The sequence below is a fragment of the Sciurus vulgaris genome (genome assembly GCF_902686455.1).
Source record: "Sciurus vulgaris genome assembly, chromosome: 8".
Taxonomy (NCBI): domain Eukaryota; kingdom Metazoa; phylum Chordata; class Mammalia; order Rodentia; family Sciuridae; genus Sciurus; species Sciurus vulgaris.
Window position 1 is genome coordinate 26480263 of NC_136468.1, and position 1153433 is coordinate 27633695.

General features: G+C 36.7%; 2 protein-coding genes and 2 pseudogenes across 10 annotated transcripts; 2 read left to right on the top strand and 2 right to left on the bottom strand.

Moving 5' to 3' along the window:
- The first annotated feature begins 7717 nt into the window (after positions 1 to 7717).
- ZNF800 (zinc finger protein 800) lies at positions 7718 to 54132 on the top strand. Of its 3 annotated transcripts, none has more exons than XM_079151645.1 (6): positions 7718 to 7853; positions 8799 to 8917; positions 14418 to 14513; positions 21873 to 22016; positions 24199 to 25891; positions 51672 to 54132. In XM_079151645.1, the coding sequence occupies exons 2-6, from the start codon at positions 8857 to 8859 to the stop codon at positions 51829 to 51831; spliced, it is 2154 nt and encodes a 717-aa protein (XP_079007771.1). In that variant the 5' UTR covers positions 7718 to 7853; positions 8799 to 8856; the 3' UTR covers positions 51832 to 54132. The 3 variants fall into 3 exon arrangements, with proteins under 3 accessions (XP_079007771.1, XP_079007770.1, XP_079007772.1); XM_079151644.1 differs by lacking the exon at positions 7718 to 7853 and adding an exon at positions 8198 to 8342; XM_079151646.1 differs by lacking the exons at positions 7718 to 7853; positions 51672 to 54132 and adding exons at positions 8198 to 8342; positions 27105 to 28556.
- A 61481-nt stretch (positions 54133 to 115613) lies between these two features.
- Positions 115614 to 892666, top strand: GRM8 (glutamate metabotropic receptor 8). 5 transcript variants are annotated; one of them, XM_079152225.1, is made up of 11 exons: positions 115614 to 115660; positions 125875 to 126699; positions 289088 to 289304; positions 475742 to 475877; positions 476673 to 476827; positions 477952 to 478089; positions 609835 to 610035; positions 742356 to 742492; positions 800363 to 801298; positions 885995 to 886241; positions 892317 to 892666. In XM_079152225.1, the coding sequence occupies exons 2-11, from the start codon at positions 126190 to 126192 to the stop codon at positions 892364 to 892366; spliced, it is 2727 nt and encodes a 908-aa protein (XP_079008351.1). In that variant the 5' UTR covers positions 115614 to 115660; positions 125875 to 126189; the 3' UTR covers positions 892367 to 892666. The 5 variants fall into 5 exon arrangements, with proteins under 5 accessions (XP_079008351.1, XP_079008353.1, XP_079008349.1 ...); XM_079152223.1 differs by lacking the exon at positions 115614 to 115660 and adding an exon at positions 116257 to 116564; XM_079152226.1 differs by lacking the exon at positions 115614 to 115660 and adding an exon at positions 116257 to 116564 and having other exon boundaries at positions 885995 to 886296; positions 892317 to 892429.
- On the bottom strand, positions 469018 to 469869 carry LOC306668823 (ribosomal protein uL30-like; annotated as a pseudogene). Its single transcript has one exon. The product of its transcript is annotated as a ribosomal protein uL30-like (transcript).
- A 233559-nt stretch (positions 892667 to 1126225) lies between the features above and the next one.
- LOC306667296 (tubulin alpha-1 chain-like) lies at positions 1126226 to 1127522 on the bottom strand (annotated as a pseudogene). Its single transcript has one exon. The product of its transcript is annotated as a tubulin alpha-1 chain-like (transcript).
- Between the last annotated feature and the right edge of the window lie 25911 nt (positions 1127523 to 1153433).

Consider the following 1153433-nt stretch of genomic DNA (forward strand, 5'->3'; position numbering starts at 1 on the left):
TAGGTGATTCCTTTGTCTTTATATAGTTGTTCATTACATAAAAATGAGTGTCATATTAGATTCAGGATCTAACTAAATCAAACCACTAAAGTTGATTTTTCCCCACTAAATTTTTTCTTGTGTTTATGACAAAGAATGACTGTTACCAATAGTTCTTTTGTCCAATAGAAATGGAAAGTCATGCACCCACACCCAACCGGAAACTTAAGGATTGCCTATTATGTGCCAGGTAATGGGCTAGATGATGGCCAGAGAGAGGAGTAAATTATGGTCTGGGTTTTGAGGAATTCAGTGTAATGGGAAAGTTAGACTGTTAATCAGAATGATGTACTTACAGGGGTGGGAGGAAGGAGCAATTAATTTTCCATAGGAGCTGGTTTCACAGAGGTGTTACTGAAAGTGGGTCTTGAAGGGTGAAGTGAGTTTTCCAAATAGAAGGGGAGGATATTTGCAGGCATGAGAAACAGCATTTGTAAAGGAACGAAGCCTTGTAAAGGAACAAAAGTTCAGTAATTGTTTCTAGTTTTATGCCAGAGATAGTTTAGAAGCATTCAAACCTAGTTCAGCTATTTTAAATATTTTAATTGTGAAATATATATTCATAAAAATACCTAAAACATAACTGTCAGTTTACTGAATTATTTAAAGCAAATATATATGTAATAATCGACATAAAAATCTACAAAAGAGCCAGTAACCTTAAAATCAGCACTTCACCATTCAGTACTATTTTCTAACACTCTTCTTCCTCCAAAGATAACCACTGTTCTATTATTTTAATAGTCGCTTTAGAGTTTATAGGATACACTTTTACCTAATCATAGTCTGCCTTTCAGTGATATACCACTTTACACAAAAGTCACTATTCTGACTTGGTCTTTCTTATTTAGAAATGCATTTATAAACACTGAATAGTGTGTGTGTGTGTGTATGGACTGAGATACGTCCCCGTCCTTTTTATTTTGAGACTGGGCCTAGGTTGTGGAGGCTGGCTTTGAACTTGACACCCTCCTACCTCAGCCTCCCCAGTCACTGGGATTACAGGTGGGCACCACCATGTCTGACTATTTAAAACATACATACAGAAAAATGCACAATCAAAAGTGACAGCTCAATGATTTACTGCAAGAGATGTGTGTACTGCATACACATAGAACATTACATAGCAATTGAAGCCCAGAAACCTTCCTTATGCTCTTTTCTAATCAGTTACTGCAATTTCCTTCTCTACAAAGATAACAACTGCTTAGTTTTGTGGAATACTATAGTGCATGTATGGAATCAGTCTCTACATATTTTGTTTGAATTTTTTCATTCTATATTGTTTGATTCACCTGCTGTCATACGTAGCTGGAATTCTTTCATTTTCATTAATAATACTCAATATATTAATTTACCATAATTTACTTATCCATTCTGTCAATGGACATTTAAATTGTTGTTAGTTTTTGGATATCATGAATAAAGTTGCAGTTAAGACTCTTGTTCTTTGGGGACTAATATAGGGACATTTTCAAATTTAGTAGGTAATGTCAAAAAATTTTCCAAAATCATTGTTCCAATGTATACTCTTATACATTGCTATTTATGAGTATAGCTATTATTCCACATCTTCTCACTGGGCATTCCAAATCAGCATTTGCAGTCATTTTTTTAATTTTAGCCATTGTATGGTCATGTAGTGATATCTCATTGTGGTCTTAATTTGCAATTTTATTAATAAGGTTGAACATATTTTAATATTTTTTATCTTACAGAAAAATTTAAATATACAAAATAAGCAGAAGTGTTATGAATCTTCCAGTATTTATCATATAGCTTCAACTATTATCGACATCCTGCCATTCTTGTATCTTCAGTACTTTCGACCATATCCACTCCCCTTTTAAAGTTAAGTGTGCATTTATTGAAAAAATGTTAGTGGTACAATTTAAACAAAACAATATACCTATATAATCAACACCTCTATCATCTTCCTCTGAAACTCCCTAGGGTTCCACATTCCCTCCCCACCCAGTTTAATCCTTTGCTTTGTTGGTTTCTGCAAAGGGTAAAAAGTCCAGTGTGTTCACAGCATATTGTGTACTGTGTTCTAGGTCCTCCCGGGTGCTTTCTTCATTAATTATCTCTCACAACCCTGAAAGTGTTTTACAGTTGAGACAACTGAGGCTCAAGAGAGGGTCTTACTTGCTTAGAATCACAAAATTATGAGTTTTGTGAAAAACTTCAGATCCCAAAACAACTTTTTACTAAGGCTCCTTGTTAAAATTTGGCTTATTCATGTATGCAGCTGGCAGTCAAAGGGGATTTTTGAGTTATACAGTAATATCAGATTTGTTTGGATTTAAGTATATTGATATTGTGGGATATTAGAGTGAAACAGAGATAGGAGGTAGAGTGACTCTGGAAGTGGTTACTTCAGTGGTTCAGAGATGAAGATTGGGACTACAAGATTGATAGTGCGAATTGAGAGAGAAAACTGTTTTATTGGTGGAATCAATATTTTAGGGTTCTAGTTTCAATGTCAAGGATGAGCAAGAAAAGAAACCTTGGATACAGGTAATTTTCATTGCTTTGCATCTTTGCATGTGCTCCTCTAACTCCAAAGCTTCCACCTGCAGCACCTGAGCAGATAGCAACGCTGTTATTAAAATATGGAGGAGGAGGAACAGGTTTGGTGAAAAGATAAATTCAGTTTTGGTCCTGCTTATTTTAAGATGCCTGGGGATATTCAGATGGTCTGTCTCATGGGTAGTTAGAAATATAACTTAGGGCTCCAGGGGCAGATCTGAGCTGGAGATAAAATTTTAGAAATCATCAGAGTATATGTAACTTGCTGCACAGGTTCTGAACTCAGATCTAGGGTAAAATTCTAACCCAGACACTGTTTTCTTGTTTGTGAAACATAATAATACATCTAACCCAGGATCTTCATATGGCTTTGATGAAACATACATAGCACTTAATATGTTGTCTGAATTCAGTGACAGATTTATCATTAGCTATTTTTAAATTACAATACAGACTTATGAAAAAGTTCTATTCTATTAAGACTTTTTTTTTCTGTAAAATTCATTTAAATGCTTTACGAAATACATTAGAATGAAAGACCTGCCTGTAAGGTATGGTTTGGTGCCCACAAAACAGCATGAAGCATCCATGCATCACAGTGTCACCTGGCCAGCAGGATTTAAGAATGCCTTTAGTACCATGAATGGAGTAGACAAGGCCATGTCAGGGGGTTCCCAATAAACAACTTATCTCCAGGGAAAACATCCTGTTTTAGTCAATATTTTGATGCTGAAACCAAAAGTCCCAACAGGAACAATTTTAGAGGAGGAAAAATTTATTTGGGAGCTCATGGTTTCAGAGGTCTCAGTCCATAGATGGTGGTCTCCATTGCTCTGGGCTAAAGAAGAGGAACAACACATGGGTTTGGCAGAGAAAAGCAGCTGGGAACATCACACCAGGAAGCAGAGAGCAAGCTCTGCTCATCGGATAAAAAATATATACCCCAAAGGCCCACTCCCAATAACCCATCTCCTCCAGCCACATCCGACCTGTTTAGTTACCACCCAGTTAATCCCTATCAGGGGATTAATGCACTGATTATGTTAACGCACTCATAATCCAATAATCTCACCTCTGAACTTATTTGTATTGTATCACACTTGAGCTTTTGGGGGATACCTCATATCTTAAACATAACATACCCAGTTATAACCTACTCTTTTTCTTCCTTAAAATAAGCATTTTAGAGAAAGTATTACCTTCTTTTTTTCATCTCATGTTGTTTGTACCCAGGTGTTAAATTCTATATAATTGATAACATATCAACAGTTTAATATCTGTTCTCCTAAATCAATTTGTCTCTTTCTGAATTTTCATTCTCTATTGTGGAACATAGATTTGCACATAATTGTAGATTTACTTATGTACTGTAAAATGTCACTTTTTAATCAAAGCTAGCAAAATCTGTACCAGAGTACATAGGTCCTAATGAGAACTATAATTGGTTCTATTTAATATTGGATTGTTACTCTGTTTTAATGGGATCTGTTTAGAACAAATGGGAAACTAAGAATGGATCTTAAAGAAAGTAATGATGGATAAAAACAAGACCAGTTAGGAAAGTTAAAGAATCACCAAAGTTTATCTTCAGGTTACTAAATTGACCCAATGTCAATTTAAAGAACATATTTGACTAGTATTTGTTTTGCTATTCTTAAAGGCATCACTGAGCATTAAAAAAATTAGTTCTAAAAAGTTATTCTTGAGGTAATTATATATTGTGATAGATTATATGTGAAGATCATCACAAATAGCTCCTTCCATTCCTGAATGTGTACTCCTTTGAATGTGACTTTGCTGCTTTTCTCACCAAGAGGGAGGAGTCTATCTCCCCAGTTTCTGAATCTATGACTGTCTTTTTACCTGCCTTGACTACAAGAATGGGGTGGATGTGATGTCATGTAACTTCCGAGCTCAGAGCCTCAAGAGGTCTTGCAGCTTCCACTCTAATGGGCTGGCATGTTGCCACATGAGGAAGCCCAGGCCATTCTCCTTGAAGATGAAAGGCTACAAAGAGAGGTCCAGTCAACAGTCAACACCAGCTGCCAGCCATGAGTGTACCCAGTCAAGCTCCAGATGACTCCAGCAGCTGCGTGAGTGACTCCAGACAAGGCTAGTCCAAATTACTGATCTAAGAATTGAGAGCACATTCAAAGGCTTTAAGTCACTAATTATGGGTGGTTTGTTATGCAGCAATTACATATATACACGAATATACACATAGATATATATGCAGGAGTATGTGCTGAGGATAGTATTCTCTCACCTTGAGAATAAGAGGCAATAACTTTGAATTATAAAGTAGATATAGGTTAATCATTAGGAAGTAATTCCAGACTTTTAAGGATCAAAAAGTAATGCTATAATAATGGTTACTTAGATTACTGCAGTGAATAATGAAAAGGAAGGCAGATTTTTCTGGGATGGTTTGTGCACTTTCTCAGAGGCAGGGTGATAAGTCTAGATGATGTCCTAGGCCCCTTCAACTCTAGAACCCTGTGAATTTCAAATGAGTTCTTATGATTTAGCAACCTCATTTCCACTTCATGAGCTTGGCACACAGTATTTTAATATATAATGCCTTTCACCATTGGTAGGTTCTACTGGTTCATGTTTCACATACAATGTAACCCCAAAGTCACTAATTAAGTCACTAATTATGGGTGATTTGTTATGCAGCAATTATATCCACACACATACACATATGTATATGTATGTATATACGTGGATAAATATATATGCACATCAAACAGGTATGGCTTAATGAAGGTAACACAGAGAAGGAATATAGCATAATGGTTGTTAGCAGGTTCCAGAGCCAAGAGCTTGGGTTCAAATGCTGGTTCAGCAGCCTATCAGTTGCAACCTTGAGAAGTTATCTAATCTCTTTATATCAGTTTCCCCATCTGTGGAATGGAAGAATAACAAAACCTTGTTGGATTTGTAGGACTAAATGAATTAATACCTGAGCTTAAAACATATAAACTACTTGGTACACTTCAGATATTAGTATTGTCATTATAGGATAGTAAGGAGCTGACCAGGTCCTGGACCCAGTTCTATTACTGACTTTCAGCACATCATATATTTTCTGAGTGTTTTCTCAGGTATAAAATAAGGTTTACTAGATAAATTCCATAGTTTCTTTTCATCTTTTAAATTCTATGAATCAGTGTTTAATATTTGTTTTATCCAAATGCACATTTCAATCTTGTCTCTAATTCTAATTTTTAAGAGATTGTCTAAAACTTATGTTAGCAAGCAATTCTGGGGACCTCTAGTAATGACCACTTTGAATTTCAATATTTATGACACAGCATTTACTCAAATAAAACTCATACCTGGTCAGCAAACATTTATAACTCATTTCTCTGAAATAAAGTCTTTTAAGGCTTATGAGAATTTACAGTTAGAAAATGTTTGTTTTCTAACTTGTGATAAATACCCTTATGCAAAAGTAGAAAAATATCTTTTGAAAATGATAATATGCCTCACATTTTACCATACAAATACCTCTAATGTGGATATTTTTGTTTCATTTGTTTTTACTGCATAGTGTCACTCAAGATGTATATTTAATTTTGTTCTTATTGTTATGCTTTATTATTCTATACCACTTTCATATTATTGCAGCCTAATTGACTTCTAACTTTTTTTTTTGCAGAAGTCTTATATGTTTTAGAAATTTTGCAAAGTATACAAAAGCATAAAGAAAATAAACACCACGTGTAATTCTACTGTTAGAGCCTACTGTTAAGGTGTAACATTTCAAAAAAAATACTCATTTTTGTAGTAAATATTTTCTATTCAACTGTAAGCAAAATATGTTTTATTGGCTGCATGACACCATCACGTAGAAATGGCATAATTTATTGCACATCACTTTATAATCTGTGACACTCATTATATTTCGGGTAATGGGTGATGCTTCTTGACCACGGGACAGATAATTACGTGACTGGTTGGTGTGTATATAGATCATTTTTCTACCCCATTCTGGTACTCCCATAATTGAGCTGTTACCATCCTCTAAGACTTACACAAAAGCTCCACCCAACATCTTTACAGTAACAAATCTATCAATCGACAAGCTTTCTTTTGGATTTTGAAAGTGGATCATTTTTTTCGATCACTTTTTTTTTCTCTTCCCAAACACAGACAGCCTACCGTACTAAACTTTTTCAGATCCCTGAAAACTGGCAGCTTAAGTTAGGCAACTACGAAGGGTTTTAGTGATGTTGATAAGGGTGGTGATAAACTAGGCGGATGCTCTTTTTTCTCCTAAATATTTCCTGACAGGGCAAAAGTTTGTTTCTCGGAGTTGGGGAGAAACGGGCAGCCGGGCTTCCCTAGCTCCCTTGAAGCAGCCCCGGGTTTGCAGATTTGACAGACGATGGCGATCTTCGGAGATTTTCCGAGCAGGATGCCCGCACTGAAGAGGAGGGAAAGTGCGTACTGCCCACGTGACCCAACTTCACTTTTTCTGGTTTTAACAACAGCGCTCCTGGAATAAATACCGATCTACTGCCTATCGACTGTTTCTCCCCCAATAGCCTGATGAAGACCCGCCCCGCTAAGTTCCAGGAGGCAGAGTTTCAAAGTTGTTGGTTAGGGAAAAAACCCCACAAAGTTCGACTTTAGCCATGTATAAACGCACCGACAGCTTTTTCGGACCACCACTACCCACAGCTCACTTATCTGTCAACCCCTTTCCTACAGTTTTCTAGCCGTGCTTTTCCAACCCTCCCGGAGTCGGTTCCTCTCAGAGGACTGCGAGTGCAAAAGTTTGGCTGCAAAGCAGTCAATGCCCTGGCGCGGCGCGGACTGGCACCTCGGGCCTCACACCTCCTGGCGCGCGCAGAGCGGGGTTTCGGCTCTGGGTCGGCCGGCGGGAGGACGCGCGCGCGAGCAGCGGGCCGGACATCCCCGCCGCGGCCCCAGCGCCAGCCACCCGGCCTCCACCCCCCAACCGGCCCGGCTGGGGCGGGAGGCGCGACACCTCCCCACAGGCGGGGGCGCCGGCCGGGCGCATGCGCGCGGCGCGGCCGGGCGTGCCGGCCACACTCCCCCCACCCACTCCGTGAGCTTGTCACTTCCTGCCCTCGCCCCATCTCCGTCCGGGGTCAGTCAGTCGCTCCCCGTCGCTGCCGGAGAGTCTCTGCTTCCCCCTCCTACCCGCTCCGCGGCGGTAGCTCGGACTCTCCGGGGAGGGGGAGACAGAAAGAGAAGGACTGACTTAATAAAGTTTCCTGAAACAACTGCTGCTACCAGAAAGGCCCAAGGTGGGGGTAACCCCCGTCCTTCCCCGCCCCTCTCCAAAAGCCTGAGGGACCGTTGCAGGTGGAGCGGCGCTGAGGGGAGCCGGGCTGCGGCGGCAGCCGTTGCCCCGGCGAGGGACGCTTCGAGTCTTGCCCGCTCCGGTTCCGGCTCCTTCGGTGGTGGCGGCAGCGCTGCTGCCGGGCGGTTCCTCCTGTCAACTGCCCGCGCCCGCGCGCCGCCAGCCCTTCGGCCCCACAGCGCGGAGGGACGCCGTGAGCCGCCGCCGCCGCCTCCTCGGCCCGCGGAGGGACGTGGTGAGCTGTGGCGCTTCCGCGTCAGCGCCGGCGGGGACTCTTTGGGAGCGCGTCGGCCCGAACCCCTCGGCGTGGTCCGCTGCGACTGCGCCAGGTGGGGCCCGCAGCCGCCTCCCCGCCAGGCTGTCCCCGCGGCCGCCTGGCCACCCTACCTTCTTTCCGCCTGCCCGCCGGCCGCCCGCCCGCCCCAGGAGTTAAGTAAGTTGGGCACACTTGGTTTGGACACCTGGGCTGCGCCAGGGAGACCCCAACGCGCGCGCGTGGCAGGAGGGGGCGGCGTGGACTGGCCTCCGGCGGGGGCCGCACCTCGGCCGGCCGGGAGCCCGGCGGTGTCCGCCGCGCCCCGCGCCACCCTCTCCGCGCGCCCGCCCGCCCGGGACGGCGAGGCCGCCGCCGCCCGCGCAGCGGGCCAGGCCTTCTCCTTGCGCCGCGCCGCGCTGCGCGCGCGAGTCTGCGTTTCCGGGTAGGGCGATGAACCTGTGCGGGGACTTCGGGCTGGAGACGGGTTCGGGCGTCGGTCCGCTTCCTTTCCGAGAAGAAGGTGTGGGTGGTTGGAGGGCAAGCCGAGGTCGGGTGATGGGAACATATCTGGAAGGGCAGCAAGAGCCCCCAGGAAGTTCAGGGTGAGTGACGGGTTTGTGTCTCTTTCCACAGCCAAGGCGCAATGAAGAGCTTCTTGCAGTGAAAGGAAAGTAGGTCGCACCCACTGAAAATGCCTTTGAGGGACAAATACTGTCAAACTGACCACCATCATCACGGATGCTGTGAACCAGGTGTGTCCCTTTTCTGTCCCAGTGACTTTGCCCTCCGTCAGAGCCACTCTGCCTTCTGGTTCCTTCTAGTTTTCTTTCCTCTTCCCCAAAAGTCATTCCTAAGTAAAATAGGCTATAATTTTCCCCAGTAAGAAACCAGTTATGAAGCTAAAAGCTTGTACAAACAAGAGGTCTCCCCTGCTCAATCCCTTAAAGAAAGTACTGCAAGTGTCACCTTCAATCATTTCCACAAGATCACTCAGTCCTTTTTCCGTTCTTTGAAGGCAGCCAGCGGTGTTACCCTTATGCTCTGTGAATGTTTAAAACTGAAGATAAAGGAAAAGATAGGTAGTAGAATACTAGCGTTTATCTTTGTGAAAATTATTTCATTTAAACTTAAAAAATTAAGTTTCTCATGCATTTTCATCAAAGAATTGTCAAAAAAAATGAATGTAGTTGGGTTAAAGATGGTCGGTTGAACTTGCTGAATCAGGTTTTGTTAATTTTTAAAAAATATTTTATAAAAAGCTTACTGTATTTAAAAAAAAGTCCAGATATTTTAGATAGAATACGTTAAGTATTCTAAGATATTTTATTAAGTGGAACTGTTTTTTAGTTTAACTTATAAAATGAAAGGTTTTTTGGAGTTTCATGAAGAATTAACAAACGTTAATTTGATAGATGTGGTATATAAACCATTGTCAGTTCTGGTTATAACTTTGATGTGCTTTGTGACATTGAGGTGCAGCTTAAAAGGAAATCAAGTGCATGCTGTCACTAAACCAAATAAAGATGATTCTATTCTAGTTCAAAGGCAGGTGTTTATCATTATTTTGAAGTTAGAAGTTACTAGATTTTTTTTTTTTTTTTTTTTTTTTTTTTTACTTTTGCTTGCTTTTTTTTTTTTTTGGAGTAACTGCACTTATGTACTGAGTTTCATTGCAGTAAGTTCATTTTAAATAATATTCTGATGGAGATAAATGGCAATGCTAAAGGGGAAGAATTTCCATTTTCAAAAACAATTTGCTGCACATGAGAATAAAATTTGTACTATGGCCTTATGTCTACTTTGTTGGGATCAGTAATAATTGACCTGTTACAATAAAGCAGGTAATCCCAGGATGTGATCCAGTTTCTGTTCAACTGCCTCTGACCATATCCTTTCACACTGCCTGTTTTTTTGTATTCGAAGCTATGTTGGTTGCTTATGTTTTATGGAATCGAATGCTGTTTTCTAGTTATGAAGTTTAAGAATGTGAATACCTTTTATACTTGTTTTCCACTGACCTTTTATTCTAGTTTATTTCTGAGAACACCTCAAGTCATTTAAGTTAAATTAATGAAATTATCTTATTTAGGAAGAAGTGTTTTCTCATTCAGTGGACCTTTATTTTAATTAATTTATTTATATGCAGTGCTGAGAACTGAACTCAGTGATTCACACATGTTAGGCAAGCGCCCTACCACTGAACTACAACTCCAGCCTCGTGTTTGCTCATTCATTTCTTTAATAAGTTATTATTGAACACCTATTAGGTGCTACGTGCTCTCTAGTGCAATGAGGTTATAAATGGTGAATAAGATATAAGGTCCTTCATAAAATTTTTTTTTAGTACTGGGATTGAACCCTGGTCCTTGCATGCTTAAGCAGGTACTCTTACCACTGAGTTACACCCCAGACTTTTTATTTTATTTTGAGACAGGATCTCAGTGCGTTTGTTGCTCAGGCTGGCTTGAACTAGTGATCATCCTGCCTCAGTCTCCTGGGAACTGGGAGTACAGGCATATGCTACTGCTGGGCTCCTCACAAAATTTTGAGTGGGAAGAGATGGTTGAAAACAAGTAAATAAGATAATCTGTGAACATGCCTTACTTAATATGATTCTGATAATTGATGTTTATACTAGAGGATTTTAATGTCATAAGAAATGTTTTCTGAAATTTAACTTTTTAATGTATATTGAACTATTTTTGCTTTTTTGTCTTCTTTTAACAGGAAGTTAGAGAAATTACATAGTTTAAAAATTCCATCTTTATTTTCCCAGAAATATTTTTCATGTAGTTTAATACTCAGACATCAGATTAAAAGTAGTTATTGTTTCTTTGCTTTCTAGCTAGAATCAAATACTTTCTGAGGATTTAGTTCAATGGAAAGCTTGAAGTTTGTTTACTTACAGGGTAGTTCATTATCATTATTTCAGGGGAAAGTGTTTGCTAAATGGGAGGATGTTTCCAGGATTGAAAGAAATATATTATGTTGTGATAGTGTTTAAAAGGATGTCCTCCGATGGAAGATGACAAGATGTTTGAGAAATTCTTTAACTGGCTCTTTTGAGCAGTCTGTCCTCATTTGGATTATGAATAGTGGGTGACTCCTCAGATGAGAGCAGTATTCCTGAGGAGATCATCGTGCCTTGATGGAATGGGTCAGTTTATAGTGAGTGTGGTATTACAAACCTGTCAGTGTATGCGAAGTATTTTCTTAGTTATGTTTTAAGAATTTTTTAAAATAGAAATTTTAAACCTTCAAAATATAATTTGTAAGGAATCTGTTGTAACTATCACACCTCTCCATCAGTTATCAATACTTACACAATCCTTTTCATCTATATATTCTATTGTCCCACACTTCCTTTCTCTACTTTCCAACTGCTTCCCACCCCCTATTATTTGTAAGCAAATCCCAGACATAATTAGAAGCATCTTTAAGGAGCATTTTAATGTAGGAGACAGAAGTGGATGTTATATTGTGGGGAGTTTGTTCCTGGCAGGCTATCTGAAAAGATGCTCTGAGGGTTTGGGCTTTTGGGTTGGAGGCAGTTTTTTGTTATTGCTCTTATTTTTTCTTTTAGGTTAAATGGTTGTAACCTGAATAGGCCTGAGTGGGAAGAATGGGAAGAATGATAGGATATTTAAGAGGAACTTTATAGACATTTTAATCTATAAAAGTCTCTAGAGCTGAGCGTGCTTTTTTTAAATGAAGAAAGAATTGTTTTTGATATTGGGCTCTCTACAGATGTGATTTCCAAGTGGATACATTCAGGCAGAGCTAGGTTAACCCTAGCTTATTTTGAATGTTGTCTCAGGATGAATATGTGTTTTGGTGGTATTAGTGATCTGAGGGAGAGGGGTAGGAAACTTTGTTCTAGCTTTAAAATCAGGTATTGTCATGTGGAAGTGGGAGTTAGTGTATTATAGATGATTTTCTGAAGCATATACTTGAATGAGGAAAGGGGGCTGTAAGGCGAAGTGTCTTGTTTTTCCCTCATATCCCTACAATACCCATTTGTTTTTGTTTGTTTTCATTCTCTAATTCTAGAATTGTTGAAGCCTGTAGAGTCAGACCTTGAACTATTTTGTTCTTTACATTGGGAGGGTTTTCACCCTTTCTTTTATAATTAATATTCTATAAATTATTTTATAAACAGTTATCATTGCTATAATGAACAGGCACTGGAAATAGAACCATTGAATTCAAATAAGACAGTATTATCAATTTATAGACTGCTATTGTTTGTCTAAGAGGTTGACCTCTAATTAGATTTTGTAAAAAGACTTTTCAGTTTTTGGTGTCAGGTGAGCTGTTGATTTGTACGTCATAAAGATGATAGAATGTTTATTGAACACAATATATTCCAGCCTCTGTTTTAAGCAGTTTACTTGCATTAGTTTATTTAATTTTGACACAGTCCTGTGATTTAGATGTTTTCATTGTCCCCATTTTAGAGAAGTGAAAGAAATCAGAGTTTAATTTGTTCTAGTTGTATCTAGTGAATGGCAGAACAAGAATAAAAATGCAGGCAGTCCAGATGTGTATCTTAGGTTCTTTACAATTGCAGTTATTGCCAGTGTCAGATGTTCTCAAAATGAGTTGTGTGAGTATATGTTTTTAATTCATTTAAAATACTCCTGAAATTTCTTTTAAAATTTGGAAAAATTTTGCTTAATGAAATGACTTAGTCCCTCCTGTGTACTCTGAGCACTTAATTTGACACATCTAAGGCTCCTTCTATATGCATAGCACAGCAGGCATCAGCCCCTTTATCAAAAAGCTAATTGCTTTCCAAGCCTGAGCCCTGAAGCAGTGGTAGCACAAATTATTGAAGTTACCCTTTTTATTTCCCCACACCAAGCAATGGTCTTGGGTTATGATGGTAATACTTGAGTAGAACATTGAACCATGTTTTAAAAGAGATAATTAAAATGATTCATCTTTCTCTACCACAGCCTCTCTGTTTGATAACTAATGGAAAGTGTCCACTAGTTAGGTGCCCATCAGTTGTAGTTTCAGCTACCTTGCTTGATATTACCATAATTAATTATGTATTTATACCACTAATCTAAGAATCTTGGAAAGTACAGGTGATATAGGATCACCGTATATAAAAATGAAATTTTTATTTTTTTAATTTTAATTTTTAAAATATTTTTAGTTGTAGATGGACACAATACCTTTATTTTTTAATATATTTTCATGTGGTGCTGAGGATTGACCCAGTGCCTCACGTGTGCGAGGTAGGCGCTCCACTGCTGAGCCACAACCCCAGCCCGAAAATTTTTATTTTAAAATGGAAAAATTATTTTTACTTGTGTAAAAATGTGTTACTTCTAAAACATACCATTTCTAAAAGCCCAGGCTCTGAAGTAACAGTGAGGTGTGAGGCAGAAAGTGAACATCATTCCTATAAGCCCACCCCTGACAGAAACTTTGCTAAATTTTGTTCAGGACTATTTTTCTGTTCATATTAGTTTCAATATACACACAAATATATGTTACATTTATGTTTTTCTGCATATTTAAATATGTCTTAATGTAAATTGGATCATAGTCTATATCCTGTTTTTGTTGCTTAATAATTATTGATGTCCTTCGATGTCAGTACAGCTCATGCTTTTCGATAGTTGTGAAGATTCTGAAAGTTTCATAGTTTCATCTCATCCCTATTGAGAGACTTTTTAAAAAGTTGTTTGAAATTTCTCTTACTTTATACAGTGTTGTAGAATGGTTCAGGGGAAAACATTTTTGTAAATCCATCTTTGTGCACTTGTTCAGTTACTTCTTAAGACAGTAGGTTTTTAGTTTTGCTATTATAATTGTCCAGAGAGATATACCAGATTATCCAAAGGCTTTTGGAATGCTTTATTGGGTGTAGCTAAAAGCCACTATTGCCTTATAATTTTTGATAAACATAGTGATTCCTCTTTAATGGGAATAAAAAGGCAAACATATAGCATGTGCACCAAATGATACCAAAATAGTAAGAAATCTAATTTAAAACTAATGTCCAGCCTTATGTAGCCTTAATTTAGCCTCTGAGAATTATTTGCTTTTTCTGTACATTGTTTCACTTTGCCTTATAAAGATGATGATGATGATGATGATGATTTGTGTGTGTATAAAATATATGCAGATATGATTTTCATTAATATAATTGTAGCAAACTTGTTTTACTTCAATAGTAAATGATTTAAATAACCCTTTTTTTGTGGGGATTGGGGTGGGTATTTGTCTTCCATGTAGTTTATATCCTGGAACCTGGAGATCCTCCTTTGTTACAGCAGCCACTACAGACATCCAAATCTGGTATTCAACAAATAATTGAATGCTTTCGATCAGGTATGAATGTTTTAGGATGTATTTTTGAGTCTTTACATAGTAGTTAAAAACTATCTAGAAATCTTAATACGTAATTAAAAAACATAAGATGGATGTGTTAGTTTTCTTTATAGGATACTTTTAATGTTATATTTTAAAATAGATGAATCAATATTGATATAGAAATTTTATTACTATATAGTATATATTAATTTTAAAATAGATTAGTATAGTTTAAAGAAATCTGTTATGTGGCATATTTGCTGGTAAAGTGCTTCTCCTTTTAAAGATCCATTGTTATCTTTTCTCATGTTTATAAATTAAGAAAAGGTATTAAAATTTTCTGGGTTTTCCAAAGCTTTGGTATAGTAGATTACTCAGAATCTCTGAGATGTCAACTTATTCTAGATGAATTACCTTATCATCTCTGTTTGTGTGACTCACCTTCTGCCAAATTCTGTAGTTTCTGGATTTTTCAGTAGCTTTAATAGAGCACAGGATAGTTGGAAAAAAAGAAAGACATATTCCAACCCTGATATCTTCCATTAGATTATTATAAGAATTGGCTGTAGGATAAACATTTTTACAGTTGCAATTCATTTCTTCAAAATAGGTGTTACTACATATAAATGGTTGAGAACTGTTAGCACTCTTGTGCTATCAGTAATGTCCTGGGTTGTTGTGATTCTCATAATCCCCTTGTCCACCTTTTTATAAATCTGGTTTCTCTGACATCACAGACTGTTCAAACAAGAACAAGCAAATAGACACAACTGATGGGCACCTAACTAGTGGACACCTAAAGAATTAGAATATCTGGTCATCATTTTATTTATTTATTTTTCTTGTCATCATTTTAAAGCTTACAAGCTTCATGAAAAAGTTCTGAGATTGAATGCAACAAATTTATGTGTAACTGTTGGTTTTCTATTGATGAGAATTTTTTTTTTAGGTGCTTGTTTTTAAAATGTATAAGGGAAAAGCAAATATGTTCTTTACTTGAGGATTCTAAAAAATAGGTTGTCCCTTAATCTAGAGGAAATTATTTTCCTTGACTTTTCAAGACACATTTCTTTTTCATCTATAGTCCTTGTGATTTTGCCTTTTTTGTATTCTGTGTACACTGAATTTTTGCTGAATTAAATGTTAGATGTGTTAACCTATTTTAGAGTTTTTTAAACTTCTGATAATTGTCTTTGGTTATCAGAAATAAATTATGAGTCAAATTTTTCTGTAATTAATAACAATTTAAATGAAAATTTACCTGTTAGGGACAATATTTATATTTCTGGCATAATAGAAGAATGATTTATTTTTGCTAATTTTAAACAAAGATAAAATTTTTTTTTGTTCTTATACCATGTAATAACTTTTCCCATTTAGTAATATTTCTTTCCAAAGGTTTTTTTCTTTTGGAATATTTCTTATTAAAGGTTATTTATACTGCTTTAGCTTATTGTAGTGTTATTTGAAAAGTTAGAATTGGTTAATTCACAAAAATGCTTTATCTTGTTTAAAAAACCCTTTTCAACCAGATTCTGTACTCAAAATCCATGTGTTTTAATCTTAGAAGATAAATATTAAAAGATAAAATTATTTTCTTATTGTACTGTGATTATACCTATTTTCTATTTGCCATTTCTTTACTATGTAAGCTAAAGAACAGGGACTGAAATTGTATCATTCCAAAGCTGTTTATGTTTATCTTTTGAAATGTGTTCTTTTAAAAATGACCCCAGCAAATTTACCTTTGAGTTATTTTTTATGTAGGCAAATTCTGAAAACATAATTTTAATTCTTTAAATAATCAGTAGTTTAATTTAAAGATAATTTAGAAATACACTGAATGGTACAGAAAAACTAATTTGGGATTTAAAAAGAATTATTTCTTAATTGTATCCCATAACAAAGGTATTTAAGTCAAGGTTGACTAAAGCTTAAAGTTTGGGCCATGTAACTTAGGGACTAAATCCCTCCTAACCTTGAAGACGGTTAGTTCCTCTCGTCCCAATCTACTTCCAAGCACACCCTCAGTGACTCATTTTCTAGGCTCTTTCCATTACAACTAGGTTACACACATTGCACTTAAAGAACTGTTCTGGTGTTGATATGTGTCTTTGCCAGATATTTGAAGATAGAGCTCAGAAATCCATGCTTTTGTTCTTGTTAACCTTCAGAGGCCAAGTCAGGTTAGGTAGTGGTAATGTGTTAGGATAGTTACCTTTATCTTCAAACTCATACAGTTATCTTCATTTACTGAATCATCACCATTTGAGTGTTCAGCTTCTGCTTACACTGGGCTGTCCATGAGCTGGTATTAAATTCCAGCCCTAGCTAGAAGGTTCATAAAAGTTTCTGTCTGAGGAAGGAGTTGACTCATTTTTAAGGTCCACCAAGCCCATGTGTATTATACCATTTGACCAGTTTTAACCTTTTCTCTTTGCCTTAGTTTTCAGCTTTTGTTTTGGACACATTTCCTGGCTTTAAATTATAAAATTATTCTTCATCTCTGATATAATTTTATTTATGACTGCTTGGTTTGTAAATTAATTTAAATAGATTTTTCTTTTGGGAATAAGTATTATGTGCCTATAGGTGAAAAAAAAAAAAAAGAAGGATATAGAGCAAAAAGTAAGTTTCTTCACTATTTTGTCCCCCAGTTCCTCTTTGCTCAAGCAGTTACTGCTGCATGGTTTATGTGTCTTCTGCCAGGGACCTTTTATGCACATACAAGCACATATCCCTTATTTTCTTCCCAATACAAATGGTAGCAGACTGCACACTCCTGTGTACCTTTGCGTTATTGACAGTAGATTTGATTGTTGTTTGATATTAGCCCAGAGATAGATAACCTCATATTTTTAGAAGATGGCCTGTTTTGTTGTTACAGATGAAATCCCTGGTGGTTGTCTGTGTCGAAACATGTTGTTTACTCTATTTTTTTTTTTTTTTGTGGAGTTTGCCTTATTCCTTCTAGGATCACATATTTGATTTTGGTGTCTTCAAATTTCTCTCTTATCTGTAAATTTTTTGTTTATTTTTCTTCCTCTTTAACTTCTCAAAACCCAAACAAAATTTAAGTAACAAAAAAAGGTATACTGCTTTTAGGTACTTGTATCTTTTAGGTGTTTATTAAATTGATGTAATTGTATTTAGTATTCTTTCTTTCTCTCTCTCTCTTTTTTTTTTTTTTTGTGGTGCTGGGAATTGAACCCAGGGAGTATTCTTTCTTAAACTCTTAGTTATCTGATAGAGGTGAAAGAGCTGTGGGATGTTATAAGATTAGAAATAGAAAAATGGGAGGAAAAGAAAGGGACTCATTTTGGTCTTTAATAAGAAGTTGGCATCTTCTATTTAAATTCTTGAGATATGCAAAGAGAAATAATAAATAACATTGTAGAAAAAAGATTATATAGTATTGTAGAATATACTAGACTACCTGTGCAGTGAACTCCCTCCTAGAACTATATATATATATTTTTTTGATTCTTAGGAATAAATTGTAACTTTCATAGTATGATAGTGAAAAACAAGAATTAACTTTGTGTGATGCTTGCTAGTGCCACTGTTACTGTCTAAATGTTGTGTCTGTTATTTAGATTTTTGTTTTGGTGTGAAGAGAGAAGTTTTTTTAGGTTTGGTCATTTAACTTCTTTGAAGTGTTTTTTATTTTTATTCTTTTACTTGAAGCCATTTTAATTACACTTGGTATAAGCTATGACTGAATGATAATGCCTCAGTTCTGACTCTGTACATAAAATCTTAGGATGGAAGTATGGTTTATGAGAGATGCATAGTAGAGTGTCATGTTATACAACAGAAGTTTTGACTGTTACATAGCAATTGTAATAAATTTTAAATGGGACTAGATTTTTTTTTTGGTTCAGTAAGGAAAAAATGTAGATTTGCTTGATTTATTGTTGTGGTATTCATCTTCAGAGCGTGTCTTCTGGGTCTGTGTTCCTAGGAAAGCAGCTGTTTATACTAGTCTGTGAATTTCTCAGGGACACAGACCATATTTTCATATTGATATTTTCTGGTGAATATCATTGTATCTGGTATTAAATAAGTGCTCAATAAATGTTTGTTAGATTAAACTACAAGATTCATCAAGTAGGTACTGTCCTAAAATGATTTGTATTCTACTATAAATTTATTGTGCAATATGGAAGTGGTAACTTCTAAGATAATTTTAAAACCTAAAACATGAAAGAGTGGTATGGGAAAAGAAATAATATGGAGGAATGCAGCATGGCTGTTTTCTAGGATCAAGAGCTGTGAAAAAATTATATGTTGCTGTCTAGATGACAATGTCATTATTGTCACAGGTGTCAGGTAGTTTTGGCTATTGTCAGAGGTTTAATTGATTGGCTATTTATTTTTGTGAGAAAAGCAATCAGTAAATGGTAACTGATTTTAACTAAAGCCATTAGGCCCATATTGGAACAGCATAATACTTTAAATGGTGATTGAAACTAACTTAGGGGAAAAATTTTATTTTCTGTATTACCGGAATAAGACACATCTTATTTTTCACATTTGTAAAATCTGAAAAAATCTTTATGCCCCCTGCTTTGTACCTTAATGAATTCACATAGATTTAAAAAAAAATGTATTCCTAAAGAGAGTTCGCCACTGTGTCACTTAACAATGCTAATCATTATCCTGAGGACTGGGAATACAGTGGTGAGCATCAAAGATGTCTTCTCTCTTCCCCTAGAACTTCTGTTTTTAATGGGAATACCTAAAAGTAATTAATTAACAACGTGGTGGGATGTTTAATAGACATAGGGTGCTATAGGAGTATAGGTGAAATAATTCTTAACAAAACCAGAGAGGGGTCAGAGAAGACTTCCTGGAGGAAGTAACTTTTGACTTGGGATCCAAAGGATTACTAGAAGGGAACCAGACTAGAGAAGTAGGAGAACGTTACAGTTGGAGAGAAAAGAAGTGTAGGCGAAGGCCTGAAAAGTGAGGGAGAAAAAGAACATTTGGTGTATCTGTGGACCTGAAAGAAATTTGGTATGCCTGGGTCAACAATACCTCTGTGCGTGTGTGTGTGTGTGTGTTTTGGGTGAAGCATTTGTAATTGATAATTAAGATTGATACATAAAATTAGAGTCAGATTTTTTTGCATATTTATTGGGAATAAATATTATATTCCTTACTGATATTACTGCTAGGACTAATTAAGAAATTGATGTTTTTTTTTTTCTGTGATTGAGAGAACCTGGTAGACAAAATGATATGTCTGATTTAGAGATAGTCTTATATTTTTACACCTGTTTGTATGTATAACCTAATGGTGTTTACAGATTATTTTATGTTTTTTAATCTGTTACTGTGTACTTTCCAGTTAAATCTTCAGTTGAATTAAGTTAAATCTAGTTAAAGTTATTTCTGTGTTCCTCTTCAGTCTTTTTTGACCATATTTAAAGACAGAATTAAATCTGTGGCATGGCTCTAGTAGGTCTTTTAATTTAGAATTAGTGTACAAAATTTTTCTTTTTTGCCCTCCAGTGGTACTTTACTCAACTACATTTTTAAAATAACTACACGTAGAACAATTAGAGAGGCTTAGGCTTAGAGAGCCAAAGCGTTTTTATCCTTGTCTACCTTTCATAGTTTATTAATCACTTGTGAGGTTAGCTAGTCATAAACTAAACATTAGCTCTTCGTTGTTATTTTATATTGTGAAATGGACAAGAGAAATATGTACATATGAGAATTTACTTTCATACAAATAATAAGCAAGCTTTTCTCTGCATCTTTAAAATTTGTTTTCAAATTTTGTGCTAATAGGGTATAGTAAAATAATGATAGATTTGGATTTGGGAAATGGTGGAAATTTTTTTTAATGTTTTTTTCCAGTAGAAATTTAAGTTCATATTCTTCTTCAAGATAGGTTTGGTTTTTGTTCTGTTTTACAAGATGGGTAAAAAAAGTGAAAAGATTATATGGGTCTTTAAGGTCACATAACTAGATAATATCGGATTTGGAATGTCTTAAGACTTAGTAATGTTCTGATGGGCTGATCATCATTTTCAAAATAATGATAAAATACATTTTAAAAATTAAATGTGAGTAGATTACAAAATATTTAATAAAAATATTCAACTTTTATAGATCCTCTAATAGAAAGTATATGAAGATAGTTTATATTCTTCAGTAGTCTTAGAACTTATAGTCAAATTCTTGTTCAATGACAGAACACCATGCACCTAGATGGATCTTAAAGGTATTTTTCAGGGCGCTTTGTAGATATTAAGTGATAAAATGAAATCAGTATTATCATTATTTTCTCTATCTAATGAAACTGAAGATATATTTATTTAGTAAAGGACTGGAGATAATTTTGTCAGCTTGCATGTGGCAAAGACCTATAAGAAATAACAAAAGGTTACTTCATTGTGTTTTATTCCTGGTGGATATTTTTGTTTTAAAGGTTGGATGCTCATTGCCATGTTTTTTTTTTTTTTTTTTTTTTGTATGCCTTTTGCTCTTCCATCATAATATTTAGCTACCACAGATCAGTAGCATTTCTTCAACAAATACATATTATTATTAGAGATGAGTATTTGGTATTTATAAATATGATAGACTTGCTCTTAGCTGCTTTCAGGGTTTATAATTTAGCGGAGAGTACAGGCATTGAACTGGTAATCATATTGATAATTAATTAATTATAATTGGGGTAAGAGTTCTGAGAGAGAAAGACTTTGAATAGATTTATAGTGCTATCAAGAGACCTAAGCAAAAATTGAAAATTTTATCTCACTAGGGACGAAGATTCTCTACTGTCTCACTAAACAGCCAAAATCCCATGTTGGTCCAGAACCTGAAATAATGTAAACTGAACTTTTAAAGAAAAGTTGCAAGGCAATCCTGTAGTGAAGTTTTGACCTTCTTTAAGGAATTGGGAATTGAAAACCTCCCTTGTTCACTGCCTAATTCAGAAGAGGGCTGAAAGAACCAGCCAAAATTTTGGCAAGAAATGATGGGGAACATTTTTGTGTCCTACTTCAGATCTGTAGCATCACAATGTCTAGGGAAGAGTTGCGTACATCTTTTTTCCCGACTCACTGTAATGATCAACCAGATATCAGAACCACAGTCTTGAGATATCACAAGAATTAATTGACTGCTGAAATAGAAAAAGGGTATCCTTCTTAGCTGTCCAGATTTCCAAATGATACTAGGATTTTGCTTAAAACTTAGTTTATAACTTATTTATAAATATATTGTGGTAGAAATTATAAGTGCCAATATTTTGTTTTCAAGGAGTAACTGCACTTTTAGATTGTGAACAGTGGTTGCCTAGTTTAAAAGTACAGGTAAAGTGGATTTTTGTGTTAAATTTTCCTTTCTTTCTACCCCCAGGAACTAAACAACTTAAGCACATTTTATTAAAAGATGTGGACACTATTTTCGAATGTAAATTATGCCGCAGTCTCTTCAGAGGATTACCAAATTTAATTACCCATAAGAAATTCTATTGCCCACCAAGTCTCCAAATGGATGACAGTAAGTTTTATTAATATATTTGGTTATGCATTTTACAGTTTTTTTTAGATCATGACTATACTTTTGTATTTAAAATGTATGATATCTAGTTATAGATGATTTAATGATGGAGAATAAAATTGAATGTATGACTCAATATTATATTTGATATCTTAGATAAGCACTTTCATATCAATGCTTTCCACTTGAGTTTTTCTAGATATCACAGAAGTTAGATTTATAAATATATTTGTATTGAAATATTGGATATTGGTTTCGAATGGCTTAATAGTTCATATTCAGGTTATTTATAAGTTGATATTAAGATGTTAGGATATTTATAAGATTGAAAGGAAAACTTTCTTGGTGTTTTTCCTTTTTATTTTAATGATTGTTACCAGATTAGATTTATCACTTACTTAGATTCCTGTTAAGTGAATGAGAACACTGGAAATAAAGAACAAAGAATTGAGTAAATTAGTCAACTGATTTCTAGGCAGTGGTGGAGAACATTAAAAAATCTTTATTAATAATGTTTTTAGTGTTTTCTGGGACTTCATTTGAAGATGTGTTTGTTCTCTGTGAAATTTATGTAGACCATTTACTTTGTCAGAAATTACAGTGTGTCACAGGCTACGTCAGATCAGAACTTTTTGTGGTGATGGCAAGTGACCAACTAATAGTCTTCATAGGACCAGATGTTTGTTGAATTCAATTGTATTGTTCCTATATGATAAGTTAGTATATAATGGTATTATTTTCTTGGTTTAAAGAATTAATGTAAATCCTTTAAAATATTTTAATACTAGGGTACTTTATTATTTCTTTGTGAACTTACAAAATAGAGAACTTGTTTTGTCAGCTTGAAACCATGCATGCATTGTGGATATTATGCATTTTTCAATTTAACCTTTTGGGGATGGGAATGAAATACAAACTCCACATATCAAAATACTGTTTTGATTATTATTATGGATCTGACTTGAAGTATATTATAGGATATAGATGAGACAAATATTTCATATTTGTATAGAAACCTTTTTCTACTGTTCTTTGATCTTACTGTGCTCCTTTTTACCATTGAGAAAAAACTACATGGTAGTACATAGAAATTAGTTTCAGATCTAACCTTTTAATTAAAATGCTACTAGAATATTTATTTATTTATTGGTAGTTATTCTTTGGTTGTAGAATGAACTTAAAAGAGTGAAATACGTAAATGAATTTGCCAGATTTTTGTGTACTCTTCTTGGATTTTTGTGTACTCAAGAAGAATATTATATGTTTGCCAGATTATTGTGTACTCAAGAAGAGTTCACAGTAGTCTAGCAAATTTATGTAATAAAGGCACTCTCACTTTTGTGAAAGTATTATCCTTATAGACAATATTTTACTCATTTTAAAAAGACTGGAAGAGCTTTATGAATTATTTCTTGATTTCTAAATAGATAATAAATTTAGTGATATATTTTTAGTCAGAATTTAGATTTATATGTGGACACATAACCAACATTAGATCACCTCTGTTACAGTGGGGTATTTGGTTGCCTATTGAGGGTGTAACTATTGTACAAATAAACTAGCTCTAATTTTGGAGTAAGTCTATAGTTTTTAAGATGACACATAATAAGACTGGTTTAGCAAAGACTTCTATATACATCATGCCATTCATGTTTATACTATTGCTTACAAACCTAATTTTTATGAGATGTTCAAATGTCCCCATGCAATTAGACTGCATTATTTATTATGGATTAAGTTAATAGGAGTATTGTTTTATAAAATATCATTTTTATTTATATGGAGCATTCTTTATTTTATCCCCCAGGGTCATGAGAACTTTTGAGTTGCCTTTGCTCACCTTAAACTTTCAGACTAAAATATATGATACTATTTTATTTTTTAGATCATCCATGTACTTAGATATTTTAAAATAGGGGCACTTAGAAGCATAAATAGCTCCTCAGATTGTGTTTATCTTTAATATTTGTGTATCAGGATGAGATTTGAAATTAAGAAAATTTTAGTTTAGTTAATACTAGTTTTTATATTTATAAAATACTGAAAAATAGGTAATGCTCTTAAAAATACATTTGAGCAGTAACAGTAAATTTTAAGGTAGAGTTGTATAATATATTTTAAATATTAGAGGGCTAGAACAGGCCAATTATTTCAGATTAAAATGTTGATTTTTCCTTAACAGACCTTCCTGATGTAAATGATAAACAAAGCCAAGCCATAAATGATCTCCTAGAAGCCATATATCCAAGTGTGGACAAGCGAGAATATATTATTAAGCTAGAACCCATAGAAACGAATCAAAATGCAGTGTTTCAGTATATTTCAAGAACTGATAATCCTACTGAAGTCACAGAGTCAAGCAGTACTCCTGAACAAACTGAAGTTCAAATACAGGAAGCTAGTACTGAACAGTCTAAAGCAGTCCCAGTTACTGACACAGAGGTGGAAACTGTAGAGACCCCTCCTATTGAGATTGTTGCAGATGAAGTTGTACCTACATCTGATGAGCAACCCCAGGAATCACAGGCTGACTTGGAAACTTCTGACAATTCTGATTTTGGTCACCAGTTGATATGTTGTCTTTGTAGAAAAGAATTCAATTCTAGACGAGGTGTTCGCCGCCACATTCGAAAAGTGCACAAGAAAAAGATGGAAGAACTGAAAAAGTACATTGAAACACGAAAGAATCCAAACCAATCCTCTAAAGGACGCAGTAAGAATGTTCTAGTTTCATTAAGTAGGAGTTGTCCAGTATGTTGTAAATCATTTGCTACAAAAGCGAATGTAAGGAGGCATTTTGATGAAGTTCATAGAGGACTAAGGAGGGATTCAATTACTCCAGATATAGCAACAAAGCCTGGGCAACCTTTGTTCCTGGATTCTGTTTCTCCTAAAAAATCTTTTAAGACTCGAAAACAAAAGTCGTCTTCAAAGGCTGAATACAATTTAACTGCATGCAAATGCCTCCTTTGCAAGAGGAAATATAGTTCACAAATAATGCTTAAAAGACATATGCAAATTGTCCACAAGATAACTCTTTCGGGAACAAACTCTAAAAGAGAGAAAGGCCCTAATAATACTGCCAGCAGTTCAGAAATAAAAGTTAAAGTTGAACCAGCAGATTCTGTAGAATCTTCACCCCCTTCCATTACCCATTCTCCGCAGAATGAATTAAAGGGAACAAATCATTCAAATGAAAAAAAGAACACACCGGCAGCACAGAAAAATAAAGTTAAACAGGACGCTGAAAGCCCTAAATCAACTAGTCCGTCGGCTGCAGGTGGCCAGCAAAAAACCAGGAAACCAAAACTTTCAGCTGGCTTTGACTTTAAGCAGCTTTACTGTAAACTTTGTAAACGTCAGTTTACTTCCAAACAGAACTTGACTAAACACATTGAGTTGCACACAGATGGAAATAACATTTATGTTAAATTTTACAAGTGTCCTCTTTGCACTTACGAAACTCGTCGGAAACGTGATGTGATACGACACATAACTGTGGTTCATAAAAAGTCATCTCGCTATCTTGGGAAAATAACAGCCAGTTTAGAGATCAGAGCTATAAAAAAGCCTATTGATTTTGTTCTAAATAAAGTGGCAAAAAGAGGCCCTTCGAGGGATGAAGCAAAACATAGTGATTCAAAACATGATGGCACTTCTAATTCTCCTAGTAAAAAATATGAAGTAGCTGACGTCGGTATTGAAGTAAAAGTCACAAAAAACTTCTCTCTTCACAGATGCAATAAGTGTGGAAAGGCATTTGCCAAAAAGACTTATCTTGAACATCATAAGAAAACTCATAAGGCAAATGCTTCCAATTCACCTGAAGGAAACAAAACCAAAGGCCGAAGTACAAGATCTAAGGCTCTTGTCTGGTGAGGAACAGTTACAGAGTTTTGCTTTTTTCCCCCATCGAACTTAAAAAAAAATCATTTGACCATAATTTATAGCTGGTTCCATTTTAACACATATTTGCTTCCATATATCTTATGGCAATGGGAACTGCAAGAGTGATATGCATATTGCATTTACCTCTTCAGTGACCTTTATTCCAGTGTCTTGGGAACAAAAGTTTACTTCAGAACTTACCTTCCACAGGACAATGCAATGTAGTTATAGATAGATGGCACAGGGTCAGTGCTTTCCTTTTAATGTTGTAAAATATATACATTTATTTTGACTTATGTTTACAATAGAAGTCTTCTGTTTAACTAACTTTGCACAGGTTTAATTTGATTCAGTGACTTAGTCTACTAATTAATGTAGGAAAGTTAAATATATTAGAATGAATTTGTGAAGGTGAGAATTATAGGAAATAATCTTTTGAGGCACTGTAATTATTGTAAAAATTAATCTGTGACGGCTAAATAAAGTGCTGCACTCCAAAAAAAAATTCCCAAATTGAATTTAGAATGATTAGCATTTATTATTTACTTAGCACAGTGCTTCCAGGCAAAGGGGGAAAGTTGGTAAACAAAAGTTTGGATTTTTTTCCTTTTTGGTGGGAGTGCATGTTAGTGAGTGTTTTTTAGTTTTAATCCATAGAAAAAGATGATATTTAGGTTCATATTCTCTTTATTTTTCCCTTTCTGTTTAATAAACTTTTTGGTGATCATATTGACATAGTTAATTATTAAATAGGGATTTTTTTCTTTTTTTGGGTGGTTATGCATTGAAAGAAAAGCAAAATCCCTGTTTGGAAGAAAGAAAAACATTACTTTTATAAGAAGGTTTGGAACAAAAGTAGATTTTAAAAATGCAGTGTAAAATAAGGAATAGATACTTGTTTTTTGCAAATCTCTATTTTTAAAGCTTACCTTCAATACCTGTGTCCCTCATAGTAAGGCATTTAATGTATTTAATAAGTATTAAATTAGCTTCAGGAGTTATATTCAGGTTCCAAAGCAAAATAGTTTGAGTGCTGAGTAGGTTAAATTTTGTCTTTTGATAATCACATTTAAAAAAAAAATTTGTGTGGAAAACTTGAGGTGAAACCATCCTGTAAAAGTCATTTACTATTGTGTAATTTTAAGACCAAGGTTTTATTGGTAATCTCAAAAGTGTTCATTTATTCCCATTTCTCCTCAGATAACTTCAAGTGATGTACGAAAAGGTTTGGAGTTCATTTTTGTGGAAAGATTTTAAATTGGTGTTAGAACCACTTACGTCTTCACATGGTACTATGAGAGAAAAAAAATTTTCATAAAATTTCAACTGTAATTCTGTTTTCTTACTAAAATAATAGCCATCTAACTACTTGTTTTTAAGGCAATGCCTATTCCACCACTTTCAAGTAGATGTGACATTACATATCATCACAGTCCCACCAGCTAACCACCTTCACCTTGACCTTGTGAATTTGGTCTACAGTTTCTACAAAAATGTTGCAAATTTTGTTTTCCACATAATTTGTTGATTAAAGTCATCAACAACCTGAAAAAATATCGGTTTTTAATTGACAGAGATTTTATATCTTAGTTTTTAGCTGTTTCACTGTATTTGGCAAATTTTTTTCTGGATTGTACAGATATATGATTTTCTAGTGAGTGCATATTAGGAACAAAGACAGCTTAGTGTCAGCACATTATAAATATTTAGTCTACTAAATATTTGTAATCATTTTTACATCTGTTTATTTCTAACTTGTTCTCTAGCATTTAAATGTTTGAAGTTTTATTCTAAAGTATATACTTCAGGAAAGTTCCAGCTCATTTTCACGCATGGATCATTACATTTTTCATTTAAACATCTGAGGTTTTTATGAAAATTAAACATTCCCCTATTTAAATTTTATATAAAGCACTTTAATGATAGATGCAACCTTATTTTTCAGTTTCTATTTTTTTAAAGACCACACGTTTACTAATGTTAATATGAAGGTAGTAAATAGCTTCCTGATGTTTTATGGATGCAGACAATCCATGCACAACCACTTCTATGATACTAGTTTATTTCTTTAAACATTGCTAAAAAGGAAGATGGGGGTGTAAACCCTGATTTATTTTTTTTCCTCCCAAGAAAAATTTAAAATTACCACTTTAGCTATTATATGATTTCTACTGTAAAATTTAGAAAATAATGAATTCTTGTCCATTTTTATAATCAAGATTTTAGAAAAAACAGTAGTACATCTATCTTTATGAAATTTTGGGCAGGTTTTTGTGTATCAATGTTTTGTACTTTTTAGGGAATATTTTATTTTTTAGTAATTTGTGTCAAATTATAATTTTAAAAGGTACAGCAGAAAATAATACCATGTTTTTTATATAGGTTCAAATCTGTACTTAGAAGGGACCCTGTCCATCTATATACTTTTTGTATAAAATTTTAAAATGTTGAAGATTCACAAGGTCATAAAAATGCTCTATAGCTAGAAAACATTTACCCTCTTAGTGCTTTGCACTAAAATATACTGTGAAAGGAAATTAGAAAGACTGTAATTGTTGCTGGAAATGTTCTATATTGAATGTACATGCTCTTGTTGGAAAAATGTACTATATGTGATGGAAATAAACCAGACTCAAAGTTATTTCAGCTAAATGTGCTTCAACAAGGGTGCATTGGTTGAAACTTAAATGTTTTATTATCAAATTTAAACTTTCAGTGACTATGAGCAGCTACACTTGAATTATAACTTGATAGTTTTATTTTTAAGAAGTAATGATTTCTTTTTAATTTAAAAACAGATTACTTTTCCACAGATGGAAAATTTTTACTTGTAGGTTTAACTTTAATTGGCTAATAGCATAATATATTTAGGGACTAAATGTGTAGGTGGTATTTCATTTATAAACCATTTTCATTAGTTGCATGTTATTAAACCTGTATGTTTTCCTTTTTGCAAGGTGTTATCTTTTATGCATTCCTACACATAAGACATATTCCAAAGTTATTTTCCTGACTTAAGTAGCAATAATTGTTAAAAAGAATTCTTAAAAGACTTAGAATAGCTCTTCGATACATCTTATCTCTGTATTAGCCTTTTCCACTCAACTTGTTAAATACTGTAGGGAAGGAAAAAAAAATAGCCTGATATTTGGGGTGAGGGGCAATTGCTGGAAGACTCTTTGTTCCACCCACCAGTTTCCACAGGACCATTCATAATGTGTCTCCTCCTTAATAATTCACAACAGAACTTAAGGAGAAAATGAGAGTTCTAGGGACTGTTGAAAGATTTCATCTGGGTCATGTAGAAAAAACAGCACTGTCAGGTCTTGTCTGAATTAGAAGGGCCTAGAGAGGTTGGGAACATTTTATAATAACCAAGTTAATGGATTATGACAGATATGACCGAGGCTATACTGAGACCACTTTAGAAAGGTAAAACAAGCAATTAGAAAGTATTTGTTCTTATTTCTTTCTGATCATTCATCCTTATTTGTTTTTATTTTGACTCTTGAGTTCTGTCATTTCAGAGTCCCAGGCTTGGGGCTCTTGAGGACAAGAGGTTTAAGAAATTTGTGCCAGAATCTTTTGTGCAGATAGGTTGTATAAGTAAATGTTTGTGTGACTTCTTTGTTTTAGTGAGTAGTAATTAAGCATAGAAAGTGCCATGAGAAACTGCTTATTTTACATTAAGATCTAACTCTGGCTATAAATTATATCTACTGCTGTTACATCATTTAATAGTTTTTCTGTAGATCATCTTATCTTCCTAAGGATGCTTTTCATTGCTAAGTGAGGTGGAAGAGAGCAAATATTAACACGTATATATAGATTTGTATTTCAGCTTCCGAAGTTTGGATAGTAAAAGTGAGCTGGATGAGGGCCCACTGACAGTGGGCAAAAGTTCCCAGAACATATAGATATCACTTGAATATGCAACGATCACTTTTGGTTCATGCCTCTATTTTCCCCTTTTCTAATCCTTATTTGAAGAAAGAAACCTTTGAAAAAAATATTTATATTACCCATCCTTAATTTTTAACCAAATTTTGTATATCTGAACTAAGTTTTTTGATTGAGTGCAGATTACTTTTATTGCTGGAAAGTACATCACTTTTTTTTTTTTTTAAGAAAAATATACTTGCTGTAAGTCTTTTTACTCAATTTGCTTTAAAACTATGGATGCAGTAGCACAAAGTCTTGCGGTTTTGCTGTGGCTTGAAGTTATGGGTAGAGAAGGAGTAGTTTTCCTATAGGTGCTAAGGCAAAGATGTATGGAAATAGGCACAAATGGATATCATTCATTATTGTGGACTTGCAAAAGATCTTTTTGAATAGCATAACAACTGAAAATGAGTTAGAAATGCTTCTAAAGTTTTAGAAATTATGTTTCTAGGCATTCAATAGTGGCCCCAGGAAATATTCTAGTTTCTTACTTTGGAGTTATAGAAGTTATTTTTCCAATGGAGTCCGTAGTCTACCAGAATAATGGTTTAGCCATGGCATTCAGCTGATCTGAAGACAAGCTCTAAGGTATATATGCAGCATGATGTTGACTGTGCTCTTAGATGAAATCCTTCTGTACTCTATGCTGTTCTTATCCCTCTCTCTGGCTTTAAGAGCCAAAAGGACTGTGAATTAGCAATCTTAGGAGCAGCTATTAGTTTGGTTTCTTAGGCATTAGGCATGTGGTAGAATTCAAAATAAAAAACCATGTTTTACTTAAACTTACCTACAATTATCTTGGCTTTTCCAGCTTCCCAAATTCATTCCTCTCCTCTCTCATAATTGGTTTCTATATCCCTTTCCTCTGAGCTTCAGTTCTTATCTTGTCTTGTTCTCTTCTGGTTAATTAAAAAAGATCCTTGGTACTAAGATAGCTAAAATATTTTTTGGAAGCAAGGTAAGCGCATGAAAAGTACAGCTCATTTCCTCTTGAATCTTTGTTGCTCTACACTGGATTTGGGAAGAAGTGTATTTTCAAGCTATTTATTTTTGACACTACACCACCAGAAGCAGGGTGTAGGGATGTTTTAACAAAGACCTAGTTGAGGGGAAAAGTCCAAAGCTAGACATTTTGGTGTTTTTGCCTATTCAGCAGAATTAATTTACTTGATTATGTTTTTTTGCTGTCAGGGACTGTCTTGATAATTTCATACTGTGCCTAGCATGTTTTCATGTGTAGGCACTTTAAATAAATGTTTGATGATGGTATTAAACAAACAGCCTTTCCATTTAAAAATTATTCTATCATATACTTTGAGATTTTTGAGTCTTAATTTTGTAAACTTTCATTATCCCAATATTGATGGATCTCATTTAATTTAGAAAATACCATCAGTACTAAGATGTTTATGAAAATAAAGATAATTCTGAGTAATAGCTAATAATAACACTTATGGAGTATGGAGTGTTTGTTTTATGCCAAATTATCTGCTCTTTATATGCATGATACCCTTAATCCTACCAAAAGTCCTACAAAGTAAGACCTTTTTCTTCACTATCCTTATTTTTTAGAAATAAAATTAAAGCTTAGGGAAGTTCCGTGATGTACTCAGGCTTACATAGCTAATAAGAGAGCTGATCTTACATCTCACAACAGTTTGTGCCCTCAGTGCAACCTTACATTTGCACATTTTACCATTTGCAAGAACATTCAGTGTATTATTGGCAGCCTAATGTAATGATTGGGAGCTAGATTAATTGGTGAAAATTTGGGATTCACAAATTGTTTTCTATGTGACCTTGTGCAGGTTTACTCAGACATTTCATGCCTTAGTGCTACCTCACCTATAACATGGAGATGATATTTCTTACTTCAGGTTTGTTCTGAGGATAAAATAAAAAATACTTGTAAAGTACTTAGAACAGTGCCTGGCATGTTAAAGTAAATATTAGATGTTATTATTATAAGTCACTTGCATAGCATGTTCAAATATGCAATTTTATTGCCTACTAAAATTAAGTTTAGATGGATATTTGTGCATTAGGACGGAGAACTTCATTACACATCAGATTTTATCTGCTGCTTTTGTGTTTATTTGGGATTTTGAAGACAACCAACTATATTATTTGCTACTAAATTCTCTTCTAGTCAGACATTAATAGTTTATCATTCTTAGAAATTTGTCTTGCAAAGGCATTAGGGAATTTTAAGCACATTTATTAAGATAGGCTTTGCTTTTATGATTTCTTACCAGAACAAACCATCTGTCTCAAAATTCTCATTAGTATCCATCTATCACCCAGATACTTTTGATCATTGGAAAATATTGACATGGATCAAATTTTAATTGAAAAATGTTGCTGAAATATTTCATAAACAAGTTAGAGATATGTAGTACTATTTGAAAGAAAGCATTCGATTGTGGAAAGAATATATTCCTCAGGAGAGCACCATTTAGCTGAGTCAGAAATTTCTTTGGTGAATGTGTAATGAAGAGATAAAAAAGCCCTGCCCATGGTAGTCATTAGTGTTAGTTCTCCAAATTTCAGCTAAGACCTTACTACTGTTAAATTATCTGCTGGGGAAGTTTACCTACATATCCAACTGTTCTTGAGCTTTCTTTTTAAGGGTGAGGGAATGATTTTAGCACTTCTTGTCTTCCAGGACTAGTATAATTTGCATTGTCAGAGAACCCTTGTTTCTAGGTTTGGATGAACCTTTGTGTTTTGAACTTCAGATCTGATGCTGGAGTTCTTAAACACCTGGATTGTGTGGCTTCTTAATGGTTTAAATGTTTCAGGTATCTGAGCCATATTCCTGACACACAAAACATTGTAATGTTTAAGTGATAGAATGATGCAGTTGAAAAAACAGCCAAAGCAAAATAAGCCAAAACAAAAAATTTAAAAACCCACCCCACTTTGGATGATTGAGTAATAGTAACTTGCGTCCTGTCTGGTGTCCTGCTGTATATAATCTGGTAATACTTTAAATACAAGAGTTTGTAATTATATTATGTCCAAATGAGAAATTATTACATCAAAATGAACCTTAAATACATATAGTTTTCATTACAATTTGGCTTTCAAATGTTGAACTTTAGTCCCTTCTATTTGTGGAATTATCTTGAAAATAAGCTCTAAGAAATAGAACTGTATCTTTTAGTCAGACTTACTTTCTTGGCTTTGCAAACATTTAAAAAAAAAACAGTTGAGACTGTTCCTGAGTATCTAGGTGTTTTTGACACACTTGAACTTTATACCTGCTAGTTTTGACTGGGTGGAAAGAAAAAGCAAGGACTACTTCTAAGGAAAAACTAGTGAAGCACTAGAAACATAGTATGAACAAATGGTTGAATTACATGAAAAAAAGACTTTTAGGGAAAGAATTTTTATGTAGTTTAATTTTTGACAGAGAAGTTGTTAGGAAGATATAAGCTTCATATAGGAGAGTAACCATGTTATTTTAATTCCTTTTGCTTATTAGATACATTGAGTCCCTTGGGATGCAACCCATGTGACATTTGTAGGTGTTTGAGGATTCTGAGCACTTTCCTTTGTGTAGGCAGGCTTTGGGAAGATAAGCTAAGCTAATGGACTCATAAAGTTCAAGTTTATGAACATATTTAGTGAAATTTATGAATGATTTTCAAGACTTAGATCATCAAGTTATACTTTCTACAAAACATCTGCATAATTTTCCAATTTGTCCTTTTTTGCCTGGCCATCTTGACTATTTAACTGTTGTTCCAATATGATTCTAAAGAAAACCAATTCACTTATTTGCCACAAAATGCCAACACATACAGATGTATGCACACATAAGAGCGAGAAAAACGGAGATGCTTTTGTTTCCTATAACTGCCCTGAATTTCTTTTTAATCTTTAATTGTACAATTATTATGATATGGTTTGTTAATTTTTAAGATTTAGTATACTACTTTGAAGGCCCTTCTCTAGAACAGTTGACTAGGTCTTAGTAACTGTTCAAACCACATATAGTACAAGATGGAATTGAGATCCACAATATTGCATTGCCAGCCATCACCCAGCTTACTATGTTGTCTGATCACAGGTGTGTGCATGCAAACCCTAAAATTAAAAAAAAAAAAAAAAAAAAAAAAAAAAAAAGTGTTATTTATGGTGGTGTTTTCTTTTTTCTTTTGGTTACAAGCACAAAATTTTACTTGGTTTGTAACTAGTGAGGGGTTTGTTAGAAGGCTTTATGGGCAGAGAGAGAGTGGACAGGACTTAACAGGAATCAAGGAGTAATTGTACAACTTCATAGAGATTTCAGTTGCATTGACTTTTCCTAGTTTCTGTAGGTGTTACAGGAAAATTCAGTGAACCTGGTGTTGCCCTCTTAGGGGCAGAAGTATGCTTTTTTGCTGCTATTAGCCCTTTTTAGACTCTGGTTCTACTTAAAACAACACACAGATAACCTCAATTATACCTTCTCAGTATGGTTGTAACCATCCCATTACTTTCTGCTGCCTGCCTTCTCTGTGTCTTTGAGCTATATTTTCTCTTCATACAGCTTGAGTTCCAACTCTTATAAGGAACAATTCTGGTTGGTTCAGGTAGATACATTGTCTAATGGGCAGATCTCCCATGCCAGATCTCTGTAGGTTGCTGGCCATTCTGTAGACTGGCTGCTCTTAGGACAGGTGCTCTCTGCTAGTCCTATCGTTTGTGATCATGGTGGTAGAGTTAGTGGCATAAGACATGGCCCTAAGCCCAGTAAAAGGAATCTTTTGGTGAGAACCTTTTGAAAAAGGGCAGCGCTAGAATGTAGTAAGCTTTCTAATATATTTGCTTTTCTTTTTAAAAGGTGATAGAGTTAAAGGCAGCCTGTGGTCTTGACAATTATTTGAATGCTGAACCAAAAGTCTTTCCCATACTGAGAAATGTGGGGAATATTCCCTTGATCTGCACCTGTAGTTCTTATTCTGAACTGCCTGATGCCATTTTTGTCTTTGGCTTTGTAGATTCATAGGCAGCCTAAAGTTTTCGCTGAGAAAGAGCAATTACATTTTCTGTAGCAACATATTAGGCCATTCTGGCAGTAGTTGCTATTTTCCAGACACTCAAAATTATGCTGCACAGTGTGAACTGGTGATTTAGTAAATCCTTGAAGTATTGTTTCTGCTTTTCTACTTGTATTTTTAGCATTTGGGCTTACTTTCCATTATTAGCTATATAATCTGTCATTCATTTCTCCAACAATAGATACTGTTGAGTGTCCATCATGTACCTGGCAACATTCTATTCTTTTGGGGGAAAAGAATACTAGCTGTGTAGTTTGGGCAAGTTACTTCATCTTTCTAAGCTTCAATTTGTCTGTAAAATGGTAGCATTAGAAACTACCTTATAGGTAGGTAGGTTGTGGAATTTATCAAAGTTGTGTATAATGTATTTATTAGCACAATGCCTCATTCAAGTAAGAACTCAACAAATATTACTGTTGTGATCATTGAAATTGGTATCAATTTGCTGCTGAAATATTTTCTAGCACTTAGTTTCTGGTTATCTTGCTTTGCCATTTGATGTTCGTTGCCTCCTCCTTGACATCAATTCAGCCGTTTAATGAAAAGTCAGATGTAACATCTGTGATAAAGCTAAGATACACAGCGGTTTATTAAGTTAGAGCATATCATTATTTTACGGACTTTTAATCTGTGCTTTAGTTTCATGTTTCAGCAGCAACTTTTAATTGTCTTAAGAATTTGTTGACCTTTTTGATATCTTGTTTCCTTATTATTGGTATCTTATTGAATAATACATCATTTTGAGTAGTGAAACTCAGGGTTGGTTGGTTGGTTCCTTCATTTGTTCCCCCCCTGCCACTCCTTCCCTTCCTGCTTGTCTCTCTCCTTTCCTTCCCTCCCTCCCTCCTTCCTCCCTACCCTTCCTCTTTTCTTTCCTTTTTTTGGTAAGCATCAGGCTGTGAATATATGAATGTATTTTGAGCTTACAAACAAATTATGTCTTATCTTTGTGTTACCAATGCTTTGCAGTGTACCTGGCACAAAACAGGTGCTAGGAGAATGTTGAGGGAAGTAAAGAAGGAAGGCTAGAATATATCAGTTACCTTCAGGCCTATCAGTCGTCCACAGTCTGTCTTTGCTTTTACTTCTTTTCCCATTACTTTATCTTGTAATATGTGAGTTCCTCTTCATTTTTGTTATTCATTGTCTCTGTCACCTGCCTCCTTTGTGTGAGCCTCCTAGCTTCTGCCTTTGTTACTAAGTAGTGATGGCAAGTTCAAGCTCATGGCAGTGCTGTATTGACCATATTAACCCATAATTAATTATATACTGTATGGGTATGCATTTAGTGATTTTTGGATAGTTCTTTTTAGGATTTGCCTTTGTTTAATTCATACCTGTCTAATACTATGCAGTGCAGCTTACCTTCTCAGATAATGAAACCTATCTCTCCTATCAAATTTGTTCCTCCTTTATCTGTTCCCTGTCTCAATTATTCTTAACCCTTATCCTTCCCTCACATTCTACCTAATCAATGATCCATGCCTATCCATCGTGCCTCTGAAAACTGTTCACACTTGTCTCCTCCTTGCTATCTCCACTTTTAGTTGGTTTAGTGTGGATTCTTATCTCTTACCTTCACTATTGTAATAGTCTTTAACTCATCTCTTTTCTAATCTTTCTTCCATGCTGCTGCCAGAACATCTTCCTAAACTACAAATCTGTTATTGTATGCTCATTGCTTGAGTAATTTATCATCTTTCAAGTCTCAGCTTAAATGTCACTTCTAAATAAAGTTAATTTAAACTATGTCTCCTCTGCAGTTATGTGTCATCTTTCTTTCTTGTTGTCATCTAATATAATTTTAAGTGTGTTTATATTTGTGCATTGATTTGTTTAATGTCTGTCTTCCCACTGAAGAGTATGTAAGGGTCTGTGGGAATTGTGTAGACCCTGTGCCTAGCACAATACTTGGGACATAGTAGTGCTTAAAAACTGGACATAGTAGTGCTTAAAAACTATCTGTTGAATGAGTGGATGGGTGATAACTTATCAGTACAGGTAAAAAGACAGAATTGCAGGGGAGTTAAAGGATCCTAGAATCTTCCTACATTCTGGTAGACCTTCGTCTGTAGATCTAACCTTTCTAAAATAGGAGTGGGCTCTGCCTTCTGCCTTTTGAATTTATTCCCCTAAGGATGAGAATCAATAATTATGTTACCCCACACTCACACTTTAGTGAAGACACCGTATATCCTTTCCAACCAAAAGATGGAACCAGGTTTGATCATGGTTCAATTCAAAGCAATTTTAATGTCACACATCTCATGGAGACAACTTGCATTTCTGAGGAATTCTGTTCAAGTAACAGATCGCTAGACCTTTTTCCTGTCTAAATATTATTTCTGTGCATTTCATCCAGAAAGCTTTTTGGGAATGGTGCCTTTTAAGCTGGAGTATAAAATAATTGTCTCTGTAGGAATTGTGCACTGCTCGATGTCAGAGACTTCTTCTTATGTGGGGTGTTCAATATGTAGTTTCTTGTTTATCAAAGACCTTAGAGATAATCTGCTGAAATTGATATTTCAGGTGACAGCAGCTTCTCAAGTTCTAAAGCTTAAAAACAAAACTGTTGAATGGGGACTTTTCTAAAAGATACACTTTCCTTCTTTGTAAAATGAGTTTAATTCATCCAGAGTCACCACTAATAGGTTAAATTTGAAATGTACAGAATGAATGCTAATCAATGCATGAGTTTAGTTCATTGGCCAAACCTAATTGACCCTTTACATTTCTTTATCTTTTATTTACCCTTTTATTCATCCATCTACACTTAAACAATTATTTTATGCCAAGTTCTATACCTAGCATTTAGGATTTGAAGAAAAATAAGACCTGGTCACTCTCAAGAAGTGTTTAGACTTTTTCATGTCTTTCATCCAGTTTATGTATTCAGCTGTCTGTTGGATATTTCCATGTGATTGTTCTTAGCCACCATGTGAAAAACTGAACCTATCTTCCCTTTATTGCAAATATTTACTACCTAGAAATACAAGTTTTTCTTGACTTCTTCTTAGACCCGTAGCACACATTTCATCATTCTTGTTGTAGTCTGCTATTCTACTTGCTTAACATGTCTTGAATCTGCTCACTTTTACCCTGAGCCATGACTGTTTCTTAGTTTAGTTTTCCTTTACCATATCTCACTAGCCCTGAGGTAATAGCTAGCTGACCTTTCTTCCACTTGGCTCCTTCTTGAGCTGTTACTCCATACTGAAGCCAGAGTGTAAAATCTTGAGTCACGCTCTTTCTACAAGGCCCTGTTGGCTCAGCTTGAAATGTCCCTTATATCACCCACCCTTACTCTCTCAGTATTCATTTCTTCCCTGTCTCCAGGGCAGGAATAGATGTCCCTTCATTGTACTTATCTCACTCTCCACCTGTCCCTCAGAGAAATTACTGCCATGTTTTGTAATTATCGGTGTTTTTGGGTTTCCCTAAAAAGACTGAAAAGGCCCTTTGAAGCAGGGCTTCATCATTTATCCTTGCATCCTCAGTGCCCAACATGGAACCTGGTACATGAGTATGTGTCTAGTAGGACTTGTGGAGGGAATGAGTTTTTGGATATCAATATCAGTTAAGTGAATATCAGTTAAGTGACCTGCAAAACTGCTCCAGAAGAATTTAAAACTCTTTATTTTGGACTATTATTGAAATAAGTACTACTAGTTTTGTCTTTATTCCTAACTTAATTTAGTTGCTAAACACATACTTTTGCATACTTGTATTACATGCCAATAGTGATAATCTGTGAAGTTGATAAAGTAGTTTTTCATATTTTAGTTCTCATGATTTTGACTTTCACTTTGCTATTGATTGAATTGAGTATTTGAATTGCTGTTAGTATTAATAAAGTTGCCTTCTTGGATGACTCTTGTAATAAAAAAATCACAAGTTTACATTAGTGGTGCCTTGTGATTTCAGTGTAGTGTCTTCCAACAAACAACAATTTGGGTCTTTTTGGAAAAGGGTAGACTTCTAGGTTAACCTCAGTTTTTTGAAAAAAGACATTATTGAATCTCCTGTGAAGGACTTTATGTAAATATGCAAATTAACATTTGTCTTCTAAAAAATGGAGTGCCTGAAGTATTTTGTATACATAAACTGTATTTCAACGTTTGGTATTTAAAGGAGTTCTATATTTTGGTAAAGCTAAAACTACTCGGGATATACTAGTTTAACCAGAATATGAATTCAAATTGCATATAAAAATTACAAACGTACAAATATTTGAACTCCCTCCACATCTATCAGATTGCATTATATGGTAATGGGAACTGAGCTTCTGGTTGAGACCAGAAGCATTTCAGATATTTTTCAAATTTTGGAATATTTGCACATATATATAATGAGATATCTTAGGTAGGGACCCAAGTCTAATCATGAAATTCATTTATGTTTCATATATACCTTATATCCATAACCTGAAGGTAATTTTATACAGTATTTTAGCATTCTGCTTTTGACTGTGCTCTATCACATGAGGTCAGATATGGAATTTTCCACTTGTGACATCATGTCAGCACTCAAAAAAGATTCTGATTTTTGGGCATTTCTGATTTTGAATTTTTGAATTACTGATGCTCTCAACCTATATTTTGTACCATTAACCTAGCTGATTTGATGGGTTAACCAGAACTACTTGACTATAAAACTAGACAATCTCAGATCTTAACATATACACAGATTTGTTTCTTAAAATGCAGAGCCTGACTTAGTAGTTCTGGGGTGGGACCCAAGATTTTCCAGTTCCAATACACTTTCCTGGGATGTCCATGCCTCTGGCCTGTGATTCACACTTTGAACTATAAGTCTATAAAAAAATACCTCTATATTTTTAAAGATTGCCTTTTTTTAAAGTGTGATATACTTGTACCTACTCCTGTTCACAAGTTATGAGTTTCTTAGGCTTCAGATCCAGTCTAAAATACTTTTAGATATTCTCCTTCAGTAAGGTTTCAATACACAGAGGCTGAACCTTTGTCCTCCTTTTATTCCTTGAGCATCAGATGTATAATAAATGTGAATCTGAAAGTAATTTTTCATTTCTGACCCTCCTGTCAGTTGTGGTCCTTTTAGGTCAACTAAAGACAAATATGGGTAGAGCAGGTTGTGTGTTCAGGGACCAGTTGCTCTTAAGAGTAAAAGTTGACCCTCTGAAGATGACATGCATTTTATTCTCAGTATGATATTGTTGGGATAGATGTGTTTATTGGTCTTCAGGTACTGAAATTTTTCTTTACTAAAAAAAATTTAATGTTTTGCTTCTAGGTCCCCGTCATTTAATTTTTAATTTGATATGTTCAGTATAGGGTGGAAATAGTTTTATAGACTTTAAATAATCATCTTTGCTGCTGAGACTTAAAAACAGCACAAACCTTACTGGGGTTGATTATAGGAAGTTGAAGGGATCTGGGACTATGATGTTTTGGGGTTGTGGGGTTGAGGCAGCAAGATTTGTTTATCTTGTTTTGATGCATAGGTGGAACCCTAGGTATGCAGGCAAACAAGTATTTGCTAGGTTGAATTAACCCAGATTCCTTTTTAGCCTCTTGAGTGATGCAAGCCTTTGTATCACTTGTTAAAGAGTTTATTACTTGTAGGGCTAGTTGTGTTTGAAGTGAGGTATTTATTTGCCTTTTAAAGACTGAAGATTTTAACTTAAACTTTTTTGAACAGAAGATGAAAAATTCAGGTGTCATCAGGGGATAGATTAATACTAATCAGAAAATTAAATATTTTTTTCTATAGAGCCTGTTCAGGTATCACAGATCAAAGCATTTCATGAGTATTCTTCAGAGTCCACTCTCTTAGACCTGCTTCACTTTGGTCCATAGGCACACTATGCTCTTACTTTGTGGTAGGCAGAATCAGGCACTAGGGTTCCAGAGATAAGCCGTAGTTCCTCCTTGGTACTGTGGGAGAGGAGTACATTGTAAGACAAGAGAAGCGGAATATTAAGGCACACTGAAGGGTTGCAAAGGTATCTCATAGTTTCTAAACTCATTTTTGAGTTTCGAAAGAGCTAAACAAAAAAGTGTGCAGGTTGGTATGGAGACCTGAAACCACATTGCAGATTAAGGGAAGGAATATGAGAAAGCAGAGGCAAAATTTAAAAAGATCTTATGAACCAAGTAAGTAGGTTGAACTTTATTGTCAAGATTAGGAGTAGCTGTTGAAAGGACAGGAACATCTCATGACACCAAAGAGACTATTGGAATGAGAGGAGAGATAAGAGTTGTATTAAGAAAATCACTTAAGAGCCAGTGTCAGAATTCTAAATAATAGAATGATGGGACTTGAATTAAGGTAATGGCAATAGAGACTATAGAGAAGGATACAGATGGAATACTTATTTCAGAAGTGGAATTTTGCAGACAGTGGAGATGAAGACCCCTTGTATGGTTTCTAATTTTCATCATTCCAGTTGGGCAGGTGGGCGTTACCATTCTTCAAGGTAGGGAATACAGGAGGAGGAGCAAGCACTTTTCTGAGGGAAATCTTGGAAATTTTAGACATGCTAATTTGAGGTGCTTGTGGGACATCTAAGTGGAAATGCTTAATAGGGGCAGGATATGCAGGTTAGCTGCCAGGAAAGAGACCCCAGGGGCTATGTTAATGTAGTTGTTGAAGCCACAGGTCTTGAGATTACTAGGAAGAATAAATAGGATCAGTATTATCTACTACCCTGTAAGTCCTTCTGCTTATTAGTTAATTTAGCAATACCTACTTTCTGTATATTTCAGTTTTTTATTTGAGAAATGGTGTTTGGCTATCATTAATTCTCTCAACTCTCTATCCCCCAACCCCTGTTTAAAAATATGTAATATGACTTATATGTGATATTACTCTGAGAAGTGTAATTATAATATTAGGAAGTGTGATTTGATCTATGTGTTGTATTCACAGGGCTTTTGAGATAAAATCTCTTGACACCTATTTTAAAAGATTGTTTTTTTAAAAAGGAAGTATTTTTTAAAAATAAAACAATATATTAGTGTTCTTGGCCTGGACAATATTTGTTGGGTCCCATAGTTTTGATTTGTCCAGTTTGCATGACAGTTTAGTCCCTATGACTCTTGCCAAGACAGGAACTGTGTCTGTTTCAATGTAGGCATCAAAACTAGGGGGAGCCATCTGAGTATAAGATCTAACGGACAAACATGGTCCATGTGATAAATTTAAGTGATTTAGTATCCATATGCAGAGTCAAGAGGGAAAATGATGCTGTTAAAAGTTAAACAGGTGACTTGAAGTATATTAATTTTACTTTGCAGAGGTGTGCTTTTTGGGCTCATGAATACTTATTACAATAAAAGGTAGGTCTTACCTTGTCATATATGTTCCTCTGACCCTCACTGGTTCTTCCCTCTTCATCTCTTTTCTGAAGGAAGAACATACTGATAAAACTTATCTTGATCTTACCATCTAGACAACTACTAGAGTTCAAATAGAAATTTTGTCCCCTTGAGGCAGAAATGAAGCCTCATTGGGGAATTTTATTCCCCACGCTAATGGTCTTAGGAGGGTATGCAGAGTGACTTTATAGGACTTAGCCCAGCTTATGATTGAGACTTCCGATTTAATACGGGAAGTGTAAGTCTGTATGCCATTTGAATTGATTATTTCATTGTGCCAGTAGAAAGACTAGGTAACTTATAAATATCTACTCTTTTTTTCCACCTTTTATTGGTGCATTATAGCTGTACATAATGTTGGGATTCATTGTTATATAATAGTACATGCACATAATATAACAATATAATTTGGCCAATATCATTCCCCAGTCTTTACCTTTTCCCTCCTCCCTCCCTATGGTCGACCAGCTTTTCAATATTAACTAAATATCTGTCATTAAAGGGAAGAATTTAGTAGAGTAAAATTAATGGATGAATTATGATCCCTAAAAACTAGAGTTAGTGATAGAAATGCTGACAGACATTAGAAAAGGATAGCTGTAGAAAACAATTATTTTGTTATTCCTTTGTGATCTATAGTAAATGGAAAAGCACCCCCTCCACACACCAACTTCCCATTGTAATGTTTGAAAATGGTTACTTTTTCTCATTTTGAACTTTAATCAATAAGTAAGGGCCTAAAAGCCCAAGGTCCCCAACCATAACCCAAGGCACACTGCCTTAGCACAGAACTGCACCAGCCTAGGATTTTACTCATGTCTGTTTCAAGTCTTTCTTTTTAGTTAATATGTTTAAACACTAATTTTTCCTTCAAACAAACTTGTATATATCAATTCCCACTTGAGTAAATTCCTAATAGATTATTGATAAAGGTAATTTTGGGTGTTTCAAGTATTTTAACAAAAATGAACAGTGAATAGAATTTTGGAATCTTTGCTTTCTGGATTGAAGACTTCATCTGTTTAATAGCCTTTATATTTGTTATTCTTTCTTGCCCTATGGCAATATTTTAGAGGTAAATTTTGTAAATTTATTACAAAGCTTATCAGTATATTACCAGTAACAGCAGTAACAACACACTTATCCTTTATCCATCTATGTTGTGTATTTTGTGGAAAGTTAAGTGGTTATAACATTATTCAAATGCAAGATTACTAGGCAGTAGAAGATAGTTTTTTGCTTTGTTTTAATGAATTTTTTTTTTTTCATGTAGTAACAGTCACATCACTATGTTATCAACCAGGCCCAATCCATAATCTTAATGTGAAAGTAAAACTGGCACCTCTTGATTTCCTGGTTTTGTGTTTTTGAGGTGGAGCTGACTCCTGAGTATGAAGGTTGTGATAGGAAATAATGTCAATACCTGCAAGAAAATGCTGGAAGAGGTGCATTCTATGTATTTGTCTCTGTCTTGGGGCCCTACCCTATTAAAAACTTGCATTTAGATGCATGCTATTCTTGGATTTGAGCCTAGTCAGTCAATTTTTGATATATTACAAGTATGTCATCACACCTGTATAGTGTTATATAAAGAAAATTTGGCAACCCAGTGTTTGAAAAATAATTTCTAACATTTTTGCCAAGTTATTTAGAACCGAACTATGACTAAAGCTAATCATCCTACTGCTGACTACTATTGCCACCACTGCTACCATCCTAGTAGAACTGCTTTCCTACATTGATTTTTTTCACTTTGTCCCTGCTATCACCATAACTTTATTACACAAACTTTAAAGTTCTCTTTCTTCTGTAAATCTGTTCTTGACATTTCCAATTTATGGAGACCTCTTCCTTTGGTGACCTCACATCATCTGCTTTAGTATTTATTTTTTGCTTTCATTCTTTGTGCTATTATTGAATTTTTATTAGTTACATTGTCTACATGATTAGATTCTGAGCTCTTGGAGACCAACACTAGCACTATTACCCCACAGCATGAATAATAGTGTTATGAATGAATGGACCATTAGGCTGTCCCGATTTTTCTCTGTTCTGTAAGGTGTCAGAGTTTCTTCTTAGTGTTTTCTTTCTGTGCTACATTTCCTGGTCTAAGCCTTCTATTGCTCTATTCTGGGCTACCTCTCATTCTCTTAGAATTTTCTGTTTAGGATGGTTACAAGATGATTTTGGGGGATTCTTGGACTAATTTTTTGGGGGTGATTTTTCACTTTCCTATCAGGATCTGCCACACAAATCCTATCTATTATACTTTTAATACTGATTGATTTATTAGGATGTTTGGTGAGTGTATATCCTAGAAGCAGTAGTTTGGATATGTAAAAATCAAGGAATCACTTAACCAGGTTTTTACTTTTGATACAGAATAAAAAGGAAGAAGAAAAACATTGTCAAGTTCTCAAATATGAATTTTCTTTCTCTGCTCTTTTGCTTACTATGCTGTTTTTTTTAGCTGGATAGAAATGGAGCAGGCAGAAGTACAAATAATTAAAATATCTTGTTATGTAAGTCACTGCAAAGTAAGGCTTATAGTTATTTTGCCACCTCAAATTTTGTATATTCTTTCGAGACATAATTTTGTTGACACATAGATGGGCAATCTAGAGATGTAGTATAACATGATTTTAAAAGGAAAAATTGAGGTAAGTGCTTGCACAAGGTCAGAAACAAACCAGCTAGGTAATAATATGTACATCTAAAAAAAATAAGACAGTACAAAGAGGTGTACTGTGAGAGAAAGGTAAGTTTGCTCCCTAGCCCATCTCAGTTCTTCCATTCTTCTCCCTGCTGGAGACAAGCAATTGCCAGTTTCTTGGACTTTCAAGAACTGCTTTATGTCTATATACCTATATAAATGTATACATTCTCCTTTACACAAGTGGTAGCACATTGTACAAACTTATTTATACCTTTTTTCACTTAATATATCTGAATATTGCAGGCATTCTTATTTCTTGACCCATGAACTTTCCATTTTAGTGCACTACATATTATTTAGATAAATGGTTTTTGCTAACAAGAATGGACTATTAAATAATTCTTTATTACTAGCATATCAATTGAGTACCTTGTATTTAACATAAGTAGTATTTCACATTTCTTTTAGACAGATCATGGCCATTGATTTGTTTTATGATAAATCACACTGAAGTTAACAAATGAGATATTTCTATAGTAGCTATTTCTGCTAGTTACTAAATATAGCTAATTGGGATGTTTTATTTTCAGTTTAAAAAATAAGTGGCAGAGATGAAGTTTTCGGGAAAATCATTTACATTTAGATTTGTGTAAAAATCTGTATGGTATGCATAACAGTTTATCAGGGCCAGTGAGAAGCAATGTTATAAATATCAATCACAAAGTTTTGTTTTATTTTCTGAATTTTTAAATCTAAAACCTCATGAAAAATAATAAAAATAATTTTTCATTTGTTTCTAAAATAAGTTTGTAATGATCTTTTTATTTTTTGTGGTGCTGAGAATTGAACCCAGCGCTTTGTGCCTGCTTGGCAAGCATTCTGCCAGCTGAGCTATATCCTCAGCCCCCATAATGATATAATCTTGATAACTCACATCATCTTGATAAAAGTACGCTCTTAATTTTGATCATTCATGTTTTATTTTGGTTAGTTTATTACTGCAATTATTGCTTTATTTTTCAGAGATGAATGAAACCTGTTAGACCTGGTTGATTTTTAGATCTTGGGAACCATATTGTGTCACAAAAAAGGAGTCCTAAATAAATGTGTCCCATGCCAAATGTCCATGATAGGATTCATAGAGATTAAGTACTTAACATTTGAATTTTACTTTACATAATTAGTCCTGTATTCTTCCTAAAGATGACAGTACTTCTCAGTGTATTATTTATATTAGTGGATAATTCTGTGTGAAAATACTGTAGTATTAATAGCAATTTCAACCACTGGCTGATAAAAAGCTAATCAGACTAAAAGCATATTGTCACAACACCATCACAGTAGTTAAAATTCAGTAGTAGAGCAAGTACAATTTTGTCCTGGAGATTTATAGCATACGTGGGTTATCCTCAAACATTAGGATCATACAGTCCTAATGGTTCTTAATGCATTCTGACTTCGGGATTCTTGGTGCAATATAATGAACTAAAGTCTTGTCAAGAAATGTGATGTCATGTTAGGACTCTATTATAGATCTCTTCTCTATGTGAATAACATAAGAAAACAAAAACAATAAACAAAGGAAATCCCCAAGTAACAATGTGTTGCATATATTTGAGGACATTTGCAATGTTTTGATATTTATATTTATTCTTGGACGAAAGTTTATATTTTTATATAAACTAAGTTCTATTTTAATTTTTTCCTTTTGTTCAGGTAACTATTTTTTTTTTAATAAACAAGACCAATACATATGCTATTTTAAAAATGAACACTTTCAACCTTCACTGTAAAAACTAAGCTCTAAATTCACAAGGTGGTGCTTTGGAGCGTGGAGAAAAACTATTTTTTGTCGTCCTTTTCCATCATTTTCATTTCTAACAAAATGATTCTTCCATTTTTGTATGCACACATGTGTGTACATGTGTGAAATCACATGAAATGGTAGTTCAAAGAAATTGGATAGTAAGAGCAGGCTAGCTTCCCAGACTGGTCTCATAGGTAACTTTGAAATGGCCACTGTTTTCTAAGGGTGTCCCTGGTTCATCTATAGATGACTGGGTGCTAAAGGACTGTGTCACTGTAACCAGTCTCATAGATATTGATAAATTCCAACATGCCAGTTCTTTAATTTTGCAGTGACGAGTTTCAGGAACAATAGCCTCTCATGTTTGTGGGTTAGCTCATTTTTTCCCAGTAGGCAGATCTACAGAAAAATATAACTGGAAGGTTGCATGATGAGCATTGAATCAGATCTCAGTGTGATAGATCAGTCTTCCCATGGAAATACAATTTTCACTCAGACCAGATGTTAAATTTTCAGAGAACTTTTTCTACTAGAGCAGGCTGCAGATACCTCACATGGTCTTTTGCTTTCCTGATTTCTTATAAAGGTATAAATTATCACCTTTAACACATTTTTTCCTGAATTTAAAACTGATTTTATTTAATAAAATTGATCTAATGTATGTAAAACAGCCCAATGTCTGGCATACAGCCAATAAATGATAACTTATTAAGTGTAACTGGTACTGAGTTCACCTCGTTACTTGTAATGTCAAAGACAGTTTTTTGGACCATTTCTGTAGACATCTGACCCATCTCATCTTTTACATTTTGAGTTATTTTCATGCTTTTAATTTTTGTTTACTTTCTTAATTCATTTATCCTCAATGTTGAATCTGTGAGCTAATTGGGACCATATCTTTTGGCTCTGCATGATTTTATCTTTGAGACTTTTATTTTTAAATTTCAGGTTTTTTTGTTTTTGTTTTTTTATCTTGCCCCCAAATACCCTGTTCCCATTTCCCATAGTTCTCCCATCTGCAGTGTGAATCTGTTGTAAGATATGATCTTGAGGTTACTGCTTGGCTCCAGAAAACATTTGATTTTGTATCTTATTTGAGTAGATGATGTTCATTGTGGCTGTTTGTTTACTTTTCTTTAGAGGCTCTGCTGAAATTCTCAGAGTGGAAAGTTAAGTTTGAAAATGGTAACTGCATCTTAGAATAGAAAGACTGCCATGGCATTGGCAGGTAATGATTGAAAGTCCAAGGGTGGAGGTAATATAGTAACTGTAGATCTGATTGAAACTACAGTTGACAAATTGAAACTTTTTGTGTGAAAATGATTATTGAAAGAAATGATTCAAATGATTCAGTCTAGTCACCCCAGCAATAGTAGACACTGTTAGCCTTCTCCTCTCCATCCATCTGAAGAATGAGCTATCCTTTTAAGAGTGACAAAATAGAGTCAGGAAAATGGAGAAATTGTCACCAGTTCCTTCTGGTGTTTGTGAAAATGTAGATCATGGTGCATTTTTTAAGCTAGTGGTCTCAGAACCACACTTTGAGAACAGAGAGCAACCATTTTAAGAATTCAGAAGAGGGATAGGTTATTTCAGACTGCAGTAATCAGGAAAAATTAATGAAAGAGACTGGCTTTGGTCTTGGTCTTGAGAGATGGACAACATTTGAATACATAAGAAAGGGAGAAAACATTTTTTAATGGGTAAAATGCCAAGAATGAAAGCACATAATTGAGCAATAGCATTTGTTTAGGGGAATGGGAGGATCAAATAATTTATCCCAGTTCTTAAATGTGGTCCATGAAAGAAAATCGAGGCAGGACTCTTCATCACTTGCCAGATGCCTCTTGGTGCATACAGCTTCATGTTTCCATGTGCTTTCTGATGCTAGCAGATCCATTTTAGGATACTTTTTGGAAGCTGAAGACTGTCAACATCTTCAAAGTACTCTCTTTCGCTGAACATATATAGAGTGGAGGAGATCAACACTTAGGGCAGATGGTACACTTGTGATGTCAGGTACACAGTATGGGTCTTCCTGCTTGATGAGGAAAGGCCTGGCACGTCATTGTGCCTCATTACTTTTTGTATCAGCAGCTGTCACCATCCTTCCAAGAAGTATTGCCAGGAAATTGGAACAGAATATGATGTTTTTCTCTATTAGATAGAAATTTGCTGACTTTCCAGAGGTCTTATTTGAACTTGAAGGCAGAGTTGATAAGTTGAAATCCTTGGAGGAATTTGGTGTTCCTTTACACAGGCTACCTTAAACTGGCAAAGGATTAGTTTTATGTACCTTTGTGAATTAAGGATTTCAACACTTGTTGCCTTGGGGAGAAAAGTCACAATTGATTATCAAAGATGAAGTAAGTATTCCTAATGTCAAAGTATTCCTAATGTCACAGTTTTATCTCATTTTAGCTAAATCTGAGATTTGCTACTACGAAGTTAGAATTTTTAGAATTATGTACTTTTTGTAGGAGGTAGCAATTTTTTTCATAAAAATGTAACAGTGTAAGGGAGGATTATGCCCAGTATAATTGCTTGTAAATTTTGCTTTTTATATATTGTTTATGTTCAGGGAATCAGTTTCCAGGGCATTTCTGTACATGTTTTTAAGGAAGCCACATTTTAGTCAGGATCTCAGACTGGTCTTTGGTTCCCCTCAAGGGTTAACAACAATTGATTTAGCTAGTGTGGAGTCAGTGGGATGCTCTGGATGAATTTGAGCAAAGGAATGACAGGAAATGAGAAAATTCATCTGAAGAATATGGAAAGAAAAGCTTTGACAGGATCACAGGGTGATTTAGGGATTCAGGTTAGCCCTAGGATGTGAGTCATCCTAATGATCTGAAAATAATTTTCTAGGTAGTGCTCCTCAAAGGTAGGAACCTTGTGTTATCTTTTTTGTTCTTAGTGTCTGAGCTTAGTGCTTAAGACAAAACGGCATTCCAAAAATGTTGAATTAAGTTGAAATCACTGTATGAACGTGAAAACTGGATTGTAGTACCAATAATAAATGCTCCTTGGTCTTATCTGTATTTAATTCTGTTTTAAAGTCATTTAGTATCACAAGGTTTTTGAGAGATAAGACTTCATTACAAACTCCTGTAACCTTCATCTTTTCAGGAATAATTAACACAAACTATTGGCCTCTTAGGATTTATTTTCTTTGTAGATTTTATTTATTTCTGATAATTTTTTACTAAAGGTATTCTTCCAGACATGATAATTTAGAGGGAAAAAAACTTGCAGGATGTCATGACTAATTAGTTGATCATCTATTTAAGCAGCAAAGTAGCATTCCAATAAACATCTAATTTTTTATTTGCTCATCATTAAATTAGTCTGACAACTCTGAGTTAACTTTGGCTTAAAATACCATTGAAACTTATGTGTTTTCTATTAATTTAATATCAAAAGTCCTGGTACCATACCCCCAAGGTTGTTATTTCCTTTAGGCATTTTCCTGGAAGAAAGTTTAGCAAAACAGATTCCCTAGGTAAACTTAACATTTAAATTCATTATGATTGAAAGAGGAGGATATTAAGTTCAGGCTGAAGTTCATTGTAACATTTTACTATTGTTTCCATTGAATTCTTTTAAATAAAGAGAAAATTATTGAATTACTATAAAATATTGGTATGATCTAAAACATGTTCCAAAAATATGGTAAATTTTTCTTTTTTTCTAGCAAACTTTGTGTTCCCAAGTCTGTGGAAATTACAATTCAAATTACATCTTTCAAAAGTCCAGAAACATTTTCTACAGAAAATAAAGTAGAAAGTAATAGAGTAAAAGGTAATTAAATTAGAAAATAATAGAGAAAATAAAAGGTTTTAACTTCATAAAAGACACTGGTTTGATTAACTTTGTTAACAAGGGATAAACTAATGTTGATTTATTCAGAACTTTTGAGGAAGACACACTACTTCTGTGAACCTCTTTTTTTGGGTACTGAGGATTTGAACCCAGGGGTGCTTTACCACTGAGCAACATCCTCAGTCCTTTTTATTTTGAGACAGGGCCTCGCTAAATTTTGCTGAGGTTGTATGGAACTTGCCATCCTCCTGTCCCTGTCTCAGCCTCCCTAGTTGCTGGGGTGCGCCATCGTGCCAGGTAGATCATCCATTTTTGTTGAAAATCTTTTCCTGTCCACCATTTCCCTTTACCGTATAAAAATACCATTTTCGTAAATTCGAACTGGGATAAAAATCAATGGATGCAGAAGAATGGAGTAAAACTACTTCTTACTGTAAAGATAAAATATGCCTATTGTATAAAATTTGGGAGACAAGTTAGAAAAAAAATCACCTGCAGCCTCAACACCTGGCGATGGCCGCTTAACATTTTGGTTTGTTTTTCTCCATTATTTTATACACGTGTGTATAAACACATAGGTACATCCACACACTACCGATGAAGATGAAACATTTCCCCACCATATTTAGTATATTTTTCTGTATCACTGGGTATTATTTCACAGCATTAATTTAATAGACTAGTATCCACTCGAAGAAAAAAATTACAATGCCTTATGGTCGGCTAAAGACTATTTCCACTGTTTTTGAGTCTCCGTGGTCCCCTTTCCGTTTCGCCCTTCCTTCTGGTTGTGCTCTTGCGGGGATGCGCTGGGCACCCCACCTGAACTCATGTGCGCTCCCAGTGACTCCGCAGGGGACGCTCACACGGGACTTCCTGGGTCCGGGGCACAGCTTTAGGGGTCCTGATGAGTCCTCCCACTCGGTGGGAGTGTCGCGGGAGAACCCGGGGTGCCGCCCTCCGCAGCTCCGTCGCACCGGAGCACCGGAGTCCGATGGCGGCACCTCGCCGCCCGCCTGGGTTTCCGCTCCTGCCGAGCGGCGAGGCGCCCGCAGTTTCCTGCTCGTTTCTAACCGGCGTGTCTTTTGTTTTTCCTCCCTGGGGTCCGCTGCTGCCCGTGCCCGCCGGTCGAAGCCTGGCGAAGCCGTCGCCCCGCAGCACCGCCGCCCTGCGCCCGCCCGCGGGCGCCGTCACCACGCGCCAGGCCGCCGCCAGCTGCCGCGCCAAGCTCCGCGGCGGCGCCGCCCGGGAGCGCCAGCACGCGCGCGGCCTCGGCAGGCCCTCTGTCCCCTGAGCGTCGCCGGCCTGCCGCCTCGCCCGTGGACGCAGCTCAGCGCAGCCGCCAGGCAGTCCGCGATCCCCAGCCTGCCTAGGACCTTGCGCCACCCCTAGCCCGCCGGGTCCACCCCAGAGCCCTTTGCCCCAGCCCCATAGGACCACGTGCCTTAGGGCCGGGCCGGGGAGAGGCGGCCCCGGTGCTAGTCATCACCTTTTTTTTAACCGCCTGCTTGCCAGAATCCCAGGTCCTTGGAGAATCTCGTCACCGCACATTCCTTTTCCTTCCTGCTGGTAATTTTTATACTTCCAATTTCTAGTCAGTTTCTTTCGTTATTAGTTCGTCAAGGTCTAGCTCCCTACATCAGTTTTCTCTACCTCAAGTCCTGTCATCAGCCAACCACGGCCCCCGCTCCATACTGCTGCAGTCCTCTAGAAGATTGTTCTAAATCCCCAACGACTGTGGGATGTTTGACACAATTTGAACTTCAGCATTCAGTCCTCCCCGCTACCTTCCTGTAACTTCATCTCCCAAAACCATTTCTTCTCTTCAGAAATAGCCCTTGCTCCCATGATTCTAACTTTGTCATGGTTAGAAACTACATCTTCTCTGGAATTTTGTCTGTGGAGACCAAGGAATTCACCTTTCAGGTCTCCTGCTCCAGGTAGCATCCTTGACTGATGGTTCCCCTTGGCTGTTCAGGGGACACCCCAGGGTTTGCACTGAGGTGGTGCTTCTGGGCTATTCCCTGTTATAGCACATCCAGAACATTGGTGATAGCCCATTCATGTGAGATGCAGGACTCTTCGAATGAGCAGTTTGGGCTTAGGTACACCTCAACACCTGACTGAAACTTTCTTAGAACTGTACTGCATGCAGTCTGAAGCTCTTCTTGCCCAATCCCCCTCTTTTCTTTCATAGATGGGTCAGACATGCCTTATGGTATGAGGCTTTCTTCCCCACCCCCTCCTGCTTCTTTCCCTTTATCCTTCACAGGTGTCCCCTTAATAGAACTTTTTGCACATTGAATCCTGTCTTTGTGTCTGCTTCTATGCCCTGAACTAACACAGTTAGACATTCCACTCTCATCACCTTCTTCTTACCCTGAATTCTTTGCTCGCAGACAGCTCATTCATTAACCTCATATTTTCCATTATTAATCAGCCCTTGTCTTGTATTCACTTCCTTGCCTAGCCTAGATTCCATGGCTCATCATCTTAACCACTCTTCTTGAAATGCAGTGGTCTCAACACTATTGAACCTCAGTTTCCTCCAAGTTATTTTCCTGACAAAATCCAACCCCAGATAAACCGTACTATCTGCTTTGCCTGGATTTGACTGGGACGACTGAACTTAAAGAAAAAAAAAAAATCACAAAACTCAGTTTGTTAGTTTTATTTTCAATCCATTTTCTCAAACCTCAAATTGGTAGTGTTGTTCCTAACATAAGTCTGTTTCCCACTTCTGAAACTACTGTTTATGTTTTCATCTCCTCAAAATGTTCTGATCTCCTCCTCCTCCCTGTTTGTTTTGTATTTTTCTGAGAAAATGGGAACTATTACATACAGACTTCCTCTTCTTCCCACCACAAGACCCTCCAACCCAGCTTCCTTGGGAACCAGTACTTCCTTTTTGTAACTGTGAAGGAAACTTCAAAAGACAGCCCCTCCTCCTGTGCTCAGGATACCACTCCCTCTGGACTTTTCAAGAACTTGCTCTTTGGGTTTTCCCTTTCTCTATTCTGCATCACCAATTCCCTCTCTCCTCAATGGATTATCCTCATCAACCTGTACACATACTCCAGTGTTCTTCATTTTAATTAAATCTTTTTTTGTACATCTTCACCCACTATAGCCACTTCTCAGCTCTTCTTTATAACCACACTTTTTTGGGGGAGTTGTCCTTATGTATTGTCTGTATTTCCTAATCTTCTATTTGCTTTTCTGTCCACAAGGATGCTGCCTTCCCAATACTATCACTGACCTTGCCCTTGTTAGGGTTACCAGGCACTTCCATATTACCCAACACAAAAGAATTTCTGTGAATATCTTTTTTTTTTTTTTTTTTCATGTCTAAGCCCCTATTCTCTCTTAGTTTTCCTTCTGTGTCACTAATCACTCCCTGGTTTTCTACTCCATCTTCTAATTTTGAAAAGTTAGGGTTGACTCTTTTCTGGTTCCTCTTTTCTTCTTGTATTCTTTCCCAGGACTCTTACTAATTTTCATAGACTTAAGTACCATCTTTATGCCAAAATGAATTTCAAATTTATGTTTCCCACCTAGATCTTTCCTCTTGGTTCTACACTCACGTATCTAATTGGTAAACTTGTCTGCTTCTTTTCAAGTTCAGTGCCATCACTTAATCCTGATCAATATTTTTTTCTCACCTAACTACTATAACAGCCAGTCTTATGGAATCACTCTGCTATCACTCTTGACCCACTTCAGTACATTTTTGATTAAGTGATAGCATTGACTTTTAAATTGAATCAAATAAATTGTTGCTTATAGGAAAAAATCTAAACCCCAGTGGTTCACATAGCCCTGCACAATCTGATTCTTACCTATCTTTTCAATACCATCTATGCTCTTCTCTTTATTGCTTACTGTCATCCACACTGGTTCCTCCAACATACCAAGATCTTTTCTACACCTCAGGGGCTTAGTAAATGCTGATATCTCTGCTTATGCTGCTCTTCACAGTCACCCTTTCCCCCACCAAAACATATCTTTCAGATAAGTACTTGTATACAATATTTTAAGAAAGGCCTGCCCAGAGTACCTGATTGAAAATAGTACCCACCTTTTTCTCTTCCCACTTGCTATCTCAGTTCTTTATTGGTAACCTTATTTATTTACTTTTTGGGGGGAGGTTCTATTTCCCCTACTAGAATGTATGAGGAAAGATACTTGTGTGTAGATGTCTACTTTCTTCAATATTGTTTTCTCATCCCCTCACACAATATTTGGCATGTATTAGGTGTACAATAAATAAGGAATGAATGAATGCATATGCTAATTTTTGGAGGGGTTTACTTTTTATTGATTAGTAAGAGCTCTTTATATATTAAAACCACTAACCATTTGTTTCTTCTGTATGCTGCAGACATTTTGCTCCTTCTCAGATATGTTAAATTTAATCTGTGATGTCTTTGATATGCAGAAATATTGCATTTTTTCATATAGATAAATCTGTTTTTGAGTTCTACTTTTGGTGGTATGTTTTAAAAGGTCTTCTCATTGCCAATGTTATATAAATATATGTCTATGTCTCCTTTTAATTTTTTAGATTCAAATCTTTATTCCAAATGGAATTTATTTTTGATATAGGTGTAATTAAGGTCAAAATATTTATTTAGTTGTTGCATTATCATTTATTGAAAACTATTTTCTACTGTCTTGAATATTTCACATTTGTCAAATATTAAATTTGTACATATACTTAGAATGATTTCTGGATTTATTGTTTATTTTTTGGTATCTCTATTCCTGAACTTTGTTATTCTAATTATTGCCATTTTGTCTTTGCTTTGCTTTACTGTGGTGTTTAACTTTTCATTGGGGATAAATATTACTCTTATTTTTTCAAAAATATTTTTGGCTGTATTTGTGGATTTGTTTTTCGAGATAAGCTTTAGTTATATTCTGGTCAAATTACAAAAAAGTTCCACTGGCTTTTTAAAAAATTGCTTTAATATTATAGTTTATTTGGGGGAAAATTGCCAACTTTGTGATACTGTTTCCTGTTTAGGAAATTGTCACATGTCAGGTTTACTAAAGACATCTTTTATGTTCTTCAGTAGTTTTTTTAATGTCCTGAATATTTCTTGTTAGTTATACTATTAGATATTTCATGTCTTTGTTGCTGTTTAAGTGGGATCATTTCCTCCCCCTTTTTTTAATAACCTGATTACTCCTTGTGGAGTCAAGCAATTGATTTTTGTATTTGGTAACTTTCCTCAACCTTTTCATTAATCTTTCTTGGTGATCGATTCTCTTCTAAATAGCCAATCATTTCAAATGTAACTAATGATATTTTTCTTCCTTTACAATATTTATATCTCATATACTAAATAAACGATGGTGATAACTTTGCTCTTATTCCTGGCTTTTTAGGAATGCCATTAATATTTTACCAGCTTTTGATGTTAGCTCTTGGACTGACATACAGGTCTTTATCAGGTCAAGGAAGTGGTTTCCTAGTTCAAGAATACCAACCATTTTATTGCAAATTGAATTATATTAAACGTATTCCAGGCAAATAGAGATTATCATCTGGTTTTACACTGGTGGCCTATTATCATGGATTTCTCAACATTGGGTTCTTTCTGCATGAGATACAGCCTGTTTCATCATGGTGGATTTTTTTCCTTTTCCAGTATAATAATGTTGAATTCAACTCCTTATGTTTTATTTGAGATTATTGCATTTATATTCATGGAAACAATTGGACTATAGTTGTGCACTTGTATTCTACTTTGTCAGCTTCAAAAAATGAATCTTCTATATTGTTCTATGTTCTAGATTAGTGCATAGATAGGAACTGCCTGTTCTTTGAAGGTTTGGAGGAACTCACCCATAACAATATTTAGGCCTCAAGCTTTTTCAGAGTGGGTGAGTGAAAGATAAGTCTATGAAAAACTTTAAAAACTTCTTCTATACTTTTGTCCTAGGCAGATTAACTATTACTTCTTGACTATCAATTTTAAAATTATATTTTAGAATCATGAATTTTCATAGAATTTTAAAAATTGTTAGCAGATTTGTACATAAAATTATCTTAAAATTAAAAATATTTTTCTCTATATCTGTGGTTATATCTTGTCATTCCTAATCCTTTTAGTTGCATTTTCCCTTCTTTTATTAGAATTTCCAGTCTTTTTAATAAACCAACATTTAGAAATTTTATTAATTCTATTTTTCCTATTGTATATACCAATATAACTATTCATCTTTAATTCCTCCCTTATTTTTCATAGGTGTATTTTATGAATGTTTCTTTGTAATTGATGGTTTAGTTCATTTATTTTTATTTCTTATTTAATAATAGGACACGTAAGATTATAAATTTACCTCTGGGCACAGCTTTGACTGCATCTCAAAAGTTTTGGTATGTAGTCTCTTAATGTTACTATTTTAAAATAATGGATTATAATTGCTGTTTCTGTTTCATTTTTGACTGGTGTTATTTAGTATAGTGTTGTGAGACTTTTGTTATTGTTAATCTTTAATAAAAAGTGAGTTTATTAATATTTATGTTGATATTTTAATAAAGAGCTAATTTTGTTTCAAAAAAGTAAAATTGTCTGTGAAAATGGTCTAATCTCAAGTCGAATACGCTACCATACAGTGCCTTGTTATGAGTCTACAAACAGCGCCAGCTAGTGGTGACTATACTAATTACTGACAACATGGAATGGGTACTACTACTAATGATTTGCGGCAATTGTGATTTCTTTAATGTCCTAGTTACCCATGTGAAGGTCAAGAAAGAGCTTTAAACATGTTTATTGCACCATTTTATATTGGTAATATGAAACTTAGATCATCTTATAATTCAAAAAATTCATCCAAGTTTAGGAAATCAGGAAGGATTTGAATTTTGTGAACATGGACTTTGTCATAAAATTTGGGCATTAGAAAAAATTTCTTTTAGACTTTCAAAAGTAGTTTTAAAATATTTATTTTTTATAGTTACAGATGTAATTCATGTACAAAAATAAAATAAAAATTACCTGTGACTCCATTACCTAGAGAAGAGACTGTTAACATTTTGTTGTAGTTTCCTTCAAGACTGTTTCTACATTGTCTTTCTTTTTGGTAGATCTGGGCTCACATTATTTTGCATTGACTTTTGTCTTTTCTTCTATTTTTAAGCATTTCCCTATGACATAAGGAAGTATTAATTGTTGGGAGTTAATTTATCTCAGTAATAGTAGTGTACGGACAGGGTCCTTCCTGCTGTGGTTTCTATCCTCCACCCCGCTCACTTTCCAAGCCTGAGTTGAGGATTCCCTTGTTATCCTTCTATTTAATTCCTCCGTTTCTTAAACTGGCCATAAATAGTTCACTTACACCCAAGAACTCTGATAAAAGTGGTTGCATTTTACTTGATGAATAGCACTTTCAGAATTCTATTGCCAAGAGGTACTTTATGCATATATGTATAGGCAATGTGCACACACATATACATAACACTCAAATTTGGGAAATATCACTTTGTCTATTTGGAGGCTCAAAGACTACATTTTAGTATTAAAATCTCTTAGAAGTTCTAAGAGAAAGAAAGAATGTTCACTTTGAAAATATTATTTCACACATTTCATTTTGGAAAACCTTCTCATAGGACCTGTTGATAATTTTTATACAACTTTGGGAAACAGTGAGTGGTATATTAGTTTAGCAACATCCTGATGGCTGTTTAGCTTGACTTCCATATATCCTATCCATTAAATTAGCATTGATAGTCAAGTCTCAATTTGTTTAGTATGTAGAAACAGTTTATTTTGGGGTATTCTTATTGTGGACTGAGGAATTAGTTCCAGGACTGACTTTAGACTAAAGTAAGAGAGGTCCCTGCCTTAGATTCAAGCTTCACAGGGCCCTTGGGTCCTCATTTGGTCACTTGTTTTCTGCCAGCATGACGAGGCTGTGGATCCAAGGGAACGTGTATACCTGGAAACTAAGCCCTTTTCTCTGACTACATTCTGGGCTCCTGGTACTCAGATCTAAGAATTCTTAATTTGAATTTGACCTTCAAATAAAATAAGAGGTGTATTTGTGAGCACAGAATGATAGAACACATTTTATTTAACAGCGTATTGACTTGGTTTGTAACTTTGAAAATATTTGGACATATGTTATATAAGCCTCCATTTTGCTCATGTGTTGGCCCCTGCAAATGTTAGGGTTTGGAGGTTAAAGTAGATGTTGCAAATCTGGGGCACCGGGAAGTCTTGGGGCCTCAGAGGAAAGTGGCTATAGGGTGCCACTTGGGGGAGAACCCTGGTTGTCATGACACTCAGCCTGAAGGATCCCTAAAGCTTGGTGTGAAGCACCAGAGCCTTTTGTTTTGGAATGAACCACAAACTGGATGATGAGAATCTGAGCAGGAACTGTGGACCACAATGAATTAAAGACCAGAGACTCTTATCCCAAATCTTAATATGACAGAATCTTCCAAAATTGTTCTGTGTTCTTATAGGCTTGCCATAACATGACTGATTTTGATTTTTTTTTCCTACTGGTGAGATTTTGTGTAGAAAATTAAAGTAATAATGCATGTCAAACTAAATTATAATAAATACAAAATGGCATTAAAAGATGCACAGAATGCCATGGAAAAGTAAAACAGAGGAACTTCTTGATCTGCAAATTCAGGGAAAGTTCCTGGAAATTGTAGCATTTAACTAAGAGGTAGAGCAGAATTTTCAGGGACAGAGTACAAAGAAGAAAAGAGGAAGAGCATAGCAAACGGGAGAGAAAACCCCATGGAAGGTTGGAGGTGGGAGAGAACAGATGTCATTAGCACTAAATGAAGGTCTACCTGGCTTCCAGGTAAAAGCAAGCTAGTGAATGGCCAAATAAGACAAAGAGGAGTTTAGATGAGTCCTGGGCTTCTCCAGGAAAGCAATCAGAATGCAGTCTTTACCTTCTGTGAACTCATGGTCTGGTGGAGATGGAGCCTAATAAGAAAAAAAAAAACAACAAAACAAACAAACAAACAAACAAAAAACCAGAGGTAAATGCTACAGTAAAGTTGTGCTCACTGTTATCTGGCAACATGGAAATACGAGCACTTAAGTATTGCTGAGTGACACAGAAGGGTTTTCAAGAACTTGGAGTGTGTGAGTTGAGACTGCAAGTTGAGTGGGAGTCTTTTAGTAAACTGAGGGGTTACAAAAGAAAGAAAGGAGCAGCAAGGGCAGAGGCTTGGGGTAGAAATAGTTCAGTATGAATGGAGGCTAGGAAATATATCCTGTTAAGGAGTTTTTCTGTTTTACTCTGAATGTAAATGATCTTTTTTTTTTTTTTTTTTTTTTTTTTTTTGGGTGCTGGGGATCGAACCCAGGGCCTTGTGCTTACAAAGCAAGCACTCTACTGACTGAGCTATCTCCCCAGCCCCCGTAAATGATCTTTTTGAAGGAAGATTATTCCAAGAATAACGAGGACCATGTTTGAGGGCCATGAAAACCCTGCAGGAGAACATGGTAAAATTACATTGCCATAATGTAGTTGAGAGGTGGAGTTACTCACAGAGAGACCTGGTATTAGGAGCTGGGGAGAAGATGGGCTCAAGAGACGTTTTGGAAATGGAAGGGCCCAGCTGACTTCCCCCAGATTTCCATGCCTCACTTTCACCTGGGCTTCATACAATCAGTGAACCAGTAATTGGCAAATCTGTAAAAGAAAGAAATCTGATGACCCTGCTCACACTTTATGCATCAATGACTGGTAATGGTTCAATGCCCTTTCTCATATGAGAATTGAAAGAGAATGCCTGAAATGGACAATGATTGTGTTGAATGACTGAGTTTCAGATGCTTCGAATCTTGATTGTAGGGGAGAGGGACTGGAAGAAGAAACTGCTTTCCTGATATCAGTGATTCTCAACTGGTGTCCATTTTACCCCCCAGTGAACATTGGCAATTTCTGGAGATAGTTTTGGTGGTTAAACTTTGGGGTGGGAGTGCTGGAGATTATAGGTGAGGCATCCTGACAACACTGTATGCAGAGGGCAGGGCAGGCCCCTCGTAGTAAAGAACTACCTAGCCTGATAACACAGTAGTGCCTGCCTTAAATCATTACATGTGGCTGTATAAGAAAGTGTGACCTGTCACTAAGAGTTACGTAATTATTAGTTTGAACAATCACAACTTGAGGGATGAAGCCATAGAATAATTTCTATTCTGATCTTCAAATATTCCTTTCAAATGGTTCGTGGAACTTGTTCTTGCCCTGTTCTTGCATGAAAATTTAGGCAGAGCTCACTCACTGTGCTATACAATGCAAAACTCCTATGTTCATTTTAAATCACATAGCATATTCCTGTTGGGGGCTGTGCCATGTTGGCAGCACCGGGATGGCGCCTGATCACATCGGCAGCGAGGAGGTTAATTGACATAAGCACACTCAGGTGATTTTCTCGTCCACGCACACAAAGTATGAGCATGTGTTCTCGAGCACTAATTGCCTGCTCAGAGCATCTAGCCTAATCTCTGCGTAAGAGGCGTGGCCCTGCTTTCCGCGTCCTGGAGGTGATATAAGCGTAGGCGGAGCGAGACAGAGACGCAGCAGCCATTAGAAGCATCCAGAGGGAAAAACATGGACAGCAGCCATTACCAGAAAAGCAGTAGCAGAAGACACGCGGTGCGGCAGTAGCCAGAGAAGACACGCCACAGCAGCCATTAGCAAAAAAGCCAGAAGAAAGAACACAGCAGCGAGTAGGGGCAGCGGCGGAAGGCAGATCACGGAACGGAGAAAAGCCTGTCTTTCTTTCAAAGTCTCTCTCTTAAGCAAAGTTTCTTTCTCTCTGATAAGTGGGGTCTCTCTCTCTCTCCTCTCAAAGCAAGTAAACCTCATTTCCTCTATCCTCTATAAATGAACAAGCAAGAAACAGTCTGTCTCTCTCTCCTCTCAAAGCAAGTAAACCTCATTTCCTCTATCCTCTATGAACAAGCAAGAAAGCAGTGCACTAAAGAGAAAGATAGAAGTGCCTCAGTTTCCACTCCACCACCCATAAGACCCATGCAAGTTGTTGCTGCAGGCGGTGACAAATATCCATGGATTTTGGAACCGCAAAGAGCCAGCGACGTATTCCCAATTCAATAATTAAAATGTCTAGTCTCTCATAATAATGAAAACTCTGAACTTGATTTAAAATTGAACTTCCTCTTTCCCTTTGCTTGGGGAAAGCTGCCTTGAAGGAAAGGGAGCTGCAGGTTCCTCCACCTTTCCATAGCTGATGGGGTGGGGTCCTTAATGAACTAAGAGTGTAATGAGTTGGTGGGGCCTCTGTGGGCCTGGCAGGTGTTTAGAGCTTATTCTCTCCTCTTGGATATTCTCAGGGGGTCTTTCACCCATTTCGTGAGTCACATACTCTTCGCTAGCTCAGGGCTTCCTAAAAAATCAGCTGGGTGATGAACCATAGGGTTTTGTTTTTGCTTTGTTTTGTTTTAGTTTTCAATATGTTATGGACTAACACTTTTGAAAAGACATAGTAAAAAATAATTGCTGGGAAGATGAAGTGAAAGAAAGGTTTCTAAAATAGAGACCCACATTTTAAATGATAATATTCAATAATCATAAAATTAATCTGTCAAACTGCTATAAAATTTCCTAAAAGCTTACTTTTCATTTCTGTACTTTTTCTATCATAGACCAGTAACAAACAGTTCTTGGACCTTCACCAGCCCTCAGGCCCCTACATGAAGAGTTTGGATCTGGCTGTTTACTCCCTCCTTCCCTAGTTCAGTGTCTCTACTCTGAGGCTTGTCTTCCCCCTCACACTGAATGTCTGACTGTCTCTCTAGTGTAAGATGCCAAGGCATCCCTTGCCCTCACATGGATCTTGGAGTGCAGATTGCCCAACGGGAAACCTCCCCTGGTTTACCTCCCAGCTGCTAGCCAGCAGATACTCTTCAGGCATGGTTGTAGAATAATTGCTCCCCATCCTCAAAGATATTCACACCTAATCCCTGGAACCTGTGAACATGTTACTTTACATGGAAAAGGGGATTGTGTAGAAGGAATTTTATTAAGTTATTGATCCTAAATGGGGAGTATCTTGAATTCTCAGGTGAGCTCAATGTAATTATAAGGATCCATAAATGTGGAAGAGAAGGAGATATAATGAGGGAAGAAGAGGCTCCAGTGAACCTTTCAAGGAATGCTGGCAACTCCAGAAGCTGGGAAACGCAAAGGGTGGTTCTTCTCTAGAGCATCCGAAAGAACCCAGCCCTGCTCACACCTTGATTTTAGCCTAATGAAACTTCTGACCTCCAGAACTGTAAGATGCTGAAGTTTGTGGTAATTAGTTATAGCAGCAGGAGGAAACTAATATAAGCAAAAGTCAGACTAAAAGTCTCCATAGCCCCAAACTTGAAGAGACACATCATAGTTAATATGGATAATCTTTTCAAAGTCCTTCTACTCCAACTTGTGAGTCAGATTTCAGTTTCATCTTTAAACAACATGGTGCTTGACTCATTGGCATAATTCCCTTTTAAGCAGCTTCATTGCTTGTTTTTGAGAAAAGGAAAAAAATTAAAGCCTCAATTGCCAGTGATTAATAAAACAATTTTGAGCTGAATTGAAGATTCTCAAAATTGCAAACCTTGAATTTGATTCTATGTCATTTTTTAGTATCCTAATTGTTTTCAACTAAGAAGGAGATATAATTGGCAATTTCATTTATTTGATTGCTTTAATAATTTTCTCTGACACTTTTATTTTATCCAAATATTGTGAAGTGTTGTGTAAAAATCAGATTTCATGCAAATAATATCATTAATTTCCTATGCAAGTTTTTGTTTATAGCACTAGGAGGAATCTGAAAATGATGTATGCAAACACAAGTTTCTTAGGTTAGAACAACCCTTAAAAGTAAACAGTTTGGTATTGTTTTACTTACCTGACTCTCACTACTCCATGATATGATTTTTATCATTGTGCATAATAAATCAAACACAGTAGTCTATTACTAATCTTCTGAAAGGGCTTCAACTATTATTTGGTTCCATTTTTTAAAGTCAGTAGAAGTCCTGTATTCAACAGAGAAAGGCTGAGGTTACGAAAGAAAGAACAGTGAGGGCAAGACTTAAAGTTCACTATGCTCAGAAGTATTCCCATTTATACTTCATAGTGTAGATATTTGCTGACTTTAAAATGTTTGACAGCACATTAAATTCAACAGAATGTCAGAAATTATTTCTCTTGATTAATTGCCCAGGAAGTATCTTGAAATAATTGGAGGATCATCCTCTTGAATATAACTATTTCCAATAGTTGCCCACATCAGCACTATATTATAGGCATAAAATCAAAGAGAATGAATTAAGAACTAGAGCTATGTAACCTGAGAAAATCCATTATGAAAGGACTGATTTTTTTTTTTTTTTGACTGAAGAAAGTGCTTTAGAATAATGAAACTTTTAAAAAAGTATTACACTTTCATTAATTTTTTTTTCTTTCAGAGCTCTGGGTTCTCATGTAAGTTGAAAAGATGATAAAGGAACTCAAAGAAGGGAAGTGGTTTGCTTTTAAGCCAGTCACTCTTCTGCAGCTCCCATAAAAAAATCAGTTTATTTTGATTGAACAAGTTAATAAAAGTGAAGAGAATTAAAGTACAAATGGAATGAGAGTATGGTTTAATAGGATAAGACAAATCGGAACATGGATCTGACATGTTTTTGGCCATAGACACTAATCTTCTTGTTTATGAATAAAGTGGAATCCATGGAACTCACTTAACTTAGTTTTCCTAGAAAACACAAGTTAATAAAAGTGAAACCTTCTTAAGACAAAAAGAGGCATAGGAAGTCCAGCTACTTTGTTATGGTTAAAGTCTGAAAGAAGGCTAAACTTTACAGCTGGGCATTCAGGTGGTTTAGGTGTGGCTCTATGGATCTCATTAAGCTTCGAACTTGCTTCAGTTATTTTACACTTTGTTACGCAGAAGCACAGGAGGCACTAGCTCCAAATGTGAAACCCCTTTCTGTTCCAGCAGCCTCAGTATGATAGCAGAGATTAAGACCAGGAACTTTGGAGCAGTCAGTCAAACATGGGCGGTATCACTGACTTGACATGTGGCCTTAATGAAGTTACCGTCTGTGTCTCGATAGTTTCATCTGTGGAATGATAACAGTACAGGAGTTCCCATAAGATGGGGTTGTGTGTTTAACACAGTACCTGACATGTAAGTGCCCAGTGAATGATATTGTTAGATTAAAGATAGACAAAATCATTGTTTTGCTCCTCAAAATTATCAGAGGAAAATGGATGGGAACTTCTGTGAATAAGTTTTAACTACCAGTATTATAAAAACTGGCAGCACCAAGTGTTGGTGGTCATATGGAGCAATCAGAACTACATTTGTTGTAGCTGGGGCTGCAAAGTGGTATAATCACTTTGGAACACTTCTAGCTGTTTCTTATAAAATCAAACATAATTCCACCTGATGATGCAGAAATTTTACTCTTTACCTAAGGAAAATAAAGGCATACCCAAGACTTCTAGTATGTTTTTATAATTTTCATTCATAATTACTAAATTCTGGAAAGTTGTGACTGATGGCAGTTCTTTGGGCCACTCAAATTCCTGTCCTCAGTGGATATCAACCATATAAACTCAAGTCTCCAGAGTTTTCCCAGGGCTGCCCTGCATGGGATGGTTCTTCCTCCACAGCACCCAGATGCCACCTAAGATGTACGGAGAACTGCTGCTTGCCCCCGGGGCTGCTCCAAGAGGCTCCGCAGCCGCTTCTCACTCTTACAGCCCGACCAGCGGGACGAAAGACACGTTCACTTCAGAGGTTCATGAAGCAGCTTCCCCTTTATTCAGATAACACCCTCAATGTATAAGCAGTCTCATGCATAAGCAATTATAACCAGATATGTCCATCCAATCCTGTTAAAGGTCAAGCGATCACTCGCTGGAGCATACATGTAAAGCATATCTGTCCACGCGCTGGGCAGCTGAACTGATTATCATACAGCCAATTGTAAATGCTTCCTGCCATTCTCCAGGCATAATCAGGACACCGTTTGCTCTCTGCCAGTCGCCATCTTTAGATGCACGTGGCGTAACCCTGGGCCCCGGGTTTCGCCCGCCACAAAGATGGCAGGTAGAGGGAATAACCAGGGGCTCACCTGGTGGCTTGGTCCCTCCAGTGTGGCTTCTTACTAGATGTATTTATGTGTGCTTGATGGTGTATCCATGGTGGCTTTTTTTTTTAACTCTAGAAATTGGAATATGAGATCTATTCCATCAAGGATAAGGGCTGACCTTTTATAGTGTCAAGGACACTAATCTAGAGGTCAGTAGACCTGACTTCTTGTCCTGCTCTTCCACTAATTCTAACTATTACAGCCCTTGATTGAATCATTTGCACTAGAAGAGTTTGGATTAGAGATCATTTAAGGACTGTTTCAGTCCTAATATTCTAAAGCCAGGTGTTCAGATTGGGACCCACTTTACCACTTTTTAATTATGTGGATCTTAGGCAAGGTACTTACATTTTTGAAGACTTGGTTTTCTTATCTGCAAAATGGGAATAATAGTAACATTAATAGTACAGTTGGCCTTCTGTGTCTGTGGGTTTTGCATCCATTGATTTAAACAAATGTGGATTGGAGGTATTAGGAAAAATTGTGTATGTTCTGAACATGTACAGTTATTTTTCTGTCATTATTTCCCAAACAATGTATCATAAAAATTCCTTACTTAGCTTTTCCATTGCATTGGGCATTATAAGTAATATAGAGATGATTTAAAGTATTCTGGAAGATGTGCAAAGGCTATATGCAAATTGCTATAGTTTGGATCTTGAAATTCCCCAAAGGTCCATTGTTGAAGTTTTGGTCCCCACCCCACAAGGTGGAAGTTATGTCATTGGGGGTTGCCTTTGAGACCATAGACTGAAACCTCTGAAGCTGTGAGCCAAAATAAACCTTTTGTCTTCATTACTTATTTATCTCAGGTATTTGAAATAGGGACAGAAAGCTAACACACAAATATTATGCCAATTTATGTAAGGGATTTGAACACCTGCAGATTTTATTTTTTAAGGGGGTCCTGAAACCAATCATCTGAGAATACTGAAAGAAGACTATAGAGAAGTTCCCCAATTTTCCATGGTTTAAATTGGGATTTTTCAATTTGACGATGATGTTATGATTTGTACCTTGAATGTCCTATGAAAAGCTCATGTTTTAAAAGCATGTTCCCCGAGACAGCAAGGTTCAGAGGTGGAACTTTAAGGTTATGTTAGATCATAAGGCTGTAACCCCATCAGTAGGTTAATTCATTTGATGGATTAATGATTAGAATGAACTACTTGTGGTAACCATAGGCAGGTGGGGCATGACTGGAGAAAGTAGTGCACTGGGGTGTGTCTTTGGGGATTATATTTAGTCCCTGGCTCCTTGCTTGTTCTCTCTTTACTTCTCGACTGCCATGATCTGAGCAGCTCTCCTCCACTGCACCCTTTCATCATGATGTTCTGCCACACTTCAGATCCAGAGCAATGGAATCAGCTGACTGTGGACTGAACCTCTGAAATGGTGAGCCCAAAATAAACTTTTCCTCCTCTAAGTTGTTATTGTCAGATAGTTGGGTCACAGTGACTCAAAGTTGACTAACACAAATGGTGTAAAAGCAGTCTTTGAATTTCGATTTTTCTCTGGGCTATGATATGTGGCACTATACTCCTCCCTGATGCTGGGCAGTGGCAGCAAGCTGCGGCTCCCAATCAGCCACAGGGATGAACCACTGATTCTCCCCAGTGAATTGTCCTGCTGAACTACGATGTGTGTAGGTTAGTGTATTCAATGCTTTTTCAACATACAGTGTGTTCAACTTGCAATGGTTTTATTAGGCTGTAACCCCATAGTAGGTGGAGGAGCATCTGTATTTGTCTCTTAGGGTTTCCCTGAGGATTAGGGGAAATGAGCACCTAAAGACCTCAGCAGAGGCCTGGCAAGTGGTAAGCAAGCACCCCGATATTAGCTGCCACCACTCCTACTACTCTGGCTACGGTTGCTTCTCTTGCCATTAGGATAAACTGGAAAGCTATCACAAATATATTGTACTGCAAAAGTCCTCTAATACCTTCATGTTTCTCTCTCTTTCTTGGAAAGATCTTTATTGTTATTCTTTTTCAATTGAAATAAAGTTAACTTAAATGTATTTGCCCTGATTTAGAATTGCCAGATGTATTTGCAGTAACTTTAAGGGGTGTGATTAAAAAAAAATACTGATTTTTTTTCAGAAAGGATATCATATTAAAAATAAGGATCCATTTTAATTTTACATTCTTTTCATGATCTCTCATCTTCTAAAGGCAAAAATCTTCATATTCTTTCTTCTGTGAATCATAAGCACTAAACTGAAAAATCAATTCTTCCTGAGAAAGGAGAAAAGAACTGTTATTAAGAAGTAAAGAATAGTCTGAGGATGGTGTGAGCAGATCAATGGAACCATCGGAGATGTTGTTAGTTCCTTAGTAAAAAGCAAAATATCACCTCGGGCTGTGAATGATGAATGTTTGTCCCCATCAGAATCAACCTGTGGAAATATAGGCAAATATCAGTGCTCAGAGCTCAGCCTTTTACTTTTCACTCAGAAAAAAACAAAACAAAACAAACAAACAAAAACGACCCATGTACAACAACTCGGAATATTAACCTAGTTAGATAAAGGCAGTGTATTTCAACAATACAATAATTTTAGCCTAAGATATGGGTGTTTTGAGCTATCCAATATTCTATACTAATTAGTAGCATTTAAATAGAACTTTTAGGAGTGACAGAATACAACTTTTACTCCAAAGGTTGAATTGTATTTATAACAAATAATGATAAATTATTCCAGAGAGCTAGGAGTCTAGAATCATGAGTGAAAATAGCAGTAGTTGATCAAAAGTTCCTAATATATAGCACATTTGTCTTGAAGCAACTTGCCATCTCTTCAAGAATCTTGCAGGAAATAAAGGCACAGAAGGTAGAATCCCTTGTTAACAATGTGCAAACCCTAAAGTAAAGCCTCAGAGGGGAGGATTCCTTTGTCACAAGAAGCAGCTAGGAAGCTGTGCCAAGGCAGGCTGAAAGCATACTCTTTCTTTTAAGATCATTTCCAAGTCTCGTCCCACCACTGATGACAAGGAAAGGTCTATTCAGATCAAGCTCCTGGGCCCTTCCCTTGGTATTTTCCTGCTAGCACAAAGTTCCATGACTGGGAGGAAGGTTGCGTTTCAACTTGAGAGATGCCCAGACCCCAGCCCACTGGACCGAGTTGGGCATAAAGGAAGCATGCAGATGGGTTAGAGACAAGATGGTGGTCAAGAGAGCAATAGCTATGACTGGGTCCTGAATGAGACTTCGCTATGGGACCCAGTGGGTGAGAAGGATTACTTCCAGTGCTGCTATGAACACACGTGCAGGTAATTCCTGAGCTTACAGGTGAAGACCATCAGTCAGTCAGCTGGGGGAAGGGGCAAGAGAGAAAGCAAATTGGGCAGATCCATTCCAACCACCCCTTTGCTCTTTTTCATTTCCATGGTTCACCCAGGAACTTGAGAGCAATGGTGGCTGTATTCCAAAATGTATCCCAAGAAGAGCCTCATAGGAGAAACTGTAGAACATCCCCGACAGTGCGGGCCAAAGCTCTTTCTGACTTTAGAAGGGCAAAATGCCACCCACTTACATTACTACTATGCCTAGGGACTCATGCCTGCACTATTGGGAACATCATTGTCTTTTCTGAGGAGACTGACACGGGTGCAATCACATAGATTTATAAGTACTAGGGTTTTTCTTTTATGAAAGTTTCAATATGCAGTATCTTTAAGAAACAAACTTCCCAAATGCTGTTGAAATTTAAGTCAGTTTATTACATGACTTTTCAGGAATAAATGTACATCACAAATGGCAAGAAAATTATACTATGTACATAAATGAAGGTACCACAGGGAATTTCACCTTTATGTATATATCTATAAAGTACCAATTTTAAAAAGTTAATAATGAATAGCAGGAAGACCAGTAGAGTGGAGGCACAGGAGTGGGGGAGGGAAGAAGGAGAGAAAGGGGAAGTACTGTGGACTGAAGTGGAGCAAACCACGTTCCATGCATGTGTGATTATGTCAAAATGAATCCTAATGTTATGTATAACTATAAAGTACTAAGAAAATTTTAAAAAAGATATGTTCATTTTGAAAGTAGAGTTTAGACCTTGGTTTAAAAAAAAATAATCCTCCCAGTAAGTCAGATGTTTTACCATATGTTTCAGAGAGGTCAAATCAAAGCTTTGGTTCTTACCACATATATACTATGTAGACCAATTTTCCTAGATATATAGTCCATCAGGAGCCAGAATAAGATGACCAGAATAGTAAGATTCTTTTGTCAAACCATTAGTAAAATGAGACTTTTTTTTTTTTTTTAAATCTACAAAAAGGACAGGAGAAGACAGAATTCCTGTATTATTCCCACATTATTTCCATAAGTCAAGTCAAATCAATAATCACTTGTTACCCATTACGTTGGATAGTAGGGACAGAAGAAAATCCCTAGTCAAAGCTCACTAAAGACTAAACTTACATATGTAACTCGTGTGGTTTAGAGATGGGCTTGAACCTCACAAGCTGTGTGACCTTATTTTACTTACCTCAGTTTCTCTATTTGTGTAATGCAAATGATAATGCTCGTTATGTCATAGGTTTGCAAGAATTCAGTAAGCTAATTTATTTGGTCCTCAGACTAGTTCCTGACATAAGTAAATGAGACACTTGGAATACATAAAACAATAAATATTAGAAATTATTATGAAAATTCCACAGAGCATTACAATGTCAGTGCTAGATTATATAAAAGAATAAAGGTGATAGGAATTGTGTGCAAGCCACAGCTTGGGTAGAGAAAGGAGGTAAAACTACTCATTTTCACAAGGAATGTAAAATTTGAAGTTGTTAAGTATAAGTCTGTAAAACAAAACATCTTATCTTTTATTCTTCAAGTTAAACAGTATGCACTGTAGACTCCATGCTTTATCTGAATCACTCTCACTTTGGAGAAGGACATTCAGTGGAGAATTTTGTCTCCAGGTTGAAATCCCAGGTTAAAAAAGTAGGAGGACAGCTGTGAGATAAGATGTCCTCCCTCACATGCCTGCCATTCCCTCACTGTCACGTAGGACATGCATGGCTGGGTATAGGTTCTCTGTTGTCCACTACAGGCAGGAATACAACCTGGTTTCCAATCCCTCTAATTCCAGTTTTCTAAACAACCATGTTGTTTAGAAAAAAATTTACCTCGTGATTCTAAGAGAACAGACAGGTTGAAAGGAGTGGAGAATGTTCACAGCTAAAAGCAAAAGTCTGCAGTTTCACCAAGTTCATGTTCCTCTTGGGGTTGACTATGAAGTCTGAATAGTCAGCAGAAAGAGAGGTGAGATGCGAGAGAAGACAGCTGAGAAATACATAATGAGTGTGGCAAGACATGATATTAACATACAAGATTCAAGTGGCCAAAAAATATATCTAATCTATTATATATATAATAGATTAAAAATATAAATATATTTATATTATTTAAATATATTTATATAATTTATAAATATATAATTTATATGTTAATTTAATATATAATTTAAATATATTTATATATTTATAAAAATATAAATATATTTATAAATATAAATATATTTAATCCAGAACAAAATACATAGGGGGAAAGTTATTCCTGCCAATTCAAAGTGACTCAACCATTGTCAAATGCAGTCCTCCTTCCTCCTCTCCTCTTCTTCCTGGATGTAATCTAAGTTGCTGAGGGACTTGTCCATCATCTTGACCTCTGCGAGGGCATGTGGGCTGCCTTGATCCTTGGCGGGTGTCTGCATCCCAGTGGTTCATCATCTGTTCTCTTAAAAACAGGGCACACAGGTGAGCTTCCCTAGAAGCTGGGCATCTCCCTCTCCAGATTGGGTCCCAACCATGGCTCTCGTTAGGATATGCTATGCTGCAAGTTAGCAGCATTCTCCTGGTCCCTGTGGTCCATCTGCTGCCTCAGCTAGAAGTCAGCTTGCCTGGAACCACAGTAGCTTTGCTGACTTTCAATTTGCTGACTTTCAGCTCTTTCAGTGCTTCCCTGGATTTCTTGAAGATCTTGAGTTGAGGCCTTTGATCTATCTCTGCTTAAAGGTCAGCTGGCAGCTTCTCTTCTACTACAGTTCATGCTGGTGGGCAATATGCTGAGGCTGCTTCCTTCTAAAGATCTGGAATGCCACACAGGGCACAGTTCCCCTCTGGTCTTAAACCTTCAACCTATTGAAGAATTTTAATTCATTTCCCTTTGTAGTTTTTACCCATGGGGAGCAGGTAGGGAAGAATGTGTCCCCTAGTACCAATGGTTATGGTACAACAGCGACACATCTATATGATCCCTATATGCATCACAGATGTCATTGATTTATACATTTATTTTGATTTCTGGAAAATAGAAGTCATATGTCTTGAGGAGGGGGTGCTTTTTAAAAATTTTTACAAATACCCATGTAAACAGTAGGTCAGTTGCCCTGGTCAGTGTGGAAATCCTCTTCCTCCGCTCTCCAACCCTATAATCTGCCCTTGTGTGGTAGAAAATTATCTGGTGTGTTACATTCACGTGTGTGCTTCTCCACTCTCTGGCTTATTGTTTAGATGCCTGTAAGTGAACTCTGTCTTTCTCTTGGCATTCAAACTAAAGTCTTGAAATCCACCTCCTTGATCCTCTATCCCCTAAATATCTTATTTCAAAAATACCTGGCTCTTAAAACAAAAAGCCAGGGCTTTCAAGGCTCTAACTTGGAAGTCAAAACTGGGAATTTGACTCTTGATCATGCTGGACATGATGTTTCAGCATGGACAAAAGAGACCTGGGTGATGAGAAGACCATAGCACTTTGGCTCAGGGCAGATAAATAAACCATTATGATTTTCTGAACCAGTTGAGCTACCAGAGCAGGAGAGACAGTGTCCATGACAAAGACAAGGTGCCACTGGCTGGTGGACTGGTGGAAGGGGTTCCATGTCCTCTGCCTCGCCAGAGCTCATTCAGAGTGAGATAGATTTGGACCAAGACTTAAGAGACAGCACAGTGATCCCATCGTGGTTCAAGTCCCTGTAAGCCCGTCAGACCTTGAGACAAGACCTTTTGCTTTAGGGAAACAGCTCTGTAGGTGGGATTTGGCCATCGAGAAGCAGGCTGTTAATGCATATAGGTATGAGATTCATGGAGGAACAGCCACCAACAGAAATAGATGGGGCTTGTTACAGCTCCCAAGGCTCACTAAGGCCCACATCGAATGTGCCAACAGGGTAGCACAGGCAGCAGGCTAGTTGTGACCTTTGATCTCCTTGCCTATTGGAAATTGCATGGCCAGGTGTTTGTTTCTTAAAGAGGAAGATGACATGGTATAATCACCTCTGTGATACCTTTGCAGAAGCACCCGAGCTCTGCTGCTACTTGGCTTGCACTTAGTTTTGCACTGTCCTGGTCCTCCTTCCTTTATCTTTGCTTTCTCTGCTGTGTTCATCCCCTCCTACCTTACCACCAAGAGCTAAGCTGGCCATACCACCTTTACCCAGCCTGGAAGGGAAGTGAGATTTCAGAGCTCTATCCTCACCTATAATTCCAGAGAAATATAAAAAAAATTCTGCTGTGATACAGCTAAACTTTGCTGTATGTACCTAGAAGTCTTTTTAAGAAGATAGAGATTTTAAAAGTAACACAAAGTTTATATTGTTTTAACTATTGTTTCTGAAATTTTATTTCTTCTAATAATGGAAACAATCATATGACTTCAAAGAAACAGTTTTTAGGAGTAGCTAGAAGATCAAAATTAATCTTCTCTTGCACTTTATTTGAATGTTGAATGTATAATGAAAGTTTGCATATACAAGTTCCATATACCTCCATCCTCTCAGTTCATGTAACGGAGTCTCTTATTGGGGATATACCCTCATTTGGCCTTTTTTAATTTTATCTTTTTAATCCTAGAAACTGTTGCTGCTTGTGTGGGAAATAGGGAAGAGAATAAATAGGTATTACATGATGTAGTCCTAGGTGCTTAACATTTGTTATCTCATTTCTTATCCCCAATAGTTTTTTTATTGTTCTATTTTATTATATATGATAGCAGAATGCATTTTGATTTATTGTACACAAATGGAGTACAAGTTTTCATTTCTCTGGTTGTATATGATGTAGAGTCACACTATTCATGTAATCATAAATATACATAGGGTAATGATGTCTGTCTCATTCCATCATCTTTCCTATCTCCTGCTCCCTCCCCTCCCCTCATTTCCCTGGATATAATCCAAAGTTCCTCCATTCTTCCCTTACTATTCTCCCACCACCCATTATGTATCAGCATCCACTTATCAGAGAAAACACTTGGCCTTTTTGGGGGGGAATTGGCTTATCTTGCTTGGCATGATATTCTCCAACTTCATCCATTTAATTGCAAATGTCATAATTTTATTCTTTATGGCTGAGTAATATTCCATTGTATATATGTACCACAATTTCTTTATCCATTCATCAGTTGAAGGGCATCTAGGTTGGTTCCACAATCTGGCTATTGTGAATTGAGCAGCTATGAACATTGATGTGGCTGCATCACTGTAGTATGCTGATTTTAAGTCCTTTGGGTATAGGCCAAGGAGTGGGATAGCTGGGTCAAATGGTGATTCCATTCCCAATTTTCTGAGGAATCTCCATACTGTTTTCCAGAGTGGCCACACCAATTTGCAATCACACCAGAAATTTGTATGAGTCCCCAAGAGTTTTATAAAATATTCATTAGAATGCCCATTTTATAGATGAGGAAAAGGAGACTTTGGGAAATTACAAACTGAATCAAGATTAGTCTGTTAGTAGAATTTGAATCTAGGACTGATTCCAAAGCCAGTGATATTCTTATGTATGAGGCCCTAGGTGGTACAAACGGTACAGCCTTGTACCAGATTCAAGTACATAGAGATATTTTAGCATAACTTTGGAAAAATGTTAATCCCCCTTAGTTCTGGGTTCAAAAAATTCCTGTTAATCCTGTTCTAGTAAATGATGTTCCCCATTCATCCTCTTTAGAGCTACCCACCAACACTTACACTTGGACCAAGATTTTTAAAAATACTAATCTAAGCCATACAGAAAACTATTTTTCAATTATAAGACACTGATATTTATACTAATCACTCCCTTACTTCAATAACAATTGTTGCACAGTAAAGATGTATTTAGTTTCTTTCTTTTGGTAGTATGGTTTGAATCCAGGGGCACTTTACCATTGAGCCACATCATCCCAGGTCCTTTTTACTCTTTATTTTGAGACAGGGTCTCACTAATTTGCTGAAGCTGTCCTCAGGCTTGCCATACTCAGCCTCCCAGTTGTTGGGATCACAGGCATGCTCCACCACACCTGGCTAAGACATATTTAGTTCCTTTAGTCCAACACTTATAATGATTCCCCCACTATTCCCCTCTCAGTTCTATCAATTTTTATCATGAGAAAGGGATTGACTTTGAAACATTACATTAATAAAGATACATCTACTTATATTGCTCAGGAGACAAATGCTATCTGGGTAAGTGAACTCTGATAACATTTTTTATTTTAACATGAATAATGCCACTCATAAATGTCAGTAATTCTGAAGATATTTGTCAACATGAATGGTAAATTCTATTTGTTAACATGAATGGTAAATTGGCGATGCTATTTTCATGCACATTTTGTAAGGTTTGTTTATTTGTTCATTAATTCTTTTGTTCATTCAGATATTTGTTTTGTTTTCTGAAGGTAATCATAGTCTGGAATACTGGCCAGAGTACAGTATAAGCTTCACTTAAGCAAGCAGAAACTATTGGGACTTTTCTATCAAGGGTTTTAACCATTCAGTGGCTGGTTCATCTGCCTGCAGAATCCTTGATTCAGAAACCATACTCACCGGCCAACTCTGATTTCCATTTTTAGCAATTGGAAAGATAAGGAATCTATTGTGCTATCTAGAAAGCCTGTTTGGTCAGTCGTCTCAGAAATCAGTGGGTTTTACTTGTAGGACATGGAATATGGTCTAAGTCAGTAAGTGCCCAGCTTTCATAGACAAAGGAATCACCTGGGTGCTCTTTGAACCCATGGATTCCTAGACCCTATCTACAGAATTTGGAGTCATACTGGGTGGGACCCAGCAATCAGATTCATACCAAGTGTCTCTCTCTGCCTCATGAAGCTTCAGGAAGCAAACATTGGACCAACCGTGAGAAAGTCTACTTTATGCCTTTTCTCTCCAAAGTTGGAGAAGACTGAAGGTTGGATTCCTGAGGTCTAGGTGCTGGTTCTCCTGCATTCTTTATGACTTCTATCAATTATGCAACCATTTTTGCTTTGTTTTCCCAAATTAAAAAGGATGAAAGGGGGTGGTTATTAAATGTGTTAATCTATTTAAAGTCCTTAGAAGAATGCTTGCTCATAGTTGATGCTCAATAAATGTTAATTATCATTAAGAAGGAGACAGAAAATTCATTGCTCTGGAAATTCTTTGAAATTTCTCATGCCAGAACAGATCAGTGATCAGGCCTGTTATGGTTTGGATATGAGGTTTCCCTCCAAAACATGTGAGACAATTCAAGAATGTTTAGAAGTGAAATGACTAGATTTTGATGGCTATAATTTACTTAGTGGATTAATCTACTTGAATGGATTACCCAGGTGGTAGCTGTAGGCAGTCAGGGTGTGACCAGAGAAGGTGGACTGTCCTTGGTGAGCAGAACTTTCTCTGCTTCTTGGCTATCATGCTTTCCTCAGACTCAGAGATATGGAATTGGCCGACCATGGACCGAACCTCTGAAACCTGAGCAAAAATTAACTCCTCCTCCTCTAAGTTGTTCTTTTTGGGAATGTAGGTCACAACAATGTAAAGCTGACTAGAACAAGGCCATCAGAGGCTCACACCTTCCCTGGGGAATGACTCCACAACTAATCATGTGCTTTTGAAGTTTGTTTTCCTTTTCCATTCAAGATTATCAGGAACAGAGGCAAAAAGTGGTGGGATTTGCCTAGTAAAAACCAGTCGAGCCCTGCACCAAACTGTCTGACAAGGAAACATTTCCCCAATGGCATTATTTGGGCAAAACCAAACATTAAACTAATATGTAAGAGCAAGGTGTTGCAAGGTTGAATCTTGAGACAGTATGTTGGTCTAACGTGCTCTTAAGAAGCACACTTCATCTCTTCACCTTTCAGAGTCTTCTTCTGTTTATTTTATGTATGCTCTCTTGGTTTTTATATTCCTCACTAGGAAATGGGGAGAAGTGTGTCTACTCTGCATTCCCAGAAGCAGAAGTCTTATTATCTTCAAAACAGAAAATTCTTGTATGTTTAAGGCATAAAGTGATTAACGTACTTCTTAAACCATGTTGCTAGGAGTGGAAAGTTGTTTTCTGGCAAGAAGGCCAGCTCAGCTTTTCACAGAACAGTAGAATATCCATAACAAACCATCTCATTAAAAAAATGCTAAACGCTTTCTTTGTTTCTTGCTTTAACAACCCACATATGGCTATAGTCAGTCTTGAACACATTGATGGTAACTAATTTTAACATTATTATTCATGCTTTTTTCCTTTCTTGTAACAGAAGGAAAGAGCTTCTGCTCCTAGGTGTCATAAATGTGAAGCCCTAGAGCAGAGCAGAGCAGAGCAGAGCAGAGCAGAGCTCCACACATCTGGTCTGACTCTCCCCCACTCTTCAGTCTGACTCTGAAAGTCCCAGAGCATGAAGGGTTGCCTCCTTAGCTTCCTGCAGAGTGGAAAACCAGCACTTAAAAAGAACCCCTTGTTCTTGGGTCTCTTCTCAATCTGCATGGCAGTAGCCTCATGGAATCCACAGGTCTTGAATTTGCAGCATCTGGGCAGACACTTCTAGCCTCTTACCACTGTCTATCTCTTTAAAAATAGGAAAGTTAGGGGGTGTGCTTAAATTTTTCTGGAAGCCTCTATGAATACAGGACAGAGCTGAGAACTTGTAAGACACTTGTTAGTTTATTTTAATATTTACTTAGAAATGGGATATTGTGTCCTGTTCTCTCTTCCGTATTTTCAGGTAAACTGCTATATTGGCTTATCAGTGGTTATGTCACAGATTGCATGATACAGTCCCAAACTGTACTATACAGATAGTTCATCCAATAATACAGTCTTTTAAGATTCCTGAAGTAAACTCCTGATTTTTTAAAAAATCATTAGGTTAGTCTTTTTTTTTTCCCGTGGTGGGTGCTAGGGATCAAACCCAGGGCCTCACACATGCCAGGCACCTGGTCTATCACTTAGTCACATCCCCAGCCCTAAATTCCTGGTCAATTCCGATACAAAAATTTTGATAAATGCATAGAGGTAAGTATTATAATACAAAAATCATATAGGGTTTACTGTAAAAGCAAATGTTTCGAAATATATCTGATTAGTCCAAAAGTTATCCTGTCACAATTGTAAAGTCATAAGAATATTAGGAAGTTATCTGGTTCAAATCCCTCATATGACCAAGTTGTGGCACTTGATTTTGCAATTAATTTCCTAGTGTAGTGAGACACAAAAGAACTGCTTCTTGATGAGATGATGATTTAACCCCAAAGTTATACACCACCCCTAATTTTCCATCTAGGAAAAGCTTCATCTAGCAGAGAGTGCAACGAAGGTAAATTGTGCTGTAACTACTGCCCACATACATTTACCTTCACTCAGAGAGGACACACTGAGAAAAGAGGAACTGGGGTTGATGTGCACGCGCGCGTGTGTGTGTGTGTGTGTGTGAGAGAGAGAGAGAGAGAGAGGGTTTTTACCATTTACATTTCTTGGATTTTGATTTTTTAGACAGGTCTCCTTATAATATGACATAAATCAGTTGAATAACTGATAATGTGCTTGACTGTATGTGGAAAGAATATACACTTGCTGAGCACCACCTCTGCTGTATTGGTCACTGTCTTAGGTGCTGGGTGATGGTTAGTTACATGAGTGTTTGCTTTATAATATTTACAAAAATATGTATGTGATTTCCTGTTCTATTTTGCAATAAAGAGGCAAAAGAAATTATATACAGCCCTTGCTTTCTAGAATCTAAGCCACACCATTAAGCTTCACCAAGAACCTCAACCTCAAAGTGTTATCTTTGTCCTCAAATTCTATTTTTTATTTTTCAAGTTTTCAGCTTATGCACAAGCTGGAGTCATTAAGTATGGTGGCTAAGAAATAGAGCAAGCAATCATGAAATTCATCTGGAAGAATAAGAAACCCAGAATAGCTAAAGCAGTCCTTAGCAGGAAGAGTGAAGCAGGGGTATTGCAATACCAGAACTTCAACTATACTACAAAGCAATAGTAACAAAAACGGCATGGTATTGGCACCAAAATAGACAGGTAGATCAATGGTACAGAATGTGAAGAAAGAGCCTACAGAGTGGGAGAATATCTTTGCCAATCATACTTCAGATAGAGCACTAATCTCCAGAATCTATAAAGAACTCAAAAAACTCTACTCCAAGAATTCAAATAATCCAGTTGACAAATGGGCTAAGGAAATGAATAGACACTTCACAGAAGATCTACAAGCAATCAACAAACATATGGAAAAATGTTCAACATCTCTAGTAATAAGAGAAATGCAAATCAAAACCACCCTAAGATTCCATCTCACCCCAATTAGAATGGCGATTATCAAGAATACGAGCAACAACAGGTGTTGGCGAGGATGTGGGGAGAAAGGTACACTCATACATTGCTGGTGGGGCTGCAAATTAGTGCAGCCACTTGGAAAGCAGTGTGGAGATTCCTTAGAAAACTTGGAATGGACCCTCCATTTGACCCAGCTATCCCACTCCTTGGCCTATACCCAAAGGACTTAAAATCAGCATACTACAGAGATACAGCCACATCAATGTTCATAGCTGCTCAATTCACAATAGCCAGATTGTGGAACCAACCTAGATGCCCTTCAATTGATGAGTGGATAAAGAAACTGTGGTGTATATATATATATATATATATATATATATATATATATATGCACAATGGAATATTACTCAGCCATAAAGAATGATAAAATTATGGCATTTGCAGGCAAATGGATGAAATTGGAGAATATCATGCTAAGTGAGATAAGCCAATCTCAAAAAGCCAAAGGACAAATGATATCGCTAATAAGTGGATGATGACACATAATGGGGGGAGGGAAGGGTTAGTGTTAGGGTTAGAGTTAGGGTTAGGGAGGGGGGCAAGTATGCAGGAAGGAAGCACTGTATAGAGGGAAAAGAGGGGTGGGAGGGGTGGGGGGAAGGGAAAAAATAACAGAATGAATCAAACAGCATTACTCCATGTAAATTTATGATTACACAAATGGTATGCCTTTACGCCATGTACAAACAGAGAAACAACATGTATCCCATTTGTTTACAATAAAATAAAAAAATAAATAATAAAAAGAAAGAATAGAGGACACAGACAAAAACCCAAATAAATACAGTTTCCTCATACTAGACAAAGGTGCCAAAAACATGCAATGGAGAAAAGATAGCCTCTTCAACAAATGGTGCTGAGAAAACTGGAAATCCATATGCAGCAGAAGGAAACTAAACCCCTATCTCTCACCCTGCACAAAAATCAACTCAGAATGGATCAAGGACCTTGGAATCCGACCAGAGACCCTGCATCTTATAGAAGAAAAAGTAGGTCCAAATCTTCAACTTATTGGCTTAGGATCAGACTTCCTTAACAGGACTCCCACAGCACAAGAAATAAAAGCAAGAATCAATAATTGGGTTAGATTCAAACTAAAAAGCTTTCTCTCAGCAAAGGAAACTATCAGCAATGTGAAGAGAGAGCCTACAGAGTGGGAGAAAATCTTTGCCACTCATCTTTCAGATAGAGCACTAATCTCCAGAATATATAAAGAACTCAAAAAACTCTACACCAAGAATACAAATAATCCAATCAACAAATGGGCTAAGGAAATGAACAGACACTTCACAGAAGATGTACAAGCAATCAACAGATATATGAAAAAATGTTCCACATCTCTAGTAATAAGAGAAATGCAAATCAAAACTACCCTAAGATTCCATCTCACCCCAATTAGAATGGCGATTATCAAGAACACAAGCAACAATAGGTGTTGGCGAGGATGTGGGGAGAAAGGTACACTCATACATTGCTGGTGGGGTTGCAAATTAGTGCAGCCACTCTGGAAAGCAGTGTGGAGATTCCTTAGAAAACTTGGAATGGACCCACCATTTGACCCAGCTGTCCCATTCCTTGTCCTATACCCAAAGGACTTAAAATCAGCATACTACAGAGATACAGCCACATCAATGTTTTAGCGGCTCAATTCACCATAGCCAGATTGTGGAGATGGTCCATGAGTTGTTAAATACTGACACACTTTCTTTTTTTAAAAAAAGCAGATGCACATATTGTCATATGCTTAAGCACACGACAAGAGTGAAGGCTAAGAAAGAGCTCTTGGATTGAGTTGCTAGAAGTTCCTGGCCACCTTTTAGAAAGGAGTTGTATAGACTAGTGAGGAGTCAATGTGTTGTGAGTATAAGCCATATTTCAAGTCTTTAAGGAACAAGAAATTAGGAAGTTTAAAAGCAAGTACTATTATAACGATTTAATGATAAAGGGATGTAGAACTGACCAAAAAAAATGGGAAAAAAATGTGCAGTGCCTTTTTTCTTTATTTTAAAAATGTACACAAAATAAGTTCAAATTTAGAATTGTTTTGACAGTAAACAACATTATTACAGAGGTAAATATACAATTAGAAAAATGGATATTTTTCTTATATACAGTTAGAAAAAGGGATCTGAATCTTGAAATACAAAAGGTATTAATTTCTGATTTTCCTTGTTTGACAATAATTGTTCATTTTTTAAAAACTTTTCATTTGGAAATAACTTAGAACAAAGAAGTTTTAAAACAGAACAAAGTATTTCCACAAGCCCTTCATCCCAATTCTCAACAGTGTATATACCTTACTCTGTAGTGGTAAAAGTATTAAAATCAGGAAGTTAACATTGATTCAGTACTATTATTTAATATATATCAGATTTCATCAGCTGTTCCACTAATATCCTTTCTGGTCCAAGGTCTAATTCAGAATTACATGTTGGATTTAGTTGTCATGTTTCCTATGGATCTTTTATTTTGTTTGTCCTCCCAATGGCTTTGACCTGTTTGAAGAGTGTTGACCAGTTGTTTTGAAGAATGTCTTTCCTCATGATTCAATTTAGGTTATGAACTATATTTTGTCAAGAATACCACAAAAGTGACATTTAGTGGGTCTCACTGAGAAGCACATGGTATCAATTTAGTTCATTACTGCTGTTAACCTTAATCATTTGTTAAGGAGCTGTCTGCTAGGTCTCCTCTAAAAAGTTTCCCTTCTCTCTTGCAATGAATATGTGTTATGGGGAGAAACTTTGGTACTCTGAAACTATCTTGTCTCTCATCAAATTTAAGCATTTATTAATGATTCTTGTCTTAAACAATGATGTCTATGGTGTTTGTCAACTTGATTTTCTATTTTCACCATTCCTTCATCCAACATTTATTAGTTGGAAATCTACTGTAAGGAAAATTTATTTATTTATTCAATCATTATGGACTCTTGGATTCTTATTTTAGTCCATGGGTTATAATCCATTACTATCATCTTTTTTTTTTCTTGTTACTTAAATTGTCTCTGATATGACTGTTGGGAGCTCCTCCAAGTTGGCTTCTGTGTCCTCTTGATGCATTTTGAAGTTGTTCCTACTTGAAACAAGGACGTGCTAAAAATATTGGCTTAGAACCTGAGAAGATAAAAATCCAGAGTCTTCTGGAGGTTCTTTCCTTCCCCTTTTAAAACAGAGGCTTCAGACTACCCCAGAGGCTGAACACAGCAGAGGTCCCCTCTCTAAGACATCTCATCTCCTCTGAAGCCCCACTGTCTCACAGGTGTCTAGATCTCTCCCAAAGCTTCTGTGTTTCCAATGCGTCAGTGTAAAGTGACACAGGCTCCAGGCCCTTCCTCCAGCTCTCTATTCATGACCTGAGGTTGCCTCACTGCAGGACAGCAAGAGGACACAGCCCACAACCTCTGCTGCTGCTTTGCTTTGTAAGATTCTCCTAAAAATCTTATTTTGCACTTTTATCGTATCCATCCCTGTTTTCACAGCAGATCATTTATCATTTAGATGATATTCATGTAATGATTTTAAAAACTAGTAAATTTTACCTCATGATGAAATTAAGTGCCTTATTAGATACATACACTAAAACTGTAAATTGTAACAATATTTTATGTAACATTCCATACTGACTTACAGTATTTTGTACATTTTAGTGGCATAAAAGTAAACTGCCACTCAAATGACATTATGAAGGAGAAAGTAAGTCAGTAATTAATCTAAGTATAATGTATAATAAAAAATTGCCCAATCCAAGTTAAGTCTTCAAGGTACTTGACATTAGATTATTTTCAGAAGGAGCTATTAAGAGGCAAACATCAGTACAAATTTACCAGTTTTTATAACAAAATGTTTTGTTCAATTTAATTGCTTTTTCAATTTCTCATTGCTTTATATAATAGGGCTTCACTTTCTAAAAAAGGTTTTCAGGAATGAAGAAGTAAGGATTAGAATTTCTATTTGAAAATTTTGATGTGTATGAGTTTAAAATAATAAATTTGACTTAAGAATGTTCGGATTTTGTAACGTCTGCCTTAATTTTTTTTCCATTGCTGGAATTAAACCCAGGGAACCCAGGGTCCCGCACGTATTATGCAAGCACTTTGCTACTGAGCTACAAGTCCAGAAGTTGAGGCTCCAGGCGTTTGAAAAGGGCAGGGATTTCCTAAGGTGAAAGGAGAAGGAACAGGCTAAGAAGGAAAATGTCACAAGGAGGAAGATATAACATCTAGGGAGGGTCAAAATCATATTTGGTTCTGAAATTGGGGCTGAAAAATAGAATGTCTTACTGTTTTATTTAATTTGTGGCAAAGATGGTGGTATGCTCTGGTGGGTCAAGAGTTGAGGCTGGGAACCAGAGAGGCCTAAGCGATCACCACTCAGAAGCTGTTTGACCTCAGACATTTTCTGAACCTTCCTGAGGCTTATGTCCATTGGCCATGTTTGTGTGCTGAACACAGTGAGTAGACCATAATAAACCCTGGGTTAAGTGTGAGCTATTACCACTATCTGAGGCCAAACAATTGGGCAGCGATTTAATTATACATTTAATATCAGTCTGAGACTATTAAAATGAAAGTGATGCCAATGGAAATGATCAATAGTTTTGTGGTTTTACAGAAACATGGAACTGGCTCCATTTACATACATAAATGCACTTGAGATTTTAAAAGCTCCCTGCCTGGAGAATTCTCAAGGATCCTGACTCTCATATATCATAATTAACTCCATTGTTACCACTGAGCTGAAGCTGTGGATTCATTAGCCTGAAGAGCTGACATTTAAAACACGTGTTTGGAGCAGATCAGAGGGAGGAAGAGTGTCATGCTGAGGTAGAGAAGGACTGTTCAGAACAAGGTGCTACCTTTTCTTGCACAAAGTTTGACCACTCCAAGTTCAAATGAATGTGGGTCAGTTTAAAATGCCTGGTGGTGTCATTTAGCTGTTTCTTAAAAAGGCTTTGAAGATTTTAAGCTGTAACTTTCAAACCTGTGGAGCAAAACAGATCCTTTCAGGGACTGTGTGAATTATGTCCTCCTGTAGCCTGGGCTGTAACTCATCAGATGTTGCCCTGGTGGTCTGGAAGAGGTAATATATCTTTTGAGTATCATGCCAGAGGATCTGGTTCAGCCTAAAATGAAAATCCCAATGGGAAATCCACGCTTTAAATAAAACTCTCCAACAACTTCACCATCAGTTCCCAAGGTGTTAATGCTCAGGACAGAACTAAACTCTTTTAAGAGCAGAATTACTATAGCTTTAACTGTTTAGTAAAAAAAAATTAGCGTCTTTGCTCAATAGTAGTGATGTAGCTGAGTCCTGGTGGTGTGAGTTGTTTTTGCATTGAAGATGGCCATGACACACATATTTTAGTGTATTTTTGCATTTCTCCAGAGTTGCCTCAAATCATTGCTTTAGTGGGATATTGCTTTGGCTAGTGTTAAGCTGCTGTTATGATTTCAGGAAATATTTGAAGCATGAGACAGATGTAGCTAGTGTAGCCATCTGACTACTCTTCTGACCACAGATGATCAGACTAGTGGTTTAACTAAGAGAAAAGGTGTCCTGGGAAGCTACCAGCCTGCTTGCTGAATGGGTGCTGTTGCATAGAAGACAAGAGCAGACCTTGGGGTATTTTAATTGCATTCGCCTGCATTATATTAAATAAAATCTCCACTGCTCACCATAGGAAGAAAGTAGGTAGAGGGAAGAGGTCCAAAGCAGAGAGAAGGTGTCAGAAACACACAAATGCACAAGCAATATTCTCTAACCTCTGACCCAAGTACTATCAATTTCCTAAGAGGGCTTCTCAGTGGACTGCACCAACTCTTCCTTCCCAACCTATTTTCTCTTTCTTCTGAAGGTTTCTGATGGTGTTGAAAAGGATAGGGGGGAAAAAAATAGAAAGAAAAATTAAAGGGACAGAAACTTCATTTTTTTGCATTAAAAACAGAGGAAATATTAACTTAAACTTACAGGTATATTATATCCTATCTACCTGATCACGGAGCTCAATATTTATTACCTTTGGGGAGAGACAAATGAAGAAGACCAAATATTGACTTTTAATTTTCACTAGTTCATTTCTTGATATCCATGGCAGAGTTAAGGATTTAAATTGGAGAAGTTCAGGTTTTTTTAAAGAGAAAAGGGATTTTGAGTTCCAAAAGGCCATGTCTGAAGAATTCAGAACACAATGTTCATACATTAGACATTAGATTGGAAAGACAGCATGAGGCAACAGGTAATTCTTCCACTAAAAGGCTGGGAGTGAATGCTGATCTTGTTCTAGGTGCCCTATCCTGAGCCTTCACCATGGACTAGCATTAATAGTAACACCCAACACGGTTGTACTTCCTAGGCGTCAAGTCATTACGTATTTTAATCCATTTGCTCTTTTTAGCAATCTTCTGAGATAGATCTCATTTTGCAGATGAAGACACTGAGGCACAGAGGAGTCAGGTGGTTGGCTCAAAGGCACATAGCTTGTAAGGGGCAGAGCCAGTGTTTGCACTTGGGCAGTCTGACTCCAGAGTGATTACTGAGCAGTGGACAAGGTCTGGGTGAGGATGAAAGTTCAGATTGGTTTGGAGGATTCTAAGAGCAGGAAGGACGTGTGTCTTGGTTCCTGTGTGAAGCCTGAGGGTACAACCAACCTCACGCAGTATCAAAGCAGTAGCAAAGCAGGGAGGGCAACTGGGCAAGGCTAGGCAAGAAGGGCCCTGGCAGTTCTAAATCTCCTGCAGCTCAGAGGAGAGTCCACGAGAATTTCTGGTGTCCCTGAGTGGGTAGTGGACGTGTCTGAGAGAATCTGTGACAAGGGTTCATCTTCAGCAGGAGAAGCAGAAAAGCCAGAGGTCAAGGTGGACCCATACACATAGGCAGGTGTCTAACTGTTTTCTGTTATTTAACTGAATATCACAGACTGGGTAATTTATAAAGAATAGATGTTTATTTAGCTTATGGATCTGAAGGCTGGGAAGTCTAAGAGCATGGTGCTGGCATCTGGTGAGAGCCTTCTTACTGCATCATGACATGGTGGAGGACATCACATGGTGAGACAGAGCAAGTGTGCAACCTTGGATCTCTCTCCTTTTTCAAAAATCCACTAACAGTCATGGAGGCCCCATCCTGATGACCTTATTTAACCCCAATTACCTCTGAAAGGCCCTAATGCTATTAACTCTTCAAATACTATCTGCACATGGATTCTGAGAAGACACCTAAACCATAGCAGCCGGGGAAGCTGTGGAGAGAGAGGCACATGATCAAACCCCAGCAGAGGCAACCTCACTGGATGCCAATAGGTGCCCAACACTGGGACACACTCGAACCCACAGAACTCTGCTGCCATCCTAAGAGAATGAAGCAGATAGCATGAAACCGAATTTGCTTAATTTTGTCCTTAGCTGATTTGAATTAATTCAAATTGGAGAGCTTAACTTCCCTGCTAGAGAGAGGAGAAAGAGCTTGAGATAGAAGTTCATTTATAGAAAAAGTCGAGATTGTATTTTTACACCCCTGATTATTGGCTTGTAAAAACTGTATTCAGTATATAATTCTATGGAAACTATATAAATTTAGCACAAGAAGCCACCATAGGAAATTTCTGTTATGTTTCCAAATAGCAAGCACTTGGTATTGAGCCTGGAAAGACAACATGAGTTTTGATCCCTCTCCTTACACTTCTAGTGCAGACACAACTCCTTGAAAAGCAATTTCTACTCAATTGCATTTGCTTTTCCATGGGTCGGAAGCAGTTAAGGGAAATGAAGGGAATTTTGATACCAATGCTATCTTGGTTACTAATACGGAATTATTTCTGGATTAGGAGCACTGTGGTCCATGGTGTGGCAGTAAAAGTACTTCACACCCCATCTACGGACGAGGCTAATGCGTCAGTTTATAGATCTTGCGTTCCCCAAGGTGCCTTATAAATCTGTGAGTTGTTCCCAAGTGCTCTATTTTGTGTTTGGATCCCTGAGAGAGCTGGAAAATCAAATGAATAAACACGCACATGAAAAGGGGTATCTGGTTAATTGTGCATCGCAGGAACTAGATGTGCTCCATTTCTTTTTCCGGTTTCTTTCATAAAGTTTTCAAAATTTTGTGGAAGAAACACTTTCTGATGCAAAAGAAGCTTCTATTTCTGAATACAGGTGAAAAATATACCTCAGTAAGAGACTATTTTTGGTCTTGAAAAGAAGTTTAAAGGGCCAAAATGGGCCTGGGATAGGCTCCCATGCAAAGAACAACCAGATTCTTATTGTCACTTAGTAATTTAATAACTATTGAGACTCCTCTCTGTTTTGGACTTATTGCATCATTATTTCTTAGTTTTGTTGCTACTAAGCATATTTGAAGTATTTTCCATCAAAATGCTCTTCATTGAGCTTACATGCGTGATCTTTTGCTAAATCAATTTGCTAACTGGGAGCTAGGGGAGGCTCCAAGTTGTTCTCTAATTATGCTTCAATTTCTTCCTTATTGCTAAAATGGAGATAATATCTTCTACAGACACATATCACAGAGATGTTAGGGTAATTTGTGAGTTATTACCTGAAAAGTACTTTAAGTAGCCTAGGAGAAATACATTGTAAAATGGAGACCAACATTGCTTTCATATTGCCCACAAAGGGAGATTTCACCATATAACAGATCTTCCGAGGAACATCCACTTAGGGACGGGAAGTGGTAATTCATAGGTCTCCAAATGCATCTCACATTTTACAATATCTCATCCCAGCACATGGAGCTGCAGGATCCAAGGGGTGCAGGTCCTGAACCTGTGACCTAATCTCAGCATCTATGTTCTCTTGTCCGTCAACCCAGCAAATGCCATTGATAGGATTGCCATATGTAGCAAACAACCAGAGTGATTGGGAAGCCCTTTGCAAATAAAAATTGTTATATGGGAATGAAGAATAATACTCAAGCACAGGCATTTCGAGTGCAGAGAGATGGGTGTCTGTTCAACCCTTTATTTGCAGGAAATGAATATGTTGGCTGAACTAAAGCTGTCTACAGCTTTTAAGATGACAGCTGTGAGATGCTTAAAAACATATGCTACTTCACATTTTGCCTGCTTGACACTGCCATGGTGAAGATTTAAAAAGAGTTTCAAATAATTTCCATGGTATTGCATATTTTGAAAGCTTTTTTTAAAATAAAGGACCATTATTAACAATCTATTTTCTATTAAGTCACCTTTATGACATGCCTGCCATGGAAAATCCTACCAAAAGAACAGTATGTGCAGTGGGTGATCCAGGTCTCTTTGGACATATCAGAACTCCTTCAGCCTAAGGCAGGGGCTACAATCATATCCAAAGACCAGCATCAGGCCCTCCTGCTCCAAAGAAGCACAGATCTGTTGGTTTTGCAGAACATGGCTCCTTTTACTTTGTGGTATTATGACAGTGATAGTTTTTCCATTATGTTTCTTAGAGTTGGGGGCACACATTGAATTTTGGGTTGCTCATCAATGACTGAATGTTAATGGTTGCCTGGTGAATCCTGGAGGGCAGACCATTATTGGTAAAGAGCAGACACAAACAGATTTTTGGTCTTTGCATTTTCCAAATTCCTTTCAAGTAGAGCTCAATGCCAGTATGAGGACACCTTCATTCTCTATTCTGAATTGGAATGTGTTTGACAAATCATCATCAGAGTTCAGAAGAGTTATATTTTTAGATATGCATTTAGATATCTAGAGAACTTCCAGAGGACTCTCTGGAAGGTTCAGGCTGTTTCTTCTGAGGTTATCCTTTTTGAGGACCACAGCCCTGAATTTAAAAATAGGGATACTGATCAACTAGTCACAATAATACTAATTCCAAGGAATTAAAATAGTGAGAAGGCAGAGGACAAGTAACTCAGGGTTCCAATGTGATGACCAGGGTGTGATCATACGTGAGGACAGGAAGAAGGCTCTGAAGAGAAAAGAAGCTTGGGTATAGAGTAAGGGTGTTCCAATAAAGAGAAATGCACCCACCACTTTAGAAATGTGACCAGTGGGGAGAGAGGGACATGGAAAAGGAATGGGAGAGAGGGGACAAAAGTTCAAAAGTGAAGTAAAAGAGAGACTTTTCTGGGACCAAGGGAAGCAATGTGAACAATCACTATTGAGCATGATTAACTCAGTCCTCTGTTCCTGAAGTTTAACAAAGAAGGATGAAAACAACTGGATGTGGGATTCTGGCCCTGCATCCTCTCCGTCTATGCAGCTAGGGGTGTTTCCCAGATGGGGCTCTGATGTTCCGAATTCCCCTGAGGCACACAAGACAGAAGCAACTTCTCTTGGACTGTGTCTTACATGCTGCTTTAAATATCCTAAACTTCACACCCCTTCCAAACACCAGGACCTGATCCATTAGATGCAACTCTGTAACTGGGCCAAATGGACCAAATGTAGGGTTTAGACTGAAGAATCAGAGTGCTATTTCTATTATTTTGAGGTTTTAAGCAATGCCCTTTTGGAAACTGCTGTAGATTTGGGAATAAAATTGAAAACCTCAATTAAAATATATAAAACCAGAAAGAAGAACTCTATTAAAAAGATCCCAAGTGACAGGCAAAGGCCCATTAAATAACACCTATGCTAATATAATCAGTGGGCAGAGAAATAATTCTTGAGTTGGGCAGAGAAGTGGGATCCTATTCTGCCATGTCGTTAAGAGGATCTGGATCCTCTTCTTTCATTTTTAGCTTTTCTCCCAAGCTACTTGGAGGACAATTTTACCCATCCTCTACTTTTTCTCCCTTTCACCTATTCCTAGTGTTTCCTAGAACAGATTGGACCAAGAACAGAGTTGGATGGAAGCCTGGGAATTAGAATAAGGCCTGTTTTCTTTTCTTGCTAAGTTCACCACTTGTTTTCTTCATTTCTTTCCATTTCAAAAAAAAAAAAAAAGAAAAGAAAAAAGCACTAGTGAAATCTACGTAGGTGGCACATGAACAACATTAACTTTTCTTGTTTGTATGATGGTCTTTCCATTTTCAGATATTGTTCCATGAAGAGTTGACATTTTAATACCAAGTGATATTTCCTCCCACTTCCTACTATTCGACTGAAAAAAGGTATCCTTTTACAAGAATTTTGATATGTGAGATTTTATAAAAGGATATTGTATCTAAGACAGCTGTAAATTTTAGGTATGTATCCACGATTTTCTAAGTTTGTGAGAAGCTAAATGTGGTAACATTTATGTCTGAAAATCATGACATCAAACAATTATATGTATAAACAGTGATTCATAACAGTTTCAGTCCTGGGAAGATGGAAATAGATGCTTCAAGCTTGAGAAGCCCATCAGAGTAGCTCCGGTCCCCCCTTATCTGCAAGGGATGGGTTTTAAAATCCCCACTGGATGTCTGAAACTGAGGATAGTACCAAACCCTATACATGCTATGTTTTCCCCATGCTTCCATTCCTGTGGTAAAGTTTAATTATAAATTAGGCACAACAAGAGATTAACAACAACTAAAAATAACATGGAACTATTACAACCAGATTCTGCAATAACAGTCACATGAATATGATTTTTTCTCTCACAGTATCTTAGTATCCTGTACCCATCCTTCTCCTGATGCTGTGAGATGATACAATGCCTATGTAATGAGATTGAGGTGATGGAGGTGGGGTTCCTTGCAATACAAGTTTTGGTTACCTTGACAGGCAATCTGATAACTAGGAAGGCTACGGAGCGGCTAAGGGGTAGGTAGTATATACAGAGAGATACATTTGGACAAGGGGATGATTCAAGTCGCAGGTAGGACAGAGCAAGACAGTACAGCATGAGATTTCAATATCCTACTCAGAACAGCACACGATTTTAAACCTAAAATTTGTTGATGTATAGAAATTTCCATTTAATATTTTCAGACCATAGTTGACCACAGGTAACTGAAACTGGAAAGCTGCATTGCAGATAAACTACTGAAGTAGTTTTAGTGGTGTTCGTATACAATGCTGTCTTTCTTCGGAGAAAGAAATAGAATTATACGACAGGCTCAGATTAGTTGTTCTAAAGCTCTTTTTGGATGAGCTAGTTTTTGTGCCTAATTTCAGACATCTTTGTCTCATTAAGCAGGTAGTATATTTACTTGTTCTTCTGTTAAAATTTCTGATAAAGAATGAAAAAATCTGGTTGAGTTTTTTTTTACATCACATATAAGAGAGAGGGGTTTTTGTAGAGCCCACAAGTGACTCTCTGGTGGGAGCCGAAGGTGCCCTTCCTTCATTTCTATATATGGAAGGGGAGCTGTTGGTGTGGGTCAGGAAGATAAGACACAGGTATGGATCAGCGAGAGGAATAATGTAGGCAACGTAACCCAGGTGTCCAGGCCACATTTGTCATTGGGGATAAGCTGTGGTGGCTTGGGCCCCCACCAGTCTGACCTGGCCTCTCAGAGCCATTAGTGTGCCCCTCAAGGTGTTTTACTCATGTCCACCCAGGAGCCCAGCCATGGTGGCCACTGAACCTCCATTTGGATCATCTCCAACTCTCAGGTGATAATGTTACTTGGTGACCCTTCTTGCTGCCATGCCCAGCACAAGATTCCAGGACGGTGTTCAGTCTGACTTCACAGGTTTCTAATACTCCCAGGGTGTTGGTGTGCCTGCCTTCTTTCAAGGGCTTGGGGAATGGCCCCTACGACCCTGTACTTTGTCCCCTGGGTTGCCAGGTTGTCCTGCTTGCCTAGAGGTATACCAAGTCTCTCTTAAACTCATCAACCAGGTTTTGACCTTTGCTCCCTCAGAGCAGGCCAGAGAGGAGTGAACCTTGCCCTTTGGGTCTTCTTTTCTTACTCCTCTTATCCCACTTCCCAGTCTCGCCCAGGTAGAAGGCAACATCGTTATGCATAGTACACTGAGTGGAGGCACACAGGGTCTGGGGTTGAGAGACAGTGTTTGCTAAGAGAAGGGGCAGTGCAGGCTTGACTGCTCAGGATTTGAGGACCCCTTAGTCAGGTGACATATTGTTGAAACTAACTGGTGATCGGTGAGAATTACTGGATTTCATCATTCTCTCCTTTCTATTTCTCTCTCTCATTCCCTTTATTTTTATCTCTGATGACCTCTGCAACTTTGATGGGATGCACACTCCTTTTGCTTGGGTCCTCTTACGTTTTTGAAGCTCAGGAAAACCAGGGGAGCATCTGGCTGGCAGATGGAGACATCTCCTCACTGGATGGGAGAGAAGGTCTGTGACTTGCACTGCTCAGGCCTTCAGTGAGGGGGGTTTCTGAGGCCTCACATAGTCCAAGGCAGCTCAACAGGCTACTGCAAAGGCTAGAGCTTTTGAGAAACCAGAGTGGACAGTTGTTTTGCAGGTCTCTGATAGCAATGTACCCAGAGGTTGTGGCTGTAAGGTGTTCAAGGAACTTCAATGAGATATGGTAAGTCTAAAAAACATTTCAGAGATCATGTTGAAGCTATTCAAATAAACTTCTCCAGCATCTAAGAAATGCTCATTTATAGAAAGTCAATAGGCTAATTATTCTTAGTTATTTATAGAAAGAAGTCTTCCAAGGACAGATAGCTACTTGACAATATTTTATTGGATTATTGCATATATTTAATGGTAAAAAACAAATTTCTTTTAAAGATACCTGAGGATTTTAATTGTCCTCCCTCCAGTAAGAGAAAAACCGGATGGCTAGAATTAATAATTACATCTCAACCTCTATAGGAATGTATAGTTGGCAAGGCACTTTCTATTATACAGTCTTGTTTAATCTTTACAACAGTCCTAGGAGATGATGAGTAACAGGGCCACCAAGGGCTTTGCTCAGGGTCATACAGCCAGCAGGGAGCAGAGCAGGATCATCAGCTTTCAAATCTTATTTCATGGTTCTTAAGTGCATCTCAGAGTGAACTTGACCAAGGTGAATATAAAGCACTTAGCACTTCCAAGACTCCATAAGCCACTGCATGCACGTTTGTGCAAATTGCAGCTGGTTCAGCGTCTTCATAGGTCTTTCCCTTTCTCTGGAAATCCCCAAACAAACACCTGACGCTCTTCCCCTCTTAGTATGTATATATACATATATAAAAATTTTTTTCTATGAAGTTTTTCAGAAATTTTTACAATTTTGTTTCTGAGTTATTTGGCTGTGAACACTCATTTTATTTAAAGGTTGGCTCTGGTGCTTTAGCAAGCCTAGCAAATACTCGGGAATTCTTGCAAGGGAGAAAAATCTACCCTACAAGTTGTTTTCAGATGTAATAAAGATTTTTAAGTACATTAGATTCAGTAATAGATTCTATATAATATTTTATATGGTAGACATTTTATTAAGCATTTATTTTGATTTTGTAGTTTGCTTTTCATATCATTTTAGGAATCATTTTTCAAAAAGCACTTTTTAAAGTTTTCTTATCTATATATTGTATAAAAGAATGGTAATTACCTTAAAGGGTTGTTATGAAAATTAAATCAATTTCAATTAATAAGTTTGAAGTTGTCAGATCAGTACCTAGCACACAGTACTGGTTTTGGTTTGAGTGTGAGGTGTTCCCTAAAAGCTCACGTGTGAGCCCATGCAAGAAGGTTCAGAGGAGAAATGATTGGATTGTAAGGGTCTTAACCTAATCAGTGAATTAATCCCCTGATAGGGATTAACTAAGTAGTAATTGAAGTGATAGGGTGTGGCTGGAGGAGGTGGGAATTGGGGGCGTGTCTTGCATATGTATTTTGTATCTGGCCAGTTGAGAGACCTCTCTCTGCCTCGGGGTCACCATGTGAACTGCTTCCCTCTGCCATACTTTTTGCCATGATGTTTAGCCTCACCTGGAGTCCCTGGGGAATGGAGCTGGCGGTATATGAATTGAGACCTCTGAAACCGTGAGTCTTTAAATAAACTTTTCCTCCTCTACAATTGTTCTGGTTGGGTCATTTAGTCAAAGTAGTGAAAAAGCTGACCAAGACAGTACTCAGTAATAACTAGCTATTATTATTATTATCCCTATTAGAAAAAAAGTGCTTTCATTTTCACCACAGAACAGACTTACAGGGAACCAGTAATTTGACAATTTGAATCCTAACCTATGACTACTAGTTTATGTTGAATATTCAAATCATTTTGGAATATAAGTGATATCATTTAGGAGAAGAGGCTATATACTATAATTATAGTATCCAAAGAAACTAATGGAAATCTTTCAATAAGAGGCAAAAGTCTATTCTTTCCAGTACAGTAGAGTACAATACAGTAGAATAAATGGTTAAGAGCAGGAATATCTTGTTTCAAGTCTTGGCTTTGTGTTTGTTTTCTGTGTGGCTTTGGGAAAGGTATTTGAGACTTGAAAGTAGCTGTTTCTTCATTCATAAAAGGAGGTGCTAATAGTCTGTACAAGAGAAAGGTGGGGAAGGATAAAGTGAGAGTGTGTCAAGTCCAGTGCCTGGCACAAAGTGATGACCCAAATTCCTGGCTGTTATGACTATGATTGTGAACGCAGGGCCAGAGCTCAGACAGAGAGTAGATCCTTCTTTATATCAAACAGCCCTGATAGTCACTTACCATCTTTTTGTCTCCCACATGCCAATGTTTGGAAACTCTTGGAATTTCTTGCCTACTGATAATTTAAGAAAATTCACATTTTTCTGTCTTAGATTTTGAGGTTCCAATTCCCCTATCCTAGGGATGAAATTCCATTTGAGAATCATTATATATTCTGCACATTTCTTTTGGTCAAGAAAAGGTTTATTTCTATAGTTTTTACTATGAAAAAAAGTAGACTGTGTGTACATATATGTTTACATTTCTGAATACACAGACACACACATATAGTTATAACATAAAATATAATATAGAATACATTTAAAAAGTGTACAGCTATATTTTCTCATTCTTTTATACAGTTTGGCTAAATCATAGCCTATCTGTAGTAGAAGATAAAATGAAAAGGATTCTACTCAGTTTATTAGCAACTTACTTTGTGTATACAGGAACACTCATATGTAAAAGTATATTTAATGTGTTCATAAATCATTTTTTGGCATATTTATCAAAGGTAAATTTTCTTTTAAAAATATTGATAATTAATTTCTATTAGATATTTTTCTTTTTTTCTTGTGTAACAGCTTTCTATTTCAACCCCCAATTCTTTTACTTAAATGTGAAATTTGTGAGTCAAATATGGCAAATGGTATAAAATGCAAAATTATCTTTAATTAATCACTGTTCAGTTATTTCCATAATAGGCTTCATGGTGGAAAAGTATAGACCAAGTCAATTAATTTATAAATGATTCCTATTTCTAAGACATAATATTGATTCTAGGTAGTTCTGTGATTCATCACTTTAAAGTGATGATTAAGCCTTAATAAGACTTTGTAAGAACTGAAAATGGGAATAAAATAAACAGATAAAACATTTATGTTGGGTCGAAATGTGTATATCACTGCTGGGTAGGGATATAGGAAAATAAAGTGTTCCGTAAAGGAGGAAAAGGAGAAGTCATGGCTTCATGCACTTGAGAGGGTAGAAGATAAAGGAATGTTAGCCTGAGAGGCCCCAAATTCTAATTAGATATGAATCATATAGGACACTGAGATTTGTAACCCATGTGAGTCATTCCAAAAATCAATTGAAGGACAAAAGTAAATGATGTGTTATAAGAAACCCTCTATGCTTAAAAATGATTTTCACACTGATTTTAAATGTAAAAATACCACAAAGGTCAATATAGGATATGTTTCTGAGCCTTTTTCTAATATATCCAAGACCATAGAAAGGTTATCTGCTCATGAACTTATGTGTAGATTTTACATTATTTTCTTCATGCAACAGTTTTCTGAAAACAAATCACAAAGTAAAAATTTTTATAAACAAAAAAATTTTTAAACATTTGAGGAGCTCTCGATTAAAATGAACTCAAGCAATTATTCTTTGATTTGATAGTTCTGTAAGTTCAACTATATCAGATTTTAAAACTGGGTAAAACACAAAGCAAAGATACAAGAGCTCTACATTTATTAGCAAATGCAGAGTATCACTGGGAGATATGCAAGAAAATGATGATATTAGTTGCTTTTAGAAGAACAGGATGGGTGGTGAATGGGATAAGATTTTGTTTGTACATCCTTTTGTAATACTTGAAGTTTGAGCTGTGTGCATATGTTAATTCTTCCTTTCCTTCACAATGAGGTGATAAATGCAATATACTTTTTTTGTTTTTTCAACCTCGTGGCTTTTTGGCTAGATACTATTTGGCTTTGTGAGAAAACAGATCATTGATTCATCTATCTCTCACTATTGGGTGTCTATCATGTGCCAGTTACTGTACTGGACCCTAGACTGATAACAGATGGCCTTTTCAGAGGAGGTAATATATGGTTTGGAATAAACTATTGCAGTCAGAAGAAGCAAATGCATAACTCACAGGAGGGAGATGGGCAGAAGGACAATCCATTTTTGAGTGAGTGGTCATGGCGTGTGCATGTGAATGGATGTGTATGTTGATTTGTACATATTCCTCTGGCTCTAGTCACTTCAACATTGATTCATGCCCCTGTGGGAAGACAGGATCAGCATTTCAATAGGGTGCCAGAGAGCTATAGATCTACAAAACCATATCTGGATTCTATTCTTCACATCTTCAGGGTTTGTCCCTCTATGTAGCTTCCACAACACCACAGAGAAGCATATTAGATCTTCTCTCACAGAGGCAAGTCCTAGATATTCTTACCCAGTGATCAGAGAGAATGTTCAGAAAGGAAGAGAAGAAACAAAAGTTTGGCCTCATGTTCAGAATCATCTGTGTCGCTGCTACCTTTGCAAAGAGGAGGAGGGCATGACCACAGTACTTTTAAGGATCTGAGAGAGATTTGATAAGACCATGTGGGTTATGAAAGTAGCTGGCAAAATAATGTTTGGAGTAGCAATTTTCTTGTCTTTTCCTCACCCCCACCTCCAATTCTTCTTTCTAGTAGGTTGTAAAGGAAATAATTTGGTTTAAAAAAATGTTTTTAAATTTATTTAACAACATATCACATATCCAGTACTGATCTAAGTGCTTTCCTATATTAATTCACTTTATCCTCTTAACGTCTTTATTGCTATTTTCACTTCACTGATAATGACACTGAGTCACAGAGCAGTTAAAAATCTTACCTGGGCTAACAAACCTGTGGGACAGAGCTAGGGTTTGAGTCAGGCAGGATGTTCCAGGGCCCATGCTCTTATCACCCATAACAGCAAAGGAATACATTTGATATTCCATATGTTCCATCTTACAGGATATCAATTCCCTTTGAATATTGATGTAAACACTCTTAGAAAAATAAGAATTTGACAGTAGTGTCAGCATTTAGATTCCATGACATTAGAAGGGGGATAGAGAAGAAAGTTTATTAGTTCGTATGCTTGATCAGAAGATTTGACTTGGCTTACTTCAATTTTCCAGATGAATAAAAAAATTAACATAGGGTAACATTTTACTGCACTTGACTCTTATTAGATAAACATGTTAATATAATGCAAATCATGAAGGTTTGATAGTTAGAGAGCAGCGCTTACCATACAGGCATCATGTAGTAGCAAACAAAGGGTGGGGAACTCATGGTCCCCATTCAGTAGCCTTGCAACTATCTGTTCCATGGGACATATTTTACCTTACTGCACCATTACATTTTATTCAGGGAATATTAGCAAGCACAATGGACTGTAAAGAAAAATTAACTTACAATAAAGATATCAAGAAAGAAGTAAAATATGAGAAGTTAATACTTTAGCTGTTAGGATCTCTAAAATGTCCCACAAAGTTCTGGTCGTAAAATTTCTTTGAAATACATAGCACTGGTGACAGGGCTTCTGTGGAAAAATCACATGCTAAGAATACTTTTTGCCCTTGCTAGCTGCTTCCCAATGTTTTGAAGACGATGTGTTTCCTCCTAAATGCTTGCCAGTTTCCTTTACGTACAAGATCTAACGTATCATCTTTCATTTATGCAGAGTGGATAAAATGCATAATTTATAAATCTTTTACTAGAATGTCAAGTGACCTGTGTGTTTCTAGAGTTGAATTTTCATTTCTTGCACAGGCATAATAGACCATAGCTAGACATTTAGGGATATGGCTTCTTCCTCAGACCCTGCTCCACACCCAGGAACATGGGTTTACACCTAGGTATCAGAGGGCGTGGGACTTGGCATGAGATCCAAGTAGGGTAACAGCAGCCTTCAGGTATTAGCTTGGGAACATGTGAGCAAGTATGTACACACATACACACCATGCCCATCTATCTGCAGATACACTTAGACACATACACATGCACACACACCACAACATCCACACACATCAGATAAGCATTCACACACACACACCTAGACACACTCATACTCATATAAACCACATGTTGCATTCACACCCACACATACACCATATGCATGCTTTCATACATGTACTTAGATACATCCACAGACATACATACCACACATATACATTCACACACATTCTTGGACATATTCATATAAACATACACATGACCCACACACAGCGCTCTCTAGAGATGTCATATTTAAAGATGATTTTGGAAACATGGAGAGCCCCTTGGCAAGCTGAGTCTTATTTCAAAGTCATGTTGGAGAGAATGATCACCGTAGCCCAAGCAGAAATCATTGCTCTTGAAAAGGACTCATCTATGAAAAACTTTTTTGGACTGAAGATACCTTAGAATGTGTAATTGTAGTGCATCATCTTTAATGCCCGGAACCCCCTTGATTACTATCCATTTTACCCAGAGTAGAAGCCCAGGTCCTCACAGTGGATTCTGAGGCATCCCTCCCACTTTCCCCACTTAGGGCCTGCCTTCCAGCTGTTCTCTGCCCAGATGCTCTTCCTCTGCCTCCTGTCAACCCAATCTCATTTTCTCAAAAAAGCCTACCTTGACCTGTCTCCCACACTGCTCTATTGATCCTGTTTACCCACCCTTCCCTGTTGTATTTTTTAAAAATTGCATTTATCACTTTTAACCTGTGTTCTAATTTACTTATTTATTGTTGTTCATTATTTAGCTTCTTTGTCTAAAATTGCAAGCTCCACAGGGACAGGGACTTTTGTTTCTCAGGAGCCCTGAGAATGCAGTGGTGCTCAGTAAATATTTGTTGAATTTGTGATTGATTCAATGAATGAGCACATCATAGATGTTATCTTTAATCTTCTTAACAATCCAGAACAATATTATTTCTATTTTCTAGATGAAAAAATTGGAGCTCAAGTAGATTAAGTATCTTATATGTGCTTTCTCTACTGCCAATCTCCCATTCTTTGAAACAGTGCTATGGTTGATGGAAACAGAGTGAGTTATGGTTTGTCATAACATAATAGAAGCAAACCCACACAAACCGAGGTAAAACTTTTTTTTTTTTTTTTTATTCTAGGCTTGACTATGACCTTTCACATAGTTAGGTTTTAGAATGAGACTTTGGGGATCAGCAAGAGGATGCTAGGGTCTGTTTATGTCCTTCTAAAATTCCTATGTTGAAATTCTACTCCCCTCCCCCTGAAAGGTGATAGTATTAGGAGGTAGGGTCTTCGGGAGGTGATGACCTCATGGGTGAACCTCAAGAATGGGAATAGCGTCCTTGTTAAAGAAGCCCAAAAGAGCTCACTCCCCCTTCCACCATGTGAGGACACAACTAGAAGATACCATCTATGAACCAGAAAGCCCTCACCAGATACCAAATTTGCTGGCCCTCTTGATCTTGGACTTCCTAGCCTCCAGAGATCTGAGAAATAAATTTATATTGTTCATGATCCAGACAGTTGAGGACATTTTGTTTTAACAGCCTAAAGGAAAAAAGAAGGAAGGATGGTTTCAGAGAACCCAACTACATATTCTCGAATTTGCATGTAAAAGAAACTAATCTAGAGGAAATGAGAGAAAGATTATATAGATGTTTTAGGTCAAAAAGGATCTGTAGTAAGCAATAGAACAGTCAGCCTGGTTTTTATTTTTAGGTTCTAGTCGCCCAACATCTCTTAAGATAGTGTCTCTCAAACTCTCATGTGTTTAGAAATTTCCCAAGTGGTATATAAAAGATACAGAATCCTAGGCTTCACTGCAGAATTACTGTTTAGAAGGTCTGTGGACCAAGAAATGTACATTATCAATAAGCCCTTTAGTGGTTTTTGTTTTGTTTTGTTTTGTTTTTAAGCAACTGGTCCAGAGATGACAGCAAGAAACCTGGTGAAAAAAAGTGACCTTAGGGATGTATCAAGTCGCTACTATGTGCAATATTTAAGTTTTTGTCCTTTTCTCTCTAAAAAAATGGAGAATTGTGTCATATTAAGTCATTCAGATTTGCTTAACTACTCCCTCTAAGGAGACTTTGCCATTTGGCTGGTTAGTGACTGGAACCCACTGACAGCGGCAGTGATTGAAATGCACAGTCCTTGGGTGTGACACGCCTTCCGGAACTGTTCCTTGACTTACGCTGCGAGCGCTCTGCAACCCCTCTCGTAGGTGAAACACAGCAGTTATTCTCACGACTGTAGTTAAGTTTAAATGCTGACGTCTTAAGCATCTCTACTGCCAAGCTGCTCTCCCAAGCTTCACCATTTATAAGGAGCCTAGAGAGGTGGGAGCGTTGCTGTAGAAAACTTTCTCCTTTTTCTTGAAACCTCCTTGTTGTCACCATGAACTTGAGAGATGTGCCTCAACAAAGGCATGATTAAAGGGAAATCTTATCAATGAGTTTGCTAATTTTATTTCCCTCTTTACAACTAAGCAGAACAATAGAAGCCCTGAACATGCACAGTCATGGCTGGTGACGGTTTGAGTGGCTGCCCTTTTAAGGTAGAACCTCATAGGTGGCAGTTTGGCAATGATCTCTCATGGTGAGAGCCTGATTTTTTTTAAGGTTGAGAAACTTGAATTTGTCACTTCATGAAGCTTTATTTGTCTTAGGGCTGATGAAATCAAGATGATTTTAGGGAGGTTTTATTAACAAATAGGCATGGTTTAGCTGGTTGCAATGGAAGGACACACTCTGCTCACTGGTCAAATGAGCAATTCATTCCTGACCAAGTGGCAGCATCGCTGAGAAGGCTGCTAGGTGAACACAGAATTAGAGTGAGGAAATAGTGTGTTGCTCCCATGCTGCTCGATTTAGATTAATATTATTTGCCCCATTAGCTTTCTCTAGGGATGCTTTTGTCTAAATAAGTCCTGATCATCTATATTTATCTATATTTAAGATACTTCTTCTGAGCTGAAGTTACATGTATTTATTTTGATGACCTTGCTGTTTCTGACTTCTCTCTCAGTTGCCCCAAGTTTTTATCTTTATTTATTTTGAGATGGGGTATCACAATGTTGCCCAGGCTGGCCTTGAACTCATGGGCTCAAACAAACTTCCCACCTCCCAGGGAGCTAGGACTACTGGTGTGTGCCACCAAACTCTTGGTCCAAAGCCCAACATATCATCACTTTTTTTTTTTTTTTTTTTTTTGGTGCTGAGACTGGGATTGACTATATCATCACTTCTTAACAACACTTAATAATTTATCTTATTATTATATTTTATCGTTACTTTCTGATCTATAATTTTATCAGCAAACTTTAAATCAACTGTAGCAATAATGACCACACTTGCCTTCACCAGGGACCTCATCTTGAGGATAATCCTGAGGATCAGACTGGTTTGTAACTTCTCCAAGGTCATCTAGCCTATTAAGGGTAGAATCCAGATTAAACTCCAGACTTTCTGACTTCTAGCTATTGACTCTTTCCTTTAATTCACAGTACCTTACATTCATATGACTAATTGGAAATAGGGGAACAGTGTTCAGTGATAGAATTGATAACTAACTAGCTCACCTCAGAAAAGAACCCATCATCATGATCTCTAACACAGCATAACACATAACTGAGCTAACCAGTCCATACAGGTTATTCCACACTAATGGTCCTGTTCGTTGTTATTACTGAAAGTGTGGTGGGTCAATACTTGGTTTCTGTAGATCTCAGTCTAATTACTACAACTTGAGGGATTTTTCTAAGAATTAGCAAGTGTTTTCATTGTGTCTGTTTACTCAAAAATTTCAAATATTGGCAAGTAGGTTTTGAACTCATTTCCCTTTTCAGTTTTCAAAAAGTATCAGCCCCTTTGAAACCATATTTTGTCATCACAGAATTGAAAAAGTTTGTTGCTTTCCAACAGAAAGGGAACTATTAAATTTCTGTTTTTTTTTTTTTCCAATTGGTAAAAAAATGCAATGGACTTTCAGGTTCTTATAATTTGAAAACAATTGGATTTTTAAAAAGAACATTTTCCCCATTCATCTTAGTACAGAAATATATAATATAGGTACTCGATAAGTATTGTGGAATGAATGGAAAGATATTTACTTAGATCATTAAAAAGAAGTCTGTGAAGTTACATTTATATTGCTTATCACTCCTCTGGGTAGCACTGGATGAAGATAATGAGACTTTTATGAAGAGACATCAAAAGATTATCCAAATGGTACTTGTATTGTGGAACCTGAGAACTATGCAGAACTGTAGGTGGAAGTTCTTAGTTCCTCAATCACCCAATATTTCCAAAGAGAAAAACTTGGCTTGTGCTGAAATAAAATGAGCGTCTATCAACTATTTTATTCAATTCACCAATTAATGAGGGAAACAGTAAGATATTAAAACTAGTTCAAAGAGCATTTGAATTGCTATACATTTATAGGTAATGCTGAAATAAGATTGAGGGATTAAATACAAAAGTGGTTAATATCCAACAGGTTATCTCTTCTACCAAAGGCAAATATATGTTCACCTCTATTCCTGCAGAGTTGCAAAGTGGCCCAGACAATAAAAGTACAGCTCAGAGCTACACTGGAAAGGGTTCCTAGGAATCTCTTTGTGCATATTTCCAAGTTTCACATAATTTCCTGACACTCTGGCATGCCAAGTTCTTCTTACCATCCCCACTCTTTTTCCAGGTTACTTCTTGCACTGATCTTTTTTCCTTTTGTTCTCCACTTTCTGTCACCAATATGTATTTTGCCTTTTGATTGAAACTCTACTTTTGTCTTGGGTAAAATTAAACTGTGGCATTTAGTCTGTGAGTTCCTTTCTGGTCCACAGATTCCTTCCTCTTTTATTTCATCCATCTAACCATCTATTTTTTGGAGGGGTAATAAGGATCAAGCCCAGGGCCTTGCACAGATTAGGCAAGTGCACTACTACCAAGTTATGCACCCAGATCCATTTTCTTCCTCATTTTATTCATTCATTCTCACATTTATTCATTATTTAGTTCATTATTTGTGAACTAAACTCTGACTACAGGTAAGTGCTTTCTGAAGGAAAGTGCTTTAAATGAAGATGGGTTTGATTTGGAAATTCTTAATTTTGCCACTAAACCATAGGTCAATTCAATTCAGCAAAAATTGAGAGCATAGTGTGCTATGGGTACGGGATGGACACTGGGTGTACATCTTTCCAGAACCTGCTAAAAGGCAAATCCTCCCTTTGGATATGTTTCTGGGGTGGGGGGGAAGGAAGGGAAAAAAATTAACAAAATGAATCAAACTATTACCCTAGGTAAATGTATGATTACATAAATGGTATGCCTCTACTTCATGTACAAACTGAGAAACAAGATATATCCCGTTTGTTTACAGTACAAATAAATTAAAAAAAAAAAACTGTCAATACTCATTTCAGTTTTTGGGTAGGATTGTCTATCTTTTGAGACTAGGTTTTAATTGGGATAGAGAATGTGACAGAATTTAAACACTCAAAGTGTAAAAAGAGGAATCCCCTTGAAGCAATGGAATGTAGAAAATAGATGATGGATTTGTTAGCTTTCTGTCACTGTAACAAAAATACCTGAGTTGAATTTTAAAGATAGAAGACTTCTTTTGGCTCAGTTTGGAGGTTCCAGTCCATGTTGGTCGGTCCTGTTGCTTTTGGGCCTGTGGTGCTATAGTATATCATGGCGGGAGTGTGTGGTAGAGCAAACCACTCACATCGTGGCCAGAAAACAAAGAGAAGGGGATGAGCTCCCACAATCCTCTTCAAGAGCACATCCCCACAGACCTAAAGACTGACTATCCATTAGGTCCCACCTCCATAAGACCACACCCCCCCCCCCCAATAGTGCCACCTTGGGGATCAAGCCTTTTAACACATGGGCCTCTGGGCATTCAAGATTCAAACCATACCAATAGAATTTCAGTCATTCAAAGAATGTGTTTGTTGTAGAGTTTTGTTTTGTTTTGCTATTTGGAGAGAAGAGGATTGGTTGGTTATTTGTTTGTTGAGAGAAGGAATGTAAGAGAGAGTAGGATCTTACAGAAATTCCACCATAGTGTGCCATAACTCCCAGGGCTGTGACTGGGAAGGGGTGTAGGGCCGGGTGGGGGTGGGGAACAAGCTCTAGAAATGCAGAAGCCTTCTTCCTCTCATTAGAAGGCCCTGGCCTAAACATGCCCCAGAGGTGGCATGGCAAGTTACTTAGAAGCCATTCTTGAGAATTCAGGTAGCTTAACCCTGAATGAGGGGAAAATGTAAGAAATCATATTTCCTTGTATATCCAATCATTTTGCATATGGCTGCTTTTCAGTATTGTGTTATTTGGTTTGACAATTGAGGGATCTGAACCATCTTCATTAATGGGGGAAATAGTTGGCATGTTCTAAGCATTAAGAGTTTCTTTTATTGTTCTTGTGTTAAGATGCTCATAATTTTGCTCCTGGGGGAAATGGATATGGGAGACTGTCAAGAGGAAGACTGGGGACAAAGTTCAGGTTACTTTAGAGAGATGAGCTTTGTTAATCTTTGCCAGCTTCTTAGCAATGCTCAATTAATCCTTTTCTCCAGGAGTACAGGTTATTATAGAATCCACCCCTTTTATTTGTATGTCTTGAAAATAAGATTGAGGTAGGAAGCTGTAGATAGGACAATGTTGTGTTCAAGACTAGGTAATGTTTAATATGTAAATAAATTGCAATATTCACTGCCTTATCTGTCACCTTCATTTGGATGTACTTGTGGTTAAGGTCAGGTAAATTTAGAAACCCATTCGATTTTAAAGCATGAGTTAGTAGAATTATTTCCTTATAGTAATATTATTTCCTTAATTTGAAAAGTAAATTGCATAGAACAATCCAAGAACACAGAGAAAGAAATCTATAATATTTTAACAATATATGCCATATATACATATATACACACACATATATGCACAATATTGTGTATACACAATATACGCCATATATACATATATACACATACATATCTATGTGTATATATATATATCTCACTAATAATGTTAACCTAAACTTTGTGTGTGTGTGTGTGTGTATAGTTGAACATTCCTTATCTGAACTGCTTTGGGACCAGAAGTGCTTCATATTAGGATATTTTTCCCCTAATTTTATAATTTTTGGTATATATGATGAGATAATTTGGGGATGAGACCCAAATGTAAAGATGAAATTTATTCATGCATTATATACATCATACACATAGCCTAAAAGTAATTTTAGACAATATTTTAAATAATTTTGCACATGAAACAGTTTCATGGTGTGAAATTTTCCACTTGTGGCATTTATGTTGGCCATCAACAAATTTCAGATTTTGGAGCATTTGGGACTTTGGATTTTCAGATTAAGGATGCTTCACCTGTATATATGATTTCTTTGTCTGTGTAAGATTTGACTCATTGCAGCCGCGCACGCCTGTAATCCCAGCAGTTTGGGAGGCTGAGACAGGAGGATTGTGAGTTCAAAGCCAGCCTCAGCAATAGGTGAGGTGTTAAGCAACTCAGTGAGACCCTGTCTCTAAATAAAATACAAAATAGGGCTGGGGGTATGGCTCAGTGGTTGAGTGTCCTTGAGTTCTGTAATCCCCCACACCCCAAAAAAGATTTGATTCATTGCCATAACTCCCACCAAAAATGTCCACATATGGTCATAGTTAATTCCAATTCCAATCATCCCAGTCTCCAAAGAGTTCTGTGGCAGAATGCAAAGGGGTCAGTCTTCTACCCTGCATCCTTTCCTTTAACTCACTGGGGGACTTTGGGCACCACGTCCTTGCTCTGGGCATCAGTTTTCTCATCATGATATGAAGGGTTTTGATAAGACCTTATCAAGATTTTTCTTGCTTGCAATTCTAGATCTGACCAAATTTTAGAAATAATGCTTCTGTTTTTGGTGACTTTAATTGTGTTCCTTCATTCTGGAGAAACTGTTGGCTCCCCTTCCTGCCTTGTCTCTCTTTTCTCTTACTTTTTGTTTTTTTCTCCTTTGTCTTTTTTCAAACTCCAGGTGAAAAATTTAAATTTAAATTTCCTACCCCAACAATTTCAAATTTTTTATAAAAGAAAATCTCAGGCCTTATATTGCTAATTTCAGCTTCAGAGACGAATGTGTGAGAATGTATTTGTCTGAAAACAATTCCTCAGAGGAAGCCACACTGGCAAAATGGCTGGGCTTGCCAGATGGTAAGAAGGCTGCCTGTGGGCCCTGCTGTTGGGCTCAGTGTACTCCCTGGTGGTAGGAGAGTATTGTCTTCTGTTTAATAAGGAGTTTACAAAATCCTCACCTGATTTAAACTTGAACAGTAGATTATCTACATGTCTTCATGGTAGGACACTGGGTTTGTCTGAATGCTTACTGACTGGGGGATGTTGGGGTTCACCTGGTGGTGGGAAGGGGAGGCCCCTCTTTCCTTGTGGTGGGAGTACCATTCAGTGACATCCAGGGGTCTCGGGGAGTTTTCCTAGTCAAGGCACTCTTCTGACACTGTCCTCCCTAAGCTGCAACAGTTGACAGAATCACACCTCAAAGTGTAGCAGCTGGAGGCTCTGCACATGTTGCTAAAATTGTATCGAAATTGAGGTGAAAGGTTTAATTTTAGAGTTTTAAGAACTAGGCTTCTCCTCTCCCACCAAGTGTGACATCAAATTGTTGCTTAGGGTCTTTTCCCCATTGCTTGCTGGCTATAAAGCCCTTGACTGTCATTCTTCAGGACACAGTAATATATTTACAATACAGACTACTTAAACGGGGTTAACACTAAAAGTTTCCCTTTTTACTGCTGTTATATTGTGAGAAATCTTCAATCCTTAGGTCATCTGCAAAGATTTTAAATTTAGTTCAGATTTGACAGGTCATTCTAGTTTCCAATTGGAAACTTTGTACCTTTTTTGGAAAAATGATTCTTTCACCAAGGAAGGATTTACTAACAGGGATGCTTTTTTATACTGACAGCAGAACCCAAAATATAAATACTAAATCCCACCATTATAGCTCATAGCAGGATATGGAAACCTGTTTTTTTTTTTTTTTTTTTTTTTTTTTTTTTTCTCTTGAGGGTCATAGGAGGGGGAAAATCTATTGTGGGTCATATAAATTAAAAATAACTTAATGGAATTAAAACATAAGAATTTATAACAAGTAACCATCTGTGAAGGTTATTCTGTCAAGAACTGGGCACAGGAAATTCTATTTTGAAAGTGAAACATAATAAACACCCTTCTGTTCTGATAAGGTTACTTAAAGAGGGAGAATGGAAAGAAGTAGAGAAGGAAAGGTGGAAGAAAGAGAGGTGGACAGAGAGAGGGTGGAGAAGCTGGGGAAGTGGAGAGAGAGAGAAGTGAGCAGGTATGGGACACAGGAAGGGGGCTTTCCATGGGCCAGTCTAAACCCCTCCCAGTTTTGATCATCCAGGAACCTGTCTTGGGAGGAAGATTACTCCTTCTCCCTCTCTCCTTCAAGTTCTTATTTTTCCTGACTCCTTACCTGGATCCGGACTTCCTCTCCAGCTACGGTGCTGAGCACAGTTCTCTCTCTCTCATCTTTAAAGTTCACTGCTCTGTGGTTTCACTGTCCCCATAGATGTTGGACAGCCCTCCCTGTCTACAGCCCCAGCCCTCCCACGTGCCAGTATACCTGCCTGTACCTCTACTTTCCCATTCAAAAACTCTACCCAGTCTTGCCCTTGACAATCCTCCTGGGTTCCACTTTCTAACCCAAAGAAGGGAGCTGGGGATCCCCCCTCACTTCTAATTTATGGCAATAAAACCAGAAATGACTACAGTCTTGTCCAGAGCTTTCATGTTTCTCTCTTTTCTCTCTCTTCCTCCCTCCCCCTTTGACTCCTTCCCTTCTTCTCTTCCTCCTTTCTCTCTGAAATGGGAGAAAAATTCAGAAGTGCAATAAGCCTTCCAAATGATCGTCATCTCTTTCATTCTTCTTCCAATCAAGTCATTACTACCTATTTGGATTTGGAAAAAGTGAGAAGGAAAGAGGAAGAGGATAAGAAAGGGAAAATAAGACTGGTGTCAGGTATGGTCAAGATCCTTTAGAGTGCTTTGTGAGTATCCGTAAAGAAAAGAATAAAATTAAAGTTGTTTAAAGCAAGGCATTTCCTGCCCACTGTTGTTTCTCCATCTTACATTTCCTTTCCCCCGTCACATGCAATCATGCATCAACTCTTTGCTAACTGGAGTTCTTTATGAATGGTATATGCAATGCTGTGTCAAAGAGTGATCCAACTGTCGACGGGTATGTTTAAAGTTTTTCAAGTCCTCCTATAGCAGACTCTTCCACCCACCAACTGTAGACCCTCCTTTGGCATCAGACTTCTACAACGAGTCCCCATAATCCCTATGCTATGGTTTAGATCTTGGAGCGTCCCCTGAAAAGCTTGTGTGTTAGGCAATACAGCAATGTTCATATTTGAAAGTATTGGATTATGAAAGCTGTAATATCATCAGTGGATTAATCCATTTGGTGAATCAATAATTGAAATGGACTACTGGGTAGTAATTGTAAGCAGGTATGTGTGTGTGTGGAGGAAGTAGGTCACTGGGGGATTGACTTTGGCCACTATATTATGTGTTCTCCCTCCGTTTCCCCCTAATCCCCCTTTCTCTCTCTTCATTCCTGCCTGCCCTAAGCTGAGCAGATTTCTTCCACTATGACCATCTGCTATGATGCTCTGCCTCATCTCAGGCAATGGAGTCATCCAACCATGGACTGCACCTCTGAAACTATAAGCCCAAAATAAACTTTCCTTCTTCCCAGTTGTTCTTATCAGGTATTTAGGTCACAGTGATGAAAATCTGGCTAACACATCTTGATTCCTGGTACCCATGCCCCATGTAATCTCTTTCCTTTACCTTGAGTGAGTCCTGGACCTAGAGATTCACTTCTAATGAATAGAATATGGTAAATGTGATGGGGTGACACGTCTAAGGTTAGGTTACAAAAGTCAGTGACTTCCATCTTGTTGGCCTTCTTTTGTTTTCTTTCTCACTTGCTCATTCTGATAAAGTTTGTTACAATGTTGTGAACTGCCTTATAGAGAGGCCTATGTGGCAAAGAACTAGAAGTAACCTCTGGTCAACGGCCAGCAAGGATCTAAGGCTTCCAGACCCACAGCCTTCAAACACTCAACACCTGCCAACAACTGCCAACAACCACAGAGAGCTGAGAACAGAGCCTGCCCCAGCCTACTTTCAAGACTCATTTTGAAATGATTGAGAAGCCAGCCAACACCTTTATTTCAGCTTTAAAAGAAACCTGAACACATCTGGGTAAGCCATGTCTGGATTCCTGACTAATAAAAAACACAAGATAAAAATTATATACTAAATAAAGCTGTTAGTTTGGGGGCAAGTCATTATACAGGCAGTAAATTGTTTTAAGTGGCTTCTTCTTTAATAGAATCTTTTTTGTGTTTCAATACCCTCAGATGGGGTTCATGATTTGCTTACATTAAGTCATATTTTGCACTTAGAAAGCATTACTAAGACTCTTCTGAACTATATTGAAAAGGGAAAACTTTCTCACAAGCCTTGGAACACACTTGTTTCTTCTCTACCTATCTTTCCTAGATCAGCTTCATCTTATGTTCCCAAAGACTTTCCAGATGCTGAGAGCACATGATTTAGCTGTGGGTTGTTTATTTCCCTACATCTTCTTTATAGTTTTGAATATATGTCAGGCTAGAGCAGAGTGTTTTATGGTGTAGTGGATGTGACTTCATTTGGGGCCATGAACCAAATAGGTAATTGCGAGTCACTTGATTATTAACCTTGGAAAGAATCAAATAGTTTATCTGGACTCACTATTAAGTTCATGCTCATTTATGTACTTTTTTATGATTATTAACACCTGGTCAATGGAAAGATAAGTAACCAAACAAGTCAAAATATTCAGTCACTGGAAGCCTCAGGAAACTAACAATCATTTCTGACATTGAGATTATTGCAAGAAGTTTTTGATTTGAACTTAAACTCATGTGAAGTGTAATACAGATTGTTTTTTTGGACAATGTAAGCTAGCAGCTACAATATATGTTCTTTCTATTTGCCAAGCATTGTCCCGTGTGCTTCTCTTAACTCAGAATCCAGAGATTTAGATTTAAAATATAATGAATAATTTAAAAATAATGTAAGATTTAAATAATTTTTAAGCCCAAAGAGCTGAAATACATGAATGAAAGTCACATGAGAGATTGAGTTATACCCAGCAATTTTCACAAAGTGATTTAAAAATGTAGTATATATTAAACTTTCTGTAGTGTTACCTTTTAGCTTTGGAGAGGGAGCACAGTTGTGTGAGTGAGGTGATGGTAGTGGTATTGGCTGGTGGGACAGATGTTGGGGGCGATGGTAGTGGTGTCTATTTGATTCTTTCCAAGGTTAATCGCCAGTTACCTCACGGTAACCTGCTCATCCATGATTAGTCCACGATCAGTTGGGCCATTACTTGTGGGGCTGTGGCAAAGCAGCACATCACCTCTGGAGACATGGCAAAGCAAAACTGCTCACCTCATGACTGAGAAGCAGAGAGGAAGAGGAAGGTGCTGGGTTTTCATGATCCTCTTTGAAGGCATGATGCTGCCAATGACCCAAAGACCTACCACTGGACTCTAGCTATTAAATTTTCTACCACCTCCCAAGCCTTTTCCACAGGGACCTAAAGAAGATACTTAAGATACAAACTATAGCATCTGCCAATTCTGGGACCACAAAGTTCTCTGCCTCCAGCTGGCAGAAAGGGAAAGAAAGAATGAGAAGGCATCTGCTCTGGGACTTCCTTGGCCCCAAAGTGATATGCATCACTTCTGTTCATTCCACAAGTAAGAACTAGATGTCAGACCTCACCTAGATGCTAGCAAGGTGGAAGAAATGTAATGCCTGTGTGTGGGCAGCCTCTCTCCAGCAATAATTCCACACTATTGTGAGGGGAGCATGAGTCTTGGTTGGAGAGATGTCTGTCTTTGTCATATGAACATTATAGATACAGAATTACAATGCAGAAATATTTAAAATGATGATATTAAGATGTTATGCACTAGGTGCCTATAATCCCAGCAGTTTAGAAGACTGAGACAGGAAGATCTCGAGTTCAAAGTCAGCCTCAGCAAAAGCGAGGTGCTAAGCAACTCAGTGAGACCCTGATTCTGAATCAAATACAAAATAAGGCTGGGGATGTGGCTCAGTGGTCAAGTTCAATCCCTGGTACCCACCCCCACACCTCAAAAAAGATGTTATGCGTTATTAATGACAAAGTTAGAGCTGGAACTCAATCCCTTTTTCTCCCCATAAAACACCAGATGGAGTATTAAAAATCCTATGTAAAGAGAGAATAATAAAAGTGAAAAGGGAGCATTTGTGGCCATGAGCAGATATGGATCACATGGGTGTATGCTCCCAGGGCTCCTAATTTCTTTTTGTATGAGTGTGGTGCTGGGGATCAAATTCAGGTCCTCACACTTACTAGGCAAGTTCTCTACCACTAAACTAATGTCTGCCTCCTTAGGCTTTGCAAGCAAAGTTTTTGTATATTTAAATGCATTGACTACTGACGGCCTGTAGGAGACTGATTTCCTGAATGTAGTGAATTCCAAATTTTAGTGAATATCACCAGAATCACCTGGAATGTTTGCATGCAGATTCCCAAGCCCTATGCCAGTGAATCTCAAACTGTTTTGGGATAGGGTCCAGGAACCTGTGCTTACAACCAGCATCCCAGGAATTCTGAGGCAGGTGGTTCTTGAATCACACATGGAGAGACAGAGCCTTTATTAGTGTGTGATTTGTGAGGTTTGCCTGAGAGCAGGTATTGCAGATGCTAATCATGACTTGACCATTCTTTCTCTCCTTTACCACTCAGTTACATGCTACCTGACTTCTAATTGCCGGCGCCTACATTTCTTTGCCAGAGGGCTTTATCTGACCTCTGTAGGCTGCTTTGCCACCCATGCAGTAGGCTGGAATTCCTGGAGAATTAACATCATTGAGGAACAGTTTATAATCAAGAGTTGATAGGTGTTGGTGTAATAGATACCTCAACTCCCTCACCGTTAGTTGAAGCAACTCTCTGGTGTGTGCTCTACACTGGCTGTCAGAGTTCCCCACTGGAATTTTATTTCAGGTGTGCACAGTGGAAACTAGTTTGATAACATATTCTTTACAGGCTCACTTCCCCTCCTGTCTCCTGGGGTTTCCTTCACCTCGTAAATAAATATGTCTTGAATCCTTGACTCAGGTCATGCTTCTGGGGGAAGCCAAATGAAGCTGGTAGAAAAGCATACAATTTCCTACCCTCACCATCTTGAGGAATTTCTCCCATGACTCCTGTGTGCAGATATGGGCTGACAGCACATTGCTCTCATGAACCTCATTGGCTCTGTAGGACTGTTGGTCTAACATGTCTAATCTTGTTTCTAGAAGCCAGTGTCTTAACAAACTGAGAAAAGCCCACATGATACAGTCACTGCAATTTGCAGATGGTCTAGCAAGAAAAATATTGTCTTAGTTTCCAAAAGAAACAAATCTCATCCCCACTGTCCCCTGTCAGTTTTGTTCCATGTGGAAACTTCATGCTGGGCCAATATTCCTCCTGGGTGAGTGTCCTGCAAAGATTCCAAGCTTTAATGATTATCCAGAAGCAGGAATTGTGGCATAAATCTCCATGTGTAGAATACATATCACAGCTTGAGTTAAATGGACCCCAAACATATGGCATTGTTTTTTGCATTTTCTAACACATGGGCAGTTTCTCACATTTTAAATCAACCGAAAATGAGAAGATTATAGGCAAATCTTCTTGGAGGATTAACTATCAGGAGATATATTTGGTTTGCATAAATATTTGGGCTGAGATGAATGATGAGGTCAGACACTTGGAAAAGAGATATTTCACACTGCAGAAAGTGCGAGCCCAAGGAGAGGACAGATGACTCTGGAATCACCTGCTTTTCCAGATTGAACTGCTTGGGCTTTAGTCACTTGCCCCTGACATGGACTGCAACAAAGGACAAGCAGAGTTATGGTGTCAGGGCTTGATAAATAGACTTTGTGCAGCTGAAACCTTTTCCACGTGAATGTTACTGACAGGGATCCATCGCTACTGGAGACAATCTCTCTTATGTCTCAGTGAGGCTGTCAGTCTTAGAACCTGGGTATGAGCCTGTGTCACTTGCTCAGGAACTGCTAGGTAAAGTCATTGGAAACAATCAAGACTATGTTGAAAGGCCCTATTCCCTATTAACCAGATTTCATGTGGGATTTGAGTGGTGGCTGCATTTTGAGTATCAAGAGTTAAGGATGGACATAAAGCTCTAAGCATCAGAATTACATTTTCTCTAAGAGATCAAGTCTTCTTATCTTGCTGAAGATAAGAAGGGCTGCACCAGAAAAGGCAGGGATGTGCCTGTAAGACACCAGTTCTCTACAGGTAATGATCAATAGGAAAGGAGGAAAGCGGCCCGATAAGCATTTCTGTCTTGAGCAGCTCACTCAGCCTTGTCAGAGCTCTAAAGTCACAATGGACCATGTTGTCCTCATTATGTAAATGGAACTACGAGAGAACCAGAGTGGTTTTACAGGCCCACAGCTTGCCCAAGAAGATGCCGAAGACCATACTATGGTCAGCAGCTCCGCGTACTCAGTACTTTAAGGCTTGCTGTACCTCCCAGCTCTTTTATGTGTCTTTCCCCCCTAAATGTAATAACATACACATAGGCAGGGGTTCAGAGAGGGATTTATTAGTATCCCTGTTACCTAGGATAACTCTGCTCAGACAGAGGCCAATGGTATGGAGTTTGGGGTGGGATGGGATGCCTGCTCTAGAAATCAGGCTGGCTAAGCTTACTTCCACACTTCGCAGGAAGAAGGGAGCTCTTCTAGTCCCTAAGAAAGTCCCCCAAGCTTCATAGTAGACATGTAACCAATGAATACACTGAACCCCATTTCTGCATCAGTTAGAGGTTCTTCCCTCTTCTCACCTCCCCTGCCCCAGGGCTGCAGTGTGCATCCCCAGTGAGTTGAGATTCCTTTTACAGGAGGGTTTGGGGACAGGGTGCAAAGCCTATTTATCTCTCCAAACCTGCCTTCCCTCCACGTGGTTGTGGACATAAAAGATGACTTACACTCAGATAGATTCTCCTATGGAGGTAGGAGAGGGAACCAACCAAGGGACAAGTTTCCCTGGGCTGGAAACCTGTAGATTTTCCTAAGTGACAGAGTGAGGGTGGCTTTAGGAAACCAGGAAAGACACAAATGTCTTCTCAACCAAAACTTCACACACTAATCCCAGCCTTGGAAAAAACAACAGCACCAGGGAGAAAGTGTCTATGGGATTTTGAAACTGATTTCTGCTTCTAGTGCTTTCTAGCCGTGTCTGTAAGCCTAGCTTTCCTTCTTTATCTTTGGAGTGGGATTCATAATTTTGATCATCTCATAGAGTTGATGTGAAATTTAAAGAAGTCTGACCTGGATGAGAGATGTATCTGCATACAGGAATTAATGGATGTTACTGTCATGATATGTATGAGGTTCACGATGCTTAGGAAGTTGAAATTCACAATAAAGATTCCCAGTGGGGAAAGAGGGCTGGACCTGTTCTGTGTCTGTTCTCCCTTCTCCACCCTCCTCATCTCTGTTGTGTGTGTCCCTTTCTCCCAGAACCGCCCCCTTTCCCGGCTCCTGGCCTCGGGCTGGAGCTGCAGTTGCGCACGGACGCCTCTAGATGGAACTTTCTCACCAACACAAGGCCCGGCTGGCCGCAGGTCCTCGGGTGCCGGGCAGCGAAGGGGCTCCCTCGCTCTTTCGCGCGTGCGGTGCGGGGTGGGGGTGCCTGATCGGTAACTAGAGGGGAGGGGCGCTGGGCTGCACTGGCATCGCGGCGGGCTCCCATCGGCTGGATGCGCAGGGAATCCCGAGGTTTCCCCGCGCCACGCGGGCTCCTTAGGAATTTTCCTGCTCGTGTCTGCAAGCTCCTAGAATCATCTCAATAATATCTCAAGTGACGGTCGCCGCGACCGCCTGCGCCCCTCCCTGCACAGTACCGGCAGTGAGACCTTATCGAGTCCAACCTCGAGCTTCAGGGGCTCGGTAGATGTCCCGGTACCCTCGGGGACAGGGTGTGGGGGAGATGGTCGCGGGAGCTGCGGGGCAGGACCAATGGCGGAACGGCCACGCGGTGGGAGGCAAACTTTGAGGGGGGAAACACGTAGCTTGCGGGCTGTACTTTGAGCTTCCCCCCAAAGAAAGTGTGTGGCGGGACACTTGTCATCTGTCACGTATTCTTCAAAGTGGCTCTGCGTGGAGCCGTGCTCGTCGGGGAGACCCTGGCGCTGCGGGAGCTGACTGCGGTGCCGCGCCTTCCCGCGGGGGCCGGGGCTCGCCTGGCAGTCGGAGGCGCTCCGCTTTTCCACAGCCGCGGTCCTCCCACTGGCTCCCGCTCCCTCTCCCCGTAATCTTTGGGTCCTCCCCCTTTTTGGTTGGGGGCGGGGCAAGTGGGGGTGATTTTGTGAAAATCAGAACTATTGATATTTCTGGTCCCCGCGTCGCTTCGGGCTGAAGCGCCCAGGGGGTCCTGATGCCCGAGTGTCTGTCGCTGTCCGCGCCCGGGCTGCTCGGTGACTTCGAAATCCAGGGCTCCCGCCCTTCGGGGTTCCTCCTCCCGCTTCCCGAGGTGACTGGTTGGCGCGAAGCGATTGGCGATCCCGGGCACGATCCCGGCCGCGGCTCCCCGCACCGCGCCGGGTGAATGGCCGCGGGCGGAGGATCGGGAGGCGCCGGGCGCAGACCAATCGCGGCCGCCGGTGGGAGTATTTGTTATTCACATGGAAGAGACTTGGCGGCGGCTCGGCCAGCTCAGCCCCCTCAGCCCCGAGATCAGCCACAAGTGCGGCCGCGGTGCTCGCCTCGCGCGGCGGCGGCGGCGGCGGCGGCGCTGACATGGAGCTGCGGGCCCCCCGCGGGCTTCCTCACCGCGCCCTCTGCGGGGAGCAGGGTAAGACTCCAAGCCGAGCAGCAGACTGAGGAAAAGAGGAAAGCAAGTGCCGAACCACAGGAAAAAAAGCCTTCAGCCCCAACTCTCCCCAAACGCCGAGCTTGGCTGAAAAAGGACCCCCCCCCCCCCCCCATTTTGTTACCCTTTACAATTTCCTCCCTAAATCCGTTCAGCCGACAGCCAGGTGCACCGTTCCTTCTCAGATCACTTTAGTGATTTGCTCTTCCTGGGCACAAATAGATGGCTTTGCACACCCGGAATCTGGGAGAAAACTGGCGGGCGAAGAAACGAGAACGGGGAGAGAGGGAGAGTGGGCACCAGGGGGCGAGGGGCTGGCCGGGCATTGGAGCTTGATTGGGTGTCTGTTGATTTTACGTTGCAAATAACAAGGCAGCCACCCCTCTTGTCTTCCCATGATTACATTCCAGAGAAGAGGTTCAGAATAGAGGGAGGCTTAGCTTGGAACTCTTAGGGCTTGAAGATGTGATCCCCCAAAAGTTTAGTCGGCGAATGAGAGATTGAAGGGTGACGGGAAAGGGGCAGGCGCGCCTAGGATGCTCTGATGGGTCGTTCGGCGGCAGGATTTTAAATCGCTCTGCCTCAGATTGTCTGCCCTGGGTGACCTCCTGGACCTGCCCTGGCGGAATCCGGACTTGCCCCGCTGAGATGACGAGGTACCTTCGTTTTGCCAATCTAACGGGAGGGATTTCCGAAGTTAGCATCTTCTGGGATGAGTTGGGGTAACCCCCGCCTGCCTGAGCTTGGGCTGGTTGGATGTCTAACCAGGATCTAGGGAAGTGGGGGTCGCCGGGGATGCCCGGCGGTGGGGGTCCTTGAGACCCGCATCTCCGTGCAGCGCACGCTCTGCCTTTAGTTTGCGTTCTGAGTTACCACGCGAGGTTGGGATTTCCGTGTCTCCCCGCTTCCCCGCCCCGTTTTATGGCTCTCAGGGAAACGCTGGAGTTCCGTGCCCTGTTGGGGGTGGGGGAGGAGGAAAGGTCTCCGGGATCTTGAGTTTCACAAGCAAACGCGCCCCGACAGCTCCTCGGCAGACCTATGGCCAGAGCCGCCCCACTTTCGCGTGGACTAGCGCGGGGTGTGGGCGCCAGGGGCGGCCAGGTGTGGCGGGGGCGGAGGCTCTCCGGGCCGGGTGGCTAGCTGTGGCAGGATCCCCCGGCGCTCTGGGGGACTGGGACCGCCCCGGAGATGCACCGGGAAGGCAAGAAACATCAGGTACCTCCCCGCCAGCCCTAGATTCTACCCAAACTGGGTTTCTATGATCCAAGGAGCTGAGAAGAAAAAGGAAGATGCGGCGGGGATGAGGGGACCCAGGGCGGGGTGAGTGGCTGCTGTCTGAGACAGAGATAGACCTCTCAGCTTTGCAGATGAGCGAGTCCATCTGCTGTCAAACAGCTCTGAGATCCCTTGAGGTTCGTACAGTTGGTGAAAATATAATAGAAACACACACACACACACACACACACACACACACACACACACACACACATCAACAAAGTCCCCCCTCCGCCCCCCTCCCCGTCTGGCACGCTCCTTGGTGCAAAAGAAATAGAGGAGCATGTGAGCCACCCAATTGCGCAAGACAGCATCCCCGCGTTCCCCTGAAGAATTGCTTCCCCAGTGGCCCAAATCGGGCAACCTGGGGTCAGAGAGTGGCAGCACGCCCAGGTTAGTGTGGTGAAAATAAACCCACTCACCCTTTCCAAAAGCCCAAACCCCTCAGTTTCTCAAGGGAGTTCCACCCCGGAAGGGAATGCCTTGTTTGCCAATTGGGGGTGATTCTTTCCCACAGACCTGACGGTGTGGGAATCTGGTGAATGCTCAGGAATACACCAGGGTCTTGGCTGCTACCGCGATTGAATACAGATCCTGCCAATTGACACAACTGGAAGACATGGTTTGTGGTGGAGGTATTTACAAGAAAAATTACAAACAGGAGAAAAGCATTCCAATGATAGCTTGTGTTTTGCTTGAAAGAAAAATAAAAAGAGAAAAAGAGACACCAGCAGGTAGATCTTGGATAAACAGCTTATTACACTTGACTGTAATTTCCATTTTCCGTTATGAAATTGTTTGTCAATAATTGCAAATGGCTACAGAAACCACTTTAGTTTACCTTGGTCACTTGCTTGTGAATAATATCTTGAAAGATCTCTGTAGGAAACAGTATCAGCTGTGTGAAACTCATTCTCTGGTTCTTGAAAATATATGGCTTGATAATTTTCAAAAGAAAAGCCTTATTCATCAGGAAAATGATTTTCTAATGCAATTTTCCTATTTCAGAGTCAACTACAGGTTGTACCATTTGTGAGATAAAGACAGAGTATTTTTGCTTTTAAATAAGGGATGTGGAAACAATTTGATGAGGGGAGGCTCTCTAGGAGATATTTTGCCCAGAATAAAGAAAAAGGTGCTGAGAACACAACTCTGTACTGTTATGTAGGCTCAATTTGTTTTATTTGCTTTGTGCTAGCTAGTTCTGCCCTATTATGCCCCCGTTAGCAAGTTACGGCTGCTTGAATACTTCTGAAAGCATCCAAATCCAAAAGGAACAGAAAAAAGGAAGAACTGGGCTCCAATGAGTGTAGGAGAAAGTTAGGGGTCTGGAGAGATGTGCTCTTTTCAAACTTGGCTGGGCAGGTTGAAGCTGCTTTGGGGCTTGTTTAATTGGTATTTATGCAGCAAATAACCCAGTTGACATTCATGTTGGCAGCATCATTTGCCAGTCTTTGTGTAAGAATGTTCCATTGTCTTCAGGGCATGACGCACAGAATGCTGTACACATACTCTTGTGACAGCGGTGGTGTTTTTCCTTCCAAGTTTCTTTCCTGCAGTCTACTGCCTGTAGGTAGAGTGCCCAACATGAGCAGGACTTTGCTTTAGTCTGGGAGTAGCGTAGCTCTGTCTTGGTGTCTTAAAAAAAGATGCTGCATGGATGGATTTCTTCCTGGACCCACACACAGCCAAAAGCTGGCTGCCATGCCTGTTGAACAGGCTGACTGGCAAAGGTGCCAAAAACTGCTGCTGTTTTCTTGATAGAACCTGATTGGATATCACCAGATTCACACATGTAGTTTGCCCTGTAGGGATGGTCACTCCATGTTGTTCCAGGAGAGGCCGTGAGTAGAGAGCCAGCTGGATAATACCGTTTCCATCTCCAGAGGGGATTTCGTCCTGCTTGAAATTTAGATTTGGGCTTTGTCTCTTTTTTCCTTTCTTTTTAATTTTTTCACAGAGAATGTTTTATTTTAATTTCTGTTGGGTGCTTTGACAAGTTATGACAAACCCACCCACTGACTTGAGAAGGACTTTGAGCGTAATGTTATCTCATTCTAGGACCCACCTTATGAATGGTGGACACTGCTGTTGGAGTGATTTCAGGGGCATTGTTGAGAGAAGGTGCCTGACTCATAACTCTCTTGGTTTGGCTTGTTACATCGCCAGTCTTAACTACTATTAATGTTGATCTGTCTTTGGTAAAGAAATTATGACCTCCTAGGAATCATCTTAAAACTGCAGATGTTCCAGTTGTGGAGGGGGGGACAGGAACACATCTTCAAGTTTTGACACTTGCTGATGAATTCACTTACTCCCTGGGGAGTACCAAGGTAATGAGAGAGCAAGGTCTTGAGGTCATGATCCATGGGATATGCCAGCACCTTGGGAGGGAAGAGATTCAACCCTGAGAGAGGCAGAGGGGAGGGCCACAGGTGAGGGGAAGTAGGAAGACATAGGAGAAGCCCCAGAGCATGTGGAGGTTGTTGAACAGGGCTGGCCGATTTCTTAATTTTCCGGGCAGGATTAGGCCTAAAGATAGAAATCCCCTGGCTATTTATTGGCTGGCTCTTCTAGTGGTAATAAGCCCTGGTGGTAGAAGCATTATATTCTTTTTACACTTTAGAAAGGTTTCCTATTGTCCTGTTTTCGCTACAAAGGCTATCTGATCACCACTTCCTTAAGAATAGTCCTTTGGATGCTTTTAAGTGCCTATGACCTTCATTTCTCCAGGTCAGATATTGTACTTCCTTGGACTTCCCTCATATGTCCTTTTCTCCAGTTTTCCTTTGAGCTCTGTGCTCTCAATATGGGCTCTCCAAAGTAGATTCTTGACACATGACTGTGGGTAGTGTCTGACTGGCTGTGCATGTGGTGGGAAAGTGGTCTTCTCAGATTTTCCAAGTGTAATACACCAGAAAATACTTTATTTCTAGGTCTGACGGCTGAACTAATAGTATCCCTGTACATTCTTATAGCACTCGGCAGTTTATAAAGTACTTTTACACACATTATGTCGTTTGATTTCACAGCCTGGAGGTGGATGGAAATCATTCTCCATTTTGAAAACAAAGAGACCAGGGAAAGTGACTTGCCCAAAGCGACACAGTTGGGGGGAGTGAGACTAGAATCAGGGTCTCCTAGGACCCCAGAACATCCCACTTATATCCCACATGATCAAATTAGGCTTAGCTCCATCCATCAGGGTCTCCTGCACCCAGCGGACCCAGAGTGAGGCAAAGCTGAATCCTGCATTTGAATTCAGCCCTGGGAATTTAGAAACAGTCATGTAATTTGTTTCCAGGTTCTCATTTTCAGCATGGGGGCTGTGACAACTTCAGGTAGACTTTAGGAAGGAAATGAGATGATGTGTGAGTCTCCAGGCATACCACAGGCATTCAGTAAGTGTTGGTTTCACCTCCTTTTCCTCTTCTTATCTGTTATATACTATAAAAGTGGCTTCTCATTTCTATAAATATGGTCTTTTTATGCAGTAGCTGTTATTGGAAAAATAAGGGTGCAAATTGAATCCTACTAAATCAGATTGTGTTTCAAATAAGTGGGATTTAGCTATTTAAAGGAAACCTGTGGTGAGTTCTTTTGTAATGCAAATAATTACCTTCTAATTTATCTGTTTAGTAAGTTGAGCTTCTTGTGGATCAGATCTTAATATGGGGCCTGCTTGTATAGAAGAACTTGCACAGCTCTCACTGATGGGAAAAAGTCATTCGGCTTGCAAACAAAACCAGTTATTGTGTTCTCTTGGAAAAGCCTTGCTCTGATGTTTGAGCATAAGCTCATAGTCCCTTATTATGAAATAACAGAATCTCAGAATGGGAAGCTGGACGGCACCTTAGAAATCATATGGTTTATCTCACTTATTTCACAGATGAGGAAATGGAAGCACACAGAAACGAAGTGACATGTTCAGTGTCACCAGGCAAGGATCCAATTCCAGGCCTCGGTTGCCAGGGGAGAACTCTGTCTGTCCCATCCTACTCTGCCCCCACCAAGGATCCACACATGTAGCAGCCTGGGAGGTGGTACAGAAATGTGATGCCTTTTCCAACAACCAAAAAGAGCTGCAAATGTGGGCAATTTCAAGTGAAACTTCTGGTTTAGCAATTTGATGAGTTGGTGACAACATTTAGCTTAACCTTTTTTGTTAAAGACCTGAATGGCATGCAGCATAGGAATACTGCTTTGGCCTTTTTTATAAGAAAAAAAATTATAATTCTTGGCTAATGACATTTCTCAGCAAGGATTTTACCATGTCATACCTTAATCACTCTTGGAGGAATACATGAGGCCTGACCCTGATAGACCCTGTGTGTGCCTGGGGTCTTGTTCTCCTTGGCACAAGCCTGGCCAGCAAGCCAGATTTGAAGTAGAGGTATTTGGATAAACAGAACGGGGTATTTTCAACACTTTGAGAGATTAAAAAAATCACTCTCTTGGAATGTCCCGATTGTCCCTTCAAAATTAGCACATTGTTGTTCTTCAAGTGCTGACCACTAAGATATTTACAGTTCTGAAATATTTCATCAGAAGGCAGGGCTCTCACCCTCTTATGCTGCCATGGCCAGTTTCTGCAGCCCTGGGGGATTTCTCAAAGGATAGTACTCATCTTGGGGGCCTGAGGATTTTGAGGGTGCTATAACTTGCTAGTTCTGAACTTGGGACTATAATCAACCTCTCATAAACTTCTTTTCTCATTTATGTAAGAGTTAATGATCAATGTATGGAAATTCATTGAGATTCTCTCTTAGGTAAGTATCTCAGACTTTGAGAAAGAAGATACATAGAAAATAAAAAGAAGCAGAATTCAGGATTCTGGACCACTTGGGCTCTCTTTACTGGTCTTTCAAGAAAAAGCTGGAACACCGTTAGGGAGCCATAGGCTCAAGTTCCATCTAGGAGTCCTATTCCCCGGGAGACTCAGGCCCACAGGAACATCAGTGGAAGGACTGGTGATGTATAATGTAAAGTACACTCGGTGGATAAAAATGGGGGGAACAGGAAGGACTGGGAGGGTTCATGGCTAAGCTTGCCTGCAGGGTTGCACAGCCCCTCCCTGTAGGCCCAGCAGTAGTGTAGTGTCCCTTCCCCTCAGAGGTCATTTTCAGAACTACAGTCTTCAAACACCCTTGAAGAAGTTCATCAGCATAGGCCAGTTCCTTCCAACGCCAGAGGAAGGTCAGTTACTTAAAATCAAACATGGAACATGAAGCAGAGCTATTTGGATCTATAGTGCAGAAAGGTCATTATTTCTTGAAAATTCATTGATTCCAACTGGGATGAGTTTGTATTAAAGCTCACAAGAGTGCTATAAGAGCAAGATTGGGCAATGTAAGATCACACAATGAAACCTAAGTTACGAGGTTTTTCACGAACTTTCACATTTTTCCTTAGAATTTAAAAGGGAGACTAAACCTTCCAGCTTTCAAGAGTCTGTGATTTTTATGGCAATGTATCAGACTTTGCAATAACTGCAGTATTCAAATAGTTTGTAAGTAGCTCTGATTTTATTTTTCAAGTGACAAACAGAATTCAGTGACAATCTCATCAACTGGACAAAAACACAGTTTTAGTAGACAAGGAATTAGTGACCAGGTTAGCAATGGTAGCTAACCATTGCTATTCAGTTAACTGAGCATGTCCCCTGACCAGGTTCTGTGTTTACCATGTGTGTTATCGCCCCTTTATGGGCAAGAAAATCAAGTGCTGGAGAGCTTGCATGCAATTAATTCTATGTTGCAAAACTCAAGCAGAAATTGAAGTGAGCTGTCCAATAAACTATAACCAAAACAGACCCTCTTGTTTTTCATTTCAGTGCATTCATCCACTAAGCCAAAAAGATTCTTGCTTCATTGCTCTCCATTCCCCGACCTTTTCCTTGAATTAAACTTCCAGACAGATCTAAGAGATACTAAAGAGACTAAACATTATTGCAGACACCAATACATTTTAAAGAAACTCATATTTATTACTTTCATGACTGCACCATGCATGGAAATAGCTTAATGCCACATGAGTAGGTAAGGATGCTTTGTGATTAGAAGATGGACTGTTTATGTGTTCACCTTATAATTGAAAACCACTTATTCTCTTAAATGTTTGAGTATGTGGGAGGTGCCCTGGCATAACGTAGGAAAACTGATCTTTGGAGAACAGGTTCTATCCATTCCCTCTTCACCTTCTTTATCTGTTTATTATTGATTCTATCAGAAATGGATGTACCAAAGACCATCCCAGCCATGGGGACTTAGTCTCATATTCTAAATTAATGGTTGGAGATAATGAGATTTTACCATCATAAAACTGGTCTTCCCTGTGAAGCTGTAAAACACAGTCTTACTTCTCTTGATGAGAAGTATTTGGTCCATACTTTAAATATTCTCATCCAGAAAGCTGAATAGACTTTCCAAGTGTTTCCTTTGGTGGAATACGTGAGGTCAGGTTCTTGTGGAATCAGATTTTCAGAGGGAGAATGGCTGCTAGGAGAACTGAGTGGTGAGAAAACTCAGAAAAGGACTAAGTCTTTGGGGGCAGTGGAGAGAAACCCAAGTCTTACCACGTACCAGGAGGCAGGGAGACTTGTTGCCAACAGCACCGAACTCTCTCAGCAGAGTGGCCCCTGGTTGGCCAGGCTCCAGGTATACACTCGGCAGTACAGCTCAGCAGGCTAATAAGAACCCCTTTCAAACCTGAGAGTGAAGAAAGTGCAGCTTTCTCTGAAGGCATTTGGGCATCTGTTAAGTTGCCCTCCAGGGAGGCACCATCCTTCCTTTTGGGACAAGGAGGCTGGAAAGAAAATTTTATGAACCGGAACTTGAACAAGTGAATGGAAAGTACAACCAGATGTTGGTTAGCTAGGGTAGAGGGAAATGGTCCAAATTTCAGGTTTCAAACTCATATCTAAATAGGTTAGAAATGAGCATTAGATTAACCGTCCTGCCAAAATAAATCGGTACGGTTTATTCCCTTAATTATCTCTATGCTTCAAATCTCCCATTCCCTGTGTTAAGTCAGTTGTTGTTTTTAGTTAAACCGCTTCAAAAGTGTTTTGAAAGAATTTTCTGGAATACTTTAAGGACAAAGGCCCTAGAGTAAACTTTTTCTGTAGATTTGCCTGTAGACTTTTTCACTCTAGGTTATTGCTAGTCTTGATGAAATAACTGTTTCCCCTACTGAGTCAGACAAAATTAAGAATGTTTTCAATTGATCTCCAGCTCTGAAGGGCTCCTGGTGATTCTAGGATCAAGGCGTATTTACTTCAGAACTGTAAGCATGTCCATTGCTTCCACCCTGACAAATTAATTGGGATCTCTGACAATGGTAATAGGAAGATCTTCACACATAACCCTCCCTATGTGTTTAATTTTCAAGTCTTTGTTTTGTTACCAGAAAACAATAAGATCACTTATAGGAAATAGCTGGTAGTCTATGTTAAAAATTTTCACAAGCTGTAAAACTTACATATTTTGAGATCTTTGTAGATTTCTTTCTTTCTTTTCGTGATTGAATAATCACTTTTTCCCACTGGGAAATCTGGGACACTAAAAAACTGCCATTAACAGATGATTTGCTTGTTGAATACATCATAGAAAATAACCTTTCATTATGATTTCGTGGACAAAATTTAAATGCTGAATTCAAATAGCTGTAAAAAGTAAAGACAAAATTGAAAAGAAATAATGCCATCCATCACAGGACGTTTAGCTGCATGGAAATTGGATTTATTGAAATAAAATGATAAATAAAAAGTACTTTCTGTCTTGAGAGAATCAACCTAGTTTCTGATACTTTTCTGTTTCTCTTGCCCTAAAAGTGTCATCAATCTCCCTGTTTAGATGCAGTGTGGCCAGGTGTTCAGAATCACAGGGGGATAAAAAGATTTAGTTTCTTACTGAATAGGGGGAATTAAAAAAAAGAGGTTGGTTTAAACAGGGCTTAAATATATGGAAAACATAGTTCCACTAACTGAGCTCCCTTTCTTCCCTCCCCCTATTCTCAGGAATAATTCTGCTACAGGGCTGACTTGGAGGCCGTGAATGGTTGACCTCATGCCAACATCAGAACCTCAGATGTTATGCTAACTTTCGCATCATTCCAGGCAAGTTGACTGTATATGGGGATAAAATTGAACCTCAAGGGTCTGATGGAATTTCACTGTGACGTTCCAATCAAGACAACTTGCTGAAACCCACAGAGCCTTTTCCCCCATGGGACCTGATGGTAGCCTCCAGAAACTGCAGCCTCAGGTGGTCCCCCTTCTTCAGTGGCAAGAATAAACTCTGGGTCCTGGATCGCTACACCACTTGTGGAGAAAATGGTATGCGAGGGAAAGCGATCAGCCTCTTGCCCTTGTTTCTTCCTCTTGACCGCCAAGTTCTACTGGATCCTCACAATGATGCAAAGAACTCACAGCCAGGAGTATGCCCATTCCATACGGGTGGATGGGGACATCATTTTGGGGGGTCTCTTTCCTGTCCATGCCAAGGGAGAGAGAGGGGTGCCTTGTGGGGAGTTGAAGAAGGAAAAGGGGATCCACAGACTCGAGGCCATGCTTTATGCAATCGACCAGATTAACAAGGACCCTGATCTTCTCTCCAATATCACTCTGGGCGTCCGGATCCTTGATACGTGCTCCAGGGACACCTATGCTTTGGAGCAGTCGCTAACCTTTGTGCAAGCATTAATAGAAAAAGACGCTTCCGACGTCAAGTGCGCTAATGGAGATCCACCCATTTTCACCAAGCCCGACAAGATCTCTGGAGTCATAGGTGCTGCAGCAAGCTCTGTGTCCATCATGGTTGCTAACATTTTAAGACTTTTTAAGGTAGGTAAAGGCATTGTCTTTCTGACCCTTGTGAAAGGACAGTAAATTATTAAAGAAGAAAGTGAAGATGAGGATGCATATAGATAGACCCTTTCTGCATCACCAGGTTCCTCAAAAGGGGGATTCTGTGCCTGGGTTTCTACACGGGTCGTTTTAATTCTATTATTTACAGTTAATTGGATTAATCATGACTCTTTTCCCCAAATAAAGAGAAAGGTGGTAAGTTCTGTGACATATTGAGTCCTTCCCATCTTGGGATGATGTCCTGAGTGAGGCTCATTTTAAATCAAAGCAAGCATTTTTAAGAGAATAATGAATACTTAGCACATTTATCACACAGAACATTTCATTGGTATTTGAGGTATGTATGAGATAATTTACTTGGTGAGACTTCTTTAAGGTGAGATGCTCTGTTGTGACAAAAGTTCCTGTGTGAAGAAACAGTATTTATTACTAACGCGTAGATGGGTGTGACACTCTGGGAGATAAGATGGCCATAAAATTGTCAGGTTTATTATAACTACAATAGAGCAGAACCTCATTAATTCAGACTGCTCCGATACAGACTTGGAATAATTATATACAATTCTTATTGAGTTAATAGTTCAAATTTAACAGGATAAATCAAGACACTTTGATTTAAGTTTGATCTATTACTTACACACTGCATTTATATGTTGAATAAAATTGGCAATATGAAATACTCTGTGTAAAAACAATTTGAGAAAGAACAAAGTGCTATAAAAATAAAGTTATTGTAACTCACCATTTTCATTAACTTTCTCATCTTATTTATTAATATCCATTTTGTAGTCTTTTGTAATAGACATTTTTTTTAAATTGAAAATACTTTTCACTCTGATTTCTTACTCAATGGGACTTGACTTTTCCAACTTAACCTGAATTAATAAGGCTTCATTTTTTATTGAGAAACTATTCCTATGCATATTAGATTTAAAGTTGGACAGATGACATAGTGACAAAAATGAACAAAGTGATAGAAAACTTCACAAAAAAGTTGAAAGGAATGGCATCAAAGGCTTTCTGGTTTGGAAGCTATCTTGGGGTCCCCATCTAGTTTGGTCCACATCTTGTGCCGGATCCTCTCTAACATCCCCCGAGAGGCTGCACAGCTGCATATGAATTCCCTTAGTTTAGATGAAAGAATGCTAAGAGGCAGCTTACTGGCTGTTTTCAGGTTGATGGAATTTCCTCAAATGAGGAGGCTATTGAGTAGAAGCTCTCTGTGTCTGAGGCATACCGGAGAGGCACAAACAGCTCCCAGGGAGCACACAGACATTTGAGCAGGACATCAGGATTAGTCTCCTGGTAGTGAGAAGGACACGGGGTCAAAGAGGCAGCCAAAGTGCTCTCGTCCTCTGCCTTCTGAAACCCTCAAAGGAAGCTAGGCAGTTGTCAATCATCTCTCTTGGGCTCATGGACTCCTTTCCTGGAGGCAAGGTGCTCAGCCAGGATTCTCCAGGATTCTCCCACCTCCTGGAGTCTCAGATCCTTCCCAGTGATTCGGATTCTGTGCCCTGTGGCATTTTCTGCTGTGGGGGCGTGTCTAGCTCAGCCCTTTGACCAACTGTTCTCCCCCCTCTGATTGACCTCCCTCTTTGCCTGCTCCAAAGCATTCCTTTCAGTTCTTAACTCTGTGACTGTGGATCAGAAACACTTAGAGAAGAGGAAAACTTTCATGAGGATCTCCACCTTTCTCTGACTTCTTATACGCTAATGCCTGTTCCCATTAAATCCCACTCTAATTCCTATGAATTCCTCCCCTTCCTGTATTGTGGTGTCTAGCCAAAAGTAGGTAAGGATCTGGGGAATAGGGTGGAGGAGATAAGGAGCTTATCTGAGGTTTTCAAAGCTTGTTTACATTAATTTTTACCACAGAATCAGCTTGTCTGATGGTGGTAATAATAATAATAATAATACCATGTTAGGTTGTTGGGTATATTTAATTAAGAGGAAATGCAGTTGAAGGGTTCTGTCAGGACCTTTAGTTCCTTGGGTTACTAAAGGAAACTTCAGGCCATCTGAAGGTGAGAGGAGAGTTTTGTTATACATAGGAGGGAAGTGCCTTCTCTCTCCTCTGTTCTTCCCTTACTGGCTAATTCTGTTACTGTTTTGAATAGCTGTGGAGGGACTCCATCTGACCAAGGGATAGGATTACTATTGATCCTCTGGGCAGAGTCAGTGCTTCAGGCCAACTCCTGAGACACTGGTCAGCACCCCGGGAGGCTGCTCTTGCTACCCTTGACTGACAGTAGGGAGTGGGTTATGTTTGACCAGGAGGGGGCGCTCATAATGGTACATGTCATGATTAACACCATCTCTGGTGTGGAGCACACGTTTAATCCTTGGAAAGCAAATCTGTTTATTGACCAAATTACTGAATTTGAAAAATTGATCTAATTCAAAAGTAGTCAGTGAGAGGGTATAGGTGCTCAGGTGGTTTTTTGGTTGAACCTGATACCAAATGAATGTGAATTAGATGATTGCAATTTATTGTTTTGCCTCCTTAATTCACTCTGATGATTGATATGCCACCTCCAGCTAGCACTCCACAGTGATTTTAATTATGAAATAATGATGGTTGCTCTTGGGATAGAAAATGGTCCACTTTACATAGGGATAACTTCTGTTTATACCCCACCTGCTATGACTGACCTGAAATATTAGTATAGGTATCAAAGAAATGAGTAGCAAAGCATTAGAGATTGGGATTCAGTTCCATTTTGAAAAATAATAATCTTTGTAAACCAAATGCTATGACTTGAATGGAAATTTCAGCACAGTTTATGGCCCTTCTACTACAGCAACTCAAGACTTATAGAATCTATGCACAGAAATTCATATGTGCCACTCATTCCTATCTCTTAGTTTGAGAACATATGAACAATTAACCTTGATAGGGTAGTAAGAAGGTCTCAACTCGTGAATTTACCCTCCTGCTCAGCAATAAACATGAACTGGATTTGAAAAAAATGGCTGGGACCTGTTTAAAATTTTATAGAAAGTATTTGGGCCCAAAGTATAAGTTATCTCTGAATGTCTCAGTTCTCTTTTTTGGACAATGTTGGAAAAGTCTGTCTCTACCTGCCAGGACCTGTCTGAACTCATTGTGAAGGAGGCTGTACCCTCCAGGCATCCCCATCTACTTTTCTTTAGTCTTGTCCCTTCTGTGGCAACCTGTCTTGTCCTGAGCCCCTCTATGTTCTCCTAATCAAAATCTTGTACAAAAGATCCACGTATTATCTGGCATCTGCATGTTAGTGTGTCTGTGTTGGAGTCGGGGGATTTCATTTGCCACAGGATCAAATGGAATGAAATGATTTGTCTTTGTAAAGGAGAGTCCAGCCTCCATAGGGGAGGTTCATTGAGCCCCTGCAGGGATACCTACCACCTCTGCCTGGGAGCTCATTTGATCGAGAGGAAAGTGGTGTTGTCCTCTTTGTTTTTCTTCTTAGGGAAACTCAGAAGCCAAAAAAAAAAAAAAAAAAAAAATTCCTTTAATTTCAGAAGTGATGGCACCAAGGGCCTGGAGTCAGACACACCTGGGAGCAAAACCCTGAGGGTGGGACAGGGCTAGCCACTCTCTCCTCCCACACCAAGCACTGTGTATCAGCTTATCAAAACTTCCTGGGAGGCCTCTCCAGTGTCAGGAGCCAGTGAGTGAATTTGTGTCTGCTGTCCCCTCCCGGAGCTGCTTTTCTTAGAGGAGTGGAAGAGCCCCATATCCCTCAGATGTGTTGAGAGTGGAAGCAAGTTTGCAAAATAGTTCCATCCTACACAAAAAAGAGTTCCACCCTATACAACGGTGGCAGTGACCCCTCAGGGCCTCCTGGGTTGTAGCAAGCCCAGTGGAAAGAAGTGTCTAGCTTTCAGAGTTTGGGTAGCTTGAAATAATTTTTTAAAAAACGAGGGGTCTTCTGGAATGTTGACTGGGAAGCCGAAGATTAAATTTGTTTATGTTTAATAAAGAGATCATTTTCTTTCCCTTTTTCTAGAACATTGCTAGTCCTTTCCTTCACATCAGGGCAAATCTATTCCTCAAAACCCTATTCATATGTCTTACTTTGGGCAAAGGATGAACATTCTGAGTTAAAAAGATCACATTGATACTGCAGGTAATGTACATTAATGTCTTCAAAGATGTGTTGGATTGTAAGAGGACAGGGTCAGATATAATTTGTCCCTCTTCCGTTTTTCTAGTTAACTTTACCTGGATTGTTAATTTTCTACTCTTGAAGGATAGGGGTTAGATCGCCTGTAGTGTATTCTTCCTTCCCAAGCAATCAAGTAAGACTTTTCAATAGCAATCCATTTGTGGGTGGGATAGATAATTTCTCCCTGTGTGGAACTGTGCTGGTTATAAATGGCTAAAATTGATCTTCATGTGAAATAAATGAAATACAGCGAAGTATCCCACTTCCCTGGAAGTCTTTGCCTACTTTGCTATGTTAACAAAGATATATTTTCTTTCAAGAGACTCTACCAAATGTAGTGATCACTAAAACCAAGTGTTTTGCAAGTTATTTATTCCTACAGTGTATTTTATTAACTGTAAACTATGAAGAGGTAAATCTGCCATATTCAGGCTCATCTAGTTAGATGGACAGATAAATGAACACAGTCAATAAACTCAGCAGGAGGTAACATTTCATGTAAGTTTTATTTGATGGCAAATAGATAATGGAAAATTGAAAGATAGACTCCTTCAGTCAGTCCTTTGGCACTGTAGCAAACTCTAATTTAACTAGGGAAAGAGCTCATTCACTGCAGATGAGATACTCTCTTGCAGTGGCCCCAAATGGTGGCATTGGATGAGAATGGGCCCTGCCCACGGTAGCTGGTACTTAAATTCACAACCAGAGATTTGTCAAAAGCATGCCCTTGGTAATGTGTCTCTCTTACAGCTCTTTAATGATTACCATTCTGAACACCTCATCCCAAAAAGCTTCACCTTGACTTTGTCAAGAAAGTCTTTTCTCACTTTCTTTGACTAGATTGTTTCCTTGTTACCTGTACAAAGATGCAGCTTGGACTTCTTTTTTTTTAATATGCACTGCACATTACTGCAGTTGTTTGTACTTCTGTGTAGCCCCCATTAGACCGTAAGTACTAGGGGCAGGATCCATGTGTGTCTGGTTTGTTGTCTAATCTTAGCCCCCACCCTGCCCCTGTCCAGGAAATCAGTAAATGTTGAATAAATGAATGAACCAATCATATCTCTCCACTCACTCCCTCCTCCCTCTCCCAAATATTGGAAATAATATTTGGGTAGATAGGACAGAAATAGAATTTTGTTTATTCTATTTTTATACTCTTTCTCTTTTTTAGAAAAAGGAACAGAAGGAGGAAGAAGTGGAGAAAGAAGGAAACATGGTATATTTTGGGAGTTCCTATTTTCACATGCTAACTCGTTTTCCTACGCATTTACATTCTCTCTAAATAGATTTTTAAGTTAAAATTTAAATAAAGTAAAGTACATGAGTGTATTCTCATTTTGCAAGGTTTAATAAATAAGTTAATAGTGTAAAATGGAAGGGGTCTACATCCCAACACATCTATTAATAAAATTACACATGCACACATGATTTTATTAATAGCTATGTGTCTTATGACTTTCATTTCCACTTAATAATAAATGTGGGAGAAATTTCCATGTTGGTTATTATAGGTCTGGTTGGTGATTGTCAACCCTGGCTGCATGTTAGCATTACCCGGATAGCTTTTTAAAAAATCAAAGGCCGAATGTTCTCTCTGATATGCAGATGCTAACACACAATAAGAGGGTGGGTGGGGAGGGAAAAATAGAAGTTCTCTGGATTAGACAAAGGGGAATGAAGGGAAGGGAGGGGATTGGGAATAGGAAAGACAGTAGAATGAATCAGACAGAACTTTACTATGCTCACATAGGAATATATGAACAGTGTAACTTCACATCATGTACAACCACAAGAATGGGAAGTTATACTCCATGTATGTATAATATGTCAAAATATACTCTACCATCATGTAAAAAGAACAAATAAAAAAATTAAAAAAATATGGATGCTCAACTCTACCCAATTGAGGTAGAACCTTGTCTTTATATGTTTTAAACAATTACCGGTAGTTCTAATATTTGTCCAGGATTGAAAACCACAAGACTTTATTTTAATAGCTGCTTGATTTTTAATTACACAAATAGATAATACTTTATTTTACAAATCCCTGATAGGGAAGCAATCAAAGGTTACATCCCTTTGATTTCTTTCTTTTTTTGGTATTGAGGATTGAACCCAGAGGCATTTTACTACTGAGCTATTTCCCAAGCCCTTTTTAGTTATTTATTTTAAAATTTTGAGACAGGGTCTTGCTCAGTTGATTAGGAGCTTGCTAGGTTGCTGAGGCTGGCCTTGAACTTGCGATCCTCCTGCCTCAGTCTCCCAAATCACTGGAATTACAGGTGTGTCCCACTGCACCTAGCTTCCCTTTGATTTCTTAAGATCTTTTATCATTAAAAAAACAGTTCTAACCATGTTAGAGCCTCATCCAAACACTGTTAGCTCTAGAGTGAAATTTGGTATCAGAGGTTTATTTCTTGGACCATTGAAGGGGCTGCATTAATGAACAAATAACCAAACCATCTTGCTGTAGGGCCGACTCCTGGGACAATGGGCATACGTCACAGGCTGTGGCTCTGCATAACATGTAGTCACTTGAAATGAGTGTAGTGGGGATGTGCTCAGGCTGAAAGGAGCTCTGTGACTCTGGTTGGGTGGAACAGATTTTGAACTTGGGAGTTTAAATCTTTCTTAATTTCTCCTTTTATGTAGCCCCAAATGGTCTGAAAATCCTTCAGCAAATACAAAGGACACTTTAAGAGCTTATTTAGTGATTAATGTCTATCTTCTGAGCAACTGAAACAATGAGATTGTTTTAAAAGTAGTGAGAAAGCTTTCCATGAGAATTGCTTGTGATTGGATGCTATATATTTTTTTGTTGCTGAGAAACCTTTCTAAGACAAGTCAGTGTAGATGTCAATAAATAAATAAATCTGTATAAGGAAAGTACTGTGTACTTTCTACTCCTTGACCCTAAAGACTGCAGTGTTTAAAATTTTTAAATTTTATTATATGGGTTTTATTTTTTAGTCCAGCTTTGGGTTTACAGAAAAACTAAAGATTACAGTGGTTTTATTTGGTTTCAGTACAGGTGGGTTTTTTTTGACAGTTTTTTTTTTGTTTGTTTCCTTTTCAACCAAAGGTTATAACTTTCTCGGAAGACAAAATCTGAAGGCTGTCTTGTGGCTGCAGTTCAGTGGCTCTCAAACTTAGCATGCATCAAAATCACCCAGGGGGCTTGTTGAAACACAGATTGCTGAACCCACCTTCCGAGTTTCTGATTCAGTAGGTCCAGGGTGGGCTCTGAGAATTGGCATTTCTAACCGTTCCCAGGTGATGCTGATGTTGCTGTTTTCAGGACACGCTTTGAGAACCACCGCTCCATACAAATTGCTTGCTGGCTGACTTAGCAAGTCAAAGGATGCAAAGCAAAAATGAGATTTTACAATATTATGTCTGACAGCAGCCTTTTTTCTTTCAACTCCTACCTGGTTGGATTTCTGTTCGTGTTGGTCATAATCACAGCAGCTGCTGTGTGCATCTATTTTTAATTGTGCGCTCCTTTGGAAGTTGTGTTCCTTATTAAATAATGCATCACTCAAGAGACATGATCAGTGTTATGGTCACTTGGACACGATTCCTAAAGCAGTGTCACCAGATCCTACCATTTTACTAATTTTGACTACAGAAACAGTAGAACAAACTGATGTAAGAAACTTAAACTGCAAGACACCATTAACTGGGTATTGAAACAGTAAGAGACAAGGGAGGCTATGATTTGTCTCAGCTCCCAGCAATTTGTCTTCAGAAACCATGACAGCTGCCTCCTGGTTTCCATTATGCAATGAGATTGCAAATAACATTCCACAGCAATCTTAATCAATAGAGGGTCACAAGAGGCCCATCTTCCCCATGGTGGGGAAAGGGCCTATTTACCCATTTAATTGATAAAACACACTTTCTGGCAAAAGACAGAGACATCTCTTTCAGCTGTAATTGGGGACTTTTCCTATTCCTCTTAACAACATCAAAGCATACATGAAATTTTTACATAGTTTAAATATACAAGGAACACCAGGATGGTAAGGTAGAGGAATTTAGGCATAGTATTTGTCCACAGCCTCCTTCACCTATTTCCTAATGAGGCCAATCTCTGCAGCTTTCCTTCATTAGGACCAGCAAGCCTGCCCATAGGCTCATGTTCTCAGTGTTGGCGTTAGTCTCCCTCCAAGATTCTTCTGGGTTCCTCCTGAGCAGAGGGAGGCTGGTTTTCTTGGTATAATATAACCCCAGGTCTACTGGTTAGTTCCTGCTTCAGAGAAGTTATGGATCAACCTCTCTGTATCCCCTGCAGGGCCACACAAGGCCCTGGGACGTGGATGGTAAGGTGTCCTTGTAATAGCATCTTACTCTTGCTTCCCTTGCCATGAATTGAGAGTGAACTCTACCTTTGTTCACTGTAGGGAATATTTCTTACACTTTATCTGCATTGTGCCAATTCTATTTATTTGAGTTCTCAGAATGTTTGTATTTATATTGCTTATGGAGCAAATGCCATATCCTATTCATGCAGATTTGTTAGATATTTGCAGTTCGTCGATGTTATCTTTGTTATCAGAAGCTGTGTATTCAAACTATAGATTATGATAATGTACTTTTGTAGTGATACTGATACTCTTTTAATAACAGGGATGAATATGAATTATATGACATAGGTCAGGTTATAGTGCCAGACTTGCTGGGTTTGAATTCTGATATTATATGTATTAACTGTGCAACTTTAAGCAAGGTAGTTAATCTCTTTAAATGTAGCTTTCTTATCTGTAAAAGAGTAGACAATAGTTCCTCCTTTAAAAGGTTTCTAATGCAGGCTGGTAAGATAAAGTACATAGAGCCCTAAGCAAATCCTTGGTACAGAGTGGGCACCATAGGTATTGGTTATGATGATGCTGAAGATGAATGTATTTATGTCCCCCATCAGATGGATATGAATTTTGTGTTGTACTTCTTCAATTTCTCAACCATTCATCCTGACTTACCCAATTTTATGAAAAATGGCATTAACATTAAAGGTACAGTCACTGGTCAAGAAACAGAATGAAATGATAGATCCAAATGGGTTTTAGTATAGAGCAAGACTGTAGTGTTCTTCAAGGCCAAATTTGAGACTGAGACCTTACCAGCTCATGTGCTAGCCAGGTGAGCAAATAAGTAGGAAAAGTAGGGTAGTTATTATAGTTCAAGTATATGTTTTGGGTGGTGAGAGTCAGTTTTATTTAAAAAAACAACAAACCAAGGAGAAGATTGGGTGGCCCAAAGAAAAGCTTTGCTAAACTTCCATATGGCTTCTGCACCTGAACAAAAGTTCCTTTAGGATTTAGTTGTGAAAACAAACAAAGCAAAACAATTCTGGCTGGCCTTGACTCTGGCCAGGACCCCAGCTTTGATGATAGAATTGCAGTTGAAGACAGGCAGCTGACTAACCCAGGGTGGATGGCAGGGTGGACAGACAATATGCTCACTGTCAACTAAGACTGTTGCCCTTTGTTGAGGGAATGTTATGGTTTATATAGGAGGTGTCCCCCAAAAGCTCATGTGTGAGACAATGCAAGAAAGTTTGGAGGTGAAATGATTGGGTTAGGTGAGCCTAACCTAATCAGTACATTGACCTCCTGGTGGGAATTAACTGGTGATAACTGTAGGCAGGTAGGATGTGGCTTCAAGACGTGGGTCATTGGGGGCATGCCTTCAGGGCAGATATTTTGTTCTTGTCTCTCTGCTTCCTGGTGCCATTTCCTGAGGTACTTTCCTCCACCACACTCTTCTGCCATGTTGTTCTGCCTCACCTTAAGCCCCGAGGACTGGAGCCAGCTGTCTGTGGACTGAGACCTCTGAAACCATGAGCCCCAAACAAACTTTTCCTTCTCTAAAATTGTTCTTGTCAGGTCTTTTGGTCACAGCAGCAAAAAAGTTGACTAGAACAGGCAAGAATTTTTTTCTCCCAGGGACATCTATGTAACGGTGATTCCTGTCCCCACTACAAATGTGTTAAATGAAAGCACTAATCAGAAGTACTTGCACTAGAAGTAACGTTCCTTTTGTTAAGTCCAACATATCAATTATGCCTTCATAAATTTTCATTTTAATAAAATACAGAGAATTTACTCACATGCAGAAGGACTTCATAGGAAAGAGAAATTATGTTTACACAATGCAGATTTACATGGTCTGGTTAGGAAGGACCTGTATAAGACAAGATTTTATGGTAGACTGAAATAATGCTGAATAGTGCTTGGAATAGCTCTTTAAACTCAGTGCTGAATTCCTTTACTCCCCCACGCACACACCGAGAGAAGTAGAACAGTGCCAGCAGTTTACCCATTTCTTTCTCCTACTCTTTTAACCTAATGGGTGAAACAGGTAAATAGGCATTGTGCAATCAATTCACCAGTAGGTATTTACTCAGCCCCCTGTAGGTATGTGTACCATGTTTGACACTGCAGCAGATACAATGAAAGAAAAGTAAGATCCTAAGCTGTCATATGCTCAGAATCTAGTTGAGAATAAATTACCAATGTAAAATACAGGGAAGGACATGAGTTGATCTCATAGGGGCTACACCATTGGGCAGCCTGCCAGGTTCAGAGCAAAGCTGACTTCATCTGAGGGAGCTGCAGTTATCAGCCAAGCTTTTTTAGTCAGTTTGGTCTGCTAAAACAGGCATCACAGACTGGATGGCTTAAGCAGCTAACCTTTCTCATTGTTTTGGAGGCTGAAAGTCTGAGATCAGGTACCGGCATGGGTAGGTTCTTGGTAAAGGGCTTCTTCTTCCTATATGGATAAATCGTCTCATTGCATCCTAATGTGGGAAAGGGGGAGAGAGAGAGAGAGAGAGAGAGAACGAGAGAGAGAACTCTCCTTTTTTTTTTCCTTGTAAGTTCTGTTCATATTAGTGCCTTACGAGGGTACTAATCCATTCATGAAAACTCCATCCTCATGAGCCATTGTCTTTCAACCTACATTCTAGGGGACACACATTCAATCTATAGCAAAAGGCTTTATATAGTGATATGGAATTGGGTTGGGCTGAGAGGTTTGGGTAGGAGTTTGTTAGAGTCTGGAGAGAAGAAAGGGTCTTCTAAGCCCGGGAATTCCACGGACCTTTGACCTGAAGCCATATCACACTCGGCTATGATGGGGCTGGAGGTAAGTGGAAGCCTCTTTTCCCTCCTCACGGCACCTGTCTGCTATGACAAACCTTCCAAGGTTTACTTCAGGAAGATACAAATGAGGAAGGTCGGGAGCTCTGTCCCCAGCTCCCCCTACACACAAGGCTGGGGTCCTTCAGTTAAAATCCAAGCCAGTGGGCATGGAGTATCCAAAGGAAAGAATCAGGGGGCTGTGCCTTTGTAATCAGGGGTGTAAGAATAGGTAAGGGGGTGCATTGCTGTGGAATTTAAGGAAGGAGCCCAGGGAACACCCCCAACCCCCTATCCTGGCCACTCCATTCTTTCCTATTTGAAGAATCTATGTAAAAGGTGAAGATTGTGCCTTTTTCCCTCATGGATATCTTGACTGCTTATACTATTATCATTAGATAGATATACAATTGCTAAAAGAGAAATTAAATGCGTTATCAGTGAATTGATTCAATTGGCCTCATTCCCATAATTCAAGCCTGTCCTTGAGGGGCACACAGTTCCGCCTTTCTGACCCCTGAGTAAGCAGAGCAATCATATCTGCTCTGCGGTTTCACATGGTAGTAAACAGATCTCAGCAAGATAAACACTCGGGGAACTGACAGTCATCTGAGCGGAAAGGATTTTGAGTGATGGGGAAATAGATTTTGTATTGGAAATGGCATAAATGATCATTTTTCTACTTAATGTGGCAGCGCTTTAGTCTTGATTCCCACTCTCCTGTCCCCACCTGTTAGAATGGGAGCTCAATGGGAGGTGGGAGCTCAATGGGAGGTGTTTTGTCGTCTGTGAAACTGCAGGGACGGATTTTTTCCCCCTCTGCCTGAGGAAAGAAGATACTGGAAATTCCGGTTTTGTTTTTTTTTTTTTTTTTTTTTTAAGTTTGGATTCCTTTATTTCATTTGCATTCATGTAATTCATGCAGCTTAAGCAGCTAGTGAATTTGGCTGGGGTATAAATTAATATTTACAGGTAAAATCTTGCTGAAAATAAAATAGATTAAGTGGAGAATATTTTTCCCACAGCTTCCTTCTCTAACGAAAATGAAATCACCTAGCACTGCTCTTTTCCTGAATGCTCCATCTGTCAGCTCCAGTCTGATGTGAACCTGTGCTGTCTTGGCAGTGTCAGGACCCGGGGTCTTCATGTGAAGCAGGGTGGGCTTAGCACATTCTGGGAGAATTGGGAATTTAAGATTTAGTCTTAAATTTTCTTTAAAATACACTGAATTACACTGAACTAAAATGAAAACCTTTATGTTTAGACTGCAATTACAGTTAAATTTCAGCTTCTACTGATCAGTTTTATGCAAAGCATACAATACTTTTTTTTTAGCTATTAAATCAGTGATCTAAAATTTCGTGGTACAGGATTGAGGAATAAATATTTTGGCACCTTATTTAAAATTTTTTTACAAACTTTAAACTAATACCATTGGTATTTAAATCTAGCAAAATAGTACAAGTTTAGGTTTGGGTGTAAAATAAACATAAAATGTATAAATTATGCTTATCATATCACTTGATGAATTACCCCTAAAGAATCCCTGTCCCCTTAAAAAAATGGTTTTCATTGTACTTTGTTTTAAGCAACTCAGAATTAAGTTCAGTAGAGTTTTTTTTTGCATTTATTTTATTTTATTTTTTTATAGTAAAAATATTTAAAATCCTTTATTATAGCTTTCTGAAATTTACAGTACATTATTGCTATCTGTGGTCACCCCACTGTTCAGCAGCACACCAGAGAAGTTTCTACTTTTAACTTAGTACTCATTGAATACACTATCCCAGCCTTCCCTCCCTACTATTTTCCCTGGCAAATGGTAACCACCATTCCACTTTCAACTTCTATGAGATCAGCTTTTTTAGATAAAGTGGCATCATGTGTTATTTTGTCTACTGTGCCTAGTTTATTTTCTTTTTTCTTTTTTTTTATTATTTAAACAAATGGGATACATGTTGTTTCTCTATTTGTACATGGAGTCAAGGCATACCATTTGTGTAATCATAAATTTACATAGGGCAATGTTGTTTGATTCATTCTGTTATTTTTTTCTCTTCCCCCCACCCCTCCCATCCCTCTTTTCCCTCTGTACAGTCCTTCCTTCCTCCATTCTTACCACCCTCCTTATCCCTAACCCTAAACCTAACCCTAACCCTAACATTAACATTAACCCCTCCCACCCCCCATTATATGTCCTCATCCACTTATCAGTGAAAAATATGGAGCGTTTCACGAATTTGCGTGTCATCCTTGCGCAGGGGCCATGCTAATCTTCTCTGTATGGTTCCAATTTTAGTATATGTGCTGCTGAAGCGAGCACCAGTAGAGTTTTTAAACAGTTTTTAAATGGGATGGATCTTAACTATGATCTATGGACATTTGAACATTTTAAAGATGTTTTAGAAATCATCTTTTAGTACAAAATCATGTTTTAGTACAAAATAGTTTTTCTTTCTTTCAAAGTGATTGTTTTCCCTAGTTCCAAGTCCTTAGAATCATGGTCTTGGAGTTGAAAGGAATTTTTGAGGTTGTCTTTTAAAGCCTACCATCCAAATCAGACCTCTTAAGACCCTTGGCGGGGAGTTATAGGTAGATAGGATTTTTTGATTTCTGTGTTAAATCTGTTTCTCTACCCACCCACTCTCCTTTAATGAATCTCTTGTCACGTGGTAGTCCTTTAGATATTTCCCTTCTTATTCCCTAGCCATGAGTTGTCCGCATGCTTCTCCTGGTAGTAACACCAGAGTTAATGTTTGACAGCCTACTTATATGACAGGCTCTATGCTAAACACTTAGCTTGCCTAATCTTATTTGATCTGCATCATAATTGTCAGATAAGATGGTTTTCAGCAGAGGAAATGAGGCATATCTAAGGTCACCTGTAAAGTAAGTGGCCAATGGGTATTCCAACTAGGGTCTGATGGATGCAAAAGTCTGTTTTCAACCATTGCTTTGCACTGCCTTTAAGATGGCGTGTTTTCAGATTTTCTGTATGGTTTCCTTTCTTTGAACACACTCCTACTGTTAGTTTAACACTATTCTGAGTTAAATCCATTTTTTTCTTTGCCATTTTAAAAGATTGAAAAAAGTTAAGCCCTCCACATGGAAGACTCCAACTCCGTGAGCCTCATCTTCTCAGTGTGTAGGTGGCCAAAATGGCAGATGACTGTTCAGCATATCCATGGTGGGCAGTAGTCTCACTACAAGGATGGGGTCTGACTCCACATGGCTCCATGTGCTTTTCCTGTCATTGGAGTGGCCACACAGCTCCCAGGAAATGTTAGGAAACTTGTGATTCTTTTAGCAGCATTGACAGGATCTTCCTATTGTTCCAGATGTTTTCTGAGGAGGACATCTGATGGGAAGAGTTTGTATTATTACAGATGGTCAGAGCAGTTTATAGATAGGAAGTTCTCCATGGAAGGACTGATATAGCCAGACTTCATTTTTGAAGTTGATGACAGGATGTGGTGAAATTACTTGGACTTCAGGAAAACACTGAAAACATCAAAATAAATACATGTGTTGTGCGCCTACTCCTTTCCCAAACTAAAATGTGACTTATGACAGCATTTCCTCAACATGTGGGATCAAGTTCTAGATCAAATGGAGAGAAGATAAAATGAGCCTCTTTATATTAAGGTGTTTTTCATTTACTTCTCATTTCCATTAGAGTCTAGCCTAGAATGGTTGGGTGCATATATTGGCACCAGAAATTGTGTGGTTTTATCAATATCAGGAAAAACAAAGCGTTCGTTTTCTTATCTGTGGGAAGAGGGCACAGCCTGAGCCCTGTATCTTGGTAGAAAAAGAGAACTGAGTTCTCGCAGCCACTTTTGTGGGGTGGTCTTGACCAGCAGCCTCACTGCCCCTGTGTCATCCCAGCCAGAGAGCTCTTTTCCACTCTGGTGACCCTGTCCTTCCTCTGTTACTTGGTCTTGGACCTCCATTCCAAGACTTCTTTAAGCTATAATGTGTTTGGTTACACCTTTACTTTGAAAACACTTTTGATCTTTTTAGAGTTCCTTTAGGTTTTCCAATTAGATAAAACCAGCTTTTTATAACCTTTTGTTTCCATGGTAATGGATTCTGGGACTGCTTTAGAAAACCACTAATTTCATGTGCCAGTGTAAAGTTAGGATTATGGATTATGCAGTAAATATCTACGTGCTCAAGGAGCCTCGGGCTGATAGAAGCACTTTAGAACAGAGTCAAGAAGAGAGGTGAGCCTCTCTCTTTTTTTTTATCGTAAACAAATGGGATACATGTTGTACTCTGTTTGTACACGGCGTAAAGGCATACCAATTTGTGTAATCATAAATTTACATAGGGTAATGTTGTTTGATTCATTGTTATTTTTTCCCTTCCCCCACCCCTCCCACCCCTCCCACCCCTCCCACCCCTCTTTTCCCTCTATACAGTCCTTCCTTCCTCCATTCTTGCCCCCCTCCCTAACCCTAACTCTAACCCTAACACTAACCCCTCCCACCCCCCATTATGTGTCATCATCCACTTATTAGCGATATCATTCCTCCTTTAGTTTTTTGAGATTGGCTTATCTCACTTAGCATGATATTCTCCAATTTCATCCACTTGCATGCAAATGCCATAATTTTATCATTCTTTATGGCTGAGTAATATTCCATTGTATATATATACCACAGTTTCTTTATCCATTCATCAATTGAAGGACATCTAGGTTGGTTCCACAATCTGGCTATGGTGAATTGAGCAGCTATAAACATTGATGTGGCTGTATCTCTGTAGTGTGCTGATTTTAAGTCCTTTGAGTGTAGGCCAAGGAGTGGGATAGCTGGGTCAAATGGTGATTCCATTCCAAGTTTTCTAAGGAATCTCCACACTGCTTTCCAGAGTGGCTGCACTAATTTGCAGCCCTACCAGCAATGTATGAGTGGACCTTTTTCCCCACATCCTCGACAACACCTGTTGTTGCTTGTATTCTTGATAATCGCCATTCTAATTGGGGTGAGATGGAATCTTAGGGTGGTTTTGATTTGCATTTCTCTTATTACTAGAGGTGTTGAACATTTTTCCATATGTTTGTTGATTGCTTGTAGATCTTCTGTGAAGTGTCTATTCATTTCCTTAGCCCATTTGTCGATTGGATTATTTGCATTCTTGGTGTAGAGTTTTTTGAGTTCTTTATAGATTCTGGAGATTAGTGCTCTATCTGAAGTATGATTGGCAAAGATTTTCTCCCACTCTGTAGGCTCTTTCTTCGCATTGCTGATAGTTTCCTTTGCTGAGAGAAAGCTTTTTAGTTTGAATCTATCCCAGTTATTGATTCTTGCTTTTATTTCTTGTGCTATGGGAGTCCTGTTGAGGAAGTCTGGTCCTAAGCCAACACGTTGAAGATCTGGACCTACTTTTTCTTCTATAATCTGCAGGGTCTCTGGTCTGATTCTGAGGTCCTTAATCCATTTTGAGTTGAGTTTCGTGCATGGTGAGAGATATGGGTTTAGTTTCATTCTGTTGCATATGGATTTCCAATTTTCCCAGCACCATTTGTTGAAGAGGCTATCTTTTCTCCATTGCATATTTTTGGCAACTTTGTCTAGTATGAGAAAATTGTATTTATTTGGGTTTGTGTCCGTGTCCTCTGTTCTGTACCATTGATCTACCTTTCTATTTTGGTACCAATACCATGCTGTTTTTGTTACTATTGCTTTGTAGTATGGTTGAAGTTCTGGTATTGAGATACCCCCTGTTTCATTCTTCCTGCTAAGGATTGCTTTAGCTATTCTGGGTTTCTTATTCTTCCAGATGAATTTCATAATTGCTTGCTCTATTTCTGTAAGCTACGTCATTGGGATTTTAATTGGAATTGCATTGAATCTGTATAGCACTTTAGGTAGTATGGCCATTTTGACAATATTAATTCTTCCTATCCAAGAACGTGGGAGATCTTTCCATCTTCTAAGGTTTTCTTTAATTTCTTTCTTTAGTGTTCTGTAGTTCTCATTGTAGAGGACTTTCAACTCTTTTGTGAGATTGATTCCCAAGTATTTTATTTTTTTCGAGGCTATTGTAAATGGGGTAGTTTTTCTAATTATTCTTTCCAAAGATTCATCACTTATGTATAAAAATGCATTAAATTTATGTGCATTGATCTTATATCCCACTACTTTACTGAATTCACTTATGAGTTCTAAAAGTTTTCTGGTGGAATTTCCTGGTTCCTCTAAGTATATAATCATATCATCCGCAAATAGGGATAGTTTGAGTTCTTCTTTTCCTATTCGTGTCTCTTTAATTTCTTTGGTCTGTCTAATTGCTCTGGCTAGAATTTCAAGGACGATATTGAATAGAAGTGGTGAAAGAGGCATCCCATCTCTGCCTTGTTCCAGTTTTTAGGGGGAATACTTTCAGTTTTTCACCATTTAGAATGATATTAGCCATGGGCTTAGCACAGATGGCCTTTACAATGTTCCCACTATCCCTATATTTTCTAGTGTTTTGAGCATGAAGGGATGCTGTATTTTATCAAATGCTTTTTCTGCATCTATTGAAATAATCATGTGATTCTTGACTTTAAGTCTATTGATCTCTTTCTCTTTTTTTAAGCCACATTTAGTGGAATTTGGAAAGTGAGTCCCGCATTGCAGGCAAATAGCTTGGGAACATTAGCGTGAAATTTAGTGTTTGCTAATCAGCTCAAGGCAGAAGGAAAAAACTAACTTGAGGCATTAATTTCAAATTGAACAATATATAAGAAGCCATGGAACCCCATTTCTGGTTTTTTCCACACAATCTTCCTGACTTCTTGCAAATGTCAGTTTTGCACATGGGGAGTCAGATGTGGGAGGAGAGGCTTCCTTTAGCCATTTGCCTTTTGGTGAAAAGGAGATTGTTTCCCCAAACGTAGGGAAGTCTACCTGGCATTGTCTGCAGATACACCTTTTAGGAATCTGGGGCACAGATCAGAACTCAATAGAAAAATTTTATTAAGAGTGAGTTGGCTAAAGACAGTGGAAACATAAAAATTAGAGATTTTCTTTGAAAAATAGAACTCCTTTTGTAAATCTTTAGGCACTGAGCATGTGGAAGGAGGAGTAATCAGAACTTTTTTTGTCAACCCTGATTTTGCCCTCTACAACATTACTATTTGTTACAGGGCAGGTGAGTGTGAGGCAAGAGAAAAAGTGGAGAGGAGGAGAGAAGATGGAAGATTGGAAAGGAAGATTGGGAGTGTGCTTATTTGGAAGAGGACAATGAATCAAAGTGCCCCTTTCCCCTCTAACATAGATTTTAATATTTTAAATTACCAGTGCCACTATTGAGTACATTAAGAGGCTTCTTATGTTGACCTGATTATAATTCCATTCAGAATAATGAATGACATGCCATTGACAGATACCCTACCCAGGTTTTTCCCTCCCTTTTTTGACAAAACATAAAAGTTATAAACAACTGTAATGAAAAGTTTTCAGAAGCATTCTTCCAGGAGACAGAATGTTGAGGGACCAGAAACACAGGGCCAGGACATTGTAGAAAATGATTTCCTGTAAGACCTGGGGTTCTGCACCTGCCTGGAAGGATTTAATATTCTTATCCCTAAATAAAATTAAAGGGAGGTTCATTCATTTCAGTAATCAGTATTCATTTTTTACTTCTTTTTGCTAAGACTGAAAATACCTGTTAAAATAGGTCTTTCTGTCTGGCAGGGAGAGTTCATGAGGACTGATTGATTTTGAACCCATCACTAGAGCATTTGGGGCACTTCTCCAAACTTGCATTTGCCACTCCTCCTTGCTCAAGATACAGCAGACCTTGATCAAAGCCATCTTAGTTCTATCCAGCAGTGCTGGCTGCACACAGAGCTGGACTTTCTGCTTTGGTGATAAGAATGTAAATGTACGATCTCCCCAGGAGGGAGCATCCACCATGCTGAAGGTAAGCTGAGACCAGTTCTGGCAAGAAGACCCCTTTGGGTGTGCTGGCTGGTCAGCCTGTTGCCGTTGAGAAGGACTTTCTGTAGATGCAAGTACAAACATTCACCAAACCACCCTACTGTCCAAAGCAAAGCTCTGTGGGAAAGCCTGGTGGGCTCTTCTGCCTATCCCATGTCCTATCCCAAATGTACCCCAGATCAGCAGATGGATTGTGCTCCCCTGTAGAAAAGATCTAGTTAGCTGTAGAGGGACTCTGCCTTAGAGGCGGAGATGCTTCTACCTACCTCCTCCCTCTTCAGTTTCTCCTTTGCTCTTTTCCTGCTTTCCTGTGGGTGACGTGAGCATTTTTTAGAATTCCATGTTGATTTATCTGTAGTGTTTTAGAGTATACCCCTTTATGTAGCATTTTACCTTCATCATTTATTAAGGCGGTATCATTTTTTAAGTTCTGGTTAAGTCTAGAAACTTACCTCCCTTTACCCTTCCCAATAGTCATAGAATTGTCTTAGATATTTCCTATGTACTCCCTGAGAACCATTAGATAGTGTTATGACTTTTTTTTACTTTAATTTTCTAAATTCTGTTGATGAATAAAGAGAAGCAAAGTCTACTATTTGCTCTCTGTTTGCTCTTCCTTCCTGATGTTCCAAGGTTCTTTTTTTGACCTTTTCCTTTCTGCTTAGAAAACTTCTTCAGTCTTTTAGTCTTTTTTCACCTGAGAACACCATCCCTGAAGAATATTTTCTCTGGATATAGAATTCGGATTGACAGTTCTTTTTTTCTGGCGCTTGAAAAATGTTATACTACTTCCTCTGAGCCTTGATTTTTATTTTTATTTTTTAGAAATCTTCTGTTGTGGGATTGCTTTTTTCCTTGTAGGTAATGCGACATTTCTCTCTGGCTACTTTTGAGGTTTTTCTTTGTCTTTGGTGTGAGTATGACCCACCTTGGTGTGGACTTCTTTGGGTTTTTCTGTTTGGTGTTCATTCAGATCCTAGATTCTGTCCTTTGCCAACTTCAGAAAGGTTTTAGCCTTTATTCACTAGGAATTTTTGTTTTTCATTCCCACCCCTTGTCTCCACCCTGCTTCTGGGAGGCAGCTGTTATAAGTCCTGTAGGTCTCCTGAGGCTGAATTCATTTTTTTTCTTAGTCTAATTAATCTTTAATTTAGCATGGGTAATTTCTATTGTTATTTTGTCAAATGTACTGGTCCTCTGTCTTCCCTGTTCTATGGGGGCCATCCACTAAAGTTCCCCCACCTTTTTGAAGAAAATTTCAGCTATGATATATTTTAGTTAAAAGTTTTCTACTTGATTCTAATTTCTATCTTCTTTATTATTATTATTATTATTATTATTTTTTTTTTTGCTGACTTCTCCTTGTTTTGCTAACTGTAACTTTTCTTTGTTTCAAGAATGTTTGCACTTGCCCCCTGGGTCGTTACTACTCAGTGCAGGGGTACTAGTGCCTCCTGTGTGACCTCACTGCCGTCACTGGGGATCAGGCCTGCACTCTCAGGGGTGGTGGTGGAGCCTGGTCTCTGCACTAACCTTCCCAGACGCCAAACGAGTGGGCGTTACTACGTAGCTGAGATGGAAGACAAGTCTCCTCACTCAGCGGTCTCCAAAATCACGCTGGGGTGTTGGTCCCTCTGACAGTGTAGGCCCCAGGCCTTGGCCTGTCGGGGAGGGAGTTGACCACAGGGTGTGTTAGTGCGAAAGGACTGGGCTGGGTTCGAACTTCACGGATCAGCCTAGCCTTTATTCAGGAATAGAATCCCACCTCCGATGGATCCACTTTCCTGGTGGAGAATGAGCCACTGGCCAAAGGGGGAGTCTGGGCTTATATAGGTTGTACTCGGAGGTGACTGAATGAGCTTGTCATTTGGGGCACTTGGGAATTTGGGGTCTTTTTTACTGGGTGAGATGGGCGGATGTGGGGTCAGCGTTCAGGGCTTCTCTCCTTCCCTGCAGGGCCTCAGTGTATTGTCACTGGGAAAGGATCAGTGCCATCAATGTGCTGCTCTTGTTTTACTCCCTCTTCCCAGACACTCTATTTTGAGGTTTCTCATTTTCCACATCCAATAGGGTGGGTAATTTTTTTTTCTTTTCGTAGTAGCATTTGATTGGAGGAGAGGAATTATTATCTAAATGTTTCTTTTCTGCCTAAAGGGGCTATCTGCCCCTTTCCTGGTTCCTTGAATAAAGATATTTTTTGCTTGTTTGTTTGTTTTGGGTAGCTATTGGCATTTCCAGCTTGCTGGTCTCTCCAGGATAGACTAGAAAAATAAATGGACTACAGGGGGAAAAACTGAAATCCAAGAATTTACTATCATGCTATTCCTTGAATCCTGAGGTGCTTAACCTGCTTGATTTCATCTCTCCTCCTCAGTCTTCTTGTGTGTCTTGGATATCATGCCCACCGCTTTTAGCTACATGTGGGAAGGACAGGGTAGCCCACATTTTCTCTATCTTCCTGTCAAAGCCCCTCTGGATCCTTATCTTTATCCATACCAGATGCCTTTTGTGTTTCTGCACTCTTTCAAGGTCAGAGAGTGCAGCACACTTTTGAGAGCATCTGGTAATTCTTGCAGGGGACTTAGCTTGGAACAGGAATGGCTGCAGTGTAGAACCAGTCTCTATCTAGCTCTGGAGACTTAGGCAGGACAGGTGGTGAAGTGGCCTGGTCAGATGCTTCATGGTTGGACAAACCTGGGTTCAAATCCTGTTTCTACTATGTATGTGTTACTTAATCTTGATTAAGCTATTTAACATTTCCATTCCTTATTTTCTCTACCTTTTATAAAGACAAGGGGTGACATAATTCTGGTGCCTGGCACATATTAGATACTGTATAAGAAGAGTCATTATTGTTACAATACTGGTTATAAACCCCCTAGATATTTTGTCAATAACCTGACCTCTATTAGGAGAGAAACCAGTCCAAACCCTTTTTGGTAGGGTGCATTTTAGGTAAGCAAGTTATCATTAGGTAAGCAAGTTATCAATTTTAGGTAAGAAAGTTATCAATAACCCCAGAAATGACAAACCACCTATCCCAAATTCTGCCTCTGGAGAAGAACATTGGTTAGGATACACAGCAAGGACTGGTTTCTCTTAGAAAGTAAGTAGAGTGATTTCAGAAATGAAGGGTAGCTTGTTAGTGAATTGATGCTGTAATGAAACCCCATACTCTGTTTAAAATATTTTACACTATAAGAAGCAAACTAAGGGGTGTTGGGGAATGTTTCTCTGTTCCCTAAGGAGAACTGGAAGAATGAGTGTTTTAGGGAATATTCAGTTACTGATAACAATATAATCATTCACAGACTTAAGAATATCTTTCAGCTTCTAAATATAAGTCAGATGAGAGGGCAAGAAAAAAGGGACTTATGCTTTTCCCAGGAGGAAGGGTAGACTTCTAAGCTGGAAGGGAGAAGGGGGCTATTCCTTATTGAGTGACTGCATTCAGTGTTGAGGGACTCTTGAGAGAGAATGTTGTGGAGGCCATTTGGTCACTCTGGGGTCTGAGCCAATGTGTCATCCTGGAGCACTCATGGAGTATCAGGTCAGGTTTCCTCGAAGCAGAGCTGAAGACAGGGAATCTTATGGAACTTATTTGTTGAAGAGCATTCTCAAGAGAAAGGATATGATTTCAGGTGAAGTCTAGCCTCAGCCTGAAACTGTGGGATGCTCAGGAGCATCAGTTACATCAGAGTCTGTCTTATCTTGAGGCAAGGAAGTGTTATCCTTGCATCAATCAGTCCTGAGCTACAGACACCCTAGTCTCAGACACCTGTGGGCAAGGATAATAGAGCCCTATTATCCAGGACAGTTCTTCAAAGAAGGTGTAAGGTCAACAATAGCACTGGGAGTTGCTACAAGAGGGATCCCTAGAAAAACAGGCAGGGCTTGGGCTTCATGCCTCAAGTTTTATCAGTGGAACCATGTGAAAACCACTGATCTGGGTAACGGAAGTCTTGCTTTATACCTACAATTTGCTGTGTGACCTTGAGCAGTCCTTCAACCTCTCTGCCTTATAGTTGGGAAAAAAAAAAAAAAAGATTGAAATAAATGGACTCTTAAGGCCTGCTTGATTGAGCTGAGTTTATTGAAAATATTGGATTTAGTGAGAGCAGCGCTTTCTCGCCTATGGACCACAGAAGACCAAAGGCAGAAAGTGTGAAAGGTTACGACCACATGGCCTGAGCCCAAGCAGGCACTTTTTGGGGTCTGCAAGTAAAGAGCCTTTCTTATACCAGGGGTTCAGAGTGGAAGGACTGAATAGCTTGGTGATCAAGAAGACAGTAAGGAAGTTCACATCAAAAACTAAATTCAGAAAGCAGATTCTGGGAAGAACCAAAACTCTTTGTTCCTTGTCGGCACGGTGAGAGTGGGGATCTGTTCTGGTCTGAAGTTGGATTTAATGTTTAGCATCTATACTTCTGTTTCTTATACTTTGTCAACTTTTTTCTTGATATTCATTTCATTCATCTGATAAGAACCCCTTTTTCTAATTTGATTGCATTATTAGCAATATTTTACACTAATTCTTTGGCTCTCTACTGTAGCTCATGCCACTAGGGGATGAGGCAGATATTTCTGTATTTTGGTATGTGCCTGCGTGCAGAGACCAGAGAGCTCTTGGGAATATTGGGAGAAGGTGAAGTTGTGCAGATGGATGAAACCTTAGCAATGTCAGTTCTGGGCTCTCTGAGGACAGATGCCTTCTAGAGGATGGATGCTTCTCTTGAGAATACTTTATTGTCCTCTAACACAAGTGGTTAATGTTTTGCCAGTTACTCTTACTGAAATAGTGGCACAGATTCACTGCTATTCCTGAGCCTCGTTTGGTTTCTCAGGACATTATAGGTCAACATCCACCAAAATAGACTCCTAGAGAGACTTCTCCTTTCATGAAGGGCTTTGGATTACAGATCTCCTACTATTCTCAAACTTCAACTCCTCCTGGGCATCATCCAAGGCCAGAAGAAGTCGAACCTTAGGTCACATTGATGGGCTTCCTAAGATGATATGGAAGAAATCTTGAGTAGGCGTTTTCTTTGGACATGGTTGCTTCTGTTGGTTTTCACCAAAAGTCAAATGTTTATTGTGTGGAATTGGATGTCTTGAAGAAGTTTTCAAGCTTGATTAATTTATTAATAAAAAAAATTGAGTCCTTATGGGACCATTTTTCAAAGGGTTCTGCCTCTATCAAGGCTTCAGGGCATTTGAGAGGAAAGAAGGTGCCAGCTTGGTGGAGCAAGAAGCAGTCTTGTCAAGGAGGGAGCTGCTTGTTTGCATGGGTTTTGCTGAATTTGGGTGCTGCATTGTGTGTTGAGCTTTCAAAGGAAGGAGTCGGTCTGTTGCCTAGTCAGCAGATCAGTGGTCTGCTGGGGCTTGCACCCCTCAGATGCTCTTCCCCTGCTGGGTGGAGCTTTTAGGAAGGGTGCAGAAGCTGGTTCGCATTACTGGATTTAAATAAGGCCAGTATGGCAATGTCACTTTTCCCACTGACTCTCTTTTTTCTGGGCCCTTGAAATATCTGTGGTCATAAATAGTTACTTACTTAAAATTCTATGTGCACCTCTAAAAATAGTTTTATTTAGAAAGAAGAAATTAATACTTTAAATACCTCCTTAAGATTTAGTAGTGTGACTTATGGAATAATTTTGGTCATAGAAATAAAAGTTCTTTACTGAATTTCTGTATTTCAGTCTTGAGGTAGCAGCTGACATTCTCAGGATGTGGCTTCCTTCCTTGGCTGAGATGTCAGCGGGACAGATATCGCCATTTGCTGCTAATGATGATTGATGTTAGTCAAAAAAGTTCTTCTATGTCAAGAGGGCACTTGGAAGCTGGCTGCAAAGAGCAGTTCTCAGCGTCGGAAAGCATTTGTTATCACTCACGCTTTGATGCGGCAACACATTGCAGTTCTTGGCATAATGAGAGGCAGGTTTCAGGAATTACTGCCGCAACCAACTCATACCTGCCAAACTATAAAGACAAACTGTATTGAGGATTAAAGGATGGAATCCCTTTGTGCTTTGTTGCGGCAGAACTGAAAGGTTCATAATGACAGACGGAACCATTAGGAGGCATGAAAGGAAAAGCAGCAGCAAGGCGGAAAGTCTTCTGGGCTAGAAAGGAGTTGACGCCCTTTGAACATTTAGGTTCAAATAACATGCCGTCCTGTCCTTTATCTCCAAAGACAACACTACTGACCCACTGTCAGTAGAGCGCGTGCTGTGGGTTGTTTTCCAGCAGAGGAGATGGATTTTCTTCAGATCCGTCATCCCATGCTTGCCAGAGATCTCTTTTGGGACCAGTGAGAGGCACTGAGGAATCTGAGCCTGGAGAAGGGGAGGCTGGAGTGTACCAGCTAATGCTTGTTAGGTGCTTGCCCTGGGACAGGTCCCCTTCTCGGCACTTCACCGAGTCACCTTGATGATTCTTTATTGCCAGCCTACCTGGGAGTTAGGAATGCTCCTTAGCCCCACCTGAAAATCCCCACTGAAGAAGGCAAAGAACTTGGCCAAGGTCATGCAGATCTAAATTGTGCAGCTAGGATTTGAACTCATGGAGTCTGATGCCAGATCTGAAGCTCTAAACCCTACGTCCTGCCAATAGTCTAGCTGGCTGCTGAGAACTTGGACTCTGAAGTCAGAGAAACATGGGCTCCTGAGTCCCCCAGCTAGTTTCTTAACACTGTTAGGGAAATAAAGGAAGTCAGGGAGGCCACTGTTTTTTGTGTTTTGTTGATTATTCTGTTTTTGTCCCAGGAGTGAAGCTAAGAGGTGGTGGTTCTTGAGGGTACATTAGAAAGAATTATCTGGGTGCTAACAGTTTTAACGATGCAGTTTTCTGGGCCTCACTGAAGAGAGATTTTAACTCAGTGACCCTGGGGGAGTGGTGACTAACTGGACCCAAGAACCTGCATTTTAAGCAAGAGTTTTATATGATATGCAGGAAGTGATCATCATGTACCATGGTGAGAAGCCCCTAGATATGTGAGTCCTTGTTCTGAGTTGGCCTTTCCTGCCCTGGTCTATCCTACAAGGCTGACTGACCACAGGTGGCATGCACAAGGTTTTAGAATTTACCAGAATTCAGAGTTACATTTCATAATTGCCTTGTGCATTTAGCCATAATTGAGCAACCGAATGGCACACCAATATTCTGTGGACTCTCTTGATCTTTAAAAACAAAAGCCAAAGGGGGAAAAAAGATCCCCAAACACTGAAAAGAATTGATAAATTTCAGTGCTAGCTGGTTCAGAATGAATGATGAAGCAAATCCAAGGATCTCTAGGGAACTCCTACCGGTGGAGGGGACTTAAGGGACCCTTAATTCATACTATGGTTTTATAGATGCTGAACCAGAGGACACAGGGAGTGAAAGGACCTACTTAAAAAAAAATCACACAATTAGGTGTTGGCAAAGTCTGCAACCAGAATTCTGATGTTTGCCTGCATGGCTACCCTGAACAAAGGGCCAAAACTTGAACTCTGGGAAGTTCTGCATTCCCCAATTCAGGTGACAGTGATAAGGATGGAGGAATCCCAGACCTGCTGTGGCTGCATGAGCTGTTTTTCTGGATGTCTCTCTCTACCATGTCCAGCCAGTAACTGCGGCACATTCTTTAGAGCCTTTTGTAAACTGCCTTTTCTGGAACAGTCCTTTCCCTGGCTCCTGCACTGACTCTCAGTAGAGTTCATTACTTCTTTGGCCCCTAGGGTACCTAATGGCATTTATTGTACTTCCTTGAAATTTGCTGCTTGTCCTCTTTCCTGGGATGAACTAGGTGGTATAAGTAGAGTCACCCTCCCTCCCTCCCTTTTTGGACACTTGGAGACCTTATTTACCATTTGTTTATTCATTTACATATCTACAAGTAGAGCTCTGGGTACATTTAGAGAAAATGGAGAAAAGGAAAATATGGATATGATAAATGGGAAAATATGTAAATAATTAATTAATTTAAGAAGCTGATACGGACAGTGAAAAAAGTAAAACAAGATGGTGTGATAACTTTTGGCCAAGTGGTCAGGGAAGGGCCCTCTCAAAGGGTCTGTCATTTTAGCTGAGACTCAGTTGAGGAGATTTAGGATCCATATACATATCTGAGAGAAGAGTATTCTAGATGGAAGGAAGGGAGAGCATGTGCCAAAGAGCCAAGGTGAGTATGAACAGCAGGCCAGTGTGGATAGGATGGGCCTCATCTCAAAAGACCCACCTGTAGACCATGGAGGAGTTTGAATCACGACCTTGGGGCAATGGGAAGCTTGTAATAGTAGGTGTGTAAGCAGCGAAGTGGCTTAGTGTAATTCTGTAATTCACATTTTTTACAGAGCACTTTTATTTACTGAACCTGGGCTTAATAAAATGCCACAGGCACACTCTACTTGTCAGTTAGTTTGTATTTTTTTTTCTTTGAAAAATTTTTATAGGCATGCTTGCTAAATTCTTTGAGGGCCAAATCCATATTTTAATAATATGCCAGTAGTTTGGACCTGGCAAATAGCAGGTTCTTGGTGAATATTTATTTGGTGCATAAATGAATGATTTCTGGATTATTTTGTCCTTTGGAATAAAGAAGGAACAAAGCTGTCTCTGATGGGGTGATTTTTGTTTTGGCAAGTCCACTAAATAGTAGGTGGTGGCATATTGTGAAAATGAGTTAGCTAACACCCCAGCTTACCTCAGCTCATGTGAGGTTTTATTTTATTTTTTTCTCTAGAAAATATGGGTATAGGTAAGCTGGGAGGTGACAGAGTAGGGTCTCTCCAAAGCCCCCAAAGTTACAGCAATATTATCTCACTAGCCTTTAAGCAGCAGATAGAGAAGAGCTGGGGATATCTGCCACTGGCATCGGAACAAACTGAATAATGAGGAGTTCTTCCAGTAGCACACACACAGAAATGCTGCGTATCATACAAACATCAACCTTTTAAATGCATAGCTCAGCTCATAAAATAGAAAATAAGTCCACAGGGGCTAAAAATGAAGAGAGAGCTGACACCAGGGTGGTGAGTAAGCCACTGAGCTGTGGGCTGCTTCGGGGGTGTCGGCAGATCACAGAAACCCAGGGCCTTGGTTTCTAACTGCCACATGACAGGGGTGAACAGGGAGCCTTGTGGCTTGGGAGAACCTGCGAAAGCCAGAGATCTTGAAGATGTGCACTCTCAGGGAAAAGAGGGACCAGAAAAATCCATCTAGCAGAGAAAGTTGCTCTGAAAAATTGTTCCAGCCTTGGCTGGGGATATGGGAATAAAAGGAGTCTCTGCTGAGAATTCTGACCTCATGAGACTTTGGGGCTCAACTTTACATGTATGCAGTCAGAAACATCAAGCAGACGAGATAAGTGGATTGCTGTGTGAGAGAGTAGAATGCCTGGCGGAATCTGAAGAGAGTCTCTGCAGGGGCAGGCAGCCACAGCGGGGGCTCTTCAGGATCCTCAGATTAAAATCAGCCACAGATGAGTTCACGATGAAAGTCGCCCGTTACGCAGGGTAAACAAACCGTCAGTGGAAACAACAAAAGATAGAACTAGACTTCCCGAGAACTCTGATGGAAGAATGATCAGAGTCAGAATATGAACTCTGTCCTTAAAATGTTTACTGAAATAAAAAGCGGAATTGAAAATATGAGCAAGGAACAGGAGGCAGTCAAGAGTGACGAGGCAGCAGTTGAAAAAGAACCAGAGCAGAATTCTAAAAATAGAGCATTATGTCTGAAATTAAAAACTCAGAAGGGAAGGGAAAAAAGGTTTTAACCTCCAAAGGTTGTTTTCAAAAATCACTGATTGGTAAGAGTTTGAGTGTACAATATGGCTAAAAAGTCATAATCCCAGAAAAGTGTAAATTTATTAGTGTACCACGATGGATTTCAACAAATTAATGTACCACGTAACTATGATCCAGGTCAAGAAATAGGACATAATTGGCATCTCAGAAGTCCCTTGCATATTCCCTTCCAGATAATCTCCCTCTGAGGTGAACCACTGTTCTGAATCCTATTACTACATTTTACCTATTTTATAATAAATTATAAATGAATTTATATAGTATATGATGTTTTATACATGACATTTATCTCAACATAAGAATGATAAAAAGTATGAGATTCATTCATTATTTTAAAATATAGGTATAGTTTTCTTCTTATTTAAGGTAGTATTCCATTGTCTGAGTATACCACAATTTATTCCATCCTGCAATTGATGGGTATTTGGGTCATTTCCAGTATGGGGCTATTATTTCTCTATTTTATGTCCCAGTTAAAGATAGCACCATGTCATAGGTTTATTCCCAGGGGTGGAATTACTGGTCACAGAGTATGCGTGTGTTCAGCATTAGTAGAAATTGTCTGAGTTTCCAAAACTTTTCTAACCCAGATGAAATCTTGTATGGAAATTCAAGAAACAAAACCATTCTCAACATGTCAAAACTCACATAGAAAACCTAACACAATGGATAGATTAACAATAGGTTAGACCCAGTGAAGAAAGAGTCAGTGAATTGGAAGATAAATATGAGAAAACTTCTGGGATGTAGCACAAAAAGACAAAAGAATTAAGGTAAGAAAAAGGTTAAAATTAGGAGACCCCAATTTATTTCTAATTCAAGAAGACAGTATAACTGAGTCAGAGAGCCTACAAGTTATCAACTCAGTATTATTCAATCAAGATATAATATGACCTAAGAAAACTTGGAATGGAACCACCATTTGACCCAGTTATCCCACTCCTCAGTTTATACACAAAGGAGTTAAATTCAACACACTACAGTGATGCAGTCACATCAGTGTTTATAGCAGCTCAATTCACAATAGCTAAACTATGGAACCAACCTAGGTGCCCTTCAACAGATGAATTGATAAAGAAACGGTGGTATATCTACACAATGAAATATTACTCAGCCTTAAAGAAGAATGAAATTATGGCATTTGCCAGTAAATGGATGGAACTGGCTAAGCAAAATAAGCCAATCCCAAAGAACCAAAGGCCGAATGTTTTCTCTGACATGTGGATGCTAATTCACAATAAGGAGGGGGTGCTAGGGAAAAACAGAGGTACTTCAGATTAGACAGGGGAGAGAAGGGAGGTAGAGGGAATGGGGGTAGGAATGATAGTAGAATGAATCAGACATTTTTGCTCTATGTGCATATATGATTACATGACTGGTGTAACTCTACATCATGTAACAACCAGAAGAATGAAGTTATACTCCGTTTATGTATGATGTGTCAAAATGCATTCTACTGCCATATATCACTAATTAGAACAAATAAAAGCAAAAAAAGATATAATATGAACCACACATGTAATTTTAAATTTTCCAATATGTTTTATTTATACAATATACAATATATACAATTTTGAATTGAAATTTGAATATATACAAATTTGAATATGAAAATTATTTAGGCATTTTTACGTTCTTTTTTTTTCATATTAAGTCTTCAAAATCCAGCAAATAATGTTACACTTAGGTTTAGAACAGCCTCCTTTCAAGTGCTCAATAGCCACATGCGGCTAGTGGCCACCACATTAGGTGGTGCAGATCTAACCAGTGAGGTCTGTGAAGGCAGAGAAGTTGACTGAGGATCACTAGGTACAGGGAGAAGTGAGCCAGTTGAAGTAGAGGGTGGGAGGAAAGTGGGTTAGTATAATGCCACTGCAGTAGAAGGGGGCTGTGAATTTCTGCACTCTTGTGTCCCTCTAGACACTTCTTATATCCTTCGACATCCAGTGAATGGCAGAATTACAGCTGCTGGGTAGTTCAGAGCCATAGTAAACAATAGCCTAGTACAAGAAGAGAAATATGTCATATCTGTTGCATTTACAGAGGGGATTTAGAAACTGAGAATTTAATTATCCCCATGCAAATTTGACCAGAAGCCTAAAGTGAACATATCTGACATTTACATCAAAGTTCACTGTGGGTATTAATAGAACCAGGCAGGTTGGAAGTGGTTTTCATTTCTTTGGCTGTAATAATACAAAAACTTCACAATGAGTACAAGTAGGTCGTTACTTTAGTTTTTATGTCTCAGTTAAAAGGTAGCACCATGTTCTAGTGTGCTCACACACCACAAAAGCTTTATTATTGGTCTCTAGATCAAATACCATATAAATTTGACCCAAGTAACCTCAGGCTTCCTGGGAAATTCTATGTTTGGGTAAAATACGTGACTGTAGGCAGTTGGTTCACTTTTGCAACAGCTTCAAAAGCAGTGAAGCAAGGTACTTGGAATCTGTCTAGCCTCTGCTGTTTGAAAAGTAGTAATAGAATTGAAAATGTATTTTTGTCCTTAAAAACACCTCTAAAATGCTGTGTTTATTTGTGTAATGATAACACTTTTTATGTTGGCTCTGCCAGTCCAAAAATAGGGGTGTGACTATTATGCAAGGGAGACCATTATGTAAGGTTGTGATCTTTAGGATGGAAAAAAAATCTTTTCTCATACCCCAAGTAAGAAACAGACCCAGTCAAATAATTGCTACCATTGTGTTTGATCATGGGGTTGATAATGAAATTATTAGTTGAACCCAATTATCCCCAGTATTTGTCCTAGTCTAATCCCACTGCTATAACAATACCTTTGCTGAGTAATCCATAAACCATATAAACTCATTTCTCACAGTTCTAGAGGTGGGCACATCCAAGATCAAGGCATTCATATGTCTGGTGGGACCTTGCTCTTTAACCCTCACATGTTGGAAGGAACCAAAGATGAATGGGCATGAATCCCACCTAAAGTCCTCACCTCCTAATACTATTACCTTGGGGGTTAAGTTCTAATCTATGAATTTTGCATTTACAGAGGGGATTTAGAAACCCAAACAGTCATGCCATGCAAGGCCAGAAGTTTCTATTGTACTAAATCTGAGATCCTCTTTATATTGGCTCTTCAAAAGTTTATGAAACAGTCTCAGTCTAAAGATACATAGTTGATCATCTTACAAAATATGTGAAAGCATGTCTGTCAAATGTTGAGCCTTTTATTTGGGTCCATCATTCATAAAACCAAAAGGAGCTTTATATAACGAATGCCAATGTTCCCAGGGGTCTTGAGATTGAGTTTATTGGTGGAGTGGAAGATTATTCAGTGGAAGGAGAACTAGACTAGATACTGGAGTGTCTGTTGTGTGACTTGGGCTGTCACTGATCACTTTCCATTTGGGTGATTTTGCTGAAAGAAAGATTTATCATCTACACTAGGATTAGAAGAAATCTCTGATCTCACACTCAAATAGCTAGAACTCTTTAAAGCATCCACAATAAATAATCACTCTGTTTTGGCTTGAATAAGCCAAAGGTCACTTCTTTACAACACCATTCTCTCCATTGTTTATTATTTCCCAGGGTTAGAACCTTCTTTTCTTTGCATTAGAATGTTCTTCTTTGCATTGAGCCAGAACTTTTTTAGCTAGTGCCCAACTCATAAGGGGCTTAAACAGGCAAAATATCATAAATATGAAAGTTTTTTTAACACAAAGTAAAGAATGTATACACTGTATCAGTATAGTTTATTGATGTGAACCTACTTATATGGATCCTAGTCTGAATTGTAAAAGTCAGAATTCTTGCTTTTCAGAAACTTCAGCAACTTCCCAAATTGAAAGATATCAACATCTTTGTGGTTTGGACTTACGAACCAGGCTTTTGTGGGTTTGCCTTAAAAGCAGGGAGAAGAACTATGTCTCCTTTGACTAACAAGTTGCCCTCATGGTTTTCAAAGCTGGTTTCATTCTTACCCTCAGTGTTTAATGTTGAAAATCTTTGCTCGGTTAGGAATTCTCTTGCTTCCAGGGACTTCCTTTCCTAGACACTAGAGCCTTCTAGTTTTCTCTAGCGCAGGGTAGAAGGTGAATTATAAGTTGTGGGGGTTGCACTGGTCCCTAGGCTGTCCTAGAACCACACACTGGCCCTTATTTGTTACCTATCTATATAGAATATTCACTCAGTATTATTAATTCATTCAGCTAATATTTGTTGAAAGTTCATAGTGCTCAGCACTGTTTTGACTCAGGAAACTCTAAATATCCTTTTTTCCAACATGAAGAATCATTTCCAGGGGATCTTCAATCAAGATGGAGCTAGTCCAGCTGTGATTGCCCAGAGTACTTGAACCTTGATCTCTATGATTTCCCCTTGGGTCTCTCCAAAACATCTCCCCTCTTTATCCTGCCAGCATTTGTCCCTAGAAGGGCCTTTACAGAGGATATGGAGCATCCCCGTGGTTCACAGTCCTCTGGCCACTCTGGAAACTCCAGTTCCAGCCCTAAAGGTTTGGGATTTGGACTTGGGCAGGGAGAGACCTGGGAAGTCACTGAGCAGCACACCTGGCAGGCTGCTGAAGTCCCAGGGTGTCTGGGGTGGGAACCCCTCACTCACTCAGCATTCCTCTTTAGACAGCAAACAGCTGAGATCTTGGCTGGGCTTTCCTGCTGGACTGTATTCTTGGCTTCGAAAAATGTGACCGGGTGTTAACCAGTTACCTTTCTGACTTAGCACTTGAGTAATTTCTTTCTAACAGCTGCTATGTCTCCCTACTTCTCACTGAATGAGTTTTCCAGGTGAATTTACCTCCTCAGCAGTCTCATGTGCAAACTGAAGGTGTAGTGTCTTGTTCTAAGTGCTAAGCCTTGTTGAGGCCAAAAGAAGAAACCTGAACTATATTTAAGCAAACACGTAAGTCCCTGAGCTCACAGCTGGCGGGCCTTTGCTGGCTCCCAGCAGGGCAGCAGCAACCGTAGCAGCAACCGCAGCAGCAAACGGAACCTCCATTTTAGATATTTATATCTAAGACATTGAAATAAACACACATTAGACATTCCAGAGTAAAACTTCTGTGGGAAATGGAACTGGGAACAATATGTCCCTAAGGACAAGCCAGCCGTTCAAGGCAAAAAAAGAAAATCGAGGAACAAGAGAAAAGAAATTTGGATTGCTCATGTGCTAGAAAACTCCATGTTGCCCTGTAATGAAATGACTGAAAACAAGTAGCAGATCCCAGGCAGAATGAGGTGCAGAAGAAGCTGGTAATGCTAGAGGCATCAGGTTCACTGAAGCAAGTGGTTGGGGCCGAGAAAGGGGCAGATCTGTGAGATATGAGAAGAACAAGCTAAGTCGTAACTGTAAAAGCTTTATAATGATTCATTTATGGATCTGCTTCCCCAGAGAATCTTGAGTTCCTTGAGATGGAACAGCAGAGACTGGCTCTGGAGTCTCTGGGTCTGTTACAAATCTTGATTTTCTACTCATCAGCCAAGTTCCTCAACACATAGCTGTATCGGTTTCACCATCTATGAAACGGCCATTGTAGTGACAACTTCCTTGTGGTTTGTGGTGGGGACTGTCAATGACAGGTCGTGTGCTTAGCATGGAGGCTGGTACTCCTTACATGTTAGGATGGGTGATTGTTATTTATACTTCTGTGGTTGGTACTTGGCTCAGTACACGGCTCATAGCTAATGTTCAACAAATGTTTGTTAAATAAGTGAGCATTTTTCATTAGCGGTTTTAAAAAAATTTTCATTGCTGGTTAATTTTATTCTATGTACCATTAAGACAGAAAACTTTGAAATAAGGATTCTAAAAATAATGATCAAATGCATAGATAAAGATATAAATATTTTCTCTTAAGAATACAGTAAGCACTTTTGTAAAAATCGGGACTATATTCCCTACCATATGTCTTATCATTTTGCAAGTAATTAACCAGTGTGCAATTAGTCATGTATCTCCCCAGGTCTGCTCCTATTAGTTTTAGTAAAAGTGGCTGTATCCTCTCTACAGTCTGTCAATAATCCTTAGAGTCATTGCTACCTCCTATTTTCCCATATGCACTCATGTTTGTGGACATTCAAGACCTGTTCATTTCATCACCTGATCGGCCTCTGAATCTGTTTCATGAGTCTCTCCTTAGGATCACTGCCTTAGTCCAGCTACTGTCAACTATTATCTACATTAATGTCATAGTGCCCTGACTGAAAATTAAGGAAAAGTCTTCTAGGAATGTCCAAGAAACAAATGATTAAACTTCCTGCTGGCAAGCTCTCTGGTATTCATGCTCATAGAACTTATGAATGATTTAAGCAGCTTGGATTTCCATGGGTTTGCAGAAAGTTGGAGGCGCCTGCTTTCTCTCCTACAGAATTATGCATGGGGAGAGTGCTACTGAAGCTAGTTGGACATGCATTTGAAGTGCACATTACTTGAGGTTGTTCTTGAAGTTTGTTATCATGGAGCAATGTTAGTTTCAAGGAAGATCATGATTACAGAAGAGCTAGCTGTGGAGAAATCTAACATAGGAAGATAGGAAAACTACACACACACACACACACACACACACACACAAAACTTAATCCAAAATTATTTAGCAAAGTCCACATGTATATGTAGGGCAGCTGATAGTGAGAAAAAATCTCATAGGACTAAGGAATCAATCACTCAGGATTCAGATGCTGAAAGTTTCTATATTGATTAGGAAAACCCAAGTTAAATGGATTAACAGACTCAAATCAGCAGTTCTAAAAGGTGGCTTTACCACATTTGAGCATACTTATTGACAGGCTTACCGGAATGGGTGAGGAATCTAACTTGGCAAGGAATCATAAAGTATACTGGTGGAGCAGCATGGAATGCATGACTACATCTCACCCACAAGGTCCAATTACTTCTGGTAGAGATTGAGGAAAATGTTTGGATGCAGTGGTTGGGTGGAGAAATACATTTGTCAGGAAATAAAACTGAATGGTTTAAAGACTGGTCCTGGGACTGGTGTTCTGGATGCCAGTGGTTCTCAGTGTTCTCATCAAAGGCAGGACTTCTTAATGGAGCCCAAAATGGATTGGGATTTTGGAACATCAGGTTAGTCAACCTAGTGATGTAGTTGCATGAAATGATGCTCATAAGCATTCCTGCTTCTGAAGGAAAAAGAGGAACCTGTTTTGTGCATAGGAACCTGGAGGTGAGTGGAGAAGAGGATGAAGAGGAATACATGGTGTCTAGTTAGTAAGACAGGTGAAGGTCAGAGGGAAAGGAGTGGGATTTGTGAAAATACCATGTGAAAGTTTGGGCATACACAGAACTGTAGGGCCCAGTGATCAACTGTAATGCTAGCAAGTGAGTGTTCCTCCAGCTGTCTTGCCCCACCCTGCCATAGACCCCCAGTGAAATGCAGCACTGTGGACCCTCCTAGTGGACCCAGCAGAGTGCCGTGGAGAGCTTCAGAATAGCAGTGGGGACAATAACACCCCACGTCAGTGACCTCATGGTATTCCTGAAGACATCATGGCAGTGTGCAAGGGCTCTTATGTGACTCAAGAGGCCACGACGAGCCAGAAGGCTGAAGTGGAGAAACGTGACTGTCTGGTTTTGTGCTTATTGGATGTGACATCTGATAGCATTCTCAAATGGATTGAGGAAGGCTTCAGAGCAAGCCTGAGACCTAGTGATTCAGGCATTAATGGAAATGTGACTCCATTTATATTCATGGGCTGGTAAAACTTAGAATATTTGGAATTATATACAGTGTCTTAATTCTAAAATGATTATGCTATACTTAATAGCATTCACACATGGTGAGACAAAAAACTACTTAGCACTAATTTACAATGAATCACAGAATTTTTAGCCCAGGAAGGAACTTTAGGAATCATCTGCTTCAACCCCCACAGTTTAGAAATTAGAGTCAGAGAGCAAAAGATGGGAAGTGACTAAGCTCTGTGATGTTGGGCATGTTAGTGACAGAATTAGGACTGCATCCATATCTCTTGGGCCTTGAATTTGGCCAATTGAGGACAAAAAGGAGGAAGAAATCAAGTTCAAGAAAATTCGTAAAAAATATCAAGTACAACTTGGTTTCACATAAAGATATAATTCTAAAAAATTACATGTCTATTGTAGTTATGTATCAAACCCACCAGTAGTTCTCTAAGTAATAGTATATATGTCAAGAGAAAATTCTAAAGCTTTAGTTCTATGAGTAGGCTCCAACATCAGCTGTGTCTTTGGCCACTATCTTGGCACTCCTCCTTGTAGGTTTCGTTAGGGGAGGGATGTTGATTTCACTGCAAAAGGGAACACAGGCCTCATGTGCTGCTCACATGCATCCCTGAGCCTTGCTTGAGGTCTCTGCTCTATCTCAGACACTCTTCCAGTAAATCCTCCTACAACTTCTCCTTCTCATCTTTTGTGTATAAGCTCAAGAGTCACTTCCCAAGGGGCTGCCACTCCTCACCCTCCCCTTCCCTGATGGTAACACTTTCTCTGTGACCTTCAACCTCAGGTGCTTTTACCCCACAAAGAATGCTTGGCAATGTCTGGAGACATTTTTGACCGTCACAAATGGGATGCTAGTGGGTAGAAGCCAGGAATGGTGCCAAATAGCCCATAACCCAAGGGACAGGTCCCCACACACAAAATTAGCGGGTCAAATGTGTCAGTAACATCAAGATCGAGAAACCCCCTCCTAATCCATTGCTTTGTTTTATTTCCAAGACTCTACTACAACCCTATTTATTTGTTTACACATACATGCTTGTTTTAGTCTATTTCCCCCCACCCCTGATCCCAATGAAAGGTCTGCAAGATCAGGAAATTTGTTTTGTTTATTGTTGTATAAGCTTCTGGAACAGTACATGGCACCTGGTAGGGGCTACATAAATATGTATTAAATTGATTAAATGAATAAATGTCACCACTACTAGAGAAAATTATAGAACTAGCTATGCTATGGTGTATTGTTCTTGCTGATGAAAGAAACTAAGGCAAAAGTACCAGATAAAATAGAATGCCTGGATTTTATTTTGGGGTTGTTCCCATATGTGTCAGCTTTTTTTGCTGTGATTAAAATACCCAGAAAAAGCAATTTAGGAGGAAAAGAGTATTTTGGCTAATGGTTTCAGAGGTTCAGTCCATGGTCAGCCAGCTCCATTGCTCTAGGCCTGAGGTGAGGCAGAACATCATGGTGGAAGGGTGTGGTAGAGGGAAGGTCCTCAGTTAATGGCAGCTGGGAAGCAGAGAGAGTGAAAGAAATGGGACAGGGACATGATATAGTCCTAAAGGGCATGCCCCAGTGACCTACTTCCTCCAGCCAGGCCCCACCTGCCTACAGTTACCACCTACTCAAATTATTAATCCATCAAGTGGATTAATCCACTGATGAGGTTACAGCTCTCATAATCCAATCTTTTCACCTCTGAACATTGCTACATTGCTTAACACATGAGCACTTGGGGGGATATTTTTAGATCCAAACCATACTTCCTACAATCTGGATCAGCACAATTTTGTCATTCAGAAAATCAACAAATGGAAAAGGTGAAGGTTATTGAAAACAAGTGGGTGACAGCTGTCAGTATAATCCCACGACTCCCATAATTGTAGTTATCTCGGCTCCCACTGAGAAGGGGAATGGAAATGAAGCCATTTGTACCTAAGCTGCAATTGGCAGAGAGTAACAACTTATTGATTCCTGCTGTCCAGGAAGGCCATGTTTTTTCTCCGTGCCTTTTCATTTCTAGTCTGGGTTGAATTGAGAACACAAATTCTGCTTAAATGTATTAACAGCTTCCTAATGTAAGCTATCACTCATGAGGAAATGAAAAGAATTATTTACAACACGAAAGAAGGCCAGAGTTTGAAGCTGGTTTATTTTAAAAACAATAAAGAGCAACCCTGTACTAGTGTCAAATTGAGATGGCCTCAGTGTCATTTTCTCAGTAGAATGAAATAATATATTAGTGAGTGCATCTAACTAGCAAATGTGATCGGGGTATTGTGGAAATAAAGACGGAAAAGTGCCTTAACAGCTTTAAAATTCACAGATGGCAAATCAAGTAAAAGATCTGTTTATCACCCTCTGAGCACTTGGTAAAATGCACATCGGAGGGCTGGATGTTTCTAATGGCAACTGCTGCACTTTTGGAAACCTCAGTGGAACCCTTGACTCTCTGATATTTAGCTCTTCCAGTGTCTTGCGGCAGAACGGAGAAGCCACTTTCCTGACCACATGGCTCAGTGCAATCCAGTTGTACAGCCATTCTGCTTTGCCAGGAGTGTCTGAAGTGAAAAATCAGAGAGTCAAATATGTATAATAATGCAATGGAGAGTGCTTGTTTATGCCTTGTGTTATGCTTCAAAATGTCTTGCACAAACAGCTTGATACAGAGCATTATGGAATATTAAAATCTGCTTTCCAGTGTTTGGGCTCTTTCTGTCGACTGTCCAGTGACTGTTACGTACTTTAACTGCATTGCTTGGGCACCACTTCTTTTTTAATGGCATGAAAATGTAAATTAATTAATGAACTTGACGGCTACCTAGAACTCTAATACATTTGACCACAACTCTTACATTTAACCTATTTTGTATTTTAAAAATATTTCAGCATCGTCTCTCTTCATTCACATGACATATATTTAAGCATGCTGTAAAATTAAAAAAATTGTGTAGAAGCCTTTCAATATGAGGTCATCCCATTTGTTGATTCTTTTATTTCTTGAGTTTTCAGAGTCTGATCAAGGATGTTGGTGTTTGTGCCAATTCAACGCAGTGTCGACCCTGTGTTTTCTTCTAGCAGATGCAGTGTTTCTGGTCTCATTCTTAGGTCTTTGATTCACTTTGAGTTGATTTTTATGTAGCATGAGGGGGATCTAGTTTCATTTTTCTTCATGTGAATATCCAGTTTTCCTAGCACCATTTGTTAAAAAAAGGTTATTTTTTCTCCAAAGTATGTTTTTTGGCACCTTTGTTGAGGATTGGATGACTGTATCCATGTGGATTTGTCTCTGTGTCTTCTATTCCATTGGCCTTCATGTCTATTTTTACCAATATCATGCTGTTTTTGTTACTTTAGTTCTGTGGTATAATTTGAGATTGGGTATTGTGATCCAGAATCACTCTTATTGCTCAGTATTGCTTTGGTGATTCTGGGTCTTTTATTTTTACAGTTTTGTGAAGAATATCATTGCTATTTTGATGGGAATTGCGTTGGATCTATGTATTACTTTTGGTGATACATCCATTTTGACAATATTAATTTTGCCTGTCTAAGAACTGGGGAGGTCTTTCCATTTTCTAAGGTCTTCAATTTCTTTCTTCAGTTTTCTATAGTTTTCATTGCGGAGGTCTTTCCATGGTTAGATTTATTCCCATGCATTTTATTTTGTTTAAGGTATTGTGAATAGAATGATTTTTATGATTTCTTTCTCAGCAGATTTGTTATTAGAGTATAGGAAAGCTATTAAAAGCATGAAGAGAAGGCCTACAGAATGGGAGAAAATCTTTTCCTACTTTTCTACAAGGGATTAATATTCAGGATATCTAAAGAACATAGAAAACTCAACCTCAAAGAAATAAATAATCTAATCAACAAAGAAGTAAATGATCCAAACAGGCATTTCTCAAAAGAGTAAATACAAATGGCTGACAAATATATGAAAAAAAATTCAATATCCTTAGTAATCAGGGAAATGAAAATCAAAGCCAAACTCAGATTTCATCTTATTCCAGTTAAAATGTCAATCATCAAGAATACAAATAACAATTAATTGCTGGTGAGTATATGGGGGAAAATGTAACTATATATTGTTAGCAGGACTGGAAATTAATACAACCACTTTGGAAAGCAGTATGGAGATTTCTCAAAATACTGGAATTGGAATCACCATATGACTCAGGTATCCCACTCCTTGATATTTATCCAAAAGAACTCAAAGTAGCATACTGTAGTGATACATATATACCAATATACATAGTTCTGCAGTTCACAATAGCCAAGTTACAGAACCAGCCTAGGTGCCCATAAACAGATGAATGGAAAAATAAAATGTAGTATATATAAAAAATGGAGTTCTACTTAGCCATAAAGAAGAATGAATTATGGAGTTGCTGGTAAGTGAATGGAAATGGGGAACATCTTGCTAAGTGAAATAACCCAGACTTAGAAAATCAAGGGTTGAATGTTTTCTCTTATGCAGAGGCTGGAGAGAAAGAAGGATTTTTTTCCAAAGGAAGCATCCCATGAAAATAGAAGGGAGGACAGTAGGATAGAGGAAGAAGACCAAGGTAGAAGGAGGAGGGATAGGAAAGGGAAGGAATTGTGGGATGGAATTGACCGAATGATGCTGTGTGCATGTATGAAGAGATCACAATGCGTTCTACTTCTATGTGTAATTATAATGTACCAATTTAAAAAATTTAGGAAGGAAATCCAGGAGAGTAGAGGAGGAGAATCAGGAGGAGAGAGGAGAGGAAAAGAAGATGTACTGGGGATAGAAATATTGTTGGATGCATATGTTATATACATCTATGGAACTGCCAAAACTCTACTGTCATGTATATCTAGAAAGAACAAATACATGAACAAGAAAGAAAGAAGTTACTGAGCCATGAAAAAACCTTAATTTATATTGCTAAGTGAAAGAAGCTATTCTGAAAGGCAGCATTCTGTATGATCTGAACTATATGATATCTACAAAAGGCAAAACTATGGAGACAGTAAAAAGATCAGTGTTTGTAGGGGTTAAGAAGGAAGGATGAGTAGGGAGAGCACAAAAAAATTTAGGACAATGAAACCATTCTGTGTGATACTGCAATTGAGGTGCATGACCTTATGCATTTGTCAACACCATGGATGTGTGCTTGACACCAAGAGTGAATGCTAATGAAAAATGTGATCTTTAGTTAAAAACAATGTATCAACATGGTTCATAGATCGAAACAAATGTGCCAACAAATGAAAGCTGTTAATACTTTGGGAGAGGATAGATGGGAACTCTCTGTATACTTTCTGCATAATTTTTCTTTAATCCTAAAACTGCTTTAAAAAGTAGTCAATTTTTATAGGAATCTAAAATATATTTGTAATTTTATATTTTATAAATATTAAACATTTATAAAATTAAAAAAAATGAACCCCACCATTATGTATAACTGTAATACACTAACCAAAATATAAAAAGTGGTAAAATTAGAAAAACTCTTTTCTAGTTATAGAGGGTTTAGAGGGTTTCTTCTCTTTCTTTCCTTTCTCTGCCTTGCCAACTTCCCTTGTCTTCTTCCATAAAACAGTTCATGCAAGTTCAGCCTTTCATCACCACCTTTAAAAATATATGTTGTCAGATACAGTGTGAATCTGACAATTGATATTTTTGTGAAATTTATTTGTTATTATTAACCTATCAATGAAATAAATATGATAATTTCATTTATACTCTGTATTGTCCACTTATAATATGGATCAAGTCATGTGCTTCTGAAACATAATTTATGGTGTTATCTGACATAGCCTTTGGATTCTAAGACAGGTCTTAGGTCTGTTTCCTAACTGAACACTAGGAAATTGTCTAAATGGTAGAGGCCCCGAGGCTCTTGCTTCATTGAGCTAAAAAAAGATGCATTTATCCTGAAGACAAAGATTCTCACCTCTGTTAAACACCTTTAGACCTTAGTTCACAGGGAGCTCAGAAGACAAGAATGGCTGATTGATTAAAAAATTTAATAGAACTCTTACAAATAAGTGCCATATTTGAAGATGTTTATGATCTTATAAATGAATGAGTGGTATTGTCCTTGTGTGGAGGAAGGCTTTGTAGTTATGTAAACTTGAATCCAAATTCTGGTATGTCCATTTATTAGGTCTTAAATGAGTTTAAAACTTTGCAGAAGAATGCAATGCTCTCATGTCTTATACATATGATAAATTTTGTGTGTTCTTTTGCCTGTTTGAAAAAATAAAGCAAACTTTTCAAAGTCTATATTGGTAAAATGGGGACTAGAAATAAATACCTCGTAGGATTATTATAAGAATTAGTAATATATATGGAAAGTGCTTCTTTACCCGGAACTCAGTAGGCATTGTATAGATGGTGATTATTAACAATATTTATTTGTAAATAAGCAAAGTAGAATTCATGGAGAATCTGGAAAGAAAGTTTTTTTGTGGTGATGTTTATAATATGAGATAGAACGGAGGGTGTTAAATATGCACAACACACACACACACACACACACACGAAGTGTACACATGCATATACATTCTGAGCTAGAGCCTGAGATGTCAGACTCAAGAAGGCATCTTTCAGCTGTGATTTTAGCTTCTCAGTGAAAAAAAGACAGGATCAGAATTGTAGGTTTTCTCTAGTGCCTTGTAAGGAACATGGAATAGGCTCAGCAAGCATTGGTTGATTGGGACAGTGGTTCTTCCTATCTTTATTTCCTTAATGCTATGACAGCTTGTTTTTCTCTCTTTTTAGGATTTGGGGTACAAAATGGGATGAGTGTTGGGCACTCTTTGTGCACAGAGTTATAGCTATTTCCTGACTTTACCTCCTTGGTCTCACAGAAAAAGAATGCAAGGCCTACAGGGATGTGTGTTTGAGGCTACTCAGTAGTAATTGGGCACATTTTTGATTGTTCTTACTGCCATCAAGATTTCTATATTTTCAAGTTTAGGAAAATATATGCATTTCTTTGCAATACCAAGAATAACTATGAAAAGTAATAAAATCAGCCTCCCCTTTATGTGTCATGGTGAGTATCCCTGGATCCCTCTGGGAAGATCCCTTTGTCATGTCATTGAATCTCTGCCTTGACTGTCAAGTGTGAGGGTGCATATGAGAAGATCATTCAACATATTTTAGCAAATCCTGACCTGAATAAGGCTACAGACAGATTAGGAAGCATGTTTAATTGAGAGGGAAGCATGGAAACAGCAGGGACTTAGAACAGGTGCACTGGAGAGTCATCCCAGATTTGCTGCTTAGTAGCTGTGATCCTGGGTAAGTGCTACTTTATTCATCTTTAGAATAGGAATACTGCAACTTACACTTACCTTTTGGTTTTTATACTGATCAAAGGAGAGAACTCATGAAGCACTAAGGACAGTATATGGCACAGAATAGGTGTTGGATAAATGTCAGTCTTCCATCCTCCTCCCTAGATACCCTGTATGCCCGTCTGAGGATATTTGTGTTTGTGGGTATATGTTTTGGAGTATCAAATGAGACAATATGAAAGCACTTTGCAAATATAGAGCACAATATCCACATAAGTGATGAAAGTGACAGATTTTATGATCCTAGATATGACAAAGCTGTGCATCTGTTGAGACGTTGGCAAAGATTCCAAATTAACTTTGACTCCTTCAGAAATTCCTTGATAATGGATAAGTTTTTGTACCCCATATATACTGGAATGAAAAGTGTTTTCCCAAATTCATGTCCACCTGTAATCCTAGCATGGAATCTTAAATTTGGAAATACAGTCTTTACATATGTAATTGGTTAAGGTGGAATCCTACTGGCTTAAGGTGGGCCCTAGTTCAATGACTCATGGAAGAAGAATGACTTGTAAGAAAAGCGGGGGACAGACACATGCAGGGGAGAAGGCCTTGTGAAGACTGAAGAGAGATTGGAGTGATACATATAAGAACAAAGAAATTCTAGGGATTGGCAGCAACCACACTAGAACCTGGCAGAGGCAGCTTCTCCCCTAGAGCCTTCAGAGAGAGCATGGTCTTACTGACACCTTAATTTCAGACTTAGCTTCCAGAACAGAGTATGCATTTCTAATCCTGCAAGCCACTCGGTTTTTGGTGTTTTGTTATGGCAGCACTAGGAAACTAATACACTCTTGAGATGGCCCTGACTTGCCATGGTTCAACTTAAGATCTTCTGACTTGATGCTGGCTTGAGAATGTACCCATGCAACCATTTCCTTTTTCAATTTCAGTGCAGTATTCAATAAATTGGATGAGATATTTGACACCTTATTTTAAAATAGGGTTTGTGTTAGATGACTTTGCTCAACACCAGGCAAATGTAAGTATTCTGAGCACAGGTGAGGGAGGTTAGGCCAAGCTTTGATGTTTGATAAGTAAGGTACATTAAATGCATTTTGACTGATATTTGCATCATGAGTCAAGAAGTATCTATTTCCCCTCTTTTTATTAGTTAGAATTTTGCATGTTTAAAATGAAGTAATGATGTTGTTTTTACTTGAAAATAAAGATTAGTAAGAGGTCAAAGAACTTACTCAAATTCTGCTAAGTGGAAATCAAATCTACATGTAAGAGTTCCTAAAGTATTGGGGTTTTTGTTTTTGTTTTTCTTAGAAATCCACTAAAGAATGTGGGATAAATTCAGAACTGGGGAAAACTTTGAGTTTCCATTTATTTTCAAAACAGGTAAATTTATGTAGACCAGAAAAGCTGTGTGCATGTGGGAGGGAGGGGTGTGAAAAATGAAACGATAGATTTTTATAATGGAACTCTTTTTAATATTAAAATCATGTTGGGTGTGTTGACTATGGTCATATAACTGACCTAAAAGTTCTATTTTACTTACCTCCTAAACAATTTTGGGCTCTGATGTAGTCTGCAGAAGGCAAGGAAATTAATCTAGTTTGGCCTATGGTTGGGTTAGTTCCTCCAGGAAGAGATTCTGTTTTCTTCTTGATATTGCCCCAAATCAAGTGTAGACCCTCTTCCAGGCCTGTGTAGACATTCGTTGAATCAATATGTGGTTGGATAAAGGAAATGGCGACTGAACTGAGTTGATACTTTCTGTGGGAGTAGAAGCACACATTCACAGCATCTCAATTACAACTGAATTTTAGTTTGCTGCAGAAGACCAAAGAAATGCACAGGGTTTGGTGAGGTTCCCATCTTCCCGTCTTTCTCCACGCTTAGTCTCAGCTTTGTTGTTAGCATATACCAAAGGAGTTTATTTCTCTTCCCTAAGAAAAGTACGTGAATGATAGTACTTCTACATATAACTTGTAGTATTCCTGGTCATTGGACCACCACCCCTGCACACCCCTCAAAAAAAAAAAAAAAAACCCAAAACCAAGAAACCACTATCAACACAAAAGCAAATCTGAAGTATTCTAAAGATGAATAGTATAAAGAACCGAATAGTATTTTGTCTGAAGCTGTTTTTGTTTTTCTCTTTAAAGGATCTTTCAGCTTAAAATAGGCGCTGCCGTTGTCATTGTGTTCCTCTTGTTAATTAGGATCCTGTGCAGTGCTTGGACTGGGGGAATATGGGAATGGTCTGTGCTTTTCTAAATGGAGGCACAGTTCATTAAAAATGAGCGTCATAGGCAGTGCCGTTACAGACAAGGCTGCTGAAAGATGAAATGAAAAGAAATCCTATCCTTATGTGCTCCTGATCTCATAACCTACCACAACCAATGCCTGAAACTAGGTGTGGTGTCATCCTGAGGGTGATCAGCATCCAAAGCAGCAGAACCCAACTCACCACATGCAATCTCTGCAAAGACCCACAAAGGCATTGCTTCTTTGTTGCAGAGTTGTACATGTGTAAAGGAAGGAACTATCTAATCAGTAATGGTGGTTTAAAAGTCCCTCTTTGTTATTAGTAAATTTGCAATAGTGCCAAGTCCCTTCATCTGTGATGTATATTCTCATTTTATTTGAAAGCAGTTTTTATTTCTACTTGATAAGCATTCATGGGTTCTCTAACAGAGTTCAGGTGAAAATCCACATACTATGAAATGAACAGAACAATACAAGCCAGAGGTCAAATCCTAGACTAGGACAACAAGCAAAATCCCTTTCACATAGTATCTCAATGAAAGAAGCAGGAACCACAATAGTTGGCATTTATAGTGAGCTCACTGTGCTGCAGGTACTTCACAAGAATCAGCTCATTTGGCCTTCCTAACAGTTATACCAGACTTTTGTCTAGATTGTACACATCATGTTGTGATCTGTGCCTGAAATAGCACAACTATTAGTTAAACAAGTTAATTATTTGGATCAAGGAAAGTCTTGTCAGGCTCATATAAAAGAAAAAAAGAACCTCTTTAATTCCTTCCATATACAGAATCAAAAGATGTAGTGGTGTGCAGCTGATTTGGAGTTTCATTTTCAAATATGCTCTGATAAAGAAATAACACAGGGCCTATGTATGTTATTGCCTAGAGGAAGTGAATTTGTGGTATATAATTTTTTTGTCCACTTTTTGAGCCCCATGTCTCGTCTTAATATAGAAGCACCTGGAATAAGAATAATGAAGAATAATGTTGTTCTTCCACTTACCTATTCAGTTTTCCCTGAATGTTTAATATTCTGTTCCCATGAATAAATGAGCAATATCAAAGAATTTCCTGGCATGTTTTATTGTTTTCCTTTCTATTGTTCCCTCTTTTCTCTGAGGGATATTTTTTCCTTTTGTATTTTTCACTTTTTCTAATACATACATTTCCTTTCTCACTGAAAATGAGAGAAACTTTTTGTTTAATGACATCAAAACACAACAGAACAAAATACACATATAAATCAATGAATTTTGAGTTTCAAAGCTTACTGGGAAAAAAGTGTAATTTCTTCTGGCCCAACCTCTCCCTCTTGCTACCTGGGCATAGAGATGGTTAATGAGCAACTCCTTGGAGATGAAAAGCTTGAAGTAAAAACCAAAGTTTTGGTTCCTTCCAATTTTTAAACATTTTAAAATTTCTTTTATTTTTTACAGACTACATTTTGATTTACTGTATGCAAATGGGGCACAACTATTTGTTTCTATGTTTGTACACAATGTAGATTCACACCATTTGTGTAATCATACATGTACACAGGGTAATGACGTCTGTCTCATTCCACCGTCTGTCGTACCCCTGCCTCCCACCTCTCATTTCCCTCTATGTAATCTAAAGTTCCTCCATTCTTTTCTTTTCCCCACCCCCACACCCCCATTATGTATCATCATCCACTTATCAGGGAAAAAAGTAGTATGGAGATTCCTCAGAAAACTTGGAATGAACTCACCTTTTGACCCAGTTATCCCACTCCTTGGTTTATACCCAAAGGACTTAAAATAAGCATACTACAGTAAGGCAGCCACATCGATTTTTTTTTTTTTTTTGATAATCACCTATTTGCATAGGTTGTTGAGATTTTGTGAAAATATCTTTTTAAAAGGTTGTTTACAAGTAGACATAAAATTAGGTTGTTTTATGTGTGAGCTAAAATTGTGATTTTGAGGTGGGGATATGATCTTAGATTATCTGATGGGTCAAACCTACGTACTTGAATCTTTACAAACAGTTTTTTCTTAGTAAGAGACTGAAGACAGAAGGGAGGCAATGTGTTGTTGGCTTTGAAGGTGGAGGAAGGGGGCTGTGTGCTGAGGAATGTGGTTGTTCAGTAGGTGCCAAAGGCAAGGAGATGGGTTTTCCTACAGAGTCTCCAGAAAGAAATGCAGCCCTGGGAACACCTGGATTTTAGTCCCTTGCGACCCACTCTGACTTTTGATTTCTATAACTGTAAGACAATTTTTTTATAAGCTGCTAAGTTTTTGGTTATCTGTTATGGCAACATTAGAAAACTAATACATATGCTGAAGAAGAATAATGATATTACTAAGATATCAATAATGATATTACTAAGATATTTTTCCAGTCCTCTTTGCTGAAGGGAAGTACCCCATTGATTACCTATTATTGATTACAGTTAATTTTATCAATGAAGTAGTAACGATCCTGTTATCATACCTTAAGAATTAATTGAAAAGTTACCTTTTGTCTTTTAACTTACCTGTAAAGACAAAATTTGAACTGTGCATTATTAAGGGACTATTATTAATCCTGCAGTACCACTATTTGCTAGGTTTTTATTTTGTTTTTCCTGTTTTGTTCTGGGGATTGAACCCAGGTGCTTAATCATTGAGTCACATCCCTAGCATCCCCTTTTTAGAATTTTTTATTTTGAAGCAGGGTCTTACTAAGTTACTTAGTGCCTTGCTAAATTGCTGAGATTGGCTTTGAACCTGTGATCCTCCTACCTCAATCTCCCAGGTTGCCCAGATTATTGATATAGGCTTGCACCATAATGTCCAGCCTATTTGCTAGTTTTTAAATGAAGAAATTACATACTAATGATTTGGGTGAGATAAAATATAATTTAAAAATTTAGTCATCCCTTTTACCCATTTAAAGGCCTAAATAAGACAATTTCTTCTTTCTAAAATTTGATTGACTTTCCTTTTTTTCTCTCCAAGAGATTTTGCTACTTGGAAGTTTTCTTTCACATTATCTTAATGCTTTGACCATTTCACTTTTGGGGGTAGTTACCATGAACTTAAAATGACATCCTCCTTTCAAGGGTATATGTCTCTCTTGGTACAGGCACCTTTGGGTACCACATGGTCTTTGGTGTTGGCTCTAGGACCTACTACCCCCTCTGAAGAGCCCCAGACCCCCTCTGAAGGCCTACGCAGTAAAGATGAATGGGAAATGTTGGGGTTTGGCACATGGTAGACTACTTTTGGAGAGTCAATTAATGTAGCACATATGGACAATTACTTGAGGAGTTTTCCTGGAAGCACAGATTACATAGAGTCTGATCTACTTCAGGTTGGAATGTACCTTTCCTCAAAATAACCACACATGTTAGTATTGCAGTAGATTACAGTTGTGGTACAAGGCAGATGTGGCTCCTGAACCCTGGTTTTAGTGTTAAGAGACCATTATTTTCCTGGTTTGTCTTAATTATTTCAGTGTTTCTTAAATTTTGTTAGTACTGTATGCTGAGAGTAGTCATGGTTTTTTGGGTTTGACATGCAAAATTAACAAAATGTGAATTACAAAATTGATCTTTTTGGGGAGAATTGTGTCATTATAACATCATAGTAATCGCCTATTATAAAGAAGAAAAAAGTCTTCTTATTTGATTAGTTAATATTGCTTGCTTTATTCCAAGAAGAACTCAAAGGAATGTCCAAAGCATTGTAAAGGTTTCAAAGAAGCATATTTTTTTTTTCATCCTGTAGAAGGTACAATTCTGTTTGGAAGAGAAACTCACATTCAAATGGAAGATAAATCAAAGGACAGATGACTAAAGTCAGTGAGGAAAAATTTCACTATTGTGAAATGGGAATCAGGGGTTTGCGGGCAGCAGTAAGGCAGTGAGCTGGTTGGGAAGAGTTCACAAGATAAGCATTTTGCAGGGAAAAGCCTTGAAGTAGGGCCTGAACAAGTGTGATGGACATGAATGAGTGGAAAATACATTAAAACTCTCACTGTGGGAAGGGTAGCAGAGAGATACAGGCAAGCTCCAAGGCTGATGGGGTCTGTGTGCCAAAGACAAACCTTGAAACTACCTACAAGAAGATCACTGTTGGATCCCAATGAATGGAAAAATTTAAAATTATGGAAATCCAGGTGAAGCATTATTTTTACATTTTTATATTCCATTTGTTGTTTCAAGTGAGTTCTCAGGTGGGGAAGTGGAAGGATACAAACCACAGTCCTACCTTGAAAAGCATGACTTGACTTGTATTTATTAATCATTTTGATATAAAGTCTCTTTAAATGATTTTCCTTATGTAAGTGTGACTCAGGAGTAATTTATGCTGATTTCTCTGGATGTCTTGCCAAAATCAGTCTCATTACTTGGTATTCACATTTTCTATATCCCATATAATTAGTCTATCAGGAAAGCTAGTTAAATGAGGGAGTTAAGATCATTTCTTATCGATTAACCATCAAGAGTTTTGTTGAAATGGGGACATTTTCCAGTGTAAAGTTCCTAATTTAAAAAAAAAAAAAGTGTATTTGATGCTTAAACAGAAAAGTCCCAGAGTTACAAGTTGTGCAGGAGCATATTAATCTCTAGAACAATGAAAGTCAAAGGTCAAATGAAGACTTTCTTCCAAGTCTTCTGTTATTTTTTTCGTAGACCCTTAGAAGTGGGATGAATATTTAGAAGATAACCTAATCTAACTACTTTATAATAACAATACTGATAATGGCTAGTGTTTATTGTCTCTCATTTATTAGTTCACTTAATTCTCATGGTATTCCCATGAGTGTTCTCTTTTTATAAATGAAGAAACCAAAACTTAGATAAATTAACTTGTGCAAGGTCATACAAGTCAAAGTCAGTGAGTGTTTGAATCTAGGTTTGTCGAACTCCCAACTCTAAAGCTCATGTCTTCGATTACCCTCTATTGCTACATTATGAGGAAACTGAGGCAAAGAAAAACCAATTAAGCAACTGAAAGCCTAGGACTTATTACTTACAGAGTGGAGGTAGAAGATACATCTTTGGACTCAGAATCATTGGAGGAATCTGGAGCCTGTGGGTCAACTGGTGGTAAGAGTTGGTCTTATCCTTCTCTGGATGCCCTTTGTCACCAGCACAGGGATGCTTGTCATTGAGTTGGGTCCTCACATGACTTTCTCATGCTTCAGGTATAATTCACATTATGACAGGGATTGGATGTTAATTCTCTTGGGTTCTAAAGTTGGATTATTTTTTCTGTTTTTGTTTTCTGATGCTTAGAGCAATGAGGGAAACTTTTTCTGAAAACATGTTGCAGAAAGATCTCCTTGTATGGGTTGGGCTCTATCTTTTAGAGATACCCTAAACTTATGGGGGCAGCTTCCTAAATTATGATAGTATTTTTTCTTTCCATTTTCTCTGAAGGTTGCATGGCTGTACTATTTGAGAGGGTGATTCTAGGACTGTGTCCCGTACTACTGTTCTTGGTCCATATTAACAATCACTCTGGAGGAGCTAATCTCTCACTCTTTAAGCCTTAGAAGACATGGGGCCCCCTGAAATGCCCCGGGAGTGTTGCTTCAAATCAGAATTGGGAATCAATCCATCTCATATTCACTTTGAAGTTTTGTGCTATGGAGTTGAACTACTCAGATAGCCACCCTGATATGGAAAAGTAGGTTTTGACTGAATTTGATTTTCTAATAAAAGGTATAGAAATTTTCCAACCAGAGCTTGAAACACCTGCCTGGGTCAGTGGTGTGGATTCTTCTTCCATTGACTAGCACTTTGATTGGACATTGGTGGGACTTATGAATTTTACATCCTCATGTATGCTCATAGGCTATATGATACTGTATTCTTTAAGACAAAATATTTAAAATAGCAATTCAAAAATGTGAAAAGCATAAAAATCAAATTTGAGTTCTGTATTTACTTTGAATATGGCTCAATGTTCATTTAGGGGCATACTTGAACATTTTTTTCCTGCAGGACATTCATTTTATTGGGGAAGAAAATGAGCAAAGGAAGTTTTACATACACACACACACACATGTGCATATACACACAGTTAAATAGTGATAAATATTAAGGAGATAAAAGAAATGATGAAGAAAATACTTAAACATTTTTAACATGGTTTTATCCTTACAAAATTTAACCTGCTAGGAAAACAGTGAATGCTAACATAAGGCATATGGTAGATATATGGATGGGAGAGAAGATTAACAATTGTAATTTCTACACAGAAGAAGCACTGACTTTGGATTGAAGTACTTCAGGAAGGTGAGAAGGTGGGAAATGAGTCAAATATGGGTAAAATCTAGGCCTGGGGAAACTTGAAGGTGGGAAACATGAGATGCATTTAGGGGGTATATGAATCAGTTTGACCCAATGGTGTCAGAGTGTCAGATAATCCTGGGGGTGTGGAGAAAAAACTGGAAGTATGCACTGGCTTGTCCAGCCTGGTACTTCTCTCAACACAAGGCTTTAGGAAACTACAAGTATGATTATACATTGTATTTTAATACCTTGAAGAATGTGAAGATGGCAGCTCAGTCCCTGTACGTGCTCAGAACATGACCTTCATTCTCAGCAGTTCCAGGGGTTCCTGTGCAGTACACAATATAAAATGCTCCCTGGCTGGGAGTCAAGTATTTTTTATGTCTCTCAGACTTCCTTTCCTTTGTAAGCCCTGATGGGTTCCTTGAGACTCATGATAAAGCGCAAACCTAGCTGTTGAAAGCAGAGAAGCCATAAATTAATGTATAGGAGCTCAGAGAGCCTTCTTTGGAACAGTCTGGAATCTGAGACCACAGTTTGCAGTATCTCCCAGAAACAGATTTGAGAGTTCAGCTCCCTAGAGAAGTTACTTCCTCCACCCCCACTGCTGCCTTGGGAATTTGAAATCAAAAACTGCAAATGGACTAAAATTTAAATGTAGCTTTAGCATCTATGACACACTTCAGTTAGCTATTCAAAATAATGATGCATAATTTGGTAGCATAAAACATATGCTCCTCTTTTAGGCATTTGTTCTATTTACTTCCTCCAAGTTTTTATATGAAAAGGTACTTCACATATATTCTGTGCCCCAGGTACCATTTCCTGATCAGAATATTGTTCAGCCATTTCCATGTTGAGTTTACTTATGATGCGGCAATACTTTAATGGAAACAGCAGTTGTTAAACACCATTTTACGAAAAAAGGGGGAGAAACTTGTTTCATCAGTTTGCTACCACAAATTGAAGCATACATGCAAAACCATGAGTTTTAATAAATGTGACATAAGTTAACAGAGCATGGAAGATAGAAGAATGGAAAATAGTGTCCCTAAATCAATTTAATGTGGTAAGAACCCCAAATAAACAACAGATTGGGCCTCTTCAGCAAAATATACTAGAAAAATGAAGGTTGTCAGAAATTGTTCACAGTATATTCTTTGTCAAATTGCAGTGGAGATTATCTGACAGAATTGAGTACAAAGTCATTTATGAGAAATTTGTCCTCTTGGTAGCTAATGTTGAGAATGTTTTATATTAACAGACAAAATAGGTTGGTAGTACACAAGCAATTATCTAAATTTTATGGATGTGGCTCTGCCTGTAAATCTGGGTAATGATGACATATCTCTTCTGGGACTACATTAACTTATGGGTTCCCATAGTTGTACTGAAGGAAAGGAATGTCCACTTGAAGATTAAGGCATCATGGCGATAGCCCCTAGTTGATTGATAGACAGATGACCTGGTCCTGGTCTTCATCCACAAAACTTTCCAGTTAACTTATAAGTGAATATAATTTTAACACTAACCCCTTTTATACTCATTATATTCCCCCATAACTATCTCATTGCTGGAAGGTTAAGGGAAGTGAAATTAAAATACTCTCCTTCTTCATATGATAAAAATAATGCAGGTAGTTAAACTGTCAAATGCATTGAACCCAGAAATAGAGATTCTGATTTCTATAGAGATATAATTTCACGTCAACATTCTTTCAATCTGAAGCTGCTTCTGATATTGCAGTGATTTGCCCTTAGCCCTGATGTCACTGAGTAGTTTTTATTTCCAAAATATAAACATATAACTGAATCAGATGAGAAATAAAAATCTAGGAATCAGAGTATAATATCTTCTTTTTTTGCTTTCATTTTAAAACTGTTACAATGAAAGCAATTATTAAATTTGAAATAATGAAACAAAATTTTAATCTGTGTATAGTCTTCATTATATCAGATAGGATATTTAAGTTTCTCTTTTTAAACATTAGACAATTTGCTCTTGTCATAGACTTACTAAAAGTTCAAAACTTTTATTAATGCATGAATGTTTTACCAGGCCACTTCACTTGACTAAAGGATACCTAGAGAGAAAAGAAATCAATTCCCTCTCAGCATAAATGTTCTTCAAGCTAATATTTAATCACAATAGATTCAAAACTGGAGTTTAAAAAATAATGTCTGAGCTAGATATTTATTAGGAAAAAAACCACCTTCTTTCAGTTCAGTTACCTACTTTAGTACCTGCAACTATGCCTGGGTTCCATCTCTGTAATACAAACTATTGTGTATTCATTTTTATGTAAATGTGCTTTTGATGGATGCATCATTGGCCTTAATTCTCCATCTGTCCCCATGCCTCATTCTTTACAATTTGACTTTATGGTCCATTTCCACTGAGGGTGGGACATAATCCCTTGTCCCTGGGTGTAGACACATGACTTGTACTGTCTAATAGAAGGAGATGGAGAGGAGGGTATGCCAGCTCTGTGCTTGGGCCTCAAGGGCCTTTGTGGACTACTGATGGCCAGCTCCTCTTCAATTGATATGACAATGGCCTGCTGGAGGACAAGAGGCATGTGCAATAGAACTGAGTCATCTCAGTTGGCCTCGCCAAGGCCAGCTGACTGGACATGTGAGAGAGTCTGGCCAAGGTTAGCAGAGCCATTGAACCAATCCCCAGCCGACCCAGGCATAAAAACAAATGCTTCTTGCTGAATGCCAACAAGGTTTGTGTGGCTGTTGGTTATGTGGTACTTTTCTAGAAGTAACTATCTGGTACATTACTGCTGCTAGCTCTCATCAGAGGCCAAAACATGTTGATTTGTATTTTCTAGTAAAGGGGATGAGTTACTGTAAGTTGGTTGCTATCTTTCAAAAGGTTCTCCTCATAGTATAAATTTAAGAGGGGGCTAATTGACTGTTGGGGTCATGGAATGGTGTTTAACCTGAAAGGCCCAATGGGTCATGAACCACAGAGATGCAATCTTTGATCTTGACTTCTTCTCATCAGCAATTACCTATTTTCCTCCCTTTCCTTCTTGCTTCTGTTTTTTCTTGTTCTTTTATTGTTCAGCAAATATTAACTAAATGTTTATTTAGTCCTTCCTGTGGGTCAAATGGTCATTGTGGGGCCACACAGGGCAGACCAAAATGCACTTTATTTCTACCAATTAAGAAGAAATAATTTAAGTAAAACATCAGTTTGGGGATATTTGATGAACATTTAGGAGGGTGATTCTTACCTTAGGAGAAAGAAAAAGGTAGAAAGTAAGCCTGCTACACAGGGCGAATGAGCAATTCCACAGATCCTCTATCAAAGTGAATATTGTAATGCCCCTCCCCCTCTGGCCAGTTCTAAATAAAGCTGCTTCTCTGCACTGGAGATGAATCATTGCATTCATGGTAAGGCACTTGAGAATTACTGTTGTTTACAGACAGCATCACCAGCAGCAGGGGTTAAGAATACCCCACAGTTAAAACACAAACACATTTGCAATGACAAATGATGGAAAAAGAGCTGAAACCCACTTAGGTCTGCAGCTCTTCCTGACATATTGCATGTGCCCCTGTTAGGTGGCTGGGAGGAAATGTCACTGGAAAGAGAGCACTCAGGGTGGATGTTTGACTAACATCCAAATTCCTACAAAGGCACTTCTGAAGCGTCTAACTTTTATGGCAGTTTTGGATTTACAATGCAATATAAAAACCTGGGCGATGGAAATCACGAGACAGTAAAAGTTCCTTTCACTACTTTGGAGCCTCAATGTTTATATTAGCACTTAACACAAGATAAAAGCAATGGGTTAGGAGTGTGGAGAGCTGATTGGAGAATTGTCAACTCAGCCCTGGTGTATTGACAGGGGAGGCTCTGCTTGTTCAAGGTGAGTGAGTGTCCTCAGACAATTTGGACGGTTTAGATTTGACTCCCTGGATAAAGTGAATTACTTGATTTATTAACAAACCTTGCTTGCTATTTGATAAACACTCTATCAGGCTTGGCTGGAGGTGCCCTTGATAGATTGGTTGGGAAGATTAAACATGGCATGAGAACAAGTTAGAAAAAAAATGATGTCAGATGTGGTATATAAACAAAGTAACAATCTTAACAGGTACAAAATAATAAAGCACAGATAACAGTTGATTCATTTAAGGTGGTTTTGTCAAGGTGTTCATCCTTAGTGCAATGCTTGAGATGACTTGATTGAGGCTGTGCGACCGATGCTCCAGATGGGGTCAGGACATCTGTGCTGGATGTGGGTGGAAAGCATGTTGGAGCTTGGGTAGCCCCTTCTCCTGAAAATCTTAGCAGAGCTAGGGTCTTCCTTTTCAGCATTGTGTTAATATCTTTAAATACGTTTTCAATGTTATTATGTAAAAGACATTATCAACTTGAGCTAATTATTCTTGGCTTAGTCACTTACTAGTTGAATGACTTGGGCCAAGTTAGTGGCCTCAGTGTCTCTGTTTTCTCATTTATGAAATGGAGTCATCATTAAATGCCTCCGTCATAAGGTTCTTGTGAGAATGCAGTGAGCCCTCCCTAAGTACCCCTTGTAGAAGTGCTCAGAGGTGACATCTGCTATTGCATGTCAAGGGCAAGGACAATGCTTTGTACACCTAGAACCTGGGCACCGTGCTGTCTCCAGGGCAGATGCTCAGGAGTGGTGCTAGGTGATGTGTGAAGAGTGGCTGATGCCAGCGGGCCAACTCTGCAGAGATTGTTACATGAGATCAGAAGAGCTCAGTGAGGAATGATAAAATCAGGGCGAAAAGAGACCTTTGATAGGGCTTAGGACCATTCTCTTGTCATTTTTACAGATGAGAAAACAGGTCTGAGTACATTCGAGTGAGCAAGGTGGACAGGAGAATGATGTGAAGATACGGTATTGGAGAAAAATTGTGCTTAGATTGAAAGATGAAAGGAGTCAAGGAAGTGAGAGTAGGAGCCCTGGGCTCTGAGGCTTGTCACAGGGAGACTAGCACAGAAGGGCCTCTAAGGGAAGGCTGTGTCCAAGGATTACACAGAGAAAAGGTCAGGAGCTCATGCTTCTGAGAGAATAGATAAAAGGCAGATATGTGACAAAGGAGTTTGTGCCAGTTATGGATCATTAGCTGGTGGCTTTGGAGGCCATTTGGGTATACTGCTATTTCCCATTTGCAGGGAAGCCCCCCAATTTAGTGGAGATTGCAGACTTACTTTGATTATACAGAGAGACATGCAGTTCCTCTTTGAAACTGGATGTTAAAACAATAACAACAACTTTCCTGCTTGTTTCTAACTTGAACATTCTTTAAAAAGAATAATCCTCTTTCAAAATAGTTTGGTGTTAGCAATGGAAAAAGCAGAAGCATACATATATAACGTCTCCAGGTACACAGTGTTGTGGTTATTATAACTTAGATGTTTTGATATTAAATGATGTCCTTTGAAGCAGCTTGTACTTGACTTTGTCAAGAAATTCAACTTGGAAGGCAGTACTGGGTTTGTTAACAAACCCTGATTGTGCTCTTATTGGTGTTTCTCCATGGTGGTAGAAGTTCAACAGGTGTTTATTGGGCAATGGACTAGATCTGAGAATATAGAGATGATGAAAACTTCCCTCTTGATCTCGCTGTTTGAGAAGCAGATGTATTATGAATTGTGCAGCACTGGATATCTCTTGGTATCAAATTGATATCACTTGGATATCAAATTGAGAGCCAAGCTCAGCTACCCACTTTGATATACACCCAACTTTCAGAACTCTAGGGATTCCTGTACTTTACAGATCTCTCATCATGAAACTCTTCCCAAATGAGATCCTCTTGTCTAAGTTCTTTCATATCAACCCCATGATATTTACACACTATATATAAAGAGGAAGAAGCATAGAGAGGAAGGTACAGCTAACTGTTGGGATTGGGAGAGGCCCTGCAGAGGGGGTGAATCCTGTATGCACTACTTTTGTGTTAAATAATTTCATTAAAATTGAAAACCCTTGCCATCCAATGAATATATTTCATATTCTTGCTATGAACAGATGGGAAGACATAAAAAAAGGCGTAATTTTTAAGATGTAGGGAGAATCAAGGGAAGCCTACAAGGTTTGGTGCAAGAGGATGATACCACCCTTATGGCTGAAGGTACCTCGGACTGGGCTGTAAGAGATGGCTCTCTGCCAGGGGCTCTGACTTTGGGAGAGGAATGCAGCCATTGTTCACCCACAGGACAACAGGCAGGGAGCTAGAAAAATAAATCTCCTGTCTTCTGACCTCCTGCCACTTAACCTTCATGGACAGTTAAAGTGAAGGAATCCCTTAATGAAGACCACATTGGCCAGACCCCTGGAGGTCTCCGGTGAAGAAGGTCAAGAGAGTTCTCTGGAGCAGCAATGGAGAATATCTAGCACTAGATCTGTTACAGTTCTTGGTTTGAACCTTCAGAGTTGGGCATGTATAAAGAAGACACAGGGTCCTTTTCCCCTCTTCTCTCTGACACAATCATAGTTCAATCATAAATTGTAGTGATTTATAATTGATATTTTTTCTGACTTGGATTTCTGCCCTGACTATCCCTTTAGTCATGATTGATGCAATTTCTCTATTTTCCACATCTCATTTTTCATTTTCTTTTTCTAGAGGTTTTTTTCCCTAAGATCTCAAATCAGTGAACATTCTTAATTATGACTCAAAATACCTGATGAAGTAGAGAGTAGTGCACACATAATGAGAAAGATAAAGATATAGAAATTTAGTAAGATGATTAAAAGTGGGCAAAAAATTTCATGTGTGCAAGAGTGGAAGATTGAAATACCCACACCACATTTTGTACATAGACCCTTTTTGGGATCACCTACTCCTGAGAGCCAAGGACCATGGATCCCCTTCTTCTTGGTCCTGCAAAAGTAGCAAGTTCTCTTGAGCAATTTGGTAACTGAATTGAACTGGATGAGCCCCGTGCTTGGGTGGCCGTTTGGGTAAGGGATTAGGATGGGGAATGGACTTTATTAAGGCAAATTTATCTTTTTTTTCTTTCATAGATTGTGCTTTTGGTGTTAGTACCTAAAATTTAATGGCTATACCTAAGGCTGCTGTTTCTCTCCTGTTTTCTTCTAGAAAGTTAATAATTTTGCATTTAGATCTGTGGTCCATTTTGAATCAGTTTTTTTAAAAAGATGAGCCTATGTCTAGTTTTCTTTTCCTTTCTTTGTTTTTCTTATAAGCATCTAAACATTCCAGTGCTATTTTTTGAAAAGACTATTTTTCTCTATTGAATCATCTGTTCCTTTGGCAAAAACCAGATCATTATATTGGTGCAGGTCTATTTCTAAGTTCTTTATTCTGTGCCATTGATTCTGGTCTTTTGCTTTTCCATTTAAACTTTTACATCAGTTTATCTAGATCTCAAAATAGCTTGCTGGGATTTTGGTTGGGGTTGCTATGTATCTGTAGACTCATTTGGGAGAACGGACATTTTAACATTACTGAGGCTTCTTGTCCAGGAACATGGGATTCTCTCCATTGATTTAGTTACTGATTTCTTTTTTTTTTTTTTTTTTTTTTTTCTTTATTTTTTTTATTTATTTTTTTTTATTTTATTGTAAACAAACGGGATACATGTTGTCTCTCTCTTTGTACATGGCGCAAAGGCATACCATTTGTGTAATCATAAATCCACATACAATAATGTTGTTTGATTCATTCTGTTATTTTTTCCCCTTCCCCCACCCCTCCCATCCCTCTTTACCCTCTATACAGTACTTTCTTCCTCCATACTTGCCCCCCTCCCTAACCCTAACTCTAACCCTAACACTAACCCTTCCCTCCCCCCCATTATGTGTCATCCTCCACTTATTAGCGATATCATTCGTCCCTTGTCTTTTTGAGATTGGCTTATCTCACTTAGCATGATATTCTCCAATTTCATCCATTTGCCTGCAAATGCCATAATTTTGTCATTCTTTATGGCTGAGTAATATTCCATTGTGTATATATACCACAGTTTCTTTATCCACTCGTCAATTGAAGGGCATCTAGGTTGGTTCCATAGTCTGGCTATTGTGAATTGAGCAGCTATGAACATTGATGTGGCTGTATCTCTGTAGTATGCTGATTTTAGATCCTTTGGGTATAGGCCAAGGAGTGGGATAGCTGGGTCAAATGGAGGGTCCATTCCAAGTTTTCTAAGGAATCTCCACACTGCTTTCCAGAGTGGCTGCACTAATTTGCAGCCCCACCAGCAATGTATGAGTGTACCTTTCTCCCCACATCCTCGCCAACACCTGTTGCTTGTATTTTTGATAATCGCCATTCTAATTGGGGTGAGATGGAATCTTAGGGTGGTTTTGATTTGCATTTCTCTTATTACTAGAGATGTTGAACATTTTTTCATATGTTTATTGATTGCTTGTACATCTTCTTCTGTGAAGTGTCTGTTCATTTCCTTAGCCCATTTGTCGATTGGATTATTTGTATTCTTGATGTAGAGTTTTTTGAGTTCTTTATAGATTCTGGAGATTAGTGCTCTATCTGAAGTATGATTGGCAAAGATATTCTCCCACTCTGTAGGCTCTTTCTTCACATTACTGATAGTTTCCTTTGCTGAGAGAAAGCTTTTTAGTTTGAATCTATCCCAGTTATTGATTCTTGCTTTTATTTCTTGTGCTATGGGAGTCCTATTGAGGAAGTCTGGTCCTAGCCCGACATGTTGAAGATCGGGACCTACTTTTTCTTCTATAATCTGCAGAGTCTCTGGTCTGATTCCAAGGTCCTTAATCCATTTTGAGTTGAGTTTTGTGCAGGGTGAGAGATATGGGTTTAGTTTCATTCTGTTGCATATGGATTTCCAATTCTCCCAGCACCATTTGTTGAAGAGGCTATCTTTTCTCCATTGCATATTTTTGGCACCTTTGTCTAGTATTAGAAAGTTGTATTTATTTGGGTTTGTGTCTGTGTCCTCTATTCTGTACCATTGATCTACCTGTCTATTTTGGTACCAGTACCATGCCGTCTTTGTTACTATTGCTTTGTAATAAAGTTGAAGTTCGGGTATTGCGATACCCCCTGCTTCATTTTTCCTGCGAAGGATTGCTTTAGCTATTCTGGGTTTCTTATTCTTCCAGATGAATTTCATGATTGCTTGCTCTATTTCTGTAAGGTACGTCATTGGAATTTTAATTGGGATTGCATTGAATCTGTATAGCACTTTTGGAAGTATGGCCATTTTGACAATATTAATTCGGCCTATCCAAGAACATGGGAGATCTTTCCATCTTCTAAGGTTTTCTTCGATTTCTTTCTTCAGTGTTCTGTAGTTCTCATTGTAGAGGTCTTTTACTTCTTTTGTGAGATTGATTCCCAAGTATTTTATTTTTTTCGATGCTATGGTGAATGGGGTGGTTTTCATAATTTCTCTTTCTGAGGATTCCTCACTTATGTATAAAAATGCATTGGATTTATGAGCATTGATCTTGTAACCTGCCACTTTACTGAATTCACTTATGAGTTCTAACAGTTTTCTGGTGGAATTTCCTGGTTCCTCTAAGTATATAATCATATCATCCGCAAATAGGGATAGTTTGAGTTCTTCTTTTCCTATTCGTATTCCTTTAATTTCCTTGGTCTGTCTAATTGCTCTGGCTAGAGTCTCAAGAACGATATTGAATAGGAGTGGTGAAAGAGGGCATCCCTGTCTTGTTCCAGTTTTTAGGGGGAATGCTTTCAGTTTTTCACCGTTTAGAATGATATTAGCCATGGGCTTAGCATAGATGGCCTTTACAATGTTAAGGAATGTTCCCACTATCCCTATTTTTTCTAGTGTTTTGAGCATGAAGGGGTGTTGTATTTTATCAAATGCTTTTTCTGCATCTATTGAAATAATCATGTGGTTCTTGACTTTAAGTCTATTGATATGGTGAATTACATTTATTGATTTCCGGATGTTGAACCAACCTTGCATCCCTGGGATAAAACCCACTTGATCGTGGTGCACTATCTTTTTAATATATTTTTGTATGCGATTTGCTAAAATTTTATTGAGAATTTTTGCGTCAATGTTCATTAATGATATTGGTCTGAAATTTTCTTTCCTCGATTTATCTCTGTCTGGCTTGGGTATCAAGGTAATATTGGTTTCATAGAATGAGTTTGGGAGGGTACCCTCCTCTTCTATTTCATGGAATACTTTGAGAAGTATTGGAATGAGCTCTTCTTTAAAGATTTTGTAGAACTCAGCTGAGAACCCGTCTGGTCCTGGACTTTTCTTTGTTGGTAGGCTTTTGATGACCTCTTCTACTTCATTACTTGAAATTGATCTATTTAAATTTTGTATGTCCTCCTCGCTCAATTTAGGCAATTCATATGTCTCTAGAAACCTGTTGATGTCTTCGAAATTTTCTATTTGGTTAGAATATAGATTTTCAAAATAGCTTCTAATTATGTTTTGTATTTCAATCGTGTCTGTTGTGATATTTCCTTGTTCATTCCGAATTTTGGTGATTTGGGTTTTCTCTCGTCTTCTCTTTGTTAGAGTGGCTAAGGGTTTATCAATTTTGTTTATTTTTTCAAAGAACCAACTATTTATTTTGTCAATTTTTTGTATAGTTTCTTTTGTTTCAATTTCGTTGATTTCAGCTCTGAGTTTAACTATTTCCTGTCTTCTACTACTTTTGGTGTTGGTCTGTTCTTCTTTTTCTAGGGCTTTGAGCTGAAGTGTTAGGTTGTTTATTTGTTGATTTTTACTTCTTTTATTGAATGCGCTCCATGAAATAAATTTTCCTCTAAGTACTGCTTTCATAGTGTCCCAAAGATTTTGATATGATGTTTCTTTGTTCTCATTTACCTCTAAGAATTTTTTAATTTCCTTCCTAATATCTTCTGTTATCCATTCATCATGTAATACCATATTGTTTAATCTCCAGGTGTTGGAGTAGCTTCTGTTTTTTACTCTTTCATTTATTTCTAACTTCAAACCATTATGATCTGATAGAATACAAGGTAGTGTCTCTATCTTCTTGTATTTGCTTACATTAGCTTTGTGGCATAATATATGGTCTATTTTAGAGAAGGATCCATGTGCTGCTAAGAAAGTGTATTCGCTCTTGGTTGGATGGTATATTCTATAAATGTCTGTTAAGTCTAAATTATTGATTGTGTTATTGAGATCTATGGTTTCTTTGTTCAATTTTTGTTTGGAAGATCTGTCCAGTGGTGAGAGAGGCGTGTTAAAATCACCTAGTATTATTGTGTTATGGTCTATTTGGTTTCTGAAATTGAGAAGGATTTGTTTGACATACATGGATGAGCCACTGTTTGGGGCATAGATGTTTATGATTGTTATATCTTGCTGATTTATGGTTCCCTTAAGCAGTATGTAATGTCCTTCTTTATCCCTTTTGACTAGTTTTGACTTGAAGTCCACCTTATCTGTAATGAGGATGGATACCCCAGCTTTTTTGCTGAGTCCATGTGCATGATATGTTTTCCCCCATCCTTTCACCTTTAGTCTATGTGTATCTCTTTCTACGAGGTGAGTCTCTTGCAGGCAACATATTGTTGGATCTTTCTTTTTGATCCAATCTGCCAGTCTATGTCTTTTGATTGATGAGTTCAGGCCATTAATATTCAGGGTTATTATTGAGATATGATTAGTATTCCCGGTCATTTGGTTCATTTTATTTATTTATTTATTTATTTATTTATTTATTTATTTTGAGACGACTTGGTTCTTCCTTTATTTGACAATTCCTTTAGGATGGTTCCTCCCATTGCTGATTTGTTTCTTTGTTTTTCATCTCTTCCTCATGGAATATTTTGCTGAGAATGTTCTGTAATGCTGGCTTTCTTTTTGTAAATTCTTTTAGCTTTTGTTTATCATGGAAGGATTTTATTTCATCATCAAATTTGAAGGTAAGTTTTGCTGGGTATAAGATTCTTGGTTGGCATCCATTTTCTTTCAGGGCTTGAAAAATGTTGTTCCAGGCTCTTCTAGCTTTTAGGGTCTGGATTGAAAAATCTGCTGATATCCGTATTGGTTTCCCCCTGAATGTAATTTGATTCCTCTCTCTTGCGGCCTTTAAAATTCTGTCTTTATTTTGTATGTTGGGCATTTTCATTATAATGTGCCTTGGTGTGGGTCTGTTGTAATTTTGTATATTTGGAGTCCTATAAGCCTCTTGTACTTGATCTTCCATTTCATTCTTCAGATTTGGGAAATTTTCTGATAGTATTTCATTGAATAGATTGTTCATTCCTTTGGTCTGTTTCTCTAAGCCTTCCTCAATTCCAATAATTCTCAAATTTGGTCTCTTCATGATATCCCATAGTTCTTGGAGATTCTGTTCATGATTTCTTACCATCTTCTCTGTTTGTTCAACTTTGTTTTCAAGGTTAAATATTTTATCTTCAATGTCTGATGTTCTGTCTTCCAGGTGTTCTATTCTATTGGTTATGCTTTCTATGGAGTTCTTAATTTGGTTTATTGTTTCCTTCATTTCAAGGATTTCTGTTTGGTTTTTTTTCAATATCTCTAACTCTTTATTGAAGTGATCTTTTGCTTCCTGTATTTGCTCTTTTAACTGTCGATTGGTGCGATCATTCAGTGCCTGCATTTGCTCTTGCATCTCGTCATTTGCTTCCCTGAGCATTTTAATTATGTACATTCTGAACTCCCTTTCTGTCATTTCTTCTGCCATGCTGTCGTTGGGTTTCATTGATGTAACATCTAGATTTGTTTGCAGCATTTTCTTTCCTTGTTTTCTCATATTGTTCAGGTATCAGTTGACCGCTGTGATATTGCAGATTTCCTCTATTGTCTTATAATATCCCTGAAGATTTCTATTATATCCCCTCTTAGTCTTCAGTAGCCTGAAATCTTGGAGGAAGTTGATAATGCAGTGCTCCACAAGGGAGCTGACTCCCTAGGGGTGGTGGCCTTCTGGTGGGGTATATTCCCTGCTAGTGGGCAGAGGTACCTTCACTTGCTGATGAATGGTCATCCAGAAGGGAAGTAGGTTGTGGGCTGATGCAAGACCAGTTTGGGCCTGTGTCTCTGATTTTACGGTCCTTTTGGGAGAACCTCACCCAACAGGGAGGAGTCACCTGGTGGGGAGGTCTCGCTGGTCGGTTTTCCTCCCAGAGGTTCCATTCAATTCACAACTACCGCCTGGGCTGGGCAGCCTTCTTCTGCAATGATCCCAGGGACCCGGACCTACCTCCTGGGCCTGGAAGCCTCACCCTTCACAAACGAATCTCCTTCGGCTGCCTCTCCTCAGAGAAGCTGCCTGCAGTCCTGGAGCCTTCGCTCCGCCCCTCAGTTTGTCTGTGGGGCCCTTCCACCAAGAAGCCGTCTAGGACCCTGCTCTGCACTTTTCACCTGGCTATGCGGCCCCTCCTCTGAGCAGCCACCTGGAGCCCCTTACAATCGCTCCGAGTCCCAGTGACCCGCCACACGCCTTTTCCTCCGGCAGCCACCTGTTGTTCCGTGCCGTCGCTCTAAGACCAAGTGACCCACCACGCACCACTTTCTCCACCAGGCAGTTACCCAGAGATCTGGTGCGTCACGAGTCCCAAGAACTCACTGTGCACCTTCTTGTCCCGACTGCCTCCCGTAGCCCTGGTGCAGTCACTTCGAGCCCAAGCACCCCGCCGCGCTCCTCCTCCTTCTCCAGACAACCCCCTATGTTCAGGAGCGGATGCTCTGGGACCAAACCACTCGCCACGCTGTTCCACCGGATAGCCGCCCAGAGCCCTGGCGCAGCTGTTCCAATTCCAAGCGACGTGCCGAGCCCGTATTTCTCCTTCTCCTCTGGGCAGCCCCCTGTGTTCAGGGGTGGTCACGTTCAGTCCAAACAGCTCACCAAGCACCTTCTCCTTTGGGCAGCCTCCCAGAGCGTGGGTGGGTTGCGCCGAGTCCAAGCGCCGGCTTCTTTGAGTTGGTCCCAAGTCTCTCAATATCTCCTTTTCTTGAGTCCTGAACCCACGCTGCTCCTCCGGATAGCCGCCCGGAGCCCTGGCGCAGCTGATCCAATTCCAAGCGACGTGCCGAGCCCGTATTTCTCCTTCTCCTCTGGGCAGCCCCCTCTTCAATGCTCCCCGCTGTCTGCGGTCACTGCTCCGGCAGGGGGAGGGGCGCCTCGCCGGCAGTTCTACTTTGCAACGATCCCTGCTTTCGGGGTTACCGCCCTGTCCGGGGGCTACCGCCCCGTCCGCCTGCCCAGTGGGAAACACTCACCCGGCTTCTTTGAGTTGGTCCCAAGTCTCTCAATATCTCCTTTTCTTGAGTCCTGAACCCACGCTGCTCCTCCAGATAGCCGCCCGGAGCCCTGGCGCAGCTGATCCAATTCCAAGCGACGTGCCGAGCCGGTATTTCTCCTTCTCCTCTGGGCAGCCCCCTCTTCAATGCTCCCAGCTGTCTGCGATCACTGCTCCGGCAGGGGGAGGGGCGCCTCGCGGCCGTTCTACTTTGCAAAGATCCCTGCTTTTGGGGCTACCGCCCCGTCCAGGGCTCCTGCCCCGTCCGGGACGTCTGCCCAGTGGGAGATTCTCGCCCGGCTGGTTTGAGTTGGTCCCAAGGCTCTCTATATCTCCTCTTCTTGAGTCCTGAGTCCTGGAGCAACACGAAAGGCAGCCACCCTCTAGTCCGCCATCTTGAATCCCCTCAGTTACTGATTTCTTGAATCAAGTTTATAGTTTTCTTCATACATATCTTATATATAGTTTATTATATTTATACTTAGATATTTCATGGTGCTATTGCAATGTTTTAATAACTTCCAGTTCTAATTGGTCATTTTTAGTATGTAGGAAAGCAATTCATTTCTGTATATTATCCTTGTACCTGTATAATGACCTTGCTGTACTCATTTATTAATTCCCCCCACATACTATTTTTTTGGCTACGTAGATAATCATGTCATCTGTAAACAAAGAAAATTTTGTATTTAAATTTTCACTCTGTATGCCTTTTATTTTCTTTGTTATCTTATTTCTTCCAACTAGTATGATGTGCATGTGGAATGGAAAGAGGTGATATCATTGCCTTATTCATGATCTTAGAGAAAGTGACCAGTTTATCAAAATTAAGTATTATGTTAACTATAGTTTTTTTTTTTTTTTGATAGATGTTCTTTATTAAATTGGGTAAGTTTCTTTGTATTCCCAGTTTTCTGGGAGCTTTTAAAAATATATATATATAAATGGGTGTTGAATTTTGCCAAATGCCTTTTCTGCACCAATTAATATAGTCATTCAGGTTTTTTTTGATCACATTGATTATCAAATGGTAAAGCAACCTCGAATACCTAGAATAAATCCCACTTAGTCATGACTGTGGTCTGAATGTCCCTATCAAAATTTATATTGAAATTTAATTTCCATTGTAAGGTATTTAGAGAGTAGAAACTTAATCCAACTACATATTTGCAACCATTGGGAGATATCTAAGGTTAAATGAGGCTGTAAGAGAGGGACCCTTATCCAATGAGACTGTGACTTTACAGTAAACAGAGGAGAGATCTGAGCTAGGATGCTTAATGCTTCACCATGTGGAGTCTTGCAGTGCCTTGGGACTCTGCAGAGTCCCCACCAAGGAAGGAGGACATTGCCAGATGTGGCTGCCTGATACTGAAATTCCCAGCCTTCAGAACCATTAACCAGAGAAACTCTCTTTTACACATTAGCCAGGCTCAGGTATTTTGTTTTAGAAGCATAAAACTAAGACAGTCATGGTGTGTAATTCTTTTTATACATTGTTGTATTTGATTTGCTGATATGTTTCTGAGGATTTTAATATTTATGTTCATGAGAGATGTTGATCTGTAGTTTTCCTTTCTTATAATGTTCTTATCCAGTTTTGGTAAATTCTTAAGGTACTGCTGCACTTATAGAATAAACTAGGAAATTGTTCCCTTTGCTTCTGTTTTCTGAAAGAAATCATGAAGAAATGTATCATTTCTTCTGTAACCGTTTGGTGGAATTCCAATGAAACCATGTAGGCATGGTACTTCCTTTTCTGGATGGCTATTAATTATTGATTAAATTTTATTAGTAGGTATGGTCCTAATCAAATTATCTGTTTTTCCCTTTGTGAGTTTTGGTAGTTTTTGTCTTCAAAGAATTGATTAATTTCATATAATTTGTCAAATTTGTGGGCAGAGAGTTGTTTATACCATTTAGTATCTTAATTTCCATGTGGTGGTGATGATGTTTCATTTCTAATATTGGTAATTTACATTCTCTAATTTTCTTGATTTGTCTGACTAGGGATTTATAAATTTTATTGACATTTTTGAAGAATCAGTTTTGATTTCATTCATTTTTTTAAATATTGTTTTTCTGTTTTCAATATCATTGATTTATATTCTGATTTTTATTATTTTTCTTCTGCTTCAGGCTTTAAATTGTTCTTTTTCTCTTTTTTTCTCTAGTTTCTTATGGTACGAACTTAGACTGTTGATTTTTGGCTTTCTTCTTTTCTAATATACTCATGTGATGTTGCAAATTTTCCTGTAGCACTGTTTTATTAATCCCACAAATTTCGATTAGTTGTATTTTAATTTTCATTTAGTTAAAAATACCTTTATTTTCTTTTGAGACTTTGACTTTGAGCTACATGTTATTTAGAAGTATGCTATTTCATCTCCAAATATTTGTCAGATTTTCCAAATCTCTTTCTGTTACTGATCTCTAGTTTAGTTCTGTTGTGAACATACATGATTTCTATTCCTTTACTTTTGTTAAAGTGTGTTTTACGGTCTGGAGCGTGTTCTGTTTTGGAGTATAATCCATGTGAGCTTGAGATGTGTAAAAGGATTATTATATTTTCTTGAGTAACTGGTTCCTTTATTGTTACATAAAGCCTTTCTTTAGCACGGATGCTTTTTTCCTGAAGTTGATTTGTCTGAAATTAATATATCTATCTGACTTTTCTTTTGTTAGGTTTAGATTATGCTGTCTCTACTCCTTTACTTAAACCCATGTGTCATTATCGTTAAGCAGATTTCTTATTGGCAACATGTATTTGGGCTTCATGTTTTAATCCACTCTGACAACCTTCATCTTTTACTTTGCCTATCTAAATCATTCATTAAAGTAATTATTGATATAGTTTTATGAATGTGTATGATGTGGCGAACAGTTTTCTAATAGCTGCACTTGTTATTTTTCCTTTGTTCTAATATTTTCTGCCTTCTCTGATTTTAATTGCATTTTTATGTGTTTTTTTTATTGCATTTCCTCTCTTAGCAATTATACTTTTAAAACATTTTAATGGTGTCCTAGAGTTTGTAGTTTATATTTCAAATTAACTTCACCTCCTAATGACACTATACCATTTCATGTGCATCTCAGGGTCTTAATTATGGCAGTATTCTTGTTTTCTTCCTCCACTGCCTTCTGACATCACTGCTACATTCATTTCATTTACTCCTATGTTGCAATCACTGGATATATTGTTACAATGACTTAGTGTTTGATTTCTAGCACTTTCTTTTGATTATTTCTCAGAGTTTCCACAGATTGCTTATTACCCATCTATTCTTTCATGTCATCTAACTTTTTCATTAATGTACTAATTATAATTATTTCAAATTTGTTGTCTAAAAGTTCCAAAATCTGTGCCATATTGGAGTGTGGTCATAATATTTGCTTTATCTCTTCAAACTATTTTTTCTTGCTACTAATGTGCCTTTGTAAGTTTTCATTGAAAGCCAGTCATATAGTGTGTCAAGAAATAGAAACTGTAAATAGGACTTTAGTGTCAAGTTTTAATATTAATGAGCCTAGAAATTGGGCTGTTTTTGTATTTGTTGGAAGAATAGATACTAGATATTTAGAGAGGGAAAAATTCCATTCAGATGGGTGGATCAGGAAAGGAACCAGGAAGCATTGATGGAGTTTTTTTAACTTGGGCAGGGTTTTGATCTGTGGAGTAAGGGTTGGGTAGTCTGGGTTAAAGTACATAGCAAAGGTCTAAAATTTAAAAAGTGAGGAGGCTAGAAGGCCCCCAAATGATGCTGTTTAAAAGTCCCAAATGGATTTGGCTGAGGGAGGGGAAAGTAGAAGTGGTAAGTGGAAGAGCAGAATATCAGGAGTTAAGAATGAGGTCAAAGTAGCTAAGGCTTCCTCGTATAGTAGGCCGAAGACTGTGCTTTATCCATGCCTCTTGGACCATTTACAAATGGGAAGGTTATACTCAGGTAATTGAAAGCTCAAAAATCTGGGACTGGGCTAATGAGGAACATATGCCAGTGTCAACAAGGAAAATCGAAGGGGACTCTTCCATTGCTATCAACCCTGAGTTTCTGTTCTCAATGGTTGATAGGCACAGAGTAGCCAGTGCCTTATGCTCTTTCTCAGTGAATTTTTTCATCACTTATGTTTTTTCATTTATTTTGTGATAGAACTGCATTTCTGATTTCTAAATGGAAATCATAGTTGTTTCTTTTGGGCAATAATGAGAAATTTCTAATATAGTTGTTGTTCTAGGGAAGTCCCAACCTTTTGAGAGTTTGAAGGGGATGAGATGGAGGAGAGTATTCTGGAATTTACTGATGGTGGTGTCAAAGGCCACCCCCAGGAGATATCCTAAGGATGGTTGCCCCCTGTTTAATCTTTCCTTGTGATCTTTAGGTCACCAGGAGTTTGAGGTCTTACCTGCCAACATTCCTGTCTTTCAGAAATCTCTATCTCCTTCTGGGCACTTTCTACTCTGAACAACAGAAACTTGTTATAGTGAGGAAATATGACCTTGGTCATTTATACCTTACCATGTAACAGTTCTGTTCCCTGGTGTATTTCATTTATCTAAGAGTCATCTACTATCTTTGTCCTCTGTTAAAGGTGCCAGAACATCAGTTTTTAAGTGGGTAATTTTTGTGGGTGAGGTAGTCAAGACAAACTTTCTAGTGCAAGTAAAGTTATATCAAATAGGGAGTTTCTATCTCCTCATGAGACTCATTGGGTGGAAGCCGTCATGTATGAAAAAAGGGAGATCTATTGCAGTCACCACGAAGCTCCCCATGTGCCCATACCTTACTGTTCTAAGAGAAGGAAGGCAGGTATAATATAACAGAAGCATTCAAATGTGGGCTTCGGAAGTACAGGTTGACAAAATAACCAGCTCAGAGCTGTGAGCACTGGCAAGTACTTGGTGTTAGCAAATATCAGAGCAAACTTTAAATGGCTTTTTCTACACTGTTAGGAAATAGTCATTCTTTTATTTGTTCAGTTCTAGCTTTAGATTCAACTTTTAGAGGGAAGTGTGGGTAAAATTGGCTCACTTGGATGCATTTCACCTTGCTTTTGATAGTGCTTCTCTTGGAAAAGATTTTAAAAAATAGTTGAGAAGTTAAAAACTTTCCATTGTGACAAATAAATATTAAGAATTTTATTGAAAAAAATTTTAGATAGAATGAATTAATTAAATCTTAAAAAAAAAAAAAAGATTTTGAGGACCTAGGAGACCAATTGGGCTACCATGAAACATCCTTTGTCAGCTCTCCTGGAGAATGAAGGTCAGAGGCAAGGGCAGAGCCTTTCTGCTCAATGGGTTGGTCTGAGGTACAGGCTGGCTTTGGTTCAAACTTCAGATAGACAAACCTTTCCATGGAGGCCTGCCTCTGCATCTCCCACTCCGCAGTGTGGCTGCCTCCTACATCTTCTGGGATCACCTTTCCTTTTACCCTGCCCTCTGGTCTTCCTCGTTGAGGGCAGCACAAGCAGACAAACCAGAGGACAGCACTATGCGCATCTTATGTTTGAGACCCGTTAACATTGTAGTCAAATGTGTATAGAATATGTGTGAATAATGAATATATAAATATTGAAGGCTGTGTGAGTGTGTGTGTGTTTTGCTCTGCTTGTTTCTGTCTTCATTACTGCCTAATAACAGTTACCTGGTTACTTGTCAGTTAGCAAGGGATAAGTTATATTAAAAGTTAATTTTCATAGGTTAAAGATCCAGGTACAATTTTTAATCTTATACAAAGCTCTTGAAGATATTCAATGGAAAATCATAAATCTCAGATGATGAAATTTCAGCATCTGGCAGCACCTCCCGACCCCTACCTGAAGCACGCATCTCTTAATTCCAGGAGAGTTGGTCACATTGCACTGCAGGAGGGAAGAAGAAAGGGCAGTTGGGCCTTCTGACCAGTCAATTGGGATGGCTCCACCTTCGTGGCGAACACGAGCACAAGTGTCTCAGCTGCATCATCCCACACTCCTCTGGGCAGCCTGGAGGACTTTCCAGGTGGATTCTCCACTTACACTAAGGATACTCTTCAAAATCAAAACTTGCATCATGTCAGTTCTCCACTTAAATCCTCGCCAGGGTTCCCTGTTTCACCCTGAGTAAGAGCCACAGTCCTTTTAAAGGCTTAATAAAGCTCTGTGTGATCTGACCCTCCTGACCTCTCTGGCTTCATCTACTGTTTCCCTCTGACTTGGCTCCAAGTCCTCCTCACTCTTCCTGAAGGAGTCCAGACATGCTCTCTCTTTTCTCAGATGTCCACAGGGCTTATTCTCACTTTCTTCAAGTGATCAAAAGTCAACTTCTCAAGGACCCATAACTACTTTATTTAAAAATGCCTCTCCTGGCACTCATATACCACACTGGATTTATTTTTTATCTGTAACACTTATTGCCTTCTGACATTGTAATTTACCTCTTCATTATTTTATTATTTCTTGTCTGTTTTTTTAACTATAGTGAAAACATTAGAGGGCATGCAACTTAGCCATATCCTTAGTTCCTGCATCATGGCTTGGCATAGTGCTGGATGTTAATAGTCATTTGTTGAAAGAATAAAGGGGCGGTTGTGTGAATGAGTGAGTGAATGAATGAATGGATGTATGTTACTTGCTTCCCCTTTGTTCTGTTCCTTCCTGGGAAATGTGTTTTTTTCCTAGCTTCTCTATAATCCACCACCCTAAGACAGCTCACAACTTTGATGCAAACTTGTGTTAGACCTGAGAGATAAGCAAAAGGTTAAAATCAGAAGGAATCTAAGAAAACTCCAGAAGGCAAGTGGTGTGTAAAACGTATTTGCACTCAAAGAAGATGATTATTTTTAACCCCTCCTCTTCTTTAGGTAACAGTTATCTTCAAAATGATTTCATGAAATAAAATACATGGTAATAGTGGCCATAAAAGAAAGGCAGATTGTGGAAGGAATTATATTGGACTTCATATTTTTAAATTAGACCAGTGAAATGTAAAAAAGAAAATGTATTATATACAAAAAATAAAAATTAATGAATTAGTACTAGTTAAACATTTATAACTTTTAATATTTTTATATTCTGTGGTAATTTGCAAGATGTGAAGATAACTTCACTAAATTTTTTAACTATAGATCCCAAATATCAATAACAATAGCAACAAAATTACAGCCTCTTACACCCTACCATGTAAGAAAAGAATAAAGGACACTTTCACCTCTTCTTATATTCTTCCCTGTACTTTCTTGGTTTTAGTTAATATAATCTATGGGTTTAATAAATTTTCAATTAAATAATTATGTTCACATTATCCATAGAATTGGATTAATATTTTTAAATCACATTAATGTAAATTATTTTAAAAAGGAAAAATTATTTATTGGTCAATGACAGCAATGAATAACATTACGGTTTAATATCAATGAAAATTATACAAAAATAACAGATAAATCTCAATTTAAATATATTATTGAAATTCAGTAAAATAATTTGTGTACAGACCAAAATTTGTATGTACAAATAGAAATGTTACATCTTGCATTCTGCACTCCATTTCCTTGTTTTAACACTTTTTAGCACAAAAATTTCAGTGATTATAATGGAATTATGAATTAAATTTGCTTCTTAAAATTAATTAAAATTAAAATTAATGTTCTTAAAAACAGCATTTTCTGCTGTTTTATTTATTTATTTTGATTAAAAACAAAATTTGGTTGCAATTTTAGGTCCATGTTACTTTTAAATTCCTTCCCATAAATCCATCAGAATATTATATATTTTAAAGTATTCCATATAAAAGTAGTATAGAATAGCCTTAGAAAGTTCTAGAACAAAATGTCAAATCCTGTCATGGATTATGTTTTATGATTCTAGATCCTATTTTGTATTATATGGTAACTGCAAAATTACAACACAGAAGAAAAACAGTATCACTTAATAAACACACTCTGAAAAACAGGCAAATCAAATATGCTTGAATTGAATCTGCTGAGTTGGATCAGTTTATCTAAATGCAAGGATGTGGAGTCCCATAAGGGTTTCCAAAGTAAGTTGGAATGACTCCTGAATATTCACACCTTGACTTACAGAATGACCTGTGTCTCTGATGGCACGTCCTTGGAGTCCACTGTGTCCCTGGGAGTTATCTGAATTAATTTACTTGTAAACAATAATGTGTATTAAAGAATGAGTAATAAGAATATGGTAAAGTTTGCATGTACATTATTAACATCCTATAGTAACCCAGTAATTGTTAGAACTTACACAACAAAGAAAAAAATTTGGGGTCCAGGGCAGGCAGTATTTGATCACTTACACGATTTGGAATTGTTGACACATGGTGATAAGAACAAGTAATCTCAGTTTTAGATGGTTTTGTTATTAAAACACTATTATTATTCATATAGAACACTAATGATACTTTTGCATTCTCTGTACATTAGACATATTTTTGCCTGCCTTCCTGTCAAATTGTCCTCTCCTGTCTGCCTTTGGCTTGCCACTGCAGACACTACTCTTTCTAAACCTTCATTCCTCAGATCTGTTTATCTGAGGTCTATCTATCTATCTATCTATCAATCTATCTATATCTATCTATCACCTATCTATCAATCAATCATTCATTCTATCTACCTACCTACCTACCTACCTATCTATCTGTGTGGACAAACATTTATACAGACTTATGAGGCACAGGGATATCTTGATTCATGTATACATTGGGTATTGATCAACTCACCTTAAATTTTGCCACTTTTTAACCTTCAGAATCCTCTCTGTCTGCTATTTTGAATCATCTAATGCCAGTCCCCAGAGCTTAAAAGAATGGTTTAGAGTTAGTGATTTCCTTCTTTTAGTAGAAAAACTTTCAATTTTGTTTAACCCGTGCTTGCAGCCCATGATTTTTAATCCAGACACAAAAGGAGAATAAAAACCCTTTCCTTTGATCAGAATAAAGAATTGTCTAGAAGATTAAAATAAATCATACCAGGGCCACAAGAAGGTGAACCAATGGTAAATTAAACGTGTTATTTAAAAATAAAAATTAAACGTTCCTTTAAGAATATTTAAAACTAGGACACTGAAGGGTGTTTTATATGATGCTAATTTCTGTGAAAGGATGCAAGAGTGAGTGGCTAGAATTCTCAGGTATCTTCTCTTTGATATTTTAACTTGCGAGATAATAAAATGAAATTTTTATTATTATTGAGAAGAGAGAGGTGTTTTTCTTCCTATTAATTCCTCTTTTCACATTTGAAAGCTTTGGTGTTACCCATAGAGCAAGGTGCTACCTGTGCAGTTAGTTCTATTTGTCCTTTCCTGGAACCTGGAAATGGGCCAGTCTTTGGATGGTGGCTCCATCCCAGCTCTCACTGGGGACAGGGAACAAGATGAGGACCTGACCAATTTTATCACAGCTTTAGCAAGAAGTCTCATGAATCTGAGTTGTTGAGATCCTGGACAAGAAGGGCTGTCAATTCATGTGGTCTTAAGTGAGTTTCTTAGAAGTTGATCTTAAGAATTTTATTTCTAAGCCTTTTATGTTTTCTAATCTTGAGTGACTTTGGACTCTGAGTATAAAGAAGGTTAAAAAAAAAATCCTCAGAGCAAAGGAGCAGGAGATCAAGCAGAATTTTCAGCTGGCCGAGATATTTGCCTGTTTATTACTTTATGTAGTGAGAAGTCCAGGGGCTCAGGATTAAATTATCCTATTATTTTTATATTGCTTGAAATGTGTGTGTGTGTGTTTGTTTTCAATACATTCCATTAACTCACTTCCCAAGGGCTCATTGGGTAATAATTTTCATTACTAGATTTTTTTTCCCTTGGTGGAAATAAGCAGAGAACTTATCTTTCTAAATCTCCTGACTCTTTATTAATTCTCAGATTATGGAATGTTCAGAAGACTGATGGCAGGGTCTGGGATCATGCTCCCTCTGTCCCCCGCCTTATTTCTGCTTCCTGCACTCCACCCATATAGCTTCTCACCCCCTCCCTCCAAGCACACCTCTCCCAGGGGCGACAGCTCTCTCTGGAGTCTCCCCTCACCTGGGCTATAAATGGGAGTTCAGAGGAGAGCTGGAGGAGGAGGGAAGAATTCTCCAGCCGTGACTCTGATATAAAAGGAAAGCAGGTGAGCAGTAGCACAAAAGCAGTTTAGAGGTGTAATTCAGATGGCAGGCGATGTCTTAGGAAACAATTAAGGGTGAAGAAGAAATTAAAAGGCCAAGTCTGTGAAATGGCAGGAAGAAGAAACCTGTCAACGGTGTGAAGGGGGCTGTGATGACAGAGCAGTGTTTGTAAAATTAGGCCAGGACAGAACACTGAGGCAGCCAGTGACGTACAGCTTCGGCGTGGACGCCAAAGGCTTACGATGTGACCGTGTCCATGGGCGAGTCCACCTATCCTGGTTAGGATTCTGGGTTATCATTGGGTACTTTTCTGGAAAGCATGTAATTCCCAAATATTTGAAACTTTCAATAGTTAAGAGTTTTTCATAGGCAGTGTGGTTGATTTAAAAACTAATTTCAATATGTACCTTATCATTAAAATATTACCTTCTTACAGAGGCCATCCCAGGTCACTTTATCAAAAATAACATCTTTTGTTATTTTTACTCTGATTTAGGTTGTTCATAACACTTAGTACTATTTGAAACCCATCTATCTATCTGTCTGTGTGTATGTATATATCTATATCTATATCTATATCTATATCTATATCTATATCTATATCTATATCTATATAGCTTTTGTCTCACTATATGTACATATCTATTTGTGTGTTTACTATCTGCCTTTCCTGCTAGAAAGAAAACTCCATTGAGGGCCAGAGTTTTGTTTACTGTTGTTGTATCCTCAGGACTTAGAAAAATCCAGATGTGTACTAGAAGCTCAATTCATATTTGTTGAATAAACCAAAGTAATAGGAGCTAACAGTTCTCAAATGCTTAGTATCAGCCAATCTCAGACTCATTTAGTACTCATATAAATCTGAAAAAAATGCATACAGTTTTATTAATCTTATTTTACAGATGATAAAATCGAGGCTCTGAGAGGTTAAGTAACATCCCAGTGCCACTCAGGGATTGGTGGAGCTGAGGTACCAATTCCTAAGGAGAGTCATTTTGGGTCAACTTGGCAAATACACAATTTGAGAGGTGAAACAAGCTGAGTTTGGGGATGAGTGAATTTTGATATGGAGAGGGAGGACTAGATATCCAATGATAGGATAAAGGAAAACCAGAAGAAGTTTTCATAAAGATTTACAGAAAGAAAAAAAGACTTGCAAAAAGGTGTGCTATGAGATAAGATTAGACAGTGTGCAAAGGCCAATCTGAGCTAGAAAGTGAATAAAATTGTTCCAAAAAATTAAGATACTGTAGATCTTTCCTAAGACAGATTCAATTGTTCTGTTAATTAAGGTGAATTAGGTTTTACTCTCTAGTCCCAGTTTAGACCACAAATTCATTATTTGCCACCCTTGCCTTTTAAAATATTTATTTTAAATTGACACATAATAATGATACATATTTATGAGATAGAGTGTGATATTTTAATACATGTGTACAATGTGAAATTATCAGAGCAGGGAAATTGGTATGCTTATCACATACAACATTTATCATATGTTTGTGTTGGGAACATTCAAAATCCTCTCTACTATTTTAAAATGTACAATTAAATGTTTTCACCATAGTTACCTTACTGTGTGCTATGGAACATTAAAAGATATTCCTCCTGAGTGCATCCCTGAAGCCTTTGCCTCTTGAGGTAGTTCCCGACAAAATTATGGAGTAGGCCATGTTCATTTTGCTGATGTTCTCTACTCAGTTTTTCTTCATTCCTGTTTCAATTCTGGTCCCCGTGGGAAACAGATAACATCTCCAAAAGGCGTGTTTTCCATTAAAAAAAAATCTTTTTATAATGGAAAATTTTCAACCTGTGCAAAAGTAGAAAATTATAAAGATCACCCTGTATCCATTTACAGGTCTCTTAGCTTGGATAATGATCAGCTCATGGTCAAACATATTTCATCTATTATCATTTTACCTCTAAATATTTTAGGCTGTATTTGAAAAGAACCATTTGAAAGAGTGACCACAATATCCTTGTCACACTTGGGAAAATAATAATTCTGAAGAATGTTGTCACTGGAGGGTTTATTTTATAAAGGGCTAAGGGCTGAGGGACCTCAACAAGGGATGATGAAGCTCCCAACGGGAAGCGACAAGGGAAGCCTTTGACTAAGCTTGAAGAGGTTGCTGCCACCCAGGAGGACTTGCAACTGCAGGAGAGCTCTGCCTGGCAGAAGCTGTGCCTATCTGTCGTGTACCACATCCACTGCCAACCAGTGGGAGAGAGCATAAGTATCAAAACCGTTTTCTCCTTCTACCTGCCTCTCCTTGGCAAGTCCTTTCCTTTGACGAAACTCAACAGGAAGTCGGAGGAAAGGTCGGGCTGATGGGGTTCACAGAGTCAGCCCCTTGGGCACACAGGGGATGGAGAAGGGTAGAGAATGGATTTGGAACTGCAACTCATTCCCACCTAGCTTCACACAGATGCCAGGACACATGCTTTCTTGTTAGGATGTATTTCGAAGCACTCATTCATTCGCCTCACTGTACCCCAGATCCTTAATCCATCACTTTGGGCCCCACATGTCATCCACATAACAAAAGAAAATAATCTACCTTGTCAACAGTGATGAGCCTGTGGAGTTAGATATTTTGGTTATGAAAGACTTTTCCCTTCCAAAGGCATTCCTATTCTCAGTTGATCTTGATGCTACAAAATAAGAGCTATATTTCAATATACTCACATCTGACATTGATAAATCAAGGCACAAGGAAGCTACTCTAACTGCTTTTCAAACTTGCTTTGCTTTGCTGTGTTCCAATTAGGTTTAAAATATTTAGATGAGAAAAAGTAGTTCTGGTTCATTTAAGACAAGCCTCCAGTAAGAGGCAGTTTGGAGTTGGCTGTTAGAAGCCAGCAGGGGTTATAAAATCCAGAGTCTAGTTAAATAAATCCTTTTACTATTAACTCTCTAGTAAGACAGGAAGGAGGAACTAGAAGAATGGTTAGTCTGTCAAAAGGAGAGAATAGGAGTTACCTGCAGTTTATCCTTGGTTTCCTAGGTTACCATCCCCCAACTGCAGGAAAGCTATCCCAGAGGCTTGATTAGGTGGAAGAAAAAGTCCGCAGGGTCTCCCTTTCCATATCATTCTCTTCTGGTCTAGGAGAAAAGGGACAAAAGGAAAAAAATAGGTATAGAGGACAAAAGAAGTATGAAAAACCCCTGAATGCCAGAGTTGGAGAGAGAGAGGGGTGGTGTTTGGAGGAGGAAGGCTGCCTGGTCACAGGTACCTTCCCCTTGGAGTTGAAGCAGGGATGCAGAAAAGGCTCAGAGCCCCTGAAGACTTTCCAAAGAACATACCCCGCTTGCAGCTACTGCCTCAGGCTCCTGATTTTAGAGGAAAACCAAAGACATGGAACCACAGAATTTTTAGAACATAAAGGAATCTTACAAATCATATGCAGTCCAGCACTGCATCTCCAGGACAGTTAAGGGACCTGCCAAGGATAATACATCTAATAGTGGTGTGTGAGTGATGAGTAATTCATTTTGAACCTTCCTGATCTCAAAATCTGGAATCAAAATGCTCCTAAATCTTTTTGATTGTCAACATGGTGCCACAAGTTGAAAATTCCACACATGACCTCATGTGACAGGTCACAATCAAAACAGAGATGCACTAAACATCATATAAAATTACCTTCAGGTTATGTGGATAAGGTGCATGTGAAACATAAATGAGTTTTGTGTTAGACTTGAGTTTCAGCCTCAAGAACTCATCTTGCTCATGCAAGCTTTCCAAAATCCCCAAAATTCTGAAATACAAAACACATCTAGTTCTAAGTATTTCAGATAAGGGATATTGAACCTCAGTTGTACTCCATCTACTCTGACATTCCTGTGATCAGAATGAGCCTTACAGTTTTAAGGAGCTATTGAGTTAGAGTTTATTTAGTTTACATTATTTTTCCTTTCATAGCAGCACAGAAAATAATGGGACATTGCATAATACCACATGTTCTCATTCATATCATGGAAGCTAAAAGAATTGAACTCATAGATGTTGATAGTAAAATAGATATGGTGATAGTAGAGTAGATAAGGTAACAATAGTTACCATAGTCTGGGAGGGATAAGGAGAGTTGGGAGAGAGAATGGGGTGGTTAATGGGCATAAAAATAGTTTGGCAGGAAGATTAAGGTCTAGTGTTCTGTAGCACAGTGGAACAGGTAACAGTAATTTACTAAATTTTCAAAATAACTAGAAGCAAAGATTTTGAATATTTCCAACACAAAGAATGATAAATGTTTGAGATAATAGATATGCTAATTATACTGATTTGTCATTACACATTGTATACACATGTTGAAATATCTCCTTGTACCCCTTGGGTATGTATAATTATTATGTTTTAATTATAAATAAAAATAAATGAACCATCCAAAAGATAATGGTGCATTGTATCACTAGTGATCCTTAGATCCACTGAAACAGGTGAACAGATAGAATAGTTTATCTTTCTGCTGTTGTGCCCTTTATATCTCCTTGTCATGATTGTTTTCTTGATTCATGATTTATAGAGATTATTTACAGTTTTTTTATGGTAGTAAAAGTTCATTCAAGTAGAGAACTGTGTGTTTTCTTTCATATAACAGCTGTTCATGGTTGTTTGTTTGGTACTGGGGAGCTCACCTGGGGTGCTTTCCCATTGAGTGACATCCTAGCCCTTTTTACTTTTATTTTTTTAAAATTTGAGACCGGGTCTCATTAAGTTGCTGAGAATTTTCCTAAGTTGCTGAGGCTGGCCTTGAACTTGTGATCCTTCTGTCTCAGCCTCCTGAGTTTCTAGGATTACAAGTGTGCACCACTATGTGCAGCTGTTCATGTTTGGGATAAATCTGTCTGTTCTTAACCAGCTCTAACACACACACACACACACACACACACACACACACACGGAAACACATGCATCATTATGGTAAACTATTCTCACTTAAGTCCCCTTCAGTTGCCTCTTTGTCTACAGCTGATTGCAACTGGGTGTCAGAGATTGGTGAGTGGAAGAGTTGGAGTGTGAGTTGGGCTTAGGGGAAGCTAGGACCAGAGGATAGATTCCATCTCTCTACTGTTCCAGTGTTCCCAGACCTCCATGTCTCACGGCAGGTCTCCTCCTTTGCACTTCTTATTTTTTCTCAGTCTTGATATTTCTTTTTTCTCTTCCTCCTTCCCTCCTTCTCCCTCTCTCCCCTCCCCTTTTTCCTTCTCCTCTCCAAGGTCCAAGTATCAAGCAAGTTGGATTTATTTGATGAAGATGGAGACATTTACATGGCTCATTATCTCCATACTTCCAGATCATGGTTCTTAAAAATCCATGTGATCACATTTCTTTCTTTCAAAAAATATATATATTTTGTTTTTTAAAAACAAAAATTCAAGTTTATTATAAAGAATATTTAAGCAAATCACAAAAGCATAGAGAACAAAGTAAAACAATGACCTTTAATCCTAACATCCAGAAATAACCCCTCCAGAAGTAATCCCTGGTCTTAACTTTCTTTCCCCTCAAACCTGAAACCTGCTTATCTTTACCGAGGAAAGACAGCTCTGGCTGCTTTTCTGTGTTTGATCTGTTTTTCTACTTTCTGAGAACATGACCCAGAGCTGGAGCGCTCAGCTGAGGTGGGAGCAGTTGTGAGTTTGGACTCGCCTCTGAGTGAGGCTATGCTAAGTGTTCACCTGCAGGGCACATCCTGCGTCCCCTGAAGGGTCCCCTGTGCTGTTCATCCTCTGCCAATTCGTCCTGTAGCCCAGAGGTTTCTCTTTGGCTGCAGAACTGCTATTGTACGCCAGCCTTTTACAGCTCCCCAGAGGAGGAGAAAAGGGCTAGCCCACTAAATTTGCCTCTTTCCTGATTTACTGTTGATGTGAGGGCTTGGGATTTTGCAGCTCCCTGGTGTAAGTTGTGAGAGCTGTGTGGGAGTGTGTGTGTGTTTCAGATGACCAAGCCTCCTTACACAGTGCAAGTCTGCTACACTCTGAAATGTTCTGTTTCTTCCCTGCTCTGTTATTTTCTGAAGTAATGAGTTTCTTTGTTTGCCATCTCTTGGTGAATTTTTGTTTAATTTCTTTGTTAAGTTTTCTAGTTTTTGTTTGTTTCAGTAAATTTGGGTAAAGGAATGTGACATGAGTCAGTTTATTCTATCCTCCAAGCCCTGAAGACCCCTTGGAAAACTCACCCACCAATCACCCATCTCATCTGTCTTCCTGCAGTGGAAGCTCCAAGTGCCTGAGAGTGTACATCGTTGGTGGTGATTTTGTCTCAGGAGGTGTATATATGCTACCTCTCTTTTACTGTATCTTATTAGGTTAGTGTCTTCTTGAAAGAGCTGCATGTTAAAAATCTTTAAAATACCATTTTCTAGTTTTCTCATGTTTAGGCAATGCTTTTTATAAACCTCTATTAGATATGTTCCTTTACTTTCCATTAGAGTGCTTATTCTTTAGTTTTGCTTTCCAACTGTGGAAATAAAGTCAATTTTCAGAATCATCTTTTATTTGAGAAAATAACAGAGTAGTAGGCTTTTGAGCATGTTTTATTTGCACTTTATATCAGACCTTTAGGGGGAAATCTAGCATTTGGATTATTTTGCTTATATTTTAGAACAGTCTAACTTAATAAGATGGCAAGTCTTCTTTATCTTTGGTCTATTTGCCATTTAAATAATATCAGCCCTCATGAAAAACAGTGCAACCCTCCATAGCTCTGTACACGTGTTCAGTTGGGATAAAGAAATGCCTGTGGCAAAATGGCTACGAATCTGATGTACCAAATGAGAAGTATGCTAAGGATTTACAAATTACTAAGAAATCTTCTAAGGTTACTTTTCCATCCCTTTATTTTTCTTCTCCCACAGATTTGGGTAGGTTTTCATCCTTATGTATTCCCTCTGACATGTCTGACGACTGTACTCAAATCATGCTGTAACCCTCCTTAGAATGACTTCAACTGTTTAAAGTTAGTGGTGGGTTTGTCTGAAAGCTCTGCTCATGTTTCTCTCCCATCCTTTCTGTAACAATTAATTAGGTCATCTTTAAAAATAGATGCTCAGCATCCACTCAGTGTTTCCTGTCTATTCATTTGCTGTGCTTACAAGCACTTTAACTTGCATCTTATTATCAAACAATGACTAAATGGCTTTACTTAGGTAAGTTATTTTAGCCAAGAGGATCTGTATATATCAAATCTGTTATTATTAGTTCATAATAATAATCTGTTATTATTGTCCTGAAGAATACTCAGGATAGCTGACAGCAAAACCTTTACCATACAGACCTTTCTCCTGGGGAGTAGGCTTTATGGTGTGTTTGAGGACCAGGAGAACTTGTTGGGAGAGTTTTTAATACTGTTACTCTAGCTTTGCTTAGGGTCCTTCAGATGACAGACAGAGAGACAGAATGAAGAACAATAAGTTGTGTATTGCTTCTACGTACAGCTAGGGGGCCATGGAAAGACCAGGAGAATGCATTTGACCGCTTTTGGGGTACAGGTAAGGTTAGGGTCTGAATCTTGCAGGCTCCCCCAACCCCAAATTTACATGTTGGAGTCTAACACTCAGTGTAATGGTATTAAGAAATGGGGCCTTGGGAAATGATTTAGTCATGAAAGCTTCATGCTCATGAATGGGAGTAGTGCCCTCATAAAAGAAGGTCAAGCAAGCTCCCTTGCTTCTTTTCCTCCTTGTAACGCCACAGCATCCAGGCACCATCTGTGAAGCAGAACCTAAGCCTTTAACAGATCATGAATCTGCTGGTATTTTGATCTTGAATGTCTCAGCTCCAGAACTCTGAGGACTAAATTTGCTGTTCATAAATTACTCCACCTAGGGTATTTTTTGTTATAGCAGCAGAAACAAACTAAGATGGATAGATGGGATTTCATGGCATTAGCCAAGTGTCTGAGTGACCACTGGATTACTGAGTTTGTGCTGGCTCCACTGACAAGAGAGAACCGTGAGGGTATCCTTTGTCTAAACCAGGGAAAAAATTCCTGACTAGACTTTCAGAGCAGGACAGTTCTGGGTGCTATCCCATGCTCTGTCTAGTCTGTCAGGCTTTTATCACTTACATGGTCTCAATGGTGTACTCTGCAGGGGTGGAGTAAACAGCAATTTTAGGGTTATTAGACCTGATCACGTTATGTTTATTTGTGCAAGCTCTTTACTTGCTGTCTTACAATTCTTTATTTTTTTTTTCCTATCTATGCTAACACATGCCGATAACTTCTTACTTTCGGCTTCCAATCATCTGTAATAGTGTTGTTTGTTTCTTTTAATTAGATCTCAGGTACTGAGAGTTGAGTTAATCATTCTTAGTTCAGAGCACACTGCCATCATTGATTGGTGCAAAACCCTCTCCTTGTTTTATTTTCTTTCTCTTTCATCTTCCCTGATCACTGTTCTAATTCCTTTCTCTCCCTTAGCATTCACTCTGATGCCTTTGATGTATTGTTTTAAATATGTGCGAACCCTTCTTAAGTGTAGGCTATTTTTTTGGCAAGTGAATGTGTCTTTAATTTACATCAATAGTATTAAATTATAAATCTTGCTCCAGTCTCTGCTTTTATCCCTTAGCTCTAAGGTGCTTGGTTAGACTGCATTTAGCACCAACCCCTTAAATTTCAGCATCAGCAGCCACATAGGTTTTCTCACTCATGCTATGTGCTTGTTGTGGGTTGGCCATGACTCTTTAGAACTACGGGAGTTGTAGATCTTCCACTAGATTTTGTGTAATTCATTGATAAAGGAGAGCATATATTACTATATCACCAATTTGTTTTCATGTATTCTGGTAACTGTATTTTCACATAAGTGGTTTTGTTTTTCTAATGGATTTTGTTTTATGCACTTAAAAACAGTATTTTAGATGAGTCCATAGGATTCATTGGACTGCCAAAGCGGTTCCTGCACCAAGAGGTTAAGAGGCTCCAGTCTAGAACATTCGTCCTTAAGTTTGTCCTTAATATTTGTTTTATGTTTGGTCTCTTTCCCCTAGCCCTTCTCCTTCCTTCCCCTCTCTTTCCTCCTCCTCTCCCTCCTCTTCTTTCTTTTCTTTCCTTCCTGTTCCTATTCTCTCTCTTTCCCTTTCTTTGCCCTTCTTTCCTTCCTTCATTCTGTTGTTCCTTTATTCCTCCACTTTTAGGCCCTGACCTATGACCTTTCACCTTTCTTTAGTCCTTTGAAATTTTCAGCAATTATTTCTTCTCTTTCCTTCCATTTTCCTGTCCTCTAAGACCAGTTTAAAAATAAGTGGATGCCTGTAAATTCCATATATCCTAAATGTTATACTTTATATCCTTCCTCTTTCCTAGCACCTTGTGGGAGAATTGCTGGATTTGCTCCTTAGTTCACACCATTGTTCTTTGACCAAATCCACTCTGTTATTTATTCTCTCTGTGGATTTGTTTCAATTTTGTTTTTCATATCTGGTATTTCTATTTAGATCTTTTTGAGAACGCCTTTCTCCTGCTGTATATTACCAATATCCTCTCCTTGATGACATTTATTTTGATTGTTTTACTTTTTTATCATGATTGGTGCATTATAGTTGTACATAAGGGTGGGATTTGTTTTCACATATTTGTACAGGCACATAATATGACAACCTAATTTGGCCAATATCATTCTCTAGTATTTCCCTTTTTTTCTCCCCTTTTTACTTTTTAAAAATGCTTTTGCATTATATTTATACATAATATTGAGATTCATTATGGCAAAATCATGGATGCACGGAATGTAATTTGCTCCATTTCAGACCCCAGTGCTTCTTCTTTCTTGCCCCTCCTCTCTCTGTTTACCTTTCTCCCTTTCGCTGGACTTCCTCCTTCTATTTACTAATTTTTTAATTGGTGCATTCTCTCTCTCTGTGTATATATAATAATTTTTTCAATTTCATTCCACAGTTTCTCCCTTTTCCTGTCTCTTCTCCTTCCTTCTCTGTTCCCTTTCTCTACTGCACTGACATCCCTTCTTTTATTCTTGGGATTCCTCCACCTTTTTTTTTCCTCCTTGTCGCCGCCAGCTGCAACAATCCCGTGGATATTTGTTACTGCCTGCAGCAACAATTGCACGGGTATTTATCGGAGGTGGACTGGAAATAAACTACTTCTATTCCTGAGGTGCTTCCTTGCTTGCTTATTCTCTAGCTTATAGAGAAAGAGCGGCTTGCTTGATTTTAGAGGAAGAGAAGCTTTGAGAGGGAGAAAGACTTTGCTTAGAGGAGAAGAGACTTGCTACACTTTCAGAGATCTACTTCTTCTGAGAGTTCTGCTGCTTTCTGCTTACTGCTGCTGTTGCTTTCTGCTTTCTTGCTTGCTGCCCGCTTATATTCCCTCCAGGAGGCGGAGGGTAGGACCATGCCAGTTAAACGAAGATCAGGCGAGGAGCCAGCTGCCCAATCACGGCAAAGGTCAAAACAAGCAGGCACAGGCAGGAGCACTTGGGAACACATGTGCATGCGTTGTGTGCGTGGACTCACTTGAATACAGCCAATGATAAAGCACCTGAGTGTGTTTATGTTAACCGACCTCCTCACTGCAGATGTGATCAAAACAACTTCTGGCTGGCTGCCAGGCTCCATCTTGGTGTAATCCGCATGGCATAGCCCCCAACACCTCCTTATTTTGCTCTAACTTGCGCACATAAGTGAAAACATTTGACCCTTGATTTTCTGAGTCTGGCTCATTTCACTTAGCATGATGTTCTTCATTTCCATCCATTTACCACCAACTGCCATAATTTTGTTCTTGTTATGGCTGAGTAAAACTCCACTGTGTATATATACCACATTTTCCCTATCTAGTCATTTATTAAGGGACACTTAGGTGGTGTCTCTCTTCCATTAGTTCTGATTTATTGAGTATAGGTTGTTCAATGGATGGAAAAACAGTAGAATGATACAGACAGTATTACCCTATAAATATGTATGGATTGTCTGTCATTACAACTGTCAGGTCACTTCTGTCTGGAGCCCTCTCTTGCCTCTGCTGCTTTTGCTATCTGTCATGAAAGGGAAGAGCCAAAGCTAGATCCTAGTCCCCGTCATCCCGGAGGCTGTAAGGAGAGGAGGGTGAGGGTGGGCCCCATGGTGGAGAGTTCACAGCGCCAAAACCTATGCTTACTCTTTGTATTTGCTGCTTCTTTACTAAGAAACTGTCCCTGAGGAAAATGCTCTATGCCTCTGTTTTGAGTCTGTTCATTTTTGGTTTTTTTCTACTGGGTTGTTAAGTCCCAAACTTGGGCTGTGGATGGGGAAGCGGAGTTGCGGGGACCACTCAGGGACAGGCTAATCTTCTCCAACACAGATCGTGTTCCAACTCTGCCCCAAAGTTACCCTGTGACTGCTATAGTGTGGTCTGGTGCTGCTATTCTGTCCCAATGGTAAGAGGGCAGGTAGATTTCTACAAAGCGAAAAGAACACAACTCATGCACACCCCCAGTCTGTACGCTCATGTGCTGCCCATTCCTGTTCCATACTGGCTTCCATTTTTCTTCTGCATTTAGTTACTACCAATCTCTCTCCCCCCAGAGTTTCTTCACAGTCTTTTTTTTTTTTTTCCAATTTTTAAATTTGTTCTAATTTGCTATATATGACAGTAGAATGTATTTCAACATTTTGATAGATCATGCATAAATGGAGTATGATCTCTCATTTTTCTGATTATACGTATTGTAGGATCACATGGTCATGCAGTCATATATGTACATGAGGTAATAATGTCTGTTTCATTCTACTATCATTCCTACCCCTGTGCCCCTTCCCTTCCCTTCCCTTCCCTTCCCTTCCCTTCCCTTCCCTTCCCTTCCCTCTACCTAATACAAAATAACTATTCTTTCCTATCCATCCCCCCTTATTGTGAATTAGCATCCACATTTCAGTGAAAACATTCGGTCTTTGGTTTTTTGGGTTTGGCTTATTTCGCTTAGCATGATATTCTCTAGCACCATCCATTTACCAGCAAATGCCCGAATTTCATTCTTTAAAGCTGAGTAATATTACATCGTATACATACACACACCACATTTTCTTTATTTATTCATCCATTGAAGGGCATCTAGGTTGGTTCCATATTTTAGCTATGGTGAAGTGAGCCTGCTATATTAGGCCTTCAAATTCATGTTATTCTTCCTTTCCTTTATGGCTTCTCTATGGTTGGGCTAAAGAAAGATTTTGATAGATTTTGTATGCTAGAAGAAATGTGGTTCACGTTTAGACATAATAATCATTATGAACGAATATTTCAGAGAATTCCTGAGGTGTGCCAATCCCTGATTTTGTCAATGAGAGGTAAAGGATCTTATCAAACAATTCTTTTTTTCTCAGAAATTCCTCATTTGGTGTGAAAAATATTAGAAACATAAATAACCCTGGCTAGAATTAATTCCATCTTATTACAGTGGGCAGTGGGGTTATTAAACATCAGCCAGTGGTCAAGAGTGTCTCAGTCTCCAGTTTTCTACCATTTTCCTCCTGTCCTATGCTAAGGCAGTAGCTCAGCTTTCTATTGCTTCCTATGTTATCAAGCTAAGAGATTCATCCTATAGACATTAAACCAAAACGAGCATAAGAAAGGCAAGAATAATTTCATTGTCTTTCTTTTCTTTTTTCTTTTTTTGGTACTGGGGATTGAGCTCATGGGCACTTAACCACTGAGCTCCAGCCCCAGCCCTTTTTTGTATTTTATGTGGAGACAGGGTCTTGCTAAGTTGCTAAATGCCTCCCTAAGTTGCTGAGGTTGGCTTTGAACTCATGATCCTCCTAGCGCCTCCCGAGTTGCTGGGATTACAGGCAAGTACCCCCATACCCAGTTTCATTGTCTTTCTTGGCTTCCTTAGATAAGGAATGCAATTCTAGCTTGTTTTGTATGCATATAAACATTATGTTTATTGAGTGGAATTTTGCAGTCTCTACATGACAAGACTTGCAAATAAAACTTTTGTGAATCAAACTTGCCTTCTGGTTCCATATAACTTCTTCATGCTTTTATGTGATTCAATGTTGGCTCATCATAGAATCAATCTACTTCAGTCCAATTGGAAACTCAGCTTTTCCTTCCAAACATAAATGATTGAGAAGGACATTCATTAGGTTCATAGCTGGAGTATCCTCCCCTTTGACCTCCCTTATGCACTTTTTCAACGAACTAAGTACTTTGGAAGATATTTCATTTTAAGTGATCAATGACAGTTATATAGGTTAAAAGAACTGCATCCTGTTTCCAGCAAATAAATTTCCCCAAATGACAAAACTGATTTTATAGAGTATAAAAGCACCAGAAATGCCATGCTGAGTTAGATCAGGCCAAACTGGATATCTCCTGCTCAGTGCTACAGCCATGACAAAGAAGTAAGTGGCACTTTGTGGGTAAGTGTGGGGTGGGTGCACCCTGCTGACAAGGTAAATGGCTCTAATTTATACTCAATGACATGTTGGAGCCATCATCCTAGATTATAGCTAAGTCCTTCTTGGAACCTACTTATATTTTCAAGTCTGTATCAATTCTCAGAATAAAGCGTTTCATGTTTGCCTCCTGCTGTGTAAAGTGGCACTCCCTTTTATTTATTCCAAAGCCACCTTCTTCAGACTTCGAAGGGTGCCTCTAATTCTAATATTCCCATATTTGGAGAAGCACAGTCTTATTTCTGTAACTCCCATGTCTTTTGCAATATGTTATACCTCTTTAAATCAGTATCAATCCTAATGTTTCTAGACTGTTTCAGTCAAAAAACTGATAGAACAAAGCAATCAGTATTCATTTAAATTATCTCTTTCAGAAATTTTACTCAAACTCCATAGGATGTGGTCCTGAAATCAGTTTAAAACACTATTCCATGAGTTGGAACAAGGTAATGTCAAAATGAATTGCTACCTAAGAAATAGTCATTTGTCTGCAAGGTAGATGAACAATAAGATTCAATTCAATAGACATGTAATGAGTATCTATGATGCTCCGGTCACTTTTCAAGTCACAGGGAGAAAAGGTTGAACGAAGCATGGTTTCTTTCATGCCTAATGGTGTACTGAAGGACACAGTAGGGGTGGGCTCTTCAACTTCAGGAAAGGGGCAGGCCAGCCCTTGTAGATAAGGAGATCATCTGAAGAGGAGGTCTCAGAGTTTGTAATCGAGAGGATGGGAAGAGAAAGATCTTCCAGGGAGAAAGACCATCCCATACAGAGCTTGGAACTTCAAATGACACATGGTGTTTTAAAACAGGAAGTGATTTGAAATAGGTGGAGCGCAAGGTGTTGAGATAGAAGCAGCAAGAAGGACCTGGAGGGAGCTGCTGCTGGGTGGGAGCTGGGTCCTGAGGAGGAGAGTGAGGAACACTCTATTATTTTTCTGCCAGAGTTCCAGTGCTCTTTGCAAAACTGGAAGTGGGATCAATAGGGCAATGGGTTTTCTGCAAAGCTATTCTCCAACTTCCAGGCCACCAAGCATAGTTTCCTTTCAAAAACTGTGATACTATTTTTGCTGCTGATTCCCTTGGCCTTGTTTCTGAAACCCTGCTGCCCTCAAGGTGCTGTTAGCAGAGGAGATGGCAGACATGTGGACTTTACCACCCATGCTCCCCAGGGTTCCCTGAACTTGGATCTCTCCTCACCTGTCCTCCCCTCTGCTACTGCCCCACCTCAAATGCACAGTCCAGGCCTCAGGTTTTCCTTTGTGCATATGTTGGACTTCACTGTCAAATCAATTGTGTGTTGCAAACTTAAAATATTCTAGTATTAATATTTGTATATGTTGACAATTTAGATAATTGCTATTTCTAATTGAGCTCAAGTAACATTTATGAGCATCTACTTTGTGCTAGGTATTAGTGACACAAAATGAATTAAGAGTCCAATATAGTAGGAGAATTGGACAGAACAGGGTTGAGAATTGTCCAACAGTCCTCTATTTCCCAATTAACTTACTCTACCACATTGCTTAGCAACTCTTTCCAATCACCCTTCTCCCTACCTCCTTTTCTCTCAAAAATCTACTATGTCCCAGAGAAAATGGAAGATACCTAATTTGGGATGCATATGCCTGTAAACCCAGCAACTCGGGAAGGAGGCTGAGGCAGGAGGATCTTAAGTTCTTATGTTCAAGGCCAGCTTGGGCAATATGACAATATAGTGAGATTCTACCAAGGAAAAAAAAAAAAGGGCTGGTATGTAGCTCAGTGGGAGAGTGCTTACCTAGCATGTGCAAGGCCCTGAGTTCAATCTGTAATACCTCAAAAAATAAAAAAGAATAAAAAGATAACTGACCTGAACCATTTCAACTTCCCCTCAACTTTAAGCCAGTCTACAACCAGACTCATCAGGTGTCCCTTCTACCAAGGCTGTAGCCATGGTCTGGATTTAATCTTCTCCATTCTCACAGTCCCTGTGCTATCAATTTTCTTAAAAAGTGAATTTCTCTCTCCTTTACAGTATTTCTGACCGTAGAGACGTGAGGATTGGCCTCATACTAGCTTTGCGTAGCCCTTGGATTAGCTGCAACTTCTTGCCTGCGGAAGTGCTTCTAATAGCCGTGAAATATGTCTTTCCCATGGCCTATAAATAAAACCAGCCTCACACTTCATTAACGAATCCTTCCTCTCAACGTCCCAAGTGATCCAAATGCTAAAGATACAGTATTTCACAGCAGGTTGTGCGACCTTTTATGTAATATACCCTTTAAGTAAGTGGGTTATGGTCTTGTGATTAATGTGGCCTGATGTTCACATTGAGAAAACGGAAGGGTGTTAACTGCCTTAAGAAACCCAAGAGCTTTAAGGAGAATTTTGTGATTCATGCAAATAAGATTGACTAATTTGTTATTCTACAAATGCAATGCCTATAATTTAATTTTGACTGACAAATGGTCCCAAACTGTCAAGAACATAAGTAGCACGCAGCAGTTGAACTCTAGCTCTCTGAAACATGTCTGAAAAATAATTTTATTCATGATTTTCCTTTTGGGTAAATTTCCTTGGGGATCTTTTTAATTGTTTTCTCCAAGTGTCATCTGATGTGCTTCCAATTGAAAGAAATAATTTCTGGCTCATAATACCTGCGCTCGTTTATAAAAAAGCTCAGAGCAGATTTGAAAAGGAAAAGCCACCTAAGGACACTTTAGGCTGACTTTCCCCTAGGAGCAGGTATTGACTCCTGTGGAGTTTAAGGTGGGGATAAACTGGAGTGAGATGACTGGAATGAGGATCCTCATGGAATTTACAAATCCAGTTCAAGTGTCTTTCCAAGCAGAATGGAGTGATAATCAGGTTGGTAGAGTGTGTCCTTTGTCCTGATCCTATTTGGATTTGAAGGTAAACTGTGTCCAGGGTTGCTTTCTCATTTTGTGACCTTCACCCTCTCTGCCCTGTCTCCACTTTGGCTTGTCATCACTGCCACCAGGATCCTCTTGTATATTTGGATTTCTCCACTGTGCCAAGGGCTTTCCCTGCCTTGTTTCTGACTTACCCTTAGACCAGCCCCTACGAGGTGAGCATTAATTTGCAATTAATTCATTTACCACTCAACAAGGGGTAAAACCCACATGAGAACTTAGGCCTGAATGACAAAACATCAGTTTTGTCCCCCGCTTCACCTTCTTGTCCTGCCAGTCTTCCCGGTCCCTGTAGCTTCTACACTCTGTTCACTTTTCCCTAAGGTGACAGGAAGTAGAGGAGAGATAGCAGTTCCTCTGTTTTCAAGATCAAAAATAAACTTGAAAATTCAACAATTAGCAAGTGAGAAACAGTAAGGATAATTTTAAAGTGCCCTAGGAACATCTAATATTAAAAAAAAATTGTTTTGGATTGCCAGAATTTAAAGAACTTGGAATGCAAAAGAGAAACCTATGAAGTTTCACAATATAAAATATAATCTATATTTAATACTGCCAAGAGAAGAAAAGTATAGCATCCGGCTTTCTAAAGACCTCTCCAGGTGCATCATATCCCTTCTTTAGATTTGCAATCTGTAAGCTAAAGGAAAGCAGCTTTTTTCCCTATGTGCTTCCTAGGCCTCATGTCACACTGAAGAGATTTTGCTCAGAGATTCTCTATAAATATATATGCTCAACTTTGGGCAAGTCTCTGTGTGTCTTTATTAAAAGCCCAGTACAGAGCAATAAACTCAGGGACTCAAGGACTACATGCGAATGGTAATGAAAGGCAGAAGTTGCAATGTGAACACCTCTCAGAAGATCACCTGATGTGTTTATTGTTCAAAATGTCTTTGACGATCCCCTCAGTTTGATGTGAATTTTCACAACTTCCAACGGTTAGCTTTTGGGGTATTTTTTCTTTTATGACACAAGTTGATCTTTGGAAGAGAAGATCTTTGGAAAAAAGATCCTTAGGGAAGACACAATTACTCCTTAGAAGATCCGTGGAAGAGATAATGGGAAACTTGCTTGAGGTGGTTGATATACATACTCAGGGGCAACCAGATCCCTTAGGTGATTGATTTTATTGCAGAAGTGTATAAGGTGTGATTTTTCTCTAAGAATGCCAAGGCTAGAAGGATCTGGGATAGCACTGCACCTGGAGACTGAAATTGACCCTCCAGACCAGATTAAGAGCCCTTTCGAGTGTAGAATTGCCACTACTGTCCTAAGGAGACCTGACCTCTCACAAAGTCCGTGTGTTCCAAGGAGCCAGGTGGCTGCACACTTAGCAATGCCAGCATATGTTATTCCCCAAGGAGGGAAAAGTGCTTCATATTTGCTAAAACTTAATGCTAATTGTAAGGGATAGTAGATTTGTTTAGACAGCATTTCATGGTGTCAGTCCCCTTAGACTCGCTGTGACGCCATCTTGTTTTTGAGGTGGGATCTGCCTGCTTCAGACATGAGTGTCCAGTAGCATCTGGAGGGCTTCTTTAGTTCTGAACGTTATGAAGCTACCCAAAGGGACAGCTGGGAATGATTGAGTTCACACCCTGTGATGAAAAACACATCCTTGACTCTCCCTAGGAGAAGTAGAGTGCAGAGGTTAAAGGACAGGACTGGGGGCTGGGTTGGTCTTGAATCACTTGCAATGGTGTGTTTTGGATATAAGTTTCACAATCTTTCTGTTTTCTTCTGCCATTCCACTGGGAAAATGGGAATGACAACTTTTACTGTCTATTTAGTTGTCATCGAATGAAAGAGGTGGAGTGCCAAGTTTATCCATGGCACACCAACCCTGGGTGTAAGAGAGCAGGCAGGGCCCTGACTTTAATTTCCAGTTCTTTCCTATCAAGATGCTGGGATTCTGGGGCTGGGGCTGTAGCTCTATGGCAGAGCGCTTGCCTAGCACACGTGAGGCACTGGGTTCTATCCCTAGCACCGTGTAAAAATAAACAAATGAAGGCATGCTGTCAATGTACAACCCCCCCCCCCCCAAAAAAAAAAAAAAAAAAAAAAGATGCTGGACATCCTGTTGCCTTGGTCTTCTTTTCTGTCTGGCTCTGGCGACTCCAGTCTCTGCTGAACACTCCATGCTCTCCTGTTCCACTGTCTGAAGACACTCTCTGGCCTCAGAGACCTTTGCAGCTCTTGCTACTGCAATGTCTCCAATGCCAAGTACCAGTTCTTTAGCAAATGCTTTCTGGGAGATGGTTCATTTTCTCTCAGCTGAACCTTCCATTCTATGTCTGTCTTCTTTCTATTTTACTGAGAGAATGAAAGGTGCATTTTTAAAATTTTAATATACTTATTTTAAATGCATTTATTGTTTAAGATATGCAACATAATGTTAAGGGTTATGTGTAGATCGTAAAAAGAATATTTACCAGTGAAGCAAATTAATATATCCAACATTTCACATGGTTACCTAACTAGGTAACAAGTGGCAAGAGCAGCTAAAATCTACTGTTTTAGTAGGAATCTCGTATACAGCACAGTAGTTTGACCCGCAGGCATCTTGCTGTATTCAGGTCTGTACACTTGCCTATCCTATGTATCTGCTACTTTGTGTCCTCAGACCCACATATCTCCATCCGCCTTCTGTGGCCCTGATAAATACTGTTTTGTTCTCTATGTGTATATTTGAAATTTTTAGATTTCACATAAGTGAGATCATGCGATATGTCTCTTTTTGGGCCTGGCATAGTACACTTAGTGTGACGTCCTCCAGGCCATGTGTGTTGTGGCAATGGAAAGATCTGGTTCCTTTTCAGGCTGAGTAATGTTTCATTTACATATGTACTACAGTTTCATTATCCATTTATCTGTTAATGGACACTTAGGATGTGTCCCTATCTTGGCTGTTGTGAACAGTGCTGTGACAAACGTGAGAGTGAAGAAATCCTCACTAGGTGGTGATTTCATTTTCTTTGGGTATATGCTGGGTCATATGGTAGTTCTATTTTTAATTTCTTTAGAAACCTCCATACTGTTTTCCATAATGACTCTATCAATCTACATTCCCACTAAGAGCACACTAGGGTTCCTTTTCTCCACACCATTGACTGTTTCCTTATTAATTTCCTGTTTGGTTGATCTATCCATTCTTGAGGGAAGTCTCCTCTGCTATTGTATAGCTATTTCTCCCTTCATGTCCATTAACATTCACCTTATGTATTTAAGTGCACCAACATTGGGTGCATATATATTTACAATGGTTATGTCCTCTTGATGAATTGATCTCTTAAACTCCTTTAGTGAGAAATGTTCTTCCTGATTGGTAGGTTTGCTCATGCAGAACTAGGGATACTTGAATTGACTGTTCTCCTGCAACCATTGAAGAGATATTCCTTATAGATTGTTTCATGCCTGGGGGAAGGCCAGGGCTTTGTAAACATTTTGTGCATACAGATCATATGGAGAATCTTGTTAAAGTTATCAGTGGGTCTGATATGTGTCCCAAGACTTTGTGTCTTCAACAAGTTTCATATGAGGCTGGTCCGTGAAGCATACTTCAAATAACAGGGGGATGGACCACAGCAAGGTGTTGGAGTTGAGTTTCACGAAGGTCAATGACAGATTCATGATGCCTTTTGGTGACCCTTTACACCAAATTTCATTAAAGCTACATTTGGGGCATCAAGAATTTGTAAAACTCTGATGTATTTTCTGAGTAAATAACATGGAACTCTACACTAAAGTCTTGATACAAAAGTATATGAGGATTCAGGCATTACAGATAAAAAGAGTCACCAGTTAAAATGTGTTCATAGACAATACATAGGAACTTCTAAAAACAGGTGATTTGAATCCTGCTTGAAAGACATGGCAAATGCAGATGGGAGGATATTAAAGTATGCTAGGGCTGGGGTTGTGGCTCAGTGGTAGAGCACTTGCCTACCATGTGTGAGGCATTGGGTTTGAGTCTTAGCACCGCATATAAATAAATGAATAAAATAAAGGTACATCCACATCTAAAAAATATTTTAAAAATTAAAAAAAATAAAGTCTGCTAAGTCAGTGCCCTTGTAAGGGGGAGGGGGCATTGGGGCAAAGGGAACTTGTCTAAAGCAGAGACCTCCCTACATGAAAAAAGAAACACCTCGTTTTAGTTAACAAAAAAGTATCCAGCGGCTAGGCCTTGGAAAGTCCTCTGAAGACAGGTGGGACTGCAGAAGTGTGGTGGTGTAGGGAGTTCCTGTAAAATGAGTGACCTTCAAATTATAATGGGATTTTTGAGTAACTGAAGGTGGACAAAGGGATGCTTTCTAAAGGGAGGGGACTAGTAGCCCTAGATATACCCTACTGGAGCAGATGCATTTCTTTGGTGAACTATCTGGATAACTGAATGAGAATTTCAGCTTTAATTCCACAGATTAAAAGATAGATTTCGAGAACATATGTCCTGCTTATCACATCTCACGGAGCTCAGTTAGGAAGAAACACTTCCAATTCCAACAGTTGAATTTGTCCTGCCTCTCCCATCTCTTGTCCCTCTGTCTCCTTGCTCTTTACCTCCTGATTCCTGAAATTCCCAGTCTTTTGTCTGAGGCTGGCTTTTGCACTGGAGAGCATGGCATCTCTTTAGGCTGTGTCTCTGAGGATTGCACTGACTACAGAGCCACAATTGTCTCCAGCACCATCTCTGGTGATGTGACGCCACCCTCTTGTTGCTTGTTAAGTCTCCCAAGGGCCTGCATGCCTCTTCTGTTTCATTCTGAAAGGTGAAACATAACCGAGAGACTTGCTGTCCTCTGAGACCTATCTATTACGATTAAAAAACAATTAAATCAGAGCAGAATAAACAACAGATCAATAACTTTTGAAACTCCAGATATGACTTACTAAGCGGAGTGTCTGTCCTCCAAACATGCTCTCTTGCTGCTGGCTGCAGACCCTTCCTAGCACCCTCGGAGGGCCCTGGAGGGGCCCAGAGCATTGTCTGCCTTCACATTTCTCCTTTCTGCTATAGCTCACCCCGCACCAGAGACCACCAGAACATTTTCAATGTTGAAGATAAAATATAGGATACTAGTTAAATTTGAATTTCTGATAGACAAGGAGTAGTCTTTTAGTATAAGTATGTTCCATGCAACATGAGAAAAAAAAATTGACAATTTTTTAATCACAGATATTTTTTGTATGTGTTTGTTTTGCTAGGTTTGACAACCCCAGCACGGGGCTTTTTCTGGTTTTTATTTTTTCATTTGTTTGTTTGTTTGGTAATATCTGAGGCACCATTTACCCTTCTTTCACCTCTTGGCTTCAAAGTGTTGAATGGTCAACATTTGATTTCAAAAATAAAATGAATTACATCTAATTTTGTTTTGAGAAATTGATAATGACACTTGACACAATTAGGTACCATTGATGTTTTGCAAAATCAGTCAGGGATTATTGACCTCTGGTAATATGAAAACCTGGATGCCATGGATTGGGGTGCTCAGCTTGGTAAATTGCTTATTTTGATTTAATGACCACAAATCTCTAATTGTAGAATTAGGCCTTTAAATACTTTAATACCATGTTTCTGCACAAGTATATACAAGCACCTGGAAACATAGTTATAACACAACTATGCTATTGCTTGCATACAACATGAAGAGAATAAGATTCTTAACACTGAGAAACAACTTGGAAAATTGATTTGCAGAAAAGACATTGTAACTATATACATACATAAGAGGAAAATATTTTTGATCATGGGTATTTGAGTCACTCTTTTTTTCAAGGAGAAATACTTAACTCAAATCAGATTTAGCAATAATTTGCATCAGGCTATTTACAGTTGAGAAAATTAATGAAAATGTCATCTGTTTAATTACTGTTTGTTACCCTTAATTAAAATGTTAATTGAGTACATTTGTGTGTGCAACATTCTTAATGTGTTTACTTTTTGACAAAGGGAATGACAGTGTTTGTACCTTCTACATTCAAATGTTTAATTGTTCACTTAAATATTTTGAAGGAAAGCTGAATATATTTAAGGAACGTTGGAGCATAGCTTGAAAAATCATTTTTCTGCTAGCTGTAGATCACAGATTTGTAGAAAATCAGCACTTTAATCAGCAGAGAGGAAATCTACCAGAAGTGTGCATTTTTGTCTTGTATTTGCTTATGAGGAAAAGGGACAAAATTAATCAGCTGTAAAATGTCCATTTAGAATGACATTTGTAAGTAAAGAAATTGATTATAGGGAGATGTACTTTAAACATACTCTTGCCTCACTAGCAGTCAGAATGGACGAAAGGATAATGAGAACCTTTATATTCTCTTATATTGATGTACACTTGACCTTTTCATTTGACCAACATTTGAAATAGTTGTTTCAAACAACATGGAGACCTGTGCTGTAAAATTGGCTTGAATTCTCTCTTAACAATGGTCGTGATTTTTCTTCTCCACTCACACTGACCCCTGTTCAGTAAACAAATGTATGCTGGATGTGTTTTGAAAAGCAAAAATACCTCATATATCAGCATAAAAACAAAATGGTGCCTTTTCAAATAATTTATGAAGAGTAAATGCCTTGCAAACCAGCATCAGTTAGGCAATAGCATCCACGGAGCCGAGCATTGGGGCATGGGGACAGATGATGGGCTAGAGGTACTCGGCCCTTATGGAGCTTCACATTTAAAGGTTCCCCCCAACAACTTACTCTTTCGTTTCTCTTCCTGATAAATTCTAAGACTTTAAAGCCTACTAGAAAGCGAGGGACTGGGGCTTAGAAAGTAACAATTGTGAGGATAATGAAAACATAGTTTTACTTAGTGCCCATACTGTTCTAAGTACATTTCTTGTAGTATCCCATTTAATCCTCAAAACAAACCTGTATGTAAATACTAATTATTATTATTTATGTTAAACTGAGGCATAGCTTCCCAAGACCACACAGCTAATAAACAGTGGGTCTAGGAGTTGAGATCAGACATTCTGGTCTCAGAGTCGGTCCTCTTATCTCCCCACTATTCCTGTGAGTATTGAAAAGACCTGGTGCAAGAGATCCAAGTTATTTGGAAGCACATTTAAGCCTCCTGCAGCAAACCTAGGAGAAAGTACTTGTGTTACTGCTTCAGTTTTAGACTTAATGGTTTGTTTATTTATGGTCTTCTAATGACCATTAAAATATTAAAAATGATTAAGAGCAAACAGGGAAGCATAGGCTTGTAAAATAAGTTTTCTGAAGATAGTTTATCATTTTTTTCATTCATAATAATAAACCTTCTGCCCCTCATGGGGCTACAATTCAGTAAATTTGTGGAACTACATGGCCTTTGTTAAAATTTCATCTCTGCCACTTACCAGCTGAGTGATCATGGGCAAATTATTTAACCTCTATAAGCTTTGGTGTTTTACAAAGAGCAGATAATAATTCCTTCCTCACAGGATTGTTGTGCAGATTAAAGCTCAGAGCACAATGTTGGGCTCATTCTGGAGATCCACGAAATGTGAGCTACAGCTGCTACAAATTAAATAAGCAAATCATTATGTTGAGAAGCATCAAAATAGACATTATTTAATATCTATTAGGATATCTCTGAGGAGATTTAGGGACAATATATGTGAGTATGTAGCGCAACTTGCCTAGGAGAATAGGGTAGCGTGATTTCAAGCTTGCCCATTATTAGCAGTGAGTATTTATTATAAATTACAATGGAACTTCTCCATCTGTTACACTACTTGAAAGTATCCACCAAGAGCTGGTTCATTTTGCTTTTTTCCTTCCATACCAACAGCCTGTCTATTAGGACTGGAGAAAAGAGCCAAAATTAAAGGGAAAGATGTAAAACAGAGCCAGACAGGAAGGCTTCAAGGAACCAGGCTTAATCTTGAAGACTAGCTTGGAAGATAAGGGAATGAATGACTTGGAATGTTCTTTTCACTTTACTCCTGTCCATGGCTTTCTGCTGTGGCAGGGCAATTATTGTCAGGGTCTCTCCTTGATGGAGTGGTAAGAGAGAATGCCTGGGCATTTCTTTAAACAGTGGCTTTCAAACTTTTCTTTTTGGTACTGGAGATTGAACCTAGGGATGTTTTATCACTGAGCTATATTTCCAACTTTTCTTATTTTTTTATTTTGAGACAGGTTTTCACTAAGTTGCTAAAGAGTGAGCCCCTGTCTCAGCCTCCTGCCTTAGCCTCCTGAGTTGCTGGGATTATTAGCATGCACCACAGCACCTAGATCTAAACTTTTTTTAAAACTATGATTTACACTAAGAAATACATTTTATTTATTTATTTATTTTTAGAAATACATTTTAGAAAGCTGTCTAGTCTGCTAAGTATTGTGAGTGTAGAAACTTTTATCTATTGCGTTCATTGCTGTATCCAAGGGTCTAGAAAAGTACCTGGCACATCACATGGTAGGTGTTCAGTAAATAGGTGTAAGTATGTATGTACATATGTATTTATCTGGATAAATGTTTCATCACACATTCTTTTCTGGGGGGTGGATGGGTACAGGGGAATGAACTCAGGGGCACTCAACCACTGAGCTACATTTGTATTTTATTTAGAGACAGCGTCTCACTGAGTTGCTTAGCACCTCACTGTTGCTGAGGCTGCCTTTGAACTTGTGATCCTCCTGTCTCAGCCTCCAGAGCCACTGGGATTACAGGCATGAGCCACCATGCCTGGCTCATCACACATTCTTCAACTTACCATTTGCTTGCAATGCATTTTGAAAATTTCTATTCCACCCCATAAAAAGAAAAAAAAATCTTGGTCAAGACTTACTAAATTAATTTCAGTACAGTCATTGGGGAGGGAACCTTAATATGTCATTCTTTCCCATCCTCTGGCTTATGATTTGCTATTTGAAAAGCTCTGCTGCTCATTGGGAGCCACTGGCTTTGTGTGTAAATTGGCTTGTGTCATTGGGACTTATCTCTCTTGCTACCTCAGTGCCTGCATTGGCTGGGGTAGTCTCCAGTCCATGCACTGCCTGGGTACTCACACTACTCTACCCATGCAACATGCTGGTAGAATAAGTCGATTTATCCTGGGGCTTCTGAAAACATTAACTGCCCTTGGGTGGGTCTTGTTTTTGTGAAGTTTCAGTGTTACTGGTAATTGTTGGGTAGTACCCTAGTCTAACCTGGATTTATGCTGCCTACAATGGTTTAGGTACAGCCTTCCATGAAGGCAGAGGATTGGAAAAGCATGACCTATTGAAGTTCTCTCCACGCATGCTTTTGGTCCATGCAGATAATGAACTTAAAATTAATTACAAACGGATTTTGAGACTTAAAAGACTTTTTCATTTCTGATTTCCTTCTGAGTTATTTGTATTTAAATTGCATACTCACTGTAGGTATGAAGAAGGAAGATGAGGTAGGGAAATTGATGCAATTAAGTGTTTTGATAGGTATGAGAACTGCAAGTCTTTCATTCCTAAGAAAATATGTGGGAGTAGAAAGAATAACACATTCAAATATTACATTCTTTGTGAAGAAGAACTGAAGGTCCTATTTCTGTTCATTTCCTAATCTTTACCAGTTTAGATCATCTAACTAGAAAAAGCAATATTTAGGCATAATTTTTGTGTGAAATATGTAGAAGGGTTAATTGAACATTAATTCCAGCATCGAGTCTAGATCAGAGGGCCATAGCCTAGCTCGGGGTTAGCTATGATGTTGTGAGCAAAAAGATCTGGATCTGGAAACCCCTTAACTATAGGGGTGAGATGGGCACTCCAGGAGGGGCAGGATTACAGAATGAGACTGGCTGGCTGGTGTTAGCAGCCTGAGGGCTGGTGAGGAGGCAGGTGGTAGCAGCCTAATATAGCCATTTGCTCCACATAGGTGCAAAGGTGCTAATGAACAAATGTTGACAGGTTGTGGAAGCTCGGTGATGGCCAGCTCTGGAGCAGGTGATATCTGAAGTTCCAAGGAGCAGAAAAATAGCAGTTGGCTAATAATTCCACCACCATGCAGGCAATCTCACAAACTGAGTTGGGACTAGTAGAATAATTTAGGGTCCTAACCCTAGAAGACCAGGATATCATGGGGCCAATTGTAAAAGTGTAGGAATAAGAAATTGATTATCACCAAGTGATAAGTTGAGATGGCCTCCAACTCATGGAACACACCTGGTTTTCAAAATAGGGTCACAAGGATGTGGTTTAATGACAAATGGCAATACACTTGACATTGACTTTCAGAGCATGAGAATAGCATACCCCCTTGCCAAATCACTACCAGCCCTTGAGCAAAGACCAGGGTGGAGAATAAAGCTGGGTTGAGTTCAAGGGCCCCAGGCACTCAGAAAAGGAAGATGGAGAAATGGAAACCTGTCAGAAGCTGGAGTGGAAGACTCCACACAGTTCATCAGGTGTTTGAAGTACCATGACAACAGAATAAGAAAGGCAGGGCACTTGAAACCAGAATAAGTCAGAATCACACAGGCTCATAGGAACCATGGAAGCGTATGAGATACCTTTAAATGGTTGCTCTTGAGTTCAGAAGTCTCATGTGTAGTTTTGCTTTCTTGGTTCCATTGTTTAAGATGGTGCCACACTGTGGTGACTACAGAATTGTGAGTTCCACTGACCCATAAGGTTGGTCTCAAGGCCTGACGTGCTCAGGTTACCTTTTTTTTAAAATCTTTCTGTTGTGGAAGGAAGAAATCAACAGCCTTAATAAGTGTGTGAGATGCTCAAGGTACTGTCTGACTCAGCATCCAAACTGTGTGTCCTGATTCATGGGAGAAGTTTCCAGGTAACTCATAATCTAGAAATTAGAAGAACATGTTAATTTCCTTACTTATCACCAAATCTGGGCTGAGGAGTGGGAAGTCAGCACAGCAAAGTAATTAGAATCTGTGGGCTTAAGTCAGACACAACAAAATCAGAGTCCCAGCTCTACCATCTAGTGTTTTTTTTTTTGAAAGTAAGGAAAACATTTTAATAGTGAAAAAGAAAATAACATACCTGTACTATAAAGATGGGACATTCTTAAAAACTATATTTCAAAATGTTTCCATTGTTCCATGATTTTATTGTTAAAAACAAAGACTTTTTAAAAACAGTGTCTATTTAAACACAGTATGTTTTTAGAAGAACTTATCTACACAGGTTACAAAATGTTTGGATATATGGAAAGACTATCCCAACCAATCGAAAAGTGTTCTGAACAAAGAATTTTGGGGAATAGGTTTTAGATCTAATTTTTTATTCTGCAGTACTTTAAAAAATTTTTTAATTTGTTCTAATTTGCTGTACATGACAGTAGAATGCATTTATACATTTTGTTAGATCAGACATAAATGGAGTGTAATCTCATTTTTCTGATTATACATATTGTGGGATCACATCGGACATGCAGTCATATATGTACATGAGGTAATAATCCACCTAGTATTATGTAAGACTTCAGGCATATTTCTTAACATCCTAGTGCCTCCATTTCCTTATAGTGAAGTGGGGGCCTTTGTCATCGGGATTAGATGATACATGTGACTTATTTGACAGAGTGCCCATGTCAATAAGGACAAAGTAAAAGCAGATTGTTTTTGTTATCGTCACTATTCTTGCTAATTGCATCCAACTATCCATATTCTCTGCTCTCACAAGAAGAATCTTGTTAAAGATAGAGAGGGTGAGCTAAAAGTTGAGTTGCAGGTAGCTGGGACTCTTAGGTTCTCTAGTGCTTTTCCTCACTAAAGGTAGAGATTTTCACCTTGATGTATGTGCATGTAGGTATTACAAATAAAATTTCACAATTTAGAGTGATGCAGGCCAAATTCCAAGAGGCAAGTGCTTTATTCACCAAAATATTAGTTATTATGAAATGGAAATGGGTGATTCCACTCGGTGTCCTTTTTAAACACTGAGTCATTTAAATCCTGGTTCTGGGACAAGACAGATGACTGGGAACCTTTAGCGTGTTTTAAGACTGAAAGCCTTAAAGAAAATCTGTCTCTGTTCCATGGTGAAGGTCAGGAGCGGTGGATGCCTGGGAAGACCCAAGGGTCTGGGCCCCCTACAGGGCATATAAAGGTTCCACAGGTCACCAACTGATGAGATCTCCAATACACGATGTGGGAAGGGGATATTCAAGTCTCTGAATTTGTGGACCCAGTTAAATATTAACTAAAACCCAACATAAAACAAGAGAAAGATATTTCAGAGATATTTCAGAAATAATGAAATGGTTGAGGAAGAAGATTAGACGACACGATTTGTTTGGAAAAGGTAGATGAAAGAAAGGGCTCTGTAGTTCTGCACTGAAGATATCATGAAAGCTAAAATCGAGAGTTGTGCAGACTCATCCATGCCACTCGTTTTTGTCATACTTCATGGAAAAGGATCTGAATGTGCTACTTATAGGCTGTCTCCATTATCCAAATAGCTTAAGACAAGGAGGGTTTCATGCTGGGTGTGGTGGCTCACAGCTGTAATCCTAGTGGCTTGGGAGACTGAGGCAGGAGGATCACAAGTTCAAAACCAGCTTCAGCAACTTAGCGAGGCCCTGTCTCAAAAAATAAAAAGGGCCTGGGATGTGTGGCTCAGTGGTGAAGCATCCTTGAGTTCAATCTCCATTACCAAAAAAAAAAGGTTCAGTTTTTTTGGATTTTGTAATATTTGCACATACATAATTAGATATCTTGAGGATGGGATCTGAGTCTAAATGTGAAATTCCTTTATGTTTCATATCTACCCTATCCACACAACCTGAAGGTAATCTTATGCAGTATTTTAGTGCATCTGTGTTTTGACTCCGATCCGTCACATGAGATCAGGTATTGAATTTTCCACTTGTGGCATTGTGTGAGTGCTCAAAAAATTTTGTATTTTAGAGCATTTCAGACTTCAGGTTTTTGGACTAGGGATGCCCAGCCAGTACTTCTGATTGGAATTGGAGCACCAATTTTGGGGTGGGAAGAGGAAGGGGTAGGGAAAGAATATGAATGGGAATAATCTGATTTTGTGTCAAACAACCTCCGTACCCTTTGTGAAATTTTTGTTTTGTTTTGATACTAGGGATTGAACCCAGAGGTACTTAACCATGGATTGACATCCCTAGCCCTTTTATTTTTTATTTTGAGATAGGGTCTCCCTAAATTGCTTAGGGCCTCACTAAATTGCTGAGGCTGGTCTTGAACTTTTAATTCTCCAGCCTCAGCCTCCTGAGTTGCTGGAATTACAAGCATGTACCCCTGTTCCTGGTTTGGCAAATTTTAAAAATTCGATTCCCCCTTTTAAAAAGGAAATGAGCTTGAGGAAGTAACATAAATTCTAACTTGAAACATTCCTCTGGGTTTACAATATGGCACAAATATTTTCATTTCTTTACTTTTTTAACAAGAACCGAAAATGGGAAAGATTGCCTGTAGGCAAAACTCAGTTATTTAAATTTGTACCCAGTAAATTATTGCATTTTGAATCAGAAAATGAACTCACCTGATTTTTAGGGCCTACAATTCTGTCATTAAAAAAAAAAAAATCAAAGCAGATTAAATTTTGGAAAGATGCCCAGACAAACCCAAAGATAGTAAAACATTGGGGGAATTTTAAATTTCAAACCTTAGGTAGAAAAACAACAGTTGATTGTCATAGCTAAACAAGTCTCCACCCACACAAGTTTAAACAGGAGAAAATTGAATAGTTGAACAATGAACATTCTTCATTTTATGTTTGATTTACTTGATAAAATATATTCATATATGGGGGGACAACTGCTTTTACAAATTTAAGTTGTAATTGATACGTTTCTCCTATATCACATGCATTGTGGTGGATCCTGGGGTTAAGAATTGAGTATGGCATAATTCCTGCCTGTAATGGCCCATCATGGAGGAAGGAGGAAAAACCAGAGCAGATAATGTCTAGATGAGGTAGGAATTGGGGCTGTAGAGTGGTCCACATGTTATTAAGCCTTTATAACTACATTTCATAGCATGCCTATCCTGGGATATTGTGCTAGAGACTTAACTATGTTGTGGGTGGTGTGTGTGTGTGTGAACACTTGACTCCCTGACAGAGTTACTTTTATCCCTTCTCCATTTTATAGAAGGGAGAATCAAGGCTTAGAAAATTTGTTATCTAAGATCACACAGCTAGTTTTTTGTTGTTTTGTTGTTGTTGTTTTTAATCAAAACTGAGATTGGGCTTGGAGGTCTGAATGACCTTGAAACCTGTGTTCTTTACATTATAGGGCTGTGACTTTTACCCTATGATCTAGTTCTTGGCTATATCCTGTCAAGCTAATATGCTAGTATTATTTTTCTAGGAATATCTGGAAATTAGATTGAAAGTACTTTACAAATTGCTTACATGTGATGGGAAATGCCAAAAAAAGCTAGAGCTCATGGTAGCCTCCAGGTGAGTATTACTGCTTGGTGCACGTCGCTCTGGGAGGAAGAAGTGTGACTGTCCGGTGCAGTCTCACAAGCTGACACGTCTGCCAAGTGAAATGAACAATAGATCTGCTCTTGGTAGGGCATGCACGTTCATGAAAATAGTGAGTCCAGTCTCCGAGTATATGGTAGAGGTTGACACATTTTCCTAGTCCTGGGTAAGTTTGGTAACTGAACTTGGGTACTAGGGTTTGAAAGATTTTGAATAAAAAAAAAAAAAAAAATATATATATATATATATATATATATCCCTTTGGTAAGAAGAGAGAAATCTCTAGTCTACCACAACCTACTACATTTACATTTGAAATATATTCTCATTTAAAAAAATTATTCTAGTTGCAAATGGACACAATACTTCTGTTTCATCTATTTATTTTCATGTGGTGCTGAGGATCCAACCCAGTGCCTCACATATGTTAGGTGAATGCTCTACCACTGAGCCACAACCCCAGACCATATATTCACGTGTCATGTAATAGAAGTTCCGCTGGTTCGAGCTTTATAATGCACAGTTGAAAGGTACTATTATGACTGTTAGCTTCCTTCCTGAACATAGAGTGAATGTAACATAATCCATTCTGCCATAAGATGAGCTGTTAGAAATGATGCTTTTGACTTTTAGGGGTAAATCATGTCTATGGAATAAATTAAGAGTTGAGCCGTTTGCAATATATTGGATTTGCCAGTTTCACAACTGCATTCATTAAATCCAAATTTGATGAAAACTGTTCATATTAAATTTGATAACCCCAATTCTAGAAAGTTACATATAATATAAAACTCCTTGGAAAATTCTGTGGAATTTGTGTTATTTAGTTATTGTCCTTTAATAACTAAAGTCATTTTTTTAACATAGGTACCCATGCTTATCCATATATTAGTGAAAGTACTTCATGATTTATGACTTTTATTGAATTAGTTCGGAATTCAGTGTTCTTGTTTGATTTTATCTTAATGCTTTGACAGAAGGATCTAAGATTAGTGAATAATCTTAGTCTTTCAATTCAATTTGATGAACTTTTGAAGAATTCCTACAACAAATGCAGCATTGGTGCAAGATGTAGTTGGTTTGAAAGAAAAAATAAGAAATCTTCCATCTCTGGAAATCACTGTGTACTAAAAACATAACAGGCAAGTTCTCTGTACTGGTTATTTCCTCTCTTATTTGCCAGAGGAGGATAATCTCTTTAGATCAAACCAAAGGGGGAAAATGACCTGTCTTATCATATTTAAATTCTCCTTGAGACTAAGAACAGTAATTCTCAATAAATGTAAGTATTGTCTCTCTACCCAACTGCTCTAATATTTTCATGCTTGGTTCATTAAAAAAAAAAATTACTCATTAGTTTTTATTTCTCAACTCTGACTCTCTAAGTGATTTCTTCTCATCTGTACCCCTGGACCAGCCCCATCTGAACAGCAGAACAAAGTGTGTGTGGAGAACAGGTGGGGAGAGAGCAACTGAATTAGTAAAATGTTTTTATTATAAATATTTAAAATTTTAGCTTTATTATTTTTAAACATTTATAATAACTCAAACAATGCCTGAAAAGTATTTCTTGGAATATTTTTGATTAGAGGATTTTATAGATGTGCTTAAATAAATAGCTAAAAAGTGATTCATAATTTGTTTTATGTGGCGTTCACATTTATGTATATGAAAATGGATATTCTTAAGATTTCTCAAAACAGCTTTTTCCCCTTTTGAATGGGTTAAATATAATGTTCTGAAAATGTTTAGATTTTATTGCTTTACTGAGTAAAACATTTTTTTTTGTTTTAAAACAATTTATTCTACTGTACTTTGATTTTTAAAAAATTGGTTCTTTCTAGTTATTCATGTCAGTAGAATCCATAATTATAAAAGCATGGGAAATATCTTGTTCTAATTCAGTTCCCAGTACTTCTCCTTCCCCTCCTTTCCCCCACCCCCTGTTCCCTTACTCTACTGGTCTTTATACCATTTACCCACAATTATTTTTTTTAATTAATTTCTTGTGGATGTACACATTGGTGAGATTTACTGTGACATATTCATATATGTACATAAGAAAATTATGTCAGCTTCATTCCACTATCTTTTCGTTACCCATCTCCCTCCCTTCCCTTCATTCCCCTTTGTCTAATCCACTAAACTTCTAATTTTCCCCATCCCCGTTATTGTGTGTTAGCTTGCACATATCAGAAAGAACATTTGACCTTTGGATTTTCAGAATTGGTTTATTTCACTTAGCATGATAGTCTCTAGACCCATCCATTTACCAGTGAATGTCATATAAGGTTATTCTTCTTTATGACTAAATAATACTCCATTGTGTATATATACCATGTTTTCCTTTATCCAGTCATCTATTGAAGGGTACCTAGGTTGGTTCCATGGTTTAGCTGTTGTGAATTGAGCTGCTATAAACATTGATGTAGCTGTGTCACTGTAATAGGTTGACTTTAAATACTTTGGATATATACCAAGGAATGGATAACTGGGTCAAATGGTGGTCCCATTCTTAATTTTTAGAGGATTCTCCAAAGCACTCTTGCTTCCCAGAGTGGTTGCACCAATATGCAGTCCCACCAACAATGTATGAGTGAACCCTTTTCCCCACATCCTTACCAATATTTGTTGTTACTTGTATTATTTCTTTTAAACATTATATATATATATATTTTGGGTGGACATGATACCTTTATTTTATTTTTATGTGGTGCTGAGACTTGAACCCAGGACCTCGTGCGTGCTAGGTGAGCACTCTACCACTGAGACACAACTCCAGTCTCTTACTTGTGTTCTTGAGAATTGCCATTCTGACTATAGTCAGATGAAATCTCAGTGTAGTTTTAATTTGCATTTATCTAATTGCTAGAGATGATGGACATTTTCTCATCTATATTAACCATTTTTTATATCTTGGAGAAGTGTCTGTTTAGCTCCCTTCCTTTAAAAAGTCATAATAAATACACAACAGCAGACTTAACCCAATATGTCTCATTCCAAGTTAACGAAGTCCCAATCAGTGACAAAATTCAGTACAACAGATAGGAGCAATGATCTATTAAATATACAGTTCTCCTCTATTAAATTTTATCATGTTAAACTTCTCTGTTGGTCATACATTTACTATATTTTAAAAAATTGTTAAATGAAGTATACAGAAAAGTTAGTCTAGTGAAAGATCTTTGTGAAGGTCCCAGACTCATTGTTTTAGTCAGCTTTTTTGCTGCTGTGACCAAAAGACCTGACAAGAACAATTAGAGGAGGAAAAGTTTATTTTGGAGCTCACAGTTTCACAGGTCTCACTCTATAGATAACCTGATTCCATTCTTTGGCAACCGAGGTGAGGCAGGACATAGTGGCAGAAGACTGTGGTGGAGGAAAGCAGCTCAGGACATGTTTAACAGCTCAAAGGAGGGCCAGCCAAGATTTGGATGGATACCTCAATGTGCTGGTGGAATATTTTATATGTTCAGAAGATTTAATTCTTGCCTATATTTTATAGTTGAGTTTTTTTTTTCATATATAAGAAAATGCTTATCAGCAGGTCTAGAAATTTCATGAACATTGCTCTGATATAATATTTTAATATATCATAGTAGCAAGCTGAAAAATATTGTTTTACTTTGTCTTCTCTTTAGAATAGTTTTGACTTCCCTACCATTTCAAATTCCATCTTGGTCACATTTACCTTTGATAGCAAAATGTTTTAGTTCATGCTTGAAATAACTTCATTTGGTTCTCACACTTTCTTTTATTGAATCATAGCAGGTTTTAAGAGTAAATCAGCCCCACTGGAATTTATGTAATGGTGGTTTATAAGTTGAGGTGATATTTTCAGGAGGTGAGATCTGTAGCAAGATGTGACCATGTTTTAAATTGATCTTTGAAGTGTTGAACAACTTTACTGTAGAATTGTAGATGTTTCTCACCCCCCTTTTCCTTTTATAGGAATTCCTATCATTTTTTCCCTCAAGAAAGAAAACTTTCTGGGCACAAATATACTTAGCAATAAGTTAGTGATTTACAAGTTTAATTGTTAATAAAGTATATGAAAATAAAATAATAATTATAGTAGCAGATACCCAATCAGTACTTTTAAGTACCAGGATCTCTATTAAATTCTTTACATGTATTATTGCATATAATCCTCATACTTCAATACACCTTTTGGATGGGGAAACTGAGGGATAATCCTGTGAGGATGAGTGGAGATAATATTCAAGCCACACAGATTATTTGAGATGGAAGGAGATTGCAGAGTTTGCCAGATGCCAAAATCTAAGAGCCTAATGATCACATTCACCTCAATTAAACTATGTCTTGGAATTCTGCCCTCCTTAGCTAGCTAGAACTTTTAGCAAGCCCTGTGTCCTAATAAGTTCCCTAGTATAGATGGCGAAATGGCTTGAATTCTTTACTGTGTCAGAAGGTAATGCTTACTTTTTGATTATTTATTAGTGTGCACATTAAAGAGACTTAAGAAAAAAGAAGTGTAAAACCACAATGCTATTTTATTTTATTTGCTTCCTTAAAAGTTGGCAGCAATTTATGGACTTAATTCCATTAAAAAAAAAAATCCCAGCTATTACTCTACTAAGGACTTTCCTTAGGAATTGTGGAGCTGGGGACAAGTCTTGTTTATGTCTCGCTTTCTCTAAGGAGCTTCTGCAGCCCATCTTGTCCATCAATCCACTCCAGGCGCAGCAGTGTCCTCGAGGACTCAGCTCTTGCCTGCACTTGGAACCCTCTTTCTCTGCCACTTACAAAACAGATTCCTTCCTGGTCCTCAGCTGAAATGCCATCTCTTTAGAAAGTCCCTCTCCAGCCTCCCAACTGTAACCAGATTCCGCTCTTAATTTCCAGCACAAGGCTCTTACTAGCTGTTGTTGGTTGTTGTCTGTACCCAGCCCCAGTGGATCCTGAGTGCCTTGAGTCGTATCTGTCTTACAGGTTTCAAGCATTGCCATGCAACAGGTGCTAAGCATATATTTGAAGAGTGAATAATAGAAAGAATGAATAGGAGAGCTTTAGGAGGGAAAATAAATAGTTGGGATGAACAGAATGCAGTAAAAGTCACTTATACATTTATAGACTGAGCCGAGCTAATGGGATGAATAGCAGCAGGAGGCAGAGGAGGGCGTTTTCCTCTAGTGTGTGAATCCTAGACCTGCCTACCCACACTGAAATGTCCCAACTTCATCCCCTGAGAAACAGTTGTGTCCATTGTCACTTCTTTGAATATGGCAAGACTCTGATCCAAACTCCAGGCCTCAAATTTGCTGTGTCCCAGAGAAGGCAGTTTGCTCTCTGCCAAAGATAATGAAGACTGGTCGGCGGTGTGTAATGGCTTCTAGTTTGTCCCTATTTCTCTTTTCAAGACTGCAGAATTCAAAATAAATGACATGCTTTAAAGTGATGTTCTTTATTTTGAAAAATGTTATTATTAGAGTTAAAAATTAAGTTCGCGCTGTTCAGATTACTCTTTTGCGTTTAAGAGTTCAGAGCTGCTTAGGTTTAGGGAGGAAAACATAATTAAACATAAATAACAGATGCCAGGAAACAAAGGATAAAGGAAGGAAGTGCTAAATTATCACAGTAATACGGCAAGACACATTAGACACGCAACAAATCTCCTTCCACCGCAACTCAACGTTGGATGGAATCAATCAATTCTGTCTTTAAAACCTGGGCTGGGAAAACACAGAAATGAGCATTATGGAAAATCAATTGCCTGAAAGTATGTGATACTATGGTTTTAAGAAAATTAGGAACTTGGGGTGATGAGATACCTTCAACCAGTGTCCTTACTGAAAGGTAGGGACAGGTAAGGACTGAGAAAGTGAGGTGAGAACATGAGGTGAGGTGAGTCCCATGTTAGTTTGCTTAAAATGGGAACAACCTTTTCAAGGTAAATAGTTAAAAAAAAAAAATGGGGAATTTATCTTAAGAAATCAAAATAAAATTATGATGCTACTTTCTTCTGAAATCTTTGTATACCTACAGATGCAACTTGGTCTAACTATTCCAAAGATTCCCGTGTGCATGGGTGTGCATGTGATTCTGGCAGGTCAACAGTACAGATTTTAAGACTATTCAATCCTGACTCTTACAAGGTTTCCAAGATTTTCATTTTGCAATTATTTGCATTGTGCTGTTGGCTCTTGGAAGCAATCAGTAAGAGTTTGGTCACAAAGGTTTTTGACTGGAACAAAACTGATCGTTGAGAATGCACTACTTTTCAGAGACCAGGGGACTTGTGAATGCTTTTTGTGAAGGCAACTGGCTTTTCCAGGCAGCCCCTTTACTGAGAGAACTTGGCTAACACATGCTCAGACAATTAAGGATTCTTTTCCTCTTGCTTCCAAACAAAAACCTCCTGTGTTGCCACAAGTCCTCCTACTGAGAAATGACTGGGAGGTAGCGGTTCCACAAAATCATCTTTACTGGCTACAACAGTGGTTCAAATTTAGAAAATTACTGTTTGATACGTGTATCAGTTTGCTGGGGCAAGGTAATCTAGGAGGAGAAGACTCTACCAAGATTCTGACATCGAGGAAGATGACTACAGTCACAACGTGGGCCCCCAGGGCAATCTTCCAGGTTGTTTCTCTCATTGGTTTAGTTTCCTGTGGCTTGGGAATTAAATCCCCTACTGTGTGCAAGTTAGACTTATTGAGAAGGTTTTTTTTCTTTTGGAAAGTTGTTCTGTGGCATGGCTGGATGAGGAAGAGCAATGATGTTTTCAGCACTTTAGCACAAGTATTAGGAATGTGAGTTTTGGTTATTTTGAATATTTAATTTACATGAGTATATATATTTTCCAGTGTATAATGAAATGAAGATTAAAATTCTACTAAAGAACAGGGAGCTTGGTTTTATGCCAGCACTTTAGTTTTTCAAAGATATCGAATAATTTTGCCTTGATGTAGGGAAAACATTTTTAAAGGAAATGAATATCTTTTCATAAAGGAACACTATTAGCTAATAGCTGCAGCAGGGAGTGGTAAATAAAAGTGTTAATTCTTGTTTATGCCTTGACTGAAAGGATAATAACTTTTTGCTTTATACCGTTGAGTCTATAGATTTATTAAAAATGTCAGGATATAAAAATGTTAACTGGGTTCTTTCTATGAAATGCATGATGCATGAAATCCTGATATAGACATTCAAACACATTATTTATTTATAAGAAATAATTTCAATTTATCAGTGAAGGAGTTCTTTTGAAGTCATGGGATTAATATTGATAATACAGTTATTAGAGGACCTTAATTCATGTTTTTTCCTTGTCAATTTTCTTCCTTGTGTACTCAGATATTAGCTGTTGTTCCATGCTTTGCTGGCTTTCTGCTGTGACAGCTGCTGTCCACAGGTGATTGGGGGGGATTCTGAAGGTAGATTCAGAGGAAGCAGAGCATGTGACATGGGGCAGTTTTTCCTGCTTGCTCCCAGGGAAGTTATGGTCTCTAGACTCGTCCAGAATCTGACTTCAGCCTTGTCCCTTCATCAGGAGATGGATGTGATCAGGGGCCACTGGGGTAACTTTCTGAGTCTCAGTTTTCTTATTTGTAAAATACAGAGAAGGACACAGATAGCTTAAAAGATGTTTGAAAGAAAATTAGAGGTAGTATGCCTGAAGAGCTTCAAAAGTCTTCCATAAATAGTAAAGATTAGAACTGTTACTTAGCCACATGGAAAGTTGCTTTCAGACTCAGATGGTCACTTTGGTATCAGCAAGCGCTCAACCTGGGTTTTGGCGGGCAGGTTTCCTGCTTTACAGCTGCCAGGAAGTACAGGTGCAGTGGCATCAACAAAAAGCTGCAGCTTCAGGTGGGACTTGCCCTCACCAGCTTGAGAAGTGTGATTCTCAGACCTGGATGATTAGTTGAGAAGCTGTTTGGTTGCCTCCCAAACCTGGATTAAAATCTCCAGGGCCACGGCCGTACTAAAGTACATGAACTTGTAAAGGCTGCCCAGGTGATTCTGATAATCTCTCAGGTCTGGGAACCACTTCTAAAATTCAAACCCAGATCTTCCAGACCAACTTTAGGCATCTTTGAGTACCCACAGGTTATTTTAAGACCTTTAATCATTTTTTGGAAGGGGGTTACTATTATACTTTTATATTCACAACAAATTTAACATAATCCTTAATATTATTTAAAAACAATTCATATTTACTTTGCCTAAATGGTCTCAAAATTTTCTATTTATAATTAATTTGTTCATATCAGTATTGAAAAGAGGGACACACACACCACATTTGCTATATCCCTTAAGTCTTTTTTTCTCCTTTAAATATCATTGATTTGTTAGACATACTGTAGGGTTTATACTGTAGAGTTTTCTGAATTTGTGAACAATTTGGGAGTGAATTTGGGATTTAAAATTTTTAAATTTTTTTGTTATACATGACAGTAGAGTCCATTTTGATGTAATCAGTCAAGCATGGAATATATCATATTCTAATTAGAATATCAGTCTTGTGGATGAACACGGCAGCGAGATTCACTGTGGTGTATTCATATACATACACAGGAAATTTATGTCAGATTCATTCCACTGTATTTCCTTTTCCCAATCCCCTCTCTCTTCCCTCCACTCCCCTTTGTCTCATTCTGTTCTTCCCCCTACCTCCCTTATGGTGAGTTAGTGTCCAAATACCAGAGAAAACATTCAACCTTTGGTTTTTTGGGATTGACTTATTTCACTTAGCATGATAGTCTCCAGATCCATTCATTTACTGGCAGATACCATCAAGTCATTCTTCTTCATGGCTGAGTAATACTCCACTGTGTATATATACCATATTTTTTTGTTTTATCCATTCATCTGTTGAAGGGCACCTAGGTTGGTTCCATAGCTTAGCTATTGTGAATTGAGCTGCTATAAACATTGATGTGACTGTGTTACTGTAGTATGCTGATTTTAAATTCTTTGGATATATAGTGAGGAGTGACATATCTGAGTCCAGTGATGGTTCCACTCCTAATTTTTTGAGGAATCTCCATACTGCTTTCTATAGTAGTTTCACCAATTTGCGGTCCCACAAACAATAATGAGTATACCCTTTTCCCCACATTTTTGCCAACATTTATTGTTACTTTTATTCTTGATCATTGCATTCTGACTGTAGTCAGATGAAATCTTGGTGTAGTTTTAATTTGCATCTCTCTAATTGCTAGAAATGTTGAACATTTTTCATATATTTATCGACAGTCTTTATGCCTTCTTTTGAGAAGCGTCTTTCAGTTCCTTTGCCCATTTATTGATTGGGTTATTTTGGTTTTGGTGTCAGGCTATTTTAGTCAGCTTTTTTGCTGCTGTGACTAAAAGACCCAATAAGAACTATTTTAGGAGAGAAAAAGTTTATTTATAGGCTCACAATTTCAGAGGCCTTAGTCCATAGAAGGTTAGATCAATTCCTTGGGGTTGAAGATGAGGCAGAACATCACAGTGGAAGAGTGTGGCAGAGGGAGGCAGCTCACATGAAGATCAGGAAGCAGAGACTCCACCAGATACAATATACATACCCCAAAGGCATACCCCCAATGACCCATCTCCTCCAGCCATGTTTACCTGCCTCCAGTTACCACTCAGTTATTTCCATCAGGTGACTAATCCATGGATTGGGTAAAGCTCTCATAACCCAATCAATTCTGTTTTAAACCATCTTGCATTGTCTCACACATGAGCTTTTGGGGGACAGCTCACATCGAAGTCATAACATAAACTTTTTGAGTTCTTTGTATATCCTGGAAATGAATATGCAATCTGAGGTGCAGGTGGCAAAGATTTTCTCTCATTCTGGAGGCTCTCTCTTTACTTCTTGATTATTTTCCTTGCTGTGAGGAAGTTTTTTAGTTTGATGCTATCCCATTTATTGATTCTTGATTTTGCTTCTTGTGCTTTAGGAGTCTTGTTGAGGAAGTCAGTTCCTGAGCTGACATGTTGGCATGAGAATAGTATCCACTGTTTGTTTACAAGATCCATGTGAATCATAAGTTTTTTGCCCATCCCTTCAATTTCAGTCTGTGAATATGTTTGCCCATGAAGTGAGTCTCTTAGAGACAGAATAATGTTGGATCTTATTTTTTAAAACACATCTGCCAGCCTATGTCTTTTGATTGATGAGTTTAGACCATTAACATTCAATGTTATTATTGAGAGATGATTTTTATTCCATCATTTTATTTCTTGATTTTAAGCTGAATTAGATTCTGCTTTGGTTGACTATTCTTCTAGTGTAGTTCCTCCCTCTGATGATTTTCATTTTTATTTTTCATTTATTCTTTATGAAATAATTTTTTTGTTTTGTAGTGTAGGCTTGCAAGTTGTGAATTCTTCTATCTTTTGTTTATTGTAGAAGGTTTTAATTTTATTTTCAAATGTGAAACAATTTTGCTGGGTATAAAATTCTTGGCTGGCCTCCATTTTCTTTCAAAGCTTGGTATACATTATTCTAAAACCTCCTAGCTTTTAGGGTCTGGGTTGAAAAATCAGCTGAGATCTGAATTGGTTTATTAAATGTGACCAGTCATTTTTCTCTTGCAGATTTTAAAATTCTATCCTTATTCTTTATATTAGGTATTTTCATAATAATGTGTCTTGTTGTGGGTCTGTTTCAATTTTTTATATTTGGAATCCTGTATGTCTACCATGTTTGATTTTCCATATCATTCTTAGGGTTTGGAAATTTTCTGATTTTATTTCATTGAAAAGATTGTGCATTCCTTTAGTTTATATTTCAGAGCCTTCATCTATCCCAATGAATTTTAAATTTGTCATTTTAATATTATCCCATATTTCTTGAAAATTCTGTTCGTAGTCTCTTAACATCTTTTTTTTCATTATCAACTTTATTTTCCAGATTATATACTTCATCTTCTTTGCCTGAAACTCTATCTTCCAAGTGGTCTCGTCTCTTCTTGATGCTTTCCATTGAATTTTTATTTTGAATTATTGATTCCTTTATTTTGATGATTTTTTTCTTCAGAATCTCTATGTACTTATTGAAGTGATCTGTAACTTCCTGTATTTTCTCTCTGATTTCACTCCTTACAACTGTCTTTTACTTTATAGATTAGGTTAACTATGAATTTTCTAAATTCCTTCTGACATTTCCTTCACTTTGGTATCGATGGAATCTTTTCTGAGGTATTTTGGTTTCTTTGGGATGGCTGATTCCCGTGCTTTTTCATACTGTTTGCCTGTCTACTCATCTATCGATATGGATCTGCAGCAGCAGAGTTTCTGCCCTATGAACCTATAGTATTCCTGTAGGTTTCTAGTCCCTCACAGATTATGGGTGTGGGAAATAATATCAATAACCAATGCAAATAATATACAGCATTAAACTAAGTACTTAGTTCCTACTATGACATCTAGAGTGTGAATTGGCACAATGAACAGAAATGGTAAGATCAGCAATTACCATCAATAAAAATAGTAAGTAATGTATTATGGCTGACATAAAATCAAACAACTGGTGTCTTCTATGATTTCCACAGCATTAAACATTGCTAGAGCATTGGTGTTAGGAGCAAGTATTATACAAACCAATCAGTGCTAAGAGATGTTAGGAATATAGTTCATTAAGAGGGAGGATAGATAGGTGGGTAGAAAAGAGTTTTCAATTTCAAAAGTTGAACAGGGAATGTAGGAGGTGATGGTTATGAAGGAGGAGGAGAAAAATTAGAAATCAAAAATTAGAGTGAAAGAGAGGATAATAGAATTTGGCTGTTAGCAAAAGAAAAGAGAGAAAGAGAAACAAGGGATACAGACAAGTGAAAACAACACAAACCAAACAAAATAGACTAATCCAAATCCCTAACCCTCAAAAGACCGAGCAAGGAAAAATAATCACCTTCAAAAATGTTAGAAACTTGAAGAAAAAAGCAAATATATGCATGTATAAATGTCCATGAACCATTCAGCATGCACACACACACACACACAAAGAGAGAGGGAAAAGAGGGGAAAAAAAGAGAGATTCTTGATGAAAACTTAAGGAATCATTTCCACTCTGGTGATCAAAATTGTCAATGAGAATATGTTTGCTGTCTGTGCCCAATTGTCTTTCTTTCACTTTCTTCTTGAGGCATGTACCACAACCAAGAGTCATGGCCATGGACTGTCAAACCCTTCCTCTTTTGGGGTAGTACCCCAAGTTGCCATTTGGAGTTTTAAAATTTTCAACTTCCCTTCTCAGCAGGTGGGGTGGGAAGTATTCTCAGCTGGGTATTTGCAGGCAAAGACCAGATTGATGCACACCCAGGGTAGAGTGGCTGCAGAGTTCTATGAGAGGAATTCCGGGAGGTGAAGTTCCCAAAGGAGGGCTTAGGTCTAGTCAGGCCCCAGGTGCCTTGCTGAGTGGCAGCTCTAGTGCCTGGCACTTGCCTATCCATGCTGAGCGACTGTACCCAGACTCTTCCCAGTGTTCCACAAGTGAGACAGAGGAGCCAATACTTCACCCTTTCTGCTGCCCAAAGACCCTGCCTTTCCCAGCTTCCCTAGCTTGGTCCCCAAGCACAGTCATACCCTCCAGTTCAAATTCCCAACCTGCCCCAGCTGCTCCTGTGAGCTACCAGACTCATAAGTGGGTGAGGCGCTGGGCTCTCCCCATCCTCTCTGACCTGTATTCCCCTAGGTGAAAATACTCTCTGTGCCTGTTTTTCTCTCAGTTTGTGAGGCACAGTCTAGGTTGTGCAGCCAGTGTCTGCCAGAACTGAATTATTGGACCCAGCTCAGATTTCCTGGATCCTGGTTCCCAGTTCTTGTAGCTGCTGACTGAAGCAGTGTAGTCACCTCAACATGGCTCCTGCCTCAGCTCTCTGGGGAAAATTGGGAAACATGAGGCATCTTTCATGCATCAGAATATTGTATAGTACAGCCTCTGATAATTGTCCTTTTTCTTTTCTTTCTTTCTTTCTTTTTTTTTTTTTTTTTTTTGGTACTGGGGATTTCTGAGTCTCTAAGGTACTTTGGCTGTCCAATATTGATTTTTAGTGAAATTCCTCTTTCACCTACCTCACAGAGAAGCAGTATTCCCACTGCTTGAATTCCACGTCACCAAGAGACAAGAAATACAGCTTTCCTCTAGTCCACCATCTTGTGGTCTGCATTTGGGATTTGACTGATTGCTTCCTCATGGTGTCATTTAATGTGTTGCTTTATTTTATATGTCATATAAACTGGTAATTTATATAATTGATATAGAGGCATGATTAGATACAGATTTATTTTATTTTCAGATTATTATATTTTTAATGTGTTCCAATTAATTGTAAATATTCTTTTCAATGCAGATGGTCCTATCTTAGTTAAGTGGCAACTCCTTCATATTAGCTCTGAGATCCTTTGACACAACCTAGTGTCTTTGATAATGTTCATGTTTTTCATCATAAAATGTCCCAGGTTCATTTTGCTTGCTATCTGGGAGAGATTCCCAGAAGAAGGTTTGCTTCATTCTGTGTGTGGGGACTGGTACTTAGAGACCATAATCCAAGTGCTAGGAGAGCTCATTGGTTCTGCATATATATCATATTTACCTTTTTCAGAAGAGTTAGAGAATACATATGCAAAAGAAATTGTGAGTTTAGACTGAGATTTCCAATTCAAATATAAGATTACAGAACTTTTACTTGCTTCATTTTATACTTGTATCTCTCTCTCTCTCTCTCTCTCTTTTTTTGTACTGGAATTTGAACCTACGGATGTTCTATTACTAAGCTACATGCCCAACACTTTTTGTTTTTTAGTTTGAGATAGGTTCTCACTAAGTTGCCCAGGCTGGCATAAAATTTGCAGTTGTCCTGCCCCAGCCTCCCAAGTCTCTGGATTTATAGGCACGCACCATCTGGTATCTCTTTAGTCTTAACACTGAAAATTTGAAGCCTTTCATCCTAACTCTTGTAGTCACGCTGGCCATTGGGCTTTTTGCTCTCGTATCTCTTTCTTCTGGTTTGTCCTGTATTGCAGGGGCAATGACCCTGGGAGTTTGCATTTTTTCTGGTTCCACCATCAACTGGCTTTCAGTTGGTCCTTGTCAATGGGGGACACTGTCAGAGATTGGAATATGGGAAGGAGAGAGATTTCAAGTTATTTCTTCCTTTTCATCTGTTTTGGAAACCATCTCGGGCAGTAGCTATGTCTCCTCTGAAACCTTTGCTTCCAGACATACTGGTTTGTCAAGGTTTCAACTTTTACTAGGTGACACTGTACCTGTCTCTAGTTATACAACCTCTCCCCCCACCTCCATGTCTTAGGCTTGGGAGTGGTCTTTCTTGGTGCTAATCTTTGTGTTATTTGAGTTATCAGCTCTATGGTCACTCGTATGTTATGGTTTTTCTATTTTAAATATGCAAGTAGTTTCTAATATTTGGTTAGGCCCTGATACAGTCGAGTTGTTTGAGCCTTTAACATTTAATTTTGCCAATAGAATGTTGTGAATTTTTTAATTGCTTAAAACTTGTGAATTGAGTCCTGACAGTCATTATTATCATTATCACAAATTATTTATCAATTATCACAGTATGGATATCATTTCATACATTTATGCATTTCCTCTTTAATTTTTACTCTTAGCTTTTATCTAATTTATACTTCCTTTTTGGCTTCGGAAACTGAAATTCCCACTGCTATCACCCCACTTTGGGCCATTATGACAGTTCCTTAAATATTGCAATAACTTCACAACTCTTTCCCACCTCCAGTCCCTCCAATCTACAGTCTATTTTAATATATGTTGCCAGATTTATCTTTATAAAATATAGCTCTGGTAATGTCACACCACCACTAAGGAAAAAATCTGTGGCTCTCCACCACCCACCAAACTGAACATAAACTCTTTATGCTGGCCTTCAGCATTATCCACAAAATATTCCTAGACTTGCTGCTGTGTGAAGTCTCTCTTCCTACAACCACATTTCCGTCTATTGATTCATTGATGTGGAAAAATTTTTGGAAGTAAGAAAAGTTTCCCTAAGTTTGCTTGAAAAGGCTTGTGGAAAGACCAAGTCAAACTAGGCTTAAATGTAGTAAGCAAATTTTAGTGTTACCATCATATAAATGATTCTGCATTTATTAGGGGAATCATTCTGTAAAGAATTTTTTTCCATTTACTATTTGATTTTTCTGAACCACTGTAAAGGTGTGATAAATATTTAATTTCCCCCTCTTTATTATCAATTTCAGGGTAACAAATTGACATCTAAGCAATTTCCAATGGCGATCAATGAATTTTTAGTATTGTTATGAGTTCATAAATTATTTTATATTTTATATATTTATATTGATTTAAGTTATTATTCTTTTAGATATGCATCATCCCATTTCAGCTAATGAGTCTATCTATTTTAGATTTAAAACAGAGATTACAGTGAATAAGTCCTTAAAGATAAAATGACATTCACATTTTATAGGGTTGTTTATTTTACTCTGAGTTCTAGGTCCCTCTGGACTCATTTTAGAAGTAAAATGTCAGTGATTAAAGGAGCTACTTATTCTCAGAGAAGGTCATTGTTGACACTTTATTTTATTGTCACTGGGAGCTCACTTGGTTCTTTGTCATAGGCTGTATTAATCCATTTATTCATGTTTGTTGAAACTTTTAATATTAGGTACTGGGGATATTGCTGATGACTAAGATAGGGCTACTATTCTCATGAAGCTTCAATCTAATAGGAGATATAGACATTAAACAATAATTTACACAAATAATGGAGTTGTATATATTACACAATAGAAATACGATTCCAATGGAAACAAGTCCTATGGAGAAAAACTCCAGGAATGTTTTGAGAGCCTGTGTAAGGGGCCCTGACTCGCAGGAGTCATGGGGCAGGGCAGGTTTCCCTGATGAAGTCTTTTAGTAGAGATCTGGAGGATGAGTAAGGGTTTAGTTGAGCTGGGTGTGTGGGCAGAGGACACAGAACGTGAGAAGGACTTACAGAGGGAAGAATCGACTCCTCAGGGACTGAACAAATGCCACTGTGGCTGGTGTGTGGAGACCTAGAGGAAGAACTGGAACCATAGGCAGGGGCCAGGCCACACTAAGCCTCCTAGGTGACACAGAGGACGGCACAGTTTTAGAGGTTTACATGATCAAATGCACGTCCGTTTGAAGCATGGGGAATTTATGGGAGGGGCACAAGAGCACCTGCTGAGATGTCACAGGAAATGTGGGTGAGAAATGCAGGATGAGAGAGATGACAGTGGAGATATGTCTCCACACCAAGATGTTGTGAAGGGAGGCAGAACATACTGATTATTTGAATGAGTGTGGAAGGATAAGGAAGTGGAAAAGCATGATACCAAGGTTTCAAATAACTTGAAGATTTGATTGTGAAGGCTGTAGGCTGGAGTAGAAGAAGAGACTAGATATCAACCTTTTAAAAATTAATTTATTAAAGAATAATTTACATTTAATCATATGCACCTTTTCTAAGCAAATGGTTTGATGAATTCTGACAAATGTATAAACCTGTATGCCACCAGCAAAATCAGGGTACAGCATTTCCCATCATCTCAAGTTTCTTTGTGCCCTTTGCAGTCCCTGCATCCTGTTCTGGTCCCAGAAATTCACTGACTTATTATCTCACTAGAGATAAGATTTGCCTTTTCTAAAATTTCAATAAATAGAACCTATCATATTGTACGTAGTCTTTGGGGATCAACTCTTTTGCTCAGCATAATAATTTTGAGATTCATACAAATTATCATGTGTATTAGTAATTTGTTTCTTTTCTTGTGCTGAGTCATATTTCATTCTATTGCTATGCCACAATTTGTTTATCCATTTACCTGTTGATATATTTTGGCTGATTTCAACTTGGGGCCATTACAAATAATCTACAATGAACATTTGAGTATAAGGTTATGGACCTATATTTTTATATCTCTAGGGTAAATATACCTAGTGGTGGAACTTTTTTTTTTTTTTTTTTTTTTTTTTTGTGGTGCTGGGGATTGAACCCAGGGCCTTGTGCTTGCGAGGCAGTAGTGGTGGAACTTTTATACATTCTCTCTCTCTCTCTCTCTGTATCTTTCCATCCTGTGTATAGTATATATTTGTGTGGATATAAAAACTGTCAAGTTATTATCAGAGGTGATTGTGCCAATTTACACTCTGGCCAGCAGTGTATGAGAGTTTCAATTGTTCCACATCATTGCCCACACTTGATATAGTCAATTTCTAACTTTGGCCACTCTGGTGGGTTTGGTTGGGTTTGATTGTTTGATTGATTGTGATTTCAATGTTTATTTTCCTAAAGATTAATATAATTGAACATCTTTTCATTTGTCCATTTGTATATCTTTTCTGAACTTCCTTTCAAATCTTAATGCCATTTTAATATTTATAGTATTATTGAGTTGTAAGAGTCATTTAAAAATTCTGGGTAAAGTTTCTTGGTCAGTTATATGTTGCAAATAGCAACCCCCCCCCCAATCGGTGACTTGCCTCATATTTTATTAATGAAATTGTATGAAGAAGTAGAGGTTTTTAATTTTGGCAGGGTCCAGTTAATGTAATTTTTTAAAGAACTGTGCTTTTTGTATCTTAGCTAAAATGCTTTGCTTATCCCAATTTTATGAAGATTTTCTATCTTCTGGCAGTCATAAAGTTTTATCATTTACTTTTGTCCAAATATTCACTGAGTTAATTTTTAAGGACATTATTCAATGTTTTCCCTGTACATATACTCAGTGGTTCTGGTACCATTTGTTGAGACAATTATCCCTTACTTTTAAATTGTTTTGGCACCTTTATAGAAAGTCACCTGTTTCTGCACTCTTTATTCCATTGAGCTCTATGCCTAGTTTTATGCCAATATTTGGTTTTCTCTTCACTGTTAGTTTTATAGTAAATTGATATCAGATCATGTTTTCCAGTTGTTTTTATTTTTCAAAACTATTTTAGCTATTATAAATCCATTGCATTTCCATAAAAATTTTATAATCAGGTTGTCAATTCCTAAAAAGAAGAAAACCTTCTGGCATTTTGATTGTGATTGCATTGAATTTCTATATTAATTTGAAGATAATTGATATCACAATATTGAGTTCTCTAATCAATGAACACATCATATCTCTTTATTAATTTATATCTTTAAATTTTCTGAGCAATATTTTATACCTGTTAATGTACATTTTTTGTATGTATTTTGTTCAGTCTATCCCTAAGTAGTTATTTTTTAATGCTACCAGAAATGACATTTAAAAAAATATAATTTAAATATTACTACAGTTTGTTGATAGCATATAGAAATATAATTTATTTTTCTCTAATGAATTTTTATCTCTGACATTGATAAACTTATTTTAGTAGCTGTGTTGTAGACTCTATATAATTTCTCTGTAGATTATGTCATCTGTAAGTAAATGCAAATTTTACTTCTTACTTTCTAATATATATGTCATTTATCTATTGACTAATCAGTTGATCAGTCTATTTATCTACCTACCTATATATTTACTGATTTTTCTGCTAGGCCTATTGCACTGACTAGACTGTCTAGTACCCTGTTAAATAGAAATGGTGAGATACCTCCTTGCCTTGTACAGATTCAGGGGGAAAGCATTGAGCCCTTTTCTGCTAGGTATGATTTAAGATGTTGTTTCAGTCAATTTTTCATCACTGTAACCACAATACCTGACAAGAAAAATATAGAGAAAGTTTATTTGGGCTCACAGTTTCAGGGTTCTTAGTTCATAGACAGTTTACTCCACAGTTCTGGTCCCAAGGTGAGGGAGAACATCATGGCAGAAGGGCTTGGCAGAGGAAAGCAGCTCAGGACGTGGAACCAGGAAGCAGAGAGCTCTGCTCACCAGGGACAAAATATAAATCCCTATGGCACACACCCAGTCACCTACTTTCTGCAGCCACACCCTGCCTGCCTATAGTTGCCAAGCTGGTCAATCCATATCAGTGGATTAATCAACTGACTACATTACAGTTCTCATAACTCAGTCATCTCCCCTCTGAACATTCTCGCATTGCACTGTCTCACACATGAACTTTTGGGAGAGAGCACCACATATCTAAACTGTAACAGATACATTTTTTCAAGACTCTTTTATTATGTTAAGGAGGCTCCTATACAACCCTAATCTGCTGATAATTTGTTTATTCAATCAATAAATAATTGTTTTCAAATATTTTCTCTACATCATTTGAGATGATTATATGGTTTTGTATGAATCTTGTTAAATATAGTGAATTTATTGAATTTATGTAATAAACCCTGTTGGTCATTGTTTATTATCTTTTTATAAACTTCTGCATTTGATTTGCATATATTACAGGGATATGCCCGATCCCAGTTATTCCATTATGGCCAGAAGCACAGTTCTAAGCATTCATTTGGTCATGTTGACTTTAAGGTAAATTTGAAATTTCTAAGTGAAGGTTCATTTTCCAGATTTACATTTTTGGAAGAAGCTTAGGATAAAAGAAGAAATTTGGGAATTATATGAATGGTTAAGTCATTTGCATGATTGGATGTTATCATCTTGCGAGAATGAAAGAATGTCAAGAAAACTGGGCCATGGGTTGGGCCTTAAGGAGCTTCATTTTTAAATTCCAGATACAGAAAGAAGAACTAAAGGAGGTAACAAAGAAGGAACATCTAGAAAGCTAGGAGAAAAATGGGAGAAGGTATATAGAAGTCAGAGCAGATATTTTTAGGATTTTAATTCTGCTGATTCAAGTGAATTGAGGAGTGAAAATTGGCCACTGGATCTTGGGACATGAGAAGTTCGAGTGACTTCGCCAAAAGCAGTTTAAGTAGACCTGGGACAAACACCAGATACAGTGTGAGGAGTGTGTGGGAGTTGAGACAGCAGAAGGGTAAATTTAGATAATTTTTTAAAGTTTGGTTGTAAAGGGGAGATGAAAGTAAGCCTCAGAGCTGTCTTGGATGATGGCTTGAGTTATGGTTTCTTTTATTTAAAAAAATTTTTTTTCTTGCAGGGTGCCATGCCTGAGGTTATAATCCCAGCTACTCTGGAGGCTGAGACAGGAGGATCACAAATTGAAGGCCAGCCTGGGAAATTTAGTGAGGCCCTGTCTCAAAAATAAAAGATAAAAATGGCTGGGAGGTGGGGGAGTAGCTCTCTCCCCAATACTGCCCCAAAATAAAAATAAAATTTTTTCTTCATAAATAGGAGATACTGAATGTATAGAAATAGCAGAATTAAGACTCAGTTAAGAGTTTAAGATCAATGATCTATGAGAGAGTGGGAATAAGCTATAGAGTCTTATCCAAAAAAGTGCTGCACATGCAAATTTAGAGCACCAAATGTGGCTTGACCCATAGTCATGCAGCATTTCTTCTTGTAATGGAAGGAAGAGAGAAAGGGTGCCCAGGAAGTTAGGTTTGCTGTGTGAGAAATTTAGAACTATCTTTAACTGATGGCTTCTGTTTCTTATGGGGAAGAAAAAATACATTCTGCAAAATGTCCAAAAAAAAAATTGACCTACATTGAAACAGATCCAAAGAAATTTTACGACTGATACATAATGGTTAATCAGAAACTGTAGATGGGATAATTCAACTAGGGTTGTATGGTCACAGGCCTATTTGATTACATCTGGTGGGTTATGCCAGTCCAGAAAGATGGCAGACAGACAGTGGTAGCCCTTAGTAGGGAGGACACCCCGGAGGGAAACTGGCTTTTCCACCTTCTCCAACTCCTAAAAATGGGAATTAAAAGCCTTCCTTCTTTCTAGAGTCTTCTTTCCCTGCTCCTTATGTTCAGTTTGGATGTAAGCCGTAATTTCTCCACTGTTCCTCTACTTAGTCTCCAGCCTTATTTCTCTAATTCTGTATATTTATCTACCTCTACCTATTGAAACTCTGTTCCAAAATTTTCAGTATTTCCACTTCTTCCTCATGTATTTTTCCTCCTTTTTTTTTCGTCCACCTTGAATTCAATTCATTGTTTATTTGCTTATGAAAGAAAAAAATCTACATTTTCAATCCTAATTTAAGGTAGATTATATTCTTGAGTGCCATCTGAAGCTACTTTACATTTTCTCAAATTTTATTCTTTAAAATTAAAAACATTAAAGGGTATCTAAATTGTAGTATGTACATATAATCAAGTTTGAGGTTGAAATAGTATTTTTTCAAGACAGAAATGCCTGAAATTTTTTTTTGCTTTGTTTTGGTTTTTCTTTTTTTTTCTTTTTTTTTTAGAATAGAGAACCCAATGATATTTACATCCTGTCTCTGGCAAACCATTATAGAAGACATTTACATATTTAGATTATTTAGAAAATTAGAGAGAATTGGAAAGACAATAAATGTCTTCATATATCTAAGTTATGGTCTATGAAAAACGAGTCAGCTACTTATAGAAGCAGAAAAGTGTATTTTCATTTAAGCACCAAAAATGTGGGAAGCTGTTAAGTAGCTGTTTTACTAGGTGAATGGTAAATACTAAAAATCAGGAAACCTGAATTTTTTTTACTATCATTAGTGGAATGTTAATCACCAACACATATGTATTATCAACTGTGTACAAGGTACTTTCCTAGAATCTAGTGAAGAATAACAGTATATCCCAGAGTCTCCACTCACATGGCCTATTTGCTCATATGGAGTAGGTATAATTCAAAATTCAAGTGCAAGAGAGTTTTCTTTCCTTATGGAATAATTCTGGCATGGAGTCTTGTACATTTGGGTGTTATGAAATTCAACTGTAGCTCTGTTTGAGGCCCAGGTATCAGTATTCAAGATTATGGAGATGTTCGCTGCCAAGATACTCACTGTATCCTGGTGGGTTATTGAATGGTGGGTGACTCTATTCATTCCGTAGCAGGCACAGGAAATGAACTGGGTTTGATGACTGAAGATCTCCATCAATCCCATGTCCATGGTGAATCACCTCTCTACCCTCATATTTCTAATTCTTCCTCCTCCTCAACTCTTGGGAGAAACTTCTAGTAATTTAGCTCTACAACCTGTAGGCCATGATGTCTGAAAACCAGCTAATTCTCCAGGACTTATAAACTTGATTTTTCATGTGCAGGGTACAAAGGAAAAGTCTTTCATGGGTCTTCTAAAGCAGCAAGAAACATACAGAAGTGGATATGTCACTAAATTATCCTGCTGCATGTGACTGCTATGGAAAAGTTATTGATGACAAGGTATATCGTATTTGACATTGAATCATGCAGACTTTGTCAAATTTTTATTTTTCAGAAACTCATCTGTTATTTTCAAATAAGTAAGAAATATATTTTAAAACCTCTTACTGACTCAACACTTCGTTTGATATATTCACTAGTCTATAGATTTGCCATGACACTAAAAATAAACTCCATGCCAGCATTCGATGCAAGAATTGAAACATAATGCTCTTAAAAATATAACTTTGGAAGCAGGATATTTCTAAAAAGAAATGTCTAGTTATCAGGAGGTGTTGTTCACCGTAGGGGAAGTGAACATCATGTTCAAGGCATCAGCTCCCTCATAAAGTGAAACAGAGGGAGCTTTTATATCTCCTCACGATGATACCATCTAGAGCTACCAAAATAATCCATGCAATGAATGCATTTAAATCCCTTTGAGCATGATAGGGAAAATTTTCAAAAGAAGATATGGAGCTCTTGAGTATGCATTCAAATTTTTTCTTATACGACAGCAGTGCTTCTCCAACTTTATTGTGTACATGAATCACCTGGAAATCTTGTTAGAACGCATATTCTCATTCAGTAGGTCTGGAATGAGGCCTGAGATTCTGCATTTATAACCAGCTCCCAGGTGATGCTGATTCTGTGGGTTTGCTGACAACTCTGAACTGCAAAGTTATAGAGAAAACTTAGTGAGTGCTACAGCTATCGTAGTTAATGCTACGATAGTTGACCTTTGCAATATGATACATCTTTCATACTAAAACATTAGTATATATTTTCCTCTTGAGGAAACATGGACCTAGATTTAATTTTTAAAAAGTCTTTATTTCTGAGGTCTATACCAAAGTAAAGCTTTGCATGATATAGGAGGAAAACATGATGACTGAAGATCTCCATCAATCCCATGTCAATGGTGAATCACCTCTCTACCCTCATATTTCTAATTCTTCCTCCTCCTCAACTCTTGGGAGAAACTTCTAGTAATTTAGCTCTACAACCTGTAGGCCATGAGCTGCATAGTTGGAGATGTTTGTGTATTATAGAGCATGCAGCACTCATATCAATTTGGAACCAGGCTGGTTGGCAGTTATGACTTGAGGTCCCTGGCACACCAAGTGACCTCCAGTTTCTGCTGGGGCTGGTTTGGCAAGGTTTGGATATGCTGTTTTGAGCTCTCTGGTGGACACTCAAGAGGAGAGGTCACATGAGTAGGATAAGGATCTGGAATTCAGTAAAGAGGTTTAGACTGTATGTATAAGGTATGAAGTAAAAAGAGAAATGTTAAAGAATATGATCATTTAAAGGAAGAGACAAAGGAAGAATAACCAACACAGGAGACAGAGACTTATGAGGAAATTGGAGAGTGAATTTTCATAGAGGCCAAGTAGGAGAGTGCTGGCATATAATAAGTGCTTAACAGATACTCGTGGAAATGAAACACAAAAACAGAAAGAGGATAGACTGGTTTCAAGATGGTGAAATAGAGAAGATCACTTTTCTGTCAGGTCCATGGTATGAAACCAAGAAAGCAGACAAGCAGCTTCTCCCCAATGTGGGTGAACAATAAAATAAAATAAAAAAGGGGGACTTTACTGGAATTTAATACTGGACACTCAAAGCAAATCAGAGTTTCAGGAGGTTGACCGTAATAAAGAAGAAATCCCCAGCCAAAGCGGTCCCTCTGCGAGCAAAGTGGAGGGATAAGGCAATTAAAGGAGCCCACATTTTTAGGATGTCTGAGGTGTGTCTGGGTACAGAGAGTTTAGAGATAGAAGAAACTGCTGAGCTAAACTGAATGGGGCATGGAACGATATCCTTGTGTGGGTAAGAAACTGCATCTTTCCTAGTGGCTGATGGATAGAGCAGCATGGGGCCTGGCAGCTGAGGGAGCCAATTTTTGGTAAACTGAGTCTGGCCCAAAATATAGGCCTGGAAAAACCACACTGCACAATGTAGAGTGTGTCTAAGTGACCAGGAGAAAATCAAACATGGAGAGAATTTTACACAGGGGAATACTGGTCATGGAACCCACCATGCTTTCTACCCCTCCACCCCATTCAACTGCTTGCAGGACTGACTGGGAGAGACTAGCCAGGCCAGGAATTTGAAAGGGTGGGGGCGTGGGAGATTGAGTTTGGAAACTAAACCCAAGACCAGGAAACGTGGGGTCTGCAGGTGACATCTAGTGGACTAAGAATTTGGCTCCTCCACCATGAGTGGAACCCAGGAGAGATCCCTGGGTTTTAGTCTTCTAGAATGGAGCAGCAATTGCTGGGCCCTGAAGGTGAGTTGATTTAAAATCTACAGACCGATTGGCATTCAGCAAAGACCCCAGAGGCTACCTAAGCCTAAACCCCACCTCCAGGAGTTCCACCTACAGGATTAGCTTTCTCACTCTAGCAACCCCACCATGAGGTGAGGGTGGAACAAGCATCACAGTGCAGACCACCCAACCTAACACTGCTGAGGAGGGAAGCGGAGAATCTTTTGAACTCCAATGGAAACGATTTAACTTTTCATTAAAGTCTTTTTTTTTTTTTTTTCCTGTTGTTGTCTTTTGTCTTTTTTATTTGCTCGTTTAATTGTGACTTTAATGGTTCATGGACATTTATGCATATTCATATTTGTTTTTTCTTATTTCTAGCATTTTTGAAGTCGGTTATTTTTCATGGATCATTTTTCTGAGGACTAGGATGTTTGACTAGTAAATTTTAGTTTTGTTTTGTATTTTTTTATTTTTAATTTTTAAAATTTTTACTTTACACACATTGTTTTCTCTCACTTAGCTATTTCCCTTGATTCTCTTTGTTTTCCTCTGCTAACAGCCAATCTCTATTGTTTTCTCTTTCACTCATCCTTTAATTTTTTACTTCTATTTTCACTCCTCCTCCCTCATAATCATCATATCCTACATGACTTCTGTTCTTTCCCTGTTTACCATTTGAAATTGTAAACCCCTTTGCAAACTTACTGTTTTTATTGTAGGCAATAACTGATCATACCATTTCTGCTTATTGTGACAACATCATACGTGTCATAGAAGGTACTATTTGGTTTAATGTGTATGTTGTTTGCATTGATTGTTGTTATTATTTGTTTCCCCCTAGATGGTGAGGTACTAGAAAATTTCAGGGACACTATGAGTCCACAGGGTAGAAACTCTACTGCCTCAGATCCATACTGTTAGATTGGTAGATACACAAACAATATGAAAAAGAAAGGTAATGTATCTCCCCAAACAAACCAAGATACTTCAATAACAGAATCCATTGACACCACAATGGAAGAAATGTCAGAGAAGGAATTTAGAATATACATAGTTAAATTGATCTGCAAGGTAAAGGATGATGTAAGAATTGACATCAGAGAGAAAATACAAGAAGTGAAAGATGACTTCAATAAACATAGAGATTCTGAAAAAAAAAAATCAGGGAGAAATCCTCAAAATGAAGGAATCAAAAAACAAAATTAAAAATTCAATGGAAAGCATCACCAGAAGACTAGACCACCTGGAACACAGAGTCTCAGGCAATGAAGATAAAATATATAATCTTTTTTAAAATTTATTTTTATTGTAAATAAATGGGATACATGTTGTTTCTGTTTGTACATGAAGTAGAGGCATACCATTTGTGTAATCATACACCTACATAGGGTAAGGGGGTTTGATTCATTCTGTTATTTTTTCCTCCCCCCCACCCCTCATACCCCTCTTTTCCCTCCATAGAGTCCATCCTTCCTCCATTCTTGCCCCTCTCCCACCCCCAATTATGTGTCATCATCTGCTTATCAGTGAGATCATTCATCCTTTGGTTTTTTGAGATAGGCTAATCTCACTTAGCATGATATTCTCCAATTTCATCCATTTGCCTGCAAATGCCATAATTTTATTATTCTTTATGGCTGAGTAATACTCCATTGTGTGTGTATATATATATATATATATATATATATATATATATGGCACAGTTTCTTTCTCCATTAATCAATTGAAAGACATCTAGGTTGGTTCCACAGTCTGGCTATGGTGAATTGAGCAGCTATGAACATTGATGTGGCTGTATCTCTGTAGTATGCTGATTTTAAGTCCTTTGGGTATAGGCCAAGGAGTGGGATAGCTGGGTCAAATGGTGGTTCCATTCCAATTTCTGAGGAATCTCCACACTGCTTTCCAGAGTGGTTGCACTAATTTGCATCCCCACCAGCAATGTATGAGTGTACCTTTTTCCCCACATCCTCACCAACACCTATTGTTGCTTGTATTCTTGATAATCACCCTTCTAATTGGGGTGAGATGGAATCTTAGGGTAGTTTTGATTTGCATTTATCTTATTATTAGAGATTTTGAACATTTTTTCATATATCTGTTGGTTGATTGTAGATCTTCTTCTGTGAAGTGTCTGTTAATTTCCTTAGCCCATTTGTTGATTGGGTTATTTGTATTCTTGGTGTAGAGTTTTTTGAGTTCTTTATAGATTCTGGAAATTAGCGCTCTATCTGAAGTATGAGTGGCAAAAATTTTCTCCCACTCTGTAGGCTCTCTCTTCACATTACTGATAGTTTCCTTTGCCAAGAGAAAGCTTTTTAGTTGGAATCTATCCCAGTTACTGATTCTTGCTTTTATTTCTTGTGCTATGGGAGTCCTGTTAAGGAAGTCTGATCCTAAGCTGACATGTTGAAGATTTGGACCTACTTTTTCTTCTATAAGATACAGCATCTCTAGTCGGATTCCAAGGTCCTTGATCCATTTTGATTTGAGTTTTGTGCAGGGTGAGAGATAGGGGTTTAGTTTCCTTCTGCTGCATATGGTTTTCCAGTTTTCCCAGCACCATTTGTTGAAGAGGCATATTTTTGGCCCCTTTGTCTAGTATGATAAAATTGTATTTATTTGGGTTTGTGTCCATGTCCTCTATTCTGTACATTGATCTACCTGTGTATTTTGGTGCCAATACCATGATGTTTTATTACTATTGCTTTGTAGTATAGTTGAAGTTCTGGTATTGTGATACCCACTGTTTCACTCTTCCTGCTAAGGATTGATTTAGCTATTCTGGGTTTCTTATTCTTCCAGGTAAATTTCATGATTGCTTGCTCTATTTCTGTAAGGTACATCATTGGGATTTTAATTGGAATTGCATTGAATCTGTATAGTACTTTTGGTAGTATGGCCATTTTGACAATATTAATTCTGCCTATTCAAGAACATGGGAGATCTTTCCATCTTCTAAGGTCTTTCTCAATTTCTTTCTTCAATGTTTTGTAGTTTTCATTGTAGAGATCTTTTACCTCTTTGGTTAGATTGATTCCCAAGTATTTTATTTTTTTTGAGGCTATTGCAAATGGAGTTGTTTTCCTCATTTCCCTTTGAGATGTTTCATAGCTTGTGTATAAAAAAGCTTTAGATTTATGCGTGTTGATTTTATAGCCTGCTATTTTGCTGAATTCATTGATGAGGTCTAGAAGTTTTCTGGAGGAGTTTTTTGGATTCTCTAAATGTAGAATCATGTCATCTGCAAATAGAGACAGCTTAAGTTCCTCTTTTCCTATTCATATCCCTTTAATTTCTTTAGTCTGTCTAATTGCTCTGGCTAGAGTTTTGAGGACAATGTTGAATAGAAGTGGTGAAAGAGGACATCCCTGTCTTGTTCCCGTTTTTAAAGGGAATGGTTTCAGTTTTTCTCCATTAAGAATGATGTTGGCCATGGGCTTAGCATAAATAGCCTTTACAATGTTCAGATATGTTCCTACTATCCCTATTTTTTCTAGTGTTTTGAGCATGAAGGGGTGTTGTATTTTGTTGAACACTTTTTCTGCATCAATTGAAACAACCATATGGTTCTTATCCTTAAGTCTATTGACATGATGGATTACCCTTATTGATTTATGGATGTTAAACCATCCTTGCATTCCAGGGATGAACCCCACTTGATCGTAGCGCACAATTTTCTTAATATGTTTTTGGATATGGTTTGCCAATATTTTGTTAAGGATCTTTGCATCTATATTCATCAAGGATATTGGTCTAAAATTTTCTTTCCTTGTTGTGTCTTTGCCTGGTTTGGATATGAGGGTGATATTAGCTTCATAGAATGAGTTTGGTAGTGTACCCTCCTTTTCTATTTTCTGGAATACTTTGAGAAGTATTGGAATGAGTCTTCTTTGAAGGTCTTGTAGAACTCGGCTGAGAATCTGTCTGATCCTGGGCTTTTCTTGGATGGTAGGTTTTTAATGGCTTCTTCTATTTCATTGCCTGATATTGATCTGTTTAAATTGTGTATGTCCTCCTGGTTCAGCTTGGGAGGAGCATATGTCTCTAGTTATTTGTCAATGTCTTTGGTAGTTTCTATTTTGTTGGAATACAGATTTTCAAAGTAGCTTCTCATTATGTTCTGTATCTCAGTGTTGTCTGTCATGATATTTCCTTTTTCATCAGGAATTTTAGTAATTTGAGTTTTCTCTCTCCTTCTCTTTGTTAGTGTGCCTAAGTGTCTGTCTATTTTGTTTACTTTTTGAAAGAACCAATTTTTTGTTTTGTCAATTTTTTGAATTGTTTCTTTTGTTTCAATTTCATTGATTTCAGCTCTGATTTTAATTATTTCCTGTCTTCTGCTACTTTTGCTGTTATTCTGTTCTTCTTTTTCTAGGGCTTTGAGCTGTAATGTTAGGTCATTTAGTTGTTGATGTTTCATTCTTTTCTGGAATGTGCTCCATGCAATGAATTTTCCTCTTAGTACCACTTTCATAGTGTCCCAGAGATTTTGATATGTTGTATCGTCATTCTCATTGACCTCTAAGAATTTTTTTATCTCCTCCCTGATGTTTTTTGTTATCTATGTTTCATTCAGTAGCATATTATTTAGTCTCCAGGTGGTGGAGTAATTTCTGTTTTCTATTTTGTCATTGATTTCTACTCTCAGTCCGTTATGATCTGATAGAACACAAGGCAGTATCTCTATTTTTTTTTGCATTTCCTAAGGGCTGCATTGTGGCATAACATATGGTCTATTTTCAAGAAGGTTCCATGTGCTGCTGAGAAGAAAGTGAATCCACTCCTTGATGGATGGAATATTCTATATATGTCTATTAAGTCTAGGTTATTGATTGTGTTATTGAGTTCTATGGTTTCTTTGGTTGGTTTTTTTGTTTAGAAGATCTATCTAGTGGTGACAGTGGTGTGTTAAAGTCACCCAGAATTATTGTGTTGTGGTCTATTTGATTCCTGAAATTGAGAAGGATTTGTTTGGTGTACAGGGATGCACCATTGTTTGGGGCATAAATATTTACTATCATTATGTCTTCCTGATTTATGGTCCCTTAAGCAGTATGAAATGTCCTTCTTTACCCTTTCTGACTAACTTTGGCTTGAAGTCCACTTTATCTGATATAAGGATGAAAACCCCCTCTTTTTTACTGAGTCCATGTGTGTGGTAGGTTTTTTCCCATCCTTTCACCTTTAGTCTGTGGATGTCTTTTTCTATGAGATGAGTCTCTTGCAGGCAGCATATTGTTGGGTCTTTCTTTTTAATCCATTCTGCCAGTCTATGTCTTTTGATTGATGAGTTTAGGCCATTAACGTTCAGGGTTATTATTGAGATATGATTTGTATTCCCAGTCATTTGGGCTTATTTTTGGTTTTTAACTTGGCTTGGTTTCTCCTTTGAGTGGGTTTTTCTCTAAGGTAGTTCGTCCCTTTGCTGACCTACATTGTTGTTTTTCATTTCCTCTCAAGGAATAGATAGTTTGTTGAGAACATTCTGTAGTGCAGGCTTACTATTTGTAAATTCTTTTAACTTTTGTTTATCATGGAAGGATTTTATTTCATCTTCAAATCTGAAGGTAAGTTTTGTTGGGTATAGGATTCTTGGTTGGCAACCATGTTCTTTCTGAGCTTGAAATATGTTGTTACAGGCCCTTCTAGCTTTTATTTTTTATTTTTATTTTTATTTTTTTTACTTTTTTATTATTGTAAACAAATGGAATACATGTTGTTTCTCTGCTTGTACATGGCATAAAGGCATACCATTTGTGTAATCATAAATTTACATAGAGTAATGTTTGATTCATTCTGTTATTTTTTCCCTCCCCCCACCCCTCCCACCCCTCTTTACCCTCTATACAGTACTTCCTTCCTCCATACTTGCCCCCCTCCCTAACCCTAACTCTAACCCTAACACTAACCCTTCCCTCCCCCCCATTATGTGTCATCCTCCACTTATTAGTGATATCATTCGTCCTTTGGCTTTTTGAGATTGGCTTATCTCACTTAGCATGATATTCTCCAATTTCATCCATTTGCCTGCAAATGCCATAATTTTATCATTCTTTATGGCTGAGTAATATTGCATTGTATATATATACCACAGTTTCTTTATCCACTCATCAATTGAAGGGCTTCTAGGTTGGTTCCACAGTCTGGCTATTGTGAATTGAGCAGCTATGAACATTGATGTGGCTGTATCTCTGTAGTATGCTGATTTTAAGTCCTTTGGGTATAGGCCAAGGAGTGGGATAGCTGGGTCAAATGGAGGGTCCATTCCAAGTTTTCTAAGGAATCTCCACACTGCTTTCCAGAGTGGCTGCACTAATTTGCAGCCCCACCAGCAATGTATGAGTGTACTTTTCTCCCCATGTCCTCGCCAACACCTGTTGTTGCTTGTATTCTTGATAATCGCCATTCTAATTGGGGTGAGATGGAATCTTAGGGTGGTTTTGATTTGCATTTCTCTTATTACTAGAGATGTTGAACATTTTTCCATATGTTTGTTGATTGCTTGTAGATCTTCTTCTGTGAAGTGTCTATTCATTTCCTTAGCCCATTTGTCCACTGGATTATTTGAATTCTTGGAGTAGAGTTTTTTGAGTTCTTTATAGATTCTGGAGATTAGTGCTCTATCTGAAGTATGATTGGCAAAGATATTCTCCCACTCTGTAGGCTCTTTCTTCACATTGCTGATAGTTTCCTTTGCTGAGAGAAAGCTTTTTAGTTTGAATCTATCCCAGTGGTTGATTCTAGCTTTTATTTCTTGTGCTATGGGAGTCCTGTTAAGGAAGTCTGATCCTAGACCAACAAGGTGAAGATTTGGACCTACTTTTTCTTCTATAATCTGCAGGGTCTCTGGTCTGATTCCGAGGTCCTTAATCCATTTTGAGTTTAGTTTCGTGCATGGTGAGAGATATGGGTTTAGTTTCGTTCTGTTGCATATGGATTTCCAATTCTCCCAGCACCATTTGTTGAAGAGGCTATCTTTTCTCCATTGTATATTTTTGGCACCTTCGTCTAGTATGAGAAAGTTGTATTTATTTGGGTTTGTGTCCGTGTCCTCTATTCTGTACCATTGATCTACCTTTCTATTTTGGTACTAATACCATGCCGTTTTTGTTACTATTGCTTTGTAGTAGAGTTGAAGATCTGGTATTGCGATACCCCCTGTTTCACTCTTCCTGCTCAGGATTGCTTTAGCTATTCTGGGTTTCTTATTCTTCCAGATGAATTTCATAATTGCTTGCTCTATTTCTGTAAGGCACGTCATTGGGATTTTAATTGGAATTGCATTGAATTTGTATAGCACTTTAGGTAGTATGGCCATTTTGACAATATTAATTCTTCCGATCCAAGAACATGGAAGATCTTTCCATCTTCTAAGGTGTTCTTTAATTTCTTTCTTTAGTGTTGTATAGTTCTCATTGTAGAGGTCTTTCACCTCTTTTGTGAGATTTATTCCCAAGTATTTTATTTTTTTCGAGGCTATTGTGAATGGGGTAGTTTTCCTAATTTCTCTTTCTGAAGATTCATCACTTATGTATAAAAATGTGTTGGATTTATGAGCATTGATCTTGTTACCTGCTACTTTACTGAATTCACTTATGAGTTCTAAGAGTTTTCTGGTGGAATTTCCAGGTTCCTCTAAATATATAATCATGTCATCAGCGAACAGGGATAGTTTGAGTTCTTCTTTTCCAATTCGTATCCCTTTAATTTCTTTGGTTTGTCTAATTGCTCTGGCCAGAGTCTCAAGAACGATGTTGAATAGAAGTGGTGAAAGAGGGCATCCCTGCCTTGTTCCAGTTTTTAGGGGGAATGCTTTCAGTTTTTCACCATTTAGAATGATATTAGCCATGGGCTTAGCATAAATGGCCTTTACAATGTTAAGGAATGTTCCCACTATTCCTATTTTTTCTAGTGTTTTGAGCATGAAGGGGTGCTGTATTTTATCAAATGCTTTTTCTGCATCTATTGAAATAATCATGTGATTCTTGACTTTAAGTCTATTAATATGGTGAATTACATTTATTGATTTCCTGATGTTGAACTAACCTTGCATCCCTGGGATGAAACCCACTTGATCATGGTGCACTATCTTTTTAACATGTTTTTGTATGCGATTTGCTAAAATTTTGTTGAGAATTTTTGCATCGATGTTCATTAAGGATATTGGTCTGAAATTTTCTTTCCTTGATGAGTCTCTGTCTGGTTTAGGTATCAGTGTGATATTGGCTTCATAGAATGAGTTTCGGAGGGTTCCCTCCTCTTCTATTTTATGGAATACTTTGAGAAGTATTGGAATGAGCTCTTCTTTAAAGGTTTTGTAGAACTCAGCTGAGAACCCATCTGGTCCCGGACTTTTCTTTGTTGGTAGGCTTTTGATGACTTCTTCTATTTCATTACTTGAAATTGGTCTATTTAAATTGTGTATGTCCTCCTCGTTCAGTTTAGGCAATTCATATGTCTCCAGAAACTTGTTGATGTCTTCGAAATTTTCTATTTTGTTGGAGTATAGATTTTCAAAATAGCTTCTAATTATGTTTTGTATTTCAATCCTGTCTGTTGTGATATTTCCTTGTTCATTCCGAATTTTGGTGATTTGGGTTTTCTCTCGTCTTCTCTTTGTTAGTGTGGCTAAAGGTTTATCAATTTTGTTTATTTTTTTGAAGAACCAACTATTTATTTTGTCAATCTTTTGTTTCAATTTCATTGATTTCAGCTCTGAGTTTAACTATTTCCTGTCTTCTACTACTTTTGGTGCTGTTCTGTTCTTCTTTTTCTAGGGCTTTGAGCTGAAGTGTTAGGTTGTTTATTTGTTGAGTTTTACTTCTTTTATTAAATGCACTCCATGAAATAAATTTCCCTCTAAGTACTGCTTTCATAGTGTCCCAGAGATTTTGATATGATGTTTCTTTGTTCTCATTTACCTCTAAGAATTTTTTAATTTCCTTCCTAATATCTTCTGTTATCCATTCATCATATAATAGCATATTGTTTAATCTCCAGATGTTGGAATAGTTTCTGTGTTTTACTCTTTCATTTATTTCTAACTTCAATCCATTATGATCTGATAGAATACATGGTAGTGTCTCTATCTTCTTGTATTTGCTAACATTAGCTTTGTGGCATAATATATGGTCTATTTTAGAGAAGGATCCATGTGCTGCTGAGAAGAAAGTGTATTCGCTCTTGGTTGGATCGTATATTCTATAAATGTCCGTTAAGTCTAAATTATTGATTGTGTTATTGAGATCTATGGTTTCTTTGTTCAATTTTTGTCTGGAAGATCTGTCGAGTAGTGAGAGAGGCGTGTTCAAATCACCTAGTATTATTGTGTTATGGTCTATTTGGTTTCTGAAATTGAGAAGGATTTGTTTGACATACATGGATGAGCCACTGTTTGGGGCATAGATGTTTATGATTGTTATATCTTGCTGATTTATGCTTCCCTTAAGCAGTATGAAATGACCTTCTTTATCCCTTCTGACTAACTTTGGCTTGAAGTCCACATTATCTGAAATGAGGATGGATACTCCAGCTTTTTTGCTGAGTCCATGTGCATGGTATGTTTTTCCCCATCCTTTCACCTTTAGTCTATGCGTATCTTTTTCTATGAGGTGAGTCTCTTGCAGGCAACATATTGTTGGATCTTTCTTTTTAATCCAATCTGCCAGTCTATGTCTTTTGATTGATGAATTCAGGCCATTAACATTCAGGGTTATTATAGAGATATGATTTGGTTTCCCGGTCATTTGGTTCATTTTTTAAATTTTATTTATTTATTTGTTTGACACAGCCTGTTTCCTCCTTTATTTGACAATTCCTTTAGGATAATTCCTCCCTTTGCTGATTTGCTTCTTTGTTTTTCATCTCTTTCTCATCGAATATTTTGCTGAGAATGTTCTGTAATGCTGGCTTTCTTTTTGTAAATTCTTTTAGCTTTTGTTTATCATGGAAGTATTTTATTTCATCATCAAATTTGAAGGTAAGTTTTGCTGGGTATAAGATTCTTGGTTGGCATCCATTTTCTTTCAGGGCTTGAAAAATGTTGTTCCAGGCCCTTCTAGCTTTTAGGGTCTGGATTGAAAAATCTGCTGATATCCGTATTGGTTTCCCCCTGAATGTAATTTGGTTCTTTTCTCTCACAGCCTTTAAAATTCTGTCTTTATTTTGTATGTTCGGTATTTTCATTATAATGTGCCTTGGTGTGGGTCTGTTGTAATTTTGTGTATTTGGAGTCCTATAAGCCTCTTGAACTTGATTTTCCATTTCATTCTTCAGATTTGGGAAATTTTCTGATATTATTTCATTGAATAAATTGTTCATTCCTTTGGCTTGTTTCTCTAGGCCTTCCTCAATCCCAATAATTCTTAAATTTGGCCTTTTCATGATATCCCATAGTTCTTGTAGATTCTGTTCATGATTTCTTACCATCTTCTCTGTTTGTTCAACTTTGTTTTCAAGGTTAAATATTTTGTCTTCCATGTCTGAGGTTCTGTCTTCCAGGTGTTCTATCCTATTGGATATGCTTTCTATGGAGTTCTTAATTTGGTTTATTGTTTCCTTCATGTCAAGGATTTCTGTTTGGTTTTTTTTCAATATCTCTAACTCCTTATTGAAATGATCTTTTGCTTCCTGTATTTGCTCTTTTAACTGTCGATTGGTGCGATCATTCAATGCTTGCATTTGTTCTTTCATCTCATCATTCAGTGCATGCATTTGCTCTTTCATCTCATCGTTTGCTTCTCTGATCATTTTAATTATGTACATTCTGAACTCCTTTTCTGTCATTTCTTCTGCCATGCTGTCATTGGGTTTTATTGATGTAACATCTAGATTTGTTTGCAGCATTTTCTTTCCTTTTTTTCTCATATTGTTCAGGTATCAGTGGACCGCTGAGATATTGCAGATTTCCTCTATTGACTTACAATGTCCCTGAAGATTTCTATATATATCCCCCCTTAGCCTTCAGTAGGCTGAAGTCTTGGAGGAAGTTGATAATGCGGTGCTCCACAAGGAAGCTGCCTCTCTAGGAGTGGTGGCCTTCAGGTGCGGTATAATCCCTGCTAGTGGGCAGAGGTGTCTCCACTTGTTGACCAATGGTCATCCAAAGGGGACCTAGGCTGCGGGCTGAGGCAAGGCCTGTTTGGGCCTGAGTCTCTGGTTTTACCGTCCTTGTGGGGAAACCTCACCCGGCAGGGAAGACTCACCCGGTGGGGAGGTCTCGCTGGTCAGTACCCTCCTAGAAGTTCCCCTCAATTTACAGCTACCGCCTGGGCTGGGCTACCTTCCTCTGCAAAGTTCCCAGGGGCCCGGCCCTACCTCCTGGGCCTGGGAGCCTCACCCTTCGCAGACGAATTTCCTTAGGCTGCCCCTCCTCAGAGAATCTGCCCGCAGGCCTGGAACCTTCGCTCCGCCCTAAGCCTTTCTCTGTGCGGCTCTTCCACCAAGAAGCCTCCTAGATCCTGGGACCCTGCTCTGCACCTAATCGCCTGGCTATGCGGCCCCTCCTCTGAGCAGCCACCTGGGGCCCCGTACAGTCGCTCTGAGTCCCAGAGACCCGCCACACGCCTCTTCTTCCAGACTGCCGCCCAGTATTCTGGTGCGGTCACTAGGAGTCCAAGAAACTCACTGCGTGCCTCCTCCTCCCACCAACCACCCGTAGCCCTGGGCAATCAATCACTCCAAGTCGAAGTGACCCTCCCCGTTCCTCTTCCTTCTCCAAATAACCCTCCGGGTGTTCAGGAGCGGTCGCTCTGAGTGCCTCTGAATCCACGTGACCCGCTGCACGCGTCCTCTGGGCTACCGCCCAGAGCTCTGGTGCGGCCACTCAAGACCAAGCGACCCACCACGCTTCTCCTCTAGGCAGCCCCCCTGTGTTCAGGAGCTGTCACTTTAAGTCCAAACAACTCACCACTCGCCTTCTCCTCTGAGCAGCCACCTGGAGCACTAATGCAGTCATTGCGAGTCCAAACGACCCGCCGCGCTCCTCCTCCTCCTCCTCCTACTCCTCCGGGCAGGCTCCGGTGTTCAGAAGCGGTCTGAGTCCAAACAGCTCGCCACGCAGCCCCTCCTCTGGCAACCGCCTGTAGCTCTGGTGTAGTCACTCTGTATCCAAGCGGCCGCGCTCCTCTTCCTCGTCGTCCTCAGGGCAGGCCCCAGGGTTCAGAAGCAGTCGTTCTGAGTCCAAACTGCTCGCCGCGCGGCTTCTCCTCTGTCAACCGCCTGTAGCTCTGGTGCAGTCACTCCGAATCCAAGCGGCCGCACTCCTCCTCCTTCTCCTCAGGGCAGGCCCCGGTGTCCTGAGTCCACACAGCTCTCCTCGCCACTCCTCCCCTGGGCAGCCGCCGGAGCACCAGTGGTTGCTCCGAGTCCCAGCGCTGTGCCGAGCGGCCTCCTTTACGGGGCTCCCAGTTGTCCGAGTTCACTGCTCCAGCGGGGGGAGGGGCGTCTCGCCGGCAGCTCTACTTCACAAAGTTCCCTGCATTCCGGGACCACTGTCCCATCCGGGATGCCTTCCCAACGGGTGAGAGTCACCCGGCTGCTTTGAGTTGGTCCCAAGTGTCTCAATATCTCCTCTTTTGAATCCTGAGTCCTGGAGTAACATGAAATGCAGCCACCCTCTAGGCCGCCATCTTGAAACCTCTGACCTTCTATCTTTTAGAGTCTGAGTTGAGAAGTCTGCTGCTATCCGTATTCATCTTCCCCTATATGTAATCTGATGCTTCTCTCTTCAAAATCCCATTTTTATTTTGAATGTTAGGCATTTTCATTATAATGTGCCTTGGTTTGGATCTGTTGTGATTTTGTGCATTTGGTATTCTGTAAGCCTCTTGTATTTGATTTTCCATTTCATTCTTCAGGTTTGGGAAATTTTCTGATATTATTTCATTGAATAGGTTGTTCATTCCTTTGGTTTGTATCTCTGTGCCTTCCTCAATCCCAATAATTCTTAAAGTTGGTCTTTTCATGATGTCCCATAGTTCTTGGAGATTCTGTTCATGATTTCTTACCATATTCTCTGTTTGGGCAACTTTATTTTCAAGATTAAATATTTTGTCTTCATTGTCTGAGGTTCTTTCTTCCAAGTGGTCTAGTCTTTTGGTGATGCTTTCCATTGAGCTTTTTATTTGGTTTATTGTTTCCTTCATTTCAAGGATTTCCATTTGATTTTTTTTGAAAATCTCTATCTCTTTGTTGAAATGATCTTTTGCTTCCTGCAGTTGCTCTTTCAACTGCTTATTGGTATTATCATTCATTGCCTGCATTTGCTCTCTTATCTCATCCTCTGCTTCGCAAATCATCTTAATCATGTATAATCTGAAGTCCTTTTCTGATATTTCTTTTACCATAGTGTCATTGGATTCTATTAATATAGAATCTAGATTTGTTTGGATCATTTTCTTCTCTTGTTTTTTTCATGTTGTTCATGTATCTTCCCCTCTAGCAGTGCAGATCTGGGGTATTGAAGATTCCCCCTATAGGCTTAGAGTGATCCTATAGATTTCCAAAACCTGTTCTTTAAGGGGAGATCAATATCAGCAGTGCCCAATTCAGACACTATGCAATCCTAGACCAGATAGCCCCTGTGAGGACATTAACGATATTGTCATAATAAACAGAATGAGTTCAAATATTATCTTCAGTATAACAAACAGATTTTCAATAAGGTCTGCAGTTTCTAATGGAGGACAAAGAGGATGCAGAGGGATGTAGGATGTAGCTGTTAATGGGATAAGAAAATAATATACATAAGTTCTAGATAACAGAGTGAGAGTATAATTAGAAGAAATTGGATGTTAGCATGCAAAAAGGGAGGAAGAGACTCTGATGGAACAGGTATACAAAAGGAAAAGAGAGCAAGAAAAGTAAAGAAATAAAAACTTAAAATTGTTCAATAAGGAGAAAAAAGAAAATCTACACTATAACAGTCATGTAGTATTCAAACCTCCCAGTCTTCAGTAGCCTGATGCATGAGAGGTACCTGACAATGAGCTTCAAGTCTCCAGCAGGTGTCTCAGGATGGGATTTGCCCCACCTAAAGATTGGAGTTACGGCTTCCAGGATTATCCAAGATGGCCACTCTGGCTTCCAAATGTGTTGGCAAATGGGGAGCTGCAGCTTGGGGTGTGGATATGGTTGGCTGGAGGTCCTGGAGGTGGGGTGTGGTTGGTCAGGCAGGGGTCCTGGAGGTCGGGTGTGTTTGGTGTGGTTGCGGGATCCTGGAGGCCGGATGCAATCAGTCGGTCTGGGTTCCCCGTGATAGGGCACAGTCAATTGGTCTGCGGGTCCTGGTGGCAGGGAGCAGTCAGTCGATGTGAGGGCCCCGGAGGCAGGGAGTGATCGGTTGGGCTGAGGGATCCTGGAGATGGGGCTCAGTCAGTCCGGCCAGGGTGCCTACGGGACCTGGCTGTTGTTTCAAAATTGTGGCAGCCACGTGTAATCACACCTGCAGGTACTGTCACAGCGAACTTCCAGGCAACAGCAGGCAGCTGGTGCTCCACTGGCTGTTGGTGGTCAGTTTACTGACTGTCATCGTATGTTCGGGAGGTGAACCTCATGCGTTGGGTGATGGATAGGTGTAAGGCAGGCGATGGACAGGCAAGATGCAGGCAAATGGCAGATGATAGGCAACTGACAGTGAGCAATCTGCACTCAAAAAAGGCATTGATATGCTGGCAGACTGCAGGTGATCACAATAGACAAATGGGGTAAATAGAAGGGGATCGATAATCAGCAAAAACTGCCTTACCAAGAAACAGATATCCTCTGCTTGAAACTGGAGTTATGGAGCGACAAGGAACGCAGACTCCCTCTAGTCTGCCACCTTGGATCTCCCCTTTGCCAGTTCAAAATATATAATCTTGAAAATAAAGAAATAAAGTTGTCCATGGAGAATAGAAGTTAAGAGACCATAAACAGAACTTCCAAGAAATATGGAATAACCTGAAAAGATCAAATTTAAGATTTATTAGGATAGATGAAGGCCCAAAGATAACAAACCAAAGGAATGCACAATCTTTTCAATGAAATAATATCAGAAAAATTCCCAAACCTAAAGAGTGAAATGGAAAATCAGATACAGGAAGCTTATAGGACCCCAAATATACAAAATTACAACAAACCCACATCAAGGCACATTATTATGAAAATGCCTACCACACAGTATAATGATAGTATTTTAAAGGCTGCAAGATAAAAACAAGAGGTCGCCTTTAGAGAGAAATCAATCTGTATCTCAGCAGATTTCTCAACCCAGACCCTCAAAGTTAGGAGGTCTTGGACAGCCAAGAATCCTACATCCAACAAAATTAAGCTTTGGGTTTGAAATTGAAATAAAAATCTTCCATGATAAACAAAAGTTAAAAGAATTTGCAACTAGAAAGCCTGTACTACAAAACATCATAACATATTTCATGAAGAAGAAGTAAAAAATAAAAGTGAAAACCAGCAAAGGGAGGAAAAACACTAGAAAAATAGTCAATTAAAGGAGAAACTAATTCAAATTAAAAACCAGAAATAAAATGACAGAGAATAAAAATCATTTCTCAATAATAACATTCAATGTAAATGGCCTAAACTAATCAATCAAAATACATAGACTCGCAGATTAGGTTAAAACACAAGACCCAACAATATGCTGTCTCCAAGAGATTCACCTCATAGGCAAAGATATCCAGACTGAAGTTAAAAGGATGGGAAAAAACATCATTCACATGGATCTCAAAACAAGCAGGGTTTCATCCTCATATAGAACAAGTGGACTTTAAGCCAAAGTTAATCAGAAAGCACAAAGAAGGGTATTTCATACTGCTTTAGGGAATTATACATCGATAAGACATAATAATCATAAATATTTATGCCCCAAATGATGGAGCATCTAGGTACATTGAACAAATCCTTCTCAACTTCAAGAATCAAAAAGACCACAACACAATAATATTAGGTGACTTTAACACACCTCACTCACCACTGGACAGATCCTGTAAACAAAAACTAAATGAAGAAGCTATAGAACTTAAAAATAAAATTAACAATTTAGACTCAACAGACATGTAGAAGATTTCATTCATCAATGACTGAATGCACTTTTTTCTCAGCAGAACTGAATACACTTTCTTCTCAGCAGCATATGGATCCTTCTCTAAAATAGGCCATATCTTTGACCACAAAGCAACTCTTAGCCAATAAAAAAAAAATAGAGATATTACCTTACATTCTATCAGATCATATGGAATGAAATTAGAAATCTACAATAAAATAAAAAATGTAAGCTACTCTAACATCTGGAGACTAAATAATATGCTATTGAGTGACAGTGGATAGCAGAAGAAATTAGGTAAAATTAAAAATTACTTAGAAGTAAATGAAAATAGTGATACAACATATCAGAATCTCTAGGATGCTCTAAGGATGCATCTCTAGCATCTCTAGGATGCTAGGCAGTTTTAAGAAAAGTTCAGTAGTTTGAATTCATTCACTGAAAGACTAGAAAGCCACCAAGAAATAGCCTGACATTACCTTTCAAAGTCCTAGAAAAAGAACAAACCAACACAAAAAGCAGTAAAAGACAGGAAATAATTGAAATCAGAGCTGAAGTCAATGATATTGAATTAAAAAAAATCCAAACATCTTTTAATTTTATCTTTCAATTCTTGAAACAGACCATCTTCAAGAGTGTCCAATCAATTGTCACATATTTATGGATTTTTGCACTTACCTTCCACTTTTGATTTCTATTTTAATTCTATCATGTTTATAAAATAAATTTAATATTTTCATATCTATTAACCTTTGTTTCCTCCTCTATGATTTGGTCTATCCAGTATAATATTCCCTTTGCTCTTCAGATCATTGAGTTTATAATTGGTTTAAAGTATTTTTCAAAGTCTTCTGTTTTGAGATTATCATTTTGTGTGACTGTTTTTCTTTATAATAAGTGGGGAAGAAACAACATGTATCCCATTTGTTTACAATAAAAAAAAGGAACATAAAAAAATAAGTGGAGATTTGTGTCTCTTAGTATTAAAGTATTGCTTTCTATTTCTTTATTCAATTTTCTCCATCTTACCTTTTTATATTTTGCAAGTATGATGTGAGTTGCAAGTGTATCTGCTCTTGTTGCAGTGTCCTATGGAAGGTCCCTTTATGTAATATCCTACTTTTCCTCTTTTCAGTTTTTTTAAAGTTTAAAATATATTTTATGTCACAAACCTTTTTGTTTCAAAATGTTTGCATACCATAATTTTGCCACCCTAACTTTTTTGTTGACTTCTGTATGTAACATTCTTATGTACTTTCGTTTTCAGTTTACTTGTATCTTTAGGTTTAGAGTCACCTGTAGATTATATACAATTGTATTTTTTAAATTTAATTCTGTTACTCAAACTTTTTGTTTCGATTGGTGTTTTGTAATAATGCTTGTATAATAACATAATACAATTTCTAAAAGTGAAATAAAAACAAAAACAAGTAAACAGAAAACAGACCGAACTGGGTTCACAAGCTTGTGCCAAGCACACTGAGTTGTTTGCTTTGACTAATGCACATTCCTTTTTATGTTTGTTTCAGTCAAATGCTGTCTCTTCTGCTGGGATAATATCCTTCTGTTTTCTTCCACCTTTTCCTAGTTTCTGCCTCTATTTTCCATCCCTTTTGTGCTTTTACTTGCTCTCTGGGCTTTGGACCTTTGATATCCTCTTTCTTTCTTTCTTTCTTTTTTTCTTAGTTTTATTTGTTTAGAGAGAATGGTCCCATCACTATAGAAAATAAAACTGATTCTATGATATAATACATAGAAGAAACTGCATTTCATTCACACTTAACAGTAGGATGAAAAAAAGAGATTTCACTGGTCTTTCTTATTCTGACACCTATAGTAGCTAGAATTGTGTCACTGAGCTTTTCAAATATCTAGACAAGAACTCATTAACTTTAAGAAACCCAGAAGTTCTCTGAAAGGAAGCTCTCCATTGAGGTATTACAAATGGCTACTTAAAAGTAATGATGAGTAGGAAAGAGAAGTGCTCTATTACATAATACTTTATCATTTTTGTATGTTGCACTTAGGTTTTTTTTAAAAATTTTTATTGTAAACAAATGGGATACATATTGTTTCTGTTTGTACATGAAGTAAAGGCATACCATTTGTGTAATCATACATCTACACAGGGTAATGGTGTTTGATTCATTCTGTTATTTTTTTCCTGGTATCCTCTTTTACAACCCGTTTTTTCTGTAGTCTGGCTTTGCTGCACTACCTTGCCCAGCCTCGTCTCTGGCCATTTTGCTGGTATCCAGCTGGGCCAGGAAGCCCCCTTTCACATAATGAAGAACGGTAACTATTGCAATTGGTAGAAACCAAAGGAGGCAGATCCTACCTAGATGGTGGTAGATGTTAGTATCTGCTTTTCACTGTGATTCCACGTATGTCAAGGTTTGGTTATGTCCAAATTCTCAGTAAGCCATGGCCTGTAGCACTGAGGGAGTCATATATGTGACCACAAAAAGCAGAAACAGGGAAGGGTGGTTACTTCCTCAGGAATTTGAGCATTCTAATGCTCCAAAAAAAGCAAAGCTACTGAGGAACCAAAAGCAGAGTTTAAAACGGAGTGGATGTATGGAAGGATAAGCTGTTCAGAGCTGAATCTAGAGGCAGAATGCCTGGGTTTCAATGTTACCTTGCCAATTGCAAATTATTCACTCTTAGAAAAAGTACTTAAGTTCTCCAGCTCTCAGTTTTCTTCTCCATAAAATGAAGATAGAGCACTCAGCACAGTTCTTGGCCAGTAAAACATATTAAGTAAATGTTGGCAAAACCAACGCGTGTGTGTGTGCATATGCATACATGCACCCACAAGCACAAACACACCATTTCATGAGTTAGGTGTGCAGATGGACTATGATACATAAAGATGGGTTATAAAGAAGAGTAAGACATTCTTCTCAAAAAGAGATTGCCGATGTGCATCAAGGGTGAATCGGTTCACTTGGGGACACATAACGTGCTGCCCTTTAGATACTATTGATGTTAGTCTCAGGAACATGTCCTTGAAGCATTCTCCAGTACACAGTAGAATAATGGAATCTGAGTCATCCACATTCTTTTTTCTACTTATCCCATCATTCCATGATGACTTTTATTCAATCAACTGTTCATTCTATGGAAAGAGAGAAATTTTTCCCTTTGTAAGTGGAGTTCTAATTAAGACCTTTAACCTCATGTGGACCTTCTTCTAACTACAGAGTTCCACCAACTTGGGTAACATAAAGGAAATGAAAATTTCCAGTGGTAGTAAGTGTTGAGAACAGTACCTGAATGCCAACCGGAAGATAAATAATGACTTGAAGACCAGAATGTTAGTAAATGTGGATAATCACTGAAAATCCAAGAACCTGTCCATCAGGAAACTCATTTGCATAGACAAATGTCCTTATGGACATTCTTCCTTATTTGCAGGATTCAAATCATGTATTATTGAGTATTAATAATGCTAGTCTAAATGGAATATTTGCCAGCTTAAGTTTTATTGACTCCAATTTGTTGGTTATAATGACTAACATTTTATGTTTAAATGTTCTAGTGATGACATGCTTGGGGGGAAAATTGAACCACAGTAGTGATTGCATGGCAAAGAAATCAGCAGAAGAGGAAAATCAAATGCTAGGTGATGGTTTCAAGTCAGCAGTGATGGGAATGAGTTGGGTGGGAGAGTTCAATTTTTAAGTGATTTAGCAAATGATGCTAAGAAAGTGCCACAACATCATTTTGGTTTTTCTATTATAAAAAATTGTAATCGATCATTTTTTGGGACTCATGTAAGGAAAACACTTTATAGGAAATTTTCTCTGCTCTAAGCAACCCATACCAAAAATTTCTCTACGTTTTGTTTAAAATAATATTCATACATTTCATTTTGAAATTCCAAAATACTTGACAGATTTGTCAAGAAGGTATTGAAGAAGTGTCTCTTATTCTGGGATGCACTAGAATCCTGGCAGTAATAGTTAGAAATAATGAAATCAGGGAATGACCTTTTCTTTGTCTCCCTGGGATGCTAGGTCACCCAGCGAAGTGTTCAAAGGAGGACAGATTCAATTATTTCTCCTTCCTTTTTCTGAGAAAATGTGTATTATCCTGTTTAACAGAAGAAAAAAGAATGGCAGATTATCTTCCAGGGTTGGTTCTAACCTGCTTCTTATGTATTTTGAAATCCTGTTGCAAAGACTTCCTTGCCTGAGCAAAATGAAGACAGCATTTCCTTCCAATTCTTTTACTTTCCTAAGGCAGTCAATTTCAGAGCTTTTAAGTAATATATTACTGAATATTTTAAGTAATATAAATATATATTTCTCCCTGTGTTTTTGTCTTAAAGTTGTTTCTCATTTATGGGCTTAGTTTCTGCTGTATTCTTTCATCTCTTCACTTTCCATCTCTCCATCCATTAGTTCATTGATATCTCACCCATACAAGCCTCAAAACTCAAGACATCTACTTAGATTCATGTGTGTTCCTGGTGATAATTTCACAGTTATTTTCTTTATAGTTTTGGCATATAACCCAAATTAGGCACATGCTACTTGAAAATATACATTTTAGTGTGATTACCGTTAACAATAATGTATATTTCCAAATACTTAAAAGAGAAGATTTTGAATGCTCTCCCTACAGAGAAATGATAAATGTTCAAGGTGATGGATACACTAGTTATCCAGATTGGATCATTACACAATGTATACAAAACATCACTCCTTACCCCATAAATGTACCATTATTATATGTCTGTCAAAAATAAAATAAAACTGAAAGAAAAAAAAATAATTCATTAGAAGCATGGAGAATGGTGGTCTTTGGTTTAATACTATTTGACCCAGGGCAAGTTTTCTAAAATGAAGTGCCTGTCAGCCGTCGGCCTGTCCTCTTTGCTTCTGCAAACTGGGTGGTTTACACATCTGAAAGAAGTCTGAAGTGAGAAGTAATCTGTGGCTGGCCTTTAGTGGGCCTTTCCTTTTTCCCCTCATTTTTCATGTGTCAGCTTAATGTCACTTCACCCAGAAAGCCCGCCTGGTCCCCCTGGACCAGGTGAGTGACCCTGAACTCTTGGCCGTGTGTGCAGCACTTTCATAGCGCTCATTACCAATGCTGCTAAGTGTCTGTTTGGCTCATTGTTTATGTAATACCTGTCTTTTCCATTTCACCACCCGCTCTGTGGGGTGGGAGGACCATGTGTTGTTTACTGTCCTATTTCTAGGGCCTGTCATGGTGGCTGGCACCTAGTGTGAGCAAATTTGTTGAATAAATTATTAAAATATTTGAAGGAACCATTCAAAAGACATTGAATTTCATTTAATCACTGATCAGAAAAAGGACGTGTATTGAATTAACCTTTTAAATTGTGTGTAATATTACATATGCAATGGTTATAATTTTCTAGAAATCACAGAGTAGTGAAGTGGAGAGAAATTAGAAAAAAAAAACCTCAGTGTTCATTTCTTTTTAAAGGAAAATTGAAGATCAGGAGAAGCTTTAAACTAGAGAAGCTATAAAATTAATTGGAATAGTAAAGTCCTTTTCAATAGTGAAGATTTTAATTCAACTTGCTATTAAAACTTTTGGGTGAATATATACATAGAGTAAAAACTCACACTACTAGTGACTTGATAGATTATAGCAAATCTTTCCCTTAGGAGCTGTTGTGCTTTCTTATTGTAAAATGTAATTAGCAGATATAAAAAAAGGTTTATTAATCTTAGAGGGCATAATTATGGTTGTTTATATATAAGTTCTTTCATGTTCATGGATTGCTCATCTTTCATATTAAATAAACAGGTTAAATGTCATTACCAATATGATTAAAATCATTACACTTTTTTTTTTTTTTAAACAGGGCATTCTTTTATTTTCCAAAAGAAATTCCAACTTAATTGACTTGGTTTTTGGATTTTCAAAACCAAACTAAAATATCTTAGAGTAGCTTTTCTGCCCAAAGTGTTTGGAAGCAATGTAACATACCAGCCCCAAATCTGCACAGCCTTCATAAATTTATTTAAAGTGTAAAATGGCTGATGTCCAGCAATACCTGGACCACATGGCTCCTGCTTGCCCTGCCACATCCACCTTCTCTCTTTTCCTTCTGCTCACTGCCTCTTGCCCCTGGGTTTCTAGCAGGCTCTGTTGAAGACTGGTAGGTATTATAAGTGGGGAGGTCAGGATATAATTCCCTGGTGGGCCTTGCTGTGTCCCTTTAGGGAGGTTACTACTTCTCTCAAGATGGCTCCTGTGTTCTTGACACCTGTCCTCTGTAACTGCTTCCTCCCACCCTTAGGGCTTACTTGGAGTCCACTTCTATTGACTGTGGCTTTCCTTTTCCTTGTGACTTTCCTTTTTCTTTTCCTGTGACTGCCCTTCCTTACACACTGCTCCTGCCTTGAAAAGCATGCCTTTTTTTAGATTTGAGTTACTATAATTCCAGTGTGCAGATTATTTCCTTCACTTCTCTAACTCATACAGTACTCTAGAGAAAGAGGTGAAGACTTTTTATATTTCAATAGACCATCTAAATGAATTATCAGAAACCAACAAATGACTTTGAATATGTAATATATATTTACATTTTCAAGCACACATGGAAGCAAAAATACACTCTGTGTTTTAAAGAAACCATGCCTCCTATGACTTGGTCTTCATGTCCACTGCTGACTTTCAGGTTCAACATCAGTAGCAAACCATCTTTGGATTATTTGTTGAGGCTGGATGGATTTGTCTGTCCCCTTCTGGTTGACTTTGTTGGTGGTGCTGTGCATATGTTAAGTGGAAGGTTCTGGTGAGGGGTGTGGTCTGCATCCTGGTCCATAATGGAATCAAACTGATGCCCTTAAATCTGCTAACATCACGTTACACTCAGCTGTGTTAACTGACATAGGCCTGTTCAGTGTGAGCATGTTTATAAAGCTTCACTTGGTCTGAGAGAGCTGACCTAGAGCAAAGGATAAAAATGCAGTACAGTGAGTAGATCTCTCTCACTGTCCCTGACTTTCACAGTTCCCCTTTTCAGTAGATGTACCCTTCTAAGCTCCATTGTGCATCAAAAACCAAAGGCTCAGCCAGGTGCGGTGGCTCCTATTTATAATTCCCACAACTCAGGAGGTTGAGGCAGGAGGATCACAAGTTCAAAGCCAGCCTCAGCAACGTAGCAAAGCCCTATGCAACTTAGTGAGACCCTGTGTCAAAATAAAAAACAAACAGGGGTAGGGATATGGCTCAGTGGTTAAGCATCCCTGGACTCAACCCCTAGTACCAAGAAAACAAAAACCAAAAACAAATGCTCAAATCCTCTTCTGAGTCAACTGTGACTCAATTGATGAGAAAAGCAGGGATGAATATGTCACATTTGGCACTAATTTGTACAAGGGAGAAGCTTAATTTTCCACTGTGTGGCCGGATTGTTTAGAGCAGATGTTGATTTGGAAGGGGAATCATTCTTCTTCATGTTTGAGGAAGCAAACGTGGGGCAGGTATACTTGTCTTTATTATGTCACTCTTTGGCCTCCTTTTTCCTCTCTCCATTCTGTTTTTGTGAAGTTGAAGAGCATGAAAGCTGGAGGCAATGTTGGGGAGAAGGGCCAGTGCTGGGCATTATCTTCTAGCCTATGTCCTCATTATGTAATTTCTGATTATATGTTCATGTTTTGCTATAAGCAACTAGTAGTTCTAATACTACAGAGCAGTGAAGTCTGAGGAGACAAAGTTAATGGCTGTAATCATTAGGCTTTTCTGGTCCTGTGTTTTGTAGCAACAGCAAATCCATCCCAAGGTTGGGTGTTGGGAAACAATGGTGTTGGCTACTGTTGCTAAAGCCATTATCACTGGAGATGGACTCAGGCAAGGACTGTCTCCTGAGGGGGAGTGTAGTTTCAAGATCTTTCACTGGAGAAAACCAATGAACAGCACAAAGAACCCACCTGGCCAACCTGCCCCACCAAGTTCAATAATTAATGAATAAGGTTGTTGGTAGAGACAAAAGAATGAAAGTCATTTTTTGGAAAGAACTAACTATGAGGATGCACGTGATTCAGGTCTTCTGTCTGAAAACCTGTATTCAAATGTGTGACCGTTTCTTCCAGGAAGACAATATATAACAATTCCAAGGGCTTCCTCTGAGCTATGCTTCAGGGGGCTTATTGCTAGCTTTGTTAGGAGTGTCTCAGTTTTCTTGGGTCTCTGGCAAATCAGAAAGTGTGGAACAGTTGCAGAACTCATGCCATTCTGAGCAGGCAAGGTAAATTTTAGGTTTGCTACAAATATTCCGATATGCGAACAGTGCAAAACCTTAGAAAGGCAGCTGAAGTGGAATTCTAATTTCCTTGGACCACAAAAGAGCCCCTTTGAGTCTCAGTAACCCCCATCTCACCCCTTGGTCATGTACAGTTAAGACTCAGGGAAGGCAATATGGAGAGACACAGTTTGAGGGAGATTTAGTACTTTTAGCCCTGTCTAGAATAATCCTCTACAGATAAAGATATGAAGGCACATATGATTAATTAATCTATGACTTTGGCCTTTGATTAGAATGTAATTTTAATTCTTCATTAATGATAAATTGACATCCATGGGCTTTTTCAAGTTGTTTGCCTAGGTAGTTCTGAAGTTTTCATGGCCAGTTTTAGAGTTCCAAAGAGCTTACTGGCAATTACATGCTTCCCTGTGATGAGTCTGCCTACAACTGAAATGGCACTTGGTTGATTTACATTGGAATTCTATCACCTCAGCTTAGTAAAAACAGATATACTAATACAAAGCTTTAGCAGCTAAATAGATCTTTAATTAATAAATAATATGGGAAATGGGCTATTTTTTACTTAAATAGTTTTATAGAAAAATCTTTCAAAGTCAGGGTACATAGAGGAAAATAAGTGAGTCTTTGATTAAGGGATCGACAGATTAATTTTTCCTTCAATGAATATTTCTTAAGTCCCTGTTATGGACAAGGAGGTCATTTACATCTGAAAACAATACAGAGAAGACACCTGTAAATCTACATGTTAGTAGGGGAAACCGAATACATAAATGCAAGTAGTGATAACAGGAAGGAAGGACATAAATAGGTGAAGAAGTAAATAAAAGGAGGTGGGTAGAGGCGTGAGCTGGGCTGGTTAGAGAGGGTCTGTTTGAGGAGGAGACATTTGAACTGAGTCCACAGGATGAGGAAAGGACTTGGGAAAACCTATGGGGTGATACACATGAGGCTTGGAGGATTAAAAGGGATTGGCCTGGTCAGGGAGCACAAAGAAAGCTTGCATGGTTGAACTGGATGAGTGAGGGGGAAAGATGGTCAGATGCCAGATCAAAGGATCATGAGACAAGAGGCTTAGGCTTTATTCGAAGAGCCATGGGAAAAAGACTGCAAGGCTCTGAGCAAGATTTTTATAGGATGCAACTTTTCTTTTTGAATGTCAATTTGGTTGCTGGTGTTGCATTGATTTGCAAAGTGCAAGAATGGAAGCAAGAAGACCCAACAGGAGTTGCAGGAGCCGGGGTCTCACAATGGCTTTGACTGGAGTAGGGCTTTTGACTCCACCTTGGCAAGGGCTTGTCTGAGATGGCTCCGGGAGTTCTAGACATTATGTCCAAATTCTGGTCATCATGGAAGAGGGAGATACATGAGAAAGACATATGCTGTCTTTAAGGACTCTTTATAATTTATGCTCACCACTGCAGGGAAGTGCTGAGAAATGTAGTCTAGTGGTGAGCCGCCAAATGCCTACATAAAAGTGAGAGCTGCTATCTAGAAGTGAAGAATAGTCACCAGAAAATAATAGTCTCTGCTAACTTTCTATTCAAAAATTATATGTGTGTAATTATATGTATGCATATGTATTTACATACATATGTAAATTTTGTTTTGAAATAGAACTTTAACTTGAGCTCTAAGTCTGATTTTTGGAATCCCTTCTTAGAATTTGTAAGTCCAAAATCCACAGAATAACTGGTTAAATGTAGATCAGGTAATTAGATTTGTTAACAACTAGGCAAGCACCAAATAACACCCCAGACACGTGGCTATCTGTGAAGAACTGGATTGAAGAACTGGATTGAGGGAATTCAGCTTGGACCTGAGGTTGAAATGGTACCTCCAGCTGCTATACCACATCTCAACCTTGGGATCCTGTCTAGAATACTTGAAGTCCTCTTATTCAACCAGCAGCTTGGGCTTCAGGCCTTTCTTACATTCCTTGTTGCCAGAGGAACATGGAACAAAGGACAGTGGGCTTCTTCCCCAAGAAGAAAGGTCCTGACTATGTAAATAAAAGAAGCCTGGGATGAGTGTGGGCAGGTCAGAGAATAAAGGGAAAGCTTGTATATACTCTAGCTCAACATATGTAGAACTATGGTTTCTGGTTTAGGGTTTAGATTCTTCTCCCTGTTAGGGACATGAAGTAAGAGGTGGAAAGCTAGCTAAGAAATTTTGTTCTGAAACAACCCAAGAAGGGGAGGGCTGAGGGGCAGAATCTCCTCTTCTGTAGGCAGAAGTGAGAATGTGGAGGGAAAAATCATCAGAAGTGGAAGCTAATACATGTTTTAGGAGGGCATGATGATGAGTGTCCTGAGTTGTGGAATTGCCTCATATACGCTTTATTTGGGTGATAGAAATATGGTCTTATTTTAATCACACATCATCTTATGAAACCTCAGCACAAAGAAAATGCAAAAGAAAAACAAAATGACAGGTGTTTTCAAGTATGCAATCTGATGCCTTTAGGAACTGAAAAGAGAAGAAAAAGGAAAAGTCATGCAAAGACAGTGGTAGGCAATGCTGGAAGGGAAAGTGGATGGAGGAGGACCAAGAGGTTAGGGTGGGCTTGGTGGGGGGACCTAGAGGTTCATCATAGGGGTGCATTGGGTAGGCTGCTGGCACCCTCCGGGGTCATGGAAAAGAGGCTAACAAAAGGACTTTGTAAAGTGTGGGTGCAGGTAAAGGAATCACCATGGGGAGCTGAAGTACTCAGGAATCAGCAACAGTGGGGAGACCTGCAAAGGCAAGGGTGGAGAGTGGTCAGTGGAGCCTGGAAAGAGCTCTAACTGTGGTGAAGGCTCAGGTAGAGAAACACTGCACCAGTGGGGGAGGAAGCTGGAAGAAATCAGCTCTGACTTCCGGATCCTCTTTTCCTGCCATGTTCTGTTGGTGTTTCCTGTTCGCCAAACTCAACTGCTAGCCAGAGGCAGGAAGGCTTGGTGGTACAGTAGTAAAGAGCAACTCCCCAGGACATACAGCAGGGTGCAGGGGCCCGAGGGGAAGACCATGCCCATATTTTGATGGAATGCTGGGAAGGCGGCATGATCAAATTTCCTGCCATGGTTTAATTAGCAAATTGCCTCCAAACATTCATTGAGCAATTGCTCTGTCAGCTGTTGGGGATACTCAATAAATTAAGAGCCCTCATTCCTGAGAGGATCATAAGCAGATAGTAAAGATTCAAATGTCAGAGGGCAGGGCTATGGGAGTGAGGAACGGCAAAAGGCAACACTGCCTGATAGAGTTGGGGGAAGCCTCCCAGGGAGAAGGTGACATTGGATGTGCAGAAGATCACCAAGTGGAAAGCAGAGTCTCCCCACACAGGGAACAGTGTGGGCAAGGGTACTGTTGCTGTCAGAGTATGGAGAGAAAACACCAGGCAGGGAGAGAGGATAGTGCAGTCTGCTGATCAGTCCAAGCCAGACTGGAGAGTTTGCATTTTATTCTTAAAACTGGCAAGTGGGGATTCACGGAGGCTTATCAAGGATATTACTTTAAAAGGATATGGGAACTGATGAAGACTGCTCTCCCTAATACCTTCTTCTCTTGATATATTTTTTCCTTTTATTTTTCTCTCATTTCCCTCTCGACCTCTCTCCCACACCCACCACCTTTTTATTGTTGCTGCTCCTGGTAGATGAAATCTCCAGGATTGGGGGTAGTTAGAATGGATTGGATGTAGAGAAAAGAAAAAAGATCTTTAATAAATTCTCACTTCAGTAAGGGTTTAACTTGAGGATAGTGGAAATATTGGGGCTACTGGCACAGAAATTAAAATGTTTAATGAGCCAATGCTTAGTGGTCTACTGTAATAAAATAAAAATGAGTTGTGACCTCATGATAACTTGAAGAGTTATCTTGAAATACTATCCCTATACCATGATGTATGTTATAATAAACTGCAACAGCAAAAAATAGATGAAAATACACATGCTCTCACATTACTTTTTCACACATTGATCTGCAAAGAGAACTCTTCAAGACTTTGGGGAGAAAGTCCATTACTGAATTAATAAAGCAACCATCTTCTATCTACACTTTTATTTTATATACCCTTTACACCTGTTTAATTAATCCTAAACATGATGCTGACTGCTAATTAAACAGCCCTGGAAGTGACTGACTGAAGGTAGTAATTTGAGATAATTAGTTTTGGTTTCAAACACTCAATTTTCACACTTTGTGCTCATTTTTAGAAAGGGGTGGCTCATTATTATAGACAGGGTGGGGGTTGTGTAAGGCATTTTACTGCTGGACTCTGAGTAGCTGGAGAAGTGGGAGGATTATGTCTACAAACAGGACAAGGAAATGGTATAGTGCTATGGAAATTCCTGTAGAATACTTTTCCCCTGACGTGTGTGTGTGTGTGTGTGTGTGTGTGTGTGTGTGTGTGTGTGTGTGCACGTGCATGCACTCTGTGCCTCCCAATGTGAAGGTCAGACTGCTGAATCTCTTTCATTAGAACATAGAAACAGACATGGTTTTGATATTTGGAAATTTTTTCCTAGTAAGGGGCAGATCACATCGAGTCATTCATGATTTCTTTCCCAGGTTCTCTAGCAGAAAACAAGAAAAGGTAGAAAAGACCAAGATTTGGTGTATGGTTTGAGATCTAGAGGCATGCCTTCCTGAGTAGTCATGTGTTTCAGAGGCAGAGTCTAGTGAAGGCAGCCACCCGTCCAACAAGGCCAGAGACAACTAACAGCAGGAAGAGGGAGGTGGGGTGTTTTACATGGTCACAGTCTTGGTGAGTTAACATGCCCTCACTAAGAGATCAGAACCAGGAAGAATTTAGGGTTAAAGAGGCTGGACTGAGTGGTCCTGTTATGTCAGTATGTGTAGATAGGTTGATACAGGTTAAGACAGAATTCTTCAGCACCCGGTGAGCTCCAGGCACATCACGGCTTCTGCACCTGGGTGAATGAGGCTTTTGTTATATCTCAGGAAGTTGGGTGTTACTTCACTGGCCACAAATATGGAATAGGACTACTTAATCTAGACTTAGAAAGGCTGTCCAGGTGTTCAGTGCTTTTCAAAGATGTCAAGAGAGGAGTCAAAACCTTCGCATGGATTGGAAATCATCTGGCTAGAGGGTGGTGGGTGAGCAGTGGATTCCAGGATGTATAGATTTGCATGGGAAGATACACCCACAATGTCTTTGACCTTGTCTTCAGGCACTGACATTAGCTACAGCATCTGATGGAGAATAAAGTTGTTTTGTGTATTAAGTCAGGCCTTCATTTTCAAATAAACCACCTAAGTTAGGACATGTTTGACTTCTGAACTTCCACCCACATCCCAGTATAGCAGCTAAAGGATGATGAGATGCCTGGCTGTTCAGTCCACCCTCCAAAATTATTGAGAAATGACATAGGGGTCCTAGTTTTGAAAAATCCTTTAGAAAATTTGACCTGTTCATGTCAGAAAATAGTCTCTTAAAAGAATTTATGGTCTGGATTACTTTTCTTTGTGACTGTTAAGGGGAATTGGAAAGATGTTTTTATTAGAGATACATGGTTGGTTATTCCCAGACCTTTTTATGGTATTCATGATTGTACCAATAAGTGGTGAATAGGCTTTCAAAACTACATATGTAAAATAAGTTACCAAAATGCAATCTTAAGACTTAAAAAGCATCAAGTGTCAAGAATATCTTACATTAAATTTTCTGTCATTTTTATAGCCTTTTTGTCCTAACGTCAAAGATAATTTCAGAGGTGACCTTTTCTGATATATGTATGTACTGTCTTCATTTCTTTCTCTTTTCTGTGTCAGAACAATCATGTACAGAATAAAAAAGCAACAATGAAAAATACAAATGTTTTCCTTTGGCTTATGAAACTATTGAAATTGAAGTGAAAACTAAATTCTTTCTCACTGTTTACAAGTATATGCATTAAAAGAAAGCGAGCCCATGGATCATTATAAAATACTTTCTAATTAAATTGGTAGTCTGAAATCTTATTTCGGCTTTGAGCTGCTATGTCTAGGTTTTTGTTATAGCTTTGATGGTTTAGTCTCTTGTGATAGTCCATCATTCTACAGGATTCCTCATGGGTTGAAATTAACTGTCATTTGTTTTACAGATACCTCAAATTAGCTATGCATCCACAGCCCCAGAGCTAAGTGATAACACCAGGTATGACTTCTTCTCTCGGGTGGTCCCTCCTGACTCCTACCAAGCTCAAGCCATGGTGGACATTGTGACGGCCCTGGGATGGAATTATGTGTCGACACTGGCTTCCGAGGGGAACTATGGAGAGAGTGGTGTGGAGGCCTTCACCCAGATCTCAAGGGAGATTGGTGAGCATATATTTATCATATGATTGTATTTAGAGGTGACAGGTTGCTGAAGTCTGATCAACTCCAAGTATATGGAATAATTAGAGCTCCTACAGATGCGTGCCCTCAGCTGTCCACTGTAGAGGGAAGCTGGATGTATTATAAATGATTTTATTGTTCCTAGGTCATTCAAGGTGACACTTTGGTGCTAATTTAGGAAGTAGAGCTCCTGACTCAGGTGAACATTTTTTTTGAAGTTGTCCGTTTTGATGAGGGAGTTTGCTGGCAGAGTAGAGACACTGCAAATTTGAATAAATGGCAAACTATTTGATTGTTCTAGATGGAAGTTTACATTAGCAAGTCATTAAATTAAAAAAAAAAAAATCAGTGGAATTTAACATCAACACCAGAGGGATTAAGACTAGTAGTTGTCGTAAAGTAATAAAGTAATACAACAGGAACCCCCAAGGCTGTATTTAAGTGATATTCTCATTGTCGTTTTTGACTTTTTAAATTCTTAGGTAAAACTTTGAAGCTTACATGGGGGTGAGAGGCAAAATGTGAAAATTTGGTTGGAACAAGTGCTGAGAAGCTCTATCCTGGACTGTCTTCAAATCTCTATTGACATTTCACCAATGTGTATGTGTACCCACGAGGTTGTAAATCCATTGCACTACTTGAACAAAAGAGAACAAAATAACAACTTAGGTCATAAATCTGATTGCCGATTAGTCTATAATGTATCTTTGTGGATGAAAGGCGACATATTATTGTTACTTAAATACTATTATTATGAAGGAATGAATTTTTTAATGTAGGTAATAGCAACATCTTGTGGAAAGATTATAGTTTCCATTGACTGTTTTTCAGAAATTTGGAACTTGAAGGAAGAAATTCTTTGTTGGAGACAGGAAAAGAGCGTGGGAATGATTTGGGGTTAACAATAATTACCAAGGACAAACAGTCTAAAGTTATTAAAAATAAGACTTACCTGAAAAACTTGTAGATGCCAGGATCTGTTCTTTTGTATAAGATGCCTTACATTGTTAACTGAGAAGAATAAGTATAAATTGGAAATGTATTATGCACAATATTTGGTATATTTAACATTTGTTCTATGACTATGCTGTTGTAGAAACTGTAGAAAGGTCTGGTCTTGTTGGACAGATTAGGTTAATTTATTTAATTGGAAAACTGTTCACACCTGCTGTAAGTGTCCATGATGCCATAATCTTTGCTCTTTGGAATTTTAAATTATATCACTATTGCCATAAAAATGATTCAAAACATTCAATTGAACTTTATATTATCTTCTCGGGTAAAAAGCCCAAGTTTATCCTTAGAGAAAATGCCTACTCAGATGAAAACAATAGCTGTTGGAAGCAGGGTTAATACATTATTTAAGCAGCTGATGTCAATTCTAACCAGAGTGATAATTCAACACGAGAAGGAAACTAATAGAGTATGTATTGAAATAAGTTTTCTGCAGTGATCCTGGGCATTCTTCAATGCCAGGAAACATTTTTGTGTGCATGAAACAGATTACTGTGAAAAATTCAATGCAGGACATAATTTGCCAATTGTTGTGGAATCTGATAAAATGCATTATTCTAAAAGTTAAGTGGGAGTACAATTTTATTCTTTTGACTAAAATAAGAAATATTTAGTTTTTACTTTTTAAGGAGCATTGCTATACTCTGGTAATACTGTCACATAAATGGTTTCAGATGGTGCCATTCATTATTGCTGTTTCTATCTTAGTCATTAGTATGGGAGAAAATAATTTTAGTGCCTTGTGTATGCTCCTGATTAGAGCAACACATTTTTTTCTATGTTGCTCCTTTCAGTTTTCTGTGACTTGATTGGCTGTCCATTCTATTTCAGTTCTCACTTATCTGGGGAATGGAGGAGGGATGGGTTGTCAATTAATATGCAGAATACTGAAAAGGCCAAATTAGTACCACACTAGAGTATGCCATAGAATATATTAAATATCAAAATCATCCCTAATTTTAATGACAAAGATTTTATCTAGAGCAAAAATAGCTGAAAATTAAACCTTTTACATGACAATGATATTAATGGGAATGGCAAATGGTAGCAACTTAACCCATTCTGAAATTATCTGATGATTCTAATGAAAATTCATTAGTTCTGTAACATTTGCTGCTCTTACTACAACACTGATGACATCTCTGTCAGGATGTTAGTAGTGTGTTTTTAAAAATCTTAGTATCTTTTCTAAGAAGGAGATATATAAATTCATTTTTGGAGTGTCTGCCTATTAATAAAATTATATATTTTCCAAACTCTTATAAATAAAATTTCCCTTATTTGGTTCTGAATTTCTCTCTTTAGCAACATTGATTGCAAAGAAATTTCAGTCTAAACTGAGGCATACTATGTCTTATATCTGATTAATTCAGGCATGTCATAATAGAATGAGAGTGAAATGAAAATTTGCTTAGTGATAAAATTGTTTGTACACTTTGATTAGAATGTTGTTTTATTTTAACAGAATCTGAGACCAAGGGAAGTTTCTTTTGTGAATCTGGGGAAAGGAAATTTATGAGTGAATGGTGGCCATGGACAGATGTCAGCAACAGCCTTTCCCTAGGTGATATCCTTCTGAAGGAATGATAGAAGATGAAGGATAAAATAAAGACAAATAGCTCCTTGATATCCTACCTGTTATAGTGTCAGCCCAAGGCATCTTTTGGCTAAAAGATTTTATTGGAGAAGCCAAAAAAATATTTGGGATCAACAAATAGCACAATTTGGAGCATAGTGTGTACAGTGAGGTATAGGATACAAAATTTGTATGGTTGACATTGACACATAATTGAGTATTTGAGATCATAGGGTGTTTATTTCATTCTTAATTTTCTAGACAATGAGGAAACTGCTGAAGTATGAGGGAATCTATCAGGATATGTACTTAAGTGGAAGATGGAGAGACCAGTTAAAGAGCCATAGCAAGCCAGGCACAATGGAGCCACCTGTAATCCCAGCAGTTGGGGAGGCTGAGGCAGGAGGATCGTGAGCAAAAGTGAGGTCCTAAGCAACCCAGTGAGACCCTGTTTCTAAATAAAATATGAAATAGGGATGGGGATGTGGCTCAGTGATCAGGTGCCCCTGAGTTCAATTCCCAGTACACTGCCCCCCCCCAAAAAAATAAAAGTGCCATTGCAATATCAGTCTTGGCCTGATACAGGATTGTGATAATAGAAATGGAAGAGGAGACAGACAACAGACACATCTAAGGTGGAGTCTATGGAAATTATGTAGAGTTGAAGATAAGAAAGGAATTAAAGGTGACTTTAAAATTCCATACCTGAATGAGTAGGAGAAGACAAGTACCATACACAGAAAAGAATGAAGTGGAAGTAGGTTAGGACTGGAGACCTTGAGTTTGGTCATGAGCATACTAAGCTCTGGGTACCAGTACATACACTGATGGAGAAGAGCAGCAAGGAACACCAATCTGAAATTAAACAGGAGCTGAGATGCAGTTCTGAAGCTTGTTTCTCCGAAATGGAAGGGAGGGAGCGTTGGTTGGTTGCTAAAGTAGAATATGTCAGAGTGAGAAGCAAAGAGGGTCAAGGGTAGACTCTGGGGAAAGCTCCAGTACAAGGAGTGGGATAATGGCCTACATGCAACAATGGGAAGCTAAGAATAGGGCAGAGTGTTCTCCTCTCTTGATGGGTTTGTGGTCATCAAGGGCTCTCAGTTGCCTATGAAGGTCTCCACTACAGGAGGAGGTAGAAAGAGTTCTTTAGGAAAAATTCAAGGAATTTATGCAATTTTTTCATTAAAGAACAGGAACTTTTGCCAGAGGGCATAACTAAAAGTATGTCGTATCATTACAGAGAACCAAGTAGAGTCCTTGAGAGGTGTTTCTGATTGCTAAGGCTACCAGTGCCATGTAACACAGTCTGGGTGTCTTCAAACAATAGAGAATTTTTGGCTTGCAGTTTTGTGAGGATCAAAATCAGAAAGCAAGGTATCAGCAGGGCCAGGCTACCTCTGAAACCTGTAGAGGAGAATCCTTCCTTGCCTTGAAGCTTCTGGTGTCACCACATGGCCAGCTTCTGCTTTCTTGTCCCTGTCTTCATGTCTTCTCTTCTTACAAGGATGCAGGATGGATGAAAGGCCCTCCTTACTCCACTGTCACCTCATCTTAACATTTGCGATCCTACTTCCAAATACATTCCAGGGCATTGAGGTTAGGATTCCAACATGTCTTTTTGGGAGAGAGTTCAACTCATAACAGGATAATTGTGAAGTACTCAGGGAGAATGCTTCCAGTGTGGGAAGAGACCACAGAGGTCATTGAATTGGTAGTGAGGTAGTCCAGGAGGACAGCAAGGTGGCAATAAGAACAAGAGGGTGCTAAGCAGATAGAACTCTGTTAATGGAAAAGCCTGTGATATGACCAGGGTTGAAGTTCTTTTGGAGGGTTATGAATTCTACTCTTCCAGTCTTGACGACTTATGTGCATGGAGTGACATAATGGATAACTGAGAGATCCAGATGAGTGTGTGGGGCGGGGTCCCAGTGTCTGGCTTCCCACGCTTCAAGGTAATAAAGTGCTTCCTCTGGGATTGTTATGGATGCTGCTGATATGAGCACGTACTGGTTTTTCCACTGGCCTTGCTTTGTGCATAATTTCTCATAACACCTGAAAAGTTATGAACATCCAGAGAATCCCTTCTGTCTTAATTTGTTTTTATTTCCCCCTTTTGTCTCTGTTGGCTTGAGTTGCTGCAGGCTGTCTTACTCCTTACCCACCTTACACACCCTCAGTTTTTAGGACCACCGTCCTCTATTTGTCTTGTTTTAATTATTCCATGTGATGTTTCATTGATAGTGTAATAAAGAGGTTGATAGTACTCTCTTTTGCTTTTCCATCATAAGCTCTGGGGCTTGTAGCTTGCGACTCAGTAAATGACTTCCTTGTGTCTTTAGACAGGCTCTTTCACTTCTTTGTTTTACCTTATTATACTACTTTTAAAAGAAGACAGGATAATAAATGTTAATGCTGCTACTATCATTCTAAGGGGCCAGGAAGCTAAAGCTTTATCTTTGAAGATAAAAGGGATTTGTGAAAGCCTGACGTCTTTTCAGGTGGATTTGCACCGTGTGGCGACACACCTCCTTTAATCAGTCCTCAAGTTTGTGAACCGCTTATGGAAGCCGACGGGCCTTCAATTCGTCATCACATACATTATGGGGGGCAGAATAGACCTGAATCTGTCAAATCCATATTTGACATTTTTTCCTAATTTGCAAATGCTGGAAGCTTCTGCATATTGTCTGACATGTGTTCAGAATCTTAAAATCTCAGCGCAGGAAGAGACCACAGAGGTCATTGGATTGGCAGAGACTCTGTTTCAAATGTTAATATAATAAACAGTTTAATTAATTCATTTTTGTGTATAAAATAACTAACACTTGCCAAAAAATTGATAGTGATTTATTTTTGGTGAGGGTCAAGCAATAAAGTAAAGGACATATCATTCCTAGTATTCCATTAAGAAGTGCCTGCTGATCATATTCTTTAACTTTGTATGGTTTTAAAAGAGCATTTTTCCCCCCTTGGGTTATAAACAAGAACCAAATTTCTATTAACTGAAATGGATTCACTTTAAGATTAAAACAAAATATTTTCAATGACAGAAAGAAAAGAATACATAAAGAGCAGCTTTTCCCCTCAGATGTTCATTGCTTTGGAAAAATGACTTCCAGCAGGCAAAAATCAATTTGACAAAAGTATTAATGTTGTAAAATACTGTGAATGAAAGGAAACATTTTAATTCAATTGAAAATTTTACTTTACATTCCTACAGCTGAGTTCCATTGATAACACCACATTTCAAGTTGCAAATCATATTTAATTAATATTAACACCAGGTAATTGGCAAGAATAACTTCAAAGGAGGGCTGAGGAAATTGCAAATTGGAACTGCAGGTGCAGCAATACTGCAGAAGCTTTAGAGGGTTCCAAAGAAAGCATATGTGATTTTAACAATTACTGCAGGACCTGATCAAATAGAGTGTCATTTCAAAGTTGTTCTTCACTCTGGCCCTTCCTGATATTTAGGACTTAGTAACTTCCAAGCAGCAACAGCAGGTATTAATGTGAACTAGCAAACAGCATTCAAATAAGTGCTTTGAAAACCTACGATTCAAATGCCATAAGTTTTTTGTAAACAGTGGCAGTTTGATACAGTGGAGCCCATTTGTGAGCCACAACTTCCTTAAATGCCCTTTGTTTAATTATGAGACTTTGTTAATGATCTTCTCTGAGGGCTAATTTCCTTGTCTCTAAGATGGGAGCCTTCTATTCAGTGATCCTCAAGTGATGTAATACTTGTGAGTTCTTTATTTTTGTTTTTTAAGAACTCCAGTGTGCTGTTTAATATCAGCTTTTACTTGTGAAAGGAATGGGGATAATACAGATCTTCCCCCAAGGTGACAAAGCTGTATATTATTGTAGGGATGATAGGTGTGATTGCCTGGCACATAGGATACTGAACGAGCAGAGAATGCTCTGCTTGCTTTGCTAATTACCTTCAAACTTAGCCATATGTGACAATTCTGCCTGAAAGGCCAGAGAGGAGGGTTTGAGGGACTCCGTACCCCCACCCTCTTTTCTCTTTACTTTACAGCATCTGAGGCAAGTATTCTACCCTGTCCTTTTTTGAATATTACTTATCATGTCACCTGACCATTGGCATTTTAGTTGCCATTTTAACAGGACTGAGATGGTGGTACAAGTTGGGGGTCTCTCACCTCATCCTTAGCAGTGTGCCCCCAGGAGCTCCTGTGCTTAACCCTGTGGTACCACTCACCACTCTGATTGTAATGCTGATTTCACTCTGTATCTCTTCCACCTGAAAGTGTTTTATTTCAAGAAGGACCCACTGATACCCAGCAAAGTGTCTGGCTCATAGAAGTTGCTTCATGAATACCTACTGAATGGCCAGTCCCCACATTCATGGCTGTGTTGGTCATGTGATCCTAGACGTAAGGCTTGCTTAGGCTCTGGGAACTGATGTTTCTGACAATGGCTTAGTCATTAGCTAATGTGTAACCTCTAAGGGAAATTTCTGGGGCTTCTGTATATAGACCTCAATTTTTTTTGTTGTTGTTTCTGGAAAATACCAAACTTATAAAATAGGATTTAGCCCAACTGTAATTCTTTAGCCAGACATCACCAGGGCTTCTTACTGGCTAAACTTGAGTTCCAGATCTGTCAGTGGGACCTTGGATAAGTCAATTGTGTTGTACCTCAGTTTCCTCATCTGTCAAATGGTGATAACAATTGTGTAAGAATTAAGTAAGATCATACCTAATAGTGGGTGGCTCTGATAAGTGGTCAACAACTCTTAATTTGTATTGTGTTAGGAGTTCATGCTTACTAGTAGGTGGCCTAGAAGGGGTCTTACTATTTGCTCGAGGAACAGAAGGAAGCACACCAAGGAGTAACAAATCCTATATATATATATATATGTTTTTAATTTCTTAGCAGGACTAATATGTTACCTTGAGTAGTGCTGGCATGTAGTTGAATACATGCGTTTAGTACTGTCAGCATGGGCTCACCTAATCCTCCTGCTCCTCTTCTATTCTGAACCTTCCAAATACTAAATGATTTTTCCAGCATGTATAATATACCCACCATGTGTCAAGCCACACTTGGTCAGGCTGAGGATACAGAGATCAGTCATGGTCTCTGCTTTCTGGCAGGTCACTCTGTGTCAGAGGATGCCAGCATGCAAACAATTACAGATTAATGTGACCATTGCCTTAGTGGAGCTATCATTCAGAGATATTACCCCCAAACACCAGGCCCAAGGGAGGTTGTCCTTCAATTCAGATAACAACAAGGCCTGGTGTGAGGCAGTGGAAGGTGGTGGTTGGTGGATCCCAAGGTCAAAGGGAGTACACAGTGTGATGGGAATTAAATTAATTTCAATAACTTCAACAAAAACTTTTTTTTTTTCCTGAGAGAAAACAAGCACAAAAATTGAATGTAAAATATGATGCCAACTTGGTGGCATATATGTGTGTGAAGTGTTTAATATATTTAAAATATATATCATGTTTCATGATTATTTATTAATCATCTGATGAATACTCAGAGGTCTTCACTTACAATCAGCATGAGACGTGCCCTCATCAACCTGCTTTTCAAGATCACTCTTACCCACCCTCTCCCGTACTCTTGCCCACAATTTTGATTTTACTCAGCTACTGAGTCTGAGCCAGGACTAACCACTTGTACCCAGCCTCAGCTCACAAACTGTCAGGATGTGAAAGGATTTTGCCCTGATAGACTCTGTCATCAGGGACGTGTACCAAGTCCCTCTCTGTTACTGCAAACTTACAGTGCTGTCCTGTATATGACTTACACTCTGGATCCTTGGAAATGGATCTGTGCCCAGACTCTGACCTCCTAGGATTCCCACCTGTTCCCTGTCAACTTCCACCTGATTTGGCATAAGCATCCATCATCTGTGTATTCTCACTCTCACTAAGGTCTGACTTCACACGAAGACTTTGAGCAGAATGCTGGCTGTGTACTGGCCCCTACTGTGTGCTGGGGTCCTGACCCTCTCAAGTTTGTTGTCTTTAAACTTCTGAGGTCCTTTTAATATTATTTCCATTGTTAGAGTCTATGAATGAATAGATATGAATTTCCTCGAATAAAAGGATTTGGCCTCAGGGAGTAGTTTGAGTTTCTCTCTCTCAGAGATTCCTATACAAATGCTTAGAAAGGGCTAGAATCTGTTACCTCAAAAGTGCAGTCCTCGTTTCAAGCTATTTTTTTCCAGCTACCTAACTCCCACTGCCAACTGCATTAGTTTCCTAGGACCGCCGTAACAAAGTACCACAAATTGGGTAGCTTAAACAACATAAATATATCGGGATGCGGTTCTGGAGGTTTGAAGTCTAAGATCAAGGTGTCAGCAGGGTTGGTTCTTTCTAAGGACTATAAGGAAGAATCTGTTTCATTCATCTCTCATAGCAGTATTTTGGTGGCATCTTTGCCATTCCTTGGTGTATGGAAGCATCACTGTGATCTCTGCCTTCATCTTCACATGATTTTCTCTGTGTGCGTGTCTGTGTGTGTCTCTCTGTGTGTCTATGTCCAGATTTCTCTCTACATATAAGGACACCAGTCATATTGAATTAGGGGCCCATCCTACTCCAGTATGATTTCATATAACTTCATTTTAATTTAGTTAATTAAATTTGCAAAGACCCTGTTTCCAAATAAGATCACATTCTGAAGTACTAGGGGTTAAGTTTTCAACATATCAATTTTGGGGTGCACAACTCCATCCATAAAACCAACCATGGCTTCTGGATTGAGCTCTGATTGATGGAGTTCTGTCTGAAGTGAGACCACATTTGTACTGGTCCTTTAGATGAATTTTGGGCCTCCTGGTTTCCCCTGAAGGATCTGCTTCTGTAAGTTGGGGAGCCAGAGACTTTCCCCCTGACCCTTGCTGGGTGGTCACTGCAACACCTCACCTTTGTTGTGAAATGTCTAAGTCACAACAAGAAGTATATACTTCCCCTTGTCTTGGTCCCAAAGAAATCACATTCTTTTATTTTCTTTTCCAAAGACATTTCCTTGTTAAAGGCAACAACAGCACTAGATGAGAACTTTAAGGTGCAATCTGTACTTCACTATGTTGATAGAAGCACATAATATAAAAACACCCTTCTGCAGAAATGAAGCAACATCAGAATCCATTTATGTTATTTTTATAGGCCTTAAAAGAGTTGGCCAGAGAATTAGGAGTATGTTTTCTCAGTTTACTTCATAACTTCTCAACTAAGCAACAATTATAGTTTCCTTAAAAATAAATGACTCAAGAATAATAAAATCAGAAGGCTGTAAGATGAATAGTTGATTGAAATAGGTGCCAGTTATTTCAGGGGTTATGTCCTCTGGCAAAGTTGTGCAGAGTGGACTCTGTTCTCTGGCATCTGCATGTTTGACAGATGCGGGGCTCCTTTCTTTGCTGCTTTCACTGCTACCTGACCAAAGCCATTTCATGATTTAGTGGGGGCCCCAGGAGGGCTTGAGAGGGGAAGGAGAGAGTGAACCTCAAGTCAGCACATTTGTTTCTTGTTAACAGCTCTGGGAAGAGGTTTGGTCAGGAAAGGAATTTCAAGTAATGATTTAAACATATCTTCTGGCAGTTGTAGCAGTGAGGAAAAAAAACGAATGCTTCTTGTAACAGCTCAGACACACTTCCCAGGCAGTGGTACGCACAGCCATGTGACTCTGGAGTCACATTTGCATCATGTATCACGGCGGGCATGCACATAATGGGCTGTTAAGGGAAAGAGGGATGTTCAGGGTACATTGCCAGTCTTTTGTATTTGATATCATAGAGGGCAGTCACCAAGGCTTCCTTCAAAATGTTGCGAGTTGTCATTGTCAGAGGGAAGCCTATGCTGCATGAAACGATTCTGACAGCCAGTGTGACATTGCACTCTATAAATATTTGAGCCCTTACTATGTGTTGGGGCCTTGTTTGAGGTGGGAGGAATGTGGTGCTAATGAGACAGACCTGATTCCTGACCTCTTGCGGTTCCCCTTCAAGTTTACTGTCTTCCCATGTCTTGTGTCCTTTCAGCCTCTCTCTGGTTATGGGAATTTATCCCACAGAGTGGGATGCCGCTGACTGAGAGAGAATCCATGAAATGGCTGAGAGAGAACCTGCATCTGTCATACCTGTGGCTTGATCCTTCATGTGTTCTGGAGAAGCTGAAGCTCAGCCCAAGGTGTCCATGTGTGTATGTGTTTGTATGAATACACACGAAGATATAGGCCTTTTGTCAAGGAAAGAGACAGGCCAGCTCATCAGGTGCAGATGCTTAGGGGCAATGCCAGTTGCAGGGACAGTAAAGAATTCTATTCAGACATGAAGAGCCTAGATGAGAGATTATGGTCCTGGTCATGCCTGAACCTACTGCCATATGGCATGAGATTCACACTTACCATCCCTCAGCCTGAAGTCTGCCTGTCCTCCGTGTTGGTCTGGTTAACAAGTCCTTGTCTTTCCATTCTTGGTTATTTCCAGGAAGCCTTCAGTTTTCTGCATTTCCCCTTCTCTAAGTCAAGTTGTTTGTGTTCTGTCCAATGAAAACTACTCCCTGCTTATATAAGAGGAAAGTTTATTCAGAAAAAATGACTACTGCCTTAGAGAGAATGCCCCAATCTCAGACATCTAGAGGCATCACAAATCAAGAGACAGGGCTTTTCTTTTATAGGGTAGGGAAGGATAAGCAAAAATGGAATAGAATCTATTAAGGGAAGTTTGGGCATGACCAGGGGGATCTGACAGGACAGTTTCATGTTGTGTTCAGCTGATTCTCAGGGGAAGCAAAGGGAACCTGCTCCAATATTTAGTGATTTCTTAGGTTTAGGGGAAAGCAGAGTCCATAGTTCCATAGGAAGGAGAGAATCCTTCTGTCCAGACCACATAGAGGGTAAGAAGCAGGCTACTGTGGACACTTCTATGATTCTATACAGGTATCATACCATTTACTGTTTTAATTACTTCTCTCTCTTCCTTCAGAAGTGGAGAGAATCTCTTTTTTTCTTTGTTTAGTAAGTAGTTGCAGGACCTAGGAGATGCTATAAAAATGCTTGTTAAATGGGTACAGGGCAGGGGGCTGTATCCTGGAGATGTGACATCAGGAAGAAGAGTCTTGGAGAAAGGTAGATGGGACAGACTAGGAGCTCACATGAAAGAATTCTGTGACAGAAGTGGGATCGTAATGCTGGGTTTAGCATCACTTCTTGCCTAGTGGTACTTGGGAGACATGGTCTATGGGGTTGTGGCTGGGTATGCCACAGGAAGATACGTGGGAAGGAGGGAAAGCCAGGAAATTAGAGTTCAGGGCCAAGATTAAGTCATGATACAGAAGCAAAAGCTTAAGTAGATGACAGCAACGTCAATGGCCAGATTGCTAAACTTGATTCTGAGAATCCAAACAAGATGGCAGATCTGTAGTTCTGGTGAAAAAAAAGAAGATTAAGAACCAGAGAGCTTCTATATCCGACAAAGGGGTGGATGCAAATATCAGAAAGTAGATTAATGGGTTGGACCTATTACTCCTGTTTCGACTGGTTTTGAGTCTTCAAGGTATGTAGATGTGTGATATGATTCCTGGCTGCAACATGTCCTAAAGCTCTTCAGACCTTCTGACGTATAGAGTGACTCCAGGTCCTGAGAGCTTGCTTATTCATAATTCATTCCATACATGCTTTGTGCTTATGCTATGTCCAAAGAACTGTGCTAGGTGCTGGGAATTTGCAGATTTGGTCCTTGGCCTCTAGGGTCTTAGATCCTAATGAGAAGACATATTTGTTTTTGTCCCATATTTTTTAATTGGTACATAATGATGGGGTTTGTTGTTACATAATCATACATGCATGAGAAGACTAGTTAAAAAGAAAAAGGTAAACAAGATAATAATTATAAATTGTGTCATATTAAGAGAGAAACAAATGAATGCTTATGGTTTCTTTGAGAGACAGCCGGGAAACCAGTGTCTAATGCACCAAGGGTAGCAGGCCTAGAGATGAGCAGTCAAGGGGTACTGTAGAGCAGGCCATGGCTGGAAGTGTAGACTTTGTCCTCTGCAGTAGGAAGACTTTGAGGGGATTTAGAGAACGGTATGGTATTATTGAGGCTTTAAGAAGATCATGTACCGAAACTGGATTGCAGGACAAGATGGAAGCAGAAGATAAATTAGAAGTTTACTCCAGCTCTCTAGGCAAGGGCTGGGTTGGCTAGATTAGAGCAACCCTGACAGGGAGAAAGTATGAGTGTGTGAGTTGGAATTGGCACAAGAAGAGAAGAGGTCGCCAGCCTGGAGGACTGAGGTCACTTGATGCTATAAGGATCTATGCCCTTGAAACAAAACTCCCTGAAGTCACCTTGGCCAACAGCAGAGAATGTCCTGGAGCCCTTAGATTAGGAAGGGGGTGTCCAGAATGACTATGTGATCCTTTTGAATGAGCGAAATCAGGGCAGGGACGTCAGGTGAACTATTTCCTGGCAAAATTTCTCTGATGCTTTAGTGAAAAAGAGCTAAAAATGAAAATGCCTCCCAAGTTGTTGTTACTTTTTAAAAAATAACATCTGTATATAGATCTTTATTGCTAATTTTTGTTGGTGGTAGGAGGACCTGGAATTTAGAGTGTTCTTAATAATTTTCAACGTTTTCCCCTTAACTCATATTTCTTGTTGCTTTTTTATGCTCTCATGTTGCTGGTTCATTTTGAGGCTCATTAATCATTATGCAGTTTTCTGGACATTTTTGTGTTCTCATAACAGTGGCTATTCTGGAAACATGCCTGGGTCCACGTAGTCAATGGTCACAAGGGTGATTTGACACCTTTGTCTCTAGCAATTAGGATTAGTGCATCTTTCATTTAAACAATATAAAATTACAATTTGTCCTACTTTTGATTTATAAATTCTAACATGGATTATGTTTTTATTAATTATGAATTATTTTCTTACTAAGGGCCTAATAAAGCCTCCGTGGAAGATGGAAACTCTCCTGGATCTTTTTTTCTCTGTCTTATGGTCCCTGAATCTAAGATCCTTCTTATATAATTCAATGAAAGGAGAGAAAACTAATATTTATTAGTGCTTGCTTTACATGTACCATTGAATTTTTTACTATGCTATGAACAGATGTTATTCATATTTTACAGATGGGAAACCAAGGCTCAAAAAAAAGTATGTAACAGCCCAAGACGACTAGTTAGGAAGGAGTAGCGTGGGATTCAAGCCCATGGTTCTTTGGCACTGATGTGCACTCTTTTCCTACCTCTTGCTATTTCACTTTGGAATTTGCACATTTTGGTTTCTGTCGTCCTATTTCCCATCCTCGCCTTGTCGAGCTGCAGAGGGGACAAAGAAATAATGCTCTGCATATAGAATCATTTCTTGCTTTTCTTTCCCTTTTCCTTCAACCCTTGTGATCTTGGATTGCCCCTTGTGACCTGAACATTTTCTAGTGTGCCTGTGCTGACCCTCTTCTGTCTGCTGGAAATGCTGTATCCACAGCTCCCACCTGGAGAGGTTTTCCTTCCTGAGGACCCTGCATATGTGATGCTTCCCAGCGAAGCCTCCTTGCATTCCTTTAAGTACTTTTGGTTGAGCTCTTCACCGTGCATGCTTTGAGTAGAGAAAGCAGTTATTTCATTCAGGACTCAAACCATTGAAGAAATTTAGGGTTAAGAAACTGAAGAAAGTGTCAATGTCAACCTGACTTCTGGAGGCTTAGCTCCACATTTTAAAGTGAAGTTGACAGAGACATGTCTTGTTACATCTCTGGGTCTGCTTCCTTGTGCACTGGCTCCGTTCTGTTTTGATCATGTGATGGGAGGTGGCCACTGGCAGCTGAAGGCCTGCACGCTGCCAGCCTAGTGACTGTATTAGTTTCCTAGAGCTACCTTAACAAATTACCCCATGCTGGGTGACTTAAAACAACAGAAATTTATTCTCCTACAATTGTGGAGCCAGAAGTCTGAAATCAAGGTGTTGGCAGTGCTGGCTCCTTGTGGAGGTTCAGAAGGAGAATCTGTTTTGTGCCTCTCTGGCTTTTGGTGTCTGCCAGCAATTCTTGGCATACCTTGGCTGGCAGCTGCAGACTCTGCTCTGTCTCCATTGTTATACCACCTTCCTCTCTGTGTGCTTGTGTCTTCTTTTCTGTCTCTCATAAGGAACTTGTCATGGGACTTAAGGCTCTCTCTAATCCAGGATGATCTTGTCTTGAATTTCCTTCTTTAATCATCAGCAGACACCCATATTTCAAATTAAGTCCCATTCTGAGGTTCCAGGTGGGCCTATCTTATGGTGGGACACCACTGAGCTCTCTGTTGAAACTTGAGAGGAAAGACTGTGCTTCCTTCCCCTTTGTTCCAGCTTAGTCCCAGGCCTGGCCCCCACTGTGCACAGTTCATCACTCAAGGAATCACTGTGACCTGAGAAGGCACTACTCACCTTGGACCCACTTGGGCCATATGCCCACCTCTGGGGTTGGGAAGGGGAGGGCAGAGCAAACCCCACTTGAAACACATGGTCAAAGCCACAGGGAGCAGTCATTCCTTAAAGCTAAATGGAAGTGCTCTAGAAGAGGGAGAACAGGCTGCCTAGCAGGAGAACCACACAGACGCCTGCTGCATACTCTGCAGTGCCAGTCTGTTGACATCTCTGTCTTCCCTAGACTGTGACCTTTTCAGGGGTATCATCAACCTGGCCTTACTCATTAGTGCCTGGGGCATGATAAAAGCTCTATCAACATATGTTAAATTCCAGAGACCAAAATTTCCCTGAAAAATAGGATCTAAATGTAACCATGAATCATAATATTTGTCAAAAATAGTTTTGGCCTCCATCTAAATGACAATAAGCAAAGCAGCTTCAAGGACAAGAAAAGGCTTCTGTTGGGGCACATGCCTCTCCTTTGGAAGGCTCTGTATTCTCTGCCCAGGCATGCTGGGAACCAAAGGAATAAACCCAGGGCTTCTTGCTCACCCACAGGAGCTCTGCCTACCTACCCCATTGTTATCTGTAGCAGAATACAGACTGCCCATCACTGTCCCCAATTAATTGAGTCCATTCAGTGGAAATAGCATTAATCACACAGCAGCCAAAGAGCTACCCTTGTAGGATTTCTCAGTAATGGGTCAGTTCTGACCACTAGCTAATTGAGTGGCAATCAGAGGAACCCAGATCAAAACAATTTGGGTATTTATTTGGGTTGTGATCAGCATGACTGAATACTTCTTTTTCAAAGAAGTTTTAGTTCTTTTTATGGTTTCTATGTCAATGACCTTTTAATTTTTCCATTCAAAAATAGAACTCTCCATGTGACTGGTCAGGAAGTATGGGAACCTTATGTATTCTCTGAGTTTTGAAGAGGAAGCCACACTGGGGATGTCCTATTGTTGTTGTTATTATTATTATTAGTAGTAGTAGTAGCAGTAGTAGTAGTTCTGAGGATTAAACTTAGGGGTGAACCACACGCCCAACCCTTTTTCCATTTTTTACTTAGAGACAGGGTCTTGCTAAATTGCTGAGGTTGAACTTGAACTTGTGATCCTCTATTTCAGCCTCCCAAGCTGCTGGGATTACAGGCATGCACCTCCAGGCCCACTAGAAAATCCTATTATTGAGACCTGACTTAAAAAATGTAAATGTAATTGATGGGGTGACTCCATTGGGCCACTTCTCTATTGTGACTTCTTTTTTTAATGTTACATCATTTTTGTTTTGTGGTGAGAATTCTAAGCAGGAGATCTACCCTCAATAAATTTTCAAGTGCACGATACATTGTTGACTCTAGGTACAGTGTTGTATAGCACATTTCCAGAGCTTATTTACCTTGCCTGACTGAAACTTTATGCCTGTTGATTAATAACTCCTGGATTCCTCCTGCCCATATCCCTGGCAACCACTATTCCACATTTTGATGCTAGGATTTTAACTCTGTTTGATATCTCGTTTAAGTGGCATAATGCAGTATTTGTCTTTCTGTGACTGGCTTATTTCACTTAGCATAATGTCCTCACGGTTCAACTTCTTGGTTTTTGGCAACTTTATTTTTCTTCTTCCTGTAGAGTCTACATTTGTGATGGTTTAGGTTACCCTTGCTCCCACCTGGAGGATATCTTGGTCTCAGACTTAGTCTTCTAATCACTTCTAAATGTGTGAGAAGACTCCTTTCAATTATTAAAATGTCCATTCCTGTACAATAAAATTTTGCAATTCAGGCGCACTGAAAGTACTCCCTCCTGCAGCTTGGGACTGTTAGGGGTGGAATCCTGCAGTGGAAAAGGGGTGGGTGCTGAGCCTGGCTTCTTCTCTGCTGCCCTCTGTGCTCTCTCCCCTCCTGCCCCTGCTGCTGGTCCTGTCCCATCTAAGAAAGCACCTGATGACAGAGGTATTTCTGGTGTGGGACCTGCCCTTAACTGAGGTCCTTTCTCCTTTGCACCTATATTTATTTATTTTTTTCCTTGGAGAAACTTTGGTTTTCTCCCTGGCTTTTGGCATCAGGCCCTCCAGGTGGGCCAACATATGCTTCAGGTCTTGGTCTCAGCAGCATGAACTGGTGAGTTCAGCTTTTCTCTTCCTTGCTTGTAAACAACAAGCTGGGGTAGGACTTGATTAATGAAGGTGGAACAAGAGCAGAAGCTAGTTTCTTTTATTTATGTTACAACAGGTAATGTCCCTTGGCCACACTCAGTAAGATGTATTGCACACCTGCTGTGGGCAAGGCACTGTGATAGGCACTAGAGAGGGGCACAAAGATGGATGCGATAGGACTGTTACCCTTAATGAGCTTGGAGCCAAGATGAGAAAATAAATGCTGGATAGAGGTACAGGCCCTGAGCTGCCCAAGTGCAGAGGATGAGGTGACTGGTCCTAACCCAGGGACACTGTGAGAGGGCTTTATGGAGAGGAAGTATTGGGCTAGGTACCAAAAGAAGAAGAGATACACATAGATGGAGACTGGGGATGCAGAGAAAAGCATTTAAACAATGTGTGCTTCACTGAGTTAAAGACTTTCATTGATGAAAGTCTTTGGAATTTGGATGCTTACCTTTCTCAACTATAAAAATAAAAATAATTTGCTGCTTCTGACACAAATGCCTTTGTTTTCTTCCTCCCTTCAATTTTATGATCCAGAAGGACCTGCTCCGTTAACAGAATTTATGGTACATTCTTGGTACACAATGCTGTACCCCAGTCCCTTTCCCCATTTATAGTGATAGAGATGTGCTACTTTGTTCTGAGATACCCAGTGGTCTGAATGTCATTGTTATTGGAACCATGGCCTTTTGTGGGCCTTTGGTAGCAGCAACTCCTACACAGAGACCAGGAAGTGGGGGGTAAGTTAGTGATAGGACTGAAATGCTGCTACTATCCTCCGACGTGGCCAGGGTGGGTGAGGCCTGGGCACCCTGTCTCCTTAATCATACCCTTTCTTCCTTTCTGCATCTGGGAAACAATTATGCCATGGCTTTATTTTAATGACTTCTAGAATCCAAGGCTTATTATGGTATTGTGTCTGCATGTTATCACTGGTCTTGTGTTTACAGAGAACTGTAATGCAGATCTTCTTTATGATGAAGGTGACCTGCGGTTTCATGCATTGTATCCCACAACAAAGTAGTCCAGTGTGCACCTGAAGCCCCGTCAGCTCTCTCAGTTCAAGTACTCAGATGCACAGCTGCACTTTAGCTCTTTTTCCTCAGGGATTCAACTTCTAACCTGTTTTGTGTCTAAAGATTCTAGTGTTTACAAGTGTCTTGAGGGGATAGCTAGTCCGTTCTACCAGTTCTTTTTTCCTTGGTCAACAACTTTCCTTGGAGGTTGGGAAACATACCTTTTTAACCTCTGGAAGAAAAAAAAAAAAAAAAAATATATATATATATATGTTATAACCTTTCTGGAGGAAAAATAGAGTAGCTTGTTATTCCTGGGTACCTCCAGTGTTTTTTAAGACCCATATTACATTATGTGATATTAAGGAAAAGTAACATAGAGGGTGGGGACAATCTAAGGGAATCAGTTTTTTCTTTTTTCCACTAAGGAAGGGGAAAAACAACAAATGTATAAACGTATTTCCTTTCTTTCTTCCTTCCTTCCTTCTTTCTTTCTTTCCTTCTTTCCTTCTTCTTCTTCTTCTTTTTTTTTTTTTTTTTTGTAACAGGGATTGAATTCAGGGGCGCTTAACCACTGAGCCATGACCCCAAGGCCTTCCAGCCCTTTTTATTTTTTATTTTGAGACAGGGCTTCAATAAGTTTGTTGAGGCTGGCCTTGAACTTGTGATTCTCCTGTTTTAGCCTCCTGAGCTATGATTACAGGTGTGTGCCACTGTGCCTGGCAACAATGTACCTGGTCTCTTATATCCAAAGTACCATGTTGTTAGGTGTTCAGGCTTCCAGAATTAACAGGGCACAGCAGTCTCTCAGGAATTTCCAGTCTCAAGGAGGAGTTGTTTCTAGTTGTTGGAAATTTTTGTGTTGAGGCACTGGCAGGACAGGCATGTGAGTATTTTATTTTGTCCAGAGATATCAGGAAGCATTTTCAAAAAATGATATTTTAGCTGATTTGGGAAAAAACAAGGCCGTTATTAGAAGTAGAGGAGTAACAACATTTGCAAAAATTTAGAACCACCATAGGATATGGTAATTTCAAGGGAGTACAGAATTTTTTGTAAGGTGGGGTGCAAGGAGTATAGGATTTATGTGGGGGGTGATGTGAAATGAGAATGGAAAATGAATGCAGACAGGATCATGCAGGACCTTTTCACCAAACTAAGGAGATAGGGCTATTGAAGGATTTAAAATTTCAGGACAGCAGCATGACCAGATTTGTGTTTTAGGGAGGTTCCTCTGACAGTAGGTTGAAAGATAGATGGAGAGACTCAATCCATCTGTAGATGAGTTAGTAGGTCATCGCTATAGTCCCAGCAACAAATGACAAGACCTTAAATAAAGCTGTGGTTGTGAGAATGGAGGTGAGGTGACAAATAGGCACACAGTTAGGAAATAGATTCAATACGTCTTTGCAAGCAATTGGGTGTACAGAGTGAGGGAGAAGGAAGAGTCGGGATAACTCTCAAACTTTTGGTTTGTGCACCTATGTGGATAATTCTGTTATTAACCAAAATGAAGACTCTAAAAGAAAATATTTGGAAAAGAATATTTAAAAATTATTGACTACCTCTTTCTGTTAAGTGGATAGATATGATGGTTCATTTTATTTGCCAACTTAACTGGGCCATGTTGCCTAGATATGTTGTTGAACATTATTCTCCATGTTTCTGTGAGGGTATTTTGGATGACATTGACGTTTAAATCATTGAGCTTTGAATAAAGCAGATTGCCCTCTGCAATGTGGGTGGGCCTCATACAATCAGTTGCAATTCTGAATAAAACAAAAGATTAACCTTTTGTGAGCAAGAATATATTGGTTTTGACTGGTATGGTACAACAGCTCAGGAGGCTGAGGCGGGAGGATTGTGAGTTCAAAGCCAGTCTCAGCAAATTAGCGTGGCCCTAAGTAATTCAGTGAGAACCTGTATCTAGAAAAAATACAAAAAAGGGCTGGTGTTGGGGTCTTAAGCCCCCTTGCTCTTCTCAACCAGAGGCAAGGGAAGGGGACACTCCCCAACAAGGTCAGACCGGGATAGGTAAGGCCGACTGACCGCCCGCTCCCAGCCCTTCGTGCAGGGGGCTATCAGACGCGTCAGGGAGACCAGTCACAGCAGGAACTCGTTTATTGAGGAAGTCACACAGCTTTTATGTAGGGTGGGGGCTAGGCGGGAACCAATCAGCTTAAAGGTCAGCAAGGCAGGGAGGGTTCATGCAGGCAAGAATCCCATAAGACTATATGGCAAGCACGAGCTGATCACGCGGAACTATTGATTGTCCTTAACTACTGAAACCGCCTTTGAGGCCTTGATCTTGCTCACTCACCAGGGAGTAAGGAGTCAGCCTGAGTTAGTTAACGTGTCATTAGTCCCAACAGGCTGGGGTTGTGGTTCAGTGGTTAAGGGCCCCTGGATTAAATCCCTAGTACAAAAAAAAAAGAAAAGAATGTGTTCGTTTGTTCCTATAGTATAGAGAACTCTGAATAGTTCAACAGGCTATGGGTCCTTACTTCCTGGGTATGATTCTGCTCTGACACCTGCCCCATGGTATCACTGTGTGACAATTTTGGACAAATGACTTCTCCAAGCTCCACATGGCTCATCCGTAAACTGAGCATAACAATGTTCTTCACCTCATGTCTTTGGTGACAATTAAAAGAGAAAACCCATGTAAAGTTCAAAGTTTAGGTCTAGTGTGCTTGTGATAAATGTTTGCCATTATTACTTCACTAAGGAAACATTCACACCTTAATGTTAATGACTAAGAAATGCTTACATTGTTACCTTTCCCAGGAGAGCTTTATGTGATAATAGGAATGAGAGTTTTCCATTAGAAGAATTAGCCTCTTAACTTAATGCCTTGCACATTGAACTATTAGGTAAATATTCATTGAATGGTTAAATTATTTCCTGGTACCAGTGAGTGGGATCAGAATCACAGAAGGTTAAAAAGGGAGAAACTGAGGTCAAGAGAGATGAATGGTTTAGTACATGGAGCAGGCTACCGGAAAACCTAGCACCAAAACTCGGCTCTCTTGACTCCTGGTCTGCACTTGCCCTTGGAACAAAGGGGCTGCCCCTGAGGCCATGCCAGTCTCTAGCCTGCCAAGCCAGCCCTGGCAGAGTGGGTTGTATTTTACATTCTCTTTGGTAAAATCCTTAAAGGGCCTATTCCTGAATAGATCAAAATATGTAAGGGCATTTGCATTGTTTTACTAATTAAAAAGGTCTTCAAGATGTCAGTCTATATGGTGTGGATGAAAGAGGACAGAGCCATATGCTTTGTTCTTTTCCTTTTCAGGTGAGTGCCTGAAGGGCAAGGTGTGTTCAGTGTATGTCCATTGATTCTCTGCCTGTCTTTTTAATTTTTGTTGTTGGTGGGGGGCGGGGGGGTGGCACGGGTACCAGGGATTGAACTCAGAGGCACTTGACCACTTGCCACACCCCCAGCCCTATTTTGTATTTTATTTAGAGACAGGGTCTCACTGAGTTGCTTAGCACCTCACTTTTGGTGAGGCTGGCTTTTAATGCTCAATCCTCCTGCCTTCAGCCTCCCAAGCTGCTGGTTTTACAGATGTACAGGTATCTTCTTTATCTCCTGCCATTTTCCCTTTTCTCTGCTCATTCTAGTAAAGTTACTTCTTTGGAGATAATCTCACAGAGGCCAAGACCAAGGCATCTCTCAGAGGCCAAGTTCAAAACCTTTCCTGGTCCCCTTCCTTCTTGCTCACTCAACATCCCCCCACACTGTTGAAATCCTTCTAAAATCATCTCCTTGAACAGCAGCAGAATTCCTTCCCCTGTATTTCTGGATACCTGTGTTTTCTCCCATCCCTGATGGTAAATGTTTCTGAAGGAGCCATTCCTAGAAGTCAGTGTGACTCTCCTGTTTGCTGATGGCTACCCACGTGGTATCTTCAGTCCTGATGCCTTACCCAGGCTCCAGACTCATGCTCTCTCTTTCATATTCATCCTTCCTCCCTTTTTTCTCCCCCATCCTCCTCTCCTGGGCCTAGGAGAACAAGGTGTGGAGATTATCTATGAAGTTTCTACCTTCCAGGTCCAGGTTAGTGGGGACTGGGGCAAGGAAAGACAGATGTTGACTCCACAGTCACAGCAATTCTAACACTTTGAAATGTGCAGGATGACAATGTGTCTAAGGTTATGTGGGAACACAGGTGAAGTGAGGTTATTAATGATTAATTCTCTTTGGGGAGAGGGGATGCCTGCCTTGGCTCCTTGAAGTCAGTATCCGTGTTGCATGATGAAGAATGAGGAGCTGCTGACCAGGTAGGTAAAAGGGCTCCATGGGCATCCTGCTTCTTTGCACAGAGATTGACAAGGTGAGAAATGTGTCTGCAATGGCAGTTGTTCAGTTGGTGGGTACAGAACATGGAATTCAGGATAGGGCCTGGGTGGGGGAAATGGGGTTAGTAAGAGAGAATAGGTTCTGTAGGCAAAGGCTAGCTCAAAAGGGACCTTTAGTCCTATTTTGGAGACTTGTAGGTTATTTAATCAGAATCTCATTCTTATAGATTCTCAGACTAAAATGATCGTTTTCTTCAAATATTCCTGTTCACTCTACTAAATTTCAGCTACTGAGGGGATGTCTCATGGTTAGGGGTTTGTTTATAGAATGAGTTCTCTTCTGGTAAAGGGAAGAAAGGCTGCCTTTGATGGAGAGCTGTAGAAGACCATCCCTCATCTGGCTAAAACCAGTGCGTGTTTCTTCCTGTGTACCTGGACGTCTGGAGGCATGGCAGCTCCTGGGGGTTCATGTCAATGTTCAGGGAAGATACAGCGTCTTCCCGTGCCTCTGTTCTGCTGTCCTTGGCATGTGGCTATCTCTTCATCTGTCTGCCTCATGGTCTCACTGAATCAGGTCCAGGGACCACATATAGATGGCACCATCTGTGGAGAAGTGAGAGAAGTTTCTCCCTATGGATCTCTTCATCCTCTATTTTTTTTTTTTTAAGCAGAAAGAAAATAACAAAACAAAGCAAACATTTCCCAGAAACTTCCAGAAGACTCCTCATCATCTCTCCCTGGGCCAGAATTCTATCACATGCCTGTTTGTAAATCAGTACTTAGAAAAGGGAATAGAATTCTGGTGACTGAGTTAGACCATCCATTCTTCATGGTGGCCAAGTCACCACAGTGGGGACAAGAATTGAGTCTTAGGAATGGGGGATATAATAATTTCCTATGTGACTATTATAGATTTCCACAAATTTGGCGGCTTAAAACAACACAAATTTATTGTCTTATAATCTGAATGTCAGAAGTCCAAAATAGGTCTCACTGGCCTCTAATAAGGTTGTAAGTGAGGTGCACCCATCATAAGGCAGAGCCGTGCTCCTTTCTAAGCCTAGTTCCCTGCCTTCTCAGTTTCTTGAAGCTGCCTACATGCCATGGCTCATGCCCCCTTTCCACTGTCAATGCCAGCAATGACCAGAGAATCTTTTTCACCATGGCCTCTGTTTCCGATGCTTCTGCCTCCCTCTTTCCCATGAAAGGACCCTGTTGTTACATTGGGCCTACCAGGATACTCCAGGATAATCTCCGATAAGCAACCTTAATTTCAGCTGCAATCTTAATTCCTCCTTGCCATGTAACCTACCATTTTCACAGGCTTCGGAGACAACTAAATAGCTTGATGATGTGAACACGAAGGTGTTATTCTGCCTACCAGAGGAAGAAGACAAATTTGCAATGAATTTGTAAATTCGTAAATTTACAGATTTATAATGGATTGCTGTCTTTCAAAGGGTAATACATCCTATGGAATTAAAATTTCCCAGGAGTGGGGAGGAAGTTTGGGGAGTGCTTGAAGAAAATAATAATCTACAAAGGCTCTATGGGGGTACTTTTTGGTTGGTTTCACATCCATGGATTCAGTCAACTGTGGTTTGATAATTTTTTTTTTTAATTGCATCTGTACTGAATATGAACAGGTCTTTTTCTTGTCATTATTCCCTAAACAGTGCAATATAACAACTATTTACATAGCTTTTACATTGCTTTACATTTTATAAGTAGTCTAGAAATGATTTAAAGTACATGGGGAAGATGTGCATATGTTATATGTAAATACTACACCATTTTATACAAGGGACTTGAACAGCTGGAGATTTTGGTATCCATGGGGTTTTGGAACCAATACCCCATGGATCCAAGGGATGGGATGACTGTTAAAGTAACTAAACCAACGTTCACCAGTACGACCCGCGAGGGGCCAATGTACTTTGAAGCAAATAGACACTGCTACCTGAACAATCCACTAACAAGGAGGAAGGGGAAATAGCTTTTGGGTCTACAGTAGGCAGATGTGCTCCAGGGGAGTTGTTTGGAGCTGAGGCAAAAGAAAGAATAATCAGTTGGCATAAATTTTGGTAGAGATGAAGTCATACAAAACCCATATGCTTTCTGTCACTGTTTTCTCTTTCCCTCTACTATTTTTAATTTGTTTTTATTTTATCTTTAAACGAACAAAACAATGAAGTATCTATTTTTAAGAAGCATCACAGTTTGATTGTCATTGACTTTTTAAGAAAACATATCAGGGACAGCGCCTAATGCTTCAATTGTGCTTATATATGTCATGGTTGGATGGCTTGATGCAACAATATCTGGAAGATGGGATCACACGGTTGGTTAGAAATGTTATAATGAAATTTCCTATTCCTTTGATACATCCTTTTCCTTATATATGGGCATCATTTCCTCCCCCCACTCACGGATTGTTTATCCAGAAGTTACCATTTGAAATTCCATTACTTCATGAACTGCTCACAATGCTTTGGAAAATTACTGCTAATTCTAAAATAATTGTACCACTTATCATTGCTCAGTCAAGAAAAATGGGCATTTATGTGTGCTTTAGCAATATTTAGATAGGCTGTTACACCTCTTCTTTTAAAATAGTCCTGATTGCAATGCAAATTGCAAGCTGTGATGCCATTGCTGAAAATTGCAATGACAACCATCTTGGCTGGTTGATATTCTCTGTGGACAGTGGGAGCCTCTGAGGGCTGTGTTCAGTCCTCTCTGGATCTCTTCACTGTAAGGACCAGTGCGTGGTCTTCTCAACCAAGGCTAGCTTCTGTCATCATGTAGTCATCTCTGTGACAATGCATAGCTTCCCTAACAGGAATTACCATTGTCCTCAACTGGACATCATCTCCACTCTTTTGCCAGGCTTAATGCTAAGATGGGGGAAGATGCTCTGTGAACATCCAATTTAATTCCACAAGTTTTATTAAATGCCAGTTCTATGCCAGGGACTGTGCCAAGGGAACTAAAAGGGAATGATCTATGCTGCTAAGCAACTATGGTCTAACAAGGTGGATGGGTGATCCAATGGTGGTGTGTAAAAAATGCTGTGGAAGCCCAGATGGAGGAGTAGAAAGAGGGGCCATGGAAGCCAGCAGGGGGAGATGATATTGACCTGGATCTTTTTGGTACAATTGAAGACATAGAATGCTATTTTTTAAAAGCCAATTTCTAAGAAGGATGGAAAGAATTTGTATAAGTCTAGAACTGACTGCTGCTAAGTTGCTTCAGATCAGGGTTTCTTAAACCCCCCATCTTTTCAACCCCATGACATTTTGGGTCAGGAAATCCATTGTTGTGGGCACCTGTTCTCTGCATTTTTAAGATTGTTGGCAGCATTCCTGGCTTTTTAGATAAATACCCCCTCATTTGTGACAATCAAAAATGTCTGGCAATATTGTGAAGTGTCCCCTGGGAGGCAAACCTACTTCTAGCTAGGAGTCATTCTGAACAGTAAAAGAAGAATATAGAATCCCAAGGTATCCTGAAAGGAGAGATAAGGGGGAACAGGAAGATGGGAAAGAAGAGTGAAAAGGAGGGATAAGAAAAGTTGGATTACCAAGGGGGATTACTAGGCCAGTTAAATAATCCCCGGAGGAAGCACTTTTTAAAAATTCCAGAATATTTTCTGGCATTTGAGTAGTGTGCATTGTTTTAATGTAAACTGCCTAAATACCTCACCCTCTCATACACATAGTGGGCTTTTAGATTTTGGTGGATCTTTGGAAGGGGTTCAACTTCCACATATATTGTAGGATGAAGAATGCCACATTCATTCTGGGAGTTAAGCCATAACCGGAACTATGTGTTAGAAAATGAATTGGAGCCACAGGTAACTGTTCAGGAGAAATCAGAGCAACTGGGGTAAATCCATCAATGAGAAGGAGAGTAAGATGGAGGGTCAGGTGAACACACTTTGGATCCCAAATTGGTTGAAATGTGGGGTAAATGGAAAAAGAGCACACCCGTTAGAGGAGTATTACTTATTAAAAGCTCTGGCATTTGCCTGGTGCAACACCAGAGGGTTGGTGTGAGCACAGGGACACTCCCAAGACCTCTTTAACCTCTTACTCTAGAAGAGTTTCCCTGCTCAACACAGGAGTACCTACACCCACACACCCACACATGCACATGCTCCATTAAAATTGAATTGAGGAAAAAAGTATGGGAAGAGAAAATAGTAGAGTAACGCAGAATAATGAAGGCCAGCCAAAGGGACCTGTGCACATGATGTGCAGATGGTGGTCAGGGCACTGGACAGGGAGTCAGGAGACAGGCCTTCTCCTTTGGTGCTCACTCTAACTTCTGTGTGACTCTCAGAGTTATTTCATCTCTCTGAACTTTGATTTCTTTCTCAGGAAAGGCTTCTCTTGGTCTAAATGGTTCACTGGTAGCCACAGATCTTTCCAGTTCTAACATCTGTGACTCTACCAGAAACAAGGTGTAGCTGACCTAGCTCCTGTTCTCCCTTCTGGAAGACCCTGCTTATAAAAGGTCACTGGTTTGTAGGAACTGAGCCAGACTAGCTAAATTGTTATGATTTAGATATGAGGTGTCCCTCATGTGAGACAATGCAAGGAAGTTTAGAGGGGACACGATAGGGTTCTGAGAGCTTTAACCTAATCAGTGCATTAATGCAGCTGAATGGATTAACTGGGTGGTTACTGTAGGCAGGTATGGCGTGGCTGTTCTCCAGCCATGGCTTCGAATGGCTGTTCTGGTGGGTCACTGCAGGAGTTACCTTTAGGGTATTATATTTTTTTCCTGGTGAACAACAGCTTTCTTTCTCTGCTTCCTGGTGTCCGTGTCCTGCGTTGCTTTCCTCTATCACACTCTTCCACTTTGATGTTCCACCTTACTTTGTGCCTAGAGCAATGGAGCCAGCCTTCTATGGAGACCTCTGAAACTGTGAGCCCCAAATAAACTTTTCCTCCTCTAAAATTATTCTTGTCTGATCTTTTGGTCACAGTGGTAAAAAAGATGACTGAAACATGAGTTAAAGCCAAACCCTTTTTGGAATGGACAGGGTGGTGAGCATGGAGGCCGTTGAGAGCTACTGGATTCCGGGGGGATCCCTGCCAGATCTTGCTCTTCAGGGATTCCTTGAAGGGCATTGTGATGGACCTCATTAGAGAAAACAGGAGGAGCAAAACAGAAGTCTGGATGCCACCTCCACAGTAGGTGCTATACCCCAGGCAGGTGTCCCCGGAGCTTCCTGTCTCATCCCAATTTGTGGATTCTCTCTGTTTTTTCTGTTTCTCTGGGCTCTGAACTTCACCTCTTTTTGTAGCTCTTTTACCGTTGATAACAAAAGCTCAAAAACCAGTTCTTCTCTAGAACGCTGATGCTCTGTTTGTTGGGCTCTCTAGATGGATCTGAACCTGAATCAAAAGTACAGGGCTTCTGTCCCTGTTTAATATTAAAGCATTAGAAGTCTATTTACCTCCTTTTATTTATTTATTTATTTTTGCTCTTCCATCCCTATTGGGAACTCAGGGCTGCCTTAATGAATCTTTTACTATACTACGACAAGTTTTTACTGACTTCTGCTTCTAATGCAGCTGTCAGACACTCAAACTGTCTATTAGGCAAACTGGCTCTCTATCAACCACGTTTTCCAAGGCTCTGTCTGTTAAACACAATGTTTTTGACTAGACTAAGCATTTCAGTACTTCAACACTTTCAAAGCATGGTATATGCCACCATACAATTCAATTCAAGAAACAACTTAGCACTTTCTCTGTGTAAAGACTCTACTGGATGCCACTGGGCATAAAGATGAATAAGGATATACCGTTCTTTTCAATTCCAACTTCAGTGGGAGCTTGGAGGCAGGTAGGGTGAGTGGATTGTGTATTTTAAAAAAATATTATTATTATTGTTATTATTATATTTGTACATCTGTATGGGGTACATTCTGATAATTCAGTACATGTGTACATGTATATTAAACAAATCAGGATAATAAGTATTTCCATCTCTTCAACCATTACTCATTTCTATGTATCTTTTCTAGTTATTTTGAAATATATCGTGGGTTGTTTTGCCTGATAGTTACTCTGCGGTGATAAAGAACTCAGAGTGATTCTTAGACTCTGTCTTGGTGCCTCTTACTGAATTTCTTTCTGTTCTTCCTCCTCCCTACCCTCCCCAGTTTTTAGTGATTACTATTCCATTCTCTTGGACTAATTCAAGGTTGACTCATTGGTTTCCACAAATGAATGAGAACGTGTGTTACTTGTCTTTCTGTGTCTGGCTTGTTTCACTTAACATAATGCTCCTCAGTTCCTTCTTTCATGATCACTGTATATACCTGCCCAATCGATTGGCTGGTGCTGGCTATTTGAATGTCTCCTCCCTCCTTCCCTAATAATGAAAAGAGTCCTCTTGGCAACTGACTCAATAATAGGACTGAACTATGACCATAAATTAGAATCAGCAAATTCTTGTCAAGTCACTGCAACTCCCTCCACACTGCTCAATCCAAAACCTAAGAATGTAGATTTATCTCATGGGTAGAGATAAATACCCTACTTATTTTTTATTTCTCTGTTAGTATTTTTTCCTCTCTATCCTGAATACTACCTCCTTCCCTCAAAAAGTTTAAAATTCCAACTAAGACAATTTATTAATGTATTTATCAAGTAAATACCGGTAGATTTACCATATTTCTACCAATTTTATTTTAATCAATTTTCAGTTTCATTTTAGTGAACTACCAGTACAGCCACATTTCCTGGAGTATGGTCCATTAGATAAGTAATTTGGGGGAATATCTAATTATCATGGACTTAAGGCTTAATTCTAAGTAATGACACATTTTATTGTGGAAAATGCTATTTGTTGTCTGTGAGGAGCTGGGTAACCTGTGGATTTTGCTGAAAGCCTCACCTGGTGAAACTGTAAAGTGCTGGCTGCCAACATCCTGTCTCCCACCTCTACCATGGAGGTCTTTACTAAAAACCTGACTATGGCAGGGTTTCTTATCTCAGAAATTTTGGGGGAAATAAAATAAGCCTTCATATGGCATGAGTAGAGACTCCGACATTAAGTGTGGCTATCAGGCAGAGGAAACATACCCATGATGCTCAGAGTGAAATATGTTTGAAGAATATGCAAAGAGGACCCTGGCCTTCTGAAGGACTACCCCACAGCCTGGGAGAGTACGTGTCAGTGGGACACTGAGAAATGCCTGGAGAGGAGTACCTAAAGTTCCACATTCTCTAATCAAAAGGCCAGGGTGTAACCCTAGGCAGAGCTCAACTATGGAATTAAAACTGTGGCAAGGACAAGGTACCAGTGTATCTAGAGGAAGAATGTGCCAGCAGAAGACGTAACATTTGAAGGGGAAGTGAGGGTGTAGAAGGCAGCACTGTCAGGAGAAAAGGCCAGTCTACTGAATGGAATCTTGTGGCCCCATGGACAAAGCAGCTTCTATAATGGGGAAGGATGCTTTGTTATTTCTGGAGGCATGTCTCAAAATCAGCTTATTTCCAATGATAGTGAAGTACTGTGAGCACTGGTTTGTGTGAGCCAGTTCCCAGGTGTCTAGCAAAACTGAGTTACTGCATGTACAAAGCTGAGAAACATCTCCCAGAGCAGGGCAAGTAGGGACATCCCAGAAGCTCTGTCCCCAGAGGAAGAGCAACACCCTGCCTCATTCCCTTCCAATACACACATCTGTGACCCTCTGCTGTCCTTGTCCTTTGCCTATATTGCACAATTTCATGCTCAGATGTGATGTGAGAATGAAAAATTGGAAATATAAAAAATGGACTATGTAGAATTAAATTTTTATAAGTGGCAAAAAGACTGAATTTTATAACAAAGTCCCAAAAGTCTTCCTCCACACCACTAATGGAACCCACACTCTAGATTATTAATTAATCAGAATACTATTTTATTGCTACCTTCTATTATTTAAAAGTCCAATATTGTTTGGAATATCAGATTAATTCAGCATACTATTGTATCACCATCTGGGCTTCTCAGTGGCAACTATTTCCATTTCCAAGTCCTATTAAACCAAACACATTACAGCAATTTGTATGTGAAACATCCCAGCATTGCTAAACATTTATAATGATGAAAATAAAACTTAAAGCATACTCCTTATATTAGCTAAGATTACACTAACATTACAGTCCTGTCTGTGGAAAAAAAATTTCAAGGACAAAAATTCTTTATAGAAACTTCAAATTACTAAGACACACAATGACACATACTAGACAAATTTTCTGTCAAATTGGAGGAGCGCAGTCTTATTACATGGATAGAAAATGCCTTAGGAAGACTAGTTGCACCCAAGAGATTCCTCGGGGACTGGGTCTTTCCTCAAGTCTCTAATCTGGTGGGTGGTCCCTCCTTGTGACTCCTGAGGCCTGCATGGCTCATAAAGCATGAACTCAAACTGTTTCTACTAAAACCAACCCTTGCTGGGTTAGTCTTAGTTTCACAAAGTCTTAGAAAACTGAGTCATCCATCCCATGGAATCAGACAAAATAAGGTCCCCTGGCTCATGCTTTCTTCTCTCTAAGTGGAAGCTTCTAAGCTGACAACACCTGAACCCCCTTAAGTGTAACTCTTCTCAAAACCTGTAGCCATCTTAAACATCCTGAAAGATCATCTTTGGGGTTTTACTGACTGGACGTAGACTGTCCCTCTCGGTACCCATCTGCCCCTTAGCAGTCATGGCTGATTTCCCTCTCTTCCTGTTTGTGTGGTCAGACTGACCCAGAGCATTTGGGCTGCCATCCTTGAGGCTTTCGGTGTGGCTACCCCTCTTCAGCTGTTAAATGATTTTTTCTCCTAATAGGTCCCTCCAGTCCCTAGAAGTTTATCCCTTGCAAAGGTCTGCTCAGTGGCTTGGAATGGAGTGATATTTGTTCCTGCCTTCTGGGCAGAGGAAGGCTGCCATCCTCCAGCTGTGCCAGTGATGAATGACTGACTCTCTCTCCTTCTTATTCCCCCTTCACCTTCCGTGCCCTCCTCTAGGAGTTGCCTCTGCAGAACGCTACTTTTTCAAGCAAAAGGAAAAAAGAAAAAGGAAGGAGGATGGCTTATTTACAAACAATGGGTGGGCTAACTTCCCTGGTCCCTTGCCAGAATAAAAGAGGGGAACAAGAACAGTAACTGACCTTATTTTACCCTTCCTTAGGACTGCCTAAAAATGTTGAAAATTTATCATTTGGGCTAGAAAATTCTCTCCCTAAATTGCACTTTTTACCTCTCAGCATTCCTTGCATTTATTTATATTTCAAGGTAGCATTACATTCATTCATTTATACATTAATTCCTGCTGAATTAATAATCATTTTTTGCATCTATGATTTGTGTGATGATGAACTAGATGTTACAAATTCTGTAACATGAGTGTTCAGCATTCAGTTGTTGATAGGACAAACAAGAAGCACATATGAAGCCCTGGGTAACAGGGAAAGGAAGCATATAATTCAGTTTCAGAATGATTGATCCAAATATAAATGTGAAGAAGTTACAGAGAAGAGACGATCAATATAATCTGCAGTGATTGGGGAAAAAAATCCACTTATATAGTGAGGCCTTGGAGAGTCTTAAATGCCATGTGGTGCTTTATTCTAAGGATAATGGGAAACTTTTTGGAAATATGTTAGTTCTCTTGAGACCAGAGATGATACCGGTGTTGAGAATCAGATTCTGTGTTCCTGTTCCCCTGGTGTTGAAGATTGAACACCCGAGAAATGCCAAGCAAGGCAAGAGCAAAAAGTTTTATTTAAAGGATTGAAGAGAGAGAGAGAGAGAGAGAGAGAGAGAGAGAGAGAGAGAGAGAGAGAGAGAGAGAGAGAGAGACTGACTCCTTCACAGAGGAGGGGTTCCAAAGCTAGTGCTAGAGGGACTGGGGGTGTCCTGCCCCTTTTATAGATTTCAGATTTCCTCTGTTCTCATGTCCCCTTCTCCCATCCTGCCTATGTGACCCAAAAGGTGGCGTGATCTAAAGATGGGTGGCGGTTCAGGGGTACCAGCAAGAAGGGAGCTGCTCAATGCTACTCATTCACTACTCCTTGCAGGGCAGAACAGTTCCCTGGAGGCAGGTGACCTTGGCAGCAGGTTGGAGGAGGGGGAGTGTTCTGGAGGTATTAACATTTAATTTCCTTTGGAATCAGCCCCCATCTCTCTGACTCAGTCATTCATCACCTACATTGACTATCCTTTTGCCCTGGCCTCACTCTTGAAGTGGTTTGTTGAAGAGGTGAGCACACAAGGACTAAAGAAAGTGGGTGGGAGAGACTTACTTTCTTTTTTAAAAAATATTTACAGTTATTATTCTTAAAATGGAAATTTTCATCATTTTTTTAAGTTATACAGGACAGTAGAATCCATTTTGATATACAATCATGGAATGCATCTTACTCTCTTTTTAGGGCCTATTATTGTGGATGTACACGATGGTGAGATTCACTATCGTGGATTCATGTATGTATACAGGAAAATTATGTCAGATTCATTTCACTGCCTTTGCTTTTCCTATCCCCCCTTCTTTTTTTTTTGTTTTTTTTTGTATCAGGGATTGAACCCATATGTGCTTAACCACTGAGCGACATACCCAGCCCTTTTTTATATTTTATGTAGAGACAGGGTCTCACTGAGGGCTTTGCCTACCTGAGGCTGGCTTTGAACTTGGGATCCTCCTGCCTCAGCCTCCCAAGCCACTGGGATTATAGGAGTATGCCATCATGCCCAGCCCTCTCCCTCCCTTTCACTCCCCTTTGTCTAATCCATGAAACGTCTATCCCTACCCCAACTCCCACTGTGTGGCTTAGCTTCAGCAGAGCAGAGAAAACATCTGACCTTTGCTATTTTGGGATTGTCTTATTTCATTTAGCATGATAGTCTCCAGATCCATTCATTTGCTGGCAAATGTTATAAAGTCATACCACAATTTCTTTATCCATTCTTCTGTTGAAGGGCACCCGGGAGAGACTTTCTCAACATTTAAATGCAAGTATGATGAAAATGAAGTAAGGGGAAGAGGTTGCTGAAGTGAGTCTAGAGGGAGGGTAGGGTGGACATAGATTGCCCAGGGAAAAGTTTATGTGAACCAGGTATTGAGCAGGTGACCTGTAGACAGGGAGACAGTCTGCCTTAGACTGGCAGAAGCAAGGTGAAAACCCTGGAAACAACACAAACCTTATGCTTCTCAGTGGGCAGAATAACCGCCCAGCACAGCTTGAGTAAGGATTGAGCCATCCAGGGGAGCAGAGAAAAATCGATGGGTTCAGGAGATATTCATCAGCACTGTTAGCCACATGCCAAGGCCGGGCATGTGGGAATGGAGAGAAAAAAACCCCGAAAAACAAATATTTCTGATTTTACCATATGTAAATTCAACTGGGAATCCGAAATTCGGTTTAAAATATCTTAGTAGAGAGGAGTACACTTTGATGTATTTCTAGCAAAAATAAAGTATAGAAATAGAGTCAACTATCAATCTCAACTATCATCATATTTTTAATCTATTATTTGATACACTCTCAGAGACATCCTCTTTTAAGTTATAATGTTTCCCATTATCTCTGAACTGACCTCCACAACTATGAAGAGGAGTAGGAAAAACGTCTGGGTTGCCAGGCAGGCTTAGCTCCACCTAGCTTTTGATCTGGCCCACCTAATGAAGGTCCTGTCAGAAGCTAATAAAGGAGGCTTGTTGTGGGTGATGCAGAGAACCGAGCTCTAAATGGCCTTAAATTAATATCTGTTCACCTTCCTGCTTGACTTTGAGCCTAATGACATCAACACAGAAAGGCAGGATGAGGTGGTCTTAAATCATTATCTGAAAACCAAGTGTGTAGGAAAAAAAGTCTAGTTTTAAGCTCATTAAGGGCTGCTGTTGAATACTCTAGGATATCAAATTAACCATTAGAAACCTTTGAAAGTTGAGTTGAAAAAGTAGGACATTTTTTTTTCCATATCATTTGAGATTCTGTTTTTGAAGTATGAGTGAAACGCAGAGCTTTTTAGTCCCCCACCCCCACCAACCATGATGAAGAGAACATTAAAGGACATTTGCTTAAACTACTCACATCAAGTCTGAGAAGCTACTTTGGAAAAAGAATTTCTATGACAGTGATGTTATTTTCTGTAGGATAATAAGAGTGAGCCAATCCCAAGACTCAGAAAATGTAGTCTGTAGCCACAGTATGTGGACTCGCTTGGCAATTGGATGGTAAAATCAAGGTGCCTCATTTAACACTGTTAGGAACATAAGATGAAATGAGCTATTTTGAAATTTTTCTTAGGTGGAATTATAATGTTACTGAGAAGAAGGATAATTCCCTTTGTTCTCTTATACAGCTTCATGGCTAAAGAGAATAGGCTTTGAAATCAGAAAGACACAGGTTCAAGTCTTACTTCTGCCATCACCAGTTCTAGGATGGTGGGCTATTTTCCAATCTTAGTTTCATTATCTATAACACAGGTATAATCATAGTCCCTTTAGTACAGAATTATTATGAGAGTTAAACCAATTTATCTAATGCATATAATAAACATATAAATATGCTTGGGACCATCGTAATGTTCACCAGTAATAAAAATCAAAATTGAGGAAAATAATCCCTGTGTTAACTCGTTATTCTCCTGGTTTATAGAGAAGGGTGGCTTGAGGGTCTTTCCATGCACAAGGTGTCAAAAAGTTATTGGCTATATTGACTTTTGCATTATTTCAGAAAGAAATTTTTTTTGTCACATTTAACTATTACTCGAAAATGGTGGTGAACTCTATGTCATCTTCCATTTGATGACTGTGCTTGTGATATAAGTAAAAATCAACCTCAGAGGTTTGTAAAGAATAATATTCACCTTTCTACCTGGAAATCATGATTTTACTTAGAGCACAATCAAATACAATGAAGTCCCAGAATGGGGCTTGTTATATATAATGATCCCTCTCTAGAAACAACCTCGCTTGTAGATGGACACACACAAAGGAAGTAAGCGAACTGATTGTTGAAGTGCATTTCAGAACTTTCCAAGTACAAATATCAGGTTGTCTCTACCAGATACCCACTTGTTCTGATGAATGGCGTTTTTAAAAGACATTTAGATTTTGAAGGATAAGATAAATGTAAAAGACAAAGAAAATGAACTGCCTTCGTTCTCACCAGACGGGCACTGAGATTGGTAATAAATATTGATAATGAACAATTTCCCAAATTTGAGAGTGACCTATTTGTTCATTTGCAGACAGAATATTGTCAGAAAAAAAGGAAAGGAAAAGATCTAACATTTTCTAACATCTACTAGTGTTAAACATGGCATTCGACATTTGCTATCTTATGAAATTCTCATAAAATCCCTGGGAAGGATGAGTTTCACTGCTCAGTTTTTCGAAGGATAGTTGATCTCTGTGAAGTTATAGAACTAAGATTATACATGTAACAGGTAAATACATGGAAGCTCTTAATCATAATGCCATACTGCTGTTTGCAAGGCCATCTTCATTAGTGAAATAAAACATTGTTAATGTCTAGTTCTGAGAAAGGGATCTTCTGCTGGGCAAAGGTGGATGTTAACATCTCTGTTTTCTCTTGGGGGTTCTCTCATTGACTTACCCCAACTGCATGACCACTGCTCTGGCAGTAAGTCACACTTGGGTTCCTGTCTTTACACAAAATGAATTTCCTAAGCAGACAGTTGAGATTTCTTTCTCTCTTTTTAAAAAAATTATATACTAGTTATACTAGAGGCAGCAGTGTACACTGGCTGACTGTGAGAAGGTAGATGGGAACTTTGGTTGCCTTCCAAAGTACTTTAGTCTTGCAGAAACTCAAACCAAAGTCCATATATATCACATTTTTAATACCCCATAAAGACTTTCTCTCACAAAAGTGGGGAAGCCCTATAATTCTGGTGGCAACTTTATCTCCTAATGCCAGTGTTGAAGTGGGAGCTCTGCTCTACCCGCACAGGCTCAGGTTTAAAGCAGTGCACCCTGGTTTAAATAAAAGCAAGAGAATAACTGACTGATCAGCTCATAGGAGAGCACTAAGAGAAATCCCCACAGGAGGAAGAGACCTTCTGCAGATTTTAGTCCCACCTTGCTCTTGCTTTGTTGGCCATCTGTACCCACCTGTGGATTCAATCTGTCCTGCTCAGGGGACAGTCTTTCCTTCAGTAGGGTATCAAGTGATGGTTTTAATTGAACACCCCTGCGACATAGCATCAGTACCTCCAGTCCAGTTCCAACTTTGTGGTCTGGCTCCTGCAGTACAGCCTTTTCCTGTTCCCAGGAGCAAGTTCTCCCTCATAGTACCCAGTTCTAGTTGAAGGTTTTCTCTTCATGAACCTGAATTGAGAGTTTGTGCAGTTTTGTCCAGGACTGGGTTAGGTAACTGTGAACATTCCACAAACCAACCTGATTTGTCCAGGACTGTCCTGTTTTTCATCCTAAAATCCTTTATCTTAGAAAACCTTGCCATTTAATGCACCCCAGAATGGTCAGTCACCCTACAAGTTCCATCTTGATAATGTGGCTGGAATCACCTTCACACTAGGCTGGCACTGTGGATGGTCTCTTGCTAAGTTTGAATCCTCAGACTGAATTTGTTAAAATTCTCTGGTTATTGCTGAGTATGTTAATCAATTGAATTTTGGATGCTGGCTGCAAGTTGTCCTAAAGATGTGATTTTGATTATCAGGCCACCAACCTCTTTTAAGCATGAATTCTAAGGATTAAAATTTCAGTTCATTCCAGAGTTCTGTTAGTACCAGAGATTTGGGGAAGTTAAGAAGGTAGAAGAAGTGGCGAAAGCTTAAGGTTGACCATAAAAGGTAAATGTTTTAGTGAGTGGGAAAGCATTCTACTCTGTTATTTGCTTTCGCCAGTCTGAAGGGACCAGTCACAGTCAGTTACCTAAATATGTGCAATTATAAACCATACATATTCTTCTTGTACTCTCTAACTCACAAATCCCCTTGGAGGAGCTTTGTCCAAAAGCATGTTTTACATGGTCCTTGGAGTGCTGTTATTTGTGAGTAAAATATTCAAAAAATAATACTAACAATTGAGATAAAAATAAAGATTATTGTAACAAAATGATTTATCTAACTAGTGAAGACTGGACCTGACATGCTATTCTAAATTGAGTAGAGTTACTTTGTGCTATGCATGTCAGTTTTATCTAATGACAGTTAATTCTTGCATCTAAGGTAGGATAATATCCTTTAAAACAAAGAGGAGACATTTAAGCATAATGAAGTACTCTCAAGAGCAGACTGTAGAACTAAAGCACTGCTTTTTTCCATCACAGGCAGAGAGAGAACAAGCGAGTACACTAATAAAGAATATTCCAGAGAGTTTCTCAAATCAAGCTAAATATTGAATGGGCAAAACAAACTTTCACAAAATTAGCTCATATGGAAGAAAGTCTCCTTTAAGAATTTTAAATAAAGTGTAATTCTTGATTGGGTAGAATTCTGTGTGGACTGTCACATGACAGGAATCATTTAAACAAGAATACAGCACCTGCTACTCCCAGATGTGTGGCTTCCTTTGCCGTAGGATGATGGGTATGCAGAGCAGAAATGCTCACATGAGGTTTGAGTCATGAGAAAAGAAGCATTTTTGTTCTTGAAATGGTATCTTAAGATGCCTCTTTAGCAAAGGCTGTCATGAAAAACCTTGGTCACCAGAAGAAAGTGGCTGACTCAGTCAGGGAAGGACATCACAGATGGGCTGTTGGAGCTGTGGGCAAGGACAGAGCCTGCTTTACAAAGGCTGTTGGCACCAGTTTTACCATACCATAGAGATCCTGCTACAGGAAACAGCCCAGACCTTTGGGGCAGAATCTCAGCTTCACCATTTTATAACTAAGCAACTTTAGGCAAATCACTTAGCCTTTCTGAGTCTTTTTCTCACCTGAGAAATAAAACCTCTCTTGCAGGGTTGATTGGAGCATGAGATGAGATAATGTCTGAGAAAGTACTTTTTAAACTCTTAAATGCTACACAAAGGTTAACTATTTTCCCATAATGTGGTTTATAATTGCATGTGTTTAGGTATTCCATGAGTCACAATGTTACCTCCAAAACCCAAGGCCTGATATAAGTTATTCTGTGACACAGATATTAGCCCTCTCCCCAGGTACAAGCATTATAAAAGGTTAGCACTATATTAAGTAATAGATCTATTGTTCTGCTAAATTATTCATGATATGTGTTAAGTGAATGATCGGTTTGATTGAAATAATCATCAGGTGTTCTCGGGACTCTGGAAAGGAAGCTGATAAATGACATAAGCTTCTTCAATGTGATGACTTTGCTCCCATTAAACATCAAGAAAAGCCAATTAATGGATTCACTGTGAAAAAAAAATGTCACTGAGTTCCTGTCTGGAGTTTTAAAGATATCATCCCTTCTTTGAAGTTATTGTTCTTTTAACAAATCAAAGCTTTTCAGAAAAAAATTTGAGTAGTGAGCTAATTCAAACATTTTCTGAAGATCAGTTTTTGATGGGAAGGAGAAAAATCCCATTTCTTTTCCACAGAAAAAGACACAATAATTTTTTTGTTACTCAATGAATGAATGAGTGGTTTTGGTTTCTTTGGGCCAGGGATTTTAGTAGTTGCTGAAAAGTTTTCTGCTGAACTCCTTGGGAAATAGGAGTCCCCTCACATCTATCTGTGACTTCACCAGTAAGTTCTGGAACCACACCAGTCCCCAAAACATGAGAATTCCTCTCGGGTACCATGATGCCGTCTCAAAGTGCTCATCTGAAGTGACACTAGTTTCTTCCCTTTCCACAAATACCTCCACAACCATCCCCACCTCTGTCATTCTCCCCATTTGCATGCTCAATTTTTTTGGAGTTGCATTTGTCTTTTCATCATCCAATATTTCTTTTATACAATATGTTCACAAGTTCTGATCTTTATTCCATTGATAGTATCTGGTTGAATTCTCACTTCCCCTGTGTCCCCCTGCCACCAGTCTAACCTAAGTTTTCATGCTTACAGTGTCATGGCCTTGACTCCACTGGTCTCTCTCCAATTCCTCCCAAGTCCTTCAATAATACCACTTTCACTACACCCTTCCTTTTTCTATGAATAGCCAATGCTCTCTTTTGCAGCCTGCATCAAGCCCAACTCCTCTCCTGGTGTAGCCTTCTTGTCAGGTATGCTTGCCTAGATTTGCTGGAATCCTCTGCTCCACCACCTAGGCTTTGTCAGATCAGCCACCTGCCTGCTCTTCCTAGCAGCTCTTAGGGTCGGTGCCCCCGGACTTAGCCTTTCCCCAGAGGGAAATTTAGGAAAGTTCAGAATCACGTATGGCAAGAAGCTGGCTTCCAAAACTGAATCTTGATAGCTTTGAAAACTCAATTTGGGGTTCATCCTTTTGTTTTTCTCAGTCTCGGGCTCTCCTTTTCTATTGTGAAAAAGCAAGTACACCCTGTGGAAATGCAGTAGGCCATTTCCATTTTGGTGGGAGAAGCATCCTCTTCAGCTTCGGTACCTGCAACCCTGAGTCTCTAGGGAGAGGGCATAGGGAAGCTAGGGTGGCATTAATAAAGCCCATGTCAGCAGGAAGGACAGACAAGAAATGGAAGCTTTCTCAGAAGGTCTGGGAGACACAGTAAAACTTGAGTGTCCACATGAATTAGCAACGGGAGGAAGAATTTGGGGAGAAGATGGAGGTGGCCCCAAAGCCAGAAATTATTAATCACGTTGGTAACTTGATCTGTTGCCACTCACCTAGAAACTTCAGGAAAATAGTAGGTTGAGTGAATTTTAAAATAACAGTGCTCAGCTCATAGACACACTTAAAAATGTTAATGTATTTATTTTTAAAAATGATGAGATAGCAAATTAATTCAAACAGTTGAACTTTGCAGTTTGTATTGGTTAATAAGTATGTTATTCTTCAATTAAATTATTAGATGTAACTGAACCAAATGAGATAACATGTAAAATACCCAGCAAAATTTCTTAAAGCTAGCAGGTCCTTAAGAAACAGGAGTATCTTTCCCTTTCCCTGATTTCAGCCATTCAAAGAAAATTATTCTCATAAGTAAATAAAATTTAAAGTCTCTCTGTGAAATGTCATGCTCAAGTGCATGGGAATCTGGAAAGTGCCCAAGAAGTTAAAGAAAAAAGAAGTAAAAGAATAAGGCCAGGTATTTGTTGCACTTGTCTCAGGTACACAGGGTAGGTGTGGAATATGGAAGCAGACACTTTCCATGGGAACATTTTTAGCCCTCACACCCAAGTCCACCCCATCACTACCATAGAATGATATATTTACACAGATGAGTCCCTATTTGAGAAAGGCAACATGTGGAACTCCAAAAGTACAAAATAGGTACATTATTGATGATTATTCTACTACAAAAGATTCTTTGCTCTCAAAAATACAAATTAAAAGTTCCTGCAACATGCATCTGTTGCATGAGCTGAATTCTATCTAGATGAAAAGAACATTAATATACCGCTGAGTAAATCTGCAAAAACTAGGAATTTCTGGTGTTGCTATTCTTGTCTTTCTTCTGGATTTGGAATTTTAAAAAAAGATATAATTCTTAATGAAATGCAACTTAAAAACTTCACTAATTCCCCAGCCTACGGTTGCATAGCATTTAGTTCCCATTTCTGTGGATCTTTCTCCCTATGTTCTCTACACAGATGGTCCCCGACTTTCAATGGTTTCTTCAGCTTTCTGATGGAGGCACAAAAGTGATGGCAGTAGAATCCATACTTTGCGCACTGATCTTTGGCTGTCCTTGATCTGGACTAGCCATATGGAAGATACTCTCAAGTGACACTGGGCAGTGACAGCTCCCAGCCAGCTACATGATCATAGGGGGAAACAATTAAAACTCCACAGTGTACTGTCTGCTAAGCTAGGATGCTCAATATTTGAGGTGTATCTGATGCATTATTCAACTTATAATACTTTCAATTTTATTTTATTTAGTGTATGTGTTCTAATTAGTTATCCATGACAACAGAATGCATTTCAATTCATTGTACATGAATGGAGCACAACTATGTATGTCTTTGGTTGTACATGATGTAGACTCAGATCACTTGTGCAATCATACAAGTACCTAGGGTAATGATGTCAATCTCATTCCACCATCTTTCTGCTCCCCTGCCTGCATCCCCTGCCTCACTCCCCTTTGCTCAATCCAAAGTTCCTCCCTTCATCCCCACCCCCATTATGGATCAGCATCCACATATCAGAGAAAACATTTGGCCTTTGGTTTTTGGGGATCGGCTTGGGTTTCAGGATGTAATCCCATCCTAAGCTGGGGAGCATCTGTATTCTTTTTGCTAAAATACACAATTCAAGCAAATTTCCCATTCATCTTGTTTTGTTACTATCCTATTTGTGATGAAATTTTGTATATTTTATATGTGGGAAAGAATTAGTATTTTGAAATTTCTATTTATTCTAATTGTTATTTATTACATGCCTTTGGGAGTCTAGGTGCTAACACTATTCTTTAATTACTTTATAAAACAGGGAAGTTAGTAAATATATATATATGTGTGTGTGCATGTGTGTAGTATATATAAACACACACACACACACACACACACACACACACACACACACATATATATATATATATATATATATATATTTGGCCTGCCTTAAAAATAAGACCTTAAAATTTTCATCAACTTGTGATTAAATAGTCATGCCCCTTAAGTTCCAAAAGGATAGGTGTATTTCTGGCTTGGAAATTACATTTTAGAAACTTGTTTGAAAACTTGCCTCTCAACATCTTACAATTTGCAGAAAGATGAAGGCAAGTCTTTGGGGGCTGAAATCCCCTAGAGTTCCTATTCTCTTGTCATGTCTAGTTTTTAAACACCTCCTGAGGATTTTGATAGCAGAAGAAAATATCTAGCAGTGACTTTTATGTGAGGCCAAATGTTAGAATATATAACCACTTACTGTTGACTAGGCTGAGGTAGTTTTTCTACTGTTGGTTAAAAAACAAATAGTCTTCAATGACCATTTTAAAAAAGGATCAACAGGAATCTTTCTAACCATCTCTCTCTACATATATATCCATCTTTATATATATATCTTTATAAACATATATACATCTATATATATGTGCATATATACACACATACCAGAAAGAAAGTTGCCAAGATCTTTGTGTCTTGTCAGATGCTTTAAAGAAAATACAAGTGGCTTTGATTTCCAATGTTTATAAAGAGAGAAGGGACATACTTAGCTTCATGGGTAGAAAACTCAGGACTAACAGATACCTGTACTGCATGGACAGAATGCATTACTAGCTGTTATTGCAATGAAGGATTATGGTAACTCATGTGTGAGTTAGTACCCTCCAAACAGCATTTATATCAAACAAATTGTCTTCAGAAAACATCTACAACAGGATGAATTTAGTCTAATACTTTGGGGTCTCCCATAAGTCCAGCTTTTTGCAATTGAATCTGGAATTCTTTCTTTACTCCATCTGTTCAGTTTTTCAAGAAATAAAAGGTTATCTTTCCTGTGAGATGTTTTTGGATCATCCTTTCTCTTTCTGAGTCTCCAGAACACTCCATCTTCTCATCATTAGAACCCTAAGCAGATAGTCTTGGAATATGTTGCTTAGTGAGTTCCTCGGAGTGATCCTGTTTCTTCTGCTTGCTCTGAGCCCTTCTACTTAGAACAGTTCTTGGCGTACAACCACCAGATAAATGAAAGAGGTCATACACGCAATGGAGTGGTATACACAAACCACCCTATGTGTTTAATGAATTGATAACTCCATCTTTTTGGAAGAATTCAAAAGCTAATTCAGATAATCTTTAGATAAATGTCTCCTCCAAATGCCCAGGTTCATTATAGTAGTTGCAAACATGGAGACAGCTTTTCACCAAGGCTATGATGGCAAAAGGTCCATTCACAGATGTCAACATCCTTCCAAATGTCTCCAGTCAAAATATTGATTGTTTCTGCCTCTTGCCCTCCCTCACTTGCTATTTCAGAATGTTATAGAACAGGAATGCCAAAAGAAAAGAATTGGAAGAAAGTAGATAAGGAGAGCAAGAAAGGAGGCGCAGAAGAATTAGATTTCTTTTTTCCATCAGCCAAAGCACGATCCTATCTTAGGATCGTGGGTGGGAGGGGCTAACATATGGAAATATTTATCTTTAAAACGGAGTTCAAGTGTTGTGGGGCAAAGTGAGTAACAATCCCTGAAAACTATGCCCATGATAACCGAGCCCTTTAACTTTGTATTAACTTTCAAATTCTTCAATTTGAGAACTGGGAAGTTTTAAGAGGCCAGAAAATGATTTCTCCAGAATCTGTTCTCTCCTACCAACCAGGAGCGTTGACAAGAGCAAGGAAAGCTTTTAATGACTCTCGCTCTTCCTGGGGCCAGGCTGAGGGAGTGCTGATGAGCTTAATTTGATGATATTATGCCATGACATTGTGTCAGTATGCGATGATGTGTTGCGATGGCACAGCGTCATCACGTGGTGACGCAACATCATGACGTAAGACGTCACAACGCCAGTCAAAGACCTGGCTCCAGAAGGGACTTAGACTTGAGCAACACATCTGCACTTAATTAAGACTAGAGATCTAAGGTGGGGTGACGGCATACCTGTACACTACAGGTTAGAAAATGCTTCCTTGTGTGAGTTATGACTCTTATTTGTTTATGGTTCCTTCTAGGAATTGTAGCCTCTCTCCTTGCAAAGCAGGTTTAGAAATAAAAATATGGTTTATTTAATAGACTGCTAAGACAGATTGTCCCTATGTCTGTTTTATCCTTGGACTATGAACTGGTGATAAATGTAAAATATGATTTCACAAGTTTTATAAAATATAATCTCTTAATTTGCGTATTTATTAAAAATTATTTAGTACCCCACAGAGCTCCATGTGAATGATTTATAATCGAAATTACTTTGTAACTAATACCTTTTGTATGCATCCATTTCATAATAATAATCATACACTAAGATTCCAATGACATTAAAATGTTAAAAAGGTGGAATGATTTGCAAACATAGTTCCAGTGTGTTAGAGAAAGAGAGATTAATTGTTCAATCCTGAGAAAGTGTTATATCTACTTTGTGCCTCAGTTCCACTGTCTTGAAAATGAATATAGTGTACTTTTTTCTGATTTGATAGGGATATTATATGGGCAAAGTATATACATTTCTTTGTGTTCTTTGAAACAAAGTGTTATGCAAATTTAGGGCAATATTAAGTACTTTCTTCAGGCTACATTGACCACTTATGACCTTACCATCAAATGGAGTGTTTTAGTCAGCTTTTTTTGTTACCATGACCAAGAGGCCCCACAAGAACAATTAGAGAAGGCCAAGTTATTTTGGTTCATGGTTTCAGAGGTCTCAGTCAATAGGTGGCAGACTCCACAGTTCTGGGCTCAAAGTGAGGCAAAAAAAACATCATGCCTGAAGAGTATGGTAGAGGAAAGCAGCTCAGGATATGGTAATCAGGAAGTAGAGAGACAGAGAGCGAGCTCCTCTTACCAGGGGAAAAAAATAAAAACCCCCAAATCATGCCCCTAAGTGACCTGGCTCCTCTAACCACATCCTGCCTGCCTTCAGTTGCCACCCAGTTAATCTCTTAGGGAACTAATCCAGTGATTGGGTTACACTTCTCATTATCTAATCATTTCACCTCTGAATTTTCTTGCATTGTCTCACTCATGAACCTTTGGGGGAAACACCACAGATCCAAACTATCACATGGAGAAAATTCGTTGAATTAAAACTAAGGTGGGTTTCATATTTCATACTTTGTTTTTACTACCCCATCCCCTGATTGTTTCAATGTTTAGATTTCTGTGCTCAGCTGTGAATTAGACACTGAAGTAGAGGGGACAGTGATAACAAGATTTTATTTGTGATGTTTAAAGTTTTGGTCACTCTTGTCCTGTGAATGTTGATAGAAAGGTGCATGTTTTCAACTAGTGAAAGGAAATTTACCACTTACATTAGGGAGAACTTAGTTTGAGCAAAGGTTCACAGTTCCCTAATCACACGTGGCTTTGGCAATTCACAATCGAGAGAATTTTGAGAAAGGCTAAGTGCTTCAAGGGTTCTTCGTTACTGATTTTCCATGGTGAAGTGAAGCGATTGCTTTGTTGTCTTAAAATTCACATTTTCCTCATTACTCTTCCTGTAACTCCAGTAAAAATGGACCCAAATTTTGTGCCTTCTGAAAGCGACACATGACTTTTTGATGGAGTTTGAAATGGAGGCTGATTACTTTTGAATACTGAAGCTCCACTGGTTGGCAGCTCACATCTGCAGCAGAGAAAAACAATTAGCAAATTTGTGAATTATCTTTGGTTTACACATTAAACAAGCAAAGTAATTCTTTATAACTTTAACCAATGGACCGTGTCTTGATTACAGGATATTGTTGCTTATTAATAAATGGGGCTATTTTTAGATTTTTGCCCAGTGCCTCTGCATCTCACTTGCCTTTTTTTAATCTTAGTCACATCACATGCCTCTGTATGGCCCAGAGAACTATTAAGAACTGTAAGGCATTGACAGTAGAACATCACACTAAGTACCCAGCCCTTCTGGTCATAGGGCCCTGTGCAGGTGCATAGGTTACACACCCATGTGGCCCTGCCAGTCATGCATCTGGCAGCTTGGATCCTGTGTGTCACCTCATGGTTCCTATAGTTTAACACCAGTTTGTATGATTTCCAACTTTGGATGGATCCATTAAGGTGAGTTTTGCTCTATTTATAATACTTTTATTTTTTTATCTGCAAATCCCTTAAATAACTTGACTTAATGGGATTTAAGTTAAAATTGAAGAATGCCTAGTGCAGATAAAATCTGAATTTCCTAAATTAAAAATTTTTTCCCCCAAATTTGTATGGTATTCAGAATAAGTGCTGCTAACCAGTACCTGACCTGAGGTAAAGAATGTGTCATTAAGAAATTGGAAAGTTTAATTGGTATAGAAATCATAATCTAATTATTTTTAATGATGTTTTCTTGATTCTAGGTGTGAGGTCAGACTTTCCTTCCAGAATTTTGTTGATGCTAATGATTACTCTGGAAACATTTTTTTTCCCTTAAATATAGCAAACTTTGATCCTGTTCCTCTCTGAATTGTTACCAATTTCAGATGGTAGAATCTGAACTAATGAGGCTTTGGTGTTGGTGTTTTTTTCTACCTGAGAAGAACTTTGTGTGTGTGTGTGTGTGTGTGTGTGTGTGTGTGTGTGTCTGTGTGTGTACATGTTTGGTGTAGGTAGATATCAGTCTGAACTTCATACAACACCTTGCTGAGGCCATTATTAACATGAATGAGTCTTTTGTGATCACCTTTCTTTTAGACAACTTCTTGGTTATAGTTTGTTTTCTTTCAGGCTTCCAAAGGAGTTCAAAATTCATTCAGACAAAATTTTCATCAATGCCTAAGTCGCCTCTGTAGTATCTCTCTGACAGTTGGGTTGTTCAGACTGTTCTTCCTCTACCCATACATGGAAACTCATTCTCATATGCCCATAATGTACATTCACTTATCATGCCAATTCATTCTTATTTGACTTCTTTGGCTCCTTTAGAGTAGGTCTGTTTTCATTTTATAGGCCACTTTGAAAATATTTAAAGATAGCTATCATATTCATCTTCAGTTTTCCTTTCTTCAAACTAAACACATCATTTTTATAAAAATGTCCTTTCAGTTGACAGAGGAAGCTTGAATTTTCTTACCCTTCTCATGTGAGAAATTAAATATATCTTTCTCTATTTCTTTAAGGTTCATTGCCAGTTTGTATCTTTAAAAGTTCGGAATCAAACCCTTTTGCTCTATGTGGTTAAATTACCACTGTGGAGAAGAGCAGGCCTCTGGCCTCCTTTCTCCAAGATACTTTTCTTATTTCTATTGTGGTACCTAAAGGGGGCACCAGCTTTTGGGTAGCCAACCCCATTGTTGATTCAAATTGAATTTATTGTTAACCAAAGCTATAGCGTCTCCTTCAAAGTAGCTGCCAAACCAGGCTTTTTCTTTTCTTTCTTTTTAAACATTCTGTACTTGAGCTGTTTCCTTTTTGGATCCTAAACTTATTTCTGTTGAATTTCAATTTGTTCAAATTGACCCATCTATTCACCCTGTCAGATCTATTTTGGTTTATATAACACATTTATCACCCCACTCAAATTTTTGTCATCTTCACCTTTTGGGACCTTGCTGTCTATTTATCTATGCCATGGACTATCTGGGAACAGGAGAAGGTCAAGGATAGAACCCTGTGGTTCAGTTTTCTGTCCAAGTTGAGATCCTTTCCTTTGTCACTAGCCTTTGGGTTGAGCTGTTCAACTAGTAACTAATTGTCCTAGAATCCAGCCTACATTTTTTCCATTTTTCCTCTTTGGATGTGAAAGACCCTGTCAAATATTTTGGTAGAACCTAGCATACGTTATTGACTGTATTTCCTGATGAAACAGATCAGTAACTCCTTTAAAGTAAGCTATGAAGTCTATGTACATAACATAATATATCAAGGAGTTTGGTGAAGAGAAAAAGATACAACAAATAATTCACAAAATCAGTCATCCACAGTAGTAAGACAACTGCATCTATCTACATGGGAAGAAGGTCTGGGTGCAGCTTTGAGTTAGTTTTCTATTTACTAGAGGAGCACATCATCATAACAGTGATTTATAATAGAAGAAGTAGGATGGGGTAAGAAGTAGGATGTTGTAGGTAAGTATTGAATGGAGGCCAGAAGTTGGTAGAGTGATAGTACCAGGGTGAAGTGCTCCAAAGTTCACTTTCAATGTACTTGTCTGTCTTTGATTATTAATATTGTCATGAAGGTAAGCCAAGACAGACTTTGAATCTTGACTGGGGTTTTATAGTAGTGTGATCCTATATCATTTAGGTACAGGATACCTACTTTTTAGAGTTACTGTAAGGATTAAATTAGAAGTGGTCATAAGTACCTTCCTTAGTCCATGACATTGTGTGAGATTAATAATTAATCCTGTTAATTAATTAAGCAAGCATTAGCTGTATGCTTTATGGCAGATAATAGGATTTTTTTGTATAATAACTGAGAAGCAATGTGCATTTTTCCTTCTATTAAAGTGTATATATATACACACACACCACATATATAATTAATATAAATAAACATATCTTGCTTGATCTAGCTTGGATCTACATGATTCAATTAATATATTTATTATTTTTCAACCAAAAGCATTGAAACTTTAGACTGAGATTGTATATCAAAGGCCAGAACAATTGGCTTTGCTTATTACATAGAACCAAAAGATTTCAGAGATGGGAGGAACTTTATAAATAATAAAGTCCACTTCGCATATATCCTAGATTAAGAAACTGAAGCCAAGAGATGTTGAATGGTTTTATAAAACCACTTAGCACATCTTAGAGCTAAAAGCAAATTTGCTTGTTTTTTTGACTCGTATTCCTAGCCAATCAGTATTAGATATGTTTCCTACAACATCACACTTACCAAATGCCTATAAAGGTGTCTTGAACCCTCAGATTTGTGATACAGTGTCACAAAAACCATAAGGAGGAAAATACCATCCTGACCGGATTTACTGATTTTGAGTATGCAAATTACTAAAACTTAAAAGGATATGAAAAATTTCAGTGATAGGTATACTTTTTGTGCATTTGAAATATCTTGTAATAAATAATAAATTCGTCAAAATTAGTCACTCTTTGTAGTCATAGTGATGTTTATGTTGTTGAAATAACAAGTGACATTCAGAGATAGAATCTATAAACCAGCCTATTTGGAAAGGGAATTTCTGATGTAAGGCATAACTGAGGAAAGATCAAACAAACCAAGGCCTAAAATGAGAAGCTCAGTTTTATTTTCATGGAAAAAATCAGCTAGTTATTTGGGTAGAATCATTTCTGATAAAGAGGTGGAGGTGATGCCCAAAGAATAGGAATAAAGAAATGAATACTGCTATATTGTTGATTTGAAATTCTCTTCCACTTGGTGAAAGGTATTGCTAAAGGGAAAGATTCTCCTTCAAGGAAAGATTACTTAAAAATTCAAGGTTACTTTCTAAATCTCACATAGCTTGTCTATGTGCCAGATTTTTCTGGTTTTATTTTTGTTCTTTTTGTCTTAAAATGTATCTTAGAACACAAGTTCTATGATTCCTGCTTTGTGATATGTTATTAGTCCCTGTCCCATTTGCTGGGGCCATTGTAAACAAGGGGGCTATTAGGGCGGACAGCTGGACAAGGAACAACCTCAGAGGGAGCTGCAGTTCGTGTATGGAGAAGAAAAAGAGAAGGGACTGGGCTTTCTGTCTGAGCACCAAAATAGATTTTAGTGATTCAAGAGGCAGAGAACTTCAGAGTCCCTGAACTTAACCTCCTCTGTTTTGCAAATTAGGAGACCAAGGCCCAGGGAGAGAAAATAATCTGCAGATCACCAGAGTTAATATCAGAGTTGGGCTTCAAACTCAGGTAATTTGATTACAAATTTCAGTTGGTCATTCTTTTTCACTAAAAATTTTAATGAGACAATGCATCTCTACAAAAGATACGCCAACGTAAGAAAGAACTATGTGCCTGCGCCTCACTTAGCCATGCTAAACCTCAACCTGTTTAGAGGTTTAGATTTAGGTTTTTAAATACATAAAATTGAGGAAGCCCCATAAGACACATCCTTTATCCCCCTTCCTCTCCTTTTCCAAGAAACAGTAGCTACTTAGTATCCTTATCAGGTCTTTCTGATTTTACTAAATGTGGTCATGCCACAAACAACACCCAATATTATTCAGCACTTCATAATCATTATCAGTCTACACATAATCTCTATTTCCTTGCTTCTTTTGCTCAATATTATATTTCTGAGATTTCTCTGTGTTGATACATGTAGTTCCAGTTCATTCATTTTAACTGTGAGTGGTATTTCAATGCACAAATGTGCCACAATTTACCTGTTCTTCTCTGTTGATAGGAAGTCAGTTGATTTTTCATTGTTAGATAATGTCACAGTGAACATTCATGAATTTTCCATCTGCACTGGTGTGTGTTTCTTGCTGGTGGGCTATGGAAAGGGTAGGGAGCTCCTCAGGTCAGCAAGGCCTAAGGCATCTGGAGCCCCTGGACTTTTAGCTTCGGGCCCCTGGAAGTTTCAAGTACTTAACATGGAGTATTGCACAAGCCCTTGACATTTTCCCTTTCTGCCTAGATGTAAAAAAATTAGGAAACACTGTTCTAAAGGAGTGGTTTTCAAACTTTAGCATGCATCAGCATCACCTGGAGGCCTTATTAAAAAGATTGCTGAGCCCCATCCCCAGAATTATGATTTGGGTATCTAGACTGGGGTCCAAGTATTTGCATTCTAATAAAGTCCTAAGTGATGTTAACTTTCCTGGTCAGGGGACCACCTCTGAGGGCCACTAGGGTATATCTCTAGGACTTGAACTGTGAGTACCAAATGATTATTCAAATACATTTGCATTTTTGCAAAGCATCTTATTTTTGGATATGATATAATCTGGAATATAATTTTAAGATGGAAATGATAAGATTCTATAATAACTTGGAATTTGAAAGCTTTTGTGTCAGAGAAAGAGGGAGAGCATTTATGCATGCTCAGAAACAACTTCCCCATAATAGTAAATTCTGCATTCCATTTTGTGTGCAAACCAGAAAGAGGACTTTAAAAAGACAATTAAATGAGAAAAGCAGTCCTCCCTTCCTTCCCCTGTTATCTTTATGGAGTAATCAATAGGTCTAAGACCCACTCACCAAGGAAGGAAAAATAAAAAGGGAAATGTTACAATTAAAGCTTTGACAACCCTCAGCAAGGTTGAAAAGTAATCCGAATGTGCTGTGATCCACACTTCTTTGGGGGTCTGCTGAGTCTCTTTCTGTTGAGGTCCTTGCTCATTCCTGTCTACTATGGTTTGTCCCCACAAGGTGCTGGAAGCCTGGTCTGTAATGTAATGGTATTGAGAGGTGGTGGGTCTTGAAGAGGCGGGGCTGTGGAAGGTGACAGGTCATGGGGCCACCCCTCTTGGAAGGGGTTAACGCTGGGCCCAAGGAGTGGGGTGGATCTTGCAAGAAGTGGATCAGTTCTTGTCAGAGTAGGTTGTTCTGAAAAAGCAAACCTGGCTTCTCCCCTGTCTCTTTCCTCTCTCCCTATGTGACCTCTCTCTCAAACTTGCTCCTGTCTGCTGTGTTGTGACTCAGCATTGCAACCATCCCAAGAGGACTCCAGCTGTGGTTGCCCCGTTTTGGACTTTCAGCCTCCAAATTGTGAGCTAAACGAACCTCTTTTCTTTACACATTAACTAGCATCACCTACTCTGTTATAGCAACAGAAAACTGATTAAGACACTATCCCTGCTGTTGCATAAGCCTGGGTCAATGTGCCTGGTTTAAAAATCCAACACTAATAGTCTTCAGATCAAATTTGTATAACCTATTTTGTGCTATTTAACCTGGAGTCACCTAATTGTCACTACTGGGTAAGTGGAAACATTTCTTTCACAAATTCCTCTGTATATAGGCATCCTATGTTTCTTACCAGTAATATTATGAGAAAGTAAGAGAAAGAGGGAGGGCAGGAAGACTGTTTATCTTTGTCAAGCAAAATTCTGATGGAAGGCAGCATTTCTGGTATGCAAGATGGGATAGAACTTGGGAAGTACATCTTTCAGTTCATAGATTTTAAAAAAGAGTCAATAATCAAGTGGTAAAACAACTTTTAAAGACAACAATCTCATACTTTAGGAGAGCAGGAATATACTGTTGAGCTCCGAATTTCAAGGGCTAGATAAAATAAATCCCCAGGTTTGTAGATTTATTTGAAACAAATCTCATATTTGAACATCTAGGTTTAAAATTATATTTTGTAAGTGATTCAGAAATAAAACCCAGAAAGTCTGGATCTATACCATTCAAACCATTTTTATTTAAAAATATAGGATTTATATAAAAGTCTATAAAATTCAAAACATATGATTAAGATAAAATCACGAAACTCTTTAACATATGATATCATACCGTAAATGGAGATTTTGTGAAGCTCTTTCACAAGGTGAAATCCATGTTGGTCTTATTCCATGTACCACTCTTTGACCTTGGACAGGCTCTGCTTTTGATACCAGTCTACGCTATGTTGTCAAATTATTTAATCTTTCTTAGCTTCCTCATCTGGAATAAAAGCATAGTAACAGTGTCTGTCCAGCTGCTGGGAGACTTAAGGGCATGAACTCTCCCTCAGGACTACAGTGGTTTCCTCACTGTCCTTGCAGCTTCTCCAGCCTGTCCTTTGCAGAGGTCCTTTAAAATTCTGCCAGGTCACCTTATTCCTCAGCTCAAAACTCTTCAGTGGCTTTTCATTTTGGTCAGAGTAAAGGCCACCAGGACCATCACCATCTGACTTCTGTACCTCCCTGACATCACCTCCTTGTCCCTCTGCCTCATCATCCAGCCACCCCGGCCTCCTGGCTGCTCCCTGGATACACCAGGAGCGCTCTTGGGGTGGGTCCTCGGACTCATTACCTTACCTCCTTCAGGTCCTCATTCAGGTGGCATCTTCTCAGTGAGGCTCAGAGCGTCCTTCACAAAATCTCACACCTGCCCCTTTCCCCTGCCCTCTCTACCTTCTTCTATGTGTTCTTTTCCTCTCAACTATTTTTTTTTTTTATTTTTGTTTTTGGTACTGGGTATTGAACTCAGGGTACTTTATCACTGAGGTACATCCTCAGCCCTTTTTATTTTTTATTTTGAAACAGGGTCTCACTCAATTGGTGAGGCTGGCCTTGAACTTGAGATCCTCTTGCCTCAGTCTCCCACACTGCAGGAATTATAGGTGTGCACCATCAAGCCTGGCACTATTTGCTCCAGTCTTGTTTGTTTCCCCTTTTGTTTCGTGAAGGCAGTAATCATTGTTTTATATACTGATTATTTTAAGAACCTAGAACAGTACCCAGTCAACTGTGTTCAATACATACTTATTGAGAAAAGAAACTTTGGATGAAGCCACTTAGTATAGTAGCCTGCATATAGAAGGTATTGAAAAAAACCTTGGACAGTTATATAATCAGAGAGATTTTGCTTTGTTTTTTAGAAATGGTAAAAAAAAAAAAAAAAAAAAGAATGTCAGAAAGAATAAAAAAGGTGGAAGGAGAAAAGAAGAGAGAACCACAAACAGGAGAGAAAGCAAAAGGAAAAGACTTTAGAGGAAGTTAAAACTTTAACAAAAAGGAAAAAAAAAAAACCCTCCTTGACTACTTTCTTGCTTGTTCCTCAACTTGCCCCACCGCCAAAGTCCCAAAGTAGAGTGAAAATTGTAATAAGAGACATTTAATGTGTGTAGATGAGGGTGGACAAACTTTCTGTAAAGAGCCAGATAGTGAATACTTTTTAGGCTTTGTGGGTTTGTCGGGTCTCTGTGTCAACTACTCAGCTCGATATGATTGCCTGAAAGCAACTGTGGAAAACATGCAATGAATTGGCATGACTGTGCTTCAGTAAACCTTTCTTTTTTTAAATAAAATTTCAGTTTTTAAAATTAGTACATTTCAGTTATACAGAATAATGAGTTTCATTGTGGCATTTTTGTATGTGAGAATAATGTACTTTGATCATACCCACCACCTTTTGTCCTCCCCTCCAGCTGTCCCTGATGCTCTTCCTTAATGGTCCTGTTACTTCCTGTTCATCTTTTTAAAATTTTCCCTAGATTCCACATAGGAGAGAAAACATGCAATACTTGTCTTTCTGAGTCTGACTTATTTCACTTAACACTATGATCTCCAATTCCATCCATTTCCCTGCAAATGACAGAATTTTATTCCAACTTTGTGACTGAATACTCCATTATATATATAATACCACATTTTTATTATCCATTTATTTGTCGATGGGTGCCTAGACTGAGTCCATAACTTGGCTATTGTGAATTGTGCTGTGATAAACCTGGGTTTGTAGTACATGTACATACTATTTCTATAGTATGCTGATTCTAGTTCTGTCAAGGTATATACCTAGCTTTGATATAGCTGTATCATATGATATTTCTATTTTTAGTTTTTTGACAAACCTCCATAAGTGTTTTCCATAGTGGTTGAACTAGTTTACTTCCCACCAACAGTATATAAAGGTTCCTTAATGCCCTACATCTTACCAGCATTTATTGTTTTTTGTATTCTTGATAATAGTCATTCAGCGAGAATGGAGTGAGATGGAATCTCAATGTAGTTTTTTTTTTTTAATTTGTTTTTAGTTGTCGATGGACCTTTATTTATTTATGTGTGGTGCTGAGATCAAACCCAGTGCCTCACACATGCCAGGCAAGTGCTCTAACACTGAGTTATGACCCCAACCCCTCAATATAGTTTTGATTTATATTTCTCTGATGGCTAAAGATGAACTTTTTTTTTCCATGTAATTGTGCATGACTGTGTTCCAGTAAACCTTGTAAAACAACAAACAAACAAACAAACAAAAACAGGCTGTGTAGACTATAGCTTGCTGGCCCCTGGCCCAGTGTACATATTTGCTAAATATTATTCAGTATAGACTATAGCCTAGTGGATAACTTAAGGAAAATCTATTCTATTCACCAAGACTATTCATGACAAAAACGTACACCAACTAGGAATGCAGTAGACCTTCCTGATGTGAAGAATATGGACTAAAAATCTTTCGAAAAGCAAAGGTGAGAATTTTTAATGTGTCCTTTTAAGAAGATCAAGTCAGAAATATTGTTCTTTTCCATTTATCATGGGTATTGTTAGTCTTGAATATTTTAATAGCATAAGAAAGAAAATTATTTACAGGTATAAGAAAGAAGAAGAAAGAAATTAAAGTTGTTCTTCCTTGTAGATTACATCATTATTAAAAAGAAAATCCAAGATAATCCATAAATTATTTGAATGAATGAGAGAGTTTATAAATCCCTTGGATACCAAGACAATTATGCAAATTAATAACATTCTTATAAAAATAAAAGCTAACATTTACATTTGATTACGCCGTGCTAGGCACTTTGCATATGTTAACTTAGTTGGTCTCTTAAGGACCTTGTGAAGTAGCACAGGTATTTGAGAAAACTGAGGCACAGAGAGGTTAAGGAACTTGTCCAATGTGACACAGCTAGTAAATAAGGAAATCAGAATGCACTTACTCCAGAATTAGGGATATTGCTTTTTTTCCTCTTATATGTCAGAAGCAATCCATTACAAACATAATAAAAAAATACTTTACTTAACATAACATAAACTAGAACTATATGTAGGAAAAATCATTATGGAGAAATGATAAACATTACTGAAATACAGAGAAGTCCTGAATACTTGGTGAGATAATATTATGTATTTGAATTCATATGTTTCTGTATTGCAGAGTTCTCTACCTTCATTTATAAATTCAATGAAATTTTAATTAAATGCCAACTGATTGTGATGTATGTGAAAGACTAGACAGATTCTGAAATTCATATGGAAACATAAAATTACAAGACAATTTTGAAAGAAAAACAAGTATTTGCCTATATATTGATTTACCAAAAAGCTTCAGTACATAGCACAGTATTGACTGAGCACAGGAATCAATGAATATATCAAATACAACAGAATAGGTGGCTTGAGAGATTACTCATATGGGAACTTGAAATATGGAGGTTCACGTGATTACTACAATGCAGAAAAAAGACCTCTACAATGAAAACTACAGAAGACTTAAGAAAGAAATTGAAGAAAACATTAGAAGATGGAAAGATCTCCCATGTTCTTGGATAGGCAGAATTAATATTATCAAAGTGACCATACTACCAAAAGTGCTATAAAAATTCAATGCAATTTCTATCAAAATTCCAATGATGTTCTTCATAGAAATAGAAAAAATGGTCATTAAATTCATTTGAAAAAGTAAGAGGCCCAGAATAGCCAAAGCACCCCTTAGTGAGAAAAGTGAAGCTGGAGGCATCATAATACCAGACCTTAAATTATACTACAGAGATGTAGTAACAAAATGGCATGGTATTGGTACCAAAACAGACAAAGACAATGGAAGAATGGAAGACACAGAAACAAACCCAGATAAATACAGTTATCTCATACTAGACAAAGGCGCTACAAATACACATTGGGGAAAATATAGCCTCTTCAACAAATGGTGCTGGGAAAACTGGAAATCCATATGTAACAATGAAATTTTACCTCTGTCTTTCACCCTGCACAAAACTCAAGACCTAGGCATTAGACCAGAAACCCAACATCTACTAGAAGAAAATGCCAGCCCAACACTCCATCATGTCGGCTTAGGGACTGACTTTCTCAACAAGACTCCTAAAGCACAAGAAGTAAAGTCAAGAATCAACGAATGGGATGATGTCAAACTAAAAAGCTTCTTCATGGCAAAGGAAAAAAATCAAGAACATGAAGAGAGCCTACGGAATGGGAGGAAATCTTTGCCACTCGTACCTCAGATAGAGCATTAATCTCCAGCATATACAAAGAACTCAAAAAATTAACACCAAAAAAAAAAAAAAAAAAACCAAAACAACAACAACAACAACAATATCCTAGTCAATAAATGGGCAAAAGAACTGATCAGACACTTCACAGAAAAAGAAATACGAATGATCAACAAATATATGAAAAAATGTTCAACATCTCTAGCAGTTACAGAAATGCAAATTAAAACTATATATATATATATATATATAAACTATATTGAGATTTCATCTCCAGTTATCTTGACAACAATTAAGAATTCAAGTAACAATAAATGCTGGCAAGGATGTGGGAAAAGGATACCCTCCTACATTGGTGGTGGGACTGCAAATTGTTGCAACCACTCTGGAAATCAGTGTGGAGTATCAGAAAACTAGAAATGGAACCACCATTTGACCCAGTTATCCCACTCCTGGACATATACCCATAGAACTTAAAATCAGCATACCACAGTGAAGCCATCACATCAATGTTTATAACAGTTCAGTTCACAATAGCTAAGCTATGGAACCAGCCTAGGTGCCCTTCAACAGATGAATGGACAAAGAAAATGTAGTACATAAACACAAAGAATATTACTCAGCCATAAAAAGAATGACTTTTTACGACATTTGCTGGAAAATGAATGACTCTGGAGACTCCTTATGCTAAGCAAAATAAGCCAATCCCTAAAATCCAAAGGTCAGATGTTCTCTTTGATATGTGGATGCTAACATACAACAAGGAGGGGAGGGGCAGAATAGAAGTTTGGTAGATTAGACAAAGGTGAATGAAGGAAAGGGAGTGGCACAGGAAATAGAGAAGACAGTAGAATGTATCTGACTTAAATTTCCTGTGTACATACATGAATACAACACAGTGGAAGCCCACATCATATATAACCACAAGACTGGGATCCTAATTAGAATAAGATGTACTTCCTGTTCATATAAATATTTCAAAATATACTGTACTGTCATGTATAACTAAAAAGAACAACAACAAGAAGAAGAATGGATCATTCATTAATCTTTTTGTTAGAGTATAAATATTCAAAATACTTTCTGATGATCCTCTGGATTTCAGTAAGTGTCCATGGTGATATTTCCTTTTTGAATTTTGAATTTTGTTAATTTTTTTCCCCTTTCTTTTGGTTAGTTTGGCTAAGGTTATAAATTTTGTTCACCCTTTGAAAAACCAACTCTTTGTTTCATTGATCTTGTGTATTGTTTTCTTATTCTCAATTTAATTAATTTTGGATCTGATTTCAATTATTTCCTATCTTTTGCTATTTTGGTGTTGATTTGTTTTTCTTTTTCTAGGGTCTTGAGATGTATGTTTGATTATTTATTTGACATCTTTCTACTGTATGCACTCAGTGCTTTGTATTTTCCTCTTAGAACTGCCTTCATACTATTCTAAAGATTTTGATATGTTCTATCTCTATTCTCATTTACTTGTAAGAACTTTTAAAATTTCTCCCCTGACTTCTTCAGCTATCCATTGAACATGTTCTATGAATTAATTTTAATACAATTGTATTAAAAGTGTATTATTCAATCTCCAGGTTTTAGAGCAACACTATATTACACTCAATTAGAGACCAAATGTGGAAAATTAAATTTTGTAACTGCACATAGAAAATATAGTTATAGGGTAGATAGGTAGATTGGTAGATATAGGAGTGTATCTTTATGACATCAAGATAAAGAAAAATTAATGGAATAGACTACATGAAATTAGAAATCTCCTATGAGACTAATGACCAAAAACAAAGATAAAGTTAGTGTATATAAAAATAAAGCTGGTGTATATAAAAAATCGAAGACTTCTACAGTTTATTAAGAACTGGGTAAATAATCAAATAGAAAAATGGGCAAAGAATATAAACAGGTCACACATATGAAAGGATGCTCAGAAAGCCAGAACTGGTATGAAATTATGCATAATCTCCCTAGTGAGTAATCAGGAAACTGCAAATTAATAGAAAACTGAGATGCATCTATTCTTATCTAATTGGAAAAAACATTCTGATAATGCCAAGTGTCAATGAGCATGTGAGAAAGCACGTGGGAGTGAAAGGTGGTAAACCTCCTTGGAGAATAATTTGATAACATCTAGTAAATTCTGAAGGGCATACATCCAATGACCTAGTAATTCTGCTCTAGAAAAATGTTCCAAAGGGACTTCTAAATATGTGTATAAGGATTTCTTATAAAATTACTTATAATATGTAATTGTTATATTATTCAAATAAGCTTTAGTACAGAAATGAGTAAATTCTTAACCATGCATGAAATAGAATATTCTAGAAGATAAATAAATTGAATAAAAGAATATTACTAATCCAACAAATATTTTTTAAACATCTATATTATAGGCGCTGCTTGTGACTCAGTACACATTATCGAATAAGACAGGAAAAATTTCTTTCTTACATTATAATGGAGAAGATAGCATATAATAAACAAAATCAACCAGTAAACTTAAAAAATGTTCAAGTTGATAAGTGCAGTCGAACAGCTTTATCAACCTTGGTAGATTTTGAAGTCATATGTTTGAATTGAGGAAAGAGGATTTCAGAAAATGAAACAGAAGTCTAAAATACACACAATTAGGAAAGAAGGAAGTCAAATTATTCCTGTTTTCAGATGATTGATTCTGTACATGAAAAATCCTAATAGCATGCTTTATTTCATATGTGGAAACTAAACAAACAAGAAACAAGATGATCTGAAGGAAGAGGGACTATTCATACTCAGTACTGGGAAGTGAGTGTGGGAGTGGGGTGGGATGACCTGACATGATCAGTGTATAATACATGCTTGTATGGAAATGTCACAGTGAAATCCCATTAATTTGTACAATTAATGTGTTAACAATTATAATAAAAAGAAGATATCAGGAAATAAGTAAAAATTCTGAAATAATATATATTTACAGTAAATATCAGATAAATATAAATATTTTTGAGGTGATGGATATGGTGGTCATCCTACGTTGCTCTTTACATGTTATAGATGTGCACTGAAAATCACACTGCACTCCATAAATAGGTGTGATTATTGTGTGTAAATTAAAATAAGACAGAACAAGAAGTCTGACTGAATCTGCACATTGATGGTGTAATGACGTCTCTGAGGAAAGAGGAAATATGATTGGTATTTTAGTCAGCTTTTTCACTGTGGACTAAAAGACCTGACCGGCACAAATGTAGAGGAAAAGTTTCTTTGGGGTCTCAGAGTTTCAGAGATCTCTCAGTCCATGAACAGCAGGTTCCATTCATTGGGGCCCGAGGTGAAGCAGAACAGCATGACAGAAGAGTATGGCAGAGGGAAACTGCTCACATGAAGATCAGAAGCAGAGAGAGTCTCCACTTACCTGATACAAATATATATCCCAAAGCCACGCCTCCAATACCCCACCTCCTCCAAACACACCCTACCACCTTCACCAGTTAATCCCATCAGAGGATTAATCATTGATTGGGTTAAGACTCTCACAACCCAATCATTTTTCCTCTGAACCTTCTTGCATTTGTCTCACATGTGACCTTTTGGGAAACACCTCACATCCAAACCATAACAGTTGGGGAATAGAAATTACTTTTAAGTTTAGTAAAAGAAATCTGAAGTAAATACTAACAAGATATTGCTCATTAATTTGGGGGTGACAGTTACATAGTTGTAACAGTATTTTCCTTTGTACTTTTTTGTTCTTCAAAGAAAAGAAGCAGATGAGATTGAATAAGAATGAACATAAAGCACTTAGCAGGGTCCTGCCCGACCCCCTGCCTGAGGTGCTCAGTAAACCTCAGCTGTTGCTGCTGTCATTACTGTGGAAATTGTTCCTATTTAATTCTCTCCACTCTCTCCCACACTCCCCGCAGCATCCTTACATAGCCCTCCACTTGCCTGCCTTCATCCCTGGCTGGACTTGCCCAGCAAATTCACCCTGCTGCTCCTACTTGACAGGAAAGGAGTTGGGATTTTGATCCAAATTTGTTACTTAAATTAAATACCATGGAGATTGCCTGATTTTTCATGAAACTATTTCTAAAGAGCACCTACTGAGAGATCCCTCATATATAATTTAGGTAAATTGCTAGTAAAAGATTTATTTTAATTACTTTTAATATCTAAATTATGCTGGAACTTTTAAATAGACTGCACTTGAAGTCCCACATGGAGATGTAAATTCATCTTTCCAAGCTTGATTTCTCCGGGGCAAGGTACATGAGCCATCCAGATTGATATTCCTTCAATTCCCACAGACAGGTGGCATTGGGAGAGGGGCAGCTACCCCGTGCAGAATGGGAAGTCACCAATGCTGTGTCTGTCTCTGCTGGAGAGGTGTGTGTGATTGTACATGCACATGCATGTACAGTGCATGCATGTGCATTCCTGCCCCTCACCAGAGCATGGTACCCCTGGGGGTGATTTCAGAATCCATTTAATGAATCCCTGGAACATCGGCTTCCTTTCAGACCTCCTCCTAGTCAGCTGCTATTGGTGTCTGGAGAGTTCTGTTTTTCCTTCCGACAGGTGTCCCACAGCCTCAGACAGTCAGCTAAGCAGTGCTTGAGGGAGGAGAGTCCCTTCCTCTGCTTTCCTTTCCCTCTGAGCCAAGGATTAGGCAGGGCTTAAAAAAGTGAAGTCCTAAGAAGAGGTCTTCTTCTTCTTCTTCTTTTTTTTTTTTTTTTTTTAACTTTTACATAGTTCATGTGGAAAGGTAAATAAAAAAAAAAAATAAAGAAAAGAAAATCTAGAGTGTCTTTGATATTCTTCAACTCCCCTGAAGGACCCCTGTGCCCCTCATCTCCTGCAACCTCTTGGCCATTGCTCTTCTAGAAGCTCCTTGCCTTACCTAGCCCTGTTACCAAATGTCTCCTTCAGGTGACTTCATAGCCACCTGCCTGCAAAGGCTTTTATCTTTGAAGCTATATCTTTTTTCCTTTTTCCCTTTCCCTTTCCCTTTCCCTTTCCCTTTCCGTTCCCCAACCTGATCCCCTGCCATACCTCCTTGTTTCAGCTCAGTCAGAACTGTGCCTTTGCATCTGCCATTGCTCTGTTCTTCTGTGTGAATGGAACCCACACACTTTCCCTCTGCCCTCCGCTTGGCCCAGTTTAGATGCCAACCCGATGTAATCACACTGCTTACCCTGCAGCCACTTTGCTGCCCTGTCTTTGCTCCGGAAGTTCTTTGTATGTAACCTCTGTTATCACATCTTATGGATTGTACTATAATTGCCTGTTGATCCACTTCCTTTTCAGTGGTAGAGAATTTATTTTATTAACTTGTGTTTCCATAGCACATAGCATTGGGTTTGATCAGGGTCACTGAATGAATAAATGAGTGAATAGAAACTCAGGAAAACACTGATAAATTTGAGCTGCCGTATGCTGATTTGAGGAAGCCCATATGTCATATATTTTAGTCCCTCTCTGCCTAAGTTTTACAGTGGACTAACCTCATAAGGCAAAGTAAAATGAAACACTGCAAAATCTCTTCCCTCCTATGGATGCAACCCTGCCCTAAAACTTACTGATCCCCGCCCATTGTCTGTACCTTAGTTTGCTCTCCTGCATTCAGAGTTGACTCCAGATTCAGAGGACTTTAGGAGCGCCCCATTGCAACATTCCGCTCTGGGCAATTTACCTCCTCCATACCTGACCACAGACATGCTAATTACAGTCATTTACAGGAACTACTTCCATTTATTATTAATTGCTGTGAGACTTAATGATTCAATGTGTGCCATTATTTATTCCTGAAATATGAATTGAATACCTCCTATCAATCACTGTGCTAGGCAATGGATGGAGATGCACAGATTTAGTTTGCTTGTCAGATTAATGTAGTTATATTTTCATTTTGATTCTAATCTGGCAAATTCTCTATTCACCCATGCTTGCTTTTCCCATTCTCTTCTACTTGTACTTTGTTAGATCGCTCATAGCTTTTAAACAACAAGGATTCCTATTCCTCATCCAGAGGAAAGAAGGCAGGCTCAAAGGGAAGAGACTGAGTGAATTTGTGTGGAACCTTGGGTCCAAAGACCCAGCACCCTCTTTGATCTTTCAAAGATGGGGACCACAAACTGGATTTTACCACCTATAGTTCCCTTAGAAGTTCCTCAATAGGGTCATCACCATCCTTACATTTAAAAAAAAAATTAAATTTGTTCTAATTAGTTATACAAGACAGTAGCATATATTTTGACACGTTGTACACCAAAGGAGCACAACTTCTCAATCCTCCAGCTGTACATGGTGCAGAGTGACACCGGTACATACATGTATATAGGGTAATAATGTCCATCTCATTCCACCATCCTTCCCGTACCCACTCCCCCTCCCTTCCCCTCACTCCCCTCTGCACAATCCAAAGTTCCTTCATTCTCCCCTATTCCCCCTCACCCATTATGAATCAGCATTCACTTCTGAGAGAAAACATTCAGCCTTGGGTTTTTTGAGTTTGACTTATTTTACTTAGCATGATACTCTCCAGCTCCACTCACTTACCTGCAAATGCCATAATTTAATTCTTCTCTAGGTTGGTTCCATAGTTTAACTGTCATGAATTGAGTTCCTATCAACATTGATGTGGCTGCATCACTGTGGTATGCTGATTTTAAGTCCTTTGGGTATAAACTGAAGAGTGGGATAGCCAGATCAAATGGTGGTTCCATTATAATTTTCTGAGCACTCCATACTGCTTTCCATAGTGGTTGCATAAAAAGCAGTAGAAGACAGGAAATAATTAAAATAAGAGCTGAAATTAATGAAATCAAAACAAAAGAAACAATTCAAAAAATTGACAAAACGAAAAGGTGGTTCTTTGAAAAAATAAAATAGATAAACCCTTAGCTACACTAACAAAAAAGAGAAAATGCAAATGACTAAAATTTGATGAAAATGGAAGTATCAGGATGGACAGTACTGAAATATGGAAGATAATTAGAAGCCATTTTGAAAATTTATACTCAAATAAAATAGAAAATCTCAAAGACATTGACAAATTCCTAGTGACATATGATCTACCCAAACTATCAGGAGGACATACACTATTTAAACAGATCAATTTCAAGCAATGATATAGAAGAAGCTATCAAAAGCCTACCAACTGAGGAAAAACCCAGGACCAGATGGATTCTCAGTCGAGTTCTACAAGACCTTTAAAGAAGAACTAACACCAAAGTATTCCAGGAAATGGAAAAGGAGGGAACCCTTCCAAACTCATTCTATGAGGCTAGTATCACCCTGATAACCAAATCCAGACAAAAACACATCAAGGAAAGAAAACTTCAGACCAATATCCCTGATGAACATAGATGTGAAAATTCTCAATAAAATTCTGGCAAATTGCATATGAAAACATATTAAAAAGATACTGCCCTATGATCAGGTGGGATTCATCCCAGGGATTAAAGTTTGGTTTAATATATGGAAATCAATAAATGTAATTCATCACATCAATAGACTTAAAGAGAAGATTCATAAGATGATCTCATAGATGCAGAAAAGGCACCTCTTCATGTTCAAAACACTAGAATAACTAGGGATAATAGGACCATACCTCAACATTGTAATAGTTATCTATGCAAAGCCCATGACTAACATCCTTCTAAATGGAGAAAAATTGAAAGCATCCCCTCTAAAAACTGGAAAAAGGCAGAGATGTCTCTTTTACCACTTCTATTCAACATCATCCTTGAAACTAGCCAGAGCAATCAGACAGATAAAAGAAATTAAAGGAAAACAAATAGGAAAAGAAGAACTCAAACTATCATTATTTGCCAACAACATGTTCTATATTTAGAAGATCCAAAAAATTCCATTCTTACATTTTTCTTTTTCTTTTTTTAATTTTTGGTTACTGGGAATTGAACTCAGGGGCACTTGACCACTGAGCCACATCCCCAGCTCTATTTTGTATTTTATTTAGAGACAGGGTCTCACTGCGTTGTTTAGCCCCTCACTTTTGCTGAGGCTGACTTTGAACTCTCTATCCTCCTGTCTCAGCCACCTGAGCTGCTGGTATTACAGGTGTGTGCTACTGCACATCTTTTCACTTGAGTAATCTGCCCCTCAATTCACAAGGATGTAGAGGTAATTTGAAGGACAGGTATTTTCTATGTAACAAGATATCTTTGGTCAGTGAAGAGTGACCACAGTGGTTTTTACTTATCCAGAGAAATAGTGCTTGAGGGGAAATGAGAATATTCTATACTTTCACAATGATAACAGGTGAGATGATCCCCGAGAGAAGACCTTACTGGAGATGGAGTTGTGTTCTCAGCTGTTGTGTTCTTGGCTTTTATGTTCTCACATGAGAGATTTCAAGCAAGACATGCAACTTAGTAAAAGTACAGCAAAGTTTATTGGAAGAGAAATAAGGGGGAGAAGACACTCTCAAGGCAGAGAGTGGGTCCTCTCAGAGGAGTGACAACTCTTTTCTTGGTGACTTCAGTTTTATTGGGGTAGGAGTGGAGGTTTCTGGAGAATTCCTCCCAAACACTACCTTTTAATTTTTGACTGACAGCAAGATCATATCAGATTTTTAAGGCCCTACTGTGCATATTGCTACTTAAAGGCAACTCTCAGTCATTTTGTTTGTGAAAAGGTCGCCGAGGCCCTCTTTCATCAGGTCTGGCCTGGCTCAGGTAACTTGTGTTCTTTACATCTGTGGAGGAGTTTTGGAATTGCACTCCTCAGTCCTAAGAAGGAAGAGAAACCATGAAAATAATAAGCTTGTTAGTCAAGGGTTGTAATATACTGTTATCTTTAAAAATTAGAGCTGGGTCAGAATGGCCCTATGTAGGTTGCTTTAAAGAAAGACAGGCTGAGAGTTAGCACGTAGGCTCAGTCTATAGAGTTAACCCTTTAAACTACCTGCTACCTAACAACATTGGTAACCAAAACAGAAAAAGTAGTTCATTCAGTGGAGATCTAGATAGGCATTTGGGACGTCTGAATGTAAGTTCTTCCAGGTTACTCAAGAGCTACGGAGGCCTTCCAGTATAGCAGCCATGAGAATGAGCCACTCAGATTTCTGAATATAGAAAGTATGATAACTTGATAACCCCAACTGCTGTGTTCTGAAATCCACCCCTGGTACTGCCCATGAGCTGTTCTCAGCCATTGACTGACCGTGGCAGGCACATTAGGCAACCCCTCCCTGGGAGGTACAGGACTCCCATATGGCCTTGCCACATTTGCCTTAGATCTTGCACTATAATTCATACCTAACCTGCTCACCCACCCTACCTGTCTGCCTGCCTGCCTACCTTCCTTTTCTCCTTCACTCAAGAAAGGACCAACATTGTGGACTCAGGCGGTCCCACCCAAAACACATTCCCTCCTCACTTCCTCTCAAAGGAGTTTCCCCTAGTGTATTAGTCTGCTAGGACTGCCGCTGCAGATCCCAGGGGTGGCTTAAACAACAGGAATTTATTTCTCACAGTTCTGAGACTACAAATCCGAGACCAGGGTGTTGGCAGCATTGCTTTTCCCGAGGCCTCTCTCCTCCACCTCTAGCTGTAAGTTTGCTAAGCCTTGGGGACACCGTGGTGAACGGAGAGAGAGCTCTCCTTGGCTTCTTTGCTGTTTTGATGGGTTATCAAAGTCCTTAGCTGTGACTCAGACTTTCAGATATTTCACTTCTTTTCACCATTTATGAAGTATTAAGTTTTGCTATGGTTTTCATGTAACGACATGCCAGTGTCATTATTTTAATAGGCTCAAACCAAGAAGATGAAGAAATACTTCCTCTAAATCTACCACCTCATTTAAGCAGGAAGTATAAAGTTTGGTGTGTCATTTACTGTTGGTGATTTTATTACTTAAATTTTATAATATATTATTATTTAATTTTTATAGCAGCTTTCTGACTTATAGAATTTTCATTTTTAGGTGACAAATCAAGATATGAATATATATTTCTGTGGGTAAATAAATTAAAATTTAATATTTTAAGTTCTTTATATGAGTTCATTCAATATCATTATATTATATTTCATTATAATGTAATGGGTGCATCAAGATGAAATAAAGAGTTCTTTAAAGCTTTGAATATCCTATATATCAGAGAAAATAATTTTTCTGCCTGGACTGGAATGCTCTTCCACCAAATTCATATCCTAGATTTTCTTTAAGGCTGTTCCAAACTTACTTTCCTGATGTAAGCTGCTTATTTTGCCCCATTATTGAAAATCCTTCCTTTCCCCCATTTTTCTGTAAATTTTCTATAAATTACATGTCCTATAACTTTATTACCTTTTTTTTTTTTTTTTAACTTTAGTGGTTTCAGGTATGTATGCGAACTCTGGTCCCCACAGCTAGATTGTCCGTTTCTAGGCATCTCTTCCTATGTTATTTAGATGCTAAGGAAAAGCAAAAGGAGAATAAGATATTGTTCCTATCAGTGTCTCCCTTAACACTGGAAATTGTCAGCAGCAAATCTTGAGGCTCAACTGACAGAAAACAACTTTTAACATGCAAATCAAATGCAATTTATGATAAAATTAATAATATATATATACTGCTGTACCAGTTATTTTGCATCTGGTTATTAGTCATAAATGGTAAATGTGTCTCATGTGTAACTGTGATTGACATTTCTTTTACATTGTCAAATCATGTTTGCAGTTTTTCTTTTCTTCATTATTTTTTAGGTATATATTAAAAGCATCAGAGTTGGCAGGTTTTTGCTGGTGCTAAATATAGTGTGATTTTAACACACGCACACACAAACCTGGATTTCAGCATCTGCCTAGCCAAGCTTCCTTGTCATTCTTGTGTTCTGCAGGGCTGAGGTTATCTTCTGCTTTGTTCCTAGGTTTTGCAACCTCCTCAGTTTGCCTCTCTGTGTTCTCATGTACAAGAAGTTCCTGTTCCTTGCTCCTTTCTGTCCCCTTCTGAAATTGTGAAAGAGCAAAACTTTGGAACCACAGCTCTGGGCTGGTGGACCCAGCAGAATGGTCATACTTTGAGAGTAAGGAGGTTGATGGAGTCTAGGATGCTAGCTAAGGTTGTGGCATAAAGCAGGGACAAAGTTACAGCAAGAGAGACCAGCATTTTACAGTCTTCAGGTCAAGAGGGCAGATGATGTGAGGTGTCCCTCAAAAACTCACGTGGGAGACAATGCAAGAAGTTCAGAGGAGAAATGACTGGGTTGCAAGAGTCTTAACCCAATCAGTGATTGAATCCCCTGAAGGGATTAACTGAGTGGTAACTGAAGTGGTAGGGTGTGGCTGGAGGAGGTTGGAATGGGGTGTGGCTTTGGGGTATATATTTTGTATCTGGAGAGTGGAGTCTCTCTCTCTCTCTGCTTCCTGATCACTGTGATAAGAGCTCCTTCCCTCTGCCACCCTCTTCTGCCATGATGTTCAGCCTCAAGCCCTGAGAAATGGAGTCATCCCTCTATGAACTAAGACCTCTGAAACCCTGAACCCTCAAACAACCCTTTTCTCCTCTACAATCGTGCTGGTCAGATCCTTTTAGTCATAGCAGCAAAAAAAGCTGACTAAAACAGTAGGGGTGGTAGAAACTGATGAGGGAAGTTCAGGCTCTGCCTTAGTGACAGTGACTTGGAAAATTCTCTATCCTCTACTTTGCTGGGTTTTCACTGAGTCCTGAGAGGGGACTCCTGAAGTTTTATTTATTCACCACAAGCAAGGATTTGTTCTCTGGAATCTATGGACCAAACTCCAGTCTCATGAGATCTATGAGTACCTATACTGAGTGATGGATAGAGACATAAGTTTATTCTAGTAGGAAGCTCTGTGCCATTAGCAAAGAAATCTGTGACTCAAAAAATCAGTTAAAAACTATTTTAGCACCATGTAAAATAATTTTTAAGGCCAGTGTTTGAACATGGGGAGAACCATGGATTGGATACCTAGGCACCTGGAGAAGCCAGGGATAAGTGGTTTTCCCTCTTCTCTGACTGTTTGCTTATCCTTTTGTTTGTATACTCTAAGTTAAAAGTGGGGACAAACTAAAAGGAAAAGTAAACATGAGTCATTAAATAGAATCAGGAGCAAGATTAAGATGACTATAAAACCTGTTTGCTTAGAATAGATCACACATTTGACTGTAGCCTAAAAGAGAAGTGTATTTAGTTAAAAATGACTTAGGGGTCATAAGAAAAGACTAAACTTTTGCTTTGGGGAAGTTTTGTCCTTGGTACTAAAACCAGGCAGGATTCACTCTCAAGAACCTTCATGAAGGGGACTTTCTGCAGTGTTACGGTATACCCATCTTCCTAACTGTGGATTCATGGTCAAAGCTCACTTGCAACTTTTCAGGTAGCAATTTAATACAACTCTATAAAGCTCACTACTGTGGGTGTCCAAGTGCCCTGTTGTCTGCTGCTCTTGTTGGCACAGGAGACAGCGGATTTTTGAGTCAATGGAGAGTACAGGTATTGTAGGTAGTCTGTCAAATACAGGGTTTCTTCCACCTAGTTGATAATACAGATTAGATGTGCATTAAGTATGCAGTAAGATTATGGATTCTACATTGGGACTCTTATGTCTTAACCATAATGTTGGAATAGGAGAAATATTTAAGAGAACTGGGAAATCTTTGTTAGGGTATAAGCCTGAACAAACAGATGCTCCTCTTATACTAAGAGGGGATTCAAGTCATCATCCTTAACTTCTCTGTGCCTCAGTTTTCTAACACACTTATTAGATGTGGGCATTAGAACTGCCCTTGTTTCAACTGAACAACTGACAGTTATCATTTACTATTTAGTTCATTACCAAAAACCAGGTGGATATAGTTCAACAGCTGTACTAGTCCAAATCTCAAAGAGTTTAGCAATCTGTTGTGGGTCATAAATATGTACTGATAAATAGAGAGCAAGCCAGTAGTTTGTAATTAAATGCTGAACTAGGGAAAGCAGTAGAGGAAGTCAGAAGAAAGAAATATCTGTCAGCTTGTCAAGGAATGCTTTTGTGGAAGGTGTGGCAAATGAAATTGGAAGGTAAAGCTTGAGTGGAGGGAGCAGTGAAGAGGGCCATTGGATTGGGGTAATGCTAGGAGATGGGAACCTGTGCTGTGCCTTTGGGGGAAGGCAGGTAGCTGACCTGTGTTTACAGGGCCCTATAAGCATGAAGAAATAACATGTAGGTGCCGAGACAGGAGAATCACAAGTTCAAAGCCAGCCTCAACAAAAGCGAGGTGCTAAGCAACTCAGTGAGACCCTGTCACTAAATAAAATACAAAATAGGGCTGGGGATGTGGCTCAGTGGTCGAGTGCCCTTGAGTTCAATCCCTGGTACCCACCCACCAAGAACCAAACCAAAACAAAACAAAACACATAGGGATTAAGAAATGTGTGGAAGAATTCCTGTCACCCAGAAAGACAGCTTGTCAATAGCCATGCTGTTGACCGAGTTTGCAACATAAGGAGTCTGATGCTGTCCCAGGTGCTGAAGGTGGAAGATGGATAGTAAGGTGCCCCGCTGCTCCTGCCCTTGGAAGAGCTCAGCGTTTAGTGAGGAAGATAGGTTTGTAAACAGGTTATGACCCTACATGGTAAAGAAATGGGCGGTGAGCGCTGTGGATGACAGGTCCAAGCGGTAGAGGGCACTTGGTGGAGAGCAGTCATGAGCCAACCAACTGTCCAGCCCATCAAATAAGTCAGTCAATCATTGGGTAATTTAGGCAAACAGCACTGGCTTGAGTAAATGTTTCACTAAATTGACTGATCAAGTGACTCAACCTAATCAAGTGTTTGCTGGCATCATATAGACACAGCCTTAGCAAGGCAAATAGCATTATAGTCCCCTGCCTTTGAAATGGTTCTATGGAACTTTCTGCTACTGTTATGGGCTAACCAGAGTGTTTTGATTTTCTGTCACATGCTGGTTAGAGGGTTATTTTTAATGGAATATCATTCATTGTCTAAGATACATTTCTGTAAATATTTCCAAATATTGACATTATTTCTATGATTAAAAAATATATTTAAAATCTCTTTTTTAAGGCTAATCTTTTCCTGTCTGTTCACTGGCAACTGATCTAAACTGAGCTGACTTAGTTTATGACCATAACCACTTTTGTAGCTTTTAAAAATACCTGCTTTTAAAGCTCTGCAGATATATTTTTTTCCATGCCCACCCTAACCAAACACTTTTAAAATGACAAGTGAAAGTTCGGAGTTTTATGGACTTTCCTGTAGTAGTGCTATTTTTAGGAAGGAAAACAGGATATTTAGTTCTTTTCATAAAAAAAAAAAAAAAAAACAAACAATTTTGTCTCTATGATCCACTCTATAGCAATGTTCAAGGTTATTCAAGGGATAGAGTGAGTACAATTTTGCTTTTATCCCCAGGAGCTTGTACCAATAAAAACACTGGATTTGTGGAAGGTCAGGGATATATCTCTGACGTACATTGTGTGACCAATTTGTATTCTGACTCTGGAGCCTCCAGGTCTGAGATTGAGTCAATGACAAGCACAGCTATAAACCTTGCCATGGAGAGCTGGGTCTGGGAAGGAAAGCGGAAGGAGCTGGGAGAATAGGGTTAGGATAGCAGAGAAACTGTCAGTTGATTGTTTAGTGGAATAACTGCTTTCCCTCTTAAATTTATTTTCTGGCAGTGTACCTACAGTAGGCTTAGATTATAAGGCCTATAATTTGGGCTTTTGTCTCACTGTTGTGGTAATCATACGATCTATTCAAGGGTCATAAACTCAAATCCCTATAAAGATTAGGCAGGGTTATATAAATGTATCATGCCAGGCCAGGTGTGATGCAATAAGGAATAGTATTGCCAGTGGAAAATTGGGGAATGGCTTTGCATTTGTGTGGGACAGTTAAGGCTTTTCCACAGGCTGAATTTGGCCACTGCACATTACCAGTTTGCCACTCTCAAACTCCCGAATTAAAGTGCATGAGAAGAAAATATATTTGTATGTGGCTGATGAAGAGAGATGTGAATTAATTATGCAGTGGTGTCCCTGTGTAGCTTTCCTTTGTGTCCGTCTCCAAGTTGATTAACGAGATGAGGAAACAGTGGATAGTGACCTTCCATCTTGGAGATTCAGAATTTTCGTTCTCTCAGAAAACGATTCCATTAGACCATGGCAATGAATCTTCCCAGCACCAGGTTTCGTGGAATGTCTTCCAGACAGCATAATTTGTGATGCACTGTTAGTGCTTATGGGGAAATAATTGAATAGATTAAAAGCAATGTGTTTACACATGTGATTTTAGCTTTCATTATTAATGGAGTCTATTTTTTTAATGTATGTGTCCAGAATTTATATGAGGGTGGATTGTTCTGTAGGGCACCAGTCCTACACCTCCTAAAACATGGTGGTTGTGGTTTAATGTTTAGGAAAGTCTCTCTAGAGTTTTGTAAGAGAATGTGTAAAGTATTTTTCGTAACCAATAAAATATTACTATTATATAAATGAATTTTGGAGACAGAAAACCCAAGCTCCCAGTTTGAATTTTGATTCTAACTTTTATGGATTGTACAACCTTAAGCAAACAATTTAACCCCTTGAATTATCAGTTTCCTCTTTTATAAGATGGAAGTTTCATAAAGCTTAAAATAAATGGGACAGGTAGAATGATTAGACCAGTCCATGGGATATAATAGGTGCTTAATAAATGTTTAGATATTTTTATTATGACATTCATAATTAATATTATTTCCAGAAAGATAGGACTTCAGATATGATATAGGGACCATTCTTAAGAATGATATAAGGCTTATAATACAGAATATTTGGAAAAACTAAAATAATAATAACTTGAGACTCTTATACCAGAAAAGTGAAGCTGAAGAAAGAGAATATTACTATTCAATCTAATTGAGGCATGTAACTCAGTTTTATAGTTAAGAAATTGAAAGTTGACATAGAAGAATATTTTTATAATTTTTAGGTGGGGAAGATATCATAAAGTCAAAATGTAAGCAGCAGACCAGGAGACAAAAATCATGACATTTATGCCAAACAGAGGATTGATATATATATAAAAATATTATCTCTGAATTTGGTTAAAAAGCAATATCCAAGTGATAAAAGTTCAAAAATATGAAGAGAATTCACACATGAAAAAATCCTTAACTTACAGGGATTAAAAAATTATAATTAAAATCAGATACCATATTGGTAAAATAAAGTAAAACAAGAAAGAAAGGCCTCAAATAATTTATAGAGACCTTCTGATTAAAGATACTTAGTCTGTCCTTTAAGAGAACTTTTAGATAAAACCTCTTCTTTCCAAATTGAACAGTAAAAGATCTTTCCCAATTCAGCCTTTAGCAAAAAACAATACAACAGCCCAAAGCAAAATAAAAATTTAAAAATAGAAAACCCTATCTTCCTTACCTTATGGAAAAAAACCACAAACTTTCTCTCATCCCCTCTCATACTCAGATTTGGAGGCCATCCAGATTGGGAAAAGTGGAGTTCTGAGAAGGGAATGGATAATTTGAAGGCCAAATGGTCCTTTTATATTTTCTTAAATTTCCTATGTTCATGCATAGTTAAAGATTTGGGCTATTTATCTCTGGTGGGAATTAAGATTGCTATTGATTTTTTTAAGTAGCCCAAATTGAGGCAGTAAATGAACCTTTACAAAGTACAGGGCTTCAATTTTCTTTAAGGAGCATTGCTAGAAAGAGGGAGGAGCATTCTCCTTCGCTGGAAGGTTCACAGCCTGGGTGTCCCAGAGACTGCGTCCTGAGCAGGTGATAGGCAGGGTCGGGCACTGTCTGCTGAAATACTGCAGCTGGCCAGTCAGCCACCAGTGAAAGTGAGTTGAATGTGACTGGACGTGGGACAGGAGTCCTGAGGGAAAGAGCGATGCATGTGCAGAGGACATAACAAAGCAGAAAGCAGGAAAACTGTCGGAGGACAGCAGTGAGGACTGGGTTCCTGGGGTGGGCAGAGTGGTGTCAGCAAGACTCAAAAAGAGAATAAACTGTAACTCTGAAAAATGCTAGATCATAAAGTGCACTTTAAATCTACATTTGGAATAAAAAGAGTAATGAAATAATAGGCTTACTACTTAGAGATGATGGTGCGAAAAGGATAAATTGTAGAGGAAAAGAACAATAATTCAAACCTTAGTTTTCTTCTTTTTTAATCCTTTCCAGCAGAACAAATCATCTTCAAATTAGGAAAGTGCAGGAAAATGAATAACATGGTCAACTATTTAATTTCTAAGATGAATGAGATCTTAATAGGAGTTCTAGCCAAAGCCATTGCTCTAGGTGTGGATCTGGAACTTTCCAGGTGCCAAAGGAATGTGCAGATTGGGCCCTGGGAAGGGTAAAGTTGTGTGGATTTTTATAGAAGTTTAGAAAAGAAGTCTGAAGAGGGACAAATAGTCAGATATTCAACAAAGTTGCAATGATTTTGGGAAGTTCAGAATAATATTGATGTTAGGATCATTGGCGGTGATTTAGAACATTTTTTTAACAGGGAAACTAAATATATATCAAACTAAAACATACCTTTGAGGATCAGGTGATTTTATTGGTAGATCATGAGATAGTTGTGTGTGTGTTAGTTTATGTGTATATGAGAGAGAGAGAGAGAGAGAGAGAGAGAGAGAGAGAGAGAGAGAGAGAGAGAGAGAGAGAGACAGATAGACAGACATAGAGGGAGACAGAAGGAGAAAGAATGTAGACTGTGAATACAACTAGCAAGATTTAGGTGGGTTTGCAGTTGGATGAGCAGCTGTATCCCAAAATTGCCAATCCAGATGGAGATCTCTAGAATATTCCAGGTTTCTGACTTGGCTCTATTATCTGCAGATCATTGAAAGCATATAAGATGCTTGCTAAGTCTGGGTATGTGGCTCAGTGGTAGAGTGCTTGCCTAACACATGTGAGGTCCTGGATCCAATCCCCAGTACTTAAAAAAAGAGAGGTGCTTAAATGAGGAAAGAGAAAAATACGTCAACAAATGCGCAGATAACGACAAATGGAATATCTCAATATGATATCAGACAACCTCTAGAGACTAGAACAATAGGAAGAAAGCAAAAGGAAGAATTGTTTTGGCACTAAATGAAAGAGTCAACATTTGCTTTTGAAAAAGTCACCAGAACTAAGAGGAGAGAGAGGTCTGACATGATAGCGCGTAGACTGAAAAGTGCAGGCTGAGTGTTGATGGCATAGTTGGCTGGGTGTGAGCCAACTGTGTGGTTTCTCTGCTGAGCAAAATTAACCTCACAAAACAAATTCCCTACACCTAATGCAAGGATAGTCTGCATTAACAGAAAAGGTGTGTCTGGCTCTCAGGAAGTGATCATTCGACTGCTCTTCACTGGTAGACCACATCTTAAAAGTAATATTAATGCTCCAAAGAGGGCCAGCAAAGATGGTCAGTGGGTCTGGAAACCATGTGACATGAGGAGCCTGGAGAAGAAAAACCAGGGCCATCATCTCTACCTGAGCACATTTGAAAGAAATGTCATGTAGGGGGAAGAAAATGTTATTCTGTTGTGTCAGGCAGAAATAGGCTAAAATATATACAAATTTTAGGTAAATAAGATCCTTTGGATAATTGGACCACTAGGGCTGTTCAGCATGTTATAGGTTTCATTCTGATGTAGATAACTCTGTTTTAAGGGTGATCAGAACAGGATTCGTTTACGAATCTTTAAGAGTATCTATTTTGTGTTACTGTCCTCGGTGCTGAGGACAGACAGAGGTGTGGTAAAAATTAAGGAAGGAATGTGTGGACATTGACAGAGAGTAAACCAGTATATGGTGATATTTTCCCCTTGAGTCTGGAAATTGGAGCTTCAGCTACAGGCTGAGAACCAGAGGAACTAAGTACCCTCTTTTCTAAGTTTAAGATGCAGCTGAATTCCGGAACAACTCTCCTGCGGTGACTACTGAGAGACACTGAGAAGGACCAGTCTCACCACTAAACCTATCTTCACCAGTCAATAGAGGAAAATGAGGGGTTGGCCTTTTGGAGAGTGTGTATTCAGAACCTTCCCATGAGTACAAGGGTCCTTGCTTCTGTTTGGAGCCAAGTGAGGAAGGCTCTGAGAAACCAATGTTGTGGGTGTTGCCAACATGGTGGGTGAGCATGTTTTTCTCTACCAGAATCTACAGGGCTGTTGCGGGAATAAATTGGGAGAAGAGTTTTGGAGAGTATTCTTGGGCCCTGGCAGTAGACATGCTATTCTTTTCTGTCTAAGGCTTTGCTCTAAGTAGAATAAAAAGTGACTATTTGACTTGTGCTCTTGAAGACTGGGGAAAGTATCTCTAAAGTTAGACCCTGCAGATCCTGGGGCAGAGCCCAGGACAAGGCGTGTAGTTTGACTGGAATGAAGATGGGTAGGTCTTACCCCATCCAGAATACTGGCAGCCCTCAATAGTGTACAAGGGGACCCCAGGGGTTAGCATGGTTCCACTGCAGTTATTTGGGGAGTAGCCAAGGTACAAGAGGTGGATCAAATTATCGACCTCTCCACTTGGGAAAGGGAAGGATGTCATGGTTGCTCCTCTGGAAGGATAGGAGAGGGATACTCTCCTCTTCACCTCAGCATATTCCTTGGGCAAGAAGGCTATGAATCAGAATAATACACTTTTATCACCAGGCACATAATCAGAGTCTCTTTAATGTTACAGTGCGGGAAGTTGTGCATGTATGTGGGGGTGGGAAGAGGCTATAGAAGCACTCTCTGTACTTTTCACTCAATTTTACTGTGAATCTAAAGCTTCTCTAAAAAAAAGTCTATTAAAATGCTAGCTTATGTGATAAGGAGCATCTCTGTCTCTCAGAATCATCTAGAGTTGATATGGTTTTAAATTGTTAAATGAAAGCAGCTTTAACCACTTCTACCAAGAGCAAGGCTAGCTCTTTTATTTTTCAGAATGACAAATATTTGCTAAATAGCCAAAAAAAAAAAATGAGAACTAAATATGGAAGCTACGGTGGAGTCTAAGCAGTATTGACAGGTGTGCAAAGCACGTTTGTTCATGAACTAATGGACTGAAGAAGATCAGGCTCTTGATCCCTAAACTGGTGAGTGCATCATGGAGCTAGACTCTACATCTCTGCAGGGAAGAAGGTAGAGGGAAAATATTGTTGTATCTCAACAGTCCAACAAAATAGAACAAACTGAAAAGAGTCTCTTCCTTAATAAGCTCATCTCCTGGGCATGGCGAGCTGAGGTTCCCTAAGGCTTCTGTGTCTGAGGGAAGAAGAGTGAAGAAATTTAGAGAGATAGTGAAAAATGATAGCAAATAAAAGTGTGGATGGGCCTGTGCTGGGAAGGGCAAAGAATAGCTTTGAATCAACCTGGAGACAGGTCTTTTTGGTGAGTAGGACCACATTTCAAATACCAAAGTGAGACTGCTCTCAGGCCCACGTGGCCAGAAAGCTATGGAATTAGCCAGGATTCTATAAGGGGCCTACCTCCTCTGGAGAAGGAGGGACTGGCATGGTTGGCCAAGGGCAGTGGTTTCATGTGTATATTCCCAAGAAGTAGAATTTTCTCCATGAATGGGTTACACAAACAAACAGAAAAGAAGCCATAGAGAAGTGCAAGAAGTAGGATAAAGTGAGTAAGAGAGCGTGACGAAGAGGGCCAGGGAGGGGCAGACAGATTTTCTTGGTAGTGTGTAGTGGGGGGTCACCCTGCGGAGCCAGCATTGGGCTGAAATTTGCATGAAAGGAAGTCCCCACTTGCGAAGTCGGGAGCAGCAAGGTCTGTAGACAAAGGCAATAGCTGGTGCAAAGGCCCTGAGATGGGAAAGCCTTGGCCAAAACAAAGAACATAAAAAAGGCCAGAATGGCAAAAGGGAAGTCATGGTACAAGATGAGGTCAGGGATCAGTTCCTGGAGGCCTCGTAAGGCCCTAGGGCAAAGGTCAGATTTTTTTCTTGGTGCAAAGTTAAGTCTTTGGAGGGTTTCTGTCAGGGGAAGGACATGGTCTGATGTACAATGTTAGATGATTTTGAGTGCTGTGTGCAGAATGAAGAGGATGGAGGCAAGAGAAGAAACGGAGGCCAGCTGTAGCAACCAGCTCTGTTTTCTGATTAATGCATTAATATCTCAATTGTCAATGTCATCATTAATGATGCATACGAAAAAACCCCAGAAAACAGTGGACATCCTCAATGATGAATGCTGGGCAAGTCACTTCTCTCTCAGTTGTAAAATAATTACTACTCAGCTATTAGCAGCTACCATGTATTGGGAGCTTATGAAATACCATGTCGTATGCCAGCTATGTGAATGAATCTTACCTTATTTAATCCTCATAAGAATATGCGCCAGCATTGCTGAAGAAGAGGTGGCAGCTGTTAATAGCCAAATAGAAGACTTGACAAGCTATCAATTTAGTCAAGCAAATGATTTAAAATCAATTCCATATTTGATTAAATTCCATCTTTTAAAAAAAACGGCTTTATTTACAAGCCTAGCCTTGGAGAAAAGACTTTAATATCAAAAGGAATACTTGAACTAGTCGTCTCTAGAAGCAGAGGTATTTTGAAATCACAGGCATTGTCAGGAATACATCCCAGAAAAATTACCAAGTCATTTTCTAAAATATCCTGCACATGTTATGTTTTTTAATATTCTGAAATTTTATGTAACATAGAAAACCCACATCAGAATACACTATTTATTGAAGGGCTTCACTTTAAGGAGCAAACAAGATTCCATGGGGCTTTGCGACATGGAATGAAGGGTGACCGTGGATTTAAAATTGGAAATTTTGTCAGCCAAGGAGATTTTTGGATCTGTCTCCATGAATTCAATTTTACAGTTTTTACTTCATGAAATGATCAAAGCCTTTTGCTTCTAAGCTCACTTTCCTTTGAAATGTAAAATTAATAGTTCAAAACTTAAAGGAGAAATTATCATGGTTTTAGGTTTTTGAATATGACTAGTTGTGAATATTTGGAAAGAGAAGTTCCTCTTTAAAAACAAATGTTCAGATTTGGACATTAAAACTGCTTCTCTTCTATATAGGTGGAAAATCTCAGCGTTGGTCCCTTTTGCCTAGATTCTCTGTGTTTCTGTGACCAGCATGAAAGTTGTTGGCATCATCTAATAATACTTACAAGTAGGTTTGCCATGATCAGAAACTATAAGCAATGGGTGAATTAAGCGAATGTTGGTAAACATTTAAATTTCATTCTAAAAAAGAAAAAGAAAAAACTCATACATCAGAGCTGAGAAAACCTATTAAGAAGAAAATGAGACCGATTGCTGAAAACGTCACAGAAGCCATGTTCTTCCTGAGTATTAGAGAGGAATACTTCCCCCTAAGTGGGAAGTTCACAAACAGTAGCACATGCCAAAGAAAGAAGCCCAGGCAGGCTTCTAGGAAGTCAGCTAATATTTTGATAACTATTATATTATGATTGTAAATTGAGCATTTTGCTAAGCATTTAAAAATGTCATCCAAACATAGATATTATTCCATTTTATGAATGGGTAAAACTGAGGCTTAGAGAAGTAAGTGGGAAAGTTAGGCTTGAACTCAGGTCACTGTCTTATCCTTTAGGGGGTGGAAAAAGCTATAAAATTGAGGTGATTGGAAAAATAACATGTATGGAAAGATGTGATAGTCTTGCATTAAAATCAGTGGGATTTTATTGATGAGTAAAAGTTGCCCATCACTGATACCTTTCTCTCCTGGTTTATATGCTCTTCCTAGAAGACATGATCTTGGGAATGTGGACTTGATCTATTCTTATTTGCTCTTTGTGACTGTATCGCCCATTCCCTCTTTTCTCCCTACCCCACCCCATGCCTCTTCACTGTTCTTACCCTGCTGAGGGTGGGTCCGGGGAGCAATCTGCCTTTTGGATTGGATAGAGTCATTATGATCTTTAAAATAGCTTTTAACTTTTGTTTTACATTAGAAGTTTACATTTATGGCAGAAACTCAACTCTGTGTGTGTGTGTGTGTGTGTGGATTTCTTCACTTTTAAATGCATTAAGTTTTAGATGAATCCTCTAAACACCTGAAAGATGCTTATAGACTACAGTGGAAGTGTGATTGAAGATTGCTGCTTCCAGGGTTACTTAAAATTCAGATATTTATCACATAGTGACCTATTCAGCTATCATTAACATTTATGTTGAAAAAAAAATAAAAAGAAACACCATCAATGCAGAGGAAGATAATAAGAGGTATTATTGTAAGAAAAATTCAAATGCAGCCTTACCCATGACCTACTATCATGATTGGGCCATAAGCCAGCTAGTTCCTAGGCAGAAAAGTTTGAATTGGTAAGTGCAATATTGTTGCCAAATATTAATTATGCAGAACGTAAGACTTAGGTTTGGATGACATATTGTTTTATCAGAATTCTACTCAATTATAAAGCTGAAAGGAAACAATAATTTAAAAATCCTCCCAAAGCCCATGAGGTAAAAATTGGTTCCCTCTTCTTATTGTATTTTATAGTATCCTTTCTAACCTGACTCTAATATCATAATGCATTTACTCCCTGAAAACATGGTTGAATTTGGTCCAACCAACTTAATAATTGGCAGCTATCAATTATTGAGTAATCTTTTTTAAGAAAATGTTTTTGTGTCAATAGCCAACGTCCCTGTTAAAATACCAACAAATATGGTTTCCAGTGACAACATTAGGCACATGCTGTCTTTTTCTAAGGTCTACTTAGGGATATTTAAGTATAATTTCACAGACTTACAAGGACTACAACTTTGACTCATTGATTGAACTGTCTAAATAACTGGATTGATTCCCTTTTTCTTCCATTACCACCTATAGTTACATAGCTATATTGATTAAATGGATCAGGAATATATAGTTAACTTGCTGGAAGTTAGTATCATTTATTTGCCACCTTTGTCATCAGAAGAATAAAAGCTACCAAAGAGAGAAGGTTATTTAATAGCTTTGGTTTGGGCTTATTGTATTTCTTTGATTTCATTTCCTTAAAAAATACTCTCCCTGTGCAGCTCTTGGGCTGGACTTCCTTAAAGGAAGAAACTGGGGACAGAAGGGTCCAGAACACAGTGGTGAGAGCAGGTTTTAATGGAAAACATTCCTGGCCCTGGTGTTGAATAGCATGCAAGCCAGCGCTTGGGATTCTCTCTGTTTCTCTTCATCTCTGTCTCTTTCTCTCTCATCTTTAAATAATAACTGCTGTATTTGCAGTACCTGAGAATATAAGTGGCTCTCTCCTATAGCAGCATTTTGAAAAATGTGAAGATGTTATTCCTTGTAAGCATTTAGAACTGAAGTTGAAAGACTAGAAAGTGTTGGCAATTGTACATCACAGAATCGCTTATCTCCTCTTCAGTAATGTACTGTTCAGCACATTGTACGTTCCCTTAGGAATCTCAGTGGAATCGCCCTTTCTTCCACTTAGAAAGCTTTAATTTCCTTCCTGTGTCTATTCTGAATGGTAATTTTACATTGAGATTCTTGTTTCCTGATTTATGAGAATGATTAGGGCAACAGAGGAATAATACAGATTTGGCCACTTTAACATAAAATAAAACGAAACGTTCCCTGAATAATTACAAGGCTAGACAATGTTGGTTCTCCCTCTCTGCCACCTTCCTAGGAGGGAGCCAGCAAGGCGACACACTTGTATTAACAAATGGACTGACATTTTTGAGACTGGCCAAGAAAATGTTACCATTTATAGTTCCTGCAGGAAAAATACAGATTCTAAGTATGCATAAATATTACAACTGTTTAATCACTAGGGTCCTACTTATAAATGTTTTGTTCTCACTACCCCTTGCCTGCCAGACTGCCCTAAAGGAAGTGAATAGTCAGAGACACTCATGAGGGAGGTGATGCTTGGTGAAAGGCTCTCCTGTGCTCCTAGGGGAGACGTTTGCTTGGTTTCTGGGCTATTTCAGGGTGACAGGGGCAGACAGCTGTGAGGTAAGGAAGACAGGAGGAGGAAGAGAACAGGGCAGATTCACCTGGAAGCATCATTCCATCCTTAACCCCTCTCTGCTCAGGTTGCACCCAGGCATATCTGCTACCCCTGTCTATAACACAAGGGGTTAGAGATATAACACAAGGGGTTTAAGGGCTCCCCAAAAATTCTTTTCTGAGGTTGCTTTGTGATTGCATAATACTAACACATTTTTCCTTTGGAAAATGGAAACCAGCCTTACAATACTCTTTTTAGGTTCTGCATAGATTTTGCAATAATGGGTGCAATTGATTTTTACTACCCCACCTCAGTTTCTGTGTGTTCATAATCTTTGCCTCAGAATTTAAGCAGAAAACCCCTTTTCTTCTTGTGCTTAATTAGGTTAGGATCCATCCTGGAGGAGCAGATTTTTACCAGATCTTATTTCTGCTTCCTTTAATGAAAATTCCTCAAACACAGTTCAGCGTAGAGAAAGGCCAAAGGAGAAAGGAGATAATGTTTGCAGAGAGCTTACAGTGGTGTAGGTAGGCCTTTATGCTCACTGTGTTTGTTTATAAAGGATCTCATTTAATACTCAGAAAATGTAGGTGTTCAGGAAACCAAAGCTCAGACAGATTGGGTAACTTGCTTCAGGTAACACAATTAGCATTTGATAGAGAGACGATTCACATCCTGAGGTTTTCAGCTTCAGAAATGTATTGGCTGAACACACCTTACAGTGAAATTCACGCTACAGTGGACAGCGTTACAGAATGCACAGTGTAATGATTCTCAGTGTTTACAATGCTTGTCCGGCTCGCCAGGGCTGATTTTACATACCCTGCAAAATGGCAATGACATGACAAATCAATGTGTATAATTAGAAAAAGGAAAATGTTGGAAATCTATTTATGCTTTAAGAACTAAAAAGGTACTGGTCTCCTGCCAAATTGACATATATTTTTGGAGTCAGAGACTCTAAGACACTCCTTTACATGGTGCTTGTGATAAATAATGCCATTTAAATGTCCAGCTACCTGCTGCTGCACACAGCTGGGCTCTCAGGATAACTCTCCCGTTCCTGCCTCGGAGAGTCTGAGCTGAGGACGTACAACAATGGAGAAAGTTTTTTTAAGAAAATGTGAATGCGATGACTAGATGTTTATAAATATGCCAGTTTTCTGTGGTTTAAGAGCTCGACAGCTTCCGAGGGATATTTACAGTTCCAAAGCGTTTTCCTAAGGGAGGTGACACATTTCATGGTCACTCCATGCTTTGTGGCAGTGGCAGGGTCTGGGTTGGAAAGGAGCCTGGGAATGCTTTCCCACTCCCATTTCTGTGTTGCCGCGACTGTGATGGCCCCCTTCACGGTAACTGCTCTTTCAGCCGCACAGTGACCCGGTGTCAGTCAGGGATGTATTTGACTGCAGGCAACGGGATAGGTCTCCATCGGCTCAACCAAATAGAAGTCTGCTTTTTCTCCACTAACAAAACAGTCTAGAACTTGTGCAGGGGCTCCAGGATGTCATCAGAGTTCCAGAGCCCTTGGTTTTTCAGTTGTCTTCCTTAGTATGTGTCTTTCATTCTTTTAAAAAATTTCTTTTTTAAATTTTAAATATTTTTTTGATTCATTGTATACAAATGGGGTGCGACTTTTCATTTCGCTGGTTGTACATGATGTAGACTCACACCATTCATGTGATCATATATGTACCTAGAGTAAAGATGTCTGTCTCATTCCATTATCTTTCCTTCCCCCACCCCCTTCCCACCCCCATTTCCCTTCCTCCAACCTTCCTCCATTTTTCCTTCCTCCCCATTATGTATCATCATCCACTTATGAGAGAAAACATCAGCCTTTGTTTTGCGGGGAATTGGCTTATCTCACTTAGCATGATATTCTCCAACTGCATCCATTTACCTACAAATGCCATAATTTTATTCTTATTTATGGCTGAGTAATATTCCATTGTATATATATACCACAGTTTCTTTATCCATTCATCTATTTAAGGGCGTCTAGGTTGGTTCCACAATACAGCTATTGCGAATTAAGCTGCTATAAACATTGATGTGATTGCATCACTACAATATGCTGATTTTAAGTCTTTTGGGTATAGGCCAGGGACTGGGATAGCTGGATCAAATGATGGTTCCATTCCCAGTTTTCTAAGGAATCTCCATTCTGCTTTTCAGAGTGACTGCACCAATTTGCACTCCACTAGCAATATATGAGTGTACCTTTTCCCCCACATTCTCATCAACACCTATTGTTGCTTGTAGTCTTGATAATAGCCATTCTGGGGGAAGATGAAATCTTAGGGTGGTTTTGATTGCATTTCTCTTATTACTAGAGATGTTGAACATTTTTTTCATATATCTGGTGATCACTTATAGATCTTCTTCTGTGAAGTTTCTGCCCAGTTCCTTAGCCCATTTATTGATTGGGTTATTTGTATTTTTTGTAGCTTTCATTCTGATAGTCACTTCACTTGTTAAGACCACAACTCCACTTTCTGCCTTGCAGTGTCATTCAGGGTTGGCGACAGCCTCTTCGATGTGTCCCCAGCACCTGAACCGTGTTTTTTCCCCTACTTCTTGGAGCATGTGTTGCCATTATACTTGTTGGTGTGTGTGTGTGTGTGTGTGTGGATTATTTGTCCAAAGTCTTGCTCTCTTCACCATTGGACTATAGATTCCAGGAGATCTGACTCCATGATTATTTTGGATATCCCTGCCCACCTCAGGGTCCAACACAGTACCTAGTAGAGTAGATCCTTAGTACATTTGTTGAATGAATTAGTCATGGATGAATTTGGGGGTTGACTTTACTCTCACCTGCTCTTATTCCTTCTCTGCATTTCTTTTTGTTCTCTTCCTCTCTTCCCATGTTTTCCATTTAAGCACTCTCATTCATATTGGTACCTTCATTTGTATTTATTTTTCTGTCCTTGCCTATCACTGAATTGTTTTTCCTGTTTTTCAGGTGGATATTATCTTGTTCACAGTTGTACAATTTCCACCCCTGTTCCCTTACTCCAGTTTCAGAATCACATGTCCAACTGCCTACAGCTTTTTTCCCGAAGTGCCTCTCTATCACCTACACTCAGCAAGTTCTGAATGAGTATCATTCAGCTACTCATCAGGCCTCCATCTCAATTTTCTGGTCCCTGAAAATGATGCCTCTTTCTTCTAGTTACCCACGTTTGAAAATTTGGTGTCATTTGTGGGATCATTTATTTATATCATTGACTGCTGTTTCCTTAACTTAGCTAACAGCCCTAGCTATTCTCCATTCTCACCCAGTAAGCAGCGTGCGGGTTTGTGGGTGCTGGTATGTGTGGACGGTCAGATCAGAGGTGTCAGAAGTCAACTCCAGTGTTCCCTATGAAGCAGGGTCAGAGGTTTTGCCTGTTCACTCCTCTGGTAGGTTGATTGAAATACCATCTTTGTGTGCTCATGATTCATGGAATAATCAATTCAGATAACTTGTGATTATCTGCAGTAAAATTTAAGAGGATTTGGCTACTTGAAGTGGTTGGTGCATTTTACAATGGTAGGATGGTCATCTTTTGCACTATTGATGAAAAGATCACAAAGTGTTATTAAAAACTACAGAAGTATAGTTGCAGTAATAAGGGGTTTTGTAAAGACAGATTAGATGTTCCCACTCAATCAACTTCATAATACAAAAATTAGTGGAAATTTATTGAAATTAATAGGTATGAAATTTAGAAAAGTTAGCACAATTGCCTCACAGATTATCTCATTAATCAAGATGTACATTTTTCTTTTAGAGGAAAGTAGTGAATTGTATGAATAGACTGGATGAATAAATGAATAAGGCAGCGTCTCTGTGATGCCAAAATGATTGGTTAGAAAGTGAAAAATTTCAGTAACTTCCTATTGAGCATTTGTAGTTAGAAACTCTACCGAATGTTGAAAAAAATCAGTGTCTGACAAAATAAACATGAGTCAACAAAGCCACATTTTAAAATGAAGCTTTTAAAAGCATCATGTGAACGGATAGCTTTGCATGGCTTTACATTGATGACTCATGTAATAGTTCAGAAATTTAGGGAACATATTCCACACACCCTTTATCTCATAAAAACAAAATCTCCTTTAGTGTTCTTTTTTTTTTTTTCCTGTTTAGATTGAGAATGAGCAATGGCTTATGATACAGTTCATTTTTTAGTTCACTGCATTCGTCAAATAAAAATTCACCTCTGTCACCATCTTGTTCTTTGGGACAGATTTTTGGATAGACAGATACTTAGAAACACAGGACACAGAGGAAAAGAAATATAGTTGGTATCAATAACCCAGTCATATCACTTATAATTTCCCTAATTTTATACCTTTTCGTTGCTGTGTCATTCAAATATATCCATTTGATATGGGGATTATATACAGATAAAAGTGTTGTATATGGGTTCCATGAACTGTTTGTTTCCTTTTAAATTTACTTCAGTTAACTCTGGTCCTTTCTGTGTATCTATCATTGGAATGTAGGCCATGCTTAGGTTTCTGCCACAGCGTGACTCCCTCGAGAGAATTAGTACCTCAAGAAGGAGACCAGGGACCTAGAATCTATTCACCTTATTGGAGCATGTATTTCATTTATTATTTTTAGAGCTGCTTCTCCTCTGGACATTTTCATATTTTTTCAATAAGATAAAATAAATATGATTTAGGTGTTCATCCATCATAATAATAGAAAGCCACTGTCATAAGGAGAAAGCTGAGGCTTAAAAACCAGGGCAATTAAGTAAAAAAACCTAAGCTTGTTTATATGACAAAAACAGCGAGTGAAAGGTATGCAGGCGATGCAAAAAATATGTGACTAGTCTTTTTCTTTGGATCTTATTTTTGGGGATGTCTTAGAACAGGTAGCTATAGTTCACACAGTGAATTCAACTAAAATCATTATAGTCGGTTGTCATTATTCAGCATTAAAAACAAGTCCTTCCCTTTTCAACTAATTGGGCTTTATATATATACAACCAATCTTCTGTACCATGATCGATGTCACTCTAGCAAAAGAGGAAAATCAGCATACATGCAAAACCAATAACAACCAATGCTGGGATTTGGAAACTATTCTGTTTATAATAAACTGTCTTTTCTTCTTTTATTTTTATGGAAGCAAACACATATTCAAGAGTAAGCTTGGATAGCAGCCAGCCTCCTGTTTTAAATGTAATATGATAGTGACTAGAATTGCAAACAGTCAAAGTTCAAATCAAGCATGCTGCTGGGTTGTCTGTACCTTAAGTTTCAAGGTCAACCGATTAGTAGAGAAATGGCTCTGAAACTATAGGGGGTTACCTGCAGAGTGTCCATCCTCCCATCTTTTCCTTTTCTACCTGGTCCTCTAGTTTCCTAAACACTCCAGCAATATCCAGTCAGTGTATCTCAGCTCTCTGGACACAGCGATTGGTCTCAGGGTGATCATGTGACCTACTAGGAGGACACCTATATTGGAAGGTTGGAAGGATTCTTCCTTTCTCTTCCCTGTGTGTGTGTGTCTTTCTGTCTGTCTGTGTCACTTCTCCCTTCCCATGCTGGATGCATATAAAGTAGTCTGCAGTTTTCAGGCTCCTCCTCAACTGACTTTCATTCACAAGAAGGTAAAACTTAGGGTTAAACTTACACTCTAAGTGGCAGAAAGAAAGCATCCTAGCAGATTTAGAACCATCCCATTTAAAGACAAGTGGAAATAACTAATTGCCTACAATTTCTTTACCATTTATTTTAGAATTTTAACCCAGATTTTGAAAATGATACTTTTAAAAGTAATAATAATAGCATCTATCAAGTATTGAGTTTTTACTATATTCTGGGCATTGTACTAGATAATTTATATTCCTTGATTTACTTAACCTGCAAACTATATACACAGTGAGTCAGATTTTACCATTGTCCATTTTCAGATGAGGAAACTGATGTCAAGGGAGTTTAAGTTATTTACATAAGGCACACAGCTAGTAAGTGGTAGAGTCAGAATTCAGTGTTTAAGGCCATGCTTCTGTCACAGTAAGCTATGACCAGACCTTGAATTTGGAGAGGGCTATTCTCAAGGTCATGTAGTCTTTATCCTGAATATCCTTTAAGTAGCCCTTTGAGGGCAGTTTTGCAGAAGGATGAAACCTTTGAGTTTTAGAGACATTAAAATCTTGGTCATGTTTGTGTAATAAATGGGATGAATGAATAAAGCAGTGGTGAGATGGTGGGAAATAACTTGGCTCTGTGGATGCAATTCGCTCTGCTGCCTTTGAGGTCAGTGGACTCTGTTTGCTGTTCTGTCTTCCCAGTATCCCCAGGCATCCTGCCTTTCCATCTTTGACCTTGTCATTGTCAATTACCATGTTCTGGGAACCCAGAAGCTGCCTTGTGTGATCAGCCTCACTGCACTCTAAGAGAAATGATCCTTTACGTTTTTATAGCAGCCTGTAACTCACCAAGAGTCTTCCCATCTTTGATCTTGCTTAGGCCTTTCCACCACCCTGCGAGGTAGTCCGATGCACTCCTTTTTCTTGCCTTAGGTGATTACATGTCAGTTTGCCCTGAGTTAATTTGCACTTTTAAGTATGTTGCCTTAGAAGTCACTTTTTTTTTTACTTTTTTATTTTTTATTTTTACAGACTGCATTTTGATTCACTGTACACAAATGGGGTACAACTTTTTGTTTCTCCGGTTGTACATAATGTAGATTCACACCATTCATGTAATCATACATGTATATAGAGTAATACTGTCTGTCTTATTCCACCATCTTTCATACCCTAGAAGTCATTTTTGGTCCTGTCTTACATGTTGCTGAACTTGCAGCTGGACTATAAGCTCCACAAAGAGAGGAACTGGTTTTAAGTTTGTGTGTGTGTGTGGTGTTTTTCTTTTCTTTTCTTTTCTTTTTTTTTTTTGTGCTTGACATTCCTTCAACAGTGCTCCCTCTTGATGTAGTGTTTTCCCAAAATAACAAAGACAAAAACAAAAATTCAAAATATATTAAATTAATATTTGAAACAAGGAAATGTATACTTCCTTCTAGTGATATGAAACTGGCACTGGATTTCCAGAGTCAATTGTTAGATATTCAGGAATGAATATGGTTAATGGAGGAGTAATCTGTTGGCAACTTGACATCTAAGGTGGGATTATTCTTACCGTGATAATTGGCAAGGACTACATATCAAGGTTATTCCTTATCATTGCCTCCCCCAAGAACCAATTTACCAGGATACTCTGGGTTCCAGTGTTTCCTGTGGTCCAGAGGCAGCTGCCTTTCTTTCTCTGGATTAACTAATGGCCTTGGCCCAAGTGTTCACACTAGGGGAGAAGGTGGCAGCGAGGTCACTCTATTAGTCTCCATGTCTTTGCTGACCTGAGGCTCTGAGCAGAGGATGACGGTTTATGTTCACTGTAGAAAACCAAACTACAGAAAACTGTTCAGAGCAAATTGGGTTGGGAGACCCAGGAGGAATATCACCAGAAGCCCACCTCCTTCCCTACTCCATCCTGAGTCTTTATACCCGTCTTTGTTAGAATCAGTAAACTGAGTAAGCTGTGCATACAGGCATCTCAGAGATTGTAACATGACATTTTGGGTTGCAGGTAAAAGCATTTCTGATTAAGAGTGGTCTAAATCAAAAGAAACTATTGTTTGCTTAACAGAAAGTCTACAAATAAGAGGTCCAGAGTTGGGTCACTGTCTTAGCAATGACCTCGATGACCCTGAGCTGTTTCTTATCCCTTCTCTGCCACCCTCAGTTAAGTAGGGTTTCCCCTTCTGGCTGTGATATATCTAAACAAAGGAAACCAACACATGTTAGAATATCCTGGATTTGTCATAGGAAGGTTAGAGAGCATGTTTTTGCCTCTTTTCTGAAGTAATGATGTTATTTTCTCCTTAAATAAAGAGTACATGGAGTAAAAGGAAAATGACACACCTTACAGTATTAAAGATAGCTTTATGGTAAAAATGATTTTGAGTTATTCATTTCCAATTATCAGGGAAACTCCAGTGATCCTATGTGATAAGAAATTAATTAAGGAATCTAACAATCCAAGACAGTCATAGAAGCTGTAGTCTAAAGAAAAAACACTGTGAGAAGAACAAGCAAAAGCTTTCATTATAACATCCGAGGCAGTAAAATGCTATTTAAGTGAAATTGAAGGCCCAAATAGCTGCAATTATAGAGTATTGAACAATTTTTCACATTAAGGAAAAAAATAATATTTTTACTTTTATGGGAAGCAAAATTAGATGAAGCTGCCACAGGAGGCTATCCAAAATCATAGGAAATAGTGAGTCCCACTGTTCTGAGGGACTTGCTCTTTTCTGTTTCCAGTGCTAACCCAGTGCCTGGCACACCATGCGGGTTCTGAATGGAAAGGAAAGACAGTCAAGGATTTGTAAAGAGAACTTCAGTACCAGATGGAAATTCATCATGGCAGAAGGGGACCTAGTCCCCAATTCAAGCACAGGGAGATTGACTCCAGGCAGAGTTATGAAGTTGCTGGTGATCATTTGCTGCAGAGGAGATAGGGCTGGTCCCCAAGACTGGGTAAAATGACTGTGTAGGGCACAGAACCACATGACTGGGATTACTATACCCTTATATTCTTGGAAGGTCAGTTTTCTGGTTCAATCTCTTTGACACCTGATATTAACTTGCCTTCCATCCTGTTGATTAAGGTTTAGAGTTGATTCACAGGTGCCTGGTATTTGCATTTACTAGCTCATTAACTATTTAATAATCCTTTTTGGAGTGGGAAGTGGGTAGTCAATCCACTGGTGAGGCTAGGTAGAAGGCAGCAATAGCAGTCATGCTATTTGCATCACTAGCTTAAATGCATAGGGAAAGCTTCCATGCTAAGAAGGTGCAGAAAATACTGTAGCACAGCTTAGGGCATGGAGGAAGTCTTGTAATTCTTCTTTAAGATTTTTATTTTTTAAAATAGTGAGGTGTGAGTGCATATGGTATAAAACTTGTTGGGCATCTGTCTTCACTAAATCACAAATGAAAATTTTCCTTAAGTGTTGAACATCAAAGTCCATTTTCATATTTAAAAATGTACCCATCCATCTTTATAACACAATGGATTAAAAGAAGGAACACAATAGATTGTCTTTTTCTGTAGAAGTCCTTATTAGGTATCAGACACAGAGCTAAAGGGCAGACTGTAAATGCAAGTAGTTTAATAAATATATTACAGCATCATAATTCCACATCCCAAATGAGATGTGTAAATTTAGTAAAACTTGGAAGCACCATATTCGAGAAGGATAGCAATTTCTTTCCAACAATTTTAATTTATGTTATTAAATCTCAAATTATGCTGTACTCTGAGTTTCATATTATATGCATATGTTTAAGTTAGCACTGGGACTTTACTGAATTTTGAGTTTTTCTCTTTCTGGGATAGCATTATCCTTTTAAACAAAGAACCTGTGAAAGACCAAGGCTATAGGAGTCTATAAACATTACTTTGGGTTTAAGCTTGTATTATTTTGTGTTCCATGAATTCATTATTGAGTTTCATAGACTCTGACATTCAAAGGAAATATCTCTTAAAATTTACCTCTGATTGAATAATACAGCAAATTCTTAGAAAAGACAATATGTAAGAAAATGAAGTAAATTTCAAGGGTGATACTAAGTAATAATGAACTAGATAGTAATCTCTGTGAGTTCATTTTCTTTTTTTAATAATTATCTTCCTTTTCTTCCTGCTCTTTCCCATTATTCCTCTTCTCAATCTTCCTTTAATTAAATCCTACACAGAAGTGACTTTGAATATCATGGCTACTCATAAAATATCTTTTGAATTAATGAGTGGATACATGAGTCTTTTCTTCTCAAATAGGGCTCACTATGTTGAGTGCACTGAGTGATTGATAAGCATTTGTTCAATGAAGTTTCTGAATTACAGACATTTTTCCGCTAAGGGGTTCAATTTGATAACTTTTGAACTTGAATTGTACTGAATGAGAAACTGTTCAAAACATTGTTGAATAAAGGTTTAAATGGACCCACATTAATAAATAAAATGAGGCATTTATAATTAACCATGATGATATACAAATAAACTGTTGGAAAGAGATTAATTTGGTCACCCAAGATGATGGTTTTCCTCTTACAGTTTTGTATATAAGTTTTTATGCATTGGTTTTATTTATTTATTTATTTTTGGTACCAGGGATTGAACCCAGGGGTGCTTAACCACTGAGCAACATTCCCCAGCCCTTATTATTTTTTATTTGAGATGGGGTCTGGCTAAGTTGCTTAGGGCCTTATATTACTATGTTGCTGGGGCTAGAACTCATGATCCTCCTGCTTCAGCCTCCAAGCTGCTGGGATTACAGGTGTGCACCACTGTGCCTGGCTTATACATTGCTTTTCTATGTAGTTCCTTCCTAACATTGAGCCATTTTTACCACTTTCATGAGTTTTGACATACTTGCTTGCCACCTGTACTGTTATTACTCAATATGCTCTTTAAATTGATTTTCTTTGTAATCTAACTCTATTTAAAGAGAGAACTTTGTATCGAATAGAGACCAGTATCCTCTGCTGCAGACAGAAGGTAACTTTAAAAATAAATATAATGTGATGAAAATGACATTATTAAATTTTGGCCTAGTTCTTTAGCATGAAGGAAGACTGATCCTGGGATAAATTATTTTTTGAAAAAGAGCATTTGGCAAACATTAGAAAAGTATAAAAGATGCTAAACTGAGCTTTGTGCCTGACCATGTTATGAGGGTTGAAAAAGAAGTCAAGAGATAACTTCTCTCTATACTAAATCAAGTCTAAACTTCAACAAAGAAAAAAACAAAAACTAGATTTTTTTCACAATTCCACATTAGTAGGGTTTGAAATTGTAAAATTTTAGTACTCTATGATTTTTGGTCAAGTAAAATTTTTTTCTTCATTAAATTTTTTTTTTTTAAACACAGTCTAAATGAAGAATACAGTTTAGAATGAGGCTTCCATTTTCCTGCAGTGAACTTAATTAGTGCCCAGTGGGTCATTTAAGCAATATTGAGGTTTTCTGTGCTGGCACCAGACACACAGTCAGGTTTATACATTCTGTACCATTAATGCTTGATAGAGAACGTCATTCTAGATAGTGCCCATGACATGATAATGAATAGAAATTTATTCATACTTTAGTGTCTTATGGAACTAATTCACAGAGAATGGGTTTAAATGACCAAAATTCCAAATTTATGTAGTCATAGATAATGAGATTTAGTGTATCAGTTTTTAAGTATTTTACTCTTTAGCTATTGCTTTGGACTGGTAATATCAACACAAAAATATCATTTTAGGTCATATCTGAAACACAATCAGTTTGACTCTAGATTGAAAGAATTGATTTCTTAACAAGTAAAGTAATAGTCTGTCAATTTAGTCAAACCCCCAATGGTCAGTCACTTTAATCAAAGTCAAACTGATTTTGTGCAGAGATGAGAAAGAAAACCTATAAGTTCTACATCGTTGATCTCCCTTGTCATTTCAGGAAAAGCTATGTGGCTCAAAACTCAGCCTGGCAGATTTAAACAAGAAAGAAGGCGAATGAAAGGTGTAATTTAGAATTTTTAGATGAGATAGTGGCATGTGTTATATAATGCTTCCTAATGAGAGTTTCATAAATGATTTATTGCACTGATGTAGGTAGAAATATTTAAAAGACTGAAAAGTCAAAGCAGATTTTCTTCAATGAGCAGTGCATATATTTTTGCTCACACTATATAGGAGACAACCGGAAAATGCTCTCATGACCAATGATTGATGCTTCATGATCATTAGGAACAGAAGCTATTTTTAAAATGGTCATGAAATTTTTGTATATTGTTTTTGTACTACTAATTAGCTTAAAAATAAGAAATACAAATTAAATAAAGCAGAAGTGCTTTTACAAGACAAAAAACAAGGCTCAGGTAAATGTTTTTACTTTTAATAGTTTATCTGAACAAACAGTGAGAGGTTAAATTGCAGCATAAAAATGTAAATAGTTTTAAATTATTTAGAGAACAGCACATACTTTTCACAAATGCATTGCAAACAACTTAGTACCCAGGTGTTGAGGCATGTGGGATAATTTTAATAGTGCTGTATTTATAAGCATGAATGTGCTTTAAAATATAGATGGTTGAGATTTGGCCTTTTTTTCTTCTCTTTCATGTCCTTATGTCCAATGTTTCTAAGATCTTCTAAAAGGAAGCTAATTACTTGAATCAATCAGATGCAAAGTAGAGCAACTTGAGGGTTATTGTTAAAGGTCTTCCTATCATGTTAATGTTGAAAAGATTATCTTTAACCCTAGTTAGATGCTTGGACCTACATGAGAAATTCCAGCAAAAATCATTTATTCTTTAAAACATACAATCAAACCCATCTTTAAAGTCTCTCCAGAAAGATAATAATGAAAAAGACTGGTAAGGACTATATACCTCTTAGTTTGTTTTCTTTACTTGCTTGTCTTCCCTTTGTTTCATTGTCTTTATACTTTCAGATCAAAGCTAAAGATATAATTAATCCTGACAAGCAGTGTGGGTGATCTCCAAGAACTGGGTACCTATTACAATTTGAAAAGAATTTGCCAATGACTCCTTTAAGTGCAAATGCAATGTTTTATGGCAATGTAGATGCTTGGCAGTGTTCTGAATATTCTTTGTTAAATCCACAGAAGCTACTGTGAGTTAGAGGCTTTAACAGTAGCTCTTATTACAATGGCATCTACATTGGAGCACCTTTTGACATCTGAGTTCTGTAATCTTGTTGGGGTCACTTAAGCAATTTGTGAATTTAAGTTAAAGAGGTACTTTATACCATACTTTAAGATAGGGGTTCATTTGGTGTCTTTATAAAAGCCAAGAAAATGCTTTTCCCTAACTATGATTATAGGAAAATCATCTTGGCCCTGAACTTTCTAAGAATGCAAAAAAGTTATTCTCTTTTATTAAGATGTTAATCCTTGCCATATTACCCTATAGTAGTCTGAAAGAATTCACTAGTGATAAAACATTGCTAGAAGTCAGAAGTTAATAGTAAAATTAATGAAAAAAGTTATTAATATAAAGTAAAGCAGAGTGATGGGAAGAATCTTTGATTCTTCCCTAAGGGAGAAAATGTTTTCTTATGGCAAGATTAACATTTTTGAAGAAATAGAGCATAAAGTGGCACTGGAAAAATCTCATATTTTTACCGCCTATTTTAAGATAAAAAAATATGTACCATAGTCAGGAACAATCAATGTATTCTTTATTTTAAAATAAATATGAATGATAATTAAACAAACAGCCATCTCATTCTCATAAGTGAAAATACCTACTATATCCACCATCTTACTATTTTATTAATTTTATGTACAAATATTGCTGAAATCATCTGAGAAAAATAATGATCTTGAAAAGAAAGGAATGAAGGGTTTGCAGAGTGTTTCCTTTCTTAGAAGGAGAAACTGGAAATAATCTTAGAGAAAAGCAGAGTCCACTTCAAACAGAACGGTCCCTGTCTTACCAATTCAATTTAGGATGGAGTGAAAGTGATACACATGCAGCAGAAACCATACTTCAGTTTGAAATTTGATCTTTTCCTGGGCTAATGATACGTGGTGCACACTCTCCCATGATGCAGGGCAGTGAGCTGTAGTTCCAAGGCAGCCTCGCAGTCACGAGGGAAACAACTGGTACTGTGTAGTGAAGTGGTGATGCTCAGGAGATTAAGTGTATTAAATGTATTTTCGGCTTACTGTATCTTCAGTTTACAATGGGTTTATTAGGATGTAACCCAATTTTACTTTGGGGAGCATTTGTACCAAGGGTCCCAGTGTCTGCTCCTACTCTAGTTGATAAGACTTATGTGGTTGAATAAAATGATGATCTTTTACTAAGAAAAAGGGAATACTTGATACTAGTGAGGTATCTCCCACACTGAGAAAATTGATTCCAGATCTTCTTACAGGGAAAAGAACAAAGATTGTTGTATTAGTCAGGATTTTCTAGAGTAACAGAATGAATAGGGTATACACAAATTGTGTGTGTGTGTGTATGTGTGTGTGTGAGAGAGAGAGAGAGAGAAGAGAGAGAGAGAGAGGGAGGGAGGGAGGGAATTGGCTTATGTGATTATAGAGGATTATGCATTAGTCAGCTTTCTGTTGCTATGACAAAATACCTGATAAAAGCAACTTCAAACCAGAAAGGTTTATTTTGGGTCATGGCTTCAGACACTTCAGACTGTGGTCAGCTGACCCATTGCTTTTAGGTCTGTAGTGAGACAGAAACATCATGGTAGAAAGGTATGGTGGAGGAAAGCTGCCCATCTCATGGCACCCATGAAGTAGGGAGTGTGGTAGAGGCTCAAGACAAGAGATATCCTTCCAGGGCACTCCTTACTGACTTACTTCCTCCATCTAGCCCCATCGCCTGCAGTTTCCACCACCTCCCAATAGTCCATTCAATTATGAACCCATTGATATATTAATCCATTAATGAGATCAGAACTCTCATGATTCAATCAATTCCCCAAAGTCTACCCATGCACTGGGGACCAGTCCTTCAACTCATGAGCCTTTAGGGGACATTTCAGATCCAAATTACAATAGATGAGCAGTCCCAAGAGAAGCAGGAGAGCTGATGGCATAATTTCCAACCTGGATTTGAAGACAGGAGAAGATTGATATTCCAGCTCAAGACATTTAGACACAAAGAGAATTCTCTCTTGCTCTTCCTTTGTTTCATTCAGACCTCAGTGGATTGGATGAGGTCCACCCACACTGGGGAGGGCACTCTGCTTTACTCATTTTGCTCATTCAAATGTTAATCTCATTCAGATACAGCCTTAGGGACACACTCAGAATAATGTCTAACAAAATATCTGGGCACCTCATTACCCAGTCAAGTTGACATATAAAATTAACATCACTGCTATGCTTCAATATTTATTTAATACCATAATGAAGATTTTTAGTACTTAATATGATATTGGAACTCTCCTTCAAAGGAAAAAGGGGACATAAAGTTGGGCAGACTGAATCGATAGGGTATAGAAACAGCCACATTTGAGGACCTATGCCCTGTGCCAACATGTCATTACAGTGCACTTTCCTTCATGGAGAAGATGCTTTAGAGGCAGCACACACCTGAGGGATGGTCCTGCATACATGGACAGCTATAGAACAGCGTGAACAAAGTAGATGCTTGTGGTAGGAGAGAAGAGACACTAGAAAATACCAAAATTACCAGATGAGCATTGCCTACGTTGAAATCTCATTTGGTTTACCCTGTGCCCATATGGAAAACAGATTAAGTGTCATGAAATACTGTCAGAAAGTCTACCTTCTTTGTGGCAATAGCTAGGTTGCTTTAGCATTCATTCGTTTAGTCATTCCAGAAATATCTCTTGAGCACTTTCTGTGGGGCTGGTACTAGTTTTGGCATTGGGGATATATACAGCAAGGTCCCTACTCAAAAGGTTACAACATAGGATTACACATGTTGGCAAAAATAGCCAATAAGCGGATAAACAAAGAACAACTAAGTATCTAAACTTTGATGTTGTGAAGTATCATGAAGGAAAAAAAGCAGAATAAATGACAGAGAATATTAGTAGGATAGGAGAGTGGGAATGCTTTGTATAAGCTGGTCAGACTGCTCTTCTTTGTTAGTAGTGATATTGGAGAATGCATTTGAATGCTACAAGTATGGCCTTTGTGTATTATGAGATAAAATTCTAGGCAATAACTTGTGAAAATACCCTGAGTGGAGGAAACGCAGTGTCTTTGAGGAAGAAAGAAGGTCTGTGTAGCTGGAAAGGAGTGAGCAGGAGATGAGGTTGAAGGGGTAGGTAAAAACCAGGTCATATAGAGCCTTGTGGGCCAGGAGGGAGTTAAATTTCATCCAGCCAGTGGGTCCCTATTATAGTTTTCTGCAGATTCACCCTAATCTATGTTTTTAAACATTCAACTTGACTGTTTAATGAATAGATTATAGGGAGACAAGAATGGAAGATGAGTGACTCATAATTAGGCTATTGCAGCTGTCTAAGTGAGAGACAATGTAGTTTGAACTAAGGTGACAGCATTGGAAATGATTACTTATGTTGGGTTTAGGATATTTTGAGGGTAAAACTGACAAGATTTATTGATGGTTTTGATCAGGGTAGAAAGAAAGGAATAATCAAAAGATTATTTTCTAATCAAAGATTATAAACAATTAGATTCCATGTAGACGTTTGGTTTGCAAAACAGTGATTGATGGTGCTGATAACTGAGATGGAAGTCACTGAAGGAGGTTTGAATGTGTTGAGATAGGAGAGTTTTTCTTTGGCCCTTAGCTTTAGAAGCTTTTAACATTCAAGTGGAGATGTTAAATAGGGGTGGTAGGACATTAAGAGTTTCAAGTTTAAGCACAGCATCTGGAAATAGAATATATAGAATAGCATATGGACTATAGTGAATAAAATGTGGACTACAGTCAATATGCATGATCAGGAAACTATGAGCATTTTGGTCATTACAAACTACTGTGGAATTCATTGGGATTATCTAGGGAGAAGTGAATATGAACAAGAAAAGACAAACAAGGACCCAGCTCTGGAAAAGGTTAACCTCGACAGGAGGAGGAACCAGCAATGGAAACTGAGAAAAAAATCAAAGAATTAAGAGGAATACCAGTAAAGTGCTTTTCCCTGGAAGACACAGAAGCATATAATTTGGGAACAAAGTTATTGTTCATTAAATTAACACTTTTGAGGAGTTCAGAGATTTAGAGATGGATGTGACAAGTTAGAGGCTATTAATGACCTTGGTTTGAGCAGCTCCTTGGGATTGGTGGTGACAGAAGCTTGATTAGAGTCAACTGAAAAATGAGTTGAGGGAGTAGAGAAGCAGGAAAATGGGGCAGAACCTGGAGGGACAAAAGAGATAGGAGAAGTGTGTTTGCTTTTCAAGTCGAGAGGCTTTTGACGTGCTAGTGGAAATGATTCAGTTGAGAGGGGGAGGTCTCAAAAGGGAGCAGAAAAGGAGAAGAATTTCAGTAGCAGAATTCTGAATATAGAAGGGATGGGATGAGTGCACTGTGGAGGGTGGGTTTCCATGGACCAAGAAAATTGTTTCCATCATTTCAGGAGAAAAGAGAGAGTGGATGGGTCAGATAAAACTAGGTTAGAAGATTTAGTGATTGGAAAATGAGGACATTTTCTTCTGACTGCTTGTAGTTTTCTAGGGAAATAGAAGTCAAAGTCATCAGCCCAGAGGGGCAGAAGGAGGAGGAAGAATCAAGAATTTGAGATGAGATGAAAATATATAAAGTTAAATTTGGAGAGACAGAAAATGAATATGTATGGAAACATAGAAAGATGCTGAAGTTTTTCTTAAGAATTGTGGTTGGAGTCATCAGTTTCTCATAACAATGAAATACCCAAGGCAGTTAACTCAGGAAGAGGCAGATTTATTTAGTTTGTGGTTCTGAAGGTTTCAGTCCAAGATCAGCTGTCTCCATCACCTTGGCCTCTGGTGAAGGTGGCACATCAGGGGGGGAGCATTCGGCAGAGCTAACTAACTGCTTTTGCCTTGAGCCAGGAAACAAAGAGACAGGAGGAGACTAGGGTCCTGCAGTACCCTCAGGTCATGCCCACAGTGACCAAAGGACCTTCCACTATGCCTTTCCTCTCAAAGGATCCACCACCACCTGGGACCAATTCATTAATACGTGGACTTTGGGGTACACGCATCCAAACAATAGCAGTGATCGTACATTTTTTTTTTTTTTTAGTAAATGAAGAATTTTCTTAAAAATTGTTTTCAAAAAGTTTACACAAGGTCAGAAAACTCAAGTGACACTTTTTGTTCAAACACTTTCAGCTATAGGGGTATAGTTAGGGAGCAGATAGAAAGTTGGATTTTAATAGAGTTTGAATTTGGAAAGTAAGCACAGAGGAGAAAAAGAGTACAAAGAATATAGGAATTACTAAAAATAGTGCATGCAGTAGTGGTGGAGAAGGAGAGTGAACCAGTTACTAAACCCTAAATGAAATGCAGGGAAGTGTTGGGGAAGATCATAGATACTGTAGTTGTAAAATGAGATCATAGATACTCATTGCAGGTGGAGTCATGCTTGGCAGAGTTACTTTGATCTGCAACATAATGCAAATTATCCCTGGTTAAGAAAGCTCACAATCTGGCCTTAGGGTGATTAAAACAATGTCATCATAGCCATCACTTGGCTGAAAATTTTGTTTTTTATTTTTAGTGCTTCCACATCCAAAGTCAGACATCATCCAGAACAAAGTGAAAGCACGGCCTGTGTCTCCGGGGAGCTGACATTCTACCAGACTTGGTAGAAAGGCTAATTAGATGTAGAAAATGATGCACAATTGTTTTCTGGAGTAGAGGTTGTTCAAGTGGGAAAGCAACAGGCGCCTCAAGTTGTTTCTCTGCTCTCATAGAGCAGAATGTAAATATTTATGGAATACAGACCTCTTTTAATCAGTAGCACAGTTGGGCCTCTACAAATATAGAGTTCTCTTTCAGATACTTCAAATTAGAGATGAATATCAGGCCAAATTACTGACAGTAAAATTCTAATATGTCAGGTATAAGCAGAAATTCCCAGGAAATCACATATATGATTTGCAACCAGTACAAAATGAGTGATGGTCTCTTTCTCCTTCTCCTCTCTGTGCTCCTCCCCTCCTTCTTCTTCCTTCATCCTTTGTAATGGTTGGTAACTAGGAAAGTGAATAATAGTGTTTTTTAAAAATATTTTTTGTTGTGTATTGACATAACACATTTATTTATTTATTTTTTTATGTGGTGCTGAGGATCAAATCCAGTGCCTCACATGTGCCAGGCAAGCACTCTGCCACTGAACCACAACCCCAGCCCTGATAAAACAGTATTTTAGCAAATCAGTAGTCTCTTTCCTTCATTTCCTTTTCTTTTTCAAAATATTAATAATTCTTATATTTCTTTTATGAGAGTAATACACATTCATTATAAATATATAAGCAATAGAGGAAAGTACAAAAATGGTAATAACTCACATCAAATTCTACTCCCAGAAATAATCATTATAAATCTGATGGTTCTTATTCTGGAACTCTCTCTATGGGACAGGTAGAAGAATGGAGAGTGGGAATTGATAGCTAAGTTATTTTTCTTTATCCTTGAAATTGGGTGGTTTAGTCAGTTTTTTGTCACTATAACAAAATTCTTGAGATAATTAACTTATAAAGAGATAAGGTTTATTTTGGGGCCAAGGTTGCAGAGGTTCTGGTCTATGGTTGGGAGGACCCACTGCTTTTAGACCTTTGTTGGAGAAGTGCTACAAGGCAGGAAGTGTGTGTCAGAACAAATTGCTTATCTCATGGCCAGGAAGCTAAAGAGGGAAAGGCAGAAATATCCCCACAATCCCCTAAGGGCACACCTCCAATGACCTCATGACCTCCTACCAACCCCATCTCCTAAAGATTCCACTGCCTCCCAAATAGCACCACCATGGTGACCAAGTCTTCAATTCATGAACCTTCGAGGGACACTTATCCTAACCACAGTGTTGGGAAATTAACTTAGCCAAAGTACTTTCTTACATGTGATCACTGTTTATCAATTTTCCTGGAACATGTGCCCTTTCATCTATACACTTGTTTTTACCTTAAAATCAGGAAAGAAAAACATTGTACCATATCTTTTAATCCTTTTAATATTATATGAATTTATCTTTTTGTCTTTTGTGTGTATGTGTATATATATATATCACATTTTAACAATTGCTTTTGTCTATTTTTAACTGCTTTTGCTGTAATTTTCACATTTTTTTAAAACTAATTCTGTCATTGGCCTCTTCTATTCAGTTCTTTAATCATACTAATTTATCATTTTATTTTATTTATTTATTTACTTATTTTGTGTCTCTTTTTTTTAATTGTAAACAAATGGGATACATGTTGTTTCTCTGTTTGTACACAGCGTAAAGGCATACCATTTGTGTAATCATAAATTTACATAGGGTAATGTTGTTTGATTCATTCTGTTATTTTTTCCCTTCCCCCCACCCCTCCCACCCCTCTTTTCCCTCTATACAGTCCTTCCTTCCTCCATTCTTGCCGCCCCTCCCTAATCCTAACTCTAACCCTAACACTAATCCCTCCCCCTGATTATGTGTCATCATCCACTTATTAGAGATATAATTCGTCCTTTGGTTTTTTGAGATTGGCTTATCTCACTTAGTATGATATTCTCCAATTTCATCCATTTGCCTGCAAATGCCATCATTTTATCATTCTTTATGGCTGAGTAATATTCCATTGTATATATACACCACAGTTTCTTTATCCATTCATCAATTGAAGAGCATCTAGGTTGGTTCCACAGTCTGGCTATTGTGAATTGAGCAGCTATGAACATTGATGTGGCTGTATCTCTGTAGTATGCTGATTTTAAGTCCTTTGGGTATAGGCCAAGGAATGGGATAGCTGGGTCAAATGGTGATTCCATTCCAAGTTTTCTAAGGAATCTCCACACTGCTTTCCAGAGTAGCTGCACTAATTTGCAGCCCTACCAGCAATGTATGAGTGTACCTTTTTCCCCACATCCTCGCCAACACCTGTTGTTGCTTGTATTCTTGATAATTGCTATTCTAATTGGGGTGAGATGGAATCTTAGGGTGGTTTTGATTTGCATTTCTCTTATTACTAGAGGTGTTGAACATTTTTCCATATGTTTGTTGATTGCTTGCAGATCTTCTTCTGTGAAGTGTCTATTCATTTCCTTAGCCCATTTGTCGATTGGATTATTTGCATTCTTGGTGTAGAGTTTTTTGAGTTCTTTATAGATTCTGGAGATTAGTGCTCTATCTGAAGTATGATTGGCAAAGATTTTCTCCCACTCTGTAGGCTCTTTCTTCGCATTGCTGATAGTTTCCTTTGCTGAGAGAAAGCTTTTTAGTTTGAATCTATCCCAGTTATTGATTCTTGCTTTTATTTCTTGTGCTATGGGAGTCCTGTTGAGGAAGTCTGGTCCTAAGCTGACACGTTGAAGATCTGGACCTACTTTTTCTTCTATAATCTGCAGGGTCTCTGGTCTGATTCCGAGGTCCTTAATCCATTTTGAGTTGAGTTTCATGCATGGTGAGAGATACGGGTTTAGTTTCATTCTGTTGCATATGGATTTCCAATTCTCCCAGCACCATTTGTTGAAGAGGCTATCTTTTCTCCATTGCATATTTTTGGCACCTTTGTCTAGTATGAGAAAATTGTATTTATTTGGGTTTGTGTCCATGTCCTCTATTCTGTACCATTGATCTACCTTTCTATTTTGGTACCAATACCGTGCCATTTTTGTTACTATTGCTTTGTAGTAGAGTTGAAGATCTGGTATTGCGATACCCCCTGCTTCACTCTTCCTGCTAAGGATTGCTTTAGCTATTCTGGGTTTCTTATTCTTCCAGATGAATTTCATAATTGCTTGCTCTATTTCTGTAAGGTACATCATTGGGATTTTAATTGGAATTGCATTGAATCTGTATAGCACTTTAGGTAGTATGGCCATTTTGACAATATTAATTCTTCCTATCCAAGAACATGGGAGATCTTTCCATCTTCTAAGGTTTTCTTCAATTTCTTTCTTTAGTGTTCTGTAGTTCTCATTGTAGAAGTTTTTCACCTCTTTTGTGAGACTGATTCCCAAGTATTTTATTTTTTTTCGAGGCTATTGTGAATGGGGTAGTTTTCTTAATTATTCTTTCCAAAGATTCATCACTTATGTATAAAAATGCATTAGATTTATGTGCATTGATCTTATATCCCACTACTTTACTGAATTCACTTATGAGTTCTAAAAGTTTACTGGTGGAATTTCCTGGTTCCTCTAAGTATATAATCATATCATCAGCAAATAGGGATAGTTTGAGTTCTTCTTTTCCTATTCGTAACCCTTTAATATCTTTGGTCTGTCTAATTGCTCTGGCTAGAGTCTCAAGAACAATATTGAATAGAAGTGGTGAAAGAGGGCATCCCTGCCTTGTTCCAGTTTTTAGGGGGAATGCTTTCAGTTTTTCACCATTTAGAATGATATTAGCCATAGGCTTAGCATAAATGGCCTTTACAATGTTAAGGAATGTTCCCACTATCCCTATTTTTTCTAGTGTTTTGAGCATGAAGGGGTGCTGTATTTTATCAAATGCTTTTTCTGCATCTATTGAAATAATCATGTGATTCTTGACTTTAAGTCTGTTGATATGGTGAATGACATTTATTGATTTCCTGATGTTGAACCAACCTTGCATCCCTGGGATGAAACCCACTTGATCATGGTGCACTATCTTTTTAATGTGTTTTTGTATGCGATTTGCTAAAATTTTGTTGAGAATTTTTGCATCAATGTTCATTAGGGATATTGGTCTGAAATTTTCTTTCCTTGATGTGTCTCTGACTGGTTTAGGTATCTGTGTGATATTGACTTCATAGAATGAATTTGGGAGGGTTCCCTCCTCTTCTATTTTATGGAATACTTTGAGAAGTATTGGAATGAACTCTTCTTTAAATGTTTTGTACAACTTGGCTGAGAACCCATCTGGTCCTGGACTTTTCTTTGTTGGTAGGCTTTTGATGACTTCTTCTATTTCATTACTTGAAATTGGTCTATTTAAATTGTGTATGTCTTTCTCGTTCAGTCTAGGCAATTCATATGTGTCTAGAAACCTGTTGATGTCTTTGAAAGTTTCTATTTTGTTGGAGTATAGATTTTCAAAATAGCTTCTAATTATGTTTTGTATTTCAATCCTGTCTGTTGTGATATTTCCTTGTTCATTCTGAATTTTAGTGATTTGGGTTTTCTCTCGTCTTCTCTTTGTTAGTGTGGCTACAGGTTTATCAATTTTGTTTATTTTTTCAAAGAACCAACTATTTATTTTGTAAATTTTTTGTATTGTTTCTTTTGTTTCAATTTCATTGATTTCAGCTCTGAGTTTAACTATTTCCTGTCTTCTACTACTTTTGGTGTTGGTCTGTTCTTCTTTTTCTAGGGCTTTGAGCTGTAGTGCTAGTTCGTTTATTTGTTGAGTTTTACTTCTTTTACTAAATGTGCTCCATGAAATAAATTTTCCTCTAAGTACTGCTTTCATAGTGTCCCAGAGATTTTGATATGATGTTTCTTTGTTCTCATTTACCTCTAAGAATTTTTTAATATCCTTCCTAATATCGTCTGTAATCCATTCATCATATTGTTAATCTCCATGCATATTGTTTAATCTCCATGTGTTGGAGTAGTTTCTGTTTTTTGCTCTTTCATTTATTTCTAACTTCAATCCATTATGATCTGATAGAATACAAGGTAGTGTCTCTATCTTCTTGTATTTGCTAACTTTAGCTTTGTGGCATAATATATGGTCTATTTTAGAGAAGGATCCATGTGCTGCTGAGAAGAAAGTGTATTCGCTCTTGGTTGGATGGTATACTCTATAAATGTCTGTGAGGTCTAAATTATTGCTTGTGTTATTGAGCTCTATGGTTTCTTTGTTCACTTTTTGTTTGGAAGATCTGTCCAATTGTGAAAGAGGCGTGTTAAAATCACCTAGTATTATTGTGTTATGGTCTATTTGGTTTCTGAAATTGAGAAGCATTTGATTGACATACATGGATGAGCCACTGTTTGGGGCATAGATTTTTATGATTGTTATATCTTGCTGATTTATGCTTCCCTTAAGCAGTATGAAATGTCCTTCTTTATCCCTTCTGACTAATTTTGGCTTGAAGTCCACATTATCTGAAATGAGGATGGATACTCCAGCTTTTTTGCTGAGTCCATGTGCATGGTATGTTTTTCCCCATCCTTTCGCCTTTAGTCTATGAGTATCTTTTTCTATGAGGTGAGTCTCTTGCAGGCAACATATTGTTGGATCTTTCTTTTTAATCCAATCTGCCAGTCTATGTCTTTTGATTGATGAATTCAGGCCATTAACATTCAGGGTTATTATAGAGATATGATTTGGTTTCCCGGTCATTTGGTTCATTTTTTAAATTTTATTTATTTATTTGTTTGACACAACTTGTTTCCTCCTTTATTTGACAATTCCTTTAGGATAATTCCTCCCTTTGCTGATTTGCTTCTTTGTTTTTCATCTCTTTCTCATGGAATATTTTGCTGAGAATGTTCTGTAATGCTGGCTTTCTTTTTGTAAATTCTTTTAGCTTTTGTTTATCATGGAAGGATTTTATTTCATCGTCAAATTTGAAGGTAAGTTTTGCTGGGTATAAGATTCTTGGTTGGCATCCATTTTCTTTCAGGGCTTGAAAAATGTTGTCCCAGGCCCTTCTAGCTTTTAGGGTCTGGATTGAAAAATCTGCTGATATGCGTATTGGTTTCCCCCTGAATGTAATTTGGTTCTTTTCTCTCACAGCCTTTAAAATTCTGTCTTTATTTTGTATGTTAGGTATTTTCATTATAATGTGCCTTGGTGTGGGTCTGTTGTAATTTTGTGTATTTGGAGTCCTATAAGCCTCTTGAACTTGATTTTCCATTTCATTCTTCAGATTTGGGAAATTTTCTGATAGTATTTCATTGAATAAATTTGTTCATTCCTTTGGCTTGTTTCTCCAGGCCTTCCTCAATCCCAATAATTCTTAAATTTGGCCTTTTCATGATATCCCATAGTTCTTGTAGATTCTGTTCATGATTTCTTACCATCTTCTCTGTTTGTTCAACTTTGTTTTCAAGGTTAAATATTTTGTCTTCAATGTCTGAGGTTCTGTCTTCCAGGTGTTCTATCCTATTGGATATGCTTTCTGTGGAGTTCTTAATTTGGTTTATTGTTTCCTTCATTTCAAGGATTTCTGTTTGGTTTTTTTTTTTTCAATATCTCTAACTCTTTATTGAAATGATCTTTTGCTTCCTGTATTTGCTCTTTGAACTGTCCATTGGTGCGATCATTCAATGCCTGCATTTGTTCTTTCATCTCCTCATTCAGTGCCTGCATTTGCTCTTTCATCTCATCATTTGCTTCCCTGATCATTTTAATTATGTACATTCTGAACTCCTTTTCTGTCATTTCTTCTGCCATGCTGTCATTGGGTTTTATTGATGTAACATCTAGATTTGTTTGGGGCATTTTTTCCCCTTGTTTTCTCATATTGTTCAGGTATCAGTGGACCGCTGAGATTTTGCAGATTTCCTCTATTGACTTATAATGTCCCTGAAGATTTCTAGTATATCCCCTCTTAGCCTTCAGTAGGCTGAAGTCTTGGAGGAAGTTGATAATGTGGTGCTCCACAAGGAAGCTGCCTCTCTAGGGGTGGTAGCCTTCAGGTGGGGTATATTCCCTGCTAGTGGGCAGAGGTGGCTCCACTTGTTGACCAATGGTCATCCAACGGGGAACTAAGCTGCGGGCTTAGGCAAGGCCTGTTTGGGTTTTACCGTCCTTGTGGGAAAACCTCACCCGGCAGGGAAGACTCACCCGGTGGGGAGGTCTCGCTGGTCAGTTCCCCTCCTAGAGGTTCCCCTCAATCTACAACTAACGCCTGAGCTGGGCTGCCTTCCTCTGCAATGTTCCCAGGGGCCCGGCCCTACCTCTTGGGCCTGGGAGTCTCACCCTTCGCAGACGAGTCTCCTTGGGCTGCCTCTCCTCAGAGAATCTGCCCGCAGTCCTGGAACCTTTGCTCCACCCCTAAACGTGTCTCTGTGCGGCTCTTCCACCAAGAAGCCTCCTAGGTTCTGGGACCCTGCTCTGCACCTAATAGCCTGGCTATGCGGCCCCTCCTCTGAGCAGCCACCTGGAGCCCCGTACAATTGCTCTAAGTCCCAGCGACCTGCCTGACGCCTCTTCCTCCAGACAGCCACCCGGTGTTCTGGTGCGGTCACTAGGAGTCCGAGCAACTCACTGCGTGCCTCCTCCTCCCACCAACCGCCTGTAGCCCTGGGCATTCACTCTGAGTCCAAGTGACCCGCCCCATTCCTCCTCCTCCTCCAGGTAGCCACCTGGTTTTCAGGAGCGGTCACTTTGAGTCCAAACAACTCACCACTCGCCTCCTCTTCTGAGCAGCTGCCTGGAGCTCTGATGCAGTCACTCTGAGTCCAAGTGGCCACGCTCCTCCTCCTCCTCCGGGCAGGCCCCGTTCAGTAGCGGTCGCTCTGAGTCCAAACAGCTCTCCTCGCAGCTCCTCCTCTGGCAACCGCCTGCAGCTCTGGTGCAGTTGCTCCAACTCCAAGCAAGGCGCTGTGCTCCTCCTCCTCCTCCAGGCAGGCCCCAGTGTTCAGGAGTTGTGCTCTGAGTCCAAACAGCTCTCCGCGCAGCTCCTCCTCTGGGCTGCCGCCCGGAGCCCCAGTGGTTGCTCCGAGTCCAAGCACTGTGCTGAGCGGCCTCCTCTAGGATGCTCCCAGTTGTCGGAATTTACTGCTCCACCGGGGGGAGAGGTGTCTCGCCGGGCAGCTCTACATCACAAAGTTCCCTGCGTTCTGGGACTACTGCCCCATCCAGGATGCCTCCCCAACAGGGAGACTCACTTGGTTGCTTTGAGTTGGTCCCAAGTCTCTCAATATCTCCTCTTTTGAATCCTGAGTCCTGGAGCAACATGAAATGCAGCCACCCTCTAGTCCGCCATCTTGAAAACCCTTATTATTTTATTGATGTTATTATTTTATTGATGTCATTCTTGAAAACCCTTATTATGTTATTGATGTTTGCTTCTTCCTGCAATCTTTCTTTTCATTATATTATTTTACCATCTTGATCTTGAGCTTTTTAAATTGAATTGGCATTCATATAATTTATTAGAATAAAGCACTCATAGTGCATTTCTTTAAAAATCGTTCTGAAGAACCACTAGTAAAAAGAGGTGCTTATATCTGATGGTAATTATAATTTTTGATTAGATTCACTTAGTTTGAAGACCTTTTTAAAATAATGCATGTGTTCATAAAGGCCTTAAAAGGACTTATTGCAAATGAGCACCACTGCCCCCTCCCAGTAAAATAAATGCTTCATTTGAACTAAATAGCTAATTAACTTAGGTATATATAAAGAAGACTAAAATTAAACTGATACGACATATGTACGTGTTGTTCTGGTATTAACTTTGAAAACATTCCCGAGACCCTTAACCACAGGAGGCTGCAAGAGTCTCTTTAGCTGGTTGTAGTTGGATCCTCTCTCTGTTGTGGTCCTAGTTTTCTTTCATTTACCAATCTTTGTCTGTTATCCCATGCTGACTTATGCTGGCTCAGGTTGGATTGCTCATTTTTAAGATCAAAAGCAGATATAATGATGAAAATTGTCAATCTTTCTACCATTGTTCAAAGTATAGACTTTGACAGATTACTTTTCCATCAACTCAATTTCTGTAGTTTATTTTTTTTCTGTTTGACACTACACATTTACACATAATATGGAGTGCTTTGAAAAGTTGCAATACTCTTCCCATGCACAAATTACAAAATTCTTTGGCTCAAATTGTCCTTCCTTTCTTCTGCTGTTGTGGAAGAGGTTTGATAGACTTTCTTCATGTGGGTGGAAAGAGAGTAATTCTCCATCTGAATGCCACCTGTAAGAGTTCACACTTATTCTCAGAAGAAATTTCATCTATAGTGACAAACTATTTCATGTTCTTTTAAGCAATCCTTGTAACCATTCTCTAGGAGTCAAGTGTAAAGATTCTTGTTTTCCTAGGATGTTGCTATTTATGGAATCAATGTCACTTACATTTAACATTTGTTTAACAGAAACAAAGGTCAACCATCAGTTATATATTGGCCCATGCAAAAATTATGCTATGTCTTCATGAGAGACAATTTGTGAAAAGTGTGTAGTGACTCATCTGATTTTGATTATGTATTTGGTATGATCTAGCTTGTCAGTTAAATTGCTCCAACCCAAATTGGATGACTGAAATGCTAAATGTCTCTGGCAGAGCAATGAAACAGTGAACCCATCAGAGCAGTACTTGTCCAATGTTTGAAAGCCTCTGTGTGCATCAGAATCACAAAGGAGGTGTTAAAATACAGATTTTAGACCTTGCTTCCAGTCTCCTTATGGATTATGTTGATTTGACTTAAGAACATACAATGCTTGAGAGTCATGGTATCATTACTAGTATTAGTAGTTGCCTATCAGATCACAGGAGAAAATGAATTGTGTTAAGAAACTTAGAAAAGCTGCAGGAAGAATCATCCAAAGAAGAATACATAGACCACTACTTTAGTTATGTTTTCAATGTTTTAAAACATTCCTAGTTGAGACTCAGACAGATACCTAAGGGAATACTTTGGAGGTAAGGGACTTAGAATTAGTGGACTGTCCTACTTCTGGAGGCCCAAGAGGTGATGAAATTGCATGACATGCTTCTGGAGAGCTCAAGGTTGCAGCAGTTTCCTAAGTCCTGTCTCAGGAACCTACTGCCAAGAGTGGTTGACTTCTTTTAGAGGAAGATGCTATGTAGTCTTTCTTGACTGGTTAGCCTAGGCTATATATATTGCTGATAGAAAAGAATGTGGACGTTTCCTGGCTGGGCATGAAGGAGGGATGTGCCCTGGTGCTGCCCTTTATCTGAAATTCTGCTAATCCTCAATTCACACCCTGCTTCGGCTTACCTATGGGTGAGCTGGGCTGTATTACTTTGATGATTCATTTTGCCACACCTCAATAAGTACATAATACATAGATTCAGTAGTGGGTGTATGTATTTATTTCCACATTTAAAACCTTTATTGAGATATAATATGCACTTAAAAATATGCCTGTTCCAAGTTATAGGGTTTTTCTTTCTATTGTAAAGTTTTTATTTTTAATTTGCTTTAAGTATTAATACACAGTAGGATCCTTTAAAAGAGAACCTCCCTTAAAACATTTAATATTATTTAATTAATATTTTTGTTTTCATACTAACACAGAGGCTCTTAAATAACTGCAACACTGGTATGAGTTTTTTTTTTTTTTTTTTTTTTTTTTTTACTATTGCCACATTGATTCAAAATTTTAAGTTTTGGGGGCGGGCAAGGAGTTGTAACTGCTCTCTGTGCCCTTTTTCATTTTCAGTTCATTATGTTTTTCTTTCTAGAAGCCCAGATTCCATTTTGCTGTAAACTGCACTGCTCTGCCACCTTCTCCATCCATTAGTGCCATCACATCTTTTTAAGCCATAGAGTTTGATGACTTTTGACAAATGTGTACATCTTTGTAACTATTACCACCATCAAGTTATAGAACATTTCCAATCAGCCAAAAATGTGCTTGTATGTAACTTTATAGAAACCTACCAGCCACAACCCCAGCAATCACTGATCTGTGTTCTGTTACTACAGATTTGTCTTGCTTATTTTGAGAATTTCATATAAATGGAATGATATATTGTTTATTTCTTCCTTTGCTCAGCAAAATGTGTTTGAAATTCATCTATCTCATCCCACATAACAGGAATAATGATACTCTTTTGTATTGCTGAGTAGTAGTTCATTAAATGCATGCATCACAGTGTGGTTATCCAATCACATGTAGATGGATTGTTTTCTCACCCCAGTTTTTGGCTATGATGAATAAATCTATTGCAGATATTCTTGTGGGGTAGGCATATAATGTCATTACACCTGGGATTGTTAGGGCATGTGGCAGGCATTTGATTAACTGTGTAAGAATCTGCCAAACTACTTTGCAAAGTCTTTGTGCCAGTTTATTTCCCCTACCAGCATTTTATGAGATTTCCACCTGTCCTAGTCTTTTTATTTTTAGTTATTCTAATGCATTTGTAGTGGTATGTAAATGTTCTTTAACTTTGCATTTTCCTGATGACTCATGTAATTGTGTATTTTTTTGTATACTTAGTAGACCTTTGTATTTCTCTTTTGAAGTGCTGTTAAAATCTTTTGACAATTTTTTAAATGCATTTTTTGTCTTGTTATTAAGTTGTAGGTCATTAAGTTCTGGATACAAGTCATTTGTCTCATTTATATATGTATATATGTGTGTGTGTGTGTGTGTGTGCATGTGTGTATACATGTATATACACACATATATATATATATATAAACATTTGTCACATATACATGTATGTTGTAATTGATATAGTGATACAATTCATCAACTTGGGCTTGGGAAGTCTTTTCCTTTAAGGAGATTCTAGTTTTAGTTTCTACATTTAGGTCTGTTCTCCATTTTGAGTTACTATTGTATGTGATCTAAGGGAAGGTCAGAATTCATTTATTCATGTGCATATCCAGCTGCTCCATATATTCATTGAAAAGACTCTTCTCCCTGTTGAATTACCTTGGTACTTTGTCAAAAACTAATTGATCATGTATGTGCTCTACTTCTGGATGCTTTTTTCTCTTCTATTGAGCTATATATCTGCTTTTACACAAGTACTATACTGTCTTGATTATTGTAATATGTTAGTAAGTTTTCAGATCAGGTAATGTAAGCCCTTCAAATTCCTTCATTTTTTCCCCAGTGCTAGTATGGGTCCTTCATATTTTCATTTAATATTTATGCTCAATTTGTAGATTTCTATGAAAAAGGCTCCTAGGATCTTGCTTTGTAAGTAAAACTTTTAAAATTATTATAGAGTATTTGTCACTTTAACCATTTTTTGTCATAAAATTTGGTGACTTTAATTACATTTTCAATATCACCACTACCAAATTTTTCCATTGCCCCAGACGAATCTCTGTGCCCATTAAGCAATAAATCCTTGTCTTTGGCCCTTAGTAATCTCTAATCTACTTTGTCTCTGAGTTTACCTACTCTAAATAAGTGGAATAAAACAATATTTTCCTTTTGTGTCTGACTTATTTCATTTAGTATAATGGTTTAAAGATTCATCGATACTATCGTATGAATCAGAGCTTCATTCCTTTTATTGCCAAATGAAATTCCATTTCATGTATATACCACAATTTGTTTATCCATTTATCTGTTTATGATCAGTTGGGCTGTTTATAGCTTTGTGCTATTGTGACTAATGATAAAGTGATCCAAGTGTCTTTTGAGTCCCTGTTTTCAATGATTTGGGGTATATACCTAGGAGTGAAGTTCCTGGGTCATATGGAACTGCAGGGATTTTAATGGGGATTAAGTTAGATTCATAAAACAGTTTGGAATGAATTTATATATAACTCTTAACAATGCTGAATCTTCTGATCTGTGAACATGATGCATTTCTTAATCACCTTAGGTTTCCGTAGACTAGGTAACTTAAACAACAAGGTTATTTTCTCTCAGTTCTAGGGTATAAGGAGTCCAAGATCAAGATTTTAGTAGGGTAAGTTTCATTCTGAAGCCTGTCATTGACTTGCCTTGTAATGACTACCATCTTACTGTGTATTCACCTGACCTCTATGCACACTTGGAGAGAGAGAGCACATGAGTGAATGCACATGCATGTGCAAGCTTTTTGTGTCTTCCCACAAGGGCACTAGTCCCTTCATGAGACCTCTGTTCTCATGGCCTCATACCATCGCATTGGGCATTAGGGTTTTAATATATGTATATTATGGCATTTGCAGATAAATGGATGGAATTGGAAAATATCATGCTAAGTGAAATAAGCCAATCCCAAAAAACCAAAAGGCTGAATGTTTTCCCTGATAAAAGTGATGATGATATATAGTGGGGGTGGGGGTGGTGCGTGAGAGAAGAATGGAGGAACTTTAGATTACGTAGAGGGAAATGAGAGGGGGGTTATGAAAAATGGTAGAATGAGACAGACATCATTACCCTGTGTACGTGTATGATTATACAAATGGTATGAATCTACATTGTGCACAACCACAGAAATGAATGAATGTACAATGAATCAAAATGTAGTCTGTAAAAATAAAAAAAAATAATTTTAAAAAAGGATGTCTTAAAAATTTTTGTTAGTAATATTTCAGAGGGTTTGCCAGATACACACATTTTGTTAAATTCATTCTTTAGTATTTCAGGCTTTTTCATGCTGTTGTGAATGTATTTGTTTTATTTCTAGTTGCCTATCATTAGTATGTAGAAATACAAGTAATGTCTGCATATTAATCTTGTATTCATCTTGTATTCTGCACTTTGCTTGATTAACTTATTAGTTCTAGTGGCATTTTTTTTAGATTCTTACGATATTCTGCATGCTTAGTTGTGTTGTCTAAAAATAAGTGTTAATTTTACTTCCTCCTTTCATGTCTTTGTGCCTTATCTTTCTTCTCCTTAACTTATTGCATTGACTGGGACCTCTAATACAATGCTCGATAGAAGTGATGGGAGTAGACATCCTTGCCTCACCCCAATCATATGAGGAGAGCACAAATGCTGGAGGATGTTTTATTTGCATTTTTATATTTTTAACTAAATAAGACAATATGATAAGTTCAGTGGCTACACAGTTATTTCCATTACCCAGTTTCTGCAGTCAGTGGTCATGGTAGCTTTAGGCCTTTCAAATTCTGCTTTAATCAGATAATTTCTTATTTATCTATTTTATATTTTGAGATATCACCTAAGTTTTTCCAGGTTTCATGGCTGAAAATAATTTTAAAATTGCTGGTCTATTGTCATGCTCTTGACTCTTACTGAAGTTCAAAGCAGCCACTGAATGTCACTGACAAAAACACTGTATTATGAAACTTAATTTTCCCGGAAGAAGGACCATAAGATATTCCAACTGGAATTTAGTACCAAGACCAAACTTAGTATATAAAAGTGTTATAGACATTTTCTATAAAATAGTAAGTGCTTAATCAGTTGTATTTTCCTTTTTTGCTGTAGTCTAGTAGAAACTCAGCTTATTTTTGCATAATCATAACTATGATGAGTTTTATATTTATATCCTCTTTTTCAGTGCTTTGGTATATTTTGATTTATTTGAACAATCTTAATCTATTTGTGTCTTATTGTAATTCAACTCAGTTCCTTTTAAACAGGATTTAGAAATATAAATTATAATCTCTTTTTGAATTAATAAAAAACTATTTCATAAAAGAGCCTACCTTTTAAATATTTAATTGGTATAAATACCTACCTTTAAGAGGCTTAATGGAAAGCTATAAATGGAAAATCTTTAGTCTTGGGAACACAGTCTTTTACTGGCCTTGTAAGATAAGCTTGCAAAGAGAAACATTTGGAATAATGATCTTGTTGAAGTGAAGCTAAAATGTTTCTGACTAAAACAACACAAAACAAAAAACAGAAATCTGCTCTTTCCTTCAGTGATCCAAGAGAAAGGTAGAATGTTCTGAAAATAACCAAATAACTGAAACACTAAAGATTCTAAGTGTCTCGGATTGTTGGGTGAGATTGTGACAGTTTCGGGGGCATTGCCAGCCATTTCAGTCTGTCCTGGTACTGGAAGAAATGCTTTTTATTCTGTAACCATAATTAAGACAATATAAAAAGATAAACCATGAGGCTGATTATTAGTTGATATTGTATCATGTAATTTAATCACCTGAATATATCTGTACTTTTTAATGCTAATTGTACATTCTTTGGACCTAAAACATACATAGCCACACTGTCACACACACATATATAAAATATTACTTTTTATAAATAATTGAATTGAATACCATACTAAGTATTTAATTTTGTTTGTTTTGGTACTGGGGATTGAATTCTTGAGTATTTAACCACTGAGCCACATCCCCAGCCCTTTCTATTTATTATTATTATTATTATTATTATTATTATTATTACTTTTATTTTGAGATAGGCTTTCACTGAGTTGCATAGGACCTAACTAAATTGCTTAGGATGACCTCAAACTTGCAATTCTTCTGTCTTAGCCTCCCAACCTGCTGCAATTACAGGCATGTGCCAACCTGGCCCTAAAATTTAATTTTATATGCAATTATTTAGGGGGGAAAAAGAAGGAACATTTACCTTAAAATATTTCTAAGTATTAGTATTTTAGTGTTAAATTGTCTTTTTCTCTGTGTGTGCTTCTGGGGATTAAACCCAGAGCCTTGTGCAAGCACTCTACTGTAGAGCTACAGCCCTAACCCTGGAGTATGTCTTTAGGTTTGAGAGTAATATTGTGTGCCAAATCCAATACCAAGTACTTTACATATATTAATTCCTATTTCTCACAACAATTTTATGATAGTAATTGTACCCATACCCATTTTAAAGATGAGAAACAGAAACTTAGAGAAGTTTAATAGCTTGCCCAAGGTCACAAAGTTAGTAAAAGGCAGAACCAGGATTCAAACCATGATCAGCTGAGCCAGTATCTCATTTGGAAGACTTTGGCTATAACAATAACTTAAATAAACAAAATGTCTTTTTAAATTTCTCACATTAAACTTTCTGCAGGCATGGAATCGCTCGTGCTGGTTTAGTTGTTAAACATTCTATTTTAACCTTGGTTCCACTGTCCCCATCGAGTTGGCATTTCATTTTCATTCTTGTTGTTTCGTGGCTACAAAATGCATAATGCAGGGCCAACTATCATATTCAGGACAGAAAAATGCAGGGGCTTTTTTATATCAAGAAAACAAAATCTTTTTGAGAAACCCTCTGCTGGATTTTGCTTATATCTCACCAGCCAGGTACTCTTGCATCCCCAGATGCAAGAGTAGCAGAGGAGTAAGCATTTAGTGGTCTTAACCACAGAGGAATGTGGCTGGGCCAGCAAGTGACTCTTTGGTTGGCAAACAAGTGTCTGACACAATAAATATTACATAATGCACATCTTGTCAGGTAGGTACTCTTGAAATTTATGCATAAATTTTAATGACAGTGATTGAGATGAGAAGAGGAAAGAATAATTCACTTCCCAAGGGCGCTTTAATTCAAATTTCCAGCAGAGGGCTTTGGATGCTCTTCTCTACCCTCCTCTCTCTCATTTTTGCAGAAGTTTACTGTCTTTACTGAATGTGTCCCTGCAGTGGGCACAGTAGTGTGCAACTTGTCAGGCTGTAAGGGTAGCAAGACAGAGGGACAGTAAACTGATCATACCTGCTGTCTTGGGGCTTAGTTGGGAGATATGACAAACAGAATATAAAGTTTAGAAGACAGTATGATCAGAGTTGCTGATTTCATCTTATCATCAAAGTTTTAAAAAAGGAACTAGGTTTGAATAGTTGTGCAGAGTTATAATTTATTTTCTTCTTAACCTCTAGCTTAATACTCAGAATAATCTGAAAGATACCAACAACAAAACCATATGTACCAAGACCATGATAAAAGGTGAGGAGAATTAAGGAAATCTAACTGAAAGTAACAGTTCTTGATAAAGTTGTAGCTTGTTTCTGTTTATCAATCTAGTTATGTTTAAATTATTGTGCCTTAAGAGCTTCAGTTTGATCTCAGCATTTAGCAAGGGTTAATACGGTGAGAGTAATGACCAAATGATCATCTTTATGTCTGGTACTTCTGGAAATTTTTATAGATAAAATGTAGTTTTATGTGTTGGAACAAGGTTAAGTGGTATCATTCATCTATTCAAACAATTGCATACTGATGCACAATCTGCCCAGAAATACATCAAGCCTCAGGGCTACAAAAGTCATGGTTCTTATACATGGGAGCTTGTGGTTTAGGAGGGAACCGGTCTTCCAATGACCATTCATCTCTCTCATTATGGTCCTACTGGTTCCACCATGTGCCAAATCCAATTTTAACTATTTGAGTGAATTGACTGGCCAAATTAGGCAAAAAATGCAAAATGAGCAGTTAATAAAAACACAGACTACATATGTATAAACTGACACATACTCACGTGTATTCCTGGCATCCAAGATGAAATAAAGAATTATTTATGTCAACTAAAATTCTGCTCTTCATTACTATATGTACTAAGAACTCACTGTCAGTGCCATTAAATTTGACAAAAATCTGGGAATTATTAATACGATTTAAAAATATGGTTTTACTAGCAAAACATTGTTCATACAAGTACACCTATTAGCATTTTTACCACAAAATGGGCCTGTAATTCATAATTTGACAAGTGAATGTTGCTGAATGAAAACAAATAAAGCACCATTTCTCTGCAGAGTTATATTTTCCAGGAATCAGTAGGACTTTTAAAACTGAATTTTTTTCCACTTATAAAAACAGGATTTATTTTAGAAAAGTTATAGTTTGGGTTGGCTAATAAGTTTAGTTAGGTTCAAATTTTTGTGCCTTCAGGGCTTTTATATCAACTTTGCTTGGAATATTTAAAGTGGTATGTGAAAGGTTTCTAATGGTGAATCTAAATCCTCTGTTAAACCGTCAAGTTGTTTTGATATCCCTTTCGCAAAGTGACTTGACATTATTTCTTGTGGAGAGCAGTGGGCTAGTTGACTGGGAAAGGATGCTGTGAAGTTTGGCTGTAAGTGATTTGGTTGTGGTAGCTTGGTACATATTCCTTGACTTTCAACTTGAAATGCTCAGTGCACCTGTGCTGGCCCTTCTTCAAATGAGGGACTTCAGTGTTTTAAGTTCAACATTCCCAAATGTTTGAAAGCTGAATGCCAGGATGGGGGTGGGCCATTCATTATTGTATTTGAACGTGGTATCATTTCCTTTAAATCACACACTTATTTAAATTTGTTAATTTAAAATTGGAACCAGTGCCTCCTCCTATAGGTAAAGAGAAGAAATCTATTTAAGGGTTTAACTTAATAAGAAATCAATTTAGCTCTTTGGCTGCTGGGTAATTTATAACCATGTTTTATCTGTTCAGGTTCAGGTGTTGGAGACACAACCATGAAAAAGATATGCTCCCTGCCTCTAGCGAACTTAATGTTTAATGTGCCAAAATCATGGTAGGTGTTGCTGTAGGAAAAGCACAGAGTTTGGGGAATGCACAGCCAGAGATTACATGAGTCAATGGGATGAGGGTCAGAAGACCTTGGTTATCTGTGTGAGGGAGTTGCAAAGCAATTGCTGATGCAAAGTGATCTCTGATCTCAAAGTTTTTCTTTCTTTCTTCTTTTTTTTTTTTTTTTTTTTTTTTTCTATTCATGGTGATTGAACCCAGTGCCTTGCACATGCTGGGCAAGACCTCTACCACTGAGCTCCATCCCCAGACCTCAAAGGGAAAATTTTTCAAATGATTAAAATCTCTAACACTCTTATGTTTCATTATATTCTAAATATGAAGATAATTTTGAATATTAAAGGTAATCTACTAAAGTGCTTAAGAAAACAAACTCTCAAGTTCAAATTCTGATTTTGCCTTTTACTAGTTCTAGGGACTTGGGCAAGACACTTGAGCTCTCTATGCACAGTATTGCTGTTCATGAACTGGGGATAATGATACTACCTAACTCAAAATATTGTTAGGAGGACTGAATGAATTTAATATTTGTAAAATGCTTAGAATAATACCCAGTATAGCAAGTGCTATATTACTGTTTGTTAAATACATATTTTCAGTTCCATTCATTTATTTGCAAATGCCATATTATTATTATTCTTTATGGCTGAATAATATTTCACTGTGTATATATACCACAGTTTCTTTATCCATTCATCTGTTGAAGGGCATCAAGGTTGGTTCTACAATCTAGCTATTGTGAATTGAGCTGCTATAAACATTGATATGGCTGCATTACTGTAGTATGCTAATTTTAAGTCCTTTGGGTGTAAACCAAGGAGTGGGATAACTGGGTCAAAAGGTAGGTCCATTTCAAGTTTTCTGAGGATTCTCCACACCGCTTTCCAGCGTGGTCGCATCAATTTGCAACTCTACCAGCAATGTAAAAGTGTTCCTTTTCCCCTACATCCATGCCAACATCCATTATTGTTTGTGTTCTTGATAATAGCCATTCTAATTGGAGTGAGGTGAAATCTTGGAGTTGTTCTAATTTGCATTTCTTGGAGAATATCATGCTAAATGAAATAAGTCAATCCCAAAAAACCAAAGGTCAAATGTTTTCCCTGATAAGTAGATGATGATAGGTGATAGAGGTGGGGGCGTGGGGAGTGAGAGAAGAATGGAGGAACTTTAGAATATGTAGAAGGAAATGAGAAGGAGGGGGTATGAAAAATGGTGGAATGAGACAGACATCATTACCCTATGTACATGTATGATTACACGGATGGTATGAATCTACATCATGAATAACCATAGAAATGAAATGATGTACCCCATTTATGTACAATGAATCAAAATGCAGTCTGTAAAAAATTTTAAAAAAATTAAAAAATATATAAATATTTTCATACAAATGTAGAATCATTTTAACACAAGTAAATATGTCCCTATTACCTGTGGTGTAACTTATGCATGGGTACATATCAAAGTCAATAAGATAATTCTAATGGCCCAAAGTTCCAGTAAAATGGCATTGGGAAATGGGCTAAATATTATGATCTAGTCTTATCTAGAGGAGGGAAATTGCTTATGTATATTATGTATATTAACATGTATATATTTCTAATTTTAAACATTTTAAAAGGGATCTGAGTGACAAATAAAATAGTTGGAATAGCCTCTCAGAGTCCAGTACATTCATGGTAATAGAAACAGTTATTATGTGGAAAAGTAAAAGCAATATGAACTTTGGTAACTTTAAACATCAGTTAACTTCTATGTTTCTTTTAGGACATATTGTAACTGCAGGAATTAATTTAACTGCGATAAAATATGTCAGAAAGCTAAAGCGAATATCCTTTCCTTTGATTACTAGAGCAGGTTATAATAATAATAAAAGGTCCTTGAATTTTCTTTAAATGTTTAACCCTCATGAGAAATGAATCAGTTATTTTTGAAAAGGTGATTAGAACATTCTAATACAGAATGTTTTAGGAGTTCTGTTCTAATTACTAATAAATTCAAGAGTTTTATTCTCAGACCTTTAAAATAGGAGAAATAAATCTAGTTTTAGAACACAATAATTGAGTGAGTTTTCTCTTTTAATTTTTTATCACTTTAGCCAGTGGTAAAATTACATTAGCTCCCATGATCAAAAGCTGGGCTGCTTTTAGTTTGTGGATGTCAGTCTGGAAGCTGCCAGCTGGAAGCCATTCTGTGACTAATCCAGGCTGTTGAGCTTCAGAACCTATGGAGAAAGTCGTAACATGGATTTCCTGTGGGTGGGGAAGAAATGGGAACAGTATGTGAAACTGGTCAAAATATGCTAAAATAGTTTGTTTGTACTTCTTAAAACACCCATTTGTGGCAGTGAACTCAGTTATCTCTAAAAGCTTTTCTTCTTTCTTTATTTTTGTGTGTATTCCTCTTCATATAAAAGAAAAACTGGGTGGAGACCATGGGAGGAAAGTGATTAGGGAATTTTAACTAGGTAAATTGAGGAGATATGCAGGTATATAATGTTACATGAGCCTTTCCTGAGAATTAAAATAATTTTCAGAGACCAAAGAGGTTATAATTCTTACTCCTCTAAATGAAATGGTCATATTAATAACAGAAGTATTCAATTCGAGGTTTATTTTTTCAAAGTAATAAAGTTCATGAAAAAGGAATCTGATTCCACAGATAACAAGGAGGCATGGTAGATTCCTGGGTATGGATAGGGACATGAATTTTTTCTTATTAATACAATCCTTATCTTCCCTCTGAGCCAACTACCTTCCCCTGGCTGCCTGGGATGGTAGAGGGAAGGGAACAAACAGGGCAGATGAGACACAGGGACACTAACTGTGAGAGGTGGGCATGGCTACTACACATGATGAGCAGTTGAGAAATGCTACCATCAGGCCGAGCAACTCCATGGCTTCTAAGACAGCAGACTCAACATGGCATAGGAGAAGAGCTACTGCTTCAGGAAAGGGTTCCTAGCTTTACCAACGATGGGGTTCCCAAACACAGTCCCAGTTCCAGCCCCAGCGTCGGCCACCCCAACCATGATAGCTCTAGCTTCAATGTCCTTAGCTGCTGTGTTGATGTTCCTTGAAATGGTGCTGGTTTGGAAGCTGTGACTGCAGATAAATATGATCAGAGGACATGGGGCTGCTGAAGCTATTGTGTTAGTGTCTCCCATTGTTTCAGTGCTGATGTGGAAAGTGGTTTACGAGGCACCTGAGAGTTACCTCTGATGAGGAAGAGGGTGGAGATGAACTTGGCAGTATTTTCAGGAAGTAAAGGACTGTGGCAGGAGTTGCTCCAGTGCAGAGAAGGCAGAGACGGGCAATGAAAAACTATTTTAAGATTAATGATGATTTAAGCGCATGATCAGTTGCAAGGAAAAGAAATTGAGACATTAAACCCTCTGAGGAGGTTGTTTAGTAATCCAGGTATGAAAAATGACAGCTTAGATTGTATGGCCCAACAGGAAAGGAAGAACCATAAAAGTTTAAGAGAGATTCCAAATATGTAATGGCAAGATTGAGGAGCTGGTGGGGTGGGATCTTCCAAAAGGCAATGTTTAGTGATTGGTTGTACTGTTTGGGAATATAAAAAGCTAAGTGTAACATTTAAAACCGTGGTAATCAAAACCATAAAGTGTAGAGAAACTTCTAAGAGGAGATCAAGGACAGGCAAGAATTAAACTGTGGGTAAAAGTTCTAAAGAATCAAAGGCAGAAGAAAGATTAAACTCAAGTAAAACCAAAACCGTCAGTGACTTCCATTGCAGAACATGAAGAGAAATAGGCCAGCTGCTATGGGTTTGGCCTTGTCTGCATGAAACAAAGCATCTTGTTACAATAGGGCTAAAAGGGAGATCAACTAGCATTGAAGTTCACAATTGAAATAATCTTTCCCAACAGCTGTTGACCTTCTTATTCTTGGTTTTCTCACTAGAAAGCAAACTGTGACGGGAGGTACCAGGTCTGTTTTGCCCATGGTTATGTGCAATAGATATACAAGGAATTGATACATATTTGACAAATGAACAAATTGTTAAACATTAGCACACCCTGATCTTCAGTGGGAGATAAAGTCTGCCAAACTCTAAGGATAGCTAGTGTTTGCCTGGTCAAGAACAAAAGGGAATCCTGGAGTAGCATTGTCCCATGGAATGTGATAAAAAAGATGGATGGATAGCATAGCCACTGAGCAGCTGAAATGTAGATAGCATAATGTAGGAGCTGAATTTTTAATTTTATTTAATTTTAATTATCTAAACTTAAATAGCCACATATGACTAGAATCTATTGTATTGGGCAGCACAGGTATATAGGACAACTTCACCAGTTAGGAAAACATCTGTCTCCTCTGGGAAGATCTTACCTGTGCCACAGCAATGACTATGTTAGGGCCAAAATCAGAGTGTGCTTGCAAAAGAAATAAAAGATTTGCTACTGGGGCTGCTCTTTAATTAATCCTGAGCCCAAAGGACAGAATTCAGTTGCCAGGCCCACATGAGGTCCAGTCTATGTCATCAGGGAAGGAGAGCAGAAAGGCATTTGGACCCACAGCCCTAGGTAGCAATGAAGTTGAATTTACCCTGAGGGTCTTTGTGAACATATCTGTTAGGAATCTGCAAGTGCACAGGAGAGGTCTTTGTAGATGACTGGATGTAATTCAGGTTTCACAGATTATGCTCACTTTCTTTTTGTACCAACATTAACAATAATTGTATCCAATGACTAAAAGATGGACTAGGCACATATTCTCTTAACTCAGACACCCATGAATTCAGTTTGGAAAAGGAACATCTTTAAATATTGTAAGTATACTAGATGCTAAAAAATATGTATTTAAAAAATATTAAATTAGCTATATATACATCACACTTTATTCTGTATATCTAATTGATATTAGGAAGATTACTACTAGTATTGTGTTTTCTATTTTAGCAAATTCTCCTGCTTCTTAGGCAAGTATTAGAATTATTCTGATTCCCTTCAGTTTCCTGTAGCTGGGCTATAGGGGAGGAGGGAGTCGTTTAGTGGTGTGTTAAACTTGCCTTGTGTTCAGAATTCAGCCAGCAATAATACATATCAATATCATGTATTGAACTGTGTGCAGGAACAGATGTTTGGCATGTAGCAGGCTGCTTTGGGGAATACTCTCTATTGAAGAAAGTAAAGTATGCTTCAGATCTGTTCACATAATTTATGAAAGTGAATAGGGATTTCTCACAAAGGAAGAATGCAGGACAGACTATTTTATTCAGCAAGATAAAGTGAACTGTGAACAAATTCCCCAAAGTTGGTCAGCATAGCAAAGAACAAAGAGATATTAGTGCATTCCTGGGAAGGAGATTAGTTCTCTAAAGAGCAAACAAGCCAGAAAGGAGTCTCTTAGGGTTTCCTGAAGACTTGCTTCACCTCCTGAGGCTATTTGTTTTCATCATTTTTATAAGAGAAAATCTTTTGCAAGAATCTAATTTTCAGCACAGGAAAATGCTCGAGTATTGAATCTTGAGGTCTGGAGGAACTTTCAAAGATTATCTAGTCCTAACAGCTGTATCATGGTTGAGTTAGTTTTGTGAAAGGCTTGCCAAGGATCATCCAATCAGGGCTTCAACATCTGGAGCGAGTTGTCGGAGCTCCCAGGCTGGCCATTTTGTCCTTGGAGAACTTCGACATGAAATGTTGCTGCCTTCCATTCGTCTAACAACCTTGTAACCACTGAAATCAAACCCAATGCTTCCAATTCTTTTTCCTATTAAAGTTCGTAGGATATTTGAACGTGATGATCAGATCTACAGGTTAAATGTGCTCAATAACTTAGAGAAGTTCTCGGGTGTTATTGATTTGGCTTTTTGTACTTCTTGGGTCCCTCCTGAATGTGCTCAGTGTACTCAGGCTTGTACTGCAGTCCTTCAAGGGTGGTCTGGGATAACACGGACACAGTGGGTTTTGGCTTCTCTCTATGTATATTTTCTCCTCTCCTTTCTCTCCTCCCCTGCCTTTTTCTCTTCTTTGTTCCTTCTATTCCCCTTCTTGCCTCCTTCCTTCCCACCCTTCCTTCTCCTTCCCTCTTACCTCCCATTGATACTGCACTACATTTATTCATTCAGTCATTCAACTATTATTTCATTTACTGTTGATTCAAATTAACCTTTCTGTAGACTAAAATCTCTAAGCCTTAGTTTTCTGTGTTGCTTTGAAGCCACATATTTCCCATTCTGTACAGAAAAACTCTTCTTTTGGACTTATTTACTTCATTTTACATTTATTTTGATTACTTTTTATCAGTAGTAGCCCTACCTTCCAACCTCTCAGTTTCTTTTTCAAACTCAATTTAATCATCTAATACATCTGTTCTTCCTTTTATAAATTTTTTGATATCCTCTCTATATGCTGATGCAGAACATTGAATAAAACATTGAAACAGAACCCAGGCAAGAGTCCTTATGATGCTGAACTCTAGATCTGAATTGATGTGAGCTCATTAATTAGGACCCTCTGTGTGGCTGTTGAAAATGTTCATGTCCTTAACATACTTACTCTGCTCTGTCTATGAGGATTCACTGGAAGACCTAATGGTCCAGTTGGAGGTGGTGTGTGCTGGGTCATCTTCACTTTCTATAATTCCAGGAATTATATCAAAGAAGAAAAGGGCACTTTGACTATTTTTATTTCCTCCTGAAGTCACTGTGTCATCTTATCATTAGTTTGTGTCTTCTGAGGCGAATAATAACCTTTGATTCCTTCATAGACACATATGAGTCAAAGAAGGATATTGACAACAGATCGAACAGTCAGATAATTATTAGAAACAGTGATGACATTTTATGGGAGTACAAAACAGAAAAACAAATTACTTTGATATATCAAGTGGAGCTACTACTTTCTCATCAGCAGAGGACTTAAAATAATTGATGTTTTGATTTAAATAATCAGAACCTCTGAATTGCTGCTAATGCTTATTTAGTAAGGGTTTTCTTTTATTTTTCAAATAACTGAAAATATTTAAAACCATTAACTGTATCAATGTCATGAAACTTCAGGAGATTTATATACATTTTGTTGAAAATAGAACAGGTGCACAAAGAATCCCTTAATAAAGATAAAACCCTTATGGATGTGCAGTAATAGGCCAGTTGGGTAAACCAAATTGAAGAATATGCACAGTGATAAACTGAATTGAAGAATTTCAAGACTAGACTTTGCTTTCTTATACAGAAAGTGGGGGCTACATTAATTTCTCAACTAAGTCTCTGAACACAAAATCAGTAAAAACACACAAAAAACCCAGAGCCTTGTCATTTCTAATATCATAAAACAGGAACTAGTTTTCTATAAAGATATGGCTATTTCCTTATCATTCAAGCTGAAAGATATTCTCTATAACCAGTGTGACTACTTCTAAGTTGTCATTATTCAGGTGATGAGGTTTTATATTATACTATCTTCTACATGTGCAGGCATTTAAATTAGACATTTTTAAAAAATCAATATTCTGTTTTCTTTTTGGAAATCTTTGGCCATTTTTTGTTAAGTTTTCTGATATCTTGGATTTCCTATTCTATAATTACAAACATGAAATTTTGAGAACGTCATAGTTTTAAAAATAGTATTATAATAAATCTTTAATGTATAGTTAAAGTAATTTAATATTTAATATGGTTGATACCAAAAGAAGTTTCCAAGGTAAAAAAATACATTTTTGGAAATGTAGATTTCCTTGACAGAATACATGTGTTTTCAATACAGTGAGAAAATGAGAAAATCACCCATGCTCATGTATTTTTTAGCTTTAATTATTTTTGCTATGATTTGTTGCTATCTGGACCTTACAGATCTGTCCTTGCACTCCCTGTCTTAAGTTTCTCAGGTTATTCTGTCCATCTGGTTTGAATATTAGAAAATTAATAGTGATCTTACCCATTAAAAGAGGGACTGTGTGTCCCTCTAGCTTTTCATTCCTGTGACCAGAATATCCGAGAACAACTTAGAATCAGCAAAGTTTATGTTGGGCTTACAGTTTCAGAGGATCACTCCATGGTTGGTGACTCCATTGCTCTGGGTCTGAGGTGCGGCATAATAGCGTGGTGGAAGGACATGACAAAGAAATACTATTTAATTCATGGCAGCCTTGAAGCAAAGAGCGTGAGGAAGGGGCCAGGGATTAATATAGTCCAAGGTCATATTCACAGTGACCCACTTCCTCCAGCCATCCCCCACTTGCCTACAGTTACCAACCAGATTTCCATTCATCTATCAATGGGTTAATCCATTTGCTGAAAAGCTACTACTTTCTCATTGGCAGAAGACTTGAAATAATTGGTATTTTAATTAAAACAACCAGAACCTCTGAGCTGCAATTAATGCTTATTTGTTAAGGGTTTTCTTTTATTTTCCAAAAAAGTGAAAATATTTAAATCATTTGCTACATCAGTGTCATGAAACTTAAGGAGATTTATACAGAGTGTGGTCAAATCTAGCAAATGTATTCATCTATTGATGGGCTCAGAACCCAAACCATTGTCTAAAACCCACTTGATGCATTGAGAATATACTTCCAAAACATGAACTTTTGGGAGGATATTCCAGATTAAAATCATAACAGACTAGGTAGTAATGAGATAGGTTAAGAGTAGCCATGCAATTAATTCAACATTTCATTAGAGGTTTACATATATACATAGAATTTTTAGAAGTTAAAATGAATATTATTTTTTTGGTATAATTATTTCATGTGCATGGAGACAACCAGAGACTGTTTGTCAAAGTTATTAGAAATTCTGAACTCTCAAATAAAAGTGTCAGAAGATATTGCCTTATTCTGTGTTGTATAACAGAACAAATGCATTTCCTGTGGGTGGGGGCAGTAACATCAAGTTGAGGTTGGGTCCATTGCCTCCCGTGCCTTCATCCATGAATCCCAAAGTGAAGGGAAACTGTGATTCCTATAAACTTGATAGAACAACCAGATTATGCAAAATCAGGGTTTTTTTTACAGCAATTTACAAATATTATTTAAATATCAAGATAGGAAATAAAAACCTTCTAGGTCTAAGTCCTGGTAAATGTGGTTAAACTTCACCATCCTCCCTTCTCCCTGGAGTATAAATCATGTTTGCCTTCCTAGAAGAACTCCCCCAACAATCCTCAAATTTCGAGACTGAATTAATGTTTATGGGGAAAAACACCCAGAAAAACTGTCATGGCCCCTAACCTCGACACCTTTCTGCTGACTGCACTGCACTGATCTGATGCCACATCAATGGAATGACTTGTTCTCATTGTGTGGGTAACTGCTCCTCAGTGGGGAAGTCCTCTTCCAAGTTTAGAAGTTGGATGCTATTATACCAAGAGGGGATATTTTTGTTTCATTAACAGTCTCTGGCAGATTATGGTATTTGGGCTATGTTCTAGTTTTGAGAATGGGGCTTCCAGCTGTGGACTCTCTTGACTTCAAGGCATCTGAACTTTGAGTCCCCTTTGCAGCTTCCATATTCTTAAGAAATGTTTTTATTAATTGTTGATGGACCTTTATTCTGTTTACTTATTTATTTGCGGTGCTGAGGATTAAACCCATTGCCTCACACATGCTAGGCAAGTACTCTACCACTGAACCACAACCCAGCCCCAGCTTCCACATTAATGAGTTTAGTGGATTTGTTTCAAAATTGTACAACTCATAAAAAGGGAAGAAAACCTCAGTTCATATCCTTACCTACTGTATTTCACAAATTTCAGGATGTACATTTTTTTTTACATTTCTTAATTCTGGATATTCTTTCTATTAGTTTCATTCTGATATTAAAAAATAAATTTCATGTATTTGAGGTTTACATGATGATATACATATATGTGTGTGTGTGTGTATATATTTATATATATACAGTAAAGTGGTTAGTATAGTGAAGCAAATTAACAAGTCTATAATCACACAGTTACCTCCCCCGCTTTGTGATAAGTTAAAATTTACTTCTTTAGCAAAAATTCCCAAGGCCATTTTATTAACTGTAGTCCTCATGTTGTAATGAGATCTCTAGACATTCATCTACATAGGTTTTTCTTTGTGTCCTTTGATTTACATCTCTCGATTTTCTGCTCCCTCTCTGCCTTTAGTAATTCTTTAATTCTGTATGGATGACTTTAAAAAAAAAATATCATTTTTTATAAGTGAAGTCATGTAATACTTTTCTTTTCATGTCTGGCTTATTTCACTTAGCATAATCATGGCTTAATTGTACATTTTTTTTTTCTTGTTGACATGTCAGACTGTGATGCATATGACAGTCAATCAATGAAATACTGATTATGTCAGAATCTCTGAGTGGGTGGGTGATTATTTGTGTGAATTTTACAAAAGCTCTTCAGGTGAGTCTGTTGCATATCACTGGTTATTAAAACATTGAACGGGATGTTCTCAGTTAACAATAATAATAAATTGACCGCTTCCTTTATTGAGTTTTCCTTTGCCAGAAACAACTCTAAGCACTTCCCATACTTTAATCTCTTTTAATTCTCACAGCAAACCTATGGATGGGTATTTTTTTATGCCCCTCTAGAGATTAAAAACCGAGGCTTACAATGGTGGTGTAAAGATATCCACTTATTAGTGAGAGAGCCAGAATTCAAACACAGGTGGGTTTCACTCAGGGACTTTAACCACCATGTGGTATATAATGAGTCTTAAAAATGTGATCTCAGACTAGCAGCATCAGTCTCTCTTGGGGACACACTAGAAATGCAAAGTTTAGGGCCCTACCCTAGACCTAAGGAATGAGAAGCTCTGGGATTGGGACCCAGAAATGTGTTTTAACAAGCTTTCCAGGTAATTTGGGAGCTTGCTAAGTTTGAGGACTACTCTCATATAGAATACAAATCTCCTACAATAAGAAATGGGAGGCATGGCTAATAAAGATAGGACCTAATAAAGTTTATTGGATAGTTGACTGGCTCATATTGTAATCTTCAGATAATGCCATATTTGCAAGGTTGACTAAGCTTTTAGTTGCTTAATAACAAATAAAATTGCATTTGCACAAATGTGCTTTAATTATAGTTCCCAGTAGACAGAACTATGGTAACAAAATATACTAGGCACTAATGTTTTTTGCATAATGAGCATAGTCAAAGCATTTAGCATGAATGGATTACAATTCCCTATACTAGATAGAAAAGCTTTAGAAAGGCCACATGCTTTTCTTTGGTGTGACATCCTCTTGTCCTCAATCTTGGTCTAATCCTATTATTTCTTTCTTCAAAAGTACAAAATATGGTATCTTTGTTCCTAAAAGGAAAGGATGAACTGACAAGATCCCTCCTTGTATTATCGTGGGTTGAGATTAGTTAAATCTAGCATTTGTAATGCAGATAGAAATAAACAATTCTGAACAAAAGCTGATTAAAGAATTGAGTTGAAAAACACAGAACCTGCTTACTTAGTGAATAAAAATTGATTGACATTGAGGAATTAAGTATCCCAAAAGGATAAATAAATTTGATTCCAAGAAGAAAAGGCAGTATTAAAAAAAAACAATATACCAAAGTGACATAGTATAGGGATGACTGGTGAATATGATTATGTCTACCTAACACCACCACAACTATTTGAAAAGCACAGCATTCAAATAGTAATTTTTTTTGCTCTGCATGATGCAAAATAAGCAATTTGATTTTTCCTTTTCCACTAAATTGACTGGTTCTTGAATGCATTATTTGACCCACAGTACCGTATTATCCACAGCATTTCCCAGATGACTGAACTAAGTAGATGTCTTATTGTTGTTTTTTTTTCTAATAGACATGACTGGGGATGAAGATAGTGATAATTGGAAAAGAGGAAAGCATAACATGTGGAACTCAGAAGTAGAGATTTTAGAAGCTTGAGCACTCCTCAGCCTGGAGACTTGGTGGTGTTCAGCTTCAGTTCCCTGTAGACACTTTCTCCATTTCTGTAGACTTGGGCACACACTTATTAATGCAGTTTGGTGTCTTATAAATAGGGCAAAGGGTTTGGGGCCTTCCTTGTTCCAGATCCTGAACTGTTCCCTTTTTGATACCTGGTTTTAACTCTTCTCTTTTTCATATGTGTCTTGAGCCTCAAATGTTACCTGATTTATACCTGAGTGCTATTTTATCTGAGTTTTTCTGCCTTGAATGAATCTTTGGACTCTGTTCTATATACCCTGTTTCTATCACTGTCTATGTCCCCTGCCCAACTTGAATCTCAAAACTGGGAACCCAAACCACCTATCCAAGTCTTGAATCCTAACTACAACCTTCAGTTTTTATAGTCTCTTAGAAACATACATTAGCCCTCCTCATAGATTCCTTGGAGAGTGTGTTTGTGTGTGTAGTGGTGCATTGTAGTGAATTGGTTAAGTGCACTCTCTGAGACTGGACTGAAATTGAGTCCCTCTGTTGGTAATTCAGTAATTGTGGGATCTGAAGTAACTCTCTGGGCCTTACTTTCCTCATATGTTTTATGTGCAGTGAGTAAATACAATGCTGTTGAAAATTAAAGTAGGATGATATATTTAAGGTACACAGTGAAGCTTACACATAAATTAGGTGTGGACCATGTTTCCCATTGCTATAACGGGGTTTTCTCCATTCTGTTTGGTTATCTGTTTGCTTTTAGCATTGTTACCACCCAGTCCCTGTATGTACAAACTAAGTTCTGACTGTGATCTCTATTTGTTGGCTATTCCTCTATGTTTTTAGTTGGAAAAGTTATACACATGTATACACACAGATATATGGTATATGACTGTGTGACTTGTGTTGATGTATGCATACATGATGACAGGGCTAGATCAAGCAGTATTTCCTTGTTGGCTGGTTTTGGCCACCTCCATCTCATAGCCTTCTACCTCCTGCCATTGACAAGGTCAAAATACGTGTAGCATGAATCATGTTATTTATTTAGGGAAGTTTAGGGTTTTCTTCTAAAGACTGTTAGCACTGGGCCATGGAATCAAATGGTTTCCTTTATCTGTGCAATCAGAAAACCATCTTAAGAATTTTTTTTCCCCAAAATTCTGTAAGAATTCTATGAGAATTCTGGTAGAAGAAACTGCAACATAGTACAAATGTTTTAATTCCTTGGTTCTGGCTTCTTGAATTGAGTAAGTGGCAGAACTCAGCAGTATAGCACAACCCTTTAGTGCTTTGACTTGCCTGCTTGTTAATGAGGGTGACTCTACAGCTAAAACTGGGAGTTGGTTTCAAACTTGGCTTTTGCTTGGTCTTGTACTAACATCAGCCTATCTGAGTAATTTGTCATTCTTTCAAGGATGTAGAAGAAGACCTTGAAGTGGTAGATGAGGTTGGAAGTCATTGCAGTTGAAACTTGATAAAATTTGAAGGATTAGATCATGACTGACACAGGAATGTTTTATTGACCATGAGTTAATGGCTTCACAATATTATTTTCATTTTTGAATCATTTACAAACTTCTGAATTGTCTAGTAGACAACTCTTAGACAATGGCACCATACCATGATGATAACACACTGGTAAACCCATATATTACATCTAATGGATATCAAAGTGGTTGCTTCCCCAAGACTAATGTGTATCTAGAAGACATTTTCATAAGCTGAAGTCATAAAACACATTCATGCCTACATATGCATCCTGTACATTTATAGGTGTACAGTTAACTCTGCATGAATATTTATATAGTTATACACATGAATTGGGATTTATTATGAGTGCTGAATTTAGAATTGTAAAATCATGGAGGCTTAAGGCAGTTTCCTCAAGGCTCACATTTGCTTGATTATGATTTATTAGTTTAAACTTAACCAGTTGTATATTAATAGTACTGCTCACTTTGAAGAGAGACCCATTATTTTCAAGGTTTATTAGGGCTACATATGAATTTTGGACCTGTATAAGTCTTGACAAATTGGATAAGGAAATAGCATATGAAGTATGGTAAGTTTCTAAACATGAAGGCTGCTTTCTGTTTTAGGTAACTGAACACTTTAAGACACATTTGAAGAAGCAATTGTGTTTTGGGGATCAAGGGAATGGATGAATTCCTAATGAAAGACAAAAGTGAAGAAGTAAAATCAAGGTCCTTGTGATGCATCTGACAGTTCGGTATTATTTTCTTCCCAGTGCAGATAGAATTAAGAGGCTTGCAGAGGAGCTTAACTTGTGGGTTCTTATCCCAGCACAGATTACTGTTATCCATTAAACTTTACAGATATGTCTATATTATTTTCTCTTTGATGATGTGAGTCATAGGAGTTAGCCTTAATAATTCAGTGGTATCTGAATTGAAATGAACACAGTAAAAAGTAGAAGATGAATCCCAACATGCATTGCTCCTGGATGGATTCTGAATTGGTTTAAGTCAAATTTACAGGTCAAATTTATATCTATATCTTTTCTGACCTAACTATATGTTTGGTTGAGTCCAATAAGTAATCTTTACACAGTACACAAGGTGAGAAAGATATATACAGCCATGAGCCACATAACATTTTGATCATTACCGGACTGCATATATGATGATAATCCTATAAGATCATATTGCTTAGTGACATCATGGTCATCTTAGTTTTGTGGAAGTACACTCTCTGATATTTACACAATGATGAAATTGTCTGTCAAACATAGTATACATCCCCATTGTTAAGTGATTCATGACTACGTGTGTGTATGTAAGCTGTTAAATCAAAATTTAGAGATTGAATGAAAGCATTGTGAATAAATAAGGCAACACCGACAGCTACCAGAAGCCCACCTGTCACTCATGGCCCCAGTAAATGATATGCAGTGGTCCAGGTATTCTGTCTCTAGGATGAGTGAGTCCAACAACAAATGCAGAATGTGAATAATGGGTGCTTCTCACTTTCCCTGACTTGTCCTGCCCCATGTGCTTGTCCATCAGATCAGACCAGAATTACTTTGGTCCATCTCTTCCAAAGCAATTCTATTTTTCACTGACTTATTTTTTTTTTTTTTTCTAAATGTCTAGGGAGAACTTTGAGAAACAGATTATTATTTTTATTGACCCAATTGCTTTGTTTTATTAAGAGGACACATTTAGTAAATCAAAAGTTTTCTGGCTGGGTCACACTGACCAGTACAACAGTATCTTCAATTATTTTGCTATTAGAACAAAACATGTTTACTCCCTACACCTTAAGTGTAGAAATCATGATATATATATATTTCATTCTTTCTTGGGGAGGTAATCATTATTTTATTGGAAAATTTCTAGTACACCTAGTGACACCTACTATCTTGTCTTTTCTTTATAATGTGAAATAACCACAAACAACTTTAAGAAATCTGTGCATCATTACTTAGTGCATAAATCCTTCTTTTATTCTTGTAGACATATAATTTGATTTTTACTTCTATGAAGGAAAATTTTCCATTTTTATCTAATTGGAATGACATTTTTGAGTACTTAGTATGTGCCACACATTGTGCTGGGGACTGGAGAGAGGAAGATGAAAAGATATGAACTTGCCTTCAGGTTGTTCACAGTCTTGCAAGAAAAAACAATAAAATCAGTTTTCTGTTTCTTTGGTTATGTCCTTAAGTTTAATGGACAGTTTTTTCACGATAGATCAGTTATTTGAGCATCAGTGTGTGTGTGAATGTGAGGGTCAGGAAAAACTTCATGGAAGAAGAGCTTTTGAAACTCATTTTTGAGAAAAGGGATCAAAGCTAAATGTAAAAACATCTTTGGGAGGATGTGGGAAGCATTTTTTTTACAACTATAGTTAGTAGTCACTTTATATTTATCACACATTGAAATGATAGCACTTCAGATATATTGAGTCAAATAAAATTAATTTGAATATATTAAAATTTTAATGAATAATAATTAAAATTTTAATTCAACCTGTTTCTTTTTACTTTTCAAAAATGTGACTAATAGAAAATTTAAAAGAGCCCATTAAAAATTTAGAATCACAGATGTGATTTACATTATGTTTTTACTGAAGAACACTAATAGAGATAAGTTTTTAAACAGAAGGGTCAGAGATGTTCAATTAACAAAACAAATGCTTAATATATGCCTTGGGACAAGTTAATTGGGTGTCTATGTTTTGTACAATGCTTGGCACATGTGATTTTTCTTTCTAGCTATCCATATTTAAAACAATAGATCCAGTTGATATTTGTTCATTGTGTAAGTTGTGGAAAATACTATTTTAAGGGAAATAATGCTTCTGATACAAACAGAAATAACCCAGACATTGTATGCATCAGATATTTTGTAGCAAGTGTTATTGGAAATGAACAGTCACCTGAAACTGACCAAAATAAGGGGGAATTAAGAATATAGAGTGTTATTTTGTCATTCCTATTTCATGATAGGATAAGTAAAAATAGTCTTCCTAGACTAGTGACTGTGATTGCTAAAAGAACAAGTGAAAACCCCAGTGAGTTATTTGGCTTGATGTAGAAGAAACAAATTGATAAATGCTGACAAAGATTGATGAGTGATATATAGGGAGAGAAGTAAGGGCGAAGATGTCTAAGGTGTCCACAAGTAGAGATATGACAACATAGAAGACTTTAGAGAACATAAGCATCTTTAATTCTGAGCATAAAACTTAGTTCTAGGGGAGTGGGCCCAGGAACAGTTTGACCTATAGGGTAAACCTCTGGGAAGAGCCAATGTGTGGGCAGTAGTAATGAAACATTTACTGTGGGCTGAGTGATTGTGTATCATGGTGGGCAACATTTGCTCTAACCACAGGTATTCAAAGAAAATGATGTTAAATGTTTTGAGCAAGCTCTTATCGAAGGGGATTGGTTAAAATTGGAAATTGCTAACTGCGTGGTATTAAGAGACACAGTATCCATAAATCAATTAAGGTGCATTATATTCTATTCCATTGCCAACATTCATTTAAACATAAACTACTGTATATTCTATTCACAGTAAGGTTTAGGCTACTTGAACTTATACTTCAGTGTTTGTCTTTTGTTGAAATAAAATGAAATACTTCTTTTCTGATAAGCTGGAAGGGAAACACATTTGTATTCAACAAATTCCTGGTGTTATAATCTTAGTTTTGCTTTGCTTCTCACATCCTGACCTTATGAAACAGTGTGGGGCTTTGGGAAAAGCTGGGCTTTGCCATCTGAACAGACCTGGTTTGAATATTGTTTCTATCACTCACTATGTTTGACCTTGGTCAAGTCACTTAACATACCTAAACCTCAATTTTGTTGACCCTAATGTCCACTTTGGAGGGAAGTTTAGGGGAAGAAATGTAAAAGGTATTACTTGGTACATAGTGTATATAGATATTATTATTGTTACTATTATTACAAGGTTGGAAAGCATTCTGAATGGGAAAGTTAGTTTTTGTGTAATAAAACGTAATTAAAATGAATATTATATATATGAACAGTGTTATTATTACTTTTAGCCTCCAGCATATGGAAAGAGGGGAGAAGGGGTGTAGGGTAGAAGGGATGGAGAAGGGAGAAAGAGGGCACATGGCATCAGTGAAGAAAGCTGCCCCATCTCTAGGGGAGCCCTTGGGGAGGTGAATGTCCTCTTTGGAGGATGTGGAGAATTACTTAGAACCAGAACAGGTGAGTGAGGAGGTATAGCAGAGCTGGGTGAGCCTCCTCTGACAGAGTTGCAGGGCTCAGCCGTGCCAGACCAGCAGATGTCTAAGCAAAGGAGAAGGAAGCACTTCTCTCTCTCCTGCCCTATACCTCATGCTGGGGACAAAGGCTTTCATTCAGGTTCTTGGGATTTTACTCATGTGCTTGATGGTATGAGAGCAGAACATGAACAAAACATCCATTCCTAGGCTTTGCTTAGTCTGGAACATGCCAGAGAGCACCTGCACTGGGGTGTTCAGAGGCTGGGATAGAGCAGTCCCAGCCTATTTAACCAGAACCTGGCACAGAGCAGGGATACCTAATGTTGACAGAATCCAAGCAAAAGCCTATGTCCCACAGTTTTCAAGCCCCATGAGTATCTTCAGCATGAACAATTCAAGCTTTGTTCCAGACAAATGAGTAGCTTGTTATATTCCTTTACACATGGTGATGGTATAAGAGAAGAAAAGAGAATGGAAATCAATGATAAATTAAGCAAAGGGTATTAACTTCCAAAAGACAAGCACTTTAAATACCTCTCAAAATTCTGCATTTGCTTGTTTTACAAAATACTTTGATCAATGAAATGCAGTAGGTGAGGAGTTTCACACTTGGTGATTCGTTCTCCAAAGCCCATTTAGAATGAACTGGAAAATCTTTCACTTTTTTTCCCCAAGCTTAACCTTTTTATATACAGAAAGGATTTCTGTTATCTTCATTTAAAGTAAGACTTTGATAACCAAGATCAATTGAATTTGAGAGCTATATACTTTGTCCTGTAGCTATGATAATATGGTCAGAACTGTCTTTATGAAAATGAGGAAAAAGAATTGTTTGATGTGTGAATATTTACAGAATCGGACCAGACTCCATGTCTAGGCATCACATTTGTTTATATGTCAGTCATCCATAATGATGAAGGAAAAGTATTTCCTGGAGGTGGGAATGTTCTTTGCTGAATTTCAAGTGTTGCTAAACCATTTAGCAAGGGTATTTGGGATATCACTCAATTCATAGAAAGTGGGAATAGCAGGAAAAGAACAAATTTAAATGGCATTCATTTTAGCATGGGAATAGTCTGGATTTTAAAATTTATCTGCTTGGAAATGATATAGTATAATGCCATTTACATATTTGAATTAAATTCCTTTTTTTTCATGTGGATCTTGGAAATAGCAATGCAAAAGTAATTTTTCTAGGTCTACAACAAAGTCAAACCTGGGTCCCAATCTAAAACCAAACATTATTTCCTTGGGTCTACCCAAAACAAGTTAAAATGATTTCTCTCCTGATAGCATCTCCTTAAACATACAGTTTTACAAACTATAAAATAATTTCTTCTTCAAGTCTAGCCCAACAGTCTAAGAATAGTACAGCCTTTGGGCATAATATTTGTTTTTCTTTTTTCCATTCTTTTTCTAATAAAACTATTTTTTGATAACTAATACTACTTTTCTGCACTTATTCAAAAGTCAAGATATAGGTATGAATTGCTTTTAGGAGGAATATTTTTGTCTTTTTAAAGTTTTTCAAGCAGCCTAATTTGAATCCCAACTCCTTCACTTATTGGTTATATAACCTTGGGCAAGTTATCAAACTTTCTGTACTTCTATTTTCCAAAACATAAAATGAGGATAATTATGACTTCATTTAGGTTTTCGAGAGATTAAATTAGTATATGTGTATATACTAATTATATATATATATATATATATATATACTATATATATATATAAATGCTTGGTTTTGTGCATGGAATAGACAAGCACTGGGGTAGCTGAGAGAATAGAGATAAGTAAATCACAGCTGATCCCTTTCATCCCAGTTCAGTGAGTAAGATCAGCTGACAACCACAACCCAGTACTCTTAAGTGCTATAATAAAAGAAAGTACAGAGAGCTGCAGGAGAGAAGGCACTAAGTTTCTACAGTGGGTTCAATTTTCAGCAGAGAATGTGTCATCTAGAAATTTTTAAAAATACACGATTTCTTCCTAACTGTACCTGAATGGACATGGCATTATCATGCAAATTTTTCTTGGATCTTTGAAGAAGTTTCTCTGAATGAAATGGTACTATATTAGAAAATCGTCTTCATAAATACTTACGCTAATTGTGACATCATCTGACTCTTTTGATGACAAAGATGATACATCTTTGCAGCAGATTATTTTTCCTCACCACTCATTGCCAAAATCTTGTCAGAGTAGAAAAAATTGGAAGATTGATTGGTGTCCTTTTCTTTTTCATTGATCTGCCTGGGTTTCTCACTCGCTGATGAATGTATAGCATCAGGTACCATGTAAGAAGAGAAAATAAAGAGCTCAATATTACAAATGATAAAGACCACCATTTGTTAATGCTTACAGTTTCCTGGGTATTGTGGGAAGTACTTCATGTACATTTTCCCTTTTAATCTTTTTTAATAACTGGATCTTATGGGTGAGGAAGCTGAGTGTAGAGAGGATAATTAATTTATTCAATGCCACACATCTAATAAATGATGAAACTGATTTCAACCAAGGTTTATCTAACTTCAGAATCCAGACCAGATGACTTATGATCAAATTACATTCAAAATATATGAGCCAACTATTTTACTAAACAGCATGGAGAATGCAAAACCCACGTGGAGTCCCCTTGGAGGAAAAAAGACAAACACACAAAGAATAAAATGATAATTGTAAGCACATTTTACAGGTGGGCTATAGGTTTTCAGCTAGGGGTAGTTCCTTTGGCTTAAAATCTTTGCTTCTTTTAATCCCGGAAAGTAGAACACTTCTCTACAAAATCTGGGTCCCATGTCCAATGGTTCAAGCTGCATATAATGGAGATAAAACTTTCTATGGCTTTCTTCCAATCCTACTACAATGTTATCATCTTTTGATAATGAATCAAAAATAGCCTTTAACCGAATGATCTCCTTTATTCCCCAAGCTCACTTTTACTGAATTTTGCCTTTAAACACTGTCTTCCCCTCTCTTCCCGTCCTCCAACAGGGCTTTGGCTTAGTGAGTTTCCATCTCTGGTATGGTTGATTGTAGTTTTCTTGCTTCCAGCATCTGCCACCTTTCTCTACAGACTGCCTTTACTGCCTCTTATCATTGTGGTGTTTTCCCCTCAATTAGAGATTATATCAAGCCAGTCATTAAAACTTGTGGATTCACAAGACCCTAGGAATTAGAGCTAACAGTCTCTACTCTCTGCTTCAGAGTCTTTTTCCAGGGTTACTCTTACAACCTCACTGGCCTCATCTCCTTTTATTTTCCGGGTCTCCCCTTCCATCTGTCCACAATAAATTTCACCCTGTTTCTCAGGCTTGTTAGGGAGTCAGTAAAGTAAATTCCAAACCTAAGTATGAGGAGTCCTCCATGCTGGTTACTCCCTCATAGTTTTAGATATTAGACAATTTTACTGAACGTACTTCTTTAGAAACTGGGTAAAATATTGATTATCTGTATTTTAGCATGCAGGGTTGAGATGGGGAAAAGTAGAAAAAACCCTTAACACAAAAGACATGGTTCTTTTCCATGTCTTTTTTAAGGGAGTACACCCCAAGATTCATGATCCTTTCAGGTTAATCAGGAAAGTATTAGGAAGTAAAAAGAAGTCAAGTTGTGGCCTCTTTAATTATATTTTCAAATAGGAATGCTGAAGAAGATTACATTGGTTGTTAGCATTTCTTGAATACCTACTGTCAGACAGTATTCTTGGAGTTATATATAACATTACATTTAATCAAACAATATCCGAGGTAGATTACAGATGAGGCTGAGGGTTAGACAAAATAATAATAAGTAACTGAGGGGGGAAGTTTCTCTCATATGTCTTTGGAGACTTGCACACCTCAAAGTTGACAATGTATGCATATTTCTTTTCCTTTTTCTTAAAGTAAAACTTATAATATCCTAATTTTAGAGTGACAAAGTTAGAATTTATAGAATATTTTCATAAGCACATTTCTTTTTGTTCCCAAAGCTTTTAAGTTCCATTTATTTTTAGGTAGATGATAATATATCAAAACTCACTGTCAGGCATGGTAGAACACACCTATACTCCTAGCTGTGGCATGAAGATCACAAGTTTGAGGCCATCGTGGGCAACTTAGCAAGATTTTCTCAAAATAAAATTTAAGAATATGACTGGGAATGTAGCACAGTGGTAGAGCACTTGGCTAACACAGCGAAAACCGTGGGTTCAATCCCCAGTACCAGTAAACAAATAAATAAAATACAATAAATTCCTGAATTTGGCTCTCTGTGAGCATGTCACATGGACATAAGTGAAGGCTGCCATTTAACTCAGCTCTGAATGTGACTACCCAAGTAACCAAGTCCTTCTCCTCTTTTTTCTTTTTTAAAATTTTAAATATAAATGTGATGTTTAGGATGAAATTCCTATAATCTTTGGGAAAATTCCCGACAGTAAAACATCAGTGTGTATTCATGAAATTGACAGACTTTTTCTTTCATTAAAGAAATTAGAAAGAAATGGAAGATCCTACAGAGATGCACATATTCTTTACAGGCTGTACAATTAACTAGCAAAGTAATGCAGAAAAAAAAAATTCACTAAAATGTTGGAATCTGAAGTTTATCTGATTGTATAAGGAGAAAGGTCCATCAGGATTTGTTAACAGGAAGAAGACAGACCTGGATTGACAGGAATAATTAATCTCTTGGGATCTGATAAAGAAAAAGAGCTCATGTGAGTTTATGGTACGCCCTCAAGTACCTATGAATACCAGTTATAAAAAAGGAATCTTTTATATGCATCTGGCTCCTAGGAAAGAACAAATGGCCTTGGACAGCATTGGTGTAACTGAAGACTTGGATCCCCTTATTTATTTATTTTTTTTACCCTTCAAGTCAGCAGGAAGAATGAGTTGATAGTGATTCAAACAATTTTCATTGAGAACCTTTTTGCAGTTCTGGTTTTTGCATCCAACCAAGAGGAAAATGTTATTTTACAGTCTTTGTGTTGATGCTGATGGGTTCTTGGGCAGTTTCTGAGGAAGTGAAGGTGGAGGAGGTAGATAGGACACTTCTGAGAGAAGGGCTTAAGCGCTGGCTGTTATCCAGGCACAGGTAATCTTGGAAGGGACTGTCAACCAGCCACTCCACAGAAATATTTTACTAGAGGTCACTGTCAATTCTTTTTTATTTTTTAAGGGCCAGTAATAAGTATGTTTTTAATTTACATATATACTTTTTCCTCATTTTTGTTTGGGCTTATCTCAGTTGTTTCACTCTAATTCTTTTGCCTTTTATCCTGAATTGAAATGAAAAATGAAATGTATAAAACACGGCAAGAAAATTCTGTAAGCTTTTCTCATTCTGAAGCCTGACAGTAATTATTATTAAGGGATTACAGGAAAATCTTACAATGTAATTTAGGGACTCTCAATTTATTCAGAGACTCTCCTACCTTGCTTAGCAAAGACACTTTCTGTCTTTCTGATAAAATCTAAACTTTGGTGATTAACTTGTTTGTTCCTGCAACAAACGTTAATTCAATGCAAACAGTAACAGTAAAGAAATAATAATAAGAGCAAATGTGTTGAATCATCTATTTAGGGTCTTGTGCTAATACTATATAGATTATTAGATTATTAGATTTGCTTCTCAACAACCCTGTGTAGAAGTTGTTATTATGATTCTCCCATTTGATAAATAAGAAGATGGAGAGTGAGGGACATTAAGTTACTTGAGCAGCACAGACAGGAAGTAACAGGTCTATAGCAAAAATCTAAGTCTGGACAAATTAAATTGTAGTGTTGACTATCCATTTCTAAGAAAAGGGAGAGGAGTTACTAGATAAAATACAGGGAACCCAGTCAACTTTGAATTTCAGATAAACAATGAATAATTTTGTGTAAGTATATCCTAAATATTGTATGGAAGGTGGGCATCCTGTGTTGTTGTTTGCTAGATCTGACAGCCCTATGAAAAATTGATTATTTCCAGAATCAAAGTTGACCCAGAAAGTTCTTTGGAGGCTGACTATCTAGCCCCACTACCTTAGGATACAGTAGAAGAAAACCTTGGGAGTGTTAGATTTTCATGTTCCCGTGACAGGCAACAAGACCAGGTCTGGGATCTTACTGTGCTTCCTCTCTTATCTCCTCAGCAGTTCTTCATTTGACTACCAGAGAAGTTTGCCTTTGTGGTCTTCTAAGGGTGTTCATCTCCTCTGTATTCTCAAAACTGTCACATGGAAAGCCAATCCTGGCAAACACTTTACCAATACCACTATGAGGAAATATGGAGGCAGGGAAGGAGAAAGCCCCAAGTTAGATGTTACTGGCTGCTCCTGTATACCAGCAATGCCACGTATTCTTTCTATATGGCATCCCACTTTGGGACAACTAGAGGCACAAGCATAGTGGCATATATTTAATATCTACTTGTCCCAGTCAAGTTTCTTTTAGACCTTAGCTGTGGGCGGGGGTCCAATTTGATTGACTACTAGTGTTATCAGAGAATGAATAAATAGGAATGCATTTTATAAAGTAGTCATCCTTTTAGCAGATAGTAAATTAAAATGTTGTATAATCCACAGAGTTCAATAGTGGGTCATTTTCTTCAAAGAAGAGAGAGGTATTAATTAGTCTGTTGCTTGGAGGCTTCATTATATATGCTTCATTCCCTTTGCTGTTGTAACAAACAGTTCCTGGGCGCTTGGGCCCTGACTGATTAACTTGCAGAGCTTCCTCTTGATAGCTCTCCTTCTGACAGATACTATTAAATAGGAGAGGATCGGATGGAGGAGCAGAAAATACAAAAGACAAAACCTGGCTCTTTTCATGACGTGAGAAAGCAAATAAATGCAGCACCTGGACAGACTGGAGCCAAACACACTGCTCAGATTGTCCATCTCAGAGACAGGGCTCCATCAGGCCCAAAGCAAATGCGCTAGATGCTTTGTGCGCCTGGGGTTACAAACAAAGAGATAACAAAAGCTTCTTGGAAGGGTCTTGTCTTTGGGAAAGGGAAAGATGGTTCCTCATGGAAATTGGTAAATCAAGATTGATTATGGCTGAGGAGTGGAAATTCATTAGTGTATGAGTAGAAGGGAGGGCTTGTTGATCAGATTCTTAAATTATCACTGTCAAAGTAGGAATTTTTAACCAAATTTTGTTTTCATGGTATTATTTTCACATCAGTGTGTTTCTCCCCCAAACCTGGTCTTCCTAGATCTAAGAAATTAATATTGATACAATACCAGTAATTAAACAAACGAATCCCACTGTTTTTGATCAATGCCTCATTGTTTTGCCAGGATTCCATTCAGGACTACACAGTGTATTTTGTTCTTATTTCTCTGTGGTCTCCTGAAATCTGAAATCGTTCCTCATCTTTCCTTAACCTTTATGACCTTGACGCTTTGGAAGAGCATAGAGCTGTTATTTTACCAAATGTCCCTCAGTGTGGGTTTGTCTGGTGTTTTCTCATAATTGGATTGAGGTGATGTATTTTTTGGCAAGAATCCCACAGAAATGATGCTGTGTCCTTCTGGGTGCATCATATAATAGGGGTCGTGATGTCAGTATGTTCTGTTAATGGCAGTATTGACCATGATCACTTGGTTAAGGTGGTTTCTGTTGAATTTCTGTGCTTTACAATTACTATCTTTTTCCCTAATTGCTGACACACATCATGGGATAAATACTTTGATACCATGTAATTGCTGTTTGTCTTCAGACTCAAACCCACTGATTTTTGCATACATACTTGGTTTTAGTATCAATTACTGTGTGTTGGCTTAATGGTGCATTTTCATTTTCCTCTTTCAACATTTATTAATTGGAATTCTACAGTAAGGGAGATTGTCCTTCTCTCCTGTTTAGCTCCATAAGTGATTCTTTACATCCGTGGGTATGGGCTCATGGATATTTATTTGATTCTGTGGGTCATAATCCAGTATAGTCATTATTTAATTTGTTGCTCAGCTTGTTTCAGTCTTTGCTGTTAGAAGCTGCTTCGTCTTGTTAAACCTTTATCTGTTTTTTTGAGCATGTCCTTACTTTTTTTTGCTTCATACTGTATACCAGACTCATTTGTGTTTTTCCCATCCGAGCCCTGAAATCAATCACTTGTCCAAGTTTTATTTCATTGGAGAATAGTGTTTAGGAATCTAGATCTTGGTGCCAAGATTGCTTGTCACTACAGGGATGTTATTGCTCTAAGCTCTCTCAGTGGACAGAGGCAGGAAATATATGCATTTATATCACCCTATGCATCTGGCTAGCCACACATACATACATCTGTATTTCCATATTATTGGTCTGCATATGTATTTAAGGCCATGCATTTATACTGTAACCTCGGGGTTCATATGTTTGTTTCCTCCTTTCTATATCTGTAACTTCTTTCTTAAATAGAAATCTGGTTCTTATTTTTCACGATATGCTTACTTATTTGTTTAATTCTAATGTGTGCAATTTCAGAATTGTTAACCCATAAGCCACCAAGAAACACATTTACTGGCTAAATTACAACACTTAAGTAGTTAAATTTTTATATGTGGTCTTATAGTATTCACTTAAGATACTCTTTTCTGCAGGTATTTAGTTTGGTTTATGATTCCCACCCCTTCAGTGTGGTTTTGTGATTTTGTTTTTGTAATTAGTAGATTCATTTGTTAATTTTTGTTTTGCATTTGGGGTCCTTGTCATTGTTAGCTTTGTTTATTGTTTAGAAATACATGGAAATTATGAACCATAATTGGCTCTAAGAGCCAGAGTTGTACAAAATTATATTCCCAGAGATGTGTTATTTCATCCTTGTCCTGGTACCAGAAACCCATTTCTTCTTTGTTCCATTGCCCTTGGTTAAAAAAAAAAAAAAATCTCTTTAGTTTCTGGTGAATTCTTCCCACATTTCCTTTATAAAAATAAATAGTTACATTTTTATTTTCTTATAATTACTTCTTTCTTACATGAAGAATAGCATGCTAGATATTCTTTTGCTGTTCTTTTTCACTTTGCTTTTTCCCTAATGTATGTCCTGGAAATCCTTCCATGTTGATTCATAGAGCTCTTCCTTAATTATTTATACAGTTGTATTATATTTCATTGCATGCATGTATGACAATATTTTTCATGTACAACTTTCCCAAAGTGGGAAAATCATGCCAATTATTGAACTAAGGAAGTTCAATATTATTCCAAGAAGAGAGAATAGAAAGTTTAAAAAAACATAACTTAAAACAGGGCAAAGGTAGGCGCATGTGGCTGCTATATTTAGTGTCAATCTATGTGGAACAAAACAGAATCAAATCACAATAATTTAATAACTTTATATTCATGGGGATGTCTTTGCCCATGTCTATGATTTTTTGGAAATATCAGCATGATTGTCAAGAGCAGTTTCTGCCATTATGTGGTTTAGATCATCAAACATTTTGGACTGGCCAGGCACAGTGGCACATACCTATAATTCCAGTGACTCAGGAAGCTGAGGCAGGAGGAACTCAAGTTCAAGGCCAATCTCAGTAACTTAGCAAGGCCCTGTTTCAAAATAAAGAATAAAAGGGACTGGTGATGTAGCTTCACGATAGAGTCCCTGGGTTCAATCCCCAGTACCCCCTCAAAAACAAACAAACAAAATATTTGTACAATTTTCTGGTAATGTACATTTGGGCAAGTTATTTAATATCACCAATGCCTCAGTTTATCTTACCTATAAAATAGGAATAATAAGAATACTTATGGCATTAAAGATAAGCCATGGAAAACATTAGGGACTGTGTATATAAGTTGGTAAGCTAAAAATTGAGTTTGAAAATCCTTAGTGTATTGCCAGTTGCTCTTAAATGTTACACTAATTTTTAATCTAAGCTGAAATTTTTATGGTATGGTTTACATGCACAATTGACAATACTTGGTGTTTTTAAAAAATAATTGCTGTTTTTATATCAATGCTGAGAAGAAACAGATAAAAATACAATGAAAATTATCATTAATGTACTAATGAAAGTCACTGCTAGTCTATTAGTATAACCCCTCCAGATAATTTTGTACTCATGTACAAAGCATGTTTTTCAACAATAGATATATAATTTAACCAAAATGTTACCATAGTCTATATATATATGCATCACTCATGTAAAATTTTATTGTGACTATCCACAGTATTATTCTTCCTACTAAAAAGTCTGATCAGATCATTTGGTTATTTCAGTCTAAGGTATGACCAGTCGAACGTGAAACAATTGAACAAGCAAACTACCAAAAAGCACAGTAAACTTAGGTGATGGAATGACCCAGGTCATCAACTTTACCAGCAATGTATTTTTTATAAATGTAGCATTTTTCTAGCAGTTACCTAGAAAAGATGTAGTTATATTCAAGGAATCAATCTTCTGCTGTTGGAACTTTTGGTTGTGATGTTCATTTTGGTGGTATTGTTAAGTGAAGGAATTAACCTCAGCTTGAAACCCACGTCTTTGATCAAAAATGCTTGACAGAGGCCTCCAGGCTCCTTCTAAGGCTGCAGTTCTAAAGGAGGTATTTTCATCACAACTATGGCTTTATAAATTGTAAGTGAAAAATTGTAAAAAAAGATTTAATTAGGTCAAAGCCCCAGAAGGTCTCCTCTGCTCCCTTCTTCCTTTCTACCCTCTTGTATCTCCAGCTCTATTATGCAAGAATTGCTGGTCTTTTAATATTGCCAAAATTTTAGATGGTGCTGAGATATGAAAATTCCACCCATGTGGTAGATTGAGCTTTTTTCACTTAGTTTTCCACTTGTGAGTGTAGTAAGTGAGTGATTGAAAACCTAGCAAGTTTTTCCCATCTAAAAGGGCATCCTTAATCCCAAGTTTTAGCTCACAAAGCCACCGTGAGTTCAGGGGAATAGAGGTAGAAGCATGCTGTCTTTTCCATATGAAACTTAAACCTTGTAACACATATTTTGATCCTAATACTCTTTGTATCTTTTAAAAGCAGACCTTCTCAAGGCAGAAGGAAGAAAATAAGCTTTTAAAAAGCTTTTATTAGCTATTCCAAAAGTAGATATGATCTTTTATTGATCTTGGCTTAAATACAAATGTAAGAAAGGCTTCTCTAGAGCAGAGACGAGACCCTTCAAATGCAATGTTAGTCTCTGAGGTCTCTGGAAGGGGACAAATGAGGGATGAAATATTGAGGAGGGAACTTCTAGGACCATGTTTCAGGTTCCAGCCTTCTTTGGGAATAAGCAAGGTGCTTGGTTGTGTGATGCTAAGTGTAAATGATCATAATTATGGGTTATGGAGCGTTTACCACATACCAGGATCTGTGCCAAAATGTCTCACATGCATGATTTCATTTGGTATATTCCGGATGTGAAGTACCTATTATTGTTATCTCCTTTTCAGAGGTGAGGATTCCGAGCTTAGAAAAGTGAAGTACACTTCCTCACACTTTTATTATAGTAGAAACCACCTGCTAAGATTTAATGCAGGTCTATTTAACTCTTTTCCATCTCATTGTGGATTGTGGTTAAGTCTTTCCGGTTTCTGGGATTCCTGAGACCAAACTTCTTTAGGATTGGCACATGCTTTATCAGCGAACCAGCTGGGAGTCACAGTGGGCTCTGGTCCGAGGTCTTGGCCTCTCTGGACTCCTGAGCATCTTCAGTGTCTTCTCTGAGGATTGGATTATGTTGAGTGGAACTGTGAGGCTAGAGAGAATGAAATCCAGCAGAGCACAGATGAAAGAACAGTAGCCAGGGACCAGCCTCCTACTGCTCCCATTCCTTTCCTAATCAATTTTTTTTCTTCTAAATCATTAACTGAGTTTTTTGGTCTCCTTTTGTTTAGGAGAGTGTTTGTTGAAAGCAAGGATAACAATGTCCCTTATATGCTTATGGTCTTTTAGTAACAAATTCCTTAGGCAAAAATCAAAACTCCTTTCCTTGGCATGATCTATTTTTGCCTATTTCTTCCTTTATGTCTTATGAGATTTTCAACTTGCATCTTGGGTTTAAGGTTAGAGTCTCAGTCTCTCTCTCTCTCTCTCTCTCTCTCTCTCTCTCTCTCTCTCTCTTTCTCTCTCTCTCTTTCTCTCTCTCTCTTTCTCGTGTGTGTTCAAATGCCTTTGCAAATGCTGTGTTCTCTACCATTTCCTCTCGTGCTCTGTATATCTTACAAACTTCTTATTTTTCTAAATACAGCTCAGTCTTCTTTATGAAGCTTTCTCTGCCTCTTTGAGCAGATCAAGATATTCAGTCCTCTGGGGGTCTTGAAGATCCCATCGATACATGCCTTGGCATGTGTGGCAACATTTAACACCTACGTCCTCATCCTTCACTTACACCAGACTGTGAGCTCCTGAGGATGAAGAGTTGATCTTAGTACTCCTTGCATCCCTAGTGCGTAGCTTAGTTCTGGTAAGTGACTGATAATTCTTGCTTGAGTGTGTTAAAGTGCAGACCAGGTACAGCAAACATAAAGTGGAACCTGACCCTGAGAAGATGCTGTCGGATGGTTGGTGAATTACAGGATCTCTCAAGCCTTCGTTTCCTCATCTGTGAGATGATCTTGATCTCAAATAAGATAATGTTTCTTCCTTGGAGGACATTGAGACAGTTTAATAATGAGGTATTAAGGACCTTCTGATGGCCACTACTTTTTAGCTTGCTTTTTGGATAAAAATCTTTATTTCAGTCCAAGTTTTTCAAATGAGTAATTTGGACTGAGAGAAAGGATACCAAAATCTATGAAGATTGAAGTGGACTGAAAAGATTGCTTTTATAATGGGAAGGCCTCAGGCTTGTTTCACTGTTGCAGGACCTTGGGATGTTCACATTGGGAGGAACCTAAGAGATAAGTTACTGAGCGTCTTTATTTCAAGGTGGGGTGGGGGAAGAGAGAGAGAGACAGACAGACAGACGTAGACACAGATAGATACAGGCAGACAGACACCTAGAAAGCTTAAGTAACTTACTCAAAGTCACAGCACTAGTTTGCAGTAAAATGCAACCTTGAGATTCTTAGTTTGTACCTTTCTGCCTCACCCAGCATTTGATCTCTGTAACTAAATTAAGATGGTGAATGGATTGTCTGCTAAGATGTCGGAGGGGCAAAGTATTAATATTATTCTCTAAGCTACTATTTCATAGTCAACTCAGTTTAGGATACACAATGATATGTTAGACTCCTTAGTTTGCCTCTATATTCTTTTGGCACATGGGCTCTATTGCCAAATGCAACATGGGCCAAGGAACAGTTTGTTGCTTTTTTTCAGCATCAGTTAGAGAAGTCTCATGGAGGATAAATGAAACATCACAAAGGGTACTTTTTGACATATCAGGATAAAAAATTCCATTTGAGTCTCTGTTGGTGAGGTTCCAGCTTCCATGGAAGATGAAATAAACATCTTTTAGATAAGAAATTAGACAATGTATGGAAAAATTAGAGCAAGTTCCAATGCCAAAGACTAATGATGCCATTGATCATGGAGGCTTGGAATGTTGTATCTAGCTGTCAATCAGCAGGTCACCTTTGCTACAATGGATGGATCCTTTGTCCACTCTTAAAAACTTCATGTATGAGGAGTATATGTATCAGTCAACTACTGAAGCGTAACAAAACCATCTCAAAACTCAGTGGCTTAACGCAATAAGTATTCAGTGTTATTCATGAGCGTGTGGTCTGCTGGATGTTTCTTCTGGTCCCAGTGAAGTCTCTGCAGTCTCTGTGGGACAGGTGGGCCGCTCTGCTGATCTTGATGGGGTTAGTTCTATTAGGTTTGCATAGAATAACTTTTGCTGGGATAGCCAGCCCCTCTTCCACGTGGTTTACCATTCTCCATCAGGCTAGTGGTGCTTTTTTCTCTTTTTTTTTTTCCCATGAGTGTTTAAGTTCAAGTGTGGGAAAGAGGGATCAAGAAGAGTACCAGCCTCCTGAGACCTAACCTAGTCCTTGGCACATCCTCATTTCATTTGCATTCTGTTGGCCAAACCACGTTACAGCGCCAGACTACACAGTTATAGGGCAAAGTGTATAGATGTAGAAAGGACATTAACTGGGGCCTTGATGAAATCAGTTCCCTATGACATATAAATATATGTTCATAAATATATGAACATTACAGAATTAGGAAGAGAAAGGGAAAAATTCTCCTTTGATCTTCTTTCATTCTGCTTTCTTCCAAAAGTCAAACTACTAACAATTATCTGTATTCTTCCAGGTCTTTGCATGTATAAATATACATAGGAATAGGGATATATATCTGCCCTTGGCAATATGGATAACTCTGGATAGATTGTATAATATATTGTTATGATTATATTGCAAAATATTGTATTGCAAAAATATAGTACACACAGAAAAATAAAATTAAAATTTACATAACCATCACCCTGATTAATAGAAACATTTGTGACATAATTGGATCAGATTTTTTTTTCCTTTATGAAGAAGTGAAATACCACAAAGGGAATATGCTATGTTTTGTTTATTTATTCTTTTCTTACAAGCATTTGGGTTTTCTATTTTTTAGCATTACAAACATTTCTATAGGGTATATCCTTATACACATGTGCAGAGATTCGCTAGATAAATACCTACATGTATTATTTCTGGGGCTTAGGATCTGTATGTCTTCACCTTTACAGAATAGTGATAATTTTCTTCCCCCAAATTGTTTTTCAACTTCCTATCCCACTAGTATGGTATAAAAGTTTCCCCCTATTTTAAATGACAACTCCAAACTCTTTACTCTTTCTTCAACTTGATGGATGCGAAATGATATCAGATTGTCAATCATTTTATTTTTCTCTAATTAATGAAGTAGAAAAACTTCTTGTATATCACTTTGCTTTAAAATCTATTATGCAATAAATTATAAATTATTTTCCTATTGGATTGTTTGGCTTTTCCTTATTGATCCTTAAAAGTTCTTTGTATATTTTGATACTAATTCTTTGTGTTTTATCTACATTCATTTATTCTCTGGTGAGTCTGTGGTTTGTCTTTTAGTTTAGTTTTTTTTTTTTTTTTTTTTTTTTTTTTTTTTTTATACCTAGAATTGAACCCAGGGGCACTTGAGGGATTGAACTCAGGGGAACTTGACCACAGAGCCACATTCCTAGTCTTTTTTTTTTTTTTTTTTTTAATTTCATTTTGAGACAGGGTCTTGCTAAGTTGCTTAGGACCTCCCTAAGTTGCTGAGACTGGCTTTGAACTTGTGATCCTCTTGCCTCAGCCTCCTAAGTCACTGGGCTTACAAGTGTGCACCACTGAACCTGGCTGTGGTTTGCCTTTTAGCTTATTTTATTTTATATTATCTTTTGGGTATCAGTGTTATAATAAAAACTGGCTAATTTTCTTTCTATTTTTCTGTTTTCTGGAACAGTTTGAAGCTAAGATGGAATCAGGGAATCTGACTTCTAAATTTCCATTTATTACACTTTTAGCATCTTTAATAATTTTGTGTGAAACTAAGGTTTGCTTCAGTCCCCTGAGCAGGAGTGGGTTTTTGTTTCAATTTTCTCTTCAAGGGCTGGTCAACTCTGATGGAATTATTATCCAGTTCTAGTTCTTCACTGGGTGAAGGCCCAAGGCCAGGGCTCTAGGCCCATCCTCTAGGGCTCCTCTCTTGAATAATACATCTTTAGGATGCTACACACAGTCCTAGAACACATCCCTGACTTTTACTTCTCTATTTATTTATGGCTTCTGAAAGTTTCCTGTCTCTCTTTCAAGTTCAGAGTACATTAAAATATTTATTTTGGTTATCTTCAATCCAGTGTGTAATGTTGGTCTGAGGAAAGCCCATGTCAACTAGCCTCTCCTATTGCTGGGAGATCTCTGGGGAGGCTTAACATCTACGTTGGTGATTCTGATGAGGACTGTTAATCTCTTGGGTATATTACTGATCTAAGGACCTGAGCTTCGTTTGCATGCTAATAGATGGATCCCAGGAAAGGGATCAGCTGAGCTATACAGAAAAGTATTATCGATAAATGTTTTCAGACCATGCATTTCACATTTAAACTTTCACCAAACTCCTGGGTACAATGAGTCCTTTAGAAAGGGAAATGTTCAGGCTTTGCCTTCCACAGACAAGTTAAAAGCTCTTTTGGCAAATATTTGATAAAATTTTAAATCAATTCATATGTGTATGTAAATTTGTCCATCTGTTTACTCTTCATTGAGCTCATTGCTGATCCACACCCATTTGCAGTACCTGTCCTGTGAACCCAGCTCTATTGGCCTGTTTTCAGCCACCTCACCACCTTATACACACAGCCTCAACCAGAGAGAGGGGAAAAAATGGATCCGGTTCCATCTTGAATTATCCCAAGAGTTCTCTACCCTGTGAAAATCAAATGGAGTCTGGGTGATAACTTAAGGTATTTAAGAAAGAGAAGACCACCCACAATGCCCCAAACATCTACCATCTTTTGTATAAATGATCTATAAATCTTGCCAGCTTTGGTCTTACCCCTATGGTAGAGATCTGAGATCTGAGTATCTTTTTCTTTCGTGTGTCCTGTCTATGCTCCCCACACCTCACTCTTGGTGCCATCTGCAGCCACAGATCAGGCCTCTACCTTGTGTCCCATGGTCTCTGTGCTTGCTCTTGGAAATAGAAAGGAAAGAACCTGACTTGGAAGCCTTGAGTATGGTTGAGATGATTTCTGGCCTGTCCTCCTGATGATTGAGACCAATCTGATCTCTGGATTCCAGGAAACTTGGTTTTCTGACCCAGAGCATTTCAGTTTCTTCAAACCTTTCCTGATCATCTGGACTCATGTTGTCCAGGATCCTATGTACATGCCCATAGAGAAACTCTCAAATCTTACTATTTAAAGTGAGGTCAAGGACTCAGCAGCTTTGGCATCGCTTGAGAGCTTATTATAGAAGTGCATAATCTCAGATCCCACCTAAGACCTGTCAAATTAGAATCTGCATTTTAATAAGGTCCCCATGTGATTCATCTGCCAATTTCAACTCAGTCCTAGATATCAGTATCACGTAGAGTCCTTTCTTCAAATTATGTGTGTCATAACATGATTAGGACAGTCCCCTTCACCTGCCCAAGGAGAGCATATTCTCTGTTGGATGACCATTACCCTTGAGTCTGTGTTAAGGTGGAAGCAGAGCTCTCACCTGGGCGTGTCAGAGAAAGAAACAAAGGTGAGAACGGTGAGTTCACTGGACCTGCTTCAGACCTGAACCACGTTTGATTCTTTGGAGCTAAACATTCGCTTGTAGCTCCCCAATCCTGGTTGTGTTGAGTACATGCTCCAGAACATATCCTCAAGGTCTGCATCTCCCCGTTGCACCCTGGGTGAGCTGCCGCACAGTCCAGGTGTCTGGCTTATTGTCATGGAGCAGAGCAAACATCCACCCATGACACGATGGGGACCTTGGCCTTATTAGCACTGACCTCCAAACTGAGCTTGTTATTTTGATGGTTGTTGTTAGGAAATGAGTGCTTAAGCACCCACTGCTTCCAATTATAATGAATTATTGGCAATATGGTCTCAGCCCTCAAGCAACTTGCGCAGTCTAAACCAGGCAAATGATATAAAGAAGGAAGAACAAAAGACATGCAGGAAGGAAAAAATATAGCATGTAAGTCTGCAAGGTGGTTCTTTTGGACCACATGGCAACTACTTCTTTGCAGGAAGTTTTAGCATTTTAAAAAAAGACACATTCTCAATATAGTACAGGTGGGCTTCCGTACTAGTACTTTATTGTGAGTGGGGGTGTTTGGCTGTTTGTTTGCACATATAATCAGACCATCCAGAAAGTGGTTTTCCAGTCTGAAATTTTTAAATGTCCACAGATATCACCTCCTTAATTTCATTACCCAGAAAACAACTCCTGGTGTTTACAGGCTTTATTGATTTTCCTCAAATTTTTATTCCAGCTCAGATGAGAAAAGGTATTGCAGAAAGATGCCGAAGTACACTTTAAATATAAACTAAATTTCATCTTTATTTTCACTTTTATTTGAATTATCTTTAAAATTATTTATTTATTTATTTATTTTTGTGGTGCTGGGGTTGAACCCAGGGCCTCCTGCGTGAAAGGCAGGCTCTCTACCAGTGAGACCCACCCCAGCCCTAAAATTTCATTTTTTAAAGAAAGAAAAAGGTTTTGTTTGTCCTATATAGTTGAAAGAAAATATTTATGCCTTACTTGATCTAACCGTGGAGGGACTAGCTGACAGGTTTTCATTTAAAAATATTTTTAGATAAACTTGATTTTTGTTTTATTATAGATTATTTGTAAATATATCAAACTTTTGCATTTATATCTTTTGTAACTACTGTCACATTTGAATGCTGTTTGCTATTTTTATGGAAGTAAAAATGAACCATTTAAAAATTGCATAGGGCTGGGGATTTAGCTCAGTTGGTAGAGTGCTTGCCTTGCAAACATGAGGCCCTGGGTTCAATCCTCCGCATGGCAAAAAAAAAAAAAAAAAAAAAAAAATCACATGATTTTGTCTTGCTAATGGAACAGATTCAAATAAATTTAATTTCTTATGTTTCTAGGAGAGACTTTAATTTGCTTGCTTTGGTTGCAGAGTCCATTTCAGAAAGTGAATAATTGGACTTTGTTTCTACTCAGGTTGGAGAGATCCACTGGATATGTGTGTCCTTTGGCAAGTGTCACCTAAGCACATGGCAAAGGCAGTGTGGGGGTCCCAGAAAAGCTCTGTGGATGAAGCGGGCGTGGAGACTGTTCTCCAAGAGCTTGTGGGCAAGTAGAGAAAAAATAACATGATGTGAACCATTACAATATATGATTGGAAATCACTGTCATGGGAGAATTAAAGATGGCTGTTTGGAGAAAGGCTCAGAGGGGCAGGGAACAAATGAGCTCCATTTGAATGGGGAGGTAAAATGTGAACATGGGTCATAGTTCCATATAAAACTCTGCAGTGGAGAAGATGAACTCAAATGTTAAAACTTTGTCCCATTATCATTGTCTTTGTCCCAAGGTAGATACAAACAAATAGAAAATTTGCCAAGCAAGCATAATGGTAAGCAGAATACCCTTTTCAATAATGTAATCTATGTGATTACACCGTGGACTCTAGTCCCTTAGCTGGGACAGCCACAGCCAGCCATGCAGCAAACAGTCCAGCTGAACAAAGTTGAGAACAACTTTCAGAAGAAGAGAAAGGAAAAATAAAAATAAAAATAAAACCCCTCAAAATTGTAGAAGACCACCAAAAACCCTACAAGGGTGTAAGTATTGCAGAGCCAGGAGTACTGCAATAAGACCTTACATAGCTGGAACTACCAAGCAGTAAACTTCAATTCTTCTTTAATTTCCTTTTTGATTTATAGAGGACCAAGGACCCTTGTCTGTATGGTGACAACATAGATAATGGATCTGGTCTTAGTTCTGTAACCACAGAGCCAGTGTCACCTGGGTCTGCCTGCTCCTTCCCTGGGGCCTCCACTAGGAAGGGCAGCAATATTGCCTTTTTCATGAAGTGTCCAGAGTGCCCACCAGTTGCAGCCAAGATGGTTCCAGGGCCTATGGCATCAGGGAGTGGAAGTAGATGAACTGTGAAGCCACCCAGCAGGCAGCTCCACAGCTGAGAAAAATCAGCTTGGAAAATTGGGTCAGGCTGGGGTGGTGACTATAATCAGAAACCTGCAAGGAGAAACCCTATAAAGCATGTTAGTCTGGGAAAAAAAAAAATCAATTGTTTTAAAAAATAAAGATGAAACAATAAAGCAATGCTTTAAATGTCTTTTGCCCTGATAGAAATGGGCTGAGAAATTGGGATTGCAGGTGGGGGAGGAAAGGTTCCATTTTAATCCAGAAAAGAAAATGGCTCATTTCCCCTTCAGTTTGAAGCATGATTTTTAGTTTCAGGTTCATCTCCATGTTTTGGGTGAAAGAGAAAGCTCCCTGATCCACCCCAGATGTTGGGTTCGCCAATAACACTAACTGTCCCAATCAGCTCCCTGAAGGCTGAGAGGGCATTTCCCCCGCTACAAATTTAATTTTAGTTTTGTGAAATCATTAAGTCTTGGAAGATGCTGGACCACACACACTGTTGGAATTACTACTTAGCCAAGCCTCAAGTGGTCAGCTTAGTTGGGTAGAACATGGCACAAATAAGTAAAAACATTGTGGACACAGTTTCATGAAAGCCATCTAGACTCACAGAGAGTAAAAAAATCTGTCTCACAGTCATTCCATCCCTGGACAACAGGCACTCAAAAAAAGTGTTTTGAAGAATGGGAGAGAATTGCTTGGATAGTCAGTGGGGCCATCATCACGGTGAGAAAATTAGCACAAAATATGAACCTTACAACCAGTGGTTTCAAACTCATGTGGGTACCACTGCATCTTCATTCTAGACCATGGTAAGGGGGAAGAGGGAGAGAAGATTGAGGACAAGCAATTTCCTTTATAAATACATACTCCATTGGTCAACAGCAAAACACTTTTGGCAAAATCTGGTCATATGGCTGTGTTCACTCAGATATGAGATACACTGGGAAATGTAGGCTTCAGCTAAGGCCATCCATGGCTATCTAGGAGTTCCTTACTTAAAGGTACAAGAGGAGAATTGACCCTAGAGTTAAGTTATAGTCTCTGCCACAATTTTACCCCTCAAGCATCCAAGCATCTATTCTGACTTCTCATCCCACACAGAGGGCAGATTCATTTTCTTCCTAATGGAGACAAACCAAAGTCCTTCCATTTGCTGCACCCAGCTGAGAGTCTAGGATGTCGGTGAGATGTTCAATTCTCTGTCAGGCCATATGTGGCCCCAATGACTTCTGCACTAAACAAAATGTTATCTGCTGCAAAATGTCCATTTGAATAGGAAGCTCACCACAGAGGCTGGTCAGGAGAGGTTATCACATATCCGGGTCAGGAACTGCTTGGCCCTCTTGTCCATTCTGGACTTACTCTTCTGGCTGTAACTCCTTGCACATTGTTCTCGGTGGCCCTTGTACTTTGTGGCCATCTGTGCTGGGTTGGAGAGTGTGATCTCCTTGGGAACCACCCCCTTCAACAGCCTGCTTTCTGTTGGTGCAGGTGCAGGAAGCTGAGACTTGGCTTAGTAACTGAGCAGTCACTGGATTTGTTACCCAGGTTTTTGTTTCCTTTGGCAATGTAATTTCCTAAAAAATTCCACTCTATTCACATGAAAGTAACCTTTGGCTATAGTTGTTAATGCTGTGGAGTCTATCCCTTTGTTGATCGGCTCCAGTGCACATCCCATTGCTGACCCTGCCCTCAGTTTCAAGGCTTCTACCTTAAGGACATCTGAGGCAGTAGTTTTGAATGGAAAAGCTGTGGCTGCCCTGTCTGAATATCTGCAGCTGCAGTCGACTTGGCCTCCCTGGGAAGTTCTTGAAGTAGAGTCTGAGCCACAGTCTTATCTTACCTGGGGAACAGAAGCAGTGGATTTTCTAGTGGGGGTCACCCCTTTTCCACCCTGTAGTATGTGTCCTTATCAACTGTGACCTAGTTTCTCAGCCACTGCCAAATATTTTTATTTTGTTAGGGCAAGACCCCACTTTTAGGTAGCAAGTCTACATTATGATACAGAGTAAACCGCTATAAGGTAGAGACTTAAGTGGCTTAGGAAAGAAGTTTACTTCTCTTTCACCTAATGGCCTCCAGATGGGCAGGTAGATCAGCCTGGGTTGGTGCCTCTCCTGTGCAACATCTACTAGAGACCCGTTTCTTTCTCTTTCCTATTCTGATGGGGCCCTAAGGTGGCCCTCAGCTGCAGCACCGAAGCTGGGTCACACTACTGTACCACTTATCAGTCTGCAGGAGCCGGGAGAGTGGGAACACTAACAATGTTCTTATGAAAATATAAAATGGAGGGTGCACACATCCTTCCTAATGACACTCCTTGTCCAAGACAGTCCTTTAGCCAGACCAGGGTGCTGGGTATGCGGCTGGGAATGGGGAGGCATAGTGGGATAGCTCCATGGCCTAAAAAACATTCAGGGGATTCTACAACTAGATCAGAGTGGAGAGTAGACACTGGGGGATCAGAGAGTCTATGCCACAATCCTGTTGACTGATTATTAAATGACGTTAAAACATGATTGGACTCCTGGTAGGCTTTAAATACTTTCTCTTTCATAAGGAGCCCATCCATCATGGGAAAAGCGATAGGAAAGAAAAATGTCCCCTCAGTCCTGTTACTTATTCAGCTCTCTCCCTGTGCTCTTACAAATACAATGTGAATTGAGTTTTAATAAAAACTATCATAGGACAAGCGATCAACTGTGTTAAATCCAAATATTCGTCATTTTTGAGTTCCTTTCAGCCAACCACATTGTAATTCTATCACAGAAACTTATTTGTGTGTCTAGAAAGGTGTGCTTATAACAACTTCAAACAGCATGAGTTAGACAGTTTTCATCTTTCCTTAACACAGGCATTGTTGCCAGCCCCAGATGGAGTGATTTGGGCTTCGGGAGTGATGTGTGCTACCGAGTGGTAATGTGTTCTGATGTGAAAGCAAGCCCGTTACCCTGGTGAGCAGACATCAAAGTAAAGAGAAGTGGCCAGATTGTGTGGTCTGAACCTGTTACCCCAGCAAACAGTGAGCCCGTGCACAACTGCTTTCCAAGTTTATTGTGGCAAGTGAGGGTTATTTAGGATGAGGGGAGAAGGAAGCACAGAAGAGGAATCACACCTGAAGATGTAGTTTGGAACCTCTATCTATGTATTATTTAATGCGGTTATAAACTCATCTGGATACTTCATAAGCAATTTCCTCTTTATTGTGGCCAAACTCGGCTATCATCCCTAACACACAGTGGTGGAAATTCACTTCTGAGGTTGTGTGACTGTGCATTTGTGGGACTCTGCCTCTTCCATTTGCTGAGTCCACACGTGGCTGCTGTTCTGAGGCTCTGGCCCTTGCCCTTTCCTGACCTTGAGATTGTTGCTCTTCTCCCTGTTGCCTCTGAGCGTCCTTTTGGCTCAGGTAATATACTTTGCCAGTTTTTGGTGTTGCCTTGCTGCTTGGGTGTTGAGGTTTACTGGCCCTGGTGTGTTTGGGTTTCCCTCCTGTCTTTACCACCTTTGCTGATGCATCCCTTGTTTCTGAGCAAGGCTGTCTCTGCCACAATGTGAACTCTGCCTTTAGGACTTTCTCTTTATTTCCCTTCTCTTTATGAATCTCTAACCATTGAAGGTTCCTTTAGCCTAAATCCCTGGGTGTCTTAACGTGATCTACCACAAGCAAGATATTTCTTTGTAGTTACATGCTTTGTTTTTAAAAGTGCATGCAAATCTAGAATCCTACAGCACCCATTTGCTTAAATCAATGAATGATTTAAATTACTCCCAGTTAAAACACTCATCTCCCTCTCCTTCCAATCTTTCAGAAAACTTAATTTGCAAGAAAACAAGCCATATTTATCCCATGACTTTGCACAATCTTTTAGCACATGACTCCAAACCTCCAGGGAATCAAAGTATCCAGTTTGAGAAACATGTATTTTCTTAGCCAAGGAAATTGAGCTCTAACTGTAAGATTTGTGCTAAAGGATACTGTTTTCCAAGGGCTAGTTTCTCTCAAAAACCTAAAAATGATATTGTAGAATAGGTTATTCCTCATAGATTTAGTTCAACCAACAAATCTAGTTTCTGTCCACGTCTTTTTGACCCATGTACATGTATAGTTCCTCTCTCCTGACCTTTACTGCAGGTACAAAGGACTTGAGAGTGCTATCTCTGGCCCTAAGAGTAACATGCTGCTTAGTGGTCTTTTGACTTTGAGGTCTCCAGTCATTTGAAGATACATTTTATTCATTTGTCTTTTAATTTTTTGTATTGCTACTTTTTCTGGCCTAGAAATTACTGGTATATTCATTTTTAACTCTGTGGTTTAACCTCTGTGTACCATTATTGATATCAATTTTTAAAAAGTCATAAGCATGCTATGGAGAGCCATCACCAAATGTTTTTATGAATGATTTAGAGTGGGGCTAAGTAATTACATTTTTGTGGCCAGAAGACTCAGTTGATAAAGGTAGGGGAATAAACTGTTTCTCTGCCTTTCTTCAATATATGCTAGAATTACATATTTTAAAAATAAAATTTATAATGTAAAATCATTTTAGTAGCATAGTTGTAGTTGAAGATTCTGGAGGATTTTGTCTCCACCCACATTTCTCTAAATTTGCCTCCTGAAAAAATTGAAAACTGTCTGATTAAATTTAAGTATGATCATGATAAGCAGTTGTACAGGGCATGCAGGAGGAAAGGTGTCTTATCCCTAGTCACTCAAGAGCAAGGGGACAGAGTGAGCACATCTTCATACATGTATCAAGGGCTTTCTGGGTAACAAAGTGCAGAGTGATGACTTACTCCTTACTCCACATGTGTTCTCTAAGCTCTCCTTCCCCAACGCTGGGCTTTGTCCCAGAGGGGCAGTGGGTCCCTGCTCTCATGGATTCAATTTATCACACACTTTTACGGGTCAGGCATTTTTCTGCATCCTTCACTGTTTCAGTCAACTTTTTCACTGCTGTGACTGGAAAGACCTGACCAGAACAATTGTAGAGGAGGAAAAGTTGATTTGGGGGTTTCACAGTTTTGGAGGTCTCAATTCATAGAGAGCAGGCTCCATTCCTTGAGGCTCAAGGTGAGGCTGAACATCATGGTGGAAGACTGTGGTAGAGGGAAGCCACTTACATGATGGTCAGAGAGCAGAGAGAGAGTCCACTTGCCAGATACAAATAGATGCCCCAAAGCCATTTCCCCCAATGATTCACCTTCTCCAGTGACACTGTACCCACCTTCAATTACCAGTCTCATAACGAAATCATTTCTTCTCTGAATCTACTTGCATTGTCTCACACCTGAGCTTTTGGGGAATACCTCACATCCAAACCATAACATTCACCTATACTAACTCTTGATCTTTATAATAACATTACAAAGTATGGAATTTATTTATTTATAACTAGGAAATATTGGAACCATGATTTGAACCCTATTATCTCTTTCCATAGTACCGAACCTTGACTTCCACAGTCTTGTTATGTAATCAACCAATATGTACAGAGGTATCAACCTATGAACTGTTAAGGGCTAAGAAGTGTACAGGGTGCTATGAGAAACCATTTGGGCATGGTAAGGGATGTGGTTTGGGGAAGGACAGTTGGAGCCAGTGAAATGGGAACGGGGCTGAGCCCAGTCTCTAGTGGAGCCCTCTGCTTTCTTTCATTTAACTTTATTTATTTTGGGCGGGGGGTACTGGGGATTGAACTCAGGGGCACTTGACCACTGAGCCACATTCCCAGCCCTATTTTGTATTTTATTTAGAGTCAGGGTTTCTCTGAGTTGGCTTAGTGCCTTGCAGTTGCTGAGGCTGGCTTTGAACTTGTGATCCTCCTGCCTTAACCTCTGAGTTGCTGGGATTACAGGCATGCACCACCTCACCCAGTATTCATTTAACTTTAGAGCCCATCTCTCTTAAGCTGCTATCTTGAGGGTGGGACGTGTTCATTCGTTGTGTCCAGTTGGGGATAAATCCATGTTGCAACTGTGCTCCCTACCTGGGTGTGATTCCGAGGGTCTTGCCTTTCTGACCGTGTGAAGAGAAGTCTTTCTAAGGGGTCACAACATAACTTCTTAGAGAAATAATCTAGAGATTTTACTAAGAGAGTCATCCCCATCCTTATTTTCATGTTTCCTGGATAAGGATGGGGGTTCCAGCACCTGGAACTCTGGCCGATCTCTTAGCTTATTCCTCCTTTATACTAAGTAACACCACAACCCAAACTCTTCCTCTATTTCATTTTCAGAGCCAATCTGGTCTTATTTTCAGGTCTCCATCTCCACCTCTCCTTTCTTCCCCAACCTGAATTGTACACATTCATTTCTGATATTCCTTTCAAATTCCTCTTCTCCGTGTGACCTAATAATATTCTCTCCTGCTGGACAGAGGAAGTAATCACTCTTTCTTTCACATATCCTAATTTATAAAACCTATACTTCAAGAAAGTCTTTTTTTATGAACTCAGTTCATTAGACAGTATTCCAAATATCTTGGCATGTTTGTGTATTATTGACATGATATCTTTGGAACTCAATAATATGCCTTTATGTACATGCCTGTTTGTTTTCTCTCCCTAGGTCATATAATCTTATTCCAAGCTATGCCTTTTTGCTATGATTCTTCCACAAAGTTCTATGTGTGGATCACCTGTGAATACTCAAAAGATTTCTTAACTAACTGGGTTTATTAATTATTCAGTTATCTGCAAAACTTTCTGTGTGGTGCCAACCTCAATTTTAGTTTATCATCTAAAAATATATTCTTATTTGATTAACTAAGGATAAACAACATGTTCATCGTTTGGCTTTTCTTATTTTCTTTCTTTTGGCATCAGTAATGTCAGCCACTGTGTGCTGTGGCTTTCTACTATGTTTACAGGCTGGGTATGGACTCACATTGCTAGTAGTCTCAGTTACCTGGGAAACCGAGGCAGAAGGATCACCTGAACCCAGGACTTTGAGACCAGCCTGGGCAACATAGTAAGAGTCTGTCTCAAAAACTTAATTAATTAAAGTCCCAATACTTCAAAGAACATTAAGGAAGACTCACAGCTAGTCAAACTAAGTAAAGTCAAACTAAATAAAGTAGTTGGGAGGGTTCATCTCTAAATTAATTCCCAACTAAGATGCTATTTGAATATTTAGAGGAGAAATTAGAGATTGTTAAAAGAAATATTAGCCAAGTGAGTATAAAAGCAGGCCTTAGGATTTGTTGTGAGGTCAGTAGTTATTTTCTGTTGAGTTAGATGCAAAGTGCTGTGTGATGCTTTCAAAACAGCCATGATAAATTATTAAGTATTTGTAATTTATTACACACATCAAAGAATAATGTATTGTAATGTGAGCTGATGTCACTAAGCAGCACGGGCTGAAGCATTTGCCTAGATATTGTGTGAGATTGAGGAAGCCATGAACTCATTAGTAACTCAGATGGTTACAGGAGACTATTTTTCTTCTTATGAGGTTTTTCTTTTTTCAATTTCAAATTAGAAAATGAAAAATCATGGACACCTATTGACATCATTCAGGTGTCCTGGTGAGACTTCTCCTGATATTATTGAAACAATCATCAGTGTTTTTAAAAATACAGATGACGGAATTTGACTCCTTCTATTTAAAGCAAATGTTTTATGAATTCTTGATAAATACATATTTGGGCTTTTGACTTTTTATTTATTTCTGGTTGACATGAAATGCTATTAATCTATTGTTTGTTATCCTAGTTAGAAGCTGCATTTCCTATTATGTTTAGTGTTATTTTATGAAGAACAATGCACATTTAGCATGCAAAAGCATGCCCCAGGTAAGGATTAATTCATAAAGCCTGTAGAGATTACATTTTTCATAGCATCTTCATAAACTGAGTGTTTTCTTCTACTGATTCAAAGCACATCATTGAATTTGTATTTTGAGGGGAGTTAAAAAATATTCTTGCATTTTCTTTCCTAGCAATTATTGGAGCTCTTGCCATGTGCTCTGGCTTGTTAGCTCTGTAACAGCTTAAAAAATCTTAAATTTATTTCACATTACTCATAAAAATGATTTTTTTTTTATCATTCTCTATTTTAACTAATGCTTTTCTTTTTAGGTATTCTGGATTTCATCTCCTCTCCAATGCATTCAGAATCAGCTCTGCTTACAGATAAATGATTTCACTGCCCTTGAGAGTTTTCCCTAAAAACTTTCAAAGCTTTATCCAGCTGTACCAAGTGTTGAGCTGACTGGAGAGGAGGAAGGAGAGGTGAGGGGCATATGAGGACCAGATGGAAGGGCACAGTGGAAGCTGGAATAGAAGAGAGAGAGAGAGAGAGAGAGAGAGAGAGAGAGAGAGAGAGAGAGAGAGAGTTCAGAAACAGGCCAGGGTGGAAACCAGAGCAAGGATTACGATGCAAACTGTGAAGGAGGAGGACTTCAGGAATTCTGTGACCAGCATTCACAATGCTGGGCTCCATGAAGGCATTTAGTAATCAATAGAAATCATCAACTCATAATCTTTAGTTTCTGGCCCATTAGAAGTTGGAAGGAAAAGTGGCCATGCAGACAAAGTAGAATTGCAATTTGTCTGATAGGATGATGGAATTGGATTATCAGAGGAAGTGAAAACGTGCTTTGAGACCCTTTATTATCGTTTGTTCAATATTGTGTTTTCTCTCGTCTGGGACCTTGCCTGAGATGTCTTCTAACCTTCATGGACAAAGACAGTAGCAAGGGAATTTGTCATGATCAGAGCCGTGTGCCTCCCCAAAAGAGGTTTCTTTGTGCATTTGTAGGACTGCTGCACTTGTGGTTAGTTACCAATCATGCTGAGCAATTTACTATGTCTGCCAGGTACTGGCCAGGAGTTAACTCATATCAATCCTATGAGTTTAATATTATTATTATTCCCATTAAAATGAGGAGGAAGCTGAGGCTCAGAGAAGCTAAGTAACTTGACTAAGGTCCCACAGCTAGTAAAGCAGAATTGTATTCTGAGCCCAGGCAGTCTGGCTCTGGCTCTGCATCACTATTGTCCCCTGCCTTTTCAGCATGACTCAGTGAGCACTTTGTTTCACAGGAACCACATTCTCATTAGGTGAGAAGACAGGGGACCCTCATTCCTTTGTTATTGCCTCTTTTGGTGGAGAGTTCACATTCCTCTTTAGCGTTTATAGTCTCATTAAATGAAATGCACAAAAGTACGTTATAGATGTGCAGACTAATAAAACTATCATTTCCTTATCCCCCAAACAGGTAAACTTGTTCTTTAAGTCATCCTCTAGATCCTTCAGTTTCTTTCACTATTTAAAAAAATCTTATATAATTTTAAATCAAATAAAATTAAAAATTAAGTTTTGTAATTACTCTAGCCACATTTCATATGTCCAGGAGTCCTAGGTTGCTCATGGCTACAGTGTGGACATTGAAGCCACAGAACATAGCCATTATCACAGAAAGTTCTACTGGGCAGCCCTGTACAGATTATGAGAGGTTGCATTCTCTTTCAAATGAGACAACAGAGTGATTCAGTTCTTTTAGTGTTGGGCTATTTTATTTTAAAACATTTTTCATGCTTATAGAATAAATGTATGACATCTTCCCTAATCCTCCTGCTTACTTATTAATTCCTTTACTTCAAACAAATGCACTTGCTCCTTTCCCTCTCCCTTTCTCTTGCTTCAACTCATTCCTCCATACTGAATATATGTGAAAGCAGCTGCCAGAGTCTATTAAGTGCATCAACACCTTTGCCTCTGGGCAGCCTGCTTCCAGACTTCTTCTTTCAGACAGCCTTTTCAGAGTGGCAAGAGGGTTTTCTGAGAAAACTGATTTGGACTTGAGGTTCTGCATCACCTATGAGAATGATTTTTGCTTAGAAGTATTCACACTTTCTTTTCTCTTCTTCCCTCTTCTTCCTTTTCATCCTTTCTTTTCCTTTCCTTCCCCTATTCCCTCCTTCCTCCCTTTTTCTCTTTCAGTTTTGCAATTCTCCCCATCCTGTTATTTGTCTCTTAAGTAAAGTAGAACTCATTTTTAATGCATATGTCAGAGATGGTATCCAGTCTTCTACTTAGTAAGTCACTCAAGAGGACTAGTTTCCTGTGTCTTCCAGGCCAGCATATACTTTAACAGTGTCTTGCACATTTCAGCAGACTGTGTGCCTAGTCACAGGTGGAAGAAGTTTAAAAGCAGCTCTTTCGTTTTTGAAGGTCAGAAAAATCAGGATGGAAGGTTTGGTGAGATGTCACTGGAAGGCATTTATTAGAGGCTGAATCATTCCTTCATCTAACAAGCCTTTACCCCCACTAAGAGCATACATATTGCAGGGCTCTTAAGACCCAAAGTTAGAGGTACATCTTCAACCTTAAGGAGATAAGAAGCTGGTTAGGAAGATAAGCTGTTAAATAAGCAGCCACAATGCAGTGGCTTAAATGCCCCATGGGAGGTTTTTCACCCCTGCTGATGGGCTAATGAGTGGCCAGCCTACCCTGGGAGGATGTGGAATCAGGAAAGTTTTGCATCCTGACATGAATCTGAAGACATGTCCAGATGAAGGCTTGAAAGTGCACACCTTTTGTGGGTGTTGAATGGGTGTGGAGTTAATGGTGCAAAGTGAGACTAAAAGCTGAAGTATTTTATGAGGAGCTTTATTTGTTCTGCCATGACGTTCAGATTTTGTCCTAAACAAAATGACATGCTATTGAAGTATTTAAGGAGAAGAGATTCACCATTCTATAGGTATTTTAGGCCATGTACAATACCAATCACTGAACTAGAGGCAGACATAGCAGAGAAAAGTGTATTATGGTAATCCAGGTGAAGGATAAGGGGAGCTTGAACTAAGGCCATGGCAGGGGGCCAGACGAGGTTGGGGCAGGTTTATGAGGGGTTGGTTTGAAACAGCAGGACTTAGTAACACACTGAATGAAGGCAATTAAGCACAGCCAGCAGTCTAGGATGATTGCCAGGTGTCGATCAAAGATATTGCTGTAAAAATTTCTCCATGGGTGAAAGACTAGGTTAAATGATATCTGTAGACCTTTTACAGGTCTATGAGTCATAATTTAAAATTTTATTAACTTTCAGGTCTCCTTACAGCTTCTGCTAATTATTATAAAATATAATAAATCTAAAATTTAACATCCATATAGTATGGCGGGATATCATTTTTCAGATATTAGATTAGGAAAACATTAAAGATACAACATTTGATATTGGCAAGGCTGCTCAATAATCATAGATTGCTGGCAGAAGTGTAAATTGCTATAAATCTTTTGGAAAATAATTGTATTATGTACCAAAAGCTTTAAGTATGTTCACCCTGCCATGAAGTTAGAGATATAGAAAAAGGGACATAAGAAAAGAGCTATATCAAGGGAGTGTATACTGTAGTGGTATTTAGACACGTGAACTATTGGTCATGACCTGAATGCCTAAGAATAAGGAGAGTAAGTAATGTTTGTTACATCAACCCATGAAGATAGGGTAACTAAGAAAATGGCGACTCTGGGCAACGTAAGGAAAAATTGTGTATTAACATTTAACCTCATCATCTTACTCCAATGTGAATACTATTTTTGTGGTTTCTCTTGTAATATTACAGAAGAATACTAATGATATCATGTTCAGAGGCAAACCAAACTCAGAAGAGTATACACACATCCATAATATCTGTTAATTGTGGGTTTATGTGGATAAAGACTAAAATCAATCATAATGTTTTTAATGCTAAGACTGCAATATTTATTTCTGTTTTCCTTTAGAAGTTTTTCTTTAAGATTCTGTGCTCTGATGCCACAATGATATTTTAACAATTATAAATGCAAAAAAAAAAAAATCACACCAGTTTTATTTTGGTTTCACAATTGTATTGTTTAGGTCTTCAGCTTTCCACAAGAATGCTTGTTATTATCCTTCCCAATTTAGAAGAGTTAGATATTTAATAATAGAACACATGTGCAGCAATTCTAGTACTGCATTCTAAAATTTAATTCAGCACAAATTTCAGAGAAGCCACCTACACTTTTTGAGCTATTTAATTTTTTACAGTTTTATGCCCATGTTGTGCTATGGCACCCATGCAAAAATAAATTTAATCCTAAACATCCTGCAGAAAATAGAAGTGTATATTATGAGCTCTATAAAGGATGATCCGGGTGCTATTTTGGATACTTTTTCATGCTTAATGATAAAAGGAAGAAAGGAAGAAAAAGCCCCCGTTGTTGAGGTCTTGCCTGCTTGTGCCTTCCTCCTGGAGCTATTATTATTAAGGACCATCGTTCTTCCCTTCAGATGTGAGGCCCTTACCTGTCCTTCTCTCTCCTCTTTGCCTACTTTTCTCCTTTGCTTTGCCTGACTGACTTTCACATCCACTGGAGATTTATTTTGCTTGAGTGCTGTGAAGTGGCATTTATTTGCCTATGGATTTGGTCCTTAAAAAAGGCAGGGACCTCTTTCTCCCTCTTTCTCCTCATTAAGCTTCTCACAGCTTGAACTCTAAGAGGCTCCCATGTCCATTTGTTTCCTTTGCACCTTGCTATGTCCAGTTAGAACCTGATTCTTATTGTTACCCTCAACATCCAAGAAGATGGGTAATCTTATTTGTAAAACAGAAAGAAGGAAGGAAGGGAGGGAATCAGGATCACCCTAATGAAGATTGTGGATATGAGTTGGTGGAGAAAGAAAAAAAAAAATCTATGTATTAGCAGACATTGTGACAACCTGATTTCAAATAAATCATTGCTATCTCGGGGACACCCATGAGACCCAGAGAGATTATGCAGTCTAATCCCTGTTGTAGAGTGACATAATGCAGGAAAAGAACCTGATACTTTTTGAGTTACATGACTATTTTAAATTTTATGCCCAAGTGGTGTGACAAAATCCCTGAGATTTAAAATGAATATTTATTATTTGGTGTTAAAATGAAGGAACACCTTATGAATCCAACCTTTTGTTTATTGTATCATGTGGATCCCAACTTACCGGAAGTCAGGACCTGGCCTTGGAATCCTGGTGCCTGTTAGTGCTCCATGTGAAATACTCTTCCTGTTGCTGGTGTCTGATATTCCACCTCCTCGTTAGTGCTGAGGGACAAGGGGCCTCTTCATGTGCTGTGTGGTCTGGAGGAAGGTGGCCCATTTGCTGTTGGAAAAGAAATTACTGCAGATCCTTTCTTGAGAAGTATAAGGTAATTAATCCCCAGTGCCTTAATGTATACCATTTGTTTTATATAATATATACTATATATATTATATGTAGATATATTCAAATCACACATTCATGAAATCTGTGATTTATTTTTCACATGGGATTCATGATGTTTTAATCTGGATGAGTTAGCTAAAATTTTGCCAAAAAAGCTCTTTTGAGCCTTCTCGTCTCTTCCTAAAGCACCCATGCCAGGGTTTCATTTTCTATCTTGAGGCGTTTGGATTGTAGCCACTGCTATATATCCCTCCACTCCTTTCTCTCTTAAAATAATCTTTGAATACCTATCAAACTATAGGCTGGTGTTCCTCATAGCTAGAATCCCAAAGTAACCTCCACTAGTACACATGGCTCAAGATACTCATTCTGGATCCTCCTATATTTCCCAAAACTCTGCAGTCATGTATCCCATAGAATTTCATTCCTTTGGGGTCCTAGAAGTGCTTAAATAAGATTATTTGAGTGATAATTGAGAGAACTCTTATTTTCATTACTCTAACAACAAATGTAATATTATATTGCAAATAGAATCCAAATAATGTCTGAGTGTGATCATGTTTCAATGAAAGGTCTTTTATGTCACTAAAGTCAACTACTGATCCATCTGAAAAGAATCTTCAGAGTTTGGGTACAAAACAGCTTAGTCAGGTTAGCACTGATTGACATGAAAAGCTGATGCTTTAAACCATGACAATGTGGATTTTCATGTGTTTCTAATTTTATTTAATATATGTTATTATCTGGGCTGTGTTCCTAAGAAGATCAAACAAGCACCTATCATACCATGGAAACAAATTGGTGCAAGATAATACAGGTGTAAAAGTTCAGACAAGTTTTAAAGAGAAATGCCTCACAGAAGATGCTTGCCTAACACATAGGATTAAAATCATTTTTGCCATCTTGAAACTCCTATCATTTTAAAAAACAGGGCCCCAAACATGTTTTTTATCAGAGTGATATTGCATATGGTGCAACCAGGCTTAAAAAGAAACCCACCCCCCCCTACCTTGGGATCTTGATCCCCAAAAGTAGTGTTTTCAACCCTGTTACCCACCTTTGTTATTTGTTTCCATATTTCCACATGTGTTTATACTGTTGTTTCTTGATTTTTTAAACCTTTTATCTTATTGTTTACTTACTAGGATGACTCAGCTCCCCACAATACAGATTGCATGTGCACAGGAATACACATAACTCATTCTCCTCCAACACTTCTAGTGAGATTGTCTCACAATGTTGGTTTAATTAATAGTCAATGTTTATTTTTTTATGATTGTGCGTGGGATGTTAGATGATCTAGATAGTGTACTAAAATAATGTTTCTTCACAATATTTTGTATTTCTTATATTTTTTTCTTGCTTTGTCATATTCTTGGTTTTCTACATATCTATTATTAATTTATCTTCCAACTCTGACAGAGCTCTACATATCCAATCAGTATATCTAAACATATAAAAGAAACCCTCATTTATTCTCTTTCTTTTTTTCCTGAGGACATTTTCAGTCTCCCATCTTCCTGCTCTGATAGGCACTGGATGATCATAGACGAGTTGCATGGTTGTTAAGTCTGACCTCCTCTCACTGTCGCATTGAGACCTTTCACCCCTCCTATGTTGGATTACTTCTTACTTGGACTCTGAGTCTTCCTACTTCTCATTTCCTTTCTTGTTTGGATGTCATACATCTTCAGAAGCTTCCTAAGAAGAGTGCATGGGAAGTCAATATTATTTTGCAATTTCTGCATATCTGAAATAGACTTCATTCTACCCACACACAACATGATTTATAGTTTAGCTGGCTTTCTGTTCATATAGAATAAAGCTCTTCTTTCTTCATAATTTTGAAAGTATTGCTCCATTTTCTTCTGACTAGCAGTGTTGCTGTTGAGAATCCTGGAACTATACCGAGCCCTAATTCTTTTTCTGTAATCTGCTTTCACTGTCAAATTTTTGAAATTTTATGCTTAATTTACTTTATGTGGGTCTTTCTGCTTCCTTTTCCCTCTCTTTTCTTTTTGCTAGTATTTTAAAAGCAATTACAGTCTAAAACTTTATGTTCTCAGAAATATGTATCTATATTTTATTCCTTTGGTTATGGTCTCCCTTCATTTTCTACTTTTGGGACTTCAGAATTTGCATGTTGAGCCTCCTGAATGAATTCCGTAATTCCAGGATCATTTTTTCATTTTTTTAACTTTCTGAAACAGTTCCTCAATTTTTTCTTACATTTTATTTATTGAGCTATTTCTATCTTTCACACTTTTTAATTTCTTGGGGCTCTTTTCCATTGTCTGAATGTTCCTGTTTTGCTTTGTTTTCCTCTCCTCATATTCTTGTTGCATGGACTCAATGTCTTCTCTCTGAAGACATTAATATTCTTGAAGTTATCTTCAACTTACATCTTGTTTCTGTGTTCTCTGAATTCATCTGTTTTTTTTGTTTTTTTGTTTTTTTTTTTTTTGACTTCCACAGTAGGGGTTCTTCTCAAATGTCTGACTTGATGTTAAGAGTGAGGTTAAGGGGCTGCTTGATGTTAAGCTGCTGCTTAGAGCTCTGAAAGAATGAGCAAATTAATCAGCCTGTGGACTTGAGTTTAGCATGAACCCACAGACCTGGTCATGTAGTTGGGAGACATCCACTGGGGTATAAGTGTGTTGTTATCCTTGGGTCAGTTTCTAGAGAAGACTCTTCCAATTACAAGACATGGGTGCAAATTAAGCTGCTGCAATCAGGGTGTTAAATGGGGAAAGGGCACCAGGGATATCCCATTCTGTATGTAAAACACACTTTATAGAACCTTGCTGTATCATCAGCATATCTGGTGTACTTCAGTTCATCTTCAGGAAATGACCCTATGACCATCCATGCAGAGGGACTAGAGTTAGGGGAAAGAACTCATAAAAAGATTTTCAAACAAATATATTTTCAACTCCACCTTATAGCATCTCTAGCCCTCCACTACTGGGGCCATCCTGGTGTGAAGTAGAGTTATTGCTTTGTTTCTGTTCTCTGTATCACACCCCTTGTGGGCTCTTGTATCATGTTTTTCCCTACTCTGGTAAGTCACTTACAACCTGGTCATCATCTGCTTTTCAGATTTCAATGATATTTCAGATTTTGATGACATTTCTTTCCTGTTTTCCTCACTTTCTTTATACTTGACCATTTAGTTGGATATTTGGAGAGACAGAGTTTCTCAGTAAGCTCGGGCTGCTAAAAAAATACTCGAAACTGGCATAAACAAGAAACATTAATTTCTCATAGTTCTTGAGGCAGGGAAGTCCACCATAAGGGCCCCCGCATGGCCAGGTTCTTGATGATGACATTCTTCCTAGCTTACGGATGGCTGTCTTTTTACCGTGTCCTTACACGGGAGAGAAATACTCTTGTCTCTTCTTATAAGGACACTAATCCCATCATGGAGGTCCCCTCCTCATGACTTCATCTAAACCTAACTATTAAAGTTCCCATCTCAAATATTGTCACATTGCAGGTTATCAACATGTGCATTTTAGCAGAACATAAACATTCAATCTTTAAGATAGAAATGAACAAATATATTCTACTTTACACACTTAACCAGAGTCCAAGACATGTTTTTTGTTTGTTTTTCTGTTGCTGTTATCCTATTAATGAGTCTCAGTGTAACAGAAGTAATTGAAAAAGTGCTGTGTCAGGTGACTTGGTCCATTTTCCAGTTGGAGTAGGAAGGTAGACTAGAGTAAAGAAACAGGAGAGGGAAGTTAAAAGATGAGAGGAGAAGGAGAATCTATGGAATAGTGAAATGTCAGCCATGGGTGGACAACCACCTTCAGCCTATTCCTCACCTCATTTCATTTTTATTGAACTGACAATGGACTACGGTCACCAGACTGAGTTTCTAATATTCTTATAAAAATTATTTGTTAAGTTACTTAGTCATTCTCTGACTAATGAAACCAGGATTCATAATTTTGAGTTGGACAAGCTTTCATATGTTTCCTCTAGTTCTTTGGTGGGCTTTTAGAAAAGTGATGTATTGTATTTTACATGATATTCTATTCCCATATTAGAACTTAAATATTTCACAGTACTCATGGGAGGCAAAACATATGATGTATTCATAGAACACAGAATGTTGAAATGCAAAGGAATTTTGAGGTCATCCTGTTAAGCACCTTTTTTTTTTTAAACAAAAGAAGAAACTGATAGGTTATATTTCTTGCTCAGTGTCAAGCGAAGGGGGTGTGGGCATGTTCCAAGGTGGGAATGAGAAAGCAATGTCCTGATGTCCTGTCATGGGTGAATTTGTTATAATGGCGGGACTTGTGCTTCTGTTTCGCCATTTATATTCCAGGACATTTTCCGCAGCTGAACTCCTTTTCATGGATAGATTTTCTCATGCTATATGTGGCTAAGCTATAATGCACTCTTTAAGAATGAGTTTTATCTGGAAGTCACTGCATGAAAGGGAACTGTAGAAATCATATCACAGAACCTTATGAGGTAACAAATTGTCCTTTTATTTGCAGTTCTGATCAGTTTCAGTTTTCGTACTTGGATGATGTAGGGATTGTTGAAACCTTCATGTTCTTTTCTAATAATGCCACTGTTTGATTGGTTGTGATTTACATTTATTGAACCCAACTGAAATCCTTGATTCTTAGGATTCTTGCTTTGCTATTTCCCTTCCAAGTGGCCATTTTAATTTTTATGTTAATTTTTTTCCCCTCCATGTTCTTTCTACTTCAAGGTGAGCTGCTATTTCTTATTGTAGAAAAGTGAGATTAAATCCCCTTTCATACATAAATACAGAGTGTTTAGTACAACATATTTTCATGGGAAATGCGGTACTTGTCTATTAACTGGCTTTTTATCTTAAAAATAGATTTTGCTAGTTTCTGGGTAGCCAAATCAATAATAACCTCAATTCTGAAATATTTTCTGACTTGTTGATCCTGGTGTGTATCAACCATTCAGCTGCTTTTTGAATGCTTTTCTAACCAACAAACAAAGTAGAGGGAATATAGTTTGCTATAAGGATTAGGTTCATAGGGTCTGCATTTGATTCCTTACTAGCTCTGTGATCTTGGGGATAGTTACTTCAGTGCAAAAAAAATCATAATGTCTGTCCAACTTATTCATTAGCATTAGGGCATTAGACTGAAATAAGATAGGAAAACAGTGAACTAGAATTTTCTATCCAAATATGTTGTTATTTTCTACTTGTTCTAAAAATGGGTATTTATTAATAAAAATAGTAGAGTTAATTTTATTTGCGTTGGAAGGGGGTATTACACTCATGCTACTAGTTGTATTATAATTCGAATAAAACCTTGTCTAAAATTTATTTTAGCAAGATTCTTTTAAAGCATGAAGATGTATGAACTAGTTACTCTTCTCTCCTTTTAGTACTATTAAACTCAAGAAATTAGATATAGAATTGTACTTTTAAACCTGTTTATATCACAAAAACTTAGATCAAGTTCTGCTGTGAAAAATAGTCTTGACATTCCCTGCAGAAACACTTCAAGGTACTTGTTTGAAAGACTAAATTTTGAAGTGCTTTTTGGGCCAATTTTTTTTCCTCTGAAGTTCACTTCTTACTCAGGTTAGTACTTTACTTTGGTCATGGCATGAGCCTTGCTCTGGCAGATTATTTGGCTAAAATAATAATGGTATCTCTGCTATCAGTTCTTCCTTCTTGGGATTGAGAATGCAAGTTCCTTGAAATACTTCTTTGAGCAAAGACCACTGATTGAAAGCCAGTACATAGCCCATAAGTAGAATAAGATATTATTTGGTACTGAATAGGATATTACTTGGTACTCAGGGTTTGTAATCTCTGATGACTGCTATTGAGATAATGTAGTGTCTTATCTGCAGAAGGTATTTAGAAATGACTTTCTGTTCTACATGTACATGTAACAAAGATGCAAGATTCTTTGCCTTTTCTGAATGATGGTTATATTAAGATTGGGTATGCTTACCTCTTTATTATATCACTCTACTATATCATAAATGAAGGGCTTCTCATTTATTTACTTGTTTATTGCACCAGTGAATGCCCATAGTTATCAAGCTTCCCTGGACATTAGAGATACACTGGAATGTGAACGCTGTGAAGTTGGGACCCTTTTGTAAGTTGTTCACAGATGTCACCCCTTTTTCAAAAAGTATATTTTGTGTCATAGCTGCACAAAAACCATGTTGAATAATTGAAGAAGGATAAATATGATGTATGTCCTCCCTTCTCCTTAACTGTTGATGTAATTCTGTGATAGATCTTATACTGACTTACTAATTCTGGAATGGGTTTAATTCAAAGTCCATTTTTTTTTAAAGTCCAAAATGGTTAAGAAATTTAAACAATACTAACTTTGATCCAGCATCATCTTTGGCCTAATAGTTTTCCCAAGCAATGCATTGGAAACTATGAATTTTCTTTTCTTTTGGAGTCTATTCTTATTGGGCATTTGAGCACATAAGGGCATTTGAGATCTTCCTGTCCTTTTGTCAACCTGAGTGTTTGGGAACCAACTTCAAAATGTCAAAAACAAATAGAGACCCAGGTGCAGTGGTGCATGCTGTAATCCCAGCAGCTGGGGAGGCTGAGGCAGGAGGACCATGAGTTCAAAGCCAGCTTCAGCCAAAGCAAGGTGCTAAGTAACTCAGTGAGACCCTGTCTCTAAATAACATACAAAATAGGGCTGGGCTTGTAGCTCAGTGTTTGAATGCCTGTGAATTCAATCCCCGGTACGTTCCCCCCAGCAAAAAAAAAAAAAAAAAAAAAAAAAAAAAGACAAATAAACAAGACAAAATAAGAATCCCAAAACATTGTTCAAAAGTCATCAACATAAATAACAAATATATAACGTATTAATGAAATTTATTTAAACCTAGTGAAGCACTTCCTGTTGCTTTGATCTCATGGATAATTCACTTGGTGCCCAGTTCTCTAGATACTTCTGCCCTGGGTAGTCTGCTCTTTCATCTCCCCTCTTTCTACTCTTTTTCTCTTTTCTCATCTCATTCTTTCCCCAGGCCATTTCTCTTCTGGTTCTCTCCTTTCTGGCTTTCTTCTATATTTCTTGCTTTCTTTCTTTCCATGAATCTTTCCCACTTCCTATGCCCATGTGTCTCCAGACCTTTCCAGTTCATAGAAGTGGGAAGAGGCAGCACCTCAGAAATCCAGTCCTAGCCTGTGGGGGACATGGTTTCCCTTTCAGCCGTAGACCTTCGGTAACAGATTCAACATTGCCACTGACCAGAGCCTCTAGCAAGAGTTAGCATCCCATGTGCATCTGGGGAATGAAATTTAAGGGTTCCAAACATAATGATGCAGGTGAATATCACTTGATCAAAGGGAGTTACTGTTGCTGAATTTTAATTTTAAGCAATTTACAATTAACATATTTTCTGAGGCAAAAATAATGCTGAGTGCTTTTTAACTCCTTTACAATAACCTATTTGGACAGCATCCCTTAATTTTCAGGTGAGTTACAGAGGTGCAAGGAAGTCACATAACTTTCTTAGTGTCATAGAACTGATAAAAGAAGGGTCAGGGTTTGGAGCCAGGAAGTTGGACCCCAGAGAAGAGCCATAACCACGTACCACTCTGTTCCTCTGAGCAGAACTTTGGCTCTGTGATGAGCTGTGGCTATTAAGAAGCCCAGTGTGAACCCTGCCCCTGAGTCAGAGTCACCCAATCTGCCTCCAGAGCACCAGCATCTTTCTGAGAGTAGCCCAGAGGTATGCAGGAGGGGGCCCTCTGTGCCGGTGCTTTCCATGGTGGATTGTCCCTGTCGCTGCTCTAGTGGTGTGTATGGGTGGTCACAGGGGTGCAGCCTCTCCGTAGGAGGAGTTTCATTCCCCTTTGCATTTCTGTCCCTTTAAGTGTCTACATGGCATTCAATAGAAGAAAAACCATAAAATGTTTGAGATGGAGAGTGAAGAGAGAAAATGAGCACAGACCTAAGTGCGATTTTTCTTCTTTAATCCATTTGGTAAAGGTAACACTTTCTTTACAGTGATGTGCGAGATAAATCTTCTCTTTCACAAAGTGCACTTTGAGCTGACAAACACACAGTTTCATCATGCTGCGCATTTTCCTGCTAAGTCCCAGTTGTGTATCACATGAAAAGGTGAAAATATTGTTACAGGAGGTGTGATTACACTTATTTGAACCCTAGAATAAATTTCGCCCAACTATCACTAAAGGACCAATTACATTAGGTCAAATTGTTATTTTATTTATGTCTCTAGAAAGATGGAAAGAATTGGTGCCAAGGGTATTTAGGATGGAGAGTTCATGTGCTTCCATTATCTTTAAAAAAAACAAGCCCAAAATCTGGTTATTTTGTTTTGCACATTGCTATCATCTGAAGGTGTGTTTATAAAAATAAACTAAATAATAACTGAGTGACTATCACATTTTTATTAGATAAAAATGAGCAATTATAGGCAATGTCTTATGATTAGCCTAAAGTTTCGTCTAATTATTTTTAACTCATAGTCTAGTTATTATCTTTAACAATTGATAAAATGGTCATTTTGTTTGCATATTTGTTTGTGCAGCAAAACCAAAAAGTCTGTCTTGTAGGTCAAATAACTTACACAGTCATAAACTTGATCAGATTTATGTAGGACTTATTTGATGGAAATCATGAAGCAACTTGAAATACTGATAAAGTCATGTTGTTTTTTTTTTTTAAATGTATTTGATATTCTACACATAGATTTGTGAGTAATTTCATCCTAATAAGTTAATCCTCGATTTCCATCACAGTTTGAATTTGTGCTGTGGCATTGTTTCTTATTTTATTTTTCTCCTACAATGTTATTAACTGAGATTTTTGTCTCAAAAATAAACAACAATAAAAACCACAATTCTTTATCCTTTTAGATTGTTTTAACAAAACTTCTCTGTTGAAGTATCAAGGAGTTTTATGGTCCCGGTTCTCTTCTCTGCTGGTTACAATTCCAGTTTTGTGCTGTTTGTGAAACTTGCCCTTCTTTGTGTAGTAGGTCTTCTCAGAAGAAGAGTTTTCCTGTTAAATAATAAAATTTTGTTAATTATCATTTCAGAGATATAATATCTTCATTTCTGTGTAAATTTCAATTTGTATGTATGGTGATTCCCCCTTCGAGATTCCCAGTGAGGTACCTGATTTCCTGCTTCTTGGACTGTTGTACGCAGACAGCCTATAGTTTCAAACCCCTGAGGGATTGCTCTGGCTGTGAACAGCTGCCTTGCCCACACTGTCTTCCCTTCCTCCAGGATGGCCCACATCCAATGGCTGACTGTATTGATCAGGGTTCTCCAGAGAAACAGATCAAATTGTGTGTGTGTGTGTGTGTGTGTGTGTGTGTGTGTGTGTGTTTCTCTACATATATGTGTAAAGATTCATTATAAGGTATTGACTCAAGTGATTATAGAGCCTGAGAAGTCCCACAATCTGCCATGTATAAGCAGAGATGCAAGAAAGCCCATGGGTTAGATCTAAGGCCTGAGAACCAGAAGCATCAGGGGTAGGGAAAATCAGTGTTCCCTTTAAGCAGATGGGCCAAGTTAATTCGACCTTACTCCACAGTTTTGTTCCATTCCTGCCTTCAACAGACTGAATGATGCCAACCCACATTGAGGAGGACCATCTGTTCTACCCTGTTAACCAAGTCAAATGCTAATCTCTTCTAGAAATATCCTCACAGACACACCCAGAAATAATGTTTGACTAGATATATCTGGGCAGACCATTGCTCAGTCAAGTTGACACATGAAATTAGTCAATCACACTGATTGATGTGGAAGTATGATGAACTGGATTTTGTGACCTGTTTCCTAGCATCCCTGAAGGCCATTCTAGCTCAGAATTACCTGTGGTGCTGGGAAGTTGCCACTGGGCCTTAGTAGGACTTTTTTTGCCCAGTTCTGTTTCCTCCTGAGTCCTCCACAGAGTAGATGCCAAGGGCAAATTTCATCTATTTAAAAATCTTTCTGAGGGTCTGATTCCCCAGGGAGTATAATGTGTAATAGTATTGTTTCATAACTTCTGATTCTCTTAAAAATGTATAGCAAAGTGTAAATTAAATAACATGGTTGTTTTTCACAATGTTAAGAGTTTGTACTGTTAATACTTTAATAGTTTTTACTATTTTTTCATTATTTTATAGATTAAATACTAATTTTCCATCCAAGGATTTCCATTCAAATCCATTCCTCTCTCTTTGAAAGAAGACTTAGATTTTTGAAATAGGAATTGAGGGGTCAGGAGGAAAATGTCATTAACTTTTTCCATTTTCTTACCTTACAATTGCCCTTCTTACATATGGTCATTTTATTTACTGACATAGGTAAATGAGCAAGTATCACTTTTGAGAATTTAGAATATTTGATAGTAATATGTAGAGAATAGTGAAGGGCTCAAGGATGGGGTTTTTTAAAATCCCATATTTTAGGTCTAAGCATTAACTATCTTCCCTCTCAATATGGGCAATGATGCTTGTCTGGCTAAAATTATTATTATTATTTTTATTTATTCTTTTTTAGAGACAAAAGAGCACTTGGCTTTTGTGCTTTCCTTCCTAAGTATTCCAAATCTTTTCAAAACAAGGCTGTGGGGACCTCCAGATTCAAGTATGGTCCTGGACTTGGTCAACTGCTACAAGTCTTAGGTAGCCTTGTATACATGCTTGGGTTATTCATTCACCAACATTAAACCCCTGACAAAGCAGAACTCCTTTCTCCATGGCATTTGTTGATTTCAGAGGCAGAGGTAGTCAATGTAGAAAACAATGGAATTTTCCTTGGAACTGGGCTGTGATGACAGGTGCCTGCCATGATCATAACTCCTGTCTCTTCCCCAATCCCTTCCTTCTAGTTTCTTAAGGCAGAAAATAATCTTCTCTGAAGATACTTGATAACAATTCCATCAAACAAAAACACATGCTTCCAACGCACTGCTTTCAGATATTCTGGGTTTAGTTCAGCTGGTGGATGAACCAATTGATGGTTTCACCCCAATAGCCAGGTAGGCCCATCTCCTTGAGGAAGCCCACTCTATTTTTGGTAGCATGACTGGCCACAGAGAGGTGGAAAGGGCACAAGAACCTAGCAACCTCCCAGAAATACTTCATCGAGAAGGCAATTTCATGAATGAGATCTTCCAGACAAATGACATCAAACCTCCCCAGGTGCTCCCCAGTCACTGTGTTGTCTCTCAGGGGGATGGTCTTATTCTTGACCTTTGCTTGTCAAAGATGAGTTTCAAGATGAGTTCCCAGACAGACTTCAGATTTGGAAATCCCCAAGTCACATGAGGTTCTACTATCTGTAGCAGTTTTAGGCTTCACAGGGTGACTTTAACAAAGACATCACTAAATATTTTCTTCAGATGAAGTCTTGCAATGGTCCTCTGCACCAGTAAACTCACCCCACTAATTCTTTGGGTGTGTACAACAAAGCCCAAGGAATGTTTTTCAGGCATTTCACTTCTATTTGTCTGATGCGCACTTGGTCACGTTTCTTCCTCCAGAAATCATGTAGGAATGCTCCCAGTTGCATAAATCTGAACTCTTTTCCTTTTTTCTCCTTCTTTGCCTAAAGCACTTGCTTTGCCTGGGTAACTTTGAGGGCCTGATAAGCTTTCCTCTTTCTCAGGAGATTTTCTGGAACCAGAAGGATCTTTTTTTCTTTGCTCTTCCTCTGCCATCTTCCCAGAGCTGCGATGACTCTAAAATTTTTATTATGAACAATAATAATAACTTGCCACATCTGTAGAAAACTTTACCCTTTTTACTGAAAGTCTTACAACGCCCCTGGAAAATTATAAACTTCATCACAGAGATAAGGAAACTGAGAAATCAGAGACTTGTTCAAGGTCAACTGAGGACCCCCTCTCAATTCCTCTAACAACAAATCTACTTTCTTCCACACTCTACTGTCTCCCTGCAACTAGCAGATCAATACATACAGAACTTCCAACTCCCAGGCCAGAGATATCAGATCACTCACCCATGAGCTTTAACTTTCTAAAGAGGTAAAAATTCTGAATTGGTATTGTTTACAAATTCGCCCTTGTATCAGTGAGAACAAACTATAAAGCCACCCCACAGATGAATAAACTAAGGCTTAGGCAGGATTCTCACTCATGGCATCCTGATAAAACTATTTTGGGAGGCAGAGCCCATTTCATGATAACTTCCTCTGAAGCATTATGAGCCACATTTTCTTTATTTCTTTTTAATTACATTCATTTTTAAACACATATGCAACCAGCTGTTTTTGTACTCAACTGAGAGTTCTGTGGAAGTTGGGCTGTCTCATGTATACTTCTGTATCCCAGTAGCACCTGTCTCAAGTTTTGCATTTATTCATTCAACAAATATTTGTTGAAGTATCTATGTACCAAGCATGGTATTAGGTCCTGGGGGCATGATGGTAAATGTGAAAGACAAGGTTCCGTAATTATGGAGTTCTAATGGAGGGAGAGAGAAGAAAAAAATAAAATGAAACAATATACTTATTGTGGTTGCTGTAGTGTCAAAGTGAAGTAGAAGACAAGGGGCCTCAGGAAAGTCTTCTGAGGACACACATTTACAGAAATGATTGAGAAGTTTTGATGTTAGACTTGTATGCTGGAGAAGTTTAAGTCAGTTCTATAATCTGCATGAGTCTTATGCATTTTAATTAAGTTCTTAATACTTATAGAAATATTGTATTTATGAATCTGTCAATTAGATTTACAAAGGAAAACCTGCTGAGTTTTTCAAATGAGTCTTTAAATTTACTTTATCTTATTCATCAATCATTTGCTGCCACTTAACCATTAAGCTGCAGGCACAGTCAGGTATGAATGGGCAAGATGACAGGAAAAGTCTGGACATAGAATTGGATAGCTCTGACTTAGAATAGACTTTGAATCCAGTAGCTCCTGCCAGTGGTTGATACCAGTGTTTCTGTCTCCTACTGAGAAAGATGGTGACAATACAAATTTTATTCTGCTGCCATTAGACACAGCAGTGGTATAGTAGTAGTTGGGACTGGAAAGAAGCCAAGGTTTGTGTTGTAGAGCAAAGTATTCAGTTCAACAAATGATCTTTAATTATTGTTAATAATCAAAAGGAGAAAAATTGCACAGGCTCCAAGACTCCAAGGAAACCACACAATAAATTCTGGAAAACAACCAATTATAAATTCCTCGATAAAACATTTTTTTTCCTAAGTGCTAAGCTTTAAAAATTGCTTCCCCGCCCCCCCCCCCCCCCCCCCCCCCCCCCGCAAAGAACTGGCCACACCTTCAGAACAGGAAAGTCAGTGTCTCTTGAATTATTCACAATCAGTAATCTTTCAGACTGAGACATGGAAAAATGGATGCAATATACAAATTGCCCTTTGATGAAGGGCAACTTCTCTTCCTCCCACCCACTTGAGGAAGTTAAATCATGATAGAGTTTCTTTAAAAATTAAACAGATGTTGAATATTATATAGAAAATGCATCTTTGATTAGGACTGAGTATTTGGATGAATTTCACTGTATTTTTTAAAAAAATTCTAACAGTATATAATAACAGTTTACTTGAAGTTATGGGATTATTTGGGGGGATAACAGATTTGTCAATTTTTTAGTGGATCTTATGTTGTTATCTTTCATTGTTATCTAATTTTACACTCTTGTCTGGCTTTTCTTATGTGCATGTCTTGTCCTTCAGTTATCTAACTGGGACTGGTGATCTTTTGAATGTCTGTAGCTCCTGAAACACTATAGACCATGAATGCTTGTGAATGACTGAACTGCCTGACTGTTTGACTGATATAAAGATAGCATGTGTGAATAAGTTGCAGAGATAAAGAAAGCACCCTGATCTCCAAACTCCAATCACTTGAGATGTAATCAGTCTAAACTGAATAAAATATCCGTAAGGTACCCAACAGCAGCATGCTGTGTGCAGCAGGTTCACCATAATTATTTGTTCAACTGAAATAAATTAATTGTGCAGTGTCGTTTTCCAAGAAAATGCAGATTGGCCAATCTAACAAATATAAGGTGAAGAGAATGAATAGAAAACAGTGAAATGGATTTAGACCAAGTAAATCCAATCTAATTCAGCTTTTTACAAACAAAAATGGCCAAGAGATCCTAAGTGAATAAAGTAATCAGTGAGTTCAGACAAAACTATAGGTCTGGATTGCCTGTTTGCCTCATCTAAAATAGTCATAATGAAATTTTTCCAAATTTCATTTCTTCTGACTTTGGAGTCAGAATAGTAGCCACAGAACAATACTCAGGATATCATATGTCTTTAATGTAGCACTTAAGTAACTATGGCAATTTAATTAAAAGGGCAATCATATTTTGAAACAGCTATTGTTCCTTAGAGAGTAGTAAAGTTTTGGTGTTGCATTTCTGCAGTGAATTAATGTTTCCACTCACCTTGTTTGTGGATTTTTAAAGAAACTATACATGGTTTTAAACATGCCTCTAGATTGTGTTCCAAAATGTTCTCAAAATACACCACCCTCCCTCCCAGTCTCATTCCATAGCTCCCTCTCCAAAGTGGTCATTCGTTAGAGCTCTGTCACCTTTGCGATTGTTGATTTAATATCAGTTGCATGATGTTTCAGGTTTCCCTTTTCTTTCCTTACCTCCAGACCCACTTTTTCAGTTTGATATTCCATAGGTACTTTGATGCCTACCTGTCTTGAATCGAAGTGCTGCTTTTCTCTTCCTTGTACTTGCTCAATCTCTTAGGTTTCTTGTTTATTTAATCATCTCATCACACAATGGGTCACAAAGACCAAATCCCTGGAGTCATACTTGTTAGTTTCTCATTGCTTCACTTACTTACATCAGAGCAATACAAACCCCATCGATTCTAAGTCAGAAATTGTACCTGAGCTCCATCTGCTCCTCTCCAGCCCCAGTAGCCAGGGTTGCCTGTCACCATTTCCCTCTACCGAATAGAATAACTTCCTCATTGCCTCTTGTTCTTTCCACTTTGGGCTTCCTTCTACATCAGAAATCTACATCCATTTTTCTGCCATGAAATGCAATGTTCATGATGTGTTTTAGGGGCCACTCAAGGGCTGATGAAATAGAACCATTTAGTGAGGAAGTTAAGCACTTCACTCAGACTCATCCCCAGCCCCATAAAGCCATGCGTACTTTGGCCTCTATCTACCTTTCATCATTTCTCATACTTCTCTCCTCTTCTCTCATTGACTCTGCTGACTCTAACTCTTAACTCTTTCATGCCCTTTCCCACACTGTTCTCTACCATTCTTCCATTCTTTTTGGCTTAGCTATATTATATAACTTTTGGGTAAATTTTGCTGAACACTCCTCAAGCTAAGTTGTTTCCTTGCTTCTTATGGGGCTTTTCTTAATTCATAATATAATAAATGTCACATTTTTGTTTGCATTAGGCCTGATTTACCCACTGTATTTCTAAACTCTGTGAAGGTAGAGATCATGTCCATTTTATTCACCATTGCATGCACAGCCCTCATGCGGTACCAGGCAAATACTGGATATTCGATAAATATTTACAGAAGAGATGAATTAATCATCCCAACCATTAATGGTATGCTAGTTCACTGCAGGCAGCGGCATGGCTCTATCTGTGGATTGTGAGAAATTCCTGTCCCTAAAGAGCATATTGTAAGCTTAGTAAGAGCAGTTCCATTACAGAATAGTTTTGAATGCTCTCAAACTTTAATAAAAATAAGCATTTAGTAATGTAGCACTGGAAGTCATTTATTACTGCCATATACAATGTCTGATCATACACACTGAGGATCCATTGTCAACTGCCAGACTTTTCTTCTGTGTACGGCCACCTCATTTTCATCCTAAAGCATGAAGTCTGCTATGTAATTCTCTTACTTATGACCTTTATATAGGTTCTTATTGTTTTCAAGATAAAAATCTAAATTATTTAATGTCTTAGTTCATTCAGGACACTGTAACAAATTACCATGGGGTGGATGGCATATAAACAACAGAAATTTATTTCTCATGGTTCTGGAGGTTACAAGTCCATGATCAGATGCCAGCATGGTTGGATTCTGATGGGGTTTCACTTCCTTATTCATAGACAGCTGCCTTTTGCTTTGTCCTCACATGCCAGATAGTGCAAGGGAGCTTCCTGGGCTCTTTTTGATCAGGGTACTGATCCCATTCATGAGGGTTTCACTCCTATGAACCAGTTCCCTCCCAATCAGAGTGAGATTAAGTTTCAACATGTGAATATTCAGTCTATAGCATCTGGCATGACTAAAAAGTTATTCTTAATCCAGATCTGGTTATTCTTTCTAACCTCAACCCAGCCAGTTTCTACCATAGGCCGTAATCAAGCTAGGCTTTTTCATACTTTGAGCTCTACCATGAATGCCCTGTTTTATATGGATGTGCGTTTCCTCTTTAAAATCCAGCTCTTTCATGCATTTTTGTTATTCCTTCCTGGGTTCCCAGTGCATAGCATACTCTGTTAATTGTATGGTTTACCACCTATCCAGGGTTACATATGAAATGCTTATCCAGCAGACTGAATGGTATCTCCTGTACTAGACTGTGCAGTTCCAGTGTCAAGTCCGATTCATGGTATTTAATGACATTGACTAATAATGGGTAACTAAATATATTGTCAATTGTTTGAAAGTAAATATGTCTTTGCCCAGTGAAGCGATGATATAAAGGGTGATGTAATTCTTGACTGACTAAAAAAATTCCTGTTTAAACCATAGTGCAGTAGAAATCTATTGTTAATATTGCTTTCTTTTCTAGTATCAGAATATGTTTTCTTTATGCTCCATGGAAGTCAGAGAAACCTCTTTCTTTTACTATCCCAGTCCAGAGGAAGAGAGGTCTTCTAAAATTTTCTCTTTGGCCTCTCATTGCCTTAGCAAACGAGATCCAAAGAAAAATTTCTTCTTTTTCTTCCTTTTTTTTTTTCTTCCCTTCCTTCTTTCCCTCCCTCTTCCTTTTTTCCTTCCTTCCAATTGGATGGGATTTCTGCAATTTGATTCTCTGGTGGTGTCTGGCACCTGTCTGTGTCTCAGAGAGCCTTGGAGACTACTTGTCTCATAACACATCATTACCCTGATGCATGAGAATCTTGCTGCAATACTATTAGCAATAAAATGAAATTAACTTTAAATGAGGTCTACTAATAAATAAAAGTAGCAAAAGGACCTTGATACTTAATAGGGGTCTCACCTATAAAACATACTCAGACTTTTTATTAATTCAGTCACTTGTCCTTTGGCTTTCTATTAAGTACATGTACACAGTCCTCTCCCTTCCACTCCTTGACTCTCATCATGCATCATGTACAGCTTGGTTTTCTTATGTACATCCATAAAAAGAATGTTTAAATTTGGAGAAAAAATTCAAATTCATGTATGATTAAGTCATTAATGCCCCTTATTTGATTCATATATTGTAATACAAACATGATTGCTTTTAATAGGTAAGTGACACGTTTTGAGAAACAGTATCTTATACTGAATCATATGCTTTTATAAAGTAGTTGTCTTCATTAAGTTTTAATTAAATACATGCTCTTTCTGAATTCCCATATTTACCCCACAGGTGGTGTTTGTATTGCTCAGTCACAGAAAATTCCACGTGAACCAAGACCTGGAGAATTTGAAAAAATTATCAAACGCCTGCTAGAAACACCTAATGCTCGAGCAGTGATTATGTTTGCCAATGAGGACGACATCAGGTGCTGATTACTTTTCTTTTGTATGAAGAATCACATTTGTACCCCACATCCTTTTCCTACATATTTCATGTTCGGTGTCAAAACTTGTGGGATTTCACTGGAATTGCCAGGTTCCTGGTTTTGCTGCACATCTAATTTCCACATCTTAAATGCCTATAGAGAAAAGCCTAGAACTGAATGAGATAAATAAGGATGATAGACAGAGCCATGGGAATGGGGTTAAGGATAAGGCTAATTAACATGTGCTGGAGTTAAGGCTCTGCTATATTTTCTTTAGGAGATGATAAGACTCACACAGTTAGAATGATTGACTAATTGTTTAACATTGACCTGAGTGTATTTAGCTTCATCAAACTGGTTGTCTTAACTTTCTATTGCTATTACTGCATACCACAGTCTGGGTAGTTTATGAAGAAAAGAGGTTTATTTAGCTCATAGTTATGGAAGTTCTAGAGGATGGCACCAGCATTTGTGTGGCATTCTGCTGTGGACCTTCCTGTTGGGTCAAAACATTGGGGAGGCCAAGACAGAGAAACTTTTTGCTTGACTCTCTCTTCTCCTTATAAATCCCCTTCTGCCATCATGGGAGCGATACCTTCATGATCTCATCTAACCCAGATTACCTCCCTCAAACCCTGCCTCCAAATCATTAATATACAGCTTTGGGGATTAAGCTTCCCACACCTCAAATTTGGGGGACATACTCAAACCATGACACCAGTCTTGTAATATTCATAATTGTAGAATTTTTTGATAAAAGTGGTGTATTTGGGCTTTTTGTTTTTATTCTTACAGGAGGATATTAGAAGCAGCCAAAAAATTAAACCAAAGTGGTCATTTTCTCTGGATTGGCTCAGATAGCTGGGGATCCAAAATAGCACCTGTCTATCAGCAGGAGGAGATCGCAGAAGGGGCTGTGACAATTTTGCCCAAAAGAGCATCAATTGATGGTGAGGATGCGCCACAGAGCATTTGTTTCATTCCAATTGAACCAAAACATAAAGTCAAGGTCAGAGTATTATAGAATAGTAAAATGTGCCCATTGTTGATGACTCTGAATAGAACGTTTAGTCCTTAGAGCAGAATTGTCAATACAGTAGCTTCACGGTTACTGTAGCCATTAGATTATTTTTCTAATAGATAACATTACCCACTAGAAATTTTTCTGTGAACAAAACAGTACCCATTAGATTTTTTTCTTTAAGGAAACAGAAGCAGTTATCCTTAGGTATTTCCATGTTAGTGGTTACACTTTTAAGTTTGCATATTTTCATGGGTATAATATGAGGGTTATAGCCATATAGTTGAAGGGAGAGTATTTGATTTATTAAAAGAAAAAAGATACAAGGTTCTAGTTAGAACCTGTGGATAAACAAATGCATCAGGAAAGATTTGGAGGATTCCTGAAATAGATTCCATCTCCCAAGTATTTTTCCAAATGGTCTTGATGGTGACTACGGTTCCTACTTCCATCATGATCTTTTGGAGGAAAACGTTGTTTCCAGGCAGTCTGCCTTCAGTGAGGTGGTTACCTGATCAAACTAACACTTCAGCGTACTTACCTGCGATTCCATAAGATCACCTTAGCACTGATTGCTTTATTGAATTGACTAAAAATGGAACATGCAGGAAAGAGAAATTTTGAAATGGGTAGAGACATAGGAAAGTCTGGAACATTGATCCATGCTAGGAGAGGGTAGCGAGAGGGGAGAAAGAATTTTAAATTTCTGAGTTGGGTCCGGAATATTCATGATCCTGCTCATTGGCTGTGGCCCTGGGAAATCCAGAGTAGGGGGAGAAGTTATAAAGATGACAGCCACCTTAGGCTTTCCTGCTGTATGCATCCCTGGAGTCAGGTGCTAAGGGTGGGGATGGAGATACTGTCCACTGATCCTCCTTGACCTGTGCCATAAAGGAATCCTTACTTCTGGGCTGCTAGCTTTTCCTTGTGTGTTACATACATATAAAAAATTTCACACATCAATCATAGCCTAATATCTATTTAAACATTCTGATGGTATCTAGTTTTGACTTTCAAAGAATATTAAAAGCGTACCTTTCTTCTTTCAAACAGGATTTGATCGATATTTTAGAAGCCGAACTCTTGCCAATAATCGAAGAAATGTGTGGTTTGCAGAATTTTGGGAGGAGAATTTTGGATGCAAGCTAGGATCACATGGAAAAAGGAACAGTCATATAAAGAAATGCACAGGTAGCCTCTTAAATATTTTCAATGCATTTGTTTTAGCATAACCTGGGAAATGAAGTTTTTTCCAATGTGAATGATGAAGAAGGTGTCTTCTGCTCCCCAGGGCCTCTCGTCATCATTCCCAGCAGGGCTGAGCATGAGCTGGTGGTTCAGTGAGCTCAGGTTTGCTCACTGGTTCTCACTGTCATCAACAAGTATTTACTGAACATACTCCATGTGGGCAGCTCTGGGGTATTACAGTTCTATTCGAGTAACATTATTAAGTGTCTACTTCAGGGAAAACACTCTGTTAGGTTTGATGGGATATAAACACATAAATAAGATGCAGTATTGCTCTCTAGGAGTTCAGGATGTAGTGAGAATGATGGTCATAAGTTGCTATAGGACAGTGGCTTTCCACTGTTTCCATCCATGCCCCCTATGATGTTAGGCTGTTATTTTCTATCCAAGCACAGTACCAACCCTAAAGCAACTATGAAATTTTGATACTTTATTTTTCTATTGCTTGTAATTAAAAATAATAATGACATTGTTCATTTTTAATGTTATAATGAAGCTGTATTTATTTGCAGATAACATGATTGTGTACATAGAAACAACTGTGCGATCTTAAGAATTACTTAAGAATTACTTAGCTAAGTAGTAAATTTAGCAAGGTTACAAATACAAGAGTAATGTAAACATCCATCTATAATATATGTATTAGAACCTAGCACACTGAAAATGATAAGGTCTATCATTTATAGTAGGATGAAAAGGCCTAAAATTTAAGGGATAATTGTAACAAAGACATGTTTTAGTCAACATTTTTACCACTGTGACCTCATGACCTGACAAAAACAACTAGAGAAGGAAAAGTTTTTTGGGGGGCTCATGGTTTCAAGGTCTTAGTGCTAGACCACAGACCCCCCCAAGGAACACACCTCCTCCAGCCACATCCTACCTGCCCACAGTTACCATCTAGTTAATCCCTATCAGCGGATTAATACACTGATTGGGTTAAGACTCTCATAACCCAGTCATTTCACCTCTAAGCTCTCTTGCATTGTCTCACACATAAGTTTTTAGGGGACACCTCACATCTAAACCACAGCAATACATAAATCCTGTACACTAAAAACTACAAACCTTGAATGTGTGTTTTATTAAACCATTCTCTCCTTCATCTCATCCCTTTCTTGCATGTTTTGATATGTCAATTGCCTGTACCTCACTCCCTTTAGAAATAGCTGTTCAAATAAATGAGGGCATAGCTAAATGCTGGAGGAGACATACAATCAGAGAGAAGATGAAGATGTGAAAATAGGTGTCAGACTGTAAAGGAATCTGACTTCAGGCTCCCTGTGTGCCAGGTTCCGTTCAGGAGCAGAGGTGAGAAAAGAGAGACAAGATCCGTGCTCATGGGGATTGAGTCTGAATGTGAGGGGAGATAGATACTAAATATGCAAACATGTAAATGAACAGATACTTCCAGATGCTGAGATGTGCTTAGGAGAAATAAAGTAAACATAAAAAGGGGGCTGGATAAAACTGGGAGAGAGGGTGCTATCAGTCTGTGGGATCTGAGAGGGTGGTCTAGTAGGTGACAGTTGAGTCCTTGTTACCATGTGAAGTTGTCAACCATGTGATGACATGAGGGCAGCACATTCCAGGATCCAGGACTGGAATGAGTCTCTCATTTAGAGTACAGAGAATAAAAACGGTTCTGAAAGCTGTAGTGAGAGTGAGTCATGATTGAAAAGGAGATTAATGACGGATGAAGCTAAAGAAATAGGTCATGAATGGTCTTGAAGTTTTTGTTTTGTTTTGTTTTCCCTACAAGTTCTAGAGTTGAGAAGTTTGGACTTTATCTTATCTGTAAGAATAACTTGGGGCTTTTCATCCAGAGAACTACTCAGATACCTGAGCAATATATAAATATTTCAAAAATAGTTTAAAGAAGCTATTTCTGGCAGAAGTGTGAGGAAGATTGGAATTCAGGGTGTTGGGAAGGAGCAGGTCAGGAAGGACTCGTGCAGGAGTGCTGCAATGGGCCATCCTTGCCTATAAGAGAGTGAGTCTGGGGTGGGTCACCCAGGATAGATGCTCTAGTAGGTAGTCTTTATAGTACATGGTGGGTGATTAGCACTGGGGTGGGAATGGTAAGTGTTGGTGGTTCTGAACATTAAACTTCTATCAGGGAGCTCTGGGAAAATGGTGGTGTAATTAGTTAAAAGAATGCAGCCGAATGAATAGTAGTTTGGGAACTAGCTTCAGATTGGTTCTCACATAGCCCTGTGGAACTGCCCAGCAGGTGGCAGCAGAAAGTCTGGGACCCCACAGAGAGTTCACTAAAAAATTCAAATTAGGGAATCATAGATAGAAGTTTGGAGATTAAGGACAAGGACAGAGATACCATTTCCATAAGGGACTGAGAAAAGGTGGGGAATAATGACAGAAGCCTCAAAGGAAGGAGTCAGGAAAAAAATTAAAAAACAGAATAGTGGGGCTGGCAAGGGTGATGTTACCTCTAAAGAATGGAATTTGGTGAGGGAAAGGACACATGCAAATATGTACATAACCAGAGGGGAAGATTCGGTGATCAAAAACTAAATTTGTACTTAGGTATTAAGGAAGTTCAGAAAATATATGACTGTAAATTCAAGTTGTAAAATCCAAAGCTTCATGGAAGAGGTGTGTATTTGATAATAAGAAGGATGTGGAAAGATGCATCCAAGATGAAGGAGAAGGTGGGTCTGCAGGTCACAGACAAGGAGGTGTGCAAAAAAACAGCAAAGAGTTCCAGTTGTTGGAGAAGAGGATGCAGATTAGGCAATGATGGAAAGTAGAGAGGTGAATTTGCAGAAGATTTGTAAGGAGAATTTACCCAAGAGGAACATGTGTTTTTCACTGAGACCTATTTTTACACTGTGCTTCTGAGTCCCGATCAGTATTGTTTGGTCTTGTTCACATCCTATAGTTTACACTATAGTAATGAAACCATGCCAGTTCATGAAGTGGATGAACTAATATGTATGTATGAATGAACTCATATGTGTATATGTAACTGTAGGAAGTTAATTATTAAACAATCACCTAACTTTTTATAGACTATTTGTAGAATAATCAGTTTCTCCAAACAAATATTTTCTAAGAAAGTGAGTATTTTTAGTCAACTTTTTCACTGCTGTGACTAAATGATTTGAACAGTACAATTGTAGAGGAGGAAAGGTTTACTTGAGGGCTCACAGTTTCAGAAGTCTTAGTTCATAGAAGGCAGGCTCCATTCTTGGGGCTGAACATCATGGTGGGAGAGTGTTGCGGAGGGGAAGAGGAAGGGAGGGAGGGAGGGAGGGAGGGAGAGAGAGAGAGAAAGAGAGGTGGGGAGAGGGGGAGAGGGGGAGAGGGGGAGGGGGAGGGGGAGGGGGAGGGGGAGGGGGAGGGGGAGAGGGAGAAGGAGAGAGGGAGAAAGAGGGAGAGTGGGAGAGAGGGGGAGAGGGAGAGTGGGAGAGTGGGGGAGGGGCAGGGGGAAGGGGAGAGACTCCACTCTCCACAGACAAACTATATACCCCATAGCCATGCCCCAATTCCCACCTCCCCCAGCCACACCCTACCACTTCAATTAATCCCATCAGAGATTAATTCACTGATTGGGTTAAGACTCTTACAACCAATCATTCCTCCTCTGAACCTTCCTGCATTGGATCACATGTGAGCTTTGGGGGGACACCTCACATCCAAACCACAACAGTGAGGTAAGTAACTATACCGGTAGCATCTGTAGATGGCACACACTGAATACTTATTTCAGGTGTAAATACTGAACTGGTTGTTGTAGGATTCAGACTTGGTGGCAGGTCCGCTTTAGATTCCTTTGATTTATTTGGGTGCTGCTGTAATTGTGACAATTTGTCCAATTAGAACTATTTCCAGTGCAATGAAAATGGTGTTTACAGCAAGTGCTAGGGCAAAGGCACCCTTAGGGAACTGGGTCAGTAAACAGATTTTCATGCAAATTCCATTGTGGAAGATCCTGAAATAACTTGTTTCTGGGTAGAAAACAAATAATGAGAAGTTCTGTTTTTTTTTTTTTTAAAGAAACACATGAAAGTTCCCAGATAGTACAAGAAGAAATTTGTGTCCCAAATTACCATAACACTCAACTTTCATCTCTGTTTGGAGGAAGGAGGGAAAGTGATCTAGCATGTTAGTGGTCAAACACACTTAAGAGAAAAAATAGGTATTCATTAGAAGAGGTGTCTTGAGCTTGATATAATTGTTAAATTAACTGGAAAAGTCCATGCTTAACCACCTATACTTGGGAAAAGGAGCTCTCTGAGAACAAGATGTCTACAAGGCCCTTTTTCCTCTGCATTTAGAGCATCATTTGTGGTTTTATTTGTTGAGTAGGATTTTACATTAGGCCATTGTAATCTGTGATTGTACTTATTTGCTTCCATTGGGGTCAATGCTGGCAGTATATTTACATGGATAAGAGAGTGCTTCCCAGCAGGGTAGGGTTTCTGTCTTATTAATTTTTGGGAGACAGAACATCTTCAAGCAGTGAGGAGCATCCTCTTCCTAACATTAATTCGGTTCAGACAGTTTTCTGAGATGACTTCCCCCCTAGAATCTCAGGAAAGCTTTCAGAAAGATGTGATTGTAGTGCTAACTTTTGATATGCTGGCCAAATTCCAAGTGAGGTAATTCCTACCATCCACTTAGCTATTTATGTAGTTATTATTGCTTCTGAGAGCTGCTGAGTTCTGAAAGCTACCGCGACTTAATCCTACTTAAAATTCCCTTTGTCTTTCTCAAGAAGAGAAAATGGGCTCTTTTGTACTTGTTATCAGCGATGAGGGTGTTGTTTCCTAGATGTTTATCTGACCTGTCCCTCCCCCATTCTACCCTCAGCTTTAATGCCTCTCCACTCCCCAAAACTGACACTCTCAGGCTCCCCGAGATGTGTCTTCCCATCTCCCTGTCTTCACACATTTTCCACACACCTGGTCCCCAGCCAGGCCTCTGCCTCAGCTTCTCTTGCACTGCCCCCTCCTTTTTATTTCTTCCTTCCTGTCTTTTTTCTTATGGTCTCTTATCTGACACTGTTTTGTCCAGCAAGACTCTTGTTGGCAGTGGAGAGGTTTTCTTCAGAGGTGTCACCTGACTCTGACATTCACATTTCTTCTCTAATGAGGAGCAGGTAGTGAATTTTACAGGGGATCTCTCCACCAGGAATTGTAAATAGCTCTGCCTTTATCAAAACATCACCCTACCCAAACCCAGTCGATCCTATCAGTTCCATGTACTACCTTAGAACCTCCCTTTGTTTTGCTCATCCACCCTTCCATCCATTCATCATCCATTCACTTGTTGATTCATTTTAATAGATCGCCCTGTGCCAGGCAGCATGATGAAGCTACGGAGACAAACAACAGCCCCCCCCCCCCCCCCCCCCCAGCTCTCAAGGAGCTCACCAAGATGTACACACTATCTTATTGAAATTGAAGTGCTTTCCTGACCCGTTGGGTTTCCATCCTCAGCCAGGAGGCTAGGACACTGCAGCTTAGCCTGCATACAGCTAACACTCAGATACTAAATGGTGGTGAGCATATGCTACACGAAATGGCCTATTGATTCTTATTTATGATGATAGAAATAGTGGTAATGGAAAAAGCAATGCACAAATATGTTTCTACCCTCAAACAAGCGATTTTGTCAGTGAACCAAATAGCAGGCTCAATAATTAGCTCCTAGAAAGGCCTGTCAGTTTATTTTCTAGTGCCAGAGTAACTAGATAACTTTTCAGGTGTAGCTACCTCTCAGCTGTCCTCTATTTGCTTTGGAAAGCTATGAAAGGTAGAACCTGTCCCCCTTTACCCAGGACTCATGGCAACCCTGGAATGAATTGGGTAGTTAACAATGGGGATAGATTTCCACAATTTGATTTGGTGATTCGGAATGAAAGGAAATCAAGATAATCTTCCCTGAATTAAAATGTGTTCTGGCATTCCTATTTGTCCCCTTGCCTAGAGTAAAACTGTTGGGGGTGGGGAGTTGTCTGTATATTAGCACTACAAGGTAGTCATTGGCACACATGCTCCTGTTCTTGGCAAATAAATAGCAAACAACAACAACAACAACAAAAAATAACCCAGGATGACTATTTATGCCATTTTTTGGGATTCCATATTGAATTTCAACAGGTGCATCTGAGATGACAAATCAGACATTGATTTCAGGCAGACTAGATTTAGAGCTGGGATGTAAAATCAAAATCATGCTCTAATCTTCTAGATGAAGAAACTAGAAAACAGAGAAATAAATTATTATTATTTTTTTTTAAAAGTCACTGTTAGTCTCCGAGCTGCAACTAGAATCCTGGTCTCTTTTATTTGAATTTGTCCTTGACATTTATATTCTCAATTTATTTTTATCAGTAGGTACTGCAGATTTTTTGTCACCTCGTTTAAAAGTAATTTTTATTTGCTCTTTATGCTTCTTCAAGTAGGACACAATGTGTTGAAGAATTTGAAAAGCACTAGCTATAAAGCAAAACAAAAACAACATATTGGATGGTTGTTACCTAATCCTACAGAAAATGGTAAATATTTTAATGTTCTTCATATTGATTTTCAATTATATATGTGGTTTTTGCTAGTGAGCTTGGAATAGCATAAACCTTTTAATCCAGTTCTCTACTTCCCAGTCATTTATAAGGGTAGATGTAGGACTACATTAAGGAAAAGAAAATAAGAGAAGCTATCAACTTTCAACTTCTAAGCTCTTAGTGACACTGAATTATAGCAATTCTCTTTGCTAAATTTTAGTTAGTTCACTCATTTATTCAATACCTTAAAGGAAAAAAAAAAAAAAACCCACCCTGTCTTAAAATACAGTTTGGCAAAAACTGTAATGTATAATAGCATTTCTAAACCTTCAGCGAACACACAAATCACCCAAGCACCTTGTCAAAATGCAGATTTTGATTTTGTAGGTCTGGGGAAGCATTCCATATTTCTGACCATTTCCTAGGTGACCTGGATACCAATGAGCTTTGGGCCACACTTTTCAGTAAAAGGGGATTTGAGAGTTAGCTAACAGCAATAGCAATAACACCTGAAACTTAATTAGCAGAATAAATAGTCACCTGTGCCAAGGATTACTGATAAACTCAAGGTGTCTTACATAGGATCACCTAAATAAGACTTTAAATATAAATCATCAAATGCAAAATTCTGCAATCAGTAGCCTGCGTTTTATATACTATCTTTGATAAGTATTTAGATCAGTAAAGTAAAGTGTATAGATATAGTAATTTGTGCTGGTGTATGTGCATTGTGAGTGTGTGTGTGTGTGTGTGTGTGTATGTGTGTGTGTGTATTTTCTCATTAGGAAATTTGAAAGAGGGAAGCTTAATTACTAAATTTAAAGAAATGTACATAGATGCACCTGTATCTCCAAAATCTGCAAAGTAGATTGCAAAGTTTGCCAGGTCAAGAACCAAAAATATTCTGAAAACTCAAGAAACTACTTTTAGTCATAAATAAGCATAGAGTAAATAAGTTAGAGGCCTATAGAGATCATTTAGCTCAATTTTTCCATTTTGCAAAAAAAGAAATTGAGTCCCATCTGGCCTAGGTGAGTTGTCTAAAGCCCTTCAGCCATCTGAAGGTGATGGTAGGACTGAATCTGATTTGATGCTTGATACTTTCCTTGCTTCTTTCTTGTTTGGAAGACACTTCCCAGCATAGGGCCGATTGGCACTGACTTCTTCCACTCTTTTTCTTGGTATAGTGGTCTGAATGACTCCGAATGGGCATCCAAGATTGTTTTACCTCCTTGTGGATCTCCTCAACTGCTAAGGGTCATATTGATACTCTTAGTGTAAAGGGACACAAATCCTGCTAGAATTGAGGAAGCAATAAGAGTAAGCTTCAAGGCTACATCAACTCTCTCATTTCTCAGGTATAACTTAAAATAGAAAAATGCCCATCCTTCAGAACAAAATAAAAAATTTAAAAATCTCTGCATTCCTATCTGCAAAACAGACTTTGGCATTAGCATGGTTGAGTGGGAGTTGAATGTACTTGGACGTACTTGGATGATCTCTGGAATATTACACAGAAGGACTCAAATGGAAAAGAGAACATGGGTCACCATGTGCCTAGTAAGCATTTCTCAGAATCAGTTATTTGAAAAAAACAAAACAAAACAAAATAGGGAGGCTCTGGATCAGTGAGTATTACAGAAGGGATTGGAAAAGAACAGAAACTTAAGAAATTGTCTTCTTGTCAGTGGTTCCACACTAGTTGAGAGGACCAATTTATTAAAACCAAGCCAAAGCAAACACACAAAAAGAATATATGGTTGGTTCAATATTAGGATGATTTGGTGTGTCCTACCCCCCAATAAAGTACAAAGCAGATAAATACAAGGTGCTCATTATTTATACTACAAAGGAAATACTTTTAGTATTTTAAACCCTACTGAAATCTGAGGGAATCCCATAGATATTATAAGGGGATGAACTAAAAGAGAATTACCCCAAACTGTTAGAAACATGTCTAAACAAAAGATCTCCTGACTGAACAAAGAATTGGATACATTAAAACAAAGGAAACCTAAAATAAAGTATGATCTCAGTTTAGTAAGGCTAATTGAGAAAACCTACTTGAGTGTCGTGATTAATTTTTGTTTACTTAGGACATTTGTTAGATTCTATATTGCACTAAACATCTCTCAAGGAAAGTATGTTTTATGAAGGCAATAGGTAGAAAAATGAAGCAATTAGTCTGTTAGTCTAGTAGGCAGGGCTTGCTTCTTCAGAACTTAGTATATGCTTAGCATTATGTCTTTTAGTTAATTGGTTAATAATGATGACCAAATAGTTCTTCTGCTCTGCATTGTAGTTCAGTAGATCAGGTGTGTGGAACCTAATTTGGCATGTGTTTGGTAAGTATTTTATCTGTTAGAAGGACAATTTCTTAAAAGAAATAAAAACTCAATACAAATGATTATAAAAGATTTTTACTGTAATTTAAGAAGAAAGTGAACCCTTCAGGTAGTTTATCTTTAAACTCCTGATCACATTGCTTTTATAGATGGAAATACAGTTCTGGAAACTCAGGTAGATCTATGTTCACAGTTCAGATTTTAATTGAAACATTTGGTTTCCTGATGGCAAATGTCCTGACTTTGTAGTGTTGTATTTTTAAAAGATTACATTTATTCTATTTGAGTTGACAGCACTTTTTTCCATACGATCTCTAATGAAATAACAGAATAATGAAAAGATGACTTGGTAAACATCAATTAAGAATGTGTTCATTTATTCAATTTAAGCATGTTTATTTTTTAGCATATTGTCTCTCCTGTCCCCAAGAACCTATGCTTTATGAGGCAATGATTTTTTTCTTTCTTCACTGTATCTAGTGCCTTGGGTGGCATTTGGCATAAATAGGTTTTCTTAAAATATTTGTGAAATAAATGAATGAATTCAATACAGTCCATTTCTAACTACTTTTTGCCAAGCACTTTCTACCAGATGTAAATGACATGTTAGTAAACAAAATAGAAATGGTCCTTACCCTCATGGGGTTTACCCTCTAATTGGTAAGATGCGTAATTGAGCCAAGACTTTGCAAGGGAACGTGTTATGGAAGAATAGGAGCATATTGCAGGGAAAAATAATGTAGATTAAGGGAAAGGAGCAGGGCCATTTAAGTTGAGATTAAAACATGAACAGAATTTAGACAAAACAAAGAGGCCATCAATAGGATTATTATTTCAAAGAAAGGGAAGAACAAAGACGAGCAGACAAGACAGACGATAGCAATTCAAGAAGCTGAACAAGTCCAATATGACCGTAAGAGAGGGTAGATAGGGGAATAATAAGAAAGTAAGGACAGAACATGCAAGATTTTGCATGCCTCATGAGGGAGTTGAAATTTGTTTTGAAAGGCAATGAACAGGCACTAAAAGGTTTTAAGCAGATCAGTGACATAATCGGATTTCCATTTCAGAAAGATTATTCTGGTTGTAGTGTGCAGAATATATTGGTAAGGCATAACACTAGAAGAAGGAGGACCAGTTAGATATTCCAGTCATTCCTCCTGAGAGGAGTGACCTGGGTGATGACAGCTGCATAGTGCGGGTATGGACAGAAGTAGATGGAATAAAAGGCAGTTTAAGAGGTATGTTTCAGACTTTTCAATTAATCAAGTGTTTAAGGAGATGACAAATCATGAATGACACCTTGATTCATGGATTGGGGAATTGGGTCATTGAGAGAGTATTCCTGACATAATGGATGATGGGGGAAGGAGTAGGGAAAGGAAGATGGTGAACTCTGTTTGGGATACACTGAATTCAGGGAGCCTATGAAATACACAGTTGTGGATGTCTGGGAAGCAGTTAGTTGGTTATGGCTGAGAAAAAGAGATCTTTCTGTAGTTGGTCATCACTAATCTATAAATGGGAATGTGTGAGACAGACCCAGAAAGTCCATAGAGAACAAATTGAGCCTCGAGGGACTCAGTCTTGGGAATGTGTTGAAGGAGAGGACCCTAGAATTCTGATTTCTCTGGTAATTGTCCTCAGTATCCATGCATGGATCTGCTGTAGCCTTATGTTTGAGCTACAACCATCTCTTCTCTCTTCAACTACAACTGATTGGTTTGAGGTTGGGTGCTTGACCCAGGCCGGACCAGCAGGGCCCCTCTAAGGAATATTTACAACCGGAATGGGAGGAGGAAGATCAATCTTTCTTGGGGGAGTGGAGGTTAGTGGTTTGAGACTGTGAGATATGAGGAGAAAACTGGCCTGGAAGAATACTATTGACATGCAGACAGCATAGGGATGACAGACAGAGTTATATGATCAAGACCTTAATCATGCCCTTCCTTGTAGGTATGTGAGGTTGTTCAAGATCCTTCTAATTATATTTTCTTATTTAGTTAGCAAACTGGAGTCCAGAGTAACACATAGCAGTACTTGCCTTACAGGGCTGTTGGGAAGATTGAAGGACATAATATGCAGGGAGCTTATTGCCTGCTACATGGGGGATGCAGTAGATACTCTTGCTTACTGATTCAATGGCACTTTCCCTTTCCTCTAGGCCAGTGTGCAGTAGAACTATCTATGATGCAGAAAATTCTCTGTGTCTGCATTATTGAATCGAGTAGCCACTAGCCACTCCTGGCTGTCGATTACTTGAAATATGGCTACTTCAAACAGAGAAACTGAATTTTAAGTTTTGTTTAATTATAAGTACCTCATGGTTAAATGTCAATAGCCACGTGTCTAAGCTCACAGACCTGTGTAACAATTTTGTTTCACCCAGTGCGATACCCACTGTAACCCAGTTAATGCTGATTGCTCTGGTCCAGTGATAGTAGTGTGTCCTGCTTACCAGTGTTTGGATAGTAGAGTAGTTGGTAAAACAGTTCTGGTCAATGAAATAGCTGGAAAGTCTTTCAGACCCTTTGGAAAGGGTATATTTTTGTTCTTGTGGAATTGTTACATCTGGAATTGATGGCTGGACCTGTAGCAAAGAAATCATGCTGAGCACAACACAATGGGCAAATAGAATGAGACTCAGTCACTGCTGACATCTTTGAACCTCTGAATTAGCCAGCCCTCGAACACCCTCCCATTCTCATTATGTAGGATGACAATAAATCCTCTCAATTTTAAAGCCATTTTGCATTGGATTTTCTATTATTTGCAGTCAAAAGCATCCTGACTAATACAACTTATTAAAAATAAGTGGAAATGACTTATTTAACATAACATGAACATAATTCATTTTAAGAAGGTATGAGAAAAATTAAAAATATAAAATTGTTTATTTTTATACAAACACTACACTTCTAAAATGAATCAGAAGGGGAGTATTTGCAATACAAACTATATTAAATGGATTCACTTCTGATATCGCAAATATGACTTCCCAGAGAATATAAAATGTAATTTGATCTATTAAAATTAAAATGATATACAGCTTGTCACCAGTATTTCATTGAGATACATTTCTATAAAAGTTGCAGAATTATAAAACATACATATTAGAGAATATTCCTTAATTCGTCAAGATAATTCACTTTTAGATTCCTTTAAACAACATGCTCTGTATCCTACTAAAATATTTCACAGATGGTAGTGGTGTGTCACTACCCAGTTAGGCAGTAATTCAGCTAAGCATTTTTCTTTGCAGTGTAAGTGAAAACCAGTTTAAAGTGCTGGCAACTTTGTCGACCAGATCATAAGACCTAAGAAGAACAATGTTTCCATTGCTTTTTCTGTGTCTAGTAAAATTCAATCCTGTTAGTAGCTGTATCAGAGCTGTGTGAATTTAGGCTGATAACTTCTAAGAATCCTTGCTAAATTCTATTTTTTCCCCTATTTTTAACTTCTAGAGGTAATAATCCTGGTTGTTTTCAGTGTGTTTATTTTCATAAAAGCCACTCAGATTGCTCAATTTCTCCATAAGTTACTAAGAAATTCTATGGGTAAAACATTGGGCTTAGCTGTAAAACTTACACTGCTTTTAGAAATGGTACTTTCCTCTTTATGCATCTCTCCAGTCCACTCCAAGGTGGGCTGACGTGGGATGTGGCTATTTGTTGGAAGAGAAGATAGTATTCTGACAAATGGGTGATGTCATTCTACCTATGCACTTTCCATTAAGGGCACTGACCCATACCTAACCTTGTAGTTGTAAGGTTTATCTGCTTACATCACCGTGGTCAAATGGTTAGAATTATAGGTTTTTGTTTGGGGAAATGATTGATATCTTTCATGAAGGATGCTAATACTGGTTTGAATTTCCTCTTTGTTCAAGGTCCAGGAACACGGGAGCTTTCCCTTGCTTTGCTGTGAGAGGTGGAGTATGCTGTATATGTGTATCTACCCAGATAACTTTCAGAAAGAAAAAGGCAGTGTTAGCTAAACTGTTGGAAATATTCAGTTCTTTGCCAAGAGAGATCTGAGACTCCAAATATGCCAATTCAGCAGACCACAGTGAGATTATCTAAAACCAAAGAAGGGCTCAGAATCCCATCAGAATATGAGATGATTTAAATAAAATTCAAATCCCACCAGCCAACAGAGAATCAGAGGACATTAGAGAAGGAAGGAAACTTAGAGGTCATTGTGGCTGATGTTTTGCTGAGCCTTACCTCTCAGGCTGATGTAAAATGAGGACAGGGAGTATATAGAAATGGTTCAGTTTTACTGATTCAGTAGAACTCTTGAAGCCTTTTATTGGTGCAAAATGAGGCTTTCTCATTGACTCTAAATAGGCTTATTAGCAGCACACAGAAGGATTTCCACTGTGATCTTTTCTTTGTCCGTCGTCGTCAGAGGGACGGCTTAGGTCTGAAGCTGGCTGATAGCTGTGGAAGTGAAAAGTACCCGCAGACCTGAGGGCAGAGAACGGGCTGGCTGCCAGGGTCGGGTTTGACACCCTGAGGAGTGTCGTTTGTCTGAGCCACTTTTATGAAACAGAAGCCCTCTTTTGTGTATTTGTACCTGTGAAAAGGGAGCAGCAGTGTAGCAGATCCAAAGTAGCAGAAAAACAAATAAATCATATTGATTTAGGATGCCCACCTAATCCCCTCTTTTTCAGGAGTGTTAGTTTACATTTCAATACCTGGCCAACATCCTGGAAATTCTGGCATGATGTGTTGCATTGGGGTTTCATTAATTGGGGTGAAGATTTAGTTTAGCAGAGTGCAGGACACTGTCTAGCTTTTTCTCCTCTTATGACAGAAAGTGTCCCTGTTACTAATTTCTTCCTGGGCTGGTTCTGCCTCCTCCCTGAGACAGACACAAAGCACAGCTTCCGCACACTGTGAGAATTGCATGATGTGCGCACACTCTCCCCTAAGGGCCTCGGGTTTGATTAAATGTTTAAATGACCTTTTAGGAGAGATGATTATGAGGATGGGCAAACAATTTGTTCTTCCCATTCTTAATAACTTCAGTGTGTATTTGTGATATGTGTAGACAGAGTTGAACAAGAGACTTGTAATCATTGGAGAAGAGGGTGACAGGGAGAAGGATGATAATTTTGATACAGAGAGTGAGACTTGCCAAAAGAGGGGCAAACTCAACCCACTGACTTACCGCTCTGCTCCACTCCACTGACTCTCCAACTCAGATGCACACAGCAGACTCTGCTGCTGGTTACCTCCTAACCATACACGAGTCACCGTGCTCCTGGAGGACCACACCTATGGCCAGGGATCTTTTTGCCCTTGACTCTCTGAGGACAGTCCTACAGTATCTTTAACATGGCAAGTGTAACTTCAGAGATTTGCTTTAAGGAAATACCCAGGAAGATACTGCATGCATTTGTAAATTGCACATAATCTCATCATTAATCTGTCTTCACAGAATCATAAATTGGCTACTGATTGCTCAAGCAATCTGAGTAAGACTGCATAGGTCTTATGCAGCTGATTCTTTCTCTCTAGCCCTTGTTCTTTAATGAGCAGTTTCTCCTAGTTTGTCTTCCACACATATCCATCCCCCTCTCAGACTGCATTTTGACAACTTCCTTACTGAAACAGCTGGATGGACCCTGCCTTAGTCTACCTGGCTATTAACATCGACACCTTGACTGGACAATTTCTAGAACAGTGCTTCTCTGCCTTTTCAAAATGCAGCCTTCCTTCTTTTGCCTCTTTTCTTTGATCTAATATATTAATTCATAGCCACTCAGAATAAATACTAGACAAACATCTAAGGTTCTACTTTATACCTTACATATTTTATTATAAAGGCTGCTTGTACAACTATACCACTTAAGAATGGGGAGTATTACTCATGAAAAATCTCAATACACATATATTTCAGATAATGAAATCTTGACAGCGTGAGATGAATTAATTACAGTTTTTTTTTTCCTAGAAAATGCATATTCAGTGACTTTTCATTTATCTGACTATGTCATTAATCTGTGGGCATTAATGCATTTGTGCAGCCTGCTCAGAAATTAATGAAGCCCGTTTATCCCATGGATTTTCTCATTAGCTCTTTCCCTCTTCTCTTGTCTTCTTGGCATCACAAAAGATGTTGTGAATCCCACTGCTGCATTTCTTACAAGTTTTTTTTTTTTTTTTTTTTTTTTTTGTGATTATTGCACACTTAGGGACCTGTATACTACTGGATCTCTGGTCAAATTATTTTGAAATTTCAATAGAAAATGCACAGGAGAAAATGAAAATGTGCAGAAGTAGGCAAACTTCTCTTTGTAAAAACTGCAATCTAAATAGAATGAGAGGTATAAAACGTGTCAGGAATTTTACTGTCCCATTTTCTTTATCTGTGGGCTTACGTACTTAACTGATTGATCTCAAGGTGTGTTAGATGACACTATGGGTATATGTAATTGTGGGGAAACTCAAGACTTAGTGTTGCCATGCATATTAGTGTGTGGAATGTCCTACTCATCAGGGTCTCTGTGCTATAATACCTACTTTAGCATCATAATAGAGCCTTGTTTGCAACAATGCCACTTAAATAAAACAAAACATCATTGTACCTGAATGGAGTTATGGGTTATACAGCATGGATGAAAATTACACCACTGTAATCACCTGAGGCTATTTATAAGGCATCTTCACAGAAATGATACTATGCCAAAAGCCACAAAGAATATGAAATTGCAACCCCCTGCCCTTCAGGAGCCTGTGTCTCTGGGCTTAAAAGTGAGCTTGGAATTGTGTTCAGATAATAACATTTTTTGTATGTATACAGTTTGGGTTTCCTCATTTTGTGTCAGGATAATTGTACTTATAGATAGAGGATAACTCGAACTTCCGTCCCTCCCACCTTCTGAAGTTTTGAAATCGTTCGTGATTTAGTAAACGACTAAAAGTTAAAAATGACTTCATATTTATTATACAAAATTGTCTAAGTTAGAAAAGATCAATAGATTTTCCTGATACTGTGAAAGATTAGGGCTCTTTTTCATTTCCCAAGTCAATAGAAAACATTTAAATAGGAGTTACACAGGTACAGCTAGGGCCAGGTGTGGTGAGGGCACACCCTGGTCTGCTCTCAGAGTCAGATGATGGGGAAGAGAAGGGTGAGACAGTTAGATTTACTTTGTACTTCTTCTCGATATCAATAGCCACTTCTTGTTAGGAGCTTCTAGTTTTAGATTAGGACTTGGGTCATGGTTGGTTGTGTACTTCTCACCTGTAGGAAGTTCTGAGTGTGTCCAGTCTTCTCCCAGAGAACCCCTAAACTTACAGCATATCACTGTAGAAATACCCTGAAGGTCGTGCCTGGGTGCCTGCAAAGCCCTCTGTGGTGCTCTAACCATACCATGGGTAAGCTCGAGGATGAGCTGCTCTGGTTGAAGACGGTTACAGAGTCCTTGCTGGCCTGTCAGCAAGACCAGCTAAAAGCAGAGTTTACTTTTAGATGGAGATGTACAGACCTTAGCATTGTCAATAGGACAAGGTATTCTTACCAAGACATCCCTCACCTGTTTGCGGATAAACAAGATTCTAGGAATAGAATTTCAAGTCTCCAACTCATCTTATCAGATCTCCTGATAGAATTCCCTGATGTCCACAGAACACCATGCCCATCTTAGCTCTTACTGTAGTTGTACCTTTATTTGTAGGATTTTTTTGATTGATATTTATCCTCTATTAAATTTTAAGCTTCATGAGGACAAGGAACGTGTTTTGGCTCATCTTTGTGTCCTCTGTGCCTGACCTATAGAAGGTAGTGGATAAATATTTTTCAAATAATTAACTGCACCCAAAAGTACTTTTAGGTGGGGGATGCATTCATTAAATGTACACTACAATGAAAGACAGTTCTCCCCAATAGAATTTGATATCATTTTTTTCCCTCCTATGTTATTTCCATTGCTAAGTTGACTTTGAGGTTGAGAAATTGGGCTGTGACTTAGTACATGCACAAACTCTTCAACAAATAATGTGCTCCATTTTCTTTTATAAAGCCAGGATGAGGATGAAAAAGACAAAGGAAAGAAGTGAAAGATTTATTGAAGCTATTGATACAGTTGGTTGAGAAAGTATTTGGGTTCTTATTTTTGTTAGTCATGAAACTCCCATATAAATATTTCTATATGTCTTATTTAATTAATCTGGTTGCTCATATTTTCCCCTTGGATCACCTTTACTTTATCTACAGGAGAATGGCTTTCTGTTCTTACTTATGGAAAATATTCCTTTGCCCCTGTCTTTTAAGGAAGTGTTTCTGTGACTTATTCATTTCTAGTACAATTTTTTGCTTTGCTTTTTGTTTTTCATTTATACACTCAATAGAGGATTTATACCATTTTTTTGTGAACCAGTGCTTATAAAAATGATGATTTTAACTATCCTAGGGAGCTCAAAGGAAAAAAAATCATAACCCATTTTTATACTGTGTAAGATATTATGACATTTTAATAGTATTATTCACTCTTGATTTTTTTTTTTATTAAACCATTATCTCTAGTGTGATTTTTACTTTTTCTTTTGCTATATGTATTTTTATATGTATGATATTTTGGTACTTGTGATTAAAAAAATATTTGTTATCTTTTCATCTGTTATCTATCCCTAAACCCAATATTTTGATACATATCCAACAAATGGGTATGGAATATACTAACAATGCAATTGGGGATATTGTGGTCTTGGGTAAAGGCTTTGATCTGTCTCTGTGAATTGGATTTCTCAACTTTACATAATTCTGGCTGAATCCTTATTTCCTCTGGTGTTAGAAGAGAGGTTTTGAATATACATCTGACTGTTTCAGATCCACCCAAAATATAGCCTCAGGGGAACATTGGTCTACAATTCACAAAATTATATTTTGACCCTTCTTGGTATGTAAAGCAGTAGCTATTTTATGGTTTGAAAGAAACCGTAGAGATTATTTATCCTTTATACCTTTTTGACATGTTGGAAAACTAGAATCAACCAGAGTAACTTCTCCAAGGGGCAAAGAAAGGAACCAGGACCAGAAATGCCATGTATCTCCTTATCTTACAGTGAATTGCTCCAATTTGTACCAGGAGTCTGAAAGATTTGTGTATGCTGTTCTATTTGACTTTCTGGTATCAAAATAAAAGAAGATCCAATTTGTTCTACTTTCATCTACCAGTGGCATGGCTCAAGTGATGCTTAACATTCTCTGGTAAATTCAAAATGTTTATCTAATTTAGAAAAATCAGGCCTAAGCAGATGAAGGGGACTTTGAATGATTTATCTAACCCAAACACCTAAATTAGATGTGTAATTATTTGTCTGTGGAACTTCTTGAGCTTTGTTGTGCTACTCTCTGGATGGAGTCCAATCAGAAATGACCTAGGAGTTCGGACTCAATCTAGTCAGTATCCCCTTGACCAAGGGGAACATTTGGGCATGAATTGTGGTCCTCATTGTCTGGTGACTGACTCACATTACAAATAGCTACCTGAGGCCAGACTTTAGCCTTTGGTTCTCTTTTGATCTAATTATCTCACAGACACAGCCTTTAGTGTTTTCTTTGACCTTTGAAGACTGCCCCAGGGCACAGGGAAATTACAAATACTATTGCAGTTGATAGTGTCTCAGTAATGAGGCTACTACTTTATATGCTTAGGGATAGATGCTTTTTCTCTGTGGGACGCCTGAGTAGGAAATTTTGATGGCCCCAAATGTGAATACAACAAACATCAGCAGTCTTCTATTTTAGACATTCCCCTGACATTGAACTCTGGAGGATAAATCTGTTTTCAGTGCAAACCCTTGACCTTTCTAAGAATGAAGCTTTACTTATTCGTGGATGTATATATGTTTGTAAGCATGTATTTATTTTTACTCTCATAGCAGAAATCAGTGTAGACTCTCATTCCTTGCCAATGAATGCAACATAACAATTTTCATAAATGCTCTTCTACAGCTTGGAGTTCCTTTTTGTAGATGAATCAAATTGCCCACAGATTTTTATAGGTTATTCCTGGAATTCTTATTTCTTGTTATTTAAAATATTCAAATGTTAGCATATCGTAGTATGAGGAAGCTTAAAAAGAACAGAAAACCTCTTCTTTACCCTCTTTATAAAATGGACAGCTAGAGTATTTTTTTGTTTGTTTCTTTTGCTTTTTTTTTTTTTATTTGGTTTTCTTTTAATTCAAAAAGGCTGAATTAGAAACATAGAGCAAAATAAGCAAAAACCTGAAGCTATAAATTTCTGGGTCACTCCAAATACATAAAGCATTAAAAAATGTCAGATGCGAAGCTAAATGCAAACTGACAGGGAGAAAAAAAAAAATCTGTTTGTGTACTTAAAGCCCCAAACCAAAAGCAAAATTAAAATTTGTGCTGGCCCTTTTCCCTTGGGACTGCAGATGTCACTGCTGTCCAGGACACCTTCTGTTACTGAGAGGAAGAAGAGGAATGGCATCCAAGTCGCTAGTGTAAATAAAATAGTCTGCCTGCCAAGTCCTGAAGATGTCCTGCCATGTTTTTTAAGGCCAGGGGAATGGGGGTGGGTAGAGGTGAACAAAAAGGTAACCACTAACTCTCATCGGTTCTTGTCTTTGATGACTCATTCTTTTTATTATAAGATCTTTTATAGAAAACTGTGTGTGTTTATATACACATATGTACATGTGTATAACAGTCTGTAACAACAGTAGCTATCACTTAGAGTTTATTGGGCTAGACAAATTACACATTTTTTTTTCCATTTTCTGTTCAGAGCAATTCTGTGAACAGTATTATTCTTATTAAAGGAAAAGAAACTGGGTCTTTATCTAAACAAATTACACAAAATACAAATTATACAGGTCTGTAGCTGTTTTTTTTTTTTTTTTTTTTTTTTTTTTAATCTCTCCAAATGCAGGCAATTTTCAGTGGCTACCCTCCAGAAGGCCTTGACTTAGTTTGGGACTAAGCTATCCCCCATCCAGTCTCTCCTATTTTGTATCCTCCCTGGATCTTGGGTGATGGGCCCTTGTCAATTATAGGACCAGGACTCTCTTCCTTTTTGTTTTCATGTTGGTTTGGGTTAGTCTAGAGCTCTAGATTGATTTTGGAGGATGGGAGGAGAAAGAGGTGAAGATGTTTCTTCTCTGGTTCCTCCTTTGACCCTGTGTTCTGCCCTTGGCAGTGCCTTTTCTGATTTTAATTCCTTTCAGCCTACCTTCTTCTGTGCCTCCACTTAAATTAGGCTGTTAAGATTATACTACTTGGGCTGGGGATATAGCTTGGTTGTTAGAGTGCTTGCCTTGCTAAACCCAAGGCCCTGGGTTCAATCCCCAGCCCTGCCAAAAAGAAAAAAATCACACTACTCTTCATCTCCAGAAGTGGCATTAACATCTCACCACTGCTGTTCTTTGGGTGCCTTGCTAGCTCTTGATATATTTGAACCATCTGGGATGAATTCTCTTTTCCTTCTGGGACCCGACTGATAAAGAGGCCAATAATACACCCATATGAAGGGTATGTCAAAGATAATGTGTAAGTCATATTCGAAAGCTCTAAATTAGGATCACTTTTGTCATCAAAAGCTGCTGATAAAAAATAAGACAAAAAAATACAGGGCCTACCAGAAAATTGTTTCTTACTAACAGCGAATTTGCCTCAGGGAGAAACTAGGGTAGTAAGACAGGTAAAGGCTTGAAGAGTCAGCTACACACCAGGCATTAGAGAACTGGGCTAGGTTTTGAGCTTGTGATAAAAGCTGTCTTTGGGGAAGATTTTTCTAGGAGTCATTTGTAGGAAGAGTGGAAGTGGAAAGAAAGGTCGACAGTAGAGAGGACAGGCAGAACGCCTTCAAAATAAGCCAGTTGGATTGGGGACAGGTTCTCATACTGGCTGCAGGTATGAAAAATAAGGAACGAAAGAAACATTGCTACTTCTGCAGTTTTCACTTTGCTCATGTGATGTATTTACTTTAAATTGGTATAAGCTCCTCACATGCGGAGGGCCATATGCCTTGATGTAACATTAGATCAAATGGCAAAAGTTAAATTAGGAAGCAAGGCAATATCTGGTTGTAGGGAGCATCATTTTTGTTTCTATCTCTTGGACTTTATGTGGAAGCTCTTAAAGTCCTAAGAGGCTAATTTCAGTTCAATCTATTTATTTAACAATATTTCAGATCCTTAATTTTCTGTTTCCAGATGATCAGATGCCTCAGTTTGAAATTTAAGGGCATTATAGACTTCTAGCAAATTGCATGTGCATTAAGACTATTGAACTTGGGAAGAGCAATCCTATAAAAGTCCCATCATTGCTAGAACATTTTCCTAATCATGTATTCCTCCTGAATGTTTATTTGAAAATGTTCCTTTTTGGTGGGGAGGTAAATGAACTAATGGGTATCTAGCTGCATCCACCAATTTGTTTACTTATTTATTCATCTAATAAACCTTTTAGTGGATAGGTTTCAGGCACATTTATGTTTTACCCAAGAGGCAATTCACTTAATATTCAGCCATTTAACCATTTGTTCATTTATAGTGAAAAGGTCATAGGTTTTAGAATAAAGTGGGATGGGTTTGAAACCCATCTTTGCCACTTACTTGTGGAATTGTCTTGAGCAGATTATTTTTCAGACTTCCTTACAGGTTAGACCAAAAAGGCACTCAAAATAGATGAATCTAATTCTTACCCCACTAGCCTTATATATGTGCAGAAATACAGCAGACTCCAAGTTTTATGCCAAATATATGGAAGCATGATAATCACCCTTAAATGCAATTACAAATACAAGACAAAACACAACTCAGTTTAAAGATATGAGAAAATTAATATGGCAAAAATACAGTATAACTTTTTCTTCTTTTATTTAACTGGTATAAAATAAATTTCTTAAATCTCACTTTTTGTCAACAAATATGATAATGTATGTATTGATATCTTGTTTTGCCTTGAGAAGAAAAATATTATTATAGTCATAAAATATTTAAGGAAATTCTGGAAAATAAATGTAATAGAATTTTTTTCAAATATTTTCCAAATGTGTTTCAAAAGGCTTTCCTAAAGGAGAGAGAGGGAGGGGAAAAAAAAAGAAGAAGAACGTTCAGATACAATTACAGATAAGATTATTAGTAGACAAAAATAATCATGCATATTCAAAGCTAATTTTCTATTTACCATTCACAGAATTTTGTTTCATATAGGCAGGTTATCTTAATAGGGTTAGGACAAAAACAATATGATAAGGATCTAAATATGTGGCTTTTTAACCAGGACTGAAAACTTGAGGACATTCTCTCTCTCCCATAGGCATAAAAAATTAAGTCTCATCATGATTTTTAAACATGGAGAAAAGGAAATAGAAAACAATATATTGAGATATAGCACTTTGATCTTTTGTTGATTTTTGATGAATTTCAAACCTCAGTGGGCTTGAAAGAAAGACTGATGGAACTTGAGGGCAGAAGACATGGGCTGAAGTCCCACCCTGTCACTAAAGAGCAGTGTAAACTTCAGGGGCCTCTAAACTTCTCAGCCTCTCAGAAATGCATTTCCTGTGAAGCTACCTCAGATCTACTGGGGAATAATTAGGAGACAAATTACAGCTTTCAATAAGTGTTATAAACCATAAATTGTCAGTCACATATAAGGCATTAGTCATCTATTCACCCATTCATCGGGGGAATGGTGCCTGGTATTATGAGGCTGGTGGGGTGGGCTTATGGTGGCTGAAATCAGGATTTGAGTGGTTAAGGGCAATGGGCTATGGAGTTAGACTCAACAGGATGATTCAGGACTTACAACTCACTGTGACCCTGGGCAACTGCCTCCTGTCTTGAGACTTTTATTTGATCAATCACTTCATCATCTCAAATCCAGTTTCTTTATTTAATTTTTTTTTTAGTTGTAGATGGACACAACACCTTTATTTTATTTATTTATTTTTATGTGGTGCTGAGGATCAAACCCAGTTTCTCACACACGCGAGACAAGTGCTCTACCACTGACCCATAACCCCAACCCTTTAAATCCAGTTTCTTTAATGTTAATGTTAACACTGTATGTTTCATGGGGGGTGGGGTATGAGGATGTGAGAACTATCACCAAGCACTTAACTTAGCAAAAGGAAAGCACCTGATGATAGTTGACAACTATCAACTCTTCAGAGACTAATTTCTGATCAGGAGAGCAGCATTCACACCAAGGGGACAGAATAAAGCAACATGCATAAAAGTGGCACAAAGAATTTAAGAATTCATAGTAGAGTTGTGACCCTTTCAACTAGAATGATCAGTAAAGATTTTGGAGAGGGGCAAATATTTAGGATGAATCTTGAAAAAGGATCAGATTTCAATAGAAATGGTAGATAGCATTCCAGGTAGAGGGAATGGAATGAGCTAAAGTTTAGAGGTGAGCGACTTGAGTGGTTTAACTTTTTTTTTTTTCACTTTTTAAAAATTCTGATTCATTGTACACAAATGCGGCACAACTATCGTTTCTCAGACACTTCATAGAAGAAGATCTATAAGCAAGTAACATTTATATGAAAAAAATCTTCAACATCTCTAGTAATAAGAGAAATGCAAATCAAAACTACCCTAAGATTTCATCTCACCCCAATTATAATGTCTTTTATCAAGAATACAAGCAACAATAGGTGTTAGTGAGGATAAGGGGAAAAAGGTACATTCACACATTGCTGGTGGGGTTGCAAATTGGTGCAGCCACTCTGGAAAGCAGTGTGGAGATTCCTTAGAAAACTTGGAATGGAACCACCATTTGACCCAGCTATCCCACTCCTTGGCCTATACCCAAAGGACTTAAAATCAGCATACTACAATGAGTGGTTCAGCTTTTTAGACTATCACTGCCACTAGAACTTTTTGCCATGATGGCAATATTCTGTATATGTCCTGTACACCTGTGGTAGCCACCAATCCCATATGGCTATTCAGTACTTGATGTAGATAGTGTGACTCAGCATTTGGATTCTGAATTTCATTTAAGTCTAATTACTATAAATTTTAAAAGTCACTTGTGATGAATGGTAGTCTGGACCACAGGATTTATATGGAGAAGAGATCATTGTATTGGACCTACACATTAAGACATATGCATCTGGTAAATTTGGAAGAATTTAGTTGCTAGATTACATGTTTAGATTACAAAAATGGAACCAAACATACTTAGAAACAGGAAAAAATCAAAAGAAGAAATTCACGAAGAGACCAAAAAGCAGTAGCAAGAGAAATAGGAAGCCAAGGAATGAGCATTAATGAAAGACTGTCCTTGTACTGCTAGTTCAGAGGCCAATGGGTATAGAAAAACAGTTGTTAAATTTGGCAATTGAGATTATTAGAGACCTGCAAAAAAATGTTTCCTTCCAATAGTGGAAGTTTCAAAGATTGTTCCTAAGATTAAGGAGTAAGGTATGTTGAGTAGGGGCAACATTGAGCACAGTCTTCTTTATGAACAAGTTTCTATTCCTAGAGTTATAGAATAAAACATTACACACTAAGTTAGTTTCAGCAAGTACTATATAATCGCCAAGTAAGTGGAGTTCTTGCAGGCAAACTAGGTAGTTTCAAGGCCAGGTGTGAAATTATAGTGGTTTAGATAAAATTTCGAAGCAATTCTACAAATAACTACTCTGAGTCATGACATTTTTAGGCCACATTGAAAACACTGGCTGAAAGAATACAAACAATGTTCAAATTATAACCAGCCCCTTGCTGAGTTTATATTCTGAGCAAAGGATAGATTTTCCTTATGCCCCTATTTTTATGTGGCAAAAGACTGTGTTCCTTGTACAGCACAGGTGGATACCGGATAAAGGAAAAAGGGTATCCCCATGGATACCTTGAAGAGTGCTAACCTAGGGACAGGGAGATTTTGTATAAAGACAGATTTTCCTAGTTCTTATGATTAAATGACCTCAATATTTCTCTATCTTCATAATGAACATCACTTGAAATATTTGATAAACATACAGAATCTTTTGCCCCAATTCAAAATGACCAGTTGTTTTAGTCAGTTTTGTGTTGCTGTGATCAATATACCTGAAAAGAACAAGATGTAGAGGAGGAAAGGTTTATTTTAGCTCATGGTTTCTGAGTTCAGACCATGGTTGGCTGACTCCACCGCTCTGGACCCAAGGTGAGGCAGAGAGGAAAGTAACTCGGGACATGGTGACTGGAAGCAGAGAAAGAGCTCTACTCACCAGGGACAAAATACAAAACCCAAAGGCATGTCCCCAGTGACCTATTTCCTCCAGCCACAATCTACTTGCTTACAGTCACCACCCAGTTAATCTGTATCTTTTGGAAGCCATGTATAAATTATGGGTTTGTCTGAGCCATTAAGGCAAGGAAGCTCCTTTTCTGGGAACTCCTGGGTGAAATTCTTGAGAAAACCCAGATCATGCCAGGAGTCCTGCCTTAGCTCATAGCCCTACGATCAAACACAGCTTCCTGGAGATAGATGTAACCTGCCAAGCACCAAACATCGTGTTTACCTCAGGAACCCTGCCACACTGAAACCTTTGATGAACTTCCCCTTAAATAAAGGATGGGACCTTTTCCAGTTGTCCAGTTCCAGTTCCTATCAAGGCTGGAAGACCCACCAGGTGTCCCCCTTTCTAACCTAACTTCTATCTTTGTCTTTTATATTCTACTGATTCTTTTCAGACTTTTTATTTTCCCCGGTGGCTCACACCTCCAAGCAGGAATCTGCTCTACCGGGGCACTGGTAGCCTGGCACATATCAGTGGATTAATCCACTAAGCACTCACATAATCTAATCATCTTACCTCTGGACATTCTTGCATCATCTCATATGAATTTTGGGGGGGACAACTCATATCTAAACCATGCATCAGTCTATAAGAATCTTCAGGGGATTATCTTGGGGATATGCATTTCTAATTAGTAGAAATTTTTAAGATCAGACATTTTTGTTTATTTCATTTATTCATCCTTTCTACAAACATCAGTTGAACATTTTTCATGTTCCAGGCACTCAGATAAATACTGGGGAATAAAAATGAATAAGATTGTCTGTGACCTCAAGAAATTGTTCTGGTTGGGAAAAACAGTACATGCCATTGTGGAATAAATGGTTTGTTGATGTTGCAAAGAGATTACAGAGGAGGAACAGTTCAGCCTAGGGGAGGGCATGGAGGGCTCTACTGGGGGAAGGTGAAACTTGATTAGAGTGTTCAAGGATAGTAAACCAGAGGAGAGAGGGAAAGAGAAGCACTCTGTTCAGGGAAAATATCACATCAAAAGGAAAGGGATTATGTTTGGTCTCAGAATAGTATTAAATTCAATACCACTGGGCAACATGTTTTCCATAAAAGAATGGCTAATGTGGCAAAAGAGGAGGGCACTGGCCAGATCATAAAAAAGAAGTTTCTGTTATTCCCAAGGTGATGTGAAGTCATTAAAGGATAATGTGGAGTTGGTACAATGGGAGAGAGGGAGAATGATTAAAAGCCTAATATGATAATTGAGGTGAGAGGTGTTAGTGTGTAACCTTAGACAATAGCTATAAAAGTAGAATGGAAAGGACATTTTTGAGAAATAGTTGATGATTTATTAAGCATGACATAATCAGATGATAGTTCCCTTGATTCTTTTATTAAAGTTGTCATGAGATGAATTAGATTGCTGAATAATTGATTGTGTAGATGGATCACATCATGCATTTGGGCCATGAAAGGGAACATAATTGTTTGCTTATTCATAAATATAGTCACTGCTTAAGGACACTGCTGCCATTGGACAAGGTTTCAACTATTATCCTGCCAATTCAGAGAGACTCAATGTAGAAGATGGTCTAAAATTATCATAGTTGCTTCTATGAATATCTCAAAGTCTTTGAGTTTATGTATTTGTGGAAGTGTATATTACTTACCATTCTGGCCCTTTCATAGTTTGTACTTTGTATTTATCCCTTTCTCATTATTTAAAGTTGTATAACTATTTTAAAACTTATTTTATATTCTTTCCTTAACCTATTTCTAATTCAAATTAATAATATATATGATATATAGATTTCCAAAAGATAAGTGATCTAAGGGAATTATTTTCAAGATTTATTGGCAGTATCTAAAATATTTAAGATTTCTTGAGTTGTCATGAAACTAAATTGGAAAGGTGCTTATTTATAGGGACAATATTTTTGGCGAAGCAGGAAAAGAGGCACCGGGCATTTCAATAAAGCTTAATAGAATCGAACTACCTGTCTTCCAATTACTAACAAATAGAATACACAACATCATAATATGCTTGGCTACCTTGTGATTCAGATATATTTTATAAGTTGGAAAAACCTGAGGTTTCCTAAATATATATAAAATATGTGACTGTTAATCATAACATTTGTGTAAAATATGTGGTCATTTTAGTACCTTGATTCTATTGTGAAGCACCCTCTGGCATGAAGGATTTACAAGTTAAAAATGGTCGAAAGAATTCTGTTTATACAGTTTATAGCATTTATAGGCAGGAAGTGGGCAATGCAGAAGGGACATGGGCCTAGAGTAGCTGACTAAAGCCAGGAGTGTGGAATGAGACACATGGTCTGAGATTCTGACTCTTTCAGGGCAGGAACCTGGATGAGTGGGTTCACCTTCCAGAGCTTTGCGTTTCTCAGTTGTAATGTGGGCTGATGATACTTACCTTATGGGGTTGTACCAAGGATTCAAGAGGTAATGCAGATCAAACCTTCAGTATAATGGCTGACTCATAGCACACCAAGGGTAAAAATAATAGAAATTACCAAAAGATTCAAGATTCTATTTGTAGCTCAGCTACAAATTCATGATGATCTTGAAAACATCATCATTTCTCTCAGGGTTTGAGCCTCCTTATCAGTAAACTAAAGCAGAGGGATTGGATGAATTCTAAATTTGATGACTGGGATCAGCAGGCAATGATTCATATGAATCAACTCTGAATCTGTGCCAGAAAAATTATCATTTAAAAAGTTTTATTGTATCCCAAATGCCTGAGCTCCTTAGAGGCACTGAGAACATATTCAGTCTAAACAGATTTAGAGAGTCTGAAACAAGAAGGAAGGAAGGAAGGAAGGAAGGAAGGAAGGAAGGAAGGAAGGAAGGAAGGAAGGAAGGAAGGAAGGAAGGAAGGAAGGAAGGAAGGAAAGGTAGGAAAGGTAGGAAAGAAAGGTAGGTAAGTGGCATACTGGTTTTGGAAGCATGGTGGGTGGGTATCCAAGTGAAGAATTCCATTAGAATGCACACCTGTGATTTCGGCTACTTGGGAAGCAGAGGGAGGAGGATTGCAAGTTCAAGGCCAGTCTGGGCAATCTAGTCAGACCTGTCTGAACATAAAAAAATTTTAAAAGGGGGTGGCACTAGAGATGTGGTTCAGTGGTAGAGTCCTTGCCAAGCATGTGAAAGGCCCAGGTTTTAATTCCCAGTAGAGTGCGCGCGCACACACGTCTTCTATCAGACAGCTAAAGATGAAACTCAGAAAAGAGGTGAGAGCTTAAAAAACAAAAGACTTTAATAACACAAGTGATATTTAAAAGATGAAAGTGACTGATAGTTCCTTAGAAACCAGGAAACAAAAATATGCAGGCAAATTTCACATTTAATTTTTTTCAGTAATCCCAGCAGGGGTTACCCATTAAGAAACCAATGCTCAGGTAACACTTTATTAATTGCAAAATTTGCACAAAACGTTGACTTAGAGGAATATACAACTGCAAAATAAATTCGAATAATTTTCATGTATTTCTGTGATGATACTTGGAAAATGCTTGACATATTTGAAATAGGTGTGACCAATTAATTTTGGAGATCATGGATGAAATTTGTATATATCACAGTGAGACCACATTGTAACTTGAACACAGAATATTGCTCAGAACAAAAGAAAACTCTGGAAACGGTGAGGCCAGGGACTAAGATTCATGATTTTAGTGTATTTATCTTCAATTAATTATCCAGTTAACTTGAACTAAAGATATTTCTCTGCTGATCCTCCTATGGATGCATTCCTACTTAGAAAAGTTATATAGTGTAGTGGTTGGAAATTTGACTTTAGAGCTAGGCTTCCTAGGTTCAGGCAATTTACATAGTCCTATAACTTTGGGAAAGTTACTTTCCTCTCTGAATGTTGGTTTCCCCAGATAGAAAATTAACTAATTGTACCTATCTTCTGAGAGTTTGTGAGAGTTAAATTAGATAATATATATGAAACAGGCCCAAACCTGATATATAGTTTTGAAGGATCAGCTGTGTTTCCCCTTCAGTTATTAAAATAAGCTTTGCTTTTATGAAGATAAAATATAGTTCTTTAAGGGAAACTAATATGCCTAGTGAATTGGGTCATGCATAAAAGAAAAATATTGCAATAAATGTGGTTGTTTTTGAATTGACCTGTCAATTTCATCAGAAAGCCAAATTGAGTACACTGTGCAGACACAATTTAGGTAGGAAAGTGCTTCTCAATTGAAAGTTTTCAAAAGTGAAGCAGTAGTGCTACATGCCAGAAGAGGAAAAATATACCAGCAGAATGTGCTTGCATATGCATGAGTGTGTGTTTGTGTGTGTATTTTAAACTGCTGTAGGGAGTCTAAGTATCTCCCATAATGCTGGGAACTTGGTAATTACTTGGTAGGTTCTTTATTTTAATATAAAATGAATTTGCAATTATTTATAACAAGTGCTTTATAATTGTGCAGATTGGGGGAAAGAAAAGGTATTTCACAAAAGTTATCTTAGTTTTCCCCTCTGAAACTATGACATATGCCTGATGGATATAGATTTTCGTTTTAAAAATTAAAGAGGGGCTCAAATGAGTTTAGTTTTTTCCTTCAATGATGAAATGCTCCCCGGAGGTAGACCAAGAGGAGTGATAAATCTTTGATGCACCTGTGAAATATATGCAGTACACTGCTGAGAATATCTGGTTTTGAGGTTTCAGTGGCAGAGAACCAACGGCAGGGAATCTGGATATTCTAGTACACTTCTGACCTTAAATGTTTTATCCACTGAAAAGAACAATGCAGAGTTTCAAAAATGTTAGACCAATCCTCCCACAAGGTGAGGGCTTTTCCTTTTTCTTCCATACAACTTTAATAACGCTGAACTAATGGTTAAAGTACTGGTATCCCCTTGTTTAGATCGCTGCTAGTTTGTGTGCCCTAGAGAACACCTTAGTGCTTTGGACTCTGGAAATGGCCTCTGTGTAAGACAAAGCCTGTTTGGAGTGAAGAAGCAAAGGAGTAGGTATGGCTTTTTGTCCCAACCTCCTCAGCATTTCAGAATGAAAAGGGAAAAATGGGAAAGATCAGGAAAGAAGAGAGAGGGCAGTACAACACTTAGAGAATTCACTCATCCTCAAAAGCAAAGACAGAGAATTGAAGTTCCCTGAAGAACAGCTTTCCTTTCCTTCATCCTGTGCATACACAAAGATTGAGAGCAGAGGCAGATTTCTGTACCAAGCCCCAGGTCAGGCACCCAGGTCACTTGCACACACATGCAAGTTCACTCTGTGTGTCCTTGGATGTGAGCTTGCAAGGTTAGAATATGCTTTATGCAAAGGATAACATACATAAATTATTATTTGGACCCAGGAATATAGAACATCCTATGGATAATGTGTATTAAAAATATTTTAGTTTATTGTGATCAACTATAAAACTATCTCCTCTATTTAACACTTCCTTCTTTAACATTTCTAGTGTTTACTTTGTGCACAAGTATCTATGATGCTTGGAAATTGATTTAGTTTTGCTTCTGCAAGTTGTTTACAGAATTCTGTGCAGAAACATACAGAATTGTTTTTGAACTCTACTTCCGTAATACATTGACATCCTCTTTGACATCTAGAAAGACCTGGCATTGTAAAATTAGAACTCAGTTGTCAATTATGTGCACTATATACTAAGCAAAGTAAAATAAAGTGCATGGGACATACGGGGCATTACTATAAAACAACTGATATGAAGTCTTTGCACATTCTGCTTCTTCATTCTCTGAACTAGTACAGGCGTACAGTGTGCATACAGCTCAGAGAGGTAGCTCGGTCATTCTGTTTCCAAAAGACAAATTCCATATGAATTTTAATGGATATTTACATTTTGATACTTATAAAATGTACTTTCTAACTTTTACTTCTTTAAACATGTCAGGTGCTTCAGAATCTCTAGAAAGATATTTCATTAAAGTATTTGGCCTCATTTACTATCTGTGCAGTCGTGAAGAGTGCACGTATAAAACAATGTGTGTAAAGTCTTCTAAATATGACCATTCTGGCACAGGCACAGAGAACCGTTTTAGTCTTCTTTGTGTCCTTTAATTCCATCTCCTCTAAAACCCATTGAACAAACATGGACTTCCTGTTTGCAGCTCCTGGCATTGCTTCAGGAGATGAACTAACAATTTCATTTCCAAAATATTTTCAGAAGATATTTATTTTTATTTATTGATTGATTGATTGCAGTATTAGGGGTTGAACACAGAGGCATTGTACCAATGAACTACATCTCAAACCTTTTTTTTTTTTTTTTTTAAATTTTGAGACAAGGTCTTGCTATATTACTGAGGCTGGCTTTGAATTTAGGATCCTCCTGCCTTAATGTCCCAAGCAACTGGGATTACATGTGTGCACCTCCATGCCTCACCAGAAGATATTCCTTTTGTGTGATTTCTTCATTCAAAGGGCATTTGAGGAATTTACTAGCTGGCAGAATGTCTTCACATCTAAAAGTCCCATATGAAGCAAAATAAATTTTTTTTTAAAGAGATGGAGGGAATTTGAAAGCAGTAGTTACATATTACATACATAGGCCTTCTTTTATGGCCAGTTAATCTTTTCTAAAAGTGGTGGGCCCATTTGACCCAGCTATCCCACTCCTTGGCCTGTAACCAAAGGACTTAAAATCAGCATACTACAGTGACACAGCCACATCAATGTTTATAGCAGTTCAATTCACAATAGCTAGATTCTGGAACCAACCTAGATGCCCTTCAATAGATGAATGGATAAAGAAACTGTAGTACATATATATATATATATATATATATAATATATATATACACACAATGGAATATTATTCAGCCATAAATAAGAATAAAATTATGACATTTGCAGGTAAGTGGTTGGAGTTGGAGAATATCATGTTAAGTGAAATAAGCCAATCCCAAAATACCAAAGGCCGAATGATTTCTCTGATAAGTGGGTGATGATAAATTATAGGGGCTGGGGGAGATAAGGGAAGAATGGAAGAAGGATGGATTGTGTAGATGAAAAAGAGGGGTGGGGAGGAGAGGGAAAGATAATAGAATGAGACAAACATCATTACCCTATGTACATGTATGAATATGCAAATGTTATGACTCTACTTCATGTACAACCAGAGAAACAATAGTTGTACTCCATTTGTGTACAATGAATCAAAATAAAGAAAAAAGAGGTGGGCACTTCCTATTGGCCATATATGGCATATTGTTCTATTATTTCTCTCAAATAATACCTAATGTCAAGGTGTGATAGAAGGAAGACTGCCTTCAGGAAGTATGTTGAGCTGACCAACTATTCTTGTCTCCCATAATTTCTCTGAGATCCTGAGGTCCTTCTTCACTAGGGACATCATCCCAAGTCCAGGATCTGTGGGGCTCCATGGCCTGAGGCTGAAGCGGCCAAGGCCCTGTCCACATGGGCCCGCCATTTTGAGATCTGGAGGTCCGTCTTGGTGTGTGGAAGATCATCATCCTCCTCAGCCCACCACACTCTCAGCTCAATAGTGCAGCATCCTCAGGGTCTAGCAGAGGCTTAGCTGCAGCCTACAGAGCTGGGGCACAGAAGAAGAGGCTCAAAAGAGTTGCAGCAGGCAGGACAGGGATTGAAGTCACCTCGGCACTTGGGCCTACACCTGGCCTGGTCATCCTGCGACCTTTGGTTCCCTGTCTGCTGGAGGAACAGATCATGTTCCACTTCTTACCATGCACTGTCAGCCTCCCTTCTTAACTTTCCTATTTTATTTTTTCTCTGATTAATGGTTTATGATACATAAGAACCCTTAGGTCCTGATTATATGATTGTTCTCCTGTAAACTGTTCCTAATATTGAGATACTTTATAAATACTTGCATTTATTGTTAATCAGTTCCTTCTCTTGAATTCCTTGTAAGATACTGGCCCTGGTTCAGAACGGCACACTTTTCGTCACAGGTGGATGATAGTCTTGTCTTCCTCCGTTCTCTGGCTCTCTTCCTTTCACTCCTCTCAGTTCTCTGTTAGCATTCTTATTATTCTTTGTTCCTACTGACACTTTTGATATGATCTGTTTTTCATTTCCCTGTTTAATCTCTCATTTTTCTGATATTGCAATATATAAAGAAATGCAGTCAAGAATGAATTACTGGGATTGGCCATATCATAAGGAATTTCTTTTCTTTCTCCTTTGCCAATGATTCATTACTTGAAAATATTGACATCGATTTCCCGAAATTTATAAGTCCCCAGTCAATACATCTAAATTTCAAATAAACCTCCCGTGGTTTTGGTAAGAAGGTATCTAATTTATTACTTTTCTTCACTTCTTATAAATCACAACAGCGAATGTTTGGAGCAAGGCTACATCAGGATACAATAAGAAATCAGCCTATGTAAATGAATTTTTCTATTTCCTTAGGCCTCATCATCCTAGTGACTCAAGTTGGTTAGAAATCCCTGACTGTTTAGTTTCTGGAACCGCAGTATTGCTTCCTTATTTTATATCAAGATTGCAATGATAATGACTGCTAGTTCTGTCAACTGCAGAAAAGCACATCCACCTGGACATATGTAAGAGAACCAATGTCTCTGAAATAAGATTTTGCAATTCCACTCTTTTCAGAGAGATAAAAGTATCAGGAAGGCTGATGTCTCATATCCTCTACTGTTGCTGTGATAGCAATTATGTATAGTATAGCCACAGTCATGTCATTTTCTTGTGGATCTGTAATACTTAGAGAAGACCTTTCTAGGTGATAACTGCTTTAAAAGTTACCACTGTGCTCATTTCACATAATACATTAAATAAAAATGGATCAAACTCTAAAATTATAAAAACCTTAGAAAATTAAGTGTAAATCTTTGTGACCATGGGTTGGGCAATAATTTCTTCGTTATGACACCAAAAAACATTAGAAACAAGGGGAAAAAGTAATTATTAGTCCATCATCAAAATTAAAATCTTTAGTGCTTGTAAGGATCTCATGAAGAAAGTGAAAAAAGAACACACAGAATGGGGAAAAAATTTGCAAATCACATGTATGTTTTGGGATCCGTGGTCACAAAAAATATAGCAATAATAAATCACAAAAAATTCAATTAAAAATGGACAAAGGATCTGAATAGACATTTTGTCAAAGATATAAAAATAGTCCATAAGAACATGAAAAGATGCTCAACACCATTAATCATTAGGGAAATGCAAACCAAAACCATAATTAGATACTAATTATACCAACTTTGGATGAGTGTAATATAAAAAGACATCAAGCATTGACAAGAATGGGGGTAGATTGGAGTTCCCATGCATTACTGGTAGGAATGTAAGATAGTGTACCCACTTTGGAAAGCAGTCTGGCAATTTGTCCAACAATTAAATAAAGTGATCATATATTCCACAGTTTTATTCCTAGCTACTTACCCAAGAAAAATAGAATTATTTTCGATAAGAAAATATTTAGCATTATTCACAGAAGCTAAAAACAACTCAAATGTCCATCAACTAATGAATGGGTAAATACAATGTGGCATATCCATACAATGGAATATTGTTTGGCAATAAAAATAAGTGAATTACCAATAGATAAAACAACCTCAATGAAGCTTGGAAACATTGCACTAAGTGGAAGAAGTCAGTCACAAAGAATCACATATTGTATGAGTCTACTTATATGGAATGTCCATAATAGGCAAATTTGTGGAGGCATAAAGTAGGTTAGTGGTTACTTAGGGATTGGAGAAAAGGGAGCAGGATACTTGGAGAGCAGTGGATAAGGGCAACAGGAATTCTTTTGCAGGTAATAAAAGTGTTTCAAAATTGATTTGCTGATAGATAATTTATGCTATGAATAAATTAAAAAGCATTAAATTGTATTCTTTAAATGGGTGGATTATGTGATGTGAATTTTGTCTCAATAAAATTGTTACCAAAGCAAAATATATATTAAAAAAATCCATTGTTGGGAGAGAGCTCTTTCTTGAGAGGAATATAAACCTAAGGAGGTACCCCCACAGGGAGAGGGATCAAGAAATATCTTTGGAACAACCAGGGGATATATATAAAAGACTTAGATAACAGAGAGGGCTCTCTTCATGGTAAAATCATATAGCCACTGGAAAAAGCATAATAAAAAGAATCCTGGAAAAGCTCAGAACTAAGATAAGTCTCCAAGTTCCATAAACAAAGAAGAAACAGTGAAGAGAGCTCACCGGGTATCAAAACTGGATACAGGAAATCAATACTGGATGCAGACGCTGGGTTTGGAATTGAAATCAAGCTCCCTGAACAAATCCTGGAGCCAGAAGTCTGCTTCGTTTATAAACATTGTACTGGCAAAACAGTTTCCACAAACTTTAGGAAGTAGAAAGAAGAGTCAGCTGTTAGTTCACGACTTGGGTTGGAAAGTTGAAAAGATGGCATGTATGTCATGCACTGAATTAGAGCTGGATTCCCATGACTCTTAGAGTATAGGAATCCCAAACTGAGAAAATAATGCAGTGATTTGCTATGACTGTAGAATATGTAAGGGTCCCGGTGGAAGGAATCACTGTCTTACAGGCAGGGATAGTTTCTTAGAGGGATGGTTTCATGTAAAACAACTGCCCAAAAATAGAAAATGAACACAGCTCATAGTAAAAACTCAAGAACAATGATTCTAAAGGTTGAATCAGTAAAATCAAGTCTAGAAATGTAGAATATTGGACATAGTAAAAAATTAAATTTAACATCTTCAAAGGTATAAATGAAGGAATCAAAAACATAAGGTAGCAATGAAAAGGAATTAAAATAGAAAATTATCAATAGATTGGATGAACAATACTATACACAGCTAATACGATAATTAGTGAGTTTGAAGATGAAGGGAATAACCTATTATTAGAATACATGGGGAGAAAAATATGGAAAATAGGAGAGTTGTGGAGGATAAAACAGATAAGCTGAAGCAGGAATTCCAGAATCTGAGAATAGGAAGAATGAAGGGGAGACAATAACCAAATAGATATTGATGGAGAATAATCCAGACATATAGAAAGAAATGGATCCCTAGACTAAAGGAACAACCAGGCCCGCTCAGAACCATCACAGTGAAAGTGGGAAATATATAGACAAAAGGAACTCTTTAAGGACACTATAAAGGAAGGTCATATTATCCAAGATGATACAACAGTAAGAATAATAACAAAATTCTAATTAGCTGAATAAGTGCTAGGAAACATCACAAACATAGTTTTTAAATACTGAGGGAAAATAACAATAGTTATAAATCTATAGTCTATCATTTATGAATTCTGTTCTGAGGGACTAGAATTAAAGCCTACTAAGCTGCTTTATAGTTCAGAAGAAAGATAAACTAATACAAGTATAAACTCTAGCTTCGAAATCACTAGAAGAAATAAAAATGGGCTGTCCTGAAAAGCTGATCAATCTGATGAGTGGAAGAAAAATAACAGCAGCCAAATGGATGGTAAATACATAATAAAAATAGTAAAATAGGTACAAAATATCATTAGTTTCCATAAAATGCAGACTCTCTCAGATTGGATAAAATGTAAAATCCAAGTGCAAAGGAGGGTATAACACACATACTTGAATGTTTACCATATGCATATGTGTATATAATTTAAAATGAAAAATTTTATATCTGGCAAATTTTAACCAAGATTTAAAAAGATGGTATAGTAAATTGATACAAGACAGAATAGATATCTATTATAAGGCATTACCAGAGATAAAGAACAATGTTGAAAAAAATAATTCATCAAAAGATAGGATAAAGTTTACAGATGGGAGAAAAGTCAACAGATGAATGGATAAAGAAAATGTGGTACATATATACAATGGAATTTTACTCAGCCTTAAAGGAGAATGAAATCATGGCATTTTCTGGTGAATGGATGGAGTTGGAGAATATTATGCTGAGCGAAATAAACCATTCCCAAAAAACAAAAGACTGAATGTTTTCTCTGATAATGCAGATGCTAATTCACAATAATGAAGAGGTGGAACTAGGTAAGAATAGAGTTAATTTAGATTAGGTAGAGGGGAGTGATGGGAGGGGAGGGTATATGGGGGTAGGAAGGATAGCAGAATGAAACAGACATTATTACCTCATGTACATATATAACTGCATGACTGATGTGATTCTATAACATGAACAATCAGAAAAAGAAATTGTACCCTATTTATGTATGATATATCGAAGTGCATAAACGCATTCTACTGTCATATATAACTAATTAGGACAAATAAAAAAATTAAAAAGGAGTAGGATAATTTAAATTGAAATAAAATAAACTTTGTATTAGAGTTCTCTAGAGGAAAAGAATTAACAGGAAATATTATTATAAAAAGGGGATTTATTAGATTGGTTTACACAACCAGAAGTTGGCCATCTGCAGCTGGAGAGCTGGAAGAACCAGCAACTGTGCAGTCCAAGATGCAGAAGCCCCAGAACAAGAAGGATCAAGAGTGCTACCCTAGTCAAGACCAAGGCTTCTGGAAACTACCTGGAGAATCACTGGCAGAGTCCACCTTGGAAGAGTGAAGAAGTGAGTTCAATATCCTCAGATGATCAAATCAGGGATCAAGAACCTGTTCAAGTAGAGCTGAGCTTGCATCTGCATCTGCTTCCTTGTTCTTCCAGCTTTTATTCCATCCTATTGGGTGGTGCTACCCATGCTTACCTGGAGGGTCTCCATTTCAGTTCACTGTCCCACATTCCAATCATTCCTAGACACGCTCTCATTGACACACCCAGAGGCCTCTAAATCATGGGCATCTCTCTCTCTCTCTCTTTTATTTTATTTTATTTTATTTTTTTTGTGCTGGGGATTGAAGCCTTGTGCTTACGAGGCAAGCACTCTACCAACTGAGCTATATCCCCAGCCCTATGGGCATCTCTTAATCCAATCAAGTTGACAGTTCAAATTAACCATTACAAACTTGAAAAGCAAAATATTAACACAATAATAATATGAAATTAACAAAATTATAATTCAAATGGGAGATACCAACACACATCTCAGAGATTAAAAAATCATTCAGATAAAATGCTTAGATTGATAAATTAATCAGACAAAAATATTTAGAAAAGATATGGAAGACCTCAGTCCCTTGATTACCAAAGTTGATCTGACAGATGTATGTACAACTCTGTTAATGTGCTCTTCTGTTCCCTTCAGGTACACAGAATTTAGAGGCAGTCTGTTGTGGAGGTAACAAGTGCAGACTCTGCAGGTTGTGTTTCTTACTTAAGTTACTTTATCTTGCTATGAAAAAGATTGTTCATTTGTAAATTATAGGTAATAATAGTACCTGGGACTTTTGTGAGTTTAAACAAGGTAAAACATGTAAACTATTTAGCACAGTGCCAAACTCATGGTAGATATTTGACAAATATGAGTTGGTATGATCATTATATAGGACTGTAAAAGAAGTATCACACAATTCCATGAACAAAATTCAATGAAATTAAACCCCTACTATAAAAATAGCCCAAGTCTTCCACCTAGCTTGAAACTGAAAAACAACTTCTAAATAATTCGTGAGTTAATGAAGAAAGTAAAATATAGATACCATACAATATTTATGATTAAGTCAGTGAACATAGTACATACAAAACTCATGGAATTTAGAAATCATTTACATAGAAGTTTCTATTTATAAATGTATACATTTATAATATATTATATAGATGAATAGTAAATATACTTTTCTAATACACATATAAGAAATCATTTGAAAATAAATGAATGAAGGTATGACACAATTAGAAAACAAACAGCCAAGAACCTCCCAAGAAAGTAGAAGTGGTGAACATTTACAAGAAGGGGCACAAATTAATACAATAGCAAATGAAAAGAATGGAAATGTTATTAACAATACAAAAGATGTATTTTCTAAAAAGATGTTAAAATGGACAAGCCCAGGGCAAGACTAATGAATGAAAGAGGCACATGTGAACACATGTGGGCAATATAAGGAATAAAAAAATGACAATTTCAGGTCTGGTGAATATTTTCAATCCTTTGAGAATAATGTGAATGTGTTATGCCAAAGGACTTGCAATATTAGATTAACTGAACAGCTTTCTAAATATAAATTTCCAGTATCAACACAAGGAAAAAACCTAAATACAATAACTAAAAACATTGAATCAATGGTAAAGCTGCTGCTTTCTTCCTGAGGATTCATGCTGTCAGTATTTATTGTAGCTATAGTTCTAGACCTATGCCATAAGATGAGAAGAGGATGGAGGGATTATAAAAGAATAACAAAATTATTGTTTGCTGAAGATAAGTGAACATGTAGAAAAATCCAGGCACATCTACCTATAGATTTTAGAAGCAATAGTTTTATTTTTTTTAAGAATTATTTAAGAATCTTCTTATAATACAGAAACTAACAAATACCATTACATTGAGAAAAATCAAAATAGTGGTAATGGCTATAAGATGCCTATAAGATACCTAGTTGTTAATTTATTTTGTACCTTTGTTACAAAACATGATAAAGTTCATGGAAACTGACTATATGGGCAATCAAGTTAATGGGATGGTGCAAAAAATTAGTGAGGAGAGAATAGGGTATTGATGGTATCAAAGTGATTTGTTATATAAATGGAAAAATTATTAGGTTCATAGCATGCATTTAAAACAAAATTTAGATTAATTTAAAGATATGTGGAAAACAAAAATATTTTTAAAAATTATAGGAAATATGGGGGAACATATTAATTGCACTTACAGAATATATTCTGTCATGAGATGGCAAGTGATTTATTTAAAAACTTACAAAACACTAACTATTAGAAAATCCTAAAAGTAAATAGCAGAAAGATCAGTAGAGGGAAGGGAACAGGGGGATGGATGTTATGGGGCACAACTTAAGAACAAACCAATCACCACTGAGAAGTGCAAATTTGAGCGTCTTTATTAAGCCGACTGACTGACTGTCTCACACAATGCCCCCAAAAATGGCTATTGGGAGAACAGCCCCGATCATAGGGTTGTAGGGGTTCTTATACCAAAAGTCACATCAATCATAAGTGTCTGTTGCTGTGATTTGAAATTACAAACTAACATCATGAGATCATCAACAGAGGGGGAAGTAGGTCAAAATGACTCTTACCTAGGTACAAACTAAAGAATGGTTACTAACATCCACACAACTACCGGTTTACATGGTACATTGGTTAAGAGCAATAGAGATCAAAAGAGAGCAATTTTTCATTACATAAGAATCGTCATTTTGTATTGCTAAACATGTCACACTAAGTAACTGAGGATGGGTACAGAGGTGGGGTGTTCCCATGGGAGAAGCTTATTTCCTAAGTAAGATGGAGTCTCAGAGCAAAATGGAGTCTGTTTAGTCATTCCCCTTAGAGTCTGGCCTATAACATTCTCATGGAGCCAGATCTGTCACCCATCACATGGGGAGGAGAAGAAAAGGGGAAATATTGGGGACTGAATTAAACCAAATTATATCCTGTGCTTTTATAATTATGTCCAAATGAATCCTATTGTTATGTATAACTAAAAAGAACCAATAAAAAACATACAAAAAGCATTTACCAAAATGAAAACTATAAAGGTTGCTCAATTCGATTACACCAAAACCACTTGCAAACTGCAGTATATTAAAAGAAGTTAAAACCCAGCTGCAGATCAAGAAATGATTGTTATGTGTTTTGGTCTTTCTTACAACAAACAAAGCAAAAATAAAGATAGGTCCCAGGCTCTATCAGTAACTTGAACAAATTAGAAATGAAAACCAACTCACTGAGTAGAATTGAAAACTAAGAATCAGAACAGACCATATAGAAAGTAGATAAAAATATGGCCAACAAACATGAAAATGCCCAAACTCTGAAGGAATCAAGATAACACAAATTTCAAAAAGATCAAAGTAGTATAATTTTATATATATTAGATAAGGAAAAAAATTAAATTATCTGACATTACCAAATATTGGAGAGGCTGTAGGAAGCTGGAGACTATCAAATACTTTCTGTAGCAGAATAGACTGTCAAAACTATCTGAGAGGGCAAGTTAGAAATATCCAATGATGTTGAAAATTTGCATTCTATACTAGTCATTGCACTATTAGGCATGCACTAGAGGGAGAGACTCTTGTATGTGCCATGGATGTTCATTGCTGCCTTGATATTAATATGGAGAATTTGGAAATAACCCAAATGGTGATTTACATAGAACCTGGTAAATAAATTGTGACATGGGAATTAAAATAAATGAACTAGATCTGCACGTATCAACATTGGCAGAATTTTGAAAACATAACAGTGATAGAAAAGAATAAAAGGATAGTGCAATATTTGCTTTGTTCATGAATAGATAGAGATGAAGGGAAATAAAAATATGGGTAGGAAGGGATGCCTAGTAATTCAGTATTATGTCTGGGAGGATGGGAAGGGAATAGAATTATTAATTTTTGGTGGTTAGTATGTTGGTATTTCATACAACCATCATTCTTTATTTTTACACATTACAAATGTTAGCAAATTTCACACAGCATGCAATCCTTATGAACTGCTAAGATCAAATAGCAGAATAGCTGTCTGGTATGGAATGAGAAAGACATGTCTGAGCATGGCTAAAGGGCGCAGAGAAAAATCACCAGTAAAAGATTCATAATAATTGCGGCAGTCACAAACCAAGGAACCATCTTAGTATTAAGTTCACCATATCAAGTGGATTTTTCGTTATTTATATGTTTTCTCAGTTATATACTAATATTCACAGGTCATGATTGTAATTTTATTTACTGAAAAGTGGAAGAACACCATATATAAAATACATATTGTAAAAAGTGTGTGTGTGTGTGTGTGTGTGTGTGTGTGTGTGCATTCGCATACATGTGTTCCCAATATTCCCAATGTAGAAATGTATTTTGGTCAGCAGATGTGTTATGTAGAAGGAGCAGAATATTTGAACCTAGTATGTTCAGAATCTCCATAAATCAATCTGTTGCTGTTTAAAAGAGATAGAGCTGATGTCTACACATTGAGTAAAACATTGGCCACTTTTTAATGAGGTTTTAGTTATGCTTTTATTATAAAACAATTTGTTCTTCAATCATTTTAATTAGTACTGCTTTCTCCATAAATGGTAATTTTCTTTAATTTCCTAAATCTATCTATATTGCAAGAATCTTAGTAGAGACGATCATCTAAATAATATTATTAGCAAAATGTATTTCTTAAGAAGGCATAGATACTTACTCATATGTATAAATAATTGTGTTTCACCATTATATTACCAGGAGTCTATAAATCACTTCCACAGCTGATTTCTTCTTAAGGCTCTTTGTGTGAGAAACTGGTAAGAAAGCCAGTGTGGCTCAGAGGAGGTAAACACAGAGGAGAGTAACAGAAGTAAAGTCAGAGAGTTAAAGGGGAGTGTCCATTGGTTAAATGAGAGAATGAATGTCCCACTTTCAAAATATAACTATATGGTACAACATAGCGAACGTGGGTTTACATTCTATATAAGAACTTGGTTCCATTATAGACTTCTTATATGTAACTTATTTGATGTGACTTTTCTTCAGTTTTCCAGTCTGAAAATATGACTTAGCACCTCAGAAGACTGTTTTGGTAGTTAAATGTGAGAATTTAATTCTGTGATGAATAAATATGAAAATGAAATTAAATTCCATGGAAGTTGTGCCAGACACATTAGCTTCCAATAAATATTAGTATTCCTTCCTTTCACTCCTTCTCCCAGTTCACATATTCTTTGTCCTCAATCTGCAGGGACAATGGACAAGTTCAAATTGCTTTAGAAAGAATTACAAGCAAAATCAGGGACCCAGGATTATCATTGGAGAAAGTGATATCTTGTTGCTCACGTAATAAAATGGAAGGATCATTTATTTAGGTTCAAGTCTTCAGAGTACTCAGTGAATAGGCTTTCGAGAGCCCAGGCACCAGTCAGATTGTATGTAAATGTTTTGTGCAGTGCACTTTATTTCATATTTCAGTTCGGAATTGTGTTAGACTATCAAAGTGTTGTGGGATTCTCACACAGAGAGACAGGACACCAAGGCTTTCAGTAGGAAGTAGCATTCTACTACTGTCCTGGCTCTTTAGTGAGTAGAGTACCCTTTATATAATAGTGTTGCTGAGGGTCATCTGGAATACTTTTTCATATTTGGCTAAACACTTTTGGCTTCATTTCTAACATGCTAATTGCACTTATACGACAAAAATTTGCTCCTCTCCCCTCTACTCCATTAAAGTGCAGAAAGCCCAGGGAGGTGTGATCTATCTAGGTTACTATCTAGGTTACATCAGTATGCATTAACTGCCTGGGCGTCCTAGTGGGGTGGTGAAGAGCTTCTCACAGAGCTGGCTTCATGTTGTTGTATTTGGTCATGGTCTAGCTTTTTCTCACTGTATGTCAAAATCTGTGCTAGGCCTTGTGCTGCCATGGTGAACCAGAGAAATAAGCAAGCAAATGTACTGTTGTAAATCACAGTGTCAGGGTGCTGGGAAGGGGGTGGAAGTGTGTTGGGAGAGATTTGTGTCCCCATGAAAAACAGCTGAGCTGCCGTAAGGGAGTTTATGATGTGGTGGTCTGGGAATCTGCTTTCTGACTAGGGATGTTGGGGACACTAGACTGAGCCATGAAGGAAAGAGGAAAGACCATACAAGGCACGAGGCCTTGGGTACACGGAAAAGGACAGAAAAGAGCAAATATGGCTTGAGCATCCTGGGTGAGAGGGAGACAGGTAAGAGGGGCTGGCAGGAGTCCAATCTTGCAAATATTTACAGGTCAGAATTAGGAATTACAGTTTTGCTGTCGAAGGAATGGGTATAAATTAAAGAATTCTGAGAGGGGGAACAACCTGATTTAATTGTTTAAACTAATTCTTACTGCTTCTTGGAAAATGGAGTGTAGGACTCCATAATAGATGCAGGGAGTTTCTTTTCTCCAAACCACCAAGATATCATGTACGTTTTATCAGTTACCAAAAGTATGCCTCATATCCAGCCTTTTCATTGGCCATGGGGATTGAGGGAAAGGGTTAGTTACTAAGTTTTTGATGTGATTAACTAGATGAATGCTGGTGCTGTTTTCTTTGATGGAGACTCAGAAGGTCCAGATTTGACTGGGTAGAGAATGGGAAATTCTGTTTTGAACATAATAAATTGTGAGTGCTGAGTAAACTTTCAGTGATAGAACTGCATGCAGGATTCAAAAGTACAGAGGAAATGTGTGACCTTGGATGAAAATTGAGAATCAGCAATACACAAATGATATTCAAACCACAGGACTGATAACTAGAGAAGTAGAGAGGACTTAGGTAGGTAGCACTCTCGCTTGATGGTTTTGCTCTAAAGGTGTTATGGTTTAGATATCAGGTGTGACCCAAAAACTTATGTGTGAAACAATGCAAGAAGGTTTAGAGGAGAAATGATTGGGTTAGGAGAACCTTAACCCAATCAATGAATTAATAGTAACCCTGATGGGATTAATTGAGTGGTAACTGAAGTTGGGTAGGGTATGGCTGGAGAGAGATCACTGGGGGTAACTTTGGGGTATATGTTTTGTATCTGGAGAGTGGACTCTCTCTTTGCTTTCTGATCACCATGTGAGCTGCTTCCCTCTGCCATACTCTTCCACTGTGCAGTTCTGCCTTACCTTGAGCCCTGAGGAATTGAGTTGTCTATGTATTGAGACCTCTGAAAGCCAAGCTCCAAATAAACTTTTCTCCTCTAAAATTGTTCTCGTCAGATTTTTTTAGTTACAACAGCAAAAGAGCTGACGAAAACAAAAGGAAAACACAGAAATGATTTTGTAGGTAGAGGTGGATTTTGAGTCAAACCTGGGAGACTTTTTTTTCCCCTTCTCTTCTACCTTTTTCTTAAGATGAACTGTTTCAGAAAACATTTACATATGGATAGATATCATTGTCATTCAGTTTTAGGGAGTAATTGATGATGGCAAAAGAACATGGCTCAACACTATTTTGAGAGTTGAAGGCTAAAGCATTTCCTCTCTCAGTGTTTTCCATATTCAACTACTTTTCTTTACCTGAGTAATTCAGTGGAAAATGGTTGCTTTTAAATGCAACTGCCACCTCTGCTTGCAGAAGCACAGGCAATGGTTTCTTTTAGTTCAGAGCTTTACAAAGCTTAGAGAGTCTTCTCTAGGCACCAATAAAAATAAAGATACCATCTCGCACAGTTGCTGTGATAACATGCAGAATTTTCCTTATTATTTGTATTTCTCCCTTGTCCCTTCTAGAATAGGTACAGTTTCTCTTCAGTGAGTAATTAGGTCAATTTTCAAGATCCTTTGAGTAAAGATCTTCCTCCTCACAGAAAGAAAGTTTATTTTGCTTTTGCCATAGAGTAAATGTGCTGTGCAATTACAAAGAACTTCCTTATCATTAAGTTCTTTGAATCAGGAATGTTGTAGCAGAGAACTTTCTCAAAGGACTGGAGGAAACACATGCTAATTCCCCAGATACCATAAGGTAGGAGTGGTAATTGACCCAGCCAAGAAGACAACCTCCTACAGGGCAGAATGAGAGGATGAATGAATCTTATAGTGGATAGTATGTCACATTCGATGGGTATTCCCACAACAATAATTAAACAGCAGTGTGGAACTGGATAAAGGCCTTGAAATTTCATTGTTTGGTGTAGGTGATAGCTTAGCAGTATTGCATTTTTGTTCCCATTTCCAAACCCTTGTATTAAGAAGTCACTCCCAACTGAGATTAATATTTCCAAGTTCATCTGCATCATATTATGAATTTATTCAGTTGTCTGATTGATCTCTAAACTGAGTTGACTAAAAGAAGATATCAACATGTAACAGAAATCATCCCTGAAGCTACCCCAGGCAAAATCAGGAGAATAACAAATAAATGCAAATGAAATGTAACAGAAATAGTACCATTTCTTCTGTAAGTTTTAATCACCCAAGTTCCAAGTCCATATTTCAATTCCATGTACTCAGATCTTTCAGAATAGATTGCTGGAAAAAAAAATGGTTGCAATATTATTTTCGTTGATTTTTTAATTTACAGGCATTCCCTGCAGATATCACAGTGACAGGAAATTTATAGAGTGCTAATAAAAAGGATGCACTGGCTGGAAATATTTTAAGATATGATATTTCTTAAAGTAATTACTCCAACCAGTAAGGTCCCTAGCTCTAAAATTCTGCATATAAGCCTGATCTTTCATTAATTATTTGAGTTCAGGGGAAAAAAAAACTCAGAATTTACTTTTGGAAAAAAAAAAGTGTAGATTTTAGCAATACTTATGAATAAATAAAAAAAGCTGTGAAAGTCCATGCTTTTTAATCATTGAGATCATTTTTTTTCCCTTTAAAGAAAGGCATTCCATTCTATTCTTCTGAAGGGTTTAAAATTTCTTAAGGGCATAGTCTACATACTTAATTCAATTAAAACATGAATTAAATATCTTTGACACTATGGTTGACGCAAAGATAGGTAAATCATTTTCATTACTTGTAAGGAATATTCATTTACAGATCCATTCTAATGCAAGGTAGGTAATGGTTCATGAGACATTTATATAGCTTCACAAGTGCAGAAGAGAGAACACTTATTTTTGAGTTAACAACTAAGTAAGACTTGGTATAAGACATACTACTTAAAAAAGTGTGGGGATGTATGAAAATAGAAGGGACACCAATAGAGTAGAGGAAGGGGACTTAGAGGTGTGGTGGAGGGAGGGTAGGGGGAAGTAATGGGAACAAAATCTACCAAATTATGCTGTGTCCATGTATGAACACACTACTGCAATGAATCCTTGTTTTATTATAATTATACTGCACTAATTAAAATAGTAATAATACTAATAATAGAAGGAAGATCTGTAGGGGAAGCACATCAGGGGGAAAGAGGAGGGAAGGAAAAGTGAAGGTACTAGGGCATAAAATTGATCAAATTTTATGTATGAATATGACATAATGAATTCCACTATTATATATAATTACAATGAACCAATAAAAAAAGAATGAAGTAAGTTTAGCATTTACATAGTGTAGATGGGTGGAAGTCTTCTTGAGAAATTAAACTTGTGATTCTCCAAGTGTGATCCCAGGACCAGCTGTAGCTTCCTCATCACCTGGAAATTTATTAGAAATGCAAAATCTTGGGCTTCACCCCAGACCTCCTGCATAGGAAAGGCTGGAGACGACTCCAGTGATGCCTGTTATAACAAGTCTTCCAGGTAATTCTGATGCACAGTGAAATTGAGGACCACTGGTTTAAACTGTTCAAGTGAAAGTTAGAGGTGAGAAAGAAAGCCATTTCAGGGGTGGAAGATAGTTTTTCTGGACTTCATGGTGTAAGAGAGGCAATAGTGAGGGAAAAAGATAGGTTGGTGTAATCCAGGAGAATTTTCGTGCTATGCTTAAACTAGATTAAGGAATTGTGGCTTCATTGCCACAATTAGCAGAGGGGAACCATTGAAGACTGCTGCGTAGGAGAGTGACACCAGCAAGTGTGATTTCAAGAAGGATTCCTCTGGAAGCAGAGTGCAGGGAGGAGAGGAGATGACAAGGGGACAGATCCTTTAGGAGCTCATTGCAATTCTCCAGCTAGAAATTAGCCATGGTGAGAAATAGTGGGATGAAGGGAACAGAGAGAAATAGACTTCAAAGAGCACCTGCTCTGACCTTGTTCTCAGTGGAGAATAAGCAGGAAGTCAGATAACGGCAGGAAGAGGAAGAGATTTTGACATTTTCATCATTTTGGTTTTGAAAATTTTCAGTTGTTCTTGTAGGACATTATCAGTTCAGCTAGAGTGAGAAGCTACAGCTGCACTGCCCAGGCTGCTGAGCACTTGAAATGTGGCTGGTTTGAACTGAGGTGTGTTAGAAATATAAAGTACTCACTGAATTTTGAAGATAAGGCACGAAACCATAAAATACCTCAATAATCTTACATTGTTTATTGAAATTACAATATTTTAGATATGATGTTGGGTTAAATAAGTGGCATTATTAAAAGTAATTTTACCTTGTATCTTTTTACTTTTACTAAGTGCCGATTAGAAAATTAAAAGTCACAGACACGTGTCTGATTATACTTTGTTAGCCAGTCTGTCTCTAATTTAGGTGAGAAATCATACAGCATACATAGATACATACACTACATGCTCTGCTTCAAAGCGTGAGTGTGGATGGCATCTCAAAGGGAGAGAGTTTCAAGGGGAAGAAGAGAAGCTGAGGAGAGAAGCTTGGGGAATGCTTACAGTTAGAAGTAATAGGGATGTGAGAGGAGAGGTGCACTTAGCATCATCTCTCATGTTTATTGTTAGGATTTGTTCTATTTATGGGAATACTTGCTGAAAGAGTAAGTACATGGGAAATGATGAATGAATTAACATCTGCTACTTCAAGTGGACTCTTCGTGCTGCTCAGCAATCGTACTTTCCTCCCCTGGATCCCATCTGCTTTCATCCTCCTAGACAATTTCCTTCTGTCTTCTCAAACCTCGAACCTCCAATCTTCCCTCTTATATCCTCACTTACAACTATCAGCTGCTGATCTGGCTTCCCCTTTCACTGAGAACCAGAAGCAATCAGAAGAGGAGTCTCTTTCCCAGCTCTGTCCCCACCCATCTCATTTGGCCTGCATGCCCACAGATCCATCTTTTCTCCCTTCCACTTGTACATGAGATCACAGGTCCATTCAACACAGGACTGGGCTCCAGTAGTTCTTTCTCTCCTGTATCAGAATTTCCTCTTCTCGACTGGATAGTTCCAATCAGTATAGAAAAATTGCTCCTTCTTTCGTCTTAATGGAACCCTTTCTTGTTCCACTTCACTCTCCCATAATTGCTCCCTTTCTTCTTTCCTTCATGTTGAAATATCTTGAAAGGGTTGCCTATACATGCTGTCTTCAATTTCTCTTTCTTATTCTCTCCTGAATCTACATCAGTTGTAATTTCCACCATTCATCTGTCCTTCTCATGGCCACTAATAACTTCTAAGTTTCCAAATCATTTCTTGACCCTCATCTTGAAGGCTCAAAAGCACTTGATATAGTTGTCCATTAACATCAGCCCTTGGCTTCTAGGGCAATATTACTCCTAGTTTACCTTCCATGTGCTGGCTGTTCTCAATATCCATGAGTGGCCCTTTTGCCCCCCTGATCTTGACCTTTTCAGGTGCTCCAGGGTCCAGCACTCAGGATTGTTCTATTATTTATGTATGTTTGCTCATGGCAGTGATCTCCAGCCAAATACACCTGGAACACACCTGTGATTGAACAAGTTGAGTTTATTACTCACTACAATAGAGAATCTTCCATAGGGAGATGTGGGAAGTTTTAGTAGGGTGATGTTTTGAAAGTTTTTTTTTTTATATAGGTTTTGGGATTTGTTTGGGTAATTCAGGGGAAGGTCCAAGGAAGTGAAAGCCCACTCTGGATTGGGTAATGTCAGACAGTGCTATGATTGAGTATCTCAATAAATCTCATCCATAGAGAAGGGCAGACTAGAGCAAAGCTAAAGCTCTAATAGGTGCAGAAGCACAGTCACTAATTAGACACCATAGAAGAGTTGTTCTTTTTATTCCAACAATGTTCATGCTTTATCTGTGTTCAGAGCTGACTATGGAAAGGTCTTTAGGTCTTTTTGTTGTTGTTGTTGTTTTTTCTTGTTTTGAGCTCTCATAGTGAATGTGGCCTTTTCTGATATCAGTGTTCTGTGGTAGGTGGTAGGAGGAGGCTGGCCTGGGAATGTCAGGGACTATTTTGTTTCTTATCACTTCTGATCATGTGACTTTAAATTTTATCAATATACTGACTATTCTCAAGTTTATATCCATAGTTCTTAGAGTCATGAATTGACACACCAACCAGAAAGCCTTCCCCTAGAAGCCTTTTCATACTGCACATATTTGAATCTGGAATCCTGATAATCCCCTCCAAGTCTGTTTTTTGTGGTTGATAATTCCATCCTTTCTACTTGTTCAGACCTCAGAACACTCCTTTCTTTGCTTTTCTGTATCTATTTTTTCTTTTATATCCCATATCTTATAGTCAGCAAATCTTTTTGGCTGTACTTATAGAATATACCCAGAATCTGACCACTGGTCACCTCTCCAGGGCTATCCCTCTGCTCCGAGTAACCATCAATCCCTGCTGGATTATGGACTAGCTCCTGACTGTTCTCCCTGCTGCTGTCCTTTCTCTACTTCAGTCAGTTCTCAACTTGGCAGCCAGAGTTATTCTGTTAGAAAATAAGTCATATCATGGCATTCATCAAGAGGAAGGCTTTCAGTGGCTTCCCATGAATAGCGTCCCATCTCAGAGTAAAAGCCAAGACATTTTTTGTGATGTATTGGACCTGGATGTTCTTCTGATCTCATTTCCTGCTACCTCTACTCTTCTCCACTCTGCTTCCTGTACTGACCTCCTTACTGTCCTTTGAACACTTAGAAAATCACTAATTTATTTTGCAATAGTCTCCTCCGCCCGAGTGTTCTCTCCCTCATTATCTCCATGTATTATTTCCTCACATTCCTCAGATTTTGGCTCCAATATCATCTTATTGTCTTTCTCCCTAACCTTTCCCTCTAAAATTATAACCTCCCACACCTGACATTTTTCTCTCCACATTTCTTGCCTTATTATTATTTTTTTCTTTAGCCCTCTTACTCTCTAATATACTGTATATTATACTTACTGGTTTTAAGCTAATGTTTTGCTCCTTGTTGTTTAACTGCTGCAAAAAGAATGCCCAAGAAGTAGTTGTTTATGAGTACTGCATTGCCATGCCAGAGACTGTGGGTACTGGGGCAACTGAGGAGTCAGAGGAAGGTGGCAGCCTGAACTAACTGGTGCATGTCTCCAGGGGCCAGTGGGGTTGAGGCTCATACTCAGGTGTGGTGTTGTAGGGGCACTATGCCCCCTTCTGATGTCCTCCTCATATGTGAATGAAGATGTCTAGTTCTGGTGTATGTGCAGACCAGTGGGACTGAATCTGTCTGAATCTCCCTCTGTGCTCCAGGCTTTCTGTGGGCTTGTTTCCTTGTATCAAAAATCCTAAGCAGCATGGCCCAGCTTGACCCACAGTATCTCTTTTTATTTTTCGACTAGACATCAGAGTATGGAGTTTTGTTTGCCCATTTTAGATATAATTACATGAAGTTTAGCTAAAGAGTTGGCAGAGTATATTACTGAAAAAATAAATTAAGACAGTAGCAGTTGCTCTATCAGCAGCTTGCAGGGCTACAGTTGCCCAGGGCAGGGTGGTGGTGAGTAAATATTACTTATATCTTTTATCCCCAATTAAATTATCACAGTTCTCCTAATGAAGGGTAAAAATGAAAAAAAAAAAAAAAAAGGAGCTTACAGTAAGTTGTTTTATAGAACTGAACTGGAAAGATCAGAACTTGCTTTTGTACTAAATTAACATTTAATAAACCTTCTGAGAAATCTTGAAGTATGTCAAGAGTATTTTCTTTGAAATAATTTTTAAGAGCAAATAGCAAATAGCGAAATCTAGAAACATGTGCTTTACCCACAACATAGTCCCGCCTGTATTGTTAATCTTTGAATCTTTTATATATGTGTGTGTTATATAATTATGCTTAAATATATTTGTGCTTATATATTTAAATATATGCATTTGTAAAAGATTAAAGTTCTCCCTTGTTGACTATATTTAAATTTTGAGTTAATCCAATAATGACTGACCAACAATTTTAAATTTATCTTTGACCTGACATTGCCTCCAGTATAGAGGTAAATTGATGAACTTCACTAGGATCTGCATGGTGGTTTTCCAAGTCAAGATATTAGAGAGAATATTTCTCTGGTGGATGGAATGTTTTGTAAATTTAGACCTTTTTGGAAAAGGATGTACCACATGTAGGAATTATGCATTATTTACCTCCCCTGCTTCTTCTGGCATTTTATGTTGACAGTATGTTACTTGACTGGCCTTTGATGCTGAAACAATCAGATCACTGAAACAGACCATGCTGGATTTGGTATTAGCTTTTCTCTTCATTAGCTTTTGATAGTTTTTTTTTTTTAAACTATTATATGTAATAACAGATGATGGAAGGTTTTTTTTTTTTTTTTTCTTATTCTTTTTTCCCTTTGCTGTGTTAAAATTTGCCTGCCTGATTTGTACTTACCTTAAGAGGATCCAGATCATAAGAAAAAATGGTGAAATTGGTGGGTGAGGCTTAAAGAGGTCCCTTCTAGACTCAGGAAGTCTATGAATCAGAATCTCTTCTGGACCCAGAAAAACTTAAAAGATAACCAACGCCTTCCATAAATAGTTCATCCTACATAATGAATCTTCAATAGAAGTTTATGTATATATGTAGATTTGTAAGGTCATATACATATACATGTTTAAATTTGATACCCTTATGCTTTTATGAGTAACAAGTTGCTTAAGTAACAGAGGGATTTTATTAAGGATATAGTGGTAAATTGTACCTAAGGATGGAGCAGGGCCCAGGCACAGACAGGAACTGGAGCCCATATTCCTGCAGGTGGCATCTTGTTCACTCCCTTCCCTTCTTTTCACTTGCTCTTGGTCTTCTCCATTATTTGCCTTATCCATCTCCTTCTCTCTTTTGCCTTCTTTCAGTTATAAATGCTCTCTTTCCCTACTACCACCCTATTACCATAAAAAAAAATGAAGGAATGGTTTTTTCCAGACTCCATTGAGTCAGGTACCCGGGCTTGAGCATTAACTGAGATTGCAACCAACTGGGCAAACAGCTGTCAGGAGGCTTACAATTATGAAGATGTAGAAGTTGGGTGAACATTAGGGTGAGGGACTGTGGGTGGGGTGTGGAAGCTTCCCAGAGAAGGGAACTGGGAAACAAATATAATGTGTCCACTAAAATTCCTTTCTGGTTTGGTAAGCTTCTTGGCTGACAGAAAATGAGATGTTCCCATCTGAAAATCTCTCACAATGCTTTTTAACCTGTTACCCGCTAAGACTTGCTGAAAGGATATCTGTGTAGATTGCAGTTTCCAAGATGGGCCCAACAATATATCTATCTCACATATTCATACAGTGTGTGTTGATACTTCCCTACGTAGAGGTAAGGTCCTTGTCCTCTTCCCTTGAATCTGTAAAGGCTTGTAACCAATACAGAAGCAGTGCTGCCTAACTCTGAGCCAGGCCCTAAAAAGCAATATGGCTTCCACCTGACTTTCTTTTTTGGGGGCACATTTCCTGAATCTTGAGAGTCCTGAGCTGACATATAAAAAGTCTGCTTATCCTGAAATTACTATGCAGGAGAGATCATTTTGAAAGGCCACATAAAGATAGAAATGTCCAAGGATCCCAGCTGTTTCAGCCTTTGAAGCTTCAGATGCCTCCAGTCCACATACCTCGATGTCCCAGCTAATGCTGAGTGGAAAAGGGATGAGCTATCTCATTCCGACCCAAGGGGTAGATTCTTTCACAACATATATTTTGTTGTTGCTTTAACCATTGGGATTTAAGTATTTTGTTAATATTCATGAAGTACAATCTCTTATTGAATTTTCGAATCTCAACTATGTAACAGTGGGCCACACTATTCAATTCCAGGATTATAAAGAATTATGCTTACTAGAAAACTCATTACAGAAAAACATTGTTATTTCCTTGGAATAACATTGCCCATTGTGCTGTATCTCTGTTATCAAAATTTCCCTTCTATAATGTTACTTAGAGACAACTTTTAAAATATAAAATGCCTTTACACTTAAGTTCCCACTATGTGATTATTTTGGGGGAAGAAATGATTTTGTCACCTCAAGTGACAATTTACGAGGGATAAGACTCACTTTTTTCCTATATTAGAGTTTATTAGTAAATGACCTGGCCTCTGAGTTACTGCTTATGTAGTTAAATTTTTGAAAGAAAGAACTTCCTTTTGAGTTTCAGTTTTAATACTGTATTTCCAAAGTCTCCTTGAAAAACTCCCAAACCTAAAATATCCTACCCTGTTTGCCAGAATTTTTTGTAATTCCTGGTTCCACATTTAACATTTATATGGCTTGGGCAGCTTAACTGATCTTTCTAATCTCCAATTATCTATCTATACAGTTCTTGAGATATTTATGAGAGACACACACACAGACACACACATACACACACACACACACACACACTATATATAATATGTATATTATTATATGTATATATATGTATGTATATATACATATACACCACATATATATCTACATTTTATAATATTATATATACATATATAATTTCATAGTTCTGGGAATATGTTAGGAGATAAAATTAATAATTCTAATTTCCATTTTTTCCATAGGGGTAAGAGTAGAATCAGTGATGATAATTGGCATTTCCTTCCCCTCTCTTTCCCTGCAGTATTTTAAGGGCTTCTCTCCAAAACATACCTACCCTTAGATGACATCAAGACTTTAACACAGACACAGGAGAATTGAGTTCCTTCTTTTAATGAAATTCCCTTCTGTCTATTACCATATGTGAATAATACAGTCTTTATAATGCATGCTTAATATTTTTGGGTATACAAATTCCCAATAAAATACAAATATTCAATTATAATCGATTATAATTAATTATAATTGATTCTTTAAATACATGCATATTTATTTGACCTTGCTTGGATGTTGATATGAGACTGTACAAATGTGTTTTTATCTTTTTTCTTTAACTCTTGTTTCCTCACCAGACTATGGTGTGTAAAGGAAGTTGAGATATGAATGACTCATTTATATATAGATCATGAATGGGAAAAACGCTGACTTTTTCTACTTTATTTTCACCAATTCGGGATAAGAAAAAGGATAAGAAAAAATTTGTTAATTCCAAGCTAAGCCTTCTGGTTTGGGGAGAGAAGATGGATGTGAGCTATTTGCAAAGGCAAACACAACCACCTCAACCTTTTCCTACATCTTCTCTTAAACTACTGAAAACCCCCGTATTCTCCATGAACACAAATAACTTCACTAGTAACAAATGAAGTAACCTGGATTATATTAAAGTCTATTCTCAGTTAATGACAGACCGATGATTCATCCCAGCCAACCTCTATGTCCCAATCACCTGGTGACCAATCACTGTTCCTTTCCAATGGCCCAGAATGGAGGGTAAGAGTAACGAGGGATGGTTAGGCTCTGAAGGCAGGCCAATTTGGATGCACAGAGTACCACTTATTTATTGTAACAGGCCAGTATTACAGACTGAGTTGTGTCTCCCCTCCTTCAGATTCATGTGCTGATGTCCTCACTCCCAATGTGGCTGTATTTAGAGGTAGGGCTTTTGCAGTGAATGCAGTCCTAAGTGTGGGATGTTAATCCAGTGGACTGGTAGCCTTCTGAGAAGATGAGAAAGATCTTTTCACACACACAGTGTTATCCAATGACTGGATAACTTTGAGCACAAGCAAGGAGGCAGCCACCTGCAAGTCAGGAAGAGGGCCCAGAGACTGACCATACCGGCTCCCTCATGTCAGCATCCTCAGATTCCAGAACCACAAGAAGTAAATACCTGTTTTGTTTTTTTTTTTAAGTCTCCTAGTCTATGGCATTTTAGTTACTAGCAAGTGATGTAACCTTTTGCCTGTCTGTCAAAAGGAGATAATAATGATACCTACCTCATAAGGTGATTTTTGAGGACCAAAAGAGATCATGTGTACAAGAATTTAGAGATTTAAAGAAAAGAAGAAAAGGGTTTCAGGGACAGTATTGTCCAGGATAATGTATGACTGCAAAACCACTCTGGTTACATATCCCTGACCTTATGGATCAGAGTCTTTTAGAATGTTTGTTGAAAATACAAATTTTTATGTTCCACATAGACCTAAATAATTGGTTTCTCTCTGATAGGGCCAAGGAAGATGAATTTTAGAAACTTCAGATGATCTTCTGTACACTAAAATTTAGGGACACTACCTCAAAGGATTAGTAAACTAATCAGTACCTCAAAATGTTGTTTTACAAATACTTAATGCCAGGAACTTAGATTAAAGCAATTTATGTCTGTAGATGCCCATCGACAAGGAGAAGATTAACAGAAGTCCCTCTCTGAAAGCTGCTATCAGAGTCTGCCTTGGCTATTATTAATCTCTGTGTAAATACTTCAGATGTTCCACAAACAACAGTGGCAGAATGCTGGTTATGAAATTAATTAAGATAATATAAGAAGATTACTGCACAATTTCATAAATTGTCGCCCTTTTAAACTATCACTTTCTGATCAGTAATATTCGAGAACATACTGTGTTTAGAAAAAAATGGACTGAAGGAAGTTTTTGCTCATGATTCCATATCTGTGCTGTCTTGAATAAGTAATTAGCAGGTGAAATTGTCTTTCTGTAGGCACATGTCACAGTTAAGCAGAAGGAAAACATCAGTGATGTTCCCTCCCTGGCTCACAGAAATATTGACTTCTTTTTTAGTGATACTAAGTCTCATCGAAATGATTAAATCTTTAAAAAGAATGCCAAATACCCAGCAAATGGTAATTACAATGCCTAATCCACCTCCTCACATCTTCGTGCAAGACAATATTTACTCTGGGTTATGTGTTTGCCAGAACAATCATAGCCCAGCTTCAGCTGGTGGGTGTTCAGCTGTATCTTTGCCATGCATTTTTGCAAGATGTTATGAAGACTCAGCTGAAACTCGGAAGCTCTGTCAATGGTTAAAAATGTCTCACTAGAAATATATTTGCATTTTTACTTGGATCCAATTTGATATCTTTTTTTATTCCAAATAATTTTAGCTCCATTTTCTCTTCTTTCCTTTGCTAAGGTACCTAATCTAACAAACCATATGTGATAATGAGTTTGTTATTTCATAGCCATGTTTAGCTTATATAATGGATTCGTTCCTTCTTGAGGTTCTACTATGTAGCAGGCACTGAGCTAGTTCCTGAGGTCCAGAGCTATCAAATCAACATTAAATAAAATAGGAGGCTGGTTTTTCAAACACTATATGGAGCACATTTTTTATGAACCCAACAGGGTTGTCAATCATTGTTTAATGGAGAACTTCCTTTTTTCAAGTAGTTATCTTCTTTTATAATGCATTTATTAGCTTTCTTTTATAATGTATTTATTATTTTTTCATCATCCATGAACGACTGTTTGCAAATGCAAATGTGTTTTAATGCTTTTGTCTTTCCCTTTCAAGTCCCCTATACATTTTCCACATTTATATTGGTTTCCTATTGCTGCTCTCATGAATTATCCCCAATAGTGCCTTAAAATGGAAGATGTGTTATCTTATAATTCTGGAAACCAGAAGCTTGAAATGGATCTCATTGGACTAAAATCTAGGGGTTAGGAGACTGCAGTCTCTAGAGACTTTAGAGAAGTGTCTCTCTCTTTCTCTCTCTCTCTTCCTCTCTGTCTTCAGAGACTGCTTGTGTTCCTTTGTTCATGTCACCTTTTATCTTCACAACCAGCAATGTTCAGTTGAGTCTTTTTCATGCTGCCATCTCTCTGGGTCTGTCTCACCCTCCTCCTTCCCCATTTAAGGACCCTTATGGTTATATTAGGTCTACCTAGATAATCGGGGATGATCTCCTTATTTAAAATGCAGTTGATCTGCAATATTAATCCTAGCGTGTGACATATCCACAGGTTTCAGAGGGTAGAACATGAATGTCTTATTCCACCTTCCACAAATGTGTCATTCTCTTGTTCTCTCCCTTGCTCTCAATCTCCTTGTCAAGGCTAAGTAAATTTCATTTACTGTGACTCCTTATTACATTATTTGGGGTGGCAATATTTCTTCTTTCTAGTAGTTTCTGACTTAGAGAACACCTGCTTGCAGGATCAGATAAAAATAATATAAAGACCACCCTGGGTTTCAGTACCTTAAACCTCTTTCAGTGACTCTATTTTCCTTCCTGCTCTGGTTTCCTCCTGCACACAGCTCCCTGGGTTGCTACTGGGTATAGCACTGGCTGCCCCACTGTAGTCTCCCTTCCCATTAGAGCCTTTTTCTCTTCAGAGTATTCTCTTTTCTATTCCATCTCAATATAGAAATGTAAACTGTATTTAAAGTTCTTTTCCAAATTATTGTGTCATTTCTTTTTAGCAGTGAGTCACAAAATGTGTTGATCATAGTAAACTTTTTTTTACATTTTGCTGTTATAGGTGTGTGAGCTTCCATTTTATTTCATATTCATGAGCTCATTGATTCCTCTCAGAAATAAGAAGTATATATTCTTTATTCTTTTTTTTTTTTTGACTAAAGACCACACTTCAATTCAAATTTCTTTGGTTTTACTTAATGTCCTGGGATCCATATTTTACTTAGTCAACAAATGTAGTAGAAGTGCCATTCTGAGATTTCTGAAATGAATGCAGAAGAAACCTTATACCTTCTGTCTGGGTTTCTTGGAACATTTTCTTTGGGAGCCCTGAGCTGCCAGCTCTCTGAGACCACTGCATTGGAGAGGCCACAGGTGGAGCTGCAGTCTGCTGTCCAGCTGAGCCTGCTCTTCTACTGTTCCCACCACGATTCCAGAAACATACATGAAACTGCCTCTCTGGAGCAGCCCAGCCACCAACTCCTGCTGAAGACCACCAAGTGACTTCTGTCATGGAAGAGTTCCTCAATTATGCCTTTCCTGGTTTTTTTTCCCCTCCTGATACTGGGCATAGACTCAGGGTGCTGTAGCCTGGGCTGTATACCCAGCCCTTTTTATTTTGAGTCAGGGTCTCACTAAATTGCTGAGGTTGGCCTTGACTTGTGATCTTCCTGCCTCAGCCTCTCAAGATGCTGAGACTGCAGGTGTGTACCATAGCACCCAGACTTCTCAAATTCTTGACCCATAGAATTATAATAAATGATCAAATGTTGGTTGTGATAAGCCACAAAATTGAGGGCAATTTGTTAAGTAGCAAGAGATGACCAGAATATTACTCAATAGCTTTCAGGGCCTGGAAGTAAATCATGTAGTTCATGTTAAGTTTCATTCTATGAGATTTTAAAGCTGTCGCAATGCTAATGCATGTATTATTTTAGCATAGAAAAGATTTCATTTTTAGACACTGTCAGAGCCTTTCATCTTCACATACATAGCTACTTACACAAAATGAATCATATCTTCTTTATTAAATTTTCAGTTCTTCCTCAGATAGGATCCAGAGTAATCTAACAAATATTGATTGAATAAATATGAAACTCTAATCTCATCTGTGGCATAATATTAGTATATACATTGCTCTATTAAAGTCAAAATTTGAGGGAAAACTGTCATCTTCCTTTCAAAAGTGAATGGTTTTCTATTCCCTTTCATTTATGTTAGAAATGTGCACAAAGCTCATTTATTTTCTTGGTATAAATGAATTCATCAGTAAGTCATGCTATGGTCTAGAACCTGGAAGTTTTCACAATGAAAAACAAATGACCAAAGACTGGTTTTAAAAATGGAACTCAAAGACATAGAGATTGATGTAACATGGTTATCTACTTGGGCTACATGTTTTTAATAAAACAATAATAAACAAGAAAAAAATATTCTTAAAAACAATGGTAACTTTTCCTCCAAGAAAGGATGAAAATAATATCACATTAAAGTGTTGAAAACTTTTTTAGAGTAGAAAGTCATTTACTAAAATATTCAAATAGAAGATGAAGGAAAATAGTAGTATCCAGCTAGTTTTTAATGAAAAAGCAAAAATCTTACCTAATTAATTTTGACAACTTGAATGATAGAGAACCTAAAGTTTACCTTTCTTTTCTGGGATCAAGAAGATTAACTTGGGAAATCTGATAGGGTAAGACTATAGCAAAAAATGTTTAACCATACTTAAGAGAATTTTATCTAAACCAGATACTAATTTGCATTAAAATAACACACTTTAAATATTAGGTTTGAATCCTATCAGTACAAATCCCACATGGACACTTGGTTGGTTAATATAGTTTGATGTACTATATATATGTGGTGAATAAAACCTAAAATTTGATTTTAAAAAAAATTCACCCATACAGATATTTATATTTATCAAACTTAGTGAACTAGTTGTGATTTCCAGAAAGCTCGATATTGAGCTGATTGTCTGATGTAAGAACCTAAGATTAAGTATGTATATTCAGCAAAGGAATGTCCCAGGTCTTAATCAAGGGATATGGAATGCTTGGTTTAAGAGGTGAAGTTGCCATAATTCAATTAAGCATTCTTGAGCTTCTCTGTAAGATTATCTGATATCAAGACCATTTCAAGTGAACTGGGACTGTCAGTCCTTAGTCCTGAGTCAAACTGAAATGGACAAATTGTTTGCAGCCCAATTTCCTTTCCAATGGACAAGTTATTTTCAGCCTAATTTCCTTTCCAGTGGTTCTCCCTTACTTCCCAACCAGACATGTATTTCCTCTGTGACTCCCAGGTCACTCTTTTCTTCTCTAAAATTTATAATTCTTAGTGTCAGATTTTGTCAACTAAAGAAAAAAATTGTGCCTAAGTGTAAATGTACTCTGTGTTTTCCATTCTTTAGGTGTCACTGCATCATCAAGAAGAGTTCTTGCTATTTTTATATCTGAATCTTTGAGCTAGAGACATACAAGTTGGAATCTGAGTTATTCTGTTTACCTAGAGCTGCACTTCTCAATATTCATGTACATATAAGTCACCTGAATAGCCTGTTAAAATGCAGATGCTTCTTTAGTCATCCTGAGGTTGGCCCTGGGATTCTGTTTCTAACAAGCTCCCGGGTGATGCATAGCTATTATTCCATGAAACATACTTTGTGTAGCAAAAACCAAACATGTTACCAGACTCTGTTTCCCCACCTGGCAATAGAAAATAATAATGCCTGTCCCACACAGGTGTTACAGGTGTTGTTGCAGGTGTTACACGAATTGACCTATGTTCAGTGCCAAGTGCAAGTATCAAGCAATGTATGGTGGTAGTGGTATGATGACAATAAGTGCTTTAATTACACGTTGAAGAATTTGGGGTCAAAGACCTTGAAATAATTTTTATATGTTGGAGCTTACTGAGCTACTTCATACTGTCCTTCAGAGGCAGCCCACTCAGCCATCTGCACCTTGGGTTTTCCCTGAAAGGGCAAAGCATGCACCTGGATAGTCCCTCAGTTGTCCTCCATGGCTTTTGTGAGGCCATGGCAGTATCTTAGGGTCTGTGGACACAGTGCCACACAATACCAGCTGTGAGTTACCATTTTTTCCTTACAGCCTGACTTAGATGTTTTAAGAAGTAAAGTTAGCAGGGGGAGACATGGGAAAGAGTCTTGGTTTTGTTTTACTTTGCTTGTTAGTATCTACAGGTCTGGAGGCATCTTCAAGGAGTGTTCAGGAAGAGCAGAATTCAAAGGCAACTCACAATGCCTCTTAGCAATAATAAAATGCTACCTGGAAGACAGAAGTAAAGCATGGAGTTCATCTCACCTTATCTCATGGGAGATAAGGAAATTGAAGTGGAATAGTTTCTTTCCCTTTGGTAATGGATAGTAGCAAGGGAAGGTTATGAAACACTTCTTTAGTGTCTTTGGTTGCTTACATTACTCTGTAATTCTAGGACACTCTGCATATAATTGCAAAAAATCTGAAATTTCAGTACTTCAATGCTGAGCAAGCACAGCAGAGAAACAAAAGAAGAAAGGAGATATCTTCAATACTTGTCTGGTCACTGAAATCTTACTGCTCAGGTTTTATTGGCTGGTTTTTCAGGAAAATATCTTTTTCTCATGAGATTTTTTTTCTTCCTTCAGATGATTTTTCTGAAAGTTCAGTTATTTGTCTTATTACTATTACTACATATTAAAATGTAGAATGCATCAAATTAGACTAAGCTGAAACTTTGCTGGCAGTTATCCTACTATGTATTTTTAGTGGTGTTATTTTTAAGTTTAGTATGTTTAAAGACACAGATAGTATTTACAATTATCTATCAAGATTTCACTTTTGAGGCAATGGTTATCTTTCATAATCCATTTGAAATATCCTTCATGGTCCCTTTAACTTTAAGAGGATATGGCTTCCTTTGCAGATTTTTTAAGGGAAGCACCACAGGTCTTTGATTTTCTGCAGTACTGCTTGAAAGATGAAGATGTCAAGATGGATGACAGCTAATGAACTGAATGCTCAATAGTTCATCACCTTGGTTTTTCCTGAAACCATTTCTTGTCCTTGCCTGGTAAATTGAAATCACTTAACTTTGTTGCAATACCTGACAGGAGTCAAATCCCTAAAATATCCAGACAGGAGTAAATTCTTGTAGCATTATAAATCTCCTGCTGTCTGGGCCCGTTAGGCCAGTAGGTTAAGGTGAGAAGAGATGAGACCACGGTCATGTTGCATCTGGCACTTGTTGGCTGCCTTCACTCTGATAAAAAGTGCTCTGGACATAGATCCTCTCACCTTGCCATTGGAAGAGAGAATGATGTGAGTGTTGTGCACAGATCTGTCGCGGATCTCCACTCTTGGAGAAGTATGTGGGACAATAAGCCCATCTGTGATTGGCTTTTTATATTATCTTTGTGTGTAAAGTTCATGTTCATTCAAGTCAAGGCGTATTTGAATTATAAAGTGACATATGCCCTGTATTGTTTTCTAAATTGCTGAAATAGTCCACACAAATAGAAAATTAAGTAATATAAATTGATTTCTTTTTATGTGACAACATAGCTCAGACTTTATTTAGTAAAGGAAAAAATCAAGAATTTGATATACCTGATGTGGCTTCAACTTTAGCTGCAAATTATAAAGAATCATTATTTGTTATTCACAGTCTATAAGACTCCCTAAAGATCAAGATTTATTGGTACTAAATATGAGGCCTTTTTGGATATGTCTACATAGTGTTAAAAGAACTAAACAAAGACCATATCGTCAATTAAACAGTTTTCTGGTTTATATTCTTGGCATAACAAAGACAATAATGCCTTAAATTTGAAGGGCACTTTCCAATTTTCAGAATGTTTTTGTAAATATAATTGTGTTAAGCCAAAATACATAGGATTACTAGGTTATTGCCTATAGTCATAGATAAGCAAACAAAGTTCAGAGAAGGTAGGTAATTTGTCTAAAGTAACATAATTAGTAAATGCCAGAACTTAGCATTATTTACGTATTTTTACTAATTGTTAGTTATGTAAGTTCTCGGGAATCTTATGGTCAAGTGTGGGAAAGAGAAATTAAGTAAATAGTTATACATGTATATAATTGTACAAGTTGATAAATGTCTTAGGGGAAGAGTAGAGCATGAGAAAGCAAATAGGGCACTCAATTAAGCATGTGTGTTAGGCAAGGACTAAATTTAAGTAGTCTGGGGTGAGTAGGATGAAGCTTGATGTGCCTGAGGACTTAAAAGGAGGTCAGTGTGATCATGGAGGGGACAATGAGTGACCAGCCTGAGGAGGGGCCCACACATTAGAAACTGGAGGGAGAGGCAGAGGACGACTCCTGTAGGGTGTCGTGGACCCTGTCACGGACTTTAAATTTCATGTCAGTATAATCATAAAATGGGAGGTAGTGGGATTACATGCCCTGACTTAAACCAAGTCTTCTGCTTCCTTCTTTAGTGGCTGTTGCCATGATATTTCATTCTTCAGGTTGTGCTCCTGTGGAATTCTTGTTTTCCTACCTTTATTTATTTACTTATGTTTAAATACACCATTTGTCTTATATACAGTGAGTGTATGGATGTTTGAGCTCTTGGCTACCATAACTGTGAATCCTGCAAAAAAAAAAAAAAAATTTTCCCTTCTCCCTTTTGGGAGGATATACTTCTGACCAGGAAATTAATATGAGGTTGTAGGCAAATTGTATTTAATTCTCTGTGAACTTCACTACAGTGAAGTTCAATTTAGATTTTGACATAATTTCTTCATTATGTTAAACAAGTGGTACATGGTGCTTTTGATCAAAACAAAATGAGCTGACCAAAGTAGGGATTTTTTAAGAGATACGGGATGCTGCCCTTGACTGCCAGCTCTTCCATTGTCCTGCTCTCATCCATCAGTCTTCACAGCGTACATCTAGCTGTTGAACAAGCGTTTCACCCTTGAAGATAACCTATCCCTTTCGGAGGTGAGCATATGTATGTGTTTTAAAGCAGGGAAATGTATTCACTTTGAAGTTTTCTTTAAAATAACCTACATTCTGTCCTTTGAATTAATGTCCTGAAGTTTTTCGGCAGCAGTTAGGATGTATAAATGGGATTATCCACCTAATTTTTGTTTTCCTTGGGGATATCAGGATACTAAATGATATTTTGAGACTGGTGCTTACCAATCATCTTAGACCAAAATCAATTAATAAACCTTAATCTTTGGAAAACTTCATGTTTTCAAAGAAATTAAATGGATTTTAAAGATAGAAGGATTGAATGTGATTTAACATTAGTTAATCCTTTATCACTGCAACATTTTTTATGCTAATCCAGCTGCTCCACAGTATGCAAGTGATAAAAGTTCCTAGGCACTTGGAAATTGACTAAGAGATTTTTTTTTCTTTTAAATTTCCTGAGGCTCATGTTTATCCAGGAACATTTCACCAGATTCATCAATAGGGCAATTTCAGTTAGTGCACAGAGACCCTTATCTTCAAAGATGATTGGGCTGTAGGAGTTATACTTCATTTTTACTTGCTTATTCTTTTAGTAACACATAGCCTATGTAAATCTAGTATGTAAACAATTTAATAATAAATAACACTGTGATGGCACTCATTTTTCTTTTGCTAAAAACAACAATGGTCTCATGCATCTGTATTTAAAGACAATTTGAACTTGTGTAGGGAATGATTCAATACACTAAAAGTAGTTTTTCAATATCATAATTCTCTTTGTTTTTCTGCTTTTGTCTTGTGCTTATAAACAATAATAATTTTAAAAACCATCATTCTATGTGTGTTGCAAAATACTTTTAAAGCTTATGATTTCAGATTTTAAAAATTAAACCCCAGTGGCTAATTCTATTAGAGCCTGCCTATTCAGGGGTTTTAATCTGACTACACTGCTTTATTTTTTAGGACAATGGAATTATCAGTTCTTGTGACATTTTCTATTATTTTTTCCTGTTATTATTGTTTTGTTTATTTGAACTATTCATGACCATAGCCCACAACACAAAATTAACTCAATACATTGAAAAATATTATGTGTAATTAAACATAATCCTCACAGGTTTTCTGTTGTCTTCTTCAAGAGACTGTCCTTTGTAAGAGAGATGACTTATTGCTCAAGATGAGTGGGGTAGACTTACCCCACTGGGCTACAGCTCTATCCCACCAAGAGACAGCCAGTTTTCATCTACTGTCCCTCATAAACCAATATTAAAAATTCATTTTGAGGTTGATTATGAAGATACTTGACAGGTTTTCTTTTCTCACTACTCAAAAGATAGTTTTCTAGATTAGAAGTGGAAATGGGGGAGGAATAGGATAGTGCCTGTACATACATTACTCATCAAGCACTAGATACCTGTGCCTATGGTTGCATCTCCTGGTTCTCATCCATACCATTCATAGAACAACCTGATTTCCAGACACATCCCTCTCACTTCTCCTGGTATTGCCCACTTGTTTGCAATCCTTTCTTCCCAAAGCTAATCTCAGTTTAAGATAGGATCTCTGATAATGAGGCCAGTGGACACTTACCTCAGAACTCCCCAGACTGGTTTTGAAAGTATTTCCTGGTACCTTTTAGATGGAATGAATCAGAATCAGAAGTGTGGCAGGATTGATGATCTGTAGTTTTCTATACCTCCAAAAATGGTCCTTAGGTATACTGAAGGTTTGTATCCACCCGCCCCAAATTCATGCATTGAAGCCATCATCACCAATGTAATGATGTGAGGAGATGAGGACCTTTGGGAGGTGATTAAACTTAGTTTAGGTCATAACAGTGGCAGCTCCATGGTAGGATTAGTGTCTTTATAAGAAGAGAAAGAAACACTAAACCTTCCTCTCGCCATCATGGGGTACAGCAGGAAGACAGCTATCTGTAAGTCAGGAAGAAGACCCTCACTAGAACCTGACTGTACTGGTATCCCTGATCTTTGACTTTCCAGCATCTAGAATGATGAGAAATAAATGACTCTTGTTTAAGCCATTATTCTGGAGTATTTTGTTATAGCCACCTAAACTGACAAAGACAACCTGCATCCTAAGGGAATCTCCTTCTATCTGGACATAGAAGTAGTTTATTCTTTAGTTTGAGAATGAGGATTCAAGAATGATTACTCAGAGATTATTAGTTCTTGTACATAATTGTCTCGAACATTTTTTTTCATATGCTATTGACTGTTTATATGTCTTTGTAGCCCTTGTCTCTTGCTCTTTGAGCCATTCCTTCCACCAGCTGTATTTGGTGTAAAAAACATTTTCAAAGTACAACTTAAGTGTTTAAACTCCTACATCCTGATCCCTAATCTACCCCTGGCTAGCCAAAAGACTGATTGTGCCAGACGCCTTATGTTTCTGCGGAGTTAATTGAATTTTCTTTACCATTGAATTTGAGAATAGCCTGTGACCTCCTAGTACACATTAAAATAGACAATATCCCTTTAGTCTTCAACATAAAATTGTGTCATTTTTGAGGTTCTGCAAAATTTATGAACTGTCATTGAATTTTCTGAAATTAAAACAGCATGTTAACAAATGGCAGTAAATATGATTTATGGGGTGCTGCAGCTATTCAACATACGCTGGAGCTTTTAATTTTGAGTTATTACTATTAGCCAGAGAATCACTCCAAAATGCTTCTGAGAGGGAACTAACAGAAAAGTGCTTTACATAACATAGAAGTGCCCAAATATGCCTGATTCTTCCTTAATTTTGCTGGGAAAGATAGTCACATGGTTTAGAAAATTGAAAGTCTTAAAAGCCATTGTTTGATCCTTTCTTATAATAGAATTTTCAAATTGAATATTATACATTATACAATGACTAGGTTTGCTAGTCTAACACACCAATCTAGATTAAAAAAAATGAAAATTTTAGGTAAATGAGTTATTTAATTATGAGAAAAAATAATTTGCTCTTCCAACTCAACTTCATAGTGTTTGATTGTATATGTTTCTTTTTGCCTTAAAAGTTGAGTTTGGACACAGAATATATAAATAGGTTTATATATGGCATAAGTGAATTCAGTGAAAAGGGATTCATTGCATTAAGGTAAGGTAAGTGGAAGAGTTTGAGGCACATTCCTAGCTATATGAAATTTATATCATAAAACAATCATTGCTTCTTGACAAAATACATGCCTAGGTAGACCAGGGATCTAATCCACTATGATGGTTATTGGAAGATGGCCTGGTGCTGAGCACCAGCACTTGGAAAGAGAAAGGTAATGAGCTGAGTTCAAGTCATGATTCTGCCCAAACTTGGGGTTCACTGGGCTGTGGCACATGGTAGGTATACAAAAGATGTTTGGGCATAGATCTATAAAGTTAAGTCTGTACTTAATTATTGAGATGGCTTTCACATGTGAAAAGGAAAACATGATATGTTCTACCAAATTTCTAGAGGTGTAAATTTAAATGAAAGAGAAAATTCAATAACTTACATGTTTAACATTTAAGAAATTATTTTACCTATGAACATGTCATTTGTGTATAACAATTTCAATGTTTTAAAATCAATGTTTAGGTTTCCATTAATTTAAGTTACAAATTCAGAGTTTGTTCTTGGTGTAATCATATTATTTTACCAGGCCCAAAAGTCTGGAAGCATACTTTCAAAACAAAATCTAAATCTGGGTAATTTGCCACTTATTAGCTTTGGCCATAGATGAGTTATTTAATGCCTCTAAACCCTAGGTTTCCTATTTTATTAGTGAGACATTAGCAATACCGATAAAGAAAATAATGCCATTGAATTTTTGTACATTTTAAAAGCTTACATTTGGATAATTGCTTTATCAACTCTGATAGAACAATAGACATGAAGGGTTGCCCCAAGTGGTCATCCTCCCCTCTCCTCCCCTCCTCTTTTTTCCTCTTCTCTCCTCTCCTTCTTCACTTCTCCTTTCCACTGTGTTTGGATCCCATGTGTTAGATGAAGATAAAGAAGACATGCTTATCAACTTACAGATGGGAGGGAGTGTAAACTCTAGGCCCTGAATGTGGTAGCTTGTTCAACAATTAGGTTCTTTAGGTTAAGGTTTAAACTGCTGTACCAGAGACTCCAAAATATAGGTGGTTTTCTTTTAGGCAAATGAAGTATAAGTTGCGAGTGTAACTAGTTTCCACTTTCTGCTGGTAAGAGCAACTTACTGGGAAAAGCAAACTCTGTACTTCTAAACTATCCATTACAGTTATTGAGTCCTTGAAATTTGTTCTGTATGGAGATATGCTCTAAGTGTAACATATGCATTTATTTTAAAGACTTAAAATGAAATGAAAATACACAATTATCTCATAAATTTTTTATCTCAATTACATTTTGAAAAGATAATATTTTGGATATGTTAGGCTAAACAAGATATGCACCTAATATTATTTTCACCTCTTTTTAATTCATTCAGTGTGGCTACCAAGAAACCAAAGTTTCATATGAGGTCCCCATTATATTTTTGTCAGATAGTGTTGTACCTATCTGATAAACAGGACACAGTGAAACTGCAGTACTGTGGAAGAGGAAAAGAAAAGAATTAAGGGGACAACTATTAGTCTACCCAATTACTATCTCTCCAGCACTTCACAAAGAGCTACATACCTAGTACTTGCTAAGTATATCTTGATTTAATGACCAATCGAATTGCCACCTTTGTGTCCCAAAATGTATCAAACTGGAATGATGGGCCAAATTTAACAGACTGATAGGGTGTGGGCTAAATTTTATCTGTTCAACTATAGGACTGGGAAAAGAGCTAGAGCAATATATATTTAAAAAATTGAGAGATTCTTCTTTCATAGTTCAGTGAGTATCAATTTTGATGTGGTCACCATGAAACCTAATGAAATCTGAGACTTTAGTAATAAAATTTATTTCAAAGAACAGATGACATTTTGAACTACTTTTTGATCCATTTTACTTTGTTGGATTCACATATAGGTTGGGATAGTAGAGTTAGGGGATGCTCATTATGTGTAAACAATGTCACAGGGCTAAACTTCAGGGTTTTAGTGTTGGTTGAGGGATATGCTCAGTTTATGATTTCTAGAATGTGCACCTCAGAGATGGTGGGAATACAATTATATGTATGAGTTGGGGATTAGCAAAGGAAAATGTGTTGAAGATATCAATGTGGGAATTTTCCCTGTAGGGGTGGCAAGTAAAACCTGAGATGTGGATGATTATGTTCAGAAAGATAGATAGTGTATTAGAAATAAGTAGTTTAACATTTAGAGGTAATATATCACAAAATGAGCTAAGGGAGGACTGAGACTGAGGAGAACAAAGTCAGTGGTAAGTCAGGAAAGTGTGGCATTGCGGCAGCTGAGTGTAGGTATAGGAGTTATGAGAGTTCTCAGCAGTCAAGGCTGGCCCAGGAGTAAAGAGTCAAGATGCTTATTTTATGTTGAATAACCAGAGGGTTCATGATGTTCTTTACAAGAGCAGTTCTGATGGGCTGATAGGAACAGAAGCCAGTGAACAGTGGATTAAAAACTGGAGGGAAGAGATAAAGCGGAGTCAATCAGAGGAGATAATTCTCACAAAAAGTTTTGCCTGACATATTGATATCATGAATCTCTTGATGTGATTCTCTGAGAAGGACACAATATCATTTCTGTGGTATTCTTGCTAAAATTCAAGAATTTTTCAAATTTCAATCATGAAAAAATATGAGACAAAGTCAAACTGAAGGACATTCTACAAAATAAATGATCTCTTCGAAAGTGTTGATCATGCCTAGGAAAGACAAAGGAACTGTTATAGATCACAGGCCACTAAGGGGAAATAGCAGCTGATGACAATGTGGGTTTCTGTACTGGACCCTGGAATAGAAAATGGCATTAGTGGAAAAATTGGTGAAATATGAAAAAGGTTCTTGGTTTTGATCATTGTTCCAGGATTATGTAATGTGATAACCTTAGGGGAACCTGGGGAGGGGTGTTTGGGAACTCTGTACTACTTTGAAACTTTTCTGTGAGTCTAAAATTTGTTCTGAAAACACTTTGATTCAAGGGAAAGGGGAGAGATGGGGGATGGTTGGAAAGAATAGAAAGCTGAAGGAAATTTAAAATGAGCTGCCATAATAAAGTGATTGATAGTATTTCTAAGAGATCATTATATGTTAGGTAGCATGTTAAGTACTTTGTGGAAGTTTTTTATTCTGTGTTCATGACTATAATCTGGAGGAAATGTTTTCTTTTTGTTGCCATTCCACTTTACACATCAGGGAGACATATATGAAGCTAAACATGATCACATAACAGTAAGTGACAGAGCTGGCATTTCAAAGTTGACTTTTTAAGTCACTACTATATTTTCTTTTCAAAATGGGAGAGAATTAGGCATATTTAAATGTTGGAAAGATGGATGTTCTTAGATGAGGAGAAATAGAAAATACAAGGGAGAGGAGATAGAAAATTCAGGGTGAAATCCAGCATTCCAGTGGAGTAAATATAGTTGGACTTGAGGTGAGACACAGAATCCATGGGGATAGTAGGGAAAGCCTAAGGAATAAGTGGAAGGTAGTGGAAAGGCAGAGTCAAGAGAGTTCCTCCCAGATGATCTTTAATTTCTTTGTGAAGTAGGAGCTGAGATCACCAGCTGATGGTCAGTCAGAAGAGAGCAGAACAAGAGAGTGGAAAGGTTGTGAGTAGACAGTGTGGAGAAAGAGCTGGTAAAGAACAGACAGCCTGACCAGGCTGTGCTGAGAGCAGGTGGTGAGACCTTATCTGCCAGTGGTCCTGCCCTTGCAGTGGCATGACTTTCTAGGGAACATTCTGTTGTCCATATTGTGAGCTGTTGAATTTATCTGGGGAGGTCAGAATTTTGCCATGTGGGCACCAGAAAATTATTGATCAAGGAAAGAAAGATGTTGTTAAGAAAGTTCTGATGAGGATAAAGTGAAGGTGTGGGGGGGGGGCACTTGATAAGAAGGAACCAGAGTGGTCTGTATGTTTCATTTGCACTTCTTTTGGTTACTAGTGAGCAGAGAATGCTTTTCATATATTTGTTGTCCATTTGTAAATCTGCTTTTTTTTTTCAAATATCATCTGTGACTATTCTTTTTTCTAAAAGGGAGAATTTAAAACTAACTGGTAAGAAATGGCACTTTTCATTTTAAGAATTTGTTGTATTTATCAACAGTTTCATTTCAAATATTTTATTCTCAATTTTGTGGTTGGTATTTTTACTTTCTTATAGAACATTTTAGTTGAACCTATACAAATACCTGTTTAAAATATCAGCCATTAACTCCAAGTGGCTATAGAATTCAAGTAAAATTTGAATTATGTTTAAATTGATTAATATTAAATAAAATTAAAAATTCAGTTCTACAGTTTTATTAGCTAAATTTCAAGTTCCCAGTAGCTTTGTGTGGTTAGAGGATACTGTATGAGACAGTGTAGCTATGAAATATATTGAACATGGATAAAAGTTATATTAGAAAGCACTGCTAAGAATATTTTCGAAAATTAGAAAAGTCAGTGTTACTTTCCTTATTGACATTTGCCTTTATGCTTATGACATTTGTATTTATGCTTAAAAAGGTCTTTTCCATCTCCCATCATGATATGATCTTTTTAAAGAATTTTTTCTGGCATTTCTATAGTTATTTTTAAAAAGTTGTTTATATACAGATACATTGGTACTGTATCTGATATAGATGAGCTAAGGTTTTGGTTTTTTAAAAAAATTTTGATTTTATATCCCCCAAAAGTTAAATGAAGTTGATATGGCATCTAGTGAATACTGAAATATTCATAGTTTATTTATTGGATATTCACTATATTACATTGGTTTGTTAGAGTTAATTTCACTTTGATGAATATTTATCAAAGATATTAATTTTAAAAACTAAGATATGATTTACTCTCCTATGAAATTCATTGTTTAACAGGAAGGAAATAGAACAAATATTTATAATACTGTGTGAGTATATTCATAGGAGGCTGGCAAAGTGTAGTGTGGTTTCTAAGGTTGTTAAAATGGGCTCTGAGTTTTGGAAGTTGTGGAGAGATTAGGGTTCATGTGGTATGTGTGTGTGTGTGTGTGTGTGTGTGTGTGTGTGTGTGTGTGTGTGTCCAAGTCAGTTGTGGGGAGAGGAGAAGTGAGGGGAGCCAATGTGGTTGAGTGTGGTGAAACTAAATTGTACGATGTTTTGTGAGTGACACTCTAGCTTGTGAACCATTCTAAAATTTGTTCTCTGGGAATATAGAGCTCCTGTTTGTTCAGTTAAGCATCAGTTACTGGGTGAGTAGATGCAGAATCAGGGCCAGCTCTCAGATGGCCACTCCAGTTACGGTTCAGGTGAGAGCACAAGAGGACCCGAACTGAGGCTTTGGCAGTGGGGTGAATTGGGTAGAATTGACAGGAGTTGGCAGTGACTGGATTTGGAGGGAATGGCTGATGGATGGGCCAATGTACACTTGTACACTGACATGTGCCCCAGGTTTGGCCCAGAATGCCCAGGACCGCTGACATGTGGCAGTATGCCATCACCATATTACTACCATTTCCTTGTCAGAGTTCTAAATAACTAGGTGTGATTTTTTTCTAGGTTTGGTTAAGTTGAAAATACCAGGATTCATCAGAGTGCCAAGATGAATTCTGGTAAGATGATGTGGTGGAAATATGGCCACCACACTTTAACTGAACAAAGGATCTCATAGGGCAGTACATAGAAAAGGTCCTGTTTTTATACTGTGTGGGTTTCTGGAAACAGATGCATCACATCTTGACTGTGATTTGACTGTGATTGTCTCTGGATTGAGTTATAAGAGCTTTGACTTTTTACATACTTTAAAAAAATAATTTATAATACATGTATTTGAAAATATTTTCAAATGTAAAAGAATGTTGTAGTTACAACTTTTATTTAGTATATGACAGAGCATTTTACAGAACTAATTTGAAGCAGACTGAATCAGCCAAGAAGAATTGAATTATTATAGTTGAGAGATTTGACATTTGATATTTTCCAATGGAACTAAGGACCTGAATGTTAGTTTAATGACAATAAGCAAGAAGAGATTATCTTTGTGTCCTGCAATTATGTCTTCTGCCTTTTCTTTTTGGAAAAGTATTTAACAGAGCAGTTGATGTTATTCACTTAAAGAACATAATCAAGCCCTAAGCCAATCCACAGAAATTAGATTTAGATTTCACTGGTTTTAGAACATGCTGCCACTAATGACTTCAAGTTACATTTAAGATTATGAAAGGCAAATATCCCATGCATGTCAATTTTATTGTTCACCAGGTGAAAATTAGACATTTCTGTTACTATTGTGTTTGACCAATCCATTTTCTATTAAGAAGTAAAGATGATACACTTAGGTGATACTTTTCCCTTTACCATCCTTCATTTTTTCATCTGAAAAAAAAAAATCTCTCTTAAAGATTCCTTAATTTATTTACCTGTCATTTCTATTCTCTAGAAAAGGTTAAAGAATATGAAGTTTTAAGACTTTTGCACAGTAACTCACTAGTTGAATTACCTTTGATTCTAAGTGTTGTTTTTCCATAAAACTTGAGAAAATTTTGGTTTGCAGGGGTGCAGGGAAGCATGATTGTCCACCCCAGCTACTTGGGATGCTAAAGCATCAGGATTGAGGCCAGTCCTGGCAACTTAGTGGAACCCTGTCTTAAAATAAAATTTAAAAAGACTTGGGAAGTAGCTCAGTGGTAGTGTTTGTCCAGTACTGTGAAAAAGAAAAACAATTGGTTTGCCATAGTACATATTAGAGTTTGGGAAAATAAAGTGTGTCAGGAGGAAAGAAAAGAAAAAGAACATTAAATGATAAACTCTTTAGAAAGAGTCTAAGGTATTTTCTCTTTACCCTTTTAAAAGGATAACTTACCTTAGTAAAATTAAATCTTTCACATTGAGGTGAGTTATGGATACATAAAAACAGGAACATATGAACGACCTCCCCCTTATCTTTTCCCCTCCAATGTCTGCTTCTGAAAATCAATTGCTCAAAACTGATGATGGCAAAAGTGGTCAGGATGTGTTTACAGATGATAAATGATGGGGAAGGACTTTTCGTAAATATGCAACCTACAGAATATTTTCTAAATTTACTGGTAACTGTGCATCAATAATCCTCAGTAAATAAACTGAACCTTACAAAAGAATCAGACAAGCAAAATCTCATCATCCCGCAAGTAAATTATTTTTGAAGGAACTGGCAAATATTTTGAAAATATTTGTAAGAATATTTGTGGCATTAAATGAAACCTCATGCATAGTCTACATGGTATTATTTTACTGTAATTCTTTTGACTGTACTAAAATGAACTTAATTGCAAACATTACATAGACCACTCTAGGTTGGTTATATTTAAAATAACAAAAAATTGTAAAGGAAACTCACAAATGATAGTGAAGATAGATATTTATCTGTCAAAATTCAGTTCTATTCCAAATACTTCTTGTCAAAAACACATAAGTAATTCAATTAGTAATCATTCTTTTTTTATGAAAACCATTTTGAAGAAAAGTAAAAATGAAAAAAGGAGCCATAAATGTGTGAAAACAATAGAAGTATGTAAAAATCAGCATTGAACATACAATATATTAGATTCACAACACAAGCAATTGGGTGGATACTATTAAGGAATTTTAAGGAGTGATAATGGTATTATGATTATATTTTATAAAAGAGTTCTTATTTTTAAAATGTGTATAATGAGGTATTACCAACAAAATGAGAATGATACTTGGAATTTTCTTAAAATGGCAGAGAGAATTGGAGGATTATAGAGGACAAATATTGTCTGAATTGACAATTGTTGAAACTGTGTGATGAATATATCAAGGTTCATCATACTGTCTGTGTACTTCTGTATATGCATGGATTTTATAGATATATGAAATACACACACACACTATCAATCATAGATGAGACTTCTTAGCATCACTGTGAGGTAGCAAATAGTGATACAATTGCCATTCAGATTGCAGAACAAAGCAACTATGAGAAACTATCATCACCAACCCCACCATGATCGTCATGGTCATTGCTTATTGGCCACCTATGTTCCAGACAAAAGGATAAGTCTGTTCCATATTTTATCACAGTTAATCATTAGATCCCATTTAATCTCTGTACCCTAAGTGACATTATTATCATGATTTCTCAGAGGAAGAAACTGAGACTTAGAGATATTAACTGTTCCAAGATTAGACATATACTGAATGGCAGAACTAGTAATAATTAAGTTCATATTGCTTTTTCTACATTGTAAGTATATTCAGTAGAGGTCAGTGTGCAGTGTTGTCTGTAGGCAGTGTACACATGTGTGAAAATAAATGGAGATCAACAAAATGAGAACTAACCATGTATTCAGAACTTGTTACGGCTCCAGCCATCATCGTGCATATTTGTCTGAGACACAAAGACAAACAAAAGAGTAAAGAAAAGAAAGACTCTAGAGATGATATGATTAGACATTGTAGGCATGGGGTAGCTAGGGTAGGATACCTAGAACTGGGGTATCTTATATGATTGGTCTGGGCTTTTTCTGGCTTTTTCTGATTTGTTTTGAGTTGGAAGAAAAATAGGGAATCTGGTTGAAGCTTGATACAGAGGCTGTGGGTCAGTTTTCTGCTGTCATAAACTCTGTAGATTCAGTCTCTCAGTCCCACCTCTGGGTCTTTCTTTTACTTGTGAGAGGTTAGCCAATTCCTAGATGGCTAGAGAAGCAGACCTTTACCTTTCAGTTGTTGGCATAGTCTCCGTATTGCATGATCTTGACCTTTTTATTATTGTATTACCATGGCTCTCATACTGTGAGAAAATGACTGCACAGAATCATTCAGGATTCTAGATAGAGTCCTACAGATCAGCATCATGATCAGGATTACAGAAACAAGTGTAATTAATAATCCCTGTGAGATGCTTTGTGACCAGCAACCTCAACTAGGAGCAACAAAGATCCACCTCAGGTCATGAGAACAAAATCCACAGAGCATAAGGATCACTGTAGGAACTCTGGTACTCTTCTCCTAAGGCGGAATGTTGCCTGGTCTGCATTGCCTGCTTCATTGATCCATGCACAATAAGTATTAGCAATAGCACAGATGCCACCATGGCTAGCCAACAAGAGGTTTAGAGCATGTAGAATATTCATTACTACTGCCAGTGAATCGATACTGATGTGCATGCATCTGGATCAGATATAGTTAATAACCTCTACTAAAATTAGTGGTAAATTTCTTATAATTGTTTCCATATTTATGATTCCTACTATTGGGAACACTGTTTAGATTGTTCACATAAACAATGAGTCAGTAATTCTCCCAGGTAGACTATCTGAATAATCAAGGGCTGCCTCATTTGGTACTTGTGTTTGAGTCAGAATTTACAGCCTTGGTGGTGTACAGAATCAAGGTCTCTTTGTACAGAAAAGTCTTGGAATATTACTCGTAAAGTACAGGACGTATTAGTCTGAGGCAAAGGGGACCAGGCTTCATGGTCACAGAGGAAGTTGTAACCAGTTGGAGCATGTTTGTTTGCTTTTCATCACAGTGACAAATATCTGGGAGAGAGAGGGAAAAAAAGAAGAAGAATTTATTTCATCTTACGATTGCAGAGGTTTCAGTCCATGGTTAGTTGGCTCCATTACTTTGGGCCAGAGATGAGGCAGAACATTATGACATAAGGGCATTGTGGAGGAGAGTTGCTCACCTCATGACAGCGAAAGCAGTGGGGGAAGGAAGGGGCCAGGGACAAGATTCACCTTCCAATGAAGCCACCAAATTATTAATCCATCAATGGACTTGTCTACTGATGAATCGAGAGCCCTCATGATCCAGCACTTCCCAAGAGCCCCACCTCTGAACACTGTGGCACTGGGGACAAAAATCCTTAACTCATGAGCCTTTGGGGGTGATTTCAGATCAGACAATAAAAGGGCATATGGAAAGTCATGGAAAAAGGAAAGGACCATGTATGACTTGAGGTGGGAACCATTGCCTTACTTTAACTGGGTTTTATATTTGAATCTTCACTACTCTCTTCCAAGTAGCAAGTAATCTGCCCATTGTCCAGGGAAGACTACAGAATTCAAGTTTAGGATTATCTGATGAATAGATGATAATGATTGGTTCTCTTTCGGGGTTGGCGGAGGAATAGAAAAGTCACAGGATGATTTGTGTGAGGTGCAGGTGGAAATGCCATCAGCTACAATTCTCTAGGGTGTCATTTCATGAGACCAGGATTGCTCAGAAGTTTTTATTGGGGCATGATTATAGATGAAGTATAGAGCAGTCTGTAAGATTGAGGGCAATGGCTACTGTTTGGGAGAATCTTAGTTTGGCATGAGAATGAGTATGTTCTGATTTAGTTATAATAAAGAGAAGACATGAGCTGGTGATAAAATGTCTATGGAAAAACCAAAGGACGAGTGATATTGCTAATAAGTGGATGATGATGACACATAATGGGGGGGTGGGAGGGGTTAGTGTTAGGGTTAGAGTTAGGGTTAGGGAGGGGGGCATGAATGGAGGAAAGAAGGACTGTATAGAGGGAAAAGAGGGGTGGGAGGGGTGGGAGGGGTGGGGGGAAGGGAAAAAACAGAATGAATCAAACATTACCCTATGTAAATGTATGATTACACAAATGGTATACCATGTACAAACAGAGAAACAACATGTATCCCATTTATTTACAATTAAAAAAAAATCATGTACTTTAAAAAAAAAAAGAAATGAGAAGAATTGTTATAAACAAAGACATAAAGAAAATAAACAAAATCCAAATAGGAATTAGGCAGGGGTTTTGGTCAGAAGTATGGGGCAGAAGGTGTCTACTCTCTGAGGTCTCTCCTTTTTCTGAAGGTTTTGGGTCAGCTCTCTGATTTTGAAGGCTGGCTACAGGTTCTGTAGTATCTCTGAGCATCCTCAGCTTGAGACCCCCCATTGGACTTGCCTTCTAATTGTGTGGAATAGTAAACTGATGTTTTAGTTGTGAAACACAGACCCATGGCTTGACTTCCTGGAGTTTTGCTTCTGTTTTTTTATTGAACCCAGTAAAGTCCTTTCAGTGAGGGGTCAAAATTGCTTTTTATTTTATTCTGATTTTTCCCAATAGTTGGGATCCCTTGGTTGAAGATGATGAAGAGGCAGTTTAGGGAGATGCTATGAACAAGTTAAAATTCAGTCTCATTGCTGATGAGCCTGGGTACATTGTGTGAGTCCCGGGTGATAGTTTGTCATCTTCGTGCATCAGGGAAGAGCCTGGTGTTGGGGGGAGGCCATAAATCAGTGGGCTTCCAGGTACCATACACCATAGGTAGATAACTGCTATGTCAGTGAGGGAGGGGACCATGTGGTCAAAATAGCTAGTAGAAATAACTTTGGCCTTACCTTTTATGAACTTCTGAAATTTTTGCTAACTTTACTTTAAGGATACCATTGGTTCTTCCAAATTTTCAGTGAGATGCTGGGTGGTCACCCTTGGTTCTATATCCAAAATAAATTAAATCATTATGTTGAAGAGACATCAGCAGTCCCATGTTTATTGCCATACTATTCACAACAGCCAAGAGGTAGAAACAGCCTAAGTTTCCATTGACTGATGAAAGGATAAAGAAAATGTGAAATATAGATACAATGGAATACTATTCAGTCATAAAAAAGAAGGACATTCTGTCATTTGTGACAACATGGATGAAACTTAAGATCATTATGTAAAGTAAAATAAGCCAGGCACAGAAATACTACTAATTCATGATCTCACTCATATGCGGAATCTAAAAACATTGGTCTCATAGAATTTGAGAGTAGAATGGTAGTTACAGAGGATAGGCAGACTAGGAGGGAGGGAAAGAGGGGAGAAGTTGATCAATGGTTATTAAGTTGTAGTAAGGAAGGAGCAAGACCTTCTGGTATTACTATTGCACAGGAGGGTGACTATAGATAACAATAGTGTACTATATATTTCAAAAATATAGAAGAAAGGATTTTGAAAGTTTTCACAATAATGAACTGTTAAATATTTGAGAAGATAGATATGGATAACCTCATTTATATATTATGTAGTGTATACATGTATCAAGACATTACATATTAACTCAATATGTGCAATTTTTGTTTTTATGTATCATTTTAATTAAATAATAAGATTGTAGGTGTTAAGTATAGTGTAGTTTTTGAGTACAGCATGCCTTATATCTAGAATTTCTTTTATTCTGTTTCCCATAAAGTATGTGCTTTGATCTCTCATAGGTAAAGCAGTATGCCCCATATTAGAAACACATAATAACAAGGAGTTTTTTAGTGACTGTGAAAGATATTGCTTTTCAGGAAGGGACTGTTTCAGCCCATCCTGAAAACACATACAATAACTAAAATACATTAAAATTCTCATGGAGAACAGAAGCTGGATAAAATCCATCTGAAGATGTCTAGAAGGTTCTCGAGGTTCCTGACCATGTTCCACCTTTGTATGTTTTTCCAGGATTATGTCATTGATTATGTCATTTCAGATCAGATGATAGCCTCAGCTGTCTATAAAATTTTCCCAACAATATAGACATAATTGTAACCATTTTGTCCATATCATGGGTAGTAACTTCCTAGAGAAGTTTAGCTAATAAACATTGTGAAAATGATTTAGTGCCTTCATTCTTATTGAGACGGCCAGAGACTATCTCAGAGAAATGGAACGACCATTTTTTTCCCCATTCTTTCTTTTCAGGGACTTAACATTGGCATTTCTCAATGGCCTTTTTTTGAATTTCTCTAGGGAGTCAAACCCTTTAAGGTTTAATTATGACCATAATCTTGGTGAAGGCTACTTATTTAGTAGAATTACCTGCTATAGCATTTCTTATAGATTCCATATTATCTTTTTTGCATAGGGTGGGCAGGCCCCAATCTTTATAATATGCAGCTCTTTAGGAGACATTGAAAAGTTTAACTTATTGTCCATTTTGATGGAAGTTTCCGTAGAGGTGAGAAACTGGTTTCAGAGTATTCCTAAATCACATACTACTCCAAAAGCAGTGTGCTCTCTGTATACTTAGCTTCTTGTCTTTGGCTAAATTATAGTCTCTAGTAAGCATAATAAAATTCTGCCACCTGAACTGATATTACTTTGGTTAGAAGACAACATTCTAAGGAAGAGCTTAAATTGTTGATGACATACTACTTGACAACCTCCATTTTCTATCTTGGGATTTGATCTATTAGTAAGTAATAGTAGGTCGGGGTTTGCACTGGGGTTCTCCAGTAACCCTGAGTGAGGTACAGATGGTTCCCAGACTCAGGTAAGATGATTGTCAAGTTTCCCTTCTTCTGGTAGGAGTGGGAGAGTGGCAGGATTTAGGCTTCTTCAGGGAGAAAAGTAGCATGAGTAAGAGTTGATTGGCTAAAAGTGTTGCTTGCTCTCAGTCCGTAGTACTACCTATATTGTGAGAGGGACCATGAAGTCAGGTGGGCAGCTGAGAAGTAATTCTGAAACACTGGTAAATTTTGTAGCTGTAGCTTCTCTTCTGAGACAAGGAGGGCACTAGCAATTACTGTTTAGCTAAAGGCCAGAGATGTCCAGGTGTATCGTTGTCCTCCTCAGGTGAGGACGTGAAGATGTTGACTTCACTGGTCTAGAGATACACTGAAAAAGGCAGAGCAGAGATCCACTAGAGTGCAGCAAGCAGCCTCATTTGAATTGAGGGATGAGTAGGTTGCTTTTGGAGTAGTATATGATTTTGGAAAGCTCTTCAGCCCAGGAAGTGTCTTACCACGACTGAGACTTCCATTAAAGAAGTGAAGAAACTTTTTGATGTCTCCTTGCAACTAGGCCAAGGGTGAGACTTGGTAAGCAATGGATTTTTGATGTTTCTCTTGAAGTTGAGTTCAAAACTCACCACATGCAGATTACTTAGGCACAGAAAAGAACTTCCTAGAATCAATGATGCCTAGGGAAGGAGGCTTTTAAAGAGCATTCTTGGGCTGGGGATGTGGCTCAGTGATGGAGTACTTGTCTTGCCTAACATGCAAGAGAACCTGAGAGTGATCCCCAACCATGAGGAAAAAAAAAAAAAAAAAAAAAAAAAAAAAAGAGAGAAGGAGAAGTCATCTTTGGGTCCAGGAGTCCTGCTCATAATTGGTGTCTCAGAGGACAGCATCTCTTCCTGAGCCTTGGTCAATTCAATATGAGATGTTTCACTCCCTGGGAAGTTCTATGTCCAATTATGCCCAATTATACCTAGAAATTCCCTAAGTTATCAGTTTGATAGGGGGATATGATAATCTTGAATAGTCTTGTCTAATAGAAGAGTATGTTCCCCCCTCCATCATTAGGTCAGACTCTAAAAAACGAACTTTGCTTTGGCAAAATTATAATTTACCTTTTGAAGTATAATATCTATCTCTGGTAAGGTTGGGAGCAAGTAAATGGAATTCTTTTGACAGGCTTCGTCGTCCTCTGAATGAAGCAAGAGATCATCTGTGTACTATACCAAAACTGAATCAGAAGGAAAACATCTTTCTAGCCTTATATGATCATTTCACAAAAACAGGGGGAGGGCTTTAGCAAAGTCCTAAGGCATGACTGTCCAGGTGTATTGTCTTCCTCAGGTGAGGATATGAAGATGTTGACTTCACTGGTCTAGAGATACACTAAAAAAGGCAGAGCAGAGATCCACTAGAGTGCAGCAAGCACCTTAATTGAATTGAGTTGATGGTATTTGGGCAAGGTACTGTGGGGAAGTGAAGTTTAATAATCTTGTTGATGTCTCCAAAGTCTTGAAAAATCAATATCCTCACTGGCTTGATTCCTTTACTGGAAGGTCAGGAACATGGTAGAGACTAGTGCAGGATATGAGAGGGCTTTGGATATTAGACTTTCCTTATAGGATCAAGTTCTTCCTTTATTTCTAGCTTCAAGGGATATTAAGGAAGTTTGGTAAGTATTTGGTAGAATCTGTCTGAATTTTATTAGGTTCTCTTTTTGTGACTTCCTACATTGGTGGAAATGTTAGTCCATAGAATGTCAGGAGCAATGTTATGATAAACAAAATAAATAGTACCCACTCTCTCTCCCTGAGAGCCCACATCCTGCTCTCCAGAAACTGGCTGTGTTGTGCTCTGCAGAAAGGGGAATTAAGTGTGCAGGTGGAAGGAAGGTGACTTGTCAGGTGACCTAGAGAGGGGAGTTGAGGCAAGATTGTCCAGGTGGGCTCAGTGTTATCCCCAGGGTCCTTCAGGGGAGAAGAAGGAAGTCAGGATTAGAGGTTTCAAGATACCCTGCTGCTCAATTTCAAGGTGGAAGAAGAGCACATGAGCCAAGGAATTTAAATGACCTCTAAAGCTGGAAATTGGAGCCCATGGATTCTCCCTTTGGGTCTGTAGAAGGAGTGTGCTCTAAAGATACCTTGAGTTTAGCCCAGTGAGATCCATTTTACACTATGGCCTCTAGAACTGTAAAAAAAAAAATAGAGGTGCATTGTTTTAAGCCACTAAATTTATATCAACTTGGGAACTAATCCATGTGTCCAGATCTCTATCCGGGATGTGCTTGAGACACACTGGAGGAGTAAAGATACCAGGGCAGACAACTGCAACTGGAGGTTCCTCTGGAACCTCAAGAAGGAGTCCCACTGATTTGCGTTTACTATTACAATTTCATTTGCAAGGTCTTTTCCTAGTAAGTTTGCAAGGTGGTATCCTAGGGTAGGGGGTTTCTTCATTCAAGCCCTAAGAGTTACAGTTCTACTGAGAGAGGGGAAATCAGTATTATTTGAAAGACCTACTGCCTATGCGACATAATTACTCCAAGGAAGAATTCGGATGAAGTTGGCAGAGGTTAGTGAAGAGAGAGGAGCTGTGAATTCATCTTGAGGGTTTGAGGCAGGATACTGGGTGTATTCTCCTTCCTCAGAGCAGCCTCACCAATATGAATTGAGGGACATTTTTTGTTTTGTTTTGCTTTGGACTTGGTATTTCTTTTGTAAGTTCTTTTTTCCCCTAGTGTCTTTTTTGTGTACAAGTGTCCTTATCAGTTGGTGATCAGTTAGAAAGTTAGCTACTGACTGTGTGAGCTGCAGCACTGTAAGTTTATTTGGGACCTGTCTTATTTTTGTTCTAAAGTCCTTTTGTTCTCTGGGATGCTGTAATTCAGGTAAAGGAGCTACTTTCCATTCTAATTTCTGTTTCTAAATAGAGTCTCCAATTTCAGGTATAACTTCATTGACAAAATTAGATGGAAGAGTTGGTATTACATCAATACCTTCTTAATTCTCAAATGTTGCCAAAAGGAATTTTCTGTTCACTCCTGAAAATGTTCTACAGTTTCATCTATTCCCTGTTTGCATGATTGAATTACAGTTCAATCAATTTTTATTGGAAATGTTTCGGGCACAGGACTATTCTTTTAGTCCTATTTTAACCCGCAGGTTTATGGTGAAAAGAGGAATCCTATAGGTCCCTTTCTGGGTTGGTCTATTCAGCATTTGCCATCTAGGATTTAGCATCTGAGATTCCAATCAACATGTGTCTAAGTTGACAGAGGTCAAGTATGCACTCAAATGATTCTAAATTCTTCTGAGTACCTGTTGGTCCTTTCTGGGTTTAGGGAAATTTTTGATTATAGCTTGTAATTCAGCTCAACTCAGAAGTTTAAATTCTAATGTTGCTGGTATACCTGACTCTGGGAAAAATGGGTCCTTAGAGGCAATTGACATTCTGGGGTTTGGAATCATTTGGAAAAGGTCTACACAGGGCAAGAGAAGGGAGGAAATGAGGGAGGAGAGGATGATGAAGGGGGCATAGCAAAATCAGGAGAAAGGGAACTGAAGGATTAAGAAGGAGAGAATTTACTAGGGAAATGAACTTTACTTCCATAAGCCTGTCAAGTTTTTCATTAGTTTTGGCTAAAGGATCTTTTAGTGAAGCAATTTTTTAATAAGAATTTCATTTGGAGTCCTCTGCACATCAATAGAAAAATACTGCCCATTGGGCCTGAGAAATCATTCCCGTTTTTCCTGAGGCCCCTCTTGAGTGAACAGTTTTGCTCAAGTCCATGCTCCACAGAGTGACCTTTGAAGACTTCAATTTTGGTGAGCTAGTGCCATTTAAAACTGTATGCTCAAGCATTAGGATTGTAGTGAAAATGTATAGAAAGATCAGGAGTTTTTCTTGGAGGAGAAGACTTAGACTTAATGACTCATGAGACCTGACAATGATTGGTCAAAAGTGATCTTTGGCTGGTTGTGGTGGTGTACGCCTGTAATCCCAGCTATTTGGGAAGCTGAGGCAGGAGGATTTCAAGTTTGAGGCCAGCGTCAGGAACTGAGTGAGACCTGGTCTCAAAATAAAAATGAAAAAGGTCTGTGGATATAACTCAGTGCCAGAGGACTTGCCTAGCATGTTACAAGGAACTGAGTTCAATCCTTAGTGCACAAACAAAACAAAACAAAACAAAAACACACAAAAAAAGTGATGCTTATATAGATACTCATGTCTCAGGTCCCCATACAGTCAGCTGTCTATAGGTGCAGAGTTGACAGTGTTGCATACTCCTTGGTAGGCAGAAAAGTAGAGAGAACCCTCTCTGCATCAAAACCAAACTCTCAGCACAAAAAATTGAAATGGAAGCAAGAAGTCATCCAATTTTATTAGTGGCCCACAGCAAAGTTTGTACAAATGGAAAATGGTCTGGTGAGAACCTAAATCTCAGCAGTCTGCGAGGCTGGCATGAAGTACTACAGCACCCATGCCTGTGTTCCACCCTGTGATTTTCCTCCTATGGAAATCAACACTTTTAGACAGTGCAATACAAACAGAAGCACAAAAGAAGGCAAAAAGGGAGGGAGAGGAATGACCAGGCAGTGATGTCAAACAAATGGGAACTTAATAAGACTATATAACGAACCAGGAACAAATAGCCAAGGGACTCAATGGAAAGAGCGGAGTTCAGACCTTGGCTGACTTACCACGCCTTGTGGACTCAATAAGCCATACACAGCAAGGCATGGGTACCACACCTGATGGAAAGCAGCAGCATAGGTAAAGCAGATCTTATCTCAGGAACTTCCAGAAGTACTGTGGAAGTAACAAAGACTAGAAGAGAACAAGCAGAGGTGTTTGTCTGGAGCTTCCCACACAGCAAGACAATCAGCTTCTACCACTAGCACTTGTAGAGACTGAAAGGCAGGAGAATGGACGACTTTATTTAGAGATAAACAGATCCAGATATGCTGTGATGGACATTGAGGAAGCAGAAGGCAGGCTAACTACAGGTGGGCATCTTATGTGATTGGTTTGGGGGAGCATATTTGATTTTCTCTGATTGGTCCTGAGTTGGAAGGAGAGCAGGGACAAAAAATAGGGACACTGGCAGACATTGACTGGGTCAAGTCCTGACCTTTCTGTGCTGCTTCTTGCAGAAGTTATGGTTTGGAGTCCTACGTGGATTACTGTGGGGATCGTGAACTAGAATTCTATCGCCATTTGTGGTTTCCATTACTGTTTGGAAACTCAGGCTCTCAAGTGAAAGCTGAATATTGGAATGGGTTTATGTTGGATAGCAAGTGTCGTGAAGGGATGACTTTCTGTGCAAGGAACTCCCTCCTGCCATTTACTTATTTATTGAGTAGTGGGTCAGGGTTCCTAGTAGAGCAGAATAGATCTGGTTAGGGTTTTTAAAGACCTGCAAATTATTAACAAGCTTCAGCATAGATAGGGTAGACCTTAATGGAAACTAGACGTAGTCAGTGTCATTTCATCTCCAGAGCTGAGTTGCAGAACTGAGGCCCTGAAGAAAGGGTCACTCTATTCTACTTATACTGCAATGTTTTAGGCTTATAAAACTGAACAGCTCATCCTCAGTGAGAACAAAATACAGGTGTCTTTGTTGAGTGGATTTCGGAGTAGAATTTTAACTAGGTTCCCTTTAAGCTGTGACTGTGAGATAAAGGCAGAGGGAGGGAGAAAGAGAGGGGAGAAGAGGGAGGAGGCAGGGAGATCACAACCTAAGTTTATCACACAGAATGTTCTGAGGTCAGTAGGTTAATAGCATAATGTTTACTGCAACCGGCTTGCTAATCTGGCCAGTTATGACAGGAGAATAAACTAAGGAAGGAGAAAATGAAATGGAGCAGAGTTGGAGGGGTTTGTAGAAAATAATATGATTATGCCCAGTCATTTCAGTATGTCTTTGTCATGTTCTGAACATATTTGAAAAAATTACTAAAAGAAGTGACCTTGTCAAGTAAAAGATTTCTTTAAAGTAGTAGATATGGAAGAAGGAGGGAAAACAAACAAAAAAGACCAAAACAAACAAACAAACAAACAAAAACCCAACTCTCCAGACAACTGTAGAAAAAGCCACAGGGCTGGCAAACAAGACCATGGAACACAACCTTGATGAGCTCTGTAACTGCAAAGATGCAACTTGAGAGGACAGGAGAGGAGATTGGAGTCAGGTGTATGTGGGAAACCTAGTTGCCTTGCCAATATGGCGGCCTTGTCCTCCTTCCTTTGTGATTAAGGTAGGAAGCCATGGTGAGTTAGCTACTCCCATTTATTTTTTCCTAATCTGACCTTTTAAACAGAGGAAACAGTGCCAAATCAAAGACATGTTATAAGGAATGATAACAGCACTAATGAGTTAGACACAGTGTTTTAAACTTAGCACTTTAAATACAAGTTCTCTCATTTAATTCTGTGAGGCAGGCGTATTGTTAACACTCTTTTATATGGGTTTAACAAGTAAATGGTGAACAATTTAAGCCCATGGATCTTTTGACACTAGGACCAAGAGCTCTTAACCACTGTGGTCATCATCCTCGCTGAGAGATAATTAAAGATATCAGTTTACTTGAGTGTGAGGGTTATAGAAAAATGCTGAAATCTCACCACAACTGGAATATACAGGACTGGAAGAAAGGCAACTAAAGCCATCTCTGAGGATGTAGAAAAATATAAACTCAAATTGTAGAATTTACAAAAAAGTCCATTGGTAATATCAGCTATGCAACTCAAAAATACCAATAGATCAAAATTTCAAAATTTGAAAATGGAAATGCATTTCTTAACCTTTTAAAAATACTTACGTACATTTATTATTAGGAGTCCTTCCTTTCCACTAAGTTCCAGATTCTTCATAAATAGTTTCTATTTTTTTAATTTAAAAAGGATTAAACTGGACATTGTAGGAAGAATCTCTATGGGATTAACCACAGTCCATACCTGGAGACTGAGTCCTGTGACATGACTCAACAAGCCAATGTCGCCATCTGCTGGTTACTTCTCTGAACTGCAGGCACAAGGTTCCAGGGTCCTTCCTATTTAAGGGCCTGTACCTTAGAGATGGAATCTTAAAGGCAAAGAAAGTAATTGGGAAACTTGTTTGTTTGTTTTGGTGTTAAGTTTTATGAGTTCTTTACATATCCTGGAAATTAATGCTCTACCTGAGGTACAGGTGGCAAAGATTTTCCCCATTCCATAGGCTTTCTCTTCATACTCTTATTTCCTTTGCTATGAATGAAGAAGCTCTTTTAGTTTGATGCCATTTATTGAATATTAATTTTACTTCTTATGCTTTAGGAGTCTTTGTAATGAAGTCATATCCTGAGCCAATATGTTGAAGAGTTGGGCCTACATTTTCTTCTAGTATGTACAGGGTTTCTGATCAATAAATGGGCAAAGGAACTGAAAAGACACTTCACAGAAGAAGAAATACGAATGGTCAACAAATATACGAAAAAGTTTTCAACATCTTTAGCAGTTAGAGAAAAACTGCACTGAGATTTCATCTTACTCCAGTAAGAATGGCAATTATAAGAATACAAGTACCAATAAATGTTGGCGAGGATATAGGGGAAAAGGTACACTCATAACATTGCTGGTGGGATTGCAAACTGGTACAACCACTCTGGAAAGCAATATGGAGATTCTTCAAAGAACCAGCATAAAATTAGCATACTGCCATGACACAGTCACATTAACGTTTATGGCAGCTCAAATGACAATAGCTAAGCTATGGAACCAACCTAAGTGCCCTTCAACAGATGAATGAATAAAGAAAATGTAGTTTATGTACACAATGGAATATTACTTAGCCATAAAGATATTATGACATTTGCAAGTAAAGGGATGGGTCTATAGATGATCATGCTAAGTGAGTTAAGCCAATCCCCAAAAGCCAAAGGTCGAATGCTTTTTCTGATATGTGGAAGCTGACCCACTCACAATAAGGGAGGGCAGGATAGATATTCGGTAGATTGGACAATGAGGAATGGAGGGAAGGGAGGGAGATAGGAAAAGGAAAGACAGTGGAATGAATCTGACATAATTTTCCTTTGTACAAATATGAAAACATCACAGTGAATCCCACCAACATGTACATCCACAAGAACGGGGTCCCAGCTAGAATAAGATATATTCCATGATTGTGTACTTACATAAAAATAGATTCTACTGTCATGTATAAGTAAAAAGCACTAATAAATAGATAAATAAGGCAAAGGAATCATGATGCTCTAAACATTTACAATGAAAGCCAAAATAATTTTGAGCCCGTTGAGCACCAAGAAAACCATCAATTCAGAGAGGATTTTCATTTAATTGATCCTTTGGAAACCTGTCTCTCTGACCTGCCTCTGTGAAATGGACTTGAATATTTTGTGTATTGCCTCTTACTCTCCTTCCTCCCCAGTAACTCCTGCTAAGAACTACCTGAAAATTTGTGGTGGGTCCAGTTTCATAGCCACAGTTGATCAGTTTATTCACATGACGGTGTAACTATGCGAATGAACGTCCTTCTTCTTTGAAGTGAATGGTCCTGGTTTCCAAATTGTTCTCTGCTTATTTTGATCTTTTTTATTTTCAAATGATGAAGGCTTTTATTTTCTAACTTAAAATTTTAATTTTATATATATTTTTCTGTTTTGTAGCACATGTTGGTAATACTGTTATTTATGCTTAAACTAAAAATAGGCATGGTTAGGCTAGGCATTCTGAAAAGGTCAAATGTAAAGGCTGGCCATAAAAATCACCAGTGTGGAACACACTCAAAAGTCCTTCTAGCTTATTTTGTTTATATAATGCCTCCTAGGCTCATCGTTGTTGCCAAAGACAGGATTACTTTCCCCCCTTTTTACAGCTTAAGAGCATTCCAGGGTACATCCACTGCATTTTCTTTATCAGTTGATTTGTTGATGCACCCTTAGGTTGGTAAGATAAGCCAGGCACAGAAAGACAAATACTGCCTGATCTTTCTCCTATGGGGAATCCCAAAAATTGTACTCATAGAAGCAGAAAGCAAAGTGGTGTTTACCGGAAGATGAGGTAATAGGGAGACATTGACTCAAGGATGTAAAACCAGGAGAGATAAATTCAAGAAATCTGTTTCTGTACTTCAAAACTGCCAATCAAAGGGATTTTAAGTGTTCTAACCTTAAAGTGTGTGAAATAAAGCACCGGTTGTCTTGATTTATCAATTCCACAACGTCTACACATGTCAAAACATCACACTGTACACCATAGATGGACACAATTTTTATTTGTCAATTAAAAAGTTCTACCATGATGAAAGAAACCCAGAGGCAGCAAGATCTTTCAGATCTTGCATAAATAACAGATTGACACACTCTGCCCATGTGAGCTAAGTAAACCATGAAGGAACTCTCACTCGCTGGAAGTCCAGCCTAGCCCATGTTGACCTTTAGCAGTTTATACTTCCTCATATAGTTGAGAAAGTGGACCGAGCAATGGAATCCTCTTCCAAGCGGAGGAGTTAACAGCACTGAAGCTCATCTCTCCTCCCCAATAATGAGCCACTGTGCAAGAACAGGACCCCGCTTAGCGTTTTACCAAGAGGGAGCCCCTTCTTCTGAATATGTTGTGTGCTGTCTCTCGCCTTCCTTCCTCACTTCCAAATTGTAAACGTTTATTTATTTCTAATTATAATCATTAGTTAGCATAACAACTGCTCTACAATAGCATAGAAAATTTTATAATGCAGACAAAAAAATTTTGGTGTTTTAGTGCCCTCACACAAACAGATGCACATCATCACTTCAGTTTACATGAAGTAAATAAGAAAAGCTATCAGGTAACAGCCTGTTTCTTTTCCCCCTGAGATGGCAGTATATCATGAACAACCTTTCAGTTAACAATTAGAGAGCCGAATCATTCATTATCATGGCTACGAATATATTCCTTTTTTATCTATACCCCCTGTTGTTGGTCGCTTTAATAAACAATAACTTTGCATTTAATTAAGATATATTTCTAAAAGTGGCATTGCTGGGTGAAGCATATACACATTTTTAAAGTTTGTCTTTAAATGTCAGCAAATTGCTATCTAGAAAATGTGGGTCTACCAATGCTACTACTATCAGCAAATGGGTATTAATAGGTGAAAAATACAGTATTAAAAGCATGACTTCAATTTGTATTTGTTTGACACAGAGAAGATTGAACACTTTTTATATGCATATTGATTGATTATATTCCTTATTTCCCAAATATTCCTTTTATAATCTTTACCATTAAACATTTAAAAATTTTTTCAAATGTATCTCCTTCGTTTACTTTAAACAGCTTTGTCTACATGCAATGTTCTTTTTTTAATTTATTTTTGTTGTAAACAAATGGGATACTTGTTGTTTCTCTGTACATGGAGTAACAGCATACCATTTGTGTAATCATACATGTACATAGGGTAATGTTGTTTGACTCATTCTGTTATTTTTTCCCTTACCCCCACCCCTCCCACCCCTCTTTTCCCTCTATACAGTCCCTCCTTCCTCCATTCTTTCCCCCTCCCTCCCCCCATTATGTGTCATCATCCACTTATTAGCGATATCATTCGTCCTTTGGCTTTTTGAGATTGGCTTATCTCACTTAGCATGATATTCTTCAATTTCATCCATTTGCCTGCAAATGCCATAATTTTATTATTCTTTATGGCTGAGTAATATTCCATTGTATATATATATACCACAGTTTCTGTATCCATTCATCGATTGAAGGGCATCTAGGTTGGTTCCACAATTTGGCTATTGTGAATTGAGCAGCTAAGAATATTGATGTGGCTGTATCTCTGTAGTATGCTGATTTTAAGTCCTTTGAGTATAGGCCAAGGAGTGGGATAGCTGGGTCAAATGGTGATTCCATTCCAAGTTTTCTAAGGAATCTCCACACTGCTTTCCAGAGTTGCTGCACTAATTTGCAACCCCACCAGCAATGTATGAGTGTACCTTTTTCCCCACAACCTTTCCAACACCTTTTGTTGCTTGTGTTCTTGATAATCGCCATTCTAATTGGGGTGAGATGGAATCTTAGGGTAGTTTTGATTTGCATTTCTCTTATTACTAGAGATGTTGAACATTTTTTCATATGTTTGTTGATTGCTTGTAGACCTTCTTCTGTGGAGTGTCTGTTCATTTCCTTAGCCCATTTGTCGATTGGGTTATGTGTATTCTTGGTGTAGAGTGTTTTGAGTTCTTTATAGATTCTGGAAATGACTGCAATGTTCTTGCATTCATCATGTTACCAATTTTTACCCTAGATTCTTATTCGCTCTTTAATATTACTAATAATAAATTACTTTTTTGCCTTTCACAAGTTTCGTATTTTTCTTCAGTTAAATATTCATTGTCGTTAAGGCATCTGATTGGTTTAAAAAGTTCTCAAGTCAGGATAATATCGTCAGTCTGTTTTCTTTTAAGCACTTTATTTGTAAAATGTAAATTGTTACTTCATCAGAGTTTATTTTGGTGTGGATTTGAGAAAAGGATTTAACACTTTTTCTCCCCAAACCTTTGGTTGGGACACCGCATAGAAAAATCTCAGGGAGCTGGGAATTCCAAGAAGCTTCGCGCCTTCCAAGCATCGACTCAGCGGCAGAGCGGGGATGGTGTGGGCGGCAGGCTCAGCGGGTCCAAGACAGAAATCAGCACAGAGAGACAGAAGCATCAGCTCGCTATGCAGTGTTTCACATTTCTCCATCATTAAATATAAGAAGAATTACTATTGACGAACTGGAGCATGACTGCATTACACTTATAAATATTTAAATGAGAAAAACAGTGGCAAAAATCTACTAAGGGCAGAAATATGAGAAGGAAGCCTGACCAGTGTGCAGATGAGGGACTTCGAAGGGGAACCCAGACTGCATTAGAAAGGACACCTGATGAATGATGGAGGCTAGTCTCCTTCCTGGGTTGTACTGAGAAATGCATTAGGATAGGAGGAGAAATGTAGAGCTTGTGGTTTTTAAGGTACCACAGAGTAATTTGCCAGGGGTAGAATATTTTCAGCAGCATTAGTCATCATTATCGTCATTGTCATCATCTATGAAAAAACAAAACAATTTGAAAGTTGCAGCTTGTGTTTAAGGATAATTGTATTATTGAACTAGAGCAAAGAGGATGTCTGTATTTTCTGATTTTGTAAAGTGAGATGATTGAACTGTATCTTTTAAAGTGACATTCAGGCTCGTTGGCTCCTTTCCCTGACTTGTCTTTCCTTATATGGGGAAGAAAATAGCAGGATTCTGCAGTTTGCGGCTGGTTTGCTTCAAGCCCAGGTCTGTCTCACTCAGGTTCTTGAAAACCCCAAAGAGTTAAGAAAATGCAGCCCAAAGGAAACCATTTGGATAGGTCAGAGGCACAGTTAGTAACAATTCTTGGTAGTAATTGTTCTTCTTATAACAACAACAGTAACCCACGTGTGGAACTCCTGTATTCCATTGTTCGGAGTCCTCATATAAAGCTCTAGTTACTAGTGGTCAAGTACCCAGCCAGGGACTCTGCTTCCTACAGTACAGGGATGGAGGAAGAAGGGATGGAGGTATTTTTGGAATGAATTTCCTAAGTGCAGCCACACATTGCTCAGCATGAACATGTTTTGAGGAATGCGTTGGTAGGTGATTTTGTTATTGTGTGAACATCATAGTGTCCTTACATAAATTCAGATAGTGTAGGTCAGTCACTCAAGGTGGCTTCTTGATGCACTCAAGAGAGGGCGTAAAAGGAATGTATGAGGCTGGTGCATAAAATGACATGACATTTTTATGATAAACACCTTTTTGAGTGTAGGGAATACATTCTAAAATATTGATTTAAGAGTATATTAGATGCATAAACTGTTAACGTAGTCACTTATGAATAGTATCACATCTTATGTACTGTAATAGTTGTTTGTGCTGTACTTTTATACGAGTGGCACTGCAGAAGGATTGACACCAACATTTACACAAACCCGTCAGTGTGTGTGTGCTTTGATGCTGTGCTGCTAATGCTGATGTCACTGGGGAATTTTTCAGCTCCATTATAACTTTGTGGGATCACCGTCTTGTGTGGTCAGTTGTTGATTGAAATGTCATTATGCAGTCTGTGGCAGTACAAGGAGAGTTTCTTTTTTTTCCTAGCTAATTTTTAAGAATTTTTTATTGGTGCATTAAATATGCATATTACTGGGATTCATTGTTACATATTCATATATGCATGCAGCATAATTTGGTTAATTTTATCCTGCGGACCTTCCCATTACCCCCCTCCTCCCTTCTCCAGTTCCCTTCCTCTACTCTACAGGTCTTCCTTCTGTTTTCATGAGACCCTGACTCCCCTTCATTCCCCTAACTTTTTTTTTTAAACTTCCACATACAAGAGAAAACATATTGCCCTTGACTTTCTGAGTTTGGCTTATTTCACTTATTTCTCAAGTTCTATGTATTTTTCTGCAAAGGACATAATATGTTCTTATGGATGAATAAAAGTCCATTTCGTGTGTGTGTGTGTGTGTGTGTGTGTGTGTGTGTATTTTTCTTTATCCATTCATCTGTTGATGGGTACCTAAGCTGGTTCCATAATTTGGCTATTGTGAACTGTGCTACTATAAATGTTAGAATGCCTGTATCACTATAGTATGCTGATTTTAATTCTTCTGGATAAATGCTGAGGGATGGTATAGCTGGATCCATTCCTAGTCTTTTGGGGAACCTCAAGGAGAGACTCTTGATGCTTAATCCATCCTGTGTTCCTTTGTGTCAAATTGGGATTCAAAGAAGTTGTTTAAAGTTGGTTTGGCTGACCCTCCTTCATGGTTATAATTGTGTCTACATTATTGTTACTCTCTTTCCCTTACATCCATTCTATTCAGGTTAATGGCTCTACTAACTATTGCTTGGTGTTTTTCATCCTTTGGTCTCATCTGGGTTGTTCCAGTGTTGTTTCTGAGCTCACCTTCAAATTTAGTTCCAAGAAATTTGACTAAATACTGGGTGTTATGCTTTGGATGTGAAGTGTCCCCCAAAAGCTCATGTGTGAGATAATGCAAGAAGGTTTGGAAGAGAAATGATTGTGTGTGTTATAGCCTTAACTTAATCAGTGAATTAATCCCTAATGGGAACAACTGGGTTAAGTAATGGGATGCATCTGGAGTGTGACTGGAGGAAGGGGTTCATTGGGGTGTATATATTTTGTATCTGGAGCATGGAATCTCTCTCTCTCTGCTTCTTGATCATCATGTGAGCTGGTTGCCTCCGACACCCTCTTCTGTCACGATGTTCTGGCTCACCTGAAGCCCCAAGGAATAGAGTCAGTCTTCTATGAATTAAGACCTATTCTATGAAACTGTGAGCTCAGAAGTTAACTTTTCCTCCTCTACAGTTGTTCTGGTGGGGTCTTTTAGTCACAGCAGTGAAAAAGTTGACTAAAACACTGGGTCAGTGCTTTTCCAACATCAGTGTGCTTAGGAATCCTATGGCTATTTTGTCAAAATGCACAACTGATTCAAGAGGTCTGTTGAATCAAGTGTACAGATGATGTTGATGCTGCAGGTCCATATATCACAGTTTAAGTAGTGAGGGTCTAGATCATCTAATCTAGTTATTGGCATTTTAGTCCTAAATTTCTGGCTTCTTTCAACTCTCCAATGACTCCTACCTAACATCTCTGAAGCAGTCCAGTTTCTGGAGTGTTCTTCAATAGTGCCACAAAGGCCTTGACTCCAAACTTTTGCTTCAAGTTATTATCACTGTGATCTTTCTAGTCCCTGTCTCACCTCCTAGGTGAGCCTTTTCCCCACAGTCCCAGTCTTCTGAAGCTCCCTCCTCTCTGGCTTTCTGTAAGAATGCCAATCATCTGCCCTTGGTAATATGTCAGGGGCAACAAACCCTGCAACTTCACCATGCATGTATGAGTTCAGTGAAGTAAAGCTAGTCTTGTTGAAGTAAGCTGTCTTCTTTTGTCTTTTTTATTTTCTACACGGGTATTCTATTAGGCAGGAGCCAAGGCTGACTCAGAGATAGCATGGCCCTATTTCAAAAGCCAAAGCTGTCTTTACCATCCCTGTTTATGCACAGGATGTGGTCTCTGGCCCATCCCCGAAGTTATCTCTAACTTGCACCAATCATTCAGAATAATCCTAGATGTAGCCATGGGGAATATGTCAAGGTGGGCATAACCGTGTCTTCTGTTACCTTCAAAGTAAAGGAAAATGTTTGTATTTTTTACCCAGTTTTCCTTTCCTTTAAATTTCCAGAGTAATTTATCTGGAGCTGTATTTTCACCGTCAGGAATTTCCTCGATGTTTTTGTTCTACTTGGTAAAATGAAAACCCCTTTCCCTTTATACTTATATACTTTGAATCTACCTGGTCATTTTCTTTGTTGATATGAAGGTGATAACACACTGCAGAATGGAAAAAAATGTTCTAAAATATTATACCCAATAAAATGCATGATAAGTTGAAAACTCTGGACTTGTTTCTATATAAATATGAGAAAAAAAAATCTGAGGTTTTGTTTAATGAAGAATTTAGGGTACCATGATGTCATTTACTTATTCTCAGAGGCATTGTCTTCATGTGCCTTTTCTGGGGATATAAATTTATCCCCAAAGGAGATAACCCTGAATCTTTTCCAAATGCTGTTGGTGGTTAGATATAGTGTTATAATAGACTTGCCCAATATTTGTGGTCTCCTTAATCCTACTTTTAATGTGGACATTAAACTGTACCTTTAGATAGTATTAGGTCGAGCCAGAAAAAAAGTCCATGTTGCTATTTAAAGGAGAAGAAAGCAACTTTTGAATGTCTTTGTTGTTTTATACTATCTTAGTACTGGCTATGGATTTTGGAATAATATTTTATGTTCTATGAGAACAATAATTAGACCTTTCAATTTTTAGCGCTTTTCTCCTAAATCTCTTAAGGTCAAAAATCATGAATAAATCCATGCTTGATAGACTGAAAGGTTTTAGCTTCAGAGAGTTGTCAGTAGACTTCAAATTGGAGTGGTCTTTCAGTTCTGTTACTTGCAAGTTATTGATAAATTTGCACACCACTGGTTGCGGTCCTGATGAATATATTCATGGACCATGGAGCATGGCTTGATATTTAGAGAAATCCCAGATGCGATTTTTATAAAAATTTAAATAGCGTTGGAAATGTTACTTGGGATTGACTATTTAAAATATAACTTAAAATTAGGAATATGTGCTATTATATTTTTAGTTATAGATTATGTGTAAACAATGTAAATAATTGATGATAAACCACAAATGATGTTGTTAGGCTATTCAATTTAAGCTGTCTTCACTAATGCTAATCACAACACAGATGAAGTATTCACAAAAATTAAGAGGTTTAGGCGATTAAATTCTAACCTTTATACTGACAGAAAAGCTAAGAGAATTATAAACTGTGGATATCTCAAGAATTAATGAACTGCAAGTCTGATAATAACTCGTAGGGTGGGGATAGGAAACTTGACATTTAATGACCATTTATGTAGTCTAGAATACAGCTGAACTTTTTATTTCAGCCAATGAAGTATAATTTAAAAATGTCCATTTAGGTTTTTCTGTTTAGGTGAGAATGGAGCACCTATGTACCATTCCTGAAATTTAAATTTAACTGGGAATCTTGTATTTTTATTTGTATCTGGCAGTTCAGATTTAATTAGCTTGAAGAGAGATAAGATGGTGAGATAAGAAGATAAGAATTGGTTTTATAATGCTGAGAGTTGACTTAAACCCCAGTGGGTCCTTCGAAAGTGTTTTTGGGAATGATGATGTATATTTGCTAATAATGAATACAGTATTCATCACCAAGGTGTTGTTCTCATGGAAGGGTACTTTAACAGGAGAGACCATGACTTGGATTCACAGAGGGCCTATGCACTCCTGGACCTGAAGGGAGAAATGGGCACAATGAATCTAAAGTGAGGTGGCCTCTTTTTACATGTTTTATTTTCAACTAATAGGAATTTGGGGTGCAAAGAGTAAATCAGTAGGTTTCTTTATCCAGTTGGGAAATAATTTACTAGAATCATGATAATTGGTCATTAGGACTGCCTTGTTAAGTTCTACCAAATCCTGGGCAATATATAGGTCACTATGATAACTTGCTTACCAATTGTATCATCATCATCATGGACCCAACACAGAGAAGATCATTTAAATCATTCACTGGTCATTTTTATTTCCCTCTTCAGGAAAATGTCATATCTTGAAGAAGTGGTTAATTATCCCAAAATCTGGAGCTATTCTAGTAGATACCAAGATAACTTTGAAATTCCATTTTTGTTTTGGGAAGCAAGAAGATGACTTCCAAAGTGGTTGATATGATCTGGTGTGTTGATATGATACTGAGAGTATGTTGACAGATGAATTCTAAGAAAGAAAGCTGTAGATGGGCTTGTGAATTTCCACATTGATCAGTGTGTACTCTTTATTCATTTGCAAATTTGGATTACAAAGGTACATCCTCTAAAATTTATTTAGTAACCATCTCAAATCTGACATATGTTTAGAATTCAGCTTGTTTAAATTATGGACTTCAAAATCCTATCTTACTCATGTTGAGGACTCTTGCCAGCTGACATATTTTAAAGAAAATATTACTTTAAGGATATACTGATTTTTATTTTCTTATAAATTATTATCATCTGCAGATTATGTCGATATGTAAATATAGGGTGATGTAGTAGTGGGGGAAGTTGACCATTTAACAAATATTAGGGTTGTTATTTGTTAGTCTTACTGATCTAACTTCACTGGCTATAGCAACATATATTCAATAACCTGAATCTTCTCCCTCATTGTACAAACCTGTGGATGATTTTTTGTGCCTGTGTTTATTCCATATGGATCCCTATTCATTGGACATACTTAATTGTCTAAAGGCTCTCAAACTTTTCCTGAGAAAGAAACACCAATATAATGAATGCTCCAAGGCAAAGAGTGAATATAACTGAGAGAGAGAGCTTTGACTTGACTCCTCTCCTACTGGAAATACCAGAAATTCAGAGAGGAGTTTGTGAATATAGAAGCCAATGTACCAATCATGAAAATATTTAACTGATTATGGGTCCAATATTTTGTAGGTCCTCATTTCAATTAGTACTTCTCAATGTTTTCTAAGAGGATATTCTATTTTAAAAATATTGTTCTAGTTAACCTACTGTGCAATAATAGGGTAGCTATAGTCTACAGCAACTTCTGATGTATTTCAAAATCATTAGAAGAGCACAAAGTTTCCAAACACATAGCAATGATAAGTATATAAGGAAATAGAAATATTGATTGCCCTGATTGGGTCATTACATAGTCCATATGTGAATTATCATACTGTCCCTCATAAATACATACAAGTATTATGTGTCAATTTAAAAAATACATTATTCTGTAAGTAAGCTTAAGTCTTAATGTTGCTCACTTATTATATATGTAATTTAAAATAAATTCACTCTTACGGATTTTTTTTGGAAAACAAAAGCATATGAAATCATCAAGGACTGATGGGCACTTCACTTTATTTGCCTGCTTCTGAACTAGGTTATCTCAATTCTACCTGCATTATCTGAGTGTTTCTGAAGAGGGATATATTGCAACCTCTTTAGAGCCTGGGATTTTCAATAATTCTCAATCTCAAATGCCCAGTTGATGCAAAGAAGGAAGCTTTGTAAAAATCTTATGCCTGGGCCCCAGATCTTGGTTTGGTAGATTTAATAAATAAAAATATAGGATGTCCAGTTAAATTTAAATTTCAGACAATTGTTTAATATAATTAAGTTAAAGAAGTATGTTCTGTGTTTTTTCTGGTAACCTTGCTTGTGATGTAATTGGGCTAGGGTGTGGTCTGGCCATTGTTGTTTCTATAAATTCCCCAGGTGAATACAACGTGCAGTGGACTTGGGAACCCCAGGCTAGGTTGACAGAAAAAGGCAGGGTCTGTAGGAGATCCCCAAAGTCTGTGAAGTGCAGCTTCCAGCACCCTCCCATCTGATTCACTAGGATGGAGTTGAAGAACTTTGACAAACGTGGCAGTTAATTCTGGTTGCAGGTGGTCTGTGGAGCACACTTTGACAAACACTGTTTTAGGGCAAATTAGCAAGCACTGCTCTCTCTCTCTCTCTCTCTCTCTCTCTCTCTCTCTCTCTCTCTCTCTCTCATTAGCCTTATTCTGATTTCATGTTATTATTTTAAAAAAAATCTCAGAATAGTAAAATCCCAGAGCACAGCCTAATACACTGTTTAGGAATGAACATTTATTTTCATATATTAGAACAAATGATATGGATTAGTAAGATATTTTTCAGAAGAATATTAAAAATCAATTTGATTGTGTTCTGTAGTTTGCTATCATTTCTCATGTAGCAAATAGAAGGAGCATATCTTCTGAATTGCAAAGTGGGATCATTGTGGTGACAATGTGGACTTTAAAGGCTATGCTGTTTTAAGGACTCTAATCTTCAGTAACTGGAGGAAGTGACCTTTGAAGACACAGAGCCTGGGGAATTGACACAATTTGGGATTGGTTGTAAACTCATGCTGAGCAAAATGTCTATGAGAGCACACTCTACAAGGTTAATAGTCTGAATTTTTTTCAAGATTGTATACCAGGCAAAAGAAGTGGATAATTAACACTGCTGGTGCTGAGGGCTACTTCTTTTTTCATTTCTTATGTGGTTTTGGTAATAAAGAGAACAAAGACATTCTGTCTTATTTTAGCCTTTTAGTTTTGGTGATTTCTGAGTTCCAAATTGATATTTTTTTCTAAGACTTGAAGAAAACCCAGGGAAGTAAAAATCGTGCTTTCTTTTCAAGGGTCATTTAGATTGATGGAAATCTATACTGCTATTAATGATCCAAAGTAATTCCTTATGGGTACAATTATTTCTCATAATCTATCATGGCATTGTGGATTAGTCCCAAAGCCTATTTTTTATTGGTAAACATTTTCATATGCCATCATTGGCCCCAAGTCCCTTTCCATGATTCTTTAGGTAGTGTGGTCTTTGGCTTATTTACTCCTTTTGTTTCAATTTTTCTCCAATGTGGAAATAATTTAGGCCATATTTTGTAAGTACCTCTGCTTAGAATTTTGTTTTAGCAAAACAGAACAATTTGCTTTTTATTACTAACATTTACTAATTAGTCAATTGGATCAACTGTTCTAAATTGTGACATTGTGCCTGGACACTAAATGGCTACTGTAACAAAACGTGTGATCCCTTTCAGGTCCTAAGTTCTATTGGTTTAATTTTGAGTCTAGTAAACTCTCTCACCTACATTAGTAGCTCAGGTTTATGCAGATCTTTACAGCAGAACCAATGACTTACATGCGTTCTTAAGTTTGATTTCAAGAGTGTTATGCAGGGCAGGGGTAATTTTCCATATCAGGAGCTCCGGCTCAGAGTTGAAAGAGGCATAAGCTCATGAATTTGTAACTGCTGGGACTTTCCCTTGATCGTGAACCCTCTGACTCACACCTTTCCCACTCCATCATAACTGTCTCTTATTAGAACAGACCAAACCACGCAAAATAACATAGACGTGCAGTGGGTGGGTTACTCTTATCAAGGAAAATATTACTTTATTTTTTTTTAAAGTATTGACCAGAAAAGTAGTAAAAGAGGACACTTTTTGTGTCAATCAGAAAAAAAAGAAAATAAGATTTGAAAGCAAGCTGATGGGAAAACTGTCATGAAAGAGTGTCACATAGCAGCACAATCATATTCAACATACTCTTCCAACTTTGTTTCTGGGAGGGAAAACAAGGTACAAAGGGATTGGCACAAATGTGAAAGAGTGTTCTGTTGTTTAAATTTTTATATTTTAGGGATGAAGAGGATGTGAATTATGTAGTGTGAACTTCAGTAACCAAGACAAGAGAGGAATTAGGAAGGATCTCGTATCTCCTATCACCAAGGGGCAGTGCAGAATGGGCATATACTGTGGCCTGTCTTCATACTGATGGGGGCAGAGGCAAATATCGTCCAAAGCTGTAGAAAGCCAGGTCGTTTGATTTCCCATGACCACTGAGACAGTTTGGACATAGATTAAAGCACCTGATAACCTATATGGGGGGCCTTTTGGTTTCAGTTGGGAAAATGACTGTTTTCCAAGAACTGTAGATGGGTTGCAGGCTGAAACTGCTTGAATTGAAGGGGCAATGGTAGTGAAGTCAGGGGAGACTAGCAGGTTCAGATTAATCAAAGACTAAAGCTGAGAATCATTTAGAATAAATGCACCTGACTCCGGCAGTGGGCTCCTCCCACAGGGCCATTCTCCAGCAACTTGGAGCAGGCCCCCCAGTGAGAGCCTTTCTGCACAGAACCAAGCTTCAGTTCCCTGAACCAGGGCGGTGAGTTCCTGGCCACAGGTTGCTTCAGGGACCAGGACAGGGCAGCCAGGGACTTCCCCAAGCAGCCCGCAGCCCGGCCCCCTCCGGCGGATGCGCCTATCTAGGCTAGCTTCTCGGAGCAGACCGCCCAGTGAGAGCCTTTCCACACAGAGCCAGCCACAAGTCCCCAAGCCAGCGGTGACCTGCGGCCCGCAAGCAGCCTCTGGGACCAGGGCAAGGCTGCCAGAGACCTCTCCAGGCGGACGTGCCCCCCGGCCCCGGGCAGCAGGCTTTCTCCACGGGGTGATCCAAGATGGCAGACTAGAGGGTGACTGCATCTCCAGTTGCTCCAGAACCCAGGATTCAAGAAGGGGAGGCATTGAGAAACTCGGACTAAAATAGAGCCTCGGGGTGAGTCTCCCCCACCCGGTGAAGTGGTGAAGCGCTGCCCAGGTGGCAGGCCCGGATTTGGGTGGCTTATTAGAGTAAGGCAGAGCTGCAAGAGTCCTCCCCAGGCGGCCCTGCCCACTCCGGCAGTGGGCTCCTCCCACAGGGCCACATTCTCCAGCATCTCGGAGCAGGCCCCCCAGTGAGAGCCTTTCTGCACAGAACCAAGCTTCAAGTCCCTGAACCAGGGCAGCAAGTTCCTGCCCACAGGTTGCTTCAGGGACCAGGACAGGGCAGCCAGGGACTTCCCCAAGCAGCCCACAGCCTGGCCCCCTCCGGTGGGAAGCACCTTTCCAGGCTAGCTTCTTGGAGCAGACCCCCCAGTGATAGCCTTTCCACACAGAGCCAGCTCCAAGTCCTGGAACCAGTAGAGGACTAGGGGCATCTTTCCTTGGAAGCACTGCATTATCAAGTTACTCCAGGATTTCAGGCTACTGATGGCAGGAAGGAGATACACTGGAAATCTGCAGGGACAATATAAGTCAATAGAAGAATTCTGAAATATCACAAAGTCCCACTGACATCTGACCAATATGAGAAAACAAGGGAAGAAAATGTCCTAAACAAACCTAGATACTATATCAATAAAACCCAATGACAGCACAGCAGAAGAAATGTCAGAAAGGGAGTTCAGAATGTACATAATTAAAATAATCAGGGAAGCAAACGAGGAGATGAAAGAGCAAATGCAGGCATTAAATGATCGTACCAATCAACAGTTAAAGGAGCAAATACGGGAAGCAAAAGATCATTTCAATAAAGAGTTAGAGATATAGAAAAAAAACCAAACAGAAATCCTTGAAATGAAGGAAACAATAAACCAAGTTAAAAACTCCATGGAAGGCATAACCAATAGGATAGAACACCTGGAATACAGAACCTCAGATATTGAAGACAAAAAATTTAATCTTGAAAACAAAGTTGACCAAACAGAAAAGATGGTAAGAAATCATGAAGAGAATCTACAAGAATTATGGGATATCATGAAAAGGCCAAATTTAAGAATTATTGGGATTGAGGAAGGCTTAGAGAAACAAACCAAAGGAATGCACAATCTATTCAATGAAATAATATCAGAAAATTTCCCAAACCTGAAGAATGAAATGGAAAACCAAGTACAAGAGGCTTATAGGACTCCAAATATACAAACAGACCCACACCAAGGCACATTATAATGAAAATACCTAACATACAAAATAAAGACAGAATTTTAAAGGCCGTGAGAGAAAAGAATCAAATTACATTCAGGAGGAAACCAATACGGATATCAGCAGATTTTTCAATCCAGACCCTAAAAGCTAGAAGGGCCTGGAACAACATTTACCAAGCCCTGAAAGAAAATGGATGCCAACCAAGAATCTTATACCCAGCAAAACTTACTTTCAGATTTGATGATGAAATAAGATCCTTCCATGATAAACAAAAGCTAAAGGAATTTACAAAAAGAAAGCCAGCATTGCAGAACATTCTCAGCAAAATATTCCATGAGGAAGAGATGAAAAACAACGATGCAAATCAGCAATGGGAGGAACTAGCCTAAAGGAATAGCCAAATAAGGGGAAACCAAATCATGTCAAAAAACAAAAATGAGTCAAATGACTGGGAATACAAATCATATCACAATAATAACCCTGAATGTTAATGGCCTGAACTCATCAATCAAAGACATAGACTGGCAGAATGGATTAAAAAGAAAAATCCAACAATTTGCTGCCTGCAAGAGACTCATCTCATAGAAAGAGATACCCATAGACTAAAGGTGAAAGGATGGGAAAAAACATACCATGCACATGGACACAGCAAAAAAGCTGGAGTATCCATCCTCATTTCAGATAATGTGGACTTCAAGCCAAAACTAGTCAGAAGGGATAAAGAAGGACATTACATACTGCTTAAGGGAAGCATAAATCAGCAAGACATAACAATCATAAACATCTATGCCCTGAACATTGGCTCATCCATGTACATCAAACAAATCCTTCTCAATTCCAGAAATCAAATAGACCACAACACAATAATACTAGGCGATTTTAACACACCTCTCTCAGTGCTGGATAGATCATCCAAAGAAAAATTGAATAAAGAAACCATAGATCTCAATAACACAATCAACAATTTAGACTTAACCAACTTATATAGAATATACCATCCAACAAAGAACGAATACACCTTCTTCTCAGCAGCACATGGATCCTTCTCTAAAATAGACCAAGTCTTATGCCACAAAGCTACTGTTAGCAAATACAAGAAGATAGAGATACTACCTTGTACTCAGATCATAACGGATTGAAATTAGAAATAAATGGCAGAATAAAAAACAGAAACTTCTCCAATACCTGGAGATTAAATAATACACTATTATATGATGAATGGATAACAGAAGACATCAGGAGGGAATTAAAAAAATTCTTAGAAGTAAATGGGAACAAAGACACATCATATCAAAATCTCTGGGACACTATGAAAGCAGTACTTAGAGGAAGATTTATTTCATGGGGCGCATTCAACAAAAGAAGTAGAAATGAACAAATAAACGATTTAACACTACAGCTCAAAGCCCTAGAAAAAGAAGAGCAGACCAACACCAAAAGTAGTAGAAGACAGGAAATAGTTAAAATCAGAGCAGAAATCAACGAAATTGAAACAAAAGAAACAATCAGAAAAATTAACAAAATAAATAGTTGGTTCTTTGAAAAAATAAACAAAATTGATAGACCCTTAGCCACACTAACAAAGAGAAAGAGGGAGAAAACTCAAATTACTAAAATTCGGAATGAACAAGGAAATATCACAATAGACACGAGTGAAATACAAAACATAATTAGAAGCTATTTTGAAAATCTCTACTCCAACAAAACAGAAAACCTCGAAGACATCAACAAGTTTCTAGAGACATATGAATTACCTAAACTGATTGAGGATTGATTAAATAAATCAATTTCAAGCAATGAAATAGAAGAGGTCATCAAAAGCCTACCAACAAAGAAAAGTCCGGGACCAGATGGGTTCTCAGCCGAGTTCTACAAAACCTTTAAAGAAGAGCTCATTCCAATACTTCTCAAAGTATTCCATAAAATAGAAGAGGAGGGAACCCTCCCAAACTCATTCTATGAAGCCAATATCACCCTGATACCTAAATCAGACAGAGACACATCAAGGAAAGAAAATTTCAGACCAATATCCTTAATGAACATCAATGCAAAAATTCTCAACAAAATTTTAGCTAATCGCATACAAAAATATATTAAAAAGATAGTGCACCACGATCAAGTGGGTTTTATCCCAGGGATGCAAGGTTGGTTCAACATCCGGAAATCAATAAATGTCATTCACCATATCAACAGACTAAAAGTTAAGAATCACATGATTATTTCAATAGATGTAGAAAAAGCATTTGATAAAATACAGCATCCCTTCATGCTCAAAACATTAGAGAAAATTGGGGTAGTGGGAACATTCCTTAACATTGTAAAGGCCATCTACGCTAAGCCCATGTCCAATATCATTCTAAATGGTGAAAAACTGAAAGCATTCCCCCTAAAAACTGGAACAAGACAGGGATGCCCTCTTTCACCACTTCTATTCAATATCTTTCTTGAGACTCTAGCCAGAGCAATTAGACAAACCAAAGAAATTAAAGGGATACGAATTGGAAAAGAGGAACTCAAACTATCCCTGTTCTCTGATGACATGATTATATATTTAGAGGAACCTGGAAATTCCACCAGAAAACTCTTAGAACTCATAAGTGAATTCAGTAAAGTAGCAGGTTACAAGATCAATGCTCATAAATCCAATGCATTTTTATACATCAGTGATGAATCTTCAGAAAGAGAAATTAGGAAAACTACCCCATTCACAATAGCCTCAAAAAAAAAAAAAAAAAAAAAAAAAAACTTGGGAATCAATCTCACAAAAGAGGTGAAAGACTTCTACAATGAGAACTACAGAACACTAAAGAAAGAAATTAAAGAAAACCTTAGAAGATGGAAAGATCTCCCATGTTCTTGGATAGGCAGAATTAATATTGTCAAAATGGCCATACTACAAAAAGTGCTATACAGATTCAATGCAATTCCAATTAAAATCCCAATGGTGTACCTTACAGAAATAGAGCAAGCAATTATGAAATTCATCTGGAAGAATAAGAAACCCAGAAGAGCTAAAGGAATCCTCAGTAGAAAGAGTGAAGCAGGGGGTATTGCAATACCAGATCTTCAACTCTACTACAAAGCAATAGTAACAAAAACGGCATGGTATTGGTACCAAAATAGACAGGTAGATCAATGGTACAGAATAGAGGACATGGACACAAACCCAAATAAATTCAATTTTCTCATACTAGACAAAGGTGCCAAAAATATGCAATGGAGAAAAGATAGCCTCTTCAACAAATGGTGCTGGGAAAACTGGAAATCCATATGCAACAGAATGAAACTAAATCCCTATCTCTCACCCTGAACAAAACTCAACTCAAAATGGATCAAGGACCTCAGAATCAGACCAGAGACCCTGCATCTTATAGAAGAAAAAGTAAGTCCAAACCTTCACCTTGTTGGCTTAGGATCAGACTTCCTCAACAGGACTCCCATAGATCAAGGAATAAAAGCTAGAATCAACCACTGGGATAGATTCAAACTAAAAAGCTTTCTCTCAGCAAAGGAAACTATCAGTAATATGAAGAGAGAGCCTACAGAGTGGGAGAATATCTTTGCCACTCATACTTCAGATAGAGAGCTAATTTCCAGAATCTATAAAGAACTCAAAAAACTCTACTCCAAGAATACAAATAATCCAATCAACAAATGGGCTAAGGAAATGAACAGACACTTCACAGAAGAAGATGTACAAGCAATCAACAGATATGTGAAAAAATGGTCAACATCTCTAGTAATAAGAGAAATGCAAATCAAAACGACCCTAAGATTTCATCTCACCCCAATTAGAATGGCGATTATCAAGAACACAAGCAACAATAGGTGTTGGCAAGGATGTGGGGAAAAAGGTACACTCATACATTGCTGGTGGGGTTTCAAATTAGTGCAGCCACTCTGGAAAGCAGTATGGAGATTCCTCAGAAAGCTTGGAAGGGAACCACCATTTGACCCAGCTATCCCACTCCTTGGCCTATACCCAAAGAACTTAAAATCAGCATACTACAGAGATACAGCCACATCAATGTTCATAGCTGCTCAATTCACTATAGCTAGATTGTGGAACCAACCTAGATGCCCTTCAGTTGATGAATGGATAAAGAAACTGTGGTATATATATAATGGAATATTACTCCCCCATGAAGAATGATAAAATTATGGCATTTGCAGGCAAATGGATGAAATTGGAGGATATCATGCTAAGTGAGATAAGCCAATCTCAAAAAACTAAAGGACGAATGATCTCGCTGATAAGTGGATGAGGACATATAAGGAGTTGTAGGAGGGGTTAGTGTTAGGGTTAGGGTTAGGGTTAGGGTCAGGGATAAGGAGGGTGGTAAGAATGGAGGAAGGAAGGAGGAATAGAGGGAAAAGAGGGGTGGGAGGGGTGAGGGGGAAGGGGAAAAAATAACAGAATGAATGAAAACAACATTGCCCTATGATTATGATTTTTAATTAAAAAAAAAAAGAATAACTGTACCTAATTGTTTACATTGAAGCCAGGTGCCTTCAAACTTAAGGCTGCATCAGATTTACTTTGCTAAAAATTCAGATTGCTGGACCTTCGCCAAGCGCTTCTGATTTAGTAGAGCTGGTGTGAGCCTTGAGAATTTACTTAAGTTCCCTCTCAGGATACTGCTGCTGTTCTGGTACAGGGACCACACATTGCTGACTCCTGCTTAAATAAAGCTTTGATGCCTGGGTTTCCAGAAGCAATGGGTATTGGTTAAAAGAGAACAGGACCATTCACTGTGAAGCTCTTTGAGTTTCCCTCAAGGAAACAGAACCAGCACAAGGTATGATCCTCCTGCTGACCTCCCCTAGTCTTTGTTCCTTAGGGGCATCCTGGGGCTATGAATCTTGCCCCCCAGAGGACTGTCTGCCAGGTGCTGGGACAGGAGCAGCATTCCACATGTACCATGAATCTTTCAAATCACCCCTCTGGAAATTTTTACTTAAAAAATATGGGTTTTCTTTGAAAGAATATTCACAAATACCAGGCACTCCTAATTTCTGAGGCAAACTGCGTCAGCTAGCTTACATCCTAGATGAGGAGGAGCAGAGAATACACAGGTGTACCTATCCAGCATCTGTTCCCATCTCTCCATCTTTCAAAAAAAAAAAACCCTGTTTCTTTGCAATTACATGTTAATTTCAGGATAGTGACTAATAGCCTGATTAAAGCAGATGCTTATCTGTTTTAGAGTTGCATTTTATTTTCATGGAATTCACTTAACCACCCCTATGGTTCTTTTACCCACAAGCTGTACCCAAAAGACTGTTTTTCACTTGATGATAATAAATTATAATCATGGGCAAAACACTGGGGAAGATCATTTAAGGCTCGTGCTGTTGAACACAGGCCTGTGCACTGGCACGGTGCATTACCGGTCAGGTTCTCCTTCAGAGCTCCTGAGCAAGGAGAAAGGAGAACGCTGCTTCTTCCATTCTGTGCCTGAATGTATGCAGAGCTCAACGGGTGAGTCACCATCTCAAGTTGGCAATCTCCCAGGACTTCAAAAAATCTGGGAAGTCTGCCTCATGTGAAACAATACAGACAATACTTTGCATTTCCAGGCTGAATGCAGTGGGGAAGGTAGAAAGATAAGAGTAACTCTGAAAGAAGATCTGTGTTGTGAATACAAGTCATAAAATACATGTGGGGAAAAAAGGGGGTGCCAAGCCGAAATGTTCAATTATCTAAGCATGCCCTCTCCACCTGAGGTTTTGTTTTTTTGTTTTTTTCAAGTCATGTAATATTCTAAAGAACTACGTGCCATACCTGACTAGGTCTTTTTCTCACTTTCTGTCCATCTAGTGCGCTACCTGGTATAATAATATACTAGATGTAGAAGTCATTATTACACATTGTTCAGGAGGGGTAACCGTCTGCATTAGTAAGCTGGGCACTTTGGGATGAATGTTTATTTCAACAGATGCTTAGATTCCATGTAGAAGTCCTGCACTCTCCTTTATCAAATGGTTCCCTAGAGGTCTCAAAGAGTTAATGAGTTAATGAGAATCTCACATTTCCTTCCTCACAGGACAGGCGTCTGACACATTTTGCAGTCTAGCAAAGCAGTGGGCACTTCCTGACATTCATGGCAAGTCACTCTACTTCCAGCCCCAGACTCACCAACTGAGCCACCAAGCATTCGTGTCTGCATGCACACTTTATGGGGCCTTGCCACTGCTCTTCACCTTCACCTGTTTGGACTCTAGACTGTTCTCACCATATGTTCCTGCCACCATTAGTACAGTCCTGGATCCAGGGATGGTCTTTGATTTGCCAAATACCTCTACACCCTCTGACTGCATTAGCACAACCATATGAAAGTAGCTGATTCACTTATTGGACTTAATCCTTGTTGGGACTAATGACACGTTAACTAACTCAGGCTGACTCCTTACTTCCTGGCAGTGAGCAAGATCAAGGCCTCAAAGGCAGTTTCAAAAGTTAATGACGATAAATTGGACCACTGTCAGGGATTGGTTAACTACAGTTCTGTGAACGTGATCAGCTCGTGCTTGTCATATAGTCCTATGGGACTCTCGCCTGCGTGAACCCCCATGCCTTGCTGATCTTTAAGCTGATTGATTCCCACCTAGCCCCCATCCTACATAAAAGCTCTGTGACTTCCTCAATAAAAGAGTTCCAGCTGTGACTGGTCTCCCTGACACCTCTGATTGTCCTCTGCCCAGAGGGCTGGGTGCGGGTGGTCAGTCAGCCCTACCTTTCCTGGTCTGGCCTTATTGGGGAGTGCTCCCTTCCCTTGTCGCTGGTTGAGAAGAGCAAGGGGGCTGAAGACCCCAACAAATCCTTAAGGAAAAAGTAAATTTTAAATAAAATGCTACTATAATAGCTTAAAACAACAGCTAAATACAAGAACATGAATAATTACTAATGCAAAACTGTATTTCCAACATATAATTTAAAATTCTGGTGTTAATGGGTGTGTCGTCTATTATATCTTAATGAAGTGACATAAAGATAAATTTCTCCTTAGGAAGTAGAATATAGCCAGGCACAGTGGTGCACACCTGTAATACCAGCACCTTGGGAGACGGAGGCAGGAGGATGGTGAGTTCAAAGCCTTCCTCAGTAAAAGCAAGGTGCTCAGCAACTCAGTGAGACCCTGTCTTTAAATAAAATACAAAATAGGTCTGGAGATGTGGCTCAGTGGTCAAGTGCCCCTGAGTTCAATCCCTGGTACCTGAAAAAGGAAGTAGAATATAACCATATCTCTTAAGTGAGAGGTCTTAATAAATACTTACCATTCCAGTAATATGCATTTTTGTTTTTTGTAAATGATAGAACATCATTATAATATCTTTAAGTATGTGGTCTCATACAGACCAGTTTGGGAATTAAACAAACAAACAAAAAAATGGATTTCCTATTCCAAACTGCCAGTTGGGAAGAAGTTTAGTGATTCAAGTCTTTGAGTCACTTCGTCTTCTTCCTTTTGCAGAGATATTGATCTGAGTCTACATGGCATAACCCACATAGCAAACTTTGTCCAAAAGTCACTCAGAGTGTAGAAGAAGTAACTGGCTGGATTAGCAGAGGCAACTTGCTGATCCTATTCCACTAGAAGGACATAATTTTAACAAGTCATGATATCAGATGATATCCATCTGTTTCAGGGAGAGCACTTTTTTTTCATATTTCTTCAGGCTTGTTATTTGTCACCAACAAATAAGGAACTACTTTCTCCTGATGCTCAGTTTTAGTTATTTATATTTTAAATCTGTGTTATTTGTCATGCTCTATGGGGTTTTAACATTTTTAAAAAATAAATTAGCTTCTGTGGAACATGAACCTGTACAAGTGGATGCTGGTCCTGGTGAAGAGAGCCAGCGCCTAAGAACTGCAGAGGCTCCATCATCTGTCAGGGCAGTGAAGATAAAAAGCTTGAAGTTGCCATAAATTTATAAACATTGAAGCTGACGAGGAGTTTCTTGCTGTTTCTTTATATGTTGCCTTGTTTGCAGGGCCATAATTATAAACTGATTACAGCTGGAGAAAAATTCCTCTGTTGTTCTCCCCACTGAATAGTAATTACTCTGTTTTTGTGTTTCATTGTGAATTTTTTTGTTGATCTTTTGAACATTATTAGGCTATCTTAGATTTCAGTATGGCTTCTGGCAAGGGGGAAAGCAAAATAAGTGTAATATATGTAAAATGTTTATAGCAATTATCCTATTGCATGCTATAAATCATATTGTAGACAAATGACACATAGACTTGAAACGAAACGTTTGGTTTCCCCATCTGTAGTCTTTGGTAATGTGTTTGCTCTTTGTTCTACTTCTCTCTCTTCCTGATAATACATAGATAGCTCAGAAATACGCTGCTTAAAAGTTAGAGTGCCACATGTTACCAGTGTCATATATGTTCTGGACAATATGAAAAATCTGTTTCTGTGTGAAGAATAGCATATCTTTCACTAAGGCTGCATTTACATTGTCTGTAAAACAAAACTATACAGTGCTCTCTCTCTCTCTCTCTCTCTCTCTCTCTCTCTCTCTCTCTCTCTCTCTTTTTCTCCCTTTCTTGAGTTGACTTTAAAAAAATTGACCTAACCAAACTGATTTCTATCTCAAAAGCATAGTCTGTGGCTCATCTCCTACAATATATGTCTAATTAGTCTAAATATTTTCTTGGTTTGCTATTAATTATATGTTTAACTGTAGCATTGTGATAGAGCCCTTTGTATGGTAAAAAAGAATTTTTCATGTCTTTTAACATAATATATATTTTTAAAATCATTGCAATAGGTAGGGAGGGAGAATGAATTTTGTCCACATTCCAGGACATAAGAGCTAATCAAGTGATACTAAAATAAGGGAAATACCAAGAAGATGTAATGTAAATAGGATGGGGAATGTTAAAAAATACAAGTTCGGTGGAGAATGAATAAAAATAAATGCAAAGGATATCTGAAGGAGATGTTTAAATGTTTGAACATTCAGGAAACTTGCTATTATTATTGGCTTTGACTGAAGATTCACAGGAGAAAGTAAAAAGCAAGTGCATTTTCAAGGTTGATACTTGCAGATAGAAAGAATTAGGTGGAGACATTTCCTTCACTTTAGGCATTTGTGATATATTTGATTTTCAGGTGATACCTATTGTTTAAGAAAATGAAACTGATTACAAACTGAAAATTTTAGGAATTTGTCTGAATATTAATGAAATTAACTAAAAATTGAATTCCAGTAGAATTTTCCTTAGTTGAAGAAGTCATATAATTGGGGCATAATGATGTAATTATGTGTAAGAAGACACCAAATATCCAAAAATAGAAATAAAAGGTCTATACCAAATTGAGACATGAAAGTAGATGCTACAGAAAATCAAAACAAGAAAGCTTATAAAGAAGTTAAAAAGGAGCAAAAACTTAATAAATAGCAAATTAATTAATGAATTTCTCAAAGAGAATAGCAACTATTATTTTGTAAGTTTTGTGAGTATTAACATGAACAGAGGACTCTTGGGGGACATTTTCTTAGACTGGGAGGAAAAAGTAATTCATTTGATAATATTTTCTCATGTGAAATTTTACTCTGGAAGAAAGATACTTTCCATTAGCAAAATAGGACATAACATGTTACTTAAAAGTTAAATGTGCTCATTTAATTTAAAATGACTGGTATCAAATTATTTAAAAGAATCATTTTCTTTCCTCTTCCTGTTGACTCCTGGCAATCTGGGAAGAGTTTCATCTTCAGTATAGTTGAACTACATGCCCATCTATCTTTGGCTGTTCTTTCCTATATGTGTACAACTTCTGGACCCAATGTGTACAGTCTAGAAGTGAAGGAGTATTAACAGAATTCTCTCTGGGTGGTACCCCCTGGGCAGCATCCATCAATAATATATGTGAAGCAGTCTGTCTTACTGATATGGGACACTTGTTGGGCAAGGATGAGTGTCTCAGAATGATGGCTCTTTAGAAATGAAAAACAAACTAGAATTGCAGAAGCAAGAGGCACTGGAGACCAACTTAGTTTCCCTCTTAGCTTCGTGAGACATGTACTAAATCTAGGGGCAGAGAAGGGCCAAGATTGTGACAAACATTAGCATTTGCAAAATGAAAAAGATTCGACACTGTGAATTACTATGTGAAGTTAGTTGAGAAAAGTAGAAAACAGCCACGCAGTTCAGAAACCTTGGCTGGCTCATGTGATCTACTTATAAATTAGACTAGAACATCCAGCAAATCAACAGAGGTTTCATACATGCCCACTGTAACCACTTTGGAGAACTTTGAGTCTGTTTTATTTATCAATTGTGTTTATCAGGAGACTGCAAGAGTGTGAAATTAAATAACTAGTTCTCTTCTAGGAAGGTAGTTGGCTTTGGGATTATAGTTAGAAAATAAAAGAGAAAGTGTTGCCATGAGGTATCCTGTAAAGGTAAGACATAACTCTACCTGTACCTTTTCATTATACAGCAGTGGGAAGGAGCCTTTGTCACTGGAGTGACTAGCCTGGAGGTATGGGAGAGGGTCACGAACATTTATTGAGATGTTACTGTGTGCACTTGAAATGAAATGATGAATGAAAATAACCATAGTTCCTGTCCTTGTGGACCATTAATGACATTGCTTTAAATTAAATAGTTTACAAAGTTTACTTTTCAAAAAACAAATGGGACAGTATCTTTAACGGTTTTTATTTTCTTTCCTGTGTATTTTTCTTTTATTTATTAATAGACATACAAAAATATAGATTGTGCATCTTTTTTTTTTTTTTACTTTTAGTGTGCTTTATTTGATGATCTCCCTTTCTTTATGAAGATTGAAGATTCAAGTTTCTGACTTACATTATATTTCTTCTCTCCAAATAACTTCCTGTAACATTTCTTGAGAGAAGAATGTAGATTGGGCTCTTAATGGGGTATCCTGTTTCAATACATGTAGCATTGTATAATGTTTAAATCAGATTAAGCTTATTTATCTCCTCAAATATTTACCATAATACTTTCTTCTAGCTTTTGGCTATATATAGTATATTTTTGTAATCTATAAACACCCTACTGTGCAATTGCACCCTAAATCTTCTGGCTCCTACCTATAACTCAGTACCCATAAATCAACACTTCCTTTCCTTCCCTCACTCTTACTCTCCCTGGAATCGTAACCAGTATTTATTTTCAACTTCTATGAGATCATTGTTGTTGGGGGCTGTGCCAATGTGGGCTGTGCCGGGATGGCGCCTGGTGGCCAGCCAGAGGTTGTTTTGATCACATCGGCAGTGAGGAGGTTAATTAACATAAGCACACTCAGGTCATTTATCATTGGCCATATTCAATTAAGTCCACGCACTCAACGCGTGTGCACATGTGTTCCCGAGTGCTCCTACTCGGGCCTGCTCTTTTAACCTTTGCCCTGATAGGGCAGCTGGCTCCTTGTCTGATCTCAACTGGCGTGGCCCCGCCCTCCACCTCCTGAAGGGAATATAAGTGGGCAGTAGGCAGAAGGCAAAAAGCAGCAGCTAGCAGAGAGAAGAAGCAGCTAGCAGTAAGAAGCAGTAGGCAGTGGCAAAAGGCAGATCATAGAGCGGAGAACTGAGAACACACCTCTAGGTTGCACCCTTTAGTTCACAGGATGCAGGACGCATCTTTAAGAAGAAGCGGCAGAACTTTAAGAAGAAATAGATCTCTGAAAGCATAGTCTCTCTCTCTCTTAAGCAAAGCCTCTCTCTCTCTCCTAAGAAAAGCCTATCTTCCTCTCAAAGCCTCTCTTCCTCTATAAGCTAGGGAACAAGCAAGCAAGCAAGGAAGCAGCACAGAAATAGAAGTAGTTTATTTCCAGTCCACCTCCGATAAATACCCGCGCAATTGTTACTGCAAGTGGTAACAAATATCCAGGAATTGGTACCGCGGGTGGCGACAAATGTTTTTAGATTCCACATGTGAATAAAGTCATGTTGTACCTGTCTTCCTGTGCCTGGCTTGTTTCACTTAATTTCTTGATTTCTAGATCCATCTATGTTGCCACAAATGACAAGATCTCATTCTTTTATGGCTGAATAGTATTTCATAGTATGTGTATAGGTACCCCATTTTTTTAATCCATTCATCAGTTGAACAGTAACTGGTTTATTTGAAGACAGCCAGAATGTTCATTAATTCAGTGAGGAGGCAATACTATGGAGGTACTATGCTTAAAAGGCATTTTAAAGTTAAAAGTGTAAAAAATGCTAGTTTTAAATGGCTTTTATGAAAACAGGCACAAGAATACTGTGGTATATATATACAATGGAATTTTATTCAGCCATAAAGAAGAAGAATATTATGGCATTTGCAGATAAATGGATGGAATTGCAGAATATCATGCTAAGTGAAATAAACAATCCTAAAAAACCAAAGGCTAAATGTTTTCCCTGATAAGTGGATGACAATATATAATAGGGGTGGGGAGGTGGGGGTGAGAGAAGAATGGAGGAACTTTAGAATATGTAGAAGGAAATGAGAGGGAGGAGGATGAAAAATGGTGGAATGAGACAGACATCATTACCCTATGTACATGTATGATTACACGAATGGTATGAATCTACATCATGTACAACCATAGAAACAAAATGACGTACCCCATTTGTACAATGAATCAAAATGCAATCTATAAAATAATTTAAAAAATAATTAATTAAAAAAAGAGTACTGTAGAAATCATAGTTTTCACATTTTGAAGTAGGGAGTCACTATACCCTCATTCACAGATGACCCTGAAACTATGAGAGGTTACATATTTGCCAGGCATAACAGATATCACAGGAATTTCTATGATGAATTTTAAGTTTTTCTTACTATTCCAGGCAACCTCAAAAACTAGTACAATTAAAAGTCAAAGTGTGGCAATGAGCATGTCACTGTCCTTGAGCTTAAATGAAGAAAGAGCTTGGCTATACCTCATTTAGGGTTATACCCAGCTATAGGTAACAGAGTGAAAATGACACCTGTTTCAACAAGGTAGAACTTGACTTCTCTACCTGGTAAAATTCAGAGGAAGCTACCCTCTGAATGATGAAGGAGTGATAGGGTGGTTCTGTCCTACTCTGGCCTCAGGGACCACAGCTCCTTCTAGTAACTAACTATAGAAATGATCCCTGAAAGTAAGGTTTTATCCTTCTGGTTTATTGCTTCATCATGTCTAGTGCACAGTACTGATTCCTCAGGTGAGTTTCCAGTGACCACATCAGCATTTTAGGAGGCAGGATGGAGGAAAGGATGAAAGAGGATAAAGAAGCAAAGGCCCCGACCTGTGTCTTTCAAGGAAGTCTCATAAAATTTGCCACATTATACATGGGCCTACGTCCTATTGGCAGCTAAAGTTAGACACAAAGGAAGCTGGAAAATAGTCTTTTATCTGATCAGCACTGTTTCCTCCTACAGACAATATATTCTAATGCCTTGTAAGAAGTGGTAGATTGGTATCAAGGTACAACCAATGATCTCCACCCAGGTAGCCATGGTTTGTGTGGTTGGGTTGAAGGCAAGTTGCAGGAGCCAGGATGTGTACTGCAATGAGGTAGTAGGGACACAACTACTCTTCTAAGAAGCCTGTCTCTGAACCAGAGGATGCTTTACCAGATGCTCCAATACCTGACTGTCTCATTCCTAAAATCATTTGATTGAAAGACTATTAGAAAACTCACAAATTAAAACACATACCACTTTATTTGGAAGCTGAAGACACAAGACTACAATGGGAAGTTAAAGGTAAATGTTTACTAGGTGCTTAAAGTGCTTATGTTAAATGAGATGTGTCTATCCAACAGGATCAGCTGACAGTTACATTGTCATCTAAATCCAGAACATTATTTATGGGCTTATTCCTTATTTAGACATGAGTTATAATGAGAAAAAGAAGAACAATTGGAGTAGAGGTACACACATTATGGGCTCTTGACTGTATGTCTTCTAAGTCTATGATAATGGGCAGGTTGCTTTTTCCGAGACTGTTTTCTTACACAAAAATGGGAGTAATAAATCTTGCCTTTCAGAGTTATTGCAAGTTATGCAGCAACATTTCCAACTTGTCTAGAATGGCGGTTGGCTCATGACAGATCCCTATAAATGGTAGGTCTCCTTTCAGCTTCTAAGAAGAAGGCTATTTCTGAACATTTATACACTTGAACCTTTATATCTAAATGTTTCTTTTATCAAGTCTCCTCTATTTTCTATCTAGTCCTTGGTGCCAGTAACATAATTTTGGTAGCAAAAATAAATCACTGAAGAAAACAGATTTGTTAGAAATAAATATAAAGTATATCTAGGGCTATGATTTTCACATTAATTCTAAATTTATCAAATTTCTATTTATAATTTTTCCTCATAAAATGTGTTTTGATATTCAAAGTATGTGATGAAAGTTAAAAGGCGAAAATATTTCAATTCTTTTTTGAACTTTCATGCATGGAAAGTTTAAAGATGAAAGTATTTTCAATTTTTTTCTCTGCATTTGCATACAAGGGTAATAATGAGAGAGTCTAATAGGTCTTGCTCCATCTCTCAAGGTGAATCCAGGGTTTGTTGTCAAAACAGATCCTTGGTTGTTGATTCAGTTCTTCCTGGGCCAGAATTCCACTTCTGTTTTTGAATGTTTTCTACGTCCTGATGGAACCTAGAGATAAGCCAAGGACTCTAATTTGGTTCATATGTACTGTGCAAGAATATCATATTGTATATTAGATTGCCTTTTAGGAAAGACTTGTAAAATTAATTCACTCCCTTTCCATTGTTAGTTAAATTTTTAGTCAAAAGCCACAATTTTTTATCACAGGCAATGCTATGTATGAGTTCTGCTTAATGAGTACTGATGTTTTATTGATTATTTGGGAAGTGTTGAAATACAATCACAGGTTGCTGATTTCTGAGAGTTTGAAATGAGCTGTCATATGAACACTTAGCTTATCCTGGATCTGTTGTTTTAACACTGTCTAATGTGGTTAGTCTCAGATGATCTATTTCCTCTATTATGGAAATTGTCCTGTTGGTCCATTTGAAGAGAAAAAAAACAAACAAACAAAAACAAATACTTCTTCTGACTTACCTTTGATGAGCAAAATATAGAAGGTATGAATTTAGTTTATTTGATTAATGTTTTATAGTTGTACTTTAGTGTTTATAGTAGTTTCCTAGCATGGTACTTCACAGAATATTTGAAAGGGTTGGAAAGCTAATTGGGACTATCTTATTTATTTACACTTTTTATCAAGAAACCCAGTTCAGGTCAGTTTACAAATGTTGATATTAACCTAATATGTATTAGGGTTCTCTACCAGGCCCAGCAAGGGCTCAGAAGAGTTAGATCTAGCTCCTGTCCTCCATGGGGTTTTAGATTATTGGGAAAATAATACTTGGAAACAAGCTATAAATTTTAAAAAAATATTATTTACGAAAGATGGATCTTGCTTATCCATTGAACACAGTCTGCAGCCTCTGCGTTTACGATTCCTGTTGAGGAGTTGGAATGAGGGTTCCGTTTGCATCCCTGAAGATGTGTGAGAGAAGCAGAGGCCAACTGAATTAATTGGAAGGCAAGAAGAGAGGTCATCTTGTCTAGTCCCTGTCCCTGTGAAGGATGGCACTGAAACTCTCCCAGACAGATTGTGACCTGCTTTAATCAGGCACTGGCATTGTACCTACGCCTGTGCAGTGACCCCTAAAATTGGGAAGAAAAGTGAAAGACCTAGTCAGTCATCCAGAGGATTGGACCATGCCGTACAGTCAACAATTGTTTTCTTGTTTCATCTGAGTGATCCAGTACTACACACAGATGCTACAAATTTTTATTTAAAGCATATGCATCTTATAGTAAATCTATTTTTAGTCTTTGTTTTTTAAATTTAAGTATCTATTACAAAATTATTTGCTTTTGCCGTTTCAACCAAAAAACATGGTTCTCTGTTGTTGGTTTCTCTGCTACGGTTTTCCATTGATTTGAGACAACTTTTATGTAACTCAGACCTTCCTGTTATTCATCTCTTTCCATAATTCATTTATTCCTTCAAGGCTTTTAATTCCTCGTGGGAAAACTCTTTTAGAAACTCCTTCAAATTTTGCTTATCATCAATAGAATGTAATTAAAACAAGAAAGAAAGTGTGACCAAAAAGAAGCAGCATGGCATAAAGGGAAAGTCATGGAATTAGGTGATTTGGGGATCCTTTCCTGGATCTGCCATGAGTTGTTGGAACTGGGAAACTCACTGGTCCCTCTGTTCAAGTTTCAGCATTTGTAAAATAAGAGACTTGAAACAAGCTAGTGAGTTTCAAATTTTTTTTTTTCTGAAGGTGGAGAGTGGGGATTGAACTCAGGGGCACTTGACCACTGAGCCATATCCCCAGCCCTATTTTATTTAGAGACAGGGTTTCATTGACTTGCTTAGCACCTCACTTTTGCTGAGGCTTACTTTGAACTCACGATCCTTCTGCCTCAGCCTCCCCAGTTGCTGGGATTACAGGCATGTGCCATGGTGCCCAGCTGAGTTTCAAACTTTTTAAAACTGCATTCCAGGTTATTTATTTATGGTGTATATTAACACACAACACCTATCTCATTACTGAAATAAAGGTTTCAAGAAACCTCGCTTTCTGGTACTTTTCTGATGTGCTTGATTTCTCTTTTCTTAATTTTGAAAATGTGCTATTTGTGATCAAGAACCACTTATAGGGTATGTCACAGAGTACAAAGAAAGTAGATGGGGATGATTTTTAGTCATTTTTCAAGGGCATTCCAATTTCATGAATGACCAGTTCTAGGGTCTGGCAACATGTCTTCTGCAGGAATATTCCTTCCTTGTTGACAAAATTTTGAAAAGGACAAGAGTATAGAGAAGTCAGAAGCTGATCGTGTAGAGGAGAAATTATAGATATGGAAAGGAGAAAAGTTGTACTTTCCTATGTTTATATTAAAGGCAGACTATAGTATTTACTAAGACAATGGTACTGGGAACTTGCAAATGGGATGATTGAAGTCAGTTTGTGTGTGTGTGTGTGTGTTACTGGTGGTTGGACTCAGGGCCTCATGCATAGTAGGCAAGTGCTGTACCACTGATCTGCATGCCCACCCTGAAGTCAGCTGTGGAACCACGCCAGTCACAGAAACAACTGCTATGCCAGCTCCTTCCCCAGTTCCTGCACCATACCCTACACTCAGGACGTTCGTTAATAATTGACTAAGGACACCCAGTGTCGGATCCTCCAACCTGAACATATAAATGCTACAAATCAGGCAGTCAAGGGAGCACACGGAAGTTTTAGGAAGAGACAGCTAGTAGAATTTCTCTCTCTCAGTAGGAAGAGACACACTGTTGATTGCCCATTGGGCAAGTGTGTAGTTCTTAGTGGGACACCGCATTTCTGGTATAGATAGCATTGCCCACCTCACTGAACAGCATCAGGACCTGTGCAGATATATAAGCCAGGAACCTAGAAGTCACTCCTAGCACCACCTTGGCTTCAGCTCCCATATCCGAATCCTGTCTATTTTAGCTTCTTATATGTCTCAAGTGCTTTCACATTTCTCCTCCTTCTTCACCACCTCAGCCCATGCCACCATACACTCCTGTCCAGCCTATGAAATAACCGCCTGGATGACCTTCCCATCCATGCTTCCCTTCTTCCTACCTATTCTCCTGACCTAGTGCTATTTCTGAATGGGGAATAAGGTTATTCCACCTTTCTATGGCTTCCACTGTTCTTAGGAAGAAGAGAAATTGACTCTGTGTAGCTGGCAGGGTCCCTGTCTGGACCCCTCTTGGCCCTCCCCTGAGAGAGCCTCCTGCCTCCACCACAGCCTCCCTGGCCTTGTTGTGGCCCTTCCTACTCTTCTGCTCCCCATCACTGGGTGTTCGCCATTGTTGTCACCTACTCTGTGCTCCTCCTATTGTAACATCTTACCTAATTCACTCCTATTTACCCTCTAGATCTTAGCCCTGGTGTCGCTCTATGATGCAAGGGACGAGGTCAGTTTTTGTTTACTATTGTATCCCACTTGGTACTTAGTATATCGCAAAGCTTAATGAGCAATGATAGTAAGCTGATTAAAAGAATAATGTAGTGCCAACGGCTTTCCACATTCTCTTTAGACTGTCACATACATTAACTCAGTTAATTATGGCAGCCACCCTATGGGGGAGACATTACTATTATCCCCATTTTACAGACAATAAAACTGAAACATAGCAACTTAAGGGACTTACTCAAAGCTTCAACACTAGTTAATGGTGATACTAAGATCTGAATCCAGGAAGATGAGATATGATGTGGGTATCCTAACTACTAACCTAAGTTACCTTTGTTCATCTTTATTGAATGAATATACCAATCTACACACTTGGTTTCACTTTCTGTTGTGATTTTTTTCATTTGTGCAATTGGGAAAATGTTGCACATTATAGAAGGTTGAGTACTTTATAATGGTTATTATTTATTTACTACATAATGGTCCAGATAGCCTATATAATCTCATTTAATTCTCACAACCAACACACAAAAAGGTAGAAATTCCCATTGTATGAGTGAAGAATACAAGACCCCAAGGTAGGGTCTAAAATCTTGATCAGTCTCATTCTGGAGCCCTTCCTCTTTTGCATTTTCCCCTTGTTATATAGAAGAAGCAGGTCTTAATCTGTGCCTTCCAGAATGCATAGAATTTAAATAAGGGCATTTAAATTTGAGCATTAAAATTGAATTGAAATGTATGAATTATGCCTAGAATAACCAATTAAAAATCAAATCAAAACATTCCCATTTTGTAGAGCTACAAAATATAGAAATATCAAGGCATTAACTTAAAAAGAAATAATGTGGATGATATTGTTACTGAGGATTCCAAAAGATTTGAATGAACAGATATTCCATGTTCTCAAATGGGAATTCAATACTATAAATTTGTCAAATCTTCTGCAATTAATTTTAAAAATGGATACAATCCTAATGAAAGCTACAATTTCTTAAAGTAATAAGACTAGTCAAGAAATAATTAAAATAAAGAATATGATCTAACCAATGAACCAACAATGTGATCTAACACTGGAAAATCACAATAATTGTAAAAAATGTAGTATTGACATAGTAAGAAACAAATGGGGTATAGCAGCAACTCCAGATATGTATCCAAGAATTTATAAGAATTTGATATATATTAAATTGACTTTATGTACATCAATGGGAAAAAAGTATATATTCAATAAATAGCACTGGGAGAACTGGTTCACTATTTGGAAAACATAAAGTTGGGACCCCTTCCCTGCCCCAAATATCACATTGAGAATCAAGAAAGAATTAAATGCAAAGATATAAGTCCATTGAAAATTATATGAGAATCTTAAAGATTAAAGACAATATTAAAATTATATTTTTTCCTACAATATAGGAAGTTCTCATAAGTGAAGTGAATACAACATATTAAAAAGAGCATATTACATGTTTAAAAAGGCAAAGAAAGAAATGTGGAAAGGCATCAGAGCATTTGGTGGCTAAGATGGGAGCTAATACATGTTCTTATTTTCTTCTTTAAACAATTTTATTTTCTAGTCAAATTGTGTTATTACTTTTGTAATTAGAAAAAACAAAATGTATTTTTTTAAGGCAAATGCTGAGCTAAGCCACAGGGTCTACAATGACTATAACATATTGGGTGGGGGAAACATTAGAAGTCTTATCTGAGTGGGAATTGTGATAGGAAAACTTGAATTCATCTGTAGAGGGGTGTTATGATCTGGATACGAGCTGTCCCCCAGTTCATTCCTGTGTTAATGTGGGAATGATCAGAGGTGAAATGAATACACTGTGAGAGCTGTAACCCTATATGTCTATCTTAGTTTGATTGCACTTACTGGGTGTAACTGTTGGCAAGTGGAGCATGGCTAGAAGAAGTGGGTCACTGGGGGCATTCCCTGGAAGGGTGCATCTTTCCTGTGGCCCCTTGCTCCTTTCTCTCTGCTTGTTTGGCCACCACAGGTGAGCAGCTTTCCTCTGCCATGCCCTTCCGCCATGATGGGATGCCTCACCTTAGGTTTGGAGCAATGGAATGGTCTCTGGACTGAGACCTCTGAAACCCTGAGCCCCCAGCAAACTTACCCTTCTCTAAGTTGTCCTTGTCAGGTATTTTGGTCACAGTGATGCAAAGCTGACTAACTCAAGGGGGATGTCTTTAAAGAGAGAAACTTTACCATCAGCAATAGTTTTATTCGTTATTTGAATCATACTGCCTCTTATGTGCATGATCTAAGATAATTATGTAGAAAAATGCAAATGATTGGATTTAATCAAACAGCCTTTTCTTTCTTTAGGGACTTAGGGATCTATCTGTGAAATAACTTGCTCTCCTGTAAAGTCTCTTTTAAACTGGTTGTTTTGCCTGAAGATAAGCTCTTAATCTTATTTGCCACTTACCTTAGGTTTCTCAGTGTTTTTGAAACCCTAGGGCATTTCATGGATATTTTAACACGTGAAGGGGACACCTGGCACCTGCCTAAAGTACTTTCCATTTCCTGCCAGGCACAAAGGAGAGAAGTTATTGTGAGCTGATCTAGAGCTCTTCAGTGGTTGATTTACAAGTGTTTCCTGATGTGTCCTCAAGCAGTGGAGAGCCTTCAGTTCTTGCTACTGCATTTAAATTACAGAAGAAGGTAGAGAGCAGGTGATTTTCAGCAAAGGACCCTTGTCTTCCAATTTCCTCTGCCCTTTGTAAATAGGAAAGGCAGAGGCTCAAATGAGTTCATTAGCCCAAAACACCTGTCTCTACAGGTCCTTGACGAAGCCTATGTAGAATCCACAAAGCAGAACCTTAGGTGTGGAATTCTCCTTTGAATTTGTTATTTTCATAGAGAAATCCTATAGAGACATAAACACACACACCTCCAAGGCTAAAATACCCTATTATAATTCTGTAAGTATAAATTTATAAACTTTATTACCTTTGTCTTTCACTACAAATGCCCAATCATCTTGCATGTAAATTTCAGCCATCTTTTGTCAGTTTTATCTCAAGTGCATGGCCAAATTCACAAGCAAGATGAATTTTTTTTTGTAGTTCAGAAAATTGCTTAATTTTTTTTGAAATGTATTTCTCTGTTCAGTACATTTCAATGCCAACATTGTCATTTGTTAATTTTTATTAGTATTTCTAAAAGTTTCTAAAAAATTATTTTTATACTATGCTTTTGATTCTTGTTCTAGTACACTCTTTAAATATTAACACACATTTATATCTGGAATATATTTTCTCTCACTTCTTAACTTTTAATTTCTTCTGTCTCATCCTATTTCCATTCTCTACGTGGTCTGCCTCCCAATTTGCATCTCTACCTTCAACTTATGCTTACTTCAGTTCACTTTGCACATCATTCTCAGCAATAATCTTAAGTGTTGACTATGGCTCTCTATTTCAAGTGAATAATATTCAATATTTAAGTCTAGCATTTAGGACACTCCATGATCTAATCTAAGTTTTTATACTTAAAAACAAAATTGGTGACTCAAGACTTGGAAGCTGGGATGGAAGCATCTGAGCAGAGTCACAGAATGGACAGCCAATTGAGGTCCTGTGGTTTGGAGACCTCACACTATGGTGGCACAAAGAGGCAGTCTACACCAACAGACGGAGAGGGGGAACCCTATCATGGAGGTCCCGGTGGGCTATGTTCCCAGGTAAAGACCCCCAGTAGAGTGAGGTTCAGGAATTTGTCTGGAGTCACACACCTTTCAAGTTGTCCAGTGGGGGCTCAAATCTAGGTTTACTACTGGTTCAGTCCTCTATCTTGACCAGCTCTTTCCATCAGTTAATCTTTCTGCTTTATCTCAGGGCTTATGATTTCATCCCTCTGCAGTGTGTTAGGTGCACACTTATGTGGGTATCCTAGTGCTCAGGAGACATTCCTGTGTAATTGAGCATGCTGCTTAAGTTCCTTTCCCAAGCTCCATTTATTGTATCTTTGAACTCAGATCACATTCAGTAAAAAATGAACTGTGTTTGCTTACTTGATGGCAATTACTCTTTAGTTCACAGTGCAGTTCTTGGCACGGTTCTCACTGATTTAAGTGTCACCGTGCGATGCAGTTATGACATATATGTGCAGTATTGGGAAAAGCACAGGTGGAGCATGAAAGCCTTATTCCTGGTTATCCCTAGTGAGGCATGGAACTTTTGCAGAATTCCGAATGGCTTTTAAATCAGGTCCTACACATTAATGTATTAATGCACATAAGGCTCACAAATTCTCTTCTTCCCCTTACCGTTGTCCCCACAGCAACTCCAAGAAAATGACATGATTCTTTAAAATAGTTGCTCCATATTCAAGAAAAAGTCAGGAGTTAAAAGAAAAGGAACTATTTTCTAACCTAGAGTTGTAGCTTAGAGTCTGAGATTATTTCTACCCCAAGCAGAGACAGTAATAAAATTTGCAATCAACTGGATGTTTGGTTTCTTGTGAATAAAGCAACTGATAAACTATTTCTCCTCCTCCTCCTCCTCTTTCTCCTCTTGTGGCCCTGAATTGACTACTGCCTATTGGATCATTGCCACATTAATATTGGAAATTTGTATGACTAATTTCAGGAAAATGAAAATATCCATCTGACATTTCAGTTTAGAAAACTGAACACCAGCCCAAGAAATGGGAAATTCTTAGAAAGCAGAGCTGGGCAACAATAATGTGTGTACCCCAGAATTTAAAATTCCTGTTGGGCTCTTCTTAGGAACTCACATTTTAATGTGTACAAAGCTTTGCCAACTTGAGCTGGTTTGCCTTCATACAAGACCTAACAAAAGCCAGGAAGATGCACCACAGTGTGTGAAAACCTTAATTAAAGTACATGTGGTATTTCTTGAACCAATAAGAACTTCCCATGTTTTCTGGGAATATGAGGTAGAGTCGGAAGTTTGAGATTTCATTAATGAAAACATCAAACAATCTTGCTGTAAAATTTATGAGGCTAACTCCATCTCCCATGGTGCAAATGCTTTGCTATATGTTGTTAATTTTAAGCTATATACTAAAACACATCACAACTTTACAATCAGGCATGTTTTAAGTGAATGGCTGACAGCCTTTGACAATATTTAGCACTTTATAGCAATACATTAATGCTAACTTTAAAAACTATAGCAGAATGAAAGTTTACAACCAATTAAGTTGTTAAGTCACTGTCATCTTCCTAAATTCCTCTTTTGGATGAATGAGAGAATCAGATATAGGAAGGGATGATCCAAATCTAGTTGCAGTAAAATCCTAAGTATCATCCTGAGGCTCATGTGTTAGTGAACAAATACCTCATTTTTAGATGAGCCTGAAGAGAAATATACTATTTCTATTTTAATTTAAAAGTATCTTTCGGTTTTTCTTTCACCAGGACAGGGGTCCTGAGGAATTCTCTCAAAATGGAGGTGGACCTCAACTCAGGCCATGAGGGTCCTTGGTGTCATTGCAGAAAGGAAATTAAGGATGGGTCAAAGTGAGGTGCAGATTGAATTTCCTGAGTGAAAGAAAGAAGTGCATACTCTGAGACAGGAGGAGTGGGGGCTTCAGAGAGGAATGTACCAGTGGCATCTCAGCCACAGTTAGGTGTGTAAGAGGATCTAAGAGGGTGGTTTTAGTTCTCCTTTCATGGATAACTGGACATGTTGACCATTACTGAGCTGGGGCTTTTCTTCTTTGTTTAATACATTAGTGCACTTGTGGATGAGGGCTAATAATTGATTTAATAGTGTTGTTTGTGGTCAAGGTATGTGAAAGTGACTTTTAAGTCCATTTGAAAGTGGATTTTAAATCACGGCCACTCTAGTGTTGCCTGCTTTCTACCTGTCCTCCTGTCTTCTGTCCTACCTCATTCCAGTTGTGACCCTGTGCTTACACTGGTATGTGTAAAATGTCTCACAGTGTTCATGAATTCATGTGTGACACCGTCACTAGACACACATCTGAATTTTTACTTAAAAAACTGCACAAACTTGGATATAATCTGCACACAAATGAATTAGATTTTATAACTAGCCAAGAAAATAAATAGTGAAAATTCAATAATTCCCTTTAATAAAGTGGTGTGGAATTTAAGAGTGCATATGAATCCATTACATATGAGGTTGAAACTTTTTTCTTTAAGAAAAGCCAAAGAGTAGTAGTGTGTCTATTATGTTGAAGTTTCTTTATTACAATTTATCAGGAAAGGGTTGTATATATATAAATTTATCCTGATTATTAAATGATGAGGAATATTTTTATAGAAGGGCAGAGAATGCTATGGCATTAAAATAAAATTATAATATATTAAATCCAGGACATTTTGGGGATACAGAAAATTTAACAATAAAAATATTTGTATTTGTCTAGCTCTGATGTGTGTCCCATGAATGGCATAGAATTTCCACATTCCTTAGTGTTCTCACCGTCTCTGCTTCCATTGAAACAGTTTGGCTTAGGTGTTTTCTTCCAGTTCTATGCTTGCTGTCCACCCTTCGCTCTGTAGAAATGGGAACATAGAAATCCTCCACCTATTCTGTTCTTTAAAGTCAACAAAAGAGAGCAAAATCAGATAAACAGTAATATTCATCCAAGAGGGGTGTGTGTGTGTGTGTGTGTGTGTGTGTGTGTGTGTAGTGGAGAGATTCACAGAGCAGCAGTGTAATTAGCTTTAACCTGGTATGTTAGACATCTGTTTTAAAAAGTCCCTCCACAGTTTTTCCACCTTGTCCTTGACCCTTTCCCTGTGTCCCCCAACACCCTGCTTCTTCTTTTTCTATTACTTCCTACCTGTTTCCACCCTCTTAAGAAGAAAACAATTTATTCCTTAGAGTTTTTTTTTTTTTTTTTTTTTTTTTTTAAATTTACAGATCATTATTGTCTTTCTAGCATCCATTTGAAGCCAGCTCCAGGCCTCCAAGAGTGTCTAAGGAAGGACATGATAGAAGTTTTGAAATTTATAAATACTGGGAAATATACAGTCACCCTTCTTATCTATATTTTTTTCTGTCTGGAGATTGAACTAACCATGGATCAAAAATAATTTTAAAAAATACGTCTACATAGAATATGTACAGCTTAGTTTTTCTTCTCTTTGTCCCTTAACTCCTGCAGTATAACTGTTCATATAGCCTTTATGTTGTATTCGGTATCATAAATAATCTAGTGCTAATTTAAAGGATGGGTATAGGTTATATGCAAATACTATACCATTATATGTGAAGGACTTGAGCATCCCTGAATAACGAATCTTCTGGGGTCCTAGAACCAATTCCCCAGAGAAACTGAGGGAGGGTCTGGGTGTCTCTATCTAAAGGGAAAGTGGGGAGGAGTTGATGAGATTTTCTTCTAGTTGCACATACCAGAAAAAAAAATTATTTTCATTTTGATACTCTAATACCATGAAATCATCTCTAAACAGTAAATATATATTGATATTTCAAAGGATTAAGATATTGAAGGATGGTGGTTTCCAAAAACTGGTCTATGAATGAGTCTGGGGCTGTGTTTGAAATGACAGATTCTTCTCATGCGCAAGTCAGGAAGCTCTGATGTGGCCAATATAGGTGGAACTCAGGAATCTGTATGTAGATGACTGAGCATAAGAACAACTGCTCTGGGCCTCACCATCTTCCTTTTTAGTTATTAGGTTCAGTGATGCAATGTTAATGAAACCCAGGGGTATCCATTGAGACTCAGGAACCTATCTTACAAGTAGTTATTTTAAGTTTCCGTCACTAATTTTCCCTGTAACTTTTCTCCTTTTTCATCAGTAACATCCTGGCTTTTCCAGGACTGTTTAGGTTTTGGTGCCATGTCTTGAGAAACTGCTCAGTCCTGAATTAACCAGAGTGGTTGGTAACTAGGTAAAAGTTTATAAAAAGTAGCTGAATCTATTTAGTTTCTGTAACTATTCTTCAATATTTATTTATGAATAGTCTATTTTGTGGTTAAAATTTAAGAGAGAAGTTTTAGGCAGGAGTCAAAAGGGGTGTTTTCACAAACAACTTCGTGAGATTCTGGATAGACTGGTTTTGTCTGAGGACTCAGTAGATAAAAGTGAAACACAGAGAGGGTCAGAGCAATGTTCCTGTATCACATGGACAAGAGCTCGGGTTTTGCAACTAGGGTAAACTGAGGGAGACAACATGCCTTTTGAAACTTCGAAGATGCTCTTTGTGTGAACTCATCTTCTTTGTCTCCAAATCTACAAAAGTCTCAATAGGAAGTTTTAGGGAAATAATGATGCGGTTCTCTAAAATGATTGCCTGAGTTTAGATATTGAGTGTGACTTAGAATCAGATTACCTGGAAATATGAGAGGTGAGCCTGGCAATGAGGTGATAAGAAAGGCACAGAACACGAATCTTCCAAAAAGCTAATTTCCAAAATGAATTAAATTGATTACTATAAATTGATTCTATTGTTTTAGACTTATAACATTTTGGATTCCAATTTATATTTCTAGGTCACAGAAATAGTGATAGTTGACAGTGTTGAGAATGAACAGATTCTGAGGTTGAAAGACAGTTCACGTAGAATGGGTAGCTGAGACATGAGAAAAATCAGGAAATCCGTGTTGAAAGGGAGGAACAGAATTCAGCAACATGATGGACTGAAGAAACTAGAACACCAGTCAGCAGCACTGAAAGGAACAGAGTTTCACAGGTGATTAAGAACAGAGGGGGAAATAGGCAATGACTGGATGAATAAAAATGAGTAACTGAAGAAAGGAAATGATTTTATCAGAATATAAATACCCAGATATAAAATAGTCATTTAAATCCAACTCTAAATTTAGCAGATCTTTGCATTATTAAAGTAACAAATATTTGTTGGATTTATTATAGATTTAGAACTAACATCCATGAGAAAATTTCAAGTACTTGATTTTTCTTTCTCCATGTGTAACTGATGTGAAAGTTTTGGGGAGGATGTGGAAGAGGCTCTGGTTTTGTTCTCTTAATGAACCGTTAAGGTCCTATTGTGAGTCTTTCCTTAATGCCCCTCAATTTTTCCCATTCACTAATTTTTTCCCCTAGGGGTGGTAAGAATATTGGGCTTTCAGTTTGATAATTAGGGATGCTTCATGAATCTGCTTTATGTGACCCATATAACTATAATTTCCATGTGTCTCAGTTTCCTCATCTGCAAAATAAGAAAGTTGGTTCATAACTGAGCTCTCATTTGCCTTCCATTTTTAAAATTCTATGCTTCCAGTACGTATTAAACAATAGCCAAAAGGTATTCTCCAGTGCTATAGCTGAGCTCTAATTTACCTTCCATTTTTAAAATTCTATGCTTCTAGTACATATTCAATGATAAACACCAGCCTAAAGGTATTCTCAGCCCCCTATATGCCTAAACACAAGCAGAATTACTCTGACTGACATTCATTTTGAGAGATCTACATCTTTTTAATAGAAAATTTAAATAGAAAATTGAGTCCAAAGAGAAAATAAATTGAATGATTCTTTTAAAGATAACCACAGTCACTTAAGGATACATTGTCATATAATACTTATAAAAAAAAGCTCCCAAATAGAGCATATTCAAAACAAGAATAGATCTGAAGCGGGGAGAACTTACTTTGAGCTACTAATCAAATGATGCTCTTAGAGCTGAGATAGACAAAAAGAATGACATTCCATACCTTTTACTTAAAAGATCAAGTCACTATCAAAATGTTATTTAATTACTACAATGTATTATATAATGAGATTCAATACGGTGAACATACAGATAATGAAACTATACTTTTCTTATTTTTTATCTTTTTGTTGCTAATGAAATAGTTTCTGCTATTTCTCAAGAAAAAAGTTAAATACGCAGTTTAAAAACCTGACTATGAAGCTGGGTGCAATGGTGCACACCTGTAAACCCAGTGGTTTGGGAGGCTCAGGTGGACAGACTGCAAAGTTCAAGCCAGTCTCAGCAACTTAGTGAAACCCTGTCTCAAAATTTAAAAAATAAATAAATAAAAAGAACTGGGGATTTGATTCAGTGGTTAGGTGCCACTGGTTTCAACCTCTGGTACCCAAAACAAATCAAAACAAGACAAAACAAACCACTTGAATGGGAGGCTGCATATATAGCTCCATAGTAGAGTGCTTGTTTAGCATGTGCAGGGTCCTGGATTTGGTCCCCAGCACTGGAAAAAAAAAAAAATCAAACAACAACAACAACAAAACTCAATAATACAGAATTAATCAGAAGTAAAATCAAATAGTTTGTATTTCATTAAATATACCTTGTACCTCAGATGATGGAAATCTTCATGCTAATGCCATCTTTTGTTGAAATCTAACAATGATAATTGATGGTTTTCCTTTTATTTTTGCAGGACTAGAGAGAATCGCTCGGGATTCATCTTATGAACAGGAAGGGAAGGTCCAATTTGTAATCGATGCAGTATATTCCATGGCTTATGCCCTGCACAATATGCACAAAGATCTCTGTCCTGGATACATTGGCCTTTGCCCACGGATGAGCACCATTGATGGGAAGGAACTACTTGGTTATATTAGGGCTGTAAATTTTAATGGTAAGTTGCAACTTTTTTTTTTTTTTTTTTTTTTGTGGTCTCTAAATGCTTTAGAAGTGACAGGATGTTTTTGTCCTCCCTATATATAGAAGATACTCAGGCAGAGTGGAAAGCACAGGATTAGAAACAGTTCTCCTTTTTAATCAGAAGTGTGAGTTTTTCCACCTGCTTTTAAATCTCAACATATTTTTTGTGCTACCATTAATCTGCTCCTGAAAGAAGCAAAAGTTAAAAATAAGCCTTTATCAATCAAAATATTCTACTTAAATATTGCTATTTCAGAAACAACTTAGAAGGCTCATTCAAAACCATTGACAACAGGTTAGATTCATTTGAAAATGTTTTGTTCATGCCATTATTAGAGAAAAGATTATAGACATTTTGTTTTGAAACTCACTTTAAGGTTTTTAAATAGTAAATTGAGGAAAATGGATGATCTGGAGTTGCTCTATATTTATACTTTGTAGTGTTAAGTTTCTGTGTCTTCTTTTCTTTCCTTGTATTTCTCTCAATGATTTAGCAGTCCGAAGCAAAGAGCTGCATACAATGCTTTGTAGATAGGATTTTCCCATTGTAGAAGCAGAAATGTTGCTTCCGCGACTGTCACAGAAAGCTGTTACAGAATGTCCTGGATTCACAGTATTAGGTAGGGAAGAGCCACTTCAAACTGTCTGTCTGAAGTGATGGAATTATTGAATGCTGCTGTTCTTTCATGAGAGTTGTAATGGTTGCTGCCCATGACTTTGACCATTATTTTCAAATGAAATGATAGAATGCTCTGAGCTGTCTAATTCTTTCAGTTTGGCTGTAATCCGCACAATGGACATGCCTCTGAGCCACGCACAGCGCTGCACTGTCTATCACAATACACTCCAGTGACCTCAGCTGCCAGCCTTTCTCAGAAAAGCACAAGGTCATCTTCAATTTAGAATTCAAGTGGAAATTTCTTCTTTTGCTTTTTATCAGGCAACATGAGGCAGAATTTGTTTTACATTCAACACAGAATATTCTCCTTTCTAGCAGAATTTTTGAGAATTATTACATGGCATTAATTCTTTCATTAATATAAACACTAAGGAAAGTTTGAAAATAATTTTCATGCAGTTATCAACTGGAGCAAAAGAGGATTGCTACAATGTAAAGTTATTTATCCTAATGTGAGGTTGGGAACACTTCATTTATCCATTAGTGTTAGGAAGTAGGTAGAGGAATGCAAATGAGTATATTTTCTCAATAAGTGCAACTCACCTTCAGATAGGGAAATTTTTTAAAGAAGCACTGATGAAAACATTTTAAAGGTGAATTACTAATTTCCCTTCTATCTTAACTATAGATCAAAACCTAACCCTTCCTTGATGACTCCAATTATTATGCCATACTGTAATATAATGGTGCTATTATGGACTATTAAAGAATGTCTGCATGTCTAATGGCTATTAAGACAATTTGCCTCTAGACACCAATGATCTCTGAGTTCTCCTGTCCACTTTTCATAGGTTTTATATCCCCTTCTAGATTATCAGAGTACCATTGCTGTGCTTACCTTTAGGCATGATTCCTTCCATAATATGCTTTCTTTCAATCCACTAATGGACAGAGAAGCAAATACAATACTTCATTAATTCAGTCAAGATGTTTAATTGAGCACATATACTGTGCTCAGCATTATGATATGTGCTAAACATATATTACTGGTGAAAATAGACTAAAGGGGATTTAGAGTTTCTTGGGAGCTTAGATACCAAATAAACACCCCAAAATATAATTAGATAACCTACAATGAATGCTACAAAGGACCATATGCTGGAATTAGTGTTGAGGATGAGGGAAATGTCTTTGATCTAGGGAGTTATACACAGATGAAATCTTAAATGGCTGCACGTCTAAGGGTACAGCAGGAGGCAGGGTGATATGAGATCATGTGAGGTCTTTTAGGTAATTCCTAACATTTGCTCTTTACTTGAAAAGTAGTTGGAACTCACTGAAGTACAACAGCACTATGTCTGATGCAAGATTAAGTATACTACAAGGAGGGTCATGAAAAATACTCGAATTTTACTGTATGAACTTGAATTTCTTTGAACTCCTTGGAGGTTTATTTTGCAAGGCTTTAGACTTGCCTGTATTCCAGTAGCTGATGATACAGGGAGAGAGGCATGAACATAGGTAAATTATCATGGACTATATCATTCTCTTGATTTTCAGTAATTTTCAGGATGTTTATCATTATTTTATTTCATTATTGGCTTATTTATTAATGTTCCTTCATTATTAATACTTTTCCTGTTTATAATTTAAAAAGAAAAGGTAATAGGCATACACCATCAAAACCATTACAGGAGAAAGAAATGAATATCATAACTAAAATCAGGGGCTGTTTTAGTTTTGAGCTTCCTAAGCAGTCAAAGCATAAAGGGACTTGCTATGAAAATTATACCATAATAGGAAGTCTATTTTTCAAAAGAGAATGAATTTTCTTGGAAATTATTTCTAAAAGAAAAGGTATCATATGGGACTTTGACAGTAAAATGAGCAATGCTTTTTAAATAAAATTGTACAGCAGAAGTCAAAACCTCCTCTTCAGCTGTTTTGCACCTGTACCCACAATCAAAACTAAGAAATGTAATGCTCGGAACACCAAAGATACTTCATTAAAGGTGTTTTCAAGGAGGAGGAAGACAGCCTACCTTGATCTAGATTTATAGCTTTTTTGCACTCTGATGATATGGGATGAACCATACTCTGTGAAGAATAAATGAAGAACATCTTCATTATACTCTGATTTTAAAATTTTATTTTCCAAAGCTTCCTACTCATAAATCTGACATTTTGATCAATTGAAGTAAGAGCTGCCAAGTTTAAGGGATTGGAATAACCCTGGCCAATGCACTTTCCAGTCCTGTTCCCTGGTCTTGGTGGTACCTTGAAGGGTCCCAGTAGCTGTGTATGGAACTCACTTCTGTCCCATGAACTTATATATCATTGCTTTTTGCAGGGATTTTGCTGTAAGTAGATGTTTAGAATTTGTTTTTGGATATCTAGCAAATAACTACGTTGTGTTGTTAATTGGATAGTTGTGGAGTGGATTGTTGGTGACAAGTATTCTCATCTGGAGGACAGCCATCCTACTTCCTAAAGACTGGAAGTGCAGGGGCTGTTGGCACACCAAGTATTCCTCAGGACCAGTTTTAATTTCCTAAAGAGCCCAGATGTGCTCAGCTAGACCCAGGCAGGGTTGCTTACCGTACACAAAACGAAAAAGATATTATGCACTGAAAGATCTTAGTATACTATTATCAGTTGTCAAAGGAACAGGCTTCACAGGGCTATTATGAATGTTGCACAGTGTGGCTTCCAGTTTCTGTCGGGATCAGTGAGCTACACAATGTTCTCTTAAATAATTTTTTTTTTAAATTGACCCATTGCATGGAATTATTTAGTAATGCCCAGTTAAATATTGAATAGTGGCTGTGCTGAAGTGCTATTTCTGTGTAGATGATGTTAAACTATTTCATATTAATACAAGAGCTTTAAACTATTTCTTTTTAATATTAGTATTATTTAATATTATTTATTAGTACTTATTATTTATTAGTATTATTTATTATTTATTAGTATTATTAATATTATTTAATATTAATATTGCTGTTTGTGATCACTTTTAGTCAAGATAGAAAGCTATGTCACGTTTTGAGGAAGACTCTTCTAGTTCATAAGAGCAGGAGATAAAGCAGTCCAAGCTACTGAATGCTGCACAGACAATTGGTGTAAAAGGGAATCATGTTTAAAAATCAGTAAGCAGGGGTGTGGTATGCCTACTTCAGCTGGTTTAAAGATACTCGGTTTAAAAAATCATGTTTCTTCCAGAGTATTGGTTGACAATATGAAGAGCATAATAGAACTGAAATGATAAAGCATTAGTATTTCAGTCCAAAATTTTGTCTCATACAAATAACTATTTAAATAACTATTTAACAATTCATATTTGAAATATTTAGTCAAATAACTAAACTAAGAAACTAAAGTTACTTTTTGCAACAAAAATATAAGCTGCAATGGAGGTTTGATTGATTTTAATACTCAAACTGGTTTTTATCATTGCCTGAAAATTTTGCCTTCCCATCTCCTGAATCTGTATTGCAAGCACATTCAGAATCATGACAGGCTTAGAATCACTGGTGTTTTCCTTACAAGTTTTCTCAACCTCTCCTCTCTACTTGGGAAGCCAGAGGAAAACAACGACTTGACTTTTTAGGATTACTTCTATTGCTACTATTTGAACAAAATGCTATTTCTATAAATTTTTTAAATCCTAAGATCTATCAAAAGAAAAACATAAAGAAAAGGAGTTCAGATTTTTTTTTTTTTTGTAGGAACTTAAGCAACTGTGTCAACTCCTTACTCCAAGGCAATAAAATATTAATACTATACATCTTGTATGGAATCAAAGATTTTTCTGTTGCTATGAAAACCTTATTTATCATAAAGAAAAAGTGTCGAGAATTCTCGAGATATCTCTCTACTCCTTTTACCTAAAGTTGAGCTCACGTCAGGAGTAAGTCAAGCATAATGGCATATTAATTTGGTTTGTTTGATTGCAGGTAACAAAAGGCAATTTAAGCTTGCTTAATTATGCTAATAGAATTGATAATATGTGTCAAGACAAACCATTTCAGAATATAAAAGGGTCTAAGAAAAGAACTGGTTCTAGGAAAGGTAAACCTGAAAGAAATCCAAACATCTTTCTGTATGTCTCTCTGTACTGTCTAGATCTCTTTATACTGATTCTCTCTACTTCTAGCTCTCTGGTGCAGCACAGAGCCCCCTACACTGCTAGAACTTAGCTATTCTTGGTTCAGGACACCTGCTGACACTAAGCTACTTTTTCAAACTCTGAATTCCAGCTACTTAGAAGCTTGAATCTCATCAATAAACTTTGGTTGGGTTTCAGATCTGCTCCAAATTATCAGTGGTCAGAAGCAAGTTGTACAAACTTGGTTGTCATGGGTCACGCCTTGAGGATGAAGGAGTCATTTTGGAAGTTCCTCTAAGGAACCTCTAGGGAAAGTTATAATGGAGCAGAAAGGTAGAAACCTAAGAGGAATGGTACCTACCTACTAGAGGCAAGTAGGTTCAGAGACCTTATGAGCTTCTTAAGACCCCTTTAAGAATAAGAATATCTATGAGAACACAAAAGAGCAATCAGCTTTGGAGTTAGGTGAGGTCAGCCCTCACACATATTGAATTCCCTGACAGCACAAGGGGTGAGGCAGCTCCTAAACCCTGCTGTCCCACCATTTCAATGCTCAATCTTCTGACCTCAGGGACTGGTATAAAGATGGCTTTTATCAACATTTGCTTTTTTTTTTTTTTTTAAAGAAACCTTATTGATTTTAAGAACTTAAAATTTTGAGAGTTCTCTGAACGTATATGAATTTATCATGTGATATATATGAATTTATCATGTGATAAAGATAGCTTTAGAAATAAGTGGGAAAAGCTGGGCTTGGTGGTGCATGCCCATAATCCCAGCAGCATGGAAGGCTGAGGTAGGAGGTTTGCAAGTTCAAAGCCAGGCTTAGCAAAAGTGAGGTGCTAAGCAACTCATAGTGTGATTATGAAGCAAATTGGTTTGCATAAAATATATTTAAACTATCTAAAAGAAATAAGTATAGCTTCATATCATGAAATGTACTATAACCATGCTAATAGGTCAAGTAAGATAATTAGCATATCATAATATAATTTAAAGTCATTTGACTAAAATATAACCCTCATTTCTATTATAAGTACAAAACAAACTAGGAAGGGAATAAAAGTTTAATGCAATAAAGTATATCTCCAACTATAATTACATATTTTTAGCTATTTCAATTAAATGGATGGATTAGACCTATTAACCCTACTATTAATATTCTGTATATTTTAACCAATATAATAAAGCATGAAACAAAAATTACCACTAAAAAGGAAAATTAGTATTATGATTATGTTCAAATAATTTGCTCTAAGGAGATAAACTTAAAAAACTTAAAAGTACTTATTTTAGAATGATAATCCAATACAAAATTAATATGAAAATATTAAGAACTTTCTTACATACCAGTAAGAAGTCATTGACTAACTTTTATGAAATGGAACTCTGTTTCCTTTGCAGAAAATATTTAAAATATCTTGCAACAAATTGAACCAAATAATTGAGAGACCTATATGAAGACAACTTTGTTGACAGATGTACAAAACATTTGAAAAATGGAGGGAGAAATTCCTTGTTGATAGATGCAAAGCTAATTATATAAAAAATGTTAACCCTTTCTGAATAAATTTGTATTTGTGCTTAGTGCAGTTCCAAGAGAAATAAAGAAGGAATATGTTTTGGAATTTCAGATAAATAGTATTTTAAATTTTAATGATGAGAATAAGTGCATAAAATAATAAGATGATTTTGAAAAAAATTATTCCCAATAAACATTTAACATTTAAGCTACATGTTAAACTACAATAATTATAATAATCAATATAATATTAACTAGTACCAGAATAGACATAAAAATGAAACCAGAAAGAGTCAGAATTACATAATGACCCTAAACAAATAATTTTACACATGCATATGTGTCTATATATGCATTTATTATGTGATAAAGATAGCTTTAGAAATAAGTGGGCAAAGCTGGGCTTGGTGGTGCATGCCCATAATCCCAGCAGCATGGAAGGCTGAGGTAGGAGGTTTGCAAGTTCAAAGCCAGCCTTAGCAAAAGTGAGGTGCTAAGCAACTCAGTGAGACCCTTTCTCTAAATAAAATACAAAAGAGGGCTGGGGATGTTGCTCAGTGGTTGAGTGCCCCTGAGTTCTATCCTCGGTACACCCCTTCCCCTAAAATGAAATAAGCGGGAAAAGCTAGAGGGGAAGTATATAAATTCATTGGATTAAACAAAGGGGAACTGAAGAAAAAGGGAGTGGTGGGAATAGGAAAAATAGTAGAATGAATTGGACATAACTTTCCCATACTCATATATGAATACATGACTATGTTCAACCACAAAAATGGGATCAAAATAGTAATGGGTTGCACCCCCATGTATGTATAATATATCAGAATGCACCCTATTCTAATGTATATCTAAAAATAGCAAATAATGAAAATAAGTGGGAAAGGACATTTTTTCAATTGTTTACCAATATTCAGTGAAATTGATAGATAATTTCTTCACAAAAGATGGAATTTATTTTAGATTTAGTTAAAAAACAAAAAAAGAGAAAGTTTTTCTGATTTAAATGGATGAGCTTAAAATTAGTAAAAATTCTTAAAAATTACCAAAAGCACACTTTTGAAACAAATTAAAGTAGGGGATAATTTGATTTATATCAAATACAAAACAGATGCATAGATTGATATAAATTATGACATCTCCAAGGTATAAATTGTCAAAACCTATAAATGTTAATAAATATTTGAAAAGGTTAATCCTCATGAATAATCAAAGAAATACCAATTAATGAGTAAAGAAACAGTTTTCCATATATCAAATTTGCAAATACTTAAAATAATAATAATTTACTTATAGAGCCCATTTAACTTTTATGTACATCTTATAAAGCAACAATTTAAAAAAACCCACTAAATAAGTAGAAGAAAGACCAGCAGAGGAGAGGAATGGGAGCAGAGGGAAGCAGGGGGGGAGGGCAAGAGGAAGTACTGAAGATGGAAATGGAACAAATTATATTCCATGCATGCACGATTATGTCAAAATGAATTCATTGTTATGTATAACTATAGTGCACTAATAAAAACATTAAAAAAGAATAAGAAACAAGTCAAACTAACAGGGAAACATGCTAACTACCCTGGAGTTAGCCAAGAGCACATATGCCTGACACCTGGCCTTCAACTTTAATCACTAGATGTTAATTAACAGTACAATAACTGTCTTATTCATTCAATAATGATAAAATAGGAAATAGCTGCTATTGAGAGCTAATTGTTGGTTGATGCCAGTTTCCAAGGTGAGCAGACATGTTCAAGGTATAATACAGTGTTTCCAAAACATTTGTTATGGTGCCTTAATGTAATCATTGTGACTTGAGCGTAAAAAATAATAATAAATAGCAATTATTAAAAGGTGATTATTGTGGGTGTTTTGAATATGCTTGGTAAGAGTGGGTATTGTGATTTTTTTCAAAGATGATTTGATCACAACATATTAAATCTTTTTTTCTTAATTCTAGGAATATATTCTAAGGACGTTATTTGAAATAATTGTATTTTCAGGTGCATGTTGAAGAAACAAGAAAGTCAATCAAATTTTTGTTTTGTGTTTAGTTAGAACCCACCAACAATATGTTGTACGGTGGCATAGCCCCTTGACTGGGTACCAGGATCCTAGACTTCCTAGCTCTGCTACCCTCTTCCTGTGGTGTGAGCCCATTCCAATCTCTCAGCTTCATCTTTTAAATGAGAGCATTTTATAAAATGATTGAATCTCTGAGTTCTCTTCCAGCTCTAAACTGTCTACATATTCTTTTTTTGATAAAGATTATTTTTATAAGACAAGGCATATTTTAAAAACATACATACCTATCAGTTTTCTTATTGTTGTCTTTCTTGTTTATATTCACTTTTATCTCTTATGAATCATATATCCCACATATATTTTATTGGGAATCTTATAAGGAACCTAATAAAAGAACTCTGAGCTAAGCATCAAGAGCACAAAGATTAATAAAATGTAGTCCTGTGAATAGTCAAATTTCATAGCTTAACAGAAGAAGTATAGAAACGTTTTACTAACAATATTTCAGCTGATTAGTGATATGATAGAGACATAGGCACACAAACATAACAGAATGCTGAGATTTAGGAAACAATATAAAGGAGGTATAAAGAATACAACTCAGAGAGCAAATGATATCTGATTTGAGTTACAAATGGAAAGGAACATTTCATCAGGTGGATGAGCTGTGGATAAGAAATTCATGGCAGGCAAAGCAATTTAATAATAGTTGAAAGACAGGGAAGAGCACGCACAGTCTGAGAAAGTGGAGCTTCCATGGTGGAAGGATGTGTGATAACAGTTTACACAGATGGGTACGTGCTGGAAGATGAGAGAGGAAGGTAAACTTGGGCTCCTTTGAAATCTTGCCATGCTCTGTTGTTTGAATGTGACATAACTAGCAAGGAACCAAAAAGTCTTTTTGAGCAGGATGACAAAGTAGGCGCTAAGGAAGTGTTTTAGAAAAATGACTATGGCAGTAATTGGAAGATGGGAGGGAGAGAGATTGAAGGCAGGAGATGGTAAGAGTCGGTTCCAACAGTCCTGGTGAGAGAGAATCTGAAATGGGAAAATAATGTACACATGAAATGGAGATAAGTGAATTCCAAAGGAAGGGGTTCAGCACTGTTTGAAAGCTGGCTCTGTACTAGCACTGTGCTCTGACCAGAAACCAAGAGATTTTGAGAAATAACTTCCTCAAGTGATCTTTTTTTGTAACTGTGATTACTGGAATCCATTCATTATGTTAGCATATGTACTACTGGGGAAATTGACACTGCTTTCTCTTTCATCTACTTCTAAAGTAGAAAATGAGACGGATCAGTATGGGGAAAAATTGGCAAAATGTCATTGCTTGAGGGTATGATGCACAATTTCCTCATAATTGATTTTTACTTATCTAACAAATATAGATAAAGCAAAATTAAACATGTGAAGTGATTATTGAATCACTTTAAAAAATCTTAAAATTACAAGAACTTAAATGATATCCTTTTTGATAATCTCCTCACTTGAAATAAAATAGAGGAAGTCATTGATCATTTGGAAATATTTTATATAATTAATTCTGTAAGCTAAAAGCTTATAGTTATTTCTTGGAAATATTTAAAATTTAAGAAAAGTTAACAGAATACATGTTAATAATGAGCATATAAAGATAAATAAGCAGGCTGATTTGAAATTAAGTTTTTTTTTTTTTTAGTTTCTGATGAAAAACTTCAAGTGGGTTATAAAGTATTAATCTTATAAATTAAGTCATCATGAAAGTTAAGAGTGGAATTATACTTCTGCTTCTGTTTTCTAAACTGAGTAGGATGATAAACTGTAGGTGGTTTAAAGCCTAATTTATTTCATAGTGATGAAGGATGAAATTTCTTATTTCTTATTTCCTCTGTTGAAATAAAGACATGTGTGCCAAGATTTGGGCAGTATTGAAGAAAAACTTGAAGCAAATCAATGGGTTTATTGTTTTTCTTTCCCCCTGAGTATTGTTCAGCTTCACCCATTAGGTTGGACTTCTTTACTCACTATTTGTTTTCATAATTTCTGATCTTCATCATATACTAAAAACAAAGGAATAAATGATGAGAAAATCCCAGAGAGAGATGAGATGCCATAAGCTCAGTATTAAGGACTGAGTATTAAGGACATGAGTTGAAACAGAGATGCTGTGGTGAGCCTTGAATGAAGGATGAGGAAACAGACGAGGGAGGATCTGAGGTGATCGGAAAAGTTTCTGAAGTAGTGCACATTTAGTGGATTGTATTTTTCACAATGATTAGAAACACAAGATTTATATTTGGAGTTTGAGTTTGAGTGCAGTTTTACTACTCAGTACATTGTGATCTTGGCCAAGGAAACAAATTTCCCTAAATCTTTATTTCCTCCTCTATAGTGGAGATAATGGTGATAGTAGTGTGTGTACTGTGTGTGTCTATATTCAGGATTCCTATAAAGTCTAAGATGGTACTACTTAATAAAGAGGTAGATGAACTATACAATACATGGAGAATATTTCATCAACAGATCTAAAATGAAGTAAGTGTTTGATGGGATGGGTGGTTTGAGACTAAGGAACATCTTAAGAAAGATGCAGACTTAAAAAGCACTGCTTAGGATGACCAATAGTGGAAGTGAAAACAGGAACAGATTTTGGAAAGGATGCTTCTGCTATGGATCCAATCAGCAGTGCCAACCTCTTGGATATAGGAACTGACGTGTGGATGTTTTTATACTTTCAAACCAAATGGGAAAATGGATTACCATTGAGAGGGACATGGGATGAGTCCAGAGTAGACCAAATGTGACTCATCTTCTCATTATTTCCTTTGTTTTATTCAAAATTACATACCTCTTCTTTGAAATGAAGAAAGGTGTTTAATGGAATAGCTCTTATGTTATTAGGGGTAATTATTTTCTGGTGACATTTCACTACAGAAAGAATCTACCTGAAAATTAAAATGGAGCCTTGATTATTTTTCTCTTTAAGGTTATTAATGCTTATAATTACATTAAGTTTTAATCACAAAGTTAGTTTGAAAGTGAGGGATATGAATGAGAAAATACTTTTTAATTCTGATAGTTTGGGGACTTTGCTTTCCTCAGTCTTTTGGATGTGTTTAAAAACCATGACTGTAAAATTACTTTGCTTTTGAACCACGTAAACAGCTTTGTCTCTAGCTAAGTGAACAATGAGCACATTTTGCTCATTTTTTTTGCTCAAAAAAATCATGAGTGTGTATTTATGGAATTTATATGAATATGTCAAACACGTTCATTTAACAAGAATTTATCAAATGTCCATTATGTGCCCAAATTGTGCCATTGGTATTGTTTACTCCCATTTCTCATTTCTTTTCCTTTCCTAATTTTCTTTTATATCTTAAACTTCCTTTCCTCTCTTCATTTCTTCTTTCTTCCCAATTTTTCTCCACTTGCATTGTGATCATTCAGTAACCAAGACAGTGACAAGTGGCCAATGGCATGAACTGGGAAAGGTGGACATGGTGCAAATCCTGACTCCTCCATTTAGGCCATGGCATTTGGTTGAGTCAGTTAAATTTTCTAAGCCAATGTGTTCTCCTCATTGGATAGGAAGAATAATCATAACTGCTGTACGGTGTTACGTGAGCATTTAAGGAGCTCATTCTTGCTAAGTGCTTAGCACCATGCCTGTGTGTAGTGAATAATCAATAAATGGTAATAGTAATGATTACTTTTTTTCTTCTGCCTTCGAGAAGAATAAACCTCTGAATATGTTTACAGAATTTCAAACAGACATAAACACTCCCCAAATATGTGCCCATTTGCACAAAGTTTTCTACTTGACTTAGATTTCAGAATGTGAGAAATCTACTTCATCAGTAATTTTGTGGTCTGAAATTAACTTACCATTTCCTCAAGGTTTCACTCATTTGTGTGCAAGACTGCACAGACATTTTAGTTCTCCCTTTCTCTTTTCTCTTACAGTTGCTGACAGAACTTTTCATTTATTCTTAGAACTTTAGGGTGAGATATGGGAATAATAGGACATAAAACTCAGACTAATCAATTTTGCCTAGAGTGAAGTGACTGGACAGGCAAGGAAGTAGAAGCTGTTGCTTGAAGTGGTACCCAGGGAATGTTCTAGAATGCCCCACACTTCCCATGTTCAGAATATCCTTGGCAACTCACCTATTCATGGACGGAACAGACATCTATGACCTCTGTAACTGGAGGTATTTGATCTCATCCACCTTACCAGAGAAAACTCACACCAGTGCATGACCCTGTCTACACACAGAGCAGCAAAGACTGAACTGGTTAAAAGTCCTAAGCTCTTTTTGTTTTCTTAAATCATTCAAATAGAAATGAACACACACACACACACACACACACACACACACACACACACACAGGCAAAGGATTGTGGTACAAGTCTCTCAACAAGGTATTAATTTCTAATTTACTCTTAATCCTATTTAAGAAAACTCTAATTTTCTCCAAATCTTATGTTTTCCTTTCTTGGCTATTGTAGTTATATAGGTGCCCCTGTAATTTATATTAGTTCATGAGTGATGCCAAGAAATTCTGACCTGTGTAGCAATAGTTTCAAAAGGTTTTTCCTTTCACTTTCTCGAAGCCTTCATGATTTCTTCATGTTCCTCTCTATTCTTAAATAAACCGGAGGGTTGTGTGGAATTTTATATGCACTTATCTCTATTTTCTCTTTACTTCATTCAAAACTTAATGAAGCAAAGGACCATGTTTACTGTCTCTTTTTTTTCTTTAAAAGAAGTAAACCATACATACAGAAATGCACATTAAGTCTACGGCTCAGTGAATTTTCATAATGAACTGCAAGTCCAAGTCATAATTCAGAATACACCCAACCAGCATCTGGAATACTGAACCAAACTCCAAACTTTAGAGTTCTCCTGTGTTTGCTTCTCGTCATTACACCCCTCCCTGGGAAGTCACTCTCCTGACTTTCAATAGCATAGACTAGGGTTGTCTGCTTTTATACTTATATAAATGAAATTGCTTTTATGTCTGGCTCCATTTCACTATATTTTTAATATAGAGGAAGTAAAGCACATTTCTATTATTATCTCTATTAATGTTAGATTCAATTATTCAAATTAAGTTTGTTGGATATTCAATATTTAATTTTTAAAGTCCAGTGAAATGTTTTATTAAATAATAACATTTAGTATCTATTAATGTGGTTTAAATACATGAAGACTTAAATTTTTAGTGTAATACCTGTAATTTCCACAAAATTGGTAGAGAAAATATTACTGACAAGAGACTTCTCATCTTGGTCATGTTATCATCATCTTTTAAAATAATAGACTTTATTTCTTAGAGAAGTTTTAATTTCACAGAAAAATTGAGTGGTACAGGAGTGTCCATTGTTTACTTCAGAGTTCTTTATGGATATATTTTATATGGGGTTTGCCAAATGTAAAATGACAGGTGACCACCAATGTACTACTGGATAGAGGAGTTTCACTGCCTTTGAAATCTTCTGTCTCCTTGTTCATCACTTCTTCATTAATCCTTGCCAGTTCCTGATATTTTTACTATCTCCATAGTTTTGACTTTTCCAGAATGTCATATAGTTGAAACTATACAATATGTAGTCTTTTCAGATTGGCATCCTTCAGTTGGTAATATATATTTAGATGCCTCGTCTTGGCGTGGTAGTTCAGGTAGTTCATTTGTTTTTAGCATAGAATATTATTCTGTTTTCTGGATATGCCACAGTTTATCAGTTAACCTACTGAAGGTCACCTTTATTGCTTCTTCGTTTTGGCAATTATGGCGAAAGCAGCTATAAATCTCCAGGGATAGGTTTTTGTGTGGACATAAATTTTCATCTTCTTTGGGTTAGCACCAAGAGCTTAATTGCTGGATCATACAGTGAAAGGATGTTTAGTTTTGTAAGAAATTGCCAAATTGTATTCCAAAGGGGCTTTATCATTTTGCATTTCTTCCCGTAATGAATTAGAGTTCTGTTGCTTCCTTGACAGGATTTGGTGTTTCCAGTGTTTTAGATTCTGGCCATTATAAGTATATTACAATGTGGTATTTCATGAGTGGTATGTCATTGTTGTTTTAATTTGGAGGTTCCCTAGTGATATCCGATGAGCATATTTTGATAAAGTTATTTGCCATATTTCTCATCTTTTTTGGTGAGATACCTGTTCAGGTGTTTTGTCCATTTTCAATTAGATTATTTTAACATTATTGAATTTGGGGGGTTCTTTGCATATTTTGAATAACTGTTACTTATCAGATGTCTTTTGTAAATATTTTCTTCCAAGTCTGTGACTTGTCATCTCATTTTCTTGACAATCTCTTTCACAGAACAGAAGTTCCTCATTATTAATGAAGTCCAGCTTATCAGTTGTATTCTTCATTGATAATGCCATTAGGTCTACCATCCATTTCGAGTTAATTTGTGTGAAGAGTTAGAGTTAGAGTTTAGGTCTAAATTCTTTTTTTTTTTTTTTTTTTTTTTAAACTTACAGATATTTACTTGTTCCACCACTGTGTTAGTCAGCTTTTTGTTGCTGTGACCCAAATACCTGACAAGAACAATATAGAGGGGAGAAAAGGCTTATTTGGAGCTCACAGTTTCAGAGGTCTCAAGCATGGTTGGCTGATTTCATTGCTTTGGGCTCAAGGTGAGTCAGAACATCATGACAAAGGGTGAGGCTGAGGAAAGCTGCTCAGCTCATGGCTGCTATGAAAGAGAGAGAGAGAGAGGTGTGCATAAGGAACCAGGGATAAAATATAAACCCCAAAGTCACATCCTAAGTAACCTACTTCCTCCAGCCATAGCCTGCCTGCCTACAGTTACCAAGCAACACAGTAGTCCTTTCAAATTATTAATCCATGAAGTGTGTTAATCCGCCATTGAACATTCCTGATTGTCTACACATGAACTTTCAGGGTCACCTCATATCTAAACCAGAACAACTACTGTTACGGTTTGGATGTGAGGTGTCCCCCAAAAACTCACAGGTGAGACAATGCCCGAAGGTTCAGAGGAGAAATGATTGAGTTGTAAGAGTCTTAACCCAATCAGTGAATTAATCCCTAATGGGATTAAGTGAAATGTTAGGGTGTGGCTGGAAGAGGTGGAATTGGAGTGTGACTACTGGGTATATATTTGTTATCTGGTGAGTACAGTCTCTCTACTTGCTGAGCATCATGCGAGCTGTTTCCCTTAGCCACACTCTTCTGCCATGATGTTCTGCCTCACCTTGAACCCCAAGGAATGAAGCCTGCCTTCTGTGGACTAAGACCTCTGAAACCCTGAGCCCTCAAATAAACCTTTCCTCCTCTACAATTGTGCTGGACAGATCATTTAGTCACAGCAGTGAAAAAGCTTTCTAAAACAACTAATATTTGTTGAATTTATCATTTACTCATCCTTCCTTCCCTTCCCTTCCTTTCCTTCCTTCCTTCCTCCCTCCCTCCCTCCCTTCCTCCCTCCCTCCCTCCCTCCTTCCCTTCCTTCCTTCCTTCCTTCCTTCCTTCCTTCCTTCCTTCCTTCCTTCCTTCCTTCCTTCCTTCCTTCCTTCCTTCCTTCCTTCCTTGTATGGCTACTGGGGATTGAACTCAGGGGCACTCAATCACTAAGCTACATCCCCAGCCCTATTTTATATTTTATTTAGAGACCGGATCTCCCTGAGTTGCTTAGTTCCTCGCCTTTGCTAAGGCTGGCTTTGAACTCACAATCCTCCTGCCTCAGCCTCCCAAACTGCTGGGATTATAGGCATGCGCCACTGTGCCTGGCTACCCATCATTTCTTGACAAAGTTAGAGGTTTTCTTTTAGACTTGGTATAAGTCCAAATTGAGGTTCTATTCTAGGACCTCAAGCAATATTCTATCGCTTTTTTTTTCATCAATCTGAGAAAAATGTTTCTAGAAAACAGTTTCATTTAGCTCCTTGAGAAATTTTAATCATACTCAATTGTTCAAATGTCACTAGAAGTGAACTCATTCTTAGCAACCAGTATATAATTATGTGTGTGAATATAGGTACCTGTGTCATCATTGTGGTTGTTTTTGTGATTATTGGAACTGAAGGTATACATATAATATTATCTAAACAATGATAAAAAAATAGTAAGTTCGAGTTTAAAAACTGCCCAGTGAAAATATTGCTTTATAGGACATACACATACCACAACAAGGGCACCTGATTAATGCATATGGACGTTCAGTGTGACTCCTGAAATACATTCCATCTTGTAGAAGCAGCATTTCATGACTATTTCAGTTTTAATCAGCATCATAAAAAATACTTCTTGATTGCCTGGTTCCATCAGTCTTTGTTCTAGGCATTGAAGAGACGGAAATTAGACTGTTTCAGCTAATTCAGTAGGATATTTGCAAACAAATACACCAGTGTGAGATTTGACAATAGTTTTTCTTTTTCACTCTCTAATCTGTGATATTTTCATTTTTACCAGGGAGGAAAACACATTTGCTTTCCCTAACTTAGCTGGTAATGACAATATGTCAGAATTGTCACCAATTCTGGAGTCAATAAATTCTAAGAGTGCTAAAGAAGAATTTGAGAAAACTGTGGTGTTCTTGATTGTGAATTGCTCCCATTTCCACATACATTCAAAAAATTAAGTGTGGTTTAATTTTTCTGTTTTCATCAGAAATGACATTTTTCCATCTGTAAAATAGCTTCAGACTGACACTTCAGGATTTTTTTTTCCAGGTAGTATTTAATTAGAATTAGTTGGGTATATCTTTTTGATCCTACTAGTTAAACTTCAGTCAAAGCCATAAACAGAAGTGACACTTCTCACATATAGAACTAGTTTAGGGTCAAGGAGTCAAATGGTATCTTCATTGCAAAAGCCTATAATGACCTAGGAAATCTGGATGAGCAAGTTTTGTTTTTCTTAAACATGGTCTATCTACATGGACACAAACTTTCAGATACTGTTAGAAAATAATGAGATTTTTATTGCAATATTTGCATAATACTCTCTTTATATGCCTTTACAGGTTGAGTGCTTCATCAGTTTTGTACAATCTGAGCCTTTAAAATTTATAGTACTTTGGACAATGATGTGCTAATATATGAATAAACAAATATCATTTCATGTTGATTTTTTTTTTTTTAGCATTACTTGAAACCATCTTTTGGCTTTTGATCATGATGGTATTGTGCTTCATTGGTACTGAGGCAAAAAATAACTGGTCCATAAATTTTCTAGCAGCTTCTACACACAAAATGTTTATGAAAATAAAATAACACAGTGCACTCAAAAATGGTTTTAGCAGAGTAGCTTTAAATCCTGAAACAGATCTTGCAGAAAGTGAAATTCTAATAATAATAGCTTTTAAATTTATAATGGAATGTGTATATGGATGTTCACAAATTTCTGTATAAAATAATAAAATATTATGTAGAAAGAAAGAGTGTGTCTCCTTGACAGTGTCAAGATGAATTTCTAACTTTACAGAGAGCGATGTTGTCTAAGAGTAGAATTTTTAAAATCTTTATATCTTTGAATAGCAATTTGATAAACCAAATGACATTTGAGCTTGTGTTAACTTTTAGTTGGCATTTACAGAAAATGTTTCCAGAGTCACTACCCATATTATTATTACTTTCTAAATCTACAGAATCAAACAACAAGAATCAATAATGTTGTGAACAACATTCATCTTCTTTAGTACATTTGTAGAGCATCATAATTTAGGTCTGACATGATTTCAGGTTAATGGAATACATTATTTTAAAATGGTAGTGCTTTTATTTATTTTTATTTTTTGTGGTTCTGGGGATTGAACCCAGGGGCTCTCTACCACTGAGTTACATCCCCAGCCTTTTTTTATTTTTTATTTTGAGACTGGGTCTTATTAAATGTCTTGTTAAATGACCTGAAACTCATGATCCTCCTGCCTTATGTTATACATACTTCATTCTTGATGTTCAGGAAACCTGTGTTTAATTGACATGTGTGAGCTTAGGTGATCCTATTTGATATCATAAGGGAATGGGCTTACAGATGTAGCTTAACATAAAAAATTAACTCTCTGTATTTCAAGAGTTTATGGAAATAATAATATCTAGTTAACCTATCCATCTCTATCACTTGATTTAAATTAGTCATAAACTATTAAATGCTATGTCATTATCTAGTGATAGCTAAGATTTCAAATACTTCCCTTTATGGACAAGTGCATATGATTACTTAACCACTATGTTTGAAAAGACTTTTCAGAGCTTCCTGGCAAAGATGATAATAGTGTCACAAGTATATAAAATTGATGGGTTCAAATCACTTAAAGTGCATATTGGAAAAGGTTAAATGAAATTAACTAGGTAGTGTTTAGGAAAAACTTAAATCACTTTATATGGCATGTATTTCTTTCTGTCTCCTTCCTAGACTTTAACTTGCAAGCATTCTGTTAGTATTTGAGTTGAAAAATAATTTTGTTATTTGGAATTTATATTCAAACAAATGTGTGTGTTCAATGGTGAGGGGACCCTAAAAAATGCCCCAGTTTTTCTTACTTTACACCTCAGTGCAAGATTTCTTTTGATGATAAATTTAAAATTTCATCAATGTTGAAAATTTTTGATTTCTAATTACTCTGAATTTCACCATACTATAATAATAATCCCAGCCATATTAATACTTTTCTTTTTAAAGCATATATGTATGTGTGCATGTGTGTGAGTATCTGGTGCACTTGTGTTCACATGTGTGTATTCTCTTTAGTCCCAACAGTTCTATGTGCTGGGCATGTAAGTGAGTGTTGTTATATCATTTGATAATAAAGGCATATAAAAGTTAAGTAATATATCTAAGACTCACATATACAAAGTCAAGGAATTGTGACTAGATCTAGAATTTTTAATCCTGTATTCAATGATTCAGATATCAGGAGACAAAATAGGACGTGACTCTGAAGGTAGCCAATTAAAATAGTTAAATTGACATTCATTCATTTATCAAGCTATTTATTCAGTAGAATATTGATAAATGACTACTATGAACCAGTCTTTGTTAGGAATGGGACAAGCATAACACAGTCCTTGCCCTCAGGAGGATCAGAAAAAGTCTGATCAGAAAAGCCTCATTAGATTTGGGGAGAAGATCAGTTTTCTAAAATATTGATTTTCACTTGAAAGCTCAAATTTTATCAATGGCAAAAAATTCTGTCAGTTTTTCTTGAATCACGAGAGGGAGAGGAGCCTAAGAATAACAAAACTATTGCAAAAAACTTTAGATAGAAAACATTTGTTGAAACCCCACGCTAAATTCTATGTCATGGCAATAGTTTCTTTTTTGCTAAAATGTATGTTATTTCTTGAAATTCTCAGTGTGTGGTTTTGCTATTTCAATGTCAAGATGGCGTATCATCTAGTAAACATGGTGGAAACCCATAGAAACCCGTGAACTGATGTCATAGTGTTCAGCGTCCAGGCATGTCTTCCATGTGAGCCTGAGCTACACCCTACTGTTTGGGGAAGTACTAATTTTAACAAATAAGCATTTTCTTTGAAGTTCACACTGTGAACATGATACTACTGAACACTGAGGAAGTGTAGGAAGTGTTTTGTCTTACAAATGCTTTCCCAATTATAATTGCAGCTGTTGGAAAGTATAGAACAGCAAACTACATCAGATAATAGCTAGTCACATTTAATGACTGTCATGGTCTTCCTGGGCAAGTAAACTTTCCTATTCATTGATTTCCCTCCTCCTCTCCCTAAAGGAGGAGAGGAGTGGTTTGCATGGGTCACATTCAAGGTTTGACCACTGTTTTCCTGGGTGGATTTATCTTCTGGCTAAAAGCATAAGAACAAGGTTCTTAATTAGAAGATTCCCTGAAGGAATAGCAATAATCAAGTACTGCAATGTGTGGAAGGAGGCTGGGCTATCCTAGTTTTTTCCACTTGAATGTGCTTTTTCCTATTTGGCCACTGACCAAACATTGCTGTCCTGACCTGAGAAAATATGGCACATGTTGGTCTAGTTCAATTCAGAATTAGGCCCTTTCTTATGTAATTGATTCATTTTCCTAACTAATATAGGGACAAGGAGCCCACCATATTGTTTCCACCATGGAGTTTGAAGCTCAAGTTCCAGATAATTAAAATACAGTTATGCTTTTCTCCACCTCCTCCTCCTCCAGATGTATGTTTCCTTGGAGACCTCCATAAGAGGGGTGTTGACTAACTCAAGACAGGACTCAGATGTCTCTAACTTTCCTATCCAATAATGCCAACTTCTACAGGGGTTCAAATGAATGCAAGTCCATTAAAGAGACCCAAATTAAAGTGAGACTGAGATAAAATATATAAATACACAATGCAAACCCACATACAGGTTATAGAAAGTTGTAACAAGTATAAGAAGTCTACTCCCAAGATATAATATTTACTTGTTCTCTCTACTGTGATATAAACCAGAAACTTAAGAATATAACAATAAGAGAATATAAAAGACAAAAAAATATGAAGAGGTCATACAGAACTAAAAATCACATTTCTACATTTTGTAGTGACTGCATATAAAAGAACTATAGGCACAATATACTATTAAGTAGTTAATGTTAATATTTTCATGCTATTTTTTTCTTGTCATGTTTTAAATACATGTATCTTAACTCCCAATTGAAATATATATAGATATCACTCATACATAAATACACATATATATGCATGTATATATATATTCATACTTACATACATACATTTATGTTGTTTTCTTTGTTGTTTTTATGAATTGACTAAATAGTTCTAAGAGTAACATGTAGACACAAAAGTCAGAATAAAAAAGCAATTTTTGAAGAGAAAACCCTGGGTAATTTGTGTTACTTGGTTTGAATTCCTAATGTAAAACTATAGCAAAAACGACAGTGAGTATAACATATACATATACATCTTTGGAGCAAGACAGTGACTTCAGAAATAGACTAATAGATATGTGTTTAACTAATTCTCAGCTATGACATAAAGATAATAAAATGAGAAATGATATTCTTTCCACAAAGTCATGGTCAAAAATTGAATATCTATATTTTTAAAATGAACTTCAACCCTTAACTTATGCCATAGTAAAAAAAAAAAAAATGACCTTTCCTAGATTAAAAGAAAATCTAGGAAAGGAAAGGAGAACAATATAAGGGCAAATAATTAGCTGAGAGCTGATAATCATTGCAGCTGAGTAGCCTACATAGGAATTCATTAGACTTTCTGTTGTGAATGGTTTACATTTTTCATAATTGCATCAAATAACACACATAGAACAGCACTATTCCTTATAGTTATGTGCCTACTCAAGGTCATAGATTGAGCAGTTTAATATAACTGTCAATGTTGGAGAGGGCAATGGGAATGGGGACCAGGATAATGAAGAAAAATAAAATAATAATACAAGAAAAAATTACCTTTCATTGGACCACAGATTTAAATGTAAGAGCTGAAACCCTAAAATTTTAGAATAAAACATTAGAAAAAAATTTTGTATTCTTGGGTTAGACATATTTTTGTTAGCTATGAAAGAAAAATTAAAATTCCTAAAAGAAAAAAATTGATGAATTGGCCTTCATCAAAATTAAAAGTATTTGTCAAAAGATATAATTATGAAAAACAAAATTATTTGTTTTATATATATATAAGAACCATTACATATTTGTATATAAAATAAATATTATATACAATAATCTACATAATAGAGGACTTGTTGTAAGACGAATTGAGAACTTTTGGAATTCAGTAATAAGAAATAAGTGATTCAATCTTTAAAAAATGTGTGAAAGTTTTGAAGAGACAAAGAAGATACAGCAATTGCAAATAAGTATATGAAAAGATATGCAAAAGAACTATTAAAAGAAAAATGCAAATTAAGGCCACAATGAGTAATCACTGAATACTCTGAGAATGTTAGAGAGGAGTAAAGAAACTAGGACTATCATATATTTCTGATAGGGATGCAAACTGACACAGCTACTTTGGAAAATAGTTTCAGAGATTCTCCTAAGGTTAAATGTATTCTTACCATGTAATCCAGAAATTCTACCCCCAAGTATTTACGCAAGCAAAACGAAAGCATGTTTTTGCAAAGAATTGAACTTGAGTGTTCAAAAATTCCTTAGTCATAATGGAAAAAGACAAAACAACCCAAATATTCATCAACTAGTGAATGGGTTAATATTTATATACTAATTACCAAAAAAGGGCAATGGATAAACTGATAGATACAACACAAATGAATTTCAGATGCTTTGTGCTAAACAGAAGAAACCCAGACACAAAATTTGAAAAAAAATGTATGCTTTTATTCCTATTAATTTTTTTAAAAAGTGAAAATCTTTGGACAGAAGGTAAATCAGTGTTTCCTTAAAAGGGCTCTAGAGCAGCAGATTGACTGCAAAGAGGCCCAGGGAACTTATGTGTGATGAAAATGTTCTAAATTAGTGGATCCGAGATGGCAGAATAGAGGAGGTTGTGTTCCTGTCTACTTCACAGCATGAAACCAAAAAAGGAGACAGGTAGCTTCTCTGCAAGGTGGGTGAATAAAAAAAAAAAAAAAAAAAAGGTAGTTGGGGACTTTACTGGAATTTAAAACTGGATATTCAAAGCAGACCTGGAGAGGGTGGGGACACAGGAGGTTGGATATAATAAAATAAGGAAAAAAAATCACAGTGGCACATGTCTCAGAAGCACCAGCCAGAGTGATTTCTCTGTGAACATAGTAGAGGCATAAGAGAATTAAAGGAACCCACATTTTTGGGAGGTCCAAGGCATGTCTGGGTACAGAGCATTTAGACATTGCCCAACAAATCTGCTTAATATCTGTGTGTGAGGAAAGAAGCCCCCATCTCTCCAGGTGGCATGCAAAGGACAAAGGAAGGAACTATTTTGCAGCCACAGTGCAGAGGCTGGCAACTGAGAAAGCTGGTTCCTGGCAAACTGGAGTTTGAGTTGAAATACAGGCCCAGTAAACACACACTGCATGACATAGAGTGTGTTTAAGTGACCAGGAGAAAATCAGACGTGGAGAGAGGTTTTAACAGGGAACAACTGGTGGTGGAAACCCACTGGGCTCTACCCATCCCCCTTCAGTCTGGCTGCTTGCAGGACTGGCTGGGAGGGAAGTGTCTGGCCAGGAACTTGGAAGGGTGGGAGTGGAAAGTTTGTTTGGAGACTGAACCTGAGACCAGGAAATGTGGGGTCCACAGGTAACATAGAGGACTGAGAATTGGCTCCCCCACCAACAAGTGGAACCCAGGGGAAATCTCTGGGGTAGAGTCTTCCAGCATTGACCAACTAGTATTGGGTGTTGGAGGTACACTGATTTAAAATTTCCAGACCAATTGGCATCAGTGAAGGACCTGGACCCACCTAAGCCTAAACCCTGCCTGCAAGAATTTTGCCTAAAGAATTAGTTTTCCCACTTCGGCAGTCCAGAGGGTGGAGCATCACACTCCAGAAGACCCCATCTTAAAGAAGAGAAGCTGAGAATATTAGGAACTCCAAAGGAAAGAATTCCTTGACTATTCATTAATATTTTTTTCTTTTCTTTTTTTAAAATTCTTTTTCTATGTTTGTGACCTTGATGGTACATGGATATTTATACATACTTCATGGTTATTTGTTGTTTTCTCAATTCTAGCATTTTTGAAGCCAGTTATATTTCATGGATTAGCTTTTTGTGAAGTATTATGTTCAATTAGTGTGTTTTAGTTTTGTTCTGTATTTTTTAATTTATATTTTTAATTTTTAAGAAATTTTTACTTTATATATGTATATTTTTTTTCTCTTACCTGCCTGTTTCCTTCGATTCTCTCTTTTTTATGCTAACCACCCAATCTCTATTGTTCTTTCACTCTTCCTTTGAGCTTTTACTTGTCTTCTTTCCTCCTCCCTCATAATCATCACATCCTGTATCACTTCTGTTCTCTCCATGTCTACCATTTGAAATTGTAAACCCTTTTGCAAACTTGCTGTTTTTATTGTAGGCAATAACTGATCATATCATTTCAATTATTGTGATAATTAACATTGTAGATATCATAGTAGGGACTGCTTTGGTGGTTGTTATGATTTGTCTCCTCGTAAAGAGTGAGTGAGGGGGCTGGGGAGATAGCTCAGTCGGTAGAGTGCTTGCCTTGCATGCATGCACAAGGCCCTGGGTTCGATCCCCAGCACCGCAAAAAAAAAAAAAAAAAGAGTGAGTGAGGTATTGGAAACCTTCAGGGACACTATAAGTCCCCGGGGTAGAAACTCTACTGCCTCAGATCCATACTGTTAGATGGGTAGACACACAAACAACATGAAAAGGCAAGAGAACAATCACCCCAAACAAACCAAGATACTCCAATAACAGAATCCATGGACACCACAGTGGAAGAAATGTCAGAGAAGTTTAGAAGGCACAGGTTTAAACTGATCTGGGAAGTAAAGGATGGTATAAGGAATGAAATCAGAGAAAAAATACAGGAAGTGGAAGATCACTTCAATAAAGAGGCAGAGATTCTGAAAAAAAATAAAAAGGGAGAAATCCGTGAAATGAAGGAACCAATAAACCAAATTAAAAATTCAATACAAAGCATCACCAACAGACTAGGCCATTTGGAAGATAGAACCTTATGCAATGAAGACAAAATACATAATCTTGAAAGAGAATTAACCACCAAGAGACAGAACTTACAAGAATTATGAGATAACATGGAAAGACCAATGGTAAGATTTATTGGGATAATAAAAGTACAAATATACAAACCAAAGGAATGCACAATTTTGTTCAATAAAATTATATCAGAAAATTTCCCAAGTCTAAAAAATGAAATGGAAATCAAATACAAGAGGCTTACAGGACCCCAAATGTACAAAATTACAACAGATGTATATCAAGGCATATTATAATGAAAATGCCTAAAATGCAGAATAAGGGTAGAATTTTAAAGGCAGTGAGAAAAAAATATTAGATTACCTATAGGGAGAAACCAGTTCAAATCTCAGCTGATTTCTTAACCCAGACCCTCAAAGGTAGGAGATCCTGGAACAATGTATACCAAGCTCTGAAAGAAAATGGATGCCAATCAGGAATCCTATATCCAGCCAAATTAAGCTTCAGAGTTGAATGAAATAAAAACTTTCCGTGATAAAATTAAAAGACTTGGAACTAGAAAGCCTGCATTACAGAATATTACTAACAAAATACTCCATGAAAATGAAATGTTAAAAAAAAAAAAAAGGAAAACTAGTGAAGGGATGAAGTGCACTAAAGGAATAGTCAATCACAGGAGAAAGTAAATTAAAGACTAGAAATAAACCAAATTGACTGGGAATACAAATCATATCACAATAACCTTGAACATTAATGGCCTAAACTCATCAATCAAAAGACACAGACTGGCAGATTGGATTAAAAAATAAGACCCAATAATATGCTGTGTCCAAGAGACTCACCTCAGAGGCAAAAACATCCACAGACTGAAGGTGAAAGGATGGGAAAAAAACATATCACTCACAAAGTTCTTGTATTCAAGCAGGAGTATCCATTCTCATCTCAGATCAAGTGGACTTCAGGCCAAAGTTAATCAGAAGGGACATAAGAAGGACATTTCATACTGCTTAAGGGAACAATACATCAACAAGACATAACAATCATAAATATTTATTCCCCAAACAATGGAGCATCTACATACATCAAGCAAACCCTTCTCAATTACAAAAATCAAATAGATCACAACATAATAATACTGGGTGACTTTAATATACCTCTGTCACTACTGGATAGCTCCTCCAAACAAAAACTAAACAAAAACTAAAACTATAGAACTAAATAATACAATCAATAATTTAAATGTATCAGATATATATATTTCAACCATCAATGACTGAATTCACTTTCTTCTCAGAAGCACATGAATCCTTCTCTAAAATAGACTATATTTATGCCACAAGCAACTCTTAGCAAATGCAGAAAAATAGAGATAATACTCTGCATTTTATCAGATTATAATGAAATAAAATTAGAAATTAATGATAGAATGAAAAGTAGAAGCTACATTAACACCCAGACACAGAGTAATATGCTATTAAATGATAAATGGATAGCAGAAGAAATCCGGGATGAATTAAAAAATAATTAAAGGTAAATAAGAATAGCAGTACAACATATCAAAAGCTCTGAGACACTATGAAGGCAGTTTTAAGTGGAAAGTTCATTGAATTGAGCTCATTAATAAAAAGAATAGAAAGTTAACAAATAAATGACCAAACATTATATCTCAGAGCCCTAGAAAAAGAACAAATCAAAACCCAAAGCAGTGGAAGACAGGAAATAATTAAAATCACAACTGAAATCAATGAAATTGAAAGAAATGAAACAATTCAAAAATTGACAAAACAAAAAGTTGGTTCTTTGAAAAAATAAATAAAATTGATAAACCCTTAGTCACATAGTCACACTAACAGAGAGAAAAACTCAAATTACTAAAATTCATGATGAAAAAGAAATATCATAACAGATACTACTGAAATACAGAAGATAATAAGAAGCTATTTTGAAAATTAATACTTAGAAAGAAAATCTTAAAGACATTCCAAATTTCTAGAAATTAGGGCTCAAACTGAATCAGTAGGACATACACAATTTTAATAGCTCAATTGCAAGCAATAAAATAAAAAGTGCCCATCAAAAGTCTACCAACCAAGACCAGACGGATTCTCAGTTGAGTTCTATAAGACCATCAAAGAAGAATTAACACAAATACTTCTCAGATTATTCCATGAAATAGAAAATATCAGATCCCTTCCAAACTCATTTTATGAAGCTAGTATCACCCTGTACCAAAACCAGACAAAGACACATCAAGGAAAGAAAACTTCAGACCAATATCCCTGATGAACATATGTACAAAAATTCTCTATAAAAATATGGCAAATTGCATGCAGAAACATATTTAAAATATGTTGCACCATGATCAAGTGAGGTTTATCCCAGGGATGCAAGGTTGTTTCAACATACAGAAAACAATAAACATAATCCATCACATCAGCAGACTTTCAGTCAAGAATCACATGTTTATCTCAACAGATGCAGAAAAAGCATTTGATAAAGTATAGCTCCCCTTTATATTCAAAACACTAGAAAGAAAGAAATATATTAGGAACATACCTTAGCATTGTAAAAGCTGTATATGCTAAACCCAAGGCCAAACTCATTCTAAATAGAGAAAAATTGAAAGAATTCCCTCTAAAAACTAGAATAAGACAAGGATGCCTTCTTTCAGCACTTTTATTCAACATTGTCCTGGGAACTCTAGCCACTGCAATTGGATTGATGAAAGAAATTAAAGGGATATGAATAGGAAAAGAAGTACTCAAACTATCACTATTTGTTGATGACATGATTCTGTATTTAGAGGATCCAAAAAATTCCACCAGAAAACTTCTAGAACTAAGAAAGGAATTCAGCCAAGTAGCAGGATATAAAATTAATACCCTTAAATGAAACACATTTCTATACCTCAGTGATGAATCAACTGAAAGAGAAATTAGGAAAACTATCCCATTCACAATAGCCTCAAAAAATTAAACATTTGGGTATCAATCTAACAAAAGAGATGAAATATCTCTACAAAGAAAACTACAAAACTATGGAATACTAAAGAAAGAAATTGAAGAGGACCTTAGAAGATGGAAAGATCACCCATGCTCTTGGATAGGCAGAATTAACATTGTCAAAATGACCATACTACCAAAAGTATTATACAGATTTAATGAAACTTCCATTAAAATCCAAATGACATCCTTCATAGAAATAGAAAAAATAATCATGAAAGTCATTTGAAAAAATAAGAGACCTAGAATAGTCAAAGCAATCCTTAGCAGAAAGAGTTAAGTAGGAGGCATCACAATACCAGACCTTAAATTACACTACAGAGTCATAGTAACAAAAATGGTATGGTATTGGCACCAAAACTGATATGTAGACCATTGGTACAGAATAGAAGACACAGAGATAAACCCACATAAATACAGTTATCTCATGCTAGACAAAGGTGCCAAAAATGTACATTGGAGAAAAGATAGCCTCTTTAACAAATGGTGGTGGGAAAACTGGAAATCCACATGTAACAAAATGAAATTAAAAATGCATAAAAATGAACTCAAAGTGGATCAAGGACTTAGGCAGTTGAACAGAGACCCTGCACCTAATAGAAGAAAAAGTAGACCCAAATCTTTACCATGTCTGCTTAGAAACTGACTTCCTTAACAAGACTCCTAAAGTGCAAGAAGTAAAATCAAGAATCAATCAATGGAATGGAATCAAACTAAAAATATGCTTCAGGATTAAGGAAACAATCAATAATGTGGAGAGAGTCTACAGAACGGGAGAAAATCTTTACCATATGCACCTCAGATAGAGCATTAATCTCCAGGGTACATAAAGAACTCAAAAAACTTAACACCAAAAAACCAAATAACCCAATCAATAAATGGGTAAAGAACTGAACAGACACTTCACAGAAGAAGAAATATAATCAATCAACAAATATATGAAAAAATATTCAACATCTTTAGCAATTAGAGAAATGCAAATCAAAAGTACACTGAGAGTCCATCTCACTCCAGTCAGAATGGCAATTATCAAGAATACAAGGAACAATAAATGTTGGTGAGGATGTGGGGAAAAAGAAAATTTATACACTGCTGGTAGACCTACAAATTGATGCAACCACTCTGGAAAGTAGTATGGAGATTCCTCAGAAAACTTGGGATGGATCAATCATTTGACTCAATTATCCCACTCCTAGGTTTATACCTGATGGACTTCAAATCAGAATACTACAGTGACTGACGAAGCCACATCAATGTTTATAGCAGCTCAATTCATAATAGCTAAACTATGGAACCAACCTAAATGCCCTTCAAAAGATGAATGGATAAAGAAATTGTGGTATATATACACAATAGAATATTACTCAGTCTTCAAGAAGAATGAAATTATGGCATTTGCTGGTAAATGGATGATGTTGAAGAACATTATAAGTTAAATAAGTCAATCCCAAAAAACCAAAGGTCACATGTTTTCTCTTGTATGCAGATGCTAATTCACAATAAGAGGGGGGAAAATAGAGGTGCTTTGGATTAAACAGAGGGGAGTGAAGGGAGTGGAGGGGTATGGGCATAGAAATGATAGTAGAATGAATCAGACATTATTATCCTATGTGCATATATGGTCACACGACCTGTGTAACTCTACATCATATACAGCCAGAAGAATGAGAAGTTATACTTCACTTAATATGATGTGTCAGAATACATTCTACTGTCACATAGAACTAATTATAACATTTTAAAAATTAAAAAACAATAACATGTTTTTTATTTTTATTTTATTTTTTATTTTATTTTATTTTATTTTAACAAGTCAGGCTTGTAATGGTGGCCATAATATTGGTATAAAACACATCAAGTTGTATTCTTAAAATGGATGGATACTACAGCATGTGTATTTTACTGAGTATACAAACACACCTGCAATAACTTTACCCTAATAAAACCAATGAAGAGAAAACAATTGGGCCAAAAAGGAACCCTAATCTCTCCTCAGCCTCAAGAAGGTCATGGGTATTGATGTTCAGGGTCTCATATGATTGCAATGATCTTTCAAAGGATTTACTTTGACTCCATATTCATTTTATCCATTGCCTTTCAACTCTTGAGAACAATTCTTGGATTTTGATGCTCAGCCCCATTGCCACTTTGATTCACATGAGCTGCACAGTTAAAGAGAACTAATCTGAATCCATTAGTCCCAGTGTTGTGTACATTATAGAGGTTCTTTGTTTTCTCTTTTAGACACATAGTTTTTCACTACGTTTCCCCTGCTCCTCCAATAGTGTTATCATTAGAGGTGATAAACCTTAATTATTGTAGTAATTACCATAATCACCACAGTAATTAGGACTGTAGCTATGAGCTAAGTAATTCTTAAAGGACTCAAATCCTGGCTCAACTACTTAATCAGGTAAGTGAACTAGGTACATACTTCAGCTTCCTCATCTGTAGACACAGGCAGAAAAATTTTCTCTACCTCATTATATTGTTTTGAGGACTAAATGAGGTAATATACAATGGGGCTTTGAAATTGACCTGGCACATTAGAAGGACTTGATAAATATTGGCATTGGTATCTCTCAAATTTTCTATTAAAGGATCATTTACATTGTGGATACCTTGTATGAAAGATGATGATCAAGACATACATGCTAGGCTGGGGATATAGCTCAGAGGGTAGAGTGCTTGCCTGTCAAGCACAAGGCCCTGGGTTCAAACCCCAGCACCTCAAAAAGAGGGGAAAAAAAGGATATATTGTGTTTTATTGAAAAGTTGGATATCATAAGTTTAAATGTAGCTTTTTGTGACTAATTATAATTTGTTTTCAAATTTATGAAGGTGGTTTCAATAGAACAATAATAATATCTAATTTAGAAGATTTCATTTTTCTATTCCAGACAACAGTGAATGAATTTCCTTGTTATTCCTAAATCTCTACTTTTCATTATGAAAGAGTCATAATAGTAGAGAATATTCAATGAGTCTCATGATTTTAGTAATATGAATATTATGACATATTATGTAAATATTTCCTTAAGTATGACCATACTTTGAAGGTTTGTTGTCATGCTTTTCTGATTCACAGGGAGTATGATATTTAAATAATTGTGTCTCACTTCTTTTAGTGTTTTCCATATTCAGTTTTAAAATGTTCTAGTTTAAATCATCTCATTAAAATCTGGTTGTAGTTTTCTATGATACAATTCCCTTTGCCACTTTAATAAGTAGTACTTGCTTAGCTTTCTTTGGGACAAATGAATATATGTAAATCAATAAGAGAATTTTCAAAAGATGTAAATTTCTTACATATCTAATTTTGAGTTATTTTTGAGTAACTGAGAGAAGCATTAGTGGAATGTACACACATACCCAATGTGATTCTGAATCTTTTTATTGTGGGGATCGTATATCCTCTTTGGAAGGAAAGAAATCCTGAATAAAAGAAACAATCTCGTGAAAATCCAGTGTACAAGAAGAAATTGAATAATCATGAGTTAGGGAGAATAAGTTTACAGCAGAGGTCATACTGTAGAATGGAATAAGAAACAAAGAAGTTCACAGTTATGACTTATTATTAAAGAAAAAAAGGAATTCCTATTTTATGCCTAGTCTTAACATTAGGAAAGAACTCCCTGGAACACAAGGAGGGAAATTTCAGTTAAGTGAGCATACATGCAATTGAGGGGTTTATTTTGGACCTGTTAGAGCTCTCGGTGGAACGTTCAGGTGGACATTCTCTCAGGAAGAAGAGAGACAAGAGAGAGATACATGTATGAATACATCCTTATATGATTAACAGTGGGAGGTGTAAGAACCCTGCAGGACCTGTGTCTTATTCTTTGGTTTCACCCACTGTTTCTGCCCTATGAAGAAATAGGACTGAAAAGTGGTTGTTGAGTAAATGTTATGTAAATAATTGAACCTGTACAGATAGGGAGCCAAACTCAATGACATAAAAAATAGCATTGGCATTGTCAGAGAATATGTCCTTTTATTTCTATTACATTGTGGGAAATCCCAACATATTTTCAAAGTCAGCAGTCCCAATACACTTTTATACTTAAAAATTATTGAGGACTCAAAAAAACTCTTTTTTGTGTGTACACTTTATCTATTGATTATTTACATTCCAAATTAAGGATGAGAAAAAAATTTAATTGATTAAAATGATAATTATAAATCAATTATATGTTAAGAGGAATAACATTGTAATAAAAATATTCCAAAAGAAAAAAATGTGAGAAGAAAGATACTGTTTTACATATTTTACAATCTTTTTAATGTTTGGATTAATGGGAGACAGATTGCATTCTCCTATATTCTACATATGCAATATGTTATAGTATTCATTTCTACCTGACGAATGCAAAGACAATATGGCTATGAATATATATATATATATATATATATATAGAGAGAGAGAGAGAGAGAGAGAGAGAGTTGTTAAAGAGTATTTTAATAGCCTTTTCAGATAATCTTTAATGCTATATCCAAATCTGATAAAAATTGTTCTATAAATTTGCAAGATCGAATGAGACTGTATCAGTAAACTCAAAATCTATCTGTGATGTGCTTTCAATAGATCCTCTGACCATAGAAGTTTTTTAAATGTTTGGAAATAATTGGTTGATTGAGTTATGTATCTCTTTAAAATGTTGGAATATTTTATCTGACAGCAACAAGGCAATCCCTTTATTAATATGCCCCCTCCCCCCAGTGTAATCAGGAAAGTCTGATCAGAGAAGCCTGGTTAGACTTGGGAGAACAGGAATTTTCCAAAATATTTACTTTCACTTGGAAGTTCAAATCTTATCAATGATAAAATAAAAATTTCTGTCAGTTTTTCTTGAGCTATCAGGTTCCCTTTGCTCATTTTTGAGAAAAATCTTCCAAACACTCAAGTCTTAATAATCATGGTTTATCAGTCATTTTTTTTTTTTTTGTTTTTTCCAATAAATAAATGTGCCATTAACAATGTGGCTAGCTCAGCTTCTGACTCAGTCATATAAATTCTCCTGCCGCTCCCCCAAGTCAACCATCATCCTTTGGTCTGTAACAGAAATGTTTTATATGTACTGACATTTAATCATACAGAATGTTAAGAAGTTTTGAATTTCAAGCAATCAAGATTTTAAAGATCAATAAATATCACAGCCATTCTTAAGTGAAACTAGCTTTTTTTCCCCCCACTGCAAATATGCGGTAGTGAGAAATCTAAAGAATGCTAGTATATTTTGGCACCACTACCTGCTTTTGTTGTGAAATGGGCAAACACCAACACAATGGAGGAGGAAAACCTAATTTTAATATTACTATAGAAATAGATTTTGCCCTGAAGATTACTTGAAAGGGTTTGGGGGTCTTCTGGAGGCCTGTGGACTACATTGAGAAACACTTCTAAATAATCTCTCTCCCTCCACAAGCACTTTTGTATGGAGGAGTAAGAAAATAAAACTATGATAAAAACATGTGGGTAGAATATACTGTTTGAGAAGTTGCTCAAATATTATTTGAAAATTTCAGTGTCCTCATTTGGCATAATTTCTTTAAGGTGTACCGAGATAAAATAATATGGTTAGCCATGGCTGCATTTCCATTTCAGGTAACTATTCTCTTCTTTTTTAATGATTTGACTGATATCTAATTTAGTATAATTTTAAAAAACATATCAAGAGTTTCAATATAGGGTAGGCTATAAAAAATGGATCACTTTAATTGCACACATGCTGGAAATCTATCTGGGTTCTTAGGACATTAGCATGCATGCCTTCAAATATCTAAAAGCAAAAATGGAGGTTTTATTGGATCTGCATTACCGAACATTAAACTATAATATCTTTATATGGGAGGATTACTGTTTAAACTGCCAATTAGTTGCATCCTTTCACTGAAATCTTAACTATACATGCCAAAAGTTCACTTATGCACTAGGCTATTTTTCAGATACTAAAGACTTTATGCTTTGATTTAATATGTACCATACACTGAATTAAAGGCATCATGATATGTATCAAATGATGAAGAATTTTTTCCTTGGGCTCCATTTGTGGTCATGGGAACCTCCAGTGCACAAATATTATTTCAATAAATTTGTGTTGAATACCTCCTATCTGCAATTTGGCAGGTCAGCTTCTATAATGAAAAAGTATAGGCATGTTAGATAAACTGTCTTTCCCCAGGAAACAAAACCTAGAGGAAATCTAGTGCCATAAAAGAGAGTTGTTAAAATCTATCAGAATGAATTAGTGACTGGAACTAACAGTGGAGGTATACACATCTGATTGTTTTATGAAAGGAATGGTGAATTCTAACTGAGAAACTTGAAGGAAGAAGAAGTGGTGTTTGATCAGTCTGACAGGAGTGAGCTAGACTTTTCTGGTGGCAATGTACTCTGTGGGTTATACTCCAGGCAGAAGGAAGGGTAGGAATCCAGGCACTGAACACATGGTACTGAGCTGAATAATGGTAGTTGGCAGGTGGGCATGTTGGCTGGGAAGGCTGGTCTTGTCAGGAGTGGCAGGTATGGTTAGGAAGGTGCTGTTATCATAAGCAGGGGTTAACCACTGAAATGCTCTCAAATCAAGAGAAGCAGGACACTGTTTTAGGGCAGTTTTATAATCCAAAAATGTGGCCTTCAACTGTTTTTCCTCCCTGATTTTTCTTTCTCTGATAGTGGATACTCTCTGATGGAGCATATCTAGTGTGGATAATTTTTCCTGCTGTTCTAGATATAAAGTTAAAAAATATGAAAAAAAATCAGGTTTAAAATATTGTTTATTGGACCAATTTTATCACAAGTGTTAATTGCTGTAGCAATTCTAATAGTAGAAATGCATATGTTATCTCACTTAATCATCCTCATCAATCTCTAAGGTTGGCACTCTTGGAATCCCCTTTTTACGGAGGAAGAATTTCATCTTCGAGAAGTAGATATAGAGTTGGAGTTGGGATCCACTCTTGAGCATCATGCTGTAATGTCTCCTAAACCTTGTTTAACTGGCTCCTATTCTTCCATTTTATGTGTAAGGAAACTGAGATTCAGGAAGATTAAATAAGTTTCCTATATCCTTCCCCTTTCAAAATTGACAAGCTAGGATTTTAACTCCTATTTGTTGTGCCCCTGAAAACGTTTTTTCTTTTCTTGACACTATGCTGTCAGCTTGTGTTGTACTGGTCTCCCTTTCCATTCTTCTCCCACAATCAGTTGCAAGAAAAAAATCCTGTCCTGTTCCCAAGGAAAGAAAAAAAGAGAGCAACTGATATTAACATAACTCCACCACCCTTGTGGGCATTTTATGTGCATCTCTGAATTAAGCAAAGCTATTACATGTTATCTTCCCAACAGAAGACCAAATGTTTGGATCATCAAATTATTCCTTTTTTAGAGTAGCAAATATCATTTATATTTTTAGCAGGTGGTCTAGGCTAATAATTTCCATGCTTTGGAAACAGCCTCATTAGAATCAACATGGGAACACTGAGGGCATACACACAGGCACGCACACTAACACACACAAACATGGGTATGTGTGCACACACACATTCTTGGTATTCTGATTTAAAAGCTCAGGTGGTGATCAAGTAATGTCCAGCAGTCTCTTTCCTAAAAGTTTCATGGTTAAGGCAGCATAGTGCATGGTTGAAATGGCCTATAAAGTCAGAGATAATTGTTTTTATTCTTAACTATTTTATCTTGGTCAATTCAATAGCCTTTCTGTACATCAATTTATCATCAATCTGTATGGGAATTTCATGTGAATTCCGCATATACAATGATTATCTTTTGCATTCTGGCTCAGGACTGATTGGACTAGAGGATAAAATAACTTAGGAAAGTCCACAGAACAAGTAAGAAAATTCTGTGAATCCAAATAACTGTTTTTGTACTTAGGTGTAAAGAAAGAAAACTACATGTGTATAGATCTAGGACAATTCAATTGTGGGCCCTACTTATATTCAACATGCATTCTTCAAACTTTATAGCAAAACAACATTAGTTTGGACCTCATTAAACTGAAATCTGTATGAATTAGATGTGGACTAAACAAACATTTCTTCTTAAACCATTTATAGCACTAGTGCTTTGTAAGCACATTAATTTTGTAATCTAATTGCCCGAGGGGCATTTGATGTAATTAAATTTTACAAAACCCACACAATCTCTTAGTTACCCTGTAGTATATACTTGTACACAATTCATACATGGATTTTCATAGAAGTGAATCTATATAGAATTGTTTTTCAGAGTCTTAGGATCTTGAAGCTTGTTAAAATCTGACAACTTGTTCATTTTCAATGATGAAGAAATTGAATAACAGAAAGATTTACATGACTAAAACCTTGCAACTGGGTAATTTCCAAAATGAGACTAGAAGTGTGCTCTTTGTTTGTTTTGATCAAAGGTATAGAAAAACTTGTTTCTATTAAAGAAACATAATTAGGGCCACTTACTATGCCATACAGGCTGAGAGATTGCTATGTTGTAAAAGTAAGAACACAGGATTTGGAGCCTTTTAGACCTCAGTTGACAGGTTCTCTCATTCACTACATATGCAACTAGAACAGACTGCTTAGTTTTATTAAGCTTCAGTCTCCTTTTCCTTTAAATATAGATACAATAACACTGACCATGTATAGATACATGGGTTTAAGACTCACATTTGTATTTGAGAGCAACTTTCAAAGTTCCATGATGTGTAGCAGAGCAAGTGCTTCAGAGCAGTTGATTCCCTTAGCTGGTGAATGAGTGTAATAAACTATGCAGACTTTCTCTTGAAGCTTAAAAATCTCTTTCTATCTATCTATCTATCTATCTATCTATCTATCTATCTATCTATCTATCTATCTATCTATCTATATATAAAACTGAAAAGAAATCCAATTTTTGGTGATGGTGGTGGAAAAGAAAATAAATGAGAATTATCTAATAAGGTGATGGTCCTTAGAAAATAGAAGTTGGGATAAAGAGTAGAATGTCAAATTCCGTATTGGTTCAGATGGAAGATATAACAAGTACTGCTATAAGTTCCCTGTGTAGAAACCAGAGAAAGTGATTCCTGAAACTGTTTCAGTAAATGCTATAGTCTTTGCAAAAATCAATCCAAGCCAAACAAAATATCGCCCAAAACAAAAACAAACATAAAACATACAAAAACCCAAAGAAAATCAAGCTTTAATATAAACTGAACTGTAGATTACACTGAAGGTATATAAAAGACATAATTGATTTAAACATGAATATGGTTTTATTTTATTTATTTATTTATTTTTTTGCGGTACTGGGGATCAAACCCAGGGCCTCGTGCTTGCAAGGCAAACACTCTACCAACTGAGCTATCTCCCCAGCCCAGGAATGTTGTTTTAAAGACCAGAAACATCCACCAAAATTTCTATATTTGAAAATTTAGCAGTGGGGATATATTCCTAATAAATACAACATTTTACTGAGGATCATGAAATAAAAAATATAATGCATTTAGCATGTAATACCATTAATAATTATTATTTCTTTATTTAATCTGTTTACATTAAGGTTTACTATATAAGAGAGTATAGGTTTCATACTTGCTCTCATTTCCTATATAAAGCATTAGTCTGTTGTTATTATTGGCATTATTTATGGCTGATTCCTAAGCTCCCCTCTTTCAACTTGTCATTTTCATAATAAAATCAGTATTGAATAAGAGAATATATTTTGGATAATTATGTTAATGACATCTGCTTTATTAAAGGAAGTATATATATATATACATGCAAACACATATATGCATATATACATATATAGAATTATATGGGAACACATATATAAAATATATCAGTATATATGTATGTAATATGTATATATGTATTATATATTTTTAAATTAATTCTAATTTGACATCTAAGTCCTGGGTATTGAACACAGAGCCCCACCTATGCTAAGCATGTACTCCATCATTGACTACACCTTCAACCCCTGAAGACAGCTATTAACCAGGGTTTCTCTGGTGGTGAATGCCTATCCTTTGATATTTTCTTAAAATTCTAAGTTACTATTATAGTTGTTTGACATCAATTCCTGAAATAATGTGAGACTTTAGGACAGGACTTCACTGCACAATCATTTGTGGCTAGAGGAATCTTTTGACATACTTTCATGATCCTTCAAATCCGGAATTGTAGAGTTCAAGTCAGAAATAATAGAATTTTCCTTCCAGACCTGTGAAACTAAAGTAGACAGTGTAAATGATTTGTTCAAGGTCAGGGAAGGAGTGCTTATTTGAGTCTCAGTTTGGGACTTGGGAAACATTTTTTTTTTGTGTGTTGTATGTCAGCAATTAGCACAGAATTCCCTGTTGAGCAGTAAAAGTGTAGTAGAAGAATAAATTGTGCTTTTTAAAAAAATATGCATAGAGTACCTGCATTTTATTAAAGACTTTTTAAAAGTCCATTGATCTTTTTGGCAAAACGAATTCAATTTGACTTGATAAAAGTTATATCCTAGTGAATAAAAATGGCCTCATGTTAATAATGGGAGGTGATATTGGTTTGTTAGGTGTTCTTCAGTGAAGCATCTCCTGTGATGGATGATGGTTCAAGTCTTGTGAAGCATCTTTGTTGTCCAGGAACCAGGTAAACAGCATGTTCATTGTGTGGTTGGTTGCTTTGATCATTCCTAACATTGCATGGCATTTATTGATGTAACAAGCATATAGCTTGGGAAGGGGCTTTGGAATCCCTCAGGTTGAACAATGCTACATAAATGTGAATTGTCATAATTGTTAATAATTTAAAGTTGGCATTCAATTAGATATAGATACAACCATAAGGAAGAACTAAAAATAACTATATAAAGGGGTAGTGGGAGGATTGCCAGTCTCCAAAAAGTAATAAAGAAGATTGCACTAGGAAAATTGAGAGGCATGATTTCAACGTCTGGGAAGGAAATGATTTCTTCTCTAGGAAGAAAAGGTGGCATGTCCCCTTCAATATAAAACACTAGCATTAAATATCAGGTATTAACAGAGAGGCCTTAAAAGAAACATAAGATGCAATGAAGTGAACATTATGGATTTATTTGTACTCATAGGATAAAGTATGTTTTGTGTGCTATAATATGTGTACATACAAATACAATTTTGAGTACCTTTTGAAGGAAGCTCAAGGTGATTCACTCTAATTCTCAGCTGCTGCTCCTGCTATTGCTGCTACTTTATTGGAATTTGGCATCAGAATACAAAGGAAAACATTATTTTCTATTCCATTAAAACTATTTCCAAAAGACTTCAAGTTGAAAAGGATGCTACCAAACTATGTATTGTGGAAAAATTGGATATGATAATAGTTAATATAAAACTAGTGACTGATCAGGAGCACATCCGTATCCTTTTCTTTGGTAAGTTATTAAGAAAACTGACCTACACTGCATCCACACATCCTGTTGCCCTACTTAGTCTTCTGATCCCTTCTGCTTCCCTTTCTTCTCCTACCTTTGTTTCCTTCAGGTCTGACTTGCTCATTGCTAAAGTCTCTGAACACCCATCTTGCCCATTCATAGGGTTTTCTCTGTAGCATGTGAAACTTTCTCATCTTAGAGCTCTTCGTCAACTTCTGTGAATGATAATGACAAGGATGCCTTTCCTTCCCCCTCCAACAATTAAATATTTGTAATCTCTCTACTGTTTTCACCTCAATTCAGTTCCACAGTATTCTATGCTGGGTCTTCCATTCTTCATTCTGCATCTTCTCTCCCCACCGGGGTAACCTTGACCACTTTCAAGACCTCTGTTATGTCTTCTATAGCACATGATTCCCATACCTCTGAACTAGATTTTTCATTTACCAATCATATCCTGTACTGATCCACATGGACGTTAAACTAAACAAGTTCAAAACTAGGCTATCAACTCACTCTACAACTATTCATTCACCTGAATTTCTTACCCAACTTTGTTATTAACATCCACCTGGCCCTCCAAGTCAGCAGTCAAAACCAGTTTAGACTCCTATTTCTATTACACTTTGTCACCAGTACTGAAATATATTGTAAATCTGTTGCAAATATATTACTCCTATCTCAACTGAAGTTATTACAATTTCTTGCTTGGATTATTGCAATGATATTCCATTCCCCTTTCTAGAGTCGGCTCTCTTTTCAATGTGCCCTCCATATAATAACCAAGGATTTGTTTCAAAATGCTTAGGTCATCATATTTTCCTCTTGCTTAAAGTCCTGAAATGACTTCCTATGACTCTCGTCATCATGACCCAACTCTTTGGCTTAATCACACCTGTCAGAAAATGCTCTGATTCTCTTTCTCCTGCAGTGCCTTTTTCTCTGACAATGCTGGACTTGTCATTCTGCAAGTGGATCATGCTACATCATACCTTTCTGATAATGCACATGCTATTTCTTTTCCTGACTAATTGTCCCTACCGTCTTTGACATGCTGCTTTGTCTTCCTCATCTTTCAAATCTCAGTTCAAGGGTCCCCTCTAGAAAGCCTTCCCTGACATGAAATCATCCTCATTAGTGTTAATCTGATTTCCACACTCCACCTGCATGTCCCTTTATCGGTAAGTAGTGCTAAAAGTACTGCAATTTAATTGCTAATTTACTGGTGTACTCCTACCCAGGCTATAATTTTCCTGAGGGCAGGAGTCATGACTTATAAAACATTATATTCTCAGGGTTTTTGTGCAGTACTTAGCTAAGTAGTGTTAAATAAATGTTTCCTGAATGAAAAAATTAATTAGTGGACTTTTGAAATGACTTTTTGTAAGTCTGGCCATTGGTCAGAAAGGGATAGGAAAAATTATATGCTGTGATTTTTTTTGTCTAGTGTTATATTTAATGTCATCTGAGAGGTTATTTTTAGGGGGAAATGAGAAAGTCTGTATAATATTGAAAAGGTAGTAAGTTAAACCTAATTCAGAATCTCTAAGAAACTTGACAGTATTGCTTTAATGCTGAAAACATTGACTGAAAGTTTTTCCAATAACATAAATCTTGGGGGTTCAGAAATATAAGCATATTTGTTCTCTTATAGAGTAGCTATTTGGAGTAGTGATTGACGGCATTTTTCCATCTCCATTAAGATATTCTGCCACCATATAGTCTCAGAGGATAAATAGTGGCAAAGGTTAGAAATATTTAAAGCTCCCCCTAAATATAATGAGAGCCACACAAAAACATCTAGATTGCAATTATAGATCATAAAATTGACACAACTAATTAATGAATGACCTTGTCCAAATTATAGGGTAACCTGAATGTATCAAGCTTGAGAAATGTAAATGCTTTCGCTTGGTTCAGCAGGTTATGTTTACAACTTCCAGGACATTTTTGATCCCTCTTTGAGGGGGTTATGTATACACATAGTTGAAGAAATTGAAAATGGGCTAGAATTTCAATCGGTGCATAGTTGTTAAAGGTGTTGCCCATTTCCAATTAGTGAAAAGAGACTTATACATGAACATCAGCGGTAAGCTAGCTAGACTAAGTTTCTGATTTAACACAGCACGTTTTGTTGAGGGGTTTCCTGACCCCTTCTTCCCAAATAGATCATGGAATTGCTGTTGATGTTACCTATACTAAGCAGAGAGGTGCTTGATGTTTGAAAATGTTCAATTTGTGCTGAGCCACGAGTCTTTTGTACCCAGAGTTTACGCCAGCCTTCTGGAAGAACTTTACATTAACAATCTGTGCACTTCTGTTTAAGGTATTGTATACAGATACTGGGCTCTTCTGGTTCTTGAATTGAATTTAGCATTATCAAGGCTTCATTCTCATCTAGGGAAAGAAAGATGGTTAGTGCCCAGGTGTCCCTGTTTCTGCTTACAGCTTTTTAATGTTCCGGAGAACTTCTTCCCCGCAGGTGCACAAATGAGACTCACATTGTCTCCATCTGCCTCTTTTATTCTATGCCTCTCTTTGTTCTTGCTATTAGAGCTTTTGAATTGTGAATTTCATCTAAAAAAAAAATCTTTGTGTTTACTTGATTTTAATGTACTGTGAGGACAGGGTCTTTACAATATGAAATAGCTTTTCATTCTGGAAAAATAAATAATTCATGTAAAGTCTTGGTAATAACATGGTATCTTTTTTGTATATGAAGAAGAGGATTACAATCTGTTTAGTTGTTCAATTATTTTCTTAGTAAAGATTGCTGGGTGGATAATGGCTGTCTTTATATTCTTGAGAGATGTTATCAAATTGCCCTTCAAAGTTACATATAGTAGTAGTAGTAGGTAAATTTACCTACCGTCCCAGACATTCATTAAAACTGGGTTTTATTATGTTTTACCTTTATTAATATCAAAAGTAAAATTCAGTTTATTATTTTTAAATTTGCATGTCTTTGATTTCTAATGATCTTGAAAGTATTTATATACTAATTAGGCAATTGGATTTGTGCTTTTGCAAATAGCTTGTTCATTACTTTGCTTATTTTTCTTGTGGGGTATTCCTGTTGCCTAGGGATTTGTATGAAACTCTTGTTGACTGAGTATGTCAACCCTTTGTCTTTCAAATATTATACAAATTATTTCTGTAAATCATCCTTTCATATTTGGTGTTACTTGTCCTAGATCAGCTTAGACAAATTATGAGGGCACATCCATCAGTCATTTCCTCTGTTTTCTGTCAGTGTATTATGCCTCAACACACGAGTTAACAGTTTCATGGAAAAATCCCCTGTGAGAGACTGCATTTGCTGAAAACATTACCTTTGAATAAGGCACTATTTATTTTTGTACCCCAAACTCACTTAATATTTGGAATCTAAAATTCAAATGATGCCAACTTATTATAGTACAATTAAGGTTAATGTTACACTTGAATTCCAAGGATACAGTGAGATTTTTCATGATGTGGTTTCAGGGGATTGTGCATCATTTGTTTTTTTGTTTTTGTTTTTTGTTTTTTTTGTGGGCTACCCTTTGCATGTATGGTCCCTCTTAGGAGGTGTGGCCATTCAAAGTTAATTCCAGCAGATGAGGGAGGCAGTCCTCTGCTTTTCTCTCTGGACAGTCAAACACTGGCAGGCATGCATGCAAGCACACAAAAACGCATTGTTCCCTATCAGTTAGATTCGGCTGATGGGATGCTCTTTCTCCTCTGATCAAGTGAGGGGGGGGTCTCAGCCTTGATCCTAGACTACATTGTGATGCCCGTTCCCATCCCATTTCCATGTCACCAAGCACTTCCCATCTGGTATATAGCAGTTCTGCCCGGAGAATTGACTACTGAGTATGCATCTATTTCCTGGTCCCTTTCCCATTTCCCACCCCTGCTTCTAGGGATGCAGGTGTCAATAAATCCTTTTTTTTTTTTTATTATATATAATGAGTTTATGTTCTTCATTATATTCTGTTCACACTTTGATCTTTGAACTAGGAAATTGGTTTTAAACTAGATTAAAACAGATAATACAATATGCTTTCAGAATTATTAAAAATATATTTTTCCTGTAGTTTTTTCATGATTTAATTTTTTACAAAAACTCTTCACTTTATATTGTAAGATTGGAAATAGATATCTTTAAATTTCTAAATATTGAGCATCTATTGTTATTTATTGAAAAGCCATTACTCTTTCTTTACTAATTTGAAATGCCACTTTCATGATGTACTACTTACTACATTTTTTGGATCTATTTTTTTACTTTACTTTTCTACTGATCAGTGCTAGTACAGCACTGTTTGAAACATTGTGATTCTATAATATGTTAATATCTACCAGGATAAGTCACTGCCTTTAGTATGGATTTCAAAATTTCTTGTGTATTTAGGAACATTTTGTATAATCCCTCACCTCACCAACAAATTGGGACCTTCTTTTTTTTTTTTTTTTTCTTTTTTTTTAAGAAGTATGCTACATTTCAAGATCAACCTGGAAAGAATACTGCATCTATACAGGATGGTGATATATGTATGTTCTTTATTCAACATGTGTTGTTCTCAGTAATATGTCATAATTGTTAATGTAAGTTTGAAAATTTTTCTTTGGGTTTGTTTATGAGCATTTTATATTTGCTAATGTCCTCATTAATGGAATCTTTCCCATAATATATGTATATATATATACAAATATATATATATTTGTATATATATACATTTGTATACATTTGCATATATGTATTCATTTGTATATATATACATTTGTATATATTTGTATATATATACATTTGTGTATATATATATTTGTATATATGTATACATATATATATATATATTTTTGTGTGTGTGTGTGTGTGTGTGTGTGTGTGTGTGTGTGTGTGGTGCTGGGGATTGAACCCAGGGCCTCATGCTTGTGAGGTAAGCCCTTTACCAACTGAGCTATATCCCCAGCCCTCCCACAATATTTTAAGTTAATTATTGTAGGTATGATGAAAAGTTATTGATGATTTTAAAATAAGCACTTTAAATAGCACTTTTGTTTACTAACTTCTTCTAATGGAATGTTTGATGATTCAATTATTTTTTTCCATGTAGCAGTCATGTTTAAAAGTGAAGATAATCTTGTCTGTTCCTTTATATATTCATATCTTTTTTCTTTTACTTGTCTTATTGCAGTGGTTAGGACATTCCACATGACATGGAATATGATGGTTATTCCAGGCATCCTTGTTTTGATCTAACATTAATGACAGTATTTTTGTATAATGCTTGTTGTTGATTTCTAAGAGTTACTAGTTATTAGATTTCTAATAGTTGACCATGCTAAAATCTACTTCTAATTCTGAGTGCTTCTAAAAATGTGATCCAATATGAATTTTGTCAGTTGCTTTTTGTCATCTATTTCCATATTTTTTCTTTGAATTATTAATGCACTTATTTCTTTTCTTAATGTCTTAACTTTTCTTCATGTCTTAACTTTTCTTAATGTCTTAAGATTCTTCTGTCTGGAAATGAATGCTTCTTAAATATGGTATATTTTTCTTTTAATATATGCTAGATTTAATATTCATTAGTATTTAATATTTTATCAAGGATTTTTTCATTCATATTAATAAATGAGACTTAGTTACAGGCCCTTTTCTCTCTTTATATTTTTTCTAGCACATAATATTTTTAATCAGGAGAAGACATCATAATACATTATTATGTTATCAATTTTATATATAAAGTAAATATATAATGAAATAAAAGCAAGAAAAATCTACATTTCACTAATCCTTTTTTTATCACAATTTCCAATTAGTGTAAAAATGTTCTTTAATGTTTCTTAATGAATTTGTTTCCATTTACTAGAGAGGACATTGTCCTTCATAAAGTGAATTAGTGAAAGAAAAATGTTGTCAGTAAGATGAACTAAACATAATGGATTTTGCTTAAATATGTCTTCAAAATAAACTGAATGATTCTTTAAAAATTCATATCTTTAATCACATGACATTTTGATTCATACTACAGTGATTCAATGGAAAGTTTTACTCATTTTAAGAATTATCAACAATAAAGTAAAAGGAAAATATTTCCATATATCCCTATTTTCCATGACTAGGTATGTATAATACATTTGATCAGGCTTTCATCTAATTTTCATTGTAACCTAAGTGAAATTCTTGTTCTCTTTTATGAAATTCTCTGCATGCTATATTAATATTCTTGATGAAACATACAAAGCAATGTCTTTTTTTCTTTCATGCTCTAGGTGATCATAGCTCAATAGGATAACTTCACTAATATGTCTTTCATTAAATTAAGATAGTAGGTTTTACTAATAATTCTCAGAGGGACATTCACATGAGATATAAAATTCAAAAGAATTAAAAGAATTTGTTAATTGGAGACTTTGAATTTTTCTTAGATGATTTGGAGATGTTTTCTGTTGCTATGAATGGATACAGAAGACTTAACTACATAATTTCTTAGATTTTTTAATGGTGTTTCAGTTTTTACAACAGATGTTCTTTTATAACTGGTCTTTTATCATCCTTAATAACCTGCCTGCAGTTTTTCAGGTTCATAGTTTAAATTAGTTTATTTGAAATTATATTAAATATCTAATATGGGAAAAGAACATATGATCATATTTGTTCTGGCTACAGACTAAATTTGGTTAATGACTGTGTATGAGGAATAGCTGCTGGCACATTTAAGTAATTAGGGTTTTGGTGGTACTTTCATTCTGAGTACTAGTCATTATGGTCTTTTCCTAGACACTTTATGCCCCATGGCAGTTCTTCTAATATCAAAGGAAGTTAGATCTCCCAAATACGAAATGTGAAACATCTCTTATTTAGTGGAAGCCCTCACATAACACTAAGAAAGTTTTAAAAATGAAAACAAAACTTTCTGGTCCTAATAATACAAGTAATAGGCCTGATTACTTTAATCTGTTATTTTCTATTTATAGATAGACTTCATAGAAAATAATAAAATAATATTTCCTCATTGTCTGAGGAATGTTTATATCCACAATTTATATGAATACATGTTTTAGTCAGCTTTTTGGCTGCTGTGACTAAATGGATCTGACCAGCACAATTATAGAGAGAAAAGGTTTATTTGGTGACTCAGGGTTTCATAGGTCTTAGTCCATAGAAAGCTGGCTCCATTCCTCAGGACTTGAGGTGAGGCTGAACATCACGGCAGAAGAGTGTGGCAGAGGGAAGCAGCTCACATCATCAGGAAGCAGAAAAAGATTCCACTTTCCAGCTACAAATATGTACCCAAAGTCACACCCAATTCCCATGTCTTCTAGCCACACCCTACCACTTTAATTTATCCCATCAGGGATTAATTAGCTGATTAGGTTAAGACTCTTAGAACCCAATCATTTCTCCTCTGAACCTTCCTGCATTGTCTCACATGTCAGCTTCTGGGGGACACCTCATATCCAAACCATAACAATACATACATGCATTTATTAATAATTATTGTAAAAATGGTTAATATATTATTTAAAATATTCTAATCTGAATTTGAACACTTGCTTCTAGTGATATTACTGGTGATGCAGTGGAATATTCGTACATATTACACAATGAAGTCATGAGTATAAGATTCGGGATGTCTAAAATTGGACTTTGTTGTTAATAAAATGTCAGAGAATGGCTGAGTTAAAATGGACAGTTTCTGGAAGGTGTCTTGTTTCTTTTTTACAGTCTTTGGGAATAGTCAGGCATAGAAACAAATCTCCTTTCATGAGTAAACCGTGGACAGACTCTCCTGTATTCATACAAAGTTGACTTTTCTCTAGGGAGCTATGAAGAAGATGAAGAAAGTAGAAATGATTCTTGAATGGGTTTTCTCAATTTCTTCCTGCAAATACTTAGAAATGTAGATCTGCATACTTGTCCCCACTTATTTTATAATATGAAGCCTATTCTTCCATTGGTTATTATTACCATTCCTAAAGAGAATTTTGTTTCTTCCTGAGGAACCCTTAACATTCTTATGTTGAATTTTGTTCTTTGTTCCACACATACATCATGTCCATTCTGGTCATTTTCACCTTTTTTGTCTTTTTTTATTGTGGAATAGACCCTCAAGTCCATATCTATCTTCCTAACATGATTTTTCTCCATGGGATTTCAGACCCTTACAGCCGTCTAATTTGAATTATAATGGAGCTACCATGTCTGTGTGTGTGTGTATTCTCCCCTTACAGTTCTCGTCTCCTCTTTCTGTCATACTGTTGCCTTTTTATAGTCTTTAGCCTCTTTTTTCATCATAAACAGTATTCATTAAGCAGGTACCTTTTACCAGACATTGCTTTGGACACCAAATACAGCTATGAATAACAATGTTAACACTTGCTGGAGATCTACTGTATGCAGGTACTGTTTTATACTCTCCCTTCTGTCAACACCATTTACCTACCCATTATCTGTAAGGTAGGTGGTGTATTTGGGTTCATTCAGAAGCAAACCCTAAGATTACCATTTGAAAATAAGCATTTTAAGTGGGACGTGAGTCCCAAGAAGGACTGATAAGGGAGTGGAGAATCAAATGGTAAGAGAAGAAGAAAGCCATTATAAGGCTTATGAGTTGTGAGCAACCGGGGCTCAGTTCTGCTGCAGACCGTGATGTACAGCTGGCCTCAGTTGTTGTATCTGAGGTGTGAGGAAGATATTTAGCTTCAAACTCTCATCAGAGTGTGGAGACTGTTCTATAGAGTGTGGACCTAGCACTCCTGGCCTGCCTTGCATATAGGTTGAGCATGTTCCGAGGGCCAGAGGACAATTTATGACTGGAGAGTACAGGTGCTTGTGATGTGTAGCCATCAGAGGGCACAGGTATAGTAAGTGCTGAGAGGGGAGGCACGAATAATGTTGGCTGCAGTTGGTGCCAAATGAGAAAAATGAAGCAGAATGGGTAAATAACTTGCTTAAAGTTGCACAGCCAGGAGGCATGAAACTGTTCCCTCGCTATAATAGACAGCCATGGTGCTCAAGTGCTGTGAAGATTTATGGCAGATTAAGGCAAGAAGAGTGAAGGAAAGCTGCCATGTAAGCAGGTGGTAAGGGAAAGGCCCTTCTGCAGAGGACACGTATGAACAGAGGCCCAAACAAGTGAGAAGGTGAGGCTAGGATTGTCTTGGGAAAGTATCCACTATGTGAAAGGGACAGCAAGGAGACCACGGTGTCTGGAGTGGGGTGAGAATGGAAAGGACAGGTGTTTGGGGCCACATCACACAGGGTCCAGAAGCCAGCAGTGAGTCTTCTTGTACCCCTCAATCACTGGTGCTGTTACCTCTTGTCACCTGTTGAATTTATTGGTTTCCTAGATGTTCAGCTAACTCCCCAGTTGAGACGTTTTCATGTATCTTTTTTCATATATCTTCTCTTCCTATAATTTTTGAGAGTCAAGTTATTTTCCCTTGTTTTGGGGTGTTTTCCAAAGGCACTATGTATTATTTTTTTGTGCATTTGTGTTAAAGGGGCAGTCTCTCCTGAGTCAGTGTGGGTATATTGCTTCTCTGTTATTCTTTCTTTCTGTGTTTGGCTTTTCACAGATGGAAATGCACATGGCAGGGCTTCCCAGTACCTAGGAGGTTTTCCTTGTCCACAGCACCACTAGTCTTCAGTAGGGTCTTTTCTCCTGTTCTCACTGCCAGTCAGCCACCTGGAGTCCATCTTTCTTCAGGAAGTAAAGGGGAATGTGCAGAGTGGGTAAACAACTTGCTTAAAGTTGCAGCACTACAGGCTAGGGCAGGGACAGGAGGAGCACAGCACCGTGAGAATGGCCTTAGGTCATATATTTCTCCCTTCCTTCATTTGCCACTTGCTGCAGTGCCAGGCTGGCTCTGTGCCGAGGCTCACTAATGGCAGTAGGGGGTGGTGCAGGGTGGAGAGTAGCAGAGAGGGATTACTGTGATACCTCGAAGAGCAGAGGCTGGGAGTACCTAGGCTCTCCACCATGATTTTCCTCTTTGGCATTTCTTAAAGGGATGTTCCCATGCACCTTCCTCCTGCCCTAGCCCTTTGTGTCTATAGGGGTTTGTGCAATTCCCAATCTGCTACCACTTAGCATACCATCCATTTCTTTTCCAGTGAGTAAATGGTATCATGATGCAAGCCCTAAAAATGTGATCTAGGACATAACTGTGCTCAAGTCTACATGGCAATCACATTGCTAAGAAGCTACATAGTACAAACCTCACCACTGGCCCCGATGCTCAGCTACTCAGTTTGCCCGTTGTCAAAAATCTATCATGTCTCAGAGGTTGCAGGGGGCAGAGATGGAGTGTTGGGAGGCAAATAGCATGGGAGAACCTGTGGTGTCTTTGTTTTTGTTGTTGTTGTTTTGCATCATTTAGGTGAGCAGGTGTTCTTTCTGCTGGGTGCTCCACTGGGTATGCTTTTAAATCTACTTTAAGTCATCTTAAAATTCTTTCATCCTGGAGTACTATTGGTGTTTGCTTCAGATGATCTATTTCTTTTCTCTTTGTTTTTCTTGGTATTTATAGCTGTGTTAGTGGGAAATTGGAAAAGTCTGTATAAAAGACATCACCTGAATGGTGATTTATTTCATTGAGGATTTTGAACTCATTGTATCAATTCAGTGGTAAAATGAATTTAAATTGCTTCAAATTTCAACACTGTATTTAAAAATCTATATTTTTTGAGGCAATAAAACTTGAAATCTTTTTTCTGTATTTATGCAGATCTCATACATTAATTTATGAATACCAATTATTAGAGTTCTTTAAAGTAATTTCTTCTTAATGCACTCACATGTCTCATACCAGACCCATGGAGGTATATGGGATATTCTAAATCCTGTCTTATTGAACTTATATATTGATACAAATTAATATATAAATATATTCCACATATATCATTATGAATTTAACTAATTATTTTATTTTCATACATTTAGGTACTCTTTGAATTAAAAAATTGTGATTAAATAGTGTATGTATGTATATCTTTATATAGTTATATGAGGAGTTTATGTTATATGGTAATTGTGATATAGCTAATCAGATATTGTGATATACTTGGGATCTTATTAAAGAGGAAACTAATAAAGAACATATGCATATATTTATATTTTAAGTGCTTTATAATATTTTTTATGAGTGGTGGCACATTACTTATGCCAATTAGAAACTAGTTTCTTCTAAGCCCTTTTGATACAGATCTTGCATGGCTGGTGATAGTTTTATCAGCATTTTCTTTGGAATGGGAGTTTTGCTGGGTTTATATTTACAAATATTTTAAACAATTTATTTCAATTTTGGATAGGTCTTCTGTGAAACTTATAAAAAACGTCTGAAAATTTTTCTGGGAGGTGGGGGCAGATACTTTTCAGCTCCTTTTTTGTGTTTTAAATTAGAATGAACTCCAGCTCAGTAGCAAGACAAGGTCATCAACTCCTGAAAGGAGTTTCAGGAAGGTCAGAGCAACAGGACCAGGACTTGTTCTGGTCCTGGGGCAGGACAGAGGGTGACAGGAACAGGCAGGCACTTGGAGGATTGGGAGAAACCTGCTTGAGTGGAGTCCTGTAGCTCAGAGCAGAGGCCAGAGTGGGGAACCAGTTACCCCACAGGCACAGAGATATGGCATACCCTTCAGAGTCTGGATCCATAGACCTGTGAAAGGGTCTGGACTGCATATCAAAGAACTGTTGACTCTAAATATCTTGGCCAGTCCAACAACAAGCAACTAAAGCAGGAGCTTGCTTATGCTCAAACAATCACAGAGCAAGGGATCTGTGCTTGTCACTAAAGTAGGAGACAGGTCTGCCCCTATTTTTTCCCTATGATTCATGAATAATGATGATGACAGCAGCTAACAAAGTTTACTACAAGGATATAACATACATTAACTTCTCACAAAAATGCTGTGAGAAAGTGAGAAAAATGAGGCACAGTCACCCTTACATGTGTCACCTGGAAATTGGTTGAGTGTGACTCATTTGCTCGTATTCTTAACTTCTATATCATGCCTCTCTGTATTAGAAACTACTGGATCTTCTATTGCAGACAGTGCATTAAGCTGGGGATGGGAAGTAAGATTAGATGTTTCTGTATTTTCCCCACTCCCAGCCTCACCGTTAAGCAACACAAGCACTGATGACCTTTGATCAGTGTGGAATAAGAATTGGAAGGGCTAGACAGGAACTCCTGCAGGTGGAGATTTGGGCCATACATTCTGGGGTCTGAGCATCACAAGGTGGGGCATCTATTTTTGTGTTCCATGTTATGAAGAAGGATGTTGTGGATTGAAACACATGTGCGTCATATGTATTTGTGCATATGATCTTTGAGAATCTAAGTTAAAGGTATAATAAGAGCAGGCCACTTTCTTTCATTATTGAGTTTAGTGAGATCACCCTTGGAGAGGCCAGCTTTGTCTGATGATGCAGATCTGAAGGCCGGCACAGCCAACCTGTCTGTTGATAACTTGTAGATAACTTGTGCGTTTTGATGCTTTCAGACACATCTCCAGTCATCTTGAGCAAACACGTGTTCTTGTCATTTCCTTTGCAATTCCCTTTCACAGCATGTACTTCATCTGAGAGAACCTACATACTGTAAAAGCTGACATGAGGTCCTGTCCATTTCTAGCTACATACAAGAATGTGCATCAATTTAAGTAACTTTGGAAAGCTCATTTGTTTTCACTTCTTTCTCTTCCCCAAATCGATGTTTTCATTTCTTTTTAAAGTGCCACTTAAAATCAGTTTTGAAGATAATTACAGAAGACATGTATTAAAATTATCAAAATCCCAAATAAATAGAAGTTTATTTTATATATGTGTGTGTGTGTATACATGTGTGTACATACACACACACACATACACACACACACATATATATAATAATTTCAGCTGTTCTTTTCTAGAAAGGTTTTTAAAGTGTTCTTTAATTAAAAATGTCTTTAAGTTATATATTTTCACAACCAAAAAGGAGGCAACAGAAAAGGATCTCCATGAACCATCTTTAAGATACCCATGTATTTTTCAGGATAACCCGTTGTTGTAATAAGCAGTGCTGGAGTCTCAATGGATAACCGGAGAAAGGTTGATTTCTTTATCAATATCACAGTCCAGTGCAGATTCACAAGACTGGGGGAGAGGCCTTTCCAAGTGCAGTCCTTTAGAAACACAGGTTTGTTTCACAGCATCCTAGGGCTTCGAGGTCCTGGATCTTTGCATGTGGCTCGTCAATGACGGAAGACGGCAGGCAGGGGAGATCCAGCAGGGAGTCTTCAGAACCAGGCCAGTGGAAGGGTCATTCTCACTTCCATCCCCATTTCATTGATCATAACCCAGTCAGGGCACCACCTAGTGGCAAGGGATGTTGGGAAAAGAGCTACCTGTCCTTTTGGTGATATATTTTGGTGAAAAATTAGCTAATCTTATATCTCTGACTGCAGAGACCTCACAGCAGTATTTGAGTTAGCTCTCTCTTCTGAGCCTTGAGAATAGGTCTCTAGTGAATGAATGTATTTCCATGCAAAGAGAACATGAGAACATATTCTCTTAATCACCTCAGACTCCTGTTTAAACATGAGCACTTTTGATGTAAATGTGCCCCTGGAGGCTAGGGGTGGTATCTTAGATATAGGCCTTGACTATAGTAAAATGAACCATTTCCTTTTCCCCCCTTATCTTTCTTGTTATTTCTGATCATTTCTATTTTGACCGTGACCCCAAACTTTTTAATGCTCTGCCTTTGCACTCTTTGCCCATAGTGAATGAATATAGGTAGAGGTAAGCCAAATAATAATTTGTTTAGATGGTTCACATGGAGATGTAGTTATTTGTAAAAGTCTCCTAAATGTCAAAATGGCAGTATTCCCTGACATTATCGTTCTTACTTCTCATTTAGACATGTTCAAAGTGCCTCTCATTAGACCACTGTTTTCAGCATAGCTACATGTTCATTTGCACATATCTGAGTCCAGGGTTGTTCAAAGTATTGCTATTGATGTGAACGCTCTTTCCCTTGATCTCGTGGGTGTGTTGTGATTCTCTTGCCTAATTTGAGGCTGTTTTAGTTTACCCCTAAGTCTTAGTAGCCACAAATTTAAGAGACATTGTTCCTTTTCCATGGTATTCAATTTTCCAGTATCCATGGGTGTCTTTAGTGTTTGAGTATTCTTCAACCTAGATCAGTTTTGGGGTCTCCATTTCCCAAGAGTGTTCTTCTGGTTGCAGGAATAACTTTTCAATTGAAGCCACCAGTTAATAGTAAAAGGAAACCATCAATTGACAGAATTTCTAAACTAGGTAAAATGTTGTAGTTGCATTTTGGGTTGAGCTTGATTGATTCAGTGAGAAAAGGTAGGATAAGCTGAGATCAAAACATAAGCAATAGCTAAGAGTTTGAAAATTATCTCAAAAGCTATAGAAAAGAGCAAAGACTTTTAGGCAATATAGTGATATGAACAGTCTTTGAGAATGGTCATCCTCACAGCCCCAAGAAGGACTGATGAAGAGATAACCTTAGAAGCAGAAAGATCCCAGTCTGTGGCCATGATCCAGTGGGTGTCAGTGATTGTGGAGATAGGCGAAAAGCCTGGTGCTGATTTCACAGCTACGTAGGGGATAGGCTTTACCTACTTGGTAGCACTTATGTAGGTGGAAGGACAAACAGAATGAAGTCTAGGATAACACATTTTCTTTGGTAGATGAAAGTGTTACTGATTAAAATAAATAAATATGCAATGAGTAGCAGATCAGTGGAGAGAAAATGCATTTTGTTTTGGACATGTTGAGTTGAATTCCCCATTCAGGTAGAAGTCCACTTGAAAACATGATAAATAAGCATCAAGTTTAGCAGTGGAGTTAAGTAAATATAGTTCAAATACAGATTTGATGCTCTAGTGCCTTCTGATTGTCAGAATACACAGTCAGGGTCATAACTGTATCAGATACACATGTGTCAGTCAGTTAGCCACCTCCTGAGATCCTTCTCTTAAAATGCCCATAACCACAACTCCACCTTTCAAATTCTAGGGTTAGGCAGTCTGGTCCTAACCTAATGTCAAAAATCAAATAGCAACAACAATCACAAAATAACAGCAATAATATATACAAAAATTGTGGAGGCTCCATTACCAGGGAAGCACTTTTCGCAGACAGAGCCTGGCTTTCAATGAATGATATTAAATGAAAGTAAATCAACAAGCAGAGGAGTGCAGGAGGGTTCAGGTCTAACTAGAGGGAGGTGAAGGAGGAGCATGGGAGAAAGAGAATAGATTAGGCAAATTGAATGTCCTGTGAAAGTAAATTAATGATGTTGATTTTCTGATGAACCTGGGAAACTATCTTTGAATTCGTTTCCAAGGAGGAATGAAAACATAAATGTTTTATATAATAGCAACACCACCAAGAAAGGATTTAATCTGCAAAGGGGTCAAAGATGAACATATTTCTTTAGATGCATGCATCATAGTACCGGCAAAATCCATCTGTTTCATTTCTTTATAACCTCATTGTGTTCATTTCTAAAATGCTTAAAGGAAAATGTGCTTTAGTGATGGCTGCTCTTCACTATTGAAGACAAAGTGCAGGGTTTGAGTCTGAACTGAAAAGATTTTTGATTGGGCAGATTTAGATCAAACCTCAAATCGTGTGCCTTTGAGTCTGATCACCATTCAAGCCAAGCTCTGAGGCATTTGACATTGTGAGGAAACAGTGACAGATCAAGGGATAAAAAGAAAAATCACTGCAGATAAAATTCGGTTCACACATTTTAAAGACAGGTATATGCTATATACTGTTGGGGTGTAGGGTCAAACTGTTAGTGCTGATGAGAGACAGCTCAAGAGAGCAGAAGCATTTTATGTTGTGATGACAGTAGATGACCAACACGCTGATCTTTAATCCCTGTGTTTGCTAGAGGGAAAACGCAAAGGAAGGCAGCAAAATAAACACTCACAAAATAGCTTCCTAAAAAGCCATCACCCAAGCTGTTAGAGATGCTAATGAAAATCCCAGCCCCATCCAGGGAAATTTTTCTTTATCCTCACTTTCCTTATTTGTAATAATAAGACAAGAATTACAATGGAATACTTTTTTGTTCAAGGATGTTTTGCTATATTATATTAAATTCAGTTTTGTATAAAAGATACATGATATACTTTTCCTAATTTATTTATAACCATTAAAGGTTTTATATTTTATCAGTTGTATTTCTTAGAATTAGAATTATGAAATCTTGGAATTTTAAAGGCAGTGTGTGTGTTGGGGATCCTAGAAGTCATTTATTTATCCTTCCTATGTCATCTACTTTAAGTGAATGTGTAGGAATGGTTTTGGTTAAAAATCAAAATTTGCTTGCTTTGTATTTATATACAGTACCCGTATCAGGAAGATAACTTGTCATAAGAATACTACTACTTTCAATAACTGTCTGTTCATTTAAAAGTTCACTTGCAAGGGTCCATGAGTTAATATACATAAAGAAAGAAACACAGGAGAGAGAGAAAGAGAGGAGGAGAATGTAAGAAGGGGTATGTTTATGATAAATTGATATAAGAACTTTCAATTTTACTAGGGGCATTATAAAGTAAAGATTTAGGTAAAAATTATGAGTGTTGCTTTAAAAAATTTAACATTGGGATTAAAAGGGAAGAGAAAAAAATAGAACTTGCTATAGAAATCAGTAAACACCTTGTATTTCTTGATTTTTTTATCCTTTTAGTCTCAAGATTGCCTTTTATCCTAACAGCTGCTGCTTTGAAGAAAAAAAAAAAAATCCACCCACTCCTAAAGTCTCTGTCTATTTGTAATTTCCCAGCTCCCCGGAGACTTGGGGAATTGTGTGGTATTTTTCAAGAGAAAGATTGCCCAACTAAGCACTACAGCCTTTCGCAGCCTGGGTGCACCTCAGCTTTCCAATACCGCACATCTGTAAGGTACCTGGGTGATTCTGAGGCCCATTTTGTGACGTCACACAGGTTGATTGTCACAGGCCATGATAGCATACTTTGATGGAAATGAACTGAAGGCTTGACAGAAATCCTCCACAACCTCCTTTATGACTCCTTTTAATTCAATTCCTGAAACATTCCTTCTTAGTTCCTGGTTATAGTAGATTATAGTAGAATTCCTATGGATTTAAAATATTTATACTAGTGAGAACTTTATTGAGTAAATATTTCATTTTGGTTATTTAATATAAGTTAGAAAATGAAATCTGCATTTATGTTAAAAACATGTCCTTACACAAAATTTTAAGAATTCATCAAGTTAAAAACAGGTAATATATTGTGACAATTTATTATGCTCCCACAATTCTACAAAATGTTTTAATAAATTATTTACTAGTATATTCTGTCCTTACCTTTTTTAAGTATATTTTATTGCAATGGCCATGTTTGGGGGTCACAGATTTGGGGTGCACAGAGGTAAAATAACTTTCTTCAATCTTCCGGCCTCTTAGGAAGCTAATTTATGTGATCTCACATCTAATTGACTTTAAAACCTAGGCATTTCCATTCTCTCACAATGTACAATATTGATTACACATTAAGGTTTTTTTTTTTTTTTTTGAAGTAGATAAAAGTACATGAAGGATGACCATAGAGAACCTAAGGTTTTTCCTTAAAGAAGTAGGGGATGAGGCTCTTTGATTGGAAGGTATGGCAGATTATACAAAAGAATTTGGGTCACCTTCATGAGAAGTGTGTGGGGCACCCATAAGGAGTTAGTGATTTTGGTGAGAGCCCAAGGAAATACACTGGGGCACAGATGTGTAGTGTGAAGTCACTGGAGCCTTGTGGCCTTCAGAGAATTCTGAACAGGAAAGAAAAAGAAGGCATAGGTAATAGAACTGACTCCAGAGGCAAATGATCCTGGGGGTGTTGGACATGGAAAGCAACTGGAGAATCTGAAGCTCATTCTGGTCACATCTGCCTCTGACTCTTGGCCATGACTCTTGCAAAGTAATCAGTGGGTGCTACCTGGGTAAGTGCTGGTCTTTACCTCACATTAAAAAACCAGCTCAACAGCATAGAGGCAAAGTCCATGACTATAGTCCTGTACCTCTGACTCATCCCAGAGTGAATCAAAACCAAAACCTCTGTGAATCAAGTATTTTCCCTGTTCTAGAACTTGAGCCTGAAATAATCAGGCATAAACACACTTGGTCTCTGAAGAATACATTTTTTTTAGCCTCACAATATGGAGCAAGCTTAACCTTCCCTGTGGAAAACTGAGCAAACAGAGCAAAAGCACTAAAGTTATGAAAGGCATCATTGTTCCAACTAAGGAACCGACCTAGCTATGTATTTGTGAGTTACTTCCAGAAATAGGTAAATAGTTTGACCTTAAATTTATGTTCTCTGATTTTTTCCCATGAAATTCTTCAGATATTAACCAAAAAGCTGGCCACTTAAGTTTGGATGTAATTTTGATTAAATAAATGATTTTATAAATTTTATTTACAAAATAGTAGTATGTAATTGGGAGTAATATATATTTTCAAATATTAGATCCCATGATTGTTTGAAGTAGAAACAGAGATTACCTTAAGAGATATAAATCCTAAAACTGTATGTAGAGAAAGCATGGTTGCTGACCTCATTGTTTTTCCTAATTGTCTCTTTTCGTGGAAGTTTGTTCATAATGATATGTCCCAGTCAAGACTGATCTCTTTTTGCATAAAGGGGGCAGTGGAGTCTGTATCTGCTAAGCTCTGTCACTCCCATCTCCTGTCCCTGAATAGCTCACACTCACGTGCAGGCTTCTCTCTCACCTTCCATCCTCCATGCCTAGCCCTACCAGTCAGTCATGCCAATGCTTTCCATTTCCATCACTCCAGAATTATTTGCCTCTGTATTCAGTGCCATTATCTTGCTTTCTACCTTATTCCTGTCCACATTTGTCCCAGAGCCATGCAGTTCCAGTGTCTACACCCTTATAGGTCTGTGTCAGCAACTTTCACCATGGCTATTAACTTCTTATGGATACCTGAATACGTTTCTCAGGAAGGTAGCTCCAAGTCTTCTTCATACTCTGATGACCCTCCCAAGCAAGTGATCTTACTCCCAATTTCTTTAAAGAAGAACGTTAGGCTCTCTATGGCCTTTTGTTACATAGTTTCTTTTCTCCATCTCAAAAAAAATTTTAAGAGATCATTATCCTGTTTATGCTCCCTTTCACACCTTAATTATCCCTTCTTACTCTTGAAAGAGAACTATGGCTTCTTTTATATGATCCCTCCATTCATCCATGATCCTTCCTCTTCTCCCTCATGTTTTCCATTTTCAATTATTCTCATTTTCTGCATCTCTCCATTCTCACTGGTACTTCAGTCTGGAAACATTCTAAAAAGTTCTTGGTGTGCATGAGAGCACATTGATCCTTACAAACATCCTCAGGAAGAATGAAAGTTCTTGGCTTTTGAGGATTTGGGCATAGGCACAGATGGACTAGACAATGCTATAAAGCTTTGGATAAAGCAGGGCAGTGTGAGACAGGAATGTGGAGAAGCAGCACCCCATAGGGGCATTTTGCAAAGGATTACTGAAATATTAGGTATGACATATCATGAAGTACTTTATAGAAGTGCCTGTGTTCGGGATCCCGGGGTAATAAAATAGGCAGACACCATAGGGAGCAAAGGGTATCACAGAAAAACAGTAGAAATTACAAGACTAACTGATCCCTTTTCAAATTTCAGTGCATTTCTGGAGAGAAATAACTCAGCTGTCAAATAACTTCTCTGGCTAACTGCTTCATAACTCTTGATAGTTATAGAAATTGTTGCTGCCAACGTGATTTTTAAATTAGGCCAATTACACTGCAAAGTCAGGATTGTAAAACCCTAACTACATGTAAGGAGGGAAAAATACCACTTTGAAAAAGAATACAGGTTAGACGTTTAGAAAGAATTCATGTGATTATTCAATTTGCATACCCAAATTTAAATACTCCTTAATTCAATCATGTGGAATAAATTATTGTTAAACATCTAATGTAAGTCTAGATATTCTGGAGGATGCAAATGTATTTCTGACAAGGTGATATAAAATTTGTTTCAGGTGAAAGGATTTATGCATGTGAAAAAAATTAGAGAATAGAGTTGGATTTTAAGCAACTATGAAAATATATGCTTAGTTAATAAACCATAAGTATGGTTGGAAAAGAGAAGATTAGTGTTGGCAGGAATTATCTGAAAAGGAAGTAGAAAAGAAAAGTCATTGGATGGGATAGAAAAATATTTTAAGAGGGAACAGAGGGTATTTCAGCCTAGAAGAGCAAAACGTAGAATATAGGAATGTGGATTGGAGCCTAGGCTAGTTATTGTAGTATTTGAATACTCGTGTTGGGGAAAAGAGGATGGACACAAGGAAATACATAAAAAGGAGGGCAGTTACCTTTTCCATGATGTTAATTCCTATGACATGCTTCGTTTAGGCTCTCATTCATTTCTGGACAAAGCTTCTTTAGTATATTTCACAAGTAGAATTTCATGGTTATAGTCTCTGGAGCCAGACTGTGGTTACAAAGCCTGGCTACAAACTATTCAAGTATTCTATTCTTTAGGTTTTTGCATGCATAAACTGGAGATCATAAGAGAAATTACTTGAGAGGGTGATTGTAAAAATTAAATGACTTAACTATGTAAAATGTCGAGCACAAAATCTGGCATAAAGTAAGTGCTCTGGAAGTAGATGCTATCATTAAATTACTTTCTGTGGTTTCTGAGCTCCATGAGGTTAGTGATTAGGCATTTATTTATTTAAAAATACTTGCCAAGTAAATGTTCAATGTATAAAGATATGCATGTTACATTACTATAACAAAATGCTCCAAGTTTAATAACTTATAAAGAAGTTTATTTAGCTTATAGTTTTGGAGTTTAGGAAGTCAACACAGTATGGCACCAGCTGTGGCAAGGGCTCCCCTGGCTGTGTCACATTGTGGTGGATGGAATCATGACAGTAGTTTGTATGAGAAAGAGGGATCACATGGCATTGTGGTTTGGATATGAGATGTCCCCCAAAAGCTCCTATACTAATGCAGGAATATTTAGGGATGAAATTATTCCATTTTGAGAGCAATAGCCTAATTGGTTCATCCTACTTTGAATGGACTAACTGGGTAGTAATTATAGGGTACCTATAGGTAGGTGGGGTGGGTCTGAAAGAGTTTGGTCACTAAGGGTTCTACTTCTGTATGCCACCCCACCTCCTACTTCTACTCTCTGTGTTTGTTACTATTCATATTCACTTTTTTCTTTGGTATGAAGTTTAAGTAAAGACAAAAGATCGTGAACCTGATAGAATGTTGAACTACATGATGGTCAGTTTTGGTGTCAACTTGACTGGGATATGGGGTGCCTAGATATTTAGTCAAAAATTATTCTGACTCTTATCCTAAAATAACATGATCTAATGTTGATGAGGTTCTCCAGATGGACAACTGACTATTCTCTTCTAGACACTTGTCACTACTTTCTCTTTGCATATTTCTTTGGATGACCAGTTGGTATCTCAAATTAAACTTATACAAAACAACAAGCAAAACCATAACAAAATATCTTGATGCCCCAAACAGAAACTTATTTGATCCCATTTTAGTGAACTATACCATGTCTACATTTTGTTCCAGCTGAAACCTGAGAACTTATCTTGAATTTCTCTTTTCCTTTACCATACTGTTATTACTGACATAACCCATGACTAATCTTCTTTCCTTAATTCTTTGTTCACAAGGTATCCAGAATAACATTCTCAAAACCACATTATGCCTATTTGAACTCCCAATTTTATTAGGATAAAGTCTGAAAATGCCTGTCATGGACATGGCCTTGGTCTGAGTCCTACAATGTCTCCTCCTTCTCATTCCCATGTCTTCCCTCTACTCCAACAACAATGTCTTTCTCTTTATTTCTTGAATATTTCAAGCCCTTTCCCAATCTCAAGACCCTTTACACCTGCCTAGAATTCTTTCTCCCTGATTTATCTCATGGTTCCTTTTCATTCTTCAGATCTTTATCACTTTGTCACAGATAACAGAAAGCACTCCATTTTTAGTACAGAGAATTACCAAATTAGTGCTTCCAATTTTTGTAAGGGCTTGAGAGTAGCTCTAGATCAGAGCTTTGAGACTGACTCCAAGAACATCCCCAGAGTTAATCTACCAGATCTGCCTCACCAAGAAGCTGGGAATTTGGGAAGCCACTGTCCCATCTGCTGGCTTCAGTGTTATACCATCATTACCATGTGCAGCAGACCAGGAGGCCAGACTTCTGCACAATAAAGAATGTTCCTATGCAATTGCCTTCTCCTCCCTCAACTCACTGATGCCTCACATGAGTGTGTCTTGTTGGTAGAGGCTACTTATGGAACCCTTTCTACTAAGGACGGTGAGAAAAACAGCTTTTAGATTTTTCTATACAGTACAGGAAGTTTTACAAAAAGAGGTTGAAGCAGATGATGGTCTTCTAGAAGGTATTCCCCATCTTATCTGTTCTTTTAATAAAATGCTGCCATACCACCCTGGTTTTACCTGTAATAGCTTTTATTATAATCTCTAATTATCTTTTTGTTTATTTTTCATTTGCATATTATGAATATCCTACCACTGTACTGTAAGTTTTATGAGGAAATGAGCTCTCCTTGCATGGCTTGGCATATGTAAAAGCTGGCACAAATACATTTCTGAATTGAATGAATGAGTGGATGAATAGAGCCTACCTGCTATTGCTCTGCCCCCTGCCTCACTGGAGGATACTCACTGGTCTCTGACAGGATTTCTTTATGGTAAGCATGACCATATAACTAATTGCTCAAATAAGAGCACTTAAGGGAGAAACAGATATGACAACTAATAATTATAATAAGATATTGAGCATGAAATGTGACTGGTCCAAAGAGACCAAGACATACACAGTCAGCCTACTTCTTATTGTCACTGTTATCTGACAGACTGGTCTTTTTAGGTTGCCTCAGAGGGATCCAGGTGTCTCTACCTGCTAGAGTCTTTTACCTTAGTCATTTTCCTGTGGTTGGTCAGGGGTTTTGGTTAAAGGGACTACGACAGCAATTTTCACCTCTTATGGGATTTCTGACTAAAATAAAATCACCATTTGGACTTGATTCTAGATCTTATAATAATGAAAAAAAAATCAGGGTTAAACTGTAAGGTCTCAGAAGACCATTTTATACAAAATTACTGGGACAGTATACTATAAACAAACAAAAACAATTCTTCCTGGATGTATTGATTTCCTTGGGGGAACTCAGGAATCCATTTCTTTATAAATATTACCAGCAATTCCAGTACATGGTGAGATTTAACAACTATAAGACTAGACATCTCTGAGATACTTTCCATATTTGGTATAATATAAATAAACTTATATAATGACTCACTGACATTTAATAAGGAAAAGTTACAAATGTGCTAGTGGTATGAATTAATAAGGCCACTGTATTCCCACAAGCTGCATTGAGTGTGATTGTAATATAAGGCAGCCCACCTCCAACATTCTGGGCTTATTGCTGGGATCAGCTGTGACAAACTTGATTCCAAAACTCGCTGACTCATTTTATTGTTTCTGGGTATCTTGAAATATTTGCAATGGAGAGCCTAGCACACTGTCCCCTGTGTTGTAAATACTTGGGGATACATGCACACACACACACACACACACACACACACACACACACACACACACAGAAGGGAGGAAGGAAGTAGTGGAAAGGAGAAGGAGGAATCAAGTGATGAGTTGTTGTAGGAAAAATAGAGAAACAAATTAACTATTCTTAGGAAGCAATTTTGATTTAAGAACATAACACTAAGTCTCCTTTCAGGAAATGACACATTATGTCCTCCTTTGCTTTCTATGACTAGTTCAAAACTGAAATTTTAAAATTTTGTTAGACTGAATTTTAGCTGTCTGTGAGTTAGGGTAATTGCATTTTTGACAATATTAAAAATAAAGGTAATTGACAATTTTACTTCATTAGATGATATTACAGGTTGATGTAAGAAAGACTTTCAAGAGGATGAACTAAATCAGGACTGGAGTTTGAGAGGCCCCTTCACCACTCTTATTAATTTATGTTCATTTCTTTCAACTTTTTAAATTGTGATATGCAAATTATAGTAACTTTTTAAATGTTAGGTTTATAAGAATATGAGAATCAACTGAATTAATGAATGTGAATCATTGCTATGAGAGTCAAGTGCTAATGAATGTGAAAGTACCAGGAAATATTAAAAGTGAGATATAAAAAATTACTTGGGTTTCTTAAAAATCAATTATTAATAGTTATAATGTAAAGGCATGCTCTATTTAATTCTTTCCATCTTTTTTTCGTTATACTAAATCCTTGATTTCTTGGTTTCCTTTAGATCTGGCATGCTCTCTTTTAGATAATGGCACCTGTTCATTAGTTGTCTAAAAATTGTGAAATTCCAGTTGTTACATCTATTCTATGCCAACCTCCCACTTAATATAATCACTGTGCAAAGCTGGATGATTCAGATAACTCTATTAATGATCTGAATAATATGTGCTTTGGTTCTGATTTTCATCTGTAACACTTTGGCACAGTGTGACTCCATTCCCTCCTATTGCAGTACTTACCTATTTGTCCTGAATAAATGTTAATGCCTGGCAAAAACAAAAACAAACAAACAAACAAAAACCATGTAAGTTTATCCATCAGTAGACCTGTGTCTTAGTCCATTTTCTGTTGCTATAACAAAATACCAAAGGCTAGATACTTTTAAAAGGAAAGAAATTTGTTGAACTCACAGTTTTGGAGACTAAAAGTTCAAAATCAGGCTTCTGCAACTGTTTGGCTGCTGGAGAGGGCATCATGGCAGATAACAATGGTGGGTGTGCTTGTGGAAGAGATCACATGTGAAAAAGGAAGCCAAAGAGATTCTGGGGCCATGTTTGTTCCTTTTATAACAACTACATTAATCCCTTCTAGGGTGCCGCTTCCCAGTGACCTAGCTACTTCCCAGTGACCTAGCTATTTCCCACTGGGCCCCACCGCTGAAACATTCCATCACCTCCCAACACCACCACACTAGAGACCAAGCTCCTAATACCTGGAACTTTGGGGGACAGACTCAAGCCATATCTAGATCTTATATCATAGAGAAATGTACTTTTCATCACTTTCTTTTAAGTCAATAATTATTCTTGTCCTGAAAAAAAGGTACTGTAACCAGAGAGATGCTAGCTCAGACAAGCAAGCCCTTAGTGGGCTTCAGGCATATCTGGACCACTTTGGTTCTTTGTCTAGAAATGATTGTTTGACAGATGCCGAAGGGAAAACCTCATCAGATACTGAAAATGGCACTCCAGAGCCTGAAAAGAAATCTTTCAATTGCTTCAGGAATGGAAAAAAGTAAAAGCAAAGATGCAGAAACATAAACGTCAAATTCAAAATGTAATAGAAAAATGAAAGTGGAAATAGAAAAGGAAGAAGGTGATAAAAAGAAATGTATGAATTGCTTTTTTATTTATCAGCCTTATCAAAATTATGGGGTATGTGTTTTGTCTATCAGAGTCAAAAGTCCTTGGGCATCTAATGAAAACATCATGAATTTTCAAAGTGCTTTGCGTTTTACATTTTTGAAAGCTTGTGGGTTTTACATTTGGTATCAGCCCAGCAAATGCAACCCAGTACTACAGAACTTTTATAAGCTTATTTTTATTGAATTCACTCTTCATAAAAGCAGTACAGTTATAATAGAGGGAATGAATGGGAAGTGGCTTTGCCATGAATTTTGATAGCTTTGTTGGATCTTTAAATCCACCCTCATTCCGTCATTAGTCTTTTCCTTTCGAATCCTTTGATGGCAATCCTGTTTTACAGATGAACCCATTAATTCCCTGGGAGGTTAAGTGATGAGCTCTGCCTGGCAGTCAGGTGCAGGGTGAAGATTAGATAAAGTCCCTCAGGTTCTTGGGATTGCAACTTGGACAGCAACCCTCCTTATTATACAAATAGACATTTAGAAATTATCTACTGACTTCTCCCTGCACATTCCAAAGAAGGATTGTATACTTTTACAGAAAAAGTATCTATGAACGTTTCAAAAATCAGGTGTTAGCTCATGTTCTTTCTCTTTAGAAATTAACCTAATTTAGAATTTTCTGAGAAAATATATTCCATTTATGCCAGGCATGTGTAATTAATAGTTTGGTGAGTATTTATTTGACCTGCTAATATTTCAGGCACTATAACAGGCTCTATTTGGGATTACAAAGAATTCCTTTCCACATTATTCTTTTCATTGGTTCATTCATTTATTTATGGCAGTCATTATTGGTTGTTAAGTTTATGAAAAAAATAGCTTGATGGGGAACAGTTTTGTGCTGTAGGTGGCATCAGATGAACGAAGTGTTAACAGGCCCAGAAGTCTGGGTACTTGCAGGTATAGGACAGAACATGACACTCTCCCTCCCCAGTATTCTCAGAGTAGCAAGGAATAGCAGTGCTTAGCACAGAGCATATATATATATACTGATATGCCTGGACTGTTCTGTGACATAAATGTGACTGAGAAACAAAATTAATGTGAGTTAAATATTTGTAAGCCACCTTATATAATCAAAGACAAGCATCCTTTTTCTCAGTTTTCCATTTTTCTTATTTTCCCTGCAATTTTATGATTTGCTTTTGTTATATTCCAACCTTTCCACAACCCTCTAAATAAAAGTAATAACAAAGAGCAAGCCACTACATACACTTAAAAAAATTTCCCTTTCCACTTACTGTAGGAGAAAAGCAACTCTTACTCTTAATGGTAAGGTTTTCATCAGAGGGTTGCCTAATTAAAGATGACCAAAGAAGCAGCAGCCTCAGAGACTCCTTTAATTTGACAGGCTGGATACTTAGCATGTTTGAGAGGTAGTTCTCAGGGGCAGTTCTGTAATCTATTCCATTAGTATAGACCTCTGCAACTTTGCTCAAACAACAGCAGTGCACAAAGGAAAACAGGTTTCTATGAACAACAAACGTTTACTGCATTTGCTTGCATTGTTTCTCACCTTTTTAGTAGACATTTTATTGCTGAAATGAAAAGAAGTGTTTTATGGAAAAATTGCTCCAAGGTGTAGACTTGAGTGAACCTGGATATCTGGCTATGGCAGCCTGGAGTACAATTTCCACCTGACAGTTGGGTAAGAATGTTTTCCAAGTGATGTGAGTAGCACTTAAGCACCGCTTCTTTTATTTTCAGCAAACAGTGTTTTTAATGCTGCTTTGTTCTTCCCTTGTTACATTAGTAAATGCTGATTGATGTTCGAAAGAGAGGATTGTAGGAAGATAAGCATTGTATACTAATTTCTCTAAATTTGGGGATGGGGAAAAATGCAGAAAGATGTGAGTAAATGTTATTAACAGTTCAGAAGAAAGAGAAGAATGACCTGCAGGAGGGAGATGTGCTGTTATTCATAAAACAAAGAGCTGTCTAACTGCCTCTCTCTCCCTCTAGCTTGCTTTCTTTCCCTTCCCTTCCCTTTCTTCCTTTTTTCTTTGATTACTCCTCCCTCCCTCCCTCCCTCCCTTCCTCCCTCCCTCCCTTCCTTCCTACCTTCCTCCCTCCCTCCCTCCCTCCCTTCCTTCCTTCCTTCCTTCCTTCCTTCCTTCCTTCCTTCCTTCCTTCCTTCCTTCCTTCCTTCCTTCCTTCCTTCCTATTTTAGTCAGCTTTTTTTCATTGTCGTGAGTAAAAGATCTGACGAGAACAATTTTAGGGCAGAAAAGATTATTTAAGCATTCATGGTGTTAGAGGTCTCAGTCCATAGAAGGCCAGCTTCTTTCCTCAGGGCTTGAGGTGAGGCTGAACCTAATGGTGGAAGAGTGTGGCAGAGGATCACGCGATGATCAGAAGGTAGAAAGAGAGACTCCACTTGCCAGATACAAATATATACCCCAAAAGTCACGTCCCATTCCCACCTCCTCTGCTATACCCTACTACTTCAGTAACCATTCATTAATCCCTACCAGGAGATTAATTCACTGATTGAGTTAAGACTCTCATAACCCAACCATTTCTCCTCTGAACCTTCTTGCATTTTCTCATATGTGTGCTTTTGGGGGACACCTCACATCCAAACCATAACACTTTATTTCTTCTCTTTCACTGTATTTCAAGTGTACAACATTATGTTATACTATACCTTTTTACATATATAATGAAATGATTACTATAATCAGGCAAATTAATCTGTCCATCATTTCACAGACTTGTTTGGGGTGAGGCAAGAGTAACTAATTTTATTCTCAGCAAGTTTCCAGCCTAGAATACAATATTATGAACTGTAGACCTCATGCCGTACATCTCTAGACATGTTCTAACATGACTGCAACTTGGTACTTGTTGCTGATCCCAAGTTCATCTTCATGTTGCTCAAAAAGGCCAGTGAGTTGAGGACAAAGTTCTGGGGTAAGGATAAAGATTTATTTGGAAGGTCAGCAAACCAAAGTAGATTGGGGAGGTGCCTGTTGTCAGAAAAAGTCGTCTTAGGGAACTTGGGTTAGTGGACTTTTTGTAGGAAGGGAATGGAGAAGCAGGGGGCCCATGAGCAGGAACATGGAAATACATGACTGGAGTTTTCCGGGTGTTGCTACACTGGTCTCTTTTGATGCTGTTATCTCAGTGTCTTCAACCTTGGGAGGGGAGGAAAAAAGATGAGGTAAGTTCAGGTCAAACTGACCTTGTATTATAGTTTCAGACCAAACACTTCTTAAATGATTAATATGTCCACATGCAGAGTTGAGCAGAAATCTGACCCAAGGGTTAACATGGTAAAAGAGACCGATATGATATAAAGGCAGACATGCCAGTCTCCTTCATCCTGTTTAGTCCCCCATCAGACATTTGCAGGCTCAAGTGCAGAATCACTGCTTTTAGAAAAGCTAACTTGATGTCACTGAAAAAATATCCTAGGTGGCTATTATCATCATAATCCACAGGGTCAGAGGTGTCATCTACAGCACAGTAGGTGAGAGACTAATAGTATGTTGCTCAGCTGCGTGACCTCCAAAATTAGAAATTTTTAGTCAACCAAAATCAGGTGAAGCTAGAGGGTTTATTTAGATTTTTCTCTTGGTTACATATATACATCTCTCCATTCTCTGCTTCTACTTTGTCCCTGGTAACTACCTTTATAAGTTCTGTTTTTATGTGTTTTATGTTTTTTTCCCAGAACTTTAAGTGAGAACATACAGTCTTTGTCTTTCTGTCTGGCTTATTTCACTTGATCTGGTGTCTTCCACATTCATCCATATTGTCACAAATGGCAGGATCTCCTTTACTGAGCCTGAGTAAGTGTGTGTGTGTGCCACTTTTCCATTTTCCATTCATTCTTCAGTGGATGACCAGGTCATTTCCATACTTTGGCTACTAGGACTGGTGCTGCAGTGAACATGGGGGTGTAGACCTCTCTACATGATGCTGATTTCATTTTGTTTGCGTGTGCAACCAGAAGAGGGACCACTGAAGGATATGGCTTCACAACCTGGGTGGAAGCCCCTTAGTTCTAAGCCTTTTGTTCTTATCTCCATCAGCCCCATCTGCATCTGCTTTCCTCCAGCTACCTTTTTCTACCCATGCATCATGGTGGGGAGGTCTGTCTATTCTGACTTCATCTCCCCTGACTTCTCCATCACCAACCCTTTCAAATCTAAGCCAATAAACATGTTCAAGTTTCTTATTTAACCAAAGAAAATAAAAGAAGGAATAAGCAAAAAACAGCTTTAAACTTCCTGCCTTGATCGTGGTTACCCGAAAGACTGGGCATTTCCAGCTATCTCACTGCATTATGTACTAGGATCATCATTACTGATTTTCCTGTTACTTCAATACTTCTTGGCATGACATTCTAAAGATCCTGCCTGTATTTAACATTTGGATTTTTTTTCATGACGTTTTGCTTTAATTTTGGTGTTTAAAAACTGTTCATTACAGTAGTATTTGCTGCCGAGGTTTTTGTTTATATGTTTCAGCTGTCGTTTGTTTTGGGTGTTTTTATTCCTTAAATTTTGCGTCCAATGAAGTGTGGCACTTACATCACTAGCTGCACCCTCTTCCTGGCTCTGTATATCCTCTTGTGCATTTCACAGTAACTGGAGCTAATTGTATCTACCTTCAGTCCTATCTCTCTTCACACAGTTGCTCCTAGTTTCTGTGTATATCATCATATTTTACCATGTTGCCAAAGTCAGAAGTCTGGGGTATCATAGACATACCTCCTCCCTTTATTCCAATCTCTCCAACCAACTATCATATTTTACCTCCTTTAGCTCTTTAGCGAATTCCTTCCAAAACACTGTCTTTACTTATAACCCTCGTCCATTCTTTCTTGAATGCCTTAACTTTTGTTTTATGCTAATGTGTACCCCATCCTTCTCCAATCTATTATTCACACAGTTGCAGTCGGAGAAATCTCTCAAAAATGCAAATCTGATCATACCCCCTGACTTTGTTAAATCCTTCAATATCTACTTATTGGCTTAGAACAGAGCTCACAATCTTTAACGCACCATATAAGAACCTTAACCACTGGGTCCTGGTAAGCCTTTCATTTTCATTTCTTTCCACTGACCAATTACTTTTGCTTAGATACTTGCAGGACAGTAAATTGGCTATTTTCCTCACAGCTTCAGTCCTCTAATCTTCAATTTATGCTGCCTGAAATTCTTTTCCTTTAGAACTCAGTTCATAGGCCACATTCTCTAGGAATTCTTGCAGATATTTGCATTTGAGATGAGCATCCATGAGATCTGCTCCCTATCATTCAGTACTTTCCCCTTATACCTCTGACACTCTTTTCCAGACAGCCTGCTCACCATGCTCTGAGCTGCTTGGGAGCAGCGACTCCTCTAGCCCTGTATTGCTAGAGCATAATATTTTTGGCAGAAATTAGGTGTTTCTCAAATTATAGAAAACATCAGTTGGGATAACATTTTTTTTTCTCATTTTCTTTCTAATGAAAACAGAATTCCCTTTAAAAATGTCTTCACATATTACCAACCTAGTATTTTGATGCGTCATGACTTATCTACCTGCCTAACGGTTGTTATTCTTGAGTATTCACATCTTAGTCCTTCCTCTCCTGTCCATCCCTACTGGAAAGGCTAACTCATTCTGGTAACCCTAGTAAGAACAAAGATCCTGAAAAATCATGGCATTTTTAATAAGAGATCCATGAGACAAGACTCAGGGTTCAGGGAAAGGACCACACAAATTCTGCTTCTCCCAACTTAAGCCCAGATCCCCAGGCACAGGTATTATCAAGGGAAGAGGCCATTTTTGGCCAGATGAGATGCCTCTGGCTGGACTATGGATCTGGACAAGAATTGCACAGACTTTTCAAGGAGACTAGACAGACAAACATATCTCAAGGGTGTGACTGACCCAGACTATTGTAGTTTAAAAGCAAATACGTAAAAGGCATTATTAAGTCTAACTAGTTTTGCCTAAGCAGAAGCCAGAGAAACGAGATCTAAAATAAGCTTTCAACACTCAAAAGCTTTCTTGATCACTTTAAGGCATGATAACAATTTTCCACAGATATGACAGTTATGAGGCAATTAATGGAATACTTTGCAAATCAATTGCAAAAAAAAAAAAAAAAAAAGAAAACCTAAGAAAAACTGAGTAATAGCTGAAGTAAAAAATGAAACTGCTATAAATATAGATAATAGCTTCCATTAAAAGTGTCTTCCAACACTGGAAAGTTTAATCACAGTTATATTCAAATCATTGGTTACACTCTATTTCACAGTTATCCAGCTTGGGAAAATCTATACGCCATTAAACATGATCGGTTCCATGTTTTATAATATCTGGTCAGCAGTGGAAAATTTTGTTAGCTAATTTCATTAACAAGTTTTAGTTTCATTTAATTCTGACAATAATAATTAAAAAACAAGTATTTTCTTTTGATAGTGGTCTAATCTGTAGAAGGAGAGAATTTTTTTTTAAATTATAGGAAGTGAGAAAACAATCACACAGGGAATTATACATGATTTAACAAATAAAAACCTTACACATCATGAACAAATTCAGAGAAAAAGTAGAAGGGTGAAATATTTGTTTCAAATATAAGACAGCACTTAATATATTGAATATTCACAATGATGATACGCATTTTTAACAACTTATTTTAATCTTCCTAAATTTTAAAATATCAATCTACAAGAGCATATTCCAACAATTCTCAAAAGTAGCTACTTTTAAGTGACACATTTCAACTATTTAGCTACAGAAGTAATCAATGAAGCACTATAACTTGAGGCACATTTTTTTCACCTTCTCAATCAAAAAATACTTTCAGACAAAGCATGTTGGGTTTATAAGTAAGACAGATCAGAGTTTTCCTTTATGTGCTTGACAAAAGATTAAGTAAAATATAAAATAATTTGGCATTTATTCTCTTACTGTCCTTTGCTTCAGAAACATCTAAGAATTTTACTCTAAGAACTAACGTAATATTAAAATAAAAAGTATTTTTTATACTTTAAATACTTTTTATTTTACTTTTTAAAATCTTTTTACACTAGAAAAATAGAAAAATATACATGAATGTCAATGAAACTGAATATAATATGGGTCTTAAGATTGAAGCTTATAACAATTTAACAAAATTAAAATATATAAATATAAGATTCAAAGCACATAACTGGTATGATGTATGCTACTTACATATAACCACAAGACTAACAGGAATGCTAATCCATTATAATGAATATCTGTGCAGCTTTATTATTATTATTATTATTATTATTATTATTATTATTATTATTGTTGTTGTTGTTGTTTTCTTGTATTTTTCACTCTCTCCTTGATTTTCCTAATGGAGCATTGGTTACTTCATAATCAGCAAGGAAATATTATTAATAAAAGGAATTTAGTTGGAAATGATTCACCAGGGAATAATGTTAATATAACCCTGTCTATTATCCACTAACAAATTTACGTAAATTTGTTGCTTCTTTTCACCCATGTTGACAGTTGGGTTTTTTGCCTTGTCATTTGTTCTTCTAGTAAATGAGGAGTGGGATCTTTAGAGGAGGTGGCATCACCAATTAATGTTTGTCAAGTTTCAGGTGATTATGATGTTACTTTTATCTCCTGAGGGTTTGTGAGGAGATAATTTAATATGGATAGTTAAATAAACAAAGCATTAGGTTTTGAAAAGAAATTGCCCACAAAGTATGACCTACTCATTTTCTGATTTTGCATTTGTTTTACAAGACTGATATTTGGAGGCTTTTTTTTTTTTTTTTTTACTTTTTCAGGAATTAAACCTTGACAGGTATCAACTCCTGAAGGAGTAGTTCAGTTAAAGTAACCTTGCTAATATTGAAAGTTGGCAAAGAACTCATCCACAATAGGAAAGAGAAAGTTCCAGTGTGTGTTTGTATGTGTGTGTGTGTGTATGCGTTGATTGTTTTATTTATTTATTTTTTTATTCAGAAGAGCATAAAATTCTATATTTTACCATGAGGAGAGGTGATGCTAGATGCAGTCTCTGGGATCCTGCTGTATTCTTAGTGTATTGCTGAGAGCCCAGGTGTGTTTCTGTTATGTGCTGCTGGAGGAGTCTGGTTTTTCCAGGATCACTTCTATTAGAAAAGATTGGGGCTCACTGCGGTTCAGTGTTCCTCAACCCTGTCACTTCTACCTCAGTCAAGGCCCTTTTCACAGGGAAAGCCAACTCACCATTAGGCAGCCATCTTTCTGAGGACTGAATTTCACTTCCAATTATCTTTTCTCACATCCTGTTGCTCCTTACCTCGGATTTCTAGAGCTCTGGTCTTTCTCCCATGCTAATCTATAACTGTCATTGAGAAAAAAAGCAAAAACCAAAAACAACCTCCAGTGCTTTACACTCAGGTCTAAATGTCAACTAATTTATGAGATTTTCATCACTCTTGGTTCTATCTACATTTAAAAGAACTCAAAGATTCCAGTCTTCTAAATAAATAAATTCTGATTGAATAAAGTTTGAATTACAAGAGCTATCAAATCTGCAGTGTGTTTAAAGAGTCCGGACTCCTCCTCCTACCTAGCCAGCTCTGCTCTCAGTGGAGGGAAGCCCAAGAAGATGTTGATCTGTGCATTTTTACTTTTCTACTTCTGTTCAACTTTTCTCCTTCCTGAACCTCAGTCATACTCCTGCAGGTGGCCCCAAGTGGAGTCTTATTTCTCCAATATTGTCTTAACTCATTTCTCAACTTCGAGTCCTTCTGGCTAGCTCAAGAAGTGGTATCCATAAATTCAGAAGCAGTTCCCAGCTGCAATGCAAAAAGTTCAGCCCTAGAATTTCCTATTGCTTTGACTACTTCGTTTCCACAATTAGAGCTTATCTTTTATGTTTTCATCTGCCAGCTTCTTTAAAACCTGCTCAGTAGAGAATCTCTTCCCACCTCAGTTCCAACAAAGAAAACAGATCATCCAAAGAGTATTTATTTAATCCAACAATTGTTGCAGACAGTTACAATCCTTTGAGTCTTGTCACATAAGCACAAATACAGTGACCATCATGCAGAGATTTTTGTACATGTATTTAGTATATACATAAATTGTATGTGTATTCACTAACAAAATAGCCAGTGGGTCATTATTACAAGTGAAAATGCAATCTCTAATTGTTAATGAGATATATTGGCAGAGTACATCTACTTCTGCCTAGTTCACAAAAGTGAACTGCGAAAATACAGATCTCCTATCTAGATCCACCCAGGACCTCTCCCCACACTCTAATCTAGAGAATCATTTTGTTGAAGTCAGGACAGTGGCATTATCATTCAATTGAGAAATTGAGACTTCCTAGCTTTAATTATTTTAGCCTAATGTTGAGCATCTAAAGCACATCATCTGGCTCACCCTGCACAACAACTCATTATTGCAGTTGGCATAATTCCTGTCTTATAGACGAGGACACCAAGGCTAGAAACAGTTGTCACCTGCCCCAGGCCACTGTTGGCAACATGACTCAAGGTGAATTTCATAGGATCACGTGGTGAAGGGAGAAGAGTTACTAGGGAAACTGCCAAGCGAGCATCAGTGAAGGAGGCTTGCTGTTCTCCTTCCCACAGTGAGGTGGACCAGGCCAGGCCCTTGCTGGAGACATTGCATGTTTGTGTTCCACTAAAGGGACAGTGCCCTTCATTGCTTACATTGGTTATGGAGCAAGCAGGGAGAGCAGCCTGTAAAGACACTGCAGGTTATTTGGTTGACCGGCAAAGTCATTAGTGGTTTCTAGCAGCTGGTCTGTAGCTGTTCTCTAAGGAAGTCAGCGGCTCTGAATTTGGGGACTTTGGAACTCAGGGGAGGATGATATCCTTCCTCTAGAGCGAGGAGAACGTGGTAGCACCATCCCTTGGCAAAGTGAGAGCTCTCACAGCTAGCTCATTTTTTTTTTTTTTTTTTTTTTTTTTTGTCCCAGGAACTACAAGGAAGCATTTCCAGTGATTTTTTTGAAGGTTCTACTGCATATACTATAGTCCCATGGTTGTGAGGGGCACAGAGAGTTATTAAAGCCACATCTCCAGGACTTCAAGGCAGATACATTATATATTGCTTACAGTACCTGCCACACTGGTGTCTTCCGTCTGCAATTCCCAAAGCTCGCTCTCATTGTCCCAGGTCATCTGTCCTCCACCCCATGACAACTGCACTTCCCTTCTGTTCAGCCTTTTTCTTAGGCCATTGGGAATATTTATTTTAAATGAAACTGTGCTTCTAAATTGTAGCGATGTCTTTTACCTCTCCTTATTTATACTTAGGGCTCTATTCATCACTGATGTTCCTTGAAACTTTCTCTAGCCAAGAGTACTGCTCTCTCACTCAGTTGCATGAATAGGGCAAGAGGAGTCTTTGCATTGAGATATTGCACCCTTAATTTCCTGGAAAATATGAATATGTTTGCAAGGCACTTACTTTTCTATGACATTTTTTTGAGTTCCCATCCCTCTTGGGTTTAATTAATAATTCCTTCTGTATATTTCACAATGTCCTGAAGATATGTTTATCAGAAAACTTGCCACAAAGATTCTGTTTAAAATGTATTTTCTATTAAATGGGAATGTTTGGAGAGTGGAAAGGCAAGCCCTAGTATGGGATAGGATATTTATAATATATGTAATGATTGAAGTGTTTGTGAATATTCTAGAAAACCTATTTTAAAATAACATCCCTACAAAATGGTGAGAAGGAGGAAAACAACCCAAAAGAAAAAACAGGTCTTGATTTGGATATGCACTTCACTAATACAAGAAAGAAAATTTTAAATGGTTCTAAACCCCATTAGTATCTAGGAAATGCAATTTAAAACCACAATAAGAGAGCACTATCTCCCTTCGACAATAGTTAATTTGAAAGAAAACTAGAACATCAGGTCTCAGGAAAGATCTGAAGCTGTGAGTACTCTCAGACACTGCCGAGAAGAGTGGAACTGGCTCAACCACTCTCATCTGACAGGTGTTAGTCCACTGAGCTTGATGATGGATACCAGCTGATCTGCTAATACCATTCTTAGTTATATTCTAGATGGAAATACACATTAATTGAACAAAGGCATATAAAAAAGAATTTTGATAGTACTAATGTAAATAGTAAAACCTAGAAGCAACACATACATGTGTTAACACAAATCGGTGCATAAATTATAGTATATCTGTACAATGGAATCCTATTCAGCAATGAAAATGAATGAATTACAGATAACCATAACACTGAAGATAATTCTCACAGAATCAAAAGTAGCCAAGCAGATGAATAGATTCTGTAATGTTCTGTTATACAGAGTTCAAATAGAAAAAAAAGAATTCAATTTCTTTTAGGTAAAGTTAAAACTAACTGGTAAAACTAAACTAAAAAGCTAAGGGATGCAGAGTTAGGTTGAAATGATAACAAAAGTAAATCAAGAAAGCAATTACTTTAAAAGAGTGGCCATCTTTAGACAAGAGGAGTCCTCTGTGATGGGGACAGGTTGAGTAGGGCACCCAAGGGCCCATGGGCAGTTGGGTCATCTGAAAGTATCAGCAGTGCCTTATCTCTAGTGCTTGGTGCCTATCCAGATGCTGATTTGTAGTAATTCATTAAGGTATACAATTTGTTTTTTAAATTTGTTCTAATTAGTTGTACATGATAGTAGAATGCATTTATACATTTTGATAGACCATACATAAATGGAGTGTGATCTCTGATTTTTCTGATTGCACATATTGCAGGATCACATTGGTCATACAGTCATACATGTACAGGAGGTAATGATGTCTGTTTCACTCTACTATCATTCCTTTTCTTCCCCCATACTCCTCCTCCCTTCACTCCCCTCTCTCTAAGATAAAGTAACTTTATTCTTCCCTACCTCCTCCCATTGTAAACTTTGGTTTTATTCTATTTTGTCTATGTATATCTTATGTCACATTTAAAAAAGTTATAAAAGAATTAAAAACAAGTGAATTGCAAGGTAACGGTCACCCTGAGAGGGATGAGATAGGTCAATAATTCCCTCCCTGTTTTTTTTAACATATCTTTTGAGTGAAAGGAAATGGTAACATGTTAGCCCAGCTGTTAGTGTGATGTTTTCCTCAGATTAATCGGTATGGAAAGGTAACTAAGGGTACAAAACTATCAGCGTTCAACAACCTGTACCATGGTTAACATAAGAAGGTACATAGCTCCCCATTCCTGAAATAGTAGAAAACCCAGGCTTTACTGGGCTTTCCTTACTAACATGAGCCTGAGAATCTGCAATGTTGCTGGTCACATTTAACCATGAACCCATCTCAGAGGCCCTAGTGTACCTCTTCAAGTTGACTGTACAGAAACTACCTTGGGGCAGGCCACTCACTGTCTCTGATGGTGTCCCAGTGCTGCAAGAATCTGGCAGGCCTTCAATATGTTGGACACGTAACCCCCCTTTGCTACTAACTTTAGTGAACTTGTGGACACTGCTGTCCCAAGTGCCAAATTCAGCTACTCTCCCTAACACTTAGTCTATCAAGGTACAAAGGAAGATATTCTCTTATGCGGTTTTCAGAAAGAAACAAATTATCACCAAACTCACTGGGCACCAAGTATAATAATACACACGGGGGCCATTTCCCTAAGCTGAGCCTTTGACAGAAGGAGGAATTCCAAAGTCAACCTTCCACGCCAACAGCCAGGTGCTGGGTTCAGAGTGTCAGCAGCACTCACTTCATTGTGGTGAGTGTGTCCTTAACAACTTCTATTATTTCCTTTCTGATCTTCCTTCCGTCTACCTGTACCTTCACCTCTCATCCTTCTTCCTTCCTTTCCTCTTATTTACCTTTCTTTAATCCACAGATATATGCGTGCCAGGGACCATTAGGCAATATAGAATAAAGTATTGAAAATATCGATGTGTTCTTTTGTATGTATGTGTGTAGGTCACAATTTCCTGTCTTCTGGCCTTAGTTTAGCTTATCGAAGAACCTCATAAATGTTTTAATAACTATCTCACAGAAATGGAATGCAGTCCAAATTTATTTTCTCCCAGGAGGCCTTTAATCTAATATTTACTTATCCCTCATGAATGAAGAGAGCAGTGGGTTAGAAAGTCCTGCCCATCATCAAAGACCATGCCTTTGCAACACAAGCAACTAATCTCTAGGTGCCTGCCTGGGCAAAATATCTTGTTTAGGTAACATATATCACAAGTATTTTTCAATACTTGATTGAGAGGAGCGTTGGGTTCTATTTAATTAATACAACCAATACTTGACATCCAATAAGGCTATATATGAGCAGGTAGACATGAAGGGAGGAAAGGAAGGAACTAGAAGAAACACCTAAGAGATAAGAAGTGGAGTCAGGAAAGGAAAGGAGAAAGGCTTACTAGTTTTTTCTCATATTGGGAGCTGAATAATGTGACCACCTTATGTATGCCCTTTGAAAGGCTAAATTAATCATTTAATAAGAGTTTCAGCTCTTTTTCTGCTCCTAACTTGAACTATCAAAGGATTCACTGGGAATGAGTTAGCTATGGCACCCAAGAGGGGAAAAGATTAAATAAGGCAATAGCACAGACAAGACCAATGTTAATTTAAGACTGGTTGGATTTAAGTTAGGGACTTGCCTGGGTGGTTTTTCAATCCCATAATAACATCATCTTGCTTGAGTACAATGTAGGAGAAAATTTGGGATTCAGCAAATGTGGAGCCCAAGTTACTCGGGGAGGACTTCCTGCTTTTTGTTCCCCTCTATTCTCCTCCTTCAGTATGTCCCAGGGCAGGGATCACATTTTTTTTTTTTTTTCTATAAAGCACCATATAATACATATTTTAAACTTTGTAGAATAGATTGCTTTGGTTGCAACCATTCAACTTTTCTTTTGTAGCCCCAAAGCAGCCATAGACAATCTGTAAACAGAAGGTGAGTTTGTGTTACTGTTAAACTGTTTTTTCTAAAACAGTGGCAGGTAAAAGCAGTACATACCATACTTTGTTGACCCCTGTCTTAGTGAATAAGAGTACAGGTGTTAAAGAGGACAGCACTGAGTTTAAATTAAAGCTGTCATTTACAAGATTTACAACCTTTGCTAAGCCACTTAACCTCTCTAAGTAGTTGTTTTCTCATCTGTAAATTTGGGATAATAAGGCCTGCCTTACAATAGCATGAAAATTAGATCATTTATGAAAATTGCCCTACACAGTCCCTGATGTGAATTGTTTTTAATAAAGTGCATCTATCATTGATATCTGATTTTCCATTCATTCATTCATTCATTCAACCAACATTTAATAAATGCTAATTGTGCATCAGACATTTGGTAGGGTGGGAATGAAACAATATATAATGTCTACTCCTAATTTAAGGGAAAATGTAGTAGAGGAAAATGAAAAAAAAAAAAAAGAACATATGTATATGCATTTCTAGAGCAAAGGGATTAGTCTAAGAAAGATATTGTGCTTTAAAAATATCCATTTTAGTTTTGAAGTTTCCTGGCTTTAAATAATGCTCTTTATATTTAGAGCTGTTCTAATTTATTAATATATATTGGGTTTGGAGTACCTCTTAAAATTCAAGTAAAACACATTCATGCAAGGGGAGAGGATTACCATGAGAATTAATCAGAAATAATAAACAGTGAACAAATTAGGAAGGACAAAATAATGTGCAATGTTAGAAAAAATAAATTTTTCTATATTAAATAGTTATCTGGATACATACTCATTTTCAATTAAAATAACAGGTTTGGAAAAGGGGAGATCAATCAAGTTATAAGACCCTTGAACTTACCAACTAAGAAGGATCTGCTATAGTTTGGGTCTTAAACATTCTCCAGAGGGTCAGATGGTAGAGACTTGCTCCCTGGTGTGATGCTATCGGGAAGTAGGGTCTAGTAAGAGATCTTTGGTCATTAGGGTGCTGCCCTTGAAGGGGGCTGGAGGCCCTGGTTCTTTCCTCCACCTCTCTTTGTTAGTTCCTGGCCATGAAGTGAGTGATTTTGCTCCATGGTGGGCTCCACCATGATATGTTGCTGCCTCAGGCCCAAAGCAATGGGGCCAACTGATCATAGACCAAAACCTTTAAAACTGTGAGCCAAAATAAACCTTTTCTCTTTATAAATCAATTATCTGAGGTATTTATTATAGTAATAGAAATATGGCTATCACAGGATCCTTCATATATCTGCCTTTAAAAATAGGTATCTAACAATTGAAAGTAAATACGTATCAATATGATGCTTGGAAGTCTGTAAAACTGGGAACAAGACCAAGTTCCTGTTCTGCCACAGGTGATTGACCCAGTTTGGATAAACCCATCAAATCTCTAAACCTTTAAGTTTCACCCTGACTTTTCCTTAATAAGGAATTGGTACTGGTGTGAAGGTAAGCGCCGCACTTTCTGGCTGGTTTGCAATTGTTTTGGTTTTGATGTGAGTTGTCCCTCAAAAGGTCACGTGTGAGAAAATGCAAGAAAGTTCAGAGGAGAAATGATTGGGTTCTAAGAGTCTTAACCCAATCAGTGAATTAATCCCCTGATAGGGATTAACCCAGTGACAACTGAAGTGGTAGGGTATGGTTGGAGGAGGTGGGAATTGAGGTGTGGTTTGGGGTATATATTTTGTGTCTTGAGAGTGGAGACTCTTTGTGCTTCCTGATCCCCATGTGAGCTGCCTCCCTCTACTACATGCTTCTGCCATGATGTCCTACCTCACCTCCAGTCATGAGGAATGCAGCCAGCCTTCTATGGACTGAGATCTCTGAAACCCTGAGCCCTCAAGTAAACTTTTCCTCCTCTACAATTGTTCTGGTTGGGTCTTTTAGTCACAGCAGCAAAAAGATGATTCACACAGTGATCTTGCATTACCAGTGAACATACTGCTGTGACAGAAGGTCCTCCTGCAGCACCTTCCAGAGGTGCAGCACCTTCCAAGGGCGCAGCTCTCAAGGTGTGCACCAGAGCCTCGAAGTAGGAAGCAGCTGCGAGGGAGTTGTGAGGAGGGGGGATGGACTGCTCTCTAAAGGGGAACTGAGGTGGTGAGAAGATGTTGTTGCCACAGAGCAATAGAAACTTTTGTCAAATAATGAGATACTTGAGAATCCTAAAATAATAGGGGGTCCTTACTGTTCTACATTAGTACTTAAGACAAGACCTCATAGAAAATGAGACATCATAAATACTGGGATTAATGAGTCAAAGAACTGACTGCCTGGTCCTTTGTTTTCTCTACGTACTATCTCTAAATATTTCTAAAAAATTGAAGTTCTGGAATCACTTCTTATTAAATTCTAAAAATAAATGTGGCTTTTTTCCTTATCTTAAGCAGCCATGCAGTAGACAAAAAGAAGGAAAATCAGTAGTGTAACCCAGTACCTACACACACACACACACACGTGTGTGTGTGTGTGTGTGTGTGTGTGTGTGTGTGTGTGTAAGTGTGGGCATTAATTCTGAGGGATTTGCACATTAACACAAATGGTACCTGGATAGTGCCAAAAAAGTTGGAGGTAACAAATATTTCTGGGAAAAAAGTACAGAATTAGTTTTTCTTACATCCTCCTAAGCAAAGTACAATGCTAATATTGCTAGCCAGCAGTGCACCAGGGCAGAGACAATGATAAAATGTGTCTATTAGTGATAAATAGGTTACTTACAGGAGTTATAAATCTAAAACTTTCCTTCCTTACTTTGCATTATTAAATAGATTGTATTATAGGGAACTGAGGGGCAAGATCTAACTAACAGAAAGAAATAATTAGAAAATACACACTGTTAATATATATTAATTCACTGCATTTTCTCATTTCAAATATCATCACTTATAAAACAAATTTGCTTTAATAATTTACCTTGGACATAGAAGACATTAAAGATATATGGAAGCTAAAAAAGCAAATCCTAGTTTTTTGGAAACTTCTTGAAGTATAATATTCCTGATCAAAGAAATGTGGGTTGTATATATTGTCAACACTTTTATTGAATGACAAGTAAACTGAACAGGTGGCACTAGAGGTGAGCTTATAAACTAAGTAGACAGTCTTCCACTGACAATCTCATTGCTGGTGCACCATAAATAATCACCAGTTGGGAACTTGCCATAGCAGAGAGCATGCCCATCGTGCCTTAAGAAACCTTTGCTCCTTGGTTGGCTCCATAGCTTAGCTACTGTGAATTGAGCTGCTATTAACATTGATGTGGAGGGGCGATAGGAAAAGGAAAGACAATGGAATGAATCTGTCATAATCTTCCCATGTACATATATGAATACACTACAGTGAACCCCACCATCATGTACATCCACAACAATGGGGTCCTAATCAGAATAAGATAAATTCCATGTTGTTATAATAACATCAAAGTGGATTCTATTGTCATATATAACTAAAAACCAATTAAAAAAAAAAAAAAGAAACCTCGACTCATTGCTCTTGTGTGACTCACTAGTTACGCAGTCTGGGACAAGCTTCCTACTCATTAAGTATGTCTTATGTGAGACCTTCTGAGAGTTGTTTTTGAATATACAAAGTGGATTTCACCAGCCTATTATACTCTTTCAGCAACCCATACTTCTCATGTCCCCAGATTCTACAATTATAGTTTAATTATTTGTTAATTACAGCAGAGTAGTATGGGGCCCATTCATTTCTGTGATTCCAGCTTCCACCTTACGGTCTGGCATATGGTTGATGCTCCAATCATATTTGTTGAAAAAAGTTATTTCACTCTCTTGGTGTCAGTTACCATCAGTAAGATGAGAACATTTCACTAAAAGATCTCTATAGAGTCCTTCTCTCCCGAAAATTCGGTATTAATTTCCTTTTAATGTATCCTCTTTTAAATTTTTATGTCACAGGAAATTCTAACTTTTTATCATAAATTGTTCATGCGTGCATCTAAAAATAATAGTATGTAAAATATCCATTTGAGAAATATTTCCTGCAGTATATACATTTTATGCAATAATTTTAGTGGCATAAAAATGAACTATTGAACTAATTTAAAAATGGGCTAACAGACTAGAAGACCTTGATGGGAAGGATTGTGCTGACTTTTGTTTTTAATTCTAGTTCTGCCCCAGACCTCAGAAGGTGGCAAATGGTCTTTACTGAATTAATAAGAGAGGTTAAGGGAGGAAAACAGGAAAGAACAATGTCATGGAATGCTTTGCCAGCAGAAGCCTCAGGAATTTGAAGGAAAAGTAGGAGTAGATACAGGTAGTTGGGTGGGAAGTTTTGATTTCTTATCAATGATTTACAGAGATTCAGACAAATATATTTCTGAATTTTAAAACAGTTTTCAAATTACTAGTTATAATGGTGCTTTTTATAAGGTAAACTTAAAACAATGGAGAGAAACTAGTACTGGATTGGACCCTCCCCTCCCCCAGCGTCCCATTTTAATCAATTTTTAAAAACTGTCTCTTCCTGAAAGTGAGATATGCATCCTTGATCTGCAACCATCTCTGTGACCTGGGTATTCATTAAAAGGGAGGCAGCTTGCATACTCAGATGCATCAAGTTCTCCAGGCAGCCAAGTACCTCTTAATGAAAGATCTTTTACACAATAAACTTTTTCTTTTTGGATAGAGGACTTCTAAGGAGTGCTTTTAGTTTATCAGAGAGAGCTGGTACTTTGAAAGTGCTTTAAGTAGCTCAGTTAAAGATGTTTTCCTTTTATTGTCATTTTTTCTCCTCTTGCCCAAAGAATCTTAGAACCAACACATTTTTCTTTCCAACTTCATATAAAGATGACATTCCATGGTTCTTAATGGATGGAAAACTTGAGCTTCTTAGCAGCTGCAACATAACCAGACACTTCAGAATCACATTGCTCCATAGCACTATTTGATTATTTCTCTTGAATTCAGAACACTAATCTATATCCCCTTATCAGACATTAAACATATAACATGTACACCCTTAATAATCAAAAATAAAGCACAAAGAATAGAAGTCAGTGTCTATTTTAAGATCTATATAAATCCTAATCCTTAGAAGCAGCTTCTAAAGAGAAATGATCAAATTACAGTGTTAAATATCAAACTTTAATATTGCTAATGTTTGGGTTCCATCAATATTGTTGCTCCAAACCAAAGACAGTCACTAATATCTTGACTTACGTACTTCTCAAAGATCCTTCCTCCTCATACCATCACATTCAGGCTTAAGATCCCAACATATGAATTTGGAGAGAACACAAATATTCATTCCATAACACATGATTTGAAGCCTTGTCTCTCCCCACTCCCTGAAGAATGAAGAAGGATAAATAACTTGAGCCATATTAATTCTTGCATTTATGACACATGTATATACTTTAGCTCTCTGCCTGGAAATGTGACCAGAATTCTGTTTTACTTATTTATTTGCAATTATTTTTTCATACCCAGGATTTTGTGCTTAGTTTTGTACAAATCCAGTGGCAATTGCTAGTGGCTTTCACCTATGAATTGGGCTAAATGGTCAGCAGCCTTTCTTGTTGCAGTGGTCACTTACTCCACACAAATTTTTTTTCCACTTGTTCTGGGGTTACATGATTCTCATGGATTAGGCAGTTGTACTTTTTCCCTTTATTATACTTATGGCATTAAATTACAGTTCTTGGAGGCCAGGTATTATATATAATTATTTCTCCAGTATCATTCATAGCTCATTGGAAGTGGTAGGTTTCCTGGAAACCTTAAATTTGACAATTCAAGAGTCTGACTGAACATGATAACTCATATGAACCTGTCATTATGGATATGTGTAGAGTATAGATACAAACTTAGAATTTCTATGGGTACAGATTTGGGGATATGAGTGCCCACTTCAGGAAGACATGTGCCATCTTATTTAGCAGAGAAAGAATCCCAAATAGATCACAGAAAATGTTATCACTCACATTTAATGATTATGACTAGGGAAAAACACATTGCCTTTTATATTCCTCAGTCGAATGACGCAGACAGCTATAAATCTATTCTGTTGCTACTTGGGGATTATTAAATCTCTGGTAAACAGTGCAGAAGAGCTGGAGTATGGATTTTTGTTGAATCTGCTACATTAGGAGGAGAAGGAAATAAATGGGAAGAGGCCAGCAGGTTGAGAGATGGAAAAAGAATCAGAAGAGATTGAATTGTAGTGTTTGAGTTAGGTAGAAATGATGTGCAACTGGAGTGCAGTTTATATTGCTCTGAATCAGATAATAGAATTGAGGACAAAGGTCTATATTGATACATTTAAAGTCTCTATTCACTGTGCAGTATCAGTGAAGAAGGCTAATAGAATGCCAACTAAGATTAGGGGAAATATTAATAATATCTAATATTTTTCCAAAGTGTCTCATAAACCAAAGATTCTGATGAGGGAAGTCTCTTAGAGGTCATACAGTATACTTTTTTCTGTAATGTCTTCTTAAACTTTTATGTTGAGGACATACTTCTAAATGTTAGAATTTGAAGCAGCATGTTTAGAAAGATTATGATACTCAAAATAATAACTGGTAAGTTAACAGTTATTAAAGCTCACCATCTACCATGACAAATTTGAAAAGCATGAACTTGACCTTTAAAAAGAAAAAAAAAAAAAAAAAAGCAACCCACACTGTATCAAGTAGCTCCTTCAGACCCCACCAATCTCTCTATGATGTTGTGGGAGAATGGCAACCTGTGTTATTTTGTTGCTGAACCCATCTTTGTACACTTCCCTTTTCTCCAGGGAAGTCCACTTCTTGTGTGATATCACAGAATTTGTCCCAAACTCTGGTATATAACATAGCTACCTTTAAGGGGCCCACCTTGCAAGACACCTCTGTGTATCCCATAAATTTATGAATCTCCCACTTGAGGTCTTTTCCCTAAATTGTCCACGAATGTTGGCGATATACTTGATATACAGAGTGTGGATTCTGCTTCCAACAACAGGTACAGAGGATGCCGAAGTCTGACAGCCTATTCTTGCTGCTTCTCATGGCCACATGTTGCTCTCCTGTTCTGTCCTCTGATGTAATGATGGTGGTCTGGATGCTTTGACACCACCGTGGATCCTAGCTTCACTCAGACAGGCTCAGCTGTTTTGCCACAAAATATCCCCACACTATCTTTCATCTAGAATACCTGTTAGCGTGAGTCAGAAGCTATGCTTAGGAACCTTGACCTTAGATTCCTGTCTGGGGCCTGAGTCACCAGCCTATTCCAGCTCTTTCCTTTCTAATTGGGACTTGGGTGTACTTTCCTTCCACTATCTCTTTACTTTGGTTCCTGGAGTTCAGTTGTCAGGTTCTAAGTCTCCTCTAGAAGTTACAGTTTTGCATTGGAGCGGCTATTGGGAGTTGTTTGATCGAAACAGAAAATAGTTTATTATAATAAGTTATTAATAAATAAATTGAAATCTATTTTGCTTTTCCCTGAACAATTGGCAGGCACCTTTTTTTGTTTTTTGTTTTGCCTAAAATTGCAAAGGGAGGCCATTCAAGTTAAAAAGGTCTTCTTCAAGATATATTTCTGGAAGTAGGAAAAAAATTTTAAGAACGTTCTGTACTGGTACCCCCAATTAAATTCTACCTTTGTAGGTTTCCCCATTAATTAATAATTAATAGGGATTAATTGATTAATTATCTTTCACCCTGAATGTTAACTATCAACTCTCATATTTCCATTCAAATCTCATATTCTTAAGATGAAGATTTGCACTTATTACTATGTGGTTTTGGGAAAAATCTCTGCTTCAGACTACTTCATTGTAAAGTGGGAATAACAATAGTAATCCATACATTGAAGGTTATTGTAGAATTAAATTAATGAATATATATAAAGTCCTTAGCACAGTGATTGGCACATAGTGCTTTTGTGTTAATTTTTATCATTATTGTTATTATTACCATTGAAATTAGGTGACAATACTGTAACCCAAACATTTAACATCAGATTTATTTTGAAATTCCTTTTAGTGGATTTTTAGTGTACAGGGCAGAATTCCATAATCAAGTAATTTAATACTTTTACAAACAGCCCTATGAATAAGTTGGAATAGATAAACTATGGACATCTTCTCTTCTCTTAGTTCAGGTATGAATTTGGCAACAATTTAATCAAAAATCTTTTGGAATTCAAACACTTTACATTTCAGAATCACACATAAAATACGGCAAATCAGTGATATTGTTTTTTCCTTTAAAAAATGGTTTAACAATTTGCTTTCCTGATTATTCTCTACATGACTCCAGTTTGCCACTGACTCACTTAATGTTGAGATTCCCATAGTGAAACATGTTATTTTGGGTGTGATGTGCTGGGGTCAGTAGAATTGATCTGTCAGCCTCTTACTGTTGATATTAATGATTTTGTGGCCAGCTTACCACACTGTATGATTTTCAATCAACAAAATCTTTATTTCTTTTTCATGTGTACTGCTGTTTGATCTCCTGTCTTTTACTGTTATGCTACTACTTTGAGGGAAATAAGTTTGTCCCTATGAAATTGTTTTTCCCCAAGAAATTTAATTTTTTAGGCTTGGCATATTTTTCCAATCTGATGAGATAATTTTGGATCCTGACTCTGTTATCTATCTGCTATTTCCATGCATCAGATGTATCTTTGATCAGCATGTCTTAATCCAATTCAATGAGAAAAATATTGAAAAGGACAGTGCCAAGGACAGAATTAACATTGCCTGTTGACAAACACTAGTGAACACTATTTGAAATCGTCAAACTTATAAAACTTTGAAACTTATAAAACTTATAAAACTTTGAAATCATCAGACTTATAAAAATACATCAAACGTATGACAACACATATATCCATCTTTGTGTATAAGAATATAGAGAGGACCTTTGCCTGAGATCTTATAAAATCCACTTTTGATATGTCTATAGAAATCTTATGGCATACATTGTAGTAGCTCTACTGCAGAAGGACTTAAAATAGATATCACCTAATTTAGTTTTTATAAACCCATGTTTCCTCCTAGTGCTTGCTTCTTCTCTTTCAAAATCATAACAAAAATCCATATGAACATCTGTTCCTCAGATTATCAAGTCTGTTTCTTTTAGTCTAGATATACCAACATATTCCTTCTTTCCACTTTGGAAAATTAGAAGTCCTGTTCATCTCCTATTACAGCACCACTTCTATTCTCAATGAAGATGGTTAGAAACAATATGATGTGCAATATTCTTAGCAGGCAGATATATGTTAAAGATGAGCGTATAGTTTATTTTCCAAATAAAGAGAGTTGTAAAAGGGAAAGGAAGTCTGTTAATGATTCTACTAAAAAGGCAGGTATAAACCAGGGCTGTAACCAGGACATATGGTTACCCACAATGAACATGGTCTGGAGTCTCCAATCCATTCAGAGTCCCTTTTAGAATGGCCTCACCTACCAGCTTTATGCCAGTATTGGCCCCAGTCATCTTTAATTGATAGCTATCCTCTATGACAGAAGAGAATGAAAACTAGCACCCCATTTACCAATCTCCGATTCATTAACTGTTCCATGGGGATCAGAGGATGCTCGCTTGTGTGATTCTTCTTGCACTGAGTGGCACTTTAAAAAAATAGAAGGAGGAGGAGAGAGGGAATATTTTTCCTGCTGTGTGTATTTTTTCAGGCCTTAACTTACTATGTGCTTTAGCTTTCTTGACTGTATTTTATAAACATTCTCCTCTTTATTATTTGTCCTTCTATCATTTGCACAAATCCTCATGATATTTGAGGTCATCAGAGATTTCTATTGATCTCTTTAGATATGCCTTCCTGTCCTTGTCTTTGTTTTCTGAATTATTTGCAGAAGAAAAATGGAAATTTCTTCCTGCATACTCTAATAAACCTCTAGAGCTTTCTTCCATTTCAGAATCTCAGCTGTGGTTTCTTCCTTCCCTTTATGAGGACTTTTTGAAGTTTCCTTTCCTGGCTTCCCCTCATCTGATGCAACTTAACATTCCTCTCACCAGTTCTCAAGAGGCTTGACATGTTAAAGACATTTTTTCCTATGGTTTCTTTCATTGTCTCACTCCCAATCTGCCTGATGGCTAGAATTAATTTAATAAATAGACATTTTTCTCATGGCTTACTCTATTATCTTCTTCATAATTTCCAAGTTTCTATTAAGAGGTCCCTTTCCAGTTTCATTTTCCTTTAAACTTCCAAATCCCTGGAGAAAGTAAAAAAAAAAAAAAAAAAAAAAAAAAAAAAAAAAAAAAAAAAACCCAAAGAACCTGTTACAAAGTGGAAATTTAGAGCAATTCAGAAAATCTGAAGATCTTTATTATGAAATAAGAACTGAGCAGAATAGGAATGTGGACATGGCATTTTAACAGTTAATTTCAAAGTCTTTCCAGGAATCTAACAAAGCCTGCTTTGCACACAGAGTCCTGGAATCATTAAACATAAGACAGGACAGAAATCAGGCCACTGTGAAGACATGGAAACTGTCTCTCATTAAAATGGCCTATATTGATCTGAAACAAGTTGCTAAGGAGTTTCTTTTTTCTTTTATTTCTGTGAGGGGATTTCAAATCTGTTGTCTTGGAAGAAGCAGTACAGCAGTACACTTATGGTACCTCTGCCTATTTTATCTTTCCTGCTCATCAGGAGGGATGACTGACTGACTGAGTGGGGCAGGTAAAACCCCCATAGCCTGTTCCTATGGGGCAGAGGCACTGCAGGAAGAGGTGACGCTTGGGTTACCTATTCTCAAACTTTGCAGTTGTTTGGTTTCTTCCTCCTTGTGGTAACTGGGTCTGCCCAGAGTCTGCTCAGCCTGGCTAAGCACTATCCTGATAAGTCAAGGTCCTTCCAGTTCTCAGTGCTGTGTTCAGGGAATAGTTTAGGAGGTTCAGTGTTCTCCAGTTTGGTCTTTACAAGGATGCATTTTAATAAAACCTAATGTTTAAAACTTTTTAAAACTTTTTGATAGCAAGTGCCAACATTATGCTCTACATCCTACATTTATAATCTAGTGGACAGAATTTAGGAAGGGATTAGGGGTGAGGCAGTATTCTTGAGGAAAAGTTCACCTTAGACTTTCCCTAAAAATAGTTTGGAGTGCTCTGTAGAGGAGTGACATTTTCACATACTTTCATTAATTCCCTCTTGGAACTTTAGCCAGGAATTTTGGCAGTCTGATTAGTCAAGGGTATTTTCTGAAAAAAAGAATAATTATGGAGGTATAATTGCACTAAAGTAATTAAAACATTATTCAGCCACACTGATTTTAATATTGTACTAGAGTTGCAGTACTAGCCAGGCAGATCAGTGGGCTTCAATAAAAAGTCTAGAAACATATCCAAATACCTGTAATCATTTAGTATGTAATGAAGCTGGCATTTCAAATTAGTGGGATACAATATGTATTATTCACAATGTAGTGTTGGCACAAATTTCGGAAAAGTATAAATTTAGGTTCTTTTTATGTGGTAAGGAGTTAAATAATCACTAAGGTTTAATCAAGTATTTATTATGTGCCAGACATTGTGCCATTCGCTTTCAATGGATTATCACATTTATTACTTTTAACTATCCCATAAGGTAGATACTAATATTAATCACATTTTACAATGAAGAAATTAAAGCACCAAAAAGGTTAAAAGTTGTGAAGCAAAAAGTCATGAAGGAAAATATTGAACTACATAAAAATTTAAAGCTTTTTTGATTGAAGAAAAATGTCATAAATGAAGTAATACAAATCAATGGCATTTTAAATATGTATAGCAGAGGATAGATTAATGTACTTAACACATTGAGGACTCTAAGAAAAGCTTAATAGCTCAGAAGAAAAGTAGACAGTTACAGGGAGGCTATTCATATTCACAAGAAAGGACAAATGGCTCAAAACATGAAAAATGATTAGTCTTTCCAGGTACAGTGGTGCACACCTGTAATTTCAGTGACCTGGGAGGCTGAGACAGGATGATTGCAAGTTCTAGACCACCTTCAGCAATTTAGCAAGACCCTTTCATGAAAATAAAAAATAAAAAAGACTGGATATAAAGCTTAATGGTAAAGTGCCCCTGGATTACATCCCTAGGACAACAAAACAAAACAAAGCAAAACAAATAGTCTTGCTAGTAATCAACTGAATTTAAAAAAGTAATAAAGAACATTAATCCACAATTTCATTTGAAATTGGAGACCTAAGTGTTTAACTTTAGGGAATTGATTAAAAGCAGAATTTATATGGATTTTAAAATGACAAAGAGAAGACGAGAGAAAACCCAAATCACTAAAATTCGGAATGAACAAGGAAATATCACAACAGACAGGATTGAAATACAAAACATAATTAGAAGCTATTTTGAAAATCTACACTCCAACAAAATAGAAAATTTCAAAGACATCAACAGGTTTCTAGAGACATATGAATTGCCTAAACTGAACGAGGAGGACATATACAATTTAAATAGACCAATTTCAAGTACTGAAATAGAAGAAGTCATCAAAAGCCTACCAAAAAAGAAAAGTCCGGGACCAGATGGGTTCTCAGCCGAGTTCTACAAAACCTTTAAAGAAGAGCTCATTCCAATACTTCTCAAAGTATTCCATAAAATAGAAGAGGAGGGAACCCTCCCAAACTCATTCTATGAAGCCAATATCACACTGATACCTAAACCAGACAGAGACTCATCAAGGAAAGAAAATTTCAGACCAATATCCTTAATGAACATCAACACAAAAATTCTCAACAAAATTTTAGCAAATCACATACAAAAACATATTAAAAAGATAGTGCACCATGATCAAGTGGGTTTCATCCCAGGGATGCAAGGTTGGTTCAACATCCTGAAATCAATAAATGTCATTCACCATATCAATAGACTTAAAGTCAAGAATCACATGATTATTTCAATAGATGCAGAAAAAGCATTTGATAAAATACAGCACCCCTTCATGCTCAAAACATCCCTATTTTTTCTAGTGGGAACATTCCTTAACATTGTAAAGGCCATTTATGCTAAGCCCATGGCTAATATCATTCCAAATGGTGAAAAACTGAAAGCATTCCCCCTAAAAACTGGAACAAGGCAGGGATGCCCTCTCACCACTTCTATTCAACATCCTTCTTGAGACTCTAGCCAGATCAATTAGACAAACCAAAGAAATTAAAGGGATACGAATTGGAAAAGAAGAACTCAAACTATCCCTGTTCGCTGATGACATGATTATATATTTAGAGGAACCTGGAAATTCCACCAGAAAACTCTTAGAACTCATAAGTGAATTCAGTAAAGTAGCAGGTTACAAGATCAATGCTCATAAATCCAATGCATTTTTATACATCAGTGATAAATCTTCAGAAAGAGAAATTAGGAAAACTACCCCATTCACAATAGCCTTGAAAAAAATAAAATACTTGGGAATCAATCTCACAAAAGAGGTGAAAGACCTCTACAATGAGAACTATACAACACTAAAGAAAGAAATTAAAGAACACCTTAGAAGATGGAAAGATCTTCCATGTTCTTGGATAGGAAGAATTAATATTGTCAAAATGGCCATACTACCTAAAGTGCTATACAAATTCAATGCAATTGCAATTAAAATCCCAATGACGTACCTTACAGAAATAGAGCAAGCAAGTATGAAATTCATCTGGAAGAATAAGAAAATCAGAATAGCTAAAGCAATCCTTAGCAGGAAGAGTGAAACAGGGGGTATTGCAATACCAGATCTTCAACTCTACTACAAAGCAATAGTAACAAAAACAGCATGGTATTGGTACCAAAATAGAAAGGTAGATCAATGGTACAGAATAGAGAACACAGACACAAACCCAAATAAATAAAATTTTCTCATACTAGACAAAGGGGCCAAAAATATGCAATGGAGAAAAGATAGCCTCTTCAACAAATGGTGCTGGGAGAATTGGAAATCCATATGCAACAGAATGAAACTAAACCCATATCTCTCACCATGCACGAAACTAAACTCAAAATGGATTAAGGACCTTGGAATCAGACCAGAGACCCTGCAGATTATAGAAGAAAAAGTAGGTCCAGATCTTCAACATGTTGACTTAGGACCAGATTTCCTTAACAGGACTCCCATAGCACAAGAAATAAAAGCAAGAATCAATAACTGGGATAGATTCAAACTAAAAAGCTTTCTCTCAGCAAAGGAAACTATCAGCAATGCGAAGAAAGAGCCTACAGAGTGGGAGAATATCTTTGCCAATCATACTTCAGATAGAGCACTAATCTCCAGAATCTATAAAGAACTCAAAAAACTCTACACCAAGAATACAAATAATCCAATCAACAAATGGGCTAAGGAAATTAACAGACACTTCACAGAAGAAGATCTACAAGCAATCAACAAACATATGGAAAAATGTTCAACATCTCTAGTAATAAGAGAAATGCAAATCAAAACCACCCTAAGATTCCATCTCACCCCAATTAGAATGGCGATTATCAAGAATACGAGCAACAACAGGTGTTGGCGAGGATGTGGGGAGAAAGGTACACTCATACATTGCTGGTGGGGCTGCAAATGAGTGCAGCCACTCTGGAAAGCAGTGTGGAGTTTCCTTAGAAAACTTGGAATGGACCCACCATTTGACCCAGCTATCCCACTCCTTGGCCTATACCCAAAGGACTTAAAATCAGCATACTACAGAGATACAGCCACATCAATGTTCACAGCTGCTCAATTCACAATAGCCAGACTGTGGAACCAACCTAGATGCCCTTCAATTGATGAGTGGATAAAGAAACTGTGGTATATATATACAATGGAATATTACTCAGCCATAAAGAATGATAAAATTATGGTATTTGCAGGCAAATGGATGAAATTGGAGAATATCATGCTAAGTGAGAGAAGCCAATCTCAAAAAGCCAAAGGACAAATGATATCTCTAATAAGTGGATGATGACACATAATGGGGGGAGGGAAGGGTTAGTGTTAGGGTTAGAGTTAGGATTAGGGAGGGGGGCAAGTATGGAGGAAGGAAGCACTGTATAGAGGGAAAAGAGGGGTGGGAGGGGTGGGGGGAAGGGAAAAATAACAGAATGTATCAAACAACATTACCCTATGTAAATTTATGATTACACAAATGGTATGCCTTTATGCCATGTACAAACAGAGAAACAACATGTATCCCATTTGTTTACAATAAAATAAAAAAATAATAAAGACATTTCCAGAATATAATGAAATTGCAAATTACGCAATGTATTGCCAAGTAAAATGAAAGTGTTAGTGTTCCAATTTATTTATAAACAAGGTATAGGTATGAAGATGAATAAAATCTGTACTATACAAAACTATGAATAGTAGTCATTTCTATATGGAAAGTTTAGGGTTGGAAATTTCTCATTTTTCTTTCTTTCTTTCCTCCCTCTTTTCCCATTATAGTGCCAGGTGCCAGGAAAAAAAATATAAATATGTATGTAAAACAAGTCTTCAAATCAAAAGCTACTTCAGGTTATTATTTACCTTTTCTAGTTATTTTTAGTTTACAAAACTCAGTCACATATACTTCCTCTTAGCAGAATCTCAATCCCAGATAGGTTTCCTGCTGCTACTTGTTATTGCCTCTCTAGAGGCTGAGACAGAAGGATTGTGAGTTCAAAGCCAGCTTCTGCAACCATGAGGCACTAAGCAACTCAGTGAGACTCTGTCTCTAAATAAAATAAAATACAAAATAGGGCTGGGGATGTGGCTTAGTGGTCAACTGCCCCTGAGTTCAATCCCCAGTACCAAAAAAAAAAAAAAAAAAAGAAGAAGAAGAAGGAGGAGGAGGAGGAGGAGGAGGAGGAGGAGGAGGAAAACATGAATAGCTTAATTTTCTATTTCATGACTTCAAATATTAGAGAAGTGTTTTCCAAAGAACCTATTATTGGGATTCTGGTGTTCCTTCATTCTAGTTCCACAGAGGGTGCTATCTGTAGTTCCCCTTGTGTACAGAACCCATGGATCTACCCCAGTGAATCTGTATTTCAGCTTTCATACAATGAAGTTCAGCAAGCCAGTGCCACATTATTTACCTGGGCCCAGGTTTTAGTATGATGTACACTGTGGATAGGGCTAACAGGTGCCTCAGTGATTATCCCGACTTCTGGGACTGGATGCTTTCTCAGATCCCTTGCAATCTGACAGTTTTGGTCTTGTTCTCTGCTCACCTGGTCCTGCTCATTGGTTCCAGTCACTAGTTCCTGTCCCTTCTAATTCATTTTCTTCCTCCAGTCTAACAAACAGGCCACTTTCTTTATAATCTCTTCAGTCCCTGGAGGAACTTGCTCTTATCCTTTCTGGAATCTGAGTTCACATGTTTAGCTTCTCTGTAGACCCTCCATGTGCAAACTCCTGAGCCATAGCTCAGCCATGGCTCCTGGACTGCCCTCCGAGATTCTGTGATCTCAGCACACAGTACACCATCAGCTTCACTCAGTGATATCTCACCTGTTCTTTCTACCTGCTTCTCCTTATTTAATTTTCTCTTGTCTCTCCTTTGAACTCCTAAACTCCTTAAAAGCTCTAGTTCCTTATATTTCTTCTCAAGTCTTGCAGACAATTCTAGCCTTCAGGTCATTAACTTCAAGTTATTGTTTTTCTTTAAAAAATAACATAACATTAGCATCTCTTCACTTAATTTCAGTGTGTTTCTGGCTTCAGAGGGGACAGATTATAATGAGGACCAGGAAGGAGTTCTTTCCCATAGGCTGCAAACCTTTCCCTACAAGCACCCTATATATCACTTGTGTATTCCTAACTCACACACTGAGGCATGATGTTTATACTCATGTATCAGTTTTACTGCATTTGTATTTTTAACTGTTAAGTTTAGGCAAATGTTTCCTCTATAACCAGTGTTCCAGCAGTTTTTGGAATTCACAGATTCTGAGAGTGACACTCCTGGAACTATTATCCATGCATGCTCTCTAATTTAAACTTTCATATCCATAAACACATTACTTTCCCTAAATAATAGTAAATATTATACATTTATATTTATAATTTCTGCCAATACATTGTTATCTTCTTTATGAATTGGAATTGAAATGCTTGTTAGTGGTAAAAAGGACTTAAAGAAAATATTTCAGTGCCACTGGTCTATTTAATGTCAAGCAGCATCTTAGACACAGTTTTCCTTTCTAAAAGGTTGTTTTTTGCATGTTCAGTTACAGCCTGTCTCAATCTTTATGACTGTATTAACCCCTTGTACTTTGCTTTCCTCACCTAAAAAAAATAAAATGGCGGTAGTATCTCATGGATTTGCCTCCAAGAATAAATCATGGGAACCATTGTAGCACTCAGTAACTGTAAATTTCTGTGTGAGCATTACTAAATCATAGCCTCTGTGCTGTGTGCATAAGCACTTTGCATTTGGGTTCCTGGTTAATGCAGTAATTTGTTGCCAGAGGTTAGACTCTACAACCCATGTCAGAAACAGATGAATTGGTTTCCCTGGGTACTCAGAGCCTTCAAAGACAATGCTCATTCCAATGAGAGGTAGCACATTTTTTATTTATTTATTTTTTATTAATGACAAACACAGTTGGTCTGTGAGAGCAAGCATCTCCAAAATACAGAACCATCTCCTCCTGTGCCAGCTGTTAACTCTGATCTCTTCCAGTACAGACTGTTCTGCTTTTTCGATTTTGCTTCCAACATGATAACGGAGGAGGGGTTCTCACCAGTTCCCATGCCAGGCAGTGTAAGAGAGCCTTAGACTATATTCCCCTTTCATATCCTCACTATTGTGATTATCAGAAAGGGACAGGATGGTGCCACAGTCCCTCAGTAACTCCCTCTGACCTTACTCTACAAATCCCAAAGCTCTGGCATTTAATGCCCCATTATTTTATGTTTTTCATTTCTACTTTATAATTTGCATCATTTCCTCCCATCTCCCAAAAAGACTACACTAAAAGTTCATTGAGAAGTTCTCTGAATTTGAGAATTGGTAGATTCATTAAGATAGATTTTGTTATTTATATTTAATTTTCAACTGTGAGGAAATGACTGATCACATTATCTATTTCCCAGAGTAGGAGAGAGTGCCAAAGTTAGCCTGTTTTCTGTGCATTTATTTCTACAAATACTGTTACCCTGAAAACTTATTTTAATGCTCTATTTTTCTCATGGGCCTTGCTTTGTAAATACATCTATCTTGAGACTTGGTTACACCACCTGTGGATGGTTGAATAATTCCTTTTGTAATTAAGCAAAACAAATGACCTTTAGATTTAGACCAGTTATTTGGTTTCTATCATTTATACATTCTGGACATTATCTGATAAATCAACACCATAGCACTGATTTAAATGCCCAATATATGTTTGCAATAAAATATCCAAGAAAATGTCATCTTGTGTTCATTCATAGGTGGTGCCTTTCAGTTAGAGATGAAACTAGTTCAAGTTGAATAACCAGTATTGGCGAAGAAGGAGGAGATGTTTTAAATTTTTTATTTTCCTTCATAAGATTATGTGATTCAATTGGGACCTATTTTAATAGGATAGGAAGATAGAGAAGCTGGTGGTAGAGAACTTAAGAGGATTTAATGACTGACTTCTGCATATAATATTGAATGAATGGATGAATGATGGATTAATGAATGAATATGAAGAGTTAAGGATATCATGATTGTTTTTAAAGTAATATGAAAGTTATGAAAACCTGATTTAATTAGGGTTAATAATATGTCTGAAAAATCAAATCTATGTTTCATCTTCCATTTTATTTATCTCCTTTAATTTTATGTTTCTGGCTACATTTCCTCAGTAATGTTTCTTCATGTCACTCCCTGCATTTGCCAGAGCCAGTGACTCCAGTCAATGATAATTAGCATTAGTTCCCTGTGGCTTTTCCTGGATTTTTTTCAACAGGGTAGTAATTTTTTTCTTTAACATTTCCTACTGCTTTAATTTTCACTCTTGTTTTAAATTCTTCATTAACTTTAATTAAGCTTTCCCAAGGCTTAAATACCTGTAAAACTTTTTAAACTTAATCATTTGATTTGCCTGCTCAGCTTCCCTAGTCTTACCCAGTTTTAAGATTGCTAAACCTAAAATTGTGCCTTGGAGATGGTGTGATCACAGAGGGGAAAAGAAATGATGGCATTGTTAGTGAAGTTAATGGTGAATTTTGCTGGAAAAATCTCACACTTCAGGGTTCTTTGTGTTTCATGCTGATAAGCAGCTAATAATTTTAAATGCCTTCATTTTAGATTTATTAAAAGCATGTATGATTTTCAAATCCACATAAATACTCAGTACGACTTTACCCAGTCTAGAAGAAAATGTACCTTACATTGTTCTTTGCACATTTTGTTGCTTACTTCAGCAAGTCTTTTTGATTTTAGTTCTGTAGACCGTTTATTATCTTCTTAAACCTGTCATAATTTTTCTGATTAAGAATTTGTAACTGGAATTTGATCTTAAAGACGAAGTATTCCATTTCCGTTCAGTGTATGAGGAAGGAACTGAAGCCCAGACAGGTTAAGTTTACAGAGCTGGATACCAACAGAATCTGAGGTTTGGGGTCTCTCCACACCCTAGTCACCAGAGATGTTCACTCTGACCATAAGCCTTATGAACCTGCCAAGTCATACAGAGAATCACTCTTATCATTCTCCCCCAACGTAGGTCCAGATGTGGAGGAAGGATGAAAACAAACCACTTGCTGAGGGTTCTAGCTCTTTTTCTAGAAATTATCCTGGAAAAAATTTCACTATAATTCTAATGGATGCCATTTTCTTCTGGCTTTAGGGAAAGTTCTACCCTCTTATGATCCAGTTATATGAACTCTAGAACTATGCCTTTCTGAATTTTAAACTGCAATTGGTTATAGTTTGTGTAGTAGACTCTATCACTGATTATCAAAGGATACCATTGCATTGTCTGAGTTCACCCTGGATCCAATTATTTCCTCTTCTTACCACAATGTATTTTACCAGAATTGTCATTGTTTCTACTTTTGAGGAAAATAAATGGAACTATGGATGCTTTTCAATTATAAAGAAAATAACCCTTTTGAATTGAACTGTATTAAAATATATACTCTTGAGTATTCAAGAATACTTGAGTATTCATGAATATCTTTGTTACAGATGATTTGCCCTAAACTACCATTTTTACTTGGGCTTTGTGTCTTTTGAGATTTCCATATGCAATAGATATAATCCCTTTTAAAATTGTAAGCCATAGAGGCGGCTGAAAAGCGAACCACTTTGTGATTGGTGAAGTTTATGGGCTTCCAGAAGCTATCACTCTTGTCTGTAGAATCAATGTCATTGTCTCCTTGTTTCTGTTGGAATTCCTTTATATTATATGATTTGAGGCAAAACTAGGTATTCTGACACAATTGGAAAAATTTTACCTTTGGGAAGTCCTTAAGAATCAGGTCAGTGTTCCTGGTCCTGGTCACTAACTGAGATACATGAGTCACTTCGGAAAACTGTCCTTCAAAGCTACAGGATTTCCTTATCTTGGGAAGAAGATGGCACACACAGCGTGTAAGCCTGCTAAACTTTCATCTCCTCCTTCTTTTGTGCCATCATACATGAATATTCACATTTGGGATCCACACCATTAGACATGGAAGAACACAGTATGATTTACTTGAATAAGAAATGCGCGGAGCTAACAGGGCTTCTAAAATCCAGAGTCTCTGGGCTCCAGGGTGTCTTCTCACAGCTCTCTTCTCAGTGAATTGCAACTGAAGTCCCACAATCATGGTGTCTCTGCAACACTCCAGGAACTCTAGTGGGTATATTGTGCCTCCCTGTGACTTCCTTCTAAGGATCACATAGTTCTGTTAGGTCTTAAGCATCAGGGTCACTGTTCAGCATTGATTAATTTAAACATGGTTTTTAATCATATAACATTTTTCTATTTGAGATTATGTGTTTGTTTGAGGTAATAGAGTTTCTACATTCCCAACTTATTGGTTACAATCAGAAATATTTATTCCTGATCCAGAATCATAATTACTTCTAGTCCTATGAGAAAACAGTCAGACTTGTGTTTTGGCATTGGGTATTCAGCTATTGAACCTCTCCTGTCACACAGTCCTAGCTTTCCTATCCTGTTTAGAACTGAGACAGGAACTAAACAAAAGAAAACACCACAGGCTGCAGAGCAATCAAGGGTGTTAACCACTGAAGATGATTAATTCAAACATTGGGCAGATATTTTTTGAACAGCAATTCAGAATGCCTGGCACTACATTAGGCATAAAGTATCAGAAATAAACAGAAGAGATCACTTGTCATTCTTAGAAAAATCACACAATCAGGGAAGATAGGTAATAAACAATCCCAACAGGAAGAGGTAATTTCCAACTGTGATAGGTGTGATAGCATAGCTTGAGAGAGTTTAAGGACACTGTACTGGCAGGATGAAAAGGTCACTTTAAAATTCAAACTGAGGTCATGTTGGGCAGAGCCTTCCTGGCAGAGAGATAGCATGTGTAAAGGAGTTGAAACAGAAAAGCCCATCTGTTTTAAGGAGGTGAAATGAAGTAGGGTTCTGGTGAACTCGAGGTGGAAATAGTCATGGGATGCAGCTAGAGAGGTACCCAGGATCCAGATTGTTTTCTCCTCTGGAAGTGATAGTAAGGTTTTTTAATTTTTCCAGTGTGCAATGAGACACCACTAAGAAATTTTGAATAGAGTGATAATGAGATTTTCGTTTCTAGAAATTTATTTTGCCATGAGAATGCGTTGGAAGAGATCAAATTGGAAAAAGGTTAGGAATTATAGAAGCAGATGTTTTGGTTCATTTGTGAGTAAATTGTGATTTTATTTAGTGGTAACAAATGGACATAAAACAAGTGGACAAATGCAAAGTAAATTGCGCAGACAAAACCTGATCACTTGGAAAATGTAGAGAGTAATAAGAGAGCATCCTATGATGGTTCCAGGTTCTTCATGGAAGCAATTGTAGATGGTGCTACCAGATGCTATGATGCAAATGGTTTGGGATTGGGGAGGAGGAGATCAGTAGTTTGGGGTCTGCACGAGTTAAGTTTAAAATGGCTATGAAATACCTGAGCGGGAATGTCAAGGGCAAAATTGAATGTATGAATCTGAAATTTGAAGAAAGAAATAAACTGAGTTATTAGCATGCCTTCTCAGTTAGGTATCTTAGTTGCAAGTATTAAAATACAAATATGGCTAATTAACCCTAAAAGGAGATTTATTGAAAGATATTACATGGAGTACTCATTGGGAACAAGAGCACAGAATCACCACATTGTCTGGGAGAGACAACATTGCTGCCATCACTGGGCAAAGTCATAGTGGCTTGTAGTAAGTGGCCCCAGCTCTGAATGCAGTGACCAGTCTTGTGTTAAAAGATTTGATACTGTTGGGAGATGGTGCAACCTTTAAGATGTAGAGCCCTAAGAAAAGAAGTTAGGTTGCTGGGGGTGTGTCCTTGAAGAACACTGAATTCACAGAACTGAGAAACCATGTCTTTCTCTGAAGAGTGTTTTTTCATGAAATGCAAGATAAGAGAACAATTAAAGAAGAATAACACTAATAACATATAATATTATCAATTGTAAAATTTAACAACTATAGAATCCTTGCAAAATGCCAAGTACAAAAATCAACCACTTTGCGTGGATTATATCATTTAATCACCACAAATATAACTATGGAGGGAATTAATTTCTATATTCATTTTATAGATAAAGAAGTTTAAAAGCTTATAGATGAATCCAATATGTTATGGGCCTTGGATTCAGCCTATATAAGGTTCAAAAACTCTTTTTTTAAAGCATGTGAGAGCTTATCATACAGCTGAAGGCCCATGAAAATGAGATATGACTCCTGATTTGGCAACATCAATACAATTATAATCTTTGCAAGTGTGTTAATCAGCTTTCCATCACTGAGACAAAATGCCTGAGTTAAACAGCTTTAAAAGGGGAAAAGTTTATTTTGGCTCATGGTTTTATAGATTGCAGACCATGGTGCCAATGCTTTTAGACCTTTGGTGAAGCAGTTTATGATGGCAAGAACTTGTGGTGAAGGAGGCTTCTAATCTGATAGCAGGAGGGAAGCAAAGATAGATAAAGGGGCCTCCTCCCTCAATACCTTCAAGGGCTCACCCCCAGTGACCTAACTTCCTTTTCATAGGCTCCACCTCTTAAAGGTCCCACCACCTCCCCAAGCCTTTGAGGTCCATGGGCCTTTGAGGGACATTCAGGATCCAAATTATGGAACAAAGGTAAGTTTCAGCCCTGAGGGAGAGAGGAAATTACAGATGGCTGAAGAGTAAAGGAAGATGGGTGAGTGAGTGGAGAGAGACTTTTTAAGGCAACTTCTACAAGATTTTTTGAGAAAAGCAACATAAAGATAGGATGGTAGTTAAAGAAGGATCGAGTAGCAAGGAAGATTTCCTTCCCTTCTTTCCCTCTCCCTCCTTGTACTCATCTCTTTCTTCTCATAGTCCTAAAATAAGATGATGTACATTTGAACACAGTTAGCCAATCTTTGGTGGTAGAGAAGAGGTTAAGGGAGTGGTATGAGAGGCCCTGAGCTTGTGGGTGGAGTGATGGCCAGGGCCCACGGGGTGTGGGGGCTGACTTTTCCAGGGACACTTTCTCTGTTTTAGCTGGGGGATAGGCAAGAAAGGATGGGTGAATGGTTTTGAAATTCAGTTGTGGAATACATGAGGGGCTGTGCTTTATCGCTTCTATTTTTTTTTTTTTTTCAGTGAATCGTAGAGATAAGAACATCCACTGGAGCAAGAGGAAGGTGGGGATAGTTGGATATTTAGTAGAAGGATGCTGGGCAATATTTGTTGATTGCAACGAGAGAAGGTCAGCTTATTGGGAAACATGGTGAGAGTCCCAAGCAGTGTTTAGATATTTCCAATGTTAATGATCATGAAATACAAGTAATACTAACAGGATAAGTCCTGTGTTTTATTTCTACTTTTCTCTCTCCACCACAGAAACACTTTAAAACTGTAGTCTTGGGTGGAATGTAGAGAATAGATTGGAGAATGAATAGGCTCAAAGCAGAGAGACAATAGCATCCTCACAGAGAAGGATCTTTCCCTTTGGGGAAATGCCTGCATGGGTGTGATCACATGGAACTTGGTCATGGCTAACAGTCCAGAGAATGTATGTCCTAGGCACTGAGATAAGTGACGACAAAAACATACGGAGTCATTTAGTTATTTTGCAATAAAGCAAGGGTGTCTTGCTAATGATGGCCCGGTAAGCTTTCTTTCTGAAATTCTCCCCTTGTTTATCTCATCTGTCTTCTAATATATACCCGTACACCAATCATCTAACATAATTTTTCCATCAATTTGAGGAATTAATTTATGTCAAGTGTATGCAGGTGTATTTAAAGATATATCAAGTAGCTAGTACTCACTGTAATGCAAACATTATGGTAAATAAACAGTGACTGCTAATAGAGGAGGAAAAATGTGAAAAATAAGTAAATATTTCCATTATTATGTTTTTTCCTTTTATGAAAATAATTAAGCAAGACATTCTGGTTTAACTGTTCATTGTCAGAAAAAAACCTATAAATATCTATGAAAATGACAATATGTGTGAATTTTTATTTATTAAGGATTGATATCAATGTAGAAAGTTTACCTTTAACAGCCAGCTGTTTGTCTTGAGAACTGAATATTAAACTGAAATCACAGACTGGATTGTCAATTGTTCTTTCCCTGCTGTGGGAATTAGAAGACGTTTGGTCGTAACATATAATACTTTGTGGTGGGTTCAGCCTCTCCAGAATAGGGAAGACTCAGGCAACAGCTTGCTCTGAGTGAAGTGCAAGCTACACACAGAAAACTAACCACTGTTTTCATGAGATTTTGATTGAATAGACTAATTTTCAAATGGGGGGAAACCATCTTTTGCAGCATGACTTAGGTGCTTGGGGAGATATCATTTCTGTCCGTGGAAAACACTGCCATATGGCCAAGATATCAGACATTTTTAATCCTTGAAAATTAGATCTTAAAGTAGAAAAGCCACAGGAGGCTGTGAATTCTCACACTGTCTACATTCCTTCCAAAAGCCAACCAAATTATGATGAAAAAGGGAACATTTATTAGTTAAGTATGAGGTTGCTGTTGATATGAGAGATTTAGGATTAGAACTTTCAATTCACACATAAAATATATTAATATTGAACTTCATTCTAAAGGTAAAGTCCAAACTGATTCATTTGCAGTTAGCTCTTATGGACAAATTTTGGAATTGTACCATTGTTCCAAGATACCATCAAATATAAGATTCACTATTGACTTAATAAACATATTTCTGGAAAAGAAGAGACAGTGCATTAAATGTGCATTTTTTTCAACCAAACACATCTTTCTGCACATCTGTTCCAGTGATTTCATTTGACTTGACTCATGTGGATCACAATCAAAAGTTGAATCTGAGCCTTCATCGTTTTCACAGGCCACACATATGGTGTGACCTTGGGCCTTTGGCTGCACAATGATGTTCTGCCTCCTGAAGTCTGTGCTCATGATCTTGACCTCTTTATTGCCTTGGGATTGACAGAATAATTTTTGAAGCATATCAAAGAGCACCAGGTTTTGTTTGCATTTGCTCTTTGGTTGAATTCTCAGTTTCAATTTTTCCATAATAGAAGTATATTTTCTTGGATATTAAACTCCTCCTGAATATCAACCAGAAACTTGACAGTGACTGAGTTTTAGACTAATGAAACTCTGGAAGTTCTCTTTGCTCTTTAAGATCCTATAATTTATTCCAAGATACTTGATAATTTCTGTTGCTTTTAATCATCCTTTCACATGTGTTTTAAGTGATTTTATTATTTGAATATCTACACATGCACATGATATTACATATACACACATATACGTACATACACTTTTAATTATATTTACACATATTCTTTCTTAAAAGTTGATTTTTTACTTAGAAAATACTATGAAGTGCATTTATTCTCTTACAGTGACTCATTGCTTCAAAAATAATAATAATGATTATTTCTAGCATATATGAAATGCTTCCTGTATGCCAGACAGAATTCTCAGGACTATTACTATTAGCTCGTGTAATCCTCACACTGAACCTATTGTCGCTCTCATTTTACAGATGAGCCACAGCAGATAAAGTAACATCCCTATGGTCATGCAACTCCTAAGTGGTAAAACCAGAACACGCTTCTGATTCCAGCAACTGTATTCTTGACCACTAGCAATACTGCCTCTTTAAAATATTTACTTCCTTCACCTCTTTCTCTCTTGTTTGGTACACAGTCCCTTGCTTGAGAGTTGCATCATGGCATGAATGTTTTAAATGCCATTTTCAATCACAAATAGAAATAAAAATGTAAAGTCTAATCGTGTGGTACCACTAGTGACATCACTGCAGTGACAGACACAGGAGTACCAGATGCTTTCACCGCAAAGTCAGATTGTACAGGTTTGCCCTGACCTCCATTTTAAAGTGATTTAAGAAATGTTATTATGTGGAAATGTGTTCCTAAGACTCAATGATATGCAGTGGCAATAATTCAGAACATCAAGAGCTACCCTTTTCAGTGCCTCTTCTGTGACTAACACAGCATGACAGATGATGCACCCACCCACATTCACCCGATATGTTCAGTTTCAATCAATCCTGCCTACCTTTGGGGTAGCAGTGTAGTCACCTAACCTCCAGGTAGAGTCGGCCCTATCTGCTGTGGTTCTGGCCAATGAAGTATAACTGGAAGGAAGTTTCAATTTGCCATGAGAGGAACAAATCCTAATTCCTTGAAGGTGCCTTGGATTCTCCTCCTTTTATGTCTCAGCTTATGCTCAGCCATTGATTTGCACTCTGTGCAGTTCACCTCTGCACATCCCTGCCCCCTTCCAGTCTTGCTGATGTGTCTCATGTAGGAGTAGAGAGCAGCCTGTGGATAAATGGACGTGGGTGCTTTTTATTGTTTAATCAAGTTATTGACTTGCTGAACTTCATTTTATAATCACAAAATGGCAAAACTACCTACTTGTTAGGGGTATGAGGGTTAAGGGCAAGAATGTGAAAATTGCCTCATCTGGTGCTGGAAAAAAGGTGTAGCTCCTGAAAGAGGATTGTTACATGCTCAACAGAAACAATGTTATCTTCCTCCTCTGAGGAAACTTGGTACCATATTTACTCCATGTCACATACTATTTTTTCTTTATTTTGATTAATAATACCTGTATCTTCCTTACCAAAGAAAGGGAAGTTCCTTGAAACCACTGGCCTTGCTCATAGTTAGTATTTATTTTTATTGGACTAGATATATATTTACAGCTTTAGCCAACTTGAATTTATTCCACAGGTTTGCAGACTTTTTCTTTGTTTTGGGTTCAGAACAGTAAACCATCGGTTTAAAAGGTTTTATTGAATAGTTACAGGTCATTGCACCAGGGACAAAGAGAGCAAGTAAATAGATCTATGCTAGAGAAACTCTGAAAAAGTAAAATATTTCCATTCTAACAGAACACTTGAAGGGTATGATGTAAAATGAAATATTTCCCACAGAGCCTTTTGGCAGAGACCAAAGATATAGGGAATGAAGTGGTTGATAGATTTTTTTTTCTCTTCCTTTTTTTTTTTTTTTTTTTTTTTTGGTACCTGGGATTGGACCTAGGGGGGCTTAACCACTGAGCAACATCCACAGCTGTTATTTATTTATTTTATTTTATTTTATTTTTTATTTATTTATTTTTTTTGAGACAGGGTCTCACTATGTTGCTTAGGGCCTCACTAAGTTGCTGAAGCTGGCTTTGAACTTGTGACCCTCCTGCCTCAGCCTCCTGAACCACTGAGATTGCATGTGTACACCACTACACTGGGCTTGATAGACATTTTAAGGGGCATTCACACTGGTTTTCTTTAAGAATTGCTAATAATAGGACTACAATGTGTTGGTCTGTACTAGGAAATGAAAAACCCTCTTGGTTAGAAGTAATTACACTCGGCATTGCCATATTACCCATCAGCACGTTCTTTAGTTATTTGAGAGTTCATAGGGTTTCTTAGTTTGCTCATTGTTGCTGTAACAGGATACCTGAGGCCAGGTGATTTATAAAACATAGAACTCATGATTCAGGAGACTGGAAGTCCAAACCCAGGTAGCTGCATCTGGCAAGGGCCTCATATGGAGACACAGCATGATGGAAAAGTGAAGGTGCAAAACAGAGGAATGGCCTTCTTTATAACTATCTGCTCTCACAGCAGTTAATCCAATCCTGTGAGAGAAGGAACCCATTAACTACCTAAAGAATTAACCAGTTCCTTGAGGAAGACACTAACCCTCTAACACTTCTTAAAAACTCTTCTTAAAAGCCTCACTTCCCAACATCAATACAATGGCAATCACATTTGAGTTTTAGAGGGGACAAACCCTATTCAAACCATAGCATGTGGAAAGAAGATCAAAAACATAACTCAAACAGGGCCTCCTTTCTCATAAGCTGTTCCCACCTGCATACACCTGAGGTAAGTAGTATGGAACAGGACAGAGGGGAGAGGAAAGAGGAAGGGGACAGTGTATGTAGGATGGTGGCCCAGGACAGCTTCTCCAGTTTCAGAAAATGACAGGGATGGATGGAAGGAGGTCCTGGAGACACCTGTTGGTGAGAAATCAAGTCAGAATTCCTGAATTCAAAACTGAATTCATTTAGGTTACAAAATGACAGAAAATATATGTATATACACCTTAGTATATATTTGTGTATGTGTATATCTCTGTGTATGCCTTTGTGTGTGTGTGTGTGTGTGTGTCTGAGAGAGTGTGAGAGGAGGGGGAGAGAGGGAGAGATTGGTAATATATACACTTATATACGCTTTTGTCCATAATGAATATTAATAACTATTCAAGTAATTGCCTCTCAAACATCAATTCAACCCATTGATATTATTTTAGAAAACAAGCAAGTTTGTTATTTTCTCCCAGTTTAAAAAATATTTTCTCCTCAGTTATTCTCATTTACTGCCTCACAAATACTGCCTTCCCACCCTAAACCATGGTAGATTGAATCCACTGCCAATAATAAATATCTTGACCTCTCCAACATTCTGCCAATTAGAACTCCAGCCATTAGTTGCAAAATAGCTGCATAGATTTCAGTTAATTGAATTGATGTGTTATGAAATATTTTCAACATTCTCTCTCTCTCTCTCTCTCTCTTTTTTCCTATAAAATGTGTTCTTCTGATGAGTTAGTTGGGCTCTAAGTGTGGCTGTTGGAAAGATTTCATATCCCACATTCTTCAACTGCTCTATTATGGCTCCTGTGCTCTGGTTATGTGTTAATAGTTTTCTGACATCTGAAATAACAGCCCCATTTGAGCCACATGGAGTGCTTTTATCTCAAAGGGATTCAGCCTTAAATACAGATGGGCTTGTCGGCATGGTCTAGATGACATTTTTATAACCTGTAATGTTCTTCAGCAAGATGTGGTTAATGATCCTTCACATCATCCAGCCAGAGAGTGCTTAGTTCCTGGTGGAAGGCCTCATTCACACCCCAGTTTCTGAGCCTACTGAACACAGAGTTATTACTGTGGGAATTGGCTAATGACAATCTAGACACTGCTGCATCATTCACTTTATCATAATGGGTATTAATCCCCATAGTGTGATCTCCTGTCTGTACCCTTGTCACACTATTTTTAGTTTATCCTAATTTGACCTTTTGATTTTGGAATGACACCCTTCCTATACTTAGAAGGAAAGGAATATCCCCTTGAATATGTCCCATCTTGCTTTGCCACAACTTCAAGATAAGTCAGTCCTCTGGATATTGACTTCCAGAAGTTTTACGGCTCCCTTACTAATATAATGAGACTACATAGAAAATTATCATGGGGGGTACAGAGAAGCTGAGAGCTAAGTCTATAGAATACGTGAGACACAGTCTCCATGGTTCTTCTTTCCCCACTTTACACACTCAGGGTATTTTTCTATGGAACTTTGGACTCGACAATGCGGGAATTAATTCAATAAATGGTCATTGAGCATCTGTTTTGGGTAAGGCCCTATGCCACATGATGGGAAGATACATGCTTCATGCAGTTCATAACAAAAGATAATGTACTATATGATCAGTAGATGTACTTTCATGCAAAATATGACCAATGACATCAGAGAGACACAGCAAAGTGTTAAAGTTATTTCCAAATGGCAAGAAAAGAAAATGTATACCAGTGTTGGCCTCTGAACAAGAATTTGAAAGTGTATTAGCAGAAGAAAAGATGGGCATCCTTTTGGGGTTTTTTGAAGAGCTTTAGGAATTTGGGGTGAGTGGACCTGGGGAATCCTGTGTGTAGCTCAAGTGGAATGTGTGGCTAGAAGAGATTGCACAGAATCAGTAGCAAGTGAGGTGAACAGGCAGTGAGGCCAGCATAGGGCACAGGACAGGGGATGACTATGTCTGGATGCCAACTGAACAAGACTGTCCTTTACCCTGTTGAACAGGGAGGCAACAGAGGTTTTCAGCAATATAATTCCAAGAGTGCTTCAGAACCATCACTTGGGTTGGTAGAAGACTACAGCAACTGATTCCAAAGCTTGATCAGGTATAAGAACTAAAGTCGTGGAATAAAGAAAATATTTTATGGGAAAACATTCAGAAGTTGAAGGCTTTACATGGTGAAGAATTTGATATATATATTCAAGGAAAGAGTGAGTGACTCCAAGGGTCTAGACTGGGATTCTGCTGATTTGTTCTAGTGTTTAGTACCTATACAGCAGAGAAGCAAAATGGGCTCAGTGATGAGGCAGGAAAATGGTATCTTAGGCACACAGCAGTCATCTGCACTAGACTATTGCTCTCTGACCTTGACACCAGTTATGGTGTCTCTTCTTATCTGTAACCTTCTGGCTGTCCTAAAACTGCCTACCCAGGATTCTCTTCCAGTACTCTGAACTTTCATTCTAAAATACCTATTTGTCTATATATCCCCACACCCTCAGAATTCTGTACTGAGTTCATGAACAGATGAGATTGTCTATGCTGCTCTATCAACATGTTTCTGGGAGAACCTCTCCTAGCAATTCTATTGTACTTTACACCTAGTATCCCACTTAATCCCAATAGGCACATGAATAGTGGGACTTCTTCTGCCTCATCCAGAGAAGTAGGGAGATAAGTGATGGCTTCTGTGTCACACAAGGTATCTCCTTTCTGTTTACAAAAGGAATTGTCTCTTTCTAGAGACCTAATAATGGATTTTAAAGGTCAGTCATGATACTCAGGCATTAATAAAACAAAAGAAATATATTTTAATACATGATAAAAGTTTAGTTTTAGAATCTAAATGCATGCTTTCTTTCTTTTAAAAATGTCATATTGTGAATTCTCTTGTTAAAGGAAAAGTGTGTTATATAGTGCTTTGATTTATTTTACTTTTAAAAATGTACTTCGTCATGAAAAGTGTTGATGAAAACAAACTTCAGGAGATAAAAAGAGCAGGAGGTCAACATTTATAATGATTCCCATTCCTTTCACTGATGCTCCCAGGTAGATTTGCATCATCCATCTTCAGGGATAAAATTGTTCATGTTGAAAACTTAGGTGGCACAGGAATCATGTTCCCTCCTGCTGAAATGCAGCCACCTCAGGGGCAGATGGTAATGACCACTTGAAAGAGCATAGACTGCTGTAAACAGATTAAGTTTAGAAGTGACACAGATTATGAGAGACTTCCAGGGACTTCCAGGCAGCTAGAACATAATTACCCAAATTAAATTTGGCCTAAACAACAGGCTAATGCTTCTTTTCTAGCCACATGTTTCAGGGACACATTAATGTTCTACATTATAATTTTCTGAGCAAGGAGAAACAGGCATTTTTGAGCACAGCAACAGTTTATAAGTCATTTTTGCATTTGCCCCTTGGTTGTTTGATCTCTGGAGATGTCTGGAGCCCTTACTTACATATGAATTTGTTTGTTTTGTTATTGAATTTATTTCTTTGTTTTTAAAATTGTGGTAAAATCGATGTAACAAAAGGTATCATTTTAATCATTTAAAAACATTTTTATATTCTGTTTTATTCAGTTTTCTTTTTTTATTGTAAACAAATGGGGTACAACTTGTTTCCCTGTTTGTACATGAAGTAGACGCAACTATTTGTGTAATCATACATTTACATGGGTAATGGTGTTTGATTCATTCTGTTATTTTTCCCCTCCACCCCCACCCCCCACCCTTCTTTCCCTCTATACAGTCCCTCCTTCCTCCATTCTTGCCTCCCTCCCATGCCCCATTATGTATCACCATCCACTTATCAGCAAGCCAATCTCAAAAAAACAAAGGACGAATCGTTTTTAAAGGTCATCAACACCACTCATCTCCAGTGCAAGTGTCCTTATTTTTGTTTCCTGGTCATTTTCATTTATACGATTCTGTATACTAAAGGAATTGTTGCAGTCAGATTCTGCCTGTCATGTTTCTAGCTCCTGTTCTCAATGTACACACTATTTTCTGTTAGATATGGTGTGCAAATTTCATAGAACTTATTTGTGAATCCTCCAGGGGTTTATGGAATTTTAGTTTTCTATCAATGGTGTGCAGGTGTGGAATGAAATCTTTCTTCAATGATCTTGTAATGTATAGTTTCAGATCTGTAGGTTCTTGCTGTTCAAATTATGCTCTGCAGATCAGCAACATTTTCATCACCTGGAAGTTTATTAGAAATGCACATACTCAGGCTTCATGCAAGTCCCAGTAGTCAGAATTGGCCCTTTAAACTATGTACATGTAGGATTACATCAATGGTATGAATCTGCATGGTGCACAACCATAGAAACAAAATGATATACCCCATTTGTATACAATGAATCAAAATGCAGTCTGTAAAAATTAAAAATAAAAATAAATCCATTTTATTGAGCTCAGCAAACCCCCCAAAAAATTATTTTCCAGATTTGTCAGGCACAGTGGCACATGACTGTAATCCTAGCTACTTGGGGGTTGCAGTAAGAGGATCACAAGTTAAAGGTCAGCCTCCTCAACTCAAGGAGACCCTGTCTCAAAATAAGGAGGACTGGGAATGTAGCTCAGTGGTGGAGTGATCCTAGGTTCAATCACAAGTACAGAAAAAAAAAAAATTCAGATCCACAATGGAGTTTTGCTCAGCTATAGAGAAGAAAAAAATGATGCCATTTATAGGAAAATGGATGGAACTTGAGAGAATTATGTTAAGCAAAGAAGCCCGAATCAGAAAGTCAAGGATCATTTGTTTTCTCTCATATGTGGAAGTTAGAAAAAAGGAAAATATGTAAGGAAAAAATGAAAGTAGCAGGAAGATCATTAGAGTAAGGGAGAGGAAGAGTGGGAGTTAGGAGTAGAGTTCAATGGGAAATACCGGGGAATGAAATTGACCATAGTATATTATTGCATGTATGGGCATGTCACAGTGAATCCCAGTATTTAATATAATTATAATGCATCAGTACATTTTTTTTAACAAATAAATAAAATGTGGGTTAAATTTTTAAAACATAATCTCAATTCAATAGGGAACAAACATTAAAGAAAGCCCAAATTTACCATTATTCTGCAATGGAAAAAAAATGCTCCCAATGATTTGTATGCATGTTATCCCCTAAACACAAATAGTCTATAAAGCAAAATTGTGTGTGTGTGTGTGTGTGTGTGTGTGTATACATGCTTGTGTGTTCATTTATATCCTGGAATAATTTTTAAATCTTTTTCACATTGTATTAATATCTGTAGTTTTACATAGATGTTACTATTTAGATACAAAATTCCTAAAAATAAATTATCTTTATCAGAATTTGCCCTCACACTCAAAACATCCAGCTGAAGAAATAAAAACAAACCAGACTGTTGGATAAAGAAATAGTTATGAAATGAACATTATATGTCCATTTATTTACTTAGACCTTCTTGAAATTTTTCATTAGAATTTTGTATAGAAACATGTACATATGCAGATCTATACATGTTTCATTAGATGTATATGAAAGCACTTAATTTTAAAAGTATTAAAAATCATGTTTAAAAATTGCTGAGTGATCTTACAATATGTAGAAAAATGAGAAATTACACTCCATTTATGTATGATTGATTAAAATGTATAAATGCATTCTATTGTCATGTATAACTAATTAGGACAAAAAATTGATTAAAGGAGTTGTCGTGAGATTTTTATGGCATCACTTGTATGTAATCAAATCATTGACAATCTCATAAGTATCCACCATTATGGGATTGGTGCAGTAAATTATGGTATATGCGTGCAAGGAATAATGCATAGCCAATTAAGTTACAATAATGACCTTTGTGTATTGACATATAGAGTTTTCCTATAGAGTTATACTGTTAATTGAAAAAGTAAGGATAAATTATATGATTTTTTTTTTTTTTTGTGGTGCTGGGGATTGAACTCAGGGCCTTAGGGCTTGTGAAGTGAGCACTCTACCAACTGAGCTATCTCCCCAGCACTATGATTTTGTTTTTAAAAACTATATTGCTCTAAACCAGAATAAGTTTTGGGCATAGGAGGTTTCTCATTGATAACAGGTAGGATCTTATTAGGAAAATTTATTCAGTTATACAGGTATGTAAACATGTTATCTGTAGGCCTATGAATTGGTCCAAAAGCATACACACCAAATTGTTGACTGAATACCTCTGGAGAATATGGAAGGTGTTACTAAAGGGGAGGATTTTATATTTTTTGTACTTTACCTACTACACACTTTTATATACTGCAGCTCTATAACTTTTTGAAATAAAGAAAAAAATCATGAGTAAGAAAAAAAAGTTACCTAGCTCTAGATACATCAATAAAGAATGTAGATCAAACAATAACAATGGTTACCATTAAATAATGATAGGAGAAATAGCCATTGAAAGGTATAATGAACAAATACAAATAAAAAAGATTCAAGCATTTAAAAATAATAAGATGGTAGACAAATGTTTTCTTTATCTTTTTATTCTCATTTCTTTTATCTCTCCATTTAAATTTACTTTATAATATGAATATCTCTAATGACATTTTAAGTTATAATAAAAACAGCATTGTGCTCTAAGTCTAAAAATCTTGAACTCTTCTGCTGTCTGATGATATTCTCTTTCCTCCTCTTTTCAGTCTTAAAGATGGGCATTAAATCAGTTTGGCTTTAAAGGGCAATGGACAGGTGGAACATATCTTAATTGGATGTTGGCCCATGGATAGAGTTTTCTTGTCTTCATACACAATGGACTAGATGGATTGAGAAAGGCTGAACTTTAAATTTTTTTCCTCTTCCCTAATGAGATAATCTGATTATTGGTTGTTGCAAGATAACACTGCAACTTACCCATTAAATATGACATGACTGTTTTAATAACATCATTACTATTAAAATGATGAAGAACATTAGAAACTAGTGCTATCAAAAGTAAAGGTAATGAGAATTGAATGAACAGATATATAGTTACAAAAGTAACATGTTACCAAGAGATTAAAAAGCCATAAGTCATCACATTGATTAAAGTTGCTTTCAGTTATTGCACTTCTGTTATGTTTTTCTAATCTTCCATCTTGCATTTGAATTTAGTTAAGGTATAAGAACAAATTAATTAATAAGGTAGCTAATATAATAAATAGAATTCATATAAGCTTTAGGCAAAAGTAAAACAAACACACACACAATTTTGGCCTTTGATTTTGTTTATGCTTCAGATAAAAGGTTGATGCAGAATTTGCTCTCTAGCATGTGTTAAATACACCTTTCTCCTAAGGTACACGCAGGATTTAAGAACACACAAATTATCTTTTACATAAGTTTCTGAGGGTATTTTAGTCATAAAAATGCTTCAGTCAACTTCTGAGAATGCAATTTTATAAGGCATTTTAAGTCAGAAAGCATAAAACATTTAGCTATTTCAAGGAAGAAAAGGAGAGCTTCATAAACATTCCAAAGAATAATTTTGTTATTCTTTTCAGACATTTAGTTTGGAGCATATAGCATATTGCCTTGTGAATTAAAAAACAAATGTTTGAAATATCATCACCATTAACCTGAGCTATCAACTTTCTTAGGGGAATGTTTTGGTTTCATTAGTGAATTTATGATATGTAAATGCTTGTGTGTATTTGGAAAATTAAATTTTCATAAAGCAGTGAATTTATTATTTCACCATCTTTCATTCACTATAATAATAGTGAGTGATCAACTGATGGTTGAGCTGAATCAAATTTGTCTAGTACTCTAACAGGGATCTGTGAGTCAAGTGCCTGTCAGGCAATGCCAGTGACACGATTTCCTCTCTATAGGATAACAAATGGGCAGGCCATTCATAGTATGCTGTTTTGCCTATGATGTGCTAGAGTTCTTGTAGAGGTAGATTAAAAATTGTGGGACTTTTAACACACATACAAAAAAATAGAGTATCTGGTTTTTAAAATTATTTCTATTTGAAAAGAATGTATTTCATGATATACCCAAATTTCAGTTTTACTCACAGGAGCAAATAAATGCATGAAAACTTCATTAAACTTGGGTCTCAGCAGAAGGCAACAAAGCTCAAAGTAGAGGATCATGAAAGTTTAATGTTTTTGATTCTGATGTTTTCATAAATTTGTTTGGATTCAGCAGATCAATTTCTCAATTAGTCAAACAGAAAAAAAAATATTGGAAGTTGACATTAATCACCAAATATGAACATAAATAGCTCTAGGGTCTTAACTCTTTTCAAATGGGAATTCATGTTGAAAAAAATGAAATATCAACTTGGTTAATTTTTTTATACCCTTGATAAAATCAATGAACAAAAAAAAGATAAAATTGGTTTTTTGAGTTAATTATTCAGCTGAACAAAATTATTGATTTAAAAAGTTCCTGATTTACTCTACTTTCATAGACTTATCACTGAAGAATGAAGACTGTAACAACTATCGACAACATACCACTTTATAAAATGTTTTATCATTTAATCCGTCAGTCACCTTATGATGTGGTGGATATTTTTGCCAGTCATAGGAGAGTGTGCACAGTGAGAGCTTCTCAGAGGTCTCACAGATATGGCAGGTTTGATACTGAAGCCTCTGCTCTTTCTACCACTAGTCTCCTCTGCTGGTGGTTGTCCAGTCATGACTTTCAGGGCAACATTTAACATTCATCAGTAAACGTCAGTGTTAACATCACTACTTAAAGATAAAATCACCAACATCTCAAGGATGATCTTAACTATAGGATATACTTATATATATTTCTGCATATCTACAAAGTTCTGCAAATAATAGGGGCTCACTAATGTTTTGGTAGTATTGGTGATGGTATCAATGGAGGTGATGATGATGTACAACTCTCTAAAGGACAGGAAGGCTGGTGTCCAGGAGGCTAGTGCTAATACTAATTTTAGTTTTAAGTCAGTAGCAAATATGAGAAGCATATCCCTAGAGGGGTTTAAGTCAGCACTGAGATTAAGCAGTCTAAAAGTAAATTGTGAAATGCAAAGGAAACAAGGAAAATGGGAAACCAGGATTCACAACCTGGGGAGTTGGAAACCCATCCTGTTTATGAATTTACAGTGGTGACTAGCCATAGCTAGAGACCTTTCCACATCGGGGGCAGATATTCCTTGTGATTTTGGTGCTGTGGACCGGGATATGGCAATGCTAGGAGCAATTAACAATGGATTTCTGATGACAGCTTGGGTACAGAGCTTTTTTAAAAATTTTTTTCAGGTACATTTATAAGCTGCTTTAAAAATACTTCTAGATATTCTCAATTCCTTGGTTTTAAGATCTGATGTTTTCATAATTTTAAAATCAAAAGTTATTTACTTTAATAATAATGCGTAAAATACCCCCTTCTTTTTCTAAAAGAAACCAGTAACTTTATTTCTAATTGAAAGGAATTTCTATATAGTATTCCAAAGTAAACAATAATAAAAATCTGAACAGCCCTATAAATGTAGACTTAACATAGAACAGTTTTAACATAAAATACCCTTCTATACATCTTCTATACTGCCATACAGAATGTCTTCTATGCTGCCATAAATGTTCTAGAAAAATATTAGAAAAAAAAGTTTGTTCTGTTTTAGATGACATGAAATTTAAACTTAACTAAATAGTTGCATGAACACTCTCAATATATCATATAGTTATTGAGAAGAAGAGGACATTTTTACATACCAAGAATTTTGTTTTGAATATGGATTTTAATATTTCTGATGCTTTTCCAAAAGACTCATACATTTTTAACCATTTAAAGTTCTTCAAAATATAATATTAAATTGTACAAGAATAATTTGAAATGAAAACTATTTTAATCACTTGTTTTAGTATAAAGATTGTTTTAATTTTAATCAAAAGGATTTTGTCATCCAAATATTCCAAGTAGTTTATGTTTGTAGATACAAATTAAGAGTGTATAATATCCAGACCTATCTTTAGAAATATCAGTACTAGCTAGCAGTGATTACTGAACACACATTTTTCTTTCTTTTTTTTCTAGGTGCTAGGATCTTTTAGACAAAAATACAGGCATGCTTTTGGGGGAATTTATCAAAGATGAGCTACCTTTTGGGCCTGAACAGAACTCATTGATGAATTGAAATTCTTTTTACAGAAGCAGAGTGAGAGGTAGGCTCTCCCTACTCATACTGCAGTTGGCAACTCTGAGAGCTACTTCTACCTGCTATATCTGTGTATAGTAGCCATCAGTATGATGTGTATTGTTTACCAAGAGATCCCAGATGTATGCCCAGGAGAACTGAAAACACATGTTTACACTGTCACCAGCAATGTATGTATATGGGTTCCAATTTCTCCATATCCTCAACACTTATTTTTCCATTTTTAAAAATATAACTACCCTAGTCTCACTAGGGTATGATCCTTTTGAAAAAAACCTATTCCATGGGTGTATTACATATTAGTAATATGTATTTATATTATAATTTAATGGCCACACTGCATTCCTTTGTATGGTGTTTCACAGTTTATCCATGCACCAATGGATACTTCTATATTGTTTCTATTTCCCCATTTTTAGCAAACTGTATTTTTATATTTGTTTCCTATATAGATTATGAACCTTTTTCCCATTATACTGGTTGAGTGGACATCTTTGTACTTATGTCTTAACATAGTCCTCTGTTCATTTTTAGAACATAAATATTCATTATCAAATCAAAGAGCAAGCATGTTTTAAAGGAGCATTGATACATCTTGAAAATTAGCCTCAAGAATTGTGGTATCAATTTAAATTTTAACAGCAGAGAATGAAGTGTCATTTTACCCCACCTTCTCTTTTAACATTTAGTCCTGGATTGAATATGAATGTTCTCAACTCATTGATGTTATATTATTAAATAAATACAAAGAATTTCTGTATACTTATTGCAAATCTTATATTTTCTTCTTAGAATTTTCTCTTCATGGTTCACCAATTATGTTGGAAGGTTATATTTTTAAATTTGGGAAGAATTCTTTGTATGTTAGGAATATTGAGTCTTTGATGCATTTTTAGAGCTTGATTCTTAACTTCAACTGATTTTAGGAAATTCAAATATTTTAAATATTTATGTTGATCACTTATTTCCCTCATAATTTTGATTTGGTGTCATGCTTAAATATTTTTTAATTTCAATTTTTTTTGTGCATACATGTGTATGCATACACATGTTAACTATAAAAAACTTTTATAGCCTTAAATTTTTCTTTGAGGATAGCCATGGCCCCATACTTTAAGTTTCAAAATATAATGTTAAGTAATACTCTATAATAATTGTAATTTTAAAATTTCCCTTTGATTAAATACTTAAGTAAATGTTTAATTGTTTTTTTATAAATTATCAGGGTTTGTTGATTTTTAAGCATTTTTAAAATAAAACTTTTTAATCTTTTAAGACTTTTGTTAAAAATTTCAAGTTTTAAGTCCTAGTGCTCAGAGAATATGAATTAGATTTCTCATTTATGACGATGGGCAACATTTTATTTTTGGCAAAAAGCAGTCATTTTAAATGATTAAATTAAAAATAATTGGTAAATATTTCATGTACATTTGAAAATAAACTGTCATTTAATAATTGTTGTCACCTGGGTCAGCTTCTGAAATGAGTAGGCTAAAGACACATTATAGTTTTATTTTTTAATTTATAATAACTTTTCTTCATATTGTTTCCTTTAATTATGCTCCATATTATTATGCATTTACTGTAGAATCTAAAAATCACCATAGTAACAAAGATAATTTACATTTATCATAGTGGCCTAATATGCATTGACAGTTCATATAATTATAGAAAATCAGGTCCATTATAAGAAAATGATTTATATCCTTTTAAAATTCAATCCATAAATTATTGTCAGAGATGGGTAGTCCTCTGATAGTTTGATATTTTATTCATCTCTTTAGACACTTTGGTGTCTGTTCCTATAAGATTCTTTGTATTTGATTAGCTTACAGTAATTCTGCAAATATTAACAAAATATTAATTCTGAAATACACTGAAAGACTGTACCTTAGTGATATTTCAAACAATGAGTTATTGCAGTCATGCATGACCCATGATAAAAGAACAATTTGAAACTCAGTCAGAATGAAATAATGAATCAACTGGGAAGAAGTAAATTTCAGCCTTATTATACTCATTTAAAAATCTTCATAATAAAAAAAAATGAATTGAGCTTTTTGGCTTAACATCATATTGTGATTTTTTTTTTTTTTCAGTGAAGTCTGGCTCTCATTTATTTTCTTTTTTTGTTTTTTTGTTATTCTTTTTTTTTATTGTAAACAAATGGGATACATGTTGTTTCTCTGTTTGTACATGGTGTAAAGGCATACCATTTGTGTAATCATAAATTTACATAGAGTAATGTTGTTTGATTCATTCTGTTATTTTTTCCCTTCCCCCCACCCTTCCCACCCCTCTTTTCCCTCTCTACAGTCCTTCCTTCCTCCATTCTTGCCCCCCTCCCTAACCCTAACTCTAACCCTAACACTAACCCCTCCCTCCCCCCATTATGTGTCATCATCCACTTATTAGCGATATCATTTGTCCTTTGGCTTTTTGAGATTGGCTTATCTCACTTAGCATGATATTCTCCAATTTCATCCATTTGCCTGCAAATGCCATAATTTTATCATTCTTTATGGCTGAGTAATATTCCATTGTGCACAGTTTCTTTATCCATTCATCAATTGAAGGACATCTAGGTTGGTTCCACAGTCTGGCTATTGTGAATTGAGCAGCTATGAATATTGATGTGGCTGTATCTCTGTAGTATGCTGATTTTAAGTCCTTTGGGTATAGGCCAAGGAGTGGGATAGCTGGGTCAAATGGTGGTTCCATTCCAAGTTTTCTAAGGAATCTCCACACTGCTTTCCAGAGTGGCTGCACTAATTTGCAGCCCCACCAGCAATGTATGAGTGTACATTTCTCCCAACATCCTCGCCAACACCTGTTGTTGCTTGTACCTGAACAATATGAGAAAACAAGGGAAGAAAATGCTGCAAACAAATCTAGATGTTACAACAATAAAACCCAATGACAGCATGGCAGAAGCTCATATTGTGATTTTAAGCCCCAACAGTTGTAGTTCATATAGTAGACATTCTGACAGAAGGTTTGACTAAATAAAAAAATCTAAAAATATACAAAATAGCTCTTTTGGAGAATTGAGTGAAGACAGTTCTGTATGTGACCTATTTTGTTTGGATTCATAGACCTACAGAGAGGATTCATATTCAGCCATAATAACAGGGCTGTAAGGATAGCATTCAGTTGATTCATGGAATCATACAAATGTTACAGCACTGTCTCTAATACCCCTAGTTTTAATGTGAATTTCTCTTTTCAATTTTTGTATTCCTTTTTTATTCATTATTTCTACCTTTCTTCCCTTTTTCTAACTTATCCCCTTTCCCCCACCCATTTTAAGCCCTCCCTCTTTTCTCCTTCTCTGCCTCCTCCTCCTCTTCCTCCTTCCTCATCTTTGACTATCTCTCTCTCTCTCTCCCCTGTGCCTCCTTGCCTTATGACATGCACTCATCATTCATCTATGCAAATTTCACTTTAATTTATTTAGTTATTTTGTTATTTTAAGGAATAAAATAAATACCTATAAAAACACTCCTGTCACCAAAATCTAGGATTTTTAGAACTTTATTTTATTTATTTATTTATTTTATGTGATGCAGAGGATTGAACTCTATGCCTCACATGTGCTAGGCAAGCACTCATATCACTGAGCCACAACCCCAGCCCCCAAATCTAGGATTTTGAAAAGTTATGTCCATTACCCAGCCCATCCATATTCCTGCTGAACAATCAACAACATTCTTTCACCTTTTAAAACACATTTATGTTTCATATGTGTCTGTTTCCCCAAGAATGAAATAAAAAATGATTGTTTATACTTTTATAATTATGTCTTATATTCTTCCTTTTCTCACTCAATATTGCATAGCTAAGATTCATCTAATGTTCACAAATGATATGAATCTTCATTGTGCACAACCATAGAAACGAAAATTTGTACCCCATTTGTGTACAATGAATCAAAATACAGTCTGTAAAAATAAAAAAAGAATAAAAAAAGAATAAAGAGGACAGAGTGCTGAAAAAAGAGATTCATCTACATTTGTGGCTATTTCTGTGGTTCATTCATTTTGATCGTAATGTAATATTTCATTGTATTAGTATGCCATATGCCACAATTGATTTGTTTACTCTCTTCTGGACATTTGGGAGGATCCCAGATGTATTTTGTAAAACTTTAAAGGAATATATTTTCATAATTTTATGCAAACTTCTGTAGGAAATAGAAAAGAGGGGCTGATTTCCAAAGCATTATTTGAGGTAAGTATAGCCCTAAAACCAAAAATAAAAAAGTCCATTATAAGAAAAATATTACAGATTCATATTACTCTTGAATATGATAAATTATTAAGTATAATAGAGTTGTACAAGGATTTCTCAACCTTGAAATTCTTGATGTTTGTACTGAATGGATTCTTCTTGTTATAGGGAACTGTCCTGTGTTTTGTAGGATGCTCATAGCACCCCTGGGCTCTTCCACTATTTGCCAGTGCATCACTTCATCACTTGTGACTATCAGAAATATCTCCAGGCATTGCCAAATGTCTTCTGGTTAACAAGAATCACCTCTAGTAGAAAACCACTGGGTTAGATATAAGATTCAGAGAAACAAGACAGCTGCATTTTAAATAATAGCAGTAAAGTGGCAGATAAGGCAATTTAAGATATATATATATATATATATATATAAATGTATTTGTGTGTGTGTATACATGTATATATACATGTGTGTGTATATATATATATAGATATAGATATGCATATATATCTATCTCTCCCCCTTCCCTTCTTTCCATATCACTTTATCATTTTTTGTAGATTTATTCTTAGGTAGCTAGTATTATCTGATACCATCATATATATCATATATATTTCCAATCATCATCCAAACAAGATTGTTGACAGAACATAATAAGATGGTTCTAAATTTTATGCAGCAAAGAATAAATCAAAGAGAAGGCAGAACACTAAGGAAAAAAACAGGGGACTGTCATACCAGTTTCAGTCTTCTTGTGAATTTCATTAATTTCTATAACGTGACATTGGGTCAAGGGTGGACAAATGAGCTAATAGAACAGGAAAGATCAGGTAGTCTCTCTTCTCTACAGGTCTTAGGTATAAAGTAGAAGCATCTGTGCAGTCAGTACTAAAAGGAAAATTATTTAATGAAAATAGCTGAAAAATGATTATCATTTTATAAAAAAGTGAAATTGCATCCCTACCTCATACTACAAGTCAATTGCAGGTGAACTAAAAATACATTTAGCAAAACAAAAAATTTTAACATTCTTAGTAAAAAATGTAAACTAATAATTTTTAGACTTTTGGATCAAAAGCAGATTTCTTACACATGTACAAATGCATTCGTTTTAAAAATTTATAAATTTGAGTATTTTTAATCTAAATAGCAAGAATGTCTTTATCAAGCAACACAGTGAACAGTTTTCAAGCAACACAGTGGACACTCCTCTCAATACAGCAAATTTGAAAGGCTGGAATGTATGTGCACACACACACACACGTGCACACACACCTCATATATGTGTTTGTCACTATTAGAAATATAGTGGTTCATGAAGCACAGTCCTTCTTATGATGGAAGTCATGTATTAAAATTCTCATGTAAATGGTGTTTAATGCCTTCAAAAGAAATAATAAAGGATTTCAATTGCATAAGATAAAGGATTTCTATTAGGAAATAAAGATATATTGAATTCAGGGAATTGTAAGATACTTTGGTTTATTCCCAAATTCCTTTTAAGATAAAATGTATTACTAAAATTTGCCAATTGTAATATGTTCTTTCCAATTTCTTTTCTTTAATCAATCATTTGATATTTTAATAGTCTCTTTGGTCACTATTCTTACAAGAGATTTTATTTAAGCTTCTTAATTCATCTGCTTCCCTGAGATGTATATCACTAAGAAATGGATTTTTTCTTATTTTGAAAGTTCAATCAGCTATTTGAGTACTATAAATGCAATTATAGATTGTATTTCTATTTTTCAAATGGTGCTATTCATTAATGATGATGACTCTTGGCAATAATAAAGCACCTTTGATCCCCAAATCATAGAGACTTCCACAAGAGGAAATAGTACTGTCAGTTCAGTTTCTGAATGGAACAAAATCAAGAAGTGTTAGCTGAGAGAATTAGAAATGCCATTCAACTATATTCCTCATTCTGCTCTTTTTCTTTACACACCAAAATTGTCAAATAGTTATTTCAAACTAAAATTTGACACATTTTTAATACCTTTATATTTAGTTTTTATGAAAACATTCAATTGTGTGAGTGCCTTAGCCATGGTTAATGAACATGGATACTCATCCCCTGCAATTGTGAAACATAACAACACATTCATTATTCTACCTTGTGGTATGTGTGTTCACATTGCAATAATCAGTCTTAACTCTTAAGGAAAATCAGAAGCAGGTTAACTCATCCATTCCAGTGTTTTGTTAGCCAGTTATAAAACTCTATAGGGTTCTTAAAACTTTATAATGTGGCCTTAAGTGAAGCATTCATTTCCAGATTTAGTATGATTATATTGATTCATTTAGTAGCTATTCATTAAGAGTATACTTTACTAGATAGATGTAATGGCTGTCTGCTCTAAGAAGGTTCACAACTTATAATGACTCAAACGTAAGTTTGTTTTGAACTCACATGATAACACTGGATGAATGGTGGATTAACTAGTACCACAGACCTTCTGCACACACTCACTCTGGGATCCAGTCTGATGCAAGCTCTGCCATTTTAACATGTAGACCAGATCCCTCGGTTGTCCAGCATGCCATTTCCATTCTAGCTAACTGGAAGGAGAAACAGAGGACAACTTAGGGGGTTTTTAAAGGTCCCTCTAAGTAATACATATCACTTCTCACATTTGATTGACTAGAACTAATCAATTGGCCATATCTAAGTACAATGTAGGGCAATGTAGCTTAACTCTATTTCCAGGGAGATTATGGATTGAGATGCTCATGCAGTAGCCTGTGATACACTTGTGGGGTTAACATGTTGGAAATATTCTCCACAATCATAAGCATATGATCCAACAATACTTAATAATCAGCTAAATACATGATATATTTTGGTTACCCACAAATACTATGAAAGGAATAAATGATGTGGGTAATAGTGAGTGACAGGCTCTATTACTTGACAGTCCCTCTCTCTGTGATATTTGAGTTGGAACATGAATGATAAGAAGAAGCCAGTGAGGTGATCCAAGGGGAAGGAACACTGGAAAGAGAGGCTAAAAATGCAAAATCCCCGAGACAGACAAGCTTTACACGTTTGTAGAACAGAAATGGATAGAATATAAAAGAATGAGAGGGCCTTAAAGGCCATCATACATCTTTCGTGTTTTATTAAAAGTGAGATAGCAAGCCACCAAATGGTTTTTAAGAAGAGGAGTAATTTAGCCAGATGCTAAGCAACTCAGTGAGATCCTGTCTCTAAATAAAATACTAAATAGGACTGGGGATGTGGCTCAGTGGTCAAGTGCCCCTGAGTTAAATTTCTGATGCCCACCACCCCCTGACCCCCCAAAAAAGAAGACGAATCATATGCTTTGATTTGTTTCATGGTATCACTTGGGGTCCAGGGTGGCGAGCAACTACTTTGCCGATGCTCAGTGTGAATGCAGGGTACTGGCCAGGGATTCAGGGAGAGATGTCATGGTAGTCTGGACTGGGTTAGTGTGAAAGGAAATGGAGTAGAAAAATTTTGGAAATTTTCCAGACAGAATCTGTTCATACATATAGATGGCATGCGTTTGCAGATTTGTTATTTTCACTCCTGGAACAATTTATATTTTATTTAGGGTATTCTGTGATCTGACTTCCCTGAGCATTAGGTCAGACTTGGGTGGACCCATACACTTTTAGGGGAGAAACTAGTGAAAAGGGTTTAGAACAATTGGAGTAGAGGCCAGAGAGGAGGATAGATCAGATAGATCCAGCACAGGGCTTTCTGATGTGCACCAGTGTTGAATGACTGATCAAATAAATTGCTCTTTAGACCATATTAAATTGCTGTTTTAATATGGTAACCAATAGCCATGGGTGGCAACTGAGTACTTGAAATGAGACTAGTTCAAATTATGATATGCCTTAAGCATAAAATATGCCTCAAATTTTGGAGACTTATGAGAAAAGGTGATAACTACATTAATAATCATAGTATAATACTTATAGTTTGACATAATATTTTGCATATATTGGTTTTCATAAAATATACTACTATAATTGATTTCTACTTTTTTCTTTACTTTTAAAGATATTTTAAGAGAAATTAAATTTATAGAAAAACTGAATGGATTAAATATACCATATAATATATACCTACTTACTTAGTTTCTCCAGTTAACATCTTGCATGAGTGTGGTACATTTGCTAAAGAACCAATTTGGATACATTGTTATGAACTGATGTCCAGAATTCACATTTCACTCCTAGTGTGGTACTATAAATTGTGGGGCATTGATTTATGTTCTGACTTGATTGAATGAATGGAGAACAGCTACGGACTAAAAGGAGAAAAACTCTGTGACTCTTCATGTTTGGAAATGTGCAAACACCAAGTGTCTGAGTAAGAACATTTTAATCTGAAGTTTGAGATAATTATCGAACAACACAGTGGAGATACAGTGAGTTGGATCAGTGCACTCAGGGAGGGACGTACAAATTCAAACCTCCTCAATGGAGGTATGAGGTTAAATTTGAAATCAAAATGGGTTGAAGAGTCAGAAATAAGAAAATGGAGAGTGAGCACAGTTTTGCTGTGGAGGAGGATGGAAATGGAGGCAGTAGCTGGCTGAGACTGTGGGGTTAGAGTAACTGGATTTGTTTTCTTGCTTTCATAGTAAGAGGAGAGCTATTAGAACTGATTTCCAAATTTAAGGGTATACTTCTACATGAATTCTAGATTTGTTAATGTAAAATAGAGAGCTAGTTGTGGACCTAAGTATATAGAGGGTGAGAGTGGATGAGACCAAGCACCAGGGGAGGAGTGTGCCTTTGATTGGGTCAGGGAGGGTGTTAGAACAGCTGGGAAGAGAGTACCAGTGTGATTGCAGGGGATTGCTAGGTTTTATAGTGCAGTGACAGGAGAGTTTCTGTTTTATTGCTTTTTCTTTTTTTTCTCAATGAGAATGTATGAGACAAGCTGAAATGACAAGGAAAGGAATGTATTGAACTTGTAAGGAATGGGAATAAGACACAAAATTGTCAAATATCCAGAAAGAAGGCAAAGTGTGATAGGACTGCAAAGCAATGTTGAATGCATATTTGAAAATCTGAGATTGCAAATTTAAAGTAAGACCAGATAACTGGTTCCTGATTGGGTAAAGCAAACAAGGTACCTGCATGTAAAATTCAGGGAGACAGACATACCCTCTGTCATGCCCTGGGTACAACAATTGCCTTAGCAGAGTCTTGTCCTTCCAGATAGCAGAGTTTTATGTTTCTCTAACAACATTCAGCTACTTGAGTACAATTTAGTTTAACCATGACTATGATTGGTAGAGGAACAATATTGGACAAAGAGAAGTACTAGAAAACAGAAGGTGTTTGCAAGGAAGATCATGGAACCCATGCAGTTAAAGGAGAGAAGACAAAGTATCATGGGGGGTGAGATATAGTGACAAAATGGAGTGATCAGTGAACTGGCAAGTTTAGGAGCATGTAGAATTTTTGGAGTGGAGGTGAAAAGTGATGTCCAGAAGGAAAACTTTGTGAATGATTTCATTACTGTATAGGACAACTTTAAGAGAGTGATCATGATCATAGATAAGACATTAAAAAAAAAAAAAAAAAAGAAAAGAAAATTTGAAGTGAATTCAGTTAATCCAGAGGCCAGGATGTTGAGTTACCCCAGTGTCTAGTAAGAATTCCAGAATGAACAGCAGGAGTATGAATGAAGATGAATACAGAGAGTCAGAAGCTCAAGTCTACAGTGAATGAGGCTGAGCACTGGATGTGCAACAGAGTGATCCGAATGATTCCTAAATAATTAAACTAGATGTGAGATTTGGAATACACAGTAATGATTATTGGTTGTAATACATGCTTGACAAAACAATTAAGATAAGGAAAAGAAGAACATGAATAACTGAGGTTCTGTTCAAAGTTGCTCTCTTCCACGGTATATTAGTCAATGCCTTAAATCTCATAGAATCGTTCTTCACCTAAGGGTGCTAAAAATTGCCAAATTAACTGATTTCATGATTCCTGTATTTTCCTACTTGTCTAATGTTGCAGGTGGTGATGAGCAGACTAATAGATAAATTTTTGGTAGTAAAGAGTAGGGGCAAGGAAAGTAGTAAACGTGAAAATAAACCAAAAGAGCGGCCTACTCTTAGAAATATGTTTATGATTTTTTCTCATGGAGGTGAATGAATTATTCTTGTGTTGCTTTATGCATTGTGAAAATAAGGAAATGTAGACCAAGGGAGCATATGTGTAATAGCAAAGGAATGTGTAATGATAATGGTATTTTTCATTCATTGCAAAGTATAGCATGCAAGCCACACACTAAATACTTTACATGGGTCATGTCATGTAGTCCTTGAAGTAGCCCAGAATGGTTGGGGTTATTATTGCAAACTTGACAGATGAAAAAACAGGCCTAATGAGCGTAACTTGCCAAGATCACATAGGTAATTGGCAGCCTAAAAATCAAACTTCAGTCCCTGAATCCCAAACCCATTATCTCTCCCCACATAAAACTCAAAAGACCCAACATTTTCAAATAAAATCTTCATTGGATGTATAATTTTACCTACACAGCCACATTGCATGTTTTTGAGATGCCTAGTAATAAAAATATAATTTTCCCATACATTTCTTATTGTGCAGAAAATATTCTGGGAGATGTGGTGGACCCCGAGGGCAGGACCTGACTTGTAAAAATTACTTCACAACTTCATGAGTTTGTTTCCATTTCTTACTACCACACATGGATGAAAAAGTATTTTAAAAATTTAATGTACTTAAAAATGTCTGGGATTCTTAAAGTGTAGAATGGAAAGCAGTAAAACAAGAAAATTTTAAAATATTATACACATGTTTTAAAATTATATATATATATATATATAACATATATAGAGAGAGGAAAATAATGATGTGCATGTTCTCTTGCAACTTCAAAAATACATTTGTGTTCATTGTTAAGTTCCTACTGTGAGTGATTACTCTCTGTTCAAATTTATTTTCTATCTTTACCTATATTATTTAGTTATAAAAATTGATGATTATATTAAGAGCCACTTGCCATTTGATTTTTTCCTAGACAAAACCTCACTTAATTCTGTTTCACAGGGTGGTCAATTTCAGTACAAAAGATCATCTTTTTAAAATATGACAAACGTTTAAAAGTAGTCAAAAAATAACAAGTCCTTCATGGCTACTCAAAGGTGCTATTTGTTACATAGACCAGAATACCAGAGCAATCGTTTGAGATGTATCAATATGTAACAGAGTCAGTTATTTAAGTGAGAGACTTGAAGTAATTCAACTGCAAGTCTAACCCATGACCAGAAAACAGATTCTAAAAAACAAGGTACTAAAGTGATCAGCAATGAAAACTGAGCTACCAGAGATGAACTCAGGAACCATTTAGAGATATGTCAAAGTTTTGCTTTGGTTTCTAATGTCACATAGTAACAATGTTTAAGGGACTGATTTGGTCTTTTCATTTGTGAATATAAAAGATGAGGTGTGGTATAAGTGAAGCCCATAATATTTATTTGTTTATATATCTATTTTTGGTACCAGGGATTGAACCTAGGGATGCTTAAGCATTGAGCCACATGCCCAGCCCTTTTTATTATTTATTTGTTTGTTTATTTATTTATTATTTTGAAGTTCAGAATATGATGAAGAGACTGAGCATGGCTTTGGTTGAGAGCATGAGAAGGTGCAGGTAGACTCAAGACATATCTGTTGAATGGATGCTGATTATGTATGGGATGAATAGTAAAAATGTGCAGAGTAAAGCGAATGGTTTTCTAGAGCAGGTTAGGACATGAAGTGGTACTTGGGTCTTGGCTTCAGGTGTGGAAGATCATGCTCTACAAGAACTTGACCCTTGAGCTACATCTCAGAAGAGCTGAATAAAGAAGAATGATTAGGAGGAAGGAGGTAGGGGTCTTAGCACTGCATATGCAAAGGCAGGATGGCAAGAAGGGCATGGTGACCCAGGAACTGGATTTTAGGCGTATGTGGCATTTTGTTGAAAGACCACAGAGATTAGTGAAGAGTGACGTCCTGAAAACCATACATGCCCACTGTGAAGTTCAAGTATTCTCATATAAATGGAGGGTCTTAAACAGCATTGTGGTAAAACAAAAAAGAAATAATATTTGCTATAGGGGAGGTACTGGAAAATGAAGTTGAGCAAAGTATATTATTTGCATATCTGAATATGTCACAAAGAATTCTATTATGTATGATTATAATGTACCAAAAAAGAAAAGATATAGTTAAAATATTTGTATAATACTTACTATGTCATTACATAGATTGATTCATTTAATTCTCACAGAAGTGAGATACAGTAAAATTAAGAACTTACCCAAGACAGTGATATCTAATAAGTGACAGAACTTGGGCTTTGAACCCCACAATCTGATTCTAGAATTCATACTCCTAACCATATATTGCCCCTTAATGCCATGTCAAATTTAGTGTAACTTGATGCTAAAATTGATATGTGAAACATCAAAGATGGGAGTTATATTTTTGTGATAAAGTAGCCTCTTTTCACTTGCTTTCCAATAGGCTATCTTGAATTGTAGAAAAGAGATATAGAAATAACTGTCACACTAGAAATTGTGTAGAACCCAGAGTATGTTCATGGAAGTGTGTTACACAAGTGATTTTCTTCTATCTTGAGTATCATTGTGGCACAATGATTGGAAAATGCTGTTGTAGGAGATAAGGAATCATTTGGTCAAGGAGGTGACAACACTGGGAATTTTAATAGAGAAAATTAAATATCATTTTATTCAGGAGGGCATGTGACATTAAAATTTTTCAAAGTGATATATAAATGTCAAGAATTGATGATAGTGTGAAATTCACAATGTGTCTAGTCAGAACTTCCCCATTGGAATTTCAATAATTTTTTAGTTGCAGCATCACTTAAAGATGCCTCTATTCTTTCTACTCATATGTACTTGTGTTTACTAAAGTTAAATATTGGATGAAAATAGTATTTAATTATCTGGTGCATGGGTCTAAGCACTTCATAAGAATTGATTCATTTAATTCTGACAACATGTCTGTGAGAAAAGTGTCATTACTTCTACTTTACCGATGAAGAAACTGAGGATTTAAGAGGTTAACCTGCTCGAAGTCACACTAGGAGTTAGGAAAGATATTGGTTAAGGAAAGCAAGTGGATTTCCACTTGAGGATCTGGAAATGGTAAGATGGTACTGGTTGATTAGAGAGTTCCTACTTTCTCCCCTAATTTGCCAGTCTTCTATTGATTTATAAAGTCAATTTCCCCATGAATTAATGAAAATAATAATGATGTGCATGTCCTCTAGCAATTTCAAAAATATATTTGTGTTCATTGTTAAGTTCCTACTATGAGTGAAGAAAGAGACATACGGAGATTGTGAAAATCAATGAGGAATGGAGTTAGCATGGGAAAGCAGCTCCTGATTCTCACATCAGTGCTCTTTCCTCTTGACTGCCATCTCTTTTAAGTTCCGCAGTTAAGAATATCAGATGTCTGTGATTGCATCAGAGACTTCATAGTGTGTTAGGATTTTAGGAAAAATCAAGAAAATAGATATTAAACCTCTTCATTAAATACTAAGAAAGTACTCTAATTGCTGCTGTGACTGTAATTATTGGCAAGTTAACGTCTTTTTTGATAACGTTATCTATTTAACTTGTAAGTTAAATGTTTCAGAATTTTGTAATTACTGATAATTAAACAACTGAACATATAAAATAAACTCATTGTGAGATGGAAATATATTTTAGTGTATTTATACTAATATATAACTCTGGAGAATATAATATGGAAAAGAGATAGCAAAGAGAGGAAATTTTCTTTCTAGTAAAAAATGGAAATTAAACCCAATCTCCTTAGAAGAAACATTCAGGGAAGGGAGCCTGCAGAGAGAAGATAGGCTGCAAGGAAAGGGACTGGTGTCAGGTGAATTTGTTGAGATAGGGAAGAATAACCCATGAAGTGAAGGTATTTGAAGGTTGTTAAAGGAACGGAAAGTGCGGATAGAGTGAGGCTGGATGGAGGAGGACAACACTGGGGTAGTGATCCCTTTCCACTCAAACACCTGTAATTATAGAAAAGTCAGTAAGACAGAAAGTAAAATCGAGCCAGAGCTATTAAGAGGAAAGATGAAAGCTTCTGAGAGAAATGGAGTTTAGGAAAGACTGCATTTCTTGCATCCTGCTTTTCTAACACTGTCACACTCATCCCAGTGAATCAGGGGACTTGTGTGATCTGAGCAGAGATGGAGTTTCCCATCGCTCGCTGCCTCACCCAGTGAGAGGTTCCCAGCAGCAGTCTGCACTATTCGTGTGGGTAGAGGTAGCAGAGGCAGAGGAAGAGGAAAGAGCAACTGCTTCAGTGTGGAGTTGAAGTTGAGATGAAATCAAACTCCAAGGAGTCTGGCTGGAATCTTCTGCCAATTCTGAATTGCTGTTTGTAGTTCGTATTGTGCAATAGCTGTCATGCTTCAAGACGTTTACATTTTTCTCTATTAACTACCGTTCTGTATAGCCAGCATTGAATATTCAGACTATCATCTTTTATTTATTTAGCTGCTCTGTACATTGCATAACTTGGATACTCATCATTTACTTTCTAATGTGCATAATAAAGCACATCTGATTCCTATATGTACACTTGGCTTATTTTCATGTAAAAGATATTATGCTATCAAGAATGACCTTGTATGGATTACAATCTTCATATCACTTACTACACAAAATACATTTTACCTACCATTCTTCTTTAGAGAAAATATAAGCCCAATGGAATATCTTACTAAAAGTTTATTAACACTGTTTTCTAAATGTTTATAGGCAGTGCTGGTACGCCTGTCACTTTTAATGAAAACGGAGATGCTCCTGGACGTTATGATATCTTCCAGTATCAAATAACCAACAAAAGTACAGAATACAAAGTCATCGGGCACTGGACCAATCAGCTTCATCTAAAAGCAAGTATCAATGTAAACATGCATCAATGCATATGATTCTCAAGGAGGAATGCTTGAGTTTTAAATAAATAACTTCAACCTCTGTAGAGAAATCTAATATCTGTAAAGATTTAGTGAATCTTTTCTTTTGACTACACACTTAGAGAAATTTGCCCTTTTCTGAACTTGCTAGTTCATAGTTTTGCATACTTTATATGTCTGAGTGTGTGTGTGTGTGTGTGTGTGTGTGTGTGTGTGTGTGTGTGTATGAGAGAGAGAGAGAGAGAGAGAGAGAGAGAGACTGTGTGTGTGTGTGTATGTGTGTGAGAGAGAGAGATGGGATATGTGTGGCAAAATGTGTAGTGATTTTGTAAAGTCTGGATTATTAAAAAAAGTGTACATCGCCTTTGCCACATCATAAGGTGAGGTCTTATGGCTACACCTGATGGATGGAAGTAAATCATACTCACTATGTGTACTTCATCTTTCAGTTGCAACACTAGGAAATGTTGATGGGTCCAAGGGTGATCTTCAGATTATTTAACAGCCCTTTCTGTTGCCTGGTGAGCTCTGTAACCTTAGACATCTCATACATAGTCCAAGCACCACAAATTTTACAGCTCTGTAAGTCGCCATATGAGGACAACTTGAAGAACCCTGTCCTCAGCTTCCTAAACAGGATCCCAGGGACTGAGGGTGTCACCAAAGGTAGCTGGGCATTTGTATGCTAGAGAACCATGCTCCACCTAAAGCTCCATCTCTTTCTGCAGCTGTCTGGTAGGGACCCAGTGAGGGTGACACAGGTAGATGGAGGCACGGAGGAATTGCATCAGGTGTGCCTGGCTGGTGGGCAGCCCCCAAAGGTACTGCTTGAGGTCTGCTGTTTTCAGGGACTTGGGGGAGCCCACCCAGTACCTGCACCAACCAATCATAAGGTGCCCTGGAGAAGGAACTTGATGGATAAGAAAGGCTCAGGAAATCACAGGAAGCAGAGCACTGGGTTGGGGATGGCAGGGTGGGGAGAGTGTAAGGTGGAAGAAAATATTGGAGTGGCATCTGTTTACCAATGGGTTAAGAATTATTTCACATTTTAGCAGCCCCTACTATATCAGAGCAAGTGACTTCTTTGGGTATGGAGGAGCAGAGTGTGCCCTGCAGTGTTGACCAAGAATTGGAGCTCATTTATTCAGCATCTTTTCCTCAGAAACAGGACTATTTACACAATTTAAGTGACCAAGGAATTACTCTAACAACAGTAATGCTTCCTCTGTAGACGTTAAGATGCTTTTAAAATGGCTCCACTAAACTAGGAATGTCTTCCATTGTTCTGTAGTTCCAATGTGTAAATAATTCACCCTTTCTTCTAATGAAAAGTGTCTCCTCTGCTTGGTTCTCTAAGATATGATAATCCTGTGGGGAGGGTGCATGTGCTTTCTTGTGTTTGAACCCATTCAAAAGACATCAGTTAGTATTTTACAAATTTCCATTTCTCTATGTCCAAATATGTCCCCCGAAGTAATACATTTTGTCAGCATCTGTCATGGTGTTCTCAGTAAAGAAGTAGATGATGAGAGAAACCAAAATTAGAGTATGGTTTATTGTTTCCTTGAAAGAATGTCTTGAAAATTATCGTAGCTCAGTATGCAGCCATGCAGAGACAGCTCATGTTACCAGCTATTGGAGTATGTAAGATTATGTCTACAGTTTTCTACATGTAACTACTTTGTGAAACACACATTGTTCTGTAATCCAAATTGATTTATTGAAACATGCATAGAAAATTCCATAAGTTGTTAATAATAGGAAAATTACTAACTTTTCGTCAAATGTCCTTTTGGAAGTAGATTTATGTGAAATAAAATTATTCAACATGACAAAATTTGACAAGGGTTTACATAAAGAAGCTTCATTTATCTGACTTTTATGAAGTCAAACGTGCCTGTTATATTCTTATGATTAAGGATTCCTGTAACAAAAATCAGTGTTTGAGAAATACATGCACTAAAATATAGTACTAAGACACCTAGTTATTCACAAAGTGTGCACACACACATCTATATATGTATAATGTATTTATTATAAAACTTCACATTGAATCTCAAGTTGCTCTTTTATGTACATTTAATGGTGCATGGAAGTTTTATGTTTATGACCGTGTTATCGTTCATAAAATATATCAAAACAATTTGTAAGAATTATTTCTCATGCATGATTATGATCATTTGTAACTATACAGTAGTACTAGTTTTACTGAAATTGTGAAAGTGCAACTCTCAGAAGAGAACAGTGAATGAGGCCATGGAGAGAGTTACAAATCATGGATTGAATCCTGGGGACTATTGTGACAAACAAACCACTGTCCTTGGAAGGTGGATCAGCCACCTGCTTAAAGGTGAAGGATGGGGTACCTGGAAAGCTACTCTTATTAAAGTCATACCTAGATCTTAGGCAAGGCACCAATTTCTTTGCCTTAGTTGCATCATCTGTAAGATGGAAATAGTAATTGCAACCACCTTATATGGTTGTAATAAGAATTAAAAGAAATAACACAATAAGTGCCTGGCACACAAGATCCATCAACATTACCTCTTGTTACTCCATATCTCATGATTCTATGCAATCAGTGGGAGATGTGACAATAAGTGTATCCAGTATGGTAGCAAAGGTCTTTTTAGAAGAGGTACTGGAGTTCACTTTAGAAAGTTCCAAGAGTCTCTGCATTTAAATGCTAACCTTTTGTGCACGCAGCTTGTTGTTTCTGTCTTTGATATTTAAAAAATCTCTCTACACTTTAAAAGTAAACTTTACATAATGTAAATGCATTTTTTTCCTATAGTAGTATGTGGATAGAAATGGTCACTTAGGCAGTTGTGTATGTGTGTGTGTGTGATTTTTCAAGCTTTTATTTTTAAACCATGTAATGCTTTCCTTTTAAAACACACTTTAAATTTTCTGTTTGACTAATTATATGTACATATATACACCCATATGTGTACACACACACACACACACACATATATGGTACAATGTGGTATTTTGATATGTGTTTACAATTTTGAATGATTTTAAAGCAGGCTAATGAACAAATCCATCCCTTCCTATACTCATTATTTTTTTGTGGCAAAACACTTAATATCTATTCTTTCAGCAATTTTGAAATACACAAGGAAGCATTATGTATTCCAGTCACCATTCTGTGATCAAAGGGTACAAAGTTTCAAGTGGACAAGAGGCACAAGCAGTTGTTTTTAATAGGTTTGATAAGTTCACTCTGAACTTATCCAAGGTGCTGGGGGTTGAGACTAGAGGCTATGGGTCCCTGCTCTCAGGGAAGTGCCAGCTTAGAAGGGGAAACCAACAGTTCCCTGCAGCGAGGCAGGTGTGCTGTTGAAGGTATGGTCATAGTTTTGCAGTGGCAGCCTAGGGAGAGGTTCCTATGTGGCCTGACTGCTGATGGGAATTGTGGTAGGGGGCAAAGCAAGGTCCTGAAAGGACAGTTTATTCTCAATATACAATATTTATTCGTTATATTAAACCAGATTTACAATTGCTTTCACACTCTCGATGGTAAGCATGTATCAGCCATTTACTGGACTGAATTCTGCTTGTTTTCTGAGCTGTTTTTTTTTTTTTTTTTTTTTTTCTGAATTTAGCCATAATTTTGCTCACAGGTACTATATGGTTAGGCATATTTGAATGAAGCAATTTTGCTCTGAATATACTTTAGTGAAATGAATAAATTTTTAAAATCAGCAGATTATTCTTTTTCTCTGAAAAATGTCTGAGGCATTTCATATCCTCCAAAGCATTGCCCTTATTGTTCTAAATATTATTATTTCATTTTTTCTGCAGATCAAGGGCATATGTTTTTAATTTAGCAATTACAATCAGTTAGCATAATTTGTTTATTTTAATTTAGGTATTCTATTCAGTAATCTTGGTCCACACACGAAGTGCCTATTGTCTATCCAAGAACTTGAACAATTAGGTCTCTATTTTGATATGGCAGAATCTCTCAGGAGACAGGTGGTCCTTATTAGTGATTACAAAATATATTGTAACCTAGAGGTTCAGAGTAAACAGAATAGCCTGAACCATGAGAAGCACAGCCATATGCTGCTGAGTCCACAGGGAGAGGGTGTATTAAGGTTACTAGATAGGCCGGAAATAACTCAGGGCTCACTTTTTTAAACTTGCAACCAGAGTCAATTTTCTGGATTACTGTAGAAATGAGGCATACATAACATTTTACCAGTTACATTTTTTCTTCTCTTTTTCTCTAGCAAGTAATTTTGAGATAAATAAAAATACTGAAGAAAAAAACACAATAGTGTCTCAACCACAATCAGCACAATGTTAATTGGAATAGTGACATGGAAGAAAAGGGCTTCCTTGAACTTTTTAATTTTTTTCCTGGGTCACTCCATAGAAGAGTAACTTTTGATGAACTCCAGAATGCTAAGCCTCAGTTTTCTCATTTGGTAAGTGGAATAATAGGCTTATTATGAATGTTAAATGCATCATAATAGAGTGACCAAGAACAAGATTCTAAGTCCAAAGGACATTTGAATTCTCACCTTCCTTTCATGTGTTGTGTGACCTCGGTCATGTTTTTATTTTTCTTAGTCTCAAATTCTTCACCTGCATGGAAACTATCATATCTGCGTTATAGGGCTCCTCAGATAATAAATGAATTATATGTACAAAGATCCTAGAATGTAGCCTGACACATATTAAGGATAAAATGTATATGATAATAATTTGGATCAGGTTTGGATCAGGATATTATTCATTGTATCCTCAGTCAGTCCTTACCAAGCACCTACTTTGGACTTCACAAGAATGTGGTTAGAAGTTGATCATCTTGATGTTTGCTCAAAATGTCTACTAGTTCATAAACAGAAATATAAATAATGACACCAAAATGACTTTTTGAAAAGAGTAAATTTTCATCTAATAAACAAAAATGTAGCTTTGAAGATTAATCATCTTGTTATAAGAAAAGGAAGGCAAAAAAAGATTTTCAGGATACAGTACAGAGGTAGGCTAGAGTAGTATTTACAGTTCTAATAGTATGTAAAGAAAAATCTCAGAGAACCAACTTTCATACTTGTAGGAAAGGGAGTACTTCATATAATTATTGTTTCAGACAGTGGCATTTTATATACACACAAATATATATGTATGTATTGAGATTATGATAGATAATAATATGAGAACGTATTTTGAAATGTAAGCAACTCTGTGAACAGGAACACAGAAGCAAAGAGAAAGTGCATGACTCCTAAGCCAAAGCAAACAGGTCTCCCCTCAAACAGTGTCAACTCCATTCAATCCATTACTACTTCAGGACTATGTTAGTATCTTTCATTATATAAAAGGTGTTCCTGTATTAAATTAATGAACCTAACAATTTTGGTTTAAAACTGTTGACATTTATCCAAAACAAGAAACCCCTGAGGCAAATGGGAAAACTGGGAATTATTCTGAAAGGAATCCCAAAATAGTGTGTATGTATTTGATTGATCCTCTACTGGAAAAGCCAAATGTGCAATCAAAATAACATGTTGTAGTTACTATACTACAAGTATGTGGTAAAGACTAATTTAATGGGGTTACATGCTACTAGAAAATTTGCTCAAGCTTCTGTTTGTTCCCAAAGCATATAAATCATGGAACCCAACATTTTTAAATGGAAAAACACATTTGGGTTTACTGAATGGGCACAGAAAAGATATCCTGGTGCATTCATCTCTTTTTACAGCTGTTCTCTACTCAGAACATCAGTGTAAAGACAAAAAGAGTCTTTTCAAATGCTGCTTCTGCTTGATTTATATTGATATTCCCATTTGAGGCACTCTGTGATATGCTGGTTACATTGTCAAGTTATCCAAGGATGGATCCTATATAGATAAGCCAGATTTTTTAAAATTTATTTTTATTGTAAACAAGTGGAATACATGTTGTTTCAGTTTGTATATGGAGTAACAGCATACCATTTGCATATTCATATATTTACATAGAGTAATGATGTTTGATTCATTCCGTTACTTTTTTCCTTTCCCCCCACCCCTCCCACCTCTCTTTTCCCTCTATACAGTCCCTCCTTCCTCCATTCTTGTCCCCCTCCCACCCCCCATTAAGTGTCATCATCTGCTTATCAGTGAGATCATTCCTCTTTTGGATTTTTGAGATTGGCTTATCTCACTTAACATGATATTCTCCAATTTCATCCATTTGCCTGCAAATGCCATAATTTTATTATTCTTTAGAGCTGAGTAATATTCCATTGTATATATATACACCACAGTTTCTTTATCCATTCATCAATTGAAGGGCTTCTAGGTTGGTTCAATAGTCTGGCTATTGTGAATTAAGCTGCTATGAACATTGATGTGGCTGTATAGCTGCAGTGTGCTGATTTTAAGTCCTTTGGGTATAGGCCGAGGAGTGGGATAGCTGGGTCAAATGGTAGATCCATTCCAAGTTTTCTAAGGAATCTCCACACTGCTTTCCAGAGTGACTGCACTAATTTGCAGCCTTACCAGCAATGTATGAGTGTACCTTTTTCCCCACATCCTCTCCAACCCCTATTGTTGCTTGTATTCTTGATAATCGCCATTCTAATTGGGGTGAGATGGAATCTTAGTGTAGTTTTGATTTTCATTTCTCTTATTAATAAAGATGTTGAAAATTTTTTCATATATCTGTTGATTGCTTGTACATCTTCTTCTGTGAAGTGTCTGTTCATTTCCTTAGCCCATTTGTTGATTGGATTATTTGTATTCTTGGTGTAGAGTTTTTTGAGTTCTTTATATATTCTGGAAATTAGTGCTCCATCTGAAGTATGAGTGGCAAAGATATTCTCCCACTCTGTAGGCTCTCTCTTCCCATTGCTGATAGTTTCCTTTGCTGAGAGAAAGCTATTTAGTTTGAATCTATCCCAGTCATTGATTTTTGCTTTTATTTCTTGTGCTATGGGAGTCCTGTTAAGGAAGTCTGAGCCTAAGCCAACATGTTGAAGATTTGGACCTACTTTTTCTTCTATAAGATGCAGGGTCTCTGTTCTGATTTCAAGGTCCTTGATCCATTGTGAGTTGAGTTTTGTGCAGGGTGAGAGATAGGGGTTTAGTTTCATTCTGTTGCATATGGATTTCCAGTTTTCCCAGCACCATTTGTTGAAGAGGCTATCTTTTCTCCATTGCATATTTTTGGTACCTTTGTCTAGTATTAGAAAGTTGTATTTATTTGGGTTTGTGTCCGTGTCCTCTATTCTGTACCATTGATCTACCTGTCTATTTTGGTACCAATACCATGCCATTTTTGTTACTATTGCTTTGTAGTATAGTTGAAATTCTGGTATTGCGATACCCCCTGTTTCATTCTTCCTGCTAAGGATTGCTTTAGCTATTCTGGGTTTCTTATTCTTCCAGATGAATTTCATGATTGCTTGCTCTATTTCTGTGAGGTACGTCATTGGGATTTTAATTGGAATTGCATTGAATCTGTATAGCACTTTTGGTAGTATGGCCATTTTGACAATATTAATTCTGCCTATCCAAGAACATGGGAGATATTTCCATCTTCTAAGGTCTTCCTTAATTTCTTTCTTCAGTGTTTTGTAGTTTTCATTGTAGAGATCTTTTACCTCTTTGGTTAGATTTTTTTTTGAGGCTATTGCAAATGGAGGTGTTCTCCTCATTTCCTTTTCAGCTATTTCATCGCTTGCGTATAAAAATGCTGTAGATTTATGCATGTTGATTTTATAGCCTGCTATTTTGCTGAATTCATTGATGAGGTCTAGAAGTTTTCTGGAGGATGTTTTTGGATCCTCTAAATATAGAATCATGTCATCTGCAAATAGTGACAGCTTAAGTTCCTCTTTTCCTATTCGTATCCCTTTAATTTCTTTAGTCTGCCTAATTGCTCTGGCTAGAGTTTCGAGGACAATGTTGAATAGAAGTGGTGAAAGAGGACATCCCTGTCTTGTTCCCGTTTTTAAAGGGAGTGGTTTCAGTTTTTCTCCATTAAGAATGATGTTGGCCATGGGCTTAGCATAAATAGCCTTTACAATGTTCAGGTATGTTCCTACTATCCCTATTTTTTCTAGTGTTTTTAGCATGAAGGGGTGTTGTATTTTGTCAAACGCTTTTTCTGCGTCAATTGAAATAACCATACGATTCTTATCCTTAAGTCTATTGATATGATGGATTACGTTTATTGATTTACGAATGTTGAACCATCCTTGCATTCCAGGAATGAACCCCACTTGATCGTGGTGCACAATTTTCTTAATATGTTTTTGGATACGGTTTGCCAATATTTTGTTAAGGATCTTTGCATCTATATTCATCAGGGATATTGGTCTAAAATTTTCTTTCCTTGATGTGTCTTTTCCTGGTTTGGGTATGAGGGTGATATTAGCTTCATAGAATGAGTTCGGTAAGGTACCCTCCTTTTCTATTTCCTGGAATACTTTGAGAAGTATTGGAATGAATTCTTCTTTGAAGGTCTTGTAGAACTCGGTTGAGAATCCGTCCTGTCCTGGGCTTTTCTTGAATGGTAGATTTGTAATGGCTTCTTCTATTTCATTGCTTGATATTGATCTGTTTAAATCGTGTATATCCTCCTGGTTCAGTTTGGGAGGAGCATATGTCTCTAGAAATTTGTCAATGTCTTCGGTACTTTCTATTTCGTTGGAATACAGATTTTCAAAGTAGCTTCTCATTATGTTCTGTATCTCAGTGGTGTCTGTTGTGATATTTCCTTTTGCATCATGTATTTTAGTAATTTGAGTCTTCTCTCTCCTTCTCTTTGTTAGTGTGGCTAAGGGCTTATTCATTTTGTTTACTTTCTCAAAGAACCAACTTTTTGTTATGTCAATTTTTTGAATAGTTTCTTTTGTTTCAATTTCATTGATTTCAGCTCTGATTTTAATTATTTCCTGTCTTCTACTACTTTTGCCGTTATTCTGTTCTTCTTTTTCTAGGGCTTTGAGCTGTAATGTTAGGTCATTTTATGTTGACTTTTCATTCTTTTCTGGAGTGTGCTCCATGCAATGAATTTTCCTCTTAGTACTGCTTTCATAGTGTCCCAGAGATTTTGATATGTTGTATCATCATTCTCATTGACCTCTAAGAATTTTTTAATCTCCTCCCTGATGTTCTTTGTTATCCATGTTTCATTCAATAGCATGTTATTTATCTTCAGGTGTTGGAGTAATTTCCTTTTTTTTACTTTGTCATTGATTTCTACTCTCAGTCCATTATGATCTGATAGAACACAAGGCAGTATCTCTATTTTTTTGCATTTCCTAAGGGCTGCTTTGTGGCATAACGTATGGTCTATTTTCGAGAAGGTTCCATGTGCTGCTGAGAAGAAAGTATATCTGCTCGTTGATGGATGAAATATTCTATATATGTCTATTAAGTCTGGGTTATTGATTGTGTTATTGAGTTCCATGGTTTCTTTGGTTGGATTTTGTTTGGAAGATCTATCTAGTGGTGACAGTGGTGTGTTAAAGTCACCCAGAATTATTGTGTTGTAGTCTATGTGATTCTTGAAATTGAGAAGGATTTGTTTGATGTATAGGGATGCACCATTGTTTGGGGCATAAATATTTAGTATTGTTATGTCTTCCTGATTTATGGTTTTCTTAAGCAGTATGAAATGTCCTTCTTTATCCCTTCTGACTAACTTTGGCTTGAAGTCCACTTTACCTGATGTAAGGATGAAAATCCCCACTTTTTTAATGAGTCCATGTGCATGGTAGGTTTTTTCCCATCCTTTCACCTTTAGTCTGTGGATGTCTTTTTCTCTGAGATGAGTCTCTTGCAGGCAGCATATCGTTGGGTCTTTCTTTTTAATCCATTCTGCCAGTCTATGTCTTTTGATTGATGAGTTTAGGCCATTAACATTCAGGGTTATTATTGAGAAATGATTTGTATTCCCAGTCATTTGGCTTATTTTTGGGTTTTACGTTGGCTTGGTTTCTCCTTTGAGTGCTTTTTCTCTAAGGTAGTTCCTCCCTTTGCTGACCTCCATTGTTGTTTTTCATTTCCTCCTCATGGAATATTTTGTTGAGAACATTCTGTAGTTCAGACTTTCTATTTGTAAATTCTTTTAACTTTTGTTAATCATGGAAGGATTTTATTTCATCTTCAAATCTGAAGGTTAGTTTTGCTGCGGATAGGATTCTTGGTTGGCAACCATATTCTTTCAGAGCTTGAAATATGTTGGTCCAGGCCCTTCTAGCTTTTAGAGTCTGGGTTGAGAAGTTGGCTGCTATCCGTATTGGTGCCCCCCTATATGTAATCTGATGCTTTTCTCTCGCGGCCTTCAAAATCCTTTCTTTATTTGAATGTTAGGCATTTTCATTATAATGTGCCTTGGTGTGGATCTGTTGTGATTCTGTGCATTTGGTGTTCTGTAAGCCTCTTGTATTTGATTTTCCATTTCATTCTTCAGGTTTGGGAAATTTTCTGATATTATTTCATTGAATAGGTTGTTCATTCCTTTGGTTTGTATCTCTGTGCCTTCCTCAATCCCAATAATTCTTCAATTTGGTCTTTTCATGATGTCCCATAGTTCTTGGAGATTCTGTTCATGATTTCTTACCATCTTCTCTGTTTGGGTGACTTTATTTTCAAGATTAAATATTTTGTCTTCATTGTCTGAGGTTCTGTCTTCCAAGTGGTCTAGTCTGTTGGTGATGCTTTCCATTCAGTTTTTTATTTGGTTTATTGTCTCCTTCATTTCAAGGATTTCCGTTTGGTTTTTTTTGAGAATCTCTATCTCTTTGTTGAAATGATCTTTTGCTTCCTGCAGGTGCTCTTTCAGCTTATTGATATTATCATTCATTGCCTGCATTTGCTCTCTTATCTCATCCTTTGCTTCGCGAATCATCTTAATCATGTATAATCTGAAGTCCTTTTCTGACATTTCTTCTAACATACTGTCATTGGATTCTATTACTATAGAATCTAGATTTGTTTGGATCATTTTATTCCCTTGTTTTTTCATGTTGATCATGTATCTTTCCCTCTAGCGCTGCAGATCTGGGGTATTGCAGATTTCCCCCTATAGGCTTATAGTGGCTCTTTAGGTTTCCAAAACCCTTTCTTTAAGGGGAGATCAATATTAGCAGTTCCCAAATCAGATACTATGCAATCCTAGACCAAATAGCCCCTATGAGGACAATAACAAAATTGTCATAATAAACAAAATGAGTTCAAATGTTATCTTCGGTAAAACAAACAGGTTTACAATAATGTCTGCAGTTTCTAATGGAGGACAAAGAGGATGCAGAGGGAAGAAGAATATGGCTGTTAATGGGATAAGAAAAGAATATACAGAAGTTCTAGAAAATAGAAAGGGTGAAAGTGTAATCAAAAGAAATCGGATGTTAGCATGTAAATAAGGGAGAAAGCAACTCTGAGGGAACAGGTAAACAAAAGGAAAAGAAAGCAAGAAACGTAAAGAAATAAAAACTTAAATATTTTTTTTTAAAAAGGAGAAAAAAGAAAATCTACTGTATAACAGTTATATACTAATGAAACCTCCCAGTGTTCAGTAGCCTGATGAATGAGAGGTACCTGACAATGAGCTTCAAGCCTCCAGCAGGCATCTCAGGATGGGATTTGCCCCACCGAAGATCGGAGCTACGGCTTCCAGGATTATCCAAGATGGCTGCTCTGGCTTCCAAATGTGTTGGCAAATGGAGAGCTGCAGCTCAGGGGTGGACATGGTCAGCTGGAGGTCCTGGAGACAGGATGCATTTGGTCCGGCAGTGGTCCTGGAGGTCGGGTGTGTTTGGTGTGGTTGTGGGATCCAGGAGGCCGGGTGCAATCAGTCGGTCTGGGTTCCCGGTGATAGGGCGCAGTCAGTTGGTCTGGGGGTCCTGGCGGCAGGGAGCAGTCAGTTGATGTGAGGGCCCCAGAGGCAGGGAGTGATCCGTTGGGCTGAGGGATCCTGGAGTCGGGACTCAGTCAGTCCGGCCAGGGGTCCTACAGGGCCTGGCTGTTGTCTCAAAATGGCGGCAGCCACGTGTAATCAAACCTGTAGGTACTGTAACAGTGAACTTCCAGGCAACAGCAGACAACTGGTTCTCCACTGGAGGTCTGCAGTCAATCTGCTAGCAGCTGTCGGACGATTGGGAGGTGAACCTCGAGCGTTGGGTGATGGATAGGGGTAAGGCAGGCAATGGACAGGTGAGAGGCAGGCAAATGGCGGATGATAGACACCTGACAGTGAGCACTCTGCTCTCAAAAAAGGCTTCGATATGCTGGCAGATTGCAGGTGATCACAGCAGACAAATGGGGTAAAGAGCAGGGGATCGATAAGCAGCAAAACCTGCCTCACCAAGAAACAGATATCCTCTGCTTGAATTCGGCGTTAAGGAGCGACAAGGAACGTAGCCTCCCTCTAGTCCGCCATCTTGGATCTCTAGAAAAGATTTTAATATGTAAGTTTTGCCAAGACACACACATGCTGGGTGCCAGACTCTTAGGTCTTAGACCCCAGATTTTAAAAAATAGGGAAAGTTCAGAATCATACATGGGAGCAAGGGAATGGAAGTATGGGGCCCAGTTAAAATTCTACAGGAGTTGTTACTGTAATCCCTGGTTTTTCTTTCTGTCCATTCCATTTGAGAACTTCCTATTCTTGGGAGGGCCTTAGAGTTTCTGAGTAGCTGCTTCTTATACCTACCATTGAGGAACAGTACCATTGGATGGGCAGAACTATCCTGCCTACTCAAGGGCTTCATAATGCAAGTTGTAGTATGATGATATAAATGGGAACTGTTGCTTGTGCTTTCCATACAGAGGTGAAAAGGGATGCCATTTCTTTAGTGAACTGAGGAATCCTGAGATGCTATAGCAGAGGACAATATGATCAGAGAACATTGTGGGAAATGAAGGAAAATGACTTGAAGTTAAACATTATAGAGTCTCAAAAACCACAAGAACATGTTTGGATATGTTTTAGGATACAATGAGTTTTTTAAGAGATAGCCCATCTTCAAAGTTAAGGAGGATGTTTTTGGCAGCATGATTATATTGACTGTAGAAAAAGTGGATCCATGAATCTGGTAGAGGCTGTAATTAAGAATTACTTCATTTCTATTTTATCAAATTGTCTGATTCTTTCTACCTCATCTCATCATTTTCTTTGTTCTAGATTTCTTCCATAACTTATTTAAAGGAATTTACTAAGGAACATTTATCATAACAGGAAAAAAAAAAGTGAACAAACAAGTGAGAAAGTGAGGGAAAAAAATAGAGTTAGTGAATTTTAGGTAGTAGATTTGATTTTTTCTCATCAAGAATAATAAATAACCAATAGCTTCATTCAGATTGTTCATTAGAATAAGTAAAATAATCACTTCACTATTTAAAAGCATATGTAATTATGTCATATCAAACCTGAATCCAATTAGGAATTGAGAAGCTAAATTCAGTTTTCCAGATCTAGTTGGAGGTAGGTTCCTGGGGTAAACTACTAATATTCAGGGAATCTGTTGGTTTATTAGGGGGAAAAAAAAGAACATTAAAAATTGTTAGTAGTACAAAAATCTGAAAAGTTACTAGGACTTAAGTAGTTAAAGGATAATGAATAATGAATATAATCCAGAAAGAGAAAAAGAAAACTCAAAAAATAATAGAGGTCAAATTGGAAAAGATAAATCAAAGAATATAAGGTACCTTAAAAAAGGGCGTGATATAAATTAGAAAATGTCTCTTTATACCAGCACCAAAGAAGGATAAAGGAAGGTGGTCCTTCTAGACTTTTATGAGAATAACACAGTAATAAAAATAAGTATAAATGGTATTTTAATCCTAATTTTAACCTTGTGAGGAGCAAAGTGAGTACAAATTTAACATGATGAGTAGAATAAGTAGGTTAAAATAAGGTCATAAACATAAAATGATACTCTGGAATGGAGAAATAACTGTTAAAACATCACTTTTTTATGGTAGATTTGCTAAAATAAATGTGAGCTCTGTATCCTAGGGTACTTTTAAAAGCTCAGTGGACTCATCAGTGTTATATAAAATATACAAAGTACAAAAGAATTACAACTAAGAACTGAAAAGTATTATACGAATAAAGCATGTAGCCTCTAGCTGTAGGTTAAGGTCTGTCACTAACTAGTTAGAGCATGAAATTACAAAGAATAAAGTTGCTATAACTCTCAACTGAGCCAAAACTCTAATGTGACATGTGACATCTTTCCTTAACCTTTCCAAGATTGAAGGAAGGAAAACAGAGCCAGGAGCTGGAATTCTTTAGTTCCCTATACCCTTTCTCTAAAGTTAGAGATCCCTTGGCTCCAGACGAAGTTGCAGAAATGTGCAACCCCTTTTTGCTAAATCATATTCTATATTAAATATAAGGATTAAGTTTCACTTCTAAAAGCTGCCCTAAAAATTATTTTGTTCAGTTTGGAGTCAAGATGTCCCTCTTAAGAGACAGACCCTTGGGAGCTCTGTGATAATGTGAAAGGTGAAACTGGGAATAAGGAGACGAAGCCTCAGATGGATTTGTACTTTTTTACTCAATATTTAGAGCTTCAGTTTTCATGCTTACAAAATCAGGAATTTGCTATAGTTATTCACTAAAATTTCTTCCAGAGAATTAGGTTAGAATGTAATTCTTTGCTTATATGTTTGTTTAGAATTAAAAACAATATTAATATGTTTAAGACCTCCTTTATCTATGTAGATGGTGCTACACCTCATGGTGTTCAAGGCTTTGGAGGTATTCCTTATGTAATTAATAAAATTTGGGGTATTTATTATAAAGAAACATAACTACTTCCAGTCTAAGAAAACTAGAACTAAAATGGAAGAAGATAATAATGACTTAGTAATTTATCTGACCCTTGTTTTTAAAAAAGGTAAAAAATGTTACAAGGACCATGACATTACTTTTTCTCTCACAGAAGTATGTTTTTATAACACACTTAAAAATTTAAAAATAGGGCTCTGCCATAGGGAAGCTTGGTTTTTTTTCTGTTAGGTAGATTGAATTCAAAAGAGGGTAAGTAGAAATGACTAATGTGATTTGTGAAATACTAATTTATTTGAAAAACACTTTTCCATGAAAATAAAAGGAGAGTTAAGGTCTATGTTTGTGAGGAATTAGGGAATGTGATGGCTTAAAGAAGAGCTGGCCAACAATGAGCAATAAGGGTGAGTTCAGCTTATTTTTGTTCCCATAAAAAATAAAATAAATGAATTCAGAATTCCCACTGTACTGTCAAAAATTTGGTTGCATTTGGCTTGTGACATTGAGACAATCACTGTACAAGTGTTTATTGCCCTTTTTACCTCGTACAATGTAAAGAGGTAAACAATTCTATGTTTGGATGTATTAGAACTCAGGTTTAGTGATATATCCCAGTTCTGTCTCCTTCATAAGCTACCAGCTATACTTACCCATTTCTAGAGACTCCTGAGAATTCTGCCCACTCTTTACAGATTTTTCACATATTTGTATGTTGAACTTTTCTCCCGAGATGATGTCTCACATCTGCTACTGGCTGGACGAGCAATTTTGAGGCATTATGTGAAAAACAGAACATTTTCATATCCTTGAAGTTATTGTTAAGAAATAATGAGCCTTGGAAAGTCAATACCATTCTGCTATACTTGTGGCATAGTTACCCAAAGACAGAATTTGGTTCATTTTTTAGGGTTTGTGATGATTCTGAACAATTTGGAGATAGTGTCTTTCACACACACAAAAATTAAAAAAAAAAAAAAAACTGTTAGAAACCTGAGTCTGAAATATTTTCCAAGATGAAAACTGTAGTTCTTGTCCAAGTAAACATTTTCTCAAACCCTTCCTTAGAACACTGATTCTGCTGGCTTTTACATAGCTACTATACATGCACACAAAAACTCTGTGATCAAATAAGTTTATGGGATGTTAGGACAAGTTTTAGTTTTGCTTTATTTTCCTGTAAGACTTCTTAGAGCCTGAAAAATGCTAATGTACATTACAACTGAGATGGGTGCATTAGATGTACTGGATCCAATTAATTGATTAACCTCAAATTCCTTTTTATTCAAATGACATTTTGCAGAACTCATATTTCTTGAAACCTACTTTGAGAAATGTTGGTTTATGTTGAATTTTCTGCTTATCTTGACTTTTAAACTTATTAACTCATCTGATCCTAATCATAACCCTGGGAATTAGGGACTCTCAGAAAGGCTATTTTATAGAAGAGGGAACTACAATTAGCAATAAGTTACTTGTTGAGGTTCACTTGACTAGTGGAAACACAGATAAAATTCAAGAACATATATAAATATATATGTAACTCAGTGTGCATGCTTTTAGGAATATCAAATAGATTCAAGCAGAAGTTTGTTACTGGACAGTAGAAGGTGGAGCACACAATGACTTTCAAATAGATAAGAATGCAGAAGGAATGGAGTTTAGAAGACAGAAAAGCTTCAAGGAAGTCGGATTTGTATGATGACTCTCGAATGTTCTAGAGAAGGTATAAGAAGGCAGGACATATCAGTGGTAGGGAGTAGATTGCACCAATGCAGAAAGAGGAAATATCAGAATTTCCATGAGGAACAGAGAGCACAGGAAGGAAAATCTTAGAAGAGCTTTATGAGAAGCAAGTTTTAGAATTTGATCTCAATTTTGAGTGTGGATGTTGCCTTAAAAGTGATCATAGTCACTGTAAAGAAATGACCTAATGACAACGGAGTATTAAGAAAATTAAGTGTATCAGTCAATTAGAACAGATAACTCTCAGAGACAATTGAGATTTACCAGTGCTACTGGATCACAAATTATGAGTGAATAGACATGCCTGAACTTACAGCTTATTTACTTGGAAAAAAAAAAAAAAAAAAACTGAAACAAACAAAAACCCTCATCTTTTATCCTAGCCAAAGTCTTTTCTTTAGCTTTTCATTTGGAATAAGCTAGTATTCATTTTATAAAATGCCTTACTTTATATTATGGTATTTTCTTGATCTGATTTTTAAGAAATTTAGGAACTTTTGAGGCAGGGATAGGAACATTAAAATTTTATGTAGTAACTATTTCTGTAACAATGATTAATAGCAGAGTACCAAATAAGTATCTGATTGTTTAAGTTGATAATCTTTACTGGTCCTTTCAAAGCCACAATTTAAAATTCATAAGGGAATGATTCAGTGGGCAAATTCAGGAGACAGAGACTGAGCTTCAGTTTGGTTGATGGATGATAAGCACTCTTAGGCACTCTGCAAGACAGGCAGTGGGATTTTTTTTTTTTTTTTTTTTTTCCTGGAGAAATGACTACTTCTACCCTTTCCATAAACAGTTGGCCAGTGGTCCTGCCAGCATTAGGGCAAAGCCTAGCTGTAAATGTCTATTGCTGGCTGTGGCTTATGAACATGTCAATTCTCCAGTAGAGAGACCAACTCCAGTCAGTGTACTATAAGCTCTGAAATACTTCCTCATCTATGAATTGAAATTTTCCATTATACAGTGGTTATTACTTTATAGAAATTTCTTAAAGATCAAGAGTTTCCTGCGTGAAAATAGTTGATAAACTTTAAAATGCTTGGAAATTGTAAGCTATTATTTATGAGGGTCATTATAATTCTGAATAGAAAATACAAGCCACACAAAACTACATTAAAAACAAACAAACAGAGCCTAAAACTCTACTCTGTTCCTTGCTTTGGGAGAATTTCTGACATATTTTGAAATGAGTATGAATTTGTTCAGAATTGGATTGGCATCCATTTAAACAGAAATGAACTTCTAGAGTTTTGTTTCCTGTATCTTTTTTTTTTTTTTTTTTTAATGAGCTCTTTTACCTTTACTTAGAAAAAGACTTTCACCTGTTTCACATAAGATTATGCCCATGGAAAAGTCTGGTCCTGTCACTGGTACATGGACTAGGATTATAGTCAATGTGAGTTGAATCTGAAAAATTCCCTCATAAAGTTTATCACTTGATTATTTACCCCTTGCTTCAAATGTACAGGCCTGGATGAGAAGTCAAAAAAATGTTTTTTAAGTTTTCTTTTTCTTTAATATTAATAATTATCCTATGGTGGATATACAATATAAAATGCTACTAAAATTAGAGAACTAAATTAAAAACTCAAATTAAAAATGGTAACTTTCCATGAATGTGCTTCTTTGCAGCCTTCTCATAGATCACACTTAAGGCATATAAATATAGCTGCATTTTGTAACTAGAGCCCTCACCATTCAAGAGTACACCTCCAGAGCATGGCAGCCATCTGCTGCTGCTCCCTCGTGGCTGCCCCCAAACTGCCCAGACTCTCAAATGTTGAGTGGAAGGAGAGAATGGAGCAGCTGTTCTGGAGCTCAGTGGCCGCCTCTTCCCTCCTCACCACCTGGCAAATACACAGTTCAGCTCATGAAGCAAGGAGACACACTAAGCCATGCTGCTCCTCTCTGTACCCTACTCCTCTCCCAAACCACTAGTTTCTTTTTTTCCATCCTTAGCCTCTCCTTTCCCTTAAACTCCCTTCTGACTTCAAGATGTTAAGTGGGAATGCAACAGGGAGACTGAGAGGTAGCACCCACAAGGGTGCAGAATTCTTGCCTAATGGTATCCTGCCTCCCATTTCACTACTATTTTTAACCAAAAACTCTTGAAAACCTGTGTCCAGGATATGTAAATGTATCTTTTCCTTTAGTTTACAATCAATCCTCTATGATGAGTATTGCTATTCATATGTAATAAGGGAAATATGAGTATCAGAGTCTCAAGGATTTTTTCCCTTGCACTGTTTTTCTCTTTAAGTAGAAACATCTTTGTTGTCCATAATCGGATCTAAGAATGAGAAGAGAATCAGGCAGCATTGAAATAATTTTTGACTGATTTACTTTGAAAAGAGCAGAGCAAGAAGCAGTGTGCCTAGGACAGGAGAAGGAGGGAAATGGAAAAAGGGGCTTGGATTGGGCTGTGTGAGAAACTGTGAGTTATGAAAGAAGAAACAGGCTTTGGGGCAGCTGCAGAATGGGAAAGATACATGCCCAGAGAGGGAGAAGAAAGAGAGAGAAAAATCAGTGTTCAAAGAGACAGCTTCCATGGGAAGAAGTATGCTCAAAAGGGAAGCAAAAAAGGATTTAATAAATTATACTGGGTTACACAGGTTACATGAGGATTCATGTTTTGGCATTGCTGAGAAATTTCCGTGAATGTTTAAGTTGCTTACAATTTTTGTTGTTGCTGTTATTTAGACTTTATACTAAGTTCCATGAGGTAGCTGAAGATTTCTGTGGTTGCAGTAGTAGAATGTAAAATGTCATGTCTAATGTCATTTGGAGTGGATCATTATCTAGAACATAGAGTAGAATGTCACAGTATTTTATGGTTTGAAAATTTCTATGAAATTTGTTTCATAGATTTCATACAGTCATTGTCCCTGGTATACTTTCCCAAATCTGGAGGGAAACTTTGCTACTTCCCTCAGATTAGAATAATGCTTTAAAATGATAATCTTCTATTTGGTTTTGGATTACTTCTTTTGGATTATTTGTTTTACTTCTTTTGGATTACTTCTTTTAAAAAATCAGTAAATTGAGACTCCATTTAACACAGTAAATTAAGACTGCCTAGGCAGTTCTCTTGGTAACTACAGATCAGTAAATAGCTTTTAAAATTTATCTCCCAAGGTATCACGTATCCTAAGTGAGAGGGCATTTGGAATGGAGGAGAGAGGAATGGCCTCTCCAGATGCATTAGCTCTGAGTTGAAGTTCTACTTCTACATTTTAGACTGGGAAACCACCAGGGCTACAGGAAGTTAAGGAGTTGGTGGACACAGGGTTCTGAGTTTTGAATAGTTTTCTGCTGGAACAGGAGAGCTGTGATAAGACCTGGAGTCCTTACAATCAGCAGTTAAGTGAGTGATTGTGGGGTTTGGTTCTAGAATGCTTTCCTGGAGCCAAGGACTCCTCATCTGTGCCCCTGGAGAGGACAGACACTGATCTAGAAGGGGAACAGCAGAATCAAGGGAGACTGAGGGTAGGTTTAATCTATAATTAGACTTTGATAATAAAGGGAGGAATATCCACCTCTGCATTCAAACTGGAGGGAATTCATACTCTAGGCCTGTGAGGTTGGACTGTTTGTTGAGATATTAAGGAATAAAAAAGGAAATTTTTAAAAAATGGTGGGGGAGGTACAGAAAAAGCAACAAGAGAATTTGGGGTTGATTTTGGAGAAATTCCTGTAAAGTTTTAAAGGAAGGAAGAATCTTGGGGATAGTTTCAAGTATTAGAGATATTAAAAGATGAGGAAATGACTTTTCATAATTTTTGCTTTAAGCTATGAATTGAATTCTCTTTCGATATTTGTGAGTAATGTCAAGAAATATTCATGTTGAGAAATACTGAAATTGTATGAAAATTTGTTTTCTATAAATATTATACTCTGTTGGGCCCAGTACACCTGGCTTATCAGCTTTGTAAGTGCTAAGCACAATTATGGATGAGGAAACTGAAGCTCACAAAACAGAAGTAGTTCTTCCTGGTTTTCCAGCTACAATGCTTGGTGAAGGCTCAGTGCATGTAGCATTCTACAGCGGCAGCCTCTATCAGCTTCTGTCATGTTTCTTAAATATTCACCATGCTGGGAGAATAGTACAGGGAGGTCTGAGGATAGGAGGGATATTTGTTGGAAGATGACAGAGAGATGTTTGGGTAAGATCCCTAAAATCCAGGGCTGGAGGTGTGGTTCAATGGTAGAATGCTTGCCTAGCATGTGTGAGGAACTGAGTTTGATCCTCAGCACCACATAAAAAAATAAATAAATTAATTAAATAAAGATAAAATAAATCCCTAAAATCCCTCTTGGAAATTAAGTTACCAGAGTAAGATACATAGTAGCACCTTAGGGAATAGAATGTGTTAAACACTTGGTGCTTCATAAATGTAAGTACCATAAGCTTACACTGTCAAGAGATATCTTGTGTCTAAACAAATATAATATCCTGATAGCTGATTATTCACTTATGGTGATTTGGTTAATATTTTCTTTCTTTCCTCAGGCTTGGACACAAAATTCATGGGTCAAGTAGTAGATTTTATCTCATTCCCTAAAGCATCTGTTATCTACTTTTATAGTGTATGGAAGTACAAAGTTACCTGGGGAAAAGGAACCACCAGAGAATTTAAGGGATTAGCCAGCCAGGTTTGTGACAGGGCTTGGAATTCAACAGGGCCAACAGAAGACTGTGAGTCATGTTATGCTATCTTTGCCTAATACAGTCAGTGTTCATCCGGGATCCTCTTCACAGGAAGTGTCTGTTCTACCCCCGAACAGCCAGGTCAATCAATAGCATCAGACAATAGATGTAGTCTCTGTGTCAGTCTGCAAAACAGCCTCTCCTCCCCACCAAAAAAAGTAAAACCTAGACTGTTAAAAAAAAGAAAGAAAAAAGGACATTGCACTTTGTGAGTATCTAATTAAAAAGAAAGAAAGAAAGAAATGGAACTCGGGTTGCCTTGGGAGATTTCAGACCATGAAGCACTTAAAAGACAGCTTTGTAGAAGAAAAGGAAAGTGAAAACAGAGCTGGAAAACACATCCAAAGATTCAGGTAGTTATGATTTCAAACAGAGGTCTGTCCTGTCAGAGGAGCTTCACCTCTGACAGTATAATATGTGGGGAAAATCTCTGGCTTCTATAAAAAGACACTTTCACATCCAGGTTTAGAATGTGTTCCTGAATAGGTGATTTTCTACATCCCTCATATATATATTTTTTTAATTTGTCCTTCAGTTTGTATTCGCAGACTGACCTGACCACATACCATGCCTTCTGTCCATCAAGTTAGAGCTCTCTCTAGTTCTCTGTGGAGAGCTGCTATATTCCAGAAATTAACACATTGACAAAATTAGTGGATTTGTTTATATTCATCATTGATAGGGGCTCAATATTCTGCCAGTAACTATAGTAACATTTTTGACATAACAGTTTATTATACTAGTAGTTCACACATTGAACAACCATTTGATGAGCCTAGAAAAATCTGTTCAGTCCCCACATTGCTTAGTGATGATGTCAGTGTCACTTGAAACAGTGTTTTAAGTTTTGATTTTTCTTGAAGTTTCGATTTTAGAATATTTCTTGAAAGAGAAATCAAGACTCTCTGATCCCCTTTTTCCAGCCTCCTGAGAAGCAACCTCTTTTAATTTTTTGTAATTAATCCTGTGTTAACTACAGATATTATTTTTATGTTTCAAATTTTTCACTTGCCAGGTTACTTACTGACCTTTTGAAAAGAAAGGTTAAGGATTTATTTGCTTTTGCTCTCCTTCACATTCTCATGTCTTCCTAAGGCTTGCTTTGAAAGCGTTTGGAGATTCTGGGTTTTCTTCTGGTTAATTTTGTGACTCCCTGCAAAATATACATTTGCCTCTATTTCTGGTTCTAACCTTTCAACAGATATACTGTGACACATATCTCAACTGTATATTTCAGGAAAAACTATATGAAAACATACTCTTTGTTCTTTCTTCCCAGGTGTATACACACCTCCATTTTTTTTTTTTTTTTTTTTAAATTTGATCCACACTTCCACTTCTACAATGTTAGGTTAACATTGACATTGTGTCCCAGAAGGACAACCCAAGCCTTCCTTTCTTTGTCCCTGGTGGACTCTAAAAATGGAAAGCAAACAAACATTTACATTGTTCTGATTATGTAAACATTCATTTCTGGGCTGACTCCATTTTTCAGTCCAAAGATCTGATGCCACAAACCTGGGGCCACCCAGAGGAGAATGTTGCTGGCATCGAGATCAGATGGATTCTTTTTTCTTATACTCAGTCTGTTGGTTAACATTCTTGTGCATGTTTATTGCTTCATATTTAAATGAAAACTCCCATTTTTTCTCCTGATGTTTCCTGTCATTATTCAGCTTCATTTTCCTTGCACATTTGTGGTGTCCTGCCTCCCTCTCTGCCTTCATTGTCCCCTTGAGTCTTCCTTTAACCTTCCCTTTCTGAATCTATCTCCCTGCTCCCAGCTGGGCTGCTTATTCTCTGAGTTTGCTGCTTAACAATCATCCTGTGATTCCCTTACAACCCTGCTGGAATGGAATTTCATCTCTTGGATTTCATGTTTTCCTCCTTCTTTGTTTACTTACTACAGTTTGGAAGGTATCCTCAAATAAATTCCCAAGATAGGATAAAAGGGAGGAAAATCATCTCAAAAAATAACTGGAAAAATACCTTTATCTTGACTTACAATTACTTGGGAAGTTTGGTTGGATTTGGAAGCATTGATAGAAAATGTCTAGAAAAATTTTTAAAAAATCACTTTGTTGTTTTTATATCCAGTATTATTGATAAGAAATCAAATACCTTTGTAAGAAACTACAGACATGTGACTCAGTATCACTTGTCATTCCTTGTATAGAGGACCCAGTGGTCCCTGTCATTCTAAAGATTCAGGTCCTTTAGCCCTGGAAAATTTATTTTTATTATTTATTAGATATTATGCCACTCCTTAGTCTTCTCTAACCTTTTTGAAATTCTATTAATAACTATGCTATGTGGGCTGAGGCTTTATCTTAAATTTTTTTCTCATATTCATGTTTAATCTTTATGCATTCTACATGTTCCAGTTTTATTTTACAATCCTTTCAACTTTTTAATTTCAGAAGTTATATTATTAATCTCAGTAGCACTTCAATCCCTCATGCTCAGTTTTAACAATATCTTATATGTATAGGTGTATTTTCCTCTTGAATCTTTATAATATTTATCATTTTTAAAAGTACAGTATTTTGTTCTGTGGAATACCTCAGTTTCCTCCAAGAGTAGAGTTTTTGGTTTGTTTTCTCCTGGTCTGTCTTTCCTGGTGATTGGTGATGCTTGGTTTAAGACATTTCTGGAGAGTTAAGAGTAGGTTTCCTCTGCTGTCATGAAAGATGATGGACACTTTCCTCCCTGGATCACTAATCAGAAAGGGAAACCAGGCCAGGAAAGCTGTGCAGGTGGAAGGAGAGTGGGATATACCTGTTGACAGATGAAGGGATTTTTTTTCCTAATATGAAGGAACAGTATGCATGCTAGAAATCTTAGTATTTCCAGAATTTTGTTCAGTTTCTTTTAAGAGGAGCCCTATGGTTTCTTGTCTAGTGGTGAATGTCAGTTGAAAAAGATGGGTGTCCATTCTGGTCTTAGAAATAGACTATCAATGATTCTCTATGTAGACTGTTTTCAGTACAGTGTTTAATCTCATAAAATCCAAATTAATTACTGCCTCTGTGTGCTCTGTCTCTCTGGGGTTTCCTTTGGGAAAATCACATTCTTTTGAAGCCTTCTTGCACTATAGTTTAGATTGTGAATTTTCTATTTATTTTTATCTATCAAATTAAGAGCTACTTCTCATATTGAAGACATTTATTAAAAATCTCCTGCGTCGATAACATTTCCACTACGTTTTGTGTAATTCTGTAGTCTATAAGCACTTCATTCTCTCTTGCACCTCTAAACTTTTATTGGTGGAGGGAATCTTAGGTGATGGACAGCAAGTTCATGAGCCAGAATGTCATTCTGGACTGGCCATATGAATGTGCTTTAGAAAGCAATCTCATGAAATGTTTCACCTGCGAAGAGGGTAGTTGCCTGTTGCAGATAGATGTAGGAAAAATTGACAAGTATCTTAAGAATGACATTTGAATCTGGTCACAACTGATGCTGCTGAAAATCTGAATATATGTTTTTCAAGGCCAAGATCTAGAGATCCCAAAATGTTGGGATATTTATGAAAGAATGTATAAATTAACTGGGTGTCTGTTTTTCAGAGAGAGTTCTAGAATGTGCTTGCCTCTTTCCCATGTCTAGCTTTCCTAGAATGGGGTAGTTAGGAGAGGTGTCATCATGGTAACTTATGGGTGGGAGCACTGAAGGGAATGAGTGAATATTCCTGAAATTTTTAATAGTTTTGTAATTTAGTGTCAGGTAAAGAAAGGTGTTTTTCAAGAGTTTTTCAACTTTCCAACCAATGGATTATAGGAATAGTGTTAAACTATATTATTCATCATTACCCTTATCAAAATTTCTTTAGAGATTTCTAGCCCCTTTGAGTGGGAGAGCTGCTACCTAGGAGTACAGAAGATATTTTGAATTTCTAATTTCTAGTTTATTTTATATTCACACAATAAAGTTGGCTCTTGCAGCTGGAGTGGCTTAGTGCTTGGAACTCTAAAATTATAATTTAAGAAATATCCTGCCTGACAGATGTCTAGGACCCATATTGCACTTTGCGCTCACTGATGCAAGGATCTTTCATCCAATGCTGTTCTATATTGTCTCCCAGTGGGGGAGTGCAGGTGAACTGAAATCAAATATAAAGTAACTGAAGGCCTGAAAATATGAATATGTGATGTAGAGAGGGGGCTTATGGCAAAGTACTGATGGAGAAGAAATGCAATGAGAGAGAAGCAGCTCGGGAAAAGAACAGGCAGTAGACACCAAGAGGAAGTGCCAAGTTAGTGATAAGAATCTTGGAGATTGGGAAGATGTGGTGTAGTCTGGAGCCAGGGAAGGGCTAAGAGGGAGATCAGAATGTCCTGGTCATGAAATCCTAGTGAATAAACAATTAATTCCTCTTTCAGGTGACATGGGAGAGCAAAAGTTTCTCTTATGTGGGCAAATTGTTCTTTAGGCCCCGTAGATAATTCCAATCATTTTTAAGGAGGAGGATTTAAAAAGGATAATTTCTAAGATTGATATTGTTTGATTTGAAAAACTGGCAGACCTAAGGTTGACTTAGGTGCCTATCATTTTAACACCTCCCAGTTGATAATGCAGTAGATTTTCCTAAGTGGATGAGGCTACATTTTTGGATGCTTTATGTTGTCAGATGTTATGGGAGAAGTCACAGTATACCATATATTACTGGGAAAAGCCCCTTGCCCCCATCCATCATCACAGCAACACTGGCAACAGTGGCTGCAGAAGGCTTCCCTGAGAGTTCTCCATGTAATTTCATTCCAATTTTAGTGACAGTATGCCAACATTGCCTGAAAAGACTGTATTTGACTGGCAACTCTGATCTGAATACAAAGTGTCCTATTCTTCCTGTGTCAGAATTAAATTAAAAATAAAATTCAGTTTCAGCATTTTTGTTTATTTTTGAAAAATTTCAGTATATCTTCGAAGAACAAAAATTCGGGTACATGGAGCCTATGGTGACTGTTAAACACCTAGGTTGGAAAGTACCTTTTTGTAGACAATAGTTACTCGGCACTTTTGCCAGCTTCATTGTATGAGGCAAATTAGAGAAATGTTGGCTTGGGCTACATTATGTAAAACACAAAACAAAGCCAGATTAAGAAACTACCCAGTCTTTAGATGGCCCACTGTTTTGAGAAGAGAAATAAAATGTTCCTTGTTAGGTAATTATGAATCTTTTTGTGTTCATTTGGAGCAACTAAACTTTAGGGCACACATTTAAAAAATAATAATTTTAAGAGGACAATAAAAGGGAATTTTGAAGAATCATCAGAGTATCAGATTGAGTCATTGTTATTTAGCAATTAATTTGCAAAGGCATTGTTCTTCTCTGGTTTATTTTTCGTGGATTACATGTCCCAATTTGGTCTTTCTTCTCCTTGCTCTCCCTTGCAATATCGTAAACCTTGATGGTGATTTTACATTTGCTTAGTATGTTTCTTCCTACTGGATCTCAAATCCCTTTGTAATCATTTCCAACTCATTAGAGAGCTGCAAACAATTGTCGCAATTCTGAAGCCGCCAAATAGGTTCTACCAGCTTCCTTTAATTTAAATGTTATAAACACCTTACGGATGAATAGTTCCATTTATTTTCTAACCTGATGACATTTTTAACTTCAGTATAGCCATTTATAATTAAAATAAGGGAGGGTCTTTTAAATGTTTATAATATATTTTATTTTAGCACACAACAGATTAAAGTTAAAATAATAGTGTGCATTGGGGAGGGAGGGAAGGAAGGAGAAAGGAGAAGAGAGAGAGGAAGGGAGGCAGAGAAAGAGATAGAGGTAAAGAGAAACAACACTAAACAGTTTTCCTAGGGAAATGCATAGATGTTTTGTAAGCAGAACAGAAAATCTTAAGTTATTTAAAGATTTACATCAATACTGATTAGTTATGCTAATAAAAAAAGATTTAAAATAAAAATGGTTCATTCAGAAATATTTTATTTTTTGGAAATATCTTTTTTTTCCTGTTAAAATGAATGTATTTGTGCTTCGAAAATTTACTTTAAAAAGAATAATGATTTATGTTGGAAAGGTCTAAGTGAAGAGGAGATGTGCAGTTTTGAAGCTTCCCTCCTATTTTGCCATTTTATTCACCTCTGCTCAGATCTTCATTCCAATTTCGAGAGCCTCAAATTGATATAAAACAGCAGTCATATTTATTCTTTTATTGTTACTGTAACTGCTTCGCTCAATTTTGATCTATTGGGATATTATGAGAAATTGTTTATTTCTTGTTTCCTACCCTTCAGAAAAGTTGAATCCAGATTACAGAGTTTTCTGATAATTTTCGACAATTACAAATAATACAGCATCATTTAGGAATGCAGTCTCATTTCATATCTAACACTTACCCTGTACAGCCCCTGGTATAGTCTAGAGCTATTATTTTGGTCCATGAAAACATAAGTGAGGACTTGTGAGCAAGAATGGTAGTGGGTCCAGCCTTTGGGGTTCTCTTTTGGACACCTTATTACATCTTTATTCCTGTCTCAATAGCTGATTGGGGGCAGGGAGGAGTCATTGGTAATTCTTATCATTAGGTAAGAAGACCCAGTTCTTTTTACCTAAGAGGAGATTTGCCTGTAGTGGGGAAATATTTCTCTTCCTTTTTTTTCCCCACTAAAGTGCTAACTTATTGACCTTTAAAAATCTACAGAGTTGTTTTTAAAATGTATTTTTTTCTTTTGGCAGTAAGAATATATAACATACCCTCAGACAGCACACTATTGCTGACTATAGTTGAACAGTAGATCTCTAGAGCCTATTCTTATTATTTAACTGAAGCTTTATGCCCACTGATTAATCATTTCCAATTTCCCTACCCCTAGTCCCCACAGAGATCATTCTACTCTTGATTCTATAATTTTGATTATTTTAGATATCTTCTAGAAGTGGACTCATAATATTTGTCTTTTTGTGACTGGGGTGTTTTTTCATTTAGCATAATGTCAAAGTTCATTCTTATTGTTACATATTATAGAATGTCTTTTTACAAAAAAGATAAATAGTATTCATAGTAAATATGTACCATATTTTCTTTTCCATTCATCTTTCAATGGACATGGGATATATTTTCCATTTGTTTGTATCTTATTTAATTTCTTTCACATATGTTTTGTAGTTCTGAATATATGTTCTTTTACCTTCTTAGTTACATTTATTCCTAGGTATTGAATTCTTTTCTATGCTATTATAAATGGAATTTCTTTCCTAACTTACTGTTCAAGTATCTTTTTGTGCACATGTAGAAATATTTTATTTTATATTTGGAAATAATTATCAACTGATTTTTGTATGTTGATTTTGTGTCCTGTAACTTTTTTTTAATTTTTAAAATTAACATTTCTTTTGGGAGTCTTGAGGATTTTCCGTATGAGTCATGTTGTCTGCTAATGCATAGTTTACTTCTTTTCCAGTTTGGACAATTTTTATTTCTTTCTCTTGCTAATTGTTCTGGCTAGGACTTTTAATACTTGTTGAATAGAAATGGTAAGAGTTGGTGCCCTTATTTTTCCTGGTCTTTCAATTTTTTACCATTGAGTGTGATGTTTGTTAGCTGTCGATTTTGTTTTTTATTCTGTTAACATCATTTTATGCAGGTAGTGGCAGTTTCCACAAGATATTCAGCTGGAGAACCCATTTTCTGTGGAAGGAGACAGTTATCTCTGCTGTGAAATAGCCCTTCCCTTGAGGCTAACAATCCTCAGGTGGATGCCTCTGAGACCTTCCCAACCAATGCTCTCCCTGTACAGATGAAAAGTGAGAGGAAGGGTAGAATGGGGAATCATAGAAGTAGGGTTACTTCTGGAGCATCTTCAAGATAGCTCTGTGACTCCTCTTTAGCAAAGAAATCAAAGATAGCTTTTGGGCAGCTCTTCTCATACTTTCAGCTTTAGGGTTTACCTGGGCTTCTGGAAAAAGGAAAATTATCGCTCAGTAATCTGTTACACTATGTTGTCTTAGTATTTTCATTGGTGGCATGAGAGGTAATGAACATCACTGGTTAAGTATGCTTCTCTTCACAGAGGAATTAAAAGCTTTGATATTATAAACAGAGAAGTATTTAAATACTATCGATGTCATTATTAACTGAATGTTGAACACAATGCCCATGTATTCTTCAAAATCAAAGGCCTTACTGAGTGCAGGATGACAAGGAGAAGTGCATCCGAGTGGCAAGGTGTCCACATGATGACCGTGTCCATTATGATGTCTTTCACACTTTTAAACACACTTTTAAAACATCGTATCCTCTTACTTATAATGTATGGTTAACTAAGTAGCTATCAAATTTTGATGAAGTGTTTCACTATTTCCTATATTTCCTATATTGCCTAGGGCTATATAGGAAACACTTTTGTTGAAGTGTTTCACTATTTCCTATTGCCCTAACAAAATTTGTTAGCTACTTAGTTAACCATACATTATTTCAGTAATTATTTGTTTTAGTCATCATTTTTTATATTTTCAGATCGTTTATCTAAGAACTTTGCTTATTTTTGAGATGTTACACTTGAGTTTTGTTTCCTACTTTTGATTTTTAAGTTACATACCATGTCAAAACTTGTTTAATTTATATTAACTGAGCATTTCTTCAACGATAAGCACTTAAGAATGTATTTCTTTGAATGGATGAAATTCAACATAATAAACATTACTGATATCAGGTCTCCCTCATCAGTTAAGACTCAGAAAACTAGGAGGGCAGCCATTACTGATGACCCATGGCATGTAGTTAGGGACAAATTTGGAGTGTGCATTTTCCTTTTACCACAAAAAACTTACAAAATCTTGGTGATATCTTTCATACCAGTGGAATCTCTTCTTACTTCTCTTTTGCAAGCTTTGGACAGCATGATTTTTTACTTCTCTCAATGTTGGTCCACTTTTTTAATGATCCATCCTGATTGGCAGTTTGTGATTTTATAATCTCTTTTTAAAAATATTTTCCCTCTGAATCATATTTTCAAATTTCAAGGTTTAGAAATATAAAACTTGTGAGGCTGAATCAATCAGAAATTATTTATAAAGTTCAAAAGAGAATTCTTTATACATCACACACCAATTTTAAAATTAAAAAAATGATTAAATGGATTTTGAAGTGACTAATATGAAAGATAATTTATGGATAGATGAGGGAGAATCAATCTATAGACATTGTTTTTCATCAGACCATTATCAGTTTGGTAACATTATATGTAACATCTTTAATTGATTTTTGTTTTACTACTTTTGTAGGTTTTTTTTTTTTTTTCTTTTCTAAAGCGGTACAAAATGGAAGGTGTAAATGATAATTATTATGGTAGGCCTAGGGAAACAGGGAATTGGGTAGGAATGTATATTTCAATGTATGACCATCTGCTAGTGTCATAGATCATGTAGCATATCTTTCAGATGGAGGAAGAGTCAACTAATAAAATCTAACATAAAAGAGCTGATTTTACTATTGAACTTCCATTTTCTTAAAATCAGATCAAATTAAGAAGAAGATTTGAAAAAAAAACCTCATATGATTTCTTAGGCTGCTATAATAATAACATTAATTACAGAACTTTTCATTACATGTGTATTTTGTTAGCATTCCTAGTTAGCCAACCTTTTAGATATACATTTGATTCATTTTTATTAAATAGTAGTATTACCCTTAGTCCATTTCTAAATGTCATCAATGGCAGAATTGCTTAATCTTATTTTGAAACTGGAATGTGAATATTTCAAAATGATGTTTTTAGAATTATTCCAGAGTTCCTTTATAGCATTTTGGGTCTTGTAGAAACCCACTACAGAAAGCAACATATTTATTGAATCAGGTCTAACAACTTATCACACTGTGTTCTTATTCATAAAGGACATATTTTGACCAGTGAATCTTATCTACGGTGTTATTTTGCTTTTTATATTGTACTCTTTGGTATTTCACTGGCTCATTTCATCTCTATGCAGAGATTTCCATTTATTTATCAACTCGTTGATAAGTAACAATAGAAAGCTGACTGAACACACTTCCCTGGCTGTTTGAAATCTCAAAAGGTAAACAAATATTTTTCTAGAATTTCCGAATCAAGAATATAGTAATTTTATGAATTTTTTTCTGGGTTTTTATGGATCTGTCTTCCATTAAATAGTTCAATGTTGTTTACTTTTTTAAAACCAGATCAAATACCGGTAATTAGTTAAAACCAGGAGCCTTGGTACTAACTCAACTTTTAGTTAAAAAAAAATCAATGACTTCATATAATCACTAATATGGACTAAAAATTTGAAAACCTCACTGCTCAACACTTTTAAGTCCTTTCATCAGAATTAGGAATTCAGTTATGCCTTTAAAAGATGCAACTAAGGAAGCATAGGATCGAAGAGATGCTGCTGGATTTAAGTACAGATTAGCCTTCACTCTGACAATGCAGCTTTCTATCTTTGGGTTAGATTTCAAGTGGCAAAGCATTTGTTGCTTCAGCTTTCTCAGATCATAAAATGATCATGTCTGTTGACACAATTACAGATGCTGCTATTCAAGACTGGAGAGTGATTGAGGAGAATTTCAAAGAGAAAATAGAATGTACCCAGTTGCAAATGGAGACACGTGTCACTTCAGAGGCAGTAAACTCACTACTCTTAGGCTGAAAAATAAGATTGAAAATTTCAGTTCCAATTTAAAGTAATGGTTTACATGCAGACCAAGTGGAGTTTGGGAAGTTCCAATTTACACTCATCTATTCCTGTACAGTTCAGAGGACTCACTGAATCAATTGAGAATTTTTTGTTCTGATTTTAAATACATTTCCCCTACTCTCGTCCCGGTGTAAGTTGTTAAAACATTTCAGTGGTATTTTAGAAGGAACTGGGGCACCACAAGATAATGTGATCTGTTCAAGAATTACCCAGCATGACAGTAATTGAAATGGGGTCTGAACCTTGTTGTTCAAGTTGCAGAATTTCTGCTGCTCTTCACTGGATCCTGAAGTTATCGAGAGCTGACACTTTCTTCAATATCAATACTGGACTTGTTCTGGCTTTGCTGCTATCTGCAGCCTAGTTCCTTATGTAGATTCTTTGCACCATTTACTGGCTATGATATTCTCTGACAAAATGCATGTAAAGGTGCGTTGCCTCAGTGTCTGTCCCTCTTCACAAATTGTTGATGCTTTCTCTCTACTTGGCTCAGTTCTTGACTTCCTGATTCCTAATCTCTTTCTGGTCTCTGACTGTGTTCATCACTTTGAACTTTACAGCATCTCTCTGTTTTACTGATGTCTTACCATTTTTTTCATATTGAAAATGATGGACTGCTTCTGTTAAGGCCATTGAGGTACTTTCATCAACACTTATTTGAAAGATGCTGCTTGGAAAACAATATATGGAGGTGAGAGGGTAGCTCTATGATTGATCTGCTGTGTTTCACACTGAGCTTTGCCATTTTGCCATTTCCTGTGAATTTTCTGTATATATACTTTGCTATAATTCTAGGCATGCATAAGATATGGTAATGAATGAATCAGGGGTTCTTATTGAGAAACCTCCTAGAACTTTCTTTAAATCACCTCATTACATTAGTGTTAGCTGGAATTTCATATTTTAATTCTTGATTCCCAGTGAGTTCTGCAATGTCTGGAGACAGTATCCCTGTGAACATCCCAGGAAAATCTTCTGACCTCTTCTCTCATGGGGCCGTCCCCCTGCAGGATGCTTATTTTCCAGAGCAAGAATAGAGTTCTATCTTGTTTTTCTTTGTTTCTTCTTCTGTCCTCTGTTCCATCCATTTAAAACAATACTTGTTACTATGTCCATATTTTTTTCAAGTAGTTTATAAATCCTCAATAGTCCTAAAAACACCAGTGAAGAAACCTTAACATCTATATTTGATTAGGGAATAGAACAAACATTCTCTAGAAGAAAAATACTCTTTTTTGGGTCCAAAAATACATAAAATACTCTTTTGTTTACATCTTTAATTTTAAATAATCTCAACCAGGGATGATGTTTGCAATGCTGGAGGTCCTTCTGTAAAGAAGACAGGTTTCTAACTAAACTTATAAAAGCATGTTCATTCTTTATTTTTATTTTCTAGAGAAAGACAGCTTCTCTATTTTAACTCTAGCTGCACTGTTACCCTGGCCCTGATTTGAGGCTTTCCCATATAGGTGCCAATCTGAAAACCCAAAACAATAATTGGCTTAACTGCTTGCCTTACTTTAAATTTAAAATTATCCAAACCTGCATCTGCTCTCAAGAGCCATTTCATTTCATGAACGCAAAGTATTTTGTCTCTCATTCAATTAACTGGGAACAAAGGGCTGTAACTCTCCAACTACATGTATCAAACTCCAAAACAGTTTATTTGGGGAAGTAAGAGTAAGAAGACACTCAAACTGTGTTTTTGACGTTTCAGAGATGGGAAGTTGGAAAGTTGTTTACTTTTCAACCCAGGTTTTGGTGCTTTATAGACATAGCCACTGCACTTTATTTTGTATTCTGAGATATGAGTTTTCCTTGGCATATTCTTTTCACAGTGACTCAAATTGCTTTTCATGGGCATTACCACATTTTAAGTAGGGAGGATTCGAATATAATGTTTGAAGTGGAATTTATTCTAAGGATATTGATATTCTACACTTACTTTATTCTAGGAAGAACAAACTATCTGGGCATTTACACCTATTTAAGTAAACAATCACCAAATATAAAATCAAACAAACATACAAAAACTGAGCAACTGGTCTGGGGATGTGGCTCAGTGTTAAAGCACCTGCCTAGCCTGTCTGAGGTCCTGGGTTCAATTCCTGGTACCATGCACAAAAAACTATAAAACTGAAAAATAGTCATTAAACGCTCATAGGACCTTCATTGAATACTCTGAGTGACAAATGTCAGAAGTCCTCTGAATAAGTTATTTTGCCTTCAAATTAATGTAATAATTAATTATAGTTATAAGTCAAGAGCAATTATAATTACAAACAATATATTAATAATCTGAGCAATTAAGAATGTGGAGTACAAGTATAGTAAATGCAGGTGTTTGTGGTAATAGTTCATTTCCAATAATTAATAGATGAGCCTGGAGCCTGATTTATGTGTGGCCAGGTAGGGATTCTAGTTAATGGCTCTTCCCAGCCTTATGTGGACTGGTGGTGATGGAGCAATATAAATTTCACCAGCTCCTGTTGGAGTCTGCCTAGCCCTGAGCCAAGGATGTGAAGATAATGCCTTGGCCTGAGCAATTCATCGGGAGCACCTTTCATCCTTTGCTTCACATTCAGCTATGGGCACTGTTAGTAGCCTCACTTGGCATTGTGTCATGGGATCAGGCTGTAATTTGTACCTTCCTCTCCTGTATTCACATAGATCAGATTAAGCTTCCCATGAATCTTTCAAAAGGATAAATTGCATCTGTTTTGTTCTATTAAGTGCTTCTGTTCTAAATAATACAATTTGTACTCTTTGTATCTTTTTTGTTAAAGTGTTTCTCTTAGTTTTGAGATCAAGATTTATTCTAAGTGCTCTTCCCGCCTCGTTTTGCATTGTAGGAAACACATTAATCATTTCCATGATGTTCAAAAAATAAGGGTTCTCTGTACTACAATTGGAAGCTCAAATTCCATCTTGAATCTCTTCTGTTATTTGTCAAATGGGAAATAAGGAATTTAAGAATGATAAATATTAACCATGTGATATTCTTAAGGTATTCAAATCAGTTATTATAATGTTGTAGAAAATAACACATGATGATAAAAAGGAAGGCTGGAAATAAAAAAAGCAAAGAAATAAAGTACTTCTAAAAACTTTTAGAAAAAAATAACTTTAGCTAACTCTGTTTTCTATCCTGATTTCTCCTTAAAAACAGAAAACTATTTCTAGGTTTTGTTTTATGATGTGCTTTCTTTTTTTTTGTTTTTCCCTCACATAGCCCTCTGTTGATCGATTTATTTTTTGTTGACTTGTCCAAAACTTATCTTTATGTTTTGATTTTTATCTCTAATTTCTTATTATGTCTGCATTCACACATTTACTGATTATAGATTTTGTGACTTTTCAGTTTTTCAAACTGAAACCATAAGCTTACCATTTTAGAAAACTCTTATTCAACTCATATAAATCTGATTTCTTTGAGAAATGACTGAATATATAGAATATTTCCACAACATAAAACACTGACTGGTCATTATATATGATCCCACAGGAGATAGGCTTTGAAATTTAAAGGAAAAATAATCAAGTATAAATGAGTACCATAAGCACTGGGAGAGAGAAGAAATTGTATTGCACATCATTTGTGGTTTGCTGAGTAATGAAACTAACTGCCCTGCCACTGGCAATCCAAAATGCATTCAGCTTTCATCTTGATTGTACATGTATTCTTTTAGTTTGATTGATAAGCTGTCATTGATTTGCTTTCCAGTTATATCCATAGTTACATGTGTGCAATTTTCACAAACATTATAACCTACCAAATCTCTGGAGATAGGGAAAAAAGCTCATGTACTTAAATGCAATGGAATCATATTTTATAAATGATCAATACAATTAGGTTAACCTCCAAAAATTTGGTGTCTTTGTTCAGATTGCTAAGCTGGACTAAATGTATTAAACTTCAAGTCATTCATTAGAGATAGAAACATTACAATTCATGGAAAGAAACATATCCCATTTAATTTTATTCATCCACATGAAAAATTCACTTTTGAGACTCTTGGTCAAACAAAATATTGTCTCAGTGAACTCAAGGTAACAAAACTGATATTTTAATGTTCTGTTTCCATCTTTAAAATGAAAAAGATATATTTTCAGGGGTGCATCACTGTACATATTTAATTAAAAATAACCAAAAAAGAATACAGCACAAAGGAAATGTCAGTCACATAGTAATGATACAGCACAGAAAATGTCAGTAACATAGTAATGAAACCATACCAACAATGCACACAGAACTGTATCAGAGAAACACATTTAGTTTTATATCAGAGACTCAAATCCTGATCTGATACCAAATCCTGATAAAGACAGAGATTTTCAAAATGTGTGGGTTAAAATGACTTTTAAGTTATGAAGGATGATTTTGTTATTGGAAGTTAGAAAATTAAAATGACATAAAAAGGCTGATACATTTTTATATTTAAAGATAAACCAAACCAACAACATATACAATCATTTTAAATATATGCAATCAGCTAAAATGGTCTAACATCTGATACATAATAAGTACTCACAAATCCTGTCATTACACATTTTGTTTTATAATTCAGAGTGAGGTTAACTGGAGATTCAAGCCTGGAAATCATTTATAATGAAGGGAAAGTATACAGAAATGGATTTTGGAGTATTAGTCTGTATTATGTGAGTCTCAAAAATGCACAAAGGGTGATGGTGCGTATTTACTCAAGTACACTTTACCATTATTTCCTAATGCCTATAAAATTTCAAGTTAGATTATCTCAAGATTGTACATTAAAAATATCATTAACACCTGTTCTTTATGGAATGCTAGGCTAAGTAACTTGATATGGATCTAAAGTATAAGTCATTTTTAAGGCACTTATTAGACACCATCCCTGACTTAAAAGAGATTAAAAGCTAATAAAATAGTTAATTATAATGTACAAGCATAATGAAATTATCATATAAATGATACAAACAAAATTGTATGAGACTAGACAAGAAATGGGCACTTATAGTTTAAATAATCAGAGACAGATTAATGGAAGAGGCATTTGAAATAAGAAACAGTAGTGTCTTAACAGGAATGGAAGAGCTGGATGTGGTAGCACTTGCCTGTAATCCCAGCAACTCCAGAGGCTGAGACAAGAGGATAGAAAGTTCAAGGCCAGCCTCAGTAATTTAGGAAAACCGTCTTAAAATAAAAAAATAAAAAGTGCTACAGGTATAATTTAGTGGAAGAGTACCTCTGGGTTCAATCTCCAGTACCACAGAAAGAAAGAAGAAAAAAAGAAACAGAGAAAGAGAGAGAGAGAGACACACACACACAAGAAAAGAAGGAAGGAAGAAAGAAATGGAAGGGATGAATAATAGCCATAGAAATAAAGCAGATATCTCTGTAAGAAGAGGTGAATACAAAAAGTTTTGAACCACATAATTCCTGTAGGGGCATTTTATAAGATGGTCAAGAGATATACTGGGGCTTCAAATCATGTTATAAATTTTAAATTTTATTTTGAGAATAAATGAGAATCAGTGAAAAGTTATTGTAATTCTCCATCAGGGAAGTAAACAAGTAAAAGGGGACACATAGAATATCTTTTATTTTTATCTGACTGACTTATATGTGCAGGATGAAGTGAAAGAGAAAGAATGACTATGTGCCCATGTCCTGTATAGGGAGAGAGCAGGTAATTTTGGAGGTGTGGGCTGGCTGGAAATAAAAACTTCAAAGGTAATATTAAGAAATAACACAAAAAACACTGGAAATTAATCAAAGCAGGGGTCTGATGGTTGGGACCTCATGTGTATGAGCCTAACGAAGAGAGAAGCCTGCAAATGCTTTATTTATAGGAGTACCCACCAAAGAGAATCAGTAAAAAGCATCTTTGGGAAAACAGGATAGGAGTGGGTAAAAGAGATTGGTGCTTGGCAGGTTACACTCACCTCCAGGTAGCTGTGTTTGAACCTGGGGCTGTGAGCTAAGGCAGGGCACCAGCATGATCTGGGCTATATTGAACAGGGGAATTTCACTCAGGAATTCCCAGAAAAGCAGTTTCCCTGTCTTAGGTTGGCTCAAACAAATCCACAATTTATACATGGTTTTCAACAATTGTGCAATTCCTTTATGGTAGTCAAGGCATGGCAATATGATGTGTGAATTCAGGAGGACAGAGTTGTGGATGGACAAAAGGAAAGATATATGTTGTGGCTGATATAGAGTATGAAAAGATTTGGAAAAAAGTAAGGAAATCAAGAGGAAAATACTGTAGGTCAGATGATGAATCACTTTCACAAACATTGAACTTTATGTCACATATTAGGACTGTTTCAGTGCCTGGTCAGCAGGCCACCGGAAATGTTCTAGTCTGTAAGTAACTAGATCAGGACTGAAGTACAGCAATAATGTTTGAAGCCTGGAAATCGACAGGTCAGAAAATGTTAAGGATAAAATCATGAGCAGAACTAGGGAACCAAGAAGGAAAAGTGAAAGAGCAGAGAAAACAGCAGTGATGGTTTTCAGACGTCAAGAAATGGGGTTCAAAAATGAGGGGGATTGAAAACAGGTCGTTTCATTTGGATGCTGATACCTTTCTCCTGAGTTTTTAAGATGACTAGACAGCTAGTTTGTATGGGCATGATGGTACAGAGGGTATACATGATTGTTTCCAAGTGATGGTTCGAGAAGAAATGAGGAAAAAGAATGCAACTGTGAAACACACAGATATATCACAATATTTTCTAGGTCTAGGAGATCAGGATATATTTAAAGAATAATACAGCAATGTTATTTTATACTATTATGTTACATAGCAAATACAGTATTTCCTTACTTTTCCCCTTTTTCATATCTGTGATTATGATATCTCAGAACTGAGGATGCGTACGTCCATTTTTTCCCCCTTTTTCCCTCAATTAGACTTGCTAGCTATGTGCAATATTTATTGACTACTAATGAGTTCATCATCTCTTCTGTCTTTTACTATTATTAACTTTTTCTTCTACTTTTATTAGCTTTATGCATGATTCTTGCCTCGCTTCTAGAGTTGAACACTAAGTTAATTTGTTTTCATTACTTCATATTTTATACTAATACACTGAAGAACACAAATTTTTGCTTTAAGTAAGATTTTTCCATATCATTTAAGTTTTATATACAGTATCCTCCCTCTTATTTTATTTCTAAATGGTTCTAATTGTAGTTTTGACCTGCCTTATTGAAGACAGTTATTGTTTCATTTCTAAGTGGTTGTGTTTTATGTTTGTGATCTTAATTTATTTCTAGTTTTACTAAAAGCTGTTATCAGAAAATGAGGCCTAAACAATTTCTTAAAAAAAAACTTAAGAATTTCTTTATGATCTATCTTTTCAATACATTATCACTGAACTTTGGAATTTGTTATTTATCATTTTTCTGACATTTTTTCCTTATTTATTTTCCCCCAAAGCACATGCAAGTTAAATTTTCATTTAAGTCTGGGGTTTTGGGCCCACATTATAATTTTGTCTGTTTGTTTATATTTATATATACTATAAAATTATTTTTTTATAGTTTTTATGGTTTGGATATTAGGTATCCCCCAAAAGCTCTTGTGTGGGACAATGCAAGAGCATTCAGAGGTTGAAATTATTGGGTTATGAGAACCTTAGCCCAATCAGTGCATTAATAATTAATACCTTCCTGGGGATTAACTGAGTGGTAACTGAAGGCAGGTAGGTTGTGGCTGGAGGAGGTGGGCATTGGAGGCATGTGTTTGTATCCGGCCAGGGGAGTCTCTCTACTTGCTGATGTACTGCCTTGAGCTGCTTTCCTCCACCACATTCCTCCACTGTGATCCTCTGCCTTACCACAAGCCTTAAGGAATAAAGTCAGCCATTTGAAACCATGAGCCCCCAAATGAACTTTTCCTTCTCTAAAATTGTTCTTGTCAGGTCTTTTGGTCACAGTAGCAAAAAAGCTGACTAAAACAATAGTTGAGTCCAGTTTTGTAATTAGGTTTGCTCACAGTATTGTAGATTTCTCACATGCTTCAGTGATCACAGTCTTATTATGGCTCCCTTTCTGAATTTCTCAAGTTTGCCTTAATTTTCAGTGGACTGCATTACATAGTCAGGCAAACTTAAACAATAAAATGTTTTTTATATTTTATGTTTTCTTAGTGATTACATATTGTTTTATTCTAGTGCTCAAATGTGAAAAGTAGCTTGGCAGGTTAATTATGTGATCATAAGATTTTCTTCTAAAAAACAGTTTTGCTTCCTTTTAGTCTGCATTTGTGTTGAGATAGCGATGTTTGGGAGTATCATTTAATTTTTTTCCCTAGATAACCATTTTTGGTCAAATTTGAATTTTATTAGCATCTTCTTTCACTTGTAAACTCCTACCCAAAATAGCTTATGTTTTTGCCAGTCTCTCCTATTGATTAGACTTTCAATTTATTTCCATGGATGTTTCTGCAGGAAACCAAACCAAACCAAACCAAACCAAACCAAACAAACAAACAAACAAAAAACGCTTTTTTTCTTTATACTTTATTTTCTTTAACAATTGTTTTGGTTTCTCCTTCAGAAATGTTAACTATCTGCCCAGTGGCTCAGGAGGCTGAGGATCTCAAATTCAAAGCCAACCTCAGCAAAAGTGAGACAATAAGAAACTCAGTGTGACTCTGTCTCTAAATATAATACAAAACAGATCTGGGGATGTTGCTCAGTGGTCGAGTGCCCCTGAGTTCAATCCCTGGTACCAAAAAATAAATAAAGTTAATTATCTGTATTTTTTTCTCCATAGTCTCTGTCTTCTATTTCCTTCCATATTTTCTTTATTTTTTAAAAAATATTTTTTAATTATAGATGGACACATACCTTTATTTTATTTATTTTTGAATGCGGTGCTGAGGATGAAGCCCAATGCCTTTTCTATCATTTTTCTATGTCTATCCTTTTCTCCCTCCCTTGTTTGAGATTTATAAGTTGGCCTTCACTTCAATAATTTGATTATACAAACTCTATTCTGTACCCCAATGTTTGCCGTGTGGATTTTTATTTGACATTTCATATCTAGTTCCCTGAACTTTTCTGTTTCTTATTTGTCTTCTTTTTTCATTGGGCTTTTTATCATTGGTTTCAACTGATTCTTGTTAAAAAAAAATGTTTATTAAACATTTTATAAATATTATTTAAAAGTTCATTGGTCCTAAGGCTTATCTGGAAAACGTGAGCCCCCATACTTCTGCTTTTATATCCAAAGGCCCAAGGCAATTACATTCAATTATTTGTTTTCTTAATGTGTTTTATCCTTGGTTGTAAATATCAGGCTTACACTTACTTTCTACTTATTTTTCTGTGATGTCAGTTTATATTGACTTCATACTATGCAATATCAGGAATTATCTCCGATACCCATTCTCCACTGCCATTTGTACTTCCTGTCCTATCATATTCCCAATAAAGGAACACTATGACTTATGTTATCATGGTCACGTAGATGCTGTTCAAAAATTTGCCACCGAGTACATTTTACTTTTGCTTTCCTGGAATTTTTCCCTGTAGCTAATAATCATTACTTTAAAAGTAATTTGTTTGGTTGCTTAGTGGATTTTTTAAAAACGTATATATGTACTTGGAAACAATTAACTCCCATATTTTCCTAGAGGACAGCTGGTTAACGAATAAGTTTATGTTCTGAGACTCTCTCTCCCCAGCACAGCTTGCCTCTCAGAATCTTCCTGTTCGTCATTCTGGGGATGTTTTCCACCTTTCTTTTGTGGCGAATCTCCTGTTTTCTATAGCCAACCCCTGTCACCTTCCTTTACTTTCTCTTATTTAGGCTTCCTGAGACTGAGGAATGAAGGATATGGGTTTTACATATTTTTTCTTTTAGAACCTGAATATATAAAACACCTCTTTTATCCTCATTTTATTATTATTGTATTTGAAAAATAGGTTGCTGATATCAAGATTGGAAATCATTTTCCTTTCAGATGGAAAGGGTCTCTCTCATTACTTCCTGGTTCTCAGGTTTCAGATACTCTATTCTTTGCAACCTTATTTGGGAATGGGGAGAAGTGCCCCAAAATATATTAAGGTCTTCTATTTATTCCCAGTATTCTGAAATGTTAGACTATATATCCTGATGTTTCTATATTTTTTGTATCATGTGGGAATCTTAATAGGAGTTTTTAATCTAGAATTTTATGCGTTCATTGTGGAACTTTTTGTTTGATAATCCCAATTTCCTATTTTCCCTTTCTTGAATTCTTATTATAGATCTTGGGTCTTTTGTACTGACACTTTAATTACTTTTTTTCTGATCTATTTCTCTATGTTTTTTGCTCTAATTTCTGAGAAATTATTTCAAGTTTACCTTCTAATTTGTTTATTGTTTGCATTTCTGAAGTTATAATTATGATATCTAGAATTATAACTAATGATTCCTATTGATAATATAACTATAAATATATTACTACTAATAATAATTAAATTAACTTACAAGACTTTTCATGCTCTCTGACTAGTTTATACAACTTGTTTCATGAGTGCATTTAAAAATATCTCTGAAGTTATGAATAATTTTTAGACACTTTTCTCTCCACACATCACCTATGCTTTCTCCAAATTGCTTTTTTCTCTTATTTGTATGATTTAATATCTGTTTTCATAGTAGGAAATTTCTTCAAGTACCTTAGGATCCTTGACTTCCACTCATAATTAGTGACATGTTTTTTTAAAGAGCTGATTTAAAATTCTCTGCACATGGATTTGTTTCTTGACAGTGGGTTTCCCTGAGAAATCCCCTAATGTCCAAACACTTGGACCTTTCTTTTAGGTTGCTGAATCTAAACATTCCCAAAGTTGTATTTTCAAATACCTAGCTGATAGTATTCTGGGATCCAAAAAGAGAAGAGGGTTGGAAAACTCAAAATACAGTATGTAGTTTTCACTTGGTACAACTAATTTCAATGCAACACCCCGATTCCAACAGTGCCAGTTGTTCTGCATCCAAGAGATCCTTTGTTTAACTGTTCAGAAACAGTACTATTTAGCAGTATTTTAAATAAGACATGCTAAATGGATGCAGTAACCTTTATGATTCTCTTAGATGGAATGAAATAGTTAGAACTGTCTTAGTGGGAAACAGTGTTATGATTACAAGGGAAATGGAATCACTAGGGTTCAATTAGTGAGGTTCTTGTCAGTGTGACCAAAATATCTGACATAAAAATCTGAGAGGAGGAAAATTTTATTTTGCCTCATGGTTCAGAGGTTTTAATCCATGGTCAGTTGACTTCAAGACAGAAACACCATGGAAGAAGTATATAGCAAAGGGTGAAGAAAAGCTGCTTTGGTCATGGCAGTGGAGAATCAGAGAGAGAGAGAGAGAGAGAGAGAGAGAGAGAGAGAGAGAGAGAGAGAGAGAGAGAGATGAAAGGGAAAGAGACAGATAAGGTCCCCACAGGCATGCCTTCAATGACCTATGTCCTTCATTCATGCCCCACCTGAGTAGTTTTCACATCCTTCCAGCAGCCCATTCAAAATCTTAACTACTCAATTGGATTAATCCTATGATGAGGTTGAAGTCCTTATGATCCAATCAGTTTCCAAAAGCATCACCCCTGGACATTGCTGCTCTGGGGATCAAGACTTTAGCACTTTAGGGACATTTGAGATTTGAACTATAGCAAGAGTATATATTGTATTTTCAAAATGTAAAACCCAATTTTGTTTTATTCTAAGGTGTCCTAGGTTAGTCAGCTCTCTAGTACTGTAGCATATACCTGAGATATTTAACCTATAAAAGAGAAGACTTATTTTGGCCCATGGTTTTAGAGTTCTAGCCCATGATCAGGTGAACTCTTTGCTTTTTGACCTCTGGTGGGGGCACCAAGTGGCAATGGTGGGGAGCACATAACAGAGCAAATCTGGTCACCTCATGACTAACAACTGAAAGAAAGAGAGGAAGGATTCAGGGCCTCCTAATCCCCTTCCAAGTCACACTCTCCCCCAATTATCTGGAGACCTGCCACTAGGCCCCACCTCTTAAAATTTCTACCACCTTCCAGTAGTTCCATGCTGGGGACCAACCCTGTGCCATGTGTACCTTGAGTGACACACAGGATCCAAACTATTGCATGTCCTATGTGAACAAACTCTTTAAATAAATGATTAACACATTATTTCAATTCTTCTTTATTCATCTATTATAGATTCACCCTTCCTTTTTCATTCCCAGTGAAATGACCCTTCTGATAAGACTCATTGTGTGTTTCTCTGTAGAGTCTCTCCTGTCTAGGGTGATATTCCCTTCACCTAGACTACTATTTTAAGTGTCTTATGCCTCCTGTACTGCCTCCTATCTCCCCTGCTTCCTATTATGGATGTTCCTGATGCAGTCAATTTTATAAAATATTTAAGATATATATTAAATTATTATGTGTCATGCATTACCCTGGGAGTGATGTGGAGCTCCTAATAAAATGTGAACTGGTATGTGACTTTGGGTCCAATGGGTTTCAGTGTGTTAACCCTCATTAAATAGCTGTGTGATGTGTGGCATGTTACCTAATTCCCTGTGACTCCTTAAAAAAATGTTGCTGAGAAGTGGGGAAGCAGATTCTTAACTCACTGGGTTGCTATAACAATCTAATGTTAAGTTCTTAGAACACTTTCTGGCACACGGTATGCCATCCGTAAATGTTAGTTGCTATTATAATTATTGTTGTTGTTATATTTATGTTGTATTCATTCAGAAATATTAGTGACTTGCATCTGAAAATTCTCTCCAGAATCCTTTTAGTATTCTGAAGCTTTCTGCTTCTTCCAGTCTTCTATGAATAAATGTCCATTGAGCCATATGGAGTAAGACTGAAAATGGAGAAGTGTTTTTCACTGAGGAAAACATGTATCGTATTGTTCAAAATATCTTTTATAATGAACTATCTCAGTTTCTGCATGCGTTAATAGATTAATGCAGGAAAATAAGAAATATGAATAATTAAATAGAATATTCTGAAAGTTTACAACATTACCATTGGAGAATTTTACTCCTGGACTGATTTTCATACTATAAACTTCCACTTATCTTTATCAATGAAGGATCCATTTAATTAAATTTAGTTACCATAAAACATTGGTACATTTACTTAATATGGATATTCATGTATGACATATAAGTTATATTTTAAGATTTAACTGACTTTTAAGTCAAATAAATATTATCAATATGGTTGAATAATAGTCAGAAAAAAGTCATATACTAATACCATTCTGAGAAATTAAAGTAGTTGTTTACATGGAAAACATTTAGATGAATTATTCCTACATTAAAAGCTGTATTGAAGAAAATTATTTGAAACTAATTTTGGTCATCGAAAATATAATAATCATGAACATAGTAATGCAATCATACCTCAATAGCTTATGATTAAAAATTATCCTATAGTATTCAAATTGGAATGAGCATAAATTTTACGCCAAGTGATTATTCTGCTTCAGTACCCTCATGATAAATACCACACATTCCTTGAACATTTGCATATCCGCTGTGTTGGGAGGAAACTTTGTATAGGATTGCTGTATCCCATGAAGCAAAAACACTGCAGGATAGACTTTCTGCATTCTTCCCTTAGGGTACTCATCCCACAAACATACCCTCCACTCACACTTCAGATCTGTTACAAACGCAGTCTAGGTACAGGGCACCACAATACATGGCTTTCTCTGCATACAGCTAGAGTGGACGATGGCACATCTGGGGTGGCAATTACCAAAACCAGCATTAAGAGCTGAGCTTCTGGGAAAATGAAAGCAAAACAGAGCAGATCTGGATGAAATTCAGAGACAGTGACTTTTTACTTGTTGCTGCTGACAATTGTCAGATAGACCTGCTATATTTAATTATCGGTAGAAATGGGTAGTTTCTTTCTAGTGTTGCCTCTCAGTCTCAAGTCAAAGGATGTGCAGTGTTCCTGCCTGTCATTTACATTTTTTTTTAAAGATCTTAACATGTTGTATCTTTCCAACATTCCCTAAAGGTGTGTGTCGGTGTGCTGGGTTTCCTCAGAATTGTTTTCTCTGAAGCTATGGATGAAATAACCTAGAAACCTTAGAGATTTAGGAAAGAACAAGTTTAGTACTCAGATCTGCCTATTGCCTAAAGCCAGGCTCCTCAAATACCTAGTGGAGAGCAGTAGTAAATGTATCATTATAGATATGTCTCCAATGCATTCTTTTTACTAATCAGTTTGTATATTTGTCAAACATGAAATTCCTGACCTATCCTCTTTCTTCAGATAGGTGATGGGGGGTAAAATAAGATGTTCCTGAGATTAATGTATTCTCCATCTGAAGGGAAAATAAATACATCATTAGACAATTAGAGTATACTAGAGCTATAATAAAGGTATGTACTAGAGACTTTTGAAAACCAGGGAGGACGAGATCTACCTGTGGAAAGTAATGTAGATCAGAGAGGACTTCACAGAAGAGCTAAATTTTATCTCATGAAGGTGACCAGGGACCCTAGATGTTCACATCTTTTCTTCATGAAATGTGACTGTCCTTGGGCAACACTGACCACTTCCTCATTTCTGAAATTAACTATTTCATTGCAACTATTTCTTGGACTTTCATCTGGATTCTTTCTCACTTTCCATCTGGCTGTATTCAAACATTTATTTCTTTATTTAGTATTAGTCCTCACTGATTTTCCTAAATCTGCTTCCCACATTATTTTCTGTCCAGGGTTCTACTTGTGCCTTCTTCCCTTTATACTTTCTATCATTTCCATTGGTGAATATTCCCTTTCAAATATTCATGGCCTCAATTGCTTTGCATATGATTGTGCTTTTGATACTTTCCTCCAGGCAATCCTGACTCATATGTGCATGAGCCAAGTCATGATCTGCTTTTTAAAACCAGTCATTCTTTTCTACTGCCTTTTCAATGAAGGACCAGGCTTCTAATTCACTTGTCCTTTCATTCCTTCTCCATTTACTCAACAAATATTTATGGATCCCTATTAGGTCTAAGTCACCACATTAGGCTATAAGGATGCAATGGTAGAAAATTTGACCTGGCCCCTACTGTCAAAACAAACAAACAAACCAAATTAGTGCTTACTAAAGTTGGCTCAGAATTACTGTGTAAGCATCATTAGAAGGAGGAGGACTTTTTGAAATTTCAACTTAGTGACCCAAGAACCTACTGAGCTTTAAGTTCTAAGAATCAGGAATATGTATTTTAACTAAAAACTATACGTGATTCTTAGTGACATAAACTAAAATTTTAAGCAAGCAGTTCTTTAAATAAAAATAAAAGCAAACAAGTACATAATTACATCTTATAAAAGTACGATGGAAGAACACTACAAGAACTAAGAAGTTTCAATAAATAAGTGTCATCAAGTATCCCGCAGTTACACAGGAATATGATTACATATGGCCAGGTAGGTTAGTGATGAATCAGATATGAGAAGCGGAAGTTAGTGAATGCTAAGGATGAGTGACAGATCAGAAATCTCGAAGCCATCTTTTGGTTCCTCTCCTGCCCTGACTTCTGTTGTCCTTATTATATCTAAATTCATCTCATTTTCCTTGTTACCACCCCTCTCACATATTCACAGGCCTTTGTCTTGCCTGGCATCATGGTAGCATTCCCCTGATTCTTACTTGAGCTGCTATACCACCATCCGATCTGTCACTCCTATGACCTCACCAAAACCATTAAAAAAAAAAACAACAATATTTTCATGTCATATGTTTGCTTATTTGCTTAAAATCCTTCAATCCTTCCCTGTTATAGTTTGGATGTGAGGTGTCCCTAAAAATCTCACATACCAGACAATGCAAGAAAGTTTGGAGGAGAAATGATTGTGTTATAGCTTTAACATAATCAGTAAATTAATCCCTGATGGGATTAAGTGAGTGGTAACTGGAGGCAGGTGGGGTGTGGCTGGAGGAAGTGGTTCACTGGGGGCGTGGTCTTGGGGTATATATTTTGTATCTGGAGAGTGGAGTCTCTCTCTCTCTCCTTCCTGATCAACACATGATCTGTCTCCCTCTGCTGCAATGTTCAGCCTCACCTTGAGCTCCAAGGAATGAAACCAGCCTTCTATGGACTAAGACCTCTGAATCTGTGAGCCCTCAAATAAACTCTTCCTCTTCTACGCTTGTTCTGGTTGGGTCCTTTTAGTCACAGCAGCAAAAAATCTGCCTAAAATCCTCTCCATGCCCTCGAGCATAATGTCTGAGGACCTGGCACTCCTAATACACCCTTTCCCGATTTGGCCAGTGGCTGTCCTTCTTCCTCCGGGTCATAGACACCTTCCTAACCATGTCAGGTTGCTCATAGTCATTACCCTCTGTCTTTGCTCATGGGATCTGTCCTACCTACATACATTTCCCTGTCGTCCTCATTAACTCTGTATCTTCCATGACCGCCCTCGCCTCCTGGAGAAAACCTCCTCCTGCCGCCCCACTGCGGCACCCCCACAACCTCCGTGTCCATGCTGCAGGGCCCCAGCTCTGCATTTACCTTGTATCTTTTGCCTGCCTCTTTCATATCATTTATAATTTCATCAACATTACTGGTTAATCACTTACTATCACACTGACTTTGGCTTTATGATGCAATACCCAAAGAACTTAAAATTAGCATATTACAGTAACACAGTCACATCAATGTTTACAGCAGCTCAGTTCACAATAGCTAGATTGTGGAACCAACCTAGATGCCCTTCAACAGATGAATGGATAAAGAAACTCTGTTATATATACACAATGGAACATTATTCAGCTGTAAAGAATAATAATATTATGGCATTTGCAGATAAATGAAAGGAATTGGAAAATATCATGCTAAGTGAAATAAGCCAATCACAGAAAAACCAAAGGCCAAATGGGTTCTCTGATAAGTGGATAATGATATATAATGGGGGTGGGGGGTGGGGGTAAAAGAAGCATGGAGGAACTTTAGATTATGTAGAAGGACATGAGAAAGCAGGGGTATGAAAGATGGTGGAATGAGGCAGACATCTTTACCCTAGGTACATGTATGATTACACGAATGGTATGAATCTATATCATGCACATCCATAGAAATGAAAAGATGTACCCCATTTGTGTACAATGAATCAAAATGCAGTCTGGAAAAATAAAAATAATAATAATAATAATAAAAAAATCTATCTCTGTATGTGGAGCCCCTAGTAGAAAGCCATGCAATACACAGATTGGCTAATAAAGCTGATGGGTGAGCTACCTTATTAACATACCTCATCATGAGAAGGCCCCACCTAGAGTTTGTGCTAGTTGTGTAGGCTGCCAGAAGAAAGCACCATGGACTGAGCCACTTAAACAGTGAAAATGGATTTTCTCAGAGTTCTGGAGTCTTGATATTCAAGATCATGATGATGGTGGAATTGTCTTTCTGAGGCCTTTTCTTGATTCATGGATGTGAATCTTTGTCTTCATATGGTCTTCCCTCTGTATAAGTTTATATCCTTATTTCCTCATTTTACAAAAACACTAGTTGTCCACTCTGGTGACCTCATTTACCTTAATATCTTTAAAGACCCGTTCTCCAAAGAGTCGCATTCTGTGGCACTGATGAATAGACATATGGGTTGTGGAAGGGGATTGGCAAGACTCAGCCTAGGGCAGAGCCCCTTAGCACACCGATGTAGTTAGTGGTTAGAATTCTATGATTCCAAGTGCCTCTTGGCTTCAAGAGTCTTCTTCCTCCATGTGCTTGGACCTGAAACTCCCTATCTACCAAAATTGGTTGTGGCTCTTAAAGAAGCAACTGGCAGAATCCTCACCACCCCACCCCATGGCCATGGCCATTCTGCAGGTTCCCATTGTCATTACCTCTCAACTGGAATTCTCCATCAGCCCCAAGTTAATTGACCTTTATCCAGTCTTGGGCTTGCTTTCTTTCTACCCTGAAGTCCAGAGATTCTTTTTTTTTTTTTTTTTTTCTGAATAGATTTTTGAGTTTTATTGAAATCTTACATGATCAAGTAATTGGAAATGCAATCACATTGAAGAACACGCATTGTCATGGCTTTGATGCTATTAAATCATGATTTTACAGAAACTTTGATTTGGACAGTTTCAATTATTTTTTTTTCTTGGATTTGGGATAGAACACATAGGAGTATGAAGTATGCTAAATAAAAATACAAGCTTGTGCTTTGTCTTAGTAGTTTTAAGAAATTAAAGCAAACAAATTTAAATTTTCTTGTATTAAAAATGACCTATGATTGTATGTTTTGCAGAGATTCTTTCTAAAGCAAGATTTAGCATCTCTGTTCTGGCTCAAACCCTATAGAAGATCTCTCCTACCTTCAAGGTGACATCCCAACTCCTCTTAATGGCTTCTAGGACTCTTTATGATCCACCCTCTTCCCTACCCACTATTTCTGCCACACTCATGTTCTTAATATCTTTAGATTCTCCAGTTTTTCATGGCTATTGGTGACAATGTCTTAGTATTTTTTATTTTGTTTTTGCTTGGCTCTTGCGACTTCTTTTATGTCTTATTTTCTACACATTCTTCAAACTGCTGTTCATACATCCATGAACCCTGCACTTGGACTTGGTGGCCCTACCATACACTCTTCTGGCAACACCATTTTTTTTTTTCTTTCTTCCTCCTCCTCCTCCTCCTCTTTTTTCTTCTTCTTCCTCTTCCTGTCCTTCTCCTTCTCCTTTTCATGTTTCTAGAGTTAGAACCCAGGGCTTGTACATGTCAGGCAAGTGCTCTACCACTGAGTGACACCCCAAGCCAGCACCATTTTCTAACCCTCTCTCAGGGAGCCAAGCCTCATGCTAAGCTGTGACTGTCTTTTATTCATCTCTCTCTCACACTCACACTGTGTCTAGAGAGTAAAAACCTGTCTTAATCACTGTTGAATTCTCACACTGAGCTTTGTGCCTTGAGCCAAAGAGTAAAATGAGCTTGTAATTTGTTTTTGTATAACTATGAAGAACTGAGTGTTAAAACTGAAAGTATCAACTCAAATAGTCTCCATATTTTTAAGATAACAGTTTAATTGGAATAAACCATGCTATGCTTTGACTATGTGCCCCAAACTTTATGCATCCAAAATTTAATCCTTAAATTCATGTTAATGGTAGTTAGAGGTGGGCCATAAGGGGTTAGCTTTAGATCAGGTCATGAAGGTTAAGTTCCCATGATGGTAAGGGTGGCTTTATAAGAAGAGGAAGAAACCCAAGGTAATATACTTGCTCTGTTTCATTGTAAAATGTCCTCTGCCATGTTATGATGCAGAAAGATGACCCTTACTAGATGCCAGTGCCATGCTTTTGGACTCCCCAGATTTTAGAATAGTGAACTAAATAAACCTCTATTATTCATGCATTATCTAGTTTCAACTATTTTTTTCATAGCAACAGAAAACAGACTTAAGACAAATTGTGTCATAAAAATTGTCCCTTGTAAAGTACATAATTCAGTGATTTTTCATATCTTCAGGGTTATGGGTCTATCAACAATATCTGCTTTTAGGCTATTTTCATCATTACGCAAGAAAGGCCATTCCTTTTAGCTACCATTTTCTATTTTCTTCTTTCCCTTATCCCAGTAGTCACTAATCTACTTTCTGTCTGTATAGATTTGCCTGCACTGGACATTACTTATAAAATAAAATCATACAACATATAATCTTTTATGATGGGCTTCTTTCAGTTACCATAATGTTTCCAAGGTTCATCCATTTAGTTGTGTGTATCAGTACTCTTTCCCCTCTTTTAATGATGAATAACATTTCATTGTAAAGATATACCACATTTTGTTTATCCATTCATCAGTTAATGGACATTTGGGTTCTTTCTGTTTTATTTTTTGTATTACAAATAATGTTCTATGAACATTTATGCATGAATTGTTCTGTCAGTATGAATTTTAAGTTATTTTGGATACACACCTAGGAATGAATTTGCTAAGTCATTCTGCAACTCTAAGTTTTCAAGAAACTTCCAATCTATTTTCTAAAGCTACAGTATCATTTTACATTGCCAAGAGCAATGCAAAGGGTTCCAGTTTCTCTATATCCTCTTTGACATTTGTAATTGTCTTTTTTTTTTTTTAATAATCTTTCTAGTGGATGCAGTGTTTAAGATTTCTATTTCTCTAAGTACGTTTTCATGTGCTACTGGCCATTTCTATATCTTCCTGGAGAAAAAGATATACAATTTGTTAATTCCTTTTAGAACATATTTTTTAGCTGCTGAATTTTAGAAGTTTTCTTTAAAATATATATCTAGATACAAAGACCTTATCAGATCTATGATTTGAAAATGGTTTTGTACATTCCATGGGCTCTCACTTCACATTTATGGTCTCTGTTGAAACACAAAAGTATTCAACATTGATAAAGTCCATTTGACTTGTTTTGTCTTTTTGTTGCTTCTGCTCTTGTTTTCATATCTGATAATCCATTAGTACACTCCAGGTCACAGAGATTCCCTTCTGTTTTCTTCCAAGAGTTTTGTTTTTAAAAGTTTCAGCTTTCACATTAAGTCTTTGATAATTTTTTGAGTTAAGTTTTGAGTAATACAAAGTAGCAATCTCCCTTCACTCTTCTGTGTATACACATCCAATTGTCTTAGCATCATTGAAAAAGACTGTTCTTTCTTTATTGAATTCTCTTGCTGATCTTTTCAAAAATCAGTGATCATATATGTGCACATTAATTTCTGAATTCTCAGTTCTATTTCATTAACTTGACTTTATGCCAGTAGCAAACTTCTTGATTACTGAATCCTTTTGTAGTGAGTTTTAAAATCGGTGTATTATGACTTTGTTCTTTATTTTCAAAACCTTGTATGGGTTCCTTAATTTTTCCATATGAATTTTAAGATAAGCTTGTCAATCAAGCCAGCTTGATTTTGATAGGGATCCTGTTGAATCTGTAGATAAGTTTGGGAAGTATTACTGTCTTAATGATAGTACAACTTCCGATCTGTGAACATGGGATTTCTTTTCATTTATTTGGGCTTCGTTTTATCTTTTTCAATGATGTTTCATAGTTTTTAGTTAATAAATCTTCAGGTTTTTTTTCACTAAGTTTATTCCTAAGTATTTTATTTTTCAATGCTATTATAAATGAAATTGTTTTGCTCAATTTCATTTTAAATTGTCCTTTAAAATAGGAAATTTGTATTTTTAAAGGTTGTGTACATTCAGAACATCACAGACAACCAGGACCTCAATCTGGGAATCATTTCAACCATATTCAATTTTCAAAAGACAACAAATCTACCACTTTGAAGAAGAGAGAAACATTGTCCCTTTTGTGGTCATTTAAAGCTGAGCATGACCCAAAGGAAATGCGTGAATGTCTTCGTTAGTATTTATATTCATACCTCCCTTTATATCACACACACACACATACAAACACACACACACACAATTTTGTGCTGGAATATACTCATTCAACTGTGAATCATGTATGCAAAATATGATACCAAGTTTTGATAATTTAGGTTCCCATGCAGATTGATTACACTTGTAAAACCTATTTATTACATGGAATTTGATAAGTAAGAGTTTTAAAAAATTCATGTTGTCACTGGAAATGTTTGCATGCATAATCTTCCATTATTGTAAGTCAAATGAGGAGATGAGTTTCCATTCCTGGGGTATCAAGCCAGTCACCCAACTGATTATTACTATTATGATTACTTATAGTACAGTATGAAAATAGTTAAAAGTGGTATGACTAGATGTCAGTCTTCTGAATTATATTTAAAATATTTCCACTCTATGATAATCACATTAATGAAGATAATACTTAATATCTTTGAATCATCTGTAATAGAGGTATGATATTGAGTAAATTTTATAATGAATACTGGAAATTATTAATTAAAATGGGGCTTTCAATTGTGAAACATTCTTGTAATTTTTTTTTTCAGGAGTTATTAAGTCTATACAGAAGAAAATTATTCTCTAAAAATGATGTTCTCTTTAAAGGGTATCTGCAACATTGCTCTGGGATGACCGTTCTGGAAAGATTAAAGATTTAAAGATGCAAGCACAGTCACTCAGAAACTTCTGCTTGTGTGATTGCTGGTGTAGTTTTCTGCAGAAATAACAGGATTTTGCAGTAGAAACCAGCTGATGGTTAACATTTTCTGAAATCTACTGGATTGAAACCTACTGAATGAATCATTGTTGGTAAATAATGTCAAGATAGGAGTGGGCTATCATTTTGTCCCTGAAAAGTCTATCTATATAACTATCATCCATTTGTTAGACTATGTGTTTTGGACAGAAACATTGTAATATCTGAATAATACCAAGGGGAGGAAGACCATTTTTAAAAATAGTTGTATAAGCCTTTCTTCATACTTATGATGAAAGATGTAATAATTTGTTACTATAGCAATCAAAAGGATCCAATGATCCTTGTTAAGTTTTTAATAAAGAAGTTGTAGAAATGCAGCATTTTAATTCACATTCAAGTAGTATTATTTAAAATCACCATTTAGAAACTATATAAAATAAGTAATTAGTTTTAAATATCAATGTATTTATAAGATCTTCCTCCAGGCATATGTCATTTGTCATTCTTTGAAGTGGATAATAAGTGATTGGTCTCCAGACCTTACCTATAATATCAGTCCATAGTATAGTCATACATGAATAGATTTCTTGATGAAAATAGAGACACATATTAAGCATGTTTTCTAAAACACACTTAATCTCCATTTATTAAAAAAAATTGCATGCATGATTTAAATATATTTTTATTTAAACACCTCACAACTATTAAAACATTGCATTTTCTGTAGTATTATAACTTTATTTTTCATTTATGAAAAACATTTATCCATTGATTCTATGCACAGAAGACTTATCAAGAAAAGTTTCATATTTAGGTTTTAACGATACATATTCATCTTATGTAATGAGACTTACCCAACATGGGTGCACTTTGTTAATGCATCATATTTCCTTTCAGAAAATAAAGCATATAGAGAATTGAAACTTATGACATGTCACCAGAGATGATAACTGTGTTAGTCAGATTTTTATCCTTGTGACAAAAATACCTGACCAGGACAACTTAGAGGAGGAAAAATTTATTTTGGCTCATGGTTTTAGAGATTCAGTCCATGGCGGGCCAATTCCATTACTCTAGACCCAAGGATAGGCAAAACATAGCAGACGAGCATGGTGGAAGACTACTTCTCTGTTCATGGCAGCCAAGAAGCAAAGAGAGGAGGGGAAGGGGCCATACAGACATGCACCCTTCCAGGGCACACCCCCAGTGAACCACCTCTTCAGCCAAGTCCCTACCTACAGTTACCACCCAGTTAATTCATTCAAACTAGAAGGGACTGATTATGTTACAGTTCTCATAATCTGACCATTTGACCTCTGAATATTCATGCGTTAACACTGGAGCATTGGGGGTACACCTCATATTCCAGTCATAATAGCATAGTTTAAAGTTTCTGTCAAGTCTGATGTTTAACATTTTGGAGATTTTTCTTTTTGCTAATGTTTTCGGACTATAATATTAAAAATCCATACAAGTCCCAGGAAAAATGCAATTTTGGTTTTATAATAATTAGTTTTGAAACAAAGTTTACCTTCAGAAAATATTTTATTATCTTATGAGCCCATTATGGTATAAAATCAATATTTCAACTACTCAGTGGAGCATTTCAATTTTTCTCAATATTTTTAGAAGAAAGCCAGTATGAGCTTCTGATTTAACACTTTTCCTTTCTTCATACAATCTCATAAGTAAATAAAATCTTAAAGTCATTAACACTTAATGGAAAATTAGTAGTTATCATAGATTAGTTTTTTGTGTGTTATGCTCACAGAATAGATTTAATCGTCTTATATGACCTTATGACACATGAAGTGGCATCTCCTTTCCCAAGGGAGGATGTTAGAAATGAATTCTTTACTCCACTTTGGGGGGGATTAGATAGCCCTCTGCAAAAATTGAGTTTAGGAATTATGATTCTCTGACCTCAGTTATTCAAAGAAGATTTCAAGAAAGAAAAGTTTTTTTAAGTAATAAAAGCATAAGAACAATCTCAATCACTTGGTTGCCAAAGGGTGGGGACAGCATTAAAAGTGATGAAGGAATATTTCTGAGACTGCATGCTTGATATTTTAAAGATGTATGGCACCTGTTCCTGGGTGTGGTTTCTCAATAGATTGTTAATGTTAGAATGATAGAGTCCATAGAATGAGTAAGCTTCCAAGCTGCATTAATTTTCTACTGCTATAAGAATAAAATCCAAAATTTAGCATTTTAAAACAACAAATATTTATCATCTCACATGCTTTCTATAAATGAGAAATTCAGGAGAAATTCAGGAGCAGCTTAACTGTGTTGTGCAACCTCAGAGACTCTCCTGAATTTATAGTCAAGATGTCAGTTAGAGATGCATCTTTCAAACGCTCGTCTGGGACCAGAGGATGCCTTTCTGGGTGGCTCCATCACATGCCTGGCAAGTTGGTGATCGGGACTGGCAGATTCCTCCCTTCCTTTCTATAGGGCTGCCTGAGAATTGACACTGTGGGGCTTCCCCTGGAGTGAACCATGCAAGAGACAGCAAATCAGAGGCCACAAGTGTCTTTTATGACCTAACCTCAGAAATCACATGCCAACAGTTTTGGAATATACTGTTGTTTACATAGATCATTCCTATTCAAAGTGAGAGAGGACCAGGTGAGTGCACGCATTTCAGGAGAGGTTATCACAGACCAATCTTGGAAAGTGACTAGCACAGAGTATCATGATTCTTAAGGATTGTTAATAAGGCTGGTCTGGAAAAATAAGGGGTTTCCCCCTTTCACACATTCCTTCATTTCCCTTTTCCATGCTTCTTTGAGTCCTTCTCTCAGATTGGCCTTTATTCCTGAGATCTCTGCGTGCTGCCCTTTCTATCCTTCCTTCCTCATGCATTAAGCAACTATCTGTTGAAGGGAAAAATTGTGTGTCATCCACTGTTGGTTCACATGAGTGAACAGATCATTTCCTTCATAGACCTTACCTATTATAGCAACTGGCTTTCATAACTGGCTTTCATGGTCTGTTATCATCTCTAGGGTTTTTTAACTACTAGCATTCTAGTAAATTTATTGTATGTCTAATAAGGAACAAACTCAAGGTAAGGAATTGGTACTACAATTGGTACCATTCCTGTCCAAAAATATTTTTATTTCAATAAAGTATTCTGTGATTTATAAGGTAGAATTTTAAAGCTGTAAGGCAAATATTCTGCACAGTAGGGAGACTCCTTCATTTGTAGTTAATGTCAGTGTTTTAAATCACCTATTGGATGACTTTTGTTCAATGGAAAACATTACCATTAAGCTATCTCAGTCAGCCTGGTCTTCCACACAATGTGGAAATACAAACCTGAAAAAAAGTGAGTTTCAAAACTAAACAGGAACAAAGCACCAAAGTGCTCTTATCTCCATGAACACATGAGGAGACAGAGATTAAAGTTAACTTGTTTTGCCATTTCCTTTCAAAATTGCCACAGTGTGAACTGAATTTCCCCCAGTACAGTAGAAAGGCATAGATCATCTTTTAAGTATGTTTATATCATAATCCAGTGTTTCAGAGATTCTGGCATTTATACTTGTGATTAGCTCTAAAATATCCTATGGACCTTTTTATTTTTTCTTTTTGTGTTAAAATTGTTTGGGCCAATAAATCTTTCTGCAAATGTCAGATTGGTCAGCAATGAAGAGGTAAATGGAAACTAATGACACTCATCAAGTTGATGATGTGAATGATTTATTGGACCCAATCATTTAACACTTTCATAAAGTCAATATCAGGGAAGGAGATTGGGCTCTTATTATGGTAAACTGTATTTGTACTGTCAGCATTCAGTGATTTATTACAAACCTGTGGCTAGGATTAGGATATTATAAATGGGGGAAAAATGGAAGGCTCATTAATTTTTTATACCCACAGGTGGAAGACATGCAGTGGGCTAATAGAGAACACACTCACCCGGCGTCTGTCTGCAGCCTGCCCTGTAAGCCTGGGGAAAGGAAGAAAACAGTGAAAGGGGTCCCTTGCTGCTGGCACTGTGAGCGCTGCGAGGGTTACAACTACCAGGTGGATGAGCTCTCCTGTGAACTCTGCCCTTTGGATCAGAGGCCAAACATCAACCGCACAGGCTGCCAGCGTATCCCCATCATCAAACTGGAGTGGCATTCTCCCTGGGCCGTGGTGCCCGTGTTTGTTGCAATACTTGGGATCATCGCTACCACCTTTGTGATTGTGACCTTTGTCCGCTATAATGACACACCTATCGTGAGAGCTTCAGGACGGGAACTTAGTTATGTGCTCCTAACAGGAATTTTTCTCTGTTATTCAATCACCTTTTTAATGATCGCAGCACCAGATACAGTCATATGTTCCTTCCGACGGATCTTCTTGGGACTTGGTATGTGTTTCAGCTATGCAGCCCTTCTGACCAAAACAAACCGTATCCACCGAATATTTGAGCAGGGGAAGAAATCTGTCACAGCACCCAAGTTTATTAGTCCAGCATCCCAGCTGGTGATTACCTTCAGCCTCATCTCCATACAGCTGCTTGGGGTGTTTGTCTGGTTTGTTGTGGATCCTCCACACACCATCATCGACTATGGAGAACAACGGACACTTGATCCAGAAAATGCCCGAGGAGTGCTCAAGTGTGACATTTCTGATCTCTCGCTCATTTGTTCACTTGGATACAGTATCCTCTTGATGGTCACTTGTACTGTTTATGCCATTAAAACGCGAGGTGTTCCAGAGACTTTCAATGAAGCCAAACCTATCGGATTTACCATGTATACCACCTGCATCATTTGGTTAGCTTTCATTCCCATCTTTTTTGGTACAGCCCAGTCAGCAGAAAAGGTAAGTAGCAGGAAATGCATTTGACAGCCCTTTTTCTGAATTTAACTTCTTCATTTAGGATGCTCTTCCTCTTCCTGGTTCATTTATATTCCTGCAAGATGCTTCAGTCTGTGCTATTCTTATTTAGACATATATATCTCAAGGTCACATTGCTTTGAATATGTGTTGACTAGGACTGATTTTCCAAGAAAAACACTCGATTGCATCCTCCTTGGTGAGGTTGAAGACTGACAGAACTCACATCACTTTCCTGGTCTCTTGTACCAGCTTTGTTATCTACTAACATCACAGTTATTTTCCAAATGTTAATTAAAAGTGGGAGGAAGAAAGGGCAGATGTGGCTCACAGGAGTGAGCTGTCCCAGAATATACCACTGCGTGACAAATGCCTCCTTTTCTGTTCTCTGTAACCCCAGGGGGTGAAGGGGAGGAAAGTCATTCCTTGATAATTATGATGATTTTAGTCATGGAAGCAGAGTTTACAGTAAAACAAAGAGAAACTGAAATGGTTTAATACAATCCGAATCATCTTATTATTTCTGAGCCCTTATTCTCATTACCTTTTCATATGTGAAAGATGATAGTGAGGAATAAAGAAGACAGCAGTGGACAATTACATAAAGCAGTTTATAATTTTAAGTAATTTCCTTTGTCACTATATCCCATTAACTTTTCCTACATAAAACATTGCTAATAAAGAACATCTGCATGTGAGAGGGAACATGTATTGAACTAGACGCATTTAGTTCTATCTACAGAAAAACAGAGAACTAAGGTTAACCCCAAGTTCCAAAGTTTGAATAGTGGGATGGCCACAAACCAGCCTGTCAAACGGAGGCCAGTGCCTAAGAGTCACAACACATATTTTGGCATATGTGAATGGGAATTTATTAGGCTCAAACTAGTAATTCTAACTTATGAAAAAAATGTGAGCTGGCAAACAAATCTCTCAAAGTCTATTTTTTAATATGATTTATTGGACTAGTCAGAGAAAAATAATGTTTTTCAGCATTTGGAAATGTCCACACTGGATGAATTATTAGTAATGAAAACTTAAGCAGTTCTTATATTTGTATTTGAACTGTTTCTTTGTATACCGATTTACCTGGAGAGGGCCATGATAAGTAGTTCATTCTACTTTCTGGTGGACAATAAATATTAGAACCAAACAAAATCTCCTGAGATAATGTAACACTTTTCTAGTTTCTCCTCCCTTTACATTTTATAAAGTATAACCTATTCTTATTTTTTATATAATGCTATTCACAGATGGAAGAGGGCAAACACCAATGTGAATAAGATGTTTTTCTTTATTCAGATAATTCTTTCAGTGTCTCATTTTTAGACTAAATAAAAACATGGTCCTACAACAAGGTATTGGAATCATCATAGCAGTTCAAATATAAATCATATTAGTAGTTTTTTAAAGTAATAAAAGCATAACTATTTTCTCTCAGAACATTAATGTTTCAGAGATGTAGCTGCCTGCTGAGGACAGTGATGGGGACAAGAATTTGGATGTGAAAAGGACACATGAATTTGCCAGGAGGTGGTTGTTAGTCAGAGAGCTGCACATGCCCAGAACACCTGAAAGTTCTGTTTATTTATAGAAGTCTGGAATATCCACACCTTTAGAGATGGGATGAAATGTGACTAGAAAAATTTCTTTTTCTATATAAACTTCATGGAATAAAAGAAGATCTAAGAAGTAAATTATAAAACAAATAATAATATAAGTTGTTTGTAATTTATTTCATATTTATCATATAATAGAATGTGGAACTCACATTTAATAGAAGAATTCAATGGGGAACACTAACTCTTGGAATTTTCAGATAATTGTAGAGTCCTCAAACTACATAGCCTTGGAGTTGTTGAATTTAGACCAGCTCCTGATCAAGAACTATTATATTATAAATAGCTAACATCTGGCCACCATGGTAAGTTATGTAATAGAACCATGTGTTATTCTAAAACTTACCTTCAAATTTACTACCTGCTCTTCCCTGTCAATGTATATTTCATGTTTGAAACAATACATAAAATGCTTGAGAATATTTATTTTTCCACATTGCTGAAACAATTGACATGGATATTAAAAATGAATAAAAGTTTTGTATGTCTAAAAGAAGCCTTTAAATCAGTTGTATTGACTTTGGAGGAGCAAAGAGCTAAGCAGCCCTCTGTTTTCATTTATAATGCTCAGCCAATTAGCCCCATGTTATCAACCTGAAGCCTTTACAACTGCGAGGCAGCACGCACATCCATTAAGTCAGCAGATCCTTATTGAGCACTGTGTCCAGCATTGTGCTAGTTATTGAGTCCATGTCAGTCTGCTTCCCTAAGCGTTCACTGCAAGGCTCGGTCTGGCTGCCAGCCATGCCTTTTTGACGCCTGCCAGCACCTGCGAGGTGCCAGGCTCAAGGGCAGGGGAAGATGGTGAGAGGTCAGATCTGAGAAAAGAAAGCAAAGCGCTGTGCATCCTCTAACTTCACATGAGTGGCGCAGAATTGATAACAAGCTAAATGGCAGAACGGAATTTCTTCCAGTAATTTTTTGATTATGCTGTACCAGAGTAATGGCTGCAGCAGAAAATGCATCTTCACAGTTTGCTTTGAAATTATAAGAATTGTGAGAAAGAGTAAAATTAGTTGAATAACTTAGACATATTTTGGAAAACATGAGTAACAACAAATTATAAACGGATGCTTGTCACAGTCATGAAGACTGACAGTTTTTTGAAGTGTGTCTTCATTCAATCATAAAACAACCTTTAGTTTCCCCATTTTTTTTCAAATTTTGAAATGAAGATCAATCATATTTTTTTCAATAGATTTTGATGACATCATTGGTGTCTACTGCTGGATTCCACTAAATCGGGTGTAAATGTATTTTCTCTTTGTAGAGAAGTGGTGTGAAGGAAGGGTGGATACACAGAGGCATAGCCATAGATGAACAGAAATGCATGTAATCGTTTTGAAAAGACAAAATAATTAAAAGATAATTAACTTTATTGTCAGGAAAAGAATCCTTAGGGATGGTTAGGGGCCGTTAGGATGGCAGTGATCTCTTAAAGACATATTTTATCCTCCCTAATTGGACTCATAAAATGCAAATAATCAGAGAAAGGTCATGACACGGCCAAGCTCCAAGGAGCACAGTGCTTCGACCAGAGCATCAAATGGAAACAAAACAAAACAACCTCAAAATGGAAAAAAAAAATTAAAGCTTAAAAAGGAAACAATAAATCCTGAAAATCCTTATTTTTCTTTGCCCTCTGGTTATGCAGTGTCGCATCTATCTAGTAGCTCAAGTAAGAAACCTGGGGTTCATTTTCAATCCCTCCCTCTTCTTGTTCTCACCCCATTATTTCCTCCTCTCACCTCCTTCTGTGTAAATTTGTGTCTCTCTGATGTATATCTGAATGCATATGTCACAACACAGACCCTGAATATACTACATCCTCGAAAATTGCCTGTTGAATTGCACAACAGTGGCATACTCTAATAACATAAATGCTTATTTAAGTTAGAATATGACATAATGGGAATCTTCTATATATATATATCTTACTGTGATCCTCATTACAACAACTATTTTTTTTTCTGAAAAAAATTTTCCCATTCAATGATGATCCACATGTATTTCTTAAAAAAACATTGTCACTATTACAACGACAAATATTTAATATGGCTACTAAATATTTAGGGAGAAAGGCAAGGAAGCATATTGTCCTTCATTCCATCGAAAGTTCTCAAAACAAGGGAGAATTGTGACTCTGATATTTTCCCCCGTGCCCTCCCGCCTGGCTGCTTCTACTGTCCCTCTCTGTGTGGAGGCAGAGTGCAGGCATGAAAGGGGAAGGGTCCAGGGAGGAAGAGCGTGAGCTCTGTGGCAGGAGGACTCGGGTTCAATTCCTGGGTCTGCTAAACTAGCTGAGAAAACAGAGGCAAGAGGTTGTGCTTTGACAGAAGTTCCCCCACAGGATGCAAATTGGACTGCCAAGCCCTGCAAAGACATTACCTGCTGTCTGTGCCCCGCCCTCTTCTCAAACTAGAGCAAGCCTGAGTTCATATATTCTGGGAAAGGGCGGGAAGATGGTTGAGTTAAAAGCAAAAACTAATTTTGTATCATTAAGATACATTTTCTATACTAGTGGATACCTCATACTAGTTTGGCAGAAAATCTCACAATCCACAAGTCAGAAAAGGTGCTTATCACATAATAAACAGGAATAAATGTTGAGGATTATTATGTAATGTTAGGCTGTTAGCCATGAGGGCAAGAACCTTATTTGGTTTTGCTCACCTAGCATAATACCAGGTCTGAAATAGGTTTTTGAAAAGAGATTTAATGACTTAGAATATATTCAAATGAATTGGGAGATCTGATATTTGATTTATTCAGATAATGGTCTCAATTTCTCCAGTCATTTGGACCATGGCTTGTGCAGCTTCCTAACTGGAAGTATTTTCTGGGAGGCTTGCCTGAGATCACAGCAGTGAAGGAGGGCTGTGAGAGAGACAGGCATCTGAAGTATCAGGAGAAAGAGAGGTGTTCCAGAGGCAATATGTAACTGCCTTCAAATATTTAGCAGCAAGTGTCCTCAGAAAGCAGTTGTTGAAAGCTTGATTTTATAGTTTGAAGTGTGAATAGCCTTAACAAATTGAGAAAGGTAGATCTGAAATTAGTAATAAAATCCTGCTCTAGAAGTAGTCTGGTTGATTCAAGGAAAACCTGGGGTGAGATGTCCAAATGACAGGGAAAACAACAATAGAAATGAGCAGGGTAGATCAGACCAGAGGTCATTGTCCAGCCACACCTATCTCCCAATATTTCTCTTTTCCTTAGGAAGGAGGGAAGAGGATCAGTATCCACTTGGCCATGCTTATTGTTGATGCTTATGACTATATTGTGTCATTTGTTGGTGCAGTGTTAAGCATTTTTATTACTCTCAGCTTACAGTCATTTGAAGCAGATCCTTTGAAGGCTTCAGTGATGTCCCACGTTGAGGATTATGCCTCATGTTGTCATTTGCTGTTCTGGATAAGGCCAATTACACCAGAATATTGTAACCCACTCTGGAATGGGAAAAACAAATTAAACAGATACACAAAAGAAACTATATGATCTCATTTGTGCAGTTAGTTAAAACGAGGTGCTTGTGAACTTTTAGAGGAGAAAATTGACATAGATTCTGGGGCACATATAGGCAAGACTGTTAAGTATCTTTCCTTGGGAATTCTGCCTTATCTATATTTTGTTTGTTTTTCTGGCTGTGCTATGTATTTTTGCTATAGAAAATTTTCATCTTTACAAATTAAAGGCAATTCTTTTGGGGATGCCCATCTGACTTGACAGCACAAAGAATATTTGCTCAATGAATTTTGTTTAGATTCCATAATCCTACTTTTGTGGGAACTGGGAGGGCTAGGTCTACTTAATGTAAGCATTTATTTATTAGTGAGATTGTGGTATTTCTCATATTTTTCAAACTGAAATTGTGTTTCCAAAGATTTTAATTTTCTGTACCCAAATTTCAGTAATTTAATCAGCTAGACCATTAGTTAGTCAACCTGGGAACTTGGTTCTAAAGCTAGCGCATCCCATGAAAAGAGTTTTGTTTACTTAGTATGACTGAAAAATGCTGGTGTACTAGATTTCATTAAGATTGAAATGTGACTATTTTCAGAGTCATAGTGACCATGGTTTTATTTCAGAACTTTTAGAGAAATGTCATATAAATAGACTTATTTCTATACAGACAGAACCTTAATGACATTCCAGGCTTGATAATATAGAGTGTAGTGACTAATTTACTTATCGTAACTTCAAATTGAGTTTTCCATGATTCAGGAGATTCTAATATCCATATGCACACAGGGTGCCAGAAAGAGCAGATTGCAAGCAAATAGTTTCTTTTAGCCAAAAACATATATACATTTTTATATTAGGAAATTAAAAAATATATATCTAAATGTAGTATCACATGGGTTAATCCCAACTACCTTTAAATGTAGAAAAATATTTTACCAAGTATTAATATAAATTCCAGGCTATCTAAAATAAATGCAAAACAGATGATTTTGAATATTAAGATAAACATAAAAATAGAAACTTAATCTGGTTTTTGGTTCAAAGTAAGTGCTGGTGAAAATATACTTATCTCCTCCCCTTAATAATGGAATGAAAAAAAAAAAATAAGGCAGAAAGGAAGAAAGAAGAGAGGAGGAAGAGAAGGCAGTGGGGGTGGGGGTGGGGAAAAATAGTGACAGAGACAGAGAGGGAGGTGGAGAAGCCATCATATTGTTAGTACCACCATTATATGAAAATCAGTTTGAAAAAAAATACTGAAACATGAGTCAGTCGGGTTTGATTTATGGAGAATTAAAAAAGCGGAAGCACACACGCTCCAAGAGGCATAAGTGGTTCATACTAGGGAAATCCCAAATAATGTACAAACTGAAGCACAACAAAAGTCCTAAGCAGACATTGCAGGGAACATCAGGGAAATGCTTGAAGAACTACGTTTGAGAAATAGCCATGCTGGTTAGACCCCTCATTTTGCTATTCAGCCCCAACTTCATGTTTGGAGAGTGAAGATTAAAATTTTGAACTCCAAAATATGAGAATAATCTGACAGAGGACTTCTAGTGTGAATATATGCCACTGAAAGAGAAGGACAAGAATTTGGAGTAATTTTATTTTAAACAAGGATGGGGTAGGGGATAGGAAATACAACTCTGTCCAGGACAGATTTTTCAACTCCAGTCCTTCCGTGGTGGGTCCATACTCTGCTTGCCAATATGAAAATATTTTAAAGAGATGCCAGGTGGTAAAATGATCATTAACTCCAAGTCCATAGTCAGTCCTCTCAAACAGAGCAAAGGGGCTCAGTCAATAATCTTTATCAATCAGCCTGCCTGTCAAGCATAATTTTCATCAGTAGTCATAGATGCTACAATCATGAAGAAAACTAAGAATATAACTTTAAAGACTGAAAAGCAAACAAAGCAGAATAACTAGCTTCAGAGAAACAATTCCTAGAAGTAATTCAGGATATATGTGAATCTTTAAAAATCAGCATTCTAAGAGAGAACCAAGAAGAATTCAAGAAGAATATTGAACACACATTCACACATACATGTGTGTAGGTTGCTGTGGAAAAGATCAACAAGAGAATAATAAAATGACTCTGGATATTAAAAATTATGAATGTGAAAATAAAAAGCTGAACTGATAGGTGGAAACTGAGAATCAGCAGTGGAGGATAAAATAAAAGGCAGAAGCAAAGAGAAAAATGTAAAAAAATAAGGAAAATATGGAGAATAGTTAAAACATGCTAAGATAGATTCAGGATCCCAAGCTACATCTAGTCAACATCCTAGAAGAGGAAATAGACAAAGAAGGTGAAGAAATTGTTTTTAAAAAGAAGAAAAGTTTCAAAAGCATAAGATCATTCTTTAAATTAAAAATAATTTTTACTTAAAGTTTTACTTTAGTAAAACTTCATTAAGTGATAAAATATTTTAAGAACATTTAAAGTTGAGAAAAGATATCTACAGGAATGAAAATCAGACCTCATCTGCCTCCCTGAATTCTGCATGGCAATGAGCAAAGACTTTCTTGAGGGAAAAGTATTTTAAAATTAAAATTATATAGCCAGCCAAACTATCAGTCAATGTGAGCTTAAGACATAAATGGCTTAGAAAATCTGGTGCCTAAGATATTACATATGGGTTATTTTGGATGGATGTAACTCATCTATTAAAAAATGCATTATCAGATATGAGATGGGTAAGAGTGACAGTTGCACATGATCTACAAGTAATGAGGAGAATGAAAAAGGAATTATAAAAAGCTCTATTAGATCATCATGGCTAATTATTCTTTAAAATCCAGAATTTTGCCAGGTGTGGTGGTGCACATTTATAATCCCAGCTGCTTGGGAGGCTGAGGTAGGAGGATTGCAGTTTCAAAGCCAGCTTCACCAACTTAGTGAGGCTATAAGCAACCTAGTGAGATCTTGTTTCAAAATTAAAAAAAAAAAAAAAAAAATTTAAAGGAGGACTAGAGATGTGGTTCAGTGATTAAGTGCCCTATGATTCAATCCCTGGTATCAATCAATCAATAAATAAATAAGCAAGGAGACAAACAAATCCAGAATTTTAATAATTATTCTTACTCGTATGCAAGTCCAATTATGCTGCTTAAATATGTACCAGCCATACATAGAAATTGCTTTTTGTATTGTTTGTACCTTGTTAGGAAAGACCTGGAAACAAAATACAGAAATAATGATTTGTCTGCTAAAGTGAATGTAAATGTTATGAGCCCTGTACTTGAGAAACATTGATGTGACTTTAAAAAATTAGGTCTGTGAGAACATACAAGAGAGGGGAGTTGCCTCAGCACGCCAAATCAGTCACCTTCTCCTGTGAGTAGACAACAGATATGATCTAGAATTGTTAAGTCAAGAGATACCATTGCATTATATGAACAACAGCAAAAATGAAATAAAAGCCCTAATACTGAGAATTCTTTAGAATAGCACCAATAATGGGCATATAGGTAATGGAGAGTTTTATTTTATCTAATAAATACTTAAATTTTATTTAATAACTCTATATGATATCAACATAAATAATTGCATCCAGAAGGGTTTAAATCTCAAGAAAATCTCTTCTAAGACAACATGAGTGTACATTCTCATAGACTTTTAGTATATGACATATTTTAATAGATTCTTTTAGATGCAAAGTGGATGAATGATTTTGAATTTGTTAAATGACCCAAATATTCGGTGGTTTCAAATGACCTATAAATTTCCTCTTCTTTAGGGTTAATGCAATTGCTAAATAAGTACTTTTCAAAGACCATAATTTAAGTAGCAGTTTATAGCTGGCAATTGCATTACAAAAATTTATTAAATATTTTCTATGTGCAAATACCTTTGATGGGTGTTTATAAAAATGCATAAGTGAATAAGAAGTTGTCATCAGGTTTTTTTGAGCATCAAGTAGTGGCTATGCCAAGAATAGAGGTGGCTCGTACAAGGCAGAGTAAGATAATGGAAAACTTGGAACAAGGGATGGTGAAAGGAAAAAAATACCATGTCCTTTTGGGGGATGAAGAAAGTCTCCATGAAGGAGGTAGGAATCCAAAACAGGTCTAGAAGACTGGATAGAAAACGGATGGTGTCTGCCTTCTAGACAATAGGAATATTGGGTTTAAACATTCAGAGAAGGGTAAGTCAGGGTTTTGCAAAACCTGTGAATGAAAAACTGTTCTAAGTTAAAGATAACCACAAAGAGAGGAAAGTGACCATATATCCCTATTTCTTCTACTAGTAGAAACTCTTTTACTCTTAAAATTGTTTCCCAATGTGGGCAGTAAATTACATTATTACGCATAAAATAAGGCTGGGTAGATAATTGGGAAGCATTCTCTGGAGGGCTGGTGCCAATTCTTTTGCTAGGGATTTAAGTGTATTTGAATCGTGCTGAACATGGATGTATTCTCAATAAAATTACATTTGTGAGATTTTCTTTGCCAATGGTGAATTGCACTAATTGTTGTGCACAAAGATAAGAAAAAGGAGAAAAACAAGTTTATTTAAGAAATGCGGGCAAGAAATATTGGGTACTCATTTCAAATGGAATTGGCCGCAGAAGACAAAACAGGAGGTGAAGTACTTGCAGTGCATGTTCTATATTTTTCTTGTAATGGCAAAACTTGTGTTTGGCTGCTATAACAATTCTACCCAGTTGAGCTTCGAAAAGAGCCCCACCATAAAAATTGGTATGCATGTACCACTAGAGTATGCTGATTTTGGATATATATCAATAGCTTTTGTGTCCAGATATCAAGGAGTGGGGTAGCTGGGCAATATGGTGGTTCCTATTTGAGTCTTTTGAGAAATCGCTGTACTGCTGTCCAGAGTGGTTGTATCAATTTGCAGTCCTATCAGCAATGTGTTACACAGTGATTTATATTATATTAGTGTATTAGTGTATTCTATTCGTGATCTTTCTCTCACATCTTCGAAGTTGTCATTTGTATTCTTGATGATTGCCATTCTAACTGGAATGAGGTGAAATCTTGGTGTTGTTTTGATTTGCTTTTCCATGATTGCTAAGGATGTTGAATAATTTTCATATATTTTTTGGCCACTTGTATTTCTTTTCTTGAGAAATTTTGTTTATGGTAGCGCAATTCACAATAGCCAATTATGAAACCAGTCTAGGTGCCTGTGAACAGATCAATGGATAAAGAAAATATGGTATATATACATAGTGGAGTTTTATTCAGCCATGAAAAGAACAAAATTATGTCATTTGCTGGTAAATGGATGGAACTGAAGAACATCATTCTAAGTGAAATAAGGCAGAGACAGAAAGTCAAGAGTTGAAACTTTTCTCTCATATATGGAAGTTAGAGAGAAATAAGGAATTTTAAAAATGGGTATCTCATTAAAATGGGAAAACAGTGGAGTACAAGGAGGAGATTAGGGGGTGAGAGGAGGAATGGGAAATGGGAGGAACTGCAGAATGAAATTGACAAAATTATGTCATTACTTTTATGTATAAATAAGCACAATGAATTCCACTTTCATGTGTAAGACAGAATTTAAAATTAATAAGTAAGTGAAGGAAGTCCAGGAGAGTAGAAGAAGGGAACTCTGGGAAGGAGGAGGAGAGGGAAAGAGAAGCACTGGGAATGAAATCAAGAAAATTATGTTCTATGCATCTGTGAATATGTCAAAATGAATCCTATTATGTATAGCTATAATGTATGAATAAAAACATGAAAAGATCTCCACTCTTCCTTCCAGTCTGGGCTGAGGAAGAGAAAGGAATGTTTCACAGGTAGAGATAGAACCCAGGGCCTCTCACATTTTAGGTAAGTGCTCTACCACTGAGCTACATTCAAAAACCTGTGTATGCGTGTGTGTGTGTGTGTGTGTGTGTGTGTGTGTGTGTGTGTGTGTGTGTGAGAGAGAGAGTGTGTGTGTGTGTTTGCTGGGAAGCAAATCTTTTTAATTGCTAATGACTGAAACTAGCCAAGAATGAAGAAGCATACTCAGGTCCACAGAAGGAAAACTAGGTAATAATCAATATGTGTGGATTATGATTTTGAGTAAAGAAATCTGTTAAATAATAGTGAAATTAATGTTTTTATTTATTCTAATAGGTTGTACATGACAGTAGAATGCATTTATACATTTTTGTAAATCATACATAAATGGAGTGTAATCTCATTTTTCTGATTATACATATTATAGGATCACATTGGTCATGCAGTCATATATATACATGAAATAATAATGTCTGTTTCACTCTACTATCCTTCCTACCTCCATACACCCTCCCCTCCCTTCGCTCCCCTCTACCTAATCTAAAGTAACTCTTTTCTTCCCTAGCCCCACTCCTTATTGTGAATTAGTACCCAAATATCAGAGAAAACATTTGGCCTTTGGTTTACTGGGTTTGGCTTATTTCATGTAGCATGATATTCTCCAACTCCATATATTTACCAGTAAATGCCATAATTTCATTCTTCTTTAAAGCTGAGTATTATTCCATTATATATATATATATATATATATATAAATTATATATATAATTGTGTGGCTGTGTCACTGTAGTATGCTGATTTTAAGTCCTTTTGGTATAAACCGAGCAGTGAGATAACTGGGTCAAACGGTGGTTCCATTCCAAGTTTCTGAGGAATCTCTATACTGCTTTCCATAATGGTTGCACCATTTTTCATTCCCACCAGCAATGTAAGAATGGATCTTTTCCCCCACATCCTAACCAACATTTATTGTTGCTTGTATTCTTGATAGTTGCCATTCTGACTGCAGTGAGATGGAATCTTAGAGTAGTTTTGATTTGCATTTCTCTAATTGCTAGAGATGTTGAACATTTTTTCATATATTTGTTGATCAGTTGCATATCTTCTTCTGTGAAGTATCTGTTCAGTTCCTTAGCCCATTTATTGATTGGGTTATTTCTTTGTTTGGTGTTAAGTTTTTTGAGTTCTTTGTATATCTTAGAGATTAATGCTTTATCTGAGGGGCATGTGGTAAAGATTTTCTCCCAATCTGTAGGTTGTCTCTTTACATTATTGATTATTTCTTTTCCTGAGAAGATACAGAGACAAACCCACATAAATACAGTTACCTCATACTAGACAAAGGCACCAAAAACATTCACTGGAGAAAAGATAGCCTATTCAATAAATGGTGCTGGAAAAAATGAAAAGCCACGTGTAATGAAATAAAATTAAACCTTTATCTCTCACCCTGCATGAAGCTCAACTCAAAGTAGATCAAAGAGAGGTACTAGAACAGAGACCCTTTGACTACTAAGAAGAAAAAGTAGGCCCAGACCTTTACCATGTTGCCCTAGGATCTGACTTCCTTAACAAAACCCCTAAAGTGCAAGAAGTTAAGTCAAGACTCAATAAATGGGATGGATTCAAACTAAAATGCTTCTTCTCAGCTAAATGAAATTAATTTTGATAGATGAAATAAAGCAAATGCTTTAGAAGTAAGATCAAAATAATTTCTAAGTGTTGTATTATATTTAAATATATAATCACCATTTTACTGTGTAAATTTAAAAATGAAATGAATTTTATTTTCTAAAGAATTTGAAGTTTAGGATAATCTCAATTTTCTCTGTCATGTAGAGATGAATTTACTCAGTTTTTTCTTTACTTTATCTCATTTTTGTGTAATTTTGGGTACCTGGCATCTAAAATCAATTGTTTTTTGCTTTCTCATTACAATTACTTTTTTATAAAAATTTTTTAGATGTTGATAGACCTTTATTTTATTTATTTTGCATTATATTTATTTTTTAATTTATTTTGTATTTATTTTATTTACTTTATTTTATTTATTTGTTTATTTATTTATATGTGGTGCTGAGAATCAAATCCAGTGCCTCACACATGCTAGGCAAGTGCTCTACCACTGAGCCACAACCCCAAACCCCTCATTACAATTACTTTTTGAAAGTCATATATTGACTATTTAAGGTAATCCACAAGAGTCTACATTTTGTCAGTGTTCTGAATTCTGTAAATAATCAGTATGTTAACACTAATTGTAAATTTTGGGTTTTGTTTGTTCATTTTTTTAAAGATGATTTAGGTTATTCCCTTTTGAAAAAAAAATCTTTAATTCAAAAATCGTGGCTGAACATGTTGGTACACATTGAAAATCCTATTGATGTCAGAGGCTGAGACAGGAGGATTGCAAGTTGGGGGCCAGCCTGGGCAATTTAGTGAGAACCTGTTTAACACCAAAAACAAACCTGAGGTTGTAGAGTTCAGTCCCACACCTCCCACCAAAAGATTTCCTTGAATTTAATATTTTCATCTTGAAATTTTAGGTTCACTGTGTTATTTGTTTGGTCAAGTGTATTTTGGGAAAGTATCAATAAATGTATTACTTTCTCCTGTCTGTTGGTCCAAAACCTATAGAAGACAGATCCCTATGCAGTCTTTGGAGTATATACAGAATTACTCACATTGCTCACACATATATGCATACAGCTTCTGTAGATTTTAGGTTTTAGGCAAGATTAAATATCATGCATTTCTCCTGCCAGCTGTTTCCTCTAAAATTCTTATTTTACTCAAATTGAATTGAATTGAAAATATTACTGGTAGATTGTAAACCTGCCATAAAACCTTTAAGCGTTTCCATCAGCAGGCAGCTTATCATCATAGCACTGCCCTTTCTTCAACAAAGCCCTATCCCCATGCTGAAATGTCCAATCAAACCACAATTTATTGCACACTTTGTTATACTGCATACTCACGGTTAAGAACTGACAATGTTAAGCATGAAATAATTAAATTCAGAATGCAAAAGCATATGTGGAGAAGGTGGCAAGAAAAATAGCCAGAAGCAGAGGCATTCAGTGCTACAGGATCATAAAGGATATGTCTGCCAAGAAGGCTCTCCAATTTCTTTTTTTCATCTTGCTTATTATTTATAGTGTTTTTATATACAGTGTGTGCGTACATTTGTGATTGCTCATGATGCCCTCCATTTTATATGGTCCCTTCCTCTATGCTCCAGGAAACCGCATTGCTTGAATCTGTTTTTGTTTCTTGTCTCTTTTATCTCATCTTCCTTCTGCTCAAGTTGCCCCTGATTTTGGCATTTCTCCCAGGCACCATTCCCTTGAAGTGCTCATCATTCACAAAGCTTCTGCTAGAAAGGCTGCAATTCATGCTTTTCTAGCCGTGTTCTTAATCTCTGCCCTTTCACATGCTCAAAGATGTAGACTGCAACAATCCAAAACTGAAATCTGAAAGCAATCCAAAACCCAGACTGCAAAATTAAGCTACCTAAAAACCAAAACCTATCATAGTTAAAATGGTTGCTACTTATTAGATGCCTCTTCTGTGCTGAAAAACAGTTAAATTCTTTAAACCATCTTCTTATATCTCTAAGAGACAAATTCTCAAAGAAACTAAGTCTCTGAAGAAAATTTTACAGATGCTGGAAAATTAAGTTGAGAATTTTTGCATTCTACCACTAATATACCTGAGGTTTAACTTACTCCATTTATCCACAGACTTAGTTTTAACTTCAACTTTATATTTCTGCATTATGTTCAATCTCTATTTCATTTCCTCCTTTGTTTAAAGTTTATCTGTTATACTGATATCCAAATATGGGTGTTGACATTAACTTTTCTTTCCCTTGTACCCCTGTTTAACTTTTGTCAACAAATAATACTGGTCATTTCAAATTTCTTCTGTATCCATCCTTTTTCCCCCTATTTCCAAGGTCAAATCCCTAGGCCACTCCCAGCTCTTCTATACCAGTCTACTGTTGGGATATAAGAGCTAGTCTCTTAGACTTGCTATTTGACAGTGACTTCAAGATTTCTGTCATAAAGTTATTCTACAGCACTTCTACTTGACACTATTTTATAGTTCTACTTAATCAGCCACTTTTTATTTAACACCTTTGCTCTGTTATATACTGACAGCATTGTTTGAACCAAATGTGGCTGGTCTTCATGGAACTTAAATTATAATAGAGGATGGGCCTGATCTAAGTGGATAATTATAGAATCAGGTATTCAGTAAAAATTGTTATATGTGCTATCAGTGGTCCTGTGAAGGGTTGATTTTAAACTAAAATTATTTCCTATTTAGCATTAGAAGAAGCCTAAACTTTCCAAAGTTTCCATGATCATCTTTCATTTTCATGAAATCAATTCTTACCAAATGAACTAATTCATAAAATCTCTAACTTATAAAACATTACCAATTTAAAGCATACAGATGCTTTATGTGACTGCCTATGATTTTGCATTTCCAGATTTGTTTCTGTGTGGTTTATTTCAGTACTTCTTCAGGAAAAGATGATAATTATAAATCCTTTGTATTCTTCTCAACTGAACTCTCACATTTTAGTCACAAAATGACTATCAAAATGCTTTGCAGATAGTTTCAGGTAAAAGTATTTTGTTGTTTTTGAACTGGATATAAAGGAAAGTGTTCAACATTTTCAAGCCAATCGAGACAATGTGTTAAGTTAAAGACAAAAGTGGAGAAAATATTTAAACTGAGAGGCAAGAAATTGGGGTTCTTGTCTCATTAACATCCCTTTGGCTTTTTCTTTTTTAAATGTATTTTTTTTAGTTGTAGATGGACACAACACCTTTATTTTATTTATTTTTATGCGGTGCTAAGGATTGAACCCAGTGCCTCATATGTGGTAGGCAGGCACATTACCACTGAGCCACAACCCCAGCTCCATCCCTTTGGCTTTGATCAACAAGTTATCTTCTCTGAATCTTAGTCTGCTCACCTCAGGTAAAATGAGGACTTAGAGTCTCAAAGTCTCTAAGTCCAAAATGCTCTTATTGTAAAGAAAATTACCAGTTACATAAGAAATGGTCAACCACTCGGAGACATGACCTAATTTTTAAGCAAATGTGCATGGAGATTACTGTGTATATGCAGTGAAGAATGCAAACGAGGGCACAAAGCATTTTAGAAGATGAATGTACTTAAGGCAGATGATCGGTCTCATAAACCCTAATCAAGGCATTCACATTGACATAGCATGATGCAGACATGGGATCTAGAGTCTGAATTACTTTTCCATAGAGTCCTATGGGGTATCTCCTCATACCACGTTTCTTTCACTTTTATGAGCTATCTTAGGCAGGAAAGTGCAAAAGGCACTCAGCATATTAATTTCTAAACTTTTAGACTTTCTAGTTGAAAAAGGAAGAAAGGAAGACAGAAAACGGTACAACTGATAGCATGTATTTCCCAGTTCATCTAATTTTGCTAGTTTAACTTCACCTACCTTTCCTTTGACACATTTTACTCATCATTATTTCTTGTTTATCATTCAAATCATTTTTCCTCTGCTAGAAATACATGAACCACTGACTGGAAAACTTTGATGTGACCTCAGAGAAGTTAATGTCTAAAGTAATCTCTTGCTAGAAATTGATTTTGATTTCACTTCACATTAGTGAATTCCTTATCCCCTTCTACCACATTTCCTTGTACTTCCAGTTAATGCAGTATCATAAATCGCTCCACCACAATGCCTAAGGAAGAGCGAGGGAATTATGCCTACTAACCAATCCTCTCATGACATATTATAGCGTGTTGGTAACAAGAACCAGTTAAGTTTCTTGTACACCCTTGATTTTTCTCTTATTTGATTTTTTTCCCCTTTCTAATGTCACTCACCCTGTAGACACTGGGATAAAGCAAGCTGATATTTGAAAGTCCTTTTGTAACTGGGAACAAGGAAAGCTGTTATTTTCTTGAAAAAAATATCATTATAGTTTAAGGTTTAATTCAAGTATACATGTTTTGTAGGTGACTAGATTTCTCTTCCTTTGAGAACCTTATAGGGCTTAAAGAGGTGTGTGTGTGTGTGTGTGTGTGTGTGTATAAATATTATATATATATATATATCTTGTGTGTGTATGCACACACACATATATATATAAAGTTTGTGTCTATATATAGAGACACACAAAAGTATGTGTACATACACATACTCACATACACACATGCTTTTTTTCCCCTTAGACTTGAAACCATTCAAAGCAGTTGCTTTTTCCAAAAGCTTAACTCCTTAAAATTTCATAAGAATATTTCTTATGCAAATGTTCTATGAAGATATTAGGAAAGTCCTATATGAATTTTCATTTGTTTTTAAAAATAATGGCCATACTTTTAACACAGAATAGTTTAGGGTCAATTCTTATTGAACACAGTGTGTGATAGTTGAAACTACAGTATTTTAAATAACACCCTAAACAATTAAATTGCATTCAGTTTAATTGCATGGAGGCAGCATGGTACGGGTGGCCCTTCAATTTTCCATGTGCAATGAACATGAAGCCCCCCAGCTGATCCTGTGAGTTCTCTTCCAGTTCTCCAGAGGAGCAATGTTCATAGTTCTCTGTACTTCTGCATGTTTTAGTGAAGATCAGCAAAGGGACTCAATTCCTCATTTTTCTTAATTGCTTAAAATTCCTTTTCTGTATCTTATTCATCAATTGCATTATCTTTACTTAGGAGTAGTTGGTCCGTTTCAAGTCATCTTTATTGAAATGTAATACTACAAGGTCAAAAGACAAGGTATATAGCTATATCTTAAAGTGAAATGGCTTCATAGGGTCTTGAAATCTTAGTGCCCTTGAATAATAAAGCAAATTGGGAATTGTTAATATGCATAGAAGAAAAATTATTAATATTCATAATTTAAAATATTCTATTTCAGTATGGAGTACTGATAAAAGATATCTGTTTCATTTGACATTTCAACTCAACTCAGTATATATTATCAATATTTTAAAAACTTATTTTAAAGAAATACTAGGTTAAAGTTGCCTTATTTATTGAATAAAAATGGAGATATCCAATTAGATGTTAATTTCAGGTAAACTACAGATAATTATTTTGTGTAAGTATGTTTGTATAATACTTAAAGCATCCAAAAATACTTGCTATTTATCTGAAATGAAAATTTAACTGAATGTTCTATAATTTATCAGGCAACGCTATACTAAATTGGTGAGAGAAAACTGAGGTGAATTTAATAAAAAGTCTTAATCCTCAAATAACTTGCTATGAGAATTTAATAAAACTTTATATATGTAAAGAACAAAAGCATTAATAGTGCAAGTATAAATAAGTTTGTATTACAAGAAAAGTTTAAACTAGAAAAGTTTAAACTAGATCAATATTTCATTAACAGATGGCCTAAAATTCAGTGGTTAGTAGTTGTAGTGAGATTAAAGTCCTCCCAAAGATGCGACTATTCTAGTCGCCTAAACCTGTGAATGTGTTTATTACCTGGTGAAGGAATATCAAGGTAGCAGATGGAATCAGTATTGCTAATCACCTCACCTTGCAGTAACTATCTGAATGGTTCCAATATCACTCTAAGAGACTTACATGAGGGGAGGGAGACAGAAGTCAGTGCCAGAGATGGGACCCGGGAAGGCCATTGTTGGCTTTGAAGAGAGAAGGGGTCATAAACCAAGGAAGGCAGGCTGATCCTCCCCTAGAACCTCCAGAAGGAATGCAGCCCTGTCATGGACCTTGATTTTTGCCGAGTGAGAACCATTTCTAATTTTTGACCTCTAGAATTGCAAAGGAACACATTTGCTTTATTTTCAGTGATTGAGGTTGTGGTAATTTGTTTTACAACAGCAATAGAAAAACTTAGATTTGGTAAATACCATATACATTATTGTTTTAGGTGATGCCCTGTATAATTTTCTACCATAGACATAGCATGCAATTTCTTCAAACCCATTCCTTATAAATATATTTAATATTAATATTAATATTAATCAAAGACTATAAATGCAGATTTGAAACAATATTCTAAACTAATATGGTATATACTAAGCATCTTAATTCACTTTTAATCATATGTGCATATTAAACTACAGAACATTTAGGGGAAATTTCAATTATAATGATATATGGTGAAATAAGACAGGGTTATGAAAACAGAAGAATAAGTCCAAAATAAAAGTAAAATGAATGTGTGTGTGTGTGTGTGTGTGTGTGTGTATGTGTGTGTATTGCATATAGAGAATAATCAAGGGAGACATACATGTAATGGTTATGAAAAAGCAACTAAAATTATAATGTAATTGTAATCATAATAATTTAATTTTACTAATATGGTATGAATTGAGTTTGCTTGCTCATTTCTAAACCTATTTTAAAATGGATTGACTAGCAAATATTTAATGTAATACTAAACAAATTTTTAGAACTTGGTTGAAACAGAAATGTTATTATCCATTCCAAATAGTATTTAGAATTTTTACCAATTCAATAAAAATTATAATGTATGATGGCTAAAGATACAAATTTCTCTTGAAATTATCATCTAAATACATAATCTCATTCATGTCTTCATTTTTATAATTTTAATTTTATAAGAATTGATCTTTGCTAAGATCTAAAGCACTTAAAATTCATATTAAAGTTCTTTTTGTCAAATGTCATTGTTTTATGGTCCCGGTTTCATATAACTTTGCATTTTCCATTTTAAAGGTTTTGAGTAGAAGCTTAGAGAAGAATAATAGTGCTCACACTTATTGAGTGAGTTCCTATTATGCTGAGCTGAGAACTCAGTGCTCTACATAGTTTAATTGACCACAGTCCTACAAAGGTCATTTCATAAATATTCCCCCATTTTACCTACAGTCAAACTTGTTTCATGGGACTTCGTGAGTTCTGAAGCTTATATTTAAACTCCAATTTGGCTTTGAAGTCTAAAGTTTTTCAATATTCAAATTGTTTAAAGCATTTTAAACATCCACTATAGCTTTATTGAGCTGGGCTAATATAAAATAGCATAGAATTGAAACACATTTTCATCCATGTGGGTGGACATCAGATTGCTTGCTGGTATCCCAATTGTGAGTCACTGGGAGAAACGAAAACAGATGGACCACAACTCCAGCATCTGCTGCCCTGGTTGGGGCTAATACACTGATGCTGAGCTTTCAGAGGCTTGGGATACTTGTATTCTTCATCTCTGTTTACTGTGCCTAGCACAGTGCTTGACTTATAACGGGCATTCAGGAAGGGTTTTTGCAGGAATGAACCAATGCAGGAACAAGGCCAGCTCTTCTCTCCATATTGTATCCCTTTAGAACCTGTTAGTTGAGACTGTGCTCTTGCAACACTCAAAGAGAAATCTGGAAAAAGCTGTATAAGGGAAGTTTAAGTTTATAAGAGTAATTGAATGTTTTATATTATGCACCTCTGAGTGCGATCTGTCTGGGATCTGTACTTCATCTATTTAGGCTGACAGAAAGTGAACAGGAGCCAACAGGTCTCTCTCTCCCTGTCTCCCTCCTTTCACACCCATGTTCTCAGCATTCCTACTCTTTATCTTTCTTTTATAACGCCCAGAATGGACTTTGCCTGAGTTCAGCTCCATTTACCTAAAGATAAAAGTAAGGAGAGGAAAAGAGAGGTTACAATGAAGGGAAAATCAGAGTGTGACAAGATGACAGGAACAGTCAGTAGAGGAACTTGGGCTGAAGACTAAAAAACACAGTGTGTGTACAGGGCTAGCTCAGGCGGGGCCATGCCTGGTGTCAAGTTGCTCCTGGTGTTGTGGTTCCAGTTTGGTAGTGCCCTGCTGAACTTCCCTAAGAAGCCCTGGAACTTGGTAGTGGAAGAGACTCCAGTGGGTGTAGCACTTCAGAGTTGTCCATTATTCCCTAATCTTCTCAGTCAAGTTCAAATAAACAGTTTGGATGACCAGGATACAGGTTTTCACATATTTTTATTCTGCTCCTGAGGAGTGCTGAAGCAGCATGGAATTGCCCAAAGCCTCTCATACCTGAATTTTAGCTGTCGATTATGGCATGGTTTGTGTCACGAGCTGTCAGCCTCAGGCAGAGCCATACCCCATGAGTATGAGCAGACATGGGCTGGTTAAGTTCTACACAGTAGTGGAAACGATGAATAGAAGCAATCATAGGGAGGCTTCAGAGACTGGAGTGGCCTGTGGTAAGGGCCAGCTCTTAGTGTGACCCAGACAGACATGTGACACTTTGTTCATCTTGCCCTCTTATATTGCTGCCAGTGGCTATGAGTTCTCATTTGAACCAACCTGTTGGGAAGATACTATGGAGTCTGTACTAAGCTCACAGGGCCACCTGCATAAAATAGCCACAAACAGATGAGAATGGAGTTGAATGGGAGCCAGCTATGTATAAATTTATCTTTAAATTTTTTGAATTAAGTTTATTTTTAACTGATATAAGAAAACATGAAATTATACATATCAGGGAGGTTCCATGTGATGCTTCAGTACATACACACACTATGTAATCGGGTTGAACATATCTCCTCAAACATTCATCATTTCTTTATGGTAAAAACATTCAAAACCCTTTCTTTAAGTTTTTTGAGATATGTAGTACAAAAATCACCATCTCTAGTTATGCTGATGTGCAATAACAGAACTTATTCTTACCTACCTGCCAATAGTAGCCATTGACCAGCGGTTCCCCTTCCCACCCTCCTTCATTGCTCTCCTAACCTCTGGAATCCACCATCTCTATTCTCATTTTCCCTGAGATCAAGGTTTTATACTCCACCTGAGTGAGATCACACAGAGCTTGCCTTCTGCGCCAATCTGGTTATTCTTGCTCTCTAACTTCCTCTGAGTTCCGTGGCATGGAGACTACAACAGCCCTTTCTTTTCCTCTCTGCTGTAGAAGAGGGACAGATGGATGTGCTTCCTTTGCCTTTCTCATCCTCCAGTGCACATTATCAACCAACATGAAGAAAATCCCTTCCTTAACTTTCATTTCTGTGGAATTATAAAGATCTTTTTAAGATTTGGCTTCTTTTATTGGCTACTTCTCTTCTTGAAGACCTTAAATTTTCCTTTTAACTCAATTTTTCTTCTGTGCATTCAATTTTCTGCTACACCCAGCCTAACTACGATTTTGCCACTGATTTCTTTTACATTTGCTTCTTCCTTGCCCTTTTTGACATTCTTAGATATTTTACAACTCGGAGCTAAAGCCTAGAATGTTCCCATTGGGATATCATGACTTCAACACTTAGAGTTCTACCAAATTTACTGAAGAATTCTTTCTAGCTTTAATACATTTTCCCTACAGTTTTCTAAATTCATATTAGTGCATTCCTTGTCATTTGCACCACATTTAATTTTAAACTCTTCCTACAGTTTGATCCACTAACACACAATTACCACAGTCATTTACTGGGGCATGTCTTGTTCATCTTCTTGATGATCTTTGTAGTGCCTTTATGGGAACTTCCCTCAAGAGCTTCTAGTTACTGCAGGTGTTTAGGCATCATCTGCACATACAGGATTTAGCATCAATTGTTGGGGTAACTGGAGGGTCTTTTAAGGTGCAGTAACTGGAAGCTCTTCCCCCTCAATCTAAGCCAAGACATAGTTGCCAGCATTAACTCCAAGTTGTTCCTTCAGTTGATGTTTATCTTTTTAAAAACTTATACTGATGGGACTATAAAAGGGTGGGAAGGGAGACATGGCTAACCTTCCACATTACAAGCATTCAATCCTTTATATATATAGGGATAACCACCATGATCTTTTGAATTTTGTTTTTGTCTTAAATATGTTTATTTCTCTCAAAATTCATTCAAATATTTTGTTTATTCCATTTTAAATGTTCAGTGATTCACTCTCGAGGTATTGGGTTAGAATGAGTAGAAGAGTGTACCAACAAGAGATCGAAATAGCAGAGGTCAGTTCTATGAAAGAAGCAGATTCTATGGCTAATGAATACTCAGATCATATCACCTTTCATTTGGAAGCTCTATCAACTCTTGAGTCATATTCAGCTTATTTCAACAAAAACTCATGTCGTTTTAAAAGTATTTTTTCATGAGTCAGAAATGGTATCCAATGCCATTTGCATAGCCCATTAAAACTTATAAAGGCTGCTGTAGGGCTAAGGAAAGAACTTGAGAGAGTACCTGCCTTCTGCTGAATGAGACATGCAGAAATAAAGAAATAAATATGTGTTCCTATGCCTGCTTGAGATTATATCAGGAGCACCTTGTGTGGGTTCCTTCTGTCTCTGGAGAATTCAATATAGCTATGGGTGCATATGACCACTTAGGGATGATTCCACCTTTCCTTCTTCTAACAGACAAGGTGTGTGCATGTAAGTGTGTGTGTGTGTGTGTGTGTTATTATTGTTCTTATTATAGTCCTGGTGATAGAACTCAGAATCCAGGCTCTTATGCATGCTAGGTAAGTCTCTGAGCCACTAAGTCACATCTCTAGTCCTATGCATTTGTTTTAAAGCTTCTTGTCCTAATTTTATCCTAATGGCAAACTGTGAAGAAATTGTTCCATTTTTCCAAGTCTTTTTTGTAGTTTTGATGTTCTATTTCTCACCTATATTATCATCACAATTTCATTGTTTAGTACCTGTATCAAATGAATAGAGGTGTCTGAAGTCATGTAGAATTTTTCTCCCCTTTTTTTTCCAAATGTTTTTTCCTTAAATGTTTAGAAACCATGGGGAACTGTCCAGTTAGATTATCCTGATTTCAAATGCAGTCTCTACTATCTGCTGGCCCCGAGATTTGTAGCAAGGTTTAAATCAATTAAATACCATTTTAAAAAATCCGTGTATTAGACATAATAATTACCAACATCACAGGGATATTGGAACATTGAATCAGACATCTTTCAAGTGCCTGAGAAATAGTAAGCACTCAATGAATGGTAATAATACTTAATTTTATTATTACTTTGTTATATTGTGGTTTCTACACTGCATTCATCTTCATAATGTACACAATTTATAATTGATTTCACAGCTTAATGTGGGTTTTTATTCATCTCCCCCATGTTCAATTTAAATTAATTGTAAGCATATTAACTATTCTTTGAACAAATATATACTTCCTGAATCCTATGGAATAATGTACTTTGTATCCTCAAGGGTTCATCTTTCTGTTATCTTAAGCCACATCCCCCAAATCAAAATGCCATTATATGACATATCTATGCACACAACTATTGCCTTTCAGAGACTGCCTATTCCAATAGTTAAGCATAAATTAGAAGAAAAGAGCCTGAAAAACTTTTATCCCAAAATGTGAATTTTCTTATCACTGCCGTAAGAGTTCTGAATGATTCCCCAATTTATTCTATGGTCATCATTTGTGCCCTAGTTCCCTGAAATAATTAGGAATTCAGTAGCAATTAGAGGGTTTAAACTATCACATCCTGGTGTGTTATAGGGACATACCCCCATGTATAACTCCACTTGGTCAGGTCTATGTAGGGCCACTCCATTGATGACCTCGTTGTATTATCATGTTGGTTCTGGCAAATATAATTGTTGTCTGGTTTGTATTTGCCAACAGTCCTGATTTGTGCAGTGGGACAGAGCTTCACATATTTCATGTCATTCTAGGATTGTAAAATGTCTTTTAAGCTATTCTTTATATATGTCATCCATTCTTCAGAACACATACTGGATCATTTATTTGAGAGGCAATCCACTTGACTTAACCAACTTACCTGTCAACTCTTAGTTAATGGCTGCGCTTGATAATCATGAGTCTAAATTGTTCAGAAGGATCATTAATAACACATTTATTGCATCTGTTGAAATAAACTTCTGCCTAAACATTACTGAAAACTGTAATTAAAGTAATTTAATTGCAGTAAAACTAATCTCATTCATTTTTAATTGCTATGATTTGAATGTTTATCTCCTCAAAAACTCATATCAAAATTTAATTGCCAAGGTAATGATATTGGGAAGTAAAGCCAAATGGAAGGTGTATAGGTCATGATGACTCCATTCTCCTGAATGGGTGAATGTTATTATGCAAAAGTATTTGGGGCATGATATTCTCTCCTCTTCTGCTTTCTGCCTTCTGTCATGTGATGAGGCAAGAGGGTCCTCACAAAATGCTAGCGCCTTGATCTTGGAACTACTCAGCATCTAGACCTGTGATAAGCAAATATGTATTCTTTATAAATCACCTCGTCTGTGGTATTCCGTCATATCAGCACAAAATGGTCTAAGAAAATTACAAAGACTTTTAAATATCTAATTTAGTTCAGAAGCTGAAGTTAGAAGTAACAGATTCTGTCCTCGGTCATAACTAATGAACTCACGGATGAATGCTCACATGTTTTCCTCCTCTATCTGTCTTGGTAATAGAGGTTTTTCCAGTGTTACTATGAATTAAAAAAAAAAAAATGGCAACATACAGGGTTTAAAACTGAAGAGAGGGGTTGGGAAGAGAGAAAACCCAGACCCCAGAGAAGACAAACTGATTGGTAGGTATAAGGTTGTTGTAGAACAAATGGAATTGTAGAAAACTTGGGGAAGAAACATTTAGGGAAGTAGTGTTGAGATGAAATGGTGGGGAGTATTAACAATGTTTGTTGAAAAGAAAAGGAAAGCTCCAAACAGAAAGAAATGTTGATAGAACAAATGTCATTCAGGTCCTGGGCATCAGTCTGATCCTTTGTTCAAGGAAAGTTGATACTTAAATGTTGCCAGTAATGGCGGACAAAAGCCGAAGAAAAACAAAGTAGAATACAAAATCAGACAGCAATCCAGGAGTCTGGACAATGAAAAGTTCTGGTCTAAAAGCAGTTATTGAGTTCCTGCTGTTTGCATTTAGGCAATATGGAGAAGTTCCCCAAAGGAAATAATGATTTATTAAAGGTTACAGTTATACTAATAAAAAAATCTCTGATAGAACACAAAAATGATGTATTTATAGCCAATATTTATGAATAATTACTAAGTGCCACACACTATTGTAACAATATTCTAAATGTATGAATCCAATGAATCGTCACAATAATACCATAAAAAGTATATATTTTTTTCAATTTTAAAGATGAGATAGATGAATAAACTGATGTACAGTGGGAAGATGACTTGGATGAAATCCTAAAAATGGGTGATTAACAGAGCCAAAGTTAGATGCTGTGCTGTCTGGCTTTAGAATTAATTTCTTAAACACAGTACACACTCTCACAAGGACATTTATGTGGGGAAAGAAGGCAGAGGGTGCACTTATTTGGCTATAAGGGATAAATAAGTTATGCTTGATGAGTAAGTTCTAGAGATCTACCATATAGCATGGTGACTATGGTTAACAATACTCTCCTGTAATCTTGAAATACACTAAGTGTAGATCTTAAATGTTTTCACTATGAAAATAGAGAAAATAGTAACTATGTGAGGTGATGGATTTGTTAATTAGCTTGATCATTGTGATCATTTCACAATGTCTGTGTATATCAAGGCATGAATTGCCCATTTAAAATATGTAATTTTTTAATTTGTCAATTATACATCAATAAGTTGTTTAAAATGTCAGATTAAAACTGAAAAAATGAAGGGAGGCAGGGAACACATAGGTGTAGTCTTAGCTTTGCTTACTTAATTTTTCCTTGTTTGACTTTATCCACCATCGTTTATGTACAGATAAAATCAATTTGTAGAGTATAGCAATTAAACTTTTCTTGCTCAGTAATTTGGGCAACACTTGTTCCTGTCCCAGGTTCGGTGGGTTTTTCAGGCTACCACTTGTTTGAACTGGCCTTTGTGGAGTTAGGACCATCTTTAGATTGGGGGCGGAGTATGATTAGGAAAAACTATCTATCTATACGTTCTGTAAGAAATCCCATGAAAAATCTGAGTTCTGACTGTCCAGACAAGCAGATACTGAAGTTATTCAATGTGGGCCACTCTAATCAGTGTTCATGTTAATTTATGGGTAGATTAATTATTAACCTACACAATTAGTAAGGAGTACACTAAGGGAAATTTGGTGAATATAAGAGGAAAGCAGAACGGTTGTGGGCTCGTATGTCTGTAAGTCTGCTCACATGCAGATCATTTCAGTCCTGGCACAGGTTTACTTGCATCCATCAACCCACAACCTAATTGGTGACGAGTCACTCCTCCCATTCATTACGCCACTGTGGACCCTGAAAGTGAAAAATGACTCCACCTGCACAACTGAAGACCTTCATTTTCCTTCTTGGTATGGAAGAACTCTATAATAATTTGACTCTACCAGTTATCACTACTTGGTTACTTGTGAATTTGATATTTATTTTGCACTACAGTTTGTAACAAAAACTTGGCTATTTGGAAATTAGTGGGCAAGAAGCCCTTTCCAGATTCCTTTTTGAAAATATGTTCATAGCCGGGTGCAGTAGTGCACACCTGTAATCCCAGCAGCTGGGGAGGCTGAGGCAGGAGGATCACTAGTTCAAAACCATGAGGTGTTAAGCAACTCAGTGAGACCCTGCCTCTAAGTAAGATTCAAAATAGGGCTGGAGATGTGGCTCAGTGGTTGAGTGCCCCTGAGTTCAATCCCTTGTACCACCAAATACATATATATATATATATATATATATATATATATACATACATATATATATTGGTATATATCATGGTAACACATGATAGTAGGTCCATTTTTCTATATTCTTAAATGCATATAGCATAATTTGCTCCATTCCAATCCCCAGTACTTCCCCCTCCCCCACTCTTCCCTCTCCCTGACAACTTCCTATGTTTTATAGGTCCTCCTTCTAATCTTTTTGTTTTGTCAGTGGGTGCATTATTGCTGTACATAAGAGTGGTATTCCTTGTGGCACGTTCATACACACACATTGCATAATCTGGCCAGTTTCCTTTTGAGGCTCCTCCCCTCTTGCATTCTCTCCTCGTCCCCTCAAGCCCCTTCCTCTGCTCCACTGTTCTCCCTTCTATTTTCATGACATCCTTCTTTTTGTCTGTGAAATTTGTATTACCCAACCATTTGTCTTGAATAACATTAGAAAATATTTGCATAAAATTAAAGCAGGAACAATCCATTAATGCCATAGATTATTTTTATTACTTACGTGTGATTTTTAACAGAATAATTGGAAAATAACTGATTGATTAAATATGTAACGTTTTGTATGTTTATTGAGACATAAAAATCTAAGACAGCCAACTGGAAATTCATCAGTACACTGATACTCTACACACATTATAAATGTAGTGAATAGGAAAAAAATCAGTAGCAAAAAGTCAAGGAAGAAGAATTTTGATTTATACTACCAAATTAATGTGAGAATAGGAAACTTAGAATGTTAAAATATTGCATTTTAAATTTAATAAAGCTCTATCTCATTAATACATAATCACAGTTTGATGAATGATTAATTATGAAACATTTGACAGTTATAAGGAGATATATGATTCCTTGAAAATAGAATTTCCACGAATCACATTTGCACATCCAAAATGTTACGCATATGGAAATTTTGGGGATATTTTTCAAAAATTCCTTACTCAAATAGCATCATACAAAACCTTGTGGACAAAATGAAATGAAAAATAAAAAGGGAAATACTAATGAAGACAGAGACTAAGATATTGTATTGACAAAATAACTGATGAAACTCTGTGTCTCCAAGGACTAAAAGGCTTATTTTCCACACATGTAAATCTTTCAGCGGGTTAGGTGCCTGCCAGAGCCACTGTCATCCATGTGATCACACAGCAACCCAAAATACTTCCACCTGGAAGATGACAGCTGAGATCTGCAGCACTGAGCACCAGCTCCTGAATGCTTCAGTCCAGTGGTGACACATGCCACTCAGGTGCACATGTCCTTGGTCTGACTTGGTCACATGTCTCCCTCCTACATGAGGTCTGGGGAGGGTGGCCCTGTCACTACTGTGTATTGAGTGATAGCTCTGTCATGATGTTAACTTTACAACAATTTCTAAATACTGATGTTCTTTTAATTCAACATAGTATCTATACTACATATTTCTGAAGTACCTATTAAGGTAAAATATTTTAAACCCTAGTTTGAAAATATGCCAGAATTGGAATATTTATTGACAAACCATCATCATATCTACTTGCTAAAAAATTTCTTCTCCAACCCAAAATGTCACATATCATGATTTGGTTGGTAATGGTTCCCTTGCCAGATATTCCTTGCTGTCTAGTCCTGTGACCATGTTCGTATTTGGTACTTCTAAACTACCACTTGTAAAACAGCTTTGGTTGACATCTTTTGTTTTCTAAAACTTAGTTTCTGAAAGAAGCACTAGGCTAATTAGTTATATGAACATTCTCATATCTATTCAGGCTTTCCCAGAGATGCTCACCTTCACCTTCCCTTGTGGGCTCTTTCCCCCTCTCTTTCTTGAACTCTTGCTTTCTTTATCCTCATTCACTTTCCTTCAGATATAGATGTGCTTCTGTGTGACAGAGGAGGATGAAAGCTCATAATCCCAAATCACACTCTCTTTAGCAGAAAGAGAAATTAAATGATGCCTCAGTTTCCGGAAATTCCTCTGGTTCATCCTACTTCAGTCTCCCTCCCTAACTTTTAACCAATCTTTGTTGCCATAAGAATGCGAGGTATGGAATCAAAGATCAGTACTCTGTCTAATGATGGGAAAGGTCTTTGCTTGATAGCACCACTGGAAATGCCCAGAATGTGAGGCCAGGAACAGTTCCCAGAGTGTCAGATAGATTCCATCCATATGTCCTCTGCATCGTGTTTAGCAATTATGTCTACTCTTCTGTGTCCATGTTAGGTAGCCCAAACTACCTGTAATGTGCAGTCAGTCAGCAGCATTTTTATGTCTCTAATATTTAGAATATATTAACTAAGCAGTAAGCTGGAGATAAAAGCATTCTCAAATCATTTACGAAGAGTAACTCATAAAGCGTAAGAATCCAAAGCTCTATTTTGGATTATATAATCATTTTAAAACACTAGGAATTGCAGTTTTACTAAAGCAGTCTTAGTACATAAATCAATGTTTTCTTTTTCTGTCAATATTTTGCTAAATTTTCTTCTCAAGACAAGAACAAATATTTGCTTTTAAAAATAGCTATTTTTGCATATGCTATTACAGACATTTATTTTTATATTAACCAGAGACAGTTGGGCTATCTCTCACACTTTCAGCAGATATTTTCAGATGCTTCTCTCTCTCCTCTCCTGCAAACAGATCCTGTAAGATTTCTAAATGCCTTTGGATTTGAGTGCACTACCCTTGCAGACTTTCACATAGGTGACAGAACTTTGTCATTACTTGGCATGTCTCTGTAGAGATAGACTATGCCTCTCACTGCAATAACGTTTAAGGACAGGTAGCTGTTTTCCATTTTCTCTCATTCCCAAGTGATAATCAAATTATAAATTTGTTTTATTTTTTTCATTCTTGGAAGAAACAGACCCAGGCCCTGCTGCCCAAATATTTACAGGCACTCTTCTAATACGTTCTTCTCCATTAAGACAAAGAGTTTATAACTAATCCCAACAGGTTAAATGGTAACTGTAATCAATCCAGCCTGGCTGCTGGTCTTGCTCTAAAAAGTAAATCAAATCTAGTCATCAACCCCTGTAAACACTTTATGAGCACCTGTATCTGCCAGGCATTGATCCTTCCTGTAACGGGCACCCTGCTGCTGCACCCAAGTCCTCCTGGCTGATTAAAATCCATACCTCCAGCAATCCGCCTGCTCAGGCCTGCTCTCAGCTCTTCAGGACCCCGCTGACACACATTCTCCTTTCATTGATTGTCATATTCTCAGACACCAACTGCAGTCTGCCTGAACCTGCTCTTTGACTTGGGATTTGGGTCTCCTGATGAGTTCACTGGAACTTTAGAACTCATCCGAGCTGATTTAACCTGGTCTAAAGTTATCCAAGCCCCTGGATGATAAGCACTTACTCTCTTATTTAATCTTTACTTGCTGTTGTTTCTCATAAATGTCACCTCTACCTCTGCTATCGCTCTGTCAGTGTTCCCCTTTTTCTTACTGTTGCTTTCCCCCACCATCTGACTGCCACTCCCCCCATACTTATTAGGCTCTGCATGCTTAACCATTACCAGTGCAGCACGTGTTGCTTTTGGAGTGTTGCTTCTTCTCTGCTGCTATCATATGGATAGTCTGATATGTGATGGATACTTTGGCTTCCCCTAGCACTGTTCCTTTGTCTGAATATTCTGGAAGTATGATGGCTCTGGAAAGTTGATTTCTGGATAGCTAATGTTTTAATACTCTTCCACAATGAAGCCATGCTCCTTCAACTCATCGATGAGTTTTCAAAAATCATTTCCCAGCCCTGTACTCATTTTTATTCCCTTTTGCTTTTAAATGGCTTTGATGTTGCTGGGTATTGAATGTATGCTAGACATACAATGTATGCCCACTAAGCTATACCCACAGTACCCATTTTTTAAAAATCTGCTAGCTTAGTTTTGTAACTGTCCCTGCAGTTAAAAAAAAAAAAAAAATTGATCCATGTAGAACTTTTGGATATTCATTCATAAAGTATATGATATGAGTACAAAGTCTCACCATTATTCAAAAAAGTGTATTATTGCTAGTTAGATATAAACAGAATAGAAAACATTTAAAAATGAATTATAAGAATAAAGTATGATATTACATGATTTATTTTTATAGGGTCAGAAAAATTAAATATTCTGACTTGATCAACAAAGACTAGCAGAGCTTAACAGACAAAATAGAGCTGAATGGTTTACAAAATATGCCAACATTTATATAACGGTAATTTGCAGATATTTTCAGATGCTTCTCTTAATTCAGATGCAACTAAAATTAAGTCAAATCTTTTTGGGTTGACATATTATGTCATAAGTCATATTTATAATGCAATAATAGCTATATAAGGAAGACATCAGATGACCAACAGAGGCTATGTGTATGCTTATAATGATTGGTTGTGATTTTTTTATACTTATTTTGTGTCAAACACTATTCGATTTTTTCACACAATAACTTGCTGAGTATTTGAACTGAATGTTTTTGATTCATTATGTTTCTTCTTAGTGTTGTTTTTCAAACATACCATTTATTTATTCATTTCCTTCTTTCCTTCCTTGTGTTTTGAAATGGGGAGGGTCTCACTGTGTTGCCCGGGCTGGTCCCTGACCTTTCTTCTAACCTTGTGTCTCTAGTTGCCACTGAACGTATCAGCTCTTATATCTGGAAGGTATTTCAAGGAGAACAAGTCAGGAATGGAAACCATGAGTTTTCCTTCTGTTTCTAATCCCTGTGTAGTTCCTGACCCCAGGGGGTTTTGATTCCTCTCTCATTTCCCTTGTGTTTTGTCATCAAAATCTCTGAGTTCGAAAATTCTCCAGAACCCTCTTCAAGCTACCCTTATTTCTTCAGTACTGTCATCTCCACATAGTTCAAGGGTTCATTTTCTCTCACTTAAATTGGCAAAAATCTTGTGTTTCAGTCTCCTAACTGCCTCTGCCTCTGTCATTCTTTCCATTTAGTGTTACTTTCCTAAAGTGAAAAGGGAAAGCGGGGAGGGCGGGAGGTGGGAGAGGGAAAGGTGCAGGCAGAAGGGAAGAAGAAAAAGAAGAAAGGAAGACGTGGAGGAAGGAAGGAGGTCTTTTAGATTGAAAACCTTCAGGGATTTTTGGAGAGACCAAATTCTTAGAACATACCATCTTTCTTCAGACACATCCTCCTTTGGCTTCAGACATCCTAAACTTTTACTGTTTTTCAATGTGTTTTCTCTGAAAGACATAGTCTTTATTATTTTTGCCTGGAAAACACTGGACCTGTATCCCTAGAAATCCTTCCATCCTTTTCTTCATCTTTTTATCCCCACCAAACTTGTTTTGCACTGCCCTTTATGTGTATGTATTTCCCACGCCACTGAAGTCATATTCAGTTCAAGGACTATGCTAGATTCATTTTGACATTCTTAATATTTGACATGATACTTGACTTAGAAGAGGAATTTTAAAAGTCTTTCCTAAATAAATAAATGGGGGTTATTTCATGATTTTTCCTAATAACACTTTTTAGTGTACGTAATTAAATGTTGGGGCTATGTAAAAGGAACAAATTTGTTTAACTTATAGAGGGGATAGAAAATCAACAGTGTTCATTGATTTTAATTTAAAATGGTGCAAATATTAACTTTGTATTGACATCACGAAATATCAGATGCTCTTTCATGGACATTGACATGAATTTCTTCTCTTTTATTCTTTTCCTATAAAGGACCCTCTGATATTGAGGGTTCTTATGAAATGTGAAGGTTGTGGTGCTGCATGGGTACATATAAGAATGTGCTAGAAACCCAAGATTAATGCATGTTTTTGTATCTGTTTTCCACCTCAATAAAAATTTCAAAAAATAAAAAATAAAAGACATGAAGTTGAAGATGCCAGAAGCCTATTATTAAAGATGGCTACTTTAAGGCACTGTTCCATTTCATTTAAAGAAACAAACAAAAAACACTTGTTAGATATAGGATAAGGCAAAGTTGTTAATTTGGAACATTGTTTTGTCAGATTATTATACAAAGGGCTTTTTATACATGCAGGATGTGCCCGATATGAGTTCACTTCAGGAAAGTAGAAACCGCAGTAAACATTAGATAAAATTTTAAAATAAGAATTGAGTATGAAGGTGTTGGGGCAACACAAAGTTAAAGGGAGTGCTAAAGAAATGCAGAAATAAGCTGAGGAAGCAGAGGCTATTCACAGGGGCAAGGGAAACCCTGGGGCTATCAGAACCTTGAAGGTGGGAGGAGGGGCCTTGAGGATTTGGGATGAGACTCCAGGTGCAGGGTGGGAAGGTTTTGTTGTGCTGCAGAATCTTTTTTAGTGCTGGGATCAGGCCTGCTAGGAGGGAGGAGACCCATGCTGCTGGTACTTCAGGAGCTTGGAGAGGGTGCACTGGACTCAGAGGTCAGTCCTTTGAAGAGGAGTGCTGCTGTCTCATTCTTATCAGGGGCTACATGAGGCTCCTCTAAAAGTGACAACAGGAATGGACACGAAATCCATGTGTCCTGGTTGGGGTAAGTGTGATTGTTGGGGGACTTTGAGGAAAGGGATTTTCTTTTCTTCTCCTCTTGTCCTCCATCTCCCTCTAGTATGTCCTATTCACAGAACACATCAGAAATCCAGCTAAACAAGAATTATATGATTGGAATCTGGAAGAGTGGAACTGGTAGTGAAACTCATGAAACAGCAGTTACTGGAAGGTAGGGCTAGTGGGCAGATGGACAAAGGGAAGGTCTAGGCCCAAGGGTACAAGATTTCAGCCAGACAAGAAGAGTAGGGTCTAGTGCTCTGTTGTACAAGGTGATTATACTTAATAATAGGGTACTGTCTGTTTCAAAATAGATGAGTGGATTTCAAATGTTCTCATCAGAAAAACGTATTTGAGGTGATAGGCACCTCTAATTAGCCTGATTTGATCATATGTATATGGAAACACATTGTACCTAGTACACATATAAAATTATTATTTTTTAATTAAAAATAAAATAAAACTTGAATGAAAAATTTAAAGAAGAAACATGGCTTCTAGGGGCCCTGCCCCAGCATCACAAACTAGAGCTAATACATAGAAGGGTGGATTTTGAGAGATCCAAATTTGGACAAGGTTGTTGACAGAAAATAGTTTTATAACCTAAAAAAGATAACATATCTTGATTCTGATTAAATCTCTCATGAGTTTTCCCAAGGAGGAAAGATCTATGGTCATTTTCCCTGGGACTTTAAAAAGATGATCTATGTCCAGTCACAAGATAGATATGCATTTGTATTCATGTCATAATATTCTACTTTATGTCAACAGTGAAGAGATTCACTATAGGTCAATAACTTTGATTTTTTTCTAATTAACAAGTTACTTTCATCAGTTAATGTAAGGTAAATACATAATTTATGACCCTTAATCAAATGTCTTATAATAAAAGGCCTAATTTGACACCATGGCTACATTACATCCATTAAAACTCGTTTTTTACAGGTACTGCCAATAAAGCTCATGCACATTGGTATAGAACAGGGCATAGAAGAAAGGTGGAAAAAGTGAAGTAAATTATGCTATAAAATATTTAATACCAATTTCCAGCTCATTAATCAGACAAAACATCATAGAGAGCCAACAGTGCCATTTCCCGAGCTTCTCTGGAGACACAGTGTCTGCTGTGTTGGATGAGCATTTTCGGCAAAGCCCTTCTCAGTCGTCCTGTGTGCCAGAAAGGAGCTTCTTCCCACACCAAGGTTGATTAAAATGGAGCGTTGGACATCAGGCACTCCTGCTGGAAATCGAATCTCCTGAGGCCCCACCAGTGCTCAGGGGTCAAATGACAGATAGCCCAGCTCTATCCTGTGGTAAATTCTGAGAGTCTTTATGGACTCAGATCTCAACTCTTATCATGATATCCTCTAGCCCTTGGAGACCTGTGCCTGACTTCCTTAAATTTCTAGAATCTATCTCCTGTCCTATCTATTAGACCTTTCAGGGTCAAGGAATTTCTTTGTCTTATCCTTGATTTCCTGGTTCCCATCTGGAAATCTGTTGCTTTGGCACTGTGACCATTGACTTGGATCTTTGCATTCTACCCAGGAAAAGGAAGTCCTTATCTGCACTCTACTAAAAAATGCCCTGATGCTTTACTTTCACATCTGCTCCACTGGTTGTCCCTTCCTCCCTCCATCAGCACAAGCTCAGGTTTATAGGTTACAATTGCCTATCATTTCAGACTCCTATTGATCTGTCAGTGCATATAGCTTTAGCCCAACACGGTGGAGGAAACCCTTCACACCTACCAATTACAGAAAGATTATGATCCATTCAGAGATAATCAAAAACATTTCACCCAGAAAAGTAAATAAATAAATAAAAAAGGTTAAACCAACTCCTGAGTTGTTAAAATAATAAAAGTGGGGCAAGGGCATCAACAGGCCAAAAAGAATGCCCAGGCTTGGCAATTCCTACTGGGACTGTCTAATATCTACACACACAGCTGGTCATTTGGTGAGAATAGCTGCTTAATCCCTCTTTAGAAATGAGTAAATTCAGGCAGATGCAGCTTAAAATGCCAAGTTAGATGTCAGCATGCTAATGAAAGGAGCTTGGATTTGGGAGACAGATATACCCAGGTTTGAAGGACAGCCCCTGTGTGCACTATTTTACTTTAAGCACCTTTTTTAAACTTGTAGTACCCAAACTTCTTCATTTCAACTTTTTAAGGTTCTTTGAAAAATAAATGAAATAGCAAATGTCAAGTTAAAAACATAGCATGCAATTATGTAATACTTAGTCACATCTCCCATCTTCCTCCTGTATGCTCCTATGTCTTTTATTTGGGGAGGGATGTTGGCTCTTCTGTGTAGAAATTGGCCTACAACCACGGTACCCAACACTCCTTAAATTCCACTATGTATATAGTACTAATTATGACCCTCATGCTTCTCAATGGAGGCAGGATGAAATGGATTATGAGGCCAGCAGGAAAAAAAATCTCACTCTTTATGAATAATGCATAGGTACACATTTAGTACATAAGGAGATTCACATAATACCTGTGGTATTGAAACTTCATTGGGGTGGAGATTAGGAAAACATGCCTAAAAAGACTTTTTAGGGAGCAGAGTGTGAGAAAGCAGTTGATAAATTCTGCTCTATTTAATTGCAGTACTCAAATTTCTCCTGCCACTATCCTACTAAGTGTACCACAGAAAGGTTAGAGGTGAATGAATCCTCCACAGCTGCAGAGGTAGTGAGCAATAATCACAGGATATAAATAAAACAGACCTCTGGGTAGTTTTACTTTTAGAGGGAGAGGTGGAAAAATTATACATAATATAGTAAAAGTCATTGCAAGAAAATTAGTCCCACCTTCCTTAATTCACAAAAGTCTGCTGGCCTCTGATTGAACATAGCAGAAGTACTTTGGTTTCACAATAGTAGAACCATTGACACTTTTGGATCAAAAACCCTAGAATTCTTCTTTTTAAAAGTACTAATGTAGCCGTGGATACTTCTTGCTTGAAAGAATTGTGAAACCTGAAATTTAATTAGGTCTGTGCTAGGAAAGTATGAAATGCCAGTTAGCATATCTAGAACTCATTTGCCTAATCTGTAAAATCTGTGCATTCTGCCTCCTTCCTTCTACCCTTAGTTCTTTCCTTCCTTTCCCTTCCTTTATAGTAGCAAAAAATTCTTTTCAAAATGACATCTCTTATTAGACCTTAAGTATGAAATAGAAGGTACAGGTTCTGAGTCTTCCTTGTTCCTCCTCTCATGTCTTTGACTTTGACAGGTAAGAACTGACTCGGGTTTCCTAAACTGACTCTAACCCAATTTTTTGTCCTAGAACCTTCTGTGGACTGGCCTGTTTTGGAGCACTTCTGTTTTCAGATGCTATGCTGAGTCCTACAATGGGATAGTCATATTCTTGCTTCTCACTTGACTTGTTGGTCTTGGACCACCACCTCTACTGTTCTGTAGCAAAGTTTGCGAGTGTTTTTATTATTTTTAATTTTATGTGTATTTATTATTAACTTTAATTTTTCAGGCCATGTACACTTGAAAAATTAAAGTTGATAATATAAAGTTTGCATTTCTTGTTTATTTAGTTGACTTGTAATGTTTTTTATTATAAAAATCCCATTTGTAAATGCTCATAGAAAATTATGTATAATGTGAACTTAGGCATATTTTTCACCAACAGTCATCCGCTTTAACCAAATATATAATATGTCCCAATGTTCAGTTTTCTTCAAGAGAAATGCATTTTTGACATATTCAAAGACTGTGTTTTATGATTTTTAGTAACTGAGGTCAGCAGAGCATCAGCATGTTTTCAAGAAAAGCGTAATTCAGAATTCTGCATTATTAATTAATCAGCAATAGTGGCATTCAAATGTGAAAATTTTTATGTTGAACGACTAGAATATTTTTTTTTTTAACTTTCTTTTTGTTGGCTTTTTCTTTTGGTAGTGATTAAGGAAATGTACAGGGCTCTTTGAAATTAAAAGAAAACAGTGCAGAGCATCATGAATGTGTCAGCTTTCCAAGGGTTCACCTAAGTCCCAGCAAAAATTACCATGCTACTTTTCTGTACCATGGGTTTATATTTTACTGATTTTCTTTGTTTAGAAAGATAAAAATATAATTATAAATATAAAGACTTGAGTTTTTATGATGCAATCAATGACAAGGATATTGAAATTGGCCTAAAAAGTCATTGAAATCAAGTGTTTGGCACTGACTATTAAGCCGCATGTGGTTTTGCAAACTCTCCCCAAGATTGTTTGAGATGAGGCTTAGTTTGCATAATTACAAGAGTGTGTCCTTCTGTTTGAACTAATGGTGAGATTGCATCTTTAAAAATGATGATGACTTATACTACTTATATCAAAAGATTTGTTAGTGTATGGGAATCACAGCAATTTCTTCTCCCTGTAGATTCTAAACTGATTGCAAAATTAATAGGGTTATAAATAAAAAAGGAAATTACCATCTTCATTACTAGTAAATATGTGTTGGAAAAACTAATTTGGATTTGAAACTAAACATTGGCCTCCCAATGCATCACCCTTTCCCAGTAGCCAATTCTGGTTCTTGAGACTCATTATGAGAGAGAGAAAGAGAGAGAGAGAATAAAAAGCTCTGCAGAGCTAAGACTTCCCTTGCCAGTCATGCCATCTGAGGCCATTTCTTATGACAGCAGTAGCAGGGAGAAGAATTTGTCTCCTACAGCCAGCTGCTTTCAAAAAGAGAGCCCGGAAGGAACTGAGTGGTACTCTCTTTGTGTCTTCACCTCGTCTTACTGATCAGATAAATCACTCCCTCTTCCAGTGGGAAACATATGGAAGATATCTAGGCAAGAAATAGATTAGGCAAACCTCTATGTAGAGTTGGTAGTAGAAAACTCTTAGGTGGCCATTAATATTCCAACTTAGAAAAAGAAAAAGTAATCTGGTAGAGGTCAAGGAGTCAGTCAAGGTCACGAATCTGGTAACTGATGGGGCAAAACCTCAGATGTTCTACCCAGTAAAGCTGACTCAGTCAGGGCAGGAGGCTGAAAGTCTGGGCAACTGCACATCTGCTCATTTACTTCTTGCAGAGAGGCTGCCACAGGAGTTTCCAACAGCTTGGACCCATCTTGTGCTAAAGTCTGTTCTTCAGGGAAAGATGATAATTACTCTCTTAGCACAGTCCTGCTAATCATTGGTACATGGTACTTTCTTTGGGAGAAACTTCACTCGATTTCCTTGAGCCCAGATATTCTTTGCCTCATAGTCATACCTGCCCTCCACCCCTGTCCTTAGTCCTCAACTCTGCTTCATCCCTCTAGTTCTGTCACCTCTCAAAATGTGGAAGACACTTGCTCTGTATCTGGACATTGCTTTCTATCTCTCCTGCTGTGAGCCCTGCAGCTCCATTTTGAACATCGCTCCTGGTTGCTTAAGGTTAGATCCTTTTTAACCTCCATTTCCTTCCTGAAGCATATTAAAATTAATTAAGATCATTAACCAAAAAAGAGGGAGAAAAAATTTCCTAGAACAGGTTTATTAGATGAGAATATTTTATCCACTCTACTCTCTAATAAAAACAAACAAGCACTACTCAGCAGGCTGCAACAGGAGGCTTGCAAGTTCAAGGCCGTCCAGAACAACTTTGCAAGACCCTGTCTCAAAATAAAACTACAATGGGGACTGGGGTTATAGCTCAGTGGTAAAGTGCTTGTATAGCATGAAGGAGGCCCTGGCTTCAATTCCAACACCCCGCCCACCACCAAAAAAAGAGACAAATAAATGAAACTGAACAAACAAAATGTCCTCAAAAATCATTTCCAGGAAATTCAATACACAACCCACCACCCCAGTGCCATTTTTATCCCCATGTATGTTGGTGCCATTCTATGTTTGACATTTATCTTAGCAAAAATAATAAAGTTTATGAACTTGGAGAAACTCTCCAGACAATATTCACAAATGGGGTTGTCACATATTTATTTGTGACTTCTGCTTATATTACTTCTTTGATCATATATCAGCTTTACCAAGAAAAAGAGGTCCACTTGACAGAATTAATTTTGAGATTTATGTGTAAAGAATACCTTTTTTAAATAAAACTACCTACACCTTTACCTATAAAGACAGTGTTTGCAACATAATAAATATAATTACGTTCAAAATATGGGTTAATTCTAATTTTATAAAAAAAATTCTATTTAGTTAAATATTACAATGTTGTTGATGTGACCAAATCATATCAATAAATAACTGGTATGAGATGGAGTAGCAGGAACAAAGCCTCAGGACACAGAAAAACTAGGATAGGGACTGGCTATAACATTTGCTGTGTGACTTTGGCCTTGAGCAAGTCAGAGACCCCTTTTATATCTCAAGTTTCTTAATAAATTGTGTGAATAATAAGACCCAACTCACAATTGTCTAAGGATGAAATTAAAATAAGATAATGAATATATGGTTTTTAGCACAATTCCTGGCACATAAAAGAGTTCTTCATAATTGCTAATTATGTAATTATGGGATTGTTAAAATATGAAAATTCAGCATAATTAATACTACACAATGAAAGAAAGAAAGGAGTTCTTGCTTTATTACTCTTCTCTGAAGTTAAATTCCCAATTTAGACATGGATACTAAAAGACAAACAAACTAATGAAGAACACATCTTGCAGAAATCTATAAAATCTGTAGGAATGATTAATGTCTTCTGAAATTTATTGATGGCTAGACTGGAAACAGTGAGAGCTTGTCCACACCTACAGATTTATTATTTTCTTATATTATTGAAGTTTTTTCCAACTATGATCTCATTTTGTTTTTTCAAAAAATTTTCTATTGTTAACCTGATTTTAAAAATAAGAAACCTGTGGCTACGAAAAAACAATTTGGTTATGTGTTCACAGAAGTTGTAGGAAAGGAGTAAAAAAGGAAAATTCATATGCTCTTTTTTGTAGTTCCTCTTGTTTGTAGGGTGGCGCCATGACTTCTAACAGGATGAAATTTGACAAAGTTAAGATCTGTACTTTTATGTGTACATACTTATAAAATGAAAGCACTCTAAATTTGTGAGTAATCCTTTTCTTAAACTGAAGTTCTTTGAAGAAGCACATAAACTTTTTATGAAAATGTAAATGACAAACAACAATATCCATTTCATTGTAAATGCCTGTAAAATGAAGATAATAGAAACACACTATTTTTCATTTTTGAACATTTGTAACAATGTTGGACGAAGTTTCATTATAATAAAAGAAGATGGGCTACATTGTGTAAATTGTGTAGGGTCTATGAAAAGGGAAATTATGTTTCTGTGAAATAGTATATAACTTTGTAAAACTTCTAAGATGATAGTAGTTTTGTGGAATAATTCTTGCTTTTGAAAATTCAAGATAAGCCAGTTTGGTGAGAATCTTCAACCTTAGACCTAACAGTGTATAGAGTAAATATAGATTAAGGAACCTCTAATGATTTGAAATATTTTTTCCAAAGATAAAGCATGGAGGAGATATTCAATTCTTCTTTGCAATTATTGACATAATTATCATGGTGTAAAAGACAAAAATAGTATAACTTGGATTGAATGGTTCAGAAATTGACTCCTATCTTGAACCTCTCTAATCTACACTTTCTTTATTTTTAAAATGGAAACCTACCAAGATTATTCTAGAATTAGGGATTATCTATTTGAAGAGTCTATACTATGTAGTACAGATTCCATAAAAAGTGGTAATTTTCTGAGTTTGAGTTTTTCTGAAGTAGAAGTCTGAGATGAAGACTTGAGTGCTAGTTGTGTGTTTGGTGGGGTGGAAATTCTAGAAGGAGGAGGGAGGAAGAGTAACTGAGTCAGGACAGGAAGCAGAGGTATGTAAAGGTGGACGGTAGTCCTCAGAGACTTCACCCTTCTGAGACCCCTGAAAATGTGTAGACTACCTCCCCTGTTATTCGTGGGAATGCCAGGAGGCTGGAGCATTTGCCCACAGCACACTTAGTATTCTGTAAATATTTCCTTCTTCTAATTTAATTTTAAGAACTAAGCTGCATGCTTAAGTATATTACTTGTTGGTCAAGATGTTATAATTTTTGACTGCCAAAGTTCTCTCAGGCTTTATTCAACAGAATACTGCTACTATTTCAAGAGAATCATGGTTAACATGGGGGAAATTGGCTGAAGTGAAGGTGGTGTTCACATTAGGGGACTTAGATGAGGGAGAAAGAGGAATTAAACAGGACACACATATTGTTAAGGTGATATATTAGTCAGTTTTCCATAGAAACAAATAATAGGATGTATCTGTATCTATATTTATATGTCTATGTCTATATCTACCTATTTGAGTAACCAATACATATCAAAGATGTACTTAGATTTGATATATAATATCAATTGATAAAGCAGTATACGATCTTTAGCACGTAAATACTGTGATATGATACCACAACTACGTATAATGGAAGGAAGACTAGGAGATACAAAATCTATATTCAAGTCTCCACATAGTATGTGCTTAGAGAACCAAATGGACTTAAAGCAGCCATAAAACTGATCTGAGTCTTAGTACCTATAATAATAAAATGCTCACCCCACTGTGATATTTAAGTGAGGAATCTTATATGAAAAATTTTTAAAAATTGCTCAAATGCGGTATTTTAGTATAACTATTACCCTGAGACTTTTTACACACTAATTGTAAACCAGTTTTGTAAATCAGCTTTAATGTGACAGCAGTAGTACAACATTTAGGGGGACTTGAGACATACTGTTGAGACATCTTTGAGAATTAAATTCAAATAACCAGAACACTTCACGTACAGAATAACTTGCATGTAAGTAAATATCATGTATGCATGTATTTCATACATGGCCAATTAGGCAAAGAGACTTTATGATCCAGAATCATCAGTCTGACTCTGAAAGCCTAACAAATAACATGACTCTGCAGAGATGTTACGCTTTATAAGAGCGCCATACCGAATGATCTCATAAAAGTTTGAAGACTTCTCTTTCTCCTCTTAAAGTTTTGAAGTTTTACCTTCATCCACTGCTGCCCTCATTCTCTGAAAGTTGCACATGTGTCAACTTGATTGGACTAAGAGATGAAGGTATGAAGGTGCTTCTGGAGCAGACCAGCAGCATTGGGATCCTTAGATGAAATAAGGTCTATTGCCCTCACCAATGTGAGTGAGCCTCATGCAATCCCTTGAGGGCCTGGGTGGAAAAAAAAGGCAACAAAAGGACAAATTCTATCTTGGTTTCTTCTTGATGTAGAACAGCCTTTTCTCCTGCTCTCACACATGTCTCTTCCTGATTTGGGGGATTTGGAATATGTTGGTCTCACCCATCAGTGTCTCACCCCACCACCCAATTCTTTAGGTCTTTGACCTCAGACTGGGAGTTACTCCATTGTCCGTGGCTTTCTGCATTCCCCAGTTTTCTGATGGTGCATAGTGGGTATTCTCAGTCTCTTACTTGTGTGAGCCATTTCTGTATAAACATCAATATTACAACATGATTTTATTATATTAAAATATTTTTTCTATAAAGGTATATACATACGTAGAAGCATGGTGTATTGGTGACCTACTCTAAAAACACACTCAAGATATTGCTAAAATTCAAGATCTTATTAATATCATCATTATTAGATGCTTGACTCTGAAAAATGTTAGAGTAAAACCAGAAGAACTCAGAAGAACTATAAAACAATCCTTATCCATGAAGACCTTACAATCTAATTTTGGAAACAATTCTAATTTCTGAAGAAAAATCATAAACAGTTGCCTAAGCCAATAGTGTAGGAAAAACATTCAGAGATGTAAAATGATGATAAAATTGAATATGTAGGGATACCCAAAGACATTTTAAGGAATTGAAAAGTAAAAACTATTTTCCTAATTATACTGAGATGTCATTTATCTTTTCCACTGAACTGACATTTACAGGATTAGTGTAAGTGCTGGTTTGGAAAAGTGCTGGTGTGTTAACATGAATCAAAACACTTAATGCCAAAATTGTGCTGTTAGTCATTGTATTTTTCACCACTATGCCTTAGAGTGTTTTAAACAACCCAGTTTCACTTCAGTGCTCTTGATAAAACAGTCAGAATTATTAATTTGACTAAGTCTAATTTACCAGATTTCTACATGAAAAAAAAGCACTTTTCCTGCTTACCCAAACATGATGGTTGTTTCAAGGGAGTTTGAACTGTAAACCAGTTGCTTTTTTTCACGATGCCATTTTTAGGAATGACTGACAGATAAATTAGGGTTATTCAAACCTGAGTATAAGGCAGATATTTCCTTGGAAATGAATGGAGTAAGCTGGTTGTTTTCAGGAAAATAACTGATTGCATTTGTTGCCAATGATGAAATTTGAGTTTTCAAGCAAAAAATAGATTTTTGGAAAACTTGTATCACTACCCTGAGTGTGATAGCTTTTCACTTATTAAGGGTTTATCTGATGAGATCAGTGATGTTATTAACAAATGTAATATTTTTGGTATTGTATAATGAAATATGTTAACATGAAAATATAGCTCAGTGAATCAGTATTTACCAGAAGATAAATGCATGATGTTGCAAGATCATCATGAATACATAAATGCCTATATGAAATCTGTCCAAAGTACAAAATGACTTTTAATGTAACAGTGTATTGAAAGGTCATTTCTATTATTTGGATTCTGCATTGTATCTAACCTTTAAGGACTATCAGAGTAATATAATAGGATAGTATCAAAAATATAATTATGAGAAAAGTTTATTAAAATACTCTTCCATTTTCCTACCCTATTAATTATGTGAAACTTGGTTTTCATTGTATACTTCTACCAAAATGAATTGCACATTGAATCTGGAGGAAAGTGTAAGAATCCAGTTTTGTCCTTTATTAAGCCAGAATTGAAAAAATATTTGCAAAAAATGTTAAAAAAGCACTTATTCTTAATAACGTTTTGTTTTGAAAAATAGTTATTTTCAAAAATTTTTCTACTTTTTAAATATAGAGTGAGTTTTCTATTTTATTTTAATTGGTTTAATTTCAATTGGTTTTATTGATTTAGTTTCAAATATGAGAAATATCAGCAGACGTAACTCACACGAACAAAAACTCTCTGGTCTCTTCCCATTTGTGAGGTGACAAAGTGTTCTTGAGACCAAAATGTTTGGTAACTGTAGGTCCAACAGAAAGTGAATCACTGAGCATTTCTGACTCTTCCATATTGACTCCCTGGAACCAACTCTGTGTTATCATAGGCCATTTCTGCTTAAATTCCCTCAAAGACAGAGCACTTTGTCATTCTTGGACATTGTATTCATAGGTCCTGTGTAGTTTCCCTAGCTTTCTTCCCCAGATACCACTCATCCTTTCACATATCAGAGTCACTCTTGGAGGCCCAGAGCACACCTCCTCTGCTGTTCTATCCCTCCATGTCTTCGCTTCTGTGCTTTCCTATCTGGAAAGCCCTTAAGCTTTTTTTTTCACTTGCTCTTATGTGGCTTGTCTATTGAGACTTAGATTGGGTTTATCTGCCATATGAAACCAGCTAATTCCCATTCTGGTCATAGCCCACTTCTTCGTGCTTCTATCCCCTAGTTAGCATTTAGTATGGTATGACATTTTCTGCTTCAGAAACTCTATCTTCTAGTGGTTGCTATGCCTTCTGAGGACAGAGACTTTTACCTAATATACAGTTGTTACCTCAAAAATGCTTGTTTCATTTGCTTTATTAATAACTAATATAATAAAAATACAAATTAGAAGAATTAGGTAACTACCTTCAAAATGATTTCAAGTTGAAAAGGTCAATATGACAACCTTAGAATAATTTTTGATAAACAAAACTGTATAAATCAAATTTACTTTTTCTCCTTATTGACAAGAAGATCAAATCACAATAAAATGTCCAACAACAGCTTTCAACAATAGATCCAGGTAATCACAACCTTAGCTTTCCAAAAGCGAATGGATCATTTAATATTTTTTAACAGCACTTTTGTTTCACAAAGGCCCACTTTAGCATCCTAAGGTCATTGCTTCAAATTTGTTGTCACTAAAATCTGTGCAAAAGTTTTTAAGAAAACAAAATCATATTATTTTGGAATAAGAGTTTTCACCAAACTCTTTTAAAAATCACTATGCTAATTTAATGAGTAAGTTGAGTTTAATTTCTTGTTTGGTTTGAATATGGCCCATAAGTAATTGTTACATTTAAGAGTAAGGGAACTTTCTTACCAATGTGCTTATTTCCCCATAATGATACTGACTTTATCTGGACATAAGAAATACATTTGACCACAGGAATGAAAAATAAGCACTTGCTTTTAATATTTGTTCATATTAATTTTATTGAAATGCATGCTAAAGGCTATAAGCACTTGTTTGATTGTTTACATCCCTAGATGTCATTCCATTGCAGCTATTTCCTTAGTCATAATGGAAGTCTATTAGCATACGGCGTGGGCTGAGTTTGCACAGCTGTCCTTGCCAAGGGCTTCCCTGCAGTTGCTCCATCATTGGGGTAACCAGCTGTTACTTATTTAAAGCCTCCATCATTTTGTATGACAGAGTAACTTAATTATGCCCTGCTTTAGAGATGTTAAATGAAATTATCTTCAAAACAAGTGCACTTCATTTAATATTTTTCTCCATCAAGTACTTGAACTGTGACATTTACGTCATGAGCGCTAAGTAACTAAATGTTTTATAAATTGAAGCTTTCTGATGGGGTAATTATTATTGAAGAAGAGCTCTACTCTAAAGTACCTGTAATAAAAATTGTGGTATCTGATGCTCAAGTCTGCATAGAAGGGTATTGAGAAAATTAAAATTTGAAAAAACAGGTAACAAGTTGTAGTTGTTGACCTTCTGGACAGTCAGATTTTCTCTTTCAAATTTTGGATAGGGATACATCAGTGGTTTTAGGAAGCCCTTCATTAGATCATGAAATCTCTTTATTGGGTCATTAATAGCATTGGAAGTAAAGGAGGAAAGGAGAAATGAAGAGAAGGAGGGACAGATGGAGGAGCAGAGCAGGAAGAGAACAAAGGAAAGAAACATGATAATTTAAAAATGGGTACTAAAGATAAGTTTTGTTTCACAAAATTTTTAATTTTAGTTACACACACACACACACACACACACACACACACACACACACACACCTTGGATCAAATATAAATGTTTTCCCTAATATAGAACCTCTGTCAGAAAAGTTTGTAAACCAGTTAACCACACAACCATATAAATATTTTACGGAAGTTAACAGTTTAAACTTCTAAGTACACTTGTAATCTCACTCACAAATATCTGCTCTTCTTCCTGATTTTTTCCCTTAGCATTCTTTTTTCAATTACTTTTATAGTGGTAAAATGCACATAATGTCAAATTTATCATCTTAATAATTTTAAGCATACATTTCAGTGGTACTAATCACATTCATATTGTAGTGCAATTAGCACTACCTCTCATCTCCAGAGCTCTTCTGGCATAACAGAAACTCCTCAATGCTTACTAAACTTCTCTCCTTATTCCCTCTGCTCCTGACCCTGGAAACCATCATTCTACTTTCTCTATGATTTTGTCTCCTCTAGGTTCCTCAGATAAGTGAACTTGTGTTTATCCTTTTGTGAATGGCTTATTTCACTTATTTCACTTAGCAATGTTCTCCAGGTTTGTTTATGGTGTTGCATGCGTTAGAATTCCCCTTCTATTTAAGGCTGAATAATATCCTGCTTTATTATCACATTTTGCTTGTCCATTCATCTACCTATGGACACTTGGCTTACTTTCATGCTTTAGCTACTGTGAATAGCTACCATAAACATAGACACTCAAATATTTCTTCAAGGCCTTTCTATTATTATTATTATTATTATTATTATTATTATTAGCCATTGAACCACATCCCCAGTTCTTTTTATTTTTTTATTTTGAGTCAGGATGTAATCAAGTTGCTTAGGGCTTCACTAACTTGCTGAGGCTGACTTTGAACTTACAATCCTCCTGCCTCAGCCTCCTGAGCTGCTAGCATTACAGGCGTGCAACGCTGCACCCAGCTCTCTTTCAGTGTTTTGAGTGCGTAGCCACAAGTGGAATTTCTGGATAATATACAATTGCTATTTTAATTTTTTAAATGCACCCTATTTTTCACAGCAACTTTACTATTCTACATTCCCAACCATAGTGTGCCTAAGGTTTACTGTTTCTCTACCTCCTTGACAACCTGTGTTATTTCTGTTTATTTTTTAGGGCGTTTGTGGGGGCAGTACTGAGAATTGAGCTCAGGGGCTCACACGTGCTAGGCCGGTGTTCTACCACTGAGCTACATTCTCAGCCCCACTGCTTTTTCGTTTCTTTTTGTTTTGTGTTTGTTGTTGTTGTTTTTAAATAGTAGCTATCTAAGTTTGTTTTCTGTTGCTATGAAACAATACCTGGGATATGATTTACAAAGAAAGTAGGTTTATTTAACTCATAGTTTTGGAAGTCCAAGATCACGGAACCAGCATCTGCTTGATATCTTGTGGAGGCTCTACTGCTGGGCCAGGAGGGGGCTTCACATGTCAAATTGGAGCAAGCAAGCCAGAGAGAACTTGCTTTTACATCAGAGCCTCTCCTGTGATAGATAACCCATTGCCCTGCTAATCTATTAGTCCCAGAATGGGTTAGTTCATTCAGGAAGGAAAAGCCTCCATGACCCAGTCACCTTCCAGTGGGCTCCCTGGCCTTGCCACTTAACACCTCATAATGGGGATTCAATTTCAAGACCAGGTGGTGGGGACATTCCAACCACAGCAGTACCCACGTGGCTGGGTGTAAGGTGATGTCTCATTGTAGTTTTGACTTGTGTTTTCCTAATGATCATTTTCGCGTGCACATTAGCTATTCACATATTTTCTTGGGAGGAATGTCTATTTCAATTCTTTGATATTTTTGAATACAGTTGTTTGTTCTTTTGTTGTTTCCCCCAATGTTTTTAATTTGAGATCATTTTAGACTTACGGACCTTGCAAAAGTAGCTCAGAAAACTCCCAGAGGTCTTCCCCCAGCTTCCTCTAATGTTCAGATCTTATATAACCTTTGTAAGTAAAATGATCAAAACTAGTAAATTAACATCACATCAACTGCTGACTTCCAGACTTCTGCAGCCTTTGACTAATGTCCTTTCTGCTCCCCAGTGTCAGTTCCAGATCCCACATTGCCTTTAGGCCCCATGCTCCCCTTAGTCTCTTTAATCTGACACAGTTCCTTGGACTTCCTTCAACTTCCACAACCTTAAAGATTTGAATGGTGGTGGTCAGTTATTTTGTGAAATGTTCCTCACTTTTGTCTTGATAAATTGAATTATGCATTATTAGAAGGATTATCCCCAAATAATATGCTATTATCATTGCACTATATCAGAGATGTGTGTCTTATGTGTATGTAGTGATATGCAGAAATATGTCTTATTACTTGTGAGTTAACCTTGCTCTTTTGGTTAATATGGTTTCTTCTAGTTTTCCCCACTCTGAAGTTATGATTGTTCCCTTTGTAACTGATCCATATTTATTTAGCAAGAGATCCTTGAAACTGAGCATATAAAACTAATAAATAATTTTGGGGGAGAGAAACTATGATGGTATTCAGATACGTTTCTTCTTAACATTTACCCACTAATTTTAGCATTAATAACAGAATATTGACTGGAATAATTATTATTATTCTGTTCTAATAGTGATTTTCTATTTTGCTCATTTCTTCTCCTTTTATTAACTGGAATTTTTCTTCAGGGTAGACCTACCTTTTCTCCTCCCTTTGTTTACTCAGATATTTATTCAGTTTGGGCACAGGATAATAATAATCAACTTGAACATTTTTAAATTGGATTATAATCCAGCCTTATCAACATTTATTTTGCTGCTTAAATTTTTCTGGCTTGGCCATTGGGAGCTCTTTCAGATGGATCCAAGTCACATTTGATAATGACATATTTTCTTGATTTTTGTTTTTAATATTCCCTTATAATTTTGTAGTCCATGCTTTTCCAAGCTATTCTCATATTTTTCCTGCTTGAACCACAGAATGAATGACTTCTATAAGGAGCCTGTTTCCTTTTTTTGGAGAATGATGTATAGAAATCACAATCTGGATACTAAGCATGTTCATTACTTCTGCGGTATCACAGTTACTAATATGACTGACCTGAAATGACAAAATAAATTTTGACAAGGACATGGAGAATTATAACCCTCATACTTTGTAGGAAGTTCCTCAAAATGTTAAACACACAGTTACCATGTAGACCAAGAATGATACACACTCATGCACACACAGAGATGTACCTATATAAATATATTCATGTAGATAGATGTTTTATATCTATATCTAAGATAAAATTTAAATCCACAGAAAGCTTTTACATGAATGACCATGGTATCATTATTTGTAATTGGTTAAAAGCAGAAGCAATCCAAATGAACATCAACTGACAAATGGATAACAAAAGTTGTCTTATCCATTCAATGAAGTATTATTTGGAAACAAAGAAGGAATAAATACTGATACGTGCTATTACATGGGTAAACCCTGAAAACATCATGCTGCATGAAAGAATAAAATCAAAAAAGATTACATAATTTATGACTGTAGTTTGATGAAATGTGTGAATTAGGCAAATGAATAGAGACAAATAGATTAGTGGTCACCCAGGGCTGAAAGAAGAGGTCATGGAGATTTACCATTAACTGGTACAGAGAGATGAAAATACTCCTTGTTGAATAGAACTATCTATAGTTGACACCCTTGTCTTTTTCCTGATCTGTTAGCTTTTCACCATTGAGTGTGAGGCTGTCTGTGGACTTTTCACAAATATCCTTTATTAATTTAAGGAATTTTATATACTTAATTAGTTGAAAGTTTTTTATCATGAGATGATTTTGAATATTTTCAGATATATTTTTTTGTGCATCCACTGGGACCCTCATAGTAATTTAATCCTTCATACTGTTAATACAGTGTATCACATTATTAATTTGTATATGTAGAACTCTCCTTGCATTGGAGATAATTACTGATTGATTGTGGTGCATGGTTCTTTTTTAAAAATTTTTAAAAATTTGTTCTAATTTGTTGTACATTTTGATAGATCATGCAAAAATGAAGTGTAATCTCTCTGATTATACATGTTGTAGGATCATTATCAGTCAAGCAGTCATATATGTTCCTGAGGTAATAATCTATTTTACTCTACTGTCCTTCCTACCCCATACCTTTTTCCCTCCCTTTACTGTCCTCTACCTAATATAAAGTAACTCTATTCTTCCCTAGCCCCACCCCACTCCACTTATTGTGAATTAGCACCTGCATATCAGAGAAAGCATTCAGTCTTTGGTTTCTTGGTTTTGGCTTATTTCGCTTAGCCTGATATTCTCCAACTCCATTCATTTACCAGCAAATGCCATGATTTCATTCTTCTTCAAAGCTGAGAAATATTCTATAATATATTATATATATGTATTATAGATATTATATATATTGATATTATATATATTGATATTATATATATATATTGCATACATATATACACCACATTTTCTTTATTTATTCATCTGTTGAAGGGTTCCATAGTCTAGCTATGTGGTTTGAGCTGCTATATACATTGATATGGCTTTGTCACTGTAGTATGCTGATTGTAAGTCCTTTGGGTATACACCCAGGAGTGGGATAATTGGGTCAAATGGTTATTCCATTCCAAGTTTTCTGAGGAATCTCTATACTGCTTTCCATAAAGGTTGCACAATTTTGCATTCCCACCAACATTGTGAGTATGTCTTTTCCCCACATCCTTGCCAACATTTTTTTATTGCTTGTATTATTGATAATTTGCCATTCTGATGGGAGTGAAATAAAGTCTTAGAGTAGTTTTGATTTGCATTTTTCTAATTGCTAGAGATGTTGAGCATTTTTTCATGTTTGTTGATCGATTGTATATCTTCTGTGAAGTGTCTATTCAGTTCCTTAGCCCATTTATTGACTGGGTTATTTGTTTTTTTCTTTTAATGTGCTATTGGATTCTTATGCACCAGTCTCACTTGAAGGGAGAAACCCTCCTCTACAAGGCCCCAAAGCTACCGCACTAGAGCAGTGCGGTAGCTTTGTCCAAGAAAATTCTGTATTCAACATCTGGCCTATCTTCATTCAGCCCCTTTTAAACAAGTCCTTTTGAGGATGAAGATGGGTAGTCACATAAGTCACATAAAATGTATGTACACTTTTTTTTAACATCTCTTTGCAAAAACTTTTAAGTTGCAAGTTTGTTGCTTTACTTTGAAATGTTGAATATAAAATATTCCTAATTGTCTTAGAATACCAACTGAAACTGATTAAGTTGATTAAATGTGTGAGATGTTGCTGAGAGATGAGTGAAAATACTGAAAAATGTTCATTTTGGTTTGGTAACATGAAGATTAACTTGATAATATAAATTTTCATGGAGGGATAGGGAAAAAGACTAATTGGAGTGGGTTGAGGAGAAAATAGGAGCAAGGCAAGTGGATTCAGCAAATATGAACAAAGTTTCACTGAATTGTACTGTAAAATAGTGCAAATGGATTTAAATTTTTTTGAAAATTAGGAGGTCATGAAAAACTTTTCATAACATGGGATGTGATAGGTTGCTCCTATTATGATTAGAACAATTCAGCAAAAATGAAAAAACTGAAAATGTAGGTGTGAAAGAAGAACACGTCACAAGTACGGTGCTTTCATAGGTAAAGGAGAGGATTTTATGCACAAGTGGTGGGTTGGCCTTATAGAGTAATAAGAGCAAAGATTGAAATAAGAATTATGAAAGTCAGTAGGTTACTAATAATAGTATAGAAGTTTGTAAAAGTTCTCTAATTATCTTTTCTATTTTATTTTTAATTTTTTTAATTTTTTGATGTATTGTACATAAGTGGGGTACAACTTTTCATTTTTCTGGTTGTACTTTTTTTATTTTTTGACGCATTGTACATAAGTGGGGTACAACTTTTCATTTTTCTGGTTGTACATGATATAGAGTCACACTGTGTGTAATCATACGTGTACATAGGATAATGATGTTTGTCTCATTCCATTATCTTTCCTCCCCCACATCCCCTCCCTACTCCTCATTTCCCCCTACAAAATCCAATGTTCCTCCATTCTTCCTTTACCCACCCCCCCATTATGTATCATCATCCACTTATAAGAGAAAATATTCAGCCTTTGTTTTTTTGGGGATTGGCTTATTTCACTTATCATGATATTCTCCAACTCCATCTATTTACCTGTAAATGCCATAATTTTATTCTTCTTTATGGCTGAGTAATATTCCATTGTGTATATATATCATAGTTTCTTTATCCATTCATCTATTGAAGGGAATCTAGGTTGGTTCCACAATCTAGCTATTGTTAATTGAGCTGCTATAGACATTGATGTGGCTGGTCACTTTAATATGCTGATTTTAAGTCTTTTGGGTATAGACCAAAGAGTGGGATAGCTGGGTTGAATGGTGCCTTTTCTATTTTTTAGTGAAGTAAAAATTAGTCATCAAATAGAACCAAGGAGAAAAGTGAGTACCATAGCTTTAGTCATGTTCTTAGAGGAAGGTAGTAAATTGACAAGGACATTCTAAGGATATAGAAGGCTCTTTCATGCTTAGGTGAGGTTTATCATTAAAAATTGAAAATGCTACTAACCTACAATGAGCTAATTTTTAGCTTTCTGATAAGTACATCCATATTTTCTGAACATAGGCAATAGCAGGAAAGAGGGAAAGTGACAGGTATTTACACAGTAATGCTTTTAATGATAGATAATGAAATCTTCTACAAAGAAGGAAAAAATAGAGAAATAAGAAAAGGCTGGAGTCTTGGTTTGTTGGAGGACATTATAAGGTTGAAGGGTTGTTATTGGTGCCAGAGGAATGTTTGAAAGGTAGAGTGGTGATAGGAATTTAGGATGTTTGACTCTGAGACTCTAGAAGGTGTATAGTTATTATTAAAATAAATGGGATACCTGACATGACTGTTGTGAGAAATGCAAAGAATTGAGAGGTCTAAGGGACAGTTCATCAATACCAGCAAGAATAGTGCAGGGAAGAGAGCTATATTTAGCCAGACACTAAAACCTTCAATATTATGTCAACAGTACATTATTGCATTCTAATTCTTTATTTATTTACTTATTTATTTTTATTTTTTGTCTTTTGCATCAATTGTCTCTCTTGGATTATAGGCAAATCACAAAGGCACATATTATAATTTTATGGTCAAAACCAGATATCCCAAACATCTTATAGCACTTTATGGTCTTGGTGGTTTATGAAGCATTTTCATATGTATTATCTTATTTCATTTTCATAGTTATCTAGTGAGATAATTAGAGATAGTATTGTTGTAAAAGGTTTATAGATGAGGAAATTGAAGTTTGATTATATTAAATCAGTTGCCAAACAATCTATGACTAAGAAATGATAACATTCTTCCCTGGGAATGTATTCCACATGGATAGAATTTTGAGAATGGTAAATGTAAGATATTTTTAAAGTATCACAACCATATATATTGACCTACTTTTTGAAGTTTTTATAAAAGCCCTCAGCACTAAGCATTCTGCCCTAAGTACTACACACTCTGCCTTAAGCACTAAGTACTTTAAAAGAAGCAGATATCATATATAGTAAATCATAACATGCTTTATTTATTGCAAAACAATATATCATTAAGAATGTACACTGTATTTAGAAGGAGGCAGATAAATCATAATTATGAATTAGATATAAAAGAATAAATAAAATATTGGGAACAACAATAATTCAACAAAATATCAAACTCCTACCATAATGAGAAGATAATAAATATGCAAGGATGTCTAATTTGTTTGTCCAATCACAAAAGGATTAAGATACTGTCAATGGATTAAGTGGAAAAAGCATGAAACTTTCAATATCTATTGTTTTGGGGGAGTAGATATTGAACCTAGAATTGCTTTACTCCTGAGCTACATCCCAGTCCATTGTGTGTGTGTGTGTGTGTGTGTGTGTGTGTATCACACACACATATATATACATATACCCACATACACATACAATGTGTATATATTGTATTATTTTTTTTGAAGCAGAGTCTGACTGAGTTGCTGAGGTACTTACTAAGTTGCCCAGACTGAACATGGATCTTCCTGCTTCAGCCTCCTGAGTCTCTGGGATTATAGAAGTTCACCACCATGCCTGGTCTCAATATTTATTCTTTTTTAAAAGAATAATAAGTTTGATATTTAAGTAAAGTAAAAGAAAAGTTGTGTAAGCCAATTCCTGTAATAAATACTTTTGTCAATAGGAAATATACATTTCTTTTTCCAATTATCGTATTCCTAGAATGCTCAAAGGCATAAAGTAAATGATTTTTCCATTAATAAGAAATTTCAAGGCACAATGTACTACTAGATAATAAATAGGAAAAAAAATCAACATCTCTTTTGTATCCTACCAGTAGCCATTAAGAAAGTGTAATGGATTAAAAAATGCTCTATTTATAATGGAATCATTAAATCTTTAAGAACAATTCTAACAAGAAAAAGGAGTACCTGCTTTAGGAAAACTACTGGACTCTTCTGAAAGATTGGAAACAAGATATGAATACAAGATGCATTGTGATAGACAGGAACAATGAAAAAGCGGTAGAGAAATCATAATTTTTCTTAAAATTAAGTGAAATTTATGAAAATCAATATTCATTTATAACATAAAAAGCCTTATTAACAAACTAAGAATAGAAAGGAACTGATCTAATCAGATAATCTAATATGTAGTTTAAAGAAATTTAGCAAAAATATTTAATAGTGAGTTATCCAATGGTTTCACTCTGAATTTGGGGCAAAAACCACTGATGCCCTCTATCACTGTTATATAACAAGGTACTGGTGTTCTCATCTAGTGTAAGAAAATAGAGAAACAAATGAGTGTTAGGAAGGACCAAGTTACTTTCATTATTTACAGATCATGTGAACTGTTTATGTGGATATTGTGAAAAGAATCTATAGATAAACTATTAGAATTAAATATATTTAGGAAATTTATTGTAATCAAGATTAACACACAAAATTATATTTCTGTTTAGAAGCAATGAAAACATAAAAGTGAAACTTTAAAAACATACAATTTATAATAACAAATATCAAATGGCTAGAAATATATCAAACAAGAAAAATGCATGACCTCTACTACAAATTAATAGATAAATGAATTAAATAGGACCTAAATACACAAAAGCATGTAAAACATTCATTGACTGGAAGATCTACTTTCATAAAGATCAAATTCCCAAACAGATGTATACTTTAATGCAATCACAAATCAAAATCCCAGTAGAGGGGTGAGTGTGCATATATTTATGTGTATTTATAATGAAAATTGGCAAGCTGAGTGTAAAATATGCATGAAATTTTAAAGGTCCACATATATCCAAGTCATTCTTGCAAAATAAGATTAAATAAAGCTAGAGGACTCACACTATCAGGCATTGAGGTTTATTATCAAATTACAATACTAAAGTAGTAAGTGCTGGTACTTAGTAGAAGGATGAAAAAATAGGCCAATGAAACAGAACAGAATCCAGAACAGACTCACACACATTTGATGCATGACAAAGGAGATACTATGAGTTGTAGAATCTTTTAACAAATCATCTAGAGTCAATTTTATGTGCAAATAAAATCTTGATCCATCCCTTTTATGATACAGAAAAAACATTCCTTTTTGATTGTAGATCTAAAATAAAATGTAATGCAACGAAGATTTTCAAGGAAACCATAAGAAAACGGTGAAGGCCTGGGTTAAGCATAAATTTCTTAAACACAACATATACATTCCTAAGCACACACATGAATCTTAAGGCAATTAAAAAAATTGTAACTGAGACTGCTTATTTTGGTTTGGATATCGGTGTCCCTCAAAAGCTCCTGTGTTGACGTGGAAATGTGAATTGTACTGTGAGAACAGTTACCTAATCAGTCCATCCTGTTTGGATGGATTGACTCGGTGGTAACTGTAAGCAGATGGGGCCTAGCTTGGCCACTGGGGGTCTGTCCTCGAAGGGTTCGTCTTCCCTATGGTGTCTTTCCAGCTTCTCTCCTACTCTGTCTGCTTCCTGAATCCATGAATGGAGCAGTCCTTCTTCCCCATATCCTTCTTCCATGACATGCTGCCTTACCTTGGTGCCAGAGCAATGGACTTGCCAAACCACGGACTAAACCTCTGGAATTGTGAGCCAAAATAATTGTTTCCTTCTCTAAAATGTTCTTGTCAGGTATTTGAGTCATAAGGAAGAAAAACTGACTAGCATACTGCAAGTCAAAAATTCCTACTAGGGAAACAGTGAGGCAAGCCACACGGTAGTAGATATTTACAGTACACACACAAGGAATTTGTATGAAGAATATGTTAAGGAGTAGTCAAAGTTAGTAAGAAGGACAGCAACTATTCCACAGAAAAGAGAAAACAATTGATCACTTTACAGAAGAGGACACTCAACAGCAAATAACTATAGGAAAAGGTGTTCAACTTCATTGATTATAAGAAACTTCAAATTATTACTATAACTAGACAACACAGCAAACTTATCAGAATAGCTAAAGTGAAAAAAATCAGAGAATCTGAAGTGATAGGATGTAGAGTATTTAGAATTATATTAGTCTGCTATATTGAGTATAAGTTAGTTTAACTACTTTGGAAAACTCTTTGGGAATATCTACTGAAGTTTACCGAAAGTTTGTCCTGTAATCCAGCAATTCAATTGGGTTGACCCCTCACCCCCCCAAAAAAGGTACTATGGTACTATAATGTTCATGGTAGTGCTGTTTGTCCCAAACTGGAACAATACAAATTTTCATAAATAGAATGAATACAGAAATTGTTTTTATTCAATAAAATGACAAAGAAATGAGAAAAATGGAGTATAACTACATGCAATAACAAAGATGAATTTTAGAAACAAAATGTTGAGCAAAAGAAGCATACACAAAAAAAGAACATATCACTTGGTTCCATTTGTACAAATTAGAGAAAACTGTTTACTTTGTTGTGAGCTAAGTAACTAGAAAGCAGGATGAGATTGAATATTGAAGTATCGAAAATACTTTATTTCTTAATTTGTGGACTAGTCATACAAGTGTGCTCAGTTCGTGGTCATTCATAGAGATGTATGATTTTGACTCAAATGATTTTTAAAACAGGGTGTTTATAATGGTTGCAAATTAAACCCAAGATGTAATAAAGAGAAAATGGAAATGTGTATATAATTACATAGGGCCTTTGCTTATGTAAAATTTTTCTACCATCTCTCTGGAGAAGTCACATGACCAATTTCAGAGTCAGAGTAAGAGATTAAAGAGTTATAGGCAGAGGATATGCAGACAAGAAGGTCATTAGGTGAAATTAGGATACATGAAGATATATGCATACATAGGAGATGGTTCTGCTTTCTGGTTGAATCTAACTAGTAAAATTCGTAAATATTTTTGACCAAATAAATTCACTCCGGGGAATAATTCTAAAGAGAAATGTTCTAAAGCAAAAATATCTGGGGAAAAGGTATTCATGGACATGTGAAGGGAAATATGAGGTATATAAGGAGGAGAGAATGAAGGTCTAAAGATTGGGTATTAATGTGAGATTTATTTACTCTGTGCCTAATTTCAACCATAGAGATGATGGGAAGGATAAGTGAGATAATGATTATAAATTGTTTAAAAGTTGTTCAAACTGTTCTTGGTATTTAATGGACTCAATATGTGTTAAACATGATACATTGTTATTCTAATTTTTTAATAATCACAGAGAATTGTTGAGTATGTACTATATGAAGATATTATAGGCAATAGACAGACAAAAGTGAGGAAAGTAGAAAGTCACTTGGCTTTATGATCCTCACAATAAACAAATAGAAATTTAAAAATACAGTAGTGATGAGAAAAATACAGAAAAGGAGGATGGAGAGGAATTAAGGGTGTAATTTTAGATAATATAGTATCAAATTAGGAACAAAAATCCAAACGGACAATATCAGAATGTTATTTTAATATATGTTATTAACTGGATTGAAATTAAGCAAATATTAAAAATAACTTCTCTTTAGTCTTGATTTTTGAGTTGACTTACTAGATTATTTTATAAAATTCTATGATTGTAATGTCCAGAAAATAAAATTCATCAAGACACTCTAGTGATAATGTATTTATGGAGATTAACTTGATCCTCAGTTTAAGCATCGTTTTTACGTTTTTGAACTTTTTTTTTTTTTGCGGTACTGGGGATCGAACTCAGGGCCTTGTGCTTGCGAGGCAAGCACTCTATCAGCTGAGCTACCTTCCCAGCCCCATTTTTACGTTTTTAATAATTAAATGTATTACACATATAAAATGTACATATAAAAACTAAAAGCAATTTTAAAATAAATAAATTTACCTTTTTCAGATTTAAAAAGTACCTCAGTAAACATGGAAAATGTCTATGACCAAATACTTAATGTTCCCACTATCCTAACTATGTAAAATCCTAACTATGTAAAATATGTGATCTTTCAAATACAATATATTAGCATACATCGTTTGTCATATAAAATGTGCCAACTGAAAAATTTTACAAATAATTAGCCAGTGTCCCCAAAAGGAAATCTGTCTCATGAAAAGATCATAATTTCTGCAAAATAAGAGAAAATATATGGCAATGTGTTCTGTATCTTTTGACACAGAAAAATTCATCAAAGAATGAGCATGATAAAACTCTGAATTCATGTTGCCTAATCTTGTAATAAATGTAAATAAGCATAAAATAGGTCACATACATATTAATGGACTGAATGAATGTAATGCATATTGCTTTTGTTGAAATAAGATACATTTTTATAAATAATTATTCTATTAACCTGCGGAAACCTATTGGCAGATGTAAGTTAGTATTCAAAAGGATTGAAAAATTAACAATAAATAAATATATGTTCATAAGTATGTATTTGCAAAGAGTTATTCAATTAGTGCATCCCTATATAAAAACCTATAAATTTTTAACTATTTATTTTGTAACTTTGTAGGATACTTTCTATATAAAAGATAGAAGTAATTCCTCATGCAGGCAGTTAGTTCCAATCTCTGTCATGTTCAAAGTGTCACCTCAACCCTCCCACAATAATATTCCTCTAAATTTGGCAAATTGATGAAGACTTTTTCCTTATTGGTTCTAAGAATTGTGCCCAGGGCCTCCTGCATGCTAGGGAAGTGCTGTAAACCTGAGCTACACCCGTAACCCTACGGAGGGCTGGAGAGTGACTATGGCTTGCTTAGTTCATTTTATTGGTGGGAGAGGGAGCTATTAAAAAGTGATCTCATTTATATTCCTTCACTAGTTGTTCTTGCTGTATTTAAATTAAGCACACAGGTACATGTACCTGAAAAATACAGAGTACATCTCTTTGTTTATATTCCACTATTTTTATACTTATAGAAAATTTCGATCCAAAACAGAATTAAACATAGCTAATGATTCTACCATACATAAAGATCCAGGGTTAATATTTCACTTTATTTCCTTCCAATATTGGTTTTAGATATAAATATCTGTTTTAGAATTATATTATACATGAAGTTCTGATCTATTTTTAAAAATTACATTATTCCCTGTGTTGCTAATTTTTTTTCACAAATGCAAATCATTGATATGCCATTATTTACACACTCTATTTTTGGTGTCTTTTGCCATTTTTAAGGTTTTTATAAACAATTTCTGGTAAACATCTTCATAAATAGAATATTGCTCATATGTCTGATTTTTATTTCAAGTAGAATAAGTTACTAATAGGCAATTACTGGCTCAAATAACAATAATTTATCAGATTAAAATTTTCCATTTCCCTTCATCTTACATTGGGGTCAATAGAAAAGCTTTGTTTCTCTCTCTAGCTCTTTCTTTCTTTTTCTTTGATACTGGAGATTGAACCCAAAGGGAAGTTTTACCACTGATCACATCCCCAGCCATTTTTATTTTTTACTTTAAGACAGGATCTCACGAAATTGCTATAGGTGTGCTCCAATAAGTTTCCTTAACAAGTAATAAATAATTTTACATTAATTTATCAATTTATCAATTTTATTTTATATTATTTTGTCATGAAGTGAAGTTTTTAAAATTTGACATCTACTTATTCAGCATTTTTCAAGAATACTATACACTCTAAGTCACTGTGTTATATTACATCTCTTGAATTGAAATTTTGTTTTCTGATTAACATCCCCACAACCTACCCTCTTCTCTCCCCACCCCTGGTAATTACCCTTCTACTCTCTGCTGCTATGAGCTTAAGTTTTTTAGATTGCACAATGGAGTAAGCTCCTGAAACATTTGTCTTTCTGTCCCTGGCTTATTTCACTTAACATAATGTCCTCTAGTTTTATTCATGCTGTTACAAACAATAGGATTTCCTGCTGATTGCATTTAAATATTCATATTATAAAAAATGAAGTCTTTGCAAATTACTCTCAGGATAATGCTTGTATGCTTTTTTTTTCATTAATCAAGAATACAGTATATTGTTATTAAGTGTAGTCACCATGTTGTACCACTGATCTCTTGAACTTATCCTCCTATTTAACTGAAATTTTGTACCCCTTGATCAATACTTCCTTACCTCCCACCTTCAGCTACCGAAGTCCCTGATAACCACCTTTCTACTTTTGCTTTATTATGGGATCATTGTTTTTAGAGTCCACATATGAGTGAGATCATGGAATACTTGCCTTTCTGTGCCTGGCTTATTTCACTTAATGTTATCCTTCACCATTTATGTTGTTGCAAATGAAAGGATTTCCCTTTTTTTACAACTGCAGAGAATTCCATTGTGCATATTACCACATTTTCTTGACCTATTCATCCACTGGGAACCGTTCAGCTTGGTTCCATATCTTGGTTACTGTGAATAATGTAGCAATAAACATTAGGCCGTGGACTTACTGTTCCAGTCAAAGGACTACAGACGCTAGCCACATTATTTGGGTTGGAAGCCCAATTCTGTCCATTCCTCGCTTTATGATCTTGAACAAGCAACCTAATATTTCTGTGCCTCAGTTTCTTCTTCAAAGTGGGGGGAAATAGAGAACATCCACCAAAGAGTTGTATGGATTTACATAAGGTAGAAATGCATGTAAAGTGCTTATAAAGGGTCTGGTGTATAATAAACTATTACAACTTCTTACTATCCTGGTTTTAAAGTGTTGTCCTCCTGTCTAATATTCTGTATCTTGGGTTTTGCTATAGTGTATAAAGCAGAAAAGACTCATTTTCACTACCCTGACTAGGGTTTTCTGATTTTCTAATTGTATCACAGCCTTGGACTAGATCACCTGATTATCACCTTTAACTACCTTGGTTGTGTCTGTTACCACCTTCATATCCCTGGTCAACATCTAGTGAAATCAAGGAGTTTCTGAATCCCTTATATTTGACATAAAAACTAAAGGCAGAAATGCTTAAGGGAAGATATTGATACTGAATAACATTAACACCAACAGCTGTGTGTTATTTCAGTACTTTCTAACACTTTTTTATTCATTATTCACAACTAACTCTGTGAATTTATCAGGTCAGGAATAATTTTTCCTGTTTTACATATGAAGAACAAGACTCACAGAAGTTAACTTTTTGTCCAGGGTTTGCCATATCCAGGGGTGGTTAACTTTGGCTTTTTGGTTCTCTCAGTAGGATGGTCTTCCAACTACACCAAATGGAGTCTCCAAAATATATTAGCTATCACTGGTGTGTGGTGTTGTAATAAATAACCTGATAATTAGTAGCTTGCAAAATGAACAATGTATTATTTATCACCTGTAATACATGTCAGGGATTACAGTTTGACTGCTAAAGGACAGTCCCCATCTGGACTATACCTTCTAAAAGACAGTCCCCATCCAGACTATACCTTCTTTAGACAAAAGTAAAAAGCAAGGACCAACCATTCAGTGATACTTAAAGATTCTGTGCCCCATGCTGTGTAAGTTACATTTTCTCTCAACTCATTTTCTGAGACATCACATGATAATAAGGAAGTATCAACACTCAAACAAAGGAAATAAGTAGTTATAGAGTTTGGAAAGAGTTTAATGCATAAGAGAAGATTTAGCAATGGTTTTCTTTTTTCCTTAGATATTCTGAGATTGAGGCTGGTTAATTCTAGTGGAAAAGAAGTTGGTTAGAGGTAGTGTCAAGTATGAACTAGCTGAGGGAAAGAGGTTAAAATAGAAAGCTCTACATGAGGCATAAGTGCAAAACTTACTGACTTTGGGACTTTCAACCATTCTTTTGATAACTCAACCTCCTTTTGGACACATCCTTTCCTGAAACTCCCCCTCAAGTACTGAAGCCTGTATAAAGTATGTGAAATGATTCTTCCTTGAAAATTTAATAGGAAATATAGCTTGATCTTTCCCTAACCAAAGACTAAGGTCACTGAACCTAGGAATAAACTTAATGGTCTGGGATTATGTTTGATAGAATGGACACTTTGCTAGAACATGGTAATAATGTGAACAAGTTCAATCATTACAATCTATCTGAGGATACTGGAACTTCATTTTCTGCCACAGCCATAGAAATCATCCCTTATCCTGCTCATTCATCTCACATTAGTCAGAGGAGCTGACTCACCATTTATTCAATGCATATCTCCTACTTGTTGAAAAACAATTCAACATATATCCTCTGAGTGTGCAACTTTATTTCTTGCTCACATAACAGCTTGCAGTTGTTTCTGGTCCTATGGGGACTCTCCTCCACGTGGGGATTCAGGGGCCATTTCTTCTGCATTTCCTTTGCCATCCTCTAATGCCTCATTTTTCTTTATATAGAGTCAATAAAAAAAGAGGAAAGAGTATAGTGAAAGTTCATACACTTTTGGTATATTGCATTAAATTCTGTAAAACACTTTTGTGACATTTATCATTTTGTTCCATTTTATACTGGTTCAAAATTAGTCAAAGAGGCCATGTTACAACTAGTCAGAGTACCCCACAATGATCAGGTACTCCCCAGAATTCAATCTGTATACATTTTGAGGAACTGCTAGCTTCCTATCCCCCATTCCTTTTTCCTACTAAGAATGTCTGTCTTTGTCCCACATTGTTCTCTGTGGTCAGCTGCTACATTTATAAGGTATCTTAGTAAAAGTAATAGAAGTGTGAAAAGCATACAACTATTTTTTTCCATTACATTGAAAGAGAGAATACTCAATATTCCCTGTGTGGCAATTAAATGTTTCACTTGATTATAGTTATTCTGTAAATGGAAGCATCAATAAAATTTGAACATATCTGGATCTCAATCAGATTTACCAGTAGAATAACTTATCCACTTAATTCTTTACCCCAACTCCTAGGAATAGTTTTATTAGCATTAGATCATAAGGAATGCTCTTGTGGTCCTCCAACATAAAAATAGCTTATGTTCCAAAATTCTATTTATTTAAATAGAATTGATTTGTGGAATTTGTGCATTATTTTATACATATTACATGTGAAGGTTGTCTTTATGCCATCTAGAAAATTATGTTTAATGATTTTTTACTGAAGTATAGGACTTTTGCAATGAAAACTTCATAAACACTATTGGGATGTTGGTCACTATCATAAAAATCCTAGAAGTGAAAAATTTTGGAATTTAAAATATTTAATTAATTTTGACACTATTATATATAAAACAACTATGATAACTGAACATACTTTACTCAATAACTGCTGAGTTTACTTTTTATTATCTGGAAAAACACAGGTAACTCTATTTAATACTAGTAGTTTCACACTTGGAAAATCCTTATCTTATCATAATAAAGTTTGGTCCAGCAGCCCCCAGTTTCAAATACTTGGAACAAATCAGTTTTTTTTTTTGCAAAAGATCCACATACACATTTACAGCATTCTGGTACCTTAGTAGATTGTCTGGTGAGGCATTTCTATGTAGAATATGCATTATGAGAAATGAGAAGTGTCCATCCCTTCTACACATGAACTATTTATCATTCCTGGGCAACAGTGCTCTCAGATCATTGAAGTCTGTGAACATAACTCTTTATATTTATTTGAAGTGAAAAATGGAATGACTTGTGGAAACTATAATATAATGTAAATAATCTCTTACAAAAAATAATGTTAAACTGAACACATTTTATGGAATTTATTACTGGGCAATGTATTACAATCCAGACTGTGATTATGAGAATGAGAACTGACATGGGGCAAAGGACAACATCATTGGAAATGAGGAGTTTGAGGAAGTGGGAGGCCAGATGGCTAGAACTTACATGTAAATGGAGGTGAAGTTCAGCTACATCATGTAGGATAGAGAACAAGACTGTGGGCCAGAGCCAGGACCTCAAATGAATGAGGACAAATGATGGATAAGCTCGAAAGGGGATTTGCAGTAGGTGATATGATAGTTTAAAAGGCAAAATATTTGAGAAAAAGCATGAGTTAATGATCCAGAAGCAGCAAAAGATCACAAGCAATGCCCAACTATATTATCTTCCCTGAGGGATATGGATTAAAAGAATAAAAACAACTATTACTTGAAAGGTTACCTGGGACATAATACTACTGTGAAAACAGAGTTTCAGTTAAGACCACAGGGTAGAGGCAGGGAGAAGAAACTGGGGATATGGAGGAGTTTGTTATGGAAGAGGATTTACAGGTAAGGGAAATGTAAGAAGCCAGGTGAGTTTCAAGAAAATTCAGATAACTGGTTATGGCTTAAGAGACTACCAGGGCCATTTTGAGAACTCATCGATGACCACAACAGAAATCTGCTATGTCTCTTAATAGAATGACATAGGACCAGTGAGGAAAGACTTAGCTGACTAGCCAGGGGGTAACACCTCCCAGCCTGTGCATGGTGCCACGGGCTGTGTAGGATGACTGAAACATTGGCAACTGGGATATCAGTGAAGCCTAGTCCTAGAATATTCTTTATGAGTTTCTTTGTTCTACTTTTATTACACAAGTCTTATAATATGAAAGACCTCTAGTGTCATATGAAGGCTATAAGATGACCTTGGTGGCTGACTTGAACTGTTGTGGGAAGGACCTTGGGCCAGTTTCTCATGAAGATTTTAGAGAAGGCTCTTCTTTCTCCCTCTCTTGTAGTTGGCTCTTTCAGTTGCCTGGATATAGCAATCTTCAAGCCTGGCTAGGTGCTCTGTTCAGAGCATATTCCCTGTGAAAGATGAATGGATGAGACTCTCCAGATTTAGATAGGATTGTGGAGGAACCAAGCCCTCTTTCATATCACAGAGTTTGTAGAAGAATGTGTCAGAAGAGGACTCTTAACTGTGATCTAGGAATATGAGCACTGGCCAAGGCATTCTGTACTTTTCACTGGTTGCTATTTGAACCTACAACAACTTTAGGCTGATAATCTGAGTATTTCAAGATGTTTGAACCCATTTCAAATAATTTTGTCTCTTCTTGAAAGAAGCTGTCATTACTATAATGATTGGATCTCTGACATGAGGTTTTTAGTGCTCCTTAGGTGATGCATACATACTGGAGCAGATTGCTGGTCTGATATGCGCAGCATGCCTTCACTGTGGATAGGTGTGATGACTTACAGAGGTTGCCACGTTATAGATGAAGTTTTAATTTTTCTGGATACTGACTGTATCCAGGCAGCCATATCTCAGGAATGATAGCAAATAGTTTATACAAAGTCTAAAATAGTCTTAGGTATAACTTTTTTCTCTGGAGAGACTGGTTGTTTTGACCTTTATATGTACCTTTTGGAGACACCAGTCCTGGAAACAAGGTTTTCTTACATAAAAAGATATCCTTATATAGAATGTTTCAGAAATGGTGATGTGATGCATCCAGGACTGCCAGGATAAAGACACAAAAAACAAGAGTCAGTAACATTATTACTGGCCAGAGAAATCATGGGAGGAATCATTCACCAGCTCTTGGGACACAGTGAGGCTTGTGAGTCTATGAGGCTGAGCTGGAAGTGGGTAGCTGTTTTATGCTTGTCACCCTTTCAGATAGAGTTGCATTTATGGCCTCCCCGTTCACCTTCTCTTAGGGCTAATCATAGTTAATGGCACAATCTGAGTAAATATTTAGGCTCCTCCGAGATGGTTCAGGGATAAAGGGTCAGGGGAGATCACGCATGGCCACAGTGATTACTCTTCTCTGCACTCTGGAGGATGCTCCTCATGGTTTTCTTTTTTTCAAATAAGCAGCAAAGAACTAGAGGCTATTAAGGGAGGGATGTTGGGAAACTATTTCTGCCATTCTATTTCCTAGGCACTTGGATCTCTCATCCTAAAAGGGAATGTACCTGTTCTAAATTCTTATGCCAGCAGAGGTCCTGGAGGCATGTACTCTCTCCATGATTTAGAGGAAGGAACATGACTGACAGGCTCTCTCCTTGGTGCTGGGTTATCAGTGTGGCCGTCAGTCCTGTACTTCCTTTCTGATTTTTCCTTGTGGTTCCAGGTCTAGTTAAAAATTTCCCCCTCATTGGCATTATCAATTTCATGAGCAATCATGCATTTTTTTCTACATGTATATATTTAGTAGAATAAAGTTATGCATAATTTGCTTTTATAATTTAAAAATCTAATCTGCACCTATATTTATATCTTTCTCATTTCTATGTTGATTATAGTTATATCTCATCTCTCTTTTTTAAATCAAATATTACCAAATGTGAATTGGTTTATTGATTGTGTGTGCTGATTTCAGCTTTCTGTCCTATCATGTCAGATATTTCTATTCTACCATATTTATTGTTTTCCTTTTTAACTTTGACTACTTAGCTCCACTGTTAATTGGGAGGCTTCCTAAGATTGCCTTCTTAGACTTATAATATTCATTCAAATATCACTTAGATTTTATACACAGTTTTCACTTGTATGATTTTCATGATGTTCATTTTTAAATACTTTGCAACTTCCTCCTTAACATAAATCACAGGGGTGATACTTAGATTCTATCCTTATATTTATTTATTAATTATAATCATAACATGATTGACATTTGAAGCAAAAAAAAAAAATGTAACATGTATTACCTGTTTCCAAAATTTTACTCTTACTTTTAGGTAATCTGGTACATGATTTCTGTGAAGAGACTATTTATGTTTTAGAATAATTCAATGGAAGTGGCAATTTTATTAAGTTACTATTTTTATCCTTAATTATATGTTGTATATTTAAATTTAAATTTCTGAAAAGATGAATTAAAATCTCTCAAGATGATTATGGTTTTCCTTTATCTTTCCTTGTATCTCTATTATTTGTTACTCTGTGCAAAATGATAATGTTCTAAGCATATGTATAGACATATATATTTTCATTGTATAATTTAATGTTTTTGTTTTGTATTTTACTTATTTTGTTCCATATTAACATTCCATTTCCAGTTTCCTTTGTGTTGACATTCTTATTATATCTTTTTCATTTAGTTTATGTTAGTTTTATATATAATTTATCCTATTGGAATACAATTTAAAATCAAATAGGATTAATTTTTAAATGGGGTAATTTAATCTATAGTATAGGTACTGATTTTTGCGTGTGTGTGTGTGTGTGAGAGAGAGAGAGAGAGAATTCTGCTTTAGTTGTAGCTCATGGTTTTTGATATGTTGCTTTTTTTTTTAAAGTAACTTATTTTATTTTTTTTTATTGTAAACAAATGGGATACATGTTGTTTCTCTGTTTGTACATGGAGTCAAGGCATACCATTTGTGTAATCATAAATTTACATAGGGTAATGTTGTTTGATTCATTCTGTTATTTTTTCCCTTCCCCCCACCCCTCCCAACCCTCTTTTCCCTCTATAGAGTCCTTCCTTCCTCCATTCTTGCCCCCCTCCCTAACCCTAACTCTAACACTAACCCCTCCCTCCCCGCATTATGGGTCCTCATCCACTTATTAGTGATTTCATTTGACCTTTGGTTTTTTGAGATTGGCTTATCTCACTTCGCATGATATTCTCCAATTTCATTCATTTGCCTGCAAATGCCATAATTTTATCATTCTTTATGGCTGAGTAATATTCCATTGTATATATATACCACAGTTTCTTTATCCATTCATCAATTGAAGGACATCTAGGTTGGTTCCACAATCTGGCTATTGTGAATTGAGCAGCTATGAATATTGATGTGACTGTATCTCTGTAGTATGCTGATTTTAAGTCCTTTGGGTATAGGCCAAGGAGTGGGATAGCTGGGTCAAATGGTGGGTCCATTCCAAGTTTTCTAAGGAATCTCCACACTGCTTTCCAGAGTGGCTGCACTAATTTGCAGCCCCACCAGCAATGTATGAGTGTACCTTTCTCCCCACATCCTCGCCAACACCTGTTGTTGCTTGTTTTCTTGATAATCACCATTCTAATTGGGGTGAGATGGAATCTTAGGGTGGTTTTGATTTGCATTTCTCTTATTACTAGAGATGTTGAACATTTTTTCATATATCTGTTGATTGCTTGTACATCTTCTTTTGTGAAGTGTCTGTTCATTTCCTTAGCCCATTTGTTGATTGGATTATTTGTATTCTTGGTGTAGTGTTTTTTGAGTTCTTTATATATTCTGGAAATTAGTGCTCTATCTGAAGTATGAGTGGCAAAGACTTTTTCCCACTCTGTAGGCTCTCTCTTCATATTACTGATAGTTTCCTTTGCTGAGAGAAAGCTTTTTAGAGTGAATCTATCCCAGTTGTTGATTCTTGCTTTTATTTCTTGTGCTTTGGGTGTCCTGTTTAGGAAGTCTGATCCTAAGCCGACATGTTGAAAATTTGGACCTACTTTTTCTTCTATAAGATGAAGGGTCTCTGGTCTGATTCCAAGGTCCTTGATCCATTTTGAGTTGAGTTTTGTGCAGGGTGAGAGATAGGGGTTTAATTTCATTCTGTTGCATATGGATTTCCAGTTTTCCCAGCACCATTTGTAGAAGAGGCTATATTTTCTCCATTGCATATATTTGGCACCTTAGTCTAATATGAGAAAATTGTATTTATTTGGGTTTGTGTCCATGTCCTCTTTTCTGTACCATTGATCTATCAGTCTATTTTGGGACCAATATCATGCCAGTTTTGTTACTATTGCTTTGTAGTAGAGTTGAAGATCTGGTATTGGGATACCCCCGGCTTTGCTCTTCCTGCTAAGGATTGCTTTATCTATTCTGGGTTTCTTACTCTTCCAGAAGAATTTCATGAGTGCTTGCTCTATTTCTGTAAGGTACATCATTGGGATTTATTGGAATTGCATTGAATCTGTATAGCACTTTGGTAGTATGGCCATTTAGACAATATTAATTCTGCTTATCCAAGAAACATGTGAGATCTTTCCATCTTCTAAGGTTTTCTTTAATTTCTTTCTTTAGCGTTCTGTAGTTCTCATTGTAGACATATTTAACCTCTTTTGTGAGATTGATTCCCAAGTGTTTTTTTTTTTTTTTTTTTTTTTTTTTTTTTGAGGCTATTGTGAATGGGGTAGTTTTCCTAACTTCTCTTTCTGAAGATTCATCATTTACGTATAAAAATGCATTTGATTTATGAGCATTGATCTTGTAACCTTCTACTTTACTGAATTCATTTATTAGTTCTAAACGTTTTCTAGTGGAATTTCCGGGTTCCTCTAAAATATATAATCATGTCATCAGCGAACAGGGATAGTTTGACTACTTCTTTTCCAATTCCTATCCCTTTAATTTCTTTGGTTTGTCTATTTGCTCTGGCTAGAGTTTCAAGGAAAATGTTGAACAGAAGTGGTGAAAGAGGGCATCCCTGCCTTGTTCCAGTTTTTAGGGGGAATGCTTTCAGTTTTTCACCATTTAGAATGATATTGGCCATGGGCTTAGTGTAGATGGCCTTTACAATGTTAAGCAATGTTCCCACTGTCCCTATTTTTTCTAGTGTTTTGAGAATGAAGGGATACTGTATTTTATTGAATGCTTTTTCTGCATCTATGGAAATAATCATGTGATTCTTAACTTTAAGTCTGTTGATATGGTGAATGACATTTCTTGATTTCTGGATGTTGAACCAATCTTTCATCCATGGGATAAAACCCACTTGATCGAGGTGCATTATCTTTTTAATATATTGTTGTATGCGATTTGCTAAAATTTTGTTGGTAATTTTTGCATCGATGTTCTTTAAGGATATTGGTCTGAAATTTTCTTTCCTCGATGTGTCTCTGTCTGGTTTAGGTATCAGGGTGATATTGGCTTCATAGAATAAGTTTGGGAGGGTTCACTCCTCTTCTATTTCAGGGAATACTTTGAGGAGTATTGGAATGAGCTCTTCTTTAAAGGTTTCGTAGAACTCAGTTGATAACCCATCTGGTCCCGAACTTTTCTTTGTTGGTATGGTAGGCTTTTGATGACCTCTTCTATGTCATTGCTTAAAACTGATTTATTTAAGTTGTGTATGTCCTCCTGATTCAGTTTAGGTAATTCATATGTCTCTAGAAACTTGTTGATGTCTTTGAGGGTTTCTCTTTTGTTGGAGTATAGATTTTCAAAATAGCTTCTAATTACATTTTGTATTTCACTCCTGTCTGTAGTGATATTTCCTTTTTCATTCCGAATTTTAGTAATTTGAGTTTTCTCTCTCTTTCTCTTTGTTATTGTGGCTAAGGGTTTATCAATTTTGTTTATTTTTTCAAAGAACCAACTTTTTATTTTGTTAATTTTTTTGTTTGTTTCTTTTGTTTCAATTTGGTTGATTTCAGCTCTTATTTTAACTATTTCCTGTCCTCTACTACTTTTGGAGTTGGTCTGCTCTTCTTTTCCTAGGGCTTTGAACTATAGTGTTAATTTGTTTATTTGTTGATTTTTTTCTTCTTTTGTTGAATATGCTTCATGAAATAAATCTTCCTCTAAGTTCTGCTTTCATAGTGTCCCAGAGATTTTGATATGATGTGTCTTTGTTCTTGTTTACTTCTTAGAATTTTTTTATTTCCCTCATGATGTCTTCTGTTATCCATTCATCATATAATAATCTATTATTTAATCTCCAGGTATTAGAGAAGTTTCTATTTTTTATTCTGACATTTATTTCTAATTTCAATCCATTATGACCTGATAGAATACAAGGTAGTATCTCTTTCTTCTTGTATTTGCTAACAGTAGCTTTGTGGCATAGAATATGGTCTATTTTAGAGGAGGATCCATGTGCTGCTGAGAAGAAAGTGTATTCGCTCTTTGTTGGATGGTATATTCTATATATGTCAGTTAAATCTAAATTGTTGATTGTGTTATTGAGATCTATGGTTTCTTTATTCAATTTTTGTTTGGAAGATCTATGCAGTGGTGAGAGAGGTGTGTTAAAATTGCCTAGTATTATTGTGTTGTGGTCTATTTGATTTCTGGAATTGAGAAGGATTTGTTTGACATACATGGATGAGCCAATGTTTGGGGCATAGATATTTATGATTCTTATGTCTTCTGATTTATGCTTCCCTTCAGCAGTATGTAATGTCCTACTTTATCTCTTCTGACTAGTTTTGGCTTGAAGTCCACATTATCTGAAATGAGGATGGATATTCCAGCTTTTTTGCTGTGTCCATGTGCATGGTATGTTTTTTCCCCATCCTTTCACCTTTAGTCTGTGGGTATCTCTTTCTATGAGATGAGTCTCTTGCAGGCAGCATATTGTTGGATTTTTCTTTTTAATCCAATCTGCCAGTCTATGTCTTTTGATTGATGAGTTCAGGCCATTAACATTCAGGGTTATTATTGTGATATGATTTGTATTCCCAGTCATTTGACTCATTTTTGTTTTTTGACATGATTTGGTTTCTCCTTTATTTGGCTATTCCTTTAGGCTACTTCCTCCTGTTGCTGATTTGCATCGTTATTTTTCATCTCTTCCTCATGGAATATTTTGCTGAAAATGTTCTGTAATGCCAGCTTTCTTTTTGTAAATTCTTTTAGCTTTTATCATGGAAGAATTTTATTTTGTCGTCAAATCTGAAAGTAAGTTTTGTTGGGTATAAGATTCTTGGTTAGCATCCATTTTCTTTCAGGGCTTGGTAAATGTCGTTCCAGGCCTTTCTAGCTTTTAAGGTCTGGATTGAAAAATCTGCTGATATTCTTATTGGTTTCCCCCTGAATGTAATTTGATTCTTTTCTTTCACAGCCTTTAAAATTCTATCTTTATTTTGTATGTCAGTTATTTTCATAATAATGTGCCTTGGTGTGGGTCAGTTGTAATTTTGTATATTTGGAGTCTTATAAGCCTCTTGTACCTGGTTTTCCATTTCATTCTTCAGATTTGGGAAATTTTCTAATATTATTTCATTGAATAGATTGTTCATTCTTTTGGTTTGTTTCTCTAAGCTTTCCTCAATCCCAAGAATTCTTAAATTTGGCCTTTTCATGATATTCCATAGTTCTTGTCGATTCTATTCATGATTTCTTACCATCTTCTCTGTTTGGTCAATTTTGTTTTCAAGATTAAATATTTTGTCTTCAATATCTGAGGTTCTGTCTTCCAGGTGTTCTATCCTATTGGTTATGCTTTCTATGGATTTTTTAACTTGGTTTATTGTTTCCTTCATTTCAAGGGTTTCTGTTTGGTTTTTTTTTTTTTCAGTATCTCTAACTCTTTATTGAAATGACCTTTTGCTTCCCGTATTTGCTCTTTTAACTGTTGATTGTTGGGATCATTTAATGCCTGCATTTGCTCTTTCATCTCATCCTTCAATGCCTGCATTTGCTCTTTCATCTCTTCGTTTGCTTCCCTGATTGTTTTAATTATGTACATTCTCAACTCCCTTTCTGACATTTCTTCTGCTGTGCTGTCATTGGGTTTTATTGATATAGTATCTAGGTTTGTTTGGGATATTTTCTTCCCTTGTTTTTTCATATTGGTGAGATATCAGTGTGACTGTGAGATATTGCAGATTTCCTCTATTGGTTTATAGTGTCCCTGTAGATTTCCAGTGTATCACCTCCTACCCTTCAGTAGCCTGAAGTCTTGGAGGAACTTGATAATGCAGTGCTTCCGACGAAATCTGCCCCTAGCCGGCTCCTGGTTCCAGGGCTGGGGGCTGGTTCTGTGTGGAAATCCTCTCACTGGGCAGGCCTGCTCCAAGAAGCTGGTTGTAGACAGGGCCTCCCGCCACCGGAGGGAGCCGGGCTGCTTGGGAAAGCCTTTCGCTGCCCTGCCCTGGTCCCAGAACCCACCTGCCGGCTGGGGCCTGCTGCTGGGTCCTGGGCCCACCGCTGGGTTCAGGGCTTGGGGTTGGCTCTGTGCAGAAAAGCCCTCACTTGGCGGGCCTGCTCCATGAAGCTGGCTGTGGATCACACCTGCCACCCGAGGGAGCAGGGCTGCTTGGGGAAGACTCTTGCTGCCCTGCCCTGCTCTGAGAAGCTGCCCCCTGTCCAGGTCTACCGCCCAGGCCAAGCTTCACCCAGTGGGAGAGACTTACCTTGGGGCTCTATGTTGGTCCGAGTCTCTCACTATCTCCCCTTCTTGAATCCTGGGTTCTGGAGCGACAGGAGATGCAGTCACCCTCTAGTCCGCCATCTTGGATCTCCCCACGAATAAAAAGTTGATGTAAAATACCAGGTCCCCTTTTCTGTAATACCGTGGACTCTTGGATCCTCAAGTCCTAGCTGTGTTGGTAATCCCAAATTTCATCTTCATGGGATGATGGAAAGGTTTTTGTGTCAGTCAGCTTTTCATTGCTGTGACCAAAATACCTGACAAGAAAGAACAGCTTAGAGGAGGGAAGATTTATTCTGTTTGAGGTTTCACAGAATGATTCAGTCACTGGCTCCAGGACAAAAACATCATGGTGGAAGGACAAGGCAGAGAAAAATTTCTCACTTCTTGGCAGCCAGGAAGGAGAGAAAGACAGGACATGTCCCAGTGACCTACTTCCTCCAGTTAGGGTCCACTTCCCAGCAGTCCATTCACTTACCAAAAGGATCATCTGCTCATGAGGACAGAGCCCTCATGATCTAGTCATTGCTGAGAGCCCGACCTGTGAACCTTGCTGCATTGGGGAACACACTTCCAACCTAGGAGCCCCTTGGGGGACATTCCTGATTCAAACCATAACATTCTGTGTACAGATTTCTATGTTCTAACTCTCATACACAGAATCAGCACAATCCCTGTGCATTACAGCAGTAGAGAATGCCTGGCTCTTATCTATGCATATGTTTTTCTCTTTCCTAGGACGTTGAACCATGTCGTGACTGTCTTAATTCTTCTCTGAGGTCATCACATAGTCTCCCTTAAAAAACAAAAACAAAAGCAACTCTTTATGTTTCTCTTAGTTATTCTTTGTCTTTTTTTGGTGCAAATGTATTATTTTTATTTTTATTGTTTTATCAACATAATATTTTTTATTAATGAATTTAAAGAGAAAAAAGTCATCAGTACAGACTGAAATAGCATTTGATAAATTTTGCCTTAATAAAATTTAGGTAAAATAGAAACAAAAGATGATTACTTAGGTATATAAAGATTATTTACAAAAAATAACAAGCAGATCTGAATAAACAAATAATATTTTACTTACAAATAATATTCAGGGGTGCCCATTGCTGCTAATATTAAACATTGCATTTTCTAGAAACTCCAAGGTCATAAAAAAAAAAAAAGAATTGGTATAATCATTGGAAGAGGTAAAACTCATTTTTTTTTTTGCTAATGCCATGATTATATAACAAGAAATTGCAGTAACTTTACTAAAACATTAATATAGTTTAATTAGGAATAGTCTTCCAGAGCCAGAATTGCAAGTCCTTTATCTATTGAGATTTTAAGTTTAATGATTAAAATAATGACTTCCTTGATATTCTTAGTACTTTTTATAGAGGCATTATTCTTTCAGAACAGTTATATATAGATAGCTTCTATGTTCTGTCTATCTATCTATCTCTATCATCTATCTATTTATTTCTATCTATCATCTATCTCTAAGGACTTCTTACATTAGCTGTATTGGATCTACCCAGGTTTTTATTTTTTTAATTGTCTTTGAAATGGTTTCACAATTCTCTTTAAGTATTTGCTAAGTCCTTGTTGTCCATTCATCTGTATTTGTGAATCCCAGTGTAGCTGCCAAGTATGCTGCCACTTCTTGTCTCTGGTGTCCGAGGACTGGAAGGGTGCCCATGCAGAAACAATGTGCTGCTGGCAATTCGTCTTCTGAGCATAGGCAGCCTTTGTCCTTTTGCTGGTCAGTCCTTTTCCTTCAGGTACTTCACTGCTCCAGCCCTGTGTAAACTTTGTGATGAACGCCTTCATTCAAAAGGTTACCTCATCCAGCTCTTTGGGCCTGTGTTTTCACCTTGACTGTCCTACCAAGTTCAACAACACACTAGTTCAACAACTTTCTTAGACAAGGTCTAAGAAAGTCAGAACTGCTCTTGGATCTACAGTGAAGTTTGTAATGAAGAAAATAGCTGATTATTAACAGTAAAACCTTTCAACTCTTAAAGTTCAAGTGCTTTGATTGATTCTCTGTTATTTTTAAGAAATTTGACATAACTCTACTAGAAGAAAAGGATGATACTGTTTTGCAGATGACTCACATCACACTAATCCTGTTTTTTTCACATCTCTCTGTATCTAGGTGGTACACAGTAACATTTGACAGTTATAGAACAATTCAGAGCCACACAAGTACCTGCCCTGAGTTACTGATGTAATTCTTTTGCGATCTAGAAAGAAGCATCTATTTCGAACAGTGATTTAGAGCCTTTTATAAAACTATCATTGAAACTATTTTCAAAATGTTACTAAATTTCTTTGAATAATGAAATCTAAATAATACATTTCTCTTAAAATTTAAATTTCAGAAAAACTTCCATCTTTAAACAATGATAAAAGTCCTCAAAATGTTTTCTTTTTCCCTTGTTTCCAGAACACACACTCTGCTTTCTTTCTCTTTCTCCGTACACACACACACACACACACACACACACACACACACACAAGTATATATATGTTATATAAAATATAATTACAAGATAAATTTCATACTTGTGATCATTTTCTCCCCCTTGCTTCTTTCTAAAGCAAATTAAACTTTTGTTTGTTTTATTTATGTAAATATTCTCATATTTTGCTACCTGTTTAAATCATAATATTTCTATTATTTTTATCCTCAGTACTCACCATGTTGCTATAAAGTGATAAAGGGCTAGAAGTTGTTAGGGAAGCATGAATCCACATAGGCAAATATGGAGAAAATTACCTGTAAAGGAGAAGTGAATTAACACTTGAAGACTAGATGTTTCATATGATTTGCATATACTCTAGTAGAAAAGGCAACATAATTGTTCAATAAATTATTTTTATTATGTTTCTGTAAAAAAATCTCATAGGGAATAATTGAGAGTTAAAGACTACATTTTGTTTAATAGTGCTATGCTTTAAAGCACTTTGTTTATAAAATTCCTTTCCATCTTTAATAAAAATAAATTAGTATTGCAAATATTAACAATCACATTTAATTTTAAATAGCCATTATAAATCTAAAATCTGTTTTTCTTTCTCAAGAAGATCTTGAACTTACTTAAAAATGTCCTTTCCTATTCTTAGAAAAGTTGCTTTTCTACTTGTTGGTTGATGCTATGTCTTTGCAGCTATTACCATCATTACCAGTAACCCGAGGTTAAGGATTCCGAGTTCATGTGTGAACCAACCCAGTGCTGAAGACATAGTCTTCATTCATAATTTTGCACTTGTAATCTTTGATTTGACCCTTCATTTTGCAAACGTGGTCAGAGTGAAAAGGGATGTAATAAGAGTCAGCAAATAGATCAGAGCAAAGTGATCTCCATCCTCACTAATGGCAACACAGTGTACATTTTCTAACCCACTGATGGGTCTTCAACACTAAGATTTCCCCAACAGAAGAAACACAATACTCAGGTCAGTGATTCTTTGTAGAGCAACTGTGATTCTAAAAATGGGATGACCCAGAGTTTCCCACAAACATAAAGGATCTTTCTTTATGAATAAATATTTTGTCTGTACTTATCTGTGTAGTCTTATGAATGAGGCTGAAATTGTTGAAGCTGGCTTTGAGAAGGTAGAATTTTATGGCAAGAAGAATGAAGGGAGATGTATAAAGAAGAGGATTGAGGTTAAATGACAATGATAGTCATCGCTTATTGATTACTGTGGGCCAGGTTCTGTGACAACGTTTTATGTAGGTTGCCTCATTACATACTTTGAGTCAGGGCTGTGGAAGCTTAAAAACAGTGTGAGTGTATTACCCTCAGTTGCACAGTTAAGTGGGGAAGGGATCTCCCAAAGTGGAGAGCCCAAAACTCTCATTTTCCCAAAGTGGAAACCACTCACTTTTAATTAATATTGTCCACTGCTAAGTTGGGAGCAAAATGACCCATTGTTTTGAATTTACACTATAAATGAGCATCATGTTTATCTGTTCAAGGTTAATTTTCTATCCTAGCCTGGAGATTGATTTTAGAGGAAATGGGACCCCCAGCTTTGTTATGTTTTCTAGTTTTAGTCTCTCTGATTTACTGGTTCCTTCTTGGAACTACATGGGTTATTTCCCTTAAATGCCCAACTCAAGAGTAAGAACCCATACCAACTCAAAGCAAATAGAAAATTTATGTCATCCAGACAGTGTTTGAGGTACTGAATTTGGAACAATGTAAAGCACAGGTAAAAATACTTGTACTTATGGAAACTTTATTCTGGTTAAGGAAAATACATAATGTTGAAATTAAAGAAGTAAAATATGCAGACATTTGATAAAAAATATTAGATGCTAAGAGGTAAAATAAAGGTAGGAAATGCTGGTGGAGAGATGAGGGTGGTGATTTTATGGTATGTTCAGATAAGGTCTCTTGGAGAAAGAACATTCTGGTAAAGACCTGAGGGAAGTGAAAGAGCAAGTTGTTAATTATAATTAAATATAAAAGTCTGCATGATTGATCTGTTCCAGAACTAGCCAAGGGCGAATATGACTGAAAGAGGATAGAGTAAAAACCAGAGGTGTTCAGAGTACCTGTGGTCATGGTAAGGACACAGTTAATGGGAAGTCATTGCAGAGTTTTGAGAGTAAGAGTGACCTAACCTGATTTATGAATAATGGGATTATTCCAGCTTCTTATTAGTATTAATCAGCTGGAAGAGAGCAAAGGCAGAAGAAATCCCCAGAAAACAATAGTGATAATTCAATGAGAGATGACCACAGCTCAAACAGTGTAAACATCTGAGGAAATAATGGAAAATGACCTGTCTGAGCGGATTTTGAAAATAAAATCAATAGGATTTGGTCATAGATAGGGTGGGGGTTTGGAAGAGGACTTGAGAACAGTTTCAAAGGTCCCAAGTAGTAGGAAGGTGGAATTAACAACATGGAAGTGATCACTGGAGAAGGGAGTTTAACGGTGAAGGTGGGAATCAGAGCTTGTTTATGCTTGTTAATTTTTAGATGCTGTCAGACATCCGCTAGCAATGGAATTTCCTGAGAGAAGCCTGGAACCCTAGGGCATATAAATGATTTTTTTTAAAAGGACCAACTATATAATTTGTGTGGCCTAGTGAAAAATGAAAATGTAGGCCGCTCCATTCAGAAATTATTTAAAATTTCAAAACACTGACAACACAGCATAAATACAGAATAGGGCTTTTCTGAGTATAGGACCCTATTCACAGTGCTCACCCAAGAAGCTTGTCCTTGGGGGTGGTTGGAGAGAGAGAGAGAGAGAGAGAGAGAGAGAGAGAGAGAGAGAGAGAGAGAGAGAGAGAGAGAGAGAGAGAGAGGAAGTGAACATGATTCATGGAGATGGATACGGGTTGATGGATAAATGAGAGGGAGGATGGTTGGACAGATGTCCAAGTACTGAGATCTGGGTATTTCAACGTGTACATGTTCAAAGATATATGAAGAGTATCTTAGACTTGACTGAAAGGGAGAAGCCAGGAAGGAATTTTAACTAAACAAAACAGAAACAATAGAAAAGACTTGGCATGGATTTGTTGATAGATCTTTAATGTCCAGTTCAGTCAGAAGAGTTGAGTGGTTACCTCTATTTTTGCTGCTGCTCACTTTCCACAGCTCATTTGGCTTGTAGCACAATGGGTTCACGTGGGGCTTAACCACCCACAAGGCATAACCAGAGTGTTTCTGTTAATTTTGGCACAAAAATTAGAGTCGATTCTAATAATAAATGAGATTTTGAAATTTACTGGCAAACTGTTGCTAAAAAAGTAGAAGAATATCCATTTTTCTATGCAGGTGTCACTTTGGCAAACAGAGGAGGAAACAGATAACAAAGACAGAGCAAGTCAAGCTGTGTTAATGTAGCTTTTTAACTGCTCGGGCTGTGTGCAAAGCAGCCAAATAGAACCTGACTGACGGTAGTAAAGAAGTGAGAGTAAACCATCTGGAGCAAGGCAGAAATGCTCTGGAATAAGTAATGAATGTGTTTACCACATGGCACAAAGCTGCTGTGTGTCTCAAGATTCATAATAGGCTCCTGTAGCTACTAAGGGGTTGACATTGTACCAGGTAAGATATCAGAGTCTATGGAGCTTTGTGTTCATGTGGCTGGTTGAAAGTAAAAGACTGACCTTTATCCTGGAGAAATAGCATCTCTTCCCTCCTTGCTCTTCTGGGAGCCTTTAATGAGTTCAGGTCTTGACCCATATTCAGTACACCCTGGATGTGTGCAAATGACCCGTTTATGAAATGAACAGGGAGCTGTAATAGGTCCCAGAAAAGATGTCAGGTTCGTATGCTCCATTGTGCCAACTCCTCTCTGTCTTATCTAAAGATTTTTTAAATCTGCTTTGGTGCACCTTACTGCTTCAGAATGTCCGTGGGGCATGAAAGCAGAAGAAACGACAAGCCCCAGTGGATGTGATAGAAAAGGCATTCCTCTTTCCTCTGCGTATGCCTATTTTGGAGTAATAGGGGCAGGAGGAGGCACATAAAGAAGAATGGAACAGAGAAGTTTCCATCATCAGTGTCTCTCGATGCATTTATGTGAATTAGAAGAGTTGGTGTAGTCTCCTCTGCATCTGCTGGCCTGAGACTCTTAGAGAGCTGTTGTAACATTCTAGGAATAGAGCCTAGACTGAATATGGCCTTGACATCAGCATAGGGAGTAGGCATTTGGACGACATTTTATTCTGCTTTGAAGTGAGATTTAAAAAGCCTTTCCTTGACATCAGAAGTTAGAAATCAGCCATCAGCTCTACAATAAACAAACCTGTCTGGTTTGGATCATTGACTAATGGGTCCCTCTTTTGACCTATACACCAAGAATGATGCTTTGTTAGTGTGTTTTCAGATTCAAAGTGAAAGGGTAAGTACTTCATTGAGCTACTATTTTGTTCTTACAAGACATAAAGATTATAAACATTATAAAGATTCTGTCATTCTACCCCGTAACTCCTCTATGAGTAAAGCATTACCCTTCCTCATTTTTAGATAATGAATTAAAGGCCAGAGAGGAAAATAAGATCACAGATTTGTCCAATTACCAGGGAAGCTTTATTAGAGTTTGAATTGTACCTTGGTTGGTTGGCTTAGACTTTTATCACCTGCAAGACAACTCAAGAGTTTATCTGTAAACTTCTTTATCTTTAAAAAATTTGTTAGGGATGGTGCTGGGATTTAGACAGGCAAGTCTGTTGGAATATGCTACTTCCCTTCTTGAATCAAGTAATTAGAATTTTTTATAAGGTATGAAGTTTTCTGGGAGTTATTTTGTAATCAGTGCTCATTTTGAACATTTTTATATGATCCCTCTATTCTTCTTTAATATGGGAGGCCATCAGAATCCTATCATTCTTGCTGGGTAGGATTAAGTTTGTCTAGAATGACAGTGGGTGGCACTTTTATTGTGTCATTAGTTTTGATGTTGTTGCTTTCATTGAGGTTTACAACATATGTGAGTTTTTCATTTCATTAAGTATTTAAAGATAAAATTCAAAACTTCACTCTGTTCATGGTCCAAGGCCATGTGACAAATGCTAGGACACCATAACATTTTGGAGTTTAGGGTATGATTTTATATGGATGACTATCTTGTATACAATTCACCTTAAATGTTTTCAGATCCACAATTAAGATCAGCATTTTGGTGTAATTTGTAAGTATGGTGTTGAATGGAGAACTTGGTACAGTTAGCATTGTACTGCTTAATTCTCATGTCTATGTTTATTGCTTTTTTCACTCAGTTGGCTTGCCAAAAAAGTAGACTGCAGTAATGCATTTAATGAGTGAGCTAGCATTCCGAAATCTTTTTTGTTCCTAATTCTTAGCAAGATTAAATTTACCATATATTCCCAAAATTTTTCTAAATAGGGAATACTAATAGGGAATATTAATTTTTGATGGTATGGAAAAATCTATAAGACTTCATAAAGGCATTTATGCTCCATTTGAACTAGTGCTATATATTTTTAGCAAGACTAACCAATTAAGACGTAAAAGATCCAGTATGAGTTTCCCCATCATTTCATGGCTGTTTCATCTCTAGATTTTGATTGTTGTTTGTTTTTAGGTTAAATTGATGTGGCAGGTCTGATGAGACAAAACTGAGGCTTCCCCATTCAAGGGGCATTGGGATATTTATGTGTGTGGATTCAACACTTTCCTTACCTTCATGTCCTCCCTCTGCATAGATTTTTACAGCAATGCTGCCTTGAAGTTCAAAGATTAACCAGCACAGGAGAAGCTTAGGAGCGCTAATTTTAATAGGTTGCTTGCTAGTAGACAGCAAACCTTAGGGAGATCATTGTGGTTTAAAGGGACACACCTGTATTCCATATGACCTTCTTGATTGACCCCACTTTAACATGGAATTTCACTTATTGGCAGATAGCATGAGATGTCATAATGTAGTAATTTTCCACTTTGCTGAGGGATGTATCTGAATCAGGTCTCTGCTGGGGCTGGTGTTTGTGAGCCTAGCCTAGAGTCTGGAATTTATACCTTATCACTTTGTTTCTTCCTCAAAATGTCATTAACTCTCTATGGTAATCATTACTGGTGTCCATATGACAAAGTGGGACAGTATAGGAAGTGTATACTCTATAATTTTTGTATATCAAGGGACCCTTAGAGATTTTCATATACCTAAAATTAGTGAGAAATTTCTTAGTAATTACTTGTTCTAGAATCTTGTATAGTTTCTTGGGGATATGTAAGAAAAAAAATAAGGCTACCTGTGCTAAAGAATTTTATATTTTGATTATATATTTCATATAAACAAATAGTCATAAAGTTACACATTAGCAGGTGTTCCATTATTTTTCATGTAATGCATTGTGCTTAGGAATAAAATAAAATATTATAATTGAGATACAATTTGTCATGGAGTACTTCCTGGAGGAGGTGAACTTTGAAACAAACCAATCAGAAGCACCTTGTGGTAAGGTATTCCCATCCTCAGAATCAGAACATTGGTGGTAGATAATTGATGAGCAAACTCAGAAATCTGCAGAGTATAATTTCACAGACAAGGATAGTCTTTTTACTGTTGCCTGAATTTTTCCTCATAGGTTAGATAGTTTTGACCTCAAGGCTACATTTGTTAAGAGAAACTGTCTTCTCTAGGAAAAGGAAACACTAATGTTGATTCAGATAGCTATCCTTAGGGGTAAATTTTTTAAATACTTTATTAAAAAGGACAAAGTTAGGTTGGCTTTTGAAGATGGCCAGATGAAAATTGGCCACTTTTCATTTTTTAAGGTTTTATTCAAGTGAGTGAATCTATTAATGAGGATTGTAGATATGAGAAAAGTGGGTCTTTTTCATAACTTTGGACCTGGTTTCTCTGTTGACTCAGTATGCTGACTTACTTGGGGTAATTACATTTTGAGCTCAGGACATGAAAAATGAAAGCAGAATAAAGATTTCTGTTTTGGTTTTTAAAGATTTAAATCTTGTCATGTTTCTTTCTTTCCATACCATAGAGAAAAATCCAAAGAAGTGATTTTAATCTTGTTTCAGCTTCTTAACCTCTAGGTTATAGAAATTTAAAAAAAAATGTTTTTTCAGAGACTTCTTGTGAGCATGAGAGCAGTTTCAGTGTGAATGGGCACAGGGAGAGAATTTTTCAAACACTGGAACCAGGACCCTATCCCAAGTACATATCAAATCTTGGAGGAAGAAGGTCTTATATACTTTGTAAAAACGCCTGCATTTATTTTGATATGATGTGATCATTGAGAAATCTCTGGAGAGTTCTTCTGAGGGACTGTTAAAATATCACACCTTTATGACTTGACTGTGATATATCAGGTTTGCTGCTTGGAATTAAGTAATGATGTAAAAATGAAACATTGGCATTTTTAAAGCAGTGGTGTACAGTGATGATATTCTAGAATTCTCCACTGCCTGTCTCTATATTCACTCTACAGAATTTACCCTTTGGGGTAAGTATTGTTACAAGAATGGTGTGCCTCCTGAAGAAAATTGTGACATAAGGTGTTAGTGTTTTTTCAGACTGATTTTGTCCCTTATGTAGTTTATTTATGATCTTGAAAGGAAGCAAAGTTCCAGCGTCTTAGTTGTTGGTCTATTTGTTTTAAGGAATTGGGCTTAACAAGCATACTTAACCACATACTTGCAGGTTGGGATATAGTTATGCAATTTCAAGAAGGAGTTTCTAGAGCACCTTTAACAGAGAAGCTGGAGTAATTTTTAGAAAATGGTATGCTATTTGCTTTATCTCCTCTTAGTCAGACTTAACTACAGTGATTCTCTCTCTTTTTTTTTTCTCCCCTCAGATGTACATCCAGACAACAACACTTACTGTTTCCATGAGCTTAAGTGCTTCTGTGTCTCTGGGGATGCTCTATATGCCCAAGGTTTATATTATAATTTTTCATCCAGAGCAGAATGTTCAAAAACGCAAGAGGAGCTTCAAGGCCGTGGTGACGGCTGCCACCATGCAAAGCAAACTGATCCAAAAAGGAAATGACAGACCAAATGGCGAGGTGAAAAGCGAACTCTGTGAGAGTCTTGAAACCAACAGTAAGTCATCTGTAGACTTTCAGATGGTCAAGAGCGGGAGCACACCTTGATAGATGTACGTTGAATATTCTTCTACTAGTCTTGGGGGCTCTGCTACATGGTTCTGGGGGCATGGAGGTACCCACACAACATGAGACCACCACAGCGGTCAGAACCATTTGAAAACTGAATGATTGCCAGCAGAGTGGCTGTCACCAGAGTGCAAACATGCCTGCAGAATCTCTTCTGTAAAGCATGGCACTCAGGTGTTTTCTTTTGAAGAGTTACAGAGCTTGGTGTTTGGAACTGTCTTCCATTTATAAGATGATCTTTTGACATTTAGGAATATTTTCCCAGTTTTTGTTAGTTCAATATTGACTATTCTTTACAGTTTTGAAGCAGCGTGCTCCTGCAGAACTTCCACAAATAAATAATTTCATCCGGGTCCTTTGGGACATGAGAAAACAAGTTAGTCAATGTGTTTAATTAAGTCGGGTTAATACTTGTTTCCCCCAAGTGAAGAAGAGTCTTTTGGCGTCCCTCAATTTCCTTTCTTGGGTAGGTTTTGATAATTAGAGCTCTTCTCTGAAAGTTGCATGGCAATTAAAAATGAATCCTTTCTACTACCACCACTTCTTCTCCTTTCCTTACCTACCTTCTATTTATCTGTGGTCCACCTCAGAAGGTGCACATGACGACTACACTGATTTCCAGGCTGATCCAGTAGGATTTAACTGATCTATGAAAATCTGTCTTGATATCTATGGAAGAGTAGCGAATATATTGAAGATCTGTATTGCAAAAAGTTGGGTATTAAAAATTATAAACTTTATATTACTAGTTTCTATAGATATCCTCCCCCCTCAAAAAAAAAAAAAAAAAAAAAAAAAAAAAAAAAGGAAGGCTAAGGTCTTCACATTAGAGTGACCTCCTGTCTTTTGAGAATACAACATCAGTATTTGATATGCAAAAATACTGTGTTCCTCTCAGATTCCTCTCAGATTGTTTCAGCAGGCTGTATCCCCCACACACTGTACTTTTGACACTAATTATAGAAGACTAAGAGTTGGTTTTATTTGGTTAATTACTCCAGCAATTCATGATCTTCACTGGTTTCCTTCTCTTGTACTAAGATTTGCAGGTGAGTATTGCTCACTCCAATGTCCCATACATAAAACTAGCATCAGATTATTAGCATGGCTTAATTAAACTCATTGACCTGGAATTATTGGCCAGATTGGCTCTAGGAAGATTATCTATGGATCACTAATACCAAATTTAATCACTTTTAGAGAAAAGAAAACTTACAAGAATTCCACAAATACTCCCCCTGTAGTCCCCTTTCTGTCAACATGCAACCTTGTGAAACTGGAGAGAAGGCACAATAAGGATGGATTTTAGTGACAAATTGTTATAATCATCTCTCATTAGAGTTAGGCAATTTGCTAATAATGGGCTTCTTTTGGCTCTTAGCAAAAATGTATTATAACTACTATTATGACTACTATTAAAGGCATCAGAGTAGAATGCTTGTGATTTGAGGGCAGAATTTTATCTGCTTTTCTACCTTGAAAGCAGCAGTGTAGGAAGTTAAAACCTGCTGTAGGATGCCAATAAACTGCTGTTGGCAAAGATACACTCAAACACTGGTACTTCTCAGTGTGACTTGCCAGAGTCCATTGTACCTGTATTTTAGTAACAACCCAGAGACTGATGCAGCATGGTTTTAAATAGGTACCATCAAACTTCCAGTGAAATAAATACCAATCATCCCAGATTCACCTCTGGAAAATGATGGAGAAAAAAAACTGAAACCCTTTAAAGAATAAATAGATTGCCTAAAAAGAAAAATAAGTCTCCAAAATGTCCTGTTTTCTTTGTGTTATTTTCTCTTTACATTGAAATGGAAATTACACAGCCTGCAATCATTTCTCTATTTTCTCTAAAATAAATGTGAAAGATTCCAAACATGAGTTTGGAGGGTAAGCCAATAATGTTCTGGAGTAGTCAGAGGCTTTTGGAAGATGAAAGCAAGTGGAAAAGATGAATCAAGATAGAGTCAGTGACTGCCTGGACAAAGGTAAATCGTACTTTGGAGATTTTAGCACAGTCATCTTTTACAGGAGTGGATTAGGTTGAAATAAATTAGGTCCAGTTAAAGTGATAATAGTTTGAGCATTCAGGAGATATAATGTGTGAAACTTTCATGTCTTCCCACAATCCCACCCTAGGTCATCACGGTCTGTCTTTGTGTGCTTACATGACCATTCTATGATTAAACGGTAGATTTGTGTGTTTTGAAACCAAGCTTATAATTCAGTAAATGGGAATCCAAGTGAGAAACCTGGCATGGGTGTCATGGGCTCCTTGGGTCCCATTTACCTTTAGTCCATGCATCAATGATTTACTTTAGGGAGAAGTCTTCTGAATTTCAAACCCACTGAAAAGTATTCATGTGATTAACAACTTGCATGTAATATTTTTCTTCTAAAAATATGTTCTGTCTTTAGAAGTATAATTGAATATTAGAAAAACCTTTGCCATTGGATTATGGGTAACAAGCACCTCACCTCCTCACATTTAAAACACCTTCTCTCAAAATGAGTAGAGTCTGTTCTCAATGATCTAGTGGAACCATATCCATGTTGTTGCATTCTCATACTTTCTGCTGCCAGACTTCTATTAATTCATCAATATTACAGTGAAATTACAATGACATATGAGAAAGCCAGGCTCAGTGGCACATACCTGTAATCCTGGTGGCTCAGGAGGCTGAAGAAGGAGGATGGCAAGTTCAAAGGCAGCCTCAGCAATTTAGCTGAGACTCTGTCTCTAAATAAAATATTTTAAAAAGGGCTGGGGGATGTGGCTCAGTGGTTAGGCAACCTTGGGTTCAATCCTCAGTACCAAAAAAAAAAAAAAAAAAAAAAAAAAAGCGTGGGGGGGCATTAGTAAGCTATAATACAACCAGAGAATAAATACAAAGGTATTGTTGCTGCCTTAAAGCTATATATTGTTCTGCATTTAATAGGAAATAGTATCTTGGAATACAATAACTATTGTTTTAGCAGCCTTTTTTCTTTTTTAAATATGTGGAAGATTTTGATAATTATGGTTACTATTCCATTGTTGGCTCTCTTTCTTTCTGACCAAATAGTTGTGTTTTTATTCATATACAAAATGCTTTTCTTTCATGGCCACAGAGTCATATGAGCCCTCAGGTTTCAAAAATTCATCTTAAATGTGACTTGTTAATGTCAGAAATTCTGGTCACATGTTCAAGGTTTAAGTTTTCAAAATTCATGGAATAAATATTAGTAATATGAAACTAGAAAGAAAACCAATTTTCATATACTACACTTCAAATAAAAAGGGCATGTTGTTTCAGAACAGGGTGAGAGGGGAGTTAGAAACAAAGTTGGTAAATATGAATTTTGCCAATTGTACCCAATTAACCAATACTCTATGAGGTATTCCTTAAGCTGTGTTCATGAATAAGTTATGAAAACAACTGCCACAGGAGGTAGATGTTGCTTCCTCTAGTTTTTTAACACATTGTGGTACACACAATGAAAGTTAATCATTGCTGTACTCAGAAACTGATTTTCACACATGCATGTCCATTGCCACTATAAAAAGCCTCCTTATTTGTTCATCTGTACATCTTTCATCCAGTTTGCTTTCTAAAACATCTGAAATAAAGATTTATGCAGGATATTTGCCAATCACAGTTGGTCCCTTGTCGTTGCTTTCATGTTGACTAAATTTTGTTTTCAGAACTTAATTATTTTTAGAGCCAGTGGAAAAATTAACACCAATTTCCTGAGTATTATAATCTCACGTCTCAATAGAATTATACCATGTTTCTTTCAGGGAATAAATTTTGATATTTCAAAAAATAAAATTGAATCAATGATTTGCTACAGACCTTTAAAGGAGAATGATCCTTAAAGATGGTCTGATCCACATCACCATATTTTGCATGACATCTTCAGATATCATCCTTTTCAAAGTCTTTTTGGTTCTTGTTCCTCTGCTTTAATCATGATGTTTCCTTTCTGTCTTCTACAAACTGGATAATTATGTGTCCTTTTTTTTTCAGATATTGTTGATAACATATTGAATAGTAGAGAAGATGGGAGACACTTTTAATGGTCATTTTTCTAATTTATGATAATTGTTCTCCACTTTGTCTACAGAGGTTATATGAAAGTCCTTCAAAAACAAAGTTCAAGTACAGATTTTATTTACTTAGAAGAAATTAGAAGAAATTTAGAAGCATATGAGAGCATTATATAAATTAAAAATTTCAAAAGTCAGCCACCATAAAAATCATTTTGCTTCATTTCACACCAAACAAGTCTAATATATCCTACCTTTTAGGCAAGTTGAGTAGAAAAGTAGGACTCCACACTGGTCCTTGTAGACATCATCTGTTCCCCCATTGATAACCATTTTCTTGTGTGCTCACAAACACAATGCTTTATTCACTCATTTTGTAGATGATAACATAAAATCAGGTTCAAGTCTACTTTATTTCTACAGAGCCACAATAACAATGTAGAAGCACGAGCTGTGTAGATAATTATGGCTGTTTTTGTTGTATAGCTTACAATATTCACTGACAAGAATCAGTTAAAACATCTGTGGTTTGCACTTCCTTGGACTCTCTGTGTTAATTTCAGTGGCTATAGACATTGTAGGACCTTGATGTCTGTAAGAACTTGTCAGGTCAATCACTGGTGCTAAAATGAGTAGTGATTGTCAATTCTTTTAGAGAAGTAGCTATGTGATTTCTAGTCTTATACATTGTTCAGGAACCAAATTATTTTCTAAAAGTTCATTTCCTCCTGAACTGGATTTATATATTGAAATACATATGTGTTTCACTTTTTTATATGATTGTTCACTCCCAAATTTCACTGAAAAAATAAGACATCATTTTGAGTTTTAGGATTGAGACTTATTTCATTCTATCTTTCAAAAATGCAAAAGAATTTTTGTGTATAGATTTATATTCACTGGTGGTTTAAACATGAGTACAAATCTGATATAGGATATTATGTTCTCTATATCTCATAGTCTTACAATAATGAGTTTTACTTCGCAGCAAATCAGTAATAGAATAATGAAATATTAGTGTCCTTCTTTGAGTCTTCTTTTATTTTCTAAACATCTCTATTTGTATCCTTTGAATAAAACAAAAATAAACCAAAACTGTATACTGCCAAAGCACATACTTACTTCAATATTTACAAATACTGTATGTACTTGATATTTTACCATGTTTGCCTTTAGAGTCTAAATTGTTGTTTATTTTTAAATGCAAGATATATTCATGGTCAAGGAACAACCAGTTACTCTTTGTGTGTGTGTGTGTGTGTGTGTGTGTGTGTATTAAAACAAAGCAATTTATCTGTGCTTTATAAGTTTTAAAGAACTGAATTTGTATTTGTTAAAATCAAAAAGTAGGAAAGATGTTCTTTACAAATAATTTTGATTGTATATGTGTTCAAAGAAAGTAGTTTGGTAAAAGGCTTTTTCTCTAACATTTTGTAATGTACTGTATTGGTGTTCAATAGGAATGAGCTTCTGTCATTTGCTAAAAGAAGGAATAGTGGGGAACAGAATATGTTGGGACTTTCATAACAGGTTACTCTCATTTAACCTTTTCTTGGTCATCAGATCAGACCCAAGACTCTTTGGTGTAGAGTATAAAAACTTTTTAAGAAAATTTTGTAAGACAGATAAATTATCTGTTCTTTTAATTTACATACATGTAAATCTTTGTTAGTCAAAATGTACATTTAAATATAATTTCACCTAAATGTTAAAAATTAACATCTTTACATTTTTATTTTTCTGCTAACTCTCCAGGTTAGCAGAAATGAAACTAGTGGCTTTTACAAATTAAAATTTCTGCTTGCCTTTTTATCTCTATGATCATTGAATTCCTACTGGGAGGTTTAAAAATAATGAGTAATATATTTTAAAAACTGAATAGCACAAAGTCATCATCACAGTTTTGTGTTTAAAAATTATATCAATAAAATAATTATTACTATACTATTAATTTGTCCTAATTTATCTCAACAGCTTCCTCCACCAAGACAACATATATCAGCTACAGCAATCATTCAATCTGAAACAGGGAAATGACAATCTGAGGAAATATGGTATGTGATCTTAAACAATGAACATGAGACCACAAAAACTCACTCCTGGAGATCTCCGTAGACTACAATCAATCAAATCAATAGTCAGTCTTGTAAGGAACAAAAATTAGTCATGAGCCAAAAGTATCAATTATGGGACCTGAAGAAATCCTGTTTTATAAAACACAACCAATGAGTGTCAAACTAAAGTATTGCTTCCTCATGAGCAGTTTAAAAAAAAATCAAAAAAAGGAAAACTAATGTTAGCTTGTGAAAAAAAAAAAAATGCTGTTGAAATAAACCATGTCTGATGTTATTCTTGTAAGTATTTTTCTGTGATTGTGAGAACTCCCGTTCCTGTCCCTCATTGTTCAACTTGTATAAGATGAGTCTGTTTCTTGTAATGGCTGACCGGATTGAAGCCCTGGGTTGTGCTAAAAATAAATGCAATGATTGACGCATGCAATTTTTTATACAAATAATTTATTTCTAATAATAAAGGAATGTTTTGCAAATGTTGAGAGTTGTTTCGTTCCAGTTTTAAAGCTAGGGAAAGCTCTTCTTTTCAGTTGGCACTTCTGTTGGTATTTAGGCCCTTCCTGGTGTCCAAGGAATTGCCATTTTTTGAAGGATGTGTTTTTGTACATTTGTGTATATATGGGGAAAATTGTCTTTTATTCCTAGATGAAAGGGCATTGCTTGTGTAAGATTTTGTGAATATTTCCAGATTTCTGTGATAGCGTTTCATAGTAGCTTCTTCTTTTATGAAGAATCAGGTAATAGCTTGAGGTAAATTGCTTCAAGTTATTATAATTAACAAATGATGAGTTAAACTTTCCTTCAGAGAATGTAATAGGAAAAATCACCATGTAGAAGTATATCAAAGCATCACTGAAATCCTCCATTACATTTCTAATTCAAAGCTTCTGCACAGTGAAGTACTTCCCTTGTATGTGGTGTTAACCTTTTCTCACCTGGGCTTGATAGTTGCTGAAATCAGTGAAGTAATGGGCCTTACCCAGGGAATTTTCTGAAGCACAGAATTAGCATATTTATTCCCTTGGCATCACTAAAGAAACCACAGTTCGCATAACATGTCAATGCTTTCTTATTTTCCAAATGAAAACATTCATTGGTTCATAGAACAGTATCATTAAAGAGAGAGAAAACAGGGAGCCTTTCTCATACTAATAAACCCTGCCAGGATGGATAAAAGAAGCCTGTTAACGGCTCTCAAGTCTGTTACCATTTTTGTCATGGGCTCCTCTATTCCATACAATCCCAGTCATCCATCAAATCAATGGGTCTCTACAATCATTTTGTTAGTAAATGTTCTCTCTGCTGAGTTAGCTTGGATGGCTCATTGCACTCCTTATAGATATAAAGAGCTGTCTGTGCTCTGTAGCTTCCTCGCAGATATTAACAGTCACTTTATTTAATAGAGATGGTTGAAGTAGCATAGTGCAGGTACCTTCCACATGTAATCACATGTCCTAGATACCTAGGAAGACACACTGCAATGGGTAGAAGGAAATGAGTATTTATTGACATTTTGTCAAGCTTCTCCTAATAGAATTTGTTCTTTGTAGATAATATTTAAATCAAAGAGTAAGGGTGTCATTTTCAAGTCCTCAGATAACCTGAATTACTGATCATACAATCCTGTAATCAGAATCCTAAACCCACTTCTAGGTGTGCCTTCCTAAAAAAGACCAAGACTAAGCAAAATAAACTTGTAATTGCATATTTAGTTTATTGTACCATGTAGTTCAGTACCAATAGCCATAGCAAGAAGCAATTACAATTGTAATTTTAATCTTTAAATTGACTGTTTTCTTCTTATTAGAGATTATCCGTGGCTTTTTTGACTTGAGTTTAATTAAGTATCCACATGTTTAGTATAAAAATGCTTGAATTTTACAAATCTTGCATTTCATTCTGAAAGTAAAACTCAAGTATATTTTCATGTATTAATTGACTCTAATCAGGGTAAGTGGCTGTGACAGGGTGAATTTGGCTCTCAGGCAAAATGTGGGTTATTATTAATATTATAACTTTTTAAAAAATTTTAAGGGTTTAGGAAAAAGAATAAATACGGAGCATGATTTATGACATTTCAAGCTCATTCTTCCTATTACAAAATTACCAATGGGTTGCTTTCCTAAATATTTTTTTTTATAAATAATTGAACTTTGGTCTTATACAAAATCTTATATAACTCATAACAGAGTTGAATAATAGCTCTTGTGGATTTGCATACGCCAATCATCCTTTATAATATTATCTCAGAGGGAACTCTGCTGATGAAACCATCACCCTCCCCAGGAAGTGGGAGGAAATCTCCCTCAACCTCTTTACAGCAGGAGCTGGAGAATTCTCTCCTCCACTGTGGCTATTTTCTCAGGGATTTTGCTGAGGGCTCAGAGGTAGTCAGATAGGCTGGGACAATGGTGGCATCCTGTGAGAAGGATTTAGAAAGTGCTGGGTGGTGGTTCATAAGACCTGAGCTTTAAAATGAACTGCCTGTGTCGTACAGATAAGCAAATGCAAAGTTGCACAAAAAATATAATATTATATTCTTTAGAATTGACCTTGTGTTTTATTCTGGACAAGAAATGTCACATCTAATCTCAGCATGCCAGAGGGAATGCTAAAAATGTAGCCCAAGGTAATATTCAGCAAATGTCACTTGTAGACAATGAGAGATATATTAGTGTGACCTTGGGCCAAATCTGACCTCAGTGTTTAAAAAAAATTAACTGATAACAGTTAATGCTTAAGGATGTCGAAGTTGATGATTGTTGATCTTTAAAAGACTAAATTTATTTTTAAGCAAAACTACCCATAAATTTGAACTTGAGGATGACCATTGGAATATGAATAGAAACTGAAGACCAATTCAATTTTTAGTGCTTATCAGAAATTTTTACAGAGAATTTGAAACATTATCTTACATTTTTAATTTAAATTATTACATTAAAAAGAATCTAGGAACAAAAGTATTGTCCTTGATTTCTTCCCCTTTTAATCAATATGCTACATTATTTACCAATACTTCTTAACAATCTAGAAATAATATTACCAATTTTCTAAGCTATGTTAATCAACACTGATATTTAATTCAGTCAGCAAGTGGAAGAAATGGTATTTTTACAATTATATAATTACACAAATTTTTATCATTTTATTTTTATTTTTATTTTTATGATAGAAGTATTTTTAAAATTTTTTATTTGTTCTAATTAGTTATACATGACTAGAATGCATTTATACATTTTGATAAATCATACATAAATGGAGTGTAATTGCTCATTTTTCTGATTATACATATTGTAGGATCACATCAATCATACAGTCATATATGTACATGGGGTAATAACGTCTGTTTTACTCTACCATACTTCCTACCCCCATACTCCTTCTCCTCCTCTCACTTCCCCCTCCCCAACCCAGAGTTCCTCCATTTCCCCCCTACCCTCACTTAACAGAGAAAACATTTGGTTTTTGGTTTTTTAGGATTGGCTTACTTATCATGATATTCTCCAACTCTATCCATTTGCCAGCAAATGCCGTAATTTCATTCTCCTTTAAAACTGAGTAATATTCCATCATATGTGTGTGTGTGTGTGTGTGTGTGTGTGTGTAAGTATATTCATATACACACCACATTTTTTCTTTATCCATTCATCTGTTGAAGGGCACTTAGTTTGGTTCCATAGTTTAGCTATTTTGAGTTAAGCTGCTATAAACATTGAAGTGGCTGTCACTGTAATATGCTGATTTTAAGTCTTTTGAATATAAACTGAGGAGGGGATAGCTGGGTCAAAAGGTGGTTCCATTCCAAGTTTTCTGAGGCATCTCCATACTACTTTCCATAATGGTTGCTCCATTTTGCATTCCCACCAGCAATGTATGAGTGTGCCTTTTTCTCTACATCTCGCCAACACTTGTATTCTTCATAACTGCCATTCTGATCGGAGTGAGATGAAATCTTAGAGTAATTTTGATTTGCATTTCTCTAATGGCTAGAGATGTTAAACATTTTTTCATATATTTGTTTATCGACTGTATATTTTCTTCTGTGAACTGTTTGTTCAGTTCATTAGCCCATTTGTTGATGGGGTTATTGTTTTTTGGTGTTAAGTTTTTTGAGTTCTTTATATATCCTACAAATTAATGCTTTGAGTTAATTTTATTATTTTTACTATCAATATTTTCATCCATCTTCTGGAATTAAATAGTCAAAAGGAACAACTGCATTAAAAGAGTGAATAACAATATCAAATTTTATATAATTACACCTCTTAATCATTAGAAATGTTTCTTTTTGATTTTATGGTTCTCATTTAATGAAAATAAGACCAATGAAGAAAAATTTGACCACAATTTACAGAAAAGAATACCTTAAGAAGAAATTATTATGTCCATGAATTCTCAGAAACTTACTGACTACAACTTAGAAAGTATCATATTTCAGGAGAAATGGGAAAAAGAGTATAATTTAATTTTAAAAATATTTTCTACATTTTCTTACAGTATTCTAAAAATGTTTTTGTAGCATAATCCCTAATGATGTTGTAACTTTCATGCCCCTTTATTTTCCCTTTAACTGAACTAAGTTTCACAGGGTATTCAGAGTACCATTCTCTCTCTGTTAAACTCAGTTTATCAATGTGAAGTCCTATATCATGTTTAGATATGGGTATCTGTGTTCAAAGTGATAAAGGATGGAGAAAAATTTTTCCTATTAATTTTTTTTTCGATTTGTCTACTATTTAAGTGGTTTAGATAAAGCTAACTTTGACAAATAACTTGTTACAAAGTCATAACATGCCAAGTGTGGATTGGGACCTACGCGAAGCTAAAAATGAAGCATGAAATGACTTAAATGGGAAGCAGAGACCATGTGATTGTAGAAAACTGGAGAGACGGTTATCAGTTTAAGGTTTCAGGTTGTGAAGGAGACACATGAGATCACGTGCCATTGAAGTAAGTTCCATTAGGTAAATTCAGCAGAACTTGGTATGGTTTTAAGGGTCAATAAAAATTATTAGAGTATAATTTCAAAAAAGATAAAAATAACTTTCATAACAAAGATAAAATGAGCAAACTGAGGATTTCACTCAGCTCATTACCTAATGAGGGAACCAAAAAATGTTAGAACTAGTTCAAAGAGCATTTGAGATGCTAGTAATATATATGCATTGTATATAAATAAAAATTGGGATAACTCAGAGGATTTGAAATAAAACTGCTTATGTGTCTTAGAATATGAAAAATCATAACAATTAAGGTTATCTATTCCATTGGACAGACATTATTAAGATTTCTAAAGGATAAAACTCTACTAATTAGCCCCTATCCTTAGAGATATACAGTAACTGTGCTGATAGAAATTCATATTTCGCCATATACTGAAAGAGCATCCATTAATAAATATTTGCCTATTTTCACATATTGACTCCTTCTGATAATAGTGATACTTAATTGTATTTCCTCTCATCATTGTAAGCATTAATTAGCAATATCTGAAATAAAGATCACAAACACACCTGAAATTCTATGAAGATATCCCAAGTTAGCAATGGAGGGGCTCTGGGATGTGTCTGTTTTAATTATCCTTTCCCAACTCAAACTCAACTCTATTTCTGTTTCAAAAGCAGGATTGGGCATAGATGATGTGGAGAGTAAATGCATAGTTACCATCTGATAACAGATCACTGTTTCTGGCAGTTTCGCAAATAATCTGTGGAAGATAATGTGACTTCATTCTTTTTTCATTCATAGTGGGCATTTTTCCTCTCCTTTTTTGTAGTATATTGCCCTAAAGGGGGAATCAGCTTTTCAAGAGTGCCCTGACGATGAACAATGAATGTTTAATCCTGTGCCCATGTGTTCTTGCTATTGGTTGCTAACCCTCCCCTTCCCACAAATCCTACTCTAGGATCTTGCCACTGGCACCTTGCAGGCAGAGGAAATGAGAATGACAGAAGTCTTGCAAAGCAAAGGTGGGAGGAGAAACAGGTATGGTAAGAAGAAGAGCTCTGCTTTTCCACAGACATTCCAGAATTTAATGAGCTCCTGTCTGTCTCACTTCTGTTTGGGACCCTTGGCCCTACAGAGCAGGGAAATGGTGAATGTGGGCTCATGTGCTTCCTTTCTATATGGAACCCATATTTTGAAATGGAGCACTAGCAACCCTGGAACACAATGGTCCCTTTGAGGATCTTTACTAATGTCCTGGAAGAAGGAAAGACAGGCAGCCTGAATGTGACAAAATTATAAGGAAGACAAAATGTGGTTTATCGACTTCTTTGCTTCTGTTTATGTTTTTCTCACGATGTTCTCCAACTTCTTCATACCTCTTGTCGATGTGACCAATATTCTCAGAGTACTCAGAGTTCCCCTTTCCTACCTTCCATCTTCTAACTCACTAGTACCTTCTTCTGTCCCAATAACTCAATCCCAAATAACTTTCCTTCCTCCCAAGACACACATATATCTTCAAGAGGCATATCAAAAGTCCCTAGGGGAGTTTCTGCAGTTGGATCTTAAATAATAGTTTCATCACCATTTTATTTAGAAACCATTGAGTGCCTGCTATTTTGCAAATATTAGATAGGTGCTGAGACCTTAACAATGGGCAAAAATAGGGTCTCTGCTATATAGCATTTGTATTTCTGTAGAAGAGAAAAGAAAATTAGATAAATATATTCATATAAGATGTGGTAGATGGTAAAAAGTGCTGAGAAAAAAAATAGAAAATATAGACAGGAAATATGTTAAGAAATTGTGACATGAAGAGCAGAGATGAAATTTTAGTTAAGATGGCCAGGGAAGGTGACATGTGAGTAAAAGCTTAAAAACATGAGGGGCTGATCTGTGGGGTGACAGAGGAGGAGAACTTCAGTCCAGGAGAACTGCCAGCAGAGGTGTGCCGAGACAAGAGCTTCTCTAGACTAGGGGAAGGGGAAAGGGTTGGGAGTGGGTTGTAAGATTTCGTGGGGCCTCCTAGGTCATTGAAAGACTCATGGTACTCTTAGGGATAAAGAGCCATCACAAGGATTTGAGTCAAGGAATGATGTGATGAGTCTTGATTTTTCTTTTTGATTTCTACAACAAGATAAGGTTATCCTTAGGGAGGCAATGGCAGAAGCAGACTTCTATTAGAAGACTCTTCGGTGTTCTAGGTTGGGAATGACCTGACTTGGAATAGGTAAATCGGTGGCGGTGAGTGAAGTGGTTGAACTTCGTGAATTTTGACAAAAGATCCTACTGATTTGCTGATGGATTATAAATGCATTCAGAGAGGATAATTTCAGGACTTTCGATTTGAGTAACTGAAAGGATTACATAGTTGTTTGTGAAGATGGGGTCAGACTGTGAGCAGAATGAGTTCAGGGCAATAGAATTCATACTAAAGTATAGGGTCTAATACATTTTCCCACGTAGGCTCTTTCATTTGTATTTTTTAAAGATGAATAAATTATTCATTTGAATTAATCCTGAAACCCTGGGACAAATTTGGAGGCAGAAAATACCATGAGGGCAAGTGTTTGTTCCCTATGAGATATTTTTAGCCAGGTCTTGATCATATTCGTACATGACGAGACTGTTCCCTCTGTGCTCAACCCTCACTCTCTCCCAGGCTAAATTCTGAACTGATTTTTTTTCTTTCTTATTAACTCCTATCTGTAACATTTATCTACCTCCTGAGTCCTTTCAGTTATTTTGTGATTATTCATGTATCTGTTTTATTATTGTTGTTGTTATTATTGTGCTGTTGTTTTTTTCTGAAGTGCCTGAGTCTTTGGGTCAAATTTAATTTCAAAATTTCTATTTCCTTGGCTTCTCAGTTATTCAAAAGTGAATGGTACCCACTCTGGGAAAATGATCCTTTATCCTCAATCCTTTATTCTGATCAAGATTCTTTCTTTGTCATCTACCAGAAAGGTTAGCTGTTTTTCAAGAAGCAGATCTGCTTGTAACAGAATAAATAAGTAAAGGGCAGATTGCTTGGAGTTCCCAATATTCAGAGGCATATACTACTTTAGTTACTGTGTTGTCTTCTTGTATAAAAGTTTCCTGTATTTCAAGGGCTTGCCTGATTTTTTCATTCATATTTCACTCATTTAATCATTGACTTTTTCATTCTTACAATAAGAGCAATGTGAAAAATTATATACTAATTCTTTCATTTGAATAAGGATACAGAGAGCTTACTAACTGGGAAGGATAATAAGACAACTGATAATAACATTTTCATTAATGATACAGACCACTGATAGTTAAGATCATCAGACACTTATTATATTTCAGGTATCTTGCTAAGTGATAGTGGAGTAAATCTTGCAGGAACATTATAGAGGAGATGGTATTCTTTTTTCTGATCATAGGTGATGAAATGGAGGCAAAGATTGATTAGCTAACTTGATTGGAGTTCGGAAAGCATATAGGCCTAGAGATACAATAGGAGACAAAATGTGTCACCTGAGAGGACAAAATGCTATGAGATCACACACTCAGCTGGGAAAATTGTACACACACATGTGAAAGAAGTTCCTGGAATTCTTTGATTTGATTTTTGATACCCATGTGCCATGTGTTACAACCTGTTTCTAGAAGAGTTATTCAACTTTTCTTATCTTTGAGAAATATTTTTTATTTTTATTCAATTGTCCCTAATATGAAGGTTTTAAGAGTGGTCAAGCACATCTCAAGACTAGATCACATGTAGATCTTTTTTCCTTATAGTTCATACTTGGTTATACCACATTTGAAAGTTTCCAAATACTATGAAAGAAATTAGAAAACCTGACAAGAATACTTGAAAGTTCTGAGGGTCATTTGCAATGTAGTCTTAAGGACACAAAAGTTAAGCTTGCTATATTGTTTGCTGTATTTAAGGTAACTTTAATTCAGGAATTCAACCAACTTATTTGTAAATGCACTGTTACCATGCTGTAGGATGACAGGCTATGATTATTTCACACAAAAGTATTCTGGCATGCAGCTTGTGCATGAACTCTTTCATGAGATATAACTCATTGTTGTAATTTTTGCCTCACAGAAAGATCAGGATTGATGAATATTAAGCTCAATATTAAGCCCAGAGATAGGGCCAAGAATAGAAGTTACAATTCACTAGGCAGGGCTAATACCTTCTTCTAGGCCACACTGACTCTAGCCATCATCCTTCAGACTTAAACAGTTATTACCTAACAACTACTTATTGGACCCGCAACCTTAATATTGTTCTTAATAAAAGCTGTCTGCATTGCTGACGTATCTCACAACGGAAGCACTTGGAAAAGAATTAAAAAAAAAAAAAAAAAAAAAAGAATTGGCAGTGATCTTGCCACATTTTTCTGGCAGTTAAAAATCTAGGTTGCAAAGGAAGAAAAGGTATTTGGATACTCTGCTGATACTCGCCTTTACTGTGGCTTTATTGGATCCAGCTATCAATTGGTGAAAAGATTTTCAAGATGCTTTCAAGTTGTGTAATTCTGGGTCTTATCCAGTCATCTCCCCTCTACACACACACACCCACATACACATAGACAGAGGTGATTTTTAAGAAGAAAAAATCTAGACTCAGTTTCTCAGTTTGTTATAACCATTCACATCTTGTAGTTTGGATTTTAGAACATGCACCAACAAAGATAGAGAACCTGAAATAGACGTTTAATGGGGCCCTGAGGCTCCCTGACAGGCGGTAATAGTCCATAATGATTTTATGGACTGGGTTAGTGAACCAGAACAGGGAAGGGTTTATGTGTTAGGCCTTAACTATTATGAAGAAGGTATAATAGCCTATAGTAGCAAAAACCTAACTTTTCAGAAAATACCTGAATACCAATTTACACAGTACAGATTTTTAACTAACAGCAATAGCTGTCTCCAATTGAGGAGTTTTTTTTTTTAACTAGTAACCAATAAGAAAAGAATTTGACTGCTTCAATGCATTTAATTTCTAAGTATATTTATTGTATAGCATTCAAATACAATTACCATATTTATGGGTTTCATTCTGCGTACATAACATAAAAGCAGCATATTTAATATGAATAATAAAGAGAAAATGTCCTCTTAGTGTATTCCTTATTGCTGTCAGCTTTAGAAATTTGCAAGTATGTTAAAGTATATTTTAACTTAATTTTCACCATTAATACATAATGATTCCTTCTTTCAGTCATTATATGCTCTGAGGTTAGCATTAAAATCAAGGATGAAATGACTCATGCTGAATTAAACTAAATAAATATTTAAAATCACTTTGAACATGCAGTAATGACAAAGTTCAACCATACTATGGAATTGGAATATTTAATGGAGGCATTTTGTTTAAAGGTTGTGCACAGGTCACTTGCATCCCTACATACTAATTCTTTAAAACTTTTCATATGTGGATAATGTTCCTATTGCAGATACTTCTTTTCAATGGAATATTTAGCAGCAAATATTCATGGTATGTTCAATAATTGTTCAATTTTAAGGTTTAATTTTGCCATTAGTATGGTATAGTCTCTTCATCTAGGTAGCTAACTGGCATCATATTTAAAACTAAAATACACAATTAATAAATATCAATATGTGATGATTATCTAAACTAAAATATGAGAAACCTATATAAATATGAGGGCAAGTCATTTTACAAGATAGGTAAAAAGGTGAGCAGGTAACTTAGTTGTCTTGTTTTTACTGAACACTTACATTTTTATTTCACCATGATCATTGTCAGAACAACCAAAAAAATCTAGACCATTTCAATAATCTATAAGTCTGTAAGTCTCAAATTAGTTCCAAATAAAAAGTCTTTAAAATTACCTGTAAATTTACTTCTTGTCTTTTATGATTAGTACACTGTGATCCTAGAAGTTTGCAATGAGGATAAAAGAGAAAACACATATGTCAGAATCCACATAAAATAGAACACTTTAAAGATGTTTCAATCCTGTGTTTCTCCAAGAGTCATCTGAACGTCACTGTATCAGGAACAATAGGGATATAGGTTTTAAATGTAGATTGTGATGTTCTACTGATTTTGACCTAATGAATTAGAACTTCATGGTGCAGGACTTGAGAATCTGCATTCTTTATGTTAGTACCTAAGTCTGGTACTCCAGAAATTTGGGAACATCTGTTTTGGAAAAATGAGTCGGAGGAAATCAATCCTAAAAATATGCTCCATGAAATTGAGTACCCATTATATTGAGTATTCATGTTCAGTATTCACGATATGGAGCATTCTGAGTATCAAAATGTGCTGTTTTCCAGCCCTCCTTCCGGCAGTCCTATGTACTGCATTATAATTACTTATAAGTATGTGAATATTTAAGTGATTGAAATTAAAAAGTTTTAAATGGTCAATACCATTTACAGTTCCTATATGAAGACTCTATGTTGCTTTTCCCTTAATCTAAATGAAAAGTCTTTACCAAATATTAGGAATTTACCTTTCTCTATTTAATATGTTGTAAGGTCTATATTACTACTCCACAGTTTGGTAAACTTGTAAAGACTTTCTCTGATCCTACTGTCCTCCTTCCTTGGCTCCCTATCAGTAGAATTGCATTTAAATATGCACATGAATAACAGATTGTCCTTCCACCAGCGTGTTGGTTGTGCTGTTGAAACAAGGGGCAAAAATGAAGTAGACATCATTTACTATGTCATGGGCTCCTCAGGAGAAAGGTTAGCATGCAAAATCTGTGAAATTCTATCAGTGATAATAGTAATATACAATAAGTCTGCTTTATGGAAAATATACATTATTCTTCAAGAATTCTTTAAATGTTGACCTGTGTGCACACCTAGGTTTAATGTCATCTCTCTTCTTGGTCCATATTCTTTACTCATGTTGCCAAGCTTGTTTTCTCTCTCTCTTTTTTAAAATAGTCTATGGAATGCATTTTTGCACAAATAAAAAAATATTTATGTACTCATGATGTGTTTTTTCAGCCCTTTGCCTCTCAGTGCCATGGAGTGAAGGTTATTGAGACAACACAGTATCTCTGTTGAGAAGTGAGAGCTCAGTAGGCCCTCTCTTAAGTTAGGACAGCATGATGGAATAATACTCTTTGAAAACAATGGAATCAATTCACCATTAAAATAAATATATGCATAGACACAAGAGCAATAGTGTGTTACCTCCTATCATAATCTAACCAAATCTGTGGTTTTATAGTTGGCATCATATTTGAAGACAGACAATGACAAATTGGAATATAATCAGATGAGCATGAACTGAAATGATTAAACAGTAGGAAGTTTTATGGGAAAAAATAATTAAGTGCAGGAAGATAGAAAACTCAAGTAACAAAAGCATTATAACTGCTTCCAGATCAGGATAAATGGGCTGTGGTAAAGTTTTATGGGGAAAAAATAACTAAGGGTATTAAGATAGAAGAGAAGACTTAAGAGCAAAAGCAGGGTCACTGATTCCAGACACAGGACAGATGGGCTGCTTAGAAGTATTGCATTTGGTCAAGCCACAAGGCAGATTTAAATTGCCTTGCAAAGTAGCAAGGTTTCTGATGGACACTATGTGAGCCTCTTTCAGAAATGTGCAGAAGTGTCTTGCTTTAAACCTAAGGTAGGACTAGATGACCTCTTAGTTATTTCTAGCAATTATGTACTGAGTACCTACAATATGCCAATCACCCTGCTGAGGGCTGCAAGGAACACAGAGGAGCAAAGACACCATCTGTGTTCTCAACTGTGATAGACATTAGAAGAAAATCTAAAAACTCCTCTGGGGTTTCAACATAGGGATATATTCATCTCTGCCACTCTCTGATTTGTGTGTGCCTTTTGAGATACATCATGCAGTTATTAATGTTGCAGTAACATTCAAAATTTGCCTATTGGAACCAAAATCATCAAATACATCACAAAGAAGTCCTCATGACGCCAACAAGTCATGACACAGAGGTGGCAGTGGGTGAATGTAGTTAAGTATTGGGTGTTTCTAAAGAACAATTTTTTAAAAAATTGCTAAGGATAGCTAATCACATAGCAACATGAAACAGGTCTTTAAGGTATGGATATGTATAATCTATATTTACAAATAAATTCAAATAAATGTCGTGAAAATGCAAACATGAACACATTAGAATTTATTTTTAAAACTACAGCCTCATTGGTCATTTTTAACAGCACACATATAAATCACCTTATATAACTTTCTCATATTCAGCCTAATATAAATTTTAGTTTTCTGAAGATGTCATTTAAGTGATTTTTTAATTTGTTTTGTTTTCTTCTCTTTCTTTTCTTAAATTCATGGTTGTCATTTATGTATCAAATTTCATGAAATGCTTTTAAACACTCTCATGAGGCTTCTGGTACATGGCTAACACAAACCATGGCAAACTCAAGGAAATAGAGGAGACTTACTGCAACCACAATCTTCTTCTGCCCTCAAACCTCTCAGGATGCTTTCTTTTAGCTGAACCCAAGGGAACACCTTGATGACCTCCATCTGTCAGTCTACAAGGCACAGAGCAGAACTTATAAAGACAGAGAGTACTTCTAGAGAGGCAAATGAAATAGATCAGGCAAACACACTTATGTGTAAGGCTTCCTTCTGTATATTTGGGGTACAGTGATAAATAGTTGGGAGATGGAGGGGCAGCTCAGTGGCAGATTTCTTGCCCAGTATGTGCAAAACCCTGGGTTTGATTCCCAGCTCTGAAAAACAAAAACAAAAACAAATTAAAATAAAAGAGAGGAGTTTTCTCCTTCCAGGAACTCAGACAAAATTATTTGATGAGCAAAATGCTAGAAGTTGGCATGGGAAGTTGTAGGAATGGATAAGAGGAACCTATCTGTAGCTGCTTTCTCTCCTATGAACTGTCTGTATTTACATAAACCAAGTGGCCACAAAGACAGAACAGGATAAAGATGAAGTCAATGGAGTAGTATGGAGTTTCTAAGTCCTGTCTATGCTTTCACAAAGCTCCAGATATAGAGAGATCTGTCTGAACACAGATAATGATTAATGCAAAATAAAAATATTGGCTAAACTTTTAAAAAGTTGATGTTTAATATTCTCATGATTAAACCAGCTAAAATTCAACAGCAACAAAAAAAAAATGAGGTGAGAAAGAAAAATGCTTTGTTGCTTCATGAATCAAGTGCAAGTTTGAAGAATTTGCCAGAAAGAGAATTCTTCTCCCTTTTAGGTAAGAGATGACAAGGTAGATATTTCACACAGCAGAATTTTGTTTTTGTTTTTATTTCTGGATCTTAGGCTCCTGACCTCAGAAATACAAAAGGTTTGGAGTCTGTGAGGTTAGAAAACAATCATTTAGCCTTTGGGCCTTGACTGCTTTATCTGTAAAATGGAAGTAATAAGACTTTCTATTTCCTGCAGAAGACCTCAATTTTGATAACTAATAAGAAACTAATAATAAAATGTCTTGAGCTCCCTGGAGGTCAGCTACTAGCTGGGATAAAGTGGGTTATTATAACAGCACTTCTTGAGCTATTGGTACTTACAGCAACCCAAAACAAAATATATCATATCCTGTTGAAACTGCCCTTGGATAGGAAGAATGCAATCATCCAAGGTTGAAATTGATTGCAGAGTGTCTGTGAACACCTGGACTTTTATAAAGTATGTCTTTGGAGCCCCAAGATATGTGGACTATTTGGAGAAGTAGACTGCTTCTCACAGAACAGGTAAGCATAACACACCCTTCCTATTTTAGACCTATTTTAGAACTTTTTAGCATTGTGGTAGGGTCAGCTTGGGGTAAAATTCCTTTTTCCCTGCCATTTCTGTCACAGGCAATTTTTTTATTTTGTTTTGCTTTGCTTTTTTGTGCCTGTGTGGTACTGGAGATTGAACCCAGGTGTGTTCTGGTTCTGAGCTACGACCCCAGCTCCTCTTAATTTTTTTTTTTTTTAATTTTGTGGTGGGATCTTGCTACTTTCCCCAGGGTGGCTTTGAAGTTGCGATTGTCCTGCCTCAGCCTCCTAAGTAGCAGGGATTATAGGAGTGCACCACCACACTCAGCTTCATGCTGCCAGTTTTAAGTGAAGGGTTGAAGAATTTTTCTGTTCATTGGGAGAATCATCAACAAAACCTTTGAAGAAGCATAGCAGAAGTGGAATCAACAGAGGTTGGTTCAGGCAACTGAACTTCAAACCCAACTATGCAGAATGTGTGATAGTAAAGAAATCTTCCCAGATCCTTCATTTATGAAATGAGACCCACTGAACCAGACCCTACAGGACTGAAGTTCAGACTGGTATATGTTGAAAATGTCCCATCGGGGTCTCTGATGAGAAGTCCATTCACAGAAGAGCTCTACTGGAACAGGTAAAGCTCACAGAAGAATTTCATAAATTCTCCTGCTTATGAAATGGTACCACACAGCCAAATGTCCTTTTCCTATAACCTCTTAATACCTCCACTTCACACTTAACTCTTCCTTAATAAAAAAAGGAAGTGTGATTGTAAAGAAGTGTGGGGCATAGAAACCCCCATTTCCTGCTCTGCCTTTATCATAGGCACAGAATGGCACAAAAATGGTGATGGAAGCCATTGGTTAGCTAGTTCCTGTTTAGGTCAATATCCTTGACCTTGAAATACAAGTCAGGAAAAGTGAGAGGATCACCAAGATAGAATAAGGTGAATGAAAAACAGCAACACAGAAAGGAGCAGAGAGAGTAGAAACCAGAAGCAATATTTGGGTCTAGCTCTTGGGTAGCATTCAAAGAGTATTTTAAAGGTGACATTTGTTCATGGGATTTCAAAGTGCTGCATCTTGCCCTTAGTCACCACTGCTCCTCTGAATTTCCTGGGCAAACACACACACACACACACACAAACACACACACACACACACACACACAAGCTCGCAAAGGAGAAATTATAGCTATTGCCAGCTATAATTCAGAGGCAAAATTCCAAAGTAAGACCTAAAACACTCATTCTCAATGTGTGGTCATCAAACCAGCATCCTAAGTATCACCTGGAGACTTGTTAGAAACACAGTCTTTTGCCCCACCCAGACATACTAAGTCTAATGTTGTGGTTTATATGTGAGGCATCCCCCAAAAGCTCACGTGTGAGACACGTAGGAAGGATTGGTGGAGAAATGATTGTACTATAGCTGCTTTAACCTAATCAGTGTATTGATCCCTGGAGGCAGGTGGGTTGTGGCTTGAGGAAGGGCTTCATTGGGGGCGTGGATGTGGGGTATATAGTTTGTATCTGGAGAGTGGAGTCTCTCTCTCTCTACTTTCTAGCATCATGTGAGCTCTTTCCCTCTGCCACACTCTTCCATTGTGTTATTCTGCCTCCCTTGAGCTTAGAAGAACGGAGTCAGCCTTTTGTGGACTAAGACCTCTGAAATTTGACCCCTCAAATAAACTTTTCCTTCTCTATAGTTATTCTGTTTGGGTCCTTTTAGTCACAGCAATGAAAAAGCTGATTAAAACAGGGATAAAAATGTGGTGATGACTTAATAAGTCACATAACTAGGAAAGTGACACTGTCAGAAATTACAATTGATGTCTCAGAACACTAAATAAATGCTTCTTAGGAGAATGTCAATTAGAAGGAAATGATGTACTGCATCCTAGGCCGTTCAGTAGTCTAGGAACACAACTTTATAATCAGTCCATGACCAACTCTTTCTCTATGCTGCTGGGTTCTGTCCCCCAAGAGAGCCATTGACTCTCTTTTCCCCACCAACCTACTCCTCATGCAAGTATATGTAGTTTTCCTTTTCTTTACAAACTCAAATTAAGCAAATATATAATAACACCTGAAATTTACCCTACCTTTGTTATATTTATGGTGCTGTCTCTTTGTTTCTCCAAACATCACATCAAATTGCGCTGTACAGCAAGAGTCTTGTGAATGATTGACATGTGTGTTAGTCAACTTTTCATCACTGTGACAAAATATTTGAGAAAGATAAAGGAGGAAAGCTGTATTTTGGCTTCAAAGATTCCTATGGACCTGTGGGACAACGGAACATGGATGGATTACTCTGTTGATGAGTTCAGAGCCCTTATGATTCAATCACTTCCCTCAATACTCATCTCTGAACATTGCTGTACTGGAGACCAAGCCTTCAACACAGGAACCTCTTCGGAATAATCCAGATCCAATCTACACAGCATGGAAGATCAGCATTTCAGTTCTTTCATGAACTTCTTTTGGGTCAGAGTGATTAGAACACAGTGGGCAATGGGACCAATGGTGCCAGCAGCATCCTCCCCCAAACCTACTTCCTACTTTTATGTAAGAGAAATGTTTGTAATCTAAAACAATTGCCATTTTCTTCAGTAACAATTATTGAAAGGTAATAAATCGTAAAAAGAGGGTAAGCATAAAGATGTGCATTTTTACATTCCTACTCATCATTATCTTTTTCTTTTTTATGTTCTTATTAGTGTACTATAGTTATGTGTAATGTTTGGGTTCATTTTTGCGTCATCATACGTGCACAGAATATAATTTGCTTCGCTTTGGTCTCCAATGCCTTTATTTTCTTCCCTGCCTACACTTTGCTTCTTCTACTCTACTGGCCTTCCCTTTATTAATTTATAGTTATTTTTTAATTGGTACTTTATAATCAACACATGAATGAATAAAGAAAATATGATATATATCTTATATATGTGATATGTATAAATATATATATACACACAGATACACACAATGGAGTTTTACTTAGTCATTGAGTTTGACTAAGTTTTACTTAGAAGAATTAAATTATGGCATTTTCTGGTAAATGGATGGCACTGGAAAAGATCTTGCTAAGTGAAATAAGTTGGATTCAGAAAATCAAGGGTTGAATGTTTTCTCTCATATGTGAAAGCTAAATCAAAGTAAGATCAAAGTAAGGGGGAAAAGAAAGGGTAGAAATTTTGTGAAAATAGAGGGGAGATCAGAGAAGAGAAATGGGATAGAAGGAGGGGGAAGAAGGACAGAAAAAGGAGGAAACATTGGAATGAAATTGACTGAATTATGCTATGTATATATATGAATACACCACATTGAATTCCACCTTTCTGTATATCTAGACTTGGTGTTTTCTATGACTGAGGTATAGATGATGATTTGTTTTCTCCAACTATCCAAGGAGCACAGGAGAAGATAACTGATTGAGTAATGGGACCAATTTTATATGTAAAATAGCAAGTGACCAAGTATTTGGGAAGTGCCCTTAGCTCCCCTTGGGAGCTGTGTACTTTGTTCCCTTTGCGTGTGTGTCTTGATGGACTTCTATGAGTTCTGCAAGTCCAGTTCAATTTACAGTATTTTCTTCTGAAATAGGATAGTTGCAAAGCATTACGCAATGGTATATTTCTGAATTTACTTGTCAGAAACTCTGTTTCTGAAGACATTAAAAAATGGGTTTCCTTGTAAATATTAACTTCCTTGAGAAAAAGTAAATGTATGATCGTGTAAAAGGTTGTTATAAAATTCTAAAACGGAGTTCCCAAGTCACACACCTAATCTCATTAAAAAATAGTAGTCTTATAAATAACAGATATGACCTATGTCAGAATTATATTACTTGCCATTCATATGGAGTACAATGTATTTTAACTGCATAGTCCAGGACTATGTCCAGGACTATGCAGTTAAAATACCTTGATCATTTACAAAACAAAGTTTGTACAATTTTTAAATTCAATAGACAAAAGTATAGCAATGATGAATCATACAAGTTAGAGTCTAATTATGTATTTTAAAAATGAGTAAAAGCAGGTACATATATAGAAAGACCTCTAAATGTAACTAATTAGGAGATGGGATAATCAAATCTGGGAGGAAATCCAAATTATAGAATATTTTAGAGTAAGAATGCAATCTTGCTGTAGCCAGAGAAACAACAAGGACAGCAACAAGACTAATTGCTCACAAAATATTTCCAGCTACGGATTGACCTTCTTTAATCAACATATTTTATTGCAAAATAAATAGAGAAGCATTTCATTGATTAGGAGTCAAAGAGCTAAATCAGATACATTTTCAGACTTTTCCCAGAGCATGACCTGTGATTCCAATTCTGTAAGTAGCAGCACCTATTTATATAAAAACTATTTAATATGATAAGACAGTTAAACACACTTCTTTCAAATAAGTTAAACATGTTTTCTATACCATTCTTTATAGTTTGCTTTTAGAGAGATAATATAACACTGAACTACATAAAGAGGCGACCAAATGATAATACATGTCAACATAACAGAATCTGAATTAATAACATTCTTGTCTGGTAAATCACTGCCATTTTGATACTTGAGAGCAAAAATTTGGTTGAGCCCCAGCCTCCACGGACTGTTTAAAACCCTCCCTGATCCCAGTAAGCTTAAAGCCTATTGTCTCTGAGCATCTTTCCTTGTCTGACTTCAGTTGTTAAATGTACTGCTTTAGTTTACTCACAATCTCTATAACAATGATTTTAATCCAAATGAATTTAGGGATTGGAGTTCATTTTTTATTAAATTGAGCTGTTCTTATTTTAGACTCCAAAGAGAACAAACTTGGCTGTGAAATTCTTGTACTTTGTTTTCTATTGTTGAAATGACTGAAAATCTGACTGTTTTTATCTAATCTGAAATATGCTTTCTTATTGGTCTTTTAATTTCATACCTCAAGAAAAATAGCACACAAAAAGACTCTGGGATGCTCTCATTGCTAATTGACCAAACACAGTGTGTGGCAAGACCAAGACCAGAAGCCCAGGATCTTTCAGCAAGCCTTTGGGAGGTGAATGCTAAATGTACATTTCCTGTGAAAAACTACCAACAGATCTGGCGGCCCTTGTACCTGTGCTAATGTTGAGTTGTTCAACATCAGTGGGAGGTTGTCTTAGTTGACTTTGGATGCTATAACAAATACCAGAAACCAGGACTTGAACACCACTTGTTTCTCAGGTCTGGATCTAGAAACTCCAAGATCAAGATGCTGACTGATTTGGCTCCTGGGGAGTGCTGTCTTCATTCTTAATGTATACTCACATCATTGAGGAAGAAAGAAAGTCAGGGCTCTTATTTCTTCTTATAAAGACACTAATTTCAATACAAGGCCTCTGGCATTGTGATCACATCTAAAACTATTTATTTCAAAAGGTTCCATCACCAAATACCATCATGTGGGTTAGGGCTTCAACATATGAATTAAGAGAAACCAATTACATCCAAATTAAAGAGAATATTTGGAGTACTCCATAACAGGGAGTGCTCACAAGATCAGAGAACAAAAAAATAGCATCTTGACTGTTTTCCAAATCCAGTTGACTTCTCCAGAGAATAAGAATGCTTGAGATTTTTTTTCTTTTGCTTCACATCACAAAACAAACAAAAATTCTAAATATATTATTAGAAGGATACTTTAAATGTTAGGGTTGAAAAAATTAATTACCCTACATACATCCTGAAAGTCAGGTGATTGCTTTTCTGAGGACAAAGAAATAGTAAGAAGAGAAAATAAATTCACTTTAGGTAAAACTATAAAGCATATCCATTGTCTACTAATTTTCTGCAACCATGTGTCACTCAACAGCCAGATTTGGGAGACGACTAGATCCAATTCACAAAGGGTAACCAAATACCAGCTGGTTAGTCCCATCACATTATTCAAAAATCTACTTACTTTATATTTTTAGATTTAGAATAAAATCCTCAAGATGCAAGATACTATTCTCAATGATTTTATGACCTTTTGTTTGACATCCATCATTCTAGGACACTTCAGGGCATCTTATTAACATGACTGCAAAATTTGGGAAATCTCTACTTACTATCAGCTGAGATATGTAAAACTTGTTTTATTTTGAAATTTTGAAAATGGTTTCAACTATGTGCTGGTGGTCCCCCCATGATCAATAACTTATTTCACTAGTATCTCTCTTTGCTGATGTGCTTATTCTTTTTATAGTAGCTCCAACCCTTGACCTTGTCAAGGTTTATGTTTAACTGGATCAGTAAAGGAAGCATGCCACACTGAAACACAGGGAAGAAAAAAATGACAACATGGCTTTGAGGATGAACAAATATATCCTATTGAAATTCAGCTACGGCTTCTGAAAATGCTCACAGGATGTTTGGAAATTGCATTTCTAAATGTTATGGGCTTCGAATCTTTCAACCATGTAATGAATATATATTTTTTCTCCATTTATTTATTATTGGTGGAAATTGAGTGATGGACTTTTCCACTGATGCTCCTGTCCATGTTTATTTTTTCATTGCTCCAGTCAGCATTGTTATCTGACAATGCAAAACAAGTTACGTTTGGGTTGATATACAGAGGCAATCCTTTTTCCAAGGAATTTTCATCTGTCACCATCATCTCCACTAAGATGCAGAACAGGGACTGACAGAATGATTGGTTTTATCTATATTTTGGTATATTTTTCTTTGAATGGCAGTCCCAGAGAACACAATTTTCAAGATAAAATAACAAAACTGTGATTATTTCAAATGGCAGGGTCTGATGGAGGGATTATAAATTATTGCCTAAAAGTGCCAAATACTTTAGACCAGTAGCTGGAAATTGTGTTTTGGAGATTGTTTGGAATGACTACTTCTCTGAATCTCTTTCTTCATTTAAGAAAATGAACTGTTTCTTGAAAATGGCAGAAGGCCAAAGAGGAAGAAGGAAAAAAACAAAAGAGAGAGAAAAGATAAAGAAAAACAAACTCTACAAAACACACAGCAAGGTCAAAACAAATTCAAGTAAAATTGACTGTGTATTTCTCTTCACATTAGTAGCAATTGCCAATAGTACTTTTCAAAGCTATGCTCCCTTGTTTTCAAACAGGAAAAAAAAAATTTAAAGCCTATTTTAGCGTCAGGTTTTTAAGGGCTACAAACCCAAACACAATGACATAAATCTAATACACTCAATATGTATTTATCTTCAACTTCTAACTGCAGGTTCATGACAATATTAAATACCTGATCTAATATAATATTGGAGCTGTGGGGAAGTTGCTGACATAGTTGAGTTCTGGCTATCCTAATTATGGACACACCAGACAAGATACCTGCTTCTTGGGCTTGAGGCTGAACTGAACAGAGATAGCAGGAGACAGTTTGCCAATAGAGGGTCATGGTGACTCCAAAATTTTTGCCCAAATTCCTCTTTGGTTCTCACAGCAAACAATAGTGGTATCTTCAAATGCAAATGAAAACATGACTTGCTGAAACATCTTTCTGTTAAAAGGTAGTAGTGTGTTATCTGATTGTTTTCCTAAGTGAGTTTGTAGATTAAGAAAGAAGTCTCAAAGGTTGAAACAAGTTCTGTCTCCATAACCCATAAAATCTAATCTAATGAGGCCAACCACCTGTGTAACTTTATTTTCTGTTGGTCTATGTTAGATGAAGATATCCAAGGAGACTGGCATGGCCAAGACTAAATTATCTTATTTCACAGAAAATGATTGGGCAATCTGAATGAGCATCTAATTACAGACTCCACTGATCTCCCAGTCCTCTTGCCCTCTGCCAAAATAAAACATCTCAAGACTTTCAGCAATACTAACACTTGTCAATATTTATTCTGTCAAAACAGAAGGCAGTCCAGTTTTCCAGTCACTACCAAGCTATGGATTCAGCCAATTCAGATGTCCAGGAGAAAACAAAAACAGAAACAAAAACAGTCTTGGATCAAAGGCATATAAATTAATGAATTGGATTATTGTGAATTTGATAGATTTCATTTTGCTTTGCTAGTGAAAGGCTAAACCTTACATTATATTACTGAAAACAGTAATATTATTCTTAAAGCCTTCAGCAGAGATGATGTTGCTGTGCAAATTAATTATGAATAAATGATGGGTAGTAGGTGGTCTCCATATTGGGTAGCATAACATCAAGATATAAAAAGATAAATAAATGAGTAGTTTACAAAGCAGTTCTAAAATTGATAGGCAGTCACACACATGACTGCTTTGTGGGGACTTAGATAAGAGGAAAATGAAATTTTCTCCTCTGATTAACATCTTTAAGTGTACCTGACTCTTTTATTTCATATTATATTTGAAGGATGAACAGTCAGAAGGCAAAGAAAAGAAAGAACAATTACTATGAGAAAAATAGATCAGACAGGAGGACAATTTTATTCAACATGAAGAAATTAAAACTTTGCAGTAAGGAGTACTCTCCATTTCTTTAAACTTATCTTGAAATACATGCACAGCTCAGAACAGTGATAGAGAAAGGTGTCCTGTCAACTATTTTCATCGTTTCAATGAGACATTGAAACTTCGTGAAAAGTTACAGTGATTTAAAGGTGTGCTGGTTTGTAAGAGCTATGATGATGGAATGAATTTTTTAATTCCTTATTTAAAAAGTGATCTAAACCTAGGTGCATAGCTTTGTAGTGCTTGCTAGCATATGGGATGCCCTGGGTTCAATCTCCAGCAAAGCAGATAAAAGGAAAACAAAAGCAAAACAAAATTACAAATGTTAAAAGGAAAGTAAGATATTACTATCGATATCAATGTTGTATAAAGTTACTACATTTTGCTAGTAGAATTATTAACTTCAGAAATCTTGTTTTTATAAAGATAAAACAATATATGTAATATTTTGTTTTAAAAAGTCACTTGAGGGGCTGGGGTTTTAGATCAGTAGTAGAACACTTGCCTAGCACACGTGAGGCTCTGGGTTCGGTTCCTCAGCACCACATTATTAATAAATTAAAATAAAGGTATTATGCATATTTAAAACAAAAAACAAAATTTAAAAATGTCACTTGAATACAAAGAGTTTGACGTAGCAAACACTGTACATTTGAGTAGTTCTAATTCTGCAAAAAATTTTGTTCTTAATTTTTTAAAGAAAAGTTGCATGTTTGTTTACTCTCACCCAACATGAGATGAATGACAGTAAGGAATGTAGCTAGAGACATGTTGTCCTATTTTATTCAAAAACATGTTGAAAGAAGAAAAGAATTATTGCAGAGGTGAAGGCTAAGGAATGAGATTTAGTGTTACTACTTGTGTCTATCAAAATGCACAGAGACAAGCATCGTTCCAAAGGCCTTTAAAATCATTACTTTCATTTTTATATTTATTTTAATGCACAATCAAAATGTACATATTTATGGTGTACCTCATGATGTTTTAATAGATGCATATATGATGGAGGAGCTGTCAAGCTAATTAATATACACATGACTTCACATACTCGCTTTTTATGGTTAGAACAACTGAGATCAATCTATCTTAGCAATTTTCAATTATATAATATATAAGCATTCTTTGGTAAAATAGGTGTTCTACTACGTCAAATAAGTAATAGAATTGAGACTAACATCTCTGGACTAACTTTAAAAAGATAAAACTGTGATTATGATTAATAATACATATTGAAGTTCCAATGATTTGGATACAATAAAAATGACACATTTTACAATAACCAGGCAAAAATTTTGGATGTGCAATATAATTGTAGGCACAAAAGTATTTTCTCAAGGCAAAGGTTTTCATTTGTTTTATACACAGATAAATTATGAGGTAGAAGAATAATAAATACATGGTAAGTAATCATGTACTTAGTTATGAGTGAATAAATGAATAAATCCTTAAATATTAGAGCACGTGACATGAATCAAACCTTCAAAATTATCACAACAATTCATATGAATTGTCTCCATTTATATACTAATCTTATAATATCCTCATTTAGATGTGAAGAAACTGAGGTATGGAGAGACTAATTCACCTGAGATGACTATCTATTAAATAGTATTGCTACGGTAGAACTCAGTCCTCTGACTTCAAAGCTCACTCTCTAGACCACTAAGCACCCCATAAATAGTGCTTTTGGGCATTTCCCTTTACCTAGACCTCCTCTTTTAGAACAACTAAATGTAAGTCAAAGTTGATTGTTAAACATCCTGTATGTATATATGTCAAAGCTCAATGATGAATCTGTCACCATCATCTGCCATTAATAATTCAATTTAATTCCTGATGCTGGTAACTGTGTAAATTTTCTTACATTCATAAAAACCAGCATTGAAGCTGATTTGGTTATTATTGGTTGATATAATTTCCCAGTTTTCTTCACTTTAAAATATTTGGGACTTTAAATATTATATTTGCAATACTGAAAAAAAGAAGTATAATCATCTTTCTAGGTCAGCCTTGAGAAATCTAAGTGTTGATCTACCTCTCTATTTGTCACTGAAGTGAAAGTCTTGTCCATACTCAGAAAATTCACCAGTTTTAGAAGGAACAAACATAGTAAAGTAACAGGAATGACAGTTTCTCACACAGTGGGTTTCAGGCAATCTGATTCATCTTTTGATGACATTCATTCCCTGTTCCAGTCAAGCTCCCATTCCAGCTGCAACCTGAGGCCAAGTCTACTGGATGCCAACCAGCCTAATCCTCCCCTGGAACTAAAAAGAGCTCAGCATATGATTAAACAGGGCAAATTTTCTAATAATGTTTAGTTTCTCATCTGAGTGAAAAATGTCAGGGATCCCTTGGGCACCATTTAAACACCAAGCAATACACAACCAGTACCAATAAAGATGAGATAAGGCAATTCCCTACTCTCTCCAATGCCCTAATAACTTTGGCCTGAGGTTTCTTAGTGTAAATGTGTACTTGCCCAAAAATTCAATCCAGCTCCACTTTCCAATTCTGTCACTCATTTCTCCTCCATAACTTTCAATGTTTGGGAAAAGGGACTGTGCTCTTTCACTTGAGTAGCTTTATTGCATTTTATTTGAATCAATAGCTAATATATCACCTGAAATTTACCAGGGTTGAGTCAGGAATAGATCCCAAACCATGCATACAGCAGAGGCACCCAAAAGAAATCAAGGGTGATTTACCAAGCTCAAATCTAGACTACCGCAGTAAGCATCTAATTAAGAAGGAGGCAGACAAAGGGTTGGCATTAAATATTAAAGCTTACAGGCATGCTGAAAGGGCTTGGGGACCTCAGCACCCAGACACATTAGCTATGGCACTTCTCTGCCAGATTTTGATGGAAAGGAAAATCTGCCAAACTGCTGACTCATGCTTTTGGTTTTTGTAATGGTAGCTGTTCTGTGAAGACTTCCAATTGTCCCTGAATACTCATTATTCTGTTCTTATATGTAAGAGAAAATTCCATTTGTAGCTGAATACTTGCCCACCTGTAATAAAGATCCTGTTTCCAAGTCAGATGTAGTGGTGCACACCTGTAATCCCAGTCACTCTAGAGGTTGAGGCAGGAAAAACAAGTTCAAGGCCAGCCTCAGCAATTTGCAGAGACTCTCAGCAACTTAGTGACATCCTGTCTCAAAAATAAAAGAAAGAACTGGGGATGTACCACAGAGGTATAGTGTCTCTGGGTTCAATCCCTAATACTAAACAAAAAAACAAAAATTTTTTCCTTGAAATCAGAATGTGGAGAAAAAAAAAAAAAAAAACACGTATTGGGACTCAGATGTTCATCACAGCACTATCAGACAAGAGTCAAGAGATGGAGATAACCAAAGTGTCCATCAACTTGTGAATGACAGACAATGTGGTATACACACACACACACACACACACACACACACACACACACAACAGAGTATTACTTGGCCAGAAAAAAAAATCTGTCATTTATAACAACTTGGAGGGAACTGGAGATCATTATGTTACGTGACATAAGCCAGGAACCCATGGTTTCACTCATAAGTGGAATGTGAGAAGTTGATCTTGTAGAACTTGAGAGTAGAATGATGGCTAGCAGAGCTTTGGACAGGGGGAGGAGGTTTTCCCCACAATGAAATAATACATTTTTGAAGAAATAGATAATATTTACCTGACTTAAATATTATACAATGTTTATAATCACTATAAGGTGCCCCATTAATGTCTATGATACTCATGCTTTTATCTAAATTTAAAGAGGACTCTCTTTTATCTTTTTCATGTAACAGGTATGACCATGTAACTTATTTTTCACCTTTCTGCTGATTAATGCACTGAAGTACACAAATATGTCCAGCTGATTTCTGACAAAGAAACAAATCTAATTCCATGAGAATCATTTTAACAAATGGTACTGGAATAATTGTTATCAATTCCCAACAATAACAACAACAACAACAACAACAAATCCAAATTTTACACAAAAATAACTAAAGATAGATCATGAATATAAATTTAAAAATAAAACTATAAAACTTAAAAAAATAAAAAACATTCACCACCTAGGCAACAGATTCTTAGATAAGGCATCAAAGTTAAGAGAAAAACTCAATTATTGGCCTCCGTTAATTTTTAATACTTTATTATGTGAAAGATTATGTTACAAAATGAAAAGACACTCATTTAAGGAAATATTTGGAAATCACATATCAGACATGGTACTCCTATTAAAAATGCTATACTCATATTCAGAATATATAAAGAACTCTGAACTATACTGTAAGCAAACAAACAATCCAGCTAGAAAAATCAGCTTTTTCTGCACAGAACCAGCTCTGAGTCTCGGAGCCAGTGGCAAGCTCCAGCCCGCAGGCAGCTTCAGGGACGAGCATAGGGCAGCCAGGGACTTCCTCAAGCAGCCCTGCTCCCTCCAAGGGCAGGCGCCTTTCAAGGCTAGCTTCTTGGAGCAGACCGCCCAGTGAGAGTCTTTCCACACACAGACAGCTCCAAGCCCTGGAACCAGTAGGGGCAGCTTTCATTGGAAGGACTGTATTATCAAGTTCCTCCAAGACATCAGGCTACTGAAAGCTGGGAGGTGATAATCTGGAAATCCACAGGGACACTATAAGCCAATAGAGGAAATCTGCAATACCTCAGAATCCCACTGACATCTGACCAATATGAGAAAATAAGGGAAGAAAATGTCCCAAACAAACCTAGATATTATATCAATAAAACCCAATGACAGCACAGCAGAAGAAATGTCAGAAAGGGAGTTCAGAATGTACATAATTAAAACAATCAGGGAAGCAAACGAGGAGATGAAAGAGCAAATGCAGGCATTGAAGGAGAAGATGAAAGAGCAAATGCAGGCATTAAATGATCGCACCAATCAACAGTTAAAAGAGCAAATACGGGAAGCAAGAGATCATTTCAATAAAGAGTTAGAGATACTGAAAAAAACCAAACAGAAATCCTTGAAATGAAGGAAACAATAAACCAAGTTAAAAAATCCATAGAAAGCATAACCAATAGGATAGAACACCTGGAAGACAGAACTTCAGACATTGAAGAAAAAATATTTAATCTTGAAAACAAAGTTTACCAAACAGAGAAGATGGTAAGAAATCATGGATAGAATCTACAAGAAATATGGGATATCATGAAAAGGCCAAATTTAAGAATTATTGGGATTGAGAAAGGCTTAGAGAAACAAACCAAAGGAATGGACAATCTATTCAATGAAATAGTATCAGAAAATTTCCCAAATCTGAAGAATGAAATGGAAAACCAAGTACAAGAGGCTTATAGGACTCCAAATATACAAAATTACAACAGACCCACACCAAGGTACATTATTATGAAAATACCTAGCATACAAAATAAAGGATGAATTTTAAAGGCCGCGAGAGAAAAGAGTCAAATTCATTCAGAGGGAAACCAATAAGGATATCAGCAGATTTTTCAATCCACACCCTAAAAGCTAGAAGGGCCTGGAACAACATTTACCAAGCCTTGAAAGAAAATGGATGCCAACCAAGAATCTTATACCCAGCAAAACTTACTTTCAGATTTGATGACGAAATAAGATCCTTCGATGATAAACAAAAACTAAAGGAATTTACAAAATGAAAGCTGGCATTACAGAACATTCTCAGCAAAATATTCCATGAGGAAGAGATGAAAAACAACCATGCAAATCAGCAACAAGAGGAAACAGCCTAAAGGAATAGCCAAATAAAGGAGAGAATAAATCATGTCAAAAAACAAAAATGAGTCAAATGAATGGGAATACAAATCATATCACAATAATAACCCTGAATGTTAATGGCCTGAACTCATCAATCAAAAGACATAGACTGGCAAATTGAATTAAAAAGAAAAATCCAACAACATGCTGCCTGCAAGAGACTCATCTCATAGAAAGAGATACCCACAGACTAAAGGTGAAAGAATGGGAAAAAGCATACCATATACACGGACACAGCAAAAAAGCTGGAGTATCCATCCTCATTTCAAATAATGTGGACTTCAAGCCAAAGTTAGTCAGAGGAGATAAAGAAGGACATTACATACTGCTTTAGGGAAGCATAAATCAGCAAGACATAAGAAGCATAAATATCTATGCCCTGAACATTGGCTCATCCATGTATGTCAAACAAATCCTTCTCAATTCCAGAAATCAAATAGACCACGACACAATAATACTAGGTGATTTTAACACACTCTCTCACTATTGGATAGATCCTCCAAGCAAAAACTGAATAAAGAAACCATAGATCTCAATAACACAATCAACAATTTAGACTTAATGAACATATATAGAATATACCATCCAGCAAAGAGCCGAATACACTTTCTTCTCAGCAGCACATGGATCCTTCTCTAAAACAGACCATATTTTATGCCACAAAGCTACTGTTAGCAAATACAAGAAGATAGAGATACTATCTTGTATTCTATCAGGTCATAATGGACTGAAATTAGAAATAAATGACAGAATAAAAAACAGAAACTTGTCCAATACCTGGAGATTAAATAATACACTATTATATGATGAATGGATAACAGAAGACATCAGGTGGGAAATAAAAAAATTCTTAGAAGTAACTGAGAACAATGACACATCATATCAAAATCTCTGGGACACTATGAAAGCAGTACTTAGAGGAAGATTTATTTCATGGGGTGAATTCAACAAAAGAAGTAGAAATCAACAAATAAACGACTTAACACTACAGCTCAAAGCCCTAGAAAAAGAAGAGCAGACCAACACCAAAAGTAGTAGAAGACAGGAAATAGTTAAAATAAGAGCTGAAATCAACCAAATTGAAACAAAAGAAACAAACAAAAAAATTAATGAAATAAATAGTTGGTTCTTTGAAAAAATAAACAAAATTGATAAACCCTTAGCCACAATAACAAAGAGAGAGAGAAAACACAAATTACTAAAATTCTCAATGAACAAGGAAATATCACAACAGACATGAGTGAAATACAAAATATAATTAGAAGCTATTTTGAAAATCTATATTCCAACAAAACAGAAAGAGTCGAAGAAATCAACAAGTTTCTAGAGACATATGAATTACATAAACTGAACAAGGAGGATATACACAACTTAAATAAATCAATTTCAAGCAATGACATAGAAGAGGTCATCAAATGCCTACCAACAAAGAAAAGTCCAGGACCAGATGGGTTCTCAGCCAAGTTCTACAAAACCTTTAAAGAAGAGTTCATTCCAATACTGCTCAAAGTATTCCATGAAATAGAAGAGGAGGGAACCCTCCCAAACTCATTCTATGAAGCCAATATCACCCTGATACCTAAACCAGACAGACACATCGAGGAAAGAAAATTTCAGACCAATATCCTTAATGATCATCAATGCAAAAATTACCAACAAAATTTTAGCAAATCGCATACAAAAATATATTAGAAAGATACTGCACCACGATCAAGTGGGTTTTATCCCGGAGATGCAAGGTTGGTTCAACATCCAGAAATCAATAAATGTCATTCACCATATCAACAGACTTAAAGTTAAGAATCACATGATTATTTCAATAGATGCAGAAAAAGCATTTGATAAAATACAGCACCCCTTCATGTTCTAAACACTAGAAAAAATTGGGGTAGTGGGAACATTCCTTAACATTGTAAAGGCCATCTACGCTAAGCCCATGGCCAATATCATTCTAAATGGTGAAAAACTGAAAGCATTCTCCCTAAAATCTGGAACAAGGCAGGGATGCCCTCTTTCACCATTTCTATTCAATATCATCCTTGAAACTCTAGCCAGAGCAATTAGACAAACCAAAGAAATTAAAGGGATACAAATAGAAAAAGAAGAAGTCAAACTATCCCTGTTCCCTGATGACATGATTATATAATTAGAGGAACCCGGAAATTCCACCAGAGAACTTTTAGAACTCATAAGTGAATTCAGTAAAGTAGCAGGTTACAAGATCAATGCTCATAAATCAAATGCGTTTTTATACATAAGTGATGAATCTTCAGAAGGAGAAATTAGGAAATCTACCCCATTCATAATAGCCTCGAAAAAAGTAAAATACTTGCGAATCAATCTCACAAAAGAGGTGAAAGACCTCTACAATGAGAACTACAGAACACTAAAGAAAGAAATTAAAGAAAACCTTAGAAGATGGAAAGATCTCCCATGTTCTTTGATAGGCAGAATTAATTTTGTCAAAATGGTCATACTACCTAAAGTGCTATAAAGATTCAGTGCAATTCCAATTAAAATCGCAATGATGTACCTTACAGAAATAGAGCAAGCAGTTATGAAATTCATCTGGAAGAATAAAAAACGCAGAATAGCTAAAGCAATCCTCAGTAGAAAGAGCGAAGCAAGTGGTATCGCAATACCAGATCTTCAACTCTACTACAAAGCAATAGAAACAAAAACGGCATGGTATTGTTATCAAAATAGACAGGCTGATCAATGGTACAGAATAGAGGACATGGACACAAACCCAAATAAATACAATTTTCTCCTACTAGACAAAAGTGCCAAGAATATGCAATGGAGAAATGGTAGCCTCTTCAACAAATGGTGCTGGGAAAACTGGAAATCATATGCAACAGAATGAAATTAAACCCCTATCTCTCACCCTGCACAAAACTCAACTCAAAATGGATCAAGGACCTGAAATCAGAACAGAGACCCTGCATCTTATAGAAGAAAAATTAGGTCCAAATCTTCAACATGTTGGCTTAGGATCAGACTTCCTTAACAGGACTCCCGTAGCACAAGAAATAAAAGCAAGAATCAACAACTGGGATAGATTCAAACTAAAAAGTTTTCTCTCAGCAAAGGAAACTATCAGTAATGTGAAGAGAGAGCCTACAGAGTGGGAGAAAATCTTTGCCACTCATACTTCAGATAGAGCGCTAATTTTCAGAATCTATGAAGAACACAAAAAACACTACACCAAAAACACAAAAAATCCAATCAACAAATGGGCTAAGGGAATGAACAGACACTTCACAGAAGACGATGTATAAGCAATCAACAGATATATCAAAAAATGTTCAACATCTCTAGTAACAAGAGAAATGCAAATCAAAACTACCCTACGATTCCATCTCACCCCAATTAGAATGGTGATTATCAAGAACACAAGCAACAATAGGTGTTGGCGAGGCTGTGGGGAAAAAGGTACACTCATACATTGCTGGTGGGGTTGCAAATTAGTCCAGCCACTCTGGAAAGCAGTATGGAGATTTCTCAGAAAGCTTGGAATGGAACCATCATTTGACCCAGCTATCCCACTCCTTGGCCTATACCCAAAGGACTTAAAATCAGCATACTACAGAGATACAGCCACATCAATGTTCATTGCTGCTCAGTTTACCATAGCCAGATTGTGGAACCAACCTAGATATCCGTCAATTGATGAATGGATAAAGAAACTGTGGAATATATGTACAATGGAATATTACTCAGCCATAAAGAATGAGAAATTATGGCATTTGTAGGCAAATGAATGAAATTGGAAAATATCATGCTAAGTGAGATAAGCCAATCTCAAAAAACTAAAGGACGAATGATCTCGCTGATAAGCAGATGAGGACATATAATAGGGAGTGGGAGGGATTAGCGTTAGCATAAGGGTTAGGTTTAGGATTCGGGTTAAGGAGGGTAGTAAGAATGGAGGAAGGAAGGACTTTATAGAGGGAAAAGAGGGGTGGGAGGGGTGGGGGGAAGGGAAAAAATAACAGAATGAATCAAACAACATTGCCTTATGTAAATTTGTGATTACACAAATGGTATGCCTTGACTCCATGTACAGAGAAACAACATGTATCCCATTTGTTTACAATAAAAAAAAAGAAAAATCAGCATTTAATCCAAGAAAACAATTGATAAATAAACATAGGAAGGGTGTTTAGCAACATTAGCTGTTAGGAAATCTGAATTAATACCTACATAAGAAATGCAACTCTTATCAAAGTGACTAAAAAATTCAATACTGTTTAGTGCTGGGAAAAGTATAAAAAATGAAAAAAAAAAAACAAAAAAACAAAAAGTGGATCTGTCATATATTGCTGGTGAAAATATAAATGATATGACCACATGGGAAATTATTCTAGCAGTTTCCACAGTTAAACTTATACTTCCTATATGACCCAACACTTAGATTTGTGGCATTTATCCTATAGAAATGAAAGTTTATGTTTATATGAAATCTGTATATGAATATTCGAAGAAGCTTGCTTTATGGAGCCAAAAATTGGAAATGACACAAGCATCCTTCTACGTGAATGGGTAAACCAACAGTGTTGCTTCCAAACAATGTAATACTATGGGTAATAGAAAGGAATAAACCATTGAAAAATGGGATGACTGGGTTTAATCCGATGGGCATTATGCTTAGAGAAAAACATCCAATATCAAAAAATTGCATACTGTATGATTCCAATAATATAGCATTCTTAAAATGGCAAAACTGCAGATATAGAGACTATATTAGTGGTTAATGGGAAAGAGGAACCAAGGTGTAAATATACCGGTGTCACGTGAAGAACCTTGTAATGATGGAAAAAAATCTGTAACTGCTTTTAATGATGGTTCTGAAATGTGATCATTATCAAGGGATTTAACCACAAACACGTGTACAAAATGAGTAAATGCAAAAACAATGCTAATAATCTGCAGTCTCTACAGTGGTGTTATGATAATTTGTTCCCTGATTTTGATAGTGCTCTATACACATTAAAAGCCACCGGGTACCATTTTTGCAACTTTTCTGAATCTGATTCTATAGAATCTGATTCTATAATTATTTCAAAATAAGTTTAAGTAAGACACTGTTACTAAAAAGGCTTGGAAATAGTCAAACACACAATTAAATTAATCCCCTTATCACACAACTTGTGATACTACTGTCTTGAACTATGCATATGATGTTATTAGTAAAATAGAAATTCATTTCAAAAGGGAAAAATGGCAAAATCCAGATGTAATGCCAGATGTAATGCCAGAGTTAGACATAGACTAGAAAGTGAGACCTTCCTTCATAGGACAGCAGTGTGATGAGACATAAAATGTGTCTCTGATAATTGTGGGCTCATCATAAGGGCCCTGGGGTCCTGTGTGTGAAAAGTGGTCTTTGCTTATATATATCTTGCTTAGGTCATATTTATTTTTTGATTTCTATAGACCAGGAACTTGATCTTTACTGATCTACACATAACAAATATTAATTATGTTTGTTAACATATAAGAAACAAATCAAATGCAATTATATATAACAAATATAATTATATTAACAGATTAATATAAATAACCTGAATTAAATAACCAAAAATAGGATTTGATTTTAAAGATTTTTTTGTTTTGGGCTTTCACCTGATGAGCTTTGCATCTAATCATTGTGTCAAGGGGTCTTCATTTTATCTGAACATATAGCACCACTGAAACTTTTATGGCATTGAAGATTAAGACCTCATAGATTCTTATGCACCCTCTGTGAATCTAATTCCCCGTGAGGTTGAGTAACTACTTGACTCTAGAAGAAGGCAAAATTTTTGATAGCTTAATGACTTACATTTGTTATTGCACCAGAACCAGAACATCTTTCATACACTAACAAGTTTACTATTTTTTTATTTTGTACCAGAGGTTGAACCTAGGGACACTTAACTACTGAACTACATCCTCTGCCCTTTTTAATTTTTTTTTTTTTTTTTAATTTTGAGACACGATATCACAAAGTTGCTTAGGGCCTCACTAATTTGCTGAGACTGAGTCTGAAATTGTGATCCTCGTACCTCAGTCTCCAGAACTTCTAGGATTATAGGTGTGTGCCACTGCACTAGCAATATTTTAAATCAGTACTCTTATCATTTTTTTCTTTAGTAGAGTATAATTAAGACAACTGACCTCATTCCAAAGAATATCATATCACCATGATGGCATTTAGCATAAAATGCTCAGTTTCTGTCTTTCAGACAAAGTGACCAATATCAACAAGTGCTACTGGTCCCTGGAAAGCTTCACCATAGCATCCTCTTCTCAGTGACCCACACTGTCTTCTTTGTCCATGACACATGTCCTTGGTTTGTGATTCTTATCTTTTCATGCCAAGACTTGTGTCCCATCCCCTATTTTAACATTCCACCCTTCCAATTAGAAAGATATGACTCCCAAATTAAGGTTTTATATTGTTAGCACCTCTAATGATAGGTTTTCAATATTCTCTGTCTAATTAATACATCATAATTTCAACATTGAGGCCAATAACAATCCTTCAGTAAATGATAACTGCTATCTAATAGATATGGGTGTGTTCTTTCCATGTTCATTTTCTAAGTGCAAAAAAATAAGCTAAACAGTGTTATTGTTTCCATTCATCAAACTTTTATTGAGTGAATGAATGTGTGCATGAGGACAGTGAATGGTGGAGGCAGAAGCTCCTACAATCTCAGTGTGTCTTATAATAGAACAAAAACTATCATGGTTCAGGGTTGGATAATTATTTTCCAGCAAAATTTGGATTTAGGGAGAAAAAAAGGACTCTGTGTAAGAAAATAGTTGTAAATTCATCACAAATTTGCCACAGATATTAAAACATATTACTAGATATTTAGAAAATATCCATTTGTATTTAGCAAATAAGAAAGTACTTTTCTTCACTGTTGAAATAAATTGTTCTTTGTACAATTTTCCCTCTTATTGTTAGTCTCCTCATTTTCCCAATTTGGTTCATAAGAAATTTCTTTTAATAATGATGATGAGAGTAAGTGCTTTATAAATTGTCCTATTATCTTTGCACCTGACCTATTTAGGCCTCTCAGGAATCATGGGTATTTTCTTTTCATAGATTTTGGGGCTGGACCATCATATCCTGTGCTAATTGTAAAGGAACTTTCAACCAAATGTTACTTCCAAATTTAGGATTAGTACTTAATTAAATTCTATCTTTTGCCCAGTCAATAAACCACACTTCATTTTCATGCAAATTAGAAATTTTTGTATTATATGGGATGGGTGCTATTTCCAGGAAATAAGACAATATATCTGGGATTTTCCCCCCCAAATATTCAATATTCAAATATTCAAATATTCCCCCCCAATATTTAGGAGACTTGCACTCTTCTTTCTTATATGAAAATTTATGTGTGACTTCTCTTTTTCCTTTTTAGAGAAAAGTAGATTAAAAAAAATACAATACCTTCTATGTATAGGGATGTTTTTGATTCTTTCCAATAATTGACATCTTCTACACAATTGCAACCTGGTGCTTAACAGGTGAGATAATAGATGATTTGACTAATAGCTCCATATAATCCAGCAACGTTGAACTAAAACCAACTCAGTTAACCTGTGTTTTTCTGATTTCAAGAAGCTAAGGAAGGATACTCTTAAACATCAAAAAGTTCATAAGTCCTAAATTCCACATGTAAACTGGTTTGGAAATTCTCTGCTAATTTCATTTGCACAACTATTAATTTAGGAACAATTAGGTACTAACTAGCTGAACAAGATCCAAGAAGTTATTAAAGCATAAATGGTTAATTTTAAGGGAGAAATCACAGCTTTAAGGTTGTTGATTGTTCTTCCATGTCCTTTAGAATATAACATTTGACATAAATTTGAGAAGAGATTGCACCTTAGCTTTGGAGAGAAGGGGAATGGACTTCCTGGAGTTTTAAAAAAATTTCTAATATAAAGGTCAATATCCTAGTGCAAAAGGAAACATTTGGAGGTATTGAGAAGCCACATATTGGTGCATAATAATGAAAGGTTTGCTTGCTTTTGGTTGCATCTTTGAGGTGGTTTACTTTCAGGGAAATAGACAATGAGAGAACACAAAACAACAGAAGGCAGCTTTTGATTTTTTGCTAGTAACTTCAGAAAGGGTGAGGGTGTGACTTTCAGATAGGGCAGGAGTTGTAGCCATTGCTACCCAGTACATGACTGGGAGGATTCATTTTTCTTTTCCTCTAATTTTCACATTAAAAAAAAAAAATTCTGCCATCCATCTGCAAGCTTTTGATGATTTTTTGCTAAAAGCAATAGCCAGGTCTGAGAATTTCTTTGGACAACTCAAAGAAGGGTTTGGTTTGGCTTTTAGGTTACAACAATAGGAGAGAAAGGCAGTAGTTAAACTAGACTTGACAGTGCAGGAGAGAAGAGGAGAGCAGGGGACCAAGTGGCCATCAGGTGCACAAATCACAGATGCATTTATTGAGGCTTCTCAAAAATTGGAAAAGACCAAACTTGGCTCCCTCTGGCCAAATATGTTGGACAATTTTTTCCATATGGAAAGATGATCCCTAAAGACTGGAGAAGTTGAGTATGAGTTATTTGGGGGATATTTGGTTAAACGGAAAAATTATTACATTGAACTGAACTGTTTGTTTCTGAAAAATGTCATTACTTATAAAGAACTAATATGCAGTTAGTAGGTGCCTAATAAAAATTTCCTTTTGTATTCAGCTAATGTTTTGGAAAAATGATACTCTTGAGTTGTGGTATACTGATTTGTGCAAAAACAATGCATTTTAAATACTATGTGTGGGCCATAGCTATACAGAGTACAATAAATAAGCATTGTATGATTAATTGATTCAAATATTCAGGTTGGAAAGGATGAGACTAAAATATGCCCCACAGAACTTAAGGCTTTAGGACATCAAAGCACTGCCAATAAAAACAAAGGTAAGAAATTAATCAATTTAATGAATTCGATTAATGCAATCAGTCAACCTGTGTAATATGGGGGGAATATTTTCATTTTCTTCAATAGCTAATATTTTTGTCTGTAATTGTTTTTAATCATTCAGATAATTGAATTAGCTATTGTACTCTGCTTGTGTGAACCAATTTATTTGATTTATTTGTTGTCCAGAAGTTAAGGATTTCATTTCTGAAGATTTTTTTATCATCTGACCTGCCTTTGTTGGTGGTCATTGAAAAATTGTCCCTGTGTTGATTTTTTTCCCCATGAAATATATATCATTTCAATTGTCTGATTTTTTTCTGCCTTTATCTTATTAGTACAAATAATTTTGATCACCATTCATAGATTGTGACCTTGATTTTCCTGTTTAAATCCTGCTTTATCTTGTCCATAAAATTTTCATTTACTTTGTCTATACATTTATCTTAATTAGCCTGCAGTTTCTTCAATTAAATACATCTCTATCAATGTTTGCTGTGACCAGGACAAGTGGTGGATAACAGTGCTATTTTAAGTAAGTATGAGTCAGATAACTGCAGCCCCAGGAAAGCTATGTCTTTTTATCCTCCTTGAAAGTCCAAGGACCAAAAGAAGGACAAATCGAGTTATTAGAGTGAGAATTATGCTTCCTAGTAGAGGCAGGATTTAGAGTTGTTTCTTGTTTGAATGGCCATCAAGAAGCCATACTTTGCTGTGGCTAAGTCAAATATTTATAGAACATTAAATGAAAATCATATATTTGCAGAAGAACCCTTTATATTTTGTGAAATATATCACTTATTTTGTATAGATTAGGAGGCAGACTTATGACAATCCAATCAGGTGGAAATTTAAGAAAAATGAGAGTTGCTGTTCTAGCTAAGAAAATGTATTAGACTGGGAGAAAACAACCCAACATTGAATAGTATTTGATTTTCTTATTTCTCTTGTTTTCATGGAAATGGAGTAATTTTAAGAAAAGGTAGAAACCCAATTTTTTTCCTATGGTCAGAAAGCTCTTGTGAAATAAATTTTCCCTCAAATGGAAAGAAGATGCAATTTATAGTGGAAACTCATTCCTGATGGTATGACATAAACATGTTTAGACATGCACATTTATAACATTTTACTTAATCTCTGTAATTTTTGCTCAGATCCTATTTTATTTCTCTGCAACCTATGTGATTTGTTGACTCATCTTTACTTTTATACTTTATAAGACTCTTGAAGAAATGTTGTTTGCTTTATTACTATAAATTGTGATTCTATAAGTTTCATAAATCTTTCCTTTCTTACAAAATGAAACTATAGTTCAATATATCCAGCTAACTCCCATTGTTTATTAAAAGGTAAGTACAAGTGGAGAGGAAGAAAAGAAACATGGGTTTAGTAGAAATATTTCTTTGAATAGCAAACTAAGGTCATAGAAAAGGAGGGAACACAGCATATTTTTTAATGTAAAGACATCATCAGCTTTTAAAGTTGCAGAAGATATGAACAGGGATTCACCCAGTCTCTTATTTTATCAATGCAGAAACTGAGATCTTCAAGTATTTGCCCCAGTATATTGATTCATAGTGTAACCTGATGTAGGGTGTTTGCCTGACCTGTGATTTAACTTGTAGAAAGGCAAGGAAGACTGAGATAGACTGTACTGTATCTCATGCCAAAACTTGACCCTCTGGTCTTAACTTGATGATGATTGCATCTTGTTAAGATACCAGGTAAGGGAATAGGGTCAAGAAATTTTCTTTCCCCCCAGTTACTTAATCGTTACATCTGCCTATCCAAACCAAAGTCAGATGCCCAGATACATGTGATAATCCTATATTCTCTTTCTGTACTGTGTCTTGAGGGTCACGGAAAGGATAAGCTGCTTTATCTTTTATTTTCCAGTCTTTTACATACCTGTTAGTGTCCTCTTCCACTGGATCAGTAGGTCTCCTCACTTCAAGGTCCCAGCCCATCACTTAATTACTGGAGGATTCTGTTAACAGACTTAGCCCTTAATGTACTGAACACAATAAAAGGAACTGGGAAGTTTTTTCAGGAGTACACGGTCTTGTCTTCAGACCCATTGTCCCACTGCAAAATCCTATTTTGAATGTCCAAGGCAAAATATTACTTCATTTCTTCATTTCTTATCCCAAGCATTCTTAAGGACACCTAATGAAGCCCCCAGAAATATGGATGCCTTAGGTGAAGGTCAAACTGTGATGTAGTAAAGAAAACTCATTAACAAATTTTCAAAATAGATTTCTGGTGACATTTATTTCATAAGTAACAATTAATCCAGGAAGAAATCACTAAGGAGAGGTCAATAAGTCATGCCATGTTGCTCAACATTACTAAATTACCACAAGAGTCCTGCAGTATATCTAAAAGTCATCAATCAGAAGTTACACTATCGCCACTGAGGATACGCTTGCACCTGAATTGCAGTACCGCTGGACTTAGGGATATGAGACATCAGTAAAATTGAGATTCTAATAGATCTGAGACATAAGTTGGGGTGCTTGGGGAGGTTGGGGAGTGGATTTTGGCTTCATAATATGCACGACCTGGTACAGTCAGCTGAAATCTACTAAATGGATCAGCCATTAAGGGGAATTTGAATGGTTCTTCACAGTTCCATCTGTGAGTCTATAATTTTCACAACACTCATTGCAAGAAAAAAATTCACTTAAAATCAAAGCCTAGCCACTATTTAAAGTCACAGTCTTATCCTCAACTTTTTCAGAGTTTTTATTTTTTGGGGGGCAACTGCAAGTCATCAAAATCAATTTAAGACTTTTAATGTATGCTTTAATTATTTTCTTATGCTATGTACTCTTCACTGTAGAAAGCAAAATTTATGTACCAGATAGGTGGACTGACACTGTAGCCTATATCTAAATACAAGTGAACCTCTGGAAGTATAAGAGAAAGCCTAATAGGTGAGGGTCACTCAGACTCTAGAGGTTTACCTGCTTTACTCTTCAGATCCTCTCTTCCCTCAGGATATCATCTACCATAATTGTTTTTTGAATAGCTCCAGTGATTTTAAAAACCTTGCCTTGTAACTTTTTGTTTTGTTGTTCCCCTTTCTTCCTAATCTTTTAAGACAAGATGTTTTTTGACATTCTTTTTTTTTTTTTTTTGGATGTAATTTTCTTTTATACCCTTGTTTCATTATTTGTACGAAGTGGAAAATTGAAACTTCGTATATGATAGAGGCAACTAATGAGTGCATATACTCCATTTGAAACCTCTTATCATTTTGTTCTTAGTCTAGGCTTCAGTGTGGAAAACTAAAAGGAGAAAGTTAATATTTACGGTGTATATATCTCATATTTTTCATATATTTTATCCTTTGTTTTTCTTTCTTTCTTTTTTTTTTTTCTTTTTTTGTGTGTGTGTTTGGGTGGTGCTGGGAACTAAATCCAGGGATATGCTACTACTGAACTGTGTGTCCCCAACTACCAGACCCTCCCTTTTATTTTATTTATTTATTCTTTTTTTTTTTTTTTTTTTTTTTTTGATACCAGGTATTGAACCCAGGGGCACTCAACCACTGAGCCACATCCCTAGCCCTTTGTATTTTTTATTTTGAGACAGGGTCTTGCTAAATTACTTTGGGCCTCACTAAGTTTCTGAAGCTGACTTTGAACCCACAATCCTCCTGCCTCAACTTACCAAGCAGCTGGGATTACCGGTGTGGGCCCCTGAACCTGGCTTTTTCCTTTGATTTTGAGACAGGGTCTCACTAAGTTGCTGAGGCTGTCCTTGAACTTGTGATCCTTCTGTCTCGGTCTATCAATTCCCTAGGATTACAGGTGCATACCACTGTACCAGGCATCTACCTATCTTGCGTTCTTTTTCTCTCTTTATAAGTAACTACTTTCTTTTCGTAATCACCTTTTCCCATTTCTTTATAATTTTATCACCTAAATAGTCCAGTCAGCTAGAATAGAGTCTTGAAAACAGCAATATATTTAATAACCTCTGAAATGAATTGTCATTAATAATCCATTCTAGTTTATATTCAATTTTGCTCATTTGTTGATTTCAAACATTTAAAAAAATTTTTTTTGGTGACTTTTGGATGTGTCTCTTAGGTCACTAATACAGTGTCTTTTTCTATCCCTTAGTTTTCATTATAATTTATTCTTTGAAGAACTGGGTCCATTTGACCTGGAGTTTTGATTATTCCTCTGTCCCCTGTATTTCCCACAGTTTGGCAGCTCAAGCAGAAATGTGACAAGACACGGTCGCAGTCTCTTTGGCAACAGTGCATATTGTGTTATTTTATTTGTAGGGATGTATTATTTGATTGTCCTTCTCTTCATAGTATTAACCACTGTGCATGCTATGACTGGATCCATTAATTTGATGGCAGTTCTACTACTGTCAATTATTTTTCACTTATTGACTATAATAATTCTATAAAAAGAGGCACTCCTCCAACTAGAAATTTGATACCCAATAATATTGGCAAGGTAATATAAATGTTCCTTTCTTTTCTTTCATCTTACACTACTCGAAATAATGAATTCGTCCCCAATCATCTTCTGAGTCACCAAACAGTTCTTTTCTTTTTTGTAGCATTCTGAAGAAATGGATTTAAACATATTTGATGGTTTCAATCCCTTGCTACCATTGTCTTTATTGGAATTCAAATTGCCCCACAGGAGGCTAGTGGGAGCCTCATTTATGCATCTGGCTCTTGGTGCATCCACTGGGGTGATATCAGTGATTGACTCAGGTGCCTATGTCTGGCAGACTGGCCCAAATTTCCTCAGAGTGATTGCAGTGTTTCAATGAGCAGCAAGAGATGGCAAGTCTCAATGGGCAGGTATTTATTAAGTCTCTGCTTGAGTCCCATTTGCTTTCGTCTTAGCCAAAACAAGTCATATGACTAAGCTTACAAGTTTCTCTGTTAAAGTTCCATTCCAATACAACATGAAAAGCAACATGAAGAACAACAAGAGAGGGCAAGAGGAGAACTTTATATGAGTTAGGGTTATGAATTGGTTTTCCACAGAGACTTTTATTCTTTCTCCCTTTTATGGAGGTGAGATTAAACTAAGGGAAGTCAAGTTTTGTCTGTTTCTCTTTGGGACCAGTGATGATTATCTATAATAACAAGCTGGGGTTAGGCATGTTTTCTGAGACCATGGAGCAGGGAGGAACTGGTTCATATCTGGTGCCTGACTCTGAAGCACACCATCATCCAGCCAACTGAACTTATTGAAATACAAACAACTTTTAGAAGAATAATCAGTATGTTTCCTTAATACAAGAACTAAGTTACCAAAGTCATGTTTATTCATTTAAAAGTAAGTGACACATTTCTACATGCACTAGGAGAAAGTAAGTCCATGTTGAATTCAAATTAAGTATGCAAGCCTCATGTTTATAGATACATTCTTAATTACAGAAATTGCCAGGAACTAGTCTTTGATCTAAAACCTGTCAGGCTGCATTGAATTGCGATGTTATTTGCTTCCCCTGTCCCAAAATGACAAGATTTTGCCATAGCAAGATCTCTTAATAATGTGATTTGAAGTTCCTGATTGAACATACAAAAATAGTACAGCAATACTCTTGTCATGGAAGGAGACTCAAAATGTCTTTTAGCTGACAAAGTTGCCTTAGATACACCTACATTTATAGTTCCAGATTAAAGCAGTTGACGATAGTGAGAAATAGAGATCCGCCACAACAGTACTTAACCATGATGATGTTTTTTACAAGAAGTAAAACTCATGCAAAATCATCACATGCTTTGAACTTCACTTGAAACATACATTGATAAAGAATTTTTTAAGTCACTGTTTGTTTACCTAAGTGCAACTATAACACTAAAGATTTTCTTGGTAATGTTAGTGGTGGGTGCATGTGTGTAGGAGGAAAAAGATGTGTTCCAGGGGCTTTTGGGGAAACTAAGGCAGTGCAAAGTCCTCCTCTGACCTTAACCCCAATTCTTGGGATCAGGTCAGAAAGATTTCAGACATGTCTTAGAGTTACATGCATGAATTTATTAGAAGGGGTAGGAAAGGGGAAAGGGGACGTTCTTGAGAGAGGAGAGAGAGGGACTGTATACCCCTCCCACCCTCCAGCTTTATTGGGAGTCTCAGAGAAATTTCCAAAGTCCCATGCCCTAGTCCACCTACTGAGTTTTGACTTACATCCTAGGAGTTGCATAGAACATCTCCAAGAGAGAATAGGGTAGTGCTCAGAGTTGGAGTATTTTAAGGAAATTGAATCCCCTCTGTTTTTGTCTCAATTTCTGCTTCCCTTAACAGGTTTGTTATCAAGTTTTGTTTCTGTTTCCTGCCCCCTTAGTAGGTTTATGTCTTAGTCAGCTTTTTTGCTGCTGTGACCAAAAGACCTGACAAGAACTATTAGAAGAGAAAAAGTTTATTTGGGTTTCAGAGTTCCTAGTTCATAGATGGCTGACTCCATGGCTCTGGGCCCGAGGTGAGGCAGGACAGCGTGGTGGAAGGGTGTGGTGGAGGACTGTGGCAAGGGTCATGAAACAAGGAAGCAAAGAGAGACTCACTCCACATGCCAGATACAAAATATACACCCAAAGACATGCTCCCAATACCCACCTCCTCTAGTTACATCCTATCTGCCTTCAGTTACCACTCAGTTAATTCCTATCAGGGTCTTAATTCACTGGTTGACTCTCATAACACAATCATTTCACCCCTAAACCTCTTCCGTTATCTCTCACATGAGCTTCTGGGTGACGCCTCATATCTACAACACGATAACTTATTACTCTTTGAATGCTCCCATTAAACTTTCTTTGTGAGGGTCTAGATGCTTTGGCTCTCAGGGTGATTGAAGGTTGTGACACAGTTTTGTGCGGGGGCATCTGGAATTCCATCCCGTGCTTGATCCTCTGGAGGATGTTTGCAAAGACTCATCCTAAAAGGAATTGCCGGATGTTTTGCTCTGGCGCATGGTTTTTTTTCTGCTGTGTTTTTCTGATAATATATTACTCATTTCAGTCTGAACTGATTGCTTAAGGGGATGAGGGGAATACAACAAAAATTCCAGAAAATATTACCTACCATCTGAAAAACAATGGTCTTTACCACTAACAAAATTAAAAATAAATTTGCAACCGTGCAATGAGTCCCTGAAAGCCTCTGGAGAAAATAGTTATAGATCTGCCTTTGTCTCCAATAGGCTGGGTAAATTCTAACGATGGTGGTGGGGTAAAAGAATAAGGTTTCACAACATTCCTTCCTTCCTACAAAGAATAGGTCACCCTTATAATAAACGTTGATACACAATAACCATTGGGACCGCTGCCCTCCTGAAGCTCTTAACTCAGCAATTTAGATATTAACCAGATGGACCTAGTAGAGATGGTCACATGAGATTACTTGTCTATTGCTTTAACCGTGAGAATAATAAGAATAGTCTTAGGTCACATAGACTTTAGATATTAAGGAAATAAACATTGTATTAGCTCATTGACATAGTTAGATATTCTTAAAACAATTGTGATTAGGTAAGGAATAATCTGCAAGGTTGCTGTTTTCTGCCTATGCTTTGGAAACTTCTTTAATATTAACCACAAGACTGCCATTATAGCCTGAAGAAAAATGTGTATAAACCCAGCCTTCCCCAGAATAAAGTGGAATTGATTGCACCAGAACTAGAGTCTGTGTCTTTCATTCTCCATCCATCGCCGACGCTGTCTCCCCACGCCCCATTTACCTGTGTGGAACCCATGGACTCCTGCTAGGGCTGGACCCTGGCAGTTTTGGAGATAAGGGAGGGTCCAAGAGATTTGATTACCAGAGAAAATGGCCTGAAAACAGTAGTTTCCTCTTCATAAAAACTGGGAAAGTTTTTAACATAACAAACCCCTGTATTCCAGGTGCTTATCTGTCAGATAAGGCTCCCTGGGGTTTCAGGGCCTTTCCATGTCTTTACCCTGCTCACCTATTCATAGTTGACTAGCTACTTAAAAGATGGGTAGGGAGATCAGGTTTAAGAATACACCCTGAAGGGGTAGCTGAAGGACTTTAAAGGAGAAAATGAGGAATGTGATGAAAGAGGCAATAGTGATGTTTCCAGGCCTTTTCCTTGAGCAACTTCATAAATGTGGGTAACATTGACTCACATATAAAAATTCAGTCAACAACAGGATTGGCTTTGTGTATCCAGTGCGGGAGAATAGAGAACTTAGTTTCAGATACATTTGAGTTGCTTAGACTGACAAGTAGAGATCTTAGATGGGATGTTGAATAAAAGCATTGCATTATGAGAAGATTTGGGTCTGTAATTGTAATAGTGGGAGTTATCAGTTTATAAATGGTATTTAAAGTTATAGATCTGGAGGGAATAACCAGAGACTTAGGATAGATAGGCAAGAGAAGAGAGAAAAGAGTTACCTAAACTAAGTACTGGTTGGAAAAAGGAGGATACGGCAAAAGCTATTGAAAAACAGAGATTAATAGAGAGTAAAACAAACAAACAATAAAGACTCCCTGCTAGAGGCCAGGCAAATAAAGTGTGCAAGAATGAATCGATTGAAGTGCTTCAGGAAGGTAAAAAAGATGAACACTTATAATTCACCTTTGAATTTGACAATATACAGTCATTTGTGACCTTGACAAGAATAGTTTTGAGTAAATGTTGGAAACAAAAGCAAAGCTTGCTTGGTGTGGTTTCAAAAGACAATGATCAGTAGGAGAATGAATGACATTATAAAGGAGAGAAATGAAGTATAACTATTACACTGAGCAAGGAACTGCTGTTAGGGAAAGACTGAGCTAAATTCTTGAAGAAATCAGGGAGGCAGTTCATGCTGCACTCGCAGTAAGGCAAGTAAACCTTTGTAGATCATGTTTGGAACCCTAGACTGGATCCATGGGAAAAGAGGATAGGAATGAGAGTAAGAAAGAATCAAGCTGGAAATCATTCAGGGTTTTTGATGGGGTTTGTCTATAGTTCTGGGACTCACATTCATTATTTGAAAGGTTTACTGAACACCTATAAAGTTGGTTTAGAAATTAATATCAGGACAGATACTGTTTTTTTTTTGGTTTTTTTTTTTTTACTGGATTATTGTCCTAAAAGTCCTAATGTACTATTAGGACTTAATATGTTGAGTCTATACTAGTTTTTCTTTAACTTAAAACTGTGTTCTTAAATCATTTCCTAAACTACAGACCCCAGAATATTAGCCAGGGTTCTCTAGAGAAAAAGAAACAATTGGAAGCCCTCCGAATGGTTATCACAACATTAAGTCATTCTTATCAGATCCAGAATCATAATCATTTCTGTCTTCTGGAATCTACTTGAATATTGTTATGTAAGGAAAACAACTCGAGGTGTTCAGACATTTGGCTTCATTCTGATTTTGAAGGTAAATAATTTTCTGGAAGATGGGACAGCTGGGGAGTGGAGAAAGGAAAAATAGTGATGCAAGGCAAGCATCGAATTTATTTTTTTCCAAAGAATAGAATATAGTCTTGTTGGTGTTAGGTTGAGCATGAGGTAAGAAAGCCCAGCTGTCTGTAATTTTTTCTATTGAAAGTATAATTGAATGCATTTCTCCTGAAACTGATGAGAATCATAATTATCAAAGTCCTAGAGTACAGCAGAAAATAAATTCCTCCAATCCAAAAAGATACTAGCTTTCTTGGACAGTTATTAGCCGCTGAATGTCACCCCCCATCATATACCTCAGAGATAATAAGCGACATTTCAGAAGGGAAAGAGAGCTACTGTCAAGGTAGTTTCTATTCTTAGCTTAATATAATAATTATGATAGTAAAAATAAGAGGTTGATCTAAATTTATTTTGAGTTTATTATTTTCCCATGCCCATTTGTCATCCTGCTTCATCTTGGTATGTGCCCCTGGCACCCGATGCTTTCGTCACACTGTGACACTCTTCCGTGTTTGTTCATTCTGTTGGTGCCACTTTCCTCATCCTCCTTTTCTCATTTCATACAAAATGCTCTTAAATTTTAAGGTCCGTTTACATGCTGCTTCTAGCACAAAGCCTTCTTTCTGCAACACTTTGGTTTTGTCTCACTGCCTGGAATTGTTTTGTTTCCACGTGCCGAGGTTAACTGACCGCGTGGCCGAAGCTAACTACAGCTCCTTTCTGCATCCTACAGGAGGCATCGCAGGGCTGCCTAACTCTAGGTCATTGACTAATTGCTATTTGCAATGCACGTTATCAGTGTACGCTCAGAGAGATATATTTTCCAAAGACCATGAGATTCACTTCAGGGAATGAGATTCTAATTGAGTAGAAAGGACTTTAAAACACAAACGTTTTAAAGTCTACACTTTGGTTTTATTTGTGTATTTGCCATATTGTGTGATCCTCATCGGGGTTTAATTCCGGATCTCTTTTGATACCATCCCCCAAATACTGATCCTCCCAATCAAATTCTCACCCCATCTTCTGGTGTTGACTCATCTACTCTCTGTCTTTCATGTAAGTCTGTTCTGGATAGTGCACAGAAGTGGAATCATATGATAGGTGGTCTTTTGTGACGAGTTTCTTTTATTTAGCATAGGTTTTTCAAAGTTAATCCCTACCAGAGCATATATCAGTTCTTCATTCTTTTTTATGTATTAATAATATTTCCTGTATGGATATGCCACATTTTATTAATCTAACAAAATTTTGATGGCATATTTAAAAATGGTTGCCTGATTCAAATTCATGATGATATACTTAATGTTTCCTTTTAATGTTTTGTAACCAATCTAGTTTAGATATTAGGCGTATGCCAAAAGCTTACATGTGAGATAATGCAAGAAAGTTTAGAGGTGAAATGATTGGGCTATGAGACACTTAATCTAAATAGTGCATTTGTCCCCTGATAGGGACTAACTGGGTGGTACCTGTAGGCAGGTAAGGTGTGACTAGAGGAGATAGGTAATCAGAGTATGCTTTTGGGGTATATATTTTGTCCCTGGAGAATGGAGCTGTCTCTTTTTGCTTCCTTGAAGCCATGTCCTGTAGGGAACATTCCTTAAGCTTACCTGACGTCAGTCACTGACACCATGGTCTAAGCAAGCCAAACAGTCTGGACAGAGAAACTGAGGTAATGGTAAAGACTTGCCATGGAATGAAGGTCTTTGTAGCTGTTGAGGCTGCGTTTGAATTGAGGGGAGGCCTCGTTCTGTCATGCATCACAGAAAGCTGTGATGTGAGCTCACCCACGCTGCCTTGCCTCATGCTGTGTGCAGGAGCTTGCCATCCCCAGCCCTTTGTCTCAGACCTGTTGTTGGGCAGAATTGCTTAGGCATGCTTGGTTTGTTTACATTACCTGGACCCTCGATGTACAGTTCACCTATAGGCTGACTCTGTAATACTTTAACAAGCATGTTAACCTGATTGGATAATGTGTCTATATATGTCCTGTGCAACCCTAAATAAAATTAGATCCGTGCCTTCAGAGTTCGATCTCCGATGCCTGAGTAAGCATGTTGGGTAAGGGTAGGCATCGTCGTCCTCACCCTCAGCAAACCCGTCTCTGAACATCTACAATGTCCTGAGCCATTTTCCTCTACCACACTCTTCTACCATATATTCTAGCACGCCTAGAGCACAGCAATGGAGTTGGCTATCTATGGACTGAAACCATGAGACCAAAATTAACTTTCCCTCTTCTAAAGCTGTTCTTATCAAGTCATTTGTTCACAGCAATGAAACACCTGGCTACACTAGTAGCTTTGAAGGTTATATTTAAGTCTTTAATTCATTATGAGTTATTTTTTGTACAGTGTGACATAGGGGCCCAAATTTATAATTTTGAATTTGGTATTCCAGTTGATCCATTTATTAAAAGTGACCATTCTTTTTCCACTGAAGTGCCTTTTCAAGGTTGTCTAAAATCAATTGAGTATAGCTGGGTTGTTTCTGATACTTTAATTCTATTTCATTGATCCATACATCTGTGCTTATGTTAATACTTCAATGCTTTTATTACTATTGTATTAAGTTTGAAATATGGAAATGTGAGTTTGCCAACTTTGATCTGTTTCAAGATCATTTAAGCTATTTTGTATTTGTATTCTCTTGTATTTCCATATGAATTTTATAACCAACTTCTCCCATTATTATGTATAAAAAGGACAAAATGCAATTTTGATAGGAGTTTCATTGAATGTATAGATCTATATGGAGAGCACTGAGTTTTTGGCAATATTAGGCTTTCCAATCCATAAACATGGGTATCTTTCTATTTATTTAGTTCTTCCATATTTTAAATAATGTTTTGTAGTTTCTATTGCAAAAATCTTTCAATTCCTTAGCTGAATTTATTTAATGCTTTTTATGCTATTATAAATAGAACAGTTTTCTTAATTTTGATTTTGGGCTATTTACTTCTAACATATAGAAATATAACTCCTTTTCTATATTTACCTGTATCCTCCATTTTTTTCTTTTCTGTTTTTTTCATTTTTACAGACTACATTTTGATTCACTGTACAAAAATGGTGTACGACTTTTTTTTTTCTACAGTTGTACACAATGTAGATTCACACCATTCATGTAATCATACATGTACATAGAGTAATGATGTCTGTCTCATTCCACCATCTTTCATACCCCTGCCCCCTCCCACCTCTCATTTCCCTCTGCGTAATCTAAAGTTCCTCCATTCTTCTCTACCTTCCACCCACCACCCCCTGTGGCAGGTGAGACCTGGGGCCCAGGGTTACGCCACATGCATCCAAAGATGATGACTGGCAGAGAGCCAAAGGTGTGCTGAATGCACCTTGAGAAAAACAGGAAGCGTTTACCATTGGCTGTATGATAATTAGTTCAGCCGCCTAGCGTGTGGACAGATGTATCTTACATGTATGCTTGAGCTCGTGATCGCTTGACCTTTAACAGGATTGGATGGACATATCTGGTTACAATTGCTTATGCATGAGACTGCTTATATATTGAGGGTGTTATCTGAATAAACTGGAAGCTGCTTCATGAACTTCTGAAGAGTACGTGTCATTTGTCCTGCTGGTCAGTGGCCAGTGGCAGGCGGCAGCAAGCGGCAACCCCCATTATGTATTGTCATCCACTTATCAGGGAAAACACTTGGCCTTTGGTTTTTTGGACTTGGCTTATTTCACGTAGCATGATATTCTCCAATTCCATCCATTTACCTGAAAATGCCATAATTTTATTGTTCTTTATGTAAAGCAGTATGGAGATCCTCAGAAAACTTGGAATGGACCCACCTTTTGACCCAGTCAGCCCACTCCTCCATTTATACCCAAAGGGCTTAAAATTAGCATATTACAGAAATGTAGCCACATCAATGTTTACAGAAGCTCAATTCACAATAGCTAGATTGTGGAACCAACCTAGATGCCCTTCAACAGATGAATGGATAAGGAAATTGTGATACACACACACACACACACACACACATGCACACACACACAATGGAATATTATTCAGCCATAAATAAGAATAAAATGGTGTATCCTCCAATTTTGATGAACTTTCCCACTAGTAATACATTTTTTGGGTGAATTCTTTAGAATTTTGTTTATATAAAATAATGTCCTCTGAAAATACTTTGTTTTTCCTTTCCAATATGCATAGCTTTAACTTGTTTTACCTTGTGCATTTATTCTAGTTATACTTCCAATACAATATTAAATAGAATAGCTGTGGAGTTTTTCATAAATGTCCAACACATTGAGGAAGTTCTCTTCTATAGTTTTATTTATTTTTCATCCAAAATGCATGTTGGATTTTGTCAGGAAGTTTTTCTGAGTCCATTATGAAGAGTCTGCATTCCCCCTTTTTTTAATTAATAGAGTTCCATACACTGATTGATTTTCATCTGTTGAACAACTCTCATTCCTTGAATAAAATCCACTTCATCATGGTGGATAACCATGTGAACAGTACTCTAAATTCACTCTCCTTGTTGTTGGAAGTGTTTGATACTCTTCTATATTTTGGAAGTATTTGAGAAAGACTGGTGTTAACTTATCTTTAAATTTTACTATTTTAAATTCACCAGTGAAGCCCTGTAGACCTGTACTTCTCATTCTTCATGGCTTTTTGTAGTTGTTTGCTTTTTTTTAAAATTAAAATTATTGACTCAATTTCTTTATTTGTTATAGGTTTACTCAGATTTTCTAGTTTTTTTTTTTTTTCTTTTTTGTGAGCTTTAGTAATTTGCATGCTTCAGGAATTCATTCACTTCTTGTAAACTACATCATTTGTTAGGATTCAGTTGTTAATTACATTCTTTTATTACCCTTTCAATTTCATTATGGTTGATATTATCCTCACTTTCATTTTGTGTTTTAGTAATTTTATTCTTTATACTTTCCTTAGTCAAAGGATTGTTAATTTGTAAAATCTTTTTGATGAGCAATTTTTGCTCTTGTTCATTTTCCCATTTTCTTTGTTTTCTAGTCTCTATTCCATTTGTTTTTCCAGTTATCTTTGTTATTTCTGTATTCCTTCTTGCTTTGGGTTATATCTGCTCTTCTTTGCCTGGTGTCTAAAAGTGAAAAATTAAATTATAGCTATAAAATCTCTTTTTTTTCTAACATAGGTAATTAAATCTATAAATTCCCCTTTGAGCATAACTTTTGCTGCACTCCATCAAATTTTGGTATGTTCTCTTATCATTCATCTCAAGTTATTTTTAAAAATTTCTTGTGGTATATTCTTTGTCATCGATTTAAGTGTATATTATTTGATTTGCACACAGTTGTGAATTTTGCACATTTCCTTCTGGTATATTCTTCATGAATTGATACATTATCATTATGTAGTATACTTTTTGGTCTCTAGTAACATTGGTTTTTTTTTTTATTTCTAAAGCCTGTATTGTTTTATAATGGTGCAGAGTCAACTGTTTACATAGAACAGATTTTTCTGTTCTTTTTACTTTCATTCTACTAGTATATCTAAACCTATAGTAAGTCACTTGTAGTCCACATATGAGATGATTAATTTACATTTGTTTGTTTCATTTTGAACAATCTCTGTCTTTCCATTTGAGATGTTAATTCGTTTATATTTGAAGTAATTACTGATAAGGAAGAATTTACTTTTGCCACTTTACTATTTGTTCCCTATCAAATCTATTTTTGCTCTTCATTCTTCCTCTGGTGTCTTACTGTGGTAAATAGATATTTATTGTATATCAATTTAAAACTCTCCATTTCTTCTTTAATACTTGGATAGTTTGAGTTATTTTCTTGGAAATTACAGTCACTACCTTACCTTTAAAAAAACCTAATTTGGATTAGTTTCAACTTAATTTCAATAGTGTCAATAAATTTGTTTGTAGGTAGCTCATGTACATATGTTACTGATTAGTATCCTTTCACTTTAGCCTATAGAAATCTCTTTTGCATTTCCTAAAGGTATGTCTAATATTCCTACAGTTTCTTTTGCTTCTCTTATAGTTTTTATCTGAAAATATCTAAATTTCTTGTGAAGGATCTAGGACTATCTTAATTTCTCTTGAATGTTTGAAGGGTAGTTTTGCTGGATATAGAATTCTCCATTGATAGTTTTAAATATGCCAACCCACTGCCTTCCAGTCTTTGTTGTTTCTAATGAGAAAACAGCTGTTGTTCATTATCAGGGTTTCCTTGTATTTTTCCCTGGCCACTTTTCAGTATGATTTCTGTCTTTTTCATCAATTTTATTATAATGTGTATAGATGTCTTTGAGTTTATCCTGCTTGAAATTCATTGAGTTTCTTGATTATGTATATTTATGATGTTCATAAGATTTGGCCATTTGTTTCAATTATTTCTGACATGTTCTCTTTTTTCCTATCTTTGGAACTCCCATTATATATATGATAGCATGCTTGATGGTGTTCCCCAGATCTCTCAGGTTCTGTTCATATTTATTAATTCTTTTCACTTTCCATTTCCCACAATAGATAATATCAATTGACCTATCTTCAAGTACATGTATACTTTGTTTGCGTATGATATATTTGTGGTTGAGACCTTCTAATAAATATTTTTCTTTTCTTATGTTAGTTTCCACTCCAGAATTAATTAATTTGGTTTCTTTTCATAATTTCTAGCTCTTAATTATTATTCTGCTTAATTGTGAGACATCATTATTGTGCTTTAACTCTTTAAGTACTATCTCTTTTAGCTCTTTGAAGAAATTTAAAATAGTAAGTTTAAAGTTTACATTATTACCTCATGTACATGTATGACTGCATGACCTATGTGCTCCTGCAATATGTATAATCAGAAAAATGAGAGATTACACTCTATTTATGTATGATCTATCGAAATGTATAAATGCATTCTACTGTCATGTACAACTAATCAGAACTAATAAAATAAAATAGCCTAAAAAATAAACTTTACAAATCTGCCTTAGTCTTTACTTCTTGCTTGTGCAGAACCTCAGGATAAACCAGAGATGTTTAGTGCAATCTCATAACTTTCTTGGGCAGGTAAACACTTCAGTGCTTTTGCCTTCTAAATTCCCAGCGCATGGCAAAGGTTTTCAGAGTCCTTATTTTCAAACCATCTACTTCCTCAAACTTTCATGTAAGGATTTTGGTTAGCCTAGTGTTTTCCCCAGCTGTTATCCTTTGCTTCAGGCATCAGTACTAAAATACTTCCCTGTAAATGTTTGCAAAAAATACCGCCTGGATAGTGGGTTTAATGCTGGGTGAATTCTGAGCTCTATAAGATAAAGCCAGCCTTTTTAGTGGGTCTTCCAAGTGCCACCATAGAGATCAAAACAAATCATTTCAATTCTTTGTAAATAAGATCTTTTCTCCTCCCAGTAGTAACACAACTAAGAATAAGGGCTGTTATTTTCAAGACTGCCACTGTGCCGCAGGTGGGGGATGAAATAACACAAAACTTGCTGTTGTTACTGAGATTCAGTTGTTTTTCCTGAATGAATCCCTGGGTTGCTTCAAGCTTTTGCTTAGTTTCCATAGTCATTGAAAAGTTCTTTTTGACACCATTTGCCAATGTGTAAATTAATTTTATGAAGGGATAGACTTCTGGAGTCTCTTACTTAATTCAGTCATTTTATTTCATGGTACTCTTTTTTTTTTTTTTTTTTTTTTTACTAGAAATCTTTTAGTTTTCTCTTCTGCCCTGTTTCAGATTCATAACAGTGGTAAGCCAGGATCTCCTCAGTAAAGTTACACGTAAATAAATGCTAAATATTAAAAAGCTTTTGGTTTGCTTCCTTTACCCCAGGTGTCAGTCAGTCTTTCATTGATGTAATTGAAATACCTGACAAGGCAATTTACAGGAAGGAAAGCTTATTTTGGCTCATGATTTCAGAGGTTCAGTCCATGGTGAGCCCACTCCTTTGCTCTGGGACTGAGGTGAGGTAGAATGTCATGGCAGAAGGGTGTGGTATTCCATTCATGGTGGCCAGGAGCAGAGAAAGAAAGGGAAATGGGTCACAGGGAAGATGAATCCTTCCAGGGCATGCCCCCAGTGACCAACTTCCTCCAGCCATGCCCCACCAGTCTGTACTTACCACTTAGTCCATTCAAACTAGGATGAGTGATTAGGTGATAGGTCTCACAATCCAACTGTTTTGCCTCAAAACATTCCTACATTAACACAGGAAGTCTGGAGGAGCCACTTCATATCCAAACCATAACACTCTCTGACAAGTCTTTGAGAATAAAAGAATTGAGAACATAGATACATCATGGTTTAAAGCTCTTATGATAAATTAAATGTAAATTTTCCTTAACCACAAAGGAAGTGTTAGGTTTTATCTATTTTGCTGTTTCTCACATTTTTTCTGTGCATATTAATCAGTTGAGGATCTTGTTGAAATGATGAGTCTTTAATTTTGGTGTGAGCCTGAGATTCTGAAAAATTTACAAATTTCTAGGTGATATTAACATTGCTAGTTTGGGGATCTATTCCATTCCTCTGCTTCTGGGCTAGGATGCTTTTAATCTTTAAAGATCATTGTCTAACAAGCCAACCAAAAAACATTTCAAATAATATGTTGCTGTAAAGAAAGACAATTTTAGAACTAATTTGGTATTTATTTTTATCCCAAAATTAGAAATAACTTAAATTCTATGAGATATACAGATTTTCACTAGCATCCACTCAGTCTGTATGTCAGATTGCCACATTTCATACTTCACTTAAGGTGATTTAAGGAAGAGTGTAATGGCCCTATGTGAAGTGGTTGACAGTCTTAGTTTCCAGGGCCCAATAAAACTTGCAGATAGCATTTATAGTTTTAATGAAGCCATTATCAAAAGATAGAAATGTTAAGTGAAATAAGCCAAACCCAAAAAATCAAAGACTGAATGTTTTCTCTGATATGCGGATGCTAATTCACAATGGGAGAGGGAGGTGGCTAGGGAAGAATAGAGTTTCTTTATATTAGGTAGAGGGAAGTGAATGGAGGGAAGGGATTAGGAAGGTAGGAAGGATAGTAGAGTTATTACCTCATGTACATGTATGACTGCATGACCATGTGATCCTACAATATGTACAATCAGAAAAATGAGAAATTACACTCCATTTATGTTTGAGTTATCAAAATGTATAAATGCATTCTGCTGTCATGTACAACTAATTAGAACAAATAAAAAATTAAAAAAAAAGAAAAAAAAATAAGTAAATAGTCCATTAGTCCATTCAGGGGAAAATGAATTCCTTTTTGGAATGGAAAAAAGGAATGTTCCTTTTTTGGAAAAGCAAAAATGGGAAAAAAAAATTCCTTAAAAAAAAATAGAAATGTGACCTAAAAGATTCCTAAGGAGAAAATATAAATTTAAAATTAATATTATAAGAATGAGCAAACAGAAAATGGCAGACCTGGAATTTCTGCTCCTAGTCTATACATTCATTAGTCACAGTATAAGGCTAAAAGGATCATAAACTTGCTGGACATGACAGTGTTTCTCCTGAACTTTCACATTCATGGATAACATTTGTAACACGGATTTGCATTCATCATTCTTAAAATGACCAGCACCTGAAACAACTATTTTAACTTTAGATATTAACTATTGTTAGGCTGGGAAAAAGAGGCACGCAGTATGGTTCGTCGCTAGCTCCCAGAAACGCTCCACAGATACAGGTCTCATACAAGGAACCATTTATTTGCCCAGACGAATTCAAGTCTGTACAGGGGAAGGGAGGAAAAGCAAAGAGGGAGATGGCGGATGGCTCCTCTCCGAAATAGGAACTTCGTGGGCTGAGAGGAACCAATCGTGGAGAAGAATTCTTACAGACTGACTGATGGGCCAATGACATAGTGGGCCATAATGCTGGAAGCAATGTAAGCCGGAAATTCCTGTAACGTGAGAGGCGGGCTAATACAGATTGACAGGTGGTGGGGAGGATGGGAAATTCCTGTAACCAGAGAGGCGGGGAAACGCAGATTGACAGGTTGTTGGGAGGTGGGAAATTCCTATTGCGGGAGAGAAAGATGGCCTTATATCTTACAACTATTACATGAATCCATTATGAATAACAAGGTACATTTTAAAACTAAGCATCCAAAACAAGAAAAATGTCAAAACCAGTTTTGGTAGTTTTTTTCTTTTTTTTTTTTTTTGAGAATAATGCTCAGTGTACTATGTTATAAAATGTTACCTAATTTAAACACAGGGTCAATCATTTAGAAGACTTTTTGGAGAATATTAGTTTTAAAAGACAATAATCAGATATCATTGGAGAAATACTTATTAATCCTTCAACAGTAAAACTTGCTGAGGTAATAGAGGAAAAAAAATACCACCACCATAAACCTAAATTTATTCTTATCAGAAAATAGTCATTAGCCAAGGATACATGGAAAATATTGCTAAAGATTTGAAAGATTAACTAATAGGTGAATTTACTTAGTGTGAATATAGTTGGATAAAAACACATTTTTATAAAAATTTTTACCTTCAGAAATCTGATTAATGATGAAATACTCAAGTTGATTCTCTATGAACCACTCAAAAGAAGAGGCACTGGGTAGAATTTTGACAGTAGGAATTCTTCTAATTAAAAAAACCAAAGTTTCAAAAAATTATGTAAAAATAACCACAACGAATTAGTTGCCTTGGTTCCATTTTTTTAAAGAATGAGTATGTTTGAAAGACTAGCATCAAACATGAGCTCTACATAGTGCATTATTTTTAGGAAAGCTAATATAGCAAGAAAAATTAAGCCAACAGTGCCAAAATGCTTTACTCTATGATAGAATTAAGTTTAAAAATTAAAATATTAATAATGACATTTAAAATACATTATAATGAAAAGAAATGAGACTTTGAAGATAATATGTATTATTTAGAAGTATGTCTCCAATTATTAGATGAAGACTTAAGAGTTGGACTTAAATATGACCAACACACTTTTTATTTTAGAAGAAAAAATTATAAATATGAGGAAATTTTATCACATGGTTTCAGGTAAATATTGAAGTAAACAATCTGACCCTTCAAAGTAGAATAGCATTTTAACAGTAACTGGAAAAGTTACTGAGTTTTTGAAACAAACTTGAGCTATTGAATGAGAATTTTTGATGACTTCTCAGCAATATTTCATTATGTGATTTTGGTGGTTGAACAAAATGCATTCCACCTAAAAATAATTCATGTCTTCAAAAATAGGAACCAAGTTTTCTAACATATTTATAAATCTTCTTTGTGAATGTTTCCATGGTTATTCAATCTATTTGTTAAAAATATTAAAAGGCAGAATATTCTGATTAGTTTAAAAGAAGTAATTGGCATTCAGAAAAATGGAATTTTGTCAGATAATTTCAATAAAACCTTTCAGGAAATTTTTGAATGTGATGGAAATATTAGCATCAGAATCCAATAAATATAGTTTGTAGTATATTTGTTTGGACATAATATCATCATGAGACGTCTTTTTCATTTATGACAGTTGTTAAAAACCAATTATTTAAATAAAATGAACTTGGAATCAAACCTTTAATTTTAGAATATAAAGTGTTCTTACTATATTTTCAAAATTAGAAAAGCATTTTCTATCAGTATCTATGAGGGAAAATGCCCTTTACACCATTAATAATTAATATTCAGTTTAAGAAATTTTCTCTTTCCCTGTCTAAATTTTGTTATGTGCATTTTCAAATCTTCCCTATTTTGTGGTATCCAGAGTTTGTCCTTCTGCAAATGGAGCTGAGTTCTAAACTATGCTGGAAATAAAGATATGGACAGTCTAAAAGGAGTTGTGTGTATATTGAATAAAGATTTTGATGTGTCATAGTAAGGAGGTAAAAGCTGAGATACATTTTACTAGGTAGGATAATTGAGTCTGAACATCAATTTCTTTTTAAAATCAACTTTATTTGCATTTAAAGCGTCAGTGACAAATTATATCATAAATACAAGTTGGTGTCAAGAGTGGAGAAGTTAGTTAGCATATGTATCAACTTCAACAAATGCTAGTGTCATATTAAGTACAATGATCATGATAATTGTCATAGTACTATTAGTAGAAGTACTAGTAACAGTGGAAGTCAAGTTGGTGTTGATGGTTGAATAAATAATAATAGCGATTTGAGCATGATTCTAAATTCCTTACATCTAATTACTCTTTTAATCTTCACAACAAAACCATGAGATTGGAATTGTAATTACTTTCATTAAATTGATGAGGAAACGGAAACTCATGGTTTTAAACAACTGACTTTCCAATGCACCTCTAGTGGTGGAATAATGGTTTTCTAATCCAGAAATCAAGGCCCAAGTCCCTGCTCTTAGCCACAGCATTCTTCAGTTGTTTGGCAAGGCAGAATATGTGACTCAGGATCAAACAAATGAAAGGACTCGCAGGCATTAGTAAAACTAACAGATGGGAAAATAAAGTATTTCAACAAAATAATGAGTTGTAACTAGTTAACCATGTGGGAAGAAATAATGTTTAACCACTATTTTATGCTATACAGTAAAGCACAATAAGAAGAAAGCATAGGTAACCACAAAGAAATCTGAAAAACTGCAGTGAATTTCTCTAGGGCCTTTGTTTCCCGGTACTGTGAACCACCAAGATATGCACAAGGAAGCTCAGTATCATGAAAGTCCAGGCATAAGTTTTATTTCAGAGTCATAGAGTTAACTTCCCAAGTAACTAAAGCTAGGTGATGTCACTGATTAAACTAGGGGAACATCATCAATGTCTAGGAACAACAGAGAAGTTAGTACTCGGTGTCTCCAGAGGAGTTTCAAAGTTTGAGTAGCACATCATAACTCATAAACACTATGAGTATATCTCATTCTTACCTTGACCACAGTTCCCTACCAGACTTTTAGGCATCTCAGATAGAAGCATAGAGATAACCAGCTGCATCCAGCTGTGAGATAACCCCATCCATATACAATCAAGATAGCCATGTCTGTTTTTACAAATTTAAAGTGTAATCAAGTTCAGTTTGTTCACTTTCTATAGTTAGCACTTTTTCTTTTTTTAAATATATTTTTAACATATATATTTTTAGTTGTAGATGGACACAATTCCTTTATTTTATTTATTGTTATATGGTGCTGGGGATTGAACCCAGTGCCTCACATATGCAAGGCAAACGCCCTATCACTGAGCTACAACCCCAGCCCTAGCACTTCTTTAACTCTCCAAGTAAACGTGCTACTCCAATGTTGTGAAAATATTGCTAATATTTCTTCGACTTATCATTCTGGAAGATTACAATTGAGTATTGAAGATTAGATCTATTATCCACAAAGAATTTGCATTTTGGGATGTTTTGAAATAGAGGCCAAAGGTTAATTTTTCCATGTGGTTAACTGGCTACAACTTCTACAGAAAATCTTTTCCTCTCCCTCTAATTAATTGGGTTCCTTTACTGACAATCAATTGCTAGTATAAGCATGGCTCTGTTTCTGGATTTTCTATCATATTGTCTATTTTTAAGCTAATGTCACACTGGACCAGGTAGAATAGGTTCAGAAATCACTTGGTACAAGTTCTCAAACTTTGCTCTTTTTCAGGGTTATTTTAACTACTCTGGATTCTTGGTACTTAATCAGAATTTTCAGAATCAGCTTCTCAATTCTCCCCTGTTTTTTGTCAAAAACAGTCTGTTGGGACTGCAATGAAAATATCAAATGATGTTTTGAAGAAGGAGCATCAAGGTGGCTTACAATTTATGTAGGTTTTTGTTTTTGTTTTTATCATTTCTTTCAACAATAATTTTTGGAGTTGAGGCCTTCTGTATTTCGTACTATTCGTCCATGATATTTGAATGATATTGCAAATGACATATTTCTAATTTAATTTTCCAATTATTTGTTGCTCATTTATAATGATACAATTATTCATCTAACCAGAGAATAGACTACTGGGTAGTTATCAGGGTCTAGAGTAGTGAAGAAATGGTGAGTCATTGTTCAATTGATATAAAGTTTCACTTTGCAAGATAAATTAGTTCTAGAGATATGATGTACAGCAAGGAGCTCAGATTCAACAATATCGTGTTAAACACTTAAACATTTATTAAAAGGGTAGATCTCATAATAAATGTTCTTACAACAAAAAAGGGAAAAATGGGATACAAGGAAACTTGTGGATATGATGAACATGTCTATTACCTTGTTGTTATGATACCTTCACTGATGTATCAGGTGGCCATACTCATTCAATTATATGCATTAAATATGTGCAGTACATACACCCCAATAAAGCTGTTAAGAAAAGAAACAAAAAATGAAGGTGCAATTGACTTCTATGTATTAACCTTATGCTTTGTAAGTGATAAATTGCTTATAATTTCTAGTAGTTTATTGATAAAATTCTTAGGATTTTATACCTACATAATATTGCCATCTGGGAATAAAATATTTCTTTTGTTTTTATTTGTATGCTAAATATATAATGGGTTTTAATCTGATATCATTTCCTTTTTCAAAATGGAAATATTATAGCAGAAATAAGTTACTCCAGGTACTTTGTACAAAACATGACGGTTGTGTGAAGTGTTTTTTGTCAAAGCTCCTGAAAAAGGCATAGTAAGGCTAAAATCTGGCACATGCTGTGGTTCCTGAGCCATGAAGCCTAGAAAATGTTCAGAGTGGGGCTGGATTGTCCTAGTGGAATGGAAACATCTTCTAATTCATTGAAAATCGCCTCATGAGCCAACAGCCACCTTGTACCTGGCTGAAAAATTTAATGAAAATAGGGAAGCTATGAAGAAATAGAAAGTTCTGCATAAAACACTGGACTGAAAAATAGGGAAGTGCATTCAGAAAAATAAAACAAAAAAATTTGATGAATACAAGTTTTCAGTTTTCTTGGTATAATCTCAGTGGTCATGGCTATTACCCTTTTATTTTGTGTACGATTTAAAACTATTACTACAATATAAAAGGTAAAGGACAACACATCTCCTCCACCTTTCATATTTTTGTTAAATATCCATGAACACCAGTTAGTGAAATGCAAAAATGGCTAATGTGTAGTTCCTGGCCTTGAATCACCTTTGTGAAACTAGGGTCCAATTCTAAGTCATGATTTTTACAGTGAAATTGACCTCAATCATCCCCATTCTCTGCTGAGAGTGACTAATTGGATATAGCCAAACCAAAATCTAATGGCAGCAAATGGTTAATAAATAAACATGAGATCCTGTATCAGTAAAATAAATTAAGTCTGCTATTTGGATATTTGTCTAATATATAAGATTTATTTTTTACCTATAGGAGCTTTTGGAGGAGATGTTTCCCTCCTGGATGATAGGTTACAATGCCTCCACAAGTTAAGTTTAGCAGAAATTAAGAAGGGTATGGATCTGGTCTGTGGTGGTTTGGGAAAAAAATAAGGACAGGGAGCAAATTTTAGCTAAAAAAAAAAAATAATTGTGGATTTACTGTAAGTTTTGGTCTTTATTCTCTAAGCATTTTGGAGAGAGATATGATTTTTTATGTGGGGAACAATTTTTTTATGACAAATGTCAAATTATGCACTTCTGCAGTTGGAGATAAAAGAGACCTAAATTTTGAATTGCTAACATCCTGAAAATTATAATATGTGAAACAGTCTCTGTATAATCATAATGAAAAGTGTAATTAATTGAACATTGTCAAGATTAGTTGCAATCTGAATGGTCCAGGATGCCACACTTCATGTCAAACTTAATTTGAATCTTTTTACAAGGTAAGTCTGGCTTTTAGTTGGTTTGAAGTCTTCCCCCAAAGCATGACTTTCCCACTGACATTTTTTCATTGTGAACAGAAATAAAGTGATGTGCTTGACACAGCCAGATGAAACACATCACCATTGTACCTGACAGTTAAGAAATTTAAACTGACAAGTGCCTCTTAAAGAAGTCATAGCAAGAGTGGACTTTGAACTAGGAGTGCAACCACAGACAGTGGTGTGGCCCTGGGCACAACAAGGGAAATTTTCCTTTTTGCACATCTTCTTTCCCATATGTATATTTAAGCAATTAGGATTTTTCTTCCTAGAGAGCGTTGGGTATCCATACCGCTGAATGCAGATGGAATGAACTGAAAAATGTGTGTATAGCTACATAACCCATTCTTTTAGTCTTGCTTTCTAGAATTAAAAATGAATCTGATACTCCCTTTACCTCAATGGTAAAAAAAGTATAAAAAACAGATGTAGGGTTATATCACACATTATTTGAACTTATTTTCTATATTTTAGAGATGCTTCTTTTCCTTGCTTCAATGAGAATAAAACTTGTTTCTCAAGGCTTGTGCTGTTCAGTTTTATATTTCTGTGCAAAATACCTGAGATAAATAATTTAAAAGGAGGAAATTTTTATTTTGTCTCAGGGTTTCAGAGGTTTCAGTCATGGTCACTTTGCCCTGTTGCTTTTGGTCTGTGGTGAGGCAGAGCATCAACATGCTTCACTTCATGGCAGCCAGGAAACACAGGGAGAAGTGGGGAATGAGTTGGGGTCCTGAAATCCCCTATGAAGGCGTTCCCCTATCACCTAACTTCTTCCAGCAGTGTGCACCTCCTAAAATTTCTGCCACCTCCCAATAACACCACAGGCTGGTGGCCAAGCACATTCGATACATGGCCTTTCGGGGACAATGACGATCCAAACAGTGAAACCACATCCACATTACTGATTGGTACTATCCCTCACTCATGCTGGAAGAGTCTCTTATTTCATTATCTAATTACTCAGCAGATTCTGTTGCCTGTATATGCAAACAGATTAAAATTCACCATGTCCATCTCTGTGACGTTAGTCCCTATAATCATTTCACAATGAATGTACTAATTATTATCTATGTACACTAAAAGTTTTGAACATTATGCTTCTAGAACCATGTCAAGATTGTTTCTCCTACCTTTTATTTGGTATGGACAGGTGACCTTCATGATCAAATGTGAGTAGAAATGATGCGCCCTTATTTCCAGGTAGTAACTTTGTTAGTCAATGTAAATAAAATTGGCATCCCTTTCTATTTTTGTGTCTTCTCAATTAAAGAAGTTCAGAGATGGAATTCCTTTCTGCCTTGTCCAGGAAGAATGACATGGGACTGAATTCTAATTGATCCTTAGTGTTCACTTCATATGTTCTGGCAATGAAATATGAGAAGAAATGGCAGAAGTTCTTTACATGCTGATAACACTGAGCCTCCTGTATCCCTCTCTACTGCCCATCTAAGGAATGACAATGAATCTGTATCTTAAGAAATTATCACTCACATATTGTAGAATATGTATCTCTGAGTTAACTACCCACTCAAGTTTGTGGCCTAATCTGCAACGAACTTTATATGAGTAAGATATAAACTGCATGATGATAAAATGTTCAACTCAGTGGATATATTCTAAACTTGAATAAAATCAAAATATATAAAGCTAAAATTGAGGAAACTCCAAAAGAGAAATTGCCAAATCAATTGTTATCACCCTATCAAGAATCACTTTTCAATCAGCAGCACAAATTAGTGAAACTGAATGACTGGACAGGACAACCAGTGAGTTGAATTCATTGGAGCTATACAGAATCTTGTATGTGTATATAATATGCGCATATGGAGTCCACATGAGCTTTGAAGAAATTAAAAAAAAAAAGTGAGGATGTGCATGACCATAAAACAAACTCAAGAAATTTTGGAGGCAAGTATCATTTAAACTCTTCCAGAGCAGGGAACACAGAAGAAACATTCCTCTATTCAGTAGGTGATTCAGATTCACCAAAAGCCTTGAAAATAGGCAAGGGTAAGATACCAAAACTAAAAAACAGAACACATTATCTTGTGTTTTCAATTGCTTAGCAAAACATGAAGACAACTAATCTAGGAATTTACAGAAAACAAGGTCAAGTGTCTTGACATAGCTAGATAAATTCCTGGAATAGAAAGACAACTACTTTTTTTTTCAGAAAACCTATAATTGCCAGCAATCATAATAACAGATAACAGATAAGAGAAAAACAATCTAATATCTCAAAAGGTACAGATAAATTTTTGATAAATTTCAACACATGTTCATGATGGAAGTATTATTAATTTTGAAAGACAAGGATGTCCTTAATTGTTGAATTAACTACCAATTCAGTAAAAATATGTTTACTGTTGAAATTTTTCCCATTCAATCAGGGACAATCAAAGATGCCCACTATCACCATGTCTACTTCATATTTTACCAACAACATTAGCAAACAAGAGTAACATAAGTTAAACAAACCAAAATGTAAGAGTAATTAAAGAAGTAAAAATACCATCAAACTATAATTATTATATTTGATTGAATTATTTTGATAGACAAAAAAGATCAGTTACAGAACATTATTAGAATTAGCATGTTTGGCTAGGTTATTGAATATAAGAGCAAAATACAAAAATAAATTTGCATTCACCCTAGTAGCAACAGTGATCATCCTTGTACTTTCTGCCAAATCTTGGACTCACTGTCCGGTATCTGTTGAAAGCTGACTCATCTTACAATTTTATAATTATTCATTGTTTCTCTGACTCTCACATCATTACAAGTATAAAAGTAAGCAATGATATTTGTTTACCAACTGTAAATGGCAAGGTTGCTTTTGACCAATGGAAAACAGCCTAGACTCATTCATGGCGTATGTTCTCTCACACTGGTAAACCAACCTAAAACTTAGCTTGTAGACCTTCGATATAGCAAGTAGAAATGTGAAGTCATCTCCCATGTAGCTATTTTTAATATGCCTGATTAAAATAGTGATTAGGTGTATACAGTTATATATATAAACATCACTTGATAGATTCTTCTGGCAACATGTAATATCTAGCACTGATTGAAAATTCTTACAGCTTATTTCTGTTGTAATACTGAATTAAGTCTTAAAACCAACCATGGGCCTCTGTAAATATCTTTCTTCTTGCCAAGTATAAGAAAGAAAATGTTTAGACTAGGTATACTGGTCAGTTCACTATGAATCAAGATTGGAATTCTGTTAATCTCAGAACCTATAAGATTTCTAAAGTCAGTATTTGGCTAGCACTAAGCAGTTTTAAGGTAGAGTGGGGAAAATGTTAACAATTGCCAATTATTTTGAAAATTTTGCCCTAACATTTAAGAAAGAAAATCTGAGAAAACAATATCTCTTTCACACTAGATTTTATTCACTAGTTTCTAAATTCAAACAGTCTTCACCTAAAAGAGCACATGGTTTATACTGTAATTTCACTTCAGCCAAAAGTTCAGTCAGAAGTAGATAGATAAAATATTGATGTGGAAACAGTATGCACCCTCAGAATTCAAAGGCATGATGTTTGTAAATTAATTTCCTCCATTCTTCTGTTCCCACACTATTCCTCACCATCCAAAGGACTTCAACCCATGTCAGAACTTTTTGTCATCTATTAGGAACTCATTGACTCTGGTTTGCTTGCTTCATTTACCTGCTTATTTTTGGTCTCCATTTATCATTATTTTTAACAGCTGTCAGCATTAAATGTGATTTGCCACATCAGCCAACTTACACAGCAAATGCAAATCCTTCTGAATTTCACTTGCAGTTTCTGAACTTCCTTAGTCCTTTCAGCTTTGCTTTGTCAGCAGCATCTGATTTTTTTTTTTTTCCTCATTAGGGAAAGGAATCCTGGTGATTTTTATTGTTTTAAAAACAACAGAAACTAAAATAAACATGTTCAATTAGATGTTGTTCTTCAATTACACAAACTAGGACACTTATTTCAATAGCCACATTCTAGATCAATGGTAAGACTTTACTGTTTTATGACAGAAAATACAAAGCAATTGGAAATCTATCTATCTATCATTTATCATCTACTGATCTTCACTTCTTGTGTATATATATATATATATATGTATATATGCATACATATGCATATATACATACTTTTTAGGTTTTCCTTAGACTGCCCCATTGTAACCTTGAGTTCAGCTTTTAGTTTTTGATTGTTTGATTTTATTTCTGAAAGTGACAATTCAGACTGCATTTCTTTGTGAATATTCAAATGTTATATCAGTCTTTAGGAATTCATCTTTTTGTTTAGACAGTATTTAACTTTTTTGGCATCATCTTTAGATTTTTCATAAGATTTATAATAGTCAATTTTTAAAAATTACTTTGAGCACCCAATTCCAAATTTCCTTACCTTTTCTTTCATAGATTACATTTTTGCGTGTTCATGTAGACATACATTGTTCATATAGACAGAGATTGTGTACCATTGTACTATATTCACCAAACTGGTGATCTTTGGAAATGTATAAATGTTTAAAAATCACAGATACACAGTTTTTTTTTCTCACTGTAAACTGTAGCAAACACATCTATTTTAAGTCAAAGCAGAATCCTCTGACTAAATGTAAAAGAGGTGTAGAGCTAATATCATAGTGTTTTAATTCAAATAAAACTGGTATCACTTAGAAAAAGAAGCAACATAAATTAATTTTGCAATAACTTGTACTATGTCCCTGAACCATAAACTTAAAATGTTAACCAGTGAAGATGTGACTTCAGATCCTCCCCTTTATCTACCTCTTGTCTCCCCTCCCCACATGTGAGAGGTGGAAGTTGTTCTTAGGAAAGCTTAACCCTTCCTAGAGTGATCATCCTAGGCTGCCTCATGTGGCTGGCCAATGTGGCTGTATGAGGTCTGGGCAAGGTGGAGGGTGGCAGTACCTTACCTGGCTTAGACTACTCATGATCCACTGTCTGGGACCAGGTCAATCATATCAGAACCCAATTGGGATGCTTTTAGCAAAGAATAGAGATGGTTGTATATCAGGTATGTGACTCTGTTTCTCTTAACTGGAGACAGAGAGGAAAGTGGAACTTCTTATTTTTCCCTCTTAACCTACAGGAAATTGGAGTAACTGCTGAGGAGAGAAAAGTGAAAGTAAAGTAATAATTAAGATTTTAATAGGGAAATCTGGGACTTATGTTTTCACATGGGGGACAATGTGCATCTTGGTGGTGAGCTGAAAAACACACCCTTCTACCCCAAATAGAATCCACATCCTAATCTCTAGAACCTTACATGTTAAAAAAAAGAAAAATGATATTTGTACCTATGGTTAAAACTCTTCAGATGGGAAGATGATTCTGTATTATGCTGCATCCTTATAGGATCAAGACATCAATCATCTGCATCCTTAAAAGAGCAAAGCAGAGAGAAATCACTCACCCCCCCAAACACATACAACCACACACATACAACCACACACACACACACACACACACACACACACACACACACACACTAAGAGAGAACATGAAACTACATTATGAGATGATAATTGGAGTAAGACAAAGAAATAAAGAAAAGGAAGAAAACTTTTAAAAAGACAAATACTTTCTTAACAAATAAACACTATGCTAGTAAGTTGCCTTGTTGCCATTTATGTATCATGGAACCTAAATTCATATATAAAATGTTCACAACAACAGAATATATACTTTTCAGTACTGTGGATTGAACCTGAGATACTCTACCACTGAGCCATATCCTCGATACCCCCTTTTTATGAGATAGGGTCTCTCTAAATTGCCCAGACTAGCCTTAAACTTGCAAACCTCTTGCCTTGGCCTCCTGAGTCGCTGGGATTACAGATGTATGCTACTGTCCCCAACCAGAATATATATGCTACTCATATATGTTTACCATCATTTCACAAATGAAAAACTTCATATGATGTGAAATTGAGCTATTTGAAATACTTGACATGGTTTAATGAATAACATCTTTTCATGAGATATTAAAAATGCATTTGGAGTGAAACGTTTCTTTCAGGTATTATCATAAAACAGTGTTTGATTCAATGGATTCTATGAGTCAGTGATTCAAGGGTTAAGACTGACTTTAGGTACACATGTAGTAGGATTCCTTATTCTAAAGATGGGAGAAATTCCATTGTTTTGTACTCTACTGTCAAATCTTTTAAAACCTGAGATTTCTGTCTTAAAATGACCTTATTCTAGGCAAAGTTCTTGGTCGTTTTTTAAGTTCAATATTTTATATCAGAAGGTAACACAGTTACTATTATCAACAAGACAAAGAGCACTTAAAACTTCCTCAATTATAGTTTTGAATTGAGAAATATGTATGAAATGTTCTTGTGGAAGCAGAAAGGGAAGAAGCTGGTAATGGTATGACAGCATGAAAGGAGCAAAGGCAGACTGAACACAGTGGTGCTGAAAGCAATCTTCAACTCTGCTCGCGCAGTGAAACTGAGGGATGAATTATAACTATGGGCTGTCCTGTCCTGGGTGGACAAATGTCTTTAAGTAGCCCATCAACAGTCCACCTATAACTGAAGTACACTTAATAGACAAGATATATAACATGGACCTTAAACTATATACAAGACCAAAATACAGCATTTATAATTCTTGTTCTTTTACAGAAAAACACCTGTATTTTGGAGATTTTCCCTTGCCTCCTCACCACGTATTCTTGTGATCCACATATCAATAGGGAGCTTAGACTTTTGATAAATTGCACATCATTGGAAATTAGGAAACTGATAAGAGTACTAGAAAGACACTTGACAAAGATTTCAGTCATCAGGGTGGCTCCTCAGAGGGAAGCCTGAATAACCAGTCATGCTGATTCAAGTGCATGTGATATATACATCAATTATCATTGTTAAAACAAACAAGATGTTCAGGTTGAATGTAATGTTATTGTTTAACAGATGATTACTTTTTAAGTATATTCGATAGTTTTAGTACTGTGTACTGCCTGTGTATGTCAAAGAACGAACAGACAAGACAGGGGTTTTATACTGGTGTACAAATCTGTAGAATCACATTTCAGTATATATGGGAGAAAGAATTTGGAAGTTGATATTTCAAAGTGAGTACACCATTTGCCTAAAATGTGGAGAACACATTATACTGTCAATTACCTGTAAACAATAGAATTACAATTATTCACTGTAAATCAGTGAAATGGTTTGGATGTTTTAATTTTTCCTTGGGAATCTGTTCCTGAAATTCTGTTCATAGAAACTATTGCCTGGTTCAAAGTTAAAAGACTTTAAACAGAAAATTGCTGAAAAGCCTAAGAATAAGTGGAATATTCTAGATGGGTTTATGTGCTGCTCCATCCACAAGGGAAATGGGGAGGTCACAATTCAGTTTGCAAGGAGTGTGGAAGCAGATTTGGGTACTTGCAGAATAGAAGCCCCTCGGAGCAATTGAGTGTGGAAACGAATTGTGCTCAGGATCAAAATTTTATGCAGTAAGGGAAATATTACCAAACCTAGTGGGAGAAGAGTCTTTCAAGGAAACGTTAGAAATTAAAGGGAAGAATTTTGTTCATGGAGATCATCAATTGCTTTGGTCATCTTAAATAGCTGAGTTAGAATGAAGAGATGAATAGGAACAGAAGAATGATTCTTATATAAGAGGCATGGACTATATTAGAAATGCTCAGGAAGGGAGGAAGAAGAATAAAATAACTGATAAGGATTGACAAATAATATTTAATAAAATCTCATGTCAGAAAGCATTGAGTAAAGTGGATACTAAGAGTATTTTTGGCATGCTTAAAAATTAAAGCACTAAATGAGATGGGCAATAGCTAAAGAGGATATATATATGAAATAATTATAATGAACACTACAATGTTAATGATGTTGGCTTCTTAGCTACTTCCAATCAAAACCTTTTCTGATATGTTTTTCAATGAACGCAAATTGCATTGTGCTTCTCCACAAGAAGGATTTATATCAAGTCCCTGATATTGCAGTGGATTTATTGTTATTAATGGTCTGAACAGGAATAGAGTTCATTTGAACTCCCATTTTGCTACTGAATGAGACAGCCAATCTATTTAAAACTATATTATGATTGAGTGGTCATAGTTGAGAGAACTGATTAGGAACTACTTCAACATGGAAAATGAAGAACTCATTAGCTTAATTTTCTGCCAACAGGTCTTTTGAGCCCTTTTAACCAGCACTAAGTTGTCATGGTGATGGCAAAAGTTAATAGTGGATTGGGTGAGAATTCTGACCTGACTCTCTCAAGCAGCTAACAAGGTTATTCTACCACAGAATTGAATCCACAGACTTCTGGAGCTTGCAAGGACAGGAATAATTTTTAATATTATGGGCTAAAAATGGAAGCATCTCCTTGGCCTTTCTGAACACTCTGACTTGTCTTTCAGTGATCTTTGGTGCTTGGGTCTTTTGATGACTTGAATGATCTCCTATGTTTTCTTTGGTGAGGGTTGTGCTATGGTACAGTTTTAGAAAAAGTCATTTATTTCGATGCTTCATCATGTCATAACAAAACCTCCAGCAAATACTGTTTCTTTTAGGTTTTAGAATCCAACTTTATTCTGCATTTTATATACAAATGACATAAATGCGCTAAGATTCAAATTTTTACAATTCTTTTCTGTCCCTTCTCTGTCTTGTAGAATCGTGTAGAAAATATTACAGAACAAGATCAAATTTGAATATGGAAGATTAAACGTTCTTATTTCTTTGACTGTAATCTGTGCCATCAGATTTATATACCTTCAAAATAAATTGGTAGAGTGGCAGATTAAGATGTGTGCTTAGTGTGATTCATACATCCAGTACCTGGTCCTACACTTAAATATGGTTTACACACTTACTGGAAATGCTTCAAAGAGAGTGATTTTTTTCCTATAAAATCACTAAAGCAAAGAAGATCAAGAGGGCTAAAGTAAAATCTCTGAGGATTTTGCCTAGGAGATGGACATTAGTGTTTACTTAAGGATAATCAAAAAATTACATCTTAGTATAAGCAATCTATCAGTCCTATTGTTTTGGGCTAAGCAGCACATCACTGCATCAGTTTTATGTGTACAAAATATGGGTATTTCCTTTTTTGCAAGCCCATCACTGCATTTATGATCCTTGACACACATCCCCAGCACAATAGCAGGGCTTTACTGTAAGTTAAAAAAAAAAAATACGTAATTCCTGGGTTATTGTGTTGCAAGTTGCTGGATCTGTAACTTGGATAGGGAATGAGTAATGAATGGCATATGTGTTCACATATAAAGAAATGTAAAACCCAAGGTCTACAGAGGTCATTAGGGTTTATTAATTTCAATGCCTGGCACTGGTCAATCTCCTAAAGACTGTCAAACAGATTATCATTTCTCTTTGCCAAGGCTGGAGGCTTCACGGGCTTTTATGATGGTCTTATTGGAGTCATTGTAATCAGGTCCCCCAGAGTTGGACCTCCACAACCTCCACTTACTAATTTGGTTCATCTGTATTCTCTCTCTCGCATCTACATTGTCTGGCAGACCTCACTGATGTTCTTTCCCTGTTCTCTTCTCATTTTTGCCTTTTATAATCTTCAACAATATTCTCCATACCTTGAATGAAATTTCTCTTTTCTTTTCCACTAAAAAAATCAGAATGATATCATACTCTTCTAAAAACCGGAGCTAGCAAAGCCAGCAATAGCTAACATAATGGGCCATAAATACAACAGTCTATTCAAGCCTAAAAGAATGTACCTTCACTTAAGGCTGAATGCAGGATACCATGGAATTGTGCTGAACTAAAACCTGTGATTTTTCCCTATTATTCTGATATCTTTTTCATAAAACCTATATAACCACATCACTGCTTATGTATCATTATTTTAGAAGTGTTTCCTTAGTACTTCATTGACATAGATCCAAAAGTTATTTAACAAAATGTGTTTTAAAACTCACTCAACTATAAAAAATGGGATCATTACCATTGATGGCACCTATTAAAATTTCATCTCCCAGACTGAAAGGAGGCCATTAAACTTTAACAATGATCTATGATTTTGAAACATATACAGTATACATTTTTGTTCAAATTGTACACTTAAATCACCTCGGTATAATATAACACAATAAACACTTGGTTTTTCACATTATTGATTATCCTAAAATCTGATTGTTCCTAAAATCTTCATACTGCAAAGATGTATGTGATTTTAGAGCATAACAAACTGTAGAAAATAAAAATTACTTGTATTATTATAATCCATCAGAAACCCTGTTAAACTTTTGGTAGATACACTTATTTAGCTTTTCTATCTATTCTTCAGAAAGATAGATACAAATTTAATTAAGCATTTCTATGAAACTGTATATATCAGGTAAATTTTATATATTATAGGTACAGACTATTTGATAATCATTTTCCAATTTAATAATAATGAATACCTTCACATATTGATACCCATATATGTAAAATCTTAACAACATCTTTGCATTTTGTTGTATGAATATGCCATGATTAATTTAACATCTCCTTTATGTGGGCATATTTAGTTTTATTCTATTTCAAACAAGTTGAAATATGCATGGTCATATTTTTGAGATATTCATTTCTGCATTATGTAACCTAAACACAAAATTATTTTGTAAAATCAGTTAGAGTTCTCTAATCAAGTTGACAGTCCAGATTAACTCTCATGATAAGTAAGCTCATATGAATTCCCAAGAATGTCACCCAGAAAACACTATTTTTTTTGCCTATGAGGTCATTTTAAAACCAGATTCCATAGATTGTAATTTCAAAATGTAGTCAATACAAAAATTGACATTTTTTGGAGTTCTGGCATCAAAGGACCTTGTGCTTACCAGGCCAGCACTCTCCCACTGAGCTATACCTCTAGTCTCAAATTTAAATATTTAAAATTTTTTGTACTAATTCTTTTATATTCAGTATGCATTTTACTATATCCATTATTGAAAAATAATTCATGTCTAGATTTGGTTAAATGTGATGAATTACTATTGACAAGTATAGTCACATATCCAGGATGTTTCAAACATACTAAAAGTTTCCCAATAACTAAATTGAGTATCAATTTTAAAATTTAAATTCAAGTCAATTTAAATTAAACTGAAATAAAAATTCAGTCATTTTAGCCATATTTCAAGAGATCAATAGTTTCGTTTGGCTAGTGGCCATGGTACCTACCCTACAGCATAGGTATAAAACTTGGTAGTATAATCAGAAAATTCATACATGATCTGGTCCCCATAAACTCTGTGGCCTCATTTTTTCTTTTTTTACCATTTTTCTGCTCATGTACTCTCAGCACTGTGACTTCCACCTCATTCTGCAATCATGCAGGCTCCATCTTCGTGTTGGCTGTTCTGTCTACTCAGAATGCTTTTTTCCCTCAAATAACCTCATGGGTTGCCTTTGCTATTTCATCTTTGCTTACAGGTGTGCTTATCAATGAGTGACCATTGCTACTCCATTCTTCCTTCTTGTTCTTGTCCTTTTTTATGTTTCTCATACTATCAACTTTTTCCTGTTATTGTCTTTCTCCCCACACTAGAATGTAAGCATTGCAAAGGCAAGGGTGTGTGCTCACTGCTGTGTCCTCAGGGCCTGGAAATGGCAGATGCTCTTTTACTTCATATGAAAGGTCATTTAAATCTTCTATTAACAGACTCTGTATGTACACGGGCTGTATGTGTGTGTGTGTGTGTGTGTGTGTGTGTGTCTGTGTGCATGTGTGAGTTCATGAACACTACTTCTCTCCCTCTTCCTCTTCTTTCTTCACTTCTCTCCCTCTTTCTCTTCTTTCTTTTACTCTTTTCTTTATGATCCTTAATCTATGAGCCACTTTTCCCTATGGTAACTTTTACCATTACCCTAATAGCTCTCTACCAATCCATTTTCATGATAGACCAGGGTTGAGAAACTTCCACTTCAAATATGGGCAATGCCAGTCTTAGATATTCTCATAAATATGCCCAGGAATTAAAAATTCTTGGCAAGAACTATTTGGAGCTAGGATTGAACAATGGTGCAGCTCAAATATAAGTTTTACCATGTAAGTGAGGATAAGTGATTTAAACAATTAATTATCTCTCATCTCTTCTGTTAAATAAAAATCAGTTATTCCCAAAATAGAGCTTATCTATGATTCTGCAATAGATTGTAATTATAGCCTCATGCATATATGTATTTTAGAACTCTGCATAATGAATACTTGGCTCTGAAGAGATCACATAAACTTAGAAAATTATATCAATATTATTAAAATAAGGATCAAATTATCAATAGCGGTATCAGCCACTTACCAATCAGAAAACTTGGATTACATTTATAAATATTTATTATAAACACTGATGATTTAATATAATGCAAATTCTTCATTATAAAAAAGTACCCATAATTGCAGAGGGAGTCATCTTTATTTTCAGAGAGCTCTCCTATTTTATTATATCTACTATAATCTTTCTGATGTATTTCCATAGATAATACAGAAATCAATAAAAGTTTTTGGCGAATGAAACTAGTTTAAAAAATATTTATCATCTTCTGGTAAGTTTACATATTCCAGTACTTTTCGTGATGTTGCAAAATAACTGCCCTCTGAGGTATCTTTCTCATTTGCCCATTTACTTAATATTACCTGCAGTGAATCCTGTAAGTTCTCAACAGGGTAATGTCTTCCTACGGCTACCACTGCCTTTGTTATTTCAGGATGGGTTTTCCTAATGCTTTCTAATTAAATCTCTATTTGAAGACTCTCAAGGGAGTCAGGTTGTAAAGCTGCTCATTTGTAGTGAAATTGAGCATATGGAATGTGTAATGTTGGACTTTGTGTCCCCGGAATAGCTTGCTATTTGAATTCAAGACAGCTAAACCCCATCTTAACATAGCGCACAAATAATCAGATTAAACAGAAAATTAGAATTGCAGGGGAACTGGTATTTTGCATTGTGGCCCTTGGCATTATCCACTGACTCTTCTTTCCATCTTCTCACGCTTTTTGCTTAGAAGCTTCTGGTGACATCTGGAGACCTAGGTAAATGTCCATTTCTTCTGGGAAGACTTCTTCTGGGAAGACTTCTTCAGTTTTCACAGGTGGTTTCTTATTTCAACATGCCACAGCCTTTTGTTCATGATTAGATGCGCAGCATTTTAGAAACTTGTAATAACCCACTATTTCTATCAGCTACAAACCTAGACTCCTCCTTGACTCCTATTTTCTCTCTTGCCTCATCTACCTAACCTGTGATCAGATACTTAGCATTTTAACCTACATGCAGTAGGCAGAATAAGGGTTCTCTAAAGATGTCCACATTCTAATACTTACTATTTGACCTTGAGCAAACTCTATAACCCTTTGTGCTTCAAGTTCTTCATATGTAAATTGAGGATTATAGAAATAGTATCTACTGAATATGGTCATGAGGATTAAATGGATATACACACAGAGAAGGTCTGGCAGGAAGTAAGCACTCCAAAATATAATTACTGTGAGCTATAATTCTTAACCTGTATTTTCTCATATGAACCTTGTAAAACTCTGATGTAAGTATTAACATTATTTTACTAATGCACATTAGGGAATTGAAAGTTGGAGTGCATAAATAACTGTGTGAGAGGAGACAAAGTAGTTAAAATTTCTGCATTCTGACTCTAAGATAGCATTGGTTTCCAATATTTATTTGGATGATACATTCTATTTATATAATCAATATAGACTTTCTTTTCAAAATTTGATTTAATTTTCCAGACCAAACTGTTAAACCTTTACATATGTAACAAATACATTAAATCTGTTAGAAGGACGAAACTAAATTTCCCAGCATATTAATGAAACTAAGTTATTTCCATTTAATAAGAAATAGATCCAGATCAAAACATACTCTTAAATATGGGCTTAAAGTGAAATAGCATGAGAATAAGTCTGATATTCATCTTTAAGCTTGTCTTTGATTTATAGCAAGGAAGAATAATATATCTTAAGAAATCAGTAGCTTGAGTATGTTGTCAATTTTGTAAGAACCAGTCAAATGTAGTTCTATTAAGTAAGAAGTAGTTGGATGGGCTTTTAGATAACAAACTCTATTAAAGTAAAATTATTCTAAGAAAGAAGGAGAAGAGCTTAGCTTAAGTACCTTGGGTCTCTTATATCTGAGGATTAGAATTTGTTCTTACCTAGCACATTTTATGAACTTTCATTTGGATATATTTACATAAAACGCTCTAAACTAGAATTCAAGAGTTAGGGCTAATGTGAGACCCAACAGGTCAAGAACCATAAACTATGTTTATATCCCCAATATTCTGCTGGTTCATTTATTTTTTCTACAAATACTCAGTGCTCACTATGGTCCACAAACTATCCTTAGGTCTTAGGATACAAAAAAGATCAAGACTTTAGAGTTTAAATTTCAGTCAGGGAAGACAAGCATTAAACAAGTAAATAAACATGTATGTACATAAGATCACTTAGATATACTTACACCAAGTGATTGTTGAGCCACTATTGAGAAAGATTCATTGCTATACCAATTTAGTTAGGCTTCTGAATCTTCTGTCAGACCCATCTGTGGCCTTTCTTATAAAAATGAGTTGAAGCAAAGATCCCAGCTAAGTTGGTTTGGCAAGACCCCCCTTCTACCCTGCATTCTCTATCTGATTATCCTTGATGTCTGATCAGGTTCCTCAGCCTTCATTGTCTGTCTTCCAGGAGATGCCTGATCACCTAACCTGCCTTCCCCAAGAATCCTGTTGGGTCTGTGTAGTCAGAATAACCTCTACCTGTGATGTCTCCTCTTACTAATTTCCCATCTATTTTGGGTATAAATTCTTTGGGTCTAAACATTTTCCATGCAGTGTGTAGAAAACTCTATTGCAGTGGTCCCTGTACCTATTTTCATGTTCCTGAATAAAGTCTGCCTTCCTTAGCATTAATGAGTACCTTGAACAACTATATTTTGTAGTTGCTAACTATTTTTTACTTTGTGTGTGTGTAATCACCATTTTGGAAAATAATTTTGGGAGACATTTTTATTTTTTAGTAGGAGAAACTGAGAAATTTATATATTAACCAGTCTCTCCAAATTTTTATAGCTAGTTGATGGTAAACCAGAACAAAACCACAAAGGTTCAGATTATTCAGCATAAATTTCATGCAGTTTTCATGATAATTCTTTAAATGAAATTTACATATAAAACCTACTACCATACTAATATATATCAACGACTTCACTGGGCTATATTTTTGCCTATGGCATGTAATTCTAAAAGTCACTCACTCTTCCAGCCAGATAGCACATCCTATGCCAGATTCAAAGTCTACTTTTCAAGAATCACAGCAGTTTTAGAAGTCAATTGCAATTTAAATAAAGGTGGTTGGCAGCAAGGAAAAGAAATAAATATACATTTTTATTTGCTTGTCTAGCACAAATTCTTTGTTTTCATGAGAGTTTCAGTTAAATACCTTTGTAAAATGATGTCCAGTTAACAAAACTCGAACTTCATTTATAAAACTTCTAATTTTTATTTGCAGTTCAAGATGAAAGATATGAAAATTAAGTATCTACTAACTTTGGAAAGTAACCAAATGTCTACAACTTCAGAGGAATTTTACTAACCATAAGTGATGAATATCTGGAGCAAGATAATCTATGTTCTGCTTGTTCTCCACCCATCTATGAGAAATATAGAACTTAGTCTTCTATACTTTCTGCCCAGTGCAATGTAGAGGAAGAGATTTGTAGCAATGAGCAATCTGGTTAGTTATCCATCTATTAAGTGGGAAGTATTTCCACGTTTCCTCCTTCCACTTCTATGTCACTCCATCTCAGATGCTGAAGATCGCTGAACTTGTCTCTCTGGTTGCCTGTAACATGGTAGAGAAAATATCTCTGAGAAAGACTTCATAAAGTCCAACAAAGCTGCAAATGAGCTGGATTAGCCTGGCTGTGAACCTAAGAACTGGATTACATCAACTCCCAAGTGGAAAAAGAACAAGGCTACAGGCAATCCATATTTCATCTTAGTTGGTAAATTTTGAGTGTAAGTTTCTTTTTGAAGAAAAGTAGACATGAAGCAACAAAACAACAAAGAGAAAATTAAATAAATTGAAATTCATCAAGAATGAAAGAAAGATAATAATTAAAAGGACAAATTTTATTTTGGAGGTCAGATACTTGGGATATAAGAAGAAAAATATTTTTTTGGAGGAAGAAAAAGGTTTGGAATAAAAGTAATAATCAAGTTATTGTAGTAATCCTATTGTACATCACAAAAGGACCAAACTTAAAACTACTCAATACTTTTACAAAATCTCTTCTTTTATTTAAATATAAACTCAACAGAAAGAACACATATCATCATCATCCCTAGACTCTGGTCCCCAAGGTTATTTTCTCTGGGACAGGAAAATAAAAGTTGTAAAGTTTAGATCATGAAATTAGATTGAGAGAGGAGGTCTTTCCACCCAGAGGTAATCTGTGGGCTTCTATGTATATGTGTACACCCATGAAGTAAAAGGGTGATTGGAGTCCTGATCAGAATCTCTAGAGAACAGAATTATGTAACGTTAGCAGCCACCCCCAGAACTGCAGTGCAGGAGCTTCTAGATCAATCCAGGAGATGTACAGAGCAATTTAAGCTGATACACTAGAAAAGTAAAAAGTTATATAGTACTACACTGTCAAGTCATTTGCAGCTGTTTCCATCCTTTTAGGCCACCTGTGAGGGTGTTTCTTATTAAACATTTTACCCTGTTGTATGATGCCACTCACCTGTTACTCTTAGATTGGGTCAGTGATGGATGCCTGTCTCCAGCATCATCCACTTACAGGTTGTTGGTGGACCGGAGGTGGCTCCATACTGGATGTCGACTGATAGTTCTAGTTGTTCTTTATGAGGCTCATGAAGGAAACAGGCAGAAGGAAAGGTAGACGTTGAGTACACACAGAGAAAATGTAGTAAGCAGAAAGCATGCAAAACAGAAAGATTACAAACTACCGGAATGGTATGAATCTACATCATGCACAACCATAGAAAGGAAATAATGTACTCCATTTGTGTACAATGAATCCAAATGCAGTCTGTAAAAAATAAAAATTAAAAAAAAGATACAAACTAGCAGAAATAAGGAGATAGAGAAGAGAATCAGGGGAATCCTTAGGTTACACTAGAGTAGACGTTTCAGACCTGAAGGGAAGGGAGATAGTGACTGTCTGTCAGAACCCAGAGACAGGAACTCTCTGAGTCGGAGTTCCTGCCCAGAGCTATGTACTCTGTGGGAAAGGCAGCCATCCTCCAGCAACACGGCTTCCAGGCCTGAGGAATAGACTCCTGGACTCATTGGTTCCCTTTGCTCTCCAATCTTCTACTGGTTCCTTCCTTAGATAGAATCCTGCTAAAGCCAGAGGCAACAGAGCCGTTAGCATGATGGTTCATATAAGTTGGGTCAGTCTTCTAGGGCCCAGCATGGGAAAAGTTAAACAAAGTGCAGCTCCAGTTCATCCATCATACGTAAAGGTGAAAGTCTTTAAATTATTGTGATGAAGAAAAAAAAAAAAAAAAAGCCTGGCAAATACATATTTAAGGACATAAAGTACGGTGCCTATCAGGACTGGAAGATTAGTTTCATATGTCCCTTAAAATGTCTTTCTAGAGATTTTTAACTTGAAGATCGATGTATGGTTTCAGGCTGTGCTTGGATATAAAAGCCCAGACAAAATTCTGCTATTATTTTGATTGGAAAAATGCTTGTTTTCTCTCTAGAGGCCCACACCTTTCATTGAATTCTTTCAGACATTTAAAGCCAAAAAATGTTCAGAACTATGAATCAGTATATATTCAAGATGAAAAGAAATTTTATACTCTTGCAGATTGTTTCCATGTAAGATAGAAAAGACAATCATGGGCATGAATATATGCTCACGGTGACCTTAGAAAACCTTGCTTTAGCCAATGCAAATACAAACTAAGATTAAAAGCACAAGAAATGAAATACCGTGTGATCAATGGCAGATGGAGGATATTAAAACTGATTAAATATAAGATTGAAGTAATTGTCATAATTATGGTTACAAAATGGGATAATTAAAGAGAAATACAAAATTTAATATAATTTGATAGCAATTATTTGTGTAAAAACAATCATTCTGTCATATGAAAGACTGGCAGACGGAGAAGAGGGGTGGAAAATAGGGGATAAGAATAAAAGGTTCTAATTTCTTAGACTTGTATAAAGATGAGGCAAAAGATGACTTGTTATTGATTTTAAAATTACACACTGAATAGGGGTTGAGGTTGTAGCTCAGCGGTAGAGCGCTTACCTAGCACGTGGGAGGTACTGGGTTTGAGCCTCAGCACCACATAAAAAATAAACAAATTAAAGTTATAAAAGAGCTATCAAGCATTTTTATGAAAAACTATAAAATGTTGCTGCATTTATTGGCATGTTTTAGTAGGTATACGTAACTAGCATGTTTTAATAGCATCTAGAACATATGATCCAATCCTAAAATACTATATGTAATTTCTCAAATTATATTTATATTTCTGGGGAGACTGAGAAAAGAGACTTTTCTTTTGACTGAATTTCATCAATAATGATAATAATAATTATTATTTGATGTGATGATTACATAGCATGCATTTTTAAATTATTTTAAAATTTTTACAGACTGCATGTTGATTCATTAAACACAAATGGGGTACATCTTTTCATTTCTATGGTTGTGCACGATGTAGATTCATACCATTTGTGTAATCATACATGTACATAGGGTAATGATGTCAGTCTCATTCCGTCTTTCATACCTCCGTCCCCTCCTCCCTCTCATTTCCCTCTATGTAATCTAAAGTTCCTCCATTCTTCTTTCACACCCTCCCCCTGACCTCCATTATATATCCTGATTCACTTATCAGGGAAAACATTCCATCTTTGGTTTTTTTGGGATTGGCTTATTTCACTTAGCATGATATTTTTCAATTCCATCCATTTATCTGCAAATGTCATAATATTATTCTTCTTTATGGCTGAATAATATTCCACTATATGTATATAGTGGAATATATAATATATATATATCACAGTTTCTTTATCCATCCACCTGTTTAAGGACATCTAGTTTGGTTTCACAATCTAGCTATCGTGAACTGAGCTGCTATAAACATTGATGTGGCTGTGTTACTGTAGTATGCTGACTTTAAGTCCTTTGGGTATAAACCAAGAAGTGGGATAACTGGGTCAAAAGGTGGGCCCATTCCAAGTTTCCTGAAGAATCTCCACACTACTTTCCAGAGTGGTTGCACCAATTTGCAACTCCACCAGCAGTGTAAAAGTGTGCCTTTTCCCCCACATTCATGCCACCATCTATTATTGTTTGTGTTCTTGATAATTAGCCATTCTAATTGGAGTAAGATGAAATCTTAGAGTTGTTTCTCTAATTACTAGAGTGTTGAACACTTTTTCATGTATTTATTAATTGCCTGTGTGTCTTCTTCTGTAAAGTGTCTGTCCAGTTCCTTGGCCCATTTATTAATGGGGTTCTGTGTATTTTTGGTTAATTTATGAGGAACTTATAAAACTTTATACCAAATATACATAGCATGCATTTTTAAAAAACATTATGCATTTATATGATACATTATATATTATTGCTATGTTATAACTTTTAAAATGATATGATTCCAGTACTGTAATTAACAAATGAATCAGTAATAATCCAAAATATTATTTTGTGCAATAATAAAAAAATCTTTCTAGAATTAATATCAATAAAAGCAATCAATATTTGAGAAAAATGCACTTGACTACCTTGAAGAAACTACTTACAATAGAGATTTTCCTAATTTTCTATACAATTATGTAATTAAAAAAAAATAAGTTATTTCCCATCCTCCCTTGCAATTAGACATCATGATGTGGCAGTTCTGGCTAAAAATGCAATCAGCAGTAGCATGCTGGGATTTCTTTGGAACACACGTAAAGGCAAACACATGCACATATTTCTCCTCTTTTCCTTCTAGTAACTGGCTGAAGTATAAATGTAATGACTGGTGGTAGATTAGCCAACCAAGATGAAGAAGTAGAAGCCAAATGATGCAGGCAGGAGACAAAGAAAAAAACACGCAGAAGGTGCTTAGACTCATAATGACTAAAGACCATTTTCGCCATTGCTTTTCTTCAGTGACACACGAGAAACATAAACTGCTCTCTTATTTTTGTTACATTACCAAGTTGTACATTTTCTCTTAAGGATGAACCATATCTCAGTATCTTTGTTTTGATTTCTTTTTGTCGTGAAATAATTGTTTTTGATCCCATAGATTTTGACTGACATCAGAACGTGAGACAGAGATTGATAGAAGACTTTGCATTTTAAAAAATTTAAGAATATTTTAGATAATAATATAACAAATATTCAATACCGCCAAACTTAGGGAACAGGACTATTTTAAATATTATAGAATTTTCCTCTGTATTCCTTATGGATCTCTTGCTCTTTTTCCATCTTCCATGACCCATTCTCCAAGAAGCCTTAACTACTGAATTTGGTGTTCATCATTCTCACATTCATAATTTTACTACAGATTGATTTAATTTTTTAGATTTTTAAACTTAATACCTAGGGCTCCTGTCTGCATGTACTCTGATGGTTGCTTTTTCTCTAATTATCATAGTTACTCAGATTAATCCATGATCATATTCATTCCCCCAGTTCATTCATCTTCACTGTGATATCACACCCTTTAGTATAGTATAATTCATTTATCTATTTTTTTCTTTGATGGTCATTTACATTGCTTGTATTTTTTCATATAAGAATAAATGCTGTTATGAAAAGTTTTATGTCTTTTTGTGAGCAAGTGACAGTTTCATTACTGCAGAGCTGGTGGTGGAATTTTTATGTCATTTTTGTGTATGTGTATTCACCTTTAGCTGTTTTTGTAAAAATTGCACTGCAAAGTTAAAGGTTCCCCAAATGTATATCAACACTTAGTATTGGCAATTTTAAAAATTATCAATGTTTTAATGGTGAAGTGATAATTCTTTTTACTTTGATTTGTGTATAATTTGCACTAACAGTGCGGCTAAGCTTTTCATGTGTGTCTAAGTCATTTAGGTTTTCACATTTGTGAATTTCCAGTTGGTATATTTGCCCAAATGTCTACTTTAATTTTCATTTTCTTAATGTTTTTTTACATGAGAATACATTCATTATTTTTAAAATATCATCAATTAATGTTTACTAAATTTCTGCAAAAAGAACTTCTGCTTATGTATCAGAGATATTTAACCTTCCATACAACAATCTGTGTCCTCATTATGTATGAAATCTGTGTCAGCGTTATGTATGAAAATTTGAGAGAGTGATAACTTTTCCGATTTTACCTTTGTGATCTATCTTTCATGATTGGAGACTCTACCAGCTCAGAGTTTGTAAGGGGAAACAGGAATAGAATAAGCAGAATTTTTCCCACTCCGTTTTATTCCTCCCCTGTGGCTGGTTGTAACCTAAGTTTCTTTCAGGCTCTTGTGGAATTGCTGACATAAAAACACAAGGAGACTTTATCAGCAGGAAAGATTGATGGGGTAAGCCCTGCTACACCTTCCCTGTGCTGGGGACCAGATGAGGCATTCTTCCCTGGGCTCCCTCACCACTGGGGACCCCTCTACCAGCACCCTGGAATGTAATTAAACCACCTGTGTTATTCATCAGATACTAGGATCACAGTCCCTGACGGGGATGAAATCAGTCCACAGATCCTCATTTTATATTTTGTAAGGAGGCAAAGGATACATGTTTTTCCTTTAAATATGTATGTTTTGTATGATAATACTCAAATGATACAAAGTGCAAAAGGTACAAAAGAAAACACAAGAAAAATCCTCCCTCTCACTCTGATGTCTCCCTCCTCTTATCAAATAACCAATATTAACAATTTTACACATAATTCTGGTCATATTATAGATAGAATATCTTCATTTTAAAATAACTATTGTCATTCTATTCACATGGAAATGCATTCCGGTAGGTAGAATAATGGTTCCCAAAGATGTCCTTGTCCAGATACCTGGAAACTATGACCATGTTCACTAAGATGGAAAAAAAGCACTTTATGCCTGTGATCACATGAATACTTACGTGTGGAAAACCTTAAAGGTGTCCAGAGATGCATGATGTCAGGACAAGAATGAAAGAATAGGGGAGTTCTGCTGGCTTTGATGATGAGAGAAGAGAACCATGCTCTGAGGGATGAGGGTGACCTCCAGAATCTGTCAAGGCAAGGAAGGATTTTCTCCCAGGCTTCCAGAAAGCAAGACCATCCTGGCCACACCTAGAGTTGCCTCAGAAAAAACCTTGTAAAGCATCTGACCACGGAACTGTAAGATGACAAGTCTGTTAACATTTGTCACAACACCAACAACCGAAAACTAACATAATACCTATGACTTTCATTTTCATTTGTTTTAAAAAAGTAATTCAATATTAGTACATAAAGGACTCATTTTGCTTCAATTTTATTTTTTATAGCTACATAGTATCCTACTTTATCATCAAACTATAATCACACTTACTATAGCCTAAATGTTTGTGCCTTCCAAAAATTCTTATGTTCAACCTTAATAACCAGCGTGCAGGTGTTTGGAAGTAGGGCCTTTGGGAATTGATCATGTCATAAGAACAGAGCTCTCATGAATGAGATGTCTCCTTTTAAAAGAGTTCTGAGTGATCCTAAGACCCTGGGTGAGGTTATAGGGCAGGGAAAGGAACTACTGAAAAAGAAATGTGTGGGACCTACAGAAAGCGGAAGGGGCAAGGAAAGGGATTTTCTTTTGGGGCTTCAGAAAGGAATGTAAGTTTCCTTCCGTTCTTCCTTCCTTCTTTCCTTCTTTACAAATGCTTAGCCATGTTCATTTATCCAGGGCTGGTGAATAATTTTTTTAAAAATTGTTATGTCAATGCTTTGTATCACTAAGAAAAACAAACATTTTTAACTTTGGCTTTGATTTTAGAATCTTTGTCAATGCAGTTTTTTAAAAATGATAAATTTAAAATCATGTATATATATATATATCATATATATAATTTTTTACTTCTATGAATTATTTTGTATTTTAAAGATTTTATATGTATCTTTGGTTCTCTGTTAGTCTTCTTTCTCTTATTGTATTAAATACCTAAGATAATCAGATTATAAAGAGAAAGGGTTTTTTTAAGCTTACAGTTTTAGAGGTTTCAGGGCAGGTTTGGTTGACTTCATTGCTTTGTGCCTGTGGCAGGCAGTCCATCATGGTAGGAAGGCATGGCAGAGCAAAGTCACTCACTTCATGGCCAGGAAGCCTCATAGAGGAAGAGAAAGGCCTGGGGTCACACTGTCACCTTCAAGGGCCCACCTCCACTGGCTGGAAGTCTCCTCAGTAGACCCCATCTCTTTAAATTTCCACCAGCTCCCAATACAGCCTCCCTGGGGACCAAACTTATGTCGCAGGGACCTTTATGGGGAAACTTAAAACCCAACTATAGAAGATTAACCATCTATATCCTGATGAAAGCTATCAATACTTCATTTTTACTTTTTCCAAGAAGAATACCTAGTTATCCTATCAATATTCATTGAATACCTATGTATATTTTTATCAGCATATTAAGCAACAATTTCCTTTAAATTCAAAATCTATAAATATTTAACAATGGACTTATTGCACATAGCTGAAAGTGGTTAGCTTCAATTTCTATTAATTGCGCTAATATATATTAAGATTGTCTAAAAGAGTAATGTATACTCTCTATTTTTATAAAAGTATAGATAATTTAATTTAATATAGGTTGGCAGGAGATGTGTAGACCCCATCTGGGTTGACTGGAGAGCATACACTTATTTATCCAGTGCTCGTACCTGGGCTAAAGGCCTCTCTTTTGGGGGGACTTTCCTCTGTCCCCTATTCCTGTCATGTGTGTGGTTATTCCATGTCTGAGGTGGTGAACACCACCCAGAGATAATGTTGGAAATATATTTTGCTTGGGCCCAGTCAGGGAGAGTAATTCATCCTGGCAAGCCATCACTAAGGGTGTCCCTGTTTGCTTGTTCCTGTGTTTGTTTATTTATTTAGACTTTGCTAGAGGAAAAGAACCTTTGGCACACTGATTATTATACCCAGAAAATATGATGGTGGAAGCTGCCAGAGAGGCTTGTTTTCAGCTGGCTGAACAATGTGGCCTGAGGGAAGAAAGTCCACGAACACAGAAGATGAGGCAAGGAAATGTCCTGGATGATTCTGAATCTGTGGCTTGCATCACTGTGGTCCCGCTTCCTGTTCTGTACAGATCTTGTGTGTTGCTTTTCATTCTGTGATCTGTATTAGTATCTGATCAGCATCAAATGCCCACCCTGCTTTTTTTTTGTTGACTTAAAATTTTTAAAAATGTTGCATTGGTGTGTTATAATTATATATGGTAGTGGGATTTGTGGTTACATTCATTGTACATGAACACAACATAATTTGGTCAATTTCATTTTTTCCTTTTTTTGTGGAGCTGGGATTACCCCAGAGCTTTGTGCATGCTAGGCAAGTGCTCTGTCACCAAGTCAGAGTCCCGGCCCATGTTGGTTTAATATTGATTGATTCCGATGCTTAGCATTTATGTAACCATGACTAAAATACGAATACTGCTTTGAAAGGTGAAACATTCTCTTTCTGAGCAGTTGTTCGTGAAAACAGCTTTATCATTAATAAAACATAAGTAGTCCATTTAAGTACTTCCATTGTAATATATTATGCCTAATATGTGAGAAAATTTTGCCAGATGCATAAGTAAAGCATCTGGTTCCATTTTGGATGTCTTTAGACTTAAGTAGAAAGCTAGGAAAATGATTATCAGGGAATAAAAAAGTAGACTGGCACCATGTTGATTTCTAAATTCCAAAGTTTATCATTCAGCTGTCAAGTGAGTTTTTAATAGTTTTATATATTGAATAGAAAGCTCATGTAAAATACACAGGGCTCTGTCTTGTAATTAAAATAGTGATTATTCTATATATCTTAAATGATAATATCAGACTCATTATAGTGATTTTAAATATCCTACAGTCTTTCAATATCTCGTCAAATCTTACTCTGCCAGGAATGATACTTGGAATATATTTGTAATGCAAATTTTTTGCTGAATACTTGATGAATATTTCTGAGATAGTTATGACTGCCTTTCTCATTCATCCCTGAGACAGCTGCCCTAGTTCATTGCTTGACACATCCACAGCAGGTCAACTCAACAATCTTCTTACTGATCCCACTGCATACACCAGTCCTTTCAAGTTTTCTGAAATGTTATGATTTAGATATTAGACGTACCCCAAAAATCTCACGTGTGAGGCAATACAAGAAAGTTTAGAAATAAAAGGATTGGGTTGTGAGAGCCTAAATCTAAACAGTGCATTAGTACCCTGATAGAAATTAAGTGGATGGTAACTGGAGACAGATAGGGTGTGGATGGAGGAGGAGGTGAGTCATTGGAGGTGTGCCTTTGGGATATATATATTTGTCCACGGTGAGGGGATTCTCTCTCTCTCTCTCTCTCTCTGCTTCTTGGTGTTGTGCTCCCAGCTGCTTTTCTCTGCCACATTCTTCTACCATGTCATCCTGCCTCACTTTGAGACCTGAGAAATGGAGTTGTCCACCTATGGACTGAGATGAAACATCATCTGAAACCAAAGTACCCAAATAAACTTTTCCTCTCCTAATTGTTCTTGTCAGATCCATCAGTCACAGCAGCCAAACGACTGACTAAAACTTGAAATGACATCTAAAGCAAAGCTCTGAACAATCTGCTATTTGTCAATGGTTTTCCAATTCTAAAAGGATAAAGTACTATCTATGCAGTATAACTTCAGTGAGATAAAATACTTTTTTTTTTTTTTTTTTCCTGCATACTTTCTTTCCAGTGCTGGGGATTGAACCCAGGCAGTTGTGTTTGTGAAGCACTCTGCCAACTGAGCTATATGCCCAGCCTAGATAAAACACTCTTTTTTTCCCTGCCCTCTGGTTTTATTTCTCTTTCTCTCTCTGCCATTTTTACATTTCAATGCATAAGCAAAGTAGTGATTTAGTAGATAACAGGCTTAACATCTTTGTAGAAAATGAATGTGAAGAATTCAACAGGTTGACAAAATTCTCAATCCACAAAATTAAGATTCACTATTAATCTTATTCAAATGATTTTGATAGATTGAAATGTTAGTACACAATAAGATAATAGCAGGTTTATAGGAAACATAAAATGTGTTCTAGCACCTGTGTAACTAAACCTACCATGTAGCAAGATGTCTATCATATTCTTTCTGAAATCTATAATTTTGTATATTTTAGTAAAATTTACTCTTTTTCTTTTTTTTATTATTTTTATTTAGCTTTTAATTTTTACAGACTGCATTTTGATTCATTGTACACAAATGGGGTACATAATTTCATTTCTATGGTTGTACACAATGTAGATTCACACCATTTGTGTAATCATACACGTACATAGGGTAATGAAGTCTGTCTCATTCCACCATTTTTCATACCCCCCTCCCTCTCATTTTCTTCTACATATTCTAAAGTTCAACACTCTTAAAATTACTTTCGTTGTATCATATGCCTGCTGTGCCTATTATTTGTGTCATTCAACTGGAACCTGCTAGAATTTGGATAGTGTTGTCAGGCATTAAGCACCTTCTAATGTATCATATCTTGGAATATTCCACATCTAATAGATGTGAATACAGAGGAAATGGTTGGATATTATAATTGAATCTTTATAAAGCCAGAGTTAGAAGGTTTATAAATTAAGCCCTCTGAAGCAGATGCCTGATTGAACAACTATTTTCCCCAACTGTGAACTCTAAGGGATGAGCATAACATGGGAAAAACAACAATCACATGATATCTAACAAATAGCTCTAAGACTAACATATCATTTTTGCTAAATATTATACAGTAGTATTTATTTTCATTTTTAGTAGCCTACAGGATTCTCTTAATAGAAAACAGAAAATATTATCATGACTCTTAAAACATGAACTAACAGTATTATTCCCCTTTTATGAGAGGTAATTGATCAACTAAAATTTCTTTTATTCAAAATTTATCAGGTTATGAATTATAAGTGAAATAGTATTATCTTTATAAATTACATTTGTTTTAGCTAAACATATAGTTGAAAACAGAAAAAAAATTAATCTAGACCCCAGAAATTTGTGACCCTACTAATACCTCAAGTGTATAGACTCACTGTTACGAACTGAAAACTTACATTTCCCCCAAATAAATATCTGAAAGCCCTACACTCAATGTGACTGTATTTGGAGATAGAACCTGTGAGGAGGTGATAAAGGTTAAATTAAGTTGTAAGGGTGGGGTCCTAGTCAGATGGTATTAACGCCCTAATACGAATGGGCACTAAAAATTTGTTCTCTTTCTTTACCAAGTGAGGATAAAATGAGGTGTATGAGACAAGAAAATATTTCACATCAGAAACCAAATTGGCTAGTACCTTGATCTAAGCTTCAAAACTAAGAAAATACTTTGCTACTGTTTAAGTCACCCAGTCTTTGTTGATTATTTTTATGGCAGTTTGAACTGGCTAATTTTTTTCTTTTCTTTTTTTCCTTTCCTTTTTTTTTTTTTTTTTTTTTTTTTACCAATTGTATAATAGAGTGAGGTGATTTTCAAGAAAACACTAATGTTGGAGATATGTTTATATCCCACAGGTGTCCACTCCTTTATTAGTTGGTTCCTTTTCTACTCAATTTGGCTCTAAGATATATAGGTTCAAAACTCCACCCTTTTATCCAGGGCGTGTATATCTCCTTGCCTGGAACCACTTTCTGTGGGTGGTCAGGGACTCAGCCATGGCCAGGACAGCATTTCCACTCTTTTGATTGGACAACCTGTGAGTGAGGCCTTGTTAGCGTGGAGAATCATTATCTTCCTTCCCTCAAAGTTACTGAGCACTTACCCATAGGGAACCTCCTAGTGCTCCTCCCAGTCCACTGAACCCAGCTCCTCCTGGGACTCCTGCCAGACTCTGACCTCTCAGAGGGACTGAACACAAGCATTTGAACTCTGGCACCGTTTCTTTCCCTTGCCACCTCTTCACTGAATATCATTCAGGGAAAGGGAAAAAAATAAACAAAAAATAGTACCTTTCTTTCATAATATGGCTTCTTCCCTTCCCTTAATTAGGTTTGATGATTCATCCAAAAAGTTGATTAACCTTCATGAAGAGACCTCATCTCCAACTATGAGCAACAGAAAGATTTACCTGTCATGGTTTAGATAAGAGATGTTCCCCCAAAGCTCATGAATGAGAGAATGAAAGATCATTCAGAGGGGGAAATGGTTAGATTATGATAGCCTTCATCTGATTTTTTTGGGTTAATTCACTGAGAGGGATTAACTGCATGATAACTGTAGGGCGTGGCCGGAAGAAGTATGTCACTGGGAGGAGGTGGCTTCTGGTTTTATGTTTTGTCCCTGGTGACCAGAGCCTTCGTGGCTTCCTGTTGCCATGTCCTGAGCTGCTTTCCTCTGCCACACCCTTCTATCCTGATGTTCTGCTTTACTTCCTGCCCAGAGCAGTGGAGTTGGCCATTCAAGGACTGAACCTTTGCAACTGTGAACTGAAATAAACTTGTCCTCCTCTAAATTTTTCTGGTCAGGTCTTTGGCCACAAGAATGCACAAGCTGACAAAAACATTGTCTTTCATCCTGGAAGGGAGTGAACATTATTTTGTTACTTCTTGGTATGTTTCCCATCTCCAGAAATGGGCAGAAGAGTCCCTCTTTAGAGTAATAAAAAACAAAATGTGATGAATTATCAGCGATTCAAAGCTGGGTATACTCAATTTGTTCAAAGGTTTTTATTGTTGTTTTTGCTTTCACCCTTTGGAGCATCCTTCTCCGAAAACCAGGTTAACTAATACATTTTTCATTCTAGGCCTAGTGCAAGTACTTAGTAAATGTTTGATTAACAAATGAATACATGTACCAGTAGCTCCTGGATGGAAATGTTTCCTCTGGGAGAAACTACCAGAGTCTCTCCAGTGCCTTTTGCTTAAGAAATTGTTGAAACCATTCCTTTCCAATTAGCAGTGCGTCCTTGGAGATTTCAGCCATGTGACTGTCCCTGTGATAATTCAGTACCTTCTTCCACCTGGTGTTCTCTCTCCACTGCTCAGTGCACTCACAGCCATCCTGGACATATCATTGCAGTCATTCTGGACCCCTTTAATTGGAAGGAATGGTTTCAGGACAAAGAGTACCAGACTAATCAAGGGAGCAGAATATGCCACCCCAAAATATACTACTTGAGCTTAAGCATTATTTTGAGCTAAAAGTGCTTGAAAAACACTCTGCCTGTTTTCTTAAGAGCAGAGATATAGTTCCCATGTGGAAGATGTCCTCCCTGTTCCAAAGGAAAGTAATATTCTTATTGCCAAGAACCAGAAATTGAAACTGGAAGGATTCTGTACAAACAGTCCTTGTTGTTAAAACATTTCTATCTTCCTTTAATCTCTTTACATAGGTTACTTTTACATACTTTCCTGTCTTTTCTCAAGCTACTGTACAAACATTTAAGTTCTGGCACTTCTTTGGAACTTCACATCTTTTAAGGGCTCCCATGTCATGTAAAACTTGAATAAAAATGTATGTTTCTTCCTGTTAGTCTGTCCTATATCAATTTAATTCTCAGGTCCAGCCAAAACCTCCAAGAAGGTAGAGGTAAAGTTCTGCCTCCTGTACATGCAGATTTTCTGATCTCCCAGAACTTTATCCAAGGAAATGATCTAACATCTTCTCAAAATAAAAAGTTTTCCAATCTTTTTTGTGACTCTTTTATTCCTCCTTGGCTTCCTGGTGCCCTTCCTGGATATATGTGGCAGTCAGTTTTGCATCACTATGACCAATATACTCGACAAGAACAACTTAGAGGAGGAGAAGTTTGTTTTACATGGAAGTTCATGGTCAGCTGACTTCATAGCTCTGGGCCAGAAGTGAAGTAGAATATCATGGTGGAAGGGTGTGGCAGAGGAAAAAATAGCTCAGGACCTGGCAGCCAGGAAGCAGAGAGAGAGAGAGAGAGAGAGAGAGAGAGAGAGAGAGAGACAGACAGACAGATAGACAGACAGACAGACAGACACAGAGGGAAAGAGTCAGTACCAAGACCAGGGATAAAATAACCCCAAGTACATAACTTTGTGACTTTCTTCCTCCAGCCATGCACTATCTGCTACATTAATCCATTCAAATTATGAATCCATCGAACTGATTACTGATAAGGTCAGAACTCTCACAATGTAATGATTTTATCTCTCAGCATTCCTTTGTCTCACACATAGCTTTTGGAGGACACCTTATATCAAAACCTTAACAATAAAGTAAGTAAGTAAAATTTTGGCCCTACCCTTTGGTCCTTTCCTCTCCTCAGTGGTAACAGAAACTAGTTCCTTAATTTACACACAGGCAGTAAACAATGATAAGACAAGTAGGACCTTGCCAAAGTTCCTGTCCTATATCCTATGTAAATAACACTGCCTGGAGAGCTGCTTTAAGCATTTTTTATGAACAGTTTTATTGGAGGGATGAAACTTGGATTCCTCCCTAGACCTGAAACTTTAGCTACACCAGTAGCTATTTCAAATTACAACTATCCTGGTTCTAAATAAATCTGTGGCACTGCTTCAGATATGCCTTTTGAAAACTTTTCATGTGTTTTCCATGTGCATGCTTGGTTAAGTCCTACTCTTGGATGCTAATCACTATAATCAAACATTCCTGACTTCAACCATTAGCTTTTAGACCAACATGTTTCCTATCCACAGGCAACTCCCTTGACATTTATCACCCTTATAAACTGCAGAAAATATTGCCTCTTTCCTCAAATGTGTGTGAAAATTAATATAATGCACCTACAGTGCATAACATGGATATCTGATAAATGAAATTATTATTATGAAACTAAGTAGTGTGACCCTATTCCCAGGAAGCAAATGAAAAATGTATCTATTCATTATGATAGTGAACAGGAATAAACATCTTTTAGAGAAAGGTAAAGCTGACAGTCCTCTGAAATATTTTGTTCTGGAAAAGCTCATTTGGTCAAAAGATGGTCTTAGAATGAAATCCAATAAAATATAGGCTAAGTCTATGGAAAGAGCTATCACAGAACCCAATGGAATTCAATTTAATTCTATTCCTAAGCTTATAAATAAGTGCTGGAGTTGCTTTTCTCCATTTAAAGTGCTTTCAGCCAAGACAAACAGCTCAAATCCTTTTATTTTCCTTTAGTCGCCCTTAAATGAACACCTTAGTTATTTCTGACATCTCTAATCCAACCTGGGGTCCTCCATACATTCTACAGCTGCTATTTATTTCCTCAGAGTCTAATGGTTCCTGTCCTTCTAAAAGATGAATTCAGAAGCCACTTCCGGATTTCTAACTCACGGTTGCTTTCCAATTGGGAAATTTAGTTCAAAACCCATCATATAGCAAGTAGTAGACCAAAGCTCCTTTATTCATGGAAGAGATATGAGGCTGGAAAGCAAGCTTGCCTCATTATTTCTAACTAAAAGATGAAGCAACAATTATGGAATTCACACATAGTGAAGCATAGCAAAATTCTGGGCTACAACACAGAAGGCTTCTTTTCGCACAGTAATGCAGGAAACATTGTGAAGGTAAAATCTTCAGGGGAATTCAGATTTAGAAATCAGTTTCCTAAGTCAGGGAAGTCGATATACCCCATCCCACTGCTGCATCTCCCAGTAGAAGTTAACTTGGCTAGAGATGGCATTCACAGATAAAACTCTAGAAAGAGAAAGATTCTTCTAACCAAGGGTTCCCTTCCTTTTGGAAGCCTCACAATACTTTTATTATAGAACTGCATCAATTCATGCGTAAAAATTCAATACAGAGATAGAGTGACACACATATAGTCAATAAAGACCATAAAGATGCTCTTCAAATAATGGTAGATAGGAAATGGTCACTTATCTGACTTAATGGAAAGTTCTAATTCAATTAAGCTACCAAGTGGATTAAAGGGTATATCAAAAATATGGTCCATACCTAAAGGAGAAAATAGCATGACTTGTTTTAGTCACTTTGGTTTCATATTTCAATAATTTGTCAAATAATAAAAAATGTAATAGATGTTATATAATAACTCTAACTTTATTATATAGAGGTATGCATGTGATACATATACAGTCATGCTTCATTTTTCATCAAATTCTGTCTTATGAGTCCAGATATTACCATTTAAATGTTGTTGCTTAAAAAGTTCCTTCCAATCAGGCATCTTGATGCACACCTGTAATCCCAGCAGCTTGGGAGGCTGAGGCAGAAGGATGGGGAGTTCAAATCAGCCTCAGAAGCCTGGTGAGACCTTGTTGGGGTCTTAAGCCCCCTTGCTCTGCTTGACCAGCGGCAAGGGAAGGGGACACTCCCCAACAAGGTCAGACCGGGATAGGTAAGGCCAACTGACTGCCCGCTCCCAGCCCTCTATGCAGAGGACAATCAGACACGTCAGGGAGACCCATCACAGCAGAAACTCGTTTATTGAGGAAATCACACAGCTTTTATGTAGGGTGGGGGCTAGGCGGGAAACAATCAGCTTAAAGGTCAGCAAGGTATGGGGGGTTCACGCAGGCAAGAGTCCCATAAGACTATATGGCAAGCACGAGCTGATCATGTTCGCGGAACTATTGTTAACCAATCCCTGAAGGTGGTCCGATTAACTATTGAAACCGCCTTTGAGGCCTTGATCTTGCTCACTCGCCAGGGAGTAAGGAGTCAGCCTGAGTTAGTTAACGTGTCATTAGTCCCAACAAGACCTAGTCTCTAAATAAATTATAAAAAAGGACTGGGGATATTGCTCTGTGTTTAAGGACCCCAAAGTCCACTCTACACCCCCAAATAACCTCCTCCACTATTGAGGTACTTTAAAAATTGAGTGAATTTCTATTTTAATTTAAAAATAATATATATTGTTAACTTGAGAATACAAATTATGTGCTGTCTATAGCAACATGCTTTTAAAATCTTTTCTTTTTTTTCTTTTTTTAAAGATATTTTTAAAAATCAAAGTAAGACATCATATAGACGTGGTAGATTTATTTAATCCTTTAGCTCACATTTGAGTTCCTACTACAAATCAGGAAATTTTCTAGATACTGGAGAATTCAATAATAAGCAAAATAAAAACCCTTATCCTGATGAAGGTTGTGTTTTAGTTGGGGCTCAGATGCTAAAGTTATAAGATCTAAAGAGAAAACAAAATGAGGGAAGAAAATGACTTGAGGGCATGAGAGGAGTGAGTCATAACCAAAATTTAAATAGGATGGCCAAAATAGGTTGAGAAATGTGACATTCATCCAACACCTGAAGGAGGTAGATGCAGCACCAGAACACCTGGGAAGGGCTTTCTTGGTGGAGGTCTGACAGTGTGAGGCCTCAGGAGGGAGTGCTTCTGTCAGGTACTGAAGATGGCAGCTGGGCTAGTGCAGGTGGAGAGGCGTGAGTCCTGGGAGAATGTGAGAGAGTGTGTGATGGGCTAACAGATCTGGTTCCAGGAGAATATTACAGACCAGACTATAAGGGAAATGACTGAACAGACTCCATTTTGCTCTGAGACTTCCTTATGTAGGAAATAAGTTTCTCCCATGGGAACATCCCGCCTCTGTACCCATCAACAATTGCTTAGCTTCTCCCATGGGAGCACCTGCCTCTGTGCCCATCATTGGTTGCTTAGCATGACATGGTTAGCAATACAAAATGACAATTCTTATGTAAAGAAAAATTGCTGTCTTTTGAGTCCTCGTAAACGGTGTACCACGTGAACGGTGATTGTGTGGATGTTAGTAACCATTCTTCAGTTTGTACCTAGGTACAAACCCACTTCCCCTTCTGTCAATGATCTCATGATGTTATTTTGTAATTTCAAATCATAGCAACAGACACTTAAGATTGATGTGATTTTTGGTATAAGAACCCCTACAACCATATGATCAGGGCTGTTCTCCCAATAGCCATTTTTTGGGGCACTGTGTGAGATAGTCAGCCGGCTGGCTTAATAAAGCCTCTAAAATTTGGACTTCTCAGTGGTGATTGGTCTGTTCTTAAGTTGTACCCCACAACAAGTGCAGGAGAAGAGCCAGGAGGCCATGGCTGGGGCAAGGCTGAGCGAGTCCTGCAAGGCCTTGTCCAGTCTTGTGCAGACTTGGGCTGTCACAGGTGGTGATCTGGGGAACCACAGAGCTGTGTAACCCATTTGCAGTGGTCTCTGGCTCTCTGGGGAGCGTGGGGAGGAAAAGTTAGTTCAGAGGTTAACGTAATCATTTAGATAACCATTCTTTAACTCCTTATGGTACTGAAAAACTCAAATTTAATTTTTTTTTTTTTTCTCATTCTCTAATTCTTCTTCCTTGAAAGAACCTTCCTCCCCTTCAGGTTCCTGGTCCTTAATGAACATCTCTCAATGATATTACATTTCTCAGCTTATAAAAGTTTGGCATTATTTAGTCTCCTCCTGTTTTGGGGAAGAATTCAAATCTCTCACATCATGATTTTCCAACAGGGGATCTGCACATTATCAATGTTCTCAGGTCTTCATTTTTTTTCCTTCTTTTTTTTGAACACTTCTGATTTTTCTGGTTAAAGCCTCCTTGATGTCTATTAAGGTTCTGGGAGCCAGTGTGGTTAAGAAAGAAAAACTCCAACAAGTCAAAAGGCAGAATTGAATGGTGATGATTTTATCCCTGACTTCTACCTCACATGTCTGACATCCCTGCACATACAGCACTTAATTCCTTCTTGGATCATATTATTTGTCTGAGGAGAGACTGTAGGGAGTCAGCCTTCTTATATAAGCATTTGTATGAGTTGATTTTCTTGGAGTTCTGCAGGGTGAATTTCTTTTTAACACCCGAGTAGGGATTTCAGATTTCAATATTCTTCATTCTATTGAGTCAATCACTACCATTTCTCTCTTCTTGGTTTCATTTACTTTCTAGTCCCATTGTTTTTATATTTAAACACTTTTAAATTAATTTACTCTAACTTAAGTGGAGCTTCTAAAGGGAAAAAGAGGTAAAGGGCTATGGCCAATTTTGATGGTTAATTTTAGGTGTCAATTTGGCTAGGTCATGGTACCCAGGTATTTGGTGAAACATTTTTCTTCAGTTTTCTATAAAGGTGTGCTTCGGATGAGATTTTCATATAAACCAGTGGAACTGAGTGAAGCTAATTACCCCTCCATAATGTGGGTGGGCCTTATCCAATCAGCTGAAAGTTTTAATAGAACTCAGATGGACCTACTTTGAATACAGTGAATTTCTGCCAATACATGGCCTTCAGACTAAAGCTGCAATTCTTTCGTGGGTCCCCAGCCTCCTGGACTCCCCTGCAGATTTTGGATTTACCAAGCTTCCATAACTGTATGGGCCAATTTCTTAAAATATATTTCTTTCTCTCTGTGTGTGCTCCTCTACTTGTGATGGAATTACATCCCAATAAATTCATTTTTAGTAGAAAAGTGTAGTAAAAACTGTGTTTAATACACCTAACTTACCATATGTCCTATCTATCAACACATTACACTGCAAAATATCATTAATTTCCTCCCATGATTGCATGACTATCTGGAAGTACCTCACTGTTACTGTTGGGAACCCTCTGATACATGTGTGTGTGTGCACATGTGCACACAGACACACTGATGGTTTGGTTTCTCTGGAGACCCCTGACTAATACCTCAATCCATAGTTTAAAATATAAGCCAAAGAGTATCTCGTTTCTTTCCCATTCACTGCCCTTACAGATGTCTCTGCACTTCTCTCTTACAAATGCCAATTTCAAATATTTTTAATATATATCTTAACACAGGTAAACCCAAAATGATAATATGAGTAACTACTTAATATTTAGAACTGTGAATCCTGCTCATGATTTCTTAGTAAGGGCAACTACATTTCACGTTGCAGACTAATGAATGTTTGGAAATCCAGTATCTTTTGATTCTTCACCCATTAGAAATATAGTTCCTGTTACCATGTGCTAGTTTAATTAATTATCTTTATCTAAAAGATGGAAGACCACAAGTGCATTTGCTTTGAAGCTCAGGTTGCATGTGGATTTTTCCCTGAATAAATCAATCATGGATTTGGATACTTTGCTCTCTAAATAAAATGTCTATACTGTCTGATGAAGAATTAGTAAATATCTTGTAATAAAATTACGTTTAACTTCTTGTTGTATCAGACCTACTCTTACATCTTTTCATTTAGGCACCTAAACCAAAGTAGAAAAGTTACACTTAAAGTTAATGGACTTCTTTAATTCACAGCAAAAACAACCCTTACACATCAAACCTTAGGCTGAGGCGTGGTGGTCAGTCCATTGAAAACCTCCTGGCATAGCTGGAAAAACACAACGTAGTATGATATGAACCATAATAGAAGCATACCATTCCATCAACGTCAAGGGTGAGAGTGACTTATTAACAGGGAGAACCAGGGAAAGCGATAATGTTTTAGAGAAGAGGGGAAATCTAAACTCTCTGGAATGATGAATGGTTTTCCAGGCTGGGGATCAAAGGAAGACACTCTCATATTTATCATGTATAAAAACACAGAGCAATTAATTTGATGAAGACATTAGAAAAATTCCAGCCATCCTCTTGGAATTTGAAGCAAATAGTGTATGAAAGTCAAGAGTTTGTCAGAAGAGAGGCTGACTACCCAGGGAGAAATATCTTAAAAACCTATTTCCAGGACCTGACTCTAATAGCAGATGTTGTTGGCATCCTGCCCATATCCACTGCTCTGTTCACTACAAAGGTGGCAGCTGCCAGCACCTGTGTTTCTTTCTTGGAGGACTTTATCTTATCTTGGAAGCCCACTTTGCCAGTGAGTACAGTAAGTCACAAAGGCTGAGAATTAGAGCTCACAAAGGCTGAGAATTAGCGCTTGTAGGGTTCATCCTTTAACCACTGCACTCAGGAGCTGGTGTTTAAAAATCCTGCTTTCTTGCCCACTTAGTAGGACAACCTTGAAGAGCATGTTCTGTACTGGCTCCTAGGATTCCTGTAGCTAGCTGAAGCTCCAGTTCCCCATAATCAGATCCTCAGGATGAGATACTCTCACTGATGATGGCAGGTGGGCATGATGTCGTAATTAGCAAGAGGCTCACTCATGCTGAAGTGTGTTGGAACATAGGTGAAGGACATGCATTGCTTATATAATATCTCTAGTGTTTCAGAGATCAGTGGTAGTGTTAAGAATCGTGCAGTTAGCTGCTTTTTGTTAAATGTCTTTGAAACAATGAAGGAAAAATCAAATGAGAGGCTCAGGTCAGTTAACTGCCAACTTCAGGTATAGTGTGAAAGCCAAAAGGTCTTTGGGCAGAATTTAAAGTGACATTTATCTTTCTACACAAAGCGCAGAATAGGATAAAAACCTGCATTTTGGGTAGGATCAGGGGAATTAATGGATTTGGAAACAAGCCGTTGTTAGTTTTTGTGCTAAGTTCTGTGCCCTGAGATCTGGGATGGGGACATTGGAGATATGAGGTTTAGAACAGGTTGCAGTCTTATGTTTAGGTCTTGAGGATACTTTTCTGTGTTCCCTGGAGGAGACATTTTCATCTCTGAACTTATGGTAAAAACTGAAGTTTTGGGAAAAGGAAAAACAAAGTCTTTCAAGAAAATCACTAATGAGATTTCCTCTTACTTCTACCCTTGATTTCCAGACACATCTTTTTTAGTAATCAGAGACACAGTATCTCATATATGTGCCACATCTTGATTAATTGCATACAGTCCTCTTGCTAGCATCTCAGCTGTGTTTTAAGGGACTATTTCAAAGTTATTCTTGGCTAGAAGCTTCTGAGGGTTGGGATATGTGGTAGGACTGGCATAGATGCATCTGGTCATGTATTCATTGTCATGTAACTCCACCCCCAACTATAAAGTAGGATCCTTGGCCAAGGCATTATAATAGATCAAATATGATGCAATAGTCATTAGTCAGTCTATGAGCCCTGAGCCAGTGATGATGACTGAGGTCCTGAGTGCAGACAAGATAAACCTCTACACCACTCTCATCACCCCCTCTTCTGTTTTTTTCCTGTTACTGGAAATGGAACCCAGGGGTGCTTTGGCACTGAGCTACATCTCCAACCCTTCTTTTAAAATTTTTTTCTTTTATTTTTTTGTGTGGAGACTGGCTTTTGCTAGACTGAGGCTGCAATCCTTCTGCCCCCACCTCCCAATTTGTTGGGATTACAGGCTGGTGCTACCTCACCTGGCTCACATTCATTTTTGATCCATGTCAAATTGGATCTGTCCTGTCAGTCATTCTTTTGTAGATCTTCATTTGTCTTTGATTACATGTATTAATTGTGCATATTAACAGGTTTCAGAATGGTATTGGATCACCTGCATAGAGATATACTGACCATATGCAGCCCCTCTTTATCCACTCTCTTCCTAATCCTTCCCAACCTCTAGTAATCACTATTTTATATTCAGGTCAACTTTTTTAGCTTCCACATATGAAAGAGAATATGCAGTACTTGTCTTTCTGTGCTTGGTTTATTTCATTTAAGTTGGTGATCACTCACAATCTGCAGAAAAGCAAGAAGAAAGGAAGAAAAAAAGAAAAACAAGAGAGGAAGAGGGAAGGGCAAAGAAGGAAAAAAGGAAACAAATGTAGGAAGGAAGAAGGAAGGAGGGAAGAAGTGCATGATACTATACCTGCAGCTATAGTTTCTTCTGAAGAATTGATATTTATTGTGGTCCTAGTCCATTTTCTGCTGCTAAAACAAAATACCCCATATTAATTTATAAAGAAAAGATATTTATTTGACTCAGTTCTGGAGGCTGGGAGTCCAGGAGCATGGCCCTGGCACTTGACAAGGGACTCAAGCTGTGTCATAAAATGGTGGAAGGGCAAGCAAGCATGTGTGAGAAAGGAATTGGACAAACTCAAATTTTTTAGATTTTTACTTTAACTAATACATCAAAACCTAAAAACGTGCATATCTATGGTGTACCATGTGATGTTTCAACACATATATGCACTGTACAATGTTGAAATAAGTGCACATGTATCTATCCCTTCAAGCATTTATCATTTCTTCATGGTGAAAACATTCAAAGATCCTTTCTTAAAGCTTTTTTAAAAATACACCATTATCTATAGTCACAATACTGTGCAATAGAATACCTGAACTTCTTTTTTCTTATTGAACTATAATTTAATATCCATTGCAGAACCCCTCCTCCTTTCCAGGAATGATTTCCATGATATCTCCCTTCCAATAACTTACCCACTTCCATGATAATAGCATAACCCACCGATGAGGAGAAGCCCTCATGACATTCACCTCTTAGATGTTCCACCTCTTAATATGATTTCAATGACTATTAAATTTCAACTTGAGTTTTGGGGGGCATTCAAATGATGTCAATCATCTTCTTTCTCTAATAATGATTGTTAAATTCCCCTAAATTTTTACAGGTCTCAGATCTTTAACTCTAAATAATCAGAACCTTTTTAAAGCTGTTACTGTAATTGTCCCACTATGTTCACCACCAGATGTGAAAGCGCCAGGATCCTCAGTGAATTCATCCTTGACTGTGTATACTACATTGCTTTTACTATGTAGCAGCAAGTCTACTGTCCCATGAAAATTAGGTTCCGGTACTTCTGTAAGTAATTCCCTTCTTCCTCTGCTGGTCTGTTGCCATGATGAAACCTTCACGAATCTCTGTTTTTTTCTATTGTGTTATGACTTTAGTCTAACTATGAGTGTGTTAGTTAGCTTTGTGTTTGTGGGACAAAAATATCTGACAAAAACAACTGAGAGGTGGAAAAGTTTATTTGGCTCATGTTTTGAGTGGTTTCAGTCCATGGTCAGCCAACTCCAGTATTCGGGGCCTGAGGTGAGGCAGAACATCATGGCCAAAAGGTGAGAGGAAAGCAACTCATCTCACCGCAGCCAGGATGCAGAGAAAAATACTAGAGGAGGCCAAGGACGGATATAGTTCCCAATGCCACGCTCCCAGCAATTTATTTCCTCCAACCATAACCCACCTGCGTCCAGTTACTACCTCCCAATAGTCCATGCAAATTATTGATCCATTAAATGGATCAACCCATTAATGACCTTCATGATACAATAATTTCACTTCCAAACACTGCTGCATTGCCTTTAACACGTTAGCTTTTGGAGGACATTCCAGATACAAATCATAACAGAGAGGATAACATTACCTTATTTTTTATTTCCAATGATTTAAGAAGTGCCTTGCTGTCACCCCTCTGTGCAAACTACAATTCAATATTTCTGGAGATTAGTGTGCATGAATAAATTCTAGCAGGAAGTAATTCTGGAAAGGTTATTAGAGATCAATTTATGAAGAAGTTTAGTTTATAGTAAGCAATGAGATGTCCTTGAAGACTTTTTCATGAATGAACTGATGGACCCAGATATATGATTTTGAAAGCCAATTAAAATGGCTTGGAAAACTGAGACTGGAGTATGATAAAATGGTTAAAACAATCTCAGTGATCCATCTGAAGATGTGAAGAAGGGCAATCATGGTTGGATAAAAGATGGTAGGACAGATTTGAGAAATATAGTCCAGGAAGAGATGTTGAACTTTGGTATAACTAAATGGGCATAAGGTCTAAATAAAGAGAGAGAGTTCTAATTGAATTAGGTTTGCTCTTATCTCTCAGCTTTTATCTGAGGTTTATCTCTCACTCTTATCTCTGAGCTTCTGCTGCCTGTCACTTAGTGAACATTAAGGAGTCAGAGAAGGTCTAAAATAAAAAAAAAAAAAATTGGCTTTAGGAATTGCATCATGGAGCAATGTGAAGGTAGATGTGGAGGGAACAAAGTAAAAGAGAAAGACTTCTCTAAAAAATGGCAAAGTCCATTTCCTCCAAATGAACATGTTTAGTACCTGATTGTGGTGATGGTCCCATGGGGCACACATCCGTTCAAATTCATACAACTGTATGTATTAAATATGTCCAAGATATTGTATATCAATTATGCTCCAAAAAAGCTTTTAAAAAGCACCAACGTCACATATTTTAAAGCTTTTTCTAAAATGATTTTCATGGCATTTGAAAAGTTTTCTCGTAGTTCAGGTATAAAAGCTCCAGACATTATTGTAAAGGAGGGTTTTGAGGATGATTTGTGAGGTGTATTGTACCTTGCTCCACATCGCTGCTGTTAAGAAGGGGCAGGTCCTGTATGTGGAGGGTTCTAGCTCTTCACTTCAAGTCAGTTGAGGAGTGGTTCCTGAAGGTGTAGACCCAACAGGGTCCTATAATAGTCTTAGTCAAACAATTTTATTACATTATTTATCATAAATAACATATATTTATATATGGTAATTTACACATTATGTAGCTCATATTTATATTTATATTTGGTTAACAGGTTATTTTATAATTTCACATTATTCTATAATATACAACAAGCTGGCTAACCGGAACAAACAGGACAAAGGAAAAGGTGCTGAGCTGAGAATGAGTTGCCATTCCATCCCAGCGTTTATCCCGACAAAGAATTTGAGTGATTTCTGTGGGCAGCATAGAGGACCCCTCCAAAGAAAGAGCCAGTGTGAGATTGCCTTCAGAGAATCTGTTAAATTTGAAGGACTTGTAAGACTTTTGTGTTTAGAGGAAAAGAGACAGCTGGAATTAAGTGTATAATTAAGTATATGAATTCATCAAAGCAATCAAAATGAGTGAAATCAGGCATGAAGAGTCTGCACATGTACTGGAGAGCATCAGCAATGGAGTAATAATAGAGGGCGGCTTGGGTAGGGTGAGGAGGACTACAAAGGCCTAACTCTGAGACTACATTAGCATTGGCACACTCCCTCTGGATACCAACCTGTGTTCTCTTTACAGAAACACATCTTGAAAGGTAGGGGCTGGGGTATAGTTCAGGGGTAGAGTGCTTCCCTAACATGTGAGGCTCTGATTTTGATCCCCAGAAACATAAAAATTAATAAATAAAGAATTCCTAGAACTGCTGCCCTTCTTATTTATCAAGTGATCTCTCCTCCACCCATTCTGAGACCTTTCCTTTGCACCAGTACACTGATACTAAGAAAAGTCACTAAGGTATATACAGTTGTCTCTCTATATCTATGGGTTCCATATCTGTGAGTCCTATATCTATGGATTTGACCCAACATGGATCAAAAATAAAAATAATAATTGAGCCTATACTTAACATGTACAGTTTTTTTAAAAAAAATTCTTTGCATTATTTTCTAAACAATGCAATAAAACAACTATTTACTTGGCATTTACATTGTGTTAGGAATTATAAGTAATCTAGAGATAGTTTAAAGAATCTGGGAAGATGTGCATATGTTCTATGCAAATATTATGCCATCTTACATAAGGGACTTGAGCATTTACAGATTTTGAAAACTGGGGTCCAGGAATCAGTCTTCCTTGGATATTGAGGGTCAAGTTTACTAATTAAGGGTGGTGTGAAGCCAAAGGTTATTTTTCTGCTTTCTCTTATTTGAACTGCAATTGGCCTTTAATTGCAAGGGTCTGCTTCCTTCTTTGATTTAGCCTCTGTGACCCTAGTTTTCTTCTGTGGTCACTGGCTGCTCTTTCTGACTCATTTAGGTGATCTACCTCCACTACCTGAAGTGTAAATGTTGGAATAGACCCAGAATCTGGTCTTGGTTCCTTTCTCGCTTCTGTTTACTCTTTATCCCTGGTTAATGTTCGTCCCTGGGTAATGTCCCTAAATGACACATTGGGTGTTTAAGTGTCCTTAACATGCTGATGAGTACTAAATTCTGTCTCCATTCCCCCCTCATCCCTCCTTTCCTTCCTCCCGACTTTATTCATGTTTCCTTCTTTCTACGACTGCTGTTGTAATGCTTGTGTAGTATCAGGTGCTGTGAGATAGACACAAGGGATTTAATTTGAATAAAAAAAGAGATTTGACAAGATACAAGAGGGAAGAGAAATTGTGTTTATGCCGACTAAATCAGCAGCAGCATCCCTAATGGGTTTATTATAGCTACTCTATTAGTCACAAACAGCCAACAGGGTTCTGATTGTCTTACACACAAAAAAGAGTACTTTGGAAATGTGGAGTATACCTCACAGAATCTACAGGAAGGGCAATGCAGGGTGTGACAAGAACTAAGCAACTAGAGCTAAAGCAACCCAGACACCACCAATGGCCACACCACCACTGGACTCTCCACTCCACGGCCAGGGCCACTGAAACACTTTTCTCTGAACCTTCCCTTCACTTCACTTGCAATTATCAGTCAGGGTCTTCTTAATGGTAAGGCTAAGGTCACATAGCAGGAGATGAAAGGTATATCTAACCTCTTTTCAGCTTCTATTTAGGGACTTGAGGTGGCCCCTTGTCTTCCTTTGAACTCCCTCAATCTTGTATGAATGCCAAACACTCCCCTCCCCATGTCAAATAGTCTTTAGAGACATTTTCCAGAAGAGGCAAACTTTCTGGTTTCATGCAGGAGAAAGTGGCTCTGGCTCCCTGGGCTCTTGTTCACAGCACTGTCTTCAATACCATGTGAGTTTATGTAGATCTTTCATCCTCTCTGGATCATTCATTGCTCACTTCTCTATAAAATGAGGCTGTGGTTCCCATGTGTTTACTAGCCCATTCCAATGCTAAGATTCTCTAGGTAACATCTTACAGGTAAGGAAATCTGTCAGTAGACCAAGTCATAATACAAGTTGGCAGCCCTTTATCACTTATGATCCTTCATGCAAGCCCTTAGCTGGTAGCTTAGTTGATGATATCTTCACTGGGCATTATAAAATAACATTATAGAATACAAATGAGAAACACTAAGGGTTAGTTTCTATACGCTGGTTGACTGAATTGAAGTGAGACACAGGGAGGCAATATGCCAACACTGTGGTTATGTTGATGCTCTTGATAAAAGGAAAAAAAAAAATGCTAAAGGAGTCAGATTTCCCCCTTAGCAAACAGTTCAACAGAAACATGGAAAATACCACAGTGTAAAAGGCAGGATATGTCAAGTCAAACTCAAAATCAGCTGGAGGTAACAGGCTAAATAAAATTAAAGTTTCTGTTCCACAGAGAGTCTGCAGAGCCAGGAGGTTCTGTAAGGATGAGCTCAGACTACAAATGATACAGGATGCACCTTCTATGTTATTATCATAGGCCACAGAGAAAAGCACCAGTAACAATGAAAGCTGAAATACCTGGTATATTTTCTAATAGTATGTATTGGGAAAGTAGAACAAGAACATAAGTCAGTTATTTTTAAGTCTTTTGATGGGCTAATAAATACACAAGAGAAGAAAATTAAGCCTGAAAAGCAGAAGTTGGCCATTTAAAATTGTATTTTGTATTTGTTCATGTTACCCGAAAATGTAATCACTCATTTTAGCCAAGAAACAAATCAGGGAAATTCAAATTGCAAACCTGAATTCCTTTGAGAATGTATTGATATTTTCCAGCATAATGGATGCTGATATCCAGGGGGATCCTAACACCAATTATTTAAGGTAGGATGTTCAGTTGAGGAATCAATGCTTAGTAAGAGAACAAACTAGGTAAAGACAGACCAAAAGATGATCTTTTAGGGAAACATCTACGACCTCAGTTTTTGTAAAAAAGTACTTGATTTACAACCTGACAAGATGACTCTTGTTTTATTAATATCAGAGGGACAGGTATTTATGGCCATGTATATTTTTGAGGCCTCTAGACAGTCTTTTTTTTTTTTCTTTTTATGTTTGAGGGATGCCTAATACACGTTTTTACTAATTAATACTATGATATTGAATAATTCTAGTAGGAGGAAAGAAATTCTGTTTTTTTCTGATAGTTATATTGCATGGTTGGATTAAGGCTATTGAGACTAGGAGAAATAATTTATTACTAAAAAGTGCACAGAGAGTTAAAATAAAAAACTAAATGCCTTCATGGCACTTTGGCCTTTCTGCTGAAGTCTGAAGATACACATGCCCACATGTGTCCCTTGATCATGACAGCATAAAAGAAAAGATCAAAGAGCATCCAAAACCCATGAGAAGTACTATGAAGAGGATTACCTTTAGGCAAGGTTTCTTGACAGTGGCATGGAAGAGGGACCTACCACAATGGAAGTAGTCAACATGGTTTTCCTAATGGAAGTCAATTTTTTAGGAGAATTTTAACATAGAAATGTAAAGAGATGCCAATGGTTGCCATTTCGTATTTGGTATAGAATGATTGATTTCAGAGATCAATAGCTCTTATGGTTATGAATTTTGCCTACCTTTCCAGTCAGGTACCTTGCTGGGACCAGGACTAGGTAAATCATTAGCACATACTGCAGAATTACATACTCTAGAGGAGATTGGTAAATATTTGTGAGTTAAGCAAAAAGATGAAAATAGAATTGTGGAATAGTGGGTAAAATCATGTACTCTGTAGGCAATCTACTGAATTTCCACTCCTTTAACTCTCTGAATAATGTTGAGCAAGCTGTGGAACCTCTCTCTGTGATTTAGCTTACAAATGTATGATAGAATTTCCATGAGGATAAAAGGGGATAACATATATAAATCTCCTAGAGCAGCATCAGACATATGCCAATCATAACTGCTAGTCTCTTAAAACTTAAAATTTGATATGTAGGTATTTGTTGCAGAAGCAGTAATTATTACATTTGTACAATCCAAATATCCTGATATCTTTATGGTTAGGCAGAACATGAGCTGTATTCTAACCACTGGGTTATAACTAAAGAGATGATGGTTGATTTCTCTATGTTCTCAGTTGCCCTGCATAGAGGTGATACAGGCATATGTTAAGATGGAAGAGTCATGAAATTCAAACAGTCTGAATAAACTTTATGTTTTCTAGTAACTGAGATTTGGGGGGCTATTGTTACTGCAGCATAAGTGTACCTATCCTAATTTAGGATTGCCCCAAAGTTATATCACAGTAACTAATTACTTCATTTTCTATACTTACCTTAACTTTGATGAAAGTAAGCAAGTAGGTGGAAGTATCGAGAAGCAACAGCTACAATGATTAGAAGGAAAACAGTATCCTATATAATTACAAGGCACTAATGAAAATATTAAAAATTCTTTTCAATATGAAGTTTTTCCCTGGGGAAAAAATGAAGGTACCCACATAAACAAGAGTTCCAGCGGTTCCTGGACCCCAAACTAAAAAAATTATGTTTTGCATTTCTTTATCAAGCCCTGATTTGAACTATTCAGAATACTCTGGAAAGAAACTACCTAATAATTTTTACTTATCAATTGGAACAATAGTCACCAACAGCATCAGCACTCTGTGGAGTCCAATGCACCATGAACACATCAGGCATTCAATAAAGACATTTGCATTTATCAGTTATTCATTGAGTTCATGATTCCTCTGCACTTGATACTTTTTTCAGTTTTTTTTGGGAACACAAGGAATGTAGAAGACTGTCATTACATTAACTTATACTCATGTTTCAATAACAAAAATAGACATTTTAAATAATTCGAGGAAATGTAAAAGACAACATATGAAGAAGTGCAAATTCAAAGTAAAGCTGCATAATGAATACTGAAATGAGTGTTGTAAAACTTATAAGAAACTATTCTATAAATAATCTCACCCTGAGGCAAATAGTGTGTGTGTGTGTGTGTGTGTGTGTGTGTGTGTGTGTGTGTATGTTTGTGTGTGTGTATAGTTTGTGGAAAATATGTGAATTATATAATTCATATAGGAAGAACTCAGGAAAGTCCAATTTTAATTCCAGTGTTTGATTATAGTGATATCACAACTTATTTCTCACAATTTTGGTTAATTAAAGGTTGAACAAGCTCTGAAAATACTTAGATCAAGAGTCAAATGAGAAAATAGTAAGTGTAATTAATATACCATTGGTATTCCTCTAATCATTTCTTGATGTGTATCACAAGACCTCTGCACCTTCAACTTCTCAAACTCCAGCAACTATATTTGGCAATGCTGGCAGCTTTATTAAGATAGCTGTTAGTGATGCTAAGAAAGTATGCTAGTTTCAGCTGAGCCTGACAACATTTGATACATAGGCCATGTTGACAATTGCACCAGCTGGATCTTTATAGGAGACAAATCCGTCAAAAAAGTCAACAGTCAGTGTGTGTATCTGCACATTCACAAGCGTGACTGACATTTTTTCACTGATGTTGGAATCAAATCTCTCTGGGAGAGAGTACTGATGTTTATAGTTGACTTTAAAAAATATGCTGATCACTAGATCTTAAGACCCAGTAAAATTTCTATAAAAATGTGCAAATTATTGGAAATCTAAAAAAAATTAATAATAAATTATTTAAATTAAGATACATTTGTTTAAAAATAGACTCCCTTTTATATCTTCAGGGTTCCATTGTGGTCAATCTGTTACTGATTGTTACATGTTGTTCTAAAAGGATCCTAAATTCTTTTAGCAAAAAAAACCTAAATAGCATCGAAAGGTCAGTTGGATAGAGCTAGGGGTACAGACTTGGATGCTCTGTATGAGTCTCTTGTCCTCCCAAATGCCCATTCCTTGACAGAAGATGGCATTGTGGATTCTTGGTGAGATTCAAACACAAGGTTTATATTTACATATGCAGAGTAGTCCAGGCCTCTTACGGTCATACCACAATCCTGCTTCCGTAAAACTCCATGGATTTATTTCCTGGACTGATTGGAGTATAAATCTGGGAAGTGAAGATAGAAAATATGGTGCTGTATTTCATCAGACTTTCTCAGAACTTGGAGGAACTTGTAATGTTTCAACTATTTGCTTTAATTACTCAAGGAATGTTCCTGCTTCTAGTCTAAATTCTAAAGACTCTCATTTAATAGTATTCATTTCCATTCCTCCTAGAAAGTAAAGAACTGTTTTAATTTAGATGAGAAATTTTTAGAGTTCCTAAAAATTTATAACTTGTTTGAAAAAATGACCCCTATGCTTCCTGGGAAGAGTTGTAATCAAAAGAGATTGGAAATGAAAAAAACAAAAAACTATTCTATGCAAATTCTTGTGGATCCCCTTTGATATTTCTCTTCTAAGATGAAGTAGAAGCTCCTCAGGAAGTTATACAGATAAACCAATCTGTGAACTTCAGGTTGCACAAGAGCAAAAATGTGCATCATGGCTAAAGGGAAAGAGGACTCTGTTCCTGCACCTGTAGAGGTCCATTAATAGGCATCACCTAGATGTTCCTAACACATAATTTTAAAATAGGAATACAAATTACTGGGTTAGGTAGTTCTCCTGCAGAAATCAGCAGGTGATGTAAAAGAAAAGAGTTTTATTAAATACAAATTCTTAGTGCCTATCCACTGGAGGGTAAAATTGACATGATTCAAGGATTAATTAAGCCATTTCTGAAGTTCTTTTTTAGTTGCTAAATACAGAAAAAAATCAACTTATCATAGGCAATTACTCTAATGATAGAATTATCATATGCTACCTCTCCGCTCTCACTTAACATCCTGCTAACATCTAGCATCTGCCAAATGTGTGCTCTGAACAATGACTTTCTGCTTTAAGCCAAGAATTGTGTTTTTCTTAAGTCTCTCAAAGAATATTGGGAACACCTTGGAAAATTATGGAATTATTCAAGTATAAGCTGTGTGAATACCCTAAGGTTTTGGGTGGGACCAGACTATCAGGAGGATTCTAAGGCTTGAACTAACTTTTTGAGGTCAAAGTTCAGTTATTATTCAATTATTATTTAGAATTAGTGAGAAATGCTACAATATAAACTTCTGACAGCCTCATTAGGGAATAAAGTCTCATCTGAAACTAGATTGAGCAAGATACCTTGGAAACAGAAAAGCACTGAAGGACAGTGTGATATTGAATCATGAAGTATAACAAAGTGAAATAATCATAATAAGGTCAATAATAACAATATCATTAACTATAATTGAAACATACCGTTGACTTACATTTGAAATCAATCATCTCATTATTCCTGATAACACACCAATGGTATAATTGACACTGTTATTTTATTCATTTTGTTATTATTTATTCATTTTAGTTGGCAAAACTGAGGTTTTGCACAAAACCTCAAGTTAAGAAAAGTGCCTCAGATCACTTGGCATTTAAATGACCAGGCTCTTAACAACCATATTGCCCTGAGCTGTCCAGCTGGTGAAAGGAACTTTCAAAGAGGCAAGAGACATCAGAAACCTAGCTGGAAAAGACAACTGTAGGGTGCACTTCAGGGAGACCAACCTGTGGAGAACCATACATAAGTCCTCTAGAGGGAGTCATTGTTTCTGGGACACCTTCAAAACATTGCTTGGAAATTATATTAACACATTATATTCCATGTCTTACATATAAAACACTTATAAGAACCTATAATTCTATTGGACACCTATAAAATTGTTCAGTTTAAGTCTTTATAAATATCCTATATAAAGGATGAAGGGACACAGTGGGTAACTACAAAGCCCCCAAATACTTGCTATTCAGAATGGGATCTCTGGACACACACTATGAATTCTTTAAATGTGGGAATTGAGGGTCTACCCATGTGCCACTGAATCTGTATCATAACAGATTTTATTAGCTGGAATAAAATCACTAGGCAATTAATCAAGTAGTTTGAGATGCACTGCCAACACCTCACCCAGAAGAGTGCAGTAGGATGCCACACTGAGGGAGCGTCACAGCTTGATAAGAGGGCAAGGGTGGATTGTGTAGATGGGGCTTTATTCTCTGTATAAATGTAATGACATTGATATGAAGATAAGACACTCAACTCTGGGACAGGGCAGTTATTGCCACTCTCTTCAACAGGAATTGACAGGATTGCATGTGTACTCCATGTGTGGGATTACCCGAGAGTCCACAAGTTTCTATTCTCTTTATAGAAATGTTTCTCAGAGGCAGCTGATAGCACGGTGCCAGATTTAGACAATTTAGATGCATCTCTAAGCAGCCAACCTCAACTGTAATCAATGAAAAATAACCTGTTCATCTGGGAATTGCAGGTTGAAATGTGGAAAGGATAATGCCATGATAACAAATGCAAACTGAAAGTTGATGGTTCCCAAGGGGTCCAGAAAAAATGAAAGTTAGAAAGCAACAATTTGTCATTGTCTCTTTAGCATTGGTCAGAAGAGATGGTGTCCTTACCATTCACCAAACCCATTTCTCCATGGGGCAGCTAGATCTATTTAGTACAGACACTGTCTCACCAAACCTCACCTGGGGGTGACGAATGGTTTCTTAAAGCCACTCAGCTACCCCCATGTTCTAATTCCAAATTCATCAAGCAAACTTTCCTTATTTTAATTCGTCTTCTTGGATTAGTTTCACAACAGGTAAGGAGGTGTATTTAACAGATGGTACATAAATCCAGTCCTTGGTATAAATTATTTAAATGGCTTCCTATGACGGATCTCTTTTGGCAAATGTGATGGTGTTAACCTCTTTGAAGATGACCTGAAGATTTGAAATTGCTAATGTGAGATGCTAGACCTTGGATGAGAAGTAGTTGTGATTAATTGTACCTCCTAGAAGAACTGACCTACAGATAGTCTGCCAACATTAATTGCTTAACATAATCAAATTTTTTAGTATGTATTAGCATAGAACTTGGAATTGCTAACTATTGGTGTACATCTGTGGAGTCTTTAGGAGAGAAAATGTGTTTTGCTCATTCTAAGAACTACATGCTCCCTCTGAAGCTTCCACTCTGCCCTGGGTTTTGTGCTCTGGGTTTTGTAGAGTCGTTTAGTCCATTTTCATTGCTAGAACAGATTGCCACAGACTGGGTAACCTATAAATCATAAAAGTTTCTTTGACTCCATTTTAGATTCTGGGAAGTCCAAAAGCCTGTCACCAGCATCAGGAGTGGGTCTTCATGCTGTGCTATAACAAAACAGAAGGGCAAGTGATTATGGGAGAGAGAAGGAGAATCTATTCCAAGTCGTGTTTTTTATCTAGAGTTTACTCCAGTGATTACTTACTGTTCCCACAATAATGGCGTTAATCAATGCCATTTGATTTAGGCCTCATAACCTAATCATCTCTTAAAGTTTCCATTTCTTACTACTGTTAAATAAATAAATAAATAAACAAACAAACAAATAAATAAATATTAGATTTCAGCATTAGTTTTGGAGGTGGCATTTAAACCACAGGGCTGGGAAAGCCTCTTTTACTCTTTCTGTGGTGTAATAAAGAAGTCTTTGTGCTCTTGGATTAAAAATGGTTTCATGCAGCCCTTGGTTCTTCAGATGCGGCTGCCCTACCACTGGCCTTCATAATACTGGTAGAAGATTGGAGGTTGTGGTAATGTTTCTCCCTCATCACTCATAGCACTGGGTCTCGAGGTAGGGTGGATGTCCTCTTTCTTCCATCTAGTTTGCCTTGGACAAAGGGGTTTCCAGGGACATGAAATACTAAAGCTAAGAGGGTTAGAGGAAAACTGGAATTAGTTTGTTGTCCTACCTTTCAGTCAATTTTGGACTATCAACTATTCTTTCCTTATGCAAACTACTACCTCTCTTGGGACATTTTGGAATATTACCCACAATCCCTGCTTGCAGCAGACAACTGGGGAAAAAAAATCAATCTTTTCTTCTCCCCAAACTTGTTGATTGATCAGTAACAAATAGACACAAGCAGTGAGCATAGAAGTTGAATTTCTAATTATTATCAGATTAAGTATACAAAATATCCCCTATGGAATTGCTATAAAAGTGCGTGAAATGGCTACTCTTCATTTCTGTACTTCCTGCAAATGAGTATCAAAAAGTTGTAGACCACATTTGATAGAATAATTTTTCACAGAACCCCAGATTGTTTTCCATCTTCCTTCACAGATTTTACTTCCTGGTTCCTTGTTATTTCTTCCAAAACACCTTTTGTCATGATTCTTGGTGGCTTCAGTGTCTATATGGGTGACTCTCCCAACAACCTGGTCTCTCAGATATTTAAGCTATAATAATCTTGTTTTTCACTCCCGATACTCCCATACATCTGTGGACACATTCTTAAAATTTTCATTGCCCATTCTGTAATTACTCCCTTCTTGGTCCACCTTCTTCTCTTTTGTCATATCAATCCCTCCACAACCTTTACTGAAACAATTTTTCATCCCCACTTGGATCTGCAAATCCACTGATCCTGCCACCTTTTGAAATTTTCATTGTTTATTTTTATTGTGAAATACACTACATGGAATCAACTTCTCAGTTCTATAAGTGAAACTGTTGAATTTTTCTTAAAATTGAAGTGAAATCTATTGATCAGATTTGAGAATAATTGTGTCTTCAAAATTAAAGCTTTCTGGCCTGAAATTCTATAGTTTCCATTCATTTCAGCTTTACAAATCCCGGAGACACTATGTTTTTACTTATTTGTTTTTGACTGACTGCCTTTATCTACTGCAATGTAACCCTGTGAAGGCAGATATTTCATCCACCACTGTATAAGCAGCACCTCCAGTCGAGTGCCTGATCCATACTAGGCTTCAGAAATATTTGATCTTCCCATTAACTCATCCCTTCAGCTAAAAATATTCATATACAAAAAAAAAAAAAAAAAAAAAAAACCTAAGATAAGTAAGAGGGAATATTTTCAAAACATTTATATATTTGGTTCACAGTTGTTTAACCAATAACTGTAATACAAAGTATAAAAATATAAAGTGTAATACTAGGATATAAGTTTGTACTCTGGGTATCAGGGGAGTAATGAGATAATGTATACAGTTCAGTCTGGGGCTGAAAAACTTTGAAGCTTATTCTAGAGGGAAAATTCAAGACATTCATGTGAAGGGTGAGATCATTCTGGGTCTATTCTGTGAAGATATGAGATGATGGGAAGTTCAAAGTATAGAGACAGAAACTTCAGGGAGCCTGGTTGGGCAATTATGGGGTATGAAATGTGAATTAGGGAGAAGCAAGATAAGGTCCTAGGGGCCCTGTTGCAAGTTTAAGAAACCTGAATTTTTTAAAAAAATTGTACTTTATAGAAACCACTGAAGAATTTTAAATGCAAAGATGAAGTGTACTGATTTCTTCTTTAATAAAGGATGAAAATGGGCATGAGTTAGTCCAGGGAATATGTGATATCAAGTTTGAATTTAGTTATAATATATAGCAATAAAGAGAAGAGAAAAGATTCTAATATTATTGATATTTTTCATTTATGAGATAACTGGGAAATATATGGATTTGGGAGAGAAGAGAAAGAATAGAGTTAATGAGAATCATTATATAAATCAGTCAGTCCTGTGACCTGGTCGAATTGAGAATTAGCCAAGAAAATAGGTTTTCTATGTATGAAGATACTTTTTCAATGGTAGCAAACTGCCAAATACCTAGAAATAAACCTAACAAGAAACTGACAAAATATTTATAAGAATAATTTAAAATTTTATTGAGAAAAATAGTAAAACTTTAGTAACAAGAGTGTATATTGTACTTACATAGAAATTGCCATGACAATTCATTTAAATTCACAAATAAATCCAATGTTTAAATCAAAATACCATCACCATTTTCTATGCTTCTTTCCCTCCTCCTCCTCTATTTCTTTATTTAGATCTTGTATAAAACCTTATATAAGTAAATAAGCTTTAAAAAAAAGAAAAAAAAATTTTAATGTTAATGGGTTATTCCTGCTAAGGAACCATACAAGGAGCTTTTTCTGCAGAGTTGATTGGGGCAAGACAGGGCTGCATTATGTTTCATGGGTTCCTCCCTCCATTAAACAAAATTTTAATTTTTTATCCGCATACAGGTAAATATAATTCAGGCTGGATTCGTTGTTGCACTTTTTATTGTTGTACTCATTATTTCTTCTGAATTTAAAAGGAATTAATATTAAAATTTGCTGTGGAAAAAAAGCATTTGAACCCATGCTTTTATCTTTGCCTATGTATGCAAAAAAGGACTGGAAAAATACCCCCCAAACTACTAGAAATATTTTATCATTGAGATGGGAAATAGGCATTAGGCAGAGAAAGGAGATTTTCATTGTTGACTTCAAACATCTTAATATTTTCTGTATTTTTAAATTATGATTATAAATTACTTTTTAATAAAGACTACTTAATATATGCTGGTGAATTAAATGCTGTAATGTTCTTTAATCATAAATGGATTTCCTAGAAATATAAAATTTGGGTAAAATTAGACAAATTTTTCCCCAGAAAAGACTGTATTCAGTAGGCAATTGAAAAGACCTGTTGTGGAGGCATAGGACAACAGGAGACTAAGACCAATATTAATATAACCCACCCAAACCACTGCACAAGAAACTCCACGCTTTGACTCACCTAAAACTCAATGGCACTGTTAACATTAGGAATTTCTTAATTCTGGAGATGGGGGTAAGTGATTATCATAGCCTATGTTAAAACTGATACATAAAAACATAAACATTGTACATTTTCCTTAGAGACCATGTTATGTTATCTACAATTCCTTTCGTTTATATTCTGAGGTGGTGGAAAACATTTATTTATAAATGTGACATACACACTTGTTGAATGAATTTAAATGCATTATGCCCCTTTACTTAACCACAACATTTAGCATCATGATTTTAAGAAAGTAGACCTCCTCTACTAGAGTGTTAAATGAATAGATACCTGCACATAATTACAGGAGTTCTTAATAGTTAAGTTTCCAAATTACAGTGATTCAGGAATATTTTTAGATAATTCTTAGATTTGTTTGAAGAGGAACAGAAAACTCCCAGTGTGATTTGGAGTGCAATGTCACTTTAAAGAGAGGAAGCTGGAGAAGTAGCTCAGTGGTGGAGTGCTTGCCCAGCATACTAAGGCCTTGGGTTCAATTTCCAACACTTAAAAAAAAAAAAAAAAATGGCAGGGGACAATATTAAGCAGGTGGTAAGGGATGAAGCATTCACCTATTAGCTGGTCAACTATGCAATTGGTACTTTATCTGCTCTTTTCTTTTTTTTTAATTTAATTTTTTTATTTATCTTTTAATTTTTTACAGACCGATTTTGACTCATTGTACACAAATAGGGTACATCATTTCATTTCCATGGTTGTGCAGGATATAGTTTCATACCATTTGTGTAATTATACATGTACATAGGATAATGATGTCTGCCTCATTCCACCATTTTTCATATCCCCTCACTCTCATTTCCTTCTACATAATCTAAAGTTCCCTCATTCTTCTCTCACTCCCAACCCACCCACTCCCATTAGGGAGAACATTCAGCCTTTGGTTTTTTGGAATTGACTTATTTCACTTAGCATGATATTCTCCAATTCCATCTATTTATTTGCAAATGCCATAATATTATTTTTCTTTAAGGCTAAATAATATTCCATTATTCCATTGCATATATATACCATAGATTCTTTATCCATTCATCTGTTGAAGGGCATCTAGGTTGGTTCCACAATCCAGATATTGTTAACTGGGCTGCTATAAACATTGATGTGGCTGTGTTACTGTAGTATGCTGACTTTAAGTCCTTTGGGTATAAACCGAGAAGTGGGATAATTGGATCAAAAGGTGGGTCCATTCCAAGTTTTCTGAGGAGTCTCCACACTGCTTTCCATACTGCTTTCCATACTGAGGAGTCTCCATACTGCTGCACCAATTTGCAACTCCACCAGCAATATAAAAGAGTGCCTTTTCCCCCACATCCAAGCCAATGTCTATTATTGCTTGTGTTATTGATAATGGCCATTCTAATTGGAATAAGATGAAACCTTTGAGTTGTTTTAATTGCATTTCTCTAATTACTAGAGATGCTGAACACTTTTTCATATATTTATTAATTGCCGGTGTGTCTTCTTCTGTAAAGTGTCTGTCCAGTTCTTTGGCCCATTTATTGATTGGGTTCTTTGTATTTTTGGTGTAAAGTTTTGTAAGTTCTTTATAGATTTTGGAGGTAAGTGCTCTACCTGAAGTGCGTGTGGAAAAGGTTTTCTACCACTCTGTAGGCTCTCTCTTCACATTCTTGATTGTATCCTTTGCTCAGGAAAATCTTTTTAGTTTGAGTCCATTCCATTTATTGATTCTTGCTTTGATTTCTTATGCTTTGGGAGGCTTGTTGAGGAAGTCTGATCCTAAGTCAACATGATGAAGATTCGGACCTAATTTTTCTTCTTTTAGGTGCAGTGTCTCTGGTCTCATTCCTAAGTCATTGATCCATTTTGAGTGGAGTTTTGTGCAGGGTGAGAGATAGAGGTTTAATTTCATTTTACTGCATATGAATTTCCAGTTTTGTCAGCACCATTTGTTGAACAGGATATTTTTTCTCCATTGTATGTTTTTGGCTCCTTTGTCTAGTATGAGGTGACTATATTTATGTAGTTTTGTCTCTGTGTCTTCAATTCTGTATCATTGATCTACCTCTCTATTTTGGTGCCAATACCATGCTGTTTTTGTTACTATTGCTGTGTAGTATAGTTTAATGTCTGGTATTGTGATATCTCCTGCTTCACTTTTTCTACTCAGGATTGTTTTGGCTATTCAAGGTCTCTTATTCTTCCAGATGAAGTTCATGAATGCTTTCTCTATTTCTGTGAGGAATGTCATTGGGATTTTAATTGGAACTGTACTGAATCTGTATAGTGCTTTTGGTAGAATGGTCATTTTCACAATGATAATTCCGCCTACCCAAGAACATGGGAAATCTTTCCATATTCTAAGGTTTTCTTCAATTTCTTTCTTTAATGTTCTGTAGTTTTCATTGTAGAGGTCTTTCACCTTTTTTGTTACATTAATTCCCAAGTTTTTTTTTTTTTGAAGCTATTGTGAATGGTGTGGTTTTCTTAATTTCTCTACCAGAGGATTCATCACTTATGAATAGAAATGCATTAGATTTATACATATTGATTTTATATCCTGCTACTTTGCTGAATTCATTTATTAGTTCTAGAAGTTTTTTAGTGGAGCTTTTTGGATCTTCCAAATGTAGGATTACATCATCAGCAAGTAGTGACAGCTTTAGTTCTTCTTTCCCTGTTTGTATTCCTTTAATTTCTTTGGTCTGTCTAATTGCTCTGGCCAGTGTTTCGAGGACGATGTTGAACAGAAGTGTGAAAAATGGCTTTCCTGTCTTGTTCCAGTTTTTAGAGGGAATGCTTTCAGTTTTTCTCCATTTAGAATGATGTTGGCTGTGGGCTTACCATAGGTAACCTTTACAATGTTGAGGTACGTTCCTACAATCCCTATTTTTTCTACTGCTTTAAGCATGAAGGGGTGCCGTATTTTATCAAATGCTTTCTCAGCATCTATTGAAATAATCATGTGATTCTTTTTTTTTAATTGTAAACAAATGGGATACATCTTGTTTCTCTGTTTGTACATGGAGTAAAGACATACCATTTGTGTAATCATAAATTTACATAGGGTAATGTTGTTTGATTCATTCTGATATTTTTTCCTTCCCCCCACCCCTCCCAACCCTCTTTTCCCTCTATAGAGTACTTCCTTCCTCCATTCTTGCCACCCTCACTAACCCTAACCCTAAACCTAACCCAAACCCTAGTGCTAACCCATCCCATCCCCCATTATGTGTCATCATTCGCTTATCAGCGACATTATTTGTCCTTTGGATTTTTGAGATTGGCTTATCTCACTTAGCATGATATTCTCCATCTTCATCCATTTGCTGGCAAATGCCATAATTTTATCATTCTTTATGGTGGACTAATATTCCATTGTATAAATATATATACCACAGTTTCTTTATCCATTCATCAATTGAAGGACATCTAGGTTGGTTCCACAATCTGGCTATTGTGAATTGAGCAGCTATGAACATTGATGTGACTGCATCACTGTAGTATGCTGATTTTAAGTCCTTTGGGTATAGGCCAAGGAGTGGGATAGCTGGGTCAAATGGTGCTTCCATTCCTAGCTTTCTGAGGAATCTTCATACTGCTTTCCAGAGAGGCTGCACTAATTTGCAACCCCACCAGCAATGTATGAGTGTACCTTTTTCCCCACATCCTCGCCAACACCTATTGTTGTTTGTGTTCTTGATAATCACCATTCTAATTGGGGTGAGATGGAATCTTAGGGTAGTTTTGATTTGCATTTCTCTTATTACTAGAGATGTTGAACATTTTTTCATATATCTGTGGATTGCTTGTACATCTTCTTCTGTGAAGTGTACATTTTCTTAGCCCATTTGTTGATTGGATTATTTGTATTCTTGGTGTAGAGTTTTTTGAGTTCTTTATATATTCTGGAAATTAGTGCTCTATCTGAAGTATGAGTGGCAAAGATTTTCTCCCACTCTGTAGGCTCTTTCTTCGCATTGCTGATAGTTTCCTTTGCTGAGAGAAAGCTTTTTAGTCTGAATCTATCCCAGTGATTGATTCTTGCTTTTATTTCTTGTGCTACAGGAGTCCTGTTAAGGAAGTCTGATCCTAAGCCGACATGTTGAAAATTTGGACCGACTTTTTCTTCTATAAGATGCAGGGTTTCTGGTCTGATTTCAAGGTCCTTGATCCATTTTGAGTTGAGTTTTGTGCAGGGTGAGATATAGGGGTTTCATTTCATTCTGTTGCATATGGATTTCCAGTTTTCCCAGCACCATTTGTTGAAAAGGCTATCTTTTCTCCATTGCATATTTTTGGCACCTTTGTCTAGTATGAGAAAATTGTATTTATTTGGGTTTGTGTCCATGTCCTCTATTCTGTACCATTGATCTACCTGTCTATTTTGGTACCAATACCATGCCATTTTTGTTACTATTGCTTTGTAGTATAGTTGAAGATCTGGTAGTGCAATACCCCCTGCGTCGCTCTTTCTGCTAAGGATTGCTTTAGCTATTCTGGGTTTCTTTTGCTTCCAGATGAATTTCATAATTGCTTGCTCTATTTCTGTAAGGTACGTCATTGGAATTTTAATTGGAATTGCATTGAATCCTTATAGCACTTTTGGTAGTATGGCCTTTTTGACAATATTAATTCTGCCTGTCCTAGAATATGGGAGATCTTTCCGTCTTCTAAGGTTTTTGTTAATTTCTTTTCGTTAGCGTTCTGTAGTTCTCATTGTAGAGGTCTTTCACCTCTTTTGTGAGATTGATTCCCAAGTTTTTTTTTTTTCCTTTTGAGGCTATTGTAAATGGGGTAGTTTTCCTAACTTCTCTTTCTGAAGATTCATCACTTATGTATAAAAATGCATTGGACTTATGAGCATTGATCTTGTAACCTTCTACTTTACTGAATTCACTTATGAGTTCTAAAAGTTCTCTGGTGGAATTTCCGGGTTCCTCTCTCTATATAATCATGACATCAGCAAACAGGGATAATTTGATTTCTTCTTTTCCTATTCATATCACTTTAATTTCTTTGGTTTGTCTAATTGCTCTGACTAGAGTTTCAAGAATGATGTTGAATAGAAGTTGCGAAAGAGGGCATCCCTGCCATTTTCCACTTTTTAGGGGGAATGCTTTCAGTTTTTCACTATTTAGAATGATATTGGCCATGGGCTTAGCGTAGATGGCCTTTACAATGTTAAGGAATGCTCCCACTACCCCAATTTTTTCTAGTGTTTTGAGCATGAAGAAATGCTGTATTTTATCAAATGCTTTTTCTGCATCTATTGAAATAATCATGTGATTCTTAACTTTAAGTCTGTTGATATGGTGAAAGACATTTATTGATTTCTGGATGTTGAACCAACCTTGATTCCCTGGGATAAAACCCAATTGATCATGGTGCACTATCTTTTTAATATATTTTTGGATGCGATTTGCTAAAATTTTGTTGAGAATTTTTGCATCGATGTTCATAAAGGATATTGGTCTGAAATTTTCTTTCCTTGATGTGTCTCTGTCTGGTTTAGGTATCAGGGTGATATTGGCTTCATAGAATGAGCTTGGGAGGGTTCTCTCCTCTTCTATTACATGGAATACTTTGAGGAGTATTGGAATGAGCTCTTCTTCAAAGGTTTTGTAGAACTCGGCTAAGCACCCATCTGGTCCTGGACTATTCTTTGTTGGTAGGCTTTTGATGATCTCTTCTATTTCATTGCTTGAAATTGATTTATTTAAGTTGTGTATGTCCTCCTCATTCAGTTTAGGTAATTTATATGTCTCTAGAAACTTGTTGATGTCTTCGAGGTTTTCTGTTTTGTTGGAGTATAGATTTTCAAAATAGCTTCTAATTACGTTTTGTATTTTACTCGTGTCTGTGGTGACATTTCCTTGTTCATTCCGAATTTTAGTAATTTGAGTTTTCTCCCTCTTTCTCTTTGTTAGTTTGGCTAAGGGTTTATCAATTTTGTTTATTTTTTTCAAAGAACCAACTATTTATTTTATTAATTTTTCCAATTATTTCTTTTGTTTCAATTTTGTTGATTTCAGCTCTGATTTTAACTATTTCCTGTCTTCTACTACTTTTGGTGTTGGTCTGCTCTTCTTTTTCTAGGGTTTTGAGCTATAGTGTTAAGTCATTTATTTGTTGATTTTTACTTCTTTTGTTGAATGCGCTCCATGAAATAAATCTTCCTCTAAGTACTGCTTTCATAGTGTCCCAGAGATTTTGATATGATGAGTCTTTGTTCTCGTTTACTTGTAAGAATTTTTTAATTTCCCTCCTGATGTCTTCTGTTAGCCATTCATCATATAATAGTGTATTACTTAATCTCCAGATATTGAAGAAGTTTCTGTTTTTTATTCTGACATTTATTTCTAATTTCAATGCATTATGATCTGATAGAATACAAGGTAGAATCTCTATCTTCTTGTATTTGCTAACAGTTCCTTTGTGACATAAAATATGGTCTATTTTAGAGAAGGATCCATGTGCTGCTGAGAAGAAAGTGTATTCATTCTTTGTTGGATGATATATTCTATATATGTCCGTTACATCCAAATAGTTGATTGTGTTATTGAGATCTATGGTTTCTGTATTCAATTTTTGTCTGGAACGTCTATCCAGTGGTGAGAGAGGTGTGTTAAAATTGCCTAGTATTATTGTGTTGTGGTCTATTTGATTTCTGGAATTGAGAAAGATTTGTTTGACGTACATGGATGAGCCAATGTTTGGGGCATAGATATTTGTGATTGTTATGTGTTGCTGATTTATGCTTCCCTTAAGCAGTATGTAATGTCCTTCTTTATCTCTTCTGACTAGTTTTGGCTTGAGTCCACATTATCAGAAATGAGGATGGATACTCCAGCTTTTACGCTGTGTCCGTGTACATGGTATGTTTGTTTCCCATCCTTTCCCCTTTAGTCTGTGGGTATCTCTTTCTATGAGATGAGTCTCTTGTAGGCAGCATATTGTTGGATTTTTCTTTTTAATCCAATCTGCCAGTCTATGTCTTTTGATTGATGAGTTCAGGCCATTAACATTTAGGGTTATTATTGTGATATGATTTGTATTCCCAGTCATTTGACTCATTTTTGTTTTTTGACATGATTTGGTTTTTCCTTTATTTGGCTATTCCCTTAGGCTAGTTGTTCCTGTTGCTGATTTGCATCATTGTTTTTCATCTCTTCCTCATGGAATATTTTGCTGAGAATGTTCTGTAATGCCGGCTTTCTTTTTGTAAATTCCTTTAGCTTTTGTTTATCATGGAAGGATTTTATTTCGTCGTCAAATCTGAAAGTAAGTTTTGCTGGGTATAAGATTCTTGGTTGGCATCTGTTTTCTTTCAGGGCTTGGTAAATGTTGTTCCAGGCCCTTCTAGCTTTTAGGGTCTGGATTGAAAAATCTGCTGATATTCTTATTGGTTTTCCCCTGAATGTAATTTGATTCTTTTCTCTTGCAGCCTTTAAAACTCTGTCTTTATTTTGTATGTTAGGTATTTTCATAATAATGTGCTTTGGTGTGGGTCTATTTTAATTTTGTATATTTGGAGTCCTATAAGCCTCTTGTATCTGATTTTCCATTTCATTCTTCAGATTTGTGAAATTTTCTGATATTATTTAATTGAATAGATTGTTTATTCCTTTGGTTTGTTTCTCTAAGCCTTCCTCAATCCCCATAGTTCTTAAGTTTGGCCTTTTCATGATATCCCATAATTCTTGTAGATTCTGTTCATGTTTTCTTACCATCTTCTCTGTTTGATCAACTTTGTTTTCAAGATTAAATATTTTTTCTTCAATGTCTGAGGTTCTATATTCCAGGTGTTCTATCCTATTGGTTATGCTTTCTATGGAGTTTTTAACTTGGTTTATTGTTTCCTTCATTCCAAGGATTTCTGTTTGCTTTTTTTTTCAATATCTCTAACTCTTTATTGAAATGATCTTTTGCTTCCCATATTTGCTCTTTTAACTGTTGATTGGTGCGATCATTTAATGCCTGCATTTGCTCTTTCATCTCCTCGTTTGCTTCCCTGGTTGTTTTAATTATGTACATCCTGAACTCCCTTTCTGACATTTCTTCTGCTGTGCTGTCATTGGGTTTTATTGGTATAGTATCTAGGTTCGTTTGGGACATTTTCTTCCCTTGTCTTCTCATATTGGTGAGATATCAGTGGGACTCTGAGACAGTGCAGATTTCCTCTCTTGGCTTATAGTGTCCCTGTAGATTTCCAGTATATAACTCCCATCCTTCAGTAGCCTGAAGTCTTGGAGGAATTTGATAATGCAGTGCTTCCAAAGAAAACTGCTCCCAGCCTGCTACTGGGTCCAGGGCTGGGGGCTGTTTCTGCATGGAAATCCTCTCACTGGGTGGTCCTGCTCCTAGAAGCTGGCTATAGACAGATCCTGCCCTTGCCTGAGGGAGCCAGGCTGCTCTGGGAAAGCCTCTCCCTGTCCTGCCTTGTTCCCAGAAGCCGCGCCTACCGGGCCCACTGCTGGGTTCAGGGCTTGGGGTTGGCTCTGTGCGGAAAAGCTCTCACTGGGTGTGCCTGCTCCAAGAAGCTGGCTGTGGACCCTGCCTGCCGCCAGAGAGTGCAGGGCTGCATGGGGAAGATGCTTGCTGCCCTACCCTGCTCTGAGAAGCTGCTCCTGTCCAGGCCTGTCATTCGGCCCGAGCTTCACCGGGGGGAGAGACTCATCCCGCGGCTCTATGTTGGTCCGAATCTCTCAATACCTTCCCTTCTTTACTCCTGAGTTCTGGAGCAACGGGAGATGCAGTCACCCTCTAGTATGCCATCTTGGATCTCTGAACTGGAATCTCTTGATTCTTAACTATAAGCATATTGATGTGATGAATTGATATGATGTTGAACCAACCTTGCATCCCTGGGATAAACCCCACTTGATTATGGTGCACTATCTTTTTGTAGATATTTTTGTATGTGATTTGCCAGTATTTTATAAAGGATTTTTGGTCTATGTTCATCAGCAATATTGGTCTAAAGTTTTCTTTCCTTGATGTGTCTTTGTCTGGTTTTGGTAGTAGCATGATACTAGCCTTACAGAATGAATTTGGAAGGGGTCCCTCCTTTTGTATTTCCTGGAATACTTTGAGGAGTATTGATATCAGTTCTTCTTTAAAGGTCTTGTAGAATTTGGCTGAGAATCCATCTGGTCCTGGGCTTTTGGTTGGAAGACTTTTGATGGCTTCTTCTTTTTCAGTGCTTGAAATTGATGTGTTTAGATTGTGTACGTCTTCCTGATTCAGTTTGGGAGGACCATATGTCTCTAAAAATTTGTCAATGTCTTCAATATTTTCTATTTTTTTGGAGTATAGATTTTTAAAGTAATTTCTAATTATACTATGTATTTTAATAGTGTCTGTCATGATGTTTCCTTTTTCATCACAAATTATAGTAATTTGAGTTTTCTCTCTCCTTCTCTTCATTAGTGTGGCTAGAGGTTTACCAAATTTGTTTATTTTTTTCGAAGAATCAACTTTTCGTTTTGTAAATTTTTTGAATTGTTTTTCTTGTTTCAATTTCATTGATTTCAGTTCTGATTTTAATTATTTCCTGTCTTCTACTATTTTTGGTGTTGATCTGTTCTTTTTTTTCTACGGCTTTGAGATGTAATGTTAGGTCATTTAGTTGTTGACTTCTTATTTTTTTTTTTAATGTATGAGTTCAATACAATGAACTTTCCTTTTAGTACTGGTTTCAGAGTGTCCCAGAGGTTTTGATATGTTGTGTCATTGTTCTTGTTTACCACTAAGAATTTTTTTATTTCTTCCCTGATGTCTTCTGTTATCATTGCATAATTCAATAGCATATTATTTAGTCTCCAGGTGTATGAGTAGTTTTTGTTTGTCATTTTTTCATTCATTTCTAATTGCATTCCATTATGGTCTGATAGGATACAGTGTAGGATCTCTATTTTTTTGTATTTACTAATGGCTCCTTTGTGGCATAACATATGGTTTATTTTGGAGAAGGATCCATGAGCTGCTGAGAAGAAAATATAGTTGCTCGATGATGGATGAAATGCTCTGTAAATATCCACTAAGTCTATATCATTGATTGTATTATTTAGTTCTATAGTTTCTTTGTTCAGTTTTTGTTTGGAGGATCTATCCATTGGTGAGAGTGGTGTGTTAAAGTTCCCCACTATGAAAGTGTTTTGGTCTATTTGATTCTTGAAATTGAGAAGAGTTTGTTTGATGAACATAGATACTCCATTGTTTGGGGCATAAATATTTAAAATCTTGCTGATTTATGTTTCCCTTAAGCAGTGTGAAGTGTCCTTCTTTATTCCTTCTCACTTACATAGGTTTGAAGTCCACTTTATCTGATATGAGGATGGAGACCCCTGATTTTTTACTGGGTCCATGTGCATGGTATGTTTTTCCCTATCTTTTCACCTTTACTCTGTGGGTGTCTTTTTCTATTAGATGAGTCTCTTGAAGGCAGCATATTGTTGGGCCTTTCTTTTTAATCCAATCTGCAAATCTATGTCTTTTGATTACTGAGTTTAGGCCATTGACATTCAGGGTTATTATTGTGATATGATTTGTATTCCTGGTCATTTTGGCTTATTTTTAGTTTTTAAGTTGACTTGGTTTGTCCTTTGATTGGCTTTTCCTTCAGGGTAGTTCCTTCCTTTGCTGACTTACATTGTTGTTTTTCACTTCTTCCTCCCAAAATATTTTGCTGAGAATGTTCTATAGGTCAGGTTTTCTATTTCTGAATTCTTTTAACTTTTGTTTATCATGGAAAGATTTTATTTCTTCATCAGCTAGTTTTAGTGGGTATAGAATTCTTGGTTGGCATCCGTGCTCTTTCAGAGCTTGAAATATATTCTTCTTGGCCCTTCTTGCTTTTAGAGTCTTGGCTGAGAAATCTGCTGATATCTGTATTGGTTTTCTGGTATATGTAATCTGATGCTTTTCTCTCACAGCCTTTAAAATCCTTTATTTTGTATGTGAGGTATTTTCACTATAATGTGTCTTGGTGTGGATCTGTTGTAATTTTTTGCACCTGGTGTTCTGTAAGCCTCTTGTATTTGATTTTCCATTTAATTTTTCGGGTTTGGGAAATTTTCTGATATTATTTTGTTGAACAGGTTGTTCACACCTTTGGTTTATATCGCTGTGCCTTCCTCAATCCCAATAATTCTTAAATTTGGTCTTTTAATGATATCCCATAATCTTGTAGGTTCTGTTCATGACTTCTTAACATCTTCTCAGTTTGTTCAACTTTATTTTCAAGGTTAAATATTTTGTGTCATTGTCTGAGATTCTTTCTTCCACAAAATATATTCTGTTAGTGATGCTTTCTATTGAGTTTTTAATTTGGTTTATCAGTTTTCATTTCAAGTATTTCTGTTTTGGTTTTTTTCAGAATCTCTATCTCTTTATTGAAGTGTTCTTTTGCTTCCTGCATTTTCTCTTTTAACTGTTTACTGGAATGATCATGCATTGCCTGCATTTGCCCTCTTATCTTGTCTTTTGTTTCAGGGATCATTTTAAATATGCAGATTCTGAACTCTTTTTCTGTCATTTCTACTGCCATGCTGTCATTGGACTCCCTCAAAATAACATCTTGGTTTGTTAGGGACACTTTCTTTCCCTGTTTTTTTCATATTGTTTCTATATATTCCCCTTTAGCAGTTAAGATCAGAGATACTAAATTTCCCCCCTTGCAGGCTTATTATGACCCTATAGTTTTCTACCTTTCCTTTGAAGGTGTGATCAATACCAGTAGCACCCAATACAGAGAAAATGCAGCCCTGAACCAGATAGCCCCTACAAAGACTTTAATATTATTGCAATGAACAGGATGAGTTCAATTACTATTTACAGTAATTCTAGTTGTGAACAAGAGGAAGGGGAAGGGTGTAGATGTGAGTAAATAGACGTATCTGTCAAAGGGCCTCCAGTCTCTGTAGGTGTCTCAGGAAAGGAGCTGCCCTTCCTAAGATGATGGCCATGCCCTCAGGAATAATTCAAAATGCCTGTACCAGTCTCCAAAGAGGCTGGGAAGCCCCAGTGAGGGTGTGCTGAGTCAGCATGGAGGCAGGTGTAGTGTCCCTCAGCAGTAGGGGGACAGATGGACAGGCTCAGCTACTGGCCTCCAACCTCAGTGTGGGGGCAGGCTAGGCAGCTCAGTGCCAGCATCAGACCTCAGTGTGGGCATGCAGGTGGGCTCAGCAAGGGTGTCCATCCACAGTGTGGGGGGCAGGCTCAGCACCATCGTCTAACCTCAGTTTGGGGGGACCTCTGATCTTTCTTTCTATTTGAGGGAAAAGGAAAATATTCTATGAGCTGATACATTTTCTTATATATATTTGAAAAACTGTATTAGGTTTTGTTAGCTCTCTAAATTATTGTGACCTCCAAACAATCCAGTTTTGCCTGAAATGTGTCACGTCTGGAACAGAGAGAGTCTTAAAGACTCTCTCTAAAGACTCTGTGTGGTGTTGCAACTTCATCAGCATTTTATCACCCTCCCTTACAGAGTATGGCTATCACTGACCACAGCTATCACTGACCACATACTAAGCAGGTTATACAAGAATAAAAGTGATGTATTGTACTGGAATAAAGAAAATAATTCTTATGGCAAGTGTAGATCAGTCACTTCTAAACTCTACTTAGGAAATTAGTTCTAATATTCATTTCCACTTACCTTGAGGATATTAATTATCAGAGGTATAATGTGTCAATATAGCTTCCATTTCCTGTCTGTATTTGCATTTATGACTCCTGTAATGAACATGAGATTCTTTGGTTTTAGAGTAAGTGACGGATATGCAAACCCCAGGGTTATTAACAAGGTGAAGAATTTTGTCTAAAGTTTCAGTTTGTCAGAGACTTTTTATTAGGAAGAGTAAGAATTACTTTTCTTAAGGAAAATGTGTGTAGTCCCACTTATTACTGAATAAATCGGGAAGTTAGGAGTATCTGGCACTAAGGCTACCTCTTAAATGTATTGAGTGTGTACAATGCAAAAGGCACCACACCAGAGAGTCTTCTGTTCATAGCTTAAATATTTCCCAACTGTTAGGATGTAGATATTAGGAATTCCCCAAAAGCTCACATGTGAGACTATTTAAGAAGGCTTAGAAGTGAAATGATTGTGTTATGAGAGCCTTAACTCAATCAGTGACTTATCCCTTGATAAGGATTAACTGAGTGGTAACCGAAGGCAGGTAGGGTATGGCTGGAGGAGGTGGTCCTCGGGGGTGTGCCTTTAGCATATATATGTATTTTGTGAGCTGAGCTTAGCTCTCTCTCTGCTTCCAGGCACCATGCTCCCCACTGCTTCCCTCTTCCACACTCTTCCACAATGATGTTCTGCCATACCTTGAGCACCAATGAATGCAGTCAGTCTTCTAGGGACTGACACCTCTGAAACTGTGAGTCCCCAAATAAATGTTTCCTCCTCTAATTGTTCTTGTCAGATTTTTTGGTCACAGCAATGAAAAAGCTGACTAAAACACCAACATACGTGAGCACAGATGTCAATTTGAACATCTCTGGGTGTCAGCTTCTTCATTTAAGAAGAAATCTCTCCCTGTAAGTCCACCCTGGCTTGCATGGCTGTGTACACGTAGCATGTTCTGGTCTTCTGCTGTAGACACTTCCTTCGCTTACCTGATGCTCTCAAATGCTCTATGATTCCCACTCTCCATCCTTCTCCCAATAGAACTCACACTGGCATTACTGGCACATTTTATCACCTTGGGCCTGAAGGGGAAGTGGTCTCAGAAGTGGAAGTGGTCTTGCTGTGTGTTCGGTCCATTGTACTAAGGGAAGTGTGGTCCAATTAGAGTTGGTACAAGGAACTCAAATGCATCCATTCATTCTCCAAATATACTTGTACAAGTTTTGGAGGATGGCATGAGTAAATGATCTCAATTCTGCCAAATATATAAAAGTCTACCAGCAAATAAATACCTGAAATTCAGAATGGGTGTCTTACATTATACCAAATGATTGCTTTGACCAGTTTAGTAAAGGAATAAAACAGCCCAGTGATTTGGCTTCATCAAAATGTCAAATCTGAAGCCTTGGAGTCCTATTAAACTTTTCTCACCTCCGCCTCTCACTTTCAATCTGTTTCCATGCCCCATAAATTCTACCTCCTAAGTACTTCTCCAGTCTATTCATGCTTCTCCAATCATACTACTAGAAGTTGATTTCAGACCCTCATCTTGCAGAACTCTTTGAAAAACATGACGAACTACAGTCTTCTCTAGATTATTTTATCATCTGTCCTTGTTTACTATCAGTCACTAACACTTCTCAGTAATATCCCTGACAAAAAGGGAAAGAAAAGAGAGAAAACAAATGCTTGTTTTGTTCTTTGTTATACCTCTGTCCTGTATTAAATTTCCCTACATGTAGTAGATGAGCAAAACATATGTTTTAAATGCACATATAAATGAAAGTACAAAGGGTTGCATATAAGATTCAAAAGATGTATTTAGATTCACTATCCTACATGCTATGATCATAGAAATTTTTACAAAAGTAAATTTCAGCTGACTTTTTCTCATAATAAATGTTACTTAGTGCAATTACTTATATTTGTTTGAATTATCTTATCTTACTCAAAAAGTGCTGATCACAGTTATAGCTACATATTCAAACTACAGATGATCTGTGTAAGGATATAGGAGATTTTGGCAACTCAAGTATTTTTCATTTTATCTGTATAAAACTGAACCAGTTAATTAGCTTCTCAGAACTGCAATTCCCTTGACTATAAACAAGTGATGATGAGGGCTAATTCACAAGGTCAGACGATGGCCATGATGATGTTGATGTCATTTACAAAGCACTTAAATGGCTCAACTTCTATTTTAAGTATTTAGTGAAACCTGTTCAACCCCCATCCCATCATATCTTAATGAATTCATTTTCTTCCTTATGTGGGTGTAAAATGATATTTGTCTAAAATTTTATAGGAAGTGAGTGCTGGATTGGAGCATGAGTTAGTTTTTTCCAAAGTTATGCACTTCACCACCACAACATGGCATAGCATCCTATGCTCAAACCTTCCATTCTCAACATCCCTAATTTCTAAGTGATTGTGCATAATCAGAAGAAAGTATCGATTTTTAAATAATAGTCTCTCCTGAGAATCTAATAAATAGGATTCATTAATGGATTGTATAACTGCTTTAATCTCTTCTTCCTAGAAGAGGGTTATTACACTGATTTCCTTCTTAATTTACCATAGGGAGTTAGTGTTCTATTATTTATTCTATTCAGGTACCACAATAATGTAATACTATAAAAAGAAATTGAAGTATTCTGGGTAGAAAGCAAGTAATTAACATTGCTTCAGTTGTGTCCTACTGTGTGAAGGAATGTGTTTCAAATCTATTTATACTCTGAAAGGCCTTGTACACAAATTTTCTCTGCATCTGTTTTTCGTGCAGAACTTTTTAGCTTGTTATATCTTTCTGCTCTGAATTAGTTCTACTAATATCTCCCTTGAATCTGAGGTACACTCAAATTTATCATTTTCAATTTCTGTTTTAAGTGAATATACATTTATGAATCATCATCACCGATATTTACCTATGAATGGGTTTATATTGCTAGATCTTTTGAGAATGCATGAACTTCATTTTATTGATCCATCTACACATACTCCTGGAAAAAGAGCTGTGGACAGAGCAAGCTGACTCATGGGTGCATAAGCATGCTTCTTCTGTGTCCTTATATGTCCAGCTTATATGAGAAGAGAAAAGGAGGGAATGAACTCAAAGAAAAAAGAACCAGCAGTGTTATCAAAAACAAACAATGACCACAGCATTCTGACGTTGCTGTTTGCCTTTCTCATGCATACAGACAGGAAAATTTACTTCCTCTCCAAATACATTGTGCATAGCTCATGGCTATTTACAATTTACATAAATTGTTTTGTTATATTATTGTTACTACTCCGGTATTCCAACATTTCCTTAATTTTGGTTATTTTTATGCTCATGGCATTATCCAAAATGTTACATGTAACTCCAATTTGTTTATTTTCATTGTTATGGACTAATTTAATTTGTCCAGTTAACTTTGGTGGTTATTTGGTGTGTTTCCATCTTTTTCCCCCTTTTTTTCCTATTGTCACAAAGATTATTCTGTAAACTTGTACAAAATTTTCTTCCCAATGATATTTTTATATCCCAGAACATATTCACTTAGTAGCACAGATAGTATGGGTAAATAAGACGAAATTGTATTTTAATCCACTAAGAACTGATTTTTACATATTTTATGGAAAAAGGATTTAATTTTAAAAGCATACATGGGAACCTCTAATTATCTAAAGCATTTATTTCAGTTTGTTCCCTCCCCACCAATGCAATGTCATCTCTATCACACTTCAAATTTGCTACAGTTCTCTTCTCTAAATCTATCTTTTACCCACAGTACTTTAGACTTTTGTCTCCATCAAGTCACACTGCCTTCCAATTATATAATGTTTTAATTCCTGATTGTGCAGGTATTCCTACTTGGTTGCACTTATTTGAAATATCCTGGGTGATTATTGGTCCTTTGCTGTGACCGTAAAAATAAAATGGAATGAGCATGTTACATTTCACAAATAGACTATCAAGATTTTGATTGCAATTCAAATGAATTAATGTAGTAATTTGCATGAATTTTTTTTCACAGTATTGAATTTGCTTATCAGTAATAGTCGCTAATGGGCTGGAAGTGTGGTTCAGAGGTAGAGCACTTGCCTAGCATGTGTCTTGCTCTGGGTTGTATCCCAACACCACAGGGGAGAGAAAACAGTAGCTTTTATGTTCACATATTTCAAACTTTATGACAACTTTTGATTGTACTTAGATTTTTCTAGAAACAATTTAAATCTCTTTTGCTGTAATTATTAAGTACCTTATATTTGCTATTAATTACCACTACTATTAGTTATATTTAGTTTGGGTTGGTTTATTACTGACCTATAAGAACTTTCTTGGTTTTAATTCGTCAGCCACATGTCATGAGATACCGTTACTGCTCTTACAACTTACTAATTCATTTGTAGAATCTCTTGGATTTTCTACATAGATAATCATGATTTTTCAATGTTGGGATTCCTTTTCATCCTTTCCCCTCCTTACAACTGCTTTTTGTTTTTTATTGTCACATTCCACTGGTTAAAAACACCTGTACAGTTTCAGATAGATGCAATGAGAGTGCCCCGCCTTACATTCCTCTAGAATTTTTGTTCAGAGGTTTAATTTTTTTGAGATGTTTGTTGTTGAGGATTGGTAGATACTCTTTTAATTATCTTAAGAAGTTACTTTCTATTTCAAATGTCTTAAGATTTCATTTTGCTTTTCTTTCTGGTCATTGTGAGTTGTACTTTTCTTTAAAAAATGTGAAAGCTAAACCTAAATTAAAGGTAGATGTTTTAAAATCTCAGGGAAAATTCTCCACCTTCCCCAAGACTTGATGCCAAAAAGAAAAGTTTCTCCTTCCCTCTGTAGAACAGCAGGTTCTTAAAGTTTTATTTCTTGCTTGTTTTCTGGATTACCCCTTTACTTGAGATTATTACTATTTGAGAGTTCAACTTTATGTAATCAACTCATCCCAATTCCCAACTCGAATCATTCCAAAGACTTGTCACTTGCTCCTTAGTTAAAAACAAAGTTTCTTTTTCCAAGATTTGCAAGTAATTGCCAGGAATAACATTTCTTCTTTGCCACACTTGCCTTCTGCTTTCTATTTATTTTTCTCACCTTGATATACTTTATTACTTTATTAGGAGCTCCGGTATACCTTTAAAAGATATGGTATATTGCGTTCACAGTGTTTTAACACTTTCTAATGAAATTATGAATTGATATTAATACAGCAAATTAGTTTCAAAAAATAGTCTTGATTTCACTGGGATGAAATTATCATAATACCATATTATTTGAATAATGGATTGATTATGGGCATAGAAAAGGAAGAGGAGAAAAGGGAAAATATGAGTAAGTCCCTCAGTTTTACCCTTCTTGGCATCCATTCATCTATTGATTATGCAAATATGAATTAAAACTTGGTCCTAAAGTAACAGTTTCAAATGAGGATTGCTAGTTGTGTTTAATTTTGAACTGATATGTGGTAAAGAAGTAGGAGCTAATTATAAAACTAAGAAAAAAAGTTGCAGCTAAAAAGAATGAAAGTATATTAGAATTCTGGAGATTTTGAGGTTTATATTCCTATAATTATGGCATTTGCCTTACAAAGCTTATTTATATTATTTTAAAAAGTTATTATGTTTTCTCCAAGAAATTTAGAAATCACTGCTAATCTTGTAAAACCAAGAACTTTATAAGATACTGAAATTTGGGTCCCTCTCACTGGGGTTTTACTGCATTAGAAATTTACTAGCACTAATTTGTGTTAAGTATATTTATTTTTTGCTTCTATTTACAATTCACAATTTTTATCACTTTGAAAAGTATTAATGTTGACTATAGACTTATGTCTAGTACTTGAGTTTCAATTGTGTCACTGGATTTAAATTTTGATTACCTTTATTTGTGTATTTCCTAATATATTGATATATTTCCTAATATATAATATATGTTTTTTTCACTCCAAACTGGTAATTAGTTATCTTCATATTATTTATACAGATGCATGCAGGTATGCAGCATTCTGGGTTTTGTTTTTGTTTTTAATCTAGTACCATATATGCTCTTCATTTGGCAATAAAGTACTATTCAAAGTAAGGTCTAGTTGCAATTTTCAAAAGCATTGAAAAATGACAGCCTGAGTGAAGGTTTGAAGGTATCCTAGTTTATGTCTCAGGGTTTGCATTGAAAAGCTTTTTGAGCTTAGCCCATGCAGTAAGTGAGGCCTTATAATCATTATTCCAACAATGTTCTAAGTTTGTTTGGACTAATAATTATACCAACAGTGTGCAGGAGTTTGGGAAGTAAGTTAAAGGTGACAGAAAATATATTTTCATATTAAAATATTCAAGTCTAAATATTTGTAGAGAAAACCACAAGAATTATCTTAACAGAGAATGAGAAAAAATTTCAAATTAAAATAAAGCATACCAAAGATGATATGACTAAATGGAAGGCTAACCTATGATCTAAAGGTTGCATTCAATTTTATAGAGATATCAAATTTTCATGATATTAATTTGCAAAATATTGTTTCGTTGTTTGATGGAACTTGATAAACATATAATAAAATGTACATGAAAGAACAGAGATACCCAAACAGCTAAAGAGAAACTAAAGCAGGAGGGTTTACCGGTCCACTAAAAAGTCCTGGATCCTGCAAAAATGGTAACAGAAAGTGTTTTTCCTTGACATTCCAAGGAAAAAATATGAAGTTCACAGGGGGAAGTTAAGAATAAGTAAAAATAATATATTGATTAAAAATTAAAAAGATAAATACAGCACTTGCTGAATTCAGTTGCCATGTCAATCTTGCCTGATTGTTGATGAGTTTAATAGGAGTGTTCAAGAGTGTTAAGGTAACACTAAAGTCAGAGGCCATGTAGGATTCATAAATGCTATAGTTTTGTTTAATCCTGTTATTTTAAGAGCTGGTATTTTATTTATTTTCACTGTTGTGTATACATTATTTTTTTGCAAATGGGTTGGTTATCCAAAATAAAGGGGAACTAATGTATCCTATTCATATGTTTTTAAGTATAAAAACTGAGGAAAACAATGAATTTGGTGTCATAACTCTGTTTGTTCTTAAGCCTTGAGTTCTTTTCCCAGTACCGGAAAGCTCCTTTAGCTTCCTGAGAGCCACAACAGTTTGTGAACAGAAACCATAAACAGAGTGAAATAAAACTTGTCCTCAAAGGGATAGACCTGTGACTTTGGCCTCATTAATTGTGTAGTATGCTCTGATGCTGAGAGCCATCTCTGAACCGTATGTGTGAATTGAGCGAATTTGGAGCCATTAAGCAGGGAAGCCTGGTATTAGGAACTCCCAGTGGAACCCACTGGTTCAAGAACACCTGATTTAAGTGGCACCCTGTCTTAGCTCACCACTCAAGTTCAAGCACATCCTTCCTGAGACAGGTGTAGCTTGCAAAAAGCCAAGCAACCTATTTACTGCAAGACCCCTGCCACACCAAGAAGTAAGCACAGAAACAAGATTCCTCCAACACTGAAACCTTATACTTTCAGATCCCCTTTGATTGGTACTTATAAATAAAACTAGTACTGGCTGTTTCTTTGTTAGAGCCAGACTTCTGGACCACTCAGCAGGTCACGCCCCTGCTTAAAGATATTCATGCCTCTTAGTTTCTGATATATAAATTTCATAACTTTTATTGCACAGCCAGCCCATCCTTCTGAGGGGTACCCATTCCCTCGCCCACACGGGACAAGACTTGAGGGAGACTCTGAGTTAACAAGTTGAAGCCTAAACAAGTCAGATTTGTATTCACGTTCTGGAAATATTCTGAAGTTGTTCTTACATTTTTTACCCTTTTTTAATTCACTTTTTTCCACATCAGGAAAAATCCTCCTGGGCTCTCATTTCTCATTATTCTGTCTCAGGAGGTGTCTACTGCCATTCTTGTGTGAAGGAAGGTGCTAGCTTCTTGATCTCAACCCCAACCTACCTTCAATATCCTCTTGAGTCTCTAGGAGCTTAACTTGGATTATTCACCCTTATAAATGTTTTGGTCACAGAGAGCAATCAGGCTGTTGACTCTTGAAAATTCAAACTCTGATGGAAATTTCTTCATCGCAGGGCAGTCTAAACAGTGCTAGTGGCTGTAAGTGACAACACAACCCAGGTTGGGACTGAAGCTAAGGGCCACAGATGACTGTTCTCTCAGCAACAGTCTGAAGGCTGAAGCATGGAAAACTCCATTAGCAGCTAAGAAGGCTCAGGGCTCTGCATTCAGACCACGTATCTTGTATCCTTTCTTCATTTAAGAAAGGCATGGGAGAGAGACTAGGAGTTTAAGATCCATCCTATTAAGAACTTTCTGTGCCCTGTGCAAGTCATACAACCTATCTGAATCTCAAGTTCTACAACTGTAAAATTAAAAGGTTGGGCTAGGTGACCTTGAAATTGCTTCAAGCTCTTACATTTATGATTTCAAATTCAGGGGAAAATTTCACTAATATCCTTATAAAAGAAAATTTTGTTCAGGAACTTTGTCAGAGTTTAGACTGGGTAGAATAAAAAAAGAAAGAAAGAAAGAAAGAAACTTCAAGACCCACTGCAGTGGTTGCTAAGGAGACCAGCTGCATAGTGGTTCAGGTTATTAATCAGTAATATCTTCCCAAGTAGTCAGCATTAGTGTCAGAAATACCACCATCAGAGCAAAATTGCTTTCAACTGAATTGTATATACAATGGTGTCTGATTAAAATTCAAATATCTATATAAGCATTAATCTTTTGTTAGCTACTAACAAATTATTACATCGATTTTCAAGTGTTGGAACAATCTAGATACATTTTCTAAGGAGGAAAGGAAGATCTGGGATATGTAGAGATGCCTGGAAGGGAAAGATTAGGAAAGCTTCAGAGGAAGGAACCTCAGATGAGAGAGCTTTGAAAACATCTTAGGGAAGCCAGGGGAAAGAGGCAACAAGATGAGGAGAGAGGTAAAACCAGAGAAAGCGGATTCTAAAAGTAGCTGGTTTGACAGTGGTGCCAAGAATGAACATGCATCACGCGTGGCGTGGGTGAATAAAGAAGAATAACAAAGTCCACTGTCCACAAATCCTTAATATCTTCCTCTAATTCAAGTTTTCATAGGATATGTTCTGGATATACTTTGATTCTTGTTATTAAAATAAAACGCAGCAAATTTCTTAGTATAAGGATAAAGAAATGCCTTTATGTTTATTTCCTCAAGAAATCATCAGAGTTTAATTTGATGGACCCTAATAGAGTTGCATTTAAATTTTTGAAGCAGAAAATTTAAAAAATGGAGAGCTTTGAGTAGTCATGCCCATCAAAGAGATTTTATCCAACTTGTTTGTTTATAAATCTTATATTAAATGGTTCTTATGAAGATTATTATGCATATTCAGGTAGCTCAGACACAATTTTGGGGTTCATGTTTCCCAAGATTATGTCATAGATATTTGAACATTATTTTTTCTTCTGTGACATATTTGAGCAAGTGTTTTTACTTTTTTCAGGAAGTTCTTGAATATTCCTTGGTTATGTAAATAAACCAACTTGAATTTTTAAAATGAAATATTATGTCAAAGAATAAAGTGATCCAGTACATGTTAATTCTTATGTTATGCCTGTATCACCATAATCACAGGGTGCTCAATGACCTAATCAATTTAGAATGTATAAATGAATATGGGACTGGGAGGCCTCCTACTGATCACTTTGTTGGAGATTACTCAGGGCTGTATAGATGAGAGACATTTGGAAGTGATAGTTTTCTAGTGAAAGAAAGACTCATGGTATAAAATGTTGGAAATAAGAAAAAAAAAAGTACAAGAGATGGTAAGAAAGTTATGTTAGCTGATATGAAAAAGCAGTTTGATGGTTCCTCAAAAATTTAAATCTAGAATTAAAACTAGATTAATCCAGCAATTGTACTTCTGGGTATTTCTCTGAAAGAATTGGATCAGGATCTTGAAGAGGTATCAGCACCTCCATGTACAGTGTAGCATTATTTACAATAATTGAGACAAGGAAACAAATTAAGTATCTATTGACAGATGAATGAATACAGAAAATGTGGCATGTACATGCAATGGACTATTATTACTTTTAAAAAGAAAGGTAATTCTACAACATATGGCAAACCTGAGTGCCAAGAGAAATACAACGGAGAAAGAAAGACAACTATTGCCTGGTTCCATTTGTCTGGGAAATCTACAACAATCAGACTCATAGGAGATAGCGGAATGGTGGCTGCCAGGGACAGCAAAGAAAATGGGGAGTTATTAATCAATAGGAATAAAGTTTCAGTTATTCAAGATGAGTAACTCTTCAAGATCTGCTGTGCTTACAGTTAAGAATGTGGTAGTGCACATTTAGAACTCTGTGAAGAGAATAGAGTTCATGTTAAATGTTCTTACCACAATTAAAAAAAAATACAGAGGAAAGAATATTCTGTGCTTCAGGAGCATTTTTGCATAACCCAACTCAAAAGTTATTACAGGGTCTTTGCAAAGAAGTAGACAAGTGGTTGACAGCAGGATAGTGCTTCTCATCAGATAAATAGTCCGAGAAGAAAAGCTCTTTCCTGGGAGCTGAGAGCAAGAACTGTGTGCAAGGAAGAAACCTGTCACCACAGGTGCATTTGAGATAACTGTGCTGAAAGAAAAGAGAGCATCTGAGTTCTTTTAAAGAGCTATAAGGAGCGGGTAATCCTTTGGAGAGGGAGACAAAACTGAAGAAGAATTTTTTTTCAAGTTTTGAATATTTACATCATTCTTCAAGAATTGTTAAGGATTCTGGCAAAGTCAATAAACTCGTGTTTCATTGTTGCAAAACTAGAACATTCTGCCCCAAGAGGGAGCTGGATATCTTAGCTTTGTTCACACTTAGAATCACAAACTACCATTACCCAGAGCTTCCCTTTTTCCGTCCTCCTTTCTGGGGTCAGGATTTTCCTAATGGTATTTATCCTCTCTGAAATGGATAAGCTCGACATTAGGCCTGAGAGAAGTGAGGGGGAGGGAGGGAGATATTCAATGACTTGAGAAAAGTATCTAACAAAAATGGTATTTTACAACATAGCAGAAGATATAAAAACTTGCATACATAGACAACATGTCATGATCCATTTGATTTAAAATTTAATGCATATCATCCACTTATGTAGATTCTCTGATTTTATTTGAGAACATTATTTACTATTATTAAATAAATAAGTCTGTGATGCCACAATCTTTGGAGAGCAATACGCCCACATGAGGATGTCTCATGCGCAACTCAGGCATTTACAGGACTAGTCACTGGGGCTTCTAATCTGAAGTTTATAGTTGAAATGCTGTTAGAATTCTTTGGTTTTGATGTCTGACTTATATGAATGTTGCTCTAAGGTAGGAGGCACAACTCAGTCACACATTTTCTCTTCTGAAAAAAAATGACTGCTTATTTCTCCAAGGTGCCTGCCATAATAACTTGAAACAGAATTAGGAGCTCCCCATACATCCTGTTATATAAACATGCCATGGAATTTGGTTATTATCCATCCAGATGATTTAAGTTGAATGAGACAGAAACTTGATTTTGATTTCACATTTGGGATATATTTCATTACACTCGAAACCCCCCAAATACTGCAAAGAGTTTTTCAGAATTCCATTCCAGTTTGTATGGTTCTCAGAAATACTCCAGAGTGACACACTGGCATGATAGTTACAAACATACATACATATATAACTTATTTTAGTGTATGCATATATGTGTGTGCTGTGTATGTATTCATGAATGCATTAATTATCTTGTTCATTCGTTTAATTCATTAATCTGCATAAAGTACTCATTCCTGACAGATGGATTGGAGGACAGTAGGAACCATCTGTCTGTGTTGGAAATCCAGACCAGACAGAAGATGATAGGGGTATTCCCAAGAGTGTGGAGGATCAGGCGAGCCTGTGATTTTCAACAATGAGAGTATGACTAACCCCAACCCTCTCTAATGCTTTGGATGGAGCAACTTAATGACCAGTTTACATCATGAAATTTATATGGAGGATCTTAGTATCTAGTTCTGTCTGCCAGCTCATAATTGTCTGGAGTCCAGCTATCTCCTGTGTAGTCTCTCTCCATCATCAGCAGACAGTAGCTGCAGAATCTTTATCTTTCCTTCTACCTCCCTCCTCTTTCCTCTTTCTTCTTTTATTGTGGTTTTTTTTTTTTTTTGGGTGGGGGAGGAGAACAGGGAGAGAAAGAACAAATGAAAATGACACATTAAATAAGCCACTACACTTTATCTTGGATCATTGTTCTGTCTTAATTAACCCTTGCAGTCAAACTGTCTGATTTGAAGAAGTCCTTTAAGAAAGAATACCCATATTATGACTTTGAAATTCAAATCCAGGAAAACATGAATTCATAGACCATGGTGGTTTTCATTCTACTGCAAACAAAATTCAAAAGTTAATGTGAAATTGTAGAAATGTAAAGGTTTTGCTGCATGAAAACTTGAGTCCTCGTTGGTCTTCCTACCCTCTGTGATATTTTGAAGGATTCCTGAGCCTTTTTGCTTAGTTTTGTCATTTGAATTAAAAATTTAATGAATCCTGAATATAGAGGAGGGAGAGGTGGTACCTAACTACACAGTGGATTCTCAATACTTATTTGTTCCTTCCCATTAAACAAACATGAGCTTTATTCTTTACATTCTTTAAACTGAGAAATGAATGACAGTATTATTGAATATTTACTATGTTTCAGGTGCTGGGCTAAGTGCTTTCATACATGAACCCATTTAATTTTTGTAACAACTTTATAAAGTAGGAACTATTATATTCTCTGTTTTATAATCAAGGACAGTGAGGCATGTAGAGTTGCAATAATTTGCCTGAGGTTACACACCAACAGCCAGCTTTTCCCATCTTAATTTTTCCTGTTGTCTCATCACTAAAACTTCAAATACAAATATTTCTTTCCAATCCATATTACATAAAATTTTAAGGAACTATTTCTGCCCAAAATAATTCAGCAGCTTATTAAAATATTCTCAACCTGTTCATTTCTTGAATGGACCATTATTGATAGGCTATGGAACAAAGTTAATTCAGGAGACAGATTAAAATTCTGATTTCAGATGAAATGTTCAGAACTGTATTGATCTTCAGACCATCCAGCCACTTCTCCTCCTCTCCTCTTGCCTGCAGAATAGGCAGCAGAATGGATTTCTCTGGAATCACAGATGTTTGACTAGTGAATTTGATCTCAGTATTCCAAGTTATCTTGATATGAACGAGCAAGGAATTTTATTTAGAAAGTTCCTAAACACCTACTTTAGACTTAAAAATGCTTATTTTTTCCTTCTAGATAAAAGAACACACTTCTTAATAACATTAAAGTTATAGGAGAAAATAAAGAACGACGACAGCGTATCACGCATGTGCCAGTGGAGAGGAGAGAGTTATTTTCCTGAATGGTTTAGCTCTCTCCTTCCGGTGGTTGGTGGGGCACATGCATGTGTGAGATTGTTGGACTTTGGGGGTTTGTCTTGAAGCTTTTAAACTCTGGTGGGTCTGGTGATTCTCTCAAGCTAATTCCGTCATTGGCCTGAAGAAATTTTCTGTCTGACCTAAGGCTATGAATCCGATGACTGATTATTCTTCTGTCCATTAAGCTACTAGAGGTAAGAGATATGCATCTCCTCAAATCCCTTATCATCTTATACCTTGTAGCTTTCCTTTGTTTTTGGCACCATCATTGTACTTAGGACTTTCAATCACCTGTTCCACTTTCACATTCAGAGCTCTTACTGAAGGGTTCCAAAATGTCACAAAGATAAGATATATGGATGTATGGAAGAAATAGAGAATCCTCAGTTCTATTTGTATTCACTCTGACTCTGCCTGTAAGAAGACATTGATACATATTGCTTTCTGGCTCACAGACCAAAGGAAAAAGGCATTTTGCCCCAGGAACACTTTTTTTCCCCTAGTAAAATAATTTAAGCTCTTGAAAACACCGCGTGTGTGCACTCACGCATGCGCACGTGCTTCCATGCAAGATAAATATTAATTGAAACAGCACATTGGTTTGTTGATTGACTATCCAATTTACCAAAAGGTCCTTCACATACTCAACCTAGAAATAAATATTATTTTTAACACAGCAGCTGATTTTTCTTCACTATAGCACAAGAAGTTCAGTATAGGATGTGCTCTCTAACTCTATCCTCGAATAGATGCTCCGTAACACATTTGAGATGTATATAAAATGGTTTTACCTTTCCAGGATCCCTGTATTGTTGTGTACTTGTACAAGGAAAGGAAGAAAATTCAGAGGCTGATCTGGGTTTCCCATTGTCCATCATGGCCGTGACAATGTTTCTTCTCCTGGTTACTCATGGCTTTGTTTGGCTGCTTGGAGCCAATGATCCTCATGGAATGCTTGTAGTGTCCTCCAGGGTCCTTGCAGAATGTTAAATCCTGTGCCTGGGAGGAGTGCTTCCATTTTGACAGACTCTCCCTTGTCTGACTCTATACCCCTCCCTTCCTCCTCGATCCAGCACCTTCAGAATTCTGTACCATAAACACTGTCATGATTCCTGTCCTCATGGCTTGGTTGGGACCTGCAACTCCTTCAGTGACCAGTTTCATTTCTCCCTTAGCCAGGCCCTCTCCTCTCTGGATGCCATACATGATTTCTCAGTCATCTAAGACATTTTTAACCCCCTGGGTTTGCATTTCATTACTGTTCCATCCCAGTATAAAAGTAGTGAAAACTGCTGAGAGTTGCACCGCTTCCCGGTTCCAGGATGTATCCCTGCTCCATTTAGCACCAGCCTGGGGCCTACATTGTTAGGTAGGCCCAGGTGCCCCAGCTGAAAATTAGGATCTGCTTTCTAACAATTTTTGGTACCAGTAACTACTATAGCTTGGGTTTCCAGGAAGAGAGATTGTGAGACACATCACCACACAGTAGGTTCATCAGTCAGTCCTCTTTGAATCAAGGCCTTTGAAGAAAAGGAAGAGAGTAGGAAGGATGGCCTAGAAATTGGTCACTGGCACAGTCACAGTAACTTAGGGGAACCATCGAGCCTGAATTGGCGATTTGGAGTTTTTTCCATGATAGAGCAATGAGGTTGAATCTTTATACCTTACACCAACCACTCATGGATGAAGACTGCCCCTGTGAAGGCCATGTTTCTTGGAGGAAATTGACTCCTTTCGGTAGAGGGCAATTCGCTGAGGACTGTCATCTATGACCTATTAGTTTGCAGCTGGGAGGATGTATACTTCAGTCTCAAAGGAGGATCTAACAATCTAACAATAGCATCTAACAATCCATACAGTTTAAGTAGATTTTTGCTTTTATACAGAGTCCTCTTCTTTTTATTCCCATTTTGCAAACTCTGGGTTATTTTCACATTTGCCATGTATTCCCTGCATTGAAAACTACTAAAATAATTTCCCCACTGTAGTCATCTAGCAAGTCCATGCATAAGTTCAGGGACACCTCATGTCTGCATGAGCATACAATGGAGAACTGTGGGTATGTTTTATATTTGGAGCACAGAGCAGTGTGCCACTATAAAAGTCGCTTTACAGAAATTATAAATCTAGACACTTTGGCTACTTGGGTGGATTTAGTTAGAACTCAGGGAGTCCTTTTATACCCCCTAATTAAAGGGAAATCCAGATTCAACTCTTCTCTTGTACTCAGTTCTCCTATATTGTTCTCCTGTATTAGATTATGCTATTTAGCTCATAACATGCTCATCAAAATTTATGATCTTTGTTTCATACACAATTTTGGCTTCTTCCTTTCTCTATTCTGATTCTAGTTTATGTAATTTGGATATCCATCTGTTTTGTGGATGCCAGATATGTGAAGGATCCCAGAGACATATCCATGGTGCCAGGAGATATTTATGAAAGCTTCAAGTACAAAAGTTAAAGCAATACAAAATGAAACAAAAGCAAGTGATTGGAGTTTAATCACAAAGTCTGTGTCTCTATTACATGCAACACACGAACACAAACACATAACCGTCTGCATCCATATACACTTATTGATTGAAGGCTAGTCTGGTAGTTAGACTTTTGAATTATCTAAACATAATTACTGATAGCAGTTCTTTAATTTGTGAGTTTATTTATTTTGCACCCACATTTTAAAGACTACTTTTAGTTTTTATTTTTTCTTATTATAATTATTGTTATACAGTTGTTATTTATTAATCCAATTAAAACCTAAACGACAATAACAATATTATAATGTGTATTTTTGGCCAAGGTAATGAATGATGATAATTTTTCCATTACACTTCAAATTAAATGGCATTAAGAAAATATATATTTGGCTACAACTTGGGGTTCATTTATAAAAAAATTTAAAAATTTTTGAGCTCTCAGATTTATAGGAAGTAACAAGGTTACTAAGAATTAAGTTTCCACAGAAACTTTACCTGGATTTCTCAAATGTTAACACGTTATATTTGCAGTGTCTTTCTCTCTCCATCACTCCCCTCTCTAATGTGTATGTGGGTGTGTATGTATGTGTATTTTTTAAATGAACTTTGTAAGTTGCAGACATGATGCCCTCTTGTACCTAGATACTTGAGTATTTTTCTACAAATTTACAGTCTTTTATATAACTGCACTGTAATTATCAATGTTAGGAAATTATCATTGACATGCCCATAGGAGATGGGAGTAGTTCATCTGCCTGACCATCACATATGTGAATTCATCTGGTCCTGCTATGTCTGGGGTACCTTGAACATATTAGTTGTAAACATGGTGGGGATACGGTTAAGCAAATGAAAGACATGAGCTTTCACTCAGTGGACTTGAGAAACTACAAGTGCTCAATAAATTTCAGTTGAAGAAATGATGTCAGTATTGTTGCTTTTCACATAGGTTTTACCTCGTTCAGAAAACATTTAAATTTCAATACTAACACTCCTGCTTATGTTAAAATATTTGTGTTAAAATATTTGAGGTGATAAGTAATTGTAATTACATTAATGGAAACATAAAATGTCAAAGTAACATTATAGAGTCAACCTCAATAACTTTGTTTATGAAAAATCAAACTTTCAGAAGAATGGATGCCTTTTTCCATTTATTTGTGCTAATTTCCTTTTATCAACAGAAACTTTATTGTTGCTTTTGTCACAACTTACATTTCAGTGAAAATACACATTTTGAGTCTGTGATCTGCATACAAATACAGACTTCTTTCAGATTTTGTGAATATTTTCCAGCTGCTTTGTGATAGGAAGCCAATTATGTACAATATATCATACAGAGGAAGCAATTACATTCATTTTCTTGTGCACTGAGAAATTTGATAAGGTTGACACTTGGCACATTGAGCTGTGATAACAGTTAATTTTTTAAAAGGCATGAAATATAGGCCAGTTGAATTGAAGTCATTTGTTTTTAAATTGTTGGAAATTTTGTTACCTTAGATGTTTTCAGATGACAAAAGGGAGTGAAAAATTAATTTAGAAATTATTCTAAATGCAGAATAAATACTAGGCTCATTCAATTAAAATAAAATACTTCATTCCAAAAAGAAACCAATTTCTGGGACCCTACAATTGACTTAAAATGGAACTGGACCTTTGAGAAACTATGAAGAAGGGGAGTCTTACTGGGCTTAATGTTTCACCAAACTCTTTTCTGTTTTCAAACAATGATCCTTTCCCTTTTCCTACATGTTGGTAGTACCAACATTGCTTATCCAGTGCTTCAATAAAATAATCTGTCAGGAAGACCAGATACAGTCATTAATACTTTGAAATAGATGACCCACAATTCTAAATGCATGAGGTGTGTGTTCATCTACTTCTTTGTTAAGCATCACTCCTGAGACTAACGATATGCTGTACAATGTATTCACTATATTGGTTCCATGTTGAGAAAGTGGGCAAGCAGTGGACATGTAAAGGGCTTCACTTGAACAGGACTTGAAGCAGTTTGCTACATGAGTGTGTTCAAAAGGTGGTGCAATTATGGATATGGAAATAGAGTAGTGCATTTGGAGAAGTATAAGTGATTTTTGAAGTCTGGAGGAAAACATAGCAAGGACACATCCTGATATTTTTGGAACCAATCTTGTTTATACCTCTTGTCCTCAGTAAACTAATTAATAATGATATCCATTTTTCCTCTCAGTTGTTGGGTTTGGACAATATATTGTACAATCCTTTTGAGCATAGAAATAAATGTGAACAAGATGGACAATGAGGTTAAAAAGTGAGACGGGGACTGGACTGCAGGTATATCAGATGTCAAAGCAAGGCATTAAAACTGTATTCGAAGACAGCAGGAAGCTTTTATATCATCATACTTAAAGAGAAGCAAAATGCACAGTTGCCATTCTTTAGAGTCAGGCATTAATAAACTGGGGAGATGTTTTATCACAGAATCACTTCCTGACCACATCAGTTAATGCTACATTAATAACCTCTCATTATAAACATGGGGTCCTCTAGACTTATACCTATCTCTACCTAGAAAGGTAAAATAAAACCTTGCAACCTGCTTATTGACTGTATTATCTTAAATATCAAGGAAGTATTTAAAGATGTCTTGGATGTCTACTAAATAAAAATATTTGTTTTTGTTATTTTATGGGATGGACTGTATCCTTGAAGTATTAAAGACCCTAAGCAATTGGTTTAAACAGCCATGGAGTATGATATATCATTTGCCTTAAGAAAAGGCAAATATTTAAAACAATAGGAAAAAAATCAAACTTATTCTCAAGGTTTTCTTTCCTTTCTCTAGAGTGAAGTTCCACAGGTAACGTGTCAAGTAATCCCTCAGGTCCCTGGAGATCAGGCATATTTTGTCATCTCTATAGAGGCTCATCCTCTCCTCTCCTAGATTTCATTAAGGCTCTGCTGTGAAAAATGTCTCCTTTGCAGTCACTCCAGAGAGTTCAGTGCAGGCTGTGGAAAATGAATAGGATGAATACCACGTAACACTGACCATTTCATAACAGCGATCCCGGTGATGCCTCACCAACTACATGTTACAGTGCTGTAAACACTGTCTACTGATCCGTGCCAGGAATGTTGCTGCAACAGCAACAATAGCAAATTACACAAGTCTGTACAGATAAACACAAGTGTTCGTAATATAAAGCCACACATATATTGACACGGGGAAGAATTTGGAGCTCACAGATAAAACAGTAGGACTGATTTGTGCTTTTTTTTCTTTGTGTATTATATCTTTTTTTTATAAAGTACATGCTATCATGTATTCAACATAAAAATTCAACAGAAATTTTGCAGTGAGATAAGAAAGAATGTTATTTTGAGAAAATCCCTTGTTCTTTGAGAAGACTTGAGATAAAGAGGCAGCAGGTTAGCAATGTCCTGAAGTGTAAACTGGAGATCTAAATTTGTCCAGTGCACATTTCTTAGAAGTTTGAGCTGTCTGTGCCTTCCAATTAGCTGGCCCAACGTGAAGCATTCACCCATGTGCGTCACTGTAGAAACTCTCTTTGTCTTCATAGGCTTAGGTCTACGTGAAAGTAGTTTGTGTGACATGAGTTTCATAGAATACAAACAAGCAGATAAATACATAAGAGCTGAATAAAAAACCAAGAAAGGACAAGGCCAATTAGGTCTCACAAAATAACATTGAAATTAACACAGCTCCATACGCCATGAAAAAAAATGAACTACCCACACAAATGACCAACATTACTCATTCTGCAATGTTCAGATGGAATGGAGAAAGCTTTCTTTCTTTAGGACATTCCATATAAATTTTTAGCATCCCATATACATTTTTAGTAATCTTAAACAAACTGAAAAGTAGAATTTAAATTTATATAATAAACTATATGCTGCTTTACTTTTAAACTATCACTAACACATATTAATTGTGCAAATTAATGGAATTCACTTTAATATGTCCAGATATGGATTGATCATGTTCATCCCTCTTCTTCTACCCTTGCTGCACTACTCTCCACCCAGCACCTGTCCCAGTCCCTTGTAATCCCTCTTCTACTTCCAGGTCAACTTTCTTTTCCCACCTAGTTTCCACAATAAGAAGAAGAACAGGCAATACTTTCTGAGTCTGAATTATTTCACTTAACACAATGTCCTCCAGTTCTGTCCTTTTGCTGCAAATGGAAGCATTCCATTCTTCTTTCTGGCTGACTAATACTCCATTATATACATGTACCATCTTTTAATTATCCATCAATCTCCTAATGGACACCTTGATTAATCCCACTTCTTAATTATTGTAAATACTGCCAAAATAAACCTGAGCATGTAGACATCTATATTCTATGGTGACATACATTTTTTCTGATATATACCCAGGGGTGGTTTAGCTGGATCATGTGTTGGTTCTAATTTTAGTTTTTTGAGTATACTGTTTTTTTTGGGTGGTTCCAGGATTGAACTCAGGGGCACTCCATCACTGAGCCATATCCCTAGTCCTATTTTTTGTTTTATTTAGAGACAGGGTCTCACTGAGTTGTTAAGCACCTGGCTTTTGCTGAGGCTGACTTTGAACTTGAGATCCTCCTGCCTCAGCTTCCAGAGACACTGGGATTATAGGCATGAACCACTGCACCAGGAACCTCTATACTGTTTTTAATAGTGACTGTACTAATTTACATTTCCACCAAAAAATGTGTAAGGGTTCTATTTTATTCACCTCCTCATCCACTTTTGTTACTTTTAATTTTTTGGTAATGATCCTTCTAAATGGGGTGATGGTATCTCATTGCAGTTTTGTATTTTCCCAATGGCTAATGATTGAGCATTATTGCATATATTTATTGGTAATTTGTACTTCTTTTGAGAAGTATCTATTCAAATCACTCCCATTTTTATTTGGATTAATTTTTGTTGTTAAGTTATTTTTTTTGTCTTCTTTATATATTCTGGATGTTAACCCTGTGCAAATGAATAGCTGACAAATATTTTCTCTCATTCTGTAGGTTGTCTCTTCTCAGACTTGATGATTTTTCCCTCATTGTGCAGAAGCTTTTTAGTATCATGCAATCCCAATTGCCAATTTTTGCTTTTTTTTGGCCTGTTCTTTTGGAGTTTTATCTAGATAATTGCCTTTCCCAATATCTTTAAGTATTTCACCTGTATTCTAGTAGATTCAGAGTTTCATGTCTTAATGTTTTTGACCCATTTTGAGATGATTTTTATATGGAGTGAGAGATAGGGGCCAAGTTTTAATTTTCTGCATGCAGATAAAGCACCATTTGTTAAAGGGACTCTCTTCTCCACTCCATATTTTTGGCATCTTTGTCCAGAATCAGTTGGCTGTAGATGTGTGGATTTATTTCTGAGTTCTCTATTTTGTTCCACAGGTCTGTGTGTCTGTTCTTATGCCAATACTATGCTGTTTTTGTTCCCAGGACTCTGTAGTAGATCTTGAAATTAGGTATTGTGATGCCTCCTGCTTTCTCTTTTTGCTCAAGATTGCTTTGGCTATTTGTTTTTTATGATTCCATATGAATTTTAGGATTATTCATTTTAGTTGCATTAAGAATGTTATTGGCATTTTGATGGGAATTTCATTGCAGTTCAGTGTTGGTAGTATGGTCATTTCTACTATATTGTGTCTTCAAATCCATGAATATGGGAGGTCTTCCCAAAGTCAGTGTCTTCCTCAATAACTTTCTTCAATGTTTCTAATGGTTACTTCCTTACTTTATTTTGTGTGTGTGCACACACACGTGTGTGTCTATTGTGAATGGAACTGATTTCTTGATTTACATCTCCTCAAATTTGTTACTGGTGTATAGAAAAGCCATTAATTTCTGTTTCTTGGTTTTGTATCTTGCTACTTTATCGGTTCTAGTAGTTGTTTGATGGAGTCTAGGTTTTCCTTTGTACAGAACCATACCATCTGCAAATAGGGATAATTTTACTTACTCTTTCTGTTCTGATGATATATTTTTCTTTCTCTTGCCAAATTGCTTGGGTTAAAATTCCTTAAGAGAAGTGAGAATGGATACTCTTGTCTTTTCCCTTAACTTAGAGGAAATGCTTTCAATTTTTCCCCAATCAATATGATGATGGTCTTGAGTTCATCATATACAGCCTTAATTTTGTTGATGTATGAACATTCTATACCTAATTTGTTCAGGACATTTATCATAAAATGATGTTGCATTTTATTAAATTTTTTCTGTTTTTGGTGAGATGATTATGTGATTTTTCCTTTGATACCATTTATGTCTTATATTATGTTTATTGATGTTGATATATTCAATCATCTTGCATCCCCTGAATGAAACTGACCTGATTATGGTGTGTGTGTGTGTGTGTGTGTGTTTTCTGTTTTGTTAAATTCTGTTAGTATTTTGGTGAGGATTTTTGCACCTGCTTATCAGGAATTTTGGTCTATATGTTTACTCTTTCATTGTTTCCTTCTCTGATTTTCATAATAAGATAGTGGTGGCCTCACAGAATGAATTTGGAAGGTTTACTTCCTTTTCAATCCTATATCATACTTTTGGAAAGTTGGTGTTAGTTCATCTTTTGAGTTCAGTGAAATCATCAGTGCTGAGCTTTTATCTGTTGGAAGATTTTTCTACTACATAGTTAATCTCATTAATTGTTATTGGTCTATTCAGTTTTTGTGTGTCTTCCTGATTAAATTTTGTAAGATCATATGTGGCCAAAAATTTGTCCATTCTAGATTTCTGACTTGTTAGCATACAGTTTTTTTTCAAAATAATAGCTAATGATCCTTTGAATTTCTGTGGCATCACTTGTAATGTTCATTGCTCAGCTCTAGTTTTATTTATTCAGGTCTTCTCTCCCTCTCTGTCTTTTTTCAGCTTGTTTAATTAAGCCTTTTCAATTTTGTTAATATTTTCAAGAAGCAAATCTTTGTTTCCTTGATCTTTTGAATTATTATTTTATACTGCATTTTATTCATTTCTGCTCTTACATTTGTTATTTCTTTCCTCTCAATAATTTTTTAATTTGTTCTAATTAGTTATACATGACAGTACCATGCATTTTGACACATTGTACATAAATGGAGTATAACTTCTCATTCTTCTGGTTATACATGATGTAGAATCATGCCAATCATGTAATCATATTTGTATATAGTGTAATGATGTACAATTCATTCTACTGTCCCTCCACTAATTTTAGATTTGGTTCTCACTTTTCTACGATACATCATTCAGTAGTAAATTTGAGATTTTTCTTATTTTACGTAGGCCTTCATTTCTATAAAATTTCCTATTAGTACTGCTTTTGTTTTATCCCACAAATTTTGGCATGTTATGTTTCCATTTTAAATTGTTACAAGAAATTTTTAACTTCCTTTCTGATTTCTTCAATGACTCTTGTTCATTTATAGGGTGTTCAGTCTTCATGTGTATGTATAATTTGAGAAGTTTTCCTTGCTGTTGACTACTAGTTTCATTCCATTTGCATCAGAAAAGTGGTAGGATTTCAATTTTTATAAATTTCTTAAGATTTGCTTTGTGGCCCCAGTATATGATTTATTCTATAGAAAGTTTCATGAACTGTTGAAAAGAATGTGCCCTATAGTAACTTGTTGAATGGAATATTCTGTAAATTCCTGTTAGGCACATTGATCCTATAGTATTGTTTAACTATGATGCTTCTTGGTTGATTTTTTTTTTTTTTTTCTGAATGACCTATCCATTGGTGACAGTGGGGTATTGGGACCCTGTCTATTATTATATTGGAATCTGTCTCCCCCTTTAGGTCTAGTGGATTTATAAAATCGGATGCTCCAACATTAGGTGCATATAGATCTATCATCATTATATCTTCTTGATGAATCAATTCTTTGATCATTACATAGTTATCTTCTTTGTCACTTCTTATTTTTATCATATTGTCCATTTTTTTCAGACACAAGTATAATTACTTCTACTTGCTTACAGATTCTATTTGCTTAGAATATCATTTTCCTTCTTGTCACTTTCAGTTTTCTATGCCTTTACTGGTGAGGTGGGTTTCTTACAGTCAGAATAGTAATGAATCTAATTTTGAAACATTTCCATCAGTTTTAATTGGAAAATTAAAACCATTCATATTCAGAGTTGTTATTGAAAAGTGTGGATTTGGACTTATAATTTTGTTGCTTTACTACTATGTTTGAATATTCTTTGTTTCTTGTCTCTTATTCACCTTGTGGTTTGATGGTGTACTGGACTGAAAGCATTTCATTTTTTCTTATTTTTCATCTGTGAATTTACTTTTTTAGTGGGATCTATACCTTCATGTGCTCTCAGGCTGGTAATTATCTTTCTTCTACTTCTGGGTTTAGGACTCCATCAATCATATTTTCTAAGATTGATCTAAGTGGTAATAAATTCTCCCAGATTTTGCTTATCTTGGAAGGTCTTTGTTTCTTCAACTCTGATTCTGCAGTGTATCTTTGCTGGGTATAATAATCTTGTTTGCTAGACATTTTCTTGAAGAACTTGACAAATGTTATTCCATGTCGTACATCCTGGCATGAGAGTGTGTAATGAACAATCGGCTTCTTGTCTAATAGGGTTGCCTTTAGATGTGCCTCAGCACTTTTCTCTTGAATACTTTAACATTTTCCTTTGTCCTGTACTTTTGATAGTTTGACTATAATATGTTGTGGTGAGTATGTTTTATAGTTCATCTATTTGAGGTTTTGTAAACCTCCTTTACCTTTATGTCCATGCTTTTTCCAGATTCGGAAAGTTTTCTGCTATTGTGTAATTGAATAGGTTTTGTATGGCTTTAGTGTTCATTTCTTCTTTGACCAATGATGCAAGTGTTGATCTTTTTTTTATGTTCCAAAGATCTTGCATGTTCTCTTTATTCATTTTATTGTTTTCCCACCTTATTTCTGTTTGTTATGGTTTAGATCCAAAATGTCATCCTAAAGCTCTTATGTTGAATATTTGATACTCAATTTAGCAATTTTCAGAGGTGGGAGGTGATTGGATTACAAGGGCTCTATCCTCTTCAATGGATTAATCCATCAATGGATTCATAGCTTAATAGGCTATTGGATGATGGCAGAAAATTTAGGAAGTGTGGCCTAATTGGTGGATGCTGGTCACTAGAGGCATGCCTTCCAAGGGTCCACTTTGTCCCTAGACAGACATTTGCCCCATCCTCTTTTTCTCTCTCTTTCCTGACTGTCATATGATCAACAGCTCTGCTCTCCCATATGTTCCTAGCCATAATATTTTGCATCACCACAGACCCAAAAGTAATGTAACCAAGTGACCATGAACTGAAACCATTGAAATTGTGAGCTGAAATAATTCATTCCTCCTGTAAGCTGATTTTTCACAAGTATTTGTCACAATGATATAAAACTGATTAGTAGACTGCCTGTCATATTTTGAAAGACCATTCTTCAGTTTCCAATGTTATTTTTTTACTTGATCTGCTTTGTTGTTGAGGCTTTCAGCTGAATTTCTTATATGACTTACTGAGTTCTTCATTTTCAAGATTTCTGATTAGATTCATTTTCAAAATATATCTTTCTGAATTTTTCACTCACATCAGGTATTGTCTTCCAGTTTTATTGAATTGTCTCTATTATCTTGAATTTCATCAAGTTTTTTCAAAATAATTCTTTTGAATTCCTGACATCTGACTTTATATCTTCACAATCTATTACTGGAGAATTATGATCTTTAGAAGAAGGTATTATATTACCTTGGTTTTTCATATTTCTTGTGTTCCTATGTTCTGATTTTTGCATCTGGTGGAATAAACAGCTCTAATACTTTTATGGAACGGCCTTCTTAGTATGCAATTTTCTTTTGAAGATATTTCTTAGAGTTTCTGTTTGCCTTGCCATGTTCCGTTTATTTCTAGGTGGACACTCTTACATAATCTCTCACTAGTTTCTTTGGCTGGAATTAGCATTTAGGGGTCAGGCAGGTGGGGTGTAGACAGCAGACTGTGAGGTGCATCTAATGGGGTTACCTCTACAATGGGAGTGGTGGTCCCTATTGGGTGATGGGGATTTCCTCAGACACTATGGAATTTGGTTTTGTTATTTGAAGGGTTTTCTGTTATTAGCTGATCTAGTAGTAGGGATTGACCTAAAGCACTTGTCCTCTAGTGAGACACTGATGTGGTCCTCTAGTTAGCTATAGGTGCTTCAGAGGAAGAGTCAGGGACAGGAATCACAGCACCTTCTCTGTGACACTCACACCCAATTTTGTTATCAGTGAGTTATCAGATAAGCTATGGGGCTTCCATTGAAGGGAACCTATGTAGGTGGGGTGGCAGCAAAAGTTGTATTGTTCCTATCTGCTGCTACTGTGGACATGGCTGTCCAAGAGCAGGATCTCTGGACCATCCTTCCTGTGACTGCCTGTGGACAGGGCAATGCTGGCTTCTTCCCCCACACCTTTCAGTTGTAGTGCCCACCAGGGATCAGGTGGGAGTGAGTCACAGCTGGAGCCTTGCAAAATTCCTCTTAGCTGAAGTGTTCTCAGGAGTGAGCAAGAATGGAATGCAGCCAACGCCAGGTAAAATTTCTTGCCAGACCTTCTTAGACTGTGTTCCCCAGCAATGGAACAACAACCAGAACTGCAGTGGCACTGCTTAAGACCACTGCAGCATGCCTCTGTGGGCAGGGGAGCAAGGCACCACAGAATGCTTTCCCCACCTTATTAGCAACAGGTGCCAATATGTGGGAGAGAGATGAATGGAACCACATTGGCAGCTACCTTTAGCCCTGGAATCCATGTGAAACCACCCAGAAGTGACAGTCCCCCAGCTCTGGGAAGCAGGTCCCTCTCTGTCTTCTGGTTCTTGAAGACAGGGAGCTCACTTCCTTTAGTGACAAAACACTTATTCTCAACAGTGAAGCTCTGTTAAGTTAAGATGGTTCCCGGTTACAGCACTCTGGGTGTTCTCTTGGGGATGAAGGTATATTTTCCAAAGCCAGGCTACTGTGAAGATTTTAGATTTCTTATCTACTTCAGCCTATAAGGCCTAGAGACTTGGTGGGACTGTCTCATTCACCTTTATCCTCTGGATGTGGAGCCAGGGTACAAGTGCTGGGATATTTTATTTCTCTTGCTGTGCTTCTGTCCAAGGTCTATGGAATTTATAAAGTTTCTGTTTTTCCACTGTTGAAGTCTAGAGTTCTCTCATGCTTACTCACCTAATTATGCAACTACATACCAACTGTGTTAGTTTTCCTATATGGAGGAGCAGATAGAGCTGGGTACCTTTATTTAACCATCTTGCCAATCCCCTCTATAAACTTCTTTTAGAACACGAAGCATTAATAAATAGAACACTAACACTTTAAGAGAATAAAAGTCTGGGTTGAAATAAGAAGAAAAATTCTAATAAACACATAATAGTAAATATAAAAAATTAAAAGCAATAGAAGGCCCATTTTCATCTATGAAGTTAGAATATTAAAAAAAGAGAAAAATAAAAGTAAGTAATACTCATGACCAATGAAACTGAACATTTTCATACACATTATATGAAATAATGTAGCTTTCATAAGACAATTAAAAAACAGGATTTCTAAAAATGTGCATTTTTAAATCCTAGCAGTTATGTCTTTAAGAGTCAGTACTAAAACAATAATCTAAGATATGTTAAAAAGATGGATGTAAAAATATGACCACTGCATTATTAGTTAAAGATTTGAATTTCTGCTCAAACAAAATATCCAATGATAATAAAATGCTCATTACATTCAAGGAGAAGCTGATGTTGGCATATATGCATTTTGAGTGGAAGACTTTTAGCTTGGAAAAACTCACTCAGAATATAATGTTAAAATGAAAAATTGCATACTATTGTATATGAAGGATAACTAAGTTAAATATAAAAGAGAGGAAATACATCAAAAGTTTGAAGTTGTTTTATGTTAAAGAAATATGAATGGCTTAAATCTGCTTGAAATATAATTTTTTTTGGTTTATACAATAGGTATGTATTGCTTTTCATAAAGGGAAAAAATGTTGGTTAAGATAAAAAACAATCTTAACAATGTAAATAGAGTAGGTTGGAGTAGATGACTAGAAGAAAAAGTTGAGAGGACTGTTGTGGGGAATAGTTAGTGTTATTAATAAATGTTCCTGGAAGCCCATCAACTTATGAAAAGTGCACCTAGATTTAGAAGGAAGAAAAATTAATGGTAACCTTATTGATGCTACTTAACTTTGTCCTTCCATGGTTGTTTCTTGCATTCCTCTTCCTAGACCACAAGTTCTCATTGTCATTGGTGATTCAAAATTTGACTTGAGATTTTAAATTGTAACAAACTATTGATGTCATCATCATCATTATTATTTTTGTCATTTTTGTTATTCTTGTAGTGCTGGGATTGACCCCAGGGCCTTTCTCATGCTAGGCAAGCACTCTGTCACTGTGCTGCATCCCTAACCATCTTTACATTACTGATTTGTTGTGGTAAATGACATTTTCTACTTCTGATTCTTCTTTTACTTATGCATTTCTATAATTTCTGTTAACTTTTGAGGTAAGTTTGGAGGTTGTGAGTCATTAATAGATGCTTAGTTTAATATTTCAGGATGATTTTTTAATGTTCTTGAGATTCAGTATTTTCTCAATTTCATTCAGAAATAGGGTTACTTTGACTCTCTATGAAGGAAAATGACTTGAGTTTACCTGTTCTATTAAAAGCAAAGTCCAGGCAAATATAGTTAATGATATAACTTATGTTGAAAAACACAAGGAGTGGAAGTGAAGTATTTTCACCACAGAATAATAACTAAGCGAAGTAATGCACTTGTTAATGAGTTTTAACTATTTTGTGATGTGTATGTAAGTCAACATCATATGGCACATTTTAAATACATATTGTTTTAAGACAAAAATTTTAAAGATAAAACTTAAAACTATTGTTGATAAAAATGAATGGTCATGTTGCGATAAGTGGAAAGCACTTAAACAAGAAAGGAAAATAAATATTAATCATTAGGAGGTCAGAGGTGACAAATGCATTACTGTAATGGGAAATATGATATTTATAAAAGAGCTTCATCCAAAAATAATTGTAAGATGAATAATGCTCTTTCTTTTAAAAATACCCCAAGTAATTACCTATTTATCATACAATTACAACATAATAGAAATGTACTTTAACAATATTAAGCCTCTAAGGTTCTCTTTCTATATTCACAGAACAACTGTGATTCACCCGTAAGTTAACTTCTCATACTCTCTGCAAATGTGTGTACAGATACAATCAACTGCAGCGTCCTCGTTGATGGCACAGGTCCTTATGTCTGATTTTCTGTTAATAGTCTATTCACTAGCTATGTGACCTTAGGCAAATTAAGACAGTTTCTTTAATTTGGAACCAAAGGATAATAATATGTACCTCAAGAGATTGCAGTGAAAAAAAAAAAAAAAAAAAAAAAAAAAAACAGAAGAAACAAGTTAGTATTTGTAAAATTCTTGGGAAAATGACTGGCACCTGGTACGTGCTTAATAAGTATTAACTACTGCTGCTTTTTAATTAATGCTACTATTACCATCTCAATTCACCTATCTACTTATTACAACCAGAACCCTTATGCTTTGGTGATTCTCACCTTAACTTCCTGTTAGTGTTACCAATGCATAAATCAGTCACATTTTGGGTAGAATGATATCTATGCTTTAATAAAACCAGTATGTGTGTTTTGCTGTTCAGTTATTAAGTGACTGGCTAGGCCAGGTTTAAACGGTTTAGTGTATACAGGCACATTATATCTCCTTCTGTTATTTAATTGTGTATTGATACATGTTTTTGGTTTCATAATCTAAGCTTCCTTCTTTGGCATCCTCCCTATGCACTGTATTTTTCCCCACAATTAGAATAATAGAGAAGAACAAGTGAACACTCACTGTATCACTCGGGGGGCCACTTCATGAGATTGGCACTGGCTGAGTATTTTGTCACAATAAAAATTCAGAAAATTTGCTTTAATTTTGGGCAATTAAGAGGGAATTCTATATTTCAAGCTTTAATTGAGGGTGTTTATCTCAATAAATGCCAAAAAAGCCACTTCAGTCCTTTGCGAAATTAACTCATTTCTTCCCCTAAGTGATAGATTTAAGTCAAAACGTTTCTGTTTTAGTGTTTTGGTGTCCTAATCATTTCTTCTCTAAAAATACCAGGGAAAGTTGCATGGTAAGTCCTTCGCAATATGAACACAACAGCATCCCAGAGGTGGTTTGTCACAGCCCCAGTCCCAGGAGACTCCTTCCATCCCACACAGCTGCCTAATCAGGTGGGTATCTCTTTTTTTCACATTTCCTGATAATTGCATTGAAATATTACTCACTTGTAGTGTGAGGTTGTGAAGAAAAAAAGTAATTGCTCGGTAATGTAATGGGACTAAAATTGAAGCTTGCAATGTTAAGCTAAAAAAAGAAGCTCTCAGTTACTGTATGCACAATGAAATAGTTAATAAGCAAAACTTGAGGCAGACATTTTCAAAACTTAATTACAAATTTTATTTTTAAACAAAGAATAGATTTGTTTATTCATTCTTTGATTCAGCAAATATTTGGTTTTCTAAGCATAGAGATTGGCAATCGCAAGGACTAGTGAGAAACATGAGAAAAAGTAAAAATAAGGAAGAGGCCAATGGCCCAAACATGGATCTTTGGGCCAGGGTAAATCATAATAGTATTGGGGAACTAGCAAGCACGCTAAAGTAGGAGAGAGACTTGATCAGCTCAGTTGGTTTCATATTATATGCAGAAAAAATTGAAAAAAAAATCTTTTAATTATGAGTTTAAGGCAAAAATTCACTTCATTAGTTAAATTTCAAAACCTGAATTACTTACAGAGTTAGCTTCTTTCATAAAAGAGTCAATGGCATGGGGGAGGGGGCAGGGGAAGGAAAGATAATAGAATGAGACAAACCTCCTTACCCTATGTACATGTATGACTACACAAACAGTGTGACTACTTTGTGTACAACCAGAGAAATGAAAGTTGTACCCCATTTGTGTACAATGACTCAAAATTAAAAAAAAAAAAAAAAAATGGCACATAATTAGTTTCGAGAACTGAAAATTGAAATGCATGCACCAATGTCATATATTCCTTTTTTTCAATGTTCTTATTAAGATTTGCCAAGCTCCTGTTAGGTGCCTGGCACTGTACTAGTAGTGGTTTTAAAAGCTTAAAACCACTTTTAAAAAAAAATATGGTCAGGGGAGTGGTGTATGTTTGTAATCCTAGCTACTTGGGAGGCCGTGGCAAGTTGGAGGCCAGCTTGAGAAACTCAGTGAAGCTCTGTCTCAAAATTAAAAAAAATAAAAATAAAAAGAAATATGGCTCATTGGTTGAGCACCCTTGGGTTCAACGTCCAGCATGTGCATTGCGCGCACGCACGCGCGCACACACCCAGACACACACACACACACACACATATTAAAAAAAAAAAAAAAAGAAGAAGAAGAAAGAAAAGACATAAAGTCACCCGACCTTCTGAATCTTTCTGGTTCTCCATGTCCATGGTGGTGGAAGGTGAGATCTGGGAGAGCCATGCCCTTCTGGATTACATCAAAAGTGATTATTGTTACACTTTTCCCAACACGGAATTTCCTTGCAGAGCCTAGGCCAATAGAACAAATCGAAATGTCTGTCTTTATTGACAACAAATGATTTCCTCAATTTTTAGTTATTCTTGATACTAAACTGTTTTATGTTCAAAAGTACATATTTTACATTTCTTTTCTACCAATTTGATACTAGGTTAACCATTGGGATGAAAAGATTAAAATAAACTTTGTTCTCATGCAGTTGACCTAATGCATAGACTCATATCTGATATATATATATATATATGACTGAGAAGTATTTTGGTTAAGTAATTAAAACACTACAAAAGAAGGAAATTTAATTTTCTATCAATTACTTTGTTTTGGCTCACAGGAACTGTTCAATAATGGGTCTCTCATTGGGCTTGGACACACTCAAGATTCTGGAAAGATAATAAAATATTTCTGATCCCTAATGATGAAGAAAACTTACCTAAAGAGCTGCCAGTGTAAAATATTGTCACCTCTATCATAGTAGTAATAATCATCACTATCAATTTATAAAAAGAACTATCACTGGTAGAGCAATTGCTAAATGTCAGGCCGTCCCTGACTTTCATTTTCTTTATATACATTTGTAAACTCATTAAAGGCAAAATGTTTCTAAATACTTTGTAATTTTATTTTAGTTTTCTCTGACTTAGGATGTTAAGATACAGGGCTTATAGTTGTTACTGTTGTCATTTCCAGGTGTCAGTGTGTTCACATGTATTTATTTCCTTTAATTTATAATTATGTTGTTTCAATTTCTAGTTTCCTAACATGATGACCAAGTAATGCCATTTAATACTATTTCTACTTTGGTTAGTTGATGATTAGTTTACTCATAACTTTATATAAGATTGATTTTTATGAATGTTTTAGTATTCTGGAGTAAGCATTACAAAGTTATTGTAGATTATCCATTTACTATAGTAAGTTTTAGGAATTTGTGAATGTATTTTGCCCTGAGTTATCTCTTGGTATGATTTCAAGATGTGTGGTAGCTGATCTTGCCCTCTCCCTGTTTAAAAGGCTCTGCTTTTACTTTTAGTCCTTTTGATTAATTTTTCCATGCATATGTTTGAGGGGAGATTCTTCTTGAACCTGCCCTCCTCAGTTTTAGGTTGCACTGGGGTTCTGGACTCTGTTGCCCGGATCCATAGGTTCTCACAGAGAGGCACTTTTGTTGGAATGGCTGCCACATTTTTGCTGAGGAGTTAGACAAGCAAGGGACTTCCACTTCTGCTGATGTCACGCCTATGCAACTGTCTTCTGTAGTTGGTTGTTTTCCTCCCCTGTCCCTTCTCCCCTTTCTTTTTCTTTCTTCCTCCACAGGATGGCTTTTGTTTTAGGATTTGCCATGTGCTCCTTCAGACAATTTCACTTTGTCTTCTTTGTGGCTTACTTTATAATGGCAACATTCAAGTGTATAATTATTTCTTGAGAGTATGTATTGATTCTTCATTCTAGATAATAACATCATTAGTATACTTTCACTCCCTGCCACCCCCATCTCCTCTTCCTGAGACTAATTTGTTATATTATCAGATAGTTCTGTTTTTAATCTCCTACTGGTTTTCTGTAGAGTGAAAATACATGCTTATATTTGTAATGCCCAATATATCCACTTTTAATATTATGTTTGCTACTCTATTCTTACTTCATCTCTCTCATCCTTTCTGTATTTTCAGAGCATAAACTAAAAAGTCTATAAATCTACAAATTATAAATTTGATTTTTTTTTTTTGTCATTTAAGAAAAATTCTTCTGATATTTAGGCTTAACCCCATATTTAAACAGATTCAATGCTCAGGACCAATTTTTTAGGCCCACATAATATGCTATTGAATGAGTAATGGATAGCAGAAGAAATCAGGGATAAAATTAAAAAAAAAAAAAAAAACTTAGATTTCCTCATTTTGGAAGCACTGCCTCTTCATTATTTTCAACGTAGCTTTATTTCTCAACAATATTTTTTCTTTGGATGTGTTTCACTCTCTCAATTTGCTAGATGCAAATTCAGAAAATTTCTCTTAATTGGATTTTGGAATATTTTTTCTTCATTTGCTTAGTTTTCTTCAGTATGGATACCTGCTCTCAGTTGGCTGTCATCTGTCGTCTCTAATATTTGATATGAATATAGTCTTCTAAACCGTTGCATTATTTTCCATTTCAGTGTTCATTTCATTTTCTCTGAAGCTTGCTTTCCTTGTCCTTGTGAGTTTTAGCATTGCTTGTTTTCTGTGACTTCGTGTAAGGTATTGATTACTGTGATGATTTTCTTTCCCTTTTCCCTGTTTCTTGAACTCCACTAGTATTTTTTTTTTTTTTTTTTTTCCCTGTTCTGGTTTCTTACTATTTTTTCCCTTGAGCCTTTTAGCTCTTTGCTGTAAACCTCTGCACAGGCAGGCCTCCTCCATCAGGCAAATATGCCTAAAAACAAATCAAGAAATCAAGAATATTAGTGGGAACAAATTTAAATGTACTTAACATTTATTTAAAATTTATTTAAAATTCAATAATATAAAATATGCTCATATGTATGTATTCAAAGGAGGCTTTTCTTCTAACAGAGGAGGAACTAAGATTATGCCACATTTGTTATCTTATTGATAGGAAAAATTACCCTCTTTAGTTTATAATATATAAAAATCCTGAATATTTTTATGAATATTTTTATGAATTAAATGTGTTTGACTATTTTTATGAATTAAAGGTGTCTGCATTCTATCTCTGCTTTAATAGCAGCTTTCTATGGGATCTTGGAAAATGACTTATTTTCTATTGCTTGGATTTCATTGTCAAGGACAAAAGTAATATTTTCTATTAAACTTTACTGGTTTTAACTTTTGCATAAATAAGATACTTATAAAAATTAAAGTCACTTTTTCAAGGACCTAGAACATGCACTTTTAATCTGATAATTTAGCATGTACAAATTTAAGGGTTTGGAATATAGATATTGTCAGAATGAAAATGCTGTGAGCAGAAAACAGATTTATGGCATTGCCGATCACTCCTTCCCTGAATTTGGCATGTCACTTATTGGTAACACAGGAGACTAAGGACAAGGAACTCATCCCCGTATCATGGTCCCTTCTACTCTTCTCCTCTGCTAAGAATGGTCTGTCCTACTTATATGGACTTTTCCTTCCCAAACAGTCCATCATTAATTGAATGAATTGACTCAGGAAGAAATAATTTCCGGAAAACTGGAAGGTTCCCATGAAGACCTAGCAAGAGTCATAAAAAGTTCCTTCAATCCATCCTTGTTCACCTTACAAGAAAATTAAAAATATTTTAAAATTGAATGATTATTGCAGAGTCAGTAGAGGAACTTTCTAGTGATCAATTAGACATCTGCACACTGAGCCCTTCATAAACCTCCTTTGGAACCTGGCATCCTCTTTGCAGAAGTGACACCTCTAGGCATTGAAGGATTTCTTGCTAAAACTTGTCTTGCCTTCTCGATTCCTGTATTTTTACTAACATTTCACGGCCCCTTCCATTGTCTGTGGACAGTTCTCAGTTTCAAATCTACCTTAGAATTCATGCCAAAAGTAGACTTTAATAAATTAGCTACATTTACTTTACAACCTAGCAGTTTACAGGAGTGTAAATCCTTTATAGAACAAGATCACAGTCGTCAATCCAACGCCACAGAATTGGGGAGGAAAAATCTTTCTTGGCAATGAACTTACCAACCATGTCTATCTAACAGGGTTGTTACCAAAATTCAAAGAATAATGAATGTAAAATCTTTAGAACAAAATGTTACACAATATATACAAAATAAAAAATACTAACCATAATATTTGGTATAATTATGTTAAGCAAGCCAGAAATTCTCTACAGGAATGAAGACAAATAGGCAAATGGGACATTTATCTATGTGTAAACCAAGGCAATTGACGACTCATGTTAAGATGATGTCGTGGGATCAGACTTTGAGGGCAGTGTTTAGTGAGGCTACAGAATTTTTAGAATTATTACACACTTAGTAAGGGCTCCCAAAGGGTATTTTCCAAATAAATTTTACTTGGCAAAAAACCTGGCAGTTTTACTCATATAAAGTTTTACTCGTATGATTGACAGCTTTATACTGCTGTCACTATTCTATGAAAAACATTGGCTCTTTTGATTTACAGTCCCACCCTGAAGGGAAGTTTGTTTCATTCCTCCAATTGCCTACATAGGCAGAGAACAGCATGGAACAAGTTTTAAGCTTTTTGTTTATTTTTATATTTGATTGATTAATTGATTGCAGTACTGGAGATTGAGCTCAGGGGCACTGTACCAATGAGCCACCTCCCCAGCTGTTTTTTATTTTTGTTTTTTGAGACAGGATCTCCCTAAGTTGTGGAAACTGTCCTTGCTCTCCATGATCCTCCTGCTGAGCCTCCTGAGTTGCTGGAATTACAGGTGTGAGCCACTGTACCTGGTTGTTTGTTTGCTTGAAGTTTGTAACACATCTCCTGGGGTGTCAGATTTTTGCTGTGATGAATGCCTGAGAATAACAACCTAAGAGGAGTAAAGATTTATTTTGAGCTTTTGTGTCCATGGTCACTAGCCCTATTGCTTTGGGCTTAGAGTGAGGCAGAACATCGTATGGAAGGGAATGATAGAGGAAGGCTGCTTGCTCCTTGGCACCAGGAAGCTGTGAGGAAGAGGGGAGACAAAGGGACAGGGACAAATATAGTCCCCAAGGACACACCCCTGTGATCTACTTCTTCCAACCATGCCCTGCCTACCTAGTTTTGATCACCTCCCAGTAAGTAGTGTATTCAAATGATTCAGCCATCACAGAGTAATCCACCGATGAGGTTAGAGCCCTCAGGACTCAATCACTTCCTAAAAGTCCTCCCTCCCTCTGAACATTTTTGCATTGGGGACCAAGTTGACACACATAAGACTTTGGGGGAACAGACCTTTCAGATACAAACCATAATCCATGGGTACTTTAGAGTGTCTCAGATAAAGAAATTTCCTTCACATTTATCTATTTCTTCTAATGATTTATAGGATTCCATTCGTAACCATTGATGGAGCTTATAATAATAGACTTCCACCAGGAACAAAAGATGAGAAATATTCTTTTACCTTCTGACTCTATGAAAATTCAATTAGTAAGAAAATTTAATAATTTATACAAAATTATTAGAATTTTTGATGTTTTTGAATCAGATTAAGTACTCCCCAACCCATAAAAAATGCATGACTTGATGGATTTCCTGTGATGCTGGAAGGTGGGAAAGGGATCCTTCCTCACCTCAGCAGAACACTGTCATTGAATGTGGCACAGTGGTTACAACTGCTTCCATTTTACCCCGAAAGAGAAGGAAATGGTCCGGAGTGAGCGCAGAGCAGTTTGTGCATATTAATGCCATTAACGAAATGATCTTGCTGGGGCAGTCCCAGCCTCTGATAATATAGTAGGAGTCTTTTCTCAGTCACACTGTGAGATAAGAGATGAGACAGACATGGCAGCATCTCCTTGACTCTCAAGGCTACGTTTTCCAACTTTCTGCAGAGCGTGACGGGGAGAAATTAATTGGTTGAAAAAATAAATGGTATTAAAACTAACTTTAGACTCATTGATCTCTTTCTTTCTTTATACATATATACACATATGTATATGTGTATATGATATATATGCATTGATATAATATATAATATGGATGCATTGATGAAGAATAAGTTCCACAAAGACTTATGATCTATATTAATTGATGCAGAGCACAGTCTGAACATAATAATGTTTGTGTAATACAGAAATGCACCAGGAGTCTCCCCTGTACAGCAGACTTCAGGCAGCCATCCTGTTGACTGAAATAGCAAACTGGTTTCTCTCTGTGATCTGGCAGTTTCATAGATTCAAACATTGCCTTGAAGACAAGTAAACAGGAATAAATGCGACATCAAACTGTTCAGCTATTGTTGACCTGCACACATAGACTAAAGAGATGAATCTATAAACATCTCTAAAAAGATTCTATAACATCTGTGCAACCATAAAATATGCCCTGGCTTTTAAGCATGTGAAATTTACCGTTAAATCTCCATTTCCTTCCTTCTGTATCTTCTTTTTCTGCTCTCTACTCTTTCTGCCTGATAAGCTTTGTAAAGTTGTCCCTAAATATTCAGGTTTCATGACTACAGACGGTTACAGAGGTTACATGCCTCAAGATGCCTACTCCATTACACCTTGGATCTAGTTTCACCTATACCTCTATATAAATTTACCACTCCCACCAGGCATGAGAACACACACCTATAATCCCAGCAGCTCCAGAGGCTGAGGAAGGAGGATTGCAAGTTCAAAGCCATCCTTAGCAACTTAATGAGACTCTGCCTCAAAATAAAAGAATTAAAAGGATTGGGGATGTGGCTCAGTGATTAAGCCACAGGGAGTTGGGTTCAGTCCCTGGTACCAACAAAACAAAACAAAACAAACAAAAACCAAAACTTAGCTTGCCTAAGAGTGATTCTCTAAGGCCCTGCCAAGTTTATAATTGATATAAGTAGATGGCTAAAAAATTATGTTAATGAAACCTTTTCAGATAACTTTTATATCTCATATAAAGGATTGACATTCTTTCCATTATTGTTAATTTAATTCTACATATTCATGGGGTGCAGTAGGATAATTTGGTACATGTATCCAATATATGGTGATCAAATTAGGTGGTTAGTAATTCCTCCTTCTTAAACATTTTAAAACATTTTTATTAACATAATAATTATGCATATTTATGAGGTTCAGAAAGATATTTCAATACATGTATACAGTGCATATTGAGAAAAACAGGTGATTAACTCATTCTTTAGCTGAATATGTGCATAATTTCTGCATTGCTACTCTGCAGGCAGAGGCAGTGGGGTAGGGGTTTATCTGGGCTACCTTCTCTGGGCACTTTGGATGACACCATATGTGAAGCTGTTGATTTTGCTGAGTGGTCTTAGGGTCTTGTCCCTGGCGACCATTTTGAGTTGATTAAGCCTAGCCAAAAAAAATATTTCTGTTATCAAATCTTAACCACTCTTACTTAAGAAATGTATGTAAATGAGAACTGAAGTTAATTACACCTTTGAAAGTGATCTTAATATCTTCTTAATGAAGCTGAACAGTTGGAGAACGTGGCTATCCATATCAACTAATGCTGTGCCACTATTTACAAGAAATAAGTTTTAGTAAACTTTGAATTTTTACAAATCCTAAAACAACTACATTGTTGGAAGCTGTTCTTATGCTTTAATTTGGTGTGTCTTAAGGAATGCTTAAATTTAATGTATGCACTATCTTACTGATAATCCAGTTATTTTCAGAGACACCTTAATACAAAATTATCTTTAATGGTGAATTTATAAATCACTCTTGATCTTTCTATAATGAATTAAGAAATTCACCTAATTATGAGGATGGAATAGTTTGAAAATATACAGGTAACTATATGTCAGTACACAATTTCATGAAACTGGATAGAGAACAATGTTTTATACAACTACAATGTTGTGGAGAAAATTACACATTTAAGGATTTTCCACACTGCTTTCCAGAGTGGCTGTGCTAATTTGCAACCCTACCAGCAATGTGTGAGTGTACCTGTTTCCCCACATCCTCACCAACATCTATTGTTGCTTGTATTCTTGATAATCACCATTCTAATTGGGGTGAGATGGAGTCTTTGGGTAGTTTTGATTTGCATTTCTCTTATTACTAGAGATGTTGAACAATTTTTCATATATCCGTTGATTGCTTGTAGATCTTCTGTGAAGTGTCTGCTAATTTCCTTAGCCCATTTGTTGATTGGGTTATTTGTATTCTTGGTGTAAATTTTTTTGAGTTCTTTATAGATTCTGGAGATTAGTGCTCTATCTGAAGTATGAGAGGCAAAGATTTTCTCCCACACTGTAGGCTCTCTCTTCACATTGCTGATAGTTTCCTTTGCTGAGAAAAAGCTTTTCAGTTTGAATCTATCCCAATTATTGATTCCTGCTTTTATTTCTTGTGCTTTGGGAATCCTGTTAAGGAAGTCTGATCCTAAGCCAACATGATGAAAATTTGGACCTACTTTTTCTTCTATAATGTGTAGGGTTTCTGGTCGGATTCCAAGGTCCTTGATCCATTTTGAGTTTTGTTTTGTGCAGGGTGAGAGATAGGGGTTTAGTTTCATTCTACTGCATATGGATTTCCAGTTTTCCCAGCACTATTTGTTGAACAGGCTATCTTTTCTCCATTGTATGTTTTTGGCACCTTTGTCTAGTATGAGACAACTGTATTTATGTGGGTTTGTCTCTGTGTCCTCTATTCTGTACCATTGATCTACCTGTCTATTTTGGTGCCAATACCATGCTGTTTTTGTTACTATTGTTCTGTAGAAAACTTGAAATGGAACCACCATTTGACCCAGCTATCCCACTACTTTGCCTATACCCAAAGGACTTAAAATCAGCATACTACAGAGATACAGCCACATCAATGTTCATAGCTGCTCAATTCACAATAACTAGATTGTGGAACCATCCTAGATGCCCTTCAGTCGATGAATGGATATAGAAACTGTGGTATATATATATACAATGGGATGTTACTCAGCTATAAAGAAGAATAAAATTATAGCAAATAGTAGCAAATGTAGGCAAATGAATGAAGTTGGAGAATATCATGCTAGGTGAGATAAGCCAATTCCAAAAACCAAAGGCCAAATGATCTCTCTGATAAGTGAATGATGATATGTAATTTGGGGGAGGGAGGGAGGCAAGAATGGAGGAAGGATGGATTGTATAGAGGAAAAAGAGGGGTGGCAGGGGTGAGGGGAAGGAAAAATAACAGAATGAGACAAACATCATTACGCTATGTACATGTATGATTACACAAATGGTATGACTCTACTTCATGTACAATCAGAGAAACTAGTTGTACCTCACTTGTTTACAATGAATCAAAATAAATAAATTACTAAAAAAGAAAAAAATTAAACATTTACATTGCATGCACAGGAGTGTGTGTGTGTATACATAAAATCTTTCTATAGATTAGATGTGATTTGATCAGAACTGATTCTAGTAACCTAACAGTAAACCTAATAGAGAACTTAATCATAAATTACTAGATTTTGAAAGAGATAAGAAGACTAAGCCTAGGATTCTCAAATATGAACTGAAAATCATAAATTAAATCCAAATGGGTAAAATTCTAATGATTTTTCATATCTCATACCCATCTAAGGACCCATCGGATGTTTAAATCAACAAATATCAGTTAGCTTCTACACTGGACTGGGTGCCATTCTAGATCCTGGAGAAAAAGCATGAATTAAAGTGCATATTTTCTCCCATAATGGAACTTTTATTTTAGTCAAGGGAAACTGACAGTAAATTCATGAAAAAAATAGATCTAATATAGTAGGTGTTTATAAGTATTATAAATAAAGTTAAAACAGTCTAAGGGCAATAAAGAAAATGGGGGAAGGTTGCAGTTTTATAGGATGGTTAAGAAAAGCACTTTTGCTAAAGTGATGTTTTGTTTAGGCAGAAATCTCCAGAAAAGAACAGACTGAGCAAGGCAGATGTGTGGAAGAAGGCACTAGGAGGTAGAAGTCAGAAAGTATACATAGCCTGAAGCAACAGGTATTGAGAAATGTCAAGGAAAGGAAGAAAATTAACATAGAAAAGAATCTTTAACTTTCCATATTTTCTATTTCTTAAGATTATAAATTGGTTATATACAGTTTTAAATTTCTTCCTATCAAATAGTTACTGTGTCTACAGTAATTTTCTTGACCTAAAATCAACTTTTAAAATGCTATAGAGTTATACCATCCTTCTCTGATTAGTTTTTACGTGACCTTATCATCTTTGTAATTTTTTGTTGTTTTATTTCCAACATTTCTGGTTTCACAATATTTCAGTTATCTTTCTTGTAGGCATCATAGGGTTAGAACTCCCATAATTAATAAAGAGAATTTGTGAAAACCCTACAGTTAAAATCTTACCGGATGTTGCTACAAGTAAGGCAGGGCTCAAATCAGGGATGTTCAAATGTCCTGCATCTCTTCAATATTGTGATGGCAGTACTAGCCAGTGTGATAAGGCATGGGAATAAAATGAAACTCATAGCACTTACAGAAACGCACCATTTAGAAAGACTCCTTTGTTGGCAAACAACATGCTCATGCACACAGAGAACTGCAGGCTACCTACAAAAATGTTATGGAACAAATAAATGGTAAGATAGATCAACAGGAACTAGAAGTAAAAATATCATTTAAAAGAGCAGTGATAAGCACGATCTTCTTAAGGCAAATTTAACCAAACATGCAGACGTTATCACAGAAAAAAGATAAGACAAAAGGCATATTCATGAGTAGGAAGATTTGATATCTTTAAGAGATCTGATATTCCTAACTTAATTCATGGATTCCACACAATACCAATCAAAATCTCAGCAAACTTATTTGTAGAATTGATAAACTCATTCTAAATTAATATGGAAATGTTATGAGCTTAGAAAAGTCAAAACAACTTCAGTGGAAAAGAGAAAAAGAAATTAGAGGAATTACATTACTTTATTCCAAGACTAATTACAAAGTTATAGCTAAGATAGACTATTATTACATAAGGACAGACAGAAATAAGTAGAAAAGAATAGAAAGTTCATTAACACACTCACACATATTCAGACATTAATTTCCAACAGGATAGCAAAGTAATTCGATGACAAGAGGACAGTATTTTTTATTAAATATATCTTTAATTGGCACATATTAATTGTACATATTTCTGGGGTAGATCATGATAATTTTAAGTATGTATACAACATGTAATGGACAAATCAGGGTATTTAACATTTATGTCTTAAACATTTATCATTTCTTTGTGTTTGGAGTTCACAAAATCCTTTCTCCAGTCCTTTATATGTATAGTGAGATGTTGTAAACTATGTTCACCCTCCTGTGCTGTAGAACATTAGAATATATTCCTCCTATCTGTGTTTTGGTTCCATTATCCAAATCCCTCTTTCTTCCCTCCTCCCTGGTCTTCCTAGATCCTAGTAATCACTATTCTATTCTCTTTCTCACACAATGGAAGGGATATTCTTTTCAACAAGTGTTTAAGAACAATTAACAACCAAATACACATATTTTTTAAAAATGCTCTTTGACTCTAGCTTAACCCATTAAGTTCCAAGTTTTTAATTATGTGATTGTCTCAATGAAACTGATATGTGAGCATTTAGATAGGTTGGAAATCATAATCTAAAGATTACATATCCCTTATATATGTTTCATATATATCATATAATTTTAAATATTCTAAATATTCACCTATTACTTTTCTAAAAAGACTAGACCTCTGAAACATAAAATTTATTTCAAAGTTACCATAAGTTACAATAAATGGTATTATTGTTGTTCAGTTAAAGTTTTTATAGGTTTATCACATCTGAGATGATGGGTCAAAATGGGTTCACATAATATATAAAAATTAACACAAAGCTGATGGTAGATCTAAAATTGAAAATGAAAACTAACCCTTCTAAAAGAAAAGACAGAGAAAAATATATTCATAAACTTGGATAAGTAGGTTAAGATTTCTTGAATAAAAAAGCAGACAAGAATACCTTAAAGAAACATATTAAAATATAAAATTTTTATGTTTTACTAGTATATATTAAAATATCTTCTTTGAAACATATATGTATATGTAACTTTTTAGTTGTCAATGAACCTTTTATTTATTTTTATGTGGTGCTGAGGATTGAACATATATTTTTAAGAAAATTTTTTAAAATAGAAGGTGGGCTGGGAGAAAATTTTTGTGTAATACACAAACATTACATGTATTCAATATGTGTAAATAATAATAATAATAAGCAATTCAATACAAATCTCAACATAACCTTCATATAAAGTAGACAAATCGCCAATCATCACTGGAAAGGGTACTTCTTATGGCATCAGGGAAATATAAAATAAAAGCAGAAGAAATACCACTGTGCAGAAGTCCCAAATACTTGTTGAAAATGAAAATGGTGCAAATAGTGTTAAAATATTTGAAAAATTATTTAAAGTTAAATTCATCACATAATCCTGAAATTCTACTCTTAAATTATTTACCCAAGTATTATGAAGCATATGTCCACTTAAAACATATGTGCAAATGTTCATCACAGTTTTATTCTTAAAAGGCCAAAGCTGGAAAGAACTCAACTGTCAATCATAAGGTAAATGATTAACAAACCATGGTATTTCAATACTACTAAACATTAAAAAGAAATTCCTTATTAATACACAAAATATAAATTAAACTGTAAAATAGGCAGAATAAAAGAAATCAGATACAACAGAGTACATAGTATATAATACCATTTACACAATACTTTATAAAAAACAAACTTTATTTATAGTTATCTGAAACAGATCAGATTACTCCAGAAACTGTTATGGTGGGAGGGACAGAAATGGCTGCAAAGGACTTCATGGAATGAGGGAAGCACTTTAAAACATGATTGTAGAATGGTTAGACATTTGTCAAAATTCATCAAACTGTGCACTTTAAATAGGCTATTAAAGAAAGTAAAAAGTTTAATTAAATAACAAAACAGGGACCACAGAAGCACACATGCAAACACATATACATTTATATCTATACCACAAGATAATAATCTCAATGTATTTATTTTAGAATCTTAAAATCAAGATCAATATCATTGCTAATAGGATGTTTTAATTGCTTATTTCTCAATATTTGTGAATGCCATAGTACAAATTATTTTTCATAATTATATTGTTTTAAGCATTGAAGACCTGATCTTTTCTTATTTGAGAAGGCATAGATTGTTTAATATTGGAAATTTGTTAGTTTATAGGCCTTTAGTATAGTTTGTAAAAAGTCTCATCTTTTATACAGTGAATGATATTTATGTTAAAGATGTGAATATTGTTAAAGTGTTTATTCTTTTTATTAGAGATGAGTCAAACAATTCTCATATTACCAAGAATCTATGTGTTCACTATACAAAAAAATTGAAGGTGACTATCCACCTGTTTTTGCTTGTTTAGTGCAAATTCTGCCATGATGGACATGTTTTTTATCTATACTGTCCATCATGGTATCTACTAATCACATGTACCTACTTGAAATGAGATTCAACAACAGAAAACTTAATATTCTTTAAATTTTCACTTTAAATAGCTATATGTGTCTATTAGTTACTGTAATGGAGAGCCAAACTTAATGCATGGCTCGGATCCATTTGGACATGCTTTGTACATTCATCAATCCATTGTTTAGCATTATGGAGAGGCACTCTCTACACCCTCTCCATTCCACTTTTTTTAGGATGAAATGCTCACCTGATATAGTCATTTTCTGAGTGCTTGTTTGAGCAACTTTCCGTTTGCAGGATTATTCTGCTTTGAATGATATCATATATGAGCAATGGTGCCCTCAGGTTCTTTCTCATGATTGACATACCCTGTTGAAAAAGCTGAGTCCAAATTTGTCTCACTGGGCATAGTTTGAAATAACTTATTTTGTTTCTTCTTTCATACAATTATTAGATGCTTGGTTTCTGGTTAGTATTAAGATTTAAATTTGAGAAATGTTAGAAATCCATTCACTACTGTCTAAACCATTTGCTCCAGTTCAGATTATTAGTAAAAATAATGGGCACTAATAATGAATGGTTTCTTATTTCCTATTTTTCTATCAATTTTATGGATGCAGAAGTTTTTCCATATAATTGTGATTTAGTTTCTGAAAGATCGTTCTCATGAGTTTTAGATCAACAAAGAAGAGTTGACACCTTGTCCCTGGGTGTTGTAGTCACCTTTTTCACTGCTGTGACTAAATGATCGGACTAGCACAACTGTAAAGGAGGAAAGGTTAATTTGAGGGCTCATGGTTTCAGAGGTCTTAGTCCATAGAAGGCCAGCTCCATTCCTCAGGGCTCAAGGTGACTCTTTACATCATGGAGGGAGAGGGTGGTGGAGGGAAGCCTCATCAGAACATGATGATCAGGAAGTAGAGAGAGACTCCACTTGCCAGATACAAAATGTACACCCCCAAGCCATGCCCCAAATCCCACCTCCTCCAGCCACACCATACCTGCCTCCAGTTACCAGTTAAGCCCTGATGGGATTAATTCACTGATTAGATTGAGACTCTTGGAACCCAATCATTTCTCCTCTGAATCTTCTTACATTGTCTCACGTGTGAGCTTTTGGGGGACACCTCACATTCAAACCATAACACTTGGTATTTTAAAATAATGTGCCTGTCATATTCTTGATTTATTTGTACTTCTCCTTCCAGAATGGTTCCTGCTGTGGAATATTTCACCCAGTTGGTATGATGTAATATCTGTCATGCTTCTGAACACTTTGCTTTATCTGTTGTCTCTTCTTTATTTCTATTAAAATCATATCCTCTCTGCTTTTGAATACATAGGAAAAAACACTGTCTCTCTAGCAATACCATGTCAGCGCAACTCTGGTAAACAGGGCAGAGAGCAGCTGGACTGATTAGTTTACCAGTAAAAAGGATGGGGATCTCTCTTAAGGCATTAAAAGATAGTGGAGGTGCTAAACATGATTCTAAGAAAATGAATATGTCTAATGATGGATAATGATTATGTTCCAAATCAAATATTCATACCTCATTCATCCCTACAAAAAGAAAGGAAGAACCAATCAAGTTTTCTACCAATAAACAATTAAAATGAAGTCTGATGAAAAATGTCTAGGTGATTTTTGATGCCAAACCCAGTAGTTCAGAGAATTTTTTTGCAAAAATCATTCCATGGTAACGTGCTTCTTATTCAAACCAGTCTATCAGATCTAACATCTGAACATGAGAATCAGGAAAAGATGGTAAATGGTATTGTTACTGGGCCCTTTTGTACTCTAGCAATAAATATATTAATAATGGCATACTGATTAATTATAAAAGAAAGTTCAGGTATTAACATTACTTTTAATAGGATATTACTGTTTTTATTTTATATTTATATATTTAGTTTAATTATGTTTTATTAATTATGCACTAAACATTGTTGTAATTATTACTCTGCCTTTAAGAAAAATTTTCACAACCTTAGGACCTAATGAAAATAAATTTAATTTGCTATGCTCTCCCCACCCCAAGATATATCTAAGACTGTAGGTTATGTGAATAATGTACCCTGAAGTTAAGCAACACAGAGGTATGAGAGTGTGATCAATTTTTAAAAGCTAAAAATAAAAATATATGGTATTAACACAATGAATTGGTATTATGTCAATTCTATGAAGGAAGAGGAATGAAAATATGAATTCATGGAGAAGAAGAAATGATATGAAGTTTTTGGCTGTTAAGGAAAGTTTAATGGTATGTGTATTTGTATTTATGTCTATATATCTATATAATATACATGTATATATGTTCAGCTTTATTGAAATATAACTGACAAAATTATATATATATATTTTTTCAGGTGTTAAAATACTATGATGTTTTAATATACATATACCTTGTGAGGTGATTGTTTATCCAAACTAATTAGCATAATCATCACCTCACATATTTACCTTTATTTCTATGTGTGGTGCAATATTTAAAATCTATTCTCTTAGTAGATTTCAAGTATATAGTACATTAATATTGACTACAGGGTCCACGGTGTACATTAGTTCTCATGGAATTATTTATCTTATGACTTCAAGTTTGTGCCCTGTGACCAACATCTCCTCCATGACCAACCATATCCTCCACTTCTCAACCCCTGTCAGCTCTATAAGTTCAACTTTTTCAGATTTTTACATATAAGTCAGATCATGCAGTATTTGTCTATCGTGTCTGACTTACTTCATTTAGCATAATGTCCTTCAAGTTCATGTATGCTTTTAAATGTTAGATTGTAGGTGCCAGTTTTCTGTAGTAGATAAGGGCCACTGGAAACATGAACAATTCTAAAGAAACTGTGCTTTAGCTTCTAATTATCCATGTGATAAAGACTGGGGATTCAAAATTTTTTAAAAAAAATTTTGGTATGCCTGAATTTAGGAAAAGTCATTTTGCCGTACTGGAACTTGAAGAATTTAGATGCCTTTCAAAGTAGACAAATGAGTAGAACTTTTCACAATCAAATGACCTAGACCAAAATATCTAGCAAGACCTCAGGCTCCACTAATGATGTTTGTAAATTTAATTTGTGTTGAGAGGATTTGATATTTCTCTTGAGACTTTACCTAAACAATGACTGAACAGTGTTTGAGCTGAGTAACGTGTTTCTAAAACCATTAAAATTTGATACTGATTTTAAATATTTAACTATAAAAATGATTGGTGGATGGTAAGAATATAGAGACATACATTATCATCAGATTCACAAGGCAACCTAGTATTCCCCAATACCTGATTCACAACACTGATTTATAAATGGAAAACATTGTTGTATACTAGTGCTCGTATAATACTTCATGCAATGTGGGCATGCAACAACTAACTAAATAATTCTGGTCCGCTGATATGAAATTAGACAAATTTTAAGGTATATCCAAAACAGCCCTTATTTTGCATGCCAATCTTGTGTATGTCACACACAAGAACATATATGTGTGCTCACAAATGTATACACATTTTTGGGAGAACTGATTGGGTCTTTGCAAATTTTCAATTTGCTTGGTATCCATCTGTATAGATATAAAAAATAAATTGTTACATAGTGAGAGCTCTGTCTTAACTGTCTTTTCAATTTCCAAAGAGTCAGTAGAATTTTGTTTTTAATTTTTGAAAATATATTATGTAGCTAACTCTTTGTTCTTAGTCTTGAAACCATCTCTCTATTATTACTACATCTATCTTGCTGGAGAAAATGGTTTTGAATAATACTTTTGCCTCAAGGATTTCCTAAAATCTTAACATTCTAATAATAGGGCCATTTTACTTCTTTGTATGAAATTGTTTTAATGAAACTTGTCTGTCTTGGAGATCACATTGTCTTTGCAAATTTAGATTTAAAAAATATTTAAAGACTAATAATTACTAAATTCCATAATTTGTATGCATCTGGAATGAATTTTAAATTTTACTAGCTTAATACTTTGTTATACTATTTTGATTCTTAGTGACTAAAATTTTCATTAGATAGTGTTTAAAATACTACAATAAACCATGATATCTATTATAGCAGGAATTCAGTTAAGACAGTTCTCACTATATAACAATTTATTTTTCTGTATCTTACAGATGAATACCAAGCGTTCCCACATGGTTAACGCCATCTGTTGTAACTACCAAGATGCTGCGGGCTGCTGCTTTCTCAGTCTTTATTTACAATCCGAAATGAACATTTGTAAATGTGTAAAATTTATAAACAGAAACGTGAAATTTTATGCAGGATGTGCAGAAAAGGAAATTTCTTTCTCTTTGGCACAATCTGCTTATTGTGTAATATTCAGGAGCTTGCAGATCTCAGTGGTTTCATTGCTTTTTGCAATTCAGCAATAAGATAATGAAGCTCATCATAATAACCCTGAACAATTAGGTCTGTTGATTCAACAAAGACAAATTATATTATATTTGCAATAGGCTTAATGTCAAAGGTATTTATTTGAATTCTAATGTTTGGAAATTCAATTATCTGCAAAATTGATATAGCCACTATTAATCAGAATACCTGATTAAGTAGAACTCTGATTAGTCACTTTAATATCATTCCTGATAAAGAGAGTAAGGCGAACATAGGTATGATAAAAGACTCACAGATGACTTGCATTCATGAGTCAATACCTGGAACTCAGAATGAGAGCACTTGAAGATCACTGAGAACCACATTCACAGGCACATGATTGTGTTTGTACTTTTATTTTCACTCAATTTACATAAAGTATATATTCTATTTGCAGTCAATTCTATACACCAGTGACAGTCAGTGGGATACATGTCCTGCTTTTGGATACCTTCTGTATTTGTCAGTTTTGTGTTCCTGTGACCAAAACACCAGACATGAACAATTTGAAGCAGGGAAGAGTTTTTGGTTTATGGTTTCAGAGGACTCAGTGTATGCTTGGCTTACTTCATTGCTTTGGGCCTGAGATGAGGTAGAAGATCATGTTGGAAGTGCATGTGGAGGAAAGCTGATCAAGTCCTGGCAGCCAGAGGGTGGGGCAGGAATAAGATATGTCCCCCATAAAGTACTTCCTCTAACCGTGCCACCTGTTAAAATTTTCACCATCACTCACTAGTCAGTTCAGCTATCAATGGGCTAACCCAGTGGAGAGTTCAGAACCCTCATGATCCAACCACTTCCTATCAGCCCCACCCCTGGACATGGCTGCATTTGGGACCAAGCCTTCAACACACGAGTTTTGGGGGGACATAACACTTCCAAAGTTTTCCCCCTTTCACATGAATAGTTTCTTCTCCTACCTAAAAGAGGAAGAAGTGAAAGGGAATCAGAAGTTTGGGAACATGAACCTCCTAGCCTGACCAATAAGTAGCTCTATTACCTTCAGTAAGTGACCTCATCCTACATTCAGTTTCTTTATATAACAGTATAACAGTGTGTTGGACTTCTAGACCAGTTTGTGGTGTGGCTTTATTACAGCACTGTACCCTTAAATAACCTTATCTTCAAAACGAACAAACAAAACCACACTAAACCATTGTGTGTCCAGCAGAAAACAGGAGAATTGCTCAGGGTTAAATGAGATCAGAGGTCTACATCCCTGCCCTCTCAGGTGCTTATAGGGTGTATCTGCAAAATAAATACACAATTTTAAGACAATTGTACTCAGTTTTCTCCAAGAAGTTTTTCATTTTCAATATACTATGATTTAGAGTATAATACATTATCAATCATTAAAGACTTGGAAAGTGGTTGATCTGTTTCTTTTTTTTTTTTTTTTTTTTTGCGGTGCTAGGGATCGAACCCAGGGCCTTGTGCATGCAAGGCAAGCACTTTACCAACTGAGCTATCTCCCCAGCCCAGTGGTTGATCTTAATGATGAAAATTGAGTTTTATATTATCTGCAGTTTTTATTTCCTTTTTTAACTTATACACTGATATTACATCTCAAAATATGTAGTTGAGAGTTGCTTGATCTCTATTTCCATGAGATGTAGAATCAGTTCAATTATGATAAATGCTCTATACTTCTGGGTTAAAAGAACATCATTTATATGTATGACTAAATGATACATCTTGTTTCCTCATTTGTTAAGTAAGGGGACTGATGTAGATGGTGGTGAAAACTTTCAAAGACTAACATTTGATACTTCTCTGAATTCATGATGAAGCTGATCCAATTTAAATACAGATAATTTACTCACGTTTCAGTTAAAATGTGTTTGAATTTAATTCATTTTTAAGTTAAATTCAATTACAATGAATTTTCGTGAGAGCTTTTTCCATAATCCATCATTTACACCATCTTGTACATTATTCCTCCTTTTCCACCTACCCTTTTTGTACTAAGTCTACTTTGGCACACTAGATTACAGAATCCTTATATTTCATTAATCTCCACATGCTGGGCTCTCTTTCCACTGATGTGATTTATCTACTCTTGACAGACTATCCATTTTACACTGAGCCCCACTCTAAAATCTTCAGAGACTCTCTCTATCACCAAGGTGGCTGATAGCAAATGTGGGCACAGTTCTCTTCGCTGTGATGCTTCTTATAACAATTCTCATCAGGAAGTTACTGTATTTACTGAACCCTTGATTCTGGGCTGAACTTGTGACATCCTTTTATTTATAAAATGTAGCAGATGTGATCTTGCAGATCCAAGCTTAGGCTTCAAATGCCTTTGTTTCTCTTCTCTCAGAATACTCTGTCATCTCCATATGATCAAACCTGGGCTAGACCGGTGGATAATGAATGCACTTTGTACCTGTTACCTTCATCTCCCCAGCTGACAGGCAGTCAATACATGAGGAAGAAGCCATCTTCAATCATTGAGGCCCCAGGCTACCTACCAGCACCTCAAAGATGCGAGAGTGAGTTCAGGTAAGATCAGCTTAGCTTGGTCCAGTTAAAAAGAAGAGCCCAGCTGACCCATGAATATCAAATGACTATTATTTTAAGCCAATAAGTTCAGTAGTGATTTGTTATGCATCGAAAACTAAAATCCAATTCCATTGTCCTATTTCTTGCCCTAAATAATTTTTGCTTGGATTCATGTAAAAATATTCTGCTGATCTCTCTGCTCCTCTCTTTATATTCTCTAATTAATTGTCTTCAGCAGACTTTAAAGTGCTGAATTCATATTCCCAGGAGTGGCAAAGATTTGCTTGAAATACTGGGATCATAAAACTTTAAGGAAACCTGTTTCCAGATCTTCCAATGAGTTGTTATGGTTTTCTTCCAAAATACTTTTAGGTAATATGGAGGCAAAAAAGTTTAACAACCACCACATAATTACCAAGTGCATTTCTAAGCATGAAAATTTTGTCACTTTTCTGTCTACTTTTAAATATTTCAACAACTTTTCATTATTTATTTGATAAAAGTCATTATGCTTAAGACCCACTTAGACATAGACTGATTAATTTTCTGTTTTTATTTCCTTTAGCAAAAGTTTATTTTAGATGCATTGCACTACTCCCAAGTCTCAGGTGTCTTCCTGCTCTATCTGTCCTCCTGCCTTTGCCTTGAAGTCATCTGCTCGCACATCTTCTCCGGTTACCCAGAGCCCACTCTTTCCTGCCCAAGGCCCAACCCAAAGACTGTTCCTTAATCTCCTCTCACCAATTTTAATCCTTCAGAGTACTTTTTTTTTTCCCCATCAAATTTTAAATTTCTTCTTATTTTACTTTTATTTCTGTGTTGTTTTCTGTACTCATCTAGGTATCTTCTTAGCACCTTCTCTAGGAAATCTTAAGGATGCAATTATTGGATGAATAAGTGGGTGAATACATAATAAGAACTTCATTTTATGAAAAGAAGAAACAAAGGACTAGAAAGTTTTTAAGATGTGGGGCTGAGGAGGTCTTAGGGCTTCTGTCTTTGCTGATTGACCTTAGTGGACAAGTCAGCTTTCTTGTATCTCCATGACAAGAAGAAATTTTACAACGTAGACCAAAGCTTAGGCTCCCATGAAGTTGAAAGTTCTACCTGACACCCACCCCCAAGCCCTATTCCTTAATGGAATATTAAGAAGCATTTAGAAGAAATGGCTACAGGTCTGTGAAAAAGACAGTTCTGGATTATAAAATTGGCAGAGGTTTTAAAAAGGTTTATATTTCAAAATATTTACATTTACATTAACTTGTTTTCTAAAGTAAATCTCTAAGAAAAGGGAGGGCAGGAGCCTAGAAACAAGAAGAGATCTGTCTAAGATTTGGTCGACCTGGAGAAAATCTTCAGCCATCACAGTCAGTATGAAACAGTGTTTTGAAGTATAAACTAAAGTATACATAAGGTTTTAGAACTAGTTCTCATATTTAGAACTATTTCTTAGACTTTTAGGAAAGTTTTATGAATTTTGAATGTCATCAGTTCCAGTCTTTGTCTCAGTGTAGGAATCACCTCTTGGTTGACTCTGAGAATTAGCTATTTGCAAAATTCTTTATGAATTCTATTGACACCTAAAGTTATTATCTCCCAAAGCTGACAAAAATAATTTCTGCTCATATAATCTCAAACTAAGAAAACAGTAACTAGCAATGCATATTTTATCCTTAAACAATTCTTAATTGAAAAAAAATATTTCCTTTTTTGCTTCTTTTCTATAATACCAAGGCTTCTGAATAGAACTCTGCTAGGTTAACTGTTTTATAGGAGATAAAACGAAAAATCTAGACTTTTAATTTGCAGGAAAATGGATGAAAATTTTGAACCAGACACACAAAAAATCAAGGTGTGTATATTTTCTCTTACATGTATAAGTTAGAAAAGAAGGATGAGAAGAAGTGGTGGGATCTCATAAAAACAGAAGAGAAACTAGGAGAGTAAAAGAAGGGGACTAGGAGAGGGAGGAAAGGAGGGAAATGGGAGACATTGGGGAATAAATTCCACCAAATTGTTACATGCATGTGTGAATATGTCACAATGAATTCCATTATGATGTATAAATATAATGCATGAACAAGTTAATTTTAAAGTTTAGATTTTAGTTTCAGAATAAATTAATATATTACTAGTTACTGGTTTTCTTAGTTTGGGAGTATATGACCAGAATTTATTTTTGTCAGAAGACAGTCTGGGATACACATTTTAGAGGTATGTGAAACCACCTTGAGAAAAACTTAAAATGCTTAAAATATTTGGCTAATTCTTTTTTCCCTAGGCTGTGGATAATATATGAAACCCAAGCAATTAGCAGGGAAGTGTCAAAAAACTTGATCAAGATGCTAGATCATTAATCAGTAAAGTACCCTGCTGGTGTTTGCTGCACTTTCCAGTAAATTTCCTTCATATATTTTAGGCAGCAGGCAAAGGTATCTGGGGAAATTTACCAGGTTATCAAAATAGGTTGCTGTTTTAGTTTGCCTGAAACCTCTGTTGTAAATGCAATTAAATTTGCCTTTCTATAGAGTGTTTCCCCCCTTACCCTCTGAGTTCTTGCAAAGGCTTAGTACTTATTAGAAGCACTAAGGTGCCAGTTCTTCCATATCAAAATAGTTAGAGTCCCTGAGGCCAAATACCTGCAAGTTCATATCTGAGGTCTTCCTGGGCTCGCCTGCCCACACTAGAGAACGTATTGAACACCAATGCCCTACATTTTGCCATGCAGTTTGGGGTTCTAATGGTCGACAAATAATATGAAAATTACTGATAGGTAGATTATGTTTAAAAATCCTCTAAATCTTCTAGGATTGTATATATTGCCATTTCTTCATTTGAACACCAGATGCATCTCTTTATGCTTAGAAATCACTTTAAATAGGTGAATCATACGTTTAGCCCACAAGACTAACTTAACTGATGAATTATCAGAATCACATTTTACATTTTGAGAACTCTGAAGAGTAATTAGAGGAATCTTGGCTATCCAGTATTGTTACTTCTATTTTTCTCTTAGTCTCTCATCTTTCTATCTCCATTCCCCACCACCCACACACACTCCTTTGTGTTTGTGTGTGTTCCACTATTGGAATTCAATTCTTCTAGGTTATGGGAACTGAAAATAAAATAATTCTTTATCCTTGTATTAAACTATGCTAGAACCAAGCAAAAATAATTTAGCTGTTTGCTCCAGGAAATACCTGCTTCTACAAGATAAGAGAATGAACCAACTAAACGGATTACTTATCAGAGCTATGGGCTTCCTGATCAAGACTTGCTTCAAGACCCTTGGCTCTATGTGCCCAGTAATCCAAAGTTATGACATCTAAAATGATACTGTATTCTAACTCATTTCTAGTCTTGCAAAACACCCTGAAAATCATTTGGTTCAGGCCCTGAAACCCTACAAATGTATTTCCTTAATTTCCCTTTTGAGGCTACGAAGACTGTGAAGGTTATGTTCTTTCTTACTGGGGTAAACCTATTAAACCTAACTTTGATTAGCAAGTTTTCCTGGTAGACATTTTGGAAAGTCAACAATGAAAGCTAAGTGCTTATATGATGTGTCTCTATCAATTAGTGTGTCTAAAAGTCTAAAATCCTGTATCCATTCATTTCTCAGATGTTCATATTTAAGCATTTCTCAGATGTTCATATTTTAAGAGAATACTTTCTCTTAGCTCTCAATAATCAGCTTTTCTACAAGCTAGTTTGTAATTTTTTTTTTTTTTTTTTTTTTCTGTTGAAAACAATGTAGGCTGAAACCTATGCTGAGCCCCAACCTGGTCAGGCTCAACTATACTTCCCCATAAACATTTCTTAAAAAATTCCAATTCTTTGTTCTGTCTATCAGACCAGGCATAAGGGACAAATGGATGAGGATGGTGGGAACACAAGGTTGAGGTTAAGAGGATCATTCTATAAAATGAGCTGACTGTACAAAGAAAGCTCCTCACATGCTTTCTTTGCCAAAAAAAGCAATCTCTTTGCAGTCCCACCTGGCCAGAGGAGACAGGAAGTGTCACATTCCTCAATAAACTGGGGAAGTAGGTGGAAGGCCTGGCAGTCAGTGTACATAATGAATGATGGGGCTCCAGAGAGGATGAGGGCTGGTTGTCCCTGGGTTGCTAATACCTAACCTCAAGGATCTCACTTCCCACCTCAAGGGGTTGCTAACACCTCAAGGGATCACATTTCCCAAGACAAATGATTACCCCCTGTGCTGCTCCTTCCTGCCTTTAGGGGAGAAAAGAGAAGGTGGCAGGGTGCGGTTAAGGATCTACAAAAGAGCCAGACATGCCCACCCCCAAGGGCACCCAGCTTGAGGCCCCACTTCTCTCTGCAGAAGTCTGTCTCTGTTCCTTTCTTAAATAAAACTTGCTTTTTACATTTGCGTCAGCATTTCTTGGGTGTTTAATCTTCAACACTAGATGAATAAGGACCTGATCCTGATCTCCAAGACCAGTATCACAGGTCCAGGAATCTCAGACCATTTTTTGTGTTTTCCCAGCAGTTGTGTGGCTGGTTCTCTAAACCCCTCAACTTACTGATCTCCAGTGCTTTGCCTTTGCCAACATATCAATTATTGAAGACCCAAACTTCACTGCTGGTTTTATGTGGTTACTTAAAATAGTTTATTTATATACAATTAATATAAATTCAGTTTAAAAAACATGTTTGAATCAATAACCTGATACATACTAGCTGTGTAAGATTTAGAACCAGGCTAAGGAGGAAGTTTGCAAGTGTGATGCCAGCTTTTGGGAACTGAGTTAGAACTATCTCAAAAGAAAAAAAGAAACAAACAAACAAACAAACAAAAAAAAAACCCAGAAACAAACCCGTGTGTGTGTGTGTTGTGAGTGTGTGTGTGTGTGTACACGCGTGCGCTGTAAGTGTAGCTCAGTGGTACAGGTGGCAGACTATTTCTGAGTTCAATTCCTGGTACTCCAAAAAATAAAAGAAAATTTAAAAATTTTTAAAAATGAATAAGTAAAGGAAAAAAAAAAAAAACCCGCAGAACTTTTTGGAGCCTGCTTCTACGATGATAACAAAAAGAATTGCAAAATAAATGAAAAAATGTCCTATAGATGAATGTATCTTACAAATACAAATTATCAGAGATACAGCACTTAGTAATCTATCAATGTGCTAGAATGCCTTGCATGCTGTAATAACACACAAAAAGCATGAGAAATTTGTGGGTTTGAGATTATAAATTATCTTGTTAAATCAAGTGGCATTTTTTTTTTTTTCTGCAGACAGAATATAGGGCACAGCTATAAAATCTCAGCTCAAGTGTTCAAGACCTGTTTAAGCATTTCCTTTTTCTGTACTCCCAGTTTCTTGTTCTGGCTTTGCTGCTGACCTTCTGGCCATCTGCAGTGTTCATTAATATCGGGGTGTGAGCCTGAGCAAGGGATGTGAGCTGGATAAAACTCCATTCTCTATGTGACTTCTTGTTAGCAGCCATGTGAAATAAGTGTGAAGGGAAAGGCTTTCCTTTTGCATGTATCTTCTCCTTATTTAGGGAGTGAGTAAGCAAGACATAGGCTATAAATAGTTAAATTTATGGTCTGTGCCCTATGATAGCAAATGGCTTCAAAGGGATGGCTATGCCCAAATGCATTACAACTAACCTCATTAATCCCTGCCACTCAGGGCTGTGGTTTTTTGCTGTTAAATAGTGTTGCATATATTTACTTCTTATCCATAGCTATGAGTGTATTTATGCACATTTCAAAATTATGAATATTTTATATTAATTGTACCGAGCATGTGCATTTTTCTTTGAGTGTGTAAAAAGACACACAGATACTCAGCATATGCTGTGGTTTTTAAGAAAATAAAGATAAATATGTAGATTTTTCTTTTCAAACTGACACAAGACTGATTTTCAAACCAAAAGTAGATAAAGGATGAAAAATGGAAAAGCCCCGGTATATGACAGGGTCTTCTGAAAAAGGTTTAAAATTCCCCATCTTTATGTGACTGAAAGAAGATTTTCTGTAAATAAGTTTTGACTCAGTCATTAATATCAAATGAAACACCTTAGGAGGCTGACATGGCTGGAGGCATTGTTCAGAGACATAGCTTCTCCCTGTTCCCTCTGGGCACACGTTGTTAGCAATCAGAGGCAGTTAACAAGCTCTCTGCTGTGTTCTCCCCTGGTTCCAACTCTGGAAACTTAAGAGTAGTTCTTCATGAAACCCTTGATTAGAATTCCTCACAGTAGTCCAGCTTGGAGGGCAGGAAGGGCAAATCCAGCTGTGACCAGCGCTATGTATAAAAAAGGTTGGTGATTAAGAAAGGAAACTCCCTCCTACAGCTGCTGAATCCAACCTCACAGAAACACAATACTTATCATTGTACACCTGAACAACCCCTTTTATTCTTTTTAGTTATTGAAAGAAATAACAATAAGCCTATTGTAAAACAAATTTCTATATGAATTTATTTATTTTTGATAATACACAATGCATGATAATAATAAGTATTTAATGCCAAATATCTCAAATTCATAACTGGTGTTTTAAAACCACTAAGTTAATTTCAATAATTCAACAGTGAAAAGATATATTCGCACTTCTCAGTCATGCTGAGGGCGCCCTGGGCAGTTCTAGTAGGTCAGCACTTACTTCAAGGTCATGGTAACTTGGATGTAGGTGATTCTGTATCTCCAGGATCAATCAGGAGTTAAACTCATGCTCAAGATGCCCTCACCTGCCCTTCTCTTTTCTGAGAAATTGCCAAGATCTCTGCGCTATGGAATACTCCAAGGGAGAAATCTAACCGGCTTTAAGAGATAAAGCAAGCAATTGAATTAAAAGACAGCCTTAAGAAAATAAATAGACGAGTCACAAACAATGGAAAAAATATGTCTTCACAGTACATGTATCTGGCAAAAGGTTTGTATCTAGTCTGTATAATGAACTCCTACAGATGACAATATAAAGGAAAACTATTCTATAAATATGGACATAAAATTGGTATAAATATTTCCAAAAGAGATATGCAAAAGGCCAATAGGCACATGAAAAAGGAGTTCATCATTATTAGTTATTAGGGAAATTAAATTAAAAACTGAAGACTGTCCATAACAAATATTGACAAAAAATGTGGAGCAGCTAAAACACCCATGCACTGCACAAAGTGTACAGCATTGCACCATTTTGCAAAACTGATAACTTCTTGTAAGTGAAACATGCTCCTATGATATAATTGCCCTAGTACATCCATCCAATTCCCCTTCTATCTATTTATGCAAGAAAAATGATAATATAATTCTTTCAAAGAGTCGTCTACAAGAATGTTCACACTAGCCTTCTTTACAGTAAAACTGAAAAATGAGAAAGATGGAAGGAATAAAAGAGTGAGAAAAATCATCATTTTTATTAGTAGTCAATTCAGCTAAAAATCCCATATAGTTGAATTTCTTTGCATCCTTTGTGTGGATTATGACTCTAATTGAAAATTCATTCAATAATCTTTATTATTCCTAAATGGTTTAGACTCAATGATAATGTTTTTTAATGAGAAATTTCTCAGATTCTACATGAATTATCAAATATGGGAGAGGTAACTTTCCCATTAAATTTGGTTTTATTAAAACAATTATAATTTTTACATAAAAACATACTAAATTCAATGTTTCATAAAGCTTTTCACCTTATTTATACTAATATCCCTGTTTCATCATTTTTAATTAAATTATTGAACAGTTTAGCAATGGAAATCATTCATTTTAATTGTGAGATCTCATATAATCATTGATAACTGCTACAACTCAGAGATCAAACCTCTCACTCTACTTGTCCTGCAATTGATCTCCTCTCTGCATGAACAATCGCCAAAAACCACTTGTGGGCTTTTCTAGAATTTCATATGAATAGTATCATGCAATGTGTACTCTTTGAATGTGATTTTGTTTGGCCTGGAAATATCAGTATTGTAATAGTACCACACCTTCTCATCCATGAACAATGTTTCTCACTGTTTTTAAACTCCTTTACTTCTCCATGTGTTGTTTCTCGGTTTTCAGAGAACATCATTAAATGTATTTCTGAATATCTTCATCGATGACTGTGTTGCTAAATAGAAGGAGTGAGAGGAGACATTCTTGCCAAGTCTCTGATCATAGGTACAAAACACTTATTCTTTCACTATTGAGAATGATGCTAGTTTTAGGCTTAATCAAGAGACCCCAAACACTGATGAGGAACTTTCCTTCCATACCAAATTGATTGTTGTTAAGGGGGAAGAGATTCTAGATTCTGTTATTTTTCTCTTAGAAGTGTTCTACTTCTTTGACACAAAAATTTCAATGTGCTTTTAAGTCATTTTAAATCTGAGTACTTAAATTTAATACAATAATAAAATATCACTAATATAGATAGTTGGTATAAATAATATGAATTCTAGTAGAGAAATTCTTGAATCATTAAAGATTTAACCAAATTGTTAATACTTAGGGAAAACTTACTTTTCCTTGCCCTTGTTCTGTGTGTGTGTGTGTGTGTGTGTGTGTGTGTGTGTGTGTGTATGGGTTTGACAAAGTGTGCAGAGGAAGATGATAGTATTATTTTGAATGTTGCACTAATTTAATATTGGCAATAGAATAAAATAGCATTTTTATGCACATGTGTTAAAATATACATACATTTACTATCTATGTAACTTGTTTCATGTTCTTATACATGCATATTTATAATACATTCATAATGTGTATTTATAATATATAGAATTATCATGTTTCTAATATGAATAGTTTAAATTTTAATACTTTTAGAGTTGATTAATATGATAAAAAGCATTTAAAGGCATAATGGAATATATATTTGATTTTAGTTCGATTTTTCTTATTATGTACCTATTAGACATATTGACACAATTAAAAGACTAAAATGTGTTGATGTTTGCAAAGGATCCAGTAAAGGTGAATGACACTTTGGGAGACAAGAGTAAGTCTTTTTGATTGTATTGCTGACTCTGGTGATAGCATGTGGCCATCCCCATGTTCTCCCATAACTAAATGTCTACAGAAGCTCTTAAATATATTTGAAGCGATTGTCACTCTATGAATAAATGTCACATGTGTAGACAGGTTAAAGAAAAGATAAACTGACCAGGTTTATGAAAAATGGGACAGAAGAGCCAAAGGATCACCACCTTGGCTGCCTGAGACCTGGTGACCCAGGAAGAGAAATTCCTCTCTCTAATTTTATAGATTCTTCATGATACATAATAACATTTAAAAGAAATCTCCTAGAGGTATGAAAATTAAATAAGTTTGTAGTATTACCATTTCATATTTAATAAATGGTATCTATTTTATGATTAAATAAAGGCAATCTAACATTACAAGAAAATGATGAAGCATACTGAGAGAAGGAATTACATTGTGGATGTTAAAAACAATGGAAAGCAGATAATTTTGACCTAGATGAAATGGGATTTGTATCTAAATTAGGCTAGCTCAATTGAGGTTTTTCTAAAAGCATGGACTTATTCTGTAAAGGACTTAAAGATTTAATTGACATAAAATAATAATGACATTAATTTCATTACATCGTTATACAAATAAAAACAGTAAATATCCATGTTATTAGTTGGGGATTTACTTATTAATTTATTAACATACAATTGACTAATTATTTTTAGAATAAGTATTTTAATATAAAACATGATTTATAAGTAGCAATATCCTACTGTCTCTTTGCATAAATTATATTAAATCACTAATTTCAAGTTTCTTGTCCAGTCCAAATGCGTTCTTCCTATGACTCTTGTCAATAGACAAGTACTGAGCATGAAGTGCCTAGAGAATTGATATCAATGCAACTCCATCAGGGAGAAGGGATGACCAGAGAGAAGGGTGAATCTGTCTTTAGAACCAGACTTGGGATAGCTGACCCCAAATAGGAAACACAGCAAAGAACAGAGCTAGGAGGGCCAACACAAAGGGATCTGTGGTATGCAAAGGCTTAGCACTCTGGGTTTAGTAGCCAACCTGGGTGACAGTTCAAAGTTGGAGACTTACATGGATTTTCCACCAGGATTTCTCCATCAATGTGGAGTCAGGACTGGGGAGTATATAGAGAGCAAGTTTAAATCAGAATGCAAATCATAGAGAAGGAAAATGACAGGAGGTAGTTTTAAATCTGTGTTTTTGCCAAATAAACTGGATGGGATGGCATCCAGTAAGGATGAGAAGGGTGTTGGTATTTGGTATTTATAGGAAAATTATGCACCCTGAGAAATATGCTTAAAGTTAGACATACTAATCTATGTGGTTAAGGCCAAAAAAAGGTTGAGTGTAAGAAGTGTTAAAATTCAGGAATAAGCATGCTTAAGCTTCAGTAGGCAAAAGTACACACCCCTTTTTAAGGGTGGTACTTGTGTTAAGTGTGTGAACACTTTCAGAAGAAACTTACAGTTCTATGGATTCAGGAGCATTTTCTGCTGAAGCTAGATACTTTAGCTCTCTCAAGTAAATGTGCTGTAGACATATCCCTTTTACTGCTTCTATTAGGTTTTGCAAAATGACAAAATGGTAGCATACTCAACCCACTGAAAATAGTTTCATTAATCGTGATTTACAGGTAAAGAAAGAAAATCTAGTAGTTCTCTAGAAATGTTTTAAGGGGGAAAATATCACATTCTCACGTTAACTAAAGTTAACTAATAGAACATTGCCATAATTTATCAAATTGTAGAATCACTATTTTTTGAAACTACATGTCCATTACATGTACAGAGGTGGCTACTCTTAAGGAAGAAATAGAACATGTATATCACAGCTGAGTAATTCAGGGCTAAGTTTCAAGGGTAGAAACTGTTTTACATTAATGAGGTGTATAGAATTGCTTTAGATTTTATAAAGAGCAGCACATAAGCTTTCATTCATCTGATGACAAAACAAGACAAGGAGATATATTTGGGTATTCTAACTTTGCATAAAGTATGTGCTCAACTCTTTTCAGCAGAGCACATCATTTAAAAATGATTACAATCACAGCTGCTACCATGATAAAGGGGGTTCCTAAGAGTTCTTTTTTCAGGTATATAGCATGTTATGACATTTTGTGGAATAGGTTTTTACTTGCTTTTTCATCTTTAAAATTTAGATTACTCATCTGTATCCCATTATTCCACTGAAGATGGAGATTTATGTCTCAGAGCAATGTATATATTTTGTGGCAACAGACTGGTTAGTGACAGCAGGCTAGCACACACTTTTATGGAAATGGTAACATAGGAATGGATTGCAAAGCAATTCTCAATCATATGCAAAAAGCAATCTCAGGAAGCTTGCAAACAAGACAAAACTACAAATTCTACCATTACATATAAAAATAACAAGTCATGATAGAAATCACAGCTGTGTTTCATAGCTGCAATTTTAAAAATATCTTGCTAAATATAAAAACATTCTTAACCTTGAATTGATCCATTTTTGTTTTTATAAGTTACAAGTGAAGAGACAAGATGTGGTAAGTCCCACTGGAGATTCAAATCAAAGAAAATATCACTTGTCCACATACTTCTATAAATTATAGTCAAATAACATTATGAGTGACATATTTAAGTCTCATTCTGAACTTTGTGATTTTGAAACCTGGGCAAAAATATGTAACGTGAATTCTAATTTTAAAATGGACTTTTTACAGTTTATAATGTAAGCAAAATACTTGTACAGCAAAATTTAAGTGGGGAAGAGCCAGAAGTTTCTTTTTATGGAAACTAAGCTGTGCACTGTTTCTACAATGAATATAATTCCTGGATAGAGTAAACCTAGAAGAACTCTCCACTTGTAAAAGCATATTCCTATAAAACTCACCCATTACCCCTGGAGTGTTCAGCAAGCATCAATGTAAGAGAAATGGTGGATATAGCAGAAATTCAGTTCTGAATAATAATGAGTGTCAATGATTATTGAGCACTTATAATTTTTCAGTCTTTGTTCTAAGCATTTCACATATGTAATTTAACACTTGTGTTAACTCTAAGAACTGGGTATTATTTGTTTTGTTATTTTTTGTTGGGGTAAAACTCTATAAAATGTACAATCTTAACCATTTCTCAGAGTACAGTTCAGTAGCATTAAACATATTCATATTTTTCTCCAGAACTTTTTGTCTGACAAAACTGAAATTCTGTACCTATTAAGCAACTCCCCATTATTCCCTTTTCCTGGCTTCTGGCAACCACTTTTTTAGTGTGGTAAGCAGTCAAAAAGTATCAGTGCAATTTACCTTCAGGAAAAAGTAAACCATGTATAAAACCTTCCATAGAATATGTAAAATTCCTTAAGTATTTTCCTGGGTATTTCATTGAATTAAACAAAAGAATTTGTGCAGATGGGAGATGATACAGTAGGAACTTTCTGTTCCTCTGAACTTGGCTACTTTATCTTGTACAAATGGAATAGTAAAATATTTGTCTTTGTGTGGCTGGTTTATTTCACTTAGCCAACTATCCTCAAGATTCATCCACGTTGTAGCATTAGGCAGAATTTATTTCCTCTGTTAAGATTGCATATTATATTGTATATATATTTACCACATTTTGTTTACCCATTTATCTACTGATGGACACTTTGGTTGATTCTACCTCTGGGTTATTGGGAACAGAGTTTCATGAATATGAGTTTGCAAATATTTTTGAGATTCTGCTTTCAATACTTTTTTGTAAATATTCATAAGTGGAGGGACTGGATCACACAGTAGTGTGACTTTTTTATTTTTTTATTTTTTATTTTTTGAGGAACTAAGTTGCATTCACGTTATATTCTCACTATTATATGTAGAATTCCAATTTCTCTTCATTTTTGCCAATATATGTCCTATTCTTTCTTTCTTTGATAGTAACCATCCTAAAGGGCCTGAGTGATATCTCTTTGTGGTTTTGACTTACAGTCCCTATTTTATTCCTGTTTTTCAGATGGGAAAATTAAGCTACAGAGAGATTATGGAACTTCTGCAAAACACCCCATTCAGAGTAAAGCTTAAAATCCCAGCTCTCCTTCTCCTATATTAGTTTCTGACCATTGCTTTGCAGTCAGCAATTGCAGGCATATTGAGAAAGAGAAGACTTCTCTATAACAGTAGGAACAGGTAGCTTGTTGATGTGCACTCTGCACTGGGATATGAAGGGAGAGAACAATAATAATTCATCTTCATTGATTCTAAAACTGATAGACAGAAATGACTGTGTTGTCCCCGATTGCATGAGTCAGAGTGTGTGAACAAAAATAGTAATGGTGATGAAAGAAGTAGAAAGAAGCTAGACCAGAAGACAACATTGTCCTGAGTCATAATGGGGTAGATTTCCTGTAGTTCATAATATGAAAAGTGGTAATATGGTCAATATGAAATTGTGGCAGATCATACTATGTATTGGTTATGATTTGTTGCATGTAAACAATTGCTTGTAACTACTTAGTTAATGTTATATTTAGTCATTTAGATTTATCTATTCTGTTTTTACCCCATTTGTTATCTTTGCTGAGTCCCAGGTTAAAATATATTCAGAATATATTAGAGATTTATTGGATCAGGTGACACTTCTAAAAAGTTCTGTCAAGATGATAGTGTCTCTTTGGGGAAGTTCAGTGAGTGGAACATATCTTAAATTTCCAAATGCCCTGGTGCATGCCTGTAATTCCTGCAGTTTGGGAGGCTGGGGCAGGAAGATTGTAGGTTCAAAGTTATTCTCAACAACTTAGTGAGACTCTAAACAATTTAGCGAGACCCTGTTTCAAAATAAAAAATAAAAAGGGCTGGGCATGTGACTCAGTGATAAAGTGCCCTTGGGTTAAATCCCTGGTACCAAAATAACTAACTAACCAACTAACTAACTAACTAAATAAATAAATAAATAAGAATGCCTACTGGATAATGACTACTTGGGATGTGCCAAGCTTTCTGCTAAATCTTTCACATGTAATGATTTAATTTAATCCACACAAAACTACTTGCCTAGGATATTAATAATGAAGTTGAATATTTTAAGAGTATACATGGTTATTACCCAAAGTTCAAATTTCACTTTTGGAAGATAGAAAATTCAGGTCAGTTCTATTCTAGAGCAACATTAATGTGCCATACAAATAAACCACCCAGTCATTTCTTTGTTTATATAGTTATTCAATAATTTGTCCTAATTTAGTAAAGCTTTCTATATGCGAATTTTAAAAGATGACTAATACATTCTCTGATTTCAAAGAGAAAAATGTCAACATACTTTGAACAGGTAGCACATGAACAAACTTTTATAACACCTTTGCTGGAGCCATAGTAGCCCAGTATTTCTTGTGGAACAACTAGGAAAAGCTAAATAAATCCTAAAAGTTATATTTTTAAAGACATCAGAGAGTTGTGGAAATCATGGCCACGGATAAATTGAGATTTCAGGGAAGGGGGAATTAGATGAGCTGATAGTCACAAGCTTTAATTGGGCTTTAAACCCTGAACTTCAGCTTGACATAGAGGGGCTCAGTAAGTGACATATTAAAAGGTGAGGAGGAGGAGGAAAATAATGATAATCTCTGTTCCATACACATACTATTTCTGTTTCTGGAACAGTGAATGACTCTGATTTTTAGTTCACTCACAGGACCATTTTGACAGATTTACTGAGGCCAGTGAATAATTACCTCTTTCTGTGATACAGTGCCACTTTCTCAGTTTCTTTCCCTTACATTTCATTCAAAAGGAGGCTCACTCAGGATCTTCTTGCTATATGTTTTCATCAGCAATGCACATTATGACTCCAATAATCTTACTAAAAGTGTTCATCCATTAATAAAGAGAGTCTTGCCTTGATAGTGTCTCCCAATTTTTCATTTGTAAGTAATATAAGCAATCCTTCTTCCTTTTTAATTACCTTTGCACTGTTCAAATGATTTTAAAAATTGTCATCAATTGCACTTTTGTAAGTATACAAAGCTAATTGTTGGTATATCCTCCCATCTGCATAAATTCTCTTGTTAAAATTCGACAAAATAATCTCATGAAAATCCTCAAGGGAGAGTGGAAGAGGAGCAGGTTTTACGTGTGATTTATTTTTCCTACAGGCATAGTGCGCTGAACCTTATTATATTTTTACTACACTAGAGGATTCTCCCTTTGTAACTTTGCTACTAAAGGCATTATAATATTTTGTCGGGTATGGTGTCTAATTGTCTTAAATAAGGACTCATCCCTCTTCTTCCTTGAAGGAATGGTTGACAACAGAATCAACACAATAATCCCCCCAAAATTTCATTTTTAGTAAAATATTCTTTTTATTCTTCAAAAATGTTCTGAAGTCATAATGTCTATAAGGAAAACATTCTTGAGCTTCCTTTCATGACAAAAGTAAATTAATGGAGAGGAGATATTAATGAATCTTTAATACCAGAGATATGAAAACATTTTTTTGTTCTGCCTCTTCTATCTTGCATCAAAAAATGACATGTATAACACCTCTATCTTCTTTTGCAGGAAATGTTTATGCTTCTTTATTTCTCTCTTTCAAAGTTTCTTTGTAATGGTCATTTCTTTATGAAAATATCTGTAGTCTCACTGCACAGGAATGAGTGAAAATAACATGTATCTAGACTTTCCCATATTTTTCCACAGCAAACACCTTTTTGGATACTGTAACAACAATACATTTCAGCTAATAAAACCAAACAGATTTGTGAATGTTTTTTTCTGGCAGCCATGTTAGCTCTAGGGGCCCCAGCAGCCCCTAGGGAAGAGTTGCTAAAATGCTTCCTCAGCTGCCAGTGGTGGAAGGGAAGAAGAGGGATTTGGACTGACAAAAGTACCTGAATTGCTTTCAGCATTTGTTTGCATAGGCACCCAATCAAGGAGATGCTCAAATGTCAGGATATTCAGACATGACCTTGGGTTCCTTGCAAATACTCCAACACCTATTGATTTATGTGATTGGCATAAAGTGCTGCTGCTACATTGGGTATGGCTCCAGTTTTGAGGATGACAATAAAGTTTTGTGATTAGAAATATAATTTTTTCTTATTTTAGCCTTCTCTACTTATCTGCTAATTTGAATTCCACAAGTCTTTTAATTTTGTGCCTTCTAACTAGTGGCAAAAAAAAAAAAAAAAATCTCTCTTGAGTAAAATAAAAATCTTTCTGGTCAACTGTGTCATACTCTTTGTGATTGTGAAGTCCATTTCAACAAAGTACCGAAAGGAAGCAGCACTATGGAAAGATGGTATTTGTTGTATCTAAGGCTTAATTTAACACAGATAAAAGAATGTTGTACTTTCAGCTGCAAAGTCTAGACTCACCAATTAAAGGGATTATAGATGGCTATTTGTTGTATACCCTTTACCAAAAAGGTTAAAATTTAATTTCCAAGGTACTTTATTATTTCCTTGAGTGATGCCTCCATATGTATTTATTTCTGGAAAGTGTTCTCTTGATGACTTCCTGGGTTAGTGAAATGAGACTACTTGGGCTCCCTTTGGTATTCAGATAACATTTTAAGCAACTGCATTTTAAAACTCACTTAATTAAGTCCCTGGGTAAATTGATAAAAGCAAAGATGTTTTACCTGATTTTCTCTAATATAACTTAAATTTTCCCAGCTACCACTAGCTTCCAGGTGCCTACGAGGTTACATTTACCCTAATACCATTTTCTTTTTGATTCATCCTCCCATTCCACTCTAGAAGTTTAGCCACCAGAGAAGCTTCACAAGTATTTTTGAGCATTCTTGCACATTCTGTAGAACAAGGTCACTTTTTATAGAAACTTGATATTCAACTAGAGACAGCTGCTCTCTTTTGATAGGCATCCTCCCCCCACCCAGCTCACCGTGACTGTGCTTCCCTTGATGCACGAAATACTTCAAGTTTCTTTACAAGAAAACAGAATTATCCATTGCATTGTTTCCTCTAACTTCCTGTCTCTCCCAGACCCACAGATGAAAAAAGCCTTTCTCTTAAGTGCCCCTCTGGGCATACAAAGAACTGTAAGCAAAGAGCATGTTCCACATCTGAAGACATGTCTGACTCAAAATTTAGTCAGTAGTTGAACCATGCTCCTTTAACTCCTGGGGTCTTTACAATGTTTTTCTTTGAAAAATTTATGGGAAAGATGGAAACTCTGAAATTGGGATATAAGACTTCAAGAAGAGTAGTTCCTATTTCATATCAACAATTAAGTTTACGTCACTCTATTGGTATTGCAGCGTGACACTCTGTATGTCTTGTAAAGTCTCATACATTTCATTTGTGGACCAACCCTGACATAACTTACTTAGCCCTTCCCGTCTTATCGTTTGATCCACTTGTTCTTGTCCATACAAAGTTTTCTGACCTTAAGGGCTGTACTACATTTATTTTTTTGGAACTCTGAAAAGTATATAACTTGTGACTTGATTGAATTGCCCCTTGAGACATAACTTTAATATTAAAAAATCAAAGCATTAGGGGACATCAAGGTGAGTATGTTAATGCTAATTTATTTCCCATTTTTTAAATCAGGAGTTATTTTTGAATAAAAGTTTTGCAGTTTAAAAATAATTCTTGCCTGTTCTATAAAACAGGTTTGTAAATGCATGTTTGCGAAGGGACACTTCTCTACCAGAATCTATGCTGCATGACCTAGAGCTTTATAAATTTACAAAACAAGAGTCCCTGTAAGCAGAATGGCTGTGACTTAAACACTAGAAAGGGCTATTTGCAGCTCACTTTTAGTCATATATTCTGATCATCATAAGAGAAAAATGCAGGAAAAAATATCCCTGTTCTATTGAAAATGACCTTGAGAGGACATCCTATTATTCACGTTGGGAAGAAAGTGCTTCTTTTCTGTTTCAAAGGAGCTTAGGATGCTTGCTTTAAAGGTCTGCCTTTGTTTGGTTCATGCAAGAGCTGTGCAGCTGTTTCAACTGAATCTTGATATAGAGTTTTCCAGAAAAAAAATCCATTTGCTAAATCAAGGCAGGGTGATATTATTCCTCTACAATTATGTAACAATTAGAGATACAGAGATGTCTGTCAGCTTCAGAAGAACTGGCTCTGATGCAGTAAAAACCCATGAGACAGTTCAGCAAGATTTTGGCACGATGCTAACCCACAAAGACATTTGTCCTACATCTTGCCTTTCTATATCCTCCCATCCTGGATCTCATCCCAGCTTTTCGGATTTAAGCTACCAAAATGTTAGGTATCTTAAGGGAGATATACTAAGTACAATAGATAATCTCTTCAACTGATGTATTAAACTTGATTTTAATGTGTCGTGAGACAAAGAAAATCTCTCTGTGCCAAATTTTATATATGCTCTTCCAGAAAATCCTACTGGAGTACAGCAAAACATTTGATAGATTTGATGAATTCATGTGCAAAAGGCAAGCAAATGCAGATTTTCTTTTTTAAAATTAATAATTGTCAAGACTTTTCCAAAAGGGCTTTTGGATATATGGTTATTTATCCTGTAACTTTGCTCTTTTATTCATAATTATGTATATAGTTACCATAAAATCTGTATGTATTCTATCAAAATAACACTCTTTCAAGAGTTTTATTGACTCTTTCAAATCTATACTGTAAAATTGCACAAATATGGACAGACGAGATAGCATCATACATGTTTTCAAATTTAGGAAAATACTAACAAAACAGGTATTTTGTGACATTTTTCAAAAATTCAACTTATCTTTTTGTATTAGGTATCCTTTTTAAATGCAATTTTTTTTAAATAGAAAATTGTCATAAGTGAAATTGTGCCAGACGCAGAAAGACAAATGCCACATGACCTTACTCATATATGGATTATAAAAATGTTAAATTCATAGGAGTTACTATGATTTAGATATTGGGTATCTCCCAAAAAATCTAATGTGTGAGACAATGCAAAAATTTTCAGAAGTGAAAAGATTGCATTATGAGAGAGTTAACCTAATCAGAGCATTCATCCCCTGGTAGGGATTAACTGGGTGGTAACTGGAGGCAGATAGGATATGGCTAGAGGAGATGGGAGCATACCTTTGAGGTATATATTTTGTACCTGCTGAGCTGAGCTTTGTCTCTCTCCTTCCTGATTTTCTTGTTCTGAGCTGCTTTCCTCCTCCACACTCTTCTTCTGTGATGCTCTGCATCACTCAAGCACAGAGCAATGAAGCCAGATGTCTATGAACTGAGACCTCTGAACCTGTGAGCCCCCAAATAAACTTTTCCTCCTCCAATTATTCTTGTTGACTCTTTTGGCCACAGCAGTGAAACAGCTGACTAAAACAGGAGTAGAGAGTAGAATGGAGGTTACTGGGAATTGGGGAATGGGAGAGTCTTAGGAGATACTAGTCAAAGACTATAAAATTTCAGTTTGGAGAAATAAGATCAAGAGAACTACTGGACAACATGGCGACTAGAATTAATAATGTATATTTGTGAAAAATGCTTAGAGAGTGGATACAAAGTTATCATAATATTTTTATTAATAAGTAAACATTAACCACTCCAAAATATAGACATACTTCTGAACAACATGGAACACACTGTAAGGATGCACATTTTTGTCTGTCAATTTAAAAAACAAAGAAAAGAGAAAGAAAATCACAAATGTGAGAGGAATTAGACATGTCTTTTTCCTTTCCATCCCATGTCCTATCACTTAGTGACTTTCATATTGTCTTTCAGAAAATACTGTTCTATGGAAGTCAAACCATTGAAAGTTTATTTAGGATTAAGTCTCAATTACCTTTAAAAATTATTTTCTTTATATATTGGAGCAATGCACTTGATGTTGGGTTTATACTAAGTCAGAGAGAATCATTTCAAGACAAAGTTGGATGGTCCTTCTCCAGTCTTATGCTATTGCTGTGTCCCATCAGATACTTGTGGGAAAATCTTGAAACTGATAGTTATTACCTGAGAAATATGGAGGATTAGGTTAGAGAGAGGAATATGATTAATAGGAAAGTAAAAATCCAGAAAAGAGTGTTAATTTTATTCTAAATTTTTTAAAAAATTTCATGTGTGATCAGATAAAATCTTTGTTCTTGACATTATATGCATAATTATTTTATTCAAAGTAGAAATACCAGATAGAAGAGCACACTTAAATTATGCATTTTAATTGTGTGTATATTAGTGGATGAAACTTGTTTTAGATAACATTTTTATGGTACTGGAAGGGGACAGATAAATGAGAATGGTGGGAACATGAGGTTAAGAGAATAATAAAATGGGCCCACTGTGCTGACACTCCTATAAGCTTTCTTTGCCAAAAAGCAATCTCCTTGCAGCCCTTCCTGGCCTAAGTGGCAGGACATGTCACATTCCTCAGCAGACAGGGACAAAGGTCTGGCAGCCAACATAGGTAATGAACGGTAGGGGTCCAAAGAGGATGACAGTGGTTATCAAAGACAAAACAATGGGTTGTTAACCTCTGTGACCATGCTCCTGGGCACTCCGGGTTGCTAACAATTAACCTCCATGTCCCTGTTCTCAGGCATGTACATGGGGAAGAAAGAGAGGACAATAATTAAAGAGAGGGGTTCTGGGATCTGTAATAGAACAAGACTCATGCCCTCCCCCAGGATCTCAGCTCTGAAGCTCCATTTCCTTTCAGGGAAGTCTGTCTCTGTCCCTTTCTTAAATAAAACTTGCTTGGTGTTTAATCTGGTGTGTTTAATCTTCAACACCAGGAACAAGACCGATTCCTGATCTCCAAGACTGGCATCAGTATTTATTGAGGAAGACACCATTTTTTCCCTATATGGATCTAGAAGAGAATAATTGCAACTAACACAAATTTGAAACTTCTGATATTGTGTCATTTTCTTCTCCATCTTTCTCCAATTTCATTAAAGTTTTTGAAACTTTGGGATATAGTTTAAGCAGTTTAGTTTTCAAATAACCATTTATCTGACTGTTGAACACAAATGGTTGGGTGAAATCTAGCATTTCAACAAACTAGTGGATGACAATTTTTTTTTTTTTTTTTTTTTTGAAGAATTGTGGAGACATCACGGAGGATACTGGAGAGCACTTCAAGTGCAACTAGCTTGGACATACTAAGTTTTTTGGTTTTACAGGCAAGAAAAATATTTTTTTTTAATCATTTTAGGATTTTTAGCATCTGTGTAATTGTGCTTATATTTCTTTATTTGCAGTATATGCAATATACGTGGAGGGATTCTCTTTTGGAGGCAGTACTGGGAATTGAACTAAGTCACTTGACTACTGAACCACATCCCCAGCCCAATTCTGTATTTTATTGAGAGACAGGGTCTCACTGAGTTGCTTAACGTCTTGCTTTTGCTGAGGCTGGCTTTGAACTTGCGATCCTCCTGTCTCAGCCTCCTAAGCCACTGTCTCAGTTTCCCAAGCTGCTGGGATTACAGGCATACACCACCATGCCTGGCTGTAGATGGGTTCTTTTATTATAACATTTCTCTGTGAATCAGGTTTTTACAATTCTTAAGCTTGAGAGTCCCTCAAACTTCTATATTATGGTCCATGGATTTTCTACACAAAAAGCCTGAAAGTTTAATAACTCTCAAATAGAAGTATTTTTTATATTTAGATGGCTATTTGGAATATGGATAATGTAAGAATAGTTCATCATTTGTTATTATTATCTATACCCATGCAAGACATAACACATTTTGTGGCTATCCTATAACCAAATGTGATATTCTTCTTAGTGATGGACTATTGTGTTTTGACAATAAAATTAATGTTGCATATATACCTTGTTTATGTGATTATAAAAATGTAATGTCACAACAGTATATACATCATAATAGTTTATTCTATTGATGACACATAAAAAAGAAAGTCTTTTAGAATAAAAAGTTCACAGTCTATAATTTTCATTGTTGAGACTGAGGAAGTAAACACTGCACAATTATTTATTTAACTGGTGAACACAAGTGGTTATATTAAATCCAGAATATTCTTTTCCTTTTAGAGTATTCATAATTATATGAAACTTCTATTTCTTTATTGGATTCCAAACATATTAATTTTTCAAAGATAATTAACACAACCTGGTTATTACAGTCAAAATGGATGACTTTAAAGGCATATGGCAAGAGTGGAGTGTGTTACCTCTTAAGTTTACCATATATCTAATCCAACACTAAATAAAATTAATTAAAAAAAATAGAAAGTAAAGAAAATAAAACAAGACGAATGTTGTCCAAATAGTGATTTTGACCATTTCACTGAAGCTGTGTAGCAAATGATATTGGCTATTCTTTAAATCACCCAACCATCAATATTACTAAACAAAATATGTCTGTTTTTGTTTCTTATAAAATCCTACAGAGTATATTTCTGCATAACATCAACTATTTTATCACAGAACCATAAATATGATGTTTTCATGAACTGTATATCTGACCTTGAAATAAAGTTGGAATTCAAAGTTATTATATTTCAATTTCCTGAAAGAATGCCATGAAAATATATAGCCTCTTGTTACTGCCTGATTGTTAAATTTGATAGGTCAGTTGTGAAAATAAATGCTGTCTTGCATCACTAGTGCTTAAATGGATCTGTGTGGATCTAAAATAAACCACTCAGAAACCAAAATGAGAGAAATACAATAAATGAATTGAGAAATTTAATTTAGTTTGCTTCTGATTTTTATTTGTTTTCACAATAAAAAGTTTGTGATCCAGATTCTGAATATTTTTCATGTAGGGCAATCTTAGTGTTTGCTTAGAAATGAAGCTAATGAAACAATAGAAGAAAGAATTTTGGGAAAGAAATAATATGTTTTCCCTACTCAGCTTCAATTAATCATGTGCTGTGTGCCAACATGTGTGCATATTGTGATGATTTTTGACAAAACATATCGGATGGGCCTATTTATCTGATCAGACTATTAAGAAAATATCATAACATATGAGACTACTTTATGTTACCCCCCACTGTCAGTAAGTGTGACCATATGGTGTCAGCAGACCATTAGGCAAATGAAGAGTCTTCTTCTCAAAAATCTTTGAAAATATGGGGTGTAACTCAGTGGTAGAATATTTGCCTAGCATGTGGGAGGAACTGGGTTCAATCCTCAGCACAACATAAAAATAAATAAGTAAAATAAAGGTATCCTGTTCATCTACAACTACAAATCTTTCTTTAAAAAAATCTTTGGAAATAGATCTTGAAAGCAGATAACTTAGAATCTTGGACTAACTCAAGATTACAAAATTCTATGAAAGTAATCCTGTAACTTACATAGATAACACACATAATGTACACAAATGTTATATATCAATTATGATTCAAAAACATAACTAATAGTAAAACTAATACCAACTTTGATTTAAAACATTATTCTTTATTGGAAGTTCAGTGCTTTCTTCCACCATTCCATCTCTGTGCCTTCCCCTCATAGGTAAACATGATTTTGAATTATTTCCTTACCATTTATTGGCTGTAGTTTATTACTCACCACTTTTTACATATATCCCCAAACTATTTTACCCATGTTTGCCTATTTGTATTTTTATCTGATAAAAATATTACATTAATTATATAATGTATTGCTTCAGCAATTAATTTTTGCTCAGTCCACAATACTTTCTGAAATTTATGCATGATGTTTTATGCAGATATTATTTAATCTTTGTTAGCACTGTTTAGCTATGTTCCATTGTGTGACTGAATAAGCTATAATTTATTTATACATTATTATCTGATGGAGGCTTTCAGATTCTTTAAACTACAAACAATACTGCTATTAAAACATTTATACCTGTGTGTTGTTCCATAGGGAAAGAAATTTCCCTAAGATGCATACATGTGCATCTGTTAAAGATAACATCAAATTGTTTCCATTCTGCGTTTCATTTTTTTCTCCCACCAGCACTGCTTACCAGATCTTAAGACTTCACATATGGTTAGTGCTTGATATTGCATGCATGGGTAACAGAATCATTCAGAGTAGAATGCAAGAGTGCAAAAAGCAGACTGATAGTTTTGTATTCCACATTGCAATTCCCTTTTAAGACACTATCAGCTGAAAAGGCCACAAAATATTTGTCCCTACAGAAATTTATTTAAGAATGTATACTAGATTTCCACTTAAACAAATCAAAACACATTACGTACAGAAATAGAAGGATTCAGCTACCACCTATTAAGCCAGGAATTAAGATTTGAAAAAAATATAAAGCAATGTTATTCTCTACTGAATTAATTAGTTTTGAAAAGAATAGTTTCATCATAAAATATGAATGCATGTTAAAGTATAACTTTTTTGGTAAAAGATGGCAGAAGTTTTTATTTATTTAATGTCTCTAACATATATGCATATATATATATATATATATCTGTGTATATATATGCCATACTATATATTATATATACAATATATAGTATAAATTGACTTTTAGAGCAATTTTAAATTAATAGAATTTATTCTTTAATGAATGAAGAAACATATTTTATATTTCTTGTAGTATTGATTTATACATATCAAGTATCAATTCATATAATGAAAACAAAATCTCTTGGGTCCTCAATACTTTTTTTATTTTTGACAGTTTTATTGTGATATACTTTATAAATCTAAAATTTACAAATTTTAAGCATAAAATACAATGATTTTGCCAACTGCATACTGTTGTTTGATCATCACCACAGTCACAACATAAAATATTCTGTCCCCTGAAAAGTTCTTCCCCCATCCATCTTGGCAAAGAGGAACCTTGTTTGTATCCCTAGAGCTTTGCCTTTTCCAGAATTTCAATTTCATGGAATCTATAGTTTCAGTCTTTGCATTTGGCTCCTTTCACTTTGAATAATTTTGAAATTCATCTAAGATGTTTGAGCTATCAGTAATCTGTTCATTTTCCTGACCTGAGGAGCATGTACTACTACTATTAAGCATGTACTACATCTTGTTTACACACATGTCAGTTGACAGCTATTTGGCTTTTCTTACAGTTTTTTCTTTTAATAATTATGTTTCTCTGAGCATTCATTTGTATATTTTTTGTGTAAAAATATACTTTTCTTTTGGGTAAAAACTCTAGGAGTGGAATTTCTGGGACATATGGTAAGTGACTATTTCTATTGATCTATGTTTTCTTTATATCAGTCCACATTGTCTTGATTATCATAGCTTTAAATTAAGTTTAAAAATCATAGAGTATAAATCATTCAATTCTATTGCTGAATTATTTTTTCTATTCTGAATTCATTGCATTTACACAAAATTATTAATGATTTTGCGAGTTTCTACAAAGCATAATTTGAACTGGTATATATTGAATCTATCATTAATTTGGGGAGGCATTATCACCTTGATAGTATTATTTCTTTGATCCAGGTTTATTATATCTTCATATTTAAGTCCTCAAAATTTTTCTCAGAATTATTTTGTACTTTTATTACAAAGGTTTTGTTCATATTTTGTTAAATTAATCTCTAAAATGTTTCTTTTTAATGCTACTTAATTTTAAAATGTTCTAATTGGTTCATTTTGATTGTACTCAATAGTGGGATTCATTGTATGTATATAATAGTGGGATTTGATGCAATATATTCATATATGTACATTAGTCAATTTACAATTTTATTTTTTTATTGCTAGGATATAGAAATGTGATTAATAAGTCTGAACTCTGTACAGTTGCTCAATTTGTGTTTTAAATCTTGTAACAGTTTTTAGGGGACGCAGAATTTTCTAGAGACCTTCATGTAATCTGTAAAGATGGTTATATAACTCTTTCCAATAGGAATGTCTTTCATGTCTTTTCCTTGCATTGTTTACAGAATTGAGAACTTTGATGCAATGTTGAACAGTTGTTGAAAGTAAATTAAATATCCTTGCTTTTTTTCCTGATCTTCAGGGAAAACCTTTAGTCCTTACCACAGATTATGAGGCCATCTGTGGAAGGAGAATGAGTCTATCTCAGCAAGGAAGGAGAAGGAATCTATCTCGGCAGCTCTGCGATGCTGAGTATTTGGCTGGTGGTGGACTAAGGAAAGTATAACATAACCACTAAAAAGGTGATGGATTTCAGAGGAGGTAGCAGGGTCCACTGGCAGTCAGTAAGACTCCCTGCCATGGGGACTGGACAGTCTGTTTCCCTGGATGCCTCACATGAACATATATTGGAAGGTACTAAATGCAGCATTCTATGATCTAATTTATATTTTAAAATCAGGACTCTGGACTATGTGTGGAGAATTTTTAAAAACAGGCTCATGAAAGTGAGGGTATAGGTTTTTCTTGCAGTATTCAGGTGGGAGATGGTGATACCTTGGATTTAAGACTAATGGTGGATTTTTGTGAGATTTGGTATACGTTTTGAAGGTAAGGCTGAAAGGATTTATTGATGGATTCGATGTAGGATAATAGAGAAAGTTCAAAGTCAAAGATTCATATTTTTAAACTGAGGTTCAGGGCCCTAGGGGGAAACATGTTTTGGGGAAGTAAATCAGCAGTTCATTTTTAAACATGCAAACCTATTAGAGTTCTAAGTTAAATGTTTAAAGGAAATTGTGCATATCAGAGAGACCACACATTTTATACCTACCACATAGCTTAGAAAATAGAAGTTCTAGCAATAATGAGCTTAGTTTAACTTTGTCTATTGTTATTTGATATTACTTCATAATATCACTGTGTTGATAAAATCTCACTGCAAAGGTGATGTTCAAGTAGTATACAAAATTATAATAACCAATGTGTGAAGAATGTGGCATGGAAGTAAAAAAATGAATTTTGTTTTCCTTTTAATCATAGTACTGTTTTGGATAATAATGAAAAATTTTATCATTGTAAAAGTATCTTATTCTAAGATTTAAAATCAGAAAAAAAAAAAAATCCAGGAAATCTGGATCTTGTCTTGGCTACATTATCTCTCTTGATATTTCACTTATTAAATTCAAGAATGTAAGGCTCACTTTGTGGAAGCCCACAGGTATGTCATGCAATGCACTCTCCTCTCTAGAATAGCCACAAAAATGTTTGGTTGAATCAAGTTCATAATAATAAATTAAGGCTCTGCTATAGTTTCATCTTTAAGCATTGCAGGACTAAATCAATTTCCTCACAAATGAAGGCACTGATATATACACAGCCACTATTTAGTGAGGCTGAAAAATTAAATTAATGTCCAACTAATTTATTTAATGACATCTCACTTAGTATATTGTGCAAATTTCCATGTGGCAGGTAAGAATACTAAATGCTTATATTTGAAGTGAATTATTAGAGCTCAGGATGCTAAGTATTCTAAAATATTATGTGTCAGATCTTGTGGGCGCACAGAGCATGACCATCTGCAATAAAAATTCAAATCATGTTAGGTTAGTTTTAGTCTAAAATAAAATGCCACTTCCCTTTCACTATGTGTGTTCTACTTAGAGTTCATATAGTTGGTGCTATTGAGTAAAATGTAGATGATTATATACACACACACAAACACACATATACACACAAATTTATCAGTTTTCATGTACTTTAAAACCATTATTATTTTGTTTTGAAACACTGAATTTCTTTGTTTTTGATGGATCCAGGCAATGGTAAAGCTCTATACCCTGATCTTGCTTGGGAGATCTAGTTGAGTATCTGCTTGATTTTAGGCAGGATGATCAACACTTTCATATGTGTTATATTACTTTCATTGTATAATGAACCTTTATGTTAAAATTATTAAACACTATTCTTATATAAATTAGAAAACTGAGACCTAAATAGTTAAAGTAAATTGTGAGGCCATACTACTATCAAAGAGTTGAACAAATATCAAAAGAACTTCTGGTTTCAGTTAGGACCCTTATTCTGCTACATCACATTCCACATTGCTGCAGGTAAATGTTTCTACATTTTTATCATAATATAACTTATATACAGTGGAATTCACCTTTTTTAGTGGGGTTTTCTGCAACTTTTGATATTCAAAAGTAGTCCTGTTCTCAGCACTTTCATTAAGATATAGAGCAGCTTTCTCATGCCCCTCAATGTCCCCTTGTCCTTAGTTTTGTATCCCTACAATTTTGTCTTTGAGAATATCATATAAGGGAAACCATGTAGCATATAACACTTTAAGGCTGATTTCTTTCACTAAACGTGATTAATTTGATTTCCATTCTCATTGCTGGTATAACACGAGTGCATTCCTTGTTAAGGCTGAGCAGTATTCCATCTATCAGTGTTTATGTGTTTATCACTAACTAACTTGACTTACTATGCTGTAAACATTTACATAATTTGTTTTGTAAAGAAACTTTTAAATTTGGAAAACATATAGGAATAGGATTTGTAGGTAACATGGTAAGTGAATGTCTGACTTTAAAAGAGACTAAAAATCTGTTTCCAAATGGCTTCTCTACTTTACATTCCCATCAAAGAGGTATGAGAGTTCCAGTTGCTCTGAATCTTCACCAGAACTTCATGTGGCCATTTTATTTTGTTTAAAGTCAACCTACTATGTATGTGTTGGTATCTCCTTGTGGTTTTCATTAATCATATTACAATTTTAATTGTCATCCTGAAAGGGGCTGTGAATAACCCACATATGAAAATTTTACATTGACATTTTTAATTTTAGTTTTGGAACATTCAGTTCACTGCTGTTAATTAGTAATCAAATATTATCATTAAATTCCATGTCATTTCTTTACTTCTTCACTGCATTGGAAATGTCATATAAGTAGTCACAATTCTGAAGAAGAAAATCAGAGTAGGGTTTTCTTAATAAACAACTTATATAGTTGCATTTTGCATATTTGAAAAATTGTCAGATAGACTAGATTGTCTTTATATTCTTGACACTTGTAAACATAACATATTTAGAAAAGAATATATTTTCCTGACAATGAGGAACACAAGATCTTAGAACAAACTTTATAAACACATAAAAGAGTACCCATAAAAAGTTTCTTCTTTTATGGATTTTAAAAAAAAGTGCCTTTTATTAGTATTAAAAATCTACCAAGTTCTACTATTTAGGAATGAATTATCCAAATTTATGGTTACATAAAAGGCTAGCACCTCCTCAGAGACATCTTAGTGAAAGCATAGCTTATCATAAATCCTCTAGAAGAAAATGCAAAGAACAAAATACTTTAAAAATTATCTTATAAAGATTTTTTTTCTAGGATCCATGTGGAAAACTTTTATAGGATATGCAGGACAAATGCTGTCAGTCACCTTTTGAATTTTTTCTTTCTTACATTTGTTTTGGAGAGACTTCATATCATTGTAAGAACAACCACAATCACTACACTCAAGTCATACATTTAAAGAGTAAAGCACATAAAGTATATTCAGGTTGACGATTTTTGAAACGTTATGTATGGGATGGAATACAAAGCTACCAGAGTAATGTAGGTAAAAGGAAGGAAACCAGATTTTAAAGACATTTGCTTTATTAAAATGTTAAGTGTTTTAGTCAGCTTTTTCACTGCTGTGACTAAATGACCCAACTAGCACAACTGTAATGGAGGAAAGGTTTATTTGAGGGCTCATGGTTTCAGAGGTTATAGTCCATAGAAGGCCGGCTCCATTCCTTGGGGGCTTATGGTGAGGTAGAAGATCATGGTGGAAAAGCATGGCAGAGGGAAGCAGCTCCCATCGTCAGGAAGCAGAGAAAGAAAGACTCCCCACTCCCACACTCCGGATACAAAATATATAGACCCATAGCCACGCCCCAATTCCAATCTCCTCCAGCCACACCCTACCACTTCAATTAATCCCATCAGGGATTAATTCACGGATTGGGTTAAACCTCTTACAACCCAATCATTTCTCCTCTAAACCTTCCTGCATTGTCTCGCATGTGAGCTTTTGGGGAACTCCTGACGTTCAAACCATAACATTTAGTATGAAAGTTAATTCAGGAAAAAATTTTATTGAAATTAAATAAAATAAGCACCCTCTCTTATAACTAAAAGTTACATGGGTGATTGAAGACAGTCTGCCTCTCCTTTTGCTTCTAGAAGTGCAAGAGTATACACCTATGGACCTGTAAGTGCCTTCGTTTCCAAATCAAATCACTATTTAAAACTTAAATTCTGGTTTATTTTTCATCTTAATTAATAATAGATGTGAAGTCATGTGTACTTATTTATTTCTATTTGAATTAAAATCAATACATTTTGGTTGTATAAAATGCTTGTCTGTGAGAAATTAAAATAACCTCCCATATCACTAGCGGTACATCACGATCAGTGCAATATAGGATTTATTTTCAAAACTAGCATCTTTTCAAGTTATGTTAAAATCTAAATGATGTAGGATTTTTATGCTGTAATTATGGATTTTATTATTTCATAGAATAAGTTCTTTTTATGTGGTCCATATGAGGCAAAATAGAGAATTTAAGTTTAGATGGTTTTTCCATGTAATGCTTATAGATTGGAATTACATGTATGTAGTAAGATTTATTGTGATATGCTTTTACAACCTCAAAAGATGACTAGATGAGTAAAGAACAAATTTCAGAACTAAAGAATGACTTGCAGTATAACATTGTAATGGTGTTGCATTTTATTAAGATAAAACTATATTTGACACATTTCCTGGAGACTCAGGAAACTCTAGTTTTGTTTAATATTATTAATTTAAAAATGTTCCTTATGTTATGCATATTTATAATTTTATTCATTTACTTAAATTTAAATATATATACTTCCAAGTGTGATCATAAGTAGTTTTAATTATTTTTATTTAGTGTATCATATTTTTTATAAAGCTCATTTAAAATTAAAAAAAAAGAACTTCAACCTCTTTGAAACCTTTAGTAATCATTTTCTTTCAAACTGCCACATAAAAGCTGGAACTGTTAAGGGGAGAAAAGATCATGAAAAAACATCAAAAAACATCCCTGGGATGACCTGATTTTAATGCCTTAATAAATAGTTGAGTGTAACATAGTATCCTTCAAATTTTACTTAGCACCACACTTCTAGTGACATAGCTCCATTTGACCCTATAAAAGTGCTCTTAATGGCTCTGTTTACTAGAATTTATTGCAACCAAGATGGAAAGCCACAATGCTATGAAACTAGTAATGTAGCAATATGCAACCTCAAGCCCTATAATGTCTCTATATTTTGAAATCATTAAAATGCAGATGAGGACTAAGCTAAAGGCTGATTTTGTGATTGCTTTGAAGATATTGCATCGTTCTTAAAATATATGTACGGGTGAGTGTGTATAAATAACTTGCATCTAGTGTATTTTAAAATTGCCTTGATATGAAGGGTATTTTCTTTGACCAGTGATTTCTCTTTATTTTTGAAATGTTCTGCAATTCATCAAGTAATAAGATAAATTTTTGGTTTTCACTGTTGTAAATATACAACTTTCATTGTTTTTTTTTTTTTTTTTTTCCCAAAAATATTTTTAGGTGTTACCTGTATGTGATATTTAAAATGTTTTACAATGAAGAAATATTGCCTTTATAACTTTTTGTATATATCATATATTTGATTCATATTACTGTGCAGCATTTCAAATTAGTACTTTACTGTTCCAGGCAGTTGTTATTATTCTTTAATGGTGTCCAGACATGTGCATATATGTTAACAATGTAAATATATATGACTAAAATAAGTATGTTTAATATATAAATCTCTTTATTGGGTGAAATTCTTGGCTTTGCACTAATTTGCCCTCTAAGTTATAGGTTAAAATATTTCAATATCCATAGAACACATTTAGTACCTTAAGAGAAAGCCCAGCCTTCTCTAATTCATTTCTACAGACATTCATGTTGAATGGTATTAAAACATGATTCAGAGAGGAATCAATTTTTAGGATGGATGTTTTACACCCTTCATATTTGATGTCCAGTCTGTCTGTTTAAAAAGGTTGGGACTTTATCCGCTTTTTTGGGCTTCCTGCTTTTACTTAGCTCACTCCACATTAGTGGCACTAAATGGACAAAAGAGAGCACTTCACAAATCACTTAGTTCTCCTTCATTGCTCTGTGCCCATTGATCCATATAAGGTGTGTTTTTACAAAATGTTATGGAGAAGTTTATTACTTGATTTTTTTTTTTTTCACTAGTTAGGCTATAATTCTGGGGGCATCTTGACATTATATTTCTCTTTTCACTCTAAAGAGCCCAACCACGCCCATGGCTTCAAACTGTTATTCATATTCACTGATAGCTTTCAAAAATAAACATTTCTTTCTGACCACTTGTAAGCCACAGACTCTCTACTACGCAAGTTCACTTTGGAACACATTGAACTTGGTAATTTTCAAACCCGAACCTCCTGTCTTCAGTCTAGTCTCCTCCTGACCATGTTAGTGGTATCATTACAGCACCTGAGTCCCCCTTCTTTTCCATACAGAGCAGAAATCTCCTAGATGGTTTCTCTGATTCCAGTCTTCCTTCAGTTTCACTATCCACATTCCAGTTGAACTGTGATCTGCTTAAAACACAAATCTTAAGCTTCCATTCAGTATCTTAGGAAAATTAACACATTCTCAAACATCTGTAGATAAAGGTCAAACTCCTTAGAGAAAAATTCAAATTTCTGCCTTGGGTGTGTGGAAGGATCATCAATCCTACGTACTCACTTCCTTGTTTCTTTCACCAGCTTACTTCTGCTTCTGGGCAGGGTGAGTCATTGGGAGACATTTATGGACAATGGAAGCAAAAACTTGAGAAACTTTGGAACAGGAGAAGAGTCATACTTTTGAGTGTTTATGTGAAGTTCTGGAGACCAATCCCAGAGCCTGGAACATACCAGGCAAGTGCTCTACCACTAAGCCACAAATGCAGCCCCATCCTGTGTAATTTAATTACTACAATTTTATAACATTTTAATACATTTATGTATATTTTTTAGAAACCATAATTTCTCTCACATTATTATTTGATTACAGTATTACTTTGACTATTGGGGGATTTTTTTTTTTTTTTGTAGTACCATTTGAATTATTTGATTATTTTTCATTCCTGTGAGATGTATCATTGGCATTTTGATGGAGATTTCCTTGGATCTAAAGATCATTTTCAGCATGTGAACATTTTAACAATATGAAACTCCTTTTATTCGTGGATAAAAGATATCTTTACATTTATTTGTGTCTTTTTAAATTCCTTTATTCAATGTTTGGAAAAAAATACAATGGAATAAAATATCAATCTATTGAAGAAAATATGAGCAATATAACTGAATAAAACTTAGTACTTAAAATATGTAAGAAAATCATAAAGAATATGGGAACTTTGAGCTGTGTGGAGGGAAGCGGGAGGGAGGGGGTATGAAAAATGGTGGAATGAGACAGACACCTTTGCTCTGTGTACGGATGATTGCACAAGTGGTGTGAGTCTACATTGTGCACAACCATAGAAACAAAATGATGTACCCCATTTGTGTACAATGAATCAAAATGCAGTCTATAAAACATTAAAAGATAAATTTTAAAAATAATAAATAAAGTCAATAACAATAACTGACACCTGATTATAAAATGAACAGAGGACTTGAATAGCAAATTTTCCAGTTGAGACACATGAAGGATCACAGATATTTGAAAATAGGTGCAAAATCACTAATCATCAGAGCAATATAAACTAAAACCCCAATGAAGCATTTTTCTCATAGCTATTAGGCTGAGCACTACCAAAAAATAAAAAAAATAAATAAATAAAAAAGCAAAACAAAAATCAAGAGATTACAGTTGGCAGGGGTGTGGGGAAATTGGAACTCTAATACACTGTTGATGGGAATGTGAAATGGTATAACTGTTATGGAAAACAACATGAGCCAGCAATTCCACCTGGATGCATATCCAAAAGAATTGGAAGCAGGGTCTTGATGAGATAGCTGCATGTTCTTTGCTTCACTATTTACAATAACCATGGTATGTAAACAACCTAAATGTCCATGAAGAAATGAAAGGATTAAAAAAATGGTATATACATGCAACTGAATACTATTCAGTATTCAAAAGGATCAAAATTCTGTTATATGTGACAATGTGAATTAGCCTGGACATTATGTAAATGAAATTTGTCAGTTACAGAAAGACCAACGTGATATGCTTCTAGTTCTATGAGGCGTGTCTAAAATAGTCCCTCTCACAGAGACAGAGAGTAGAATGGCAGTTTCCTGGGCCTGGGGCAAGTGAAAAATGAGGAGTTATTGTTCCAAAGGTACAAAAGTTCAGTGCAAGATAAAACAGTTCTAGTGAACTAATCTACCACATCATGCCCGTGGTTAACAAAAACTTGCCCTCCACTTAAAAATGTTTTATCCTCCAGTTGATGACAAGTCCTTTGTTCCTAGGTGTTTATATTTTGATTGACATATAGCAGTCATCTGATAACTCTCTGCTTAATAACGAATGGCAGAACTCCTGAGAACTGGGTCCTTGTAAAATGCTAAAAGATGCCTTTTCTAAGAAAATTATCTTATTAACTCACTTCTTTGAAAATGGTTATTCAACCTAATCCTATCTCTTATTTAAAGAATCATATGGAATACTTTGCTAAAATTTGAATGTACTATTTTTTTCATTTTTTGATGTATTAGTCTAAATCTAACTCCCCAGCCCCCCAACACACACAAAGGGAAGTAATACACCTCTTCTGAAGTTACTTGTTTGTTCTTTGGTTTTCACGGACACTGTTTTGAAGAGTTCACGACATATCTTAACACCAAATCTTGTTGATATGTTGTTTTCAAAATCTATCTTTTAATTATTTGTTTTTGAAAATTAAAATGGTGTTTCTCTGACCATTCTTGTGAATGTTTGTGATGTCTTCACGTAATTGACATCTCTTCATCTGTGTATACCACCATGCCCTAAATTAATTTCTTCTGTCAGTGGAACTTAAACTTATTTAGAGCAAGGAAGTAGTTTTGCAAAACTACCTCACCTCTTGGAATTCAATTATTTTTGATCAATGTTGATTTACACTTTAGTTCAAAGTGAAGTCCTTGGCAGAGAAGATTAATTCTTATTATTATAGAAAGGATGCATTCTGACTTCTATCACTGAAGGCAACACAGACATACATACAACATTTTTAAAATTTATTTATTTTGGTTTATTGTAAGCAAATGGGGTAAAACTTATTTCTCTGGCTGTACATGAAGAAGTGTCATACCATTTGTGTAACCATATGTGTACATAGGGTAATGATGTTTGTTTCAATATGTTATTTTTCCCTTCCCCCGACCCCTCCCACTCCTCTTTCCTCTATACAATCCATCCTTTCTCCATTCTTGCCCACCTCCCACCCCACATTAGGTATCATAATCTGCTTATCAGAGAAATCATTCGGCCTTTGGGTTTTTGGGATTAGCTTATCTCACTTAGTATGACATTCTCCAATTTCATCCATTTGCCTGCAAATGCCATAATTTTATTCTTCTTTAAGGCTAAGTAATATTCCATGGTGTAAATATACCACAGTTTATTTAACCATTCATCAATTGAAGGGCATCTAGGTTGGTTCCACAATTTAGATATTGTGAATTGAGCATCTATGAACATTGATATGATTACATCACTGTAGTATTCTGCTTTTATGTTCTTTCGGTATAGCCCGAGGAGTGGGATAGCTGGGTCAAATGGTGGTTCCATTCCAAGCTTTCTAAGGAATCTCCACACTGCTTTCCAGAGTGGCTGCACTAATATGCAACCCCACCAGCAATATATGAGTGTACCTTTTCCCCCATATCCTCTCCAATACCTATTTTGCTTGTATTCTTGATAGTTGCTATTCTAATTGGGGTGAGATGAAATCTTAGGGTAGTTTTGATTTGCATTTCTCTTATTACTAGATTAAGAATAGCTAAAGCAACCCTTAACAGGAAAAATGAAGCAGGGGATATCACAATACCAGAACTCCAAATATACCACAGAGTAATAGTAACAAAAACGGCATGGTACTGGCACCAAAATAGACAGGTAGATCAATGGTAAAGAATAGAGGACTCAGAGACAAACCCAAATAAATACAGTTGTCTCATACTAGACAAAGGTGCCAAAAACATACAATGGAGAAAAAATAACCTGTTTGACAAATGGTGCTGGGAAAACTGGAAATCCATATGCAGTAGAATGAAACTAAACCCCTATCTCTCACCCTGCACAAAAATCAACTCACAATGGATCAAGGACCTTGGAATCAGACCAGAGACCCTGCATCTTATAGAAGAAAAAGTAGGTCCCAAACTTCAACATGTTGGCTTAGGATCAGACTTTCTTAACAGGACTCCCATAGCACATGAAATAAAAGCAAGAATCAACAACTGGGACAGATTCAAACTAAATAGCTTTCTCTCAGCAAAGAAAACTATCAGCAATGAGAAGAGAGAGCCTACAGAGTGGTAGAAAATCTTTGCCACTCATACTTCAGATAGAACACTAATTTCTAGAATATACAAAGAACTCAGAAAACTCTACACGAAGAATACAAATAACCCAATCAACAAATGGGCTAAGGAAATGAACAGACACTTCACAGAAGGAGATGTACAAGCAATCAACAGATATATGAAAAAATGTTCAACATCTCTAGTAATAAGAGAAATGCAAATCAAAACTACCCTAAGATTCAATCTCACCCCAATTAGAATGGCGATTGTCAAGAATACAAGCAGCAATAGGTGTTTGAGAGGATGTGGGGAAAAAAGTTACACTCATACATTGCTGGTGGGGTTACATATTAGTGCAGCCACTCTGGAAAGCAGTGTGGAGATTCCTTAGAAAGCTTGGAATGGAGGGCTGGGAATATAGCTCAGTAGGTAGAGTGCTTGCCTTGCAAGCACAAGGCTCTGGGTTCGATTCCCAGCACCGGAAAAAAAAAAAAAAAGTCTAGAAAGCTTGGAATGGAACCACCATTTGACCCAGCTATCCCACTCCTCGGGCTATACCCAAAGAACTTAAAAGCAGAATACTACAAAGATGCAGCCACATCAATGTTCATAGTTGCTCAATTCACAATAGCTATATTGTGCAACCAACCTAGATGCTCTTCAATGGATGAATGGATAAATAAACTGTGGTGTATATAAATACAATAGACTATTACTCAGTCATAAAGAAGAATAAAATTATGGCATTTGCAGGCAAATGAATGAAATTGGAGAATATCATGCTAAGTGAGATAAGCCAATCTCAAAAAAACCAAAGGAAAAATGATCTCACTGATAAGCGGATGATGAAACTTAAGGGGGGTGGGAGGATGGCAAGAATGGAGGAAGGAGGGACTCCATAGAGAAAAAAGAGGGGTGGAAGAGGTGGGGAGAAGGAAAAATAGCAGAATGAGTCAAACATCATTACCCTATGTAAATGTATGATTACACAAATGGTATGACTCTACTTCATGTACAAACAGAGAAACAACATGTGTCCCATTTGTTTACAATAAAAATGAATTAAAAAAAAAAAAAAAACAACTCAACTCATAATGGATCAAGGGCCTTGGAATCAGACCAGAGACCCTGCCCCTTATAGAAGAAAAGGTAGGTCCAAATCTTCATCATGATGGCTTAGGATCAGACTTCCTCAACAGGACTCCCATAGCACAAGAAATAAAAGCAAGAATCGATAACTGGGATAGATTCAAACTAAATAGCTTTCTCTCAGCAAAAGAAACTATCAGTAATGTGAAGAGAGAGCCTACAGAGTGGAGAATATCTTTACCACTCATACTTCAGATAGAACGCTAATTTCCAGAATCTATAAAGAACTCAAAAAACTTTACACCAAGAATACAAATAACCCAATCAACAAATGGGCTAAGGAAATGAGCAGACACTTCACAGAAGAAGGTCTACAAGCAATCAATGGATATATGAAAAAATGTTCAATATACAACATTTTTATTGGAAGAAAGAAGAGTAGTGGAAGACAATTTTCTCAGGTATCCTTCCATGTTAATGGCAAATTAAAAAAATATCAGAGGAGTGGGATAGCTGGGTCCAATGGTGGTTCCGTTCCAAGTTTCCTGAGGAATCTCCATACTGCCTTCCAGAGAGGTTGCACCAATTTGCAGTTCCACCAGCAATGTATGAGTGTATGCTATTCTCTACATCCTTGCCAAAATTTATTATTACTTGTATTCTTGATAATTGCCATTATGACTGGAGTGAGATGGAATCTCAGTGTAGTTTTAATTTGCATTTCTTTAATTGCTAGATATGTTGAACATTTTTTCATGTATTTTTTGACCATATCTATTTTTTCTTCTGTGAAATGCCTGTTCAGTTCTTTTGCCCGTTTATTTATTGGGTTATTTGTTTTTGTTGGTTTTAAACTTATTGAGTTCTCTGTATATCCTGAAGAGTAACCTGAGGTGCAGGTGTTACAGATTTTCTCCTTTTCTGTAGGCTCTCTATTCATGTTCTTGATTATTTCCTTTACTGTTAAGAAGTTGTTAGTTTGATGCGATCCCATTTACTGATTCTTGATTTTAATTCTTGGGCTTTAGGAGTCTTAGTGAGGAAGTCCATTCCTGAGCCAACATGATGCAGAGTTGGGGCTACTTTTTCTTCCAATTGGCACAGGGTCTCTGGTCTAATGCCAAGGTCCTTGATCCACATTGAGCTGAGTTTTGTTCAGGGTGCGATATAGGGGTTCAATTTCAATGTACTACATCTGGATTTCCAGTTTCCCAGCACCATTTGTTGAAGAGGCTATCTTTTCTCCAATGTATGATTATAGCACCTTTGTCTAGTATGAGATAACTGTATTGCATACTACAGTGATAGAGCCACATCAATGTTTATAGTAGCTAAATTCACAATAGCCAAGCTATTTAACCAAACTATGTGCCCTTCAACAGGTGAATGGATAAAGAAAATGTGACATATATACACAATAGAATATTACTCAGTCATAAATAATAATGAATAGCATTTGCTGGTAAATGTATGGAACTGGAGAATATCATGCTGAGTGAAATAAGCCAGTCCCAAAAAACCAAAGGCCCAATGTTCTCTCTGATATGTGAATGCTAATCCATAACAAAGAAGGGTAGGGGAGTATTGAAGTTCATTGGGTTAGATAAAAGGGAATAAAGGGAAGGGAAGAAGGGAGGGGGGAATGGGAACAGGAAGGACAGTAGAGTGAATTGGACATAACATTCCTTTACTCATATATGAATACATGACCATTATAACTCCACATCATGTTCAACCACAATAATGGGATCAAAATTGTAATGGGTTGCACTCCATGTATGTGTAATATGTCAAAATACACCCTACTGTCATACACAACTAAAAACAACAAATAATAATAATTTTTTGAAAAGAAAAGAAAACATCTGTTGGTCATCAATAGTAGAGCATGTGTTTTACACTGTGGAAAAAGTCCCAGAAAACTGGTGGCCATGTTCTCTCTAACCCTGAAGAGTTTCTAATCTATTAATGACATGCAATGTAGAGTCTGATGTAAAATGTTTAAACTGACAAATTAATATTTGGAACTGTGTGCTTCAAACTGAGATCCAACTTTGATGCGGAATTCTGTTTCTCATGTTGCATTTCTGTTGAAATTATAGCCTAAAAAGACAATTCAAATGTATTCCAATTAATTTAAATAAACACCTTTTAAAATTATAAATCTAAACAAATGAAAATAAAAATTGTCAGAAGAGCAGAGAGCTATTTTTCTTTGTATTTTTCTTCAATTTCAAGACATTGATGAATAGAGATAATAGACTGCTGAGTTGCTACCAGGTAAGAAGTATCCACAAATTAAAAATTTCCATAAACAGTGACTCGGTCACATCAATGTTTAAAGAAGCTTAATTCACAATAGCCAAGCTATGAAAACAACGTATGTGTCCTTCAAAAGAAGGATGAATAAAGAAAATGTGGTATATCAACCCAACGGAATATTACTTGGTCATAAAGAAGAATGAAATAATGGCATTTGCCAGTAAATGGGTGGAACTAGAGAATGTCATGCTAAGTGAAATAAACCTGTCCCAAAAATCTAAAGGCCAAATATTCTCTCTGATTTGTGAATTCTAACCCAAAGCAATGGAGGTTGGGGAGGGAATAATAGAAATCCATTGGATTAGAGAAAGGGAAAGGAAGGGATGGGAGAGGGAATGGGAGTAGGGAAGATCATAGAATTCATCCGACCTAACTTTCCCAGCCTTGTATTTGAACACATGACCAGGATAAATCTGCATCATGTAAAACCACAAGAGTGGGATCCTAACTAGAATAAGTTGTATTCCATGTATATTTAATTTGCCTAAATACATTCTACTGTCATGTATAACTATGAAGAACAAATTTTAAGAAATTTCCATGCATCTGAGGACCTAAAGTATATGTGAAATAGTTTTTTGTACCTGTGTGGAAGAAATGAAATTTAGTGTTAGGTATTTTAAAGTTCATTTCTTCTTGCTTTCTCACAATTACTGAGAGAGAGAGAAAAAGAGAGAAAGAGAGAGAGTATGAATTGAATATTTGAAAATCTCATCTCCTTCCTAGGATAGTTACATGCCTAAGAAAAAGGAGATGTGAAGGAATTCCAGAAAAATAAATATGGACTCCCCTATTGTCTTGCACACTTCTGAGTACTGCAAAGATTTGGTCACTCCATAAATTTTGTTAACTGAGAATGGAGAGAAATTCTATCAATGACTGGTGACATAGTTAATCTTTCATATCTTATTTACCTAGCTATATCTAGATTATATTAAATTAATTCTTATGATAGATAATGTTTTGTTATTTGGATGTGTAAACCACACAAAGTTTCTGTAAATTTTGTTTTCCAGGGGAAAATAACCAGCTCTATTAACTTCCTATTAAAGATAAATAACATCAAAAGTTAATTAAAATAAAAACTAATAAAGTAAAAATTTAATGAGTTAAGTATTATGTAATATTACATTGAATGATTTCCTCCTTCCTGGCACAGGGGAATTTTAGATATTCTTAATTTCAGTACACAGTAGAATCAGTTTTAGTTCTATAGTTTACAGTATCTATATATTCACATATATAAACAAGTATTTGTTATAGTTATAAAACTTTCTCAGTACCTTCATGTTTTGAAGTTTTCATGGTTCTTACGTGTATGCTTATAATTTATTTTACTGATAGTTCATTGAGTGAAAATTAGGTACCTTTATTTAAAAGTAGGTCGAAAGATTTCAAAGGTTAAAACTTTAAACTATGTCTAAGGTCATTGTCTGTAATGCTATGGGGCCAAATAGGGTTAGCATTCTTCATTTAAAAAATTCTCAGAGGCATCGCTTTCTTCAATGCATTGTCATTTCCAAAGGTGATATAATGCAGTATTTCCCAACTTATTTTATCATGGAATCTGGCTCCTTCTCTCCAGGAGCCTCTTATGTGAATACAGTTCTTTCAAACCACAATTTGAAAAATGGTGATCCACACTTCTGGCCAGATTTTCATAGGATAGATCCTAAGGGTGAACTCTCCAGGTAATTTATTTTAGCCTTCACCTAAGCCCAGCCATCACTTAACATGAGGATTTTATGTAGGATCTCACATTTTTTAAAATATTAATTAATTTATTCTAGCACATGATTTAGTGCACATTGTGCTAAAAATTCCAGCACAATTTTTAGCACATTGCTGCTATTAACTGGAAGTTTGCGTCTTCACCCTGCTCTCTTCCACCTTGGGATTTCGATAACCATGCTAACTGTATTCTTTTATAACTGCATCTTCTTTCTGGCATTGTGCCTGGCTTTGGCCATGACTCAGATTCCAAGACTGTGCCTATCAGGTTTCAACAGATTCATTTATAAAGTGTAATGTGGAAGGTATTTTTTGAGAAGGTTATTTTACAGCTACTGTATGTGTTTTCTTATAACCTCTCTTCTAGAAGTTTGACCACTTTATAATTACTTGCCTTGGTATCTTTGCACCGAACTGAAAAGGTCTGTTTCATGAAAGCCAAATCCCAAGAAGAGCATTTAATATGGCCCTTGTAAACACGTGGTGGGTGGTGATTATGTGAAGTAGGAAGAAAAATAATGGCCCTTTCCCTCTAGGTGAGGGAAATGAGATACAACATTATTTTATTACATTATTTTATTACATGAGGAATTAGGCAGTGAGGAAATCAGGTCAACTGATTGAACGTGAAGTCCAGGGGTTTCCTCAATAAATATTCCTTTATCCAGAGGAAGCACACTGCCAAAGGATATCAAGGTATCGCTGTGGTGTAGGGTGGGAGAAATATAATTCTGTATGAGATATGATTTCAAAACTGTGAGTCACGAACCTTTAGTAGGTCATTTGCATTGCATATATGGATCATAGGTTGAAATTTTTTTCATTTTGGTATAGTTAATAAAATGAAATAAAATGATAAAATAGTATAGCTTTTACATACTTAACATTATTTATATCATTACATTATATTACCCTTCTGGCAAAATACCTGAGAAAAGAACTGAAAGGAGGGAAGATTTATGTTGGATTACAGTTTCAGAAATTTCAATTCATGGACATTTGAACCTATTGTTTGGGTATTTGGAGAAGCAGAAAAATCATGGTAGAGAGCGTATGATGTAACTGAGTTGTTTTCCTCAAGGTGGCTAGGAGACAGAGGAAGACAAGAGAAGCAGTGGCCAGGGCCTCTGGCTACTGGCAAGAGAAAAAAAAAAGTAGATCTTCCAAGTCATGCCTCCAGTGACCCAACCTCTTCCACCCAGGTGCCACCTCCTCAAGTTTCTACCAATTCCCAATATCATCACCAGCTGGGGACAAAGCCTTCAACATATGAGCCTTTGGGAGACATTTCAGAACCCAAATATGACACTTATTTAAACAATTTCTTCAAAAGTTGATTTCCATAATGATGGTGCTAACATACACTTGGGTTATTAGTCTTTAAACTGGTAATATTTATAAGATGTTTAGATATATGAACTCATTTAATTCATATAATTATCCAGAAAGGAAGGTAACATATTTGTAGGTGAGAAAAATCAATGCTCAGAGGATTTTATGAATTAAAGGTTACACAAATATGAAGTATACCACAGGCAGCCTGGTTGTATCACCTGTGCAAATATTCACTAGCATTATATTGCTTAGGTTTATTGCAATTTTTAATACTAGAAAATTCACAATATTAATGGATTCTAACAACTCCAGTGAAATATTTATTGCTTCACAAAAATTTTTGTTTCACTTTTTATCAAAACTTTTGAAAACTATAATTTGTCTGTCTCTATTTTCTGGTACCATGTGATCCTTATAACTGGAGCACACTCACAAGTTGGAAATGGAATTTCTACCTGAAGGGGATGGAAGCTAGGTGCTCATATATGTTTATGACTGAGATTCACAGTAACCCACTCTGGAAAATATTATATAATTGAAATTAGTTGTTTTCTATTTCTACCATCATTGACTTGTTTATTTTAAGATTAATTTTAAAATCCAACTTTCTTTTTCCCCAAAATCCTATGCAGGTAAGATACAATTATCTCTATGAAGTGTTAATTTGTATTTATATTTAAACTTCTGCAATTCACTGGATACTTTCTAATATTGGTTTCTACTAGAACTCTTTCAATTTTAAATTAGATTACTCCATTTTTATAATTTAATAATATCTATAGTATAATCACTCATAATTAGATATTTCATTCTCTGGAATTTCTTTAGGTATATTTAAGAAAAATATTCTTCAAATTAAGGGAAATTATACTGGTTCATAAAAGTATTAATATTCTATTTAAATTAGTAAGCTGATATAGACTATTGAGATCACAAAACTTAAAGTATAGTTATGAAAATATATGAGAATGTATATTTTCCTTTCTTCCCAAAATGCATGTGTTTAGATATGAGGTATCCCCCAAAAGTTCATGTATGAGAATTCTTGAACATTCAGAGATGAAATGATTGGGTTATGAAAGTCTTAATCAGTGTGTTAATCCACTGACAGGATTAACTGGGTGGTAGCTGTAAATAGGTAAGATGTGGCTGGAGGAAGTGGGTCACCAGGATTGTGCCTGTGGGGTTTATATTTTGTCTCTGGTAAGAAGTCTCTTTCTGCTTTCTGATTGTCATTTCTGAAATGCTTTCCTTCTTCACACCTTTCCACCATACTCTTCTGTGTTTCGGGGGACAGGAAAGCAGCAGCATTGGCCATCTATGGACTGACACCTCTAAGACCATAAGCCTCAAATAACTTTTTCCTTTTCCAAAATTGTTCTTGTCAGGTCTTTTGGTCACAGTGGCAAAAAACCTGATTAAAACAATATGGCTATCATTTTTTGAAGATGATTATTTTATCATATTTTTTCTAAACTTTGCACATCCCCAGAGAACTCAGTAATATTTCTTTAGATTGTCATCGTTTGGTATTAATGGCAAAACAGAGGAAAAGGTTTTTATTTATTTTTTTCATCTTGAGACCATCACATAGAGTATCTACGTTTAAATAAAACTAGCATTCAGGGAAAATAACATTCCTAGTCAGCCCTCATTTTTTAATGTCAGTACAAAAGTACAAGTGAAGGACAAGTGGCTATTGTTTTTATATTTTCAATAAGCATAGACTTTTTTATATATGCATATTTAATAATTTGTTTCAAAAATCACCAGAAGATGCAAATAGCAATTATATGCTATATTTTAATGTGATAGGTATCCCATAGGCATTGCTCTGTTCATTAACCATTTTATTGATTAATAGATCCAACAATATTGTCATTTATTATCATTACTAATCGTTATTTATTATTTATCAAAATTTTAGTACTCACTGTGTACTGGAATGATGTCCTTTAAATTTGAACACATACACAATTATTAAATCAAAATTCCATAAATTTTCCAGTGTTTACTATCATTATTTATGTTCTAGGCAGTATAGCAATCTAAAAATGTGTTTCTAGAGAGACACATATTTGCTGGAAATACAGAGGGAATGAGCATCAGCACTATATATTTGAAATGAAAGATTTTATGTTTAGTCAAAAATTGTCATCTACAGAAGGATGACACTAACAAACAGTTGCAGAAGATTTGGTCAAAATTAAGAATCATAAGGGAGAAATTAAGTGCAGGGATCTAGAGTCAGAAAACAGAGATCCAAATCCCAACTCTACCATGCACTTATTCTGTAATTCTGGCGAGTTTTCAAATCCTCTAAGCCAGAGATTCCTCATCTATAAAATAAGAACCTTCCTTATAAGGTTAAAATGAAAATTAAATGAGTGGGTACAGCAAAAATGCTTAGAGGAATGCCAGCTAAATAGTAAAACTCTATTTATTTTAGTATTGAATTTTTAAAATCATTTATTTATTTTTTACAGACTGCATTTTGATTCATTGTACACAAATGGGGTACATCATTTGGTTTCTATGGTTGTACATGATGTAGATTCATACCATTCATGTAATCATACATGTACATGACGTCTGTCTCATTCCACGATTTTTCATACTCCCCTGTCTTTTATTCCCTTCTACATAATCCAAAGTTACCCCATTCTTCTCCCAATTTCCACCCACCCACCCCCATTATATATCATCATCCACTTATCAGGGAAAACATTCAGCCTTTGGTTTTTTTGGGATTGACTTATTTCACTTAGCATGATATTCTCCAATTCCATCCATTTATTTGCAAATGCCATAATGTTATTCTTCTTTATGGCTGAATAATATTTCATTGTGTATATATGCCACAATTTCTTTATCCATTCATCTGTTGTAGGGTATCTAGGTTGGTTCCACAATCTAGCTATTGTGAATTGAACTGCTATAAAAATTGATGTGGCTCTGTTACTGTAGTATGCTAATTTTAAGTCCTTTGGGTAGAAACCTAGGAGTGGGATAACAGGGTCAAAAGGTGGGTTTAGGTTTTCTGAGGATTCTCAACACGGTTTTCCATAATGGCTGGACCAATTTGCAACTCTACTAGCAATGTAAAAGTGTGCCTTTTCCCCCACATCCGCCAACACCTATTATTGTTTGTGTTCTTATGCCAGACCTTAAACTATACTACAGAGCAATAGTAACAAAAACAGCATGGTATTGGCACCAAAGTAGACAGGCAGAACAATGGTACACAATAGAAGACACAGGGTCAAACCCACAAATTATAGTTACCTTGTTCTAGCCAAAGAAGCCAAAAACATACAATGGAGAAAAGATAGTATATTCAACAAATGGTGCTGGGAAAACTGGAAATCCATATGAAATAAAATGAAATTAAACCTCTATCTCTCATCCTGCACAAAACTAAACTCAAAATGGATCAAGGACTTGGAAATTAGACCAGAGACCCTGCACCAAATAGACAACAAAGTAGGCCCAAATCTTCATCATGTTGTCTTAGGATCAGATTTCCTTAAGAAGACTTGAAAAGCATAAGAAATCAAAACAAGGATCAATAAACGGGATGGACTCAAACTGAAAAGTTTTTTTCTCAGCAAAGGATACAATAAAAAAAAAAATAATGTGAAAAGAGAGTCTACAGAGTGGGAGAAAATCTTTTCCACATGCACTTCAGATAGAGTACATATCTCCAAAATTTATAAAGAACTTTATAAAACTTCATACCAAAATTACAAAGAATCCAATCAATAAATGGGCCAAGGAACTGGACAGACACTTTACAGAAGAAGTCACTCAGGTGATTAATAAATATATGAAAAAGTGTTCAACGTCTCTAGTAATTAGAGAAATGCAAAGTAAACCTCTATTTTAGCCATTAGGACCCACAGAATGTAACTTTGCTTCCAGAGTTCATCTTGATCTTTCTTCTTCCCTCTCTCCTTCATGCTTTCCTTTCATGTTTTATTTATAAAGACATGGCATATCTTGTTTTATAGACTGTTCATAAAACTAATAGACATTCTTTTGAATCATCTTGCCAATAAATTATATCACATGATTTTTAGTAAGAAAATAATATTTTCATTACAGATTAATCAAATCAACAATCTTCCAGTCTCCATTGGCAATTTTTACTTGAATGTAATTAAACAGGATTGCAATAAATATTTCTATATGTGCATCACTGATAACTTTGTTAGTGTAATATATCATGTGAAATGACCACATCAAAATGTATGCATGTTTTTAAGATTTTCAATGTAAAATGTCAAATTGTCTTCAGGCAAGGTTATTGATCAGTGCCATAGATGATAGTGCATGTGTGTCCTATTCCTGACCAAATATTGTGCAACTAGTGAGACAGACAATATATACTGTGTAAAGCTATATATCTATATCTATATCTATATTTATATCTGTCGCTGGCTCTTTGCGGTTCCAAAATCCGTGGATATTTGTCACCGCCTGCAGCAACAACTTGCACGGGTCTTATGGGTGGTGGAGCAGAAACTGAGGCACTTCTATCTTTCTCTTTAGTGCACTGCTTTCTTGTTTGTTTATAGAGGATAGAGGAAATGAGAGGAGAGAGAGAGACTTTGCTTATCAGAGAGAAAGAGACTTTGCTTAAGAGAGAAACTTGCTAGGGCCTTAAAGTACATCCACCTAAGGTGACCTAGTGATGTGTCTCAGTTCTCTGTTTCGCGATCTGCCTTCCGCAGCTGCCCCTAATCGCTGCTGTGTTCTTTCTTCTGGCTTTTCTGCTAATGGCTGCTGTTGCATGTTTTTCCCTCTGGCTGCTTCTAATGGCTGCTGTGGCGTGTCTTCTTCTCTGGCTACTGCCGCGCCGCGTGTCTTCTGCTACTGCTTCTAATGGCTGCTGTGGCGTGTCTTCTTCTCTCTGACTGCTTCTAATGGCTGCTGTCTCTGTCTCGCTCCGCCTACGCTTATATCACCTCCAGGAGGCGGAGAGCAGTGCCAGCCTCTTTCGCAAAGATTAGGCGAGAGGCTCCGAGCAGGCAATTAGTGCTGGAGAACACATGCACATACGTTGGGTGCGTGGACGAGAAAATCACCTGAGTGTGCTTATGTCTATTAACCTCCTAGCTGCCGATGTGATCAGGCGCCATCCCGGCTCCGCCAACATGGCACAGCCCCCAACAATATCTATATCCATATGTATCCATCTATATCTAAATAAATCCCCAACGAGCTGCAGCAACCAGCCTGGAAACCAACCTCCTATCTATAATTTAGACAGGTATCAGGTCAGACCACTGTTTCTAGCAACCAGTCTACTAAGCCCAACAATAGCTCTTAGCAAATTGGCCCCAAACAACCTGGACTTGGTAAATAATGGAGAGCTGCTGTAATTTTTGACCCTTCTTCCAACTTGAGACAAACAAATAAAGCTAAATATGTACCCCTAACCAACCACAAAAGAAATCCTGCTTCTAGTTAACTTCCTGGAGTGCCCTCTCCATGACAACAGCTTCCAGTCAGGGTACACCTGAGTCTTTCTTCTGTCCACAATAAAGCTTTCCATGCCTCCTCTTGTCCTAAAATTTTGGCCAAAAGCAAGTGACAGTGACTGACTCCTTTGCTCTAGCAAACTCCAAACAAGTAACCGTTGCTGGTTCTTATTTGTGTGGTCTCTGTTTATTTCCACTGTGTATAATTATTTTTATTTTTATTCTCCAAACTAAATAATGGTATTTCTTTGATGAATCTGACTTTTTTGAGTATTTTCATGTTAGAAGTCTGTTTTTTATTTTGACATTTATTGTTTCCTTACAGATTTTGATTTCAGATGCATTAAATTATACTTAAAATTTTAACCTACATTTGCAGTTATTTTCACTAATAAAATGGCAACTATGATGTGCTGTTTGCTTCTTTTTAATATGCATTATATTTTTATTAATATTCTTGGGATTTCTCAGCAGAAAATTCCATCATCTGCAAATAGTTGTAAGTTTATCATCTCCTTCAGTGAACATTATTTTCTTGGTTTTTTTTTTTATATTATTGTTCAGTTTTCCCAGAAAGTATATTTTGAAAGTGGTATTAACATTTTTTATCTTTTTTTCTCATCTAACAAAAATGCCATCAGAAAAAGCACCAATGACTGTTTACAAGTCACTTGGAGATAGATTCTAGTGCAATACCCTTCTATTTTTAGTTTATTATGAACCGTTAGAAATTGTTCTGGATGTATATGGAATATTTTGGTATCTCTAGATATATCTAATTTATCCTCTGTCCTGAAGGGATAAATTTCTTAGTTTAAGCATCACTGGACTCTTAAAATAAACCCTACTTGGTGATTATTGATTAATATAGTGCTAAACTACAAGTGTAAAGCTTTGGAAGTTTTGTTATGCTTTTCCTATTCTCTTAAAGTTAAATATACAATATGTAAATGCCAGCTATGATATTAGGTTCACCCTCTTCTTAGTAATTCTCTTCCAAATCTAGTGTCCGTTTCCACTTCAACAGGACTTGGCAAACTTCAAGAAAAGAATGAATCTACTTAGACGAAGTCTCAGAAGTTTTGGGGTCTCTACTGTGTATTCAACAAAATGTAGAACATTCCCAAACAGATGGGGAGAATGTGGCATGAAATCCTAAAAGGTGATTCAGGCGTTATACGTAAGAGGAGAAAGGATTAGACGTTTTCAGGATGCATAATCTAAAAGAAAAGAGATGAAAGAATTGATTGGCTCCATATTGAGCAGCATGTTTAAATATTGGAAGTCTGACTTGTATTAAGCAAGTAGTTAAGTTGCTGAGGCCATCCTCAAAATTGTGATCCCCCTGTGTCAGCTTCACAAATTGTTGGGATTACAGGTGTGCGCCACCGCACCCAGACATTACAATGTTTTAAGGGTGATTTTTTTAAAAAAATTTGTTGCATAAGGAAAATCTGATTTAAAAAACAATCTAGTTCCCCAATATTTGTTTATAGTGATAGTTTGTGCATTTTGGCCAGTGGTTTCCTAATTTTACCCTTGAGTTCTTTCAAACTCTTGGGTAGATGTCAATTGGCTTGTTGATTTTTCTACATAAACAGATGTTCCTAACAGAAATCTTTAATTTTTAACTGGAATACGTAATGTAACAAAAATAGTGTATTTGCTGCAGAAGAACATTTGCGTGGCAGCTGAATTTTATTTAAAGACATTTTGCATCACAATAATACCAGAATTTGTATTTTATGGTCAAAATTTAATAAATGAGACTTTTGATAATGCGATTTCATGCTAAATATGTAAATAGAAGGAGATTGAACCTGATTTTAGTTAACATCCTCTGAACACTTGTATTGTGCAGTGTTTATTTGCAGGTGTAAAGCAATTTCTGAAGAGAAGAACAGACTGTAGGGCAATGTTCTCATCAGAGGCATGTTTTTTGTGTGTGACTTTTCTATTAGAGATGGTTTCTTATATTCTGAGGATAAAATTTCCATACAGAGCTTAGGATGAACCTGTAGGCAAACCTAGATCAGAATCTCTTTCCTACATTTCCAAGAAATGATCAAATAGAAGAGAACATCTATGATTATGCGAGGAAAGAAAATGAGCCCCGTGTTGTTTTATGTCAAGTAGTGAAAATGAGTTTTTAGCATGTAAGGACTCATCGCCTATTGTTCCCACTGGCCCTTCTTTAGGAAACAACAAGGTGATAAACCTCACCCAAAGAAACAAACAAACAAAAAAACCCCACTGCAGGACATTTATACAGAATGCCTAAGAGTATTTAACTGCAAATTGAAGACAAAACAATGGTTAAACATAAGGGTGACTAAATAGAATACTATATATATAGGCAAGCATAGAAACAGCATAAATGGTAAGAATGAGATTTGGGGCAAGGAACAGGAGGAAAAGGATGAGCAGTGGAATAATCTCATCGACTGTCTCTTACATAACAGTTGACAAAACAAACTGTAGAGACATAAGCACAAAAGTAAATGAGAAAAATGGTACTATTGATTACATTAGACATGAAGGTGAGGGAAGGGCAGAAAAAGAATAAGTCAATAATACTTTACATCTTAGGCCAAAAAAAAGTACTTAAAAAGAAAGGGCTTAGAATATTTCATTAAAGCAATGACAGACAAAAATAAAAAAAAAAATTCACTGTATTTGAAGGTTTATATGAAACAAAATCTTACAAGCAAAACAATGACAACAGATAATGCTAAAAACAACAAGAAAATTGTTAATATTAATGAATACCTGTGTTTAACCTGCCAGTTAAAGAAAATGAAACTGTATTTAAAGGTGAGCACAAAGAAAAACCTAAATCGAAGTAACTCACAATGTTTGAAATAGAAAGATAGGTGAAAGCAATTAATAATTATAATCCATAGACAAGGATTTTAATCCATAATGCTTACACATGGAAAACAGCTTTGATACCATTTCATGTGCTTTTCAGCTCTAGGAATTGGGCAATAGTTGGTGAAGGCAGCAGGTGGTGTCTCACTCTAAAAGTGCCACAGCAGTTTACAAAATCTATAGACTGATGATTGACAACTGCTTCCTAAGCATATTAAGGACCAAATAAGTCTTACGGGACAATGTCCTTTAAATGATATGCTTACTGAATAAAATCTAGGAAGTACAGACATTTAAAAAGAAGAATATGGAATACTACACAGTTGCCTTAAACACCTATAAATACTACTAATTTTTAAAGAATCATTTCTGTGATATTTATTTTTTAGATTATTAAAATATATGCACATAGTATGTTTATATAGCCTATATGTTCTTGAAAACAGTTAGGTATTACTGAATATATAGCTCTATCATGACTGAATTGTGTCCTGTAAATTTCACATGTCAAAATCCTAATCCCCAGTGTATGTGGAGATAGTATATTTCATGGAGTAATTATGTTTAGATTAGATAAGGTCATTAAGGTAGGGTCCTAATCTATGTTCTTACAAGAGGAAGAGAAGCAGTACTGAACTAAATTTTTTTTTCTCTCTGTCTCTGTCCGTTTCTGTCTCTCTCTTTCAATGCATGCAGAATAAAGTCTATGCATGTGAGGACACAGTGAGGAGCTCCTCTGAAATCATTCAGAGGGCTCTGGAGCAACTCAATCTGTCAAAAACTTCATCGTGGCCTTCTAGTGTCTTGGGTTGTGAGAAAGAAATTTCTGTTGTTTGGGTCCCCCCGTCTCTGGTACTTCATTACGGCAGTCCTAGAAGACTAATACCATGTTAGACTGGAAATGCTTATGGATTCACACAAGCTCTCTTAAAAATGATGTCCCTTTTTTTGCATATATACATATTTAAAGTTATTGTCAACCTAGTTTTAATTTTTGCTTTATACTTTCACTCATAGTGTTTTTATTTTTATTTTTTTTCATGTGAGCCAATAAATGTATTCGCAGGATACTGGGGAGACAGTGAAATGAGAGATAAAAAACAGGGAAATGAGACTCCAGGTGTGGCAGGTGCCAGGATGCCTGAGAACGCCTCACTCTCATCCTCATCATCCACAGACACTTAGCCCACTTCTTCATAATCCTTCTCCAGGGCAGCCAGGTCCTCTTAGGCTTTGGAGAACTCTCCTTCCTCCATGATCTCACCTACATACCAATAGTACACAAATACCCACTTGGCATACACCAGGTCAAACTTGTGGTTGAGGTGGTCCCAGGCCTCACTGGTGGCTGTGGTATGGCTTAGCATGCACACTGCATGCTGCAGCTTGGCTAGGCCACTCTGGACCCCAGTGTAGGGGACTGGTAGTTGATGCCAACCTTGAAGGCTGTATGACACCAGTCTACAAACTGAATGATGCACTTGATCTTGATGGAGGCAGTGGTGGCTCTTACATCTTTAGGTACCACTTCTCCATGGTACAGCACACAGCAGGCTACACACTTGCCGTGGCAAGGTCACACTCCACCAAGTGATTGGAGGGTTCAGAGCAGATACTGGTGATCTCTGACACCGAGAACTGCTCATGATAGGCTTTCTCAGCTGAAACAATGGGTGATGGTCACCTAGGGAAAGTGGATGTGGGGGTAGGGCACCATATTGGTCTGGAATTCCATAAAGTCCATGTTGAGGGTACCATCAAAACACAGGGAGGCAGTTATGGAGGTCACAATCTGGCCAATGAGCCAGTTGAGGTTGGTGTATGTTGGGTACTCGTTGCAGTGGCAGACATCATCAATGGCCTCATTGTCCACCATGAAGGCACAATCTGAGTGCTCCAGGGTGGTGTGGGTGGTCAGATGGAATTATAAGACTCTACAACTGCTGTGGACACTTGGGGCTCTGAGTGGTTAGCAAATTCCAACTTGGACTTCCTGTCGTACTCTATAGAAAGCTGCTCCATCTGCAGGGAGGTAAAGCCTGAGCCACTGCCACCTCAAAAGCTATGGAAGATCAGGAATCCCTGGAGTCCAGTGCACTGGTCTGTCAGTTTTTGGATTCTCTCCAGTACCAGGTTGATGATCTCCTTTCCCGCAGCGTAGTGACCATGGGCATAGTTGTTTGCAACATCTTCCTTGCCAGATGTCAGTTGCTCAGGGTGAAAGGGCTGCCTATAAATGCCAGTTCTTACCTCATCTATGACAGCAGGTTCCAGGTTCACAAAGACAGTCCAGGGCACATGCTTGCCAGCCTGTCTCGTTGAAGAAGGTGTTGAAGGAGTCATTACCACTCCCCAGGGCCTTGTTCCTGGGCATGGTGCCATCAGGCTGGATGTTGTGCTCCAGGCAGTAAAACTCCCAGCAGACATTGCCCATCCATATCCTGCCTGGCCCACATGAATGGAGATGTGCTCACGCATGGCTGCACGGATAGGTAAAGCTTGTGGAGAGTGATTTGACTGAAGATGTGTTATGAGTCTCCAGCTACACCAGGAATTCCTCGCTCATAGTGTTTTAAAATGCCTAGGCATTATAACGGTTATGGGCTATTGTTCTACTCCTTTATCACTTCTTCAATTGCTGTTGTCCTTTAATGTACACATGTATCCTAAGAGTAAATAAATAACCCTGTATATTATTTTCTAATTAGTATGATTTACTTTTTGTGCAATCTTACATTTGATCTGGATTTGGTCATTGGAAGGTATGAGATAGGAATAATTTAACTTACTGTCTCAGTAACATTCATCAACACGTTTGCCACACAGTATAGGAAACTGCAGTGCATTCATTTTCTATTGCTGCCATAGCAAATTACCACAAGTTTAGTGGATTGAATTAGCATACATTTATCATCTTAATATTCTGTAAGCAAAAGTCCAACGTGGTTCTCATTGAACTGACATCAAAGTATCTGCCAACTTGCGTGCATTTCTGAATTCTCTAGGGAATAATTGGTTTCCTGGCCTTTTCCAGTATCTGGCATTTCTTGATTCATGACTGGCTTCCTCCATCTCCAAATCAGCAACTGTGGGTCAAACTTTTCTCAGTTTGCCTTGATCTTATCCTTCTATCATTGCATCTCTTTTATCTACAAAGTCAGAAAAGGTTCTCTGCTTCTAAGGACTCATGTGATAACTGGATAATCCAGGATGATTTTCCCATCTCAGGTTTCATAATCTTAATTAGGTCTGCAAAATCTCTTTTGCAATGTGAGAATGAACATCTTAATTCCCTCCAGGAATGAGGGCATACACGTCTTTGGGAGCAAAGGCATTGATAAATTTTCTGCAGACCATGATCTATTATCAAAGATTTCATTCTATTCTAATGGCCCGTCATGTCTACTTCTGTTATGGTATAATTAATTTTGATAATTTACATTATAATTTCTACTAGGCTTAGTGTTTCCTAGAAGCTTTAGTATTTCAAAACATTCTCAGTAGTTATTTATTTTAGAAGCCACTTTAAAACTAATGGTTATATTTAAGAAACAGTCTTTAAATATTTAATTTGAATTCATATAGTCTACAAATTAGACCAAGAACTAATATTTCATACACACTCAACATTTATAAGATTGTGGAAACAAAATTTTAAATTTCCATCAACTATTTTCCTTGTAATTCTTCTTGAGATTATCCCAGTTACTTGTTTTGTTGTTCATATTATCATTGCTGTTGTTGCACATTATGGTTTGAGTATCAGGTGTTTCCCAAAGCTCCTAAGATAATGCAGGAATATTTAGAAGTGAAATGATTGAATTGTGAGTGCTGGAAACTAATTGGTCCATCCTACTTTGAATGGACTGACTGTGTGATTATAGGCAGATGGGGGGTGAGGAGATTAGGTGGATTACTGAGGACGTACCCCAAAAGCTTTGTTCTTTCCTGTGGCCCCTTCCCCTCTTTTCTCATTCTCTGCCTTCAGACCCTGCCTTGAGCTGAGCAACTTTCATGCTTCCATTATGGACTGCAGCCTGTTGGACCCAAAGCAATGGAGTTGGTTGTCTATGGACAAAGACCACTGAAACCCTGAGACCCAAATAAACTTTTCCTCCCCTAAGTTGTTCTTGTCAGGTGTTCTGATGACAGGGATGTGAAACAGACTGCATATGAGAATATAGTTTTACTGTTTCATCTTCTTGGTGTGTAGAATATTGATTTTTGAATGTTGACTTTGTACTTGGTTAATCCTTTGATTAACTAATAAGTATCTTATTAGTTGTAAATTTCAAAAAATCTACTGAATTTTTAAAATTGTCACATATTTGTTTAGCAAGCAAGTATTTTATAAATATTTTGGTTGATATATAATACATAATAATAATATGGGTTTTTTTTTTCTAATTCTAAATAAGATGTGTGGTTGAACACATTTAGACTGTGTGTCATGTATCTAACTCAACAAGTCTATATAAAAGTGATGGAGCCAATTCTCAACCAAAACTGGTAAACTGTAAGATGGATACTTTCATAATCTTAGTATCTTCAAATATATAATGAAAAAGTAGCAAGACTATCATTAAGTAATCAATTTGATATCAGTATACTGATAAATGAAAATGTCTCTTTGGTAGTTTTGTTCTGTTAATGTTTTCTAGCTAAAGATTACCAATTAAGCAAGTTGTGCTTATTAATCACTTACTTGAAGCAGGAAGAATTCTGTGGTGAAATGGAAGGTATCTCACTAAGAGAATGCTAAAGAGGAGTTATGATAGAATTTTGGTCTGTGTTGATGTTTTAGGGAAGATTTAAGTAAGTGGGACTTGCCTCCAACTTAGATATTATCTGGAAGATTGAATGACTCTGTGACTTACTTACTAAATACTATTAAGGGGAGGAAACACCAGAATGATGTTAAAGCTATGACTGATAAAGAAGCAGCATCTTCATCCATTCATCCATTGAGGGACAGGATAAGTGCATATTTTACCTATTCTAAATGGTGCTGCAGTGGACATGGGGATACAGACATCTCTTTCATTTCTTTTGGGTAGAAACCCAGAAGTGGAATCACTGGATTGTGTGGTGACTCAATTCTGAGATTTTTGAGGAAACACGATTACTTTCCTATTATGGCTAGGCTAATTTACATTCCCACCAACTGCATGCAAGTCTTCTCTTTTCTCCATATTCTCACCAAAACAAGGTATATTTGTCTTTTGATAAAAGACATGATAATGCTTAATTGTTCCATAAATGTATACATAAAAATTGTGCCATACCCCATAAATATATACAATATAGATAAATTTAAATGTTAAGATGTGTTTCTAAAAAATAATAAACAAATTGTTGCTCATATTTGTCATGAAAGGAGGATATTTGGTCTTTTTAGTGGTATGATCACTGCTTAAGCTAATTGTGTGTTGGGGTGAATTAGGCATGTGTGTGTGTGTGTGTGTGTGTGTGTGTGTGTGTTCAGACATTATTTCCAAATTCTCTTTGCTATGGTTTGAATCTCTAATGTTTCCCAAAAAACTCATCTGTTGAAAACATGGTCCCCAATATAAAACATGGGCTTTTAGGCAATGATTAAGACTCTGACTTCTTCAGATGATTAAGTCATTTGATGGATTATTGGAATTTGATAGCTGAATGAACTGAGGGGTTGTAACTCTAGGCAGGTAGGGCACAGCTGGAAGAGGTAAGTCACTGGGGGCGTGGCCTTGGGGACTGCATCTCTTCCTGGGCCCTTCCTTTTTTTTCCTGCTTCCTGATGGCTGTAATCTGAACAGCTTTCATCTTACACACCCTTCACAATGAAGTCTCCGCAGTGAATTTGGCTGACCATGGACTGAGTCCTTTGAAATGATAAACCCAAATCAATCTTTCATACTCTAATTTGTTCTTCTGAGGTATTTTGGTCACGTTGGCAAAAAGCTGACTAACACAATCTTGATCTACTATGGTCATAGATTGACTTTGTCTGATGTTGCTGGTTTGTCAAGTCACTTCTTTTTTTTAATTGTAAACAAATGAAGTACAACTTGTTTCTCTAGTTGTACATAAAGTAGAGGCATACCATTTGTGTAATCATACATTAGATAGGGTAATGTTGTTTGATTCATTCTGTTATTTTTCCCTTCCCCCCAACCCATCCCACAAGTCACTTCTGTTCATCAAGAGGGCTTCAAAATCCAGTTTTGAGTGCCAGGCCAGCTTCTAGGTGTTAGAAGGTAATTTTCTCTTTTAGTCACATTACAGACTAAGTTGAAAGATTTGGTATAACTTGTACTCGAAAGTATTATTCTTCAATGCAATGATATTTTGTGCATATATGTCTATCCATGCTAATTTTTAGTATTCTATACTATTGCTAATTATGGTGAATATTTCACTGAGTGTTTTTTTAAATTTAGTAATCACAGATTTTGAATATCACACAAATTTCAATTTTTTTCCTTTTGTACTGTCATCAGGATCAACTATTTGTAAATATACCTTCGAAGTCCTCAAATTCCAGGTTCAGAAGTGTATTCTGAATTTCAAATCAGTGTGCGTGTGTGGGTATGGGGATAGTTTGAGGTTGTGCACACATTAATTACTAACTAAAGAAGATAAGTTATGTTGATGAAAGCTAAACCTCTTGACTTTTATAAGTACTCTGTTAAGTGAATCATATATGTTTATGTAAATGATTTATATATGTCTATGCATACATATTACTCATCATATTTTGGATTTAAGATTGTTAATGAGAAACAACAATCTTTAAGAAACATATATCCCAAGATAGAGTAAGAAGCCATCTCCTCTCCTTTCAAGTGTTAGAGATTAAGAACCTGACACAAATTATGTAGGGAAATTTTTAATAATTCCTTCATAATTACAACAGAAGAAGTTACAAGAATTTTCCCAAATAGTTAATGTATCCACATGGTTTTATTTTTTAAGTAATTGATTTAAAATGGAAAATTAATATAGCTACTAAATTATTATATTTAATGTAATATCATTTTCTGTTCACAGAAGTCATGTAGTCATTTCAAAATTTCTTAGGACAACAGACTACATTCAATTTTGACATTCAAGATATTAAAAACATGATAAATAATATATATTCTATTTTTGTCTGTATTTACCTTCAATGCAATAAAAAATAAGTTTTTTCTGCTATTACTCTGATGAAGAAATTAAGGTCACCTATATATAAGACATTAAATCTAGGATATGTTTATCTTTAATGATGAAGTAAGGTGGATATTTTCATTTCAAATAGTACACCTAGAACTCAAGAACCAAGAATTTCTTCTAAAGAATGTCTTACATTGTTAATTCATTGTAATTTTATGCAAAACAAAGTTTTGAGTGCTTCAGGTGAAGAGCTGAAGTAGAAAAAATATCTGAGAGAATGAATAAATGGACAAAAATTTACAAAGTCATGATTTTTAAGTTGAGCAATTGTAATCTTACAACAATTTTTTATCTGTTTTTGCTGTCATATATATATTATATATATATATATCGTGCAAAAGATGTCATCATAGACTTTAAAGTATGTTATTTTGCAATGAATTAGTGTATTTCAAAACTGTCAGTGTTAAATGTGGGAGGTGCGGGGCTAGGGGGTGACAAATGCAAATGTAATGGCCCATATACTAAATTATGTATGAGCAGGTTTTCATCCATTTTGAGTGAATTTAATAAAAATTACGGAGAGCAAATCATTTTATTTCACTTTTCAGAGTGAAGTATGAATGTTAGCCATGTAACATTTCTTTCCCTAGTGCCTTTCATATCTATGTTCACTCACAACTGGTCACTTGCTGTAGTCTGGCAAATCAGACTGGTTTTACCTTTCTTGATACCCTTTCCTGTTAGTTTTTGTTCCAAGTAATTTTTTTCCTCCACACATGTTATACATTTGTTCTGACAGCATAATATAAATATATTTAAATCTTATACTACACATATGAAAGAAAAGCCAATATATTGATTATGGTCACACGTCTACTGTTTGTATATGATTAACTGGTCCTTGGCACAACTATTTTATTTTTTCATGTAAACATATCCATGATTTCAAACTCCTGCCTGTTAGTTATTTATTCTCTTAAATAAATTACTTAAACCAAATTAAAAGGCAAGCATATTCCTTTTGGTTTTTCCTCAGTGTTACCTATAAAACGCACCATATAAAATAATACTAACAATTTGTTAAAGAAAGAATCGTTGAAAGTTTATGTTGTTAATTAGAATTGGACTGGTTCCATCCTGATCATTTGAAGTTCATAAGCTTGCTCAAGGGAAGCACTCTGTTTAGAATAAACTTAGGTGTAGAATATGGAAAATGTGAGTCTTCTTTTTCACTCTCATTGTGTTCTTGTCAGAACATATGGACTTTTTATGAATAATGGAATAACTGAAAAATGGAGGTCTCAAAGTGATTGCATGATGACAAGAATGCTATTAGCAGCTAGATCTGTTCTTCAAAATATCTTTACACAGGTGTACTTGAAATGATTATGGTGTCTCCACTTGTGGGAGTGACTGTGCGTATACATTGCTAACCCTAATGCAGGTTCACCTCCTTCTGTGTCTTTCTCAGAATCTCTACTCTCTCCTGCCAAAGTGTCCCATCACGCAGCTGTGTGAATTCTGATAGATACGAGTGCAAACAATTTAAATTCTACTACGAACAAATTTAGGGATAGAGAGAAAGAGAGAGGGGAAGGGGGAGGGAGACAGAGAGAGAGAGAGAGAGAGAGAAACGCTATCTCATAAAATCTAGAAATATCAAATTTAGACTTAAACCTATATCAAATTTATTTTTAGGAACTGACTCAGTTATTCACTCTACATTCCAAAAAAGTCAGAAAAAATATAAATTTTCTTCTCTTTGCAGACCAAAAAGTGTGGGTATTCTGTGATAATTCTGAAATTGTACAGGGAAGATTAAATTTCTGATTAGCATGGAAATTTTCAGAGAGAATTCAAAAAGATTTAAATGTTTTCAAATATGTTGAAATTTACTCTTTGACTACTCCAAGCATCTTATAGTATCTTTAAAATTAGAATAAGTTATTTTCTGCTACAATTATTTCTCAGTTTATTCATATATTTATATAATGGTGGAGTTTATTTTCACATAGTCTTCAAGAGATGCTACTTTTCCTTATCATTGTATGAGTTTTCTGATAGCCTGGAAGTTTTTGGTCTGAGGTATTCCATTGGTCATGTTGTTTAGTGGCTATAATAGTACCCCCAAAATTTGTTAATATTATTTTATGTAGTCAGAGTGATGGAAAACTATCATTAATTGTATACCTTGTGATTTACAAAGAAGCTTACAAATGCCATGTACAAAATGTAAAACCTACATTAGTTAATATTTACTTTTTATTTTCACTTAATTTTCTTTAACTGAAAATTATATAAATGGAATGTGATTAATTAAAAGAAGTTTAATATAGAAAATTTTTTGGGAAAAATAAAATCCTATTTTGTTTGTGTTTAGAATTTTTCTATGATTAGCAGTTTTACACAATTACAGTCATATGGTATATACATCTGATTGTCATATAAAAATACTGTCCGAAATTCTAGAGTAGACCCTTCATAAGAAGAGTCTTATGATTGTTAAGGACATTAATAATAATTCCCAATTAATCACCATTCAAGAACCATAAACTAATGACCTGGGAACATTATTTGCTTATCAATGTAGTAAAGAAATTGTTAAAGATAATTCTTGCCTCTGGGAAAAAAATGCAGACACACAAGCTTTCTCACAAATCAATAAAGAGAAAGAAAATGAATGGTCACAGCAGTGTTGGAAAGCACTGTGGAAATGTGTCACAACACTGTAAACACTCTTATTGCTCTACCCAATAATTCTACTCCTGGGACACAATCTCAAGAAAACAATCATTACAAAGAAAATGGAGGCAAAATATGCATTTTAGAATCATTCTGTACATAAAAATTTGGAAATAGTGTAAATGTTGAATAACATGGAAGGATTAAATGACTTGTGGCATATTGCCTCAATTCAATGTTATGCATTGATTTAAAGTGTTTACCAATAATTCATTAAAAATATTTTCTATGCTTCTCTTGCATTGGTCTCCACTATGATTCTACTTTATATTCAGGTTAGTTTGCCTCCTGATAACAACATCTAAAAGTATACAGGCTCCCTAATCCTCTAATTGTTAAATAAAAAGTCAAGACTTTTAATCAGAACAACTCAACTTGTTTCTTCCTGAACTAGTCTACTGTGCCAAGGAGGAATGATGTAGGAATCCCAGGAGCTCCTGACAGATCAATATTCCCACAACTGTGTAACAGGGACAGTCTAATGGAGGCTAGAGAGACAGCGGCCATGGTTTCAGACAAAAACTTGCTCAATATGGCAGTTCAGTTGTCTTAGCAGATATTTAAAGAGACAAAAGAATAAAAATAAAATAGTATTTATTAAACATTTTTAGAGCTAATCAATTTTTCATCTTACTAGAGCCTAGTAAAACTGGTATCATTATCAATATCTTGCAACTGAGAAACTGAAGCTTATTGGAGTGAATTAATTAATTTGTTGAAAGTTATAGTCTTTAGTATTTGAAACCAGTTTTAACATACAGTATAAGTCCATTCTATAGCTCATATTACTTCCTCTTTAGAGATAGCAGTAAATAATCATAAAGTGTGATTTGTTTTAAGCATATCTCAAGTAATCAATCTTCTTTAATTTTTATATTAAGCAATTTTTCTAGTTTTTAGAAAATGGGAAGAAATACAATATACATACTTTAAATGAGATTGTAAATTTATTTGAAAATAATAGGTGTAGGGGATGATGCAAGATCCCTAGAAAGACTTTGGAAGATGGAATGCATGTATAATAAAATAACTTATAAAGTAGTCATAGGTCCTTGACTGAGTATATTGGATCCTATAAATGCATAACTGCAAATTGCTTCCCATCATCTGGAGAGAAGCAATCAACAGAAGAGCACATGAGAACCCTATGAAATTGCTGACATGGAAACATAACTAATGCACATTCCAGAAAATCTTGTAAATGTTCTTTAAAACAGCATAGTTTCTGTCTAAAAAAATTCCAAATTGATATGGAGAACTCTAGTAGATTAAATATTGATTATCATGTTTAGAAGAACAGTGAAAAGTCTATTAAATGGAGATAAATCACAAATAAGGTATATCGTTATATATGTGCATATCTCAATATATAGACACATAGGTAGTGTCTGAATTTGTGTATTCCTCATTAGAAACCTCTGAGTTCAAAACTCAAATATGTGCTCCCACAAAAATAACTCATTTCTTAGAAAATATATGATAAACTCAAGTCCTGTCCAGTAACCCTTTTCTTGACTCCACAAATTGATTTACTGCATTAGGCCTCTTTTTCTTATAGGTAAACTGAAAATCGTCCTGGATAGTGCCTAAAATTTTATTCAGTTATGAATGGTTGTTATTTAATAATTGCAGCAAATAACTTTTCCAGGAGGGTGTGTACATTTTATTTTGAAATGCATACTCACATATATACATGAAAATTGACTTTGCAAATATTTAGTTTCTAGTAAGCTGGAGTACTAGCAATGCTCTAGGAAATAAGAAATAGTACTCCTTTTTTTTTAATTATGCAAACTGTTGCATAAATCAATAGCAAATTTATTTTATCTCTAATCTCCATCTTTATCTCAGAAAGATGAAGAAGAAATAATCTAGTTCCTCCCCTTGGTGTCTGTGTATATACATAGAACATACATATAAAATATTATTGTAGATATGACATTATACATCAACTGTATATTATACACAGCATGTATTATACATATATAGTGTATTATGTAACATATACACAAAGTATATATGTATATATATTTTCCATTTCCCAGTTTCTCCACATATATTGTACTTTTAATGGTAGATATGTATGTGTGTATATACATATAGATACACACACACAAACACATAACAGCACTATGTATATGCACAGTGTATATTTATAAACTATTAAAGATGTGACATAATACCTTAATAGTTTATATATATAACCTACCTATATTATGTTTTGTGCATTACCTGTGTATATAATCTAGTTTCTCCTTGTATTTCATATATAATACATACCTATACATGTACTGTGAGTATGTATATTTATACTTATATGTATATATGTAGGTATATGTGTACACACACACACACATACATACATGTATTTCCAGTTTCCAGTCTCTTAGAGAGAAAGCGAAAAGGACTGGGATTTATATTCTTGTCACTTTTACATTTCACATTTAATTCAATTTATTATGATCCAGATATGTCATTTCATGTCTAAAAATGATGGATCTACATAAAAATTTCAGTTTCTCTTCTAGTATAAAGCTTATCTTTCTCCAATCTCCTACTCTTTTTTCTGATTTTTCACTCTTTTGTCACCTCTTCCCCACATTCACTTCTTGCTGCTCATAGATGGAGTGATGGCAGAAAGTACCTCTTGGAGAAAAGGTCATTACAGTTGAATATCCCAGAGGAAATGAACAGCATGAGAAGTCATATGAAGCCCACAATTCCAAGACAGAATATAGACAGGTTTACTCTGGTGTCATCATGATTTTAAATGTGTTTATTAATTGCCAGTAGTTATAAAATTGTGTGATTTTAAGCAATAAAATGGATCTCAATTCTTTTGTAAATTAGAAGACCCACTATCCCTGGGGCAGTGAATTCACAGTATCTATGCTAGCCATAGCTGTCCTCTCTAAGCCTCATCAGATGCCCTACACTCACAAATGGGCTATACTGGTCTCACTTTGCTTAAAGATCTGCCCTTCAACAACATTTGGAACATTTGGAATTTGAATACTAACCTATGGGCATGAGAAACTGCAAATTATTTATTCCGTATTTTAGCTATATTTCTTATTTATACTATGTTATACTATGGCAACATAGTATAACAAACAGATTTGTTAAAGGATAATTGATAGTTTACAGTTAGGAGGAATAGAGAAATTGGCTTGGAAACCATGCCACTGAGAACACTCAGGTCACACTGGCGTGCTAATCATGGGTGTGTTGCTTTCTGCTACACCGATCAATAGTGTCTCAAGGCCTCGTGTGGGTCAGGTGGCTTCTGACCCTGTTACCCGAAAGACCTCCATTTCTCCACAGCATTTCTCTACCCTCTGGATATGAACCATGCTCTCTCTCATGTTACTTTCTTGTAAGGCATCCTAGGAAGGAATCATAGTCCACATGTCTGTATTGTATCTCTAAGCAAGGCTGGAGAAGCAAGTATGCCTTTTACCTTGGTCAAGTGGAAGTCATAAAATGAAAAATCAACAAAATATCTCTGTGTTCAAGACACATGGCATTTCTAAGAATGATGGTCCAGGTGGTTTGGGAAAAGACACATGTAATGTGTCTCAGGAAAGATGAAATTCGAAGCATCTCTTCTGTGTTCCAATCTGTTACTTTTTGCTTGTCTCTGAATCTATATTTATTCATTTCCTGTTTTTTAAAAATAAATTGTATTATGTGAAGAAAGTATATGTTTAAAGTTTTATTGTGCATATTTTTTTTCAATAAAACATGATGCTATATAACACTGTGTCATACTTAAAAGAAATGGAGGACAGTGAAATACTACATCCTTGAAATGCCCCTTTCTGTTGTTGGGTAGCCCTAACCAAGTTAAGGGAACAATAAGAATGGGTCCAGATCAGAGTATCTAAATAAATCCTACCTTGGCAGACATTGACTGTTTAACACATACATTACAACAGGACAGAGTAGTTGTAGGAACTTTCTTGCACATACCAGGACAGCTGTTCCTTGGAATGCTGGTTTTACAAGGAACAAAGTAGACTAAATGTCACTTCTTCCATAACCTAACTCATAAGACCCTGTCCCTATGGTAGCTGGTGTGAATTGAAGTTACTCTGCAGAAGACTAGGGCCATGCTCCTAGCTGGCCATGATTGGAGCAAGCATGAAGAGTAATGGAGACACTCTTCCTAAGTAATATCAGGAGGGATGACGTGTTACTTGGCAAAGCACCATGAGGCATGGAAGTGCTGTCTGTCCAGCCTGTTGCCACTAGAGCTTCTGTGTAAGCATTTTCAATAAACCTTATGTCTCACATGCTGTCTCTGCTGTTTTCTTTGGTCTTTTGGCAAGCTATCCTCCTGCTCTGTTGCAACTGGGCTGTGGGCGGCACAGATATCTTTGTGTGGTTACTATAGTGAACGTATATATCTCTTACATAGTTATTGTTATGGTTTAGATGTGAGGTATCCCACAAAAACTCATATGAAAGAGATTCAGAGGAGAAATGATTGGTTGTGAGAGTTTTAACCCAATCATTGAATTAATCCCCTAATAGGGATTAACTGAGTGGTAACTGAAGGCAAGTAGGGTGTGGCTGGAGGAGGTGGGTGCTGGGGGCATGCTTTGGGGAATATATTTTGTATCTGGTGAGTGGAATCTCTCTCTCTCTCTCTCTCTCTCTCTCTCTCTCTCTGCCTCTGATCATCATGTGAGCCACTTCTCTCTGTTATACTTTCCACCATGATGTTCTGCCTCACCTTGAGCCCCAGGGAAAGGAGTTGGCCTTCTATAGATTGAGACTTCAGAAACCCTGAGCTCTCTAAATAAACTTTTCTTCCCTTAAAATTTTGTCAGGTATTTTAGTCACAGCAGCAAAAATGTTGACTAAAGCACTTATATTATTTTTTCTTTTATTGTGATAAAAGCAGCTAAAAATCTTCTTTCTGACACATTCAAAATACAATACAATTTTATTAACTATAGTTTGCATTTTATACATTGGATTAACATGTTGCTCATCCTACATATCTGCTGCTTTATATCCTCTAACCTATGTGTTCCCACATTCTTCTCTGTCTCTCACCATTGGCAACCACTGATATATTTGACTTGTTTATTTTCCACACATAAAGGAGATCATGCAATATTTGTTTCACTGTGGCAGCCTTATTTCACTTATTACAGCTTCTACTCTATATTTGAAGAGAAACATAGAATGTTTTACGGCTCAGGAAATGATCTGAAATGGTAAGATTTTGGGGAACTAGTTTTATATTTTTAATTTTAAAATATCTGCAATTAAAAACACTCATTAACCACCCAATGCTTCATGCATATAAGCTTGGGTATAATCATAAAATATTTGACAGTGATGTATAAATAGATCCCTAATGTTCTGTTGTTAGTTCAGGGTCGACAGAAAATGTTAACAAGGAATACGAATATCATCCTTGCAAACACTGATATCTTATTCTAGGATTACTCCTCCATGTTGCCCCAATATCTATCTCATAAGAATCACAAAACATTATTTAATCTCACATTGAAGTCTTAGCTTTTCCACTAGAAATTGAATTATACTAAGTAATAATAATGTGTTTTGTCTTTCTGTATATATGATGACCAGGTAGATTGTGTGGGATATAAAATTGTTGAAATAATGTGTGTGTGGGTGGGTGTGTTGAAAGAGTGAATACTCTTAATAAGAGACTTTCAGATCATCAGAATAGTTACAAAGAGCCAGGATGAGAGAGTTTCCCCATCTTCAATCATATTGCATGTTTTTCACATTGTAATGAGATAAATAAAATGTCCTCCTTCTTTTGCCAAGATAAGTAGAGGTATCAATTATCTGAAATGTAATTTAACTTCTTTTGTGTGTCAGGCCAATATAATAGAAGAGACACAGGCACAGAAAAAAATAGCTTTAATCAAGAAATCATAAATAATTACATTCACAAGTCCAGTCGAAGTTGCTTTACCAGACTTTTGTATGTCAGCCAATTATGTAACTTACAAAAGTGGTGATTAGATGAATGAATAAATGATCTTTACAAAAGACAGAAGAACTATGGTTCACTGTCTGATCACTGATCCTGCTCAACCAGGGGCAGGAAACCAACGGAAGGAGGCAGAGTGGTTCAGAGTAAGGGACTGGAATGAAAATCAGGCAGGAAAAAGCACCCAGGAGGGAAAAGTAAGTGCCCAGACGATCCGCCTCCATTGTCTTACTTTGTTACAAAGTGTGGTGAAGGAAAGGAATGACAGAAAACAAATAGTCTTCTCTCTGAGAATATTAAGGCAAATAGCCCCCTGTAGTTTTTCTTTTTATTTTAATGCAAAAACTAAGATGAGAATATTTTTTGATCACAGGTTGAATTGTCAGAGCTATGCCATTTTGAAATAAGCACGTGGAGATAATATTAGTGTGAGTTACTCTTTTTTCACTGTCTTTCTCTCTCTCTCTCTGACACACACAAGCACAATATCACAACCATACACCTGGATACAATCAGCACTGTATACCAATAGAAAGTAACCCTGAGATTTAGGAAGGAAGAAAGGAAGGAAGGAAGGAAGGAAGGAAGGAAGGAAGGAAGGAAGGAAGGAAGGAAGGAAGGAGGAAAGGAAGGAAGGAAGGAAGGATAGGAAGAAGGGAGGGAGGGGAGGGAGGGAGGAAGGAAGGGAAGGAAGGAAGGAAGGAAGGAAGGAAGGAAGGAAGGAAGGAAGGAAGGAAGACAGGACACTTGAATGCTTAAAAGTACAGTACTACTGTTACTCATTGTGAATTATTTATAGCTAATTTTTTTTATAAAATTGCCCCCAGAAAAATAGAACAAATAAAAAATTAAAAACAACATTCTTAAAGTTCATCAACAATTGCAAAATCTATCCCTATTTTTTCCTATTAAAATTTTTTCTTTGTCAATTGGTCCTTCATCATGTACTCCATTGTTTAGCACACAAGGCTGTGTTCATCTTACAATATCATAACAGCACTGGATTAAGAAAGCTGGCCACTTGGATAACAAATTGAAAATTATTCCTTTTAAGTATTTGGAATAGACTCACATTCAGAGAAAAAGACTTAGACTTTCTTGCCTGTTTAAAACCTGTTCTCTTAATCTCTAGAAGGTTGGTGTTCAGGGGATGAAGGCTAGAGAAGAAGACAGGAACAAGAAAAATACTCATAGAAGAAAGTTCATCAGCTCAGTGAAAAAAACCAGCCACCCTAGAGCCAAGGTAGAGAGTTCATCTGCACAGTAAGATCACCCTTGAAAGCATTATTGTTTTTTAAACCAATGCCAGAATTGCTGGGTTCTCTTTATACCTCTGATTTCTTTGTCTTCTTCTAACCTGCCAAGCTATTCTTTCTTACCTCTAGGAAGGTTGTTTTCTTACTCTGTGGGCATCTGGTTGGTATAATCATCACTGGGTTAGTTTAGTAATTACTCTTTAAAGTTCTAAATCAGCATCTTCTTTATCAAGCTTCTTCCCAAGCTCAAGATACATGTTCCAAACTCTCCATTGGATATGGAGTACTGCTGTTTAGATTTCAGTTGCAAAGTGACTCCTTGACTTCTAACTTCAATGGTTATTATTGCTTCTGAAAGCTCAAATGATTTAACTCAAAGGGTTAAATCTTAAATCCAGTAAGTTTTAAATCTGACTTTTTATTTTTTTTAATGTGTATGCCACACCTACCTCTGTCTTTGCATCCATCTGACCTGTGATTTCTGTTGTTATCACTCTAGTTCACTCTCCCCTTCCCCAACTCATGTTCCCTTATCTTCTGTCCATTCCACATATTGGTCAAATCTTCAGGAAATTACTATATACATCTTTCTAAATTGCCATCTTAATTATATAACAATCCCTTTTATAAATCTTCAGCAATTTTTTCCTTTTATAGTCAACACTATCTAAATTTATTCAAAGCTCTTGAAAATCTGATATTCCTTTTTTGTGAGATTTAAGGATCCATTTAATGTATTTTGTACCAAAATTATATTACTTTGTTTTCCCTGAGCAAGCTTAATTCTTTGTTTTATGCCGTATCCTCTGCTAGACATAGTTTTGATCTTTACTTATTATAATAATACACATCTTTTAAGTACTATGAAGCACCTTGAGAACCTATTTTTTAACTCTGGCAGCCATGTGTTCATACCGTCTATCTGTATTACAGTCGCTCTCTTTTCCTAACAGTAGATCCATGTCACTTCCCCCACTTGAATATAAGCTCTTTTTAGGATAATGACTATACTACCAGGTATAACCTTTCTTGTAGTAAATATCAGTAAGTATTCAATGAGTATTAATATGACATATTATCAAAGTAATATATGAGCACAATGAGATATCATCTTAAAATGTGGGTTCTACCAGATCATCTCCTAAATCTCTAAAACTGTACTAAGACTCAATAAGAGAAACTTAAATACAGTGCCTTTACGTGTCCTAGTATAAATAACAAAATACATATATTTAATATTTCTTAATAAACACTGCATTACAAAATAGCTTCTAATAATTAATATGAAATCATGTTGCCCAGTAAATTCCAAGTACATCAGTTGGTAACATCTCAGGGGTGTCCCTAGCAATCCCGAGCAGACGAATTGCTAACTCCTGCATTTCATTATGTTTTCTCTCTATTGCTTAGTACTTTGGGACAGGATAATATCATGAGGATTTTCAGTTACATTATGAAATAGATCAGTCTTAATTTCATTTTGGCATTTTATGATGTTACGGTTTGTATACCCTACATCCATCACCCCAGGCTTTATTTGTGTTAGCAGCCTATACCTCTGAGCCTCACTGGAGATGTCTCATTGTTTAGAAAATGCTTTAAGATTTTAAGCCTAATAATTATCTAGTATCCATTAAGGACCTTCTGCATAGGAATCAGTAAGAGTGAGGAAATGAACAAAAGAATGACAGAGCATCTAGGCGGTGATAGTCCCAGGTGCACTGATGTTTTCTGAGTGCACGCTAGCAGATGCTTCACAGGGAAAAAGTATGGGCTTCTCCTATTCAGCTATACTTCTTATGCTCAGTATAACCTGGGATACATTGCCAAACTCTCAGATCAAACATTTTTAATTTTTAATGTTTGGTGTTGGTGATTAAATCAAGGATGCACACACACTGAGCACTCACTTTACCGCTGAGCTATACACCTCAACCCTCAGGATTTTTAACTTCCATAATTGAGGATAATAATTACAACTTCATGATGTTGTTATAATGAATAACTGACATAAGATAAGTCAAGTACTCGAAATCATTATGATAAACTTCTTTAATGTGTACAATCACAGGTATTGATACTTTCATAGGCATTTCTGCAATAAAATATTTTACCAGATTTTTTTTGTTTGTGGTTTAAGAAAGTATATTTCTAGTAACTATACCACCCACTGACAGAGGTCAATAATCCTATTACGTATTTGAAACTGCCTGACTGGAAGGACCTTGCTCATTTCCTATTTCTTATGAATCACAATCTGGAATTGGACTAGTACTTAGGATAACATCACTGAATGGAAATGAAGAGCACAAATGGGAGATATTAGCTCTAAATTATTTTTAATGGTTTTATTAAAACAGAATACAACTGAATGGACACAACTTTCTCTACAATTTCACATGGGTAAGAACTGTTTAGGAATTCATGAGAAATAACTTTATTTGATAATAAAATTTGATTCAAAATAAAAGAAACAAGTGGTGAATTTGTTAAAAAAAAAGATTTAGATAATGCTCTATAATGATTTGCAAAGCAATAATAAAAATGTAAGTCTTTTGTTATCTTTAGAGCTCTTAAAATGAGAATAGCCTACACTTAGGTTGTACATATCTTTCTCTTTTCTTGAAGACTGTCTTATATAATTTGAAGAAATAGATTTTATGAATAGAATATTTCTTGAAAATTTCTAGAGAATTTGCTTAAAGAATTATTTTGTAGAAACTTTCCTCTTTATCCAAATGACTGTCATCTGTGGCTCTTTAGCCCTTCTCAGTGCTAGACTGGGCTGTGAGTTGTGTCTTCTTCCTCTTACCCAATCTATTAAGCAATTTCATATGTTGATTCTTGCCGAGATTTGGCAATAGTGATCCATGTATGTTATGACCCTTGGAAGTATGACCTAATCTGTACCTCCCAATTTCAAATATTAATTTTTGGACTCTAAGGAGAAAAAAAAAAAGAAACTCATTTCTTTGCATCTATTCTATGCCAAAATTCCACATATTATTTGACTTTAAGTTTTCACTGCTATTAGATTTTTCTCAGTGGACATAATAGAATTCTGATTTTTTTTTTCTGAAATCTTTAAATGTTGTGATATTCCAATTGACTATGAATATTGTTTCCCAAGATGGTTTTTCTTGAGTGATTAAGACAGTCATCTGGAATGATACCACATAAGTTGGTTGAGTGAATGTATTTTATTAATATATTAATTAATAAGTAATTAATTGTTTCATGTCTTATATGTGATTGTACATGTTTCATTCAACTGACATATCAATATTTAAATAATACAAGGAATCCCAAACTAAATATGAGGTTATATTTCCAATTTTAACAAATTTTATTTAAGATTTTTGTGAAATTCTTTCACTACAGTTAGGAGAACATCCTTGAATATCCTTGAGGCAATGATTCAGGAGAAGCTGTAAGTGAATGACTCTGAGAAATACAATTCACAAACAAAGTGATTGCTTTGGAGAGGCATCACACAGATTCTGAGCCCAAAAGAGATAGCTACCAACAGCAAGGTTTTTATGAGCAGCCTGAATCCGTAAAAACAAATTTGTACTCAGTATGGAACAAACTCTAGGTCGCCTATTCTTATTTTCAGTCATCCTTCTTACATTTATAAGTCATACCAGCTGTAGCACCATCTTTAAATAGGAAAAAGTATGATTTCTCCATATGGCTCATTGCCAGCCTCATTATCATCTCCATCTCATTCCTCTGTAGATATTTTTCAGTCTAAACACTTTAGGAATGTTCCAGCAATAATATAGGTCAAACTGGAGGGAGTCTCAATCTTGTATATTAGTTCTGATTGTCATTTCTGTTTAAATCAATCCCATTATTATGGAGTCTGTTTTATACTTAAATCTTCTTCTACCTTTAACATTAAACATCACTTTATATAGTAATCTCTCAACTCAATAAATGTTTTTAGAAATAAGGCATTTCTTCCTATTTTAAGAATTATTATTTCTTTTTATAATAAGATCATTATTATTATTTTCATGCTATATGACTTAAACACATGCTTTCTACCTCTTTCTCAGGTTTGTTTTGATATTTCACTTTTTAAAATGTGCCCATGTCCAGATAATCTTATCAACATCATTCTTTAATTTGGGGATAACAAAGAAAAGTGCCATCACTTTTTCTGGGATTGAAGTTTGTTTCCATGTAGTCACCAATCCTCTAGAAAAACAGACTGACAACTTGATAGCAGCTCCACCACTGTCTATTGATGTCAGAACCCAGGACACTTAAGCTTCTCAGAGGTGTTTCTGAGTCTTATCTGGACATTTTTTAGATGCACTGAATAAAATATGAAATGGAGCAGAGACATGATCATAGGCCTACCAGGATAGGTAATAACCTGGAATTATGAATAAAACAATTTAGAGTAAATTTTAGAATTTTAGAACCATTAAATACTGGGAGATCGCAAGCTGTTCAGGTACCTACTGGGTCCAAGCAGAATTACCTCCTAAAGATCACCAATAAAAGGGTAATCACATTAAAATAGCAGCAATGCTGCAAAAGTCTGGTGATGCCAATAGGGGATAGACAGGTGCGAGTCTGGGAACCTGAGGGTAAGGGAATAATTCTAAAAAAATGAGCCCACTGTACCGACCCCAAGAAGCAATTTACATGCATCTTTTCCTGGCTTAAATGAACAGGATATGTCCCATTCTTCAGCATAAGAAATGCAGGCCCACAATAATGTCAATAATAGAAACCCAAGTTACCCTAAAGGGCAAATCTTTTGTGACGCTTTTCATAGACAAGATCCCAGAACTCAGGACGACAAAGATCATTCCTCTTAACCATAAAATCTGTAGGAATCAAGGTTTGAAGTTGGGTCTTGTGGTTGCCTCAGTTTCCCAGAAGGTCCCAGCCCTGCCACAATGAGCATATATACACACCGAGGAGAAGGAGGTAAAAATGCATTGGGGTAGAAAGAGTAGGGCATAAATGTGATAGGAAAGGAAGAATTTTATCATAATAATTAAGTACAGGGACTTTCCCCATTGTGGTTCTATATGATCAACTGTTATATAACATAATAGAAGGGAAAATTCAAATCCTTAAGCAACTGAAATAAGAAGAGTTGTAATTAAATACAGGTTTGGAACTTTTTTTTAAGAAGGCAAGATGAACTCTCACTGGTATTCTATTCTTTCTGATTGAATGCAGTTAGTCTCCAAGGAATCAGTTCTATTAATATAAAGAATTCCACCTCTAATAACAGATGGGAGATACTACCATTTTTTAAATTGCAGTTTTTGTATTACTGATTTTTGGCAATTTTCTGATAAGTCAGCACTAAGTCCAACATATCTAGGTAATAAGGAGGGAAGAAAACGTGACTGAGAAGTAGGGATCAGTCTACAAGAAAACATTTGGGTAAAAATAACTAAAATCTTTTTTTGGCAGGGATACAGGGGATTGAACCCAAGGATGTTTAACCACTGAGTCACATCCCCAGCTCTTTCTATATTTTATTTTGAGACAGGGTTCCGCTAAGCTGCATAGGAATTCACTAAATTGTTGAGGTTGGCTTTGAAATTGTGACCCTCCTGCTTCAGCTTCCTGAGCTGCTGGGATTACAGGTGTGCACCACTGTGCCCAGCTATTAAATCATTTTAAATGGTAAAAGTATAATCTACTTTACTGGCATGTAGATTATTTATTGTTCCTAAATCTTCTAGGAAAGATGAATTGGATGGGAGTAGGGAAATGAATGGTACACATATTTGTGTAAACTAGATTTGATATCTGGTATCGTCTTATGATTTGGATATATGTTGTCCCCCAAAAGCTCATGTGTGAGACAATGCAAGAGGTGAAATGATTGGCAGGTAGAGTATGGTTTGAGGAGGTGAGTCCCTGGGGTATATATTTTGTCTTTATTGAGCAGAACTCTCTCTGCTTCCTAATCATGTCCTGCATAGCTTTTCTTCACCATACTCATCCACCTATCTCACCCAGAGCTATGGAGTTGGTTGACCATGGACTGAACTTCTGAAACTGTGACACAAAATAATCTTTTTCTCCTTTAAGATTTTTGGTCATATTTGGATCACAGCAACACAAAGCTGGCTAAAACGTACCAACTCTATATAAATATGATGAACTTAATTGAATTGGAACTTTGATGGTTACAGAAAAGACCATCTATACCTAAAATTATTTAAGAATATTTGTTAGGAATCTTTATGACAAAATCTACCTTAGACATTAAACTGCTAACAAGAAAAAACATGCTGCCTGCTCATAGGCAACATATGTTCTGGTATGTAATGGGGAATAATACAATCTACTAGTTTAGTATATAATGTCTCATGAAATTATGGTATTTCTTAAGTAAATGACAGGGATCTTATTTTTCAGGCCTTATGTTGTAAGATATGAGACAGCATGGGAAAAATAACTTGTTTTGCCTTGAGAGTTGTCAAAGACTTAAAGAGAAAGGAATATTTGGGTTGAAACTTACAAGGACAAATATATATATATGGTGAGTATAGAAGGCGAGTCATTTCCTAAGAGGGAGTTTAAGGTTGGCATTGCTGTAAAGCAGACTCTGAAACAGAGACAAGCTCGATGAATGTTTATTATACAGTGCTCTTAGGATCAAGCCCCATGTAAGCAATGGAAGGGAGCAGAATAGGGTAGAGGGAGAAGTCTTAGCATGGTGGAGGGCTATTCCATGGGGAGCTCTGGAACTATAAGGGACTTTCAGGATTGTTCTGAGATGGGCTAAGGCTACCAGGCTCTCATCTCCCACATCAGTCATCCATACGTGTACCATTCCAATAGGGGGCAATGCCCCTCTAGGGTAGCTGGTGGCAGTTAGTCATGCCTGAACCAGGGACTGGTACCTAAAAGTTGTCTGTTGACCACACTCCCAACTCCTGGGTCACAGTTCCTTCATTGAGGAGGAATCTGGGTGTTGTATTACAATAATCATGGCAAGGGAGATGAGAATAGAAACAGGAGCTTGATGAAGAAGTTTCGGAGTCGACACTATGGTTAATGGGAAAACTTGTTGGAGGAAATGCTCATTATAGAAGTGTTGAGGGAATTGAGAATTCTGCAGAGGTTGGCTACCATGCTGAAAATGTCAAGTCCTATGTCTACTCTGAGATGGTGATATAAGGAGTTTTAAGCAGCAGACCTTATGTAGAGGGAGAGTGAGGATAAGGAGATTCATCAGTAGTTAGAGGTGACAGTTGTGAGAACCTATGTTTAGTTGAGAGACATCAGTAATTGTCAACTCTAGAGAGGCAAGATAGGATACAATTTCCACAGCAACTATTTTTGCCAGAAACATATGGTGGAAGTGTTGGTAGGCATAATAATGGGTCCCGAAATGACCCATGTCTTCATTCCCAGAATCCATGACTATGCCAATTTATGTGGCAAGGAGACTTTTTAAATGTGATTAAGAGTAAAGACCTTGAAACAGGAAGATGACTGTTGAGGATCTGGATGAACCCAGTATAATTATGACTGTTCTTGTTTTAGTCAGCCTTTTTGCTGCTGTGACTAGATGAGTTGATCAGGACAACTATAGAAGTAAAAGTTTATTTGAGAGCTCACTGTTTCAGAGGTCTAAATCGATAGAAGGCTAGCAACATTCCTTGGAGCTTGAGGTGAGGTAGAACACCACGGCAGAAGAGTGTGGCAGAGGGAAACAGCTCACATCATCAGGAAGGAGAGAGAGAGAGAGACTCCATTCTCCAGATACAAAATATATACCCCATGGCCACACTGTCAAAGAACCTCTCCCTCCATCCACACTCCACCTGTCTCTATTTACCACTCAGTTAATTCTATCAGGAATTAGTTCACTGATTAGGTTAAAACCTTACAATCCAATCATTTCTCCTATGAACCTTGCGGCATTGTCTCACACTTGAGCTTTTGGGTGACACCTCACATCTAAGTCATAACAGTTCTTAAAAGTAGAAAGTGGATACAAAAAAGATTGGAGAGATACTACATGTAAAAGACTCAAACTGTCCTTGCTGGCTTTGAAGTTGCTAAAGGAGTCACAAGTCATGGAATGTGGGCTGGAAAAAGCATAAAGAAAGGAAAGCAGTCCTGCCAACAGTTTTATTTATGAGACCCACATCAGAATTCTGCCAACCAGAAATGCAATATGGCAATTTCCTTTTTTTAATTCACTAATTTTGCAATTAACTTGTTACAGCAACCATAGACAACTAACACAGAAGATATCATTTAGGTTCTAAATTCAGAACAGGAGGCAAAATTCATTTATTCAACATGAACTTGATAATATCTTTTATGAAATCCTGGCTTATATGAATCTATGTATTAAGCTGTATATAGATATACATAATGTGGAGGATAATACACATAGCATTTACATGACAGATTATGTATACACGTATGAGAAGAACATATGCAGAAAAGTAATGCTATTTTTTGAAATCACATACATAATGAAAATTGCATGGACTAATTGCATATGTGATGTTCTCCTCAAACAAAGGGAGACAAGAAGGATAAAATGCTGTTGGAAATCACATTTTAGTAGTTTCCTTTGACACAGGTGAATGAAAGAGCAAATCATTTATTAGAATGGAGTTCAAATATCAGAATGAAAAAAGCAATTCTGACTTACACTTCTTCATGTCTAGGAGCAGGATTGCTTCCAGAACTTGGGGAAGGTCCAGAATCCTGGGACATATTATATACCTCATGGGATTCAGAGTCATGGAGCTAAATAGATCAATAGAGATCTTGTCTATTCATTAACAAAGTTCTTTCTTTAGAATCCCAGGTAAGATTTCATTTCCACAGCTATTAGTTTTTAATAAGTAATACAGTAATAAAATTATAATATTAAAAGTGTTTGGCTAAAACAATAAATTTGAAATTTAAAATTAAATGCTATTACAAAGCTGTATTCTCACAAATTGGATCCTTTAATTTTAAAAATAAACCTAATCCCCATCTATAAACAATGAATTACAGTGGCTAAGAAATGAATCACCCTTAAATAAATTGGCACCTTGTTTAGTTAAAAAACAAAACAAAACAAAACCAAAAAACCATGTTTCTTCTCCTTTTCTTATGCCGAGATGTTGAAATTAATCCAGAGGTTTGGTTCACACACATTTTACCTCCTGTCATATCCTAAGAGGTTGAAATACATCCAAAACCTTTTCTCACATGGAGCATACAGTCAATAGGAACCTTGTGCTTCTAGCAGCTTCAGAACTAAAGGAAAAAAAAAAAATTCAGATTTTTCCCCTTATGGGAAATAGATTCATTTTGTTCTATGCAATTTTCAGCAATGAAGAAAATGCAATTTAAAAAAGAAAACCCCCACCTACTTGTCTTTGCAAATTCAAGGCCAAACTTACAGAGATGGAAGAGAAAGAAGGAAAAAGACACAACATTAGTATCTTTGGTTTTCTTTAAATTTTAACATCATTATAGAGGCAAAGCAGGAGCTCCTGGACTTGGCTTTATAACCCAACTTGGAGTACTTCATGACTTAGCAGAGGTAGGTATCATAAAGATCCCACTTCACAGCTGAAAAGGTAGAAACAGTAAAACAGAAGTCCTTGGAATAAAGGAAGGGATACGAATCATTACTCAAGACTGGTGTGAAAACATGGCTCCAAAGGATCCTTAAAGTTCACATTGCCGTAGGAAGTGCTCATTCCATCTTTGGCTTCTCCGATGCTTCCTTCATGTCTGACCAGCAGGTTAAAGTGTTTATTTGTGACTGAACGTAAAGTTTTTATTCTGATTACTGGACATTCCATGAATGTTTACTCAATGTATGATCAAATGAGAAAAGTACTGAAATTTGACAAAAAGCAACTTGTTCTGGGCATCATGATGATCTGGACTGCTCCATGGCCACCCTACTCTAAAATGCTCCACTTGACCTTCCTCTGTGGTGATAAGTCTGTGTTCTGGGGTTTATGTCCAGTATTAATTAAGCATACTTTTACCTTTAAGTGCTAATTTTTCAAAAAGTGATTCTTTTCCTAGACTTACGGAAGAGCCCACTTAAGTCTTCTAAATTGGTTTGCTGGGGAAATGCCCTGACCTGCTTGCCCTTTATATTGAGGCTGATGTTACAGGTTTCTTAAACTAAAGCTATGCTCACATCAGAGCAATTAACTAAGTAACTGCCTGAATGAGATTTTCACCTTAACTCTCGGTCTTAATTCGATGATTGCTCCAGTGTGAACATACTCTAATAGAGCCTCAGAAAGAATTTAGCCTTTACCTTCACAAACCAAAATCTACTATGTTCTCTCCTCATTGATTTTTTCCTCATTAGAGCTATAATAAATGTTAAAAATAAAATTATTGAAATAGAAATGTTAGAACTAAAAGTTCCACTAATGACATTGCAGAGATGTTTACTATTACAAAGCTTTCCAGAATTTCGTCTCTTTCCCTTTGTTCCTCTCTTACTGTATACACATGTATATGCACAAACATAAATACATGTAAATATATATAAATATAAATACATATATGCACATGTATTTTTATGTTTACATATACAATAAAGATCTTATCGAGGATCATTTCATCCTAAGGGAGATGGTGCAGTTTTATCTTAAGTATTTAGCTAAAACTAAGATCCAACCCAAGTTTCATTACTATACATAATTTCAAAAGATATGAAAAATTTTCAAGCAGAATGTTTTAAAGAACAAAATTTTATATCCTAAATTGCAATAACTAGCTATTAAGTACAGTTTATGAGTTAATTTATTTAATAATATAAAATTCATGTAAACATGGAACATTTCAACAAAATAAAATTATTATATCTAAGATCTATTTTTCAAACTTTTCAATAAATAATTAGGTTTATTGACTTGAAATTGTTGTGTTCTTTCTAAAGTTATCTGCTTTTGCAACATTCATGTCAGCAGTAATAGTATTGTTGTTATTTTAAATTCATGAATGATATTTTATATGAATAGTTGTCATATGATTATCAAATTAATTCAATTATTATTAAATTAATGTACACATATGGATATCAGATACTTGGAAAACTTTTCCTCTGATGGGCATATAAGTTGTTTGCAATTTTTACCTATTACAGACCTTGGAGACAAGATAATTTAGTGAACATCTTTTTCCTACCCACCAAACATTCATTCCATTATATGTCTTCTTAAGGATATCACGAATTTGTTCAGGTATCCACCCATTTCTTGAAAGACCCTTGTGTCTCAGGTAGAGGTAACT

Bases quoted from the DNA above. Each gene is read 5' to 3' on its own strand.
- GRM8 (XM_079152225.1), top strand. From the start codon at position 126,190: ATGGTATGCGAGGGAAAGCGATCAGCCTCTTGCCCTTGTTTCTTCCTC. The intron at 475,878-476,672 runs GTGCTGATTACT...TTATTCTTACAG, and splicing joins GCCAATGAGGACGACATCAG to GAGGATATTAGAAGCAGCCA. The intron at 610,036-742,355 runs GTAAGTTGCAAC...AAATGTTTATAG, and splicing joins TAGGGCTGTAAATTTTAATG to GCAGTGCTGGTACGCCTGTC.
- ZNF800 (XM_079151645.1), top strand. From the start codon at position 8,857: ATGCCTTTGAGGGACAAATACTGTCAAACTGACCACCATCATCACGGA. The intron at 22,017-24,198 runs GTAAGTTTTATT...TTTCCTTAACAG, and splicing joins AAGTCTCCAAATGGATGACA to ACCTTCCTGATGTAAATGAT. The intron at 25,892-51,671 runs GTGAGGAACAGT...CGCCGGTCGAAG, and splicing joins AGATCTAAGGCTCTTGTCTG to CCTGGCGAAGCCGTCGCCCC.